At 41.1% G+C, this 1,046,172-nt stretch overlaps 1 protein-coding gene across 6 annotated transcripts; it reads left to right on the top strand.

Moving 5' to 3' along the window:
• The first annotated feature begins 136,970 nt into the window (after nucleotides 1-136,970).
• On the top strand, nucleotides 136,971-982,831 carry KCNMA1 (potassium calcium-activated channel subfamily M alpha 1). 6 transcript variants are annotated; one of them, XM_077820940.1, is made up of 30 exons: nucleotides 136,971-137,222; nucleotides 362,964-363,128; nucleotides 571,802-571,863; nucleotides 695,841-695,934; nucleotides 698,382-698,493; nucleotides 740,725-740,800; nucleotides 752,387-752,462; nucleotides 756,631-756,801; nucleotides 758,460-758,551; nucleotides 787,896-788,006; nucleotides 792,573-792,678; nucleotides 793,938-794,020; nucleotides 795,118-795,187; nucleotides 797,275-797,430; nucleotides 811,740-811,849; nucleotides 823,097-823,165; nucleotides 843,809-843,895; nucleotides 850,679-850,755; nucleotides 854,358-854,366; nucleotides 889,665-889,758; nucleotides 908,709-908,832; nucleotides 914,408-914,632; nucleotides 917,806-917,998; nucleotides 952,775-952,888; nucleotides 956,023-956,153; nucleotides 966,666-966,860; nucleotides 970,223-970,341; nucleotides 972,363-972,587; nucleotides 974,451-974,479; nucleotides 982,680-982,831. In XM_077820940.1, exons 1-30 carry the CDS (start codon nucleotides 136,971-136,973, stop codon nucleotides 982,829-982,831), a joined length of 3,579 nt encoding a protein of 1,192 aa, XP_077677066.1. The 6 variants fall into 6 exon arrangements, with proteins under 6 accessions (XP_077677066.1, XP_077677065.1, XP_077677068.1 ...); XM_077820939.1 differs by lacking the exon at nucleotides 854,358-854,366 and adding an exon at nucleotides 835,290-835,301; XM_077820943.1 differs by having other exon boundaries at nucleotides 137,025-137,222; nucleotides 982,677-982,831.
• Nucleotides 982,832-1,046,172: the final 63,341 nt, after the last annotated feature.

The raw sequence follows: 1,046,172 nt of genomic DNA, 5'->3' as shown, positions 1-1,046,172 counted from the left end.
AGAGTCCAGGCGCTCTAAGTGCCTTGCCAATGAGGACACCTCAGGAGTTAAGGCGCCTGGGGCTGATTTAATGCACTCTAACTTGCAAGTGTAGCCAAGCCCTTACTAAATCATCATCAATGAATCTAACCAAGTTTTCATGTTCTGCAGTAGGCCGTCACATGTCTACCAAATTAGTGATCCTTACCCAAGCTTGCACAGGATCTGTGTCCCTTCCTACTTGAAGAAAGGAAATTTTGGGGTGGCACATAAACATTCTTCAGCATAGTGAGTGTCCCAGTTCATACATTGGTAATTCTTCAGACATGTATGGCAAGGACAGCAAAACCATTTGGACTAATGTAAGCAAAAACAACATGCATCAGTCATCTGGGAATAAACCTAACACCATCCTCCTAGCAACACCTCATGCAAGACTTGGAATTCAGCTACTAGGTATGTTAAGAAATCCATGGAGAACAGGAATTAAGTAGTGTGGCCTGAGTGCAGAAAAAGATCTTCTTGCCTTGTGCATCCAACACATAAAACTTTGTACCTTCAAAGCCAAGTGAAAGGACACAAAGTGAACTTGATCAGCTGAATGAATGCCTTGGTTTTGTCTAGGTCTATTTTTAGCATTGTGCAGGCATCCATTGGGTGCAATGGCTTGGGACAGATTTATAGTGCAATTTTGTGAGACTTCTAGGTAATGCAGTTGACTTGAGGAATAAATTCTGGGTTTGTCCAAAGAAGCACTTTATCAGCATGAAAAATTCAGTACTGGTTCTGTATGGACAAAACTTTTAATTGCACTACAGATCAAGCTAGCATTACTGCTATCATGGCTACTTGCCAGAGGGGGAAGTGTGAAAGGATGGCGCATGAGAATGTTCAACATCAGGTTGAGCCCCATCATGCAACTCTGTACCCCAGCTTTTACATTATAGCCAGACACAATCTACTCTGTTCACTGATTTGTCTGGAAGCTAAAAGGGTAGAGATTATCGTATCTGAATATTCCTGCATCAGTAGTCACTTAATTTCTAAATGCCAGGCAGCCAACTTCAGCCTCCCACGCTCAGACTGCATGATGGGTAAGGCAATTCCTATCTGCATCCCTATACTTTGAATACCTAATTATGACCCGTAGTCAGAATACAGGAATTTACATGATATTGTACAGTTCCTGAGGGGGAAAAAAAGTCCTATTATCAAGCAGGGAATTGTGTACGTGAGAAATAAATGAACTCTCGTGGGTCAGTAGAGCACACTATTCCTGTGCTCTGACTGTCAGAAAACCAAAATGGAAATCTTTGTCAGCTTTTTGGCTTAATTTGAGAGAGTCTTAGTGCGATACACAAAACTCCAAGGCTAGATTTGCCAGTAATTCCAGAAGAAAGTATTTTGGCCCAGTGTTTACATAACACACAGGCCTGTTTTAAAAACTGCAGTAGTTAGAAAGTGAGTTCTGAAAATCTTATGCCTGAGTGCACAGCTATAGGCCTGCAGTCAATCATACTGCACAGTAGTTTACTTAGTGACCTTTTCAAAATATTACCATATTTCAGACTGTTTTCTTAGCTGTTAGTACGATGTCCTTCTCAGATGGAGTGTACAAACCATTCCTTTTTGCCTTATCTGGTCATTTTTACTACTGCTTCATCATCAAGTTCTGGAAATAACCCTCTGATGCATGAAATGAACATGAATATTTTTGTATGATTTTTTTTTAAAGTAAGATATGCAGCCTCTCTGCCCTCGAGTAGTTCGTAAGAATGGGGTTTTGAGTTATAGGCATCGTGCTCTTCATACATAACACTAAGAAAAGCAATTTTTAATTTTTAAGAGAAGTGATTATTGTACCTTCACCAGTTTATCATTTTGAACTTGACAGTCTACACTAGAATTGAGAGAGAATTGTACTAAAGTGAATATTCCGAAAGAGTGTTTAAACTTTCACCCAGATTCCAAACTGCAAGTTGGTTTGGCATTGTTCACAACCCTTTGTTACTATGCCATTTGTGAACAAGTTTTTGACTGAGCTAATGTTTTGGGTAAGAACTTTTTCTTCATACAAGTGACCCTATTCACCTGGAGTCAGGAGATTGTTGCATGTGTGAGCAAAAGCATTTAATGTTCATTCTGTGTTCTAAAAATTCCACCCTACCAGAGCACAGAAGTAATCCCAAGTGATATAGTGGATAACCAATCACATTCCATCAACACAGTGACTAGTCAAGTCAAATTGTCTAGCCCATCTGGCAAATAGTTACAAGTAACACGTTCACAGAAACTGGGATCAGTTTATCATGATTCATACATCAAAAACGGGTCTAAATACCCCACCAACACTTCAACTAGCCCTTATTATAATTCACAATATAGTCAAGCATGATCTTTCTGATGCAGCTGCATACGGGAAAGAAATTATGTGTAGTCTAATTCTCCTTAAACAACATCAAGTTTTTCCTAGAAAGGTTATGGATAATTAATTTGCACCATTACAAGTACCATATGCAAGTCTGGGTTGTGTGGACATGAAATTTCTAGGATGCAAATATGCTCTGCCTATACCAGAGTCAGACCTCTATATCTATCATTTGCCATTGGGTGCAGTTCCTGCAGATGCTAGTGTTACTAGGTAAATGTTTGCAGAACAGAGTTTTCTTGTATTAACTGTATACCCAAGTAATTTTACAGTGTATGGTATTTTCTTCTCTTGTTGATGTGATGCATATAGATCCAGCTGTCATAGGTTGTATCGTCTTCTGAGTAAAGACACTTGGACAAGACTTTACCACTAAACATCTGTTCTGCTGGAGTTCCCCCTAGAAAAGTGATGCCAAACAAGCATCAAGAGGCAGAAGGTCCTGACAGAAAGACATTAATTACCTTGCACCCTGGACAGTTTATATTTCTGTACGTGAGGCTCCCAGCTCCTTGCATGCTGGACAGCTATTGGCCATTGGTCCTGTAGAGCTCCTAGGCAAAGTTAATAGTGCTACAAACCAGATTGTTTCCACACCCATTTCTGCTGACATTTCCTCTATTTTGGAAGAGAGGGAGTCCACCTTGATCAGACCCCTTCTAGTTGCTCCCTAACCAGTTTCCCCTGGAAAGTTGCAGAGTCACATGGAGTCAGTAGCAGAGCTAGGAAAAGAACCAGAATCCGGTGCTTTAATCATCATTCTGTACACACAGATTGGTTTGGGATGTACTGTATTTCATGCTCTTCCTTTCATAATCTTTATTCTCTGGGAATGACCAGTGCATGTTTTACCCTTGATAGGTCTGGGTTTCTTTTGTGGCTTAAAATAATTTCTTTACTTTTGTACTGGGGATGGCAACAAGTGGTACATGCCATTTTTCAAAGCTACTTACAGAAAACAAGGTTGCATTTTTCTTAAAGGGAAATTTATTTTGTTTGAAACATTTTCTAACTTAAAAGCAGCACCTACAATAACTATACCAAAAGTTTAGAGATGAGAAGTATTCCGTTTTTTCCCCTGTTTGTTTTCATGGTGAAGTTGGCAGCTGTTGGAGTTGAGTCAGTTTCTCAGTTCCCCCTTTCACACACAAAACGGGTGAGAAGGAGAACTTTTAAATGTGATTGTAAAACCACAGAATTTGGTGGGAATCTGGGACAGGAGCAGCACCTGTGAAACTACGTTAAAGACATTGCCCCAAATTGACTAGATTTTAAACTGTCCCTTTCCTAATCCACTATCAATCCATTCACAAAACACTTGCTCCCTTGCACACTGTCCACATTGGCCTCAATTATGTGGCAAGTTCTCAGTGGAATCAAAATTTACTGTCAAGAGTGTCTGCCAGCCCTGCCACCTCAGACGAAGACCTCTTTTTGGTGTCTGGTGAGTGTGGCAGGTATTGTGGTACCATTAAAAGCAACTAAATATCAAGGCCCAAAAATTGAGACACCCCTCAGAATGCAACAGATATATTTCTAATTTTTTTTGTAATGATTCACAAACAAAACTGGACTTTGAATGTAAAAGGTCTTTGAAAACCAATGTTTAAATATGATAAATCTTGACACAAAAGGGTCATCCATGTTTCCATAACTCCCCCCTCAAATAGGTTAAGGAGGTATGATCTATACATACTGAATGACACTGAACTATAAAAATGGGAAATTGTTAAATGGTAAGGGTAAAAACTTTGATAGCTATGTTTTATATATATTTATATACCCACATTATAGATAGTGAATGAGTTTAAATGAGGTAAGTTGTTAGGTCCAGGCCTTGCTGGCATAAGTGCGATTTGCCAATTCTTTTACATAGAATTATGATTAGTTTAAAATGATGTTATTGCTGACAGAACAAAGGTAACATGTTGTGCTAGAAGTTAAAGTAAAAACACAACAGCAAGAAGCCCTTTACTGGGAAAAGCCAGGGCCAGAGTGGCACAAAATGACATGACATAGAAACGTCAAACAAAAAATGCAGAAGCTGGGTAAAGTGAATCTTGCACATGTGTAATATACGGCTTACATAAAAAATAAATGGGTAATGTGCTAAAAGCTGAGTGGGCAAAGTTTAAGTAATACAAAATGTGGAAATGTGTAAAAATTCAAGTGAACAGGGCCCTGGAGAAATGCTGAATAGAAACTGCAGGTTGGGGCTGAAGGACCAGACCAGACGAGGCAACAACAATCATGGAAGGTGGAAGAACTTTCTGGAATGTGGTAATTTGGGCCCCCTATCAATTCAGTCTTGTCTTGCTATTGTCTGGCATACTTATGGGTTCCGACACTATGTGACAATTCTGACTGAAGGCAAAAATTGATTAAGGCTAAATTGCATGGACTTCACTCAGTTTCTCACTTTTAACCCCCAACAGCATGCAGTTTGATGTCTATCTCCACAATCCCTCTCAGTAGATGTAACCAGCTATGCCAACAATTGCCCAAACCAGTCTTGGAGCAAACTTTGCTCATAGCAGAAGTGAAGTCCCAAACTCCTGTGTGTCTAGTCTCTCATGGTGCAAGTACAAGCTTGCAACCTTCCCATAAGAATTACATTTGAGGCTCCATGACAAGTTATAAAATCTACAAACACTATTCAAATCTCAAGGATCATCAGCTGACACCTGGCCCTAACATGTAGTGGAGATGCCCATGATTGGAAGGTGGGAGTACAGGTTATAATGTCATATAATTAAGGAGGCTGCTGTCAAAATTTAAGTACTTAGCAAGACAGACTTGTTTGTGACAGCTAGTAAAGATCCTCCATCCATAGGCAGAAGTTTAACAATGAAGGGAGAGTCCGTTGGTATCTTTCTGCAAATTTCTTCTAGTTTGTGTTAAGAGGTTTGAGGGCATTTTTTGAATAGCCCACATTTTATTTATGTTCTAAAGGGAATCCCAACCTTCATTCTACATTAAAATTATTTTGTTTAGAAAATGTTTGGGGATCCTTTAGGTGTTATATCAAGATACTGGTGTTGACAGCCAAGTTTTTAATCCTTTAAATGGAGCTGTTTTTCCTGCTGTATTCAAGGAAATTGTGATTAATTATTTCATCAGGCAACTAAATGACTGAATCTGTAGACTATACTCATGTGGATATAAAATAGTTTCTGCTAATACAAGCTAGACACAGAATTATGTGAATCCAGAAAGCGAAGTGGATGGGGGAAATTTTACCGCTTTACTTGAATGAAGTTTGGAGTAACCAAAACAGGTGACTCCCTACGTAACTGAATGAGAATCATTATCCATTGTGTAATCAGTTAATCACTGGGTCTGATCGTACAAACCCTCATAGTAAGTAGGTAGCCCTTACGCAGGTGAGGACCCCACTATTCCATCTTATTTAATTTACAAAAGAAATCACCTGCCATTGCCAATTATGCCCTGAAGCTTCTCCGCTCTAGCAGCTGCTTGTAGGAACTAATCTAGTTTGTGCGGTGCTGAAAACTGCTGGCACGAGCACCCAGCCACATGATAGATCCCAGAATCATTAACATCATCAATGGCAGGACAAAAGGTATTTATTTTACTGGGCCTGCTTTCCTGGGTACAGGTTTGTCACTAGTATTTCTATTATTAGACCATTCACTTAACGTAACTGTACATGAAAAATGTACAATGATCTGGGTGAAACATTCACACCATTTTCAGTATTGAAAACCTTTACTGTGGAAATTGGTTGCATTTCAAAAATAAGATGTGCTAGTGTCTTCCAATTTTTTGGTCTGGAAATTAGGGTGAGTGAAAACCTTGATTTTTTTTTTCCAGTGAAAAAAAATGGACCATTTAAGTTTAAACTACATTTTCCAAAATTTAAAAATGCAAAATTTCAGATAAATCAATTCACACAAAACCCATGGTATTTTACAAGTTTTTTGCCGAAATATAATGAGGGACATCTCTGGGATGTGAAATAGCATGGAGAACAGTGGCAATTCTTTAGAAATTTTGCACAGTATTATCATCAATCACTTTATATAGTATTTTGTGCCTTAATCTAATGCTGATAAAAATGTAATGAGAAGTGAAATTAACCCATAAATGTTCATGTTCAGAGGGATGCTGTCAATCTGCACCATCTTGAAAAATCTCACTCCTGAGCATTAAAAGGCGCCTACGGAGGATTTTGTAAATTGATTGAACTTGTGCTCCTTTTTGCTTAGACACAAACTAGAAATGCGTTAGAGCTGGGGGCACTTTCTCTGCTGGAAAAGAAATATCAAGTATGGCCTTCCCTGTTTCTCCACCCTACTGCCCCAAAAGAGCTTCTGGATGTTCAGAACGTGTATTGTGAGCTCTTGCACTTTATTGAAGGGACAGGAATGATGATTCTTCGAGTAAAAAGAAAAGGAGGACTTGTGGCACCTTAGAGACTAACCAATTTATTTGAGCATAAACTTTCGTGAGCTACAGCTCACTTCATCGGATGCACTTTGAGTAGTGTCCCTATGGGTGCTGCACTGTAGGTGTTCTGTTGAGCCCACGCATGTGCCCTCCCTCCCTCTTTGTCTGCCTCGAGGCTATTTAGCACTGCAGGGGCGAACCCCCCTCACTTCCTTCTCTACTGCCTTTGGCCTCAGACAGAACCAGCAGTTGTTCTTTCCTTATCTGTCATTAGCATAAGTAGTGTTTATTTTGTTACCTTTGTTCTCCTTAAAGTACTCTCTGTCCTAAAAGACTCCACTCCGAAATCCCAGCCTCCGGTGGTGGGTACTGCTTGAGAGTCACTTACGGTGGAGCACCCACAGGGACACTACTCAAAGAAGAGGAAGTTACTCACCTTGTGCAGTAAAGATGGTTCTTAGAGATGTGTCCCCCTATGGGTGCTCCACAACCCATCCTCCTCCCTTCCTTTTCAGAGTTCTCTGTAGGGCTCTGTGGTAAAGGAGGAAGTGAGGGGGGCGGGGGTTGCTGGTGCAGTGATAAATAGCCTCGAGGCAGACCACAAGGGAGGGAGGGCACATGCGCGGGCTCAACAGGACACTGCTACCAAAAATCTCTGATTAGAGGCGCAGGGGCACACATACACCTACAGTGCAGCACCCATAGGGACACACATCTCAAAGAACCATAGTTACTGCATGTCATAAATATAAAGGGAAGGGTAACCACCTTTCTGTATACAGAACTATAAAATCCCTCATGGCCGGAGGCAAAACCCTTTCACCTGTAAAGGGTTAAGAAGCTAGGATAAGCTCGCTGGCACCTGATCAAAATGACCAATGAGGAGACCAGTTACTTTCAAAGCTGGGGCGGGGGGAAACAAAGAGTCTGTCTGTGTGATGCCTTTGCCTGGACCAGGTCAGGAATGCTCTTCAGAACTTCTGTTAAGTTAGTAAGTAATCTGGCTAGAAATGCGTTAGATTTCCTTTTGTTTAAATGGCTGGTAAATAAGCTGTGCTGAATGGAATGTATATTCCAGTTTGTGTCCTTTTGTAACTTAAGGTTTTGCCTAGAGGGATTCTCTATGTTTTGAATCTGATTACCCTGTAAGGTATTTACCATCCTGATTTTACAGAGGTGATTCTTTTACTTTTTCTTTAATTAGAATTCTTTTTAAGATCCTGATTGCTTTTTCATTGTTCTTAAGATCCAAGGGTTTGGGTCTGTGTTCACCTATGCAAACTGGTGAGGATTTTTATCAAGCCTTCCCCAGGAAAGGGGGTGTACACCAAGGGGGGGATATTTTTTGGGGGGGAAGATGTCTCCAAGTGGGCTCTTTCCCTGTTCTTTGTTTAACACACTTGGTGGTGGCAGCATAGGGTTCAAGGACAAGGCAAAGTTTGTACCTTGAGGAAGTTTTTAACCTAAGCTGGTAAGAATAAGCTTAGGGGGTCTTTCATGCAGGTCCCCACATCTGTACCCTAGAGTTCAGAGTGGGGCAGGAACCTTGACACTGCACAAGGTGAGTAACTTCCTCATATTTAACAATGAATTCCCTTCTCAAAAATGTTCTTCACTGAAGTCAAATAGGCATTTAACAAAATAAATAAAATGAAATTACCTGACTAAAAATTCCTTCTCTCAGTTGCTCAACTTTCACTTTGCATGGTCCAGTTTGCTACTTAAGGCATCTGTTGTGGCCAGACAAAACTTGAATTTCTAATGTTTCAAAGAAAACCCCCACAACAGCTTCATGTCACTGACTGTGCTCTTCAGTAAAAGTGGCCACTTTTGCAGCACATCTGCTTATTGCCTTTGCTTCAGGATTTATAACTGAATTATTTTTAATTTGCAAGGGTCTCCTCTGGTCAATTAAAAATCCTTCATCAGCTTCTTATTTACCCTCTTTCTAAATAGAAATGTATGCTCCTCTTAAGTAAAACCAGTTTAGTACCAAGGTTGAATTGCTCAGTTGACATTGAAAAGACAATCAGGATTTTATGTGGATATGCCATTCTCATTTTCAGTTGGACAAAAGTAGTTTTGAAATGTTTGTTTTTTCTGATTTTACTTTCCAACACCATTTAAACCAAGACACCTTGATTTTTTCTAATGCCAGCACCACACATATGGAACACAGAATCCAACACTAAAGTAAATCAATCATGTACTGGTCTTGGGGGGGGGGGGGAAGGATACTATCAAGGAATTAAGTTTGATATGAACAACATTCACAGGAAAGCTCCACAACCTCTGTCACACACAACTAGGTACTTTAGAACATTGTTTCAAGAGATTATGCTATGGTTTTAAGATAGAAGTTGTAGGTTCATGTCCGAGTCAGTCTTTGTATTTCAGTGCTATGGTCTGAGGTAGCTGGGTCTTGGTTACCACCATATTGATCCAAGAAGGACTAAGTATACCCACTTAGGAAATTACATTTATGGGTCCTGTTTCCAGGAAGGCGATGGGAGTTGCAAGTTCTCAACACTTCTTAAGGTCAGTCCTATAGTTAAAAACATGCATCACTCAAGTTTGGTGTCTTCCACTCTGTTTGTCTTTACAGCTTCTCAAGAAGTCACTACAGAACTTTTCTTGCATCTGAATCATGCAGAGAACGCTCATATTTTATACTGACACCTACTGTGACAAAGAATTTGTCTTTAATAGCTGCAATTATGGGTGAGCTGGTAAGATCTGCTATGACTGAGATGCAGTTCAATTATTTATAATTCATTTCTCAGGAGTTGTACGTTACATTTTGTAGCACTTGCTGATAAGTGATTGTCCTGCGGCTAGAAAGTAATTGCAGTGGAGCTGGTCTAGAATCTGTTTTTCTCTCCCCCCGCCCCCTTTTGTGGTAGTGTAGTGAGGTGGAGTGGTGTCCCACCACCCTGCAGAGGGAAGAACCTCCCCAGATACCAAAGTGGGCAGAGTCAGTGGATCCTGCACCTGCCCACCAGAGGTCAAGGCACAGGACAGGAAGCATAAGAGCCCAACCCCAGACCTCACTTGGGTGGCAGCCGCCAGAGAGGCCAGACACCTGTGGCCTGGCTCCGGCTTGGGAGACCCTGGCAATCTGCAGCCAACCCGAGAACTGGCCGGACCAGCCAATGCCTAATGCTGACTGGTGCATGGAGGAGCTGCCAAGCCCACCCCTCGCCAGCTACCCGGAGGAACCCATAGTGCTGGAACCCTCTAAGAAACCATCCTGACCCAGGTATCCTAGGAGGGGGAGTCCGGAAGTAGCCCGGGGGCAGCCGACCCTAGTCTGGCTGCAACACTGCCAGAGCCAATGTCAGTGTGTTGCGGCCAGGATCCCCACTCACACAGCAGCGGGTCTTCTGCTGCTGCCAGGGCCCCAGGCTGGGACGCAGTGGAGTGGGCAGGCCTGCGTCCCCACTGCCACCCACCTCGCAGGTGGCAGTCTCCCCCTCTCCCTGGTCACTCAAAGCCAGGAGTCTGGGGTTTGCTGTTGAACTATTTGCTCAGTCCCTGCCTGAGGGCCTGAGCTTCTGTTTGCTGCCCCACCCTGACACAGGGCTCGGGCTTATATTGAACTATTAGCTCAGTCCCTGTCTGAGGGCCTGAACCCGTGACTATTTGTTTGCTGCCCGCCCTGACCCAGGGCCTGGGCTTATATTGTACTGTTTGCGGGGCGCTGTCTGAAGGTCTGGGCCATAGACTGGGTATTCCCCAACCAAGCAGAGAGGGTGTAGCGAGGCAGTGTTGTGCCCCACCACGCCACAGAGGGACGAGCCCCAGTGAGTCGTCCTACAGGTAGCATTTCTGCTCCGGGACTAGAAGATTCTACCCAATGGCTTTGACCCCTCCCCAGTGCTGACACAGCATACTGGATACCAACAACCCTTACCAGATATTGACACAACTGGGGATGACCTGGATACATCCCCTGCACTGGCACCTGGGAGCAGGGATGACATAGGAGCCACACTGGCAAATTTGTAGCTCCCACTATGCCCTAGCTGCTTAAGCTCAATTCAAGGTTGCTTTGCATCAGAGAGAGAGAAAAACTGCTCTAATGTATAGGAGGATCTGGTCAACCTAACAGCAGTTCTCCAACTGTGGGTTGGGACCGCAAAGGGGGTTAGGACCCCATGTGCCGTCACCAGGGCCAGCATTAGACTTGCTCAGATCCAGGGTTGTGGGGCTCTGGCTCTGTCCCCCCACCTCCCAAGGTCATGTAACATTTGTCAGAAGAGGGTAGGATGGCCAAATTCCTAATTGGACAAAACTGAACACCCTAGCCCCGCCTCTTTCACAAGGCCCCTTCCATGAGGGTCTCCCCTCCCCCCCCCCCCACACACACACAATACATTCCTGCTTCCTCAGTGGCTCGCTCACTCACTTTCACTGGGCTGGGGCAGGGGTGCAGAGGGGGTGAGGGCTCCAGGGTGGAGCAAGAAATGGGTTCAAGGTGTGGGAGGGGGCTCCAAGCTGGGACAGGGAGTTAGGGTGTGAGCTCCAGTTGAGGGTGCAGGCTCTGGGGTGGGGGTGAGAGGTCTGGCGTGCAGGAGGGGGTTCCAGGCTGTGGGGTGGGGCCAAGGGATTTGGAGTCCAGGAGTGGGCAGCAGGGTGAGGCAGGGGGTTGGGGTACAGGATGGGGATGAGGGCTCCTGATGGAGATAGGGCCAGGATGAGGGGTTCAGGGTGTGGGAGGGAGCTCTGGGCTGAAGCAGGAGGTTGGCGTACAGGGAGGGATGACTGCTCCAGCTGGGGGTGCAGGCTCTGGGGTGTGATGGGATGAGGAGTTTGGGTGCAGGAGGCGGCTCTGGGTTTGGGGGGCACTGGGGCATGGGGTTGAGGCTTGAGGTTGGGGCACGGGCTTACCTTGGCAGCAGGGCTAAGGCAGACTAGTCCCTGCCTGTCCTAGCTCCATGCTGCGCCCCAGAAGCAGACAGCAGCAGGTCCAGCTCCTAGGCGGAGGTGGCGTGGGGGTAGGAGGCTCCGCGCTCTGCTCTAACCCGCAGGCAACCCCCCAGCTCCCATTGGCCGCGGTTCTTTCCCTCCTCCGCCCCCCCCCCCACCTAGGGGCCGGACCTGCTGGCCACTTCCGGGGTGCAGCGCGGAGCCAGAACAGGTAGGGACAAGTCTACCTTAGCACCACCAACCAGACTTTTAATGGCCCAGTCAGCAGTGCTGACCAGAGCTGCCAGGGTCCCTTTTCGACTGAGCGTTCCAGTTGAAAACCAGACACCTGGCAGCCCTAGAAGGAAGGGGGTCGTGGTGCAATGAAGTTTGAGAACCTAGCAGATTCTTACCAGTTTTCAGTTGCTCCAGCTGGAAGCTTAAAGCAAATTAAGACTCAGTGCCATTGATTCCAAAGCAATTCTAGGATGCAAAGATTTCTGTGGGAACAATTTTTGCTGCTGTTTCCGTTACAATCACTACACTACTGGTATGTAGCTCATTGCTTTGTCAAGTGCTTTAAGAACCTTTGCTTTGCATGTGAAAACTGCTCTATTTTAATGTATAAACTGTACTATGGGTCTATTGCAGACCTTCCCTCACTCTGATCCCTCTACTCAGCTACCATAGCACTGGTTTCTTCTGTCACATCACAGACACGTCACTATTAGCTTAAGAGCCTTCTTCAAAACAGCCTCTACACTTTAGACTAGCCTTCCTGGATCACGCCAACTCATTGATCTCTGCCTAGTTGTGCGTCTGTACTGGAAGAGATTTTCTTCCTTGCTTATGCAGTCTCCTCTCCCCCTCTGCTGTTATTTAACACTAAAGTATTTTGGTCCTGTAGTAAAGACGTTATGCAAACCCAAGGAATATTGTTGATTTTGAAGCCTGAGGGAACCAATATAAATTAATGGTCCAGACATATATCATTGTGGAAGCTATTGTGTGAAATCCATTTTGTTCCATAAAATGGGCCATGTCAAACTGATTTTGATTTTCTATACTTGATATAACATTCACTCAGTCATTTTAGCGACTGATCCGTCCGAACAACCAGCAGCCTAACAGTTAACTTTGTAAAGTGGACTCGTTTAAAGTGATGCCTTACTGAGTTTGCAGCACTAGCAAAAGAACCCAGCTGATAAACACAACTTAAGAAAATACACCTACCTGCCTCTGAAGGAACATGTGACCTATGCTGACTTTATATAGGCTGCCATGTTTGCATTTAATTTTGTTTTCTACCTACACTACTCAGCTTACACAGCACCAGTATAGCCATGACTGACTCATTACTGTGACTGAAATTCAGAACTGGCATTTGCCCTGCACTGGAAATATAAGAGCTAGTTAGATTTTTAACCTGGTTTGTCCTGTTTAACCTGTGAACAATGGCTAAACCAGGAGTGTAACAAATCAGTTTGTGCAAGTACAGATGTGGACTGCTGAAGTCATCACAGCTAACCAACTCCCTCAATTCTTGTTTATTTCCCACACTGGTCTGGCATTATGTGCTTTGTATTCACTCTACCCGCTTCTGCATAGCTGGACAGTCTTGAAAACTCGAACAGTCTATGACTTACAGTACTCAAAAGGAAACAGAGTTTAAGCTGTTGATGAAACCTGTCATAAAAATAAAGGGAAGGGTAAACCCCTTTGAAATCCCTCCTGGCCAGGGGAAAGCTCCTCTCACCTGTAAAGGGTTAAGAAGCTAAAGGTAACCTCTCTGGCACCTGACCAAAATGACCAATGAGGAGACAAGATACTTTCAAAAGCTGGGAGGAGAGAGAGAAACAAAGGGTCTGTGTGTCTGTCTATATGCTGGTTTCTGCCGGGGATAGAGCAGGAATGGAGTCTTAGAACTTTTAGTAAGTAATCTAGCTAGGTATGTTTTAGATTATGATTTCTTTAAATGGCTGAGAAAAGAATTGTGCTGAATAGAATAACTATTTCTGTCTGTGTATCTTTTTTGTAACTTAAGGTTTTGCCTAGAGGGGTTCTCTGTTTTTGAATCTAATTACCCTGTAAGATATCTACCATCCTGATTTTACAGGGGAGATTTCTTTATTTCTATTTACTTCTATTTTTATTAAAAGTCTTCTTGTAAGAAAACTGAATGCTTTTTCATTGTTCTCAGATCCAAGGGTTTGGGTCTGTGGTCACCTATGCAAATTGGTGAGGCTTTTTATCCAACATTTCCCAGGAAAGGGGGGGTGCAAATGTTGGGAGGATTGTTCATTGTTCTTAAGATCCAAGGGTCTGGGTCTGTAGTCACCTAGGCAAATTGGTGAGGCTTTTTACCAAACCTTGTCCAGGAAGTGGGGTGCAAGGTTTTGGGAAGTATTTTGGGGGGAAAGACGCGTCCAAACAGCTCTTCCCCAGTAACCAGTATTACTTTGGTGGTGGTAGCGGCCAAGCCAAGGACAACGGGTGGAATATTTTGTACCTTGGGGAAGTTTTGACCTAAGCTGGTAAAGATAAGCTTAGGAGGTTTTTCATGGAGGTCCCCACATCTGTACCCTAGAGTTCAGAGTGGGGGAGGAACCTTGACAAAACCATATCTTAATTGTCAAGAGAGTAGAAACTTCCCATAGTTTATAAGTATTATTTACCCTTGCAGCTGAGTAGGGGAGATGGGAGTGCTGATTTCAGGACATAGAGCACCCCTTCAACTTTTGTTTTATAGTAAGGGGAGTGAAAACAGCAAGTGAAACATAATGTGACAAGAGTACAAAACAATTGCTTTCTCCTAATACTGGAGAAGGAAATGTATTAGAATAGTGAAGTTTCTGTTTACAAAGTATTTACTAGCCCTGCTATAGCCTAATCTTGTGTTTTAAAGATTGAGAGACTGTTTGTTATACTTTCTTTGAAGTCTTAAAGGAGTCCTTTTGTACTGGAGCCAACTTTCAAGTACACCAGAATTAAACTAAACCTGTCATGTAGAGCTCTGTGTAAGCTCGAAAACTCTCATCAACAGAAGTTGGTCCAATAAAATATATTACCTCACCTACTTATCTCTATGTATTTAATGGTTTTTTGTTCCCCTTCTCCCACTTGTCAAAAATTTAATGTTTAAACAAAAGTTTGTTCCACCATAGTTCATCTGTTCCTCCTGCTTCATGTCATGAATTTGTAGTGTCACATTTATGCTACACTATAAGATCCTTCCACTGAGTCACAGAAGATAGAGATGGACGAGACCTGTTAGATCATAGTCTATCCAATGTGGGATTTCCCCTAGACTATATATTTTTGGGCTTCACCCAGTCTTATTGTAATTGACTCTAGAGATGGGGGTTCCCTGGGAGACTCTTCTACAACATTGCAGACCCCAGTCTTGCATACATAGTACTATGCAGAATACTTACTGGAATTCTCATCTACACACATAGCAAGGGGGAGAAAAGGGACGTGATAGTCAAACTAACCTCCTGATTCTATCAGTGTTCTCTGGTTTTGCAATTACCCTGGTGTTGGAGAGCTCCTCCTCAAGGGTCCAGTTAAGCAACTTAATAAGCAAAACTGTGGTGCTTCATTGCTCAGGGATCCTGCTCTTGGAGAATTTTTAGACACCACTCTTGTGCTCACATAAAGATAAGGACCAAGAGATAACGAAGGACCAAATTTGATCCCCTCAGGTGAGCACATACAACTCCACTGGAACCATGCATGAATCCAGGGGCAGAATTTGGCTCTGAGTCTCTGGGCCTGATATTCTCCATCATTTATTTTACCTTGGTGTAACGCCACTGAGTTCAGTGGAGCTACTCCAGAGTGAAACTGGTATAACAAAGAAGAGAATCGGGGACCTAACCTTATTCTTCAGACTCTTATGTTGAGGTTTTTCTATGCCAATATTGGAAAGTTACTACTGGAAAGCCTGATCAAGCCACAACGTTCCCTACAAAACATGTCACAGGTTCCTTTAAGGGTGACTGAAGCTCAGCTGACGGTTAAGATACCAAATATCTCCTTCCCTCCCCTTTCCAGCTGAATTTTTGGGAAATAAATTCCTAGCATCTCTGTGGTGTCTTAGAACTGCTGCACTGATCAAGAGTGTGAAATCTAAGTGGCTGAAATCTAGACATTCATTTAACCACTGCTAAAAATACCACAGTGGTGGCAACCTTGACTGACTGACATCTTTAACAGATCGCAGTCTTATTTGCTTCTTATCCCCACAGCGTCTGATCATTCCTTTTGATAAAGGGAGGCAGTGGGAGAGAGACCACACAAATCAGATTGTATTTACTAGTGGCTGGATTTCTGTGTGGGACTATCCTATCTACCCTTCCCTCATTTATCTCCTTTTTTTCGTTCTAATCAGATTCTTCACCATAAATGTTAGAATGTTTCTCAAAAGGGACTAATAGAATTTGTCAAAAATTTTCATTAAAAAGACTCTGAACAAAAAAAAGTCCTTTTTCTTAATAGAATTTTTTTTCCAAATTTCAGTTTAACAGAAAGCAAAATTCACTGGAAAAAAATTGGTTTTCATTTTTTCCTCATGGCAAAACTGAAAACTTTTTTGGGGAAAAATGAAAATTTTTTCATCTTTCAATTTTGTGTGTGCGTGCCTGCATGCAGAAAGTGTTGTTTTCCACCCAGGTCTAGTGACTAACCATTTTGAGTATCTCAACCTTAAAGGGGTTGGATATTTTGAGGGCAGGTGCTCAGCACTTTCTGAAAAACCCAGGTGTTGCAAGTCAGGTACTCAAATTTTTACAACCACTCGTTTGGCTTTGGTCTCAAGTGCAGACAAAGCTACATGAAAGCAGAGCTAGGGAAAAAATCATTCTGTTGCTGGGGGAGATAAATTTTGATCTTCAGCTTAATGTTAATATAGAAATAAAGGAAGCTGTTTCTGTGCATCAAGATGATATGGGAAACAGATGGGTATCGCCCAAAGATTTATTAAGCTACCTTTTAAAATTTGACACTCTTGCCTCCATGCAAATTGATACATCAAATATTTAGTTCTGACATTGCTGTCTATTTCACACAGTTTACAAGGCTTCTCTTACCATCATTTTATGCTGTCTATGCCACTGGCTGTTTTTTCTTGTAGGATTAAGACTTAAGTTGACTTAAATTGTCATCCTCAAGGTCATAGGTCTGATAGAAAATAGTTCATTTGCTTTTGTAGTACATAAATAAATGAGAGGCGATCCAGACACAGTCAAACTCAGACCTACTAAGGGAAAAAAGGGGTTAATTTTCTGTGTCAACATCTTTAAGATATAATATACCAGCAAACAAATCTTGGGAACTCTCAACCTCAGTAAAACTTGGGAACTCACAACTCTCACGCTCACAGAACCAATCAGCAAAACTACTGAAACCTCAGATATGTTCATTGCTGTCTATAAAAGCACAGTGCATTTGGGCTGTGGTGATGGTAAATCTAAAGGCCATAAGCATGTATAGAAACTTGAAGCTATCATTTTCTAGCACAGCAAGTCAATACCATACCAGTTATGAGCTTGTTCTGTAACAATGATCCTAAATTGACTAAGAAATAGGTTAAGACAAGCTAAACCTTATATGGCAATGAGCCTTTAGTTGAGACCGACAATAACTATCCAGCCTTTAAAGTATGCAGGAAGCATGAGGGATCACTGAGCTGACTGGCCTGGTGTCAAATTATACTCATAAAAGGTATGACTTTGAAAGGAAAACCTTTGTGGCAGACTCCTCTGACTGACTCAATATGCACAGGCAACAGAGATTTATAGTCACGTCTCCATGAATACACATGCAGAAGAATTGGCACGGAGGCCCATTCAGCCACAGTAGGGAGTGGACCTGTCCTTTTGTTTAGCCAAATAAATATTTTCAGACATATTTAACTAGTTGTAATTTACGGTTCAACGTATGGTTACCGTACAAAGAACCAGATGATTGGTCTTCATGAGAGTGGTTTTCTCAGAAAATAACTTTGCCATCCTGAGTTTGCCCTCTTTGATTATTAGACCACATTTCCTCCCACGTACAGAGAAGGGACAGGCATACAAGATGTCTTTGGTTCTAAAGCCACCTCTACCACTGACTCAATGCAAGGAAGTCACATAGGCCAAAACTGTTCAACCTGCCTAAATATGGATTCTAACGTTAGGTCAAAACCAAAGTGCTCAGCATTTCCTGAAAAATCAGGCCATTTACAGAGGTGATTAAGTATGGATTTTAGACACCCACATTTGATAACTTGGGTTTCACTTCCCAATCCTGGATTCATTGAAGTCAATGGGAGTGTTGCCACTTGTGATAGGTTAAGGCTCCAATCTTGCTCCTTTCTCTGGGTACATTACTAGCTACCTGCATAAGACCTTTAGTTAGGCCTGATTTAATGGGTGCATACAAGGGCAGCAGGAATAATAGGCCAGGGGAGGCTCAGCCACTGCCCATGGGTGTATAGCATGTTGAGACGGAAGCTACTTTTATAATAACAGTACTTTGTGGTTAGAACTCTAAAATCCCACTCTAGTCTGATAACAAACAGGCTTTTGCTCTAAGTTTTTAGACTGGATCCTGCTTTAACTTACAATCTATTTTCAACCTGAGACACTCACTTATAAGCATTCCTCCCCACACCCCAAAGTCAAAGTGTACTGCAAACATTATCTTGAAGTTGTATTGAAATGGTCTTTGGGAAAAGTAAACTTCTAATAATCATGAAAGTTAAAGTACCAATATTCAGTTATATTGACTTTGTCTGAGAGCTATAAATATTAAAGGTCCAATATTCTGTGATATTGACTTGGTTTTTCTAAGAGTTATAAATAATGTGGCAGAGCTCCGACCTTGTCCCCGTGAGTCCCATGCTTCCAGGCGGTTTATGCTAGCTTCAGAGGCTCACTGCAACCCTCCACATAGCCCTTCTCTCTCTACGGCCATGGATACAGTCTACTGAGCCTTTTTCACCATAAGCTAGCAAGGAGGTTGGTGAGAGAATTCCCACAGTCTCTTGCTCCTACAGCCTTATACCAAAAGCTGTTTAGCCTCCTGTCCTGACAGGGACCTGTTTTCCACTCCCAGGAGGTATTTCTGTAGTGGCAGGTTGGGGAGGCAACCCAGGCCCGCACTCTACTCTGGGTTCCAGCCCAGGTACCCTAATGGTAGTAGCTGTTGGCAGCCAATCTTTCACTGCCAGAGTTGCTACATTTCCCTGGCCGACTTCCCCACCACTCTCCTGCTTCATCCTTACCTTAGGGCTCCCTTACTAATGACTTGAGGGTGTCTTCATTAACCAGCCATGCTTCCTCTCCTCTGACTCCCTGGCTTTCATCTCCTTGACTGGAGTGAGCCCTTTTATTCGCTTAATGACCTCACCTGACTCTTTGCAGGTTAATTGGAGTCGGTGTTCTTATTAGCCTGGAGCAGCCCCTGCTTTGGTCAGTCAGGGAACAGAAAACTGTTAATCCAGTGGCCAGTACAAGTTGCCTTCTGCTCCTCTGCTGAACCCAACTGGCTGGAGGGAGGAGAGAGACTGCTATTGGGCCTTGGGCTCTTGCTGCTGCTGCTCCCCTGGCTGGGCCAGACACCACCCACCCCCCTTCTCTGCTACCTGATTGCTGGCTAGCTGCTGGACCCCCCCACCCTTGGGTGCTGCTACTACTCCAACTGCCGCCCCTTGGGGGAGGGCCTGCTTCCCAGAGGAAGGGAGTGAGGGACCCCAGCTCCAGCCATTGCTACTGCTGTGGACATCATCTCTACCACCACCTGTGAAGGGTCTTTTCTGCCTGCCTAGCCACCAGACTGCCATCTGGAGTTGCTGGAGCTGCTGCTGCCCTTGCTGCCCGGGAGCTGCTGGACCCTAGAGGAGGAAGACGAAGAGGACTTGCTGCTATTGGGGAAGCGCGCAGAGATTCTACAGACCACAGTGGAGGGGGCCATGAAGGACTGAGTAACTTTCGAACTGTGCTCTTGTGGGGGGGTTTTGACTGTGTTTGTGGGGACACAGGGGGTGTGGTGTGGAGCTGCCCCCCTCCCCGATCCATCTGTGTTGTTCCCCCCCCACCACCACTGGCTGTTTACCACCTGCCTCAGCTCCTGCCTCTGGACTCAGCTGCTTGCTTGGCTTGCCATGCCCTGTTTCCACCATTTGGGCCAGAAGCAGCAGCCAGCCCACACTGACTTTGTGCAAGCGCACATGGGCGCATGTGCCCTCCCCCCACCCTTGGACTTCCCACCCCACAGCTTTGCCCCTTGCTACCTGCCCATTTTCCCCTTGCAGCCTTTTGCCCTCTCCTTTGCCCTAGCCCCCTTACTAGCTTCGGTTTGTTTGCCTGCCGTGACCCTTTCCCTGTGCAGCCTTGGTTTGTTTGGCCCGCCCCAGCCTCTGAAGCTAGCCCCTTGGTTTCCCTGCCCTAACTCCAGCCTGCTTATCCCCTCTCTGTGTGCCCATGGCCCCTCCCATGTGCTTGTGCCATTCCCCATTTTAGTTTGAACCCCCTTCACTGAATCCCCCCCAATGCTGTTGTATCTTCCCCCCCCTCCAGTGCAGCTAGAGGAGCCGGAATCTCACCCTGTGTTGGTGATTGACCCCTAGCCCCTGATTTGCCCCCCCTACTGTCCAGCCCACCCCTTTTGGCGCCCTCCACCCCTGCCTGCAGCCTAGCGGGGAGGAGCGGTCGACCTGCTTCCCCTTTCCCCTCCTCTCTTTGGTGTTTTTTTCCCCTTCTGTCCAGGCTCATGATGGTGGAGGACAAGGCTGGTGGAACCCTCCGGCAGTCCCTGCCGCCCCTGCTGCCCCATTGCCTCCCTGAGCCTCTACCTCTGCTGTCGCAACCGAACCACCTGCTACTGCCCCTGCTGAGGCACCGGCAGCAGTGGACACTGGGGTGACGTCCGCTGCTGCCACATCCCTTCCCCCCTCTGACTCTGGGGAAGCCCCCCCAGCTGGCAGAAAGGGCCAGGGTAAAAAGAAGGGGAAGGGCCATGCAAAAAAGATAAAGCCCTCCATGGCAGGGGCTGCCCCCACTGCGGCGTCCTTCCCTGCTGTTCCCCCCACCAGCTGCGCAGGTGCCCCTCCCCCAGCGTATGCCTAGGTGGCGGCAGCCCCCTCCCCCACCGCTACATCATCTCTCCTGCCCACCACCTCCGCAACCATCTGCAGTGGCTGGGGCCCCTTCCTGACCTCGACCAGGAAGCACAGTGTCCATTGCCTCCTGGTACCCGCCTTGCCCCACGTAGAGAGCTACGTGCGGGCATGGCAAGGGTGGTGGGGCCCATGGCCATTGTAGTGGCCTCCAAAATGTACAGAAAGGTCGTCGTCTTTTTAGCATCAGAGGCCGCTGCCCAGGAGGCGGTGGAGAAGGGCAGTGCCGGGGGGGGTGTTCGTCCCCCTAGAGCCGCTAGAGGACCTGGGCGTCCATCTGGTCTTGACCTCCATCCCTCCCTTCCTTCCCAATGCCGCCCTATTACCCACTCTCTCTACCCTGGGGAAACCCATCTCCATGGTCAGTCCTCTCCTGTTGGTCTGCAAAGACCCCTCCCTCCATCACGTCCTCTCGTTCCGCCGGGAGGTGCAGCTTCAACTGCCGCCGGTGGCATGTGACAGAGAGGCGCTCGAGGGGTCATTCCTGGTCCCATACCAGGGGGCCCATTACGGGTGCATTACTCTACGGGGGAGGCCCGGTGCTACCTCTGCCAGGCAATGGGGCACGGCCGGAGGGACTGCCCCCTCGCCCGGCAAGGAGGGCATCCGGGACCCTTGAGTCCCGGCAGGGCACCGGCCCCATCCTCACTGGCTTGCCTGGCTGCCCAGAGCCCGAAGCCACCCCTTCTCCTTCCCAGCCCACCACTGCTCCCCCTCGGGCCGAAGGGGCACCTCCCGCTCTATGCCCAGATGAGCGGGAGAGCCCCGCCTCTGCTGCATACAATCTGGCAGGGCCTGTGGAGGAGGGTGCAGCAGGGACGTTGCTGGGCATAGAAGAGGGCCTGCCCCAGGGGGAATCTTCCCTTCCTTATGTTGCCCCACCATTACCTCCCCGAGTCCCTAAGCCATCGTCCCTGCCCCCTGACCTGATCTCTGTTAACCAGCCCCCAGATGATGCCATGGAAGGCTGGGCCCTAGTACAGGGGAAGCGGGGCAAGTGGGAGGCTTGAGCCCCACTCCTTCCATCAGATGTGGAGGCCCCCCGGAAGACCAGGAAGGGAGGCACCGATGCCAAGCCTTCTGCCTTGCCCACAGGTGCGTTCCATCCACCGGTGCCGACTGGGGAAGACGTGGCAGCACCAGAGGGTCATATCGCCCTCCACAGGAGTCCCTCCTTTCTGAGGCCCCCGATGGAGCCCCTCCTTTCCCGGTACCATCTGAAGCCCCTGTGAGCCCTGAGGCGACTGTCACATCGGGTGCCAGCGGGAAGAACCCTGGGGTGGTGGAAGGTGATCTCCCCTCCATATATGAGGAGATTGAGGCCCTGGGTCTGACCCCGGTCACCCAGGGGGAGGATGACCCTTTACCAGCGGGCCTCGATGTGGGTGACCTCACTCCGGCCCCCTTTTCCCCATGCTCCCTCCCCCTAACCATTGCCTCTGCTCCCGCCTTCGAGGAGCCCCTGGACTTTTCCATCAACCTGGCTGCAGAAGGCACCCCGCTGATGGCCGCCGAGCCTGTTGAGGCAACGGCCAGTGCCACATGACCGGGACCCGAGCCACCAGGGGCCCCCCTCGTTGGTGTAGAGCAATTGACTTCCTTCCTGGGTGGGGGCCCTATAGAAAACAGTCCACCTCCTGATGCCGTGGCTGCCAAACCCACCATAGAGCCTGCGCCCAGCATCGCTGAGAGCCTCCTCCCTGCCCCCTCCCTGCCCCCCTCAACCCTTGAGCCTGACCGGAAAGTGCCACCACCCCCAGTTGCTTGACTTCTGGAGCCCAGAATCTCACCTCTGCCCCTGCCGCTGACCCCGTCCCTGCCCCTGCTGCCAACTCTGTCCCTATCCCCTCCACCTCCCGTGGTGTTATTGCTGCCCCTGGAGCTGTCTCCTTCCCCTTTCCAGCAGATGACCCCCAGGGAGCGGCCTTTGTGTTTCCCTGTCCTGACCCCCTAAGGGCTGTTATCTTCCCTCCGCCGCCCCCTATTGACCCAGGGTTTGAGGTGGGCCGCGTGGCGCCAGCCCATAGGGCGCCACGTTGGGGGTCCACTTCTTGTCTGTCCGTCTCAGTGGGCCACGGGGCTGTGTCAGGGACCCCACCAGAGGATGGTCAGGAGTCAGTAATCCCACCCCCGCCCGTGCGCTGCGAGAGGAGCTGTGGGAGTTTCTTGAAGACTTCCACGGCTCCTGCAACAAGGGACAGCTTGCTCTCCAGCAATGTGGGGGACTTTCATCAGATCCTCCGGGCTGCAAGGGCCCTTAGGGAGGAGGATAAAAGGACTGGGAAGCAGGCCGCCGCAGCCTACCAGCAGGTCCATGGCTTCCTTGACTCGTTACTCACCTATGGGGCAGGTCACGGTTTGCTGTGAGGCCCAACGGGGGCTGTGAGCGTCCCTGCTGGTGAGGATTCCCCCCCAGCCCTCCTCATGGCACCACTCATCATCGCAATGTTGAACACCCGGGGCTGTAGGATGGGTCTCTGCAGGTCCCACGTGCTCTCCTTCCTTCGGGTGGGGGTGTACTCTGGTTTTCCTGCAGGAGACCCATACGGATCCAGCTGTGGAAGACACTTGGCAGCTGAAATGGGGGGACAGGCTCTACTTTAGCTATCTCACAGTTCGTATGGCTGGAGTGGTGACCCTGTTCTCCCCCGACCTACGGCCCGAGGTGCTGGGGATCACCGAGGCTGTGCCGGGCCGTCTGCTGCACCTCCGGGTCTGTATGGAGGTGCTCGTGGTCAATCCTGTTAACATCTATGCCCCAAAATCGGGCCCAGAGTGGCTACGATTCTATCTTCAGGCGTCCGCCTTCCTCGGCACCTTGGATCCTCACGAGTGCCTGGTCCTGGGCAGGGACTTTAACACCACCCTCGAGAAGCAGGACTGCTTAGGGACTGAGCAGTGCCTGGCCACCGTGGACGTCCTCCAGGAGACAGTCGAACACAACTTTCTGGTGGACATCTGGAGCGACCACCACCCGGACAACATTTCGACGTTCACCTTTGGCCGGGTGGAGGCCCATCAGTTGCGCCACTCCCGGTTGGACCGCATTTATTTATCATGTTTCCACCTTTCACGTATTGGAGGGTCCACTCCTCCAGCATCCGGCCAGCCCTGTTCTCTGATCATCATCTAGCCACAGTGATGGCCTCTCTCTACGTGGAGAGGCTGGGGCCGGCCTACTGGCATTTCAACAACAGCTTGTTGGAGGATGTGGGCTTCATGGCGCCCATCCGGGAGTTCTGGCTGGCCTGGTGAGGGCAGCAGCATGCCTTTCGATCAGCACGGCAGTGGTGGGACCTGGGGAAGGTGCAAGCTTGGCTCTTCTGCCGTGACTATACCCGGGGCGCCAGCCGACGGAGGGATGTGGTGATAGAGCAGTTGGAATGGGAGGTCTTAGAGCTGGAGAGGCGTCTGGCCACCAGCCCCGAGGATCCGTCCCTCTGCGGAATGTGCTGGGAGAAGTGGGAGGAGCTCTGGACCCTCAAAGATCATCGGGCCCAGGTTGCCTTTGTTCGATCCCGCATCAGTCTCCTTCGGGAGATGAATCACGGCTCCCACTTCTTCTATGCCTGGAGAAAAGGAGGGGGGCCAAGAAGCATGTCACCTGCCTTCTAGCAGAGGATGGCAACCCCCTCATGGATCCAGTGGAGATGTGCCGGAGGGCCAGGGAATTCTACGCAAGTCTTTTCTTCCCGGATCCGACCAATCCTAAGGCTTGCAGAGCGCTCTGGAAGGCGCTCCCTTCGGTCAGTGCGGGCGACCAAGACCAGCTAGAGCTGCCTCTCACTCTGGCCAAGTTCTCGGAAGCCCTCCATCACATGCCCGCCAATAAATCTCCGGGCATGGACGGGCTGACCGTGGAGTTCTACCGCATTCTGGGATGTCCTCGGCCCAGACCTAGTCACCATCTGGGCCAAGTCTTAGCAGAGTGGGGTCCTCCCTCTTTCATGCAGGCGAGCCGTGCTTGCCTTATTGCTGAAGAAGGGGGACCTCCGCGATTTACGAAATTGGCGTCCCATCTCGCTCCTCAGCATGGACTACAAAGTCGTAACAAAAGTCATCTCGCTGTGGCTCGGGTCTGTGCTGGTGGACGTGGTCCACTCAGACCAGACCTACACCGTCCCAGGCCACACCATCCTTGACAACCTGTATCTGGTCTGGGACCTCTTGGAACTTGGGTGTAGGGATGGTCTGTCGTTCACCCTCCTGTCCTTGGATCAGGAGAAGGCATTCGACAGGGTGGACCACAGGTAATTCCTGAGCACTCTGCAAGCGTTTGGCTTCGGACCCCAGTTTGTGGGTTCTCTCCGGGTGCTGCATGCCTCCGCAGAGTGTCTGGTCAGGCTCAACTGGACCCTGACCGAACCAGTCAGCTTCGGGCGAGGAGTATGGCGGGGGTGTCCCCTCTTGGGCCAGCTGTATGCTCTGGCGATCGAGCCCTTCCTCTGTCTCCTCCGCAGGAGGTTGACGGGTTTGGTGCTGTGGGAGCCGGAGCTGCAGCTGGTCCTGTCGGCGTACGTTGATGACATGCTCCTCATGGTCCAAGACCCGGGCGACTTGGCATGGGTGGAGGCTTGCCGGGCCATCTATTCAGCAGCCTCCTCCGCCCAGGTCAACTGGGTCAAGAGCTCTGGCCTGGTGGTCGGGGATGGCTGGCAAGTGACCTCCCTTCCACCCATGCTTCAGGCCATCCGGTGGAGCGTGGGTCCGCTGCTCTATCTCAGCATTTACCTTTCTGCCACACATCCCTCTCCGCCGGAGAACTGGCACAGTTTAGAGGGCAGGGTGATAGAGCAGCTCCAAAAATGGACAGGACTACTCTGGTGTCTCTCCCTTCGAGGGAGAGTGCTGGAGCTTAATCAACTAGTCCTGTCCATGCTCTGGTACCGGCTCAACACCCTGGTCCCAGCCCCGGGTGTTCTGGCCAACCTCTGGACATCGATTCTGGAGTTCTTTTGGTCGAGGACTGCACTGGGTCCCTGCAGGGGTTCTCCATCTACCCCTGGAGGAGGTAGGGAAGGGCCTGAAGTGTCTGTACACTCAGGTCCATGTCTTCCGCCTCCAGGGCCCTGCAGAGGCTCCTTTATGGTGCAGGTAGTCTGGCGTGGAGCACTCTGGTGTACGCCTTCCTGCGCTGCTTCCGAGGGCTCCGATACAACCGGCAGCTCCTTTATCTCTATCCGAGAGGTCTTCCGCGAAACCTCTCCGGGCTGCTAGTCTTCTACCAGGACATCCTCCGGACCTGGAAACTGCTTTCAATGAGCAGGTCCACGGCAGCCACCGAGGGGGCAGATCTCCTCGCGGAGCCCCTGCTACACAACCCCCAGCTCTGCGTGCAGGTGGCGGAGTTCCCCTCGGTGCGCCAGAGGTTGGTCCTGGCAGAAGTCACCAGAGTCGGAGACCTCCTGGACTACGACCGGGGAGACTGGCTGGATCCCCTGACACTCGCTCAGCACATGGGGCTCTCCAGACCTCATGCTCCCTGGTGCGTACTTCAGGAGGTGACGGCCGCTTTGCCGCCCGCTGCTCGGATTTACCTCGACCGGGTCCTGCATGAGGGTGCACCCTGCCCACCCCCCACCCCAGGCCTGCCAGACCTTTTCATCGGGCCCCTGCCCCGTGGATCCAACCGACCCACCAGCCCCTTCACCATGAACCAGCTGCACGAGCTGCAGCTGGTCTGCTTCCAGACCATGCCAAGGAAATGTCTATACACAGTCGTGCTCCACACCCTTCACATCCTCACCCTCGCGTCCTGCCCCAATACGAAAGGGCGGGACCTCCTGCCACCTCTGGAGGGTGAGGAGCCCCGGTGGGCCAGCCTATACTCCACCTTGGTCCCGAGGCCCGCCAGGGATATCAGTTGGCTGCTCCTTCATGGAGCATGGGCACATACTTGGCGTGGTTCACCCCTATCCCAGACACCTGCCCCTTTTGTGGTGTAAGGGAATCCCTGGCACACATATACTTGGAGTGTGCCAGGCTGCAGCCCCTATTCCGGCTCCTCACGAATATTTTGTTGTGCTTTTGGTTACACTTTTCCCCTCAACTTTTTATTCATGCACTCCCTATCCACAGCCCCACAAAGTCATGGGACCTCCTGGTCAACCTCCTCCTGGCCCTGGCTAAAATGGCCATCTATAAAACCAGGGTGAGGAGGTTGGCCAATGGAGTCTCCTGTGACTGTGGGGCCTATTTCCAATCCTCTGTCCATTCATGCATCCGGGCAGAGTTCCTCTGGGCGGCGTCCACTGACTCCCTTGACACTTTTGAAGAGCAGTGGACGCTGTCCGGGGTTCTCTGCTCAGTGTCCCTGTCTGGTTCCCTTCGTTTGACCCTTTGACCAAACTCCTGTCCCTGTTATTTCATTAGTTGTCCCCCGTAATCATTTGGTGTCCAGGTCCTGGGGATCCCCCTCTTAAGCTGGGGGGGGATCCTTTAGCAGTGGGCACTTCCCGAATCCCAATAGGGCTACTCTGCTGTACCCAACTGGCTTGAGTCTATCACAATATACATGTACCAATAATCAGAAATACTGACTTCAATTTTAATAAGTTCCTGTCACTTGAGCAAACTACAAACTGGCATCTTCCTTTTGTTTAAGTACCATGAACTTGACCCTTTTGTTCACGATGTCTACATCTGAATGGTGTTGAATTATTCTGTCAGGTATCGCTGCTGTATACACACTGTGCATATGTACCTAAATACATATGGTTAAAAGTTGTTATCCTATTAAAGAGGTTTATTCTTTTGTGATCTATGTTCAGAGCCTCTACCTTGCAGTTATATCATTGATCAGTTGTATCACAGTAGCCCCATTATGCCAGATGCTGTGGTGTGTTTGGCCTGTCCCCAGCTCTGGCCTCTGCCTAGGAGTTGGTCAAGCACTCCAATCCCTCTCTCTCTGGGTATGTTGGTGGGAATGGAACTGCTGCCCCAGGCCTTTGCTGGCTTCTTCTGATGTGCTTAGATTGCCAGTTTCTTGGGAGGAGTGGGGCTATGGCTCTGCTTCCTCTTTATCTCTCAGTGCCCCCGGGGGGGGGAGGTGGGGAGCACGAGTAACTTGTGCGCTCAGGGCTGCTGGAGGGTGTCCTTCCTGTGCTCTTCCCCAGACTCAGGACTACTACAATGAGTAGTCCTTGTACATGGTCGTCTCCTTGATCCTTTGCCATTGCACACCAACACTCGGGCCAGGGACATAGAATCATAGAATTGTAGGACTGGAAAGGATCTCGAGAGGTTTTCTGCTCCAGTCCCCTACGTCATGGCTTCTACTGTAAAGCTTATTACTTCGATTAACAGCTCTTCGGGGCAGGGACAGTCTTTTTGTTGTGTGTTTGTATGGTGCCTGGCACAGTGGGGGTCTGGTTCATGACTGGGGCTCCTACATGTTAGTGCAATGCAAATAATAAAAGCATACAAGGGACACCTCTGAGGCCTGGGACTCTGTGCTAGCAGATCGGATCGCAAGATCAAGGCCTGACCATGCATTCTCGGCTCGTTTCATGGCAGGAGGAATGCCCCCTAAACATTTAGTATCAGACAGAAATGTTTTTAGAATGAAAAGTTATTAAAATTGACAAATGTGCCTTAAGTTTACACCTTTTCTAAGTATAATAATAATTCCTAGTGTATTCCACAGAGCACTGCATAAAAAGCCAGAGTTTCTTTGTGCTGCTGATTTCAGTGGTTCACTGGCAACAAATGGCTTTGCTCCAGAAAATGCCATCTGAGCATCTCACCCTCTTGTAATTAGCTGTTCTTTAGTTTACACCCCAAATCACTGTGTGTCTGTTGCCTCTGGACTCTTGTTAAGTGCATCCAGCTTCAAGAGCAACTTCTGCCAGTATCCATGGGCAGGGTCAGATTTACACCTTATGCGCTCTCCGTCACAGCATCTTCAGTGCTCCCCCTGCATACAGCTGACCTTTGTGTTTTCTGTAAAAAAATGAAACTAAAAGGCGGGCTGACTCGGACACTCACCTTACTTCATCCCCACATGCTGGGTGGCCACCAACCTGCGCCAAGAGCCCAGACACTCATAGGGGAGCTGTATGTATTAACTTTTTAACTTTAAACCCACTTTTAGCTTTTAGGCACCCCTAGAATGCTGGTTCCCCTACACACGTGCCTACTGTGTCTAACTGGAGATCTGTCCCTATCCCTGAGGATTCTCCTGCAGATTCAGGTCAGTGTACACTACTACCTTTGTCGTGGTTTAACAGCAAGTAGATCGTCTAGCTTAGAGGAAAGAGCAGCAAAACAAACCGAGGAAAAACCTGGCGGTACATCTCCAGTTGTTTTAATATGTGGAGCTATTTATATGATCAGCTCACAATTCCCATGCTGCTTGAAGCAAGCACGGTTTCTGAGCCAGCCTGAAGATTGCAGTGGTCTGCTGCATAACATTAGAAATTACCATGGACTCCAGTTAGATCTGGAAATTACAACCAGAGAACTCAGCCTTCCTGCGATGAGATGTAGAGATGGGCATGAAAAATCAAGATACAAAGATTGTTTCCTTCTACTCTGCTTTTTCCTGGAGGAGTGCTAACATGGCTAATTAAAGTTCCTGAAGGCCTGAGGGCTGGGCTGCATTAGTACCAGCAATACTAGTCATTTATAATGCTTTATGCTTATGTACCACCATTTCACTCAAGAAGGTTTCGAATCATCACAGGAGTGAAATTCTGGAACAGCCTTCCAAGGGAAGCAGTGGGGGCAAAAGACATATCTGGCTTCAAGATTAAACTCGATATGGATCTTTAATCTTATGGAGGAGAAAGTATGAGGGGATAACATGATTTTGGCAATTAATTGATCTTTAACTATTCATGGTAAATAGGCCCAATGGACTGTGATGGGATGTTAGATGGGGTGGGATCTGAGTTACCCAGGAAAGAATTCTCTGTAGTATCTGGCTTGTGAATCTTGCCCGCATGCTCAGGGTTCAGCTGATCGCCATATTTGGGGTCAGGAAGGAATTTTCCTCCGGGGCAGATTGGAAGAGGCCCTGGGGGGTTTTCGCCTTCCTCTGCAGCATGGGGCACGGGTCACTTTCTGGAGGATTCTCTGCACCTTGAAGTCTTTAAACCATGATTTGAGGACTTCAATAGCTCAGACATAGGTGAGAGGTTTATTGCAGGAGTGGGTGGGTGAGATTCAGTGGCCTGCATTGTGCAGGAGGTCAGACTAGATGATCATAATGGTACCTTCTGACCTTAATATCTATGAAAGTTCTACCTAAAGCCTCACGTCTATCCCTGTTTCCCAGTGGGGGAAACTGAGGCATAACAATTGATTTTTCAAAAATAGCTGAGCAGCCACAGATTCCCTGACCTTCCATTGGAACTGTAGGTGTTCAGCACCTTTGTGAAAGCAGGCAACATGGGATTTGCCTCAGGTCACAAAACAGTTGACTTGTTAGGAAGGGAGTCCTAATTCCTAGTTCCCTGCTCTAGCTAATAGACCTAAAACAGCCACAAATGAAGGTTCTGGTCCTGCAACAGTCTCTACACCTGAAGACCCCTGCAATCACAATAGGTGGCCAAAGTTTCTAATGAAGGGATGCCAGCAAAGTAGATTTTCCCCATCGCTGTTTTTGTTTCACTCCAGCTAGTCTGTTTTTCTTTAAATTTCTGGAAATTGTTTGATGTAAACCTGTTTGATTTTTTGGCAATGAAAAAAGCAGTCCAACGGGGCCACTCAACTGCCATCACAGACCCTGCCAAGCTTTTACAGCCTGTACCTACCCACAAACACAGCTGCATAGTGAACTGAACAGTGTAATACAATGCAGAAGTGCCAGCCACTGGTTCAAAAAATAGACATCAGCTCCAGGAAAACATGGTTGCAAAGCTTAATGAAAATATCATGCTGAACTGTGTGTGCACGCCAACATTCTACAATAGTCCCAGCCTCACATAATAAAACATGTAAGCGAACAACAGGGGTATCTGCAGAATGGGAAAAGGAAGACAAGACCAGAAAAGTATAGCAACCAGAAACACAAAGCGCACTCAGCACTGAGTTGGATGCCCTGCTGTGATGATCGTCTGAAGTTAACAGAAACCTTTTCCTCTGCATCACCAGACACACCTATGAGCCGTACAGACGCTGCTCTTTTTGTTTTACTGGCTTTGTTCTACTGATGAGAACTTGCAAGCCTCACTGCACGTTTAGCTGGAGAAATCATCTGTTCACTTTGTCCAAGCAAGGATGTTTTCTGACAAAGGGATGTAAAGGGATCCCTCTCCAGTGTCTTCCCTTATGCATCCCACATCTTCAAAGGCTCCTGAGCAGGTGATGGGGTTACATAGAGTGTCAGCTGTCCATCAATAAGCAAGGAAGGTGAATACTCCTCCCAGTCCTATCCCAACACCTGTACAACAACAAAGAATAAAAGATATGTGTGTGCTGGAGATGGGCCTGAGCTGCAGAGCTGGGATCCAAACCTTCAAAAGTGTTTGGAGCCAGGGTTTTTGTTCAGGCCCATCTGTAACATATTCGTGTACAATAAACAAAACTTGAAAGATTTACCAGGCAGCTACTAGCTAGTTACTGATCTGACAGAGGGAGAATCCCACTAGTTAGGACCAAATCATTGGGTAGAAACCTAGAGCCACCTGTGGATCCTGCTCAATGGCTCTGTCCTTCATATTGGCTTCTGACGAAAGGACCTGACTGATCTGTAGCCCCGCTTCTCACAATTGTTTCTTGCAGCTAGAAGAATTCTCTTTTCCCCCACTCTTCCCTCCCTTGCCCCCACTACTATAATCCTCCTCCTGGGTGATACAAAAGACCTGTCTGCTCACTAATCCACTAGAGTCCTCTTCTCCATTGGATGTTTGGAGTTTAACTAACAGAGGGAAACTGACATGAGCCTCACTGGTTTTATTCCTACCGCCAAGGTTTTCAATAATTTAAAGCGAAACCTGAGAAAACTGTCCTTTATTTCCATGTTGCGGCAGCTTTGCACATTTGAGCAGTAGCAGAGGCACTGGAACAGTCTGTCTACAGACTCGGGGACACACCACTGCATTGATTCCCAGGTGGTTCATATTCAGAAAAGATTAACTCCATGGCCATATGAGCTAAAACCTTAGCTAAAACTCTTATAAGTGAGAGCTTAGATTTTTCAGATACAAACAACCCTTTCATTTCTAAAGAGATATCTTTGCATAGCAGATTTCATCCTAACAGCCATTAAAACCCAAATAGAAATCACTTCATCTACTACTGAAATGTAGCAAAGCAACAATGTCCATTTATATGTATACTGAGAAAAAGAAGAGATATATTAGGACAAAAATTACAAAGGATATAAACCTTCATGTTTCAGAGCAAGATGGGGTGAAGGAGCCCAGAAAAACTTTTCCCTTACGGCAAGGGAACTACCCATTCTGGAATTCTTGCGCCTTCATCTGAAACTGGCGCCTGCTGAAGATGGCCTTGCTGAATCACTACTGTTATCCAACAGGGAAAGTAATTCCTGTGTTCCTTCACAAACAGCTTGGTACAGGAAGTAGTAAAAAATATTGTATCAGTTGGAAGTGGCATTTAGGTAGGCAACTTAGAAGGAGGCCAGGATGCATGTAGTATTTCTCAGTGGGCACCATGGCAGAGTCTCATGAAGGGTTGGAAGAACTAACTCCTTGCTGTATTTGATGGGTTCTCTTCATTCATAGATCTGATGCTGAAGTGATGAACTGGAAGGCATTTCCCCAACAACTAACAACAGGCCATACTGAACTTGCATTTCAACTTACAACTCGGGGTGGGGGGGAGAAGAGGGTGTTTTTTAGCAAGAAAACCACCACCAAAGGAAGTAAGATTAAGTGGAAGGGGCCTGTTTTATTTTACACACTCCAAAACCCTCTTTTTGGTTGAAGTCTCCAGCAGGCCCACTCTGACCTGCTTCCTCCCCCTACAGTTGCCTTCAGCAGCTCCATCATGGCCCAGGAGGGGAAAACTGCATCTTGATTGCATTCCCTACACTGCTGGGGGAGGCGACAAGGGAAAGGGCTGCCCAATTCTTCGTCCTCCCACCTTTCCTATGAACTACATGCGCCTTGGTGGATTAGTATGCTCCCCAAAGGGTCATCTACCTGTCCCTGTAATGGGTTCACCCACAGCTGCCTGCTCAGTGAGCACAACAGCACCTCCTAACCTCCAGCTGGAGAAACTGCAGGCTGCTGAGCCCAAATTGCTAAAGGGCAGGCAGCCTTTACAAATGGCCTAAATCTCCTTGTATATATAATATGGTGAGTGTTAGTAATCCCCTCTTTAGGTCAGGACAAAGCCACTGCCATTGTCATCTTCCGTATATGGGTGTCAGTGACACCTGGACAAAAGCTCAGTGTATTCCAAGGTCAAATGATTTAAATACGTAATCACAGCTGCTTATGCTTACCCATCAATTATTAAAGGTTTAGGTGCTGCATTCCTTGTGCAGATGCTTGCTTTTAATTAAAGGAGATGTGTGTGTGAGACGAGGACCCAGTGGAAACGGCTCCTGATTTTCATCTTTAACTCAATTTCTTAATGCCTTCCCTTTACACATGAACAGCAGCTCATTAATTTCCCACCCAAATGGGATGTGTGCATTTCCTGAATGTGTTGAACAATGCTCTTCTGCATTTGTACTTAATTAATGTCATTAGAGACTGGCCATGCCAGAGCGCAATGTTAGGCAGCCATCCCTGGCTTATCTTGTTTGCGTGTCTCTATTCAGGCTTTGGTACATATCTTTTCCCCCTTCTAACTTAGTTTTCTTAATGCCTGTCTCTCTCATATTTTAATAAATCTATGCAGCTTAACTCGCCTCATAGCAAGGAATGTGATGCTTGTAAGGCTGATTTTCTCTGCCTAAAATAGTCCCCATTTTCATCGACAACCTGCTGTTGAATTCTCGAGCTTCGAAGAACAGCATCTGCACGCTCTCTGCCTGTGTTTTGTCACTGTCCATATTATTTTTTATTTGCTGTGGCATGTGTTTACTGTAGCGGAAACATCATTTCTTGACACAACGTTTTTTATGAGGTTCGTCAACGAGGCATTTGTGAGAAGAGTCTCATTGCATCTCTCTCGGTTTGCATTAATGTGCTGTCTTTCGGCAGCCTCCTTGTAAGATGTGTAAAATGAGACTCCCAGTTGAGAGCAGCTCAGAATAGCTCCTGCTGGCTTGGTCAGAGAGAAACTCACTGGGAAAGCAGATGCCTTTTTATTTTAATTTCATAAGCTTAAAAAAAAAAGACTTGTGACGTATATGAAAAAGAACACCTGCAGCCACACTAGCTTCGGAGGAAGAGGACAACGGCTATGCATCCTTCTGCTTCGGGGCATACACTCACCACCAGCTGCACTGACACAGGAAATGTTCTTTCCCATAACTATGCAATTGGCCAGGTGCATTCAGGGAAGGGGTTTTTCACCTTCTTCTGAAGCATTCGGCGAGGCTCACTGCCACAGAGCAGGATACAAGACTGCATGGACCAATGGAGTAGAAGAGAGTTGTTCCTTATCTATGCCTATTGGATGTACGGGGAGCACCCAGTTACCATGGTGCTGGCAGCCACAGAAATGAAGAAGGATGTTCTGATCTGGTGGTTAAGGCCCTGGACTGGGACTCGGGCAATCTGAGCCTTGTTGCTCTATCTCTCTCTGACTTCCAGCGTGACATTGGCTGTTACCTGGCCCAAGATTTTTAAAGGGGGTTAGGTGCTGCTGCACTCTGTGTTACACCTAACTGATTTAGGAGCCAAAGTCTCATTGTCAAAAGGGATTTCGATAATGTGTTTAGTGAGAATTTTCAAACACTTACGCAATTACTTAACTTTCTCTCTGTGTGTCTACTCAATATTTTGCCTATAGAGAGAAATAGAATAATAGAATCATAGGACTGGAAGGGACCTCAAGAGGTCATCTAGTCCAGTCCCCTGCACTCAAGGCAGGACTAAGTATTATCTAGACAATCCCTGACAGGTGTTTGTCTAACCTGCTCTTAAAAATCCCCAATGATGGAGATGCCACAACCCCCCTAGGCAATTTATTTCAGTGCTTAACCACCCTGCCAGTTAGCAAGTTTTTCCTAATGTCCAACCTAAACCTCCCTTGCAGCAATTTAAGACCACTGCTTCTTGTCCTATCCTCAGAGGTTAAGAAAAACAACTTTTCCCCCTCCTCCTTGTAACAACCTTTTACATACTTGAAAACTATTATCATGTCCCCTCTCAGTCTTCTCTTTTCCAGACTAAACAAATCCAATTTTTTTCAATCTTCCCTCATAGGTCATGTTTTCCAGACCTTTAATCATTTTTGTCACTCTTCTCTGGACTCTCTCCAAATTGTCCAGATCCTGAAATGTGGTGCCCAGAACTGGACACAATACTCCAGATAAGGCCTAATCAGCGTGAAGTAGAGTGAAAGAATTACTTCTTGTGTCTTGCTTACAACACTTCTGCTAATACATCCCAGAATGATGTTCGCTCTTTTTTGCAACAGCATTGCACTGTTGACTCATATTTAGCTTGTGGTCTACTATGACCCCCAGAACCCTTTCTGCAGTACTCCTTCCTAGGCAGTCATTTCCCATTTTGTAATACATTGATTGTAGGGAAAGCATGTGCCATTTCAATCTCCTCCAATAAAGAAATAGAATTTTTCCAGGAGGCACAAAAAAGTTAGTCAGCTGTTAAGGAAAAGGATTACCCAAAGGCTAATATACCCCATCTTGGACATGACATGTCAATCTGACAAATTAAACAGGGTTTGACCAGAGTAGTACTTGGCAGGGGAGGTCTCCTCTAAAGAAAACTGCAGAGAGTAGAGTGGAGGGTTTCAGTAGATAGCACTTCTTCCCAATCATTACTGAAGTAATCCACAAGCATGGCATTAGGTGCAAGTGCTGGGTGCTGGAGGTTCCTCCTTTTAGAGGACTACCTGCATTAATTACAGAGTCTTAGCAGATCTGTAAGAATTATATCGTACCCTGGCTAAATTCTAACTGTGATTACTACAGTCTGCCTAAATTCCCCGTATACTGAGAGACTCTTCATTTCCTTTCCTAAACTGACCACTGTGCATTTTCAAACAATTTCCATATTTCACCCCAAATGTGGTTGTATCGCAGTGTTGAGTGAAGCAATACCTATCTTTACAGCTCATAAAGCACAGTGCAAGGCACTACATGTTGTATGTGTAGGACATTGTATAATAAATACTTAGCCTGTTCAAAACACTTGTGATTTTTAACTTGCCACGTAATAAGAGAACAGTGATTTGTAAAGACAAGCACTAGTGGATAACTTGCTGTAAAAATGCAGATCATTTTTCACAATAATTTAGGACGCTTTTTCTTGGAGTGTCAGAGAAATGCTAGTCTGAGGAGGTTATGGGCTTTTAGGATCAAAGAAAGGGTTGTGAATATGCTGAGTATTTGATGTAGGCTTCCTACATGCTGTAGAAGTTGGTCATTGGGGCAGCAGAATAATGTTATTAGCGCTATAGCAGCTATATGGATGAAGAGAGCCATAAGACTTCCTTTGGAGCAAGTTTATTTTACTTGCTAGGTAGTATACCAAGATGGACAGTTCAATATCAAGTAAACTGCTGTTTGCTGTAAATTCATTTATTCTGCTCACACCTACTACTTCCTGGGTTAGGTTATTCAAGAATCTACTGACCATCTCCAAGAAAAATTCTCTAATCTCGAGCCTATACCTGACGCTTCTTAAGTTCAAATCCTGTCCACAGATTTTCCTCCCCTCCCTTTCTAGGCACTTAGATAACATGGCAATAAACATGCTAGAAAAACCCTGATAATTTCTAGAGTCTGAATAAGATTGTCTATGCGTTCTTGTAAGGGTTTTTCAAGTATTTGTAAATGATGAGAGACCAAGACTTTGATCCAGTACCATAAAGTCCATGTGCTTATGTGACTCTTATCCAAATCGCGTTAGTCTTGAGAAGCAGAAATGGGTCCAAGACACAAAATTCCGATTTGGATTTTGAACTTCCCAGAAGCTGGGAGAGTTTGGATTCAAGATTTTGGTCTGATCTCCTCTCTAATAAGAAAAAATGATTTTGTGTACTACCTGCCTCTGGTTTACTAGAAATATTGCAACAACAGCCTTATTTGTAGTTGTTTAGCATTTCCACTCTCAGACCAGGCTAGAACCAGGCAGTGCATTGGGAAACAAACAATAACAAATTTTTTGGGCAGAGAAGCAAGAGGGAAGGTCAGGAGAAAAGTAAACAAATATTTTGAAATCATAGACTGCAAGGCCAGACTGTCATAATCTAGTCTGACTTTCTGTATAACACAGACCATAGATCTCCCCCAAAATAATTTCTTTTGAATTGATATCTTTCGGAAAAACATCCCATCTTGATTTTTAAATGGCCAGTGATGAGGTTAGCTGACTGAATGACCCTGGATTATTTAATCCAATGGTTAATTACCCTCACTATTAAAAATTTACATCTTATTTCCATCTAACTTTGTCTAGCTTCAGCTTCCAACCATTTGATCTTGTAAAACCTTTGTCTCCTAGATGGAAGAGCCCATTATTAAATATTTTTATTTCCCATGTAGGTACTTATAGACTATGATCAAGTCACCCAATAACCTTCTCTTTGTTAAGATAAATAGATTGAGCTTCTTGAGGCTATCACTATAAGGTATGTTTTCTAATCCTGTAATCATTCTCATGACTCTTTTCTGAACCCTCTCCAACTTAACATCCTTCGTGAACTGTGGACACCAGAACTGGACACAGTATTCTAGCAGCAGTCACACCAGTGCCAAATACAGAGGTAAAATAACTTCTCTACTCCTATTTGAAATTCCTCTGTTTATACATCTACAGATTACATTAGCCCCTGTGGCCACAACATCAGATTGGGAACTAGTGTTCAGCTGATTATCTACCACAGCCCTCAAATCTTCTCAGAGTCACTGCTTCCCGGGATAGAGTCCCTGACACAGGGTGCACCAGGGTCAGAGGCTCACTGCTGGAGGCCTCGTGGTCTCACCACGCCCAGCCCAAGGAAAGAAAAGTACAGATGAGTTCTTCAGGCTGCCTAAAGCAGCTGTGAGAACAGCCAATCAAAGCCCAGCAGGCTCATATAAAAGGAGCTGCTGGACAGAACAGAGCAGTTGTTAGCTGGAGCCAGGGGAGCAAGGACAGTGCTTCTGGCTGGCTGCTGTGCTGGACAGAGCAATTGCTGGCAGGAACTGGGGGAGCAAGGAAGGAGCTCCTGCCTGGTTGCTGGAACTCAAAAAAGACTTTAGCCCTGGGGCAGGAGTGAAGGTACTGGGGCCAGGGGGAAGTGGGCCAGAGAACAATAGCAGCAGAACACAGTGAAAAGGCAAGCAGCTGCTATTTATAAGGTCCCTGGGTTGGGATCCGGAGTAGTGGGCGGGCCCGGGTTCCCCCCCCATCAGCCACTAGGTAAGTGTCTTAAGCCCTGAGATTGGAGTAGTCCAGGAAAGGGGCTGAAGATGTGCAAGAGGGTCAGCCTTTGTGGGACTTTGATCTCCCCTAGAAGGGGAGAGAGTAAAAGGAACTAGTGATTCAGCTGGAAAGCTGCGGTCAGGAAGGCTCGCTACAGAGCAAGAGTCTCCAGGGAGGAGGGCCTGGGGGCACTGCTCCAAACCAGAGCAGGGACTGTTTGAGAGAGAGAGCCCAGAAAGGCCTGAGAGACTGTTAGAAAGTTAGCCCAGGAGGGGCTATAACCCAGATACTGTGATAGGCCCTGTTGGACTGATTAAGGACTGAGCCCCCGAAGAGCTACAAGAAGAGATCAGCTAAGGCTACTGTGATAGGCCTTGTTGGACTTGTATCCCGGAAGAGGTCTATTTTGTTTTGTTCACATATGAACTGTGTCTGACTTGGCTGGAGGGCGGAGTCACCAAGGATCCACCAGACGAGGGCGGTAGCTTGTGGAAAGCACCATGAGCAGCGCAAACTTGAAAAAAGAGAGCAGGCACATGCATACCCGATAAAGGGCACTCGTGGGTGCATGGATTTGGGGATACTTGGTACTGGAAGAGCTGGGGTCACCCTGCAAGGAGTAACTAGGTTGGTGGAAGCCAGGGTGAGATGTCACATTATTTTTGAGGGCTGGCTACTGGTGTCAGAGCTCTGAGCCACAGCAGCATAGCATTACCCCCCAGGTTACAGGGCAGGCAATGACAAAACCCCTAACTGGTCTGGGTGATTCTTGAAACGTCACTAGTCTCTCTGTGCCTCCATTCCTCATATGTGAAATGGGGACATTAGTAATTACCTACCTCACAGGAGAGTTGTGAGGCTCTGAATGCTGCAGACTACAACCATAATGAAGGCTATGATTTAGTCATGGGTATTTTTAGTAAAAGTCATGGACAGATCATGGGAAATAACCAAAAAGTCGCTGGCTTAGGGGTGGGGTGGGGGGCACTTCCGGGGATGCTTCTGCTCTGGGGGAGGGTTTCCGGGGGACACTGCTGATCTGAGGGGGCACTCCAGGCCGCACTGCTGCTGGGGTGGGAGGGTAGCCCCGGGCCCCCCTACCACTGCTTCTGGGGAGGGGGTGCCCCCACCAGCACTACTGCTCTGGGTGGGGGACAGCAGCCCAGGGCCTCACTGCTGCTCCCAGATTGCTGCCCCAGGGCAGCACCCGGGACCAGCTGCCTGGGGCTGCCTGAGCAGAGGCCAGTGTGACTGATCCTGGGGCCATCCCGGCTGCTTGGGTGGCCCTGGGGTCAGCTGCACCATCTGCTGCAGAAGTCTCGGAAAGTCATGGAATCCATGACTTCCGGGACCTCCATGAAAGACTTGCAGCCTTAACCATAATATGTATTTATGAGTTAGCTGAAAAGATGTGCTAACATTATTGTAGCATAATCCATCACCTTTTGCTACTCTTTCAACAACTGGAGAGCCATAATATTTCTTCAACAAACTCAGGATCTTTACTTGTGCTTTTTTTCCCTTAAAGTGTCACTCTTTGATTACAGCATTGTAGCTGTGTTGGTGCCAGGATCTGAGAGAGACAAGGTAGGTGAATACTTTTCTCAGACATGAGGACGAAGAGCTTTGTAGAGCTTGAAAGTTTGTCTGTTTGAGCCACAAAAGTTGGTCCAGTAAAAGCTCCTTTCCTCACCCACTCTTTGATTAGTCTATTGAATTATTATTCTATTGAGTGCAAATGGAAGCCTGAGCTGAAATTTATTTTGGTGTAGGCAAGAGGGCTGAATATACAAGGGAGTAAAGCCAGAGCTCAGGCAGTAAGGAAGGGGGCTTGGTGAGTCTGACATTTTCAGATGTATAGCTTTTTCCCAGCTCTTAGGCATGCCAGCATGGTCCTCTACTGCGGGGAAGGAAGCAAGACTAGAAGAGGGGACGCTGTTCCCAGCCACATCACAAGTATGTTTGTGTTTTTCCTCCTCTTTTGCACTGTGTGGATCCTTTTCAGGGTAGGTCAGCCCAGCTTGAGTATTTTATGGAGCTTTCACCATCACCATTTTATGGAGCCATCACCCCAGGAGATGGAATCTTTTGCCAGCTACCAACATTTAAAGCCATGTTTTGAAGGAAACACTCCAAATAAGCCCAGGGCAGAGGAGTTGCTAAGCCCTTCTGCAAACGCATTTTAGGTTATTGTTAGCGATCAGATTCCTGTAGTCCAACCCATATTTGAAGAGCCCCTTGCTCCATGGCTACTCCACTGACTGGAATGGGACTACCCATGGAGTATGGTCCTATTCTGTCACAATGAGGGTACCAGAATCTGTGTGTAGCACTTGACAGGGTCTCAGAACTGATGAAGCTGTCAACCTCTCTTTAAGGTCTGCTCTCCCACCAGTGGAAAACTTCATCAAAGGCCTTAAGGTTGCTAGGAGTCACACAATAGGTAGTGGTGTATTGTCATGATGATACAAGTTGGAAAAACACCTACAAAACACATCAGCATTACAGCAGATACTGAAACTAGGAATGGGAGAACCCCAAGACTTGGAGGAGCAGCCTAAACCTTAGATGTGCATCCAAAAACACAGAGGCTCCCTTCCAGTACATAGAGGGGGCAGTAGGACTTCAGATTGATACCAGACAATTATTAGTCAGAGGCCAATTCATAGTAAAGCAGGATCCAGGGGCAGCACCTAGCTAGGTATCTTCCCAATAGGTCTATAGCCAGTCAAGCTCAAGTGCAGAGGCCCTGTGACTATGTGAGGCAGATGCTACAGTTTTTGAAAATCCAGAGGCAAGTTCCTGCATTTTAGAAGATTTTTCAAACATTACAAAACAAAAGAGTGCCAGAAAAACCGAAGGGCAGAGCTGCTACTTAACTGGAAATTTGTGTTAGGATAAACTAAATATGGGAAGTGTGGTTGGGTTGGAACACCAAAAGCCACAAGTCTCGTCTCAGACATTTTCCATCAGATGCATATAGAAACTATACAGATAATCAAAAAGCAAAATCACCACCATAAAACAACAACAAAACCCAGCATAGAAACACAGCAGTGTATTCCTTTCCCTGTATTTAGAAACCCTTTTGCTCTACTTCTCATTCACAGGCAGATCTGCCACCTCTACCCCCATACCCCACACTACCACCACTTTCATCCTAATGCTCCCTGTCTTCTGCCCTCTCAGTGATAGTTACAATCCCATGAAGACTGAGTGCATTGTTTAAATGTTATGGCACCCCTTTTATGAGACAATACAATTAGCTTACTGTCTATCATCACTTTCTTTACTCAGTGTTTCTCCTCCCATCACTACCTCTCTTCCTCCCGATCAACTCTACTTTTTTATCTTTCCCTTGCATCCAACCCTGTTGCTCCTATTCTTTCCTATGTTCATTTTCTTCCTTCTACTCACCCAGTACTCTCTCTCTTTCTCTCTATCCTAGGACCCCTCTTTCCTTCTTAGGCCTCCTCTTTCCCCATCCTTTCCTTCCACAGATCTGTCTCTCTTCTCCCTGGCTTTATCCAGAAGGTGGTTCTTCCTACACGGATCTGTTGGTAGTGTAATGTCACATTTAAGCACTGTGGATGGAACTGATCCCTGTTCTGGTGCAGGGATAAAGACCTCTTGAGCCTGATTCTGGAGGTGCTCTAATCCACATCTGGCTGCAGCATTGCAGCAGCCCTGGAATGTACAAATTCAGTAAACAGTGAGCTCACTCTTGACCTTCCATTCACACCAGCTGCTTGATGAGGGACCCAGCTGCCATGCCCAGCTGCCTAATGCCTCCCTCTTCCCTCATGTGCAGCACCCCCATGGAACTTTGGACTCATTCTGTGCTGGCGTTTCAGAAGCTGTGGCAGAGCTGCCTGCACTGCATTGTGCTTTATGATTCAGACTAATTCCCTCATCTGCTTATGGAACATTAAACATCATCATGATATTGAAAACGAAGGCATTGCAAATTTGAAGGGGGAATCTGCTTAACTAAAAATAGCACTAAAACAAGTCCTGGCCCTCTGTGCTCAAGGGCTGGCTGGACAGCTTTCTACTGTCTTCAGAATCAGGCATAGAAACAGAAGGGAATGCTGTCCAGTGGTTAGGGCCAAGAGGAATCCGACTCGCCTGAGTCTGTTCCCAGCTCTGCTGCTCCTTTGCTATGTGACCTTGGTCCAGTCACTTGGCTTGTCTGAGTCCCAGGTTATCCATCTGTAACATGGGTATAACATTGCTTACACACCTCGCAAGGTGCTGTGGGAAGGAATGAATTTACCTTTGTAAAGCACTTTAAGGTCTTGGCTGACAGTGCTACCCCTGAACAAAGGATTATTAACATAGTATTCAACTCTGTATTTGGAAAAGGGAAACTGAGTTTTCTCAACGTCTTCTTAGTGAGAAATAAAGTTCAAATAATTCCCTGTGAAGAATATTTCTGTGCCACGGAATGAAAGGTTAAGGCAGAGAGCTCTAACGCAGTGAGCACCAATAACAATTCACCCTCATTCCGAGTCCCCACCTTTCACATAGCCCTGCTAATGCTCACTTTATAATACTGATACATTCTTTATGGCCCTTGCAAAAAGCGACCCATGTGAGGATGTTTCATCTACTCACCAACATGAGGAACCACCAGTGAGGGTTCTGGTCTCATGTCTACTACCAGACTGGGTGACACTGGGCCATTCGCAGCCAGGTTTCCAAAGCAGTTGTTGATTTTGGATGTCTTCATTTCTCAGTGTATATAATCAATTTGAAAATTTTGGCCTACCAATCGCACATTGCCTTGGCTTCCTTATCTGTAGAAATTAAGATATAAATGCTGCTCAGAAGTGTTTTAAGGGTTAATTAAGGTGTAATTAATAGATGCCTGGACAAAAGAGTGACAAGAGAGAAGCGCAAAGTATAGTTATTTATTATTCCATACTCTCTGGCACAATGTCTCTAAATATACAGGTGAGATGCTCTGTACCTCGGGGGAATACCCAGCACCCCCATCCTTATGATTGTGTGGTATCTAATGCAAATTTTATCATGTTGGGTGTCTGCAGAAGGCTCATGATGCACTGAGCATTGTTGTTATAGTGATGTTATAGTAAAGTTATAGGTTGTAATTTCATGTACATAGTTATGAGGCTGAGAATGTGTCCTCATGGCTTAAAGCAAGCCCAGGCAAAAACTCTCCAAGAGCAGAGAAGTTTACACCTCATCAGGACATGTATGGGACAAACCCAGCCCAGCCTCACAGGAACAAAGGACACTGGCCTAGGCAACAACAAAGGATCTGTTGGACTCTCGAGTGAGTCACCCCACTTCCGTTGGTCAGATTGGGACTGCGATGAGGTAATGCTCACCTGATTCTGAAGGGGTGGGCAAAGCCAACAGGGAAGAAAGAACATGATAAAAGGGAGAGATGTTTGCTATCCTCTTCCTCTCTCTTCCACCTCTATCTACAGACATCACCACCAAGCAACTGAATCACTGATCAAGGGGAGAGCCTGGCTGAAGGGCAACCAGCCAGCCTGTGTTGAGAAGCATCTAAGTTTGTAAGGGCATTGAAAGTGTTAAGATCAGCTTAGAATGCATTTTGCTTTTATTTAATTTGACCAAATCTGACTTGTTAATCTTTGACTTATAATCACTTAAAATCTATCTTTCATAGTTAATAAATTTGTTTGTTTAGTCTACCTGAAGCAGTGTGTTTGGTTTGAAGCATTTCAGGGACTCCCCTTGGGAGTACATATCCTGGTACATATCAATTTCTTTGTTAAATTGATGAACTCATACAAGCTTGCAGCGTCCAGCGGGCGTAACGGGACACTGCAAGACAGAAGTTCCTAGGATTGTGTCTGGGACCAGAGATATTGGCTAGTGTCATTCGGTTGCAAGTAGCTGGGAGCAACTTACATGCCATAGACTGTGCGTGAACAGCCAGGAGTGGGGGTTCTCCCATCAGAGCAGGGTAAGGCTGGCTCTCAGAGTCAAGGATTGACGTGACCTAGCAGATCACTGGTCCAGATAACACAAGGGGAACGTCACAACAGGTGTGTGGTAAGTGTGGGAACTGCATTGAGTGTTAGTGTTGCCATAGGTTCCGGCCCTGCAAGCCGTTACATGTGAGGAGACCTTGTCTACATTGGGGTTTTGCCCCAAATATAGCCATCGCAATCAGGAGCCAGTTTAGCAGTTCGTGCAAATCCTTGGCATACGTAGGCAAAGCTGCTGTTTGCACTCATAGAATTTACCCTTGCTTGAAACCAGGATTAACTGCACAGATGCAAATCATGGCTGACAGCAATTTACCTTATCCACACTAGGGGTTTGCACTGGTACAGATATATCAGACATTGTACTACAGTGGCTGAAAATAAGACAAATCCCCACTGCAAATAAATCCTTTGGTGGCTATACCTCAGCAGAATAGGTCAAAACAAGTCTCAAAACAATATTTCAGAAATAACTGAATGTGTTTCAAAGCCTCCTTTTTATAGAAACTAAGCATGTATCATGATTGGTGGAACTAGAGTCAGTGGTCCCAGGTTCCTTGGAGGGACTGTTACTGATGGGAACCAGTGAAACAGGAAACATGGGGATTTAGGCTGGAAGCAACCCAGCTACATGGACAGAGCAGTCCATAGTTCTTAATAAAATTCCACTTGTTTAACTTAACCTGCGTTCAGCTTCATGCTTTTGTGAATGAAACATGGTGGCAGCATCTGAGCGGTGAGTTCTCTGCAAGTACAGCAGCTAGCATCATGAGACATGGAACTTGGTCTTGAAGCCCTGGATTTTGCAGACACAAACCTAGCCCAGTGATGGACCCGGTGGAAGGAGGAGTTTGAGCTGTACTGTGACAAAGTTCCTCCTCTGCCTTGGTGGGTCTTATGCTTTTTTGGCGGATTTGCTTACCTCAGAGGATCACGGCAGCCCTCAGTTTGGCTGCTTCTGCTAGAGGCTCAAACCTGCCATTCAGTCAGCTAACCTCATCACTGGCCAGCATGGGGGAAATGGCAAACAATCTCCACAGTGTCTGTTGTTCCACCTAGTGGGTCGGGGACAGGCCAGATCCCTTTCCAAATTAGACCTTCCCTTCTGGTGTTGCTCTCAAACCAGGTCAACTCCTCCTGTATCCAGTCAGGAGATGAGGGGAACCCAGGCCCACCCTCTACACTGGGTTCCAGCCCAGGGCCTTGTGGATAGCAGCTGTCTATGTCTCCTGTATCAACTGCATGACAGCTACAGCTACAACTCCCTGGGCTACTTCCCCATGGCCTTCCCCCCGCAGCACCTTCTTTCCCCTCACCACAGGATCTTCCTCCTGAAGCCTGATCATGCTTGTACTCCTCAGTCCTCCAGCAGCACACCTTCTCACTCCCTGCTCCTTGCACACTCCCCACTAACTCATGGGAGGTCGTTTTTAAAGCAGGTGTCCTGATTAGTCTGCCTGCCCTAATTGATTCTAGTATGTTCTTAATTGGCTCCAGGTGTCTTAATTAGCTTGCCTGTCTTAATTGGTTCTAGCAGGTTCCTGATTGCTCTAGCGCAGCCCCTGCTCTGGTCACTCAGGGAACAGAAAACTATTCATCCAGTGGCCAGTATATTTGCCATCTACCAGACTCCTGTACCTCACTGGTCTGGGTCTGTCACAATACACAGACCTGACCATGCAGGCAGATGACAACAGCAGGAAAGTAAAACTTTTACTTTACCTTTTTGGGGAACCAGGCAGAGAGATCTGCACAATGCTGATGCTCACCACTGCCTCAAGCCTCACAGGAGCCCCACGGACCTATTGCTCCCCAACACACAACAAATCTGTGGTGTGTCACAGGTTTTCCACTAGAGATCATAGATCCTTATGTTACTGCCTTATGGATTCTGGCTGCTATTTTGGGGACTCAGACTTCCAAATTCGGGACAAGAGAGTCTATGGCACTTGGGATCACCACCTGCTCTGAGAAGACACTCTCACATTAGGCGGAGAGAAAGGAAGAAAGCCCTAAGGGGCACAACACTGCCATAAGTATATGTAGTGGGACACCAGCAAAGAAGAGCAGTTGCCCAGGGTTCCATTTCCATAGTGAGATTCATTTACTGTGGGAGGCAGCATGAATAGGTAAAGGAGAAGTGGTCCACACTAGGAAAGGCTTGCAAGGAATGTGGCAAGTTAACCCATTTTAGCAGTGTATGAAGGAGCAGTGGAAGGTCCCAGAAAGATTCGGTCAGATTTGAACAAGAGGGGGATGGCACATCAGACAGTGGTGATGACATCTTGACTCTTTTCTTGAGTCCTGGAGCATATCAGGTTCAGGCTGTCTGCACAAGAAGACAACAACGGACAATAACAACCTCTGTACATTCAAAATGAGGGTTAGTAGGGAATGCTAATAGGAAAATGCCCTGTGTGATTTCAGCTGGATAGTGGGGCTGGGTGGACAGGACTGGAACATACCCATTACAAAAAGCGAGTGCAGTCTAGTCATTTACAATGAGATCATAATGCAGCCTGTATGAAAATGTGACCTCATAGCAGCTAACCTGAAAAATAAGAGATGGCACCAACTGAAGTTTGTGCTGATGGATGGTAAGCCCCACAGACCCCTCTTGGGGAATACAGCCATACAAGCCATGGAGCTGATTAGAGTGCAGAATCACAATTTTACAGCTGCAGTGTAAGAAGAAAAAGGGGAGTCCCATGGACAATGGGACACAGTTTTAAAAAGCCTATGGGGATATTTTCAAAGGCAAGCTGCAATTGAAAGTAGGCTCCACAGTGGAACCTGTGTGCTAACCATGAAGGAAAATTCCAGTGGCACTATGTAACCCAGTAAGCAAGGAACTCACAAGTCTTCACCTGTAGGTGACAGTACAGCCTGGGTAAGCAGCGTGGTGGTGGTTAAGAAGCCATCAGGTGAATTACACATCTGCATAGACCCCAAGCCACTGAAAAGAAACCACTCTCCACTGCCCACAATTGATGACATCTTGCCAGAACTTTCCAAAGCCAGAATCATTACAGTCTGTAATGTGAGGAATGGCTTTTGGTGCACAAATCTGGGTAAACAGTCCCATATGCTGTGACAACCTTTGCAACACCATTTGGTCCCTACAGATGGCTGTGCTTGCCAATGGGCATAAGCCCAGCCCCTAAGGTGTTCCAGAGAAGACTCAACCAAATGCAGGAAGGGGTGCCTGGGGTGAAAAAAATTGGAGATGATATCCTCGTTGTTCACTTTACCTACAATGTACAGCAACTCCGTGAGACCATGACAGACAATTGCAATCTTTTCTACAGTGATGCAGAGACAAGAACACAAAACTCAATTTACAAAAAATGTGAGTGAAACAGCATGAGCTCAGCTCACAAAGCACGATGTTGAGTGGAACTGGACAGGTCCCCAACAGCAAGCATTTGATGCACTGAAACAAATGACAGCTGATGCCCTTGTCCTGAAGTGCTATGAGCCACTAGCAGCACTCCAGTGTGATGGACTGGAGGAAGAATTGAGTGTAGCTCTTTTGTAGCAGCAACTGGTCACTTATGACAGCAGAGCCCTGTCAGAGACCAAACAGTGTATGTCTAAAGAGAAAAGGAGCTTCTGGTTGCAGCATTTGGAGTGGAGCAATTCTATCAGTATGCATCTGGCCACCCAATAATAGTGTCAAGAGACATTATATACACAGCAGTGTATTTTCGTCCCTTCTCTTTTATCTGTCCACATTTAGAGCTGGAATGGCCTTGTGTAAATGATTGGTTTTCTTTTTGCAATTGTCATTTGCAATGCACTTGCCGTTGCATTTTTATTGCTATAAAATTAAAATAGCTAAGAGGCCATGCTTCATTTTTTATTCCCTTTTGCTACTTGTTCTGTTATAGGTATTTCTAAGACATCTATCAATGCTGGCAAAGCCATAAAATAGAGAGAGAAAGAAAGGGGGAGGCAGACTACAGAAGAAAAATGTTTCCAAACTCAAGGAAATTAGGTTTTTTCCTAGCAGCTGACTAATACAACTCTCTCTCTAATTCACCCCTGATAATGAATCTGGGACTACATATGTACACTATACCACAGCTGTGAGCTGAATTGCACACAGGAAGCAGTGGGGGTACAATCCATGATATTCTGCTTCAGAAAAACTGAGTTCTCTACCACTTGAGTTAAAGGAGAATCGCCATTAGCTAAACTAGTTTTAGGGGATATAACCTTTTTGCAGGCCAGCAACTAGAAAGGGAGATGGTACCATCTCTGTGTGTGTGTGCACACACACACACACACACGCACACACACACACACACACACACACACGCAGCTCTGACTCCATCTACCAGAGGTTCACATACACAACATGAACTAGAACAGCATGAAAGACATGCACCCGGCCAATCTCAAACTCATTCAGGCAGAGTCCTGGGTAAAAAAAGCCAGTCCACAGTTCAAACACACTGAAGTTATGGTAGCATGGGCTGAGTTCGCTTGCATGCTTGGGGAGCCACTTAAATTCCTTTGCCATAGCTACGCCCCCATGTCATGTGCCCCGAACAGCCGTTACCTCCCAACTTCAGCAAGACCAAGGGTGGGGGAGTTGGATGAGGCAGACTTTCTAGTTTCTGAAGAAAAGCCAGATTGGTCATTTAAAGTGAGAGTGGTGGAGGGAGAGGAGATATGGAGGTGTTCCCCTTGGATATCCAAATTCATATTACTAATCTCCAAGTGAACCAGCAGTTCGTCTGCCTTCAACCTCCTTTCCAAACTGAATCCTGCAGGTGTTTGCACATCTCTAACCACTACCCCGTCCTTTGTACACATATAAGTACTGATGAGAATTACACATGCATATCATGGGAAAATAATCCCTAACATGCTTCATTACTATACATAAAATCTATAGTCATCAATGTACTAAAATAATTGCTTGCTGCCTGATGTCAGCATCCATGTCATTTTGATGATGACGTCAACGCTTTATCCTATTACAACATCAAAATCTTTGTATACTGTATGCAGTCATTAAAAGGCTTGCATTGGTAAAGCTGTGAACATCTTACCTAATGACAATAGCTTTTCTTAAGCGCCTCAGGCTTGTTGAGATTACTTATTCTAGCTGTCTGGGCACAGTGAGCACATACCTTAGTAACGAGGTTGAATAAGAATAATGAATCTTTGTGATGTTCATGTTTTACAGCTGAGTGTTTTTCCCCTTTTGGTTAATGTTACCTCTTGACATTTAGATAATGGCATCATTACAAGGGATGGCCCGTGTGCAGCGATGCTGTACAATGAAAAAGGACCACACAGGTTTAGCCTTTCATCATTTCCCAGTTATCTCTAAAAAGGATCAGCTCACAGGCCTCTGTGTTGGCCCAGACAATAAAAGAAGCTGAGGTGCAGGCACATGTAGGGTTTTGATGTTTAACACTGGAATCTTAGAATGGGGAAAATGGATTGCTTGGTTTGACAAGAGGGGCTTGACATAACTGGTGTCTTGGCGGGACACTAAAAACTAAAGAGTTCTGGTGGTTCTTGGGTACCAGGGTTATGAAAGGACAGGTTAAATCACAGATAGTGTGTTCGTATGGAGAAGGGAAAGAGGCAGGACAGAGTTTCATAGATTCATAGATACTAAGGTCAGAAGGGACCATTATGATCATCTAGTCTGACCTCCTGCACAACGCAGGCCACAGAATCTCACCCACCCACTCCTGCGGAAAACCTCTTACCTATGTCTGAGCTATTGAAGTCCTCAAATCGTGGTTTAAAGACTTCAAGGAGCAGAGAATCCTCCAGCAAGTGACCCGTGCCCCATGCTACAGAGGAAGGCGAAAAACCCCCAGGGCCTCTTCCAATCTGCCCCGGAGGAAAATTCCTTCCTGACCCCAAATATGGCGATCAGCTAAACCCTGAGCATATGGGCAAGATTCACCAGCCAGATACTACAGAGAATTCTTTCCTGGGTAACTCAGATCCAACCCCATCTAACATCCCATCACAGGCCATTAGGCCTATTTACCATTGTAGGGAGCCAAGGTGGCTCCCCTCCGAACCAGAGGGTAAAGAGCCACCCTCTCAGCCTGAGTGGGTGGGACCAGACCAAGTTTACGCCAATGCCCGGAAGGGGAGGGGTGGGACAGGAAGTAGAAAGGGTGGGGCCCTTTGCCCAGTGAGGAGAGCACCAGGGAGGGAGACAGACACAGGCTGCTGGCTGCTCCCTCGCGATCCTGCTGCCGACCCAGGGCAGGCCCTGGGCCTGACCGGGAGGAAGGCTGGTGGCAACTGGGACTGCCAGCTGCTGAGTACCCGGAGAACCTGGAGGGGCCCGGCTGCAGCCCGGGCCAGCGTGAGTCCAACACAGAGGGAGAGCTGGAGCTGCCAGCAGTGGAATACCCGGACGAGCTGGAGGAACCAGAGAGACCCGCTTGAGAGACCGGGTAGGAAGTAGCCCAGGGGCAGAACTGCACCGGGGGGGTGGGGTGTTTGGTCAGCGGGCGCGGATGGCCCCCCGCTGACCGAGCGGCGGGACCTTCGGCTCCCGCCACTGTCAGGGCCCTGGGCTGGAAAGCAGTGGAGTTGGGTGGGCCTGCGTTCCCCTACCCTGGCGCTCCCCTGCCTGAGGGGCGCGCTGCAGACTCTGGCCAGCACACCTTTTCCCGCTAATCCCCCCATGCCCGAAAGGTGTGACTAAGGCCCGCTGGTGGGACCATAGCTCTCCAATCACCCCCTAGGGGCTCGGAGGACCGATTGAAACCTGTCACAACCATGAATATTTAAAGATCAATTAATTACCAAAATCATCTCCTCTATTAACTTATCAAGTTTAATCTTAAAGCCAGATAGATCTTTTGCCCCCACTGCTTCCCTTGGAAGGATATTCCAAAACTTCACTCCTCTGATGGTTAGAAACCTTCATCTAATTTCAAGTCTAAACTTCCCAATGACCAGTTTATATCCATTTGTTCTTGTGTCCACATTGGTACTGAGCTTAAATAATTCCTCTCCCTCTCCAGTATTCATCCCTCTGATATATTTATAGAGAGCAATCATATCTCCCCTCAACCTTCTTTTCGTTAGGCTAAACAAGCCAAGCTCCTTCAGTCTCCTTTCATAAGACAAGTTTTCCATTCCTCAGATCATTCTAGTAGCCCTTCTCTGTACCTGTTCCAGTTTGAATTCATCCTTCTTAAACATGGGAGACCAGAACTGCACACAGTATTCCAGGTGAGGTCTCACCAGTGCCTTGTATAATGGTACTAAAACCTCCTTATCTCTACTGGAAATACCTCTCCTGATGCGTCCCAAGACCGCATTAGCTTTTTTCACGGCCATATCACATTGGTGGCGCATAGTCATCCTATGATCAACCAATACACCAAGGTCTTTCTCCTCCTCTGTTACTTCTAATTTGATGCGTCCCTAGCTTATAACTAAAAAGAAAAGGAGTACTTGTGGCACCTTAGAGACTAACCAATTTATTTGAGCATAAGCTTTCATGAGCTACAGCTCACTTCATCGGAGTGAGCTGTAGCTCACGAAAGCTTATGCTCAAATAAATTGGTTAGTCTCTAAGGTGCCACAAGTACTCCTTTTCTTTTTGCGAATACAGACTAACACGGCTGTTACTCTGAAACCCAGCTTATAACTAAAATTCTTGTTGTTAATCCCTAAGTGCATCACCTTATACTTCTCACTATTAAATTTCATCCTATTACTATTACTCCATTTTACAAGGTCATCCAGATCCTCCCATATGATATCCTGGTCCTTCTCTAAATTGGCAATACCTCCCAGCTTTGTATCATCCGCATACTTTATTAGCACACTCCCACTTTTTGTGCCGAGGTCAGTAATAAAAAGATTAAATAAGATTGGTCCCAAAACTGATCCTTGAGGAACTCCACTGTTCGTGTTTATAAATAAGGAAGGAAGCCATGGATACTACTAACAATTATTCCAGGGAAAAGATAAACAAAGGATGGGTTTTATTTGGTCATGGCCCTAGGTTTTACTAGGCAATAAGTGAAGTAAGATATGCAAGGCCTCAAGCTGAAATTTATGACCTACATAGCACATATGGGGGTGGAAGAATTCCACAAGTGGTTCTGTCAGGGATATTTATATCTCTAGGGCATGCAAAGAGGCTTTAGCAATTGGGAGACAGCAATAAAGGTGTTTTTCCATTGTGGGGAGGGCAGGAGAAAAAGGGGGATCAGAAAGGATTCATCAACTAGAAGGGGGAGGGGAGACAAGGAAGGGTTTTGGCAGTTGGGAAGGGAGTTTCCACTCCCACACTAGATCTTTCAGTGTGTGTGTGTGCGTGTGTGTAGATGGTAGCAGGGTTGTGATAGGCCTTTGGGTCTGAGAACACTCAACTCCATCTGTTACACTCCCAGGCCAGAGTGTTGTGGAATCAGCTATGCTTTGCTACTCCAAGACAACACAGGTCAGAATGGAAGTGTTACGGGGGCACAAAACTCAGTGGCAAAGTCTTTTCACTCTGCCAATTAAACAAATTTACAGGACTGCTAAATAGTCTGTAGTAGTAACACAAAAAAGTAATACAAATATCACAGATAACCCATACATGTCTTTGGCACTATCCAGCTGCGGTGACTATAACTAGTTTAAAAACTACTCATTCTTAAGACATTGCATTTGTGTGCAGTAGCTTTTTGGTGAGGCAAAAAAACCTATCATTTTACAAATGCCTGGTGTGGTCTTATCATTTCTATGGTTGGTACTTAAACTATCACAACTCTAAATATAATCATCACAACAATGAAATATTAACAAAACGAGGACTGCAATACCTGCAAAGCAAAAGAAAGCCCAGCAGAGTATGGAAATGTTGCACAAAGCTCATCCCTTTGTTGTCAGACATCACCGGTGTGGTGCTCTGCTCTATCCAATGCTGATAACAGTCAACGGCGTAAGTGTGTTCTCCCGGTGTACTGTCTCAGCTCTGCACAGATAGCTGACACAGCAGATCTCGAGCGAACCGCCCAATGACCACAGACTCCAATAAGGTACGAAGGCACCCAGCCAGGTTTATTGCCAGATGAAACACAGTCTCTTGCTCCCCAGATCAGATGTCTACACTTCTGCTAGTACATATGTGCTCCCTGACAATGGACTGGCTCAGTTAGTGGCAGGATTTACCACCGTCCCCTAGGCCAGACCAAGACAACGCCTCAGGGGTAAATTCTTATACACAGGTACAAACAAGTTACACATCACTCCTGAAGTATTGAGGTGCAACCCCTCTGCCCCTCATCTTGTACATGTTGGTTCAAACAAAACAACTCAATCCATCATATTACCTTTCTGCCCGTCTTTAGGATGGGTCAGCCTGTTCCTTGTTATCTGTGTGGAATGTGCAAGCATCGGAGTGTTCTGGTACCTTTTAGGTATGTGTATTTTTGCAACATCAGCCCTCTTCTTGCCAGCTTCTGTGAGCAGGGCCTGCCTCTGGCTCACAGTTTAACTTTGCTTTATGTTAACAAAGTATTGACCACTACTTTAGTTCAGGCCTTTGGCCTCATACCGGGCCTCTGATACAAGGGTTTATGTTTCAGGGCCTCATCTTACCACATTCCCCCACTTTTTGTCTTTTTATGGGGTGGATGTTTACCCATCGCCCCGGAAAAGCATAATGAATGGACTAAAGATAACCCAGTGGGCTAAACACTGTTCTGTGGTTCCCTTATTTTACCATCCATACACTGCCCACCTGTCTTTAGTCTGCACATTCCTTCGTATGACTGATTAGATTTTATTATCCAATTATTTTTAGTTCCTTATGGTGAGACTGGGAATGTTAGGCCTGGGACCATGACTGAGGAATATAGTAGTATAATTGAGCCTTAAAGGCACTCCCAAATAATTAATTTATATGAATAATATGGATATGGCGTATATATTTGTAGCGTATATGGGCATATATGTATAGTATGTAAGCGACACTACAAATGAGGCCTTTATATATAAATGTCTTGTAATTAGTTACTACACAGTACTGCCCATTTATGTTATAGGTTACAGTCACCTCTGGTAAGCTTTGCTGGGCAGGAAACAGGACCTGCTAGTTCCATGGATTGCATTGCTCTGTGATACACCAGTAGTTGGCATAGATCCAGTTGTTTTTTATGGATGCTGTCTTTCAGATAACCCACTGAATGGACACTAACCAATTTATCAAGTATTGCTGTGTTAGGATTTAGTATTGGTATCCAGACACTGATCAAGATTGTTTTGAATAACATGTGCCTCAGTTAGGTTGCAGTGTCACTCACACAAATTATGACTGGTACTAACAGGCAATTTGTTGACCCAATTTGTAGTTACAATGTAGCTTTTTTTTTTTCTTACCACTTTGTTTTTTCCTTGCCTTCATGTTGTTTGCTGCCATTCATTTGTTAATTTTTATCTGTGTGGTGGTTAAACAGATTAGCAGTGTTATGTACATTGTAAATGATGTACAGCAATAACACAACAATACAGCACTAATAGAGGTGGTTTTACATAATAGCCAAGTTTAACTTACCAGACAGTGGTTTTTGGCTGATTGCCAACTTAATTGTCCATCTATGGTAGACTGAAGTTTATTTGACCAGTCTCTTATTTATAAAGCACTTTGTTTTTCTTTTCTTGTTGCTTGGGGGTTCCTTTACTGTATAATGGTATCTTCTAGTGTCTTTGTGGTGTGATACCTTCTGGTGTCTTTGGTCTGTGGAATGCAACCTTAAACAGCTTAAGTTAGTTAACATAATAAAGTTTTTGTTTGTTTTTACATTTCTCTTGTTTTTAGTAACCCAAATTTAATACACAGATTAATTTAGTGTGTTTACAATGTAATAGGGACCAAGTCTTTTATAACACAAGCTATACTTTTACAATTGTTGTGTAGACATTCATTTTCACTTGAGGTGCATTACTAATATTTTATACTAAATGTATAACGGCTACTATAGATGCTCACAATCTTCCATGAGAAGGTGTATTGCTTTCCCTTGCTGAACACTTTGTTTTAGAAACGAGTTAGTAACATAATTTTAACAAGCTTTTTAGAGTTAATTTGCTTGTGATACCAATTTCACTTTTGTTAACTGTTTAGAAGCACAAACATTAGCAACCACTTCTTTCCTTTAACATAACTTAAAAGAGAATAAAAATTTAAATTCATTTTGGTTTAAACACAGGACGATGCAAATAATTTTAAGATATTAAAGTTTTCTGACACTTGGTTGTGTTTGGGAGACAAAGGTGGAAGCGTGCTGAAAAGGTGGAAACCTGTTGAAATTGTTTGGTTAGCTTTATGCATAAATTGTTATGTTTAAATATTTTTGCTATGACATTTTTATCACTATATTTAAAAGTGCAAATAAGTTTATAAAAACCCAAACAAGAAATTAATATTTTGTTAATATTACCTTAACGTTAACGTTGAGGTTTTCCATTACATTTTTCTTTCTTTGAATAAAAAATAAAAATAAAAATGAAAAACAAAACTGTGATTAATACAAGGAAATTCTTTTTGTTTGCAATTGCATTATTTGTTGAGGCAGAGATATATGTACATATATTTATAACTGAGACCTTTTTGAACTTTTAAAAAAATGGTTGTAATATGATGGTTATACCCCAACCATAATCTTAAAATAGCGTGGTACCACTTATATAATTGATATAACTGAATTCAAGGGCTTAGTAGGATTTTAAAAGATATTTAGGCATATGTGGCTAATGAAAACATGTGCAGTTACATTGGATAGGATAATTTTGTTTTAATAAGGGATATAAACCTTCATGCTCCATGCCATAAACCCTGGTATGTTATGGGCAAGAAAGAAACTCTCTTCTGGGTCCATAACTGTCCACTGGTGGGACTTCGTGCACCTTCATCTAAAGCAGCTAGTACTGTACTAGCCCTTGTCAGAGATTAAATACTTGACAAGAAGGACTGCCAGTCTGATACTGAATGGAAATTCCTATACCACCTCTGGCAGACCTATATAATCTCCATAGTACATTTGAGGGTGAGAGGTTTGGCAGCTGCTTCTGTCAGGGCTGCTTTAAGCAGTAATATCTTTTTCAAATTTTCTTACTCCACGCATTTATTGCAAATATTTGCAACATGTGTTATTTTGCTTAACAGTGGTGATTGGATCAGCATGCAAGCATATCTAGTAAGGATGTGCCTTAGTGTCTGTCTACACATAATTTTGCTCATAAGTAACAAAAGATCTGGATTAAACCCAAGGTAGTTCCATGCAAGTCTATGTGTAACCACTGTTATTTTGGAATAAAGGTAGTAATGTTGAGTTAGCTTGTTATTGGCCTTAGCTAAAGATAACGTTACTACTTTTATTCCAAAGTAAGAGTAGTGTCACATCAGTTTCAGACTACACCATCATTATTTTGGTGTAAATCTGTGTATAGGTTAGCCCTTAGAAAGGAGAGAAAACACAACTGAAACCAAAGTGTGTTTATAATGCAGATGCAATCTAGTATAGCTTGCTAGCTGCGTGCATCAGAGGGGGAATCAAGCACTTTAAGAGTCTGGACACTTGCTAACAGCTGTTGTTGTAGCAATGGAAAATACTATGGGTTCCAGAGATTACAGGGCTATAATTCAGCCTGCAATGAAAGTAAGCAGAAACGCTCACTAAAAGAGGCCAGATCCTGTTGCCATTGAAGTCAATGGGGATTTTGCCATTAACTATAACAGGAATAACCTTGGGCCTCTAATGCTTTTTGTGATCATTATTGTCTCAACAGTATTTTTTTTTTAAAGTTATATGCTCATAACAGCATATATACTGGCGAGAGTGTCAATATATTTCTTCATCCTGTTAGCATATTATCTAGTGAGTGAGAAATTTCTAATAGCATGTCTTAATTATACTGAGGATATATAAAAATGTTAATTATATTAAATAATATTTTTGTTTTGCAAATCAGTAGAAGCACCTTCTATTCAAAGATGTCGGTGCTTTACAAACTCACATTAACATGTCTCACTGCTCCTTTGTGTATCGTATGTAAAACTGAGTCTTGTTAAGAGGCAAAAGTTTATTCAGAATGTGCTTAACCTTGCATCCATCAAGGTCCATGGCAAAACTCTCATTTGACTTCACTGCGCAGGATGAGACCCCATAGCTGAAGCATAACCAACAGCAGTAGTTAAGGTTTTCTGAGTTTTTCAAGGTATTTGAAGTCACCTGTAACTTTCTGAAACTGTTTGTGAAAATGATATTTCTTTAAGTTCAAACCAGTCCAGATGTTTTTGAATATAATAAAATATAATATAATATATATAGTATAGTAATATAATATACTAATATAGTATATAATACTATCATATATAATATAGTAAATATAAAATTTTGAGTTATAAAATCATTGCTGTGGCATTTTTTTTGAACATCTCTGCAGACAAAACTGCTGGAGTTGGTCAGTTTTAATTTATCAGGAAACTAGCCCACACTGCGAAGAAGTACCTTTAAGTGTTCTGGGGAAAACAGGGTTGGATTTGGCTCAGTTTGGAGACTTTGAAAGTCAATTCCACACAAGTGTGCAGCAATTTTTTAAACAAAGATAGCCCTGTGTTTAGAAGGCAGATAGGCTGGTGCATGCTGATTAACATGGTTGTGTATTATACAAGCACATCTCGTTAGATGGCTCCATCACAACCCTAATTCATTCAGTATGTTCTCTTGAGGTACACATTTCAGGAGGCCGTGCTTCGTGCATAATTACACCAGTTCAGAATGTGTTCAATGAGACTTCTCACATGCTTGAAATTAGGCACTTGCATATATACCTTGCGTAAACTGGGCCAATATGCAGGACTCACTTTCACAGCTCCTGTCAAACTGATCTTAATACCCTTTTTAATTCTAACAAGTGGAATCTGAATCACTAAAACAAATACTCAGGCATTAAGTTATTAAGTTATCTGCTGGGGATTGGGTGAAACCTAATTGAGGCTGGTGGGTGTAGCAGCCGCCCTTCATTAAGGATAAATGAAAAAAAACAATTTAATTCTAAGTTTATGGAAGAGACAGCTGAAACAATAGAAGCCACCACTCAAAACACAGAGAGAGGGGTTTTTACTGGGGTCTGAATGCAAATACAGGGGGCTAGGTATTGGGTGAGGGAGATATGTGTGAGTGACAGAAAGGAGGAGCGAGAAAGAGAGAAACTACAGAAGCACACAAAGAAGGCAGCAAGGAAGCCCCAGAGAAGCACTTATAGCATGACTGTGGGGAAAAAAGTGAACAGGGAGCATGTTTGGACAGAGTGCTGGCTGGAAAGAGGCTTGGAACTGTGAGCAAAAAAAACTGTCTCCTGCTGTTTGATTCATATTATGTTCAGAGAAACAGGACTATATGTAAATAAACAGGATTGCATCAAAGAAATACCTGGCTTCATTACTCATTATTCCTTCTCATGGAAACAACCTACAAGACTGGCTAACCATTTGGGTCAAAGGATGTAATGCTATTTGAGGCTACGTGTACACGAACAGCTAGGGGTGGAATTCCCCTGCTCATGTACACCTACTCGTGCTATCTCTCATCAAAACAGCCTGAGCATAAATAGCAGTGTAGTCGTGGTACCACTGAGAGCGGTAGAGGAGGCCTGGCTGAGCCATTCCGAGTATGTACCCACTGGTTTCAGATGGGTTTGTACTTGGTATGGCTCAGCCATGTCTCTGCTGATGCTATCCATGCTACCATGGCTACACTGCTGTTTATACCCCTGCTACCTCGGAGAGCAGCAGACTACACCCCTAGTTTGTAGTGTAGACATAAGCCATAGGCTGGGGTGACAGCACTACCTATTAGTAAAGTTGCCTGGCACTTCCTATTATAAGATTCTGTTTTCAGTTGCTTATAGCTGATCAGGCTGAAATTTCTCAGCCTCAGTGTCTGCTGCAGGACTACCTTTGTCCATGTTGAAAAATTCTAGTGCCCCATCTGAGAAGCTCAAGCATCCCCAGGATTTGGAGCAAGGTCTTGAAATTTGGCAGGGAGTTATAAGGGTTCAAGAGTTTTCATCAGCCCTCCAGTATGGATCCATGAAAAGTTTTCACCATTGAGGACTGGGATTTGGCTCCACAAAACTACCGACACGTTGGTCCTTTCCTCATCACCCAGTAAATTAACCTGGTCACATTCCACCTCCAGCTTCTCTTCCCGTGAAGTGAGTACACCCTGTGTTCCATGTCTCCCTACTGAAAAAACACACCCCCAGCTCTGCGCTGGGATGAACGCAGATCCCTTCTCCTCTAGTCATTGTGCAAGGTCAGGCAGCATACCTCGTGAATCAAATCCTCGATTCCAAGATCCTCGGAGGGAAGCTCCTATATCTTGTAGATTTGGAAGGTTATGGTTCAGAGGAGCCCTCATGGGAGCCAGCATGCAACATCTACGCCCCCGACTTGCTCTGTGAGTGTCACCAGTCCCATAACAACAAGTCCGGTCCACGGATGCCTGGGAGGCACCTTGGAGAGCTAGGGGTGGAATTCCCCTGCTCATGTACACCTAGCCGTGCTATCTCTCATCAGGACAGCCTGAGTATAAATAGCAGGTGGGTGGGGAGGTAATGTGAAGCAAATCCACAGCCAAACCAGGGCTGCTCGTTCTGCTACCCAAAACAGGAGACCTCCGCTACCTTCAGAATTGGCACCCTGTCTTGCACCTCAGCATGGACTATCCGGCCATAGCAAAGGCCATCTCACTACAGCTGGGGTCCATGCTGGCGGATGTGGTCCATCTCAACCAGACCTATACGATCCTGGGCCATACCATCTTTGGGGAAAAAAAGCAGATGCTCCCTTATGGTGCAGTAGTTCAGCATGGAGCGATTTGGCACACAACCACCTTCTGCTGCCTCCAAGAGCTCCAATACAACCAGCAACTCTTTTACCTCTATTCAAGGGGTGTTCAGTGAGACCTCTCCTAACTGCACGTCTTCTACCAGGACCTCCTCCAGACCTGGAAGCTGGTCTTGGTAACCAGTTCCATGTCTGGGGGAAGATCTCCTCACAGAGCCCCTGCTACACAACCCATAGCTCGGTGTGCAGGTGGTAGAGGCCCTCTCTGTGCACTGGAGGTTGGTCCTGGCAGGTTCCATAAAGATTGGAGACCTCCAGGACTAAGACTGGATGGACTGGATGAATCCCATGGTGCTTGGCCAGCGTATGGGACTCTCTACCCCCTTGTGTCCTCTAGCATATACTCCAGGGGATGAGGGCAGCCTTGCAGCCCATCTCTTGGGCCTTCCTTAAACAGGTCCTGTTGGAGGTGCTCCCCACCCACCCCTCACCCCGGCCCTCTGGACCTCACCATCAGGCCCCTACCCCACAAGCCCCTCTAGCCATCCGCTTCACAAAACCTGAGCTGGCTGTGCAACCTGCAGCAGTCCATTTCCGAACCAGACCTAGGAAACAACAGCTGTACATGCTTGTGCTCCATACCCTTCATTTCCTCACCCCTGTGTCCTGCCACAGCTCCAAGTGGTGGGACCTCTGACCACCTGTGGAGAGTGAGGAGCTCCGGTGGGACAGTCTATATTCCACCTTTGTCCCCGGCCCACTGGGGATATTAGTTGGAGGCTCCTTCATGGCTTCCTGTTGAAGGTTACTTCCCTCCCGAACACTTGTCCCTTCTGTGGTGTGAGGGGAACCTTGGCACAGTTTTTGTGTGTATAATTTTTTTAATAAACTGTGCCTTTAACTCTCAAACTTCACAGCATATTGTGGATAGGATCCCATCAAAAAAAGATAGAACCATTCATTCCAACATTTGAATGGGCTCGGAGGCCCAAACTTGCAAATTACTCTGTTCCAGGAAGGGTCATTGGCTCCTGTATGGAGTCCCATTAATCAGTGGGGCTCCAAAGGAGGAGAGCAATTTTCAGGACTGGGGTCTTAATTACTTACTATATGTGGGAAATTCAAGTAGAATGAATCACGAAAGCCCCACTGCCTTTTTAACCAAAAGACATTATACAAAGAAATCCATGCACTGAATTTATGCAAAGCTGTATTCAATCATGTTTGAGTACCAAACTGTACCTGTCTAAAATGAATGTCACAGTTGTGACCCAGAAGGAAAACATCTGGACTGGAGCTCACTATTGTTCATTCAATAGGTTGGTACGCCTCACTGGCAATGGTGTTTAGGTCGAGGTCTTTACTTCTGCTCTTGGAATTGCACCTTACAGCCAATTATTGCTAGCCCAGATGTCAGAAAAACCGTCAGATTTTTATACCACAATGTTAAAGTCCAAGTGGAAAGAAGTCTCCCTGCACCATATTTTATGGTTTAAAGCTTTCATCTGGAAAGGAGACCAAGAAATGACTACAGAAATTGAGCAATGCTTTAAAATGTGCATATGCTATGGAATCATATAAGTGAGATCTGTGGCGCTCAAAGACCAGAGACAAGATTCCTACAGGGCGGTGCCACAAAAGGAGGAACCAAGAAAATACCTAGAGAGCTGTTTATGCAATTGGAGCATGGCATCTTAATGTCACATGTTCATTCTAGTGGATTATAATTGATCAAACCACAGTGCATCATGTAGTTGTCCATTATTAACAACCATTATTCTACCCATGACTGTAATGATATTAACACTAATTCATATGATGAAAGGAGTACTCTCAAGGTGATTTTCAGACGATGCTGTTAAGGCCAGAAAGGACCACCGGAGCATCTAGTCTAATTTCCTGTATATCACAGGCCACCATACACCAAACCCAACCACCAATTTGTTACAGCCCACAGAAGACTAGACTATTATGTGTCATAGGGAAGAAAAGAGAAGGGACTGACGTGCACCAATCGCAGGTAATTAAGTGAGATATATCCAGATAATCCTGGCAAGTGACCCACACCTCATGCTGCAGAGAAAGGTGAAAAACCCTCAAGGTCACTGTCAAACTGACTTTGGGGAAAGTCCTTCCCGACCCCACATATGGCAATCGATTATGAATGTTTATATCTGTGTTACACTGTGCTATATGAAAGGTAATCAAAAGATAGGAAAAATTATAAACTGATCATTAGAAAGGCTCCACAGACAGCCAGAGAAGGAATGGTTTCATAACCATTTCTTTAAAACAGCTGTTTCTTCTTCTTCTATGTCCTCAGTTGATGCTTATTTTGTATCCTTCATATGAAACAAGATCTGGTGTCAGATCCCTGCAGCTGTCTTAAAGCTCTACAAGACATACACATTCTCTGTCTCTCACACCAGCTAAGCATTAAGAAAATGGTTCTGCAATAAAGAAAGTTATGGCTACCAGATTTTCTTTATAAACAGAAATTCCTCCAAGTGGAGCACTGGCTTTCATTAGCAAAGCAAAGGACACAGACACAAGTATTTCTGTCCTGTCCAAACAGCATAGGGCAAAGCAGCACTAGACAGTAGCTCTTTGTTTCCCATGTTCACCCTTCCTGTATCTGCCTGAACCAGAGGTTTAGTACTTCTCAGCCACAGCAAGGATTAAGGCTAAAAATACAGCAAAGTTTTCAGCAGCAAGGCTCAAAGGGAAAGAAAAGGGACTAAAGCAGACGAGGAAGACTTTCATTTTTAAATGTCTTCTGTGCTTATTATCCTGCTATATTTCAGATCTCAAGATAACTCAACCTTCACACAGACATGATCTATCTCTGAGGGTGACATTGCAAATGCTAGTCTTTAGGTGGGATCTTTTGAAAACACATTACTCTAGGTCATAGGTATAGTTTGACTTCTATATTGGGTAGATGGAGGGGTGGCTCCAGTGGGGCTGTGTGTTTGTGTATGTGGGGCGGGGGGCAAATTCTATGCCTGCCCACAGGGGTGCCATTTCAGATGGAGGTGGGGGAGCCCACAACTTTAACCATGATTCCAGGGGCTACTTAGGCAATTGAAAACTCTAATGTTTTTGCAAATAATAATTGAGACATAGCTGACAGGAGCATTGTATCTAATTCCTATATCAAGAAAAAAAATATATTAGACCCACTCAGCTTTAATACTAATGTGTTCTGACATCTTGTGGCAAGTCACTTAAGGGGTGCTGGTTAGGTTTAAAATTATAATGTATATTCTTAGATACTCTTATTAAAGTCGGAAGGGACCATCATGATCATCTAGTCTGACCTGCAGAGTGCAGACCACAGAATCTCACCCACTCACTCCTGTATTAGACTCCAACCTCTGGCTGAGTTACTGAAGCCCTCTAATCACCATTTAAAGACTTCAAGTTCCAGAGAATTCACCATTTACACTAGTTTAAACTTGCAAGTGACCCCATGACCCATATTGTAGGAGAAGTCAAAAAGCCCCCAGGGTCTTTGCCAATCTTACCCAGGGGACAATGCCTTCCTGACCCCAGATATGATGATCAGTTAGACTCTGAGCATGTGGGCAAGACCCACCAGTCAGATACCTGGGAAAGAATTCTCTGTAGTAACTCAGAGCCCTCCCACTCTAGTGTCCCATCTCCAGCCATTGGGGAGTTCTGCTACAGGCAGTCGCTGATGGGTGACATGCCATTGTAGGTAGTCCTGTCATACCATCCCCTCCGTAAACTTATGAAGCTCAGTCTTGAAGCCAGTTAGGTTTTTGCCCCAACGCCTCCCCTAGGAAGGCTCTTCCAGAACTTCACTCCTCTGATGGTTAGAAACCTTTGACTAATTTCAACTAAACTCGTTGATGGCCAATTTATATGTATTTGTTCTGGGGTCCACATTGATGCTTAACTTAAATACCTCTTCTCCCTCCCTGGTATTTATCCCTTGGCTGTATTTATACAGAGCAATCATATATCCCCTCAAACAAGCCAAGCTCTTTGAGTCTCTTCTCAAAAGATAGGTTTCAGAGTAGAAGCCGTGTTAGTCTGCATTCGCAAAAAGAAAAGGAGTACTTGTGGCACCTTAGAGAATAACCAATTTATTTGAGCATAAGCTTCATCGGATGCATAGAGTGGAAAATGCAGTGAGGATGTTTTATACACACAGACCATGAAAAAATGGGTGTTTATCACTTCAAAAGGTTTTCTCTCCCCCCACCCGACTCTCCTGCTGGTAATAGCTTATCTAAAGTGATCACTCTCCTTACAATGTGTATGATAATCAAGGTGGGCCATTTCCAGCACAAATCCAGGGTTTAACAAGAACGCCTGAGGAACACTGTGGGGGGGGGCAGGGAGGGGTAGGAAAAAACAAGGGGAAATAGGTTACCTTGCATAATGACTAAGCCACTCCCAGTCTCTATTCAAGTCTAAGTTAATTGTATCCGATTTGCAAATGAATTCCAATTCAGCAGTCTCTCGCTGGAGTCTGGTTTTGATGTTTTTCTGTTGTAATATCGCAACTTTCATGTCTGTAATCACGTGACCAGAGAGATTAAAGTGTTCTCCGACTGGTTTATGAATGTTATAATTCTTGACATCTGATTTGTGTCCATTTATTCTTTTACGTAGAGACTGTCCAGGTTGACCACTGTATATGGCAGAGGGGCATTGCTTGCACATGATGGCATATATCACATTGGTAGATGTGCAGGTGAACGATCTTCTGATAGTGTGGCTGATGTTATTAGGCCCTGTGATAGTGTCCCCTGAATAGATATGTTGGCAACGGGCTTTGTTGCAAGGATAGGTTCCTGGCTTAGTGGTTCTGTTGTGTGGTATGCGGTTGCTGGTGAGTATTTGCTTCAGGTTGGGGGGCTGTCTGTAGGCAAGGACTGGCCTGTCTCCCAAGATTTATGAGAGTGATGGGTCGTCCTTCAGGATAGGTTGTAGATCCTTGATAATGCGTTGGAGAGGTTTTAGTTGGGGGCTGAAGGTGACGGCTAGTGGTGTTCTGTTATTTTCTTTGTTAGGCCTGTCTTCTAGTAGGTGACTTCTGGGTACTCTTCTGGCTCCGTCAATCTGTTTCTTCACTTCAGCAGGTGGGTATTGTAGTTGTAAGAATGCTTGATAGAGATCTTGTAGGTGTTTGTCTCTGTCTGAGGGGTTGGAGCAAATGCGGTTGTACCGTAGAGCTTGGCTGTACACAATGGACTGTGTGGCATGGTCTGGGTGAAAGCTGGAGGCATGTAGGTAGGAATAGCAGTCAGTAGGTTTCCGCTATAGGGTGGTGTTTATGTGACCATTGCTTATTAGCACCGTAGTGTCCAGGAAGTGGATCTCTTGTGTAGACTGGTCCAGGCTGAGGTTGATGGTGGGATGGAAATTGTTGAAATCATGGTGGAATTCCTCAAGGGCTTCTTTTCCATGGGTCCAGATGATGAAGATGTCATCAATATAGCGCAAGTAGAGAAGGGGCATTAGTGGATGAGAGCTGAGGAAGCATTGTTCTAAGTCAGCCATAAAAATGTTGGCATACTATGGGGCCATGAGGGTACCCATAGCAATGCCGCTATTTGAAGGTATACATTGTCCCCAAATGTGAAATAGTTATGGGTGAGGACAAAGTCACAAAGTTCAGCCACCAGGTTTATTGTGACATTATCGGGGATAGTGTTCCTGACAGCTTGTAGTCCATCTTTGTGTGGAATGTTGGTGTAGAGGGCGTCTACATCCATAGTAGCCAGGATGGTATTTTCAGGAAGATCACCGATGGATTGTAGTTTCCTTAGGAAGTCAGTGGTGTCTCAAAGATAGCTGGGAGTGCTGGTAGCGTAAGGCCTTAGGAGGGAGTCTACATAGCCAGACAATCCTGCTGTCAGGGTGCCAATGCCTGAAATGATGGGGCGCCCAGGATTTCCAGGTTTATGGATCCATCCACAGCCTCAGAAACAACTCTGACATCATAATCAAAAAGGCTGACAAAGGAGGTGCTGTTGTCATCATAAATAGGTCGGAATATGAACAAGAGGCTACTCGGCAGCTCTCCAACACTACTTTCTACAAGCCATTACCCTCTGATCCCACTGAGGGTTACCAAAAGAAACTACAGAATTTGCTCAAGAAACTCCCTGAAAAAGCACAAGATCAAATCCGCACAGACGCACCCCTGGAACCCCGACCTGGGGTATTCTATCTACTACCCAAGATCCATAAACCTGGAATTCCACCATGATTTCAACAATTTCCATCCCACCATCAACCTCAGCCTGGACCAGTCCACACAAGAGATCCACTTCCTGGACACTACGGTGCTAAATAAGTGATGGTTACATAAACACCAACCCATACTGGAAACCTACTGACCGCTATTCCTACCTACATGCCTCCAGCTTTCGCCCAGACCACGCCACACAGTCCATTGTGTACAGCCAAGCTCTACAATACAACCGCATTTGCTCCAACCCCTCAGACAGAGACAAACACCTACAAGATCTCTATCAAGCATTCTTACAACTACAATACCCACCTGCTGAAGTGAAGAAACAGATTGACGGAGCCAGAAGAGTACCCAGAAGTCACCTACTACAGGACAGGCCTAAAAAGAAAATAACAGAACGCCACTAGCCGTCACCTTCAGCCCCCAACTAAAACCTCTCCAACGCATTATCAAGGATCTACAACCTATCCTGAAGGACGACCCATCACTCTCACAGATCTTGGGAGACAGGCCAGTCCTTGCCTACAGACAGCCCCCCAACCTGAAGCAAATACTCACCAGCAACCACATACCACACAACAGAACCACTAACCCAGGAACCTATCCTTGCAACAAAGCCCGTTGCCAACTGTGCCCACATATCTATTCAGGGGACACCATCACAGGGCCTAATAACATCAGCCACACTATCAGAGGCTCGTTCAACTGCACATCTACCAATGTGATATATGCCATCATGTGCAAGCAATGCCCCTCTGCCATGTACATTGGTCAACCTGGACAGTCTCTACGTACTTTAGATAAGCTATTACCAGCAGGAGAGTGGGGTGGGGGGAGAGAAAACCTTTTGAAGTGATAAACACCCATTTTTTCATGGTCTGTGTGTATAAAACATCCTCACTGCATTTTCCACTTTATGCATCTGATGAAGTGAGCTGTAGCTCACGAAAGCTTATGCTCAAATAAATTGGTTAGTCTCTAAGGTGCCACAAGTACTCCTTTTCTCAAAAGATAGTTTTTCCATTCCTCATATCATCCTATTAGCCCTTCTCTGCACCTGTTCCAGTTTGAATTCATCTTTCTGAAACACTGGCGATCAGAATTGCACACAATACTCCAGATGACATCTCACCAGTGCCTTGTATAATGGCAATAACACTTCCCCATCTCTGTTAGAAATGCCTTGCCTGATGCTTCCTAGGATCACATCAACCTTTTTCACAGGCGCTTCACATTGATGGCTCGTACTGATCCTGTGATCAACCAATATACCCAGCTCTTTCTCCTCCACTGTCACTTCCAATTGGTAAGTCACCAGCATATAGCAAAAATTCATGCTGTTAATCCCAATGCATGACCTTGCACTTTGCACTATTAAATATCATCCTACTTCTATTACTCCAGTTTACAAGGACATCCAGATCTTCTTGTATGGTATTCTGGTTTTCCTCTGCATTGGCAATACTAACTTTATGTCATCTGCAAATTTTATTAGCACATGCCCACTTTTTGTGCCAAGGTCAGCAACAAAAATGTTAAATAAGATTGGTCCCAAGACTGATCCCTGAAGATTTCCACTAGTAACCTCCCTCTAGCCTAAGAGTTCACCTTTCAGCATGACCTGTTGTAGTCTTCCCTTTAACCAGTTCCTTATCCACCTTTCAGTTCTCATATTAATCCCCATCTTCTCAAATTTAGCTAATAATTTCTCATGTGGAACTGTATCAAATGCCTTCCTGACATCCAGGTAGATTACATCTACTGCATTTCCTTTGTTTAAAAAATCAGTTATCTCAAAGAAAGATATTAGTAACTTTGTTACCATCTCTTGAATACAACAATTATAGAAAAATCTACAATTACTTTCTATCGTTTAGGCTACTTTTACTTTTTGCAGTTAACCAAGCCTGGAACAGATCATTTAACTTTAGGAAACATCCCAGCAGCCCTTGCTTATCTCAATCACCTGTTAATCACTCTGTTTATAGACAAAATTCGGACTCCCTGCTTCAGGAGTGCAAACTGGGAATAGCAGGTCTCCTGTATCCTCTTCAGAACTCATTGCACTCTCAGGCTGCTTGCCTGAGGCTTGGGGGAGGGGTGCAATGCCCTCCTCTCCACCCCCAACCCCAAATTCCATCTATATTCTAAGTTATGGCAAATATTCAGCATCATTCTACTCCCACCACAAACAAAACACAGCTCTTCTTCAAGCTCATCTCAAATGTTGTCTTTCACAGTGGAATAGACTAAGCAGGACGTAACACTCAACTGTACTCAAGAAGACCTATAAAATCCATGTAATCCTAGAATCATAGAATCCTAGGACTGGAAGAGACCTCAAGAGGGCATCTGGTCTAGTCCCCTGCACTCATGGCAGGACTAAGTATTATCTAGACTATTCCTGACAAGTGTTTGTCTAACCTGCTCTTAAAAATCTCCAGCAATGGAGATTCCACAACTTCCCTAGGCAATTTATTCCCGTGCTTAACTATCTTGACAGGAAGCTTTCCTGGTGTCCAACCTGAACATCCCTTGCTGCAATTTAAGCCCATTGCTTCTTGTCCTATCCTCAGAGGTTAATGAGAAAAATTTATTCTCCTTATTATCTCCTAGGAGTTTGCAAATTGATTGCTTAATTATTTGCTCCATTATCTTTCCAAGTGCTAAAGTTAAACTGACTGGTCTGTAGTTCTCAGCCTTGTTCTTATTCCCCTTTTTATAGATTTGCACTATATTTCCCCTTTTCAAGTCCTTTGGAATATTTCCCTCAGATTCCATGACTTTTTGAAGATAATCGTTAATGGCTCAGCCCCCTCACTCAGTTCCCTCAGTATTCTAGGATGGATGTATTTCAGCAGGCCCTATCATAGAATCATAGAAATGTAGGTCTGATAGGGACTTCAAGAGGTCACCTATTCCAGTACTTAACAATTCTTATAGTTAGAAAGTTTTTCCTAATAGCTAACCTAAAGCTCCCTTTCTGCAGCTTAAACCCATGACTTTTTGTTCTACCTTCAGTGGACATATAGAACAATTGATCATCATCCTCTTTGTAACAGCCCTTAACATATTTGAAGACTGTTACCAAGTCCCCACTCAGTCTTCTTTTCTCTAGACTAAACATACCCAGGTTTTTTAACCTTTCCTCACAGGTCAGGTTTTCTGTATCTTTTATCATTTTTGCAGCTTTTCTCTGGACTCTCTTCAGTTTGTCCACATCCTTCTTAAAGAGTGCGGCCCAAAACTAAATACAGCATTCCAGATGAGATCTCAACAGTGCCTAGGAGAGCCAAACAATTAGTTCCCATGTCTTACATAAAATACACCTGTTAATCCATCTCAGACTATTAGCCTTTTATGCAACTGTAGGTAGCCTCTACTAGATGGGCCTCTGACCTTAATTGGGAGTGTTCCATTTTGGAAGATGCTGAGTTCTGCAATGCAGCCGTGGAGATTACAACTCCCATGATGCCTTGGGGAAGAGAGAGACTTCCACTTCCAGGGATGCAGAGAGAACATGTGGTGGGATCCTTCTTCCAGGGAAGCGGAGATCCTGGTCAGGGGACAGTGGAGGCTGCTTTGTGGAGCTATGTCCAAGCCAGGAGCTGCTGCTAAACTGCTGGGGCTCTGACCAAGCACGGAGCCTCAGAGGTGGTTGGTGGCTTCATTAGAACCAGGCAGACACTGATGCTGTGCCCAGAACTGACTGAGATTGGCCTGCAGTGAAGGTAACGTGAGTAACCACTACCTATGTTGTTTGGAAAAGTGCTTGCAAGGAAAGGGGGATAGCGAAGAGACTGTAAGAGCTTGCCTGAATCTGAGAAGAGGCAAAGTGGTCTTATTGTCTAATTAGAATCCAGCGTTACTGACCTCTGGTTAAAACAACTCCAATCTTGAGAGGGGTTGTACAGCTTGGAATGATCCCCAGTTAGAATTGCTCTGCCCCTTGTTGCCTTGGCTGAACTGTTTTACAGGACCAACAGAGTGCTGTCCCCAGCTTCAAGATCGTCAATCGCGCCCACACAAGCACGTGCCTAGAACTCTGAAATTCAGTGGCGTGCACACTCAGGGGAGGAGTAACTGGTGACAGTGTAAATGCAAGTTGGCTAAGTTCCATTTACTTCTGTAGACTGCATTTATTAACTGATTTATTTAAGTGTTTGTGACATTTTAATTAATCTTAATCTGTTATATCATGTTTTTTTAAATTGTTAAGTAAAGGTGCATTAACTCTAACTGTAAACTGGTTGTATATTGTTTATAATTGGTATTTTGAGTTAGACCTATTGCATAGATTAGCTGAGGTTTATTCCTGGAGGCTCTCGAGGCACCCAGCAAGTGTGTACTGGGCCCAGCCAGGTGCAGGCACCACCAAGATTAATTTCCTTTACAAGTAAAAGGACTGCAGCAGAAGAGTGGATAGAGGATTCCCCTCTATCCAACATCACCACTGGGATACTCAGAATCTCCTTTACTGTTGACATCAGGGGCCCAGGCACACAGCTGAGTGTTTGCTCCTGAGTAATACAAGGAGGAAAGTGGGGGGTTACACAACTGCATCACGTTGTTGGTTCATGCTCAATTTGTGATCCACTATAACCTCCAAATTCTTTTCTGCAGTATTGTTGCCTAGCCAGTTATTCTCCATTTTGTAGTTGTGCCTTTGATTTTTCTTTCCATGTAGTACTTTGCACTTATCTTTATTGAATTTCATATTATTGATTTCAGACCAATTCTCCAATTTATCAAGGTCCTTTTGAATTCTAATCCTATCCTCCAAAGTGCTTGCAAGCTCTCCCAGCACAATATCATCTGCAAATTTTATAAGCATATTTTCCGCTCCGTTATCCAAGTCATTAATGAAAATATTGAACCGTACTGGACCTGGGACAGATCCCCATGGGACCCCACTAGATATGTCCTCCCAGTTTGACAGTGAGCCATAGATAACTACTCTTTGAGTACAATTTTTCAGCTATTTGTGCACCTACATTATAGTAATTTTCACCTAAACCACATTTCTGTAGTTTGCTTATGAGAATATCATGTGGGACTGCTTCAAGAGCATTACTAAAATTATTAAAAGATAAATCATGTCTACTTCTTCCCCCCCATCCACAAGGTCAGTAACCCTGTCAGAGAAGGAAATTGTGTTGATTTGGCGTGATTTTGTTCTTGGCAAATCCATGTCGGCTATTTCTTATTACCCTATTATCCTTTAGGTGCTTAATATGTATCCTTTCTGACGTCAAATAGGGTTTTCCCACATGCACAAACTTCAACAGAAGGTTGGATGAACTATTGAGACTAGGAAGAACACTTGCTTCAGTCATAGTTCTATGCAATTCAGTAAGACTTTAGTGGCCTGACAAGCAATCCAAATGTTGCCAAAGTGAAAAAATCCCACAAGTATTTGTCAGAGGTGGGTATGATCCACCCTGGATGGGGTACACACCATGTTTAAGGTTTGATTACTTATGTCCAATTGTCATTATTGTACATTCTTGATCTTGTAGCACACATTCCTATACACATAACATACAGAAATATTTAGGAAAAGATAGAAGTCTTTTAGAGAGAGGAAGGATGGTCCAGTAGTTAGGGTGCTAGCTAGGAATGTAGGAGATGAGGGATCAATTCCCTGCTCTGTCACAGACATCCTGTCTGACCTTGGGCAAGTCATTTAGTCCCAGTCAGAGATATTAGATGTCTAATGTCTATTGATTTTAATAGAAGTGAAGCACCTAAATACCTTCCGTGGCTCAGTTCCCCATCTGTAAAATGGGAATAGCACTTCCCTACCTCATGGGTGGGTTGTGAGGATAAATACATTAAAGATTGTGAGGTGCTCAAATATTTTGTTAAGGGAGACCATATAAGAACCTAAAATGAACAGATAACTCAAGAAAGATGGAAGTTAACAAGTTTAGCTGAAGCACATATTGTTAACAGAACAGCAGATAATAGTTAGACTTGCCCTTCTGGATGACCCTTCAGGACTTCAGGCTTCTGGAGAAAAACTGTTTTATTAGAAGAACTCTTCCTTGAACTACTCAAGCTTTCGAACCGTCTCTTTTCTCCATGTTCCCTTACACTTTGACTTTGGTCTGCTGAAGTGTTTATCCTAGGAAAGGTTCTTTCTTTATACTGCACTGCAGTACTGTGTGATATATAGCAGAAATGAAAACTTAATACACTTCCTCCCATTGGTGTTGTAGTCCCTACCAGATCTGATGTGAAGCCAAAAGCTAGTTTTAAGATCCCAGATGCGTATTGTATGGCTGCTTTAATGGCACAGTGTTGCTTTATCTTAGCTCTACAGGGGAAAAGCAGGGGGAGAATTAAAATAGGTTTGAGGGAGATACTGACTTTCACCTTAAGACAACAAGTCAAGCATTATAAAAGTGCAGGAGGTTTTGGTTCTTTAGCTGAGCGGTTCTGCAAGTTCAATGAAACATCTTTATAAAACAACAGCAATGGAATATAGAGTACTCTATATGCCCCATTGTTTCTGAAGTGTCAGTTAATGGGGCCAAAACAAAAGGCATGAATGTATTAATGCAAGTTTTCCAAAAAATGCTGAGACATAATCACACTTAGAGAGACATTCAGCTCCTAAGTTAAAATTCCCCTTTTGGTTATTTCCAGCTCCCCAAAAGTTCAGTTTGTTTTCTTAAATGTAAATACAGTAAAAGCCGTGTTATCTGGCACTTTATCAACCAGAAAGCTCTATTAACCAGCATTTCTGATATCTCCCAGTACAAATCTTCAATCTAGTAACCAGGATTAGTATACTGCCTGGGAGGTTATGCAATTGCACATTCTGCACTCTACTTTTATGCAAAAGAGGCAGAAGACAAGTAAGCAAGCTGATCTCAGGGATTTATTCAAAAAGGGGGCTTCCAAGGTGTGTCATAGGGTCATTACAGATTCAGCCCAATCTTCTACACTTTCTACATCTACAATGATAATTGATATTGATAATGATGACCCTGATGCACTGCAAGATCCTGAAGTGCCTTCTGAATCATCAAAGAAAGATTAAATTATGTTCAGTAAAGTTTTAGTGTTAAGTGTATTTTTAGTGATCTGGGTGTCCGCCATGCTCTGCCCATAGTGATATGTAGTATCGTAAGATAATCTACTGTACAGAAAACTTTACCTGTAAACACCTAAGTGCTTCAAGAAACCAGCCACTCTGGAGTGCAGTAGTACTACTGGATTGGTATGTACTTGTGTACTATTTTATACTTCATTCATTTTATTGTATTCTAATTCTTTGAAAATTGTTATTCCATTGGTAAGTATAATTCTTGGTTAACCAGAATTTTTGACTGACTGACGCTCGCTGTTCCCCCAACATGCCAGATAACAAAGCTTTTGCTGTATGTAAGGCTATTAACAGCTTGGAAATATGTTGCAAGGTCATGTTTGCAAACTGTTGCAAGCTGGTGGGTCTGCCTTTGTCACCTCATATCGGTACTTTCTCTTCAGGCTCTAGCTGAAATCAGGAATAATACTTTGCCACTCACATGTAAGGATTTTGAAGTACGTGTTTGAATTTCACAATATACCTGCTAGGTAGGTAAGGAGTATCAGATCCATTTTACAGGTGAGGGAATGGAGGCAAAAGAAAGTTAAGTGACTTCCACACATTTGCATGGCATGGTTCCGGCTCTTGGTTCTTACCACCAAACCGTACTTCTAGCCATGAGAAGTGGCTGGAAATAGAAAGATAAAAAGTCACCGGAACTTAGTTGAGTCTCAATACAGACTCAAATTGGGCAAATGTTCAGGTCAATTCTAAACCTGTTCTTCTACCTTTAGGGCCAGATTCTGCCATCTTTACTCGTATTATCTTATTCAGTATATAAGTTGGGGTGACAGAATCTGGTCCTTAAGTATTAGAAGAAATCCCAAATTCAGGGATACATTTTGGCTTGTCCTGTGCTGCGGCACTAGGGCCAGGTAGTGGAAGAGGGACCTTAGAGCACATAGATGCAGGACTTTAGGATAGATGCAGGACCTTAGAGCACATAGATGCAGGATACCAGCGCTAGTACACCCAAGCACAAGTAGAGTCAGCTGGTACACCTGGAGCTACTCCACAGCTCCCAAGGAGGAGTACCAGCCGCAGTGGGGGAGTGAGTCTTTTCCTATTAGCTTCTGGCAGCAGATATTGGGGAGGGAGCGTGGACGTCACACCTTTCATTAGGGGGTGTAAAAAGTGCTGTGTAGGACACTCCCCCAGTGCTTCCTGAGACTTTGCACCTGTGTCTGCCCTGTGCAAATAGAATGCACTTCTGCTTAGTTACTGGTGCCAAGACAACTCCAATACATGCTCACTCTTAGAATTTCCCATTATCAGCATATGTCATAACCATAAGGGTAGCCTAAAATTCCTCCTTACCTGTAAGGAGTTAAGAAGCTCAAATAACCTGGTTGGCACCTGACCAAAGGAACCAGTGGGGACAAAAGATACTTTCAAATCTGGGGGGGGGGGAGGAGAGGCTTTGTTTTGGGTTCTTTGTTTCCGTGTTCGTTCGCTCTTGGGACTAAGAGGGACTGGACATCAATCCATGTCCTCCAGACCATTCTGAACCAGTCTCTCATATTACAGAAATTGTACATACAGCCAGGCAAGGCATATTAGTTTATCTTTGTTTTCTCAACTTGTGACTTTTCCTTTTGCTGGAGGGAGGTTTATCCCTGTTTTGTTGTAACTTTGAAACTAAGGCTAGAGGGGGTTCCTCTGTGTTTCGTTCATCTTTTGTTACCCTGTAAAGTTATCTTCCAGCCTGATTTTACAGAGGGGATTTTTACCTTTTCTTTTTTTTTTTAAATAAAATTCTTCTTTTAAGAACTGATTGCTTTTTTTTCAGTGTCCAAACATCCAGGGATTTGGATCTGTGTTCACTTTGTAACCAATTGGTTAGGATATTATTCTCAAGCCTCCCCAGGAAAGGGGGTGTAAGGGCTTGGGGGGATATTTTTGGGGGGAACAGGAACTCCAAGTGGTCCTTTCCCTGATTCTCTGTCTAAATCACTTGGTGGTGGCAGCATACTGTTCAAGGCTAGACCATTGAGCAGCTGGGAGCACAAAAGGTGGAATTTGTGCCTTGGGAAAGTTTTTAACCTAAGTTGGTAAAAATAAGCTTAGGGGGTCTTGCATGCGGGTCCCCACATCTGTACCCCAGAGTTCAGAGTGGGGAAGGAACCCTGACAGCATAAAAGGATTTCCCAGATATAGTGTTCAAGCTGAATTGCTTGCAAAATGAAATATAAAGAGAATTCCCTTGCTGTTTTCCATACGTTATCAATGTAGTTGATATGGGGAAATTATTCCCCAATTACCACCACTGTAGTTCCGTAATAACCATCGCTGTCATGATGCTCATTGCCCTTTGGCTAATATACAAGGAAGAAAATTATGTGTATTTTCTCTGGTGTTTATTGAGTGAAAAAAGTGACAGGGTCTATTTTTGTATGCATACTTTCCATTACAAGAAATGTATATCCTCTAGGTTGCTCAGAAATCCATTCTCTCTCTAACTGATTCCTTGGGAGTGACTTCTCTTCATCCAGCACAGTAATATGTTAGCTACCATCTTTGAAAAGTCTTTTAAATGAGCCAGACAAATTAATCAGATTTTGTTATTTTTTGAAACTTTTGTGTTTATATCATTCTTTCTTGGCACTGCACTTAGGTCACCTCTATGCAGGCAACTGTTACTGACACTGGTTCAAGACAAAAGATGTTAGCAAAGTGATACTCAAACTGAGGTTTGTGATCCACAAGTGGCTCTTCAATATGTCTCCTGTGGCTCTTTGTAGTACATGATATTAAAACACTGTGTGATTTAATTATTAACCAATCAGGATGCTTTTACTATATTATTAACCAATTGTAGTTGATAAAATTATATATATTATTCTCACAGCAAAATGACTGACCCAGGGGTGTGTGTGTCTGTGTGTGTAATATATAAATAGTAAATGAAACAATTAATTCATGCTATGTGGCTCTTTCAGGTAATGTTGATCGCTAATTTGACTCCTGAACCCCTGAGGTCTGAGTATCACTGTGTTAGCAACTTTGGGAGCCCTAGTGTAGACAGGCCCCAACTGCTACTGCTACTTTAACCAATGCATCAATTAGCCCTACCCTGGGGGTCCTCTGATTCATTAACTTCTATTTGTTAATGGGTTTTTATGTTTAAAGGATTATTTTTCAATCAAGAAGCAGAAATCCTAGCAAGTGACTGAGTTGACTAATCACACACCATCAACAGTGAATAGCAAATAATCATACCATCCTAATTGTCATTTGCACTGGGGTTCCTGTGTACCACTCTGTAAAGGAGGCTGGAAAGTGGGCATAAACTAGAGGTGGTCAGGAAAAAATATCTTTGAAATTTTCCACTGAATATTGAGTTTTTGGTGAAAAATAAAAACTGAAATATTTCAGCTGAAAACTGAACTACTTCTATACTGAAATGCCAAAGTGATGCCTCTATGCTTCCATTCTCCTCTATAATCCAGGCTCCTTGCTTAGACTACGTCTTCTATGATGCACTGTTACCAGGGATTCTTTCAAGCTGAAGCTCTTGGTAACTTTACTTTGTGCGAGGTGGTGTCAGGAAATAAATCAATAGAGACACGGCTGTCCGACCGATAAGATGGCTAGCCCAAACAAGACAAAAAAAGAGTGCTCTCACTTAAAGCTATACTTTACTTAGTTTCAAACACTTACATGCATCTGCAACAGGTTAGTAACCCCAACCCCTTCCCCCAGATTCATATTTACCCAGGGTCTTGAGGCATCTCAAGTGGATAACTGCATGTGTCCAGTGACCAGCCAGCCATCTGAAGGAGAACTTGAGAGGTGTCCAAGCATTCAAGCGTCTACCGAGCTCATATTTATTCCTCTTTTTATATCCAACTTGTTGGTTTTATATCCAACTTATATTACATAGCTTGTTCATTAACAAAACTGCTGAGGAGAAGCTAAGTTAAGGGTGGAGATTTCCAGCCTATCAGGTGGGCAATTTTCCATCAGTTAGGCAGGGGAACTTTCCATCAATTAATCAGCTGTATAGCAACAGTATACTTTCCATCTTGCAAAACCTCATGCTTTGGAAAAACAACTCAACTCAAGAGGGCAGAGGGTCATGTTTACTCCCTGAGGTCACGCACTGCACCCTCCCCTCGTGGTCTGGTACTTGTGCTAAGGTTTCCGAAAAGCCTCCTTTTAGCTGTGTTCAGCAGTAAGCATGACAATGGGTATTCCAGCTGCTGGCAATGGTTTAAACATGTTACTGGGCTCTGGGCTATCAAAAATCTGCTCCTACAGCACCACAATCTTCCTCTCTTGGTGAAAGCAGGCTGTGCATCGTGGCAGTTGCATGGCCATGGTGTATCATGGGAGATGTAGTCTAGCAGGGGATCCTGGTCCATTGAAGGGAACAAGACCATGTGGCACCTTAACTAGAACTCCTGTGAGGCACTAAGGCAGCATTGAAGAATCATAATATTTCAGTTTTCGGGTGTTCGGTTTTTTTGATGAAAAATCAAAATTTCCTGCAGAAAACAGACATTTCCGCCCCACTCAAAAAATTTGTTTAAATGAAACCCAATTTTCTGTCAAAAACAGTTTTGATGGAAAACTTTCAATCCGCCCTAGTGGAAGCCTGTTTACTCAGCCAGAACAGTGTAAAAGGGCCTTCGTGTAAATAAGAATAAGGCCAAAAATGAACATAGGCTAAAATTTGTTTACAAAAACTTTTTGGTGAATGGTAAATATAATAAATGCATTTGTGGCTGTAACTGGGTGATCTGCCCCTTTAAGGCCAAGGAGGTCTGGGACTAGCCACCTCTGTTCACTTATCAGCTAGGAAGGGACCAAGTGATAATAAAAGCCAGCAAGTGGCTCAGTTGAAGAGAGCTGTAAGAAGGAAATTGGCCCGCCCTAAAGCTGACCTTGAGTGCGGGGGAGAAAGGTACAAGGGAAAAGGCTTCTGGCTCCCTGTGGCCTGTTTGGGACAGGGAAATAGCTTTGTTTTGGTCTACATTTGTGAGCCTTGTTATGTCTGAAGAATGAGACTGTACCCTGAAGGAAGTACCAGAACAAACTTTGGGTGTGATGTCCTTCCTGGCTGGGGAGTCAGGGGATCTGCCTACAGTGGAAAGCAGGATTGGTCTAAGACTGACTCGCAAACACATAAGAAGCCTATGCCTATATTGTCAATACTTTATTTGCAACAAATATTTCTCCCAGTGATTGCAGGGAGACAAGGGTGAGAAAAAGAGATAAAGAAGCAGGTGGGAGCACAATGTGTCTTTCTACCCAAACTGCTCACCCTTCTATGGCGATTGAGGTGCTGCAATGACAATTCACACCCTCTTCTTTGTGCCTCTGTAATTTTTACAAAGGCACAAATGGACACCAACATAATTGTCTAGTTTTCCAAATACATTCCCCTCTCAGTAATTTCAGAGGGATAGAAGGATGAAGGGCCATACAGTACAATGGCCAATTGAAGATTCTGCTTTCATATGAGCACAGCTTACACTGAAGTTCTCCTTCTCTCATAGAAAAACCTACAGACATATTTGTGTAAAGTAACCAGCATTTAAGAAAGTTAATAAGAGGATCTTGGCAACAGATCCTGCAAGAATATGTTGTTATCTGTGGAGTTCCATCAGCCTATTTATGTTTCCTTCCAAGAAGAAATTCTTCAAAATTAACATATAGTATTTATAACTCATGCTCAGAGGTGCTATGTCACATGCTCTATAAAGCTCTTCATTTATATCTGATGTGAAATGTTTAAACCTCCATTAGGCTACAAAATGATCCCTTAACTGTGGTGATAAAGCATCACTCACACCCACACAAACTGTATTCAATAAATATGTAAGGGGAGTGTTGTTTTTTGCCAGTGAGTGGGGTGGCTGTAATAAATCTGTGTGTGACCAAAGCTAGACTAGATAGAGTTCTGAGAAGCCACAAGATTTTGCCCCCTCTTTGAACAGCCCCAAAATCTTCCTGGCAAGAAGACATTGATAAGATTTCCTAGATAACCTGTCAAACAGCACTTCCAGTTGCTACCAGCCACCAGGAGCAGATGCTGAACATCAAACTCCAACTGTGTGTGCTAGCTCAGAGAACTATTTGTAGGCAAAAAGAATATTTTTTATTTAAAGCAATTTTTCTCCGAGCTGAGTCCTTTAATTCCTACCAAATAGCTTTCTGGAAAAAGTAAAAGCCAGAGGCTATAGAATTGGCACTGCATGCTGATCTGTATTATTGTGGCTGATGCCTAAAACTAAAGATTAATATAATTACCACTTGTGGATATTATTAACGTTTTTCTGTAGTGGTTAGTGTAAATAAAAAGAATTTGAAATCCACCTTTCCTCCTTCCCTCACACACCCTTTACTGACTTTCTCCTTCTTCTGCGTGACAAAGAGGAGCTAGTGTAGGGTGACCAGACAGCAAGTATGAAAAATCGGGACAGGGGGTAGGGGGTAATAGGAGCCTATATAAGAGAGAGACCCAAAAATCGGGACTGTCCCTATAAAATTGGGACATCTGGTCACCCTATGCTGGGAAACTGTTAAATTAGAGTTCTGGTGTTTGGGTTTCCATTATTGCATATCGCAATCAAATTTGTACATGGAGAGGTACAGGATTGCTTGTTGCACTTCTACTCATTTGTTAACTGGATGACAATTGGTTTAATGGGAAACTAAACATAAGCTTCAGAATTAACCTAAATGACAAAGCCTTTGCTGGATTTCCTGTTCCTGGTATTCTTGGATGCTGCGTGTTAAATGCATGCAAGTGATGCATGCAAGCCTTTTTCCTCCTGTGATAGAGGACTTCCCATGATATTGGCAGGCCCATCCTGCTGCATTTGAAAGGTATTGTAGTGATATATGTGGGACAAATCATGTTGTATTCAGGGAAACAGTCAATGCAGGCTGGAATCCATGGATATCAGCCAGAATCCATGGATATCAGCAGGACTCTCGTGGTATTTATAGTTCTTGCAAAAGCCTCAGCTCTGTACTTCTAGTGATCTTCATTGTAGACTCTTTGTTAGGCAAACAAAAGTGAGGTTTTGGGGAGACAATAAATACCTTGAAATGTGTGGAGGACCTGGGCTCTGGAAGATGTCCTGATGAATTGGTCTTGTCAATTAAGCTTGTCCTAATTAAGGGGGTTCATACTATGATCACTGTTATCAAAGCCTATAATATGTTGTTTTAATGTTACCTGCCAAGAAGGACACATGTTTGAACAGATCCCAACCATTCAGAAAATATCCTTTGTTTATCCTACTTGACCGTTAGTGGCTACTGAAAAGAATTCTCCCAGTTCAATGTAAAATGGTAAATGGTCTTGGTCAGCTCTCCAACCAGCAATTCTGCAATAACTCATTGGCATACACTGGCCTCAGCTGTTAAAAGTTACAAATAACAACTGTGAACTACAATAACCATCATAAAGCATTATGACAGACTTACAGATTGGCACAACTTTTGATTTACTCTGGCCTACTGGCAGACTACAATTCAGGAGTTCTGTATTTCTGTGCAGTACAAGGTAAGGTTCTCAGTTCATTTCTCAGAGAAGTTGTGGGGTTGTGAATTACAACAACAGCGACTCTTTATCTTGAAACTTCAGGCAAATGAATTAATCCTCAAAGCAGCTGTATTCCAGGGGAGTGGAAGAAAGGAGCATTATCATCGCCTGGTAGCATCACAAGTGGCTGGATGAGTTACCATAAAAATAGGTCATCTCTACTGGGAAAGCCAGAGGAAACCAATAAAAAGGAAAGGGATAAGAAAGTGAGAAATAAGAGCATGCAACTTGGAATGACACATGCCTTTAAGTATGGTAATAGCACTATGATGGGTAATGACATTGTCCTTATCAGATTTGCCCTATTACAAAGCAAGAGAGGATTTTTCTCAACAAACTCAGCCAGAGATTTGAGGACTAAGCTGTGTTCTTCCTGTCTCTTACAGAATAAAGATCGTGCCTTGTGAGCTAGCTGACAGTTTGCTGAAGATGTGAGGCAGGCCAGAATCCAGTGTGCACTTGCCCTGCTGCATTGACTTTGAGGTGCTGACAGTAGTAAAACTTCCACTGGCTTCAGAGGTAAATTGCTAGAGTAAAGACCGAGTAAGGCTCTTAGGGTTTAGCCCTATCAGAGAACTCCATTCTACATTGGGCCTGATTCTCCAGCCTATGACACCACTTTTAGAAGCCTCTGGAATTACGAAGAAGACATTTAAGTCAATGCAGTTACACTGGTGTAAACAGAACAGTGAATGAGGCTCATGATGTATAAACAGAATGGTTTCTAAATGAGATGCTTTGCTAAGTTTTCTTTGAAATGATAGCAGCTCTTTCAGATGTGCTTTGGTAGGACTTGATTGTGCAAGGTGCTGAGTGCCCAGACACCCAGTCAAATGAATGTGAGGGTGCTCACCTGCAGGATCTGCCACTGCATGAAACTTCCAGTTCTCTTCTCCCCTCCTGCAGGGGGCAGCACTGGAACTATGGAGTATTAGGTAATCTGTAGAGCTGCCCAAGTTAGCCATAGATAGTGCACTATGACACCTTTTATTGATCCTACAAATCCCAGGATTTGCTTCATATTGCACTCTGCTACATGTTCCTGAGTGCTATCTACTGGCACCTTTCTAGTAACTAACTAACTACGTATATACAGTGCACATGGAGGGCTACGTCAAACACTGAACTCACGTCAGTGGATCATCTCCGCAGCCTGAAGAGAAGGATTCCTTAACCTCCCCTTTGTCAACCTGTAGAGGTACCGAGCGGGCTACGCAGGCTGAATGCTGAATCTCTAGATACGGTGTTTAGTGTAAAGAGGCCCTGAGAGTGGTACTAAGTTAATTTTACTTCCTTTCTCTCTGATTTTTCTAACACGTTTAATTCTTTTCAATGGGGAGAACGTCTTATTTACCCAGAAACACATCCCTTCTGGTGCCAGTTGTTTCCTAAATACACAACAGAGAGCAGGTCCATGAAAGTTCCTATTTGTAACTTCACTCTGTCTCAGTCAGAACTGGCTTTGTGGAGGGTTTTCTACTAGATATGCAGTAACAAAGATCTGCGTACTCCAACAGATTAGCAAAATGTGATGAATAAACGTTCTTCAACTGACATTGAAAACTCTAACCTGCTTAACCAACACCAAAAAGACTGCCAGAGAGATAGAGTGCTATAGAGAGGGACAATATGGTCTAGTAGTGAAAGCAGGGTGGCTGAGACAGGACTCCTGGGTTCTATTTCCAGTTCTACCACTGACTTGTTGCATGACCTGATATTTCTGTGCCTTTAAGAATAATAATTGCCTATTTCATAGCTGTGCTTTATGGCTTAATTAATGTTTTTAAAGTGTTTAGAGAGATTTTAAGGGTGATATAAGTCTCTGCTTCCTAGTTTCTACCTATTGCAACATTTTTGTACAAGCAGTTTTCATTCTGCTGCATTTTCTTGCACACAATGTCAGAAAGAATTAAGTAAAATGAAAAATATCACCCAGAGCAGGGAAAAAACCCACGTATCCTATATAGATCAGTGGTTTATGGATTCATAGTACTACAGGGAGTGCTAGATTTTACATGTGGATCTTAAAGCAAAGCAAACATCACATATAGCCAGACAGCGCCGTATTGACGATACATCTGTGGAGACTCAAGAGCTCTATTTATTACAGTAAGGACATAGAATAAATTATGGTGAAGAAAGTTAGTTATGGATGGTAGAATATTTAAAGCTTGAGTGTTCAACCAAATCCTCCCCCTTTTGGCCCCACTGCACCTCAGGAGCGGGAAATCAGCAGTCAGAAATGAAACAATGACAGAAATCTACCAGTGAGGACATTCTGCACATTGCAAGGATGTAGGCTCCTCACAGGTATTTTGTTGTCTTCTAGAAAAATCTAGGTCTTCTTGGACAAAAGGTTCTAGTCTGGCAAATATGGTCCTTGCAATGTACAGCTGGAGTCAGACTGAAACAATAGCACTCAGGGTGAAATGCTTATTGAGCTAGACCAAGTCCCCAAGGCTAGAGAAATGGGAACCAAAAGTTTTCTCCATTGAGCCTCTCTCCTACTTTTCACCTGTGCAGAAGGTCCGAGTGGAGACTGAAAGCCTTGTTACAAGGGCAAGGTTACATCCACATCTGAGGGGAGTGAAGAGGCAGAACAATAGTAGCAGCTGCCCACTTTATCTCTTCTCCGCTTAGGTGGGGGAAGGTGTAGCCGAAACAATTGTTACAAAGATTATGTACTGGGCTGCCACATGCGCTTGTCACAGATAAGTTCTTCAGGCAGCTACTTACAATTAACAGAGAAGATGGAATTTAGTGAAACACACAGAGAAAAACTTTATTTAGTACAGACAACTATAAATGAAATCATAGGAAAGGATCAATATACCTAAATATAAGAATAAGATAAACACGGTAAGGTGGTTTCCTACATTGTGCATACTTACAACGTATGGAGACTATTGGAAAGAAAGATGGAAGAGAAAGTAAGAGGTCCTAATTCAGTTTACACCATTTTGGGGACCCAATGAATCTGAAGCAATGGGAACTGAGTGTGGTATTTTATACCCTATATTAGTAGTATGGATATATACTATCTTGACCCTTTATCCTGATTATAATAAGGTCAATTCCTGCTCCTATCCATATGTTGCTGTTGGGGTGTCCATAATGAAGCATTAATATTCATGATTTATATCAATTATTTCTTAATTATTCTTATACAAAAATGTGATCTAACTGCTTAGACACTTCATAGCAATCTAATTGCTAAAGCCTCCCAAAACTCCCTTCTTTTGATGTTCTGTGGTGTACTGGACCCATTTGTGGTTATTTGTTTGTATCTCAGAATGAGAGTGCAATATATCTGACCTGAGGTTATGTCCTTAGGCCTATGCTATTCAGCTAAATCCCAGCTTTAGCATAACTACTCCCACAGGGCCTCATACTGACATAACAAGCCTTTAATCAAAGTAAGCCTGATAACCCAGTTACTTGTTCTCATACTTGCTGTTACAGCTCTCATAACTTCAACATGCTCAGCAAAGGAATTATATATTCCCTAAACCTATAAACCTTCCGACATCAGATAAAGGGTCAACAAAGAAGAATGGGAATATGAACAAAAGCTGGTGAGAGACTGTAGACCTGATTTTCAGAGTGACTGAGCATTCCTGTCTCTCACTGACTCCACTTGTAGTTATAGGTGCCTGGTTCTGTTGAAAAATCAGGCCTTGTGCATCTGTGTCGGACAAAGAGGCTGAAGCTCTGAGGTGGCAGGTTAGACCCTATGGTCAGACCAGGCAAAGAGATGTTGGCCATCAACAAACTTAATGCTGCCCCATCATTTGCCTGAAGTGCAATTTACAGCAAATTCCATAGTACATGTCTCACAGAGATCCATGTGTATGGGATAGCAACACACTAGGTGAGTAAAGAGAACACAACTGGCTCTGGCTCTGCCCCTCTTCTTTCTCAGCATGTCTCCCATGTCCCTCCTTATTCTGAGATGGAAAAGAGTGCAGAGCTCTCAGTGTGGCTGCAAAGGAAGCACAGCATGCAACTGGCAGAAGTAAGCTCCGTGCAATCCTCTCTCTATAGGCTACCCACTATGAGATACAACAGAGGATACCAGCAGTACTGAGAACTATTTATGCAGCATTCCAATACTAATTAAATATATTTTCATTACACATAGCTAGAACCTAACCAGCAGTGACATCTCACTTCAGGGAGCTAATAACTTCTAATTGCCGTGTGCCACTTTTCACAGTTAAAATGACCAGTCTGTTTAATAAATCCAGCAAAAAACCAAACAAACAAGTATTATTAGCTCTTCCCCCCCCCCCCCCCCCAGATGAGCTAGATATTCTGAGAATTGCTTACTCTCCCTGTTTCATGAGCAATAAGTGATGCGACACACATGGAAGATCTTAATAGAGTATACAGGCAGGCCAATGTGATCAGCTGAGAGGTCTGTGTCTGATACCAGCCTCACATCCATTTTGCATCTCTGTGCCTCGGTGTCACACCAAACTAGGCCCTTCCTGGAAACTGTCTTGCTTTCCCCTAGTCTACTCATCTTCACTACCTACTCCTGTATGCTGGGTCAGGTTTCTATAGCCTCTTCAGCTCTCCCTGTATTTCCTTTACTCAGTACTGAAAAAATAAAATTAATACAAATGTGATGCACCTAGGTGCTGTTCTCCAGCCCCCCACCACCCCAGCCTTCTTAGAGAGTAAACCACCACAGGCATCCCCTTTTCTTAATAAGCCAGTGTTCCCTGGAGCAGGAATTCAGTCTGAAGTGGGACCTGGATTACAAGGTACAGTTTTTCTCCTCCCCCAGCTTAATATTCCCTCTTTAAATTACCACACAGAGTCTCCTTCAGCCTCATTGTATCTGAAATGCAAACTTGACTATGTTTGTCAGCTTCTCTTGAACAGCTGAGTCCCCTTTTCTCAGCCTGCGGGAAGAGTAAGGATTTGCAGGTAGTTGAGGGACTAACTTTGTGAAAAACAATAGGAAGCCATAGAGGGAAGGATGTTGGCTGGCTAGCCAGAGAAAAGTAAGAGAAAGCAAAGCTTGAACAGTGAATTGTTTAGAAGCCAGGGTGCCCCTTGCTCCCGGTTTGTCTGGCCAGGCTTTTAGGGAAGGGCTGTAAGAGACTCTCACCCAACGCATACTAGTGTAAACCCCATAAACACAAACAGGGGAAAGGAAAGAAGGAATCCCACTTACCTCTATAGGGCTGTTTAATTGAGGAAAGCCAAAGAAATCTGGGTGTGGCTTAACTCCAAGGCACCAGTGACCCAGAGAGTGAATCTCTCCCTGTTTTGGTTTGCAGTTTGGCTGGGATGGAGAAAGAAATAAGGAATCTCTTGATTTGATCCTCCTCCCAACTTCCTTGTCCCTTATAATATTGCATCTTAATGTATAGTAAGAGGAGGGACAAGGAGAATAGAAATAAAAAATCTAAAAATAAGTTAGATAGTCCCTGCAGGGTTTGGTCAAAGTTCCCCACAGATTGTTATATATTTTGTTATATTCAGAGATAACCAAACAATGTGATCACTGCTTGAATTCCAGCCTTAGGGTTAGGCATTATTAATCTCTTTTACCTTCATGTAGAATAATTATTTTTAAAAATGTAAATCTTGTAAATTATTTCTCTCAATAAGCGAATGAAATGAAATGAAACAAACCTAAGGAGGACCTTAAACTAATGACTCAGGCTTTAAGGCCAGAAGGAGACCTCAACTAGTTTGACCTTCTGCACATCACAGGCCACAGAACCTCACCACCCACTTCTGAAATAGGCCCACAACCTCTGGCAGAGTTACTGAAGTCCTCAAATCTTGATTTAAAGATTTCAAGTTATTGAGAATCTGCCCTTTACGTTAGTTCACACCAGCAAGTGACCTGGGTCCTATGCTGCAGAGGAAAGCAAAAACCCCCTAAGGATCTCTGCTAGTCTGACTGGGGCGGGGGGGAATTCCTCCCTAAATATGGTGATCAGTTAGACCCTGGACAAGACCCACCCGCCAGACATCTGGGAAAAAATTCTCTGTAGTAACTCACAGCCCTGCCCCATAGTGTCCCAGCTCCGATCATAGGAAATATTTGCTAACAGCTATCATGGATATATAGCTCTCTATTAAGAATACAAAACTATTGGGGGTTTTCAATATTTTCCCCAAATACTACACAAATTTATGAATGGCTACGGCTTGTTGTTAGTATCAAAGCAGAGCCTACATGCCTAAACATAGACTGGTGCTTCATTGTGCTGTAGTACAAACACATAGGAAGGGTCTGTCCTTGCACTGAAGGGCTTACAGTCTAAATGGACAAAACAGATAAACATGAGAGGTACAGAGAGCGATAAGGTGGAGGTCCCACACCTAGTCAGAGGCAAGGCCAGGAATAGAACCTGGCTCTCTTGAATCCTATTATGATGCCATATCCTCTAAACTGCACTGTCTCTGTGGGCAGCCGCCATATAGCATGTGTCTCTACATGTAACCCCTCTTCCTGCTACACATATTAAATTTCTCTGAGCAGGATAGCAGAGTGAAATAATTTGATCTTTCTTAAAATTTTCCTTACAAATTTTATGTGCTTTCAAATCATTCCATTGTGTCCTTGCAGCTCAGTTTCCAAATTTGTGACCCATGAATGACTAGTGATCTCTGGGTCACTGGTTGCTATTCCATGGATAGCTGGATGGTTACATGATACAGTACTTGCTCTTCTCTTTGTTTTCAAATGCAATAAAAGACGCTTGTAATGCAGAAATAACTTTCTGGTGTGCATTTTATGTAACCAATTGCCGTAGTTGTTACAGGGATGTTCCATGGTTGTGCATAGCAGGGGAGGTAGTCTGTGCAATTGTGAGTAGGGTTTGTTGGAAAATGTCTATTTTCCTTGCAGTGTGAAACTTTAGAAATTTTTTGAGGAACGTTTTGGTTTTTCAATGAAAACAAAAACTGGATTTATTTTTTGGTTTAGTGTAGTTTTTTTTTTCTTCTGCTTCTTTCCGTTTGTCTTTTACCCCAGGTTTGCTACTCAAAAAGAAGGAGAAGGACGAGAGAGAGAGAAAAATGGCCATGAGTCTCTCTTGGTGTGGTCCACCCTGTGAGAGACCTACTTTAGCTAGCTTCTTTGTAAAAAGCCATTGTGATTAGGAGTTTCTGTAAAATTAACACTTTTCTACAATGACATAAAACAGCAGACTCTCCAGTAAACTTGATTTAATTATTTTGACATCATGCTTCCAGATTCAGCACATTTTTAAATATCTATTTTGTTTCAAAGGGTGAAGTACAACCTTTCCTTTGTTTGTTTGGAGTTTTTCCTAATAGAAACGAAACCTTTCAGTTAATAATAGATCACTCAGTGATTTGAGGCTTGTGAATCCCTTTAAACAGTCTTTCCTCATTCTTATATAAATATATGTAACTTTTATATATATATATATATATATATATAACTTCATTCTTAACAGTATGGTCTAGCAGGTGTTCCGAGGCTGAGATTTTGTTTTTTAAGATTGTCTGTGAACAGCGTCTGGAGAATCTGAATGATTTCAGCTTGCTCAACTGAAAGGAAAGCTAAGGGTGGTGATGCATCTTGGCATCCTTTGAAGGCTGTGTGTGCATTATGAGAGACATCTCTTCTTTAACATTGATAGGATGTGGCAGGAGATCTATTAAGGTTATCTCTAGCAGTGCAGCTGTACTGAATGAAAGAGTCTAATGAGGCCAAGTCCTCCATGTGATGGGGACCTAGGAATCAAATATCTAGTCTCCCACCCAAACACCCCCTGACATTTCACATAAAACTTGAGTCAGATTTAGAATCGTAGTGGAGGAAATATTAAATTTTAGAAGGGTGGAGAGTGTGCTATATGCCCTTGTAAAGATTAAAGGACACTTTCCTAACAGTGAGGACTATTTAAGAGTCTCCCCTAAGAAAAATGCTGGAATCCATATGCTTTAGGTCATTTAAAACTAGATTGGACAAAGCACTCAAAAGCATACTATAGAGAACAAAAAGAAAAGGAGTACTTGTGGCACCTTAGAGACTAACAAAGTTATTTGAGCATAACCTTTCGTGAGCTACAGCTCACTTCATCGGATGCATTCAGTGGAAAATACAGTGGGGAGACATATATCTAGAGAGAGAGAGAACATGAAACAATGGGTGTTACCATACACACTGTAACAAGAGTGATCAGGTAAGATGAGCTATTACCAGCAGGAGAGCTGGAAGGAAAAAACCTTTTGTAGTGATAATCAAGGTGGGCCATTTCCAGCTGTTGACAAGACCGTGTGAGGAACAGTGGGGCGGCTAGGGGGAATAAACATGGGGAAATAGTTTTACTTTGTGTAATGACACATCCATTCCCAGTCTTTATTCAAGTCTAAGTTAATTGTATCCAGTTTGCAAATTAATTCCAGTTTAGCAGTCTCTCGTTGGAGTCTGTTTTTGAAGTTTTTTTTGTTGAAGAATTGCCACTTTTAGGTCTGTAATCGAATGACCAAAGAGATTGAAGTGTTCTCCGACTGGTTTTTGAATATTATAATTCTTGACATCTGATTTGTGTCCATTTATTCCTTTATGTAGAGACTGTTTGGCTTGGCCAATGTACGTGGCAGAGGGGCATTGCTGGCACATGATGGCATATATCACATTGGTGGATGTGCAGGTGAACAAGCCTCTGACAGTGTGGCTGATGTGATTAGGCCCTATGAGAGTGTCCCCTGAATAGATATGTGGACACAGTTGGCAACAGGCTTTGTTGCAAGGATAGGTTCCTGGGTTAGTATTTTTGTTGTGTGGTGTGTGGTTGCTGGTGAGTATTTGCTTCAGGTTGGGGGACTGTCTGTAGGCAAGGACTGGCCTGTCTCCCAAGATCTGTGAGAGTGATGAGTCGTCCTTCAGGATAGGTTGTAGATCCTTGATGATGCGTTGCAGAGGTTTTAGTTGGGGGCTGAAGGTGATGGCTAGTGGCGTTCTGTTATTATCTCTGTTGGGCCTGTCCTCTAGTAGGTAACTTCTGCGTACTCTTCTGGCTCCGTCAATCTGTTTCTTCACTTCCGCAGGTGGGTATTGTAGTTGTAAGAATGCTTGATAGAGATCTTGTAGGTGTTTGCCTCTGTCTGAGGGGTTGGAGCAAATGCGGTTGTATTGTAAAGCTTGGCTGTAGACAATGGATCCTGTGGTGTGGTCTGGATGAAAGCTGGAGGCATGTAGCTAGGCATAGCGGTCAGTAGGTTTCCGGTATAGGGTGGTGTTTATGTGACCATCGCTTATAACATCCGCTTCCTGGATGCTACGGTGCTCTTGGGTGGACTGGTCCAGGCTGAGGTTGATAGTGGGATGGAAATTGTTGAAATCATGGTGGAATTCCTCAAGAGCTTCTTTTCCATGGGTCCAGATGATGAAGATGTCATCAATGTAGCGTAAGTGGAGTAGGGGCATTAGGGGATGAGAGCTGAGGAAGCGTTGTTCTAAGTCAGCCATAAAAATGTTGGCGTACTGTGGGGCCATGCGGGTACCCATAGCAGTGCCGCTGATTTGAAGGTATACATTGTCCCCAAATGTGAAATAGTTATGGGTAAGGACAAAGTCACAAAGGTCAGCCACCAGGTTTGCCGTGACCTTATCGGGGATACTGTTCCTAATGGCTTGTAGTCCATCTTTCTGTGGAATGTTGGTGTAGAGGGCTTCTACATCCATAGTGGCCAGGATGGTGTTTTCTGGAAGATCACCGATGGATTGTAGTTTCCTCAGGAAGTCAGTGGTGTCTTGAAGATAGCTGGGAGTGCTGGTAGCGTAGGGCCTGAGGAGGGAGTCTACATAGCCAGACAATCCTGCTGTCAGGGTGCCAATGCCTGAGATGTTGGGGCGTCCAGGATTTCCAGGTTTATGGATCTTGGGTAGCAGATAGAATACTCCTGGTCGGGATTCTAGGGGTGTGTCCGTGCGGATTTGTTCTTGTGCTTTTTCAAGGAGTTTCTTGAGCAGATGGTGTAGTTTCTTTTGGTAACCCTCTAATCCCACTGAGGGTTAATGGCTAATAGAAAGTGGTGTTGGAGAGCTGCCTAGCAGCGTCTTGTTCATATTCTGACCTATTCATGATGATGACAGCACCTCCTTTGTCAGCCTTCTTGATTGTGATGTCAGAGTCGTTTCTGAGGCTGTGGATGGCATTGTGTTCTGCACGGCTGAGGTTATGGGGCAAGTGATGCTGCTTTTCCACAATTTCAGCCCATGCACATCGGCGGAAGCACTTTATGTAGAAGTCCAGTCTGTTGTTTCGACCTTCAGGAGGAGTCCACCCAGAATCCTTCTTTTTGTAATCTTGGTAGAGAACAAAACTCTGGTGGTGGTGGGTTGAACAAGGTGACCTAACAGGTCTTTTCGAACTTTAATTTTTATGACATAAGCCCTGGAAAGAGAAATTGTTTAAGCTTTAGGGAAGCTGCGCAGTCTCAGAGAGGAAAAAGGTTGTAATTTCCAATCACAGATGATCCACTGATTCTGTGTGTGACCATTAGGAAGTTTTTTGACCTTTTGGCGCTTTAGTCAACCGAAAAGGATAATAGGATAGAAAGCAGAACCATCATGGAAGAATGGATGGTTCATCAGAGCTGAATTTTCCTAGGTTAAATATACTGTTTTTAAAAAAAAAAAAGAAAAAAAGAGAGAGAGAATCCAGACCAGGTAAGTCTGCACACATTTCTGATGGAAACTTTCCAAAGCTACTTTCCTATGCTGTCACCTTGACATGCGTTGTCTGTTTCATAGCTTTCTCAGGCAAGTGTAATGCTGGAAGTCTGTGTATATTCTTCACAATGTTCTCTGTTAAGAAGAACCCATCTCTAATTCCTCTGGAAAGGGAGTGTAAATGAGCGGTCTTCATTCTTTGTTCGTACAGCAGATGGTTCATCTGATAAGCCTGGCATGGATGGCTCAGGGGCTTTGGTAATGGGGGGATGGCACCTGCCACTTCTAAGTCATTAGTTCAAATCTGCTCCAAACATTATCATATGAGGTTACTCCTTTTGATTTATTTGTTAACCTTTGAAGGCTGTTTTGTTTGTGCCTTGCGAAATGACATGGTGGTCTTAGTTCATTTCCCAGTGGACAAGTATCTACATCACAATAATTATCAGCACTAATTGGCATCTTTCTTGCCAGTCTCAGAAGCAAGGCCAAGGTTGGAATGGGCTGGTAAACTGAACCACTCTCTTATATGTACAAGTTGTTGTTCCAGAGAGTGGACATCTTGAAATAAGAAAGCTTGTCTATCTGTGCAGTATCTCTCCAGTAGTTAAAGAAGAGATCTCAGCCTTGGCATAGATCAAATAAGTCAGCATGCATGGTGTTTATAATTCACTTTTAAAAACAAACTTGGTTGGAAATTCTATTGTGGATATTATGAGCTAGTACAATTTTTAGCTTGCTAAGGAAAACCAAAATATATTTTTTTTAAAAGTTCACCCCTATAATGCTAATAGATCAGAAGTAATATTAACAATAGCTGCATCCATGGACTGTCTCTAAACTAAACTAGTGAATTTTGGTATATGTGAAATCATCTCTTTTTGTCTCCTCTGTCTCTGGGATCTTTATTAAGTAGAGTGTGACTATCATGCAAGCGGCACAGTACTCTACCAAAAATTCCAGCCCCTGACAACTAAGAGCTGATTATAAAATGGGGGTGTATGTGGTTGTACCAAAATCTTCAAACCTTTCCTGTAAAAGTTATGCAATTTGCTATGCCAAACTGAAGAAGTTCCAACATTATTGGTTCTCATCTATAGTGTGTTCCATAATTTACTGTAATATTCTGTGACCTATGGTGGGAATGCATAGTTTCTGCAAGTGAATGTGAGTGCCTCTGAATTATTAAAATTTGTAAAGTAGCAAACTAGAAATTTCTTTTAAAAAGCAAAATCACTAAAATCGAGAAATCAGAATTGAACTTGGCTCTAGTACATGAAAAGCCAGAGGTTTTAATTCACTCAGCCATCTAACTGTCAGTACCCAAGCTTTCTTATTAAACATGACAGTCATGAACACAGTCATCTCTAATAGATTACAGCTTTATGAGTTGCAGCCAGATGCTCACATAAGCACTCAAGAAAAAAGTTTTACAAAGTGCGTTTTTTGATGAGTGAAGTGACACCTTTCTGTTTCCCATCTAGTCACATATTCCATCTTTTTAGGTCTAGTCATATTTTCCTCACTTTTGCTGTCTCAAAACAACTTTTCCTGACAGTCTGTCCTGAAAGTTAAAAAACAATTTGTCTGCCTCCGAGATCATTTCCAGAATCTATTGCAGAACGAATGGAGGCAAGGGGAGGATTAATTCATACATTTTCTTAAAGAACCTAGGAAATGCTTTTATGCTTATGTTAGGGCTCTGCACTTCTAGTCACTGATTTAAAAAACCCTTTCAGTTTGTATTATAAACTGTCAGTACAAGCAGATACAACCATATTTTGTTTAACAATTTCACAGTGGCGTGCCTTGTCATTAGCTTGAGACTTGTTTTGTTTTGCAGTTCCTATAGTTGTGCAACTGAAGACTTGATTAAACTTGGTACAAATTTTTTCTGAAACTATCATGTTTTGAAGGTGATGCAATCGATATCTGGAAAGAAGTCATGTGGCTTAAATGCAGTACTTGCCTTGCTTAGTAAAGAAATTTGCTCTCTCCTCTTGGTTAGAGGGATGCAGGAAGAAGTAAGCAGATTACAAAAGGAGAAAGCTAGAGAAACTTCATCAAAGACCACGTAGCCAGAGGCTAGATCTTACACTGGGAACTTGAGGTAATTCTGGCCAGGCTAAGCCAGAATGGAGCTACTATACAGTTCTATAAAACTTAAATGCTAGAGCTAGATAATCTTCCAAGTGCAGCAGTTGAGGAAAGAATAAATGATTAGGGTATATAAGAAGGCCTGATGCTTCCACTCACAGCCTTGCAAAGGTATATGTCCAGAGAACAAGTGGGGAGCAATGTATCAAAAGTTTCTGTGCTATCCTGGGGTCCTGTTAGTGAACATCAATGCTAATGTTGTGTGTTAACAGCCAATCTATCACACATGTGACACACTAGCACTAATAGTTTAGAAGCTTGAGCCCTAAAACTAGACAGTCTGAACTTTAGTTGTAAGCCAAGTATCATTCATAAAATGTTTGTTCTGTCTTGAGTGTGGAATGAGGCTGACTGATGAATTAGCGTAACACCTTTTTCCCAAAGCTATATGGTGTTAGGCTAGCATGTCTTCAAAGCCAGCAGAGGAATAGGACAGGATTTCCATTCTTATTAAAGAATCAGCATGAGACAAATGAAACCATGAGATACTTACAAGGAGCTGAAAATCGATAGGACAGGATCAGAAAATTATCAGCTAAAGTGGGGAAAAAATGATTTCATCTCTAAATAATTCCCAATTGGTACAATGGGACTGGGTGCACAAAGCAGGAATCCTCAGGGATTCTGTTCTAGTCTGGGTGTTTTTACCCCTTATACTCTGCTCATTATTGTGCCTGATGGGTATTTCATTTGGTAGAAACTGTTTTTGCTCTGATGCATGGTTGCACAAAGACAATTAAAACTTTTAAGCATGCACAGCATTTTTTAGGGACTCTTCAACCCAAAACTAAATCAGGGTTAAAAGGTTGCAGGGAGGACAGCTTGCTACAGACATTTTTAAAGAGCTACAAATGAATGAAGTCAAATTCTGACACTGCCCCACAACAGGGGAACACTGGGAACTGGAGCCCCTGTTCAACTGGCACTCTTTCCCCCTCACTGCAGCCCATCCACAGACAATGCTACCAGGGGATCCTCAGTCCATAGTGGTGCCAAATCATAAATAGAAAGGCAGCCTGCAGTGTCCTGGTCAGGCTTTTTAGTGATTAGAGCAGACTGAAAGGGGGTGGGGGGGAGCTTCTGTCATACCAGCCATGAAGGCAGGGAAGCTGTCCTGCAGTGCTGCTTTTATAAGCAGGGAGTGTCTCTTTTACTCTCTATGGCAGATGCCTCAAAAGATAGATTTTTAGTGCAGGACTTTTGGTCTCTACCTCTACCCCTCTCTAAACCCTCAGAGATGGAAATCCAAGAGGACTCCCTGTAGAGGAGCCTCTGCAGAAATGGGTAGGTGTAAAAGAGCATTCTGCAGAGGGGTGACTCTCCTCTTTCTCACCCTGCCATCAGCCTGCCCTCTGCTGTTGAATGAGGAGATGAGAAAGGGGCCTTGCTTGTTAGAGAGAGACGGAACCCAAAGAGTGCTGCTTGGAGCAAGGCCTAGTCAACTTGGACAGGATTAGTGATGTTATCATGGGGATCTCCAATATTCATGTGAAGGGACTGAAACTACCAAAATTAAAAAAAAAAAAAAATCCTCATGGTTGTTCAGAAAAAGCCAAACATTTATAATGATTTTGGTGAGAACATTCTCATTTTTCCACTCTTCTCTACAAGAAGAGGTGACATTCTTCATTTGGCAGTTCCCAACACAAAAGACCAAAACCTTACAAATACTACATGGTAATTGGAACAAGTGTTCTTGCTGGGGTCCTGCACTGGATCCACTGCCAGATGTCTCTTGGCACCAGGGGAGGAGGAGTTAGGACTTCTCCCTAAGTGAAGAATTTACTCCGGGGCCCAAAGCCTGGTCTGCGTATTCCCTCTAATTGAAAATGTTATTACATTCAAGAGGCAAGGGCACAGATAAATGAAGACGTAGGCCAAGATATTTAAAAGTTATTAGTGATTTTGGGTGCCTCCATTTTTGAGCACCCAACCTGACACTTTTACAACCCCTAATCTTCTTCTGTCATCTCAGTTGACCTCCAAAGACAGCAGGATTTTGATGTTTTAAAGTAGAAATCCTGTAATAATTTGATACAGCCTCTCAACACAATCCTAGAACTAAATGGGGCAACAAAACTTCACCATGTAAAAAATGTTACTGACTATGTCTTGCATTTAGGGTACCAGGCCTGGCAACTACGTCTCCTTCACTTATTATGTATTATGGGCCAAATAAAGATCCACTTGGAGATCCACTGAAACTCTGTTGCCATGTAAGAGCTCTTTGGCATTTCTAAAACAGCAATTCCAAGTATCAGAGTCAAGGCTTGTCTCAGTTTGTCTTCCAGTTCAGTCATCTGGTGTTACAGCTGTCTCTTAAGTATCATAGAATAGAATCTGGAGATGAATCTTCACTATGGGAATTCTCCCCCAAAGTGTTCTGAGGCACTTAGCAGCTCATATGTTCTGAGCAATGCATACCAGGAATGTCACACTTGTAAGAAGCCAAAGAAGTCTTGACGTATGAAGTTGACTTGTTCCTGTAGCTGATGAAGAATAAATTGTCAATATTCCATATATCTAATAATCAGTAAAATATGCTAATGTAACTTATAGGGAGGCACAAAGTCTATTAGGCTAGAGTATGGAAGTGGGAATTGGGATTCCTAGGTATTTATCTTGGCTGTGATGGTGACTCACTCTGTGACTTGGGGCAAGTCACTTACCCTACATCAGTTTTTTCTCCAACCATAAGTGGGGAATAATAACATTTACCATACCTAATTATTGCCACGTTGTGAGGCATAATAAGTTAAGGCCTAATTTTTCAGAGGTGCTAAGTGTTCAGAGCTCCTATTCCATCCTCTCCCTTCTATTGAGTAGCTTCCTTTGCCCCTGCCCCGCCATCCCTACCCCCCCCAGGAGCCTCCGATATAGCAACTTTTCTCTGTCATCTTCCTGGGAAGTTTGCTCCATCTTCAGTGAGAATCTTTTGGTCTGTCAGCTGTTCTGACTTCAACCGGAGTTTTGCCTGAAGGACGTGCAAGATCAGTCCCTAAATATGTGACTATTTTGTTTGGGTGAAAAAATTAGCAAATTGTAAAAGAACAAATTGGGTGAGCGAAATGACTGCTTAGCTCTTTTTAAGATCCCCAAAGCTGACATGCCTGGGTGCTATATATTTGAAATACAGTAATAATACAATTAAACATAATAAAACCGTATAAAAATCCAATAAAGGCAAAAAAAAAGCATCAGCATAAAAATGTTTTCTGAAAAAATATGATCATCCCAATATAGTTCTGTAATCATCATGTGATACAACTTTCAAAATGCAGCAGTCCAATCAAAAGTTTTATTCAGGGAAAGCTTATTGTGAAACTAGTTAGAAAGTGAGATGGATGTTTTCACTATTATCATACAGGCTGAAAATCACCTCTGAGCAGAGGACGTCTAGGCAGCACACAAGACCAATTAAAACTCTGTTTTGGGGGCTTAAGTAGGACATAAGCCCTGTACTGGATCTGCACAGGTGTGAATTTGGGTAACCAGATAGCAAGTGTGAAAAATCGGGATGGGGGTAAGGGTGGCAATAGGGTCCTATATGAGAGACCGCCCTGAATATCTGGACCATGCAGATAGTATCAGATGTCTGGTCATCCTAGGTGAATTTCACTTGCATTGTATGAAAACCCAAACACTCTTATTTCAATGATGCCAACTGCCAGTTATTTATCTGGTGCACGTGTGGACAAATTCTGCGCCCTTCTCTGTGGGAGTGGTGAGCCCTCTCACCATTTAGCGCAAGCAGGCTTTAGGGAGCTTTAGTGGTGCTAACTGCATGGGCGGTGAGTAGCATAGGCAGGGGAAGGCTGTGCCTCCCCAAACAGCCTGGCATGGCCCCACCCATGCTCTGCCCCCAGGCCCCCTCCTTCCTGCTTCCAGTTCCCTTCCCACTCTTCTGTGGCTGAAAGCCTGGGGCCGGCAGGCTGGGGCCGCTGTGCAAAAGGCTCGGGGCTGGGTGGTGCTGGGGCCATGCTGCACCACCTAACTGCCCGGTGCTCGGACCACACTGCCGGTGGGGTCTTGGGCGGGTGGGGGCTAGTCTCCCCCAATGGGGCATTCACCCACTGCCCGTGGTGCTAAGCATGGCTCAGGAAGGGCTCTCTGAGTATTGCAAGGTGGGAGAGTCTGCAAAAGGGGAGACTCAGAGTGCATGAGCTGACATTGCCGTTATTATGAAGGTCCTGCAGTCCTCCCTTCATCCACTTGCAGAGGGTTGTTAGGACTGCAGATGCTGCTCCAATCGTTAGGAGCAAAGAATGGCTGCAGAGTAACTCCATGGAATTTGCCCAGTCTTCAACCTCCTTACTTGGCCGGGTGCTAGTGCGAGGATTTTGGCCTATCTACTCAGGCTAATTAACTTGGAACTTAATTAGGGCTAATCATCCTGTGAAGCAAGGGAGAGCAAAATAAATATGACATGTACATTTTACCATTTACAGTACAAGACATTTCTCTTGTTTTGGTGAAGTCTATGCTATGGTGACTACACCAGCTTATCTATGTCACCATAGCTATGCCAGCATAACCCCATAGCTGCAGCCGACACAGACAGAAGGGGTTTTTCTTTCAGTGCCCAAATAATGGTAGCTACATAGCTGCATCTCTAATGGGAAGTAGGTCAGCAGAGTGACCTTGGTATGGGGTGTGTTTTGTTTTTTTTTTCACTTATCTTTTAAGTGTAGACCAAGCCTTGGATTGAATTGTGCAGTTGATCTTATCCAAATGACTGCCACTAGTGCATGTGAATGTTTCTAAAGCCAATCAGTGCCTGAACAGCACAACTTTGAATGGTTGTATTGTTACCAAGGATCATTCTTGGGCTCTCTTCCATCTCAGTCAGAAATTTTTCCATCCTTATTAATTAAATGACAACCTTCTCTAGCCAGCAATTGAATTATCCTCCAATAGCTGCTTAAATGGATTAAAATTAACTATTTTTAAATTGCTTCCCTTAGGATTTTGATAATGTAAAATGGAGGATCAGATTAATCAATGATTGTTAGGAAGGGGAAGGATCTACTTTCAATGATGTAACTTTAATTTTAAATGTAACTTTAATCTTAAAATGGATCCAATGAACATTAAAAAATAAATTGTGTGCTGAGCAGCATGAAAAACGGAGTGCCTGACACATGCGCTATAGAATGTATGACCTTAACTATGGCCAAGTTGGATTTGGCTTGGTTACAGGATATGAAAAGAAATGTAACTTGCTTTCAATAACTCTATCCTTGAAAGCTAAGCATTACAACTATGTTTGAAAGATGTCTTTATTACTAACAAGTAATGGGTGACCAAGGCTCAGTAAAATAAAGATTGCCCATCCCTTCACTCCAATCTTGAGTAACACCATTTTTTGGCATCTAAAAAGGCAGGATTCACATTTTCCTCCCATATTTTTCGTGCACGTCTGCACTTGCTAGTTTTTTGGCTAGAACCAGAAGTAGAAAACCTTTTGCAATACCAAAGCAGGGGGTATTTGTGGATAGTTCTAATCTGGATGGAACACAGACTTCTCAAAAGTTTGCAGGAAAGTTTTTGCTCGTGACAATTTTCTAATGACTTCTAGACTAAGTAGGTTTAAATATATTCAGACAAGCATTGAAATGTATCCAGACCTATATGGGAGGAAGGCCTGTCAAAACTTGGGCAAGTCACTTAATTTCTGTGTAGCTCAGGCCTGATCTACAGTACAGTTAGGTCAACATAAGCTGCCTTGTATCAACCTGGTTGTGCATGTGTCTGCACTTAAATTTTGTCTCCCACTGATGTAAGTGCCCTCTCCACCCACACACTTCCTGAAACCCAATAGGATCACTCTCCTGTAGCCATCTGGCCTGACCCTGTCACAGTGGATGCTGTGGACATATAGAGACCAGTGTCAGAAAAGAGACTACTCCAACTACTGCAGCAATGCAGTAACACCACCTTCCTGAGTGGCATTGAGCTACGGTTGATGTACTAAGGTCAACGCAGCACGAGAGTAGACACTGCGTTACTTATGTCAAACCTAACAGTCCGTCAGCAGCTGTCCCACAACGCCTGACACTGACTGCTCTGGTCACAATTGTGAACTCCACCACCCAGAGGTCACAGAGACTGGAAGGACCTCTCCCTTTTAAAGCCCCTCACATTTTTGAAATGTGTTTAGCTGATTGTCCAGCTTGGCGAGCACACCTAGCGGCTCCCCATTGTTATGTGCAACTTCCCAGCTGACCATGTGGGCTACGTGCTCCAGATGTGGTCTGGCTTGGAGTAGATGGGAGATATTGGATCTCCTGGGCCTGTGGAGAGAAGAAGCTGTGCCACCATAGCTACAGACCAGACGCAGAAACATGGACATCTACAAGCAGATAGGGCATGACAGGGATCAGCAGAAGTGGTTCACGAAAGCAAAGGAACTGCATCAGGCATGTCAGAATGCCAGGGAGGCCAACAGTCAACCTGGTGCCGAGCTGCATGCCGTACTTGGCGGAGATCCATCACCATCCCACACACCACCATGCATACTTCTGAGAAGCCCAAGTCAATGGCCCCTGGCCTGAATAGCGAGGAGAAGGAGGAGATGGAGGAGGAGGATGGAGAACATGTGACCAAGGGGTCTAGCTATGCTCTGAGCCAGGATCTGTCTGAGACTCCACCACAGTCCAGTCCATCCTGGCTGTTGAGCATGGGCAAGTCCAGTGCAGGGGAAGGAATCTCAGGTATGTGTGTAAATGTCTTTCCCATTACAATGATATACTGATGGCACCCTCTAACTTAACAGGTCATAGCTGTTCACTTTTCATTAATTTACTCATGCTAAAAGAGGTAGCAGTACAACAAAGAGAAGTAGTATTATCTGCTTTCCTCTCCCCTGTAGAATTAGGCAGAGGGAGCCATGCAGAGCAGTTTGTTTATGTATACAGGGATGTCTCTTGAATCCTCCTGAGAGATTTGGATGAAACTTACATGGAGGTACTCTGAATCCTGCTCTGAAGGCTTCTAGGGATGGCTGCCTTATTTCTTCCTCAGCAGTAGGACATTTTCCCCATGCTAGTCAGCAGTACACAGGCAAACAGCATACGGGCCCAGGTAGCTTTGGGATGCCAGAAACACCTATGCTCTCTGTGCTAGTGTTACCTTCAGGAATGAGAGATCCACTACCATCACCACCACCTGTGCAAAATGGTGCCAGTATTCAGTGCCAGGCCCTATACTCAGTTTCATGCAACTGAGCAATTCCCTCCTAATTTCCCTTACCCCTGGAAGCCCATACTCACCATGGCCGGTGCTGTGAGTGGCACTGTGCACAAGCACTCCAAAGCGGAAGTGTCAGTAAGCATGTCTTGTTGAAAACTTTAGGCAAGCAAAGGAACAGAGTTCCGAATCTTAACTTTCACTTTCCATTGTGGCTGTGTTGACAAGGGTACCTCTGTGTGTTTTATCTGTAACTGCTACCATTGTGGCCTTGAGGGTCTCCCCCTCACACCTATGGAATGCCTGAGCCAGAGTTGAAGAAAGAAGAGGACTCAGAATGATATGTTCAATGAGATCCTGCAAGCTGGTGCTTCTGCATCAGACCATGAGCACAGGGCCTAGAGAGTGAATGTTTCAGACAGCCTAGAGAAGAAAGAGTGGACAGAAGAAAGGCCGAGGAGCCCCAGCAGGAAAAGAAGAGGGAGATGCATCAGGACATAATGGGTTTCTCTGACAGCAAACACAGATTCTGCAGACTCTTGTGGACCTACAGATTCAAAAATCAAGGGGCTCGCTTCCCTTTGCAGTCCCTGGAGAACTCATTACAACACCTCCCTATATGCCCCATCAACATTCCGTGTGATATCAGGGGCCACATCCCTAACCCGTGCCACTCCACCCCAGAAGACAGTAAAGATAACCACAGCTTCATGTACACTGACCTGGGAAAGTCATGTTTGCTGTAGGTGTAGGTAAAATGGACATGAATGTTCTTTAAGTTTGTAATGTATTTGCTTTTAAATTGCACAGACTTTTCTTTGCACTGTTTTTTTCTGAATAAAATTCTATTTGGAAAATAATTAATCTTTATTAATGTTTCAGAGTGCCTAGCAGATCTGAAAGTACCCACTAACTAGTTACTATACAATGCGACACAGCTAATAGGATCAGAGACAGTGTAATAATCATAAATGCACTGCAAAATTAATAGGTGCATTTACAGTGTTTATATTCAAAAATATACACCAAGCAACACACAATCGGTACCAGGGCCAAATAGAGCCCAGTACACCACAGTGCATTACTGTGGCTCACCATTAAAGTGCTTTTTCAAAGCCCACCCTGAACTGTGTAGCTCCACATTGAGGTCTTCTAATAACCCTTGTATCTGGCTGGTCAAACTCAGCAGACAGCCCCTCCATCCTGGTGGCAACTTTTGTTTCACAGATATTAGGCAGGACACAGCAGGCAGCTGTAATCATTGGGATGTTTTTTCACTGAGATCCAATCTTGTGGGTAAACAACATCAGTGTCTCTTTAGTCTACCAAAAGTACATTTAACTGTCATTCTGCTCCTGCTGAACTGGTAGTTGAATCTTTCCTAGCTGCTGTTGAAGTGGTCGCTGTACAGCTTCATGAGCCAAGGAAACAAGGGGTAGGCTGGGTACTCCGGGATCACTTTTGGCATTTCAGCGTGGCTAATGGTAATCCACTGGTCTGGGGGAAAATGTCCCTGCTTGTAGCATTATGAACAGTCGTGTGGTCTTAAAGATGGGCGCACCATGCACCTTCCCTGACCAACCCACATTGATGTTGGTGAAGCATTCCAGATGATCCCCTGATTCTTGCATAACTATAGAAAAGTAACTCTTTCTGTTGGTGTGGTCTGGTGCCAAAATAGGGATATGTATGCTGCCTGTTGCTCTACAGCTGTTTAGGAGCCCTATTGCTGCTGAGAGTCACAGTCCTGCATAACAAGAGACAATTAATAGACCTTCACACTTGCATGACAACCACCCCCTGCAGTGGATTTTTTCCAACTCTAAAATGATTTCCCACTGACTGATAGCAGACCGGCATCACAAGTTTTCACAGTGCAACACCACTCGTTTCTCCACTGTCAGTGTAGCTCTCAGTTTCCTGTCCCTGTGTTAGAGGGCTGGGGTGAGTTTGGTAAATAAATCCTCACACATCTGAAAATTCTGGGGCCACTGCTCATCATCCCAGTATTGCATTACGATGTAATCTCACCAGTCAGTGCTTGTTTGTCAGTCCCAAAAGAAGTGCTCTGTCATCTGCAGCTGCTCCTTGAACACCACCAACAACCTTGAATTAGTTTTCTCTATTTCCTGCAGTAATCTGTCCGCCAAGAAATCATTGTTCCCCACCGATTTGGTTCAATACTTGTCCTTGCAATGCTTATGACAATAGTGCAGAGCTGGGCAGGCTCCATGTTTCTGTCAGAGATGGCAGATAGAGAGGAGGACTGTGCAGGTTTGTGGGATTTTTAAAAAAAGGCGCAAAAATTATGCGATGTAGATGACCTTATGGGATGGAGACAGTTGCATGCTGGGAAGCTGACCCCTTGCTCCCTGTCACCTGTGCACAACTGGTTTATGTCCTACCATGCAATGACAACGCTTTCCAAAAGACAGTACTCTGGATGGTGGCAAGTTGCATGGGGTGGGGGTGCGGCAGAGATACCTACCCGTAGTGCACTGCACTGCATTGATGCAAGCATTTCTGGTAAGTACACATGGTACAGACGCAAGGAGTCAAATGTTCACATGAACAAGTGTGGTACTAATGGCAGTGGCTTTACGTCTGCATGACCTGCATTGGCCAAAATTTGTACAATAGACATGGCCTTATTCTCCCACCTGTGAAATGGGTATGAGGATAATACTGCCTTACTTCACCAACATATTATGAGGCTAAAGTCATTGGACCTTAGTTCTCTAATACCCTGCACTTTGTGTCTCAGCACACCCTACCAAGTAAGTGAATGTACAATACTACCAAATCAGGATGATAGTAATTTTTTTTTTTTACAAGGCAATGGAGAATCAAGCCATTAATCTTTATGGAAAAACTCAGATATTAATTTTGAGCTCCATAGAGGATACTACAGATAAATAAAATCCTAACTACCGGATTTTTTCAATTTAATCAGATTATCAGTCATTTATTTATAAAAAGAATAATTGCACTTTGAATACACAAGGACCTCCTAGCAAGAAATGGAGATACAATGTATAACTCTTTGGCATGGTGGCTGTTTCTTCTTACATGACTGTATAGCACCCAGTACAGTGAGTCCCAGATCCTGATTAAGACCTCTGGGTGCCACCATAATACAATTAGGCAGTGATGTGGCTGGAAGGAATGTAAGCCAAGGGGAAAGGAACACAAGCCAAAATAAGCAAATCTGGTTAAAGAATATTTAGATAAATTAGGTGTTCAAGTTGGCAGGGCCTGGTGAAATTCATTCTAAGGCCCCTAAGGAATTAGCTGAAGTAATCTTGGAATGGTTAGCAATTTTCTTCAAGAACTCATGGAGGACAGGTGAGGTCCAAGAGAACTGGAGAAAGAAAAACATAGTATCTATATTTAAAAAGAGGACCCAAGCAATTATAGACCAGTCCACTTTGAAGCTTGGAAAGAGGATAATAGGGTTAAGTGGAATAGCCAGAATGGATTTGTCAAGAATAAATCATGCCAAGTCAACCTAATTTGCTTCTTTGGCAAGGTAGTGCCCTTGTGGATGGGTGGGAGCATTACACTTAATGTGTCTTGATTTAGTAAGGCTTTTGACAAAGTTCCATATGACAGTCTCATTAGTAAACTAGGGAAATGCAGTCTAGATTAAATTACTATAAAATGGGTGCACAACAGGTTTAAAGACCATATTCAACCAGTAGTCATCAATGGTTCACTGTCAGCCTGGGAGGGTATATCTAGTGGGATCCCACAGAGGTCAGTCCTGGGTCCAGTACTAGTCAATAATTTCATTAATGACTTGGATAATGAGTGGAGGATTTGGATAATGGAGTGGAGGATTTGCTTACTAAATTTATAGATTACATCAAAATAGAAAGAGTTGCAAGCACTTTGAAGGACAGGATTAGAATTCAAAATGACTGACAAATTGAAGAATTTGTCTGAAATCAACAAAATGAAATTCAGTAAAGACAAGTGCAAAGTACTACACTAGGAAGGAAAAAATCAGATGCACATCTACAAAATTGGAGACCACCTGGCTAGATGGTCATACTTCTGAAGAGGATCTGGGGGCTATAGTGGATCACAAAATGAATGAGTCAACAATAGATGCAGTTGTGAAAAAGGCTAATGTCATTCTGAAGCGTATTAACAGGAGTGTTATATGTAAGACATGGGAAGTAATTGTCCCACTCTACTTGGCACTGCTGAGGTCTTAGCTGGAGTATTATGTTCAGTTTTGGGCACCACACTTTAAGATGTGGACATGCTGGAGAGAGTCCTGAGGAGAGCAACAAAGATGATAAAAGGTTTAGAAAACCTGACATACGAGGAAAAGTTAAAAACATATTGAGTGTTGAGAAAAGAAGAGTGAAGGTGGACCTGATAAATCTTCAAATATGTTAAGGGCTGCTATAAACAGGATGATTGTCAATTGTTCTCCATGCCCTTTGAAGCTAGGCCAAGAAGTAATGTGCTTAATCTGCAGCAAGGGAGATTAGGTTAGATGTTAGGAAAAGCTTTCAAACTATACGGGTCTGGAATAGGTGTCCAAAGGAGGTTGTGGACATAGGTGGTGAATGAATCTTCCATTTGGGGAGGTTTAAACGTGAGTGCTGGAAGCTCCCTAAAAATGGTGGTGGGGGGGGGCTACCAGTGCCAGAACTGTGGCCCCACTCCGATTTCACCTCTTCCCTGATGCCTCGCCCTAGCTCCACCTCTTCCTGCCCCTGCTCCCTCCTCCAAGCCCCCACCTGCTCCTCTCTGCCTCTTCCCCTGAGGTCCCTGCCCACCCACCTCTTGCTTGCTCACTCCTCTCTGTTGCTTCCCCTGAGGCCTCTGGAGAGGAGCAAGCAGTGGGTGCAGGAGGCCTCAAGGGAAGAGGTGGAGCAAGGACAGGGCCTCAGGGTGGAGTATGGGTGGGACTACAGTCTGGGCGCCGGTGGCCCCCTACTTTTAGGGAGCTTTGCTTCTGGCACTCCAAAGGCAGCATGTCTCCAAAGGGCGGTGACACACACCATATCTGTAACATTTGCCCTCCTGCTTGACCAGCCTTTTTTGGGGAGGCTTAACTTCCCCCAGCCTCTTGTACACCCTGCCTATGGTTGTGGAATCTCCGTCACTGGAGGTTTTTAAGAACTGGTTGGACAAAACCCTGTCAGGGATGCATCTGATGCAGTGAGCTGTAGCTCACAAAAGCTTATGCTCAGATGAATTTGTTAGTCTCTAAGGTGCCACAAGTACTCCTTTTCTTTTTGGGGATGAACTAGTTTATTTGGTCTTGCTTCAGCTCAGGGGGCTGGACTAGAGGACTTCTCAAGGTCCTTTTCAATCCTACATTTCTGTGATTCTATGTACTACCAATGAATTTTTTAATAAAGAAGCTAACAAAAAATCCCCATCCCCAGATGGTGATTAAACCCCATACACCAGGGGTTCATAGACTTTAAGGTCAAAAGGGACCATCATAATCATCTAATCTGACTTCCTGCACATTGCAGGCCATAGAACCTAATCTACCCACTCTTGTAATAGACCCCTAACCTCTGGCTGAGTTACTGAAGTCCCCAAATCATGGTTTAAAGACTTAAAGTTACAGAGAATTCACCAGTTACACTAGTTTAAACCTGCAAGTGACCCATGCCCCATACTGCAAAGGAAGGCAAACCTACCCCCCTCCCCTCCAGAGTCTCAGCAAGGACAATGAAAGATTAAGTAAAGCTTTTTTGGAAACTTTCCTGTTTTAAAGAAAAAAAACCACTTACCACCGTGACCAAGTAGGCAGGCAGCAACCCCATCTGACATGCAAGCTTAAATATATATTGAGTTTACTTGCTGGAAAGATTTAAAAATTTGTTCCTGAAAGCTATACTCAGAGTGTAGCACAGCATTCTTCTTAAGCAATTCTACCTGGAGGTAGATGGGATGAAGGCCAGGGATCCACGCGGGCCCTGGAAGAAAACAAAAATTAAGATCTCCTGTACTTCTTTGTGAATCTGCTCCTCTCCAAACTAAACTAAAATTCCACTTTTATAAGCCTGAGGGATGGTTTAGCAGGATCCAGAGAGAATTTGAGCTCTATTTAGAGAAAGAAATCACCCCAGCTTTTCCTTCAATTTGTTACAAGGGGCTCCCATGAGCTTACTCTGTCCTATCATCGTAAATAGGATAGAAGATATTTATCAGTCATCTCTTTCAAATAGCCCGGACCCTTCCCAGATGGTTATTCAACAGCAGGCTTTTCAATTCACACTGCTGTTGTGCTGCAAATGATTTACCACACACTTCTTAACCCAGAACTGACATGTTCATATTTCATTGTTTGTGATAAAATATCTGATGCATTTGGAAATTTCTAAATGGTTGAAGGCTGTGTAATGTATACTTGTTTACATGGCATTATAATAATGCATATTTTTATTAAACAAAAAATGCTATTTTAGTTGGAGCAAGCAGCTACAGCATGTGTTGACCTGGAACTAACTGAAAGTTACCTATGTGAACGTATCTTCCTGAGAAGTACTACATGTACGTTTAAATAAGCGTAGTATATTTAAATGATAATAGCTTGGACAACTTGCAAAATAAATAAACCAAATTATTTCTTCTGTGCAGTTTCATATGCACATAACTGGAAAAAACTAGTCCTCCATATAGTGGATTCTAACATTATTAGTTCAGAAACAAAAAGAACTGAGTTGGATAAGACAGCAGGCAAGAAATGGTAAAGGAAATAATCGGTGTGCCTAATACATTTGGAGGAATTGCTCGAGAACATGTTGTCCTTATACACAGATTGCCCCTGTAATGCTGCCAGTGTCAGCAAGACTTTGGGTGCATCTGTCATGCAAGTGACTGAAGATGAGTTAAGCTTTTTTGGAAAGTTCTTGAAACTTTTTTGCTCTTGTGAATTTATTTCCTTTGTTTAACACATCAGATCGTATGGTGATGAGCATCCCAATTCAGGCCCAAAAACAAATGTGGCAGGAAGTTAGTTTTTTGTTGCTGGTTAGTAAAAAAGTGTGGCTCTTCTATCTTCAGATCTGCTAGTATCTTATTGGAAAATAGGATTTCTATGCAAAGTCAGACTTGTCTGAAAAATATCAATATGATTTTTAATAGCATCTTGAAAGGAATAGAGGAAATAGAATGAAAGGGAGAATGAGTATCTGGAGACAGTGAAGTCTTTACTTTAAGCTGGATTAAAGGAGATAATGTAGCTATGACTTCTGCTTAGACTATTATGAAGATAACAGGAGACAAAATAGGAAAAGTAATCATTACTATAGGGAGGTTCATTGTCCAGAACTGAGAGATTAGAGGAAAAGACAGTGTTTCTGGGAGTGAGTTGCTAAATTGTTCAGGTCATAGATGAACAGCTGGAAAGCGGAATTCCATTATTTGATAACATTTTCTGAAATTGTTTCTGAATTAGTTGTGTGTGTTTCATGGCTAGTGTACTAGGGCTTATCCTACTTGACAAGGTGTTGGAAGCTTTTGGGCTTATTTCTTATGCAGTCACACAAATAGGTAAGTTACATTTCTCCCTTTTTACTCTTGCTCGCTAACCCTGCTATCCTTCTATTGTTTCCTACACCCATGGCTCCTTGTGAAACACTTGCATGTATATTTCCAGATTTTAATCTCAACTACCTTTCTCTCACAAAGCCTTAAATGTTCCTGAAATGAATCAAGAAATGGAAGGATTCTTCTCATTAACCTAACACAAGTGAAGACTACAGATCGTATTACATGTAAATTGCAAATACCCAGCAGAACAGAAATATAGTACCAAGAGAATTTTGGATTAGAAAGCTGGACAGAAAATAAAATGTGATTCATATTGGAAAAATATGAGCTAATGTATCTATAGGGAGGAGAATAATCCAAATAACAAAATTAATGGGAGAGGGAAGCAATAATTCTGAATAAGAATTCGAAGTAGTAATAAATGTCAAATGGGATATGAGCTTGCAATATGATGTAAATCAAACACCACTACAGCGCAATACACAAAGGTGTCACATCACAGAGCAAGGAGGTTATAACCCCTTCTCTGCATGGCTTTTGGTGGTGTGGCACCTGAAATAGCATGCTTAGTTGTTGGTACCTCACCACCATAAAGACAAACTGCAGGGAATTCCGAACAGCTACAAAAATGAATGGGGAACTAGAGGAAGAGGTGCTTTATAATTATGTAGAACTTATCTAAAACCACTATGGGGGGAATGTGGTAAGTCTGCAAATACTTAAAAGATGTAAACTGCAAGGGAGGGAGAGGAATTGAGATTAGTACCTGGGAATATAGCTAGGAGTAATATGAAGAAATTAAGGGTCTGATCCAAAGCCCACTGAAGTCAATGAGACTCTTTCCTTTGACCTCAGTGGGTTTTGGACCAGGTCAAGTGAGAGGAAAATTTTAAGATGAATTTCAGGAAAGTCTTGCTGGCTATGACATCCTTTGGACTGTGACAGTCTGTTAAAGGAAGAGGTGGAAGCCTATCACTTGGGACATTTACAACCATCCTTGACATAATATTATAAAATATACAGCAGGGAACAACAATTCTGCAGGCAGGGAGATGGACTTGGTGACCTAATGGGTTTTTTTCCAATCCAACCTCTGTGATTTAATTTAAAGAAGATAAATAATCTTTCAGTGCAGTCCTATTTCTCAAACAGACATGCAGCTGCAGAAAAACACCTGGCCTCTTTTTAAGAGAAACTTAGAGCTGGGAAGAGCAACGTGGAAAGTTTTTTGTGATCAATGATATGTCATGAACAGTGTGCCTGGAGTACTAAGTGCTTGTATTCCAAAAGGGAATGGAGGAAAGCAGAGTGGTAAATGGGGGGGAGGGAGGGGAAAAACCCACTGCAAACCCCCCTTTATCCCCGCAACTGTAAATATTTCCAAAAAGGAAACTCTGAAACATGTTCTTTTAGAAAGATGGGAGTGTGCAATTCTAATCAGAAGTAAGTGTTGGGTGTGGTTATCCATAAACTTGGCTCCACATGTAACATTCTCTAATTCAGAAGGACTGGAGAGGGAGACTGACTGCTTCTGACCAGCAGACTCCATAGCTTTGGAAGGGTGCAAATAACAGAATCATAAGTTACATGAACCACACAACCTCCAAGCCAAGTTGGTTCACTTCCAACCTCTGCAAACCTATTGTCCAATAGCAGCCTGGGGCGGGGGGGTGAAGGGGGTGAGAGAGGAGGAGCCCCTTTATGAACTAAACCATGAAATTTTTACATAGCCCACCTTGCCACAGATTGTGTCATTCAGTAAAACTACTGATATGCTGAATCAGCAGAGGTAGAGAAGAAACCGAATCTAAACATGGAATTAGGAGAATTTCTAACTAATAACTTGGGCTAGCCTCTGAGTCACCATCTCAAGAAGATGGCATATGCCCTTGGTTAGCCCTCTCAGTGACAAGGAACCCTCATATCTGGAACTTTCACCTCAAAAAAGGGAACTTTGTTCAAATAGATGTCAGTTATTGAGATTGCTCAGTGCTATATTATCACAGGGTGGCATGTTAGGTCTGGCATTTGGTAAATCGGGACCGCATTTGTCAGTCAATTGACCATCCAGAATAGTCAAACAGGCTATGACTTGGCATTGTTTAAGATAGAGGAGAAAGAGGTTCTCATTTTTTACAACTGAAGATCAGATCCAGTAGGTGTCGAAATGACTTTGTGGATCCAGAGATAATCTTCATGGACTTGTCCCAGCATACTGTACAAACTTTTTCCTCTTTCATTTCTTCCCTGCTTCATCTGGACACATAGCACCTGTATCTCTGTGCCTTACTGACTCTCCAACTGTTTTCATAATTTGTGTACAAAGTATATCTTTCTCCTCTGCTCATGGGCCTTAAAGCCTAAAACAGAGGGGAGGAAGGCATTAGGAATGATGCTTTAATTTATTCAGCATACAAAGCCTTTATACAAAGCCTTTCAGCCACTGCCTGTTGCATTTCTTCTCAGGCCAGTTCCCTTCCCTCTAGGGAAGTTTTTCCACTATTTTTGATGGCCCTCTATCTGGTCCCAGTAAGCAGCCAGATCTTGTTCCACCTGCTTTTGCTGGTGATGCATCTTTAGCTCCACTGATGCCCATCTACATTCTCTGCTGGTGAATATCATCCAGCTGTAGGGCCAGTACAGATCACTGTGTCAGTTTTTTAAAAAAAGATCTGAGTGTGTGTCTGGTTCTAGCTGGTCTTCCTCTGACTGACCTGTTCACGACATACTAGGCAATATGCTTCCCTCTCAAAATGTTCCCACACTAGAGAAAATCTTCCCCACAGATTAGCCATTATGTAATTCCCCCCCCCCTTCACCTTACTCTTCTATAAATCCAAATTTAAAAGATGGCTACAAATTGTTGTAACTTTGCATGCCAGAAATGGACTTTTTAATTTTTCCAAATTGCAAAATGGAGGCTGGTGAGTCAGATATGCAAAGATGATGTGAAAATATACTAAACTTAATTAAAGAAACTTCTGTGTCTGCTGTCTGAGAAACATTTTGCCATGTCATTTGTATGAAAGACACACTAAACCAAATAAATTTACTTAAAGCTGCATTGTATTTTTTTTTAAGAACTAAATTTTCCTCTTTCATCTAATCTCCATTGCATTTTCTGTGCTACGTTCTGTACACAGAGCATCCATAGCTCTCAGTGGGAATTCCACACACTGGATAAGGGTGGGAGATGACAATAAAGAGCAGTCCTAAAGATAAGAAACTCATTGCAAAGTGGGGAGGAGAAGTTTGGAGTGTGCATAAAGATTCTTTTTTGTCCATCAAACCCAGTCGCACGGTGGAACCTTATCATGACGAATTTCCTCTGCATGAGAGTTTGTGTATATTGCTTAGGCTATTTTTAGCATATTGTGCATCTGTTCAGTGAATAGCCAATACAAGTTTATCATGCTAATAATAATTTCTGAAGGATTAGCCCACTTATGTAAAACTGTCATTTGGTACAGAATATTTGTTCTTCGCTGGTGGTCTGCAACAGCAATTTAATTAGTTCTGTATTTACTTGGTCCAAGTTAAACAGCATCTCAGTTTTATCTGTGTTGTATATGTTGACTACTTATAGCCTAATAGTGTCTACCTGCTTGTCCAGGAAAAGTTAAGATTTAGAATGTGCCCATGTCTGTCTTTAAAATACCTATATATTCAGGGCCAAATTGAGATGTTTTACAAGTGGGTGCAATTCCACTGCCTTAATGTTGCCATAGCTCTTTCAGTTGGAAAGCCTACATACTACACAACATTACATGATCAGCAAAGTCATAGTTGTCTAAACTTGAGTGTGAAAATCATTTGAGATAATTTCCTCTTGTAAATCTGTTTTCAGGTGAAACCATCCAAAAAAGGCAGCAGATTAACTATCTTTCCAAGTAATTTTTCTTCTCTAAAATTCAGTTAACTCTTTTTCTCCAGACTCTTTCTTTGGAATGTACCCTTTCATGTTTGCATCCCAATTGGTATTCACATCCACAGTCTGACAGCAAAAGCTGTATATTCTCCTGGGAAAATTTTCTCCTATTTGTTTTACGTGTTCTGATCCAGCACTGAAAATTTCACTCTTTGATGCCCATTAAAGTCACCCTCTCACCCCAGTTCTGAATCTGTGCTTTATGATCCTGTAGGTATAAGGTATTAAAGTCTCAAACCTCAGCAATGTTCCATGAATTCCCAACTCAATCTTAACACATACAATTTTAAATCGTGTTCATGTCACATCAGCAAATATCTCTAGGGTGATATTTATAACAGCCCCAGCCAAATTGAAGGTATCTTGTGCTCCAACAATATGTGTGGTACTGTATGCAATTTAGGACTGACACTACAGCATCCCTGGAAAAGTCAAGGATTAGCTGATCTTTCCTACAGTGAATTGGGTTTCAGAGCGAGAACACTGCAATTCCGAAGGGCAGCTCCACTTTTGTAATATGTAGAAAAGTTACATCAACAAGTTAGCAACTTCTACATAAAAAGTCATGCAGTTATTCACTTATTGTAAGACCCTGTTTGTCAACTACATTTTATTATCAAAATGAAAATCTTCAAGAGTTATTCCCCCCCCCCCAAAGGATTGAGCCCCTTTGCTATTTGTAGCTCATTATAATGCAATTCAATCTCTCACTGAATGTCACTTTGCTCATGGTTTCAGTGTAACAGAATATAGTGGCTCCCATCATTTCTTAATCTTGTATTGGTATTCAGGCCATTCTGAGAAGGTGACCTAGTATCATTCATCCAGGCATTCAGCTAATATGGTAGCAAAGAACTTTAAAGAGTACCTGCTTTAGGCTGCTTGATGGGAGAAGAACTTTAGCTTTGTAGAAATACGCATCCAGCAAAGGAATTTGTATCTGAGACTTAAACTGGAATGATATATATATATATATATAATAATAAATACTTTGCGCTTCCATAGTGCCTTTCATCTGAGGCTCTTGAAGTGCTTTATAGACGTTAACCCACACAACATCCTTTAGGGAGAACTAAACAAGATGCACATGGTGGTCATGTGATTTGCCCAAGGTTACCAAGCAAAGTTTGTAGCAGACTCCTAGCTCTAGGACCTGCTCTAGTCAGTAGACCACAGTCCTAACCACTCAGAAAATAGAAACAAGGAAAAAACAAGTTTTCAGTCGTTTATGATGGACTGAAAATGAGGCAATAGTTAAGAAAAAAATTACTAGCTGTATGAGGTACTTGTGATTTCAAATGTGTAAAGTTGAAACTGACTTTAATTTTCTATGACTACTGTAACAAGAGTTAAATGAGATTGAACTTGAATGAATAACAAGCTCTAAATTGAGAAATGGTGTGATGATGTTTTCCAGAGTTCAATTAGCCAGCCATCTCTTACTTTTTTTATTTTTTCCTGACGGTTACATTGCCTGGCTTAGAAGCGATTCAAGCCAATAATAAACCACTGTCTAATTTTAAAAAATTCATACACATTATACAAAAGATGACAGGCAATTTGAGGACAATAATGTGTCTGTTAGGGCATCAGGGCATCTGAGTTTAGTATGAAGATAAATTTTGTATTCAAGCCATTGGAGCTGGACTAAATCTTCTGGATAAAATTTAACCTGCGACTGCACTGTTCTTCTCTCTCTTATAACTTTTGGTGTTGAGTACCCATGAATATTTCAAACACACCTATGTGGAGAAATTAATCTCTCACTGAACCTATTATCTTGTTAAGCATCTGTTTCCTGTAACTTGATACATTTTGGCTTGGTAAGGTAAAGCCTCTTTATAATTGCCCTCTCTCCCTTTTTAGAAGCACTCCAATGCAATGGCTCCTAATGAATAGTTTTATGGAGGGATTGGTTTGTTTGTTCAGATGAATTCTATACTCTATAGCTTAAGTCAATGAGCTGCACTGTTATGGTGAAGTAGGCTATAAGGTAACAAGCTAGAAGGATTTAACATGCTGAGGGATTGGGAATCCTTCATTTTGCCTAGAGTGGGATGATAAAGGAAGGATTTTCTGTGCTGCTGAAGGGTATGTCTGAGCTTGGGATCAGAGAACATAGAAGTGATCAAGTTGGAGTGAGCCCTGCAGTGCAGGACTGATGAGATTATTCACGTAACAATTTTCTCTACCTGGCCTTAAAAATTAAGAAGGAAATAAAATTTGATCTGAAACTTTTATTTCATTTCACAAGAAATTCTGGGTTTGGACTTTCTCATCTAACCTTCTTGGAATACTGAGAAAGTAAGAATTTGTGTCTCAAGATTGCAAATGGCAACTTTGAGGTTTTGGCAAAGGGGAAGAATGCTATTCCAAATTGTTAGAAGAAGGGAAGATGAGCCCCTGGGTGCAGAGTTATTTTTAGGCAATGTTCAGCAGCACTCATCCTAGCATATGGATAGAAAAGACAGCCAGAAACCCCTTTTCTTTAGTACATGCTCCCAACAGGTGCCACCTTGTGTTGGCATGGTAAACAAGTGGGCTAGCAAGACATAACCAAGAGGGAGGCTAGATAACTCAGGAGAGCGCTTATAGGGCAAACTCAATCTAGAACAGTAGTATTCAAAAGGCCCAAGGACTTACATTTGACGCTTTCCATTACAGAATGTCCCAAAGAGAGTTATAGGATACATATTGTGGCACTGAAATGCTACTACCTCTGGACAGGAAGCTTGCAACCAAATGGGGGAATTTTGGCCTAGCTAACCACTACTCTTGTGAAAAGTGCTATGGTATTTTTAATGTCAATGTAGATTACAACCCCATACACTAAATGGCATGAAACCCCTTCATCTGCAGCAGAAGAATGAAAAGCTGAGTAAACCCTATGTTTCCAGGGGGACAAAGGGCCTAATTCTCCTCACTCACCTGCAGAAGTTTTACACTAGAATGATTCCAGTGGCCTCTATGCAGTTACTCAAACTTACACCAGAAACAGAATCATGTGCAAGGTTTTTCAAATCTGAATTCTACACATCGTGGTTTCTTAGTGGTCCATATGAAATGAGGTGGTTGCACTCTATACCTACTGGTGAGGTGTCCACATCTCTCTCTCTCTCTCTCAGGCACACGCACAACCAACAGAGTTGACACTAACTGGCAACCGTTTTGGGTCATGGGTCTGAACACCCCTCTAACTCCTAGAAGTGGCCACTCCACATAGCCAAGGTAGTGTGGCAGCTTAAGGAAAAATACACAGATGCTTTCCCTGCAGTACCTGTCCTGTGGACAAAGAGTGGACTAGCCTCAAGGGCTCCTAATCAAGCCTGACTTTTTTCCCAGAACAAAAGTTCACTTAACAAAATACTCTACAAGAGACTCTAAGGGTGGGGGGACAGGTGCAATTTCCTGAGAACTGGCCACTTGGTACTGGCCCAAGCAAGAACAATTTTCCTAGTCTTTCATTTCCTAACACATTTTGGATTAATAAGAGACTGGGGAAAGTTAGCACAAGAGACGAGCAATGCAACTGAGTCTTTGCAACTACCTTCCCTAGCAAAGATCTAGATATTGCTATTTAACTTACTGTGGTACCAAGGGATACCAGAGGTAATGAAAAGCTTTGGCTCAGAATAAAATAGTATATTCTTGCTGTATGAATATATGCAGAAGTCTCCCACAGACTCTATATTGGAATCCAGCACTGAGGAATCTGAAAAACGGAGCAGGACTCTGGAGGGGGGAATAACAGAAAATGATGGTCAAAGCTGGATGAATATATGATGAGGGACAGGAGCTATCAAATAAACAGGTCTTCAGATTAATTTTAGGACCCAGCTGCATTCAAACTGAAAGCTTGAATACATTTTACACACAAAATTCCCAACTCAGAGTGATGACATGATAGTGGCTTTATATTATGGTGGCAGTCACCAGGTGGTGCTGTTCAAGTCCTTCAGGTTCTTTTTTCTTGGCATGTGAGTGCTGCTCAGTCTTTGAAGCAGTGCTTGAAGTATTAGTTTTGTTAAGATACATTTTCTTCTGGGGGAGCTGTGGCAAGAAGCAAGGGAGTTTGCTTTCTGCCTTAATCTTTCTAACTAGAGTCTGTGTTGCTCCCTGAGAACTGGGTATTGCAGTTTGGGCTAAGATTCCTAAAAGAAGGGACTGCCTGCAGGCTGTTTTTTGACTATCTGTGTTAAAGGATCAGTGAAGATAGTGTACATTTAAAAAGTTGCACTAAAAAAACCCCACATTCCATATTACTGATTTCTTTTTTCTTCCAAAGGGAGGCTGAGTTGCCAGACCCCAACATCTGTTACTGGTTGGCAGATGAGTAACAATGTTCTCACAAGGCATCCTGGCCACTGCTACCTCTACAACTCTGCCTGCTTACCATAGCCTATGTCATCACTCTGATGATAACTCTCTAACCCTAGTACTGCGTGATGTTGCAATACATAAATCAAATGTATTGAATGGATGGGCCATGTCATGCAGGGTTTAGAAGCATCTGACCTGGCTGAAACTGATTTGCATAAAGGGGCACTGGACTGTTGAAGGAATAAACAAATTCCTAAGTAGATAACATTGTGTTGATCTTAATATTACATGGTCCTTGATAGGAGTTTATTGGTCCATATTTGTGATGTAGCATGCATTTAGTAAATATTAAACATGGTAGCGAGTTATTAATGGAACCAAAAGCCAGAATCATGTACCTTGAGCCAAATTCTAATCTGTTCCCTCTGTGTGAATCTGGGTTAATTTAGTTGATTCCTAAAGCTACTCCAGAATTACTTCAGGATAGCTGAAATAGGTGTCTGGCCTGATATTTCTATATGTTAAATCTAGCCATGACTTCAGGTATATCTATGTGGGGATAAAAAAAACCCTGTGTCTGGCCCAGGTCAGCTGACTCGGGCTTTCGGGACTTGGGGTCTGGAGCTGCGTAGCAGTTCATGTTAGGGCTGAAGCCTGAGCTCTGGAACCCTGCAGGAGTCTACACAGTGATTTTTTTCCCCCCACCCTGCAGCCCAAAGCCTGTGAGCCTGAGGCAGCTGACCTGGGCCAGCAGTGACTCTGCTGCAAGGCTTTTTATTGCCATGTAGATATACCCTTAAAGACTTATTATTGTTTGAACACTGATTGCGTTTTAAATGTAGATTTATAAATCTTTCCCACAATTCTGCATTTCACTTATCCTCCCAGTCATGAACACACAAACTTGTAGAGTTTCTGCTGTGGAGAACATGTAGAGATGCAGCAACATTTCTGGTTTAAACACTTTTTACTACCAAAAGGCAGTATTCTGACCTACTGCATATATGAAAATTTGGTGGGGGGGGGGGAAATCTCATGATGTAAAGCTCAGAGATAACCTGTAACAGTAAAATAGAAGAGATATAACTTAATCATGTAAATGTAAATTAATGATGCAACAATTAAAAATATTGTAATACTAAATTTGCTCACTACCATGTGTGTTTAGAATTTCTCTACACTGAAGGAAGATAAACAGTAGTTAATGCCATCTGTATAACAACATAGTTTCTTGCTAAACCAGGAAGCACTGGGGAAATCTGGCATGTGAGATAAGGTAGCAAAAATACCAGATGTTGTTGACAGAGACTTTGAATGAGACTTGAATGATATGATAAGGTGGTAGGTTTGGGATGAGTATCTCCTGTTTTTCATGAAACTTAATATTTCCTTGCCCCAAAACCAAAGTAGAATTACTATTTTTGGAGGAAATTTGCTTACGAGATAGAGCATAGGACTGGGACTCGAGACCTGAGTTCTATTCTGGATTATGCCACTGGACTTCCGGGTGACCTTGGGGAAGTCATGGCCTCTCCTTGTGCCTCAGTTTCCCTTTGACATTGACTGATGAAAAGCTCTATATAAGAGCTAGTATTATAATTATTACTATCATTTTCATACTACCTACAGGATGTCTGTATTAACTTCATTTCATCAGAACATGCAGGAATGATGTCGAGTAATCACTGTCCCTATCATTCGTCCAAAAATCTACCTATTAAAAAAGTACGTCATGATACCAATATGCCACTGGCTAGCAAACTATGATAAAGATATTTATGAAAAATATATCTGCAATCTTTTAATTTTCTTTTTGAATAAAGAACATATAGTTCCAAATAGTAAAGGGTATCCTAAATGATACCAACTGTGGAACTGATTGTTGCCTCTCGGTACTCACTGGCACATAAAGTGTTATGTTGGATCATATTGGATCATAAAGAAGTTCTGTATTAAAATGACAAATGAGTTTGATTCCCCATAGTTTAAATTCCAGGGTATTCCTATTTAAGAGGTCTCTTGGTTTTTGGTCTCTTGTTTCTCTCCCTCTCTGTGTGAAACTTGCAAGCTGCTAATTGTGTCAGTACATCCTAAGACAGAATCTGTTCTCAAAGCAATACTTTGTAACAACTACTCACACAGAGACTCCCCACCCTTTTGTTGTGTTTATCTCGCTTTGTTAACAATTGTGATTAAAATAGAGAAAGAGGACATATGTGGATGGATGCTTGGTGTGGATAATAAATGGATGATCAGGGAGGTACCAGCCTAAGAATCCAGCGTCCATCGGCCGAAGAAGGCATCAAGTGGAAACAACCAGAGGACCCCCGCAGGGCAGACTGGAATCCACCCAACAGCCTCAAGGATGGGAGAACCGAAGAACAACACGGAGCCATCAGGAATATGCCATCTGCTGATTGATTCAGCAACAGCATGATGAAGCAATTCCCATAGACTGGCATAGGAATAAATTCCTATAAAAATGGACTCTAGAAACTGAACTTTGCGGTCTGATTCTGCAAACCAACTTCCAGGAGCGTCAGATGTGCATCAGACAAGGCCCTGCTTCCTCCTCATGTCCAGGCCACCTGGCCAGTGGCTTGGCACGAGCAACTCTAAGGTTGGTAACTATGATAACAACCTTGTGTGTGTGTGTATGAATGAATGTGTGAATACATATGAAATTGAATGGAATGTTATAGCTATAACTAACTGCTTACTATGATTCTTTCTGTATTCACAATAAATGTGGCATTTTGCCTTATTCCCTTTAATAAGATCCTGCTGGTTTTTATTTTATTGGTATAACAAAAGCACGGTGAAAATAAAAAGGTAGTTTGACTACTTGCAAGTCCCATGCTTGGTTTAAGTACAAGTAAAGTAAGCACCCAGTGAAAGCTGCAAATCCTGTGTCTATGCTGCAACTCATGAAGAACTCAGTTGTGGAAGTCCCTAAGCACTCTTCTCCCAGTCCAACAAAGCACTTAACTTTAAACATGTATAGTGCCATTGAAGTCAATGGGTTTACTCATGTGCTTAAAACTAAGCACATGCTTAAGTGCTCTGCTGGATCAGGCCACGAATGCACAGCACCTTGCAGGATTAAGAGCTAACTGGGCCTGAATCTTTTTTGGGAGCACAGTTAGATTTTCCCAGATGTCTATTCAAGCAGCGGGACAAAGGAACTTCTTGTCTCCCTTCTGACAGTGTGGAGCTGAAATGTATTTTTAAGCCACGGAGCAGTAGATAGATGCAAAAGTTAAAATAGTCCCTCCCTTTATTTAACAAATTTTTAAAAAGTGCACTTGTATCTTTTGTTCCAAGGCTCCCAATTAGTCTTTGCCTGCTCATGTGGTCCAGAGAAGTAATCCAAAATCTTGCCCTTTCCGAAGGTATGTTAAGACTAGTCTTCAAAATGAGCTCCAAGATATCTAGGTAGTAACGTATCCTGGGGAGAAAAAAATTATAGGCATCATAGTAAACTGCAAATAAATGGACTTGAAAGCAGATGGTTTCCCCTTTATATTCTGAGTATGTCTGATGTCTGATTGATTATAAAAGCTAAGCAGATTTACACCTGGTGGGTGGGAGAATAGCTGGCATTCCAGGTTTGTTACAATGGATGTTTTTAGTATATGTGTTTGTGTGTGTGTGTGTGTGTGTATGTGTGTATATGTGTGTGTGTGTATATATATATATACACACATACATATATATATTTTTCACAAGTTGTCATCTTTTTTTTTAAAAGATGTTTTTATAAAAAGCATATATGTAATGGAAGCATTCATATGGGAGACAGAGCTTTGATTCCTACTGCTGTTACTGGGGTTCTCAACTTAATCAGTTAAATTTGTAAATATTCAGTGTACACAACAGACTTTAGGACCCTATAGAATCCTTAGCCTGGCAGCTGACTTCAGAAATGCCTGTCAGTGTCCACTGCAGTGGATTCTGACAGCAGACCCTCTGTGTAATCGACATGCAGTAAAATTGACTGCTGGATTTGAAATGGGATTGACTAACAAACAGGTGTTTCTAAACATGTTGTTTTTGATGAAACTGCTTTTTCCTCCTACAATAAGTTACATTTTAGAAGAGCTGAAAGCCAAAGACGGGCATGCTGAACTGATGGTTTCCTAGAAGAAGGAGTTAGCGGTTATGACTCGACATGGTCTTAGAGTTTCTAGTGCACTGGTTTAAAAAAAAAATTAAAAATTCCTGCAACATTTGAACAGATAGGACAATGTAATAATTCTACTCAGCCGTTCATTAACTTGGAACAAGTGATTTATTTTTAGGATCAGTGAGTTAAAAGAACATCAGTATTTTTCTTTATCATCACCATAAGGGTGCGTGAGTGAAGATTTTTGTACCCATTATTATTTGCATTATACTAGTGTCCAGATGCCCCAGTCAGGATTGGGGCCCCGTTGTGCTAGACGACTATACAAAAGACATGTGAAGACAGTTCCCTCCCCAATGTTTGCAAGATGGTTGCACACAGCTGTTTCAAAAATTTTTGTTTTACTCTTTCATGTTCTTTCATGGGCATGTCCACTCAGATATGAAGGAAGGATTAAAGCAGTGGTACGTGACCCTGAAGATATCAAGGGTTCCTTCCTAAGGGTATATCTGCACTATGAAATTAGGTCGATTTTATAGAAGTTGATTTTTAGAAATCGATTTTATACAGTCATTTGTGTATGTCCCCACTAAGCGCATTAAGTCGGTGGAGTGTGTCCTCAATACCATGGCTAGCATCGACTTACAGAGCGGTGCACTGTGGGTAGCTATCCCACAGTCTCCACTGCTCATTGGAATTCTGGGTTGAGCTCCCAGTGTCTGATGGGGCAAAAATGTTGTTGAGGGTGGTTTTGGGTACATGTTGACAGTTGCCCTTCCCTCTCTCCATGAAAGCAACGGCAGACAATCATTTTGTGCCTTTTTTCCTGGGTTATCTGTGCAGTCGCCATACCACGGCAAGCATGCAGCCCGCTCAGCTCATTGCTGCTGTTGTGAGCATTGTAAACACCTTGCACGTTATCCTGGAGTATGTGCAGAACCGGGCTACGAGACGCCAGCACAAGGATGATTGTGATGAGGGCATGGACACAGACGTTCCTGAAAGCACGGGCTGCGCCAATTGGGACATCATGGCGGCAGTGGGGCTGGTTGATACAGTGGAACGCCGATACTGGGCCTGGCAAACGTGCAGTCCCACCAGTCTGTGCTTAGTGTTGCAGGTATGGGATGATTCACAGTGGCTGCGAAACTTTTGCATGCATAAGGCCGCTTTCCTTGAACTTTGTGAGTTGCTTTTCCCCACCCTGAAGCGCAGGAATACCAAGATGAGAGCTGCCCTGACAGCTGAGAAACGAGTGGCAATAGCCGCGTGGAAGCTTGCAACGCCTAACTGCTACCCGTCAGTCAGGAATCAATTTGGAGTGGGCAAGTCTACTCCTGGGACTGCTGTGATCCAAGTAGCCAATGCAATCACTGACATTCTGCTATCAAGGGTAGTGACTCTGGGAAATGTGCAGGTCACATTGGATGGCTTTGCTGCAATGGGGTTCCCTTACTGTGGGAACCCTCCTCTGTGTGGTGGGGCGATAGATGGAACACGATAGAGCTCGTTTGGGATTCTGTGCTGCTGAGCTCGCCACGCTGACCAAACAGGAAATTAAATTCAAAATTTTCCTGTGTACTTGGCTAGTGCATTGGAGTTCAAAGCGCTGTCCACAGCGGTCACATTGGAGCACTCTGGGATAACTCCCTAGGCCAATACCGTCAAATTGCGTCTGCAGTACCCCAAATTCAGCCCAGCAAGGTCGATTTTTAGTGCTACTCCCCTCGCCGGGAGGAGTACAGAAGTCAATTTTAAGAGTCCTTTAGGTCGACGAAACAGGGTTGGTTGTGTAGGCGCATTCATTTTAAAATCGACCTAACACTGCTAAATTCGACCTAACACCATAGTGTAGACCAGGGCATAGAGTAGAGTTTCAAAGTAATACAGGCTGAAGTCCTGACGCTGTTGTGTGCAGGTGATACTGTCATCCCATCTTGGTACAGCAGCACAATAAAAGTACCACAAAACAATGCTAGAACATCATACTATGATGATCCGGTGGCTCTTTACAAATGGGATGACATTCTCTCTCTCTTTCTCAATCACTCCTGGGAGAGATGGGTCTGTTTCTCCTCCCTTCCCAGCAGCTGGGTGGGAAGGGTATCCCTTCTAAGTATGAAGGGACAGAATTTCAAAGGTATTTAGATGTCTCTAAACATGAAGATAGGCACCTACTGGGATTTTCACTACCTGCTTAGGTACTCTTGAATATCCCAGCAAGCACCTAAATACCTTTGAAAATATGACCTTCAGGGCCTGCTTCAAAGCCCACTGGAGTTAGTAGAAAAACTGTCACTGCTGGGCTTTGGATCAAGCGACTATACTGTCCTCATTGCTGTAGTTTCTATATTCCTCACTCTCACTGTCTCTTACTGGCTGCAGACAGGAATAATAGCAGTTCCAATCTAATCATATGCAGGTCTTCAGAGGCATAGACAGAGCAAGAAACAAAACAGATCAATGCATGCCATGTGAGTTGCATCAAGGGTCTTGCTGAGCTTCGCACAGCTTTGCAGCCATATGCTGAGCTGCCTGAAGCAATCTATTATTTATTTATTTTATTTTATTTGTATTTCAGTAGCACCTAGAGACCAGATATCGTACAAGCATACCAAAGAAATGCTCCCTGCCCCAAAGGGGTTGCAATCCAAGTAAAAGACTATAGACAACAAACAGATGGAGGTTGGGAGCACAAGGAAACAATGAGACAATGCTGGTCACCATGATGAGCAGTGGTCACGCATGCCCATTGCCTAATTTATTGATGAGTTTGAAGGTTTTTCTTTTGTTTTTGTGTATAGTCTTTCTGGTTTGTTAAGCTGTGTTGTTTCCTTGTTTAATTGCTTGTGTATTTGGCTTTCTCCCTGTGTTTTTCAATAGTGGCTGCTTTTATTTCTATCTTTGGTGTAATTGTTTACTTGTCTGACTTAAGAAATCATGGGGGCACCCTTAAGAGAGTTTGGGGCCTGTATACCAGTACTTTAGGGCCCTAACCTTCAGTATGCGATTCTTGCTCATATGCACAAGGTTGAACAGATTACCCTTTTTGGAGACACGGGGTAATCTTCCCCCAGGGAAAACTAACAGGCCTGAGGATTTTTCACCTTCTTTTGAAGCACTTACTAGTGGTCATCTGGTTGGTTTGCCCCATATGCTCTGCTTCCTGGAATGCAAGAATGGAAAATTGATGGACCCCAGCTCTTCCTGTTTTTATTCCCGTATTCTTTCCAGACATAGTGATCTTTCTTTTCCATACCACAGAAGCAGAAAGTCACAGAACTGAGTTGCATGGTAAGAGAGATCTAGCAGAATACCTGTCGGGCCCACAGAAGCCCTTCTACTTTCTTTGTCTGACAGTGGGCTTCCCAGGTCCATGCTGGAATGAAGACTTGCATTCACACTAATGGAAGGACTCTCTTCAGACTGTGGTAGTTGCTGGACTTCCCAGAATCAGACATGCTTTTCTTAGGTGTGCAGCTTCATATTACTATTTTTTATTAAGTGCACAATATAAGACACCAGTCTGTACAAGGTGGCTAACTTAATGTTGCTGCTAAATCTTAATTTCGGCTGCTCTTGACATTTTCAGATTTTAATTGAATCCTCAATGCTACATCAATGCAGGGTTTGTAGTTAGCAAATACTATATACATTTTCCACTGGGTGAGGGCTGATAGTTGTCTCTCACAGGTGAGAATTGGGACTCCTGAGTAATTCCACTGACTTGAACACAGCTAAACTGGTATTTTGTAAGAGGAACTCCAGGGTCTACTTATATCATTGTTAAAGGACACGTACAGTGTGGGATCAATACATGTAAGAAGACCCAATTGAAAAGGAAGGATGTAAGCAGAAGGCCGAGGGAGATACTCCACAGATGCAGACACGAATTTTTATTTAGTCTATATGGGTATTTTCTGGATTGACATGTACAGAGCCAGTTTTTTGTTAGATTGAGCTTGTAGGTTACAGCATCTTTGAAGATAGTTACCATGTGTGGTAGGAAACCTACTCAAACCATTCTGCTGAGATACACTGCTGTCCGGCTAACAAGAAGATCCAGCCAGGGGGAGAACCAACACTTTCTGACAGATTCCAATACTAAAGTGTTGATGATATTCTTGCTTGTAAAGTGGGGATAATACTCACCTATTGTGTTTCACAGGGGTGTGATGAGGCTGAATTCTTGAATATTTGTCAACTCCTTTGATGGCTTTATAGGGAGGGCATTATAGAATTACAGTGTATTACCAGGCTAAATATTTATTTCATTCTCTGAACAGGGATTGGAGAAGTACACAATACAGTGGACTAACTCTTTGGCTGATGTCAACTGGTATAGTGCCTCTGCAGTCTACAGAAGGAACTAATACTGGAGATATTGTTCACTGGTTAAATACACTTTCTTCTTTCTCTCTCTCAAACTAGCTCTACATACGGAAAAATATACCCCAATCACATAACTAATATTTTACACTTTCAAAGCTCTGAAATCCTCAGCTGGTGTGAAGTAGTGCAGCTCCATCAAAGTCAGTGTTACACTGATTTACACCAGCTGAAGATCTGGCCTGTTTAAGAAAGCAAACATTTGACATGTTTAAGAGTTCTATCTGAGAATTATTGGAAGTTAGTTTTTCTGCTTCTGTAGCTGTCTACACTAAGCTTTTTCTTTCTTTCTTTGGAAAAATTTCTCACTGTTATTAACATCCGTGCAGTTCTCTTTGAATCGGGCGTAGGCTTTAAAATGTGGAATCAAGGTTCTGGCACTGGACCTTGTATTGCAATAAAAATCTCACTGAAGTTGATAGAGATTTTGCCTGCATAAAGATTAAAAGGTTGAGTGCTTTTTTGTGCATATCACAAGAACAAAACAGAAAGGTAGGAAGGCCAAAAAAAAAAATTTGAAGAACAGACAAAGACTCAAAAAGTAATAGCAACATTTTTTTTTAAGTCCATCAGAAGCAGGAAGCCTGCTAAACAACCAGTGGGGCCACTGGACAATCGAGATGCTAAAGGAGCACTCAAGGATGATAAGGCCATTGTGGAGAAACTAAATGAACTATTTGCATCGGTCTTCACAGTTGAGAATGTGAGGGAGATTCCCAAACCTGAGCCATTCTTTTTAGGTGACAAATCTGAGGAACTGTTCCAGATTGAGGTGTCATTAGAGGAGGTTTTGGAACAAATTGATAAACTAAATGGTAATAAGTCACCAGGACCAGATGGTATTCACCCAAGAGTTCTGAAGGAACTCAAATGTGAAATTGCAGAACTACTAACTGTACTCTGTAACCTATCATTTAAATCAGCTTTTGTACCAAATGACTGGAGGATAGCTAAGGTGATGCCAATTTTTAAAAAGGGCTCCAGAGGTGATCCTGGCAATTAGGGGCTGGTATATCTGACATCAGTACTGGGCAAACTTGTTGAAACTTGAGTAAAGAACAAAATTGTCAGACGAATAGATTAACATAATTTGTTGGGGAAGAGTCAACATGGTTTTTGTAAAGGGAAATCATGCCTCACCAATCTACTAGAATTATTTGAGAGGGTCAACAAGCATGTGGATAAGGGGAATCCAGTGGATGTAGTGTGCTTAGACTTTCAGAAAGCCTTTGACAAGGTCCCTCACCAAAGGCTCTTAAGCAAAGTAAGCTGTCATGGGATAAGAGGGAAGGTCCTCTCATGGATTGATAACTAGTTAAAAGATAGAAAAAAAGGGTAGGTATAAATGGTCAGTTTTCAGAATGGGGAGAGGTAAATAGTGGTGTCCCCGAGGGGTCTGTGCTGGGCTCAGTCCTATTCAACATATTCATAAATGATCTGGAAAAAGGGGTAAACAGTGAGGTGGCCAAATTTGCAGATGATACAAAACTACTCAAGATAGTTAAGTCCCAGGCAGTCTGCGAAGAGCTACAAAATGACCTCTCAAAACTGAGCAACGAAATGCCAGATGAAATTCAATGTTAATAAATGCAAAGTAATGCACATTGGAAAACATATTTCCAACTATACATCTAAAATGATGTGGTCTAAATCAACTGTTACCACTCAAGATAAATCTTGGAGTCATTGTGGATAGTTCTCTGAAAACATTCATTCAATGTGCAGCAACAGTCAAAAAAGCGAACAGAATACTGGGAATCATTAAGAAAGGGATATATAAGACTGAAAATATGATATTGCCTCTATATAAATCCACAGTATGCCCACATCTTGAATACTGCATGCAGATGTAGATGCCCCATCTCAAAAAAGATATATTGGAATTGGAAAAGGTTCAGAAAAGGGCAACAAAAATGATTAGGGGTATGGAATGGCTGTCATATGAGGAGAGATTAACAAGACTGGGACTTTTCACCTCAGAAAGGAGACGACTAAGGAGGAATATGATAGAGGTCTATAAAATCATGACTGGTGGAGAGAAAGTAAATAAGGAACTGTTATATACTCCTCCTCATAACACAAGAACCAGGTGTCACCAAATGAAATGAATTGGCAGCAGGTTTAAAACAAACAAAAGGAAGTATTTTTTTCCACACAATGCACAGTTAACCTGTGGAACTCCTTGCCAGAGGATGTTCTGAAGGCCAAGACTACAACAGGGTTCAAAAAAGAACTAGATAAATTCATGGAGGATGGGTCCATCAAGTGCTATTAGCCAAGATGGGCAGGAATGGTGTCCCTAGCCTCTATTTGCCAGAAGCTGGTAATGTGTGACAGGGGATGGATCGCTTGATGATTACCTGTTCTGTTCATTCCCTCTAGGTCACCTGGCATTGGCCACTGTTGGAAGACAGGATACTAGGCTAGATGGACCTTTGGTCTGACCCAGTATGGCTGTCCTTAAGGTAGCCATCATAGTAAAGGCAAAAAAATAACATTTAAAAATGGCCTCATTTACTAATGCAAGAAAGGGATGAAATTAATATAAAGTTAGCTTAATCACATGGGTGTGCATTTAGAACATGATCTATATCTTTTGAAGTCAAAGGCAAAGTTCACACTGACTGCAATAATAGCAGGTTAGACCTTAACCAGTGATATAGGCCTTTAACCAGTCAATATCATCAATATTCGTATAATTCCTTTCTTTAGTCTTTTGATTTTTGATCAGTTTTGTGTCACACACACAATATAAACCTTCAGCTTGTCCCACAATGACAGCAGAAATTCAAAGTGGGGAATTGGTCACAAATTACTCACTCACATGGGTGAAACCATGACTCGAGGTAAGAAAAGTGTATGCTGTAAGAAATCACACTGATGGTAACCCAACCCTTGCTGCTGCATCTGGACTCTGCATACCTAATGGTTGCATCACTGACATGTTTTATGCTGGAAAAATATTTATTTATAGAGTACCTGAGGTGCTTGGTCACTATTGCTATTGTACCCTTACTCTCATTTTAAATATAACCTTTTGGAAACTTCCATGAAGCAAACAGTTGTGGCATTTGTGGTTTCATAGGATGTCCTAAGAGCCCTTTGGCTTAAAGCACTCTCTTCATCTTCCCTGTGTGTGGTAAAATGAGACTGGTTCTACTCCCCCGCACCCCTGACTTCAAGTAGGCCAAAAGAGAGGCTGGCTGAAAAACAACAATTTCATTTTGTGAAAAATGTTACTGTTCTGACATTTGTTTTGGTCCAATGCATAACGAAAATGAGACCTTTCTAAATGTTGAGAGAGAGAGAGACTGCCCCACCCACCCTAGAACAACCTGGTGGTCAGGATACTCATGTGGGATATCAGAAATCCAGATTCAAGTCCCTGCTCTTCCTGATTTGGAGTGGGGTCTTGGCTCTCACTCTCCAACATCCCAGGTGAGTGCCTGAACCATGGGGCTTTAGAGTCAGTCTCTCTCTAGCCCAAGTGAATACATTTAAAACAAAGTGGAACCTTACCCTTCCCTTGTCCTTTTTGGCAGGAATCCCTGGGAATTAGCCAGTTTCCAAAGTGTTAAGGTGTGTAGTATTTTCTGTAATATAAACTTCTTTCTATTTACTGTGTTGTTTATTTTGTGTTAAATTATAATTACAGAACATTTTTCTACACTATTCACAATGTCCAGGTATTTTCCTATATGAAGATATAATGCTTTGCAGCTATATAGTACTTATGATATTGAGCATTTTGTGAACACTATTAATTAAGGCTCCCAGCATGTATGAGAGACAAGGAAGTATTATTCCAGTTTTACAGATTGGGAAACTGAAGCAGAGGGCCCCAGATCTATAAAAGGGACTAGACATTATGACACTGAGCAGCATGGCACCTAGACAATCACAGAAACAATGTTGCAATCCATAAAGCCTGAGTCAGGCACTTAGGCTTCCTGTACAATGAATGGGGAGAGATAGGCACCTTCGAATACGATCCACAAAGCCAACATGCTTGGTGGGGAGTTGCTTAAGCCAATGCCTAATGGAAGATGCCAACAAGAGGGCTGTGAACTAAGCCCTGCCCTTCTCCTGAAGTTTGGTGATTATCTGTGCTACTGATTTATGAAGCTGGAGAAGAAAGGTGTTTGGCCACCTAAGTCGCATGCAGGACCCAATCCAGAGGCTGCTCACTGGTTCAGGCCCTGCACAAAAGTTCACACAAAATACCTGGGGGGCGGGGAGGAAGAAGGACCTCCCTCATTACCTTTAGCCCAGTGGTGGGAGCCCCTTGATTCAAGTCCCCCTCTGTCTGATGAGGAGAAGGGATTTTGAACAGGGATGTGATGGGGTGTCTACCCTGTCCTGGAAGGAGCAATGGAGGTGAGTCCTCCAAGCAGGTTGTGCTTCAGGCAACCTCTTTGGACTATCAGGGATGAGTTCCAGGGAGCAACCAATCCAGGCCTGGCAGGCTCCGCTAAAAAGGAGCTGCAGGGTACATATAAGAACGGCCATTCTGGGTCAGACCAAAGGTCCATCTAGCCCAGTATCCTGTCTTCAATGGCAATGCCCAGTGCCCCAGAGGGAATGAACAGAATAGGTAATCATCAAGAGATCCATCCTCTGTTGCCCATTCCCAGCTTCTGGTAAATAGAGGCTAGGGACACAATCCCTGCCCATCCTGGCTAATAGCCTTTGATGGACCTATCCTCCATGAATTTATCTAGTTTTTTTGAACCCTGTTATAGCCTTGGCCTTCAGAACATCCTCTGGCAAGGAGTTCCACAGGTTAACTGTGCATTGTGTGAAAAAAATACTTCTTTTTGTTTGTTTTTAAACCTGCTGCCTATTAATTTCATTTTAATTCTCTAGTTATGAGAGGGAGACAGTATCTGGGACAGTTCCTCAGATTTGTCACCTAAAAAGAATGGCTCAGATTTGAGAATCTCCCTCACATCCTTAGCTGTGAAGACTGATGCAAGGAATTCATTTAGTTTCTTCACAATGGCCTTATCATCCTTGAGTGCTCCTTTAACATCTCGATTGTCCAGTGGCCCCAATGGTTGTTTAGCAGGCTTCCTGATTCTAATGTACTTAAAAAAACTGGGTAGAGTAGGATCAATTGCTGCTGGGAACCCAGGGAGTAAAGACTGTGCCCCTGCAGGGCTGAAAGAACTGTAAGCATCTTGGACAGAGCAGGGGCTGGCTCCAGGCACTGAGCAGCTAAGTGCCTTGAGGTGAGGATGAAGAAGGTGCTGGAGCCATGGGGAAATGGCCCAGGGATATAGAGCAGCATTGACAGAGGTTACAGAGGAGCAGCAGGAGGCTGCTATTTACAGGGTGTCTAGGTTGGGGTTCAGAATAGGGGTGGGCCTGGGTTCCCCCCACTTGCCACTGGGGAATTGGGGCTGGATTGTTGGACAGAGATTGCCCCTCCCCAGAAGGGGGAAACGCAGATGACCTAGCCAGAGTACTCAGTTGCAAATAGGATGCTGTGGTTCTGGGAGCTGAAAGAGGAGCTTTGGTGGGAGTAGAGACAGAGTGCAAGTGTGCAGACCACAGACATGGGTGTTAGCCTTGAGCTAATCCCCAGCATGATTAGGAGGAGGTGCCATTCTGGTGGTGAGGACTGCACCCTGTGACAAGGGACTTGCTACCTCTCAGTGCCCTAACCACTAGGCTCTAGAGTCAGAAATGCTTCCCCAGGCCCAATCAATATTTAACTATTCAAGTATTTATTTACAGTGGAACAACTTTAATAGGAAAGACTGAGGGATACACATGTCAGAATATGCCATTGCCTAGTGGTTAGGGCACTCGCTTGAGAGGTGGCAGATCCCTGTTAAAATCCCTTCTTACCAGGCAAAGGGGAAACTTGAAGCAGGGTCTCTCCCATCCTGAGTTCCTAACTACTGGGCTAAAGGCTGTAAAGGAGGTCCATCCCCACCCCCAGCTCTTTTGTGTGAACTCACCTGTGGAGCCTGATCTGCTAGGTGGGCTCCTGAGCACACCTACCAGATTGGGACCCACACATGACTTGAGTGCCTGAGCACCTATCTTTCCTAGTCTGTGAATAGCTCTGGAATTTAGGCAGGAGACAGCAAACAGATGCCTAGAGGGAGTCTGCAGTAGGCGTGTTCAGTGGCAGAAACATAGGCTCCTAGGGGACTTTTACTGCAAACATTTAGGCATCTAGTGAATTTAGAAGCCTACAGGATTAGGCAGCAGCCACGTGGGAGTTACGTGGACCACAGTGGCTCCTAAAACCAGGATTTAGGTGCTTAAATACCTTTGTGGATCCCACCCAGGGAGACTAAATGACTTGCCTGATGTCATAATGTGGTATAGACGGGAATAGAAACTAGGGGCAGATCCACACTGAACATTTACAATGGTGTGGCTGTGAGAGAGCTCTCCCATCGGCTTAATAATTCCACCTCCGTGAGAGGTGCGAGCTATGCACTGACATAGAGCTGTCTACATAAGGGGTGGGGCATAAGGTTGGTATAACTACATCGTTTAGTGGTGTGGATTTTTCATAACCATGACCGATGTAGTTATACCAAAGTAAGGATGCAATGTAGACCAAGCCTAGGAGTCCTAGCCCCAGCTCCCATACTTCAATCTCTGATTAGGTAAAATTTGGTTCATATTTGGGTGGATAACAAAAGTAAAGGGTCACACTTGCTTTCCCATTTACCTATTTCCTTGTTTTTTCCTAAACCTCTCTATATACAGTAAAAATTAAACTGTAGAGAGCAAAATATGACATTTAAAATTACCTTTCCTCTAGGTGTGCAGATTGTCTTCGGCAGGCTGTTGCCTCAATTTTATTATTTTATTTTATTTTAAATAACACCAGGCTTATTTAATCTCTGGCATAACTTCATGGACACCGATGGGAGTTATGCCAGGCATGAATTTGGTCTTTTTGGTATAGGGAGTTCCGCTTGTTCACTCCAGCTCAGTATTTGAGTCTGGGGGTGAGTGAGAAATCCACACTCACATTCCAAATTCTTGTATCTATCATCTCTATTGTATATTTTTCCCCTTCTTTCTTTTGTTCACATCATTGCAATGTGAAAAAGCTTCTTTCCTATAAACATAAGACAAGAATGTTGTAATATATACCTATGCATGGCTACAGTCCTTCAGCTGTTTCTGGCTCTTGCTTGTGTTGATATTTGTTTTTCTAATTAGTTTAATAATTAATGATATATGAAGAAATATTTAAAAGCAGTATTTCTACTAAAATAGGCTGGTTTGGTTTCCTCCACCCTTTCTCCTGATCCTATATATTTAAAGCCTAAGAAGAAGAATTGTCCTGTTTGCTGGGAACATCTCTAATTTGGATTTTGGCAGGTTAAAAAAAAAAAAAACTCTAGCTTTTGAGGAATACTTTAAATACTTTCCATCTGAGATACTGTACACAGAATATCCACAAGAGGGAACTGTTTTACATAAAGAAGACTTGTTTTCTGGCTGCTACATTATTGCTTTCCAAAACCAGACCATCTTGATTTATATCACCCTGTCAGGATCATGTCCCAGATCTTATTACTTGGTAGCCGCAGACAGAGTAAAAAAAATACAGTATTCATTAGAGATGTTTACGTAACTGCTAGTGTTTTTAAACAAGTTTTTCAGGTCATCTTTGTTGAAATACTAAGTAAAGGAACTTATATATGGGTTTATGTTTACTCAGAATAGATGACTCCAGAAAATGTAGCCTTAAATACCTTGTTTGCTTTGAATACAACTTCAAGTGCAGTTGTTAACACAGTCAATTAAGCTTGCAGCTTCTGTACACTTTTTTTTCTAAACGGATTATATATTTTTTAAATGTTTCAAAAGAAGTGGCTTTTCTTGATCTAAAACTGGACAGTCTGAATAATTCATTACAAATTTTATTTCTATGCATTCACAGATCCGTGAACTAACTGTAAAATTATCTGATTTATTTGTGGTTTGCAATACTCATAAGTTTCTTCATACCTAGTTCTTGTTCACAGATCACTTATGGAGAATTCAAAGCAAATATTCAAAATTAGCCATTTACTCTGTTAACTGATTACCTAAATCACAACATTTGAAGTCAGCTGATTTACACAGAGGGTGAAGTTTAGCATGTGCATAAGTCTTTGCAGTATTGTGACCATATGTAACTAAACAGCAGGAAGGATTTCAACCTGGATATCAAGTATGAAATTACAACTTACAGTTCCCTATGCACTGTTCTGTTAGTTATGTTATATGAATATTTGACTAGCAGAAGCCTAAAATTAACTTTTCACAAGTATTCACAATGAACTGCGTCCTAGCATATTCATACAAAGAAGTTCAAAGGGAGTGTGAACAGCCTAAGGAAATTAATGTTTAAAAACCAACTTTAATTAGGGTTTAGTGCCTGTTAAGATCTATCCTGATCCCACTCTTTTAAAAAGAGGATTCTTTGTAGGTGTGGGAACTGCTGTTTAGAAAGACCAGGCCAGTCTGCACAGCACATTCCAGTGTTCAGGGACCTTCATTGGTAATCCTCTGACCCGTTTCCAAAGGTGTTGCTGACCTACAGTTTCCACTTACACTTCTGAAAAATCAAGTATGGAGGAGTAGCTGTGCACTGGTACGCAACCATCTCTGCTCTACTCCATTGGTGGTTGCTTTTTCCTGATGTGTATAGGGATTCCTATGTATGTATAACCCCTGTTAAAGGGAGCTCTCTTCTTCATCTCTAACCCAGATGCCTCTGCCAATTGAGTTATTATCACGGTTCTAGTCCTAGTTCAAGGGTGGGATTATCTAATAATTACATCATTGCAGCACCAGCTGTCCCCTCTGTGGTTTTTTAAACATCTGTGAGCAGTCAATAACTGGTAAGAAAGGGGGAAAGCCACTGTCACCACCATAATCTGAGGCTGTGTGTATCAGGGGAGAGCGCGTCACAACCTGACCCACTTTCCAGCCAGAAGAACGCCCCCTCTTCGTCCTTGTCACAGTAATCCTTGCTAATCCTCTAGTTCCCAGGTGTTAAATATCTGTCCATTAGCCAGTTTCCTAAGGGGCCAGGTGAGTAGTACTTCCTAACGACCTCTGAATTTATCGTGACGACCCCTCCTACATACAGAAGAAAGTTATCAGACTACCAGTGAGAAGAAGCCACCTCTCTGGTTGAATATGGGAGATGTACAGGAGCAAACTACAATAATACACTTACCCCCCTGGACCAAATTGCACTATGTATTTTAGTGGTCAGGTAGTGTGTTTTTCAAAAGCAACCCTGTAGAAAAGCTTAATGCAGTCTTCAAATGTGGTTATTTCGATTTTTAAAAAGTCTCCATGATAGATGCAGAAACGGACACCATTGCGGTCAGAGGTTAAGTAATGATTATTTTATAATGGTGGCTCTATACACGACCAATAAACAGATCTGCTGGGGAAATGTCATGCATGCACAGACTTTGGTGTTTTAGCCTTGGAGAAATGACAGCAAAATCTGCCTAGCACGTTGTGCAGACAACAGGGTGAGCGGAGCATGTGTCGAAGGGGGATTGAAACCATTTTTTAAACCTTGAACTTCTTTGCAATGGGCAGACGAAAAGCGTCAGGGTCAGAGCAGATTTTGTTGTTTCTTTTCTATGAGTGGCGCTAGATTACATTCATGGAGGCACCTGGGCAATGCAGCCATTTACAATGTTTGTAACGCATGGGAAAGACCTCTCTCTCCCTTTCCCCAGTTTCCCCATGTTCAATTCACTGGGTTTTTTGTCCAGCGAGCTTTGGAAACAGCAACTCCTCCTCATATCTTCTGGCACCTGCTGCTGCAACTCAACCAGCCACTGGCGTTTGGAAGATCTGTTTCTCTCCCTTCTCTGCCCCTCCTCCTCACACATAACCCCTTCCTCCCCCCCCTCCCCAAACACCTCTTAGCTCCGCATTAAGATTCTGATTAGATTAAACAGGGCAGAAATCCTCGCTTCTACCCCCGCGCCCCCTAGCAGGATTAACGCCCCTACTCTCCCTCTTAGTCTTGCTGCGCCTGGTTAATTGCCCTGGCCTCGCTGCTTCCAGGGAGGGAGATGGAGGAATAAACAGGAGGAATGGCAGCCGAGCAAGCTAACAGCAGCTCCGCTGCCCAGTCCCATCTCTCTCTCGGCGTGTGTCTCTCTCTGCCCCCCATTTCGCATTCCAGTCACTACGATCTGCTGTACAGAGAGAGGATGGAAAACATCTGTATTGGAAATATATCGCATTAGCCGAATGTGGGGTGGGGCGGGGGGAGCAAGACACAGAGACATGACAGGCACCGTGCGTTAGCCGGTACGTCACGGCAGTCACCAAACCAGCCAAGAGCACATTGGCTTTTAAGCGTGGGGGGGATTTTGTTTGCACCCTCCCCATGCTCCCCCTCCCTCCTTCTCTCCATCCGTCCATCCCCATCTTGGCTCAGGCGATCCGCGCCCCGGAGCTGGGGAGCGGGCAGCAATGGTCTCGGCTCGGCGAGCAGGACTTGTTGGGCGGGCAGGGCTCGGGCTGAGCGTGGCCCCGCCTCGCTGCTACCTGTAAATTGTGTCTCTCTCGCGCCTCATCCAGCCCAGTCGGCGGCTTCACCGGAGCGGGGGCGCCCGGGCCAAGCTGGAGAGCTGAGCGCGCGGGAGAAGGAAGCTCGGAGGGTGGAAAGCGCCGAGCCGCAGCCGCACCGCGACCACGGGGAAGCGGCAGCCGCAGCTCTCCTGAGCTCAGCATCCTCTGCTCCAGCCGCCGCCGAGTCCCGGGCGGGAGAAAGCCCTCCGGGGTCTCCTTCATGCGCTCGTCACCCCGCGGAGCCCGGGCCACACGCGTCGCAGGGGCTGCCGCTGACAGGTAGAAGAGGAGCCGAGAGGGAGGCGCAGACAAACCCGGCCGGGGCAGCGGGGGGCTGGTGCGTGGCCGCGTGCCGGGCGGAGCAGCAGCCGCCGCCTCAGCCCTGGAGGAGGACCCTGAAGGATGGGAGAGGAGGAGGCGGCAGCAGCAGCACGAGCGCAGATGGGCAAGTGGAGGATGAATTAGGATCCCCAGGAGGCTGCTGCCAGGAGAGAGTGGGGAGAGGCGCGGAAGGGGCTGGACTTGGAGGAGGAGGGTGTGTGCGGGGGAGGGGGTTGATTATTAATAATAAACAAGTTCAAGACTGCTACCGATAAACCACCGCCGCGGAGAGCCGAGGCAGAAGCTGGAAGAGACCCACTGGGGGAGGGGGAGTGCGGCTCTGGGTACCTTGGAGAAGGCGCGGGTGGCTCGCAGGCATTAGCCTGGTGGACGTGGGGGTTGCGATTTGGGGGGTGGGGTGGGGGCTGTGTATCTGGGAGGAAGAGGAGGCAGGGGGCCGGGCATCTCCTCTTCACAGCAGCAGGAGGAGGGGGACATTTGACATCGGCCCGGGGGCCCAGGGACTGCGCGGCATGGCTGGTGAGGGGTGTTTGGGGGGGCGCTGGCGGCGGGGGGAGCTCTCCGGAGCTCCCGCGCGCCCTGCTCGTTGTTAGCCATGGCAAATGGCAGCGGCGTCGCCAGCAGCAGCAGCAGCAGCAGCAGCGCCTCGGGAGGCAGCGGCGGCGTTAGAATGAGTAACAGCATCAGCGCCGGCAATCTCAACACGGACTCGTCCTCGTCCCCGGTCAGCGTGCCCAAGATGGATGCGCTCATCATCCCGGTGACCATGGAGGTGCCCTGCGATAGCCGCGGCCAGCGCATGTGGTGGGCTTTCCTCGCCTCGTCCATGGTCACGTTCTTTGGCGGGCTCTTTATCATCCTGCTCTGGAGGACCCTCAAGTACCTGTGGACCGTCTGCTGTCACTGCGGGGTCAAAAACAAGGTGAGCCCCCCTCCCCCTGGCGGTGGGGGGAGGGTGCCCCGTCTGTGGGGGCGATTTCAGGGGGTCTCCAAGGCGCTGGGGAGCTGGGAGCGAAGGCGAGGGTTGCTTGGTGTTTATTGTAGGGTTGCGCCCTGAAGCGTTGATCGAATGGCGGTGTTGTTGTAGGGTCGCCTTTTAGACTCCGTGAGAGGAGCAGCGGCTGAGTATTGTAGGGTGGCTCTGTTCCGTGTCACGTTAGGAAATGTTTCCACAGAGACGGCTCCATCTTCAGCGGCTGGTGACAGGAGAATTCCCCCCTGCTGTCTGCCGGCCAGGTCAATGCTGCCTTTTGACATAGCGGGACAGTTCCGCGGAGATGGCCCCTAAGATGACTCTCCCCTCGACTAGAGAGACCTCTCAGGGGGAACGATAGTTTGGTGGTGCTGGTTGTTCTTTGCTGAATTAAGTTGTTTTCTTCCATGGCACCAAGAAGGAAAAACTTGGTAGAATTCATTTCTCTTGAGGCTAGGTCCATAGCACCAAGCGCCTCTCTTGTGCTTCTCTTTGGTGTGGTAAATGTAGATGTATTTTGTGAATTTGTAAGTAACTGCACTGGATCAGATTTTCTTCTATAATTTCGCCAGGATGTAGCACTTAAAGGTGCACTGGAGTCCTGCCACCATTTACACCTTACCAAATGGGAAGTAGTGCAGTGAACACTTCAGCTTCTCTGAGGTCGTCTTCAAAACCCAAACTAGGATCCTGGCTAAACACAGATTATCCTGATCTGCCCCCCCCCCTTTTTTTTTTTATTTGAGAGAAATGGGACAGAAAGTGTTAAGGCTTTGAATTTGCTAAAGTGGATTTTGACAGGCAATTTAAGACCCCAAAATAGACTGGCAGCTGGAGTTTCTCCCCTTCCCTTTTCACATTTTTTGGATTACACATGGAATAATATCTGCTTTAGTTATTCCTGGCACACAAATACTCACAAGAACACACACACCTTTTAATATATGGTTGCTAGGTTGCTAACTTGCTAACTTGCTTTGACTAGTGTGCTGCCTGCCCTCCCACCCCCCATATGATCTGGCACAACCTGGCTGCACAAGAGGGTTTTTTGTCTTTTACTGGAAATTGGAAAAAATTATAAAGTAAGGTAATCATGTAACATCTTGGGAAATGTGATACAGTTCATTAATATCTTTCTTGGGGTGTTCAGGTAGTTTATGGTAAAGTTGCATAAAGAAGAATCTCTTAATTTCAGTTGGAAATAATCTGGGTTTATAATAATTGTGCTATCAGTGGAAAATGTGGCAATTAAATAGATGGGGTAAAATAAAACTTTTAACTCAGGTCTCACAGAAAAAATACCAGACAGCGGAGATACTTTTATTAAACAAGAAATCTACAAGGTAACTGAAATGTGAGCTTGTGGAAGAAGAGATTTGCCAGGTGTGCTCATAAAGCTTAGTTATATTTTATGACAATAAACGTGTTTTGGAAAATACCGGTTCCTATGAAAGGAAAAACCAAATTCCCAAGAGAGGGGTATCTAGTTAGATTTGTCTGGAGTTTCCCCTCTATATTTTTAGTCTCCTTCTCTGCTTGTGGTGATGAGCCACAGAAGGCACAAAGGATACAGAAAATCCTAAGAGGTGATTGACTTCTTCACCCATGAGATTCAAAAGCTAGAGCAAGCCACCTTCTAGCAAATTGTTTATTATAGTGCATTCATAAATGTCCTTGGACCGACAATCTGTTTTTTGGAGATGGTCAGTTAAAGCAGTTCATGTATCTCTTAAGGAAAGTTAGGAAAGGCACATCTAAATTGTCTTCTAAACATCCATTTCAAACAGGCCAAATATGTTTATTGAGTTAAATAATTGTCTGTTACCACTGGTCTGAACCTTTTACGTTTGAGTTGTCTCAGGGCTTACTTACTTGTGCAGGACAAATCCTCATCCAGTAGTAAGCCAGGAGCTTACACATCTTGGAGCTAAAATAGCCAGCTCTATGACGATCTGTCTGTGGAAGAGGTTAGGAAGGACAGTAGAGGACTCTGCAGGCAGGGGGAGATGTGCACCTTTTTTAGGATGCACCTATTAAATTTGTGCAGGTTTTCTAGCATTTGGTAAAGAATAATTAGCAGGGCCTCAGTCCTGCATTACTGGCACATTCAGTAGTCCTACTGATTTCATTGAGAGTTCTGAGTGCACAAAGAGTGTGTGATTGTACCGCAAATGCTAGAAAAGGAGCCTGCAATAGATACCAACTGAAATGACAAATGAAACCCCCTTAAACTTCTGCACAAGCCATATGCCCCATGGCCACTTGGCAAAGGCTGTTGCAACAGACGTGTGCTTATGCACACATTCACATGTATATTATGTCCTCTACTTTGAACCCCTAGCAGAGGTACTGTTTGGCATGAGAAGCAACTGTGTTGAGACCCTTCCTTCCTAGTATATCCTCTTTCTTTCTCCTCTGGTGCGGCAGAGTTAAAATATCCTACTCCTTGCATCTACAGAAGGAGTGGTCACAGTGTTCTAATAAATCTTTTTCATCTCTGACTTCTATGACTTATACCAAATAATTTGTTCATGTATTAAAAGTCACAGGGAGCAGAATTACTTTGTCAGCAGCTGATCAGTACATTAAGTTCATGCAGATTCCAGGAATTCCATCACCTGTTATTCCAATAGCAGCAAATGAGTTACCGTATGCTTTTCCTTAGAACCCCAGTTTAAAGCCGTGTACTTAATATTCCTGCAGGACTCCGTCAGATTCACTTTGTGGATCTAGCTCTTTTTAGCAGATGCATTGTATGGAGCTACAGTTCTTTTTCTTGCTTTTTAATTTTTAACTGCATTGTGGTTATACTTGTTTTTGGACTTTAAAAAAATATTGAATGCATTGTATTTAACCCTTTAGGTGATACAAAATGTGTTGCGGCTACATTTTACTTTTCTTAGGGATGGGTACAACAAGAGAGAAGGGAATGATAATATCCAGTAGAATGCTTTTCAAAATTCAAAACTGTTGCATAGTAATATGAAATTAATACTCTCAATTTTTGCTAATAACTCTTGAAGTTACAATTTATTTTGGACTATAACTTATTTTGAAAAATGGCAAAATTTATTTATTTCTTACTTTTTTTTTCCAGTCTGCCAGAGAGCATGATGTAAATTCTGATCTGTGTTAATCAGTACTTCAGACAATCTTAAAGTCACTTGCAATTTCTGGCCACTATTTTTGTTTGTTTGTTCTGTATCTAACAAGTTACACATTTTAATTTTAATTTTGCAACAATGCCTTTAGTCTTGTTTTTAGAGAGTTGTAAAATGCTGTTTGTTTCTCAGTGTCTTGTGTTTAGCGCTCCATCTTAAGTAGTAAGTAGCTGTTTTCTTATTAAGAATTAGGATTGGTTCTTGAGTATGGTTTGCTTTTTCTCTGTCTTCTTTGGCAAACCTGTTCAGTTCCTAAATTAGTATTTAAAATGGGACAACATGAGATAGGAATAAGGTGGATTGGACTCTGGTCATTTCACTTGCTATTATGTATGGCAATACAATAAAAAGATTCTAATAAGAATTACATTTGTATTGTGTAGTTTACATAATTACATTTGGTGGGATTAAAAAAATAAGGGATATAATCCCTTGTGCGTCATGGCATAAAGTGATCACTACCCATCTGAGGTTAGGATGGAACCACCTCCTCCATGGACATAAGTGTCCATTACAGGTTTTCTTGGAATTTCTTTTGAAGCATCTGGTACTGGTCACTTGATAGATACTGGATTAGATGAACCTGCTACTGGCAATGCCTGTGTTCCTGAATGACACTACTCTACCTTCAGAGTGTTTGGTTATATACTAGTTAACTTACAAACAAGCTAATCAGACAGACTGGCTGGCCCTTGCACAGGTTTGCAACGGAAAGAGAGGACATGTAGAATGTCTTTCCCACAGGGATTGCATGGGTATGCAAGACAGTGAGTGGGCCCAATGGGAGTCCTTTTGTGGAGGTGGCCAGGCGCAGAGTGCCCTCTAGAAGGCTCCTTTTTCTGTGCTCCCTGGATCCCCAGAGGGCATTATTGCCTTAGTTATTATGTCTTCCAGAGCTCCTTCTGGTATGGCCCATCTTTGTGACAGCCGAGTCCTTAGCATTGATAGCTGTTTCTCTAAAAACAGATGTTTTGGGGAATTTGCTCCACCCACATATGACTACTATAAATAGCAAATCGCTGGGGCATCGATTGAAATTATTAACTAACCACTAACTATAAAACACCCCTTTGCAATTAACTTAGGCCACTTATTTCAGTAGATTTTTTAAAAATCACATAGTGTTAGTTTGAAAAAAATTCTGTCAACTGTTTTTGATGGGCAAACTGGATTTTCAGTGAAACTAACATTTTCATGATCTGTTTTCCTTAAAAATGTTAGAATGTTCATCCACAAACCAAACCTTAAACTGGAAAAAGTTTTCCAATGAAAAGTCAAAAATTTCTCGGGAAGGGGAAGCCCCATTTTTGGATCAGCTCTATATAACATATAGACAGACATTTTAGCTTTTTAGGTAGTGATGTCTGAATCTGTAGACACCCCTCTAGAAAACCCAAATATCCAGATATATCAGTTGTATACCTGTATGTCAGATATGCACATATCTGTAAGGTGGGAGCATCCTTGGTTCAAAGCTGCCTATACAAAGCTTCTCTTGCCTCTCTTTTTAATATGTACTAAACAGAAGCAAATGAACAGAAGAGGATTGGATGGCTCATCAGATTAATAGTGAACTACAGAGCATTTTGCTTTTAGGTCAGAGGTCAAACCTGGCCAAAGTTGGTAGTGACTGAGACATTACCATCTTCTGGTTGACTGTATGAAACTACCTGGTGAGTCTGAGTTCTGTTTCTAGTGGGCAAGTTTCCAGTTGTGATGTGAAGATGTCATCAAAGAGGTCAAGGAGGGAAAGGGACTTGAAGGTAGAACTACCTTCAATCCTTTAGCAGTTCATTCCAGAACAGCAATTAGGCACCTGCATTGAGATGCTTACTGTTGCCCAGGCCATACATCTGCTGTGGAGAAAAATGTGCTTTCAGTCTCCATAGCTCCTAATTCATTACCAAATTCATTTCAATTTTAAAAATGTAAATGATAAAAATAGACACAAATCCAAAATATAAAAGATATGGATAGTGCTTTAAAAGGCAAACAAAAAGCCCTTTAGCAGGCCTTGAGTTAATCACTATTCTGACCGAGCACCATCCACCGGCTTTTGCAACAAATATGTTTGACAAAGAAAAAAATAAAAAGCAAAATCTAAAGTGACGTGCTCTAATATAACACTGGATTACCCCATCACATCACATACGTGTAAGTGTTACTATGGAAACCATTAGACATCACACTTTTTCCCAGTGTAGCACAATTGAAGCAACAACTGTGATAAGGAGCTTTGTGCTGTTTAATATTGATCCACATACCCAAGGTTGATGCCTGTGGGATTCCTGCATGCAGTATACAACCCTAAATGTAGATTCCCCGTGAAAATTTAGAGATTTCACTAGTTCTAAACATAACCTCTCTCTAACAGTTGCATGTTGGTCTGCAATAGAGAAGGTGTGTGAGGCACTACTGTAAGTCCTCTTAAAGGACCTTTTAAATCAATCTAGCTTGCAACCTAAATTTTCTGAACAGGAAAGTCCTCTGTGGAATCCTACACTGAAAAACATAGACACTCTTGTAGCCTTTCAGTACAATCACAGGAAAGTGGATTATGAGTTTCTCTCATCAAAGCTCCTTATTTCAGAATATGGAGCACGGGGTGACCAACTTGCTAACTGTGGAACAACAGTCAACATTTAATGTCCTGATCCTGATCCTTGTGTCCCAAATGACTTCAGTGAGGTTCTGTGTGAGTTTAGAGTAACAGCTATGTTAGTCTGTATTCGCAAAAAGAAAAGGAGTACTTGTGGCACCTTAGAGACTAACCAATTCATTTGAGCATAAGCTTTCGTGAGCTACAGCTCACTTCATCGGATGCATACTGTGGAAAGTATAGAGGATCTTTTTGTACACACAAAGCATGAGAAAATACCTACTCCCACCCCACTCTCCTGCTGGTAATAGCTTATCTAAAGTGATCACTCTCCTTACAATGTGTATGATAATCAAGGTCGGCCATTTCCAGCACAAATCCAGGGTTTAACAAGAACATCTGAGGAGGGGGGGAAGGGGGTAGGAAAAAAACAAGGGGAAATAGGTTACCTTGCATAATGACTTAGCCACTCCCAGTCTCTATTCAAGCCTAAGTTAATTGTATCCAATTTGCAAATGAATTCCAATTCAACAGTCTCTCGCTGGAGTCTGGTTTTGAAGTTTTTTTGTTGTAATATTGCAACTTTCATGTCTGTAATCGTGTGACCAGAGAGATTGAAGTGTACTCCGACTGGTTTTTGAATGTTATAATTCTTGACATCTGATTTGTGTCCATTTATTCTTTTATGTAGAGACTGTCCAGTTTGACCAATGTACATGGCAGAGGGGCATTGCTGGCACATGATGGCATATATCACATTGGAGGATGTGCAGGTGAACGAGCCTCTGATAGTGTGGCTGATGTTATTAGGCCCTGTGATGGTGTCCCCTGAATAGATATGTGGGCACAGTTGGCAACGGGCTTTGTTGCAAGGATAGGTTCTTGGGTTAGTGGTTCTGTTGTGTGGTATGTGGTTGCTGGTGAGTATTTGCTTCAGATTGGGGGGCTGTCTGTAGGCAAGGACTGGCCTGTCTCCCAAGATTTGTGAGAGTGTTGGGTCATCCTTCAGGATAGGTTGTAGATCCTTAATAATGTGTTGGAGAGGTTTTAGTTGGGGGCTGAAGGTGACGGCTAGTGGCGTTCTGTTATTTTCTTTGTTAGGCCTGTCCTGTAGTAGGTGACTTCTGCGTACTCTTCTGGCTCTATCAATCTGTTTCTTCACTTCCGCAGGTGGGTATTGTAGTTGTAAGAATGCTTGATAGAGATCTTGTAGGTGTTTGTCTCTGTCTGAGGGGTTGGAGCAAATGCGGTTGTATCGCAGAGCTTGACTGTAGACAATGGACTGTGTGGTGTGGTCTGGGTGAAAGCTGGAGGCATGTAGGTAGGAATAGCGGTCAGTAGGTTTCCGGTATAGGGTGGTGGTTATGTGACCATCGTTTATTAGCACTGTAGTGTCCAGGAAGTGGATCTCTTGTGTGGACTGGTCCAGGCTGAAGTTGATGGTGGGATGTAAATTGTTGAAATCATGGTGGAATTCCTGAAGGGCTTATTTTCCATGGGTCCAGATGATGATGATGTCATCAATATAGCGCAAGTAGAGTAGGGGCGTTAGGGGACGAGAGCTGAGGAAGCGTTGTTCTAAGTCAGCCATAAAAATGTTGGCATACTGTGTGGCCATGCGGGTACCCATAGCAGTGCCACTGAGTTGAAGGTATGCATTGTTTTCAAATGTAAAATAGTTATGGGTAAGGACAAAGTCACAAAGTTCAGCCACCAGGTTAGCCGTGACATTATCGGGGATAGTATTCTTGATGGCTTGTAGTCCATCTTTGTGTGAAACGTTGGTGTAGAGGGCTTCCACATCCATAGTGGCCAGCATGGTGTTATCAGGAAGATCACCGATGGATTGCAGTTTCCGCAGGAAGTCAGTGGTGTCTCGAAGGTAGCTGGGAGTGCTGGTAGCTAGGGCCTAAGGAGGGAGTCTACATAGCCAGACAATCCTGCTGCCAGGGTGCCAATGCCTGAGATGATGGGGCGCCCAGGATTTCCAGGTTTATGGATCTTGGGTAGTAGACAGAATATCCCAGGTCAGGGTTCCAGGGGTGTGTCTGTGCGGATTTGATCTTGTGCTTTTTCAGGGAGTTTCTTGAGCAAATGCTGTAGTTTCTTTTGGTAACTCTCAGTGGGATCGGAGTGTAATGGCTTGTAGAAAGTGGTGTTGGAGAGCTGCCGAGCAGCCTCTTGTTCATATTCCGACCTATTCATGATGACAACAGCACCTCCTTTGTCAGCCTTTTTTATTATGATGTCAGAGTTGTTTCTGAGGCTGTGGATGGCATTGTGTTCTGCACATCTGAGGTTGTGGGGCAAGTGATGCTGCTTTTCCACAATTTCAGCCCGTGCACGTCAGCGGAAGCACTCTGTGTAGAAGTCCAGTCTGCTGTCTCGACCTTCAGGAGGAGTCCACCTAGAATCCTTCTTTTTGTAGTGTTGGTAGGGAGGTCCTGTGGATTAGTATGTTGTTCAGAGGTGTGTTGGAAATATGCCTTGAGTTGGAGATGTCGAAAATAGGATTCTTGGTCACCACAGAACTGTATCATGTTCGTGGGGGTGGAGAGGCCCCGAGATAGGACAGCTGCTTCTGCTGGGCTAAGAGTATAGTTGGATAGGTTAACAATATTGCGGGGTGGGTTGAGGGAACCATTGCTGTGGCCCCTTGTGGCATGTAGTAGTTTAGAAAGTTTACTGTCCTTTTTCTTTTGTAGAGAAGCAAAGTGTGTGTTGTAAATGGCTTGTCTAATTTTAGTAAAGTCCAGCTATTACCAACAGGAGAGTGGGTTGTGTGTGTGTGTGGGGGGGAGGGGGCGAGAAACCCTGGATTTGTGCTGGAAATGGCCCAACTTGATTATCATACACATTGTAAGGAGAGTGATCACTTTAGATAAGCTATTACCAGCAGGAGAGTGGGGTGGGGGGAGAGAAACCTTTTGTAGTGGTAAACACCCATTTTTTCATGCTTTGTGTGTATAAAAAGATCTTCTATACTTTCCACAGTATGCATCCGATGAAGTGAGCTGTAGCTCACGAAAGCTTATGCTCAATAAATTGGTTAGTCTCTCAGGTGCCACAAGTACTCCTTTTCTTTTTGTGTGAGTTTAAGGGTTTGCCTGTGCGGTCGCTTTGCCTGATCAGGCAGTAAACCAGCAATGATTACATATGCTAATGTCCGAGGTTGTAGGATGGAAGTCCTAGAACCTACCTAGATCCAGGAATATGACAATATAGAGTATTCCAGCAGGACACTAAGGGCAAGAAGGAGAGGATCCTTTGAGCGTTGATGAAAAGTTGTCTGTCTGGAATTGTATGAAGATCCTGGAATTTTATGAAGCTGAATATTCAGGTTTTCAGATTCACAATTGAAATTTGTCCAGAGAAAGCTTAAAAAGCTGCACTCTGAACATGCATTTGGTGGAGTTTCTAGTCAGAGGAAATATAGTGTGTGTGTAAATATGTGTGTGTGTGTGTGTGTGTGTGTGTGTGTATTCATTCTCCTGCACATTTGAATTCAGGAACTGAAAGGAAGGTGGGGACAAGAGATAATGTGTTGCAAGTAGAAGGGCATTTACAGAACTGATTGTTTCTCTTTTGAGTTCATACTCTGCTGAAGTATTTGAGATCAATTCTTCACTGCCTCATACCTTTTGTTCTCATTTACTCCAGTGCAATTTGGGTGCAAATCTCTACCGGATCAGAACAGTAACATTTTACACCTATTACGCCTGTCATTTGCACAGGGATAAATGATGACAAAAGGTGTAGGGCACTGGAGAATTGGGCCCTGTATGCTTGTGTGTTTGGGGGGTGGGGGAGGGGCTAAACACAGAACCAGCCCAGCTGGTTTTGAGCAAAATGAAGACTGGAGGTACAGCAGAAGAATCAGTTAGTGCTTGTGTTTCTGAAGGGGGAGATTGGATTTGGGTGAATTTAAAAAAAAAAAATTAAATTTGTCAAATTATTCATGCATATATTAGTCAAATAATTATCCCAACTCTATACCTGGGTGAATAAATTATATGCACACACATGGAATAATGTATTAATTCACCTTATTTGACCAACTCTAATGGAGTTGTATTGCTATGGAAGGGCCCATTTTGAAGTCTAGATATTAATAGTCCCAGATTATATGCCAGTTTCAGATCAATGAAAGGAACACTTTATTCCCATAGATAGCATATGTGATCCTGTTTGAATGAATGCAATGCTGTAGGGTTCAGTTTGGTTTGGCCATGTTGCTTTTTGATGATCTGTGATATGTATTTGTCAGTTTGGTCACTCCAGAAACTGAGAGCCTTAACCAAAACCTGTTGAATTTTATGGAAACAGTTCCACTGACTTCAGTGGGCTTTGGTCTGGGCCCTGGATGAGTATTATGGACTTTAAAACATTTTAAAAGATCTTATCTGTTAACATTTTTGATGATTAAAACTGAATTTTTAAAAAATCGAATCCAGTTTTTATCATTCATGCCATTAATGTACTTTTTGTATTTTACTTATCTTGGACATATGCTAGCTTAGCCCTTTACTGTTATGTTTGGGTTTCTAAAGGAAAAAAGTTAGAAACTTTTGTGTGTGTGTGTGTATGTGGGGGGGTGGGTCACATTAAGATTTTTAACTATTTCTTGGCCCCTTTGAAATGAAAATCTAGGTGCTGAAACTGTATTGATAGTACATCTACCATGGTCCATATCCTGCACAGTGATCATCATGGGTGAGCATCTGCACTTTTGCGGAGCCACACTGAATTCAACGGAGCCATGCATGACAAAGGTCTCCACTCACATGGATCAGTTTGCAGTACTAGGGCTTATGTTTGCAGCTAGGTCCCAAGTCTGCAAATCCTTGAGCATGCTCCTCACTTTACTACTGTAAGCCGTTCTGTTGATTTAACTTGGACTTCTCCCACTAAGTAAGTTAAACTTATGTAAAAGTATTTGCAGGATTGGGGCCTTAGTTTGGTGCATTTGAAATACAGCATTTCACGTATCCTTGCCAATATTTTAATAAACATGGGTACTAGTTGTACATGTCACTTCTCTGTTCCTCAGTTTCTCCATCTGTAAAAACTAGTAATAATAAAACTTTTTTTTTTTTTGTAAAATGCTTTGAGATTTATGGCTGAAAAGCATTATATAAAAGCTAGTATTGCATTTATTGTGCATAAAGTGGAATCCTTCTTTAGGCTTTTATGTCCTTTAATTGTGTGTATGTAATGGCATAAAATAAATTATACTCTGTCAAGTATACAGTATTCATGGAAAAACTGGAATTTATATGCAGAACTGAATATAAGATACATGGGCAAACAATATGACCTCACTATTAATATATAATGGGATAAACAAATACCCATTAATACCAGGTCATAATGCCACTGAGGAGCTATGGTAAAATTATAAACCAGAAGAATGGAGCTTGAATGGCTTGTCACTAAAACCATCAGATAAAATTCCACCATGTTACACATTTATTGTTTGGTTTATTAATGTACAGAGAAGTAAGTTTAGAATATATATATATATATATATATATATTTTTTTCCTGGCCAAAAAAATGATGGCTAAATATTTGTCTTACCTTTTTCTGTGCACTTTGCCTTTCTACACACTATCTACTATGCATGAAATACTTAGATAACTCTTTGATAGCCATTTTGTTAAACTCAAAGGGAGACACATTCAAAGGTTGCTATTGATAAGTTAAGAGCATCAGTGATGCTGTAGTTAATTTCCATTCTCTATATAAGGAAATACTATTGTGGTTCAGATACTCTGTAGTAACTATTTGTAAATGGTGGCCATTGTATTTCAAATAAAATGGTTCAAAGTATAGTGCTTTTCCTAAATATCTTAAGATTTTTTTTTATGAAGAGCGATGCTGATAAATTTATTTATTTTTGTGAATTTGCACAAGTATTTCATTGGGCATAAATGATTGAACTGTTTTACCAGTGGCTGGAGAGTTGTCTTATTTGGACTATGTGGGCCATGGGTTAAGATTTTGTCACAGCTATTTTTAGTAAAAGTCCCAGACAGGTTGCGGGCAATAAACAAAATTCATGGAAGCCTGTGACCTGTCTGTGACTTACTAAAAATAAGGAAGGGGGCTGGGTGGGGGTGGGGAGCGGAGAAATTAACAGCTCCAGCCCCTATCACCTGTAGGCGGCGGCTGAGAGCTGAGGTGCCCCCTGCCGCCATGGCACAGGGCTGAAGCTGAATGAGAAAATGTTACAGAAGTCTCTGAAAGTCGCAGAATCTGTGACTTCCATGACCTCTGTGACAAAATCTTATCCTTAGCCATGAGTGATACAAGTCTCTTGTCAGTTGTTCTCAATTGAGTCCATTGTCCACAAGTGGAAGTCACTTGAATTACAAAGCCTATTTGCTAATCATAAATATATGCTTCTACTGGGTTGTGGGGTTACAGTTTGTGGGTTATGATCCTGCAAACCTTTCTCATGTATATAATATCATTTAAATCATCTAGACTACTTATTCACAGTCCGTCTCCCCCATTACATAAGTGTCTGGCTCTTAGATTATATGTGATACAGACACTCACCTCCACTCCTTTTGACTAAATGATGATTTCCTGCATTTCCTTAATTTTTGTATAAGTGAGTATTTCTAACATTCTGTTAGATTATGCAATTGCACTAAACTGTTTTTATTATGTGGCACGGCCTTTAATTTTAGATTCTGGTTTCCCTGTATTCCATGTATACTTATATTTGTTAGTGTGCCAATTTGTATCAATAACAGAAACAATAGACTGCTATTAACCTTAGGTTATTTTCACATAATTTGAGGTTCCTTGCTATAATAGATATTTGTTTTTGTTTTGTTTGTTTTTTTTTCATTTATAGGACTATAGTCAACACTTATTCTTCAATATTTTTGAGAGAGGTGTGAATTATATGTCCAAGTAGTGAAGTATTCCGGTAGGAATAGTCTGTCTTAAAAAAAAAAAAAAAAAGACATGCCTAGCTTTGGTGCCTGTTATATTGACTAGATTTTGGGATCTGAAGGAGTCATTGGCTGATCCTAACTCTTGTTGATTCCAAGTGAAGTATGCCAGTGATGAAGTTAGTCCAATGTGCCTAAAATATGCAAAATACTCCAAATAAATGAAATCCTAACAGTTAAATTGTCTGAAAATTTTGTGTAGTGTGCAAGATTCTTAAACATTCCTCTGGGAAAAGTTACTTCATCTGTTAAGTTATAATAAGGCAAAATCCTCTTCCCCTTAATTGTGCAAGTAATGGCATTGGTTTTGTATAAGTAAAGGGAACAGGATTTTTACCCTATGTCTTACCCTCCTGAAAGATCACAAAGAACTTTACAAACTGTCTGCACAGAAATCACTTAGGATCAGATTTTCAAAGGTATTTAGGTTCCTAAAGAACCAGGTAGGTGTTAATTTGGATTTTCAAAAGCCCCATCTATATCTTTAGGTGCCTAAATACCTTTAAAAATCTGACCCTTAGTGCATTGCATGAAGAAGAATGGAACACTTAATTCCCCTGATATTTAAATTAGTAGTAGTTGTAACAGTATTATACTTTGCACTAATATTATAGCACTCTTACATTAATTCTGTTAAAGTATGCATGATTTCTATGGGAAATTGTGCATCATGTACCACATGTGCTATTTTTGTTGACACATGGCACTTAGGCCACGACTTTGAAAAATAGATGCTTGAAGTTAGGCTCTTCAATTCATATTTAGGCACCTAAATAAGTGGTCTGATTTTTCAAAAGTGATGAGCACTCAGCAGCTTCATTTGACTTCAGTGGGAGGTGCTGGGTACTCAGCATTCTGAAAATTTGGTTGCTTATTGAGATACCTGAATATGAATCTAAGACCTGAAGTTTAGGCACCTTCTTTGAAAATGTTGATCTTGCAGTATTCTCTGAATTTCACTGATTTATGCATAAATTCAACATCCTCCCCCTGTCGTGCACACCTCTCTCTCTCTCTCTCGGGAGAGCTATGTGCTATTAGCTTATGTACAATTTTACAAATGCTTCAAGGCAATAAGCTCTGGTACATTAGCCTGCAGTATTTATACATGTCTAGCCCTAAATTTCTTCCAGCCTAAGAGGCTGAGGTATGGCTCCCACACAAACAAGGGTTTTGTTTAAAGCCGTTTGCTTTTCAAATAAGTTTAATAGTGTGTTACGTGAGGAACAATGCATTTGTCTGGTATTTTTTGGTACTTTCCATTTTCTTGAATGTGTGGGGATTATTCCAAACAGAATATGACATGGATGGCTACACTTATTCCCTTTATGGGCTGTAGGGGATTATTCATGCACAGGTGCTTTGTGCGTGTGGGTGTATACAGTCTTTCAGTGTTTCCTTTAAAGAAAAGCAATGGCTTAAATATAGAAGACCTACATTCAACTCCTATGCCATAAATAGAGAGGTTTTGTACAAAACTAGAATACATCTCTGGAACTGAATGTATAAAATGCCTGCAGAAATAAAGACACTTCACCATTAATATACGATAGGAAAAGAGACCTGTGTAATACCAGGTTATAAAAACATTGAGAAGTTCTGGTAACATTCTAAACTTCAAAAGTGGAACTTGTGTGGCTTGTTGCTAAAACCACAAGCTCAAATTTCATGGGATTGCACGTTTATTATGTTCTTATGGATAAAGGAAAGTAAAATGTTTTATTTTAAAATGGCTAACATTCATTTTTGAAACAGGTCAAGGGTACTGCAAAAAAGTGGCAGACTCTAGTACTTTGGGTATAGGAATGCAGGACTCTTGTTCAGTCACCACAGCTTACTTGTTAAAACCCTTCATTAAGATTCAGGGTGATTATTGCTTAATCATGCTAACGGATGGATCACATTATCTCCAGCCAGGACATATAGGGGTGGGAGTGTCCTTTCTGTCTAATGGGAATTAGTGCAGAGGGGTGGCCTATATCGGGCTGATTTTGAGTTAGTAATAAATCCAAACTCCAGGAAGTGTTTGTTAGCTCACATACCCTGAATTAGAATGCTGTGTTGAGGAGGGGTTAGGGACTCAGCCTATTCACAAGCACTAATAATATTTCTGATACTAGTATAGGGTTGCCAACCCTCCAGGATTGTCCGGGAGTCTCCAGGAATTAAATGTTATTTTAAATTAAAGATTATGTCATGAGATGAAATCTCCAGGAATATGTCCAACCAAAACTGGCAACCATACAGTGTGACAGGGTGTCATGCATGGAGTGCTTCCAGGACTGGGGAGAAATTTCTGCCCATTGAGTGCCTATAGCAAGGGTGGGCAAACTATGGCCCCATGGGTCGAATCCGGCCCCTCAGGGCTTTGGATCCGGCCTGCAGGATTGTCAACCCCATGGTGCCATGGGCTCCACGCCACTCCAGGAAGCAGCCAGCACCATGTCCCTGTGGCCCTTGGGGATGGGGGGCCGAGGGCTCCACACTGCACTTGCCTGTGGGAACCTCCCATGAAGCTCCCATTGGCCAGGAACGGGGAACCGCGGCCACTGGGAGCTTTGGGGGAGGTACCCACAGGTGAGGGCAGCATGCGGAGTTCTCTGCCCCCTCTCCCCCAGGGGCTGCAGGGTCGTGGTGCCAGCCGCTTTCCGGTGTGGGGCTGGGGCAGGCAGGGAGCCTGCCCTGGTGTTCGCCACTGCCACCCCAGAGCTATTCCAGGTAAGTGGCGCCGGGCCAGAGCCTGAATCCTTCCTGCACTCTGCACCTCTCCTCCACCCCAACTCCCGGCTGCACCACACACCCTAACCCCCTGCTCTGAGCCCCCTGCTGTCCCCTATGCCGCATAACACGCAATCTATAGCCTATATTTATTAACATGTTCCTGTCCTGTCTAATAAGATATTTTGCACAGTGCTTGTCTAACCCAGAGATCTGGGATCCACTTTTCATGAGACATTCTCACTAGCAGAGAATCAACCCCATAACTGGTAACATCTTGGGCCCTTTCTCCCTCTGTTACAGGGTCCCAGACATTTTGTCTCCTTTCAAAACCAGGGCATTTCATTAACTTCAGCTCAGCCCTGGAGGTCCTTTGGTTGGAATAGTTTCTTGGGATTCTCTTGTCTTTGTGAATGATTAGACCTGTGCCTGGTCCAGACTGTGAAAACAAGGCTGGGCCGGGTTGAAAGATGTTGAATGTTCTCACTCTTGATTGCGGTAGCCGAGACTCCCTCCACTCATCTCTGACAGTTTCAGAACATAATATTCTACGTTTTACATATTACTTAAAATATTTCCTATACAAACAGCTTGTAATAACTAAGATGATCAGCTAGTTCCTAGCAGAGAACAGACATGACCCCCTTCAGGGAAGTATCGTGAGGATGGTTGGACACAGGTATAATATACCTGTCTGGATACCTCTGTGTCACGCATATCCAAGTCCACCCAGCAAAGTCGAAATTTGAATGCAGATTCTCTCGCTCAGAGGCCACTGTAATATCAGCTAGACCCCTCTCTATCTGGATGGCAGGTTATTATCTTCATTTTACAAAGAACTACAAAGTGTTAAAATTCACCAGAATGTACATCCAAGCTCCCCTCATTCTCCACCCTGGTGGACACCTTTCTTTTTACAAAAAACAAATCATCTGAGTGTTTTATATCTAAAAAAATTATATCTCTAACCCTCCTCAAAATTCTCAGGAGAGCCCTAAGCACGTGGGACAGGAGGTGGTTACAATGGAGTAAAAGATTCTGGACACCCAAAAATGCAAATCCAGGCAGAAGCCACGGGAAGTTCAGAGGGTGTAAGTAATGCAGAACTAAGCTGCTAGTGGAGTAACATCACCACCTGCTTGATACCAGCAAGTGCAATGTTGTACTGAAATTAGATACTGCTAATAAACCAAAAAGGCCTATAAAAATGACTAAACCATTAAAATTCCTATTTTTGGCATAAATTCAGGCTTTGGTTGCTGTAGGTTATGAGATTTAATCTATTTACTTACAAGGAGTCATGAGCTCCTCAATAGTTCTGAGTCATCTTTTATTTCATAAGAAGAGATTCTGTGTCACAAAGCCATGCATGTTGTACAGTATTTGCTGTCTATATATGTAAACATTCTTAGGATGTGCTTGGATGAGCACTGCTCTACTGCTGTAATAAAAAGACTATTCATACTGAAGAGAGTTCTTGAGCTGTCTTATATATACAGTGTATCTGCATAAATAGGTCATAACACCATGTAAAAGTATCTAACTTTTCCCCTCAATTGGTAAAGGTATTTTTTTTTCTTATAGAAAGTAAACTCTTTTATTTCTTTTTCTATTTGTCAGATCTCTCAAAGGAGAGAGTTGATTCCTGTGTTGTGAAAAAGGTTTGATATAACGGTGTATAATATTCATTTCTTAAAGCACATGGACGTTTCCAAAAAAATAATGCTACTTCTAGAACTTGAGGATTTCCAGTTAAACATATGCTTGTTGATTATATTATTTTTAGTTCCTTCGAACAACACATGCTGTTCCCAGATATTACTCGTGAATGTAGTATTCTGTTCTTAAGAGGAAAATATCTCAGTGTCAAGGTTCTCTCTTTGTAACCAAGAAAGGAAATATTCAGGGTGCCTGTCAATGTTCTATTTCTTTGAAAGCCTGGGAGACAAGGCTAGAGATAACAATTAATAATACATGAATGAATTGTATCTAAAATGTACCCATTTGACTTTTGAGCTGATGCTAACAATGATGGGGGAGGAGAACAGGTGAAATGATCTGAGCCAAAATAAACATGAAATACATTGTACGCCCGTAATGTCATTGTGTGATATATGGCAGATGATAAACAACCTAGCTCAAAAATCAGTCTGCTTTTCTTCAGAGCAGAATTTATAAAGGCAAATGGACTTCATGTAATATTATGGTTTAACACTTGGCATTATTATTATAGTTTATTTTAAGAAAACTTGGGGAACTGTATCTTGTTTGCAGAATGGATTAAATACATTTAGTGTATTAATGATGCATTGGAAATAACAAAGTATCTTAGATAGTTCATAGCAAGTGTCCATCTGCATAGAATTTGAAAACTTGTTATTCAAGCGCAATCCTTTTGTAGTTTTGAATTGCTGAACAACTCAATTCCCCCCCCCCATTTAGATTATTGTAAAAACATTTTCTATTGTTCTTAGTCTTTGTAAAAATAAATAAAAATCCTTTTTCATAATTTCTCTGGGCAAGATTATGGTGTTCTTAAAGAAACAGGCATCCCCAATCCCCAGTGCTTCAAAATTTGCGTTACAAACACTGCGAGGGAAAGAGATTGCTTTTGTCCCTATTGGGAGGAGTGCAAAAATTAAACAGCATACATACTGGAAAGTTGTAAAAAATGGTTATTTGTACCTACATAAAAGAATGGGGGTATTTCCAATACATTCTTTCTAATTTTGATGGTGTCCCGTAATATTTATTCTAGTTTTATTTTTTACAGATCAAAGTGTGGTTCATATATCGTTGCCTATAATATTCAGCATCTGCTAATACCAGGTTTCTTAGATACAAGCCAGCGGGTGATGTTGCTTCCTCATAGTTAGAGTGGGTGACTGGGAGTCAGAGATTTTTCAAAGATGTTGCGGTAATTGAGCCACACCAGTTCCTGGTAAAATTAATAGGATTAAATTAATAGTGATTAAATCCCCTGATTACCTTGGGAAATGCTGACCCTGGTTTTTACTTCCAACTCTGCCAGTGACCTGTTGCTAAGTCACTTACCTTTTTATTTCAGAGTAGCAGCCGTGTTAGTCTGTATCCGCAAAAAGAAAAGGAGGACTTGTGGTTAGAGACTAACAAATTGTTTTGAGCATAAACTTTCATGAGCTACAGCTCATTTCATCGGTTGCATCACAAAAAGCTTATGCTCAAATTAATTTGTTAGTCTCTAAGGTGCCACAAGTCCTCCTTTTCTTTTTACCTTTTTGTGTGTCTTTATTTCTCTCTGCCTCATTTTGCTTATCTATAAAATTAGGACAAAAAGAAAAGGAGGACTTGTGGCACCTTAGAGACTAACCAATTTATTTGAGCATAAGCTTTCATGAGCTACAGCTCACTTCATCGGTGCATCATGAAAGCTCATGCTCAAATAAATTGGTTAGTCTCTAAGGTGCCACAAGTACTCCTTTTCTTTTTGCGAATACAGACTAACACGGCTGTTACTCTGAAACCATTCTTAACTCGGGTTAGCTTGGGTTAAAATATCCATGAAGACACAGCAACTCTGCTTCTAACTCTGATTATTGGCTCGAGTTAAATTTATTAATCGATAATGTTGATTATGGTGGAGTCTAAGGAGCAGCCAATAATGGAGTCCCAGCATGCTAGGCACTGCACAAAGACAAAGTAGTAGGTGGTCCCTGCCCCAAGGAGCTTGCAATCTAAATGAACAGACAGACCCAGGGTGCGGGAAGGCGTAGAAAACAGAAGCAGAGTGAACAATGTGACTGCAGCAAATGTCACATTAGTTCCATGAAGGTTTTTTTTTCCTTTTTCTTTCTTTCTTTTTGGAGTGGGTTTAGTTCAAAGGGGATGAGCTAATGGGAAAGAAAAGTGAAGGGAGAGGGGAGAGCGGGACAGAGCAGAGGAGAAGGGGGTGAAAAGGGCAGCTGTGCAGTGAAGCCGAGGTAAAGAGACTGTGGAGGGGTGGGAGCAAACAGCCAATTAGCACAGGGCAGAGAAAGTCCACTCAAAATTGTAGAAAGTTCCCTGAATCTCCAGATAAGAGGTCTCTGCTTTGGCTGCTTCTGCTCCTACTCTCTGGAGCAGTGGTTATCAACCTGTTTACCATTGTGGGATGCATATGCAACTCTCTATGTGTTATGTGGGCTGCATTCACACAATATATATACTACTTGTATGGCTCTGAGGATGTCATATGGGCCACAGCTGTATGCTGATTGGGCTGCAAGCAGGACATGGGTTGAGAACCACTGCTCTGGAGTCTGGCTAGCTCCTCACTGCAGTTTTCTCCCATAGGTTGTGGGAAGGTAAAGCCTAGGGTTGTACTTGAGCTGCTCAACATAGTTGCTGTGTCTTCACTGCTGTTTTAACCAGAGTTAGTTAACCTGAGTTAAGAACATGCTTTTTTTTTTCCTTCTTCTTCAGTGTGAACGTACCCTAAGTGACTGCAAAAGCTGAGCTCTGTATTTAGTATGTTGCCTTGGTTTTAATTAACAATCTTTCCATTTTCATAACTTTTAATTCTTTGTCAGGAATTTTCTGTGGCTTATTTGCTGAAGTGGCTGTTCTAGCATATGCATATGTAAGAAATCAGATCATAAGGAACTTAATTTTATTTGTCCAAATAACTTTATGGTTGTCCTAGGAGCTGGACTATATTTTTATTTTTTGTATTCTGTTTGAAAGACAAAAGTAGTTTCTGTAACACTGCATATTAAATATGAAGGGCAACATGTTAATTGTTTTAGACATTTAAAATGTACCATAACTGCAGAAAAATGTATACTAGAACATTTTAGAACAGAAGCTTTGCAGTAACACCCCTTCTGACTAAGTTGGTTAAATTGGGGCTAATTGAATTGAATCTGTGGAAAAGAATGAATAAAGGCTAATGTTTGCTTTTAAAAATATGATTATTGGTGGAAATTGCTATTAGAAATTAACAGCGTAAAAGATATAGTACTTTTCAATTAAAAAAGCAGTGTAACTGAGGTTTGTTTAAAACTGTTCCTTGTGAGCTTGGTTAGAACAAGAAATACTGTATTTTACAAAATTTTACTACAGGTCCCTGATAACACGTGATGAATACAGATCATGAAATGGTAACTTGTCAGCTACCCTGGGTTCAGATGTCACTGTATGGAGGGTGCTTGGATTATGTCATTAGCCAGGAGGCTTTGCAAGCAACCAGGGGCTTTTTTTGCTTTCTAAATAAGAGGGCAATTGTTGTCTTTTATAGTCCTGAGCATGGGGTCAATTTGTGAGGGTGTTTTATTTCTATTAAATACTTTAGTCCGTATTCTGTCATCCATGTGTGGACAACCTCCATTTATGTCAGCTGGAATTATGTGTGAGGAATGTGTATGTACTCATATTTATGCAACTACGAAGAATAGGGAAGAATAGGGAAAAGATAATTTGATGCCAAGGGTCACCAAAAAAGCCCTCAAAATAATATAAAACAACTTCAGCTTCAAAGCAAATACCAATAACTGTAATTACCTTGTAGAAGCCTCCGAGGGGACCGTATTTTATTGGCACCATATGACAATGAGATTGAATGCTTCAGGTCAAAAGGGCAGATGCTCTGGGACACTGTGACAGGGAGATAAATTAATACAGTGAAAACTTCTTATAGCAAATTCGGATACAGCAAAACTGTTCAGAGTGAAGTAGAATGAAAGTTCCTGTATGCCTCTTTGTGTATGATGTCTTATTTAGATTGTAAGTTCTTTGGGGCAGGGACTGTGTTTTAACATGTCTACTCAGAGTAACATTTTCAAAAGTGCCCAGATGATTTAAGGCTTGTGGTGAACTGGAGTGTAAATATGCCCTGCCATAGCCTGCCACTCATTAAATGTCCCTGTGGATCCCATTGACGTGCATTGAAAGTTCCATAGTGTGCTCTGATCTATTCCTGTTTTGAAATGGGACTAGCTCAAAACGCACAATGGAACTTTCAGCGTGGGCCACAGGATTCACATGGACACTTAGAGTGTGCAGGCTATTGCAGGGTAGATTTATACCACATCTTGCTGTAAACTAAGTGTTCGTGTAGACATAGCCTTAGGCTCCTACATCATTTAGCTTTTGAAAATGTTAACCACAATATCTAGGGAAATCTTGACTGGGGCCTCTTAGCCCTACCAAACAAACAGGACACGCACACCTACTCACCCACCCACCCATCATCGAGATTAATTTAGATATGTTAATATTATTTCATGCCTTTTTTCCCTTGTACTTTCCTCTAAATTATGGTACTATAAAGATCTGATACAGTGTATAAAGGATGCCTTATAAAAATAAATGGTATTGTATTGCTTCTGTATACCCCTCACTAACTGTTTTATTTTTCCTGTCTTAATGGCAAAACAATTCATTCTTTTTCTTAGTCTGATTCATTTTCCAATAAGATACTGATGTCATCCTAGACCTAAAAGCTCTGCAGTTTGTGCAGCCAAGCAGCAATTAGGTTACACATCCATTTCCCCTCATTTTTTCCCTCTTTCTTTTCACTAAGAAGAGCCATTCTTTGGCTTAATGAAAAGACTTGTTCTAGTAGTCCCGTTGTTGTGTGCCTTTTCACTAGGTTATGTTGAACTACCTACACACAAGCCAGAGTCGGTGCATTACAGCAATAATCCACTACAATGTGGCACTTAGGATCAGTTCCTAGATGTCTGAAAGACTCTCTGGGATTCAGCTAACAATGTTGGATTACCTCTCTCCTATCAAAATATTAAAAGGCAAAGGAATTTGCCTCCGTAAAAATGCCTCCGTAAACAAATGCCTAATATTTGTTCCAGTTTTAGTTGGAATTCTAGTGCTTTGAGAGACTAGAACCGAACAAAGGCAAAGCAGCTCAGGGTCAAATAAACATAGCAACGTTAGGAATAGTATGACAGTCTGTGCCTAGTGTAACAAACTGTATGATATACAGAAGACTGTAACATCCTATCTCTCCCTGCTCTCAGACTGAAATTAATTCCTGTGCAGAAGTCTTCAGTGAACCTTAAGTGGTGCACGGGGTCTCAGTGCATCTAAACCTATACATGTATTGCCTGCCTTTTGATGAACTGTACCAAGGCTAAATTTGGCAGTATGGTCCAATTCTGCCAGGTTCTGAGTTGAGGTCCCTCAGCACTTCACAAGGTCTCACCCTTAGTGATTTAACTATACCCTCTGTTATGGTTGTTGGTAGAAATGGCCCAATACTCCAGACTTGGGATCCAGATTAGGAACCAAATTTCGGTTCAGCTCTAATTATTAGTGAGTGTGACTGATCACTGGCCAGAAATATGCCAGTACTCCAGCTCCAAAACCATCCATTGTCAGTGTTGTGTGATACAATGAGCTACCAGCATTTGAAAATCAGGTTTTTAGTTCATTAAATGTTATGCGTCTCTTGGTAACAGCTGTGTAAGCTGGGGGAGAGGTAAGGAGTTTAATAACAAAGGAAGGCCTGGGACATTATGATTTCCCAAGTATACTGTTTCTATAGATAAGATTATACTTACAGGAAAGTGAATCTCAATTTTGCCACTGAAATTCATACTTAAAAGAAGAAAAAATCCTAGCCTAGGCACTGAATTATGCCTTGCAGGGACTCGTATATTCTGTAGCACTAGAAATATTGTAACTCAGTGTTTTATTTTTTAGCAGCATAAGGTGCCCTGAGGGCAACAGGGGCATTATATGTTTTTGAATCTTATTTTTTGCTCAGGTTTTCAAATTGAACCCTGTTTGTTTTTATTTTTCCTTATTTGCCTCTAAAGTCATAGAAATGAGAAAATATTTCCCATATATACTAAGGCAAGGCAGCCTGAAAGGTAAGCTCATTTTGTAAAACTTTTTATTTTAGTTTGTACAGATTCCCCTCAACAGGTCTTTAAATTAAGAAGCCATAGAATTGTCACTTTCAAATTTCCCCTCTATGCTGATAATCAAAGGAAAATAATTTCCCCTGGATTTATGAATTTATTAATAATAGACTACAGTACTTTTTAAATAGTGACTTTTATCCCAGTGGATCCCAGAGCACTCTTCAAATTGAATAATATATATAAACTTATATATAATAGTGAGAATATGATGTAGCAGCCGCCAAAAAAGCCAATGGATTACACTGGAAAAGGGAGTTAATAAAAGAGCTGAGCGATAACAGAATTCAGAGAAAAGTGTGTGTGTGAAAGAGAGAGAGAGAAAGAAATTACTTGAATAACACTGAAGCACAGCCACCATTGAGGTAGAATGCAGCATCTAATTAGCAGCACATGGAAACAGGTAGACAGGTCAGGTCACCAAAGTTAAAATCCTTACTCATATAATTAAATATAAATTGCACACATACACAGGCTATCAGATCTTTGATAAACAAGAGATCAGAACCTCAGTTTTACATCTCCATGGAAGGATTTCCCTTGTAGCAGCACAGTGGTCCCTAGCATCACTGTGGGGGATTGATTTTAGTACTGAATCACCAACACCACTTCCTTCAACACTTGTATGTTTGGAGATGCATCATCCTTGCACACTCTAGAACCAACGTTGCGTAGCTTTTCAGATGCTAATCTGAGATCAGATTACTGCATTCATCTGCTAGCAAATAATACTTTAACATTTAGCTGTGTATGCCCTAAATCCTGTGTATAATTACCCAAGCTAGGCCAGCATGACTTAATAACTGTTCACAGCAAGAGCACAAGAGTTTCCCACCTGTCGTTCCCCATCATACCTATACTATCCTCTCCAGTACATACAATAAATGAACGTTCTTATATACACAGACGTGGATAAGACTTAAAGGCCAGAGACCATGTGGCTAAACCAATGAGTGAAGACAAGGAACATGTAGAAAGCTCCTGACAAAGGAAGCTGGCAGGCGAGGCAGGAACATGACTGGGTTTAGGAGCAGAAAATACTGTCATGTTTACTACTTGGTTGGTGGAGAGACTTAGCAAATGGTGGAATAATTGTTTTTTGAAGGCAAAAGCAAGATTACTTTGTCTCTTAGCTTTCTGGCTGGAGGCTTTATAGGAAAGTGGTAATGCTAGCAGACTGAGAGTGAGGCTGGAATAATAATAATAATAAAAAAATTGCATTTGTGATGGGAATGGGAAGAGCCTCCAAAATTTCACAGTGATGACTGTTTGCTATGCCACTCCTGCATATATCTGGTATCCTGCCTCTCTTCTGCACATCCCATAGGTTCTCCCCATTTAACTCACATTGTTGCTTCCTTTGTCTCCATCTCACACAAACATCTTCATCTTTTCTCATGCTATCCCTATGCCTGCAATATGTTCCCTGTGTCTGATGTAACTTCACAAGAGGAGAGGGACCATAGAAAATCTACCTATGGATAACAGCAAATGCATTGGCGTATGCTTTCAAAGTAGAGCAATGACAGGCATCCAGGCAAAGGAAGTGGATGACAGAAGATGAAGGGGTAGATGCATCAGATGTGTAGGTTGTAAGTAAGTAAGCATGGAGTAATATCCTACTTTATCCCCATAATGTAGTAACACAAAGTACTGAATGGGCATCACAGAAAACTGCACAAAAATGTTGCAAGGTTTATTTGAACCTGGGAATATTAGGAATAGTATGACAGCCAGTGACCCACAAACTGTATGATATACAGAAGACTGCAACATCCTTTCTGCTTTCTGCAACTAGAAAGGGGCAAATCAAAATTTCAAAGAACAGTGAGAAAAGAATAGCTGCTTTTGAAACCTCATGTGATGGAAATTTTTCCTTGAAGCATTTTGTCCTAAAAGACTAGGAGCAGAGAAGGGGAAAAAACAGCTGGGCCCATATCATACAGTATGATTAATTGTGGCACAGAGGGAGGGGGATACTGGTTGACTGCTGGTAGCTAGTTGCTAAAGAACAGAATGTTTATTGATTTGCTTATTCAAAGTACCCCTTTCATCCAGTGTAAATAGGAAAAGATTGGATCACTATTACTACCAGCATATGGGCCAAATTCTAATTCAGTGGGAGACTTGCATATCTATCCAGCAACAGAATTTATCTTGCTGGCATTTGAAAACTCTTTAACCCCTTAAATAAATTTACTGGCAATCTATTAAGGTATCTTGAAGACTAGTGGACTGCAGAAATAGCCTGTGAAAGTGCTTACCTTGATCTTTTTAAATAAAAGTTGAGATTCTCCCATAATCATGTAACTTTGGGACCTGAAGAAAACACCAAAGATCATCAGAGTGGATGAAATTGTGAGGAAAGGAGGGGTTTTCGGTTGATGTGCTTGTTTGTTTTAAATCACTGGCTTTCTTAACCAAAAGGCTTGAATTAAACAAATGAACTCTTTTTGTTTCTGAACTTTGGGAAGAGAAGTTTAAGAGTGTAGTGAATTGCATTAGCTGAAGCACAGGAAGAGCCTGTAGAATGCCAGAGCGTAGAGATGTTTCTGGTTGTAGGTCTTTCACTTCTTGCATAGCTTTATTCAAGGTAAGGGAAACAAATAATCTTTATAGCCCACTAGTTGGTATGGTTGTAATCCCACTTTCCTACTTAAATGAAAAAAATATGATTCTCTCAGTGTCTTTTTCTACTGTTAGCCCATAAATGTTTGTGATTAAATTCTCAAATGAAATATCTCTCTTAAGCAGGGCTATCCTAAGAACATAAGAACTCCCTCACAAAACTCCCGTTAGCCGCTCCTGGTTGCTAGCTCCTCTGGTCTCTTAGGACCGGGCTTTTTAAAGCCCTGGTCTTCCTGAGTAGTCCCATCCCTGGTTAAGGGTTGATGGGTGCTAAAAGGTTTAAGGATCAAAGCCTCGTTAAGAAGCTCTCAGCCTTGCCTAGCAGGCTGTTAGGCTCAGAACACGGTCTCCCAAACAAACAGATCACACGGTATATTTCAGTCAAGCAGCAGTTACACCACACACACTGCAGACAACAAACTTACCCCAAAGGTCACATAATCGCTCCTCCTTCACCTGGAGAATTCCCTCGCAAAACTCCCCTGAGAGCTGCTCCTGTCCCACCCAGCCCCTGCACAGAGTGCTTGCTGGCACTGACGCAGCCTGCTGAAATCCCTGCTGGACCAGCAGGGTTTGTGGTGTGCAGAGCAGTGCTGCAGCTAGGGAATGGCCGGGCTTCCTCCCTGCCTCAGAGCCACCCCGTCCCCCCATCCCCAGCCAGCTCACGGGACAAGCTGGGGATGTAGCTGGGGTTTGCTTGCACTGTGATGCTGAGGGCTAAGGATGGGGGTCTGCATTCGGCTGGTAGTTTACACCTCACCAGAGAAGGGGGGAAATGCTTGTCAGGATTACTAATCCCCAGAAGGCTGAGCAGCAGCAAAGTGACTGGGGCTATTCCCAGCGTGTGATCTTTGCCCACAGTCATGAAGCATAGCTTGTCTGTTCTGCTGGGTGATTCAAATAATTTGCCCACTCTTTAGGTAACTGCCACAGAGATTGGCTAGATGATTTAATGTCCTTTCTATCTCAAACTTCTGGGATTCTGTAGTGCAGGTGTAGCATTCAGGAATTAAAATACTAAATAAAATCCCCAATCCTGCAAACACATGCCCGCCTAAGTATTTGCAGGAGCAGGGCCTAAGAGATTAAAAATAAATGATATATTTTAAATGAAACCATGGTGCTATGGATAAATCTTTGCTAAATAAAATGACCATTATACCACCCTCCCTCCTACCCCCAATCCCACTGCAGGGGACTGGTCCATGGTAGTTCTTGGGCTAGGAGGCGGGGACAATTCAAACACTGGAGCTCTAGATGATATGAGGTGTGTGAACCAGTTTGACCCCTTAAGAAAGAAATTTCCCTTCTCTCTGAATCTACCTACTGTGTCACTGGACATAAGACCCAGTTCATTTAGAGTTTTGAACAAGAAAACTAAAACTTTATGATCTTGGAGCTGTAAGTTCTTGGTATCTTTGGACATCAGGTGGTTCAACTCATGTTATTTTACCAGCGGGTGGCTGGTAAACAGAATCCCTATGCCCACCTTCTGCAACAACACATTTCAGCACGGTAACAACCAACTGTGTGATTGAGACGAAAAGCTATACAAATGTGAGCACTCTTAGCATACATAGCTCCAAGTGACAATCTGTTACCATGTGAAGAAAGGGTAGTCATGTGAAAACGCATGGCTCCATCATGTTCTTTCACATAGTACAGCATGTGACCATACAAAGAGAAAGTTAATGGCTGTAGCTTTTAGCAGTGGTATTTGATGATATAATAACGTATTAGATGTAAGAATAAAGAGGCAACTGTAATATGTTGCCTGTATTGCACTCAATTTAAAATATACAGAAATTAGTTGCAACACCTATACAGTATACAGAAACTAATTTACACCATGTCACTTACTGAGTTATGGATTTGCCCCTTTGTTTATGCAGAGCAAGAATGTTCTTTCGTGTGATTTGCATAAATATGGGTATAACTGGATCACAGTGTTGTGACCTTGCTACATCAGAGTGGATGACTTGCAGCTTTACTACCCCGAAAGCAGCACTTTCCAGTGGAGGCTAGTGAGAAAGCAGGAAGGCAATACAACATGTACAGCTGTGTTTGTTGCCAATATACAGCCAAGAGTAAAGCTCACTCTGCAATGTAACTGCTTCTACTAAGGAGCTTTGATTGGGATCTTCCAAATTTTCACTTAAAAACTTGGTTTAAAAAGAAAATTTACAAAAAAGTCTCGCTTGGGGATTAGAGGAGAGACAAGTTGTAATGCAGGTGTAATGTAGCAGGAATGATGGTTCTTTCTAAGTTCCTATCAAAGGGAAGGCAAATACAGTATTTTGCTATCAGCAATAGTGACAAATGGTAGAAGGAAGGGGAAAAGGTTTGAGCCAAATGTTGTTTGCATGTGCAAAGCTCTAACTGACTTAAAGAAAGAGGGGGCCCCTTGTTTTCAGCTATTATTTTATTTTAAAAGCAACCTAATATGGCATTGCATGACATAGTGAATGGTTGTGATCGACACTTAAGTCTCTGTCAAGAAGAATTTGCAGTCTAAACCTGCAAAGGGCATCCCTAGTCAGAATTATGCCTTGTAGTCCTCCCCCCATATTCTGTGCAGTAGCAGCAATCTTTCTGATTTTGAGATAACTTCTTAGTATTAATTTAAATTCCATCAGTTCAACTGTTATGAGAATAGCAAGGGGCATCTTATGCTATGGGGCAAGAGGGGCAGTTTCCCCCTCCCTCAACTTTCTCATAGCTGTACATGTTCCATGATGTCTTCCACTTTTAGCCCACTTTGTGTCTCCCACCAGACTTTGCGGGTTATAATATAATCACATATATTGTTCTATACACTGACACAACTTTGCCTTCTCCCCCCCCACCCCCACACAAATTTTTCTGAAATGACATCCCTTAGAATAGAATTCAATCCCAACAGAGAGGGGAAGTTTCATCAAAGGAGTAGAATAAATAACACAGCGGGAAAAAGCCAATCCCTTTGGGCTCCAAAGGTGGTCTGTCTGTGGTTAATTCAAGGAGGGTGATTAATTAGCTTGTGGCAAACAGAAGTCCCAACTCAAGTTCCAGATGTCTCGTGTCACTGATCTCTCCAGATGTCTCGTGTCACTGATCTCAGTGTCTTTGTTTCAAGAATACAAATGGGATCAGATTCAGTTATACACCAGATTGGTCTAGTTAAATACATATGTACTTAGAATAACGTATAGAATATGTACATCTACATAATATATGTAATAGTGTTGCCCCATCCCCTGCAACTGAATTATGACCTTTATCTTCTTGGTTTGAGGGAGATTTCATATGATTAGACTCTGTTTGTAATGTTATAAACAGGGGATCTCAGCAAGGGCAGGCTGCTGTTTTATCAGGGACCAGCTCAAAGAGACCTGTAGGAGTGGAGAAAAGCTCAACCTTCTATCAGAGGGCCAGAATCTGCTCTCCTGACTCATATTGAGTAGCACTTTACTCTGTAACTAGTTTCAGTGGGGCCTCCCAAGGAATAAGGGGGTAGAATCAGGCCCATAGTGTGAACGGGGGTTGGATATCTCTCCACTTTTGAGAAGGAAGGAGGGAAGCGGAATCTGGCCAGTCCTCTCCCCCTTCTCTCTCCTGTGTTTTAACACGAGTACAGAGGGCTGGGTGCTCATGAGAAAGAAGCCGTACACAGCTGTACTCAGAGCAAAAGAGCTTTGGGTTAAGTGTCTGGATCGTGTGTGTGTGTTCAAAGCCAATATATAATTATGGTTTCCTCAGAAATGAATCTGCTGTAGGCTGGTGAGCTCACTCAGACCACAGTGTACAGTGACTAATATTCATCATTGCAGGAAATTTCCACATCTTCAGAATCAATCTCTTAGCAATAAGTAATGCTGTCAGGAGAAACTTATTGTTGGATGCTACATTTTATCTTGGCCACATTCCAGCTTGGGTAATAACATTCTGCCTGTCATACCTGCATTGAAGTTGGCATTATAAACTTGCTATCCTAAACTATTAGGGTTGCAGTGCACTGTTATGTATCTGTTGCATGCACCCCACAGGTGGCTGCACTTCAGCTTGCCAGAATGGTTCCTACAGTTATGGCTGTCCAGTCTGTTGATAAAACACTTTGGAATTCATTTGGATAAAAGTTGTTGCATAAATGGAAGCTCATTATCCACTTTAATGATTTCACCTGGCCTGGCACGAATAATAGTGAAAATAGCACAGATTAATTCCTGCTTCTTAATATGCCTGGGCCTACACTATTAAAATCTGTTAGCCAATGACCTAAACTCAGCAAAGAGATTGCTTAAGGAACTGGAGAACACTTAAGAACATCTATCACATGTTCCAATAAATCTATTCACTTCTTACACTTAATCAATAAGCCTTTCATAGGTAATTTTGGCTATCAGTGATATTTATGCTCAAACAAAGACATTCTCTTTCAGTCCTCTTGTTCGTTTGTACTTGATCCTGCAATGAAATCATAATGCTGATGCTAAGGAAGAATGGTCTTGTTTTTCAAGCACAAGGCTGGGATTCAGAGTGTCTTGTTCCTTTTTCAAACATCCTGCCTTTGGATGTCTTTCTAAAAGATGTGCTGTAGTTCAGCTACAAGTTATTGGGCATAATGCAGTAATGATTGGCCTATCTCTGGCTTGTGGTATGCAGGAGGTCAGACCACATGATCAAAATGGTCCCTCTGGCCTTAAAATCTATTAATCTAAAGTACCCATTAGTATAGCATCTATATTTGGTGATCTTGGAGCTGTCCAGGCTAGAAGAGATACTGCTCATATCTTCAACTCCTTCTGTTTTAGGAGAAAATCCAAACAAAAGTCATGCAACTACTCAAACAATTACTATGCTTCACTGCTCAATCTCTCTGTTTGGGTCCCCTCAGTTTCCCTTTCTGTGTTTTTATGCTGTTGTGTAACTAGATTAAAAACACTTTAGAGCAGATACCTGGCCTTCTTAATGGTTTTTAAAGTGCATAACTCACTGTGGATGTATGCAAATATTCTCTTTTTACCTTGGCAGGCCTGGCTGCATGGGATGCCTTCTCTCTGGCCCTCCAGGAAGGGGACAAACTTAACCTTATGCAATCAGGGCTTTAAAATATATATTTTTTATACTGAAGGACATCAATTTCTGGTATTTTATTGGTATAGTTTTATTTATGTTTATGTTTAAACAAATTTTTGATTTGTTTTATTGGTGTCTTTATGTAAAGTGCCAAGAATTCCATGGCAGATAGGGGCTTAGTAAATAAAATGTATTATTAGGGTTATTTTTGTGGCTGCTCTTTAGGATGTCATAAACACAGGCTGTCATAAACATAAAGGGAAGGGTAAACACCTTTAAATCCCTCCTGGCCAGAGGAAAAACCCTTTCACCTGTAAAGGGTTAAGAAGCTAAGATAACCTTGCTGGCACCTGACCAAAATGACCAATGAGGAGACAAGATACTTACAAAGCTGGATGGGGGGGGAACAAAGGGTTCTCTCTCTCTCTCTGTGATGCTTTTGCCGGGACTAGAGTAGGAATGCAGGTCAGAACTCCTATAAAAAGTCAGTAAGCAATCTAGTTAGATATGCGTTAGATTCTGTTTTGTTTAAATGGCTGATAAAATAAGTTGTGCTGAATGGAATGTATATTCCTGTTTTTGTATCTTTTTGTAACTTAAGGTTTTGCCTAGAGGGATTCTCTGTTTTGAATCTGATTACCCTATAAGGCATTTACCATCCTGATTTTACAGAAGTGATTTTTTTACTTTTTCTTTAATTAAAATTCTTCTTTTAAGAACCTGATTGCTTTTTATTGTTCTTAAGATCCAAGGGTTTGGGTCTGTGTTCACCTATACAAATTGGTGAGGATTTTTATCAAGCCTTCCCCAGGAAAGGGAGTGTAGTGCTTGGGGGGATTTTTTTGGGGGGACAGACGTTTCCAAGTGGGCACTTCCCCTATTATTATTGTTAGAAACTTTGGTGGTGGCAGCATTTAACCTAAGCTGGTAAGAATAAGCTTAGGGGGTCTTTCATGCAGGTCCCCACATCTGTACCCTAGAGTTCAGAGTGGGGAAGGAATCTTGACACAGGCCTATGACTTTGTCTTCATGAGAAGAGCCAGGAAGAACTTTCTGTGCTTGGATTCCAACACACATTCTGTACCTTCAGTAGCTGGCCGTGGGAGCAGAGAGGACTGTGTGGAAAGCTCATTGCCTTTTTGGTATAACAACATCTCTTGTTTTTCATGACTATTCCTAGGTGAAAAATCTCACCTGTCAACAAAATGTTTGAGACTCACAAATGTATCTCTGCTGTTAGAAACAAGATATATTTTTAGCTATTTAAGGATTAGATGAGTGTTTAACTTGTCTAATGAGTTTTGCTTTTTAAATGTGAAATGTTTGGATGGAAATGCAAACTTTCAGGCTCTGCTTCACAAGTTGTGTTGGCTGTTTACGTGAGCCATCGGTTCATAGCCTAAAAAAAACATTCTTCCTTAGCATTTGATGTTAATGATTTGTACATGTTTGGAAAGTCACTCTAGCACTGGGAGAGTGCTCATACATTGAATCTTTTCTGAGTTTACTTGAAAAATAGAAGTTATTTCAGAAAGATCAAACACCCCTGTTTTCCTTTCTATTGAGTCACTATGAAAATATTTATAAGCACTCATACTTTTCAGAATTAATGTGCTACGTAGGGGCGATTTGTCTCTAACCTTGTTGAAACTGGGGCATCCAGGCTATGCAGCCCTGTCTACAATGTATCCTACTCAAACTCCATGTAAGGGTTTGTCCTTGCAGATAAATGTTTGCTATATTGTGTGATTTACTTGAGTAAACGGCAAAGGCCCCCCAGGGAAGATCTTTAGATGCATTCAAAATATACTAGGAGAAATGTAATGGATGACCCAGTTTAAGAATTGTTGTATATTCCATCAGAGAGAAACATTTTACATTGCAGCAGATACATATGACTGCAGAGACCTAGTCTACAGGAAAGGTGCATTAAACCATTTATGTTGCCCTGTGGGGCTGAAATTGCACACCGCTTTTCAGGATTGAGCATACTTAATCAGTCCAGTGTAATAATCAATAGTGAACAATCAACTTTGGTACTCTGGATGTCTTGATGGTCACATATTTTATTAAGTAATGTCAGAGGCAAACAAAACTATAAAATACAGCAAACAAGCAAGAGCAGTTTAAACAGTTATACAAATAAAACATAACCCTAATGGCATGCAGAAAAGTGTAGAACTAAATTTACAGTAGACCTAAACTAAAATGGGATCGGACTTCAGGGAGCCTTCTAATATACTTTTAAAAAAACCTTATTCCTGCAACATACAAAAGGGTCTTCACAGTCGTAGAACTCCTGACATATGGGGGGGAGGGGGTATTAAAACGAAGCCAGCAGGAATAATTTTGACAAATAAATGGAAGTCTTCTCCCTTCCCCAAAGTGGGAACAGCTAATTCCAGGAGGTCTTGACCATCTTTTTAATAGGAAAATTGATGGGGAAAATTGCAATGAAATTTTCTAATCACTTGGTCTAAGGTACAATGTGGCTAAATCATTACTACTATATCTGTATAAACATCTGAATATGATATAGTTAAGCAGGAATCAGCCATGTTGTCAGCTAGATGTCTATCAAGAATCCAGGAATATAAGAGCCGCAGGCACAGACGCTGGGAACAGCAGGGTTTTTTGTTTGTTTTGTTTTTGACAGACTTTCTCCACTTCTGCCTACTTCCCCACTTGAAATTTTGGTTTGTGTGTACATCTGTGTAGCACTTACACTCCTTCCGAGAGCCAGAACTCTGTGGGGAGTGTGCATCAGATCATCTCTGAAGACTCCTGGGGTGAAATTCTGGGCCTGTTGAAGTCAATCTCAAAACTCCCATAGACTTCACTCTTGCTGTTCTTTTGTTCTGATTCTCCGCTGCCTTGTACCTTATATAGTTATTTACATGGGTAAAGTACTATCAAATCCAAGATTTCCACCTACTGATATATTGGTGGTACCATTTCACATCCACAGTGAGGAGGTGTAAGTGACTACACACGGTACTAGCTATTTCCTGTTGGAATTACTAGGGGAATGGTAACCTCTAGATTTTACACAACGGCCTAGTGAATCAGTGGGAATTTTAAAATGCTGCTCTGAAATTGCCTTGTTTAGCGTATGTAATTATGATGAAGTAAATTTCTCTCTGTAGTCATCTGAAAAGGCAAGATTTAAAAAAATCACTGCAGGTTGCATTTTAAAATGATTATATTAGTATAATATGTTCCCCTTTCATAACCTTTGCTTAAAAAGATTTGGGGAATCACTAGTTTATTTCTCTCTCTTCTTTTCTTTGAACTGGTCTGCAGTCCTTGTAAAATCCTTTCCATTCTCCTCGCCCATCGATGGAAATGCAGCATTTCATTCACTTCAGTGATGCACTAGACATGCTATTGGCACTCCCAGAACTCAAAATAAATGCTGTTATTACAGAGCCAGTTTGTGCATCTGGTGCTATAAGTAGCATTGCCAACTCTTGCAATTTTATTTCAAGACTCACAAATTTTGGTGTGTTCCTTAATGCTGCTGGAGGCAAGTGATTAAGTAAAAAATATCTGCTGTACACTTTTCAAAGAAGGAAATAATGTCTGGAAGGAACTGTGAAGATGACAAACTGGAGAACGATATGAATGGGACATTCAATGCCAGCAGCTTGGAAAGAGGGGTGGGAGAGAGAGGGAGAAAGGAGTATGGATTGGGGAGGAAGCATTGGGGAGCCATGCAGGGATTTTAAAAGTGGGATGAAGAAGTATGCACTTGTTGTGGAAAGTAAGAGGTAACACACAGGCGGAGGAATCTGAAGGAGGGTGTGAAGTAGTCAGAATGGTGGGAGAGCTAAATGGTTTTAGCATTTGATATAGATGACATGGGTAAGGGAGACTTGAAATGAGGAGGGTGCAGCAATTGATCCAAAAGAGCTATCATGGCCCCTGGATTTTAGGGTAAATATTGGTGAGATTTCAGAGGAAGAAGTGATGAGGTGGCTAGAGTTTGGATAAAGGGGAGGGGGAGAGACAGGAATTGAACTTATGGAAGGGATGATGACTCTGTGAACAAGGATGGGAAAGGGAGAGAGGAGAGAGTTTGGCTGCAAAGGTATAAAGGCCAGTTTTAGCCTTGCAGAGTTTACAAAGACAGTGGGACATCTGGGTGCATATACCAGAGAGGCAGCTAAGGATGTAGGGAGGAGAGGTCAGAGCTAGAGGATAGATTTGGCAGTTGTCGCAAAAGGAGAGATGGCAGTTAAAGCTGTGTCAGTAAAGGAGTGGGTGTCATAACCATACGAAAGTGTGTAAAGAAAGAAGAGGAGGGGACAGCGGGATAGGAGAGGCAGCATCCCATGCTAAAAAGACAAGGGAAAGGAGCCAGATCAAGATGGGACAGAACTACTGTCTGGGTCTCTTCCGACAAAGAACTAAAATCCTTTGGCTCTGTTGATATTTGGGCCCTTGTTTTGGTTTTTATACACCAGAGAGAGAAATATTGGTGCTTGCCTGCAGCATTATTTGCTTATTTGTATAATTTTTAAATGCCAGTTGTGGTTTACATTCTTTTTACCTGATGCTGTTAGCTGCTTTTGTGCATGGAACTCCCATAAACTTCAGTGGGAGCGCTGTATGTAGAGTTGCTATGAATTTGATTCCTGAGGTCACAAATACCGTGCAGTGTAGACTGTGCTATGTCACATGTAGGGCATGATATTGCTTCTGCTGAAGGAGAGTCTCCTGTTGAGCAGAATCAGGCCCATAACGTTAGAACTTGGTCACTCAATAGAATTGTGCAATAAAATAAACCGGTCAAAAATTGTAAGCCCTAAATTCAGGAACATTACAACGACACTATGAGCACTTGCCTATAAATCCAGGAGAGCAGAGCTGGTATGTGCAAAGATAAAATGCAGGATGTGTTGGTTTTTGCCTTTGTGCTTCACACAATAGCTATTTCATGTCTTGACCTAGTTACTATGAGCAGCAGATTAAAAAGATATTAATGACCCAATACATGAGTATCTTGACAGTAACTAAATGAAGCCCTATTTAAACTATTCACTGGGTTCACCAAAGGATACAAAATCTGTATCTTGCTTTAAAAGAATGTCTGAATAAATGAATTTTGTTCATTGAAAAAAAAATTGAAACTGGTGGTCAGAAAACAAATAGTTCTAGCCGTTGCTTTATTTCCATATCCACAGAAAACAGGCACATCAGAATAGAGCAGAGCTTTAGTTTATATACAATAGATTATTATTAGGACTACTCAGCTACTTTTGAATTTTAACAAATGAGAATACCATTAATTCAGAGATTTAATTTCATTAATGTTGTAACAATAATAATAAGGAAGCATATCTTTTAACATTTCAGCTGGGATTACATCAGGTCTAGCAGGCTAAATAAGGTTGTGGACAGTCAATACTTGGATGGGAGACCTCCAAAGGAAGAGCAGCATTGGTAAATCTGTAGGTTGCATTGTCCCCCCGGAGTCCGTACAAAGCCAGGCCAGCGCCAGAACCTATGTGCTTGTAGGGGGAAGTGTGCTTTTAGAGGTGCCATCATTAACATCCGAAATGGAATGGAGGTTCTGATCACTAGTGACCATTTAAAAATCATATGGCACGTCTTCACATGGCAAGTGGTGTGAGCTTCAGTGTTCCAAATTGGGCACTTATGATCTGCTTCAGCTTATCTAATCTGCTCCCTACCTCCCCATCTGCTTTTTTAGTTTCTGTTGGGTACAATATTTTTCTTAGCTTCCTGTTCTAAACTTTTTATAGTGTGTTGTGCCATATACTGAATCACATACTTTAAGTTCATGGTTAAGGCCCATTGAAATCAAAGGGACTTAAACATGTGTTTTAAGAATTTTACTGAATCAGGGCCTTAGACACATGTTGTGACACACCCCAGTGGCTTACGTTTCCATGGTGGAAGAAATGATTCCTGTGTACTCTGTATGTAATTTGCAAAGTGCTGTGGGACTAAAAGAGCCATATTACGTTAATTGATTATGATTAAATCTGCATCTCTATGTGTCAGTAGGAAGCTGTGGCTAGCTTTCATAATTATACTTTGATTTAAACCTTTTAACCATTCAAAATATTTTCAGGCTTTCTATTGGGAAGACCCTTTTAGACCTGCCTGCTTCCCCACACATACTGAGTGTCCCATCCTCAAAGGTCACACCACATGAGAAATCTGTGTAGGAGGGAGGGCTGTGTCAAACTTCTATTGAACCCAGAAACTCTTCTTTACATGCCAGGCAGTGTGGGTCATTTAAGAAGGATTAAAGATGCTCCATGTTCACTTTACAGTCGATCCAAGGAGCTCAAAACACAAGGCCTGAACTAAAGGCCATCCTTATGGGTCCTCTGAGTAAGACTATTTTAATAACAGAAATCCCTGTGAAAATGTTGCACACTTCATATGCTCAGCTTTTCATCCTAACTATAACAAACCCCATTCTGTCTCAACCAAATATTGTTTTTTCCTGCTCATCAGACAACCAATCCCTGACAGTAAGATTCTGTTATTTAGGCTCATATGCATTTTTTTTCTAATCAAGTTACAGGCTGGTGAAGTGGGATATTTTAGTTTAACTCATAATGGAAAAAGTTGTTATATATTCAGTTGACAACATGCTGAAGTTAAAATGAATGGGCACAGACTGGTGAATCACCAAGTACTCCACCAAAAGGCTGTGACTACATAAAAGGGTGTGTGCTGGTGAGTTACCAATTACTCCACCAAAAAACTGTTGTGCTGTTTAACTTCTGTGGAATAATGTGAACTGAATATTGATGGCCAGAGATTTAGCTGTTGTAAATTGATTGAAGTCAATAGATTTACAGGAACTTAGAATCTGGTCCAGTGTTTTTAGCTGTGGTTAAACTGCTCTGTCTAGCTACAGTGAAATATTCTTGCAACTTCAGGTTACTCTTCAGTTCCTAACACTGTTGTGTAGTGTTCCAGTGCAGTTGTTCAATAATGGCCACATTCCATTATGAAACCATTCCACCCCAGCGTTACTGCATTACAGGGGTGGGTGAAATGATAATATAGTTGAACATTTGTAAAGTAATTTGGGATCCTTTGGTGTGAAAAGTGCTATAGGAAATGTAAGATACTTTTTTGTTTTCCTTTATTTTTAGGCAGCAGCCAATTTTTTGGTTTCACCCAACCTAAGAAAAATTGCTATAGGAATACAGACTAGCATTTTAACAAAGGCTTCTCTTAAACGTGATGAATCCGAATGATGTATTTACTGGAACTATAAAGTAGTATGTTTATAGACAATGGCAATCCTAGACCCTGCAGAAACCACCTTCACAACCAGGGGTGGTGAGTTATATGGACCTGTGGTGCCAGGGACTCTCCCCCGGCCCTGCCTGCTGCGCCACGCGCCTCCCCTGGAGTGTCCCCCAGCCCCACCTGCCGCCCCCGCACACCTCCCTTGAGCATCTCTGCCTGCCTTGAGCAGTGGGCGGCTGCCCCCTGCAGCTCCGCACTGCACTCCCTTGCCGGCCACTGCCAGCTACAAGGAAGCAGCACCGAGGGCAGGCTGAGGCGGCTGCTCTGCCTGCGGAGGGAGGAGGGGAGGAGGTGCATGGCAGGCCCCCACCGCTCCAGCAAGTGACTCTGTGGGGGGAGGGGCTTATTCTGGCTGGACCTCCTGAGCAGCAGCCTGGAGGGGGGGCTTGGGTGAGTGTGGTGAGTTGGGGGGGGGTCGGGCCCTCCCCTGGAGCTCACTGCTGCTGGCGGGGAGAGGGCTGGGTGGAGTCCTCCTCTCTGGCCCCCAGCCCCGGGGCAGCCTGCCTGCTGTACCCCAAACTCCTAATTCCTGGTCCAGCCCCATGCCCTACAGCCCTCCCGCATCCCAACCCTCTGTCCCAGCCCAGAGCCCACACCCAGCACACAAACTCCCTCCCAGAGCCTGCACCCCTCCTGCACCCAAACTCTCTCCCGGAGCCAGTAGGCCAATCCCCTCCTGCACCGAGCACCTCAAGCCCCCTCTTGCTCCCCCTCCTGCATCCCAACCCTGTACCAGCCCAGAGCCTGCACCTAGCACAAAAATCCCTCCCAGAGCCCGCACCCCTCCTGCACCCAAACTCTCTCCGAGAGCCACCACCCAAACCCCCTCCTGCACCCAGCACCCCAAGCCCCCTCTCACATTCCCCCCTGCACTCCAACCCTGTCCCAGCCCAGAGCCTGCACCCAAACTCCATTCCAGAGCCTGCATCATTCCCGCACCCAAACTTCCTCCCAGAGCCTGCACCCCAATTCCCTCCCAGAACCTTAAGCAGGTGTGTGTGTGTGGGGGGGGACTTGGACCCCTTCTGGGCACCACCAAAATTATCCGAACTGTCACCCCTGTTCACAACTGGTACTAACTAGCTACATTTTTGATAGTCTCAGCAGACAGTCCAGGGCTTGAATGGGAATTAACTCTTTCTTCATCTTGAGAAGATGGTCTCTCCAGGTCCAGGGAGTGTTATGTTCTTGGCATGCAAACAGAATTTAGATAAAAACATAAAGTACTGTTGCTGAAAGTTTGCAGTATAACACTACTTTATTTCTTAAACTTCAGAATGATAACCCAAAACCAAAGATAGACAAAGCAGGCTGCTCCCTAAGGCAGAGAAAGGCAGAACTCAGCCCACCATTTTCTAGGCTGGATACTTCCAGACTGATCAAATGCTTCCCAATAGAGGTCCCTAGGCTGTAGACAGGACAAGGAAAGCCCCATAAAATTTAAAATGAGGACAATCTTAACAGCTTTCAGTACACCACAGGGTAAGGTACATTGATAGCTAAGTGGAGGGGAAGTTTATAATATCGCTGGCTTTGCCAAACCTGTTCTGTGGGTAGTGGGGAGACATCAGCAGCTTGTCAGTCTGGCACATTTTGCCACTAATTCTAATTATACCTAACAAAATAAAAATGGATTTTTTTATAAATTGCAACCATTATGATGATACATGCTATAAACTGCAATTTAAATTTAGTAGCTAAAGTAGCTGTTATAAGCAGTGTTTCAAAGCAATTCACTTAATTACCTGTCAGCACAGACTGTACAGCCAGAATTAGATAGTAAAATAAAAAAAAGCTCTGCTATACAAATAATCAAACATCCTTCCCATCATTTCAGAAAACTATGATATTTAACACTGTCTTTAAGCCTATACATTTACCCTCTGTCCTATGGTACATGTTGAAAACTTTGCAGAGCGGTTACTGAAGGCCTATGGAGGGATTAGGGGAGAGACTGACTTATTGGAGGCGAGGGGTGATGTATACAAAGAGGCCAAATTTAGTGGGGATGCGTAAGAGAGATTTGCTTAGACTCCACTAAGTGTCTAAGCTTCACCATTTTAGACTGTCTTATCAAGAAGAATAATATTAAAGTATGGGGGTGGCCTACTTTAACTTTTGCCAACTGTATCATCATAAGTTGCACAATGTTTGGTATTTTTCTTAAAGCTACCACTCCAGTGAATACATGAGAAACTGAGTTTTTTAAGTTAAGTTACTTGCTCTCATGGTTGTGGAGAAAAGCTTGAAAACATAAAATGCAAAGGCTCAAACCCTCGATAGCATACTTTTTATTATTGTGAAATCTTGTGATTTTTTTTAAGCCAATCTTTCATAATTGTTTTAGTCCTGACTAATGATTTTTGAATGTTTGGGTTTGGCAGGTTGGCCATAATGCTGTCTCCTGTTTGTCGCTTTCTTTGCTATACTGCTCTCTGCTGGCTTCAGGATGGGTGTTACACCAGTTTATACTCTGTCCGGGAATTGTCATAGAGTTAACAGAAAAGCAATTCTGGGTGTAAATCTGAGAGCCAAATGCACCAGGACTCTACTGGGATGTGCTGAAATGAAGAGTCCGTCCGTCCCCACTCCAGCTCTCGTATTGACTAATAAGAGTCTGGTTTTTGGTTGCAGTCTTACTTCATCCCCCATCCCTCTTGCCCTGGCAAGCAGCAGAAGGCGCATTCATGCAGGAGGGATGTAGGTACTTAATTTCATTCCCAAATCTGCACCCTTCTTCATGAGCCTCCCTCTCTTTGAGTCTCACTGTCCTCAAAGGAACAGAAGAAGGGATCCTGCTAACTGGTCCATGGCTAGCAGAGAAGAGCTCAATGGGAAGGGCTAAGACAGCACCTGACAGTGGGAGATTTCCCAGGCCCCAGCAGTAGGGCAGACTGAGGGAGTCAAAGAGTGGAGAATTCCACCTGCCAACCCACTAGTTGATGCATGCCCCACAGAGAACCTAATGAGAGAAGTTGTGGTGGGAAGGACATGTGGAGACTCACTGAACCTTCCTTCTGGCTCTATTGAGAGAAGCGGCCAAGAGGAAGAGAAACCGGGAAGGTGGAGAGGTAGTTAGCAACTCTCAATCTCCCCTTCCCCACCACCAGACTCAACAAACTCCTGTTTTACAACAGATGCTGAATTCTGGTACTGATTTCCCCCCACCTCCATTTCAACCACAGCTTTGATTCCTTTAGACTCAGTGGGGCAAACGAAAAGTTGATATGTAAGGTGTGATTTACACTGTAGGAAGTGTGTGTATGGAAGGCTAGAAGGAATCTAACTTGGTGTGACCTACATGGTGAAGTGGATTAGAAGAAGGTGCAAGTTACACTAAATTAGACTCCCTCTTGACTCACTTAAACAACTTTTGAATCTGGGCCAATGTGTTCATTGTCAACCTTAGATGCATCAGTATCCTATGCAAAGATGAGTTTCGTGCTCCTCACACAACTCCCACAAACCCCGTGTTTGTTTGCCCCTTCTTTCCACCCCACATAACAGCTTCCTAACTGTGTTTCCTCCTAGTCATGTACGGTGGACATCTTTAGTTCCCATATATATATTGCAGAAATCTTTGCCCTGGCTTCAAGAGTGCCATACAACACACAGGATTTCTGAGTACATCTGAGAGACATAAAGACATTTGCTGCACACAAATGAGCAGGGGATGGCAACACCTCTGCGATGGGCAGAAATTGGATGTCTGGACAGGAGTGGCCTCTTAATGAGTGGCCACAATGACAATGTACCCCTCTCCCTCAGGGGAGCATTCCTGTAGCATGTTAAATAGACAAAACGAGTTAGCTACCTTTAAAGCTGAAAGACTGTCCTCTGATACCATAATAACAAAAACAAATTGCTGGGTTTTTCTCTATGGGGGGAAATAGTCTTGGACATATGAAACTTTAAGTATGTCCATTAACCAATGTTAAATTCTAGTGGCCCTCCTCTGGGGCTCTGTCTGCCATCCATATCCATAGAGAGAAATTCATGAGGAAAAGTGATATTACAATAAATTACAAATGTATCTCATGATGAGAAAATTAAATTGTCCCCGCAAAACAAAACAAAAAACTTCCAAACATGAAATATGAAATGAAGGATGAAATATGTTTATTTTTAGCCTAAGTGCTGTACAGCAAGGCAAAATTCAGCACAATAACTTTCCTAATTTGGAAAGCTGTTCGATGAATAAGAAAAAGTGGGCTAGGTCTGGCTTGTGTGTGTTATTTCTAGAGCCAGAATGACCCTGTAACTGGACGGGTAATGAGCTCCGTGTCAGGTAGGAGGGAGCACCTTACTTTGCTCTCAAAGACTGGTGTCGTGGCGTGGTGGGAGAATTCCCACGACACAGGGTCAATAGGGACGAGTAAAGGGGAGAAGGAATGCTATAGGGTTTCCTTTGTGAGTCCACATTCTTCCTCCCCCCCCCCACCCCCCGCAATCCCATTGTTTTAGTGGAGGGCAAGAGGTGTTGATAAGTGGTTTGTGTTACATTCAAAGAATTCTGACAATCAGGCTAATCCCAGGGGACTGTGTGTGGTAGATTACCATAGCCTACCTCACAGCATGAAAGGCTTTCAGCTGCTGCTGTTTTTAAATGAGAGCTGTCATGAGTGTTTATGTACAAGGCTATGAGAGATACAGCTGTGGGAAAGGAAGAAGATATACACTGAAGGGGTGCTGTATCTTGGCAAAAAAATTGTGGCGCACATGCTACCCCTTCCTCTCTCTCTAGCATAAATGAAGCCTATATCTTGATGATATAGTTGTGTTTCTCTCACATGCACACTCACTTACCACCACCAAACAAGGCTCTGTGCAGATATATTTATCATTTAGATGAAAGCCTCCTTCAGCCTGGGAGAAACCTGTTTCTGTTCCTACAGATTAGTGTTCCCAGCTGCTACAGCACCTGTGGTCTTGTGTAAACTGATTCTAGTTTAAAAAGAATTAGCAGAGAGCTTCTGGATCTTGTCATGTCTGGCAAGTGGATTACGATTTAGGACGCATTGACCTTTCCCTTCTGTCTTGATGTCCGGGTGTATCAAAAGGAGGGGGTGGAGAAATGGCAGAATGATGAATATATTTCCTTAAGGTGATTCTTCAAGTACTGAGCTTTTGAACAAGCTGTTCTTAATGCTTGAGTAGTGACCCTTAAATAATTGCTTTTAGATAAAGACTGAGATGCTTAGTTTATTAAAATAATAATAATGCGTGTGGGTATCTCTTTTTAAAAAAACAAAAGGGTTCTCATTAGCATTTTTTCTTTCCTCTGGTTCTCTTCTGCCTCTCCCAACCCCAGTAGAGGATTTTGCTTTTCTTCTGCACTAAACATATATAGGATAGAGATGTAAGTTGTCATAAAATCTTTTTTGGCACAAAAGCCTCTCTTTTGTTTCTTGTCCCACTTTCCAGTAAACACATGTAAATATTAACCAAACCTTTTAAAAAATACTGGAAAAGCCTTTTCTAATCAGTAGCACAGTAAATCTCCAGCACTTCATTTCATAATAAAGCATAAGTTACTAATGCCATAGGAAATACTTTTGTCTTGATACAGCCTTCTCTCACAGTGGTTTCTGAGGGCCTTAATGGTGTGTATGTTTGGGGGTGGGGGTGGGAAATGTCTTCTTAATAAAATTTCTATTGGAGAGGCAAATAACGGGAATGAAAGGGGTAAGAGTCATCTGTGTAAAACTCCATTGGGGGGCTTTCTGTGGAGCCTTAATCTTGTTCTGAAAAATATCTGCACAAGTAATTTGCAGCAATTTGGGGTTGCAGCATCAAGATTATTGGGCCTGATCCTGTGCCTATTGAAATCAATAGCGACGCTTCCATTGAATTCAGTGGTGCAGTGTCTGTCCCATAATGAGCAGTTCCAGAGTTCAAAGAAAAACTGCAGTTGCAGAAATTGAAGCATATTCCTAAAATACACATCCTAGAGATCAAATGAATGCCTGTTTTAAAGATGCTAATAGAAAGAGGGTAATAATGGCATGTGCTTTCAGCAACCTTTGCCACATGGTCATCATGCTTTGATTCCACATTGAAAAGTTCTGTGCAAATTTGAGTTGCTGTGTTGAATCCGCAAAGGAATTCTGCTGTTTCCTTTCCCTTTGTGGTTCTTGACATAGGTGCCAAATTGACAGATCAGGAGACCAGAAGCCCAAAACCACTAAGACAGCCAATTATTGCCTGTTGTGCTGGTCATGTGTACACTGTCCATGTGGGGGGACCACAGCGAAACTATCAATTCATTTCACATAGCCATGAGGCAGCAGATAACGTTCATCATTCACTCGGACTAGATTTGAACTGATGATTTAGTGATTAAAAGTGCTTTATCTTATTCCCTGATATATGAATCCTTGTAACTCTGGATTTCTTTTTGTAAAATATGAATGATGGGGGAAACCAGGTGGCTTCTCTGAATTTTAAAACAAAGCAAACAAATTGGTTTAAAAGCTCAAACTTAAATATCGACAAAAAAATTCAGACCTTGCTGAAATTCAGACCATACTAAGTTGGTATGACATTGTTTTCCAGTGCCTAAGCTCCATCAGGGTTGGATTTTTTTTTTTTCTTTTCCACCCAGCTGTGTTCAGTTTTCCTGCTTTTAACCCTGGTAGTTTAATTTAGCTTCACTCGAAGTGTAGCTGTACTAATTATATCTCTGCTATCCTAGTTTAGGATTATATGAATAGGATGTTTGGCACTGGTGCAATTGCCATCTCCATTCTGTTCCACTCCACTAATTTGGCGCTTGAGGCTGCAGTGCAAGTTGGGGAGCAGAAGCTTTTTTATTAACCCTAATTACTTTTGGATTCCTATCTAGCAGTGGGAATTGGAGGTACCCAGATTTTACTGGAGGTTCTAGGGCTCATGTTGTGCATTGGAACAGGAGTTAAGACCTTTCATTGTGGTCTGTTCTCCTCTACACAGGCATTAGGGGACATTCTCCTCTCCCTAAAGGAGTTTTTGGTTGCAGGATCTCTTCTCCCCTTGGTGTTGCAGAGCACAGGGTCACTTCTCTCTCTGGTGAGAGCACAGGTGTGGGGAGGAGTCTGTTAGCCCTTAGATGCCCTTGTACGACGGTGTTTGACATGAGTTGAAGTTTGTATATGCACCAAAGGGGAGAACTGCCCTCTGTCTCTCTGTTATGCTGTTGCATTGCTCAGAGTGCTGGTTGGCCTTGTGTTTAAAGCACTGGAGTGAAACTCAGAGATCTGGGCTTTGCTACAAGACTTCTTGTGTGATTTTAGGAAAATCAATCTCTCTGTGCCTCAGTTCCTATTTCTAAAATGGGCACAGTAGTACTTTACAAGGGTGTTAAGAGACTAAATTGTTAAAGTTCATGAGGTGCTGAGATACCATGATGTCAGGGGGTGGGGTGGGCGATGCTAGTATATAGTTTGAGTTGCTCTGTGGCTTGTATTTATGAGTTTAGGAGGAAGTTAAAAGATAACACGTCTCTGGCTCATTGCACTGGTGGTGGTCACAGGGAATCCAGCCTGTTTCTCCCTCCACTGTGGCAACAAAGATTGCTTGCAGAAATACTTACTCTAAATAACCCTCCAGCATGTGATTTCTCATCAACTTAATAATAAACATTAGCATAAAATTTATATACGGACTATACAGAATGAACGATCAGTGGCTTTACTTAAAAAAAACACCTAAACTCAAATCCTGTTGTCAATTATTTCACTGCTAGACCTATATCTTTGATGTGGGATTTGCCTTCATTAAGAGGGATTTGGGGAACAGCAGAATGGATCAGGTTCACTCAAAGAATGCACATTTGCTGATCATATGTTGTGTGTTCTGAGCATTAAAAAGTTAATCTGGCTGGCTAGCTGGGTTACATGCACTTGCTCCATATCTGTTGCAGTGTAAATTATGTGCTGCAGGTCCTATCCCTACTGTCATGAAGGAAAGTGAGCAAGTTACTGGCAGCCTAATAGACTAAAGTGAAAGACAGCCAGCCAAACACAAAAGTTACACCCAGGTTGCTTGTGAGCTGTGCCCTGCATGAGGAAAAGGTAGTATGTACATCCAAAATGGAGTCATGATCAGGATGTGTGTGATCCTCTCCAAAATCAGCATATAAATTTAAGTAAGAGGCAAGCAACTTAAAGCTGCTCTAGGCAATTATAAATTGATCCTTTTCCCCTCCTCACTTGTGACTGGGACCATTCTGAGGCTGTGGTAGGAGGGCACTGCTTCTGGAATGAGGAAACACTGCATATTTGGAAAATAGATCAGTGTCAAGTTGTGAGTGGATGGGACAGGTTTAGCGCACTTATAGCGTAAGCCGACATTGCTGTAGTGCCATCGATGATGGGCAGGTATGCAGTTGGATTTGGTCCAGCTCTGTCACATTCAAATTGATCAGGAGAGGAGGATTGCTAATGGACTGTCATGCCCATCCAACACATTTCATTGTGTTATGAGAGTTAAAACCTCCATCACAATAATTGGTGTTTGCTATAAGAGCACTTCCTTGGAATAACTACCTGCCAGTCAGAGACCTCATTGGTAGCCATTCTCTTCCTTGCTTAGAATCAATTCAGAATTTTAACCGGGGTTATCAATCCACAATACAATGTGTGGGAGGAAAAAGGGATACACAGGTATTGGCCAGGTATTCCATAATGATAAAATTATGGAAATTTAGATATCAGAGAACTCACGGGGAATGGTAATATACCGGGGTGGGCTTATTTTCAACTAGCGCATTATATAACAAAATCAGAGGTATCTGAAGGAATTAGGTGAATCCGTATTGTCTAAAAATCCACCCAGCTTTCATCCAGCTGAAGCCCTGACATAGTAGCATCACCTGCGCCACCTACAGCTGGCAATGGGTGAAACTTCCCACCACAAGAATACTTTTTATTCAGTCCTATTCCCTCGTCTTCTTTTTCAAGCCCCACCCATCTCCAACCCAGCCAGCAGGGGATGGGTAGCCAGCTATAATGTCAAATAGCATGTGGAAGCCTAAGTTTCAGGAGACTTTTAATGAGTCTAGAAGCACTAATTATGGCAAAGGCCATCTCAGAGATTATGCCATTATGTATGGTATTATGCATCATTACTGGTAGAGCTAGGAGATAAGATTACCTTTATGGAAAATGGGGAAAAGGATCTAGAAACAGATATCACTTTGTCAATGGGAAATATCGGGAGGAAGGCCAAAACTATTTTATTTTTGTAATCCATTAAGGAAAATTACTATAACCTGCTTTTATCAATGGTAACTCTCTCCATTTGAGATCAGGATATTATATTAAAATGAAGTAATAAAAGCTGGAGAGGATGTGGAGGAATAAGGACTTTTCTGCATATATAGTGGGAATGCCCTAAGATGATGATTTGGAGGAAAATAACAACTAGAATTTTCAAGATAAATACAGGAAGGTTGTCTACAGAACCCATACTGGTTCTGCTAGATTGGAGTCCAAAGGAAGTTACTGCCTTTGGGAAGGAGCGATTGATAACACAATCATTACTGTTTGCCAGATGTTTGATACCTCCCTTTTAGAAAAGGACGGGTCCCCCAACGTTAGTGCCATGATGGAATACATTTTCCAATGGGGAAAAAATGGCACACAACCTTAAATCAGAATCAGTTAGACCTATAATGTATGGTTACCATTTTAGAACTTTGAACATAACAAATACACAGATAACGGTATGGTGATTGACCAAACACAAATGGGCCTTTTAAAGGTAACCAATACATCTAAACAGCTGATGCTTTTCCATACTGAGAGTGTTGAGAGAGCACTCTGTCTTTTTTAAATGATTAGAAAAATCCTATTGACTCAGAGCAAATAAAACCTAGGCTGGATAAGTGAAATGTGATTGTTTATTGGCTCTTGGCTATGGACCAGCAATGACATGGTGGCTCTGACCCAAGGCTGAGAATTGAAACCATGCAAATTGTTTGTTTCTTTGTAAATGGTTCTGAATAGCAAAAGAAATGGTGGCTCTCTCCCCTACCTGACTCCAGTGTCGAGCAGCTGCACCCCATACTGAACTCTGGGAAGTGTTTCTAGCTAATGCATATAGGTATTAAAAATACATATTATGACAACTCTATTTTCTTGTCATGCACTAAATCAAACTCTAGATCCTGGTTTTCCTTGGACAGGTCACCTGAAAATAGAATGTTACCAGGCTGGCAAAAGACCATCATTTGTACAAAGATTTGAAGGAATAAAAACGCATTATCAGATACTTAGATAAGTGCTTAAACAATAGTGACAGCACTACATATCTGCCTTAACTCTTTATGTAGCACCTGTCTGTGTGCTATCTGTGCCGTGCAAAATTAAAAATAACAGGAACAAAAAGTTGCTTATCAGCCTTAGTTCCTCGGAGGTAGAGGAACATGACACTAAGTGTATGTTGACTTCTTTTGGGTATCTTTCATTACAAATCACGATACCTGAACATATGCAAGGAGAGTCAATAGTGAATGTGCATTTGAGCCTGGTGATGGTCAACGTTCCATCCTAGTTTTTCAAGAAATAGCCTCCTTCTCCTCACCAACCCAAAAACCCAACAATCAAAAATATTTAATCACAACGGTGTGCTTCAGAGAGTGTTCTTGCCAGTTTCAGCACCCTGCTGACTCTCAGTAAAGGAGCTGGCAGGGAGAGCAGAGCAAACAGCTCAGAGTGTATGTGCACATATCAAATCAAAGGTAGAATTATTAGTCACCTGGAATGAAGAGCTGGTTTTCCAACATTGTGCCAGCCCTTGTTTTGGCCAGACTGATAGATTTTATGTTTTTGGGGATGCAATATTGTGGAGGGCTGTTCATAGTTGCTGGGTCCAAGGGGCGGCTGCATTACAATGGTAGGTGAAATGATTCCTTTGTGAGTGTGTCTCTCTCTAATCTGCCTATGGTATTAAATGTATAGGGTTATGTGTAAAGGTGGGTTAGGATCCTTTAGGATGAAAGGTACTTATAAATGTAAAGTCGTAGCCCTTTAAAACTGTTCCTATCCTGCAGGGAGGGAGTTTCTTCTTTTACTGGTTTTCAGTACTGTATAATGGCACTCACCCTGCAGACAAGAAATCCTCTGCAGAGAGGTGGAATTATTATTTATTTATTATTATTATTTTTAAAGGCCAGCACTACAGAAAATTACATTGTGGCTTTAAATAGAAGTCATAGGTAGAGACACAAGGAAAGAATCACAGAAGATTAGGGTTGGAAGAGACTTCAGGAGGTCATCTAGTCCAACCCCCAGTGTTGTAGAGAGTGTTCTTTGGGGTTGCAGGGTCCACTATTGGGTACCAAATCCACAGCTTGAAAGTAATTTTGTTTTCCTTGTGGATTTTGTCCTTTTCTATCTGCTCTTCCCCCCCACCCCCCACCCCTTTGTGTTGTGAACTGAAATGAGCAACTGTGACCACTTATTTACTCTGTAGGGTCTCATCGTGCCACAGCATTTTTTTTTTCATACAGCAACATCTTTTGCTGTCAGTCAGCATAGCTCTGGAAATTCAGTAGGGCATTTTAAGGAAATAATCAGTTGCTTGCCAGCAGGGGGGTGAAGGGAGGGGGACACTCAACTTTGTGTTTCTGCAGGTGCTATGGAAATAGTGGTTATTCAGAAATATAAGCCTGTAATAACTCAAAGACTGATTGACTTCTTATGGTCTCAGCCACTGCGTAGGTATTTTGGACAGGGTGAGGAAACAGCATTTTTGCTTGTGGAAAGCTACCTGAGAGGAGTCAGTCCCAGCTCACTTCCTGCTGCTAGGATCCTTCTCCTCTCTCCCAAGCCTGCTTTCCTACTGTGCTCTTCCTTTCTCTGCTGCTGGTGCCTCTTGTGGCTTTTCCCTCAGACCTGGGACCATCAGGGAGGAGGCAAGTCACTTTGGGTACCAGTGCAGGGAAGAACATGCCTGGAGGCAGCAGTGAAGGAGATGAAAGGCAGGGCTGGTGGTGGAGGTGAGCAATGTGAGGGTATCATCCTATTGGGTAAGGGATGTTCTGGCATTTGGAGAGGAAGGGTCTTAGTTTGGGTGAGTAGGAGGAAAAAGTAGATTTGGAAGAGACCAGGAGCAGGGAGGGAAGCAGATAACACTAGGTGGCTTATTAGCATTGGTTTAAAAAAAAGTCAGTTGAAACATTTTCCTCTCAAAATATTTTTGTGGAAATGTTCATTTTCACTGGCATTTTGCAGGTTTTCATTGAAACCAAAATGAAAACCTCAGATGTAGACGTTTGGGGGCTTGTCAAGAATACTTCAGGTTTTCTATTCAAACTTGAAAAATGTGGATGAAAACAGTTTTGTTTTAATGGAAGCTTTTTCAAGGGGCAGGGAAGGAGAGTAGTTTCCCAACCAGCTCTATTATTTAGTGCTTTAAGACATTCCTCATAGCACAACTCTTTAGGTCACGCCATGCCGCAAAACAGAAATCTCAATGTCTTTTAAAACATTTTTCATATAACTAGCTGCTATTTTTTTGGAAAGCTTTTGTTGTAATTAAGCAGTCAAAAGATACTACGGGGTCTTTGAAATGCCACCTCCCACAGCCTAGATAGAAAAGGGAAGGTTTTAATCTACTTCTAAACGTTGCCATTTCACTACAACCTCTGTAGAGACATAGAGATGTTTTCCTTTACTCTTCTAACCCAGCTGGGAAAATGCCCTCCCATTACTCATTTAATTAAATTGTTCCTATAAATTAATCAGGATTAATTGTGTTTATATGTGCCAATAATTCCTCAAGGGACCATTAAATGCTGAATGGTTAAAATATATTTATTTAGAAATCAATGGCAGAGATTACAAGTTACCCACCAAGATGGATGTTGATGGCTGCAATACAGCACTTTTGGTCAGATTAATTGCAAATAGTTACAATAAACCAGTGTTGTATTACTAATCTTGTTTACAGTGATTAAAGAATAGCATCCATGTTAGAGGGTTGACAATCTAGCTCAGCCTATTATAAATCTTAGCACTCTGATTCTGAAGATCTCACGAGGTGCGTAAGTATCACATTCCTGCTTTGTAGGGGAGGAAGCTGAAGTTGTTTTATCCAAGATCACACCAGCAAATCAATGTCAGTTGGGATTAAAACACAAATCTTCTAACTCTTGGCTGCAGGCCTTGTCCACTAGACCAAGGCTTGGTCTACGCTACCAACTTCTGTTGGTATAACTACATCGCTCAGGAGTGTGGAAAATCCACACTCCTGATCGATGTAGTTATGCTGACCTAACCCCCATTGTAGACAGCATTCTGTTGATGGGAGGGCTTCTCCTGTCAACATAGCTACCTCCTCTCAGGCAAGTGGAGTACCTAGGCTGAGGGGAGAAGCTCTCTTATTGGCATAGGTAGCATCTTCACTAAGTGCTACAGTGACATAGCTGCAGTGCTGCAGCACTGTAAGTGTAAATCAGCCCCAAGTTGGCTCTGCTGTGCAAGAGCCCTGATTTGTTTTCCTGTTTGTACTTTGGCTTGTTTTGGGTCTTAAGGTAATGTAAGGTAAAAATAAGCGTGTAAGCAGTCACTTATTTTTGCCTTTACCAGTTTTCCCTTTAATAACTTGAGGTGCATACCAAATTGATGTGTGGTGGTGGGAGGAGAGGTACAGGAAAGAATAACCCCCTGCTGAGGGGATCCTGGGGAGATTTTAATGATTCATAGATTCCAAGGCCAGAAGGGACCATTCTCATCATCTGGTCTGACCTCCTGTATAACATAGGCCATAGAATTTACCAAAAATATTTCCTAGAGCAGAGCTTTTAGAAAAACATCCAACCTTAATTTAAAAAATTGTCAGTGATAGAGAATTCACTGCAAGCCTTGGAAAATTGTTCCAATGGTTTACTCTAACCACTAAAAATGTATGCCTTATTTCCAGTCTGAATTTATCTAGCTTCAACTTCCAGCCATTGGCTTATATTATACCTTTCCTTGATAGATTGAAGAGGCCATTATTAAATGTTTGTTCCCCATGTAGGTACTTATAGATTGTAATCAAGTCACCCCTTAACCATCTCTTTGTTAAGATAAATAGATTGAGCTCTTTGAGTCTACCACTATAAGGCATAGCTTCTAACCCTTTTAATCATTCTCATGCCTCTTCTCTGAACCCTCTCCAATTTATCAACATCTTCCTTGAATTGTGGACACTAGAACTAGACACAGTATTCCAGCAGAGGTTACATGAGTGCCAAATGTAGAGACAAAATAACCTCTTTATGGCTACTCGAGATTCCCCTGTTTATGCATCCAAGGATCGCATTAGCTTTTTTGTCCAGAGTTTCACATTGGAAGTTCATGTTCAGCTGATTATCCACCATGACCCCAAATCTTTTTCAGAGTCAGTCTTTGAGCATGTAAGCCTTGGCCACTGGAAACAGAAGTGGGCAAATTTAGTAAGTACTTTGGGTATCTCGTTTAATACCCAACCTCTCCCTAATTTGCATTACTGCTCCATCGTCTGATGATGTCATGAGGTTATGAGTTCTATAGAGTTTACTAGACCCATTCATCCTTTCCCCTCTGCTGATTGGCTTCTTGCTCCAATCTCCACCCATCTCCTTCACACAGACTCTTCACTTTGTGCTCACTCCATCGTCCCTTCCATTCCTCTTTACATCCTTTCCCTCAATGTCCCTCTTCCTTCCTTTGTTCTTTCCTTTAGCTAATCCTGTAGTCCTATAATTCACTCTGCCATTCAGTAAATGAAGTAAAATAAACTAAAACCCACCCAGCATTATTTTTAAAATGATGGAACTGACATGATGTCGCCACTATTCATTCTGCTTGTATTTTATATCCCTTTCTCTAGCCCTATGCCTGTTTTATTTTTTTAGGCTCTGATCTTGTGTCTAGTGAATAAAGCGGAGATCTGGGAGTTGGAATCATGGGTTCTTTTCTTGGCATAACCCTAAACTTCCTGTGTGACCTTGGACAAGATCCTTCTGTCCTTCTGCTTAACCATTTTGAAATGTGAATGTAGTTAATATTGATCTTTTCTGCGGAAAAGGACCTAGGGGTGACAGTGGACGAGAAGCTGGATATGAGTCAGCAGTGTGCCCTTGTTGCCAAGAAGGCCAATGGCATTTTGGGATGTATAAGTAGGGGCATAGCGAGCAGATCGAGGGACGTGATCGTCCCCCTCTATTCGACATTGGTGAGGCCTCATCTGGAGTACTGTGTCCAGTTTTGGGCCCCACACTACAAGAAGGATGTGGATAAATTGGAGAGAGTCCAGCGAAGGGCAACAAAAATGATTAGGGGTCTAGAACACATGACTTATGAGGAGAGGCTGAGGGAGCTGGGATTGTTTAGCCTGCAGAAGAGAAGAATGAGGGGGGATTTGATAGCTGCTTTCAACTACCTGAAAGGGGGTTCCAAAGAGGATGGCTCTAGACTGTTCTCAATGGTAGCAGATGACAGAACGAGGAGTAATGGCCTCAAGTTGCAGTGGGGGAGGTTTAGATTGGATATTAGGAAAAACTTTTTCACTAAGAGGGTGGTGAAACACTGGAATGCGTTGCCTAGGGAGGTGGTGGAATCTCCTTCCTTAGAGGTTTTTAAGGTCAGGCTTGACAAAGCCCTGGCTGGGATGATTTAACTGGGAATTGGTCCTGCTTCGAGCAGGGGGTTGGACTAGATGACCTTCAGGGGTCCCTTCCAACCCTGATATTCTATGATTCTATGATCTTGCTCACCTGAGTATTGTGAGGTCAGAGGTGAAAGTAAGCCAGTCCGGTCCAGAACGGCTCGCCAGCTAGAGCCAGTACGCCCTGCCGGACTGGACCGGCTTCCCCAGGCTGGCGCTTTAAAGGGCCCCAGGCTTCATGCAGTGGCCGGAGCCCTGGCCCTTTAAAACGCCACCCGAGCCCCACTGCTGGAGCCCCTGGGGTAGCGGTGGCAGGGCTCCAGCTGCACTTTAAAGGGCCCTGGGCTCCAGCTGCTGCGGGGAGTCCCAGGCCCTTTAAAGTGCCCCCCCCCACCCCCCACCCCCCCTGAGCCCCACTGCCAGAGTCCCAGGGTAGCAGCAGCAGGGCTCCGGCCGCACTTTAAAGAGCCCAGGGCTCCGGCTGCTGCGGGGAGCCCCGGGCCCTTTAGAGCACCCCCGGGGCTCCCCACAGTGGCCAGAGACCCCGGGCCCTTTAAAGCTCTCCCTGAGCCCCGCTGCTGGAGCCCTGGGGTAGTGGCAGCAGGGCTTCGGAGCTGATTTAAAGGGCCAGGGGCTCTGGCCGCTGCGGGGAGCCCTGCGCCCTTTAAAGCACCCTGCCCCCGTACCCTCGGGGCTCCCCGCAGCGGCCAGAGCCCCCGGGCCCTTTAAAGAGCCACCCGAGCCCCGCTGCCGGAGCCTCGGGGTAGCAGCGGCAGGGCTCTGGTGGTGATTTAAAGGGCCCAGAGCTCCGTTGCGGTAGTGGCGGCCAGAGTCCGGGGCCCTTTAAATTTCCCCTGAGCCCTGGGATTCCCAGCTGCCTGTGCAGCTGGTAGCTCGGGGGGTGATTTAAATGCCTCAGCATTCCCAGCCGCAGCCGGAGCCCTGGGGCCTTTAAATCTTGATTTAAAGGGCCCAGGTATTTAAATGCCCCACCTCTTCTGGTTGAGGCCACGCCCCCTGCTCAGGACTCCAGAGTACCTGTAAGTCCTTTAAGTTACTTTCACCTCTGTGTGAGATTAAAATGTATAAAGTATTCCGGGAAAATCAGACACAAGCCTACTATCATTTGGCATCGGGAAGGAATTTTCCTGCTCCTTGAAGTCTCTGCTCCTTGAAGTCTTTAAACCACGATTTGAGGACTTCAGTAGCTCAGACATAGGTGAGAGGTTTTTTGCAGGAGTGGTGGGTGAAATTCTGTGGCCTGCATTGTGCAGGAGGTCAGACTAGATGATCATAATGGTCCCTTCTGACCTAAATATCTATGAATCTATTAAAATAACGTTTTTAGGTAGGTTTAAACCCAAAATTCAGGCTTCATCCACAAAAATAAACATTCAAAAATCTAGTATTAATAAAAATATTTTTGCAACATTAAAAAAAACTGACAAAAACACCTATTGGCTTGGGTCTCACCCTGCAAACGTTTTTTGTTGGGCATATTGCTTAGTGTGTCTGGAATAATTCCAAGGACAGTCAATAGGACTAAATGTTATGCTCATTAGTGTTTGTAGGATTACGATCCTACTGCATGATCCAAAGCCCACTGAAATCAAAGGGAGTCTTTCCATTGACTTAAATGGGTTTTAGATCAGATGGATAGTTTGGATTTAAAGGTCTTCTTGCATTGTTTGCAAGCAGACATTATACTGCTGTATGAGAACTAGAAAATGCAACTGCTTACAAACAGAAGAGAAATGAGTGGTCTATTTTTATTGTTCGGGCTGAATGGTACACAAACCAAGCAAATGGTGACGAGAATTTTAAAAATCTAGTTACCTTAGATTATTAGAACTAAGTAATGAGCTATGAGGGTTTTTTTAAACTACAAGATTTTTAATCTGACTGCCATTTTAAGTACAAACTGTTATTTTAATTAATGTGTTTTATATATTAAAAATTAGAAAAGTTCAGAAAGTAATTAATATAAGAAAATACTTCAAAGTCAGCGATGATGGTAGTATTTTAATTTACTACTTACCTTTGTCTATTCCCATCTCCCAAATCTTATCTGGAGGACAAAAATCCTATATTTAAGAATATAGTATTTTTTATTACTTATGACATTTCAAACATAAGCTTGATCAGAACAGAAATTGAAAATTAACATGGGGAGTCTGATTCTGATTTTGCTTACACGGGTTTGACACTGATCTAATTCCTTTGACTTCAGTGAGGATACTCCTGATTTTATACCAGTACAAGTGATCTCAGAATTAGGTCCATTTAACTGGAAATTTCTGCATATGTGTCTTTGTTTCCTTTGCTTATTTGTACTACTAACACACATAGATAAAAATAAAAAAGGATTGGCCCAAGTTAGCCAGACTTCTAAAAACAGCAGAATACATGACTATTGCCACTTCATTAGGCATTAAAACATGAATTAGAGCCAAGCTGTGCCCTCAGATGCACACACGTGGCTCACACTGAAATTGGTGGGAGGCACATGAATATATCTGAGGCCGGAATTTGGCTTTCTGCCCAAGTTTTTAGTAGATCAGTGTGCAGTAGGGTCTGGGAGCTAGTAGATCCATTCTTTATTTACAGTAGATAAATACAAGGAGAGTGTAATGTTTCATTCGTGTATTGTCACATAAAACCTTTGGATAGATGAAAATATACAGAACATACAGATTACTGAGCAGTCTTAAAAAATAGAGATATTAAAAGAAAGCTGTGCCCATTTTATAAAGGATTTGAGGATCTTTTTAAGATGTTTTAAAACAGCATGAAAGCAGGATGGCAAGTTGTTTGCACAGTTAGACACTGGACTCCCACTCTATCAGTGTCATAAATAGTCACTTTCCTCCAGCAAGATAGATGCTGCCAACACTAGGCTGCTCCAGAAATGCCAATTGTAACCAGAAACTTTCTTTTCAAGTTAGATTTCACAGCTTCCTCGTGGTGAGAAGTGCTTCTCACCATGTGAACTTTTCAGATTGCTGGGCGGAGCAGAATGGCTGGCGTTTAACTGTTAGGTGAAATTGACTTAACTGATTTTTGAACAAGAGAGACCTATTCATATCAAATGGTTTAAGAATGCTGGAGTATGTTTTCCAGTCACTGCACATCTGTAACTCCCCTTAATGCGAAGTGGAGCTAGGTTCCCACCTCTAGGGGAGAATATAAACCTCTCTGTGTGGTTCATACATCACCTGGTCAGACGCTAAAGATTTTCTTTTTCATCCCGTATATTGAAAAGAGGAGTTTCATTTTTTGTTTTTTTCCCAGTGCAGTGGATTTCATCATCCTTTCTCAAGCAACAAGGGAGTGTCACAAACAGAGAGCTGGAATTAAGTTGGGGGGTGAGGGAGGGGAAGAGGAAGGGGGGAAGAAGCACTATTTGCTGTTTTAGCATAGGATTCTCTCAATAACTATTTGTGAAGTCAGATGGTGATCAGTAAATCAAGCCACCAAATCCCTTACTGTTGTGTTGGATTGCCTCCTATTCTTTCTTGGTACAGTTTCTATTTGGATGGGGCCTGTCCTGCATCCTGCCAGGCAGACTTGCAAGGCACTAAAATTGACTTGAATGACCTCTAGGAGGTGATGGATGCAACATTGCAGCCTGCAACAGCATGACCATGTTAAGATCCAGTGTGGTGGCACTTTGGCCGGTGTGATGGCTGCATCATTACATTTCATGCTGCTGCAGCTGCTGTTGTATTACAACACAATGATGCAGTGTCAGGAAGTGATACCATGCTAAATTAGTTGTACAAGACAGACTTGTATAGGCCACCTACTCCCAGGACTGTGTCTCTGTGGTTGAGTGAAGAGGAACACTGTGCAAGGATGTTAGTCTCATTACGGGCTTCAACGAGAAACAGATTTCATCCTGAATGGCATGAGTCTTCAGAGTTCTTAACTTCAGGAATTTTCCCACACATCTTAGTGCTGGATATAGCAATGCCCTAAAAATTAAAAATAGAAATAACATCTTAAAGACTGTCTGTTCTGTTCATTCCCTCTGGGGCACCTGGCACTGGCCACTGTCGGAAGACAGGATACTGGGCTAGATGGACCTTTGGTCTGACCCAGTAGGGCCATTCTTATGTCTGTCTGTCTGGCAGCAGCATGCATGATTTGTGTGCATGTCAGGGATGGTCTAGATAATACTTAGTCCTACCTTGAGTGCATGGGATAGATCACCTCTTGAGGTCCCTTCCAGTTCTATGATTCTATGTTTGGTGACAACTATTTTACTTCCAGGAGAATAAACCAGATAATAAGAACTATGACTTGGTCTTTTCCCATTATTTAAACATGTCCCTTCCCATTTATTTTTATTATTTCATTGCTCCCAGTATGATTTAATAATTAAATTTAGGTTTGATAGAATATCTGTCTGTGGAGCTGGTGACCTACCAGTCAGCTTCTCTGTAGCAGAACATTGGCAGACTCTGCTGTTTGACCTCTGGGGAGGTGCCCTCCAACATCCCTGCTGTGACAGGATCCAGAAAATCCCTTTAAATAGTATTCCCCTTCCATATTATTCTGTCAGCAAGGTGTCTTGGGAATCAAACCACCTGCGGTCATGTTAATTCCCTCACCCCAACTATCCTTTAATTCAACCACAAATAAATAGCGAAGGGGTATTTATCTTAGGTCTCTCATTGGTGGTTTCATCAGCTCTGGCTCAGCATGCTGAACAGAAGTTGCATGCCTGCTAAATGGCGGGGGTGGATTTATTTATTTATTATTTTATTTTGCATTAGAAACTTCATCCGTTCAAGGATTTAATACAGCACACTTTCCTTGTAGGGTTATTTTTAAAAAGTATAGAGCTGAAGAATGTAATTCTGTTCTTAAGAATTTAACCTGTCATTGGATGGGTAGTAAATATGTTTGCATCCTTATAATCAGGAATGTAAAAGTCTGTTCCTTGATAGGATTTACCATTCCTATAATCGCTGATTACTGTTGGACTCCCTACCCCAGAACTCATCTTCAAATGTAGGACTGTTGACTGTAATCACATTTTACTGTTCCAGGGTCTCTGTTGCCTGGTACAGAATTCTTGACTTAGGTCATGCTCATGGAGCTGAGATGAACGTATGGATTGGAACAGTATCCAAGTTCTTACATATTTATGACTTTAAAGTTCAATCATGATCCTGCTAAAGTAAATGAGAATTTTGCCAGTGATTTCGACTGGACCAGATTTAGTCCTTAATATGATTGTGCGAAAGGGCAACACCAGAAATAAATTCTTCTTAACATTCCTTCTTGATGTGTTAGCAACCTTTGTAGAAAAGTGGGAAACAACAACCTGGAAAGTATGTGAGCCTGTACGTGTGTATGTAAACAGCATATAAAATCTTGTATTATTTATTAATAAGCTTTGAAATGCTAATGTATTTTGTTTATAGTTAGCCAAGAATCAGCATGGGCTTTGCAACCATACCACACTCCTTTTACATTCAGCTCTCACTGGGGTGAAATACAATATTATGTCAACAGTATGTATCAACACTATACTGAAGTTTTTGGTGGGGAAGTGGTGAAGAATATCATCTTCAATTGAAGCTTCAGTGGGAATGTAGCCAGGTGGAATCGAACTATCCATATTGAAATTTGGCCAGGCTAGTTGCGAGGACGTTGTCATGTTAATATTTTTTTTTAAATGTTATTTTGTGGAACTAATGACATCTTAGATTTTTAAAACTGAAATTATTTTAAAAATCTGATTTCTTTTCCCTATATGTGTTGTCTATTTTTTTATTTCTTCTATCCAATTTCACTTTCAGGGTCTTATGCAGTAGCATACCACTTCAGCATTCCTTAGCAGAGGAAGAGTTTTTTTTTTAATGCAAAAGTTTTCCTTGGAATTTTTTTTTAAAGGCATGGAAATATTTCTGTTGTTGTTAGGTTTTGTATATATTTGTTCTTATACAGAGCCTGCAATTTGGGCACAAACTGAGCAGGAAGCATTTCTTGGAGATTTCTGCTCTCATGAAAAATGTTATGGAAACTTTAATAACCAAACCGTCTGATCTACATCTTTGCTGATTGAGGTGCAGATAGCAATGCTCCCTTCATGCTTGCAAGGGGAGGAGTGCCACCTACTGAATCTGTAACAATCTCAATGTCTCTGATGCAAGTACCAATCCAACCTAAACCACTTCTCCTAAGAACAAGATGATATAACTGCAGGTCGTGTTTTGTCTTCCTCGAAAGTATCAGGTTTTGGACTGTGGCTGGCAGCAAGATCTAGAACAGGAATTCTAAAGAAAGATACATGGTGAATTGCATGTAACTAGAAGCAACCAATTACCAAAATTAAAAGTAGGATATTGAGAACTATGCTGAAATTATTGTTGAGTGTCTGGAAGATTAGATTATCAGGCAGATGATTAATAAGGACAAGGGTCAGAATTTTATACCTCCATCTGGCACTTGACAGGGTAACACATAAACGGATTTTCTCTCCCACTCACCGCCACATAGGCTACATTTTATCATATCTGTACTAACAAAATATGGTTAAATTTTTAAACCAGATGTTGCCGTTCCTAATCATTTGATTTATTCATGTTCACATCTCTATCAACTTTAAATTTAGACCCCACCTCTTACATGTTGACTTCACTTATTTCTAAAGCAAAAAACAAAACAACCAGAATTCCACAATTTCCAATGGGAATGTTTTGCATCTGAAGTTAATTTGTGAGAATTTAAACCACCAGCATAAAATGTAACTGTTCCTGATATCATGTTCATTGTATTACAGGAGTAACCAAATAGTTTACATTCAGAGATGGCATTGGATGTGTTAGTCTTACAGTGACTTCAGTTTATGAATGTACGGCATTTCTGTTCAAACAAACTGAGCCTTGTAAAATTGTAGCCTTGTAGCGGCTTTTCCACTTTCTGTCCCATTGATATTTTTACCTCCAACCAGAAAGATCCATCATCTATGATAATTAGGGAGAATTCAGTCTCCCCCTAGTCGATGCACTGTGTTATAGGCAGATCCCTAGAGTATCATTCAAAAGAGTATGTACTTTGTCATTTTCACGGTTATTTGGTCACTGTCTGTGGCTTATGACCCTTTTAATTTGTCTAAGCTCAATAAAATATGTCTATTAAAGCATCCTGTCTCCTGCTAGCTGCAGAATAGTTTCCTTTGAGTAGTCTGCATGCTGAGCAGTTGATAAATGAAGTGGTTTAATACCATGGAGCATTGTCCACAATTACATTTATGTCCTCAGGGTTGGTTTAAACCGAGGTATACTGTTTGCTTTAAATTTACTATGGATATGTTTATAAAGTACAGCTGGAGAGGAATTATGCAAAAGTTTGCACGACCATATGATTTTTCAGTCTGCTCAGAGAACATGGTTCATAGCAGAAGCCCTTACTTCTGGAGGTTATGTAATAAGATATGTTAATTAGTAGTGATTCCATTTCCATTGCAGTATGATGGGATTCACCAAGGAAGTAAAGTCCAAAGTTGGTAATGTGTCTTCAGGATCCCAGGCTGAAAATTCAGACAGTTCTGTCACTTGTCCATATACACACATACATTGGTTTGGGATTCAGGAAGTCTAAAATCTCCCTGGATCATAGACCAGCAGTCTAAAAGGAAAGCTATTTACTGGAGTAAATTTGCTGTTATTGATTAATGAATGCCCCACATTTTGTAAGCTGTGTGCACATATGTTCATGTCTTCTGTCTTCAGTTCATGTTGAAAGATGGATGGATGGTATTCGTTTACTAATTGAGGCTTTTTTCCTGCTTCTTTTTATGTTTTAAGATTCTATTAAGTGCTTAAGCAAGGCAATGTCCTGACAGCACAGGTGATTGAAGGAGACTGTCCACCAAACAAGTACATCAGTGGCAAATCTAATTTCCCCATGTGACTCTGTCAATTTGCCTCAACCTTTGTCCACGGAGATCACTTCTGTCAGCATGACAGGAGAGTGAAGTCTCCATGCTCATTCAGCCTCTTTTTCTGAGGCCATCAGTTAGTTAGTTCTAACATTAAGGTAGACACCAGCTCACTGGCAACTAGACTATCAGGTCACTTCACATAGGTTAGCGAGATGGTAACAAACTTTGTTCCCTGCCGTTGGAGGCCAAATACCTCTCAGTCGTCCCACATTTTGAGGGATGTCCCCTGTTTTATTCCCAAAGTTATTTCCATTCCACACAAATTGGGCTTGATGCTATAAGGAGTAGTTTTTGTATTTCATGCATGTGTATATTAGATGTGCACCTAGGATATATTTCAGAGTAACAGCCGTGTTAGTCTGTATTCGCAAAAAGAAAAGGAGTACTTGTGGCACCTTAGAGACTAACCAATTTATTTGAGCATAAGCTTATTAAGCATAAGCTTTCGTGAGCTACAGCTCACTTCATCCGATGCTTTTTCATCACGAAAGCTTATGCTCAAATAAATTGGTTAGTCTCAAAGGTGCCACAAGTACTCCTTCACCTAGGATATAGAGTGTTCAAAATGGGTTTTATATGCTCCTGACAAAGCTATTCCCAGTATCGTGCATCCACCCAATCTTCCCTGCTTGTAATGGAAATATTGCTTTCAGAAAATAAAAATTACTGTGGATGAAATTACAGTACTAGAAACTTCATTTCAGGTATATAATTCCTGGACATAGAAGACCACGCTTTCAGAAATATGCCTGCATTTTTGCAATCAGTGCACACTAAAGACTTATGCATACAACCCCTGAATTTTGTGTGCATAAATGTATGCACAAGCTCGTGTTAGTGCTTGTACAGTACACTCTTGTATTCATACTTTAAGACCTGGCCTACCCCATCTACAGAAGTTGTTACTTGCATCTGATGAAGTGAACTGTAGCTCAAGAAACAAAAGGAGGACTTGTGGCACCTTAGAGACTAACCAATTTATTTGAGCATGAGCTTTCATGAGCTACAGCTCACTTCATCGGATGCATACTGTGGAAACTGCAGAAGACATTATATACACAGAGACCATGAAACAATACCTCCTCCCACTCAAGAAAGCTTATGCTCAAATAAATTTGTTAGTCTCTAAGGTGCCACAAGTACTCCTGTTCTTTTTACTTCAGGTAGTGACTGTAAGAAACAAGGCAGTGTCCCTGACAGTTAATTGCAAAATTACCAGCCTGCCAATGGGTTGGTGATGATACCTCCTGTTTAAAAGACTCTGACAACATGCTAGAGCAATGAAGAAACTTTCTGAAATAGAAATTCCACAGATGGGCTAGGTCTGTAAGTATGTAATGTACAGTATGTGTAATGCACCATTTCTTTCATCTGAAGGAATCTTTTAGCCAAAGAAGGATTTCCTTAGATAGGAGTTATATACCTACTCATTCACTTCAGCATGATGCCCTCACAGGTTTAATCATAGGACATATTTTGGGCTTGTGTCCAGTTACATTTATACAAAATTCCGGGAAGAGAATAAAAATCCATAATTGTCCAAAATATCTACTCTAAAGTACAGGATTTTCATCCTTTAGGAAAAAAATTAGAAAGCTGAATTTATAAGAATTAAAGATCTTACTTACCTGACATTGTGTGTTGATAATTAGCATAGAATTTCCTGCACATTTGGATGATTTTGTTTGAGCAGGAAAAGAAGTAAAGGAAAGAAACATTTTTTTTCTCCAAAAAAAAAAAAAAAAAAGCCAAGTCGAGGATATTCCTATTTAAAGGTGGATAAACCAATAATGTCACGCTAAATCTCCAAATTTAAGTAGCTATGCAATGCACCTTCAAACCTGAAGTTCATCCAGAATTGCTGTGTGTGTTTATTTCCACTAGAAGGCCAACCAACAGCATTCTGTCTTAGCCCCAAATCTTCCAGGTCGTGTTTCGATTCTGGATCTGCCACGTGTGGTGATCCTTGTAATGCGGTGGATGAAATGCCAGTAATTACTAAAAGAACAGGAGTACTTGTGGCACCTTAGAGACTAACAAATTTATTAGAGCATAAGCTTTCATGGGCTACAGCCCACTTCATCGGATGCATAGAATGGAACATATAGTAAGTAGATAGATAGATAGATAGTGGTAAGCCCAGGACAAACAGCTACAAAGGGGGGTAGTAATTAGTTCCAGGGGTTTAAAAGACCCATCCCTATGCACTGAGGAGAGAGAACCAGGGGGCAAAAAGGTTCAGCTGGAAAAGGGGTTGTTAGGGAACCAATTAGGTTCAGCTGACTCCAACCACTTGGGACCTTTTTAAATCCTCCCCTGGGTGGTAGGAGGGGGAGAGTGAGGGAGTGAGAGGAGCAGGGAAGTTGCCAGTAGGCTGTTTGCAGCAAGACACCAGACCTTTCCAGTAGGGAGGCTGCACTCGCTCCCCAGAGGGGAAGGAAAATAAGCATAAAGGACTGACTGAGGAGAGGAGTAGCAGGACCCTGTGCCACCTATAAGGATTCGCCTTGCCCCAAACCTGATTCTCCAAGGCTAAAAAGGACTGAGCCTACTGAGGTGAACAAGGTATTGCCACACGAGATATATATACACATACAGATAAGTTGGAAGTTGCCATACAAACTGTGAGAGGCTAATTAGTTAAGATGAGCTATTATCAGCAGGAGAAAAAAACTTTTGTAGTGATAATCAAGATGGCCCATTAAGACAGTTGACAAGAAGGTGTGAGGATACTTAACATGGGGAAATAGATTCCATATGTGTAATGACCCAGCAACTCCAGTGTCTATTCTATTCTGATGAAGTGAGCTGTAGCTCACGAAAGCTCATGCTCAAATAAATTGGTTAGTCTCTAAGGTGCCACAAGTACTCCTTTTCTTTATTCAAACCCAAGTTAATGGTATCTAGTTTGCATATTAATTCAAGCTCAGCAGTTTCTCATTAGAGTCTGTTTTTGAAGCTTTTTGGTGGCAAAATTGCCACCCTTAAATCTTTTACTGAGTGGCCAGGAAGGTTGAAGTGTTCTCCTACCGGTTTTTGAATGTTATGATTCCTGATGTCAGATTTGTGTCCATTTGTTCTTTTGCGTAGAGACTGTCCGGTTTGGCCAATGTACATGGCAGAGGGGCATTGCTGGCACATGATGGCGTATATCACGTTGGTAGATGTGCAGGTGAACGAGCCCCTGATGGCGTGGCAAATGTGATTAGGTCCTATGACGGTGTAACTTGAATAAATACGTGGACAGAGTTGGCATCGGGCTTTGTTGCAAGGATTGTTGTTTGCTTCTCTACAAAGGAAAAAGGATACTAAACTATCTAAACTGCTACATGCCACAAGGAGCCACAACAGTAGTTCCCTTAACCCACCCAACAATATTGTTGATCTTTCCGGCTATACTCTTAGCCCGGCAGAAGAGTCTGTACTATATCAGGGCCTCTCCTTTTGTCCCTCCAGGCCCACGAACATGATACAGTTCTGTGGTGACCTAGAATCCTACTTTCAATGTCTCCGACTCAAAGAATATTTCCAACACACCTCTGAACAACATACTAACCCACAGAATCCTTCCTACCAACACTACAAAAAGAAGGATTCTGCGTGGACTCCTCCTGACGGTCGAAACAACAGACTGGACTTCTACATAGATTGCTTCCATCGACGAGCACGGGCTGAAATTGTGGAAAAGCAGCATCACTTGCCCCATAACCTCAGCTGTGCTGCACACAACGCCATCAACAGCCTCAGGAACAACTCTGACATCATAATCAAAAAGGCTGACAAAGGAGGTGCTGATGTCATCATGAATAAGTTGGAATATGAACAAGAGGCTACTAGGCAGCTCTCTAACTCCACATTCTACAGGCCATTATCCTCTGATCCCACGGAGGATTACCAAAAGAAACTACACCATTTGCTCAAGAAATTCCCTGAAAAAGCACAGAAACAGATCTCTTCAGCCACATGCCTAGAATACCCTGACCAGGGGTATTCTATCTGCTTCCCAAGATCCATAAACCTGGAAATCCTGGACGCCCCATCATCTCAGGCATTGGCACCCTGACAGCAGGATTGTCTGGTTATGTGGACTCCGTCCTCAGGCTCTACGCTACCAGCACTCCCAGCTTATCTTTGAGACACCACTGACTTCCTGAGGAAACTACAATCCATCGGAGATCTTCCAGAAAACACCATCCTGGCCACTATGGATGTAGAAGCCATTTATGCCAACATTCCACACAAAGATGGACTACAAGCCATCAGGAACAGTATCCCCGATAATGTCACGGCAAACCTGGTGGCTGACCTTTGTGACTTTGTCCTCACCCACAACTATTTCACATTTTGGGACAATGTATACCTTCAAATCAGCGGTACTGCTATGGGTACCCGCATGGCCCCACAGTATGCCAACATTTTTATGGCTCACTTAGAACAACGCTTCCTCAGCTCTCATCCCCTAATGCCCCTACTCTACTTGCACTACATTGATGACATCTTCATCATCTGGACCCATGGAAAATAAGCCCTTGAAGAATTCCACCATGATTTCAACAATTTCCATCCCACCATCAACCTCAGCCTGGACCAGTCCACACAAGAGATCCACTGACCACTGTACTTACCTACATGCTTCAAGCTTCCATCCAGGACACACCACAAGATCCATTGTCTACAGCCAAGCTCTAGGTTACAACCGCATTTGCTCCAATCCCTCAGACAGAGACAAACACCTACAAGATTTCTATCAAGCATTCTTAAAACTACAGTACCCACCTGCTGAAGTGAAAAAACAGATTGACAGAGCCAGAAGAATACCCAGAAGTCACCTACTACAGGACAGGCCCAACAAAGAAAATAACAGAACACAACTAGCTGTCACCTTCAGCCCCCAACTAAAACCTCTTCAGCGCATCATCAAAGATTTACAACCTATCCTGAAAAATGATCCCTCACTCTCACAGATCTTGGGATTCAGACCAGTCCTCGCTTACAGACAGCCCCCCAACCTGAAGCAAATACTCTCCAGCAACCACACACCACACGACAAAAACACTAACCCAGAAACCTATCCTTGCAACAAAGCCCCATGCCATATCTATTCAGGGGACATATCTATTCAGAGGACAGCATCATAGGACCTAATCACATTTGCCACGCCATCAGGGGCTCATTCACCTGCACATCTACCAATGTGATATACGCCATCATGTGCCAGCAATGCCCCTCTGCCATGTACATCGGCCAAACCGGACAGTCTCTTCACAATCACATTTGCCAACCAAAAAGCTTCAAAAACAGACTCCAATGAGAAACTGCTGAGCTTGAATTAATATGCAAACTAGATACCATTAACTTGGGTTTGAATAGACACTGGAGTTGCTGGGTCATTACACAAATGGAATCTATTTCCCTAAGTTAAGTTTCAGAGTAGCAGCCGTGTTAGTCTGTAGTCGCAAAAAGAAAAGGAGTATTTGTGGCACCTTAGAGACTAACAAATTTATTTGAGCATAAGCTTTCGTGAGCTACAGCTCGCTTCATCAGATGCATTCATCCACTGAATGCGTTCGATGAAGTGAGCTGTAGCTCATGAAAGCTTATGCTCAAATAAATTTGTTAGTCTCTAAGGTGGCACAAGTACGCCTTTTATTCAACTATGATAATTTTGAAGAATATAAGGTGGTTTATTTAGCTTCCAGGAGTAGTTTAAAGGAGTGGTTGTGTAATGTGACTTTGTGGTTATAGAAGTGGTTCAGAAATGTGGAAAGCGGGAAAAAAAAAGCTTGTACTGGCTTAATGCAGTTTGTCCCTCCAGGTCAGGGCTAAGGCATGTTGTTGCCTTAGCTTGTGCTGCTAGTATCTGTGCTGTACCTGTGAGGTGATCAGTCTCCAAGGCACCTTCCTCTATCTTCTGCAACACGGTGCTCTACAGACCCCAGGAAAAAGCACAGCCCCTGCTATGAAGAACTCACAGTCTAATGAGACTGAGATGCAGTTGTAGGACAACAGTTCAGAACAGGGGTGGATATGAAGAAATCAATACTGAAGATACTAGTGTCAAAGTGAATCTGAAAAAGTGGGTTTTAATGAAGGCTGTGGGGAGTGTTTAAATGCTTGTTGGCCAAGAAGTGTGATATTGTTTCAAGCACAAGGGTGAGCAGAAATGAATTTATTCCTAACTTGTGAATGAACTTTTGTTATCTCTTTTGACCTGTCTCTCATCATTCCGATATATTAATGTACCCAGGTATATAATATATAGTTTCTATGTGCATTTAATGCTGATGGTCAGCAATTTAAATGTTTTTTGAGATTTTTGTAAGGTTAAAGAATTTGAGAAGCTGTGGGTCACTGTCAATGAGACTGTAGTATTGAAGACTTCTCTCTCCAACTCTCTGCAAATTCATCCATGAAGTTTGTTTAGTTTCATTTATCTTTGGAAAAGCCCCCTCCTGTACTTCTTCCTGTTCTACAATTGCATCTCTTTCCTTTCCAAACACAATTATCTTGAGTTATTTATATTAACTTAAAAACATCCCCCTGGGGGGTGGGGAGGGGGAGAGAAACAGACTAAGTACAAGTAACTAGGATTTTAGTTTTTGCAATGGTTGTTTCCCATGTGTGTGTAAGGTCTCTGGAATATGATCTGCGGAGATAAGATATGCTTAATGTATCACTGGCTCTTTGTTACACTGTCAGCCATAACACAGGAACTGACTTTTTGGCCTTGGAAGCTTGGTTGAATAATGATTAACTTTTTTCATACTGCCATATGGTTACCTTTTTGATGCATCTCAGATGGGGGGAGAAATCACTAGTGGCTCTATGCCATTCTAATAAAGGTGGAACAGGAGGAATGGTCGTTTAAATGGATTTCAACATAGGTGAGGCATGTACAGATCATAGGAAGGATAGACTAAAAGATAAAATTGCTAATTTGTTTTTTAAAGTTACAGAAGAGCTTTTGGCCGTAGTTTCTCTTCAGAGGTTCTGGAAATGCATCAACGAGATAAAATGTCAACTAGGAATATCTCTAAATCTGCCCTATTTAGATGTCCCTACCCTTAGGAGTCAGTTATTTGTGAATAAGAGGAACTGCTTAGTGGTACGTGTTCAGAACAGGGCATGGGAGATAAATAGACTTCAGTCCTGTGAATAAATGCCAGGATTTGTTAGTGTACCTTCCCTCCCACGTGCGATAGGGAATGTTTTGTTAACTATTTCACTGATGCCTCTATAAAACAAGGTTACTTTCTGTATAAGGTACCGCTAACTTACACCCAAAGAGAACAATGATTTCAGAATGTGACAACTCAAAACTAAATGAGACTGTGTTTTAAGGGAATCCTGGCTTGTAAACCCAAGTGAGACACTGTGTGACCTCAGGCAAAGTTATTTGACCTCAATGGGCCTTAGTCGAGCCAGCTGGAAAATTAAAAGTGGGGAGGAATTGTGAACTAGGAATTGTAAAATAGGAAATAGGTCAACTATTGTTAGGGCCATTTGGGATCTGTCTTATATTAGTGTCTATTTTTCATAGACTTTCTTGTTTCAATAAGTCATTTATGGAGGAAAAATTTTGCAAGGGCTTTTTTTCCACACTGCATTTCCACCATCCAAAAAGTGGAGTAGAGCTGTGAATATGTAGCTTCAAAATCAAAAACATACATACTGTGGAAAGGCTAGGTCTTTTGCAGTTTTGGCCACATGAAGAGTCATTTTAAAGGGCCCTTGGGAAATGCAACAAATGAATAGAAATACTGCAGTAGCTTGTAGGTTATGGTATGGTCTATTGGATGGCATGGCAGATATCCAAGATGTTTCATTTTATTATCCTCTCAGTCTTCACTGATTGGTTCACATCATCTTGGGCATGTGATAATAACCAGATACGCTCTCTGCCCACAGTGTGGGCTGAACTACTATGAGCAGAAGAAATGGAAGCAGAGTTGTTTTTTCCTCTGAGTTATTGGTGGGAGTGTGTGTGAAAATCCCTTCTTGGCCTTTTTCGTTTCAGACATCTTGCAAAGTATGATAGAAACATTTGCAGAATTATGTCAGATCCATGACAATAAACTAAAAAGTTCTATTTGTTTCTTTAAAAAACCCAAAAGCTAATCACAAAATATCTGAAGCCCTGAGATCTTTTGCAAATGAGGAGACAGCAGAACTGGAGCCCAGCTCATAATTTCGTGGAGTTTGTGATCCCCATTGTGATTAGGTTGCAGTGGTTCTGCATTCTATCATGCAGTTCACATTACTTTGCAGCTGAGTTTGACCATCTAAGATGTATGCCTTATGGTGCTCTCAATAGGGTGGAAATGAGACTTGCTCATCTTCTGGTTGGTTTGTAATTATGTACTATTTGAAGTCCTCCAACAGGCTATAAGAATATAAGCACTCCTATGACTCTTGGAAAATTATCTCAGAGAGTTGATTGGAGCAGAAGGTTTTGTATGTGCTCCATTCCTCACACCCACATGTACAGTTTTATGGTTCACTGATGGTGTCAGTTATTCATCTTGCCACTACTTCAACTGGGTGCAAAGCCAGGAATTTCTCTTCCTATATGCAATAGGTATGGCTGTATAGTTTGGCTGTTTATTTAATGAATGGCTTACAGGGCAGAAAGGGGAAAACAACTATCCATTTTGCTTAGATCAACCATCTGAGAATGGAGCCTTTGATGTTCAAGTTCTCTAGCACATACTATGAAGACATTAGTGTTTGAATATTCGACATGGGTATGTGTCTATCTTGCCCAGATTAATTATTGAAGAATAAGGAAGACATTTTAATTGCTCTACTGTTTGTACTTTCTGGGTTATTCTACCCTTGGGTACATGGATGTGTACTGCCATCTAAACCAGCTTTTAGACCCGCTGCTGTGCAAAATAGTTCACTTCAGGGATTTTTTTTTTTTATACTCATCAATACAGCCTTACACATCTTTTAAAATTCAAGGATATCATAGCAGACTGCAAAGAATTAAGTCTCATGATTCCCCTGTCAGGTAGGGATTAGGGTTAGCATCTCTCAACTCCCTGCTAGGATAGGGGTTATAACTATACCCATTTACAGATTGACAAACTGAGGCACTAGAATGTAAGTGATCTGTGCAGTTCACGTAAAGATTCTATAGCAAAATTAGAAAAAAACCCAGAGAGTTGTGGCTCACAGTCTTATTCTTCTGGTCATTAGGCCATATTTCAGAGGGCAGGTTTGAATACTCACTTTTCAGATTGCCTCTGAGCTAGACATGTGTTCTCTCAAGAGCTTTATATTGAGTTTTCCTCTGAGGCTATTTTCATGGTCCCTGTGCCATAGAATATGTTTGAAGAAAATAAATTAAAAATGGCATTAGGCATTTCCTAATTTTCCTGATGTAATCATTTCCTAATGATGTAATGTTGTACATCATCATTAAGACCAGGATTGTGCCTAGAACACTGGGTTTTTGATAGTGATCTTAGTGAGAAAGCAAGAGGTAGAAATTGCACAATAGAAAGACAATGTATCCAACATCAACATGTTTTTATAACGATTTTATCTTTAGAAGCAAACTTTATTGCTTTCTGAAGATAAACTCTCAAAGCATTTTGCTAAGACCTGCATTTCATCAGACCCTGTCATAAAGTCCATAGACCCACCAACCCTATTTCTTGAATCCTATTAGCAGCCAGATGGTGGTGATTCCTACCCTGGGGCAAGAATCATACTGAAGTTGTCTCTGATGTTACCTAAGAAGTTATTCAAAGGGCTAGAAATGTGTATAACCCTATTCTACCTAGGCTTTGTTGTAGAGTGAAGGCTGTAAGCATGCATGTAGCTTCCCGTGGTGGAGTTCCTTTCTAAAAGGGCCAGATTAGCTAAACCTGTCGTAATGCACGTGTTCAGCCAATGGGCCGTCTTCTGAGTCACAGAAGCAGACAAAAACCTCGTGGAAGGGTGACTTTTGCTGGAAAGGGGACCGCAGGCCAGAGGAAGTTTAACATCAGATTGAGTTTATGATTTTTTTTTCTGGTAACTTTTGGTTTGGGGTTATTATTTTGTTTTGGTTGCTGCTGCTTCATGAGGAAAACAATTTTTTTCTCAGCCTGACTGGTCTGGAATGTCCTTGTTATAAACTAACCTAGCTGCTCCCTTCTTCATGACAGTTCCCCTCTGAAGTGTAGCTGGAGTAACTAGCTTTGTTCCATCTGTGAAGACAGTATGACTTGCTCCCAGGATCCCAAGATTGTACTGTAACTAACCAAAACGGAGCATTTGTAAGATTTTTTTTTTTTTGTGTTAATTCTCATGAGCATTTGACTGGGAGGCCTCCAAGGATCTGAGGTATTGCAAGACTTAGTGTTAGTTACTCGGTGGAAAGCATTCTTCCTTCTGTGACAGTACTAAACCTACTCTCTACTATTGTACTTGAGGGCACTATATCAACAGAGATGCAGACTTTAAGGTGAGATGCAAAACTGAAATCTTGACCACTTGCAGTCATTAAAGATCCCATGATGCTTTCCCCAAGAGTGAAGGCATTGAGGGATCCTGGATCTATTCAAGAGAGTACCCTTTCTCTCAAGACTCAGTGTATCATCTTTTGGGGAACCAAATTTGTCCTATAAACATGCTGAAAATGAAGAATAAACTTAGCAACTGAAGCCATCTGCAGGTATAATATGGAAAGGAAAAGTTATAGCTAACTGTAATCAATAACTGTTTGCATTCCTGGGGTGGAGGTGTGGGGGTAAGGAAGAGGCCAAAGACCTGAAGGTTTTTTAGAATGTTTGTGTGAGCTTTATTTTTTCATTTTCTTTTAGTGCAGTTGCTGATCAGAAATGGATGCAGAGGCCCTGTCCTTGTAGGGAGATCAAAGTCCTCCTGTCTAAACCAGATGTTTGCAAGTTAGTGTTAGACTCTACAATCCGTGTCACTGACCCAGACTCATTCTTTCATTTTTCTTGTTTACAGAAGATTTTTAATGAAACAGCTTTGTCAGAAAATGGATGGTGAATAAAAGGGGTAGGTGTGACATACAGGGATTGCAGTTCTTTTGAGCACTTTTACTAGTGGAGAGACTCTTACTTCCTTACTTTAACAGTCTCCTCTCCAGCACCAGAAAGTTTATTGCATTACTGGAAGACTTAGTTTCACTCCTGAGGACTCATTTCAGTTCAGCATCTGAGGAGGCACAAGGTTACTTACTTATGGATTGGAGTAGGTTTGAAACTGCCACCCCTATCGTATAAATAAGGATTATGAGCCAATTTCTCTCACCCTTAATCACATTGAATGGTAATTTACCCAAGTAGCCCCACTGGGATGGATGACTGCATTCAATGAGACTACTTGGGTACTATTCAGTGTGAGTAAGGAAGGCAGAATCTGGCCCTATATGTACAAGAAACATCTGTATCCAATTCATACCAGCTAGAAGATGGTAGAAATGAAGCACCTGGGTTAGTATTTTGTGGAATATGCTGAACGTGTGCTGGGAAGAAATGAAACATTGAGTGGGCTGCACGCAAAATAGAAATGCAAACAGCCGAGCTGTCGTATGTTAAATGATTATGGTTCCAGTTGTAAGGGATTTTTCCCCAGGCCTCTAAGTGTATTCTGTTTCCTAATCTAGTGTCTGTCTACTGCCAGGGGGAAGTGCTTTCTTTGTGGTAAATAGTACTTGGTTTGACTTCACATTTTTTTCAGAGAAATTCTGTACTCAGAAGAGTCTCCTTCCCAGATCTCTAAGAGAGACAACTGTGAAAATAAACCCGTTAGTGTGGGGAATTTCAGAGGTGTTGCAGGAGAAACTGCTGGTGAATAATTCAATGGTAGTACCTCAGTGGACATAAGATGCATTTTATGTACATTATTCTTCAGGAGTTCAATTAACTACACTGTGAAGGCATAGTGTGGTGGATACCAGGTGACATGGTTTTGGAAGTGTCACCAACTCCTGTCATTATTTAAAACCTGCAGGTGTGGTCCTGCATGCTGTCCAGCCTTCGTAATCTATATTTCATAGTAACTCAGTGTCAAGCATGGTGAATATTACCAAAAATCAGTACTGAAAATAACCTTTTTTACTGTAAAATCTTCCAGTTTTGTCCTAGAATCAGGACTCTCTTTTTCCTTATTAAATAATGTGAGCAAGTGGGTGCGGAGGGGGGGAAGTAGGAGACCCTGATTGAAATTAAAGGACAGCACATTTAAAATCAATAAAAAGAAATGCTTCTTTACACAACGTGTATTGGAGTTGTGGAATTCATTGTGATAGTAGGTCATCAAGGCAAACCGTAAAAGGACTACGGTTTGAATAGCTGGTAACAGCATTTATAGCTACGGTATGATATGGGTATTTATAACTCAAGCTACAGGAGGTGTGGATTTTGCCTGCAGGAGTCCAAAAAGAAGTTTTTCTTTTATGTTCAGCATTATGTAGTTGTACTGAGGTATGATGCAGTTGTACTGAGGCATGATGTGGTACTTCCTTATTATTTTTATTTCAGTAGTGCCTAGAGACCCCAATCAGGGTTCCACAATTTTAGGTGCTGTACAAACATATAGAAAGAGGTAATCCCCACCACTAAGAGCTTATAAAATAATTAAGAATGGAATGCAAAAGATGGATGTAATATGGAGGAGAGGGGAAGGCCATGGTAACAGCACTCTCACCTTTCTTTGGATCATTGAGTAATTGGCCACTAATGGGGCCAGGATGGCAACTCCAGTGTTCTCCCTTGGAGAAGGGTCCACCTGCGTTCACTGGGGCTGTGTCTTGACCTGTCATTTGTCTCCTTTTCACTTGTTTCCTCAATAAGTGGCCCAACTGCACCTGAACAGTCTTGTCACGAGAAGTGCAGATTTTTGTTTTTTGAGGCCTCCATGCATGCTGCTTCCTTAAGCCACCTGCAGGGAGTGGCTGGGTGAGGTTTGGGAACAATGACATGTGTCTCCCTCAGCTTGTTGGCAGAACTCCTTTGCAACTGTCCCTGTCTGCTGAGAAGCTGAAGTCCTATCCGAAAGCCATAACTCCTGAACTCTAAAGGGGCAAGGTGGGAGATCACCAGCAGAGCTGGAAAAACTCAGAACTTCCATTTCACAGGGAATGTTGATTTTTCACTTTTTTTTTGTTCTAAATCCGAACACAAACAAATATTTTGGAAAATTCTGAAAAAAATAGTTTCAAAAGTTTTGTTTTGGAAAAATTTCAGAACTTTATTTCAATGTGAAATGTTTCGTTGGAATTTTTTTTTATTTTATAATTGTTACATTATTTCCTGTAGTAGTAGTTCATAATGACATGCCATATGATATTACTATTGATGTGTCATATGACAATGGAAATATTCTATTAATTTTTGTTTTATTTTAAAATCATTCTGAGCAGCTGTTATTTAGTTCTGATTGAAACATTTTCTTATTTTCTAGAAAAACAATTCCCGACTTAACCCAAGGATATTGAACACAACTGATCCTCTCATTAGTACACTGAGAGCTTATCTTCCTTTCGTGTTCAAAGTGTTAGCATCAAACTGTGTCATGGCCACTAACAGGAAACACTTTAATCTAGAAAATAAGATAAGATGTTTCAATCAGTACTAAGTAGCAGCTGCCCTTGATGATTTTTAAAATAAAGTGAAATATAAGATAAATTAATAGAATATTCAGACTAGTATATTATTATGTCATAATATGTCATGTATGTCATATTATGACACATAGCAGTAGAAGTGCATAATAGGATATGACTTGACATGATGATGTCATTATGTACTGCTACTATGTCTGAAATAATGTAAAAATAAGAAAAGAAACAATGAAGGAAATAAATAAATTTTCAAAGGGTTCTCCATAGGGAGGGATATCAAGCAGCCAGAATAAAATATACTACTTGTACACATAAAGGCACTTCTGTATTTAGAATTTAATTTCCCTGCACTTATACTTTGTCTTCAGCAAAGACAATTTGGAATAAGATATGCACAGTGGGGTATAGGTCTCATCATAACACATCTTAATTATTTTGAAGATTTAAAGATCTGCAAAGCCACAGCTGGCCCAGGTAACAATTTTTTGACCACACACCTCTTGTAAGTTCAGGTTTTTAGATCCACCAGGGTAATCCCATGACCTTGGATAATGCTTCTCTGTTAGATTTCCTTAATAATAGAAGTTGCTTGCGATTACTAGAAAAGGTCCATCATGTTGGAGGACAAGTGGTTTCCTCTGTATGTCTAGGCGAATAAATAACATTATGGGTTAGATATTTTCCAAGGCCTGAATGGGACCAAGACACGCAACTCCCATTGACTTGTGCCTTTGAAAACCTACTCCTACCCTGAGTTTATCCCATTTTTAACAGAGCCATGTGAAATTCTGCAGCTTTGCTTCATTTCACTTGTGCTCACATTTTCACTTTTTCAAACCACATAATTGTTTTTAAATCAAAATGTTTCATTTTGACATTTTTGAAACTAAAAGTATTGGTTTTTTTTCAGTTTGAAATGGTTTCAAATTCTTTTAAAATTTTATTTAAAAGATTTTTCAAAAATCTTAAAAAATGCTCAAAATTGAAACAAAATGTGTTGTTTTAGGTCAAACAAATGTTCTGTTCAACTTCACTTTTTTTTTTTTGAGACGTAAGGAAATTGACAGTGAACCAAAGCTATTTTCCCAGCAGTATCTGGAATAGCCCAATGGTTGTTCAGGTAGGGATCCCATCCTGCCTTGGTGGCAGCGTCTGTGGTTGGGAAAACCTGGGGAGCACTTACATACGCAGGCTGGTGAGGCCCTTGCCTGTGCCAGGCAACGCAACTGGTGGCGATTCTGATCCCTCATGCTGGATTTAAAACCAAACCCATTGCACACACTTATTGCTACAATTAGTAACAGTGTGGTTAAACTAGAACTGGCTGAAAAATGACAATTATTTTTGTGAATTTTGAAATTTTGTTTCTGCATGTCAAAATCAACTTGTTTTTAAGTTAAAATATTTTGCAAGTTTTGTTGTCCCCTTTCTTTTCCCTTTTTCCTGTTTTCCATTTTTCCATGGGAAAAACAGGGGAGACGGGGATATGAAAAGTGAATTTTTTGTTTCATTAAATTTTCATTTTTTTTCTCAAAAAGTTTCTAAGAAAAATGTCTTTTTTCTTAAATAAAAAAGGCCACTTTTTCAACTAAAACCTTCTTGACTGAAAAATTTCAACCCGCTCTAGTTAAAGTATATTTGGAGTGTGTGCTTTAGAGGCTCAGGTATACAGACCTGTTTCATTTGTTTCCTCCTCCTTGCTGTAAGATGTGAAGCTGGGCAATTTTTTTGTTGTTGAAAAATTCATTTTTCTAGGGCCAAAACTATTCATTTGAAGGGGAAAAAAATCAAAAGAGTTGAAACATATCATTTAAACTTTTTTGTTTCAAAATGTTTTATTTTGACTTTTCAGTTCAAAATGGTGTTTCGATTTCAAATTTGGCATATTAAAAAAAAAAAAAAAAAAAACAACCCACAAAAAAGGATGAAAAACATGAAGTGGCCAGATAGGAAAAAATCTAAAATAAATTGTTTAGCATCCATTCAAAACATTTTTGTTGATTCTAAATGAAATATTTTTGAGGGTTTTTTTTAATTTGATGAACATTTTAAAAAAATCATTTATGGTTTGAACTGAACCAGATTTTTTTTGAATTTTTCAGTTTGGCCCTGACCCAAAAAATCCATGATTTGCTCATCTCCAATGGGATGCCTTCACTGCATATATGGCATGGAGGAGGAGTGGATAGGCTCATTCCTGGGCTTCCCAGTAATCCCTACTACTGCACGTTTCATAGGACCGTCTGCAACAGCTCTATTGTGAATAAAGCTGCTGGAACTCTTCCAATAAAGCAGTCCCAATCCTGTGGATTAGTCCTTAGATTTTCTTATCAAAAGAAAGCACTCCCTGCACTAAACTCTAAATGTTATTGCCCAGCACAACTCTAAGGCCTAGGTATGAAGTCAGCCCAGGGCTAACAACTCCTATGTGGCTCCATTAATTGAAAGACATTATGGCAATGAAAGGGAAAATCATCCCAGAAATTCAGGAATTGTGGAAAAACTACAAAGATCCCATACCCTCCTTGAGTCACTGCTTCAGAACAAGCCAGATACTGTATTCCACCTTGTCCTGTGTCTCCTCCACTGCGCATTCTTTGCATTGCATGATGGTGGAAGAGAGCTCATAAATAAACATTCAATGTCCCTAGCTAAAAAGAGGAGGAAATGTCAGAAAACACAAATATAAAATGAAAATCCAGTTAATGTTGTAATTGAAGAAAAGGAGAATTCTCTTATTCTGTTTCAGATAATGCCCTGGAACTCAGAATATAGATTTACCAGGATTATGAAATAGGCCATGCATCAAATGTCAGCTTTAAAATACCCTGACATTAATGGAAGGTAGAGCAATTGTCAAACATAACATTGCTTCAGTTTACACTCCTTTCTTATTGTAGCTGCCCCTGCTGTAGATTTCCTTGGCCAATCTCTAATGGCATTCCCACTGGCACAAGAGAGTTTAGACTTGGTTCAAAGCTATTGTAATTTAACCGACTGCAGACTAATGACATTACTGCATTTTCCTTAGTGTTCAGGGGCGGCATGTTTGTATAATTTTTGGTGGTGCCCAGAAAGGGTCCAAGTCCTGCCCCCCAAACCCCGCCCCCCCCCCCCTGCCTTGTAAGCTGGTATATATTTTTTAAAATAATGTAAAAATGGACTGGAAACAGTAAGTGTTTAATAGTTTCCCTATATTGCACAATGTGTGTGCATGCTCTGGCTGTGGGTGAGGGCTCTGGGGTGGGGCCAGGGATGAAGAGTCTGGGGTGCAGGCAGGCTGCCCCAGGGCTGGGGCCAGAGAGGAGGACTCCCCACCGCCCTCTGCCCGCCGGCAGCAGCGAACTGCAGGGGAGGGTCCCCCCTCTCCCCTCCAGCAGCACACTCACCCCGCACCACTGTCACTGCACGTGCTCCTAGGACCCCTCTCAGGTTCAGGAAGCCCCTTTGCCTCACCTGTGGTGGGTGCCAGGGAAGGCTGCCATCATGTGTGTGCCTCCTCCCTGTGCCGCAGCCTCAGCCTGCTGCCAGTGCCACTTTCTCTTGTAGCCAGCGGCGTCAGTGGCTGGTGAGGGAGTGCAGTGCGGAGCAGCAGGGCAGCCACCCGCTGCTAAGGGCGCAGGCAGGGATTCTCCGGGGGAGACGTGCAGGGGCAGCAGGCGGGGACGGGGAATGCTCCGGGGAGGCGTGCAGGGTGGCAGATGGGGATGGGGGAGAGACATGGCCCCAAACATTGGTGGAGCTGGGCCCCTGGGCCCTAAATATTGCTGGAGCACGGGCCCCACGGGCCCATCTAGCTCGCTGCCCCTGTTAGTGTTCACTATGCTGGAAGTCTGGAAAGTGCTAGCACTCTAGAGGTTAAATGCAGAAAACATAATGTACTCGATTCATTAAAACTTAGAGTCCCATGTTTGTTTTTGTTTTGATGCCCTATTGTGGCTTTCTAATAGCGTTTCAGCACTCTCAACAGGATGGCTCTGGCTTATGCTAATATTTTATTAGAATTTAGAGTACTCAATATGACTTCTGGACAGCTGAGACTGCCATCCCTAGAATTGGAAGATTCTATTTCTGAAGGGGAATGGAGCAACATTTAGTGATTATTTCATATTTTCTTTTCAAATGGTTGTCCTGTAGGGAAGGCTGTTTTATTTTTGATGGAAGAACTGTTTAAGATCTCAACTCAGTAACAGAATGGGTGCTGACAAAGATGTAAATGGTGGGATTTTCAAAATCACTTTGCATTTGTCTTTCTTGCATCTGATTGAAGTCCATGGTTAAAATTCCATTGATTTCAACAGAAGCGAGGCCACTTAGGTCAATACCAAGTACCTTCGAAATTCCTACTGTATACTTAAAGTGTGCAACCAAGTATTTACAAATCACTTCCCTCCTTTATTTACTTGCACAGTTCCAAGCTCAGAATCCTTAGTTATTGCTGCAAAGTTAGACTATGTCACAAACTTACTGTAGATCAGAAAACTGCAAAGTACTTTTAGGAGGCAAAATATTTAAAAAAAACTAAAATTGAAGGCATTCTAATAACCTGTTCAGGATTAGACATCTGTCTGTCTTCATGGGAGGTAAGCCCTGACAGCAGCTCTCTGGAGGCTAATAGTACAGTTCCTTATATATTATGTTTTGTGTATGTAATTAAAGACCTTACAAAATTGTTAGGGTTCCCAGTCTCTCACTTCTATATATTGTGTTTAAATATACATATTATGGAGGCATCTATATTGGCTCCATAATTAATGATGCATCAGATTCCATCTTTGAAATTATTTAAAAAATTTGAAGGAATGAATTCTAGCAGCTGTATTTGCATGATGGCAATACAAATGCTCACATATTATATCAATCTTGCAGAATGGTCCTGAAAATTTGCTAGCCCATGTACAAAATCCACATGTCTACTCTTCATGTCATCATGATGATTGATGAAAAAAATGATAATTATTCATCTGTAAAGAAAAAATACTTCCACCTAGGTAAATGGTAAGGTTGAATTCCACACACTGAACATACAACATTTGTTACCTAGGCCTTATACAGCTGATTTCTTACTTCTGCCCAATAAGGCATAATATGTGCATTGTTGGCACCATTTTGGGGTTCAATGCGGTAGCCAATTGAAGATTTTTGGAAAGGACCTTGTCATATCATGAAAGGTAGTGAGAAAGAAGAGATAAGGGAAGGGTGTAGTGTTAACAGTGACAAGAACCATTAAGAAAAGAGCCCACAGAATGGTGAGATACTTGTTCAGTCTGTATCAGGTTGGGTCCCTCAGTATATCTGAATGTTGCTGACTAGAGTTCCCATCTGGATTGATAACTTGTTATGTGTATGCCTTAAGACTCGGTGGATAAGAAGGTGCTACAAAACATGAGGACTGGCCTTGATCGATGCAAATCAGGAGAATTTTGTAGTTTAAACATGAGTAGATGGTGGAATTCTTTAATGAGGAGGTGTGGCCCACAGAAAGACGAGGTTCCAGAATAAGAAGCTCCATGCTGATTAAACCAGAGGCTGTGGTGAAGTTAAGTGAGTGGCCCTAAGTTGCATAAGATCTGTGGTAGAGCTGGGAATTAAACCTACACACGTAGAACTCTCATTATGCCTTAACCAGAAGTAAATTTTTCTTCCTGGACTTTGCATTTCCTATCATCCCAAAGAGGAGCCAAGGAAAACAGAAGTGAGAGTTTTTAAATTACCAACTTGTTTTTGCTGTCCCATTGTATTTGTGGAACACTACAGAACCACTGTTTACACTCTACCAAACCTATATGTTCATCTCAGAATTTACTGCAAGAGCCTGATTTGAATGAGGGGACTTTAAGCAGTGGACTGCTCCCTCATTGGAGTTATTTCAGTAAAATGATTACCTGCCCACTCCCCCATTCTCATCTTCACAAATGAAATTTATAAAGACAGCATCACAATGCAACCGTTATTGTCTATTTAAAAGTTTTCCCTAAGAGTTTTAAGTCTTTATTTTAGCAGTCCAAAACACAACAACAACAACAAAACAACCCCAAACATACTGATTTCTTATGTTCAAGAGTGTGTGTGCATATGCTATATATACCTACCTGCTTCTTACTGTGCTGTCTATATTCTAATCTTGATTGTTTAGAAGCCAACTTGCAAGGGGCACAGAGGGGGCATCTAGGGGTTACAGGAATCTCCTGAGTCTGGTAGGTATATTCTAGCTCACCAAAGAACGTCAGGCAATGTCTCAAATAAAAGCCGGTGTCACACTGATCAGATCAATGTAATTGTGAAATGTGTGTATGGATGTTGTGTAAGGAATTATGTATTGTGACAAACCAGGGTACAATCCAGACTAATGAGCAGCTCTGTCACCCCTGGGTTCCTTTCAATGCTTTGTGGAAGTAATTACCACCCCCAGGCCACTCACAAACAGTCTTCCAGCATGCAAGCAAAACCCTGAGTGTCTGTGTGTAACTGTAGCCTGCTAGCCACATTTGGGTTATACTCGGCTCTCACCAGCTTTGTTTATACTTCAGGGTGACCCCCAACACACCCCCAGTCATAGATTTCCCCCAGAAGTGTATGTCCTGTAGTTCCCAGGCCTCTCCTGAACAATACAAGTTATATCAAGTCCGTTATTTCTTTAAAAGAATACTATGCACACCACTTATTACCCCAAATGGAGTTTCCCAGACACTTAAATTAAAACACACTGGGTTAGATAAAACAATAAACAAGTTTATTAACTACGAAGAGAGATAGTTTAAATGAGCTCAAGTAATGAGACATAAAAGTCAGAAATGGTTACAAGAAAAATAAAGATAAGATGTTTACTAATATCTAACTTAACAAACTATATCAGATTCAAACAAAGTTTCTCATCACATATTTTCGGCAGTCTTACCGGCCAAACCCTATCGGACAGGACCCCTTCTCCTACAGTTCAAAGTAGGCTTTCTTTGTTGCTTCAGGTGCAGTGAATGCAATGGGCAGGGAGAGAAAGAGCGGTCTCCTTGGGTGTTAGTTCCTCCTTTTTATAGTGTGAGTCCCTCTGTTGAAGAACATTTCCAACTGGGCACCGGGAGACAAAAAGTCTATATGGAAGGATGTTCCCTGCCTCTTTTTTCTCTCATGTGTTTGAGCTTTCTTTGTTTTTCTCCATGCTTGATGACTGTTAACTGCTTAAATGAAAATCATGCAGAACACACATTCCTTTGTTTAGGACAGACATCTTTGCCAACTTCTGTTTGGGCAGGGCTGTGGGGTTGGGAACATGTGTTAATAACACCATATAGGGGTATCTTATAACTTCACATGCAATTTTGCCACACATATTTTACCAAAACAATAATGACCAGCAAATGATGAGTTTTCTAATGATACATCACAAGGCAAACTTTGTACAAAAATTATTACAATTGTGTGTAGGGTGTGAATACAGAGGTATATTTTTGTCACGCGCATATACAGTGAAAATATGTTCTTAAAGTCTGTGTTGAGGTAGTGGTCACCAGCAAAGATGAAAAAACAGGTTTTCTGTAAGACAAATATGTTTATCCATCTATCTGTTTATTGTAATTTGAATTCACAAATTCTTGTTCACAATGAGTCTTCTATCACTAGTCTGAATTGAATGCAAATGAAGGATAATGAGAACTTCAGAAAGAAACTAACAAAAAGAAAAGAACACTGTGTAGGGAGGAGCTGGGGGAGGGAGGAGAACCTTATCTTGAGGTGTACTTCACAGATTTGCTCCACTGTATTTGGGGGGCAAAGACAATACCCTAACATCTCTCATCTAGGACATAAATGTACAGCTTGTTTGCTTCATTAAAATGGGTTCTCAACCAGGATTGACTGAAAATGATGGAGAGAACTTTGGGTGAGATAAACTTCTTCAGACAGGAGCTTAAACTGTTAGTTTAGTTTCTAAAAAGCATGTTACGAATTTTGTTTTATATGTAACCATTTGTTTCCAGTATTCTTAGTCGCTATCACTTGAATCTCTATTCTTTTAAAATAAACTTATTCGTGTTTTCACTATAAGTAGATCTAAGTGCTGTGGTATTAAGCAAAGTGGTGATCCTGAGTCGAATGTTATAAGCTGGTGTTGCTGTTCCTTTTGGAACAGCAGGCCTGGTAATGCTGTGAGTGTTTGCTGCATAAGAGGCTAGACCAGGGGTGGGCAAACTATGCCCTGTGGGCTGGATCCAGCCCACCAGCCATTTTAATCTGGCCCTCGAGCTCCCACTGGGGAGTGGGGTCTGGGGCTTGCCCCTCTCCAGAGCTCCAGCCAGGGAACAGGGTCGGGAGCCGCTCCGCACAACTCCCGGAAGCAGCGGCATGTCCTGCTTCCAGCTCCTATGTGTAGGGGCAGCCAGGGGGCTCTGCTCCGCATGCTGTCACCGCCCCAAGCGCCATCCCCACAGCTCCCATTGGCTGGGAACCATGGCCAATGGGAGCAGCAGGGGCAGTGACTGAGGACTGGGCAGCGTACAGCAGAGCCGCCTGGCCTTGCCTCCATGTAGGAGCCAGAGAGGGGACATGCCGCTGCTTTCAGCAGCCTCTTGAGGTAAGTGCTGCCCGCAGCTTGCACCCCTGAGCCACACCCCAACCCCCTGCCCCAGCCCTGATCCCCCTCCTGCCCTCCGAACCCCTTGGTTGCAGCCCAGAGCACATTCCTACACCCCAAACCCCTCATCCCCAGCCCCACCCCAGAGCCTGCACCCCCAGGCGGAGCCCTCACCCCCCCCGCACCCCATTCCCTCTACCCCAGTCCGGAGCCTCCGCCCGCACCCTGAATTCCTCATTTCTGGCCCCACCCCAGAGCCCACACCACCAGCCAGAGGCCTCACCCCCTACCACACCCCAACACCAATTTTGTGAGCATACAATCTCTATATTTAAATGTGGCGGTTGGGCTGAAAAGTTTACCCACCCCTGGGCTAGACACTGCAGGTAATGCTCCAAGTATTCTGTGTTTGTTGCGTGCACATCACTACCTGTACAGAGAGAGTGAGGCCCTGTGGAGGCCTGGAAGGCAGTGCTTGTGCTCCCAGATATTGATTGTTTCAGGGAGCTCATCCACGGCAGGTACAGACAAGACTGGTTCATGCCAAGGACAGGTAGGGGTAAGGTGCTTCACAACCCTGGGTATCCCTGGGGTGAGTCACACCTACATATCTGTTTAGTCATAATGTGTCAATCTTAGGGTACCTATCCTGATTACTTTAAACAATTTATGTATCACTTAGAGCAGAATAGGCCTGAATTTGAATTTTGTGTTAAGTCCTACAGCAGCAGATTTAGCACTGAAATGTAGATTTGTCCTGTACTTAATGCTTAGTGCTTCACTGTTACTCATGGATTCATTATTCATACATTTTAAGGACTAAAGGGACCATTTTGATCACCTAATCTGCCCTCTGTATAATATACATTATAGAATGTCACTCAATAATTCTTCCACTAACCCCAGTAACCTGTAGTTTTGTGATTTTTGAGATGCTTATTGATTTACTTATTGAAGGGTTAGCAAATCCAGAAAAAGTTAATGAATTTTACCAGAAAATGTATGGGTTTGCTATTTGTTGTTCACTTTTCATTATCTGTTGTTCTTTTTTAAAAGTTTCAGATAGACAATAAAGAAGTACAAACAACATCATGTGACATAAATGACTAATCACACATCACAAATAAAGAACAGGAAGTAGCCAAAATGCAGTTGTGAACATCCTTCATGCTGGCTGACTTTTGTTCCCGTAAGCTGTTTGGTGAATACTTACAAATAACTAATATGTTAATAGAAATTGGGATTGGTTTGTGAACAGTTAATGAATAGGAAAGTATAGGATACCTTCCTGTTGCTAACAGAATTATATGGAGGTCAATGAGGTTGCACAGGTGTAACTAAAACCTGAACTTGGCCCAGTATGTATGTACATACATATGTATATGTAGCTCTGTATGTGTGCGTAGTGTTCCTCAGGATGACAGAACAGGATTGACTTTGACACCTACATAGGTTAATACTGTCCCTTTATGCCCTGCGTTTTCTTTATGTAGTTCGTTCATGGCACAGTGCATTACCCTCGTAGCCTTCCTTTCTTCCAGGAGTGCCCTGAAACCATAGGGGTGTTTTATAGTGAGTGCAGATAAAATAAATGCTATGCATCTTCTGATGTGTCATGAAATACACTCATGCTAGTCTGTGAAAATTGATATTTATGATTCAGAGTGGTATTGTTCCAGATTTAATGGGATACTAAACTTAACTGAATGTTCCAGATGGAGGATGGTGTAAAGTAAAATAAAGCCAGTCTTGATCGTTTGGGGCTGGTTAGTGCAGCATGTCAATCTTGAGTAAGAGGCGGAAGTTGGGAGATACTTATCAACCATTTCAGGGGTGGGGGGGGAGTTAAGGGGGAAGCAGGAGTGGAGACAGGTAGGAATTAAAATAGCCTCTCCAAAGAGTTGGGGGTTGTGGTTTAAATAATATATTGTAGTAGCACAGTAACATTTTACTATAATCCCTAATATTTAGGCCTTTATATGGTGGCTGTAAACATTTACTGGGACTTGAATCACATCTCCTTAAGTCCATTCTTAGCTCTGCCATTGATTTTCTATGTGAGCCTCTCTGATCTGTGCATGCCTCATTGTTTCCATCTGTAAAAAGGAGATAATGCTTGCCTGCCTTCAGTCTTTGGATCAAAGATGTAATAGAACAATGTGTTACACAAGCTTAATTTGCATTAAAGTAAAGGAAATTTTAAAGAAATATCCCCTGTAGAAGTATTCTTGCATAATTGTCCATTATGAGGGATTTACAGATATAACAAACACAGCTGAGTCACTCACAGTAGCCACAATATAATTAAGTTCAGCATCCTCAGGAGAAGAATCATATAATAAACTTAGCACTGTGACACTAACATTTAGAAAGGAGAATTTCAGAAAAAGGAAGACACTTGTTTAAAAAGGCCCTAACTCCAGACGTAAGGAAGGAAGTAAGAAGACGTGCATACCCTTAAACAAAGCAAACAAACAAAGGAAGCAGGAATGCAAAATAAAAACCCAGTGTGGTTACATGACCAGGTCAAGAGTTTGTTAAAGTCAACTAGTTTTTGTTCAGAAAATGGAAATCCAGCTCTCGTGAAGCCACAATAAAATATTTGTTGTTCTTCGAGTGATGATCCCTATCTGGATTCCAGACGTGGGTGCACATGCACACCATGTGCCAGAGCTGGAACTGTTCAGTCGTGTCCATGGACCTGCACGTGCATCATGCGTCGGACACGTGGTGTGTCCGAGGTTTTAAGAGACTGTGCAGGTTGACACCATTGCTGTTCCCTCTTACTGCTGCATGGCCAGAGTCGGAACCCCTGTTCCTCGAGCCTCTTAGCTTGCTAAGAGAACTCTTGTCCGTTCCTTCTGTAAATATTTTTTCTAGTTATATATGGTAGTCTGCCAGTTTTTGGTCAGTTAGGGCTCCCCTGTTGGACTTTTTTTCCCTTTGCAGGGCACTCCCCCATTCTGGGGACTACTCCCTGAAAAGCTGGCTTCAAAAGATGTGCTTTGTGCCTGTGCTTCTTCTCTGTAAGCAACAAGCACCAACGCTGTCTCTATTGTCTTGGCGAAGCCCACGTACCTGGCCCCAGACCCACCCCCAATTGTGACCCCAGCCCCTTTACCCTGTCCATGTTCCGCCCTCCCAGAGCATGGCCCCGCACCGGACCCAGGCTCCGGGGGCCAGGGGGGCATGGACAGGGAGAAGCAGGGTGCACAACCTCAAAAGTTTGGGGACCGCTGTTTTAGTAGCACAGGCAAGTAGCACTGTAACATTTTCACTACACTCCCTAATATTTAGGCCTTTATATGGTGGCTGTAAGCACTTGCTGGGACTTAGGAAAGTTTTAAGGTTTAGAGGGCTGTGAATCATGTCTTCTTGAGTCCGTTCTCAGCTCTGCCATTGATTTTCTGTGTGAACCACTCTAATCTGTTTGTGCCTCACTTTCTCCATCTGTAAAATGGAAATAATGCTTGCCTGACTTCAGTCTTTGGATCAAAGATGTAATAGAACAATGTGTTACACAGCACCAATGCTGTCTCTATAGTCTTGGTAAAGCCCATGTCGTTGCCTGCTGCTCCATCTGCTGCTCGTTCCTGCCTTGAACTTGGGAAACTAGGGAACTTCGCCTCTGCAGACCCCTGATAGAGAAGACTATGTGCCCACATGTGCAATCGGATCCAGCACGGAAGGATTTGCTGGAGTGACGCCCCATCACCAATGGTGAATGCCTTCCAAATCCTTCCTGTACAGCATCAGAGGAATTGATGCAACATGGGCATGGGCATAAGGGAGGCTCGCTGATGGGAAACCACCTCTACACACAGCATTGCCTTCCCAAGCTGCTCTAGGTCTCTCTGACAATGCGCTTATCCTGCTTTCCCTTCCCCTTCCCTCCAAGGACCATAGTCTGTACCAGGATGTACTCGAATGCATAGGTGTGGCTCTCAGTCTGCCAGTGGAAGATGTTAAGGACCCACAGAACCAGTTCCTGGACATCTTGTAGCTTCTGGGACTTCCCGCATTGCCCTCCCTATCCACCAAGCCACCTTGCAACCAGCTCAAGCAGTCTGGCACACCCAAGCTTCCTGTGCCCCTACCCTGAAGTGGGTGGAACATTGCTACTTCATGCATCTAACGGTATGGACTACCCATTTACTCCCCTCCTTCCCAACTCATTTGTGGTTCGTGCAGCGACTGAGTGCGCCTGACACCTCAATGTCACCCATCCTGATTGGGTGGCGAAGAAGTTTGATTTGCTGGGGCGCAAGGTCTGTTCCTCTGTGGGCCTCCAGCTCCACACTGCCAAGTACCAGGCCATCCTGGCCAAGTATGGCTTCCTATCTTACTCCACTTTGGCAGAGTTCCAGGCCTTTCTCCTGACAGAGAAACAGCAGGATTTTCAGGCCACACCTTTTTCACTCGCTGTGCCATTGCCCCTGCAGCACTGGTGGATGCGGCATACAGACCGTGACTTCTTGAGAGCCCTTTCACCTGTCTCCATGCTGAGCACTGCTCACTACTTTCCCATGTCTGGAATCCATATAGGGAGCATTATTTGAAGAAGAAGAGGTTACTTACTGAGATATGTGGTCCCATATTTGCATTCAAGTACCCTCTCTCCATCTCCTCTGTTGCGGGCTCCATTGCTTGCTGGTAAGAGGGACCTGGGATGGTGGTCGACCCATATAGCCTCTTAAAGCCTCGGACGCACCATGTTGCCGACGCATGACGCATTTGCGGGTCAATGGACACTACTACGAACAGTTCCAGTTCCAGTGCATGGCACGCGTGCGTACCCACATCTGAATCCAATTAGGGACCACACATCTTGAAGAACCTCCAATTACAGTAAGTAATCTCCTCTTTCAAAACTTTCTGCAAGGAAACTGAAGTTTTTAATTGGATTGAGATTTTCCTGTGAAAAATTTTATTTTCACAAAGTTGTGTTTTTCTGTGGGAAAACTTTCCATTTGAAAAATTTTGACCAGCTCTGCATATCTATTACATTACCTCGTAACAATAATGGAACAGCCCCTTACTCTCTACTACAGAGTTAATGTTGAACTGGAGCTTTATCGTAACTGTAGTATGAAAGAGAACTTACTTCTTGAAATCCAATATATAAATATGTTAATGTAAACTCTAAAGTACACAGATACACCCCCCCCCCAGTTTTCTAGGTACAGCTCCCTCACAGTGACAATTTTGAAAGGACTATCTTTGAACAAATTTCAGTTAAATAATCAACTAATTATTTTGAGAACTGCTGTCACTATTGATAATTTTAAAAATATTATGTTTATATTGAAATCTTTATCTGTCTGCATTTTCAGTATTAAAAAAAAATAATCCCTATGAACTGCACAGGCAGCTACTGAGGTGGATGGGAGTATAGCAACAGCACCAAGAGGTCTTTGGTGGATATTTCTTGACTCTTTTATCCTTCTTTTGAGCGTTAAGATCCAGAAACCTGCTACTAAATATATCTATATCTATATCTTAGGTGCTGGGAACTGAATGGAACACTGAGAAATAGTTTGGTTTAATGTATCTATTTTAGCCATTTAATTAATTGAAGCCTCACTGAGACTTAACACGCTCTTTTGGGAAATTGCAGGGTTAGCATAAGGAAGTAAACATTATGCCACTTTGTCTCCCCCCTCCAGAAATTCCTTTGTGGGAACTCAACATCCTAAAATAAGTCTTGGGAGGTATATACAAATTTTAAAAATTGGTGATGGTAGATGTGTGACAGAGAATAGAAATGGCTAGAATTTGGCCTAGAAAACTGAATTTGTAGCATCCAGCACAGTAAGGTCCACAAATAATCTTGAATTTATTTCCTGAAAGTATTTTTTTCCAGCCTCCCTAAAAAATAAGATACAGCTATGCTATCTAGCACAAACAAATCTTAAATACTGGCTGTCAAAGCGGCTTTAAATTTTCTTCTGCCTTTTTAATATTCAGTATATTTTAGTTTTTGCTTGTACTTAGGTGGCAGCAGTTGATTCTCTTTTAGAGGCTAGATGAACACTGTATCTGATTGTTCTACATTATAGGCATGTGATTGAAAGCATAATTCTCATCCATGTGTGTGTTATGTGTTATATTGTGTATGGTGTATATTTATCTGTATATACCCTAATGGAAAACATCTGTACAAAGATAACTTTTCTCTAAGTTTTTAAGCCAGCCTAGAAGATTTAAAATTTTTTAATAGCTGAGCAACAAAATTATATAGGAAGAGTCTTGGTGGGGGGGAAGAAAGAGAGGATTTCATTCATTTATATTATATAGGATTCTAGAATAATTTCTACAAAACACTATTCAATTTCCACAAGATCCTATAGGTCTCACCTGTCACCTTTTCACAAATGGGTTGTGTGTGTGTGTGTAAGTGTGTGTGTGTGTGTGTGTGTGTGTGTGTAAAATATCTATTATATATAATTTTCTTTTCATATACATGCACCCACATGGAACATATTCCAGGCTGAGTCTAAGCTGCACGTGGTACAAGAGTAGTCTGCATACCAAAAATGCTTTAAATTGAGGGGGCTCTGTAGAAAATAAAATAAAATAAAATGGAGCCCCAGGCTGCATTATCCTTTCTGTGGATTCGCTTCCAGTTACATGGGGGGAGGATAAGACATGTATGACAGCCCCCAGCTCTGATCCTTACACTACCACAAAGTCAACATGTCACAAAGGGTTTTCATGGGGTCTGGTGATGGGGGGAGGTCCTGGGGAGTGGGTGTGATAGACTTCCCGCACAGACAGGAGAAAATCCTGCCAAGTGTTAGATATGCCCTGTAGGTACTCCTCCCGAATAGCAGCTTTGCTTCTCCCTGGCAGCCTCTCCTCCACTCTTGTTTTCCCCTACAACCAGTGGAGAATTGGGGGAAGAGAAGAAGATTGGAGTATTAGCTGGTGTAGTGACTCCCAGAGAGGCAGGTCAGAGCTGGAAAACTGTTAGGGTGGGGGCAGGAAATGGAGGGGATGGAAACTGAGGAGAAGGGAATTGGTAACAAACTGTTAGGGCCCTACCAAATTCAAGGCCGTGAAAAACATGTCACGGACCATGAAATCTGGTCTCCCCCGTGAAATCTGCATAGTATAGGGTAAAAGTACACAAAAGACCAGATTTCACACGGGAGAGCAGCATTTCTCAAACTGAGGGTCCCAACCATAGGTGCTGGAGCACCCACATCCACCGACAAAAATTGGTGGGTGCTCTGTGCCCACCGGCATCTTCCCGCGCTGCCCCCCTGCCCCAGCTCACCTCCGCCTCCTCCCCTGAGCGCACCACATCCCCGTTTCTCCCCTAGCTCCCAGCACTTGGTGCCACCAAACTGCTGTTTCATGGTGGCAAGCGCTGGGAGGGAGGGGGGAAGAGGGGGAACGCAGCATGCTTCGGGAAGAGGCGGGGCCGGGGCGGGGATTTGGGGAAGGAGCCCAATGGGACAGGGAGGGGCGGAGTTGGGGCGGGGACTTTGGGGAAGGGGTTGGAATGGAGGCAGGGCAGGGGTGGAATCGCGGTGGAGCTGGGGGCAGGCACCCACCAATGCCAGGAAAAGTTGGTGCCTATGGTCCCAACCCAAAAGGTGTCTGCGGGGTGGGGGGTTGCAGTCTTGCCACCTTTACTTCTGCACTGCCTTCAGAGCTGGGCGGCTGGAGAGCGGCGGCTGCTAGCCGAGATCTCAGCTCTGAGGGCAGCAGCACAGAAGTAAGAGTGGCAATACTGTGACACCTTCCCACCATACACACATGCAATAGCCTTCTGACACTCCTGCCCCCACAACCCCCTTTTGGGTCAGGACTCCTACAGTTACAACACCATTACATTTTAGATTTAAATAGTTGAAATCAATGAAATTTACAATTTTTAAAATCCCATGACCATGAAATTGACCAAAATGGACCATAAATTTGGAAGCCCCTGCAAATTGGGGAGAAAAGCATTTTTGGATAGAGCATGACAAGGTGTGAGAGGGGAATGGTGCGGATTGGAGGGGAACCTTGAGAAAGGGAAAGAAGCAACATAACAATTCGGCCCTTCCCACCAGGAGGCATTCTGCCTTGCCCCTCAGCTCTGAATGAGTCAGAGCAGTGTCACTCCAGGAGATCCTCACAACTTGGCAGTGCACATGAAGTTAATAGAAGCAATCGGTGCACAGGTGAAGACTATTTTTGTGAAGTATAATCATTTTGACCTGATGGTGTCCCTTTAAATTGTCTCATGCTCCCTCAGCACTGCACATCAGTTTGCAGAACTTTTTGTTCTTCTGAAGATGCCTCCTACTTTGGAGAGATTGCAATAAATAGAAAGCTATTTATAGTAGAGCTGTAGCAGACTCTCTGTATGTTACTTCAGACAAACTACAGAATTAGTGGGAAAGTGGGGGGGGGAGGTTACCTTTGCAGATAATATATTGCAGTCAGTTCCCACGAGTATGAAAAAACTTTGCAAAGGTCCTTACTTTATGCCATATGGCTCATTGTAGGACTCAGTCCTTGAGGATTACTCAGATCAGTAAGGATCGCTGGATCAAGCTCATAATTTCTGGCTTCCTTTCTGTAGCTTTGTCTTGGTTATCACTACTGAATTATTAGCAATAAGTTAATTATAAGGAATAAGGGCTATTATTTTCAATAGGTCTTTTAAATTTGGTGCATTAAGTGCCATCTCTATTTGTTGTTTATCATCTTTTGTGCGTGATGACCACTTTTATTATGGACAACTACCAAAGGTCTATATTTACAGGAAACTAGAAAACTAGTCCAATTATAGTTACCAGCTCCATTTGTTATTTTTAAAGGACCACTTTTTCTTATAAATGAGAAATGCGATTTATTTTGACTCACTCCACAGTGAATTCATGGGAGAATGGGTCTCTTAGTATGCTAAGCATCTATTATTTATGAAAATTTTTAGTTGGTGGTGAGAAAATCCTAATTTGGATTTGTACCGTGTCTGAACAGCTTTAGTTTACATTGATTTTTTTCCCCCCGAAGACAAAAGGTTATCATTGCAGATGTTGTTGGTGAGACATGATTTACGTGTAAAGTATTACAATGGTGCCCTGCAAAATATAAAGGGTTTGGCAAATGCATCCAGTACTCTCTAGAAAAAAACTTGCCTCCCTTTTGCAAAACTAACTCTTGCATCTTTAACCTATCCTACTATTTGAATTCTCTGAGTCTTTTTTTTTTTCTTGTTCTATTACCATTTGTTTTGGCTTCAAAGCAACAGTAACAGAAAGGTATGCAATTTAGTAAGTAGTTAGGCAGTTAACCTTCAATATATGCTATGCAGATAACAATGTTAACAGGAAGTAATACACAGGTATTAACAGTCCATTATTTCACTGGTAGTTGGAAGTCAAGCTGGGACTTGGTGAAATAAACCAATTTCTAACCAAGCAGCATGCAGACGTGAAGGCTTAAATACAAAATATACACAATAATATTGATTTCTTAAGAATGGATTCAATAAAGAATAAGCGATAACTGAGGGCAAAAGAGTAAACATTGAAGTTCATAGGTCAGGGGAACATACACTAGGATGAAATTCAGCTGTGTGAACCGGAGGTATATGGGGGGAATGCGAGGATGGGGGAGAACAGAGGAGCTCTGCACATCTGTGTGGTGTGGAGAGGGTAGAGGTGTTAATGTAAATCCAGTGCCCCCCTTCCCCACCTCCCTATCCTCTGCTGCAACAGCAGGCTCAGAGTTGTAGGGAGCTGCTCAATAACCCCATAGGTTTAGGGTGGATTTGATTTTTTCATCCCCTCCATGCTCCTCCATTACAGAGCCTAGCTACTTGGGCTCTGTGTGGGCAGAGTGGATTTAACTACCAAAAAAGGATCAGCAACCACCAACCATAATCATTATAGCAGTAGGAAAAAAGTCTTTATCACAGACCCATTATTTGTTATGCACTACAGCTTGCTATGGAAAACTGTATACTATTGCCTGCTGTCTTTCCCAGCATGAAGATCCATCAAAATGCATGGGAGTTTTGTTGGTCGATAGATAGCAGGATACGGTCCTTTCCTAAGGTCAAATTCCACCCTCAGATCCATAAAAGTGGCCCTCATTGATTTCAGAGGGAGCACCACATGTAAAAAAAGCTGGCCTCTTGCCAGCCTCTCTGTTACAATAATTTTCCTGAATTATGCAGTTCTTTGTCAGTGCTCCCTTCTCAAAGGTTTGTTGTTAATTATTGTCACCAGTAATTATCCTGCAAAGGATTACTCACTGGAGTACTCCTTATTCACCTAAGCAATCTCATTTAATTTAATGGGACTAGAAACACAGGAACTGGAATACTGGTTCAGACTAGTTGTCCATCTAGTCCAGAATCCTGTCATCAACAGTGACTATTAGCAGCTTTGCAGAAGAATTGCAAGAAATCCTGCAGTGCAGTCATGGGGAACATGGCTCCTAGGAAAACTTCTTCTTAACCCCCAATAGCTATAAATTGGCTAAGCCCTGAAATATGAGGACTTTTAATTTTCCCCAAATCTTTTATTTTTAACATTTATTGTTCTAACTCTGGAAATTCTTGTCATCTATATAAAGGTCTAAACTCTTCATTTTATCTTGTGGCAAAGAGTTCCACAGGCTAATTGTGCATTGTGTGAAGAACAAGGACTGTTTTTGTTCATAAGGATAATTCACATTAGTGGGTTTTTAGGATCATGCCTGTAATTAGTTATTATTTCTGTTTTAGTTATATTAAATTTAGATTAAAGTACTCTTATATTTTGTTTCCTTTATGATCTAACCTAATCTTAAACCCCTCTAGGGATGGAGCCTTATCTCTTTCCCTTTAGGCAGATTATTCCATTGCTAAATTGCCTTTGCTATTAAAATTTTATATCTAATGTCTATCCCAAATATTTCCCTTAATTTTTTTAAAGTAACCAGCTATTGTACCTTCTTATACAGTTCCCAGCCATTGTAATCTTTCCCTTCTCCTGTATATTGTTACCTCTCAAATATTTGTAGGGATGTTTATCAGATCTCCCTCATCTAACTTAAATTAGAAACACAACATCAGAGAGACCCAGTTTTCTCGACTGTTTCTTGAGTAAGCTTCTTATTTCCACTTGGAATAGCTGTAAAAGCTGTAAAAAAAGATTCCTGGCAAGCTGGTTTATCATGTACTATTTCTTCCTAGGTTTCAGAGTAACAGCCATGTTAGTCTGTATTCGCAAAAAGAAAAGGAGTACTTGTGGCACCTTAGAGACTAACCAATTTATTTGAGCATAAGCTTTTGTGAGCTACAGCTCACTTCATGCTGTAGCTCACGAAAGCTTATGCTCAAATAAATTGGTTAGTCTCTAAGGTGCGACAAGTACTCCTTTTCTTATTTCTTCCTAGTTTTTTTAAGAGCAAAATTCTTTAAGATCCACACAGCAGACCTCTACGCAGGTATTTTACAGTTCTTGTGTGCGAAGTGGAACACTGGGCTACGTAGCTTCCATGTTGCTCAGAGATAAGAATTTTGTTCAGAATCTTTCTTTATTCAGGTTTATAGATGTTATTATTCCTTTCAATAGTAGCTCAAAGACCGAACCCCATACAAAGCAATGCTTATACATTTAACAATTACACTAGGTACTCATAAGTAAAGTTGACCAGAGTGGTCACACCACAGTGGTGCTTTGTGGCAACTTACATACTTTCAAAATTATGTTTTTGTTCCACACTGGAACAAAACCAAAACTGTGTGTGCCTTGCCATCTACTGGGGGTTAGGGCACTGGCTTAGAATGTGGAAGATGCAGGTTGAAGTTCCTGCCTCTGCCTGATTCAGAACAGAGTTTTTCTTCGCAGATCACTCAGAATCAAGCAAAAGCAGGGACTTGAACTTGTGGGCCTTCTACATCTCAAATCAGTACCCTAACCAGTAGTTTATAGAGTGGGAAGGAGACTAGTGCTTTCTCCCCCTCTTCCTTTCTGACAAAAGTGAATGTGCCACATCTCACAAAACATTTTGATTTCCACTGAAATTCACTTAGCAGTGGATTCTTTGGCTTCTCCCCTGCATGTTATCTTGCATGGAGAAGGGAATGCGTAGAGAAGATATGTACCTCACAGGCAACCCTTCCATGCACCTCCAGTAGCCCTCTTCTGATGGCAAGGGTGGTTTTGCTGGCCTTATAGGAGAGTTTGGATTTTGCATCAGTGCAGCGATTCCTAATGAATGCATTTCTGGATCTCTAGACTTTGGAGAGAAAAGTAATTCTCATCAGTAGTAGATACAGACATTGTCTGAAAGCTAGTTACAAGTTTATTGTTTAATAAAACACTCACATCTATGGTTAAACAGAGAAAACCACTACAAACAATGTAATTAAAATTTATTAAGTTATACAAGAGCTGTCTAAATGGAGAATATTTTTTAATAGCTGGCTTTTTTGTTGTTAATCATCTAAAAATAACTTAGCACTTTTTCTGTTATTGAGAATAGGTGTTAGTTATGAGCTCTGTGTGAGATTTACAGACAGTGGCCCTAGATAGTAGTGTAATAAATATATCTCCATCTTGTTTGTTATGCCACCACACTACAGACCTCTTGTTATCAAGTTGCTGCCTCCTTTTCCTTTTCTTGTTGTACCTCCTTTTCTCCCTTTCAGGACAAACTGCTAAATGGATATGCAGTGTGATATACTGTAAACACATCTGTTTTACCTTGTGCAATTAGATCATGGATAAAGGGATTTGAAAGGGGGAGCAAAGGGGAACCTGAGGTCATTGTTTGGCTCATTTGTAACTTTTAGGGTTCTTGACACACAAGCTGTGACATGCATGGTGGTCTGAACATGTGTTGCTTTAATTATGGTGCTTTCCTAGTGGGACCCACAACATAGAATCTTCACTTGTTGTTTCATGTCTTAAGTTAGTGTTCCAAGTTTAAGATCAAGGTCATTTTGTGTCTGGTGCTTTTGAAATGCTGTGTAACAAACTTACTGAAGAAAAACCACAAGAGAGCACCAAATAAGTAAATACCTTTTGTCCCATGTGGGTTTTACTAGCAGATTATAATTTACAGCTTGCCTTTGGGAACCCAAGAAAGGTCATGATGGAATCCAGTCGGGAGACTGAATGAAGCAGTAAGAGACTTTTGAGCTGAGGTCTACGAACGTAATGAGCAAGAGTTTCCTTTCCTGTTTGGAGTGAAAAGAACAGGAGTACTTGTGGCACCTTAGAGACTAACAAATTTATTTGAGCATAAGATTTCGTGGGCTACAACCCACTTCATCGGATGCATGCAGTGGAAAAAACAGTAGGATGATTTTGTATACACAGAGAACATGAAACAATGGGTCTTACCATACACACTATAACGAGAGTGATCGGTTAAGGTGAGCTATTACCAGCAGGAGAGGGGGAAAAAAACACCTTTTGTAGTGATAATCAAGATGGGCCATTTCCAGCAGTTGACAAGAATGTGTGAGGAACAGTAAGGGGGAAAAATAAACCTGGGGAAATAGTTTTACTTTGTGTAATGACACATCCACTCCCAGTCTTTATTCAAGCCCAATTTAATGGTGTCCAGTTCGCAAATTAATTCCAGTTCTGCAGTCTCTCGTTGTAGTCTGTTTTTGAAGTCTTTTTGTTGTAATATTGTGACTTTTAGGTCTGTAATCGAGTGACCAGAGAGATTGAAGTGTTCTCCGACTGGTTTATGAATGTTATAGTTCTTGACATCTGATTTGTGTCCATTTATTCTTTTACTTAGAGACTGTCCGGTTTGGCCAACGTACATGGCAGAGGGGCATTGCTGGCACATGATGGCATATATCACATTGGTAGATGTGCAGGTGAACGAGCCTCTGATAATGTGGCTGATGTGGTTAGGCCCTATGATGGTGTCCCCTGAATAGATATGTGGACATAGTTGCAATGGGCTTTGTTGCAAGGATAGGTTCTTGGGTTAGTATTTTTGTTGTGTGGTGTGTGGTTGCTGGTGAGTATTTGCTTCAGGTTGGGGGGCTGTCTATCAGCTTGGCCTGTCTCCCAAGATCTGTGAGAGTGATGGGTCATCCTTCAGGATAGGTTGTAGATCCTTGATGATGCGCTGGAGAGGTTTTAGTTGGGGGCTGAAGGTGACGGCTAGTGGCGTTCTGTTACTTTCTTTGTTGGGTCTGTCCTGTAGTAGGTGACTTCTGGGTACTCTTCTGGCTCCGTCAATCTGTGTCTTCACTTCAGCAGGTGGGTATTGTAGTTGTAAGAATGCTTGATAGAGATCTTGTAGGTGTTTGTCTCTGTCTGAGGGGTTGGAGCAAATGCGGTTGTAACCTAGAGCTTGGCTGTAGACAATAGAATGTGTGGTGTGGTCTGGATGAAAGCTGGAGGCATGTAGGTAAGTATAGCGGTGAGTAGGTTTCTGGTATAGGGTGGTGTTTATGTGACCATTGCTTATTAGCACTGTAGTGTCCAGGAAGTGGATCTCTTGTGTGGACTGGTCCAGGCTGAGGTTGATGGTGGGATGGAAATTGTTGAAATCATGGTGGAATTCCTCAAGGGCTTCTTTTCCATGGGCCCAGATGATGAAGATGTCATCAATGTAGTGCAAGTAGAGTAGGGGCATTAGGGGACGAGAGCTGAGGAGGCGTTGTTCTAAGTCAGCCATAAAAATGTTGGCATACTGTGGGACCATGCAGGTACCCATGCAGTGCTGCTGATTTGAAGGTGTACATTGTTCCCAAATGTGAAATGGACACAAATCAGATGTCAAGAATTATAACATTCAAAAACCAGTCGGAGAATACTTCAGTCTCTCTGGTCACTCAATTACAGACCTAAAAGTCACAATATTACAACAAAAAAACTTCAAAAACCAAGAGACTGCTGAATTGGAATTAATTTCAAACTGGACACCATTAAATTAGGCTTGAATAAAGGCTAGGAGTGGATGTGTCATTACACAAAGTAAAATTATTTCCCCATGTTTATTTTTCCCCCCCACTGTTCCTCACACATTCTTGTCAACTGCTGGAAATGGCCCATCTTGATTATCACTACAAAAGGTGTTTTTTTCCCTCTCTCCTGCTGGTAATAGCTCACCTTAACCAATCACTCTTGTTATAGTGTGTATGGTAACACCCATTGTTTCATGTTCTCTGTGTATATAAAATCATTCTACTGTATTTTCCACTGCATGCATCCGATGGAGTGGGCTTATGCTCAGATAAATTTGTTAGTCTCTAAGGTGCCACAAGTACTCCTGTTCTTTTTGCGGATACAGACTAACATGGCTGCTACTCTGAAACCTGTTTAGAGTGAGTAATTTTGAATTTTTGTGTCTGCAGTGTTGTCTAATCCATTATATTTAAGGGCAAAATACCCTAGAAACATTAAAAAAAAACTGGAATATAATATAAAAATGATTCTAGAGTCTGTTCCTGTTCTCTTTGAAATTAACAGGAGCAAGGTCAAGCCCCTACTCTACATCAAATTGCATAGAAGAAAATGTCACTTTTTGAAAAGCGTATTAAATGTAATAAAAAGGGAAAAATAATGAAAATGAAACTGTCTCGACAGTTTCCAGGCATTGGGCAGTTCTGCAACTAGCAAAATTTCCACTGAAATCAATGAGACTTTGACTCACAGCTGGAGATGTGGGGAATGCAGCTTTCAGGCAGAAAACTTTCAAAGCCTTTCTGACATAGTTTCTATTTTTAAAATGTCTAATTTATAATAAATTCAAACCATGAAAATTAACCAACATTTTTTTTTCTAAAAGAGAATAGCGCTTACTTTGTGACTTAGTCTTCTGGTCCAGATTTTCAAAGTGCCTAGTGATTTTTGGATGACTCCATTTTTAGGTGCCCAGTTTTGATATAAATTAAGGCAACTAGATTTTCAGAGGACAGGTGTTCAGTACTTTTAATTAGACATCTTTGAGGTGTCTGAAATCAGGCAGCCAAGATCATAGCCAGTTAAAAATCTTGGTTCCTGCCTTTTTCATGCATTCAGATACAGAACTGCATTTCCTGCATCTCCAACCACATCAGTAGACTGAATTTGAACTGTAAGAAATATAATAAAATGGCAGCTTTCACTACAAACCGACAACACTTACATTTATGGTGAGACTGGAAGAGTGACATATACTTTATTTAATTAAAAAAATATAAGATAAATAAGAACTGGGTTATGTCTGGACATAAACACTCCCTTGCTCACTTTGCTACCTAATAATGCAACACTGAGCTAGCTAGTGTACGAAAACCAGAAAGCAAAATTGTCTGATTCGTCTGTTTCAGTAATACAAGTTGAGTGAAATGCACAATAGCAAACCTAGCATAAATAGTGAAAAGTAAATTGCATTTTGAGATTTAAATGGAGAGCTCGAACAATGGAAGATGTTCTCAGTGATGCAGTTGTACACCACAGGTATTCAGCCCAAAGTTGCCAACTCTCACTGTGTTGTTGTGAATCTCACAATATCTGCTAGTGCTTCTTTTCCTTAAAGCCTCAGCTTCTGTAGTGATGGGATCACATGAAAATCTTTCTTTCTGTCTTTTGTAAATTTCTAGTTCTCATGGTTGTGAAGACGAGCTTGAACACATGAACCCTAAATACTAAAAAAACCGAAGTTAAATAAATGGAACTCAAACTGTTATTAATATTAAAATCTCATGACTTTGAAGCCAATCTTTTGATTTTTGTGGGGGTTGACTCATGGTTTTTGAATGCTAGGGGCTGGCACTAATGTCAGCCTGTGGTCCACTGAGAGCCAGCTAATCACAGGGTCTTTCCTCTTTATTACCAGCTGCTACATTGCATTAAAAGGCACATTAATTGAATTAAAAAGCTAAAACACATTAGATACCTTCCAAACACTACTTTTCCATGAAGGCAACTGATGCAGTTGCCATAGGGAGGTTCTGCAGTCATGATTTTGAGTGGACAATCTCTGTTAATATGTAGTATGTGCTTTGGAAAATATGAGAACCCTCAGTATACATCTCTTCTAATCCTGCATGGAGACACCAATAACAAGTCCCATAGGAACACATACAGTAACTCCTCACTTAACATTGTAGTTATGTTCCTGAAAAATGCAACTTTAAGTGAAACGATGTTAGGCAAATCCAATTTCTCCGTAAGAATGAATGTAAATGGGGGGGTTACGTTCCAGGGAAATTTTTTTTTGCCATACAGTACTATAGTTGAGAGGTGCCCCTGCCTTACCCCACACAGGCACAGCCCACTGGCACTGGAGACAATGAGGCAGGCAAGGAGGCTGAAGATGCTGTAAGCTAGGAGAAGCACATTGCACAGCAGCAGTGGCGGGGGCCTCGGCCCACCCACTCCACCCCTTTCCCCAAGCCCCCACACTTAACCTGCCTCTTCTTCCCCCCCTTTACTCTGCACGCCATGTCCTAGTTCCTCTCCCCTCTCTCCCCTCCCTCCTGCCCGCGGCAATCAGCTGGCTTGTGACGTTCAGGGGGCAGGAGGGTGGGGGGAGGAGCGAGGACTTGGTGTGCAGCCTCCCCCCTTCCTTCCCTGCCTCCTGCCTGCAGCAATCAGCTGATTTGCGGTGTTTGGGAGGAAGGGGGAGCCTGTGCGCCGAGTCTTCGCTCCTCCCCCCTCCCTCCTGAATGCCGCAAGCCAGCTGATTGCTGCGGGCAGGCTAGGGGGAGGAGGAGGAAGGCGCTGATCTGCGGGATCTGCTGGTGAGCGGGAGGTGCTCTGTGTGTGAGGGGGCGTAGGGGAGCTGATAAGGGGGCTGCCAGGTGTGCACAAAGCAGGCAGCCAAACGGTGTTATAGTGAAGCATTGCACAACTTTAAATGGAGCATGTTCTGTAATTGAGCAGGGACGTAAGATCAAGACAATGTTAAGCGAGAGAACGTTAAGTGGGGAGTTACTGTACTGTCTGAGATCTTATCTGAATTTTACTACAGAAGCCCTACTTACCATCACTTGTCCATGAGCCTTATTGTAGTCACTGGATGTGTTCATGTTATTTAATTACCTTATTGACAATCCAGATTACATTGTTCAAAATAAGCAACACATTCAAGGAATCAGTATGGTAGTAGGTTTTGAAGGCCCAGCTTGTCAAATCCCTGGCTGGGATCATTTAGTTGGGGTTGGTCTTGCTTTGAGCAGTGGGTTGGACGAGATGACCTCCTGAGATCTTTTCCAACCCTGATCTTTGTGTGATAGTTTCTTACAGGAACATTTGTGTACAAAATAATGCCAAATGAAAATATCTTGTAATTTAGTGAAGCCTAAATACCATCTATTCAAATTATAAGAGAATGCAGGGTAAAAAAAAAAAATCCAGTCTGCTCTAGACCGTATTTAAAAAAATGCTTGAGGTTCTTCACAGTAATGTAAATATAAGAAAATTGACATACATTTTTTTAACTGCTTTATAAATTATGATTTCTATCTTTACATATTCAATTTTTAGTCAGGATGTGTTGCCAGATTTTTAACCTCCTAATTCTGAACATCAATAACTATTGGAACACAGAAGAGGTGAAAATTGATAGCAGTGGTCATGGTTAGTTGCAGGTGAGTAGATGTAATAAATATTGTCAGTGTTGTGTAACTATTGTAAATCTTAAGGAATCCTTTTCCATTTGTTTCTAGTGGCAATAAGACAATAGTCAGTGTACTGACTCTCAAACTGCTGGTAGAAGAACTTCCCACTTCGTTCTCAGAAATGCAGAAAATTTCACTTAGGCCTGGTCTACACTGGGTGCGGGTGGGGAGAATTGATCTAAGTTATGCAACTTCAGCTATGTGAATAACGTAACTGAAGTTGACATACTTAGATCTACTCACTGCGGTGTCTTCACTTTGGTGAGTTGACTGCTGCCGCTCTCCCGTTGACTCTGCCTATGCCTCTCATGGTAGTGGAGTACAGGAGTCGACGGGAGAGTGCTTGGGGGTCGATTTATCGTGTCTAGACTAGACGCAATAAATCGAGCCCCGCTGGATCGATCGCTGCCCGCCGATCAGGTCGGTAGTATAGACATACCCTTACTAATGGCACGTCTACGTGACGGGTGCTAGTAGCATCCTGCAGTGCTACAAGTGTGCTGCTGTAGGCACCGACATTAAAAGAAGGGATTTTTTCCCAGCTGTGTCCATGCCAGGGGTTAGGTCGGCTTATCTATGACGCTCAGGGGTTTAAATTTTTCATACCGTTGAGTGGTGTAGCTAGATCAGTCTAAATTTTAAATGTAGACCAGGGCTTAGTGATTTTTGGGGTAGAGGTGGGGAGAGGGAGTTTGCAGTCTGCCATTTATGTGGGTTGCTGAAGTAACCTCCAGTCATGCTTTTCTCTCTCCAGACTTAACCTCAGCAGATAAGCAGAGGATGAAGGTTTGGGGTAAATGGGATTAGGAGTCAATGTACTATGCAACTATATTTTGTAAAGATGAAGTGCATACACTTTGTCATCATGCCTTCTTTCCAAGCTGTGAGGCAACCCATTCAAATAATCTTCCTTACATAATCATTTTCATAGCTCAAGGACAGCCACAGTTCAGAACAATCTAATTTCTTCCTTATGCTCTGTATTACATATGATGCTCACTAACTGAGGCCCAGATTTTGGAGTCTTGACTCAGGCAAAGATAACTTTGGCCCAATGTACATAGTTCAGTGAGCTGATGATAGTTGTTGGTGCTGAAGAACAAAGCAGTAAAACACTGCTACAGATACCAAAGTTTATCAGCAGGCTGATGCAACCCAAGTAGTAGCTGAAGATGAACTGGCCCTGTATGAAGGATGGAAAGGAGTCTTTTCAAGCAAACATATTATTAGTTTTCCTTCATGGGAAGTTATGTGCTATTTTTCTGTGCCAAATCACAAATCTAGTGACCTTGCTAAGAACGACTTTAGATCTAAACATACTTTTTCACAAGCAATCGCTTTCTTGGATTTGTATCTTCACTTTGATAATTCTGGATGAGGAACATAGTTACTGTGCTTTGGAAAAGACAGACAACTCAAGAAAATAACAGGCGGGACGACAGTGGTTTAGCTAAACCTGACTTTTTTTCAAGAGCACTGAACAGCTGGCAGCACCTACTAATTTTGTTTGTATTTTGTCAATGAAAACACCTGCATGTGATCTATATTTGCTAGTCTTATCCCCTTGTTCCAGGCCACACTTGCACTTGCCAGCACTTTGTTAGATAAAGCCCTTTGTTCTTTGCATATGTCATGTTTTGTGCCGTCTGAAATATTGTGGTAACCTAATTCCTTCTGCTGATCAATACCGTATATCAGGGTTATTCACACTGATCTGGGTTAAGAGACCTAAGATGTTTAGCTCAGTAGGGTAATAGTTTTCAACAAGATTGGAAAGAAATGGAACCTTTTTTTTTTTTCAGTTTTCTCTAAGTGCCACATTGAGAGAGAATTATTTTCAGTGGATTCCTTTGGAAACCTACTGTAGATCAAGAAAAGGGAACTTAAATGTGGGTAGTGGAATTATGCAATGTTACATTTAACAGAGTCGGCAAACAGACAAAAATGTTAGAAATGAATGGTGCTACTCCAGCATGATGTAAAATGCTTCTTAAACTTCAATACCTACAATATTTTATGAGCTATAAGCTATAATTGACACATGGATAATTAATTTGCAGTTACCTCTGGCCTGACTTCCAGCTCTGGACAGAGTTCCCCATTCATTAGCAAGAACTTTTGTCTGTCTCTGACCAGTCTCTGAACTCCCTCTCTAAGACGCAATCCCATATAATATTCATATTTCCCACATTTTCCACACCTATTGTGAGCACATTTCCCTTAGTCAGCTGACTTTCTTCTTATCTGTTAACTCCATAGTCTCCACCATCAGCTGTGCCTTCTGTTCCACACTTGACAATTCCTCATTCTCATGCTTGCACATAACTCCAGGGAAAGCCTAGGGACTGTACAGACTTCCGTGCTCCAAAAGGTACCCTTGCTGAAATAGTTACATGATGGAAAACCTGGTGTATGGACTTGGGCTACATTGTGCTCTTTATCCATGCACAAAATTCCCCTTCATATCCATGGGAATTAGCTTGTAGCTCAAGGGGATAAATGACTCTGAATCTGGAGGATTTAAGGAACTTACTGCAATGTCAGGCCATGCATCTGGGGGAGGGGAGAGAGTTTATGGGGAGAGGAGGCAAAAGACTTTTCAGAAAAAAAAGTCAGGCATATGCAGATAACCTAATGTCTGTGGCAAAATGGAGTTGAGTTGCTGAAGCAGTGGAGCTCCAGGAGGTGGGTAGTCTGCAGCTAATTGATTTTCCTGCCTGCAGAATGACTAAAGATAGGAATGGATAGAACTCCATTGGCACCATCTGTGATTCACAGCCATTTCAGAGCATGCTTGTTACAAACGTGGGAGTATACTCAAGTTGGCAATTTTGCATGTAAAAGTGGCTGTGATTTGAGGGCTAATGCAATAAATGTGAGTCAGTTCAGCTACATAACAACAAATGGCATACAGTTGCTGGTTTTATCAGAAAAGAGGCCAGAATTACTCTCTTCATTCTCTAATGACTACAGTTTACCAGATTATGCATTTTGTATGTTACTAGTCCAATTGAGACTAGAATAAATTAATTGTAAATACATCTTGTTGTCTCCATAAAGTCTTAGATATTCTAGGATGTTGTTAAGGGATTTTTATCTTAAAACATCCCTCTAGATTTAGCCTGATTCCTGTTGTCCATTTTGCTGGTCTTCAATTCCTGCATTTTTCAATCCTTAGTTTGGAGCAGTGCTCTTGGAATGGTGTAGCACTTCTGGCCCCAAAACTCTGCCAGGGCTGCTATGAGGCTGTAATAGTGCTGACGAGATCAGTTCCGTTAGAGATGCATTGTGGCACGTCCAAATTTCAGTAATTCCCAAAACATCGAATCAGAATATGCCTGGATTTTATTCTCACTAAATCCTACTCACATATGATGAATAAACTTATCTTTCTGCAGGAAAGATACTAGAGTACTGAACCTTCAAGTTGACAAGAGGGTCATGACCGTTCAAAACAAGAAGGGATGTAAAGTTCAATTAACTGGTTTGTGTTTATCGTGGATTTAGTGCAGGTGCAATATCCCAGATGGACAGCCCTAGAGAAGAGAGGACTTCTGTGCACACAGAAAAGAAGTAGCGCCAGTGCAAAATTCCCAAGATGGTTCCGTCAGTGTTCTTCAGCCATATTCTCAAGCCCTGCTCTTGGTGTGTGAGGGCAATTCATTCTCTGTGCTTAGTCAGCGCTTGGCCTTTCTGCCAAAAAAGGTACCAGTTGTGATGGCGGGTAATTCTGAGTTGTGGTCATGAGTTCACTGTCCACTGTCTTAGTCTGATTAGCCAACAATCCGCACACTTCACTTTGGCCATTGAACAGTAATCAGCTGGTCACTTTGAAATCATGTGGTGCTAGATTTAAACAATGTAATGTTTTTCTGTACAAGATCTTATTAAAATCATTTTATTCTAGCTTTCTAATAAATGGATCGTTATCTGCCGAGTAATATATTTAGAAATACTATTTCCATGTTTAGACTTTTCTCAGTTGTGTTTATGTTTTAAACTAAATGTAGAAGCACTGAGTCTATGATCCTCCACTAAAGATTTTTTTGGTCCTTCTGCATTTTGGATATTTAGGAGCAATTTTCCTGTTACCCAAGACAGAATATTCAAGTACTGACCAAAGAGTGGTGAAACTGCACAACCCATGGTTAAACCAGATTATTCTGAATAAACTAAGTGTCTGGCAGCAGCTATGGGTGTTAACTGCAGTGTAGGGGCTACTTAACCTACATAATAATCCAGAGTTATTCCTGTCACAGCTAGCCAGACAGTCATATTTTTCAATAAAACTACTGTAGTTCAGAGAAGTCCTGAAATATACAGAAGAAATGCAGGTGGAAAAATGTATCTATTTTTCACATAGAGGAAAATAAAATAAGACACAAAAAGTAATTAAGATAGTGGAGAAAAAATGTGGAAGGTGGTAGATGCTGCAGTTATTTCATATGTATTATAGTCAGGTAGAGATAAGTTAGTGACTCTATCTTCAGGTTGGGTTCAGTTTTTTATTTAAAGGAAAGACTGTGTTATATGAAGGATACAGCATATCTCCCCCAAATTTATAGCACATAATTTTGGGGTAAAGGTTGAGTTTTCTGAGAATTTTCAAATAAATAAATAACTTTTTGAGTTAAGAATGAATTTTAAAATGGTAGCGTTAAGACATTTTCAGTGTCTTATCCTTTTCTGTGACCTTGTTGCTAACACATGGCTTGTTTGCTATCACTCACACTTTCCCTATAGTTAAAACTCATGGTCCACAATCTTCAAATGTATATTTCAAGAAATGAGCTATTAACTATTATTTTGCTGTCTTTCCCATGACATTCACAATTTTCCTTTACTCAAAGTGGCTGCCAGTGGGACTGAAGCTACTCAGTGGGTTTAAAGCCAGTCATGACCTCAGTAATGCTATATTTACATTTTTTTCATATTTATAATAACTGCCATTTCCCATAATTTACAATGTGATTGAAACTACCCATGACTCCATTACCACCTTCCTTCTTTGTTCTACAGTTAAGGGAAGACACTAAACGTAACACATTTATCTCCTTAACAGTAATAAACACAAGTCCTAATTATAACCTCATGCTTCACCCCATAAACAATCCTAAATAATCACTGATGCTCCTGAGATTGTAATTAAGGTTTTGCATTATACTGTGAGGGACATTAAATTGTTAAGGGGCAGAGTCCATCACTGTAAAAATGTGCTATGTAGGCATTAGGTTCTGGTTTAGAGGTGTCCCATAGGTTGGCCTTTACATGAAACAGTCTCTCTAAAAAACATTAAAACAACCTTAACCTTTTTTTAAAAAAAAGAAAGGTGTTTTTTGTGAAATAGTGTAGGGGCTAGTTTTACCCTGGCCAGTACTTCTGCTACTCTGTGTTGCAGTGATGACTGACCTTAACATTTTTGGATAATCATCCAAAATTCAAGTTTTTATGCAAACTTCTCAGGTCTGCAAAACGGGTTTGAAAATCTTACTCCAAATCCTGATTACCATGCTTACATGAGAAGTCCAAGTGGGAACAGATTTTCTACCAATATTTTTAGTACTTCCTGCTTCCATGTAGACAACACATACCACTGGAGCAGATGTTTAATTTCAGAACTTCTCCTTCTAGGTGAAACCAGGTGATGCAGAAGTATGGAAAAATGAAGGGAAAATAATTCATATCACTTGCTATATGAGTTAAAACCAACCCCTTTATTATATAGATGAAGATTTAGCTGCAGCATTTATCTTGTTATAGGTTGGGCCTTCCCCCATGATATTGATTCTTATCCTTTTTCCCTCTTTTGTATGGTCCAAATATTGTGAGAAGATTCAGGTCAATTCTTATTTTTATCCAGTCCAATTCTGAACTGGTTTACTCATCCCTCATCAATTTATTCTGAAAGGAACAGAGTTCCTCCCCCATCTCTGCCCAAGTAGACGCGTGAGTACACAATTATATTGGTCTACTGGGTAGCAGAAATGTGCTATAAAGCATAAGGGTCTTTAATCTGGAGCAAAAATGAAAAAAAAGATTTGATAAAGTTAGAAATCCATTTAAAATGCCATTAATTTGCTTTAGTGGCTTGCTCAGTTTAATGACAGTGCCATCATTAAACCTGGGAACATTTAATGGGGAGGGGAGCAAGACCACTTCAAGGATGTTGATAATTGGGGGTGGGGGGAGGAAGAGAAAAAGATCTAGTAAGGGATACAATGTTATCTCAGTGGTTAGTTTTGTAATTCAGTATTGCAGTGACAGAGCTTTTGGGCCTGCTGCCTCTTGAGCAGGGACAATGTAAGCTTCTTGGCAAAATTTAAAGAACAAATTTGGTCCTAAAGTTAGTCTCATAAGCTCCTATTCAGACACTTAAATATGTTGCCTGATTTTCAAAAGGGGTGGTCACCCTGCATTTCCCTTTAGGTCTGTAGGAATTTTCCAGGATTGCAGGATAGGTCTTGAAGTAACTATTGCTGTAATAAAACCAAGGGTCTCAGTACAGGCTGACATACCAAAGAAGGAACAAGGGGAGGGACTGTGCTTATGGGCCTCCCGCGACCCCACTCCCAGACACTTGAAGTACCCCATTTCACTGGGGGAATGTGCAGACTTGTTCCCCAGGTGCACCCTGGCTTCTTCTGCTGCCTAGCATGGAGCTCATGGTTCTGCTTCCTTCCCGCCATTTAGCATGCTTCGGACTCCTGTTGTTTGTGGCCTTGTGTGTGGTGCGGAAGGTAGGGGAAGCTCTTTTACATAGACACAGCAAGGACCAGGGGAGCAATCTGTCTTTAAGACTGAAGGCACAAGTAACCTACCTTGAAATTAGTTTGACTACAGTAATTTCCCTCTGTTTGGATAACACTGTGGTGATTAAGGATGGTTCCCTTCTCTCACCTCTTTCCCCACCCCCATTTTTTATTATACATTGGTGATAAAACTGGCATATTCTGTAAATAGTGAATTATAAGCCAGTCTTGAATATTAAAGATTTTGAAAATGAAAGAGTTTTGACATACTAATTACTTCTTCACAACTGGTCGTGGAACAGCCACTGGGGCAAAGTACATTTAGACTACAGCTCCTTCTGGTGTCTGGCTTCTTTGAGGATGCTGTCAATTCAGGCTTTCAGGAGTGAATGGCTTCAGTGAGCAGTTTGGGCTTTTATTGATGACATTATCATTTTCTATGCATAAGTGGGAAGTTTTAAGTGGGATCATTGTTAGATTTCCTCGCTGGCTCATGACCGGTTGTTGCTAAGAGATATTCACACGTATTTGCTGTGTGAAGGAGTTCATCTTAGCTTCTATGTGGATTTTGATAGCACAATCCAGCAGAGATAAATATGTGAATGTTTGAGCAGTGCAGAGTGGGGAATGACATGGTACCAGAAAATCCTGCACAGTTCTTTTCTGTCAGTACATGATTTCTGTCTATACAATGCAATATAAATGTATACTGTACATGAGGCTGTTCTCTTGTATGTGTTTCTTTTCTCCATCCAAACAAGTCTTTTCAAACAGTGGCATCAAAAGGGTCAGGGGGATGGTACATAATATAGAAGCCTTATGTCATCCTGAACTTGTGAGGAACTGAAATCCCAGAAGTCCAGGTGAAATTCCTGGCACTGAGGGTCTTCAGCACAGGTTTGGATCAGGACCTCCATGTTTAGCGTAGTGCCAAGGACTGTAAAAATGTAAACTGTATGGGTTTTGAGAGAAAGGGTTCAGAAGTTGGGTTTGACTAAGCACCCAAAAGTCTGAAATCTGCCACAGACAGCTCCTATCTTAATTCTGATTGGGCCAGAATTTCCACAAAAACAATTTTCCTGCTGGTATTTTGACATTTCTCCTTCTGCTTCCAGCCAGAACCAGGAACTGCAAAGACATGCAAAAATAAAAAGCAAATTATCCAAACTCTTTTATTGAACCTCAAGAAATGTTTTAGTTCAAGATTTGGAAGAAGGTTCAGGTTAGTTCTTGCTTTATGTGGACCTTGTTCATCCATCCTGATCCAACTCCCATTGACTTCAGTGGGAGTTGGATCAGGCCCCTAATTAATAGGTACCATGCTGGGATCGGACTACATCCATCAGTGGAAGATAAGGAGTGTTGGAGGAAAAAAACCCATAAAATAGAGAACTGATACAAGTTCATGGTAATACTTGAATTGGGAGGTGGATCATACCCACTTCTCTCTCTTGCCAGTTGAAAACAAGTTGAGAAGAAAGTTGAAGCCACCATAATATTTTTAAGGGCATTTCTGGACCATGATTATCTTATCTCGAAGAGGGGTGATTGTATTTAGCTCTTTAGAGCTAATTATAAAATTGTTTGTTTGGACTGGAATGAGTTCCCTGCAGAACATGTCTTCGTAGCAAAAAAGCTAATTAGAGTGAACAGTTGTTTCATTTCCCTTATGACTATTGGGGCACGTAAATGCTGGTGTCAGAAGAATTTAAAGAGAGATGGTCAAGGTTTGTGGGTCCCAAATTAAACCTACCATTACCCTTCCCTCACCCACTGCTTGTGTTTGCTAAGTCTTTGTAATCCGTTTATGTGCTTCTTTTCTTCCTTCATTATAAATGCTTCAGTGCTGTTGTTTATCAGTATAAATAAATTCAATTCCATTAGCCTAATTCTCTGTAACAAACTAGTGTCTTTTTGTGTTTGTTTGAGATAGAGGAAATAACATTTCAGTGAGGAAACTGGTTTCAGTTTCAAGCTTGTAAGAACTTATGAACAGTACCAATATTTTTTTAATTATGAAAAATTACCTTGACAGTGTGTCCTTAATTATTCTCAGGATGTAAGACAAATAATGAACACTTCACTACTGGCACAAAAATAACTTTACATTTCTTTGGGTGACTTTGAAATATTCTGGAAGTACTTTGGTGCTGGAAATTGGCCAGTCGTGCTTTGACTACCGCTACAAGCAATAGGGGTCACTGATGCCATAGCCAATGAGTGACCCACAATCATTTCAGAGGTAATGGGAAAAACAAGATGAATTATGGACCAAATGATTGATGTTGTTTGGCTAGAATAGAGCTTTAGGCTCTTTTAATGGACAGTCAGTGCTTTAAAAAGGGAAGGGTAATTAGTTCTACAGGACTAAATTAAGATAAAATCTCCAAGCTGAATTAGTTAAATTGTTTTTCTCCTAGTGAGAATTTACTTGTAAAGAGAACCATCCTTTCAGGCTGCTGAAAGGATGGCAGGCTGAGGGATCTTGCTGCTCTCCTGTATATTGTTGATTAATGGAAACTTTCCAATGGAGATACTAAACTCCATGACCCTGGTTCAGGAAAGCACTTAAGCGCATGCTTTTAGCCCCATTGACCTCAATAAGACTTAACACATGCTTAAGTGATATCCTGAATAAGGCTGGTTTCCTGTATCTGGGCATTAAATTGTACAACATAGCATTGCTTCCTGTTAATCTGAAGGACTAGGTTGTTTGGCCCTTGATGTTTGTTGTCTCAGACAAACATGAATATAATAGTGTAATAATTAATATATGAATCTCCTCAGACAGTGTGGCTGAACAGAAGAGCTTGACATTGTTCCCTAAAGATCCATAGGAGAAGTCAGTTTAAGAGTAGAGTGCCCTCCGCTGAAGAAGGGGAAGAGTGGGGGAGATTTTTAAAGGCGCAAATGGCGGTTAGGGGCCCAACAACCATCTGAGCCTTTTAAAATTTCTCCTTACGTTACTACTAGAAAAATCCTGACATCTGCACCTTGGTATATGTAGTAGATGTTGAGGGGAAATTGCCCTGAATATCTCTGTCAGGGTGGGCTGAACTCCAGAAATGCCATGATGTCCAATTCAAACTCGTCTGTAGTGTCTTACGTCACTGGAAAGTTAATATCACTAATAGAGATTGTCAAACAATTCCAAATTTTTAAATTTTTCAAGTGGGGGGCGGGGGAAAGGAAAATTTTTCATGAAAATGTTCACAGTCCTCCCTCCCCCAGTTTTATTAGCTTCTCTTAGTTGGCTTTATTCAACACGCTCTGCCTGTCGTTCATAAGGAACAAAATTGAGGTTGTCACAATGTGGTTTTGTTGCTGCATGGTCAGTGCCTAGCATTGGCTCCTGTTTGAGAGATGCCTGAGGCTTTACATATTTTCGTTGTCTAGAAAATGAGTTCCACGAGACAGGTTTTTTCTTCATCTTAAGTTGCAAGTGACACATTTCTTTCTTTAGCTTCCTGCAAGAATTAGTATTGTTCAGCATTCTAGCCAAGGTTTATGAACAGAATTTGATGTCTGAGTAAAGAAAAAGCAAGGTCTGCTAATAATACATTCTAAGTTGTTCAAGAGATCAAGTCAATTGGATGGGAAAATGTTCACTCTGATGATGCATCTAATTCATAAGAATATAATGCTTGCACATTTTAGCTTTTATCTCTGTCTGTACTCAGTATGGTATCTGCATAGCCTGCAGGACTAATTTTAAAAAAAATATTTTAGTAAATGTAAGAAACATCCGATTTAAGGTTGCATGTTCAACCTTAGCTGTTGCATTTCCAAAGGTTTGAGTGCTTGACTAGGCACCCTTAACATAATTTTTGTATTTTATTGTCTATATCAGAAGGAATAAATAAAGTTCCCAGTTGTGTAATTAGAAAGTACTCACTGGTCAAAACCAGCCTGTGCCTGTCCTCATCAATAGTAATCATACATACATACTATACTTAACGGGAATCAGTTAGGCCAAAGTGTGTCTCATTGGTATTGCAGGCCTAATTTGTATCTTTATACCAGGGCTCACATATCTTATAAGTGCACAGTTTAAGAAATAGTTAAGGCAGATATGTACCTCCCAATGCCTTTCCCACCCACCACCGTCAGCCCTTCTGCCTTCCTGCTGTGCCCTCAAATTGTGTTTTTTCTTGTTTTTGTTTTGTCGTCCATCCCGTCCCCCCACCATTTAAACAAATCTAAAGCATTAAAAGCAGGTTAAGGCTTAGGATAGGTTTAAGCTGTTTTAGCGGCTTCAATGCTGTAGCTAATTTTTTGTACTCCCTGCCACTGCAAAAAACAAAGAACACAATTTTTGGGGTGGACCCCAAGGTTAGCTGGCTAGTGGATGGGAAGCTTAAAGAATGGTCAAACAAAACCAAGTTGCTGATGCTGCTTAAACATATCCTTTCTAAGAAGTGTGTGCATCTATCTTTAACTGTACATTTTCCAGTCTAATGAAAAATATACTGAGTTGCATCCTATTGACTAAAAATTGTTTTCTTTAATCAATTGTAAGTATGTGATTTAGCCATATCAAAGTGGTATTCCATCTTTTCAACTTTTTTAAAAAATATAATAATTGTAATAGTTTAAAGGAACCAGTAAATGCATACATTGAAAAAATATTCTGTGTTTGCTTAGTATATAATTTGTAAATTCTTCTCCATTTTAAAAGCCAAATAGTTCCCCTGCCCTCCTTCAAATTTCTGAGGGCTGTGTCGACTGGGAGATTGGGGGTAATAATCACAGATGTTTTTGCATGCCGTCCGGGTAATGAAGAACCAGACTTGGAACAGGTGAAGAGAGGGAAGGGGTCAAGGTTGTACTAAAATGACAATCACTTGGTACTCTGTCTTGCAGCAAAAACATAAGGCTGTTGTTTTGGCATGTCCCCTATGTGAGGGCCACGATTGTCAGAGTATTCTAGTCTTTAAATTTGAAGCTGTTCTTTACAAGGATCTCTTAAGTTTCCCATGTCAAATCATTATAATGGAATATGACTTCTCTAGAAAATGAACAGATTCTGTGTAGAGCTTCAGAGAGCCCATTGCATTAATGGTGCTAAGCTGTTGCACAGCAGTTAAGCAGAAAAGGGCAGGAGCCAGTAGTGGCTTGGTGAGCTGTAGGGATGATATTTAGATTCTGTTCTACTCAAGAGACAAATCCACTTGAATAAGGTCATAACAGCAATTAACCTTAGGTTCCTGGATCAGATGGAGGACAGAGTCTGTGTACGTGAGGGGTGGAGAAGGATGTGGGGGACAAGGAACTTGTTGCTTAATTTCCCTCCAAGAAATATCAGGATGAAAGGAAGGGACAAGGAGTAAGAAGGCAGAGCTGGCATTTATTTTCAGATCACATGACTGGTATCCTTAAGAAAATGCTGTTTCCTCATTGCACTGTTTTCACTAGTGAACAAATTAAAGAATACTTAGCACTTATCCATTTATATCTTCAGAGCCTCCCATAAATATTGAGCCTGAGTCTGCTCCCAATGAATATTTTGTCACTGGAGTTCAATGGGAGCAGATTGGACTTGTTAACTACTACTAACACTTCTGTGAGGTAGGTGTGATTAATGTAACTATTACATTCTGAGACGTTTGTATTCTGTGTTCTGCACTTTTTAATATTAAGCCTATGCAGAGACGGCAGCCATTTTCTTCAGGGCTGATGTACCCTTATACTGAGGTCATACATGTGCATGTTCACCCCTCACTTCCCCCACAGACTTTATTCTTTCATCAGAAATTAAAGTGAGTTTTTGCAAAAAACAAAACAGTAGGCAAATAAGCTGTATTAAATTTTAGTTTACAGTTGGGAAACTGAGGGGCAGAGATTTGCTCAAGGGGAGATAGCGAATTGGTGACTGAGACTGGATTAGAATTCAGGAATTTTTGACTTGTAGTCTCATGCTCATTCCTCCAGCCCACACTGCTTCTCAGATGAAGAGGTACTGCAGAGAAACAAAATATGAATGAGGGGGGGAAACCAGATGTGTCATACTTTTATATAAAGTAGCCATGCAACCTCTGACTCTGTTCTCTTAACCTAGACTGGATCAGTTTCTAAGGTGGAGATGTCATTCCAACAGACCTTTTCTACCTGTGACTAATATTCTAGTTTATAGTTGTTACAATTCTAGATTTTTTTTAAAGCCTCAGAATAAATTGCTTATGGTATTTTGGACTTAATTATCATCAGAGAGAACACAAAGAATGATCTAGGTGCTGCAGGAAATGGGACAGTTAATTCTGTAGGTGATACTATTTTTTTTGAGTGAAAATCAACCCCCCTGTATTATATTGTACTCTAGGAGGCACACTGGCCACTTATAATTAAAAATCTCTGGGCATTAAGCCCCAGTGTTATGCCTGGGAAACGACATAAGATGTTCTTCACTGTGTACAGTTATAGAGTGCTGCTGTGCTTTGGATAAAGGCTGCCACCTTCCAGCGTTGGAAATGTGTGCACTTCAGTGATGGATAAAATTATTTCTTGGTGGTACTATATACAGTACAGCTTGAAATGTTTGAATGATGTGAGATCCTTGGCTGAATGGTGCTATATAAATATTGCAGTTTTATTGTTTATTTTTGTAAACAGTCATGTTTGCTTAATCAATTATCTCCATGCATACATAACAGGAGTTCCTGCCTGTGAATCTCTGATAGTTGGAATCACCTCTTCATTGGCATGTTTCTGTTTCTATTAGGTTGTCTGAAAGTTAGAGGGATTCTGCAGAATGTCAGAAATATTCTTTGTGCAAAATCAAAAATGTGCTGATTTGCTACAGTTGAACACCTCCAGTTGGTATTTTTATCATAAACAAATGAAAGACAATGAGACAAGATAAGTGCTTCAGAATATTAATTAAGACAGCTTATAATGTAATGCCTATAAGAATCAGGGACATATAGCAACATGTGTGAATGCTGAAATGTAGTCACTGAACTCTTAGTAAATTACTTTAAATTCTAATTATTACTAGCTCTTGTAGTTTAGTAGCCAATGAGAACTAAAGGTTCAAATAAGTCAACAATATTCATGTTGGCTGCGAAGCCTCCATAAGGGTTTCCATGGCTCCAATCCCATTTAGACTCATTGTAATTTGAAATCCATATGTTTTTGGGTTCTCCCAATAACAAAGTCATACTCAAAGGTTTGGCAGCCTCTCCCTTTTGCTACAGTGGAACATGAAACTACCTCCTACCTCTCCATCCTTTGGATGATGGATGATGACTGGAGAGCTGATCTTAGACACAAGCAAAACAAATGACCACTTCAGTACCTGCTCTGTTCAGAATCCCTTCATTTTATGGTCCCATGAAATCTCTTCTTCCAGCAATGGTAACAGAGGGGAAGAAAATAACTCCCTTCCAGATTGCTTTCCTATAACAGCAGGACTGGAGGAGGAGGAGCAGCAACTCAGGCCTGATCCTTATCTCTAAAGACATAGGGCCCTCAGAGTGTAAAGCCAGCTTTCTGTGGCCTGCACTATGGCCACCAGTGATTCTGCTGAGCATGCTTAGAAGGGAGTAACATGACATCCAGGCAAGAGAGCTTCCTGAGACAGACTAATGACCCCTCTTCTTCTCCCCATAAAGAATTTAATGTGCAAGTGCAGTCAGAGAAGATCTGTGTAAAAATAAGTGACTCTGTGGTGTTTAGGGGCTCCAGTTCTGGTTGGTCAAATTCCTGGAGGTTTCATCACATTACATAATTTTTAATTAAAGATTAATCTTTAATTCCTGGAAACACCAGGACAATCTTGGAGGGTTGGCTTAGAATTCCCCATGCTGCCTCACTGACTTCCTGGTCAAATTTGAAGCCCCACACCAGCTCTGCAAACTCCATCCACATTCTAGAAGTCAGATAAGATTCTTCTTGCCTATTACACACCATTACTACTAATAAAGACACTACAGTTAGGAATCAGCTGGCAATATGCTTGGAACACGAGGCAAAATAGAATCCAGGTTGCTCTCCTATTGCAGTGTTGACACTCTAGAGCTAACAAAAATAAAACAGAAAAGATTGCTTTTTATCTATCAAATAAATAGAACTGGCTTGTAGACACACAGGGAACTGATGTTGCTAGTTTTCCTTTGGCTCAATCTTTTTTTTTTTTTTTTTCCCTGACCATAATCTCACTTTAAGGAGAATTATAGTTTATGTCTGCCTGAATGCTTCTAAACTAGTATTTACAGACTTATTTTCATGTTAATAGCAGACCATTGTATCTCTTAATATATCTCAAACCATGTAGGGTTTGGACCACTTGATCTACCCTTTGTATTCTCTGCTATAGCTATGCCTACATATCAGAATAGAGCCATAAGCAGAACTAACTGGTATGAGGTCAGTATTCTGCCTTTGTGATACTGGTGATAGCACCACCTGCCAGGCTTCTGAGCACTAAAGGTTAATCTTTACCTGGTTGCTGCCGATCATGGCAAGAACTGCGGACATGAATACAACTGGATTCCCTGTTCAGTGGTTTACCTTGTCTCCTACAGGCCTTTTCTAACTTGCTATTGTCTGCAGGCAGCATTCCCCTGTTATGTGTACTCTGGTGACCCAAGGAATACAGATGGATTTCTTAGACTGTATACTTGCAGATGCCAATCTTGGTGACATCTAAAAGAGCCAATATAATCTACCTGAAAAAATGACCAATGGACTGTGTTTTCCTCACAGTACAGCTATCCTTTCATTCCCACCCAAGAGTGATACTAATGAGTTGTGCCTTTACAGAGAAGGGACCACTCACTGAACAGATGGAATGTATACCATTGTGCAAACATTGTGCAAACTTTCCAGATTATGTTGGGCTATCCTCTCGCACTGAGGTTACCTCTCCAGGGCAGGGAACTCCAATCATTAGGAAAAGGCAGGTGTTGTTAGTAATGGGAGATTCAATCATTAGAAACATAGATAGCTGGGTTTGTGATGACTGGGAGAACCATATGGTGACTTGCCTGCCTGGTGCAAAGTTTGCGGATCTCTCGAGGCATCTAGATAGACTTATGTGTAGTGCTGGGGAGGAGCCAGTGGTTGTGGTACATGTTGGTAGCAATGACGTAGGGAAGGATAGGAGAGACGTCCTGGAGGCCAAATTTAGGCTGCCAGGAAAGAGACTGAAATCCAGGACCTCTATGGTGGCATTCTCAGAAATGCTTTCAGTTCCACATGCAGGGCCAGGTAGGCAGGCAGAGCTTCAGAGTCTCAATGCTTGGATGAAACGATGGATAGAGAGGAGGGGTTTAGATTTATTAGGAACTGGGGAAACTTTTGGGATAGGGGGAGCCTATACTGGAAGGATGGGCTCCACCTCAACCAAAGTGGATCTAGACTGCTGGCACTTAACATTAAAAAGGCTACAGAGCAGTTTTTAAACTAAGAGATGGGGAAATCCGATTGCTGCAGAGGCACACATGGATCGGACAGAGACTTCTGTTAGAGGAGAGTCTATTGATGGAGATTTGCTAGGTTTTAGTCGGGCGGAGAGGATGGAAGAGGATAAAGTATGGGCCAGATCAGACGAGAAACATTCACATAAAGAAGCTGACACATCAGAAAAGGGCAGACAAATAAACAGTGATAAGTTTTTAAAGTGCTTGTACACAAATGCTAGAAGTCTAAATAATAAGATGGGTGAACTAGAGTTGCCCCGTGTTAAAGGAGGATATTGATATAATAGGCATCAGAGAAACCTGGTGGACTGAGGAAAATCAATGGGACACAATCATTCTGGGGTACAAAATATATCGGAAGGACAGAACAGGTCATGCGGGGGTGGGGGGGGGGAGTGGTATTATATGTGAAAGAAAATGTAGAATCAAATGAAATAAAAATCTTAAATGAATCCACATGTTCCACTGAATCTCCATGGCTAGTAATTCCATGCTCTAATAGGAATATAACAGTAGGGATCTATTATCGACCACCTGACCAGGACAGTGATAGTGATGATGAAATGCTAAGGGAGATTAGAGAGGCTATCAAAATAAAGAACTCAATAATAGTGGGGGATTTCAATTATCCCCATATTAACTGGGTACATGTCACCTCAGGACGAAATGCAGAGACAAAATGTCTTGATACTTTAAATGACTGCTTCTTGGAGCAGCTGGTACAGGAACCCACAAGGGGAGAGGCAACTCTCAGTCTAGTCCTGAGTGGAGCGCAGAATCTGGTCCAAGAGGTAACTATAACAGGACCTCTTTGAAATAGTGACCATAATATAATAACATTTAACATTCCTGTGGTGGGAAGAATATCTCAACAGCCTAACACTGTGGCATTTAATTTCAGAAAGGGGAACTATGCAAAAATGAAGAGGTTAATTAAGCAGAAATTAAAAGGTACAGTGACTAGAGTGAAATCCGTGCAAACTGCATGGACACTTTTCAAAGACACCATAAAAGAGGCTCAACTTAAATGTATACCCTAAATTAAAAAACACAGTAAAAGAACTAAAAAAGAGCCACCGTGGCTTAACAACCATGTAAAAGAAGCAGTAAGAGATAAAAAGGCATCTTTTAAAAAGTGGAAGTCAAATCCTAGTGAGGTAAATAGAAAGGAGCATAAACACTGCCAAATTAAATGTAAAAATGTAATAAGAAAATCCAAAAAGGAGTTTGAAGAACAGCTAGCCAAAAACTCAAAAGGTAATAATAAAATGATTTTTAAGTACATCAGAAGCAGGAAGCCTGCTAAACAACCAGTGGGGCCCCTGGACGATCGAGATCCAAAAGGAGCACTTAAAGACGAGAAAGTCATTGCAGAGAAACTAAATGAATTCTTTGCTTCAGTCTTCACGGCTGAGGATGTTAGGGAGATTTCCAAACCTGAGCCGTCTTTTGTAGGTGACAAATCTGAGGAATTGTCACAGATTGAAGTGTCATTAGAGGAGGTTTTGGAATTAATTGAGAAACTTAACAGTAACAAGTCACCAGGACCAGATGGCATTCACCCAAGAGTTCTGAAAGAACTCAAATGTGAAATGGCGGAACTATTAACTGTGGTTTGTAACCTGTTCTTTAAATCAGCTACTGTACCCAATGACTGGAAGATAGCTAATGTAATGCCAATATTTAAGAAGGGCTCTAGAGGTGATCCTGGCAATTACAGACTGGTAAGTCTAATGTCAGTAGCGGGCAAATTAGTTGAAACAATAGTAAAGAATAAAATTGTCAGACACCGAGAAGAACATAAATTGTTGCTCAAAAGTCAACATGGTTTCTGTAAAGGGAGATCATGTCTTACTAATCTATTAGAGTTCTTTGAGAGGGTCAACAAACATGTGGACAAGGGGGATCCAGTGGACAGAGTGTACGTAGATTTCCAGAAAGCCTTTGACAAGGTCCCTCACCAAAGGCTCTTACATAAATTAAGTTGTCATGGGATAAGAAGGAAGATCCTTTCATGGATTGAGAACTGGTTAAAAGACAGGGAATAAAGGGTAGGGATAAATGGTAAATTTTTAGAATGGAGAGGGGCAACTAGTGGTGTTCCCCAAGCGTCAGTCCTAGGACCAATCCTATTCAACTTATTCATAAATGATATGGAGAAAGGGGTAAACAGTGAGGTGGCAAACTTTGCAGATGATACTAAACTGCTCAAGATAGTTAAGACCAAAGCAGACTGTGAAGAACTTCAAAAAGATCTCAAAAAACTAAGTGATTGGGCAACAAAATGACAAATGAAATTTAATGTGGATAAATATAAAGTAATGCACATTGGAAAAAATAACCCCAACTATACATACAATATGATCAGGGCTGGCTCCAGGCACCAGCATCCCAAGCAGGTGCTTGGGATGGCAATCTGCAAGGGGCGCTAGTCCGTGTGCCGTTAGAGTGTTTCCACGGCAGCGGCAATTCTGCGGCAGCCTCTCTCTTCAGCCGCCCGTGGCGGCAAATCAGTGGCAGCTTCTATCTTGAGCCGCTTGTGGTGGCGGCAATTCGGCGCGCAGCTTGGGGCGGCAAAAATGGTAGAGCTGGCCCTGAATATGATGGAGACTAATTTAGCTACACCTAATCAGGAGAAAGATCTTGGAGTCATCATGAATAGTTCTCTGAAGACATCCACGCAGTGTGCCGCGACAGTCAAAAAAGCAAACCGGATGTTAGGAATCATTAAAAAAGGGATCGAGAATAAGATGGAGAATATCTTATTGCCCTTATATAAATCTATGGTATGCCCACATCTTGAATACTGCATACAGCTGTGGTCCCCTCATATCAAAAAAGATATACTGGCATTAGAAAAGGTTCAGAAAAGGGCAACTAAAATGATTAGGGGTTTGGAACGGGTCCCATATGAGGAGAGATTAAAGAGGCTAGGACTTTTCAGCTTGGAAAAAAGGAGACGGGGGGGGGGGGGATATGATAGAGGTCTATAAAATCATGAGTGTTGTGGAGAAAATGAATAAGAAAAAGTTACTTACTTGTTCCCATAATATCAGAACTAGGGGCCACCAAATGAAATTAATGGGTAGCAGGTTTAAAACAAATAAAAGGAAGTTCTTCTTCACTCAGAACTCAGTCAACCTGTGGAACTCCTTGCCTGAGGAGGTTGTGAAGGCTAGGACTATAACAGGGTTTAAAAGAGAACTGGATAAATTCATGGAGGTTAAGTCCATTAATGGCTATTAGCCAGGATGGGTAAGGAATGGTGTCCCTAGCCTCTGTTTGTCAGAGAGTGGAGATGGATGGCAGGAGAGAGATCACTTGATCATTACCTGTTAGGTTCACTCCCTCTGGGGCACCTGGCATTGGCTACTGTCAGTAGACAGGATACTCGGCTGGATGGACCTTTGGTCTGATCCAGTATGGCTATTCTTATGTCTGTTTAACCTGATTATTCTTTAGCACCAAGGGTGAGAGTCCAAACATTGTCTGAGTGGGCACTGTGTCCTCCAAAAAGGTGAGCATGATACTAGACAATTAGTCATCAGTCCAGTCCTGGAACACACAATTACTTCTCTTTTAAACACTTTGGTATAGTAGCAGGAACTTGGCTGTTGTTGAAAGTGGTCTTGAGGTGGTGGTGGTTGTTGTTTTTTTTTTTTTCATTTTATCTGAGAGATGGGCCACGCAGCGGTAATTTGTTGCACATACCACCATTTTAGAAGTCAATTTCTCTGGCACATTTGGGAATCTGGTGAGCTGGGCACCTCATAAACACAGCTTGATACTGTATTCTGGAGGTTTTGAAAGGGAGCTCCTGGCTGAAGCACTGATTTTTTAATGCTTTCATGTGATGACAACCCATTTATCAGATTCCTAAGAGACAGTTTTGCTACGAACATTTTTTTCTCCCATTTCACTTTCTCATTTTCTGTAGCAATTGGTCTGTACCTGGCAGCTTGGTTAGGGCACTGCTCTAAATGGGGACACTCCACCTGGTGGTCCTCCTATGCATGCCAATGACACTTGCAGCAAAAGCAGTTACAGATTTCTATCTGTGAGATACACTTCTACACTGGCTTCTTTATTCCATGGCTCAGTTTCAACCAAGATCCTGCTCCTGTTGGTGCATTTTCAGCATTGTTTACCATGTTGCTTTTTGCTGTTAAGGTGCTGAGAATACTAGGTCTTCTAGCAAGGAAAGCAATAGTGGTCTTGCAAAATCACCATTCATTTGAATGAAGATTATCAACGTACCCCCTCCAGAGCCTGATTTCATTGTAACATTACATGAAAAAAATCCTGGAGAGAATTGATTGTACTTCAGCCACGTTTTTATCTCACAGACCTCTCTCATATGTAGGGCATTAAAAATAACCTGGTGGCTAACAACAGCCTCCAAATAATGGTCAGGAAAGTATTTAGAAAAGATGAAATGGTAACTAAAATTAGATTTCTGGAGTTACTTGTTTATTGCTGATTTCCTTTACCCTCTGGAATGTTTTCTGCTTTATGTTTAGTAATCCATGTACATCGAAGTGTATTAGGTCTATTTTATCCAACTGTAATATAGTATTTATCAGGCTGGGCCTATATTTTTCATAGTGTTATATCTAGCTATCTGCAAAGAGATACTGTAGCTCTGCATTATGTTTATCATGTTGTAAAGTACTTTGGCCAAATTTTTCAAGCATTCCATATATTTTGGATACAGCCTTCAGCACATATCTTGTGGTAATTTGTGAGTGAGTGTCTTATTTCATGATTGGGTTTGCATGGTAAGCATTTTAAGCTTTTGGTATGACCCAGTTTTATTCAGTGCCGATGCAAAATTGTCCCCAAATAAAATGGAAATCTGGATTGAAAATGGAGCAAACAGACTTTAAATGCTGTTTATTTAATATATTACTTTCCTATAAAGTGTATTTTTGTGTGAAAATATTAACATGAAAACCAAGATATATAAATTATTGGGAAAGTCATTTTATTTGTTGACAGGTACAATATTGACTGGAAAAAATATTTTTTTTTAAAGAAAATGTTATTTACCAAATTACTTAATGAAATTAGCTTGAAAAATTGCTCTGAAAAAAAGCTAAGCACTATAACATCAGAAAATATTCTTCTATCCAAGAGACAAGACATACCGTACAAGTACTGTGAACACAAGAGAAATAGAGGAGTCAGTGGGAGGAAACACAGTGTTGACTTAAACTCTTATTGTTTCCCATGGTAGTGAGAAATAACCAAGCTTAAAGACATCTTGCAGTAATCACAGAACATACTCAAATGCTATCCAGCCCTTGGATGGAATCAAGATACCCCGGAAGGGAAATGGAGATGCCTTATTTTCCAGTTTCTCCCTCTCACACAGTCTCAGAGGCACCGTAGCAAAGTATATTTGAGGAATTTATTCATCCTGTGTTTTCTATTTACGAAGACCATTCACAGTCGTGGACTAGTGGTGTACAAAAGGCCAATTTACGACAGCTGCCTCTGAAATGGATGTATAGGCACAGAGTTAACTTGGGTAATAACAGAAGATAAGAGATGATACTGTTGTACGTGGTTCTGCATTTCTGTTTCTATATGAGCTAAGACACATTTTCAATAGTACATTTGTTTTCAGACAGCCTCTGATTCTCTAGGTGCACCTGCTGTTCACCTTTCTGATGGCAAAGGAAGTTTCCTGAGCATGGCCATGAGGCTTCTATCTGCAAAAGGAAAGGACAAAGAGAAAATAAGTCTAGTACACCAAAACAAGTACATTGCAAAAACATGTTTGCTCTATGGTGCAAATGACTTCTTGTTTCTGCCTCAAGATCCTTGTCCAGAAAAAGACTGACCTGATCTTAGGACTGTGTAGTAACTGAGTGAAAACCATAACTGTCAATTAATCATGGGACATAAAGAATGAAACTCAGTTAGCAATTTAAATATAATAGTATTTAATAACATGTAGTACAGATGACTTGTTGGTATGTGTAAATCTCAGGATGCTTTATAAAAGTGGGTCAGCATTATTATACCCAGTACATAGAAAGGGTAACTGAAGTCTGGAGAGATTAACTCATGGCTTGTCCAAGGTTATACAGCAAATCAGCTTCATAATCAGAATTAGAAATTAAGTCACCTGCCTATTATGTCATCTCTCTCTCTCTCCCCTAGAGAGACCATTCTGTCTTCATTTTCTCCTTGTCACTATCTGAACTTTATTAATTGTCTGAAAATTAGTGAGAGCTGAACCTCATTAACAAGGTGATGTGTACATATATTTCATGTCTGGGGCATATCATTTAAATAGACATAATGTAGATGTTTCATAGCTTTTTAGGGAAGGGGGGGAGAGGGAGGAGGAAGAATGATAATGATTAGAAAGAAATTTTCAGCAACTTTCTTCCTAGACTTTTCGTGGCTTGATGTTTCAGCGGTGCTGAACACTGAAGTCAGCTGGAACAGAGGGTGCTCAGATCTCTGAAAATGAGGTCATGGTTGTATTAAAGGCAAAAACTTATTGAACTCTGATGCCTTTCAGTTCCACTTGCTACCCTCTGATTTTCCTCATGAGTCACATGGCACCGTTATGCAGACCTGGCATTTAGCTGGCATTGTTGCATTTTGTTCTCAGAGAAGCATAAACTAACATTGTAAAGGGGGTAGAGGTAGAAATGCAGCCTGAATACTTCCTCTGTCAGCAATTGAAAATTGAAATGGACTCCTGGGCCAGGTAGTGGCTGACTATTGTTAGCACCATAACCTCTGCTGACAGTTCCCTTTGACTGTCTTATCTGTTGTGAGGCATTCAGACACCGTATCTTTTGTTAGGAAGAAATCTAGAAATGGAATTGTCAACCCTTTTGAGTGATAATGTGATTAGTCTCCACCCATGTAACTCTTCTACTCTGCTTCCTGTCAGACAGCCCAACCATTTGGATTGATTAACAAGACATATGTAGGCAGCTGTTATTGATTGATGGTATCCATTACTTGATAAGTGCAAGCTGGCCCAGTCTACCAAGCTATGTCCATGTAGTACTTATGTTTAGAAAATTAAACATAATGTCATCAAATACCACTTATGCCTGTTGGGTTGCTTTCTGCTTGGTAACATGATCAAACAAATGGTTGCTGGTAGATAGCTTTCTAAAGGACATACTGCTTCCTCTCTAATTTGAGGGCACTTACAACAAGAGCTATTCCTGGTGAAAGGTACCTGACTGTTAGCACTGGAGGTTCATGTCTCCTGTTTAGCCACAAAATTTTTATAGCACAGGCAATGGCAGCCACAAGCTTCACCCATGGTACTTTGCCAATGTGTCTCAAGCTATCACTGTAGAGACCTTTTCTGGGAGTGCAAGGTTCATTCAGATTCTGCGCCCATTCAGTACTTCAGCTGAGACTTACCATAGAAACGTTGAATGTGTTTTTGTTTTTTTTTCCCCTGTGGTGAGGACATATCTGCTAGGAAGCAGACTGTGTTTATCAAATATGTTAATAAGCCACCAATGAGCTGACCAATGGTAGCGACTCTAGATGAATACTGATCTGAGCTGGATTGAAACTAGCAACTGAGAGTTGAAAATCTCCATTGCCCAATACCAATTTCCTAAATTATCCAACTTTTCAACATGTCCTTCATCATGCCCTTCATATTGTAACCGTTGTGGAAGATAGCGGGAATTCTATTCTAAAATTTAAAAACATTCGAGTATGGAAGTTACTATATCCCCCTTCATTATAACACCAACTATTCTCTAAAGTCCTAGTTTTTAAAATGATATTCAAATCACATATGGCCTCTGTGTTATTTCAGTCTCTAACTTTACAAATCACCTAGCAGATAATATTAGAAGATATATTAGTTAACCTACTTTTCTGTTAACCAGATTGGCTTTTTTTTCTCCCATTTTTAACTGGCTGAGTTTTGAAATATGAAGTGGTACAAGGCTCATAAACTATCTTTCCAACCAAATGTTTCTTTTAATCACAGTTTCCATGAGCAAACTCAACAACCTACATGTAACCATTGCTTCCTGTTTGTAATGGACTGTATTCCATCTGCTTCAAGCTCTGGGTTATAGGGAATTTAAATTTTATGAAGTTTCACCTTATGATAAAATATCCCAGGTCTGGATTTCTTTCATGTTAGCTCACGGAGTGCAACCATTCTGTTTGCTTTAGCTGCATCATCTCTGGCCCTAAACATGCTATTGATAAATACTAAATAATTAAATGGAATTATTCAATATTCCTGGATCTATTTTGACACTATCAAAGAGCCAGGGGAAAATGGGGATGCGGGTGCAGGGGGAAAGAAAGAAACCCTGTGTAAATATACTACATACCAACACTAGAATTGCCTGAGTGTCTCCTTAAAGTTGCTAAGCTAATAGTGCTCTTGATTTTAAGTTGGAGAGTGCATGTGTATCACTGTCGGCGGGCAGGATCAAACCTGGGACCTCTGGAGCTTAGTGCATGAGCCTCTACCACATGAGCTAAAAGCCAACTGGCTGTTAGCTAAGGCTGTAGATCAAACTCATTTTATCTCTCTCTCTAAGTGGTCTCGGTGCCACTAGATGCGACAGAACACCACGCTCAGAAGGTGTGTGGGTTACACATAAATGGAGATAACTCATCTCTGGCTTGAAAATCATCTTTGTAAAAGTATTAAATGATGCAGCTATAACAGTTACAATGCCTGTAAGTCATGACCTGATTTAAATAGCTTTAATCCCAAACAGGAGTTATAGCATTTTAGCTTAACAAATGAAAACTATGGATATTTTATCTGTGACTACTCCCAGCAAAATGGTCACATAGATACTTAATGTCATCACCTAAGTCTTTTTCTCCCATTGGAGTACTATAAAATACCTGGGCGTGTATGGCACAGCAGTGTCTTTACATTGGAGTGCTTCGTGGAGATTCTACAAAAAGCCAGGCATTTACGTTATATGACTTCTTACTATTGAGATTCTCAAGGTCTTAGCACCCTCACCAATTATCACTCTTCAGGGCAATAATGTGCATCTCACAGGATGGAAATATGCCATCCCCTCACTCCACATCATGTAGCTGGAGTCAGTCACAAGTCAGCCTAATTGGGTATATACATAATTGTAGTTAAATGAATCTTAAAAAATAATGGGAAATATTTTGTTAATCTAAATTAATAATTTAAAGGAACTGCTGTCAAGATAAAGATGATAAATCATTATAAAGTCCTTACCTGTGTAGCTGGAGGACGTGGTTTAAGGGCTTGATATATTTCTGGAACTACAAGATGTTGTGGTGGTTGTTTATTTCTATTACTTAAGCATCTGAAAGCCCCAAACACGGAGTGGGGCCTCCATTATGCTAAGTGCTATACAAACAGAACAAAAAGATGGTCCCTGCCCCAAAGACCTTATAATCTAAGTATAAGACAAGAGGCAACAGATGGATGTGGACAGATGGGGAGTATAAGGAAACAATGAGACAACATTGACTAAAAAGCTAGGACAGACACAGGGTGGGGGGAATCCTAGAACTATAGGGTTAGGAGGGACCACAAGGGTTATCTAGTCTAACCCCCTGCCAAGATGCTGGATTTGTTGGGTTTAAACCACCCAAGACAGTGAAGGAGCTTCCATAAAAAGGCTAATGATATGTTAGGAATTACTAGGAAAGGGATAGAAAATAAGACAGAAAATATCATAATGCTATTATATAAATCCATGGAGCTCTCCCAAACCTTGAAACTGTGTCCAGTTCTGGTTGTGATAGGCTCCCCTCCGCGGTGTCACCTGGAACTGGGGTAATACTGAGCACTCTGACCCATCAGTCCGGGCTCCCTCTCACCCTGTACTGCTATGACAAGCTGCAAAGCCCTCCAGCCTGCATTTTCACCACCAGCATACATATAGGCAGTGGTGAGCTGGAGCCGGTTCGCTAGAACTGGTTGTTAAATTTAGAAGCCCTTTTAGAACCGGTTGTTCCGCAAGGGACAACCGGTTCTAAAAGGGCTTCTAAATTGAACCGGCCCAAAGTGGCGCCTTAGGTGCCGACTCCATGGGTGCTCCAGCCCTGAAGCACCCAAGGGGAAAATTTGGTGGGTGCAGAGCACCCACTGGTAGCTCCCCACCCCACCCCCGACCCCAGCTCACCTCACCTCCACTCCGCCTCCTCCCCTGAACGCGCCGTCCCGCTCTGCTTCTCCGCCCCCACCAGGCTTCCCGCGAAACAGCTGTTCACGCGGGAAGCCAGGGCAGGCTGAGAAGCAAGCGGCAGCTTCCTGCTCAGGCCCAGGGAGGCAGAGTGGAGGTGAGCTTGGGCGGGGGGGGGAGGCACAAGGAGGGCCGCCTGCGCCGCAGCAGGTAACCCGGGGGTAGGGGGGCGCAGGGGAACCGCTCCCCACCCCAGCTCACCTCCACGACCCTTGGCCTGAGTGGGAAGCCGCAGCCTGCTTCTCAGCCCTCCCAGGCTTCCCGCTGAACAGCTGATTTGTGGGAAGCGGGGGGGCGGGGTTTGGAGAAGCAGAGCGGGGCGGTGCATTCAGGGGCAGAGGTGGAGGGGAGGTGAGCTGGGGCTGGGCGCAGCATTGGGAGCTGCTGGTGGATGCTCTGCACCCACCAAATTTTCCCCGTGGGTGCTCCAGCCTCAGAGCACCCAGGGAGTCGGCGCCTAAGGCACCACTTTTGATGTGATCAGTGAGGGGAGAGGCCGCTCCCCCTGATCCCCCCAGCTACGCTCCCCCGCCCGTAGGAGCCAGAGGGACCTGCCGGATGCTTCCTGGGAGCTGCCCTAGGTAAGCACTGCCAGGACTCCCCACCTCGCAGGTGCCTCTGGCTCTTAGGGGTAGGGTGGACACCCACTACGGTGGCCCACGAGACCCTCCTGCCCGGTTCTGGGGACAGTCAGGGGACAGGGGAGGGGGGTGGATGAGCAGAGGTCCTGGGGGGGGGGGTGTCAAGGAACGTGGGGGGGTTGGATGGGGCAGGAATCCCGGGGGGCGGGGATGGGCAACGACCCCCTCGTGGCGTGAGGAGGGAACCCGTTAAGATTTTGGCAGCTCATCACTGCATATAGGTGGGGACACACCCAGATGCAGTTACATGCAGGCCCTCTGACCAGCCCCTGCATGGGAAGGCTACTCCCAGCTTCTCAGGCACGCATACCCTCTGGAGTATAAACCCAGAATTAGACCATCCACAAAACCATACAGTTTAAGCTCATAAAATCTGCCCCCTCCCTCAATGTGGAGAGGAATATGCAACTACCTTTTGCCCCTGAGTTATGATTCCCACACACTTCACTGCAACTCACTGATTTAGATAAAGCAAAACCAAGTTTGTTAATTACAAGAGAGAGATTTTAAGTGATTATAAGTGATAGCAAACAGATCAAAGCAGATTATCTAGCAAATAAACAAAAATGCAAACGAAGCTTAATATACTAAATAGATTGGATAAGAATAGCAGATTCTCACCCTATGAGAAGACATAAGCAGACTGCAGATTCTTAAAGGGTAGGCTGCACTTCCTTTACAGGTTGGAATTCCCAGGTGTTTCATTCACAGGCTAAAAATCACTTTAGCCTGGATCCAGCACTTCCCTCAGTTCAATCTTTGTTCCTCAGGTGTTTCCAAGAGTCTAGAGACATGTGGTCACATCACATGTCCTTACAGAGCCATAGCAGCCATTACTTGGAAGCTGTCTGTAGCATTCTTAGGAAGCCTCCCCAGGTGGGAGATAAGCTTCTCCTAAGGTCTATTGTTTTTTTTCCTAATGGCCCATTGCCCTGAATAGGCCTTTCCCCACCCACTATCTAGACTGAAAGCATCTTGTCTAGTGGGTGTTACCCAGATGTAACTACATTTGAAATACAAATACATAATTAATATTCATAACTTCAGATACACAAGGCCATCCCTAGGGAGATGCGGGACCCGGGGCGGAAGTGACGGATTCGTCTTCCGGCTCTGCAGATACAAAAATGATACATGCATACAAATAGGATAATCATATTAAGCAAGTCAAAACTTTTCCAATGACACCTCACATGACTTATCTTGCATAAAATACATTATAATTATGTCATAATCATATTATTTAATATTACTGCAAAGAATATGGGGTGCAGTGTCACACCGGATATAGTGGAACTGGAGGAAGTTCAAAGAAGGGCACCCAAGATGATCAAGAGTATGGAATGGCTTCTGTATGAGGAGACACTATAAGATTATGGTTGCTCATCTTAGAAAAGAGAAGACTAAGGGGGATATGACAGAGATCTATAAATCAGGAATGGTGTGGAAAAAGTGAATAGAAGAGTGTTGCTTACCCTTTTAAGCAATACAAAAACCAGGTATAACTTAATGAAATGAATAAGCAGTAGGTTTAATACAAACAAGAGGAAGAACGTTTTCACTCAACGAATAACTAACCTGTGGAACTCATTGCCATGGGATGTTGTGATCGCCAAGGTATAATTAGGTTCAAAAAAGAACTGGATGATTTCCTGGAAGATAGGTCATTAGTCAGGGATGCTACACTGTGCTTTGGGTGCCACAAATGGAAGATGGGGAGATCACTTAATATTTGCCCTGTTCTGTACACTCCCCCTAAAACTCTGGTCTGGGTCACTGTCAGAGAAAGTATGCTGGGGAAGATGGACCATGGTCTGTGACCCAGTATGGCAGCTCCATTGTTCTTACGTTCTTTAACACTATCCCTCGTTTCTTTTCCCTTTACCTGGAGAGAGTCTAGGAAGGAACTTTAGAAGGAACTCATTAGAAGGAACTCTCCCCCTACCCTCGCTCGACAGTCTCTTAGATGAAATCATAGATGGTAAAATATATCCTTTTTGGGGAAAAGAGAAGAAGTTAGTTGATATGGTCTGGAACTGTGGTTATTGCTGTTGCTAAGGTCTAGTCCTGTTTCCTAAAAGGCAGAACAAGGCAAACATAGGGGAGAGCCAGTAATAGGAAAGATAGAAAATGTAGTTTCTGTCTCTGGTATTGACTCTCACTTATAACCTCATTGCTGGAAAAACGCAGGCACAGGTCATGGTCTTATCAGCCACTTTGAGACCTGTCAAACTTGTACCAGCATTGGGATGTTTAGGACATTGTGTTTCGTTGCCTCTCTGGTCACAGGCTCACAGCAGTGTTGCAAAATATACAGTCTTGGCCAGCTAAGCCATTCTTATTAGACAGAAGGCAAAAAGGAGGCCTGGTCTACACTGGGGGCAAGGCAGGGGGAAAATTGATCTAAGATACGCAACTTCAGCTATGAGAATAGCATAGCTGAAATCGACGTATCTTAGATCGACTTAGAATCACTTACTTCGCGTCCTCGCGGTGTGAGATCGATGGCCGCTGCTCCCCCGTCAACTCCGCTTCTGCCTCTCGCCCGGTGGAGTTCCGGAGTCAACAGCAGAGTGATCAGGGATCGATTTATCGCGTCTACACTCGACGTGATAAATCGATCCTTGATAGATCGATCACTACCTGCTGATCTGGCGGGTAGTGTAGACATGGCCGGAGAGAGATAAGAAAGAAAAGAAATAAGGTTGGGGAAGGAGAAGGACACACCGGGGGGAAGGTGTGCATGAGACAAAGTGGTATTCAGGATTTAGCCACTGCCAATAGAAGTCTGGGTTCTTGTCTCTGGCCCAGTCTGGTCAGGGTATCTCTCAGGATCAGGATAATGAAGGCCTGGAGACAGTGGGGGTCAGCCATGGTGTTGAAACTCACTCCATTAGCCAGTTTTTCTCCCAACGTCTCTTTCTTTAAGAACCCCAAAAAACAGTATTGGGTGGAATAACCCAACCCCTCGTTGTTTTGTCTAGCAGTTAGGCCTAATTTCTGGCACACCAGTTTTGGTTAATTGATTGATTTCTGGTCTGACACTGGTCTTGTTTACCAAGCATGATCTTAACACAGTCCTTGAGTTAGATCAGTTGGCCTTTTAGTTTGGACTAATACAGTCTTGTTTTGCTTTTGCACCTTTTCCCTTCAACATTTGTTGTTATAGGTTATTGTGACATTTTATGAACTCTCATAATCTCTTCTCATAATTGAGCTCACAGTTAGGGTAGATTTGTAGGCTCAGTTATTACAGCAGTCTACACTAGGTGCCAGTTAATGTTTAAAACCAGTTCCCATTGTGGAAAAAACTGATGATCTGACCTTCAGTATACACTCACTTTTGGGTAGTTTATTGCAGCCTTACCTAGTGCTGCTGAACCAGTTTTAAAACCAGCTAGTGAGTTTTCTCAGTGTAGACATGCCTCTTGAGGATCCCCTCAGCTTTGTGAGCTTGTGCTGTAAGGCCTATCTGCCTGCTTGGGCTGGAAGGGAAGGGGCAGGGAAGAGGGAGGGGAGTTTTACTAGGAGCAGATTAGATCTTAGTTTTTATTTTGTCATTTATTTGTATAACCATTGCACAACACCAACTGAGATCAGGGCCCCATTGTGCTTGGCTCTGTACAAACATATTGAGGAGCAGTCCTTGCCTCTTGTATTTTTAATGTATGTAAAAGCCTCTAAGAGCAAAGGATAGGCACCTTTTTTTGTATACATTGGTAGAAAATTCAATAAATAAATGGAGACCATGATTGCATTGTCTTCTTGAAGCATACTGATTACAGTGTCCTCCTCTTGGAGAGGTACTGGAGAAGAAACTCCCCTTTCCCCACCCACCCCAAAAGACTCTACCCTCTCATCAGCAAGAAAAGTACCAAAACAGGAAGCTGAAATGAATTCATAATTAATTGTTGCAAAACGGTGTGGGTTTTAAAGTTGGATAAGCAAAATTTGAATTGTCCCCTCGAAGGGCTTGTTTAATTAGATACCCAATTGGTAGTGTGGATGTTTGACTTATTACTGCCTGGAGAGGACTGAATGATGAATGGAAATCACTTTTAATGTAAATTAGCTTGTAATCTCACTAAATCAGGTTTTAACCAATACAGATGGTGCTTAACTGACTCTATGGATGGCACATGTTCATTTTCATTATAACAAGTCTCATGAGAGTGGTTCAGTAACCTGGGAAAGTTGCTGTAGGCAGGACATTTTTCACACCTTGCTTTCTAATGCCTCTAATCTGCAATAGCAATTATTTATCATGAGGAACCTAATGACTCTTTTGTGTGTTAAAGTCATGAGATAAAAGATTGATTATGAGATTGGTCAGTGACACATATATAGCATTGATAAATACACATACTGACATGGGGTTAGTGTACTGTCTTTTCACTCTCTTGACTTTGAAAAAATAAACAAACTTTCATCAGAATTAGGCCTTGTATTCATGAAAAAAATTGTGTTCTTACTCAAATTAACAAACACAGGGTAAAATTCTAGTGATGACCAGGTAGTTCGTAGTTTTCACCTGAGTTAGCAGGTCAAACTAAACCCCAGAATGCCCCATTGTCTTTAACTTGACCTGCTAACTCAGGTAAAAACTACAAAGTGCCTTGTCTTCACTAGGATTTCACCTCATGTTCGTTGTCTTGAGTTAGTGGTCTCCAGTTAAGAACACACCCTTTTTCCTAGTGAAGATGCATCTTTAAAGAGAGGCCCAACTCACATCTTTCAGATACAGATCTGAGCTTCCTCAAAGTTTGGAAGTGTTTTGATGTAGGGTTTTGGTGTGGCTCATTATGAGCTCTGAAGTTCATATCGGGGTCTGAATACCCCGAAAATGCGAGGAAGTTCAGATTCATGGATTGGCTTCTTGTCTGTGCCTGGTCACAAGTGAAAATAAGATGGTATCTCAGTGTAGATCAAATCACTGCAGTTTGCTTCATGACTGGGAGTTTCTGCTCAAACTGCAGATCCTACATGAAGGGCGGAGGGGAAACTTGCACATAGAGCTGGTTGGAAATTTTCCAGTGAAACAGAGTTTCATCTGACAATGAAAATGCCAGTTCATCACATCTGAATTGTTTCATGAAAAAAGTCTGGGTTTGATGAATTTTCATTCGCAGAATCTGGTTCCCTGCCAGCTTGCCTGGCAGGCTGCAGGTAACCTCAGATTTCAGGGTCTGCAGCTCTAGGACATCCCTGCTTCATGGACTGTCTGGGGGGCTAGAGACCCAGAACTTCCAGGGCTGCTGTGCAGCTAGGAGCCTGGAAGCTCTTGAAGTCCACCTGAAGCCATGGATCTAGTAGGCAAGAAAGCAGACAGCACTGATTTGTTTAACTTAATGCACACTTTCTACAAACATGCACATCACATGTCATTTGAAAGTGTATTATGGCTACTTCAGGATAACATATGCTGTGGAGTGGTCAAGTGGTGCCGTTACCACAGAAACAGGGACAAACAATAACACCATCAACATATTAAAATGACCACTTTGAAATATTTGCATTTGTTTGTTAGTTTAATGACTGGGTGTATTATTTCAACACATGAAGTTGGATTTCTTTGTGACCTCAAAACATCACAACAACAATCTAATAATAAATTTGTACAAGAATAATTTAAATGTAATAGCACTGGTGAGATTCCTAATCAACATCATCATTATCATTTTGATCTGTCGAGATTGCTTGGGTTACCGCAGTCTTTATTGCCTTGGTATGTACTCAGTTCAGTGCAGGGAAGATTGTTCTGACTAGAGGTACAGTTGATTGTGCAGTGACCCTTACTGGTACAGGCACAGATAAGGTCTTGTAGAAGGTTAAATGGTCTTGGGTCCTTGAAGAATACAGCAAATGATTTATCATCCCCATTTTTCCATTCATGTTGCAATGGTAATCTAATATCCAGTTTACCAAAGACATCCAAATCTTTGTTTGCCAAGATGCTCTTTTGACATATTCTTCAAAACTGTCCTCACATGATGGGAGTTTGGCCAATGACTTGTCCTTTATGATGGCTAGATTGAGGCACAAACAATTAAGGTCTCTGTCTCCTTTTCTTTCTCTCTCTGGTCATACAGCACTGCTACCAACTTCCTTACTGCAGAAATTGTGGCTTGTCCCAATTTGGCAAGATCTCTGAAGCAGTAAACAACTTCTTTTAAACAACATTAAACACAGATTTTTTTCTCAATATCGAATAGGGATGACAGCAAGAACTTTGTTATAGAAGTGAGCGCATCTCAAATTGCATGCATAGGTATGAAGTGATGGTTGTCAGTTATGCTGTGCCTATTTCAATCCACAAATTATCTATGTGTTCCAGTTTTTGAAAGTAGTGAACAGCAAGGACCAAAACATCTGTATCAGCAAATGTCACTGGAAATTATAGACAACTATTATAATCACTTGTGTGTGACTTTGACAATGAAGATTATGTCATGTGAAAACATTTCATGTTAGTATATTGCAAAATGTTGATAGCTTCATCATTTCTGGAAAAAAAAATTGCCCATACAAAACCAATAAAATGTTTTCATATATTGTCATTTGACCAATAAACAGCACATTAATGTGTTGAAATTAACTTAACCAGTAAAAACTGCAGTCAGTCATATTGCAGTATTTCTGGAACTGTGCAAAAAATGACACTTTCTCACTTTGGATACCATTGTTTCACCTCTCTTGTATGCTTGCAAGACCACTTGACATCTCCACATCATACCTCATGTAAATGTACATAAAATAAGCTTTCAAATTATATATGTGTATTGGTGAGTACATTAAAGTCCCAAAATATGACCCTTTTGGAGAATTGCCACGCGTATACGGGTCTAGGCTTCTGGTACTGCAGCAGGAAGCCTGGAAGACTCTTCGGCCAGCTGGCTCTCCAGGCTGCCCAACTTTTGGGGCAGCTCTCTCCTGAAATTGAAGGAGTCAGCAGCCCAGGCATCCAGCTGGCCTGGCAGTTTGGGAGCCTTGACACAGATCATGTCAGTTCACTGAGCTCCTGCCGGAGATCCTGGGGACATATTTTGTTTTGAAAACATCATGTTTCCCTGCTTCCAAAATGAAATTTTTTTTAATGCTCCCTCTAAAGTGGGAACTTTAAAAATGTCAGAATTTCACATGAACCTGAAATGCTGAGTTTTTGGTATCTGCCTGCACTTTTCTTGGCTCAAGTCAGTGCTCTGCCTTTGATCTTTTCTTAAAAAATGAATTCAAAATTTGCTCAGTTTATTTCCTTTAAAAGTGCATCAAAGCTGTTAATATATTTATACCTCACTTACTCTTGTTTAGTGTTTAACATAAATGCTAGATATAGCTACATTGGACTGTACAGATAATTTTTTTCTACAGACGGTGCTGGAGGCCTCATTCATTTGTCTCATTTTTGGGTCTACTTAATAACTTCTTTATTAGTGTTATGGAAAGATAACAGTATAGATGGAGTCCTTTATTTAGGAAAACAAAAGGAGCAGGCACTCAGGCAGCATGTGCCACAGATCAGCAATTCTTACGATCACTAAGTATCACTAGATCCAAGGAGAAAATTCAGGTTTATGGTCTAGACTTATCCCTTGGATTCCCCTGCGTTGCAGGTCCCCAGTGGCAGACAGTCTATGAAGCACAATTTCAGGTAAATGTAAGCTTTATAGAAGCTGCATTTAAAGTGAGATCAAAACTGGAAGTGGTTTGTATTCACCTGCTAAGGCCTTGGTATCCAACAGCAGAGCTGTGTGAATAACTGAGTTATCAGTTCAGTGGCCAAACCGGCAGGAGTGGGACTTGGAGGGGATAGGGTTTGTTTCAGCTCAACCAAAATAAAAAAGTTTTGAATTTTCTGGTGAGTCAAAAAAGACAAATTTTGTTTTGTTTTGAGTTTAACCTTGTAAAATAAAATTCAAGTAAAAATCAGAACAGAAGGTAATTTTTAAATGAAAAATTGACATGTTTTGAAAAATCTCAACAATTTTGAAAACCGAGAATCAAAAAAAACAAGAAAACATAAGACTTTGTTACTTTGCTCTGCAGGTTTGTGAAATAGGATTTTGTTCTTTACCCTCAGAATTTAGAGAGTTACCGCTTCTCATGAGACACACCAATAAAAGTTGCAAGGCGGCCCCACTGTTCAGGGCATGGGCTCACCTTGTTATCATGATGCACTGAAGGTATGTAGCTTAGCTATCACACTCCATGCCACATTTCTGTATTCTATAAATGAAAAAAATACTGATACCACATAGGTATTAAATTCTAGACATATCATTTAATTGGGATGCCCTTAATTAGGATTGCTGAATTATTGCACTGACTCTTAAGAAACCAGTGAATGCTTAATTATTGGGACAGTTTTAATATGAGTGGGGTTTAGCTAGTGCCAAGGGGTTAAGTGGAGCTTAACCAGATGTTAAATATTGTATGAATAGTAGATGTGTGACAGTTACAGAGCTAGCTGCACCTCAGTCTCCTTTTCATTCTCTCTGTGTGTACGCCCCAGGTGTTAGGCCTCATGCCTTAACTTACCTTGAGGTGGAATTTGCAACCCTCCTACTCCTAAACCAGCGTCTGGTCTTCAGTATGCTGTGTATCAACCATATTTGCCCTGGAGATCCAACTGAGTTCAGGCACCTGTGGTTCTGTCCTTTGGGAATCTGTGACCACTAGTATGCAGTGGTTAGACAGCCTTCTTAAAAATAAAGTATTGTTTATGTAGCAGAAGGAAGGATCAATGCTTCTGGAGAGAAAAGGGATTTTAAAACAACAAATAGCCTAAACACTTCAATCTCACCTAGAAGCTCCCTGTGCCCTGATGATAATCTATGCAGTACTAATTTAGTCAGACACCACCAGCTGTTCCCTGTGTCTCCTCTGGTTCACCTGAATAACTACTGCCTCTCTCTGAGAGAATGTCCCTTTTCATCCTGCCAGAGTTCTTTTGTCCTTCCCTGTTTATGGGGCTTTTTCTATCCTGGTCCAAGCACGTTTAAGTTTGCTGGAGAGGAGGCAAAACTAGCAAAGCTAATGGTTCTAGCATTGTCCCTTAACTGTTTGCTGAAAGGTGGCTGTTGTAAGCCATTCTTTTCCTTCTGGCTGTTTTTCCAGACTCCTGTTGTGTGAAACCAATAGTCATATAGAAAAACTCCTAGTAATCAGGCCAACCTGCAGTATTCATAAAATATGACAGTCCAAATCTCTCACAATGTGAAATTTTGAACCCTGGCTTTTCATAGAGAAGCTGGCAGATAAAGACAAAGACAAAGTTGAATGCATTTATTCTTGCATTTGATTTAGTACAGTATCTTATTTCATGTATACTTTTTTTCTTCAAATTGTTTAAAGGTACCCTGACTTAAGTAGGACGGCTGCTTAATTGGGCTAATAGGCCATCCACCACGGTGTCTCAATTAAGAAACTGTGTCAAGCTTGTAACATAATGGAACAGGTCTATAATAAACTTGGGATATGAGCAAATTCTCTTTATATTAGAGGTGGCTGTGAACCAGGAAATCTGATCCAAGCACTCCAAACTTTCGAAAAGTTTTGATCCATATCTGTGCATCATGACTGAGGCTTATTTCTTGTCTACAGTGAAGGAGTCATGCACCTCAGTTCTTCAGTTTCAAATACAGTAATTGTGGAAAAATATGTGACCATGCCATGGGCAAAATTTTCAACTTGAAATCCTCAGTTGTGCATGTAGAATTGTATGTGCCTGTACTTTGCAGATACAAACAGCTGTGCAAGTGCACAGAAGGTGTTAGAATCTGCACCTGCAAAATGGATTAGGCACCACTATGTTTTGCAGGCATGAATTCTGTCATGTGCATGTGAATTATTAAAGGCATGCCTAAGTTTGTGGGCACAAATATATGTATGTAAAAGGATGTGCTTGCACAAATGGGGGCTGGATAGGGGGCTGGCTGAAACCATATCCTTATAAAAGACTTCTGTAACTGTTACCTATATGTATTGAATTTTGCTGCTGGCACTGAAAGACACAGAGTAGCAGTATGTTGTATCAAATGGCTCCTGCAGAGGTACATTTTATTCATATAGCACACAGCATGTCATAGTTTTACTGTATTTTTTTAAAATATGAGATGTTATAGTGATGTACAAATACATCTCTAGTGTAGTCTAGTAAGCATCCTGGGTTGCATTCATCCCTGCGGTAATTATCTCCCTTGAAGTGGGAGAGTTTGGTCTATTCTCTTTTCTGTTTGTAGTCTTTAGAATCATAGGATCCATTGATCCTGGTCCTGTACCTTCACTGGGGATCAGAGCAAAAGAGGGAAACAGACACCTAGCGCAATGAGGATACTGTGAGATACCTGCAGTTTAAATAGGAATTTACCATTAACAGCCCCAAGCCTATGATGAGAGACAGGCTGTCATTTTTCTCTCTCTTAGTTGCTGAAATGGGCCCACAAGTTTATGAAGTGAAAAATTGAGTCCAGCTAAAGCCCCTCAGTAACTTAATGACTAATTGAGTCAGAATGAAAAAAGATTGAGTTAACTTGCCTACTAGCCACCCAGCAACGAATGTGTATTACAACTAAAAGAGCGATGAATAAAAAGAAAAGAATTGCGGCGGGGAGAGAGTGGTTTAAAAGACATTTTTGATGCATCATTATCAGTGCATCCAATTAAAAAGAAATTAAAGTGTAAATCTCTGCTGACTGCCTGAATTAAAAAAAGGTTCCTCTTTTGGCCTCTCTAAGCACTTGAGCAAATTAATTAGATATGTGCTGAAAGGGGTACCAGTGAAGTTCACCCATCTGAGAACATCAGACACCTACCTCTTCCTGCTGCCAGATGAATCTATTCTGGGACTGAAATGAATGCCGCTTTCAGAGACCAGAAATAAGGCTAAGTCAGGAATTGCTTTAATTTTGGTAATTACATTCATTTCATCATTAGGTTTTAATTTGCACTGATAGCATGGTGGATTGCCATATTTGTAGTGGACATAAGGGCTCTACATGTGTGGTTAGTGGAGGCATGGGTGTATGTCTGGGGGAACAGGTAAGAGAATATAACACCTGTAACTGCAGTAAGTTGAAATAGAGTAAAAACTTGAGAGGGACATATTCCCCGCTGCCCTTAGTGATTCCACATATGTTATGCAGGAGACCTGGAGTCAGGACTCCTATATACTGATCTTGGCTCTGCCACTGACCTAGGGCAAGTCGGTTAACTGCTCTGTCCATCTGTTTTTTTGGGCAGGTCTACACTATGGGGTTAAGTGAACCAAAGTTACACAACTCCAGCTACATGAATAATGTAGCTGGAGTCGATGTAGCTTAGGTCAACTTATTGCAGTGTTTACACTGCGCTGGGTTGATGGGAGAAACTCTCCAGTTGACTTACCTTATGCTTCTCATTCCGGTGGAGTACCAGAGTTGATGGGAGAGTAATCTGTGGTCGATTTAGTGGGTCTTCACTAGACCCACTAAATCGACCCCTGGTTGATCGATCGCTGCACTATCAATCCATGGTAAGTGTAGACATACCTTAAGTCCACATAATGGGAACAAAAATGCTTCATGAGGTATTATGAAGCTTAACTAATGCTTGTAAAGCAGTTTGAGATGCTTGTCAAAAAGGTGTTACTGAATTTTTGTGTAGGCAGCCATTGTAAGTCCTAGAAAAGCAGCCCTCTTTATTGGACATTTGGGAGTATGTATATATAGTTGCTTGGTTTGCAGCTTTATTCTCATGCTGCTTACTACTCTCAGGTACTCAGCATTTGGAAGTAGCTGAATTTTCCTCTTATTATTTGGGGTTGATCTTTGATTCCAGCTGATAGTGTAGAAATGGGGAAGACACAGGAAGAGCTATTGCAGTTCATTATATTATAAAAAATTAAACCCTGGGTTATCAAATATTTAATTCATTCTGATGAATGGACTGTATAAAATCTATAATGAATTCTTTGCTTTGATTAAATAAAATTGAGGGACTTAAGTATTCATTCCAACACTCTGAAATAAATTGGTTTTGGATTGTCATAATAACCTCAGTGCACACAGTGGTTTTGGCCTAAGTCCACTGGCAGTGAACGTTTTGTGAGTATGCTTTAGATCAGAATTATCTGAATTAGAGCTGAACTGCTGACCCATTCATGGAGGTCATTATTGCTACCATAGTCTTGACTTTATTATTTACTATGGAATAATGTAGTCTACAAGAAATACAGAAAGCACTAAACTCTGTTTGCAAAAAATGATATACAATTTATTCACATTATAGTGTTGGAGAATACACTGTTATTTTAATTCCTATTCCAACAAGCAGAGTGGGAAATAAAGGCCCCAATTATGTAGCCATTGGTGAGGATGTGCTTCCTCATGTGGATAGTTCCACTGAGTTAAACGGGACTACTTGCATCGCTGTGTCCTCACCAGTAGTTATATGGGATGCATAATGCAGCCCATAAGGGTGAACATTTCTATGTTTAGATAAAGCTTAATGCTGATGAATTACAAACATGCATTGAAAAGATAATAGACCAGGTAATGAAATCAAACAGTTAAACATAGACATTTCAAGGGGATTGTTGTTCTGATATGGTGCCATCAGTCCATTTCCTAGCGCACGAGTTTCCATGTCACAAAACCACCACCACACCCAGCCCTCTTGCTGGCAGTCTCAGCAGAAAGGCTAAGGACTAAACTGGAATGAAATTGAAATATCTTGTCACTGCACCATGTGTTTTCCCCCTACATTAAAACATATTGGAGAGCTGGCGACAGGAAAGCCTGCATGTATCTCCCGGATTATGGGGTAACTTCTGAGGATAACTATAATACTATGACCCGATAGTGCAACACTGAGCTCAGTGGGACTTTTGCTATTGATGTACAGGGGAGCAGGATGGAGATCTTGATGTCTCTCTGGCATATTTCACCAGCACTGAAATTCACTGGCATAGGAAAGTGAGAAAACAATCCCAAAAGAGTTCAAGACAGAGTAACATAAAAATAGCCTTCAAAGGAGACCACAAAGGGGCCCTAAGATGATGACCTTTTAAGGGCAGCTAACATAGGCCATTAAAGTGGCAAGTGTATGAACCCAAAACTACTTACAACTGTGCCCATTGCCTGATCACAGCATTTTATTATCCTCATGTGAATTTGATCCCCACCGGAGGAACTTAGCTGTTAATTGCAATTGTGCGTTCTTTTCTTTCTTGCAGACTTTTACAAAAGAAAAAGGGAAAAGAAATGTGGTGTAAGGCTTTATGAGACCATTTCCAGTCCCCCCTATTTTGTCGTGTTAATAATGGTCACTAAGGAGTTTTGCAGCCATCCATAGTGTCTGGATGAAAGAAAAAAATCAAAAATTGTTCTTGCTAGACACACACACACACACACACACCCCTGATGAGATTAAATTATTTTTTGGCTTAGTGAGTTGGCCTCCCTAGGCAGAGACTAGCTATTAAATCTCCATTTACTGAACACTGCAGTGTAAATCAATTGATGCTAACTATTTTAGTATCTTGAGTTATCCTTTTTAGCTCTATTATCCGTGCAAGTTTATTCTGTTGTCCAAAGTAGTAAATGATTTCCCCCAGGTTGCTTTAGGAAACTGACATGCTGAAGTAATCTCAGTGTTAATATGCTACTGTGCTTGGGGGACAAAAAGGACTTAATCAATAACACATACTCCCGGTTCTCATCAGCGAAGTCTTTCATTTGATGGACTGTGTGACAGAGGGGAAGGCTCCAGGCAAGGACGCTCTGACAGCAGAAGCGCTTAAGGTGGGACGTCAGGAAATTTGGAAAGCTCTCACCCAAAGGTTCAACCACTACCTGGAAATCCAGAAGATACCATCCAGTTGGAAAGAGTCCAATTCCATCTTGCTGCATAAGAAAGGCGATCGAGAAAATCTAAAGGACTATGGCCCGATCTGCCTGCTTTTGCATATCTATAAGTTGTTTACTAAAAATATAACAAATAGACTGTCACAAAACCTGGATAAACAGCAACCTAGAGAGCAGGCTGGCTTTCGAAGGAATTACAGCATGATAGACCACATCTTCACTCTAAACCAACTACTAGAGAGTGTTCAAGGAAATAAAAGTTCCCTTTGTGCATTGCCTTCGTGGACTACGATAAGGCGTTCAACAGTGTAGAGACTAACGCCATTCTTGAAGCTCTTTCAGAGCAGGGCATCAGCATGAAATATGTCATATTACTAAAGGAAGCAAACTCTGGCTGCAGCATGGACATATTGCTGTTCAATACTCCCCTCCGAATCCCCATTGAGAAAGGTGTGAAACAAGGAGATAAAGTTTTACCAAAAATGACAGTTTGTCTTGAATTGGTTTTTCGACTAGCAGACTTGAAAGGCAGGATTAATATTAACGGTGAGTGGCTAAACCATCTCAGGTTCGCAGATGTTATAGTGCCGATAGCCAAAAATACAGCCCAGCTTGAGAGAATGCTTAAAGAACTGAACGCAAAAAGTAGTCAAGTCGGATTAAAAAATGAACTCATCTCATGTATTTCATTTTTGACCAGATGTTCTTCCAAGAACCCAAATAACTCTTGGGGGAGAGCAGATCCAAGAGGTTGATAAATATGTTTATTTGGGCCAGGAAGTCAACATGCACCACGATCAGAAAGGTGAACTGTCCCACAGTAAAAAAGCTGGATGGTGTGCATTCAATGACACCAAGAACATCCTCCAAGGAAAGATCAGCAAAACAACTTGTGCAAATCTTAACTCGACTGTGCTTCCAGCGATGTTATATGGCAGCGAAACATAGTCGCTGACAAAGATTGAAGAACAGCAATTGTCTGTCACGCAGAGGGTGATGGAATGAACATTTCTGGGCATTTCGCTCCATGATCACATTCCTAATGAAATAATTAGGCAGCAGTCTGGAGTGCGAGATGTTGTTGTTAAAAGCAGGCTCAGCAAAATGCAGTGGGCGGGACATGTGGCCCGACTCAGCGACAACAGGTGGACTGCAGTTATATCCAAGTGGTATCCGCGAGAACAGAAATGGCCACGTGGTCAGCCTCCAAAGAGGTGGGATGATTTCCTAGCCAGGAGATATGGACAAGCATGGCGAAGGATGGCCAGAGCGAGAGAAGATTGGAAGAAGCGTTGTGATCGGCTCAGTCTCAACTGATGGAGGACCACCAGTCTACAGTCTACATGCAAAGAGGAAATGCCAACTCCTGGGAAGTGGCATTGCTGGGGAATGACATGGGTCATATAGATGAATCAAAGAGCCTGGTGTTATTCCGAGGCAAAGGTCTGAAGAGGATTATGGAGGAGACAGGAATGGGAAGTCTAATGAGTAAAATGTTCACTGTATGAAAAATGTTGCTGACAACAGCTGAGTTGAAAAATACCAGTTGAGTTGTTTTGGTTTTGAATTTACAATATGTATTACTTTTGTGTCTGCCCTTTTGACATGATATATATTAATAGCCCTTAAATGTATCAAGGGCTTCTAGTGTTTAGAATATAGAATAGCAGGCTCCCAGCAGTCCCTGTGAGGAGGTGTGCTTGACACAGAACAGCTTTTCTTTTGAATTACCTTCAAAACATTGGTTATAGGTGCTGTGACCTTTCTGGGGAAAGCCAAGACCATACGTCTTTTAAGACTAACATGACAAGAAGTCTCCATGGCTGTGAAATCCAAACATTTTACGTAAGAGGAAGAGTTGTATATAGAAAGAGCAAGATCAAAACACAAAGTAGCTGACACAATATTCTGCTCTTTTAGTGATTTTACAGCCTGATCTTGAGATGACCACTGCCTGACCTTGACATCACACCCCCACCCCAACCCCAGCACTTTCCTTCAGAAGGGAGATAAGGTGATTTTTCTGCTTTGGTCCAAGTCCCTCTCCACAACCTTCCCTCTCCTCCCAGTGATCATTCTTCATTTTAGCTCCTTGCCTTTTAAGGACCCCATAATGGGGTTTCTACCCTTCTTTTTCTCTCAGGTAGTTCCAGCCTGACTAGTTTGTTGAAATTGTACAGGTGTCTAGGTTTCTCAGTCAAATGTGCTCAGGAGCACCTTACTATGAAAGAGCATGCACAGGTTAACACAAGTTGGCTGGCCTGAAGGATGGAGGCCTACACAGCCTGATAATAAAGACTACTTAAAGGTGACCTGCAAAGAGAGAGAAAAATGGAGTTTGCACCCCCCCACACTTTTTTTTTTGATGCTATATTTTATAAGGTCTGGAAGTCATGTTTTTTCTTTTCTGTTTTTATTTCTAATTTTTGTGATCTTCAAATTCGTGAATATCCCTTGGTTTGGTACAGGATGTAGAGTTTTTGAGGTCTATGGCTTTTACTTGAATGCTGAGGATATTGAATCTCTAACAAGACATATTTTCTTCCAAATGTTCCTCAAACATTTGAATTAAATGGGTGGGTTGGTTTTAATTTACTTCCTGAGTATTTCTGATGTTATCCTAACAGTTGTCTGGACAGATGTTAGGTTGCTTTCATGATTAGTCTGACTCCAAGAGCAATGTAACTTGACAATAAATATAGAGTTTTGAAAAAGTTTGCATCAGTTTTTATGGTGGAGAAATATCGGCCAACTTCCCTGTTAGCATGTACATTGTAATAGTTCCTATTTGCTAAAATTGATCTGTATGTGAATGTGATATGGTTTCAGTAGCTACTAGTGGGAACTTTCCTTCCACCATTAAAAAGAAATAAGCACATCTCTATTCACCCATCTTAAAAATAGGACATGTCGGTGAAAACTCAGGGCATAAATACTAGGACTCAGTGATACAGCTAGCTAATTCAGTAGTTTCATGAAGATATGTTTTGTAACATGCACACAAGCAGAAGGAATACTGGACAGCGCAAGACAATATAATTTTGGGTTTATACTCCAGAGGGTGTGTGCAGCTGAGTGCTGGGTTATTCCCTAGCTGAAAGCCTTCCCATGCAGCACTGATTTCAGTATTGGTGTCATTCTGCAGGTGGGTGTGTCCCTACCTCTGTGTACGTGTGTGCAGACGCACAGCAGGACAGGGTGAGGGAGCCAAGACTGGTGGAATGGGCAGGATCAGTGGAACCCCAGTGCATCACATGGCACCCCAGAACGGGGGGTCCAACCCATCGCAGTATTACGTTAATTTTTTAAGAGGGTTGGTTTAGCTTGTGTCTCATCTCTGATTCTGGCCCCACTAATGTTTCCAGCAAAAGTTCTTGTGGTGCGGGAATCTTTTTCCCCCTGCTCTGCCTGATGTATTCTAATTTATTTTAAATAGAGGTAATTTACCTTGTTAAAGGATACATTCAAAAGTGAAGGTGACCCAGTTCTAGCGAAGGAAAATCTGAAAGTACCTGCAGGCTTTTAGGAGGGAAAAATCTCATCACTCTATGTAATGGCAGATAGCTAAGTACCAAAGATAGGCGGAAATTATTAATAGAATTTAACAGAGATTTGAGGTGAATTGGAAGCAGGAACTTGCCATATGTTGGTTCTTTTCGTAATCTGTGACTTGATAATGTGAAAGAAAACCTGACCAAAGCCCCTTGTGTACTGTATCACCAGACTTTCATCTGGAAATCTCTTTAGAGGAATGCTGGAGCATTTAAAGTAAGATGTTAGCCTCCCCATAGATAGACTTGGGGATATAGCTTTATCTCTCAGGGATTTTTTTCTTTTAATTTAAGCCATTGATAAGAATTATCTGTATTTCTACAAAGTGGCACTTTCCTGTCCTCCCTTCTTCTCTACCTGGCAGGCAGCTAAAGATAAGATTGGTGAGGAAGATAAAATTCTAACTGAAGGTCAATCAGTAGGATTGCTAGGACTGCCATAAATGAGATTTGAGAAAGGAGTGCCATGTTTTGAGGAGTTTGCTCTGTGTTTTCTGGAACTGGTCACAAGCTAAGCTTTTATCTTTAGAAAGCACTATGTTTCTAATGAACCTGTCACCAGTGGAAGTGTGCTAAACAATTCATTTATTTGGCTAGTTTACCCTCTCTGCAAATTTGAATGTATTTGTCTTAAAAAAGAGCCAGAAAAGATGTGTATTGGTGAAATTTCCAAGGCCAGATCCTTGCCAGCAGGTGACAACCACTGATCCAGCAGTATATTTTATCGTATTACAACTTACTCTAGAGTATTTTAGGTTAATATTCAAGAGCAAGAAAAAATGTCCTATATCAAAATGTAATGTAGTAAATTGCTTTCTTACTTTAGTACTGGCAGCTGCGTCTGTATGGTTGCTATGTATTTTTAAAAAATTCTGCCGTTCTTCATTCAAGGTGTGTTTGAGATAACTGATGAGTTTGAGTAGAGATTTGTTATTACTACTAATGCATGGTTTTAACAAAGTACTTGAGGTCCTGGCTAATCTGGTACTGAGGTGACCCAGTAACTAGATAGGTTTCAGAGTAGCAGCCGTGTTAGTCTGTATTTGCAAAAAGAAAAGGAGTACTTGTGACACCTTAGAGACTAACAAATTTATTTGAGCATAAGCTTTCGTGAGCTACAGCTCACTTCATCGCTGTAGCTCACAAAAACTTATGCTCAAATAAATTTTAGTTATAGTTAGTCTCTAAGGTGCCACAAGTACTCCTTTTCTTTCTAGTAACTAGATAGTTTCATGAAGTCCCTTTAAAGCAAACGGTGGAACTGCAAATCCAGTGCATTGTTCCAGAAAGCAATGACCAGCTGTATGGTATGTGATCATAGGCAAGAACGGCAATTTAGACAGCAGTAATGTGCATTCTCAGTAATTGGGGACCCTTCCAAAAAAAGTGTAGGGATTTCCAGTTGCTGTCAAAATATAACCACTGTCTGTAGAATATTCTGGTGGGCATATTTCTGCTTTCACCTTCAGTCCCCAACTAAAACCTCTCCAGCACATCAAGGATCTACAACCTATCTTGAAGGACGATCTCTCACTCACAGATTTTGGGAGACAGGCCAGTCCTTGCTTACAGACAGTCCCCCAACCTGAAGCAAATACTCACCAGCAACCACACAACAAAAACACTAACCCAGGAACCTATCCTTGCAACAAAGCCCGTTGCCAACTTGGTCCACATATCTATTCAGAGGACATCATAGGACCTAGTCACATCAGCCACACTATCAGAGGCTCGTTCACCTGCACACCTACCAATGTGATATATGGCATCATGTGCCAGCAATGCCCCTCTGCCATGTACATTGGCCAAACCGGACAGTCTCTACGTAAAAGAATAAATGGACACAAATCAGACGTCTAGATTTATAACATTCAAAAATTTTAACAGAACAGATGTACAGAGTACAACTCAGGCAGATGTAGTGCAAGTTGTTCAGCATTGATCTAGCTGCATACCATCCCTGAGATGGAGGAACAACCTCTCTGGGCTGTAGGGGCATTCAGCCTCTGCCAGTTCAATCATCTGTCTCTCTGCTGAGACAATAAGGAGAGTTTCAATTTGTGCTGACATAGCTGTGAAGTTACAAGCTAACTGACTGACTGCAAAGCAGTTGTCCACTGGAACTCCCTGAACATGACCCTCATGTGGGACACACGAGCTGTGGATGAACTAAGGAGCTGGAGATGAGTAGCTGGTTACTAGCATGATTCAGGGTACTAGTCTGTGTGGTGTTCTGGGGAATGAAGCAGTATCCCCTTCCCATCCACATGCAAGAAGTATAGGAGCCTTGCAAGAGAGCCTGTTCTCATGAGACTTCTGGCCCAAGTCTGAAGACCCAAGCACTTAATGTAAGATTTGGTTGTGTCTTCCCCTTGGGTGCTTATCCCAACCTCTGAGCCTCTTGATATTTACCCCAGCTTGCAATTTGATTTACCTGGTAGATTAAAACATTTAAAGTGTTGGATCTGATACTTTAAATCTCACCAATCGTGTGCAAAAATGTCACCTATGACCTTCTAATAGGATTAGACTGTTTCCAGTTTCAGTTCTTTCCTGGGTAAGGGTTACACTGGCTGCCATTTCAGAATGTCAGTTTCCAACATTTTAAATACGTTTAATTAGGAGGAAGGTTCTGAGACACCTGTAAAAGGGAAAGGGCTTTGATCATGTCTCCCTTAAAATATTTATGTGAAAGGAAAACCTTTTTTTAAGAGAGATTGTGAATCACAGAAACCAAGATCTCAGTGGGTTGCCAATTATACCTCTCTTGAACTGCTTTCCTGTTTGCCATTTGGCCTTGTTTATGACAAGATAGACACACATGCTGCTTGGTGAATAAGCAGTGTTATTTTATTTATTGTGCAGCATACATAATTTGTTTTACATTAGAGTTATTGGGAGCAAGATAACCAGCAAATGAAATAGAATACTGTTTTGTGAATACACTGCTGAACTTGGAATACACAGCCACTAATACTGACAGCAATTTAGACTTGTAGCATGTTGAGAGACTCTATAGTCCTGTGTAAATAACTGTGCTTAGAACTTCTGTAAGGCATTTCACCTGAGCATTGTACATATTTATCTACAGTGCTTTACAGGGGTGTTTGTGAGGCAGTCAGCTGTACAAATTGTCCAAAGATACACTTTTCTGTGGTGTAGTCAAGAATAAATTCAGAAACAAATTCAAAAACACTGTAGTATTTACTCTAATCACTGAGCCAATATGACACTTTCAAGAGCTGAATTAAAGTGTGTCATTTTCAATATAAAGGGTTTCCACCATCCCTTTATTCTGTATCAACACTTCGACCGACCAAAAGTGTTTAGTTAGCAGATAATTTTTTTCTGGCCAATAAAAATGCATCGCTATCAATCTTTTATATCACTGGATTTACCAGTCTGGATGTTTGCAGACTCCTGCATTTCTCTGAGAGATTTAACGTTGATATTGTATAATGAGTGTTTTTTGGGAGTGCCATTGTGTGTCTCTTAGGTAGTTCATGAACTACTTAGCTGCATATGAAGAAAGGGGGAACCTCCAAGGAAAAAATATACTGGGGATTGCAATCTAGCTTGCTGGATTTGGCTCACCCAAGCCAAATTTCTTGTCATGTTTAGAAAGTCTCTTTGCTGTCCATCATATCTGTCAATTCAGGGTAAGTGCCTTGAGAGCAATTTGGTGAAGGCATAGGGAAAAGCAAGTGAGAAATTTGCTAATACATGATTACCTATATCCAAAAAAACCCTTTTATAAATTGCTATCCAAAGAAACCCTTCAGATGCCAAATAAAATCATACATCCCTAGAGAGTTGGATGGGGTGATCTAATAGGTCTTTTCCATCTCTGTAATCCTGAAAAAAAAATGCAGAAATATCCCTTGCTCTGCATTGCTGTCTGTCTGATCAGGTTTTAAACACCCCAAGAAGTTGGGTTTCCAAATTTTCCTAAGGAGACTGATCCACCACAGCCGATCTCACTGTCAGGAAGTCTGTCTTGATAGCCTACCAATTTTTTCCCCCACTTTCTTAGATTCACCCGATTACTTCTATTTATACCCCCATATGCCACATTAATTTACATCATCTGTCTCTTAGCGTTTACACACTTCAGCGACTGGTAGATTATCCTGCCTCCTTAGTCATCAGCAAAGCTGCACGTATTTTGCTGCTTTAATCTTGCCTTAAGCAAATCCCTTCAACCCACTGATCATTTTTATTGTTCTTCTCTGAACTACCTCCATTTTTAACGTAGAGCAGGTGTTTGGCACTTCCTGAAAATCAGGACTTTAAGTGTCTCAGGGCGAGCATTCAAAAAAAAATGGAGGAACTCAGAATTTCTAGTCACTTTTGAAAATCATGGTCAAAATTCTTGTTATGAAATAAACAAAGCTTACCTCTAAATCCTGAAAACTCTGAGAGTGACCTTCACTAGAAAAAAGGTGTATTGTTACTTTGTGTTAGCGATCATGGTAACTAACACAAGGTAAAACCTTAATGAAGACTGGGCATTTTGTTGTTTTCTAATGCATTAGCAGATCGAGCCTAGGGTTTACCTTGACCTGTGAAATCATATTAAAACTACAACTGCCTTGTCTGCACTAAGCTTTTATCTCATGTTAGTTACCACATGGTAGCTGACATGAGGTAAGAACACACCTTTTTTCCTAGTGAAGTCTGGGCCTGGAGGTATCTGATTAACAACCAGGCCTGGAAAACTGTGTTTCAATATTTCAGGTATTTTTGTGCTTTTTCAGGAGGAGGAAGGTCTGCAGTTTCATCTTCCTTCTCGTGGAGGTTGCCAGATCAGAACAGCAAGTGTTCTCTGCTGACTTCCTTGCAGAGGATTAAGCTCAGTACCTGCTGTATTGATGCTTGCAAGGAGAACTACTGCCAAAAGAAAATGTGTACTAAACTCAGTGGAACTCTGATGAAGTGCACCTTGAGTGCCTTCTTGCCGAAGGAAAAGGTTGTCAGCATATTAACTCATTGTGAAGAATTTTTCAGAAACCAATTTCACTAAGTATTGCAAGACCTACTTAACATGATTAGACTGTAATAAATGAATGCGGCTTTCATTTTGTAATCCATGAATGGTTGGTAACTTACAAATGGTATGTGAAATTATTTAATGGTTTTCCATTAAATATAGCATTTGTTTTATCACCGATTAAAGAAGCAGTAAATACTTTAAACACTGCTTGTGAAATAAGAATGTATAATGCCCTATGGGTCCGGTTCTTTTCAATATCTTAATCAGTGATTTAGATAATGGCAAAGAGAGTACATTTATAAAGTTTGTGGACGATACCAAGCTGGGAGGGGTTGCAAGTGCTTTGGAGGACAGGATTAAAATTCAAAACGAATTGGAGAAATGGTCTAAAGTAAATAGGATGAAATTCAATAAGGACAAATGCAAAGTACTCCACTTAGGAAGGAAGAATCAGTTGCACACATTCAAAATGAGAAATGACTGCCTAGGAGGGAGTACTACAGAAGGGGATATGTGGGTTATAATAATGAGTTAACAGTGTAACACTGTTGACAAAAAAGCGAATATCATTCTGGGATGTATTAGCAGGAGTGTTGTAAGCAAGACACGAGAAGTAATTCTTCCACTCCACTCCGTGCTGATTAGGCCTCAACTGGAATATTGTGTCCAATTCTGGGCACCACATTTCAGGAAGGCTGTGGACAAATTGGAGAAAGTCCAGAGAAGAGCAACAAAAATTATTAAAGGTCTAGAAAACATGACCTATGAGGGAAGATTGAAAAAATTGGGTTTGTTTAGTCTGGAAAAGAGAAGCAGGGGTGGGGGTGGGGGGGAAAACGAGACATGATAACAGTTTTCAAGTATGTAAAAGGTTGCTACAAGCAGGAGGGAGAAAATTTGTTTTTCTTAACCTCTGAGGATAGGACAAGGAGCAATGGGCTTAAATTGCAGCATGAGAGGCTTAGGCTGGGCATTAGGAAAAACTTCCTAACTGTTAGGGTGGTTAAGTACTGGAATAAATTGCCTAGGGAGGCTGTGGAATCTTGATCATTGGAGATTTTTAAGAGCAGGTAAGACAAACACCTGTCAGGGACAGTCTAGAGGATACTTAGTCCTGCCATGAGTGCAGAAGACTGGACTAGATGACCTCTCAAGGTCCCTTCCAGTCTTATGATTCTGTTTTCAAATGGAATAGTATTTTTGAATCTGACTGAAGAATAAACACATACCTCTGAAGTGCTTTATAAAGTAAGTTGGACTCAGTTTCTCTGTCTATACTGGTGTTGTAATACCTTAAATTCATCCCATTAATTTCTTCAAAAACTTTCCTTTTCTAGACTTGTGCTGTTACCCGGCATTCTTTCTTATGGCCAAGAAAAGAAACTGTGATGGATGATGCCATCCAGTAATTACTTGAGCCTTTACTTTTATCAAATATAAGGCCAAATCCTGCAGTTTGTACTTGGGGACTGATTCTATAATACCTGCTTGCTTCGACTAGTACATTGTGTGCATATTGCTATTCAAATTGTGTTATACTCAATCCTTATTTCAAACTTTTGGTGAGCGTTTTGACTATCTAAAGACTTCAGAATTTGACTCCTTTGCTGCAGTATTTAATTCCACAAACATAGGAACCAAGGACCTGAATGGCTTGGCCCTGGGAGAGAGAAGGACTTTTGCAGTAACAGAGTTCCCCTGGGGATTGCAGTGAGCGGCCAAAGGGGCGGAGGAGTCTGCAGCTCGACCCTGGCAAAGAAGTGGTGACCTCGAGAAGGGCTGGCACACTAGGGGTTCTCCCTGGAAACTATGGGGAGCTGAGAGCACACAGGCCTGCGAGTCCACAGCAACTTGGGAACAGCGGAGTGATGGCCTATCACCATCTCCTTAAAAAGGACATTGTAACCGTGTGCAAAAAGAGAGGGTTGAGAATTGGAAAGTTCACCAAAGCACAGTTAATCGTGCAGCTGGAGGAGGATGACCGCTCTGAGGAACAGATTCCTGCCCAAATGGGGCTATAGCAGGATCTGGGAGCAGCTGGAGTGGTAGCCAGGCATCCCCAAGACTCCTGTCCCCGACTAGACAGGGGTCTTCACGATTGGGTTCCCCATCCGGGGATTGGAGATGGACGGGATTGGGGCCGAGTCCGAGAGAGCAAGAGGACTGAGAGAGACAGCGAGAGCCTGAGAAAGAGCTGCAGAAGCAGCAGCAGCATGAACTGGCGATGGTGGAGTGGAGAGGCATAGGGGACCTCCCAGGGGTGAGTGGGGATAGACCTGGGGTGCCAGTTCCGCAGGGAACCTCAATACTAAATTGCTGCCCCTGGTTAAGGAGCGGGGGGATGTGGATGCCCACCTCACTGCCTTTGAGCAGGCTGGTGATCTGAACCAGGGGGACCCTGCGGAAAAGCCCCGGTGTCTAGCTCCCTTGCTGGGTCCCAAGGCCATAGACTCAGTCAGCCAGATGGGTGGGGAGGTGAACAGGCTCCCACTCCTGACCCCAACCTATATGTCTGTGTGGAGTTTCCTGGGGTCAAGCCCCTCGGACCTCCAGTAAAGTTTCAGCTAAAGTCTCCCATTTAATTGTAACACACCATGATTATGTTTTTCTAGCTACTTTTATGCATTTTTTGTGAGAACTCTAACAACTAAGATTTTTATGTCCCGTCCCCCCCATTCACAAACCTATATTGATCCTGTATATGTTTTTGGTTCTGTAGGGTTTAAATTGACTCATTCTTAAACCAATCATGTAGAGTCTGAAATATCAAACTCCACAGTCCTAATTTATTTTCTGAAGTAATGTTTCCTTGGGCTGAAGCCACTAAAGAATAAAAGCTGAATGGAGAGAGAAAAATGGAATTACATGAATGGAATTACATGACCTGACCTAGTTTTTATAGACTGCAGAGAGCTGAGTGGCTGGGGTAATTGTATTAAAAAGAAATCTCATTCTGATGTGTAGCTTATATTTAATTCTTTAGTTTAAATATCTCAAAAAATCATTTAACAACCAGTCTTGTGTTTAGTTTATTTGTTTACTTATGGCCTCTTTAAATGTAGAGGTGATTCCTTTTAATATCCCAGATATACTCCCATGTGTGTTTCAATATAGACCTGGTGTTAAGAGACTATCCCCTTCCTGTGGTCTTTATTTTACTTCTGCATTATGGCCAGAACTGCAAAGCTATTACATTCCCTGAAACCATTGTTAATTTTTTAGTAACCCATCATATTTAAATGAAATAGGAGAGAATGAAATCATCATTTGATTGCTTGGTTGCATTGGAATGGAAAGAATCCCAGTGGGGGAATGAGAGAGAGAGAAAGAGAAAAAAAATCAATGTATGTGTTATGCAATTATGTCTTATTGATATTGTGAATTTTTTTTAAAAGAAAGAATGACTGGGATAAGTACAGCCGAGGCCAAAGAGGTTTGTAGGCCTGTCAGAACCAATTTTACCTGCTTGACCTCTTAAAACACGGGAAGTTGTTGCTGCTATCTTGTAGTATTTATATTTTATTTTTATACCTTCTGTAAGTATCCTCATCCTTTCCCCACTGAAACTGGTGCTTCTAGACATTTTATAAAAACCAAAGCTGGAGGAGTTGGAAATTATGGCAAGGTTTTGGTGAATAATTAGGCATTTGGGGGACAGTTCATCTTTGACTGATGGCGGTTGATGCAGAGAGAGAATTGTATTTAAGATGATAATACTTTGCAGTTATATTAATATTCAGAGTGTTGATGGTGCTGCTCATCTGAGGATTTCAAAGTAATTTATGCAAATTAACATGTAACCAGTCTGTGTCAGAGCCAGGAACAGAACCTAGAAGCCTTGACTAATTGTTAGACACATTGCTTCTTTGTGACAAAAGGTGTTTTAGCCATTACACACTTAAACATTCAGTCCAGCTGTCTAAAGGCTTGCTTAGGAAATATAGGGGATCTGCTGTCCAAAGAGAATGCAGGAGTAGTACCTTCTGTTCCACCATCCCAAAGCTCTGTTTGATAAGCAGAATAGAAAGCCAAACAGAGAAAACAGCATGGCCTAGTGAATAGGGCAAAGGATTGTGAGTCAAGAGACCTGGATTATGCTCCCAGCTCTGCCACTGATTTACTGTGTGACCTTGGGTAAGTCACTTAAGGTGTATCTACACTGCATGCTTCTTTCGGTGGTGTGTCAAGTACATACATACATAGCCCCCCTACCATAGCTTAAATAACAGTGTAGCAGGTGAGGCATGGCTTAGGTGAGTAAATGCATGCCTAGAATATGTGGGTATGTATGCATGCAGGTACATACCCTAGATACTCTCTGCTAGCCCAAGCCATGCCTCCCCATCTAAACTGCTGTTTCAGCAGTGTTGTGTTCTGCTGCTCCCCCACTGCAGGAAAAGAATGCCTCAGTGGGGAAAGGCTCTGGCAGAGTGAAGGCAGTGGGGAAACTCCCCTTTGCTGGAGCCCTTTCCCATTGCAGGGAAAGACTCTGGCAGACTGGAAAGGCTCCACCAGTTCCCTGGCTTTTCCCTGCTTTCTCTGACATGTGTAGTTACACATCACAGTGTGGATGCAGCAGGTTTTTCACTGCAGCATGTAGCTATGATCACACCACTGGCAGCGGTGTGTGGGGTATAGTGTAGATGTAGCCTTTGTGTAGTAATTGCTGTGCTCTCCCTCAGAGGTGATGGCATATCAGGATTGGGAGAAGTGGTCCCTTACTTATCTCAGGGTTGTGGTGAGGAATAAGTTATATTTGTAAGAGCTTTGAGCTCCTCTAATGAAAGCACAGTACAAGGCTACTTTTGTGACAAAAGGCACTGTATAAATGTAAGATTTGATAGATAACAATATGCCAGTACAACATTTAAGATGTATTCCCCCTTTTCTCCACCATTATTTGCTCTTTAGCAGTATTAGCAGATGCAGATCCCTGGCTGGTCTTCCTAAAGGATTGTGTTCAGACATTCTAAAAAAAAGGTTTCAGAGTAGCAGCCGTGTTAGTCTGTATCTGTAAAAGGAAAAGGAGGACTTTGTGGCACAAATAAATTTGTTAGTCTCTAAGGTGTCACAAAGTCATCCCTTTTTTTTTTTTTTTTTTTTTTTTTTTAGAAAAAAGAAAAGATTTCCCTCTATTGAGCCTAGTATCCTCCAGGGCACTTAGTATGCTAGAGGCTAAGCTTGCATATGGATTTTTTGCTGGGAGTGTAATTATCTTTTACTTTGTCAAATTAACAAATGTGGTTCCTCAAAGTAAGACACTCCATGTTAACAATGATAATCCACTGTACCATAGCACTTCCTAATATACCTAAGGGATTTCTTCCCCTCAGACACAAATTCCATTGCAGTATGTGAATTGCTCCTGGCAGTGACAGCCCACATTAAAGACACTGAAGTGAACACTAGTTCCTCCTCTGACTTGTGTTGGTTTTGTTCCAGTGTAAATCCATGGCTTTCAGTGGAGTTACTCCAGATTTGCACAAAAAGGAAATCTGCAAAAGGGTGGAAACATGGTCAAACTGATAACAGCACAACTATGTAGGGAAAAAGTCAGAAAAGCTAAGGCACAAAATGAGTTACATCTGCAAGGGGTATAAAAGGCAAGAAGAGGAGGTTCTTTAAAGACATAAAGAGGAAGAGAAAGATGAAGGAAAGTGTAGGTCCTCTACTTAACCAGGAAGGTGTGCTAATAACTGATGACATCAAGAAAGCTGAGGTGCTGAATGCCTATTTTGCTTCAGACCTCACGAAAAAGGTTAATGATGACCAGATACTCAACCACGGGGAAGGAATGCAGGCCAAAATAGGGAAAGAACAGGTTAATTAATATTTAGATAAGTGAAATGTATTCAAGTCATCAGGGCCTGATGAAATTCATCCTAGGGTACTTAAGGATCTAGCTGAAGCAATCTCAGAACCATTAGCAATTGTCGTTGAGAACTCCTGGAAGACTGGAGAGGTTGCAGAATACTGGAGAAGGGCAAACATAGTACCTATCTGTAAAAGGGGAACAAAGAGGATCCTGAGAATTATAGACCAGTCAGTCTAACTCCAATACCTGGAAAGATACTGTAAAAATTAACAACCAATCAATTTAAAAGCATCTAGAGAATAATAGGGTGATAAGGAATAGTCATCATGGATTTGTCAAGGACAAATCATGCCAAACCAACTTAATTTCCTTCTTTGATAGGATTACTGACCTAGTGGATGCGGTGGAAGCAGTAGACGCGATATATCTTGCTTTTAGTAAGGCTTCTGCTACAGTTCTGCTTGACATTCTCATAAACTAGGGAAATGTGGTATAGATGAAATTACTATAAAGTGGGTGCAGAACTGATTTGAAGACCACACTCAGAGTAGTTATCAATGGTTTTCTGTCAAATTGGGAGGGCGTATCTAGTGGGCTCCCACAGGGTCAGTCTTGGGTCTGACTATTCAATATTTCCATTAATAACTTGGATAATGGAGAAGAGAGCATGCAAGTTTTATAAGCAGATGACACCAAGCTGGGAGTGGTTACAAGCACTTTGGAGGACAGGTTTAAAATTCAAAATGACCTTGACAAATTGGAGAATTGTTCTGAGTTCAACATGATGAAATTCAAAAAAGGCAAGTGCAAAGTACTTCACTTAGCAAAGAAAAATCAAATGCACCACTACAAAATTGGGAATAACTATCTAGGTGAGAGTGCTGATGAAAAGGATCTGCAGGTTATAGTGGACCACAAACTGAATATGAATCAATGTGATGCAGATGCAAAAAAAAAAAAACCCAAACAACCCCCCCCGCCCCCGACTAATCTAATTCTGGGTTGCATTCACAGGAGTGTTGTACTTAAGACATAGGAGGTAACTGTCTTGCTGTACAAGGCACTGGTGAGGCCTCAGCTGGAGTACTGTGTCCAGTTCTGGGCACCATGATTTAGGAAAGGTGTGGTCACACTGGAGAGAGTCCAGAGAGAGCAACAATGATAAAAGGTTTAGAAAACCTGACCTATGAGGAAAAGTTAACAAAAAAAAACTAGGCATGTTTAGTCTTGAGAGAAGAGGCGCCGGGAGGGCTGATAACAGCCTTCCAATATGTTAAGGGCTGTTATAAAGAGGACAGCGATCAATTGTTCTCCATGTCCACAGAAGGTAGGTCAAGAAGTAATGGGCTTAATCTGCAGCAAGGGAGATTTAGGTTAGATATTAGAAAATACTTTCTAACTATAAGGGTAGTTAAGCTCTGGAATAGGCTTCCAAAGGAAGTTGTGGAGTCCCCATCATTGGAAGCTTTTAATATCTAGTTGGACAAAGACCTGTCAAGCATACTCTAGGTTTACTTGGTCCTGATACAGCACAAGGGGCTGAACCTGATGACTTCTCTAAGTCCCTTCCAGTCCTACATTTCTATGAGTGTAGGCAAGTGCATAAGATGAAAAGGAGGAAAAGGCAAAAAGATTTGAATTTTTTTTTAAAAAAGTACTTTTCTATGCATCCTCTGCAAATCTCAGATTCAGCCCTGACTGAAGCTTTCTTTAGGATAAAACAAAGTTTCCTTGACACTTCTAAGGAAGAAATGTGCAGCCAGAGTATGTGGGAGAGATATGAGTGCCAACTATCCCATGTTGGCTGGGCCTGGGACTGTCTCACATTTTAAATTCCATCATGTGGGCCTGCTTCTTGACTGCCTTGCATCACAAACAGTAATTTTACACCTGTGCAAAATGGATGAAAACGCTACCAAATCAGAGCACTTTGTTCACTGCCACTGGTGGTCTCATTTTACACCCAATTTGCACGCTGTACACAAAATGCAAGGTAGAAAAGAAGCAGGATTATTAACAATCCTGGGCAGCTGGCTGAGTTTAAATATAACTAAATAAATAAAGCTGGCTTATTGCCATTAGAGTGAGGAAAGGCTTTGATGAGAACCTGTTGAGGTCACTGAGATAATGACCTCAGCAATGTTGCAATCCATCCTACTATTTGGAGTTTGTTTTAACAGTTAATATGATGGCAGTGATATCTGGAAAATTGCTGACCACAAAGGTAATTTTTTTAACATCAAGAATCAGTCACAGAAGTGACAAGTAAGATGCAACAAGAAATAAACATGGTTCATTCTTCCATCTTCCTGTAGCTCCTTGTCCTCCACTATTCTCTAGTGAATACTTTTGTTTAAAGAATGCTCTGGGCTTTCCAAGAATCACCCATTAGCTATCACTGTTTTTTAAATATTAAAAGTTGCAAGTATAAAAATCTACCTTGAGTATGTAAATGGAGGTATATTTATAGTATCAGTTTAAATCCAGCTTGGATTTGGAACAGACTATGTCTCCATATGTGCCATTTTAATGGCTTTGTCAGAATTTCAAATAAAAGGGCATTCTCAAACATTCAGAGCTTCATGATTCAGGTCTGATAAACTATAACTATACCAGGACTTGTTTAGGCTGATCATTTCTTGCTTCTATGTTATTTTTGAAAGCTACAATCTAAGGGCTCTAATTTGCTTTGTTTTGCTTTATATCTTTTAAAATAATTCAAAAACTAAATGGCACTACATGGATCTCTCATTCAGATTATGCAATTCATTCTCTAGAATTCAGTTTTGCCAACTGTTACTATTTTATCACAAGTCTTGCAATATTTTCTTGTGATTGCAGGGGACTCAGCTTTAATTTTAAACAAAAGTAAGTTTCTAGCTTTCATGATTGTGGAGCTTGAAAATATGAACACTGAAAGCTCAGCAACAAGAAGGCAAATAAAACAAAACCCTCAAATGTATTGTCTTAAAAATCTCATGATTTTGAAGTCCATCATGGTTTTTTGGGCCTGACTCAATACAAGGTTTAGCTGTAGAATCTCTCTGCTCCTTAGTTTCTTTATCTATACAATGAGACTGTCATAAACATACAGCTAAGGGTAACATAAAATCCCTCAAAAAGAAAAGGAGTACTTGTGGCACCTTAGAGACTAACCAATTTATTTGAGCATGAGCTTTCGTGAGCCACAGCTCACTTCATCGGATGCATCCGATGAAGTGAGCTGTAGCTCACGAAAGCTCATGCTCAAATAAATTGGTTAGTCTCTAAGGTGCCACAAGTACTCCTTTTCTTTTTGCAAATACAGACTAACACGGCTGTTACTCTGAAACCTGTCATAAAATCCCTCGTTTGCCAGTAAAGGGTTGAGAAGCTCAGATAGCCTGATTGGTACCTGACCAAAAGGACCAATAAGGGGAGAGGATACTTTCAAATCTGTGGGGGATGGTTTTTGCTGTGTGCTTTTGTTGTTCTCTCCCGAGACAAAGACACCAAGCAAGTAATCCAGCTCCTACTGAGTAATACATCAAAAATTACAAAAATAGTAAGTAATAGCAAGGAAATGACGTTAGAGTATCTTTTGTTTTAGTTTGTGAATTTTCCCTATGCTAAGAGGAAGGTTTATTCCCGTTTTTTTGATAAAGTTTTAAAACTTTAAAGTTTTGCCTAGAGGGGAATCCTCTGTGTTTTAAATCTTATTACCCTGTAAAATTATCTTCCATCCTGATTTTACAGAGGTGTTTCTTTTACTTTCCTTTTTTCTTTATAATAAAAGTTCTGTTTTTAAGAATCTAATTGGGGTTTTTAGTATCCTCACCTTGTTTACTCTCAAGCTCACCTTATTTACTCACCTTGTTTACTCTCAAGCCTCCCCAGAAAGGGGGTGAATGGGCTTGGGGGGATATTTTGGGGAAACAGGAACTCCATGTGGTCCTTTTCTTAAATCTTTGTCTAACTCATTTGGTGGTGACAGCGATACCGTTCCAAGGACAAGGAAGAATTTGTGCTTTGGGGAAGTTTTTAACCTAAGGTGGTAAAGATAAGCTTAGGGAGCCTTTCATGTGGGTCCCCACATCTGTACCCTAAAGTTCAGAGTGGGGAGGGAACCCTGACAGAGACTAATAATACTTAAACTCCCAAAGGAGTTGTCAGGCTGAATTTGTGAACGTTTGTAAAGATGTGTGAGATCCTGAGATGGGAAATAGAAGTACAATGTACTGTAGAAGTACAATATATTGTTAGACCATCACCAAGCTGCCCCAAGCTCCTTTAATATGCATGGCCAACTCTTTCAAGAGCTCATCCCTACCTTGGCAACTTGCAGGGATTTTAGTTACATCCTTCTTGCAAAAATGTATCCAGTCTAGTCTCTTGTAGGCACAAGTAGGTTTCAACATCAGGCAAGCAGGTCTTAATATTCCCACCTGTTTTTTTTTAAATTCAACTTACATTCATTTATAGCTATTTTAAATGAAATTTCAGTGTCTGTTAATATGACTTTTCCTAGCCTCTTATAGATTCCCAGGGTAAATAATTCACATTCCTGTCTTAGTGAACTTCATGTCTGCCATGCAATACAGCAACATGTAATGCTTACTGTTCCTTGTCAACACAATCTCTTTTATGTCCTAGACTATAATACAGTTGCCCACAGAGGCCTCAACAAAGATCTGAGTCCAGTTATGGTAGGCACTATACAGACACTTAGTAAAAGACAAGTTCTTTCCCCACAGAGCTTACAATCTAAATAGACAAGAACTACAAAGTGTGGGAAGGAAAATAGGGACACAGAGATTAAGTGAATTGTCTAAGGTCACACAGCAAGTCAGTTGCAAAACAAGGAATAGAACCTACGTATCCTGAGTTCCACCCCAGGTCCCTCTCCACAAAACCACACCGCTTCTCTACCTGCTATTTCAACTTCCATGGGAATCTTTTTTGGACTTGTACTTCTCCTTGCACTTTTCAATATAATCATTTTTCAAATATCTTAAGGCAGAATAAATGCAAAAATCCTTAAAAATAACATCACATTAAATTTGAGATTGTAATTACAAACATTCAATATTAAGGTTCTTACAGTAACTTTACCCATAACTCTAACTCTCGTATATGTTCATTACAATGGGGTATTTGATGACACAATCATACAACATCCAGAAATGTGACATAGCGTTCAGTGGACAATACAATTTCTAAGTAAAAAGAAACATTAAAATGGGATTACATTTGTAAAAATATAATGGGTACGTTGGTCCTTTGGCACCCCTTAGAGCAGCCCTGGAGTCATGATGCGGCCCATGCCACTGGTAACCCTGGAAAGAGGAATAGCTATGCTGTGAAGTGGCATGGGACCTTTGGGGTTAATTCCCCTAGTCCTATCTGCACTTGTGATAATCAAGTGATCTTATCTAGTTTCAGCTGTAGAGCAGGGGTGAAAGTAACTTAAAGGACTTAACAGTAAACTGGATTCCTGGGCAGAAGGGCGGGGCCTCAACCGGAAGAGGCAGGCCCTTTAAATCGAGATTTAAAGGGCCCGGGGCGCTGGCTGCAGTAGCGGTGACTGGGAGCCCCGGGCCCTTTAAATCACTGCCAGAGCCCTGAGGCTCCCAGCCGACGCTGCTACCCCGGGGCTCTGGCAGTGGGGCTCTACCGGCAATTTAAAGGGCCTGGGGCTCTGGCTGCTTCTGGGAGCCCAAGCCCCTTTCAATCACTGCCCTGGGGAAGCTGCCCCCTGCCGGTATGGTCGGCTGTGTACCAGTTCTTGCCAGTACACTGTACCGGACTATACCGGCTTGCTTTCACCTCTGGCTCAGAGCCTTAAGAAGTGGCTATGCTCCTTCCAAGGGATAGCCAGTTTGTGTTTTAACTCAAAGCCAGAGTGGGAGAGTGGGGAGCATGAGAGAGTGCGCTGCTGCTTTTTATTTTTGTTGGGTGCTTCTTCCAGCTTTGTTTAGCTTCAATGATGGAAATGTGAATAGAGATGTTGCTGGTTTGGTTGTAGCTGAATTAAAAAAACAACCTCCAAAGTGGGGTTTCTGCCAGCCATATAGAACTCCTGTGGGACTTAACTTCAGCTGTGTTCCCCCCTGGCTTTTTTGTTATTATTTAAGGCAGCTCCTCTGAAGAGAATGTCTGTTTTGTCCAGAAATACACAAAGTTTGCTTGTTAGCTCAAAGTGAAAGCTAAACTTAAACTGCAGAAACAAGAAACCAAATATAGAAATTCACAATTAAGGCTTCCCAAACACTGCTCTGTCCCTAACCAGCCCTTCATCCTACATATCTGGCATGGCAGATGGAGACATTTTGTTGATGCCCATTTTGAAAACCTGCAGGTTTGGACATCTGAAATTGACTTGGTTTGCATAGGTTTTGCATATCATAGCCTATATATTGTGATAAAGCTCCAAACCTGTATTGGTGGGTCCCGCGCTTCCAGGCAGATTCAGTGGCCTCAGAAGCTCGCTAAGGCCCTCAACATGACCTCCCTTTCCCAGTATGGCAGCAAAGGTAACAGCTTATTAAGCTACTTTCATCACAGGCCAGTATGGGAGGTGGAATACGCACAGTCTCTGTTGCTCCTTAGAGCTCAGTGGGCACAGTTTGCTTCCCCTCTCAAGGGGATCTCTGTAGAGCATGGGGGGAAAGGGGGAACCCGGGCCCGCCCTCTACTCTGGGATCCAGCCTAGGGACCCTAATGGTAGCAGCTGTTGGCGGCTTTTCCTTCACCACTGATGCTGCTTTGATTCCCTAGGCCACTTCCCTGTGGTCCCCTTTTTTAAGCTTCACCCTTACCTCAGGATTCCTCTACACTAGCTCCTTGCACCTGGGCTGCTTTTGAGAGAACTGGAAAGGAGAGCTTTTAAGCAGTATGAATCATAGAATATCAGGGTTGGAAGGGACCTCAGCAGGTCATCTAGTCCAACCCCCTGCTCAAAGCAGGACCAATCCCCAATTTTTGCCCTCATTCCCTAAATGGCCCCCTCAAGGATTGAACTCACAATCCTGGGTTTAGCAGGCCAATACTCAAACCACTGAGCTATCCCTCCCCCAGGGAGGGATGAGTGGGGCCTTAATTAGTTCCAGCTGTCTCCATTAGCCTAACAGCCTTAACTGACCCTTTGTCAGTTAATTGAGGTCAGGTTCCAGCATTAGCCTAACCACCTTAACTGGGTAAATTGGCGTCAGGTGTCTTGATTGGCCTGGCGTTGCCTTTGTTTTGCTATCCAGGGAACAGGGACCTGCTCATTCTGAGGCTGATATACCTGCCTTCTACTGCTCTCTTATATCCTTCTGGTCTGTGTCCATCACAATATATAAGTGTGATCCATAACAAAGAGGACCCTACCAGTCTGTGAGTATTTCCCTTAAAAGGTTCACAACCTCTAATACGGGAGCTACGCACCTATAAAGTCTCAGTATCTTAACAGTGGCAGCCCTATCTGTTTTCAAAGAGGTGTCCAAATGATTGTTCTGAATATGACTCTTAGGCCAGGTCTATACTACAGAGTTAGATCAACATAAGGCAGTTTATGTCTTCGACTTACCTCTGTAAGTGTCTACACTACAGCATTGCTCCTGCCGATGTAAGTTCCCCACTGCACTGAACTAATAACTCCACCTCCATGAGAGGTGTAGTGCTTAGCTTGATGTAATTAGGTTGGTGCAGTGTCTGTGTAGACACTGCATTACATACATTGCCTGTCAGCACTGTGCTGCCTGGCGCTCAGAGCCTGGACTTTCAGCTCTGTGCGGAGCTCCCAGCTGGGAGCCCAGGTACCCCGTACTGCCCACAGAGAGCTGACAGCCCGGGCTCTCATCACTGGGCAGTTGGGCTCCCAGTTAGGAGCTCCATACAGAGCTGACAGCCCCAACTCCCAGCCCTGCAGGGCTAACAGCTCGGGCTGTCAACCCCCCAGCACTGCCCCACTTAAGTTGGTGCAAGTATAGTTTTTCAGCTACTTGTGCACCCACTTTATAGTTATTTCATCAAGACCACATTTGTTTGGTTTGTTTATGAAAATGTCATGGGAGACTGACTGTGTCAAAAGATTTATTAAAATCAAGATCTATCATGTCTGCTACTTTCTCCCTATCCACTAGGACATTAACACTGTCAAAGAAGAAAATTAGGTTGGTTTGACAGGATTTGTTCTTGGCAAATCCATATTAGCTATTACTTATCGCCCTTTATGTGTTTACAAATTGGTTGTTTAATAATTTGTTCCAGTATCTTTCCAGCTATTGAAGTTAGGCTGACTGTCCATCACTGCCCAAGTCTTCTTTGTTCCCCTTTTTAAATTTAGGACCCATGTTTGTTCTCTTCCAGGGTGAAACTCAGTTGAAAGTGTTAAACATGCCATACAGTAACTGCACCCTGAGAGTCATGAAGGGTATTGTGTGGGCTAAAATTCTTTTGTCTAGCAGTTGAAGCTCCAGTGTTCCTTGATATTGTGGAACAGCTGCATAACAGGAGGAAAGTTCGCCTTTCCAGATCTTATGGTCTCCATAAGCAACCTTGGACTACGGGTTTCCCCGGTGTAAAATTCAGGGACTGGGGACAGAAAGAAGAGACTGGAAAGAGAGTGAAGCCAAGATAGCTGATTCTGGGTCAGGTCAGAACAGGGGCAGATTTAAGGGACAGAGCATGGACAGCAAACATTCACCATGGGACCAACTGAGCATGCCACCTTAGGCATTTTTAAATATAAAAAGTTAAAAATAAAACAAAAATCACAGGCCTACACAAAAGTGAAATCTCACCCAAATTGTGATGGCTTGCATATGTCCAGTGGCTGGAAGGTTGCACCACAGGAACACTTTTCCTCAGCAAATTGTTCTGTGGTGCTGTCCAGCTTCAGCCTCGCTACTGCATCTTTCTCAGTTGCAAGCAGAGAAAGATCACTCAGCTATGTCTGTGATAGTGTTGAAAGCATGTCGTTTTTGACACGTCTTAATTTGTTCATGGTGTGATCAGCACTAGCCACTCCAATTAGAGAGAGAAAAAGTTGACACAGCATTTCTATTTTTGATAAAACATCATCAAAAGAACTTGGCGTTCTGAAACTCAAATAGCTCTAGACTCCAAGTGACTAAATGAATACCACTGTGTTCTTTGTAAAATAATACAACTCAAAAGACATAATCTTGTGAGCCAAGTCTAAAGAAAATTATTAGTATTTTCCCATGAGTTTAAGAACTTTCTTCTTTACTTCTTCTAAAGTTATATTTTGAAGTTGCCTGAGATGGAGGAAAACAAATAGAGTAGCTACCTCTTGAAATCTCTCATACTGTGATTTTAGTTCCCCAATCATATTGTCTAAAAAGACCATGAAATATTTCCTTTGATGGTTATCCTTTCCGTCTAACACAGAATCATACCTAAATTCATCATCCATGAGATGCAAATGTCCCACTGTGGCTTGGATAGTTTGCATTTTCTAAAACTTATTGCTTCCTATCTGTTCTGAGATTATTTTACAATTTCCTCATACTTTTCTTTATATCTGAATTTGCTGACCTCATTTACTGTGCTCTCAAATGTCTGGAGGACTTGGAACCGGTCAATTTTCTTTGACTGAAGGATTCCAGAGGCTGCAGCCATGATAACTAAGGTCCTATGCTACCATAACTGATTGAGTTAGAACATCCAAGCCATCCAAGACAGGTTGCTTTTTGCTAGACATACGTCCTCACTATTCCTTATTTGAGTGACAGTTTCATCTTCTAAGCATTTAATTATACTCTGAAAGTTTCCTATCATTGCCTCAATAGCTTTCATTTGACCTGCCCATTTAGTCTTACAGATTGCCTTTAGATGTAAAGGTCTCCTTCATTCTTCAAAAGCCTGATCAATTTCATCTGCTGCATCAATCCTGTCAACTTTTTCAGGGGCCTGAAATGCATCATCAAGTTTCCTTTCCCTTTACAAAACTATACTTCCTCAAGCAAGAGTTTCAAGATAAAGATCATTTTTAGATTTAATCATTAGCTTTTTCCATTGACAGAGTTTGTAAAAAATGTATATACTTCCTGCAAAGATGCAAAGAAAACCTTCATGACTGGATTGTACTTCCCTTCAACAGCATGCACCAAAGCTAGGTTAATTTGATGTGCTGTACGATGGATGTATGGTTCATACACTTTGTCTCCTTTGCCTGAAAGATATTCTCTCATTTTTACTTGCAATCTCCCACGAGCTCTAGCCATAGAATCATAGGACTGGAAGAGACCTCAAGAGATCTTCTAGTCCAGTCGCCTGCACTCATGGCAGGACTAAGTATTACCTAGATGATCCCTGATAGGTGTTTGTCTAACCTGCTCTTAAAAATCTCCAATGATGGAGATTCCACAACGTCCCAAGGCAATTTATTCCAGTGCTGAACTACCCTGACAGTTAGGAAGCTTTTCCTAATATCCAACCTAAACCGCCCCTGCTGCAACGTAAGCCCATTGCTTCTTGTCCTATCCTCAGAGGTTAATGAGAACACATTTTCTCCCTCCTGCTTGTAACAACCTTTTATGTACTTGAAAACTGTTATGTCTCCCCTCAGTCTTCTCTTCTCGATTAAACAAACCCATTTTTTTCAATCTTTCCTCAGGTCTTCTAGGCCTTTAATAATTTTTGTTGCTCTTCTCTGCATAATCACTGCAGAGTAGAGTGGAAGAATTACTTCTAGTGTCTTGGTTAGACCACTCCTGCTAATACATCACAGAATGTTGTTTTTTGTGTTTTTGTGCGCAACAGTGTGATACTGTTGACTCATATTTAGCTTGTGAGGCACTATGACCCCCAGATTCCTTTCTAGGGATCCCTTTACTCCTTTCTAGACAGTCATTTCCCATTTTGTCTGTGTGTGCAACTGATTGTTCCCTTCCTAAGTGGAGTACATTGCATTTTTCCTTATTTAATTTCATCATATTTACTTCAGACCATTTCTCCAGTTTGTCCAGATCATTTTGAATTTTAATCTTATCCTCCAAAGCACTTGCAACCCCTCCCAGGTTTGGTATCCTCTGCAAACTTTGTAAGTTCATAAGGGGTGAGCAAACTTTTTGGCTCAAGGGCTACACTGGGGTGCAAAACTATATGGAGGGCCCGGTAGGGAAGGCTGTGCCTCCCCAAACAGCTTGGCCCCCACCCCCTATCTGACTCCTCCCACTTCCCACCCCCTGACTGCCCCCCCCCAAATCCCCTCCTTGTCCCCTGACTGCCTCCTCCTGAGACCCCCGCCCCCTATCTAACCTGGACTTTAGGGTTCCATTGACTTGAGAGAAAGGGAAACAAACCATACAGGAGCTCCATGCCTCATTTTTATATAGTCCAGTAATTTAATAGCTGTATTGAGCATAGTTTGACTGTAAGCCTGTTGAGAACTTTTTGGCTAGGTTCACAACACTGTAAATATCACATTAAACTATCATTAGCATCAGTAAAGCCCTAGGCTATATTAATAGCATCTGTAATTATAACCCTTTAAGCGTGGTTTGCCGTCAGACAGTTGAGATTTATAATACAGTGATACAGGGTACCTTTTATGCTTGATGTCAATAAGGGTGTCTTAAATTTGGACTTCCCCACTCAGCACCCTCCTACCTCCAAAAAACAAAACAAAACGAACCAACCAGCCACCCCAACACCGCCAACATATTTTTAACATTTGGCAATTTTAGCTGTGCAAACTATAGACCATTGCCTGAAACAGCTACAGAAGACTCTGAAAGTAAGGAATGTAACTTGACAAGAGTTAACTCTGTCTGTTCATAGAACTTCATGGTCTGTAGCAGTGAGGTTTGTACTAAATGATATTTAACAGCTTCCTTTCTCAGCCCCTGTGTCCACTCACTCAGAACTTTCTGGAAACTTGCATCTTTCAAGATGAAATTGTCTGTGCTTGGCCTCTTCCCAAAGATGGTTTTATGTATTTAATTTATTTTTGAAAAGTTCAGCTATTGAACTTTGAGGGGAAAGAGAGAGTATGGGGCCAGGGAGAATTTTAAAAATGTTTGTAATGAAATAGCAATTTGGCAATGAAATAGCCCTCACTGCCAGGCAGTGCTCAGATTAGTTCCATAGGAAACTGGATTTGGCTTACCTACATTTATGGTATGATAAATCTGCATATTGTGTGAGCACAGGAAATATTTTATGCTATTATTAAGTATGCACCTGAAGAGTTTAAGTGTACATGAATCTTCTTAACTGTTGGCAGATTTTAACCCAGATCTTCATACTAAAAACCTGTTTATGCTGCAAACTTTAACCATTATAGCTCCTCTTCTCCCTGGCATCTTCCTGGAACACCCCAGCTTGCCTGGTTTCTTCTTGAATCCACTTGTCTACCACTCTTCATCTTTTAATGACCTTCTTAATTGCACAGAAAAAAAGCTTCCTCCTGTGAGCCTAATTTTCCATTAGGAAAAGAGGGAAAATTTGAAACCATGATATATAGCCATACCAAAAAAAAAAAACAGTACATAAAACAAAACAATAAGATTGTTCACTTAAGCCCTCTGGAGCGAGGAAATAGAGACCAAAGTTGCACGTGTAACTTTAGCTCTTTCCCTTATTGTATTTTCACATAAGTCTCAAACAATACAATTTAACATGATATTAACCCCCATTTCCAGAATTTTAAATATACTTGTGAAGCATCTTGTGCAATAGTTGCTCCATTCTGAGCATGTCAGACAGTCCTTCAAAGTCCTGTTCGTGAAAATACAGAGTAAACAGTGACAACATACTGCAGATTAAGTGTAACAAAATAGTGAAAATAAGATGGTTCCTAGCTAAGTTATCATCATAGATAATCATCTCCTCTTTTGCACTGGGGCTCAGGAACACTGTACTACTAACTGAAAATACTTAGTACGTAGCTGCTGATTGAGGGCTGGATCCAACACTCATTGAGGTACCAGGGAAAGGGCTTCCACCACCTTTGTAAAGAGACTATTTCACAATCTAGAAAACCATTTGGAAAGGTTTCCTGATATGCAAATTGGTCTTCTCAGTTTTTGGTATAGAAAGGGGTTCGCCTGAAATAGGACCATCAGAATTTGGCCTGTTAAATTTATTTTTGCTCAGATTCATCCCATTTATTCCTGCTCTTATTTTCTCATCTCCCCCCATCCCAACCCTCCAGTTTGGTTTATTCTAATCATGGGATCCAGAAATGCTTAGCTAGCCTTGATAGTCAGACAATTTATGTGCCCTCCACTTTCTGCTTTAAATTGGTGGTGTTGGGCATGCTGCTTTGGTATCAGTTTCTCCAAATTATTCAGACAGCAGCCACAGCTGTAATGTTTTCCGGGGTCCTCTCAGGAGTCCAGCACAGCCGTATCTTTATCACAGACAATCTTTAGTGCCAACTCCAAATGAATTGGAATAGCAGCACTTCCTGTTTCCAGTGGGATTCAGAATCTCAGTTTGAATTTATAATCTATGATATGCACTTGCAGTAGCTTTTTTCTGCAGGATTTGTTTATCCCACTGAAGAGAAGAGGGTTGCAATTCTCTTGAAGTTCCATTGGATGTATACTGCAACGTGTCGATCAGGGATTATTTGCAAAAAACAAAAAGACCCCCACCAAATAAACCAAGTATCCCAAAGCCAGTAACAAATATGTAGTGGAATAGTTCATGCAATGAAAAGGATTAAGCCAGTAAATAAATACATTTTATGGTATATGCAGGGAACAAATGTAAGATTGTTTTAAGCATGGTAAGAGGAAGAGCTAAAACAGGTGATGGTTTTAGACCTCTTGAAACAGAAATAAGAATTTTGGGGGGTAGAATATCTTGCAAACGAGGTGGAATACATAATTAGCCTACTTGTATAGGGTACCATAGCTTCAGCTGTTGCTATAAAGAAGCAGTATTAGAGCGTGAAATTAGCAGTTAAACACATATGCCATAGCCAAAAGCTAAACAATTAGTTACATGGATCCACAGAGTTTATCTACTGATTCTGTTGCATTTTAGCTCAAAACTTGTTTTTTTCACTTAATGAATAATAAAGGCAGTAAATAGAATTCATTTGCTGCAAAGTCAAAGTAGTATTTTTTTACCCTACAGCAGCAATAAAGCCCTGTAATTTTCAGTGGATTTTACTATGCTTTTGCATCTGTAGTGAGAGGTAAATACTAGAGAGAGAACATGCAGTGTTTTTGTTTTAGAGACATAAATACCTTAACTTCTGTTGAAATGAACAGAAATTTTACTTGCATAGAGACTGCAGGGTCAAGTCTCATTTCCAACATGAGCCTCTTAGTTTGTATATGCTTTACAGATGGACACTGATCACAAAATTTGAATCTGGAATTTGAGTCCAGAGTTCAGCATTGACACTTGTTCTATTTTAAACCCGTTGGAGAAAGAGAGAAAGATCCTAAATTGTTAAATTCTGAGCTCAGTTTAAATACTGCAGTCCTTTCTTGTGCAAAACTTCCATTGGATTCTAGAAAGTATTAAAATTTCTGTCAGTGGAAGCAACCCTTTTTCCTTTCCTAGCTTCTCTGCTGCACCCTCTCCCCCCAAACTTAAACAGTAGAATGAAAAGTAAAGAAAAAGCCGTGAAATCTGATGGAAGTGTTTATTTTTGACTGAAAAGAACTTCTGTTTGTTTTGAGTCATCACACATATTATACAGAACCACTCACCAAAAATATATAAAATAATTGACTGCCTGTGATAGACAGATTTCCTGACGAGTCACTGCACTGTTCATAGTTTTTGCAAATTTTAAATAATGGGTAGGGAAATATAGTGTGCAAAGGTGTTGCACACAAAATATTTCAGCAAATATCCATTTACATTTTTAAATGAGTCCTCCTCAGCCATGTTTGCACTTCCTTTTGTTCTTGCTTTTCATGATTATTCACACAGCTGAGTTCTACTAGCACAGTTATATAGAGAAAGAAAATACTTGTGGAATAATTTCCATGAGCATCTGCAGCAGAAATTTGGTCCTAAGACTTGCAGTTACTGTCAGGGCACAGAAACAATCTAGTGATCACAGGTTCCTCACTATATGTATTGATCTCATCACAACAACATCCATATGACGATCAAGTCTAGCAATACATTTAGTCCTCGTAAGAGCCAAGTAAAGCTGGTTGGAAATTTTTCATCAACATTTGTGCAAGGAAAAAAAGGGGGGGGGGGGTGAATTTAGATGAAAATGTTCATGAGAAATGTTTCATGTTCTCCAACCAACTGTGAGGCCAAGAGCCCTCCACTAACACTATCTACTACTTCCGTTTGTTTACAGTACTCATGGAGCAGCTTGCTCTTAGTTAAGAGAGCTGACGCTGACCATCAAGGTCACATCTATTTTATTTTCTACAGTGCACCAGAAAAGTGGACTGCCCACTACACTCTGCATCATGCCATGTTTTGTGTAATCTACACAAGATTATAGAATCATAGAAATACAGGGCTCGAAGGGACTTCAAGAGATCTAGTCCATCTCCTCCCCACCCCCTGCACCCCAACTTTCCCGTACACAGAGGCAGGATCAAGTTTACCTAGGTCATCCCTGTCAGGTGTTTGTCTAATCTGTTCTTAAACCTCCAAGGATGGGGATTCCACAGTCTCCCTTGTCAACCAATTCCAGTATTTAACCATCCTTATAGTTAGAAAGTTTTTTCCCAATATCTAACTTAAATGTAGCTAGACATAGTCACCTCCACTAAAACAGATAAACAAACCTGCTTCTTTGTCAAATGGATTGCCATGCAAGAGAGAGTATGCTATAGCCATGTTGGTCTCAGGATATTAGGGAGACAAGGTGATGTCTTTTAGTGGAACAACCTCTCTTGGTGGGAGAGACAAGCTTTTGATTTTACACAACCCTGAGTGATGTAGCTATGCTGACCTAATCTCACTGTAGACAGAGCTATGTTAATAGAAGAATTCTTCTGTCAATCTAGCTACGGACTCTCAGGGAGGTGGATTAACTACAGTAATGGGAGAACCCCTCCCATCGCTGTTGTGAGGATCTCCACTGAAGCAGTACAGCGATGCAGCTCCAACAGTGCAGCTGTACTGCTGTAGCATTTTAAGTGTAGACAGCCCCTCTCATTTTATCTTTCATTTTCCCTTCTGCTCTTTTTTACTCTACTGGTAAGTTAGCTAAGGTATGGCATGTGTTCATTGAGAGTCATTCAGCCAGATGATAATGCAAAATAACTTTGCCCTCGTCTCATTTCATGTTTAAATTAAAAGGTCCTGAAACTTATTTTACAACTAGTAACAGATGCCTTATGAGCAATGAGTCAGAGAGCTTTCTAGTTCTCCCCTCTGACATGGTGAAGCAGCAGCAATGGCTGGTATTCAGTGGCCTTTCTCAACCTTGAGATATTAGCATGATGATAAAGGCAGATGGTGAGAAGCCTGTTGATACAACTGTTTAGTGACTGAATTTCCTCTACTCCAAGAAGCTATTTCCTAAGGGCATATGAGAAGCTATATTGCTAGGTGTAAATTGTTCTTAACTTGCTCTCAACCCTCAGTTCAGATTTCAAGGCTGTGCATGTTTTTCTTCTGAACTCTATCATCAAAACTGCAGTCTGACCACTGTGTTCCATGGGATGAGGAATGTATATTTAGGAACTTTGATTTCAGAAAAGAATCCTGTAAGATTTTAAGTTCATATCAACTTGGGCGTGGGGATAGTGAGTGGGGAGGTGGTCTAAATGTTTCCGAAGTAGGAGTTATACTACCACATATTCTATTAAGAGATCTATAGTATAATTGAATTATGGTAATACCAAGAGGCCCCCTGAGATCAGAACCCTCCTGTCTTGGCAGTGTGCAAATATAGTGAAAGACAGCTCCTTCCCTGAAGAGCTTACAATCTAAATAGACAAGTCAAACAAAGGGGAGGGAGGAGAAGCAGAAGTGCAGAGTGGTGAATTGACTTTCCAAGGTCACACAGCAGGTCAGTGATTGCAATCAAATCTGAATTGCTACAGTTCCTCTGCTTAGAAATGATCCGAGTTTTAGTTCTCTCAAACAAATTGATTACTGAAAAGATGCTTGGCCTTGCCTATCTATGCACAGTGTGTTGTAGGTCAGATTCTGGGATGGTCTAAATCAGTGCAGTTCTGAGGCCTGCCCAATATTAAAGAAAGCCCTGTGTTTGTAGTTTGAATTCACTTAGTACATGTCAGAGCATTTAGTCTTGGATTTTCCTACGATGAGCCTATAAGAGAGTGGTTGCTTAAAGAAATTGTCCTAGGGAAAAAGTAAGGGTATCCTTCTGGGTACCTGGCCTGCATGACTTGCTTCACGGCTTGAATCCAGTTCACTTATCCATATTTATAAAAGAAAAAACCCTCTACCACATCTGGTTCTAATTGGCATCCTTGTTGGCAATTTCAGCAGAGAAGCTGGACAAAATTTGCCCTAAGAATAGGCAGAATTGATAAATACATGCACATAGTCTCCTGAAAGTGGTTTAAAATAGTTATAGACTGGATTCTGCCACCTTTCCTGAATAGTACTTTATTCTGAAGGCAGTCCTGATAGATCCCTATGATTTCAATGGGGTTACTTGCATAGTAAGATGCTGTGATGGGTTGGACCCCCGTTCTGGAATGCCACCTGATGTACTGGGATTTCACTGAGCCTCCCCTACTCAATCAGCCTGGGTTCCCTCTCCCTGCTTTGCTGAATTAGGCTCTCCAGCCTCTTGCAGCACACACATACACAGGTGGGGCCACACCCTGCTGCAGACACAGACTGAAGTCCGCTCCGTGTAAAAGGACTCTCCCCAGCACTCATGTGCACACCCCTTTCAGAGAGATAAACCGAAAAATATTGTCTTGAGCTGTATAGAAAAATCTGCACCGCGCAAGCTCATAAAAATCTACCCTCTTCCTCAATGTGAAGAGATGTGCACAGTTCTTGCCCCCCAGTTAGAAATTGCATAAACTGAGTATTATAAACAAGAAATAAGTTTATTTACTACCAACAGTGGATTTTAATTGAATAGAAGAGATGACAGAACAAAGCAGATTGCGAATTTGGTTTCATTTGATTAGTAAACTAAGCTAATTTCACTAAAGAAATTGGTTACAAATAGCATTTCTCACCCTAAATATTGTTGCAGGCAGATTACAGAAAGTCTTCAAAGGCAGCTACATTGGTCTCCCTCTTGAGACCTCAGGTATTACTCACAAGCTAGATGCCCTTCCAGCTTGGGTTCAACCCTTCTCCCCTTAGTTCAGTTTTTGCTTCCAATTTTGTTTTCCAGTGTCTCTTTGGGTGGGGAGGTGGAGGAGAACCATGCTGATGTCACTCCCCTGTCTTATATCGCTCTTGTGCAGTGGTGGGCAAGCGGCCTCTCAGGGTAATCCACTGGTGGGCCGTGAGACAGTGTTTACATTGACCTTCTGCAGGCATGGCCGCCCACAGCTCCCAGTGGCTGCAGTTTGCGGTTCCTGGCCTATGGGAGCTGTGGGAAGGGGCGTGGGCCTCAGGGACATGCTGGCTACCACTTCCCGCAGCTCCCATGGGCCAGAAACAGTGAACTGCGGCCACTGGGAGCTGTGGGCAACCGTTCCTGCAGACAGTCAGTGTAAATACTGTCTTGCAGCCCACCAGTGGATGGGCTGCAAGTGTTGCCCACTTGGCAACTTCACAATGGCTGCTTCAGGTTGCCCACCACTGCGCTTGTGTAAGTCAGAAACCCTGTGTCTTCTAGTGGAAAACCATTGGCCTTCCAAAAGGGGATGAGGGGTATCTAGTCCAGGGGACTCAGACCCATGTGTCTGCATGGCTGTGGCAGCCATTGCTCATAAGCGGTCTGCAGGGTCCACAGGAAAACTAAGCTCTTTCACAGTCCATTTTCTCTGCTAATGGTCCATTACCACTGTCTGGCTTTTCCATTGTTGTACCTGAAGTGCTGGTTGGGGGTGACACTTGAAGTAACAAAGTTGAAATACAGATATATAGTTAATATTCCTAACTTCAGATACAGAAATGATACAGGCATACAAATGGGATAATCACATTCAGTAAATCATAACCTTTCCAATGATATCTCACATAAGCCATCTTGCATAAAGTATATCTCAGTTATGTCAGTCATATCATAAACATCTTTTCATAAAGACAATGGAGTGAAACATCACAGGTGCTACTTAGCATAAGTAAGGGTGACAATTCATCCCTGTGTTAATAAAATAGTGATAAGAAAAGTTCTGTATAATAAGGGTCCTCTGAACACAAGACTGAGAACTAGGAAATCCTGAGCTGTAATCTCATTTCCAAGACTAACTACCTCTGTGACCTGAAGCAAGCCATTTAACTTCTCTGGGCCTCAGTTTCCCCATCTGTAAATGGAGTGTTGTGGTGATAAATTAAGGTTTGCAATTAATGCATGTTGAAGGGACAAAGTCCTGTCACGCTGTCTCGAATGGCTCACTATTGTGAGAGACTATCTCACGGGAGACTGTCAGAAAACAAGGGCAGACATCCCAACCTGGTGGTATGTTCTATAATTAGATTTCACCAAGCCAGTAACAAATGTGAACTCCTGGATCAGTATATCAGTTTTACCATGAAGTCAGAGTCAGTCCTGTTAGCCTCTCCAATCTATCTTGCCACCCAGACAAACCAAACTTTGTGATAAACAGTCACTTAAAGCTAAAATCAAACCACATCAGGTTTCTCCCAGTCCCAAAAGACCAGTCACTTACCCCAGATCAATTGATACTCCAGATCTTATACTTAAGACAACACTGGCAGCCAATTCTATAGTAAACAAACTATAGGTTTATTAGCTAAGAAAAAAGAATGAGTTATTGAGAGGTTAAAGCAGATAAAATATATGCACTGGTGAGTTACAGCCTATAATTCCAAATGGTAGCAGTGATATAATAAACTGACAGTTTCCCAAAAGTCTCTCAGGGCTACCCAGAATAACTACCCAGAGTAACTTCTCGGGTCTCCAATTTCTAGTTCAGTTATTCTGCAGTGTTAGAATCCAAACAGTCCGGGGGGGAGGGGGGGGAAAGAGGGGGATCTTCCTTTGAATCAGTACTTATAGCTTCTTCTCCAGACAACAATCCAATAAGTGTTTTTGCTCACACAATGGTCACTTGCTTTGCAATTATCATTTCCTGTTACAGTCCCTAAGTCCTGTTACAGTCCCTAAGTCCTTCATTAGCATTTCACAAGATTTCTTTAATGAGTAATTTAGTTAGAGGGTTATATACAAATGCAAATGTTTGTAATAGCAAACAAAGTATTTCACTAGTTTTCATGAATTGAACACCTGAATACATTCTCATATTCGCACACACTTTACTCTAGTGTTATTTAATTACCGAGGTACCCATAATGTAAATGTAATTACAGGGGTATATGCAATGTAATTGTAATGTAATAGCAGACAACCAGTTACAGATAAGTGAACATAACATTAGTATCTCTTTAGATCTCTATTAGCATATGAGTGAATTAGTTTGAATACATGCTAATATACTTAACAATTCTTTGATATTCACCCACAACTAAATTTGCCTATGGCTCTGGCCTGAGCTAATCTGTCAGTATCACAAACTACAAAAGGTTTTTTCCCCCCCACTCTTCTGCTGGTAATAGCTCACCTTACCTGATCACTCTTGTTACAGTGTGTATGGTAACACCCATTGTTTCATGTTCTTTATGTATATAAATCTCCCCACTGTATTTTCCACTGAATGCATCCGATGAAGTGAGCTGTAGCTCACGAAAGCTTATACTCAAATAAATTTGTTAGTCTCTAAGGTGCCACAAAAAGAAAAGGAGTACTTGTGGCACCTTAGAGACTAACCAATTTATTTGAGCATGAGCTTTCGTGAGCTACAGCTCACTTCATCGGATGCATACTGTGGAAACTGCAGAAGACATTATATACACAGAGACCATGAAACAATACCTCCTCCCACCCCGCTCTCCTGCTGGTAATAGCTTATCTAAAGTGATCATCAAGTTGGGCCATTTCCAGCACAAATCCAGGTTTTCTCACCCTCTGCCCCCCCGCCCCAAACTCACTCTCCTGCTGGTAATAGCCCATCCAAAGTGACCACTCTCTTTAAAATGTGTATGATAATCAAGGTGGGCCATTTCCAGCACAAATCCAGGTTTTCTCACCCCCCTCCAAAAACCACACACACAAACTCACTCTCCTGCTGGTAATAGCTCATCCAAAGCGACCACTCTCCCTACAATGTGCATGATAATCAAGGTGGGACATTTCCAGCACAAATCCAGGTTTTCTCACCCCTCCACCCCCATACACACACAAACTCACTCTCCTGCTGGCAATAGCTCATCCAAAGTGACCACTCTCAAGTACTCCTGTTCTTTTTACAAACATTATGATAAAGTTTAGGGCAAAGTTAATTGGTGAGATGCTTATTAATTCAAAAATCTAAAAATCAGGGAATTTAAGGTAATTTTTAAAGCTTGTATTTTATAATAACATGCAACGATGAACAAAGGCATTAATTTTTCCACACGAGAGCACAGAAATTTCAATTTGTCTTTGTATACAGCCTCTAGAGATGCAGTAGCTATTTCAGTAATACAGAAATATTTAAGGCTTTCAGATCAATATTTTTAACTACATAAACCAGTTCCACAAGGGAATATTCAGACACAATAGGAAATTGCTTCCCATCTGCCCTTTTGTACATATGTATTCAGTTATGTCAGAACTTATATTAGCTTAGCTTTTGCCCAATTTTAGTTTGCTAAACATCTTACATCAATAAAATTGGATAACTATGGGCTTGAATCTTGTGATCTTTACTCAAGCAAAATTCCCATTTTGATAGGAGTTTCCTTGAGTGAGGACTGGAGTTAAAACTGAGGAAGTGCTTGATAATTTGGCCTAATGAATTTATTTCTCTGCCTTTCAAGTTTTGCTGCCGTTTACTAATTTTACTAAATCTTTGTAACCGAAAAAAAGGAGTATTTGTTAACACACATGCTTTTTTTTTTTAATATATAAACACACACACAAAGTGACCTCTTTGTTCACAAATGTATCAGTGTGTTTACTGTCAGGTTACATGCCCACATGGTATCATATTGTTGTAGGAAGCTTTCAGACCCCAAGTGTGATAGTTATTTGAGCTTATAGTATTTGAAATGGGGGTTCTTACTATAACCTTTAACCGATGTCCTCTTTGACACAATTTCTGAGAATTCTGTATCTGGAGGAGGTTGAGATATTTCTGAAGTAAATATGCTTTGAAACATTTGCAGCTGTATTGCCATCAGTTAGACAGCAACATGTTGAAATACAATCATGCTCGGCACGTTTTGGATTTTTTTTAAATGAACAAATGATAAACTTGATTGCTATCAGAGGAATGGTTTTGGCTGTGACTAGAATTTCAACATCCTTTAAGAAAGAGGTTAGGTTGCAATTTAAATATAAAAAGGTGGGATTTTTCAGTTCAGCATTTGAGGAACTCTGGGAGAACTCTGCTCCCACTGAAATTAAGCATAAAACTCCCATTGGCTTGAATGGGAACGGTATTAGGTTCAATTATGAGCACTTTAAAAATCCCTCCCAAAGCATTTCATAGGCTGTAGCTTTTCAAAATGAAACTTGTTTACTGAAATAGTTCTTCACGTGCCAACTGCTGCATACATGGCTGTCTGCATTTGGCATACGCTCGAGAACAAATATTTGACTATACCACAAGGAAGTCTGTGATAAAACTGTGAGAACTGCAGTGATGTGTTTGCAATCCTGCCTTGTTTTTGGCTTCCTTGGAAGGTATTACGGCTGTTTCAGTAATGCGGCTTACAGGAACCCTTTTTAAAGTAGAACCACTCAGCATAACCTAGAGCTGGGATGGAATTCACCATCCCTGCTGGATACTGCAAAACCATCCCTTTTACATATAATTTACCTGTTGGTCTCAGAAAAACACAAGGAACATTTTAAAATTGTTCATTTGTTTTGGTTTTAAAATAGCAAAAAAAGAAACAATCAAGATCCCCAAATCCAGTCTTCCTGCCTGCTTATCCCCATTGTCTAATATCAATATACTCAGTATATTTTTCTGAGATTGAGTGTAAATATTTGCAGTGAATTTTTGTTTTCCAAGTGATGCTGCCTCCTTCCTTGGTTATGGTAAAGAGAAAGCAAACAAATTGACTCCAGTGCCTAAAAGGGATCAAACCTGCACCCATTGAAGTCAATGACAAAACTCCCATTGATTACAGTGGTGCAGGATGAAACCTTAAGTGCACACTCTGACTGGCAGCACATGACTGAGTTACCCATATCAATGTGACCATGACGGGCATGGCATTTAGGGGAGCAAATACAAGAAAATCCATATTATCCTAACTTTTCCTATTGAGAACTTTGTATCAATTGTCTGCATAAAAAAATCTAAAGCTACTGCCAAAAACATCTACTTTAACCTCTATATACTTAGAAGTAAAACAGATCTTTAGGAAATAGAGAAAAGATTACAGTTTGAGAGATGTTGCAAGTTTTCAAGGTCAAACCACTTTTCCAACAGGGAAATAAGGAAATATTGTGAATATATTGAGCGTTGCCTTGGTATGTCTTTGTAGGATGAAAATGGCCAGAAAACTGAGTTAGTAAAAATGATACCTTCTAATTCAGTAGATCTGCACCTTATGTTCAAGTTTATTTTACTAATAAAAATAAGTTTGTGTGCATAAAGATTTACAATCTTTAAAATAATATAACTGCACATATGTATGAAATTTCTCATCTGCACTAGCTTCATTGAGGCTTAAAGTCCTTTTCAGTGTATGTAGAGCTCTTGATTATACAGAGCAATGCATGATTATTATAAACACAAAGGGGGGCAACATTTCATAACGCAGAATCATCAAGTGGTTATGAGCCAGCAGATGTAATGATATTAACAAACCAGTTTATCATTCTCTTTCCATTTTTAGAGAGCACTGCTTTAGATTATTTATTCTTCTGAATCACGATTGCTGGCTTTTCATTTCCAGGCCACATTTCAAGAGTTGTACCTTTATAGTTGACCATGTGACCCCATATTCACTCAAGAAAAAAAGCAAGTGGACCTTGTAATAATTTCCAAGGAAAATTATTTTGATGTCATTTTAAATGTCAGAAAACAAATACGTGGTGTATTAATGATCCAACAACTATGTATGTAATACCAAAATAAATCCTTCCCCCTACTTCAAAAACTAGGTGCATCCCTCTAGGATTGGATGTGTGTGAAATACAGCTTTCAAGTTCTCCAACTAAAATAATATTTCAGAAATACATAGGTTTTTGAAAATGTGTTTGAGTTATGCCCTGTGGATGCACAAAAGATTTCTGGCTTCAATTCTCTGAGAGTGGTCATGTTAATTGAAAATGCAAGGTGTAGGTATAGGCTAGAAGGGAAGACACAGCTCTCCCATGGGAGAGTGTAAAATGTTTCACTGGGTACTGCCCACTGGCAATACCCCACAGTTCTGGGTCTCCCTCTCCCAGGGGAACCCCCCACCCACTATCTCTACCTCACCTCAGTCGTAGGCTCCTGCCAGTCACCAGCGAGCCCCTGTGCCTTGGGGCAGACTGCAGTATGAGCCACTCATCACAGGCAAGGTTGGGTTTGGACCTGCTACCTCTGTCTAACCTTGGGCTGTCCCCTGCAACCCCAGTACCGGTTAGGCCTAATGTTAGGCCACAGCCTGGGGCTTTCCTGGCTGGAGCTCCCCAGCTCTGCTCCAATCTGGGTACTCTACTTGGGTCCCTACAGCCAGGTACCTCCCTCTCAGAAGCTAGAGAGAATGTCTCTTCTGCTTCTGGCTTCCCTGGCTTTTATAAGGCCCACTGGGTCTGTTTGGGGCGTGGCCCCCAGCTGCGGCTGCTCTGCCAATCAGCCCAGCTTTTCCCCTGCCCCAGCCCTCTCCCAGGGCTATCTTAAACCCCTCTGGGCCTGAGTGGGTGTCCACTCTGTTATAGCCTCCCAGGTGAGCACCCTGCCTACCAGGCTATGGTGGGGTGGGTTGCATCTCCTGTTGAAGCTGTTCCATGCTGTATAACTACAGTAATTGTTGGACCAAGAAGAGGTAGTAAGAATGTCTCTACAGTTTGGTGATTAAGGAATTCACCTGGGGGGTAGGAGCTGTAGACTCAAATCCCTCTTCTGAATCAGGCAGAGAAAAGATGAGTTATTTTCAGTCTCTCTCTCTCTTTCTGTTTAAATATTCACTTGCCAAAAGTGGAAGAGCTTCAACAGGAGAGACTGAGAGCAACCCATGCTAGAATAGCTTATAACTTGGGGGGGGGCGTGTCTAGGAGGGGAGAGATCTTGGTTCAAGTTTCTGCTCTAGAGTGGGGATTCAAACCTGGGTCTCCCTCCCCTATGCCAGTCATGTGCCCTAACCACTGGGCTAAAGACTTGTAAAATGTCTTTCTCTCTGCTGGCCTGAAATGGAGTCTTTCAATTTACAAAAAGAAAAGGAGTACTTGTGGCACCTGAGAGACTAACCAATTTATTTGAGCATAAGCTTTTGTGAGCTACAGCTCACTTCATCGGATGCATGCTGTGGAAAGTGTAGAAGATCATTTTATACACACAAAGCATGAAAAAATACCTCCCCCTACCCGACTCTCCTGCTGGTAATAGCTTATCTAAAGTGATCACTCTCCTCACAATGTGTATGATAATCAAGGTGGGCCATTTCCAGCACAAATCCAGGGTTTAACAAGAACATCGGGGGGGGGGGGGGAGGGAGGTAGGAAAAAACAAGGGGAAATAGGTTACCTTGCATAATGACTTAACCACTCCCAGTCTCTATTCAAGCCTAAGTTAATTGTATCCAATCTGCAAATGAATTCGAATTCAACGGTCTCTCGCTGGAGTCTGGTTTTGATAACTATTTTACATTTGGGGACAATGTATACCTTCAAATCAGCGGCACTGCTATGGGTACCCGCATGGCCCCACAGTATGCCAACATTTTTATGGCTGACTTAGAACAACGCTTCCTCAGCTCTCGTCCCCTAACGTCCCTACTCTACTTGCGCTATATTGATGACATCTTCATCATCTGGACCCATGGAAAAGAAGCCCTTGAGGAATTCCACCATGATTTCAACAATTTCCATCCCACCATCAACCTCAGCCTGGTCCAGTCCACACAAGAGATCCACTTCCTGGACACTACAATGCTAATAAACGATGGTCACATAAACACCACCCTATACCGGAAACCTACTGACCGCTATTCCTACCTACATGCCTCCCGCTTTCACCCTGACCACACCACACGATCCATTGTCTATAGCCAAGCTCTGCGATACAACCGCATTTTCTCCAACCCCTCAGACAGAGACAAACACCTACAAGATCTCTATCAAGCATTCTTACAACTACAGTACCCACCTGCGGAAGTGAAGAAACAGACTGATAGAGCCAGAAGAGTTCCCAGAAGTCACCAACTACAGGACAGGCCTAACAAAGAAAATAACAGAACGCCACTAGCCGTCACCTTCAGCCCCCAACTAAAACCTCTCCAGGGCATCATCAAGGATCTACAACCTATCCTGAAGGATGACCCATCACTCTCACAGTTCTTGGGAGACAAGCCAAGCTGATACAGTCCCCCAACCTGAAGCAAATACTCACCAGCAACCACATACCACACAACAGAACCACTAACCCAAGAACCTATCCTTGCAACAAAGCCCGTTGCCAACTGTGCCCACATATCTATTCAGGGGACACCATCACAGGGCCTAATAACATCAGCCACACTATCAGAGGCTTGTTCACCTGCACCTCCACTAATGTGATATATGCCATCATGTGCCAGCAATGCCCCTCTGCCATGTACATTGGTCAACTTGGACAGGCTCTACGTAAAAGAATAAATGGACACAAATCAGATGTCAAGAATTATAACATTCATAAACCAGTCGGAGAACACTTTAATCTCTCTGGTCACGTGATTACAGACATGAAAGTTGCGATATTACAACAAAAAAACATCAAAACCAGACTCCAGTGAGAGACTGTTGAATTGGAATTCATTTGCAAATTGGATACAATTAACTTAGGCTTGAATAGAGACTGGGAGTGGCTAAGTCATTATGCAAGGTAACCTATTTCCTCTTGTTTTTTCCTACCCCGCCTGCCCCCAGACATTCTTGTTAAACCCTGGATTTGTGCTGGAAATGGCCCACCTTGATTATCATACACATTGTGAGGAGAGTGATCACTTTAGATAAGCTATTACCAGCAGGAGAGTGGGGTGGGGGGTGGTATTTTTTTCATGCTTTGTGTGTATAAAAAGATCTTCTACACTTACCACAGTATGCATCCGATGAAGTGAGCTGTAGCTCACGAAAGCTTATGCTCAAATAAATTGGTTAGTCTCTAAGGTGCCACAAGTACTCCTTTTCTTTTTGCGAATACAGACTAACACGGCTGTTACTCTGAAACCTTTCAATTTACAGACAAACTCCAAACATTTTTTTTGAACCAATCTGAATATTTCCCCAGATTATTTGGTTTGCTGTCTGAACTGCAAATTAATTGCTTGCTCAAGTCCACTCAGCAGGCTTTTTTGTGCGTGCTTGTGTTGGCTTAACCCTGGGACTACATGTGGATTCCTGTATTGTTGGAGCTGTTCACATGGATGTGTTTTCATTTTAAGTGGGTGCATAACTATGTTCAGATTTTCTCCTATTGTAGCAATTCAGATTTAGCTGGTCATTTATGGCAAATGAAACAATTACATTAAGCTGCTGTTCACGGTGTTCTCCCGGGGGGCTATACATGCAGAGGAAGCAGCTGAAGCACTTTAAGAACAGTGGCTGCTGGCAAACTCAAAATAAGTAGTGAGTCCTTAGCGGGGGAGGATTTGACATTCTGCAAACTAGCACCTTGCTTTATCGCTTAGGCAAATGCTGGGCAGAATTTGGGAAACTACATAACTGTTTTATTCTGATATTTATAGATGTGTCATTTGGTTCCAATATGTTGATATTTGACTTGCTTAATGAGTGGGAGAATGTAATCAAGATAACACAACATAAGTTTTCTGATGAGTGACAGGATGTACAAGATTTAATTTCTGGACGCTTGCATTGGTGACAGGGCATGTTCTAGGTTCTGTATGTTGCATATTGGTATTCATGGAATCCAAGAAGGATTTCTTAAATTCCCTCTGTGTAAAGAATTTTTTGTCATATGTTGAGTATTTTTATCATTAAATCCAAACATTCTCTAGAAGAACTGGATAGGTGAAGTTTCACATTCTGAAGTATTCAATGTATGAGGAAAGAAGAGAATTTGAGGAATTAGTTTGTTGGGGATTGGTGGTACATAACTTTCTGCTTTCAAAAAATCTTCTTCTATCTCCTAATCCATTTGATCTAAAAAACAAGTTACCTGAACCAGCGTTAAGCCTGGTTAGAGACAGATTTGTGCTAACTTTGTTTAAACATGGAACTATCAGGTCTAGTCTGCACTTTATGAGTTATTTTGCAGAATTTAATAGGGATGATATGAATTTATTTCTATGGAAATTATTCTAAAAACTGGATGCTTTTTAATTGAGAGTTCTATTTTTTTTAAAAAATTCTAGGGAATTTATTAATAGGTAACTATATTTCTGTTAGAGGTGTGCTTCAAAACTCTGTAGAATCAGTTATCATCATCATCCATTTAAACCAGTTTTAAACAATTTCAGGCAATGTAATTTTATCCCTATCACAAGGATCTTCATTCTATGCTTTTATGTATGATCTAAACACTCTCTCTAGGTATATCTAATTAATGTAAAGTCCAAAGCACTCCAAAACAAGCAAAGTCAGGTAACTGAGTAGTACTCTCTACCACTACATGTCTTATTTCATTAAATGTATTTTGAGAAAGCTATGGTAAATTTCAATTACAGCAGAATCCCTAATGGGTTGTGTCATTAAGATGTGGCAGGGTTCCCCAAAGCTTGGGGTCTCTTGAGCCATTTTGCACGATAATGCCTAGGAATGCACTCACCCCACCATTTAAAGATGCACTGAAAAGGTTCTGCAGGCACTTTTCAAGAATGATTATTCCATCCCTTTGCAGATCAAAGAAGTTCTAACAATGGTGTATTTACCAGCTATCCTAGCTTATAACATATTTTTAATAGAGTGCAAACATTACAAATATAAAAATATTCATCCTAATTTTCAACAGGAAATCTAAGCTTTGAACCTCTAACCTGTAGGGTTTACAAGGAACCAGACTTCAGCAAATGTAGTTTTGTTTAACAGGGCTACATTTTTTTTTTCTTGGTTTCATCTAGGCACTGGAAAAAATAGTCTGTACTTTGAATGTGAGAATAAATAAAGACTGATCTAACCCCCAACTGACATTATTTTGTATCTCTGTTCTTTACAGGGAAGTTTTGGAATATAATTTTAGTATTAAAAAATTAATTGTGATTAATCGTGAGATAAAAAAACGTGATTAAACGCGATTAATTGCACTGTTCGACAATACTAGAATATAGTTTATTTAAATAGTTTTGGATATTTTCTACATTTTCAAAAATATTGATTTCAGTTACAACACAGAATACTAAGAGTGCAGTACTCTATCTTTATTTTTTATTTAAAATATTTGCACTGTAAAAAAAAACAAAAGTAATGGTATTTTTCAATTCACCTAATCCAAGTACTGTAGTGGAATCTCTTTATCCTGAAATTTGAACTTAAAAATGTAGAATTATGTACAAAAAATAACTGCATTCAAAAATAAAACAATGTAAAACTTTAGCGCCTACAAGTTCACTCAGTCCTTCTTGTTCAGCCAGTTGCTCATTTACAGGAGATAATGCTGCAGGTGTTCGCATGGCACTTTTTTAGCCAGCATTGCAAGGTATTTTTGTGTCAGATATGCTAAAAATTTGTATGCCCCTTCATACTTCAGCCACCATTCCAGAGGACATGCTTCCATGCTGATGATGTTCGTTAAAAGAAGTTATTCATTAATTAAATTTGTGGCTGAACTCCTTGGGGGAGAATTGTATGTCTCCTACTCTGCTTTACCTGCATTCTGCCATATATGTCATGTTAAAGCAGCCTCAGATGACCTAGCACATGTTGTTCCTTTTAAGAACACTTTCACTGCAGATTTTAACAAAATGCAAAGAAGGTACCAATGTGAGATTTCTAAAGATAGCTACAGCACTCGAACCAAGGTTTAAGAATCTGAAGTGCCTTCCAAAATCTGAGAGGGACGAGGTGTAGAGCATGCTTTCAGAAGTCTTAAAAGAGCGACGTTCCAATGCAGACTGTAGAACCTGAACTACCAAAAAAGAAAATCAACCTTTCTGCTGGATGGCATCTGACTCAGATGATGAAAATGAACATGTGTTGGTCCGCACTGCTTTGGATGGTTATTGAGCAGAGCCTGTTATCCGCATGGACACATGTCCTTTGGAATGGTGGTTGAAGCATGAAGGGACATATGAGTCTTTAGTGCATCTGGCACATAAATATCTTGTGAGGCCAGCTACAACAGTGTCATGCAATACCTGTTCTTACTTTCAGGTGATCTTGTAAACAAGAAGTGGGCAGCATTATCTCCTGCAAATATAAACAAAGTTATTTTCTGAGCAATGGTCTGAACAAGAATTAGGACTGAGTGGACTTGTAGGCTCTAAAGTTTTACATTGTTTTGTTTTTGTATGCATTATGTAACCAAAAAAAAATATACATTTGTAAAGGGATTGCACTATAGTACTTATATGAGGTAAATTGAAAAATACTATTTCTTTGGTTTGCCATTTTTATAGTGCAAATATTTGTAATAAAAAATAACATTATAAAGTAAGCACTGCACATTTTGTATACTGTGTTGTAATTGAAATCAATACATTTGAAAATGTAGGGAAAATGTCCAAAAATATGTAATAAATTTCATTTGGTATTCTGTTTAACAGTATGATTAAAACTGTAAATAATCACGGTTAATTTTTTTGAGTTAATCACGTGTGTTAACTGCGATGAATTGACAGCCCTAAATTTTAGTTCTTGTGACTTTCATCCACGATATGATTTACTAATTCCTTTGAGAAAGAGGAGGGGTTGTGACTAGGGCTACCATGATGAGCAATGATGTCTACCATTGATTGTGAGGAACATGTACCTGACAAAAGGCTTATTGTTAAATATTATTTGAATAGATCTCAAAGGACTGTTTGCAAAAATCTACACAGATCTTTCGTTTGTTAAGGTAAACTTAATAGTTGTTAAACAACTGCCAAGTGTTGGTTAATTGTAAATTCTGGAGGTATGCTTTAAAGGTGGCAAAGTAGGTTTCCAGGTTTCCCACAGTTAAACATTGGCCTTAGAGTTGTTGAAATAATGATTGCTTCTATGTTGTTTAGGTGTATACACAAATTGTTCTATTTGTTACCTGATGACCACACACTATATTATGCTTAATCAGTGGGAGGAATCCCCTATTTGGTTGCTGGACTTGCTGTGTTTGATTCCTGCATATTAGTGCAGCTGAGGCAAAAAGCAGGCCCTTATGATCGGAAAGTGTACAACAGTCAGGGCTGGTTCAGATTATGTTGCCAAACATGCAGCTGTCAGGGCCCATCTGGGTTATGCTGTTGTGATGTTCACTGTTCATGCACTAGTACTTAGTGATATGAAATGTGAGCCACTTTGTATTGACACAGCTCTTGGGTGATAAGTTGAGCCCCATGGGAAATCAGGAAGTCTCCCCTTCTGACCACGGCCCCTCCAGGACCATGGTAGAACTCAGATCTCCATATTTCTTTTTTAATAGAAAACAAGCAGCTGGTATTCTCCAACACCCTTCCTGAACACACACGTACACGTGTTCTGGATGCATTATTTATACTCTCTCCATCTACTTCCCTGTGAACACATCTCCCTCTCAACCAATGGCATAGTTATTTGGGAGGAAGTAGATGGAAAGTTACACACAGTCTTGGGCTTTGCAGACCTGGGCCACTTTGCATAGGGCGGCCCCAGATTTGCTTGAACCAGCCTGGAAAGCAGTTCTTACAGGTGAACCAAAAGGGGAGCCCTTCTTCTACCTTAGCCAGTTAGGCACTCTGCTGAGTTTGTCTTTTCCATTCCTTTCACTGCTTTGTATCAGAGATTCCAAGAGGTGAAACATATTTTCCATAACTCTGGAGATTCCAGTTTGTTCTCCTGGGGGATGTTGTTCATGTGGAAGAAGGTGCACTCAGATGAGAAAGAGAAGAATTGGCAAGAACCGATTAGTTACCTGTCTCCCTGCAGGCTAATCCCACTGTTTCTGAGTTCAGTTTGTAATTCTAAATGTCTGAAGTACATATAGCCAGGATGCCAGATAAAGCTAACCTCCTGTTTGGAATAATCAACAGGGATCTACACAAATTTGCTGGCTGGACTCCTGTCCTGCCTGTCTGCCTTCATTTTTATTATATTTAAGGATCAGGCTGGTGGTGGTAGGGAGAAGGAATTAATCAAATAATCGGTGATCAGTTAAATAAGCAGAGACTTTGCTGCAGGGTTTCTTCTGATGAGACCACTTCTGACAAAAAGACTAAAAAAACTTGGATAGCAACTAACTTCATTATCATTAGAATTAACTTTTCTCTTTTAAAGGGGGTGGGGAAACATGAGAGCATGGGCTAAATTTACAGCCCTGAAAAACCTCCGCTTTATAGCACAGTGGAAACCAAATAGAAGAGTATATTGTCAGAGGATCAGGACTTCTATTAAACCAATATATTTTATACACACTCGACCAAACACACAATCCGGTGAAGTCATTTTATAAGGACACTGTCAAAGAGCTTGATCAAACTCTCACTGAAGTCAGTGGCAACACAAGATAAATACCTTGTGCAATAGAACCTGCTTATATTGTACTAAGGAGAGGAAGGGCAGTCTAGTCATTAGCGCACTCGAGACCAGGGTTCAATTCCCCGGTCTGCCACAGATTTCTTTTGTGATCTTGGAGAAGTCACCTAGACCCAGATTTAAAGGTATTGAGTCATTTCAGTGCTCAGCAGTGCAATGCCTAATTGATTTAGGTGTTTAATCTCATTTTCAAAAGGGATTTAGGCACCTAGGAGCCAAAATCTGTTTCAAAGTCAATGGGCTTTAGGCCCCTAATTCTGTTTTTTGAAAAGTTTTAGACTCCTAAATCAGTTAGGAGTTGTAATGCTGAGCATAGGAGTACCCAAATGCTTTAAAAAATCTGGACCTTAGCCTCTCTGTGCCTCAGTTTCCCATCTGTAATGGAGTAATAGCCTCATAAGGTGTTTGTTAGGAAGATAAATTCCTGTCCCTCAATTATATATCCCTCTTTTCTCCTTTATATAAAAACTCCATTTACAGTAAATTGGAGTGAAAGTCCCAAATTGTTTCAGTAAATTGCTATGTGCAAATCTCACTTCAGGTTATACTGAACTTCAGCATTGAGGAAAGTTACTATGTGACTATAAAAGATTTTGCCATTGGTTTGATCTACAGACTTACTCTCATGTGAATAGTCTTTACTCACACGATTGGTCCTAGTGACTTTGATGGGAATATTTGTGTGAGTAAAGACAACTTGTATGAGTAGAAGTTGGCAGGATCACCCCCATAAGATTAGAATGTATGTGTAAACATACATGTTACTTATTTGTGTTACTGATGGTACACTTAGGATTCTGATCCTGCAAGACATTTCACGTGAGCTGAATCCCACTGATTCAGTGGTCCCTCCTGTTCAAGCATAGAAATCTGCCTATACAGAGCCGTTTGTAGGCCTGGGGTCTACAGTAGTGAAACTGAAATCATTTTTTTAAAGCCTGTTTTCTTTTTTCCATAAGTTATGTTTTTATGATTTGCATGTTGCTCACTATGTATAAGAAAATAAGCATAGTCAGTTTCATTATCTGTTCATAATCAGTTTCCCTACGCAGTTTTTCTGCATTAGCACCATTCTGTTTGGGTTTCCAGCATGTCACGTAAATGTTTGCACTTAAGAATGAAAATGTATTTTTATCAGAATTTTGTGACTATGTATGTGTATAAAAATAAATTTAAGACCCAGACTAGTTCTTACTGTCCTTTTAAATATATGCCTTGTACAAAAACTATTCTACTAAAAACACTAGCTTTTTACAGAGAGGAGGGTGCCTTATGTGTTTTTCTCTAATTATATTTTGCATATATATGGCCACTTATGAAAATAAATTCTTGCCAACAGTTTAGTACCATCCTCCCATTCCATGTACTAAAAATAATCTAAAGTTACACGAGGAAATTATTTCTATAGCTTTATTTTGATTTTGATTTTCCTGTGCCTCTGTTTGTATAAAAACTGAATAAATTCTATGAGCAGACAGAAAATAGAACAACACAGGATAAAATGAACTGTGGCAATAGGGCAAAGAAATTTGTCCCTACTTCTGTTACATGAATATATTTTCTGTATCCCAAACGCATTGATCCCATTCTTGTTGCTCATGAAACCAGAGGATTCTACTAAAGGATGAGACCTGTTTACCTTCTCAGATTTATGCAAAATATTGTATTACATATCAAAACAGTTTTAGCTTATTGGAAATGCTTTAAAACTCTCAACTTCTTGGCAGCTGCCTTTGAATGTGGGTGTCCTGAAAACACCACTTGTGTCGGCACTCTGAAATGAGGGCTGTTATTTCTCTGTATGAAAGGAGCAAACAGATCCATGAGGACGCAGTATGTGATTCTTCCTGTCATCAGTAATGAAAGCAAAGGTGGTTCCTGAATTTTGCACACAGAGGGTCTGATCCAAAGCCTGCTAAACCCAATGGAAAGGAGCCCATTGACCATCAATAGGGTGTGCATGGAACCCAAGGAGTATGCTTAGAGTTGAAGGTGCTATATACAAAAAACAAAAGGTTTAATAGCTACATTCACCATGATGGGGACTTCTGTGCTCTGATGTAATTTTCAGCACAAGTTCCTATGCATGCTTACACATTATGTACATTGCAAATCAATCGCAGTTTTCTGATGTTGCATGTTTGTTAATGGGAGTACTGATTTCTAGGTTGATGTGTGAGCACGTGGGAGGCAAAAAGTGGGATATTCCAGGGTCTCAGAACCTTGCTATATAAATTCAGCTTTTTGCTACTTTCCCAATGTTAAATATGATACTATAGTTCTCTGTGCACATTATATGAGGAAGGATCTAAAGCGAGGTGTGTTTTCAGTTTCTTTTTTAGCCTAATTTTCTCATTCTTTCTCTGTCAGATTTACACTAACACAATCTTAAAAATTAGTCATTTTTGACACTCCACTCCCCTTTAAGGGTTCGTGGTTGAAGTAACAAACTGACAAACACCTGGGCCTGTCGATGTCTTTGGCAGTTCTTCTGCCATGTGTATCCTGCAGCCCCAGTAACTGGCTCACGGAAGGTTATGTAACCTACTCTACAACCGATCACTGTGTACTGAAAATCTCTTTAGAGTCCAAGGTCAGTACTAACATTGCTGGCTCTTCAATTCATTCTGGCTCTGACAGAAAGATATATCTGAATTTTTGTTTTTTTCTCTCCCCCCTCCCCCCCGGATTCTAAATAATTGACTGTAGTTTTCTATATTTCTTATTTCTCAATCTATCTGCATGTCTTGAGATGTACAATTTAACTGAACCCTTTTCTGGATGTCCTGATGTGATTACCAAGAACTGAGTTAATGAAAAATGATGGATCAGCTCAAACTTGCCTTTATAAGAAACAATACTGAAATGTCCTACAATAATTACCCTGAAACACCTGAAAACTATTGTAAGCAACAGTGTCTCTTGATTCATTATTTTAGTATTTTTGTAAAGTCATTTACTTTCAGCTGTGATGAGAATGAGAACTGGACATTAAGGTTTCCAATACAGACTTTTAAAGCTTTGGTTATATGGGCCTTGGATAGAATGGCATGCCCATCCCTGGATTGCAGTGTTTCCTCAGAGCTAATGCATGCAAATAGCCTAAGATACCTAATTTCTGATATGAGCAGCCACATGTGGAAGTGTGCATCCTAATTTTGGCCATTCTGATTCATATTTATACTTTGTATACTTCTTAGTTTTTAATTAGCTTTATTCAAAGAAAAACATACATATCAAAATAATGCTAAATATTGAGCATAAGGCTGATAGGTAATAAGTATGTCATAATGCCTGATTTATTTTATACACAGTACCATATACAGCTGCAATAATTGTGATGGCTACCAATAACACTTTCTAACAGATGCCACGGATATGTTCTGGTACAAAAGAAAGTGCAAGTGGGGAAAAAATGCAGTTAATCATTGTCATATATGAGTCAGCGTTCTGGTCACAGTTCAGTATCATTGGTTTTCTCTTCTTTTTGTCCTTGCATAGAGAATAAAACAGAGAGGGAGGTATGAAGATTTTTATGGTAGGTCGATATTTGGATATTTTGGTAACACAAGTGCTAATATAGTGCAGATTTATCCATTTTATAATTGTGTATCAGTAGGTCATGTTACAAGACAAGATACATTGAGAAGACAGAGATTTAAACTGTGGTTTTAGTCTGAAAAATGACTTAAAGCAAAAAAAAAAAAAAAAGCATTGTGATATTCCATGTTTGTTTCTCACTGATTCCACATCAGATTTGCTCAGTTCTAAGTAAAGGTTTCAGAGTAACAGCCGTGTTAGTCTGTATTCGCAAAAAGAAAAGGAGTACTTGTGGCACCTTAGTGACTAACCAATTTATTTGAGCATGAGCTTTCGTGAGCTACAGCTCACTTCATCAGATGCATACCGTGGAAACTGCAGCAGACTTTATATATACACAGAGAATATGAAACAATACCTCCTCCCACCCCACTGTCCTGCTGGTAATAGCTTATCTAAAGTAATCATCAGGTTAGGCCATTTCCAGCACAAATCCAGGTTTTCTCACCCTCCACCCCCCCACACAAATTCACTCTCCTGCTGGTGATAGCCCATCCAAAGTGACAACTCTTTACACAATGTGCATGATAATCAAGTTAGGCCATTTCAGGCCTAACTTGATTATCATGTTTCAGAGTAACAGCCGTGTTAGTCTGTATTCGCAAAAAGAAAAGGAGTACTTGTGGCACCTTAGAGACTAACCAATTTATTTGAGCATTGTGTAAAGAGTTGTCACTTTGGATGGGCTATCACCAGCAGGAGAGTGAATTTGTGGGGGGGGGGGGTGGAGGGTGAGAAAACCTGGATTTGTGCTGGAAATGGCCTAACCTGATGATTACTTTAGATAAGCTATTACCAGCAGGACAGTGGGGTGGGAGGAGGTATTGTTTCATATTCTCTGTGTATATATAAAGTCTGCTGCAGTTTCCACGGTATGCATCTGATGAAGTGAGCTGTAGCTCACGAAAGCTCACGCTCAAATAAATTGGTTAGTCTCTAAGGTGCCACAAGTACTCCTTTTCTTTTTAGTTCTAAGTAAAGATTCTTTCCTACCTGTCAGCCCTAGAAACATATCTTGGGAACTTAGTCATGCATCGCCCACAAAAATTCTACAATTGAAACAGTCTGTTGGCACACTACCTACGTTAGAATCCATTCTCTTTCAGAGTTGAATTGGATATGGAGTGCTAACTGAAATACAAAGGAGTAAAAACTTAATTCAGGTCCTGCTTCTGCAAATACTTGTCCTAGGAAGCACTTCTGATTCTCAGAAGGTGGGAGTGGACGACAGGTAATTGTCTATTCTGTTCATTCCCTCTGAAGTACCAGGCATCTGCCACTGTTGGCAGACAGGACACTGGGCTAGATGGACCATTGGTTTGACCCTTCTTAATCTCTTTGATTGAAATACAGTGGATATGAAACTTCTACCAAATTTTACCAAATTTAAATAGGTTAATTTTCCATGTCTTTACACTTACCATGACCAAAAAGAGAGACACATAGAGGAAGGACTGTCACAATTTTAAGCATAACACTGCTAATAACAGCCAGTAAAATTTTCAGTGAAGCAAGATAATAGCTTTAGTAATAGTTCACTAATTAGCTATTCATAGAGATGTTTTCTTATGTAAAACTGTATGCACAGATGAACTTTTCTAGATTATAATTCACTAGCAACCCTCTATTTTTATCTTCTAAAGGCAGCAATCATTCCCGTACCACCTTATCACCAGAATTGGCTTTTGCACATTGGATCTTTACTTATTGGTATTTATTTAATGATCTACAACTGTTTGAGACCCAAAGATTAATTTCTACCTGTTGTGCGAATTAACAATACACCCAGACATGCTCTAGGAATTTATTTGGGGAAGTTCTATAGCTTTCGTTATATGGGAGGTCAGACTAGATGATCATAAGTGTTCCTTCCGTCCTTAGAATCTATGAATTTGTACAGTAACATGCACAGACTGCCTGTCTTTCATTGTTGTAATCTAGTTGGAAAGTGGAAGGGGAGCACACATCAAAGCAGTCAAGTTGGATGGGGAGTCATGGGGATGGGGAGGGAAGAGGATGCTAATTCCCCAAGCTAGGGAGAAGAAGAATATTTTTCTTCTGTTTTAGCAGAGGAGAGGAGAATTGCATTCCTCCCCCATCTCTTTCTTGCTTTGACCCCTCTTGATATCTGTGTTGTACATCTTTATCTCTTAAGGAACATCCATGATGCATTAGCAGTACTGGAAAAATATACAGTAAAATAAAGCTATTCATCCTTTCCCACTCATAAACAGAAGATAATATGCAGGCAGAGAACAATGCTGTTGCTGGGAAATACAGAGCTAGTCATGAAATGTTGTTAGTGAACATGCTGTAATAATTCTAACCTACACTTAGCAGCAAAAACATCATGCAGATCAAAGCTGAAAATTCTTAACATGGTTTGTCTAATAGTCTCATTCAGAAGAAATAGTGATGGGGGACTAAGAATGGGGCGGGGGGGAAGACTGCATTAAAATTGTGGTAGAATGAGCAGGCTACTATGGATCAGAAAATAACCTTGCATGTATTATAATTCCTGCTGTCATCCCAAAATGCATTAGAAATTGACTGATATCCAAAATATATACAGGGTTCATTTAATCACCACTGAAACTGCAGCCATTTCTGGGATGAAACACAACCCCACATACCCTGACCTCTTTTTAAGGCCGCGTTCAGCAAAGTACTGAAGCACAAGCCTAACTTGAGTGCATGTGTAGGCCCACTGACTTGAGGTTTAACACAGCAAACAAAATTACATATACATTGCTTCTAAAGTTATATCTACACTACCATTTCTGTTGGTAAAACTTATGTCACTCAGAGCTGTGAACTCTCTCTCCTCCCTCCTCCCCTCCCCCCCAATGATGTAAGTTACACAGACATAAGCGTCTATGTGGACAGTGCTATGTTGGAGGGAGAGCTTCTCCCACTGACATAGTTACTGCTGCTCATTGCAGATGGTTTAATTATGTCAACAGGAGAGCTCACTCCTATCGGCATAGAGCAACTACTCAAGAAATCTCACCAATGGCTGTGCTGCTGTAAACTCTCTAGTGTAGACATGGCCTAAATCAGTGAGTGAACACTTCCCTTTTCCTATTGCAATGGCTGAGTGAATATTGGTAGGCAAAATTTCAGAGTTGGAATTGGACCAGAGCACTAGAGCTAACACCCATACACTTGCAAAATCATGGGATCTTTAATAATTACAGAGAGTCAGGATTGATTTTTGTTTCATCTGAAAGACAGAACTCTGCTCAACAGGATTTACACACCATGGTGATGATTGTCTTAGAAATCCTAAGGTAAACAGCCGGTGTCTCTGAATGCCAAATTGCGACCTTGGCTCTGAAGGAGGACTGCTGGATGACCAGTACCAGTACTTGCAGCATCTAGGTATTCATGGGTCTTTCTCATCCCATAATAATCTGACACTTGTTAGCTCAGGAGACCTGGTAGGATTGCAAAACAAGACAGTAGGACTTCAAAAACCTACCCCCAGTATAAGTAAACTATTGCATAAAGAAAAGGTATATTAAATGAACATTAAAGTTACAAAGCCAAGCACTTAGAAGCTTGGAAGTGCCAAAATTAAAGTTGCCTGTGCCCTTATTCCTGGAAATGACTGATTTTCTGTTTGTTGAAATGTTCCAAATCTAATTCAGCTCAGACAGAGACCTGCTATGGAAAACTGTGGCTCAAACGATTTAAGGGGCAAAGTTATCAGCAAGTGAAAGCACATCTTACAATGGAAAGTAGCAGGCAACCTTAACTATAGGTATCACTACTAGCACTGCTTATAATTGACTATGAACAGAACCAGCTCCACTCTTTCTCAGGGTAGATAATGGACTCCTTCATGAAGGATCTTGCAGCTGTCGCTCCTGTCCTGCAAAGGCGGGCTTCCTTGATTAAGAATAGCACAACGATCAGCCAATGCTATTTGACTGGTTGTATACAGAACCAGGGCTTCCAACCCAAGTAATAGAAACTGAAAAAATAAACATTTACCCAAGCTTCTGTGAATCAGAACCACCTAGTTTTGCACAATTCTAATTATGGACCGAAACCTGCAAGTCATCCATGCACATGGATCTGAATGGGAATTCTGTAGATGGAAGGCTTGCCAGGCAGGCCAACTATTTCCACTCAAGTCACATGCCATTCTTGGATGTCTTCATAATGCTAAATATAAAGTAATCAAAGTCCTCATGATGTGAGAGGAGGGCTCTCCACAAAGAGTAAGAAATTTCTTCATACTTATTGGGGCCTTTTAAGAGGTCAGTTGCAATCTAAATTCGCAGCATGCAAAAAAGGGATATTGGCTTTTCCAAATTAATTCTCTGTGGGCCCAAACATAGCTAATGAGTAAAAAGTAATTTTGCCTAAGTTTGAACATCTAATTAGATCATGTCCTTAAGGAATCCTTTGAGGGCCAAGGCAGGTCACTGTCTAATAAGACTGTTCTTTTTCTTTTAAATGTTTTTTTAAAAATACTTATTAAAAGTGCTAGATTAACATCCCTGGAGGATGAAGTCCTCAGTTTGTTTCCAGAAGAGGTACTACATAGACAGTGGCAGTGCTGTCTTTCCTGCTTTGCACTGCGAATTCAGTACGTTCCAAGACTAACCTAGGAAGCCAGCTTCTTGGGAAAAGAAGACTGACCAGTCTTTGTCCATTCAGCCTCTCTGCTGAAACAGCCCATGGTGACAGTGGGTATAAAGTATAGACAGATGTACAGAGCGAACTGACGTGAAGCAGCTAACTCACTAGTTTTCCATATGCCACTGAGCACCTGTGGGATAGTTAAAACTGTTAGCTACTACTATTGGCTGAGCCAGATTGGAATCAGTAAGATTATTTTGAGCAGTGACAAAAAGTCACATTTGACTGAAAGTGCTTTTTAAAAATTCATAATCAACATTTTTAAATGAATGGCAGTTTTTACTTAATCTCAGACAGAAGCCCCAATTCTGGATAACTCTAAATTTTGGGAGGGTTCAGATTTGAATCCAAACTCTGTGGTCAAGTGTTTATGATGATTTCTGAAGAGCAAACACATTTCAGTAACTAGCTTGCCAAACCCTGTTTTCACAAGGACTCTCTATTTCCAGTCTGAACACCCTAGCCATTATAAACTAGTATGTCCTAGTGCCACCAATCAGAAATATGTCCCCTTCTTATTGAGGGCAAATGGTAACATTTTTGTGTGTGTAAATACATTTAAATTCCTCTCATGTTCTGTTTCAGTAGTTCCAGACTGTACTTCTCTTGTCGCAGCTATAACAGGTCTTAGAGCTGAATACATTTGATACAAAACTTATTATTATTATTATTTTATTATTAGGGTACACCCAGGCATGTTGGTGAGCTCAAAGCCTAATTTCCAGGATTTGATGGATTATCTAGGGGGTCTTACTTGTTTCAGAACAATTCTTTCTCTGTGGCTGCATAAACTGAGTAAAACTTCTTTTTTCTGGCTGTCTTGTATTTTGCAAAGGGAATCTAATAATGTAAAAAACTTGGTAGCAAAGCAGAAAGTTTTCAGAAGATTTTTAGCAGAGAAGGAAAAACTTTTATTCAAATATTCAAGAACTACTTTTTTTTTCTTTCTTTCACTCTTGATATGCCATTGTATAACAAGATAACTAACAAATCTTACACAGCAGTCAATTAGGGGTAATTAGGTGTAAATCTTGTCTCCTCACACTTCCCCATCACAGATGTAGTGCAGAGGGCCTTGCTTGTGGTGGAACCAGTGTGGCTCTGTGGAGTGGGGTAGGATGTGTTTATCAGAATACTTGAAAGCAAACCATATATAGGTTGAATGTCCTCCATGTTCTGTGGAACCCAGCTCTGCAGAGAGTGTTTCCTCAGTGGTGAAGAGGGCTGTTTGGAGGCAAGGTAAGTGGAGCTAGTGGATTTGCAATGACCTGCCTCTATGCTGTTCATCCCGCCCTCAGACCACAGCACAGGAGCTACTGCAAACTCAAGGCTACCCAAGTGGTCATAGAGTGACTCCAGTGTCTCTCCATGACCTTGGAGAATGGTTATTGCCTTTCTTCTGCAATAACCCTCCTGAGTTCAGTCTATTTATTCAGATTCTCCATGTGGGCAGGGTTTGCCTCTTATGGAGATAATTTCTTTTCTCCAGTCTGAAGCTTCCAGTTTGGCTTGGCAGAATTTGAGTTTTACCCTTTTATAATTTTGAGGCATAGTATTGATGTTTAGTTAAAGCATTTCTTCTATTTGCATAGATTTAAATGTTCACAATTGTAGAAAATTATGGGGAGGGGGATCAGGCAATAATTATTTGATGGCAGTAGACTTTGAGATTCAAAGTGTTAAAGCTTTTATAACCATTAAAACACAACCTGACAACGTCATACGTCAAAATGTACAGAGTAAATATTCCTAAATCAAACTCTAATCAATTCCCAAGCATCATTTTTCTTACTCTGCCTAGCTGTAAATTTTGATTATTATCAATGGAAATATTCTTGTTGATTTGAGTGTGTATGGTGAAATCAACCGTTTACCAACATTTACCATAAAAATCTGATCCTTCCAAGCCTAAGTATGTGCAAGAATTAGCCCACCTCAAGAATTAAGTTTTTTGAAAGGTTTGCAGAAGCCGACCATGTACATTTTTCTACTTCCTAAACCAATAGTGAGCTACCCCCAACCCAATCTCCCCGCTTCCTTAGTTGCCCTACCCATGACCACTTCCTCACTAAAAACTTACCTTTCGTGTCCCCTCCTTAAGCCTCCTCTAGGGTCCCTGTGTGATCTGTGTGCAAAAAATGTAAAAGGGTCTCTTCCAGTTCCAGTAGTTATTCATTTTTTATTTTGGCATTGGTGGTGATTCTCCATCCTGTGGAATGGAAATTAATATTGTCAAAGGAATTCCATGGCAGCTAGTGCATTTGGAAGGACATATTTATTTTCCATGGTGTGTTTGGGGGGGATGGAGTGAGCCAGGAGGCCATGAATGCATGCTAAGGAAGGGGAAATAAATGTGTACGCAGAGAAGTAAGGAAGTTGTAGGGCTAATGACACTTGACCCATGTCTTGGGTGCCCCTGCATGGTGTCTATTTTCACCCTTGAGAAATTTGCAAATTAATTGAATGTCACAATGCAAATTGTGTAGGGGTGTGGCATAATTATTAATTCAAGATGCGATGGATGATTTAAATTTCATGTTTAGATATTACCATTAATTGTGTCAATTAAGAGTGGTTTTGGAGTATATTCAAAATACATAGTAAACTGAGAAATAACAGATGTTGATGAGACACAACATAGGCAAGCAAAATACTTAAGATAATTCATAGAGCCATATGGCAGTCTGTATCACCCTGTCCTGGAGGAAACACATCCTTATACTTATTAGGCCAGATCATTAACTGAGGCAAATCAGTATAGTTCTATTGTCTACTTCATTGACTTTGGTCCTTTTCTGTGAACAACAACCCTTTGTTGTGCTAAATGACTGGGGGTGTTACATTGTATTTCCTAGTAATCAGGAGCTGTGCTGATGTCTCTAAGGGCATGTCTACATTGCATGTTTACGCTGCAATTAGACATGCATGGCTGGCCTGTGCCAGCTGATTTGGGCTCCTGGGGCTCAGGCTGAAGCCTGAATCCAGAACGCACTGCAATGAAACAGCCCCATAGCCTGAGGCCCAAGAAAGTCCAAGTCAGTGACATGGGCCAGCCACGGGTTTTTATTTGTATTGTGGACATACCCAAAGACCACTTTCCTTAGAACTTCTGGAAGCCATCTGATCACAGTACTACTTTATCCAACCTTAAGGAAAGCAATGCTATTCCACTACGCCACCTGTTTGTTACTGACTCTTCTTCCAACATCTCCTTGTATCAATGACATCGGTGTGCTTGAGCAATGAGCAAGGTTTATGAGGAAGGGAGCCATTCAGAATTCTCCAGAGATGTGTCCAGGTTTTATAGGTGCCACGGGGTTATTTAGAGTTATTGAAGGCAATGTTGTATGCATGTCTGAGTTTATCTGGACAGTTGTTTGGGCACAAATAATAATGAAAGCATGAACAAACTCCTTTTTTGAAAATGATGGCTTTGTCACACCATGGATATTGATATAGCAATAAAGTTTTATTGGTTGCAGTTCTAATTGTCTGTGGGAAGCCTGCAGGGATCTTTATCACAACACAGTCCAGTTCTACTGCCTGGTGGATAAATAATGGGATTGATGACTCATGTTTCCAGAATAGTGGTTCTAAAACTCAAAGAAAATAGCCTGTGCCCAATACAGCTGTGTGCTGTGATCCCCTTAGCTTCCACAGACCAAGCAGGATAGGAGTTGCTATCCTGTCCTCTTGGATGAGAGTGCTTTGCAGAAGGTGCTGCAGCAGGCACTGTCAGTGATTCAGGAGGAATACTTTCTTTCTGAGACATTACAGAACTAGTATCTCATTATGGAGTTAAGGGTCACGTGTTGCCATTCAGAAGAGATGTATAGCTGAGGTCCCTTCCACTTGGGATTTTTAATGGGACTCACATGGCATTCTGTTTAGAACAGGGATGTTTTAATCCAGGTGGTTCAATGGGATGTAATGTTCTGTACGTTTCCCCGACATGTGTGTGCACATACACAGATTTTTCTTTCCTGTCCTAGGTGGCTACGTAGTGTTGCTCAGGCTAACCACAAGGTGGCTGTATTTCAGATGTTGATTAAAGTGATCTCTGAGCATAGTTCAAATATCAGACATTTTTTAAATTGTAAAGCATTTTAGAATTCTTCACAACGGAAGTGGCTGTATGAATGTATGATTAGACATTACTACCAAGGGTTAAAAATGGTTTCTTTTGAGCAACCTTGTTACATATCTGCATGGGACTTTGTTGCAAGTTGCAGCTGATTGTGTGTGTAAAAAAAAACCTTACTCTATATTCTAAAGATTCCCTTTATTTTGCAATTCTCTGCTGTTTTGCTCTAGCCACCACTACTGTTCCTTAACTACAGTCTGAGTCTGGCTTCCAAGGGAGCTGACATTCATATAATTGATCTGACTATGTGGATGAAAACATTTTTGTGCAGGAATTCTATCAGAACCTGTTGATTTCAATGAGTGCAGAGCACAGCGGAAAATCATACATTTTTTAAACTGTGTCATTTCTAGTGACTGAGCATCTTACTAAATATCATGATTGTAGGTCTGACTTATTAAGCTGTTTTCCTGAAGGTAGTTTTTGGAGTACACCAAGGTGGTGGTGTTATCATCAGGGTTTAGGTTTTCTGATGTCTCTCTAAATATTAGGAGAAACTGACTCCTGCCAGGGTCCTAGTAAGCTCTGAATGAAAAGTAGAAAGATGTATACATCCTCACTAAAACTTTCCCTTTGGATCATTATTGGTTTGTTCTGTGTACAGGCCTGGGAGCCAGAAACTTCAGACTTCTAATCATAGCTCTGACATTTACTCTCTGCATAACCTAGGGTGGGTCACGTAACCTCTCTATTTCAGCTTTTCCATCTGTGAAAAATGAGAATGATGATACTGCTCAGACATATTGTGAGGATTGATTAGTTCTGTCTATCAAGGCCCTTATATGGTCACAGTGTTTGTAGTATCTGAAATCCTAATGAATGTTCTGGTAGTTCTTTTGAAGATGAATGCTAAGTATTATTTTTAATGAAAAAACTATGGTACCTGAATTAACCATTAGGCTGTGCCACAAATTAAGAAGGAGAAACTCTTCCCAGCTAATGATCCAGGTCTGTCTTTAACTGTTGGACTACAGTTTCTAACATAGTGACATAAATTGCCCCTATGACACTGTTGGACTACAGTTTCTAACATAGTGACATAAATTGCCCCTATGACACATACAACAAGGTGAATGCTTATGGAAAGAATGCACATGATATACAAAAAGTCATTTCCTGGATCTCAGAATGAAGTCTTTATTCATGGGGACATAGTTTAGTCACGCATATCTACAACTGCTCCCTTACACCTAAAGATTGCAGAAGAAATAGGGGAGGAGAATCCAAAGAAAGCTCAAACTGACAAGTTCAAATCTGAATCCTAACACACTGCCTTCAGAAACTCATTCTCTCCCCCCCCCCCCCTTGTCCCTATAAGGTGTGCGTCAGTAAAGTGTGGTGTACCTCATCCCCTACACTCAGATTGTCACACTGAAGCTCAGGAATTTCCCAATGCCCCCACACTTCCAAATTATCAACCAAAGCAATAAAACATTCATATGTCACTAGGCATTTTCAGGTTACTATTTCAAGCAGCTTCTGTCATTCCAAAAGCCCAGTTCTAGTAGCTTTGCCAGTCCCACTGAGAGTTCAGGTCCTGCTTAAATGGGACTTCTTTTTGTTGGTTTTGTTCTGGCAATCAGTACCTGTGTGTAACTTTTTGTTACCTAGGCATGTATCCTCCAACAGAGGTCTGGTGTGACTGGCTGTTGGGCCAGGACGTTGTTCCTGCTGTCAGACTTCCTTTCAATTTCTGGGCTCCTGCCCTGTGATAGTATTGGCTCTTAAGAGAGACGAGAAATAACAGAAACATCCGTTATCACCATAGGAGAGTGGCTGGCTGGCTGCGTTTCAGCCACTAGGATGTGTTGCTGCTGTTGATAGTCGTTTTATCACTCAGTGTCTCCACAATCAATGAGAATCACTGCAGAAGCTCAGGAAGACAGTGGGAGCAGTGAAACAAAGTTGGAAACAACAAATGACCAAATACAATATTTTATTATATTAAAAAAAAAAACCCAAGCAACTGGAAGTTTATGCAGAAGAATGGAGGAGCCTTCCCATCTCTTCAGTAAATGTCTTGGAGTGGGAATCTTTCCTCCCTCTCCATTATGAATATCATTTCCCTTTTGCCTCTAGGCTTTTTCCGTTGAGCTGGTCAGAGGCTCATCCTGCACTAAGAATCTTAAAACTGTCAGAGCTGACAGAGCAGGGAAAGCTAGGCTTTCCAAAGGACTCCATTAGCGAGAAGGCTAGGAGATTAGTCCACAGGAAAAAACCATGAGCACTTTTGGTTTCCCTCTGCAAGGTAGCTGAACAGCATAGGATTTCTACAATAGTGCACTGCTAGCCGAAGTGCTATCACTCTTGTTCAGCTTAGTGGCATTAAATGGCTTTTAAATTCTGATCTGCATAACTGAATGTTTCTTCTTCCAGGCTGTGGTCTGTGGACCATTGATGGTATTCACAGTGCTGGCTCTGGCTTTTTTCCTTTGTCCTGTCTGCTGTCTCAAACTAAATAATGGCTAAGGGAACTCTACATACTTTTCTATTTAAACATTTGATGTAGCTGCTGCAGGAATGTGCATTAGGCCCATTCCTCATGGGAAATATGTCCAGAGGCACCTCTGCAGCCAGAGTGGAGGGCTGTGATGAGGTGCTGATAGGCATGAGATTGATCTCCCAGTTATACCCTCCCCTTTCTCTCCGTTCTTCAAGTAAATCTGCTTCCAAGACATTGGTGAGGGAGGGGGAGAAAACTGTTAGGCAGTGTGGCCGCAAAGGGGTCCCTTGAGTCTACAGAACAAGGAGTAGGAGAAGGGGGCACCTGGAGAGGGGAACCCATACAGGATTTTTCTTGGGTGTTGGGAGCACTGAGGCTTTATAGTCTCAGTTGCTCCAGGCAACAGACACAAGGCATCCTTTTCCTCCCCTGAGAATAGGGAGCACTTGAGAGTTGAGGTGGTCTAGAGGTGTTCCTTTACCTCATCTTTAGACTGTGTCCTATCCAGATACAGACTTCGTAGAGGAGTACTGAAGAGAGGTGACAACACCTGGTTCTGGTCAGCTTCCACTGGCAGGCTGCTGTGTGGGAGAAGTGCTGAGGTGCTCTTAACACCAGCCCTGGGATGGGTATTTGGAAGGAGCCATACACTCAGGACACCATCTCCACTTTCTTCTACCAAGAGGCTGGGAGTTTTTGTTGGTGGAGCCTTCCCTGATTCCTGAGCTTTCTTCTCCTCCCAGTTTGATAATATATTAGGTGGAGGGATCCTCCCTGTCTTGATGAGGCACTAACTGTGTGTCATTGTGAATTGGTGCATGAATGTGACATTAGCAAAAAGGTTTTAGCAGCCAGTCAGAACTTGGCTTTGGACAGTCAGAGTCCCTATCCAGAACCCTAATGGTATTTGGTATCAATTTCTAGCCTTTTTGTTTCCCAATATTGGGACTAAATTCTGTTGCTTGTGCAAGACAGAATACTGCCCATATTAGACCTTGGGACTGAGTAAAGGGAATGTTACTCAGTTGTGGGTTTTTTTTTTTTAAGAAAACAGCTCTTTGAAGAATCTCAGATGTTTGGAATGTTAGACATAGTTCTGGTTGAGATGGATTAGTGTCAGAGGACAGGTGAGGTCATCAAAGGGTGCATAAATTTGTCTCCTGACTCTGCCATTTTAGTTGACTCTCAGATTTACCATCACAAAATATGGCATGTGGCTTGTTTATATATTGTCTGGGTTGTTAACCCTGAAGACTAAATTTATCCATGGAATAAGTTCAACACAGCTAGTGTTTGTGCCTGACTGCCCACCGACCTGGAGAAGCTACTTGTAGAGGTGAAAGGCTGTTCATCATTCATATACACTGAATTTAACTACTCTGCTGAGACTGTCAATAAAAATACCAAGTGTATCTGGACACCACTAGACACTGGATTGGAAACCACCAACCTCATTTCATGCATCCAAGACAGGTACCTTTTGATAATAACTGACAGTTACTACCATCCTAGAAATTTAAATCTCAAAAAAGAATTGGTAACCAGCAACATTCAGTGTGTCTTGCAATCAAGTGAGACATCCTCAGTGCAAAAGAAGGAGTTTTAAGTGATAAATCTGTGATAAACCTGCTGTTCTGTGACTGAAGGTCCTAAAACTCCAGTCTTGTTCTTTTCATTTCACATGTAAATCGCTCTGAGAGAAGACGCTCCAACACTATAAATATCTGCAAATGTTCAAGTAAATATAAACTCTATTGCTACTGTCAGTCCGTTATGCTTTTCATTACTTCCAAGTTGTGTTTTTATGTGAGCTACATTTGCTTTAGACATTGGCTTCTTTCTCAGTTTAGATTATTGAGCATCTCCTCATATGCCTTGCTCAAACTATGAGTACACTCTTCATAATTTACTTGTGAACTAGATTCATACGTCTGTCTATGTGAAGCTAAAAAAAATACCTTTCTTACCCTCTCTGAGAAAGGGGCTTAAATTTGGACCAAAGGGAGGGAGCAGTGACTGAAAACATTAGTTATTCAGCTGTCCTACATTAATGAGCATTTATAATATATCCAGATGAGGAAGTAGTCCTTATTATTAGGGAATGCATTTTAGAAGTTAAATTTAAACTAAGGGAGAATAATAATTTTTTGAAGACTAAAGCCACTGAAATTTAAAAACGTGTGGCACATGGGAGGATTACAGAAATTGCAGGACAATGGAAATTTATTGGGCTGTCTTTTTTTAATTTTGAAGAATTAGTCCTTTTGTTGATTTTCTTGTAGGCACTACTTTTTCTCTTCATAATCTAAAACACTGGTTCTCAATCAGGGGTACATGTATCCTGGGGGTAAGCAGAGGTCTTCCAGGGGATACATCAACTCATCTACATTTGCCTAGTTTTACAACAGGTTACATAAAAAGTAGGGCTGTCAAGTGATTAAAAAAATTAATCACTATTAATCGTGCTCTTAATAATAATACCATTTATTTAAATATTTTTGGATATTTTCTACTTTTTCAAATATATTGATTTCAATTACTACACAATGCAAAGTGTATGTACAGTGCTCACTTTATATTTTTGATTACAAATATTTGCACTATAAACAAATATTTTTCAATTCACCTCATACAAGTACTGTAGTGCAATTTCTTTATCATGAAAGTTGAAATTAAAACTGTAGAATTATGTACAAAAAAACCTGCATTCAAAAATAAAACGTTAGAGCCTACAAATCCACTCAGTCCTACTTCAGCCAATTGCCCAGACAAACAAGTTTGGTTACAATTTGCAGGAGATAATTGTGACAGGTTCAGTCAGAGACCCCTTTGGGACTGTCACCTGATGTGCTGCGACTACCTCTGAGCCCATTTTCTCTGCCAGTTTGGGCCTCCAGAACCCTGCCTTGTTGATCCCTGCTGCAACACAGACCCAGGGTCTGAACCACGCTCCTAAAGCTGTAGACTTAACTTGAAAATGGCTTAGGAAGTGCTCCTGTCTCTAGCACCAGAGACCCAGCTCCCAATGGGATCCAAACCCCATGTAAATCCGTTTTACTCTGTATAATGCTTACACAGGGTAAACTCATAAGTTTTTCACCCTCTATAACATTGATAGATATCCACAGCTGTTCACTCCCTCAGGTATTAATTACTTACTCTTGGTTAATAAAATCACTTTTGTTTATTTATTAAGTATAAAAAGTAGGATTTAAGTGGTTTCAAGTAATAACAGACAGAACAAAGTAAGTTAGCAAGCAAAATAAAACAAAACACGTAAGTCTAAGCCTAACACATTAAGAAACTGATTACAGGTGAAATCTCACCCTCAGAGATGTTCCAATAAGCTTCTTTCACAGACTAGACTTCTTCCTAGTCTGGGCCCAATCCTTTTCAGACCAACATTGTAGTTTATGGCCTGGGTCCCGCAATCACTCACACCCCTGTAGTTACTGTCCTTTGTTTCTGTTTCTTTCAGGCATCTCTTTGGGGTGGAGGGGCCATCTCTTGAGCCAGCTGAAGACAAAATGGAGAGGCTTCCAGGGGCTCTTGTATTCTCTTTTGTGGGCAGAAACTCCTTTGTTCTTCTGTGCAAAATCACAGGAACAAGATGGAGTTTGTAGCCACCTGGGCAAGTCACATGTCCATGAATGATTCAGCTTTTTGCAGGCCAACACCATTGTTTGTTAGTTTGAACGTTCCCAGAAAGTTCAGATGTGGATTGGCGTCTCCCAAAGTCCATTGTTGAGTGTAGGGATATCTGAAACAGTCCAGAATGAAATAATAATTGTCCTAAACTCAATCACACATCCATTTTCAGATTCAAAAACCTTAATTACCTTTTTAAAAAAAATGCATGTTTGCACTTCCTGGTTTGAGAATCAACACAAGAATGGTTAACAATATTGGCATTTAATTGAACATTATGAATAAATCATTATAGTAATGAGACTACTCAGCTATTGTACATCACTTGTTCAGTGGGAAATGCACTGTACCTAGAGTAGGTCACCTAAGAGTCACATAGGAAATATTTGGGTTAAATTGAAAACTTTTTTCCTCTTAACTAATTCCATCTTCACAATCATCAGCACAGTACCGCAAGGTAATCATGATCTTATGATTGTGATGACATCATGTTTCCATATCAATAGGATATGAATGATTTCACAGCTGCATGATTAAATGTCTGGATCCCCTTACTATAGGCCCTTAGGGTAGATATTTAGTTTAATATAATAGAAATTAATTATTAAAAATGGAAACAACATTACAACTAATACTGGATTGAACATTTTTGACAAGTATCTCTGTGTTTCTTCTTGCCAGGTCCCTCCCCTTCCTCCCCCTCCGAAACCCCACACTTCCTTTCCTGGTAAGATAAAGATTTTCAAGCTTGGAACCAATATTAAAGTCTTTAAGTTCTGTGGTGAGAAATGAGTGCCCTTAAAAAAAATTAATTACTTATTTGCTCACTTAAACAGCTTTTCAAATATTTCTGTTTTTTCATACTGGAACTTAATTTCCCAGGTCAACATAGAATCACACATGGATTTATCTGATTTGAAGGTTTGTCTTTAATTCATGATTTCCTTTATTTTTAAATTTTAAACACATAAAAAGATTATGCATTAACCTTGGTTGGAAAATAGAGAATGTGCTTTAAATGACATCATTTTCTTGACTACTTTGGCAGGAGCTGGAGTATCTCCAAAATTGTAATAATTATTGATGACTCCATTTAAAGCTAAGATAAATTAAAGGGACACTATCAAATAGTTTAGGTCCAAAATTTAGATTTGTATGTCTCTTTAAAAAAATATTAAAAATACACTTCTAAAATAAAATTCCCACCTTGCCTTCCTCTTCTGTGTTTTCATTAATCTGTGGATATTTCAATACAGATGTCAGTGAAAATGAGAGGCATAGCAAAGAAGGGAAGTTCACTCATATATGTTGCTGCCCTGCCAGATACCCAAATACAGGAACATTGTGCTACTACTGAACGACAAACTGAAAGTGACTAGGCCCATTCTCCCCTATGCCCAAAAAGTCTATGTAAGAGAGAGGAAAAACCTACAAATTCCATCTTCTTGAGTTTCCTAGGAGTTCGTCCTTGGAGGGAGGCTCTTCATCCAGAGGGACGTTGTTTCTCTTGTGGAAGAATCAAGGGTGTTCAGTTCTCAGAATCTGCAGATCTTGGAGGAGCCAGTGGGGGCACAAAACCCTCCTACCTGTGCTTTTGCTCCAGTTCTGTGGTGCCCTTTCCCCCACTCTTCTCTGGCTACCAGGCAGTGCAGCTATTTTGGAACTTCCAGAGAACCACTGGACATAACTGCTCCTGGTTCCCCTTTCCTTTAAAGGCTCAAAGGCTCCATAATGCAAGGGAGCTAGTGAAAGCTAATACAGTTGGAGGGTATACTAAATAGTGCTCTTCTGTACTATAGGTTTTTGGGTGTGTGGCAGAACAATCTGTAGGAAACCAGCTGCCAGCTCTTCTACTCATTCTTCCTCTGTGCTCTCTTCTAACTTGACAAGCTGGAACCCGATGTAGCCCTTCTGGAGTGACTTCTGTGGGGTTGAGGAAAGGGGGGGGGAGCACATTGTGCAGGGTGGAATCTCCACTTTCAGTGGGTGTAGGCTTCCCTCTATGGATGGGAATGAGAGACAGGAACAGGAGGCTTGAAGTGAACTGACCAGTCTGAGTTTGCTGTGCAGGCAAAATGAAGTGCAGAATGTTAAAATAATTAGTGGCAGTGATAGAGATGTTGAGCGTTTTTTCGGCTTTAATAATCTAAGGATCCCATTCAGGAAAGTGTTCCTACAAGGAATATCAGCAAATGCTTATAAGTGCATGCATAAAGTCAGACACACGCTTAAGTGCTTCCCTGAATGGGGCCCTGCAATATTAGAGTTACACAGCAAAGGACATTGTTGTCTGAAACATGATTTTTTATGTTTTAGTGTCCCTAACTTACCCCTGTACATTAGCATTAAATTATTATTGTTGACCAGCATTTTAGTGGAGGATTCCTGGCAAAGAGCAGAGTCCTGCAGGCTGCATTCTTGTTCCTGCATGTAACATCTAATCCCATTACTCCAATATTTTATTATGGTAACCACAGCATATTGATCAAAGGTAAAGGGCTTTATTCCCTCAAAGTCAAGGAATATCTAAGTTGTTTTTCTGTGTCTATCTAAGTCATTTATTCACTCTTTCACAGGGGTGAAAAACACCCAAGTACTGACTGAATAAATAGTGGGGTAGGTTTTGGGAGTCAGGCATGATTCCATGTTAACAAAATGTGTTCAGCATATTATTTTAAGAAACTACCCGTAATCCTCTATGGAATTCCTAACCATTTAAAATAAACATTAGTGGATGGCTAATTCACTTTTTTTTATGAATTTGGAAATTTGACACTGTTAATACTTCTACAAATTGCAATAATAAGAATTCATTGTGCAGAGTTATTGTTTTAAGAAGAACTTCATTTTGGACTGTGGGTTATATTAATGGCTTATGCTCAAATAAATTGGTTAGTCTCTAAGGTGCCACAAGTACTCCTTTTCTTTTTATTAATGGCTTTGAACATGATAAAGATTCATAAAAGGAATAGCCATATCAAACATGTATTTGAGCTGTATCTTGGGCAACTCGCTTCACCTCTTTGTGCCTTGGTTTCCCATCCCATCCTTTGTCTGTCTGCTGAGATTGTAAGTTCTTTGGGGCAAGTCCGTGGCAGAGCTGGGAACAGAATGCATGTCCCAGTCTCAAGCCCTATTCACAGAACCACACTGTATCTCGCTCTTCCACTTCCCTTGTTTCATAGAGTCAGCTACATTTCTTTCTTGAGCACATTCAATCTTTTTTTAAAAAAAAAAGCCTCAGGAAATTTGGTGCTTATTGCAAGGTTTCTGCGTGACAGCTCTGAGAGGTTAAGTCCTCTGCTTTCTGCTTTTTTTTTTTAATTTACTGTTAGTATTTCAGTTATTTTAAAAATAAGTCTCTCCCAAACCATAGGTGGAGATGCATGTGGCAACAAATACGGCGTAGTGCAGGCAGCAGCAATGAATGTTTCATTGATGCTGCACTGCCAGCATGACTCACCCTGAGTTAGAGGGAGTACCTCTGCAGATAAGGGAATAGTCTGGCAACCTCTCTGCTGAAACTGCCAGAAAGATTAGTACTAAGTGCCAATTGTCATGCAGGTTTTTGATATTGACACCAGAGTTTTTGTTAGGAATTAAACTGAGACCACCAGGTAAGCTTGGTTATCTACCTAGTGGTGAAAGAACATTCATTTTCTCTTCATTGCCAAGGGGGGTGGGAAGTGATTTCCCTCTCCTGTGACAATTTTTAATATTTTAGACATTTCCCCCTTCTGTATCAGGACATATCTGAGATTTTTTATTTATTTATTTTTTTTTGGCCAAAAAGTAGGGAGAAAAGAGATTAATTTAGTCAAAGCAGTGACTTTAACCTGGGTCTCCAACATCACAGAGGAGGGCCCTGACCACCAGACTATGCGGTATTCTGGGGTAGTGTGATGTCTCTGGCTTTGATCTGAAATTCCATCCTGGAACTGAGACATTTTCCCAACAAAAGTTTTTTTGTCTGAAGTGGTAAGTTTCCATGAAAAATTTCAGTTAGAAATCAGTACTTTCACAAAAGTTTAATTGAAGAATTTCCAGCCAACTCTACTTCCCTGAAACTCCTCTTGTATATGTTATACACTCTCTTTATATAAAAAAATTATCCTTCAAATTCTTAGTGTGTTAAGAAGGCTTTTTATAAAGAGTCATATTATATTAGAGGTAATAAGGTGAGGTTATTAAAGACAGAGATTAGCAGTAAGGGGAACTTTCTTTGACACACTGTGTAATCTTAGGCAGGTTACTTTAGATCTGTCTCTGTTTCTCCTACTTTAAAGGGGGTTAATAGTCCCCCCCCCTCCCTTTGTAAAGCACTTTGGATAAAAGTGACTGGAATATTGTCTTGATCATTATGTCAACTCCAAGTGTTAAGCATTACTAGGGTAAGTGCAACAATAAAAATATTTCTGACAATTATTTACCTTTATCATAATTTACCTTTATTAAAAGTTCCCCCATACATTCCCCCATATTTGTGATCTAGTATGATCTAGTATCCTCGTCCTGTGTGATATCACTTTAAGGACATTTACCTCTTTGGAAGGGTTGTTTTGCAGTGCAATATTTGAATCATAGAGCAGGTTCTCAAACACTAAACCACTGTCCTATGTAATAATTGTCTTATCTATTTAATGAACCTATTGCCACAGTGCATAGAGACCAAAGAATAATGATAGCATCTCCTTTGATTTAAATTCTGTGTCCCCATTAAGCAAATGAAATGCCTGTTTTGCCCTTTTTGCTGCCACTTTATAATTGAATGGGAGCTTTGGGGAATCTCTTAATGTGCTAATGGTTCAGTCAGGAATGCTCGGACTAGTAAGGGAGAAGGATTCACAGATTTCTGTTTTTGGGCCAGAAACCAGACTCAAGATGTGTGAAATGTCTTCGTAACCTCCACCCTACCCTGCCCATGCAATCCTAGCTTATGCTGGGTTTTGCCACAAACCACAACCTAACTCTAGGTTTGTTGAATGGTTCATTAATTGTTTCTCTCTTTTTAAGCACACCTGGGCCAATTGATGATTTTATGTGGAAACCACACACAACAGAGTTAACCTGTGTGAATGGAAGGAAAATAATGTTGTTCATGCAGAAACCTGTGAACTGGCATAGCCAAGTTTTGCAGAGCTGTTTTCATAGAATGTTGACAATTAAAATGAGCACACATGTCTCAGGAAGATTCTCGTATCACTAGCCTTACATACTCAAAGTTACACTCATCACAGAAAAGAATACGGTCATTGTATGATCCCTGCTGCAGGATGACATATATGGGAATGTGTTAGTTTGAACCAGACAGCAATGAGAAACCCCTCTCTGTTTTGTTATGCACTTTTTTTTTTTTTTTTTTGGTGCCTAGTTGCCATTGCATAATTTGCGTCTGGAAGCATCATATTCACTTCCTATCCTACATTCTCATTCTTGAGGTTTTTTGTTAGTCTCAAGGAGAAGAGAGATTAGACAATCCTGCAGTGTTCTTTTCTCCTCTCCACTATTTCTCTAACTTGGTCAGGCCCTATTTATCCTCAATTTTTAATTCCCCATTAACTTTCTTAGGAAAAATATGCTTTTTCCTTTCACCATTTGCTACAATGCTTGGAAATCCTTTTTGCTCATTACTTTACTTTTCTGTTCCTATAATTGTTTTACTAGGTTTAGCTATTTTGTGTAGTCTCTCTAATCCTCCTTTTCAGCAGATCACTTACACTGTGCCACACTTTATCACTATCCTTCACTTTTATCCTCAAATCTTCAAATCTTTCCTGAAAGCTTATTTCACGTGCCTCGTTTTTTATTGCTGATCAACTGTGACTGGCATTCTCCCGTCCTAAAATTACCTAAACAGTATGCTTTAAATTACCATGAACGCTTCAACAGTTTCAAAATAATAATGTACCTTCTTTAGTTTTATCTTAATTCTAGTGCCTTCTTTCCTTATTTAAATCTTATTAAGGATAACAGGAGGTCAATGAAGGGAATCCCTCCAAATTCAGACTTCAGTTCTGCTATGAACTGGCAATATGATGCAAAGGAAATCTGAGAATAAACATGCAAATTAACATTCTACGTTGCTTCAGAATTCCCCTATTTTTACCCAGTCCAGTGGAGAAGCCAAGGAATTAACTACTGCCTGGAGCTGTCAGATGGCCAAAATCACCAACACAGCAAGCAAGACATTTTGTGAGGAGTTCATTTTGGAACTATCTATTTTCATGGTTTGTCACAGAGTACTAGAAAAGCCATAGTAAACAGTCCAGTCCAACACTTTTGGGACTCTTACTACAGTGGTAATAGACATTACACCCATGACAGTGGTAACTCTAAATCATAGTTGAGGCGGGTAGGATAGGGTAGCTCATGCTGCCCTGTCCACAATTTAACGGTTTTGTGGGTATATAAGACTTCAGTCTCCACAGCTGTCAATCCAGCCCTTTTCACCAGCATAAAATCCACTTGAAGGTGGGGTAATGGGGAAGAAAACATTTTTTCTTAATTTGTTTTCATGTAATGCTTTTTAAAAATATTTTTAGTGTATTTTTAAAGTCACTGGATTGATAACATCTATCCAAGGCAATCATCCTGACTTGATGGGAGAAAATCCCCCAATTTTTAGTGAGATATTTACCATTTTCCCAGTCCATCCCACCAAAAAGTTTCTCCATTCCTTTATATTTCACTGGCATTTAAAGAATAAGCCACATTTTTTTTCTCCTCAGATGTCCTTATTTATATTAGATTTCAAATGTTGTCTACTATGCAGCATAGGAAATTGAAGCTATCTATCCAGCGAATACGTAGAGCATAGTGGTGGTATTAATTTTACTTTCTGTCAGCTATGTCACAGTCACTTATTATTCTATTATCCATGCTCTCTGAAGGGGTACATAATAAATTGGGTGTGTCTGGTTTGGCCCTGGTAGTTTGTGGTCTGTGGGGCCATATGCATAAAATCGTAGATTCCAAGGCCAGAAGGGACCATTATGATCATCTGTATAACACAGGCCATAGCACTTCCCCAAAATAATTCCTAGAGCAGATCTTTTAGAATCTGGGTTCAATTCCAACCTTTGGGAGTTGAAGTTCCCTCAAAAAGGAGGTGATAGGCAGAAGTCTGGGGCTTCATTAATGAATCTGTGTCATACTTTCATAACCAGTTACATCTGTTTCAGGGCAACATAATGGTTTCAGACTGGAGCTGGGCCCATGTATGCTAGAAACATTATCAAACTCAAAGATTTTATATTTTGTCCCTCAAAATGGATTAAACTTGTTCAGTGTTTTTTTTTTTAAACCCAAAACTGACAGAGGAACTCAGAGCATGAACTAACATAAGCCAGAATTGTTTATATGGTGAGCACTTTGGACCACAACTATGTTTATTATATGGACATACAGCACCTAGCACAATGGAACCCCATGCCTTGATCTGGGTTTGTAGGTGCTATCTTAACATAAATAATAAAAATAACTTCATCTGTGAAAAGATTTACTTGAAATGCTGCGAGCCAAAAGCACAGAATTCCACACAGTGCTGGTCAAAACACCAGGCCCTTTGTGTTATGATACAGATGCTGTACTCCGTGATGTCCATGCTCTGCTTCTTAACCAAGGTGGGAAGGAACAAGGATCTTCTAACATTCACAAATGACCCCTCTATTAAGATTTTTTGGGCTGTGTTCTTAGGCTGTGTTCTCCTCAGACCTTTGGCTGCTATAGACCTATGCCTCTGATATTGTCAGATAATCAGTTTACCTAGAGGCCATGAATGCCCACAGACCCATTCTGCCATAGGGTGGTTATTGGGATCCTCTTTTTCTCTTAACCAATCTTCACTTGCCTCTCAGGTCAACTTCTTAAATTTGTTTGCCTGCTTCTGCCACAGTTAAATCTCATGGCATGAAAGGGTGGTTGGAGGCACATATAATATGGTGGGGATTTTAGGGACATATTAGAGAAGCAAATATCTGCGACAGTAAGTGGGTATGTGTAAGTTAAGGGAGGGAGCTAGTCGTAGGAGCAGAGAGAGTGGATTGTGCCCTGCACATCTTACTCTGTGTAAACGTAGGGACATTGTTACCTAAAGCTATCCCTTGGCTACAGGCATGGGCCTTGATGTTGAGAATGTTAAATTAAGGACTCGGAGGGATCATCAGAATTCTAGCTGGATATAGAAGGAAACAAAGTTGTTAACTCCTAGCTGTATAGCTGAATTGCTCTTGAAATATTAAGACTGAAATCTATTTGGGGCTCAGGTTTTTTTAAGTTATCAAATTTGCAACAACACATTACATAGCTTGTGAATATTTTATAGAGGAAAAGCGTTTGCCTCTCGTCAGCCATGTTTTCCATGAGTCATCCTGTTTCTTTCTTCACTGGAAGGAATGTTTTTCTGTGCATCAATAATTAATGCTTTCAAACTAACTAAACCATAGGTACAGTATGATAGCTGATGTCAATGTAACTCAATAGTGACAGGACAAATTGAAAGAAGTGTGTGGATAGCCCAGTTTGTAGGGCAGCAGGAGTACTTCTTAGAAGGCACTTAGTTACTTCAGCCTTTGCTTCCTTTTATCTTTAAGCTAAGGTTGACTCTCTTTTCAAAGTGTTTTGTAAATACTGTTGTTTTCCCCCACTGCATCTTCTGCACTGATGCTGGCCATTAACATTTCCAGCCAAATCCATGTGCCTGATAAACTCCGCAGCAGAACAGGTGGTTTGTTTGTTTTTTAACCTGGGTGTACTGGTACCTGGCACATTCAGCAGCACAACAGGTGTTTCACCTGGATTTATCTGATAGAGAACATCTGCTATGCTGATGAATATCTTGCATGTACCTGGCACGTTTGGTAGCATGGCAGGTATTCCTGGTACTTTTGGCAGGTACTTTGTGTCTTGACATAGTTGGTACATTCACTAACCGTTAAACAATTGTATCATTTGAAACTAAGAGCTCTGTTCACAGCAATAATATTTAATTGGACCTGTCAATTTGTTGATGGAGTCAACCTTGGACCTCAGAAAGGAACTGCTCAAAAACTCCCAACCCAATATGTTAGCCTTCTGCTCCATTGTAAGAAGAGACAACATAATAAATGCAAGATACTGGCTCATCATTCTGTTTGGGACAGCATCTGATCGTGTTTTCAAGATAAGTCATTGCCTTGTAAGCAATGAAAGGGGGTAAAGAGAACTGCAGATACATCATCCCAGTTTAATAGAATGCAGGGGATGAAGAGACTGCTCTTCTGAAAGATTTTTAAATGAAATAGAAACACAGATGCATAATGAAAAACCCTTCAGAACGTAGAGTTCTCCCTTGGCTGTTAATAGAGACTGGACAAGCCACTTGCTTCGGATTCCAATACAGTCCTGCCCTAACCTGACAAAAGGATTTGAATGTTTCTTTGGCAGACTTGAAATTGCAGTGTCCGCTTTGAAGAGCTGATGTTCCAGGCATCGTCCCTTGGTGTGGACGTTTCCTGGAGGCAAACTTTTGTCCTGCTGCCCAGGTTCTGAGGGTGGGTTGCCAGAGCATGTGGTACTTCTGTACTGATGTAGCTAAACAGCACCTGCATTGATACCTGCATATGTGGTGATCATAGTTTAATTGTTTTGGGTATAAAGGCTAATAGCACAACATTCATGGTCACTTACTAACACTTTGCACCTATATAGCATGGAATCTGAAACTTCTTTGAAATATTTAATTGTGGAAGCCTCACAGAGCAATTGTGAGTTAGTTCAGTAGTGTACCTAATCTACAGATAGGTAAACTGAAGCATTCAGGATTCCATTTTCAAAAGTGACTGACTAGTGATGCCTCAAATTGAAAAGCAGGCCCCTTTAAAGTGACTCTAACTGGGGACCCAAGCACGGAGGCACCCAAAATCACTACGCATTTTTGAAAATACAGGCCAAAGTGTTGAAGTCTCTTGTCCACAGTTACATAGTAAGTCTTTGGCAGAGCTGGGAGTCCTATCCAGGAGATTTGATGCCTAATCCCCTGTACTGACCTCTAGAACAGTGCTTCTCAAGCTATCTGATGTGGGGGACCGGCAATTTTTTTTTTCCAATGTGCGCGCAGACCGGTCCGCGGACCACCACTTTGAGTAGCACTGCTCTAGAACACGCATCCTGCTTTCATTTATAAATAAGTGCAGGAAAAGTGTATACAACAAAATATGCATCCTCTCACTTTAATCTATTTAAATGCTCTTGTCATCAAGTAATTAAAATAATGAGCACCTTGTGAAACAACAGGTAAACAGACTGGATAAAGGTAGTATTATCTTACTTATACCTGCTGTGCCTCTAAATAATTCACCAATTAAACAGTACATTTTTTAAAAGTGATTTCTGCCAGTTCGCTGTTGGCTGCAATGCTGTTTAGTTAATGATTTGAGGTGAAGAAATAATAACAGAGCTGGACTATACAATTGATAAAAGGCTGGGTGTGTGCACAGCGTAAGTGAAACGGGTTTTGAAGCACTCTGAGGAATTGCTGTGCAATCACAGATGCATCACAAAAGTGACTTTTGAGAAAAGAACCCTGCAATTTCTTTTTTATATTTAAATGCATATTAAACATGTTAAAAGAGAATAGCGAATGTAAGTTGAAAATAAAAATAGACTGAGTCTGTGTTGCTGTTACATAAGAGAAATGTTGAACACATCTGGATGTGTAACATAGCTGTAGTGGTAGCTGGAGTTAAATTTTGCAAAAGTTTCCTTTCTAAGCTTCTATTTTAGTCACTCATGATTTTCTGGAACTTAGACCTTTCAGACTGAATTTTTCTAGGGCTTCAGTTTGCCAGAGGCTGACTTTTTAAGGTAACTTTAAAATTAGATGTAGTTGATTTTTTGCTTCAACAAAATGAGTTGTTCACTGTTTTTGTTGACTGCAGAGTACTGTATTTTGGGGTGATTACAAATCAAGTGTCTAAAATGCAGTTTGATTTTGTTTATCATGGAGAGAAGAATAGATATAATGGTTAATAAAATTTGCAAACTTCCTTGGTTTTACCTTTTCTTGCCTGATGGACCATCAGGCATGTGTGGGTTTTTTGTTGTTTTGTTTTTTTAAAAAATTCAGAACATAAGAACTGTCATACTGGGTCAGACCAATGTCCATGTAGCCCAGTATCCTGTCTTCCAACAGTGGCCAATGCCAGGTGCTTCAGAGGGAATGAACATAACTGGTAAACATCAAGTGATCCATCCCCTATCACCCATTCCTAGATTCTGGCATTTGCAGGTGTTTAACTTCTTCTGCTGTAAGTAATTTGGCAGAACCTGTCCGGTCATTCTTGCATAGGGTGCTAGACGGGGAGTCCGGACAGAACATGGTTCCATTCTGGTTCTGACAATGACTTGTCACATGATGTTGGGCTAGCCATTTCACCTCTGTCTCAGTTTGTCATCTGGAAAGTGGAGATAAATGTACTTGCTTTCCTTTGTAAAGCATGTTGTCATTAATTTAGCACTTCTATAGTAGTAGCACCTAAAAGCTGGAACCAGGTTGGGCTCCATTGTGCTAGGTACTGTACAAACATATAATAAATGACAGTCCCTGCCCCAAAGAGCTTATAGTTTGAAAGACGAGGTAGAACAGGTGGAGAAGACAACAAGCATGCTGGGTGGGATAAGGGAAACTGGGTAACATAAATAAAATAGGCTGTGTGCAGTGCTTAACCAATCAGTAGTGGTGATCACAACTTGCCAGCTGCCTAGCCATTGATTGGGTTGTAGTTTACTGTATGCTCTACAGAAGGGGAAATTAATTTAACGGGAATCAAGTTTTTGACGTTTACCAAAGAAAAATGCCAATTGAGAACTAAATATCAGTATGCATCTATTACTATTCTTAGGTCTGATACTACTTACCCCACCTGCAGTATACCAGTACGTCCCCTACTATCCTTAGCTACTGATGACCCAGTGGTGCTGCTGCCCTTCAGCTCTGCACCTGTAGAGTTAATAGATATATCAACTGCTGTTTCAGTATGCTGCTTCACAATATTAATAACTTTATTAAATCAGAGCTGTTCTCTTTTTTTTTCAACCCAAGCAAAGGCACTAGCTCTTAATGAGCACTTGGTCCATGTCAAATTTAATCTTTCAAACACCAATCATTTATCTTTCAAATACCCTGACCAAAAATAGCATGGTTAGATTTCTTTTTAATCTTTGAATTGGAAAATGTAGATAGTTTCCACTCTCAATACTCAAAAAATCTGAATGGATTTTTTTGGACAAAACCTTTTCTCTTTTGGGCAGGAACAAAACCTGTGAATTTCAGCCCAATAGTGGGACGTATCCGAAAGTTATGCGCTGTGACGATAGGGATAGAACATGGAATTCGGAATCGGACGTCCTTGATTCCATCCTCACTGCACTTACTTGAGTAGTTAAAATGAAATGCATGGTTGCACAGAAGCAATTTTTCTACCTCACAGACAGGTTGTTCCTATTAATTAATGTTTGCAAAATGCTCTGTGTCCCTCAGATGAAAGGTGATATATGCAAGTGCAAAACTCCTATAAACAGTTCAGTTACTGTGAACAAACAGACTTGCAGGTCGTCATAGAAACTCTAGGTAAAACCTGCCTTCTGTTCCCATTTTTCCTTTCTAAGCAGACATATTGTACAGAGTTAGAGACATTTTAACATAGCATTGCTTCTTTTTAAAGGCAGCAAAGGTAAATGACATTTCCATCTCTACCTAGAGCTGAGGATTTGTTTAACGAAGTCTTAAATCTCCGGTGCAATGCCCTCTTTTTTTTTTTTTTTTTTCTCCAGGTGGCCATTACTTTCAATCAGACCTCATGTTGTACAGCATACATTAACAAGGCCATTCACATACCTCACTGTGGATATCTGCTGGGTGTTCCAAGGTGCTCCAAGGGTGAAAGTAAATTCTTCCAATTAAATAGAAGCACATGCAGTGTGTGTTAGTTTGTGGGAAAATATTATTCCTAGTTTACATAGATTATCTGTCTGCCTCTGTAGAACACACAACATTTAAGTTTATATGAGATTAATTCCTTAACATTATGCAGTTTTCCTAACTGGGTATGTATATTCATGCTGCGTGACTTTATATGTATTTTAATTATTTTAGTGAAAAATAGGCTTATAACCTTCTTGGCAAGTACTGTAACTATTTTTTCTAAATATCTGTGGGATGGATTAAATTAAATTAAATTAACTGGGAATTGGTCCTGCTTCGAGCAGGGGGTTGGACTAGATGACCTTCAGGGGTCCCTTCCAACCCTGATATTCTATGATTCTATGATTCTATGATTTGAGTCTGTGTTGCTATTACATAAGAGATGTCGAACACATCTGGATGTGTAATGCAGCTGTAGTGGTAGCTGGAGTTAAATTTTGCAAGAGTTGCCTTTCTAAGCTTCTATTTTAGTCACTCATAATTTTCTGGAACTTAGACCTTTCAGACTGAAATTTTCTAGGGCTTCAGTTTGGATTATAGGCCACTGAGCGACTTTAGACATGCGGTATTCCCCAGTACAGTAATAGCCATGGTGTCTGTAGAAGCTGGACTCTAGATTGTACCAGACCGGGGGACTGGCCTTTGGGACTCTTCACTTACCTGGCAAGGCAGTAGTGTTCCTATTTGCATGTTTCTCATTATATTCTTATTATATACCTGTTACAACCCATACCAGCACAGTATATTTTCAACCGATTATATTTTCAACCTGTACCAGCACAGTAACAAGAGCTGGTGGACAGGGGGAAATTGTATAACGTGGGTGACACAGCAAAAATCCATCATGAAGACATCACTGTGTGGAATTGTACTGTAGATTTTTCTCTCACATTTTCTTGAGGGATCTCCAGACTTTGCAAGACTAGTGATTATGCTGGCAGTTTGCCAGGAGCCTGCGGGACTGCACCTACTTTTAATATAAATGCATCACAGACTAAATGCACACAACCATAATATTTTTACTTGTATTTAGCGGAAGTGAGATTGCATATTGTTTCAGCATATTGGCAATAAAACCTTGCCTTTGCTTATCTTTCTCCTCTTAAAGGGAAGGAAGTAAATAGTGAGCTACACTTTAGGGCTCCATATGTCACACCTAGTCCTTAAACAGACCATGAGCTCAAGTAAGAGGAACTTTTTCCTAGCTAAAGCACAGGAGACCTGGGTATTTTTTTCCCAGTTTTGCTACAGGCTCATTGTATGACCTTGGGCAAGTGACTTAGGCCCACGCTTTCCAAAATATTTTTGAGTATTCAACGTGAAGCACCTGGGACCCTGATTCTGAGATTTGCTAAGAACCTCACAGTTTACATTGACTCAGCTGGAGTTGAGTGGCTTCTACCTCTGAAAATCAGATATGAGATGTATGAAGTTAAAATTAAAAATCACAGAGATCCCCACATGACAATAATGTTTTTAACCATTTTTATGGTAGGGCACTACTCTGTCTTGCAGACGAAAGGAAAAGCCTTCTGGGTTGGCTAATGCACAGCATATTATTTCTGTACCAGTGCCCTGTGTGTACCAATAGAAACTACATCACCCATTCAGAAAAACATCTACATACATTTTTCTTTCTTTTCCTGTTTTATAATACAAACGTTAACCTTGGCACAGGGCATTTCCTGAGGATTGACTGACCTATCTTGGTGATATCTTGGGTCATCTGTTCCACCTAGTCAGCCTTTAATCCTCAGGGAATGTCTTGTGCCTCAATAGTAATTTATTGCTTAAAACAATGAGCTCATTTCTGTGGGTTGTTTTATGCATATGGAATTCAGTAATTTTTTTTCAGTGCTGATTGCAATGTCTGATTCATCATATCCATATTGATGAGTGAATGAGGTCCAAGTACTCGAAGGAAAGGAAGGTGACTTTTTTTTATCTTTCCTACAGATGTTTACATAGAAAGCAATGAGTACTGTTTTAACCACAATTGATTGATTTTTAGTTAATAACACTATAATTATTTGTCCAGTTACAAGAGACATCCCTTAGCACTACTTAGGGCATGGGCAAAACTAAGGGAGCAATCTCCTTGGCTAACTGAGATCCAGAGCTGTGAGAGTCTGAGAGAACAATTGATCAGCTCCACACTACATTGTTAGTCTTTCTCTAATACTTTTTGTTCACAATTCGGTATGATTGTTGTATAAGTGCAATAATGTTCAGTCTCCAGGAAGTGCCTTTGGTTTTATACCTTACTACATGATCAAGGTCTTGCGGTTATCTTACAATTGTATATCTGTTCAGGTGTGGTTTCCTACTCATAACACCCTCATCAATGTCACATATGATCGATATGTTGGGATATTCCAAAAGGAACTGATAGCAGTTGATTTCAAGCATTGCTTGCTAGGCTAGTGTGTTCTATAGGCTTGATCTTGAAAGGTACTGAGCCCTCCTGGTAGGTGCTGAGTGCCTTCAACCCTCTTTGATATCAGTGGGAGTTGAGAGTGCTTAACAGTTTGCAGAATTGAGTTCTGCTGTCTCTCCTAAGCATAGCTTGTGCAGCACAGTTTGTTGAATTATCAGGTAGTCATTAGTATTATGTTGGTCTGTCGTCACCCAAGACACGCTCATGACCTATTATGATCTGTTGTATATCATATATATTTTTTAAAATAATGCAGTGTAATCCAGGCTGGTTTTGTCTTTCTCTTCCTTGATTCCTCTGTGGACTCCATGACTAGCATGTAGAAGCCAGTTGTAAGAATACAGCATCCTTGCTGCAGCATTTGCCCATGATGGATATGGATTCCAATGAATGTGACTCATCGGTCAGCTTACTTAGTGCTGCGGAGACTCCTTTTTAATGTCTATCTCTTGGCTCTATAATGGCCAGCAATTTACAGATAGAGGAGTTCCTCTGACGTATCAAATATCTCCACTGAAACAATGGCTCACTGACAGCACAGCGGCTCACTGAAGATTCTCAACTGCGTAATTTGTTTCCTTTTCTTGTGATAATGATTGTCTTATAACATTGGACTCCCCATTGTAGACTTACTTAGAAAACTAAATTTGAGAGATTGCAAATGAAAATTTTACATAAATTGTGCTCACATTTATTAAACATCTATATAAATTAAAAACCTCAGTTTATGCTCTGCATGTGTATGTTTATAATAAATATATGAATAAGTGGCTGCATAATTACAAAAGTCATAGTTGCCAGTTACTCTGCACACAGTACTAGGGATGGAACTCTGATTCTTTGGTGTCAAAAATGCCTTTAAGACTTGAAGTAAAGGAGAAGCTCTATGAGGTAGTAACTAGTAGTTAGGCTTTTTATAGGGCTGCCACTAGAGAGGGACAGAATCACGACCATCTAACAAGGTAGTGGACAGAGAGCATGCTGTACTAGTTCTGTTCTAGGAACAGGCTTTTGAAGCGTGACTGTTGCCATGATAAACATTCTAAATCTTCTTTTTACTTTACAGGAGGCCCAGAAGATTAATGCTGGTGGGGAAACCCAGGCTGATGGGACCTGTAAACCTACAGATGAGAAAGAGGAGACTGTCGCAGCAGAAGTGGGCTGGATGACCTCTGTGAAAGACTGGGCAGGAGTGATGATATCTGCCCAGACTCTAACTGGCAGAGTCCTTGTGAGTTTTACCCAGTTTGCTCAAATTTTCTTTAAAAAGAGTAATTGTTAATGAGCTCTTCATCTTATTGTCTCAGGAGGGCTTGGTTTTGCTAATCAGCTCTATGCCACACCACTAATTCTCTCCCTTCACAATTTCTCTTGGAAATGAAAAAGGCAGACCTGCTCCCATTGCTGAGACAGTGAGTTATGAAAGTCCTTTTTTTGTTGTAGATAGAGACTGATTTTTCTATCTACACCAATATTTTTGCAGGCATAATTTTGCACGCCTCCCCAGGCAATACATGGTTCCCATACTGTGGCAGACCTGGTGAATTTCCTAGTTCATTATTAGTGTAAAACTGTTAGCTTATTGACTAGTGGGCACAACGTTACACTTCAAAAGTGGAGGCCAGATTGAAAATCGGGCTCAATGAGAATGGGTTTTTTTAGCTGTTAGTAGGAATGGTAGAATAGGATTTGAATGAGATGTGCAATGTGGATTATCTTGGTTCCCACAAAGCTGTGATGATATATTTTTTTTTATCTAATCAGAAAATCCAGATAAACAAATGGGGCTGTACATCAGAAATTGAAAAGACATAATTTTGTGGTCAAAAAGTGTACTAGAAAACCAGAAAGTTTTCACTGAGTTAAATCCAGTCAGGTAATTTTGCAGTCCTGTTAACTACTGCTGCATTTCTACTGGCCTGATCTGAAACCCGTTGAGGTCAAGGGAAAATCTTCTCTGTGCTTCAGATTAGGCCCGATGTCAATGGTTTTGTGCTTAATACAGAGAATGGTCATATAGCGTGGGTTGAATTCTGTGTGCCAATCCCAGGGAAACTAAGTGGGCCATCTGTGGTAATATGGATTTAACTGAAAGCAGATTTTTGTCTTTGATTTTTAATTTTGGGAAAAGAGTTTTTATTGCTCATAGGGAGCTTAAGAAAAGATGTTGCTGCTCATGGGCTGATATTTTCCTTATTGTCTAAGCATCTTCTCTGTGAAATTTATTAGAATTCCTTAACACATGGGGCTTTTCAGGCTTTTAGGCTGACTCACAATGCAATGTTAAGGTGATACAGACTCTATTATTCATATTGTTCTGTATTGCTTTCCACAATAATTTATTTAGATTGTTTTTCTTAATAAAATTCTATTGCTGTCTTACTTTAAGTCCTAGCCCTAGACTATTGACAAATGTCTCTCCTCTTGTTCATGCTATCGATATCTGTGGTATGTTCTGCGCTCATTCAACAGAGATCTGATCTGCAGGTGGATCTAAAAAGAAAATTTTATTTGGACTCTCCTCCCCACTTATTTTCTGCTTTCTGGCTTATTAACCTGTGCAGCCCATTTTACCTGACTGCCTATTGGAATATTGCTTTCAGATTTAGGGCTTGTCTCCATTTAAAATGCTACAGAGGTGCAGCTGCGCTACTGTAGTGCTTCAGTGTAGACACTGCCTAATCCGATGGGAGGGGTTTTTCCATTGGCGTAGATAATCCACCTCCTCAAGAGATAGTAGCTAGGCTGGTAGAAGAGTTCTTCTGTCCGTCTAGCAGTGTCTACACAGGGACTTAGGTCATCTTAACAACGCTGCTTAGGTGGATTTTTCACACCCATGACCAATGTAGTTAAATAGACTTAATTTTCTAATGTGGACCAGGCCTTAGTTCTGACCTTCTCTGTGTGAGCCTGACATACCAGTCATCTTATGAAGAGTGGTGTACTGGTTTCCACATGATTTCTTGACATCTCCAGCATTAAAAGTGGAAAATCTTAATGATCTGACTCTTTCCTGGACTCTTTCCTGTAAATGTGCTGATTTCTCATGTGCCGATGTATTCCTTTGCATGTGCTGATTTATTTATCAAGGATGAAATTCACCCCAGGATAGGAATCTTACATAAGCACTTATTCCCCACTTAAACCTTTAAGGGAGTTGTAGGAATTTATGCCTGTTCTCTGAGCTGGGGTGAATTTCACCACAAATTCAAAGTTAAAGGTAAAATCTGAACCATAAAAAATGGAGCAGTTTATCTTATTAGAGTTGCTTCCAGGCATTAAGAGAGCTTTTAAAGTTGTTGTTGTTTTGTTTTTTTTTTCCAGTTACACTAGTTAATCATTTCATTATTTTTTGTGTTTAAAATACACCATTTCTCCTGAAAGCAATTAGTTTATTCCCAATGTTTTATCTAGAGACAATGGACCTACTTCTGACCCTTGGTAAAATTCACTGTTTCCTTGAGTATTTCAGTTAGGCAGCATATTTGCTAGAATATTTGTGGAAATTGAACACTGCTGAATCTAGATTCGTATTTTTATCTGATTGACTATTTGTTGGAAAATATTTTGAGAGATTCACCCATGAATTCCTAATGAATTAACATAGCCCACTCCGGAAAGCTATTATGTTTTTATCCAAGTACAATGTAGAAATTTCTAAAGGTAATGGCTTTACAGTGTTATTGAGGATCACAATACGACCAGATAGAGCTGTGGCTGAAGAAATTAAAGTACCTTTTCATACTGTAGGCCAGAGTTTAACTCAAAATCAATCTTTCACATTCACTATTAAATAACCTTTAGGAACTGGTCCCCTGAACGCTGACTTGAGAGAAAAGTTGTAATTGATTTTTAGTGCAGCAGGATTGCATGAAAGCTGTTATGTAACTGCTGTCTGGATTTATTTGCTAAGTGAAGGAGACAAGTTAGCAAAGTGTGGTGTAAACATCAGTTTAAAGTGGAACCTCATTAATGTTTTCTTCTCATCAAAAAAATCTCGCTTAATCATTCTTATCTGGGCAGTCATTTCCTTGGAAGTGACTTGCAGTGGGGTGACAAATTCTGTCTGTGAAACCTAAATTGAATGTTTGCAGGACCAATTTCTACTGAAGCTTTGTGTCAGGTCTAGTCAAGCTTTCAGCTCATCTTTGCAAACCTCATGAAGTGTTTTTCCTAACTTAACAAATTCTTGCACAAGTGCTTAGAGTGGGTGAGTGTGATAGCATACATTTACACTTACTGCAGCTGAGCTATATTTGCCCCTCAATCAGCTTAAACACTGTGCTGTTAGAATGTGCCATGGGTCTACTAAGATGACTACCTATATTTCAAGGAAATAAAGAGTATAGGTATGAAAAGTACAGGGCAAAGCTTATTTTTAAGGGACACCATCCCACAATGATATAAGATCCTACACTTTTGTAACAGTGTATGATCTTTTGCACAATTATTTACAGAATTGTTGCTTTAAACCAAACATTTAGCCTGATCAAGTAATTCTTAGATGCCTCTTATGGCATATTGGTCATGGGTCAATGGGCAGAAAATAAGGTTCCCTAAAAATACAGGAGAGAGGGCATTCCTCAATCTCAGTTCTAGACCTGATCAGGAATTTTTAATGAAATATTTTTTCATCAGAAAATGCTGATTCCTCAAAATATAAGCTGTTGGCTGGGTTTGATAAATTTCTCATTTTGAGAAAAATAAAGAAAAAAAGCTTTTGAAATTGTTGAAATATCCTGTTTTGAGCTTTTGAAAATTTAAAGTTCTGTTTTTCAAATTGTTTAAAAAGACAAGCTAATAATTGTAAAACAAACAAACAAAAAAAAGAGATCAAAAATGAAATTAAGTTTTGATTGACCTGAAGTGATTTTTTTCAGATTGTTGGTTTGTGAAAATTTTCAAGATTTTGACTATTTGTTCTGATTCAGGATGGGAAAACATTTTGAAATCTTGAAGACGTTTCCAACATGGGAAACCTCATTTCCTGCCCAGCTCTATGCAGCTTATCTGGAAGAAACTTATATAACCTCTTCTTCTTCTAGCTGCCTGGTTTGCTGCATTTTCCATCAGATTTATCTTCTGTGCATCTTTCTATGTTTTCTTGTGGCCTTGAATGAGAAGATGCAAGTACTCAGCACTATGTAAAATAGAATGTCACCTTTGTTCAAGAGCATAAGCTAAGATACTGCTGTACGAAGCCTGCCATGATCAACAAAAAATGGAAATGTGAATAATTTGATTACCTCAGAAGTTTATCTTGTTCACTGTCACCTTGCTACTGCTGTTTGTATTATTTATTTTTGGTGTCCTCCTTAAAGAGGAGATAGACTTAGATTGTGAAATGTACCAAAACATGTTGGAAAAAATCTTGGATGATCATTAGGGGTGTGATTTTAATTAAAGGTGAATTAATGTGGCTTTGAAAAATAAATAAATTAAACATGTAAAGCTGCTGTAAGACTTAGAGGTGGAGTCTAAGAAACACACCCTGACTAGCTGGAGTACTGGGTGTCTGGTGTCACCCTTTTACCATTTTGTCTCATAAAATGTTACAAGGATAAAACCAAGGGGTTTATAGAAATAAAACAGATATGTAAAACGAATGGTGCCAAAACATACAGGTATAAATGAGAATGATATCCAAGAAAATTATGTCCCCATTGTAGAATTCTCTTGGGTTGTTTAAAAATTATAGACAAAGAAAATCCATTCCCATTAAATTTAATAGAACTTTTCTTTAAGGCGTACTTGTGGCACCTTAGAGACTAACCAATTTATTTGAGCATAAGCTTTCGTGAGCTACAGCTCAAATAAATTGGTTAGACTCTAAGGTGCCACAAGTACTCCTTTTCTTTTTGCAAATACAGACTAACACGGCTGTTACTCTGGAACTTTTCTTTAAGGGTACTTTTCTTCCCCGCATATAGTAACTTTAGTTGTGTTTCATCTTAAAAATAGAATTAACTGTGACTTACACAAACCTGCTGTTGTCCCATGTTTGTTTATTGTCAATTAAATTATTTACATGAAAGATGCTGTTTCAGGAAACTAAGGTTATTTGTGGAAAAGCATGCAGGTTGTCACACTTCCACTTCAGCTGGTCCTTCTTATTTAAGCTCCAGTAGTATCCTTTGAACTGGTTCTCAGATTACTTCCTAGGAAATGCTGAAGGAGTGGTGTGGCAAGTGTTTTATGTGGTGCTCCTGGGAAGTAGCCAAGCAAATCTGTTTTGGCAGAAATGGGAATTAGGGTATTCCACTTGTTACTGCTTGTACCTTTTCCTGATCTAGTTTTCCTACATAATCCGTATGTCTACATTAACATTCAAGAACAGCCTTATACTTCAAAGTGAAATTCTGTTATGGGGATCCCTTGGAGCAGTTTTTATTTTGATTTGATTGTTAAAGCGGAAATTCCCATCTTGCAACTTGAGAAGCAAGAATGAGGCATGAGTCATCAAATTATTAAATCATTTGGTCACCATTATTTTTATTGCTGTCATTTTACCATCCTCACTGTAATTTCTGTGCTTAGTGGAGGATTATACAATGTTGTGGTGAAAATACCAGAGTATGTGGAAGCCTTGCTTATAGTAGCCTTCCCACCATTGCAGCTGCAACATGGTGGGACATTTTAGGGGAAAATAAACCAATAAAGATAAACATGCAGGACTAGATTTAATACGCCCAGGCTTTTAGTTTGTGAGTACAATTTTCAAAAGCAGCTAAATCTGGTTTAAAAATGTGCCTTAGGCACTTGAGAATTTAAGGGATTTTCTAATGGGGGGTTGGGGGTTAATCTGCAGTGAGTTGACACATTTAACTAACAGTACACAATCCACACTAATAGCGTGCTATAGGAGAGCTGTGCCCTCTTTCAGTTTACTTTATTGGATATGCATGGTGGGGGCTTGTTGTGCATTAAGCATATGTATTATTGGAGGGCATCCCAGGGTCCTTTGCTTTGTTGCTGAGCAGTGTGCATTCTGCCGTTATTGCAGCTTAGTCTAAAATGGAGTTCTGCAATGGGACAAGACTCCTATTAAAAAGGAATAAAATGTTAAAATAACAGAGGAAAGCACAGTGTTACTACACCATACTGATATGCGGTAGTAATGGTGCAGAGTGTTTTTAGCAGAGAAACATCTAAAAGTCAGCCCAAACCTACATCTGTTGAACCAAACTGAAGTTCTGAGTGAAGCTTGAGAACAGCTTTCCAAGGGGAGTAGTGGAGGCAAAAAACCTAATTTGTTTTAAAACTGAGTCTAATAAGTTTATGGAGGGGTTAGTATGATTGCCTACAATGGCATATGTCCTGTCAGCGACTGCTACTTTCAGATTTCTCAAATGACTGGAGATAGGACGCTAGATGGGAAGGGCTCGGAGTTACTACAGATAATTCTTTTTCAGCTTTCAGACTGGTGCGTCTTGCCCACATGCTCAGGATCTAACTGAGTGCCATATTTGGGGTCAGGAAGGAATTGTCCCCCACTTCAGATTGGCAGAGACTTGGGGGGGGGAGAAGGGTCACCTTCCTCTTCAGCAGGGGGCACAGTTTGAATTAGAGTAAATGGTGGATTCTCTGTAATTTCAAGTCTTTAAATCAAGACTTGAGGACTTCAGTAGCTCAGCTAGAGGTTATAGAACTATTGCAGGAGTGGGTGTGTGAGGTTCTGTGCAGGAGGTGAGACTAGATGATCATGATGGTCCCTGCTGGTCTTTAAGTCTATGAATTCAGTGTTTTGGTTATGAATCTGCACACTCAGGCACAACTCATTCAGGGGACACGGCCAAGGAGAAGGTATCTCAGATTCTGCTGGAACCTTCTACCCAGGCCTAATATTTTCTTGTTTTTCTCTGCCACTTTTTGTGTCACGTGACGATGTGACACCAAATGTGTTCATATAGACATCACTAACGGTGTGTCTTTTTTTCTGTCATCTATCTATATGTTGTCATACACAGCAGTATATTTCTGAGCACCTTCCAGGACTCTCATCAAGCTCTGCGAATTCACCCATCCATTTGTATCACACCTCAAACTTACAGCATTAATAGCTCAGCATTCTTTTAATCTCTTACTTGTCCTTCAGTTTTCAAAAGAACCCCTCCAGGTACCACTTTACAGCTCTTATCTATACTAATTTTCATTTGCCTGGAGATGTTGAAATTACAGTTTGGGAGATGGAAGCTAGATACTTATTGTTTGCAGCTAGAAGGGTTAGAAAGCACACAGATCTGTCTATTCACCTCCCTACCCCGCACCCCTACATAAAGAAGGAAGCAGGTGTTCTCACTTGCTTTCCCATGGCCGCTTGTCCTCCCCCCCTTAACTAGGATATCCACAGTTTTTATGGAAACCGAGAAAAGCCTCTATAGTTCTTTCAGTACTGTGTGTTTTGAGAAAGTACACCCAGTCTGCTGAACAGCTTTGTCAGCGTCAGCTGATACATGACTTCCTGGCTGGCTCCACTACAGTGGTTATTGCTCACTCAGGAGATACAATGGCACAGCAAATATTTCACTTGTTTTCTTCTGTTTTAACAAACATCCTGTAAATGTATAGCAGTGACATATGCTTTATTTTCCTTTCTGGTGTTGTCACACAGGGCTTTTATATGCTGCGTTGGCCTCAAGGAAATAACATCAATGGGAAACATGTATAAAGGTGGGAGTTACACCAGGCCCTTCCAGTTTTACTCCCTTCCTGTTTCACACCCTCCCTAAGGTCATGTGTGCTCAATGGCACTCGCAGGCCGCATTTGGGAAGGTTTATGCGCCCCGTGCCCTTTTTCCACCCCAAAACCCCTGGAGTTCAAACTGGGATCGGGTCTTCTCCCAGCGCTCCAGTCTGGAGGGCTGCAATTCGGGCTCTTGGTTAAGAGCCCCCATCTTGACCGTGGCCAGCTCTGGGCTTGGGCAGCCGCTCCCCACCTTACACCTTCCAGCTTTTACCATCAGTCCTGCCTCCTTGAGGCAGGCCAGCACCCTCTTCACCTAGGACACGTGTTCCTCCCAGGTCTGGCTAAAGACACAGATGTCCTTAATGTACGCCAGGGTCAAGTTCTCCATCCCCAACTCAGCTTGTCTAGAATCTCACCAAGCCTAGACTTGGGGTTGACATCAGACACGGTGATGGCTTTAAGCTTCCGATAGTCCCCACAGAACCAGATCGACCCATCTTTCTTGGGGACCGGCCCCATGGGTGAGGCCCATGGGCTGTTGAACGGCTGGATCACCTCTAAAGCCAGCATGTCCTTGATCTCTCTCTGTCTCTCTCTCTTTCTCTCTCCAGGTTCTGGGCTGTTTTCCCAGTGACTCTGAATGGGGGACACCTGATGGGAGGATTGGCTCCCATCTCAGGTGAGAGATCCACCAGGGGGTCTTCCCCATTCTCCCGACTGTCCCTTACCAGGTCCAGGGGGTCTCCTCACTCTCCTCCCACACAGCAACTCAAAAGGGAAGAACCCTGTGGATTCCTGGGGCACTTCCCCGTACCACAGGTGGGGCAGGTACTTGTCCCAGTCCTGCAGATGCTTATTCATAAAAGTCCTCAGCATCATCCTCAGGGTCCCATAAAATCTCTCCACCAGCCCATTGGACTGAGAGTGATATGCAGAGGCCCAGATGGGCTGGACCCCACATTTCTCCCACAAGCCCCAGAGCAGGGCTGACATGACATTGGTCACTGGGGAGAGTTTGGGCCAGGAAGGCTCACAGCAGGGTAAAATGAAGGCTATTAAATTTACCATGTTAAAAGAAGGTAAATAACAGTGGGCGGGGGGGAAACAAGTCTTGGAAGAAATCTGGCTGATGGTGGTGATCAATTCATTGATAAATTCATATAATTATAGGTTTAGTGAGGTTGTTTTGCTACATATGGCTGCTAATTGCCAGCTTGATTTAAATCCTTAAAAACAGGAAGTGGAGTATAATGGCTTCCTCTCCCTTTAAAGGGTGGTTCTGTCTCTCAACATGCATTTTAACTGATAGGGAACTATTATCTGTCAATGATTTAGTAGGATTGTGTAATGGTCTTTTTAATCTTATTGTCCTCAGCTATCAATAGTTGTGTGGCATTTTCATGCAGGCTCTAATAATAATGGCCTGTGGTTTTTTATTATGATTGTTTTTATGGTACTTTGAAATAGAAATAAAATAAAATATAGAATAGAAAAATAAAATAGAAATATAAAAATAGAAAGCACTACATCAGTGATGTAATAACCAATGTTTTTGAATTTTGGATATGTATAATAACAGCTTTTCTTTGTCTTAATACCACATGTCTGTTTAATACCAAGGAGGCTACTTTTCCACTAGCTATTTTCTCAGACTGTTGACTTTTCTTTGAAAACTTGCGTTGAGGATTTGTTCAGAATGAGTGCTACAGGACAGCTAGATTTCACACAACTGGTTCCATTTGTTTGGGAATTGAATGCAATTGAATTTGATCTGCACCTTCCCCTTTACTTGCCCTACTTAATCTCTCAGGAGTTGGAACATCAAATCTGTGAAGAAAGTAGGTTACAGTTTCTTTTTTATTGAGTTTTTGAAGAAAATCCACCAAGAGAACTGTGGTTAGAGATGGATATAGAAATCCGCTGCGCTCCTTCTCACCTCTGCATTGTTCCATGAAGATGCTCCCCTGTATCATATTTATATGTGTTTATATGTTGAAAGGAGCATGACACTGTAACAAGGACATAAGTGGCCATGATGGGTCTTAATCCCGTCACCTGTAAAACAAGGGGTTAAGAGCCCATTAGTGTACCTGTGACTGTTTGTTTGTTTTTTTTCCTCCTGGCCTGGTGGGGGGTAGAGTTAAGTAAGGATCATTAGATATCTGGGCCTTCTAAGGAAGTTGAAGCAACTCAATATAAGAACATAAAAATGGCCCTACTGGGTCGGACCAAATGTCCATCTAGCCCAGTATCCTGTCTTCGGACAATGGACAGTGCCAGGTACCCCAAAGGGAATGAACAGAACAGGTACTCATCAAGTGATCCGTCCTCTATCGCGCATTCCCAGCTTCTGGCAAACTGGCTAGGGACACCATTCCTGCCCATCCTGGCTAATAGCCATTGATGAACCTATCCTCCATGAATGTATCTAGTTCTTTTTTGAACCCTGTTATGGTCTTGGCCTTCACAACATCCTTTGGCAAGGAGTTCTACAGGTTGACTGTGCATTGTGTGAAGAAATACTTCCTTTTATTTGTTTTAAATCTGCTGCCTATTAATTTCATTTGGTGACCTCTAGTTCTTGTGTCTGTAAACAACACTTCCTTATCTACTTTCTGTACACCAGTCATGATTTTATACACCTCAATCATATCTCCCCTTAGCCATCTCTTTTCCAAGCTGAAAAGTCCCAATCTTATTAATCTCTCCTCATACGGAAGCTGTTCCATACCCCTAATCATTTTTGTTGCCCTTTTCTTAACCTTTTCAAATTCCAGTATATCTTTTTTGAGATGGGGTGGCCATATCTGCACACAGTGTTCAAGATATGGGCGTACCATGGATTTACACAGAGGCAATCTGATATTTTCTGTCCTGTTATCTATCCCTTTCTTAATTATTCCCAGCATTGTTTACTTTTTGACTGCCACTGCACATTGAGTGGCTGTTTTCAGAGAACTATCCACAATGACTCCAAGATCTTTCTTGAGTGGTAGCAGCTCATTTAGACACCATTTTATATGTATAGTTGGGATTATGCTTTCCCATGTGCATTATTTTGCATTTATCAACATTAAATTTCATCTGCCATTTTGTTGCCCAATCACCCAGTTTTGAGAGATCCTTTTGTAGTTCTTTGTAGTCTGCCTGGGTCTTAACTATCTGTTAGATGGGGTGGATCTGAGTTACTACAGAGAATTCTTTCTTGGGTATCTGGCTGGTGAATCTTACCCATATGCTCAGGGTTTAGCTGATCGCCATATTTGGGGTTGGGAAGGAATTTTCCTCCAGGGCAGATTGGAAGAGGCCCTGGAGGTTTTTCGCCTTCCTCTGTAGCATAGGGCACGGGTCACTTGCTGGAGGATTCTCTGCTCATTGAAGTCTTTAAAACACGATTTGAGGACTTCAATAGCTCAGACATAGGTGGGAGGTTTTTCGCAGGAGTGGGTGGGTGAGATTCTGTGGCCTGCATTGTGCAGGAGATCAGACTAGATCATAATGGTCCCGTCTGACCTTAATATCTGTGAATCTTTAGTAATTTTGTATCATCTGCAAATTTTGCCAGCTCACTGTTTACCCCTTTTTCCAGATCATTCATGAATATGTTGAATAGGACTGGTCCCAGAACAGACCTCTGGGAGACACCTCTATTTACCTCTCTCCATTCTGAAAACTGACCATTTATATCTACACTTGTTTCCTATCTTTTAACCAGTTACCAATCCATTAGAGCACCTTCCCTCTTATCCTGTGGCAGCTTACTTTGCATAAGAGCTTTGGTGAGAGACCTTGTCAAAAGCTTTCTGAAAATCTAAGTATGCTATATCCACTGGGTCCACATGCTTGTTGATCCCCTCAAAGAATTCTAGTGGGTTGGTGAGGCATGATTTCCCTTTATTAAAACCATGTTGACTTTTCCTCAACAAACTATGTTCATCTATACATCTGAGAATATTGTTCTTTATTTAGTTTCAACCAGTTTGCACACTACTGAAGTCAGGCTTACGGGCCTGTAATTGCTGGGATCACCTCTGGAGCCCTTTTTAAAAATTGATGTCACATTACCTATCCTCCAATCATCTGGAACAGAAGCTGATTTAAATGATAGGTTACAGACTATAGTTAGTAGTTCTGCAGTTTCTCATTCTAGTTCTTTCAGAACTCTTGGGTGAATACCATCTGGTCCTGGTGACTTATTGCTGTTTAATTTATCAATTTGTTCCAAAACCTCCTCTAATGATACCTCAATCTGGGACAGTTCCTCAGATTTGTCACCTAAAATCTGTCATCTCAGGTTTGGGAATCTCCCTCACATCCTCAACTGTGAAGGCTGATGCAGAGAATTCATTTAGTTTCTCTGCAATGGCCTTATCATCCTTGAGTGCTCCTTTAGCACCTCAATTGTCCAGTGGCCCCACTGGCTGTTTAGCAGGCTTCCTGCTTCTGATGTACTTAAAAATTTTTTTGCTATTACTTTTTGAGTCTTTGGCTAATGGTTCCTCAAATTCTTTTTTGGCCTTCCTAATTGTATTTTTACACTTCGTTTACCAGTGTTTATGCTCCTTTCTGTTTTCCTCACTGGGATTTAACTTCCACTTTTTAAAGGATGCCTTTTTGGTCTTTCACTGCTTCTTTTATTTTGTTCAGCCATGGTGGCTCTTTTTTTGGTTCTCTTACTATGCTTTTTAATTTGGGGTATACATTTAAGTTGAACCTTTATTATGGTGTCTTTAAAAAGTTTCCATGTGGCTTGCAGAGATTTCGCTTTTGGCACTGTACCCTTTATTTTCTGTTTAACTAACCTCCTCATTTTTGTGTAGTTCCCCTTGCTGAAATTAAATGCTACAGTGTTGGGCCGCTGTTTTTCCTGCCACAGGGATATTAAATTTAATTATATTATGGTCACTATTACCAAGCAGTTCAGCTATATTCACCTCTTGGACCAGATCCTGTGCTCCACTTAAGACTAAATCGAGAATTGCCTCTCCTCTGGTGGGTACCAGGACCAGCTGCTCCAAGAAGCAGTCATTTAAGGTGTCAAGAAACTTTATCTCTGCATCCCATCCTGAGGTGACCTGTACCCAGACAATATGGGGATAATTGAAATCCCCCATGATTATTATTGAGTTTTTTATTTTAATAGCCTCTCTAATCTCCCTGAGCATTTCAGTCACTATCACCATCCTGGTCAGGTGGTCGGTAATATATCCCTACTGCTATATTCTTATTATTAGAGCATGGAATTTCTATCCATAGAGATTCTGTGGTACAGTTTGATTCATTTACGATTTTTACTTCATTTGATTCTGTGCTTTCTTTCACATATAGTGAGTGCCACTCCCCCACCAGCCCGACCTGTTCTGTCCTTCCGATATATTTTGTACGCTGGTATTACTGTATCCCAGTGATTATCCTCATTCCACCAAGTTTCTGTGATGCCTATTATATCAATATCCTCATTTAATATGAGGCACTCTAGTTCACCTATTTTATTAGTTAGACTTCTAGCATTGGTATATAAGCACTTTTAAAACTTGTCTCCTTTTAGCTGTCTACCATTACATGATGTAATTGATTGGGACTCTTTTATTTGACTGTTTCTGATCAGACCCTGACTGTATTTTATCATTTTCCATCCTCTCGTCCTCACTAGGACATAGATATTCTCTATTAATAGATGCTCCCCTGAGGGATGTCTGAACCATATGCTCCCCTGCACCTGTCAGCTTCCCCCCAGCCCTTAATTTAAAAACTGTTCTATGACCTTTTTAATATGAAGTGCCAGCAACCTGGTTCCATTTTTGGTTTAGGTGGAGAGGGAGATTATATATGTTTGTTTATTAAAAAGGAGACAGGAGTTTCCTGTGGAGAGAAGCCCACAGAAAGCAGGTTAGCCTGAGAGGTGGAAGAGTAGTTAGTTCAGCAGAGAAGGTAGAAGCCAAAGACCTGAGAACCAAAGGGAGGCCATGCTAAGCACAGGGGGCTTAGCATGGCCTGGGGAAACAGCAGGATGTCAGAAGAAGCAGAGCTAGCTGCTTAATACAGGGCCCCTGGAAACCTAGAGTTGAGAGTGGGCCTGCGTTTCCCTACCAGCCTGTGAGAAAGAGGAAGCGGCATACACACACAATGGAAACAATACTGAACCGAGGGTGGGGCTGAAGACTGACCCCAAAGGACAGGTTGAGGAACAGCCCAAGGGGATGGGGGTGAAGGCTTTCTTGAAAGTTCACAAAATTTCCCAATACAAGTTGGACCTTTTTGTTCCACCAAAAAGGGGCCTGAACTTCATGTGTTTTGGCCAGAGGGCTGAGCCAAGGGAGAACTGTAGGGAGGCAAATGGCCTGCAGGAGGCAATGTAGACAGAGGCCCCTTGCAACTTTGCAGCTTGACACATGGGGATGTTGCAGGTAGTGAGTACACTGCCTTACAGTGGCATTTCAAAATGCAAAAGCTACAATTCATTCTTTGGGGAAATACTTAGTCTGCCTCTGAATGGTTGTTAAAGTACTGTCTTGGGACTGATTGTTTGTTACTCATAGTCTTGATTACTTATTTTAAATGGTCCTCTGCATTCTTTATACAGGAAACAATCACTATTTCTGCTTTTTTACTCTCTTATTTAGAGCCATTGAGTAAACTTATTGACCTGATTGGTCTTGCCCCAATCTACAGTAGGGCTAAATTTGGTCCCACATTTGTAGCTATAGATAAATCATTAAATCAACCTGTGAATCCATGTGCATGCACATTCTGTTATATGCCCCACACTCTTCGAATCTAATCTATTGATTTCAATGCTGTTGGTATTCAAACAGATAATTTAAAAGAAACAGATACGTTATCGCTGTTGAATAAAGAATCCCCACGCATCTCCAATCTCTCTCATGCTTTCTCTCTCTGTGAAAATGCAAGATGGGAAGAACTGTAGAAAGGTGCCAGTAGCTCAAAGGCTAACAGCAGGAGGCTATTACCTCTGCCATTACCTCTGTTAAGGAGCTGATCTTGCAAGATATGGAGCATCTCAACTCTCACTGAATTCCATGTGAATTGAGAGTGCAGAGGGTAGTTAATTTTCTCTAGTGTGGTGAAGATTTGTCATGACTCCCCTCTCCCCACAACAGAAAACTTAGCTCTGATAATAGTTAAAAGCCATTAATTCCTGTTAAAGAAGGGTCTGTAACCATATGTATGTGTTCAAATATGTCAGCGCTTTCTTTGATATTAAATTTGCATACCAGTGTATAAAAGTTTCAGTCCCAGCAAAGCAATCTATTGGTATGTTTTTTGCATTTCTGTATATAGTTATATTAGAATATAGCTATTTTACTTTATGTAGCTCCACAGTTGGGTGTGAAAAGATCTACCTGAGTTATTTATTCATATTTCTGTTAGAAAAAAACAAAAATCAAACAATAACAGCAACAGTTTTGAAATGTTCTTCTATTAGCATTTCTGGGTGTGCCATTTTCCAAATGGCATTCACCACTGCACTGCTAATTGGATTGGGCAGGGGGGGTTCCTTTCCAAATGAGTACTTACTTGGCTACTGGGTAATATACATTGTATTAAGGTAAGGCTCATAAAAATGGTAATAAACACAATGGGAAGACTCTGGAGCCATAGTAAAGGCAAGTGCTATTCATGATTTCCATCTCTTCCCTCACTCCATTTCTCCAGCCTGTTATCCTCACCGTGCAAGGCCTGAGGCAACCTTGGTATCCTAATCAATGGCTGCTGTACAACCTATTCCCCTCACAGGTAGAAGAACAGTAGTACCTTATTGCCTTGTACTAATCCATTGCAGCACCTATAACTGGATGAATTTAGTACTATGCTGAAAAATCCAGATATTTCAGCTGAGATTTCTAAAAGATATTTGAAAAAGTTAGGTGTGTAAGTTCCATTGACTTCAGTGGGAGTTGAGTGCCTAACTTTCCTAGGCTTTAGAAAATCTAAGCATTCAGCTTTTCTAGCTTCTGAGGCCCACTAATAGGCTATATACATGCTGTAATGAACTGTAGCTGAATTTACACTACTCTTGCTGAAGCAAGCAAGCTGCCTTCTGTGTAGATCCATGTATCTTCCTAAAATAATATGCTGTATTTGTCTGTCAACATATCATAAGCAGGAGATTTATTAAAAATAATATCAAGTAAAAGCACCCGGGAGAGAAATGAGTGTAGATGAAGCAGTGTCGTACAAAATACATTTTGTAGCTTTCTAAGTAAGCTCAGTGCCCTGAGAACTCATGGAGAGTTTGGCAAAAAAATGCAAAGTTTAAAAAAAAATCAGTGAAGTATTAAAAATATTGTGTATAATTATAGTGAATTTTCCTGTGAACATTTTAGCATGGCTGTATATAGTAGGTATTTTTGGTTTCTTCAGATTGTTTTGATTTCTTATTTTGAGTCTCTTGCTGGGCCATTGCTGAATTTTTAAGCTCATGATCTGGAGTTAATAAAAAAGTCCAGAATAAAGTATAGTTATGCAGTACCTATAGTGAAATACAGCAACCTAAAAATTACGTGGGGCCATTTCCTAGTCCCATTGAAGTCATTGGACTTTGGTCATTGACTTGAATTAAAGCAGTATGTGGCCCTACAGTACAAAAACTTCTCTTCAATTTTGCAGTGGACTTCAAGGGTTGGCACTTATGTCATTTTTTGTCCTGTTGTTGTCAAGGTTGTCCATGTTCCTGCAAGCCTGGCATGCAGGATAGGAGGAGAATTTTCAGGAACAAAGCAACATCATAAGAACCCCAAAGATGGACAAGAAAGTGTCGCAAGTATGGCACTCTAAATCAGTGGCTAATCTCTCATAAATTTTGGCCCTCCTTTCTTGCTCTCTATGGGGAAATATCCCAGCGTAGGCAGCCTGTCAGAACCTTGTATCAGCTAGTTATAAAATGAGCACACAGTCTTTCCCCAATGCACTTGTAACCCACTTGTCAGTGTGCCTTATCCATCTGTACCTGATCCACAAAGGATAGGAGTCTATCACAGCTCTCTGTTAGAGACTCTGTGAGCGGGGGTGGGGGAGGAAGAGTTAACTCAAGTTGTAGAGTCTCATGCTTTTTTAGCTCTTGGGGTTCCCAGTTCAATTGTTGATGATGTCTTTGGAGCCAAGATGGTAGCTGTTGCCCATTGTCTTGGCCAGGGGCGGCCAACCTGTGGCTCCAGAGCCACATGCGGCTCTTCAGAAGTTAATATGCAGCTCCTTGTAGAGGCACTGACTCTGGGGCTGGAGCTACAGGTGCCAACTTTCCAATGTGCCGGGGGGGGGGGGGGGGTGCTCACTGCTCAATCTGGCTCTGCTACAGGCCCTACCCCCAAATCCACCCCTTCCCACCCCCTCCCATGAGCCTGTCATGCCCTTGTTCCTCCACCTCCCTGAGCCTCCTGCATGCCAGGAAACGGCTGATCAGGAGGTGGGGGGAGGGAGCTGGAGGCGCTGATCGGCGGGACTGCTGGTGGGTGGGAGGTACTAGGGGCGGGGCGGAGGGGGGAGCTGATGAGGGCTGCTGGTGTATTACTGTGGCTCTTTGGCAATGTACACTGGTAAGTTCTGGCTCCTTCTCAGGTTCAGTTTGGCCACCCATGGTCTAGGCCTTTTGGGTTTCTGCTGAGTTTAACATAATCTGCAAAATGCTTTGCCTCTTGCGTATTTTAAGAATTTATGGAATTTATCACGTGTATTGGGGCTTTCCACATAACCTAACTCTTTTTTAAAAAAAACAAACCAAATCAGATCACTACCAGACTTACTGGATGGCACATCAGCTCTGTATAGTCAATGTACTTTTCATGTGCCAAATGAAAATATATTTAACTGAACAGCAGGGTACTTCATGAATAAACTTGTAATACAACAGTTGAGGGCCAGAACTTTGAGATTGGCCATTGGATGGCTGGTACAGCACAGAGGAGTTCCCTTATGCAAAGGGAATTTTCAGTTGACCAGGTCAGCCTGCTTTAAGTCTGCTGTGCACCATTGGAGTGACAAAGTGCAGAGCTAACTTGGCTAGGGATCTGGTACAGAATGTTGGTGCAATAGTGTTTCACAGTCTACTTCACACTCTTATCCTTTACAGTTACGGTGACCAGATGGCAAATGTGAAAAATTGGAACGGGGGTGGGGGGTATTGGTGCCTATATAAGAAAAAGCCCCAAATATCAGGAGTATCCCTATAAAATCGGGACATCTGGTCACCCTAGTTACAGTAAATATTTGCACTCTTTAGAGTATAGCAGTCAAGTGACAATTATCACACAAACTTCATGGGGGACACTATACATTCTAGAAAGCATATTTTGAAAAATCCAAATATATAATGTAGTTGCTTGGCTAGGCTGATTTGAACAGATAAAGCTCTGTGGGACAAAAATAAATAAATTCCCTCTTAATTTAAGGATCTTTTGAAATGGGCTCACAGTAATATAGTTTGCGGAAGACGTTGAATCTTAGTCACTTTGCCACGGGTTGGATATAGTTTTAGGTATTTTTACATAACTTAAAAGCCCATTTATATGAAAGATAATTTTGTGAACATTAATCAAATACTTTAAGCCACTTGAAGAGTGTTGCCTGCTCTTGTGGTCTGGAAGAAAGCTGAATTTATGATGCATTCTTCTTTGGTAATTATTTCTGCAAAAGCTGAAAAGGAACCAGCCTCTGTTTCAATAAAATAAACAACGGAAACATAAATTTTAAAATGATAAACATACCCATAATATAAAGCACAGTGCCATTACTTTTAGGGGAAAAAGTCATAAGTATTATAAAATGTAACTGTATAGGTCACACTTCCCCCCCCCCCGTCCCCCACAAGTCTTAATCTATTCTCTTTTTTGCAGGTGTACATAAGCTCCATTAATGTCAATGGAAGTTATGCATGCTGTCAGGGTTCCTTCCCCACTCTGAACTCTGGGGTACAGATGTGGGGACCCACATGAAAGACCCCCTAATCTTATTTCTACCAGTTTATGTTAAAAACTTCCCCAAGGCACAAATTCTTCCTTGTACTTGGACGGTATTGCTGCCACCACCAAGTGAGCTAGACAAAGATTCAGGAAAAGGACCACTTGGAGTTCGTGTTTCCCCAATAAGCCTCTTCATCTCCTTTCCTGGGGAGGCTTGAGAATAATATATCAACCAAATAGGTAAACAAGGTGAGCACAGACCAGACCCTTGGGTTTTTAGGACACTAAAAACCCATCACGTTTTAAAAAGCAGAACTTTATTATAAAGAAAACAAAAGTAAAAGAAGCATCTCTGTAAAATCAGGTTGGAAGGTAATTTTACAGGGTAATAAGATTTAAAACACAGAGGATTCCCCTCTAGACAAAACTTCAAAGTTACAAAAAACAGGAATAAACCTTCCTCTTAGCATAGGGAAAATTCACAAGCTAAAACAATAGATAATCTAATGCACTCCTTGCTTTACTTAAAATTTTTGTAATCTTAGATGCTTATTTGAGGAGAGGTTTTTCCTGCCTGGTTCCTCTCTTTGTCCCAAGAGAGCACACACAAACAAAACCTCTTCCCACAGATTTGAAAGGATCTTCTTTCCTTATTGGTCCTTTTGGTCAGGTGCCAACCAGGTTATTTGAGCTTCTTAACCCCTTACAGATAAAGGAGGGATTTTATGCTACCCTTAGCTGTATGGTTATGACACATGTATACAAAGACATGAAACTATATATTTGTCTTTGGCAAGTAAATACATCCAGATTGCATGGCTAACATCAGATTCCACTGCAAGGGTTCATCCTATGTAAGTCTATAGGCACTCTAAAGTGTGGCAACATACATGCTGGGAAGAGAGTGATACAGAAGAAGGTATAAAGCCAACTTAGATTTCTTTTTCGTTGACATAAGATCACCTTTGAATTTGGCCCAATAACTTGAATTTATCCTAAGTGTCAGAAGCACTTTCTAAGATTTATATAATGTACATCAAGATGAAAGTGATATCCTAGGCTTTAAAATATTGATGACAAACAATAAAAACAAAAAACAAATTGCCTGACTTTGTCAGAGAAAAGGTTTCTTTAATAATTTTTTTAATGATCCACCCCAAGAACACCAGACTGTTCATTCCAGTTTTGAAGCAGCTGGCAGAGCTGCAGCTGACATGGGCATATAATAGTGTTTTGGGGAAAGGGGGATTCCAGGACAAACTTGAAGTGAATTGTGAAGTAGAGGCTTACAGATCACCTCCCTCTGCTAAGCATGATTTGAGCCAGAGCTTTCATGTGTCCAAAAATTCAATTTAAATTTGAATTGGGGGGGAAAAAAACTGACCTTGATATGAAAATAAGGTCTTGGTTTGAAATAAAAGATATTGATTTCTATGATAATAGAACAGAATGATGTCTGGTTTAAAGTCTTTCATACTCAAGGTATCCCACAGAACTTTACAAATATTAATTTGTCATTGATTCCAATCAGTGGCACACCCTCATCTTTGGATGGTAGAATCTTTTTTACTGTCTAGGTGTTGGTCATGACACCAAGGTTTTTCTTATCTGTTTAAGAAAGTCAGTGGAATCCGTAACTTCCTTCTAGACAGGCAGAAGAACCACAAATTCTCATTTCAGTCATAGCGTTTCCAGTCCTGAAGCTCCCCTCTAGTTCTACACTGCAATATCCATGTTAATTATGAAATCAGGTACTGGTGTTGGATTTGAGTCCATGACACTGTGTCCTAGAGGCACTGGGGGCTAACAGAGCCCAGTTGAACAAAAAAAAAAACCACCCCAAAGCCCTGATGACTGCTTTTGGGAACTGTAGCATGTAGAATTAGAAGGTTTTTGTGTTTGTTTTATAAAGATGATGTGCTGGACTTTAGGCAAAAGTGCCCAGGAATTATGCTTCAGATCGAGATTGCTGACATTTTGGAAGTTATTCTACCAAAGCATAAAAGGGCATATCTCACAGTGTCTGCAACCCAAATCACTTTGATCTCTGATCTTGACAGGTTTGTCAAGGCTAAAGCAGGTTTGGGCTGGGCAGTACTTGGATGGGTGTCTTCCAGGGTAAATCCTAAGAATCCAACACAAGTTTTATTGCTATGTTCCTTGAGGAAAAAGGCACTCTTCCCTCTGAGTTGGTACCAAACCATTGTCCTAGACTAGGTGCTCTTTATGGATGAGACGTGTAACTGAGGTGTTACTGGACCATCTATTGTCATTAGAATTCCTATGACACTTTAACAGGGGTAATAATTAGAGCTGTGTGTATAATTGATTTTTCAGTTCACTAGCAATTCTGGAAAGAAAATTGTTTTAAGTCAATTTGAAAACAAATTATTGTATATGTTGTTGAATCAAAAAGTCCAAAGAAATTTCATTTCCGGTTAAATGAAACATTTCATTCAGTCCAAAAGCTTTTTGTTTTGATTTAGAGCATTTTTAAAGTTTTGTTTTTCTAATAACTTTTCACTTTGAAATGTCCTTCAATTTTATTTCGAATTGGACTTTTATTTATTTATTTCTTTGGAAAATGGCAAAACAAAACATTGACTTTTGAGGAATTTTTTTTTTAACACTAACAATTCTGTGAAACCAACACGATTTTATAGATGTAAATGTTGCTGAATCTGCATTTTGTGCAAAAGAAAAGTTTCAAACAAATTTTGTTCAGCTCTAGTAGTAGTACTAGTAATAATAATAGTAATTATTCATAGTAAGCAATTTGTCTTTCTATAGCTTCTTCCCCTCAATGATCTCAAAGCATTATGCAGACATTGATGAATTAAACTTCACAATACCCTTCTGAAGTAGGAAACTATTTGTATTTTAGGGATGAGGAAACTAAGGAGTTGAATGATATTCTCGATGCACACAAGAGCTAAGTGGTATTTTCAAGGTCACCCAGCAAGTCTGTGGCCAAGCCAGGAATAAAACCCCAAAAAGCTACCACATTCCACTAGCTACGTTTCTGTAGTTAAGATGTCAGTGTAGCTCGCTGCGTATATATAAAGAGAGTGAAATCAATCTCATTTATTCAGTACTATATCTATGTATCAGAACCTGTGTTTAATATGCTTTTTGGATAGTTTGTGAGGGAAAGTAGTGTGTGTGCATTTTAAATGTTGTTATAATACTGTCTCTTTGTAGAAAAACACCTTAAACAACAAGTAATTACACAGTAAGGACTGAGACTAATTCCTGAGTTAGGGCTTTTGTATTTGTAATGCTAACATGCAGAGCTGTTTAGAATGTGTAAAGCATTTTAGTGGGTTATGGTGTAACTGTGAATGCAGGCCTGTTCTTAGGTGTTCACATATTCTAATCTGCTTGCAAAAACTTCCCATTTTCTTATCTCTCATTCATAGACTGAGCACTTTAGTTTCCTCCCCTCTGTGCTGATCTGTGGTATTCCTAGTCTTTTTTTAAAAAAATAATAATCTGTGGAAGTCCTTGGTGGTACTAAGGATTGCACAATGCTGACTCTGAGAGGTATATCCTAGATTGGTTTAATCTCCCAGGACAATAGTCTGGGCTATTTCCTAGGTTTCCATAGGGACAGGGACAATGCCTTCTCCACTGGAGTTCATCATCTGCCTGAATGATAATGGCACAGAGTACTGAGGAACTGAGTAAGTCAAGATGGTTTCTATGGTAACTGGAGCTAGCCTAAATTCAGCCTATGCATTTTCCTTTTTCATATTTTATTTCTGACCAACCCAGGTAGCATTTGCAGGGATTCCTTTTTGGATTGAAGACTGTGCTTATGCTTAGAGTACGGAGGGAGAGGAAGTTGGTTTAGCTTAAATAAATGTGTGTTTTAGTATTTTATTATTCTACACTTTGCAATGTCACTTTAGCTGTCACAATCAAATTGCCATTAGACCTGTAGGTGGACACCTGTTCAAATGTAATGAAGCTGGGTATATCTCACACCTTCCCAAGACTATAATTTTAAAAGTTTCAGACTGAATTTAATTCCTTTAAAAAAGGAGCAATAAAAATCCCCGAATCACAATATGACAGTGTCATCATGAAACCATGTTGCGACATGATGCTGTTCAACTGCATCTAAGTGATGGTATAATGAAAGATTATCTGCCTTTTACTCTCTATGAATTCCATGCTCAAATTTCTTTCAAGATTGGGTTATGTCCTGCTGAAACTCTGAATCTCTGAGTTAAGGAGCACATAATCAGCAAAAAATGTCTTTGGATGAGCATGCAGAAGATTTACATGCCAAAATTGAACAAGAAAAAAGTGAACCATTCCAGGCCAAAGTACACCTCAATTAGCAGCATTTATAACATGTTCCATAATAAAATGGTAGTAGTAACCACCTTGAGACTTGGAGGGTAGCAGAGATGAAAGCATGAGTGTAATCCTTAAAACTGTTTCTTGCTTTTATTTTACATGTTGTGTGTGTGGGGGGGGGGGGTGGGGAAGGCAGAGGGAGACAGAAAACTCTGTGTGTGTGTGTGTGTGTGTGTGTGTGTGTGTGTGGAATTCATCCCAATGTTATAAACCTTTCCCTGTTCCTTCTCAGCCAGCAATGCAACATCTTACTACTTCTATGGCACATGGCTTTCTGGAGATCAGAGTGCAAAACAACTCTATTCCAAATAGAAAAGGAGGACTTGTGGCACCTTAGAGACTAACCAATTTATTTGAGCATAAGCTTTTGTGAGCTACAGCTCACTTCATCAGATGCATAAACTGGAAAATACAGTGAGGAGATTTATATACACACAGACCATGCAAAAATGGATATTTACCATACACATTGTAAGGAGAGTGATCACTTAAGATGAGCTATTACCAGCAGAGTGAGGTGGGGGGAGAGAAAACCTTTTGAAGTGATAATCAAGGTGTGCCATTTCCAGCACATTTCCAGGATTTCCATTATGCTCAAATAAATTGGTTAGTCTCTAAGGTGCCACAAGTACTCCTTTTCTTTTTGCGAATACAGACTAACACGGCTGCTACTCTGAAACCTGTCTATTCCAAATACTGACTTAAAGTTTTACCTTTTGGGTGAAATGGCAAACTCTCCAACCCAAACTAATTTGATTCCTGGATTGACTCTCAGAGGACACTGAGAAGCTCATGAGCAGTCTTCCCTGGAGACTAGCTCCATACCACCAACCTGGTGGAGAATGGGTGATTTAGGCAGTGGTTGGGGAGAAATCTGTTGCGGTTCCATCAGTGGGAATGGTGGTAGAAATGCTTATGCTGGATTTATACCAATATGTCACCTAATTCTGCTAGATGATACTGGTAGAAACTGGCACAACTACTAGTGGAGTTTCACCAGTGGTGATTTTCACCATAAATGCTAGTATAGATACAGTCTTAGTCTCTATCTCTCTCTCTTTCCCCAGGGGCTGGCTGTATCACTTCTCTGATACATTTTGAGCTCTCAGGCACTGGAACACAATTTTTCAAGACTTGCATAAGTATAGCAGGTCTAACCACCTATGGTATTTCTACACTGCAATTAAACACCTGTGTCTGGCCCATGTCAGCTGATTCGGGCTCGTGGGTATGTGCCTTCCCTGGCACTGCAGCTGACTCGCTGCCAAACTGGGCCGTGGTGACCTCACCCTTCCCCGAGACCCCCACCGCCTCCTCCATTCCACCCCCAAAGCTCAGCCTGGCACTGGGAGTGGGGGCATTGGGTCCCAGCGAGGCAGGCTGGGGTGGGCCGGCTGGGACTCCTCCAGTTGGGGGGGCCCCCCTTCAGGGCTTTACCTTTTATGGGGGGGAGGCTCCAGCATGGGGGACCAGAAGGGTCTGGGCCAGCAGGCTAGCCTCCCCAAAGTGTGGGTTCACCTGCTGCCCATGCTCGTAGGGCTTGAGCTAAGGGGATGTTAATTTCTGGGTGGACATTCAGGCTTAAGCTACAGCCCAAGCTCTAGGACCCCACAAGTGGTGAGCGTCCCAGATCTCAGGCTCTAGCCCAAGTCTGAATGTCTGCACTGCAATTAAACAGTCCCTTAGCCAAAGCCCCAGGAGCCCGAGTCACCTCACATAGGCCAGCAGCAGGTTTTTATTTGCAGTGTCAATATGCCCTTAAATAGTGCACTCTAAATACCTAATATGGATGGATAGATTCAGGTCTTCCATCTGATAGACAACTGAGCCAGGGATTTAGATTGAGAATCTACAAACTTAATCTGCAAATTTCAAAAGCAAAAAGAAGTGGTTCTACTCACTGACAGTGGCCTGAATTCTATATGGATAAAGATTTATGAGAAAGGGAAATAAAGAAACCGAGATTTCCCCATAGTACAGAGTATTGCCTTTTAATCTAAAACACCAGTGAGTGTAGGGATTACAGCATCTGATTATGTTGGGTCAGGTACTGTCCCAAGATAACTGTAGAATACGGACAATTCATTTTAAAGTGAAGTTTCACTGTGGCTGGGTTGATAAATGCAGTATGTGTACACTTGAATTAATCACCTGTAAGGAGATCTTTTTAAAGACAAGTGCCTCAGGAGGATGCTCCTGGTAAGCAGTGGAAAATATAAATAAGTAGGAAAGCTTTTGCTTGGTGTTTCCTAAGCATTGGGAATATGTTTTTTAATCTAACTCAGGTATGAGTTTCACAAAAGCACAATTTAATGTGTGATCAATGGCAGTCTTTGCTATTCAGTTCCCTTCTGTCTTCCTTGGAGCCAATAGTCTCTTTTGTCAGGGGATTCACTGAATGAAATGTGTGGGTTTTGACTGTGCCTCTGTGTATGAGGACGGCTGAAAGGTGTCCATTTCTTTTTAAAGTAGGAAAATCTGAGATATAACAGTGGTGATGGCTTCCACTGAATTGTTATGTGCTGCTGAACTCATGAATTCACCATGCATCACTCTCTTCCCAAGCTGAGCACTGGATCAGTAGCTATGGTGATGTGTATTTTAAATGCTACCTGGATTAGATGAGAGAGAGACTGAAGTTTTTGTTTGTAGAGTGATAGCACAGCAGTGTGACAATAGTTAAAAGGGTGTGCAGAGCTCATGGGGGGGGGGGGGGAAACATTTGTCCTTTAGTCACAGTGAAGAGGGTACGTAAACAGGATAGCAAACACTTGTGGGTGTCAAGTATCAGGGGGTAGCTGTGTTAGTCTGTATCCACAAAAACAATAAGGAGTCCAGTGGCACTTTAAAGACTAACAAATTTATTTGGGCATAAGCTTTCGCAAACCCACAGAGAAGTGGGTTTTTTACCCACGAAAGCTTATACCCAAATCTGTTAGTCTTTAAGGTGCCACTGGTCTCCTTGTTGTAGTTGTGGGTGTGGGATCTAATGATGGCAATACATTAGTCCCACAGGCGCACAGAAAGATGTAACATGGAAGTAAAAAGTCTGGGGATGTGTCCTCATCACCTTATCTTTTCCCCCTCCTTCCTCCCCCCACCCCTCAAAAAAAGTTTAGGTTTGTTCTGAGGCTTAGCCAAAAGTTTGAGTCATTTCTTACTTTATCAAAACCATTGTGACTGTCCCAAAGACACATACTCTGTGTTTAGGATGGTTAGAGGTATTTGAATAGAGTAAGGCCTGCCTCAGACTTTTCCTTAAAACAAACTGGTTCTGCTTTTATTTTCTTTCTGAGAAAGTTTGGTCAAATGTGTGGTCTTGTTTTGGGCTTTTGTTTTGTTTTGTTTTTTGAGGGAGGCTGTTTTAGGGAAGTGGAGAGGCAGGACAGTTTCCAAGTACTTCTGCAATTTCTGTTTTTGGCATGGTGCAGAAGTGGAAAAATCACCATCACAATAGCACATATTCTTATCAGGCTGGCCCTTGCATGGAAAGGAACCTCCTTCTGGGAATCCCTGAGGCAGCGGCTGGATGCAGTTGCAGTCCTGTGCTAGCCTGAGTGCAAAGTCAAGACACACGTAAGCCTGTGATATTTCCAGCCCATACAAAATCAGAAAGTACTGGAAATCCTGAAAGAATGAGAGTTTGATCTTATACCATTTGTATGCCAAGGAGGTTTGAAGAAACATCTAGATACTTTGAAGTCTAGCCAAATGGAACTTCCAAACTTTGTAAGATTAATTCATACAGGGTCTGGTCCCATTAAATGCAGACTGCTCTCAACTACTAGTGAAATCAGTGGGATTGGAGGACACTAGCATCTTGCAGGCTGTGCTCAGCACTTTGCAGGATAGGGCTCAGAATGCCTCAGTGAAATTCCATTTCTATGTAAGTTGTGTGTACTCCTGCTCCATGGTTTCATCTGAAGTACTTGTACTTCTACAAACACAATAGGAAGAATGATGATTTAATGTGTTCTGCTAAAGCAACATTGTCTCAAAATTTTTACTACTTTTAGAAACTGTACTTGTATTTTCATGTGGTTTAAATTGTTCTGTATTTCTTCTCTTCTACATCCTAGAAGCCCTGTGTTAAAGTAAAAATAGGTTGTAATGATGCCAGCTCAGTATGGTAAACATGAGAAATGATAAAAGCTGTAGAAGTACCATAGCTCCTGAAACCTGGATTTGACTTAGCTCAGAGATTGTGGCCTAGACCTACAAGGACAGATTCTTTTCTTGGCTGAGGTTTAATCTGTCCTGTCTGCACTAGTATTAAATAGTGAGGAGGTAGGAGTGATCCTTTCAAGACTCTAATTGCGTGAATAAAAATAAATTAATGATGATCTCAAAACTCGGTGTGGGTTCAATTAATGGTTCACAAATTTTTCCAGTAAAGCTGTAGTCTGTTTTGAACAAACCAGAGCCAATTTGTGCATTCATGTCAAAGCTGTGTAAATCCATGAGCTGAAACCCAAGGAAAAGCATGGTCAAAGCCCTGCAAATTGAAACAGTTCCGTTATCTGACAGCTGTAAGAAACATACTCTATAGATCCCATTAAAATCTTGACGTTTATTTCTCCATGTTATTTACTTCACCCAGTGTACTTGGGGCATTCTATAATTAGAATGATGATTACCACACATACCATGGTGAATTTAAAACTGAGTGCTGGCAACCATGGTTATGCACATATGTAAAAATTCCTCTTTATGGACAAATGAAGACCATGGGGAGTCTTTTTTCTAATTGCTATTTAGAATGTACAGTAAGATAACAAAACTGACTAAGTAAAACTCCATTGTTGTGGGTATGTGGGCGTGGGGGGAGAGGGGGATGGAGAGGAGGAATGTTTGCTGTTTTAGAAGTTGTCTCAGGTCACTGAGAATTATTATGTATAATATGTCACTAAACAAACGGCAAATACAAGTTGGAAAAATCTCCCCACTACTACATTGCTAAAATTCAGGTAATTATTATGCCCACAAACCCATAAATTTTCCTTTCTAGTGACTTTTTTGCAAAGATAATTTACATTTTACCTGCAGGCCACTGGCAATAATCTCACAGAACAAAAGGTATGGACACAACTGTTGTATCCTGTGTACGAATAAACATGTTTGCAAAGCTCACCAGTGGAGAAAGATGGCTTCCCTTCAAGGCATCTGCAGTACTCTCAAGCACAGGGCTTCTCCATGGTGCAGTTAGTAATACTATTCGTTTAATCTTTGCCTCCCTGCCTTTAGTATATTGTACATGCATTTAAAAACAAAACACTAATGCGATAATGAACACACTTAAAAGTAGTTCTGTTTGCGTCTGGGAAGCGTCTGTAATATCTGTTACTTATTGCTTTGTGTTGTGTGGTAAGTTGAATTAGCCAATCAGCTCTTCTCTTTAAGAAATCTGCAGCACTGTAAGGAGCAAAAGATTATCAGTTTGGGCCTATGCAAATAGGTGCTCTTTTGACTGTCAGTGGCTAGTGATGTGGACTGTTGGTGACCAAACCATGACAGTGGAAACCTTTCTAATGATAGTCTTACCAGCTGCTATATGTCAGCTCCAGCCATACACAGGATGCTCCATTCCACGTCTGTCTTTCTATGTTGATTTTCTCCTTCTTAAATATTCAGTAGTGATGCTTCAAAACCGGCATAATAGCCTTTGCCTACCCTATTTTGAATTACATACAGTTTTATTTATTTGTATACCTGATGCTGTAAATATAAAACATAGAATCTGAGATAAACTCTGTTCAGTTCTATGGTATAAAGGTTGGATTCTTACTCCAGCGAAAGATTTTTGGCTGTCTGAACAACTGATTTTTTTTATAATGATTTATAACCAGGCATCATATGTCTCCTTTATTAATATCTATCGTGATGGGAATTAGTGACCTAGAAATGGCACTTCTTACAAAGTACCATAAAAATCATATGATATTCCCCATTGGATTGTAGGATAAAACATCCCTTTGATTGGATGTCAATAATAATTGTTACATAAGTATTTAAATTTACTGTTTCTATTTAAATATTAATTTTAAAACCTTTTACACTGTTTAAAATGGACAATATGAATGGTAAGGTTGTAAATAAACAAATCTACTCTCTGCAGACATGGAGGCAAGTCAGACTTAGAAGAGCATTTTTAAAAGGTGGTATTAACTCTGTCTTGTTTCCATTTAGTAAAATGTTACGGGCCATTTAATTTGAAATAGCTGAATAGTACCTGATACAACTGTGCATGATAGTTTGCTTTCATACTATGAAAGAAGCAAGGCAGATGTTACATATGACCAAACAGTAGGTTCTCACAGGTCAAGCTTTTGTTCCTCTGATCTCTTCACTGTTCTTTGTTTGTTTGTTACCTCTCATCTGCAAGTAATTAGCTCAAGATGAGGGTGTAGCCAGTTTCTTCATGGTCCTGTTGATATGCCCCTCAAAAACTTACCTGTGCGCAGTATCCAGCTCTGTGTGTTGTGATTTGGACCAGTGGTGAAGGCTGGTAATCTCTTGGAGTGGGTTTTGTCTAGGTCAGTGGTTCCCAAACTTTAACAGCCTGTGAAACCCTTTCACTAAATTGTGAAATCCCTCCTAAAAATGAATATTTCCAGGGATTTAAGTTTTAAATTTCCTCCGCACTCTGTGAGACTCCTGCTGCTGGACCCCATTGACCATCCCGGTCAACTGAACTCCACTGAGCTTGGGCTGTAGGTACCACTGACCGCCAGGGCTCGGGCTGTAAGCCCCAACTGTCCGGCCCCACTCTCCCTGGGGCTCGGGCTGTCTGCCCTGCAACCAGGTCCCACCTGCTGCCTCCAATGCCCTGGGTCCTCTGGCCGCTGTGAGTGAAACTTTTCTGGCAAACCCCATGTAACGTTCTGCAAACCCCAGGGGTTTGCAAACCCCAGTTTGGGAACCACTGGTCTAGGGAGGGTTTCTTTATTACTTGTGGTGTTCCGCTTTTAGTCTCACTCTAAAGTTTTGTGCAGACCACTGAGAAATATGGCTGGCACTACGTACCTTATCTTGGGTTATCTGGTTTGGACATGTTTCCAGAGAGCCCAAGATGGGGGGTACCGGTGGTGTTGTGTTCTTTATGCCCTGAAAGGAAATCATTATCCACCAGTTTATAAACCTCGAACACAATAAAATGAAACACCACAGGATTCTGTCACTGTGGTGAAGTGCACTAAATGGAACCCTAAAGCAGACAGAAAAATTTTACTTTTGAAAAATATGCAGGAGGAAATAATTATCACATGAAATGTGACCTAGAAGCTGAAGTCTCATATGACTCTGCCAGATGTTTTTGGAGAGAATTCAATCCACTTTAAGATTATCTCCCTCTAGGGCGAGAGCTGGCGGCTACAGTATTCCCTCAGTTAAAAGGAAGGACAGAGCTCCCAGAAGCATTATGCCTGAGACAGCATCTCCAGGGGAGCATGGCTGTTTGCTACGTTCCTTGAAGAAAAAATGCACCATATTTCTCCTCATGACAGGCCAGCACCACTGTTTGATGCAGAGAAGGGATGGGTCTTTGCTCCCCCCTCCATCCCCTTTGGGGTTTCTAGTATTGTGAATAGCATTGGAGACCCAGGTCCTTGCACTTTAAGCAACATCATAATTCATGGAATCACAGCCAGCTTTTAGCAGGAGGCATTTAACCAAGAGAACTACAGACACACACAAAGGCTTCCACCCAGCCTGAGATCCAGCTTTGTTTCTTGTTTATCTGGGGCCACATTGTCAGGAACTTGATACAACATACAAAAACGCTTAAGGGCTGAATAATATATGGCCAATATACAAACAATTACATGCAGAGGCATAAGGTGGGGAGGCTTCTTTTGTCTCCATCCATTCCCCCCTTCTGCATCCATACAAAACCAGGTACAATTTTCTGTTGCACATTTTCCCTTTGCCATTGAAATTAACTTTTCTGTGTATGCATCTGTATATGGGAATGGGAGGGAGGGAAATCCTTCCTTTTGAAACAAGGGCTCCAAAGAGTTTCTCCTTGACTTAGATCTTCCAGTCAAGGAAAGGTTTGTTTCCCTTTGCTCATGATCAGCATTACCAAGGAAGAACACCTGCTCCTGTTTTTGTAGAAGTGCAACTGGTCATCTCTTGGATGATATGGGAGTGTCTGTGGTCAATGTGAGAGCAATCTGGAGAGCAAATATTCAGCCTAATGAGTAAGTGCATAGTTAGGAGGCCACATGAAACACCCTATTCTATTAGAACATCTAATACTATTTGCATGTCAGCTGTTGCACGAACCGTCTTGAATAAAACTGCTGAGAACTGGCATTTGGAAAGGTGAGGAGGTGATGTAAACTGAAACTGCAAGCCAAGGGATGGAAAACAGGCATAGCTGTCTCAAACCTTAGGGGTTTTTCATAACAAGTTATGTGCAACACCCCATTACGCTGGACCCAGGACTAACCTTGGAGCTTGCTGCTTACCAACCTCAGCAGCTCTGCTTGGCTGCAGCAGTTCTACCTGGCAGCTTAAATGAGCTTCTGTGCTGCAGCTGCTTCAGCAGAGAGGATCCAAGTCTCCATCACAGTGTGTTGATTCTGCTGCAGTGCAGACAAGTTTGCCATTTACTGCTGAAAGAAAGACGTGCCTTTAACCTGCAGGTTTATCTCCACCCTGTTGCTGGGAGAATAAGATATCTGTCATGGTGAAAGAGTCAAAATGTCAGCTGGTAGCATATAAGACTCAGGAATACACTGCCTAAGGAAAGAGCAGTTAGCTGAGAGCAGTGACTGGTATTCCCCCTACTGAATGGTGCTTCAAATTTGAGGTTTATCCTTTTTGCAGTGAGGGTTTGGAAGTATCTTTGCTCATCTTACAGTGATAACACCTAGTTGCCCTTCAAGCAAAAGAACAGACTCTACAGGCAACTGGGATAGCAAAGGGACAACATTGGTAGGCAGGGCATATAGGAGGATAGTGCCTTGAGACCTGCCTTCTCCTGGGTTTCCCCTTTAAATTGCGGGTTTTCAGATCGTTCTGCAGGTCTACAATGATAACCCACCAGTGTAGGGGGAAACTTGCCATTCCCCATCTCCTTGGCACAAGACCAGTTGCACGTTGCAAGCAGTGCTCTCCAACAGATGTTTGAGGTTGGGCATGGGAGAAGGAAAAGGGAAACGCCAATACCGCTTTCACAAAAGAGGAGTGGGAAAGAAGGAGTGGAAGTTATCCAGAAGTTCAGAGTGGCTCTGCTCCCTCCTGCCTTTTCCCCTCTCATGAATAATGTATCAACTCCTCTCTGCTCTCCCCCAGCCCATCTCCTTCTCCCTGCAACACAGGCTTCTGGGAAGGAGAGTCAAGAGGCCCATGGTAAAGTTGCCAGGAGGCCACAGGTCTGGGAAGAAAGAGAAGAGTGGGTCGTGAAGAAGACTCTCCGGAGCTGCAGGGGCACCAGCTGGGAGGGGGCCCGCCAAATTAATTGAGATTGGGCTGGCAGGATACAGAAGGAATGAATTGGTACTGGTGTGCTTGTGAGAAGCTGGAAGCCGCAGCACTGTTAGGGAACACTTTAATATAAATTTTCTAAATTTATATAAATTTAAAATCTACCATTTGTTTTATTGTCCCAGGTGTGAGCCTGGCTGCTATGCTCTCTCTCTGCATCCTCTCTCCTTCTCTGTCCCCTCAAAAGCCATTTCAGGCACAGCTTGACCCCTGGTATTTAAAAGCATGCTGCTATATGAGGAACACTAAATAAGCAGAACTGTTTTTCACAGATGGAGTATGCTTCACTGAGTGTAAACTGGAGTGAAACTAAAGACATGCACCTTTATCGGGGGGGTCCCTTCTCTCCTTCTGCATGTGTGACTCATGTTGCCATAAAAGGGAACTTATCTGTCATGTCAAAGCCTTGCAAAAATGACTTCTTCAGAGGTAAGTCAACTTGAGTAGCCAGCCATTGGATTGCCCTCATACTAAATGTGATACTGTAGTGAACCAGACCACAAGCCAGATAGGAGCACAGTGGTTTACCTAGCTATTCATGGCTTATATTTGTTTGCTATTATCTATGGAAAAAAATGATTCTCTAGGGTCTGCCAGTTCATTTAAGACCAGTCTTCTGAATTCTGGAGAGCGTGTCGTCATGCTTTCCCTCCTTCTCCATTTCAAACAGGAATTGTAAATATAAGGAAGTTGGAAGTATCTACATGTCTTTGCTAGCCACATGATACAATTTATATCTTTCATCCTTTTTGTTTTTTTAAAGGAAAAAATGCTCGTGTCATTACTGTTCTTTTGAGTCTAGCCAAGTGAAATCCTGTCAAGTAAAACCTTACTAACAGAATTCTGAACTGGATGAATCTGTTAAGCTTTCCCAGGGGAATGTATTCTGCTCTTTTAACAACAGCCTCACAGATGCTGGGCGAGTAAAGTTCTATTAATTGAAAAGATTGCTAACGTGGATGAAAGAAAGAAAGAAACAGGTTGGGGGAGATTTAAATGTGCTTGCCACTTTCCAATTACCTTTACCTTAGAGTTGGACTTCAGGAGAAAAAGAGAATTGGGGGTAGCTGGGGCCTGGGAGAGGAAGCTCCTATTTACAGCTTCAAACTACCCATTTTGATTACAGTTCAGCAACAAGCAGAGCCATCAGGTCAGTAGGGCTATATTTGTTATGGATGTCATTAGCATGGCAGAACATGTCTGAGTATTGCCATTTGTAATCTGTGCTGCAGTTTTAGCAACCACATGTAAACAGAACCTAGAATGGTTAGGTCATAAACATAAAGGGAAGGGTAAACACCTTTAAATCCCTCCTGGCCAGAGGAAAAACCCTTTCACCTGTAAAGGGTTAAGAAGCTAAGATAACCTCGCTGGCACCTGACCAAAATGACCAATGAGGAGACAAGATACTTTCAAAGCTGGGGGGGGCGGGGGTGGGGGGGTGATGGGACAAAGGGTCCTCTGTCTGTGTGATGCTTTTGCCGGGACCAGAGCAAGAATGCAGGTCAGAACTCCTGTAAAGGGTTAATAAGCAATCTAGTTAGATATGCGTTAGATTCTGTTTTGTTTAAATGGCTGATAAAATAAGTTGTGCTGAATGGAATGTATATTCCTGTTTGTGTCTTTTTGTAACTTAAGGTTTTGCCTAGAGGGATTCTCTATGCTTTGAATCTGATTACCCTGTAAGGTATTTACAATCCTGATTTTTACAGAGGTGATTCTTTTTTACTTTTTTCTTTAATTAAATTTTTTTGTTTAAGAACCTGATTGCTTTTTCATTGTTCTTACGATCCAAGGGTTTGGATCTGTGTTCACCTATGCAAATTGGTGATGATTTTTATCAAGCCTTCCCCAGGAAAGGGGGTGTAATGCTTGGAGGGATATTTGGGGAAGGGGACATTTCCAAGTGGGCACTTCCCCTGTTATTTTTGTTACACTTTGGTGGTGGCAGCTTTTAACCTAAGCTGGTAAGAATAAGCTTAGGGGGTCTTTCATAAAGGTCCCCACATCTGTACCCTAGAGTTCAGAGTGGGGAAGGAACCTTGACATGGTGGCAGAGCGGTGGGATCATTTTGAACTAGAAGCACAGTGGGATCATTTTGAACCAGAAGCAGATTTTAAAAGGATATATTGTTCCCTTTGGGCTGCTTGCAAACAGGTTTTAAGATGAAAGCAGTTAGTTTTTTGTCTCTGCCTGGGGGCCAGAGCAGAGACAAAAGGGAGCTTGCTTTTGTGAGCTGGAGTTTCTCTACCTAAAGGCAGGGTAGTTAACCTCCTGCAGGGAAATTCACAAGTTCTTCACAGACCTGAAGAGGTGGGGTTTCTTTAGTTAAGAGCAACTAGAGGGTTTTTCTGTCTATTTGCCTGGAGACAAAGGTGTTAGTTTTGTTTTGTTTTTTAAAGGATTTTTCTGTAGGCTGACAATCACTATCAGAGAACCTAGGTATCCGGTTACAGCACAACCTATTTTTTTGACAAGCTAAGTTTTTTTTGTTTTTTGTTTTTATTTCTAACTCTCGGTTGTAAAGTTAGTTAAAAACAGAGAGGCAAACGTGACAGAGCCCAAGGCAGAAAAAAAACAGAGGCTGCCCACGGGAGAGCTATGGAGGCAAGGGAAAAAGAAATGGAGGAGAAGGAAAAAGAGGAAGCATGAACTGGAGATGGAGAAGGCAAAGGCTGAGCGGAATCTACTGGATAACCCTAACCATCCTTCCCCAACAATCCACAAATGGGAGCGACTATGTCCACAGTATGATGATTCCAGTAATATTGCTGAATATTTTCTCACCTTTTGAGAGACTGTGCACTCTCCATAAAATTCCTGAAACACACAAGATGACCACACTGGTCGCAAAATTGACTGGAAGAGCTCTGGACATATTCAATAAGAAGCCTATTGATGAGGCTTCTGACTATAATAAGTTCAACGATTTGGTTTTAAAGCAATTTCAAATTAAATCTGAAACGTAGAGAGTAAAATTTCGAACCCTTAATAGAGGGCCTGGACTAAGTAATGTGGCTTATCTAAACCAGATGAAGGATCTGTTAGATAAATGGGCCAAGGAAGGGGTGTCACTAGCTTTGACGGAATGTGTGGTTTGATAGCTCAGGAGCAAGTCCTGAATATGTCCAAGGAGGAAATAAAACAGTGCTTATGGGATAAGGAAATGGACTCAGCAGAAAGTCTTGTTTCTTATGCTGATCGATACGAGCAGTTCCAGACCTCCAGAGAGGCGGGGCAAGCCAGAACAAAACGGGTGGAGGGAGGAGAGAGGAACAACCTTGGTCGCAGTTAGAGCGGATATCAGAAGGGACACCCTCAGTCCACATCCTATTACCGAGGGCAGCCCAAGGCCCCAACTACACACCAAGGAATACTCCAGACAACTTATCGTCCTGCCACACCATTCTCCAGCAACCCACCTCGCCCCAGTGACCTGTCAGCTGGACGATGTTTTAAATGTAATGAGCCGGGGCATGTAAAAGCCAACTGCCCCAAGAACCCCAACAGATTACAGTTCATTGCACCGGAATCACACCAGAGGTCTTCAGGCCCAGATACCTCCCAGATACCCTCGGAGCGGGGGGAAACTGTGAGTGTGGGCGGGAAGAAGGTCACTGCGTGGAGGGACACCGGAGTACAAGTGTCGGCTATCCTTGCTTCCTTAGTGGACCCCAGTTTAATCAACCCAGAGATCCAAGTGACAATTCAACCCTTCAAGTCCAACTCTTTTAATTTGCCTGCAGCCAAGTTGCCTGTCCAGTACAAGGGCTGGTCAGGAACGTGGACTTTTGCAGTCTATGATGATTATCCCATCCCCATGCTGTTGGGGGAAGACTTGGCCAATCATGTGAAGCTAGCCAAGAGGGTGGGAATGGTCACTCACAGCCAGGCTAAGCAAGCTGTCACACCTAGCTCTATTCCGGAAACTTCTACCAGGACCCAGTCAGAGGTGATGGAACCGGACCCCAAGCCAACATCAGCAACAGCAGTAGTGGATCCAGTCCCAGAGACCCAGACAGAGCCAGCCTCAGGACCAGCAGAACAACCAGCACCAGACCCATTGCCAGCACTGAATCCATTACTTACAACCCCAACACCAGAGAGCCCCACTGAACCTGAATCAGCAGCAGCTGATAACCCTACACAAGAGGCTCAGTCGGAGCCTGGACCCCAACATAGTGCACCAGCGGAGAGCAGTTCAAAGTCAACAGAAACAGCCCCATCCCCTACATCGCTTCCAGAAGGACCAAGCCTAGGTCCACAATCCCAATGAGGAACTGATGTCTTCAGCATCAAGGGAACAGTTCCAGACCAAACAAGAAGCAGATGAAAGCCTCCAGAGAGCTTGGATGGCAGCATGGAGCAACCCACCGCCTCTCAGCTCTTCTAATCTATCCAGGTTTGTTGTAGAAAGGACTTTTTTATACAAGGAAACTTTCTGGTGGACACCAGGAAGACTGGCATCCTCAGAGACAGTTGGTAGTTCCAACTAAGTACTGGGTAAAGCTCTTGAGCTTAGCCCACAATCATCCTAGTGGCCAAGCTGGAGTGAATAGGACCAAAGACCGTTTGGGGAGGTCATTCCACTGGGAGGGAATGGGCAAGGATGTTTATACCTATGTCCGGTCTTGTGAGGTGTGCCAAAGAGTGGGAAAACCCAAGCCCCTCTTCAGCCACTCCACGTCATTGAGGTTCCATTTCAGCTAGTAGCTTGGATATTCTGGGTCCTTTTCTGAAAGACACCCAGAGGAAAGCAGTACATGCTGACTTTCATGGATTTTGCCACCCGATGGCTGGAAGCAGTTGCCCTAAGCAACACTAGGGCTAAAAGTGTGTGCCAGGCACTAACAGGCATTTTTGCCAGGGTAGGTTGGCCGTCCGACATCCTCACAGATGCAGGAACTAATTTCCTGGCAGGAACTATGGAAAGCCTTTGGGAAGCTCATGGGGTAAATCATTTGGTTGCCACCCCTTACCACCATCAAACAAATAGCATGGTGGAGAAGTTTAATGGAACTTTGGGGGCCATGATACATAAATTCATAAATGAGCACTCCAATGATTGGGACCTAGTGTTGCAGCAGTTGCTCTTTGCCTACAGAGCTGTACCACATCCCAGTTTAGGGTTTTCACCATTTGAACTTGTATATGGCCGCGAGGTTAAGGGGCCATTACAGTTGGTGAAGCAGCAATGGGAGGGGTTTACACCTTCTCCAGGAACTAACATTCTGGACTTTGTAACCAACCTACAAAACACCCTCCGAACCTCTTTAGTCCTTGATAAAGAAAACCTAAAAGATGCTCAAAAAGAGGAAAAACCCTGGTATGATAAACATGCCAGAAAGCGGCTCTTCAAAGTAGGGGACCAGGTCATGGTCTTAAAGGCGCTCCAGGCCCATAAAATGGAAGCGTCGTGGGAAGGGCCATTCACCGTCCAGGAGTGCCTGGGAGCTGTTAATTATCTCATAGCATTCCCCACCTCCAACCAAAAGCCTAAGGTGTACCATAATAATTCTCTAAAGCCTTTTTATTCCAGAATTAAAGGTTTGTCAGTTTACAGCCCAGGGAGGAGATGACGTTGAGTGGCCTGAAGCTGTCTATGAAGGGAAAAGCGATGGTGGCGTGGAAGAAGTGGCCCTTGGGTGTATGCAGCGACAGCAGATCAAGGAGCTGCGCATTAGCTATGCACCGATGTTCTCAGCCACCCCAGGACTGAATGAATGGGCATACCACTCCATTGACACAGGTAATGCTCACCCAATCAAAACAGAGATCCAGGGTATGCTACAGATAGGTGTAATCCACCCCTCCCGCAGTGCATGGGCATCTCCAGTGGTTCTAGTTCCCAAACCAGATGGAGAGATGTTTTTGCGTGGACTACCATAAGTTAAATGCTGTAACTCGCCCAGACAACTATCCAATGCCACGCACAGGTGAACTATTGGAGAAACTGGGACGGGCCCAGTCATCTCTACCTTGGACTTAACCCCAAGTGGTATTGGGAGGTACCACTTGATGAATCCGCCAAGGAAAGGTGAGCCTTCATCACACATGTCGGGCTGTATGAATTTAATGTACTCCCTTTCGGGCTGCGGAATGCATCCGCAACCTTCCAAAGACTTGTAGATGGTCTCCTAGCGGGATTGGGAGAATATGCAGTCACCTACCTTGACAATATGGCCATATTTTTGGATTCCTGCACAGAACACCTGGAACGTCGACAAAAAGTCTTCGAGCGCATAAGGGAGGCAGGACCAACTGTTAAGGCTAAGAAGTGTCAAATAGGCCTAAACAGAGTGACTTACCTTGGACACCAGGTGGATCAAGGAACTATCAACCCCCTACAGGCCAAAGTGGATGCTATCCAAAAGTGGCCTGTCCCAAAGTCAAAGAAGCAGGTCCAATCCTTCTTAGGTTTGGCCGGATATTACAGGCGATTTGTATCGCAATACAGCCAAATCGCCGCCCCACTGACAGACCTAACTAAGAAGAAACAGCCCAATGCCGTTCAGTGGACCGAAGAGTGTCAGAAGGCCTTTAACAAGCTTAAAGAGACACTCATGTCTGACCCTGTGCTAAGGACCCCAGACTTTGACAAGCTGTTCCTAGTAACCACAGATCCGGGCATCCGGAGCATGGTGTGGGAGCAGTTTTAATGCAGGAAGGACCGGATCAAGAATTCCAATCTGTAGTGTTTCTTAGCAAGAAGCTGTCAGAGAGGAAAAGCAACTGGTCAGTCAGTGAAAAAGAATGTTACGTCATTGTTTATGCTCTGGACAAGCTCTGGAAAAGCTATGCCCATACGTTTTGGGGGCGGCGTTTCCACCTGCAAACAGACCATGCTGCGCTACAGTGGCTTCATACCGCCACGGGAAATAACAAACTTATTCGGTGGAGTTTAGCTCTCCAGGATTTTGATTTCGACATCTAACGCATCTCAGGAGCTTCTAACAAAGTGGCTGATGCACTCTCCCTTGAAAGTTTCCCAGAATCAACTGGTTACAATAGTCCTTGAGATGTGGAAAATATTGTTAGTCTTTATATACTCGGTAGTATATTTAGAGGTACATGTGTCTTATTAACTCAGTTTTCTCCTAGAGCTCCAGGAAGAAATCACAGCCAGCGTTTCACCCTGTCTGTGATTTGGGGGGCATGTCATAAATATAAAGGGAAGGCTAACCACCTTTAAATTCCTCCTGGCCAGAGGAAAAACCCTTTCACCTGTAAAAGGTTAAGAAGCTAAGATAACCTCGCTGGCACCTGACCAAAATGACCAATGAGGAGACAAGATACTTTCAAAGCTGGAGGGGGGGAGAAACAAAGGGTCCTCTCTCTGTCCGTGCGATGCTTTTGCCGGGACCAGAGCAGGAATGCAGGTCAGAACTCCTGTAAAAAATCAGTAAGCAATCTAGTTAGATATGCATTTAGATTCTGTTTTGTTTAAATGGCTGATAAAATAAGTTGTGCTGAATAGAATGTATATTCCTTTTTTTGTGTCTTTTTGTAACTTAAGGTTTTGCCTAGTGGGATTCTCTGTTTTGAATCTGATTACTCTGTAAGGTTTTTAGCATCCTGATTTTACAGAGGTGATTCTTTTACTTTTTCATTAATTAAAATTCTTTTAAGAACCTGATTGCTTTTTCATTGTTCTTAAGATCCAAAGGTTTGGGTCTGTGTTCACCTATGCAGATTGGTGATGATTTTTACCAAGCCTTCCCCAGGAAAGGGGGTGTAATGCTTGAGGGGATTATTTTGGGGGGGGGGGGGAAGACGTTTCCAAGTGGGCACTTCCCCTGTTATTTTTGTTAGACACTTTGGTGGTGGCAGCTTTCAACCTAAACTGGTAAGAATAAGCTTAGGGTGTCTTTCATGCAGGTCCCCACATCTGTACCCTAGAGTTCAGCGTGGGGAAGGAACTTTAAAAGGTTAGTTCTGCTGCTCTAACCAAACTGTCTCCTATAAGTGATGTAGACAACTGAATTTTCAGTTTTTTCTTTTTAAACCAGTTTAATTTAAAAACTTAATCTAAAACAATGATTTGGAGTGCTTGAAAACCAGGAATAGGTACAGTAGGATGAATTCAGCACTAATTTTCTTAATACAATCATTTTGCTTATTTATTTCAAAAGTGCAGATTCAAATCTTTTATGATTCCATTATAGCTGTTGGGAATTTTATCACTGCTTCTCAGAGCCTGGACCTATATTCATTAATGCCATTTAGTTGCTTTATGTCAGAAGCTTGATTTCAAGGCCGGTTCAGCTGTACTTTTGAAAAACATGAAAGCCCCTTGAAGTAACAAACAGATTGTTTAGAGACAAATTGTACTTGCCGGGCTGATTCTTTCTTAAGCTGGAGAACTGTTTGAAAGTGGGATCTAGTGAGATTTCTGGAATACGAAACGGGGTTGTTGATTAATGCACTAACTTGACACCTCATGTGGAGCGTGTTCAAATCCTGCTAAAGGCCCCATGTGACTATGTTGTGAAATCATTCATTTTCATATTATAAAATCATCATGCAAATCAGCAAAAGACATTCTCTCTTTAAGACTGGCCCAGAAGTGGAAAAGTAAAAGGTTTGCACATTTACAGAGAGATGTTTGAGAATCTTGCTGAGCCCTTGTATGTATTCTAGTTGATGCTATCAATCCATCACAACGTATTTGGAGTGGGGAGGAAGCAAGGTACATTTTATTGTGAGGCTATGCAAACTCTTTACTTCCTAAACTAACCTCTAGATAATCATTGAATTGTTGAGCAGTTCTCTATGGTTTACAGTTCATATTGACTTTTTTCTTTCGTTCACAGCACTGAACAATTGTTTTAGGTCTGTTGTAATAATGGGGTAGAAGACTGGCTCTTCCTTGAAGTATCAGATAGTGGTCACTTCTCAAGACAGGATACCAAACTGGATGGTCTAATCTTCTATGATCGTTCATGAATCCCTAGCTTTTTTTTCTCACTATGCCACAACAAAATATTGTATTATGAAATTTTAATGTTATTCCATAAGGAGGCAGTGTGATCCAGTTGTAATGCCACAGGACTGGGAGTCGGAAATGATTTCTCACCGCTGCTACTGACTGTGGTGACCCTGAGCAAGTCATTTAACTGTTGTCCCTCATTTCCCATATCTATAAAATAGGAATAAAAGAAATTTCCCTGATCTGTAAAACACTTTGAGATCTCTGAATGAAATGTGCTATGTGTAATGGGTTCCCCCGGGGTCCACCGGGACCTGGGGTACCACTGAGCCTTTGACCCACCAGCCTGGGCTCCCTCTCACACTGTACAGCTGTGATAAGTTGCAAAGCCCTCCAGACAACTCCCTATGCACTCACCCCCTCTGGATTATTAATCCAAAATTATACTATCTTCGCTGTACAGTGAGCTGTACAGTGTAAGCTCATAAAGTTCGCCCTCTCCCTCAATGTGGAGAGGTATATGTAACAACCTTTGTCCCTGAGTTATGATTCCCAGACACTTCATTTTAACTCAATGGTTTAGATAAAGCAAAAATGAGTTTAACTACAAAAGATGTATTAAGTGATAGCAAACAGGTCAAAGCAGATTACTTAGCAAATAAACAAAAAATGCAAACTAAACTTAATATATTAAATTGTCACCGTAAGAGATGATACAAGCAGGCTGCAGATTCTTAAGGGGCGAGCTTTACTTGCTTTGCAGCTTGGAATCTCCAAGTGTTTCATCCACTGGCTAAAAATCCCTTTAGCCTGGGTCCAGCACTTTCTCCAGTTCAATCTTTGGTCTTCGGGTGTTTCCAGGAGTTGTCTTATGTGGGAAGTGAAGAACCCCAGGTGATGTCACTCCCTGCCTTATATAGCTTTTGCATATGGTGGGAACCCTTTGTTCCAAAGCTTCGTTTCCCAGACCAGTCTGGAAAAATACTGACATCCCAAGATGGAATCCAGAGACATGTAGTCTGATCACATGTCGTTGTAGAGTCATAGCAGCCATTACTTAGAAGCTGTCTGTAGTGTTCTCAGCAAGGCTCCCCAGGTGGGAGATAAGCTTCTCCTGAGGCCTATTGTTCTTTCTAATGGCTCATTGCCCTGAATAGGCCCTTCCCAACCAGCTATCTAGACTGAAAGCATCTTGTCTAGTGGGCGTTACCCAGGTGTAACTACATTTGAATACAGATACATAGTCAATATTCATAACTTCAGATACAAAAATTATACATGCATACAACAATAACTGTATTCAGCAAATCATAACCTTTTCAATGACATCTCACATGACCCATCTTTCATAAAAGACATCCTATTTATATCGTAATCATATAATAATACCATTATGAAGAATATGGGGAGCAGTGTCACACTATGTAAGTACTAAACAATAATACTACTAAAAGAAATCTCTCCACTATCTCATCAGAAATAATTTTTTGGATCATAAAGGATTTGTCATACTCTCAGATTATTACTCAATTCCAATTAGAACTGTAAAATATGTCTAAAACATTAGAATTATTTAATTTCCAGAACTAAGAATTGCAGAATGCTTGTTTCTATGTTCAAAAAAATTCTACCTCTACCTCATTTCAAGCTCCTCTTCCTACTGTTTTTGTTGTGCACTTCTGCTTTTCATCTTCTGTCTGGGGCCAATACACACAGACAGATAAACAATCTGAATTTTTCCTTGCCATTCAATCCATTAGACTAATTTTGTACTCCCTTTTTGGAAAAAGCCTTGGGCATCAACACTAGTTGCTCATGGTGTCTTCATAGCTGATGACTTGATATGATAGACCTATTTTTTAATGATGCAGTTCTTTTTCATATCCAAAAACACTTCTGTTCTATTTCCACAAGTGAATAACTCTGAGTGTAAGACTTTCTTTTCTTTCACTCATTTGTCTTGGGGTTTTCTTACAAATCAACTAGCTGAGAGTTACTCACATGAATAGTCCCATTTATAGTAGAATTACTTGAATTAGAATTGTAGATCTGGACCCCGATGTGTAGAAAAAGTGTAAACTTTATAAATTTAGATACTTCATGTGATGAAGATAACAAAACTGACTTGAAATATTGACACCTCATTGGGAAATGATCCAACTTTTTAAATCTTTTGCTAACTTTATAGGCCCAGAATGGGTGACCTAGCCTGGGAAAACAAATCTCCAGTACAACAGAGTTCTTAGAAGCAGTATTTTTCTCAAATCAGAGCTGAATTAAATTTTGGAACTCTCTCTAACTTGGATTTATTATATTGGCATTTGATAGTGCAGCAGTAGATTATTCTATTACATTAGAAACCCATCTTTTGAGGGAGGTTAATATCTCATTCATGTCGGACCACATAAGGCCTAAACTTGATAAATTGAGATGTCATTTGAAAAACTTTTGTAGGTATTTTATGAAAACCTTATTTTTAAGTTCAGTAGCTGTTGATGCATCAAATGTGACAATTTGAGTGTTGGGGTTCAACATCAATAGCACAAGTTAGAAAATTCAAAGTTAAAAGCTTTGCAGCTGCCTCATGCAATTGGTGCTGAAGAGAGGCAGAAACACCCCCCCCAGAATTGCCCAACTTTCCAGGTACATAGGATGTTCCATTCTGATTTCAGTGGAATTCTGTCATTCCCAAGGAACACCACCGTTTTCCAGACTAGCACAGAAACTACAGAATAACCATCCGCAAAGCAGCTAGGTATTGCTCAAGCCCATATGCGGAGTGTTGAATCCAGATCTAGGGGATTTTGGACCCAATCCTGTAAACCAGTGGTTCTTAGCCTCTTCCATAAAATAAACCCCTGTTACAGCAGGAAAAAAAAGTGCTGCCCGGCCCAGCCATAATAAAAGGGAAGGCGGTTGAGAACCTGTGCTGTAACTGCTTCCAAGTGTGTTCTTGACTCAGTGGACTCTTCACTGTAGTAAGCACTATGCTTGAAAGTGTTTGTTTGTAGCATGAAGAACGAGATGTACTTGTGGCACCTTAGAGACTAACACATTTATTTGAGCGTAAGCTTTCATGGGCTAAAGCCCACTTCATCAGATGCATGCAGTGGAAAATACAGTAGGAAGATATATACAAAACACGAAAAAATGGGGGTTGCCATACCAACTCTAGTCTGCCACTGACTTGAAGGTATACATTGTCCCCAAATGTGAAATAGTTATGAGTGAGGACAAAGTCACAAAGGTCAGTCACCAGGTTTGCTGTGACATTATCGGAGATACTGTTCCTGATGGCTTGTAGTCCATCTTTGTGTGGAATATTGGTGTAGAGGGCTTCTACAACCATAGTGGCCAGGATGGTGTTTTCTGGAAGATCACCGATGGATTGTAGTTTTCTCAGGAAATCAGTGGTGTCTCGAAGATAGCTGGGAGTGCTGGTAGCGTAGGTCCTGAAGAGAGAGTCCACATATCCAGACAATCCTGCTGTAAGGTTGCCAATGCCTGAGATGATGGGGCGTCCAGGATTCCCAGGTTTATGGATCTTGGGTAGCAGATAGAATACCCCAGGTTGGAGTTCTAGGGGTGTATCTGTGCAGATTCGTTCTTGGCATTGTGTTCTGCACAGCTGAGGTTATGGTGCCACCTGGTGGCTGAACTTTATGACTTTGTTCCCACAGTATGCCAACATTTTTATGGCTGACTTAGCACAACGCTTCCTCAGCTCTCGTCTCCTAACGCCCCTACTCTACTTGCGCTACACTGATGACATCTTCATCTGGACCCATGGAAAAGAAGCCCTTGAGGAATTCCACCATGATTTTGACAATCTCCATCCCACCATCAACTTCAGCCTGGACCAGTCCACACAAGAGATCCACTTCCTGGACACTACAGTGCTAATAAGCGATGGTCACATGAACACCACCCTATACCAGAAACTTACTGACCGCTATGCTTACCTACATGCCTTTCATCCAGACCACGCCACACGATCCATTGTCTGCAGCCAAGCTCTACGATACAACCGTATTTGCTCCAACCCCTCAGACAGAGACAAACACCTACAAGATCTCTATCAAGCATTCTTCCAAATACAATATCCACCTGCTGAAGTGAAGAAACAGACTGACAGAGCCAGAAGGGTACCCAGAAGTCACCTACTACAGGACAGGCCCAACAAAGAAAATAACAGAACGCCACTAGCCATCACCTTCAGCTCCCAAATAAAACCTCTCCAGCGCATCATCAAGAATCTACAACCTCTCCTGAAGGACGATCCCTCACCCTCAGAGACCTTGGGAGACAGGCCAGTCCTTGCTTACAGACAGCCCCCCAACCTGAAGCAAATACTCACCAGCAACCGCACAACAAAAACACTAACCCAGGAACCTATCCTTGCAACAAAGCCCATTGCCAACTCTGCCCACATATCTATTCAAGGGACACCATCATAGGACCTAATCACACAGCCACACCATCAGAGGCTCGTTCACCTGCACATCTACCAATGTAATATATGCCATCATGTGCCAGCAATGCCCCTCTGCCATGTACATTGGCCAAACCGGACAGTCTCTACGCAAAAGAATAAATGGACACAAATCAGATGTCAAGAATTAACACATTCAAAAACCAGTCGGAGAACACTTCAACCTTCCTGGACACTCAATTATAGACCTAAAAGTGGCAATTCTTCAACAAAAAACTTCAAAAACAGACTCCAGTGAGTAACTGCAGAACTGGAATTAATTTGCAAACTGGACACCACTAAATTAGGCTTGAATAAAGACTGGGAGTGGATGAGTCATTACACAAACTAAAAACTATTTCCCCATGTTAATTTTCCTCCTACTGTTACTCACACCTTCTTGTCAACTGTTTGAAATGGGCCATCCTGATTATCACTACAAAAGGGTTTTTTTTCTTCTTCTACTAATAGCCCACCTTAATCGATTAGTCTTGTTAGTTGGTATGGCAACCCCCATTTTTTCATGTTCTCTGTGTGTGTGTGTGTGTGTGTGTGTGTATATCTTCCTACTGTATTTTCCATTGCATGTATCTGATGAAATGGGCTTGAGCCCACAAAAGCTTATGCTCAAATAAGTATTTGAGTATTAGTCTCTAAGGTGACACAAGTACTCCTCGTTCTTTTTGCCGATACAGACTAACATGGCTACCACTCTGAAACCTTTGTTGCATGAGTGACTGAGGAAGATAGGCTGAGTCAAAGACAGTGTAGCAGCCTGAATTTAATTGTAAGGGAGAGACTTCCACATCCACTAGCCATATAAAGCCCATTGAAGTCAACAGTCATGACATGCTCAAAGAATTGTACTAGATTGTAGAGAGACTACTTTCCTTTCCAGAAGCTGTTCCAGTATGTGTTTCTCATATTATGTTGATCTGGGTGTCTTATACTATAATCTTGAAGTAAGGCTTGCTGATTTGTAACACCTAGACTAACATGTAACGCCTTCAATAAAGTTAGATACACAGTCTCATACTGTCCAGTTCCCCAGTATGCTCTGTTTTTAATAAGATGTCATATTTTTTAAATTCCTGCAGTCCTCCTGACTCTTTGCTCTTGAAAGTGTTATTTTCCCCACCATCTCCTCCTCTTTTAATTGATCAGATCATAATTTTTAATGGAAAATTACAAATGGATCTATATGCACAAAAGTATCTCCCCATACAACAGAAATAAGACCATCCCCCTTCCATCCATTCCTACTCCAGTCTTGTCTTTTTGTGGGGAAGGGAGACCTCGTTTGTGACTTTTTTTGAACATCTGGAGTTAACACTGAATCCCTGACACTATTACCACAGTCATTAATGCAGAAAATGTGTATTAAAAATATGTACAGCTTAAGTTGTAAGACACCATTAGGAGTATTTTGGGATTTATTTTAGTTTTGTGCTTCATTACTTTTCCAGCACAACTAAGCTTTAGTAGTCGGTGATTAAGACAGACTTCCTCAACAGCAAAGTTAGAGAGCAGGCTTAGAGCTCACAATCCAGTCAGAGTGGTTTGTGGCAATCCTGAATTCATTCCCTTGGACAGGAGGACTAATGCTGCATGATTCACCCACCCACTTACTCCTCCTGTATTTCTGTGTTTAGACTGTCACAGGAAGGAGAATAGGAAGTGGCACAGAGATAAATCAACAGCCATTGATCCGTACTGAACGAATGACACCTCCTCCCCATAGAATGTGTCCTAGTGCGGTTTGTATTTGACTACGAGGCAACAGAGCAATCTTAACTTCTTCACTGTTGGTCCTATATGCCAGCAACTGTGGAGCCACATTCTATCCACGTTGACATCACAATGGAAAACTTGAATCAAGCATGGTACAAACAGCAGAGCTGGAGGTCCATATGCATTTTCCTCCTCATTTTGCTCGTGTGTCTCTCACATACACTAGCAAAGCTTGTAAAGTTACTTACTTCCTGCCTTCAAGACATGCGCCCAACTTCTGTTTCTCTCACTTGAGAGTTTTATATGCATAGTGGGGATGGGGCAAGACAGAGGGGGCAGTTAGACTCCTATTAGATGGTTGTGTAATTATCCAACCCTTTTTAATTGGTCTTTGCAGGTCCTTTCCCTGCAGTTCTGTAATGGACAGACTTCCTTGGGATAAAATGCAGCAATCTATTTTACTTATTCACACCTTCAGATTGTTGTGCTGCATTTGCTCTCATTTAGTTCTGATGTGATAGAATGCCCTTCATATGCCAATATAAGTAATGTCCTCCTTTTATACATTCAATGAAACGATAGCCAAGCAGCACACTAGTGGCCAACTGGCCCTCTTTATGGTCTCTCAAATTTAAATTAATTTCCACTCCACTGATTTTAAAAATGTGGATAATCTGGTTTAACATCTCCAGGCATAAATGTTTCCCTATTTTTGTGGGGGTTAGAAACTAATTTTGCCACTGGAACTTTCTTGGCAGGTATAAGATTGTCCCTATTAAAGAAAATGTTTATTTTCCTGCAATAATATGAGTGAGGGCTATAAATACAATACAAGACACACACTTCAAAAAAAAATCTCATTTGAGAAACCCAGATTATATGTTAACATATAATTAATAGTTCCACTTTTTTGAGGTATCTTGTAATAGGAGCAGAGCATTTTTTCCGTCCATCCATGTTCCTTTGCTTTTCTTTGAGCCTCCCTCACAAAGGTTTCTAAGCTGCGTTCTCAATGGAAGACAAACTTTCTTTTGCCTTCAGGTTCCACTTTGCACCCAAAGAAGATTTTGAAAATATAAAATACACGTTATGCTGACCCAAATACAAATTTAACCCCCCCCTTTGAAAAAAACCACAACTTTTGATGCTTCTTCATATAATAACTAACATGGCTTGTGCGGTTTTGTGTGAAGTATTTAACAACGTAAAGAACTCAACAACAACAAAAAGGCAATATGCCTTCTTTTTTGCTTCTTTATAGTGTATATAGAGGGCCTGGGAAGCTTTTAGTTCGTTCAGTTTCTACCTTGGAAATAGCAGCAATGTCAAATCTGGTCTTCCATGTTTTTGCTAGATTTCCCCAAGGGTCTTGATAGATTAGTGTAAAAACATCTTTTTTTTCCCTCTGTGGAAAATTTAGCTAACACATTTTAACTAATGTGTTTTAAAATCCTATGTTTTGTCTTTACTGTTTTAAAAAAAAGTGTTACATTGAGATGGCTAATGCAAGGGAGCTATCTTAATCTCTGTGTAAAAAAATTTAGTGGAGACTAGGCACATATAGTCTAACTTTGAGGAAGCTAGTTGAGGTCAACCCTTAAACCCCCCTGAGCTGGGGTTTACCTCAACTAGCTATTGACGCTGGCAAACCAGATGCCAGCTCTTGCCAAGACTGCGCACGTTAGCCAAGAACTATCAAACTCATAGCTGGAGACAAGACAATTTCACATGTATTTTAAGTGAACATACAGGTTAGGTGAACCCCGTTTATCCAATCCAACTGGGACCGGAACCAGATGGGAAAATCAAAAATATGGATAATCTGGAGAATTGGAAAGTGCCAGGCTGCAGCGCCATCTAGCAGCCACAGGAGAGATTGCCCGCTTCTGGACTTGGGTGTGCTAGTTGTTCTGGAGAGCCGGTTAATGGAGGGTCAGATAAATGGGGTTCTACTGTATTAATTTTAAAAGAATGTATTTAGTGGGCAAACTCTATGAAATGAATGTAAATTGATGCATGCATTAATCTCATATGTAAGGCAGGATTATGTGGTATAGCGAAATATTTACATTTTGCTTTTCAAACTTTGAAAATTTTTGCTCTGAACTTGTGGGCACAGGAATCAACCCCCACCCATCCAGAAGGACTATCAAAATAAGATGGGCCATTAAGGAATACCATAACACAAAGGATTGGTTAATTGCCCTGTTGCACCTTGGAAGTATTATGTGCAAGGAAGCTTGTCTGTGAACTTGGAAGCTGAATGAAGGAAATGAAAACCATCACAGGAAAAATTTTCGATCTCTCTACTGTTTTGAATTCTAACAAGGACAAAGGCTCTAAAATGAGGCAGGGATCTCCAGGGGTTACCCCTGGCTCCGTCCTGAAAGGCATTTTGAATTGACAGATCACTACAACACTGTCACTCTTTATATAACGCATTTATGTGTATATATGTTTGCTTGCTTTAAACTGTAAATAATTCTCTTATTTTTTCCTATTTAGTTTCCTAGTAAGATAGCTATTACAGGACTGGCTACAGGCATTGTGTTTGTTGTAAGATCTAGGGGTACCAACTGATCTGGGATAAGTGACTGGTCTCTTGGGACTGGAAGCAACCTGAATAGTTTGTGATTTTTGGTGTAAGTGACCATTTATCAGTAAGTTCTGTTTGTCCGTGTGGCAAGATAGACTGGAGGGTCTAAGGGGACTGTCTGACTCCATGGTAAGACTGCTATAGTGATCCAGGAGTTCACATTTCCTACCAAATTGGTGTGTTCTATAATTAGATTTTGCCACCATTTTGGGGTGTCTGCCCTGTTTTAGACAGCCTGCCCTCAAGCAGGTACTCATAGTCATGAGCCACTCCAGACAACATGACAATTTACCTCAACTAGCTATATCATAGTAAACTACAGAGCCTTGTCTTTGCTAGGGCTATGAATCACTGTGTAAAAAACCATGCTTTTTTCCCTTCAGTGAAGACATAGATGGAGTATAGTGTATTTCAACATGCCTGTAGAATTCACCCCAGGCAGCTAACGTGTTAAAATGTAATTTGCCCGATTTACCCTAGAGTTAAATATGTTCATTAAAATATACTGTTCATCCTAGTCTAGGCAGGCCCAAGTGTTTTGGAGATATATACTGTGAGTTCTGACATCTTAACTAAAGAAGGTGTTTGACTGTTTAAGAAAGGGTTCCTCTGTTGAAAATGTTAATCAAATTGAAATTAAATAGGCTGAATAACAATCCCTTCTCTCAATTGCTCAACTTTCACTCTCTTAAATCTTGCAATGTCATTATTTCATTAGTTCTCCACTTATTATAGTCTTCCAGCCCTCATAGAATCTAGATTTCCAGTGTAAAAAAAGTAACCGGAAAGTTTAAAAACAAAAAATATTCTATGATGTTTATATATTCCTATCATAAAGAAGCCAAAAAAGGTAATGAACCTTTATTTTCTGTTTTGTAGGTCACTATTAAAGATTTTAAATATCCTTCAATTTAGAAGATTTTTTTCCTTGTCGTATAAATGCAGTCTGACTTGCTCCAAGTTTGCCTTTCAAGGCTGTGTCTTAAAGTTCGTGCTATAAATTGCGATCTCTAGAGGAAAAAATGTCATCCCTATGAGATCTCTTCTGTGAGTGACAAATCTCATCAACAGGATCTGAATAGTTGAGCATCATTTTCTCTCTGTATTCATCTATTTATTTTGTCTTCATGGATTTGGTAGAGAAAACCACATGAGAAACTATCTCTTTCTTGATGACAAAAGAGGATACAAAATAGATTTTAGGAAGTGTCGAAAAGGCTATCACAAGAAGTGTGACTCTAACCATTGAAAATAAATTATGCCATAGGATTAATTTAGGCCTTGTCTAAATAAGGAAATTGACCAGTATAGCTATTGCAGAATAGCTGTTCCAGAAAAGCTCCCTATGTGGACAAACTATTTTGGAATGAGTCACTTTTTTCCTGGAACAGTGTTTACATGCAGAACTATTGCAGAATAGCTATTCTGGTCAATTTCCCCAAGTAGACAGGGTCTTAGAACAGCGGTTAGCAAAAAAGCTGCATGTCAATCTGGCAATTAAATACCCCCAAATTGTTGGGTAAGGCTACACATTTATATTAGCCTATTGGCCCTCATCAGGACATCTTAAAAACATTCAAATTGACAGACTTTTTCTGTTCTAACATTAACTGAATAGAGGACCAATGGAGTAGCTAGAATATTTCTCGCAAGAGATATATAGATTGTAAATGATAGTTATAGTTAGCAGGATTCAAAATTTACTGGAAGTTTTATGAGGTTGAGAAAGCTTGTCAAGTTCTCTGAGAGAAAAGTAATATGTAAATGATAAGGACATTTATAGTTTTTTCCCCAAGGTTAACACAGTCCAGGGAGGGAGCTGAGGAACACAAGGAAAGGAAAGCCATGTAAGGCTAAGAATAAGCAAGTGGGATCAGTTGCTTTTACTCTGACTTCTTACTCGCTTGTAAACTAATTTATTTCCACACATCTGCGACTGAAGTCACAGTGGTGTTTAGGGAATCTGATTAAAACACTCCACCAGAGTGGGAAACCAACATGACTGTTCTGTGAATAAACCTAATGCACTTCATGCCATCCTGAATTTGTTAAACTATCATCACCAAAATCCAACATCATCTTGGTGTTTTCATAAAAATTCAATTAATTATGTTCCTATTCATATTTAAGGTCATTCCTAAAGAAGGAAAATGCTTTCCCTTGTTGTTATTGATGTGCAGGATTGCTGCTCAGATATTTCCAGGTCTGTTCAGATTTTAATAATGCAATCACATATTGTGTGATATTAATGGTAGTGTAATGAATTGAGGTGGGATCTGGGGTGGATTTCTGCCCAATATGGATGTGTTCTGATGCTGCAAAGCAGCATGGTGGTGATGTGTCAAGTAAGTGTCATTTATATTGTGACATCTTGATACTACATTGTGCATTGCTGCCCTGTTTTGTGCAGCTCACTGTGTAACATTTAATGTGAATTTTATGGGCTGATTTGCATATATGCAAATTATGTGCAGATAATCATAAACTTCTGTTGAAATCCTTTTGTGGTGAAAACTGAGGTCTTGAGAGCCCTGCTGAGTTAAGCCTGTTGTTTATCTACAGGGCAGTAGCAGAGCTACTTTCCTGCATTGCTTTTTACCTTCCACAGAGCAAAATTCCACATTGCCTTCCCACATTGCCTCACACTTGATGTTGGAGGGCAAATTTCTCTAGGAGTAAAAGTAATAATTCAATCTGAGTTACTGAACTATCAGCGACTGAGAATCTGCTTGTGACTATTTGTGACTATCTTCTTTTGCACTGATAGTCTATTTCAGTTGTGTCATGCACAAACCTAGCTAGACTGACAGACAGCTCATCTCTACATCAGCTGTGAGGGATTCCCTTCCCTTTCCCTATACTGTATTATGAACTCCGAGTTGGGTTTCTCGTATGTTGTCCTCTGCTTAATAAAGGCAATGGGCATAGTTTCAGGGTAAGCACAACAAAAGATATTTTCTTTAACCTAAACAATGAGAACTTATAGGGAAAGTGTCCTGATTCTCTTCTCTTTACCCCTCATCTAAGTGCCGGCTAGGTGGGCCTACATCATGCTACATTGCAGTGTAAACATGACCTTAAGCATGTTCCTCTGAAATTTGCTAAAGCCACAGACATGTCAAATTAAATTATGTTGTACCCAGGTTAACTGCCATGGTTGTAATTCTAATGTAGGTCAGACATTACAGATAAGATGCCACCATTTAAGGAGGTGGAATTAATTAGAGCCTCCTCCATTCAGAAGAAAAAATCCCTAATTATTTACGAGTAGGGAAAAATAAAGGTGAACATTTATGTTCCCTAAGTCTATGGTGTACAATATCCATACATGAACTGCTTCTGAGCTTGAGTATTTAGTCAAAGATTGCTGTGCTAAATTTTGTGAATGCTCATGTTAGCCTTAACTTGGCTTTCTTATTTGGATGGAGTTTGCACTTCTTCCCTATTTACAGTTGCTCCCTAAATACTCTGTTTTTAGACAGATAACATTATGATGTATTTGCCTGATGATAGCTGTAGGAATATGAATGGGTCAACATGACCTGTTTAAAATGCCACTGAAAATAAAGGCAACTTCCAAGCAAATGGGAAGTCAGGGAGTCTGAAATGGAAAAAAGTAGGTTTGCAACATTCCTTACGTTTTTAGGTCCAGCTATTCTATATACTTCTAACTTAGGATGTTTCATCCATTGCTGTCATCAAAACTCCATCTGTTTACAAGATGCCAGTTTACAAGATGCCAGTTTGTTTTTACAGGCCCACACAATATATACAAAATCTTTGGGGTTTGTTTTTTATATTTTTTACCTAAAACCCATTGATCATGGTTACATGACCAAAGTTAGGCAAAATTATTGCTGTGGAAGTGGATAAAGGGAATTTGGATGCAGGCCTCTGAAATGAGCAGGAGTCAGGCTAACTCTAGCTTTAATGATGCGAGATTTGTAGAAGCGGGGACAGTGCGAAGCGCGTGGAAAAGAACTGTGAAAGAGGCTGTTGTGACCTTGTATGAGAAGAATAGAATGTAGACTATAAGAGAAATTGGTGAGGAAAATAAGATATCATGAAGGAATATGTATAAACAATATGCAGCTGTTGCTTATTATTCTCTGTAATAAAGGTATAAAAGCTTGCTCTAATTGTTTATCTTTAGAGAGACCTGCCTAGGTGCAGGAAACCCTGTGTCCTAGTGCGCACTCTCCATCTGTGCAATTGCTTGAGATAATAAAGTGTATCTGACGTGCTGCACCCAACCTGAGAGTGAGAACTGTGTTTTTCTCCGACATTGCCTTCAGGTTGGACAGTAGAAAATACAATAGAGGACCTCCAGAATTATGACTAACATCTGATGCAAACACCTGGCAGAATGCAGCACTTGCACTCATAAAAAACCCTGTCCTGGACAACTAATGGGTGTCTTCAAACACACTGGACTTAAAATATTAATAAGTGCTATGGTAATACAAATAATATGTAATAATAAATTACACACTGGTTGCTTGAAAAAAGCAACAGCAGTTTTAAAGAGATGAAAAAAAGCCTTCAGGTGAAAAAAAAAAATTCTTTAGCTGATCATATTTCCCTGAGCCTCTGTTATGGGGCAATATGCCACAACTAATTTCCCCCCTTAGGCAATATTTTATTGCTGTTGTCTTTAGATCCAAGACTTTATTGTGCCTGAAAATATACTCGTAATTGTATTTTGTACAGTAGTAATCCTCACTATGTGTTGCAGTTGCAACAATGGTATTTATTGCACCACCAGCACTGTTTCTAGTTGGAATTTCTGGACTAAGTTCTCCACCTTAGGCAAATTGACTTCAGTGTGTTTGACAGGTTGTAACCGAGAGTAGAATTTGGCTCACTGCTTTGTATAGTTAATTACTTCAAACATTATTTTGCAATTGTTGGGCCAGATCCTGCCCTCAATGTGTAGATCAGGTGATTCCATCGAAGGCAGTGCAGTTATTTAAATTTACACTGGTTTTAATGAGAAGGAATTTGGCCTGTTGTTAATTTGGAAAACTTTCTTCCTCTTGGAGAGCCAAAAAATAGACTTGTCTTCTCACCAGCAGTTAAACAGCGAATGCCTACACATTCATATTATTAAGCTAAAGATGGGCTGTTTCTAAAACAAATAAATAAGATTATTGAGCTCTGGATACATAACAAAAATGCTTGTATGCTATAGTCCTATAAGGAATTCCCTGCATTGAAGGCCAAATTCCATTGAATAACTTTGAGTGTCATGTCAAACAGGCCCTTCCTCGCTCCAAGACTGGGGTGTTTTAAGAATTCCAGACCATATGTGTGGATGACATTTTTCTCCTGTTTCACTAACAGTTCCATCTCAGTAATGGTCCCATTTTCAACAACAAATTAGGTGATGAGAGTTGCCTCTTATGTATTTTAGGACAGTATATGTCTCATAGAATCATAGCAATGTAGGGCTGGAAGGAACCTTGAGAAGTCATCAAGTCCATCCCCCTGTGCTGGGGGAGATAGGAAATTAGGCAGTAAACCAAGACCATCCCTAACAGATGTTTGTCCAGTCTGTTCTTAAAAACCTCCAATGATGGGTACTCCACAACCTCCTTTGGAAGCCTATTCCAAAACTAACTACCCTTATGGTTAGAAAGTTTTACCTCATATCTAACCTAAATCTCCCTTGCTGCAGATTAAGCCCATTCCTACTTGTCCTACATTCATTGGACATGGAGAACAATTTATTACAGTCCTCTTTATAACCTGCCCTTAACATATTTGAAGACTTTCTTCAGGTCCCCCTTCAGTTTTCTTTTCTCAAGTCTAAACATGCCCTTTTTTTTTAAACCATTCCTCACAGATCAGGTTTTCTAAACTTCTTATAATTTTTGTTGCTCTCCCCTGGTCTCTCTCCAATTTATCTACATCTTTCCTGAAGTGTGGTGCTCAGAATTGGACAAATTACTCCAGCTGAGGCCTCATTAAGGCAAAGGAGACAATTAACTCCTGTGTCTTACATACAGCTCTCCTAGAATACTAGTCTTTTAAAGCACTGTATCACATTGTTGACTCGTATTCAGTATGTGGTCCAGTATGACCCCAGATCCCTTTCAGGAGTACTACCACATAGCCAATTATTCCTCATTTTGAAATTGTGCATTTTACTATTCCTCTCGAAGTCTAGTACTTTGTACTTGTCTTCATTGAATTTCATCTTGTTGATTTCAAACTAATTCTCTAATTTGTCAAGGTCATCTTGAATTTTAATCCTGTCCTCCAAACTGCTTGCAGTCCCTCCCATCTTGGTGTCATCTATAAATTTATTATATTGCTTGTGCTATTATTTTGTACTCCTTAGTTGTTTGTCCATGTTTCCACTTTTTATAGGATTCCCCTTTTGATTTTCAGGCCATTAAAGAACTCCTCATGGGGCCATATTGGCCTCTTATTATTCTTATAATTCAAACTAATTGAATGGAACTTACTGTGTGTGCTGCAATCACAAGACAGAAAAGAGATGCTGGGACGTCACAGTAGGAAATTTAAAGCAAATCCCCCAATTCTTTTTTTAGGTACGTTACTTCAGACACATCAGAGGACAGACCTTGTACCGCTCACTCCCCAGCTTTAATTATAAACTATGTTGGAAGCCATTTTAGTTTGTATCAAAATCCCTGAGGGAGGCATAGAATTGACTCTTTTCCAGGTTTCAGTAAGAATTCAGTGTAAGCCAATAAATAACAGTCAGAGAAGATTGTTTTGCATGACCTTAAAACACAGTTTTCCTGCTGTCTTTGGCTCCACTGTTGTATTAAAATCGTGTCTACATATATACTATATAGACACCAACATTGAAACTAGTAGATCAGTGTGAAAGATATTCTTAGAGACTCCAGGGTTCATGATAACTTCAGTAACAGTTACATTATAAAAAAAAATAGAAGTGAACCCTGGTTTGGGGCCCAGTCTGTCTTCCATTGACTTCATGAGAGCAGGATTGAGTCCTAAAATTCAAAACCTGTAAAATATATCGGCAGACTTAAAAGCTTAAATGTTAAGGGACAGTGCAGTAACTACTCCTGAAAGAGTGCTTACTCACCACAACCCCCCTAACTTTTATCTATAGCAAGGCATAGCTGGCTGGTGACTAGAGCACATCACTGAGTCTGTTGACCTGGTTTCTTTCCTCCACTCAAGCTCTGACTTCATGTGAGACTTTAGCAATTTCCTTCCATGCTTCCATCCCCTCAACTGTAATATGGAGGCTATGATACCTGCTCATTTCTGTAAAACTCTCTCATGTTTGAGTTAAATATGCTATGTAAGTGTTAAGTATGAACAATAAAATATTGAACAACGTATGGCTAAACATCCATTGGTGCATAGAGATTTATTTAGTTTTCTATGTAATGGGGTGCTCACATACAAAATTTGCTGGCAAAATTGTAAGCATCATCACATTTTAAAACAAGGAGTTCCTCCTTAATTTGATCCAGGAGATCAAGGCAGTTTTGTTTTTCTGCTGGAGCTGTTGAAAACACCTAAAATCTGCCCAAGAACAGGTTTTTGGGTAGTTGTGATTATTCAAACTTACACTTAATGTATATGTCGCACAGTATATTTAAAACTGATAAGGGAAAATTTGAAGGGATAACATTCTTTTAGTTATTTTTCTGCTGTTTCACGCATTTCCTTGTATCTCCACATTGAGTACTTCCTTGTAGTGGATAAATAGTAAATAGGTATGTTTTTTACTCTTGAAATTTGAAAGACAAGAGAGATGGTTATGTTTTTAGCCCTGTGACAAACCTAGCCCTGTCTTAGAAGTGCTGGAAAACTGGGATTTTTTAAATGCAATAACTTTGTCTCACGGCTAAACTCAGGACTTTAAGATGTGCCAGTTTAAACTGATTGATATTACCTGTTTTCCCAGTAATCCTCGTTGTTTGACACAACCATATAGAGGCATTTATACTACTCTCTAATAGTACAAAGCCAACTGCAGACTCTAATGGAAATTTCAACATTGTTATTTCTTTCTTTTCTTCTTCCGAAGCATTCTTTTTAATGGTTTCAGTGGCAGGAGGTTTGAGAGTTGTTTAATGAAACATATTTTTTAGTATGATCATAACTGCAGTGAAGTCCCATAGTGCTCCACTATAAAGAGAAATCAACTAGAAATGCAAAGGCTTCTCTGAACTGAAAGCATACTTCATTAGTGGAAGCTGGCAAAACTGAACGAACTATGTTTTCACTGTTCATGGTCTTTGCTGGGTCATGTTCCACCAAATTTAACTAAGTTGGATTGCAGTCCTAGGGGGAAAAAATTATGGGAGGAAACATCTTTTATACCAATGGGGAAAAAATCCTTTACTAGCAATAGATTTGGTATTCTATTAATTAGAACAGTAAATTGGAAATGAATTTTGGAATTGTAACATAAAAGGTCTATCAATCCACTGTTAATATTATGAAACCTCTTGACAGCATAATGATTTCAATTAACTGTGGATTGGAGATTCCAAAGTTACGATACTGTAAAATACCATCCAGCAGAGAGGGAGTAGCATAACTTAACTTTCTGAAAGGCGTATATGAACAGTATCACTTCTACTTTATGTACATCAGTCACAATCTTGAAAAAATAACTTCTAGGTGGAATCAACAGCAGTTATGTCCTTTCAAGTCCACATGCATTTACAATGTTCAATGTAACTAGTTCTTTGTGGAGGCCCATACAGTATTGAGCCATCAGCTGAGACAAAGCTTCATCACTGAACATCCAAGACCCTAGTACACAAAGTGTAGTGTGTTATGTAAGGCTAGATTTGCTCACTTTAAAGCACAGAAACAAGCTTGGATGGGAAAGTGAATTGTGTTCTCAGTAAAGTGGACAATGGCTTCTCCGTTTCAGAATTCAAGGTGGCTTTGTGCTACATAGTTACAGTTATCCCTCTAAGAACATGAGACTGGCCAAACGCTGAGTCTGAACTCCACATTCTCTTTAAATCATAAGTGAGAAAGATTGGATTTAAGATCCAAATCTACCCCTGCATTTTTGCGGCCGGGGAAGATTTGAAACTGGAGAGGACTTATTACTGGGTTTTGGTGTGGATGTGGCCCAACTCTCATTAAAAACAGCAAGATTTTAGCATGGTTTAAATCTTGTCTATACTAATGCTTAAGTCGATGTAACTTACATCGCTCAGGGGTGTGAAAAAGCCACGCCTTTAGGTGACACAAGTAACATCGATCTAAGTGCTGTCCACACCAGCGCTAAATCAGCAGGAGATGCTCTCCCCCCAACCTAGCTTCTGCCTCTCATTGAAATTGAGTAATTATGCCAATGGGAGAGCACTCTCCTGCTGGCATAGTGAGTCTTCACCAGATGCGCTACAACAGTGCAGCTAGCCCTTAGACTTCATTTGCACTCACACCTGAATCCTCAATAAATCTAATCCAGATTAATATCAGAACATTGTCTCCTTGCTCCACCTTTTCTGAAAATTGGGAAAAGGGGCAGTAGCACTACCTTTGTGTGCTCCTGAGTTCATTGAGTTAGTAGCAGCATGGTTAATTAAATTACTTCTTTAGTTCCAACTTTGGGCCCAGTAGTTCCCAGAATATCTGAGAAAGTTTTGCTCCAAATTCAGTGGCAACATATAGGTTTGATTTTTCTTTGGAGAAGGGTAAACTCTTTAAAATTTAATAATAATTAATAATAAAAATTCAAAATAATTTCTGTATTTTCCCTGAAAGATGGAGATGGCTATTTAAGTATCATAGAATCATAGAGTTAGAAGGGACCACAAGGGTCATCTAGTCAACCCCCCTGCCAAGATACAGGATTTGTTGTGTGTAAACCATCCAAGACAGATGGCTATCCAGTCTCCTTTTGAAAACCTCCATGAAGGTGCTTCCATGACTTCCGGAGGCACAGGAGAGTGGCTCATATATTTGTTTGGTTTTATACAAGGCAGAAAGGTCAGGCCAAAAAAAAAAAATCTCTTTGGTTTGTTTAGCTGCCTAGTAAAACCTTTTTTACATAGCTCTAGTTTTGTATGTGCTCTGAATGGAATAGCTTATTTGGTGTAATAGCCTATTTCTGATGGGAAATGAATTCCTTTCTGGGTTTATTGATCCATGTAGCCATGTTGAAATCTGATGGTATGAAATTGTAGCAAATGGCGGATGTGGGTTCCAATTCTAATATTGAAGTAGAAAGCTTCAAATGCAGGCTGGCGGCGGGGGGGACGACAAAATGTTAATTACATTAAGTCAACAAATTTAAACAAACATTTCATTAGTTTCTGAAATAGATGTAAGAAAGTGTTGTGTATTATTTGTATTACAGTATCCCTTAGAAGTTCCAACCTTAATTGGGATCCTGGTGTGCTAGGCATTGTGTATGTACATTGTTAGAAAGTCCCTGTCCCAAAGAGTTTTTAGAATCTAAATAGAAAAGAGGTGAAAGTGTAGTTCAGAGAGGTGAAGTGACTTGCTCAAGGTCACACAGCAAGTCAGTGCCAGGGCTGGAAATAAAACTCAGGCTTCCTGGTTCCCAGTCCAGTGCCTTATTCACTAGGCCAGGTTAAAGTCTATGTATCTTTCTAGGTTCTTATGCCGTGCCCATCACATGGTATCTGAGCACCCAAAGACTCCGCCATTGACTCTAGTAGTAAGAGTCAGTTGATGCGAAAACTGCTCCAGGAAGCTGTGCTCTCAGTATGTAGGCCCTCACCATTTGGAAGCACTCTGTGCTCTCAGTGCTGGTGATTTCTGGTCTTTGAAGATAAAGTAGAGCAGTCCTGAAGGCATTCAGTTGGGTCATTGTAACGGGGTCGCACTCACCTCTTGCAAGCGCCCTCTGGCTCAGTGTGCGTGCCTGCACACTCTCTGTTTGTGGTGGGTCTTCAGTGACTCAGTCCTCTGGCCAAGTCATACTCAGTCTGTCTGTGAGATAAAAGCAAAGCAAACTCCTTTTGGGGTACAAGTCCAACAGGGGCCTCTCTCAGTGAAGTCTCTGTTTGTCCCTGCTCCGGACTAGAGCAGTGCCCCAGAGCTCCTTCCCTGGAGGCAATGTCTTCACCCTCTCAGGGCCTTTCTAGTCCCAGCTCTTTAGCTGGACCACTACAGTTCAGGGTGCCTCAAAGTCTAGGCCACTTTCCCAGTAGCTGGGGGAAGGGGGAAACCTGTGCCCACCTTCTACTCTAGGACCCAGCCCAGGGACCCTATAGATAGCAGCCATTCACAATGTCCCTTTAAATAAACTGTGTTGCTACTCTAATTCCCTGGGCCATTTTGCAGTTGCTCCGGAACATTCTTCACCCTTATCTCAGGGCCTTGTCCTGGTGGATTCCCAGCAGCTAACTCAGAGTATCATATATTCTCTTCCAGCTTGAGCAAGGAACTTGAACTCTTCTTATACTGACCTGCTGGGCCCTGATTGGCTGCTTCCCACACAGCTGCTCTAGGCAGCTTGATGGACCTCTCTACTGCCCTTATCTGGGGTGGGGTGTGGCAGGGTCACAAGACCCCCAGCAGGGTGCCTGAGGCCTAGTCCACCCTATCACAGTCACGTTTCCCAAACTTTTGAAAATTGAGCCCCCACTTCAGGAAAATGAAACCAGTGAAGCCCTCTTCAACCTTGCCATGTTAGCAGAACAGCACAGGGAAAATTTGCAATGCCACTGTTCTTGCCCCCTCTGGCTAGCCCCTTCACGCTGCACCCCACATGGCACTGATTCCTGAGCTGGTGAAAGCTTGGCAGGAGCAAGAGGCTGGCCACACTATTGTAACATTCTTTTTTCCTAGCCGAATTAAGAAGAGGTAAGGTGAGATGTATGACAGTATGTGGTTATTTTTTGTTCTTGGTGGAACAAATCAATATGCAGACTTATTGAACTGAAATTTAAGTACTTATAACAGTTTTTTCTGCTGTGAAATTAACCTTGAACTAGGACTGTGCATCTCTGAGTCCTCTTTCTAAAATAAATAAATAAATAAAATAAAAATGCTGTAGAAAATAAGAGGTGTTGAAGCAATTAGATAGGAATATACTTCACAGGTGTCCCTTCTGCATCATCTTTCACTATGCTTTAAGAATTTCATTAGTTTCCATTCTCATCCAATGCTTGTTGACACAACAGCATGAAGTGAAATTAACTCTCTATGTAAATAATGTAACTATTTGAGGATTTTACATACTTGTCATTGTGACCTTTGGGAGGAGAAATTCCAAGGTCATCTTTAAAGCTCCTCAAAGCTATCATCTCAGAATTAAATATTTTAGTGGTGCCTCCTAAAAAACCAAGTACATGACAGGCAGGAGTTTTATATGGTGAGTTTAGGTTCAGTGGTATGTTGATGCAAGTATGTGGAAGGGAGAATGAGGGATATATTATATTGTCTGTGCTTTGCAGAATGCTCTTTGCTGTCTCACTGGCTTTCATTATGCAGAAGTAGTTCTTTCTTTGACTTCTGTGGCTTTTCACTCAGCTAACTTTAATCCTAAATTAATCTGCATTGTAAAAGTGAAGAGAGAGCTGTTCCACATGCTCTATCAGGTATATATGGATATAATCAACTTGTGGAATTTGAATTCCAATTTGGAGCTGGAACTCTTCTTGCCCAGAGTACCAGAAGGGGACAGGATTTTGGATTAGATTTTCTAGTTTGATTTTACTGTAGAGAAAGGCCAAAGATACAATGTTCATATATAGAACAGGATCACAACTATCAATCCCCCAACACTGAATATCTTGTGTTATGGTGTGGACCCATCTGTAGTACAGGTTGTACAGCCTTTTGAGGTGGAGGACAGTTGCATGCATAGTGTGGCTGACTATACAAGACACAAGTGCTTTTCCTATCACTTTGGATTTTCAGTCTTCATTACTGTTTCCACCTGGAGCCATGGTTTCTGGTTACAATGGGTTATTCAGCATACATGCTTCATTACAGAGGTATCAGCATTTGTGTGTCTCCTACTCCCCGAAGGAGGTGGTTACTAGGGAACTGTTACTAAATGAGATCAGGGTGACCGGGCCAGCTGCCACCCAAGCACACCCTCATGGCCAGGGGTGCTTCTCCTGTGCCCTGCCACTGTTTTCCCCTTCACGAGAGCTCCTTCAACAAACTCCACAGTCTCTTTCAGTCACAGCCCTTCTTACAGTTTGAGATTTTTATTAAATTAACAAAGTTCTCAAACAAGCACAAAAATAGTCTTCCACCCAGGCTTAAACTGGGCACAGCCCTCCGAGGGGGTGTCCCTTCCTCAGGAACCACTGCAGAAGACCCTTTTCCCCTGCAGCTTTACTCTGTAATTCTCTCACTGCAGGAACCCCCTCCCTGCAGCTTCCTGCTGCCTTTTATCCTGGGATCACAGGATTCAACCCAGGTTTGACTTGCCCTGTAATCAGGGCTGGCTTAGCCCCAGGTGCTCCAGCGCATGAGCAAGCCATCCTGTTACTTCAGACTGAATCTAAAGCAGCAAACATCTTTGTAGTATTTCTAGATTCCAGGATAAATTAAGAATTTTATAGCCATTTGGATGCTTTCAATTATATCTTATGTAATGATTGGATTTTCTCATATATGCCTCCATCACCTCAATACTTTTCATGAACAAATTAAAACAACGACAAAAAAGGGTCCATTCTGAAATATGTGAAGTATGAATATTAACATTCTGAATATATTGATTTTTAAATTCTCCCACCCAATGTATTCCTAATATAATGATACAGAGCTCCCAGGTACCTCAAATATAACACTGGGTTATGGATACACACCTGAGCCTTTAACAATGAAGTGACATTCAGCTTGCATATCATATCCAAAGTGACGGTAGGAAGAAAAAAAATCATAATAAAGGGAAATGTATTTTGACAAAATTGTAGTTGAGATTAAAGCAGGGCATTGGGCATCAAGACCTAGAAGTTGCATTTCTTATGGTCTCACAGACATTCTACCCTCCTTACCGGGTCTCAGAGCTTGAGCTCCAGCCTGAGTGGGAACATCTACACTGCTATTTTTAGCCCTGGAGCAGAAGCATGAGTCTGTTGATCTGGGCTCTGAGACTCGCTGCTGTGGGTTTGGGTTTTTTTTGGCAGTGTAGATGTACCCTGTGCCCTTCAGCAACTCACTTAACTTTTTTGTCCCTCTGTTTACTTAACTGTGAAAGAATGATTTGAGACATAATGCATTAAATTGCTTTGAGAAAAGAACTATTTAAGTGATATTCATCACATATTAATATCCATTGTGCAAGTTATTGTGTTTCATTTCAACATTCACGCATGAGACTTGTTTTTTTTCTGCAGCTTTTGTACGTCTGTTCTCTACACTTCTATCCATGCAGTTTGTAAAGGGTTAACAGGTCCTGCCTCTCACCCGGCTGTGAGGGTTGAAACATAAAAGGAAGGGAACTTGGGACAAAGGAGAAGCTAACTTGAAGGGTGATTCCTCTCCCCTCCTCGCTGGTTAAAGCAGGAAAAAGACTATAAGAATAACCACCCAGTGTTTCAGTCGATTTGCTTATTTTTTTGTGAAAAAATAAGGGCCTTAAAAACTAATGCTCAAATCTGTTTTCGTTCCCTGGCTGGTGATGCTGCCCAACAAATTACTGTAATGTTTATGTATTATCCTTGTTCTCTAAATAACTCTGAATTTGAAAGTGGAATCCCTTCACTGCTTTTCTAACGTCTTTAGATATAGAACATTTGACATCTTAGTTTATACAGAATTGTTTTTTCATCTGTAATATTTGAGGGGACAATGGGGTGTTTCATGAAAAATATGGATGACAGTGTCTTAATTATTCCCCTGGTAGAAATCTGTGCCTTCTTGGAATCAGTTTCATGATAAATGATCTGCTTAGTAAATTTCTTCAATTAGTGTCTTTCCGCTTACCACAGAGAGAGCCTTTGTAGTGAATTCATTGTTAAAAGAAAATAAATTTGTTACTCTCTAAGGTGCCACAAGTATTCCTTTTCTTTTTACGGATACAGACTAACACGGCTGCTACTCTGAAACCGTTCATTGTTAAACTGGAGAGCTAAATGGTTTTGTTTAACAGTTTGTATTGTAGCAGAACACCGTTGTTTGGATGCATAATGCTTCATTTGTATCTTGATATGGCTTTAACCTCATGCAAGCTTCCAGCTTCTTGGTGTTTGCCACAGAGGGACTATGCTGTGCAAATTTAATTCTGCCAAGGAATTGTTAAACTTCCCTTCCGTGCATAAAAAAACCCCATTATTCTATAGGTATAGTTTTTACTTTTGAGAGCCTGTTATATCAATCTTATAGGAATACAGAGAATGTACAAAATTTAGTGGTGCACAAATTAATCAGAGAACCACAAAAGTGAGACATGGGGGGTGGGGAATTGAGGTAATTTAGTTTATTCATCTGCCAGTGCTGATATGTTCCCTACAATCTAGTGTTTTGTCTAGTCCAGTTTCAAATGACCCGTAAGATAGGACTTCCACCGCTTCCCCTGGGAAGTGATTCCATAGTTTTTAGAGAACTTTGTGGAGCACAGATCCTCTTGGCTAACTAAGAAATACTTTAATTATTTTAAGCCTCTTATTGTTATTTTTACTGTATTAATTTCATAGGAGCACACAAATGAAGCATTTGTAATATGTGATATGCTGAACAGGTAGCAACACCTTTAGTTAAAGTTGCCTGATATTTTCCATTGCAAACATTTGATTATAACTTCATCAAACTTTAACTCTTTAGGGCTGAAATTTTCTGTGCTGGATGTCTGCCTGATTCACTATATATCTTCCAACTTTGGCAAAAAATGAGGCATGGATCCTACAAACAACAACCTTCTTCACTGCACAACCCTGATTCATCCCTGGAGCACCACCCATCCTATGAGCTGAATGAGGCAGGGAAAAATAGTATGTGATCATGTCATATGCACAAGAGGGGCTCATTAAGGTTGCATAAGCAATCGTAATTCTGAAATTTCTTAACTTCTGAGTCCTTAACATTCTTTTACAATCTTAACATTCTTTTAATGTAGTTTTCTGGCTGTGATATAAATATTTATAGTACATTGTAGCTTTTTGGAAGATGTAGGAAGAGCCAGGTTGATTTGTCACCTGAAGAAATCTTTAATAAGGTGTCTATTTTAAATAAGAAACAGCAGTCAGAAACGTCAAAGAAACTTGTCATTCTTGTCTTCATCCAGCATCAGTCTGCTGAGATCTCTTGAAGAAACCTGGCAAGCTCATTTAGAACCACCTGAAGAAACAGTGGGAACTCTTGTAATTTTAGGATAGAGTGAGGTCATGAAGTTCTTCAATATCCATCCTTTCACTTGCATCGATAACTGTACCTCACAATAGTTCTTTCCTCAAATATATTGGTGATGTGAGTATGTTTAGGCTCCCACCCATTGAGTCAGACTTCCATTGGTACATGCCCCACTAGCAGAAAATCTCCAACACCTGAAAATTTTTCATTTAAAAAAAACACCACCACCTTTAGGTCATTTACAAAATGCAGTGAATTCATTCAACAAAGATAACATTCTAAAAATAATCAAATTAACTTACAGGCAAGTGTGACAGATGCCATACATCCTTCAGCACTAAGGCACAATACAGCATCCAATTAATTACTGTAGTTAGACTCTATACTGAGCCTAGGCAGAAGGGAGGGGAGATCCTTCCCTGCATACAGGCCATCAGACTGACCACACCCCTTCTCAGTGCCAGAACTGCCAATCCTGGAGACATGTACCCACAGCTGGGACCAACAAAGAAAATAAACCCAGCTATAAAATTGCAGAGAATAGAAAGGGAAAAGGAAGCAGAAATGTCTGGGATAGCCGAAGCTAAACAGCCCCATGCCAGGCTGCTTCTAAGAAATTGACAGACACACAAAAGGAGACTGCAAGCCCTGGAGTTCAATAACTTAAATTGAGTCAATCAGTCAAGTGGTTATAGACTGGTCTAATTGTAGATGAATTGAAGGAAACCAGTGAGGAGAAAGCTGGAACCCTCAGCGAGACTGCACCAAGAGCAGGTGACAGGATCTAATTCAGCATGTGCTTAATTTTAAGCATTTGAGACCATCCCTGTTCGGCAAAACACTTAAGCACATACTTAAGTCCAACCAAAGTAAAGGTAAAGTTAAGCATATGCTTAAATGCTTTATTAATGAGAGGGATGGACTTCACACTTACGCTTAAGGATGAACGTCTGCCTAAGTGCTGTGCTTTGAACTAGGGTCATAATGTGTGTCATTTTTATGGGGCTTGGAGAAGACAGATTTCTCCTTGTTTTTCATGACATTTTGTAACCCCTGTGTATCTGCAGGATTGTGCTGTTGTCGCAGTGTTCGAGTTAGCAAAATGTCCATTGAAATGAATGGAACCAAAGAGTATCTGCATAGTAAATCCTTTGCAATAGACAAGGGAATTAATGGATGTGGCTAGTTCATTTGGCAGTATTAAATGGTTACTTATTTACAATACATGCATTTAAGTGTGTTTCAGTAAACAGCAGTTACAGATAACTTAACTAGCAGCACAGTGATAAGAACTTGCATGGAAGCACCAGGTTATGTATATTAGTGCTGGAAAAGACTTTCTGAGTCATCTAGTCCTACCTCCTACATCAGCGCAACACTGTCCTCTACACTAATCTATTTAATCTTCTCTCAAGTGTCTCCAGTGACAGTGCCTCGGTGACCCCCCTTGGCAGTTTTTTCCAGTATCTAATTGACCTCACTGTTAGAAATCTAATTTAAGTCTTCCACATTTTTAGTTTCAGGCTGTTCTTACTTGTTGTTTGCCCATTAAATGATTCATCACCCCCTCTTTATGTTATAGATCATAATCATATTCAGCCCTGCATCACCTTTTCTCCAAGCTGCATGACTTAAGTTCCCAAATGCTTTTCCTGTAATAGGACATGTCTTTGAAGTCTTTCATCATTTCTGTTGCCTATTTGTTTTTATTCTTTAATGTATTTTTTTTGTTAATTACTGTTGCAGCAGGGAGCCTCTGAATTGTAATATGATGTGTTTCAGAGTAACAGCCGTGTTAGTCTGTATTCGCAAAAAGAAAAGGAGTACTTGTGGCACCTTAGAGACTAACCAATTTATTTGCTATTACCAGCAGGACAGTGGGGTGGGAGGAGGTATTGTTTCATATTCTCTGTGTATATATAAAGTCTGCTGCAGTTTCCACGGTATGCATCTGATGAAGTGAGCTGTAGCTCACGAAAGCTCATGCTCAAATAAATTGGTTAGTCTCTAAGGTGCCACAAGTACTCCTTTTCTTAATATGATGTGTGAAACTGCGTGCCTTAAAATCATATTGTGTGAACCCAAAATGCCCATTTTTATGCTAGAGAAGGACGCTCATGAAGGATTTTTCAGCCACTGGAGATAGGGCAGGCTGTAGAAATGATGTCCCTTATGTCCTGGAAGGATGGGGGCAAGAAGGAGGTGCTCACATGAACAAAACATGTCTGAAAATGGAGTCACATTGCTAGGGTTACACATTGCTACAAGAATCATAGAAATGTAGGGCTGGAAGGGACCTCTGTAGGTCATCTAGTCCAGTCTCCTGCACTCAAGGCAGGACTAAGTAATAACTAGACCATTCCTGAAAGGTGTTTGTCTAACCTTTTCTTAAAAATCTCCAGTGATGGAGATTCCACAACCTCCCTAGCCAATTTGTCCAGTTCTTAATCACCCTGACAGTTAGGAATATTTTCCTAATGTCCAGGCAAAACCTCCATTGTTGCAATTTAAACCCATTGCTGCTTGTCCTATCCCCCGAGGTTAACAAGAACAATTTCTCACCCTCCTTCTTGTAACAACCTTTTATGTACTTCAAAACTGCTATGCCCCTCCCTCAGTTTTCTCTTCTCCAGACTAAAGAAACTCAATTTTTAAAATCTTTCCTCAGAAGTGATGTTTTCTAAACCTTTAATCATTTTTATTGCTCTCCTCTGGACTTTCTCCAATTTGTCCACATCTTTCCTGAAATTTGGCACCAGAGCTGGACACAATACTCCAGTTGAGGCCTTTTCAGCATGGAGTAAAGTAGAAGAATTACTTCTCATGTCTTAGCCCACGAAAGCTTATGCCCAAATAAATTTGTTAGTCTCTAAGATGCCACAAGTACTCCTTGTTGTTTTTGCTGATACAGACTAACATGGCTACCACTCTGAAACGCTCCTGCTGGTGGATCCCAGAACAGTGTTTGCTTTTTTTGCTAGAGTGTTACACTGTTGATGCTTATTTAGCTTGTGATCCTCTATAACCCCCAGATCCATTTCCACAGTACTCCTTCCTAGGCAGTCATTTCCCATTTCGTATGCAATTAATTGTTCCTTCCTAAATGGAGAACTTTGCATTTGTCCTTATTGAATTTCATCCTGTGTATTTCAGACCACTTTCTCTAGTTCTCTGGTTGCAGAATAGGCTACATGCCCTGCTCAAAATGCCTGCAAATCTCAAAGGATCTGCTGGAGGCACTGGGCAAACTGCACAGTGGAAAATGGATTTATGAAGATTTGGGGCTTGCTAGAAGAACATAAATGGGTTCAATTCTGTTCTGCTTGCAGGCAAGATGACTCTGTCAGAGCTAGGGTGTCTTGGAATCCTTAGTTTGCAGCTGCCCCTGAAATCCTCTAAGGGGGTTTCTCCTGTAAAACTAATTCAACTTCAGATATTGTGGGGAAAGGTAATTTTCAACATGCTTCACCCTCCACTCATTTGGCCCTTCATGAGGTCTGGTCTGGGTGGGAAAGATGTTGCTAATGCTCTCCGAGGAATCCTCTGCGGGAGAATGGAAGCCTGCCTGAAGAGAACCCTTCCCATTACTCTTATTGGGACTAAATTGAGGCTGTAAACAGTCTGTGATAGTCTTTTTTTATGCATCTGGGCTACGTTTTGAATGCCACATTCACACCATTCCTATTCTGTAAGCCGTTATGAATAACATGAAAATCTTTGATGAAATCAATACAAACACTTTTTTATTGTACATTAAGAGGAATATGCTTCCTGGGCATGAGGACATTGATAACAAATTTGGCATTTAGTTAGCTAATTTAATCATAATATAGAGTCTCTTTTCAAAATGATCCACGTTTACAAGGATACTTCTTTATTTTGCTGTGAAAATGCTCTCTTCTCTGTGCATTATGTCTATATGCTCAGTTCCCTGATGCCTGTTCACTGATGGCTCTCAGAGAGAACTCCCATTAAACAATCCTGTGATCACTCAAGAGCAGAAAACAGCTGAAGTGTTTCTCTCTAGCTGAAAGAACTAACCAAAGACCATGTAATCGAGCTGCTTTGGACTATGTCTCTGAGCCAAGCAAACTTGGAAGTTCTTGGTCCGGTTTGGTTTTGATTGTGACATCCCACTCCTCAGTTAATTCTGTAAAGTGCCTCTGAGTGGAGTTCCATATTTTTACTAAAGGTATAAACCAGGGTTGTACAGGTATCCTCAGTGCTGGAAGTCACTAACCGCAGTGCCATCTGAATAGAACATTTTAAAATAAATATAGTATTTCTTCTTTCACTTTTGAAGACTGCTCAATTGATAATATAAAAAGGGGAAAACCTCGTTTTTCATCTTGTCTTATTATGCACAGTGCTGCTTTTCCTGGCTGCCTCCTCTTCATCTTCTAGAAACACAGAACTGTTGTAAGACCGTGAACATAAAAACAAGATGATGATGATAAAAATGCACTATTTGGAGTCTTTGAAGTCTTGGTGTGTCTGTTTACCTTACTACAGATTTGGTTCAGTTAATACAACAGAATTGGAAACTTAAAATAATTCAGAGTTCCCAGGGGACTTGATTATAATGTTAAAAATAAAAAGTAGGAGTTTGTTCTTCTGTAGAAAGCTGTGAGGCAAATGGCTGCAATCTCTGTTGGGAGTAAGCTTCATAGAAGAGCCTTTTAACAAGCAAAACTCTATAAGGTCACTCTTAGTGGGATGAAAGAGGGACACAGAGGGTTGGTTTTCAGATAAGAACTGAGAATATGGTTTATTTGAAGAGGTTTTTAAGTTGTTATAATTGCTGTGGTTGCTTAAATTCACATCATGGTCTAAATGGAATGTATTACTGAAGAATGCTCTAATACTAAGGTAAGCAATAAAACAAAGTAATGAGGCAATTGGTAACGCTCAGATGGTAACATTTCCTACATGTAGGTCATCTGTACTGTATTTAGAGAAAGCAGTTTTTTAATACGAAGGCATCAGTCTATGGAGAGTCGAAAACCTGCTCTTGCTCCCACTTAAATAAATATAAATCAGGATTGACCCCACTGATGTCAATGGAGCTACACTAGTATGAAACCAGGCTGATATCAGAATCTGTCTGTAAATATAAAGAATCAAAAACACATTGGTGGAGGCAGGTTGGATGTATAACACTAGAAGTATCTAATCTAACCTACGTGGCTGCATTTTTGATACAGGATTTGAACCAGGAGGTGAAGCTGTAAACAGACCTGGCAATGAGATTTGGAGGATGTGATGATTCCACTTTTGCTGATTCACATTTCCCTTTTTTTGCTTTAAGCCTTTTCCAAAGAAAGTAAATCAACAGGTTGAATTATAGTAGTCCTGACATATGAGGATGTGGTGCAGAAGCAGACTCCCTACGGTGGTATAATTTGAACACCAGGTGCTCAGTAGGTGACATGGTCAGCTCTCATCTTGGACAGATGTGCAGAATTGCTCATAGAGTACCCTTATCAGCCAGTTTTGAGAGGAAAAATTGCCAGAAATGTTGAAAGTTTCTCTTCACTTTGTAACCTGTTTGGAGAACTAGCACTAACGAGAATGAAGGTGTGAAGGATAACAATGCCATCCACAGTCTAGTGAGAAACCTACAACACAAGAATTCTTAGTTCCTGACCTCATGTGCCCATATAATCTAGGAAGAGGATACTAGATTCTAATACACCTTGCAAATCCATACAAGAGATGAGACCACCCCTCCTGGCAGGATAAAGGGAGAGAAACTGTGCAAAGGGATTGCATCCTCCACAATGGTCACCGATAGTTTTAGAGAAACACGGCACTTTTTTCTTTACATCTCCTGCAGAAAGTGGAAGTACTATTTTAAACTGGCCAAAATAAAGGAGCATCCTAATCTTAATAAGCATGTTTGAGTGTGGTGTATTAACTAAAACCTGCACAGTTTCAGATAGACAGAAAACCGTAGCTCTGTGCTGGTGTATCTGAAAAGACTGCACTCCAGATAAGGAAGTGTGTGAGTGCAGTGGCCTCAGGATGCAGCTTTCTAGCCTTTCCATGGTCCTTGGAAAACATCACACCCTGTCCCACTCTGGCAGCTGGTGAATTGGGAAATGAATCAGACAGGGCAGCACTTCTCCCTGTGCTTTCAACACAGGAAGAAGTTTTATTGCTTTTTCGCAGGTCAGTGTTTGTTGCTTTTTTGCAGCCTGACTTTTTCAGGGAGCCTCAAAAAGTGACCACTATGAGCTTTCTCAACTTTTCTAATGAAAGTTTGACTTGAGCATGATATACTTGCATGGTAAATGCTCCTGTCTGTTAAACTGATACTGGAATACAAAATTCCCCACTGCTTCTTACATTTACAGGGTTTAATCCTAACACTTCAAATAGATTTTTGTAAGGCAAGTAAAAGATACTGTATTAATTTGTGGTAAATGTTGATTCCCCATCCCCTGTTTGAGAGATAAGAATAGATACAATGTGATGAATACAAAAGGTTTTTTGGATCCATTTAAGCTCTTAAACATCTTTCAGGGGTGCAACTGATATTTGAGAGTAACTAGATATATGCACAATAAAAATACTTAAATTCTTTGCATTTATTTTCATCTCTGCACCTGTATAACGAGGGAAAGGGCATTGGCTGGGCATTATCAAAGACTGGAAGAGTGGTGATAGAAAAAGTGTATTTGTGGAATAATGGTATCTCCCAAGAAAGCAAATATTTTAACACCAACTATATTTTTGTAACCTGAAAATGAAGTACACACATTTAAACTGTATTATTGCCTAATTGCCTATTGAGTGTGATGCAATCCTTCCAGGGTTCAACATTGGAATTACACTCCACTTCAGATGGATCAGAAAATCTCTGTAGAATTTTTGTTGAACACTTTGTGTAAGTCTGCAGAGGTTTTTTTGACAGGATGCTTTATGGACACAGAATCCCTTGGTCCCATAACATTGCCCAGAAGCAGTGACTCATGAGATGAGATGTTAGGTAATTCATGTTAACAGGCAGAATGGAGAGTAAGAGAACCAAGGTAGGAACAGCTGAAAGTATTAGACTTTTCAGTTTGTTCTTCTACTTGTGCTTTCTAGACCTTTATAACTGTTCAGGATGTAATTTATAAGAGGTATGTTACTGATACACATTAAGGCCCCAAGCCTGCAAAAGCATATGCACCTGCTTAACTTTATGCTATTGGACTACTCACGTGTATAAAGTTAAGCACATGTTTAACCTTTTGGGATTGAGATCTAAATTTAAAGATAGTGATGACTGGAGAACGCCTACAGAACTAACCTTGTTAAAGAAAACTAATTTAAGTCTTTGTAAAGGAATCATTCCTTCTGCTTTAGAAGGGAATTTTTAAGCTGCTTAGTACTGTTTCCAGTAGCTCTGCTTCCCAATCTGGGAAAAGTTTATTGTCCCATAGTCGCTCCCAATCCAAGGTATATTAACATTCAGGCAATCAACACCATCCAATAGACTCATGAAAGTTTTCCCAAGTTAGCAGTTATGAGATTCTACCTGGGGTGGGTAGCTGGGTGAGTGAGGTGCTTGGGAGAGGGGGGCTTATACTGGAAAATGCTAGGGCAGCTAGATTCATGATGGGAAGGACATCTCAGGCACTGGGTAGCACCCATAGAAATTGTATCACTTCCTTATTGTATGTGTTATGTGCCTAGCTTTTGTTTCTCTTTGCCATTTTCCATAGATTAACAATAGATTTTTCTTTAAATATATAAAAATTGAGAGGTTAACTAATCCCCCCACCCCTTTTTAGGACCTTATTTTGCAAGGTGCTGAATTTAGTTTGTCAGTTATTTACTATTGTACATAGAACCATCAACTTTTTTTTGCTACCTATGCTTTTGCTCTGGGTTTTGTTTCCAGGACATTACTGGTAGCTGGGGGGACAGATCCACTAGCTAGGGAAGGTGAAATCATGCACCAAATAATTGCACAGTTCCAGTTTCTTTGCCCAGGGCTTTTCTTTATTAACATACTAACAAAGATTCAAAGCAACACCAAGGTAACCCAAAACAGTCTCGCTTGTCCTTGGGGTCTTGTCTTCAGGGCTTTCTAGTCTGCCCCACCTCAGGCATTTCTGCAACCAGCTTCTGATCCCTACAAGTGTCTTTCTCAGGCCAGAAGGCCTGACTGGAACAAAGAGCCCTCTTCCGTGTCCTTCCCTTATTCTGAGTTTCTCCTGTGTGCTCCCCTGACTAAGATGCAGCAAGCCTTATATATGATTTCCTGTTGGGCAAGTAACTAGGAGCAGCAAGTATCTTACCATTGCAGCTCTCAGTTTTAAAAGGCCCATGGCCGTAATAAGAGCATTGGAATGCACATGTGCACCCCAAGGCCCTGATACAATGACATTCACCCCTTCGTGAGCACCTGCAGAAAACAGCTGGAACTATTTTAGAGAAATGAACAATTAAAATGCTACTTACGTTGTTGTTTTTAAAAAGGGGTTTTATCTTTGTAAATTTTTCTGGATTTTTATACTATACCCATCACCATGAAATGGTATGAGAGTCCTCCTTAGGCTAACATTGATCTACCTTTGATAATGGTGTCTATTAGCATATCTTTTGGGTTCTGATCAAATTTTTCCACTGAATGTGGAAAAATACCTTTCATATGAAAGGGAGTATGACCAGACTCTTCACAAGCACCTTGTATTCCTTATTAGTTATAGCTAGTGCTGCGTCCTTGGCTGCAGATCTCTAGGATCTTTGCAAATTACCCATAAAACTCTCTTTTTTAATCAATGACCGGCTTGGAGTAGGAATTAGGAAAAGCGTTTTTAGATACATGAAAGTGTTCAAAAATAATTAAATACAATGAAAAGCAAGAATAGGCTTTGTTATAGATGGGAACTTTAATGGGCTAGAATTTGTGTGCTCTTTTTTGTGGAACTTTTTCTTCAGAAAATTTTATACCATAACCATCTAATCAAAAAGCTCTTTGTAACCAATATCAAATATTTGTAGAGGCTTTTCCCTCAGTATAAATCCATGCAGAACTATGTATTATTTTTAAAGCCACTTATTGCAAGAGAATAGATTTCAGAAACAATTTGATTCTCCATTTATTATTATTTTGCGGGAAAGGGGGAACTGAGTTTAAAGGCATGCCAACAGTGTGATGCCCTTCAGTAGAAACTAAGGCCCTTATTTTGCAAGATTCTGAGTGCTTTCATGCCTGTTGACTTCAGCCTGGGGTTGTAAGCACTCATCACCTTGCGTAATTGGGTACTAGGTTGGCAGCAAACCATACTGATGCCTTCTGGCACATTAGGGGATATGAACCTTGCTTGTGCTCTCTCAGTCTCTCTGGTCCTCACTGAAGCGTACAAAGGAGGCAGTCCTGTTTCATATATACATAGAGTTGTCTTTTGTAAGAATTGTGTATGATTAGGAGAAGTAAATCTAAGTCTTGATGTCAGTTTTCCCAGAAAATAAATACAACACTGCTTTAAGCTTTGCGTATAACTACATAGATCTGACCCTTTTAGAGATTTAGAAGCCAAAGGAACTATAGATAATTTTTAACTCTTTCTCTCTTTATGTTGAAGACAGGCTGTGAGATTAAGGGGATTGTGGCTGTTTGCAGATCCCTCCCCAGCCCATCCTCAGGAACAAGACGTTTCATGTCAAGCAATGCTTTGTGGTGAAGTGGCTGAAAAGAGCTGAAGCACTGTACTCTGGAGCTAGGCCTTAAATTCTTTTTTTCCAACAACAGAATTTAGTCCAGGTAGGGTAAAGCACCAAAGAACACATGAGAATCCTCGGGGCAGGAGGAAAGACCCTGGTTCTTATCTGATCTCAAGTTTTGCTGTTTACCATCATCAATGTTAGCATTACATTGCTGGAGAAAATAAAGGGAACTGATAGGCTGACCCTGGATTCGGAGGCACCGACTTTCTGGTTTCCTCAGGCATGCTTTACCTCCGTTCTGCCCCCACCTCACCTCTTCTTGCCACTTTCCATCCCCTCCCCCAAGCATGCCCTGCCCCTGTTCCTCTCCCTGTTCACCAGTGGGAAGGAGGCACTGGGGGGTGAGGGGGAGGAGCTGATTGGCAGAGCCCACTGGCAGGCAGGAGGTGCTGGGGGTGGAGGGGAGGAACTGATTGACATATGCTGTTTGGAGCCTGTCTGACAAGGTATGAACAGACCATGTCCAGAGACTGGCAATTAATGAGTTAAATCCTCTCCCTGAGTAGAAGGACCACTGTGTAAGAGTTTTCAGGTTAGTAGGGCTGGACCAGTGTGTGCTCATGCCCCACAAGCAATGCTCTGTGGTGAACTGGGGAGTACACACAAAGGGTTTGTGCTGTGGTGAGTTGGTTTCTGTGCTTCACACTGAGAGTCAGGGAGGAAGGAGCTCTGGGGAATGGGCTGGCGCTAAGAGGATGACAGGGGTGACTTGCTTTTTCCTCTCTGGAAGTTGGCTGACGTGAGCCACACTTTCAAACTTTAATTTGGACTTGACTAAGCTCTGTTTTTAGTCTCATAAGCATATTAATTTTTTTATAAATCCTCAGCTCCTGGAGTCATGTGATTACATGACTCGCAGCTTTCCACTTAGAAAGTAAGTTTCTCACCCTTGAGATTGTGAAGAATAGCTTGAAAGCATGAACCCAAGAGGCTCCAATACCAGAAGGCAAATAAAAAGAATCCCAAATATATTAGTTTTAAAATATTGACAGTTTTAAGCCAATGTAATCATTTTGGGGACCTTGCTAATTATTTTTGTGTTTGGTGTTGTATTAGTGATTTATGGGTGTTTGACATATAAAAGTACAGCTTGCATATTTATGCACTGCCCTGTTATACAGTAGAGCCCAGCACAAAAGGTTTTAAACTCCATTTCTGGGTATAGCATCCTTCTCTGCTTTGAGCAGCTTGTCAGAGCATGTGATTAAATAAAGATAAATGTTTTTCAATGTGGATATCTGTATTATTATGAGGGCCCACTCCTTATGATGGATTAACTCAATTGCCTACCAGTTTGCTAAGCACTGAAATAATCTGTTAAACTTTCTCAAATTAAAAGTAGTCTGTCAATAATTACTCTTCCAGCAGCTCTCATTGTATTTCCAGTGACTTTTTTTTCCTTTGCTGGCAGGACTACAATAAAAAGGAAATAGAACCACAAAAATACTCTCAATTAAAATATTAAGGGGCGTGCAAACCCTTCGGTTCATAAATGAAGTTGCAAGCCAGCACTCTGCTGTTTGGTTGCAGGGGTGGGAGCCAGGGGGTATTTGCAGGGTGGGACATTCAAGTTCAGCGATGCCCTACAGCTGCTTCTCATACCCTATTACTTTAGATGTCATCAGGGGCTCCTGGGGCTGATAGAGAGGAGTGGTTGTCAGAAGATTCCAGGTTTCCCCACTATTGGAACGCTGTCTGCATGTCTGTCTGTTTCTCTCTTGCTGACAGTCTTTTTCTCTGTCACTTTTTTTTCCTTGTTACTTTCTGGCAAATGGGAAAGATCACAATTGCGTGCTGGCCACGTGCCTGAATTATCATTAATCCATTTCTTCAGCTGACTGGTGGTAAAAGATGTTTTCCCAGTCTAGTAGTTTCATTTTCCAGGTAATCCCTGTGGATGACCCTGCATGCTGATTGCAGGGGGTACGTGCACATGAACACACAAATTAAGACAGGCCAAGGAAAACAATAAGCTACTGAGCCTTATTTTTGAAAGAGTAGAAGCCTGATTGAGAAATGCTGATTGTAATCAACTTTCAGATGTAAAGGAAATAGTTGAAATAGGACATTAAGGAAAAGTTGATCTGTGTATGCTTAGGTAATTGGAATGCTTCTGTTTCTGCGACATATAAACACAACTGGTTTTGCATTAGTGAGCTTTAAATTGCTCAGAATGGCACAAACCAAACTGTGCTTTCATTGTGAAGTCCCTTACTGCAGAAAGTGTCCATTACCACCATCATTTCAAGGCTTTGTTGGCTCATATTAAGGATTGCTGTGGTTTCATGTCATATATTTAATTCATTTTGATAAGTTAAAGCTGTAGCATTCTTTAGGTCCCTCATAGTCTTCCAATTGCTTTTTCTGTGCTAGAAAAGTATCTAACTTAATTGGCTGAAGTGGTGGTGCCTCTTAATGCTTGAGGAACTCCAGGCTCCTATTTTGAAGTATTTTGTAATGCTTCAGTGAGATCCATCACAATTTTTAGATACGGTATTAAAGTATGACACACAGGGAAGCCAGAAGCCATGCTGATCTTTCATTAACAGCGCTCCACTATTTTAAAACAGACTGAGTTTTCTATCATTGCATATTAGTAGCAGTGCCGTTTTTCAAGCATCACATTATTAGTCCTCTGGTAGTGATACTGACCCTGATGAACTAACCAAGTGCTTATGAGATTGCTACACATCCTTTAACAGGACAGTTGAAAGTAGACACATGCAAGTTTTATTCCTTGTGCAATGTGTGCATTTTCACCTGTAAGTTATGTGACTTTGCAGTACGAGTCATATGCTTTTGCTTGTATTTTTAAAAGTTACAAATCATTAACATTATTATTGTGTGTGGTTCCAACAGTATGCTAAGCACTTTACAACAAGGGGTATTCAGGTCCATTGCCACGGCACGGTATATGTTCAGGCAGGCAGTGAAAGCAGCTGAACCCAGGATGAGATTCTCCCTATTAAAAAAAAAAAAAAAAAAAGGGCTAGGTGATCTTGGTACTGCTGCTCTCCCTAGGGGATTTCGCTGATAGAAGATTTTAATTTTTATGAACACTGCTATGGAGGAGTCTTGCTAGGAGGTGATGCCCATTTTGGGCCTATGTTGGACAGCTCTAGGCACGCTGCTGGAGCAAGATTTGTGAGCACCTTGAACCACCACAGCCCACTCCCTCCATATGTTCATTCTGGTGGGCATTCTTCCACAGCTCTCTCCAGTGGTAGAAGTTAGTGTGGACCTTAGAAGACCAAGGCACTTGCACTGAAGAACTAACAATCCTAAATAGACCAGGGACAGATGGATGCAACAAAAAAGTGAAGTGAAGGTGAGACATGAAATTTAACACCCATTTTGTTAATTCGGCAGTTTTGTGCACATTTATTCACAATGAGCTGTACTCAAGTCACATACACCTGTGGAATGAACAAACCTCACATGAAAAATATGATCTCCACTGAGAGCAGTGAAGACCATGTGATCATCTGAAATGCACATGATCCCTGATGAGGATACGTAGAGTGCATCTACCCGGATACCTTGGTAAGTGAGAGCCTATGACAAAGGGGTGGGCTCCACCATAAGCAAACTGAAGCCAAGCAACTTTATGCCCTGACCTTGAATTCCATGTTCACTTATCAAAACCTCCTCTCAAAAAAGAGACATACCAGAAATAAGGGTCTGAAGATGGGAAACAAAAATGATTAGAGGCATGAGAAGACATCCTCAGTAGTATGAATTATTATCTGTTATGCTTCAGGACATTGTACACCACCTTGCACCATGGGGCCCTGGTTTGTGGGTAGGTCCTTTAGGCACTGCGATAATGCAAATAATAAATTGACTGCTAACAGCCTAAAGTCAGGAAGAAACTTCTCCTAAGGGGAAGTTATTCCACAATTGTTCATTACAGGAATTCTTAGAACTTTCTCCAAATCATCTGGTACTGGCTATTTTTGGAGACAAGATAAAAGGACTAGATGGACCCCTGATATGATCCAGTTATGGGGATACCTATTTTCCTATCTGAAAGAGCTGTGGCTCTGCTGGTCAGATAAATGAAAGAAACGTGCATTTGAATTAAATGAAGCATATGTAAAATTACTGAAGTGCTGTAAGAAAAATGGCCATGAAGACTTAACTATGATAGATTCTTATTGTAAATTTATGTGAACAAAAAATCAGCATGAGTAGGAAGACCATCATTTTGGGTAGAAGGTCATTGTCCTATTAATAGGGAATGAATTGGTTTTTCAAATGAATGGGTCTTATTTTCAAGTTGATGAGAGGTGAGGGTACCAGGGGAAGGAACTGAGGTTGAAAGGAAATTTAATCGCAGTATCAAGAATCTTTGTCACTGAAAACACAGTGAATAGATTAATTTATTTGCAAGCTGTAATGAATCCCTATTGAAAAATAATTACCTTGAAACTTAACTCTTAAACTGAAAACATATTTGAATCTAAGAATCAATCTTCCTTTTTTGTTACCATTCCAAAACAGATTCCTTTTTGGATTTTAGTACAGTAAGATGGAAGTTTGTCTTACCATTGTTCTCCAAAGTTCTCATATTTTTGACATACATAGAGTACAAGGATAATTTTCAAGATATTTAAACATCCTTGTGTGGAAACCTACCTAGGAAATTCTAGTGGGAGATTTTAGTGAAGTCAAGAGGGATGATTGACCAGAATTTTGCACTCTCTCTATATGTAAGTAAAATAGTGAATTAGGTGAGGGAGAAGCACAAAGGTTAGTTTCCCAAATGATTTGTAATGAAGTGTAAGAAACAGCACACATGTTAACCAACAACTCCATTGAATGAATTGAAGTCACAGAGTGATATGCCATAGTTTCTCATAATATATATGTGGTGTACCACATACATAACTTGAATGTTGTCTTTTTGGTCACTACTGTAAAAGGTATATAAGTATGGGTAACAAGCTCTGAGCTTTTTCTCTTGTGCCCTAGGCCTAGAAATGTTCTTGTTGGCCTTGCAAATATTATCTAAATCCAAGAAATGGCTCCGAATGAAATCCCCAAATCCAAACAGCCCTAAACTAGATCCAAAATTTGTTACTGACCCTTAGTTCTATAATAGGCTGAATCAGAACCTACTTCTGAGCACCCTTAGCTTTGGTGAAGTTTGAATCTAGATTGTGATGGGAAATGTGGTGTTCCATCTCATTTATGTATACAGGTCAATAGACCCACAATTACACCTAGCAGTGACCTGTGATGTTAAACCATCGTCATGCCTCATGATCTGAGGTTCATCTTTAAAAACAAACCAAACATTTTATTTTTAAGTGAATTTAGTGCTTGCTGTCAGGTGCTGGGTTAATAACCTTGGAGATTTAAACCCTTCATTTATGCAGAGAACAAGTACACCCTGAGTGGATAGTGGTAGTGCAAACTTCTGACATTGTTCCATTAATTTGCCTCTTCCATCAATTGGAGGGACTATCTCCAGGGGTGAGAAAGTAGCAGTTCCCCTTGCCCATATAAGTGACAGTTTCTCTGCTTGAGATTGCTAGCAAGAGTATCAGTTAGGGCCAGCATCCATATTTCTCTTGTGCAATAAGAGATCAGCCAGGATCATCAACTTATTTCACATTAGCCACCAACCAGGCATAGGTGCTAAAATTTTCCAGAAATTGCCAGTGTGTGGTGTCACGTGTTCAACCCACTTGGCTGTTAGTAGTGGTTCTGCATGGTAATATACTAATGCATTTTGTAAGTGATTTTTTTAAACCTATGAGATAAGGGGGTCCGGTGGGAATCTATCACTAAAACTCCAGTTAGGCTAAGCATTGAGGTGAGATGAATATATGGAAGGAAAAGAGCCAATGAGCGGATAACTCCAGGCTTAATGTGTTTCTCAGTAAATGGCACAGGAATGCTGAATCTGTGGAATTGTCCAACTCGGTGTAACCATTTCAACTGCTAGATGATCATCCTCCACAGAACTTACTTTACATCTCATTAAATCTGTGAATGAGATGTGAAATTAATTCCTCTGTGCTCTCAGAATGTGAGTGAGGACTGGGTAGATTAACTTCCATTTAAAGTGAGGGAGGGGAGTTATAGGTCATGGAGCAGCTCGACTCTGAGAACCTTCAATTACGGCCCTCAAAAGATCTCTCTGAAAAACATATCCCATACTGAGAGAGAGACAAGAGAAAGGGAGAGGGGGATACTAAAGTGAAGGCAGGAAAAATTATGGTGGGAGGAGAATTCATAAAAGGAGGGAAGGCAGAGACTGGTCATGAGAAAAATATGTAGAGGGATAAACTTAATTGGCAGGGAAAGGACTGTTGCATGAATAGATTTACTTTTAAAAAGAATTCTTTAAATACAAGATTTAACTTTGGTAACTGAAGAGGTACATTATGCACTTGGATAAGACAATAAAATGTGCCTCTTACCTGGAATTTCTTATTTCCTGGCTCACAGGCTTGATCTGAAAGGTTAACTCAGCCTTCCTCTTAGAATGAGTCTGGCACTCCTGTTCTAACTTTCTTGTGGAATGCAAGGAAAGAGCTGCTGTTGTCAAGGTCTCAAGGAAATAACCTACTCACTTGGAAAAACAAACACTGACCATAATTTATTCTGATAAGTTCAGTTCATTCTTGACAAGAGGTCTCACAAAGGGCCTGGTACATCACCTTACTGTGAACTTCTACAGCTGCAGCTCATTTCAGGTCTAGTGGAAAACTGAGCAAGGCCTTGTAAAGGGATTGAAATAACCCTGTGTGACCACTTTAGATGTCTTGTCAAGATATTATACTGCAGGATTTGTCACTTGACAATATTATGTAAGTTAAAATATATGACCTTACCATCCAAAATGGGAAGGGGATCAGAGAGCCAACAGTTTTCAAATGTTTTCAGGCAGAAAACCAGAAACCACACTGTAGGCAGGTTTTTCTAAATAGAATAGTCTCCAAACATTTCCATTAGATATCAGCAGGTCTTTAAGAAATGAACCTTTATCATGTTGCTGTTCTAAGGCTGATGCCACTCAAGATGCTATGTATTTCACTAGGTCCACTAACAAACCCGCGGGATATCAGACAACTCCAACCTGCATTTTTGCATCCTTGATATGTTGAATTTATGTTGGCATTTTAGTGCTAAAAATATTACCACTTTCTTGCAATGACTGGAGAGTGAGGAGAGAAGAGCCTTTCATACCCAGTGCCTAAATAAATTACAGCAGTGGTATTCTCATGGGAAGAAGGGGCTGAGGTAATTTTGCTATTTAAATGTGAACTTGCCTCTTGCAGCTACCTACTCAAAGCTAGCAGTGAATAGTTGTAACTAGACTTTCAATCTATAATACCTACATCCAATGTACTTCTCCTCTGTGTCTCATCAGGGATTGAAAAATGTGGTAGGTCTGAAAACAGTTCAGGGGGGAGAGGGGCTTGTTAAATGAAAAGAAAGACCTGTGGACCATGTAGTGCTTGAATTTGTCAAGGTAACCCTACTTCTCTCCTTTCCATCCTACTTCCTTTTGTATGTTTTGCTTTGGTTATACATGGGTAAACTCCACTCAAGGAGCTGTTAGAAAATATCTGTAGATGCTTGTGGTTAAACAAGGATGAAAATCACCTAATCAGAGAGAAATTTCCTTTAACTCTGAGCAGAAAGAAAAGTAGAGCAAGAAGCTGCTTATTTTCTTGTTTTGAAAATGTCATTTTGATCAAGAGACCACATCCACAGAGACAACTAAAATAGAATTAAATGAAAACATCCAATAACACTGGCCTTGTGACTTGATTATTCCCAAAAATTGGGAAATTGCAGGCTTGAAGCAAAGTTGAAGGCAATTAACCTGAACTTTTGGGTGTTTTCAAATGACACATCCCTCTGGAGGGTTTCTTCTGCTTGTAGAGCACTTCTAACCTGTGGGGAGGGAAGATATCACAGCAGTGTAGTTCTGGTGACAAAGTGCCACAGGACTAACTCGCTGGCACTCATTTCGGAATCAAATCAGTGTGGTTATGGATTTGTTAGGAGATGGTGAGTGACTTTTTGGAAGTTGCCCTGGTGGAAGTATCTTGTGGCATGTATGCAGCAGTGCCTGATAAGTCATATACAATATAAGGGAGGCTGAATCTCACTAGTAAGACTCATTCATATACTGCAGCTGATTTAGGTTACAGAGGTATCATATTTTCACAGATGTACTTTATTTTTTATTTGAAGAAAACTATCAGCAGGGCCGGCCCACAACATTTTGGCACCTGAGGCAGGGAGCTCAAATGATGCCCCCAGGCCTCCTCGCTTGGGCCAAAACTTTGAAAGGTCTCAGTTCTACCTTCTTCCTGTTCTACACCTCTCATGGTACTGCTCTGCTACCTACCCCAATAAAGGAGAACTAACAACTTACAATGCCTTGTGCAAAATTTTTAAGTAACACATTTGCTGTTCAGGAGTTTGAAAGTTAACTTTTCTTGTCTGCATAGTAGACACTGGCATTTTTATCTGTTTGAATAATCAAAGTGGTGCTTTCCGTGCCTTCTTGGTTGCAAAGAGCTGAACTGCTTCCTGCTGAAGGTCCACAGTCTGGGCCAGCTCATGCTCTACTGAGATCGTTGCAAGGCCGAGCAGCCTCTCCTGTGTCATTGTGGAGCATAGATGTGTTTTTATTAACTTCAGCTTGGAGAATCTGCGTTCTCCACTGGCAACTGTTACAGGAAGTGTTAGAAGTATGCGCAGAGCAACAAAAGCATTTGGAAAGAAAGTGGTCATCTTATGTGTACACATATATTCCAGAACAGCCTTTGAAGTTGATCCTGCTGAAATGTATCTTGAAAGGGCTTTCAGTTCATCACCTAAATCACTCGCATCAATATCACACATGTCATCATGTGTCAACACTGTCTCTGGTGCCCTGCATTGCTGTTGTAAGTCTTCTTCAGGAATAGTGAGGAGTTTTGGAATATCATACAACATCCCAAATATACTGCTGTGTTTCTTGAGCTGCTTGAAACATTCTTCAGCTGACTGTATTGCACAATCTAGCACCTGGTTAAAGAATTCAACTTTGAATTGTTGTTTGGGGTTTCTTATGGGATTATCCCGGGCCTCATAATCAAAATGTCGTGTTCTTTTGTGACTCTTGTATTCTTGAATGGGTGGGAAAATAGCTTCAGTGTGAAGTTCCTCTGCCAACTTCTGTGCACTCCTCAGAACATTTTTGAAATCCCTCATCTGACCGGTAAGACTGTAGGTATGACTTTGCTTTGTCCAGTTGTCCATTGCTCCAGATATATCCAGGTCAACACCTTGGAGTCTCTTGCTTACAACATTTATTTCAAACAATATGTCATGCCACAACACTAAGCCACACAGAAATTTGAAGTTATGTATGTTTCTGGTGATTCCATTTCCCTCTGCCACTGTTCTCCCACGAACAGTTCCTGTCATAGCATTCTCCTCCATAATGGCAACTATGGCATCATCTATCTTCCCAATTTGGTGTTTGATAGGCTTTATCGCCTCCACCTGACTTTCCCATCATGCGGTTTCAGTGTCAGAGAGGATGTTCCCAGATGTTGCCTCAAAATTTGCCATTGATGAGTTGATGCAGAAAAAATTACAAAGATGCTTTGAATTACATTAAAAAATTCAGCAGCCTCACTAGAAGCTGATGCTACATCACTGACCACCAAGTTCAACGAATGAGAACTGCATGGGACACAAAAAGCTTGAGGGTTTAACTCTTGGATCTGTGTCTGCACTCCTCTGTTCTTTCCTTTCATGTTGGCACCATTATCTTAGCCCTGACATCCCATGTCAGCTAGCACAATTCCCGTATCTTCCAGCTTTTTAAGAAGCACATTTGTCATACCAGCTCCTATAGTATCATCAATGTCAATAAAGTCTAGAAAATGCTTTCTGACAGTCACCATTGCAGGGACATTTTCACTGGGTTCTGTTGTTACGAAACGCACCATTAAAGTCATTTGTTTTGTGTGGTTGATGTCAAATGTGCAGTCCAGAATATGAGAGTAATATCTTGCTGACTTCAGATCTGCCACAATCTTCTTTGACTTTTGTTGCTGGTAACTGTGTGATCTCATTTTGAACGGTTTTTCCAAGGTAGTGGTTTGTGTACGTTTCTGGGTGGTGACTCTTAAATGCTCCTGGAGTACAGCATCAAACTCAGCCATCAGCTCCACAATTTTAAGGAAGCTTCCATTGTTTGGCACGTACAGCTGATCTGAAGTGCCATGCAGTGCTAGGTTTTGGGTACCAAGCATTCTCACAATGGCCATGAGCCTTTTCAGAACATTTTGCCAGTAAAGAGACTCTGGTGCAATCTTCTCTTGATGCTGATAGTCTATGGTGGCCTTTAACCCTAGTCTCATCTCACGCTCTTTTCACCTATGGAATGCTCTCTGGTGATTTGCTGCCTTCTCATGGCATGCCAGATTTCTAGCCAGATTTTTCCAGTCCTTTGTTCCTGTAGAACCCAATGTGGCTGGAACATTAGACTGGAAGAGTTTGCAACAAAAACTGTATGCCGTAATCCGGGTTTTTGAGTACATAAGCCATGGCATCTCCACTTTGTCACATTGGGGATTTCACGCGAGTAATGTGTTGGATGGAAACTTCTATTTTCATTGTTTTTGGGGAACATGAAGCTTTTCACTTACTGTGGCTCACGCAGTACAAGGAAGTCCCTCAGGCTACTGCTCAAGTGGGTCCACAATCCTGGATCATCTAGACTTAAGGAACTGAACTCAGCAGCAGCTGTTTCTTGCGCATCCACCACACTCTTCTCTGATCTACACTTTTCTTCAGGAACTTGTATGGTTACATCCATTTGAAATGGCGATATGGATGCTGCAGTAGCTGCCAGGTCACCTGCACTCTGACTAACGGGAAGATCAGGCATCTCCTCACCACTCATATCCTCACTGGGGCCAAAAGGCTCACCGTGAACATTTGTGTCTATGTATCTCAGGAGAGCTCCTTCCTGCTTAGATAGAAAAGCTTCCTTTGCTTTCTTTCTTTCTTTTTCTGAATGCTGCCCCAGTGGGGCATTTTCTTCTTTCACTCATGACTGCTGTTCTGTGCCAGCTATAGTGGCTCTCAACACTCAATTCAAGGAGACAAATAAGCAGGCTGATAGCAGGGCCTGAGTGAGGAAAGATATCGGCATCTTAAGCGCCTAACTGGCTCCTACTACTTCAGTTGACTGCCTGTTCTCCTCAAGTGCATTCAGGGAAGCAGCAGAAAACAGGAAGCTCCCTGAGAAGCTGGTGTTAATCAGTCCAGGCTCCTGGGGGTGCTAGAGAGGTACATAAGAGGCTCCTCCTCCTCCTCTCTCTCCCTGCAGCCCCTGATGCTTTCTGTTATTCCCTCTTACCTTTTCTCCTGCCTGCCTGTTATGACTCTTGTGCCCTCCTTCCACCATCACAGCACTCCACCCTCTCTGTGCATCTCAATCAGGGAGAATATATATGCACCAGTGGCTACCCCACAGACACAATTTTCTACACTCTGGGTCCTAGTGGTGCCCCCCTGCCCCCCCAGTCTGGCACCTGAAGCGGCTGCCTCAGTTCGCCTCATGGTAAGGCTAGCTCTGACCATCAGATTTGAGAGGAAACACATGACCTGCATAAAGCAGATTAAAAAAAGGTCTAAAATTACTTCAGAAATGTTTCTGCTTGTACTTGGATATCTCTGTGCTCACCTGACCTCCAAAGTCTGTTGCTGGTACACATTTGAGGTGTTTGGCCTTAGGCATAGTTGAAAACTCATGAGCCACATTACATTTTATATTTCTGAATTAAAACTGGAAAGGATAAGGGTATTCATTTGGTAGAGCTGCCAAAAATTACCTCCAAATCTGGTTCTGTATTTTTGTGAACAAATAAGTTGTAATCAAGGAAGAAGAAAATACCTGGAGAGAATCACAGGAAGGTTTTAAAATGTTTGTTTATTTTGTATAAGCAAATAAGCATAACTTATTTGCATATTTGACTGTTTATTCCATTTTTATTCTTGCTATAGTATAGCAAGTATAGCATTATATGCTATCTATGTGTATATGTACTATATATATATTCTGTGTACATATATAGCATATAATGCTATACTTGTAATAGTAGAAACTCACTACTGATTCAGATTAAAACACCCTAAAAAGATTTCTAAACGTGCATATATGCGCATGATGCCAGAAGGCTGTACAAGGGTAAATTTAATGTCCTCCCATCCACCTCTCACACACAAATTAGGATGAATAGGAAGAGGAAAATCGTATGTAAAATAAGCCTTTAGATTTTCAATCAATGGATTTCTACGCTCAAGTCCCATTGACTTTAATGGAAATATGTTCCCATGGCAGCTTTGAAAATCTCAGCGTTAAAGATTAAACTTAAACAAAACAACCCCCCACATCCTTCCCCTCCAAAAACCCCACCACCCTGCTTTTAATCTCTCCTCTAAACCTCACCTCTGCTGGAAGCTATCTGTAAATTATTTCATGATGAGCGGGCAGAGAGGGTGCTTGCTACACCAAATTAAATAATTTCACACTGCTCTTTGTCTCCACCCTGTTTCTTTCTGACTTCCTATTGTGTTAAATTTAGATTTTAATGTATATTGTATTTTCTATATGTACAGTGCCCAGCAAAAAAGGGTCCTAATTCCTGATTGAGGTATCTAGGTGCTACCGTATTACAGACAACAATAAACCTTGAACTACTATATCTGTCGCCCAGCATGTCCTGGTATCTGGTGATACATACACACAAAGAGAGCAAGGGAGAGAGACCAGTTACTTCTCAGACTTGCCAAAGAAAATGTAAACTGCAGTTTAAAACCTAACACAATTTAATTCTATTTGATTGTCAAAAGTACTAGAAACGGTTCTAAGGCCCAGTGTTTCTGTGTTTGAAATGGACAATCTTTGGGGAAATTAGTGAATGTTTTAATGTAACTCTGATATACAAGTGTGTGCGCGCACGCGCCCTCTCCAAACATTCAAAAATCATGACTTGCCCCCTGCCCCAATCACTACATTGACTTCAGAAAATTAAGGTTTTTTTGTTTTGTTATTTAATAATAAAAATAGTGCGTTTTCTGCTTTTCTTTTTGGTCTCTGAGCCTTGTGGTACACTTCCTGAACATGTTCAAGGTCTTCTCCACAACCATGAGCGCTAGAAACATAATTTAAAAACCTCAAACAGGTTCTCATGGAATCTCTTGATTCCAGCAACTGGGGCCTTAAGAAGTACCAGCTATTGTGATAGCTGTGCTAAACATTGTGAAAACTGGCAACACTGATATGATATGTCAGCTTTGTAGAATTACGCTTTTTTTCTTTTAAATACAGTACCAGAAGAGAAGCCATGGCATTTGAGAATGTGTTTTTGTAGAATTTATTGGTTCAGTAAGTGTTCAGTATACTATAGTAGTGGCTGCTGCAATTGAAGGTTTAAAGGGCATTGCATTCTAATCCCCGCTTTTCAGATGCTTAAATTGTGTGGTGGCTATTTTTTAATTTAACTCGAGAATGAAAATGTTCATGCTTTGATGTCAAATGGGTGAAAACACATTTTGCTCTAATATAGTTGTATAGATCTTTTCCGATTATGTTGTTGGGGAAATTAAACAGCCCTTTTCCACAAAGTTGAGTGACCTTATAAATGCAGTGTAAAGTTATTCAGGTAGTGGCAATCTACCTGTTAATCAGCTGGGATTATATCTTCCTGGTGTAAAGCTAGAATCTCAGGGCAGTCCTGGCATGCTATGTTGATGTCAGCTGGCATTTTATTGTTTCCTAAAACTTATAACTGGAGGGCTGATAGCAGCATTCACATTTCCATAAAAGATGATATTTTGTGGAAAGTGAAGCAGGAATGTGGATTTAACGTTATTTTCAAATATTGAAGTACATAATCTAAAATGTGAGTGTCAAATCTGTGAGTGTGTGTGTGTGTTTGTGTGGAGAGAGAGAGAGTCGGTGTGTATATTAAGGCTGTCAAGCAATTAAAAAAATTAATTGCGATTAATTGTGTGATTAATCTGGCTGTTAAACAACAATAGAATACCATTTATTATTTTTGGATGTTTATTACATTTCAAATATATTAATTTCAATTACAACACAATTCAAAGTGAACAGTGCTCTCTATTTTTTTATTACAAATATTTGCACTATAAAAAACAAATTGTATTTTTCAATTCACTTCATACAACTACTGTAGTGCAATCTCTTTATCATGAAAGTTGAACTTACAAATGTAGAATTATGTACAAAAAAACTGCACTCAAAAATAAAGTAAAGTAATCTAATACTTTAGAGCAGGGGTGAGCAACCTGAGCCTGAGAAGGAGCCAGAATTTACCAATGTACATTGCCAAAGAGCCACAGTAATACATCAGCAGCCCCCTCATCAGGTCCCACCACCCAAATTCCAGAGCCTCCCACCCACCGGCAGCTCCCCCAATCAGCCCCTCCTCCCTTCCCACACCTCCCAATCAGCTGTTTCATGGCATGCAGGAGACTCTTGGGTGAAGGGGACAGGAGCGAGGGCACTGCAGGCTCAGGGGAGGGGGCAGGAAGGGCCTGTGGCAGAGCTAGGGGTTGGGCAGTGAGCACCCCATGGCACACAGGAAAGTTGGCGCCTGTAGCTCCACCCCTGGAGTCGGTGCCTAGACAAGGAGCCACATATTTAACTTCTGAAGAACCACATGTGGCTCCGGATCCACAGGTTGGCCACCCCTGCTTTAGAACTTACAAGTCCACTCAGTCCTACTTCTTGGTCAGCCAATCAATCAGACAAACAAGGCTGGTAACAATTTGCAAGAGATAATGCTTCCTGCTTCTTATTTACAGTGTCATATGAAAGCGAGAACAGGCGTTTGCATGGCACGGTTGTTGCTAGCATTGCAAGATATTTACATGCCAGATGCGCTAAAGATTCATATGTCCCTTTGTGCTTCAACCACCATTTCAGAGGACATGCTTCCATGCTGATGATGCTTGTTAAAAAAAATAATGCATCAATTAAATTTGTGACTATACTCCTTGGGGGGAGAACTGTATGTCTCCTGCTCTGTTTTACCCACATTTTGCCATATATTTCATGTTATAGCAGTCTCGGAATATGACCCAGAACATGTTCGTTTTCAGAACACTTTCACAGCAGATTTGACAAAATGCATAGAAGGTACTGATGTGAGATTTCTAAAAAATAGCTACAGCACTCAACCAAGGTTTAAGAATCTGAGGTGCCTTCCAAAATCTGAGAGGGATGAGGTGTGGAACATGCTTTCATAAGTCTTAAAAGAGCAACACTCTGATGCAGAAACTACAGAACCCAAACCACCAAAAAAGTAAATCAACTTTCTGCTGGTGGCATCTGACTCAGATGATGAAAATGAACATGCGTCAGTCCACACTGCTTTGGATCTTTATCAAGCAGAACCCATCATCAGCATGTCCTCTTGAATGGTGGTTGAAGCATGAAAGGATGTATGAATCTTTAGTGCATCTGGCAGGTAAATATCTTGCAATGCCAGCTACAAAAGTTCCATGTGAAAGCCTGTTCTCACTTTCAGGTGACATTGTAAACAAGAAGCAGACAGCAGTATCTCCCATCAGTGTAAACAAACTTGTTTGTCTTAGCGATTGGCAGAATAAGAAGTAGGACTGAGTAGACTTGTAGGCTCTAAAATTTCACATTGTTTTGGTTTTGAGTGCAGTTATGTAACCAAAAAAATCTGCATTTGTAGTTACACTTTCACATTAAAAAGATTGCACTTCACTACTTGTATGAGGTGAATTGAAGCTCACGAAAGCTCATGCTCAAATAAATTGGTTAGTCTCTAAGGTGCCACAAGTACTCCTTTTCTTTCTACTATTGCTTTTGTTTATCATTTTTACAATGCATATATTTGTAATAAAAATAATATAAAGTGAGCACTGTGCATTTTGGATTCTTTGTTGACATGGAAATCAACATTGAAAATGTAGAAAAACATCCAAAAATATTTAATAAATTTCAACTGGTATTCTATTGTTATAAGTGTGATTAATCGCGATTAATCTTTTTAATCATGATTAATTTTTTTGAGTTAATTGCGTGAGTTAACTGCGATGAATTGACAGCCCTTGTGTGTGGGGAGAGAGAGATATTGAGATTTGCAAGAAGCACAACACTCAGTAGTGAGATTCTCTGGGTATCAACAAGTTGTGAAGAGAAACAGGCTGCCTTGAGGTGAAGACCTCAACTTCTTTTGTGATAAAGATAATAATAGAGCAAATTTTGTTCACCTTGATTGAGTGGGTATACTTGAGCTTTTGCTTAGGAATGACCAGTCTAAATATGGTCAGACTGTCTTAGCAATGTGCATTGTCCACTGCACATTTAGATTCATTAAAAGGAAAACCCAAAGCCTAAATTTTCAAAAATAATGTGAGATTTTAGGTTTCAGAGTGGTAGCTGTATTAGTTTGTATCAGCAAAAACAATGAGGAATCCTTGTGGCACCTTAGAGACTCACAAATTTATTTGGGCATAAGCTTTAGTGGGCTAAAACTATCATCAGATGCATGGAGTGAAAAATACAGTAAGGGGTAGAGGTGTGTGTGTGTGTACACACACACACACACACACACACCTCTAATATATATATATATATATATATATATAAAAACAGCACATGAAAAGATGGGAGTTGCCTTACCAAGTCGGGGGTCAGTGGTAACAAGGCCAATTCAATTAATTCACCTTAATTGATGCAGCCCCCCAAAATTAGACTATTTTCAGATTTTGTCCCAGACTCCTCCCTGATTTGAATCTCTACCCTGGAAACCTAACATGATTATTTTAAGGCTTCTATTGTCCATCTTGATCAAAGGATACCCTTGAGTGGCATCAAATGATTAAGTTATTACGAAGCAAACAGAATTTATGAAGCCTGTCCAATAAGAGAGTTTACATATATTTTTAGGAGGATCACTTCTTTTCTTGCCCACTCATTAATCTCTCCCCCACCACCCCACCCTATACATTTCTGGCAGCAGAGCTATAAAGAAGGGAAATTATAGTTGCAATTGCTCTGAAGTCTATGTAATCTGTCAAATGCCTTAAAATTGGTTGAGCTTAAAAATGACAGCTCTCTGAAATTTAGTAGAATTCCACGTTATTAAAATAGCATTCTAAATTTTAATCTTGTGCGTAGACTTCTTAATAGCTTCAACTTTCTCTGCAAATTGTGGGTAGTGCTCACAGAGATTCAATTTAAATACTGTCAAGCAAGACTGATTTCCAGTATTGCTTGCAAGCTATTTTTCCCCAATAAGTAGTGAGTTAATTTTTTCAATACTTCAAATTTTAACAGGATTTTATAGGAAGCTAGATAGGAATTTCACTCCCTGCTGCTGTTTGTCCAGTTTCTTTTCTTCCATTTGTACAGAAGGCATTTAGCTTTTAGTACAGCAATATAGCCCAGAAATTAATTTACTTTGTTTGATATCTTTCATTCCTTTAGATGTAAGCTGCCATTCAGACTCTCTTCTAAACCATGCTGAGAAAAGATAATTCAGACATCACGATCATAAAAATGAGTTGTCTAATCATATCTCTGGTAAATGCCTAAAATGCTGTGTGGCATTTTGTTGTTACTCATAGTAATCAAAGTTAACTGACTTAGTGTTGCAATAGGCTTAAGAAAAAGCAGATTTTTTTTTAATTTGAGTTAAAGCATACAGTTGTGTTTTGTGGAACTGGATGGCTCAGGCAGTTGGTAATGTGTGTTTTTCACCTCTAGGTCACCAGTTCACTGGCAGTCATTACGTATCTGATGGCTGTTTGGGTCCCTGTGAAACGAATTGGTAGCTTCAATTCAGTTTCCAAAGCACAGGTGTCCACATTAAGCAAATTACCATTACAATTTGTGTTACTTGGCAATCTTAGTCCTGAGGCTGGTGTTTGAAGGTGCATGAAGACTTGTCCCTGCATTCACCCATTGGCTCTATGCAGCTCGAGACTGAGGCATTTTACAGGATGCTTGCACATCTTGCATTTTCTGTCATGAGAGGCCTTCAGCACCTTCCTAAGCACTACATTCAGTTTTAAGGAGTCTCATGGTGAAACCCATTTTGGATCTGAGGTAAGACAGAAATCCTAGCTTCTCTGTGATTGATTGTTGAATCACTGAGCTCTCCTAAAGGGAATAGACACTGGCTGCACACTACACATGTATGTGGGCCCAACACAGCCCACTGTTGTAGGGCCCCACCCCAGAGCAAGCCCCATGTATGCAGAAATGACTTACCAACCAATGTGCCCTTGTGGCTGGGTGTGGGGTTACTGGACCTTTCCCTGGCTTGCCTCCTTTTAGTCACTTCCATCTGGATCTTTCGTGGCCTGGCCCTCTGGCCGGATCTCTTAAAAGTTCAATCCCCTTCTATGGTATCCAGGTCCAGCTATGACTCCTCCAGCCCCAAGCTGGCTTTTCCCAGGTGCCTCTTCAGATTCCTTGTGCTTGTCTCCCCATTAGGTCAGTAGCATACCCCATCACACCCCCGATAAGTGGCATGGTCTGATACAAAGGGGTCTTTTTAAACTCTGACACCACCTAGTTCGGATCCTCCAGTGCTGACAGTGGCTGGAATAAAGACCAAGACAAGTGCAAAAGATACTGCACTCTTGTGATTGAAATATCTGATGGCACAGCTAAAAAGCTATGTGACCGAGTGTTACCAGCATGATCAACAACAGTGCTGCAGCCTGGAGAAAGCTTTGCCCAACTGAGGGCAATTATACACATTCTGATGCGGGATTGTGAGCACCTGTGTAACAATCACTGGGTTAACAATGCAGTGGGGAGAAAATAGGAAGCAAAGTCAGCTCAGGAGGGCACTCAGAGTGAGCTTGGGTAGGGGAGCAAGGACTGTGGGGAAGCTTATCCTTGCTATAAGCCTGTGCTGCCTATTACTGTGATGTAAAAGGGAAACAGCCTGGTGTGTGTTTGTGACTGCAAGATCCTCTGAACTGGCCAGGTAATGAGCTTCACCAGATAGCATCAGAGATGCCCTGTGACAAGCTACAAGAGACATGGTTATTTGCATACAGGTATAATTCTGCCCTCATACGTTTCATGTGATTTAAAAGGAAAATATGATGATGTTCTAGCCAACGCTGAGATATCATGGAGATAGATACAATAATCAAAATTATAAATATTGTTGACTATGCAGTTGGGATCCTTTTTGGAAATTGTATTGTGATGCTTAAACAGAACGTTTTTCTTTTTGTTACTATTTGAGAGAACTATGCAGTACCCTAATAGAGCACATATATTATGCCACTGGAATGGTATATATTGTAAATATTTCACTATTGTGTGTGTAAGAGCAAAAAGGAAATAGGTTGAATGACTTTTCAATTGTTCCTTTGGTTTTTCATTGAAATTTTCTGAACAGCTATACACCTGGATGTGAAACTGGGGGGAGGCAGTGAGAATTACTAGCAAAACAATTTGTTGCAAAACTTTTTCCAATTTTTTTGTTTGAAATTTCAATCATTCAAAATTATCCTTTCATCTCTAATGTGTAATGTTAAGTGTGGGTAGGCTCTAGTGTAGGTAAAAAGGATGTTGGGGTTACAATGGAATTCATCTGCCTTTATCTGACCCCAAATGTACTGTGCTCTGAAATTTAGTGTGCCTCATGGGGCTGTGGGGTTCTATTAGTGATCCAAATTTGGGGGCATTTGACCTAGGGATTCTTGAGATACAGCCACCCCCTCAAAAAAGGATTTCTTAAAGCTGAGAGATGTTTGGCAACCTTTTTTGTGTTCAGCTCATAGATAGAGATAAAACCAGGGTTCAAGCTCATCACAGCAGGCCTTCAGTGCTTGAGGGTTACCCCAACAGAGGGTATGGACCGCCCAGAAGTGCATGAGCTCTGCTCCCTGCCCTTGTGTATGTTCCAGGATCTGGGAGCCTCTGCCCTTCTGTCGGGGTGTGATCCCCATCTCACATCAGGTTCTGGGGGAGCTTGCTTTTCTGGTGTAGTCAGAGCCCCACTCCCTACCTTCCTGTTGGTGGGGATATGGGGCTCTCTTGTGTGCCCCCCCACCCCCCACACACAAGTGATATCCCTGCCCTGTCATGATCTGGGACCTCATCCCATCTGCAACATGATGACTCTCTCTCCATCCTTCATATCAGCCAGGTTCTGGGGATTGTCTATTCTTCCTTGGTGGAATGGGATCTGAGCCCCTTTTGCTACCCACCTCTGTTTGCATGTGCTGGGATCTGGGAAGCCCTGCCTCTCTGGGTGGGGAGTTTAAAAGATCTAGAACAGGCATGTTGGGACCATGCACCAAGATTAAGAACACATTGCTGAGGCTTTGTCTACACTACACAGCTTTTAGTGACATGGCCGTGTCAACATAGCCGTGTTGCTAAAAGCCGGGCAGTGTAGCCGCTGTTTGTTGTCACTTTTGCCAACAAAATACTTCTACCCCCAATGAGCGGCATTCGCGTTGTCGACAGGAGAGCTGACATTTGCCATGGAAAAACTTTTTTTCTTTTGGGGCGGGGTGGTAGGGGTTAGGACCTCTGAATGACAAAACTTTTGTCACTCAATTGCCAGCGTAGACATAGCCTACGACTGGAGTGAGAAGCTGAGAATGGGTAGGCTTGACACACCTCAAAATGTCTTCAGCTTTGTCTACATTCACAAGTGAAAGACAAAACTTGTCATTCAGAAATGTTAAAAGAACACCCTCCCCCACCACCGAAAGACAAAACTTTTGTTGATGACAAGAGCTGGTGTGAACAGCACTTTATCAGCTGGAGCACTTTTTTGCCGACAATGCTAATGCCACTTGTTGGGGGTGGAAGTTTTTTGTCAGCAGGAGAGCTTGGACATGAGTATAGGACGGATTTCCTGTGCATCATAGTGGCTGCTGCACCTTTTCCTTTTTTCTTATTGGTATGTTTGTTAGGTACTTGTTGTTCCCTCAGCTTTGCTAAGATTCATATGTCTGACAGTTTAAAGGGACACTGCTGAGGATAACAAGCTGATACATGGAGATATAGGATCTTTTTTTGTTATACCTGTCTGCAAAGAATATGGGAATCTTCAAATTTTTCATAACAAACATTCTGTCTTACTAAATTTAGTGCAAAGAAGGGCACCAGAAATCCAGAATCCTGGAATGAACCTGTACTCAGAAACTATCTGCACACAACAGAGGAAGCAAATTCTGTAATGAAATAAGAGGAATAATTATATTTTGCACCTATACAGCAAATGTAAGTGACCTGCAAGGTCACACAGCCAGGCAGTGATATAACCAGGAATAGGATCCAGGAGTCCTAGTCGTTGTTCTATTCACCAGATTCTCCATACCTTTTTTAAAGTTAATGTTTCCTCTCGTTTTAAGATGACATTAAAATTTTAAACTCTCCCACAACAGAAATTAGATGTAGGCCAGAAATAGAAACCCTGGCTGCCTGATTCCTGTGCTGGTGTTCTAACCACTTGACAACATTGCCTCCCTGTGTATGCCAATGTACTTTTCTGTATGGTAAGGGAGTTCAGTTTCAAATGTTCAGGTAGGTTATAATGACAATTGTGTTTAGAAATCAACTACATTTATGAAACAGGCTCCTCCATTGCCAGTTGTCAAACTCTTCTTACAATTACCAGTTGACAAATACAGTGCACAGGACAGAACATCTCTATTAGTGTATCACTGAGATTAATTGTTAATCTGGATACAGTTACTTGCCATTCTTGAAAACTGGTCTGCTTGTGCTTTGTAAGTGACATGATGGCCAAATAGGCTTTGTTGTCTTAAACCATTTCAAGCCTAACTGCTCTGGGACCCCATCTGTTGTGAGGCCCTTTCTTTCATTGCTTCTAATCCTTAGTGCTTTGCACTACTTTTTTTTTTTTTTTTTTTGCTATAAACCACTCCATCTGAGCTCTACCAGAGTCTGGGGCCACTGTGATTTGATTTTGCATCTGCCAGAACCCAAATCAACTTTCGATTTTGGGGCAAAGAACTTGAAGTCAAAGGGATTGAGACCTTGAGCAGTAAATTTTCTCTGCCACTATGTACAGTTTAATAAGCATCTGCAGCACAGATTATTTTATTGAAGCAACATCTATTGCAAATACAGTTCTCAGAGAATGGATGATGGCCCCATTGTGCAGACAACTAAGTTCTTAAAAATAGAAGATATTTATGTTTCCCCAAGGATCAGTGTTTTATTGACTTAAGTTCTTGCAATATACAATTGCATATTGTTTGCTTGATATGAATATTATGGAGGTAAAAGGTTTGTTTTCATTCCCAACTTCAGGTGCGTTATGCTACTTTAGCTAACTGTTGTCTCCAGTGTGACTGAGTGGCTGGGGAAGACCACACTGACAATGCCACAATCAGAGCAGATTGCAAGACATAGGGACAATACTCAAAAGTGGTGACTTTATAATTAGATTAATCAAACCACTAACAAAAGAGCTTCTGCAGTACCACACAGTTAACCAGAAGCCAAACACACTCCCCTTTAGGTATTCCAGCCCTTGGGTCGCATCCAGGCAACCCAGTCGAATAGAGTGAGTGGTTATTGAGAACCCATTTCACCATATTCTTTCCTGAAGGATCAGACACATACTGCCAGATCAGTATAAATCTAGATCTTACCCAAATATCATGCTGTCAACCAATCCTTACTAAACTAATTAAAGGTTTATTAATAAAAGAAGAGTTATAAATGATTAATAGATCATATACATACCTAGTTGGCAGCCGGTGTCAAGTGGAGTGCCCCAGGGGTTGGTCCTGGGGCCTGTTTTGTTCAATATCTTCATAAATGATCTGGAGGATGGTGTGGATTGCACTCTCAGCAAATTTGCGGATGATACTAAACTGGGAGGAGTGGTAGATACGCTGGAGGGGAGGGATAGGATACAGAGGGACCTAGACAAATTGGAGGATTGGACCAAAAGAAATCTGATGAGGTTCAATAAGGATAAGTGCAGAGTTCTGCACTTACGACGGAAGAACCCAATGCACAGCTACAGACTAGGGACCGAATGGCTAGGCAGCAGTTCTGCGGAAAAGGACCTAGGGGTGACAGTGGACGAGAAGCTGGATATGAGTCAACAGTGTGCCCTTGTTGCCAAGAAGGCCAATGGCATTTTGGGATGTATAAGTAGGGGCATAGCAAGCAGATCGAGGGACGTGATCATCCCCCTCTATTTGACATTGGTGAGGCCTCATCTGGAGTACTGTGTCCAGTTTTGGGCCCCACACTACAAGAATGATGTGGATAAATTGGAGAGAGTCCAGCGAAGGGCAACAAAAATGATTAGGGGTCTGGAACACATGAGTTATGAGGAGAGGCTGAGGGAACTGGGATTGTTTAGTCTGCAGAAGAGAAGAATGAGGGGGGATTTGATAGCTGCTTTCAACTATCTGAGAGGTAGTTCCAGAGAGGATGGTTCTAGACTATTCTCAGTGGTGGAAGAGGACAGGACAAGGAGTAATGGTCTCAAGTTGCAGTGGGAGAGGTTTAGGTTGGATATTAGGAAAAACTTTTTCACTAGGAGGGTGGTGAAACACTGGAATGCGTTGCCTAGGGAGGTGGTGGAATCTCCTTCCTTAGAAGTTTTTAAGGTCAGGCTTGACAAAGCCCTGGCTGGGATGATTTAATTGGGTATGGGTCCTGCTTTTGAGCAGGGGGTTGGACTAGATGACCTCCTGAGGTCCCTTCCAACCCTGATATTCTATGATTCTATGAAATGATTGCAAAATCAGGTTTGTAGCAGTGAGGGAATAAACTGCTATTTGTAAAGTCTCTCTGGTAACTTCCATAAAATTGAAAGGTCCAGGCCATAGTGCAAGATGCTCTTTTTAGCTGTAAATCCACAGTCTGCCATATTATAGCAGGAAAGAGGCAACATGCAGCTGTTTCATGTGTCTTTTTATATCCTCTTCCATGTGCATGGAAATTGACTGTGCCAAACAGAGCCCAGAGCCCATGTATGTGGAAAGTTACTGGGCCAAGATGGAGTCCAGGATCACATGAGCATATCTTATGCCATTGCCTGTTTTGCTGAATGACAGAGGGTAGCCATTGACTCCTTGCTGTCTAAGACATCCTCAGGAAGAGTTATCTGGACAGGAGTAGTTTCTTTAATTGTGAGAGTGGAGTGTCCTTTATTCTATAGGCCATCCACACATAGCTGTCTAGCCCTAAGGTAAATTCTATCTGGGGGGTGTCACCTAGGAATATAACCAGGTTTTAAGATACAAGTACACAGCCAGTATTCATAACCTCAGATACAAAGATAATACATGCATATGAACAGGATAATTCTACTTAGAAACATCATAACTTTTCCATTGGCACCTTCCATGACATGCTTTCTACAAGATTTGCTACAATTGTATAACTGTGGTAGCAATAATGATACAACTGGTCATCTTTAATCATACAGCATCACACTCAGTTTTCCTCATAGGCTTGATTCACCCCATGTAAACATTTGTACCCCATTGCATCCATGGTGTATTGGAAACTGTGTTACAATGTGAAGTGATAGCTAAGACTACGTTTTAGTCATGGGTATTTTTAGTACAAGTCATGGACAGGTCACGGGCAGTAAACTAAAATTCATGGCTCGTGGCCTGTCCATGTCTTTTACTATATACCCCTAACTAAAACTTGGGCGGGGGACCCCAGGTGTGTGGGGTGAGGGGAGAGCAGAGGCGGCTGTCCGGGGGCTTCATAGGAGCTGGGGGAGGTGGCCTGGGACCCTGCTGGTGCTGAGGTGGGCAGCAGCACATGGCCTGGAACCCCCACTGGTGCTTGGGGGCAGGGAAGCGGGCAGCAGTGGGCAGCCCAAGATCCCCGCTGAGGGGAGGGGCAGGCAGGCCATAGCGCGTGGTCTGGGTCCGGGACCCCTACTGGTGCTCGGGGGAGAGGGTTGGGGGTCGCGGGTTGGGGGTCACAGTCTCCCTATTTGGCTCCGCGTGTCCCTGCAACTCCTAGGCAGCAGAGAGGCCAGGAGGTTCCACGCACTGCTCCCACCACAAACACAGGCTGTGAAGCTCCCATTGGCCAGGAACCACAACCAATGGGAGCTGCAGGGATAGGGCCTGTGAGTGCAGGCAGCATGCAGAGCCCTGTGGCTCCTCCACAGCCTAGGAGCCACAGAGCCGTGCCAGGGGGAGCCAGGGAGCTCCCCTACTCTGAGGTCAGAGTCCATCCCCAACCCTCTGCCCCTAGCCCTGAGCCCCCTCCCACACACCCAAACTACTGCTGCTGGCTGCTGCAGAAGTCACGGAGGTCCCAGAAAGTCACAGAATCCATGACTTCCATGACAGACACACAGCCTTAGTGATAGCTTGTCATTTTAAATGGTTTCCAGGTCCTGCTTGCGGGCTAGGTGGGTCTGACAGAAGCCACATGATCTGGGTCCTCTGTGTGCAGTCGGCAAAGAACCAGCCTTGAGCAAGTTGGGTTGAGTTGTGGCTCTCTGCCTTAGGTAGCAGCCTGCTGTGGCTCTCTGCCTTAGGTAGCAGCCTGCTCTGTCTCTCTTCTGTGTTAGGGTTCTAGAATCTAAGAAATACAGTAGTGTTATACTGGACTTCCAGAAAGGGGAAAAAACCCTATAAAATACTCGTGTGTGTGTGTGTGTGCGCTGTTAACATAACCAGCACCCAAGTAGGGATTCACCACTGGAGGGTGTGGAGGAGGGGTAGGCAGCAATTTTGCTATCACACTTAGTAGGAGATGCAGCTTTGAATTCTAACTGGGGTTCCATATGAGTCCCATGGATAGAGGCTCACTGGGGCATGCACTTCTAGCAGATTTTCTCTTGCTGGGGCAACCACACTCTAGCACCTCGTCTTAATTTTCCGCACTGAGTCTCTGTCTCACCAGCCATATTACTTTCTCAGCTCTGTCACTATGTGCTGCTATTCTTAATTCACCTTCTCTTTGGTCACCACTGTGTTTGTTTCAGTTTGCTGCTCATTCTAACATAGCTGATTTCAAGCTCTCCAGGAATACCAGTTGACCCCAATGGTAATTTCTGTCTATTGACTAATATAAACATCTCGTTTTGTCTTTCCATGTGCTGTGGCGTCCACTCTTATCTTCTCCTTGCTTAGCCAGAATGGTGTGTCATAAGTCTGCTTCTCTGAGTTTCACTCATGGAGGCAGACTTTGTGGGTGTCCTGAAAGACGTTTACTTAGCAAAAAAGTGAATATCTTCAGTGGATTGCAACAAGTTGCTGTGCAGTGAAAACTCTTGTTGCCTCCTGTTTTTTTTTGTTTTTTGTCAGTGATGTTTTGATTCAAAACTCTGTTGGTTTGTGGTTAGATAAATGCATATCTTGAAGGCAAAGCATTGGCACCTCTATATAATTTAATATTCTTATGATTCAATGAATGTATTGGTATTGCAGCTGACCCTGAAGCCCCAGTATGCTAAGCCCTGTACAAACATACAGTGAGAGACAGTACTTGCCCCCAACAAGTTTACTGTCTAAATAGAGGAGACAGAGTGGGAGAGGAGACAGAAGGCAAAAGTGCTTTGCCAGACGACGTCAGATCAATGGCAGAATTGGGAATAGAAGGCTGGTCTGACTCCTAGTCCAGTGCCTTAGCTCTCTGACCACACGGTGCTCCGTATTATTGCTTGCCTTTCTCAACGTTCCAGTGTTCAGGGAAAGGTGAAAGGAGAAGTCTTCTGCAATGTTCCAGTCTCTGTTACCACTACAGGAAAATTCATAATGAATTAGTTTTACACTTTGGTCTGTTGAGCCATCTGACTTCACTGGGCAAGTCAATGCTCTGTTTGGAGAAAATGCATATCTTTTCTCAAAGAGGAGCATAGTTAAATGTCCATTTCATCACTTTGTTTAATCTCTAATGGGTCTCTGATTTGGCTAATTTCAGAAATATATATTTTATCATGTGGTGGCTTCATGGTAACGTATGTATAAGGCTACGTTTTTTTTCACAGAGGTTGCGGAAGTCACAGAATCTGTGACTTCCAGTGACCTCTGTGAATTCAGCCCTGTCACCTGGGAGCTCCAGGGTCTGCCTGCTGCAAACCACACAGCTCCCCATGGCCACGGGTCTCAGCCCCTCTTGGCCCCCCCTCCCCCCCTCGAGAATTCGCAGCCGCCGCGCGTGGCGGGGCCTCAGCTCTGGGCCACTGCAGGCAGCAGGTGCCCCGCAGCTGTTAGCTGGGGAGACCCTGGAGCTCCAAGCCTCCACAGGTGATAGGGGGTGGGGGGGGCCACAGAGCTTGGAATGGCCCCTGGAGCTGCCCAACCAATGCAGGCAGTGTGGGAACCCAACAGCTGGGCTCCCCATTTTATCAGGGATATTTTTAGTAAAAGTCAGACAGGTCACAGGCTTCTGTGAATTTTTCTTCATTGCCTGTGACCTGTCCGTGACTTTTACTAAAAATATCCCTGTCAAAATCGTAGGCTTATTATGTAATGACCCACTCAGTCTAAACTTCCTAGTGAAGTCACAACTCTCCCAGCTAACCTTGTTACCCATGAAAAAATCCCAGGTGATTCCCAGAGAATGAAGTACTGTCTAATGCAATAGAGGTGGGCCATAAGAGGCTTTTCTTTCAATGGGAATATCACTAATGGGTGGTGATGACTCTTGCTTGTAAGGATAGGCTGGATTAACTTCCTTGTAATTGCATGTTAGCCAGGAGTGTTACAGTGAGGGATACAAATGCTCTCCTCTGTGTGTCACTCCTCTCATTACCTGGGGTTAGAACTCTTTGGCTTTAAAATGAAGGGGCATATTTGAAGAGAGGGTAGAGCCAGAAAGCAGCTGCTGTTCGCATTATACTTCCTGGGCCAACCACAGATACCCGAGACAGAATCTCTTCTTCAGGGTAGTGTTCATTGATCACTTCTTCAGCAGAGAGGAAAGGTGGTCCAGTGGTTTGGGGTGCTAGTGGGATATGGAGGACTCCAGTTCAGGTCTCTACTTTGCCACAGACTCTGTGTGACCTCAGCAAAGGACACTAGTCTCTGTACCTCCGTTCCCCATCTGTAAAATGATAATTGCACTGCCCTACCTCACAGGGGTGTTTTGTGAGGATAAATATGTTTAAGATTGTGAACAACTCAGATACCATGGTAGTAGGGGCCAGATAAGTACCTAAGGGATCTAGGTAGGTAGAGACTGCTGCTTAGACCAACTGTAGAGGGAGGCAGTCAATGGTAATATGGACTTTAGGAGCCAGACTTTCAGGGAGAAGGGGAGGTTGGGTAGCTGAACGGTGAGGAGTATGTTGCATGGATGGTGTGACCTCCAAGTCCCCTCCAATCTGCTTCTCTCAAGAGCCACAACCTATACCCCATCTGTCAAATTCCTGACCCAATTTAAACTCCAGATTTCTCTGCTGATTTTTTTTTTTAAAATCCCTCTTTACCCATTGGCCCATGTTTAGGAAGCAGTCCACAAATACATGCATATTTCTAATGCTAAGATTATTATGCTCTGTTTTTTATATCATTCTAGACTTGTTTATCTCTCCATCATTACTTCCTCCTTCTGGAGGCTGCGAAGGTTACCTGTGTTATGATTACCTTGCCATAAAAGTATCCTAACACTAAATTAACTCATTCATTTTAAGATCTACTTTGTGTCTAGTCTGTGGTGTCAGATTTTACATTCTGGTGCTTCTCTCTAGTATATTACTCTATTGAAGCATGTAGACTTGTGTGCTTTAAAAGAAGAAAAAGACCAGAACTTGGCATTCTATCATTTGTTAGTTTCATATTAATAACACCACCTCTGTAATACTGCTAATGTATCTGCTACACCAAATATGCAGGCACTTATTTATCTACAGGCTGAGGGAAAGGAAGATTGGTGCCACTTTAAAGATGTATAGAGTTGTAATTACTTGATGTATATTGGTTAGTTACTCATGTGGAGTAAGAATGCTGCAGAGGGTTAGCAGTCTTAATTGATGAGACTGCTTAAAGTTAGAATCTAATCAGCATTTTTGTGTTGAGGTTAGTTTTACATAGTACTTACGGCATTTACTGATTAATGGACATTGGGCCCAATTTTGTAATTCTTACCCATAGCCTATGTTACCACAGATTATTGAGCATGATGCAAGAAAAACTGGATGAAATTCCACGACTCCATGAAATTCCATGCAGCAGGTCAGTCTAGATGATCATAATAGTTTTTTGGCCTTAAAATCCATGAACATATGAAAAAGTAGTCTCTTTGACACTACAAGCTCCCATAAAGGTTGCAGGATAAGGTCTAATACTACTGTTTTGAACCCCCCTTTCCAAGCACCAATTTCACTCAGTGTCAGGAAAGCAATTAATTGTAAGCTAAATGAGGTGAATGAGAAGACCCTGGTTTGTCCAAAATGTTAGCCCCATGGAGCTATACAGATTAACACTGCTGAGGATCTAGCTCATTGTCCCTGTCCTATGGAGCTTATGTGTAGTGCACTGTTAGATAAGGACAGTGTTTCTCAGAGGAATGAATTATACACAGTACCTATTGTGGAATGATAGTAGACACACAATGATGGTTGGATCTCTTTGCTTTGGAACACCAGTTTTGTATACAGCCAGCAGTATTTGAATCCATGTCATCTATTGGAATTGTATTAATTGGACGAAGCTTTTTTGGCAAATATGCCTGGAATGTCCTCTACTCTTTTTCAAATAATGTTGTGCTACCATAATATACTAATGGATATCTGCAGGCGCTACTGGGTACGTGGCAACAGTTCATTAAGTCAGCACTTATGGTGCCCATAATGATCATGGAACCAAGTCCAAGACTGAAAACTGATAACCACCTCTAGGTCTAAGTGGTAAAAAAAAAAATTACCACCTTGCTGACTCACAAAATGCAGTTTTAAGTAGTTCTACTCATTTTCCTAAGCCTATCCTGTTGCAATGATAGCACCACCAAATGTCAAAGTATTTGTAAATCTTTATTATAATGCTACAGACTCTTCTGTACTGCTGAGAACTAGTTCTAAGGGTAAAGGATTAACCATCCCCCTTGCACATGAGAGAGGATTTTGGCTGCATAAGGCTAATTAATAATGTATTGCTCTGTAAGCAACATTCATAAATGTTAATACTGTCAAATGTCATGGGATATTTCCTTTACTTGGGAAGGAGGGAGGAACATGCTTACTAGATTTTTTTGCCTGTGCAATATTCAGAAATAACTCCAAGCTCACCTTGGTATGTACAGAATAGCTAAAAGGGCTTGATGTATTAAACAAATCAAAACACTAATCCTGACAATGTTACATATGCAGGCAAAAAGAGCAGGGTGTTTCTTCTTTTATTATTTTTACAATTTTGTTTCATTAGATGCTACAATGATGGGCACTACAGAAAACCCTAAGGGAAGTAGGCATGTTCCAGAATATAGATCAGGATCTGAACTGTTTCAATATCTGTCGAGCAGGTGGAGAAGAAATCTATCCAATACTACTGTATTTCACTTTCCACTCTTCTATTAGATGTGTGACTGTCATGCTGTCTGGAGTGGCTCATGACTGAGTGCCTACCTCAGGGCAAACTGTCAGAAAACACCTCGAACAGGTGGTATGTTCTATAACTAGATTTCACCAAGCCAATAAAAGTGAACTCCTGGATCGCTGTACCATTCTTATCATGGAGTCACAGACCATCCCCTTGGTCATTCCAGTCTATCTGGCCACCCAGACAAATGACTTTGTGATAAAAGGTCACTTAAACCCCAAATCATACCACATAAGGCTTTTCCCGGTCCCAAGAGACCAGTCACTTACCCCAGATCAATTGCTACTCTAGATCTTACACCAAAGACAATGCTGCCAATTCTGTAGTAAACTAACTAAAGATTTATTAGCTTTAAAAAAGAATCAGAATTATTGAGAGGTTAAAGCAGGTAAAATATATGTGCAGGTGAATCACAGTTTGTAATTCCAAATGGTGACAGGCAGTGATGTAATAAACTGCCTGTTTCCCAAAAGCCTTTTCAAGATACCCAGATTGTCTCTGGAGATCACCGCTTTATATCTGGTGCACTTCCCTGTAAAAGTCCAAACAGTTCAGAGTTAAAGTATCTTTCCATGAATTCAATTCATAGCTTCTTCTCACAGAAACCAAGCTGACAGCATCATTGCCCACATGCACTTTTCCTTTGAGGAGGAGTGAGGAATGCACTTAGTCTTTTGACCTCTGACCATCATACATCATAGCCACTTGCTTTGAAATTAGCATTTCTGTTAGTCTTTCATTAGCTAAAAGACTTTAACAGCAATGCTACATGATACTAAACTGCTCAAGATAGTTAAGACTAAAGCAGACTGTGAAGAATTTCAAAAAGATCTCACAAAACTAAGTGATTGGGCAACAAAATGGCAAATGAAATTTCATGTGGATAAATGTAAAGTAATGCACATTGGAAAAAATAACCCCAACTATACATATAATATGATGGGGGGCTAATTTAGCTACAAATAATCAGGAGAAAGATCTTGGAGTCATTGTGGATAGTTCTCTGAAGACATCCGCGCAGTGTGCAGCAGCAGTCAAAAAAGCAAACGGGATGTTAGGAATCCTTAAAAAAGGGATAGAGAATAAGACGGAGAATAGCTTGTTGCCCTTATATAACTTCATGGTATGCCCACATCTTCAATACTGCATACAGATGTGGTCCCCTCATATCAAAAGATATACTGGCATTTGAAAAGGGCAACTAAAATTATTAGGGGTTTGGAACGGTCCCATATGAGGAGAGATTAAAGAGGCTAGGACTTTTCAGCTCGGAAAAGAGGAAACTAAGGGGGATATGATAGAGGTATATAAAATCATGAGTGGTGTGGAGAAAGTGAATAAGGAACAGTTGTTTATTTGTTCCCATAATATAAGAACTAGGGGCCACTAAATGAAATTAATGGGCAGCAGGTTTAAAACAAATAAAAGGAAGTTCTTCACTCAGTGCACAGTCAACCTGTGGAACTCCTTGCCTGAGGAGGTTGTGAAGGCTAGGACTATAATAGGGTTTAAAAGAGAACTGGATAAATTCATGGAGGTTAAGTCCATTAATGGCTATTAGCCAGGATGGGCAAGGAATGGTGTCCCTAACCTCTGTTTGTCAGAGGGTGGAGATGGATGACAGGAGAGAGATCACTAGATCATTACCTGTTAGGTTCACTCCCTCTGGGGCACCTGGCGTTGGCCACTGTTGGTAGACAGGGTACTGGGCTGGATGGACCTTTGGTCTGACCCAGTATGGCCATTCTTACGTTCTCGCATTTCACAATATTTCTTTGTGTATACCACGATAACTAAGGGTAGGTCTACACTGCCCACATTACAGCACAGCCACAGCTGCGCTGTGACATAGGCAGTGTAGACATGCTTTATCGCCGGGGGAGAGCTCTCCCAGCAATAAAAAAAATAACCACCCCAAACGAGGGGTGGTAACTTTATTGCCGGCACCCATGCCTCCGTCAATAAAGTGCTGTCTATGCTGAAAAGCACCAGTACTAAAACTTTTGTCACTCAGGGGTAGGTTGTTTTTTTTCCTCACACCCTTGAACAACTAAAGTTTTAGTGCTGAAAGTGGCAGTGTAGACACAGCCTGAATAGGAAACTTTTATATTGTTGGGTTATTTCGGCTGTGTCTGTTCATGAACAGATAAGCAAAAACAATACAAGTAACCTTCCACTAGTTTTCATGAAGTTTAAACACCCGAATACACTCTTACATTTACATTCATTTTGATCTATACTAATATACAAGCGGCAAAGAGTCCTGTGGCACCTTATAGACTAACAGACATATTGGAGCATGAGCTTCTGTGGGTGCATACATGCATCCGACAAAGTGGGTATTCACCCACGAAAGCTTATGCTCCAATACGTCTGTTAGTCTATAAGGTGCTACAGGACTCTTTGCCACTTTTACAGATCCAGACTAACACGGCTACCTCTCTGATACTTGACTAATATATAAGTGAAACTAAACAGTTTAATTTAACTAAAACTGTGAAACCCTGTGCTTTCAATGCACTGTTCATTGGAATGGACTTACATATATTCACTCCCACCTTACCCCGGGCTCACTGAGTTCTGCTTTCAATTTCAAATGGCATATATTAGAATAACTGGAAGCAAGACCAGCTGAATTATTTTATTTTGTTTGATCTTTCATCTTGTCCTTCTTCAAACTCTTTGGTATCCACACAACTTTGTAAGAGTGATCCTCTGAGCCACTGCTCTGGTTCTCAAAAGATTTAATTCTTTGGAAAACCAAGAAAGCTCTCTTCAGATCACAGTTTGAGAACATCTGATCTAAATAATCTATCTAAATACCTTTAGCTATTGTAGGTGTTCATTCCTCTTTGATCTTCAAGGTATCTCAGCCCTCTTTTCGAGTTTTCAATCAAAATCATGGCTGTGGATTTCAACCATTTAAAAAATCAGTGATGAAAATCCCATAATAAATTTAAACACGTTAAATTATTTTGCCTTTGCACAAAAATACAACAGGGGGTTTGGGAGTTTGTGCAAATACGATCTGGATATTCACTTCTTCCTAAATTCAGAAAGTTGATCATATTTTTCTTTTTTTATTTTTAATGTTATGTATTTAAACTTGCTTCCAAAGTTGCATTGGCAGGCAGTCATTACAATCAAATGTCTGTTCTGCAAGCAGTGCTGAAAAAAAACCAAGATAATATAGCACAGTGCTCAACATCTTAAAACTCTGTTACAGCCCCCGTAAAACAGTTAAGTGAATTCACTAGACTGAAAGGTATTAGCCCACTTCCTACACATGTGCTGTGGTTTCACTTTAAACCAAAGTGTGGTGTAATAGCAGTCTTATTGCTTATTTGATGCTTCACTTGGTTTGGAATTGAATATGACTTAGTGGCTTCTAAATGCTAATCACCCTAACAGACTTGAGCATCACTCTCTGGAAGATGACAGAACTGGTTTTAGAGCATTTTTTTGTTGGAAACGCATCATATTCTTTTAATAAAATTATCCTTTTACATCTAGAGATACATTTTAAACTTTTTACTGTTTATCAGAAAACTCCTTACAATAAGCAGTAGATAGCAAAAGAATATATTAACATAATGTTTTCTAAAGAATTATTAGCTTGTGTTGCCATTTGACTGTATTATCATTTAATTATATATTATTTGTATACTCACTAACAGTCTAATTACTGGAAAAACCTCATGGACTTCCATCTTCCTAATCATAATAAAAAATTCCATTTATATAACATCTTTCCCCTATCCCTTAGTCCACTGCTGACATGCAGCCACCTCTGGCAGCTGTTTAACTCCACACAACAACACTACAGAGCTGTCCAGGACAGGAAGAGAAGAATGCAATTACTCAAACTGGATTTTGTTAGGACATCACTGTTAACACCCCAACTTACATGGAAAAAATTCCATTAGATCCTTTGTGACCACAAGCAATCAGGGTCATAGTTTTAATGTCCTATTCAATAGCTTCTACAACACAATAGTGCCTCCTTATGCCATGCTATGGGGTTGATTCAGTACAGGCTCACAGGTAAGAGTGCTACCTACTGAATCACTACCACAATATTAGATTTATTGCATCTTCTGATTTGCATCAGCAGCATTTATCAGGTTTTAATTGTATACGGCTGCATGCCTTGAAACATTTTATAAGCAATCAGCAATATGTTCTAGGAATATACAATTTACAAGTTACTGCTATGGCAGAACTCCAGACTTGCTCTAATGACCAATTCTTGGTACTTCAGAAGAAGGGGTGGGGAGAACTCAAAGACCAGAAATAAACACACACAACCCTATAATACATCTAATCCTGCCTTTTCTAGTGTCACAACAGAGAAAGGTAGTTTTGCTTTTTCTGTAATATATTTCAGAACAGGGAAACACGAGTTGCTCTCTTAATATAATAATGCACAAGATTGTTAACCTCAGTTTTAGGATTAGAATTTCTTTGTTCTTTGTATATCTGTTAAACAGATTGGGATGCTCGCATGAAATCCTAGTTCATGAGAGGCTGCAGTTTCCATTGATTGATAGGAACTGTGAACAATAGGATTCAAATATTTTTATGCAGAAAGGTTTCTTTTTAATAATGGGCAAATCTCAAAAGGTTCTAAAGTTCCATATGGATAAGTGTTCAAATGTGCGTATGCTTATGACAACCTCTTGGGTCTGCAAAATTGGGCTGAAAATCTTACAAAAACAGGCTTCAAGGAGATTTACTGTCACTCCTGTTTCTAATTAAACTGGAAAAATTTGTAAGAACAAACTTTTTCTGCTTCATTTCTGCATTTAGGCCCAGTCCTGCAAGTTGTTCTGTATGAGCAGACCCCTGCGCTTGCATGGAGCCCCAGTGACTTCATGTGGGCACAGAGGTTTGCCCTGCATGGATCTAGTTACAGAATCAGAGCCAGAGTCATAGCCTGAAATTGAGAGGTCTGCAAAATTTGAAAATGGGATGTGAAAGCAGCATCAATTGGTTTTTTTTTTTTTCTTCCTTTCAGTTTCAATTTCTGGATTGGATCTTATCTCACTGAATCTGTTAATCTATGCCTAATTTTTGTTTTGTTCTCCCTTTCCCGTTAAGGATATTCAGGAGTAATATTAGAAAAAAAATGGGGGTGGGGGTTAGACCTGACCTCCTTTTGTATAGGTTCAATTTGCACCTGCATTTTTGCTCTCATAAAAAGAATTGCAGGTGCCACTCAGGGTATTTGTACATCTAACAACCTGATTTGCAGCTGCAATCAACTGCAGATGAAAAAAGGAAAAGTGTAAATTTTGTAGGGACACATTACCTCCAGAAAGAAGGCTGCCCACTCAAAATCATGGCTGTTCACAACAATTGTCAGATAAATCAAATATAGGTGTGAACAGGTTGAACAGTAGGTCTGTAAAAGCTTGCATCACTGTGCATTGAAGGAATAATTGCTCTAAGTAGAAGAACTGTGGTAACACTGATATCAGTGAGCATGGTACATTTCTTCTTCAAACTCATTGATTAATTTTCACATATTAATTGTTGTCAGTAGGAGATAACCATGTGCTGGGTTAGCTGAGGTTGACTCCATGCTGCACAATCAGGACAGTTGAGGGACATTCCCGATTTTCTAACAGAGGCAACCGAAAAGATCAGCTGGGGGGAAAAAAACAAATCTCTGAGTTGTCTTGTTTTCCACAGAGATGAGGAGAGAAAGATTGGTTTATGACACAAATGGCTGCAGCGTATGACTTTTAAAACTAATTTTTGTGAGATTGTCAGTCAGATCTCTGCTGTTATCTTCGTGTTGGTACCTGCCAAAAGATGAATCTTGTAGATGAATGTCATAGTTGTTTTTCGGCTAGCAACTATTCTTACCATGGATGGGATGTTCCTGATTTGCATACTTTGTTCTGAAATTTACACTCTGACAGTTAAAAACAATAAAATGCTTATGAATGGAAATGTTTGTCTTTTAGCCGTCTAATGTCTTTGCAAAGATTTATGGTTTGTTTATTTTATTTAATAACACTTGGAAGCTCAATGGTGTGTTTCCTCAGAATATCAAGGCAAATTTACAAGCATTAATTAAGCCTCACAAACACCCCATTGAGTATGTAATCACATATTCATTTAAAAGATGGATAAACTAAGGCACAGAGAGGTTAAATGACATGCCAAAGGTCTCATAATCACTCGCATAGGCAAAGACAGAACCCAGGAGTTCTGATTTACAGTGGGGATTGCAACCATTAGTCCTTAGCACCAGGAACTACCAGACATTTTAGCCGCTTTTCAAATTTGGGGTCAGAGTCTGCTCTCAGTAAGGTACTGTAAATCAACAGTAACTCTATTGACTTCACAGTGAAGTGATTAACACTAGTGTACAACTAACAGACAATGGCTCAATATCACCTTTACTGGACATAAACTTGGCATGGCATGGACTGTCTTGTTGCACCTGAAATATGAATAAACAAATGAGATGATGAGCCCTCATGGAAGCTAAGCAACTTGCTGATTAAATTTGGATTACCAGATTTGTTAATTTAAGATTGTAGAAGTGGTGTGGTCCAGTGGATAGTACTCTGGAATATGACTTTGCCCCAAACCTGCTTAATGACCTTGGGTCACCCACTTTGACTGTCTGTGTCCCTGTCTTCCCTCCCATCGTTTGTTTATCTGAGCTGTTTTGATCGACAGCTGCTTAGGGCAGGGCAGGGAACAAGGGGCAGTATTTTGCTCCCTGTTTGTACAATAGCGCAATGGGTTCCTGATCTCAGCTGGGACCTTTAGATGCTGTTGTAATACAAACAATAAATAATAGCCTTATTGAATAATTACTATTATCTCAGTCTGGTCTCGGAACAGGACAGGTCCTATCTTAGACTTACTGAGAGGGGGGTTCATGCTATTTTGCCATTGTGTTTCGCTCCCCTATGTATCAGTGCTTTTTATTCTTCTTGTGTTTTCTGCTGTAATAAGTAACCCTTGCAAAGTAATTAATAACAAACCATGTGGGGTTTGTTCACAAAGGCAGTAATCTGTGTTTGATGTCCATGGGAAAACCAAAGAGTTGCCTTGTGTGTTCATGAGTGTATCTCCTCATGGAGGAGAATGACTCTGACTCTGAAAGCTAGCTCCTGGAAGTTCCAAGGGAGTATGACATCTTCTATACTTAGGAGCCACAGCTTAAACAGCTCTGCTCGTAAGGGGGCAGCAAGGGACCTGTAGGTACCCTGCTCCTAAAACAGAAGGGATTAAAAGCAGCTCTGGAGAGGGCTGTGGTGGGATGGCTGATTGGGGAAGCAGCCGGGCCACACCCCAATCAGGCCCCCAGCTGGCCTGTATAAAAAGGCTGTGAGCCAGAGGCCCAAGGAGTCTCTCTCCAGGCTGGGAGAGAGTAGGGCCTGGCTGCCTGCCTGAAAGAGCACTGAGGGTGGTGCAGTGCTGGGAAAGGAGCAGGCTGAGTGGGGGCGCTCCAGGCTGGCAACTCCCTAGGCTGTAAGGCCTGGTCCAAGGCCCATAGAGGTACTGGGAGGCAAAGGAAATCAACAGGTCCAAACCCCCTTGCCTATGATGAGTGACCTTTATACTGCAGTCTGCCCCAGGGAGCGGGGGCTTGGTGATGACTGGCAGTAGCCCAGACTGAGGCAAGTTGGGGATAGAGGGTTGGGGATTCCACAGAAAGGGGGGAGATCCAGAGGCAAAGTATGAGGGGTATTGCCAGGGGGCAGAACCCCAGAGAAGGGGGCACCGGTTTCTGTGAGGGACACGGGGGCCAGAGCTGTGCGGATCACCAGCCTGCAGAGGGTGCTCCAGGCTGGAAAAGAGCTAATTCCCAATGACCAGCAGGAGGCGCCTCGGGTGAGTTGCCACTCCTTTACAGGACCATAAAGTGATCAATGGTACTCATTGTGTTAGGCCTGGACAGTCCATGTGCTCACCTTGCTGCAAAGACTATGGTTATGCCTAGCTTTTGAATAGGAGCACAAGGGGAAGGAAGGGTAGGAAATGCCTCATCACTTCTCCTTTGTGCAGGACCTGGATGCAGTATAGCCCTCGTGATTTTGCCTTGCTTTGCAGTCACTGGTGTAACTCCCTCAGATTTGATAAACAGTGTAATTGCTTGTGTGTGTGTGTGTGTATGTATTTCCTTTTTATATCTGAGCCTGATTTTCTTTTCAGTTCTATGACACTTGTGTGATCTGTTGGGCTTACTTTACAAAGAGAGTTGGGTTATAGGTTTGTGTTATACTTTTGGAGAAGAGTTTTATACAAATACCCATACAAGTATCTATTCTTTATATATTGTACCTAATCTAAAAAGGTTATTCACACCCATGGTAACATGCCATGATTAACAATTATAATGTCCATCACATTTGGACTCCACCAAGTCTTCTAAACAAGATTTGTTGGGTCTGTATTGGAATTTGAATGGTACCCATCATCTGTACACAGGATTGGAAAGAATGCTAGTAAATAAGATTGGGACTAGTTTGCTTGCCAGCAGAGTTGACATGCAAAGTGTGTGAGAAAATCCATCCTGTCACTCTGTTGTTCGGCAGTTTGATTATTCAGTTTCTTTACTGCAAAGAAAAAAGTCAGTGGGAAGGTTCAGGAAGTTTATAGTGTCCTTTTGAGTAAGAGAAGCCTCTTTCAAGTGCACCAATCTGACTGTACTGGCAATATAGTGATTTACTGAGCTCCAGCTAACCAAAACTTGCAGTCAAGCAAAGGTCAGTTTTGTCCTGCAGGACTGTACTGATGAAACTTGTACTTATGTGGAATTCCACAGGACTGTACTGATGAAACTTGTACTTATGTGGAATCCCAAACACTGCAGATGCAAAGTGTCTCAGCATTGAGGAGATGGAACTTTGAAGCTCAATATGATAGGGGTGTTGATGGGAGACAGAGATGGTTTAATGAGACTTAACTGCATATCTTATGTGGGGGAAATTACTGTTGACCTGACCCCTTCCCATTCTGCGGCACAATCCATGCACTATATGCAACACATGCAAGAGCTGTAACGCAAGAGGCCTACAGGCCTGTATCCTGTAAGACTTGGCCTAAGCTAAAAGCATTTACATATGCTGGGCTGTGGCACTTGACCCAGATAAGGGACTAGGCCAATCTCTAACTAGAAAAGAACCAAAGGGCCTCCGGAAAAGTCCCTAGTCAAAACGCTGCCACAGCAAACCTCAGATCTTGATAATAACAAGGTGTGTCAGCACAGTGCTAATTATGAAACTGTCTTTCCATAATCTCCTTATAAGGCTTTATTAATAATGCTTGAGTGGTGAAAAATAACTAATAAGGAAATCTATCATTTGGCTTGGATTTGGACCTATATAAGACTGGTATTATAGGGGCAGGGCAGAGAGACCAGGGTGGCACCTGCGTTTGACCATCTCTGGCTCCCTCTCCCTGCATGCTTGTATTCAATAAAGGCCTCAGTCTGTTCGTTTGTTTGAACCAAACGGATGGCATGACGCATCTTCCACAACAATTATAACTGGTTGGGGGGGAAATGTGCAAGAAATTTGAAGTTGTTTCCATTTCACAGGGTCCGTGATGGGGCCCATTTTTCCTTTTATTCCCCCCCCCCCCAAAAAAAAATTATTCACCATTTTAATAAATGGTTTTTTATCAAAAATGTATTGAACATGTCAATACCTATTTTAGATGGAAAGTGTAGTGGGGGAAAAGTATAATTTTGGAAAAAGTGGTGGTTTTGCATGAAATATTTTGTTTTTGGAAAACCTATTTTTTACTAAAAAATTGTCATTCAAAAATATTCTGCTCTAGCCTCGATGCACTGATTTAATAGCAGAAAAAATATTTTATACACAAATCTGAGCTGAGAAGCCTTTGTTAAGCCATGTATTTTCTGGAATAAGTGAGAAGACTTAATTACCCGAACAAATGTTTGTCATTCACTATCATTTCAGTAAAATGGGAATTGCCCTGTATGTCCTGTAAGACGTTTCCATGTCATTACTTTAAAAAGTCTAACGTAAGAATTCATATGTGAGAGTGACATGACTGTGGAATTAGAGAGACAAGATGGGTGAGGTGCAATGTTTCCTCTAATTTTTGACAGGCCGTGTGCGCAAAAAAAAAATCTTCTGTGCAAATTTTTGTGCGTGCAGTGTTTAGGATCTGTGTGCGCGTGCACAGCTTAGAGGGAACAGCGCCTGAGGTGATATTTTTTTATTGGACCAACTTCTGTTGGTGAAAGAGAAGCTTTCGAGCTTGTACAGAGCTCTTCTTCAGGTCTGGGAAAGATAACCAGAAGGCCCCAGCTCAACACAAGGTGAAACAGATTGTTTAGCATAAGTAGTTAATATATACTGTAAGAGACCATTCCAAATGAAGTGGCCAGTTAACACCTCTGCCTGCCCTCCAAGGACCAAAAAAAAAAAAAAAAAAGGTAGTGGGTTATAGATTATTGTATTAAACTATAAATCCAGTCTTAATGTTAAGTCCATAATTTTTAGATTCTAGCAAAATTATGAATTTAAGCTGTGAGGCTCATCTCTTGAAGGTGTTGTGTGGGTTTCCTTTGGGGATGAGTACTGAGAGGTCAGATATAGTGTGATCATTTTGTGAAAAGTGCTTTCCCATGGGTGATACAGTGCTTTTGTTTTCTACAATTTTTCAGTGTGAGCTCATTCAAGAGTGTAATGATTGTCTCATTTCACTCACATAGTTGTTACTGGGGCATTTATTACACCACATGTTATGATATGCATGTGTAGGACCCATGGATCCTGAAAGGTGTGCTGTGGGGGTATTTATCATCGGAAAATAAAGGTGTACTTACAGGTTTTGCACATGTTGTTATGGCATGACTTGGTGCAGCTTTGAGTTGATGTGTCCTGGTCTGTTGGTAGCTTGGCTCTGATGAGGAATTTGGTGAGATGGGGGGTTGTCTGACAGCCAGAAGAGGGGTTCAGGAAAGATTTCTTTCAGAATGTGGTCCCCATCAAGTATGGGTGTATTGTTTAATGGTACCCTATATAGGTACCAGTTTGATCTCTCTGGGTATTTGACTATCTCTCTGGATAGTCTCTTCCATAAGATCTACTTCTCTTATGGAGAGTCCTTGTTTGGTGAAGGTGGTTTTAAGTGTATTAAGGTGTGTATCCCAGATTTTTCTCATCAGAGCATATTATGTGGTGTGTCTGTTCCTGGCTATAGATAACAGATTTCTTGGTGTGTTTGGGATGGTTACTGGATCTGTGAAGATAAATGTGGTGGTGTTGGTAGGTTTCTATTGCTGAAGTTGATTGTGGTGCTCAGGATGTTGATGCTGGTATTGGGCGTGTTCTAGAGAGAGTTGGAAGGATGGTTGGTGGTTGAATTTGTGGTGGAAATCTATGAGGGTGTTTAGACTGTCTGTCTAGAGCATGAAAGAGCATCTTATGTCTGTCATTGGTTTCATGGTGCATTTGTCCAGAAATTCTTCCTCAAGGTTGCTCATGAAGAGGTTGGCATATTTGGGGAGCCATTCTAGTACCCATGGCTGTTCCCAGGGTTTGGACAAAGTGTTTGTCATTGAATGTAAAATTGTTATGGGTGAGGATGAAATGGATGAATTTTGCAATGTGTTTGTGGTAGATAACAGAGTTTGCTCCATAAAGACATTGGTTTTATGGTTTATTTCAACAATCTTTAACCCACTAACCTCTTTTGTTTTTTGTTCTATGGCTGCAGAGATGTTAACTAGTCACTTTATCTCAAATGGTCTCTGATAATATGTGTTATGCTAAACAATCTGTTCCACCTTGTATTTAGCTGTGACATGGACTATCTTTCCTAGATCTGAAGAAGAGCTTTGTGTAAGCCTGAAATCTTGTCTCTCTCACCAATAAAAGTTGGTCCTATTAAAATATATTACCTCACCCACCTTGTTTTTCTAATATCCTGGAACCAACATGGCTATAACACCACTGTGAGCCGTATAGTGTAACCGGTTCTTGAGTGGGGCAGAGTGACTATCCAATTAAGGTGAGCTAGTATCCTGCTGATGATAATTCATCTTAATTGATCACTCTCTCATTATAGTGTGAATGGCAACACCCATTTTTTCATGGTGTGTGTGTGTGGGGGTGTGTGTGTGTGTATATATATATCTTCCTACTGTATTTTCCACTCCATCGGATGCATGCAGTGGGTTTCAGCCCACGAAAGCTTATGCTCAGACAAATTTGTTAATCTTTAAGGTGCCACAAGTCTCCTTGTTCTTTTTGCTGATACAGACTAATATGGCTACAACTCTGAAACCTGTATCCATAGGGGTTATTTGCAAATGTCTCCAAGATTGTTAGCACCTTGATTTTGATTTATAGCTTCATAAAGTTAGATAGAAGAGACCTACTGAGTCCATCCCCATGATTATGAAAGGAAATTATCTGCACTATATTCTGCAGTGCTTTATTCAGCATAGTTATAAACTCCAATGAGGAGGTTTCCAATATTTCCTTTGCAAGACTTCTATAGTCTACTAGAGCTCACTGGTCGGGATACATGCCTCAGAGTTAATTGACCTTATTTTCTCTTTACTCAATTTTATCCCATTATTACTGTAAGGGTTCTAATTCCCTGGACTATCTACCTAAGAAAACGAGGAATTGCTTATTCTTAAACCCTGTAGGTGTTGATTATCCTATCTCCCAGTGTAGACAGCAGTGAGATATTTTAGCATTGCACTGAGTTTGGTGGATGGCTGATAACATGACTGAATTAGTAGCCATCTTATAATTTAAACTCTCTTCTCCCAGGGTTTTAGGACAGTGGCTTTTTAATACAGGGTAAATATGTGTTAAAAATGTTTCTGCAGGGGTCATTTTCCTTGGATTTTAATGGGAGTATCTATTGCAAAGCTAGGATATTTCTTCAGAATTGTTAAAATCTTTTCCTTCCACCCAGTTGTTTATATCATCTTGGGATTTTGGAAATAGAGATCTTTTTATTGATCTTTTTACCACCAACTTTAACATTAGCCCTTGAAGTAGCTATTTTATTTCTTTCTTTTTCCATTGCCACATTTGGATTTGTAAAGATTCACTCTCACAAATGAGCCAGGTCCTTTCATCACTTTTTATTTGTGTCAAAAAAAAGAGTTAATCTGTTGGGAAATGAAAGGCTGCATAAAAAGAAAGCACATTTCAACTTTTCATTTATTGAATTTTATATGAGAAGTGCTTTAATGTTTCAAATTACGTTTGGCATCACCTTTCCCTTGGCTTTAGGCAGATGAACTTTGCCAGTGTATTTAACTTATTTTTTTTCCCCTCAAAGTTGAACTTTAATTTGGGTGGGGTTGATATAACAAGTGATGGTCATCTAACTTCCATAGTGTGCCATTAGCAAGGCATTTAGAAAGCTTAGAAAACTACCCAAGCAACATCTAGTGGGCTTGTATTTGTATCCTGTTTCTTGTTCTGCTCAGAGAATGATACCACAGCTTTTATAGTAGGAAAAAGGGAAGCTGTGTAGGATCTGCTAAATTATAAAGCATGTGGTTGTGGCCAGATACATTACTTTGTAAAACTGATACTTCCAGAGTTCAGTATTTAGACTACTCCATGCTGAAGTTTTTCCTAATAGCTTGAGTTTCAATCTGTGAAGCTCACTGTCAAATTCCAAGCTGTACTCCTCATTGACTTAACCTAGAGCATCTTTATTTTCTTCAGTACACTAAATAGATCATGTGATTTTTCTAGTAAGTGAGAAAGTATGGACATTAAGACATTATTTATACATTTTTTTTTCAACTTTCCTAGCCATGTTTTAGTAAAAAATCCTATTTAGACAGCACCATCATACTCTTCTGTTGATTTTATAGTACAGTTTTGTCTGGAAATATACTTTGGCGTAAACATACATTGTCTGGAAGTATTGATTTATTTAAATGTGAATGTCAGGCTTAAAAGAACTATTTCTTAAAACTGAAAGAGTAACCATACCATCCATTACAAGTTTTTATAGGTCTTCCAAATGAATACCTCCAGCTGAATTTAGCTGCAGGATGAAAATGTCTTTCTTTATTTGTCAGTTTGTCATCAAAATTCATTATGATGAATCTAATTATTTTCATCCTGGTGCAACTACTGCAAAGGAATGCAACATTATGATGGCACCTGTCCATCTACCAGGCAATTTACTGTTAAGTCAGATGTCGATTGAATAGAGATGTCCTGAGCTCTTTCTGTAACGAGTAGGCAAATATTTACAAAGTACGCTGGTTAAGATTTCTGTATTATTTGTGTGAGAGAGGGAGATCATTTTTATTATTGTTATGGTTGTTAATAATCACAATGTCCTAGGCTTTCATCTTCTAAATTAGAGCAGAGTGACTAATGAAAATTAGTAAATAATATATTTGAAAAAGATCATGAATTCCAAATTATTTCAGTATCAACCAGCTGTATTGAAAGTGGTTTACAAACTCGTAAGTAAGCCATACAACAGCTGTCTACAATAGTTGCCCAATCCTATGAATTGCTGAGCACCCTTAACTCTCATTAATGGGTCATTAAGTGTGCAGGATTGGGTCCTACGCAATTAGTAATATCCCCATTTCAGAGATGGATAAATTGTGAGAAGATAAGGCCTTAATTTTATAACGTCTGCAAATGCTGGGTGCATACGTTTTTTGGGCTTCCCATTCCTAATACCCAAGGCCTGATTTTCAGAGGTGCCAAGTACCCAGAACTCCCAGTTAACAAGCCTGACATTTTCTTCTGTGATAGCTAATGGAAACAGTATAAAATACTGTCTTGCTAGATGTTAGTGCAGAAAAGCACTGGCATTTGCATAGCACATTTACAAACTTTTTAAAGTGCAAAAAATGAGCTAATTAAATGTACAAGCAATGTCTAATCCATCTGCTAGCTGTTTGGTTGGGTTACATTTATAGAATATCTGGACATTTTAATTTTAATATGCTACCCCTTTTATTTATCTAAAAATAAAAAAAGACAGTAAAGGTAGGTCTACAAATATTAGAGTAGAGAAGCAGGACTGCCTATAAAGGTGGCTGTTCTCTTCCTCCATCCTGAAATTCTAACTGAGGGAAAACTCTGTTCGACTGAGTAATTTGCTATGGATCAGGCCCCTAGCTCATAGACATCTCAAAGCGCTCAACAAATGTTAATGAAGCCGCACAACACCCCTTTTTATAGATAGGGAAGCGGAGGCATGGAGAGACTAAGACTGTGTGTCTATATGGGCAGTGCTGTAGCTGTGCTGCTGTACCAACGCAGCTGCATCACGGCAGCGCATCTGGTGAAGACGCTGTATGCCAACGGGAGAGCACCCCACTGACATAGCGCTGTGCACACTAACGCTTATGTCAGTGTAACTTACGCACCTCAGAGAGGTGGAATATTCACACCCCTGAACGACATAAGTTTTGCTGACGTAGACAGTAGTGTAGATGTAGCCTTAGTGACTTGTCTAAGCTGAAATAGCTCGTAAGTGGAAGATTGTGGAATAGAACCCAAGAATCCCTACTAACTAGACTACATTTCTCCATGCTAGATGAGTGTTAAGCACAGGTCCTTGATAGGGAGTGAAGCACAGTGATTTAGAATTTGTGGGTACTTCTGAAAGCATGGTTCTAATAGCACTAATCCAAGCCATGTAGGTAATAGCCATGTCAATTCACCACAGTGTTAACATGTTCTGGCAGTATAAGTATGTGACTACATCCCAGTGGGGCTGGTCATGTAGTGCATTGAGGGGAAGGGAGCACAAGTATATGGAGAAATGTCCACTAGTGATCATTTGGTCTGAAGATGCTGATCTGACCGGGAAATGCTAAATGTTGAATTGATTCCAAGGCGTTTTAATCTCTTTGAGTTAGTGGAAGGGGTTGGACATTTCATTCAAATGAATGACCACATACCGAGAAGGAGCTGCAATCCAAACAGGCACATGGAGCCTCACAGTAGGAACAACACAGAAAAAAGTTTGCTGTTGAAGAAGTGAAGGAGGTTGACAGGGCTGCCGTTACAGGAAATTCCTGGCTTCTTGGTTTGACAGCCATATCCCTAGGCTCCCACTGAGACAGCAAAAATTCCCAATATAGTTGAGCCCTGTCAATTCAAATACAGCATCAGAATGTTTTGTGTCCTCCTGCAGCATCCAGACATAGCAGCTGACATCATGCATTTGGTTATGTAGGTCTGATGTTCAGTGCATCGTGGTACAGGGCCTTAATGAGACACTTGGTATTCAAAGCTCATGAATAAATCTGGGGCTCTTTTTTTTTTTTCTTGCTCTTTGTGTGCGCAAAGCCAAAAAGACAGAGCTTGAGCATCTGATTATAACCAATGGCAGAGGAAATCTTTACAGATATTTGTCTCTGTCAATAAGCCTATGTGTTTACAAATACCTTAAACTTTGTGTGTATAGTACATATAAAGAGCTGATGATGGGGAAACAACAGTCAGCCATTTTTACTAGGTTCCAACTTTTTTTATTTGTAAGTGAATTTAACACTGGTGAAGAGTGTGTGATTAGTAGCTAAGATGACTGAAAACCCCAACCCAGGTATAATACTGAAACTGGCAGTACGTATTTCCCCATGATGTCATGCCACTGTGCTTCCACCCAGATCTAGCTAAGTTTTCAGGGCACTCAAGGTCCTTGGCACCCAGAATGCACCTTGTGATATTGATACTTCTTCTCTCTTAGGAATTATAGGTGACCAAAAAGCCTTCAGATAACTGGTTCTCAGAGGTGAATTTGAACTTCAAATCTGGGATCCTAGTTGGAACTTTTCCAAAGTTTTGTGTGTTGGATCTGGGGTTTTCTCTAGCCACTACTAATCTGGGGTGCATTTGAATCAATGGCCTATAGGTGAAAGACTTGCATCCAGTTCCCAATTTCACTAAGTTATACCTCGCACCTAATTTTAATTGTCTCTAAAGTGCAAATCCCTGCTCCTTCCTATACCTTGAGAGTCAGGGGGAAGAGTGTTTTTAAAACAAAAAAGTAGGGATGAGCTTGAGGTGCTAGATTTGGCTCTGGCTGTAAACTTCTTCCAGGTTCAGGGTAGTTAACTCTGGAAGTTTGGTTCAGGGCCTTCTCTGAAAATAGAACAAGAGAAATAGTATAAAGGAAGTGTGCAAGAAACTGTATCTTTGTGACCAGCTCTTTTGCCATGTGATCCCTTTATTGATAAAACGTGGATATGAGTACAGTAAAACCCCTATTTCGTGAACTAATTGGGGATCTAGAAGTTCAGAAAATCAAAACATTTCTGGAATTGAATGTCTCAGTGACAGTAGATATGGGGCACAAGTTGCACTATGGTGCACTACGTCACTTGTCCTTCCAACCACTGCAAACCAATTTCCAATTCACTGAAGGCATTAAAATGTGACTTGTTCTTCATTAACCTCACTTTTGTTATGTGATTTATTTTTCCCGATTTGGGGAAAAAAATGGTTTGAAAACCTGCTTGTTCATAAGATTGGTGTCCATAAAATTGAGGTTCTACTGAACTTGTTCCTAGTGCAGCCTGTGAAAACAAGCAGGTGTTTGTTGCTGAAACTTCTGCATTGCAAATATAGACTAGGAATAGGACATCTTCCTAACTCGTTGGTGATCCTTCCAGGCTTTTCTAATTGAACCATTGAATATATCAGCATCTACAACCACACTGCAATAAACGTTTCCCAAAAAATAACAGTAACCAAGCCTGAATGTGCTAAGAAATTCAAACCTGTACAGTCTTAGTCTTCTAAATTGACTTATTTAGAAGGGCCAGTGGCTTTACTGACTCAATTTTACCTTAGTGCCAATTTCAAATTCCAGTTTTTGCTGGAGATAAAGCAGAATTTTTTCAAATGACCTAACTGCAGTAGTTCCAGGTTTTCCCCCACACTTTGACATTTTATTTGACTTTGAATCCATCTGCTGTGTTCTATCAGTATGTTGTTTACACTCAAGTTGTTGACACATGCAGATACCTCTTAATATGATGGGAAACCTAAAAGTATTCAATAAACTATAAACCTTGATGGTAGGCAGATGACTATAACAAGTCATATAATAAATTAAACTGCTTAGTATCAAGATGCAGGAACATGGAGAAAATAAACTTTAGTGATCAGATACATTCTATGCAGTAGTATCAAATTAGAATTTAAAGAGATATCTAAGGGATTAGGCACCCATTAATGCAAGTAACTTGAATTATCCATGGACAGCTTTTAAAGCCTCCACTAATTCATTATCTGCACATCAGAGTATGCAATGCACTTAATCATATGAAATGCTTGAACAATCACTGTCCCGATAATGTCCCTTTTTGTTGCAATATGCTGAATGTCGGAAATTTTCCTCCATTGTTTCACTATCACATTGTTAAACATTGAAATTAGGTGTTAGGAGTTCGTGGAACTTTGCGGAATAAAGACAAACCCAGCTTCTTGAGTACTTTTAGCATTTGCCCAGAATTCTTTAAAGTGCAAAGCACTGTCCAAGACCATGTTAATTTTATGTGGGAGACTGATTTTTGTTTTCCTCCAAAGCAAACAAGATATATTGGGACTGAAGTTTAGAAATCAGAGAATGCTCCAGAGGTAAGTCTCCGGTCAGAGGGAATTCTGCACATTCTGATCCAGGGAGATTCATGCCAGTAGAGTAGGATTGTTACTGTGAATAAATTCTTGGGTTCAGAGCTGTTTATCCTGGATTTATGCTGATTACATATGGGCAGAGCAGGTGGTTGCCTGAGGCACCAAAGTGTTTATTGGACTATTTATCATGCCAGTGATATTTGGATGGGATAGAAAGGGGTATTTCAGTTTGCCATGAGCAATAAAAATACTTGAGCTGGCAATGGTGGTGTTGTCACTAGTGGGAAGAGAGTCTGTTAATAAGTTGTAGATAAAACCAAGAGAAAATCCTATTTAAAATATTTTCACATTATAAATCTAATCAAGGAACCTTTCCTCCCCCCTCCCCCAAACAGTATAAATATAAGCGAAGTGCTTCAGTCATCTCTTATCCAAGTATAAGATTAACATCACCACATCCTCAGCCACTCTTCAGATAGTACTACTGCTATCTGCCAGAATGATTTCATCAGTTACTTTTTAAGAATTCCATGTGGCAAACTGACCCCTCTTCCTTCCTTTTTTCTCCATAGACTTTGCTCAGAGGCATAATCCTAGGTGTAGATAATCTAATTAAAACAGTTTCTCTTCATGCTGACTTCTTTGAAGCAGACTTGTAGCACAGAGGAGTAGCTCTCCTGCTGAAAATTTGAGACATTTTCAGGTATTTCCCCCTAAATATATTGCCATTAAATACTCATTTGTTCTTTTTGGAAAGACATTAAAAGGTAATACAAAAAGGCTTTTTCTGTTAAATCAAATAAATTGTTATATAATTGAATTTTATCGAAGATCTGAATAAAGTTTATACATACCTTTGAAGTAGTTCTTTAAAATCTCTGTTTGCAGAATCACAGTTTTGGGATCACACACTCCAAAGAGTGATATGGTGATCAAAGGAATGGCAAAAAGAAAAAGGAGTACTTGTGGCACCTTAGAGACTAACAAATTTATTTGAGCTCATGAAAGCTTATGCTCAAATAAATTTTAGTCTCTAAGGTGCCACAAGTACTCCTTTTCTTTTTGCGAATACAGACTAACACGGCTGCTGTCAAGGTTCCTCCCCCACTCTGAACTCTAGGGTACAGATGTGGGGACCTGCATGAAAAACCTCCTAAGCTTATCTTTACCAGCTTAGGTCAAAACTTCCCCAAGGTACAAAATATTCCACCCGTCGTCCTTGGATTGGCCGCTACCACCACCAAACTAATACTGGTTACTGGGGAAGAGCTGTTTGGACGCGTCTTTCCCCCCAAAATACTTCCCAAAACCTTGCACCCCACTTCCTGGAGAAGGTTTGGTAAAAAGCCTCACCAATTTGCCTAGGCGACTACAGACCCAGCCCCTTGGATCTTAAGAACAATGAACAATCCTCCCAACACTTGCACCCCCCCTTTCCTGTGAAATGTTGGATAAAAAGCCTCACCAATTTGCATAGGTGACCACAGACCCAAACCCTTGGATCTGAGAACAATGAAAAAGCATTCAGTTTCTTACAAGAAGACTTTTAATAAAAATAGAAGTAAATAGAAATGAAGAAATCTCCCCTGTAAAATCAGGATGGTAGATATCTTACAGGGTAATTAGATTCAAAAACATAGAGAACCCCTCTAGGCAAAACCTTAAGTTACAAAAAAGATACACAGACAGAAATAGTTATTCTATTCAGCACAATTCTTTTCTCAGCCATTTAAAGAAATCATAATCTAACACATACCTAGCTAGATTACTTACTAAAAGTTCTAAGACTCCATTCCTGGTCTATCCCCGGCAGAAACCAGCATATAGACAGACACACAGACCCTTTGTTTCTCTCCCTCCTCCCAGCTTTTGAAAGTATCTTGTCTCCTCATTGGTCATTTTGGTCAGGTGCCAGCGAGGTTACCTTTAGCTTTTTAACCCTTTACAGGTGAGAGGAGCTTTCCCCTGGCCAGGAGGGATTTCAAAGGGGTTTACCCTTCCCTTTATATTTATGACAGCTGCTACTCTGAAAGGAATGGCAGACTATGTACAAACATTACTAAAAAATATGAATTGGCCCTTATTCAAGACTAGTTTTGAATTGAAACTTTCTCTGTTCCAACTCTACAAGTCCATCCAAAAGCCTGCGTGCTGGATTAAAAAAAAGATGAGAGGATTTTTCTTTTTTAAACAGGAAGCTGAGGAATACAGCTTTTCTTAAATACTCCCCATTGTCCCTGTACTCCGATCCACACCTATCTTCCCTACCTTGCTCAGTTCTGTTCTTGCATAATGTGTTATACATAGATGCATTGGAAATAACTTTGAGAAAGTAACAGTAACTGGACTCACCTGTCAGACATTGCTGATGATTCCTGGTCTGAGGCAGAGAACATGTCTCATTCAAGTTACTCTCTCATCAGCATCGTCATGCTTAGCACATCCATTCTGGTTGCACACACAGTTGTGATTTGAAGATTTTCCACCCCCCCTCTAGTAACCATGAGGGCCTTATAATCCCTAATTGAACTTAATTGAGAGGGAGTTCAGGGGTTGGCCTTACTTTCAATTCTTTTTGCTGCATTGAATGAATACACATTTAGAAATGTGTGACTGTTATTAGAATCTGCAAAACACTGTTTAGATACCCAAACTTACAATGCACTTTAAAGATGTATGTGTACATTGGCAGAGTTACTTCGCCAGCAGTTACATCGCCACTCAGAGAGCGCTAAAGGGAAACAGCTGTTGTGTGTTCACGCTGTCAGCTGCCTGTACAATAGCATGTTCACACTTGCGGTACTTGCATTGGTATTCGGAGAGGTGCACCCTGGGCAGCTATCCCAAAGAACATAGTTTCCTCTTCTGCTGCTAAGAGTTGTGGGAAGGTGGAGGGGCTCATGGGGCATCCTGGGTTCTGTCCCAATGCGCCCTGATGCATTGACGCCATCTTTCAACGTTTCATGTAATGTGTGCTCTGCCTCTTCGGTCTGCAGGAATGGATCCCACACTGTTGACCAATATGCTGCTCAATTTCACTAACAAGTCACGAGTGGCAGGGGAGTTATTCCTTAAACTACAAAGGCAAGAGGAGTTCGACATTGATCTCACCACACATAGTAGCTATGACACGACATTGCTTGTTGCATTCATGGAGGTACTGACCACAGTGGAACGCCGCTTTTGGGTTTGGGGAAACAAGCACTGAATGGTAGGATCACATCATCCTGCAAGTCTGGGATGACAAGCAGTGGCTGCAGAACTTTTGGATGAGGAAAGCCACATTCATGGGACTGTGTGAGCTCGCCCCAGCCCTGCAGCACAAGAACATGAGAATGAGAGCTGCCCTGCCGTTGGAGAAGCACGTGGCAATTGCACTGTGCAAACTGGCTACTCCAGACTGCTACCGATCGGTCGCTAACCAGTTCAGAGTGGGAAAGGCTATCATTGGACTTGTGTTGACAGAAGTGTTCAAGGCCATTAATTGCATCTTGCTCCAAAAGACCGTGACTCTGGGCAATGTGTGTAACATTGTGGATGGCTTTGCACAAATGGGCTTCTCTAACTGTGGAGGTGCGATAGATGGTATGCGCATTCCAATTCTGGCACCAGACCACCTAGCCACCAAGCACATTAATTGGAAGGGGTATTTCTCCAGGCGCTTCTGCATCACCGTGGGCATTTTCACAGACATTAACGAAGGTTGGTCTGGAAAGGTGCATGACACTCATCTTTCAGAACACCGGCTTGTTCAGGAAGCTGCAAGCAGGGACTTTCTTCCTGGACCAGAAGATCACCATAGGGGAAGTTGAAATGCCAATTGTGATTCTGGGAGACCCTGCCTACTCCTTAATGCCATGGGTTATGAAGCCATACATGGGGAACCTTGACAGCAGCAAGAGGTGTTTGCAACACAGAGACTACTGATTCAGTGATTTTAAAACACAGCCACTGTTCACATACCTGTCACTAACTGGTTGACCTCAGGCAAGCACACATGAGCAACAAGACCCTCCAAATGGTGAGTAACAGTAGGGGCAGGAGAAATCAGTGTTCCAGGGCCGTACTGTACACTGGGGACATGGCTCTTGGGGAGAGCCAGCACTGTAGTGTGGGCCTTATAATCATTACTGTCCCCACATTTTCCACAGGCTGTGTTCATTATGGAAGATCTCACTGCTGAGGGTGAGCAGGGAATCAAGGGAGGGTCTTCTCCAAGTCTGCAGCTTCTGCCCTAGCCCTTATGCGGCTTGCCTGCGGGCAGCAATGCCCCCAACCCTGAGAGATGGCAGAGTGGCCGGGAAAATTCCCTTAATGGGGCAAGAAAGAAAGCAGCTCTGCCAAACAAACTGTGGCAGTGGATTGCCCATGAGAGTTTCCTGGATATCTCTGAGGCAGATTCCCATGAAGTGGGGGAGTCAGTCAACACTCTCCCACCGCTCAGACTAGGCATGCATTGGTATGCGCATCTGTCAGGGTTCCTTCCCCACTCCTTGGCATACCTCACAAGATCGGACATAGGCAGAAACATCCTTGCCCATTCCCTCCCAGTGAAATGACCTTCCCAAATGGTCTTTGGTCCTGTTCACCCCAGCATGGCCCCTAGGATGATCATGGGCTAAGCTCAAGAGCTTTCCCCAGTACTTAGTTGGAACTACCAACTGTCTCTGAGGATGCCAGTTTTCCTGGTGCCCACCAGAAAGTTTCCTTGTATAAAACTCCTCTTTCTACAACAAAGTGGGATTGATTAGAAGAGTTGAGAGGCCGTGGGTTGCTCTGTGCCTCCGTTCAAGCTCTCTGGAGGCTTTCATCTGCTTCCTGTTTTGGCTGGGATGGTTCTCTTGATGCTGGAGACATCAGTTCCTCACTGGTTGTGGACCTGGGCTTGGTCCCTCTGGAAGCAATGCAGGTGATAGGGCTGTTTCCATTGATGGTGAACCGCTCTCTGTGGTGCACTATAGGGTATTTCAGGCTCTGGCTGAGCCTCTTCTGTAGGGTCATCTGCTGCTGCTGCCAGTGGAGGCTCGGTGGTGCCCTCTGGTGTTGGAGCTGTAGATGGGGTTGCAAGCACTGGACTCAGTGCTGGCAGCGGTTCTGGTGCTGGTTGCTTCGCCAGTTTCCGATCAGGGACTGGCTTTGGCTGGGTCTCTGGGACTGGATCCACTACGGTAGTTGCAGTTGTTGGCAGGGGATCCGTTTCCACCACCTCCATCTGGGTCTCTGGTAACACAGACAGGGCCCTGGTGGAAGGCTCAGGAACAGGGATAGGTGTGGAAGCTTGCTTAGTCTGGCTGCAGGTGACCATCCCAAGATCAGGTCAAAGCCCCTCTTCAGCCACTCCCCATCATTGAGGTTCCATTTCAGCGAGTAGCTGTGGATATTCTGGGTCCTTTTCCGAAAAAGACACCCAGAGGAAAGCAGTACATACTGACTTTCGTGGATTTTGCCACCCGATGGCTGGAAGCAGTAGCTCTAAGCAACAGTAGGGCTAATAGTGTGTGCCAGGCACTAACTGACACTTTTGCCAGGGTAGGTTGGCCCTCTGACATCCTCACAGATGCAGGAACTAATTTCCTGGCAGGAACTATGGAAAGCCTTTGGGAAGCTCATGGGGTAAATCACTTGGTTGCCTTACCACCACCATCAAACAAATAGCATGGTGGAGAAGTTTAATGGAACTTTGGGGGCCACGATACATAAATTTGTAAATGAGCGCTCCAATGATTGGGACCTAGTGTTGCAGCAGTTGCTCTTTGCCTACAGAGCTGTACCACATCCCAGTTTAGGGTTTTCACCATTTGAACTTGTATATGGCCGCGAGGTTAAGGGGCCATTACAGTTGGTGAAGCAGTAATGGGAGGGGTTTACACCTTCTCCAGGAACTAACATTCTGGACTTTGTAACCAACCTACAAAACACCCTCCGAACCTCTTTAGTCCTTGATAAAGAAAACCTAAAAGATGCTCAAAAAGAGCAAAAAGCCTGGTATGATAAACATGCCAGAGAGCAGCCCTTCGAAGTAGGGGACCAGGTCATGGTCTTAAAGGCGCTCCAGGCACATAAAATGGAAGTGTCATGGGAAGGGTCATTCACGGTCCTAGAGCGCCTGGGAGTTGTTAATTATCTCATAGCATTCCCCACCTCCAACCGAAAGCCTAAGGTGTACCATATTAATTCTCTAAAGCCCTTTTATTCCAGAGAATTAAAGGTTTGTCAGTTTACAGCCCAGGGAGCAGATGACGCTGAGTGGCCTGAAGGTGTCTACTACAGAGGGAAAAGTGATGGTGGCGGGAAGAGGTGAACCTCTCCATGACCCTTGGGTGTATGCAGTGACAGCAGATCCAGGAGCTGTGCATTAGCTATGTGCTGATGTTCTCAGCCACCCCAGGACTGACTGAACAGGCATACCACTCCATTGACACAAGTAATGCTCACCCAATTAGAGCCCAACCTTACTGGGTGTCTCCTCAAGCTAAAACTGCTATAGAACGGGAGATCCAGGATATGCTACAGATGGGTGTAATCCGCCCCTCCTGCAGTGCATGGGCATCTCCAGTGGTTCTAGTTCCCAAACCAGATGGGGAGATATGTTTTTGCGTGGACTACCATAAGCTAAATGCTGTAACTCACCCAGACAACTATCCAATGCCACGCACAGGTGAACTACTGGAGAAACTGGGACAGGCCCAGTTCATCTCTACCTTGGACTTAACCAAGGGGTACTGGCAGGTACCGCTAGATGAATCCGCCAAGGAAAGGTGAGCCTTCATCACACATGTTGGGCTGTATGAATTTAATATGCTCCCTTTCGTGCTGCGGAATACACCCGCCACCTTCCAAAAACTTGTAGATGGTCTTCTAGCGGGATTGGGAGAATATGCAGTCACCTACCTTGACGATGTGGCCATATTTTTGGATTCCTGGGCAGAACACCTGGAACATCTCCAAAAAGTCTTCGAGTGCATAAGGGAGGCAGGACCAACTGTTAAGGCTAAGAAGTGTCAAATAGGCCTAAACAGAGTGACTTACCTTGGACACCAGGTGGATCAAGGAACTATGAACCCCTACAGGCCAAAGTGGATGCTATCCAAAAATGGCCTGTCCCAGAGTCAAAGAAACAAGTCCAATCCTTCTTAGACTTGGCCAGATATTATAGGCGATTTGTACCATAATACAGCTAAATCGCCACCCTGCTGACAGACCTAACCAAAAAGAAACAGCCAAATGTAGTTCAGTGGATGGAAGAGCATCAGAAGGCCTTTAACCAGCTTAAAACGACACTCATGTCTGACCCTGTGCTAAGGGCCCCAGACTTTGACAAGCCGTTCCTAGTAACCACAGATGCGTCCGAGCGTAGTGTTGGAGCAGTCTTAATGCAGGAAGGACCGAATCAAGAGTTCTGTCCTGTTGTTTCTCGGCAAAAAGCTGTCTGAGAGGGAAAGCTGTCTGAGAGGGAAAGCCATTGTTCAATCAGTGAAAAGGAATGTTACGCCATTGTCTATGCTCTGGAAAAGCTACACCCATATGTTTGGGGACGGCATTTCCACCTGCAAACCAACCATGCTGCGCTACAGTGGCTTCATACTTCCAAGGGAAATAACAAAAAACTTATTTGGTGGAGTTTAGCTCTCCAAGATTTTGATTTTGACATACAACACATTTCAGGAGCTTCTAACAAAGTGGCTGATGCACTCTCCCGTGAAAGTTTCCCAGAATCAACTGGTCCAAATCGTCCTTAAGATCTGGGAAATATTGTTAGTCTTTATACAGTTAGTAGTATATTTAGAAATGCATGTGTCTTATTTACTCTTTTATCCTAGAGCTCCAGGAAGAAATCACAGCCAGTGTTTCACCCTATCTGTGATTTTTTTGGGGGGCGTGTCAGAAATATAAAGGGAAGGGTAACCACCTTTCTGTATACAGTGCTATAAAATTCCTCCTGGCCAGAGGCAACATCCTGTTACCTGTAAAGGGTTAAGAAGCTCCGCTAACCTGGCTGGTACCTGACCCAAAGGACCAATAAGGGAAAAAGATACTTTCAAATCTGGGGGGGAAGGCTTTTGTTTGTGCTCTTTGTTTGTGTGTGTTCTCTCTTGGGACTGAGAGAGGCCAGACAGAAATCCATCCTCTCCAACCCATCCTAATCCAAGTCTCCAATATTGCAACCAGTATAGGTAAGCCAGGCAAGGCGGATTAGTTTATCTTTTGTTTTATGTGAATTTTCCCTGTGTTAAGAGGGAGGTTTATTCCTGTTTTCTGTAACTTTAAGGTTTTGCTCAGAGGGGGATCCCCTGTGTTTTGAAACTGAATACCCTGTAAAGTATTTTCCATCCTGATTTTACAGAGGTGATTCTTTTACGTTTTCTTTAATTAAAATTCTTCTTTTAAGAACCTGATTGAGTTTTCTTTGTTCTTAAGATCCAAGGGTTTGGGTCTGTGTTCACCTGTAGAAATTGGTGAGGATTATTATCAAGGCTTCCCCAGGAAAGGGGGTGTAGGGCTTGTGGGGGAGGGGGATATTTTGGGGAATGACATCTCCAATTGGTCTCTTTCCCTGTTCTTTGTTTAAAACGCTTGGTACTAGCAGCATACTGTTCAAGACCAAGGCAAAGTTTTGCACCTTGGGGAAGTTTTTAACCTAAGCTGGTAAGAATAAGCTTAGGGGGTCTTTCATGAGGGTCCCCACATCTGTACCCTAGAGTTCAGAGTGGGGAAGGAACCCTGACAGCATCATACAGATACAAGTCTGCTTTCTGCAACTCTCTTGCCCCCAACAATTTGCTTCCCAAAATCAGAGCCACTTACCAGGGGCCTCCTCTCCTGGTTGCACTTTGCCAAGCTCCGACCACTGTGACTGGCTAGCCTCCTTCAGCATAGAGAAGGGCTCCTGGCTGCATGCATCTCTGACCTTTGAGTCATCCTGTACCTCTGGGTCCCCCTCCCCCCTCCACATCCTTGTCAAAGATTTCCTCCTCCTGGCTCGGTCCACTCTCGACTGGCATGCAAGCCACTGAAGTGGCCTGTGGAGTTGGCGTTGCCACTGAGTATCACGTCCAGCTCTTTGTAGGACTGGCAGGTTGTGAGGGCAGCACTGGAGTAGTGGTTTGCCTCCTGCGCTTTATGGTAGGCATTCCGCAGCTGCTTCACTTTAATCCTGCACTGCAGTGTTGCCCGGTCATGGCTCCTTTCTGTCATGGATTGTGAAATCTGTCCAAAGGATCATAATTTCAGTGGCTGGAGTGCAGCAGGGACTGGACAGCCTCCTCTCCCCAAATGCTGATAAAGTCCAGCAGCACTTCATTGCTCCAAATGGGGGATCGCCTGGTGCATAGAGCAGGCATACCACCTGGAAAGAAGTGCTGAGACAACTGCATGCATCACTGAGCAAACAGGAAGGGAACTTTCAAAATTCCCAAAGAATTTAAGGGGTGGGGCTCATGGTTAGTCACCTGAGGGCAGGGCAGTAGAGTTCAAACTGATGACCAGAGAGGTGAGAACAGGCACTGTGGGACACATCTTGAAGGCCAATTGCAGCACTGTAATCAACTGGGGTGTCTACACTGGCACCGCAGCGCTGTAGCCCTGGCGCAGAAAGCTGTATGCCTCTCGTTGGGGTGGTTTTTTTACAATGCTGCAACTGTTCAGTTTCTGTGCACTAAGTGGCTTGGCAGTGTGTATACCTCGGGAGTTACACTGCAGAAAGCTGCTTTACTGTGCAAAAACTTGTCCGTGTAGACAAGGCCTTTGTTGAGTTCCCCTGCAGTGTTGGAAATGTAAATATTGCAGCACTGTGCTAATGCATGAGAACCTGGAAGATGCTATTGACTAGAAACAGAAACAGTCTAGTTTCATTGTCTTTACTGAATGAAGTGCAAGGCAGAGTCTAAATAATAAAGTAAATTTTAGAGTTTTTTACATTTTTGCTGTTGTTAATTGGTGCTCTTAGTAACATTAGTAACATAATTTTTAACCTGAATGTTGCTCTTGAGTGCTCATCTTTCCCCCCTCTTTCCTAGAATAGGATCCCTTCCAAGAACACTTAAAACACTTAGGTCTTAGGCCAGTTCAACATTTTCAGGCACATAGATGACCCCTCAGCCCTCTGAATAACAGATTGTTTAGTGGTTTAATTTACTGCTGACACATGGCAGTGTCCCCATGTGGCTTCTGCATGTCGTCCTGAACCACAGGAGATCTGCTCGGTCTTTAAAAGGACCCTCTCTCTTCCTTAATGAGTTGAATGTAGAGTATAATGACCACATGCCTACTCAAAAGAAATATCACTGCTGTGCTTTTGTTACCTCTAATTTGTATAGAGGTTGAGGACCTGTTCCGGTTCTGGGTCTGATCCTGCTTCCATTTACATGGCCAGCTTTGTGAAGTGCTGAGTGCCTCATGGACACTGAGTGCTTTCAGCTCCCTTTGCCGCAAGGGAGAGTAGAATCAAACCCTAAACGGGGATAGTAATAGGAGACTTGTTAAAGAGAAATAAGGGCTTTTGCATCTTCCTTTATAACCTTTCTCTCCTTTTTTTCCCAATGATGCCTCCCATTCTGCAGTACAGCTAACCAGAAAGAAGGGATGACAGGATAGATCACTCAATAATTACCCTGTTCTGTTCATGCCACCTGAAGCATCTGGCATTGGTCACGGTTGGAAGACAGGATACTGGGCTAGATGGACAATTAGTCTGACCCAGTATGGCTGTTCTTTTGTTTCTTAGAGTGAATTGTCTGTCTTCTAAGCCTCCTTCAATGACTATTTAATGAACCCAATCAGCTGTGGAAGGGAAAGTGAGAGTATGTTGGCAGCAGTACATTTCCAGGAGGCCAGACTTATTAGTTCTGTAATGACTGCAGCTCCTCCTGGACCTGGTGTCTCTGCATGGCTATATTTCTTTTGCTATGCTAGCTCATGCACCAGAATAACTTATTGAGATGTTTTCTTTCCTGATTGCGTTGGGAGTCTTGAAGGGAACAGTGATGAGCTTACACAGAGCCTGAAGTGGTGAGCACTCCATAGGTTTCCCCACACCCCATTTTAATTGCTTATGATTCATTGAAATCTCCAGGATCACTGAGTTGCTTTCTCATAGTTTAAACTTTAAACTGTTTTAGATGTTCCCATTACTGTGGTTTTAAAAACATCTTCTAATTCCTAGTGTGTTTTCAGTGTGGATTGCCCTTTTCTTCCGGAATTAAACATTTAGTAGCAGATAAAATATTTCTAGTAGGAATACATCTTAAGGATACATTTTTCCCCAGAGAGTCAATTACTGTACAGTTGGATTCAGTGTTTTCATATTCTCCAAAGGAGAGATGATACTTTGTTGTCAGTATAGCAACTTTTCTGGGAAGGAAGGGAGGAAACAAACTCACTCAAATAATAGGCAAAAATAACAAGGGTAAAAAAAAAAGTGCTGTGAAAGAAGGAAACTTCTTCAGTCCATCAAAGGAAAGTAAATAAATGAAGAAGCACAAGAATGGACCATGTTGCCATATTAAAATGTTTACTTAAAAATGGAAGTATACATAATTTTCTTTTAACATGAATGAAACGGATACAAAATTGTATCCAGTATTGTTGTATCTCAAAGGATAATGGTGCTGACAGACATCTGCCAGGATGGACCAGGTGTTAGTAGGACTGGACATGTTGCCCTTTTGCAAACTGGCTGATTGTAGACTTGAAGATCTTAACTGAGTTCAAAACTGTTAATTTCCAAATAACAAATTGCAAGCGAAGCATCAGTGGTGCTCTAATTAGAGCTAGTTGACTGATTGCCCTGTGCTAAATCAAGGTGTGCATCAGCTTCCCATGCACTGAAAACAAACAACAAAATGGATTTCATCTGTAATGCCAGAACACTCCCTCCTTGAGCACAGGGTTTCATTGATAGGACTATATCATAGTTAGTTCTTCTGTTCATGAAGGGCTCTCTGAGCCTCAATAACTAGGAGAGAGCCAAGTGGAGTGGGGGAAGAACAAACAAGCAGGGAGGCAACAGAGTTAAGGGCTTCTGTCACTTCAGGCTGGTTGACATTAGTGGAAAGACTTCCACTGAGTTCAGTGGGCTTTGAATCTCGCCTTTAGTTCCCAAATGTATCCAGTATGTGAGACAATCCACGTGTTTGAGTAATCAGGGGAGATACATAGAGGGAAGAAGTACTCTCTGCTGTGTTTCTGATTTTCATCTTTCACTGCATTTCAAAAACATAGACTTAGGGCTACTCTACAATAGAAGTAACAGAAGCTCTCCTACTGACACAGCACTTTTCACACTGGTGATTAGGTTGGTGTAACCCCCGTTGCTCAGGGGGGGTGGCTTATTTGTACCCCAGAGCAACGTAAGTTGTACTGAAGTAAATGGTAGTGTAGACCTGACCTAAGTCTTTACAGGTGCCCTGAGAAGCATAGAGTCTAAGGAGATAAGATAAACACAAGACAAAGCATGGGAAATGGGCTCAGGGAAGGAACAGTGAGGAGACTGGAATGAAGTATTCCTAGTATTTTAAGGGAGCTGTTCCAGCAGGAGAGAACAGGCTTGCTGGAAGCATAGAATATAGCATAAGAAGAAGACACAAAGATAAGAACAGCCATACTAGGTCAGACCAAAGGTCCATCTAGCCCAGTGTCCTGTCTTCCAACAGTGGGCAATGCCAGGTGCCCCAGAATAAATGAACAGAACAAGTAATCAAGTGATCCATCCCCTGTCACACATTACCAGCTTCTTGGAAACAAAGGCTAGGGACACCATCCCTGCCCATCCTGGCTAATAGCCACTGATGGACCTATCTTCTATGAATTTATCTAGTTCTTTTTTGAACCCGGTTATAGTCTTGGCCTTCACAACATCCTGTAGCAAGGAGTTCCACAGGTTGACTGTGCATTTTATGAAAAATACTTCCTTTTGTTTGTTTTCAAACCTGCTGCCTATTAATTTAATTTGATGCCTAGTTTTTGTGTTATGAGAAAAATAAGGAAGTGTTATTTACTCTAATTTCTCCACACCAGTCATGATTTTATAGGCCTCTATCATATCCCCCCTTAGTCGTCTCTTTTCCAAGGTGAAAATTCCCAGTCTTATAAATCTGTCCTCTTATGGAAGCCATTCCATATCCCTAATTATTCTTGTTGCCCTTCTTTGAACCTTTTCCGATTCCAGTATATCTTTTTTTTTTTTTGAGATGGGACGACCACATCCATATGTAGTATTCAAGAAGTGGGTGTAACATGGATTTGTAAGAGACATTATGATATTTTCTGTCTTCTTATCTATCCCTTTCTTAAAGATTCCCAACTTTCAGTTCGCTTTTTTGATTGCTGCTGCACATTGAGTGGATGTTTTCAGAGAATTATCCACAATGACTCCAAGATCTTTGAGTGATAACAGCTAATTTAGACCCCATCATTTTATATGGATAGTTGGAATTATGTTTTCCAATATGCATTACTTTGTATTTATCAACACTGAATTTCATCTATCATTTTGTTGCTCAGTCACCCAGTTTTGAGAGATCCTTTAGTAGCTCTTTGCAGTCTGCCTGGGACTTAACTATCTTGAGTAGTTTTGTATCATCTGCAAATCTTGCCACCTCACTGTTTATCCCTTTTCCCATATCATTTATGAATGTTGAATAGGATCTATCCCAGTACAGACCCCTGGGGGACACCACTATTTACCTCTCTCCATTCTGAAAACTGACCATTTTATTCCTACCCTTTGTTTCCTATGTTTTAACTCATTACCAATCCATTAGAGGACCTTCCCTCTTATCCTATGGTAGCTTACTTTCCTTAAGAGCCTTTGGTGAGGCTGTGATGGGTTCAGTCACAGAGACCCCCTTGGGATTGTTACCTGACATGCTGGAATTACCCCGAACACATTTTCCACTGCCAGCTTGGGACTCCAGAACCCTGCCTTGTTGAGCTAGAGACGCTAGCCTGTTGCAACACAGACCCAGGTCTGGTCCATGCGCCCAAAGCTGCAGACTTTAACCAAAAACTGCTCAGCAAGTCGCCTATCTCTAGCACCCAGACACCCGGTTCCCAATGGGATCCAAACCCCAAATAAATCCATTTTTAGTCTGTATAAAGCTTATACAGGGTAAAATCATAAATTGTCCACCCTCTGATACACTGATAGAGAGATGCACAGCTGTTTGCTTCCCCAGGTATTAATCACTTACTGTGGGTTTACTGATAAACAAAAGTGATTTTATTAAGTATAAAAAGTAGGATTTAAGTGGTTTCAAGTAATAACAGAAAAAGACAGAACAAAGTAAATTACCAAGCAAAATAAAACAAAACACGGAAGCCTAAGCCTAATACAGTAAGAAACTGAATACAGGTAACTCTCACCCTCAGAGATGTTCCAATAAGCTTCTTTTACAGACTAGACTCTTTCCTAGTCTGGGCCCATTCCTTTTCCCAGTACAGTTCTTGTTAGTTCCAGCTCAGGTGGTAACTCAGGGATTCCTCATGACTGGCAGCCCCCTTTGTTCTATTCCGCCCCCTTTTATATCTTTGGAACAAGGCAGCAATCCTTTGTCTCTCTCTGGGTTCCCACCGTTCCTTTTAAATGGAAAAGCACCAGGTTTAAGATGGATACCAGTATCATGTGACATGTTCACATGTCCTGTGAGACTTCATTATGTCACTGTCTGGCACCCAGATATACAGGAAGGCTTACAAGTAAACAGAGACATTTAGAACCAATTGTCCTAGTTAATGGGAGCCATCGAGATTTCAGGTTTCAGAGTAACAGCCGTGTTAGTCTGTATTCGCAGAAAGAAAAGGAGTACTTGTGGCACCTTAGAGACTAACGAATTTATTTGAGCATGAGCTTTCGTGAGCTACAGCTCACTTCATCAGATGCATACCGTGGAAACTGCAGCAGACTCTATATATACACAGAGAATATGAAACAATACCTCCTCCCACCCCACTGTCCTGCTGGTAATAGCTTAATAGATTTCAAGCCACCATTAATGGCCCACACTTTGCATAATTACAGTAGGACCTCAGAGTAATAATTCATATTTCTAGTTTTAGATACAAGAATGATACATTCATACAAATAGGATGAACACACTCCGATTATAAGATTTGTAATGATACCTTACAAAAGAGCTTTTGCATAAAGCATGTTTTAGTTACATTATATTCACACTCATAAGCATAATTCCATAAACATATGGAGTGCAATGTCACAGAGGGACCTTGTCAAAGGCTTTCTGAAAATCTAAGTTAGGGTGACCAGATGTCCCCATTTTTATAGGGACAGTCCCAATATTTGGGGCTTTGTTTTATATAGGTGCCTATAACCCCCCCCCCCCCCGTCCCAATTTTTCATACTTGCTGTCTGGTCACCCTAATCTAAGTACACTATATCCACTGGATCCCCCTTGTCCACAATTTTTTGACCCCTCAAAGAATTCTAGTAGATTGGTGAGCATTAAAGAAAAAAGGTTTTGATTCTGGGCCTAATGAACTCTCTGGCAAAACTCTCATTGACTTCAATAGTGCAGAATCAGGTATGGGGAGAAGCAAACCATAAATTTCCAAGGAGTTTCACCAGATCAGCTTCCCTTCTTTTGCTTTTCCTTTGCTTTTTTGGTGTATTGGAAAGAAAGAGAGATTAAAATGAGAACAATAGCTATGATGGAGAATGTAAAACCTCTACATTCATTGATGTAAATGTATATGTCACCAGTATTGATGGAAAAAGTTAGAAAAACAAGCAAAATGCAGTTAGAGGAATACATTTGCTGCACTGCCATCTCTGAAGACTGAGAGGCTCTATTAATAACAAAATGTATTTTAGATGAAGAATAAATAAACTTGTTCAATGAATAAATTAGTTCTGCATGATTCTATGTTGGTGTTTATGTACATGAAGCTGCTTGCTAATGGAGACCAGTTAAATGATTGAATTAACTATAACTGAGTGTGCTGCATTTTTAATAAATCTAGGTGTAGGCAAGTGTATCCTGTGCCTTATATATAATGCATGGATTTTCAGTTTAATGCAACAGAGAGACCTTTTGGAATAAAGTAGGTCTAGAGACATCCTAGTGTACACCGTTTTAGAGGTGGCCTGTGGAGCTTTTTAAAAAGAAACAGACATATTCTGTTTATGAATTTATTTGTGAATGGGGTCCAATGGGATTGCACAGATTTGTGTGTCAGGGCAGCGTGTGGCCAACAAATGCAAAAGTCTCTAAGATACCAAATCACCGGTTGGTATGTACAAAGACATCCAGTGATCAGTCCTCCATGAGTATGTCTGGACTAGAGTTTAACTCGAGTTAATTGGCAAGCAATTTACTAAAGTTAACTAACATTGTACATGCTGATCAAGGCACAACATAAGTATTTGTCCCAAAGCACATGTTGATGATGTACCGTAGTGGTATGTTCAGAATAGGATAAGAGGTATTTGGGGGGTTCTTAAACACAAACAAAGAAAAGAAAAAAAAAACAACAGAACACCACTAAACGTATATTGGCTACCACACTTTAACTAACAAGTTTTAAAAGTGGTTTCCAGTAATAACAGAAAAAGACAGAACAAAACAAGTTACCAAGCAAAATAAAACAAAACACGCAAGTCTAAGTGTGTATACAAGCCAAGCTGTATTTTAAATAGGATTCATCTCAACCATCTAACACATATTAAAATACAACTTGCCCTATATTCACCAGAGTTTTAAAATATGTTGGATAACAAGTTTAAAACAAATTCCTTTTATACTACCTCAGCCTAGGGTAAAGCACAAACGGTTTGTGGAATGTGTAGATGAGCATTTTCAATAATGTTTGCTAACTTGAGTCGATTACCACCCAATTAACTTGTGTTAAATAAGACCACAATTTTCTAATTTGAAGCAATGTCTACACAGGGCCACTCAGGAAAGCAAAGGCAAATCAACCAAAGTAATTATGTCAATGTGCATAAATTGAAGCGCGTTAAATACCCATGTGGATGCTCTCATTCAGGAGTATAACATGCTTTAACTTGTATATATTGATATCACACCTTTTGTTGATTTGCGTCAACTTTTTTGGGTGTCCCCATCTCAATAAGCTGCAGGTATACCCCGTGTGGCCACCTTCTGCTCCCCACATGTGAACATTTCCTGCCCACTGGGATCCCCATAATCTCAGAGGGTTGGAAGCAACTTACACAAAACCTCTCCAATCTGGGTGATTTTCTGAAAATTCCACAGGGTCTTCTACTCCCTTCTCCCACAGATGCTTTAACACTTCTGTATGTGTGGGGAAGAAATGCCCTTTTATATATGAAACAGTGGATGTGACAGCCTGCATTTAGTGTCGTGTTTGAGATGCAAGACCTGAAAGTTGAAAGCAGAGGAGGCTGCTTGCATCTGAAAGGGGGAAAGCAAAATTGACATGTAAAGACGCATTTCAAGCTCATTTACAGCAGCAGGTATAGATCATACTGTGTTGGAGTCATAATAGGGTAGCCAATGCTTGCCCTTAGTTCACTGAGTGCAGCTGTATGCAAAATATTATCTGGAGCTTCTTCTGCTGGAACACACATTGATGGGGCTGAGTGTGCTATTTTTAAAAAAATTGGTAGGCTGGTAGACCAAGATGAGCAAGGCACGGCTACCTTCTGTCCTGAAACGACAGCGTCGCCAATGTAAGGACACGTTACACGTCAAGCAACTTCCTAGGTCACTATCAATTTAATGGTGTGTTTTTTAAGAAAAGAAAATGGACCCGTATAGTAATACTGTTTTCTATAGACCATGCCCATCTGCTTTTCAGGGTTCCTGTAGGCATTACCTCTCCATCACAAGATAATATCTAGTCAATTGCTGGTCTCCTTTACACCAGCCTAAACCCAGAGTAACTCCAGGAAGGAAGGAAACAAATAAGCAGATGTGAATGCCAGATCACATAAATAAGAGTGGAATTTTTAAATTTAGTGGAAGGTGTTAAACAATGAGCATAAATGGACAGAAGAAAAAAATCTAAGTGGCTAATTATCCATAGTAATAGTTTTCCCAGATGAAATTCTTTTTTTTTTTTTTTTAATTTCATCTGTTGATTTACAATGTAGGCTATTCACACAGGTTTTTAAGCTCTCTAATACACTTGTCGACCTCTTTCCTCTTGGTCTATTCTTTGCATTCCATTAGTTCTGGACAGTAAAGTTGAGCAGCTGATTTTCACTTGGGTACTAGACATTTTTACTTACCTTTTCTCCTGCACTAACACAATGCTTTTGTGATTGGTTTCTCAACAGTGTAAGAGAATTATATAAATCCGATTTATGTTCAGATGGGCACTGTCTGCATATAATGAGATAATTGCACGGGTGTATTTCCTTGTTGTTTTGCTATATAAAAGCAAAACATAACACCACTAGGTTGATACATGTCTTTAAAGTACACTGGGAAAATAGATTTTAAAAAATATTATGAAATTTCAAAAACATTATTTAAAGGGCATTTCTTCCCAATATATATTTTTACACACACGTACATTTGTGTGTGTGTAATTTTAAGTGATATATTTTCAATTCCTGTTAGTTTTTGTAGAATTTAAGATTACATAGCCTACTTTTTGACAGTATCTGGACTGCTTGTCAATACAATACAATTACAATAACATTAAATATCCTGTCTTAAAGAAATTGGGATTTGACTGTATTGCACTGTTTTAAAGCTCAAGACGTTCTACAGCAGTTTGCAAAGTGTAGAGTGAGGTGCTGGTTGTGCAAGGGCTGCATAGACAAATAGGCCGATGTTGTTGGCCTGATTCTGTGGAGATCAGACTCTCGCCAGTCTTCCTGCAGTGGGAATGGCTCCTGTGGAGAGGGCAAGGGGGTTGGTGGCACCAGGGATAGTACATCCCCCTCCCTCCAGCCTCTCAAAGCTCAATTAAAAATAAACCTGGTACTATATTACCTACCTCTTGACCCTTCATGTTGGGGATCTCCATTTAATGGGATCTCCATGGTGGGGAGGGCACAATAGCTCAGAGCCAGAATGGAAATGTGATCTCTGCACAGATGACTCTGGTCTCGTGTAGATCCCTGGGGATCCCATGCAGTTTATTCTGCAGGTCCTGAAGAAGTGACCCCTTCTTATGGATTTTACCTTCTTTTAGGTCTGGCTCCCTACAAGGTGCTGAACCACCTACACCACCTACTGTGGTCAGTGAGGCAGTGTGTGCTGAAGAGTCATTCACCCACAGATTTGGATAGTGGCACTCTAATTACTGTTAGAAGTCATTACAGCAGGGAGATTTTCAAAGCTGTCTAAGGGATTTGATGTCCAATTCCTGTTAACTTTAATGAAAATTAAAGTGCTCCCAGGGCATCCCTTCTCATTTTGAAAAATGTCATGGGGTTTTCATTTTCGCCTGTAAAGTCACTGGCAATAGACAGTACAATCTCTGGTTTAGGCTGGAATTTTCAAAGGAACCAATTGATATTCAGTGGGAGCTGGGTGTCTAATTCCCTTAGGCTTTGTTGACATCTGTCTCATGGCTGATTGATTGTTTACTGACAATTTTTTTTTTTTCAAATGGGGGAAAAAACCTTGATACTTCAAGACTGGGTGTTTTTTCTTGAGACTGGGCATTTTTTAAAAAGATATGCTCTAGTTCAAATGGGAATTAATTAAAGAAAGTTCTATGGCCTGTGTTATGCAGGAGGCCAGATTAGATGATCACAGTGAATCTGTGTTCACTTTTGCAGCTCAAACACTATGGAGTAATATGTATTTTTAAAAGAAAGAAAAAGAGAGAGGGAAGTGGATTTCCAAGTATTTATGGTGATTTTTTTGTGAGTCTGTGAAAACTCTCTAATATCCTGTCCCCATCCATTAGAGTAGTAGTTGACTGATGGCACACACTTTATGGAGATTACCCTCCTAGTGTGAAAGCACAGGCATTATTTCCAGGTCAGTGGTGCTTTTCTGGATGAGCTGCTGGTTTTCTTTGCCACTGACTTAACAGTCTAGCTCTGAAATATTTCGCTACTATCTCCAATATGTTTACAGTTTATGTGTGGCAAAGCTGGGCCATGTTCCTCCCCTTTGATTTTTCCCACAGAAATCTGGTCTTTGGTTTAGTTTTGGGAGGATGAGCTAAATGGAAAGGAGAACAAAGGGGACAGGGCAGGGGAGAAGAGGATATGAGGGAGTGGTGTACAGTAAAGTGACACTGAGGGCATGGGAGGATTGGAGCGAACAGTCAATCAATACAGTGCAGGGAAAGATCAGTCAAGACTGTAGAAAGTTCTACAAATGTCCAAAGTTACCTGCTTTGTCTGCTTCTGCAGCTGCTCCTATTAGATGGCGTGCACTATCCACTCGTTTTCCATGGAAAATTATGTTTCCCAGGGGCTAAAATCTTAAAGCCCCGTCTCCAAAGGGAGAAGTAATGGAACGCCTACCAGAGACATTTAAAATCAGATTGAACAGTATTTTATATCCGTGATCTCTGGTGCCCATATCAGGTGGTGGGTCTGCAAGTAGTGACCAAGAGTGGAGGCAGCAAGGAACATGTTCAAAAAACCCAATACTCTGTCCCATGGCACTAAATAGGAGTAGCCCCATCAAAGTCTTTGTATTCCTTGCTCTGCATCTCCTCCTTCAGTTGCCGGCAGCCTTTCAGTTGGGCGAAGTGTAAGAGGTACTACCTCCTGCAGTACATCAACCACACAAAATAGTGGTGACACAATAGGTCATTAGCTCCTAATGATGTTTTACTATAGCGAACAATTCTGCACTGACAGATGGATGCATTGAATGAACCAATAGGCAGAGCCCTGATAAATCCATATAATTTGTTACAAAATCTGTCACTGATCGTGGAATTTTGCAGCAGAATCTAAAATTTATTTTGCTTACTGTTGACTTGCTCTGGATTTACACTGGTGTAACTGAGAGCAGAATTGCTCTTCTTTCCCCCAGAGCAAATTCTCTGCTCCCTGTATACATCAACGAATAGAACATTGTACATACTGAGTGTATATTTTTTAGTTTTAGGTCCTAAGGTGCTGTAGGATGGATATGATTACTGGATAGTGTACAGTGTTCTTTAATACCTGGCCTATTGCTAATGGTCTTTAAACTCATCAGAAATTGGAGGTTCACCAAAAGGGTTTGTTTCCTTTAGGAAACAACTCTTGGCATTTCACACAAAGATAATGTTCAGTCCAGCTGCATTTCTAATGGAATGACAATAGAAAGTGTCTTATTAGAATTTGTGTCACCATATGGTTAATATGTATGATGATGATTTATTTATTTTATCGTTAGCATCTTGAAACCCCAGCCATTGATTGGGACCCTGTTGTGGTAGGTGCTGTACCAACACAGAACAAAATGACAGTCCTTGCTCCAAGGAGCTATTGAGTGGTCACTTAAAATTTCAATAAGAAGGGACTAAGAGTTTTAGGTGTAAGGTATTTTGATATAAATAATTGAGACACACAATATCAGTTACCTAATTAAGAATCTGGGTGGATATTTTAACTAGCTTTTATGTAGACATCTACCTGATTCAAAAGGTCCCAGAGCAGCATATGAGTTATGTCAGTAATAATAATAATCTTCCAAAGATTGATTTATAAAATTATTGCTTTGACAACTCTGTTTGGCTGTGAAAAAATAACTAGAATTAGCGATATTTGTAGGACAGAATTGAAGTGTAATACTCCCCTGTGCTGAATCTGGATTTGAAATACACAAGCAAGTTTTTGTGTGTGTGTGTGTGTGTGTATGTTATAATTTCCTCAAAATTCCTCAGAAACAAGTTGTGAAAGAGTGTCAGGTGCCAGGAACCTGCACAGAAGTTAGCTATTCTGCTGGTTTACTCTCACAGCCATGGCAGGTGGGTCCTATTAACTGAAGTGTAGGAGAAAAAAGAATGTACATGTCTCTTTGAAATAGGGATCTAGGGACAGCAACAACAAGGAGAAATAGGGGCCTTAGAAAAGAAAAACAAGAGGAGGAGGATGCTTAGGCTGAGGTTTATGATTTTGTTGTTTAAGGCCAAGAGCTTCAAAAGTTAAGCTCATACATCCATATTTAGAAACCTAGGGTGGAATGTTCAAGGGAGACTGAGAGTTAGATGAAGTTAAGCACCTTCAAAAATCATAAAGTCCCAATTAAGTGGAATGAAGTTCAAAAGTGCTGAGCTCCCACTAACTTCAGTGAGAGGTTGCTGGGTGCTCAGTACTCTTGAAAATCAGCCTTCTTATTTAGGAGCCTGGATCGGAACTTAGGTGCCTAACTCAAGCCTCCAATTTTTGAAAATCTTAACCCAAATTAATAATAATGCTGAACTCTGTGAAAGATACATTTTGACCAAGGGAACTGGGGTGTTAGTATTAGGTCAAAATACGATCTGTTTATGTAGATTATTTAAATCCTTTTCAGAACACACAATCTTAGCCAGCAACTCAGTTGCTAAGAAATGCTTAAAATAATCTCTGGTAAAAGTTAAGAGATACTACAGTTTAAATAATCTGCTTTATCACCGCTGGTGACATGCTGGCCGTTCCTGAAGAAGCAGTTTGAAGATCTGGAATTGCTTATTAGTCCAATAACACTATCAATTTAAATTATTCTCACTTGAATAGCAATGGCCTTTAATGCATATTACAGCATGCTTACAAGAAATTATACATCTTTATCATTTACTCTAACTGGAATTCACTCTTCTGTGATTTTACATCCAACCTGAACATTTTCTGGAACATTTAGTGCCCAATTATGCAATCCTTTCTCGGGCAAAACCCCACACTGACTTCAGAAGGAGTTGGGACGTAAGATTAGGCCATTTGTTATTTTGCACTGTGAATTGTTGTTTTGCTGGGATGTTAACTTTACAAAGTGATCACAGTTCATTTCTGTGGGATTGACAAACTGACAGAAGGGAAACAGACTGAGCAAAATAATTTAGCCCAAGATTTTCAAGAGTGACCAGGGATTTTGGGTGCTTCAATTTTTGAATGCTCAACTTGATTGAAAAATATCAAGCACCCACAACTTCCATTGATGATAATGGGAACTGCTGCAGGCACTCAGCACCTCTGAAAATCAGATTCTAGGAGTCTAAAGACAGGTATCCAAGAGTAGAGATTTCACAAGTAACATTAATTGCCATTGGTCCATGCCATCCTAATAGTGCTGAGTGCGTGCTACTTTGTGTCCAATTTCATTCCATTGGGAGGATGAATCCAGATATTGCCAGCAAACCATGTTTTCCATATCAAAATTGGCTCTGGATTTCCAGCAGCAGTACAGTAGAACCTCTGAGTTACAAACACCTCGGGAATGTTCATAACTCTGAAATGTTTATAACTCTGAACAAAACGTTATGGTTCTTTCAAAAGTTCACAACTGAACAGTGACTTAATACAGCTTTGAAACTTTACTGTGTAGAAGAAAAATGCTGCTTTCCCTTTTATTTTTTTAGTAGTTTGTTTAGTTTGTAGTACTACACTGTATTTGCCTTTTTGCCCTTTCTTGTCTCTGCTGCTGCCTGACTGTGTACTTCTGGTTCCAATTGAGGTGAGTGGATGACCGGTTAGTTCGTAACTCTGAGGTTCTATTGTATTTTAGTGTAGCTCAAAGGACAGTCTTGGTTTTAATCTCTCTTAAACCACTTAACCTTGCCTTTGATTTTAAAACACTGTGACAGGGTCGGGCCAGATGGCTACAGGAGAGTAATAGAAGGCAGATATATTAGCCCCAGGCTAAGCAGGTCCCTTTTCCCTGGGTAAGGTAACAAGGAAGGTTCCAGAACAATCAGGAACCTTCTGGAGACAATTAAGACAGACAGGCTGATTAGAACACCTGCAGCCAATCAAGAAGCTGCTAGAATCAATTAAGGCAGGCTAATCAGGGCACCTGGGTTTTAAAAAGGAGCTCACTTCAGTTTGTGGTGTGTGAGGAGCTGGGAGCAAGAGGCACTAGGAGCTGAGAATGTGGACTGTTGGAGGACTGAGGTGTACAAGCATTATCAGACACCAGGAGGAAGGTCCTCTGGTGAGGATAAAGATGATGTTGGGAGGAGGCCATGGGGAAGTAGCCCAGGGAGTTGTAGCTGTCGCACAGCTGTTCCAGGTGGCACTCTAGACAGCTGCATTCCCCAGGGCCCTGGGCTGGAATCCAGAGTAGAGGATGGGTCCAGGTTCCCCCCAAATCCTCCCAACTCCTGGTCAGACACAGGAGGAGTTGCCCTGGACTGTGGGTTCAGAAAAATGGCCAAGCTGAGGGCTGCTGTGAAGCTCCAAGGCGAGCAAATCCGCCAATAAGTGCAAGACCCACCAAGGTAGAGGAGGAACTTTGTCACAACACTAACAGGTGAATAGTTTGATGGATTTACAGACTTTAGATGAGTGTCATCAGATTATTTCACAGGACAGATACAGTGTAGGCTGCCCTGGAAAAGTGGGTTTCTCCCCCGCCCTCCCCCATTTATTTCTTTTCCCTGACTGCTACATTAGCCACTAGACATTACCATTACACTTTATCCTCCCCATTAAGCAGGTTGGCAATTGGGGCTTCACATCTATTTCTTGTCTATTGCCGTGTCACAGAGTTGACAAATCACTTCATGAATGATGTGGCAGAAGTGCCATTTCATTAAATGGGTTGTAACAAGCCTAGATTCAGTGGGAGGATGGGGAATCTGAGGAATGGTTGTAAAAACAAAATAAAGGCAGCATTTCATAATAGACCTAGTTTTTCAGAAAAAATTCTGGGCTAAGAGTCCCACAATACAGTTGTTGCTGTCTTGCAATTAGCCCAAACACCACTCACATAATGACATCACAACACGCAATCCATTGAGATAAAAATGGTAGGATATGGGCCAAATTTTACCACTTTAACCATGTTTGCTATTTGGGAAGATAGTTGAGTGAACTAGGTGTCATCACAAGTAATTCTGCTTATAGTCTAAATATCAAGATTTTCAAAAATCGTTTTCCCTGTAAGAGCATTTGGTACATGTGAACTCTCATACAACTATCATTTTATCCACTGATTGACCTCACTGTAAACAGAATTGCACATTGCAATGCACAGAAACAATTCAGAACTTTTATCTTACACTCCACAGTACTGCATTGTAGTTTGCCTCTATGCAAATTCACTATTCTGTAATTGGGTTCACCTCTATTTTACTTAAAATGTTTTATGCAATCTCTTAAACAGAAGAATTTAGAATACCACAGGTTGGTTAATCTGAATGCAAACTGAATAATTATGTGATTTCTTCCATAAGGCAAAGTATATCCTGCCAAAACTTGATATTCATGCCATGTGGGATCGTGAGAGAAAACAGATAACACAATACAGCTGTAATGCAGAATTCAGTGTTTTGAGTTATAATGTTCTAAAATACCTGGTTGGAAGGTGAAGCATGAACCAGCATAGCTAGTTCTATGTAACTGGGCAGAGCACAGCCAGTATGTCATCAGGCAAGGAAGACATTAACAATAAGAAAATCTTTCAGAATAAGATTTTATGCACACATGAACCAAGTCTGGTTTCCAGAGGTGTTGAGCACCCAGCACTTCTGGAATTCGGGTCCAAAGCAAATACAGTTTTTCTTTGAGTGATCTCTACACATTCACCACTCATGAGCTGGGTTGATGGTGGTGCACCACCTGCACATCCAATGAAAGGGGAATGTACAGAGAACATCTAAAAAGAACTCCAGTTACAGGAGAGTAACAGTCATTTCCTTGCATGATTGTTTTGCCAAATTGGAACTGTTTCCCAACAGAGAGATTTAAAAAACTCCAGTGATTTTGTTCAGCATTCTCCTCCTGTGAATGTGGAAGAACAAATGGCCTAACAGAACATTGTTTCTGAGCAAAGTTTTGCATTGCTCTGACATCTGGAACCACAAATACTGGAGAATAGGGTGGTTACTGACTGGTAAAATCTTGATAACCAGAAGGATATAGGGAGGAAAATGACCTTCAGTCTGTAAACAGCGCCACAGAATATTATGGTAAGTGTCCTATTGAACTGGATTTTGTGTCTTCCAAAACTAGTGATGGGCCCTGTAGAGTATGACGTTTGTATTAGTTACTGTTTTCTATGTACTGCATCTTTAAATAAAGGGAAGACCCTCTCCCAGCTGCCATTTTGTATTCATAAGCTGCCTGCTCCAAGGTAAACATGTATACTATGTGCTCTTCCTTGAAGCCCATTCTGTTGCTCTTTCTTAGTTTTGGTGGCTATTCTGGCTAAAGCAAATGATTGTCCTTTTTATAGATAACATATGGGTAATCTCATCCACAAATACGAATTCAGATATCATCTCTATTGTAATGACTCTCAGATCTACCTCTACTCAAGATTTTTCTCCTTCTGTCCAAACTAAAATCTTGGCCTGTCTTTCTGATATCTCCTTATTGATGTCTATCACTCAGCTTAAAGCTCAATATGGCTAAAATATAACTCCTAGCTTTCCCCGGCAAGCTCTCTGCACTATCTTCTTTCTTGATCAATGTGGACGTCACCAATCCTGCCTGTCGCTCAGCCCCATAACCTGGGCATCATCTTTGACACAACCTAAATGTGAGGATCTAGAGAGTGGTCTATGTTTAAATCTTGTCACTTCTTTGTGCCTAATCTCTCTAAGATATCCCTTTCCTATATATCCACACAGCTAAAACTTTCATCCAGATCCTCCTCATTTCCTGTCTTGAGTATTGCAACAGCTTTTTCTCTGACCTGGACAAAAGTTATCTTTTTCCCACTCATACCCATTCAGAATGCTGCTGCAACGATGACACCCTTCTCTTTTCATTCCTCTACCGGCTCCTCTTTCTCTATGGCTATGTCTGTACTATGAGCAAGGGGTGTACACCTACTTGCTCTAGCTCTCATCGAGCTAGTGCAAGTTAGAGCCCTGCACAGGATTAGTATAGAGCACTGGAGCAGGAGTGGGATCATGTGGGTCCTACAGGACCTGCTACCATAATAGTAGGAGCAGATGGGAGTGGATATTGCAGGGTGGGATTAAAAATAGTCCCACAAAGGGCTCTAGTGCAAATGTAAATATCTATGCAGTTGCACTAGCACTGATAGCAGTAGAGGAGGTACATCTGAGCCATGCCTGGTACAAACTTGCCTGAAACTGGTTCTACCATGGCTACTTTGCTACTTATGCTCGCTCCATATTTATGCTTGATAAGAGCTAGCAAAAGTATGTGTACGCAAGCAGGGGCTCACAGCCTTAGGGTATGTTTACGCTATGCGATACCTCATCCAGCACAAGCTACTTGTTTTCACTTTCAGTGTCCTTCATGGCCTATCCCTACTTATCATCTCTCATTCACTATAGAGAGGTCGGCTCTTGGCCCATGACGACAGCCTCCATTCCCCATTTGTTGCATTTTCAAACTGGCATCTTTGTGCTTTCTCCTGGGCTTTCCCACATGGCTTGGGAGGAGCTCCCTGTAAATACCTGCAAACCTCACTGTCTACTTTCAAATCCCTCGTTAAAACTCTCCTTTGCTGTGATGCTTACAAAAAACTTGACAATGGTTAGAATGCTGGTGTACTGAGACCACTGCCTTTCATGCTGGCAGTATTGTCTCATTTGTTCCTTGTACCTCCCCATCTCTCTGTCTGCATCTGTTTCTTGTCTTTTATTAAGCTGTAAGCTCTGTGGGACAAGAGCCATCCTTTTGTTCTGTGTTTGTACAGCTTCTAGCAAAATGGTCCCTGACTAGTGCTTCCAGGTGCTACAGTAATTACAAATAATAAAATAAGGCAAAATCCCTGGATCAAACACCCTTGAACTTTGAAGAAATGTGGATCCACGTGTAAACTTTGTGACTGAGGCTCATCTCTTTTAAAAATAGTGACATTCCCCATATTAAAAATCTTCATCCTAGATCTCTTGTTTTAATGTAATCAGATTCTAAAAGTAGGCATTGCTCTGTATTCTCTTTCTTTTCCCCCAGGACAATTACCATAATTGGAGCTTTTTACTTAATGAATATGTTCCAAAGCAGCCATCATTCTGAGATTGATGATATAAGGCTTCTCTGATTCTTCCCCAGTCTGGCTGGGATAGTATGAGTTTGGGGAAAAGTACGGTGAGGAGCAGGATGAATGTGAGGCATTCAGCTTTACAGTTTTAAAACCCTTATGTTTTTGTTCTTCAGCCAGAAAGCAGAAGGGTCTGAGCGTCACTTATAGTTTAGTGGTTGAAACAACACCCGCACTGGGCTTTTTATGAAAGATTGTACAATGTACAAAGGAGATGTTTTGGTCTTCCACCTGAAATGAAGACACAATGTCACCTTTTTATTATCCATGATGCAATACTTTAAAAAAAATGTAATGACACACACAAGTTATTTTGCTAACGATATTTTAAATTCAGCCATTCCATAGGAAGTTCCCCTGTAAAGAAAAGATACATGATGATATATCCAAGACCAAATGAAAGCAAAATGACTCATCAATCAAAGTCTAGTGGGGTTGTGGCCTTTTAACAGCAGATATGTGCCCATGTATGTATTAAAATAAAGAAGAGAGTACCTCCTAACAGTGAGGTCTATTAGACAGTGGAGTAATTTCCTAAGCAACATGGTAGGTGCTTTTTGCTGTAGTCATTTAGCACTAGACTGGACAAAACACTGAAGGATATTCTCGTAGAGAATAATCACGAACAGCAGAGTGATTGACCAGATGACCCACTAGACTTGTCCACATCTGATTCCTGTGATTCTTAAATTGACTCTTCAGGCTCTCAGCTATTTGATAGAGCCTTCCATCTGGAGCTGTCTATCACAGTGGTCTCCAAAGTGTGGTGCGCGCACCCCAGGAAGTGTGCCAGAGGATCCCAGGGGGTGCGCAGCAGGAGGAGCGCCACCAGACGGCATTCCGCCATTTTTTTTTCTTCGGCAGCAGCTCTGCACGCCGTCCCTCCTTCTTTCTTCAGCGGCATGCCTGCGGCAGGTCTTCCCCTCTCCTTTCTTCGGCAGCACTGTGGGGGTGCGCAATCAAAAAACTTTGGAGACCACTGGTCTATCACCCCTACTGGCAGGGGAAGTAATGACTTGTTGATATATTTTGAGACTTTTTCTTAATTGGGTTTATATTCCTGCTGGGCCCAAGTAAATACATTAAACTATGCTGGCAAACTGCTTCTTAGCTCAATTTACAGTTGATCTAAAAAGTAACAAGTTATAATTTCTTGAAACTTTATTGGATAATGTAGCAAGGGAAAATGAATGTAAATGATTTATCATTAGCAGGAAGCAGGCAGCAGTACTGAAGGGAATGTGGGGGTATTTGAATGTGACCAGAGTTATTGTTTGTGAAAGAGATTTGATGCTTCATTAGAGGGGGAAGAAAAAACTGTACCAAAAATTCTTAATAACATACTTATTAAAAGGAGCAAACCATTTAAATGCAAGATTAGCAAATGAATTTAGAGTTTGATAGACGAATACTGGGTAGCTAGATACCTGATTCTATATTTAAGACACCACTATAATTTTTATGAAATTCAAAATCTGTTCTAGGTGGGAGGCTGGGAGTAAAGGTATTTGAATAACACTGAAAGAAAATAAGCATGGGATATATGCTGTAATTTACCAGAAGAGATGTGTTAACTTGATTGAGATCTTCAACAGGCATTTCTAGAACAGGGGATGCCTTAGGGATGGAGAAGAGGGAATGTTCAAATATTATGGCTATGGGGCCCATAGAAGTATTATATAGCCATACCTAGTCTATACTATTTCCATTCCCTACACTGATGGCAAGTGTTTGAGCAGAACCTCTGGCTTGGGGCAAGGTGTTCATGTTGTTTCCTTAAACCTACAGCTGAAAGTATGGATCTAATCACAGGAGACTTAGAAGAGCCAGAAGGAAGTGTGTGACCACCCTTTTCTAGAAGACAATTAAATATATTTCCTCTGGACCTTTGAAAAATAGTCCTTTTGCCTTCCTCCCATGCCTTTGCATCCTAGGAAGTCAAAAGACTGTGATGGGGTTGATTAGGCCCAAAGGCCCCCTGCTGGAGGCCTCAGGGTTCTGCCACATACATCCCAGGAAAGGAGCAGTGGAGAGGTCCTCCAAATGGCCTAGAGTGGCTGCGAGGAAGCAACCAATCAGAGGGGCTACTGGAATGATCAGTCAGGGGCCAGGAGGGCCCTATAAAAGGAGAACAGAGCAGTCATTAGTTGCTGCTTGGAGCTGGAGAAGAAAGGACTGCGTGCCTAGCTGATAGAGCAGCAGGACCAAAGACAGTTTGCTGGCAGGGCCGGGGGAGTGAGAGGCTCCTGGCTGGCTTCTAGGCTGAGCCAAAGACAGTTTACTGGCAGAGACCAGGGGAGCAATGAAGTAGCTCCTGGCTGGCTGCTGGGACTGAGTAGAGATTGAGCCTGGGGAGGGCCACAGGAAGATAGTGTCTCCAGGGAGGAAGCCCTGGGTATATGACCCAATACCAAGGCCAGGACTACTTACTGAAAGAACACAGACACAGCCAACCAGAGGGGGGGGCCTTGCGAGAGATGGATGCCGACCCCGTTAGAAGCACTTAATAAAATAAGCCAAATAACACTCCTGTGTTCTCATACCTGAGGTGCAGATGGTTAAGCTGAGGCAAAGAGAAGTGAAGTGACTTGTCTGAGGTCCCACCACCATGTGTGTATTGCAGAGACAGGAAGGGAACCCAGGAGATCTGACTCCCAAATCCTCAGCTGTAAACATCAGATACACACACCACAAAGATGGGAGCATAACTTGACAGTTCACTGTATGTGAAATTCTCTTGTATAGAGATGGCAGGAGGTTAGAGTCAGCACCTCAGGACATACCCAAGAACACTTATCAAGAAAGTAAACACCAACCTAGATTCATGGTACTCTCTCACATTTATATAAGCACCCTTCATCTCTGAGTGCCCTGAAGTGCTTTACAAACTATTCATATAAATTGCTTTAGCCATTGTTTATATGCAGCCATAGCTCAATATAGCAGCTGTTTGACAGTGGACCGCAGTGCTGCACAACAACAGAGGCAGACAGCACACCCCCTTGAAATAAGAGGGGGAATTTAAGTGGATAATTTTGGGGGACTTCTAGTAGTTGGACAGTTGGTTACTTTACCTCTGGGTCATCCTTTATTTGTTCAGGTATTGAAACAGTCACTTCTGATCTAGGAAATGGAATTCTATTTAGAGGTACTGTAAATTGTGAGCGCCAAATCCCTATTGATGTCAATGGGGAGTTTTGCTGTTGTCTTCACTGTTTCCAGGATTTCACAATGAGCCAGGATCTCCCATGTGTTGTAGTGCATTCACTCATGCTAGCCACACCAACTGGTTTCCTACATTTTTGTTGAAACTGAAGTGGGACTCCCACTGAGATGTTCCATGGCTGTGTATTTTACTATTTTCTCTTCATTTTCAAAGGTAGTATAGAAACAATCACATTATTTCCCTAAATGCCATACTAAAGAGAGCATTTTTGACTTTCCTAACATAACCCAGAGATTATAATACTTACTCCTGCCTTGAGTGCAGGGGACTGGACTAGATGACCTCTCAAGGTCCCTTCCAGTTCTATGATTCTATGAATATGGTCCTTCACAATTTATTTTGTAATTAACACGTTAGTAATGAAGAAACAGAAGTCATAGCAAAGGAGATTCTGTTCCTGAATAATAATATATAAACTTTGTTTTTGTCAGCTAACCTGGAAAATGTATTACTATATTGCAGCCTTCACACTTTTTGCTTTCAGTTTTAGAAAAGAAATACATCCGACTACGCTGATGTGTACTTGCAATATATTGAGAGTGTTCTTCTTGCTTGGATTATATCCAAGGGACTGTAGGGTCCCTGGAGTTTTGAGTGGAAGATGAATCTACTGTAGCAGTTTTTGCAATTTAATGGTTAGAATTGGCTGGTGATTTATCAAAATGTTATAATACTTTACTTTTCATTATAGGAAATCCCTAAAGCTTTGGAGTCCTAGGCCCAGCTAAGCACTGTGAAACCAAGCACAAAGTAACTTAAGTCAATGGAGATGCAACTGATTACACCAGCAATGAGTTTGGCACATAGATTCCCATTTACTCTGGTAATTTACTAGAAGTGTGGGACTTCAATGAAGGCTTTTACAAGCAGCAAAGGCATTTTGAATGCAACAGAGGTCTCGAAGCAGTTTGAAGTGATCTTCTTAGTGTAACGTACCTCAGGTGGCACATGACCCGGATTCATCACCAAATTTGGTCCACTGTTTGAATCATTAGTTTGCTCGGGCCGGGTACTGAAGGGGAGTGTAACGTGAACGCTGATCCATGCCCTCAGGATCATAAAGAGTTATGAATGAGCAGCAAGTATTTTTTTTAAAAAATGTACCAAATTGTTGACCTTCCTGAAAAGTCTTGTATGATCTGATTATGCTTTGTGTATGCTGGGAGGCCTAACTAGACCTCGTTCCACAGCAGCAACCCCCCACAATTCCGTAGCAACATTAATTTGTTCTGTTGCCATGTAATACCATGATTCATTCATCCATGATTATTTTAATGGATGGACTTTTCATTATACTCTCCAGGGACCCCAGCTCCACTCTTTCTGCCCAACTCCCATAATGAGGACCCAGCAACCCAGCTCAGAAGCAAATTCCCCCAAGTGTGTAAAAGAAGTGGGGGAGCTTGTAGCTAGCTTCAGCAGCTCATTCTGCCTGAGCTGCTGAACTGTTCTCCAGGAAACTAAATTGGTAGGCCTATATATCTGGCTCAATGACCCCCTGCAGCCAGGCTGCAAGGAGCAATGCAGGAAGCATGTATGGTAATACAATTAATTCTTCCTTTTTGGGAAGAATGATGGGAACTAGAGGGTGGGCATGGAGACAGAAAAAAATTTCAGGCATCTGGCTACAGCACAGTGTGGAATTCTGTGGCATCTTGGAAAAATGCCAAATACCATTGCCAGAGATTAGCAGAATCCATTCTGCCCTGATTGAGAGCTCAGAACTGTTGCATCAGGTAGCCTGCATCCTTGGGCATGTGACCCTGCATCAGTTTTCACTTGGTTCCCAAGGTTATCCACAATGATAAGAGCTAAAAACATACCTTAAAAAAAATCTAAGCTCAGGTTCTGGAACACAATTCTGCAGCAAGAGATAGTTCCAGGGAGTCAAGGAATGCAAAGTGCCTTGATTGTAGAGGATGAAATTGCAAGGGATTCCAATCTAATGGTGCCATTAGGGCAAACTTGGACTCTAAGTTAAACCCAGAAATGTTAATTTAGTCTCCTCTGGAACAGCTCTAGCAATGATCCAACAAGCTTCCTCTTCCAAAGTATTTCATTGTCTAAAATTGATCTCATTATGATAATATGGGGCCAGATCATAGAGCTACTCTGATTTACAATGGCTAAGGATCTGCACCATTGTTTGCTGATGTTTAACCTAAAACTATGTATAGACACAAATACCTGTTAGAACTGCAGCTGTGTGCTGATGGAGCCCTATGACCATCATGAAAATTCAAGGTTGATATGCAGTGTGAGGTACTGGTTTTTTTTGTTTTTTTGTTTGTAGTGCTGGGTAACCAGGGAAATTATTGCCTGGCTAAAACTTAAATAACTTCCCAACCAGAAAATATATTGTAGTATCATTTATTTACCTTGGTCTAAATCTTCAAATACTTTATGTAGTTTGTCTACATTTTTACCAGCAGAAAAAAAAAGAGTTGTGATTTGAAAAGAGAGGTTGATACTAAACCCAACACTCTATTGGGACTTATAAGTGTCTATTTCCATGGAACATTGGTGATATTTAAAATGATTCAACTGACATATGGGTGAATGGCATGCGATTTTATTTTTCCTCCTCCATTAACTGGGGTACATTTGGAAGCAAAAAAAAAAGGGCGGGGGGGTAAATGACTACCTTGCACTTAAATCCTTCCTCTCTCCTCCCTGGAGTAATCCATAGTAGCCACTCCCCTCACTGTAAATAAAAAAAGCAGCAGTTGGTAAATAAACATAAAACCCTCAAAATGTGTAGATCCGGAGGTTGTTTTCCTCTGTGTGGGCTTTATTAAGCATTCCTTACTGAAGCAAAAGTACCATTGGCATGAGTAGGTCTAAGAAAGGAGTGTTGAATAGGATCAGTGAGTGCAATTAAGTTGCACCATCAGTCGCAGGAATTACATGTGCAGTAAAAAAAAGAATATACCCCTAAATGTATCTGTCTAGCTTGCCATGTGCTGGATTAGAGCAGTGCAAATATTGAAGCTACTTAAAGTTGGCTTCCATTAAATATGGTACTTACTGAATGAGTTCAAAAATGCTGAGCAGCATGTTTTGTAGAGAACTTGTTGAGACCGTTGCTGTTTACTTTGTACAGATACCTTTCCTAAGTGTATGTGGCATTTGTATTAGATGGAGGTTGTAGCTTAGAATGAAACGTGATTACTCGTCTAATTCTCCGCAGGTAATGCTTTTAACTGTAGTTCTTTAAGTGGCTTGCCTACTCTCATGATATTTAGGTCAAGCTTTAGAGTTGCCACTAAGACATTGGGACTTCCAGTTGAAAAAGCTATTCACAACTGAAGTGAGAGATCATTAATGACAGCAGTAAATTTGATTTTAAAGGAACACCATCAAGATCAGCATTATCATACACTTCAATAATATAAGTCATCACTGTCTGTCTTTTTAAAGATGAAAGACATTATAAAATAAATAAGTTTTTACTTCTTGTAATTCATCTGTAGGACAGTGGAAGTAGGCTGTTCATTTTCCACCTTCTTTCTCTTCAATTTCAGTTGTTTCTTATGTTTTAAACATTATACTTTTGTGTTCAGGTTTCAAGCAAATGTGGTAAAGTGTAATTACATTTTTTTTTTATTGAAATGAAAAAAACCACAATTATGTCTTATCATACCAAGGTTTGAAAATGCTCCGTCTCCTGTTGCTTAATTTTTTGTTTAAAAATAACTAACTCCTTTTAAAAATTTTGCATTTAACTGATGACTAACCTGTGTGAACCAATTGAATGTATCATTTGTTTTGATTTTTCTGGCCACTTCGGGAAGGAAGCTGATAGTTTGATAGTTTTCACCTTTGTGTACCTCATAGAAGAGAGAGAGAGACCTACTGAAATCTGGAATGAGATCCTTCAGCATTAAGTTGATGCCCAATTTAGTTATGATCTCTGAACTCTTTGTAATACTTAAATCAAAATTCACCAGAAACACTCTGTTGTAACTTATACAAAATATTTGTGCTTGTGTAATTTCTCCATAGCTGTCATTCATGTAATGTTTGAGGTTTGGGGTGGGGGAACCTTTCTTCAGTAAATTTATCCTTTGAAGATTTAGGTGGTAATGGGCTTTGTAATTTTGATGCCAGAATCCGTTCATTTTTAAAATCCGCCAATAGATTCATACTTTGTGTTGAGCGCTTTAAGATGGTAGAGTGAGAGACCCTATGTTAAGTGTGTGATGATATTATAGTCTCTTCTCCCTTTGTCCAAGACCTCTCCAATGGTTGGGACTGCTTTGGAGTTTATTAAATGAGTCATACACCTTGTCTGATGGTTGCAAATTAAGACCATCCTATTTTGGCCTCTATTTTTCTAAATATTCTTCTTCAAGAATTAAAAATAAATAGAACTATCAACCTGAAAGTATTGCAATATCAATGAAATTTATTGGACTTTTTGTGAAATTCAGTACCAGTTCAGTGGGGGTTTATGTTGAGCATCCCTCTTGGCATTTTGCATTTGTCACTTAATTTTACAGCGAATAGAAAGTTAACACTTTGTAAAAAGTGGGAAATATTATTGCTGCATTTCCTCTGGTACGCAGTATGATCATACTAATCATGATATTTTTGTAGACACTTAGACTATATGGGAATTCCAACAGCACTTAATATTACTTTTCACTATAATAGGCTATATACCGAGTTAATTAGTCACATGAAAAATCTAACTCATTTTGTGATTCTTTAGCAGCAGAAGTGTTTACATGATGTTTGTTTTTGTTTTAATATGTTAGGGATAAGTTAATTTATTTTGCCTAGTTTTGAATCCACTCAAATGTTATGGGTTCAGAAGTCTGCCTCAAACATTAATATCTTAGAATTCTATTTGGGAGGTGCTGGAATGGGGATTTGAGGTAGAGAGAAAAGTTCTGTGAAAAATATAGTAGAGAGCAGGCAGAACAGAAAACAAATACAAGACTGTGACCAAAAGAACAGAGAAGGGAAGAGAGATTCCAATTAAAAATGAATACGGTGTATACACTATATATTGTCTAGACCAGGGGTGGGCAAACTTTTTAGCCCGAGGGCCACATCAGGTGGGGAAATTGCTTGCAGGGCCATGAATGCAGGGCTGGGGAAGGGGGTTGGGGTGCAGGAGGGAATGTGGGGTGTGGGATGGGGTGCCGTGTGCAGGAAGGGGCTCAGGGCAAGAGGTTGGGCCAGAGGAGGGGTGTGGTGTGTATGAGGGGGCTCAGGGCAGGGGGGTGGGGTGCAGAAGGGGTGCAGAGTGTGGCAGGGGGCTCAGGGCAGGGAGTTGAGGTGCGGGGTGCAAGAGGGGTTCGGGCTCCAGCCCGGCGCTACTTACCTGGAGCGGCTCCAGGGTGGCAGCGGCATGCACTGGAGCCATGCCATTCCGGGAAGCGTCAGGCACCACATCCCTGTGGCCCCTGGGGGAGGGGGGCAGAGAGCTCTGCACGCTGCCCTTGCCTGTGGGTACCTTTCCCGAAGCTCCCACTGGCCGCAGTTCCCAATTCCTGGCCCCAGCCAATGGGAGCTTCGGGGGAGGTACCCACAGGCAACGACAGCATGCAGAGCTCTTTGCCATCACCTTCCCCCCCAATCAGGAGCCACAGGGATGTGGTGCCCACCACTTCCTGGAATGGCACGGGGCCCGCAGCCCCACAGGGGTGGCAATCCCACGGTCCAGATCCAAAGCCCTGAAGGGCTGGATCCGGCCCGTGGGCTGTAGTTTGCCCACCCCTGGTCTAGACATTAGAGGGAACCAGTTGTACTATTTACATTACAAGGATTCTTTCCCTTCCACAAGCTTTCCATAAGATAGAAAAATATAGTTTTAATTGAATCACCCAGAACAAAACTGCAAAAAACACGGTTGTTAGTTACAAGGGGGGGAAAAGACTTGTGCACATAGAAAACAGTTTGAGATTAGATCTAGGTATTCAGCATGGATTTAAAATTTTTGCTTAAAATAAAAGTAAATTTCTGGATAAGAGAAGGGATTTTTGTTTTGTTTTTTGAGGGAGGGCTCTTTACATTTATTTTTCTAACGTGTTTGTGAATGGGGATAGATTAGAGCTCTGGGAGCTGAGCAAAGAACATAGAAAGTATAACACTGCCAGCTTCTCCACACAGCTGCTGCCAGAATATAGGAGAGACTACCTCCAATAGTGAAAGGTTACTTCAACCTCCATACTCCTACAGAACTTGGCTTCTCTGCCAAGTATGCTAGCAATGGGAGAAGGAAATTAGTGCTAGTTATGGTGTAAATTGTGATGATGGACATGAGTCCATTAGGAAATGCATTTGCACATCAACCACCAAACAGCCTTTGAATGGTAATGGCTTTTGTTCACCAGTGACCTTAGTTAGATTCAGACTTGTCACCTGCAAGTTAACGACTACAAATTTCATCACTAATTCCATTAGCTGTCCAGTCTCCCAGTAAAGAACAATGCAATCAGATTCAGAAATATACCCTTCCTTGTGCCATGCAATATATGTGCATTACAACACTTGAAACATTTTTAGTCAAAGTACTTTATAAACGTTAATAAAGTCTCACAACAACCCTGTGAGGGACAGTGGGAGGAAGGGGCTCAGGGCAAGGGGTTGGACCAGAGGAGGGGTGCGGTGTGTATGAGGGGACTGTAAGTAATAATTTTCTATTTTACAGATGGGGTTGTGGGGGGGGGGGAGAGACAGATTAAAGACCACCCGAGTAAATCAGCAATGGCATAGTCAGGTCTAGAATCCAAATCTCCAATTTTCCAGTCCACAATTCATTAGATTACAGTGAATCCAAATGTGCCCAGCTCCCCCAAAATGCAATAAAAGTATGTGAAAGCAAAGCTCTTAAATTAGAGGTTAGTCAAACTAGTCCAGGGACCTTGTGAATATTTATCCGTTATATGTGCCAGATTCTTGTAGCCATGTTTCTCATGTTACTCCTGGAAGCAGAGAGAAGGTTTCACTTCTTGGAATAAGACAGCAGTGCTGGAGGCAAGTGTTTGGCCCTGTGATTAGAACTGGGACTTTTGCAGACAAATTGCCATTAGATTGCCTGGGCGTACTTAAATATGTGAGCAGTAGCTTATATGCCAGAAGCTCCTATTTTCTAGCTGGCACATGCCCAATTTAAGTCTTTGGAACCTGGGGCATATATATTTTTCTAAAGCTTAATATTATTGTATCTCTCGCTATCATATATATTTTATTATTAAATATTTGTCCACATCTTTCTGGAAATGTCGCCCAGAACTGGACACAATACTCCAGTTGAGGCCTAATCAGTGTGGAGTAGAGCAGAAGAATTACTTCTTGTCTTGCTTACAATACTCCTGCTAGAACATCCCAGAATGATGTTTACTTTTTTTGAAACAGCGTTACACTGTTGACTCATATTTAGCTTGTGATCCACTATGACCCCCAGATCCCTTTCTGCAGTACTCCTTCCTAGACAGTCACTTCCCATTTTGTATGTGTGCAACTGATTGTTCCTTCCTAAGTGGAGTACTTAGCATTTGTCCTTATTGAATTTCATCCTGTTTACTTCAGACCATTTCTCCAGTTTGTCCAGATCATTCTGAATTTTAATCCTATCCTCGAAAGCACTTGCAATCCCTCACAGCTTGGTATCGTCCGGAAACTTTATAAGTATTCTCCCTATGCCATTATCTCAATCACTGATGACGATATTGAACAGAACTGGACCCAGAACAGATCCCTGCAGGACCCCACTTGTTATGCCCTTCCACCATGACTGTGAACCACTTATAACTACTCTCTGGAAATGATTTTCCAACCAGTTATGCACCCACCTTATAGTAGCTCCATCTAGGTTGAATTTCCCTAGTTTGTTTATGAGAAGGTCATGCGAGACTGTATCAAAAGCTTTACTAAAGTCAAGCTATACCACATCTACCCCTCCCCCCATCCCCATCCACAAAGCTTTCTTTGGCAGGGTAACAAGCCATCAGGTTGGTTTGACACGATTTGTTCTTGACAAATCGATGCTGACTGTTATTTATCACCTTATTATCTTCTAGGTGTTTGCAAATTGCTTAATTATTTGCTTCATTATCTTTCTGGGTATCCCTGGGTTGTCCTTATTTCCCTTTTTATATATGGGCACTATATTTGCCCTATTCCAGTCTTGTGGGATGTCTCCCATCTTCCATGACTTTTTAAAGATAATTGCTAATGGCTCAGATATCTTCTCAGTCAGCTCCTTGAGTATTCTAGGATGCATTTCATCAGGCCCTGGTGATTTGAAGACATCTAATTTGTCTAAGTAATTTTTGACGTGTTCTTTCGCTATTTTAGACTCTGATCCTACCTCGTTTTCACTGGCATTCACTATGTTAGAGGTCCAATTGCCACCAACCTAAAGATGCTAATTTTCTGAGAGAACATAAAACAGGTAGGCACACATGGACATATGTATCCCTGACCATCTTGGCTAATAGCCAGTGATAAATTACATAATGAGTGTGTCTTCCATGAATTTATCTAATTCTTTTTTGAAACCAGTTATATTTTTGGCCTTCACAACATCTGGCAATGAGTTCCACAGGTTGACAGTGTTTTTGTGTGAAGTAGTTCCTGATGTTTTGTTTTAAATTTGCTACATTGGGTGATCCCTGGTTCATGTGTTATGTGAAGGGATAAAGAATACTTTTTCTCCAGACCATTCATGATTCTATAAACCTCTATCCTATCTCCCCTTAGTTATCTCTTTTTTAGGATGAACAGTCCTGTCTATTCAATCTCTTCTCATAAGGAAGCTATTTCATACCCCTCGTCTTTTTGTTGCCCTTCTTTGGTCAAGGTGTGGGTGTATCATGCATTTATATAATGGCATTATGATATTTTATGTCTTACTATCTATTCCTTTCTGAATGGTTCCTAACATTTTGCTAGCATTTTGACTGCAGCCATTTGACTGCAAATCAGCCAAAAGCAGACGTTTTCAGAGAACTATCCACAGTGACTTCAAGATCTATTTCATGAGTGGTAACATTTAGATTTCTAATTTAGACCCCATCATTGTGTACGTATAGTTGGGATTATGTATTCCAATGTGCATTACTATTTATTTAGCAAGACTGAATTACATTGGTCATTTTCTTGCCCAATCACCCAGTTCTGTGAGATCCCTTTGTAACTCTTTGCAGTCTGCTTTGGACGTAACTATCCTAAGTAATTTTGTATTGTCGGCAAACTTTCCCATCTCACTGTTTACCCACTTTTCCTGATAATTTATAAATATGTTGAACAGCATTGGTCCCAATACAGATCCTTAGGGGACCCCACTATTTACGTCTCTCCATCATGTAAACTGACTATTTATTCCAGCTTTTGTTTCCTATCTTTTAACCAGTTACTGATCCACGAGAGGACCTTCCCTCTTATCCCATGACTGCTTACTTTGCTTAAGAACCTTTGGTGAGGAACTTTGTCAAAGACTTTCTGAAAGCCCAAGTAAAGTAGATACACTAGATCACCCTTGTCCACATGCTTGTTGATCCACTCGGAGAATTCTAATAGATTGAATGATGATTTTCCCTTTAAAAAAGCACTATTGACTCTTCCCCAACAAATTGTTTTCATCTATATATCTGCCAATTGTATTCTTTACTATAGTTTCTACCAATTTGCCTAGCAATGAATTTAGGTGTACTGGCCTGTGATTGCCAGGATCGTATCTGGAATCTTTTAAATTTTTTTGTCACATTAGCTATCCTTCAGTCATCTGGTACAGAGGCTGATTTAAGTGATAGGTTACATATCACAATTAGAAGTTCTGCAATTTCATATTTCAGTTCCTTCCTAACTCTTGAGTGAATACAATCTGGTCTTGGTGACTTATTATGGTTTAATGTATCAATTTGTTCCAAAACCTTCTCTGCTGGGACAGTTCCTCACATTTTGTCACCTAAAAAGAATGGCTCAGATGTGGGAATCCCTCTCACATTCTCTGCAGTGAAAATTGAGGCAAAGAATTCATTTAGCTTCTTTGCAAAGGCCTTGTCTTCCTTGAGTGGTTGTTTAGCCCCTTGATCATCTGGTTTGGCCAGCTTCCTGCTTCTGATGTACTTAAAAAATTAACAGATTTGTTTTTTCGTCTTTTGCTAGTTGGTCTTTGAATTCTTTTTTGGCCTGCCTGATTTTACTTTTGCACTTGACTTGCCAGAGTCTATGTTGCTTTCTATTTTCCTTCATAGGATTTGACTTCCAATTTTTAAAAGATCTTTCTTTCTCTCTAACTGCCTCTTTTGCTTTGTTGTTTAGACATGGTATCTTTTTTTGGTGCCCTTACTGTTTTTTGTATTTGTGGTCCACATTTACTTTGTGCCTCTATTATGGTGTTTTAATAAAGGTTTCCATGGCGCTTGCAGCCATTTCATTCTTGTGATCGTGCCTTTTAATTTCATATAATTTATAATTACATTATAGTCACTATTACCAAGCAGTTCTGCTATATTCACCTTTTGGACCAGATCCTATGTTCCACTGAGCAAGAATTGCCCCTCTCCTTGAGGGCTCCAGGACTAGCTGCTCCACAAAGCAGTCATTGATGGTGTCTAAAAATTTTATCTCTGCATCCCATTCTGTGGTGACATGTTCCCAATAAATATGGGGATAGTTGAAATCCCCCATTATTATTATTACTGGGATTCTGTTTTTGTAGCCTTTCTGATCTCCCTGAGTGTTTCACAACCACCGTTACCATCCTGATCATTTGGTCGGTAGTATATTCCTACTGCTATAGTCTTATTATTCAAGCATGGAATTTCAAAAGGACTGTGAAGTGACGAGAAGCAATTCTGATTCGTCCTGTTTGAAAGTGCAACAATATTACTGTATGAAAGAATTCCTTATTGAGTGCACATGCTTATCAATATATTAAATTTTCAGAGTTTTTAAAAGATATTTTGTTTTACAGAAAATTACATTTAAAAACTAATAAAATAAGCTCTCCTCCCTCGTTAGTAAACAGTAACATATTACTGTCTATTATTACTGCTGCATCTGGCCACACACACTTAAACAAGTCACTGGAATGTTCATCTGGTTGGTGGAACATTTGAAGGTACAGACAATACTGTTGTTTTCATCAGTCAAATATGCAAATTGAGGTACAAGGAATCTCAATGAGGTCTAGACATCCTCTGTGATAGTAGATGAAGCCAGAAGTCATTCCAGCTTTTGTTTGTCTGCAACCATTATAATGAAATTGTGTTATTTTGTGCCACAGTGAAACATAATATTCACCCAGTTAAATTATAAGGGAGCTCCAATGTATAACAGCATGAAATAGCAGCTCACTGAGTAGGGTTACCAGATAGCCACTGTGGGAAAAAATGGGATGGGGGGTGGGGTGTAATAGGCACCTATATAAGAAAAAGTCCCCAAAAATGGGACAGTCCCTTTAAAAACAGGACATCTGGTCACCCTATCACTGAGACATATTCTATTGACCCAATCCTGTCATTTTAAAGACGTTTAAAACTTTCCATTGAAGCCAATGTATTATTTCACATTATTTGTCAGTGGAGACTTTGTTTGCACGGACGGCAGGATCGGGCCTTAAGTCTGCTGCTTCTGGTGCCAGTATCTATGTATTTTTTTCTTCCAAGTCTAGTGACATTGTTGCCATGTATCAGGAGCCAGTTGAGATCAAAGCCATCCAGAGAGGGATATCTGTTTGTTTAAACTGGCAGGGAATGACTGACTGACATCTGGCTATCATTTTTTTCTGCTGTTAAACAGGTTTACTCACTGGTTTTATAGTAAATGCTTGTCAGACCTGCTATACGGGACATACCTTTGTGGGATATGCCAGAATAGTAGTTGACCATGCCAGATGCCAGACGTTATTAGGAATATGCCTCTCCATGTGTTTTCTGCAAACCTAGAGTCCTGTACAAATTAATACAGTTATCCATGAGAGGGATAGAGCATATACAATAAACTGCTTGGTTAAAAATAATAGTTTTGTCTCAGAAGTGTAAATTCAGCATGGTCTGAAATGCCTTGTGAAACCAGTATTTGTCTTCAAAGGCCTTTGGATCAGGCCTTCATTACAACTGTTAACTTTAAGAATGGGATATTTTTGACAATTTTGGGGGTGGTGGGGTGGGGTGGAATTTTGGGGGTGAGTATTAACATCTGTATTAAATCCAAGCAGAACTCCTGAAATGATAGTGTACAATGTACAATTCAGATCACCCACACGCTCCCATCCCTTTGTTCTTCATTCATGACTCCACTGTTTTTAGTTCATATGCTTGCTTGGGCTGTCGGTTCTGTAACTAGTTCAGCTGTCCCCCCTCTCTGCTGAGTAGGTATGAGCTAGATGTGTTACCTCTTGTCAGCGAATTGCAAGGAAGCACTGCCTCTGAAAGAAGAAAAGGAGTACTTGTGGCACCTTAGAGACTAACCAATTTATTTGAGCATAAGCTTTCGTGACCTACAGCTCACTTCATCGGATTGGTTAGTCTCTAAGGTGCCACAAGTAACTACTTTTCTTTTTGCGAATACAGACTAACACGGCTGCTACTCTGAAACCTGCCTCTGAAAGGTCATTTTGACATAGTTGGTGAGGGATGGACCAGTGGCTAGGAACTGGCAGCTGGAATTTGTGACTTTTAGAATCATCTAAAACTCTTAGACAGAGGGAAAGGGGTTTTTATGTGTATGAGCATGAGTTGGTGTAGAATGTAGGCCTGGAGAAAGAGAATGAAAGAAAAGACGACCAAATGGTGACAGAAAAGGGGTCAATGGAAGAGGAAATGAATGACATGCTCCCCTCCCTCTTCCTAGTTTATGAGGGCAAAATTTAAGCCCCTGAGTGTTAACCATATCTGTTGTTAAATGCTGGAGAGGGCCATTATGTGCAAAATATATCAAAGGATGGCATTTTCCAGCTTAGAGCAAAAATCTGTACTACTCCTTGCTTCTAAGGTTTAGTGAGGGACCATATGAGGAAGATCATGTGTTTGTGTGTTGCATAACTTTAGATGCCAGTTGTGAGGCACTTTATCATGTAGACAATGTATTTGAGTAACAGATGAAATTTTCTCAGATAATTCCTCTAGATAAAAAGGCGGCAGATCAGTCAGTGAATTTGTCAGACAGCTGAACAACACACACATGGCCTGGATGCAATTTCATTCACATAATGGAAAGTGATCATTTCACTGCATTATGCAATAATTGCCTTGCTATACTGTGGTACCATATCTGAGTTCAGGACAAGGAGCACAATTTGCTAATGTGCTCCCTGGTTTGTTACCTGTTAGTGAGAATGTTTGGAGGGTTTTTTATTCCCCATCCCCAACAGTATCTTCCAAGTGTTTTCTTTTGGAACAAAGAAGTAAACCTTTTAAAAAGGTGATTCTTAATAAGCCCCTTTGCGAAATGGAAACTTACAGAAGAAGTGGTCTCTTTGCTAGTTACTAAACCAGCTTGCTCCTTGAGAGGAAGATGTATTTCCAGGTGGATAATGTTTAGAGCTCAATAAGCCACTGCACACAGAAATGGACTTGAACCTGTAAAAGAGAAATTACAGAGTGATGGAAATAGATGGTCTGTTTTTCTTGTGATATCTGAGGAGGATTTACTGATGCATGACAAAAAGAAACAGTAGCATGCACTAGGCTGCAGAATTAATCTATGAATGCACACTCCAGTGAAAATAGTATTTTGTCGTGGATGACACCGTTAGGTGTGTCTGTTTGTCTGTCTTACCTTTTGTAAATGTGGAAAAAGTTTGTAGATACACGTTATTGCACTTTGCTATTGTAAGTGTAATAGTTATTTCAGTTTTGTAAATGTGTTAAATTTTTATAATAGAACAATAATAATGTTATTACCTAACACTGGGCAACAGCAACCTGCAACAGAAAGGCCACTGAAGAAGCACATTATATAAGAAATGTCTTGTGTCACTTAATGTCTATATGTTTTTCTGTAACACCTGTGCCAAAATTTTCAGACTTGGGAGACTAAAGTTTCAAAATCCATACTGAGACACCCAACTATAGGTGGCCTGATGATCAGTGGTGTTGAGTACCCACAACTCCCATTCATTTCGCCCATCCAAGTTTGAAACTTTTTGCTTTGTTGTATGTGCTGTATATTTATTGTTGTGTAATTATACCACTAACAATTTAGTAGGCCTTTGCAATTTGTAACACTAAGCCTGCTTGCCTAAAGGTATCAATAAAAACATTTTTAACACCATATAATTCAACAAGAAGAAGAATAAAAGGTCGGATTAGCAAATTCATTGTTAGCTGATTGATAATGGATAGAATGAGGTTGCTTGTGTTGTAAAAATGTGAGTACGTGCATTATATGAAACTAGGGCCCTATAAAACTGTGGTGAAAGTAGTCCTCAGGCTTATCCTTAATGTATTTTTATTGCAGCAATGTTTAGAAGGCTCACTAGCACATGCTGTCACATCACTGATCATTAAAGCCAGAGAACTTTAAGTTGACATAGCCTCGGCAAATGGGTTACTAAAATTAGAGGCACATGAGTTTCTGATTCAAACTCAGAGGCTTTTTTGCAAGAAGAGATTAGACAGGTTACCAAAACAAAACCCAATAATAATAATGGGGGATTTCAACTATTTCCATATTGACTGGGTACATGCCATCTCTGGATGGGATACAGAGATAAAATTTCTAGACACCATTAATGTCTGCTTTGCGAAGCAGCTAGTCCTGGAACCCTCAAGCGGGGCAGGTAGTTCTTGATTTAGTCTTAAATGGAGCACAGGAGCTAGTCCAAGAGATGAATATATCTGAAACTGCTTGGTAATGGTGACCAATGTAATTATACTTAACATCCTTGTAGGGAGAAAAGTACCAAAGAAATTCACCACAGTAGCATTTAACTTCAGAAAGGGGAATGACACAAAAATGAGGAAGCTAGTCATACTGAAATAAAAAGGAATAGTCAAAAGAGTGTAATGCCTACAAGCTGCTTAGAAACTATTTTAAAACATCATAATAAAGGCTGAAAGTAAATGTATGCCCCTAATAATAATAATAATATAAAGCAGTAAGAGGACCTAAAAATTCCACCATGGCTAAAAACTAGAATAAGCGGTTGCTAGAGGCAAAAAGGAAAACTATTAAAAATTGGAAGTCAAATCCTACTGAGGAGAATACAAAGGAGCATAAACTCTGGCAAGTCAAGTGTAAGGCTATATCTACACTAAAAACCTTATAGTGGTACAGCTGTACCGCTGAAGTTGCGCTGCTATAAGGTCTCTCGAGTAGCTGCTCTATGCCATTGGAAGAGAGCTCTCCTGCCAGTATAATTAAACCACCCACAATGACAGCATTGTCTACACTGGTGCTTTTGTTCGTGAAACTTAGGGTGGTTTTTTCACATCCCTGACCGACAAAAGTGCTAGTGTACACATAGCCTAAAAATATAATTTGGCAGGCCAAAAAATAATTGAAGAACAACTAGCAAAAGCATAATTCTTTTTTTCTTTCAGAAGGAAGAAACCTGTCAAATAATCAGTGGAGACACTGGATGATCAAGGTGCTAAAGGAGTATTCAAGAAAGACAAGGCCATTGCAGAGAGGCTAAATGAATTATTTGCATTGGTCCTCACTGCAGAAGATGTGAGGGAGATTCCCACACCTGAGCCATTCTTTTTAGGTGACAAATCTGAGGAATTATCCCAGATTGAGGTATCAGCAGAGGAGGTTTTGGAATAAATTGATAAACTAAACAGTAGTAAGTCACCAGGACCAGATGGTATTCACCCAAGAGTTCTGAAGGAACTGAAATATGAAATTTCAGAACTACTAACTCTGATATGCAACATATTGTTTAAATGCCTCGGTACCAGATAACTAGAGGATAGCTAATGTAACACTAACTTTTAAAGAAGGCTCCAGATGGGATCCTGGCAATTAGAGGCTGGTAAGCCTAACTTAAGTACCAGGCAAATTGGTAGAAACTATAGTAAAGAACAGACACATAGATGAACGTGATTTGTTGGGGAAGAGTCAACACAGCTTTAGTAAAAGGAAATCATATGAAATATCCTTCTTTCTTGGCTGAATTAAATGAAAACTGCAAATAACTAGAAAATAAACATAAAGCTAAAGAAATCATCACATTTAAACTCAAATATGGGTCCTGTGTAAACTTAAATGACTTTGTACCTTTAATTCATTCTGTCATTGAAGGAATATATTGCTTTGCTCAGTGTCTCATTATTCATGCTCTTGCTAGTCAAAATGCCACTCCCACACTTGTTGTTTGATGTCCATTTAATATAACATCTCCTAAATTATTTAGAATGCAAACACCTGGCTTAAATATACCAGAGACATCTCAGTCCAAAGTGAAGTGACTTGTGATGGGGCTTGCACCAGTTCCCTTCAAAAATTGTTCCACAGTCTAAGAGGTGTCAGTTACATTAACCCTCAATTTTCCTTTGCTCACTTTTTTTCTGCCATTTTCATAGAATCATAGGGTTAGAAGGAACCGCTAGGGTCATCTAGTCTAATCTCCTGCCAAGATGCAGGATGTGTTGAGTCTAAACCATCCAAGACAGATGGCTATCCAGCCTTCTTTTGAAAACATCCAGTGAAGTAGCTTCCACTATCTCCCTAAGCAGGCTGTTCCATTGTCCTTCTGTTCTTACAGTTAGGACATATTTCCTGAGATTTAATCTCAATCTGCTATGTTGTTGTTTGAACCCATTGCCTCTTGTCCTGTCCTCGGTGTTAAGAAAGAACAACTTTTCTCCATCTTTTTAATGGTAGCCTTTCAAGTATTTGAAGACCACTGTCATGTCCCCCCGTAATCTCCTTTTTTCAAACTAAACATATTCAGTTCCTTCAGCCTTTGCTCGTATGGCTTGCTTTCCATTCCTTTGATCATCTTTGTCACTTGCCTCTGGATCCATTCCAGTTTCTCTACATCGGTGACCAAAATTGGACACAGTACTCCAGCTGAGGCCTAAGCAGTGCCTAGTAGAGTGGTACTATCACCTCCTGTGACTTGCTATGCCAATGTTAATGCAATGGAAAATTGTATCCCCCCCCCTTTTTTTTCTTTTTTTTTGCAACAGCATCAGATTGTTGACTCATGTTGAGATTGTGATCCTTCACAACTCCCAGATCCTTCTTAGCAGTACTGCTGCCAAGCCAGTTATTCCCCATTCTATATGTATTTGGTTTTTCTTCCCTAAGTGTAGCACCTTACATTTGTCTTTGTTGAATTTCGTTTTGTTGTCTGTAGCTCAGTTCTCCAATTTACCAAGATCCCTTTGAATTTTAGCTCCAAAATGCTCGTATCCCCCTTCCCCAGCTTTGTGTCATCTGCAGATTTGATCAGTATGTTCTCTATTCCTACATCCAGGTCATTAATTAAGATGTTAAATATCATGAGACCCAAAACAAACCTCTGGAACCCCACTTGAAACATCTTTCCAATCTGACGTCTTTCCATTCATAGCTACTCTTTGCTGTGGTTGTTTAATCAATTGTTTGTCCACTTAGTGGTGGTTCCACCAAACCTGCATTTCTCCAGCTTACTTACAAGAATGTCATGTGGAACTGCATCAAAAGCCTTCCTAAAGTTCAGGTATATTATTTACACCACGTTCTCATATCCACCAAACCAGTTATCCTGTCCAAGAAGGAAATCAAGCTGGTTTGGCATGATTTGTTCTTAGGAAATCCATGCTGGCTACTGCCCCTTCAGTTTGTGAATACCTGGAGGATGAATATTGTATACATTGCTCTAGTAGCTTCCCAGGTATCGAGATCAGGCTGACTGGTCCTGGCTCCTCCTTTTTTTTTTTTTTTCCTTTTTAAAGATGGGCACCACATTAGCCCTTCTCTAGTCTGTCAGGACTTTTCCTATCCTCCATGTCATCCACAACTATTCTTAGTTATACTTCATTATAACTTGATTTATTTAGCACCATCGTTGTAGCCGGAATAAATTCTTTTCCCAAGGAGCCAACTGTTGTCAAGTGCTGTGCACCCTAGGTTCCCACTGAAGTCAGTGTAAGTTTAGGATTACCATATTCTTTATGTATACAGATAAAGGACAGAACATAGAGGGTGGATGCTCTTATACTGTGTTGGGTCACCCTAAAAGTTCACTCTCCACCCACAAATGAGGAAATGGAAAATGAAAAATGGAAACCATCTAAAGCCATTACAGTACAAGTTCACTAACCCAGAAACCTTAATTCTCACAGTAGAACTCCTGTGGTTTTCCTGCTTCTTGGCAAAGCTATAATGACAGGTTGGTGTTGTGAGGCCTTCTATTACTACGGTTTTTCTACATTTGCAAAATAAAGGACCCTTCCTGGCATACTGTAAATAGTTTAATAAATAATTAAAACCTCAGTTATACTTGTCAAAGGGGCAAGTGTGCCTGATTCTGTTTGTGCTTATAACTGTTGTACAACAGTGTAACTGCATTTATTTTGGGGAGCTTCTTTTAGTCTGAGCAGCAGAGTAAAGCCCAAATGAGGAGAGGGTATTTTGTAATGCATTGCCCCTATTTTGTCCAATAATATTTGTTGACTTTCTTGTTAATTGCAAAATTTAGTCACATGCATAGTAGACCTCCAGGTCCTTATGTATGAAAGAGAGTCTGCTGTATTTGAAATTCAGTTACTGGGGTCTGTGATTGAGGTCTCCAAGCAGCCCTGTGTGTGACTTTAGGGAAGTCAAATTAACTGCCATTTGTCTTTGTTCACCTGCCTAGAAAATGAGTACCTGATGTCAATCTCACAGGGATGGTCTGTGAGGGTTAATTAATCAGATGTACAAAGTACTTTGAGATGGCTAGGTGAGAGCTGAAGGGCATTTTTATCATCCTCAGCGTTTTGGCTGGCTTTACTCTCTTTGATTTGAAAGCAGACATTTCTTTTTAGATACTCTTTTATATAGTATCCATGGAGCATGTGTAATGGCCTAGAAAGAGCCAGTATTACCAATATTGCACATTTAATCCCATTTTGTAAAATGACGAATGCTCACTGAATACTGCTTTCAGTGATTGACTGGAATTCTTCCCCTCTTCAGAAATCCCACATGGTTCCTTTTCCCCCACCATATATGGTGCTACATGAAACAAACTTTATTTTAAAAAAGCCTAACCCCAATCACACAAGCCTCACAATTGGCCAAGTAATATGATTTTTACCACTTTTTAGTAAAAGAGACAACTATTTATCTAGTGCATCATGCTGAAACCGTTGCTGTCTTCTTTTTAATTTACTACGTAGCAAACGGAGTTGAGTTAAGCAGCCTGCCTTTTGATGTGTAATGCATTGCACTATTTTTTGGCAGTTTTGCTGCCATTTGCGTCAATAAAATAGAGTCCCATATAATTTGCTAGCCTCAGCACACTGCCAGTGCTTATGTTTTATTTGGCAATAAATTAATACAGTTCATTGCCAAAAAATAGATAAATGAATAGATGTGACAGCTATGAATAAGGGAGATGACTGTTTCTTATAAACATGTTTTACATGATATTCCAATAGTTACTGGCTGGTCTTTATCATCTAACTTTATGTCAAATCAAGTGCCTTTAGGCCAAGGTCATAGTTCACTTAGAGAATCACTTCCAGTGCTTCTGGCACTGAAGGTTCTCAGCACCCAAACACTACAATCCAATGTGCTTTGTTAGTACCTAGCTTCAGTCCTCTGCACTGATGAGCCCATTTTTTAACCTGAGCATGTAACATCAGAGAGCCTGAATCCCTGTACCAGTCCAGCCCCTATGCACCACTCCAGTGATGTAAAGGAACCAGAAGTGGATTTGTCTAGGTGGGAATTCCCTTGTTATAAGAGAAATCCCCAGCTGGTGCAGAACTCCAAACAATGGCTTTCACCACCCCTTCATGCGGTCTGAGTATAGGATATGGCTGCGGGAAGGGGGCAGGACCAGAACTCTTGCGGCGATGGGCAGCTCAGTGTAAGTAAGACCCATAAGACCTGTAACTTATGCCAGTGCCCAAACCTACCAACAGTTAGAGCAAGAATCTGGGGTCTGTAAAGGGTATAAGGGCCATTTTCTCTCCCACTCAGGTCTTGCTTGGTCAGACTTGAGAACCAGGTTCAATATTTCTAGGGAGTTTTTTCCCATATAGAGAAGCTTGTTATACCAATAAAATAAAAACCAGCAGGATCTTATTAAAGAGGAAAAGGCAAAATACCACATTTACTGTGAATACAGAAAGAATCATAGTAAGCAGTTAGTTATAGCAATAACATTCCATTCAATCTCATATTGGTTCACACATTCATTCATACAAACACGCACACAGGTTGCTATCATAGTTACCAGCCTTAGAGTTGCTCATGCCAAGCTGCTGGCCAGGTGACCTGGACATGAGGAGGGAGCAGGGCCTTGTCAGATGCTAATCTGATGCTCCTGGAAGTTGGTTTGCAGAATCAGACCCCAAAGTTCTCACTTTCTAGAGTCCATTTTTATAGGAATTTCTTCCTCTGCCAGTCTATGGGAATTGCTTCATTATGCTGTTGCTGAATCAATCAGCAGATGGTACATTCCTGCTGCTAGATGTTATCTTGTTCTTTGGTTCTCCCATTCTTGAGGCTGTTGGGTGGATTCCAGTCTGCCCGCCAGGGGTCCTCTGGTTATTTCCACTTGACGCCTTCTTCAGCCGATGGACACTGGATTCTTAGGCTGGAACCTCCCTGATCATTCAGTTATTATCCACACCAAGCATCCATCCACATACATCCTCTATCTCTATTTTAATCACAATTGTTAATACAACAAAAGGGCGGGGAGTCTCTGGGTGCTGTTTCTTTTGTTACAGAGTATTGCTTTGAGTCTCTCTCTCTGTGAATTGCTTTGAGAACAGACTCTGTCTTAGAATGTACTAACTCAATTAGCAGATTGCAAGTTTCACACATAGAGGGAGAGAAACAGTACCAAAAACCAAGAGACCTCTTAATTAGTAATACCCTGGAATTTAAACTATGGGGAATCAAACTCATTTGTGATTTTAATACAGAACTTCTTTAATATGGTCCAACAAGCTCACTCTGTACTCCCAATATTGTAGGGAATGCATGCTTCTCTTGACTGTTTATTCTTCTTGGAGCCTAGACTCTGTAATTGTGGAGTGTTCTTTCACGTAACTAGTATCAAACTTGACATGCACCAGCAGTGAGAAACATGTATTCGAGAAGGTAGGATTTTCTATGGTGGATCAGACTTTAACATCTGAAAAAACCAAGTTCCACATCGAAACATTGCAGATTAATTTGGCTTGATCTGAAGTTTTGTAACAGAAGAAACTGTACAGAGTTGAATTCTCCTCTCTCATTCTCAGCTGTAACTTTCTATTGACTTCAGTGGGAGCTATGCCTGTGCATCTAGAAGTAGAATAGGTCTGATTATCATTGAGTCACCGCAACGTTTTTAATCCAGTATAAAGCAACTTAATTTTGCCAGTTTAGAAAATTACCACAGGAACATAAGACAACTCATGCTTTTGTACCTGTAGTAAAAAGACAGGGGACTGCAGCATAAGGCCCAGTGTAGCTTAATTGGCACAAAATTGTTCTAATCAACTGTGTGAGGCCGGGAAGCAGGCATCCCCAATTAAGGTCAGGCAGGTGCTCCATTCTAGGCCAAACATGCAAATTATTTGAATTAAGCTGAAATCATGCACATGCTCACAATGTATAGTCCTCAGATGACTCCCTGTCTACAGCTACCTCTTAATTAAATATTCAACCAGACCAGCCCGCTGGTGCTGAGCTTACCTGGCAAAGAGGTACCTGCTTGCTCCCCATAGGCCTCAGGAAGAGATCTTATAAAAGTCAGCTTCATAGTAGCTTTCAACACATGCCAAGTGAAAAAGGCGCCTTGCTAAATGGTGATAAATGGTAAGCTGCAGATGCAGTACTGAATGAAACATAGAAATAAAAATTATGAATCTATTCTTTTCAGATTTGACATGTATTGAATCTTCCCTGCTTGTCGTCATCTATCCTGTCAAGGGTAGAACAATTTTTTTTTAATTGCCGTCTGACCGATTTATCTTGAAAATTTTATTTTTTAAATCCATACCCTTTTTTGTGTGTGTGGTAATCTACTTGTTTCATTGTTTTTCTTTAACCTTTAATGAAAGCATGGTATTATCAGTTGTACAGAATGAAGAAATGTGCATTGGGAGAACCATGTGTTTTAGATTTTGTTTCCTGAAAAGGTCAACAGTACGGTAGACTTTACAGCTTTCATAATTCGCTTGTCCCTCATTATATATAACTATCCTTGGTTGAAGATTTACAAAAACTACTTCTATTTGCCAAGAATTTACTTTATTGGAAAGACTCATTTTGGCTAGAAATACATTTATGATGACAAGTGTCACTTTAAATTTTAGTGTACTGTATACCTGGTAATAAATGTTAACTATGACTCAAGGCTTTTTGAGACTCTTCCATACAATTAAAATAAAATCATCTGAATGATATCACATTTTGAATGCTAAGATACTTTTAAATTTTCATTCTTCAGTTAAAATAATTGCATAGAGCGCAGTAGGAGCTCAAACACCGCAGTGTTAAAGTAAGTTATGGTGTCTTGGACCATCATTATAGACGACTGTAATACTTCTATATAAGCAATATTGCCAGCCCCAAATGTTCAAAAGTCATACGTCAGGCCCTAAAAAAATCATGAGATTGGCTTAAAAATAAAGAAATTTGAAATAAATAGATTTTGGGTTCTTTTTATTTGCCTTGATGCTTTTGAGCTTTAGCATTCATGCTGATCATATGTTCCAGCTTTTCTCCATAACCACAAGGACTTGAAAGTTACTTTAAAAAAATGAAAACTTAGATTCTCACATGCATCCAGAATCTGGGGGGTTATTTCTAACCTCCCCCCCAATTATTGGAAGAGTTTGCAACACTGTAACAGAGTAATACAAATTGCAAGGGAGACAGAAAACTCCAATCTGGATGCCCTTTCCACTTCTCTAAAATAAAAGTTGAGTAATCTATTTATTTAAACTGAACATTATTTATTATGCTGCTATTGGCAAAAACAAATATCCAACTCCTAGATAATTATGAAGAAAGAAGCTGATTTTGCAAACTCACCAAATGGCTTGATGAGAAATTAGCTCAGGTACCACTAATCTGCACTTAATCCTCTCTCAAGCAGAGATGTAAAAGTACTAACTCCAAGATATGTATTCATGGATAATTGACTATCTCAAAAATAATAGCATGTGACTGTTCATCTGATTTTTAAAAGAGCTAGAAATGCCTCTTCAGGAGACAGTAGACATTGACATGAAGAAGTCACTTTCCCAAGCTAAGATCATTTGACATTATATAATCTAAAATAGTCTTTGAACCTTGATTACATAGAACCTCTGTGTTTTTTTAGCAGACCTTCACAAATACAGGATTTTAATAAAATAATAAAGGAAAAAACAGATGAACATTTAATCAATCAAATCCTCTCCTTTTTAGATGGATACTGAAGTAGTTTATGCACAAATTTCATAATGAAATTTTAAAGTGGAATTGGAATTAAAATATTTACATAATATAAAATAAATTTAAAGGTGTCTCTTTATTCCCTGAATTTCTAAATGTAAGCATTCCTTGGAAACTCAAACAGCAGTGTTATCCTAATGCAAGAAAACCCAGGAGTAAACAGTGATAGAAAACATGTACCAGTACTATAAAAACAATCTAGTTTTACAATATAGTGTTAGTGAACTGCAAAAATTCAACAAACTGTATAAAAGCTGAAACATAAACTAGATATTTAATTTTTTTTTTTCAGTTTTAGCAATCAAAGATGTTTAACATTTTAGGAATATTTTTAAAAAATTGGTCTACATTTTCAAAGGTAATGAGTGAATTTGGGGCCTTCATTTTGGGGTATCCAAGTTCAAACACCCTACAGGGTGTCTTGTTAACCTCAAGGGTGTGTTTGAGAGAGCAGGAGCTCAGGACTTTTTTGAGGGGCATATTGTCCGCAAATGTGAAATAGTTGTCCTCACCCACAACTAGTCACAAAGGTCAGCCACAAGGTTTGCCGTGACTTTATCGGGGATACTGCTCCTGATAGCTTGTAGTCCATCTTTTTGTGGAATGTTGGTGTAGAGGGCTTCTACATCCATAGTGATATGTGCCAGCAATGCCCCTCAGCCATGTACATTGGCCAAACCGGACAGTCTCTACGCAAAAGAATAAGTGGACACAAATCTGACATCAGGAATCCTAACCATGAAAAACCAGTAGGAGAACACTTCAACCTCTCTGGTCACTCAGTAACTGACTTAAAGGTGGCAATTTTGCAACAGAAAAGCTTCGAAAACAGACTCCAATGAGAAACTGCTGAGCTTGAATTAATATGCAAACTAGATACCATTAACTTGGGTTTGAATAGAGATTAGGAGTGGCTAGGTCATTACACATATTGAATCTATTTTGCCATGTCAAGTATTGTCACACCTTCTTGTCAACTGTCTAAATGGGCTATCTTGATTATCACTACAAAAGGTTTTTTTCTCCTGCTGATAATAGCTCATCTTAATTAATAAGCCTCTTACAGTTGGTATGGCTACTCCCACCTTTTCATGTTCTCTCTCTGTGTGTGTTTGTGTATGTGTGTATATATATAATCTTCTTACTATATGTTCCATTTTATGCATCCGATGAAGTGAGCTGTAGCTCACAAAAGCTTATGCTCAAATAAATTTGTTAGTCTCTAAGGTGCCACAAGTACTCCTGTTCTTTTTGCAGATACAGACTAACACGGCTGCTACTCTGAAACTTATTTTACAGGGTCCTTCTCTTTCCTTTCTGAAGAACGTGTGTTGTGTTCTTCTAGAATGTATTAAAGTGTGACTGTATTCCAAACTACCCAATGCTCTTAGCAAGCTGAGTGATTTGACCTTCATTTTACCTTCATTTTTGCTTTGCTCGAATTGCATTTCCCTGGATACAGTGGAAAAGGGGGAAAAAAAAAAAAAGCTCAATACCTTTTGTTTTTTCATATATTAACCAACAATCACATTGTTCTTCCCTATATGTCAGCTTTGGGTAAGGAGTAGTTCTCGCATCTAATTTTGAGAGCAGCAGCACCTCTAAAACCGTTAAATTTTTTTGGCTTAAAATGTATTATGGCTAATGATAACACACAAATGAAGAACCTTGGACTGGATCAACCCCTCCCATGGTAATACCCACAATGGTACTCTGAGCAGGAGAGAAAATTTCTGTGAGGCTCTTTGGAGGAGTTCTTCCAGCATTCCACCAGGGCAATTGGTTTACCTCTCTGTGGAACAGGCTGCATTGTCCGATCTTAAACCTTGAAATGAAGTAGGCCAAGCCTTCCTTGTGGCCCTTATGCCTCCACAATGCTCTGGCCCCGGCACTCTGTGGAGGGGTAATAATGTGCATCCCCCTGGTCCTGTCCCTTCCTGGCTTGCCCACTCCTGACCCCAGCCTGCCTCATCCCCACAACACAGGACCCACAGAGCCCCCTCCATGTGGTCTGGGAAACAGTGACTGGCCACCTTCTGCATCAGGATGGGAGATGCCACAATGCCTGGGGATATGAGGGTCCTCTTGCCCAGCCATGCATTTCAGCCCTGTCCTGAATAATGCTTAATGTAAAGATAAAAAAGCTTCATTCAGTTTTATCTTTAAAACTAACCACGTGAAGAGTAGAGAGGTGGCTTCTTTTATTATCTTAGGGGCTAGGGCAATTAAGTCAGGAATCATTTTGGCTGCAGTGCAAATATTCTAATGATACAGTAACACCCAGTATGGCTTACAGAATCAGGTGCTCATTCACCGGGGTCCCAACTTTGCAAGCTTAGTCATGTTTGTGAGCACTTCCCAATAGTTGTCCGAAGCCGGCCTCCTTCAGAACTGTGTTTCAGATTTTTACATTTAAACTTTGATCTCATTGGAAGTAGCAAATTTATATATAATCTATCCTGCCTTCTTTTTTTTGGCATCAGTATGTGAATGTGTGTGGTTTACTTAGATGTTTACGTGAGTATATGCTCTTCTATTATTGGCCTGATTCATTCTCTGATGAATGAATCAGAGTCCACTGTTTAAGGACATCAGTTTCCACCCCTATCCCTGTAGTTGTTTATTATTATGTACCAAACACAGAATTGTGACATCAATTGTCACTAAGTGAATCAATGTAGCTGGAGTAGGCTAATTTAGAAGCAATGTGCTGACATAGTTATGATTTTAACCAGCAAAGATGAAAGAGAAACTTCTTTAGAAATAAATTAATTAAATTTTAAATCTTTAAATTTTGCTTCAATATAATAGTAGCTTTTTAACATATATCGTCTTTTGGTGGTAACTGGATGTCTAGGTTATGACCTTAAACGTCTTTGTTTTTTTAGTACATAGTCCAATGTTACTGTTCACGACCTAATCAGACAAATCAGTGTTTGAAGGTCATGTTTGTAAAGCTTATTTTCTTAGGTAAGTTCCTGGCATCGTACTGTCCTTCAATTACTTAGCAAAAAATTGATAGTTTTAACTGATGGTTGAAGGCAAACCTCTTTCATATTGGGCCACTCTTTGAAGGCTGCAATGTGGCTTTTTTGATGATTAGGAATGAATCTAAATAAACTTAACCTTACAAGCGTACCTGATGCAGCAATGCACTGAAAGTGCTTCCCTGCAGTTTATTTCTCTGACTTTCTTTCCTGTAAATGTCTCTGCCTCTCACATTCAGCACTGTTTGGTTTATTTTGTTAATAAATTATCAAAATTACCAAAACCAGCAGTAGTTTTATGCATTTTAAAATAAGAATATATATGAAAACAAAGTAATTCCTTCCCTGGAATAATTGTAAGGGTTGCGCTGAAAAAGCCAGCACTGGCCAATATATTCCACACAGTTACTATTACGTCCAGTTCTAAATTGTAGTAGTTTAGATTCAGCTGTGTGGTAGGTCTTGGCAAATGCTGATTTGTAATGGCAAACATCAGGTCTGTGTGGTTTGGTTTTTTTTGGTTTGAATCCAATAGCCTGACCATGAACCATTGCAATTACATGATTTTTCTAATGCTATTTCCTGGATAGCCTTGGAGCCAGATCTGGTTGGTTTGTTTTTTTTTTAAGTTCTTTCCAATGGTCGCTACACAGGAGTGCAGCTGAAGGAGTGGTGTGCATGGGTAAGGGCTGCTTGTGCAAGTGTTGCAGGGTGAAGTTCTTGATTACCTCCCCATCTTGATAATTTGCTCTTTCCTTAGGTAAGACAAGGTAATCTAAAGAATTCAGGATCTTACGTGAGGACATATACTGCACTACTTCCACACACGAGAGGTATGCGGTCCTGTGTGTCATAAACACACATGATGCTGTTTGCTAGAATAACTGCTGTAGGTTACAACTGAGGGGTTGATATGATACAAGGAGACTTTCAGAGGCTCAGTGCTGGCATTGTAATTGAGAACAGGCAGCTATCATCCTGAGCACAAGGCGTTTCTATTTAATTGCACATTGTACCTGGTAGGTAGATCATGCTGTGGAGCTATTGCTTTTTTGCATCTGAGTGGTTTTGCACTGTTGAGCCAGTTCGCCTTTTCAGTTTTTGGTTGCACATTTTGAAATTGCTAAAAGAGGCCTTTTGGGTATGTCTCTAAATTGAATCATACTGGACTCATTGCTAGTTGTGGGCTACAGCCATCCTGAAGGTGTGAGGGGGGGAAATAAAAGGGATAACTGTAGAAAGAATAGCTTATAGATACAGTTTTCAACATATATTTTTCTGGAGTTACAGTTTAATGGTAGAAGGGACCACCGGATCACCTAGTCTGACCCCCTGTATATCACAAGTCACCAACACCACCCATCCAGCAACCACACACCAAACTCACTATGAACCCTGGACCCAGTCCTGCTTCCAGTGGAAGTCTATGGGAGTTTCACCATTGACTTCACTGATAACAGCAATGGCATTTTTGTGATTGCTTTTAATGGGAGCACATCTAGAGCCCCGACTACTTTTTGTAATCAGAAGAAAGGACTTTTATGCACATGTCAAAGTTTATATATATATTTATATGCACACCATCCACTCAGCATTTAGCAGTAGAAAATTACACATTTTGATCTGAAAGTAGTGCTTTTTTTTAGGCTAATTAAATTAAAAACTGTTTTGGCAAAGATACATGCACTTCAATTGGTCACACTGCCAGGCATTCTCCCAACAAACCTAATTAACTTCAAACTGTGGAGCACCATTAACAGATGGGACGTTTTTCTTTGGGATTTTTCACTAATTAGTATTTTAAAAATTAGGAATCAAACAGCAGATTTTATCTTACTTGCCAATAAATCTGCATTTTTTTTCCTTAATGGTTTTTGTGTCAGTGGAAAAGTTAGGGAAAAAGAAACCATCTATGTAAAGAAAGGAAAATATAATTGAAATGCTAGTAAAGATTAGAGGCTGTGATGGGTTGGGTCACAGAGACCCCCTTGGGACTGTCACCTGAAGTGCTGAGATTACCTCTGAGCCCGTTTTCTCTGCCAGTGTGGGCCTCCAGAACCCTGTCTTGTTGAGTCAGACACGCTAATCTGCAGCAACACACAGACCCAGGGTCTGAACCATGCTGCTAAACCTGCAGACTTAACTGAAAATGGCTCAGCAAGTTTTCCTGTCTCCAGCACCCAGACACCCAACTCCCAGTGGGGTCCAAACCACAAATAAATCCATTTTATTTTGTATAAAGCTTATACAGGGTAAACTCATAAATTGTTCACCCTCTATAACACTGATAGGGAGAGCTGCACAGCTATTTGCTCCCCCAGGTATTAATTGCTTACTCTGGGTTAATTAATAAGCAAAAATGATGTTAAGTATAAAAAGTAGGATTTAAGTGGTTCCAAGTAATAGACCGAACAAAATAAGTTAGCAAGCAAAATAAAATAAAACACTGAAGTCTAAGCCTAATACAGTAGAAGACTGAATACAGGTAGATCTCACCCTCAGAGATGTTCCAATAAGCTTCTTTCATGGACTAGACTCCTTTCTAGTCTGGGCCCAATCCTTTTCAGTCCAACGTTGTGCCCTGGGTCTAGCAATCACTCACCCCTGTAGTTACTTTCCTTTGTTCCAGTTTCTCTCAGGCATCTCCTTGGGGTGGAAAGACCATCTCTTGAGCCAGCTGAAGACAAAATGGGGGGCTTCCAAGGCCTTTTATATTCTCTCTCTCTCTTGTGGACGGAAACTCCTTTGTTCTCCTATGCAAAATCACAGCAACAAGATGGAGTTTGTAGCCACCTGGGCAAGTCACATGTCAATGAATGATTCAGCTTTTTGCAGGCCGATGCCATCATTTACATGTTAGTTTGAACGTTCCCAGGAAAGCTCAGATGTGGATTGGCATCTCCCAAAGTCCATTGTCAGTTAAGTATTTCTTGATTGGTCACTTACTGAGAACAGTCCTTTCTCAAGAAGCTGACCAAATGCTTCACTGAGGCTACTTAGAATCAAATGCATTGAGATACAAGTACATAGCCAATATTCATAACTTCAAATACAAAAATGATACACACATACAGACAGCATAATCATAACCAGCAAATTACAACCTTTCTATAGACACATTACTTGACCTCCTTTGTACAAGATTTGGTGCAACTATAGGACTTTGGTTGCAACAATGATCTATCCAGTCACAGTTCATGTCAATAACATCAGAGAGGCTTTTAAGGGACAGAACTTTTCAGAGATTTTCTTCTTTTTTTTGTTTGTTTTTTTATCCTTCTCAAATAATGGTCATTGTTTTAAGCCATTTTTTGGTTTTGTTTGATACACAGCTTGGTTATAATTTTCACACAAAATCATAATTAAACAGATGGGATTTTCTAGGTTTGATACCTATTCTAACACTGCCCTAATCCTGTACCTTCAGTATGCAAACTTCTTATTGAATTCAAGACAAATTCCTCAAGCTGTGCAGGAGGTCTGCTGAAGAGCTCATGTGCAACTCTACAATAACAAACCTGGGGTGGGGTCTCATATACCTATACTGGTGGGGGAGGAAAGGGAAGGAGGGAGTGTGAGTGTGAGATTTGACTTGCCAGGTGTCTTGTGAGCTAGGTTGTATTAAGAGATCACCAGTCCTAGCCTTGGTGACTTATTATGTTAGCTAATATGTTGTAATTTCTATATAAGTGAGCACATTCACTCACAGTGATCTAGGGTCTTGTTCTGCAAAGTGCATAGCCCATCTCTGATGTTGTGAGTCCCAAACACTGTCTGTTATATATTTCTTAGTTCTACACCAGAGTGGTAGATGTCTATCTGTGGGAACTGAGAATGCTCAGTATTTTCTTTAATGTTTTTACTTTTTAAATTTCTGTCTTCCTGTTAAAAGAAAAGGAGTACTTGTGGCACCTTAGAGACTAACCAATTTATTTGAACATAAGCTTTCGTGAGCTACAGCTCACTTCATCGGATGAAGTGAGCTGTAGCTCACGAAAGCTTATGCTCAGATAAATTGGTTAGTCTCTAATGAAGTGAGCTGTAGCTCACGAAAGCTTATGCTCAAATAAATTGGTTAGTCTCTAAGGTGCCACAAGTACTCCTTTTCTTTTTGTAAATACAGACTAACACGGCTGCTACTCTGAAACCTGTCTTCTTGTTATTACTTCATATGCTGTTGAACTCTGATAGCTCACAAACTCTTTTGTTTATAAATTTCTTATTTATCTTGGGAATAAAAAGAGAAATACATAAATACAGACTCATACCACAAATAGGCATTTGTTCAACACAGTTGTACTGTGTTTGTGCAGAGCTGCTTATAGAGTACAAATCATTATAGCACCAGTAATAGCACAAATAATGTAAAATCCAATTACACTTGTTTGTTTATTTATTAACACAGTAGAGCCCAGAGATCCCAGCTGACACTGGGGCTCCATTGTGCTAGGTTCTGTACAGACACATAGTGAGAGACCGTTGCTGTGGCTGCCCCAAAGAGTTTATAGTCCAACTAGAGAAGAAAGACAAAGGATGGGATGGAAAACAGAAACCTGGAGAAATGAAGTGCCTCATCTAAACTCGCACAGCAGGTGAACAGGAGAACTGGAAATAGAACCTATGTCTCATGCCTCCATTGCCTTATCCAATTATTATTGCCTTATCCATGCTATTACTATCCTCGCTCAATTGCATGTGAGTGTTAATTTTAAAAGGGATTGTTAACTTTCAGGGCAGCTTGACTTAGTATCTCTTGTTTTATTTGATAGATACAACCCTCTCTTAATGTTCAGATACATTTTAACTCTAAAAAGAACAGGAGTACTTGTGACACCTTAGAGACTAACAGATTTATTTGAGCATAAGCTTTCGTGAGCTACAGCTGATGCTCAAATAAATTGGTTAGTCTCTAAGGTGCCACAAGTACTCCTAGTCTGTATCTGCAAAAAGAACAACACGGCTGCTACTCTGAAACCTGTCATTTTAACTGTAGTATCTCTGTCCAGATTGATACTCTGTCATCTTGGCCATTGAATCTCTCTGGAACAGCAAAAGACCAAATGTGTAGCCCATAAAATCTTAAAAAGCAAGCCAAAGCTGCCCTTGCTCTGTAACTGCAGGGAGATGAACACACTGATTAACTGTAGGTTTTTGTTGCTAATTCATGTAAACAAACAATTTCTAGTCATCAAGGAACATGAAAGACAGGAACAGATATTATGGTTGAGCACATAAGTGCTGTGTGGCATTTTCCTTCCCTCCTCCACCACCCCTCCTGGGCTACCTTGGTAGTCATCCCCCTATTTCTGTGATGAATGAATAAAGAATGCATGAATGTGAAGCAACAATGGCTTCACTGCCTCTGCAAGTGGTGATCGAAGGGAGGAGGGGAGGTTGGTTAGCTTACAGGGAAGTAGAGTCAACCAAGGGGCGGGGGGTTTCATCAAGGAGAAACAAACAGAACTTTCACACCGTAGCCTGGCCAGTCATGAAAGTGGTTTTCAAAGCTTCTCTGATGCGTACCGCACCCTCCTGTGCTCTTCTAACCACCCTTGTGTCTGGCTGCGTGTAACCAGCAGCCAGGCGATTTGCCTCAACCTCCCACCCCTCCATAAACGTCTCCCCTTACTCTCACAGATATTGTGGAGCACACAGCAAGCAGTAATAACAGTGGGACTATTGGTTTCGCTGAGGTCTAAGCGAGTCAGTAAACTGCGCCAGCATGCCTTTAAACGTCCAAATGCACATTCTACCACCATTCTGCACTTGCTCAGCCTGTAGTTGAACAGCTCCTGACAACTGTCCAGGCTGCCTGTGTATGGCTTCATGAGCCATGGCATTAAGGGGTAGGCTGGGTCCCCAAGGATACATATAGGTATTTCAACATCCCCAACAGTTATTTTCTGGTCTGGGAATAAAGTCCCTTCCTGCAGCTTTTGAAACAGACCAGAGTTCCTGAAGATGCGAGCGTCATGTACCTTTCCCGGCCATCCCACGTTGATGTTGGTGAAACGTCCCTTGTGATCCACCAGAGCTTGCAGCACTACCGAAAAGTACCCCTTGTGGTTTATGTACTCGGCGGCTTGGTGCTCCGGTACCAAGATAGGGATATGGGTTCCGTCTATGGCCCCACCACAGTTAGGGAATCCCATTGCAGAAAAGCCATCCACTATGACCTGCACATTTCCCAGGGTCACTACCCTTGATATCAGCAGATCTTTGATTGCGTGGGCTACTTGCATCACAGCAGCCCCCACAGTAGATTTGCCCACTCCAAATTGATTCCCAACTGACCAGTAGCTGTCTGGCGTTGCAAGCTTCCACAGGGCTATCGCCACTCACTTCTCAACTGTGAGGGCTGCTTTCATCTTGGTATTCTTGCACTTCAGAGCAGGGGAAAGCAAGTCACAAAGTTCCATGAAAGTGCCCTTACGCATGTGAAAGTTTCGAAGCCACTGGGAATCGTCCCAGACCCGCAACACTATGCGGTCCCACCAGTCTGTGCTTGTTTCCCGAGCCCAGAATCAGCGTTCCACAGCATGAACCTGCCCCATTAGCACCATGATGCATGCATTGGCAGGGCCCATGCTTTCAGAGAAATCTGTGTCCATGTCCTGATCACTTATGTGACCGCGCTGACGTCGCCTCCTCGCCCGGTATCGTTTCGCCAGGTTCTGGTGCTGCATATACTGCTGGATAATGTGTGTGATGTTTAATGTGCTCCTAATTGCCAAAGTGAGCTGAGCGGCCTCCATGCTTGCCTTGGTATGGCGTCCGCACAGGAAAAAGGCGCAGAACGATTGTCTGCCGTTGCTCTGACGGAGGGAGGGGCGACTGACAACACGGCTTACGGGGTTGACTTCAGGGAGCTAAAATCAACAAAGGGGGTGGCTTTACATCAAGGAGTATTTCAGGCAGGACTTCACGGAGGGTTCCAATAAGAAATGGTGCACCTAAGTTGTTATTCTTATTAGTACAAGGAGGTTAGCCTGGCCTCTGATTGATACATGGCTAGATTTACCTCGCTGCACCTTCCCTGTGAGTGACTGCAGTGTGACCTAGAGGAATGAGTCCCCTAGACAGGGGAGGAGGCAAATGAGTACAAAACAAATCTGGTCTATTTCTTGTTTTGATCCACTCCATCTATCTTTTACATCTTTGGCTGGCAGCAGACGGTACAGAAGGACTGCATGCCATCCACATCTCATGGCTGCTTGGCAGAAGATGGTGCAATAGGACTGCTAGCAATCCGTATCGCCTGCCTGCTCACCATAAGATGGTTCAATAGGACTGACTGTAGGACTAAAGAGAATGACCTGGTCAAGTCACTCCAAATTTAGTCCCTGCGCCCATGTCTGCCCAGGCGCTCGTGGCCGACGTGGCCAGGAGCACCTCGGACATGACGATGACGGCTACCAGTCATATTGCACCGTCTGCTGCCAGAAGGCAACGGGTTGCTGCTACTGTATAGCAATGCAGTACCGCGTCTACCAGCACCCCGGAGACATAGGGTGACGGTTACCTGAGCGGGCTCCATGCTTGCCGTGGTATGGCGTCTGCACAGGTAACTCAGGAAAAAAGGCGCGAAACGATTGTCTGCCCTTGCTTTCACGGAGGGAGGGAGGGAAATGGGGCCTGACGATATGTACCCAGAACCACCCGCGACAATGTTTTAGCCCCATAAGGCATTGGGATCTCAACCCAGAATTCCAATGGGCAGCGGAGACTGCGGGAACTGTGGGATAGCTACTCACAGTGCAACGCTCCGGAAGTCGACTCTAGCCTCGGTACTGTGGAAGCACTCCGCCGAGTTAATGCACTTAATGCACTTAGAGCATTTTCTGTGGGGACACACACACTCGAATATATAAAACCGATTTCTAAAAAACCGACTTCTATAAATTCGACCTTATTCCGTAGTGTAGACATACCCTATGTGTAGTACTGTGTGTCTCTCAAAGCCTACTATAAGGTATGTTTCCAGGCCTCACGGTTTCTGTGGCAGAGAAAGCATGGGATGCAGCATCTCTGCTCCCCATATTGGTCATTAAATGGAAAATGACAAGATATTCTTCAGTTTCTTAAAATCCTCAGTTATCAGCTTGCTATTTTTTTATCATTAATTTCTTGGAAGCTGGAGATAGAAACCTGTTTTATTAGCAGGTTTAGGTTTCCTGCCCCCCGCTCGCATATTCAGTTTGTTAGTGCTGGCAGCACTACTAACTTTTTTCTTTAAAGATAAGCTAACATGTAAAACAGTTGTTCTGAAAGCTATAAACACATACTGAACCCCAAATAACTGACTCTGCAAGCTGAAAGGAGACAAAAGGCTCTCTTTAGATCTTCTCAGGTGTTGATTAACCAGCAGGAGGGAAAGAAAGAGACCATTATTCACAATGTCACTTGCTTTCATCCTCTTCTCAGCTCTTTCCTTTGTCTGTCTTAGTGCACTGGCCAGGAGGGATCACAGGAGGGAAAGGGTGTATGGAGCTGTCTTTAACGCCAAAGAAAAGACTGTAGATAAACTGCACACAGGCCATGACATTTCCTACCCCTTTGTCTTGCTGATGGATTTGGGAAATGAGCTCTGACCCACTTTGTTACTGGGAATGTGGTTTAATTTTAAAAACAGTGAATCTTATCACAGGTTCCTTTTTGTTTGCCAAAAAATTGTATTTTACTTTATCAGTTTTAACACATCAGACCGACGTGTATCTTGTCGGCATGCATCATTACGCTTTGCATAATTTAACATGATACAGCTGATGCAGCTCAGTGTAGTATGTCACAGTGTGATGTGTCCTTGGGACAATTAATAAGCTTCCTTTAAACAAAACAAAACAAAAAAAAGGGGTAGGGGGGGTGAAACAAACCAGCAGTAAAATGAGTGGAAGCAACTTCAATTTTCAGTGTGTCTATATTTCTGTATAGCAAATAGCTCTTCTTCAACCATATCTTCCTGTGGACTTACCAAGTGGGTTCACACCCATGATAATGAATAAGGGTAAGATTTTGTCATGGTTATTTTTAATAAAAGTAATGGACACGTCATGGAAAATAAACAAAAGTTCACAGGAGCCATGACCTGTCCTTGATTTTTTATTAAAATTAATGGGGGCAAGGGAGATTGGAGGGGAAGGAATGACAGCTGGAGCCCCATGGGGTGGACTGAGACCGTGACCCCCTCTGCCGGGGGTCAGGGAGATTGACAGACCCAGCCTGTCCTCTACAGGGAGTGCAGGGCAGAGCCATGTCTCCAGCCCCTGCTGCAGCTATGGGACGGGGTGGGGGAGCGGGGAAGCACGGACCCGGCTCTGGCCCCAGCCCCACTGCTGACTGCTGAAGCCAAAGAGGTTCAGTAAAGTCATGGAATCCATGACCTCTGTGACTAAATTGTATCCTTAATAATGGGTACTTTCCAGCTACCTATGGCTTTGCTTATATGGAGTTCTTTCTGGAAACTTCCCCCTGTTACAATACCCCCAGCACAGCTCCAAACATGATAGCAGCAATGAGCGCACCAGTGTACACCATCAGTATTTTCACCACCATGTTGTTTAGACTTACTCAGAGTTCCCATTCTTGTTACCACTGCTGTAGCTGTACCAGATGCAAAGATAGATAATTTAAAAATCTGTAAGTTAAAGCAAGGATGTCCACCAAGTAATTCATATAGTCCTAAAATACATCCCACGACCACCCTCTCGTTCAAGTCAAATGGTATTAAATGCAGGTTTTCATTGCTAACAAATTCAGGAAACCAGCAATTTCTATTTACCTATCAAGGGAATACAACTACCATCCATTATTTTTGTTGAAGAAGTTGGAACATAAGAATGACCATATGGGTCAGACCAATGGTCCATCTAGCTCAGTGTCCTGTTTTGTGACAGTGTCCAATGCCAGTTGCTTAAAAGGGAATGAAAGTAACAGGGAAATTATCAACTAATCCATCCCTTGTTGTCTAGTCCCAGTTTCAGGCAGTCAGATCCTTAGGGACACCCAGATCATGGGACCCTCATCATCTTGGCTAATAGCCATCAATGGACCTATCTTTTATGAATTTTTCTAATTCTTTTTTGAACCCAGTTATACTTTTGGCCTTCCTAACATTCTCTGGCAATGAGTTCCATAAGTTGATTATGCATTGTATGAAGAAATATTTCATTATCCTTGTTTTTGCTGTATATTTATTGAATTGTGTGACCCTGGGTTCTTGAAGGGGTAAATAGCACTTCCTCATTCACTTTCTCCATACCATTCATAATTTTATAGACCTCTATCATATCCTCCCTTAGTCATCTCTTTTGCAAGCTCCACGGTCCCGGTCTTTTTAATCTTTCCTCATACAGAAGCTGTTCCATACCTCTTAAAAAATTTGTTGCCCTTCTTTGTACCTTTTCCAGTTCTAATATATCTTTTTTGAGATGGGTCAACCAGAACGTCACAGAGCATTTGAGGTGTGGGTGTACTATGGATTTATATAGTGGCATTAGGATATTTTCTGCCTTCTAATCTATCTGTTTCCTAATGGTTCCTAACATTCTGTTAGCTTTTCGACTGCTGCTGCACATTGAGCAGATGTTTTCAGAGAATTGTCCACGATGACGCCAAGATCTTTCTTGAATGGTAACAACTAATTTAGACACCAACGCTTTGGAAAAATATAACCCTACTATATATAGGCTATGTGCATTACTTTGCACATTGACATTTTCAATAGTGATATTTAAAATCATGGAAATTTATTTTCAAATTAGTTGGAAGCGTCAGGCTGCTGGCAAGTTCCTAATGCTGCCATTGGTGTCACTAAATTAGTGGACGCTGGACTTAATGTGAGATGTAGATTTACTATAGTAAGAAATAATTTGTGTTCTTCTTAAGTAATTCAAAATACAAAGGCTAATAAAGACAGCTTTATCTTTAAGTATTGAAAAAGAAAACTGCAGCGTTTTATTAGCAACTAAGTGTATTCATAAGGAAATTAAAGTTGTGACATTTAAAAAAATATTAATAATGGACAGTCTAATATATTCCAAGCAATGCAATAGGGCTTATGGTTTAGCACTGACAATGAAGACTGACACTGTAACCTTACAATAAGCAGAGTTTCAGACACAGATGTCTGAAATAATATTTCAAAGCAAGTCCACACCAGTTCAGGAATGTACCATACAGGGAATTTTTCCAGTCTTCCTAATTCCATAAAATAATTTTTTAGATTTCCTTTCTTTTTCTATTTTCCCCAACTTTAACAGTATTAAGAACCCATTACTCTCAGATAATTTGCTTACACCTTCCTAAACTGAATGATTAAAGGAATGAATGTCTCCCGCAATATTGCTATCCTCCTCAATAGGAATTATATACACCCATCTCAGAACAGAATAAACTGTCTCAGATGCAGTAAGAATGGAGTGTGAGATATCTAATTTAAACTAGTAACTTTAGCTGGATCTGCCACTGGGATAGAGGAAAATGGGCCACATTATGTCCAGTACCTGCAAGGATCAGGCAAATGGGTGGAAAAGGACAGAAGCAGGTTCTCCTTTCCCTTTGCGTCTGATGTGGGGGCTGAGCTTAATTGAAGTCTTGTCTTCATCCCCAATAGAGTTAACCATCCCAAAGGCTGTGTGGAGAAGGTTGGTTCATGGGCCCCAAAGATACCTTCAAAACTGGTGGTGCAGTGGGTCTGTTCCCTGGGAATTCTTAGGGTATGTCTGCACAGGGATTAAAAAAACCCACGGCTGCTCTGTCTCAGCTGACTGAGTTTTGTGGAGCTCTGGCTCTGGGGTTGAAAAATTGCTGTGTAGATAGGCTGGAGCCCAAGCTCTGGGACACTGTATGGGTGGAGGGTCCTTGAGCGTCCTAGAGCTTGGGCCCTAGCCTGAGCCTGAATGTCTACACAATAATTTTTAGCCCCATGAGCCAGCATCAGCTGACCCATGCCAGCTGTGGCTGGGCAGCACAGCTCTAATCCCTTAGAGTCAACACTTGCCTGCTGAAATTCCTTCTCGTCACAATTTTGACGCCCAAAGGGAGAACAACTTGTTCTAATTACAATCAAACATTTGGGAGACCTGTTGTTTTCTTCAAAGGTAGCAAATTCAACAAAAATAGTTTGTTTATTCATTATATCTCTCTTTAAAAGTTCATTCAAAAATGTCATGATGTAATATTATGTCATGTTGAAAAGGAAAGACTTAATCTGATTTATTGTCATGCTCCCACAAGTTTTTAGAAAACTTGACTGAGTTTCTAGGAACTACCAAGAAAGAAGAGGAAACCAGGAGAGAAACTGGGGACAAGGAGACAGAACATGACTTTTCACACATTTGACTTAGGGCATGCCTACACTACAAAATTAAATCAACCTAACTCATATTGGCATACAGCCACTGCAGTAATCACATCACATGTGTGTTTACACTTCACTCTGTGTCAGCAGTGCACGTCCTTACCAGGAATGCTTGCACCGATTGAACTGTCAGTGTGGGACATTGTGGTATGGCTTCTGAAAGCCAGCAACAGTCTATGTAAGAAATGTAGCATCTACACTGACACTGTATTGACCTAACTACATTGACACTGACTCTACACCCTTCGTGGTATAAGTCTGTGTAGCAGGTGAGTTACATTGGTGGGAGTGAAATTTCAGCTTAGACACACAGTTAGGTCAAGATAAGTTGCCTGGTGTCAGCTTAGGTCTGTAGTGTAGACCATGGCCTAGACTTTCTTAAAATGTCTTTAGCCACCACTTAGATGCATAAACCTCTGGAGTAGTTCATAACAAGTGCTTAACAGCATTACCACCAGTGAAAAACAGTGAACTCTGGGGATATGCACATAAGCATATTGTAATCAAACTAGGATCTGGCCAGGACAAGAAATGCCATGGACTGACAGGGAATCTGTAATGACTTCAGGTTTTAGACCTCATCCCAAAGCACTCATTTCTGATATTTCTATTCATGGGAAATATAATGCTTTACTCCACAAGATGTTCCATTGATTTCAAAGGGTGTCAGAATCTTGACCGAAGAGAGCACATTCAGTAGCAGAACTCTCACTTAGAGGCATATAAATTGCTATGCTGGAACAGGTTAGTGGTCTGTCTTTTCCAGTATGCTGTTTCTGACCATGACCAATATCAGCTGCTTCACAGGAATGTTCAATAAACCAATCAGAAGATTGTTATTGAACTACCTGCCCATGAGGAATTTTCTCTTACTTCCCATTAGTGAGAGGTTGACATATGCCTTGAAGCATGTTACTTCTGAAACTTTGTTCTTTTTAAAAATCTTTATTATTATAACCCTTGATATTTTTACTATCCATATAAATGTCCATTCCTTTTTTGATTCCTGCTAAGCTCTTAGTCTCTCATATTTTGTGGTGGTGAGTTTCACAAGCTAATTGTATATTGTATGAAAAAGAATTTTTTTTATCATTTTAAAATTTGCTACTTTCATTTTCATTGACTGTCCCATGATGCTTGTATTATGAGAGGGTGAATAAGAAGTTCCTGATATACTTTCTCAATGCCAGTGATTCTTTTTTTCTCTTTTAATGTCCCCACTTATTCATCTACTCACTTTTGTAACCAGTCCCAATCTTTTCAGTCTCTGTCCATATATGCATTGCCCAATGTGTGTCTAATCTTGCCAAGGCATTGCTTCAGTACTGACTTAGGATAACCAGTGCTACCTACTGGGTTATCAGAACCATTTCATGCAGGCTCCTGGTTTTCCATGGAGGTCTCTTACCCTTATGCTCACTAGGCTTGCTCCTGAGACAAGTCATGGTCATACCCTGAAGTATTATGGCTTCATTTAAACAGTGTTTTCTAAATATTCACACTTCTCCCTTTTCTGTTGCTTCATTACATCCTTTATGAAAATCTTGATTGATGCAAAGCCCTTATTACTGTCTTAACTGTGCATGTGGATACACAAACTGTCATCTCAAGAAACACAACCTAGCCAAAGCTCCTCCAAAATTGCTTAATGTTAGAAGAAAACGGATTTGTCTATAGTTCATTCACACATTAATTTTCTATTCTTTCTGCCTCAAAAAATCTTTGTGCCATTTTATTGAACTCCGGGCGGTTTTATTTTAAGGAGGAATTGGAGATTGTGCAGCAGCTATTTATTTTTTTCTCCCGTCAAGGTGGTGTTTATTTTTGATTCAGAACTAAGTGCTTAGTCAATGTAGCTGCTGCTGAATAATTCCACCTCCCCCATGCTTAAACAAACAGTAAGTTACTACAAGTAACAGATTCCTTCCAGATAAAAATAGCAACTATAATAAATATGTAGAAGTAGCAATATGGTGCCAAATGCATTGGAATAATAAACAGATCCAGAAAGTTTTTTGTTCCAGGTCTACTTAACAAGCACGGCAAAGCTTCCCTTGCACATCTGCTCTTTCCCACCCTTGCTTCTGGTGGCTGTGAATTCAAGAGGACCCACTCAAACTGTAGCCTTTCACCATCCCTACTAAGAAAGCAAAAGTATCCAAAAAGTAGACCTGAGACAGAATGAAGACCTTGCCAGGGACACAGAATCTAAACCTGGATCCAAACTCCACAACTGGCTCACCAGTTTATAATCAGCTCAACTAAAATCCTGGATTCAAACATCCATGAATTTAGGGATGCTTGAATTGTGGATCCAGATCCAAATTTTGTAACTTGGGCCCATTTTTACTGAACTGATTAATCTGATTTAGGGGATTTTTTGGCAGGGTCAGTTATAAGCTCAACTCTATTGAGCATCTGCCAGGCAGTCTTGGCAAGTTAGAGCCCAGACTCATTTCCTGTTCTGTTAAGAGGAGGAAAAGCTCTGCCAGCAGGAGCAGAGGGGAGCACAAGTCTGATTCCTCTCTCCCTTCAACCCTTTCTGGGGTCTTGAGGAGTGTGAATTCTAAGGCTAGCATTGTGTCTCAGTACAATGGGAGTGGGCAAAAAAGGCCTCATCTGAGTGTTTTGTTTTGTTTATTTTAGGATGATAACAGGAAAAAGGCTTACAGATTTGGGATTATTAACCATGTTATTATGGTGAAGTTTAAAGTTTTAGAGTTGTCAGGATTTGGTTTAATAGAAAATGTGAATTTTATTGGAAGATGGGTGTCTAAATCCCCTAGACAGCTTTGTAGATCTCAACCACCATTCTGTAGAACATAATTCAAGTACTGTAATGAGTCTTTGCAAAGACTATGCATAAACAAAATACAGCCACATCCCTGTGCTGTAATACCATTTGTTCCAAAGTATACTGTTGGTTAGTAGTCACTGCGGGATATTATGGCACAAAACATGATGTTTTTTATAGGACATACAGAACTCAAGTCCAGATCTACTTGTAGTCCTTAGAGATACCATACATACTTGGAAGATTTTAGAGGAATTAGTCATGGAGATCTGGACAGATTTCTATTTGAGCATTTATATAGATTCCAAAGCCAGAAGGGACAGTTGTGATCATCTAATCCGATGTCCTGCATAGCATAGTTCATAGAACTGCTCTCAAAATAATTCCTAGAGCAGATCTTTTAGAAAACATTCAATCTTGCTTTAAAAATGGTCCGTGATGGAGACTCCACCATGACACTATCAGCCCCAAATTCCACCACCAGTATCAGTTGCATAATTCTTCTTTAAAATTATTGGGTAATGTTGATATAAAGTGACCTCAGTTTTTTCACCCAAGATATGGCTGCCTTTTAGTACTGGGTTGAGATCTTGTGGTCTTATAACAGTGGCTGAGTGATTCCCATGGGTTCAGGCTTTAAAGTTATTATTTGTTATAACAAGAAACATGTCATTCTTTAGATACTATATTCAGTCCCCACTTTGTTTTATAGGCTGCAGGACTGAATTTTCAATGGTGGTTCACATAGGAATAACATGAATTTCCCCCAGTGGTTGAGACAAACTTTTTCTTGAAGTTTGTGTAGTTTTTGTTCACTTTGTGTGTCCTGTGTTTACTTTAAAATAATTGGTTAGTGCCTGTGCACTTAATGGTATTATTGATGACTCATAGATGAAGAGACAAAACGCTGGATCTGAATCCTTAAACCAGTGCGAGACAAAAAAATAATTGACGAGATCCAAATTTCATGGTCAAAGTGTAGTTCAGACTCCAGAGAAAATAATAAAAAATAACTGTAAATACGTAAAAAAAAAAAAAGATTTTGGGGTCAATTCAAAAGCGTCTGGTGGTCCAGATTTGGCCCATGGTCTTCCTATTGACCAGCTCTGCCCTAAATTTTGGAGAGGTTCACCTATATGGATCCAAGCTTTGCACCTATTCCCAATCCCTCCAACACAAAACACTGTACATTTTTTTAATTGACTTTGGGAAATAAGGGACTATCTCTAACCAAATGTCAAGCTGACTTCTGAGTAACAGTCAAAGACTTTATTTGGTATACAAGTTCCTTATAAAAACCCTCAGATTCCAGACTTTAACCCCTTGGCACAGACTTATTAGCTTCCTTTACTTTCACAATAGGGGCCTGCTCTTTTTTCCATCGAAATCAACAGCAAAGTTCTGAGCTCAGTAGGAGCATTGAGCCCTAGTTTTCTGCACTGCATAAGGGTTAAATAGTAATACCTCTAGTATTATTGTAGCATTAAGGGTCTGATCCTGCACCCATTGAAGTCTACGACAAAGCTCCCAAGACTTCAGTGGTGCAAGATGAGGCCCTGTGTCTGTGTGTTCCCAAAGCATGAAAGATTTTGTCAACAAAAAATATTGAGACGAGTTATCTCTGAAAAGTGAAACAAATCTCCAAAGAAGGTTGGGTTGATCAACCATTTGGATTTCTCAGATATATGTACCCAAATAACTTTTACCCAACTCTATTTGTGACATAGCATCAGGAAATTAAAAGTTATTTAGTCTCACTGGACAAATACAAAATGATACCAGTCCTAGTCACTGTTCCTGTGGATTGTGGCCCTGCAAAGCTTCAGTGTATCCTACATAATGACAATTACACTGCTTCAGAAAGTGCCATTATGTTGCTGAGTGATGGCTAAAAGAACAGGGGTTTCCAGTCCTTTCTTTTGTTATCTCCTCCTAGAACTGACACATTGCACATTGTTCTCTGTATTGCCTATAGTAAGACTGTCAGGTTCTTTTCTAATACTATAGCTTCAGAGATAACTTATAATAAATGTTAAGCTTTTTTTATTGTATAGACTGTGAAGTCTGGCTCTTTTAGCAAAAATGTATTTTGCTAAAAGGAAGGAAAAAGCCCTCTCCATTGGAATCCAAATGAAAAATAACCCCAGAACCTTCCAGAGTTGGTTGGATTTAATTTGCAAAGCTATTTAAGAAGTCATCTGAGAAAGAACAACCAAAAACAAAACAAAAGCCAGGTTGTCATGGCTACATCATGGGCAGTCGCACCTAATGGTGAGAGCCAGAGTCCACAATCACAAAACTGGAGTCATGAGTCAGCTGGGTTTGGATACTGGAGATCAGAAGCAGGAGATCAACTTGATTCTAGAATCAGAGTCAGGCCAGATCAGGAGACCAGGGAGTTAAAGGCAGAAGACAGCCTGGAGGTCAGGAACAACATGTGAGATGCCAGGAGTCAAGCTGGGCTGCGATTCCAGTAAGTTAAATTGGGAGGGGAACAGGAGCCCAGTTATTCAGACAGCTTCTTGTTCTTGCTGCTGGCTTAAGTAGGGGCAATGGGCCAATCAGCTGCTCTAGGACTCCACCAATAGGATCTCAAGGGTGGAGCCTAAACTGGGGCTGGCTTCATGGGTCCTAGGTAAGGTGGTGGTAGCGGGCTGCCAGGTCGATGGTTGGAGTGAGGCTGCACCTGTGAACTCTGCAGACCTGGGTTTGAGATCCATGAGTTGTGACCTAGTCTTTCAGCATTTTGAGATGAACAAAGGTTTTGGAGTTTGTGGAATAATAATGAACTCTGTAGCTGGAGTAAACATTGAAGAGTTACAGTGAATTGTTTCTTAAGGGGTGCAAAAAGTTAATTGTGGATTTGAGTAATAGATTGCAGAGTGATAGCCCTCCAGAGCAAATTCTGCTGTTTATGAAGCAAATACAGTGTGGTCATTAGCAGTGCAAGCTTCTCCACATCACCATATCCACCAGCCTGATCCCTGTACTAGAGGAACCATTCAGTACTTGACCTCTCAACTAAAATGGCCAACAATAGTGGAAAGTGTGGTATTTATTTGGGTGTGTACATCTAGCCACTCAGAACCGGATTGATTAAGACTATTAGTTCACTTCACATATGCCATTGTTCAGATGAAGTGTTAAGTTTTGTTCACTACTGACCTAGGTTGTATTTTAATTGGCAATCTAGAAGTCAAAGGCTGCATGTCCTATTACCAGTGCCCTGAACGGTTCAGCCCTGCGTCATCAGCTCCTTGATTTTTTTTTTTAAAATGACATTGTTTCTTAAACAGTGTCTGCCAGAAGCATTAAAGGAGACTTTGTTTAGATTCTATAGCCCAGCAACGAAGTTGGTTACAAGAGAGATGATTTGCCATCTGTTTCCAATTCTTAGTGCAGCACACAGGACTTGTCTTGTTTCTCCCAGAGAGAAGTTCTTGGATATGAAGAAAGTTGTCCATTATTACTGAGTCAGTTTATGCTTTCCATTTCCAAGTCATCCAATAGATAGAATTGTTCAGAGTGCCAATGAACAGTTAGACAGCCAGGGCAAGGGATATAATCAATCTTGCTCACAATAAAAGGGCATTGCTGTGTTTATAGAGCCATTCTACAAAAAAAGACAGTGCAAGAATTGCAGTCAAAAGGGAACTAACTCATATTTTTGTATTGCCGTGATGGTGTACTGTGTGGATGTCGCAAAACTGTACCGTGCAGTAGAGTACTGATTATCTGAATAACTTGGGAAACATCTAATGTGCGATAATTTGGGAGCTAATAGTATCCCACTGCTGCTACAACGCTTTTGGACTATAAGGTGGATAGAAAGTTGGCTAGATTGTCAGGCTGAACGGGTAGTGATCAATGGCTCCATGTCTAGTTGGCAGCCGGTATCAAGTGGAGTGCCCCAAGGGTCGGTCCTTGGGCCGGTTTTGTTCAATATCTCTTCATAAATGATCTGGAGGATGGTGTGGATTGCACTCTCAGCAAATTTGCAGATGACACTAAACTGGGAGGAGAGGTAGATACGCTACAGGGTAGGGATAGGATACAGAGGGCCCTAAACAAATTAGAGGATTGGGCCAAAAGAAATCTGATGAGGTTCAACAAGGATAAGTGCAGGGTCTTGCACTTAGGACGGAAGAATCCAATGCACCGCTACAGACTAGGGACCGAATGGCTAGGCAGCAGTTCTGCGGAAAAGGACCTAGGGGTGACAGTGGACGAGAAGCTGGATATAAGTCAACAGTGTGCCCTTGTTGCCAAGAAGGCCAGTGGCATTTTGGGATGTATATGTAGGGGCATTGCCAGCAGATCGAGGGATGTGATCGTTCCCCTCTATTTGACATTGGTGAGGCATCATCTGGACTACTGTGTCCAGTTTTGGGCCCCACAATACAAGAAGGAGGGCCAAATCGCAGCTGGAGCTGCAGCTAGCGAGAGATGTCAAGAGTAACAAGAAGGGTTTTTTCAGGTATGTTGGCAACAAGAAGAAAGCCAAGGAAAGTGTGGGCCCCTTACTGAATGAGGGAGGCAACCTAGTGACAGAGGATGTGGAAAAAGCTAATGTACTCAATGCTTTTTTTGCCTCTGTTTTCACTAACAAGGTCAGCTCCCAGACTGCTGCGCTGGGCATCACAAAATGGGGAAGAGATGGCCAGCCCTCTGTGGAGATAGAGGTGGTTAGGGACTATTTAGAAAAGCTGGACGTGCACAAGTCCATGGGGCCGGATGAGTTGCATCCGAGAGTGCTGAAGGAATTGGCGGCTGTGATTGCAGAGCCATTGGCCATTATCTTTGAAAACTCGTGGCGAACCGGGGAAGTCCCGGATGACTGGAAAAAGGCTAATGTAGTGCCAATCTTTAAAAAAGGGAAGAAGGAGGATCCTGGGAACTACAGGCCAGTCAGCCTCACCTCAGTCCCTGGAAAAATCATGGAGCAGGTCCTCAAAGAATCAATCCTGATGCACTTGCATGAGAGGAAAGTGATCAGGAACAGCCAGCATGGATTTACCAAGGGAAGGTCATGCCTGACTAATCTAATTGCCTTTTATGATGAGATTACTGGTTCTGTGGATGAAGGGAAAGCAGTGGATGTATTGTTTCTTGACTTTAGCAAAGCTTTTGACACGGTCTCCCACAGTATTCTTGTCAGCAAGTTAAGGAAGTATGGGCTGGATGAATGCACTATAAGGTGGGTAGAAAGCTGGCTAGATTGTCGGGCTCAACGGGTAGTGATCAATGGCTCCATGTCTAGTTGGCAGCCGGTATCAAGTGGAGTGCCCCAAGGGTCGGTCCTGGGGGCGGTTTTGTTCAATATCTTCATAAATGATCTGGAGGATGGTGTGGATTGCACTCTCAGCAAATTTGCGGATGATACTAAACTGGGAGGAGTGGTAGATACGCTGGAGGGGAGGGATAGGATACAGAAGGACCTAGACAAATTGGAGGATTGGGCCAAAAGAAATCTGATGAGGTTCAATAAGGATAAGTGCAGGGTCCTGCACTTAGGATGGAAGAATCCAATGCACCGCTACAGACTAGGGACCGAATGGCTAGGCAGCAGTTCTGCGGAAAAGGACCTAGGGGTGACAGTGGACGAGAAGCTGGATATGAGTCAGCAGTGTGCCCTTGTTGCCAAGAAGGCCAATGGCATTTTGGGTTGTATAAGTAGGGGCATAGCAAGCAGATCGAGGGATGTGATCGTTCCCCTCTATTCGACATTGGTGAGGCCTCATCTGGAGTACTGTGTCCAGTTTTGGGCCCCACACTACAAGAAGGATGTGGATAAATTGGAGAGAGTCCAGCGAAGGGCAACAAAAATGATTAGGGGTCTAGAACACATGACTTATGAGGAGAGGCTGAGGGAGCTGGGATTGTTTAGCCTGCAGAAGAGAAGAATGAGGGGGGATTTGATCGCTGCTTTCAGCTACCTGAAAGGGGGTTCCAAAGAGGATGGCTCTAGACTGTTCTCAATGGTAGCAGATGACAGAACGAGGAGTAATGGTCTCAAGTTGCAGTGGGGGAGGTTTAGATTGGATATTAGGAAAAACTTTTTCACTAAGAGGGTGGTGAAACACTGGAATGCGTTACCTAGGGAGGTGGTAGAATCTCCTTCCTTAGAGGTTTTTAAGGTCAGGCTTGACAAAGCCCTGGCTGGGATGATTTAACTGGGAATTGGTCCTGCTTCGAGCAGGGGGTTGGACTAGATGACCTCCTCAGGTCCCTTCCAACCCTGATATTCTATGATTCTAAGGATGTGGATAAATTGGAGAGAGTCCAGCGGAGGGCAACAAAAATGATTAGGGGACTGGAACACATGACTTATGAGGAGAGGCTGAGGGAACTGGGATTGTTTAGTCTGCAGAAGAGAAGAATGAGGGGGGATTTGATAGCTGCTTTCAACTACCTGAAAGGGGGTTCCAAAGAGGATGGCTCTAGACTGTTCTCAGTGGTAGCAGATGACAGAACGAGGAGTAATGGTCTCAAGTTGCAGTGGGGGAGGTTTAGGTTGGATATTAGGAAAAACTTTTTCGCTAGGAGGGTGGTGAAACACTGGAATGCGTTGCCTAGGGAGGTGGTGAAATCTCCTTCCTTAGAAGTTTTTAAGGTCAGGCTTGACAAAGCCCTGGCTGGGATGATTTAGTTGGGGATTGGTCCTGCTTTGAGCAGGGGGTTGGACTAGATGACCTCCTGAGGTCCCTTCCAACCCTGATATTCTATGATTCTGCAGACTAAACAAACCCAGTTCCCTCAGCCTCTCCTCGTAGGTCGTGTGCCCTAGCCCCCTGATCATTTTTGTTGCCCTCCACTGGACTCTTTCCAATTTGTTCACATCCTTTTGGGGGGGGGGGGGCAAAACTGGATGCAATACTCCAGATGTGGCCTCACCACTGTTGAATAGAGGGAATAATCACTTCACTCAATCTGCTGGCAATGCTCCTGCTAATGCAGCCCAATATGCCATTAGCCTTCTTGGCAACAAGGGCACACGGTTGACTCATATCCAGCTTCTCATCCACTGTAATCCCCAGGTCCTTTTCTGCAGAACTGCTGCTTAGGCAGTCAGTCCCCAGCCTGTGGCAGTGCATGGGATTCTTCCGTCCTAAGTGCAGGACTAGGCACTTGTCCTTGTTGAACCTCATCAGATTTCTTTTAGCCCAATCCTCCAATTTGTCTAGGTCACTCTGGACCCTATTGCTACCCTCCAGCGTATCTACCTCTCCTCCCAGTTTAGTGTCACCTGCGAATTTACTGAGGGTGCAAACTATCCCATCATCCAGATCATTAATAAAGATGTTGAACAAAACCGGCCCCATGACCGACCCCCTGGGGCCCTCCACTTGATACCGGCTGCCAACTAGACATCCAGCTGTTGATCCCTTTTAATTAAGTGCACATTAATTAAGTAGGAGGAATATGTTCTCTTATAATCCATTCATCCAATCCATACTTTTTTATCTTGCTGGCAAGAATACTGTGGGAGACCGTATCAAAAGCTTCGCTAAAGTCAAGATATAATATGTCCACTGCTTTCCCCATATCCACAGTTATCTCATCATAGAAGGCAATCAGGTTGGTCAGGCATGACTTGCCCTTGGTGAATCCATGTTTACTATTCCTGATCATCTTCCTCTCCTCCCAGTGCTTCAGAATGGTTTCCTTGAGAACTTGCTCCATGATTTTTCCAGGGACTGAGGTGAGGCTGACCGGTCTGTAGTTCCCCGGGTTCTCCTCCTTCCCCTTTTTTTGAAGATGGGCACTATATTTTCCTTTTTCCAATCATCCGGGACCTCCCCCGATCACCATGAGTTTTCAAAGATAATGGCCAATGGCTCTGCAATCACATCAGCCAATTCCCTCAGCACCCTCGGATGCATTAGATCTGGACCCATGGACTTGTACATGTCCAGCTTTTCTAAATAGTCCTTAACCTGTTCTTTCACCACTGAGGGCTGCTCACCACCTCCCCATACTGTGTTGCCCAGGACAGCAGTGTGGGAGCTGACGTTGTCTGTGAAGACCAAAGCAAAAAAAGCATTGAATACTTCATCTTTTTCCACATCATCTGTGTCTAGGTTGCTTCCCCCATTCATTAAGGATCCCACACTTTCCATGACATTTTCTTGTTGCTAACATACCTGTAGAAACCCTTCCTGTTACCGTTCACCTCCCTTGCTAGCTGCAACTCCAGTTACCACCTAAACAACATATGCACAAACCCCTTAAGACCCCAAAAATCCAATCCTGTTCTTAAAAAAGATACAAAATACATCCGGAACTTAGGCTTTTGCTAGATTTAAAAAACCCACTTACAAAATTTAAACGTCAAGAATAACCTTCTTGAGTTCCAGCTTAAAGGTTACAAGCAAAACAAAAGCATTTGGGGTTAGCATCGAGGAGTCCACAAGCTTTACAAAATAAAAGAAATAAACCTAATCACATCTTTCTAGACATTTCTGATCGATCTATTTACATATCTTGGTTTCAGATAAGTAGGTTTGAGGTATGAATTGATGCTTTTTCATGTCTGGTTTTAAAGCTGCTTACAGCATTGCTGCTCTGTGTCTCCTCTTTCCGGAGAACAACACCACACAGACAAAGGAAATCTTTTAAAAATTCTAGCCCTCTCATTGGCTCTTTTGGTCAGGTGTCCACTCCTTTCCTTTTACCTGTGGGCTTGTTAACCCTTTACAGGTAAAGCAAGTAGAGAACTGCTACTAAGAGGAATTTTATACTTAACTGGCTGTCTGGGTGTCCATAAAAGGGAGCTATTCCTCCCCCTTCCCCTCCCCACTTCATTTATCACAGAGGGACTCAAACTTCTGTGTTAGCCTGAATAACATAGCCTACCGTGTCACTAAGGACTTGATCCTGCACCCACTGAAGTTAATTGCTTCAGTAGATCTTAAGGGTGCAAGAAATTGGAGCAAGGAATCACTATTTTATTCCCCACAGGGCAAGGCAAGCTACAAATAATATTTTCTTTGCTCAGTCAATAAAGAAAATAGAAAATGTTTGAGTCAGTAGCTATGATTTGGATTTGTAATTATCTAAATCAAAATAATTTGCCAAGTAAAGTGGAAGGTTTCATTTCAAATTTACTGAGTGTATTGTTAATTCTTTAAAAACAAAATACTTTTTGCATTGGTTTATCATGTCTTGTTAAAAAGAATTTGTCAAAATAGCATGAAAATTCACGTATCCTTTTCAGTATGCATTTCTGTGGCCTGGTGCTTTCCTTAAAATTTATCCCCTGTACATCTACCTGCTCAAACATTATTGGATTTTTGTCAATGTAGCATGTGAACTTTCTAAGTTTGGCAAGCTTCCAGGCACGGTAGAGGAATTAATATTTAAACTATCCTAATTTTTAAAAATATATATTGTGTGTGTTTAACTATGGAGAATACATGACAGCACAAAGTGACGGGTAGAATAAAGGTTTTATTGGTGTATATTAGAGATAGTTGCATTAGTAGCAAAGCCATGAATGATTACCCAAATCACCCTAATAAAACATTTTATATCACATCACCCATATTCTGTATTCATTATACCATATAATTTACAGGAAAAAAGTTTTAAAAATCTTTCAGAAACCTGTTTTTATTGATCTTGTTTGTATCCCTTTGTCTATAAAGCTAGGGTCCTTGGTACAATCAGTTCAAAGGTGTAGGGCTCAAGGAGAGAATGATTTATCTTTTGAAAAATTATCTTTTGAAAAATCTGAAATAAATACAAAAGATCTGATATTTCACAACCTACTAAGCTGAAATTAAAGACCTTTAAAGTTTTAAAAAGTGGGTTCCGAGATTCTTTTCAATGGTCAAATGTACCCATTTCTAGCCTTCATAGTTTGCAAGGTATTGGATTTTAACATTGGGCTAGTGAGAGGTTTGAGTGTTGCCTGCCCGTTTCCTATAATATTAGATGAAATGGCATAGCTATGTGAAAAGAAGGAACTTATCTGCTGGAATGTTGAAAAGAGAAATCAATTATTTGAAGCTGCCTGAAGGTTTGGCATGTAAGAAACAATTCTGGTAGAGATGAGAGTATTAGTGAGTAGTGGACTGGTAAGATGATCAAAGGTGCATGGTAAAATCAAATGATCACATAGCTCTACAATTTATCACATGGATTTCACTATCACACATGTAATATTAATGTATATGCAATCTAATCTGTCATCTCTATTGGTTACCTACAAGGTATGAGACATTTTTGCTGGAAAGCTGAAGGATAGCTCTGATAAAGCTACAATATGACTTGAATACCATTCAAGTGGGGGAAGCCTGTCATTTAAAATTAATCAATCCACTTTGGCAAAAGTTAGGATACAGGAGCCATTTCCCTGGGATGGAAGTCAGCCTTTCTCTCCCTCTGCCCCCAATGAAATATATTGTTTGAAAATGTGAGCAGGGGTTAATTTTTAAAACAAATGACAGCCAAAAATAAACTGAATGATGTTTTACATATTATTTTCTTTCTCAAGTGTGAAACAATCAATGTTTCGGTCATACACTGTTGAGTGATTGTATTTTTCTTTTTGTTTTTTGCAGGTTGTCTTAGTCTTTGCTCTTAGTATTGGTGCTCTTGTAATATACTTCATAGATTCGTCAAAGTGAGTATTCTAATACATTTCCGTTCCCCTCTTTTGCTAAAGCAAGTATGTGCTTTAAATTGCTCCATTCATCTACTTAAATTCAACATTTTTTTATACTCATCTCCTGAATGCAAAGGACTTTATAATAGTGCATAGTCTTCCAGGCTAGTTTTAGGGATGAGGGAAAGATCTTTTGTAAACTATACTGGTCTTGGTTACATTTGGTGCTAGAGAAGGAAAGGATAGAAAATAACATTTCTCTTAGTTTAGAGTATGCATACTTCAGGAAAAAAAAATTCTTCCAGTTAATTGAGACTTTAATTATCCTTCAAGGACAAAAGTAGAATAGAGGATGTAGGGAAGGGAGTTGGACTTGAGAAGTCATAGGCTTACAGGACAAATAATGTGTGTATTTAATGAGAATTCCAGGAATTCCTTTGAAAACTCATCAAAAGACTCTATGTAGTACGTACCATAATTATATCTAGCATTGTTACCGATTCAGATTACCAAATTCTGAGTCTGATGGATTTGTCCCAGGCCATGCAAACTGAATTTGTAGGATGTGAGTAACATTTCAAAATTTTTTGGGGGATGAACAAAATGTGGTCAAGTAGTGATGTTTCAACTGGGAGAGGTCAAGGTTTCATCATGATCCTGCATCATCATGACATATCAATGTAAACATAACAGTCATGATGTCTTGACACAGGTTAACGTAACCTAACTTTATATCCTTCCCTTTGATACATGTCAGCAGTTCTTTGTGTAGCAAGGACAACATACGTGTGGGGCTGGTGCAAGATTACCTAGATCAATGGCCTTGCATGAGCCACAACCCTGGTAAGAAGGCAATTGCAAGGGAGTTAATAGAATGTTATTCAGTGGAACATCCATTAGGGAGCGTATTCCACTAGGGCATCAGTGGTATTTTAAGGCACTAAAACTATGTCAACAGTTTACCACCTATCTTTGGGCTTGTTTTTCCTGCAACAGTTAGCACACTTGAGTTACTCCACTTGAATTAGCTTAGCAAAAGTGAGAGCAACCACACTGCAGAATAACGCTTCAGCTACACAGAGTGATTTGATGAGCAGCACAGCGTGATTGAATTATTAGATGTTGTTGTTGTTTGTTGGATTATTAGTTGTTGTTGTAATTCAAGATGCAGCATCCTTAGTGCATTATTAACTGGAACATCAGCAACCCTTGAGCTTGATACATCATTCGCCCTCCACATCCCCGTTCCTCACAGGCCAGCTAACTCATGTTTAAAGTACCACTTGACTTGAATGAGGGATTTTTGTGTGTAGACAGGAGTTGGGTGAAGGATAACACTCAAGTTATACCTGGAGCTAACAGTGCGGTGAAGGCAAGCCCTTGAACGTTTGACAATTCAACTAGAGTTTTTATGAGCTTCTCAACCTCGCTAAATTCTCCTTATTGTGTCACCCTGTAAGCTGTGGCTGGTCTGAAAGTAAAAGTGAAGTATCCTTGTATATACAAACTTTACTGAAAAGCCCTGGCAATACTTATATGCACCATATAATGCTTCATTGAAATGGTCAAATTAAACAAGAATGACATGGGTAAATGAAACTGTTACTCCTGTTTTTTAATTTCAGCCCAATTAAATTCTGACTGCATTGGCTGTGCCCCTCCATGGAGCCCCTTGTCTGTTGTGAAGAAGTACAATACTATAGTATTTCTTGAGTCTTGTCTGCTGAGTTAATTCTAGGCAATGGGCCTCTATAAGTCTGTCTGTTTGTTTTTTTTTTCCCTCCAGCAGAGAGAAACTCTGACTTAATGGGGAGATTTGTAGGCGTGTTTATTTAGGCTACCTAATCTGTGTAGTATTAATTTTATTGCCATTTCTCACCTACTGAGGATAGCAGAGCAGTTGAGCTGCAGGTTGTCTCATCAATTAACTCAGCTAATATTAAACTCAGAATTGCAGTTTTCAGCTAACTCAAACCAACAGGCTTTCTATTACTGCATTATTTAAAGGGGGTTTCTTCTATCTCTTCCTAAGGAAAGTAACCCCTACTAGCTTAATTCAGATCTAGGAACTCCACAGTCAGCATCCTGCAGTGAAAAGGTCTGAATTAACTTGTTGCATTAAGAAGTTGATACGGTGTCCATTACAGCAATGTGGCACCACAGGGCGTGAAATATCAGTCTATTAAGACACCTAAATGCAGATCTCCAGTACTGTGTGTAGTGAAAGTAATTCAGAGTTTACATTGTGAAAACTCTACTTCTGTTCAAATAGTGAAAAGCACCAGTAACACACTAGAAATGTGCATTCGAACCAATGGTTGATATAAAAACTCTAGGGGGACTGTAAAGGCTGATATACATGTAAAAAAGGCAACCCAAATGGGGATACTCTGTTAACTTGCACAAAGCTAATCTTCATTTTGTGTTTGTTACACTTCTGCTCCTGTGAATAATGATCAGACGAGTCAATCAGCACCTAAATGAGGTTGCAAACTTTTAATAAAATATGGTGTTAAACTCATTGTGCCTTTCCATTGCCTTCAACCATTTGCCCCAGCCAAAAACTCTTATTCAGATTTGTTAGCACATTTCATCTGCTTCACACTGACTGCACTGGTAGAAATGGTACAGGGCAGCAGAAAATCAGATACATCTCCTGGTTTCCAAATGACTCAGAAACTACTGCACTTTTTTTTTTTTTAACTAACTCTAAACATCTGTAGGCCTGTTACAGAAACTCAAGGTCATATTGGAGTAAATGCTATAACCAAATGTTACAAAAGGCTGGCTAAATTTGACCATTGATATCGTAACATGAGGGAAAGTAAACCTCATGCTTCAGGGTGTCAACTGTGGGAGGGTATGATGCTTCCCAAGGGTACCCCAGGCTGTGAGGCATCTCACTATCACTTGTCCTTAGTGTGAGAAAGCCTTGTCTGTGTCTGCCATGGGTGAGCTGCCCACCTCCACCAGCCCCTGGCAACACAAGCACTCCCCTTTGAGGCCACGTAGGCCCTGCTGTCACTCTGAAGATTAGCGATTGGCATGCTCCAACCCTGGATCCTCGCTTCTTCTACAATCAGCAATGTATAAGTACGTGGACTGTCATGCCTTGAGTGAGTCACTTCACCTGTTTGTGTTGCATTTTTTCCCATCTGCAGTACAAGCATGACTGTCTCCAAAGAGTGTCCAGCCCCTAGTCTGCTGACTAGCACAGTACTCTCAGATTTTCTGCATCTGAAAAAACACTACACCCCAGCTTACCAGTTCCTCCTCCGATCACTGCTCCACACAGCACTTAGATAAGTTTATGGTGAAATTGAGCATGTTTATTGAACATAGCACAAATATTTAAATCATAGCAAGTAAATGCATTGAAAACAATGGTTATGTACAAAATTAAATCATCACATGCATTCTAGACCCTAGGCTTAATTAACAAGATACTCTCATGTTTTGTCGAGTATTGCTCATCCACATTCTTGCAGTGCTTTACAGCTAGAGTCCTGTGTGGACACAACATTTGGATCCACATCCATCCATGATCCGCAAACATGCTCCGTGGATATAAAGTGGCTATCCATAGATTTGCAGGACTCTGTTTACAGCCAGGCTGGCTGTAACCCTCTTTTCATGAGACATGCATGCTGTCATAGGTGAAACATCCAGTATGTTGCTTTGCACTCCAAGATATCCCAGAACTATCCTTTGTCTTCATTAGTAAACAAGACATCCCTTGCTGTTTGTTTATTACTGTGAATTTCTTCTCTTATAGATTTTGCAATTTCTCAGTATGCGAACAGACACACCTAGCTCTCTGTCTGGCCACTTTTGAATTGTATGCTTCGCTATGCATGCCTGTTTACCTACTCCCTGAAAGGAACGTTTCTTAGGTATGTCACCTCCTGGTGGCCTTCCTTAACTCCAAGACCTTAAGAATGTAATTTTCAATATAGATATATAATTCCTTAAATATTATCCATATATTTTGCAATGGGTATGACAACCAGTGGACTACTGGCTCTCAGAAGAGACTTCATATGTCACCTTTCTGTGAACTGTTATGCAGATATCCAACCTAGGGGATCCCTGTAAAACCCTGTGTATCCCTGTTCCCTCTTCCAGTTGGCACCAAGGGGTCCTGGCCTACACCAGGTGATACTGAATGGTTTAAAACAATACACATTGGCTGGGTGTTTTATAGGATGGTGGAAATGTCCACTATCAGACTCATTTTGATTTATTTAATTTTAAGAGCACCTGTTGCCCTAGCAGCAAAGTGCTTTTTAAAAGATTTAAATACATCTCTCATAAGACTCCAGACAGTAAGCACCATTAAAGAACCACTGCTACAAAAATATTTGTTATAAAACCAATAAAAACACAAATCAACTAAAAGAATAGTAAACCAAGCATATCTTTCCTGCATCATGTCCTGGAGCTGTGATTGACGCAGGTTCTGGTAAATTTTGAGGAGCAGGAAATTCTGGAGGAAAGAACCTTCAGCTCAGGAAGTAATTTCTGGATTTTGTCAGCAAGTGTCTCCTAACTCACCTTGAAGTGATGGATGGTCAGAAAAGGGACTTTCAAAATGCCACCTTCTCACTCAGCTGACCTGCTTCTGGGCATATTAAGAAAGCAAATATGATTCTGTTCTGACAAAAAATAAGCTTTTTTTCTATATTTTTTATATTTGTTAGAACTTCATATCCCACATTGCACTGGGAGAGTGAGCTTGATTATATTCTGACTCCAGCATTACCGATCAGTTATAGCCCCTTAAACTTCAGTCAGGGGGAGACAAAAGGATGGAGTAATTTGTAAGAGCCTCAAGGAGTTCTTGAGATCTCCTGTCCAGCCTACTAGGACTATGACTTGCTTCTGCTCTTTGGTCAGGAGAAGTACTGGATTCAACAGGCTGCAAGTCATTTTGGTGAAAAGCAGTCACACCCTAGATGCACGATCCCTATGCTTTCCTTTGCTAACAAATACCATAAGTTCTACAGGTTGAGTCAAGGGTCAGTGAGCTTTCATCCAGACCACTGTTTCTGTCAGACACAGGATGAGAAACAAGACTATGGAATCTGGCTTCTCTCAGCTGGAGGTGAAGAACTAACTATTATCAGTATGTCAATGACATGGTGGCCTAGAAAAGTTTCTTTGTCTCTATTAGTTAGTGGTTTCACAAACACTGTGAACTAATGTGTTAATGACAGAATGTTGTGATACAGGAGGGCCAGGGAGCAGTGGTAGAGTGCAAGAGGGGAAATATATAAGGCCAAGGCTAATTAAGGCGTGGTTCCCTGTAGACTAGGGAGGGTGGCTACAGATTAATTGGGGCACCTACAGGATTAAGGCCCTGTCAGGAAACTAATAAAACCCTATGCTTCAGGCAGTCAGGGGAAAGGAGGAAGGAGAGAGGATTGGAGCTTGGAGGTGTGCTATGAGAGTTGAAAGATCAGAGAACTGAAGTAAGGGAGACCCTGCCCCAGCAGGGGAGGGAGATGCCCTCCCTCAGCGTCTAAGGACTGAAGATACCCCACCCAAGGGGGAAGAGGGTAAGAACTTGCAGGGGTTGAGAGGGGCTGGGGTTCAGAGTGAGGAGCAAACCCAGATCCCTCCCCCGCTTCCCTCCTCTACCACCTTTCTGGGCCACTAGTAGTGACCTTGGCGGCCCAAGAGCAGGGGCAAAGGGTGCCATCTTAGGCCCCCTGCCAAGAAAAGCACAGGACCCACCATACTAGCATCAGTCATCTTGTCACACACTACATGTGAGGTGAGGTCTTAAGAACCAAGAGCAGTTGCCCAGTATGACCCTCTTGGACCTTTTTGAGGGGAAGAAAGGAGGGCCAGTCCAATCAGTCTTGCCAGATTTTTTGTCCTGGTCAGTTAAAAGTACTCATAGCTCTAAGAAAACTGGCATGAACACTTTAGCCATTGCCCACTCTGTCACAATCATGCTTTTTGGAAAACGTGCGATTGGGAAAGGAGATTTTCTGCAGAGTGAGTGATGCTACTGTCTAGAAGGGAGGCAACTGTAACTGCACCATGCAATTGTGATCAGTCGGGTGTTTGTGCCCAGAGCTGAGTCATTGATTCCCCTTCCTGAGCGGATAGCAGCTGCTCCATTCACTCTATATAAAAAAGGCTCTGTACAAAAAGAATCACAAGGCACTTCATTCTTGCTTGAAGTGGCTGGAACATTATTCTGTACTCTACTCAATGCTTCCTCTTCCCACCTGCTTATTGTCCCACAAAACCAGAGTGTGTGTAGGACCATATTCTTCTTTGCAATAAATGTGTGTAACTCCTATTGATGCCAGTGATGCATGCTTTTAACTAAGGGCAGAATTTGGTCCATACACTGAGAAAATAGTAAATAGGAAAATGGCTTGACTGGGATCCTTACTAATCAAATTTAGTCTCATCCAAAAGCTCTCATGTCAGATGATCATGGTTCCACACACCCCTCTTCCCCAGTTTGCTGAATTGCATAGGTAAGACTCTGTTAATCTGGACATCAGAACTTTTAAACACTCTAAACTCAATTTAAATGTGTAAATCCTTTATCTTTGAAGTAACGTGTTCCTAAAGGAGGTGCTAAAAATGTAACCAGCACAGTTATTTTAATCTTCTGGTATAATCCTAAAAATGCAAAATTTTTACTTAGAAAAATTAGCTGAGTTTCACATCCTTTTGACGTTGTATTTTTAAATTGTGTAAAACCAGAGCTTTAAATTGCAAAGGAAAAGGGGTCAAATACAATCTGCTTTAGTATAAAATAACTTAATGTGTTCTAATGCTGGTTCTTTTCCCATTCATTTCCCTTTAAAATTGTTTATGCTTAGTTCTTCAAGGTAAGATATTTAATGAAATAATTGTTTACTGTTAGGTGAACGTAGGTTCTCTTCCTATGTCCCTTAGCTGGTTCTGTAGAGTCTGCTGAACAGACTCTAATAGAATAGAGAGCACTCATGCCAAACATTTGGCAGTTTTTGTGTTTAGTCCATGCTTTTTGTATGTAGTTCCCCCTCCCTGCTAGCCTGTATTTGTCTTTCAAATAGTACTAGTATGTTGTTAGTTAAGTCGTCTTCTCAACATTTTTGTATGCAACATAGCATATTCTGTGTTTTGTTGGTCCCAAAATTAATGGTGAGTTTCTTATTTAATTTCTTATTTTCCCTTTCCACCTTCACCTACCCAACCCTTACTATTTACAGTGAGTGCACTACCAACAGTGTACAGTAGATGTTACAGTAGATGTATGAAACACTACCCAGTATAACAAACAAGCTTCCACAAAGGTGGAAATAGCATCTTAGAGCCAGAGTCAGCCAGAGTTGCAAACAACAAAAGTACTTGCTGAAGACTCTGCAGTCCTCCATGGATTTTGTAACTTGTGGGCTCCTGTCAAGGCTGAATCCCCACTCTGTCACTCTGAGTGCAGGAAGTAGGGGCCTGCAAATTAATACTTGCCACTCCAGGCTTGTATTAAACTCCCAAGGTTACAGCTTCTCTCTGACTTTGGCTTGGTAAACTCTGCCACCACCCAAATGCAAAAACAAAAAGCAAAAACCCACACCCTTTAAACCCAGAAGGAATTCCTGAAAGTTAAGTGGGAATTCCTCCCTGTGGGGTACCCTCAAGCCCTTTCACGCCCCCTCCAGGGAAGAGCTGAGAAAGAAAACAAAGGAAATTAGCTGTGGCTATCAGCTCATCAACCTACATGCACAAACGTTTTAGGTCACCAAAAATCCAGATCTGTTCTTAAAACAGGTAAATTTTATTAAAAACAAAAAGGAAAAAATACATCTGGAACGTAGGCTTTTTGCTAGATCTTAAAAGGAACCATTACAAAAATTAAGCCCCCAAAACAGCTTTCTTGGGGGTTCAGCTTAAAGGTTACAAGCAACAAAAGCATCTGGGGTTAGCACAGAGGTGATCCACAAGCCAAAATAAGAAATAAACCTGATCATGTCTAGCTAAACATTCTGATCTACTTACACATTTGAAGTTCAGATAAGTAGTTCTAGGCATGATCTGATGATATGTGATCATACCTGGCTTAAGCTTTACACAGCATTTCTGCTGCCTTCTGTTCCACTTTTCCTTGGAGAGCAATAGATAAAGGTATGCAGAGTGTCTTACTGACCTAGATCAACCCTTGTCCCAAGGAGCTTACATTCTAAAGGCCTGTTCCTGCAGCCATTTTCTCATGAGAGCAACCTCTTTAATGGAGTCCCTTTGCTACAAGATCAAGTCCCCAATTAGACTTTCAAAGTATGATCAATGACAGGACAGAAATAGGAGAGAGGATGCAACAGACGAGTCATTTAATTTGCTTTGTATGTTCTGCCACACATTGCGGTGGTTTATTTTGATGCTGTTTTTTAAATTGAAAGACAATATTGCAAGTCTTGCTAAATGGCTATATTTTCACATTATCATGCACTTCCTTAATTAGAATCATATATAAAAGTGTCATTTGGCAATGAGGGCAAAACAGCTGGATCTAAGAATAGCAGTGACATCATGAATGGTGAAATTTATATACATGTACATATAAGGAGGGCCGGCCCACAACACTTTGGCATCTGAAAAGTGTAGCTCAAATGATGCCCCCATAACCCCTCGCTTGGGCCAAAACTTTGAAAGGTCTCAATTCTGCCTTCTTCCTGTTCTACTCCTCTCATGGTACTGCTCTGCTACCTACCCCAAAAAAGGAGATCTAACAACTTAAAATGCCTTGTTCAAAAATTTTAAGTAACACTTAACTTTCAAATGCCTGAAGAAGCAAATGTAGCTTTTCTTGTCTGCATAGTAAACAATGGCATTTTATCTGTTTGAATAATCAAAGTGGTGCTTTTCGTGCTCCCTTGGTTGCAAAGATTTGAACTGCTTCCTGCTGAAGGTCCACAGTCTGGGCCAGCTCATGCTCTACTGAGATGGTTGCAAGGCCGAGCAGCCTCTCCTGTGTCATTGTGGAGTGTAGATGTGTTTTTATTAACTTCAGCTTGGAGAAGCTGCGTTCTCCACTGGCAACTGTTACAGGAAGTGTTAGAAGTATGCGCAGAGCAACAAAAGTATTTGGAAAGAAAGTGGTCATCTTATGTGTACACATATATTCCAGAACAGCCTTTGGAGTTGATCCTGCTGAAATGTATCTTGAAAGGGCTTTCAGTTCATCACCTAAATCACTCGCATCAATATCACGCATGTCGTCATGTGTCAACACTGTCTGTAGTGCCCTGCATTGCTGGTGTAGGTCTTCTTCAGGAATAGTGATGAGTTTAGGAATATCATACAACATTCCAAATATACTGCTGTGTTCCTTGAGCTGCATGAAGCGTTCTTCAACTGACTGTATTGCACAGTCTAGCACCTGGTTAAAGAATTCAACTTTGAATTGTTGTTTGGGGTTTCTTATGGGATTATCCCGGGCCTCGTAATCAAAATGTCGTGTTCTTTGGTGACTCTTGTATTCTTGAATGGGTGGGAAAATAGCTTCAGTGTGACGTTCCTCTGCCAACTTCTGTGAATTCCTCAGAACATTTTTGAAATCCCTCATCTGACCGTAAAGACTGTAGGTATGACTTTGCTTTCTCCAGTTGTTCCATTGCTCCAGATATATCCAGGTCAACACCTTGGAGTCTCTTGCTTACAACATTTATTTCAAACAGTATGTCATGCCACAACACAAAGCCACACAGAAATTTGAAGTTATGTAGGTTTCTGGTGATTCCATTTCCCCCTGCCACTGTTCTCCCATGAACAGCTCCTGTCATAGCATTATCCTCCATAATGGCAACTATGGCATCTTCTATCTTCTCAATTTGGTGTTTGATAGGCTTTATCGCCTCCACTTGACTTTCCCATCAGTTGTGGCACTCAGTGGTTTCAGTGTCAGAGAGGATGTTCCCAGATGTTGCTTCAAAATTTGCCATCGATGAGTTCATGCAGAGAAAATTACAAAGATGCTTTGAATTACATTAAAAAATTCAGAGTAGCAGCCGTGTTAGTCTGTATTTGCAAAAAGAATGCATTCATCGGATGCATTCGATGAAGTGAGCTGTAGCTCACGAAAGCTTATGCTCAAATAAATTTGTTAGTCTCTAAGGTGCCACAAGTACTCCTTTTCTTTTTATTAAAAAATTCAGCAGCCTCACTAGAAGCTGATGCTGCATCACTGACCACCAAATTCAATGAATGAGAACTGCATGGGACAAAAGAAGTTCGAGGGTTTAACTCTCAGATCCTTGTCTGCACTCCTCTGTTCTTTCCTCTCATGTTGGCACCATGATCATAGCCCTGACCTCTCATGTCAGCTATCGAATTCCCGTGTTGTCCAGCTTTTTAAGAAGCATATTTGTCATACCAGCTCCTGTAGTATCATCAAGGTCAATAAATTCTAGAAAATGTTCTGACAGTCACCATTGCAGGGATATTTCACTGGGTTCTGTTGTTACAAAATGCATCATTAAAGTCATTTGTTCCGTATGGCTGATGTCAGGTGTGCAGTCCAGAATAACAGAGTAATATCTTGCTGACTTCAGATCTGCCACAATCTTCTGTTTGATTTTTGTTGCCAGTGACTGTATGATCTCATTTTGAATTGTTTTTCCAAGGTAGTAGGTGTGTGTACATTTCTTGGGTGGTGACTCTTCTTAGATGCTCCTGGAGTATAGCATCAAACTCAGCCATCAGCTCCACAATTTTAAGGTAGCTTCCATTGTTTGGCACGTACAGCTGATCTGAAGTGCCATGCAGTGCTAGGTTTTGGGTAGCAAGCATTCTCACAATGGCCATGAGCCTTTTCAGAACATTTTGCCAGTAAAGAGACTCTGGTGCAATCTTCTCTTGATGCTGATCATCTATGGTGGCCTTTAACCCTAGTCTCATCTCAAGCTCTTTTCACCTATGGAATGCTCTCTGGTGATTTGCTGCCTCTTCATGGCATATCAGATTTCTAGCCAGATTTTTCCAGTCCTTTGTTCCTGTAGAACCCAATGTGGCTGGAACATTAGACTGGAAGAGTTTGCAACAAAAACAGTATGCAGCATTCTGGGTTTTTGAGTACATAAGCCAGGGCCTCTCCACTTTGTCACCATTGGGGATTTCACGCGAGTAATGTGTTGGATGGAAACTTCTATTTTCATTGTCTTTGGGAAACATGAAGTTTTTCACTTACTGTGGCCCATGCAGTACAAGTTTTAGCCATTGTAAATACCACCTTTGTTGGTGCTGATCACCTGCAACTGCTACTAAAGTCAATGGGAGTTGAGGTGCTGGTGCTCAGCACCTGTCAGGGTTTGATGCTGTATTGATTATGAATGCACGTTTTGAATCATATGAGAATTCAATTTAAAACACTTTTTGTAACTTGCTGGGTTCATTATTCTTGGAGTTCTGTATTTTCTGGGACATGGTTACTGCAGATAATAGTAAAGAATCACAAAAGTTGCATTCTTCTTACACAGATCAAGGAATTTGATTAGAAAAAATAAACCAGCATTAATCCTAAAGCTACTTTCTTATCCTGTGCTTCACTGCAGAGCTGCCTAGAAACTTCCCCAGCCACCTCTTGTCCGGCTTCTCTGTAACGCATTTAAGTGAAAACTGTACACACCTATCTAGCTGTTGCTGGGATAAGTTCAGTCTGAGGAACACACTAGTTCTTCATCTTTGGAATTCACTGTCTTGAGGTCCATTAGAACCTGAGTCTGGTGGCTTCATGACAGTTGTTTGGCTTTTTGTTTATTTAAAGTAAAGCAAAACTTTGTTCCTTGTTTAGTAGTAATAAGAACTGGAAACCAAGCTTCCATGGGTACTAAGAGCTTTTTTAGAATGTACTTTGTGAAAGAGCAAGTGAGAGCGAAGGACTGAAAGGGAGCTGCCATGCTAGAGACTTGAAGCCTGGAGCAGCCCTGCTAAATGAGCCAACCAGAGGCACCTGACACAAGGAGGGAACCATTAGAAGCTGATTGCTTATAAAAGGGCCGGGGGGAGAAGGGGACTAACCTTGAGAAGCTGCAAAGGAGTAAGCTTTGGGAGGGCAGCAGCAAGCTAATAAGAGAGGTTCTGTGAAGGAACCCTTTCTGCTCATCCAGTCTGAGGTAAGAGCCATATCCTCAGACAGATTTTTGGGACTCTGAGTGATTGGGGTATTTTCCTGTTTAAGAGTAGCAGCTGTGTTAGTCTGTATTCGCAAAAAGAAAAGGAGTACTTGTGGCACCTTAGAGACCAACAAATTTATTTGAGCACAAGCTTTCGTGAGCTACAGTTCGCTTCATCGGATCCGATGAAGCGAGCTGTAGCTCACGAAAGCTTATGCTCAAATAAATTTGTTTGTCTCTAAGGTGCCACAAGTACTCCTTTTCTTTTTCCTGTTTAAGTTTGTTGTGGGGACCCCCCTCCCATGAACGAGTCCAAATATCGATGAGACAAATTTATATTAAAGTTTCTTGGACTCTTATTAAAGAAAACTGCCTCACCAGATCCTCCGTGAGGGGGAGTAGTGAAACTAAAAAAAGAAACAGGTCACCCCTCCTTTGCTCTCGTACACACTGCAATGTGCAATTTTAAACACCAAAGAAGAATCTGGCTTCTTGTTGAATTCTGAGGATTCACATGGTTATTTGTTGTTAGGCACTAAATTAGAATCCAATGAGACTAGCCAAGAGATTCCACTCAAGGAATATCCTGTGTGACTGTCCCAGAAGAGAAGTATCATTAATGAGGCCAGCTCATTCTTTTGGAATAATTCATTAGCAAATGCTTTTAATCTGTGTCATTGCAGGCAATGTCCATGGACTCATTTATTCCCCTGGCTACTGTGGATGTAAAGAGATCTTTTGCATCTCATGTGACTTGCTGTAGTAACTGCTACATATTAAGACAGTTGTTATGCCAGAGAATTTACAGTCTAAATAGACAAGATACACAAAGGGCAGGAGAGAGGACTTTTATCCCCATTTTAGAGATGGAAAATGAGCCATGGATTTTAACTGAATTGCCCAGGAATTAAGTGGCAGCACCAAGAAATGAAACCAGATTTTCTGACTCTGAGTCTAGTGTTTGTAACCACAAGAACTTTCTGCCTTTATACATCACCTTTCTTCACAGCCCAAAACAAGTTGGTGAACCTTGCCCAATTTACAGCTTTGATAAACAGAAAAACAAAATAAAACACCACACTATATGAAAGTTTGATCCTAAATCAGGTGAAACTTGGCAGTTTCATCTGAATTTTGCTTTGAGTTTTGTTTTTTTTTCAAATCCAAAACTCAAACCCAATATCAGACAATGTGAATCCCCATGAAAGTATTATAAAATTATGCACTGAAACACTATAGCTTTACAGTAGTTGCAATGCAGTGTTATGAACACAGGAGCATAGAATACCCTAATTTTTTTTATTATTTTTATATTTTTATTATTAGCAAGCTACACACAATTCTACTTTGGATTCATTTTGTTATTTTTTTAGGAAGATGAATATTCTGGTGCATTTTATATAATGGTTTTGGGCTAATTCTTCCATTCTGTGCGGCAGTTTCTTTTCCACTCTGGTGCCCATCCTTGTATCTACCTGTCACCATTTTGTCTGCCCATAGCCATCTACTATGTCTGGATTCCCTTCTGTGGATGGGATGATATTTACCTGTAGGCAGATAGCCCACACAAATACTATACCAATTAAATCCTATTTTGAGGATTTAAGTGGGATTTAAGTGGTGCATAGGCATTGTGCTTCCCAGTCACCCCTATGAAGAGTACCTTTATCTGTAATAAAATTATTCTTTGCCTGATTGCACTTTTGGACCTACACCAAGTGCGCTCTGGCCCATTTTTTTTTTTTCGTTTTGAGACCTGGATGAATATTGTGCTATATTTTTTCATAGTTGCAAGATTAGATATAGCAAGGATGTATTAAAATGCTGACATCTGGCCCTCTAATGTGTTTCAACAAATTATGTTATAGTTGCTCAAAATAGCTGTGACAGTGGCTGTCATTAAAACTTTTGTAAGATTTTCCTTGCTAAGTAGATCCAAACATCTTGGTATTCCCTATGCTGAGATTGTGATTATATAGGAAATATCTCAGTAATATTAATTGCAAAGATAAGAACAGCCATAGTGGGTCAGACCAAAGGTCCATCTAGCCCAGTATCCTGTCTTCTGACAGTGGGCAATGCCAGGTGCCTCAGAGGGAATGAACAGAACAGATAATCAAGTGATCTATTCCCTGTCACCCCTTCCCAGCTTCTGACAAAGAGAGGCTAGGGACACCATCCCTATCCATCCTGGCTAATAGCCATTGATGGACCTATCCTCGATGAATATATCTAGTTCTTTTTTGATATATTATATACTGAACATGTGCATCAAAGAAATGTTTGCACCACGCTCCATGCTTGAAGGAGACTCCATCTCCTTCATATTCTTCCTTAATTCACATCCTACTCCTAGACGTACAATGCTGATAGTCTTCCCTCTGAAACTGCCCCAACTTTCACACTTGTACTTGAATCCAGTTACATTGTGTCTGTCGATATGAGACACTTCCCTCCCAGTTCCAAGGTAGTTACAATCCCTTCACATGTTTGTAGAACACTATTTATACCTCTCACACTACAAAAATTAATAATAATTTATTTATATGAAAACCATTCCATGCAAATGGTACAGGCTGAATCACTCCACACATCCTGTCCAGATTCGCCACAGTCCCCTGAATTCAGTCTCCTTGTATTATTACCTTTATCAATTCTAGTAGTTCGGTTAGTGCTGCAATGCCTTTTGTCTGTGACACTCTTGCCACAAATAATTGCACCTTTGAGCTGATGAATGTTGTCCATTGCTGAGCAAATTCAGTTGGATTGCTCACCATAAAGTTAATTCCTAGCATAAGCCTACAATCTCACTAACCGTACAGTAGTTCATTTGAGATACAGTAAGTGTAATTTGTCATATTCAGTGTATAGAAACTTTTAGGTTGTATGTAAATGAATCCTTGCTGATTCAGTACTTTCAAATTACTTAAAACTTTACATTCATTTTACGTTAATCCCCATAAACGTGACACACTGTTCCCACCCCAATCCTTGGACAATGACTAAGTGTATAACTTTAAAGGACTGAATCATCTTTTATATTGATTCTGCACCAAATAAGGATTTTGCAATCCTTTATCAGGCCAGATGAAGCCAATTTGATTTTCCCTGTATTTGTATTAGTTACTGCAGTGCACCCGCTTGCTTGTTTAGACAAGAAGTAATGTTCTGAAAAAGGTGCCTGGTCACTCCATAGCTATAACTGTTAATTTTCTGCAGTGCGGCAAGTTTTGAACACACTGTCCATAACCAAGGCTCAGTGGTAACTACTATTGTTATAATTCAGGTCCACTGTTCATGCCAGAAGAGTACATGGTGCAATATGCAGCCTTTGCAGGTAATTAAATGCCAAAGAGAAGCAGAGCCATTTGTTAAGCATAAAAGATGTTAATTGTGAGTGAACTTCAATATCATGAAATTGTTTCTACTATACAGTAAAAGGCAAGAGAGTCAACAATCCACAGCATAGAAAAAATGGAATGCAAAACTCCTTCTCTTCAATTTTTAGTGCAGTAGCAGCTAGGAGTTTGTCATAGACCAGGACCCAACTGTGCTAGGCGCTGTACAAACACAAAATAAAAAAGATATTCATGAGGTTTTGGACGTTTTTGGAAGCAGTCGCTCTTCAGAGTTTCCATTTGATATGAATTGTGTGTATGGTGAAATCAACGTTTACAGACACTTATAGACAAAAATCTAATCCTTCAAAGTCTACAAATAGCTGCACACCAGACTGATGTTGAATAGTCCACATAGAATTTAGAATTATGCATGTTGTGTGTTTGTCCCCTATATTTTCGTAATTTACAAACTGACCCTTTGCACAATTCCTGACAACGTTCATTCCCACCTTATCTGTTTTGTAGTATTGTTGGGCAATCATGATAAATATAAGGACATATGATTAACAATTATCCTGATAACTGTAATTATTATAAGAAATAATAATTGTTGACTAAGGTCTGGTCTACACTGTGGGGGTAAGTCGGCTTAAGTTATGCAACTCCAGCTATGTGAATAACGTAGCTGGAGTCGACGTAGCTTTGGTCAACTTAATGCCTTGTCTACACCACACTGGGTCAATGGGAGAAACTCTCCCATCGACTTACCTTACACTTCTCAGAGTAACAGCCGTGTTAGTCTGTATTCGCAAAAAGAAAAGGAGGACTTGTGGCACCTTAGAGACTAACCAATTTATTTGAGCATGAGCTTTCGTGAGCTACAGCTCACTTCATCGGATGCATACCATGGAAACTGCAGCAGACTTTATATACACACAGAGATCATGAAGCAATACCTCCTTCCACCCCACTGTCCTGCTGGTAATAGCTTATCTAAAGTGATCATCAAGTTGGGCCATTTCCAGCACAAATCCAGGTTTTCTCACCCTCCACCCCCCCACACACAAACTCACTCTCCTGCAGGTGGAGGGTGAGAAAACCTGGATTTGTGCTGGAAATGGCCCAACTTGATGATCACTTTAGATAAGCTATTACCAGCAGGACAGTGGGGTGGGAGGAGGTATTGCTTCATGATCTCTGTGTGTATATAAAGTCTGCTGCAGTTTCCACGGTATGCATCCGATGAGGTGAGCTGTAGCTCACGAAAGCTCATGCTCAAATAAATTGGTTAGTCTCTAAGGTGCTACAAGTCCTCCTTTTCTTTTTACACTTCTCGTTTCAGTGGAGTACTGGAGAGTACTCTAAATACGCTAAATCAACCCTGGTGTATCAATCACCACAGCGTCAATCCCTGATAAGAGTAGACATACCCTAAGACTTGCTACCACTTTTGAAGAAGAGTAACAGCAATTCAAAAGCCTCTGCCAATGAGTAAAATAAACAAATATTTTATAAGTTAGTTGGTTAAATAAGGATCTAAGTCCATATTTAGGCAGCAAATAAATGACTTGATTTTTTTTTAGAGATTTCTGAGCATTTACAACTCTCATTTGATGCAACAACTTAGCTCAGAACTTAGAGTTCAAGAAAAGATATGGATGCTTAGCACTGCTGAAATGTGGGCCACTTATTGGGGTGCCATCACATGCACTTAGATATTTTATTTAAACAGCCTAGTATGGAAATGTTGGATTTATGAAACGGCAGTTCACCTGACACAAATAATGATCTTTAAATCCCATAGTCCAAATCACTTGCATTGTATCTTTCTAGCACCAAGGTGGGCATTATTGGTGGTGCTTCACTAGAAAGAGCAGAATGACCCAGTTCTGGAAAGAAAAGTTATTTTTAAAATACAATTAATATATACCTTTAAAAAAAGAGAAGAAAATAATATACAATTGACCATTAACACAGGTAAATTGTGGCTGCCAGGTGCAAAAAGAAGAGCTAGGAGTATGGTGGCTTTATTTTCTAAAATTTTAGAATCCACCAATTACTTGCAAATAAGACTAAAGTCTGTGAAAGGTGATCTCAAGATGGATCTGTGCAAGTCCACATTTTCACCCTTTTTTACAAGATTATGATACATTTTGTATAAAGTATGCCTTGTGAGGTATCACTTAAAAACTCATAATTTGCTGGAGATGCTCCTCAAAGGGAAAAGAGAACCATAAGGAAGGGGGACAAATGCCCCCCAAATATTCCTCCCTTTCTCTCTGCCCACGGCATCCACAATGCCTGAAGGACAAGGAAAGGAGGAGGGGTCCTGGATGAAAGCCATCCAACCAGTAAGACTGCAAAATCATGTGGTGAGAGAAATCTTAGCTGTGAATTCATTTAGCTTGTTAAGTTAGATGTTAGTTGCATTTTTACTTTTTATTTCTTTGTAGCCAATTCTGACTTTTATGCCTCATTACTTGTAATCACTTAAAATCTTTCTGTAGTCAATAAACTTGTTTTATTGTTTTATCAAAACCAGTGTGTTTAGATTGAAGTGTTTGGGAACCTCCATTTGAGATAACAGGATTTGTGCATATCATTTTCTATTAATAAAATGAAGGACTTTTCATAAACTTGTATTGTCCAGAAGGAGAGAGCTGGGCAGTACGAGATACACATTTCTAGGGAAAAGTCTGGGACTGGGAATTTGCTGTTGTTGCTCTGCAATTTAATTCAGGAGTGGCTGGCTATAGCACTCATATAATTCATCTTTGACTAATTTACATGCTAGAGGCTATGTGTGAACAGACCAGGAGTGGTTGCTGTCACAGTGAAGCAGTGTAAAAGGCACCCCAGGTTGGAGAATTGAGAGGACACAGCTGCTCAACAGTCCAGATTGTACCTTGGGCAATGTCACAGGACCTTTCAAAGAAGAAATAATTTTAAACAAGAGGAAAAACACATTACGAACTTGTGGTTATACATCTTTGAGAAATGTGCATGACTGGTTTCTGTTTGCTTTGCAATGTTTCATGTATGGACTGTATTTCATCAGGTGACACCACGTCAGTTGTTGTGATGCAGCAAGATGCAAACTAAGCAATTATAGTAACTATAATTTATAATTTGAAGTTTAATTTTTGTCTCTCTCTCTCTCTCTCTCACACACACACACACACACACACACACACACACACACACACACACACACACACACACAGAGTTTGTAAATATACCATTTGAGTTACTGGAGTTTTATATTGGAAATAACAAAAGGCTAAGGGTTTCATCTTCAACTGTAATTTGAATATCATGCCTGATTTCTTTAAGGGATAGGTGGTGCATGGATATTGCTATTGGGATGTGACTCTTTTTGTCTCTAGTTCTTTCTTACATAATATTCCCAGGTTAGTAGAGAATGACCAAAAATCCAGTTGTGATATGGACAAGAGTCAACATCACAAACACAATAGCACCAACTGCCATGCTCTTAGAAGTCTCAGCAGGAAAGCCAAGAAATGAATGAGCATGGGTAATGAACTTCCCTTTCACCCAAAGAGTGGTACCTCTCAGATCAGGGTGGAGGCATGTTGGCAGGATGAGGCTTTCATTGTTGCTTGCCCACATTTTACCTTTTCTATAGATAAATGGGAGAATCCAGTTTCTAGTGTTCTCAGTTTTGACATCTTGAACTCAATTTACATACAAATATTTTCTCTTTCAAATTACTTTGGTTAGCAAGGCTTATATTAAAATGTCTCTGGTGCGTGATTTCTTTTGGGGAGGAGGACTATTAAAAGCGGAGATGCTAAGGGACAAAAGGAAATCTCCATCATGTCATGAAGGGGTCAAAAACTTCCTTGAACACTCAGTATGAGTGACAAGAATATAGTGACCTTTAACTGTTAGTTCCAGAATTTCAAGAGAAAGCATAATGCTGTACTGAGCCATAGACTGGTTCAGGATCTTCTATGTTTGCATATTTGTACAGTGTCTTTCTGGGATCCGGTGATATATGTGAGTGGGATGTATTTATTCTTTTGATTAATGTTTAAACTCAGCTACTTCTAGTGCTTCAGTGATGTGGATTATTAATGTTTAATGTTGGCTCTCCTTAAACTGAGGGTCAAGTTGAGGTGACTGTCCTTTATAAAGAATAGCCTCTCTAAAAGGGGGATGGTTAGTTCTTCCTATGTACAGGTGAAAGGATAAGAACTATAGTATTGTTAGTGATAAAGAATTTCTCTGTCCTGATCTGGCCTTCCCCTTCTGAGAATCTGCTTGGATGTGACAGATGCTCACTCGGCCTAATTTTCCTGTGGGTTCTGTCTCTGGTCGGTATTATTTAGTATGATTGTTTCTTTTAAACTGACTATTTTCAGAAAACATTAAGTGTTTGATCGGGCACCCTTTAAGTATCATAGGCAGACTTTAAAAAAAACAAAATGTTTCTCTAAAAATGTATGGATGTTTGTGCTGCACTGCTGATGTTTGTCGGCTCTTCCCTTTATGGGGGCATCCAAACCATGCCATGGGTGTTTGGATTAGGCTTCAATGCACTGTATATTGGCAGCACATAACTACAACTAAATCGAAGTGAATAGGGTTACCACCTTTTAAAATGCAAAAAAAATGGCAAGCCCCTTCCCCACATAAGACAAGTCTGCCGCAACCCTAGCCCCCAAATGCAAGCCAATGCCTCAATCTGGCTTCAACAGCCACTTATAGTATCTAGAGACAGAACACACACAGATAAGATTTACAACATTGCACATCTCCTCACTCTTGCATGACTCAAACCCTCTCACACACATGCACGGTGCTCTTGCGTGTTGGTGGGTAGACAGCGGTTGTATTTTCAACAGTTTTGATCTGTTATCACTTAAACTGCAGCATCTTCAGCTGGACACAGAAACTTTTAATATTAGATATCCCAGTGTATTGTGATGAGAATGCAAAACTTTAGACCCACATAAAAAACGCAGCAGATTAAATCATTTTTCTGGCAACTAGCAAATCCATTAAAAAAAAATGGCCAAGCTGGTCAAACTGGCAAGGTGGTAACCCTACAAGTGAATCATAGGGGCTAGATATTGTAAGGACTCTAAATCCCATGATACCGTGTGTGGCATACTCTGGGACACTTTGAACTAAGCTCTGTGATACTCTGGCAGTATGACTACGTGTAAAGTCAGGAGATCGTACAGGGGCTGCACTGAATGGCTGGGAGGCTGAAGGTGCTGGTGCTGGCTGAGGGAAAGCTGGAGGAGAGAGGAGCAGAAAGGATCAAGTGCCTGAAAGAGAATGTCAGGAGTTTCATATAAAGGGTAGTCTAGGCCTGGAGCCAGCTGTGCTACTAGGTGTCCAATGGGATAGTCACTAATAGAATTCAGAGGGGTAGCCGTGTTAGTCTGTATCAGCAAAAACAACGAGGAGTCCTCGTGGCACCTTAGAGACTAAAAATGTATTTGGGCATAAGCTTTCATGGCCTATAACCCACTTCATGAGATGCATGGAGTGGAAAATACAGTAAACAGGTATAAATACACAACACATGAAAAGATGGGACTTGCCTTACCAAGTGGGGGTGCGGTGCTAATGAGGCCAATTCAACTAGGGTGGATGTGCCCCATTTCCAACAGTTGACAAGAAGGGGTGAATATCAACAGAGGGGAAATTTATTTTTTGTAGTGACCCAGCCACTCCCAGTCTTTATTCAGGCCTAATTTGATGGTGTCAAGTTTGCAAATTAATTCCAGTTCTGCAGTTTCCCTTTGAAGTCTGTTGTTGAAGGTTATTTTTTTTTAAGAATGGCCGCTTTTAAGTCTGTTATTGAGCGTCCAGGGAGATTCAAGTGCTCTCCTACTGGTTTTTGAATGTTACAATTCTTGATGTCTGATTTGTGTCCATTTATTCTTTTGTGTAGAGACTGTCTGGTTTGTCCAATGTACATGGCAGAGGGGCATTGCTGGCAATGATGGCATATATCACATTGGTAGATGTGCAGGTGAACAAGCCCCTTATGGTGTGGCTGATGTGATTAGGTACTATGATGGTGTCCCTTGAATAGATATGTGGACAGAGTTGGCAATGCGGTTTGTTGCAGGGATTGGTTCCTGGGTTAGTGTTTCTGTTGTGCGGTGTGTAGTTGCTGGTGAGTATTTGCTTCAGGTTCAGGGGCTGTCTGTAAGCGAGGACTGGCCTGTCTCCCAAAGTCTGTGAGAGTGAGGAATCATCCTTCAGGATAAGTTGTAGTTCCTTGATGATGCGCTGGAGAGGTTTTAGTTGGGGGCTGTAGGTGATGGCTAGTGGCGTTCTGTTACTTTCTTTGTTGGGTCTGTCCTGTAGTAGGTGACTTCTGGGTACTCGTCTGGCTCCGTCAATCTGTCACTCAGTTAGGCAACTCCCATCTTTTCATATGCTGTGTATTTATACCCGCCTACCGTATTTTCCACTCAATGCATCTGATTAAGTGGGTGATATTGCAGGAAAGCTTATGCCCAAATAACATTTGTTAGTCTCTAAGGTGCCACAAGGACTCGTTGTTGTTTTAACTAATAGAAGTTGCCTGTGTTTGGATGTGGAGATTTGGGAGACCTCACTCCCCAGCTGTCTCTATTGAGACCCCTTCTTTACTCCTCCTTAGCAGCCAGCTGCTGAATGCTGTAGCGAGGAAGAGCTGGTTGTTCTAGGACAGTGTTTCTCAACCTGGGGGTCATGGGAGGAATTTAGGAGTTTTCGCGAGCAAGGCTGGTGTTATGGGGTAGGAAGCAGGGCAATTCCATGGGGCCCCACACCACAGGAGGCCCCAGAAAGCAAATTTACATATTTCAGTCCTGAGTGGGACTGAAGCTCAGAGCCTCGCGGCCTGAGCAAGGCTGAAGATAGGGAGTCACAATTTTTTCTAGTGGGAGAGGGTCATGATTTTATTTAAATTCCAGAGGGGGTCGCCGCCAGCACAAAAAGGTTGAGAAACACTGATTTAGGTGGACTGCATTGGCCAGAAGTGTTAACATAACCCAGTCACTCTCCAACATTAAACAGTGTTCAGCCAGGTTTGAGGTTTGGTATACAGAAATCTCCGCTTGCTTAGTACCATGGCGCAAACACCATTAAAAATCCTTTCAACCTTTTCTTAAAGATAAAGAAAAAAGGGAAAATAGTTAAAGATTTTAAATGTAAAGTATGAAGTAAGGCTTTCATTTTATTCCTTGTTTCCTTTCCCTTTAGCTAGAGAGAGGTGTTTTTTTTTGTTTTTTTTTGTTTTTTTTTAGAGAAGCTCCCCATCCCCACCTTCTCCTCCACACCCTGGTATGACAGTTTATTAGATGGTATTAAAGCGGGTAATAACTGTCCTTTTGGGGAAAGAGAAGAAGTAAGTTAAGATGAACTGGAGCTGCTGCTGTTGAACAGGAACAATGACAAAACAGTCCTTCATGTAGCTTGTGACAGCAGCCTGTATAAAGGCTGCTGCACCATCATCCAAAGCAGTATCATCACAGTCAAAATTACTGTAAATGAAATATTAAAATAATCAGTAGAGAATGTCTGCAGGGAAAATGTTTACTCCAGTTTCTGTATTGTAGCTAAGTTCTTTGATCTCAACCACAAATGGTATTTGTGGTAAGGAAGTTTGTAAGAATTGTTCCAGGCTTGTTCAAGAGCAGCAGATTTCAAGACCTGGACCAGAGAAGGAGGCAAAGCTTTTCAGGAGGTGTGATGATCCTGCTTCTATTCTTTTCCAGCTTTACTCAGCCACATGCATTTGAGTCCTACTCAGATACCAGAAGTTCCTCAAAACATTGTACCATTTCTCCCCGTATCTCCTTTAAAGGTAGTGGGACCTGTGTTTGAGGGGCTTCTGAGTTGCATCTAAAGACAGTTGACTGCATTTGGGAGGAGGCAGGTTTATGGTATGAATAGGCTGAAAAATCTCTTATCTGGTTTCTTCTTCTCCTCTCCAATATGGACTGTACAGTTACACGATTAAGACAGTATCTTGGTTTGAGTGATCTGTTCCTCCAGGCTTTGCCCTAGGACACTCTTGCTTTTATTTGCTTTTTCTTGTGTGAGATCACATGCCCCTGAAAACATCTGGAAAAAAGATCATGGCCCAGCACCTCACAGGACAGCCATCTAGTCCACATGTGATTTGTTATGCCTGGTCATTTTTCTTCAAGGATGGCTACAGTTGAAGGCATTGTAAGCACAGGCTGATGATTTTCCACCCTAGTCTGTTCCTGCTGTAGGCTTCCTTTCCTAATGGATCCCTTTCTATTCAAATGGTATCTCAGTACCATAGAACAGTAAGTTAAAACATAAGCATGACCATACTGAGTCAGACCAACAGTTCATTTAGCCCAGTATCCTGTCTCTGACAGTGGACAGTGCCAGATGCCTCCTGAGGGAATGAACAGAACAGAGCAATTTCAAGTGATCCATCCATCCCCTGTCATCCAGTCCCAGCTCTGGGACAGGGTGAGAAGGGGCTGCATACTGACTGCTGTTCTCAGAGACTTCCTGGCCTGGCTTCACCACGCTCCAGCTTCCTTGAGGAGGTTATCACTGCTGTCAGCCCTAGACTTCTCTGGTCTTTGTATGTCAGCATCTCAAAAGTCTGGGATTATTCCAGGCCCTTTTGCAAGGGCGTGAGGGGAGGTGGGGAATCCTTTCATCTTTGCACAATGGCACAGCACAATTTAGCCCAAACTTTTAAAGTGGGATTTAATTTCTACTGCTCTGCATCCCTGGCTGCCCCGGTAGCATTCATCCAGTTGTTTGGTTGTACCACACCAGATCTGCTCCTCTTCATTGATGGGAAGCCCAGCATGGAGCAGAAAGCAGACTGGCTAGGCATATCCACGGGTGTTGGTGAAAACTCACTGGTGGAAGCAGTATCCCTAGGAGCACCTAAAAGCCTCTATGCACTGTCTTCATTTTCATGTACTCCTAACTCCCCTGAATAATGGAAACCTTTCCTGTCTCAAACAAGGGGTTGCAGACCACTATATCATATCCATAATTTCTCCTAGCAATGATAGTCTGCCATGGGGAGTGGTGAGAACCCTGTTACTCAAAACACTTAAACTTACCCTGGAAATGTGCAGTAGGGAACAATCCTGCATTAGACCCAATGGATGAAAAATATATTGAGTCAGGTCTTTTCCATGCCACATTTCTGTGAGTCTCTGATAATGGATATTTACATGTATTTTAATATGTACAAGTAAACATGTTACAATATTACTAGATACCACTGGATCTGAATATCAAGTAAACTGTTTCTGGTACCCAGTGTTTTAAGTCAAATTTAACTTGATATGGGTACTAGTCTTGCTAAATGAATAAGAAATATACTGTCTAAATAGAAAAGGAGTACTTGTGGCACCTTAGAGACTAACAAATTTATTTGAGCATAAGCTTTCGTGAGTTACAGCTCACTTGATTGGATGCATTCAGTGGAAAATACAGTGGGAAGATTCATATACACAGAGAACATGAAACAATGGGTGTTACCATACACACTGTAAGGAGAGTGATCACTTAAGATGAGCTAATACCAGCAGGAGAGTGCCGGGGGGGGGGTGGGGGAGAAAACCTTTTGTAGTGATGATCAAGGTGGGCCATTTCCAGCAGTTGACAAGAATGTCTGAGGACCAGTTGGGGGGGGGGAAATAAACATGGGGAAATAGTTTTACTTTGTGTAATGACCCATCCACTCCCAGTCTCTATTCAAGCCTAAGTTAATTGTATCCAGTTTGCAAATTAATTGCAATTCAGCAGTCTCTCGTTGGAGTCTGTTTTCGAAGTCTTTTTGTTCTAATATTGTGACCTTTAGGTCTGAAATCGAGTGACCAGAGAGATTGAAGTGTTCTCCGACTAGTTTTTGAATGTTATAATTCTTGACGTCTGATTTGTGTCCATTTATTCTTTTATGTGGAGACTGTCCAGTTTGACCAATGTACATGGCAGAGGGGCATTGCTGGCACATGATGGCATGTATCACATTGGTGGATGTGCAGGTGAATGAGCCTCTGATAGTGTTGCTGATGTGATTAGGCCCTATGATAGTGTACCCTGAATAGATATATGGGCACAGTTGGCAACGGGCTTTGTTGCAAGGATAGGTTCCTGGGTTAGTGGTTCTGTTGTGTGGTGTGTGGTTGCTGGTGAGTATTTGCTTCAGGTTCGGGGGCTGTCTGTAAGCAAGGATTGGCCTGTCTCCCAAGATCTGTGAGAATGATGGGTCGTCCTTCAGGATAGGTTGTAGATCCTTGATGATGCATTGGAGAGGTTTTAGCTGGGGGCTGAAGGTGATGGCTAGTGGCGTTCTGTTATTTTCTTTGTTGGGCCTGTCCTGTAGTAGGTGACTTCTGGGTACTCTTTTGGCTCTGTCAATCTGTTTCTTCACTTCAGCAGGTGGGTATTGTAGTTGTATGAATGCTTGATAGAGATCTTGTAGGTGTTTGTCTCTGTCTGAAGGGTTGGAGCAAATGCGGTTGTATCGTAGAGCTTGGCTGTAGACAACGGATCATGTGGTGTGATCTGGGTGAAAGCTGGAGGCATGTATGTAGGAATAGCGGTCAGTAGGTTTCCGCTATAGGGTGGTGTTTATGTGACCATCGCTTATTAGCTCCATAGTGTCCAGGAAGTGGATCTCTTGTGTGGACTGGTCCAGACTGAGGTTAATGGTGGGATGGAAATTGTTGAAATCATGGTGGAATTCCTCAAGGGCTTCTTTGCCATAGGTCCAGATGATGAAGATGTCATCAATGTAGCGCAAGTAGAGTAGGGGCATTAGGGGATGAGAGCTGAGGAAGCATTGTTCTAAGTCAGCCATAAAAATGTTGGCATACTGTGGGGCCATGCGGGTACCCATAGCAGTGCCACTGATTTGAAGGTATACATTGTCCCCAAATGTGAAATAGTTATGGGTGAGGACAAAGTCACAAAGGTTAGCCACCAGGTTTGCCGTGACATTATCGGGGATACTGTTCCTGATGGCTTGTAGTCCATCTTTGTGTGGAATGTTGGTGTAGAGGGCTTCTACATCCATAGTGGCCAGGATGGTGTTTTCAGGAAGATCACCGATGGAGTGTAGTTTCCTCAGGAAGTCAGTGGTATCTCAAAGATCGCTGGGAGTGCTGGTAGCGTAGGGCATGAGGAGGGAGTCTACAATCCTGCTGTCAGGGTGCCAATGCCTGAGATGATGGGGCGTCCAGGATTTCCAGGTTTATGGATCTTGGGCAGCAGATAGAATACCCCTGGTCGGGGTTCCAGGGGTGTGTCTGTGCGGATTTGTTCTTGTGCTTTTTCAGGGAGTTTCTTGAGCAAATGCTGTAGTTTCTTTTGGTAACCCTCAGTGGGATCAGAGGGTAATGGCTTGTAGAAAGTGGTGTTGGAGAGCTGCCTAGCAGCCTCTTGTTCATATTCCGACCTATTCATGATGACGACAGCACCTCCTTTGTCAGCCTTTTTTATTATGATGTCAGAGTTGTTTCTGAGGCTGTGAATGGCATTGTGTTCTGTACGGCTGAGGTTATGGGGCAAGTGATGCTGCTTTTCCACAATTTCAGCCCGTTGTCGTCAGCGAAAACACTCTATGTGGAAGTCCAGTCTGTTGTTTCGACCTTCAGGAGTCCACCTAGAATCCTTCTTTTTGTAGTGTTGGTAGGAAGGTCTCTCTGGATTAGTATGTTGTTCAGAGGTGTGTTGGAAATATTCCTTGAGTCGAAGACGTCGAAAACAGGATTTTAGGAACTGTATCATGTTCGTGGAGGTGGAGGGGCAGAAGAAGAGGCCCCGAGATAGGACAGATTCTTCTCCTGGGCTAAGAGTATAGTTGGATAGATTTACAATATTGCTGGGTGGGTTAAGGGAACCACTGTTGTGGCCCCTTGTGGCATGTAGTAGTTTAGATAGTTTAGTGTCCTTTTTCTTTTGTAGAGAAACAAAGTGTGTGTTGTAAATGGCTTGTCTAGTTTTTGTAAAGTCCAGCCATGAGGAAGTTTGTGTGGAAGATTGGTTTTTTATGAGAGTATCCAGTTTTGAGAGCTCATTCTTAATCTTTCCCTGTTTGCTCTGGAGGATGTTGATCAGGTGGTTCCGCAGTTTCTTTGAGAGCGTGTGGCACAAGCTGTCAGCATAGTCTGTGTGGTATGTAGATTGTAATGGATTTTTTACCTTCAGTCCTTTTGGTATGATGTCCATCTGTTTGCATTTGGAGAGGAAGATGATGTCTGTCTGTATCTGTATGAGTTTTTTCATGAAGTTGATAGATTTCCACTCCATACGGCTAAATTCAGTGCCTTGCATAATGACAGGTTTCAGAGTAGCAGCTGTGTTAGTCTGTATTTGCAAAAAGAAAAGGAGTACTTGTGGCACCTTAGAGACTAACAAATTTATTTGAGCATAAGCTTTCATGAGCTACAGCTCACTTCATCGGAGAAGATTATAAATCTGTCTAATGTAAACAGTGAGACAATTCAGATCAGTTTTTAAAAGATTGGGTTTTAAAAGATTGGGTTCTTTGGATTGCAAAGAAACATTATACAACAAAGCAGTTATCAACACATGAGGACTAGTAGGGATCACCACCCTTCTGTGTGGTCTAGCACAGGCAATCACAGACTCATTATCGGCTTTTGAAACATGAATAGAGATGTGACCTCTCTTTCTCCCTTGCCCCCTTCTTCTTTCCCTTCCTCCTGTCAGCTTGACAAATTGCAGCTTTTGGGAGACCCCAGTAGTTGATGAGTCATTTGTGGTTAAAAATAGAATTCCTTGCAGCAAGGACACCCATTCCACTTTTGACGCATATGTCACTGCTGACAGAGTCATGGGCCAAGTGTGCCATGTTAATTAAGTAAGTGGAAAAAACTCTTTCTCTAGAGAATGCCAGAATTGGTATTGGGGCAACTCTGAAAGAAATAGCTTGGCATCTAACCATCTATGTAAACATCAGTGACTGCATTTAAGGCAATACATAAAAATATGGATTGGCTTTTAAATAAAGTATTAGCCTGACTGGTCATTTTATATGAAAATGAATGTATACATCTAGGTGTATATAGACTTATAAATTTAGTTGTAATATTCATTTTTAAATTCACACATTTATAAATCTCTGTGTGTACCTTTATAAAGCTGACTTACTTTCAAAACTCACTGTGTGGTGAAAAGGCTCAGTGAATGGGTCCTTTGTGGCTTTGGTCTGTGTGTGGAACAATTATTTGTGATTGCACAAATGTGACACAAGAACTGTGTCCGGAATAAAACAACATCTCTAGCTGCTGGCCTATCATAGTTACTTGGTTGGGCATTCTGGGTTTGCAGTGACAGAGAATGAAGGTGGTGGCTGTGTAAAGATGGTATACTATGGCCTCCCAAGAGTGGTGTCAACAGTTGGTTTATATCACATTTGAAAGTTATTGCATATATTTATTTAAATGGTCATTTTTTTTTGTTATGGAAGAAGTATTGCACCTACTGGTTAGAGAAGAGAACTCAGCGGTTGGACTTAATGTTTCTGTTTCTGAGCCACTCAGTGACTTTGGGCTAGTCAGTGAGCCTCACTGCACCTCAACTTACCTATCTGTAAACTGGACATAGCAATACCTGCTTCACAAAGAGCACCATGAAGCCTCATTAATTAAAGTCTGCAAAGTGCACAGATAAAAGGCTACAAAGTATTATTATTTGATTTTTTTTTAAAGTTGTAAGGCACTTGAAATGTGTGGAGGAATGGAATAAAAACGAAGAACAAGAATAATACAGAGCAGTGTTCAAACATTCAGCTGCATTCAGAACAAGATTCAAGCATCAGAGGAGATCCTTACTAAGAAATAGAATAGATATGTGACTACTAGAAATGTGACCACTAAATGTGGGTTAAAAAAATAAAAGGCACCACCTTGCTTAATGCTTCTGTTCTTTTGATGTCTTCATGTTAGACCTGTTTACTGTAATAACCCAAAACAATTTTTACCCCAGTTAGCTCTGCAGACCCAGTCCAGCTCTAGGAGAAAGAGAGAGCCAGATTCTATTCTGGGCTTTCCATCATCAATAACATTTGCTATAGAATTGTTATATTACTGTTGACAGGAATTGGGTTCAGAACATGAGGGTCAAGCATTTGTGTTGTACTGTTTGAGACATAAGAATGGAGTGAAAGCATAGCATTTTTACAGAATTACTCCTGGTGCCTGTACTTTTAGAAGCATTCACAAATAAACATTTGGTACTGTGCAGTGTGGTTTATTTGTGACACCCATTAAAAGATTAATTTGTAAAACCCAGAAGCTTGCCAAAACTGCAAGAAACAGTGTGATACTCTTAGGGTTTATCAGACAATGAGAGTCTGATCTGCTGATGATAATGATCCTCAGTGGTATTTCACTAGTTGATTATCTTGTTGTTTGTTACCCTTCTGGTCCTGTAAAAAAGACAGAATTCTCTTTCTACCTCATGTAATTCATTTCAGTCCTTACTAATCTTTCCTTAGGCTTTGTCTACACTGGCAAGTGAAAGACAACTTTTGTCATTCAGAAGTGTTAACACACTCCCCCCAAGACACAAGTTTTATCAACGACAAGCACTGGTGTGAACAGTGCTTTGTTAGCAGCAGTGCTCTCCCGCTGACAATGCTAACGCCACTGGTTGGGGGTGGATGTTTTTTGTGGGCACGAGTGCCGACAAACAGCACAGCCGTGTCACTAAAAGCTGCGTAGTGTAGACATAGCCTTAATCTCCATTAAAATGACCATTTGTCAAGAGATCACACAGTTTGAGTGAGTGAGTGTGTGGGTGTGGGGGAGGGGGTGATAGTGATGTGTGTATATATAGAAGTGCCTGGTATTTTCCCTTAAAATAAAATGAGACAATTTAAAGGAATAAAGATCCCATTATTATAATCAAACTCAAAGAATTAGTCATAAATAGTGACATTAGTCAAAACACTTTTGGTTGATATATATTAAAAAAAATCTTTGAAAAGATAGAATTGAAGTCAACAATTATTAGAATTATCTAAGGCAAATACAGAAAATTAACTCTGTGGCATAAAGGCAGTATGTCAAGGTTCCTCCCCCACTCTGAACTCTAGGGTACAGATGTGGGGACCTGCATGAAAAACCTCCTAAGCTTATCTTTACCAGCTTAGGTCAAAACTTCCCCAAGGTACAAAATATTCCACCCGTCGTCCTTGGATTGGCCGCTACCACCACCAAAGTAATACTGGTTACTGGGGAAGAGCTGTTTGGACGCGTCTTTCCCCCCAAAATACTTCCCAAAACCTTGCACCCCACTTCCTGGACAAGGTTTGGTTAAAAAGCCTCACCAATTTGCCTAGGCGACTACAGACCCAGCCCCTTGGATCTTAAGAACAATGAACAATCCTCCCAACACTTGCACCCCACCCCTTTCCTGGGAAATGTTGGATTAAAAAGCCTCACCAATTTGCATAGGTGACCACAGACCCAAACCCTTGGATCTGAGAACAATGAAAAAGCATTCAGTTTTCTTACAAGAAGACTTTTAATAAAAATAGAAGTAAATAGAAATAAAGAAATCCCCCCTGTAAAATCAGGATGGTAGATACCTTACAGGGTAATTAGATTCAAAACATAGAGAACCCCTCTAGGCAAAACCTTAAGTTACAAAAAGATACACAGACAGAAATAGTTATTCTATTCAGCACAATTCTTTTCTCAGCCCTTTAAAGAAATCGTAATTTAACACATACCTAGCTAGATTACTTACTAAAAGTTCTAAGACTCCATTCCTGGTCTATCCCCGGCAGAAACCAGCATAAGTCAGACACACAGACCCTTTGTTTCTCTCCCTCCTCCCAGCTTTTGAAAGTATCTTGTCTCCTCATTGGTCATTTTGGTCAGGTGCCAGCGAGGTTACCTTTAGCTTCTTAACCCTTTACAGGTGAGAGGAGCTTTCTCCTGGCCAGGAGGGATTTCTAAGGGGTTTACCCTTCCCTTTATATTTATGACACGCCCCCCCAAATCTCAGCTAGGGTGAAACACTGGCTGGGATTTCTTCCTGGAGCTCTAGGAAAAACAGAGTTAATAAGACACATGCATCTCTAAATATACTACCAAGTACATAAAGACTAACAATATTTTCCACATCTCAAGGACGATTTTAACCAGTTGATTCTGGGAAACTTTCACGGGAGAGTGCATCAGCCACTTTGTTAGAAGCTCCTGAGATGTGTTGGATGTCGAAATCAAAATCTTGGAGAGCTAAACTCCACCGAAGAAGTTTTTTGTTAGTTTCCTTGATGGTGTGAAGCCACTTCAGTGCAGCATGGTCGGTTTGCAGGTGGAAACACTGTCCCCAAACATAGCGTAGCTTTTCCAGAGCGTAGACAATGGCGTAACATTCTTTTTCAGTGACTGACCAGTTGCTTTCCCTCTCAGACAGTTTTTTGCTGAGAAACACTGTGTCAATGGAGTGGTATGCCCGTTCAGTCAGTCCTGGGGTGGCTGAGAACGTTGGTGCATAGCTAGTGCACAGCTCCTGGATCTGCTGTCGCTGCATACGCCCAAGGGTCATGGAGAGGTTCACCTCTTCCACACCACCACCACATTTCCCTTCGTAGTAGACACCTTCGGGCCACTCAACATCGTCTCCTCCCTGGGCTGTAAACTGACAAACCTTTAATTCTCTGGAATAAAAGGGCTTTAGAGAATTAATATGGTACACCTTAGGCTTTCAGTTGGAGGTGGGGAATGCTATGAGATAATTAACAGCTCCCAGGCGCTCCTGGACCGTGAATGGCCCTTCCCACGATGCTTCCATTTTATGGGCCTGGAGCACCTTTAAGACCATAACCTGGTCCCCTACTTTGAAGGAATGCTCTCTGGCACGTTTATCATACCAGGCTTTTTGCTCTTTTTGAGCATCCTGTAAGTTTTCTTTAGCAAGGGCTAAAGAGGTTCGGAGGGTGTTTTGTAGGTTGGTTACAAAGTCCAGAATGTTAGTTCCTGGAGAAGGTGTAAATCCCTCCCGTTGCTGCTTCACCAACTGCAATGGCCCCTTAACCTCACGGCCATATACAAGTTCAAATGGGGAAAACCCTAAACTGGGATGTGGTACAGCTCCGTAGGCAAAGAGCAACTGCTGCAACACTAGGTCCCAATCACTGGAGTGCTCATTTACGAATTTACGTATCATGGCCCCCAAAGTTCCATTAAACTTCTCCACCATGCCATTTGTTTGATGGTGGTAAGGAGTGGCAACCAAGTGATTTACCCCATGAGCTTCCCAAAGGTTTTCCATAGTTCCTGCCAGGAAATTAGTCCCTGCATCTGTGAGGATGTCAGAGGGCCAACCTACCCTGGCAAAAATGTCTGCTAGTGCCTGGCACACACTTTTAGCCCTGGTGTTGCTTAGAGCTACTGCTTCCAGCCATCGGGTGGCAAAATCCGTGAAAGTCAGTATGTACTGCTTTCCTCTGGGTGTCTTTTTCGGAAAAGGACCCAGAATATCCACAGCTACTCGCTGAAATGGAACTTCAATGATGGGGAGTGGCTGGAGAGGGGCTTTGACCTGGTCTTGGGGTTTTCCCAGTCTTTGGCACACCTCACAAGACTGGACATAGGTAGAAACATCCTTGCCCATTCCCTCCCAGTGGCATGACTCCCCCAAACGGTCTTTGGTCCTGTTCACCCCAGCATGGCCACTTGGGTGAACATGGGTAAGCTCAAGAGCTTGGCCCGGTATTTAGTTGGAACTACCAACTGTCTCTGAGGATGCCAGTCTTCCTGGTGTCCACCAGAAAGAGTTTCCTTGTATAAAAGTCCTCTTTCTACAACAAACCTGGATCGATTAGAAGAGCTGAGAGGCAGTGGGTTGCTCCGTGCCGCCGTCCAAGCTCTCTGGAGGCTTTCATCTGCTTCCTGTTCGGTCTGGAACTGTTCCCTTGATGTTGGAGACATCAGTTCCTCATGGGATTGTGGACCTAGGCTTGGTCCCTCTGGAAGCGATATAGGGGATGGAGCTGTTTCTGTTGACTGTGAACCGCTCTCCGCTGGTGCACTATGTTGGGATTCAGGCTCCGGCTGAGCCTCTTGTGTAGGGTTATCGACTGCTGCCAGTTCAGGTTCGGTGGGGCCCTCTGGTGTTGAGGTTGCAAGTACTGGATTCAGTGCTGACACGGGGTCTGGTGTTGGTTGTTCGGCTGGTTCCGGTTCTGGGACTGGTTCCGTCTGGGTCTCTGGGACTGGATCCACTACTGCTGTTGCAGACATTGGCCTGGGGTCCGGGTCCATCACCTCTGACCGGGTCCTGATAGAAGTTTCCGGAACAGAGCTAGGCCTCACGGCTTGTTTAGCCTGGCTGTGGGTGACCGTTCCCACCCTCTTGGCCTGCTTCACATGATTGGCCAAGTCTTCCCCCAACAGCATGGGGATGGGATAATCATCATAGACTGCAAAAGTCCACATTCCTGACCAGCTCTTGTACTGGACAGGCAACTTGGCTGTAGGCAAATTGAAAGAGTTGGACTTGAAGGGTTGAATCGTCACTTGGATCTCTGGGTTGATTAAATTGGGGTCCACTAAGGAAGCATGGATAGCTGACACTTGTGCTCCGGTGTCCCTCCACGCGGTGACCTTCTTCCTGCCCACACTCACAGTTTCCCTCCGCTCCAAGGGTATCTGGGAGGTATCTGGGCCTGTGGACCTCTGGTGTGATTCCGGTGCAATGAACTGTAATCTGTTGGGGTTCTTGGGGCAGTTGGCCTTTACATGCCCCAGCTCGTTACATTTAAAACATCGTCCAGCTGACGGGTCACTGGGAGGAGGGTTGCTGGAGAACGGGGTGGTGGGACGATAAGGGGTCTGGAGGGTTCTTTGGGAGGTAGGTGGGGCTTTGGGCGGCCCCCGGTAATAGGGTGGGGTCTGGGGTTGTCCCTTCTGGTCTCCGCTCCAACTGCGACCAGTTTTCTTCTTCTCTGCCACCTCCACCCATCTGGCTCCAATCTCTCCTGCCTCGATTACAGTTTTGGGTTTCCCATCTAGGATGTATCTTTCTATTTCCTCAGGAACACCCTCTAAGAATTGTTCCATTTGCATTAGGAAGGGCACATCTACTGGAGATTCAACACTTGCTCCTGATATCCAGGCATCCCAATGTTTCACAATGTGGTAGGCATGTCGGGTAAATGACACGTCTGGTTTCCACCTTAGGGCTCTGAACCTCCGACGAGAATGCTCGGGTGTTATCCCCATTCTGACTCTCGCCTTGGATTTAAACAGTTCATACTCGTTCATGTGTTCTCTAGGCTTTTCAGCTGCCCTCAGCTAAGGGTCCACTGAGCTGTGGCCTCAGCTCTACCATGTATTGGTCGGTAGAGATGCTGTACCCAAGGCAGGCCCTTTCGAAGTTTTCTAAGAAGGCCTCAGTATCATCACCTGCCTTGTAGGTGGGGAACTTTCTGGGATGGGAAGTGGTACCTGGAGAAGGATTGCTAGGGTTTGTTGGTGTATTCTGCTGAGCCTTTATCTTCTCCACCTCCTCCATATGCTTCCTCTCTTTTTCCTTCTCCTCCTCCACATGCTTCCTTGCCTCCATTTCCCTCTTGTGGGCAGCCTCCTGTACCTCCTTCTCCAGCCGCATGAGTTCTATCTGTCTTTCATGTTCCCTTTGTTTTTCCTTAGCCTGAAATTTGGCTAATTCCAGCTGTAGTCGAGCCACGGATTTTGTCATTCTAACCTCTCTGTTTTTAACTAACTTTACACCCGAGGTTTAGAAATAAACAAACAAAACTTGGCTGTAAAATTTTGCTGTGCTGGAATAGAATACCTATTCTCTGATAGTGATTGTCAGCCTACAGAAAAAGACAATTCCCTTGTCTCTGCTCTGGGCCCAAATCAAAGCAAAAAACCTCCAACTACTTGGAAACCTGCTTACCCAGCCCAAAGAAAAGCAAATGGGTAGAACACCCCCCCCCCATTTACTTTTAGGAAAAAAAAAAACTCTGGGTTGGAAGACTGTGAATTTCCCTGCAGAAGTTAAGTACCCTGCCTCCAGGCAAAGAAAACCTGCAATTCACAAAGATAATCCCCTTTTGTCTCTGCTTGGCCACAAAGCAGAGAAAAAACAAGCTGCTTTCAGTTTCAGCTGCTTTCTGGACTTCCTTTCCAAAGGAAAAAAAAATTTCCTTTTTAAAATCTGTATTTCTAGTTCAAAAAATCTCAACTGGATCTCAAAATGATTTCAGGTTAATCCCACCACTATGCCACCATGTCAAGGTTCCTCCCCCACTCTGAACTCTAGGGTACAGATGTGGGGACCTGCATGAAAAACCTCCTAAGCTTATCTTTATCAGCTTAGGTCAAAACTTCCCCAAGGTACAAAATATTCCACCCGTCGTCCTTGGATTGGCTGCTACCACCACCAAAGTAATACTGGTTACTGGGGAAGAGCTGTTTGGACGCGTCTTTCTCCCCAAAATACTTCCCAAAACCTTGCACCCCACTTCCTGGACAAGGTTTGGTAAAAAGCCTCACCAATTTGCCTAGGCGACTACAGACCCAGCCCCTTGGATCTTAAGAACAATGAACAATCCTCCCAACACTTGCACCCCCCCTTTCCTGTGAAATGTTGGATAAAAAGCCTCACCAATTTGCATAGGTGACCACAGACCCAAACCCTTAGATTTGAGAACAATGAAAAAGTATTCAGTTTTCTTACAAGAAGACTTTTAATAAAAATAGAAGTAAATAGAAATAAAGAAATCCCCCCTGTAAAATCAGGATGGTAGATACCTTACAGGGTAATTAGATTCAAAACATAGAGAACCCCTCTAGGCAAAACCTTAAGTTACAAAAAGATACACAGACAGAAATAGTTATTCTATTCAGCACAATTCTTTTCTCAGCCATTTAAAGAAATCATAATCTGACACATACCTAGCTAGATTACTTACTAAAAGTTCTAAGACTCCATTCCTGGTCTATCCCCGGCAGAAACCAGCATAAGTCAGACACACAGACCCTTTGTTTCTCTCCCTCCTCCCAGCTTTTGAAAGTATCTTGTCTCCTCATTGGTCATTTTGGTCAGGTGCCAGCGAGGTTACCTTTAGCTTCTTAACCCTTTACAGGTGAGAGGAGCTTTCCCCTGGCCAGGAGGGATTTCAAAGGGGTTTACCCTTCCCTTTATATTTATGACACAGTATAAGGCATACAATTTCTTTTCAGCAAGCAAAGTAACTAAATGCATATAGTAACCATAAGGGATTGGTTCTCAAAGTGTGGCCCATGGAGCACTTGCTGGTGATTCTTCTTATTTCTATTGGTTAACTCACATTAAACATATAAATAATTGCCACAGTCGCCACAGGGACATTATGGATTCATGAACAGGAGAGGAAGCTGGTGGTTTTAATCGCGAATAAGAGGGGAGGTGCTCCATTAGAATCTCTCTACTAAGATGTGGCCCCTACTTTGAGAATACCTCCTCTAAAGCAAACATTTTCTAATGAAGCTATTAACACACCAAACAATATCAATTGTGTGAAATGTTCAAAGGCAATTTTGTTTCTACACTAGGCCCATTTTCTCTAAAGAATATAAAAATATTTCATTCAGCAACCCTTTGCTTGTAAAAGTCCTGTGATACTTTTCAGGTTAGCTTGGCTTTTCTCCTTTGGGTTCAGTTTTGGAGTTAGATAATCTGTGATATGCATCATTGGTACAAAATCTCACCATTTTAGAATTTAGATTTAGAAATAACTTCCATACAAAAACTCTCAATAAACTCCTACCAAGAATTCATATAACTTTCTCGCTTTGATAACTTATCAAAGTACATGATGAATATAGAATCCCAGAGTTTACTGATAATAAAATTGTGCCATATTACACTTTTATATTGCATTTCTTACTGATACCACAGTATCACTTGGTGTGTATCTTGGATAAAGGTTGTGTGGTAATTGTTGTCAACCGTTAACTTTTTTTTAATATATACCATTTTAGCTTGGGTGTTTAGGTGCCCAAACTACATTGATTGTAATAGCTTTTAAGGACAAAAGGGCCCATTATGATCATTTAGTCTGACTTCTGCATGATAATTACTTGGTGAGGTCCTATGTTAGCTACTATATCAAGTCCATAACTTCTATTTTAGAAAAACATCCAGTCTTGATTTAAAGACTTCAACTGATGGAGAATCTGCCATGTCCCTAGGTAAATCCCCTAAATTGTTCCAGTGGATAATTGCCCTCACTTAAAATTTACACCTTATTTCTAGTCTGAATATGTCTAGCTTCAACTTCTGGCCATTGGATCTTACTCTTCCCTTTTTCTGCTATGTAAAAGAACCTTCTAGCATGAGAAATTGCTTCCCCCGTAGGTACTTATAGATTGTGATCAGGTGACCTCTTAACTTTTTCTCAGATAAATTAAATTTGACCAAGCTTTTTAAGCCTTTTTAGGATATATGGTATGTTTTTCAGACCTCAGATCATTCTTTTAGCTTTTTTCTGAACCCTTTCCAATTTTTCAACAACCATTTTGAAGTATGAATACAAGAACTGGACACAATGGTCTCTCTCATATTGTGTATTTCACTGAGACATATGCATCTAACTCACTTTAGACTCCTTTGAAAATCCCAGCTTTAGTCATTTTTCTAACTACTCTCTGAAAGTAGCACATCAGTGCGAAAGATAATGTAATGTGATAGGCAGAATTCAAGGATAGGCGTTCACAGACTTTAATAAGACAATCAATGAATGAAACTGTATAGATTTCAGATATTTATGTTTCTCATTCGCCTTTATGGTTTTGCTGCTGTGCCTTTAATTTATATCTGTCTGTGAAGGACTCCCAGGAGAACTATAGTGAGGAAGAAATAAGCGAACAAAATGGTAGCACGAAATGATCTTTAGATGTTCAATTAGAAAGTAAGGGATCATTCTTTTCAAGTATAGATTTTCTTCTGTTTAGTATGTTAATTAGAATGTTTCTAAAACAGTGTATTTGACTTGACTCAGTTGGTCATAGACTTGCAATAGAAGCAGCAAGTTACTAATACCATACTGATTAAAAAATTACTCTAGGCTTTGATGTTATTTAAAAGCAGATTTTGTTGTTGAAGTAAACTAGTCCCACGGTACAAAGGACAATACCTGAGTCCTTTGGGTTAATAGTCTACCAGCTAGTATCCCTTGGAATATATTTTAGCGTTCATACTAGTGATGGTCATACCTCTGAACCATTTAATAGTTACCTGATGCTTGTTGTTAATTAACCAGAATAATTTGGTTAATAAATTGTGGTTTTCTGTAGTGTCTATTACAATAGTGTCTAAAACCTAACTGCATATGTGCACATTAAATATATAATGTTTTGAATACTGGCTGGATGTATGTATAATCATATATATGCATATAATCATAGCTAGTCAATACAACCAGTTTGTCGTTTCAAACTAATGGTCTAATGCTACTTAATACAAAAGCTATATTACTGTATATTCTGTAAATAAATAATTTTTTACTTAACTCCCATAAGGTGCATATCTTTTCCTACTAGTCATCACTGAAGGGAACGTGGTATGGAGTCTAATGAATATAAACAGTATTGTTTAGAATATAAAAGCCTGTTTAAACACTGTGTTGCTAAGTTGCAGGATGTATTTTCCAGGACATAAATGGAAGCAAGACTATATCCCACTTAAACTGCTAAATTCCTTATTAAGAAAAAAAGATTTTGTCTGGCTACTGCCAACCTGATATTTTGGACTCAAGCAGAGACATACAGGACAAACTTTTAAGATGAGGTTTTAGGTTCATTTTATACAGTACTGCTATTTTAAAGTAGGTATTGTTGTATGGGGATGGATCATGAATTTCTTGGTTTATTTTTATTGTCTGTAAGTCAGGGGGAGTTTTGCCAGAACAAGACCTAAATGAATGAAAACTGAGCAATGTCTTCAAAAGTTACCCCCAAATTATTCTCACTTAGAAAGGAATTTTATGTTACAGTTGGTGATAGGTGAACCTCAAAAGATTTGGAGGTTGAATGTGCCGATAAGATGTTTATCTGAATTTCTTAAGTCCCTGCAAAAAGGAGGAAGCATGGGTCCTGCTGGCTAAGGCAGATTTGGAGAAGCTGAGGTCTATTTCCTCTTCCTCTGATGACTTGCTGTGTGCCCCTTGGCAGTTAACTTTGCCTCAGTTTCCCAATCTACTAATGCAGGGATTCTCAAACTTCATTGCACCATGACCACCTCCTGAGAACAAAAATTAATATACAACCCCAGGAAGGGGGACTGAAGCCTGAGCCCACCAGAGCCCTGCTGCCCCAGGCAGAAGGTGGGGCGCAAAGCCCAAGCCCAAGGGCTTCAGCCCCAGGTTGGAGGCCTGTAAAGTGAGTCCTCTTGCCCAGGGCTGAAGCCGAAACTCGAGCCCCACTCCCCATGGCTGAAGTCTTTGGGCTTCAGCCCTGGGGGTGTGTGGCTCAGGCTTCGACTTCAGCCTCAGGAAGCAGAGATTGGGGGGGTCACAACCCACTTGGAGGTCCCAACCCACAGTTTGAGAACTGCTGTACTAATGTATAATAATAGTTGGCTTTGTCACATAGTGCTTTGAAACTTAATTCATTTAGGTTTGTAAACTGAGATCTTTGGGTGGCGGTCACTAGAAAAGTGCAACGTTTCAGTGACTGTGATTTGAGTGGTTCTGTCCACCCAGTAGTCAGAGTAGGAGTTGATAGGAATCAGAGCCAGAGTCAAAGGCCAAGCACCAGAGCCAAATGGTTAGAGCAGAAGTCAGGAACTGGAGATCAAAAGTTACTTGGAGTGAGGCAAGGCTGGTACAGCGCAGGGTCCAAGGCAAGAGCAGGACTGGAAACAAGCATGCATAGGATCCATTACATCCACAGACAAATGCTTTGAGCAGCGGCTGAATAGCTGCTGGTGTTAGGCTTAAGGGCCAGTCTGTTTACTCTTCCAACCCATCAGGCAGCATACTACAGGCCAACTGAGCTTGTTAGGTTGCTTAGAGACTGGCTCCGCTGAAGGCCCTGCCACCAGGTACAGGAGCCTTCCCTGAACTCACCCAGAGTAGAGGGTTAAGTGGATCAAGTACTCATTTTGTCTGTGGGCAGTTATAGGTGGTGAGTTGGAGCAGTTTGGGTAAAAGTAAGATGTGAAAGATGGGGTGGGTCCTCAAGGACTCTGTTAGTTGTAATCTGAAAGCCACTAGGTTCACCTGTTCTATAATCCTGAAGGGACTGAGGAACTGATAGTCTAGTTTGGAAGACAGGCAGCTCAATTTATGGTTCTGGGCAGAGAACCACACCTTATTCCCTACAGCCAGAGTGGGAACAGCTTGATAGTCTTCCTCCACATGATGTTCATAGGCTTCTTTGACAGACTGCAAGTGTTCCTTGAGCTCTCAGTGCACCTGTGAAGGTGGGAGGCTAAGTCTGTGGTGGTAAGTACTGGGGAACTCACGGGTAAGTCTGGGTGGAAGTAGGGGTGAACACCATAGTTTGCAAAGAATGCGCTATGTTGGGTCAAGGTGTGGGTTGCATTATTGTAAGCAAATTTGGCGTAGCACAGTAGGGGAAACCAGTCATCCTGGTGGTAACTCAAAAATGAAAGTGAAAATGCTGCTCCAAGATTTGATTGACAGTCGGTTAGGCCATTAATCAGCAGGGAATAGGCAGTGAGGTGAGGCGCTCAATGCTAGGGAGGCTGAGAAATTCCTTCCAGAATCAGAAGATGAACTGGGGTCTCAGGTCTGATACAATGCCTGTTGGCAACCTGTGGTAGCGGGAGACTTTTTCAGGAAGAGCTGAGCTTTCTTCCATGCTATAGCAACAGTATGGCATGGGATGAAGTGTGCCATCTTTGTTAGGAGGTTGACAAAAACCAAGATTACTGAGTGTCCCTGGAAGTGTGGTAGTTTTACAATGAAGTCCATCAACGCAGTAGACCAAGACTGTGGAGGTGTGGGCTGAGACTGGAGGAGACTTAAGGGTTTTGATCATGGGTTCTTGTTATGGGCGCAGAGGCCATGGGATCTTATATAATCCTTCAGGTAAGCTTGTAGGCCTGTCCACTAGAAGCGCCTTGAGACCAGATTCCAGGTGTTGAATTGACCAAAATGGCTCATAAGCGGCAAATTGTGGCAAAGTTTCAATATCTGAAACCTAGGCTTCCTCATTACAGCATTGCAATAAAGGAGGCTTTTCTGTAGCTGGAATTTGGGCTCGGGTACCTGCATCGTTCAGGGTCTGGAAGATCCGTGTTGTGAACTGGTCATCAGAGAGCAGATGGAGGATGTCAGATTGCTGTCAATAATCCTTTTGACAAAGTTGGATGCCTTGAGCATGGTGGAAAAGGGCTTATCACCAGGTTAGAGAGATTAATCTTTTTGGGATAGGGCATCAGGCTTCGTGTTTCTCGTTCCTGAGTGATACGTCATAACAAAGTCAAAGTGAGTGAATAAGAGGGACCAGCGGATCTGGTATTGGCTAAGGTGTCTAACAGTCCATAGATACTCCAGATTCTTGTGGTCCATCAGGAATTGGACTGCAAATCAGGCTTCTTCTAGGACGTGGAGCCACTCCTCAAAAGCGGCCTTGATAAACAAATATTTTTTTCCCCATCAGTTAGTTTCAGAGATTAAAGAGCATAGGGGCAGAATAAATTGCATGGTCTCGCATGTTGAGATAATACTGCACATATGCAACCGCCCTCCTCCCCAAGTTCCATAGCCTCCACACCCAGACGCCCAAGAACGCGGTGGAGGGGCCTCCGGCCAACCAGCCACCCCACCACAGAGGATTGCCCAAAAAAAGAAGGCTGTCATTCAATAAATTTTAAAGTTGTAAACTTTTAAAGTGCTGTGCTTAAAGTGCTGTGTGGCATTTTCCTTCCCTCCTCCACCACCCCTCCTGGGCTACCTTGGTAGTCATCCCCCTATTTGTGTGATGAATGAATAAAGAATGCATGAATGTGAAGCAACAATGACTTTATTGCCTCTGCAAGCGGTGATTGACGGGAGGAGGGACGGGTGGTTAGCTTACAGAGAAATAGAGTCAACCAAGGGGCGGGGGGTTTCATCAAGGAGAAACAAACAGAACTTTCACACCGTAGCCTGGCCACTCATGAAACTGGTTTTCAAAGCTTCTCTGATGCGTACTGCGCCCTCCTGTGCTCTTCTAACTGCCCTGGTGTCTGGCTGCGCGAAACCAGCAGCCAGGCGATTTGCTTCAACCTCCCACCCCGTCATAAACGTCTTCCCCTTACTCTCACAGATATTGTGGAGCACACAGCAAGCAGTAATAACAGTGGGAATATTGGTTTCGCTGAGGTCTAAGCGAGTCAGTAAACTGCGCCAGCATGCCTTTAAACGTCCAAATGCACATTCTACCACCATTCTGCACTTGCTCAGCCTGTAGTTGAACAGCTCCTGACAACTGTCCAGGCTGCCTGTGTACGGCTTCATGAGCCATGACATTAAGGGGTAGGCTGGGTCCCCAAGGATACATATAGGCATTTCAACATCCCCAACAGTTATTTTCTGGTCTGGGAATAAAGTCCCTTCCTGCAGCTTTTGAAACAGACCAAAGTTCCTGAAGATGCGAGCGTCATGTATCTTTCCTGGCCATCCCACGTTGATGCTGGTGAAACGTCCCTTGTGATCCACCAGAGCTTGCAGCACTACCGAAAAGTACCCCTTGTGGTTTATGTACTCGGCGGCTTGGTGCTCCGGTACCAAGATAGGGATATGGGTTCCGTCTATGGCCCCACCACAGTTAGGGAATCCCATTGCAGAAAAGCCATCCACTATGACCTGCACATTTCCCAGGGTCACTACCCTTGATATCAGCAGATCTTTGATTGCGTGGGCTACTTGCATCACAGCAGCCCCCACAGTAGATTTGCCCACTCCAAATTGATTCCCAACTGACCGGTAGCTGTCTGGCGTTGCAAGCTTCCACAGGGCTATCGCCACTCGCTTCTCAACTGTGAGGGCTGCTCTCATCTTGGTATTCATGCGCCTCAGGGCAGGGGAAAGCAAGTCACAAAGTTCCATGAAAGTGCCCTTATGCATGTGAAAGTTTCGCAGCCACTGGGAATCGTCCCAGACCTGCAACACTATGCGGTCCCACCAGTCTGTGCTTGTTTCCCGAGCCCAGAATCGGCGTTCCACAGCATGAACCTGCCCCATTAGCACCATGATGCATGCATTGGCAGAGCCCATGCTTTCAGAGAAATCTGTGTCCATGTCCTGATCACTCACGTGACCGCGCTGACATTGCCTCCTCGCCCGGTATCGCTTTGCCAGGTTCCGGTGCTGTATATATTGCTGGATAATGTGTGTGGTGTTTAATGTGCTCCTAATTGCCAAAGTGAGATGAGCGGCCTCCATGCTTGCCTTGGTATGGTGTCCGCACAGAAAAAAGGCGCGGAACGATTGTCTGCCGTTGCTCTGACGGAGGGAGGGGCGACTGACGACACGGCTTACAGTGTTGGCTTCAGGGTGCTAAAATCAACAAAGGGATTTACATCAAGGAGTATTTCAGGCAGGACTTCACGGAGAGCTCCAATAAGAAATGGTGCACCGAAGTTATTGTTCTTATTGGAACAAGGAGGTTAGCCTGGCCTCTGATTGATACATGGCTAGATTTACCTCGCTGCACCTTCCCTGTGAGTGACTGCAGTGTGACCTAGAGGAATGAGTCCCCTAGACAGGGGAGGAGGCAAATGAGTACAAAACAAATCTGGTCTATTTCTTGTTTTGATCCACTTCATCTATCTTTTACAACTTTGGCTGGCAGCAGACGGTACAGAAGGACTGCATGCCATCCACATCTCATGGCTGCTCGGCAGAAGATGGTACAATACGACTGCTAGCAATCCTTATCTCTTGCCTGCCCGGCAAAAGATGGTACTATACGACTGCTAGCAATCCTCATCTCTTGCCTGCCTGACAGAAGATGGTACAGTACGACTGCTAGCAATCCGTATCGCCTGCCTGCTCACCATAAGACGGTTCAATAGGACTGACTGCAGGACTAAAGAGAATGAACTGGTCAAGTCACTCCAAATTTAGTCCCTGCGCCCATGTCTGCCCAGGCGCTCGTGGCCGACGTGGCCATGAGCACCTCGGACATGACGATGATGGCTACCAGTCGTACTGTACCGTCTGCTGCCACAAGGCAATGGGTTGCTGCTACTGTGTAGCAATGCAGTACCGCGTCTACCAGCACCCAGGAGACATAGGGTGACGGTTACCTGAGCGGGCTCCATGCTTGCTGTGGTATGGCATCTGCACAGGTAACTCAGGGAAAAAAGGCGCAAAACGATTGTCTGCCCTTGCTTTCACGGAGGGAGGGAGGGAACGGGGACCTGACGATATGTACCCAGAACCACCCGCGACAATGTTTTAGCCCCATAAGGCATTGGGATCTCAACCCAGAATTCCAATGGGCAGCGGAGACTGCGGGAACTGTGGGATAGCTATCCACAGTGCAACGCTCTGGAAGTCGACTCTAGCCTCAGTACTGTGGAAGCACTCCGCCGATTTAATGCACTTAATGCACTTAGAGCATTTTCTGTGGGGACACACACACTCGAATATATAAAACCGATTTCTAAAAAACCGACTTCTATAAATTCGACCTTATTCCGTAGTGTAGACATACCCTTAGATATACAGCACTAAAAGGGCCTGAATAACAGCAGTGGAGGAGAGCACTGAGAAAATGGGAGGTAAGGGAAAAAGAGAAAATTGACTTGCCCAAGGTTGTATAACAAATCAGTGACAGTGCTGGAAAGTAGAACCCAGGAGTCATTGACTGCTCTACCCAAAAGACAAAGTAGAATAATAAGAAAAGGTAAAATAATACCCTCCAAAATGGAGCTAGAGAGAGAGCATTTTATAGTTTATTTCCTCCCCCTTGGAATTTCCTTGAAACTACAGAGATGTACCAGTAGGAGTAAGTAGTTCTCTATGCAACTCTCATTAAAGTGCAGTTATAATCTGAAAACTTGAGGTAAAGTTGACGCTGTGGGGTTCCGTATTAGAACTGCTCAGTTTAGCAGTCAGAAGATGTGCTGAGGTGTTGTAGTCAGTGATGAGCTGCCAAACTCTTAACAACGGGTTCCCACCTCACCCCACGAGGGGGTCATTGCCCACCCCTGTCCCCCGGGACTCCTGCCCCATCCATCCCCCTCCCCTGTCCCCTGACTGCCCCCAGAACCGGGCAGGAGGGTCTCCTGGGCCACCGTAATGGGTGCCCACCCCACCCCTAAGAGCCAGAGGCTCCTGCCAGGGGGCGAGGTGGGGAGTCCTGGTGGTGCTTACCTGGGGCAGCTCCCAGGAAGCATCCGGCAGGTCCCTCTGGCTCCTAGGGGCGGGGGAGCGAAGCTAGGGGGGGAGCAGGGGGAGCTCCCCCACTGATCACATCAAAAGTGGTGCCTTAGGTGCCGACTCGCTGGGTGCTTCGGGGCTGGAGCACCCATGGGGAAAATTTGGTGGGTGCGTAGCTCCCCGTGCCCGGCCTCAGCTCACCTCCGCTCCGCCTCCTCCCCTGAACGCACCAGCCGCTCTGCTTCTCCGCGTCTCCCCCACCCCTCCACCCCCAGCTTCTTGTGAATCAGCTGTTCGGCGGGAAGCCGGCGAGGGCAGAGAAGCAGGCCACGCCTTCCCATTCAGGCCAAGGGTGGTGGAGGTAAGCTGGGATGGGGAGCGGTTCCCCTGCGCGCCCCCCTGGGTTACCTGCTGCGGCACAGGCGGCCCTCCTCGCCCACCCCCTCCCCCCCGGCCCCAGCTCACCTCTGCCTCCCTGGGCCTGAGCGGGAAGCTGCCGTTTGCTTCTCAGCCTGCCTCGGCTTCCCGCGTGAACAGCTGATTTATGGGAAGCCGGGGGAGGGGTGGGGGGGAGGCGGAGAAGCAGAGCAGGGCGGCGAGTTCAGGAGAGGAGGTGGAGGCGGAGCGGAGGTGAGCTGGGGCTGGGGGTGGGGCGGGGAGCTGCCAGTGGGTGCTCTGCACCCACTAAATTTTCCCCTTGGGTACTCCAGGGCTGGAGCACCCATGGAGTCGGCGCCTAAGGCGCCACTTTTGGCCAGTTAAATTGAGAAGCCCTTTTAGAACCGGTTGTAAATTGAGAAGCCCTTTTAGAACCGGTTGTCCCTCGCGGAACAACCGGTTCTAAAAGGGCTTCTAAATTTAACAACCAGTTCTAGTGAACCAGTGCGAACCGGCTCCAGCTCACCACTGGTTGTAGTCCGTAAATTAAAGGAGACTCAGGAAGGAAGCACATGGAGCAGGCATCTTAAGAGCCGCCGTTTTTATGTAGATACCTTTCTGACAGTAACTGCTAATTAATATGATCTTTATTTTCCAGTATTGCATTTGTCATCAGCCAAGTTATTAGTATCTCTGGGTAGATTCAATCATGGTGTAACTCCATTAAAATCAATGGATGAATATAAACCAGGGATGAATTTGGCTTTGATTTTTTTTTTCTTTTCAGTTTACGGTAGTTCAGAAAAGGAGTTGTGCTCAGCTTTTTAATGACTTTGAAGAAAATAAAATGTCCCTTTTTTACTTTCTGGCTTGTTATAGTCCCTCAATTTCTTGAATCAGTGAGTTGGGGAACATCTGCACAGGGAAAGGCAGAGAATGCAGGTCCTCGTCGTCCTCCTCCATGGGCTCTTCTTTTCATCATCTGTCTTGGAGCCAGAAGAGTGTGACCTCTTAATTGGCACAGGAAAGCAAGGGCAATGGCTAAGCATGCTAAGGGTTAGTGGTATTTCAGAACAAGCAGGGATCTTAAGAGACAGTGGGCTTGATTCTCCTCTCACACCAGTGTAAATCCAGAGTAAGTTCACTGAAGTCCAGGGAATTGCTCAGTGTAAAACCAGAATAAGTGAGTGGTGAACTGGACACTAAGGGTTGCCATTTTTAGCGCTGCTGGTCAGATTGAGAAATCACTTGTGTGGTCAATGAGTTAAATAAGAACAGGGACAATACTAAGTGAGGATGAAGAGCTTTCATACCCCTTGTGCTGCATGGAGCAATGCTGGCAAGGTGGCTCCAGAGAGGCTATTTATACTTACACCTTCACTATGGTTATCCCTGGTTGTTAGTGTGATGAAAAACAAGTGCAGTGTAATTAAACTTTTATGAGTTAAATGGAACCATAGGATTAAAGGGTACATATGAAGAGAAACAACTTCACAAAAAGCAGCACTGAAACCATGTGGCATCTGGACTCATGCATGGTCTCAACATGAAATAAAAAAAATCCTTCACTTGAAATTAGAAGCAGCTTTACTGGAAAGGTTCATACCCTTTGGGAAATTTTTCTGCAAAAACCTGGGCTAAGTTATGAGTTTGAAGCAAAAGTTTAAAGCCTACCCGGATTTTCCATGATTAGTGAGGTTCTCTCAGCTGTGTCTTTTGTGGCCCTGTTTCTGTACTGCTGTTGAACAGTGTTTCAGAGCAGCTAAATACAATAAAACTGGTTACTGTGATTTTTATATATGCACAAGATGGGGCATCTGGGTAATATTTGTGGCTCTGTCACAAACTTTTTATGTAGTATTGGGCAAGTCACTTACAGCCTGATTTTGACAGGAACTGAGTACCTGGAGCTCCCATTTACTTTTTATTTGGAGATGCAGGTGCTCAACAGTTCTGGAACACTTGCTCTTTTGTCTCTCTAATTTTTCCCTCCGGTAAAATGAAGATAAGATCATCCAAGTCCTGTAAAGTGGAATTGGGAGGTAGCATCAAAGGATGAGACTTGGAACAGGGTTTCAGGATGCTTACGTTATATTCCCAATCCCGCTGCCACCTTGCTGAGTGACCTTACAGTTGAACAAATCACTTAACTTCTGTGCCTCAGTTTCCTTTACCTTAGAACTGTTGTGAGGGTCAGTGCATTATTGTACTTTGATACCCTTTGAGGAAAGGTGCAGTATGGTAGATGCGCACAAAATGTCATTGTAATTATGAACATCTATCAGTGTAGGTATAGAAATAATTTTTTAAATTATCAAATTTAGAAATGGGAACACAAGCAAAGCAAGCAATATTGCATGGTATACCTAGATCCAAATCAGTGAGACAAGAGTACATATCCTTCCCGTGACTCATGGAGCAAGGAACAGAGGTCGGGGCTTCCCAAAGAGTCTAAGGGAGTTGGGTGCCAATTGTGATTAAAAATATATAAGGAAATTTAAGATCTATGCAAACACTCTGCCTGGCTGATATTCTTGACTCTACATGGTCAGTTACAGTAAGTCTGCTATTGCCCTCCAGAGGAATGACAGGCATGCAGGGGGGATTATTTTGAGATTCCTTAGGGTCCTGCCAAAAGACTGTCTGCCTCCTGCCAAGCAATAACTACAATTTAGATAACACCACTGTAATGCAGGAGCCTGCACAGCTCTTGGGAAGTGTGGAAGACTTGTTGTGCTTTGCAAGACCCTGCATTGTCTACGTGATGCTTGCACCCCACATACACAAGTAATATGGCTGCATTTTGGATCCCCTCCATAAAAGGAAGAATCAAGGCATAACTTCTAGAATTTCCCCCCTCCCGCCCCCAACTGGTTTTTTAAAATTATTCTCATTACACTTTAATCTTGATTATCCAAAACATCTTGGCCTCTGTTCTAGAAAACATGGAAAAGTCCCTTTATTATTCCTACTATTCTTATGCTGTAGGTTAACTGTAGTCTTAAACTTCCGGTGCTTGTCAATTTCTGGCAAGTTTCACCTAGGACTGAATTCACTCAATCAAAACCAAAACTCAGTAACAGGCGAACTACGGCAGAGTGACTTTCTGTACAGATTTACAATTTGTATGGCTGAGGTACATCACTGATTAGAGTGAGACACAGAATCTCTTCAGGAATTTATGTATCTCAAACATGTCCATCAACTATAATTAACTCCCAACTGTATTTACATGTAGCATCGCTATAGAAGCTTTTCTTGCCTTATTTACAGATATACTGGTTAATATAAACAATAATATTATTGAAAACTGTTCTTCTAACAGACTGCTGAAGAATGCTAATGTCAGAACAGACTAGCTTGTCAATCTACGCATATGAAAATTAGAGTTATTTACAGCTATTCTCTTGGGGCACTGTATCTGTGATAATAAAAGAATTCTTAGTGGGAAATTAAGGAAGTAATCAGTTTGCTAATTGAAGTTACCCAGGTCACATTAAACAGAGGCAAATTAAACTGTCTTCTTGCAAAGCAAGAAGCAACATCTGTTAAACAAAGTCAAGGGCAACTCTACCGCATTGGATCTTCTTTTGCAGAGATGTGGAACTTTATTTCCCTGTGGTTTCAACCTGGAAGACAATGCAGCTATTAAACATTTGCTGTGTTTTAGAAAGTCAGAAGTAGTAAATAGGTGAAAACAAACAAACCCAAATATGCTTTTTACAGTGCTCTCTCTGTGTGTGTGTGTGTGTGTGTGTGTGTGTGTGTATAAATCTATTGCAAAATACTATCTGTGTACATGTATGTCTAAGAGACTGCATAGATTTTAAATAATGGGGAGATATAACAGAGATGTATAGGTATGGTAAGATAAGATTGTTTGTTCTTCTTGGAACTCTCAGCAAGTAAACCAAGCAATAAACTGTCACTGAGACTGAATAGGATAATCGCCCCAAATAGACAGAAAATTGGCTTGATTCACTCTCCCTGTCTCAGGTGCAAATTTCGGTCCTCTGGCCCTGGCAGGGGCAAGTGCAACTCCGCGGGGGGATGGATGATGTTTACAGATCTGCCTTTCCTCAGAGGGTCTGCTGGGACAGTGCGAGGATCTGCTGGGAGAGTGCATTTTAACTTGTAGCAGAAGAACCCCACTGGCATTGGCTGACAATGCTGAGCACCCCTGGTTAGCCTCCCTGTCTGGCCAGTACTGTATCCATTGTGGCTGCACACTGGCTAGAGCCAGGTTTCCTGGCAGAGCAGACGTGTGCACCTCGTGTCACTACAAGCTCTGCTGGATGTAACCCAGGGTTGAACAGAGCCAAATGACGGCACTTTGTCACAGTGCCAAGATGGGAGGGGTTGCAAGTGCTTTGGAATACAAGATTATAATTCAAAATGATCTGGACAAACTGCAGAAATGGTCTGAAGTAAATAGGATGAAGTACTCCACTTAGGAAGGAACAATCAGTTGCACACATACAAAATGGGAAATGACTGCCTAAGAAGGAGTACCACGCAAAGGGATCTGGGGGTCATAGTGGACCATAAGCTAAATGAGTCAACAGGGTAACACTGTTGCAAAAAAAGCGAACATCATTCTGGGATGTATTAGCAGGAGTGTTGTGAACAAGACACGAGAAGTAATTCTTCCGCTCTACTCTGCGCTGATTAGGCCTCAACTGGAGTATTGTGTCCTGTTCTGGGCACCACATTTCAGGAGAAATTGGAGAAAGTCCAGAGAAGAGGAACAAAAATGATTAAAGGTCTAGAAAACGTGACCTATGAGGGAAGAATGAAAAAAATTGGGTTTGTTTAGTCTGCAAAAGAGAAGACTGAGAGGGAACATAACAATTTTCAAGTACATAAAAAGTTGTTACAAGGAGGAGGGAGAATAATTGTTGTTCTTAACCTCTGAGGATAGGACAAGAAGCAATGGGCTTAACTTGCAGCAAGGGAAGTTTAGGTTGGACATTAGGAAAAACTTCTAACTGTTAGGGTGGTTAAGCACTGGAATAAATTGCGTAAGGAGGTTGTGGAATCTCCATCACTGGAGATTTTTTAAGAGAAGGTCAGACAAACACCTGTCAGGGATGGTCTAGATAGTACTTAGTCGTGCCATGAGTGCAGGGGACTGGACTAGATGACCTCTCGAGGTTCCTTCCAGTTCTATGATTCTATGATCTAAAGTCAGACATCTCAGATTCTGTTGGAGATAGAAGCAGATGCAGGATCCCATAGGGAAACTGGGAATCTTTGTTTTTGCCAGTGTGTTAAATCTCTCATTTCTAGCCCTGCAGGTTGGGAAATATTGGACTTTAAAGTCATGGGGAATGGCAGGAAAATTTTATTTTGTGTGACTGCCCCTGGATGCTGTGCCGAGTAGCAGGGGCTCTGATGGGGATTCTGGACTGCTGAGAGCTGCATCCTGTGGGTCAGTCTGACTACTCCCATTTTATGGAAACTGAGCCGTTAAGTGACTTGCACAACCAAATGTTATGTTTGGTCTCTACTGATTCCCAGAGCAGCTCAAAATCATGGGGGCACAAGATGAATGAAAGCCATTTTAACTCTGCTTCCCTCTGAATTGTACTTTCTGTGCTGCATTTCCTGGGGGCACAGCACAGAATTCCACCCATGGTATTTCTAGGTCACTGAATCATGCCATTGTGGGCCTTGAGAAGGTGCAGTGTATTCCAGGAAACTCCATATTGAAAGAAGGAAAGAATCTTTCCCTGGCAGGTTGATGGAAAAAAATAAAATTAAGGCAGCTGCATAAGGCTGCTCAAGGCATTTGAAGTGTGAGAATGCATCGCAGGGAGGTGCATTAATCACAAAAGGTGAATGATAAAGTAAATGGGTCAAATCCTCAGTTGGCATAAATGAAGCGGTGCTGATTGACACCAGCTGAACACCTAGCCCATGTATCGATACCCTCGTTCAGCAGTTTGTCATATGGATACCACCCTTCACTCCTGCCATACTGTACTGGGCTGTACAACTGTTAGTCCAATTACCTTCTTATTCATAAGTGATTGTACAAAAAAGTGAGTCACACAGGTCTTCCCAAAACAATGACAAGTACAAGCTCTGTAACAGACCACGTCATCACACAGCGGACCAGGTTTATCACTGATCTAATTACACAGAGCTCAGTGGTGTCATCCCATGGAAGAGTTTGGAACATTTTGTTCATGCTGCTTATTTGTCTTATTTTGTTTGCTTTGTGTGACTTTTCCTTTTTTTAGTGTCCTGCTTTTTTTCTTTCAGTTACTATGGAAACAGTGTACTGGGTGACTCTGTCATAGCAATAGACACAGAGTAGTTAATTATACAATGATTTGTGAGATGATTATGGCAGCGTACATAAGGGGGTGGGAGATGTGTGCATGAAAGCAGGGTGGGCATTGACAGTTGGCATCTGAAGCTGAAGGTTTCCCAAGTGTGTTGTTATGACTCCTGTTTCATTCGCTTGTAACTTTACAAAACGTTCACTTTTTGTGCTGAAACATTTGCCACCACCCTTGATTGAGACCACTAGATCCCAGGTGCCCAAAGGATGTGGGAGGAAGATGCTCCTTAGAAGATCCTAGGCATCCTATAATGTTTGAAAAATGTGATTAGACCAGTTCAAAGCACTTCAGTTGTCTAGTGCTCACCTAACAAGATACTTGTCTGCATTTAATTAGATATACAGTGGAATTCTGTATAGCATGAAGTAAAATTTTTCATGTAACAATTTCACTCTAATATACAGATAAGTCTGTATCCAAACTTCCCCCAGACTTGTGGCTTGGCCCATTTTTTTTTCTTTTTTAAGCACAGTTTGCTTAAATAGGAATTGCAATTTGGAACAATCTGGGACTTTTATTATACTTTGGGTTTAAAAAAAACGAATAAGCTTTTTATATCACACTTCCCCCAGGTGTGTTCCACTTCTTATGGTATGTACCGTCAGAAGTATCATCATATAGTGAGATTGTTTAATTTGTACTGGTTCTTGGTTCAGATGGTATTCAGATATTTCAAGCTGTCAAAAATGTCAAAAATGTACATTCCCAGAGTATGAAGCAGTTTAGGCTGAGATTTTCAAAAGGGCCTTAGGAAATTGGGTGCCTAAGTCTCTTAGGCCCTGGCTACATGACAAAGTTTTCCTAATGTATGTTGCCCTGGCATACATCTTCCACAGTTAGTATATCGCTTATATGCATCTTGGTGCTGGGCATAGTCATCAGGAGTGCTTATGTCAATGCACAGTGCAGTGCACCCTGGGTAGGTATCCTAGTGTGCAACCCGCCACCATTCAGTGCATTGTCTTTTGGGATGTTTCAGCAATGCATGGTGGGGCAGAAACAAGTCCTGCAAGACAGGAATCAAAGGGTCAACTTCCATCATGCAAATTTATCCATCCCATGATATTAGATCCCATAATTTTTACACTTATTTTCAGTATCCCACGAACCCATGTGGGACTAGTCACTGTCTGCCATCTCTAACAGAAGCATAGAGCCTGCACAGCTCTGCACTATTGTCATGAGCATATGTCAAGGCTGACTCCCCACTCTGGCACTTTGAGTGCAGAAGGTGGGGGCCCGCAAGGACTCTAAAAATTAATACTGGCCACTCCAGGCTGGTATTAAACTCCTAAGATTACAGCTTTTCTCTGACCTTGGAAGGGTAGATGCTGCCACCACCCAAGTGAAACCTTTCCCCCTTTTGAGAACCCAGGAAGGAGCACTTGGGAATTCCTTCCTGTGGGGTACCCTCAAGCCCTCTCACCCCCACTCCAGGGAAGAGCTGAGAAAGAAAACAAAGGAAATGGAGGAGCTGCAAATGGTAGAGAGTCTCTTCTGGACCTGAGAAATGAGCAGGTTTGGGATGACAAGCAGAACTTTCAGATGCGCACGACCACGTTCCTGGATCTGTGTGCTGAGCTTGCTCCAGCCCTCCAGTGCAGAGATGGCAAACTGAGAGCTGCACAGTCAGTGGAGAAGTGAGTGGCAATTGCACTGTAGAAACTAGCAATACCAGATTGCTGCCGATCAGGGGAAGTCATTTTATAGTGAGGAAAATCCACTGTGGGGGCTGTTGTCATATAAGTGCAGGGCCATTAATTGCCTCCTGCTATGCAGGACTGTGACTCTCGGAAATGTGCAGGATAAAATGGATGCCTTGCAGCTATGGGGTTCCGGAACTGAGGTGGAGCAATATATGCCATGTATAGCCCTATTTTGTCCCTAGAGCACCTTGTCACAGAGTACATCAACAGAAAGGGCTACTTTTCCATGGTTATGCAAGCACTGGTGGATCACTGGGGATGCTTCACTGACATCAAAGTTGGCTGGTCAGGGAAGGTGCATGATGCTCACATCCCTAAGAACACAGAACTGTTCACAAAGCTACAAGCAGAGACCTCCTTATCCAAACAGTGGCTTACCATTGGTAATGTTGAAATGCCAGTAGTGATCCTGGGAGACCCAGCCTCCCCCTTACTCCCCTGGCTCATGAAGCCATACACCAGCCACCACAACAGCACCAAGGAAAGATTGAACTACAGACTTAGCAGATGCAGAATGACCGTTGAATGCGCTTTTGGTAGATTAAAAGAGTGGTGGTAGATTTATTCACCAGATTGAATCTCAATGCGAAAAATATCCCAATGGTTATAGCTGCCTGCTGTGTCCTGCATAATATTTGAGAAGCAAAGGGGAAACAGTTGCTGCATGAATGGACGGTGGAAGTGGAGCGGCTTTCTGAGTTTCAGCAGCCAGACACAAGGGTTAACAGACTAGCTCAACAAGGAGCTTTAGGGAGGCTTTGAAAGAGCACTTTAATAGCAAGCCAGACTAATGTGCTGTTGTGGAATGTGCTATGCCTGGTGCTGCAGTTTGTGGACCTCTTAGGAATTGTGTGGTGCTTGCTGCACAACTGCATTTATCCCTGAAAGTGAAGCTAATAATATTGGGGTGCTTGCTGTGCATTTATGGTGACTACACTATTTAGCACTGATCCTATGGGCTGTGAGTCTACAAGACCACCATTTTCACTGCCAGCAGGCGTTATACACCATGAGCTGTAAACTAATCAAGATGAATGACTTGCAGAACAAAAGTTTTCAATTACAAAAACAGCTCCAAACAAAATATCCAACCTTAAAAGTAAATACATTTTAACTTAAAAAAAATTGGGAACCTTAATACATAAACAAGAGGAAGGAACACTGATGTCCATTGTGACTACACAAACATGCACTGACCTATGAGAGCCACAGCTGATGTGAAGCTGTGGCAGTCCATGCTTTCCCCTAGTGTGGAGTGGTGGGGTATGCATGTGAGCCCTGAGGTGATGTGGGATGCTGGGGTGGGGGCATGTTGAGGGAGGTGGTATGAGGCACTTCTCCACCAACTGCAATGGCAGTTGAGCTGGGAGTCCACAAGAGTCTGCAGCACCTGTGTTTGCTGGCGGAGGAGCTCCATTATGTCTTGGTGCGTCTCCCTCTCCTTTTTATGTCCCTTTCTCCTGTTCGCCCTTTCCTTCTCCGTACAGTCTGCAGTATTCACCCTCCAGCCCTCTGTTCAAGGTCTGATGCAGCACTGGCTTGCAGAATCCTGCAGAACATGTCCTCCTACATCCCCTTTTTTCTTCACCTTTTCTGGGTTAGTCATTCCACTGGTGTACTTCTCAAGGACACAATGGCTGCAGCTACAGAAAGAACACACAAGTACCATTGTCAGTATAGTAGGAATGGAAAGTGAAACTTTAGATTCAGAACTCCCCTTTTCTCATGCTCTCCTGAAGTGCTAAACAAGACATGCTCACTGGCACTTTTTTTCTTTTGAATTTTTGTTCTCAGCACCACTCAGCATCGGCCATGGTGAGTATGAGCCGCCAGGGATGTGGGAAACCAGGAGGAAATTGCTCGGTTGCATGAAACTATGGGTATAGGACACTGGCACTGACTACCAGTACCATTTTCCACAGGTGATATCGGACTCCTGAGGGTAACGAAGAGAGAGAGAGCACAGTTGTTGCTGGCATCCCAAAGCTGCCTGGGCCCATATGTCACTAGCCTGTTAATTTTGGCACGCACCATTGCCGTAATCGCCACATGGCATTGGAAAGTGTGGGACTGCAGTGTAACTCCATGAAAGTTTCATTGGGATCTTTCCGCAGGATTCAGGGACATCCTTGTTTACATAAACAAACTGTTCCACGTTTTCCCCTCTGATTAACTCGAGAGGGGAATGAAAAGCAGATAGCAACTCTACCTTTCTTTGTTGGACCTGCTACCTCTTGTACTACAAGTAAATGAAGGAAAATTCAATATCTGTGTCCTTAAAAATTGGGGCACCATCACTGTAATGGAAAATTTATTTACACACTTACCCGACTTTCCTTCCTCTGCTTCAAGCTCACCTATGCTTGACTGCAGGGACTGGCTGGATTGTGGTGGAATCAAAAACAGGTCTTGGCTTGTGGCACAACTCAACCTCCACAGTTACTTGTCCCCCATCCTCTTCTTCCTCATCCACCTCCTCCTCCTCTTCGCTGTTCACCACAGTGGCCTGTGACTAGGACTCCTTGGAGGTATCTGTGGTGGTGTGCAGAGTGGTGGGGTCTCCACCAAGTATGGTGTGTAGCTTTTTGTAAAAGTGGCCGGTCTGAGGCTTGGCATCGGTCAATTGTTGGTCTTCCTGGACTTCTGGTACACCTGCTACAGCTCTTTGGCTTTCACGCAGCACTGCTACTGATTCCTGTTGTACCTCTTCTCCTGCATCCCCCAAGCAACCTGCTTGTAGATGTTGATGTTGCTCTGTCTGGTTCGGAGCTGTGCCTGCATAGCCTTTTCTCCCCATAGGCCCAAGGGATCCAACATCACCTGTCTACTCTAGGCAGAAGTGCATCTGGAGCATGTAGCTAGCATGGGTGGCTGGGCAGTCATGCTGCATCAACCTCCATACATCAACCGTGACTCAGTGCTGCTTGGGAAGCTGGTGTTACTGTGGCCATGTCTACACTTACCGGGGATCAATGCTGTTGTGATCGATGCAGAGGGGGTCGATTTAGCGGGTCTGACCTGCTAAATTGACCACAGAGCGCTCTCTGGTCGACCCTGGTACTCCACCGGAACAAGAGGAGTAAGGTAAGTCAATGGGAGAGCGTCTCCCATTGACCCAGCAAGGTGTAGACAACACAGTAAGTCGACCTAAGCTACGTCAACTCCAGCTACATTATTCACATAGCTGGAGAAGCGTAACTTAGGTCAACTTAAGTTGGGGTTCAGGTTGTGGGAGGGGGATCTGGGCTGAGGCAAAGGTTGGGGTACAGGGGAGGTGAGGGCTATGGGCTGAGGGTGCGAGTTCTGGGGTGGGGCCGGGGATGAAGGGTTTGGGGTACAGGAGGGGGCTCCATGCTGGAGGGGGTCGGGGCTTGGGTTTGGGGTGTAAGCTTACCTCGGGCGGCTCCCAGTCCACGGCACAGTGTGGGGGCTAAGGCAGGCTGCCTGTCCTGGCTGGCACCATGCTACGCATGGTCCAAAAGCAGCCAGCAGGTCCGAGTCCTAGGCGGGGGGGCCAGGAAGCTCCATGCGCTGCTCTCGCCCACAGTCACGGCCACCTCAGCTGGCCAATGGGATTGTGGAGCTGGTGCTCGGGACTGGGGCAGCACGCGGAGCTCTGTGGCCTGCCCCACCTAGGACCCGGACCTGCTGGCTTCTTCCAGGGTGTGCGCAGCATGGTGCCAGCCAGGACAAGTAGGGACTAGCCTGCCTTAGCGCTGCAGCACTGCCGACTGGACCTTTAGTGGCCCGGAGGAGGTTCCAGGGTACCTTTTCGTCTGGGTGTTCTGGTCAAAAAACCAATTTCAGGCCTCAGACTTTAAAAATCCCAGCCTTACTATCTCTTGCATCTCTGAAATATCAAGAGGGTTGCTTCCCAGTTAAAAAAAAAAAGATGCTCAAATGTTTTCCAGGGTCAAATACATACAATTAGTGAAAGGTTATAGCACTGACTGTATCTGCAGTCCTTCTCTGTTTTAGACACAAGTGGCATAGGTGTTAATTAGTCATGCAATTTAATTTTATGGGTGTGCTACTGTATTTACATTAAGTATGGTTAGATATCATTACTTAAAGAATAAGTGTTGTGGAGGCATTCACTGCTAGCAGTAGGAAAGGAGTCTAGATAGCTGGGATAATTTTTTCTGCTACTGCTCCTGTCACAAACAGAAGACACTTGGGTGATTTTTTTCTTCTTCTTCTTCTGCAGAGCTTGAGTTCTTTCCAAAAGCAAGTAACCTGTTTTGGCTGCTAAACTGAGTAAATCGACTTAATTGACTACATTGGGTATTTCTTTTAAAAAAATGAAGGAGACCGGGAGGTGTGACAGAGAGAGAGAGAGAAAGAGAGAGAGAGAGATCCTTCCCAGTAAACAGTATTCATATTGGTATCTGGGTGAACTGCTGTACCAGCTTCCTCCTCTTTTGGCAAAGGGAAAAAAATATACCTTGCCAAGCTTGGTGAGTAGTCAAAGCTCCCATATGCCAACCAAACCCAACTCTGCTGCAAACGTCATTTTAGGGGTGGGGGTGGGGAGGCTGAGTCATAAAGCTGTGATTCAGTTGTAGCTTTTAAAATTGCTGTATGGGGTAGATATAGTTTTTAGTAGGTTGTTTATTAGATATGTACTGTAGTTCATAAGGTTGAAACAATAATCAGCTTGCTAGGATAACCTGCAAGCGCTATGATATTGATATAGAACTTTTTTGTATCTATCTATTCTCTTCACACACAGCTCTCCATTAATACTCATTGCAGTTTTGTACCTACAGTGAAGGGAGAATGTACTCCTAAAAGAGCATGAGTGGGAACTAATTTGTCTGGGAGCAAGGAGACAAAATATAAAGAGCATAGAATGGAAATTTGATCTTCTTTAAATATGTGCCACTCTTTGTCATTTTCTAGGATTCAGAAATTTACAGTAACTAAAAAATCAGATTCCAGTCATGGGGCTGTGAGCTGTGTTAAATCTTGTTTGTGTTGAGTTCATTGAAACTGATCAGTGTGAATGCACCACCCTTCATTTAAGATAGTTGTAAGAACAGTTAAGGAGTCCCACCTAAAGCAAAGTAGATTGCCCAGAAATTAGCCCCTTGTATGGAAGGGTTCCCCTGGGTATTGTTTTGTTGTGTGTGCCTGTGGGCATGGAAAAGACTAGCTTGGGGGGATGGATAGAGGGAGACAAGAAATAGAGAAAGAGAGCAAGAGATCCAAGGATCAGCCAGTTGTAAGCATGGTGTGGCCCTGGGACAAGCCTAGAGGGAGGTTTGGTGTTGGAGTGGGCCAGGCTGAGAGAAACTTGGACCTATAAGCGAAGAATACACCTTTGGATTTTGGTTCCCCTTGCATTCACAGAAGCAGTTCATTGTACATTTCTTGTAAACAAACAAAATTGCATCAAAGAAAATAGTAGACTTATCAATTTCTACCCCCAACTGGAACAACCAACAAGGCCCTGAACTTTACTAGCCATTTGTGTCGAAAACAGGGAAAAGGTGCACAATGCACAGGTGCGAGGTTTTTTCAAAGGGGTACATGCATCAGCTACATGTCTAATAGCCTGCTTGTATGCACAAATATGGTAACTGTTGATGCAAATAGGTACAGGTCAAAATTAGTAGTTCCTTATTTAAACATATGGCCTTGTGATCAGATATTTCACCTGCTTAATGAGTACAAATCCTTAGTATGTATAATGAGTACAAAATACTGACTTTAGATGAAACAGGGCTTCCCTTTGACGTTTGCTTGTAATAAAATGCTTGCCATCTATATCTTCCCTTGCTTTCTGCCAAGCCCCCATCCTGTTCATACAATGAAAGCCTCCTTTCCCACAGTACTATGACCTCTAGAAGGTACTTTCTCAATGATATGCAATTTTCACATGCAAAAAAAATCATAATTTCCCTAGGGTCAGATGTTGATAACTTTGCTCCAGTTTAGTGCTTTATTCCAGGATTAGTCCTATTGAAATCTGTTGGTCTATCTATGGAATAAGGTGCTCACATTGAGTAGTCAGGGTAAGTATGTAATTACTTGTTGATTCTGCTATCTGAATAAGACTATGGACAATTGACTTATATTTATTAAATTGTCATTTTAAAAAAGAGTTCTGAGCGTTAAAGCTTTTGCTTGTCAGGACCTCAGTTCAGAATTGTATATTTCTAATCCCTGCCACAGAAAAGATCCCCTTTTCCTTTCACGCTTAGTGCCATTGTCAGCAGCTGTAGGAAAGCACACACAGCTGTGAGCTTTTTAAAGACTTAGCAGTCCTGTGAAGGATGAAATAATTTCTGATTACAGTATTGTCAAATGTGTTTGTCATTTTTAATACTAAAGCACATATGAAGGTAGAAGAAACATGGAGTAAAATGTCTAGCCCTGCTGAAGTTAATGTGAGTTTTGCTATTGTTATCAGTGGAGCCCGGATTTTAACCATGACTAGTGGTTAGACCAAGAGCCTGGGAGTTGGAATTCCTGGTTTCTATTCTTGGCTCTGCCACTGACTCATTCTGTGACCTTGAGTGAGTCACTAAAGCTATCTGTGCCTCAATTTGCCCATTTATAATTGGATTGGTAATGCAATAGGTATTGTCTCTCATAAGGATGTTATGACAATGAATTCATAAAGACAGATAAAAGAGGGTATATAAGTGCAGAGAAATATTGCGTCTGTTTTTATTTTACCATATTCTGTGAATGTTTTGGGATCATGAACTTTTTTGCAGTTTTTTAAATTTTAAAGCTATAGTTAAATTCTTAAATCAATAGTTACAGTAGAGTACCTAATTTTTTAAAAAAATATGCTTTCTCTTTATAAGGTAAATTTGGGTTTAAATTTTTGGTCCATTTTCTTTTCTTGGTTGTTCACCCTCCCCCCCCCAAAAAAAAAAAACCACAAAAAACTATTATTCTGTACAGTGCCAGGGTAGTTTTGATTTATTTACCTTCACAGTCTGAAGAGTGATACAGCAAGTTGCCTAACACAGGATGAAAAGAGATGTAGAGTGACCATTTGAAATAAACCTTGTCTGTTTCTTGCTTTTCATAATCCAAGTAAGCACACTACAAATTTCTAGTTTATCACATTAAAAGCATAGGGAAGCACTAGCAAAACAAGTCTTTGTATAGCATCTAGCACAATGGGATCCTGATCCATGACTAGGACTCCTTGGTACTATGGTAATATAAATAAAAATGAGAACTTTGCACTTTCCTTAATACTGCTTTAATTATTCCTTCAGATGATGGGACATAATGGTTAGTGACAACTGTATCAACCAATGATCTTTTGTCCATATGTCAGCCTAAATGAGAGAAAACACCGGTTAATAGTTCCACCTTGTTAAAAATAAATGAAGTTCATTAAAATATGCTTTATTATTCTTTTCCACATAACGCACCAAATCCTGCACTGCCCTGGCATGTTTGTGAAAGATGAATGACCCCCAGTGGTCATGTTGTAGATTACCTGCTGTCAGTTGTCGCTTTTTCTTTTCCCCTGTTAAAGAGTCAGAAATGGAATTATTTCAGACAGACTAACTTTGATAAATGATTTTGACTGAAAAAAATTGCTTTCAGTCTGAAATCTCAGCAAATCTGTCCTGACAAGTATTTTTCACTTGCTAAGGTTTTCTGATCACTGTCACATATTGAAGGCAGTGAAAAATCTGAAAATATCACATAACCAGAATTGTTCACATTAGGATTCACCTGGATGAAGACAAGAGATGCAATCAGTTTTGTTCTAGTATTTCATAGACGTGCTTCTTTTTGCAAAATGTGAAGGGAGACTAACCGACTAACAAGAGACCCTAAGTGCAAAGTGGAATGGCATCAGAAGAATCTTTATAATAATAAGTAAATGACCTTGACATCTGCCCCTCACAATGGAATGTATATATATATTTTTATTACAAAATATTATTCCCTTAGCTAGATAGAGAGATTCACACACACATAAAAAAGCAAACAGCCCAAAAGCTCCAGGGAAATACTGTCTCAGATAATTTTCAGGAAAGACTTTATAGGTCTGATCTCATTCAAGTCAATGAGAATTCAGGACATTCAGCACTTTGCAGGAGCAGGCTCTCTATATTGTATAGATCTTTGCTTTAGTAGCCACCTTGTTTTGTATGCAATAAGTTCATGTAACGTTTCTGTAATATACATATCAGCACTGTTTTATATACAATTATAATATACCCCATATATTATCAATGTCTGAAGTACATAATGCAATGCACAAATATGTTGCTTCTACTAAACAAATGCATTGCTTTAAAACAAGTGGCAAGAAAATAAAGATCTACAGTATACATCTATAGTACAGTCCAGGCTGTATCTCTCTGTCACTATGTGTATGTTTTGCCTGGGATCTTCGAAAGATCCTGAGTAAGTTAGACATCCAACTCCCATTGACTTGCAATAGGATTAGGGTGCCCAACTCCGATATATTCCTTTGAAAATCCCAGCCATAAACATATGAATGTGATGTCACTTCGAATCCACCTGTCTTGCAAGGGCAACACACAGTTAGAAATCTAAATGGCATCAGATGCAGCCAGACACAAAAAAGAGAATTCATGTTGTGGGCCAGTTAAATTTTAGGTGCAACTCTCTCTGTTTATGTATATATAGATGGGAATAGAGCTATGTAAATGCATGTAGATGTATATTGTTTTATGTTTGTATCTTTAAAAACTCTAGTCTTAATTTTCAGAAAGTGGAAACTCATATCCGAAACTGTTGTCAATGAAAGAAAAAAAGAAAAGTTAAAATTCTTTATGCTGGTGCCTTGCCTTGCTTTTTCAGATAATAATGAGCCATGTGCATTGAATTTCAATTCACTTTGATACCGGAAGCAACAATAAGGAAGACTTGCAGGTAGAAATATAATTTTAAGCAGCAGATCAGGTTCTTTAACAATCCCAGGCTCAGCTTCAGATAAAAAATGGAAGTGTCATTCATTGCTGCATTTTGCACACTGGCCTTAGGCTGCTCACTCCCGCTCATGCCAGCTGCCAAGGTCTTTTCCAGCCCACACCTAGGTTTGATGTCAGTTTCCCCATTAAAAGCTGATAGAATGGAAAGTACTGTAATGCAGACCCATACCTGACACAGTGAGGCTCTGCGGCCTATTCCCACAATACACAGGGAGACTCTGCTTCGCTCCCATGTTGGCTGCAGGGGATGCTCTGCAATAGATCCAGTCAGACACATGGGAGACTGAGAGATCCCCATCAAATATAGGGAACTCCCTGATGCAGTCTTTGTCATCTGCAGGGGAAACTAATGTAGAGCCTCACTGGAGACAGAGGGAAGTTCCCCTGTAAATCCCTTGGAGTATGGAGGAAGGCACCAGGGGGAAGGGATGAAGATTGAGCTGCTCCAGATTACACATTAGATGCAACAGACTTAAAATGAGCTCTACTACACTCCATCAGAGCTATAAAAGCAGACATAGATATCCATCAGACACAGGGAAAGCTAATGTAGGACCCAAAAAGAGACTTCAACCTATTGTCAATTCAGTATCAGATTTAGAAGAATAAAGTTGGGGATTATAGAATACAGACTCCTAACAGAGAAAAGGCTCCAGTAGACAAGGTGTGTGTCAGTGTAAGGTGTGCTTATGATGTCAGTTCCACAGTTAATGGAAACTAAGATGGGCTGTAATGTAGAGTTGCAGAATCAGTTAATTGCCAGTACTTTAATAAGGGGTTCCCCCACACACAAAAAACCCACCACCACCACCTAGCCTGCGAACCACTCCTGGGCACCAGGAATGGACGTACTCAAAGAGGGGAGAGTTGTCATTTTGTTTTCGTTATTACAACTGTGGAGGGAAGGCAGCATTCTTTAGGGCAGCGTTTCCCAAACTTTTTTGGCCATGGAACGCTTTTTAGCCTATTACAGAACACTTATAATATTATTTTGTAGTCACTTGGTTTTCAGATAAAAAATTGCGTTATTTATGCTCAAATATATTTTATAAAACAAAGCAAAAAACAAATGTAAAATAACTTGAACTAACAATTTCTAACGGAAAGCACGTACAAAGTAGTACAAAAATAAAGTGCAAGAGTCAAAATTAAAAACAGTGTTCCACTTTAAAAAAAACCCTGTTTTTATATATACACAAACAGCAAACGAATTAGATTTTTAATAGGAAAATCTGTTTTTATAAACAGAAATACAAATGTGGGTTTAATGGGATTGGTGTTTATGCGTTTTTCTATTACAAATTCGCTTAATATTAGGAATAATGCCAGAAAAAGAGTTTTATGTTAGATTATACTCATTCAAAAAGAGTTGTAAACTATGCTTCAAATATGCCAAATTTAAAATTAAAAAAATTTAAAGACCTTTTTTTTCATTATGATTCTTTCACGGAACACCTATTCACATTGTGCGGAACACCAGTGTTCCGCGAAACACAGTTTGGGAAACACTGATTTAGGGACTAAACCTGTAAAGTGAAATTCACTGGAAATTTTGTTTCTGAAAAATATTGCCACTCTTTGTCACCCTTCTTGGCAGTTTCAGCAGAGATCCCTCCAGTTCAGATCTCATGCACATTGGTGGGGAGCAGTGTGAGAAAGCTTATGCTGACTTTGCTTGTGCTGTACTTATTCTGTGGGTTAATCCAGTAGAGGATTTAATTTCTCAGCCTAAGAACACAATACCCCTCACAAACACTAAATTCATTAAAAAATGTGTAATGCTTCCCAGAGGTACCCAGGGCTTTGAGGCACCTCCCTACAGCCTGCTCTTAGAGTGAGAAAGTCTTGTCCATGCTGCTCTGGATCAGCTCCCTAACTCCACCAGCATCTGGCAACACAAGCACTGCCCGCCTGGCCTCACTCTCTGTGTGCAGGTTAGCGATAGGCACACACCAACCCCTGACTTCTCTGAGGGTCCCTCTGGAGTACCCAGCTCTTGTGCCACTGAATACCCATGGCACTCTCAGATTTGCTACTTCCAAAGCAATCATACACACCAGTTTAAGAGGCAACTCAGCCCCTATACTTAACAAACAGCACTTGGATATAGTGAAAACCAAAGTAAGTTTATTATCACAGAACAGAGATTCAAGTGATTTGAAAGTAAGTGTATTGGAAACAAATGGTTACATATAAAACAAAATCAGAACACAGTCTAGATCTTAACCTTAACTCAAAAGACATTCCTCTTCCTTATACAAGATCGCTTACCCCAAACCTTTTTCCAAGATTGGGGAATGCCAGAGTGGGGCTCTGCACCCTCAGCTACACCAGACCAGACCTTTGATGTTCACCTGAAAACATAGTCCCTCTCCACTCCCTGCTGTTTACCTCTTCCTGTTGGTTTTTTTTGTTTTGTTTTTTGAAGTCTCTGCAAGCTCTTCATTAGCATTTGACTCACTATGCTAATAACTTCTCCTGTAAGACAAAATGGTCCACCAGGGAGATAAGGGACTCCCATTTTCCTTCTGGAGAAATTTGTCTCAAAGGCACGCTACCTTGAGTGATCTGCCGTTAACTACAAGGCCTAGAGAACCTAATTTTCAGCATATATACTTAAGTCCACACATTTTCTATAACATCTTGCAGTGGCTGTGATGATCAGTGTGACACACACTTTCTTTAGAGACCTTATATGACATGCTTTTGGTGAACCTAGGGGACACCTGTGTCCCTTGCACCCATGATGTCTGCCACTTGGCATCCAGAGGTCCCTGGGTCACACAATGCAAGTAAGAAAGAGAGAAAACACACTAACCCAAGCACACTAATACTAACAGGAGCCTCAGCTTCCAGAGAGATTAGTATATGAGAGTTACCTCCATGGAAAATCAGGTGCCCTACCTTTAACAGAGGATACTCCCAGAGTGGTAGTGAATGAGGACATAAAATGGCGTTATTGACTCTCCCAGTTCTGCTACCCACTTAAGCACGTACATTTGTGAATCAGGGCCTACATTAGCATTGTTTCAGAGTAACAGCCGTGTTAGTCTGTATTTGCAAAAAGAAAAGGAGTACTTGTGGCACCTTAGAGACTAACCAATTTATTTGAGCATGAGCTTTCGTGAGCTACAGCTCACTTCATCGGATGCATACCGTGGAAACTGCAGCAGACTTTATATACACACAGAGATCATGAAACAATACCTCCTCCCACCCCACTGTCCTGCTGGTAATAGCTTATCTAAAGTGATCATCAAGTTGGGCCGTTTCCAGCACAAATCCAGGTTTTCTCACCCTCCACCCCCCCACACACAAACTCACTCTCCTGCTGGTAATAGCCCATCCAAAGTGACAACTCTCTACACAATGTGCATGATAATCAAGGTGGGCCATTTCCAGCACAAATCCAGGTTTTCTCACCCCCCCACCCCATACACACACAAACTCACTCTCCTGCTGGTAATAGCTCATCCAAAGTGACCACTCTCCCTACAATGTGCATGGTAATCAAGGTGGGCCATGTCCAGCACAAATCCAGGCTTTCTCACCACCCCCCCTTTTTCCCGGGGACACACACACAAACTCACTCTTCTGCTGGCAATAGCTCATCCAAACTGACCACTCTCCAAGTTTAAATCCAAGTTTAACCAGAACGTGGGGGGGGGGGGGGGGAGGAAAAAACAAGGGGAAATAGGCTACCTTGCATAATAACTTAACCACTCCCAGTCTCTATTTAAGCCTAAATTAATAGTATCCAATTTGCAAATGAATTCCAATTCAGCAGTTTCTCGCTGGAGTCTGGATTTGAAGTTTTTTTGTTTTAAGATAGCGACCTTCATGTCTGTGACCATGAGAGATTGAAGTGTTCTCCGACTGGTTTATGAATGTTATAATTCTTGACATCTGATTTGTGTCCATTTATTCTTTTACGTAGAGATTGTCCAGTTTGACCAATGTAAATGGCAGAGGGGCATTGCTGGCACATGATGGCATATATCACATTGGTGGATGTGCAGGTGAACGAGCCTCTGATAGTGTGGCTGATGTTATTAGGCCCTGTGATGGTGTCCCCTGAATAGATATGTGGGCACAGTTGGCAACGGGCTTTGTTGCAAGGATAAGTTCCTGGGTTAGTGGTTCTGTTGTGTGGTATGTGGTTGTTGATGAGTATTTGCTTCAGGTTGCGGGGCTGTCTGTAGGCAAGGACTGGCCTGTCTCCCAAGATTTGTGAGAGTGTTGGGTCATCCTTTAGGATAGGTTGTAGATCCTTAATAATGCGTTGGAGGGGTTTTAGTTGGGGGCTGAAGGTGACGGCTAGTGGCGTTCTGTTATTTTCTTTGTTAGGTCTATCCTGTAGTAGGTAACTTCTGGGAACTCTTCTGGCTCTATCAATTTGTTTCTTCACTTCCGCAGGTGGGTATTGTAGTTGTAAGAAAGCTTGACAGAGATCTTGTAGGTGTTTGTCTCTGTCTGAGGAGTTGGAGCAAATGCGGTTGTATCGCAGAGCTTGGCTGTAGACGATGGATCATGTGGTGTGGTCAGGGTGAAAGCTGGAGGCATGTAGGTAGGAATAGCGGTCAGTAGGTTTCTGGTTTAGGGTGGTGTTTATGTGACCATTGTTTATTAGCACTGTAGTGTCCAGGAAGTGGATCTCTTGTGTGGACTGGACCAGGCTGAGGTTGATGGTGGGATGGAAGTTGTTGAAATCATGGTGGAATTCCTCAAGGGCTTCTTTTCCATGGGTCCAGATGATGAAGATGTCATCACTATAGCGCAAGTAGAGTAGGGGCTTTAGGGGATGAGAGCTGAGGAAGCGTTGTTCTAAATCAGCCATGAAAATGTTGGCATACTGTGGGGCCATGCGGGTACCCATAGCAGTGCCGCTGATCTGAAGGTATACATTGTCCCCAAATGTAAAATAGTTATGGGTAAGGACAAAGTCCCAAAGTTCAGCCACCAGGTTAGCCGTGACATTATCAGGGATAGTGTTCTTGACGGCTTGTAGTACATCTTTGTGTGGAATGTTGGTGTAGAGAGCTTCTACATCCTTACCTGTCCCTTTCCTAGTGTGTGCATTTGAAAGAATGTGCTGTTGGAATGCTGACCAGAGCCCAAATCTATCTCACATCATTCTTGCATTTTCATTAGACACTGGGGAAGATGTGGATCGATTTGAAGATTGTCTAGCTTTGTGCAGTTTTTCCTTGACCACATTGAGAAGCCCTTTATAACCGGTAATCCCCTGGAGTCACCTTTTGCTCCATCTTTCATAGCTTTCAGGAGAGTAGTTATGTCGTACACTATTTAGGAGTTTGGTGTCTTGTTTAATTTGCAGTGTCGTCCATTACCTACATAGCTAACTGCTGATCCTCACAGATGACTTGTGTGCAAATAAAATCTAAAAATAATCAAGTCACTTTGTATTATTATCTTTGATGTTAACTTCCTATTTAACTTTATAATGAATTTACAGTACTGTAAAATTGTGCAGAAGTGGGTTATGTTAGAGCACCAGAAGACAAACCGTTCACTCTCTCAGGATTAGTGCATGTATTTAAGCTTTCATGGGCACTTTTTTTGGCACTTTCCTTCCACTACGTAGAGCTGCCACCTTTAAGAGGTGCCACCTTTAAGACTCCTTTGGTACCAATTTGTGCATCACAATCTGGTGTTGTGATGCAAGCCCTAACAATTATTTGCACAGATGGAGTCAAGCTGCACATTTCATCTCTGGATTTCTATCCAAGCTCTCCCAGAATTTGGTGGATATTCAAATCCAGAGTTTTGGTGTGGACCCACCTCTAGTTATTTTAGCAATCTAGCCAGACTTACAGAGCATAAAACCAGAGAAACTGAGATGGGTGTTAGGGGGAAGGGATCATGTTATGAGGTTACTGAAAGAAAAGGAGACTGATTTGCGCTTATTATAAGTCAAAGGTATTCAAACCCCAAGGGATCTCATGCATTTCTCAGGGACATTGTATTCCATGTTTAAATAGGATTGTAGTTTTGTCTTTCAAGTGGTACATGAGATGACTCAGAGACTTACAAAATTCAGAGATTTCTTCCTTCAATATATATCCTGCAAAGGCGGAATATTAGCCACAGTCTCTGAAGAATAGCTGTTATAATCTGTGTTGCTGAATGTTTCAGTTAATTGGTCTTATTGTTTTTGAAAGGCTCTGGGACGTTTACACAAAGATGGTCGAGAAAGCAGAAGAATTTGATTGTTAGCTCAGTAGTTTGTAGTCTGCATAATAATGAGGTCAGACCTTTTTAGAAACAGGCTGTAGGAATGAATTAACTAAGAAGTTGTACAGACAGTGGGGAGAGTCATTAAAAAGGAGGATTTTGGTCCATTCTTACATGAGATTGATAGTGCTTAGCCTTCAATTTTCTTTGAGGCTGTACATCAAAAAAATAAAAATAAAAATTGAAGTTTTCTTTTCAATTGTCAGGCTGATATAAGAATTTGAGTATTTTTTGCTATTGCCTGTCCTGAAACCTTCAAATTACTCTACTGCATGCACATTTCAATAAACCTGACCTGTTTCTGATGTAAAGCAGCTCCTCTCTCTTTTTTTGCAATAGGCCTTGTCGTGTTCAACAAAGCATGCCAAGAAATGTATGCTGCTGCTTTTCTTTTTTTAAATAGTAAAAGAATAACTATTAATAGGTGAAGAAAAAAGTATTCTAGAAGGTCATTATTTTACTATTTGGTTTACAGCCTTCTAGCTATATAGGTAGCTGCTGGTTAGAAGCAGGAAAGACTGCAAGACTGCACAAAGACAGCACTGTAAATGTAAATGTCAAATAATTGTGCTGAAAGTTTCTGAGGTTGAATACAATAAATGCATGAGGCACTTCCAGATATTAGTCATATGTCTATTAACTGGTTCACACATATATTTACGCTCAGTGGGCCAAATTCCCATCTCTATTATACCAGCATAACTCTGGATTTTAATTTTTGTAAACAAATATATTAAGTAGTTGACTGATCAGAACTTTGTAACATGCACGTTTGAGTCTGTTAAGAATCAAGTTCTGCAGCACTCACTAGTTTTAATAAACTTGGTGATGGCCAAACTGCAAAAGTTTTGCTTTGCATCAAATAAGCACACACCAGTTCAGACATTTAAACAAATGGCTTGCAATGTAGGTAGGGATTTTGTGGGATCAGGCATCTCTGTGAGACTTCCAATGGTTCCTGCTCTCAAATAGCCCAGAAATAATGTCTCAATCTGTTTAGGCACTTCTTGCAAAGCTGTACAGCAAATAACAGAAGCAAAAATTAACCAAACTCTTTGAACTCCAAAAGGGGTTGAAGCTAAAATGAGTAGAACAAACAAAACAATCGTAATAATGATATTTGTCCATTACTAAATGGATATGGTAGAATTATCAATGATAAGGCAGAAGTATTCAATAAATATTTCTATTATGTACTTCGGGGGTAAAACACTATTTCCATTTAAAAAGTATCTCAGGAGGATGTTAAATAGCAGCTACTAAACTTAGATACTTTTAAATAAACATGGATAACTTGCATCCAAGAGTTTTAAATGAGTTGGCTGGTTTAATGAGGATGTTGTTTGGCCATTAATGCTGATTTTCAATAAGTCTTAGAACACCAGGAAAATTTCAAGAGACTGGAAAAAAGCTAACATTGTGCCAATCTTTAAAAATGGTAAATGGATGTTGGGTAACTATAGGCCTGTCAGTCATAGAATCATAGAATATCAGGGTTGGAAGGGACCTGAGGAGGTCATCTAGTCCAATCCCCTGCTCAAAGCAGGATCAATCCCCAAATAATCATCCCAGCCAGGGCTTTGTCAAGCCTGACCTTAAAAACTTCTAAGGAAGGAGATTCCACCACCTCCCTAGGTAACACATTCCAGTGTTTCACCACCCTCCTAGTGAAAAAGTTTTTCCTAATATCCAACCTAAACCTCCCCCACTGCCACTTGAGACCATTACGCCTTGTTCTGTCATCTGCTCCCACTGAGAACAGTCTAGATCCATCCTTTTTGGAACCCCCTTTCAGGTAGTTGAAAGCAGCTATCAAATCCCCCCTCATTTTTCTCTTCCGCAGACTAAACAATCCCAGTTCCCTCAGCCTCTCCTCATAAGTCATGTGTTCCAGTCCCCTAATCATTTGTGTTGCCCTCTGTTGGACATTTTCCGGAAAATTTTTCCACATCCTTGTAGTGTGGGGCCCAAAACTGGACACAGTACTCCAGATGAGGTCTCACCAATGTCGAATAGAGGGGAACGATCACGTCCCTCAATCTGCTGGCAATGCCCCTACTTATACATCCCAAAATGCCATTTGGCCTTCTTGGCAACAAGGGCACACTGTTGACTCATATCCAGCTTCTCGTCCACTGTAATCCCTAGGTCCTTTTCTGCAGAACTGCTGCCGAGCCATTCTGTCCCTAGTCTGTAGCTGTGCATGGGATTCTTCTATCCTAAGTGCAGGACTCTACACTTGTCCTTGTTGAACCTCATCAGATTTCTTTTGGCCCAATCCTCTAATTTGTCTAGGGCCCTCTGTATCCTATCCCTACCCTTCAGCATATCTACCTCTCCTCCCAGTTTAGTGTCATCTGCAAACTTGCTGAGAGTGCAATCCACACCATCCTCCAGATCATTTATGAAGATATTGAACAAAACCGGCCCAAGGACCGACCCTTGGGGCACTCCACTTGATACTTGCCCAAGGGGTGGTGTAATTGTGAAACTTGTGGGTACACAAGACAAATCAGACTCCTGAAAAGGGTACAATGGTCTGAAAAGATTGAGAACCACTGGGCTAGATGATCACAGTGGTCCCATCTATCCTTGAAATTTATGAATCTATTGGTGAGGGTTAGGATCTGTTTTTTATCCGTCCCTTCCTAATCTGAGCAAAATAAAGGAATATCTGAGAACCAGCATATGTTCTATTTAGGTGCATTTTACAGAGCGTTTTATAAGAGACTTCAAAGTGAGGAGGTGAACTATAGTTGGTTTATAATGGACAGATTCATAAAGAGGGAGCATGGTATTATGAATCTGATCACCATGTAAAGCCATTACACAAGATAAGACTCCTTTTTTTTTTTTCTCCCCCCAAGTGTTCTGTTGTTTGAATCAGTTCTTTCTGGTTCTTTTCCATGTTAAACGTAGAGATGAGCCAGATCCAAGTCTCCTTCTTAGAGCCTAAAAATGCCCTGGAACTTTCAGGATGTTCAAAATTGGAATTGGCATCCAAATTTTCCAAAAGGTCTCAATTTTTTACAGTACTCCAAGCCAAAACACTGGGGGTGGGACACGGGTGGCCTTGAAATACAGATTCAGATGCTTTATTTTGAGCTCATATCTACTAGCAGGTATCTTTATCTCATAGGTGATAGAGATGACACCAAGATCATTGGCATTCTTGTTGTTTTCATTGAGGGCCTTATTGCAATTATGTTCACTTTCTAATCCCAGATAGTGCTTTTGGGGATAATGCAGGGTACAGGAAATTGCAATGAGTTTTAACCCAACACAAATACTCAGTGTCTTATATGAGTATTATACCTGTGAATTTAATGAATGAATTAATATAATATGTAGGCACTTTCTATTTTACATACATCCCATTTAGGTTCCCTACAGAGGAACTTCTGTTTGTAAGTGTAACCCTTGGATTTATGTCCAAGTGTTCCCAGTAATGCAGAATCTAGCTTCATCATTGCCCTGTTCTTTTTAAGATACGATTTATATTTAAGCTGCAGTGACAGTTCTGCAGAATTTCATCACTCCAAAAAGTGGTTTTGAAATATTTTCCCTTTTGTATGGTAATACAGGTTTGTAGCACTACAAAGATGTAAAACAATCATTTTACATGTGAAGTACCTAAGAATGCTCAAGCAGATTATTGTGCTTTAAAAATCACCCAAAATAGAACACCCCCCCCAAAAAAACCCCCAACACTTTTAATGCATTGGTAAAGCTACAGCATAAATAACCTAAGACCTGCCGCTGCTTCTCAGCTTGTCTCAGTCCTTATTCACTTAGTTGTTTGGCACAAAGCCAAAGCTTTTGGAGTAGAGGATCTCTCATCCACCATAATTCTCATATGTTAGCTTGTGCTGGCTCATAGTTTTGAGCTGCCCATTCTTCTAAACTTCTTTCATTTCTCTTTCACTGTCATGATTTCCTTCAGTAAAACAATATAGGTGGAGCTACCATAACATGCACCACAGTGCTGCTCTGTGGCTGATCTTATGCCTGTAGCCTTGTCACCTTGTGCTCTAATCATATCAGATTTTATAAACTAAGTCATGATGGGCCTGGCCAGCATTTAGATGGGAGACTGCTAAGGAAAATCCAAGATGCTGCAGGAAATGGTGGTGATGATTCAGTAGGTTCTATTATTGACTCCAAGTCCGTACACTATTGATAGTGTTGTCCTTTGGATATGCTCACACTTTGAATTCCTCCTGCAGTTTTAGTGCTTGTCTACCTGGCACGGTAAAGGGATGTGATTTGTAGAGCATTCTAATGTGCTGCGCTCTAAACTGCCCTGTGCAGACTTGCTGATGTGAACAAACAGTTCCCCTTAGCGTCTACAAGCCACACCCCTCTAATGTGCTTTACAGCACCGTGTAGCCAAGCTCTTAACCAAATAACTTATTTTTCATCTCTTGTCCTTCACTGTCATACAGTGTTACTATGTGTTGTTAAAGAACGTTTCTACCCAGCAAGCTGTATGCTTTAGTGATAGGCAAACTGATCTGAACATGGAGTTTGTAAAGCAACTTGGGATGCTTAAGATAATTCTGGTCATTGCAAAAGTAACCTACCTCCAGGGATGGCCGGCACTTGAAAATAAGAATTCTTAAATTTACCTCTTATTGTAAGCGTTCTTTATGATCTGCATACCATTGTTTATTGCCTACTAAGCTATTGTTCCAGCTCATTCTTCTCTATCTTGCTCTGAAAGCAAGTGACAGCATTAGTTATAGATTGTGAGTGCAATGAGATTGGCAGATGAGCACTTGCATTTATTGATCTTACAGAAGAGGCTCAAAGGAGGCATCATTGGAATAGTAAGCTTCCTTTGAGTAAACTGAAATATCACATTAGACATATAAATGTATACTGATTGCAAAATGCATTTCAACTTTATTTTGACAGCAATCAGGGGAAACCAGTACGCTTCTGAATAGCCTAAGCATTTCCTTTGCATTGTATAGAAATAAACTCATGTATAGAATTTATCAAGCCTACTGTCTGAAGTACATCTTCCATAAAATGGATGACAGCAATAATTAGCCTGAATTTGAAAAATTGTAGAGCCTGATTCACAGGCCCACTCTTGCACTTGGTTACCACTTCAGTGGTGCATATAAATCAGTCATATTGGGTCATAACAACCCAGTTTAAGAGAATTTTCCAAGTTGTGCAGAGCTTCCAGAATGGCTCTACTCTGCTCCTGGGCTACAACTGAGGGAGAATGGCCAGAGTGGTACTGTGCTATTCCACAGCTAATATCCAGCTATTCTCAGCTGCCAGATAGTTCACTGAGGCCATTGCAGCTGACCATAGTTTAAAGCATCCCTGAAAGCATGATCTTGAGGCCAATGGGAACTGTTGAGTGGCAGCACTTCTGAAAATCCTGGTCACTTACACAGATGCCTGGCTTTGGGTACTCAATTTGAAAGTTTTGGAATCAGTTCTGAGAGTAGGTGTATATGTATGTTTGTGTATAATATAATATGAAGTGTGCGTGCACACGTGCATATTTTTAGCAAGGCATGGTGGGGCATGGTGACAATTGAGGATGGGTAGAAAGAAAACACCAATATTTCGTGTTATAAAAGCTGAGTGAATATTTTTTCTCTGAAGTCAGACCCTAACTTTGTTAGGATGCATGCTAAAATTATCATCCCTATGGAAATTACATATATGCTGCTACGCCTTGAATATTAGGCAGGTTTTATACAGACTTTGACAGAGTATGCTTCTCAGAATGGTATTATGCTGCTCACAATTTGAGAGCCATTGCATTATGGGGATTGTCTTCTATCATGTGCGCTCGCTCTCTCTCTGAGATATCTGCAGTCATATTTTAAATTTTAATCATACAAAATATTTAAATAACTTTTAGTCACCTGTGAAAAATGCCATGATGAATTTAATACCTGCACATCTACCAATGTGATATATGTCATCATGTGCCAGCAATGCCCCTCTGCCATGTACATTGGCTAAACTGGACAGTCTCTCCGTAAAAGAATAAATGGACACAAATCAGACATCAAGAATGATAACATTCAAATTTCAGTCGGAGAACACTTCAATCTCTTTGGTCACTCGATTACAGACCTAAAAGTGGCAATTCTTCAACAAAAAAAGTTCAAGAACAGACTCCAACTAGAGACTGCTGAATTGGAATTAATTTGCAAACTGGATACAATTAACTTAGGCTTGAATAGAGACTGGGAGTGGAAGGATCATTACACAAAGTAAAACTATTTCCCCATGTTTATTCCCCCCCCCCCAACCCGTTCCTCAGACGTTCTTGTCAACTGCTGGAAATGGCCCACCTTGATTATCGCTACAAAATGTCCCCCCCCGCTCTCCTGCTGGTAATAGCTCACCTTGCCTGATCACTCTCATTACAGTGTGTATGGTAACACCCATTGTTTCATGTTCTCTGTGTATATAAATCTCTCCACTGTATTTTTCACTGAATGCATCCGATGAAGTGAGCTGTAGCCCACGAAAGCTTATGCTCAAATAAATTTGTTAATCTCTAAGGTGCCACAATTACTCCTTTTCTTTTTACGGATACAGACTAACACAGCTGCTATGCTGAAACCTGTTAATACCTTCAGTTCATTACACATCCTAGGACACCCAGGCAGCACTACCCGTGTGTAATGCTGACTTGAAGCACTATCTCTAGGGCTGAGATGATCGCTCTGTCTCCATGAACCCTTCAGTCTGACTTCTTTGCTGAGGCTGCCAACAAGAGGTATTTTTCTGATGTTTTGGGGGTCCTTTTAAAATGTGAGCAACACCAGCTAAGAACTAAACGGAGATTCCACAATTAATTTCACATAGATCACCAAGCCCCCTTTATATAGTAACAATGTTTGGTTAAATACAGATCTGCACTATATTTTGATCAATGCATATTCTTCCATTGTTTCTCTGTAGCTGCAGCTCTCCTCCACATCTGAGATATGGTGATATACTGGGATGCTATCATTCTCTTACCCTAGGGCCTTACACTTTGTACCATTAGAAGTTAATCACTACCTGGGAATCAGTGGAGCTATGCTGATTGACACATCTAAGGATCTGACCCAACATTTCCAATAAACTCTATTTTCTTGGTGCAATGCTTTTAGCAATGTTGGTGGTAAAATGAATCCTCTGAACCATATATTAATACCAGGAATCATTGTTTAAGGTGGAAATCATTCCCATCTGTCCTATTATTTGTATGTAATGCTGTCCCATTATTTATATTTAATATGCCATACACGTGTATGGCATGATATAAGCAATATTAATAGTATTATCAGCAATAATAAAAAATAGCATGGGTTAATCATGCCACAATTAGAATTTAGTTCTATGAGTATTTGGCAAAAAGCTTCTTTGTAGACTGAGTGATCCATGTGAACTTACTCATTTTACATTATTTCTGATGAATCAAAGCTAAACTATTTGGTAAACAGTTAATGAAAATGTCTTTCAGCCTTTTGGTTGTTCATGTTGGTTATTTCCTATATTTTGTCATGATATGTGATTAGTGAGATGGTATTGTCTGCTCTGTAATTGGATGACTGAAACATTTTAAAGAGAATAACAAGTATACTTGTTCCTGCATCTTGAAGATGGGTATTGGTACAAAGAACAGCTATTCTCAGACTTATTTTGACCAGGTTTAGAAGAGATACCCAGCTGAGCTGCCAAGGACTGTGGGACACTAAGGATAGATGGCGAGGGAGCGGGGAGATTTCATTTAGTTTAAAGAACAAACAAATAAAATAAGCCAAAGTTGCAGTACCTTATATTTGAAAAATGAGAGTTGAACTTGTGTGAATTGCGAAAGCTGAATGCCCAAAGTACTAATCTGGGAAAGAAGGGTTTTCCCTATTTAAAATATGTCAATTAAGGTTCCGGGTGGAAGTCAGTTTTGACAGCATTTATTGGGGAAGACAGATTAAGAAAGCAATCTCAGATAGCACTTTTCAGTTTTTACTTACAAGTAAATGCAGTGATTTGTATTCCAGCAAATCCCAGAAGTACTGCTATAGCTGAGATTTTGTTAATACTTCCATTATAAAAATTCCTATGTGTGTAGGTTTGTATCTCAGCCATTAAACTTTGGCCCTGGGCTACATCTTAGTATAAAAGGTCATAGCCTGGAGGCAAATTTCTTTCTTTCTTTCCTTCCCAGAAATAATTTTAAAAGTAAATTTTTCCAATATCTTACAGTGGCAAAAAAGTACTTCTGAATTTTTGGGCAATGTATATGCTCCAATAGTTGACCAAAACTTTGTTCCTAAAACCCAATTTTGTAAGTATTCAGGGCCCAGTTCTTCTGTCAGTTAAAGCCCATTGAGTTTGTTGGATTTACACCAGGGTTAATGAGTGGAGAATTTAACTCTTAGGCTATAATAATTTAGGCTTTTGGTATTCAAAAATGTATTTGAAATTGCCAGTGTTTTTAACTTACAGGGAGCCTGTCAAGATGAAAATCATATATTTAAAGAAGTGTACTTACTTTGGCTACTGTTACTATGGGTCTACATTTTCAAAAGTGATTAGTGATTTAGGTGCCTCAGTCTTTCATGCCCTGTCTGATGGGGCTTGATTTTCAGAAAGCTTCCAGTACACTTTGAAAATCAGGCCCTTTCAAGGTGTCTCAAGTTGGGCACCCAATAAACTAAATGAGGCCAGCAGCTTAAATCAGTGGGAAATGGTGGGAGCTAAGCAAAACATTAGAAATTATATAGTATGGAACAGTCCTGAACTGGCAACAGAGAGTGAACTGAATTGTCCACCTGTCTTTTATTATTAATAATAATATGGTAATAATGCCTAGCTCTGATATAGCACATTTCATCCATAGATCTCAAAGCACTTTACAATGGAGGGCGGTTTCCTTATCCCCATTTTACTGATGGAGAAACTGAAGCACAAAGTGGGCTATCCAGTAGGCCTCACTTCCCTCTCCATTTTCCATCTGTAATTTTTTTATTCGATCATAACTTTGTTTAAGTTGTGTGTTTCACATACATAGTGAACTAGACTGATCAGTTTAATTTTGTATATAGTGAATTTCTGGTCCATGTAGTGTTAGCAGAGAGACCCAAGACTCACAAATGCTATTGCAAAGAGCTAGAGAATGACCTCTTACTCAATAGACCTGACATTTATGAAGTTCCTCCTACAACATATCCTAGAGCTCTCTGGTAATTGGAGGACCAAGAACTCTACAACTTCAACTCAGCTACACAGTCCATTTCACTTTCAGGGATTCATGGAATAGCATAGTGCTCTTGTATTTGCCTATAACAAGTCTCAGGGAATATTTAAATGAAAATAATTACAAAGCTGTTTTCACTAGAACAACAAGCAGTTTTCTGTTAAGTTTTGCATATTTGACCCCCCATCTTTGCCTTCCCAACCCCTCTTTTAAACAAGAATTTAAGGGTACATTTACACAGCAAAGAAAAACCCATAGCCAGCCTGTGCCAGCTGACTCAGGCTCGTGGGCTCCAGTGATCCTCGTGGGACCCTCCCACCGTGCAGGGTTCTAGAGCCTGAGCTCCAGCCCACACCTGAAAGTCTACACAACATGGAACAGCCCCGCAGCCTGAGTCAGCTGTCATGGGTCAGCCTCAGGAATCTAGTTGCTGTGTAGACATACCCTAAGTTTTAGGACAAGTGCAAAGCTACTTGACAGTGTCCTTGTAAAATATTGGCTACTGGCCAGACACCCTAGATTTTTTTTTTTTGTCTCTCAAATATTCATAATTATTTTTACACATTACACATCAAAATGGTATCATTATATGTCATAATGTAATTTTAGGCAATTATTATCATGCTTTCTAACTGTTTAATAACTCAGACTTTTACCAATTATATAATTAGATTTAATGCAGTTACATTAATTGCACAAATAAATGGTAGTCTGCTACAAATGGCTTGAAAAACCAAGACTTTACTTATACTATAAAAGCTGGAGTTTGCAAAGCAAACTCAGGAAATTACAGACCTATCCTGCTGGCCTCCATGTTGTTACCACAACTTTTCCTATAGCGTCTGGAAGGTATTAAACAGTTTTGTTTGTGCGTGTATTACAGTAGCAACTCGAGGCCCATTATCCTAAGTGCTGTACAAACACACAGTAAAAAAACAGGCTCTGCCCTGAACAGGACGAGACAGACAAAGGGTAAGAGCAAGGAAGTTGTCATTTTGTATTTGGAGAACTGAGGCACAAAGAGATTGATTTACCCAGGGTTATAAAGGAAGACTTTCCCAACCTCAGTATTCTTTTAATATAGTTTAGTGCTGATAGTGAAATGTGTTGTATTCTGCTTGTTTAACTTGGTTTATAATATAGTTACATTCTTGTTAAATATGTTAGTTGGTCAGATTGCTGCTTCATGATTAAAAATGTTATTACAAATGGGAGTGTGCATGTCAGAGAGAGATTATTTAGTGTTGTGAAAGATCCTTGATTGTTAGCCCTGAAAACAGTCTTTTTTATAAGGAGATGGTACTGCACAGCTACGAAAGTGCCAGGTCATTTGCCTCTCATCTGATCTGGGGGACCAGTGTCTATTGTAGATGAAAGCTCACTCTTGATGTCCATCCAACCCTTGTTGCTGTGCGAGGGCTACCAACAACAACAAAGATGGGGGTGTCAGTTGTGATGGCAGATTCTGTGCTGTAATTATTGTTTGTATTATGTAGCATCTATAAACGTCAATTAAAGATCAGGACCGTACCATGTTAAGTGCTGTTCAGAAAAATAAAAACGAGGGCTGTCCCTGCCCCCACAGACCCCAGATGTCAAATAGAATGTGACAGGTGGGCAAAACAGACAAACGAGGATGCGTGAGGGTCTGAAGTAACAAGATGAAAAGAAAACAAAGCAGAGAAATGAGTCTCTGCTCTCCCTTTACCTAAGTGAGGTGGGCACTTTGTCCCCTGAGAAATCGACTGCGACCTCCAAGACTATTTCATGTAGGAGAATGTGCCATGTCTTCTGAAAATGTGGGCTCTGACTTAGTGTGTAATGATTTGTTGTGTTACTTCTGGGGTTGCCAGCTCTCAGAAAAATATTTGGGACTGTCACAACTTTCTGTCATTTTTGGCAGCTGTCTCTTGAACAGCTGCTGTCAGCTCAGGAGTTTCTGGCTGATTTCCTTGTGGGGCTGCTGTTGCTGCTACAGCTGGTGACTGGGCTGCAGTCCCACCTACTGCCAAGACTAGCTGTTTGGTTGTTTTACAGCCTCACATTCAGCTTCCTTCACTGGGTTCAGAATGGGGAAGCAGAGGCGATTTGGCCACAGGGAGCCCTAGGAAGGGGCATCAGCAGAAGCAAGAGCCACCCTTGAGGAGCCCCAGGCAGCCCAACCTATCTCCTCTGGCACTGAAGTTAAGTTTGGTGTTTTACAGAGTAAGTGGGCAATGGGAGAAGGGGTGGCTCCCTGCTTACCTAGTTATCCTCTTCTCCTACAGCTGCTAGGCAGAGGGGGAGAATGACAGGGGAACAGGCCAGCAAGGTTGTGCGATGGCAGGGCAGGTAGACAGCAAAGAAACAGGTAAAGGAGCTGGAGATCATGGTAGTAGGAGAGTTCTGGAGTGTCCCCATGAGCCAAGAGTACATGTAAATAGGTTTACAAACAAGGATGGGTGCGCTGGTTGAGAAATCCGAAGGAAGACTAAAAAGATCAGTTGTCCTAGATACATAGATCCCAAGGCCAGAAGGGACCCGTTGTAATCATCTAGTCTGACCTGTAAAGACAGGCCATGAAACTTCCCCAAAATAATTCTGAGAGCAGATCTTTTGAAAAACGTCCAATCTTGATTTAAAAATGGTCAGTGATGGAGAATACACCATGATCCTTAGTAGATTGTTCCAATGGCTAATTACCCTTGCTGTTAAAAATTTATGCCTCATCATCTGATGAGGTAGGGGATGGGTTATCTCCTAACCCATCAGGGTATCAGAACAACAGTGCATCAAAACCATCCTGCCCAGAACAACTTTTTAGCTGTCTGATTCTTGTCTCTTTAGCTTCTTGTTAATCTCCTTGATAGCTTACAAGTAGAAGTCGCAGGCAATTTCAATCTAAAGATATTGTGACAATTAAGTACAGCTATTGCCATGCAACAGATGCATTCCAGGAGATCCCATTTTGGCAACAGGCTTAGAATCCCGTAGATGCAAGTGTGATTGAGGGTGGGGAGGTCAGGGTACACACTTGCAGAGACAACACAGTTATACTATCAGTTAGCTGTGGTGTGCCTTTGTCTAACTAATTATTAGTACAGCACCAGCCTTCACTGTAAGTTTTAAGAGATGTCAATAGTGGCTATTGATGAATGAGAGGGAGAAAATACGATGTGGGTTTAACAAATGGAGAGCAGAAGTGTGAAAATTAGGTGTGATTAGAGTCAGCAGTACACACTCTGCTCTCATGGATTTTGATAGGGTTGTTCAAGTGTAACAAAGGGCAGAATTGAGCTCTATATATTTAAATTATTCACTAAATAGGACTGCTGTTGTAGAGGCATCAGGTAGGAATTGCAAGAGCCTGTTGTTGGAGAGATTTATTATCTGGTTTTGGAAAGCAAAGTCTGTTTACCTCAGTATTAAACCCATAATACATGGAGATCCAGCTCATAAATACACATATGCAATGAGAAACCCAGGAATTTCTTCCCAAGTTGCTCATATATCATATGAGCAGGACAATTTACAGAGCTATGACTAATAAGCATGCCATTCTGGAACTTGGCACCGTAGGCTGGACTTTCTCTGACAAGAGCAAGCATTGTCACGGCTGCTTTAGTGCCTAATTAAAACAATCGTCTGGAAATATTTTGGGAGAGGAGTAGGGTAGTGGGGATGGAAACATGAACACATTTGGCAGCAGACTGGTCAGAAGTCTTCCCCTGCAAAATATATAATTATATTGTAAATGTGCTTAAATGGCATCTATGGTACCATTTAAAGAAAATTACAAACTGTACTTGGCTTGACACCCCCAAACTGCTAAACTATAGACCTTCCCTGTAGCCATTGTGGAACCATTGAGGTTCCAAATGAAGATTGCTTAAAGTGTAAATATATTGGTTATGGTGTTTGACACATTTGAGACCTGGGAAGAGTAAGGAATTCAGACGACACTGAAGCGTGCCAGACATACATGGACTTTTGGGACAAGAAGTGTTAAGTGGGTTTCCTGGGGAATCCCTGGGGAGTGGTTAATGCAAGTTATACAATCCCAGTTATGCAAAAACCTAGCCTTTTGGCTCCTCTTTTGCCATGAAGAGAGGATCGCTGACTGGTGATTTACCTGTTAGCAGAGAGTGTAGATCAAAGGCCTCAGCTGTGTAAAGAAACAGCTGAACTGTCCACTGAGAGTCTGGTTCCTGCTCTAAAAACAGGCATGATCTTGTAACCAAGAAGCTAATCCAGTTGAGGGGTGTGAAGGATTGAAACGTACCAGAGTCCTATGTTGGAGGTGGGGGTGATCTCTGGAAAGCTTTTAGCATGCATTTAGGTTCTTTCATTGCTTTTGTGTATGTTATATCTGTAATGTGTTTACCCTAAGAATAAATGCAGTTTGCTTTGAGAAAGCAATTCAATAACTCTTATACGTTATTGGAGCCCCTGGAAGAAGAGTTAACCATAGATGCTGGTCCCCTGTCAGACCTGCTGGAAAATCGCGGTGATCTGAAGAGGGTCTGCACCTAAACCTCAGTCTGAAGGGAGGGAGATGCAGGCCTCTGCCCCAGGAGAAGTAATGGTTTGGGAATGAAAACCTTAAGTGGATGTCCGGAAGATCGTATGGGGGAGAGAGGTCAAAGGTACAATTAACCCTGAAACTGTGGCAGTGTTTGGTTACAGTGTGTGTCAAAGGAAGATATTCTGGTTACATACACCAGAGGATTTTTTCAGTTTATTTGGCTGAGCTTTAAAGGTGCTTTAAGATCTCAGTGAACCTCCAGATCTGTAATAGTACAGCAAGCCAAATAGATGTCTTTTCTTTAACAAGAGTGTTCTGAATTGATCTTCCTTTATTATTTATTTGTCTAGAAAAATTCTCCCAGAACCAGCCAAAATAGGCTGAGGTCTAAATTATTAAAGCAATCATTTCCATTTGTGTCTTGGTATCTTTCAGAGGTGGTTGTTCTTGACTGATGCACAGGAGGTTTATGCACATGATTCCTATTGATATTCACAAGAGTTACTTGCATAAATCTCTTACTAAGTGGAAGACTAATAGAACCCTAGGGCCTCCTCCTACCTCATTGAAGTCAATGGGAATTTTGCCATTGACCTCAGTGGGAACAGGATCAAGCCTTCAGTGAGGTTGAATGCTGACAGTTAGCATAGAAGGACAAATAGAATTCCTTATGAAAAACGTTGTATTGCTTAACATCACCTCATCAAATTGGCAGAAAGTCAATTTTCTTTAGCTTTGTGTCAAATGCACTTCTCTGATGTGCATGAGAAAATAGAGGAGATTTTCAGAGGCATGTAGGCAGTCCCCTTTGTGCCTTTGGAAATCTCCCAAAGTCACTAAAGCCAACCATTGAAATGTGCAGGGTCCCACTGACATGCTCTGGTAGAATGCCTAGACACAAGTTGGGTTTAAGAGTAATTTAGCTGCTCGGGTTAATCCTGTCTCCTCAGTATTTGTTTTTACTAATCATTGTTGATTACTACGTTTTCTAATGAAACACACTGTCTCATTTTAGATAAACAGACTGGGTCCATTAACTCCCAAATCTATCCCCAAAAGCTGATGACAACAGAACATTTGCATGGCATACTGCTACCTTGTGGTGCAGCAATGAATAAGATCCTGAAAATGTTTCTGCAAATTACAGTTTTTCACCACAGATAAGGGATGGCTAGTGTGTGAGGGAGTTGAATTTGAACTCCAGCAGAGGTTTGTCATGTCCCAGGTTGGGTACAAAGGTGGCATTGTGACGGGATCCCCAGGATTCAGCCTGGGACCGCTGTGCCCTCTGAACTCTTTCCAGCCTGGGCTGTTTGAAGTTGGAATGGAAATCTAGGAACTAGCTTCCTTTTAGCACTTCCTTTATTTCCCGCTCCAGGTCAGAGTGGTGGTATTTGAACATTCTTTGCTTTTAGTCTTGGTTGGAACCCAGAAGTGTATGAAAATGAAAATCAATAGCAGGGAAAAGATAAGCAAACTTTTTTGAGCCCCACAAAAGATTTGGTTTGTCTGAAGATTTAGATTTTTTTTTTCATATAACCCGAGAGGCTTCACCTATGTCTGACAAGAACTGGGAAGATTATATTTTTGTTTTGTATAGGAAAACCACTAAGGCATGCTCATCTGTTTATTATAATGTTGTCCTCTTCAAAGCAACGTAGAGACTCCAAACTAATCCTTACAGCGTCACAGTAAGGCAGGTAAGCCTGATGTTATTTTCCCCCCATTTTACAGATGGGGAAACTAAAGTTAATAACTTGATCAAAGTCACATATAGAGGCAAGGTGGGTGAGGTAATATCTTTTATTGGACCAACGTCTGTTGATGAGAGAGATAAGCGTTTGAACTACCCAAAATTCATCCTGGAACCAACATGCCTACAACAACACTTTGTACATCAAGATCGCATAGTGAGACAGAGATTAAAATTCAGTTTTGTTTCTCATCCTCATGCTTGTTTCCCTAGACTAGGCCAAACGTCTATTCCACCATATCTTTTCCAGTATTTTTATACTTCTAATTAAATAACATATATTTTGTCGGGACTCCAAAAATATTGGGGAAACATAGAAGAAATAGATCTTTTTGATTGACTAGATTATTGCTGCAATAATTCAGCATAATTTATCATTTAACTGGTATTTTACCTAAATAGCAAGAGAACAGATGTCAAATGTTCAAGGACAATTTTTATGTCCTTAATATGAATTTGAATAGATTCTTTCCCATCCATTAAGAACTGCTTTGTCAGCCTTCAGCAATTTGTCAAGCTAAAAGGTGAAGCAAGCTGAAAACCAGAAGTGGTTGTACAAGCAGTCAAGACAGGCTCTGATAATTCTGTAGCCATGCCATTTTGGGTTTTGATTTTCTTAGTTCTCACAAGCCAAGAAAACTTAGACCTGTTCAGAAATAAGAAATAAACCAACAGGTGCTACAAGTAGTGGTGTGGAAGATCGAATAGATGGCACTCTTTACATATGAGACAGAATAGAAGAAGTGCATGTTGTCAGGCCCTCTGATGACAGTGTTCTATCTTTTAGATGAGATGTAAAATGAAGGTCCTGATTTCTTGGCTATTTAGAGATTCCATGACACTTTTTGGCAAGAACGTATATAGTGTTAACATGTGACGCCAGCCAAATTCCAGGTTGAGGAAAAAATAGTTCATTCACCTAAATTATCCTCTTGCTTTTCTTGTACAAGGTGTCCTTTACTACTTTAACATAAAATTGTTGTGCATTGTTTCTGGTTGGTTATGAATTTTAGGTTATTTCCTTCTTAAATGAGAGAAAAAAGTAGATAAAAATCTTCCGCCACTCTGCAGAATGCACATGAAGTCCTCCAGTGGCCACCGGACCATTGGCTGACTTGAAAAGTAATGTCTTGAAAATGTTTCCCTCTCTCCCTACCTCATGGTTTCCCTCTTGTTGCATAGTGTCCCTCCCCCATCTCCATCTTGCTCTGGTGAACTCAGTGCTCCATGCACTGTACTGCCTCCTAGTAGGATACCAAGGAAGTTCAAGGTCTCACTATTAATCTTCAAGGACCTCAGTAGAACTGACCAAAATCTCTCCGAATATGCCTCTTTTTTAGTGTCAACAACCTTCCCTGGCAGTTCTATTCCTCAAGGAATGACGTAGCTCTAAATTTCACGGATGTAAGATTGTCAGAGCTGGACTCTTTCAGCAACAGGGCCAAGCCGTTGGAACATCTTACTGGAGAAAATGAGTATTACTACAGATCTGCAATGTGCAAAGCTCACTTCTTAAGTTTAGTGTTCACTCAGAACAGCTAAGCAAAGGGAAGGAAGACACAGAAGTGGGGGCAAGAAGGAATAAAGGGGAAAGAAATAAATTAAAAACAGAAACAAACTCCCTTAAGTAAAGAGGAAATTTAGACAATGAGACCATTGACCAATTGTAACTTGGGTTACTGTCTCTTTGGAGCCACTTACAGGCCATAGCAATGGGCTCCACTGTAAGAACTTACTTAGCCAGTTACATGAATCTGCCTTTCAGCTCTGCATTCTGCTTACATGGGCACAGATCTATAGGCAGTGATGTAACTCTGGTAAAGCTGGGAGCAGCTGAGAAACAGCAGGCAGAAAGCTCTAAGATACTGCCTGCCACACAATCCTTGTATGTTGGCTAGGCCAGCAGTTTCACAAGATAACTTTTCAATACCCAGGACTGTTCTGGCTCAACCAGGGCTACTGGCAGTTATGCTGTTGGCTTCCCTTCCCTGCCATTACCCACCACTAACCAGAGTTACCCATGCAGGGGGAAAGGGAGACAGGATCACATGGTGCTTCTGTGCTATCTTGGGACCAGGATACAGAGTGGGTGGAAGGTTGTTTGAGAGAACATGGAGAGAAGACAGGCTGCCTAAAAGGAGCCACCAGGGAAACAGCCTTGACTCCAGATGACTCTAGGATCAGGGGTATTTATGCTATGGAATCAGTTGCCCAAAGTGAAGCCCTGTTGCCCACGAATTATTCCTTTGTCAACAGAAAACCAACATAGGCCACAACATTAAAGATATAAATTATAATGGGGAGAAGGGGGAATTATTAGTCTTCCATGCTTTGCTATTATTGCTTCTAACACACACAGAAAACACAACATCAGGCTTTCAAATGTTTCTTGTTGCAGCACAGAGATGATTAACAACAACCTGCATATATATTTGAGAGTTCATATCATATGGGTATTATTTGCCTGTAAGCTTAGATTCAACTCCAAACTGAAAACACTGCAGCTAAGCCCATGGAATTGAGGACTAAAATAGAATGTGCTCTATTCTGCCATTAAAGTGCTAGTCAGACTCCCACAGAGAACTTTCTTACACTTCCAAAAGGAAAAGAAAATGCCAGCTGCATGTAGCAGCTGAAGTACTGTATGCAATTTTTCATTTATACTTTGGTGTAGAAAAGAATAGTTGATGAGAAATCTAGATAATGAGGAATGGAAAAAGATAAGGACCTTTGCTTGGGTCAAACAATATACTTACAGTTATATCATTTCTAACATGAAAGGAAGAACTGAAAGGAACAGTTTGAATCTAATTTGTGCCCCAGGGATTGGAGTGGGTCTGCCAGGCAAGCTGCTTGTCTGTACAAGGGTTTTATTGTATGCAGTTTTCTGTCAAATGTGAAGCTGTCGTGACATAGGGCACAATTATATTTGATAATTGAATGTCTGACTTTTCACTCTTTGTACCTTTTAAAAAAACAAAACAAAAACTGCAGTCCTACTCTTGCTTATATAGGTGTCTGGAAGTTTTTTGACTTGAAATGTAAGTTTGAGAATCTTCAGCAACATTTTGTAAAATTTTCAGCCTCTAGAGTTGTATCAATAATCTGTACTCCATATCAAGAACATGCCATGATGCATGCACTCATATAACACCTTTTATATTAGAGTCTTAAAGTGATCTGTAGACCGAAATGGCCTGAGCTTCACAGCACTTTCTGGGTATTATCCCCATTTTGTGGAAGGGTAAACTGGTGAACAGAGAGGGTAAAATCATGCAGGGTAGCCAAAGGATACATTGGCTCATTTAGTCCTGCCTGTTTTCTTTTAGTTTGGCTCAAAGATTGTCTTCAGTTTGTAGTTCAGATTAATTCAGTATAAAATTTTTAAATGTATACATCAATTTTATCGTTTATTATTTCTTTAAATTTATGTATAGACTCTGTTTGTAACAGGCTGTAGGTGCTTTCAAAAGTATTTTTAAATATACATAAATCATTTGTTAAAATATACAAACTGCCTATACAAACCAACACAGACCAAGAAATATACTCATCAATAAAAACTGCAATCACCCATCGCATGTCCCTAATCCACCCCCAGTGTAAAACAAATTAGCTCTGCCTTGTAGCATGTCCTCAAGGCTGACATATCCAGGATCCCTCAAGTTGAGGGGAGGAATAAATTTCAGATCCCCCACAGAAGAACATAGGCCAGCAGCCCCCTTTCAGCTTGCACAGTAATATATAGCAAGAGAGAGAGTCCCTGAGGTAACCAGCTCCCAAACCCATTTATGGCTTGTAGCTCCTCTGAAATGTCTTCAACTGCTCCTGAAAACCAATTGGAATCCAGTGCAGCTTACAGAGCACCTATGTTATGTTCCCTTTGGGTATATCTACACTACCCACCGGATCGGCGGGCAGCAGTCGATCCAGTGGGGGTCGATTTATCGCGTCTAGTCTAGACATGATAACTTGACCCCCGAACGCTCTCCTGTCGACTCCTGTACTCCACCATCGTGAGAGGCGCAGGAGTCGTCGACAGGGGAGCGGCAGCAGTCGACTCACCGCAGTGAAGACACCACGATAAGTCGAGCTAAGTATGTCGACTTCAGCTACGTTAGTCACATAGCTGAAGATGCGTAACTTAGATCGATTCAAACCCCCCCCCCCCGCCCAGTGTAGACCAGGCCTTTGTGTGTAACACCATTTAAAGAATATTGTCAACTTGAAACCTAGTCAATTTTAAAGACTTGACTAGAAAAATGAGTTAAAGGTAATTTTAAGGACTACCAACTTTTTAGTGGTTTTCAGATTTCATACTTGTATTTTTCAAATTGGTTTTCTCTCATTTGTTGCTGCATGAAAAGCCCATATCAGCTGTGGACTGACTACATGGAAACCATGTAACTGAAAATGCACAAAAGGACACATTTCTACAGGTATTTAGGTGCAATAAGATTCAGTTAAGCACCTAGTGGGATTTCCATAAGCAGCTAGGCATTTGTGTCTTCACAAATCTGGCCCAAAGTGCAAAAACTAACTAGACTGAAGAAATAGAGAGGCATATTGCTGCTCACCCTATAATTTCTTTCAGTTAGTCATTTTCAGTGTCATTTGCAACAACAGTTGGTAAAATATTTTCAGGCAGAAGGGTGGTTTTTACATTGTCATTGGCCATCTAAGTAAATGTGCAGCTGTGTTCTGTGCCAACTTTGTGGTATATATAGCTATGAAGTTATTTTCTGTGTACTGTGCCTTTAATGTAAGAAGTCTGCCTCTGTCACCTAGGGGGCAGTGATGAAAGGTTTAAATATGAAAGTCATTATATATTGAGAGACACTCTAGTTTTTTTTTTCCCATGGAAATACTATATTTGTTTGTTTTTTTTTTTACTTAATCTAGGATAAAAGTAATGGAGACTGAGAAATACATATCTATGGAAAACATAGTTTTGATTCTGAATTGTTATAAGATGTACCCACACCCCTTTTATAGCATAATCCACTTGTCTAATCTTTAGGGGACAAAGGCATAGTTAATTATAGCAAAGTCTTTATCCAAAAGGTCCATCCTATCGCAGATGAAAAGAGTGCTGATACTTTACAGACGCAGTTATTGAAGAGATTGTATGAATTGTGCTCATATTTGAATATCTGTTATCCTATAACTATTCATTTCCATGGTAGTAAATACTTAGGATATTTTAGCTGTAACATTCCTTGGTATGCATATGTAGCCATAGATCTGTTATGAAAATCATCAAAATGCTTTTCAGCAATTGGAGGATGGTGATGGACATTTTCACTATGCTTTTCTTTCTTGAGTAGCTCGATGTTAAAGATTTTTGTGTGTCAATATGAAAGACAAAGGTGTGCCTACGTTAGAACCAGAACACCTTACATTTAGGAAATGTAGATGACCTCTAACTTTGATATGCTAATATGAAAATAGGAGTTGTTCAGTGTTGTATTTTATTGTCTGGTTGAAGTTCAGCAATGTCACAATTAATAGAGAGGATGTGTCTCAAGTCTTGTTTCTCAAGGCCACAATTCACTCCCACAATGAGTGTGTGCACAAAACCAATGCTGTGGGTGACGTTGCAAGAATTTATAATCTTCAGTATGTTACTACCATTGTGTGTGATAAATATAGCTAATCTTAAGGCCTCAGGGAGTATGCAGGCTTCCAGAAGAGGCTGAATGAATCACAGAATGTTGTTTCTAGTAGTATGCATTATATTTAAACAAGCAGCTAGCTGTAAGGAAGGTAAGCTCTGTATTGACCTATGGGGGCAGGGGGGCAGCTTTATTATTCGTACTGGGACAGGACAAAGAACTACTATACTGATGGATTGATGAGTCAGTGGTTAATGAGGCTTGAGGTTGATTTGCTGTAGTGTTTGGATTTTTAATTCTTCCATTAGCTCTTTGAAATCACTCTCGTTTTGTGGGATGTGATGGGGAGATATCTGAGAAGCTACATAAGTAGTAATAGAATAACAATACCACAGATACTTAGCACTGCATGAACCAGATGTGTGGAGTTAGCGGATAGACATATAAGAATGCACCTTCCTTCCTTTTGGTGTCATTTGCCGCAAGATTAATTAAATGAACATGCAAAAAGTTTCCTACTGCTGTCCTGGTTCTTCATTTGCGGTGATACCCAAAGATGTTTTGCCTACTCTGAGGACCCTGATAAAATGAAGCAGAACATTGGATATAAACCCCAGAAGCCTTTACAGGAAGGTTTAAAGAAAAAATGCTAGGATAAGTTATAATGCATTAGACAGCTAAATGGATATTTCCTAGCAAGAAATTTCAAACTTGGGTGTCTAAAGTTAGTCACCTAAATTCATATTTAGTAGTAAGTGGTCTGATTTTCAGAGGTGCTGAACACTCACAACTCCCATTGAATTCACTGGGAATTGTGAGTACTGAGCACTTCTGAAAACCAAGCCACTATCGATTTAGGTGCCTAATGTTTGATGCCCAAGATTGAAAATTTTAGCCTTAGTTGAACTAGTCAAAAGGTATCCTATTTAAATTGTGCTTTTCTTGTTTGGCTTTTTTTTTCTTTGGTTTGGTTTCTTTTTATGAAAACATGGGAAAAAATTCATAAAGCTTTTCTTGATTTCCCCCATCCCTTCAGCTTTTCATCCAGCTCTAGATTCCAGGCCAGCCATGTGGCACCTTTGAGAATCATCATGTGGCAGAGTTATCATGAAAATAGATCCACTCCCTCAATTTTTCGCAAAGCAGTTGTACACGTAGATCAGTGCAGATGCAGGATTTTGCTGTGGGGAGGGGAAGGTGGGTGGGCTAGTATAAAATAAAACTGTACAAATGAATGCTATGCACATCAGCTGTGTCTTAGTTAAAGACAGTGACTTGCATAATATCTAATGCTTTACACAAGAAGTAATCTTCAAGATCCCTGGTTGTTTTGTAAAGCAATCAGTTGTATTTACTATCCGTTTTAGATTCTTAGATGGACTCTTGATGAACATACATCGTAGATACTCCATTCTAATAGTCCTCAGTTGTTGTAATACACTGACAGTTTCTCTGGTAAGTAAGAGAAGAAAAGGAGTGTTTTCCCAATAGCTATAGTCACAGGAAAAATTGCAAATAGTTTGATCAATATATGAATATTGGGTCCCCAGCTGGAGCCTGTTTTCTGCTACTGCAGCCTGCTCCTCCTGGGATCCCTAAAGTCTGCTCCTTCCTCGTTCTATAACCAACCCTGCCTTACTCACCACTACTTTTTGTGTTTAGACAACCCCCTGGAGGTTCAAGGTGTTCTCAACATTCAAGGAATGCACTGTATGAAATTCCAAGACAAGTCTAAAAATCACAGGAAGTTTAGTAAATCAAGGGTTTAATATAAATTTTGTGTCATTGCAGGGGATAAGCTGTAGCTTACATTTCTCATCTGCTTGGTTTTTTGTTCTTCTTTCACCCTTTGGCAGGGCAATGTGTCAGAGATCGAGCCTCTGGGGTCAGATGTCTCTCTTGTCCTCCTTTCCTCTCTGGTGTGTCCCTCGGTTATGCCTTTCATGCTGTTTTGATCTCTTTTCTGCCATCTCCCCGGCCAGGGTGTTTGAACAGATGTGCTCTCTGAGGAGGATATGAAATATATGTTACATGTTTCTCAAATCCATTCCAGGCTGTATTTGTTGCTTTGGCTAAACAGTGGTGTGGTTCTGTCATGAAATAAATTGGTCCCAGTTCTAAAATGAAATATCTGTTGTTGTCTATCTCCAGAAATCTCTTGTGTGGAACCATTCTGTATTTTGTATCTCATAGAATAAAATATTGTTAGCTTTTGGCACAGTAAAAGCAGTTACTGTTACAGGCATGGCTTGTTTTTACTTTCCTAGTAAATTTCTCAGTGGTAACCAGTTAAAGGATATGAAAGAGAAAAGATCAGAAATAGTATCCTAGGGTAGAAGTTCTGTTGGTTTTAGTAATGCAGATGCCTAGATTGTGTGATGATGGAGACCATATAAATACCTTTCTGTTTAGGTAGACTTGAATCCACTATTCATTGTGTTTTAAATGTAAAAGAAAAAGAAATTAGTAAGGAAGCTTTGAGGCAAAACAAAAAAAGAAACGGCGTTCTGAAGGATTGTATTATTAAGGTGGAAGTTGTTTCTCCATTAAACTTGTCTGATCTAATGCACATTAATTTAAACTGCTGAACAGTATTTTCTGAATAATTCATGAAAGAGACAGAGAGAGGAAAAGGCCCATATTTTGAACTGAATCTAAAGTTTTCTTATCTGATAAATTTGCAGTCAAGGCTTTCCCTGACTAGCCACTTATAGGAGAAACCAGTTTTAAAAAGTCCATGATTTCCAGGGCAAATAGTGCAGTGGCTGCTATAGAAAATCTATTTTGAGTTAATAGCAGGAAACCTTACCAGCATCTTGAGGTCCTTCTCTGAAGCTGACAAGGAGAAAAGCTAAGTATCTTAGCATGAATCTGGTCGGTTCATTACGGCACAAAGCCTCAGTATTCTGTGCATTGCTGAGGTCTGTGAGGGTCAAAGAGAGAAGGAATTTTCATTCACCCCAGGGATGCAGAGTGGCAGCAGAACTATCTCACAACCATGACTGCAGTCTCAGCTCTGCAGTAGCCTCTTCAACTCTGGGGTAAGGGGAAAAAGGCAGTGAATCCATGGAATGAAGGATCCACCAGCTCTGCCCATTCCCGGTCTCCCTTTGTACTGACACATTCTCTTTATGATGGCATAATAGGAGACCCTGCAGAGCTGTGCTCCACTGTGTGCAGTGTGGAGGCCCCTTCCATTGATTCCTTCAACACCACCTCAGCCCAAGTTGTGCAATTGCAAAATTTTAGCGGCACCTTGCCTGTCCTCCTTGCCTGTAGAGGGCAGGGTAGGGTAGGGTTTGCCTCTAAATTTAGGTATGTAATCTTTTTAAGGTTAAATCTTGCCAACTTTATTCTCAGACGTATTTTATCATTGTTTTTGCACTAAATTTACGGTTGCTAGTCTTCCAGGATTGTCCAGGAGCCTCCATGAATTAAACATTAATCTTTAATTAAAGATTGTCATGTGATGAAACCTCCAGGAATATGTCCAACGAAAATTGGCAACCCTAATTAAACTCCAATGCTCACAGATCTCAAAGCAAATTCCATGCATGGAAAGGAGCGAGGATGTGATTTCAAGGGGAGTGTTGTCCGAGTGAACATTGAGTAAAGACTGCAGGGTTAAGGTAATAGTTTAGAAGAACTGGATTTTTTTGTGTGTGGCTAAGAATGAATTGTCAATCAAACCTCACGTATAGTCCCAGTGTCATACCTACTTGACATAAATTCTTTCACAATTTTTGGCCCTAGATTTTCACCATATCCTTCCTTTGTCGTCATTTAGATGGGTAAGCCTAAGTAGCTATTTTAACATTCCTCATAAATTGAATTTCCTCCTGCTTGTCAACATTGCTCTGTTACTGAGGTGCTCAGAATTGAATTGTGCTCAGTATTCTCACCCATGATTGATCTGTGACTTGATGTCCTTGCATATGCAGCCAGATGTGACATTGGCTTACTTTCTTTCCTTTATTTTTTTCTTCTGCTGCTGAACTGCACTGCAAGTTCATATCCAATTTTTTTTAATAAATTGTCAGTTCTTTTAAGTTTTTTGGCCAGCTATATGAGCTAGGGGCAAATTCTGTCCTGAATTACATTCTTTGCAACCCACTAGCTTCCATAGGGTTAAATAGGGTATGAGTCAAGTAAAACTTAGATCTTAATGATTTGGAGTCACAACTCCTTTTTGTTTTAAACTGCATTCAGTATTGTTTTGTAAAAGCTTTTCAGTTTACTATTAAACAATTAAAATCATATGATGTATTTTAATGTGGTACATTCTAATTAAAAGGCAACATCAGTAGAATATAATACTCATAAGATAATGGTCTTCTCCTGCTTACATAAATATCAAACTGAAGCCAAGATATTTACTTTTCAAAGCAAGAAATCCTGTGACAGCAATTTATTACAAAGACTTTATTTCTATTATACCAAATGGTATAATGGACATTTGATAATTTTGGCTGATGAATGTTTTTACGTTAGAGTAAAGGTTGCTCAATATACCATTAGTACAAATCTCCATTTTAATTGTCAGGCTTCTGTGCTTCAGCCAATCAGCAAAGAGATTATTCATAACCTACAATTTTCTGCAAGTATCATTTTTGAGTAAGCAGGTTTCTGCTTTCATGAGAATTATTGAACAATTGCAGTCTGTAAGAAAGGTTTCAGAGTAGCAGCCGTGTTAGTCTGTATCCGTCTCTTGTCAACTGCTGGAAATGGCCCACCTTGATTATCACTACAAAAGATTTCACACAACCCCCCCCCCCACCTCCTGCTGGTAATAGCTCACCTTACCTGATCACTCTCCTTACAGTGTGTATGGTATCACCCATTGTTTCATGTTCTCTGTGTATATCTCCCCACTGTATTTTCCACTGAATGCATCCGATGAAGTGAGCTGTAGCTCACAAAAGCTTATGCTCAAATAAATTTGTTAGTCTCTAAGGTGCCACAAGTCCTTCTTTTCTTTTTAGTCTGTAAGAAAGTTTCTCCATCTATTTTATCTAATGATCTATGCATTTTATTATTGGAGATGTGAATTTTATCAGATTACTTATTGAAATTCTGTTGCTATGTGCAATACTTTAGGTAAAAAGTATTTATCAAGCTTACAGCTGTAAATTCTTAATTCTGTTAAGCAAAATGAGCTGTGATAATCAGTCTCTGTTCCTTTTAAGATTAACAAAATGATTTACCTTGTTGTGTCCATAGCAGGACTGTGAACTTTAATGAATTCTTTTAGTCGATGATTTTGTTGTGGAGGGGCAGTCTGTCTTAAACAGCATTTCTGACTAGGAACAAGGAGCTGCATTTGTTGAATGTCAGTATATTGTGTATAGAAAAATGTATTGAATGGAAACATTAATACACATTTCCTAGCTGTGAGCCCTATTAAATTGTGAAATAGTCTTTAAAGGCTGTGGTGGGAGTCTTAACGCTTGAGATATTTAATTATAAGTGATAGGGTAAAAAAATTTTTAAAGCACTCAAGTCACATTTCAAAAGAGACTTAGGCTCCTATGTGCCTACATCACTTTTGAATATGGGACTTCGGCTCCTATATCAATTAGATACTTTCAAAAAATTTACCCTAATTTTAGCAATTTTACCTGCAGCATGAAAGAGACAGAGTCATGTTGGGTGCAATTTTTTTTTAGATTATAGAAGCAGAGACTGTTTGAAAGTTGTTTACATGCCAGAAAGTTAAGAGGACGTTTGTTTTTCTGCTTTGCCAATAAGCCAGATAGCAACCTGCAATTGGTCACATATTACAGGGGATAGTTTCTTAGGCTCTGTTCCCAAAAATACCTGGCACATTCTTAACTACACATGAGTAATACCATTGAAATCAATGAGGCTGTGCATGTGCATAAGTGTTTGCATGATTGGGGCCAAAATTTGGACTATCTGTATGTTGGATGGTGTAATGGGGCAGGACTCACCACCGTGGCACATCCTGCTGGCCATCCTGGAATTAACTCTGGTTTCGCCAGAGCACCCTCGTCCAGTGCTGTCTCGCCCATCATCACTCTCGCCTCCACCTCTAGAACCCACATTGCTCCCCAGACTGTGATGTCCTCTTCTGGACACAGCCCCCCAGCTGTGCCCCACTCAGTTCTCTTACCCCCCTTCCAGGGGACCCAACAGTCCTCAGTCCAGCCAGTTGCCTCAGTGGGAAACTGCAGCCTCTGGTCTAGCCACTCAACTCAGTGGCAAACTGCAGTCCATGCACTGGCCATGCCCCTTGGTAGCAAATGGGGGGACACAGGAGGGAGGGGGAAACTGGGCCTGCCCACTACTGCGGGACCTGGCCCTGGGACCCTATATCCAGCAGCCACTTACTGCCCCTCCTCCTACTCCGTCATCTGTTTCCCTGGGCCACTTCCCTTGAGCCCTAACACCTTCTCCGCCCTTGTATCAGGGCCTCAGTCTCGCAGCCATCAGGATGGAGCTCCCCCTTGCTTCCCTGACCCTGCCCAACACTGCTCTTTCCGTGGTACTGTCTCTCTCAACCCTCCTACAGGGCAGCCAGTCCACCTCCTCCCATGGCCTCCAGGGAGAGACTGCCTCTGTTCTGCTCAGCAGCCCTTCTTATATGGGCCAGGCTGGCCCTGATTGGCTGCTCCCCTAAGCCTTCTCCCTATTGGCTGGCTCAATAAACCATCTTCTAATTGGCTGGGTTCTGCACAACCTCCCCAAGGCCACTTTAACCATTCCTCTGCCTGTGTGGGGCAGCCACCCCACCACAGATGGGTTACACAGAGCTGTATGGCATTTAGAGAAAACTTAGATACTTGCATACACTTGAAGCTGATGTTATAGTTCTGTCAGTGTCATTCACTTTGGAGCTAGTAGTAGTTCTTGGAGTGATTGCACACCTCCATTCCACTGGAGATGAGCGTGCACCACGCACACGGTTGTTGGAGATTTTTTCCCTCATTGTGGCTTTATTGTCCTTGGTGACTGCATGCAGGTTTAAAGGATGGAGCCTCCCCCGTCCTCTCCTCAGTTCCTTCTTACCACCCATGGTGGTGGTTGGCACAATTGCAGCCTTGCTACTGTAAGTTCTTCCCACATGGCTTATAAAATATACTCATTTTTACTTAGCGTAGACTCATAGTTAGAGTTTTAGATCGTCTGTATTTAAGGTAGTGGCTAGTTAATTATCTGTTTCAATTTTAAGGTCTTAGATCGACTGGTCCAGGTTTTGGTACTTGTACTAGTGTTGGAACTATGCCTCGATCTCTGGGGTTTAAATAATGTCGCTCTTCCACCAAACCAATGCCGGTGACTGACCCTCACCCGAGCTGCCTTACGTGCTTGGGGGCATCCTATGTGAGTGATAAATAGCACACTTGTAAAGGATTTAAGCCTTGTTCAGAAAAGAACAGGCTTAACTTTACTCTTATGACAGGTTTCAGAGTATTTCCCCTTGTGTTTTCCTCCCCCCCACCACCCTTCCTCAGACGTTCTTGTTAAACCCTGGATTTGTGCTGGAAATGGCCCACCTTGATTATCATACACATTGTAAGGAGAGTGATCACTTTAGATAAGCTATTACCAGCAGGAGAGTGGGGTGGGGGGAGAGAAAACCTTTTGAAGTGATAAATACCCATTTTTTCATGGTCTGTGTGTATAAAACATCCTCACTGCATTTTCCACTTTATGCATCCGATGAAGTGAGCTGTAGCTCACAAAAGCTTATGCTCAAGTAAATTGGTTAGTCTCTAAGGTGCCACAAGTACTCCTTTTCTTTTTACTCTTATGGAGGCAGTGCTCTGTCCTTCCTCTGAGCTGTCCAGTTCGGAGCAGGCACTGGGTATGTCAGCTCCCTCATTATTGGAAGACTCAGATTCATAGTCCTCTTCAGAGTTGGAGGTTGTGTCCTATGTGTCTCAGCCTAGGCAGGATGTGAATACTCTGTCAGGGACTTAAACCACATGGTTACTACGTCAGCAGTGACCAGAAGACAAGGGGCAGTGGTTTGGTCAAGGGTGAGTCCCAGGACCCTGTCAATGGTCTTTCTGAACCTTATGGGGTTTTCCCCCAGCTTCCAGGTTATCCCCTCATCTACCCCAATCTGTCTTCTTGGGTGCATGTTGGGAGCATCGGCGCCGAAGACAACATCTTCCTGTGATCAGTGCCTAGCAGGTGGAAGCCATCCCAGCTGTTCCTCCAGCAGAGGAGATAGAGCAAACTCCACTTCAGCTTCCCTGTACTGTTGCTTCCTCATCACCAGATGAGGTGGGTAGAGGCAATGAGCTACTCTTCTCCACCAGATGTTTATATAGCTCACCAGGGATTTGTGTAGCCACAGTCTTGGATATCCAAGCGGAGGAGGCCTGAGAGAAATCCCACAAGCTGGTGGATATGTTGGCTTCTGGGAGACCCACCCGTGTGGCTCCCCTGATCAGTGAGGCTGTTGTGGAGCTGTTCAAGGCATTGTGGCAGACCTAGTCTTCCCTACCCCCACAGCAGAAAGGGCAGAGAGCAGATACCATGTTCCCTCTAAGGAATTTGAACACCTATCCACACATCCTCCACTAGGCTTCTTAATAGTTGCTGCAGCTAATGAGCGGGAGAGGCAGGGACATCATTTTGACACCAAAAGGAAAGATTTCAAAGAATCCGGACCTTTTTGGCTGTAAACTTTATTCTACAGGAGGCTGCAGTTTAGGATTGCAAATCAACAGGCTCTCCTCAATCGATATAACTTCACCTTGTGTGATAACATTTTGAAGTTCAGGGACAGGTTACCTAAAAACTGTGGAAAGGAATTCATTTTGATGGTGGAAGAGGGTAATCTGGTGGCCAGAACAGCTCTTTAGGCCTGCTTGTATGCAGCTGACAAGCAGCTCGGATCATGGTGTCTGCCATAACCATGAGAAGGTGTTCATGGCTGCAGTTATCCCATCTCTCTCCAGAGGTACAGCAGACCATCTAAGACCTACCATTTGAAGGTCCTTCACTTTTTTAGACAAGACAGAAGATAGGCTTCATAGCTTAAAGGGATTCTAGAGCGATGCTGACGTCGCTTGGAATTTATATGCTGGTGACAAAAAGGAAGCAGTTCCCGCTGGAGCTGACCTACAGATATCTGGGATTTATGCCTTAGTTCCAACACCTGTTGAGAAAAAAGGGACAGAAATTATAGGACGTGACCACCACCACCACAGAGTGCTATCTGCTCTTACCCCTCTTTTTGCCAATCATTTATCTCACTTCCTATGTATTTGGAACTGCCTGACCTTAGATCTGTGGGTCTTAAGCATGGTGGATTTGGGATACACCTTCCAGTTTCTTTCTGTTCCCCTTTCTGCCCCCCTTCCCCGTCCCTTTTCAAGGACACACTCACAAGACTGTCCTTCTGCAGGAGGTCCAGTTGCTCTTCAAGCAGTGGCCATAGAGGAAGTTCTTCTGTTTCTCAGTGGGAAGGGGTTTTATTCCTGCTGCTACTTTATTCCGAAAGTGAAATGTGGTCTCAGGCATATCCTAGATCTAAAAGAGTTAAACAAATTCCAGAAGAAAATAAAATTCTGCTTTGAAAATAAATTAAAATAAAATAAACTTGAAAATAAAATTCTTCCATTATTCTTTCCTTGGAGCAAGAGGACTAGTATACTGCCCTTTACTTAAAAGGTGCTTATTTCCATGTGGCAATCCACCAGAACCACAGGAAGTTTCTCAGGTTCATGGTAAATGGGATTCACAATCAATTTACAGTGCTTCCATTTGGACTTAGTCGCTCCTCACATTTTCATGAAGTAGCAGTGTTCCTTCAAAAGTCAGAGGTCCAAATGTTCCTTTAGCTGGATGACTGGCTGGTGAAAGGCAGGTCTCAGGTACTGTCCAGTGTAGCCATTATCCAGTCTACTTTTGCCATGCTGGAGCTCCTGATCAATGTGGATAATCAATCCTGAAACCAGTACAGGAGAATAGAATTTATTGGAATGGTCCTGGGCTCTACCAAAAACAAAGCTTTTCTACCACAATCAAGTTTCGAAACATTGCGGGGCTTAGTTCTGGAACTAAAAGCACATCTGGTCACCACAGTATGCAGCTGCCTCAGACTCCTAGAAAACATGGTGGTGTGTACCTATGTAGTGCAGCACACCAGACTGCACCTCAGAGAGCTTCAAGGATATTCTTAGCTTACACTAAGCTTCTTGTGTATTCCCTGAGCCATCATTGTCTAGATACGGCAGTTTGACTACCAATGCTAATCCTGTCCTCTCTGGACTGGTTGACAGACCCTCTGAAAGTTTGTAGGGGGGGGGCCTCTTTTCCCCACAACTCACTTTAGTCACATATATGTTGGCCTTTGGTTAGGGAAAGAAATTAGGGGAACTGCAGACTCGGGGTCTTTGGTCTTCTCAAGATTTGAAAGCTCATATAAACATAAGGGAATTGTGAGCTGTTTGTCCAATTTGTTCACCCTTCCTTCCATGTATCAAGGGGGGGAAGAACTGCTAGTGTTAACAGACAACACAGCAACTATGTTTTGTATGAATAGACAGGGAAGAACTTGAGTCACTTGATTGTGCTGGGGAGTGATTCTCCTTTGGGAGTTCAACATAGCCAGCTCTGTTCACCTCAGATCTGTTTACCTTCCAGGGGTGCAGAATATATTGGCAGATCAGTTGAGCAGCTCCTTTACTGATCACTACCAGTGGCTGTGACCTGGGTGCCTAGGGCAGCCCTCACTGGAAATGCCAAGGTCAGGGTAGGCTGCAAAAGGGAGGGCAGACACTCCCAAAACTGGTGGTTAACACTAAAGTTAAACTCTTCAACTAGTCACAAACTGTGCTCCTGATCCCACACATTGGTTATCAAGAGCAAAAAAGGAAATCACACAGCCCCCTTTATTGCATCCCAGTTCTCTGGCTCCCAATCAGCACCTAGGTGCAGGTAGGTGAGGAGTTATTTTAAAACTCTGCTCACTAGACAAAATGTTCTTCTGACCCCAAAAGGCCAGCCACATTGCCAGGTCAGTATTAGGTTGGATCTTACCCAAAATACCACACTGCTAGCCAATTCTTTAGCATCTAAAACTAAAGATTTATTACAAAGAAAAAAGAAAACAGGAGAGACTTGTTAAATGGTAAAGCAATCACATACATACAAAGACTTCAAAGTCCATATATTAGGTTCTTAGTAGTATTAGTGAGTTTGCTGGCTCAAAAGTCTCCCTGGAACACATCCACAGCTTGGATGGGTCATTCCGTCCTTTGTTCAGATCTTCAGTTTGTAGCAAAGTTCCTCCAGACTGGTAAGAAGCAGGATTGAAGACAAAATGGAGAAGATGCACATTCCCTTTATAGTCCTTTTGCCATGTGTCTGGTACTTCCTTTGTTCCAAACACAAGATTCACAGCATGGCAATGCTTTAGAGTTCTGTGTCCATAGGCATACCACATGCCTTGCTGATTTGACTCATCAGGTGTAGTTCCTGGTCTTTCAATGGGGTTCATTGTACAGCTGATGTCCCTTGATGGGCCATCCAGTAGGCTTAATGCTGATGCCGCTCTGTCTGTGGGTGTCACCCAGAAATACAGCACAAGTTTGAAAATATAGATATACCCTACATATCTATAACTCATAACACAAAGGTGATACAAACATATAAATAAGATTATCATACTTTGCAGATCATAACATTTTCACTGGTACCTTTCATGGCATATCTGGTCAGATTCCTTGCAATTTTACAATATTGGTATCACTAATATTATAATGGGCTCCCATATTCCATACAGGATCACCATATACCCTTTATACTTGTACACAGTGGCATGCAGCAGCAGAGGTCACTCCAGCCTCCCTGACGGGCACCACTGAGGGGAAAACATCTCTGACAATCATGCATTGGGCGTGCACTGAGCTACAGCAGAATGGGCATGTGCAACATATCTCAGAGAGCAACAGTTATGTTCTTATATTGTGCATTAAGGAGATTACCTTCTCAACAGTTTGAAGAAGCTGCACCCCAGATATAGGGCAGCACCCCCCCCAATGTATTAAGGAAAACTGTATAGTGTTAATTTAATTTAAATGTACAATATCCAAAATTATGATAATTTTCATTTAGTGGGGTCTTGTTTGGACTATATTAAATCTAAATGGCTTCTGGCTGCACCAGAACCAAAAAGCTTTTGATCCCAATGCTTTTTCTGTCATTTGAGTTTGGGAGGGGATTAATGAGTCTTTCATTTTCCTCCCAAGGAATGTAGTACAGCTCACCTAGAGTGAGGCTGGCAAACAGCAACCAGCTGAAAGCTGCACAGCCATCTGTTACTAGGAATAAGATTTACTGCTCCCTTTCATTGTGGGACCTGGGTTCAAGACATCCAGTGATCCTACCTTAAATCTGTGCTTGTCTTGTTTAGACCAATTAAATATGCCATATATATTTGTATAGAGTATGGGAAAAATCATACTGAACTGTTTTTAAGGTACTTTGTAGGTATCAGACGATACTTAGGGTCCTATTTTTGTCAAGTAAAAGAAGCATAGAAAAGAAGAGAGCATTTTGGCTAGATTAAGACAGAAAAACTTCAAGTGAGAATAGCTTAGTTAAGGGCAAAATCCACAAGATGCAGAAAAAGATGCCCCAATCCCTCCCCCAACTCTCTGCAGGAAACCCACAATAATTACTCCTTTAGGGAGAGGGTTTAGTAGTTACATGGAGGTGTAGGGGCATGAGTTCTCAGCTACAGGAAACCCTGATGATCTGTGGATATTGACATCAAACCCTGTGGATTCAGTGGCATGCATGCTGTGTATCTTCCCGTCCAGATTTCTCCCAGCAGCCAACCCATTTTATCAATTTGAGGTGTATTGTACAACCCCTGGCCCCACTGGTGTGCTCCTACTCTGAGGGAAGAAGGAGGTATGGAGAGGCATTCAAACTAGAGTGTTCTCCCAAATATGTGAGTTCCTTCATGGAGCATATTATGGAGAGCTGCACCCATGCTTCCACTTGAAAATGTTCCCCAGTATCCAACAAATCTTCAGTCATTCTTTGATCATGTGGAAGGCTTCCACAAGTTTGGGGAAATATAGTACCCTAGATACTACTCCCCTCTATTTATATTCTTGCTCCTTTGCTCTCTCCTGCCCTTCAGAAGAGATGGGAGCATGCGGCCCAAAAAGTTACACAAGCCATAGTACTTCAGGGTATAGCTGACATTAAGATGTAGAATCCATGTTGTCCTCTTGGACCCTGTTTGATTTCCTGGTAGTAGTCATTAATAGCCAATGATGTTATTGTGCTCGTGCTGATAGACTATTATTGGGGACCGTGCTGAAGTTATAAACTGTAATATCAGAGCATTCAGAGGTGCTGGCACTTGAAGCTCCTGTTGACATCAGATGGCTTTTGTAACTACTCAGCACCTCTGGAAATCTGGCCCTGACATTTTCTTACTCAGACTGACAGGATAGGAAATCCAGGCAAGTTGCCTGGATTACAAAACTCTTGCGACATTTCTATAATGTCTAGATGAAAACAGTAATTGTTAACTGTGCCTGATTTTTACCATGGATATAATTTTTGTGAATAAAATCCATTTTCTTAGCTGGATCAACATTTGTCAAGTAGAAAAGGAAAGAGATATGAGAGATCTATTTTCAGACCTGTAAGACAGTATCACCTGGAATGCAAAATGTTACATATATAATATGTATATATAGTTTACATCATTTGTATAGTGGTATATTATGTATGTTGTAATTTATATTATGGATATATAGAATGAACCTCAACTATATGGCTGACATTCCTTATAAGTTCACAAGTTTTATCGCCCCTCAGCTGTTTGCCTTGCACAACTTAAAAGGGCTGCTAGTTTTGGTAGCAGAGCTTATAAATTTATTTAATCAACAGGTGCCCACCTAATTAGCTGTGTGTGCATGTGCAGTGCCTATATGTGTAAGTGTGCATCTGTATGCCTAAGAAAATGTTCTTCTCGCTCCCAGTCCATAATTTTGAACAGCTATATCTTTGTTAAATTAAAACCAATATTTTCCAAACCAAAAAAAAGATACTAGTGATAGTTACAGACTCTGTGTCAAGTTTCAGGTTTGAACTTTTAAGATGGAAACTTCATTCACATTTTCCTTGTCTAAATGTAATATGGTTAGAGTTTTTAATCACCCTTGCCAACCTCAGAAGTTGCTGACCGGGAGTTTGTTCAAACCTTTTGAAAGAATTCAGCAGTTTGTAGAAGTCAGAGGTTCAATTCTGCTCTCAGTTAAACTAGTTTTAGTTGTCTTTAGAATTTGGCCACAAGTATGGAAAAGAGAAGTCCAAACCAAATACTTTAGAAAGTTCTGAGGACGTGAAATTAGAGACTTTAAAGACAATTGTTTTGCAACATGAACTAGAATGAGTTCTACCAGGTACTGTAAATGTATGAGATGTTAGGTTTGTGTATCAGTGAAACTGTTTTTGATGTTCTCTCAAATGCTTATTTATGCTATTAGGTAATATGCTTGGGAATTACAGTGATCACACCTACTGTGGTCACCTAAATTTTAAGGAAGTAAAGGACAGTTGCTTGAAAACTAATTGACAACTAATAAAAATTATGGGACAAAGCTTATTTGTAATAAAGCAGCATCACACAATATTTCATTCTTGGTACAAAATCGTACATTTTTGTAACACAGTATGATCCTTTGCATGAGTATTACTTGAAACAAACTGTATCTGATCAAATGAATTGTAATGGCAGCTAGTTGCATTTGGGCTGTGAGAAATTGGGTGCCAAATATTGGCTGTCCCTTAAAACATAGGATAGGTGCCACCCTATTTTCCAGGATATAGTTTTATATTCATAACAGCCATGAAGGTGAATAAAACTAAAGGCTATTCAGAGTTAGTGCTGTTTATGCAATGTAGTATCTTGTTCAGAGAAAATGATGTGGCTTACCATTTAAGGAGCAGAATGATTGCTGAGTAAACCCTTCACACCTAATAGTTTCGTTACATTATCAATATTCATGCAATGCAATACATTATGCATTTAGATCAGTGGAAGTTGTGTGATTTAAATCCTGTGTGCCTCTTTGAAAATTCACTGCTGCTATATGTTTGTGTATTTACTAGCTCCAATTATTCCCCAATTACTGAATCTTGTAGGCATTTTGAAATTACAGTGTATATCATTATTAATCTGTGCCTTGTTTTTTCTGAATTTTCAAAACATCTTGAAATTAAGTTTTGGTTTGAAAGCTCTAATAATGTTACTTTTTTAAACAACATACCAAAATGCATAGAAAAACATAGATTGGATTTCAAGCTCATTAATCTTTCTCCTTCAGAGAGCTTCCTTTTCTAGTGTGTAAAGCTGGTGCTATGTACAGTATTTTTGTTTATAGTAGTATAAACATTTTCAGCCTGTGTCTTCATTGCTGAAATAACCCACCTCTTTCATATCAACTCTTACCTAGGAGCCGCACTGCAGACTCATTGATGTAGGTTTTTTCTGCATGGCAGCCAAGGCTAAATTGTGATTTCATTGCATGATGCAACTTCACCTTTTTGGTTGTCTATGGGATTAATTATATTTTATTCTTGTACTGCCTGTGCATGTCAACGTGCTTATCCTAATGGCCTATACACTGAATGCAGTCTAAGCATTAAATGCATGAACCAGAATTTTAAAAAAAGGAACTTTGAACAAATATAAAGTATGGTGATCAGTATCTGGAGTTACTCTTTTTTACAGAACTAAATTAGTCACAATATATATCAGGTCTGTCAATTTAAAATGTCTGGCATCATATGGTAGCTAACTGATAAGTGCTAACAGAGGGGTTGGGACGGCAGGAGAGAGTGAGAAAAACATACTACCTACTTGCTATTATTCTTAGATGAGGGCTGAGTGAATGCTAAAAGCATTCAAAAGTCAGGTAAGCCTCCCATTGATCACAAAGCCTCTTCACAGTAGGCTATGCTGGCAATAGTTAGGATTAAAACACCAATTCTTATCAAATATAAAGCTTTGGGAAGAAACTGAAAGTACTATCATCTACTGTGTTTAACCTGCAAAATAATTTAAAATTAATTCTGGTAACAAATACCACCAAAAGTATTAACTGAGATTTGACATGAAGAATCACAGTCCTGTTCTGAACTCCTTTTGCAAACTGTTTGGACCGTCTAAAATAGCACTTCATTAATATTTGTTCTTAGATGTGTTGACAGAAAGCTTTAATATAAAGTGGCAAGAGATGTGTGATTAGTACTAATTCTAAAGGTTGGGTGTCGATGGAATAATGACATATCACCACTGGGAAACTTACTACCAAAATATACGGTATTTTGAGCATCTTCTCTAAACTCAGTTTGGTGGTATTATTGATTAGCAGATGTAATCACGCGAATCTTGTGATCAGTATGTGTCCAAATGTTATGCACTATATGTTTTCCTTTCAGGATTGATTAAATATTCTCTAGCAATCTGTGATGAATGGAGCCTATGCATTGCCCACTCCCCCACCTATACACCCACACTTTGCATTAGTATTCATTTTAATGGTATTTTAAGCATGAAAAATTGTAGACAAATGGAATTGTAAACGTGAAAAAATACTTTAAAAATTGCTTTTAAAGAATTCAGTGAATACAGACAAATATATTCAGAATGGAACAGAAATAATGGACATTGCTTAAAGAACATCATTTTACAACAGCTGTAGTATGACGTCCAGTAGTGTCTTGCAGCTCCGAGGATTCTCTACTATTTTTCGCCTTTATTTTTTTACATACTCAGGATCCTATATAATACCGGTTACCCTTCTGCTGAAGAGAGACAGAGGATCTTGCCAGTGCTGTTTCTGAATTGACCAGAAGTGTCTTTGTAGAGTAAAGGAGGTACTTCCTTCCAGTGTGGAAGCGGTGTGAGCAGGGTTCCGTTTCTGACTCTGACACTGTGTGTGTGGTATTGAGCAAGGCACTTAACCTTGCTATTCATCAGTTTTCCCCATCAACTTGGATAAAAATACTTCCCTCCCTCAGTTATAAGGCTTAACAAATGTTTGTAAAGCATTTTGATATATTGTCAGATAAAAGCTGTAAATATTTTATTCTATCAATATAATTCCTCATATTGTCTCCCACCTTCGGCATGAAGTGGTTCTGCATCCTCCCAATTCTGCAAATGATGGAGCTCAAGTCTCACCCTTGGAGCCCTTTTGTGATAGCTTGTTACATTACTGCAAGCTGCCAGCCCTTAACCCCATTTTGAAAAGGGAGATAAAGTGACTGGTTAAAAGCAAATGTGGTAGGGTTAATCTACTTCAGGGTTCTCAAACTGGGGATTTTGACCCCTCAGGGGGTCACGAGATTATTATTATATGGGGGGTCGTGAGCTGTCAGCCTCCACCCCCAAACCCAGTGTTGCCTCCAGCATTTATAATAGTGTTAAATACAAAAAAACGTGTTTTTAATTTATAAGGGGGGGTTGCACTCATAGGTTTGCTGTGTGAAAGGGGTCATCAATACAAAAGTTTGAGAAACATTGATCTACTTTTGCAAACCAAGCTTTGGCTTTAACAGATCACCAGGCATTAGTATTTGTCATTCGGATTTAAAACAACTTTCTTGTCAGAAAAGTTGAAGTAGGACTATTAAGTTATATGCTTCTAAAATTACTTCTCTATTTTATTTCTGTTTGCCATGTTGTATTTTCAGGAGCTCATAGTATTCAATAGCTATAGACAACAAAAATGTAACTTCCCTTACATTGTTATTCATTACATTTAAACAAATAGGACAGTCTCTCAGGCAAGGTAAATGTGACTTCTGTGAATGTTTGACAGGACTGGCATTTTGTTACTGTATCTTGTCGTAACAGACGAGTGTCACATTCTAATAGGATGTAATCTGGTCCCCCAATTGGAGCAGTTCTGATGTCAAGACTTCCAGGAAGAAAGGTTTACTACTGTGCTTGAAATATGCATAGGGAAAGAGGGTCACATAAGATGAGTACAGGGATTTAGTGTGGGGGAAATGGGGGATGCTAAAAGTGACAAAGACTAACTGGACTCAAAGGGAAGAGCCAGGGAAACAGGAGTCAGTAAAGATGAGACAATCACAAATGTTTATATGATCTGGGGGTAAATGCTGCCTGGATTTCCTAGCCCAGATTCAGTGTAGAAAGTTTATGCTATGCTGCGATGCCCAGGAGATTGCCAGAGTGCCCGATGATGACCCTTGAGAGTAGGGAGGATGTTGCATCAGGATAAGTAGTCAGGGAACTTATCTCTGCACGTGTGTCAGTGAAGCAGATGAAGATAAACCAGCAGGGCTCCCCAGGACGATTTATAAAAAACACTAGCCTGGTACTAGCTAGGGCTTGTAGTAGCTGAATCACATAGACAGCGTTCCCAAAAATTTCTAGGAAGAGCTAGGACACTAGTTTAAAGAAGGGACCACCAGATCATCTAGTCTGACCTCCAGCATAGCACAGGCCACCAACACCACCCAGCACACACACAAAGTCCAATCACAAAAATTAAACCAAAGTTTTACAGCCCATTGGAGCCTAAACAATTATGTGTCACAGGAAGAAAATAGGAGGAACTGGGCTGTACCAACGCCCAAAGCTCCTGCAGTGGCAGGGAATTAATTAAATGGGATATATCCCATAAACGATCTGGAGGATGGTGTGGATTGCACTCTCAGCAAATTTGCGGATGATACTAAACTGGGAGGAGTGGTAGATATGCTGGAGGGTAGGGATAGGATACAGAAGGACCTAGACAAATTGGAGGATTGGGCCAAAAGAAATCTGATGAGGTTCAATAAGGATAAGTGCAGGGTCCTGCACTTAGGACGGAAGAACCCAATGCACAGCTACAGACTAGGGACCAAATGGCTAGGCAGCAGTTCTGCAGAAAAGGACCTAGGGGTGACAGTGGACGAGAAGCTGGATATGAGCCAGTAGTGTGCCCTTGTTGCCAAGAAGGCCAATGGCATTTTGGGATGTATAAGTAGGGGCATAGCGAGCAGATCGAGGGATGTGATCATCCCCCTCTATTCGACATTGGTGAGGCCTCATCTGGAGTACTGTGTCCAGTTTTGGGCCCCACATTACAGAATGATGTGGATAAATTGGAGAGAGTCCAGCGAAGGGCAACAAAAATGATTAGGGGTCTGGAACACATGAGTTATGAGGAGAGGCTGAGGAAACTGGGATTGTTTAGTCTGCAGAAGAGAAGAATGAGGGGGGATTTGATAGCTGCTTTCAACTACCTGAGAGGTAGTTCCAGAGAGGATGGTTTTAGACTATTCTCAGTGGTGGAAGAGGACAGGACAAGGAGTAATGGTCTCAAGTTGCAGTGGGGGAGGTTTAGGTTGGATATTAGGAAAAACTTTTTCACTAGGAGGGTGGTGAAACACTGGAATGCGTTGCCTAGGGAGGTGGTGGAATCTCCTTCCTTAGAAGTTTTTAAGGTCAGGCTTGACAAAGCCCTGGCTGGGATGATTTAATTGGGTATGGGTCCTGCTTTTGAGCAGGGGGTTGGACTAGATGACCTCCTGAGGTCCCTTCCAACCCTGATATTCTATGATTCTATGATACCTGGATAATACCAACAAGTGACGCACATGCTGCAGAGGTGAAAACCCCCAAGGTCATTGCCAATCTTACCAGCAGGAATTCCTTCCCAACCCCGCATATGCTGCTCAGTTAGATACTGGGCATGCTGACCAAGAACCAGCCACCCAAGCACCTGAGAGAGAGAATGTTTGATGCCCCCTGAGAACACTGGCCTACCCTGTCCAATGTCCCATCTCTGAAGCTTTAGAGGAAGAAGACAAAAAATCCCAGAATACATTGTTGGGGGGAGAGGAAGCCATTCTTTATCCCTGCAGGTGACCAGCTGAAGCCCTGAAGCATGAGCTTTGGAATCGTAAGATCAGTAGGGGCCTCCAGGGCTGCTGAGCCCTCCTGCCCACCATCAAAGCAACCCCATCATACAATCTCACTCCTAAATTTGTCCAGCTCTCTCATAAGATTAAGTTGTTTGTCCCCACAACTCGTATTTGGAAACTGTTCCAGAATCTCACTCCTCAGATGATTAAGAATTAAACACTGGGTGCTGGAAGACCCGTGACATTGGTGAGCACAGAGCAACATGGTTTCCTACAAGGAATGAGAGTGATAGGACCATGATTGTTGAAGATTGTTTGTGTGTAGTGTGCTTTATAGTTTCATACAGAGTCATTTCCTAGTTTAAAGTATGAGACTGCATCATCTCAGGAGTGGCTACTTATTCACTATTGGAGTTGTTTTCAGAAGGTATAATTAATGCAATATGAATAGTTTGGGTTTCTGTAGATAGTAAAAAGCCTGGAGCTATGACACCAGGACACCACAGCTGGGGTTAATGCAAGGCTGTCTTTATTTTCTGCTTACACAGATTCTTACCACCTTACAATATTTCCCCAGTTGACATCCTGAGTAGTGGCTGTAAATGTTAACCATATAGCAAAAGAAAATGGCAGGATGTCTGGTCTGGTGGTGTAACTACCCATTCCTACCACTCAGTTAGTCATTTAGCTTTCATAGCTCACTTGCATTTTCTTCTGCACTCGACAGAATTACTTTACGTTAGGCTCTGATTTATTACTACTTTGTACAAATTAGTTACATTAAGCAGATGTCTCCCTTATGACCTGTGACACAATATTATCTAATAGGATAATTCAGAAAAGACATACAACAGAATGAGGTGGAAATCTTTAACTTTCCCACTCTGTCATTTTCCTGTGTGATAGATCTAAGTTAGGTTGTAAGCACCACAGGGCAGAAACCTGGATTTTTATTTGTTATATAAACAATTATATGTTGATGGGCAACAATTTGATCATTGGCAAACTTCTTTCAAAGAAAACCATATGGTAAGAGACAGCAAGATGGACAGCTTGTAGATGTTATGGAAGTGTTCCCATTCCAGAAATGTAAGGTATTTTGAGGAAAATTGACAGTACAGTGGATTGTCTACTTAGGGTGAGGCAGGGCAGTTACTTATCCATATGTCAACAGGCAAGGCAAAGAGGGAAAGAGGTCTTGAAGCAGCTTAGGGAAGTGGAAACAGAATCCATGGTGGAGAAAAGTCAAAGACGGAGCATTGGATGACCAAAAGGAAAAGGCAATATTCAATAATAAGGGTATAAAAGAGAATATTCTTTTGGTAAATCTATGAATAATTGTCAGTTCATTAGATGGTACATGAACATTCACCACTGCCTGTTAACTATGGTTTGTTTTTACATGTGCAAATTAATGATTCTCACAATGAAAAACGAAAGTTAGATTTCTGCAGATCAGCTAAAATTTCCACATTTTGGATGTTCTGACTTTTCTAAGCTGTGGTAAAAAGTCCAGTGCTAGGCTAGGGTGGGAGGGATAGCTCAGTGGTTTGAGTATTGGCCTGCTAAACCCAGGGTTGTGAGTTCAATCCTTGAGGGGGCCATTTAGGGATGTGGGGCAAAAATTGGGGATTGGTCCTGCTTTGAGCAGGGGGTTGGACTAGATGACCTCCTGAGGTTCCTTCCAACCATGATATTCTATGATACAGAACATTTATAGGATGAAAGCCAAATCATTGTAAGACAGAGAGAGGATGTACTTATCCTTGCAGTGCAAGCCATTGAGATCTATATCCTTTCTAAGGTAATTCTATTTGAAGGGCTTTGTTGAGAATCTGACTGCCTCATTTCTGAGCGTGAGAAATATACTGTTTAACCTTGCCAAGGATTTTCTGCTTGCTGTCATAATGCAGTTTCATGCCTTTTCGTAGTGGCCTGTAGGCTGCGGACAAGTGGCATTAAATTATTATTTTAAAATAATCTGAGTGATGGCAATACAATTTTAGAAGAATGGTGCTACGATAACCCTCAGAGATATGGCATTTTTACGGCATAATTCTCTCCTGTAAAATCATTGCCATGTGAAATTACTCTTTAATTTCATATTACTGCAATTAGCACTATATAGTCTCTTCTTTCTGTGTGACAAACACTGAATATTAATCCACACTAGTTATAATTATTTTGGCACCTTACATTAAATTTGCTATTCTTCAAAGTGATGTCCCTATTTATTAATTTAAGCAATTGTTATTTTGCATTTTTTTAAATTGCCAGGTATTTGCAAATGTAGTACTGAGTCCAGAAGAGATGTTGCATGTTTATCAGAATTGTATACGTTGAATAATTCTGTGTGCTTGGAGGGAGACACATAATTTCGTGGTTTGGGATTTTGTTTGCAGCAGCATTGTAGCTTTTGTTTGGCTTTTCAGAAGGATGGTGTTACGGGAAGTTTATCCCCTCCTAAGAATACTTACAACTCAAGGAAAACTTGTATTAGGGGAGGACGAGGGCTTGACTCCCTCATATTGGGGAAAAGTTTCCAATAAAAAAAGATGTATCAAGTGGGGTCACAGAGTATCATGGACATAGTAAGCCAAATGCATGCATGAGTTTTACACTGGTGTAACTCATCCGACTTCAGTTGTTGTTCCTGACTTACACCATTTTTAGTGACAGAACAATCAGTGTGTAGCTGTGTAAATTACACCATCACATCACTGCTGAGTTTAGCCAAATTGCACTGGTTTAGCTTGGCAAAGTTAGCAGCTAGCACCTGACTGTTAGCTCACTAAAAATGGTATAAATCAGGAATAACCCAGTTAAAGTCCTAGTAGTTACACCCAGTGAGGCTGGAACAGTTTTTGGTATGGGGGTGCTGAAAGCCATTGAACTGAACTGTAAACCCTGTATATGATGGAAACCACTTCAAGCCAGGGGGTGCTGCTCTTCTTATCCTTGTCTGCACCCCTCACCGCCCCCTAGAGGCTAGAGCTGGGGCCAGGAGCAGGACCATGGCTCCGGGAGGTGGGGACATGTGCAGGGGTAAGTTGGCAGAGGCCTGGGCCACAGGTAGAGGCAGGTATGGAGCCCCCAGCGTGGGGACAGCTGCTAGGACGCCGGGACAGCTGCTGGGACGCCGGGACAGCAGCCTGGACCCTGCATGTGGGACCGGCGGCCAGGAGCCTGGGATTGGCGTCTGGGACCCTGGGCTGGCAGCGGAGCCCCCGGGTGTGGGGCCAGCAGTTGGGCAGGCCCTCGGGCAGCAGTGAGGCCAGCGACTGGGACCCGGGACCAGAGGCCGGAACGCCAGGCGCAAAACCTGCGGGTGCTGTAGCACCCACTGCACCCCTACTTCCCATGTCTATGGTTACACCAATGTAAAACTTGTGCATGTGAGAGGAGAATCAGGCACCTAGTATAAGATATTTAGAAAATAGGTGTAAGTGACTATGTACTGTATTGTATGTTACACGGAAAACACACCAACTTAATTTGGCTGTGTGGATTTTGGTGCAACTTAAAGTTTGGGAGCCTGTTTTTTCACACTGGAGCCACTTCATCCCCCTTGATGTGTAATCTGCATTAATGTCACCCACTTCCAGAATGATGAATCGGTCTGAGTTACACCACTTTGCCACTTGTATCTGTTTTCTGACACCCAACATGCAGCTTGCATGACATTGTCACCACGGAATTTGGCCAAGAGAATCCCATGGCTTGGAACTAGTGGAGTGCAATGGGGTTCTTCTTGTTTTACATGTGGGAGAGGGCTAAAGTAACAGGAATAACCTTTCAAAGACCATAAGCACAGGAATGACTATTAACATACCCACCCTGCAGGATAAGAGCAACTCTTATCAAAATACTAACCATGGTGAATATATATATATGGTAGAGGACCTGAATAATGCCCCCACACTCACAAGCCCTGTAATAGATCTGCTTTGTGGGAGAGAGAGAATTGTGGGGAGAGCAACTGGACAGGTGCAGGGAGTCTCTACATCCCTTGCCCCACCATGCCCTTTGCCAGCCTCATAAATGTCAGCTTTGGTTTGGGAGGGGTGGGCTTCTGAATCTATGCTTGTGTAGATTTAGTAGCTCAAAACAGGATGTGCAGCGCAGCTGTCTTTTGAATAGGTTCCCAATTTCCATCCTCCCAGTACAATTGAATTCTCTGCTCAGTTCCCCGGGCTGTGTGCATTTCACCGTTGTGTGTGAAAACTTGGGAATCGTTCATCTAAAATGTGTCCCATCACCATTAATGTATTTGGAGATTGTGGTAGGATATTAGTCACAGGGTGCTGCTAGTATGCATTCATGTTTATCCACAGTGTTACCTAAAGGATCCCATCATTATTTCGCTACAGCATTTGATATTCATTAGTATTCCTGGGTGTTCCACGTTGCACACACACAGAACAAGATGTGGCCCCTGCCTCAGCAAGATGACAATTGAATAGATAGTGGCCCCTGGTAGGGAACGTTGGCTGCTGCATTGTATCTGCCCTCTCCAAAAAAGGGAGAAAGGAAAAGAGTCTGTCTGCAGCCTCTTCTCCTCTACTGCACCCACATTGGAGTCATAATTTTCCCATTCATGTTTTGATTTATTTTCCAATTCTACTCTCATTTACTCAGGTCAGCTGAAGTAAATTTATAATGGGCAGAATTTAACCACTAAAACCTAAAAACTGATGGTTTTGTTAGTCTGTTTGCTGATAAAAATGCAGCTTTGTTATAGATACTCAAGTCCAAAGATAAACGAATTCTATACATACTGGTTTAGCATAAAAGTGGCCTCTTTGAGTGATATGGGTGAAAGAACATGAAACAAAGATGTGTGGTTTTGGCCTTGATTTCATGAAGACCAGTTCATTTATGCCATAGGAGATACACTCAGTAATATGGAATTATTTATTAACAATCATATTTTGTTTTTTTCCTAATAGCATTATTGTTTTCTGTACCTTTATTTGTTATAGTAAGGTGAAAACACAATGTTTGTTTTACCTAGAAGAAATTGCCACAAGTCAATCAAGCTTTCCCAGTTCCCTGAGAACTTGGTAACATATTGTAATAGTTCTTCATAGGGAATAGCATCTGCAGAGATGAGTCGAGATGCATTTTTTAATCAGGTTAGACCTAGAAGGTTATTTTTCTAGTGCCAGTTTGTACTGTGCCAGACCATAAATGGTAGAAGGGGATGTTATGTTAGGAAAGGGAAATAAAGACAAGATCTTGCTTTGTTTTCTTGGGGAGCTGGGGAGAGAGGAGCTGTCTCAAGAAGCTTGCAATTTACATGAAGTCAATTGTACATGTATCAAAGACACACTGGAGACCCAGAAGATATTTGTTGTTGGTTTTGTTTTGTTTTTTAATTGGGTGAGTAAAGGCATCACATGATGGTGTAATGCTGAAGTGTGGATTAGTGTCCTGGCATTAATGGATTTTCAAGAGGAATTTGAATCACGCGAGGGAGGAATGAGATAAGGTAGGCTATTCCAGCTGTGGGGAAGTAGGCTGGGGAAGATGTTGGTACGGGGCAGTACTGTGGGAGAGAGACATTGAGGGCATGGCCAGTGTCTTAGCTGTGGCGACAAAAATATGTTGTGTAAAAAAAGAAACAACAGGGTTTGGCAATAGCAAGAAACAGAATGGGGAGGATTCAAACATGTAGTCTAGGGATTCGAGCCTGGGGGAAATGAGAATGTTAGTGTCAGCATCCGTAGCAAGGGATGAAGGAAGGATAAGGAGCGTGGGTGTCAAAGCACCCATAGAATTCAGTGGGACCATAATTGGGGCCTCTTCTACTAACTGGTTTAAACTATAGCTCCCTGCATTGAATCATATTTTAGAAAATACTGTAACCATAGAAATAAACACATCCCTTTACCAGAGTCCTAAATGTGCTTCTGTTCAACCCAGGGCCAGATTCTGCTGTCTTCTAGAACAGCGTGGAGAATGGAGTTCTTCCATTATCTTTAGTGGACTTACTCCAGATTTACACCGGAATGAATGAGATCAGAATCTGACCCTGATTTTGTAAATTAAAAACAGCAATAATTGGGTCTTAGGATAAAAGATTGTGTCACAGCAAGAGTGTGTGTCATTTATGCTTAATCTCAGAGGATGAACAAGAGGAAGATAATACTTGTAAATGTAGAGCCCTGAGCTTTTTATCATGTGAACATTTTGTTCAATGGATCCCAGTCCTAGGGGCTGCTACGTTGCTCTTAGATACGAGTATGTATCATTTGTGCTATGGTGGGTCCTCTCTTTCCTCTGTTTAAAATATTGTTCTGATCCAAATGGCAAGTGTTCCTTTTGACAGAAAACAGCCCCTTCCTACATATCCTTTGTAGTGGTACCTAAAAGCACCATCAATGAGGAGACTTCCCAGTTATTTGGCCATATAATGTTGGTCCATCAGAAAAATAATTAAAAGCCTTGGGGCGCTGGAGAAATTATTGAGTCAGGCTTTAAAGTGAGGCCTTCCAAACTTAGCCACTTAACTAACTGGCTTGCATTTAGAACAGATCAATTAATATATGTGTTGCAGGAAAGCAATGTTTGCTTTTCAATTAAGGAAATTTGCTTGGTCCAGAAAACATGGTTAATAAATGAAAGGCACTTGAATTAAAGAAAAAAGAAAAGAAAAAGAAAATCTGTCATGTCCCTTATGGCTGTCCAACACTTCAGATTCTTACTGAGAGTCTCACTCTGATTTATTTTAATTATGATATTTACTTCACCAGGATGTAAAATTTGCTTGCTAAGAGTCCATTTTTATAACTGCACAGCGGGTTCTTGTCTTTCATTATTTGCTTGTCTTTGCTAAGTAGTTATTCTTGGTATACCTGACCAGGGTATGTGATGCTATCCAGGGTAAGAGTAAGCAAAGACACACTTCTTCAGATGAACTTCTGCCCTCATAAATGATAATTCTCGTCTTTGGCATAGTTTCATGTTAATATTGTGTCACTGAAACATAGTAAAAACAAACAAACAAACAAACAAACAAAAAACGAACCCAAACCTTTAAACCAATCACCTTAACCTTAACTCTGTCTCCCTCAAAATGTATAAATGGATTTAAGGGGACATTGCCAGGTCAGACTTCCTCCAAATGTATGTGGTGCTTAAAGTCTTGCAGAATCATGCCTATGTTTTGTAATGGGAATTGGGGGAGTTCAGCACCTCTGTGAAATGGTCCTCATAATACCAATATAATCTTTTTTAATGTAAATTTCATAAGCAAATAAATATTTCTTGCAGCCCAAACTTTGCAGCCCTGTGCTAGTGTTTTCCTTCCAAGCCAAACCTGTCATGTGGATTCTAGGTAGGTTTTAGTTACAATATGCAATGCCTTTCCTCCATCTTTCCCCCTATTGCGGCAAGCTCCAGTAGCTATATTTAACATCCAAAGACACAGAATTTGAAATACTGTACTACATTACAATAATGATCAATGGTCACATTACAATAACTGGGATCAGTTTGTATCCTATACTTAGAATAGTAAATAACTATATCAGTGGGCAGAGGTAATAGAATCATAGAACTGGAAGGGACCTCGAGAGGCCATCTAGTCCAGTCCCCTGCACTCATGCCAGGACTAAGCATTATCTAGACCAACCCTGACCAGTGTTTGTGGAGTCACCATCACTGGAGATTTTTAAGATTTATTCCAGTGCTTAACCACCCTGACAGTTAGAAGTTTTTCCAAGTATCCAACCTAAATCGCCCTGCAATTTAAGCCCATTGCTTGTTGCTCTATCTTCAGAGGTTAAGGAGAACAATTTTTCTCTTTCCTCCTTCTAGCAACCTTTTATGTACTTGAAAATTGTTATGTCCCCTCTCAGTTTTCTCCAGAGTAAATAACCCTATTTTTTTCAATCTTCCCTCATAGATCATGTTTTCTAGACCTTTAATCATTTTTGTTGCTCTTCTCTAGATTTTCTCCAATTTCTTCACATCTTTCCTGGAATGTGGCACCCAGAACTAGACACAATACTCCCGTTGAGGCCTAATCAGCATGGAGTAGAGCGGAAGAATTACTTCTTGTTTCTAGCTTACAACACTCCTGCTGATACATCCCAGAATGATGTTTCCTTTTTTTGCAACAGTGTTACACTGTTCACTCAGTTATATTTATTAGTTAAGTATGCCTTGAAAGCTAAAAAACTTTAGTACTTTTATTTTATTTGTATTTTTTCTAAAGTTCACTATTTCTTTCTGTATTCTTTGAACTTATACAAAAATAAAAACGGGCACCTATCTAGGTGCCTATGCCACAAATTACAACAATAAAAAATAAAATGTAACTAGCAGTTTCACCTGACAGCTGGCAGAATTAATCCCTCTAAAAAGACCCAAAAAACTCCCCTGGCCCCAGACACAGATATAACAGAGATTTAGTAATGAGATATAGAACACCAGTTTCAATTTGGCCTGGGTTGAGGTGATCAACTGCTACTGTCATTCGTTAGGTATCTACCTCACAATAACTCCCCCAAAAAAGTCAGCATGATTGGCTGGCTCCGCAAAGAGATAAGGATTGAATGGGCCAATTGAGACTGAATTTTCCTCTTCCCACTATATATGGTCTTCCTAGGTCATGGCTAAGCAACAGTGCTGTAGCATCATGATGGAGCATGCTCTGATCATGCCCATATTTTACCCATCCTGTGGATAAACACATGGGCTCCACGGCTTTCAATCAAGCACTGAAATACTGTGAAAACGGATATTCTTGTGGTATTTTCAACCTGGCTTGAACCAGACAATACTATACATTTCACATGAAAACCTGTTCTCATGAGGCTTCTTCTTTATACACAGCTTGCAGGCCCCCTTCCTACCCAAAAAGCCTTTAACATTAGAATGTTTTACCCCTTCCCCTCCATCCCAAAAGGGAAATGAGTGATCTAAGAACAGGCACAGAGTAATAGTCTCTTGTCAGGGCTCCCCAAATCAGAGGAAAGTGAATATGAGAAGTAAAATTAAGGAAATCCCTGATTCTTGTTGTGGAAGTAAGTAAAAGAAAACCCAGATTTAGTCTTTTATTCTTCCATTTAACCAAGGTATGCCACATTCCACCCCGAACTTTGTGATAAGCATTGCATTGCAAGGGATTTGGGGGGCTCCTGGGAACCCCTTGTTAAAATTCTGCCATCAGTTGAAGTTAGGTTCAGGGTAGTGGTTTGGTCTCTGGTGTAGATGCCTTATTTGTGGGACTTGTAAACATATATCTGCAGGCATAACATCAATACCTCGGTAGAACAAAAAATTTTGGTCAGATTGAACCAAATAGGAAGGGGTTGGGTGTGTGTGTGTGTGTGTGAGAGAGAGAGAGAGAGAGACTCCAAGCCTGTCAAACCAGATATTTACCACTTCAAGTTATTCAAGGTGGACACTGCTACTTCTCCACATACTCAGCCTAGCACTTATTTCTGGTAACACAGTTCAAACAATTCCAGCAATGTGCAATTTAATATGAACATTCACTTTTTTGGATAGATCCACCAGTCTTACAACTCTCTTGTCTGTAGCATGTGCATTTTTTGTACACTAATTTTTACAGGCAAATGGGATGGGAAGCAATTGGGGCCTATCAGAGGCTGCCTGGCCCTTTCAGAGGAGTTGTGCCCTGCCTTGCTATGTAGCAATCATCTCCCAGCTGATGCAGATCAGGGGATTTACTTACAACCAGTGGTCCCAGTTGTGAATGGGTCAGGGAGGACTACATAGTATGGGAAAAGAGCTCAGTGAAGGTGGAGACCCAGGGAAGAAGAACAAGGTAAGTGTCGTCTTGAGAAGGGCCTGCTGAAGGCAGGATATGGAGAACCACAGGGAACAGGTCAGGCTCCTGTGGGAGGCTGTGGGATAGGGTCTGTTAGGAATAGGGAGGTTCCTGAGAGAAGCTGCCAGAGCCCCTGGGGAGGAGAGGGGAAGCAATGGGAAAACCTGCTAGGAGGAAAGGCCTTCAGGGAGTAAGCCCTGGGAGGCAGTGCTTTGCCAAAGGAGCAAAATACAACTCTCCAATGCCTGGGAGTCAGGAACTGCAAAGCAGGGATTTTCAGTGTAGCACAAGAGGAGCAGAAGAATATTCTGTTTGGATGTTGGTGTGGATTCTTCTGTTACTGCAGAAGGGGACGGAGCTGGAATGAGGTGGCCTGGCCACAGGGCTGGCCTATGGAAGATGTAGTCACAGACAGGCCATTATAGGGCCAAAGGAGTTGTTAATGGGAGTCACTAGAGAAGAAGACCCTGCAATGCCATGCTCTGACACCAGTGGGTGCTACGGCAGTGAGTGCAACTGCTTACAGAGCCCCTTGGTAAATTGTCAGGAGCATGTCCGTGTGTAATATGAAACAGGTGCTGTGTGTGTCTGTTCTGAAGAGGCAATGAGCCATAGCTGCTTCTGCTGTTGCTGGCTTCTTGGAACCATCTTCGGATCAGCATAATAGAGCCAGGCTTTTGGGGAGCAGATAAATGTTGCAATTAGAATGACAAAATTAGTTCAGATTTGATGGGGTTAGACGTTCTGCCATTGAGCCTGAATCTCAAGTCTGAATCTCAGTATTAGAGTTATATAACTCCATCCACTGCGGTGGAGTTTCTCTTGATTTACACCTGTGTCAGTGAATAGAAAATTAAGTATGCCATCGTTCAATTCCACTAAATTAAAATATTCTGTATGTTTTTTATATTCCTAAAAATAACTCCAGTGTAAAAGAAATAATTCTAACATGATCTCATGCCTCCTGGAAATATGAATCCTGCCCAGGTACAGAGGGGACAATGGAGCCTTTAGTATGAGCTGACCAAATTGTTTTGTTTCTAAACAAAATGCAGCAGTAACTCTGGGACTACATTTTCCACTTGGAGTACAGGGAGATAAGCACAGCTCCCATATTGTTACTGGGAGTTTCAAGTCTGATACTTTCTTCATATTATACTGAAAAGATGCCCCTTAATGTTTTATTGGCTGAAGAGAAACGGAGAGAGTGCTTATCCCTGGTTCCTTTAAGATCTCCATGCATAGCTGTTGGACATGTTCTCCTAGGCTGACCCTTTGCAGGATGTCATGGTGAATTCTTTTGTACAGTTTTTTTCTTTTTTCTATATACTGTTTGTAGACTTGAGGGAGAAAAAAGGAACCTGTGGTAACGTATTTTCTATAGCACGGGGGAGGAAAATGGTTACAGTTAGGAGTGGTATCATCAGCAACATAGCAAAGTGTCATGGCCCAAAGGTAAGGCACCATGGATGACAAAGACCGAACCCTACATCATTCATTCGGGAAAGTCAAATTACTGTGGAATTCATATTTTTGGAGTAAATAGCTTTCCTTCCTTTCCATGATCCTGCATTTCTGATACAAATGATTTTCAACAATAAAAGTGAAAGGACACCACATTTGTGTACAATGGAAGTAATTTTGGGACTAAAAATGAAGGACTTGAAATAAGGGACACTTGAGAGGTATGAGTAATAGTGGTGGTATTTATATTTTGATAACACCCAGAGTTCTGAATTTTGCTAAGTGCTGCAGAAACACGAGAAGCCATGGTTAGCATTAGCTAACCTGTACAAATCTTATGGATTTCTGGAAAGGACAGTGGTACAGAGATGCAGGCATTAACTGCAACCCTGGCTGACTTCTTCCAACAGCAAGCACTCTGAACACTACGTGGCAGGGGAGGGGAAGACAATAGGCCTGATTATTTTTGTCTGGTGTTACACCTGTGTAATTCCATTGACTTCAGTGGAGTTACTGCTGATTTTGCAATGGTGTAACTGAGAGCTAGAGGTCCTCAGACCCTGTGTTGGTGCAGCATAATTTGTCCTGTTTCTATTGTACTTCCTTCGGGTTTTGTTGCTATGGTACATAGTGACTCAAATGTATATCCTGCCTTGTTATAACAAGATCCTTTACTCTCAAAAATGCCCTCACACAAGGTGCACTTACTGGTTCTTTGCTTACATCCTCCCCTTCTTTGTAACTAAATCTGTATGAGTAGAGTGTCAGATGCAAATTTCAATACCATAAATTAATTTTTGGCTGTTTTTTTCTTTCTCCCTGCTTTTGTAAATCAGTTTTTTCAGTTATAATATAGGTAGTATGTTTCATAATGTTCACATCTTAGCAAAACAGTCTTTCTTTATAAACATTTTGAATACAGTTTCCTACAGCACTGAGGTTTCTTAAAACACTAGGCTACTGTATGTCAGGGAGACTTTTGCCATATTTTTATGCATCTAAAGTCAAGAGAGGGCATGCCATACTTAACTTGTTTGACCTGTAGTGTATACAAGAAATGGAGAGAACTTGACTGCATGCTAAAATGACCTGGTAGCCTAGCTAATTTCTTTTATGCCTTAAATTAGGTTACTGACATTCATAATGCCTAGAACCTTGCTTGTTGAGCAATTCAGCATCATATTTGCAGAGGTACAACTATACTAACTGGTATTACACTCAGTGATTTATTTGCACTGGGGAAGCCAAGAAAATTCTGCATCTCTATCTTAAAAGTGTGTTTTCCAAGGTTCTAAATGATCAAGAACTTTCCAGCTAGGAAGTATATTTTCCCCTTCCTCTTTATATAACTATGATGATTAAATGATCTTTTGCTATATATATTGGGACATGCTGTTTACCTTGGTCTGCAACTTGAAGACCTTTCTGTGGCTTCCCTAATCTGATCTAGGAATTTCAAAAATAAATCACTAATTATATACATAGAAAAGATCTCCTTCCTTACCTCTCTGAGCCTGTAGATCTAAGTATGTCATAAAGTACCAGTTTGTATAGAGTATGCTTTGGAGTTGGACCTACCTTACTCTTAATATAATATGCTAGAATGTGCAATGTCTGCTTGCACACACAAAGGTAATTAATTAACCTGCATGCAAAAATTAACCCTTAGAGTACTGCTTCAAATTCCACAATTTTATTGTTGTTTAATTTTACTAGTGGGCTATACTGCTTTCCTACTCAGGTCATAGTACTGTACATAAAGTATGTAACTAGCCATGTTAAAAAAAATCTTTATGAAAACAAGGAATCCTATCAACACAAACTCCCCCAGGTTGCTAATGGGTGATGTATTCATAAGCAACTAGAGTTTTTAAGGTTTTGACATTAATTTGAAATGTTTAATGTTTCAGTGTAATTGTGTGCCTGTTAGATTTAGTTCCTAAACTACTGTAGTTGTTAAATAAAAAGAAGTCAGTTCTTTAAGGGTTAATGTGGAGTTAGGGGATCCCAAGGTATTCTCCTGCTTGTCTTTCCTTAAGATGTCTGCATGTTTCTTTTCAGGTAGTTACCTGAACATGTGAGCACTGGGAATGAATGAGTGACTAACTGAATGAATTAAATGTTCTTTTTGGAAATGCCTGCTTGTACTTTACAGGGGGATGGGAAAACAAAATGGTAGCTCCTACATTCAGGCCTTTCTCAAAACAAAGCAGGGGGGAAAAGAAAAAAAATAGTTTTTGACATTTTCCACGCACTCTGATGCCACTAGTTTATTCAATTTCTTTTTCTTTCAAATAGCCCAATAGAATCCTGCCAGAATTTCTACAAAGATTTCACGTTACAGATAGACATGGCTTTCAACGTATTCTTCCTACTCTACTTCGGCTTGCGTGTAAGTACCTTGAATTATGTTGAGTGGTTCAGGGTAGGGAATGCAATGATTGTACTTGGAGATTATTTGACAGCTGCCTAACTCTTCATGGACAATTGATGCAAGAAATTAACGTGGTTTCTGAGACCTGTAAGTAAAGATTTTGGCTGAGGGCTGAGAGCCTCTAAGTAACAGTGGTGAGGAGACTGGGTAAGGGGATTGCAATTGACAATGTAGACTACTGCCAATCCACTATCATCTGATACTGCACAGTGGCCAGTGTGGAATTTGATCTCAGTCCAGTTCCCAATGCACTGATGTCTACATCACCAAAACTGCCCAACAACTGGCATTAAACACCCATCCTTCTTGGCAATCTCAGGCTGAGTGATTGAACTACCCTTGTGGTCCTCAGTGTGTTTGCTCCAGTTTAAGTTTCAGGTTGGTGAGGTAGCATGGGGAAGTTCACTGCTGCATCCTGTTTCTGCAAGGCTATCAATCTAGCACCTGTCCGAAGTGCTAGGTTCTTAGAGAACATTTGATTTTGAAAATGTATCATTGGTCGCTTTCTTAAAACCCGGTCTCTTTAATGGGAATCAAGTTGGGCATCCAAAAATCAAAGTACCTAAAATCACTAGTCATTTACAAAAAATATTTGGGCCAATTGTACCCATAATGCATGCTGGGGTGTTTGGCTAAATTCAGGGGAATGGGCTTTGCACTAGAAATTAACATTACTTGTTGCTAGCTGTGAGAGCAGAAGCAGTGGAAGTTTTCCAGGACTGCATGGCTACTAATGCTGATGGGAGAACCTGAAAAGATTTGAAGGTCTGCAAAATTAGGCTGGAAATCTTTTAAACATGCTGTGATGAGCTTTCCTCTGTATCCTGTTTGTGGTTCACACAGTGTTTTTTTATTTTGTCATGTCTGCTTTTGTTTCTTCTCAGAACCTGGAAGTGCAGCAGTGTTTGAGAATAAAAAGTTAAGAAAAAGTTTACCAACGTTTTAGGAACCAGTAAAAAATTTGGTTTGTGATTTGAACAAAAGGTCTGGGTTGGTTGTTATTTTATCTGTTCAGTTTGACCTGGGCTAGATACAGTCATTAGCCCTTTGATAAATAGATTAGAAAATATTGCAAATACTGAAATGATCTATACTTCCCATATTCTGCATCACAAATACATAATGGAATGTATGCCAAATACTAAGATATGATTATTTAAGGTTTTTAAAGGTGACCACTATACCATCAAGATATTCTGACTCCTTGTCAGAATAGATTCAATACACAGTACCTGTAAATTGCCAGCAACTACAAATTCAGAGGCGTCCTAATCTCTTCTTAGGTCTGTGACACATTTTGCACACAGAGAATCATTTATGCATGTATTACCCATGTTGATTTACGCTGAGTATGGAATAAGTTTTTACTCAACTTGAGTAAGGTGGCAGAACTGGCTTACTAGTGAATTTGCTAGATATATAACAATTATTTCCTACCTGAAGTTCTTTCAGTATAGTCTGACAGACTAAAGTGCTTTTGTGAAGACTTACTGGCAAGTTAAGTTATTTGAAGAAACATTATTTAATGGTACCCTTCTCCATCTCTTCCCTCTGAAATAATGAAATGCAACTCACAATCGTATAAATATTCCTATATCTACAGCTCTAGAAGATGTGTCCAAACACATGCATGCATCCTATGTAAATTCTTAGTCAGCCGGCATCCAAGTTTGCTGCAACGGAGAAATAATGAAGACAAAACACAAATTTAAATGAATTACCAGATAGTCAGGCAATAAGGCATGATAGAGCTATGGTTTTCAAGAGCTAATCATGGCTTTGGGAGGCACAAAATATTGCCAAGTACCTCACTGACGGCATGCAAACACTTGAAGCATGATAAGGATTATCCCAGGAGTTTATCCTGCTGCATTTATGGAATTTGTTTGAGAGTTATTAATTATTTAAATGAATTACCTTCACCATACTTTCACAGCATTTCTATTCAATACCATTATAGTAAAACCAGGGTATTTTGCAAACAGCAAACTCCATTTGAATGAAGTCTCATTTACAGTTTGACTTAACCCCCCCGCCCCACTGCCCCTGTGACTTTTTATAAAAAAAAGATTACCTGAAATAGTCTTGCTAAATGCTAAAAGAATGATTTGTTGAATCTGTCTCCTCGCAACAAGTCTGAGAACTCAATGCATAAATGTTCTTCATTTCTCTACTTGATATATGGCCTCCCTTTGTTAATTTGGTTTTGCCAGGTAATGTTGTCAGGTAATAGTTTTATCCTCCAGATAAAACCACTGTCTAGTTGTGATTGATCTGAGGACACTAAATGTTGCTCCACTAACTCCTAAAGTAAAACTGGAACTTAATCTTTAGAAAGGAGAATATTGCACACAGATCTATCAACATGCTTATAAATTGATTCTTTCTCCCTTTTCTTTTTCTAGTTCATTGCAGCCAATGACAAGCTGTGGTTTTGGCTGGAAGTTAACTCGGTAGTAGATTTCTTCACAGTCCCTCCAGTGTTTGTGTCAGTGTATTTAAACAGAAGTTGGCTTGGTAAGTAAATTGCTTTTTCATTTTAATCGCTGATATCAAAACACACACACCAGGCCCAGTTTGACAGAGCAGTTCTTCGTCCTGCACACCAAGTAAGTGAAGGAATGTAACAGATGTTGTCTTTGCAAGCTGTCCATTTCAGCAGACAGGTGGGTTATATTGCATGGGACATTTACCAGGCCCATTTTGCTCTTTATACATAAGTTCAATTCCCTAAGAGAGGTTGTGAGAGATACCTTGTGACATTTGCATGGCAGTGAACACCAGCTTGAAAGGAGAAGCGTCTGAGATTAGGCTGCTTTTTTAAAAGGTAAGTTTGATTTAATTGTCACTGCTCACAACCTGGGCAGACAATCCAAAGCATTCATTTATAAACCGTCATTGCCATAAATAATCATTGACCTATACAATAATGAAATCAAAAACAGTTAAAACTTGAACTAATCTGGCCCAACTCACTTGAACAATGGGAAAGATTCTGATGTTGTTGGTCTCATCTTTTGCTTAGGAAAGACGGTTAAGGGTGTGGAGAGAACAATAAGGTGTTGAGTAAAAATAGAGGGCACAAAATGAAGCTGAGCAGTCAGGGTTAAAAAGAAATATAGAGAAAGAATGGGGGAAAAAGCAGAGATGGCAAGAGAAATATTAATGGAATTAATGTGTGCCAGCCTACTATTTGGAAGCTCTTCCATCCTTAATACAAAACACAGGCTTCCCCTTTAGTTCAAATCCTGAAGTACTTTTTCAGGCAAAGCTCCCAGTGAAATTAATGCAGTGATGGTTACCATTATTTTTAACAAAGGGACCCCCCCACACAAATAATTCCCACTTTGCTCTGTGATAAACCACATGCATCAGGAGTGCATGTGTTTATAGAGAAGCTGAGTGACATGTACCCCACTGTTTTGGGTCATGGACGAGAACAAGATGGTTGTTTGATGGTTGTTGTCCACCAGTTGTTCGCCATCTGCATCTGGCTCTGAGTAACCCCAGTGAGTGTGGTGGCTGTTGAATTCATCCACATACACAGCTGGGTGAGTGAGAGTGGGTAAGACTGGCTCTTCCCAGTTCGCACTTGGTGGTTATTTGCAACCTGGAAGTCAGCAACCTGAATGGCGTCACAGTAGTTGGTCAATGACAGTGGGGCAGCATCAGAGATGTCTGAGAGAATATATGTTGCTCGAATGTATTTAGCATGTGCAGTGTGACAGAGCCGATCAAATTAATTGATGGCCTCTTTTTATATATATATTTGGGGTCTCTTGTAAATAGACAATGTCAATGCTGTGACGATGAGTGATTTAGCTGATTATATTGTGCTTGGATGCCAATGTTTAGTTGGAGAACTCTTAAAGCTGGATCAATGACTAGAAAGCCTGGGGATGGCAGCACATTCAGGGTGATGGCTGGAAAATGATCAGAATTCAGTGAATCCATAGAATTTGGTCTGCTAGGTTGTATCATTAGCTTCCCAAGGGTTAGCCAGGTACTGACGGGGAATGCAACATGAATGATGAGCCAATGCCCCCCACTACAAAGGGATGATTGTTTTCACTATATGTTCTTGGGGGCAAGGAGAGCTTGATTTACTTGGGGTGGTACCACAATCTAAATAATAAATAGTAATATTAGAGAACTCATGCACTTTCTACAGTTTTTAGAAACTAGTTTTGCTAAAGCAGACATCATTTTATAGGAAAAGTAAGTTAAATACTGTATGAGACTCCTTCCCATTAGGTAGGGAGAATCGTCCCTGATCCAGGCAAAAGCATTTGCCCCCTGATTGTTTTTTGCAGTCTCACTTTTGCCTGTTGCCTGGCTACATCTTTTTGAAGGCTCTCCTTCCCTGTTGAGTGACCGAACTTGTCTGTGAAGTCAGCCTAAGGTTTGTGTATAATGTTCAATACTCTAATCCTTCACTAGGTCTTCTTGTGTCTTTTTTTTTATTTTAGAGCAGAAGGGTCCTTAATGAAAGAATTCACTCTGATTCATCAAAGTTTCCTGCCAGATCTATCATTTACAGCCATAACCTCAGCTCCTTAAATGTTGTTCCTAGATGCTGTGATAAACAAATAATGTGCAAATCCAGCAATATGTGTTAATGATGAATTTTTGTTACCTTCCATCCTTTAGATCGGGGTGGGCAAACTTTTTGGCCAGAGGGCCACACTGGGGTTGCAAAACTCTATGGAGGGCCAGGTAGGGAAGGCTGTGCCTCCCCAAACAGCCTGGCCCCCGCCCCCTATCCGCCCCCTCACACTTTCTGCCCCCTGACTGCCCCCCTCAGAACCTTGACCCATCCAACCCCCCCTGCTCCTTGTCCCCTAACCGACCTCTCCCGCCCCCCCCAACCAACCCCTGGGATCCCACCCCCTATCCAACCCCCCTGCTCCCAGTCCCCTGACTGCCCTGACCCCATTCACCCGTCCGCCCCCGACAGGCCCCCCAGGACCCTACACCTATCCAACCACCCTTGCCACCCATCCCCTGACCGCCCCCTCCCCCCCGCAAACCTTTACCCCATCCAACCGCTCCCTGTCCCCTGAGACCCCATGCCCCTTATCCAACCCCCCCGGCACCGGTCTCCTTACCATTCCACTCATAGCAGCATGTCTGGTAGCTGTGCTGCCCGGCTGGAGCTAGACACGCTGCCACTCCACTTGGCAGGAGCACGCAACCCTGCCGCCCGTGTGGGGGCATGGCTGCAGGGGAGGGGCCGGGGGCTAGCCTCCCCAGCCGGGAGCTCAAGGGCCAGGCAGAACAGTCCCGCTGGCCGAATGTGGCCCACGGGCCGTAGTTTGCCCACTTTTGCTTTAGATAGTTTGTTCTGCCTAAGGAACCCAATTATGGTACAAACATTTTTTTTTCCTTTTGCCACAACAAAGCACTATTCCAATAGCCCTTTGCAACTCCCTGGCAGTGTAAAGGGACTATGATGCTGACATAAGCAGGCAGTGGAAGGATTCCCCCAGCACAGGAGAATTCCCAAGCCCTAGGTATAAAGGGTAGGATGTGGTAGAAGGGGAAGTATCCAGAATGCACTGTACACCAGTGTTTCCTGAACTGATCCCTGGCTTCCTTCAGGTTTGAATGCATAAAGGAAGGCTTCAAGCCACCTTTGCCCTTCTTCATTTTACTCCAGCTGTACTGGGTGGACCTCTGGCACAGCAAAGGATATTAGTTACCAGGTTAACAGATAAACTCAATGACCCACTAGGGAATATCTCTATTATTTAAAAGTTAATCCAGGTTATACAAATGGAATGATGTTCAGCATTTTATCACACCCTGATGTTCATCCCAACAATCCAAACGTGTTTTTTCCTCAGAGTGATGTTTCCATGGGCTATAGGATTTTCAGATACAGATTAACAGGATTCCCTTATGTATGGGAGGTATATGGAAGGGCACATTAATGTGGTCTGTTTCATTATTAATACATCAGGTATTTCCAGTTGATTGCACTGCACTTTCGTGTCATTCAGCTGAGGTGAGTTCACCTAAGGTAAAGATACTGCTGGGATCAGATATGACTTCCTGCAAATTTATGGTGCCATCTCCTTAATATCACTAGAACTGGCCCAGCTGGTTAAATAGGTTAATTGATGTCTCAGCCTTGGTCTACACTGGGGGGGGGGGGAATCGATCTAAGTTACACAACTTCAGCTACGTGAATAACGTAGCTGAAGTTGATGTACTTAGATCAATTTACCGTGGTGTCTTTACCGCGGTGAGTCGATTGCTGCCGCTCCCCCATCGACTCTGCCTGCGCCTCTCGCAGCACTCGGGTATAGGAGTCAACAGGAGAGCACTTGGAGGTCGATTTATCGCATCTAGACTAGATGCAATAAATCGATCCCCGCTGGATCAGTCACTGCCCGCCAGTATGGTGGGTAGTGAAGGTATACCCTAAGTCTCTGTGAATGAGGCAAAGGGAAATAGACAGATGGACAGTATAATCCAATTAAAACAAAACAATAGAAACCAAACCCCTCTTAACTCAGGATTAAACTCTGTCTCCAGAGAAGTAAACGTTCATAGCAAGAACTGAAATATAGCCCCTTACATCATGCATTGCCACAGTCATCAAGATAAAAAAAGGACTCACATGATCTTAACGATCCGTAGCTTATTGTTCAGTTATAGTGGGAAGCCAGTTAGTTTCTTTCCTCCCCTCCAGTGGTCTAGAAATGCCACATTAATGGAGAAGCAGCATCAATAAAGGCTTTACTTTTTTAAAAACAATCTCTGGAAAACATTTCTAAAATAGTTTTACTATGGATGTGGCATCGTCTATGGAAAATACTTGCTGGTGTGGGTTAGTGCACAAAATATTTATCAACCCTCATTTGGAATGAACTGCATGACTCATGCATTTGTCATTTGTGAGCACTGGTATCCCAAACGTATATCGATAAAACCTTTATCCTCACCACATCATCATGGATTCCTTCTCACTCTCTTCACCTCTAGTTCTCTTTCTGTCTGTCTTTCGTGCTAGTTTATTTGCATTTCATTCCTGATTGTTATTTTTGAAAGGAAAGTTGGAGTAAGGTGAAACACAGTGAAGAAAAAAGTTTTATCATATCTGGAGCCAATCAGTTTGAACAGTGTATAGGTTGGGTTTACTTTGTCAGTCAGTGGAGTTGTACCAGTTTTTTCTAGGGGTTGATTTAACGATAATAAGATCACAAATATTCCTGTGTTTTCTTTAGGGAGGTTCACTTCTAGTTTTCATCTTAGAAAAGGAGACTCCCTTGCCATTTCTTCCATCCACAGTTTTAGAAGCAGTCATACCCGTGCTAGCACCTTCATGTGAACTGAGGTCATGCTTCATAAAATCCTCAATATTTCTAGCATAACACTATACCAAAAAAATGATGATGGTAATAAAAGGGAAATTCTCCAGTCTAAGCAAACACTTCTGTGGAGAGGAGAGTCTTCCCAAGGAAACAATGCCAACAAAAAGAACAGTTTGGGGTTTAAAAAAATCATTTTACAGATTATTTCAACCAAATGACTACAGTGCATTGTAATGTGTGTAGACTGTATTTCCAGTTGTAGTGAAGCTAGGTTGAAAATGAAATTGTTCTGTGAAAACAGTGACATCAGTCTTAGAGGGCTGATTCTTCTTTAATAATTTACTCTCATTTTGTAACACACAAGAGTTGTGCTTTATCCAACACAGCTAAATTTTCAACCCTGAAATCCTCATTGCTTTGGGTGGGCTTACAATATGCTGAATTAAATAGCACTGTAAAAAAATGAATACATTCCAGTAATATGTTGAGCAGTGGTTTACAAAAATACCACACAGTATTTAATACTTCTACTTCATCCTCTGTGATAGGAAAACCACGTTAAATGTCTGAAATTGCCTTTCAATCATAAAGCTATAGATGTTAGGAAAAAAGGAAGGTATTGATTCTAGTTGGAGCTTTGTGTCAGAGTTAATTGCCCAGACAGGATAGTATTGATGGAGGTGGAGTAAGCAGATAAAAAGGAATCTAGCACCAGCTGTGGCAGTATCCGTGTTTGAAGAACAGCCACAGTGAGACACCATTAGGACTGCCATCATTTTAAATAAAGCCTAAGCATTTTATTGCTTTGATTTCTTCTCTGGTATTCTAGAATCATAGAAGTTAGAGATGGGAAGAGCCATTAAATCATCCACTCCTTTTGCCTCCCAGTGTGGGAGTGTTTTCTACAATGTCCCTTCTGGTAGTAAAAGTTCCAAGTGGTGAAGACTATTTCTTATATATATTCTATTGTAATTCTAATATATTCTACTATTTTTCTTCATAGTCAACCTAAATTTCCCTTTCCTTAACTTTTAATTAAATTATTCCAAGCTATGTACAGTACCCCTTTGGCCCAGCCATTGAATTGTCTTTCCTCCTTTGGTGTTTAGACACCCTTCAGACATTCACAGATTGTTGTTATTGTCCCCCTTAGCAGTAGTTTGTCTTAGTTTTTTAAATCTTTTTTAATAAATCTAATCAATCACTTGCTGCTGTTGACTGAATTCACCCAGAATTCAATACAGCCAATTTTTCTGCTGTTGTAAATTAAAACTCCACTGAAGAAAATGTCTCAAGTGGAGCATTGTCAGTTGTTTGCAGGTATACCAGAGCTGTATGGAGGGACTGTAACTTCCTTACTTCAAGAAGGGATACATTTGCCTGTGTAGCCCAAAATTGCATTTTTGCTGCCATATTGAATGGGAAAATCTGTATCTGGAACTTGGCGAACAATTTTCAATGAACAATTTAAGTAGCAGATTTACCCCTTTTCTGTTCATAAACTATCCACGAACAGACTTCAGTTGTTACTAATTTGTCCATTAGTTGCAGTTATGGAATATGTTTCATGCAAACAAATTTCAGCCTGTGGCTCGCTCACAGATTATTGGCCGTGAACTATTCCTTTGAGTATTTGCAATTTGTGCCACTTAAGTGGTCACAAAAGTCATGTGGTTTTGCCTTTGATCCTTGACTGCATCACTGAACCAAATATAAACAGTAGGAGGCTTTGGATAAATCACTTCTGACTGTTTGTGTGATCACAAAAGTGAAATGATTTGTAAAACTTCTTTCTGTCAAAAAAAAATCGCTTCTGTGACTATGGCAGAAAGAGATCAAGAGTGCATGCAAAGCAAGCATTAACAGGAAGATGTAAAATAAAGGGCAAAACTGTGAGCAGACTTTGCACAGGGATTCAGTGGAGGCATGCAAGAAGCCTCTTTTTCACCTGTGCCAGGCCTGACCACAATAATAGTTCCTGCAAGCAGTTCCTCCAGTGAACAAGTTGCCATATCCCTGGACCAGCTCACAGAGCATCCGGGATAGTAGCTTGCATTAGAAAACTCCAGGGGAGATTATGCTGACGGGAGGGGACTACATACTTCCTACATAAGACTGTATGTAATTTGCACCATTTATCCTAAAATGACTATGTATCAGGTGATCTGCAACAGGTGTGAGCAGACTATGGTAAAGATAGTGACTTGGTGACTTGTAAATAAAATAACTTCTTGAAGAATGGCTTTTCAGACCATTGATGCAGTAGGTTTGAAGGAGAGGTTACATTGTATGTACACAGCCACCTTTGAAAAATGAAGTAACTGTTGTTTTGTTTTCCCTGAATACCAAAAGTTATTTTACATTAGGGACTTGTTTGCCTGCAACATTTCAATTAAAATAAATAAAACAAACATGAACTTGTTTTTGAGTTAGCAACGGGGAGAAAAAAAGCAGTAAGAATAATTGTTCTGGGTGGGTTATTGTGTGTGTGCGTTTTTTTTTTTTTTTTTTTTGGAGAGGGGAGTGGTTTAGTTTTTGTGTATACCATAGTACTATCATCTGTGGTGTTGTTTTTTTTTTAATTAACTAAATTTCTAAATGAAATACTGTTTTGAAACAATAGTTTTGAAAATATCAAAACAAAATTTTTAGACTTTTTCTAAAATAATAATAATAATAATTTTTTTCCACAAAACATTCACTGAATTCAACCCAAATTCACAAATTGTTTCAGTTGTCATGAAACTGCATTTTTGACAAACTGTTAGTCAAAAAAATTTCACTCAGCTCGATGCATGTTTGTTTCTGTGTAAATTTTGCAAAGCAACAAGAGCCCATCCATGTTTTATATTTCCTTCCTGAGCACATTTTTATAAATCTCAGAAAATATTGTTTTAGATGGGATTGTGACAGCACCTAAAATATTAGTGGCCAAATAAAATCGCAAGGATAATACGTGAAGAACTGTGAGCTCCAAAATGTTTATTTTTGATCTGATGGCCTAACAATCAGTTTCCTCCAGGTCCTGTTTCTGTAGCCTTATAAAAACTCACTTTCTTTTCATCATAAATTTGCTCTCATTTTTTAGTGCTTTTTGTTGGTTAAGTATTGTGCATTTCTGCCATCTAGTGACCAAGAGGAGGATTGAAAACACTTCTGAAAACCACTGGTTTATGTTTTCTAAATAGATTCTACAACATTTGTAACAAGTAACTCTAGAGAGCAGTTGTAATGTATCCAGTTTATTTGTTTATATTTTTAAAAGCATACTGCCAAGATATTTGGAGTCTCAAATTTAATTTCCTTAAGGGAAGTCCCATGTATTAGCCTTGGAGGACCATACATCATATCTATGTACTGTACCTTTCTCTCTTATATAGGCACAGCTGTTTGTGTACCTCATACAGTTTCAAATAGCTACTGAAACTTTTATTGAAAGTCTTTCTGAATGCCCTCCATATGCTGCAACTTGGAAATAATATGGCATTGAAAGGAGTCTAATATCTCCATATTATATTGCAGACCATATTTTTCAGCTTTCCTCATATTTTTTTAATAGAAAAAGATAATTATGTTCCTTTAGGAAATATTTGAATGTGACTAGACAAACATAGCTCCAAACTAGAAATACAGATGCTTTCAGTTCTCTACCACTTTAGCTTGTCTTAAAAGAACAAATGCTCTACTTAAAAATATGCTAGTGCCCAAATTCTTACATGTGCAATAAGAAAAAAAATCTAACAAGGCTCTAACTGAATTTCTAAAATTGAAATTGCAATTATAGATCTAAATATGCAAATCATATTAAAATACTATATTGTGATTGTCAGAAAGTGATTGGAAAGAGGAGACTTGAGGAAATGAAGCGGGCAGTATGTATTGCAAAGTAGTTCAACAGCATCTTTCATGTTTGTTTCTTTTTATGTCTTGTATATCTTTACATACTGTGTGGTTTTAAGATGGAAGATATTTTGACATAATTAAAGTTTGAACTGATTTTTGGCATCTAACATAAAATTAAGTGAAATAGGTGTTTGAATACAATAATTGTCCAGATTTGAGCTGGAAGTGAAGCATCAATAATTAACTCTACTTTTGTGCCAAAATCTGTTATGCAATAAAGGAGCAGGCATATGAAATGCAACCGAAGGATTTAAATCATGAAGTTGCTCTTTATTAGCCTTGTAAGTATTGTTGTTTTCCCCATGTCTCCAGGGAAATAAGTTAGCATATTATTATGAATCTGTAAGCCCAAAAGACAAGTGTTACTATATGTCATAATGCTTTTAAGGAACACTTTAAAATTCTTCACAAAAGCAGAATAATAAGACCAAAACATTTTCTGCCTGTAAATACTGGTGCATATTATCGTTGTCTTGTAATGTCTTTCTCCTCCTCATTCTCAAGTCTCTGTCTCTTGGGTGCATATTCTAATGGTTACAGAAGGAGACTGGAAGAAGGGACTCCTAGGTTCTGTTTTCCTAGAACTAAAATTGAATCCCTTTGGGAATTTTTGCAAGTAATTTAATTGCTTACTCCTCGGTTTCTGCATTTGTAGAATAATGCTATACGATTGGCAGGACCAGATTCTGTTCCTTCACTCACATTGAATAGTACCTTACTCAGGAGTATTTCCAATGAAATCAAAAGGACTTCTCTAGTACCGCTTGAAATAAGTAACAGTAAAAGCAGATATTAAAGGCCAGATTCTTAATCAACTGGTTCCTGATCCTCAGATGAAAAGTGTTTTGTGCCTTCTGTCTCTTCTCAAGTGTCTCTCTGTCTCTCTCATTGCAGTCTCACATCTACAAAGCACTTACACAGTACAATGCAGCTGGCTAATACAGATACACAGGTTGATAAGGACCTTGGGTCAAACCCTGGAAAATAGAGCACAGCCAAAGTAAATTGGCTTTGACCAAGAAAAATGCACTGGAATATCACAGGACTAGGAAGGTTTCAGAGTAACAGCCGTGTTAGTCTGTATTCGCAAAAAGAAAAGGAGGACTTGTGGCACCTTAGAGACTAACCAATTTATTTGAGCATGAGCTTTCGTGAGCTACAGCTCACTTCATCGGATGCATACCGTGGAATAGGAAGCTGAATCTACAAGTAGTATGTCCACTTATCGGGAGTCTGCTAGTGTCTCTATACAGGATTTTGTTTCTTATTAGCCCTTCTGTGTGCAAAAACACAGGTGTCACACTACTGCTACACAACCTGACCAATATTTAGTCATACACAGACTTGTATGAAGAGCTGCCACATATTGCTGAACTGTAGATACAAGGGAATGTGGAGTCTATTTATGCAATTGCTCTGCTACTTTGTCTGCCAGTGCAGTAGCAATGTAAGTCTCTTGCAGCATTTTGCCTTTATGTACTTACTCAAGTGTGTTCCAGGTAGAGCTGTATTTGCAGGCTTTAAAACTCATTGCAGAGAAGTTTTTAATTATTATTACAATATTAATGGCAAAACATTAATATTACCATGAAAGCTAGTTTGCTTTAGCTCTTAAGAGCATCAAACTTTTTGTACACACAAAACATACTTGCTTAGATTTTTCCATCTGGCTTGGGAGTGTTTTGGATGCAAAATTTTGCCACAATAATCTTTACTCAAACTTGTAAAATGAGTGTATTTAGCTACAAGAATGATGGCTTTATCCTGGCTCTTGCCATAACGTCTGAGCATGGGAATGATTTATTTCAGAATAGTTACAAGGAAAGAAGTCTAGAGAATTCAGAATTCATTAAAATACCTGCAAATATTTATGACTCACATCATATTTAATCCCAATTTGCCAAAACATGGAATTCCTCCCAAACCTTCAGGATACAGCGTAATTGTTTGCCAAAAAGGAAAAAAAATGGAAGCATTGATTTTTGCCAGTAACAGCAAATTCAAAAAGCCTAGCTTGCTATATATTTATATTGCTTCACTTCTGCACCATGGACATCTGGGCTTTTTTCAGTTTAGAGTGAGGGAAACAACAAATATGTGTGCTGCAGACACTATTATGAGTGGTTTGGGGGGCTAGAATCCTGGTTCTAGAACTCCTACAGCTACTGGGATAGCAGGTATAGTAGCTTAAGTGACCCACTACTGATATTAGCAGGTCCATTCTCCACTCTGTGGATCAGCTACACAAGTGCATAATCATTCATTCATACACCCAAAGCCAGTACACTACATGGGACAAAGACACTAAGGAAGCATTTATAAAAGGGGAACTATGGATGGAACGATCTAAGGGAGGGAAGGGGTGAAGACAATAATTACGTGGTTCTGCTGCCTGAGTTTGTAGCATCCAGCTCCTTGTGAGTGTGAGAAGGACTAGGAACAGTGCCAAGTTGACGTTGAGACTGAGGAAGTTGTCATTGTTTTAATTATAAGCTGATGTTTACAATGATGCAGCACTGTCTGTTTTTTAACCTTGAAGGCACAACAATAATGACCAGTTTTAACCAAAAAACATATGTCTTTAGGCCTTAAAAAGCTGACAGCTTATGCTTCAATAATTTTTACACGTGGAAATGACTTTCAGCTGCCATTTGAACTCATCAGCCTTAGCTCTTTCCATACTTTGCAGTGTGTAACTTCACAGCATAGAGATCCTCCTCCTCACTTCTAAGCCCTGGAACAAATGCTTGCTGACGTAAGTGGATCTCTCATTAATTCAGCAGCAGTTACCTATGGAATTCTCAAGAGTGCTTTGTGTTGTAGGGTTTGGTTTATGTGGCATTAGAAGGGATGCAGAATGCAGCTGAGTCATTTAAAAATATTTTTTGTAATTTTCTGAGAACGAATTAATCATAAAGCAATCCCTGGTGAGACTTAAAAGGCTATAAAAACATGCACAGAGAGCTTGGCATTGCCTAGAGAGGAGCTTTAGTAGATCCCGGTATTCCTGAGAGGAGGCTTAGTAAGATTGCACCTAGAGGAGATTGCTGAGTAAACCTCAGAGGGATCTGAGCTTGTATTTAACTAAGCTCTGATGCTTATAGCAACCCAGTTACTCCTTTCTCTCAGTGTGACCTTTTGGCACTTCCTCATTTCAGCCCTTTCTAGACACAAGCTTCCAAATGCAACAGGCTCTTGCTGCCCTATGCCCAGAACAAATTCCTGTACTCCTTCTCTCCCTTCTCACGTGCGCACACCTGGCAATCTACCAGCACTCATATGACACTCTCTTCCTAGTGAGTAGGTTCCACAATCACTCCTTTTCTTCATCCTGGCTCTGTGACCCCACCTGACAGGCTCCTTCCAGCTCTCCCTATCTCTGCAATAAAGAGATTATTTCCTAGCATCCCAGAGCCCTCCTTCCCATACCCCTAAACAGGATCCCTACAATCCTCTCTGCCTTACTTCGGTCACCACTCCCCCTTGAAACCCAACATCAGGCTTTCAGGTTTACATGAAACTCTTGCTCACTGCCCTATACATACACACCCATAAGCATTGATTCTTCCTCTTAAATGGTTAATAAAGTTTCTTTGGCCATGAGTTGTGGTAGCCTTTCTACTGGAGATTGAGAAGTACATTTAAATTTTGCATACTCTAGAGTTTCCTCAGTAAGCATTAGAGTCTCAAAGGGCATGTTGTGGTAATTGGACCTTCAAATTTACCCAAATTCTGAGCTCAACTGTAAAAAGTACATGAAGGTTCATAACCTATAATAACAAATGTTGATGGCAAAAGGCAGTGATGCGCTGCCAAAATCTTAACAACAGGTTCCCTCCTCACCCCACGAGGGAGTCATTGCCCACCCCCGCCCCATCCGCCCCCCCTCCCCTGTCCCCTGACTGCCCCCAGAACAGAGCAGGAGGGTCTCGTGGGCCACCGTAGTGGGTGCCCACCCCACCCCTAAGAGCCAGAGGCACCTACTGGGGGGCGAGGTGGGGAGTCCCAGCGGTGCTTACCTGGGGCAGCTCCCAGGAAGCATCCAGCAGGTCCCTCTGGCTCCTAGGGGCGGGGGAGCGTAGCTGGGGGGGGGGGGGAAACAGGAGGAGCGGTCGCTCCCCCACTGATCACATCAAAAGTGGCGCCTTAGGCACTGACTCCCTTGGTGCTCCGGGGCTGGAGCACCAATGGGAAAATTCGGTGGGTGCAGAACACCCACCAGCAGCTCCGCGCCCAGCCCCAGCTCACCTACGTTCCGCCTCCGCCTCCTCCCCTGAATGCACCGCCCAGCTCTGCTTCTCCGCACCCCCCCTCCCTTGCTTCCTGCAAATCAGCTGTTTGGCGGGAAGCCAGGGACGACTGAGAAGCAGGCCATGGCTTCCCGCTCAGGCCGAGGGTGGCGGAGCTGAGCTGGGGCAGGAAGCAGTTCCCCTGTGCGCGCTCTTCCCCCCCCCTCCCCGGGGTTACCAGCTGCAGCACAGGCGGCCCAGCTCGCACCCCCCCCCGCCCAAGCTCATCTCCGCCCTGCCTCCCTGGGCCTGCGCGGGAAGCCGCTGCTCGCTTCTCAGCTTGCCCCGGCTTCCCACCGAACAGCTGATTCACAGGAAGCCTGGGGTGGGGGGCGGAGAAGCAGAGTGGGGCAGTGCGTTCAGGGGAGAAGTTGGAGCGGAGGTGAGGTGAGCTGGGGCCATGGGTGGGGCAGAGAGCTGCCGGTGGGTGCTCTGCACCCACCACATTTTCCCCTTGGGTGCTCCATGGTTGGAGCACCCGTGGAGTCGGCACCTAAGGCTCCACTTTTGGCCGGTTAAATTTAGAAGCCCTTTTAGAACCGGTTGTCCCTCGTGGAACAACCGGTTCTAAAAGGGCTTCTAAATTTAACAACCGGTTCTAGCGAACCGGCTCCAGCTCACCACTAGCAAAAGGTATAAAAGGGAGACACTGAATTAGTCCAAACTAAAAGGTCTACTGATGTGACTCAAGGACTATGTTAAAATCATTCTCAGTCAGCAAGAAAAGTGTGGAACCAGAAAGTAGGAGGAAAGATAGGAAGTATGCCAAGAGACCACCCTGGCTTGATAAGGAGATCTTCAATCTGAATCTTCAATCTTCAATCTTCTGATCTGAAACTCAGAAAAGAGTCCTAGAAAAAGTGGAAACTAGATCAAATTAGAGAGGATGAATATAAACAAATAACACAAGTATGTAGGGACATAAGACCAAGGACAGGGTAGGCCCCTTACTCCATGAGGGGGGAAAAACTAACAGAAAATGTGGAAATGGCAGAGGTGCTTAATGACGTCTTTGTTTCAGTTTTCACCAAGAAGGTTGGTAGTGATTGGACATCTAACATAGTGAATGCCAGTGCAAATGGGTAGGATAAGAGACTAAAATAAGGAAAGAACAAATTAAAAATGACTTAGACAAGTTACAGAGGGGTACCCATGTTAGTCTGTATCAGTAAAAACAATGAGGAATCCTTGTGGCACCCTAGAGACTAACAAATGTATTTGGGCATAAGCTTTTGTGGGATATACCCACTTCATCAGATGCATGGAGTGGAAAATACAGTAAGCAGGTATAAATATACAGCACATGAAAAAAAGAAACAGATTGACAGAGCCAGAAGGGTACCCAGAAGTCATCTATTACAGGACAGGCCCAACAAAAAAAGTAACAGAATGCCACTAGGCATCACCTACAGCCTCCAACTAAAACCTTTCTAGCACATCATCAAGGGTATACAACCTATCCTGAAAGACAATCCCTCACTCTCTCAGACCTTGGGAGACAGGCCAGTCCTTGCTTAAAGACAGCCCCCCAATCTGAAGCAAATACTCACCAGCAACCACACACCACACAACAGAAACACTAACCCAGGAACCAACCCCTGCAACAAACCCTGTTGCCAACTCTGTCCACATATCTACTCAAGGGACACCATCACAGGACTCAACCACATCAGCCACGCCATCAAGGGCTCGTTCACCTGCACATCTACCAATCTGATATATTCTATTGTGTGCCAGCAGTACCCGTTTGCCATGTACATTGGACAAACCAGACAGTCTCTACGCAAAAGAATAAATGGACACAAATCAGACATCAAGAATTGTAACTTTCAAAAACCAGTAGGAGAGCACTTGAATCTCCCTGGACGTTCAATAGCAGACTTAAAAGTGGCCATTCTTCAGCAAAAAAAACCTTCAACAACAGACTTCAACAAGAAACTGCAGAACTGGAATTAATTTGCAAACTTGACACCATCAAATTAGGCCTGAATTAAGATCGGGAGTGGCTGGGTCACTACAAAAAATAATTTTTCCTTTGTTGATATTCACCCCTTCTTATCAACTGTTGGGAATGGGCCACTTCCACCCTAATTGAATTGGCCTCATTAGCACTGCCCCCCCCCCACTTGGTAAGGCTACTCCCATCTTTTCATGTGCTGTTTATTTACACAGGGACTCCTCGTTGTTTAGACAAGTTAGATGTCTTCAAGTCACCAGGGCCTGATGGCCTGCATCCTAGAATACTCGAGGAGCTGACTGAGTAGATATCTGAGCCATTAGCGATTTATCTCTGAAAAGTCATGGAAGACGGGAGAGATTCTAGAAGACTGGAAAAGGGAAAATATAGTGCCAATCTATAAAAAGGGAAATAAGGACAACCCAGGGAATTATAGATCAGTCAGCTTAACTTCTGTACTCAGAAAGATAATGGAGCAAATAATTAAGCAATCAGTTTGCAAACATCTAGAAGATAATAACGTGATAAGTAACAGTCAGCATAGATTTGTCAAGAGCAAATCATGTCAAACCAACCTCTTCTACTGGAAAATTGTTTTAACGGGCATGTGTCTAAATCTGGAATGGTTTAGCAGTTCGACTACATCCATGTGCCTTTTTATTTGCTATCCATGACCAGCTGTGAAGTTTGTAGTGTTTAGTTTTTGGTTTTTCATGTGACTATGGAGAGTGGATGTACTTCATGACAACCCCCATTTTCACATGGGCACATATGTGTGAACAAGAATATTTGCTATTCTTTCTTCTTCTTTGTGCATCATTCATCACTTTCTTGCTTAAACATTTTCTGTCAGTCATTGAGCATAAACAAAGCAATGTGACTTTGGTGACTAAACATGCACCACAAATAGCTCACAACAACCCAGAGGTTGAAAATTGTTTGCCTAATGTATTCAGTGCATACTTAGGAATTACATTCATAGAAATCATATTTGATTCACGAAAAGGGGCTACCTTTACATAATACATTCAAAATGAATAATTCAGCCAGCTCTCCTCCTGATGAAGGCATTACTAGACTTTCAGTCCTTATATGAGGGTGTTCGTTGCACACTGTTCTAAGTGTACTATTCTTGAGGGGTTTGGGAAGTGGTATATGGGAATGGCACAACTCTCTGTGTCTGCTGGAACCATTGGAGTTAGTGGTTTCAGTTGAGTTAAGTCTTTAAACTGTCTTAGAGAAGGGCCCAGTATACAGTTCTGTTCTACCCTCATTGGATCTTGAAGATTTCACCAAATTGTTTGGTGCTCTGTGTACAGAGAGGGTTTTTTCACATAGAAGAGGGGATTCATTATTATTTCTGTGAACCATTTATATCACTGGCCTTGGGAGATTATTAATAGAAATAAATATGAGACAAGATTAGAGAGTATTAAGTGAATTTTATTTTTTTAAATGTTATGTAATGATATAAGCCATTAAAGTGAAGGCAATAGATACATATTGTTATGAAACAGATGAACATATGAATCCTTTTGGTGAGTCTTTAATAAAAAGCTTCTTTTTCAATTTTTTCTTAAAATATAGCTCAAACATATGGCTTTGGCAGAAGTCCAAAAGCAAAACACAACTATGGGTCCACAGCTTCGGTGCCTCAGGATATTTTGGGGTGCCATCAAGAGCATGAATTGCCTGGTAATAGGAGTGGGGCAGAATATATATTTCTGTAGAAGTTCTGACCATATTTTATTTGAAAATAAATAAGAAATAAAATAGACAAGTCAGCATTTAACAGCAAGTGTAAAATGTTACATAGGGGCTTCTGGCAACATCAGAATTCACTGGCGCTTTGCTCAAATAGTTTATGATGGCACCAGAAATCTTTTGATGGAATTATAGCCCTGTAATTCAGTTGTGTTACATTTATTCTGCAGAACCGTATAATTTTATGTATCAAGCCAATCAGTTTAAAAAAGCAATTTTTTTAAAGCAGAAGGGCTGTAAAAGTGTATGGCTTTTTGAAAATCTCATCCCTGGTAATATATTCAGAAAGAGGCCCAGCTGGGTGAAGGCCTGGCCAAAAGAAGATGAATGTGGGGAGAGATTCTAGTTTGGATTACTCGATAGAGTTGTTGCCTGTGACTCCAGGGGAATATCGGTTTGAGATTCTCACTCACATGACCAGTCCGAACTGAAAACAGGATAATTTACTAATACATTTAGTTAGCTCCAGTGTTTAGCTATCCACTTGCTGGCCAACAATCCCATCAGGGTTGGGTGAGCAAGGACGATTTCTCTTATTTCTGTCAACTCAGATGTCGGTCTGAGCAAAAACTTGACCCTTCCTATGCAGCTGTGGAGCATGCCAGAAGCAGCAAGAATGGTACAATGCTTGAGTGGGGATGAGATACAGGATTTCTGGAGCCTATCAGGCTGTAACCCCTTGCCTGTAGGTTTGGAGGTGGTGCAGAGGTGGAATTGGAAAGGAATTGTGGTGCTGGTTAGTACTATGTAGATCTGCTGGTCATTGCCTTCTATAAAACAAGGGCACAGCTGTTGTGAGGCTTATTGCAATAGTGATTATACAGCAACTCTGATGCTGCTCCATTTCTGGGGAATGCCTTCCTGCTCTTTCCTGTGAATCAAGCCTGGCTTGGGGTAGGACTTGGGCCTTCTGCACTAATGAATTCTTTAAAATGTCTGGGCCCAATAAAATACCCTTTGTTTCTAGCTTGTGTTTTCCAGCACTTCCCCCACCATTTTTGTTCATGATCTATGATAATTGTTTGAAATAATGGTGTCTCCTTCATCCTCTCAATCTTGCAGCGAGGACATATCGCTGAGTTTGTAACATCTCAGGTCTTGCTGTCAAGAACAGCCTGTGACGCCACAGACTTAGAATGATGATCTGCCCTCTAGAGAAGCAAAGTGCCTAGTGGAGAGGTCTCATTCCAACTAAAGTCTCTCAAAACTGAACAGGGAATCCAGGCAGTTACCAACAAAGTCACTCTTGAATAAACATGATTTATTCACTTTTGCCCCAATATGGCAATTGCTTCTAAAAAGTGATGATCACATAACAGCAAATACCAATGTATCACCTTCTGGGATGCAATCCAGACTAGTGAGGGGCTGAGTCACCACCAGCCCTGCAACCTTGGGTGTCTCACGATGCCTAGCTGATATAGGTTCCAACCTCACAAACAGTCAAAGAGGATGCAGATCACTCCCTGAGTGTCTGTGTATAGCTGCAGCCTGTCAGCAATACACCAGTCAACACTCTGGCTTCCACCAGCTTTGGTGACCACTTGCAGGGTGACCCCAACATACTCCCAGACCTGGACTTTCCCCACCAAGTTTGGTCTGCACTGTCCAGCCCTCTCCTGGACAGTTCAGATATTATAGGTCCATTGCCCCTGTACTGGGTCAATATGCAACAGTTCGCTACATTAATGAGAGTTACCAAACAATTCAGTTTAACCACAGCACTGGATTAGTTTTGATTAAAGTTTATTTAACTACAAAGAGATTTTAAGTGAGTACAAGTGCAAAATATTAAAGTCAGAAATGGTTACAAGAGAAATAAAGATAAAAACCTTTCTAGTAGCTAAAATTAACAAACTAGACTTGGTTCAAGGTAAAATCCTTACCTCGTGTTCCCATCAGTATTGCTGACCAAATTCTCAAGTCAGGATCTGCCCCAAAAGCCAAAGCATGGTTTCCTTTGTTTTTTTAGGTGAAAGAGATAAAGATTGACTGAGATTTTTGCCCCTCACTTTTAGAGTCCAGTCCACCTTTGAAGTGGATTCTTCTGAGGATTCACTCCTCAAAGCAAAGTTTATTCAATCAGTAAAGATGGCAATATGGAGTCTAGGGGTGAAGGTGTTGCCATATGCTTTCTTCTACGCTGTGTATGCTGAAATGCAGATTTGCCTTGTCTCCCTCTGGCTGTCTCAAGGACCTTGTTTACTACTTATATGCAAATTGAGATAAATGCACATTCCTTTGTTTAAGATACACCTGCTTAACCTCTCCTGCCTGATAAGGGCTACATTTCATCATGATGATATTGACCAGTGAGTTACTAGTTTTCAAATGATAAGTCACAAGACATATTTTGTACAAAAATTATTACAATAATGTATAGGGAGTGAATACAGGAGTGCATTCAGTCACACAACTTTACTGTGACTTACAGATGCAAAGCCCCTCTCAGGATCAGACCCTGAGACTGTGTATTCTCCTTCTGGGAAACCCTCTTTCTCCACCAAATAATGATTTATTCATAGCTCTTTCAGCTGACTCAAGAAATAGTTTTTGTTTTCTCCTTATATGATCTGCCACTTGTTTCACCTTGAGTTCTCTGAGTTGCCTAGGACTTAAAGTACTCCTCTTTTAAAATATCTAGATTCAGTCTCATTATGCAGGGTTGGTACTCCTGACTGAAAGCTGGCCTCTGGGCATGCAGCATTCATTAATCCTGGCATCACCTTCAGTTCAGCGTCTGGTTTAATACTGTCTGAAGTTTCAAATAATAAAACAAAAACACATTGGAGAAACTATGTATGTCAAATCCACAAATGAGAGGACAGTTCTCTGCTTCACCAAGGCTTCCTTGAAGTTATTGGCTTTTTGGAAACAGTTTGTACTGCACCTGACCGGTTGCCAGGAAGCCACTACCATTAAAGCTAATAATGCTTAGAGGGCAGTGTTTGCTTTCTCTTTACATCTCCATGCTCTTGGATCTTCCCACTGCCTTCCTGTCTTTGCAAGCCTCTTCTGTGAAGGGAGCTTTTTAATATGGAGCTCTGTTAAATCAGCTGCAATGAAGTTTCAGAATTCATTCTTTTCAGTCATGTGTTTGATGCTTTCTTTTGATCAAGTCAGTGCAGTTTCTTAGCAGATTCTAAGTAAAAATACATTAATTAAGTGAATGCTTTCCATTCTGTAAGTCTCTTTGACCTGCTGGTTATGCAGGGGTGAAAATAAAAAGTTTTCAGAGTAACAGCCGTGTTAGTCTGTATTCGCAAAAAGAAAAGGAGTACTTGTGGCACCTTAGAGACTAACCAATTTATTTGAGCATGAGCTTTTGTGAGCTACAGCTCACTTCATCGGATGCATCCGATGAAGTGAACTACATCCGATGAAGTGAGCTGTAGCTCACGAAAGCTCATGCTCAAATAAATTGGTTAGTCGCTAAGGTGCCACAAGTACTCCTTTTCTTTTTATAAAAAGTTTTGGCATTCATGGTGAGTTCAGATTCAAACTCTCCAAACCTGTCTTGTCTGCACAATTGGACAGGAAATTGCTCACAAATAGGCTTCCTAATGAAATCTCTCTAGCTTCCACTACAGGTCAGGCTAGAAATATTGCAAGGGCAGCCTCCTTAACTATCTCAGCTGCTCCATCTATTGCCAGCCAGAATGTAGAAGTCACTAGGGGCTGGTCAAAATGGATTGACACTGCTAATAATAAGTTAACTAAACATTTCAAGAATGCTTGTTTCTAAATGAGCAAAAATTTCAGCGGGCTTGGTTTTTATTTTTCTAATCCACTTTGCCTTCTCTGGCAGCTGGTCTTTCATATTGTGTTGCTCTCAGCTGTCTTAGAGTGTCTTTGTAAACCAATTAAGAGAAGCAAATCGCAAATGGAAATATTTGCGTACAGGTTTGACATTCCAAACAGTAGAGGGCAGTTTGTGCAACGTTTGCCTCCAAAAGGCAACGGTACTGTTGGTAGTAATATTTCAGCACTACTCTATCAGTCTGTCTTACGCCATGTCCTGGGTTTCTGTATTCATGAAGGTGGTACTTCCAAAAATTATGATCTGCATACTCAAGAATATAGGGATGCCCCTCACAAACAAATAGTGTGGGGAGCAATTCATTTGCTGTGCTATAGTTTGAATCCAGGAGATACTGAAATCTTCCAGCAGTTACATCTGACATCTGGATTGACCTCCCAATTATGTTGTTGCTTGGCATACTTAGCATCATGGAGGCAGATTATCTCATTGTCTTCCTAATCGCTGGTGGTGTTTCTCTGATCTGCTCCTGGAGACTGCCTAGAACGTTTCCCATCAAAGCCTTGTGTGCATACGTACACATGTGTGTATGTGTGCTCCAATTCAGATATGTTCCAGTTCCTCTTCTTTTGATGTGCTGCTGATAGCCCCTGTCATGTCTCCCACCTATCATCACTGCAGGCCAACACAAAATCATGGTGGTGTGACATTGTGTCAGGTGCTTGAAGATGCAACGGCATCTTGTGCTGCTGAGCTACACATACGCTTTTGCCACAACGCAGTGGGAAAGGCCCTTTTATCGCTACAAGTTAGTCATAATTCCAGGTGACTGAACCAGGCATTTACACTGAGTACTGCGGTCAGAGTGAATATTATTTTCATTTTAGATCAGTTTTACCTAATTCTGAGGCTGGGATGCTTTTATATAATATCTTCTCTGGGATAAGTCAGGTTTTTCAGTGACATTCAGGGATTTAATGTTTCTGCTGCATTATTATGAGAAATAATCACAATATATTTGAATGGATTTTCATGCTTCCTCCTTATGCAACCTTCATGTTAATTCTTCCTCTTTCTGAATCTAGTCTTTGTAACCCTTTCATGGTGAGGTTCCAGCTCCCATAGCAGCTGTTTCAATTCTGAATTCTCTTGGTATGTTTGGAAATGAAATGGAGTTGCTGTAGGTAAATAATGTTAGCAAGAAGTTTTATGCTAATGATGACCCTTAAAAAGCTTTGGATTGGAAAGGTTACATTGGCTTGGAATGGTATATTGACAGTCACATTTCAGTGATGAAGAGTAACAAATGAGGATCATTTAGTTGAATCACCATGCGTAAGAAAATAAAAAGTCAAAAGTGGATAATTTGTGAATGGAATGACACTGTTCCAGTTCTTATTTCTTCTTTGCTGTTATCACTGAATTCAAACTCTGCTGCATGGTCTCTCCTTCCTTCCTACCCTATGAAAGCCCCACTCCAAGTATGCTGCAGGGCATGGGCTCCTCAAAAGTGAAGAGAGTTAAGAGGATGAAAGGGAGTCAGCCAGGCTCTTCTGGATTCTCTCCCACTTATCTCGGCTTTTGGAAACCCCTTTACTTGGAATGGTAGTGGAGAGGACATGGAAAATGGCAGAGTTGTGCTGCCAGGGGCTGGCAGGCAAGACAATAGGAAAGGGCATCTTCCCTTTTGCAGATACACACAAATTAGGGGTGGAGCATCTGTGGATAGACATATACTGTCTTAAGGACCTAGCTAGTGATCCATCTGGGTGGCAGTTGATATGCAAAGAGGCTATGTCCCTTGGGATTTGTGATGATAATGATGATGATGATGTGAGTTAAAAGCAACTAATAATGGGAAACACCTTTTCTCTTAAGACACTGGTTCAAATCCGGCCAAGTAATGAGTGGAGGTCATTGCCATCAATTAAGTGTTTGGTGGTGTAACTGAAATAAACTGATAGTCTAGTCTAGTGTCTAATAGCTATATATGTCCACATCACAAAACCCACAACATCTTTGTGGAAGTCTCAGCAAGAGGTGGATGGTTCCTCCAAAACAGGGCAGAGACATGGAACCTTGCACTGATGCTCCCTATGCTGGAATTATTCTAAATTGGGGGGGGGGCAGTGTTAAGTGCTGGATTGGCTCCCTCCAAACCATAAATCCTTTAATGATAAATTTAAGTATGTAACAAAATCCAGGCAAAGGGGGAGATTTGTATGTGTTTGCTGGCTTGTAGAAGACTAGGAAGAGCTTATGATTACATGGTGCCCAGGTTCACTTTTTACAAACATTTGTGTCACAGTATGCAGTGAAAACAGTATGTTTTATTGCCTTTGGAGAGTATGGCCTGGATCTGTCCTTGATCTGACACTTGGCATGAGATATTCTGTCTCATGTGACACTAAGATTTTATACCATGAAACATGGATCGTTCCGTGTGGTGAATGAATGTGCATCCCTTCTTGGTGACAAATCATTTCTAAAGTGTTTGGCACATGTTTGTTCAGAATACTATAAATTCTTATTGCTCTTGCTAGATATCTCATGTGCCATCTTACAGCAGATCAGTTTTTATCACCCACGCTATACAAATCTATATCAACCATCTTGAATATCTCTTTGAAACAGCTACTTATAGGCATTTCAGAACTGAACTGAAGTTCTTGGCCAGCATATATAACCTTTTACAAATTGAAAACAATGGAATTATTTTGAGTCCTTTTCGCTTCTTATTTTATAGCATATCCATCTCTCTCTTGGCACTTGTGACCCATGCCCTGTGAGTCACAAGAGCAAAGAAAACGCCACTGTGGATCTTCTTTAAAACAGCACCCTGCAGCATGAGTCAGGCTTTGAGTCTGGTCTTTGTCCTTCTTTTGCCTTTGTCATTCTGTCCTGCCCCATGGTTACAACCTTTCTGAATAGTATAGTCCTGTATTAGGGTAATTTGTTCCTGGTGAATGCCAAGGAAAATTACAAAACATGCTGACTTGTGACTTCTCTGTGAAGTTAAATTACATCATAATGCGTTGTAATGAGTACATTTAAAAAAAAAAAAAACCTCCTCACCCCCACCTCTCTACAAGGTTAGCTTACTGAAATGTAACATCTACTTTCAAGTGCCAGCTTGATCATAGTAGGATCATTAAGAAACTGTGCATCTTAAGTTTATTGCTCTGGAAGAAAAGCATTTAATGGGATTTTGTTTAGTCAGGACTACAGCATCAAAAAAGGACCACAAAACTGTAAAATAAACCAAATTACAAGGAATCACCCACTCAATCAATACATCCCCTTTTCCTCCACTATGTTCCTCTTTCAATGGGGTGCATATCTCAACTTTTTTTCTTTGTCAAGCTTTCTCTCTCCTCATCTGAAAGATGGCACTTGCTTTTACCTAATGGGGTTAGAGTGCTTTAATTCTGACTCCAGGGAAGTGTGCTACTTACAAAACTTCCATCCAAAAAGTGCCCTGCTCTAAGTCTGCCTCTAAGATAGGGTACAATCATAGCTTGTAGCACAGCTGTAACCAGCTGTATGTTTAGGGATACTTCACAAAGTAGCAGAAAGCTCTGTTTACATGTTAAGTACCTAATTTGCATGGTGAAGTTTCCTGGGTGCGATCTAACATAAGACTTTTTGCCTGAGGTTCTGAGATAATAAATAAATACACAACTCTGTTCATTTCTTAAGGAACTCAGTTTGTATTGTCCATGTTAGCTTCGCCTTTTTCACTGTGTAATGGGATGGCTGTCTTTTTGTAAGGACTTGACAAGATTCTCACTATAGAGAGAGGTTTGCAACATAAGCCTCACAAAGAAAGGGCCCAAGAAAAAATACACATGGGGCTGGAGAATATGTTTTTTGAATATTCAGTACTTTTTTTTCTGTGCGTAATATTTTATGGTGTTTGGATGAGGACCAATAACAATAAGAGGGATAAATACGAGTTATACTGCATATTCAGTAACACCGCCCTGAGATGGTATAAGTAATATTGCAATCTGTTAAAAATGTTAAAGGGGAAAGAGCACCATAGATAGTACTTCGTGCTGCCTTAGTACAAAATCAGTCAATAAAATCTATTCTGTCAAACAGTAAAGAAATCGTGCCAATGTGATTCTCCCTGCATAGCAATGTTCTTGCTGGATTTAGTTGTTTTCCAAGTGTGGGCTAAATCATGCATTTAAGCACTGCCCTGAGCCAGAAATCAGGCCATAAGCTGCCTGCCCCAGGGGGAGCGGAATCAGTCACTTCAGCAAGGCACAATTCCCTCCCTGCTTCCCCCTTGCTCTAGGAGGGATAATTTTATTGTTGGTTTATACGAGATTCTGGCCAGCGTGTTGGATGGCAGTGCCAAATTTCCACCCAGGCCTTGCCCCTCCTCCTGTCTTTTCCCCAAGAGGGGATAGGAAGTGCACCACAGTCACTTATTGCTGCAGACCCAGAGCCAAGTTTAGGCCTTTCTGCTGAGAAAGCTCTCTTTTTCTCTTCCACAAACTTGACCGTTTATGGCTCCACACTTCCAGAGGAACATAGCTTTGAAGGGAAGTCATCCTTGCAAAAAGAGAGGCGCTCTCTGAGGCATCTTGACCTATTTCCATGTAGGGCCTTGAAGGTTAGGGTTTGACCTTGATTTTGACAAGATATCCTATTTGAAGCTATTGCAGTGAGTGGGACACTTGGGTGATATGCTGTCAGTAGATGCTGTTGTTGAGGAGAGAGGCTGATGCATTCTGGGCTAACTGAAGAGTTTTTAATGTTGGTATGTTCATGCTTAGACACAGTGAGTTGCAATAATTCAACCTGGAGATCACAAAAGCCTGGATTGATGTCGTCAGGTGTATGTTAGGTAGGACGGGAGGCAGTCTTCTGAATAGTCATAGGTTGGAGGAAAGCATTCTTTGTGGTCATCTCTATCTGTGTATCCAGCAGCATCAAGAATGGCAGGAGCCCAAGGCTCTGCACCAGTTCAGCAGTCTGTGAGTGCTTTCTTCTTTAGTGGTGCTTGGGATAACAGTGACTTCTAGAGTTTCAATGTCTTTCTTTTCATCTTCCTGAGAGCATTGCTGCTATGTGCTGAGTTTAGCTTCAGACAGCTGCCTTTTGGTCAAGTGCTGATCTCAGCCAAATAATGAGAGAGCTTAAAAATGATGCTGTTTGTATTAGAGGTAAAGAAGCTGTTTAGATTCTGGAGCACAAACAGTCAGGACCTCTATTTTACATCTAATTTGAAAGGCAGGGCACCCATCAACATAGTGGCCGCTAAAACCATGCTGGAGAGTTGGTCAGTACTCAGTAGAGGCTCAGAGGGAAGAGCGACACCAACAGAATCACTGGCACCACTTCCAGCAGCACTTTGGGTAGCCTTTGGTGGTCTCCCATCCAAGGACTGACTAGGTGTTATGCTGCTTAATTCTGAGAATTTGGGAAGATCGGCATCTAGGTCTATGTGCATGTCCAGATACTGATCGATATACCATGTTTCACCACCAGGCCATCCCTTCGCTCTTTTGGGCTCTGGCTTGTGACATATTTGATTTTTTTCTTTCCAAACATGACGATATACTGTTACGTATAGGTCAAACTATCTGAACAGGGGACAATGATAACCAGCAGCTACAGGTGTTAAAACAAACAGTGTCTGAACTTTACTGCAGTACAAGTAGAAATAATGCAAGCCCTTTAAAACTTGTTAGATGGTGTGCTCCCACTTCTGAGAGCGGAGTCAGCTGCAGCAAGGCCAGGCATGTAGATACCATGGTGATGAGCAAAATAATGGACTCTGAATGCCCTAGAGTAGAATAGAAGGAAAGTCCAATTAGACTTAACTCTGCCCCTTCCAGCAGCCGAGATAAACCACATTATAAAATATGCTTCTATGACAGAGGGATACCTACATAGTGACAGATAGAAATTGTTAGAAATAAACATTATCGAAGCTGATGACCTTCTTGTTGAAGTTTTTTGTTGTTGTTTTTACTCTAACATATTGTTCATGCTGCTCACAAATTCATATCCCTGAGATCAAGGATTATTGTTTAAGTGTTATCTACCTTCCTCTGATGAGATAATATACTGTAAGGCTTTTCAAGACTGTATACAGTGCAGAATGTATAAATAAAAACTAGTAATTTGATTTACCATCTATAGTGCTGGGTGTTGCAATGTGTTGGTTCATTGCTTTGTTGTTTGAAAGTTATTTTGTTTTATATATTTAAATACATTTTTCTCCGATGTCTTTCATGTTTCAGAATAGTGGCAGTCTGTAGGATTTAGGAAGATTTGGCATGATTAGTGAGACTTTCACTTTTATGCTTTTTCTCTGCCTGGAGGATATTTTATAAATATCTTTGTAGTACTAAGACAAAAATTGTATGATCATGTCTTAACTTGCATATTCTTTCCTCTATGCCTGTAACAGTATTTAGCACTTAGATGGTACTTTACATCTTCAAAGTATTGTACAAACATTAAATAATCCTCATGACAAAGCTGTCACTTGGAGAAATAAGTATTAGCTCCATCTTACGGATGGGAAACTAAGAGAGAGAATATGGTCTTGTCTTCACTTCATAACTGTCTCACAATAGAACTGTAATAGGTCACTGTAAAGAAGGACAAGTCAATGTTCAATGATGTGTCAGCTACTCGTGATTAAACCGTGCTAGTGTTCAGGTTCACTATGACTATCTGACAGGATGCTGAACACATCTTGTCCTTGTTCTAACACTGTAAAATTCTGTTATGAAGACAAGGCCTAAGTGATTTGCTCATGATTACACAGCAAGTCGGTTTAAGAGTGGAGATTGGAATTCAGGAACCTCTTGACTCTGAGCCTAGTATGCCATCTCCTAGACCAACCTACCTCTCTGCATTGACAAAATTCATACTGACAGTCAATTCAATGCTAAGGCATTTTTCTTCCCAGTAACCTGTAACATCATATTGTGGGATTGGCCCATTGCTGAATCAGAGGGAACGGGGTCCTCTGCTGAATCCCCAGCATACACACAATGCTTTTAAAGTGCTGATCCCAAAGGGAAGTAATAAGATTTGTTCCATGACATCTTCTTAAGCCAACCCTCATTTACTTCACTGGTTTCAAATAGATGATCATCCTGTGAGGTAAACAATATTGTTCCTCAGTGCACTTTTTAGTATTGCTTTAACTAAAGCAGTTTTAAATGAGTTGTTCAATTTAACCTGGGGGATATCAGCTTCAGTGCCCAGTATTCGGAAGAGTCTTTGAAGGCAGTGAAGAAGATAACAGCAATTTTCTACCTTCACACTAAACAATAACCTGCCTTACATAAGACTGAAAAGCAAAGCACTACTAATTGTCCCTATGGAAAATAGGGATCCCATCGCAAAGAGACTGAAAGTAGTACAGATAACTTCTCCTGACACGTTCAACTGGCACTGAATGTTGGAATCCAACACCATATGTCACCATCCTGCCAACACAGTAGTTCAAATTCAAGATATTACCATGTGGAGCAGGCCTTTTGGGGGGAGTGGGGGGGGGATTATTTCCTATTTTCATGACTTAATTCATGTTTTCGGCTTTTGCTCTACAAGTAAGATTTAGCAGACGGGGGAGGGAGGGGGGAAGAGATGAGTACAGATCTGAGTATAATCATTCCCTCCAGCTTGTACCATAAAGCTGAGGAAATTAAAGAGACACTGTCAAATTATGAAGGGCCAAATGGTAGATTCTGTAATTTAAATAAGAGACTTGTTTGTTGCTATTACTTAAGTACAGACTGTGCTCAGAGCTTTGTATGGCTCGGAAGACACATGGGCTCTACCTCCAAAATGTTATGATCTAAACGCAATATAACGTCCAATAATAATAGGTTTATGTTTCATACCAGACTAATTTTGTTCTCCAAGCTGATTGAAATGCAAACAGTAAATAAAAAATGGTATAAATGGTATAAAGTTCTTGCATTTTGACTTATGCTAGGTGCAATCAGTAACACTGTTAAAGATTGCCTTTTGTAAAATCCTTCCAGTTCTGAATGGGATTGTTCCAATTTCCCACATATCTGAATATATTTAAAGGGCCCAGTCTGTTCCCATTGATGTCAATGGAGCTTTGCCATTGTCTCCAGTGGGAACATGACTTAGCCATATACAGTAGCATTGTGTAGAGGTTAGACCGTCTGGGAATCAGAACTATTGGTTTTCCCACTGGCTCACTGTGTAACCTTGTGCAGGTCTCTTAATATCTCGGTGCTCCATTTTCCCTGTTTATAAAATTGGGACAGTGGTTCTTTACCAACATGTTTCTGATGTGCTTCAAGATCTTCAGATTGGAAATGCTATATACTGCATTGTAAATGCATAGTATTGGGTATTATTATGCATATATCAGTCCTTATGGCATACAAGCATATAGTTCTTTATAGCACATAGTATTTATGGCATCTTTTGCATGCAAAGAATTTGAAATACAACTATGCACATTCTTCTGGACAAAGACGAAGTATTTCTGTATGTCACATTCACCATGAAAAGGGAGTTTAAGAAAGCGCACTTTCTGATATCAGTGGTTTGTGAAAGTCACATCAGCTTGAAGGAATTTATGGAAAATTGTTGGATTCCACAAGGAAGTAAGATCACAAATTAGTAATATTTTAAAGAGCATTTTTTTAAGCTAAGCCATTAGGTGGTAACCAAGTTGAACAAAAACCCCTTTTGTGACTATCCACAACAAGTCTGCCTGAGAGAGCTAATGCTGCCAGTTTCCAGTACTCTTGCTTTACAGCTAAAGACAATTTTTTTATTCAGTACTATAGTTGTCATTAACTCAGGATTAGTTGAAGGTCGGGGTTTTTTTCCATTTCATTGGAGCAAAATCCTATAAGAGTTGGCTGATTTATGTGACCCTTGGCTTCAGTATACAAGCTTTAACCAGAAGACGAGACATGTACTTCAGTCAAAGGAACAATTGGAATAACAATCGATGCATCTCAGGCATGTGGTACAAATGTCTCCGTTCTTCTACCAGGGTAAACTGTTCTTTCCCACTGGGAAGCAGCAGCCTTGTGGATTTCAGTGTGAGGGGTTTCTCCATTTATTCTTCCTTGGTGTGTCTGAAAGAAGCTTATGTGGTAATATCCAGATAGAAGATGGCTTTTAAGCTCTGATACATCACAAATCGGATGAGCTTCTGCACTGCCTGCCTGCCTGCCTGCCTGCACTCTGATTTGGCTTTGCACTTGATGATGTTTCCTGTTTATTTTTAGGGGGGGGTGTGAATTTGAGTGGGGTAGGGATTCATTCTGTTTGTTTCATGTGAGCAAAGATGCATCTCAGTGACATGTTGAGTTGCTTTTTGATGACAACGTGCAAAGGAGAATCTTGCATTGTCTTCTGACCAACAAAACTGATCTGCTTCTAGAGAGAAGTGGTATTAAAGAAAGAACTTTTCTCATCAGTCTCTCCCATTTGGTACTGAATTAGAAAAAGGAAGGGTAAAGATATACTTATCTTTGCTATTAGGGCATGCAGTGAATGGAGAGTGGAATACAGTTTTGACTACGCTCAGCCTTTACTGACTCTGAAGCTCCTTAGTCATGATACCCAGCAAGATATTAGTCTACCACAACCCCACGGGGGGCACTCAGACTGAGACTTTCAGAACAACCAGGCGGCGTAAAAAATCTCTAGGAGAACTGTTCCAAAATGGATACCGGGTCAAAGGTGGACATAGTGTCCCTGAAAAGGATGAACACCACACTTTTCGGCACTCCTTGGTGTCTTGCTATAGGGTCGGCACCTACTGGGGTAAGGTCTAGCTTTCTGCTTGAAAACTCTAGTCTGGATGATTTTTCTGTGATCCTGCACATGGTGCTAATATAATCCTTCCCTAAGGAGAAGCTTTTTATAATAATTTTTTCAACTTCAAGTAGTGAATTTGCAAGGCTACAGATTTTAGTTAGCTTCCAGCAGAAATACCCTTCTTAAAGGCCCATTATGCAATATGCATTTCTGCATGAGATGTAAAATGCTGCCTGTAAAGGGGTTAAGTGTTCATCTGAAAATGACTTTTAATGCACTCCAAACTGTTTAGAGACAGGATGTAATATTCTGCAATAAGGGAGTTATTTGGCAATTATTCTGGTTATTATTAAAATTGCCCTTATTGTTTTAATGGGCGTGAGTGTAGGGAAAGAAGACTTCAGATGTGTGCATCAGAGAGCTTTAATAAAGAATTTTGTGTCGCACTGTCTGAAAAACACTGATGTACAACCTTTGCAGATTTAGGACTATCTAATGCTCTTGATTCAATTTTTCCGCTGTGGGTCGTAAGCAGTAGATTTTCCATGTATAGGCAAAATATTTTGGGTCTGTCTTTTTATTGCTTTTGTTGTTGTTAGTTCCATCTTTGCTCCCATGCAAGAGCAGACCCTGGGTGTACCTACCCCCACTTTATTGATCCTTTTTCTCCATATCACAGTTCTTTGTTCTCTTTTTGACCCCCATCCTCCAGGGAGGATCCTGTGTGATTCTGCAGAGCCAGGTGGGAGATTCAGGATTTGGGGAACCTATCTAGAGGCTTTGCATCCTGGAAAAGCTCAATACCCAGAGGGAGGCTAGTCTCTAAGGTTCACGGTCATTGTGTTATATAATATTCAGACCAGATCATATCTGGTTCTCCAGAGAGGAGTTCTTGAGTTTTGAGTGTTGAATAAAATATCTACTATATCTAGTATTGGTCATATACTGGATAGAATTAGTTATTGGTTAATATATTTGATGATTAATTAATTTTATTGAAAATATTATTCAGCTTATTCTAGAGCTGGTCAAATATTGGAAAAAATATGTAATTCTTTTGATGAATAAGAGCATACCTGGATATTTAGTATTTGACCAGTGTCAGAAATAAAATGGCAAACCTTGTGAGAACACTAATAACCATATAGTTAAAAAACCACAAACATGAAAACTTCTGGAGGAAGCTTAGATTATACTGAAGGCACAACTATGTTGTGAAACTCCTCAAAGTGTGGAAAGCAGGAAATGGAAGTGTTATGTCACGGTCTTGATGCTGTGGACTGAAGTAAATAGTGTGTCCCAATATATTTGGAAAACGATAATGCAAACTACAAAAAAAAATACATGCATGAGAAAGGGAAAATGCAATACCTTGATAGAAAAATTATTTCATGACTGAGCTTGCAGTCTACATACAAACAAAATCTCATTGAAATAAATGGGTACCTGCAGAACATGGGAACATCAGGGGGAGTTCGGCACCCCGCTCCCAATTGTGGCTTTTTCAAATCCCCTGACTAGTTTTTTATGCCAATGAATAGTTTATCTGTGGGGATTTCCCTGTGTTCTCCTTCGCAAATTACATTGATGCTGAAGAGGAGTTCCCTTTGTTGGGATTTGTAACCTTTGAGTAATCCTGATTGATATTGCTTACTAATCCTCTTGAAATCATTAATTTTGTAGACCAGATTGCATCAGTGCTTGAATGACATGCAGAGAACGTTATATATACTGCATCTTTTAGAAATGTAATGGAGACTAAGACTTAAATTTATGCTGTTTGTTTTGCAAGAAAACTTTCTGGGGCAAATGTCTTTTTCTTTGCTAGTGAAACCACTTTGTATAACAGCCATGCATTTTCTATTTTAAAGTATCTGCCTTCCAGCTCTCAAGCCTAGATGCAGAGATCAAGGGGGTGTTGAGTACTCACATCTCACAGGAAGGGGCCCTTATGAGGTCTGGTATATCATCCACTGAAATCAATTGACAGACTCCCATTGGCTTCAATGGACTTTGAAGCAGTCCCTTTGTGATGCAGCAATTCGGTTTCCAAGCACACTGGACATATCACTGACGAAAACTTGAGTGCCTGGGACTTCACTGAAATGAATGGCTTATTTGGGACCAAAGCTCAGCCTCTAAGCAAATAGGTGAAGTGTGTATCTCCTATCAGAAAAAAGAGAATTCTCCCATGTCAGTTCTGGAGATTGAAAACTTTACTTACGGCCAGTTTTTTTTATTAAAGGCCTGTAATTTTGTGCAAATCTAACAATTGGATGTCTGCCTTCCATCCCTTACACCTGCTATTGGTGGCTTCTGTACAGTTAGAGACTATTTCAGGTTCCTTTGGAAATTTGGCCTCCATTGATTACTTTCCAAATGTGTATTTTAGTAATCAGTTTGAGAGATTAGTGGCCTGAATATTAAGGTGACTAGTGATTTTGTTGCTTCAGTTTTTGGGTTCCCAACTTCAGATAATTGGAAGGGCCCTGATTTTCAGAGAGGGGGAGAAAAGCACCTGCCCTCTAAAAATCAGGCTCCTTTTAAGGTTTCCTGAATTAGGGAATCAAAATCAATGGGCACTTTTGAAAATGTAGGCCAGGATAGCTGCATCTCTTATTACTTAGAATATTTAATTTATAATTGATTTTTATTCACTTCATTGTATTAAAAGCAGTCTAACTCCTGAACAACCTTTATAAAAACATGTAACATGCAAATATCTAATTTATCCAAACTAAAATATAGTCTTTCCCTCAATCCCATTAACCCACAAAACACACTGTGTAAATACATACCCATCCAGTAAAAATAATAGAATGTAGCACTCACATAGTGCTTTAATCCTTCAAAGCTCTCTGCAAACAGCTGGTTAATCCTCACAACCACTCGGTTAGGTAGGCAAGTATCACTGCAGTCTACAGTAAGAAGGTATTCATGTGATTACTAGGTGCCCCAAGTGAGGAATTAGTACAGCTGAATCCAGATATTATTGGACTTGATGCAGGAACTACTGAAAGTCTGGCTTGATTATCATAATGGTTCCTTCTTCCCTAAAAACATATGAATCTGTGAACTTTGTCCTGGACATACCTCCAACTGGGAGAAGCCTGCAAAAACACCACAGTAGTCCACTTTACAGTTGGTGTCCCTGGTAGCCTAATCCTGCAGCCATTGCCTGTTTTAGAACTTTCAGTGAAGTATACAGTAGCTGCAGGACTGAAAAGCTCTTGGGTAAAACACTACCCAGGGGGTACAAATCTCTCATCCAAGAGAAGGATTTTTATTATTATATGTCTTTTGTGTCTTGAAGTGTGGTTCTCTTTGTAAAGTGGCATTGTGGAGTTCCATGTTTATTGCAGATCAGTGATTTCTGTGCTCAATTTACAACTCAAACAATGTTTATTTCTGGCCTTAGCCCTGCACGTTCATCCTGAGATCTGCAAGTCAGCTGGGTTCTTTCCATCTAGCACATCATCACCGTCATTCTATTGTAAAAGTTCTGACGGCCAAAATATGCCCCGAGTTGACGTATGTACAACCCCTCTTGTGATCAGTAATTTGGTGCACGTGGAATTGCTTGGAGTATAGGGCTTGTCTGTATTAGAAATTGCACTGATTGATCATTATCCATTGATCGAGTTAAACCTATGCAAATGTAAACATACTTAAACTGGTTTAACCCTTTTTTAAATCAAGTTAGCTTATGTCAGTAAATTATCAATTTAAACAAAGCAGTTGAAGTGAGGATTATACCAGTTTAAATGTGTCAGTATTAGGAGCTTGCACAGTTTTAACTAGATGGATTTAAATTCAGTTTAGTTAAGCAGTGCAGTTTTTCTAATGTAAAGAATCCTCTTAATGGTACACTAGAAGGAATAGAATCCAGTTCATACAATCTCTTGTGTTGGATCTGCAGGGTTGGGTGTTGTGAAAATCCTAAAGACTTAGTTTAATCACTAAAGTAAGCAGAGATCACTATGATTACACATAGAGAACAGATTTGTTGAGTAAGAAAATGCTAGTTTAACAGAGTCACTTTCTGGAGTAGATCTAGACCATCAGACCATAGGCTTTATGCATTGTGTCCTCTAGATAAGAGAGGTATTTTCAGATTTTTTTTTTTAAAAAAGGGTAGGGAAAGATTAATCACAAATTATATTGCAGTAGATACCCTGTGTTTCTGCTCAAGTCAGCTCACATGTAGAAGACTCCAGCATAAAATTCAGCACTTGAATGAGGGAGAATGAATTGAAAGAAAAGCATTTGGAGTACTCTTCTGGGTGATTTGAATCATTAGCTTCACCAGGCAGGATCAGGATCCAAATTAAATATCTGACACACAGAATCAATCTGAAATCAGAATGGCATTTACTAAAATAAATAGTGATTTGACCTAAACAGAATATATAGAGATTATTCATCATTCAAACAAGGCAATTTAGCAGTTATTCCATATTATGAAGTAATAAGATAACGCATCACTACACAGACAGAATAATTTCCCAGATAGTTTTTGTTAGGTAGGGCTACAAAAATTCCTGTTGTTATATGCAGAGCTGATACGGTTGTGGGAGAGCAAGCTAGATTCCTTTCTGCTTGTTACATCTTCAGAAGTATTGTTAACAATAAGTCCCTATTACAGAATCTTCATTACTGTTGATGTACAAGTCATAAAGAACACGGCTTGAATTTCAGATCCTTGGTGCATTTGTAGGGCTGACAGAGAAATCCTCTTTTTAACTATCGACTGAGAGAATTTGACATGGGATCAGCAAGACACAATAAATAGGGAGCATCATGTTACTGGTTTAATGCAGTTACTTTTCAGAGCTGAGTGGCACTTCATGGAGTTCTTGTATGCACCTGTTGCTGTGACTTAAATTAGACTTGTCATCAAATTAAAGCAAATGTAAGCAGAACAGGTCGTGCTGGGCCTGGACTGATTTTTTTTATCAAGGCACTGAGTAATTCAGCTCATTTTGTTTCTGACAACAGTCTCGGTACTATGTGTGAGTAAAGGATTACCGTGTCCTCTCTCAAAGGAGCATCTTTGATTGTGAGCACGCTTTTGGCATGTCATTAATACAGCACCAGTATGAAGTGGTCTATGGTCTCTCCCTTGAGGGCATACTCAGTTCATCATCTCCTTGCTAAACACAAGATGATGGTGACAATCATCTACTCAGGGCAAACTCATTTAATCTGAGTCTGCCTCTTAAAGTTCATTTCCAGCAGCTGCTGTTTGAAGTCTATTTGAAGAAAGGATTGAAACCTCTGAATTACTTCAGTCTTTCCAGATGCATGTAATTTAATGCACAGGCTAGAGCAGTTAATGCTCAAATGCTTTACATCCCCAAACACATTTACACACATACACCCCTTTCAACAGTAGTCATTTAAGAATGGGATTTCCCCTTTTTCGTTAGTCTCAGTTCAACTAGTTAATTCTACTATCAAGGGGTGCAATTCACCCTAATGCAGAGGAGCCAGGGATGGTCCTCCAGTCCATTTCAGCCCCATGATGAGTTATTTGCACACCCTCTGCATGTTGGCATTGGGCACTGGGATCCAGTGTAACCACCCCCACTGCAGGGAGTCGTTTTGAGTGCTGGGGTATGCAAGATCTGTCTGTGTTTGGTTCTGCACGCTCTGAGGCAAGTGCTGTCGGTGTTCTCAGCACTAGGTCCTTCAGACTGTACGCTTTGGTACATCCCCATAAACACTCAGAGTCTGATGAATGACAAATGGTTGTTTTATTAAAAGCTACCAGAAATAAATGTTGCTGTTACCGTAGACTTCAAGGTACAAACACAAGATGCACCAACAGTTCCTAACTCAGCATCTCATGGGAGTGGGCAGGTGGGGCTCCCCAAGTCTACTGTCAGGATTGCTGACTCCAGGCCACCCCTCTCCCAGAGGCAATCATTCATGGGCCTGAAGATGTCCCTGCCAGAGTTCAGTCCTTTTGTCCATCTTCTTCAGACTGGTCTGCACAGCCCTTCTTGTTTACAGGCCATTCCTGAGTACTCATCTGTTGTGACTGCTGCTGGCCCTTTTACCAGAAAAAGCCTGCTTCCCAGCCCAGCTGTCAGCCCTTCAGTCCCAGCTCCCAAACTGTCCAGTCTTCTCACCATAGTCAGCTGCCAGGATGCTGCCTCCAGCCTTCTGCTCCTGCTCCCTCCTGAACCAGGGCCTACTGACTCTGGCAGTCCTTCCTTTTCCTATTCTGGAAGGATTATAGAGCATTCAACTGGTTGGATGTTCACTGAAGAATTAACGAAGTGTCCAGAGGTGAGCCAGCAGGTTCATTAGAAATGATTCCATGGATCCAGCAGCCCTAACACTCAATGCAAGTGAAGCAGATGAACACAGCAAGTGAAGCAGATTTCAGTCACTCTTCTAGCACATAGGCTATAGTTGTGACCATTGGTGTGGGGGCTGTGATACATTTGGGGTCAAAATCCACAAGTCACTAATAAGAGGTTCTTTTACTCAGGTGTCTACTTGAATGTTTGGTGCAGGATATAAGATTGGTGAATCATAAAATTCTGGGATTGGAAGGGACCTAGAGAGGTCATCTACTCCAGTCCCCTGTACTCATGTGTAGTGTTTAGATGCTGCTTGTAATTATTAGAACTGGGAGTATTGGCTATTGAGAGTCTGAAAGGACAGGAAACAGGAAGGAAGGGGGAGGAGTTGAGGAGGTTGAGTGAAAGCTACCAAGGGTGCAGCAGCAGCTTGGTAAAGAGGTTTCCACTTTAAAAATAAAGTCCTGTTGAAGTTTGTTAATACCTTGGCTGGTTGCTACAACATTCTGGCGATGAGGATGGATCTTCTGCCTCTGAACCCACCTGTACCCTTTCTGCAAAGCCCAGGTGAACCTCCAATTGTTTTTACTGCCTGGATCCATATGTTTGAGATTTATCGGCTTGCAATCAGTGCTACAGAGATTTCTGAAGTAAGAAAGCATGCTCTGCTAATCCACTGCCTTGGAGCAGAAGGACAGCATATATTTTACAGTTTTCCCCTTGCAGATGATAAATATGAGACTGCACTCACTGCACCAAAGAACTTTTTTGTGCCAAAAGTGAATGTAGTAGCTAATCGCTACAGATTTTGCCAGTGTGAGCAGAAACCAGGGGAGACTATAATGCAGTGTATTGCTTCCCTGAGGAGTTTGATTGTAACTTGTGACTTTGGGAATATGGCAGATGAGATGATTAGAGACCAGCTGTCAAGGTTCCTCCCCCACTCTGAACTCTAGGGTACAGATGTGGGGACCTGCATGAAAACCTCCTAAGCTTACTTTTACCAGCTTAGGTTAAAACTTCCCCAAGGTACAAATTAATTTTATCCTTTGTCCTTGGAATATCCACTGCCACCACCAAACTCTAACTGGGTTTACTGGGAAACGTAGTTTGGACACGTCTTTCCCCCCAAAATCCTCCCAACCCTTGCACCCCACTTACTTGGAAAGGTTTGGTAAAAATCCTCACCAATTTGCATAGGTGACCACAGACCCAAACCCTTGGATCTGAGAACAATGAAAAAGCATTCAGTTTTCTTACAAGAAGACTTTTAATAGAAATAGAAGTAAATAGAAGTAAAGGAATCACCCCTGTAAAATCAGGATGGTAGATACCTTACAGGTAGAATAGAGAATCTCTCTAGGCAAAACCTTAAGTTACAAAAAAGACACACAGACAGAAATAGTCATTCTATTCAGCACAATTCTTTTCTCAGCCATTTAAAGAAATCATAATCTAACACATACCTAGCTAGATTACTTACTAAAAGTTCTAAGACTCCATTCCTGGGCTATCCCCAGCAAAAGCAGTGTACCGACAGACACAAACCCTTTGTTTCTCTCCCTCCTCCCAGCTTTTGAAAGTATCTTGTCTCCTCATTGGTCATTTTGGTCAGGTGCCAGCGAGGTTACCTTTAACTTCTTAACCCTTTACAGGTGAGAAGATTTTTCCCCTGGCCAGGAGGGATTTTAAAGGGGTTTACCCTTCCCTTTATATTTATGACACTAGCTCATTGAGAAAACAACCATGCTTCGTGTAAGAGAACGCTTACTTCTAGAACCACAACTTACACTAGAAAAAGCAATAACCATTGCTACTCAGATTGAGTCAGCTACAGCTGAAGCCAAAATAATGAACATGGATACAGGAGGCACAGTCCAGGCTGTGACTCCTTTGCAGAAAAGTTCACTTTTTGCTGCAGACAAACAATTACAAGAGGAAAACTAATAAAAAAACCCACCAAATCAGCAAATTCAAAATACAGTAAAAGCATGCTTTTGCTGTAGATCTCCACAACACCTTGCAAGCTATACAGGATGTCTGGCAAAAGTAGCTCAGTGCAATCATTACAAAAAGATTGGGCATTTTGTTAAAGTATGTTGCAGCAGCCAGTTCACTCAGCAGGTGCATGCAGTTACAATACCAGATGTTACTGTGCTGAGCATGGACAAAACCACTACTGCACATATTCCAGAACAAATAAAGTGCACTGTAAACATTTCCGCCATACCCTTGGGCAAATTGCACTCTATTCAGCTAATCCTAGAATATCAGGGTTGGAAGGGACCTCAGGAGGTCATCTAGTCCAACCTCCTGCTCAAAGCAGGACCAATCCCCAATTTTTGCCCCAGGTCCCTAAATGGCCCACTCAAGGATTGAACTCATAACCCTGGGTTTAGCAGGCCAATGCTCAAACCACTGAGCTATCCCTCCCTCTTTGATTAGTAACTGGAGAAGTGCTGTAAGTGGGAGCGACAATAAGGTTTCCACTGTCCTGTCATCCTGATGTCCCAACTAAGGACTGGCCATACAAATCTTCTATACACCTTTCCCTTATACCCACACATGTTTGAGACCATATCTAATTAAGTCTTAGTCTCCTTTCCATGTTTGGTATTCCGGGAGACCAATGTTGGGATTCCAGCTTGTATGGCCAGTTTATGTCAATGCATTTCACAATGTTTTTGACATGTAAACGTGGGTTTGTTCCATGGATATATATTCCAAAAGCCCATACAACTCTGTCATTTTAAATTTAGTCTGTTATGTAGCCTTTGATTGATTGATTAAATTAATTTAGATTAATTAATTTAGAGTGCAGGAGGTTTGTTTACTTAAGTGGTTATGCAAATGTATTCTAGAAGATGAGATTGGTGAATCACACACAGACATAAGGACTTTATTTAGTACTTAAATACATGCAAGTAAAACAGAAATGCAATATAAGTTTAGGGAAACGATCATTATGCATGCTCACAACCTTCTTAAGACCATCAGAAGCATCAGAGAAGGGAAAGATGTTAGGAAAAGTAAGTGGGAATGATGTTCCAGGTTTCCACCATCCTGTCATCCTAGTGTCCCAACCAGAGGCTGGTCTGACTGTATTTTTGTATCCCTTTTCCTTACTTCCCCCACACATTCAAGACCATATTTGTTTTAGGTCTCAGCCTCCTGCCCATGTTTGTCATTCCAGGGAACCATAATTAAAGTTCTGTTTTCTAGCATAAGATTCTTGCATCACAGATTTCCCAATATTTCCAACACATTAATACATTTAACAAAAATCCATTATTTCGAGCGTAAAATCCCCTTCTGTGGTTTTCTTGTTTATCACAAAATCTTATAACCTTTGAACAAGCACTGTAGGCTAAGAACAACAGTATCTAGGTCTCATACTTTCGTAAAGCCTATAACCGTAATTTTACATTTTTTTCCCTACTTGCATTACAGCCTTAATTATTTTTATTATCAGCATCTGGAAGCATTTCCACTTTCCCTAATATTTGGATTATAGTTTGATTTTAAGCTTAAGCCTTCCAAGATATGTCTGGGGTCACAGGTCAATAGTTCCTTTGTTGTTGATTTGTTTATCACAAGATACATATTGTTAAATCTTATAATTCTAGGTCAAGCACTTATGTGAAAAATTTAGGCCTTCTGCTAACTTGCTAGCCTCTATTAGGCCTCAGATTTATTGCAAAGTCTATTTCCACTATCTATACATTTTGTTTTTTACTTCTTATGTTAGAGCTTTAATATTAGCAATTTTAAGCATGTTAGGTTTTCCTAACTTATACATTTTAGTTTAAACATCAGCGTAAACCTTCCAAGATCAGGAATCAAGGATCAACAGGGGTGTTTCACTATAGGCCCATGGTCTGGCTCCATTTTGGAGGATGTATTTATCCTCCCTAAATTGTTCTGATTAAGTGTGCTTCATGTAGGGGAATTTTATCTAAGGAAAATGATGATGTCCCAACTCAGTTTGAATGGTGAATCCCAAACTTTCAGCAGATGTGCAGGGTTTCAGAAGACGGCAATTTTTTATATAATTCAAAAACATTTTTGAATATTTATAACGTGTTTTTTCTCCTAAAATATCAGCAATTAATTTTTGTAAAAATCAAAATAAATAAACAGTTTAATTGGGAGCACTACTAGTAATACAGGTAGAAAGCTTTGGGTTCCATTCAGAAGGGCACTGAAAAGACTGAGTTTTCCCGTGCTTGTCCTTAATACCTGTACCTATTAATTCCAGAAATAATTAGCTGGAAATGTCGTCAGAGCAGGTTGCTTTAAAATTCCCTCCGTGCTTCCAGTCAGGGTAGTAATATATGTAGGATAGTCTGCCTTTTTATTATGATGGCACTTCCTGTCCTGGCTTCTGTTTGGAAGTGTAGCGATGCATGAAAAATAAACGTTGGCTGAGGAACCTAAACAGGTATTTCAGGACCTTTCTGAAAAGTTTGTTTTAGGGTTTTAGATTCAGGTCCACAGATGAGGAAATATCAGATGCCATGATGATAGTGTTATTTTTACCACATTATTAGCTGATACTAAATTTAAAATGTCAGTAAGGAAGATGCATAAGTTGACATTGCCCTAGGCCCAACCCTAGTGGTCAAACTTCCATATTAAGCAATTTTTATGTAACTCTTGCCCTACTGTGCAATTAAAAAAAAAAAAAAATCCTCAAAAGCCTTCCATTTAACTTTATAAGCTGTATATATAAAATACACAATGTACCTTTACTCATATGCCAAAGATCTTCAGCAAAATTGTTTACTACCAGCATAAGACTCTGTAATTTAAGCCCTTAATCTTTTATGGTATTTTCTCTTGCGCTCTCTCGCTCTCTGTCTCTCTGTCTGGTTCTGCAGCTGTCTGAGAACTAAATTGCTATTCAAGCAACCTGATTTCAACAACTCAATGCTATCTCTTTATAAATATTGTTACTTTTCTAAGAACCAAAGTTCAGTTATTTACTGTAATTGTAACCTGCTTGAAGGCAAATGCAGTAGTTTTACCTTTTTTTAAGCCACAGTAACTACATAACCCTGGCTGAAGTTTTAGAGTTTGGGGTGGGGATATGGAGCATTATAACCTAATAAAAGATTTTACGTCATTAAGAATTACCAATTTAATCAGGCCTACTAATGTCTAGGTTTTTGTTTTGTTTTTTTCCCCCCAAAATCAGGTTATCAGATCTCTTGCCCATAATCTCTTAGTTTTTTGCAAAGCACTGGGGGAGTTGTGAGCTTTCAGCAGTTGTATATCTATATGTGCAATAGTAAGTCATTGTAGAAGAGAGGAATATGGGCACTAAGACTACCAACTAACCACTAAGAAAGGTTTTTTCTCCTTAGCTCTACTTAGCTCTGAGGTAATCATAGCTGTTTAAATTTCCCACACTGTAACTTAGTACTTGAAGTATGCATTTCTGGTAGGGTATAGAAACAGATCTAAATTCAACTGAAAAAAGCTGGTCAAGATCTTGGGACTATTAAATATGGAAGAACACTTCAAAGGTATTTGACATTCAGTATGCTACATACCATTGATTTCATTGATTGTTACCATCATAAGTCTGATGTTATAACAGTATGGGTCACTGTGCACTGGAGTTATGTCTGATTCTCTTTTTATGCAGGTTTAAGATTTTTAAGAGCCCTTAGACTGATACAGTTTTCAGAAATTTTGCAGTTTCTGAATATCCTAAAAACAAGGTAAGACTTTAATGCATACTTAACTTGTCTGTAGTCTGTCTTCTCCAGTTTATAGTCATAGTCACAGGTAATTTCTCCTTTCATAATGCCATTGGAATGAATGGAAGTTATGGTTTGAATAGCACAGACTGAAACTCAATTTTTTTATGTATGTGTACACACACACATCTTTATATATAAATAAAATACCTTTTTGATTTTCTTTCTGTGATGTAATTTTCATTAAAGATACTAGACTCTAAGGCATGTTCATGAGTCAAGTCATGTTTGAGCCTCATCCATGCAGCTATCCATCTTTTAGTAAATGTGATTATTAGTTTAACTGGTGACTAGTTTCATTGGTGAACCTGCTGCATTGGTGAACTAAGTGCCTCCTAATATATGGTCTTCTTTCTCATACAAACATAGGCATCTCTTGTTTTCTAAATTTCCATTGCATCCTGTATTTCTAATGAATGGTTTATCAATTTCAATGTCTCTTTTATATCATCTGTTGATATTTCACTTGATACATTTTTATACCTGTAATATACAAGGGACTGAGCAATTATAAATGTAAAGGCAGATCTACACATTGATTAAATAATCCACCCTTTCACATTCTGAATCCCTACTTTATTGCCTCATTAAATTAGAAATAACTTGCCCATCAAAACACCCAACAGGGAGATGGCAGTTTAGAGATGATCATTATGGTTCTTCATCGTTATGAAAATCTTTGATTTCAAAAACATTTTTTACATTGATTTTTCCACTCTGGATATCTCATTCAGTTCATTGTCATAAATGTTCCTTTAGAAGGATGTTTAAAATACTTCAATTAACTAAAACATTGTTCTTATTTTAACTGCTTTTGTGTGGCTGAACATACTTGGTAAGGTAGGCAGAATGCACATTAGCTGCTACTATGCCCATTAGTTAATCACCTTGAAGCACCATGTGCCATGTTTCACAGCAGCAAAGGGATTAACTTTTTAACATGCATTAAAATACACCAGCTAAAGTATTGGTCTAATGTTCTAGTAATTATTTTTAAATGCTAGAAGTTCAGTTCCACATTAAAATCCCCCTTCTCTTTCCCTATTCATTCATCATCCCATATTTGAGGGTGTGTCACGCAGTTGAAGTTTATTACCCTTAATGAGCAATGAACCCATGTAAATCACCATACTGTTGGTGAGTAAATAGAACCTTCATGTGTACACACGTTCATGACAACCAGCATGCTCTGCAGCCCTTTAAACCTTAAAACTGTTCTCATTAGTCAGCCTTTCATATTGAAAGAGATCCTAAATGACCTAAAGAGATCTGCCTGGAACTGTGTGAGAGTATAGCAAATGTAGTTTTTCTTAAAATAATTAAACTAGTTTAATAAACATACAGAGAAACTACAGTCCTGTAGCCTTAAAATGCCACTGGTCCCGCAGGGAGAAAGTGTAATTGTTACAGAAACTCAGTGTTTCAAAATCTCCTTGCAAAACACAAAGGGTCTTATCCAAAGCCCACTGAAGTCAGTAGAAAGACTCGCACTGACTTCAGTAGGCTTTGGATAAAGGTTCAAATCCCCTTCAGGAGTGGTGGAATTTTAAGGCTCCAGAACAGTAAGTGAAGGGGAGATGCATTAATTAAATAAAAAGAAAAGGAGTCCTTGTGGCACCTTAGAGACTAACCAATTTATTTGAGCATGAGCTTTCGTGAGCTACAGCTCACTTCATCAGATACATACGGTATGTATCTGATGAAGTGAGCTGTAGCTCACGAAAGCTCATGCTCAAATAAATTGGTTAGTCTCTAAGGTGCCACAAGGACTCCTTTTCTTTTTGCGAATACAGACTAACACGGCTGTTACTCTGAAACCTGTCATTAATTAAATGTGTTCCATTTAAAGCTGGCTTAGGACTTGACCCCTTTGTTCATAATAACATTTGTCTGGTGCCAAACTTTACTCCCAAATTAGGTGCTCATCATCTTTGTAATTATTTACATGAATATGCAGACATTCGTAAATCTCCTGATTACTATAAAGCCCTTCAAATCCAGCTTACTTATGTGGCTGCCTTTGTTTTACTCAGTTGATTAACCCAAACTGGTTTATCACTAAACAATTCATTTAATTTAAAAATCATCAAAGGCCTCAAAATAAATTGTTTCATGTGTCCCGCCCTATTCTTGAGCATACAGTAATCAGGCACATCTGATATCTCATAAATATCTGATAAACCCAAAGACAATTTAATAGTATAAAATACTACTGGTGTCCAAAAAGTATCATTTTATAAAATTTGTGGGCCAAACTGGAATAAATGGGTATTATTTTATTGACTTCAATGCAGTTGCCTTCAGTTATACTAGACCTGAAATTAGACCTGGAAGCTTTAGTGGTGGTGGTGATGGTGGATAGAATGTGCAAAATTAACCCCAAAACCTAAAAACAAAAGAAGAAAGAGGGAGGAAAATGTATTTGATAAGCATTATGAATAATAATGGAACAAAATTTACTCACCATGCACTTAAGTATAACTTGTAACCAGACACATCTAGCATAAAAGCCCATTGTGATAGGCCACACATCTGTTGTCATAATAGCAGAAAAAAAATTGTGTGGAATTCTAGCCAGCACCAACAAATGCTGTTTCCATCAGCGATGCTCATAGGTGCTATATATCAAAATTATTCTGTAAATAAAATCAAATGTGGAAAAAGAAAGATTTTCATAATATTTTTGTATTAGTCTTTCAGATGAGATGTAAAACCAAGGTGCTGACCACTTGTGGTTACTAATCATCCTTTAGCACTTTTTCAAGAGTTAGAACAGTTAACTCACTGAATTCCTGTTTTGATTAAATACATTCTGCCTACATAAGTTTTAATAGAAGTTTGTTATATACAGAGGTGTTCCTCACTTTCTGCCCTAAGCTGTGATTTAGAACTGTATGCTGTAAAACAGCTGCTGCATTCTGTCATGCAGATGACTTCACTTCAACCACAGGTGAAGTGTTTCCTGGATAGAGAGCTGTAAAATATTGTAGGATCCTGTATTATGCTTCTGTAGACATTTTAAAGTATTGTTGTTCATCTCTGAATATGAAGGCCAAATATTGTTGAAGCCAATGAGAAATGCATGCACACATAGCAGCTGATTTGCAAAATAAGCCAAATATCAAAAGTCTCAGGATAGAGCCTGAAATGTTCAGCTGCAATAATAAATACAATTTATCATTATCAACACTGAAATAATTGTATTTTAAACATTAACTTTTTGGATTATTTAAACAATTCTGAATGTATTATTTCATATTCCTCTCTTAAAAGTGATCCATGCTTGTGTGAAGAATGCTGTAAACAAATAACATAAGGGGCCATTTTAGTATGTTGTGTGTTGAGTAGCAACATCTATTGACAAATATGGTGTAATACTGATGGGTTATGCAGCACATCCCTTCTTCTCTATCTCATGTGCAAAGACAGTGCCTGTAATATTTGGTCTTGCTGGGGAGGAAGAGAATTCTCCTCCTTTGGACAATATGATTGACTTTAACCCCTAAATTAAAATTACTGCCTGCAAGGTTTTATTTTCTAAATACAAAGTCAGAGAGAGACGCTGAGTGAATGTAGCAATTGAAGGACTAGGATTAAAGGAACAAATCTCATTCATACCGTCAGCAGAAGGGCCATTCATAATACTGTGATCCACAGAGAGCAGCTAGAACACTTTACAAATGGAAAGGGAGTATATTAAACAGGTAGTTGTTGGGTGTTGTGTAAGTATCCGAACATTTAAAAAATGCCTAACTGTTCTTTAGCAGACCCTCTATGGATGCAGAAAGAGTTTACAGCCGACTAGTGTAAACTGAACCTCTAGGAGGCTAACCATGTCCCATATTAATTTAAAGTTTATGTATTTACCTATGAAATGTAATATATCTTTTTCAGAATTGTTAATTTTTTTCTCCCATGTTTTAGAAGATTGAATATAGTTAGGTTTTTCCCCTCACCTTTTTATACAAGGTTGCAATAGAACTACAGGGCTTTAGGCAAGCCTCACAATAAGGGATTTTGCACAGATGTTGGAAAGAGCTTAAAGAGCAGGAAAATGTTTGTGACTAATCTTTCATCTATATTTAGTCTCTGGCAGAAAGACAAGGGTATTTCATAAAGGACAGACAAGGTACAATTATGAATAAACATGCAAAAAAATAAAATAGACCTAAAGAAGAATCAAAGCAATTCTTTAATACCAGTTGTTGTTGTTTGTTGTTTTATTTATTTATTTTATTCATTTGTATAAAGATAGCACCTGGAGGCAGGTTGACATATTATTGCATTATTGAGAAGCTTTCCCTCTCCCTAAAATTCATGGATAAGCAATATTCAGACTTTGATAATGAAGCACTGCATCCTTATGAAAGATGCCTTTTGGTTAAATTTAAGGACACAGAGATTTGAATCCTATGTTATGATCAAACATAACCACCGATAGGATAGGATGTGATCTGATATAATGTGATATGATATAATATAATATATTAACCATCTACCTACTCCAGTTGGACAACTCATGTACTTAAAGTTATCCGCATGCTGGATAGGGGTGTCAATCTATTTCAGAGTATGTATTGCTCAAAGACATTCAGACAGCTGAATATGAAGGTACTTGGCAAACTGAATGACAAGCATTTGATCGATCAGTAAATCACATTTTTGAATATATTATCTTCTACCAGTGTGGAAGTTACTCTTAAAATAAAAAACACTAACAGTACTTTCACCCTCTTTTCTTTAAAAAGAGTTTTGAATTTAATTATAAAACAAAAAACAGATGTATAAAATATATTTACAAATAAGTATAAAAACCAAACCTTACACCAGAGGTTCTCAACCTGTTTACCATTGTGAGCTGCATATGTTCTATGTGTTATGCAGGCCACATCCACACAATATATATACTACTAGGGTGACCAGATGTCCCGATTTTATAGGGACAGTCCCGATATTTGGGGCTTTGTCTTATATAGGTGCCTATTACCCCCCACTCCCTGTCCTGATTTTTCACACTTGCTGTCTGGTCACCCTGTATACTAACTGTAGGGCCCTGAGGATGGCACATGGGCCAAAGCCAGTGGTGAGCTGGAGCCGGTTCGCTGGAACCGGTTGTTAAATTTAGAAGCCCTGTTAGAACCGGTTGTCCCACAAAGGTCTCATGGGCCTCATCCCACAAGGGACAACCAGTTCTAAAAGGGCTTCTAAAATTAACAACCGGCCAAAAGTGGCACCTTAGGCACCACCTCTATGGGTGCTCTGGGGCTGGAGCGCCCACCGGCAGCTCCTCACCCAGCCCCAGCTCACCTCACCTCCGCTCCGCCTCTGCCTCCTCCCCTGAACTCATGACTCCTTTCCTCCACCCCTGCCCCCCCACCCCGGCTTCCCACGAATCAGGAAGGGGGGCACTCGGGGAGCGCGAGGAGGGCCGCCTGTGCCGCAGCAGGTAACCTGGGGGGTGCACTCAGGGGAACCGCTCCTCGCCCCAGCTCACCTCTGCCTCCCTGGGCCTGAGCGTGAAGCCGCTGCTTGCTTCTCAGCCCTCCCCGGCTTCCCACGTGAACAGCTGATTCGCGGGAAACCAGAGGGGAGCCGGGCGGCACGTTCAGGAGAGGAGGTTACGCAGGTGGTGTCGGAGAGAAGGCTTTGGATTCTTTGACCATGGGATGGTGTTCCATGAAGGAGGAGTGCTGGGCAGAGATGGGCTCCACCTAACAAAGAGAGGGAAGAGCATGTTTGCGAGCAGGCTGGCTAACCTAGAGAGGAGGGCTTTAAACTAGGTTCACCAGGGGAAGGAGACCAAAGCCCTGAGGTAAGTGGGCAAGCAGGATACCGGGAGGAATCACAGGCAGGAATGTCTGTGAGGGGAGGGCTCCTACCTCATACTGAGAATGAGGGGCGATCAGCAGGTTATCTCAAGTGCCTATATACAAATGCACAAAGCTTTGGAAACAAGCAGGGAGAACTGGAGGTCCTGGTGAAGGCAAGGAATTATGACATGATTGGAATAATAGAGACTTGGTGGGATAACTCACATGACTGGAGTACTGTCATGGATGGTTATAAACTGTTCAGGAAGGACAGGCAGGGCAGAAAAGGTGGGGGAGTAGCACTGTATGTAAGGGAGCAGTATGACTGCTCAGAGCTCCGGTATGAAACTGCAGAAAAATCTGAGTGTCTCTGGATTAAGTTTAGAAGTGTGAGCAACAAGAGTGATGTCGTGGTGGGAGTCTGCTATAGACCACCGGACCAGAGGGATGAGGTGGATGAGGCTTTCTTCCGATAGCTTGCAGAAGCTACTAGATCGCACGACCTGATTCTCATGGGCGACTTTAATCATCCTGATATCCGCTGGGAGAGCACTACAGCGGTGCACAGACAATCCAGGAAGTTTTTGGAAAATGTAGGGGACAATTTCTTGGTGCAAGTGCTAGAGGAGCCAACTAGGGGGAGAGCTTTTCTTGACCTGCTGCTCACAAACCAGGAAGAATTAGTAGGGGAAGCAAAAGGGGATGGGAATCTGAGAGGCAGTGACAATGAGTTGGTCGAGTTCAGGATCCTAACACAGGGAAGAAAGGTAAGCAGCAGAATATGGACCCTGGACTTCAGGAAAGCAGACTTCGACTCCCTCAGGGAACTGATGGGTGGGATTCCCTGGGGGAATAACATGAGGGGGAAAGGAGTCCAGGAGAGCTGGCTGTATTTCAAAGAATCCCTATTGAGGTTACAGGGACAAACCATCCCGATGTGTCGAAAGAATAGTAAATATGGCAGGCGACCAGCTTGGCTTAACAGTGAAATCCTTGAGGATCTTAAACATAAAAAAGAAGCTTACAAGAAGTGGAAAATTGGACAAATGACCAGGGAAGAGTATAAAAATGTTGCTCGGGCATGTAGGAATGAAATCAGGAGGGCCAAATCGCACCTGGAGCTGCAGGTAGCAAGAGATGTTAAGAGTAACAAGAAGGGTTTCTTCAGGTATGTTGTGCAACAAGAAGAAAGCCAAGGAAAGTGTGGGCCCCTTACTGAATGAGGGAGGCAACCTAGTGACAGAGGATGTGGAAAAAGCTAATGTACTCAGTGCTTTTTTTGCCTCTGTCTTCACGAACAAGGTCAGCTCCCAGACTGCTGCGCTGGGCAACACAGCATGGGGAGTAGGTGGCTAGCCCCTGTGGAGAAAGAAGTGGTTAGGGACTATTTAGAAAAGCTGGACATGCACAAGTCCATGGGGCCAGATGCGTTGCATCCGAGAGTGCTAAAGAAGCTGGCGGCTGTGATTGCAGAGCATTGGCCATTATCTTTGAAAACTCATGGCAATCGGGGGAAGTCCCGGACGACTGGAAAAAGGTTAATGTAGTGCCCATCTTTAAAAAAGGGAAGGAGGAGGATCCTGGGAACTACAGGTCAGTCAGCCTCACCTCAGTCCCCAGAAAAATCATGGAGCAGGTCCTCAAGGAATCAATCCTGAAGCACTTACACGAGAGGAAAGTGATCAGAAACAGCATGGATTCACCAAGGGAAGGTCATGCCTGACTAATCTAATTGCCTTCTATGATGAGATTACTGGTTCTGTGGATGAAGGGAAAGCAGTGGATGTATTGTTTCTTGACTTTAGCAAAGCTTTTGACACCGTCTCCCACAGTATTCTTGTCAGCAAGTTAAAGAATTATGGGCTGGATGAATGCACTATAAGGTGGGTAGAAAGTTGGCTAGATTGTCGGGCTCAACGGGTAGTGATCAATGGCTCCATATCTAGATGGCAGCCGGTATCAAGTGGAGTGCCCCAAGGGTCGGTCCTGGGGGCGGTTTTGTTCAATATCTTCATAAATGATCTGGAGGATGGTGTGGATTGCACTCTCAGCAAATCTGCGGATGATACTAAACTAGGAGGAGTGGTAGATACGGTGGCAGGTAGGGATAGGATGCAGACAGACCTAGACAAATTGGAGGATTGGGCCAAAAGAAATCTGATGAGGTTCATCAAGGATAAGTGCAGGGTCCTGCACTTAGGACGGAAGAATCCAATGCACCGCTACAGACTAGGGACCAAATGGCTAGGCAGCAGTTCTGCAGAAAAGGATCTAGGGGTGACAGTGGACGAGAAGCTGGATATGAGTCAACAGTGTGCCCTTGTTGCCAAGAAGGCCAATGGCATTTTGGGATGTATAAGTAGGGGCATAGCGAGCAGATCGAGGGACGTGATCGTTCCCCTCTATTCGACATTGGTGAGGCCTCATCTGGAGTACTGTGTCCAGTTTTGGGCCCCACACTACAAGAAGGATGTGGAAAAATTGGAGAGAGTCCAGCGAAGGGCAACAAAAATGATTAGGGGTCTAGAACACATGACTTATGAGGAGAGGCTGAGGGAGCTGGGATTGTTTAGTCTGCAGAAGAGAAGAATGAGGGGGGATTTGATAGCTGCTTTCAACTACCTGAGAGGTGGTTCCAAAGAGGATGGTTCTAGACTATTCTCAGTGGTATCAGATGACAGGACAAGGAGTAATGGTCTCAAGTTGCAGTGGGGGAGGTTTAGGTTGGATATTAGGAAAAACATTTTCACTAGGAGGGTGGTGAAACACTGGAATGCGTTACCTAGGGAGGTGGTAGAATCTCCTTCCTTAGACGTTTTTAAGGTCAGGCTTCACAAAGCCCTGGCTGGGATGATTTAATTGGGGATTGGTCCTGCTTTGAGCAGGGGGTTGGACTAGATGAGCTCCTGAGGTCCCTTCCAACCCTGATATTCTATGATTCTATGATAGGTGGAGTGGAGGTGAGGTGGGGCTGGGCGAGGAGCTGCTGCTGGGTGCTCTGCACCCACCAAATTTTCCCCGTGGGGGCTCCAGCCCCAGAGCACCTGGGGAGTCGGTGCCTAAGGCGCCACTTTCGATGTGATTGGTGGCCTAGCTATGCTACCTTGCCCCTAGGAGTCAGAGGACCTGCCGGATGCTTCCTGGGAGCCACCCCAGGTAAGCATCGCCGGGACTCCCCACCTCGCCCCCCGGCAGGTCCCTCTGGCTCTTAGGGGTGGGGCACGGTGAGCACCCAGTACAGTGGCCCATGAGACCCTCCTGCACAGTTCTGGGGACAGTCAGGGGACAGGGGAGGGGTGTTGCTGGGGCAGGGGTCCCGGGGGGGGCATCAAGGAATGTGGGAGGTTGGATAGGGCAGGAGTCCCGGGGGACAGGGGCGGGCCACGACCCCCTCGTGGGGTGAGGAGGGAACCAGTTGTCAAGATTTTGGCAGCTCATCACTGGCCAAAGCTGAATTCCCATTTGAACTAAAGAATATCTTTTAGAAGAAAACATCCAATCTTGATGGGGCAAAGTAGCTTGACTCCAGTGGGGCTGCAGAGGTTCATCTGTACAGAGTAATTTTGAAAATGGGGCCTTATGTATGAACTGTAAATGTAAATGTAAACATTATTTAATTTGGAAGCCGAATCTTTACCACATCTGGCCACTTTCGTACACTGCCGCATCCACAATTCCTTTTTCCCCTAATGCAGCTGTACCTTCAATAGCTACAGTTTAGCCACAAATTATATATGATTGGACAATTAAAAAACACCATGTTATTCTCCTTGTCTACCTCCTATCCCTCAAGACCCAGTATAGCTACAGACTTGGGTTCTGATCCTATAAACACTCAGAGACTTGCAAATACACATCCGGAGGGGACTGAAGGGTCAGGCCATGATGTATCAGTCTGTAAAAGCTTTAGGAAAAAATAGTTCCTACACAAGAACATCTTCCAACTTAGATTACTGCAGCCACTAATAAAGTTTTCCAAAACACTCCAAGAGTATGTAAAATTAAAGCATTAAAATTAGGCTTCCTTATTAGCTGGGGGATTGTTATTAGCTGAAAATGAGATTGAATTACAGCACCATGGACTCCTAAATCTCTAGTTTATCTATGGATTCATAACATTTTTGTGTGTTTATAAAAAGGAAAAGTATCTTATCTGATACTTTGTGTAAAGTTTTAGCTTGATTTTCGCGGAACTATTAATATCAAGAATAGAGGTGGTCAAATCATTTATAATATAATAAATAATATTCATTGCTATTTAACCGTTTCTCCTATTTGCATATTGTTCTCTAACTGATCCTATCTAGTCATGTATTTGATACTTGCAAACCTTAGTCAGATAATTGTAAGAAAGTTTATGCCATGCGTTCACATCAGCTAGTCCTTATTCAGAACGTGCAATCCATCACCCGAGTCACGTGGGTATTGTTATACTCTCTGTCTGGATTATTTAAACTTTTTAAATAGGAAAATAATCAACAATGCATTTTCTGGTACGAATTTTGGGACAAACCATGCACAAAAATAGGTGGAACTTCCAGGATTAACAAATATGTTCGCACATACCTACTGACCATTTGAATGCTCAAGAATAATGAATAAAATAATCTCACAAAAGATAGCAAATTGACCTTCTTGCTTTTATTCCTTCATACAAGGAAGTGTTTTCACCATCAATGTTTTGCAAAATCATAGCTTATATGGGGAAAACTGACAGAAGCACCAGAACACTGCAAATTTCATCATACTCTTGCAGAAGGAGAATTCCTCCCCTCTTCCCACAAAGGGGGTGGGACGGTCACATGGAGACCTAACATCCTTACATTATCCTAATTCCCATGACAGCATAGCTCCAAATTTACGAGTGAGAATATGGCAACTGCAGACTAATGCAATAATCTGTTCATTGATTATTTTCCATACGTGCAGAATAAAACCTCAATCCTGCAACAATTTACATAGGTGTTTAACTTTATACGCAATGAGCTATTCCACTGAACTCAGTAAATGCATTTTTCATGAATGGGGCTGCTCACAGTATATAAGGTCTCAGCAGGGATGGAGCTAAAAGCAAAAAGCATACTAAAGAAACACACCAGGCAGAAAAAATGAAACCAATTGGAAAAAAAGCAGAGATGTACAAATAAATGTTACAAGTTTAAAAGGTCTGTTTCCAAGCTGATGTAAATTGATGTAGCTCCCCTGACTTCGTTAGATCTACACTAATTTGCACCAGCTGAAAATACGGCCCAAAGTATTTACACTGAACTAATTGCTATTCAGAATCCAGGTAGAAATAAGCAGAGGAAAAAAGGGGGAAAGAGGAATAAAGAAAAGAAAATGGGAATGTGGAAATAGGGAAAGAATGGATGTTTTAGGCCTGTGGTGTCTCCTATTTGATCATGATCAAATCTCCTAGAACTTTTCTACAATATCATTCATTCCATTTAATAGCTTCACAAAAGCTGCATGTAAAGCTGTATAAAATCTGTGAAAGCAGATATTGCAAGCTATGTAATAATATTTTTTGCATATATTTTTTTCAGTATTTGTTAAATTCCCAGACAGTGCCTGCTCCTGTTCCCACTAAAATCAATATGAGGAACTTCAGGTCTAACGTATATACACAGCAAACTCTTTCTGTGTACAGATACTCATTAAAAAGTGTGTTTATATAACTTGTGTTCCTGTTACAACTTACCTGTAAAATATAATATATATTTGTTTGTTTGTGCAGTAATTCCATCAAGCTGGTGAATCTGTGCTCTATATTTATCAGCACATGGCTGACAGCAGCTGGGTTCATACATTTGGTAAGTTAACTTGAAAATACTTCATCAGGTTTATTTCACGGATTACCTCCTCTGAGCTACTTTATTACCTGAAATTACCTTGCTTGGGATAATCCCTTGACACTGTTACAGAGTACGGTAAAGAAAGGCATCACAGCTGGCTGACTTTCCAGCCTTGTACCCAAAACTAATTCTGAACAGTAAGTAATATTCACTTCACTAACCTCCGTGTTTAGGTTCAGAAATAGTTACATAAGTCTGGGACTTGGATTTTAATAGAACTCTTTTAATAATCACATCCTACCACTAGGTGGCAATATTGCCTTAATAATTACCAAGAGTACTTGTCAGAAAAGGCTGGTACAGCATAAATGGTAATGCATCCGATGAAGTGAGCTGCAGCTTACGAAAGCTTATGCTCTAATAAATTTGTTAGTCTCCAAGGTGCCACAAGTCCTCCTTTTCTTTTTTACGGATACAGACTAACACGGCTGCTACTCTGAAACCTGTCATAAATGGTAATGACATCCTGGAAAACACATGGCTTCGCCAAAAAAGCAGTTTTGTATTTTCAGAAGAATTAATCTGATTTACTAACATTTTAGAGTAGGGTTCTTAGAGATTAGTTCTCTGCCTTATTCAGTTTTTTTAAAAAAATCATATCACTTTCAGCCCCTGACAAAAATATTATCTACGTTTGATGGTTTACGCTCTTATTCAGTATTGATTAGCTGTATGTTTTAAACACTTCTATAACTAAAAAGATCTCAGTTATAAAATAATGGCATTAATATGCATTTTAAAAGTTAAAAAAGCAATAACAGTTTTGAAATGAATTGTTTACTGTCAATTATATTTTGTAAATACAATTTAATATGACTTTAGATGTACATTGTGTAGCAGATAATTTTGCCCAGCTTAGGGTCAGTAAGATATCGGGTTGTTAGCAGCAGCAATCTATGCAACAACAGATTTCGGGCCAGATTCTGATTTCAGTTACATCGGTGTAAGTCTGGAGTAACTTCATTGACTTCAATTGAATTATTCTGAATTTACATTAGTGTACATGTGGTTAAAATTAGACCCATGATCTTTTAATTATGGAAGGTAGTCGTTTGACCAAATGTCTGTTTTCCACTCTAAGAAAATATTCATATCTTACCTACCATTTCAAAATTTGAATGCCCTATAATGTCCTTATTTCTGTGGATGACTACGTTTCTGACACCTATATCACACAGGAAAATGATAAAAGACAAAAACATCCTGGCACTTGCGGGTGAACCACCTTTCAAAAAGTGATTGCTCTGTATCTGACCTATCAGACCTCATCCTCAAAGGAAATCTGCACAACGCTTTCAAAAGATGAGCTGGGAGCTTAAATTCATTACTCTGCTAGACACCAAAAATCATGGACTGAACAGAGACACTGGATTTATAGCTTATTATAACAATCTGTAAGCCACTAGCCCCTTCTTTTGTCTTGTGACTGCAGAGGCGTTAACAGGCTATTCTACCTTGAATGGTCCCTTACAATATGTGATAAGTACTTATGCTAAAGAATCTGTTCCACCTTCCATTTAGCTGTGATGTGGGAGTTCCTTTCCGAGACTTTAAAAAGAGCTCTAGGTGGCTTGAATGCTTGTTTCTCTCGCCATAGGCGCTGACTCCATGGATGCTTCGGGGCTGGAGCATCCATGGAACAAAAAATTGTGGGTGCTCAGCTCCCACCAGCTACAGCTGTTCAGCAATGCCCTCAATCAGCTAATCTGGGGCATCCCTGATCAGCTGATCGGCAGTGCCACCAAGCAGATGATCGGCAGCTGAGGGAGGGCCTTGGGTTAGGATGGAGATTAGCGAGCAGTGGGAGGGTGGGGACCTCCGGGAAGGGGTGGAGTGGGAAGAGGCGGGGCGAGGGCTGGGACTCAGGGCTAGTGTGGGAAGAAATGAAGGGAGGGCGGAACCTTGGGGGAAGGGGCAAAGTGGGGGTGGGTCCTTAGGGTGAAGTAGTGGTAGAGCACCTCCGGGGAAAAATAAAAGTCAACACCTATGTGTCTCACCAACAGAAGTTGGTCCAATGAAATATATTATCTCACCCACCTTGTCTCTCTCATATCACAAATCCTCCTCTGTGACTTTTGTGATACAAGCGTCATCATCAGCCTGCATTTAGTGGCTCAAAAGACCAGACTCAGGGTAGGTCTACACTACCGCCTAAGTCAATCTAATTTATGTTGCTCAGGGGTATGAAAAAAACACACCCTGAGGGACGCAAGTTACAGCGACCCAAGCACTGTCCACACCGGTGCTATGCCGGCGGGAGATGTTATGTTGGCCGGAGATGGACAAAACATGTTATAATTGTGCCATGCATTGTTGTTAATTATTTATTAATAGTTCAGGTATTATTTTTCTAGGTTTGAGGAGAAGCAGGTTTTTAAAAGTTTAATAAGTTGTTGATAAGTATTAATTTTAAAACTTTAATAAGTTGTTAAAAAAGTTTAATTTTAAAAGTTTAATAAGTTTTACAAGTTTAATAAGTTGTTGATTTTCTGTTTCAGTGTTTCTCACACTTTCTTTTCATGCTTTTCAGTACAGGTGGTCTAATTCTACTGCAGGGTTTCTCAAATGTGTAATATCATAATGTGGACCACATCTTATGAGCTGTAGCTCACGAAAGCTCATGCTCAAATAAATTGGTTAGTCTCTAAGGTGCCACAAGTACTCCTTTTCTTTTTGCGAATACAGACTAACACGGCTGTTACTCTGAAACCTGATCTTATGGAAAGATTATCATATGGATAGTTTCCTTCCCATTCATAATCGCGTATCATCCCTGTGGTAACTGCAATAGCTGGCTACATGGGAAAATAAAATTTGGAAATTACTTACTGTATTTTAGCTGCTTTTTAATAAAATTTCTGAACTGGAAAATAAGAGGGGGAGCCAGACCCTTGGAACCAGCCAGTTCTCCTAGGACTACCAGCAAGTGATCCACAGATCACAGTTTGGGAACCTCTGCTCTATAGTAATTTTAAACACAGATCTCTGTTACCTTGTTTGGAATTTGAAACCATTTTATTTACTGTTAGGAAACAAGATAAAGTCACTCTGGTTTGCTTCCCATTCTCGTAGCCTGAGGTGCTCAGGAAGCTTGGGAGGAATGGTTAAAAATGGCAAGCTTTTTTTTTTTTAAATTGGTTTGTTTATTTCCATATTCAGAAGTTTAAGAGACAACTTTTCAATTCGGTGCCTTTTAAATTGTGCCCAAATATTTTCAAGTGCTTCTATTTGTTGGCATGTACTTATGCATGAATTGAATAACGGAGACTATCACTTGAGCACGCACAGAATTCTCCCAGAGTTTTGATTGCATACATCAATGCACTTACTAGCATTGCAGGTTCACTTCAAGGATCCTTTAGAAAATTTGCTCCTTGATGAATTTCAGACTGGAACCAGTCTTTGTAGTCAACCTAAGTTGTTATTGGTCACTGTCAGAGAAAGAATGCCAAACTAGATAGACCTCGTGTCTGATCTAGCATGGCAATTCTAGTCTTCTTATAGATGCATGAAAACAGGGGGTTATAAAAGAACTCTAGCTTACAAGATCTCAACCAATTCATTGGTCAGGCCATAACTCTTGATATGTGTAGCAGTTCTTTCTGCTGGGTGTAGTGAGATCTGCTCAACTGTTTAGTCATCTATAATTATCTTTCCGTCTGATGGTTGGGCATAAATCATGCTACTGCCGATAGCTAGTAAAAACTTGAGTTTTGATTGTAGAAGCTTGTGATTGTGGAACTAAAAGCTATGAGTTTTTGTAACCAGAGATCTGTTTCTCATGATGTATACATGTGGTTAACTAACAACCATTACTATGTACATGACATCATTGGCCATGCGTTATTTTAGAAGGAAAAGGAAGGTGAGATTATCTGTATTCCATTATAAACTAGATACTTTAGTAACAACTGGTGACAGCGTTTTCCACAAGTAACATAAGCAAGAGGACCCTGTATGGTAGCAATGGAATTGTACAACTCTAATTAAGGCAGAATTTGGCCCTTGATTAGTAAAATGTTTCCAGCATTATATGCATGCCAATTAGACAAAAGTAAATAATTACAACTAGTATTAATCTGTTACTGCCCTATTAAATCATTCTATTTGTCCTTTTATGTTTTAGGTGGAGAACTCAGGGGATCCATGGGAAAATTTCCAAAATAACCAACCACTTACATATTGGGAATGTGTTTATTTACTAATGGTTACAATGTCCACTGTTGGCTATGGAGATGTTTATGCAAAAACAACCCTTGGTCGCCTTTTCATGGTCTTCTTCATCCTCGGGGGATTGGTAAAATGTCTTTATTGCTACTACTACTTTAATACCAGCTCTTTTATATCCCCTAAAGTTTATTAAGCAGCAACCTGAACTGTAGTGTCTGATTTAGTAAGTTAAAGACATAAGAATTTTAAACAATTCAGCTACATACCTTTTTCATTTTATAAGACAAGTATTTTGTTAAGCGAGATCATCATATTTTTGAAGATTGTCATTAATCTACAGTAAGAATAACTTTAATATATTTACGATAGTAATGCATGTAAATACATGAAATGCCTTAACAATTCTATTTACAGTCCATTACTTTTCAGTGACACTAACTGTTGTGCATTGTTTGATGATGGTCATTGATATTTTGAAGGAAGTTTGCGGTTTCAAGAGCCCTCCCCCACCCTCTGTGTTCCTTCCCAGAATTCCAACAAACACTGTGGCTTAGTACTGCCTTAAAGAGCAGCATGCCTGATACAGACATTAGCAAACCCTGTTCTCTTTAATTTCAAACATGCAACCATGTCATGATGTTCACTCACAGTAGACTACATTTAGTATAAACACAACAAATTTCCTTTAACTCCTTTTAACAAATTGTATCGCTCCTTTTCCTGTTCAAATAAATATGTACACAGCACTAAAATTACTAATTGTTCTATGTCAAATTACCCTTTTTTATCATTGCTAGTACCACTACAGCAACTGCTGCATTTTGTCTTTTAAAAGAGCAGTTTATGTTAAGATTTATGCTCTGTAAGGTAAGTGTGAATTAAAATTCAGTCACAATATATGTATTGTACGTTTACGTGCACATGTGTATTGTTGTTATACACATATATTTATTGTACATACGCATACGTCTCTCTGTAGGAGGTTTTTGTATAACAGATACATTATCAATGCAAAATGTATAATATATATGCACTTACATACAAAAGACACACATATTTGCATATGGATAAAGAGACCAAGTTGACTGGCAGCAGCTCTTAGAAGTATCCAGCCACAAGCAAGATGTTTGTTGGACAAAACATGGCAGATCAGTTTTTTTCTCCTTACTACCTTTTTCTGTCACATGTTCTTTCAAACCTTTTGAAAACAAAACTTTTGAAAAAGGTTGGTTTTGTTTTGTTTTTTTGAGGGGGAGTTGACACCATTTTGATTCTTGAGAGCAGGCAAACGCCTGGCACCATATTGTTTTTGTCTTCTTTTGAATCTTCATTGAAAAAGTCCACCTATCTCTCCGCCCGCGCCCCCCCCCCAAAAAAAGTAACAATCGTAATATCCACTTTTGTTTTTTGCAGCATGAATAGTCTTCCCTCCTCCCCCCCCCGCCCCCCCCCCTTCAGGAAGAATTAGACACAGCCAGTATTTTACAATTAGATGCCAATTTGACTTTATTTTGTTCTTCTTTTGTTTTGTGTGCTTTTTTCCCTCTTTTGACCATTACTTTAGTTTATCAAGTATACATCTTCAAGACCAACTTTTACATTGAACCCTCTTATTTTGTTTTATAATTTGCTTTTTTTTTTTTTCATTTTAAAAATACTTTTATAGGTCTAATTCTTTTGCATTTTCAGATTTTAAAAGATATATATCTTCTGAAAATATTCATCATCCCCCTTTCTTTGGCCTCTCTTTTTAGTCTTTTCTTCTGTCTCCTATCTTCTTCTTAGGCCATGTTTGCCAGCTACGTCCCTGAAATCATAGAGTTAATAGGAAACCGCAAGAAATATGGTGGTTCCTATAGTGCGGTTAGTGGAAGAAAGTAAGTATTCCAAGAGGCTCTGCTGCCTCTGCTGCAGTAGAACACTCTCTGCATGCCATTTTCTTTTTTTGTTTTTTTGTTTCATGCATGTAGGCAATGTTTGCTCGCTACGTGCCAGAAATTGCTGCTCTCATCCTTAATCGGAAGAAATACGGCGGGACTTTTAACTCAACCCGAGGCAGAAAGTAAGTCAAAGAAGACCAGGTGTGGTGGTGACACGCTAAAGAACCCCTGGGTGTGGTGACATCTGACTCATGGACATACACTAATATGCTTGTGCTCTGTGACATCAAATGTCACCACCAGAGAGTTGTCACACTATGTTATTAGAGACCTGGGCCATGCTAAGGTACAAGTCGCAATATTTTGCCCCTTTTTCTAGAGAATATCTGGATACCACTAGAACTAAATTGATACATTCTGGAAGGAACCCTGCTATTGCTTCTGCAGTTAGCTTGTGGAACAAGGTCACATCACACTTTTCTAAGCACCAACCAGCTAGACATCACTTGATTGTCTCTTGAGCAAGTAATTATACTGGTCATCATTTGAAATTACTCCGTCCATGAGAAAATTGGGTATGGCAGAACATGACATGGGCGCTTTATGTTGTCCGGGTTATTTCATTATGATGGCCACACTGGAGGATGATATTGCTACTTTTCATTGATCAAATCCTAAGAGATGCTAACTACATGCAACTTCAGTTGACTTAATTTGGCGTTTGCAGGTGCTTGGCACTTCTCAAGATTTGGAACAGTCTTTTTAAAACCATTATATGCCCTAGCCTGAAAAGCATGCATCCGATGAAGTGAGCTGTAGCTCACGAAAGCTTATGCTCAAATAAATTTGTTAGTCTCTAAGGTGCCACAAGTACTCCTTTTCTTTTTGCACATAAGAATAATTCTTTTTGGCTGGTAGCAACACTTATGCTTAAATAGGCCACATAAACCTTCAAAAATTAACTGCTTTACATTTCCATTGAATGCCTGTTTTTCATCTTGACCATGTTACAGCCAAGTCTATCTGAAAGCCATGATAGATCTGTTGGGAAATAGCCTCAAATAAGGTCTATATACTCAGAGAATAATATTCTCTTTTCTGTTCCACTCTACAAGTATTTCCATCTTCTCTTGAGTTCAGCTCATCCTTCTGTCATTCCAGTGCAGAAATGGAGAAAACTGGCCTCAAGACTTTTCACATACACTTTTCCACAAAACATAGTAGAGGACACTCTGAATAATCCTTTTTAGTGGAATCTAATTGTTTGTCCCTCCCCTCATCTTTGAGAATTAAGCATTTCAGTTTAGTCCCTTTGAAACCATCACTTTACACACGATGTTCATGTGACATGAATATGGTAAAATCAAGTTATTTCTCTTCCTTGTTGAGTTGAGAGACTCTAAAGACCTGTAACCATTTACCAGCTAATTCCTGAGCACTGGTTTACACCATGTGATCCACAAGTAAAAGCTTTTCCTTCACTGATTTGTTACATCATTGAGCATTACAATGTGTCCCAGTTAAGCAGAGGATCCTTAATCACTCTTTTTTCCTTGGTTTTTTTTTTTTTTAAAAAGATACTCTCAAATGCCTAAAATACATAACTACTACCAGTACCAGAATCTGCTAGTACAGTTCACCCAGACCGGTTGGGTCTATAATCCTCAAGATTAACAAAAGCATCTTCATTGGCATTTGCCTTCTCTGACCATCAAAGAGAGAGGGAGATCACTAGTTTCTCCAAAATGTTTAGTTTTAATATCTGTCTACTCAGTTTCCTACATGTAGTCTTAAGTCTAGAAGCTTTTCAAACATAAAGCCACAGAATTAGCTGGTATAACTCTTATTGGAGTTTCATCAGCAGAGAATATGACCCAGTAAATACAGTTATAAAAATACAGTTTCAATCCCCCTAGTCTAGTCTTTTTTGTCACTGGTACCCAGCATTGCTCTGTTGTCTCTAAACTTGGACCTGATCTTCAGTCAAACTCCAACATCGTGAAGGCCTCAACTCCCAGATCACAGGCTTCCCGCTAGCTTTGGGCCTTGCTTCATCTTATTTTATCACAGCTTTTTCTTTTTGCTTTATTTATATGTGCTCTGTTTGTTTTTAGCTCTTTCTCTGTTGGTCTCTGCTGTCCATATTGCTTGTCAATTGTACTCACTCTGTCATCGGCACACAGACTATTCAATTTACTTTACGCATTGTTTCCTGGTTCAAAAGCTAATTACTAAGTACTTTAAAGAAGTCCTTTGCTCACGTGGATCTATCATCAGAGAATATAAGCTTGGGAACTGCTCAGTAAAAAGCCATTAGCACCCCTTGTTTGATGTTGCTTTTGCCGTCAGTAGAACAAGATTGATGAAATGTTATGCTTGGCCAAAATTTGAGTTTTCATTTGGAATTCAGTGTTGAGAGAATGGGCTGTCAGAACCAATATGTTTTCCTTCACTTGGGATATGGGCATGTGGAAGTAATTAGCAATGTAAGGTCTTCAGTTGAGCAAGCAAGCATAGATTCTGGCAGAAAACATAATGAGAAACTACAGTTGTTCTATTTCTAATGTCAAAAAGTTTCCAGATAAAATTAAAAGTGTCTACAAAATGAAAGCAGCTAAACTTTGTTGAAAGATGTTGTTCAGACTCTTAAAATAGCATGTGTGTTTGATTTTCTCTCTGAGAGAAACACATAAAATGTGTGTGGTGTGTGTGTGTGTGTGTGCACAGATGTACACAAATCACAAATATTGTATATATAAAATAAGATGTCTATCCAAATTACAGTATTACACATAGTAGGATGTTAAAAAAAAGATTTCTCAGTTTTTGTGTCAAAAACAATAGAAAATTGCATTATCCAATTTCAAGGATGTATTTTGGGAGAAGTATGCTGTAAACTTATACCTATTGAAGTAGCTGGAACCTATGCATATAAAATATTCCCAATACCTTCAGTCATTCAAGAAAAAAACATTAATTTTGACCATGTTTACACAGTGCCTTTCAACCAAAAAGATCCCAAAACATTTTACAAACTATAGGAATCATTTTGCTTATTACAGAAACACATTCACCCTGGGGTGAGATGCGTAGATAGCTTGGGAATAGAAGGAACTCTGTGTCGCAAAATGTCCTGTGAGTTTTTTTAATTACATCAAATGTGTAGGACCTCAACTTTGCAACCTGTTCCAATAATGAGATCTCTAAGAGTACAGTCGATAGAATACCATGCAAGAGAATTTGTTCAACACTGACTTTGAGCAAAGTGTCATTTACGGATAACCAACACTATTTATTTAATATTTCATTTGTCACAATATAGCACACTGAGGTATCCCATATAAATATTGACCTTGTTCACCTCATGATATCTGATACAGTTGCAACCCACTGTACTATGGCTGCAGCACACAAACGAGTAAAAAAAATCCTCAATCCATAATTATCTTTGAGTTTACAATTCTTCTCTATGGAGAATGAGAGCCATGTTTAATAACTGGAATGGAATGACCATAGATCATTTAATGAGAATGCTGTAATCTGCATATTGTAGGAAGAGGACAATTTAAGCTAAAAATAAAAAATAAAGTTCATTCAGTGGGACAATCATAAAGGGAAACATATCTACTTTTCTAATGTTACTAATGGGAGTAATGATAAAAAATATTATTATTCACTATATTTTTCTACTTTCATTGTGAGTATATAAGGAACCTGTTTGTTCTGTCCCATAAACTATAGCAAGCACCTATTCTCCTTCCTTTCCATTAATTTCTAGTGACTAGATTTTGTATGCTAAACTGTTTTGCCCTTTTTTGCAAATATTTTTTAAAAGATCATTTAAGGTGGATAGATGCAAAGAAAGTACTATATATGACATTGTCTGTGACTTGTGGCATTCCCATTGATGTCTGTGGGAGTTTGGTTCTCAAATTGAGAACTTTGGTTCTAATTTCTGTATTGCACTATCAGTCTGTAAAGTAAAGAATGGTCTAGTGGTTAGGAATCTGAATGCCTTGGTCCTGTTTTTAGCTCTGCCACAGATTCCTTATTTGACTTTAGGTAATAATGTAATTTCTCTGTGACTCAGATGACCTATTATTATAATTAATAGACTAATACTTTCCTCAGAGGGATGTTGTGAGGATTAATTGATTCATGTTTATGCTTTCTGCAGATGAAACGTGCTTTCTAAGTGTGAAGCAGAGAGAAGTTTAAAGTCATATTATAGTCTGCTATGTGCAGTATTATACACAGTTTATTTCACTATAGACAACACAAGTACTGTACAAGAGCTGTGTTTTATGTATTTAAGCAATTTCATAGGTGGATTTTAAATATAAAGTATATTTAGCAGACAATGTGGTATTGTACTGCTGAATACTGTATTATGTTACCAATGGCAGTGGTAACATATGATCCATTATAATATCTGGACATCAGGCACTTAGTGATATATTGCATGCTGCAAAGGATGAGGGTGTGGAAGTAATTGTTAACTAAATTAGTAGCATGCTAGGATCATGAAGAACAGGCATAGTAGTTTGCAATGATTAATACTGGACAAAAACAGATGGAGAGAAAAAAGTTAGATATAACATGAAGTGAGGAGGGAGAAAAAGCAGTGTGATTTGGGAAGTGCAATATAATAGAGGATCTGTAGATCAGGGAACAAAACAAGAAAGATTATAAACACAAGAAAGCAGGCAGTCATTTTTTACCATGGGTATCACCAGTTACCAGGTGATAATTTATATCTTGAATATTGTGATGTCATTATTTCCCCTCGGTGATTGCGCTCTTCTGAGGAGTTCTGAAATTACCCTATACCCTATGTATAGTCCTTCTCATTTTAAAACTTTCAGCTCAACAGAAACTACAAGGGGCTTCTTTTGGAGCCTGTCAGCAAGCACTCCTGGATTAGCCTACAGGGGACATTTTAGAGCACAGCATAGCTGACCATATATGGATGAACAGGACACCACCAAGTCCAATGTCTGCTGGCTGATAGGGAAATAGACCAGGGACTCTAGATCAGTGCTTCTCAACCTTTCCAGACTACTGTACCCCTTTCAGGAGTCCGATTTGTCTTGCATACCCCAAGATTCAACTCACTTAAAAGCTACTTGCTTACAAAACCAGACATAAAAATACAAAAGTGTCACAGCACACTGTTACTGAAAAATTGCTTACTTTTACATTTTTACTGTATAATTATAAAATAAATTGGACTATAAATATTGTATTTACACTTCAATGTATAGTATATAGAACAGTATAAACAAGTCACTTTATGAAATTTTAGTTTGTACTGAGTTCGCTATTGCTTTTTATGTAGCCTGTTGTAAAATGAGCCAAATATCTAGATGAGTTGATGGTACCCTCTTGGAGGACCTCTGTGTACCCCCAGGAGTATGCATGCCCCTGGTTGAGAACCACTAGAGTGCAGCCACTAGACTTCAAGTCAGTCCATTCGTGCCAACCTCTGAAAGGCTGGGAGAGTCTCTTTGACAACTTAGTGTTTGGATGCTCTTCTGAACTTTTCCAACCAACCTTTTTATTATGAAATTCGGGCTGGTGTTCTCATGAGATCAGTTTTTCTCATTAGATTTTCAGTGATTCTTGGTTTTGTCTACACAAAATTCTGCAAATGTATTCTTCCTTGTGTTATTTTGGTACTTCCCTTTCTAGTCCAAGCCAAAGTACAAATTATAGAGGTATCTGAATCTTAAAAAAAAAGCCCAAAAGCCAGATTAATGTTTCTGAAATTGTTAGTGCCAAGTTCAGTTTGAGTTTTGGATGAAGATCGAAATCAGTTCTTAATTGCTCCTTACTAAATTAACATGTTATTTTACATTTATGGTGTTCTCATAGAACGGCCCTTTCTTAATTGTTTTCTGTATGCATGCACATGCTTTGCAGCTCACATGATCAGGATTGATTCAAACACTGAAGAATAGTCTCCCAAAGAACGTTAGTGGGCAATTTAAAATGGGACTGGACAAAATACTAGAAAAAATACTGTAAGGAATAATCCTGCAGTGGAGAGAGAGAGATTTTTTTTCATCTCTGATTTCTATTTTATTATTAGTCTATAGTTCTTAGGGCCAAATGCTGCTTGCCTTACTCATACTAACTCCTATCGACTGCTATGGTTGTTTATGAAAAAAGTGAGCTAAATGTGACTCTATATAAATACATATTATACATAAATCCCTTGATAGTAAAGATTAATGAAAGATACTATTTTAAATTTTCAAATCAGAAACATTTTAATCATCTTGAGATATTGTTCTAGTTAAGACGTGCTTAAGATGTTTATTTTAATCAAACCGCAGTGCTGTATAAGCTATTAAAATCTCTTGTTTCTCCTCTCTTATGATCTGCTATGCTTCTCAGAGATTTCTTCAGATTTCTTACATTTATAAGCTATATATTAGCAAATCATCAACATATCATCAAGAGGGATCATCTGTTAGTGATTCCTTCCAGAAGGAAACGTGGGACTCAATAACTGAACTTCACAGAGATTTAAAAAAGAACTGTGGACAGACAGATACAGTAAACAGACAGACAAACAGATAATTTAAGTTGACAGGCCATCTTGGACTCATTAGACATACTGGTTTGATTAGGAATTAGAATGACTTTTTTTTTAACTTAGCTGAATACCTTGGCAAACATACCTTTGATTTTTTTTTAGCTTTAATAATAAGTGGCATAGCTCCAAAGAAAGTGACATTAGATTATTATATTAAATAATTTGATACAATATGTACGATTATTTTCCACTAGGATGTAAATGGTAATAAGAGAATGTGACATGGGTTGTTCTATGGACTTAGGGGTGTGTATCATTTTCTGCTAAGTATTCTTCTAAGCCCCCAATTTCAAATGAAGACCCACCTAGAATTACAGAAAATGTGATGAGTGTGAAATAGTTCTTGTGTCCTCATACTGCTTCCTGCCACATCTATTCACATGTGATTGCCCAACCATTGTACTCTGCCAGACCACTGGAAGAGCATTCCCATTCAAGCAGCTGGTATGGAAAGAGATGTTTCATATTTTGAGGCTCTGTGTTGAGTCACAGGTATTGGGGACAGTGATGTAACCCCACTTGTTAAATAGATTAACAGATAGAACAAATAGGTCAGAGGACAGAGTCTTTCTTCAACTTTTCTTGTCTCCATTTTTTTCTGCATGCTCGTTTAAAATCTATTCATTGTTATGAAAGCAAAAATGGAAATGTAGGCAGAGATATGTAACAATGTTTATGAGCCTCCCTAAAATCTTGTAGTCTGGGTCTCATAACTCATGCCCACTTCTTAGCACAATAAATTTACATTTCTAGGTACAAATCTAAAAATGCCATCTTTTCCCTTCCCATCCCTATTTTTTAAAAGTCTTTACTGTTCTGTTTTAGCACAAAAGTGGAAACTGTTACTGTCCAAATTCTTGCCCAAGAAAATGAGTCTGATCAGTGAGGTATTCAAATTGCAGTGACTTCCCATGTTCCACAGAATATACAGGCTGTGATTTACTAAGCAAACATTCCACATGGAGTAACGTGAGATGGCAGAAGTGCTGAAAAAAATCAGTGAGCTTTGGTAAATTATGACCTTTTATTTCCACATAAGCTCTTTTGTGGAAAATTAGTCATGAAATTTTGGGGGTGATTTCACTTGCGAGAAATGCATTGTTTTCAATCATACATAAAATGCTTTAAGTCTTAAAGCCTTGATAACTTAATGCCATGCAAACTGCACAAAAGTTGTCTTTTGACAGATGGAGCATTTTAAAAAAAAGTTTAAAACAATTAAGTGAAAGAGCACCTTAAATGGTGGAAGTGGGCTGGGAGCCTTTTATGTTCCATACTGAACAATATATATACTGAATATACAAGAGCAAATAATTTCAGTTGATTGCAAAAGTAATAGCAGGGTATATTCTGCATGGTAGCTCAAAAAAATGTTGGGATTTGGAAGGATTAGAGCAGTAGACGGAAGTCTGGTTGATTCTGAAATGCTGATGCTAGAGTTGTGGTTTACTCGTTTGATGTCTTGTAAACCTTCTAGCATGCTCTCCTTTTGCATGTCACAGCACTCCACAGTTTTTACTAGTTTTGCTAATCCTTGAATTTATTCGTTGTTATTATGCACGTGTGTTGTGTGTTTCAGTATATGATGTGAAAGCAAGAATATTCTAGTAGTAGACAATATTAGTGTGGTACCTAAGTAAGAAAGCAAGTATTCATCCCCTGCTTTGAGATGAGGTAGAATCTGCTTAACTAACTCAGACCCTGGTGGAAACAGAGGCATGTCAGTTATACACATTTTTCATTATCAGAGTTTCAGAGGTATACATCATGCTGGGGGATATTAATTTATGCTTCATGACTTGTTTTAAATATAAGCCATGTACAAATCTTCAAGTTATTAAAAAAAGGTAGAATTAACTCATGGGAGCCAAAATTGAACAAGGAAGCTGTCTGAAGTGAATAAGAGGACTCACAGTGGATCATTCATGCTAGCATACTATTGTGAGTAGGCTTGCAAACAGCATCAGATATGCTGTTTAAACAGACTAAATGTATCATTTATCCAAGGTTACAGTCACTGAAATGTATTCCTCTGCATCTGTTCCCTGGCAATAATCCCAGTTAGGTGGGCATAATAACAGCGATTTCTCCTGCATTGTAGAAATGTTCCAGGTGGTGCTAGAGTGCATTGTCACATTTTTAGAAAGTTCTCTGAGGGGGAAAAAATACCATGTCCCACTTCTGTCAGTCTTTATTCAGAGTACTCTGTGAAAGAAAGATGATTTCCTGTTTACACATAGGACATGTTTGATGTGTTCCAGTAAAATCCCTCAATCAGACAGATCACTGTACTTCTGGTAGGATACAGCTGATCCAGTGTACATGGACTCTCACAGCTAGAAATTAAGCCTAATTAAAGCCCTATACTGACTATTCACCATATACTATCTATTAATCAAATTTAAGATACCCTTTAAAAGAGCTAGAAGCAGCTGAAGACGCACTTATACTACATCTTTTACTAGCACAGCTATGTGTCAGGGATGGGTTGTGGGCAGCCTGTGGGCATAAAGTGAACTGCTCAATACTGGGGCCAGAGGTCAGAGATCAGTCCAGTGGGCAGGCTAGGTCAAAACTGTAAAGTCAGAGTCCATTACCAAATAGAGAGCATGAGGCAAGAATCAGGGTTGGGTAAGGCCATGGTCTTTCATTGGGGTCAGCAGTGGTCTGAAGCCAAAGACAGTAAACCAGGATCAGTGGTGGGGTCCAAGCCTAGATCGAGAGCCAGAACTCTAGAATCAAGGCAAGTTGCAGCGAGGACTGGTGAGAGCAGGTCTAAGGCAGAAGCACACTGGAGGACTGTGTTGCTCAGACAACTCCAGAAATGGCTTTCTGGGTTATACAGGAAGTGCCAGCCAATCAGAAAATCTCAAAGAGCTGTTGCAAGGCAGGACTTCCTGCAGGGTTTAGCTTCTCAGTACCTAATGGTGGCAGCTTTGCGGGCCCCTGGTGGTAACAAAGAAGCAGCACCTGCCTCGAACCCCACCGATCCCACTGCTAGGTCTGTCGTTCTTACACTATGTCAGTAAAATACCGCTAACCGATATTATTATTAGACAACCATGCCTAGTAGGCTGGTTGGACCTTAAAACGACAGTGATAAACAATTAGGGCCAGCACATTTTAACAAGTCTTTTAAGCATATTTATAAGAAATAAGTACATAAAATTAATCCCTGATGAATGTCAACATTTCTGTCTGGGATGTGTGGTATGATGTAGCTGAATATACTTCTGGTAAGGGCAACAGGAGATGAAATAATCAGTACTGTCCAGGAGGTGCTGAGCTCCTAGCAAGATTGGTCCCTTGCAGCCTGATCCTGCTGTCACTGAAATCAGTGACAAAACATGTTGACTTCAATGTGAGCAGGATTGAGGCCTTGATAGGTACATTAATATGCAATAATGGTCGAGCTCAGGAGATATTCACAAGTCTCAAGTAGCATATCGAGTATCATATATATGACCATATATTTCTCTTATGCATCAACATTTTGCAGTTCACTTTTCAAATATATTTTTGTGCCAGAAGAATAAAGGAGTGTCTAGCATATTGGCAAAATAGATATCAGTGGAAGTTCCCAGTTTCTAAATGTATTCAGGAGTGGAAAATGGTAAATGCACAGAAATAACGCATAAAATAATGCTTATCACAGTCTAAAAAAGAATGGAAGTCCTCCATTTCTGCATAGATAGTATAGCAATATGGACTAAGAAAACCCACCTACCTATTCAAGTCCTGCTTTTATAATGAGGAAAAGGAAGAGTTTGAGATTACTCTTTCTTGGTTCTTAATTCTGCATTGATTTATTGGCCACAGAAATAAGTAAAATCCTGTATCAGAGGTAATATTTAATGTTGGTACCTGATATTTATGATCTTGCTTTTTATTTTATTTTAATCTGGCACATGACCCATTGCTTGATAATAATACACTGAATGTACTGTCTTATAGCACTTTTCACTTTCAGAGTGCTTCACAAATATTAATTAATTCCCAAATCATGCCAGTTGCTTTTCTAAGAACAAGAGATGATCTTAAAAATCTGTACCAGTTTGAAAGATCATATAGTTTCAGCAGGATTCATGATTACAGAGACAACAAACAGCACTGGAAAGAGGAAAAGCTTCCAAGATGTTTGCCCACATATAATTAGTATATATGTATGACTGATGGAAGAACTCTGACACCAAAAGTTAAGATTTACATTTCCAAAACTAGACTCTTCATTTCGGCACCTAAGTAAAAGTGGGCAGATGTTCAAAGATGCTGCTCACTTGCAGCTCCCAGTGCACTATAAGGTGGGTAGAAAGCTGGCTAGATTGTCGGGCTCAACGGGTAGTGATCAATGGCTCCATGTCTAGTTGGCAGCCGGTGTCAAGTGGAGTGCCCCAGGGTCCTGGGGCCGGTTTTGTTCAATATCTTCATAAATGATCTGGAGGATGGTGTGGATTGCACTCTCAGCAAATTTGCGGACGATACTAAACTGGGAGGAGTGGTAGATATGCTGGAGGGGAGGGATAGGATACAGAAGGACCTAGACAAATTGGAGGATTGGGCCAAAAGAAATCTGATGAGGTTCAATAAGGATAAGTGCAAGGTCCTGCACTTAGGACGGAAGAATCCAATGCACCGCTACAGACTAGGGACCGAATGGCTAGGCAGCAGTTCTGCGGAAAAGGACCTAGGGGTGACAGTGGACGAGAAGCTGGATATGAGTCAGCAGTGTGCCCTTGTTGCCAAGAAGGCCAGTGGCATTTTGGGATGTATAAGTAGGGGCATAGCGAGCAGATCGAGGGACGTGATCGTCCCCCTCTATTCGACATTGGTGAGGCCTCATCTGAAGTACTGTGTCCAGTTTTGGGCCCCACACTACAAGAAGGATGTGGATAAATTGGAGAGAGTCCAGCGAAGGGCAACAAAAATGATTAGGGGTCTAGAACACATGACTTATGAGGAGAGGCTGAGGGAGCTGGGATTGTTTAGCCTGCAGAAGAGAAGAATGAGGGGGGATTTGATAGCTGCTTTCAACTACCTGAAAGGGGGTTCCAAAGAGGATGGCTCTAGACTGTTCTCAATGGTAGCAGATGACAGAACGAGGAGTAATGGTCTCAAGTTGCAGTGGGGGAGGTTTAGATTGGATATTAGGAAAAACTTTTTCACTAAGAGGGTGGTGAAACACTGGAATGCGTTGCCTAGGGAGGTGGTGGAATCTCCTTCCTTGGAAGTTTTTAAGGTCAGGCTTGACAAAGCCCTGGCTGCGATGATTTAACTGGGAATGATGATTTAACTGGGAATTGATGATTTAACTGGGAATTGGTCCTGCTTCGAGCAGGGGGTTGGACTAGATGACCTTCAGGGGTCCCTTCCAACCCTGATATTCTATGATTCTATGATTTCAGTGGAGTCTATGGGTGCTTAGTACCTCTGAAAATCAGGTCACTTATATTTAGGTGCCTAAATATGAATTTAGGACCTGAACTTTAAGCACCAGAGTTCAATTTTTTTGCCCAAGTAACTAGTCCGGGCAAATGGTGAGTTATTGAAAATCCCACTAGATACCTCTCTGCCTCTGTAGATGCCTAAATACCTTTAAAAATGTAACTGAGTCACTTTTGAAAATAAGCTCCGAAGAAACTTCACTTTTGTACATTTTACTCTTTATTCATTAGAGCATATTGTCTTTCTATGCACAGTGTTAGTGAAAAGGTTAGAGGGGCTCTGATGATGTTCACAAGTGTATGAATCCTTAGTGTTAATTCATGTTTTGAGTTGAAGCATTATACATAGTACAGCTTACCTGGAGTTAGTTTCAGAAACATTGAATTTCCTCAATTTTCTCCCTAATTAATTAGGGCCTTCAAAAAAATTTGGTTTTACTGGAAAAACGTCAATAGCTCAATTCCTAAATACTCCATAGACGCACTGCACACATGCTTCCCCTCCTCCCACATTACTTCAGTGAGAAAAGAAGGGAGGAAATCTGTAGTCTCACATCCATGTTTAACAGATAAAGGGGCAGAATATCACTTGAAATACTCATTTGAAAGCCTTTGTGGCACATGAGCAATTGCCCAATAGTACAATCTGGAATATCTCTGACAAAATAATCCACTCAAACACAGTTCTACATATCCCTTCCAGTTTCTTGTGGAGATATCAACTTGTCCACAGGAACATCATTGTCAATGATATTAAATACTGTTGACTGACATAGAAGAATCAGCATGAACACCTGCCCTTTGTGAAACCACAGGTGGAAATTAATGACCATCTTATTCTCCAAGCCATAACCAGATTTAAAATAAGACCAAACAACACAGGTGTGCTTCCAACGGGGGTCCACAGGGATCCGTTCTTGGCAGTATTTAACACATTTTTTTTAATGACCTGGATAAAATATAAAATCATCACTGATAAAGTTTACAGATGACAGAAATTCAGGGAGTGCTAAATAATGAAGACAACAGGTCAATGATAAAGAGCTATCTCTGTTGCTTGGTAAACTGGGAGTAAGCAAACTATATGTATTGTTATATGGCTAACTGTATACATCCAGTAACAAAGAATACACGTCACAATGGGAGACACTTTCCTGGGAGGCAGTGACTCTGAAAAAGATTTAGGGATCGTGGTGGAGAATCACTGAACATGATCTCCCAGTTCAATGCTGCGGCCAACTGGTCTAACGCAATTCTAGCATGATGGACCTCTATCTATTTTGTTTAACAAAGAGAATGTGAAGGGGTGACTTGATGACAATCTATGATTTCTCTGTGGGGAACAAGTATTATAATGGGCTCTTCAATCTAGCAGAGAAAGGTATAACACAAACCAATGGCTGGAAATTGAAGCTAGACAAATTTTTAATAAGTGAGAGTAATTAAGCATTTGAAAAACTTAGCAAGCGTCATGGTAAATTCTTTGTCACTGACTATTTTAAATCAAGATTGGATGTTTTTCTAAAAGATCTGCTCTAGGAATTATTTTGGGAAGTTCTATAGCCTGTGTTGTACAGGAGGTCAGACTACATGATCATAATGGCCCCTTCCGGCCTTGGAATCTGTGAACCATGAAAGGGCTCAGAAAAATCTAAGAACTCCAGACAGTGCCACAGCAGCTCCAATACAACCTTCTCAGCAGCTGTTTCTAAATGGAAGATTAGAGGGTGATGAGACTGTTAGCGTCATTGGACAGTTAACTGGGCACTGGCCTATAAATTACTCATTTGAGGGAAGCTGATCTATTGCGTTCCTGAAAGGGGACATTGGACAGTCTCTCCAATAAGGGACCCAATATCCCTTCATTACAATGACTGTTGTTGTAAGTCACAAGCTGAAGCTTACACAGTCTAGAACCACAGAGAGCAAGACATGCTGAAATTCAAGTGCAGATGATGTTACCTTAGTACCTCCCCCCACCAAATAAATATCTGCTGCCAAGGATATAGCCAATCCAGTCAGCATCCAATCAATTTTGTGTACTACTAAGTAGACTGAAGACTACTTGTTGTGGGAAATACTCACCTCTGCTTCCAAGTAAAGACAGCCCAAGTTCACCAAACTCTCTGCCATTTCAAAAAATAAAAAAAATAAGGTTGGCTAGATTTTATTATGATACACTATTTACCATTACATAAGATTTTATGACTGGTCTGGCATGAAATGCTGTAGATTCTGTCAGTGATCAAGCATAGGGGAGATGTGATGCTAGGACTTCAATGCTTCTAAAGAGGGAACATTCCTGCTGAAGGAATAACACTTGCAGAGTTCTTCAGGCTGACCATGTAAAGCCTACTATTACGTGGTAGGCTGAAGGCCATTTTAACAATGGGCATGAATGCAGGCATCCAAGTGACTATATCTGAAGCATAGGTGATAAAAGCTAAGCACACATGAAAAAGCTGTCCCCCTTGATCCTCTGTACATTTATGGTAAAACTTTAGATTTAGGCAGATATACGTAGTGAGCGTTCTTCAGTCTTGAGAGACATATATCATTACTAAAGACCATCTGAACAGGATTAATTTTAAAATGAGACGCACTTTCCATAACCAAATGAATAGAGATATTTCAACCTGCCTAATAAGGGTATACTTACAGGTCAGGAGACTGGGCAGTGCTACAGAGAGGTTTTATAATGAATATCTATTTCATAACAAATAGCTGAAGGAGAACAGAGGCAGGTAAAAATAGTAGCTGTAATTCCACATGCTTGCAATAAAAATCAGTTAAGCAGGAACTTAAAAGCATCAGTGCATAATATTTTTAAGAAATACTATTCAAGCTTTGACTGTCACAAGATATGATACAGTATACCAGCAGCATCTCTGCCAAAAATGAATTAGTGAGTGGTTCAGCAATAGCTAAGTTGTTATAATGTCTGATAAAGGTATATTTCCTGGTTAGCTCTTATTGCTTTGCCATGTAATGTGGAACCCTGATCTGAAAGTCCTGATGCAGACAAAAATAGGGATTTTTGCCTGTGTCAGGACTATAGTTTTAGGTTCAAAGTAGTGTCACACAAATTGCATTTTGTGGTATATTCTTGTGTTTTTCCATTATCCCTTTCTGAGGATAGGAGTTCTTGGGCCTGATCTTGGCATCAGACATTTAGCAGCATATTACACATTACAAAGGTTTAGGAGATGCAAGTCATTTTTGAAATTAAAATACCATGCTCTGATTTGGTAGCATTTTACATCCTTATTTCACAGGTGTCAATGGCTACATCAGATGCAAGACAGTGGAGAGTCATGTCATTTGTTTCTTGTATCCTCTGCAGTATTAAAAATAAATAAAAGGACAAGCTCTGCTCTCTTAATCTATGTAGGTGGGTCTCCTTTGTCCAATAATAATCAAAATTATCAGGCTGAGAGAGAATGCAATGGTGGCTTTTCACAACCTATTGCCCTGCTCTCCTACCTCAGAGAGGGGGGTATAATCAAATTAAGGACATGCTTAAGTGAATAGGGATGGACTTAAGGACATGCATAAAGGCTTTGCTGAATCAGAACCTGTAAAGTCTTGAGTGATATTACATAAGTCATAAAAAGCAAAAGTACATCACATTGTAGTTTACTCTAGTTTATTTAGGGAGCATGTTCAGCTAATCTGGTATATAAAAAAAACCTAGTATATCCAGTCTCTGATGAGAATCATAGATAGTTTTTACTAGAACAGAGTGATCCTGATATGTTTGAATAGGGAAAGTATAAACATTTGGTACTATGAAACTCCCTTCACCTTACAATGATAGAATACAGGTAGGCTCATCAAGTACCCCACTGTGTTTCATTTCCAACTATATCGTCCTGCTACTATTGTGCAGAGAGAGGATGGTCAGTAGACAAAGGCATGACTAGAAGACTAAGCAGGAAGTTAGAAAAGAGATTAAAACATATGTATTTGATATAAATATTATAGTTTTAAAGAGACATCTAGATCAATATCTGCCATATTTCATTAACTTGACAAAGTGAACACAATATATTCAGAGAATATTGAATGGAATTTTCAGTTCATTCTCTCTGATTTATTATGACAGAATAGGTAGGGTGATTTTTCCCCCCGTCCAAGTGCTTTATATTTCTGCCAATAAAAATGGATATAACTTCTCCACAAATAAACAGCTGAGACATTTGTATTTCATATTGGCTTCTCCGGAGGAGGCACAAGTAAAGAGAAAGGAGATCTGTTTTGCAGAATCTTGTTCTGGATGGAGCTGTTTTCATTTACAGTGCAGTTTACATGGATTAACTGTGTGTTCTTAATTATCTTACTTCAGGAATCTGGATGTTTTAGTTATTCTTTTTCTTTGCTTTAACCCACTGTACATTTGGTGGTAATGGTATTGGTTTAAGGACCTTTTATCAGAATTTTAACTTATGTTGTAAGGAACTAGTGCCTCTCTAAAAGATAATATAAGCAAGTGAACAAATATACACAAGTGAACAAATTCCATCCCTGATCACGCAAAGGGATTCACCCATGAAGAGCCCTATAGTTCTGTAATGTATACTATCTTTATAATGCTAATAGTAATTTTGAGATTAGAAATTCTGAGGAAATGAGAGGTGGTGAATTGGGCTATGTCCTTGTGAAAACAATGGACTCCCAGAGGCACAGAGAATCTGTGTAAAGAGTCTATAGCTCTAGCTGCTTGGCTCCTTCAGCCTCCAAGTAAGCCTTTGCTCTTTCTGCTGCTTCCGCCCCCAGAAGACTACCAAAACTGCTTCATCCAAGTTTGAACTCCCACAGGCAGAACCTGTAAGAAGTGCTCTAAAATAATTAGGTCCATGGCTTTCCCCAGAGAGTTTGTCTCCAGAGTCCGCCACCGATCAGCCAGGTCCTGCAACCTCTGGGCTACCACACAGGGTTGTGGTCCCCATAGAAATGGCTCATTGTGGAACTTACACCAGTATGCTTCTGGTGAAAGTCCTAATCTAACATGGCTGCTTTCAATTTGGGGTACAAGTTTGACTGTGGGCCACTCAGAGCTCTATAACCAGCTTGAGCCTCCTCAGTGAGAAATGGTGTTATGCCGGCTGTGCGAGTGGAATCTTCCCAGCCTGCCACACAGGCGGCCCACTCAAAGATTCAGAGAAAGGCCTCAGCATTGTTCTCAGGCCCAACTTTCCCAACACCAGGACGGGCCTGCCCTGTCCTAGTACTGGAAATTTCTCGAGTTGCTGTAAAAACTGCTCTGGTTGTTGATGTTGAGACTCCTGATACTGCTGCTGGGTGGCAAACTATACCTCAGACTGCTTTTGTTGACTTTTCTAAAGTTGCAGGAGGAGCGTCTGAGACTTGCTGCCTTCTGCGAATAAGCGGACAATGTCCTCCTTCTCTATTTACTGTTACTCTTTCAGTTTCCATTTCCCTCCTAGGTGGGCAGAGATCACAAATCCTGCCAAGTACACCAGTTGCAGAGGAGCTGCCTCCTGCTGAGTGCCCTTTTGTGGCCAGGAGTCGGTTTGCAGGCACCCTTCCCCAGTTATTGGCCTCTTGTGGGGCCCATAAGAACTCCATGCAGTCTCTCTTGTGGCTAACAGTGCCTCCACCTGGGGCTGGTTTAATAACAGGAGTGGTTCAAACAATCCTCAGAGTCCCAAAATAAAGCCCATGACCATAGCACAAATTTTCATCCTTAGCCCTGGTTCTTCTGTCACACACAGACTTCTTCTGTCCCAATCTGCTCCACCCAAAGCCACCAGTCCCAGCCCTCTAGGCCTGACTTCCTTCTCCTGTCAGCTCCATCCTGCAGCTTCCTGCTGCCTCCATATAAGGAGGCCCCTCATGCAACCCAGGATTGGCTAGCCTCAGCCTTCCAGTCCTTAGGGGGTGAGCCACCTTGTTACAGATACTTTTGCAGGACAAGTACCTCACATGCTATGAAATTGCATTGATTTATTAGAACGGTTTCATCATTGGTGTAATTCCACTGAAGACACTGATATTACAGAAATAGGATGACTTTAGTCTTCATGAACAATTAATAATACAGATATCTGAAATACTCAACCCACCCTTGTTTCTTTTTCAAAAATGTAAAGAATCAAATTAATTCGTTAAATTAATATTATGAGAAATGATATCAAAGCTTTAATTCAACTTTTAATTCAGGTTAAAAATCATGGCCCAAATTCTGGGATGCATCCAAGTCATTGCAAGGAAAGTTGTAATCTGACTGTAATATTTCTTTACTTGTGTTACTAATTGTTTTGTTTTTAAAATCTAAATTACTTTTGACCCATTTATGGTGGTGTTTTACATTTCCGTGTTACTCAAAGAAATGTCATTGCTCCATTTATATAGCCAGGTTCAGTGTCTTGTTCTAATGCACTAGTCACTGCTCTCCTTTTATAATCGGATTCACTCAGACACACATGGTATCCCTGGGAAGTCAATTAAACTCTGCATGAGTGCTAGCATCTACCTGTGTAGATGAAATTGCAGGATCAGGACCTATAACCTAGTGCTGTAGTGCTTGAGTTTTCCGCACTGCAAGGTGAATTTTTAAATTGGAAAAAGAACCTGTCAATTGAAACTTGAAAGTATAATACAACAAAGTAATTTTGATTAATACTGTGTTAGATTTTGGCACTTTTTAAAAACCAAAACCTATATTTCAGACTAAATTTCTTGGTAATGCCTCTTAAAGTATACTCCCATCAAAGCAAGTCTGTTAGCCCAGATTCTGAATTACTACAACGTTATTTTACTATCAATCAATTCTAACTGAATTCAAAACACTTTCAATATGTTGGCTTTTTTTAAATGTTTACTGTATGGAAAAAAAATGGGTGTTGCAGGGAAAGGGAATGATTATAGGCACAGAAAGGGGAAGCTATAAATCTTCAAATCAGATACAGGACAGATTGGAACAATATGGGTTTTTCCAATGTTTCTAAGATAATGTACCTAATAACTCTCCTTGGGCAAGAAGGCAATCTGTTTTCAATCCATCTCTCTCCTATGCAAAAATATCACTTATGTTAAAGGGAGAATTTTATTTATTTATTTATTCTGAACCCAGAAGATTCCCTATCCCAATTACTCTGATTTGTATCTGACAACTAGTACAATATAAGAAAAAGCAAAGATGCAGAGGACAGATAATGAACTTGTGTGTATAAGGAATACATAGTTCCAATGCATTCTGCCACTTTCATATGATCCCAGTCCTTCTGCTAACGTACAAGAAATCTATGTTCCTGTTTCTCCACTGTCTTGAGCCTTATGTAGTACTATCCACTAAGGTAAAGTAGGTGTAAAATGCTACTGAATCAGAATTATGACACTTTATGCATGACTAAATGACTGACCAAACTGCAAAGCAATTGAGAATCTAACCTGAGTTTCTGCTGTAGTAGTCCACCTCCATATTGCAACCAAGTTAGCTGATGGCTTTACAGTCAGTATTTGGTCTTCACTTTGCTCTTATAAAATGTGGAAGCTATTTAAAAACATAAAAAAGTTACTGTTGTCTGAGTTAAAGTATGTCTTCAGTCCCACCTTGCATCCAGGAAGGAAATTTCTTTTTTGTGCAAGAAATCAATATTGTTCTATGGACTTGCCCCCGGAAGTCTTTGCAGAGCAAGTGGAATCTGAAGTCTTAAGAACTGTAAAAAGCAATAATAAAATGCCGTTACCTAAACAAAGAAATGTTCCTGTTGCCATAAATATTATACCAATTAAACAAGATAAAAAATGCAACTCCTAAATAGGGATGGCAAATAAGTCCCACTTACTATGATTCTTAGGATCAAAATTGCTTATTTTTTGCTATTATTTTTCATTTTCTTGTGCCTTTGCAATTCCGGGTGCTTTTGGGGAACAGATGCAGGAAGAGTGCCTGAATACCCCAAGAAAACTACTACTTCCAAAGCTGTTACTTCAATTTGGCAGACTCAGGAGGTTCAGAATTTACATTTAATGTTCTCTTAAGCATAAAGAATGAATGTATTCGAACACAACCTCTGAAACTTTTGAGGTTTGCTCATCACTAATTTGTAAGTTTTTAACTAATGAACTAGGTTCATCCAGATATTACGTGGTGATTTGTGAGGCATAATTCATCTATGACTCTTGCAAAGCTAATTTATGCAACCTCAAAAGTGGCTAGGAAATGGGTCTGGCTAAGGCAACCATGGATTGCTATTTAAACCTGTCCTTCACTGGCAGAACCCCCCAAGGAAGATCAGCAGTACAAACACCACATGGCAAATTTTGGAACAAAACCTTTGTGACAAGCTGTAGTGGGATTTACAAAACTGAGCATAGACAGAATGGAGAGGTGCATCTTCCCCATTTACAGGCATCCAGGCTGACCACATCCCCAGCATTGCTGCCAGAACTGCCAATCATGGGATCTTGCAAACATAGGTGGGACCAATAAGAAAATCAAGCCCAACTATTAAGGAAGGAGAACAGAGAGAGATAGGGAGGCAGAAAGGCCTGGGAGAGGGGAGGGGCTACAGTCCCATTCCATGCTGCCTCTAAATAATCTGACAGGGAGACAGAGATTGCAAACCCTGAATTTAGGGGCTTATAGACTCATTTTAGGTTAAGCTGATAGAAACCAGTTAGATAAACTGGGAGGGAGATATGATTGTTCTCTATGTATGCATTAGAGCAGCAGTTCTCAGCTCAGGGTCCCTGTTCCCCTGGTTGTCTGCGAGTCCTTTCATGGGGCCCATGGAGCCCTGCAGCTGAAACCCAGTGCCCCGAGTCCCAGCACTGAAGACAGGAGCAGCACAGGGCTGAACCCTCTCCCTCCCCACCCCTGAAGCCAGGAGCGGCACCGGGCTGAAGCCGGCTGACCCCTCACAACGCCCCGAAGCCGGGAGCAGCTTGGGGCTGAAGCTGGCCTACCCACCCCTCCCCCCGAAGCCGGGAGTGGCTGGCGGTTGAAGCCGGCCGACCCCCGCCCAAAGCCAGGAATAGCAGGGGGCTGAAGTTGGGAGCCCCAGCACCCCACCCCTGCTGAAGCTGGGAGCCCCCCTCCGCCTGTACACAGCCTCCAGCTACCCCCTGCCTGCACCCTGAGCTACTCCCCTGCCCGTACACAGCCCCTAGCTACCCCCTCCCTGCACCCTGAGCAATTTTCAAACTTTTTAAACTAAGTCCCCCCTTTGAGTTATATTTTTGTTTGCATCCCTCCACAGTCTAGACAGGTTGGGTAACCTCCTGAGTGAGTCGGAGTGGAGGTGCACTGTGCCCCGCCAGCCCTTGCCCACCCAAAATGGAAGTAAAACTATGCCTACGCCCAAGGGTCGTCCTCCCCCTCAGCCCTGAGTTCCCCCCACCTCTGCTGGGCTCTGGCATTTTTATGGCGTGTTGAGGGGGGCCTCAGCAAGAAAAAGGTTGAGAACCCCTGCATTAGAGGGCTAAATATGAGGGAGGGAGAGGAGTTATTTAAGTTAAGTGCCCATGTGGACACAAGAACAAATGGATATAAACTAGACATCAACAAGTTTAGGCTTGAAATTAGACAAGGGTATCTAACCATCAGAGGAGTGACATTCTGGAACAGCCTCCAAAGAGGAGCAATGGGGGCAAAAAACCCAGACTGAGCTTGATACGTTTGTGTGATGAGACTGCCTATAATGGCATGGAGCCAGTCTGCGACTGCTAGCAGCAAATATCTCCAATGATTGGTGAGGAATACTAGATGGGGAGGGCTCTGAGTTACTACAGAGAATTCTTTCCCAAGTATCTGGCTGGTGGGTCTTGCCCACATGCTCAGGGTCTAACTGATTCCCATATTTGGGGCCAGGAAGGAATTTTCCCCTGGGTCAGATTGGCAGAGACCCTCGGAGGTTTTCACCTTCCTCTGCAGCATGGGGCACAGGTCTCTTGCAGGTTTAAACTAGTGTAAATAGTGAATTCGCTGTAACTTTAAGTCTTTAAACCATGATTTTAGGACTTCAGTGAGAGATTAGGGGTCTATGACAGAAGTAGATGGGTGAGGTTCTGTGGCCTGCAATGTTCACGAGGTCAGACTAAGTGATCATGATGGTCCCTTCTGGCCTTAAAGTCTATGAGTCTGACTGCCCCAAGAGAATTGACAACATGGTACCAGAAGTGGAGTTGACTTTAATTGTAAAAAAGAGAAGCCCTCCTCCGCAACAAACTACACATTTTTTTTTTCTGGTATATATGTAAGAGAATTATGGAGGCGAATCAACTTCTACAATGACTGGTTGATTTAGAAGCACAGGAACAACATAGGCAGCAACAACTGTTTAAACAGATGGCATTGAACCAACAACTGTTGTTACAGCAAATGGTGTACCTGATGCTGGCTACTACTCCTGATGGTGTTGTTACTACAGGGAATGCATGTTCTGTACTTCAGGGGACCATGACATTTCCCCAGATGATGACCTGGAATCATTCTTGGTAATTTTTAAAAGGTTTTCACAGTCTCTCATGGCCCTCAGCCCAGTGGGCAATCCGGCTTGCTCCACTCCTCATTGTGGAAGCCCAGGCAACATACTGGGGACTTGACACCGCGGCCTAGGACTATGAACAGGTGAAGTCCATACTGGACTGTGAAGAAACCTACTGTCAGCAGTTCCATCATGAGCAGTATCACACCCCACCTCCTCAAAAACATGGCCACGAATGATCGCCCAAAGGCTAAAGGACTTCTGCTGGTGTTGGTTAAAGCCAGAGTCTCAAATGGAATCCTAGATAGCAGAACTCTTAGTTATGGAGCAGTTTGTACAGATTCCTCCACTGGCGGAGGAAGATTGTGTTTGCAGTCAGCGACCAGTAACCCTAGCAGATGCCTCCCATAGGCCCTCTTGTAGAGGACTACATGGCTGCTCGCACCATCCAGTGGCCCTCTGCTGCAGAAGTACCCACACTGAAGAAAGAAACTGAGTTACCAAAGGTGGGGGTGGCCCATATTGGGTAAACCCAAGGAAATCCAAAAAGCTGGCTGGTTGTTGGGCAGCCTTGGTAACCGGCACTCCTCTCGGGGTCCATGGGTAAGTTTCCCCTGAGACAGCAGGGTCTATGACTTTAAATGCCCTTCCCAGCCCCCTGCCCCACACCAATACAGGAACAAGGGCCAAGAGAAATTCAGAAAGAGGACAAAGTCACTAGAAAGACAAGGGACAGACTTGGTAGTTTTTTACTCCTGTGGAGAACAGGCACATAGGTTTTGTAACTGCCACTAGATGAAGTGTAATTTTGGGCATGTCTGGACAGGAGACAATAGGGCCCAGAAAAAAGCCCCATGGAAACTCACAATATCAGAGGTGAATGGCCAAGAAACATTGGCCCTTGTAGACTTGGGGTGTGACCATACATTTGTATGGGAGTGGAAACTGGGAACAGTAGGGAAGCTGGCAAAGGGGGAAATCCCCATTAAATGCACCCATGGAGATATTCTTGGGTATCCTAGCATGACAGTAAAATTGACTGTTGATGGGAACAAAGGTGAGATGAAGGTATGTGTGTCTCTGGATCTCCTACCCAGTGATATTAGACCAAGACTGGACATATTTCCCTGAACTATTACAGAAGCTTCCCTTAGCATAGGAGCCTGAGGATGACATTCCAAAAGAAATGTTAGGGGTCCTGTTCCATTTAAGGACTCTGACCTACTTTCCTCCCAGCCTAGAAGGAAAAAGTTCTGAAGAGAGAAGTGGATAGAAAGGAAAGAGCACAGAGAGGTGGCCCTCCTCCACAGACATAATGGAGACCACAAACTATAGTGGATCCAGGCAATGCAGAAGATTCCAAGGCAGGGCCTTCCATGGCCCTAAATGAGACACCCCCTCAGCAACTGGACTCAGAGAAGCTAACAGACTTCTCAGATTTCCATGTGGAGCAAAAACACCACCAAGACTTTGAAATGGGCCTTCAAACAAGTAGCAGTGATAGATGATGAGGAGGTGGACCCCCCTGAAGGCTGAATAGTACCCTTATTTTGCTATTAAGATAAACTTGTTCTATTGCATAGACTAGGACAGGCAGACACAAGAGATACAGATGCAGTTACTAGTGCCCCAGTATATCATTGCAAGATCCTGCATTTTGCACACCCAATCCCATGTTCAGGACATCTTGGGAAAAATAAGACACTGTCTAGGATCCTAGCCTGATGCTTTTGGCCAGAGGTCCTTAAACAAGCCAAGAATTTCTGTGCATCATGTCCCAAATGCCAATTAATGGCCCCCAAGAGAGTTCCATGGGCTTCATTAATATCCTTTCTCTGGGCAGAGACCCACTTTGAATTAATAGGAACTTTATAGGCCCCCTAGAAAAGAGTGCCTCCAGACATGACATGATAACAAGTACATTCTGTACATGACCTGATACTCGAAATCATATCACTGTCTTTGTGTGGGTAGGGAGTCCCAAAGACATCCTGACAGACCAGGGAACAAATTTCATGATGAGATATGTCTGTGGCCTGCTGAAAATCAAAGTATTATGCACATCAGTATGCCATCCACAGATGAATGGTCTAGTGGAAAGATTTAATGATATGCTAAAGAGAATGCTCAAGAAATTCATTACCCCAGACCCTCAACGCTGAAACCAAGTACTTCCAGCCCTACTCTTCACCAAAATATGTTGGGGAAGAATCAACATGGCTTTTGTAAAGGGAAATCACGCCTCACCAATCTATTAGAATTCATTGAGGGTGTCAACAAATGTGAGGACAATGGTGATCTAATGGATGTAGTGTACTTGCACTTTCAGAAAACCTTTGGCAAGGTCTGTCACCAAAGGCTGTTAAACTAAATAAGGAATCCAGGGGTAAGAGGGAAGGTCCTCTCATGGATCAGTAATGGGTTAAAAGCTAGGAAACAAAGGATCTGAATAAATAGTCAGTTTTTATAGTGGAGAGAGGTAAATAGTGAGATTCCCCCAAGGTTCTGTGCTGGAGCCAATGTTGTTCAATGTATTCATAAATGATCTGAAAAAAAAGGGGTAAACAGTGAAGAGACTGGGCAGCAAAATGACAGATGAAATTCAGTGTTGATAAGGGCAAAGTATTGTACATTGAAAAACATAATCCCAACTATACACACAAAATGATGGGGTCTAAATTAAACTCTTACCACTCAATAAAGAGATATTGGAGTCACCATGGATAGTTCTCTGAAAACATCTGCTCAATGTGCAGTGGCAGTCAGAAAAGCTAACCAATGTTAGGAAACATTAGGAAAGGGATAGTTAATATGACAGAAAATATCATAATATCTCTATATAAATCTATGGTATGCCCATGCCTTGAATATTCTGTGCAGTCTTGGTCACCCCATCTCAAAAAAGATATATTAGAATTGGAAAAAGTACAGAGAAGGGTAACAAAAATGATTAGGCATATGGAACTGCTACCATAAGAGGAGAGATTAAAAAGTCTGGGACTGTTCAGTTTACAAAAGAAATGACCAAGGGGGGATATGATAGAGGTCTGTAAAATCATGAATAGGAAGTGAATAAGGAAGTGCTATTTACACCTTCACATAAGACATGAACCACAGTCACCAATGAAACTAATAGTCAGCAGGTTTTAAACAAACAAAAGGAAGTACTTCTTCACAGAACACAACTTGTGGAACTCATTGCCAGGGAATGCTGGTAAGGTCAAAAGTATAACAGCGTTCAAAAAAAGAATCAGATAAGTTCATGGAGGATAGATTCACCAATGACTATTAGCCAAAATGGTCAGGAATGCAACCCCTTACTCGGGTGTCCCTAAACCTCTGACTGCCAGAAGTTAGAGCTGGATTACATGGGCTGGATAACTCAATATTTTCCCTCTTCTGTTCATTCCCTCTGAAGCATTAGGCACCAGCCATGGTCAGAAGACAGGATATTGGGCAAGATGGACCATTGGTCTGACCCAATATGGCCATTCTTATTTTCTTAAGAAGCTCACAGAGAGAAAAAGGAAGACTGCAAGCCTTGGAATTTAAGGGCAGGTTGACTCATTTTGGGTTAAGTTGATGGACTGGGCTAATTTGAGATGAATAGAAGGGGAGCAGTTAGGAGAAAGCTGGGGTCTCTAGAGAGAACTGTTCCAAGAGCAGTTGACACAAGCCTTTCTGCTTTCAGAGCAGCCTTTTACTGAGACCCTTCTTTGCTGCTCTGTATAAAAGCCAGAGATGGTGAGAAGAGTTAGCAAAAAGTCTGTGCAATCGCTAAAAGTTTTGCTTACAAGTAACTTATTGACTTCATGCTACTGTGACCATGTTTTGCGTCCCTCAAAGGAAATATTGACCACTGTGAATGCTAGCACTTAACTCTGTGTTCAGTCATTCTTGTTGTTTGCCTCAACCAAGATCATTGATTACCTAAGTCTGACTACTCCCCCAAGAAATAACATAGAGATATCTGTTCTGCTGTGCTTACGTTCACAAAGAGAGAGCCTACAGGATGAAACAGCCATGGGGACCTAGCCCTTAAAGTCATATTTGTACTCTCCATTCATTTACATTGAGTAATGAGTTTGCTACACTTTCTGAGCTGATGCAATATCTGATTTTAGTGTTCTGTTGCACAGACTCTTCTCTGAGCTGATTAGGTCTTAACTGGAGTATTGTGCCCAGTTCTGGGTGCCACATTTCAGGAAAGATGTGGACAAACTGGAGAAAGTCTTGAGAACAGCAACACAAATGATTAAAGGTCTAGAACACATGACCTACGAGGGAAGATTGGAAAAAAAAAACGAGTTTGATTAGTCTGGAAAAGAGAAGACTGAGAGGGGACATAACAGTTTCCAAGTACATAAAAGGTTTTTAGAAGGAGGAGGGAGAAAAAATGTTCTTAACCGCTGAGAATAGGACAAGAAGCAATGAGCTTAAATTGGACATTAGGAAACATTTCCTAATTGTCAGGGTGGTTAAGCACTGGAATAAATTGCCTAGGGAAGTTGTGGAATCTCCATCACTGGAGATTTTTAAGAGCAGGTTAGACAAACACCTGTCAGGGATGGTCTAGATGGTACTTAGTCCTGCCATGAGTGTAGGGGACTGGACTAGATGACCTCTCAAGGTCCCTTCCAGTCCTATGATTCTATGATCATTGCAGTCAGCTGAACCCTCAGCTGCACCCAGCGAACACTGGGCACAGCTGAAGGATGCTGCAGCCAAGAAGTAGTTTGCAGCTCCCCAAACTAGTGACAATTTCTACACCAGCCCTGGCTCCAGCACGGAGGCTGCTATGAACTGCCAGATTGTGAAGGCCCTACAGGGCAGCTCTCAAGTCTCTTTTTGCCTGAAAAATGGGTCAGATATGTGGTTTATTGTATTTGTTACTTATTGCATGCTGATGCAGTGCTTGGTAACCTATGGAACAGGGGAGGAAGTTTTTGTTTCCTGCTTTGAGGAGTTCACCATCTGTGGGTCCAGGTCTTCATGCAATTCTACCAAACATATAGCTTATGATGTCGTTGAAGCTATAGCAGTCACTCATGGTAGCAAGCACTGCACTTGGCAAATACGTATTTGTAGGACCAGGTCCTAATTAGACATAGTATAGCCTAAATATAATTTTATATAGACCATTACAAATTGAAGGAAAAAAACAGTCTGTGATTTTTGTTGTTTGTTTTTACAAATACATTAGCACAAGACTTTAGATCTGAATTTAGGAAGACAATTATCTCAAACACTTCTTATATGGCCTTTCAGTGACAACCCACCAAGCCATGAGCACATGGAGTATTAGAAAATAAAGCGGTAATAGTAAAGCAGTCCCCTATAGTGTGCTGGATTAGTATAATACTTCATTGTGCTTTGCTTTCCTAGTCACTACCAGCACCACTGCGAACGTAGTAGTACATGATGGTGATATTATTAACTGCATCATGCATATTACTGATTTATTTTTTGTTCTGCATCATTATCCTTTCACCAGTGAGTTCATTGCATTATTTTCATATACTTAGTCAAGCACCAAATTATGAAGCAAGTACAGGCTCCCATAATAGTCCCTTATGGTACATTACATAAGCGATTATTGCTGCTACCTATTATTTGTTGCTTCCAGCCAATGAGGTTTCTACATTAATGGAATGCGCACAGAACAATTACGAAATAGGTAAGACTTGGGCAGTTTAAATTTTGCCCTTGAAATTATTTTGCTTCATTTTGGCCACCTGCTGGCAGCTCAGATGTCAGCCAACAAATAAATTGTGCCTTTGTTGCAATCAGCATATAGGCTCCATCAGCTGTAATGAGGTCAGATTACTGAATGACTCTCTGCTACCTTAATAATTAAATTGAATCCACACTTCTACTACCCTCTCTTTCCCTGACAGCTGTGAGAAATGTGGCAAGCAACAGCAGTAGCAATGGAAGTACTGTAAATACCAGCACCTCTCATGAACTCATCTGACTAATGAAAGCCATGCTTTTGTCTGTGTTGTGGTAGAAACACTGAGCCACTGTAGAGCATGCTGGAGCACAAGTACTTGGACAACACTTTATAATAAGTGGCTTAACAATCCATTAAGCAAGGAAGCAAAGAAAGGACAGAACTGTAGACATTTCACTCAGCATGTAAGAAATCAATCTATAGAAGTGGACACTGTTTCTGTGTTGTATATTTGGGTTCTCCCCTTTGACACTGCTGGAAATTGCATGGAGCATAAGTGTGATAGCACTCTGTACAGATTCTGGTTCTGTGAGGGTGTTCCATTGCATTGCAGAATTAAAAAATGTCCACTTATTGTAAAGTGCTCCCACTGTAGGACTTACAGTAGAAAATGCAAGATTTCTCTTTTTATTGCTTATGGCCCATAATATGTCAAGCTTCTCACTGGCTTCACTGATATAACTGGGAAAATAAGTAGAATCGTTTCAGGGAGATTTGTTGTCTCATTACATGATAAACTCTATGTTTCTGAACAAAAAATTTAATAGTAAATCTTAGAAGAGGAGGTGGAAGGAGAAATATGACTCTGAGAGGGACTGGATAATACAGCATATAAGTGTATACATAAATAATAATATTTATTGTTAAATGTTTAAAACCACTTGGCCAAATGGTTTTGCTTGTAATAGTCTTTTGCAGCATCAGGTGAGAGCCCATATATAGTTTCAATGTCAAAGTACCTTCTAATATTGATGGTTTCCTTTGATGACTTCAGGGAGTGGGATCAGGAAGAATGCTTCCTTTTTCAGCCAACAGTTTATTTTACCCTTTTTGTTTGCATGCTTGTTTGTTAGTTTTCCCTGCAAAAGTAACTGTACGTTTTCTGTCACAGGCACATAGTTGTCTGTGGTCACATAACACTTGAAAGTGTGTCCAACTTCCTGAAGGACTTCCTGCACAAGGACAGGGATGATGTGAACGTGGAAATCGTCTTTCTGCATAAGTGAGTAATCTTTCCAACCAAAACCTTTCTTGCTAATCAAAAAGGTCTGAAAATGTCCTAAAGTCTCCTTGGAGTCAGTGTTGGTTTGAGGGTAGAGCAGGGGACAATGAGACTGTTAGGGTCAAACTTATTCAGTGAAGTTAGACCAGAGATGTCTTTAACCTGTGCGGTGAAATCCTGATCCCTTTGAAATCAATGGCCAAATTCCTGTTGACTTTAATAGGACTAGGATTTGACCCAGGATGTCAATTTGTGACTCTTCCACTAGCTTTTTATAAGTCTAAGGTTGGGATTTAAGGAGTCTTACTCCTATTGAATTTCAGTGGGATTTAGGTGCCTGACTCCCATAAACTCTTTTTGCTATTACCAGCCAAAATCTCTTTGAGCCTTGCTTTTCACATGTGTGAAATGTTAAAATACTTACCTAACATACAGCACAAACCAAACATGTATATAGGTGCGAACTACTATCTCTCCCGTTTATCATGATGACACAAAGGCCAAGATTGCATTATGAAGTCATACATTGCTGTTACAGTTTAAAAAGCCTTATTTCATTTTCCAATGAAGCTTTTTTAAGTGTGTAGTGTCAATCCATGAATACTTCCCAGTCTTGCTGTCCGTTGCTATTCTTCATTGGTTGCACGTTATCTGGTAGTTCCCTGCAAAATACTTTGTTAAATTACTGAGGCCTAAAAATCAGTTTCTAAATATTTGTATCCATTATTAATCTTAATCAGTGTCTTTCCTAGGGGAAGCTCAATATCTTTCTATAAGAAATTCTCAAGAACATCCAGGCAGTTGCACAGAAATTTTTCATTTCTTTTCTGGGCCCAAATTCTGCCATCAGGTGCATGGAAGATCTCACATTGACTTCATTTAGAGCCGTACGCATCAAAGGGGGATATCTGGCCCTAACTGATTTTAGCTAAGCCACAACAAAGACTGAATTGGTCTGGTATACAGCTGGTACATTGTTCAATAGGTGTTTGTGTTGTTCTGCATCCAACAGCAAGTGGAAACAAATCATCACGGAAGAAAAAAGGAACAGATTGACCCAGCCTAGTTAGTTAAAACTTGACACTTAAAAAAAAAAATGCTTCCTACCATTCTCAAAATAATGCCTCTGCAAAAGAGGAGGCCTGACCAAGGATATTTTATACATGTCGTTAATAAATTAAGGAAGCAAATGCTGTACAAAGAATGAGAAGCCTTGATCTAATAGGCTGTACAAGAGAGAAATACCACTACATGCATCCGACGAAGTGGGTATTCACCCATGAAAGCTTATGCTCCAATACAGCTGATAGTCTATAAGGTGCCACAGGACTCTTTGCTGCTTTTAAGAGAGAAATAGTTTAAATAAATTTCAAATTAATTAAATAATTAGTGAATGATAATTAATGAAGAATAATGAATTAAATACATATATCTGAATTTTTGAAGAAATAAATACCATGATAGATCAGATCATCTGTGGTTATCCTGATTGGAACAGCATATTTGCCAACATTGCGAAACTAATGGAATGTTGAGAATGAAATCTTGTTTTCCTATTTCAGAGTAACAGCCGTGTTAGTCTGTATTCGCAAAAAGAAAAGGAGTACTTGTGGCACCTTAGAGACTAACCAATTTATTTGAGCATAAGCTATTTCCTATCGGTTACCACAATTGTTCCCACCTACTAGTGTACTTAATAGTACCGGTACTTGAAGCCACTGGACTTCAGACTCATGCTTCTTATAGTAAAGAAACACTCAACTGTATGTCACTAGTTTTATAGATAAGTATATTTTAAAGAGTGCATGACACTCAGAAATAAGAAATAATATTCACCACATATTAATAACTACTGCAGAAGTTTTCTTTGGCCCTGGATAGTTCTAAATTTAGTTTATGGAGATTATATCATGCAATCTATGATGCAGATTGAGAACTCATGTTAGGAATGCCCATTCATAGGTATCTATTTCCATCTCCAACTTTTATGCCTCATCTGTCTAACAGTTGCAAGCTAAATTGCAGAAAAGCTGTGTTTTCTGATTCTAACCATATATTTTAAATATATGCTGAAACTTACTTAAAGATGTGCATAACTGGCTGCTTTTCCAAACACAAACATCACAAAAGAGATTCTGCTGCATTTAATCTTCTCTTCGGGAGATTACGAACCTGCAGAAGATGAGTACATCTTATGTAAATTAACAGAAATATCCCATTCCGATGACTTTGTTAAAAGATTGTTGGATTCTAAAATTTGGAAAAATGACTGGCATCATCCTGTAACAAGAAGTGCTCCATGGTACACTGCTGCTGCTTTTAGCTGCTCATAGAGTCTGAACAGTTTGGAGAAGTCCAGGATGCACTCTGAATTGTAAAAATGAATGAGATGATGAGCACTGAATGATACAATCCACGTAGATCTATGAAATTGGTTCAGTCACCCCCAGGTATTGGGGCTCTCTGGTTTTACTCTATTAAACTGTGACTGCTAGCAAAACATCAGTACTACAAAAACAAAATGCTGTTGCACAGGCATAGTGATGCTGCAGACAGATAGAAATAGCAATTGCTTTAAATTATTTAAAATTATATGTTATCTGGTAATATTAGTGATCATGTTTAGGTCAGGTATTTCCTGTCAGTTAACGACTGACTGGGCCACAACTTCTCCAGCCAGTCATTAGTTGCTTGGAATGCCCTTCCCATCAGCAATTTTGCTTAAAGGTGGTTGCTGTTTGTCACTAGCATCCCGTTACACACAATTCAACATCAAATTGGCATGTCTTAGGGAGAGTCTGTTAGAAATAGCTATTTGCTTGAGAGAAATATGGTGTTAACTGTCTTTTCCTATCAAGAGCAGCATGCATTTCTAAGTGCCATGAGCTGTTTTTGAATGAGTGATATTAATACACTTAACAGCAAGCAATCCACTTTCCTTCTTGTCAAACAAAATGATTAAAAGGTTAAGAATTATTTGTGATGATTGGATAACGGAAGTTGAAAATGCATAGAGTTGCTACCTGGCTGATTTTATAAGATTGCCATTAAATTGGAATAATGGATACAGTTGATATCCCCTGGTAACTGCTCGTATTTTATTAGGATAGGAGGGAAGTTTCCCTCTACATGACCACATGGAACTTAATTTCCAAAGGTTCCGGCACAAAAAAAGGTGTGACAAACTTGCACCCACAATTGCATATGCACTTTCAACAATAGTTTATAGAACTCTGATAACTGCCCGTACGCAGGATGGGTGACTAAGCAGTTACTACTCATTTGCATGTGCATTTGCAGTAAAGGCACACACAACTGCAAGTAAACATTTTTTTTATTTAATTGACGCTGTTTACCTGGCAAGTAAATGCTTTCTTTGTTACTAAGAGAGCTAGATAGGTATGTGCCATATTTTTATAATGAATTACTTTTCATTTGACTACTTGCTTATGTGAAAATGACCACTGGTCAAAAATGACATGACAAAATTATAACGAATGCACTTAGTAACAGTTAATACAATCTAGAGGTATTATCAGGTCCTCTTGGTGGCTGTTAACCTACTGTATGAATTATACAGTCTGACTGTATGACTGGAATTGCATCAAAGTGCAGGTAGATAACTGTGTGGTTGGTCTGAGTGAGCAGCCCATACACTAGGCAGATTTTCCTTTCACTCAACAAAGCCGAGGAGTTTCTAGGGCTCAGTGTTGTTCTTGTATGTATGAATTGATATTGCTAAGAGCACATCTTTGATGGATAAATTTGTTCCTATTTTCTAGGTTTGTTTGTGTTTCTTAATTAACCTGGGAGCTGTAGAGTTGATAAATAATGCTAGCTGCCAATGTGAACCTTTTCTGTGCTGTTGTGTATGATTCCTAGATCTCAGCTGTGCCAAGCAGTATGGATACTGCATCTGTCTCAATAAGACAGAATAGTTACACATCAAATATAATAGTTACACGCACCTCACTGTGTTTGAATTGATGAGAGCTACTGTCACGGTTCCATGACTAGCTGCACCTCTGTCCCCTTTTCTGGTCTCTCTCAGTGCACTCCCTTCAGATGTTAGGCCACATGTCTTCCTCTGTTCTGGGTGGAGTTCTCTGATTCTTCCTCTCTTAGACGGTCCCTGATCTACATTACCCTACATGCCAACTGTGATTACTCAATAGGCTCGACCGGGTTAGGCATCTGCAAGTCTTTCCTTTGGGAGCTTCTGACGAGTGGCTAATGCAGGCCACTGGACAGCTTTCTCAGACCAAAGTATTGTTTACTCTTAAAAGCAGGAGCAAAGCACAAGATAAGAGAAAACAGCTAACCCTGTAACCATCACAGCTGCTACATTCAGGGAAGCTGGTCTTACCTCCATTTGGTAGGCCACATTCACATGTAAGTGGGGACATATGTAGTGAAAGGAATGGAGCTGTGCTAACAGTAGGTGAGGCCCACTGTTTTCACCCCACAAGAAGAGTATCAATGGAATTTCAAACAGTTTAAAAATTAATACAAGAACAGGACAGATACGTTGTGCAAACTTCTTGTTTGTTTTTTCTCCCAATGCAGTATCTCCCCTAACCTTGAGCTGGAAGCTCTTTTTAAACGACACTTCACTCAGGTGGAATTTTATCAGGGTTCAGTTCTCAATCCGCATGACCTGGCGAGAGTAAAGGTAATGATTCTGTTGATTCTTTATTTCTACTAGTTGTCGTCTCTTAAATAAGCAGATTCTACCTCCAATCCAACATCCACTGAAATTAATGGGAGTCTTTTAGTTGACTTTAATAGGAGAGGTCCTATGGTTGTTAATATTAATGTTTAACATTTTAAAACTTGATGTTATAAACACTATTGGCACGTTTGCATAGGGGCAATTAGAAAACATTTTTTCACCCTTTTTCTATTGTCTGGTGTCCTGAAAAAGTAAATACAATTTGAGATATTTGCTAACTATAATAAAATGGCTGTATTGGTTCAAGTATTCTGTGCTAAATTATTTTATCCTCTTAAAGCAAACCCTGAAGTTCAGAAGAGTAAAAGATACCAAACTTATATACAGCATTACCCCATTTCATGTCTTTCTAATGGGACGTGAACAAGCTTCTTAAATCGTAAAGATCTTTGCCTAATGTTAAGCTGTTCTAGTGAGCAGAAATTAGGATTTTTGCCTGTGCTGGCTACAAAAGCTGTTTGGTCCATTTTTATACAACATATGCTGAGCTGAGCTCCAATCAGCAGCATAAAATGATGTCCTTGTAATGGCTATACAATTCAGTCTGGTTATCTTCTCTCTTCCGTTCCCTGCTTTACTGTGTGGTATTTGCCCAAATGTACTGAAAAAAAAGTAATTTTGTTATATTTTAAATCTGCTACTTTATGCTAACCAGACCAGAGGTTGATGATTGTAAGTTTTGCCACTAGATTAACTTTGCCCCTAAAATCAGTGATCTTCTGTTATTTTTATGATGTTATTGCCCAAGGACCCAAACAGCTCTGACCCCGTTGTAATAGTCACTGTACAAACAACAGAAAGACAGTCTCTGTCCCTATGGGTTTAGGAGCCTGACCTGCAACATGGAATTTTAAAACTTTGGCATTTAACCTGTTGGTACTTCGTTTTCGGTATCTCTGAAAGAACATTAGTAACTGGTAGTAGTAATAACTAAAGTCCTTACCTACCATGAGCACTATAATGTTTGGAAAGTGTTTTGAAAAGTTACAGTGATCAGTTCCATGTAAGTATTGGCACTGATATCATAAGGAGTCAAATCTACAGCTTACCCTAAGCTTTATACTCAGCAAAAACTATAAACTGTTGTTCTTGCTCCTGGAGGAAGAAGCTGATTTCTTAGAAGCTGGTGGCTGTGAGAAGAAGTTGGAAACAAAGATTTATATTTATGTTTGCTTTTTTTTTTTTCCCCGGTGTCTCAGATAGAGTCAGCAGATGCATGCCTAATCCTTGCCAATAAATACTGCGCTGACCCAGATGCTGAAGATGCCTCCAATATTATGAGGTAACCCGAAGAGGTTTTAAATATGGTTGTCATTCTCATTTCTGACCAGCAAATTGCTGGTGTCTAGGTGGACCATACCCACATCGGTTACAGTTGAAAACTTCTCACTAATTGTTTCCAGAGAGAGGGAGTTAAATTGGGGGAGTGCACGGGATTGCCTCGATAGTGTGGAGAAGTCCAGTGTGCCTAGAGTGTGGGATGCCTGTGGAAGGAGCAGGGTTTAATTATGCTCATTTCATTTTCCATAACCACATTTGGGATGTGATGGGAAAAACCCTGGTTTGATTTTAATTGCAATACATAGATTAAAGAGTATTCCAGATGCAGATTAGTGTGTTCTTAAACGGATTCAGTATATTTTAATATAATAAAACGCAGAAGTGTTATTGGGAATAGAATTATCTTCTGTGTTCTCACAATAAATGAGTTTGATTCAATAAAACTGGATTAATTAAACACTTCAGTGGGAAATGGGAAATTAATAGTGGGAGGGGAGCATCACACTCTTCTCTTTGCTCTTCAAATCTCCTCCCTACAAAAAGAGATTCAAACAACTTTATTGGACAACTTTATTCTCTGATCTTGGGAATAAGTCAGCAATGTAAGTTTTCCCCATATGCCTGCAATGCAACTTCTGGCAGCACGCTACTGTAATAAGCTGTTGCTCTCAGAAGGTATGTGTACTCTGAACACTAAACCTGAGCTCTGTCTCAGGTTGGAGCCCAACTCCCTCTTTCATCCACACACAAATCAGTCTGACTTGGGTCAGCAAACATTGAGGACTCAGGTTCTTAGAACCCTGATGGGAGGGTTGGATTAGAGCCCAAGTCCAGCTGTGGTATGGGTCCAAGCCCTGTCATTTTGCAATGTGGACGCTGGTCAATTCGTAGGCCTGTGTCAGAAGGTCTATCTAGTGCCGTGTGTAGTGTAGTGTTAGCATGGCTGTGAGACCCAGGTCCAGAAATTGTAAACCCAGGTTTACAGTGCAGTGTGGATGTTCAAGCAGAGGCTCAGAAACACCAGGTCCACAAGCTAGGACTATAGGAAGAATGGTAGAATGTCCAAGATGTTAATTTTTTCTTTCTTTTCTTTTTAAGAGTAATTTCTATAAAGAATTACCATCCGAAGATAAGAATTATCACTCAGATGCTGCAGTATCATAACAAGGTAACGAGAAGACCAAGGGATCTCGCTCTTCAGAGCTACCACAGTATCCCACATCCACTTATTTTAGCTGCCTAAATGGAAAGCATTTTCCTTTCTCAGTAGGAACATGTGAATACAAGTTGTCATGGAATCCACTAAAGAGTTAATTCTGTTGTATTTACATATGCCAGGGACCTTATCAAAACCCTAGGATGTTTGTTACCCTGGGGTGCTGAGCTTCCACAGCTCCCATTGATTTCAGTTGGGCTTGTAAGCACACATCTCCTGTGAAATAAGGCCCAGCTTGATTCACTAAACCATGTATGATGCTGGTATTACCTATACAGATAGGAGAGTGTTTGGGATTACTGTAGAACAGTGGTTTTCAACCTGCAGTCTGTGGAACCTTGGAGTCTGCAGACTATTCCTAAGATTTCCAAAGGGGTCCACACCTTCATTTCACTTTGAATGGTCTCGTGAAACATACGTTAACTTCTATGCTAAAGAATCTGTTCTGTTGTACTTAGCTGTTACACTCTGATTAAGTTTCCCAGACCTGAAGAAGAGCTCTGTGTGGCTCAAAATCTTGTCTCTCTCACCAACAGAAGTTAGTACAGTAAAAGATATTACATCACCTACCTTGCCTTTTTATAACTGTAGCTAAAGAAGTTTAGGCCTGCTCAGGATCCACCTGGTTTTACACAGTGTGATTTCTACTGCCTGAGTTAACTGCACATACATGAGTGGAGGGCAGCTAACATACAGAATTTGGTCCTCCTTCTTTTGTGGAACAGAATCATGCTACTTCTGTATTTTAAACGCCCTCAACAGGAAGCATGTTGTATTAAAAACATGTTTTCTCTTTATATTTCTAATGAAAATTAATGAGGAAATGAAGAAAAAATGATGTATGGTGATAATCCGATTATCAGGAGGAGGAAAGCATGAAGGACTCAGTGTTTGTGTTCATGTGCATGCATATGTGTGTCTGTGATAGAAGGATGAAAGTGACCACTAGAGTTTTGCATTTCACAAAAACCTCTAGAATGTTCTGTAAAATTTTTAATTTGGCAAAACATATTTTTCTAACGCTTTTTCCCAAGGAAAAATTGATATGAAAACAATTATATATGGAAGTACCCATTATAACATACTATACTGAATAGTATTAAAAACAATATACATAACTTGTTGAGCAGAGTCAACACTGGATGATTGTTTTTATCCACTATTTCACTGTGCACTAGTCCCATAATCAAAAGCCGGAGAAAAGAGACTCCTTACACCAGGCTCTGTGCTTATTTGATTCTGGTGGTGGGAGAAACCAAAAAAGTACAGGTTATATCATATTGTTTGAGGGCTGGGCTCGTGGACATGTGATTGGGGTACTGTATTTCCACATTAGATTAGATTAAAAACCTGTGTTTGATTTCTGGGGTCTATATGTGTTTCTTATTTGTCAGGGAGTAACTGAGGTTGCTGTAAGAGGGAGTATACACGGACCTAGGTGCAATGAAAACTTCATAGCACTATGTAACAACTTCAGCTCTGTTGATGGGCCTTACAAAGCCTCCCATCCAGTTTTCCATGGTTGACAGAAGGTCACCATAATATGAGATCTTGAGGGATGCTGGGAGATTTGAACTGAAAGGTGTAAAAGTGGAGAAGTTCCTGATACAAAAACTCTACCGGAAATATTTTGGTTTGAAGGAATATTGATTTAAACCCCCTAGTCCAGTGATGCTCAGACTGAGGCTTGGAAGCTGCAAGTGGCTCTTTAATGTGTCTCTCGTGGCTTTTTGCAGCACATTGATATTAAAACACTTTGTGCTTTTACTATGTTATTGACCAATTGTAGAATACTTGGTCAGTCATTTTCCTGTGAGAATAATGTTTATAAACAATTAATTCACATTACTGTAACTCTTTTTGGTAATGTTGATCGCTGAGGTATGAGTATCACTGCCCTAATCGTATTTTTACCTTCTACAGGAAAAGGAAGTCCAGCATTAAAGGAAAAGATTAGTTGTCACTTGCTTGGATATTTCCTGTGTTAGCAGAATGCAGGGAAAGTATTTGGAGTCCTTTACCTTTGTTTCTTCCTTCAGGCCCATCTGCTAAATATCCCAAGCTGGAATTGGAAAGAAGGGGATGACGCAATCTGTCTTGCTGAACTCAAGCTGGGTTTCATAGCCCAGAGCTGCCTGGCACCGGGCCTCTCGACAATGCTAGCCAACCTCTTCTCTATGAGGTCATTCATAAAGGTAACGTCTTGTCTCATTAGAGTGTGTTAGCCTGGGATTCAATTTGGCATGGGGTTGAGTAGAGAGCACAGCTTAAATTCAAAACAGATAGGGACACATTAACCAGTTTGGTAAAACACACACATACATATACACACACAAATTCTGTTATAAATTGGGCAGTGGGCCAGGTTCTTAAAAAATTGTGTTTTTATTTTTATTTGGCACATCTATGGCCATTAAATGATTGTTCAAAGCACAATCCATTTCAATTCTTTTTTTTAGATAAACCACATGTTTATCAAGAAAGCCTCTGCTGTTAAAATAAAAATATGATTTATATACATCTCATATGGCAACAAAGCGCCTAGAGAAAAAGAATGATCATTTTGCTCTTTTACATCAAGTGGCTAGTGGACCTCTCACTGTGAGAATAAATGTGGACCATGTGTTTGTACTTAAGCCCAAACCTCCTACAACATAATTCCTTTATTTATTTCTCCTCAGTCAAAGAGACCCTTAGGGCTTTATTTGCAAAAACTTGTAGTGCTGTTGTTCCCACCCTTTTGGGGCAACAGTACCATCTCACTAGACTAAGACCTCACCTGAGTTAGGCCACGTCTACATTACCACTTTTGTCGGTAAAACTTTTGTCGGTCAGCGATGTGCAAAAACACACTCCTTCATGACATAAATTCACTGACAAAAGCACCGGTGTGGACAGCACTATGTCGGTGGGAGACACTCTCCTGCTGACGTAGCTACTGCTGCTCATTGGGGGTGATTTAATTATGCCGGCGGGAGAGCTCTCTCCCATCGGCATAGAGTGGCTAACTTGGAGACCTTACAGCGGCATGGCTGCAGTGGTACAGCTGTGCCACTGTAAGGTCTGTAGTGTAGACATAGCCTTAGTCAGTGTTCCTTTCCTCTTATTCTGTTTTCGGGCATTCTTGCTAGATGTAGAGGTTGGCCAGTTTCCAGTCCTGTGCTTGTGATCGGGGCCAGGACAAGATGGAATGTGAGGTGGGCCATGACTCCTGAAGTTCATCATGAAAGTGGGCAGGGGTTTCCTAGAGTACTAGGTGGGGAAGCTAGGAGGACTGCCAGTTTGGGTGCACATTCCAGTGGTTGGGAGCCTTTGGTGCAGTGCCGTCTGATATTTATTCTCTTGGCATGAGGTAGAAGCAGGGATTTCTGAGGCTGCTGTGAGAAACTTCTAGGTGAGAAACCTAGAAAGTCATCACAGATCCTCAGGGGCTGCAGACTCTAGTGCAAGAAGCCATCTTAGGTAAGTATATGTGGTCAGAAGAATTCAGCTTTTCAATATGGCTGTCAAATTATATGAAAGCAAACGTGGGCTCCTCACTTTAACATGTGCAATTAGACCCTTTGCTTCTTTTATCAAACCATTAACTTTAACTCCTCTGTCTTCACAAGCTCAGCTTTGCTGAACTCTCTCTAGTTCATTGGCATGCTGCATCTCTGAAGTTAACCACTCTCCTCCTTTTATCCCAAAAAGAAAGTGTAGCAAACATGAAGCAGGTGCTTGTCTCTTCCTTTAATTACATTCTTTAGGGCTGCTGTTCACTTGAGGGTCACTGTGTTGTCCCTTGCTCTGCTGCTAATATTTGTAACCAGAATCTGGCACACTCAAGGGTGTTGAGCTTCTCTGCACCCACATTGGCGTATACCAGCTTTCTTGTGGCACCTTTTTAGGGACAGGCCCTTCTGTGCCTTTGCTTTTGACCCCTTGTATAGGCCATCACCTCTGTTCAGTTTCTGCATTCCTCAGGGCCAGAAGTGAGTCAGCCTCTCTCAGGAAGGACATGTGTGTATCCTCAGTAACCACTACCCCAATGCAGGTTACTTTAAATTTAAACAGATTTCACTAAGAAAATTGGGGACAGCATCAACAAGTAAAAATCATGGCTTGGGAGGAAACTGTACCACCTAGATCTTGTAGATCTTTCGATTAAGCAAGATTAAAAATTGTGCATCTTGATTTTAATTTGTCCCTCTTGCCATCGGCGTGTGTCTCTTTCAAGGCTCAGTGGGACACCAGCAACCTGTTCTGCCAGTCTCTTGTTCCTCTTTAAGCCACCCATTCTGTATTTCCTCCATTTCATAATGTATTTCCTCCATTCATACACTCCTTTTCAGCAGTGTAATGAGATGGGACTGACTGATCAACACTGGGTTATCCTTTATGATTTCTACTACAACCTACAGGCCCATTCTGCAAGGCTCTGAGGACTTTCACTGAGGGTTTACAGCATTCTGAACTTCCATTGAAGTCAGACGGAGTCTTGCTGATTCTGAAGAAGGTGTTTCTAGTTGTATAGTATAATCATGGGAAGATTGCCTAATTTGGTTTATACCAAGGCAACAATGTTGCTAGTTCTTGTTGTATCTGGCACTTAGATACTATTGTGCTGTGCATAGTGCAATGCGTGGATAGATCATAATTTCTGTTGTTCAGTTTCTGGGAGGCCAACAGGCAAAGAGAACATGTCTGTGCTCTTATGAGCAGGCTATTCAGATACTGCATCAGCAGTGTTTTAGGATTAAAACAAAAATATATAGTTTTATCAATGTTTTGAGAGAAAACAGTTAATATTGGTTAACATCAATTTCTGCTATCACTACTCAGGAACGATGGATTATTTATGTGTGTAACTGGGTGTAGATATTATCAGGGAGTTCAGATTTCTGAGTTTGTTAATATCTGGAACAAAACAAACACATGAGAATTGATGCATATTAACTAAAACCAAAATCCTCACTCTATCAATGCCAAGACGACGTTGACTGTTTTTAATTGAAATAACATTCTCCCCCAACACACACAAAAATTTGTTTGATCTCAGTAACCATTAATTGATGGAAATTGTGAACCAATACAACACTCAGAGCCTTTGCAACTGCAAGTGGACTGTGTTGATATGGATTGTCAGGAAGGGCTGTATAGGAAAGGGAGAAATACATTCATAAACTGCTAACTGGGAGTCCCTTTCCTTCCATTGCAAAGTAGCACTCTTTCTAGAACATTTAAGAACTGTCAGACCTTTACAAATTCTTTAGGCAAACATCAGTCGTGGTGTTTTGTACACATCTTAGAACATTGCCAAAAAATCTTACTGAAACTTCTGTATTAAAAAAAAAGTTGGAGGTGTGTTCCCCCTTCTTCCTAACCTGATTAGAAAGTTATTTAATGTGTTGTATATGTTTGGTCAGTCAAAGACAAATGAACTTCATCGGTGGTGATCCCACACACATTTCACTTGTTATACCTTAATCTTCAGCCAAATGATTTGTGTAAACTGTCTGCCCAACATTAAAGGCAAAATAAATTTATAAACCTCAAAATGTTATATTTAAATCTAATATTTTCCTTTTGGTTTTATAGCTGTAGTCTCATATGGAATCTTTTAGTTTGCTCTTGGCACTAAATTAAACCAAGGGAAAATCAGTTCAAAAATGTTGCATAACATGCAGTTGTAACAGAAATAGTTCTGTAAATACTTAAAAGGAAGAAGGAAAAATTGCGCAATAAAAAGATTTAAGAGAAAACAAATCAAAACCATACAGAAAGGTATATTTTAATAGGTCCATTATTTTTATTATGTTGAATATTCTCTGAGTTATATAAAAAAATGAAATGATATGCCTGTTCATTGCATACATGATCTCAGCACCAAATTGAAATATTGCTCTATACAGCAATTAGAGCAATTACTGTTTATGGTTTGGATTAACAAACATTTGTTTACCATTGTAAAAATATTTTTAAAAGTAAGTAAATAAAGCATGGGATTATGGAGGGCCAAATTTTGCCCTTGGATACAAGCGTGCAACCCCACTGAAGTCACATGATTCATTTTTTTTTTACAGAGTAGAGTTTGGCTGCAGATTTCAATAGGAGTCTGTAAATTATGAACCATCTTTGTAGCTCCCTGATGCTTGAGTCACTGGGCATCATTTTGGTCATGAGGAACAATTTAGAACAGCCTCATGGCTCTGCTAAGTTATATTGACAGCAAGAGCTTACTAGAGGCTCCTTTGACAGCTAGCATTGGTGATGCCCAGCCATGCCTCCCAGCCTAGTCAGGTTTATGCCACCCAGGCACTCACCTGCTTCAGAGGAAACCCCAAGCTGGCTTTCAGGTTACTGTTTGACCCCAGAGCAGCACAAAGCAGTCTTGGTGTGGAGGTGGGGGTCTGGCCCTAAAATTTCATTTATCACCAGGAGATCATCAATCAACACCACCAGTGCAGTCTCAATTACTATACCGAGGCATAAACCCAAACTGAGTGGGACTAGGGAGATGATGCTGGAGTATTTTCACCAGAAATTTCTTGGGAAAATTTGAGACAGGTCAACAGACGCTTGTCATCTTTAGGGTGTGTTGCAAAATTACTTTGTTTTGGAGAGTCTTCTGTTGAGTTGAGGAATGTCTCAGGCCATGTACTATGTGAAATAAACCATTTAGATCTGATTCATCTAAAGGATATGGCTTCAGTTTGTGTGCATTGGGACATCTGTTCCTCTTTCTTGAACTGAAGCACATCAAAATATATATAATGCATCCAGATACTGTAGGGAGGGGACTTAGAAATATGTACAAAATTTTAGCAAAAGCCAGCTTGAGTTGCAACATTTTATTTGCTGTAAGATGCTCAGGATGAGGGAGTGATGACCAAAATGCATGGTAGGTAACTTATATATGCTATGCCTAATATGTCCAGTACAGTACTTAGGGGAAAAATAACTTAAGGTATTTCCCTAAGTGCCATATCTGTGTTTTCTGATGTGCCTAAATCAGTTCAGGGTCTATTCATGGAGACAGGACTTTGAAAATTGGTGGGAGAGTCAACTATTAATGTAGTACATTGAAACTGCCCTCGGATGGGAGTAAGAGCCACACATGCTCTTCAGTCTTGTTGTTCTCTCCTGAAGTATATAAGCCATTTAATGTTCTCTCCTAAAGTATATAAGCCATCTCTCCTAAGCCATTTAATCATTTGAATACATTAACACCAATTTGCATTAACAAGTGTATTTTTGTTCGATGTGTTACCTCCTCTCCTCCCCACCCCCCAACCTGGCTAATGCCCTCCCTGCATTGTAAATTTTGTGGTTAAAGACTAAAATAAATTCTGTGGGCCTATTCTCCTCTTAGTTGCATGGGTGCAAGTCCCATCACTGCCCGTAACTGAGGGGAGATCTGGTTGTCAAAGTATTTCAGTAGTTGTTTGTTGTAGTGTAAAACTCCACATAAGCATGTACAGATCATTTCCGTATACCATGAAAAATGCACATACATCTAATCCTGTCCAATGTTAGAGCTAATCTTGATTTACACATTTGATATTAGATACAACATACCCAGGTTTCATTTTTGTATCTGGTTCTGGAAAAAAGATCCAGTTGGTAGGAGTATTTGGCACTCACTATGGAATTTATATTGCTGTAGAAGTTTGTTAGCTCTGATTGACACAGACAAGAGTAATTGAGTAGGAAGGTAATGGTTATTGTATAATACTTAGTACTGGGCAGTTTACTTCCAGGATTCTAAATATAATAAATTTGTTAGTCGCTAAGGTGCCACAAGTACTTCTTTTCTTTTAGCTACAAATGTGTGAACTATTTTCGCCAAACAACTTATTACTCAGTTTTTGCCCTTTTTCCTGATGATGAACAAATGTATTATATCCATGCTTAATGTATAATAAATGTATAATCACACGGCTCTGTTAGATTGAGGGAAATTTTGTGGGATGTTCAAGCATGTTGCCCTGCCTTTTTAGTACTTACCAATATGGGGTAAAGATAGAGGAGAATTGATTAACTGGTGCTCTTGAGGAGGAAAGTGACTTACAGTAAAGAACAAATTGATTGGAGCTTGAGAAGCTTGACTGGAGCTTCCAGGCAGTTCTAGAATATAATCTCACTAGGAGGTAAAGGCCTGATTCTGAGAGACATTGGGCACCTCTTAGACCCAGGCCGTGCATTTATTTTAGAAAAAATTGCACATAGTAAAAACATTCCCTGTTGTTTTTACTAGACATCTAGTTTGTAAACAGAGGTTCCACCTTTTGGGTACTTATTCGGCTCATAGGAGGTTCATGCACCTCAGCAGTATCCCACACATTTGGTCATTTATATTGAACAACTACATTATGCCAAAGAGACCAAACTTGCTAATTCTAATGGCTCAAAAATATAAATATTTACAAGTTATTTTGAAGCTACAATAATCTGAATCAATCGTATTTATTTTCCATGTTTAATATAGTTAAAATGTTTAGCATCTTGGTATAACATTTTTTCCCCTTGTGAAATAGGGTTGTCTGTTAATATGTGTTCATGGCAAATGTATGACAAAGCATGAAAGACAATTTTTCCTCTTCAAAATGGTTGAATTGATTCTCAACAGTGTTAGTGAGGTGTGTTCTTTTCTGCATCATGGTGGCCTGGACATTACAGCTTGCCCTATAGCTATAAAAGAATTTCAGATTGTTGCTTCCTTAATCTTTATGAGAGGCTTATTTTTTGATTAAATACAAAATATAACACAATATCCCAAATCAAACCAACTCCATCCTCAGTCTCTTCCCTGCTGTTGGTTCCTATTCCTTGACAGCACTGAAGATATTAGATAGGATCATTAAGTTCAGGTATAGTTGATCTCTTTGATGTAACTATTTATTTCATTATGTCGAGAAGTAAGTGCTATGAACAAGATAGATCGGTTGAAACTGCAGAGCTGCTGATAATTACACTCCACAATGTGGGGCTAGGTGGCTTTTTTAACAATATTAATGGTCATACTTGTGATACTTGCATCCTTTTTTCATCCCACTGTCACTATTTATCACTGGTAAGTGACAGCACTATGTAAATATGTTTGATGATATCAAGATTGTATCTATATATGGATAGAGAAGAAGGTAGCAACATTGCCATTTATTTTAAAAAATGATTCAGAGGAAAATTAAATTTCTTCTCTTGGGGCATACTATGTCACTTTCCAGCTATTCTTCAGATGGGCAATTGAATCGATGGATAAGGTGTATTACTATTATCCAGGAGACCAGTGCAGTAAAGTAATAGAGAAGAGGAAAGATGGGTTTGTAGTTAAGGCACTTAATTAGAACTCAAGAGATCTGGGTTCAAATCTCGGTTATGCAACCGTCTTCCTCTGTGACTGTAGGAAAGTCACATAATCTCTTCTCTTCTCAGTTCCCCATCTGTAAAATGATGGTATTTCCTTTTTATCGCCTTTTACTTATTTTTTTCTATTTAGATTGTAATCTCTTTGAGGCAGAGACTGCTTCTTACTGTATGTAGGTACAAAGCACAGCACAGTGGGGCACCAATCTCAGTTGGGGCATGTAGGCACTACCATAATGCAAATAATAAAGAAGAAAACGTGTATCACTGAATCTGAAGTTTGGTCACTATTTGGGGAGAGTTATAGATGATTCCTTGTTGGTTCAAATTAGTTAATGACTTTTATCAGAAATGGTTAATTGTGTGCATCCTCTTTTTGTGTCTCTAGGATTTTATATTACATACATCTTTGTAGTATCTGTCTGAAATGTCTTATACTTGCTTAGCTGCAGTGATAAAAATGACAGGGTGACCTCTGAATGCCTTTTCTTGGGCTCATTTGGGGCAGGCTCTTTCAAGCCGTGATACTCATTCTCCATAGGAACAGGGCAATGCAGTGCATTCTGTCATCATCCCTAGATATGACAGTGCATAAATGAGTAAAGGAGGAAGTACACATTCAAAAAGGGAAAAGGTATGATGAAACCCCTCCTTGACACCCTTATGTAACTATTAATGTTGCTTGTAATACCATCGTTAGCCCTGGTTAGAAATGGAAAGATTGAGCATTTGTAGCTTCAGCACAACAAAAACACATCAGTTGGGAAGGATACTTTTTCTTTTGGATGTAAATTACTCTTTTACATAAATTGCTTTGTCACAAGTACCAGTAAAATATCTTTAAAAGGTAATAAGCCAGGCTTCTCCTAATTTATCCATCTCATGAGGTCTCCTTCAGGTTGCATCTGTGGCTAAGCTAATGAATCATCCTTGTTGGTTGCACCATGTTGGCCTTACTTACATGACTAGGTGCCCAATAAACACTGGACATGCTATGGAAGGGTATAACATGTCATCACTGTGGGGTAAAAGAGATTCTCTGTTGCTAGACATTGTGGAAGTGTACAACTCTCATTGACTTCCGGGGAGCATTTGCACCCGCAGATCTGTGAGGTTGGGCCTTTAACTGTGCCTAGAGGACTCAAGTCAGGATAACCTTTATCATGTGACTAGCCAAATCAATCTGCAGCATTCAAAGGAATAAACAGTTTTTTGTGTTTGTGACTGGAAAGGAAGAAATTAGACTATTCAAGCTTTTGTCCATTGAATGTGCCGAGTTTTTTCTCGTTTTGTATCTCAGAGCAGCTAGCAACTTGTTGGGGGAAAAGGTCCTGTTTAATTCTTAGGCTATCAGATTCTTCAGTAATGAGTAAATATGCTGGTGTGGTCTCTTGAGTCTCTCTAACAAAAAAGTAAAACATAAAATTAAAAAACAGCTTTATTTCCAGTGCAGATTCCCCACCCAGCTTCCTAACTAATCTTTCTTTCTGAACACTTAAGAAAGGCCAAATTAGCTCATCTGAAAATGCATGCAAGAACAAACTACATCTGTTTGGCTCAATCTAAAACCAGGCAGTTAATGACAATTGGAACTAATTCTATCAATTAGCAAATGTCCCCTAAATCAAATACCTGCTTTTTTTCCCCTTGGGCAACACAGTTAAGAGGGGGTGACATGAATGGGGTTCTATTTAGAAATGACTCTAAAAATACGTAGAGCTTGATTACACAATCAGCATAAAGCCTCACTCCTGGAGAAACAGCAGGATAGATTTTGCCTTAGGATACAATCTCTTCTGAGCTGCTCAAGTGTGCACTGGGGATGTACATTCAGCACTGGCTTTTAGGGCAGTGAAGATAAATAGTCTTACCTGAGGGCTGGTCAAAGAGGGGATTGGGGCCATAATAAATATTCCCCTCCATTCTTTCCTAGCTCAATGTTGGGTCATTTGTTTCCTGAGGGTAGCAAAAAGCAAACAGGTCCTACTCACAAGGACTGCTATTGTTACAGGACCCCATTGTGCAATGTGCTGTACAAACACAGCAGAAAGCCAGTCCCTGCCCCAAAGGGCTTGCAATCTAAGTAGAAGACAATACACAACACATTGAGACAGATGGGAGAATACATGGAAACACTGAGATACTGTTGGTCCATGCAGTGGGCAGTGGTACCAGTGGCCTAACCATTGTGAAGATTTTTATAAGCATCATGACAAAGGAGAAATTTAAGGAGTTTTTGCAGGATCTTGACTGACTTTGCTGATGTGGACATTCTTTTATTATCATTCATATGAATTAGTGGATGTATAAAGTTATTAATATGTCTACATACAGATGCACAATTCTGAAATGACAGATACCCAATCCTGGGGAGTGTTCAAAATCAAAGCCCAGATCTAGAATTTGCAAATGATCCCAGTATTTTAACAGGCTAAACTAAAACCCTGGATTGAAATATTCCTACACTTTGGATTATTTGAAATCCTGTTCTAAATTCTGGATAGTTTGAAATTAATTTCTGAATTTTTTGTCTATAGCCTGCCTCTAACTATATATTTTCTTCACTTTCTCTTGGTACAGAATGGGTCAGATCCTCAACTGGGCAAATGTGCAGAGCTTCACTGAAGTCAATGGTGCTATACCAGTTTAAACCAACTGAGGATCTGGCACAATATGTTACTCTGATTTCAGAACTTCTTTCATTCTTATATGCAGACAGATTGAAAACAAAGAGTCAGCAGTGTTCATTCTGTAACAAGAAAAGTACAGGTGTGGAGGAGGTGTTTTTGTGTTTATGGTGATTATTAAATAGGCAAGGTAAAAACAACTAGATATTAAATGAGAATCAACCAGAGATAAAGTGTGTCCAGTATCCATCTTGGGTTTATAAACATGCCCGTGGGATCTCCTTATAATGATTGTCACTTCTATTTGAGTATGACTGTGCCTGGAAATCAGTTTCCACATGTAGGGTTCAGGAAATGTGCTGAGGCAAGTTGGTGTCTACGTTCCTTCCTGCTGTCGGCCAAACTGGGACAATGGTACTCTACTGCACATTCTGCTTCCTTCATAGCAGAGTGCCAGGCTCACCTGTCATGGGCTGTATCCTCTCAGATAATTAAGTCGAGCCTGGCAGACTGTATGTGCCGCTTGATGCAATCCTTGTAGTGGAGTTTGAGATGGCCAACCTTCTTATTGCTTTTTTCAAAGAACTTTCTTAGGCAGTCTACTGTTATTCATATGCGTGACATGGCTGACCCAAGTAATTTGCCTCCACGCTTAGCTTAGCATGGCTGCCAGCCGTAGTAGCTCACAATGAAGTACTATGGAAGGGATCTATATGTGTAACATATAAGTCCTAATTGTACCTCATTTGGCCATTGAACTATCTAGCCTTTCCAGAATTGTTTTTTAATGTACCTACCACCTTTTTGTATGGCTGAAAGGTTATTTTTGTGTATTTCAGTGTTTGGTACTGGAATAAGACTAAGGACCACAGGGCTATAACTATTTTCTAAATGTTTTGGCCACTGAAACCAGGTACAAGAGAAATTTGAATGTTCTGAAGCTTTACACATTGATTTGGATCAATTAGCCAATGTGTCAATGGACAGTATTTTAACTTTTGTTGTGTAAATATAATACATTTTAAAACTTTTGTTGAATTCATTTCAGTTGCTAACAAATTTGGACCTTTGAAAATATATTTATGTAATCTTAAATATACGTGTACATAAAGCCATTAGGTAGGTAGGTTTGAAAATTTGGATCAATAATTAGCAGACACTTTACTGATTATACTTTTGTTTTAGAAGCAGTGTTTAGCATAGAATAATGTGGCATATAGTTAATGTAAGATCAATATAATGGTATTCATGAAAGTAACATTTAGGATTAATATCCAGGAAAAATACTGAATTGCAAGTGTTAAACTGAGAAAAGTTGTGGAAAGCCCATTTCTTGGAACATTACAAACTTGACTGGAAAAAAATGTTTGCAGTATATGGGGATGGACTCGATGACCGTAAGCTTTTCTACCTCCAACTTGTTTGACTTTTTGACTCTACAATGAGAGACTTAATTAAAGCCCTGCATTTTGTTCAAGAAGCTCTTGCTTTAATGCTCTTCTAAAACAGCTGTAGTTTGACATGACAGGCCGAGATATATTGTTGCCTTGGGATGCTTTTCTTCTTTTGATTGATCACTGAATGGCTGAAAAATTAATTTTGGCATCTTTCCCTGAATCACTTGATGTGCATTAATTTAGTTGCTTGAATTCATATTATGATAAGGAATATATATGCAAGACAGAAATGTATGCCACAGCTTAAAAATACCAAAACTCTTAAATATACTGTAGTGCTTTTTACATTAAAGATATACAATCCTCTACCACCTCCTGGTGTAAAGCTTTACGCATGGTCTCAAAACAGTTGGCTTGATTCTAGTGAAGCCATTTGATATGGTGGACCAGTATTTCAATCACATCTTTTACAGCAGTGATAAGTTGTTTATCTTGTTGGGTATCTTATTGAAACTAGCTCAAATATAGCTGGTTGAAGTGGTATAAATGCCTTTTATGTCCACCAGCCATCCCACCTCCAGCAGAAGTGGGAGAAAAGAGAAGGCATGGCAGAGCCAAGTTCCACAAACCTGAATCCTCTGTTGGCTAAGGGAGCTTATTCTAGCAGTGCCAGCAACGAAGATTAGAGCAGAACCCCTCCTATTATAATTTACACTGGGGCTGGTCATCCCTGAATCTGGAAGCCACAACCAGCTCTCTGCAACTGCCCTCTCAGTTGTGCATGAGCAGCTTAGTGTAGCGAAGAATCAGGGTTATTGTTCTTTGCAGACATGCGTAAGGAACCCCCCCCCCCCCCAAAATAACATTTTATGAACCAGTACTAAGATTTTGAAAGCTATCTAAGGGATTTAGATATCCCAGTCCTACTAAAATCAATCAGAACTTGCCATCCAAATTCCCTAGGTGACATTGAAAATCTCAGCCAAAGAGCTTCACAAAAATGCCTTCTGCTTCATCTTATATCAAAGCTTTTCTGTACCCATTGGCCGTTAATCTGAAAATCTCTCTGTTCTCATAGTCTCTGCTGTGTGATGCATATCAGAATAGGGATGCTTGTAAGAATGGAGTTAGGTGTTCATATTTGCTTATTAATGTTTCATTGCAACATGACCAGAATTTTCTTGCAGCACAGGCTCAGTTTAAAAGAAGAATTATAAATATAATTATATATAAATATATTATATATAATTATATTTATATATATAAAAATATATATATAAATATAATTATATATAAATTATAATTATAAATATGTATGTTGGATCAGCAGTTTTAAATCCACCCTTTCTCAAAAGGCATGATACTGCTACTTTCTGTTTCATTGTGTATTGAACAATTGCATATCCTCTGGTTAGTGACCGTAACTTGCGGTGATGTCAAAAAAAAAATGTTTCGTATATCATTTCCCCTACTCTGGTGTAGCTGGCAAGTTCTTTTGGTTACTCTTGTGTCACAGTTTATTAATCTCACCCCCAAGGAGCATATGTTCTCTCTGTTCATCATTATTACTGTTTTGATGCTGTCATATGTATTTGCAATTATGAAAGGCTCTGTTTCTGATAACACAATTCACTAATATTCAAAGGACTAATTATATGAAGGGATGTCCTATTGTAACTGAAACTTTTAAATATTTTAATGAAAAGTGATAAACGAACTATGCAAATAGACATTTTGGTAGTGCCTATGATCTACATACACAGATATGAGGAGGTGGCATACCAGGTGCAAAGAAAAGACCGAAGTTATCTGATTCACTTCTCTGGTCTATATGGACTTGAATTTTAGAGGCGCTGAGTGCCTGCAACTCCCACTGAAGGCATGCAATTTTGGCCAAAGGCTGCAGGACCATTTTTGGGTAACCATATCTATAGCCCCTTTTCTCAGTTTCTGTGGGCAAATCTCAGTTTGAAGGACAGGCCATTTCCAACAAACTTTATATATGGGATCAGACTGTGGGTTCTGCTACTGATATTTCATCAGGGATAGAGAGTTTGAAGGGAAGCTCTACCACCACCAGAGAATACCTTTGTATTTGGACCCCAAAATCCTAAAAATATTCCTGAAGGCATACCCTTCTAAGAGCTCCTTATGAGACTCTGCTGTTGGGCACAGCCCATAGCACCTCTCCTTATCTTTATTATTGAACTGTCCAAGTGTAAAAGTGTTTGTAATGTTGTTGTGTGATCCCAGAATATTAAAGAGACAAGGTGGGTGATATCTTTTATTGGAACAACTTTCATTGGTTAAAGAGAGACGTTTTCAAGCTACACAGGGTTCTTCTTCAGGTCTGGGACAGGGAACCAGAATGTCACAGCTAAATACAAGGTGGAATAGATTGTTTATGCTAAATCTGTTCCACCTTGTATTTAGCTGAGACACTGAGTACCTTTCCCAGACTGAAAGAAGAGCTCTGTGTAGCTCAAATGCTTGTCTCTCTCACCAACAGAAATTGGTCCAATAAAAGACATTACCTCATCCACTCTTGTCTCTCAAGAGTAAAAGATCTTTTGTGCAGTATCAAAGTTTCTCTCACACTGCAGTACCAAAACAATGGAGACACTTTTAAAAATTCTGTTGATCTAGTTGTTCAGACAGTTCATGATGCAGCAGCAAGATGGGGTTTGGGGAAAGAAAAACATTAGAAATTATGGTGATGATTGATAAATATTGGCCAAGTGCTAAAAAGTTGTGAAAACAAGTGACTCTTTACACAAGCATGGTCAAATGACAAAATTATTCCACATATTCACAGAATTTTCACAAAACAAAATCAGGAACTTTTTTGACTAGCTCTTTCCACAACTTTAATTCAGCCACTATTATAATATACCTGCACAAAATCCCAAAGAAATCCAAGTAGAGCAGTACTTAATTTTACTTTGCATTGTTTATTGGTGTTCAGTGGAACTCTGCTAACCAAGTATTATTAATTGTCAAAAAAACAAACAAAAACAAACTGGGCTACCAAATTCAACTAACTAAAAATTGATTCATGTTAAATCCACTGGTTATATTTTTGCAGAAAGCATTTTTTATTCACGATGCTACATCTGTGTTTCTTTTTCTTAGATTGAGGAGGATACGTGGCAGAAATACTATCTAGAAGGAGTCTCAAATGAAATGTATACAGAATATCTATCTAGTGCCTTTGTCGGTCTGTCTTTCCCTGCAGTTTGTGAGTAAGTAGATATATATTAATTGTCATAAATTCCTTGCCTGCTCTCAAGTGAAATCAAAGGTTTCCACAGGAGACATTTCCACTCTGTTACAATCCCAATATCATTGCCTCATCAGAAGGGATCCAGAAAAATAAACATTAAAGCAATCACTGTATGGAAGTACTCCAAACATTTTAATGTCTTTTTCCAGAAGAGACTTAGAACTAAGTGAACATAAATGAAAGACTAAATGCCAAGTGTGTTCAAAAAAATGAATCCGCAATCTGTTTAAACGGAATTATTTATTCATAACTGGTGTCTGATTGTTTCTTCTAATAGTTCCCATTCTTTGGATGGTTCTTGTCAGCGTCACCCTCTTGATTCTTGCCCAATCTCAAGAAAAGTATTCATTAATCTGAGCAGCTGTAAAGGAGTTGTATATACCATAGGGAGATAGTCATTTAACACATCATAGAACTGCCTGAAAAGTGCTTTGAACAAACATAACTTCTGCCAGCAAAAATAGATCCTTCTGACAAGGAGAGGGGAACGTGTGGGGCATGGACTGAATATCCATGCATAGTCCATAGGACACTGTTATGCCTTACTCCTACTGGGGACTGAGTAAGCTTTTATCTATCCAGGAAGTGCTCTTTCAGAAAGAAGTGAAAGTGCACTAGGCCAAAATGATAGAAATATCCACTCCAAACACTTTCAGAATAGTGTAGGCCCATCAGGTTTCTATTATTGATTATTATTATTATTTATTATTATTTTCTATTCGAGTCACACCAAGAGGTCCCACTGTGTTAGGCACTGTACAAACACGCAGTTCTTGCCCTGAAGAGTTTACAGTCTAACTAGACAAGACAGACAGGGTGGGAGGGGAGATAGAGTCACAGAGAAGTGAAGTGACTTGGCCCAAGGTTACATAACAGATCAGCATCAACAGATCCTTAGGGTATCTGAGTCCCAGTCCAGTCTGGCCTTATCCAGTAGACTATGATGACTCTCAGACCTAAATCTCATGATGACTCCATTCTTGAGTTGAGACCAGGAGAGAGTGGGAATGGGAGGGGCCAGGTTTCCGAGGAGTTGCTTGCTCTTCTCCTCTGTAAGTTAGAGTGACATTCTTTTTACATCCTTGCTTCTTTTCACATGGTGTAATATCACCATAGTTTACAATATAACCTCTGAGTGAGAGAAGAACATGATAAACAAGTGATGGAGTTTTGGTCATAAATAATTTCTGAGTTATGTAGATTTAAACTGATCCAGACCATAAGTCAATTGGGATTTGTGTAAGGAAGGGGTTCACAATCCAGCCCTTCACTTCCAGGGCTTGTGACTGGCTTATTAATAGGTAGTGTTTGTTTACCCTGAAAATTGTATCAGAAAATGTCTTCCCCTATGTCAAATGCATTAAACAAAAAATCACAAAAGATACCATTCTACATGGTATTGAGCGAAGCCTAATGTGCACTGTCCACATGAATCAAGTTACAGGAACAAAATCCCCAAGCAAAATCCTTTGTCAAACCCAGTCGAGTTTCCATATGGTTCCTAGAAAAAGGTAACAGATAATGTATTCAGCATAGAGCTATCATTCATTCAACACACTGATATAGCTGAGGTAGAATAATCAATAAAGAAAGGCTATTTAATGAGATTTAGGAACATCCCAAAACATTGGCACTCTCCTCAGGCATTTGATTATCTAGAGGCTTAATTATCTGTGTTTTCTAGTTTAAATTAAAGAAAAAGATATAACTCAAATGTACCAGCAGTATAATGATAACACTATTCAATTCAGGTTAATTAAAGCATAGTGGTAATTAGAGTGCAGTGTTGTATATCACTGTGCTTGGCACATAAGTATTTTCATTACAGTAAAAAGTGTCTACTCAATTTCAGATGACACCTAGGACACTAAAATGTGCTTAAAACTGGTTTGTGAAAAGGAAAAAGAATTGGTGGACAATTCTATCTGCAAAATATAGAGACATTTAGAGCAATTTTTCTCATCATGCAGGGATCTTAAAGAGCATGCAGCCAATGACATTTTAAAACACTGAAACTGGATGTAATGTGCTGTCCTTGTGGGCTCTTGGTATTCATTATTAGCCTGGTGGATTTTCAGCAAACTAGAAACATGAGTGCTTGGTCGGTGGTGTGACAGGGGGCTATCAGCAGCACCCTGATCACTGACATTGCTACAGCCTGGAGAAGCCTGCAGGCCCAGTTGAGGGCAATTCCACACTTTCTGGTGGGGATTGTGAGCACCTGGGTAACAATCACAGGGCTAATAACATAATGGGGGAGACTATAAGGAGAGGAAACAGAAAGCAAGGGGCAGCTCCAGAGGAGCTCAGAGAGTGAGCCTGGGCTGGGGAGTGAGGGCTGTAGGGAAGCCTGTCTTTGCTCTAAACCTGTTGCATGGTATTGTTATGTCAGAGAGAAATAAATGCACACCCTGGTGAAAGACAAACAGCCAAGTGTGCCTTTGCGACTGAAAAACCATCCAACCTGGTTAGGCGGTGAGGTTCACCAGGCAGCAACAGAGGTGCCCAGTGACAAAAGGGCTGCCTCTCAGTTCAGACAACTGGACGCAAAAGGGTGCAGAATTAGTAGTAGTTTCAAAGGAGATAGGACATTAAACATTTTAGAAGCATTGCCAGTTTTTTTCACTACTGTAGATGGACCCTCCAAGTCAGAAGGGGAGGGTATTCATAACTCATTGTAGTGGCTTTACCTGTTAAAAGATGGTGGCCAGATGCTACTGCATAAGTTTTGTTCAATCTAGAGACAACGCAAGACTTGAACAAACAGAGATTCTTAGCTGTAGGATTCTCCAACAGTTTGCTCTTCAGTAGATTTCTTAATGCATCTTCTCTTCTTGTTTGCCATGAGGGTCCTATGAGTTCTCACTTCTCTCACAAGATTGGAGGCTATACATAGACATTTCCATTAAAAAGTCAGCATTTTCCAGTACTTCCTGCACCAGAGTATGTGACATTTGGTCGTATGTCCGTATATTTAGGGTCTTAATTATCTTAACTGTAGTGTCTCAGATACTGTGGAGTAAGAAACACTGGCCAAATGCTGTGCTGTTAATGGCAGCCCTGCACATACCATACAAACAGCTCCCATGTCCCTGACCTGTTGCTTATTCAACCTTAGTTTGATAGTGCCTGTTCCTGTATCACCAGCACAGTCACTATGGGTATGTCTTCACTGAAGCTGGGACTGTGCCTCCCATCTGGAATAGACAGACTCTTGCTAGCTCAGTTCAAGCTCAGACCCACCCAAATCCTTTGATCTGAGCTTGGAAGACTATCCTGAGCCCCGGTCTGTGCTACAACATCCACATGGCTATTTTTAATGTGCTGTCTCAAGCCAAGGTAGCGTGAGTCTGTCTACCCGGGCTGAGAGGCATGCTCTCAGCTTGCAGTGTAGACATACCCTAAGTGCCTAACTCTTCCCAGTAGGTGGAGTCATAGAGCTGTGCCTTCTCCCAGCAGCTGTACCCTGAGCCAATATACTCCACTCCTACTTGCTTTAATTGGCGCTAGAAAGAATTGTGCAACAACAGCCCCATAAATCAATTTGAGAATATGTAGAGGTCTTGGAAGACAGATATTCAATACATGGAACTCCCCCTTTTTGAATATATTACATCTGTTTGTGAAGCCTATTCCTTTACCTAAATATGAATGAGAGGGGGACTAGGTTCCCCCACATTTCCCTTCATTTTTAGCCCCAAACATACCAACCACATTTGCAGGGAAATGGTTAGCTAAGATTGTAAATTCTTTGGGACAGGGACTGTCATTTATTATTTGTTGCTCCTTTTTAACCACAGTGCCTATTCAAAATTTTGGTTCCCAGGTGTGTTCCAGTAGGAAGTAGAAATTGGTGATAGCCAAGTATTTTTTTAATATGATTTTGTTTATTTACAAGGAATCTGAAGTCCTGTGTCTCTGAACACAGAAGGAATCAAAAAGCCAGAAACTGCTTTTTCTTACAGCACCAGGAGAACAGTTTTCAGCTTGCACACTGTGATGGGGTGCGACTCACTACTGTGACACCCCCTGCTGGATGTCCTGCGGATCCGCTCTGCTAGCTGGTGCACCCTCTTCTGGTGGTGTCTTACCACTGACACTTTTGCTCCAGGGACCCATGTCACTCCCAGGACCGCGGCATCCTCTTCATGACACAGCCCTCTGGCTGTGCTGCACTCTGTGCTCCCCACTTCTGGGGGACAGTATCACAGTCCGTTGGTCCAGCCACTTCCTCAGTGGTGAGTGGAGGCCGGGGGGCATTCCAGACCTGCCTACTACTCCGGGTCCTGGCCCAGGGACCCGTAGATGGCCACTGCTTGTAGTGCCTCCTCCAAATCCTAAGTAGATTTCACTGGTTACTTCCCCATGGCCCCAGCATCCTCTTTGCCCTTGCCTCAGGGCTTCAGCCTGCCAGGAGTTGCCTTTGGCTCCCCAGATATCTGTCTGCAGCACTGCTCTGTCCAGGGTGCTCACTGTCTTCAGCCTGCAAGGCAGCCAGTTTATCTCCCTCCTCAAGCTCCAGGGAGTGACTGAAGCTGCTCTGCTCTGCAGCCCTTCTTATGTGGGCCAGCCCATCCCTGATTGGCTGCTTCTCCCAGCCCCTCTCTGATTGGTCACAGCTTTGCAAGGGCTCTATTAACTCCTTAGAGCCCAGTGTGGGGCAGGCGCCCCATCACACACCCCAACCCAAAACCTTTCTCCAGGGTCAGCCACTGTCCATTCAGCTACTCCTTAAGGCTGTCTCTCTCCCTCAGTCTGTTTGTGTCTGACCTCAGGCCAGTTCTATACTACACGCTTACTTCGGTATTACTGCATTGCTCAGGAATTTGAAAAATCCACACCCCAAGTGATGTAGTTATACCAACCTTAATCCCCCCCCCACCAGTGTAGTGAGCGCTATGTCATGGGAGAGCTTCTCCTGCCAACCTAGCTACCACCTCTGGCAGAGGTGGAGTTATTAAGCTGGCAGCAGAGTTCTCTCCCGTCGGCTTAAGGCGTCTTCACCAGAAGCGTTTCAGTAGCACAGCTGCATCAGCACAGCCAATGCAAGTTTGTAGTATAGACCTGTCCTCACTTTCTGTGTCATCTTCTCCCTGCCCATCCATACCAACCCAAAACAATACACAGCAAAAGCTCCTGCATGGGTTCACACACACCTTTTGTTTTAGGTGTGGGTTTATGTTTACAGTTATGCTAATTGGAGGGTGAGTTCACACCTACCAATCTCAATGGGGTTTTAACTCAACCCATAGCAAGGTTTCACCCAGTCATAACCATATGTTTCTATAATGCTTAGCACAATGGAGCTCAGCCTGGTTGTGGCCTACAGGAATTACTGCAATATATAAACATTATTAATAAAATTAATACAATAAATTTTATAGATAATAATATACTACACTGTCATTGCCTGCCAGTGGTTAAAGCTGTGTGAAACTCAGTGATTTCACATCACAAAGGTGCATGCAAATATTTTTCTGAAATTTCAATTTTCATGGATTTGCACCCTGCCTCCCCTTTTAATTTCCTTATGAGCTTGAAAGAACTCAACCATCCCCACCCCTCCACCCCACATAAAAAGAGAAACTCATTCAAAGCTACCAAATTTTAACTGATTTTGTGGGTGTGAAACCACATAAAATTGCACAAAATTGATGGAAGGGTGTGTTGGGTTTTTTTCTGTCTCATGCACCAGCAAATCTGTCAGCTAAATTTGGACTGCAGAACCATCATTGTTGCAGATGGTGCAAAAAGGCCAAATGAATACAGTTTGATTTTCATTGCAGAGCTGGTGGATAGAAAAAATAATCTTTTGACTTGTAAACTGAAATAATATTTGATCTGGAAATTATGGAGAGAAAATGAATATGAAACCCTACGATGCCATTTTTTTAGATTCCCTTTTCTGACTAATAGCACTGACAGATAAGACACCAAATATGCTTACTGTTAAGGCATCATTCTTATCACCCACCAAATGACAGCCTTTTCTCAGATTCATGACTGCTGGCAGCAAATGTCTCAACTCACCTACTCGTGCCCTTGCCAACCACCACTGATTTAATTGAAACTGTTAAAATATATATTTATGATGACTTGTGGAACCCCCTTGAATATGGCCATAGATTTGGGTTGTTTGAAAATGTGATTCTCCACCCTTATTTGTGTAGCGTTAATGAAAGTGGACTCAGATTTACATCTGGGTGTGCAAGGTCACTTCCACAGCCACCCACCTTTCTCATCACCGTGGAACAATCCCACATTTACCTTTAATATCTTTAAATGGTGACCCTTTCTGGCCATGAACCCTTTCCACTCTCCATGATTTAAAGAGGCTAGTTCTTTGGCTCATTGGGGCCACATTCTGTGGATCACTTACCACCACTATTGTAAAATGGTTTTATATGGGGATGGAATTTGATCCAAACCTCCCTGATGCCAACGAAAAGACTTTCATTGATTTTTATTGGGTTCTGGATCAGGCCCACAGAATGTGGGCCTCCTGCTCTATCATTGAAACTAACAGCAGTATGACTGTTTCCCCTGCCAGATGCTAACTATGTGAAGAACAGGACCTGATAGGTGCTCTGTGATCCCCAGAGTGCAAGCTGATCCCTGGTTACAAATCAGTCCCACGGGAACCCATCAGTGCTTCCCTTGTAAACATGCCTTCTCAGTCACTGCACACCATCCTGCTGATAGCTGTTTCCTGCTCCCACTGCATGATTAGAACTAGGTTATGTTGTATATGTCCCTGAGCCAGAAGACCCTTTTAAGAGTCGGGGACAGTGGCCTCTTCCAGGTGGTCCCTACAGTGAGCCTGCAGGGATGAAGCTACTTAGCATTATCATGAGTTTTAGCAATAATGCCCTGAAAGGAATGAGAATTTATGTATTATCTCCCAAGACATCAGGGAAAGTATTAACTGAAGGGCTAAATTAAGTTAAAAATGTTGCTGTGCGAAGCCATTCGACTTTGTTTGTAGTAAAATATTTTGACCAATTTCAGATAATTTATCTCCAAATCATCTATTGGATTCAGGCTGTGGAAATGAAAAGTTGCATACTTCTATGCTTTGGCTGTGAACACGAACAATATTTTCCATGCACTGACTATATCAATGGGTATTTTTTTTCAATCAGCCGTTCATCACTTGCAAAATATAAAAGCTAATTGTGTTTCATTTTATTGGTCAGAAGGGATTAGGACAGAAGACGTGCCTTGAAAATATGACATCTCTGTGTCTCTCACAGCTGAGACTGTAGTTAAAATTCTAATTTGACATGGAACTGTTAATGCCCCATTAACTAAGGTCTGTATAATAGATTATATTGAACTCCCCAGTAGACTGATTCACCTCTCATTTACCTTGGTGTAACTCCAGTGGCACTGCTACTGATTTACACTGGTGTAAAATGCATGGGAATCAGGTCTTAGGACTTCTGTATGACTACCGGTCAATACGGATAGGCTTACATATTTCTTGATCCACCTCATGGTATGTCCCTTGTTTGGATTTTTTTGTTTTCCCCTCACCTCTTGTCAGGATACATGGAAATTTCTGTTTTGCCTCTTATAATTCTCAGTTTAACCACTTTTCCCATTTAGACTTCAGTAATGTATGTTTGTGAACAAATTTGTGACAATGTGATGAATGATGATTAAAAATTATTGAGGTAATGGAATCCCTCTCTTGTCCCCCTCCACCCCACCCAAAAAAAGGTTAGCTGAAAAACAACAGTGGAGCTGCTCCATGGCCATTATTGTAACCTCAATGATGCAGTAGTGTTTGTGTCCCTGCACTGCCTTGGCATTGTGGATTTTGACAAGTGGCTCCACATAGTCATTCATTGGCCATGCCCCTGCCTCACTCCACCTGCAAAATTTCCCTTCTCGTTGCCATAGATGAGAAACTGAGTTCCCCTGTTGCAGGGCCTCTTCATTTCCTGCTCTCTTGCAGCAGAACTTAGGGAGGTTCTGCTGTTTATGACCCTTCCCACTCACAAGTGGAAGGGAGGGCATATAATTTGGCTTGATATTAATAAAAATGATATAGTTAATTATATACTGCACAGTATCTCTTACATATTGAAGCATAGAAATCTAGAAATCTACCACCCTCTGCATTTACTGGAAATATATGGGATGTGCTCACATAGATCTGTTTTCACAGTGCTGAGAACTCTGGTGTGAGCCAATAAATTACCTAAGCAAGTACTTACCTTTAAGCATATGATTAGTTCCATGAAGTCAATGGATCTACTTACATGCTTGAAGTACCTGCTTAAGTACCTTGCTGGATCTAGCTAGAATGCGCTACACCGTACAGGTTTGAGCCCCTAATCGGAATGTCTGATCTCAGTCCATTGCTTCAGAGGAAGGCAGAAAAGTCCCATATTCCCTGTCAGTATAAAGTAGTGGGCTGCTGACCCTGCATTTAATAAGCTGTCCGTGGTATTTTTTTCATGGATTGTATGCAATGTGGTAATTTCCACACCACTATACGAGCCTTGCTGAACTCACAATATTTTCAGACAATGTCTTTATCCAGCAGGAAAGAAGCATTTGAAATTTCTGTTTATCAGACTCTTAAAGGACACAAAGTATTTGGAAATGCCTGTGTTAAGTGATAAAAGGGAAAGCAGCAGTGATTAGACCTACTTTAACATCCAGAATTATCCACACGGAGTACAATCAATTTCAAACAACAAAAAATAATATATATACAAAATAATTCCAGCATTTCTAAATGCTTTATTTAATTTAAGAGACTACAGTCAATCTGTTTATCAATTGGAATTTTATTCATGTGTTATTAATATTAGACAAGAAAATAAAATCTCAATGCACATATTTTTGATAACTGCAACAGGATTTTTGGAAAAAAAGTAAATGGGAGATGCTCTCATTTTTTCTGAGGGTAGGATCTGGTTCTTAGTCAAAAGTAGTTTGTAGAAAATGTAAATGGCCAGAGCTGGCTTTGAGAAAAAAGATATACCAAAAGAAAAACCCTTTCCCACCCAATAGCTTGTTATACAAAATACCTTTTATATGTTAATGCTCTGTGTATATTAATAGCTCACAAAGATTACATCTTTGTGTTCCACTGCTCAGATACCGTGGTGATAGGTGCCTTAGAAATAGGAGATATCTGTACATACACTCATACCCGTATATATCCCAATACTTTAATATACAAAGAGTACAGCAGGTTTCCATGTCTAATTTATGCCAATTACTAGCCTTACCAGTCAAAAGGGCTGATTTAGTGGCAAGAACAATTTATTTCCCTCTGGGTAGGTAGAAACAGTTGGACTCAGCTTCTTAAGAGCCTTTGTTCATGAACATCTGTGTTCAAACTCCTGTAGTTAACAGATGATGCTCACAGTAAAAAAAGGAGATTAAGGCTTCCTGTAATGTCATTGTCAAATTTTGTGGACCTCTATGTAATCGTTATTGGGAGGGAAAATGATCTAACTTCTTGTTACAGCACTTTATGCTACTCTAAGATCTTTGTGTGACAAATGGCATTTTTCTGTTTCTGACATGATTTTGCAGCCAGCAACATACTTTATGTTAGTCTTATCAGTTTCCAGAAGTGGTCAGGCAGTAAGATTTGCCTGGGCAGTTGTTGAATTGCACAAGCAAGTACATGTAACAAAATATTTATTGTTACAGCTTAAAAACACTTTTAGCCATGCAAGTTAATTTGAATATTAAGTACTGTAAATGTGAATTGTATACTGATGCTACTACACTATGCCACTTTCCAGCTGACAGGGAGCTATTTGTAGCTCTCTCAGACTCAACTATCTAGCCCCTGTATAAGTTAAAGCTTGTGGGCTGGGGTGAGGTCCGATCACAGTTTTAATTTACACCAGTGGAGAATTGGGCACAGCTTTGCTCTTGAATGGCTTCTCCGGCATGCTCTCCGACCTCAACACACACGTTCCCTTCACTTACAATGGGAGAAGTGGGATGTTCCAGCATAGGAAGCTGCAGAGCCACCTCTACCAGCTTTGTGCTGGTCAGAAATTCTCTCTATATAAGGGGAACTCACTACTGCAATTTTCTCTCTGCTTGTGGTTCACTTTATGCAGCTTAAGCAGTACGGACAGGAAACTCTGGCTCTGTAATGTAGTGTCTAGTAGCCTCCCCTCATGTTGCATCTTTCTGCTTGGAGGTTTGATTTGTGGGAGTCTAAAGAACTCTGTTCTTTTACGATTATGTACTTAGCACCTTGTCCACTTAGTTTACTTCGTATACTGTCCATGTTTTCGACATTTACTGTACAAGAATAGTGTACTAGGTACATTCCTTGTACACAGTCCTAAGTACGTAATTGTAAAAGGGTAAAGTTCTTTAAACTGTATAAACCCATAAAAGAAACACTCCAAGAAAAATATGTGAATCTCATTCCACAAGTTAATAGCATAAGGACGCATGTAACTTAGTATTCATTTAAATTTGAGTGATGAAAATGGGATGCAAATACTTCCTAGCTAAGAATTTTAGTTGGTTTTCCGTATGTTTTATTTTATAATTCTGATACTGCATTTAGGAAGATAGTTGATTGGGTGTTGGACTAGGTGGGGACACACTGGTGTAAAGGTGGTGCTTCCTGGAATGTATTAATAAATAACGGCTTTTCACAATTATAGTGGTGTTTGTTAAAAAGTCAGTATTTGCCTTTCCACACATTTCCCCCTACATTTAAAATAGGAGATACTTTTGCTAACTGAGGTAATAATTGGCAAATATTGACTTTAGTATATCTGTCTGTGTTTAGGGTTTTAATACTGGAAAGTACATTATCTAATGAATGTGCAGTACTGGCAACAGGAGTCCTATAGCTAAATTCCAACACAGATTTTAAAACTTGGCCCTAGATATCCACAATACAAAACAAGCACATGTTTGGTTTTGAGTATTGTGCCCTTTACTAGTTAATTAAAAGTGATGCTGGTGCTGTCAACTTGCTAGAGTGATATATGAATGAGGGTGACTATTGTTAACCTTCACAATGGAAAGGTCTTGATAAGTGCTATATCTATAGCCAGTTGAGAAATTTTGTACGTTTTTAGCAAAAAGTCTCATGAAAGTCTTTTCGTCACAAAGTGTAGAATTTTGAAATGTTGGACCAATACTAGATATAGGATGATAATCACGAAGAAGTACTGAATCTTGACTTCTTTTCTTCCTGCAGACTGGTGTTTGCAAAGCTAAAGCTCTTAATGATAGCCATAGAATACAAGTCAGAAAAACGGGAAAGCAGGTACGTTAATGACTACAAAATTTAACAGCTTTTCAGTATGCACCATGGACAATTTGGTCTTTTCATTTTTTTTTTCTGAATGAACATAGCTCTTTTTATGCACATGAAAGCATTTCAAAGCATAATTAACGTGGCATCACTTTACACCAGTTCACATAATACTGGCAGGCTCTGCCTCTCTCCCTCTCTTCACCTGAATTAACGTTATGTCAAATACTTTGTTGGAAGAAAGGCTGGTAGTTTTATTTACAACTTACTTCAATAAGTGTCACTTGGTATCAGTGAAACAAATGGCTTCCACCTTTTTTTTGCCCTGGCTGACCGCACAAGGGAGCCAATCTGCTCTAATCAGAAAAGCAGCTTATTTTACTGGACCGTCAGGAATAAAAGATTGCAACAATCTCATGATAATATGCGCTGTATTATGTACTGCATGCATTTCTCTGCATCACAGTTTTAAATGAATGAGATGAGAAAGCTACTCTTAGAATAAACATGGAAGGTTTGGACAGTATACATACAATCGACAGCTATAGATATGTATCATATTTGTGTGTGAGAGTGTATAAATAATATGATTGAGCTGGGAAGGATTTGTTTTAGTTAGAAAATCCAAATATGCTAATTTTACCCTCCATCCAAAAATTGAAGGAAAAAATCTGTATAGCCAATAACAAAAATTTACAGACAGAAAAAGAGTTGTTTTGTTTTGTGTATGAGAGCTAAAAAGAGTCCCAGCTTAATGTGCATTGGTGTCAAAATTCTTTCTAATTTATCAATACCTCCATCTGTGCATTCACACCACATTCATTGTTACTTGAGATGGTGGTAAAACCTCCTGGTCTGTTACCAGTGTGCTCTAAAAGGGCATGATTCAAAGTAATTGTGGACTTACAAACTGTATTAATTATTTCTGAAATATGTTATCAACATACTGTAGACAAATCCATTACAACATTCTGTAGTAAAACTGTTAACATACGTAGAAGTCTGTCATCATGTCTTTTTGGTAACTGATCACCTAAACCTAAGACGGAGGTGATGTTGAGTTTATACAGCTTTAGACCATGCCTACGCTACCACTTCTGTCGGCAAAACGTATGTTGCTCAAGGTTGTGAAAAAACACACCCTTGTGCCACATACGTTTCGCCAGCATAGGTGGTAGTGTGCACAGCATTATGATGGCAGGAGAGCTTCTCCCACCAACATAGTTACCACCGTTTGTTGCGGGTGGTTTAATTATGTCAACGGGCAAGCTCTCTCCTATCGGCGTAGAGCGACTACACAAAAGATCTTACAGTGGCACAGCTGCATCGGTACAGTGTAGATATAGCCTTAATCTTCACCTGAACAACCAGTTCACTTCTTAAACCATGTATCACAACTTTGGACATGTTTTTATATTTTTTAATTATTTGTTTAAAGAATGTTTAATCATCCCTAAATATCCATTTTTCTTATTAAAAAGAATCTATTAAAAAAGTCATGGGGCATCCAAGTCAGTCTGAACGTTTCCACTTGTTATGTGGATAGTTGAAATATAGCTCCCATTGAATGTTTGATTTTACATCCCTCTTTTTTTTACAGTCCTCTGACAAGTAATATGTGAAATGGTGTATGTGATGCTGGATTTTCTTTTTGTCTAATACCACTGCAGATTAAGGGGACCCTTCTTTTAAGTCAGAATTTTGAAATGTTTTCAACTCCTATTGGCTTATCTTAAAATAGATACCTTCCAATGAATAGCCTCATTCTGCATTAGCAGGTGTAAAGCGAACAGTTTATTGTTTTTATGTTTGATCAGTTTCATCCATTTCTAGAAAGGACAATACAATAGAAACATTATTGGTAACTATTTACATGAAGTTCTTGGTTTATACTGCTTCTCAATAAGAATTCATACCCAAATCTTTGCTGTCATTGCTTCCATTCTCATTCTGTGACATAAGTGTTGATATTGTAGTTTTTCTTCAATAATTTTGGAGAGCATCCATCTCCCATGTAGGTCAATGGGAGCCTTTCCACCAACTTCAATGGGAGTTGGAATGGTCCTTATTCACAAGATGGTATAGAAAAGTCAAATAAAGTAACACAGCATGATAGAGCATCCACTTATATATATATATATATATATATATATATATATATATTCATTACCTAATGTCACAAAAGTTAAAAGTTCATAGTAAAGAAATATGGTAGAAAGTGAGGACAATAGAATTTGTAGGAAAAAATAAAATACTAATGAAGATGAGTGAACAGTTTTGAGACTGTGAGAGCACAGTATTTGTTGTAAACGTCCAACAGTAGAGAAATCCACTAGTTGGAGGGCCAGCTTTTGCTCTGCTAAAGTAGTGCCAAAATAGTACTGTTGGTTTGATGAACTGTTTTAAGAATAATTACCTTGTGAACCACCATAACTAGAATATTTTCATTTCATTAGAAAGCTTGGAATAACCACTTCCCAATGACATGTAACCTTAATTTATAGTTCTGCTTGTTCATGTGATCCTGGCCCTCAGTGTCACATACTTCTGATGCCGTCCTGCATTTCTACCATATACTTTGGCCCCAGTTAACCAGAGTATTTAAGAATGTGCTTAAAAATACCAGTAAATAATGAATGTAATAAATTAAATGGAAGCTATGCTTTAAAACCAGGTGAAGTCCTATTGACTTTAATGGGATCTCAAAGTTAGCATGTGTTTAAGAGCATTGCTGAAGTGGAACATGTTAGACTAACCAGAAATGTAATCGTAGAAACCATTCATTTCTTACTTTTTAGAGTTTCTTGAGAATATTGGCTCCTAGAGTCATGCCCAAACTGAAGCAGAGAGATGAGAAAGCAAGACAGTGATCAGAATAACCGGATTTTAAGCATGGGGAGTCAGTTTATTGCATTCATTATTCACCAGTATTTTTGTTGCTATTGATTGTGGTGAAAATATCAGACCTTTTCCTCCAATTCTAATGTCTTCAGCATTTAACTGGTCCTTAATTGGTAGTTCCTCTTCAGTGTGAATAGGGAAGCTGCCTATACCATGGAACCTGAAGCCAGCTTCTCACAGTTCTTGGGTGAGGGGTCCACAGTGGAGGTGTACAAATTAACTTTCCTCCTTGTTTTGTGAAACTTTTAAGAAGTTCTCCATAGTTCACATTCAATGGCAACAAAAATGTTCAGAGAAAAAAATCTTTAACTAGATGCCCTTGCTTCGACAACCAGTATAGCATGATGTTCCTGAGTCTGGAAACATTTTGAAGCTCCAGTACCAATTTTTTCAGGGCCAGTGAAAGGTTACTTCTTTGAGTAGTGTCCCTGTGGGTGCTCCACTTCAGGTGTGCATGTACCCCTGAAATTTTATCAGAAATTTTTGGTAGCAGTGCCTGTTCAGCCCATGCATACATCCTACACACACTTGTGCCCCATACCGAGGCTATATAGGGCTTCGCAGGCAAACCACACTCTGTTTCTTTTGAAGCTCCTTCAGCCAGAGGCAGAATTTAGTGTGCACCTGTTTCTTGTTTTATTAGTATTCTTAGCATTAATAGTTCTTAATAGTAGTAGGTTTAGTATCTTATAGATGTTGGAACGCTTGTTCCCATTTGTTTTTCTCTTTTCTTTAAAAAAAATATATATACATATTTTTGTTTGTTTGTTTTTCCCCTCGATTGAGGGGCCCTAAAATTTTTTCTTGTGTCTGGGATGCTGATCTCCCTAAGGTTTAAAAGGTGCCTCTCTTGTCAAGAAGTAATCCCCATCAGTGACGAGTACTCCCAGTGCATTTGTTGTTTGAGAGATGCTCATATTCCCAGCAAGTACAAGATCTACACTTCTTTTAAGGAAAGGTCCCAAAAAACAGGGAAATAAAGTATAGGCTCTTAATAATGGAGCTAACTTTAAGACTGGCTTCTGACCAGATACAGAAAACCCACCTGTACAAGCTGTTAGTGCCCTGTCGACATTGAGATTACAGTCACTGAGAGCTTCCAAGGTGAAGATGGCATCAAAACCCTGGTCTCTAACAAGCTCTATGAGCGAGGTACCAACAACTGCGCTGGTGGTACCAAGAGTTTCCCACTCTAACGTGAAGGAGGGGATAAGAGGAGAACAACAGCAAGTTCCTCCTTGAAGAAGATTCAGTCACTGGAGGCCCTGAGATGGCTGCTTGTGAGGCTCTGAGCACTTCAGGTACCATGAAGCACTTCAACTAAGTCCCATACTACAGCGGTAAAGGCCACAGCACCAAAGACTACTATTACCAAGAAAGTGGCGTCAGTGGAATGCACCTTCCCCTTGGTACTCACATCAATGCTTTGGACAATGGCATCTAGAATGTCATCAGTGCCTGTATCAAGTTCTGTTGTGCTCCTGGTATCACAGACATTCTGGTACCTGAATGAGCCTGAGTCTCCACTCCTTGTGACTTCTGGACACCTCTCCGTACTGAGGTCTGCTGAGTCACTGACTGCTCATGTTTCTGTGAGACCTACATCTTTCCTAACTTCTACTATCCATGAAGAGGGGTTGCCACCTCTCATACAATATGTGGAGGAGCATTCTGACTCAGACTCTGAACTTTCAGTTCAGGGCTCTCCACTTTATTTCAGAAGACATTATTCCCTGATGCAGATGCAACAAAGCAGGATATCAGACCCCTGCCTACAAATATTTGGGATGACCATTGTTGGATACCTTCCCCCACCATGGCTTTGGGTTCCCCTCACTGGCCTTCCTGAGTAGCAGACTGTCTAAAGTGGTTCACGACCATAAGTGCCAACCCATGGAGAGACTGTCTGAAACAGGGCAGATACCCCAAACTGTTTGTATGTTCTATAATTCAATATCCCCAACCCGGTAACAAATGTGAACTGAAGCGCTATAATAGTCCTATCATGGAATCACAAACAGACTGAAATGCGCAGGAGGACTATCTTGCAACTGAGGCAAGCTAGACTTCGTAATAGTTGGTTGCTATATACCAAAGATCACTAAAGATTCAGGTGGCTTCCATTCCCGAGAGAGCAGTCACTTACCTCAAGTCAATTTGTACCTCAGATCTGACATCAGACAATGCTTGTAGCCAATCCTATAGTAAACTAACTAACGATTTATTAATTAGGAAAAATAAATACAGGTTAAAGCAGACAAACAAATATACACGAATGAGTTACAGTCTGTGGTTCGAAAAGCATACAGAATTGTAGCAATCTGTCAGCACTGAATGTCTTTTAGGGGTAACCCAGGTTCACTCTGGGGGTCTCTGCTTCTGTTTCATAGCTCCAGCCCTGTCAAAGTTTAAAAAGCAAAAGAGATGAAAAATTTTCTTGTTCACTATCTTTATGTCCTCCAAAGCTGATGGGATGAGCCTTTTTCCATGTAGACCTCTACATGGGTGTGAAGGGGCAATTAACAAAGTCTTTGTATCATGATGTCCCACAATGGCCCATTTAGTTTTGATGGCCTTTTTAATCAGCAGGAGACAATCTCATCTGACAGATCGATGGTTTTAGGGCAACCATTTTTTACAGTTATAAAGCAAAAACTTAAATCATGTGTTAAAGATATTATAAATGAGATTGATGCATGCAGCAATTTACAAGCATTTCATAAAATCTAAACACTAAACATATTGTTATAAGTTCAGTATCTATACTGACACACAGGCGAAAAGAGTGGTTTACAGCAATGAATTTCAGTCCTTGACAAGAGCTGGCACCTGGTTTGCCAGTGTCACACTGGGATCCTCGGGCAATGTACCACCAGCGATTTCAAGGGACCATGATTCCCAGGAACACAGAATCCCTTGTTCCTGGATACTACCCATCCATCCTCTCCACTCTGAGCCAAAGGAGACCTTGAAGGAGCAAGAGGCAAGAGCAGAGAAGGAGTTCCCCCCGGCCCCTTAAAATATTTCTTTGTCATCACCTGATGAGGCAGTAATGCCACAACTGCCTTCATTAGCCAAAAGACTTCAGGCAATTCCAGGACCTGATTAAAACAGGTTGCTGACACCCTGCAAATTCCCCTGGAAGAAGTCCAGGGTTCCCAGCACAGGCTTTTGGACATATAGCACAGTTCTACCACAGCACAGGCATCACTGCCAATTAATGAAGCCCTTTTTGAGCCAGCCAAAACTCCAGCAATGCCCCCCACCCATGCAAGTGGGCTGATAAAAAAAAATACTACTTTCTGACCAGGGATTCTGAGTTTTTATTTTCTTGCCCAGTACCAAATTCTCTGGTAGTGGACACAGTCAATGAAAGGGGAAGACAACATACCCCAAAAGCCACTTGTTATGATAGGGCCAGAAATGTCTAGACCTTTTTGGTTGTAAAAGCTACTTATCAGCAACCTCACAGTTCAGGCTACTGAACCACCAGGTGCTGAGGTCAAAATATGACCTACCTGGCCATTTGCCACAGGAACACTGAGAACAGTTTGAGCAGCATGATAAAGGGGATGTGTCCGCTCTTTGCAAAAATATCACTGCAGGCTTCACTCGATACAATGGACCCTACAGCTGGATCTATTTTCACAGCAGTAGTGATAAGACAAGCTTCGTGGTTTCAGTTGTCTAGATTCCTGTGGGAAGTACAATCTATAGTGGAAGGTTTACCTTTCAATGGCCACAAGCTCTTTGCAGACTCCACAGATGACTCGCTTCATACCTAAAGGACTTTAGGGCCACACTTTAGGTCTTTGGGGATATACACACCTGAAAATAAGAGAAAATTTAGCAGATCTCAGTCAGCACAGAGACCTCACACTGTTCGATTTTTTCCACCTTCCATAGGCCACCATAACCACTAGCTAAGAGATTGATATTTTCAAAGACGCCGCCTACAACTACATTGACTGTTTAATCCCAACCATCAACATCATCCATATGCCAATTTTGGTGGTTTGGTCAAGAGTCTAAGCCACCCACTGACCAGAATTTCTCAGGTGCTCTGCCTCTCTCTACTCTATTGACTATGGGAGGCTATAACGATGGACAAATGGGTATTGGAGGCCATTACATTGGGTTATACTATCCAATTTACCTTAATCCTGCCTCCCACCCCCCTTCCCTGTCCCTCTTCATGGACCCCTCTTACGATCAATTACTGACACGGGAGATCTCATTGCTCCTAAGTCTAGGAGACATAGAACCAGTTCCACTTCAACACAGGATAAAAGGTTTCATTCAATGTATTTTCTGATACCTAAGAAAAACAGGGATTGGAGACTGATACTAGATCTCAGACCATTGAACAAGCATGTCAGACATCTGAAATTCAGAACGGTGTCCCTAGTAGCTATAATTCCCTCCCTGGAATTTGGGGACTGATTTGTGACCCTCAACTTCAAAGACGCTTATTTCCACATAACGATTAATCCCACTCAAAAAAGATTTCTTCATTTCACAGTCACAATTATTACAAGTATTGGGCCCTACCCTTTGGCCTGTCTTCCACCCCAAAGGGTGTTCTCAAAGATCACGGTGGTCATAGCTGCCTACCTCCATCATCTAGGAATAAGTCTTTCCCTACCTCAACAACTGGCTCCTCAAGGGACAATGATATCAGGAGGCTTGGTTGACAGTTCAAACAACTTTACTATTCCAAAGTCTAGGCCTGCAGATAAATCTTGAGACATCGATTTTGACCTTACACAGCAAATTCTCTTTATAGGATAATTTTTAGATTTGATAATGGGCAGAATTTATCTCCCTCTCGACAGGTTCCTTGCTCTAAAGAACCTTATCTAAAGAGTGCAGCTGAGCCCTCAAGTTTCAGCAAGGACATATCTGCAACTGCTGGGACACATTGCAGCTTGCATTTTTATGACACAGGTTGCATCCTTGATGTCTCCTGGAGAGGCATAGAACACTTTATGTACCCAACAAACACAGTCTGAACAAACAAATATCTGTATCCAGCTGGCTCCTTCAGTCAGACACCTGGTGGCAGAATCCTTCCAAGGTTTGTGCAGGAATCCTGTTCAACCAGAATCCCCCTATCATTGTGTTAACATCAGATGCTTCCTTCTTGGGATGGGGAGCACATTTAGGTCCTTACATAGACCAATGGAAATGGTCATGACAGGAACAATGCTTACTCATCAATATATTGGAGTTAAAAGTGGTCAGAGCTGCTTGCCTTCACTTTCTTCCCCTACTCAAAAACAAGTCCATGAAGATCATGACAGACAATGTAGCTTTCATGTATTATATCAGTCATCAGCGGGGTGTGCGCTCCCCCGACACTGAACTGAAGCGATAAAGCTGGAACTGGTGCATAGCCAATCAGATAATCATCTCGGCTTCGTACCTTCCGGAAACACAAAACAACATGGCAGAGGACCTTAGCAGACATTTCTCCCTAAATTGCAAATGGGAGTTGGATTCTTGAGTCTTCAAAAAAAATTCCTAGCTTGAGAATGTCCACAGGTTGACCTTTTTGTCATGGCAGCCAACACACAGTACAGGAAATTCTGTTGCAGAGGGGGACTTGATCCCCAATCTCTAGGAGACATTCTCCTTATTACATGGACAAAAAGCCATTTTTATGAATATCCTCCAACTCCATTGCCATTAAAGGTCCTCTTCAAGATCAAGTAGGACCAAGCCAAGATCATTTTGATTGTGCAAACTTGGCAAAGACAAGTTTGGTTTCTTACCTCATTAAACTCACTCTTGCCCTGCATGGTGGCTCCCAATCAAACCTCGACTATTGTCTCAGGATGCAGGTCAGACGCTTCATCCCAATCTGAACATTCTGCAACTACAAACATGGTTCCTCAGTGGTTTTCCACTAGAGGCCACCTGTTCATCGGAAGTACAAAATGTACTTTTAAATAGCAGAAAGGGGTTTACCAGACTCACTTATCTTCAGAAATGGAGAAGATATAATCTTTGGTGCATCTGGTGCCATCTTTCACCTATCTAGTCATCTTGTTCCACAATCTTGAATTACCTGTTGGAATTGAAAATTTGAGGCCTTTCTGTGGTTCCATCGAAATTCATTTAGTGGCAATAACAGCTTTCCATGTGCCAGTAGTCGGTTTCTTAATATTTGGTCAGCTGAGCAGAGCAAGATTCCTGAAAGTCTTTGAGTCTTTTTCTGCAGATTACAGCCCCGACACTGCTTTGGGATCTCAACCTGGTTCTTAACCATCTCATGAAACAGCTCTTTGAGCCACTGGCTATGTGCTCACTATTACATCTGTCTATGGAGATGGCCTTTTTGGTGGCCATCACTTCTGCTTGAAGGTTTGCAGAGATGGGGGCTTTAATTGCAGGCCCTCCGTTTACTGTGTTCTCCAGGGAGAAGCTATCATTAGGACTTCATCCAAAGTTTTACCTAAGGTTTCTGCTGAGTTTCACATTAACCAAACTAGTCACCTTTTGTTTTGTTTTGTTTTTTCTCGAGGCCACATTGGCCTACCCAGGAGTCTATCTTCCATACATTAGATGTTAAGAGGGCATTAGCCTATTACTTCAACAGAACTACACCATTCAAGAAGACCCATAGACTCTTTGTTTCTATTGCAGATGGGTCAAGGGGGAGCCTCTGTTTCCACTCATTGACTTTCTATATGGATTTCTATATGCATTATTGCCTCTTATTGTTTTGCTGAGGTTCTGCCTCCCCTACAAGAGACTGTGTGCTCTACTAGATCATAGTCTATGTTGGCAGCCCACTCAAAGACATTCCAGTTGCTGAAATCTGCAAGGCTGCAATGTGGTCATTGATGCATATGTTTTCTGTCCATTGTGTCTTGGTTCACACTGCAAGATCAGATGCTGCAGTAGGTCACGCAATTCCTTCTTCACCGATGGACTCTGTTCCAAAACTCCCACCTCCTTAAGGGGTTACTCCTAGGGCAGGGGTGAGAAGGAGTCAGAATTTACCAATGTACATTGTCAAAGTGCCACAGTAATACGTCAGCAGCCCCCCATCAGCTCCCACCCCCTTCCCCGCTTCCAGCACTTCTCACCCACTGGCAGCCCCGCTGATTTTAGTGCCTCCCCCTCCCTCCCCGCACCTCCCAATCAGTTGTTTCATTGCGTGCAGGAGGCTCTGGGAGGGAGGGGAAAGGAGCGAGGGCACGGCAGGCTCAGGGGAAGGGTGGAGTGGGGAGAGGGCCTGTAGCAGAGCCAGGGTTGAGCAGTGAGCACCTCCTGGCACATTGGAAAGTTGGCGCCTATAGCTCCAGCCCTGGAGTCGATGCCTATACAAGGAGACGCATATTAACTTCTGAAGAGCCGGATGTGGCTCCGGAGCCATAGGTTGGCCACCCCTGTGCTAGGGAGTCACCTGAAGTGGAGCACTCACAGGCATGCTACTTGAAGGAGAAGAAGAATTTACACAGCTTGTGTAGTAACACGAGTTCTTTGCGATTTGTGTCCCTGTGGCTGCTCCACTACCCACCCTCCTTCCCCTCTGCTTCGGAGCTACCTCTGTGGGACTTTGCGGTAGAGAAGGAAATGAGGGCAGTTCACTCATGCGGCCTTATATAGCCTTGTTACGGGGTACAAGGATGTGCGGGGCTCATATGCAGGCCAAACGGGTACTGCTACCAAAAATCTCTGTTTAAAGGTGCCCGGGTGCATGCACACCTGAAGTGGAGCACACACAGGGACCCATGTCAAAGAATTACTCACTCTGTGCAGTGACTGGAAGCTCTCTTTGTGTACTAGTCCGGCACAACAAACCAGATGACAACATTTTTTGTCCCTGATTTCCATTATTATTTTTAATAATACATGTTATTTATCTGCTTTTATAAGCAAATTATATACCTGTTCCTATGGTTGCACAGAAAAACTCCCTTTGAAGTCAGTGATAGTTTTCCTGTGCAAGAACCATAGGATGAGACATACTACTGTACGCAGTTTTAAGAGACACATAGTGAAATCCTGGCCCCACTGTAATCAACAGCAAAGCTCCCATTGACTTCAGTACAGCCACAATTTCAGCCATAGTGTAAACATCCATTTCCCTAAGCAATCATTTGCTGTGTACATATTTCATGATCCTTTTTTACCTTTGTTTCTTATTTTTTCACACTGAAATTTAAAGATGTATTTTATTTCATGAAGAATATGATTAAATTCTCTTTTTTAAATGAAGATCTTTAAAAAGGCTTTTCTTAAAAAAAAAAAAAAAAGAAACCCAATAGTTTATGCAAATCCAACTATAAATAATACAGCCATATACACATGGTGAATATAAAATATAATTTATGAAACAAAATGGTGAAACTATATAGACCATATTTTATGCTTCTTACAAATTCTTCATAATAAATCTAATGCATAATTATATTTTACCTTATGGAATTTGAAAAGTCACATAAAAACTGAACCTAACTGTAATATATTAAGAGATTGCTCAATTTAAAAATTTGATCCTGATTTGAAATCCACTACCATAGATCCGTGCACCTGTGCAGAATCTTACTTAAGTAAATGGAATTCCCTAGAGGTGCACTCTAGCTGATTCCACTGTCAGATCAAAATCTGAGTTAGCTGCTAGTGTATTTGAAATAACGTATTCTACTCTTGGGCTAATAATCCTGGATACGTTTGGTGTTAACATGCTTGAGAAACACTTCTTTAGATTTACTGTTGTTTCTATGATGTAGCCCCAAAGTTTATTTCTGAAATAGTATTTCTTAAACCAGTTGCAGAAAGGCATCATCTCATGTGTTAAAAAAAATTAGTCCAAAGGGGCATGTAGAGAATCTGTCTGAGATCACGACAGAAAAAAAGTTATTGAATATTCACAAACCACATCAGTGCAAATTGCAAAGACACACACAGAATCCCCATCCTTATCTCTCAATGCCATTTGGAGTTTTCCATTGCCCCCCCCCCTTTTTTTTTCTTCCTGCAAGAGTAAGCAAGAATGAAGGCCTAACCAACATTCTTCCCTCATGCACCCTATGTTTTACTCCTCTGTTAAATATTCTCTTTGTCTCTCCATTTATTTGTCCTCATTCTCAGCAGAAAAACCTTTTTTTAATGTTATGGTCATTGAAGAATTTTCAATAAAGGGTTTTTTTGCTTTTGTTTTCTTGTCAGTTGATTTCTTATCGAAGTGTTTGATTTGCAATTTTTTTCTTGTCGTTTGCAGAAGCCGAAAGCGGTATGCCCTCTTCGTTACCTTTCCTTCCAACCTCAACCCTACCTTCACTCCTTCTAACTTCAGGACTAATTCCTTGCCAAGAACTCAGGAAGATAACACCTTTGTCTATCTTTCTCTCTCTATATGTATATATATATATATATATATATGTGTATATATATATATATATATATATAGTCATGTGTCTATGTGTGTGTGTATATATATATATATATATATATATATATATATGCATATTTATATATGAGCCCCCAATTTCAAAGAGGAGAGAAATAGAATCATTTTGTTTCTTTATTGGTTCTTGTGACTCATGCACTAACTTCTTTGCAGGAATTATAAAATTAAATATAAGCATTAGACTTTTATTTTGTCGTGGAACCATTGATGTATCCAATTATTACATTTGGAAATCAAACTCAGTCTGCTGTTCACCGTCCTTTTTTTCTCTTTTTGTTAATTTATTTTGTATTGTGACATGTCCTCTGTGTCTACCAGTCTGTGTGCTGCCATTTTATCTCCATATTTACAACCTTATTAATAGCCTCTCTTCCCACAGAGTCTTTCTGTAAAATACAAGTTTTTACAATACAATACTTTGTGCTCTTGTAGTTTTGCCTCCCGTTAACAATGACCAAATGCCTGATTTTTTTGCATTGCTGATCCAGAATAATTCTAATACAGTACTCATTAAAGTTACCGTACTGTTCCAGTGAAGTACCTAGAGGTAGTTTATGCTGTATGTTCCTATTCATTTTATTACACGAGCTTTTATTGAAACAACTCAAATGAAAGAGTTTGCTTTGTTTGTTTTTTCTTTGTGTTGGCATGTTTTGCATATTCCTTTAATAACCACGTTACAGGCCTCATCTCTAGCCTACATTCCATTTTGTTGTTTTTGGTTTGAATGAAATAAACAGGGCGGGTCCTACCACATCCCTATTTTTTAACAACTTATCATAGTCTGACTCTTTGTGGTGTTCTTTGGAGACTTCTCATTGTCAAGACATATTTCAGTTTCCTACTTAATCACATACTCCAACCTTAATTTCCACATTTGTTCTGTTGTGTGTATTCTGTGTGTTGTGCTTATTTTCTTTATAGTCTTACACTACTGGGCTTTTTGAGTCGATGTGTGAAAAGAGAGGTGGCTTCCTGTCAGTTTGGCATATTGATATGATCCAACTGCAGAGAAGTTATTGCAACACAGCATCTTCAAGGATCTGCAGTTGTTGCACCTCTACTTGGTTTCTTGCTTTTGAGTGTATTTACCTTGTGGTGAAGGCATGCTGATTCTGGCATGTTGAGCAGTGTGAAAAAGTGTGGTACGAAGTGCAGCTGCTTGCTCCCAGAATAAAATGCATTATGCTGCTGAATTCATTTATTTCCATTGTATTCCTAGTTGATTCACATCTTAAACCAAAAACACTAATTGAACTATTTTACAGTGTATTAATTTCAGTGCAATTATTGAACTAGTTAGTGCTAGCACATCCCTGGTAAAGTACCTTATACACGCATGGCACACTTAGTAGTCATTAAGAACTTAATTCCTGGGAGCAACATTTTGTGATTCTGTTTGCTTGTAGTAGCTAAGCTTTCATATACTGTAGCATGTAATGTTGCAATGTGTCTTTTGCCTTGTATCCTTTTTAGTGTCATAATAGAATTTTCTATGTATAGCTATATGGAATTTGTACTCATGTCAGTCATAGAGCCCAGAAGAAAGAAGCAATGCCTATGAGTTACAAGCGGTGTGCAGCTGGTATTCACACAGATCCCACACGCTGGTTTGTGCACCTACCCTCACACGTGCTTTCAAAATATATTCTGAAAAGCCATAATGGTTCAAATTAAATCTATAATTTATAGTTGTTTTCATGACATGGCACAATTAAGGAGGCCATTGCACTAATATTGTGCATTTCATCTGGGCACAGCATGAACCAGTATAAAATGGTAGCTGTGTTTATATGTGTGATAGCTATAGTCAATAACATCCCATTATCTCGTTTCAGTTAATATGAGTATTATAATATGACTATTATAATATGTGACTGATGAATATATTAGAGTTACTATTTTAGTTGCATGGGGAATGGTACAGTACATCTACCACAAGGTTTAAACCAGAGTTGTCATGGCCTTTTGTCATTGATTTAGTTCAAAGTTTGCCATTTTTTGCTTCATTGAGTTAAAAAATGGACCCTATTTTTAGACTGGGATCAATGGCAGTTAGGAGTGTATCTGAAAAATATGAAGAGGAATATCGCTGGGTCAGAACAGGTCCCTTGGCATGGATCTCCACAAGTGTTGTGTTATTTATTTATCTGTACATATTACATGTTACACTGTGAGGTTAGATATTAGCAATTAGGGATTAAATTTTCAGAAGTGCATAAGTCACTTAGAAGAATAAATCCCATTTTCCAAAGCTTCTAAGTTACTTAGTGCTTTTGCAAATTTATCCTAATGAAAGTAAAACATAAAGTGCTAATAACACTGTAGAATGAGACATAGTTTGGCTCATGCTGTGGGAGTTTCCCAACAAAGCTCTACCAATACACCTCCATCCTGACCTACATCATCCCTTTGTCTTCCAGTCTTGGGGCTCCACACAAGGTTCCTGTAAAGGTGCCTTGCCTTGATCTGCTGTCCTCTCTGCTATTTCCATCCTGGTTTCCATCTTCCAATGCATCTTAAACTAATTCCTGTCCTGTGTCATCCCTGGTAATGGAGTTTGAGGTCTTTCCTGAACAAATCTGACAGTCACACCAGACTTGGAGGTAGCTTTGTGATATGGAACCATTGCCCAGTGTAGGGACCCAAACTTGTGTTCATTTGTGATCTGAGCAGAGGCTTCACTTGGGCAAAAGGCCAACAAATGAATGCACTATGACACGTTCTTTTTCATAAATTCATTTTCAATAACTGTATGCAAACTAATATATAGAACTCAATAGAAATGCAGACAACAAATCTTATGGTTCACTTTTTCTATGAGTGAGACTGAAGATAGCTGGACAGTATGGGAAGATAGAAAAAGTTTTCTCTTCCTTCTCAAATGTGTGAAAGAGGGTTTTTCAATATATATTCTAATAGCATAACAAAAAATTATCTCATAGTAAGCTTTCTACCAAGTCAAGTAATTGAAAGAAACTATTCTCACCAAAAAGTGGCTGGTCACTTTTTCACAATGATAATTTGTAAACTGAAATTCAGGCCATCCCATGCCTGGCGTAGACATCAGACAATGTGACAGTAGTAAAGATGAGCACCCGAAGAAAGTCTCACAGGTATTTATAAAAGCAGTACTAGATTTTGATACCTGTAGAGAAGGCATTTATACAAGAAACAATATCATGCACACATACTGTATTTAATATTTTATGCAAATCACTGTATTGATACACTGTGTAACCAGTCCTATCCACATAAAGTGAGAGGTAATATATGCATGGCTTATGGTCTGTTACTGTGACAGTGAGCTATTAGGATATTTTCTGGTGAGTTTCTACTTAGATACTGGCAGTGGATGGTTTGTACATTTAAAACACCAAAACAGAAACTATGTGGTTCTCAATATAACACCCCAGAAGCTACTCTCGGATATCTCCTTCTCATGTAGGTACTTGTAGACCACAACCAAGTCATGTCTTAACCTTCTCTTGGAAAAACTAAATAGACTGAACAGTACACAGTATTCCAGTAATATTCTCATTACCCTATCCATTTCCCCCCTTGATAGTCTCCTGCTTGTACATCCAAGGATTGTTCTAGCCCTCTTAACTACTGCATCACACTGGGAGTTCCTGTCCACTTGTTACCGGCCATGACTCTAAATCCTTTAGAGAGTCACTGCATTCAAGGATATGCTTCCTCATCTTGTAAATGTGACCTACATTCTCTGTTGCTAGATTTATGACCTTGCATTTGGCTGTATTAAAATGCAGGTTATTCAAATTAACCCACTTTACCAAGTGACCCAGATTATACTAGAGTAAAAATTTTCAAACTATGGTCTGTGGGCCACAGAGAAATTGCTTGTGGTCCATGGAGAATTGACTGGTCACATGGTACTGCCTCCTTCTCCCTATTTTCGACTGCTAAATTGCATTAAACCGCAGCTAAAAATATATTAAATATTTTTCTAATATTTGTTTTCTATGTAAAGATCCAACAATAGCTGCCACATGACCCACACATTTATGAATGGTAGGGCAGGTTGTCCATGAGAGAATCTTTGTATTGAGATGTGGTCCATGTTGTGAAAAAAATTGAGATTCCCTATGCCAGAGGAATATACTCCTGAAAGTGAGGTCTGCCAAAGAAGCTGCATATCAGAAGTGTTCTAGCTAGTTGCTTCTTCATTAGAGCCGAAGCTAACCTAACCTGGAAATATAATAAAATAGGGAAATTCGATTCTCTCTTTAAAAGTTCAAAATTATATAACGTTCCTTGTCTGATTTAATAGGTTGGTATTAGATTAAAAAATGATCAAATGACTTTGCGATATCAGTGTATATTTGGAAAAATCAGGAGATGTTCATTTTTCATAGCATTGTTCCAGTTCATGGCATATAATGCATTTCATAGTTTGTTCCATTCACTGCTATTCACTCTGTGTAAAAGACTAGGGATACCTAAGGGAGATGTTGAGACTAGATGAAGTTCTGGTAGAAGTCTTCCTCTTCTACAGCCCCAAGATTACTATACCACACCATCTTCTCCTCTGTTGAGACACAAAGTAATTCAAAAAGTTGGTATTATCATGGGCTTGTTATTCAGATACATGTCACTGTGATGATGATGAAGTTATTGTGAAGTTCCCAGTTCTTTTTTTCCCAAGTCTCTCAAAAATCTTTTACTCCTTACCTACTTGAATCAATCCTTAGCATCACTAGCCTGAGCTATGTTTTGATAGCTTTTTGAAGATAGCAGTCCCATCAGAAATACCTTCTTTTAGTTGCTTTTATAAGTCATGCAAACTGGGTAGAACTTGCTTGTGAGTAGCTGATGCTTGTATTGCCTGTACGTCAGAGTGTGAGAATAAAATCAAATCTGCATGAGCCTCTGCTGTTATTTATTGTTAATAACACTGATAAGACAGATTTCTTCTTATTCCCATCACATACACAGTCACAAATCCTTATTTTGTGGTTATGACCCAGTGCAGTACAAGATCTTCTGTCAGATATGAAATCAATTTGTGTGAGTTAGTATTACACATATATATTAAAGGTGAAACTGGCCACCTAAAGTAAGTTTGCCTGGAACTTCCCGTTAGAAGACCCTGTTTTCAGGTGCTTGTCACCTTGATAAATTTTTACTGTTTGGGAGAAAATTTTCTATACTGGGTGTCTGCCTCAGGCTGATCAATTTCCAAGAATGAGATTAAGGAAAAAATATGTTCTTTTGCTCATTAAAAACATTTTTACAGCCATTTCATCTAGCATCGCCATGCTTTGGAACAAGGGCTTGATATTTGTTATAGGGTTTACTGATGTGTCAGGGGTATACCTTTCACTCTTTCTTTGAAAAAACACACAGATTTATTAACATTTGAAAAATCCATTTGCACATGGTCAGTAGAAATTTGTTACCATTTGGCAGCTGAATTCTGAGATTATTCCATCTGAGCATGCTCCATCCCAGGACTGTCAGGGCTATGTAGGACTTTCCCTGAATTGCTTCTTTTAGCTTCTGTGGCTTCTTTGACACTGGATACCAGTATTGAGAGCAGACAAAATGTCACTCTTGTGTTCTTATTGTCCCCACTTCCCCTCTCCCACTGCTGGCATCCTGGCAGTATGGAGGAGTAAGCAACCTGACTCAAATGCAGAGGGCCCAAGAACTTGATGTTGCAGGGAGGAGAGTCGTTTAGGATAAGGAACCTCGGGTGGGAAGGCTGGGAGTGGGGAAGAACGAGTGGGGCTGGCTGGGCAAGCAGACTGTGACTGAGATGAAGAATGTGGGAGTTGGAGACTGGGACCGGCTAGGATGAGGAATTAAGGGCAAAACTAAGACAAGCTGTGAGGAAGAGATAGGACAGGCTTGAGAGGGTGGGCAGAATGGGTCAGGTTTGGGTGGGACAGGAGAAGAAAGGTCTGTGATCACAAGGGAACACTCCCCTCCAGAATCTGGAATAGAACCCATGATTCCTGAGTCTCCACATTTTTTGTGTTAGCAAATATCTGTGAAACCCAGCCACTGGCAAAGCGTGTGTCTCATCCACCTCTAGTGGATGACAACTTACATTTCCTGTCAGTTTCTCTGTTAGCTTGAGTAGCAGAGGTCTGTGCAGTAGTTCTAAAGGTTCCAGCCTTGCAGGTGTCAATATGATTCCATGTGATGGAATTTCTGATTTTTTCAGTTTGCCTTTTTAAAACCTAGAAAATTGTATTAACCCCTCGGACCTCCCAAGTTAAAAAAAACATTGAAGTTGCTAAGTCAAGCTCTCAGCAATGAGGAAATGTCAGATTTAAGGTTGCTTGTGCATCTTTAATTCAGTCCCCTTGTGCATAAGTATTATGATACAGTCTTTAATTACCTACTTTTTTCAGGACCTCTTGCCTCTTTCATTGCAGAGGATGGACTGTATTTTAGCAACAAATTGGGGTTGTGTAGTGATGGAGGCTACTGTCTGTAGGATCCGAGCCTCGTTTGTTGCAGAAGTAGGAGCTGTGTCGTTAATGAGGCAAAGGCGACTTTGTACATATAAAGTGCTATAAAATGCTAAGTATTCTGAAAAATCAGGCTGTTTAGGAAGTACTCAGATACTGTAGTGCTGAAAAACCCATGAGCCAATGAATAACTCTGTATATAGAGCAGGGTTTCCTGCACAGGGCCACAGGTCGAGCAATAAGGATAAAACAAACTATTGAATAGCTTTTTGTTCACTGAGCATCATCCATCCTATGCAGCGAATGAGGGAGGGGTCCTGAGCTACAAATAATATATGATCGTGACAATGAGGACAATGTATCATAAAACATATTCCCAAGGGGCTGAATTAAGGTTGCACAGGCAGCCTTAAATCTGACATTACCTAACTTCTAAATGCTGATTTTGCAAGCTTAATATTCTTGTCACATAGGACTTTTAACGTGTAGAGATATGTGTGTGTGTGTGTGTGTGTGTGTGTGTGTGTATAAGTATACGTACAGATGCACCCGCACAAATACATACACATTCAGTATATAAAATACAGTGTATGAAAATGTTCTGCATTTGACGAAAACATTCTATACTTATCAGCATTATCCAACTCAACAATTTATCAGTAACTAAGAGTATCTAAACATTTGATCCTATATTTTTCCCCAAATAATAAGGCTACAAATCTTTAGCATTGCATGTACTTGCAATGTTAGCACCTGATGTCCATTCATATATACATCTTATCTCTTGCTACTTTGGCATCTTTCCTAAAAGTCAGTGTCTGATAAGCCTGAAAACATCATAGTTTCTTTTAGTCCTTGTGTACTGTAAGGCATATGTACTCTTATTACTCTTTAACTTACAAAGATTAAACTTGACCGAAAAACAAAAAAAAAGTGAAACATTTGACAAGCTTTAGTAAGTGTTTTGTCAAGTTAAGAGCTTAGTTATATTACACTTCAAAGTAAAACAAGATGAAGAATAATTATATCTACCTGGTACCTTATAATATTGCCTGAACCAAAAATACTCTGGTGCTAAATCTTTGACAATACAGCAGATATGTTACACATAAGCAGAGATCAACACACACCATGTTAACTTACAATTTCCTCCATCAAACTGACTTGCAGTCACTCTGTTAGGGTGGCTGGATTATTTTATTACCAGGGGCTGCATAGCAATGTTTTTTTAAAAATGTTATATTAATTTTATGTTTTCCTCAGTAATAATGACTGGTTGTCTTGTACCATTCCCCTTGAGTGTATGTGTGTATTTATTATATTATATATAATAATATAATATATACAGAGAGGGGTCCCATTATTTCTCATTTCAAAAGAAATTGGCACAAAGATGTTTAAAATGGTTTAATTTGACAAATGACTCTTTGTACTGGTATCAAGTGGTGGTTTCCTTGGAGGATCTCTTCCCTTTTCACCATATCATGAACTTTTCCATCAGCCTGAATAATAGCGTAAGAAAGCTAAACTGCTCCGCTTCACATATGGTTTTTCTGAGATGCTTTTTTTGCTTTGTTTTGGTAAAAGATGCTAATTATTTGATGGCTAGAACAGTAGTGACTTAAGAGCTGAAATGGTGATATGATTTTAAGGGAAGATACATGGTAGTTACAAATTTAAGTTCTGTAATGATACCCATTGTTGATGTTTAAGCGGTGATCTGATTGGAAATGTCAAAGAAGAAAATGACTTCAAATTTCCTTATAGCCTTTCCTGACTAGTGGGTCCCCTAGAATAAAACAAAAATAGAGCATTTTGGAGCACTCAATTAAAAGTGATATAAACTCATAGCTTTGTCTTTTTGTTTGTTTGTGTTTTATTGAGCAGTATATTAATCAATCCTGGAAACCATGTCAAGATTCAAGAAGGTACTTTAGGATTCTTCATTGCAAGTGATGCCAAAGAAGTGAAAAGGTAATTTGTTTATTGTATCTCTTTAATTAAAAAATGCAGCCTCTTCCTTGTTTTATTCTTTACATTTAGAGCTTCGCCCCAACTCCCATAGAAGTGAGCAAAAGGATTCACATTTCTTCAGTGGGGGTTGAATTGGACCAAATTCTGCCTTCAGTATGTACATGCCTCTCTTTTTGGACTCTTTCCCATGGCGAAAAAACTCTAACTGAAATAAAATGACATAATAATTTTGCAGAACCTATGAAAAAGAACCAAAGAGAGAAAAGTTAAGTCAGCAGGGTTTTTAACCTCAAAAAGCCCACTTTGGCTATGGGCCAGTTTATCTACTGTTGTAACGTAATTGACCCTAATGGAGTTATTTGAGCAGATAATGGGGTCCCTAGTTTTGGCCTAAGATTTAGGTGTTCAGAGAAATTCTTTTATATAGGGTCAGTTTCATCAACCGCAACAAATATTTGTTGTGGGCAAACTCAGCAGTGTTCATTCAGCATTACATTGATGGTATGACATCCCCTTGTTACTATTCTTGATGAGAACTATATACTATGTAGGCACATAATAATGAATCCAACTAAAACAGACCAGTACTTCCCATCCAATGTGGGCTACTCTACCTGTTTAGCAGACTAAGAACTTGGCTGTATCAGTGAGATTAGGGTTTGGATTAATTCAAGCTACAGTTATACAAGAAAACTTTGGTCTCATGCCTAGCAGCCCACCAAGGGGTGTCATTATTAGACCCCAGTGCACACCCAGTGTCTCGTGATTATGAAGTCTTTAGAAAGATAAAGCGATGTCAGAAAATAATTTCTAAGATAAAGAAATAACTTTTAAAAACCTTTGGAAGATAAATACATTTTTAAAAAGCTAAAAAAGTAATTTGTTGCCTGGTCATCCCTCCCAAACGTGTGTTACTCCAAAATGAAAAAGAAGACACTCCAATGTGCAAGAAATAGAGTTGGCTGCAATTATTATTTTTTAAATCATGTTGAACTTGAGATCAAGAATCAGATTGTTATCTCAGAACTAGCCACCTTCTCCCTCCATAACCATTCCATCTTTTAGGCCATAAAGACTTTCTTCCAAGGTGCAGCTGTGCCCATCCAAACAGTAGGAAGCTGTCTCCCAGAACCATCATCCCCTCTTCAGCCATATTGTGTTAGTCAATCCACAAGGGCAGGTCCCATATCTGTAAACAGTACAGAGGTCTAACCACCTCCTCCTCCTCCTGCTTTTACCACAGATTCCTGGGTTCTTGCAGATATACCTGCTCTGATTCTGACTCATAGATATCAGGCCAGTGAACACCTGTTAAACTCCAGGGCCCCTTCCATCCAGCTGCAACATGTCAGAATTATTATAAACATTCCAACCTCCAGCTGCCTGCAAACAAAAACCCAGTTCTGCCAAATGATACCTGTGGGTTCCATCAATGTCAAATGGCACAGAAGTGATGCACTGAGAGAGGTGAAAATCATCCCTTAACTAAGCCTACTCTGCCGAAGAAGGAACATTCTTTTCCAACTCCAAAGCTAGCAGTCTCTGCGAGCCAGGGAATATCACCTACCCCCAGCAAATTTGCTCCTTCCCAAATTAACATTCCCCAACAGCCAAGCCAACCACAGAGGGAGAAGGGGCAGCTCCTCTGGTCTCCCTCCCCTTGTAGCTGGCCTCTAATGGAATGTCTCCTAATTTGCACAGGTGCCAGTGAGAGTAGAATTAGGCCCTTTGTGTCTCCTTCCTGATCTGTAAAATGGACAGAATAATACTGAGGTATCTCAAAGGGATGACATGCAGATTGTTCAGTGCTATACTAGTGCTGCATATCCCAAGAGCTAAATTATTGATTTAAGCCCCAGCCCTGCAAGAGGCATGACTCCAACAGATGCTCACAGTTTCCTCATCTCCCTTACACCAATTTTAGACTGAGGTAAGCATGTCGACGTCAGTCTTGTTACTCCTCAAAAGGGCACTACGTGCATTCTTGCCGGTGTAACGTGGTGGCCTGCCCTTGGGCTGGAGAGCCTGGGGCTAAGCCATGCCTGATCACACCTGAGGGGAATCAAGCAGTCCCAGGATAAAAGATAGCAGGAAGCTGCAGTAGGAGGGGGCTGAGAGAATAACTGAGCCTGACATTAAGCAGAAGAAAGCTGTCCAGATAGTGGTCCTGGGAAACACCATGCCCAAGAAGCAGGGCGGAGTCTGACAGACAGACCCTTTGGGAGCAAGGGGCTGTGCCAAGCTGAAACTGGGATAAAGACAAGTATGAGTTGTTCTGTTTTTCAAAGACTTAGCATTATTTTGGCCTGCTGGGTGAGCGATGGACTGGGGCTGCGGCCTGTGTGCACTTAGAAGTCTAAATAAGTGAGACCCCTTTTGGGGATTGTTTGAACTTTTTGAACTGGAAGAGTTCTTAAAGGGTCCTGAAGAGGTGGAAACACAGGCAGGGTGCTGCTGAGCAATCTCTGGCCCAAAGAGAGAGACAGGAGGTAGCTGCCCTTGCTACAGCTGGGCCCTGCTGTTTCTCATCTCCAGCACCACCTTTGTGAAAGCTATTACTGTGGGCAGGAGCTCCAGCAGCCTGTGAGCCCAGCAGGAAGTTCTTGTTCTCTCTCTTGTCTCTTTCCCTTTCCATGTGCACAAGGCTATTCACATGGTAGCACCAAGACACTAACCTGTGTATTTACAAAGTGTTGTAGCCATGCAGTTCCCCAGGGAAATTAATGGAGACCGCACCAAGAGAAACCTGGCATGGTATTTTTGAAATGACAGAAGTTGAATAGTGAAGATGTATTTAGAGTAAATTTACTCAGCGCTTTTAAATCAATTTCCATCCATGACAACAGCAAGTTGAAGCAGAAGCTCTGACTTGCCTTTGCCAGAAGTGTTAGGCTAGAAGTATGCATGGTTGCTGCCTCTCTTCACATATTCCCTAGCCATTCTGTACAAAGCAGATCTTGATCAGATGTGCTTCAGCTAATGCAGCCATTTATGAATATTGTCAATTTCATCTTTGTAACTTGATGAATCAGAGTCAGAAAAAATGTTCCAAAATTGAGAGAAACTTAATCCCCCTCCGTGAATTATATGCCTTTGTTTTCAAACAAGTGGTGGATGGTTTAATGGGATCTGAATGGCAATAAAAAAGATTCTAGGAGAGTAAAAAACAGGATTTTTACCTAAGTACAATAAAACAAAAGTAAACATATGTGTTATACTTGTAGCTCAAATTAAATGTTTTTGTTTATGTTTTATGTGCTTTTAGAGATGCTGGCAAGTCTTTTAGGTTAGATCTATACCATATTGCAATGCATATTTAACACTGTTTATGCACCATAATTTGTAGTAGAGTAATTTTGTATATTGCTAAAACTATGATTTTTTATGTTTTTTTAAATAATTAATGTACATAAATGTACATATTACACACCTTTATGTTAAGGATTTATTGAAGAGAATAGCTGTATATAAAATGTTGAGTGCTAATAATGTGTCATAGATACAATATGAGTGATGTCTTTATCATTCTTTATCCACTTACATTTTATTATGCAGTATGGAAATCCATTTGTTTTTTAATTCTTTAATCAATATGGTAATTTCATTTTTAAAAGCGTCTGCGTCACCTATTCTTGGTCTTGCACCTAGGGTATGCTTGCACTGCAATCTGCAGTGTGACTGGAGCATGTGTAGACATACCTAAGATAGCTTTCCTCATGCTAGCACAGCTAAAAATAGCAGTATAGGGGCGACGGGCTTCAGGGTCCCTGGCATGCTTATACAGCCCCGCCTAAGGCTCATACCTCTGTATCTACATGGCTGTTTTTAGCCATCCAGTGTGGGTATGTCTATGGAAACATCAATCACACCTCGTATTGCAGTGTAGACAGACCCAGAGAGTATCATGCGTAGCAAATACTAAGGCCCTAATTCTGCATTGGGATCTGGCAGTGTGGCTCCCACACCTGTGCAGTGTTCGTCTAAACTTGTAGGGATTTGGGGAAGGGTCTGTGATAAAAGATCCTGCTTCAGAAGTTGGATCTAGAGCTGCACTAAGTGTCTGAAGGGGGAACTGCAAAAACTGGAGAGGAAATTTTGGCCAACAGAAAGAGGAGGAAAATCCAACAGTTAGGAGAGGGGTGACTCCCTGGAGTCCACATAGTCCATAGAAGAGTAGAGACTGCCACTCCTGAGTCCCAGTCCTATCTCTGACAGTGACTGGCTTGAATAGATTATTTAGCTAGTCCACATAGTGGGTTTACAACTCAAGTCTCCTGACGGTTAGTGCCATACTGACCTGCTTCCTGGCAGGTTACTTAAACTCCCTGGACCAAATTCAGATATTTGAATTAAATTAGTTTCAATTGTTTTGTGTAGATTAAATTCACAATTGTTTGAATTAGACCCTCTTATACTAGCTTGAATCCATTAAACCTTCCCATTAAACTAATTACACCAGCTGTATAGATAGGAAAAGGAGTCTACAGACATGTCTGCACTACAAGTTAAGTGGGGAGCCAGGAGCCCAGACTGCAGCCTGGCTTGGAGCGGGGAGCCTGGGCAGTAGCCTGTCTCAGAGCCGGAAGTGGGAACACTAACTCTGTAGTGTAGACCAGGCCTACATGGATATCAAGCAGCAAGAAGAATGTATAAGTTTAAGTAGAGAGGGGACTACTTGTAGCTCTGATATAACTGCAAAATATTTTTGTGATTAAAATTTAAAAGCCCACTGAACTTTTACTCATTACTCAAAATGAACAAAACAGTTTCATTTCTCTTTCACTGTATTTTTATCTCAGCTTCGTCTGTGCTTGGGGTTCCAATCTAAAGCATTTAAATGTTCTCAGCAGACTGTTAGCAGGAAGTAGCAGATGTGGCTTTCTGACAAGGCTTCCTGCCTAGTTTTGTAGACACAAGAGGTTTGGATGGTCTACAGAGAAGTATCGAGATATTGAGGCTGATATCTGAACCACATCTTTAGATACTGTCAGGTTCCCCATTCCTAATTAAAAACACCAGACATAGGTCAAACTTGGAAAATATCCATTGACTCCACGTAACCTGGCAGTTAAATCACAAGCCTGAGAGCTTGGACACATGTGACAAACTGGCTCTTTGACCTTGGACAAGTCTCTTGATTTCTCTAGGCTCCAGTTCCCCCTTTTGTACAGAGGGGATCGTAACACCCTCCTTAGGTAATGTTCTGTGACGGAGTACAGGAAAACACCCAGAAATAACTCTGCAGGCCTTGTCACCCCTGCACATAGTACTAGTCACTTCCTCTTTACTTGTGCTTCTGGGATCTGGAAGATGGATTATGTTTTTTCCTTACACCAGGAAAGTACCATGCTCCCTGTGCCCTCTCCCTTTCTGTAACATTCCTGCACAGTGTGAAACATTCATAAACCCTTGATATTTTTGTCTAAATGAATTAATAGCCCTTTCATTTACAGTGGAACCAAGAATATATTCGTCCATGTCCCTGTGTATTTGTTGCTTATTTTTCTTTCCAGTACCCAAGGACTGTAGGTTCTTCTGTTCCCATGGCCTCTTCTATTTCTGGAACCTACAAGCCACCTCAAGTGCAGGAGCAGTATTACCTGCAAGACCTATGGTGTGGCCTCAAGTCACCCCTCATTTCCATCAGCCTGAATTTGTAGAGAGGAGTCTGGGTCAGAGGAGGCAGGCGATGCAGGAAATTTGGCAGATGCTGAAGTGCAGGATGGCCCAGTTGTCATGCCAGCAAAAATAGGTGTATATTATAGCAGCCCAGACTGGCTCAGTTAGAGGCTAGCTGTGTGATCTTCATGAAATAGACATGTGTCACAGCAATCGTGTGTGACATACTGACTTGACAGGCTTGTGAAATCTCCTGTGGGCAGTTTGATGTACGTTTGTTAAAACATAATTTTATGTTAATGATATGTAAAGTTTTATTGCACACTTACCCTTCGTCACTTACCCTACATTCTGCACACTTCACCTATCAGTCAGCTCTTTGCTACGCAGTAACAGGCCATGTATAAAAGCCTAAATAGACAGAGAGTTAGGTAGGTCATCTTGTGAATTACGTATTTTTGTTTGCTTAGGGATTTTTGCTGAGGGTTTATAATGCAGTCAAAACTAGTGTGATTCTTCTCTGATTGAACCCTGATGGCAAATGAAAAGAAGTCTGAATCAAGAGGACAGTAGTCCCCATGTTTATTCACTGCTTTTTAAGAACCTGATTTTCAGACACTGGCTTCCATTTTTACAGGTGCAAATAATAGCATGTATGATATTATTGACCACAATTTAGGTCACAATGACATTGACATTGCTGATTGCACTCACCAGTATGGAGGTCCGGTGGAGGGTAGACTGCAAACTTGGCCTTAAAAACTTAGCTGTCCTTCTCAGAAATCATGTGGCTCTGAATTTGTGACTTTCATGTCAAGAACAGTGAACTCATTTCATATGTGCCTTGACGATGAGACTTATTCTTCCAAAGATGAAAGGCAGATGATCTGATCCACTGTGTCATATTTATCAACCCGTCTCCTAATTATTTTTCAAATGAAAGTTTATTAAAAGAAGCACTAACTTGAATCATAGTCCTGTGTTTGAAATTAATGGTCTTGCAGCAAACATTTCCTCCTTTAAATGTCTAAACCTTTCCAAAGATTAAAGGAAATTAGTGCTGGCATGTTTCATTAATTTGGCAATGTAGCAGGAGGAAATGTGGGACTAATTTCATTTGTGTGGATTAAGAAATGTGTCAGTTTTTCCGTTCTGTCTCTCCAGGGCATTTTTTTACTGCAAGGCCTGTCATGATGACATCACGGATCCCAAAAGGATAAAAAAATGTGGCTGCAAACGGCGTAAGTAATATTTCTTCTCCCTCCCTTTTCCTCTCCCCTCCCCCTCAGGACCTGCTCAGCCTTAAGGAATCTCTTTAAATGTATTTATGTGTTTTACACAGTGGTGCAGAAAGGGTAGGAAATAAATACATGGCAATGCAGTTAAATGTCATTTGTAATTCTGATGTGAATATTTTTAAAATTAAATTTCACACCACTCACTCACACCTGCAGCTTCATTAAAATGCCTGTTTGTGTCCAAAGTTAACAAAGTTCAGATAATTAAATCAAGATGAATCTGTGCCCACGGCATTTATTTGTGGGCAGTGGGAGGTTCTGAATCTGAGTAGATGAACAAACTTATTCACATGGGGCCAAATTCTGCCCTGACTTACGCCCTGTAAAAACCCATTACTTGCAATGGGCTTCCGTGAGGCGTAAGGGCAGAATTTGGGCCTTGTATAATATAATGTAACAAGTAAAGTAAGCTAAGAAACAATACTGAGTGATGTAATAATGCTGAAATAAAATATTATGATGAGACCCATAGGCTCCATCCTGCTGTCATTCTGCAGAGGAAGTCCCAAAGTTGATGACAGTTCTGTGATCAGAAGAAATGCAGGACTGGTTCCTTTAAATAGGACAAAATTCTGCTTTCAGAGGTGTTCAGCGGACTTCAGTGTTTATCACCTGCTTTACCCAGATTAATAGAACTGTGGTTGATGTCAGCAGGAGATATGTGAGTGCAGGGAGAGCAGAACATTGGAGTGGAGACCTGGTTTTGTTTTTGTTTTTTCTTTATATTTATGCAGGAATATATCTGGCTCCTTAATTTTGGTGGACTTTATACAGTCAGGTTACCCAAACCAAATGCCCACACAGTGGATTTGACCAATTAAATATTTGCAGTATAGATTTCAAATGTAGGCATAGGGATTCCTTCTCTTAATGGATATTTGAATATCATGTGTACACTTTACATGGTTTAGATATTCTGCTATTAAAAAGCACATGACCCTGTTTAGAGTCACAAGAAAGGTGGGTTGGACTGTCTCAGCAGAGTCTGCCCGTGCTTCTGCTCCTGCTACTTTTATGATTCCCAAAACACTGTGGCCTACTGATTGCTGTTGTCTCACTACAGTCTTGGCATTTGGAAGAAAGGGCTAGACTTGGACCTTCACGCTCACCAGAAAAAGGGTACTCTACTTGAACCATACCAGAAAATGAAATTCTTTGTAGAGAAAAACAGTACTATTAGAATCCTTAAGGACAGCCTTCCTCTTCTCTCCCAAAAAAAGACACGATCAAGGAGAACAAGGTTTCAACATTGTTTCCTTAAGGTAGCGTAATAGAGACAGAGGAGCTGAGACTTTAGTGGAGAATGATAGCCACAATAGCCACAGTGAATGCAAAATTCATGGAAATCAAAGATACCTGATGTGGAAGGAACACATGCATTTGCCTAACATATTGAAAAAAATTGTTCAAGAACAGCTTATCCATGTGAGAGTGTGACCCTGGAACTGCTGCCAAGGTCAGTGATTCTGCTGAGTAAGTTCTGGTCAGGCAAGTGAAAACTACCTGTGGCTTCCTGTAACTCACAAAGCTAATTTTTTTCCAAGATTTCCCAAAATACTAGGGAAGGGGAAATATGTAACCAACACAGTGGGGGCTGTTGTTGCCTCCCTGCCCTTTATGTATTTTTATTTTCCCCCACCCCACTTTTTGTACCTGTAATACCATGCTGTGCTAATGTATGCAGACTTCTATCAAATTCTCTAAGAGAGTTGGTATCATTTGGATTCGAGACCTACATAGTTGTGCTACATTTAACTCAAATATATTGTAACATATGAACAAGCAACTACAATATAAAGGGCAGAAGCATGAAACGGAATAAAATGTTCAATTTTGGGAAGCCGGGGAAAAGAAAAATTCTTGGAAAGAGACCAACCAACACAGTATAAAACAGCAGTAAGGCCGTGTCAGGGCTAGGATGACAGCCTCTGCATGTAGCACTAGGAAATGCTCCAAACGACATGGTCACACACATCAGTCTAATGCATTAAAGGGTGTTGGACAGATGTGGAATGAAATGATGGAGTTAGTGAGGTTGAAGAAGGAGCCTGTCAGAGCCACCATACTGAGCACTGAACACCAAGGGGATAATCTTCCGAGTCAGGTGGAGGGAAAAAAGGCAATGATGGCAAAGTCTAATATGTACTCAGAATATTTTCTTGGTTTGGTTTCTCTCTCTCTCTTTCTGTCTCTCTCTCTCTCACACACATACACACACACACTTTTCAGAACAGCTGATAACAGCCGCATGTTCATAACTATTAACAATAATTCAATAGCTTTGTTTTTAAAGTCCTGTCAATCAGTGAATGATATAAATCAAGATTTTTAAAGGTAACGTGATTTTTGGTCAGTCGATTTTTGGATGCTCATCTCTGAGACACCTTAAAAGGGTCTGATTTTTAGAGTGCAGATGCTCAATAGTGTCTGCAAATCAGGTCCCTTTAAGGTGTCACAACTTTGGCCCTCAAAATCACTAGTCACTTTTGAATATCTTAGCCATCATCTCCACATATATGGTGCCTGAATTGTTTGTCTTAAAAACACAATCTAGCTAAAACAAAGCAGAAATTACAACAAAACATTTCCTTCTAAATTGTGGAGCTTGGCTGTCAACTTAATTTACAATGATATTGTGAACAGTTCAGATATTTTTTTTTAATTAATGAGCAACATAATCAAAATTAGAGACAGTGGAGTGCAGATGACATCTAAGATGAAATGAAGGGATGAAGATAAAACTATCCGCATGTACAGGTGAATGAAATGTGAAAGAATATCATCTTTACATGGAAATCTTAATTATTATGGCATTAATTACATGCAGCTTCCTGGGACAGTTGAAAGCCATGTTCTTTAATAATGCATCTGAGGTTTCATGTCCCTTTAGATATTGTCTGAATATTAACTGTGGTATTGTCAGGGTCTATAAGTGAGCCTGACCTACATAGCCATTTGTCCAAACCTCTTAGGCCTAGTATTAATAATTCAAGTAAGAACTATGCATCTCCACGAGGCTAGGGATAATTAAAGTAACTATGCTTTCTTTTCACAGTTTTCAGCCATCCGTCCTTCTCCCTCCTCTCCTTACTGCCTGAATAATCTGTAAATATTCATATTACATTGTCCAGAGAGAAATATAGAAATTCTATTCACAAACCATTGATAATTTTGTGGTATATTTAGCTTATGTTTTCAATTTCTTTCTTATTTAATTTCATTATATCTTTTCAGCAAAGGGCCAAATGTATATACATATATATTAAATGCAGCCACGCTGGGATGAAATCTCTGAGCTGGATGATTCACGCTTTCTGTTTCTTTCATTCTGTATAACAACACTTGTCTAATTCTCTGTACATTTTTTCCAGCCACTTTCTTGCTGCAAAGGGTGGGGGTTGAACCCCGGAGGGACAGATCGTGTGTACGTTGATGTTTTTAAAGGAATGTGTTGTAACCTGTGAAAATTGACAAATTTTTGATTTATTTTTCCTCTTGCTGCCTTGGAACACGCTCCCTACTATATTTTAACTGCACACTGATAGTGATCTATTGTGAGTAAAAACGGGTTCCCTGTAGCCCAGAGTACAGTCCAGCCTGTCTTTCTCTAGCAGAGAGTTTTTTTGTTTTGTTTTGTTTAGTAGTTTGGTTCTTTTCTTTAATATTTATGTTGCATGTAGCAGTGACGTCATACTCCCACCTTTCTCATCCTTTACACCCACACGGATCAGGGCGACGTTGAAGAAAATACAGCAGTTTCCTCCACCTCCCTCTTTCCTCTCCATTTTCTCCCCAATCTTATTTTTTATCTCCAATGGAAAATGAAGCCTTTACAATGGCATTTCCTTTAAATGACTTTGGACTTCTCATTACTTTTTAGGGACGCCAGTTAGGCTGGAGTAATTACCACTATAGCACTGTTTGCCTGGTTAAGTGGAATTCATTGTCGGGCTTGTATTCAAGGTCTTGGGCTTGTATCCTCTGCAGCTCAGCTTCATTTCATGACAGAAAAGGCATATAGCAATTCCCCACTGTCCCTTCCCTCCATCCCCAGCACCAAAAAAAAAAAAAATAAGCCAGGCAATGAATTAATTGTGTGATCAACTTCTGATGCATAAACCTAAACCTATTCTTAACTGGAGACAAGTGACTCCACAGTGGTAATTATTTTCCCCAGTCTATGAAATTTCCGTTGCTGTAAAATTAATGATACATGTGTATGGCCCAATTATGCATAACTCTGAGGCTTATTACAGACCCAGTATGAACTTTATAGACCACTCTGTCTGAATCTGAGCCACAGCATTGTTAATTCTACAGTATCTATGGAGGCCCTCAGTCGTCAACCATTTCTTAGTGCACACATGGTCCTGGTAGTTAAAATAAATACAGCATTGGGGAAGTGGAGAATAGTTTACATTTGCACTGATTTGTTGTACAGGCACTCCAAAGAAAATACATTGGGGAGGGTGGGGTGCTGCTACCATACTTACAGGACTATTCAGAGCGTCTCAGTGTGACTAAACTGTTCCCCAACAGCTTCAGGGACCAGGATTAGATAGATCAAGGGTATAATGAGCCAAAGTGGTACCACTGGGAGCCCACTAACCACTCACTTTAGCCATGGCTACTCCAAACCTGTGAGGTTACCATGTTTGGGTTTTTTTACCATTTCCCCATATGTTACTGTTGTTAATTTGTTTTATGGTAACAAAAGCTTCTGGCCTTCTTGTGCTAGGTGCTGTACAGTCACATAGGAACACAAGGACCTAAAGCATCCAGGAAAGGCAGTACTTCTGGGAATAACATCACAGTGTTAGCCAATCAGCATATCCAAATGCTGCATTGCCATTTATTGTTGGGAGGTACATTGAGGGAATGGGAATCTACCACTCCACATAAGGTGCTGAACACCACAGTTGAAAGCATTAACTAGCTCAGGAGCCAAGTTCACCAACCTGCCTATTTGAGACCATTAGTGATGGCAGAATTGACCACTTGCATATTAACTATTTACAGTTCAGCCAGATAAAAGCCGTGTTCTTGGACATAGATTTATAAGTGATTTTTACATGCACACCGCTTCAGTAATTAAGACCCAGAAATTTAGTACTCTGAATGAGGATTTTATTGTTGACATGAGTAACTCTAGGACCTAACCCAGCATCCTCAGGGTCTTGCCCTGATGTCAGCTAAAGGCAGTGATCCAATAGGCCTGCATGGTTCCCCAGTCTCTGTTTTGGTTTTAATTTCAGTTCCTATCCTCAGTAAATCAGCATTTGAAAACAAATGTCCAGTTCCTACTGCAATAATCTTTGGTCCCGTAGAGATCAATTAGCAGTATCAGGACTATTAAGACAAAAATAAATAGGTTTAAAAGTGAGATTATAATCAGAAGAGTGAGACTGTAAAAATGACAAAATGGGGGATTTGTTTATTATTTCTCAATTATTTTCATTTCAAATTTGTCCTTATTTTACAAGATGAGACTATTTTTCTTTCTTTTCACCTTGCAAATGCCATATAGGATCTAGGATGCAATCTGTGGTCTTTCTGTAGTGTACATCATCACCACTAATAAAGATTCTGCAGTCAGAACTTAGGTGACTGTTTAGCTAATGATGCAAAAGACACAATACGATTCTTCATTTTTGCAATTGCAAATTATTTTGATTGCCATCAAACTACTAATATTACTGCCCACAATTCATACTGGGCATAATTATTCGCAGACACAAAATTGTTCTGAGAAAAAGAGGGCTAGGTTGAGTCCGGGTTGGAAGACCAAAGCCACAGAGAACAGAGATATTGAAGAATCCATTTTTACATAGCCAGTTTTCTGAGTATAATTCATCTCAAGCTGAAAGAGAAGATTTAAACAAGAATATATTTTTTTAAAATAAATACGCAGCTTTGTCTTAGTTCTTCTAGTAGTTTCAGCCCCCTTAGAAATGAATGGAGGAAGAACACATTGGCTGAGTGTCCCCCAAAATATAATGTAGGAAGGGTCGTGAAGATGTATGAAAATAAAAATGAATTGGTCTATAAAAAGTCATTAATTAAAAACATGCAAGTCTTTTCTAAAGTTACTGATATACAGTAGAATGTGCAGATTGTCCACTCACTTCACCTGCTGCTCCTGCGGTTTTGGCTGAAGAACAAGAACACCCTGTGAATTTCAGGAAACAGCTAACAAATTGCCTATGACTGACATCACTTAAAGTTAGAAATTTGCAAAACTTGCAAAATAGCTTGCAGGCTGCATTTGGTGATCTTGAAATTACCCTGGAACACAGTGAAATGATGGAGAGCTAGCCTTGCCTGTTGTGTTAAGAGAAAATCAATTGTCACCAGTTTGACATGCTGCTGTATTTTTAAGAAAACTGAAATTGTGCTGTGGGAAGCCCTTTCAATTTTTTAGACTGATGATGTTAACCAACGTCGCCAAAAGGCAATCAAATCAATATGGTCTTCCTTTAATGCTGCTAGTTGCTTTATAACATAATTTCTTTGTAAAGTTCCCCTTTGTTGTCATTTTACTTGCTGTGGATCATGAGAACTTGATGACTTGAAATGACATCATATCCATTTCAATTCTTAATGGTAGTTGGGCGCTTTTTTACTCACTGCCAATCAAGTGACCTCCAGTCCAGATTCTATTCTATTTCAGTAGCTGTTGTTTGATAGAGATCCACTAGATGTCCTCATAGATCTATTTTTTGTTACCATTTTGGTCCATGAGTAAAGCTACTGTTAGTGACGGGTGGAGCAATGAGATCAGGAAGACTGTATGGTAACATAAAACATACAAACAAAAAAAAGCAATCAGCAGAGAAGAAGGGGTGCTTTGTCCTGCTTGCTCTAGACAAGGAACTGTTATTTGACAACTTATTTAAAGAACAATCGGCAATTTCCCTTGCTTTCTTTTGTGCCTGAAAATATTCCCCATTACTCTTTGTGAATTTTAAATGACACCTCACTCAGACAATCTTAGGTACTTTCTTCTAGACATTTTGACAGAGCTTGGGGGACTTTGTGATCAGAAAATGAGGTGTTGCCAGAGTGCTAGACACTCAGCTTTCTCCTCCAAAGTAAAAATGAAGAATGTCGGTCTGTTTTAAAAACTGCAACAAAAACATTTGTGCCAATTTTAAAATTATAAAACAAATGAAAACTGAGATTTGAAGTCTAAAATGTTAATAGTTTTGGAAACATTTTTTCAAATAGCTTAAAAATCTTGCCTCAGTGTGCTGCTCTTATCAAATAGTTTGTGCCAGTGGAACAGCAACATTTTGATTAATTAAAACCAAATTTCACTGGCTCAATTTCAGATACATAGGAAAGTCCTTTGTTTGTTTTTTGTTTTATTTTGGGGGCGGGGGGTGGTTCTACCAAGAAGAGAGAGCTGCCATTCCCTTCTATCCATTTGTTTTTCAAGAACCTAAAATAGAAAATTAAGTTGTTTTATGTTCTGTTTTTATTTTCACCAGAACTGCAAATAACAGTTCCATTCTGCATCCTGATAATTTCTACAAGGGTATGGTAGAGAATGATTGGATTTTTATGCAGCTGCTACAGGTATCATATGAATTTAGCATCCATCCAAAAGGCTGTACAAAAAGAGCCCCTTATCCCCTGCTGATTACCATTTTTTATTAATATTTATGGAGGTTTAACAGGAAACAGTATGTGTGTGGCTGAACCATCTTTAATCATTTCTGTCTTGTCTTTGATCTTCTCACTAATCATCCTTACTAATATTCCATGTTTTAATTTAAATTTATTTCAATATTGTATTTGGTATGAATGTAAAATGACTGTGTAACAGGAATGAAGAATTACAGCATGTTTTCTTTACAAAATGTATTGCTTTAATATGTGATTGCTTATATACTGGTTTAAACCCTTATAGCAAGTCTTTTTTGTTACATTTATTGCCAGGTTAAAGCCTGTTTCTTGCATGTTAACAATGTGAAATATCAAAAAATTATGCATGGTCTCCAGAACAACCAATAATAATAGTTAAAAACAGTCCCTGAAAGGTGTGGGTTTTAAGATGTACCTGACAAACTTTCCCTTATTGAATAGAAGGATTTAAATTGTCCATATCGTTGGTTTAAGTCTGATTAAAATGGTTCCAAAAGTTTTCCTTCCCATCTTTCCCTGCCCTTAACAATGATTTTTTTTTATTTTAATAAATGTCATAGTTTATTATTTTCTGTTGACAAAATATGGCTATAAGTAATTGAAAACCAGGGACTGTTACTAACCAACAACATAGTATTACAGAATTGTCAGATACTGTGTTTTGCTACAGCATTTGATTAGAAAAAATCCTTCAAAACAGCTGTATTTTAAACCCAAAACGAGTCTTCCTTTCTTCCTCACCTAGTATTAGTGTGTTTCTGACAAGTACCCTTTATCTTTTTTCTATGGAACTCCACATGTTGTTAGAGTGAAAAACAAAATAATAAAATAAAAAGTGGTGTAACAGAAACATCTAATCAGATTATGAACAAATGTCTCCCCTCCTTTGTCCCCAACTTTTAGTTTTAAAGGTACATGCTGGGGAGAATTAGGAGAGGGAAATATGGATGAACCAAATGCTGTTTTGAATTTTCTGTATTGTCTAAATTTGTATGGATCAAAAGCTGCAGTGGAACCCTTTATACTAAAAGCCAAGCTCTGAGGAATGATGTACCATGCACTGAACGGGCCTGATGCTGCATGATGACTTTCTGAACAGCTGCAAGATAACTTGACTAAGATGCTAAAAGAACATGTAACTAGAAATACAATTAACGTTTTAGAGGAATGGAGTCACTGCTGAAGAGATCACTCATTCATCTCCCTCAATGCCTGTTTTCCACAATCATAACGTTACCCTTGCTTGACAAATGTACTGTATGGCAAGTCACAAAGGTCTTAGAACAGGACTTGACCCATTTGAGAGAGATAAATCCCTCTTTCCTGGTGACTGTAGCATTCAAAAATGACAAAACTGAGGGGAAATAATTTAAATAACACCACCATTGTCACATAAAAAAGACTTCCTAATGGGAGGTACAGGCCAAAGAAACTATACCTTTTTGACAACTTTTATATTTGAAGGTTTTGCTTTTGGCTGTCAATGTTCTGTTTAAGTGGCAGTATTACTAAGCTAGTTCATGCTAAGGCATTACCAACAATGACTGTTCAGTGCAACATCTGAAACTATTTTCAAATGGCATTTATTTTCATCTTCAGATCCAAAGTGTGAATAAGGTAAAATTGGGCATTGATACTTTTGAGTAATTTTTAAATTAAACATGTTACGTTTATAGCAAATACATCACAAAGATAGTATCACTCTTTTGGGTCCGTTGCCCTGCTTAAAAGATGCAAATGGATTTTGCTGCTGCTAGCACATCTTTTTGAGTTGGTTTCTAAGTAAGCATTTATTTATTTGCTTTCTGGCTTGATATCTGAAGACAGTTGTGATGTTCAATCACAGTTCTACTTGGAGCAGAAAATATGCCAATGATTGGTTCAGCATGTTCCAATGGACCAATGTTCTGTGTGCTTTTGGTGATGCCTTATTTGTGAATTGACTTTAATGTCAAGCACATTTGCCAGTATTAGCTGAATCTTTCATGTGGACAAATTTTGATATTCTGTCGAGAGTCAATTTCAGTTCCTGAAAGCATAATGTAAAGTCACTAAATCTTTCAGGAAGTTTTGTGAAGACATCTTGTAACTCTCCAACAACATGTAATTTAACGCAATGAAGAAACTTCTCAGGCACTGTTTAATACTGAGAAATTATTAGCACTTTTGAGAGCCTCTCTGTCTGTTTTTTAAAAATAACTTTGATGTTTGCCACAAGCAATGTAGGTCCAAATTATATGATTGATTAACATCTTTAAATTTTTCTCTCTCTTTTTGGCCCAGCAGTGTTAATTGTGCCAGAGGAAAAAAATGTTCTTAGGATTTTCTGTTTTTACTTTTGTTCTTTTTTTTAATCCAAAAATCTGATTGTAATTAGCAATTCTTCCTTATGTCTACGGTCACCCTATAAGACATAGGGAGAATATAAAGAGTAATTGATCTTTTCCCTACTTTTGATGTGCAGCCAAACTGTTATCAATAATCACGTTGCATTTTTTTCCTGGGTCAAGACTGTTAAACATAAACTAAGGCCTGTACTAAATCCCTTAAGTTACCTTCCAGCTGCCTTGTTATATATATATAACCTTGCCATTAACCTGCTGCTCTTCCTCTCCTCCCATCCAACATATGGTTATAGCCAAGATGTCCATCTACAAGAGAATGAAACTGGCATGTTGTTTTGATTGCGGACGCTCTGAGCGTGACTGCTCTTGCATGTCAGGCAGTGTACATAGTAACATGGACACCCTTGAGAGAGCCTTCCCACTTTCTTCTGTCTCTGTTAATGATTGCTCCACCAGTTTACGTGCCTGTAAGTTTTAACACCAACACATGCTGTTCCATGTCTGTGGTGTCTGTGGTACCATCCCTGTCTTGTGTCGTACATTGTAGTTCTGTGAGTTTTACGGGGCTGATGCTTTTTTTCAGAATTAGTTTTAATATAGCTCTATATTTATGTATGATGTGGTTTGGGGTTTTTTAATAGCAACATTTAATTTATTCATTAATTTGCTTAATGTGCTTCTTAAATAGTGCGTCTTTGCGGCAGCATGTGGGACCTTAATTGTGCAGCTTGGTGATGTTTTTGTTTTTATTTCATGCATACAGTATAAATTGTCATTAATTAAACAGTAAAGTAAATGGCTTATTAATGGTTCGGGGGTGGGGGGGAGAGTCTGTCTAAATCTGTGACTACAAACTGGTAAAAAAAAACAAACTATTAATTCAGTGGGCAGTTATGATAGCAGTGTGGTTGAATGGCATACAGTAGGCAGTGGAAGCCTCCTATAGAGGATACAATTTGTAGCTGAAGTTGGGGTGGTTGTTGTTTTTCTTTTTTCCATTAGCCTTGCTCTTTGTAGCCCTTCATTTGCTGTAAGGAAGGAAGTCCTCATTCAAGACGGACACCCCAGAAGGCTTAGTAGAGTTGAATGTACCCACTGTAGAGCTATTTCATCATCAGCTGCTCTTTAATGAGTCTACCCTGATGCAAGCTCCTGCGATGTAGTCCATCGCAAAGTACCCCTGAAAAGAGGAGGAGCGTGTCACTGTTTAAAAATGTACCTCTAGCAGGTGACAGTGATTAGCACCTATCATGAACAAACCAAAAATGCTCGTCTGAAGACACAGAGCAGAGAAGGAGGAGCAATGCAAGTGACTGTTAACTACATTATTGGGAGCCTAAGCATACCTGTTCCTTCAGTGATTGTCAGCGGTTGAGGAAGATTATTAATGACAATAACTGCCACCCTGTTCAAGTATCCATAATAGGCAAAACTATGTCTCAGGCAGGGATTGTTTTCCTTCTCCCTGTCAAAATGGATGGGCAAAATCAGAGTGATCTGGTAGGAAAGATATAGTTTTGATCAGGAAGAGCAATCACCTGATATGTATGGCATGGCACACAGGAACTCCACCAAGTGCTGAGTACAATGGGATTAGTGGATGTTGCATCCAGTAGCTTTTTGATACAACATAAATACAGTGTTTAGTCACACCTGTGGAATGCCTGGGATCCAGCTATTTTGGTCTGTGATCCATTGATCCAGAGACACAGATTCCTGGCACAGAAACATAAAAGCCTTGTCATTTGAAGCTTTATCTAGTGGGGTTTCTTGGTGATGCAAACCCTCTCTGTGTACCAGTGAGGTACACTCTGAGGCTATGTCTATACTGCACACCGCTGGCAGCCATATGTCGGCTACATGCCACAGTGAAACAGAGGCTGTGTCCACACTGCAGTGTGTAGCTAGACATGTCAGTGAAAGGCTCTGGCAGGGGAGAGGCAGCAGAGAAAGGCTCTCTCCACTGCTAGAGTCTTTCCCTGCAATGGGGAAAGACTTGGGCAATAGGGAGGCAGCGGGACACTACACTGCTCAAATAGCAGTATAGACTGGGGAGGTGCTGCTTGGGCATGTAGAAAGCTGTGTAGACTGTATACCCTAAGGCTTTAGGCGTGTCTTTACCCAACTCGCCCAAGCAGTGTCTCACCATCTATATTGCTATTTATACGCATGCTGGGGGATGTGACCTGTATGTACTATACATACTGCCATAAGGCGTATGCAGCATAGCTGTTGTCTTTCTTTTTCCAGTTAGTCATCTCTAATGCATCATGTCCAACGGGTGACAATTTCCACTAGTAACTCCTTTGCTCTATATTAAGAGGTTGCACCCTTTATTGAGCCCTGTGTCACTATGGTGTACAGTAAAACTAACTTCCCTGTGCTTAGAACAGTGAATGAGAATCTTCCAGTACTGAGAGTTACTGCAGACACATTTACTTATATAATCTCCTAGTCTCTGCAACACAGCCCACAATATTTTTTACATTAATGCAGTCTCGTGAAAAGAGATTATGTGGTTGAGTCCTGGTACTGCTGTTAACAGCAAACAGACAGCACTAAATGAATATGTCCCCTACAAATGGGTGACATTTCTACCATTAGTATCATCTGGCAAGCAAAGAGAAACCCTAATTTGAAGAGTTAGTGTAGCTTTTCACTTCACTTAAGGCTGTAGAGGGGAAAAACCCTGGTTTTGATTTCATTGCCTATTCAACCAAAAACATCCTGTGTATGAAATCATTGCCCTCAATAACACTTTTGGAAACATGTTAGACCCATGTTGCATTCTGAATCTAAGGGATATTGACAGCTCTAGGGATTTTTAGCATCCTCTGTTTCATCGGCCTTTCCCCCCGCCCCGTCGTCACTCCGTCAAATCAAGAGATCTCATTCTTCCCCATGTGAGACCACTCACCTTTGACCATTAATAATAAGTAAGAAAAATCAATATCAGTTCAGGCCCTTAACAAACCAGCATAGGCCTATATATATATATACACACACACTCTCTCACACACACTAAATTCCACTGGCAGGGCTTCAATAGAAATCACCATGTTTTCTTTGCTTTGCAGAGGGGTCGGATGATGCCCATCTTGACAGAGCTAGTTAACTCAAAGAATGGTGGTGAGAGTCGGCTTTTCATTAAATATGAGCAGATGTGAAATTTAGAGTGTTTGACAATTAGAAATGGCAGCAGCAGGGCCCTGGAATCAAAGTGAGGTCAGATTGGTAGATCAGATTACCTCTCTTACATTCTTTAGTTGTTCAGAAAATCATTTTGAATTAGTGTCAGTGGAGCCATGATGAGTTTTGCCCTTTGTCTTTTATGCTAGAACTGTATTGTTTCCCAAGACACTCATTAAAGGTCATTATACTATTACAGGGCTTGCTTTGGTCATGGTTTCCCCAGTTGAGCTGGTGTGCTTCTAAGATTGCTTTATGTGTTTTTCATTTTTATTTTTATTTTATTTTATTTGTACTTTATTATAAAAGCAGGCTTTCCATTTTCAAGGTAAATAAAATCAGAGACCATTGTCTGTCGCGTCTTCAAACAGTGAATAACGATTATAAGAATTAACGGTATTTATAGGGATCTGGTGCTAAGTAGAAGCTTATGGCTGTATCAAGTTACATATTCATTGATGTACATGGGATTTTTGTGTGCTAATTGTATGCCCTTGTAGAGGAAGTGGAGTTTACAGTATATGTTGCACTGTAAGTGTAAGAGATTATTTCTCTGTTTATTTACTAGATTGAATTTTACTGAACTTTCAGTTTATGAAAATCACATTTTGATTAGCTATAAATACACCAACATCTCTTTTGGCATTGGTGGCAACCGTCCAAAAGAAAAGAGGTGTTTTTTGCAAATGTAGGGCGATATAAGGTGAGCAGCAGTTTTTTGTTTTTGTGTTTTAACTGCATTTTGTAGGTAGACACAATACACAGCAATTCAGTGTTGCTTCCAAGTCTTGCTTTGGAGATGCACCAACACTGAGGTGAAGAGTGGTACCTGGAAACCTGGGCTAATTCAAAAGGAAGAAACCACTTCTTTGATGGAACAAGACCACATGAGACCTGTGCTTAACAGACTGTGGCAACTGCATGGTGATGTTCACAGAATTAGTTAATATGTACAAAGTCCTAAATGGAAGAGGCACAGGTTAACTTAAGAACCACCTCACTGCCTCCAAATCACAGTATGACTGATATTCCTCAGAAATTGATGGTCCAAGAGTAAAGGTTTACTGCTCTGCTCTAATCTATGTAGGTTATTTTACCATGCCCATCTTCGTGGTATCTAGGCTTGCAGGTGCTCAAGGAAGGGCATTCATGGAAGTGGGTCGATATCTGTGTAATTCCCTTCCTCAGGAAATACACTTCAGCATGCACCTGGCTATGTTTAGAAATATTTGTGTGATGGCGGCAATCTTGGCCACCATCATGGATTGGGGACCTACAGAGAAAAGCGTGGGTCTCGGCATCTTGAACTAAAGAGCATTGCTCTGTAACTGGGGTTGTAACAGATTAACATCTTCTGTGGATCAGGCACAGAGAGGAACACGTATTGACCAGTGGGTTATAGTTAGAAGATGCATGTCTTTGTCTAGGTTTACCAAACTGATTAAACTTTGAAATCCTGGGTTCCTAACTGACCGGTTAGATTAAAAGCTGCAGGCAGTAAGAAGGAGGCATAGTTTTTTTGTTTCTCTTATTTGGAATGTTAATGATTCAGTGACTTCTAAATGAGTGCACATATCATTGCATGGGAGCAGCTGCTGTCTGCTTTCCATGTTAAAAGGTGGGACTTGATGCCTAAAATCCACAGTTCCTTGTCTGCTGCCATTTCACCCATAAAACAGCTTAAGGACAGAAATACCTGCTCTCGTGGAGGGCTAGGAGCCATGCTGGCCTGTGCTTGCTGTGACATGGAGCGTGCTACAGAGGTAGCATGGTTATTTCATTCTATATTGGCAATGGATTCCCTTGCTAGATACTAATGTATACCCCCTCTGTAGCATGGAAAAACTATGGTTTGAGGAGTTAGTGCTGCTCAAGGTAGCCGTAACTTGTGATCCAGATTTCATGTAACTTACACTGTTCTGAAGGGGAATATGCCGGATACTATGCTGTTCTCCAAACTCCTTCTCCAGCTGTGTGCACTTCACTACAGCCACAGAAGGGACAGAGGTGCATGTGCTGTTGGGGATACTAGTACTATTATTATTGTTACCCCATAGACACCTTTCCCCTCCACATGGCCCAGTGACCCCCTCTTTGCTCATGCTGTCTCCTCTCTGTGTTGCACAAAAAGCAGACTGTATGCCATCAGTGTATTGGGAAAGGAGAGGTTGAGGGGGAAAATCGATGGGATCTGTTGAGGGAGGAAAGATGGATTTGGTTTAGATCCCCCAGGATATGCTTGTTAGGTGTTAAGTAAGTGATTATGATAAGATGGGTATGTTTTTCTAACTCAGTTTTATGAAATGACCCAACCTCTCTGTAGTGTTGGAGAATGTTAGTGTTAGCCTGTTCTATCCTGACATTCCTTTAATGAGACTAATATAAAAGGACAATTAAAATGAGGGCATAGTGACACAATAAAAAGCTTATTAATTCAAACCCAGAGAGAAGACAAATCATGCAGTGTTTGTCATGAACATCCAACATTTGTGAAGTAACCCAGTGAACCACTCTGTGGGGAGGAAATTGACTTACATAAAGCTATTTCCAAAAAAAATTATTCCTTCCTCCAGTGGGACAAATTTTTCCTTCAGTTACTATTGAAATTGACAGAATTATTTTGGATCTATTCTTGTGTAACTGAGGGCCAAAATGTGTGTGATGTTTCTCCTAGATAAATCTACAGGATTGTATACATCTTCTTCAAAAATCCTAGAAATAATTTTAAAACATACTTATGTATGTTATAATAAGCATTCAATTTTACCAAGGAAATAATCAATATTAAATAACATAGATATGCTAGAAAGTCCAGCACAATAAAAATCAAGGCACCATACAGAACAGCATCTTAAATGTAATCTTTAGTGCTACTGGATAATAAAACCAATTTATTTTCATTAGCTCTATGCACAGACTAAGCTACTGTCAACAAAGCTGATGTCACCTAAATGCCCTTTTAAGTATTACAAAACAAGACAATGGAAAGAAATGACACACAGGGAAAATACTTACGTAGGTCCCAGGGCTGTTCTGTTCTATGTAGGTTCTTATACTATGCTCCTCACTGTGGCATCTGAGTTGGTAGGTGCTGGAGGCAGGGCATTCTTGATAGTAGTCCCAGGCCCCTGGAGTTCTCTCAAACCACAGAACCAGTTTCCATGAGATGTATTTTTCAGACAAAGAAGACCCCCATAATTACTCCTTGGTTTTATGCTTAAGCTTATTTGTTGTTGTTGTTGTTTTGGGGGTTGGGGGAGAGTGATTTGTATATTTTTGTAAGCTGTCATGCAGTACTGCCTGCAGCTTCCCTGATTGATAGAGTTTTAACCATCATTCCAGAGCTGAATGTTGGAACAATGATTTCTCTGAACCAGTTCTCAGCCGAGTTGTCTGCACCTCTGTCAGATGCTAGACATTTGCACTTACTGCTGATGAGTAATCCTCTCACCACTGCCTCAGTATATTTCCTCCCTCACTAACTTCCTAATATATAGCTAGAGGTACATACAGACATTGAAATATTTTCTTTCTGGTCACTGGTCCAGTGCTTGGAATGGTATACTGTTCCTGAAAGTGTATCTAACTCTGCAATGATGACGAGGCTTTGAACTTTAGAATCATATCAATCAGTCTGCCATCTTCTGTACCTCTTCATTCACAAGATTTTAGTGGCACTGAAAACAAAAGCTGAAGCTAAAATCTTGAAACTACATAGTCTGAAATGTTTTGGAGATATGAGATGTTCAATACAAAAGTCATACCAGAATTAAAGTAGGAAGTAAAAGCAGGATGGTGCTCAGAATGAAGTGATTATGTAGGGCCTGCTTTCTCAAGGTTAGGAATGTTTAGGCAGAGCAGTGTGAATGCTTTCAGACAAAACCAGTGGTTGTAAAGAATTATTTAGTATCAGTGATCAGAAGGGAAAATAATTCCAGCCCTGTATACTCTATATTGTGTGGATTTGTTTATAAGAGAGAGTGAGTGCAAAAGGGAGAAGACACTGCTGCTCTGAAGTTTTTGTTCCTCTTTTAAGAGCAAATAGTTTCTGTCCATATGTGTGCATGTTTGAAAGAGGGATGTGAAAGAGTGCATGTGAGCGAGTCTGTTGATGCACATGTACAAGAAGTTCAGCATTTGTGTGGCCTAGAGTGTTCATTTCTAGCTCATGGGCTAGCTGACCTTAAAATTATCATTGATCCCTCAGTCTAGCAGTGTTTTTTCATCCCTGGACCAATCTTGGATATATACTGTATGAACTAAACCTTGGACCAGTGTGATCTTTGTTCCTTGCACACTATGTGCAGTGTGTGTGTGTGTGTGTGCGAGCACGCAGTGCATATGTTCAGATAAATAAGAATTAGAAGTTTAAAATCATATGGCGTGCTGTCTCTCAAGTTTAGCAACAGAGTTTAGCTCTCTCACCACACTTTGCTCTCATCCATCTCTGTGTAAAGGATATTATCCAACAGTTTAAATATTACTTGTTACTTTAGACTAATTACAATAGAAAAAAGTAAGATGAAACAATATTTTTCAAATATCTGACTTCCAGTACACAGTCAGTGTTGGATTCTCATAAAGATGGAAAATGAATCCTTTTTATAGGTGCATATTTAAATTTAAACCTGTGCAATGCTAAATGATTTGGCTTTCCGTTCATTTGGGGATAATATGAGGATATAGATTAATAGTGATTTATAGAAATGCAGGAGCAGAAAAAAACAACAACCCAGCTGTTCCTTGTCAACCAGTAGAATAGTAAAAGCAAGACAACCTGACTAGTTGTTCTACATGACCAGAATATATGAATAATGAAGCAGATGCCTTTTCAAATGAGTTTTGTGGTGCAGTGTTTACCAGTGGGCTGGTGTGAGGGTGCTCTGCCTGACTCGTGATGTCTGTGCAGCAAAAAAATACATACAGTAGCTTCAACACAAGACTCAGGCACTGCTAAGTTTAGCAGCAAATCTTTTTTTGAAGACTTGAGAGGGGGAAAAAGAGACCAAGAAGTCTTTTTAAATTCCTTTAGGCCTTTCCATTGGGTAGTGTTTCTTACCAGGGTCACAGAGAAGTGACTAGTGAGGGGCTTGCCTTGATGGGGACAAGCTAGGAAAGATGCTGTCTGCATCCTGTGGAGTGAGTTTAGCAGAGGACCTTATGCAAGGTGACATGGAAATTATGTTTGCATTTTTATTTCCTGAGTGTGGCTGGTTGTCATGAAACTCACCCTGACAGTTTCTTACCACCAGGCAGCAGATTCTTCCTGTTACCTCCTTGGTGTAGGACAGATGCTAGCCAGTTAGCTCTCCGTCTCTCCTGCTTCTGAGCTATCTCAAGCGACAGATGCCAGGGCCAGCTTGGTTTCCACTTGAGCATTTCTGTCATAGCCCTGCCTTGAGCCCAAAATCTGACCTTTACTATATGAAATAAAGTACTTATGAACAAGCAGAGGCTTGATCCAGAGCAGGCTTAGAGCAAATGTCAAGTCAGTCTTCTGCCTCCTTGTTCCACCTGCATTAGGAACCTAGCTTAGACCCTAGACTAGAGCGTTGAATGCCTTAGGCTTTATGGGTCTAAAGAGACATAACTTATTAACAAAGAGTTATTAAATTTTTATCAGTTTTACAACACAATGTAAATGTCTCATCTGAATCCACACTGTATTCATTATCATTTAAAACGTTAATTAAGTCAAAGTTGCATTTAATTTAGTTCTAAATGTGCCTTTGGGAGGAAGCTTTTAGAAACAGCTGCAGGATTGAGAAGCACATCAATGCTGGGAAGTTCTTAGTTCCACTTTCAGGATAGGCGCCCAACTTGATTACCATTTTGTGTCTGAAACTAATTTGTTGTGATGTGATTGGGCATGGTCTTACGTTAATATTGGACCAAAATCAGTGGAAAACTATTCCATAAAACCTTGCGCTGGTCACAGAGACACTTTATAGTCTGTTCTTGCCCTCCTTTCAAATTGTCTTCAAATCCAATTGAACATTTAATCTATAATGACTGCATTCCTAATATATTATAATACTTTGCCACATGATGCAGCTGTCATTGGTTGAGTATTTTCCTACTCTTAGGAAAGATTTAAATAATGTATTTGCATAGATTCAGAATGTTTTCAATCAAATATATAGGAAAACACATCTCTTGGCCCTGAGTCTTCCAAATTGTGCTTGAAGTACAATGCATTGTGGTCAAAATCCAGTACAGAATGGAATATGGTGCAGTATAACAAACTATAAGGAAAGCCATCTAAATCAGAATAATAAACAAACATGCATGTATTTGCTAATGTATTTAGTATTGATAATGCAAAATGCCTCTTTGTATCATACTGACTGTGTCAAACGCATATCAACACTGGAATTAAAAGTATAGATCTCTGAAGAAAATAGTTAAAAAATCATCTGTAGTTTTTAGTCCCTTTTGAACTCTAATTGAAATACAGAACATCTTTCCTGTGAAAGAACTGCCACCAGAAATCTTAGAAAACCTTATAGCTTTTCTGAGCTTTGTCATGCAATTTCCTTTGTTTGTTCTTGTCCAGAAGATTTTGTTTGCATTAAATGTATCACCATTTGCATTGCAATGTGCGTGGCATTATCTTTATTCTCTAAACTCCAGTGGTGATGTGTGTTGTCTAACATAGTTGGTACAATATGGAGAGGCATTTTGCATTACGGTAGCTATGCTACTAGAGAAAACAATGGCAACTAGAAGCGAAAGTTATCTCCTGTTAATGTACCACGAGATCATTGGTCTTGCACTGTTTTTAGCAAACCATTTACAGAACAGACTAGCATTTGTCATTTATTTCTGCTCTCAGTTCTTTTTATAATTAGCCTCTTCCTTAAATAGTATGTATTTGAGGAGACATCTTCCTCAGACTTTTGATAATGATAGTAGGTGTGACGTGAATCACAACTTAGAAATCAAGTAAAATATTAGCTTAGCTGGTAAATCCTCATGGGCTACTAAAACTAAGATTCTTCTATCAAAGAATAAATGCACTGTTACATTAAAAGGGATGGTTCCCTCCTATCTGTAAGTAACATTCAGAGTCACTCCCACAAACCTATACCTTACTGGTAAATTTATTTCTCCCCTAATTGTTTTTATTGACACTGGTGTAATACCATGGGAACGATTCCTGATGTTCTCATGTGTGAGAGAGAGAGAGTTCATGCTCCTTCGATGTGCATTGGTGAGGATATTGGTGGAAGGGGTAAAAAGTGTCAATTGCTCTCGTTTGGCATACAAAGAATAAACTGACATGCTCAGAGGGCAGAACGGTGGGGTGAGATGCACATCAGTGCAGAGCAGGCTATACTTTGTTGGCTTCCACATCCAGTTAGTATTTTGAAATGTGTGAAATAATTCCCAGAATCTTCAAAGGGCCTTGTAATAACTGTGGAGTTTACACAAGCTAGTGGAATTGGTGTTGTATCCATTCTTCCATCAATTTTTCTTAGAAAAAACTATCCAACCAAAATCTCTGAACAAAAGAAGGTATATCCCTGCCCTGAAAAGCTTACAATTAAGGAACTGACTACTAACAATGTTTTACAGGAACTTATGTACTGTGTACACATTTACTTTAATATCTGCTAGCAAAATACCTTCTGTATTATAAAATCCAAAGATTGCCTCTTTGGTATCAAATGCTATCTTTGTCTGGCCCTGCTCTCAATGTCTTCTCACTTTGACTGTGAACAAAGAGCGAATCAACAAGTTTTCCACTATTTGGGAAAGAGCAGACTTGTGCTAAATCCACATTTTATTTGATTTTATATTTTTGGGTGCAGGATGTTTTTGAGTATTCCACACAGAATTGTTCATCCTATTATGTGATTTCAAATGATTTGTTATTTAAACTGACTAGTTACTTTTGCACTGAAACATGAATTTTTGCTTGATTTTTTTTATGCAAAAGCCAGCTCTGCGCAAATGTGAACCTATTTTTGCTTTTTAAAAGGCCTGATTTTGCTCAAAAACTGGCCCTTGAAAATGGGCCCATTTGGCTCCAAATATTTGCATGCCAAAGAAAAAGTTTCTTTGAAAATATGTAATCTTTAAATTTTAGGCATTTAATTACAAATACTTTGCACAACTCTAGTCAGTAGTACTTCTAGCTCTGGTAACAGGGTATGCCTTATTGTTTCCTTCATTCAGTTGTAAGTAGTAACTGTCTCTGGAGACAGGATGAGGAACAAACCACATGTGACTTATTAGTCACTTTGCTAAATGCCCCCACTGAAAGGTTGCTCAGATACAAAGGTGATAAGTGCAATATAAGAACGTACATAGAATAGAATAGTCTAATCACATCTACTCTGCAATATCCTTCCTGGCAATTCACCATTGCCCTGCACTTTGTGTGGCAAACCACTTACACTGCTTTGAACTGGTGTAAATGACGACAAAACTTGGAGAGCAAAGGTGAATCAAGCCCAAGGTCTAAAAGGGATTTGCTTGGTCGTCTTATATGATTCCATATTTCTTTACCTGCTATCACTGTGACATTCTATATGATGAAATACTGTTATTCTTATGACTAACTGGCACTGGCCCCTTCAGCATGTTTTTCATGTGTTTATCAGTCCGGTGCATCCATGATTTACTGTTCCTGATCCAAAATACACCTGCAATCCTTAGTACTCCCTTAGCTGGGCTAAACATAAATGTGTTGCTTTCCTTAAAAAGGAAATATCATTTTAATTCTTGCATAAGAGCTCCCTCCCCGACCCCATGGTCTTTACTGCAGTTTCTTCTTTGGTACTCAATTCTTTTTACTCCTTGAGTGCTTCCAGTTATCACCAGCCCATACTGCCCTCTTCTTCTCCCCCTGTATTTTGGCTTTCCTGTCCAGCAGAACCATCACTGAAGAGATGAAGCATACCTATTTCTATCCTGGATAGCATGGTGACAAATTGTCACCTTTCCTATGGTTGCGGATCCCTGCCTGTGGTGTAGATAATCAGCATATCGAGTCATTCTCTCATTATAGTGGTATTATACCTTCAGATTTGTCTTGCTAGGTGGTACTATCATGACTTTTCCGGTTGTAATCCCAAACACATTCTCTTCCAATGGCGTGAAGATTAAATGTTCAGTCTTTGGATTCTGGATTTCTAGTGTTTCCATCTCTAGGACCAGATCAAGATCCGAAGCTTATTTTGATTGATGGCTTGATTCCTTTTGATACTGCAGTTCACTCATCCACGGTTGTAGTGAGCACTCTCCTCCTCCCAAATAGGTCAGCAGCTGGTTTTGAGTCAATACATCTCTAGTCATAGGCATTTCTTGAGGAAATGCATAAGCAGAAGCTTTAGGCTTACGCAGCCTGCTCCAAGGTCCCACATATCCCTTACAGAATATTGATATCCTTAAGGTTCTGCCCACAAGGAATTATAAAGTCTATACGTCTACAAAGTAGTTTTTATCCATCTTCGGCACATGATTCTTTGGTCTTCCCTCTTCCACCTCATCTCACAGGAGCAAATAAATACCTCAGAGCTAGAACGCCAAGCAACTTGCTCTTGGAAGATGTCTTCCTTGACAGCTGTCAGTGTCCCTTGAGAGTTGGATTTCTGGATGCTTTTGGAATCTCACTCTCAAAAAATCAGGCAGCAACACTCTAAACCTATTGGCATCCTGTGGTGTTTGCATTTGCTATAGTTTACTTTTAGGGAGAAAACCTACCCACAAATCTCATTAAAGCTAGCATAGTCCCTGTCTTTGTGTTGGAAACAGCTACTGCTTCTCCCTCTTGACTCTGTTGGCCTCCTGATCCCACTGAAACCAGTAGGAAAATTCCCATTCACTTCAGTGGGAGCAAGATCAGGACCTATGTAATGGCCAAAGATCTTATCGGGTTTCCTCATAGACTTCTGTTGTGTTGGTTTGGTCAGTCGTCTTTTCCCCATCTTGTGCTGCCTGCTCTGAAAATGAGTGTTTCTAATTTTGAATACTCAGATACCTGACTCTCAGTGCTTACAGACCATATGGGCCTTTTCTAGCAGCTGTAATACTGAGAACTGAAGTGTTCTCTTAGGCTCTGTCTAGACAGCCTGAGCTGCTAATTCAGTTCCATGGCAATCCTGAGCCCTGCCACAGTTCCACCCCCCACCCCCACCCCAAGCCCTTTTCCTCTTCCGTTCTTTCAGTGCCTTGTTTTCAGCTTGGCCATACTACCACCTTGTCTCCTTCACTTCCTGATGCTCTTGGCCAAACTCTCACCCCAACCTGATTAATGAAAACAAACTCTGTTCCATGTAACACACATCTTTAATGAACTTTCCTTCCTGAATCTGCTCCTTTTGAAGAGATGTGACTTGGCCAGATAGTCCCACTCATGCCCGTGGCCAGTGTCAAATAAGCAGGTTTGAGTTCCTTGCATAACTGCAATAACAAAAGAAAAATAATAATCCATTCTAATATTGTACTTTGGCAGTGGTTTCAGTATTATATTGTTTTTTGCTGTTTGCCATATAGAGATATGATCTCCATATTATAAAATTATAGTTAGCTTCCCATTAGATATATGTGAAATGACGTCTATTTCCTTCATGTACCAACACTAAGTAGTCTGGTCTACCCTCTGAAGGTACTAGAGTGTTACCAGTGTAATATTTTTGTTAGAGATCTAATCAGTGGGACTGTATAACAGTAATTTGTTATTTCACAGAGGCATCTTGATTCTATTTTGTTTTTGTACGAAAAATATGATCCCTGCTACATACATCCATCCTTTAGAGTACTTTTTCTGTTAGAGATCAAATCACCGTTGTAAGTAATGTTGTCATTAGTTATCACCACTAGATTTCTTAGCTTACACTTTATTTTCCACTCTTAAGAAATTGTGAGCCTTTGCTCCCCCGCAACAATCAATTGTAGCCGAACTACTGTATGTTTTGGCAGATGTTTTAGCATTAATTCTTTGTGCAGTTGCTTTTGCAGCTATAATCGGAGTTAGCTAGCACATATCCATTTCTTATTATTATTGTGTTACTTTGCCTCCTCTCTTTTGCCATCGTTTACCTAAAAATGACATACAGAACTTCTCTAATACTCCATATCAGTGAATTATGTTCCAGCTCTACTTTGTTGATTGCCATTTTTTACTATGATTTTATAGATTTAATCTTAGTTATGTGTTTCTTGGGTGTTCATTATATTAGTAAATTTACTAAATGACGCTTCTATTTTAAGTGTGTTTGTTTAGAAGACAACATAATTTCATAATGCTGAGATCTGTAAAATATATCACTGGAATCACTAATAAAGAGAGTGCTCTTTCTTAGGGGTATATTTTACTGATTTCTTCATGTCGTCAACTGTATTTAACTTTATTTCTATAAGCAATCAAGTCAACATATATAATAGGCTATTGATGCAACATGATCATTCCTTTTGATTTATTTGGATGTTTACTCTATGACTTATGGTGTTTTACATATTAGAATTGGTCTGTCAACAATTAACATTCACTGCTTATGAAAGCCATACTTCAGGTAATGGAGTATTATTAAACTGCAACCAATGTGCTAGAAATCTGTCTTCTGACAATAAAATTTCTATGTATAACAGCAGCTGAGAAGTACCGCTATATATTTATGCATAGATCCCAGGATAGCTGGGGAGTAAAACCACAGAGGGGCTTGAAACTCAGTACAACCAGCAGATGGGGCTGCTAGCTTACAAATAAAACAGCAACTGAGAAGGACCCAAGATCCTGTAAGTTTTTTTTAAAAAAATTGTTTGAGAAAAACAATTTCTAATATTTAAGATGCTACTTGGCAATTGTATAAAAGTATGCACCAGTTAAATATATATTCAATATATGTATATGTACATAAAACAACAAGCCTATACGTATTATATAAACATGTGTACAGAAGCTTACACTTGGCTAATATATGTTTATGAAAAACACATATTATCCACACATGATTAAGAAAAAAATTATTAAGTCCTACATCCCAAAAGAGTGTTGCAGCTCAGCCTGAGAGAGCTCTGGGGTCATTGAGTTTGATCTTGCCCTATTCCACTCAAAGGGAGTTTTTCCATTGGCTTGAATAAGAACAGGATCCTAATGAGAAAGTCAGAGTGAAGTGTCAGGAAGCGTTCCTTAGCTCTTGTTGCTGATATGAACCATAGCGTGGGAGTCTCTGTAAGATGTATACATTTATCTGCCCTTCAGTATGGCAACAAGGAGCTGCAGAAGGGGAAGGAAAAATTTGGGGTGGGAAACAAGCTAAAGGCAAAATCAGAGAATCAGAAAGGGGCACTGGGAAACATTGAGGCAAGAACCTAGGCAGGGTTCTCTAAATAGAGATATTTGAAAACAGACTGGACAAAGCCCGAGAAATAGAGAAATTTTCATAAGTGCCTAAGGGACGTAGGAGCACAAACCCATAATTCCCTTAAGTTCTCTTGAAACTTCCCATATTGAATGGTCTTGTACTGGCAAGAAGATGGTAAGATGGTTTAATAGGACTTATCCATTAAATTTGTTAAGGAAAACCCCCTCAGCACAAACATGTTAAAGCATGCTTTAAATGAGGACTGAAATAATTGGAGTAAAGAAAAGGTTATTTCCTCAGTTTATAAATTCCAGAAGATATTGATTGGAATTTTACTGGAAATGTATATTTTAAAAAATAGATAAAAATTGGCACTTGGCACCGGAAAACAAAGTAATGACTCTAATTAGGTTTCTCTAGGGTGAAATCTATACTTCCCATTGCTCTTAGAAAGGAAACAATTTCATCCAGCGTCTAGATTAGATTTATAGGACTCTGCTATGAAGAAGTAAGATGTGAATATTGCAGAATCCCTTGCCTATGCACTACATAACCTTCTTTCCTGTCAAATGTGCTATACACAATAAACACAAGATTTCTCAATCCAGAGGAGGAAAGCAACCACCAAGGGCCCTGTTCTCATTTTTAGTATAGTACTCAGCATACAAGTACATTATATTTTTCCCACTGAACTTTAATGCAGCTGGAAGCATGCACACAGTTAACTACACCACAGGCTCTGTTGTGGGTGTGGCTTAGGAGACTCATTTTAAATATAGGCTACTCTTTGTTTGGTTTTTGACCATGTACGAACTGCACTGTTCTTAACAGTGATTGATCACTCTGCAGTGTATTCAGCCACACAGGGGCAACCTCCATTAGTGTGTAATTCACAAAAACAACAGGACAGATTCCTAGTACAGTTTGACAAAATGACATAATTGTAGTCTATTCTTTCTACTGCTGCTACTTCTTCCTCCATGTTCTCTGTAACTGGTGTCAAAACCCTCTCTCAGGCAGCAGGCCAAAGACTGCTATGCTTTGGCTTACAACATATTAAGACAAGGACAATCTATACCAATTCATCGAGCCCAGAACTATGGGTGTGGAAAAGCTTAACGCTACAATTTGCACTGTGATACTACTCTTAAGAAGGGACCCAAAAAAGACATGGCTTTTGGCTTAATATGTTTCACCTTAAAGGAACTGTCGGAGGACCACTCAAAAAGGAATGGCAATTTCCTTTCTAGATACTGTATGTTTATTCAAGAAGAAAAGCACAGAAGTAAAAAATCATATTTATATCATTTTATATTAAGAAGAAACCTCTGTTTATCCAGTACATCAAAGAAATTGACCAGTATCAACTTATCCTTATCACACATTCTTTTCAAGTGCATTTCATCTCAAGGTACTTCACAAAGAAGGGTATTAATATGACTATATATAGGGAAATTGAGGTACAGAGAAATTACTTACTTCCGTGGGAGATGTGAGTGCTCAGCACAACTGAACATCAGGGCATATGGGACCTGATCAAGTTCTCATAATAAATCAGTGTTATAGTTGCCACTAAAACCCCAGATCTCTCAACTTCCGATCACCAACTTGTAACCATTAGACCATCAAACATCCCATATCGAAAGGGTAACCCATGATGCTGTCCAGGTCAGGCTGTGAGCGATCCACTTGCAGATTTCTCTCTCTCACTTTTGCTCCTTCCTATCATTTAAGGTACCAGGATAATAAGACCCTATACAACACCAGTGTGTAAAATCTACTTGAGCGGATACTTACTCCCAACGTATCTGATTGGAGAATTTGTGTTTCTGCATTATCTAGCTGCAGTGCCTTCTGTGCTTCTCTTCATTGTACTAGTCCTCTCAAAGGAGGTAGCCCTGGAACAGAATAACTGTGGGCGTTGAGGGAGTTCTATTCTAAATCCTGGAACTTTGGCCCTTGTCTAATCCTTCTTTCCCCATCCCTATCTTAAAAGTCTTGGAATAAAAGCTCCTTTTTCAGACCCCAGTGATACTTCATATAGCCGGGATGTGTGGAGAGGTCAAGTGGACTGTTAAATCGAAAGAGGAAAATATCGTCTGGTGGGGTTTTTTTTAACTTTTCATTCAGCAGTTTGCCAGTAACTGTTTAATGGCTTGAATAAAAAGAGTGAATAGTAAATTGAGACAGCAATGTGGAATGGGGATCTGAAAAACGGAGCTAAATGAATGGGAGAGGACTAAAATCTGAACCACAAATATGTACAAGGTTCAGGAGAACCAAAAATAAACCTGACTATAAATTAAAATTTGATTATGGATTTCACAAATTAGCTCTTACTTTTCACTGTGTGGGAGCACAGTGATGTACAACATGGCGCTCCTGTATGCAGTAACCATGTCAGAACATACCATTTGCCATACCAGGCCCAGCAAATCTGGTGTCCTTCCTCTGGCGTTGTCCTATATCCAAAGTCTATATAGGCACCTAAGTAGTTGTGCAATGCTGTGCATGTAGGTAAAGCTTTCTTCCTGTCCCGTTTCATCAGCTCGCTCCTTGAAGCATGAAATATGAACAGCTTAATGCTCCAGATCTAAAGCCCACTAAGGTCAATAAAAAAATTTTCTGTGATTTCCATGGGCTTTAATATGAACAGCCTTAACCTAGTTCCTCACTTTGCTTTGCTGACATTATGGTCGTAGAGAGTAGGAGTGATAACAACAGGTATCTGTGGGAAAGCACTGATAACATGCTGCCCTTGGATTAAACTGGAAAAGCAAGGAAAAATCAAAGCTCTACAGTTCCCTCAGAGGGTTACTGTACCCCTAAAGAAATATCTTAAAGGCTGTATGCAGTGTAAAATCTCAGCCTGGCCTTCTTTTTATCAAAAGACTAAGGTTAAACCAAGTGTCTTTGCAGCATATCCTTCATTGTGCCAAAGTATGTACCTGCCTTACCCTAAAAGCCCATATATTTTAACTTTATCTTGGTTTAATAGAAGATCAGAGCAGCCATCTATAATACATAACAGGATTCCACCGACCAGCATTTCGCACCTTGTGTTAACTGCTTATATAGAGCATTCAAGAAAAAAAAAAAAAAAGAAAAACAAAAGAAGAAAGAAATCTAGCTCTCGTAAAATCACTTTAATGCTGTGAGAATTAGAAGAGGCAAGACCACTGTAGTGTTAATACAAAATTTAAACAACAGATGCCTGCTTAAAAAAAAAAAAATTGGAGTGATTCATTCGGAGGTCAATCAATTTTATATACTTTTAGTCAAAAGATACAAGCCTCCAAAAAACCCCCGAATGACTGGCTCCTTGGGTCTTGTTGTTTCATAGAGAATACCTTATACAAAGGTTCAAAGTGCATTCAGTATTTCCAGCCATTTGTAAAACATAGAGAACCCTTACGTGCCTGACATTCTTGGATCTTTATGTTTTCTTATCTTCTTGCACATGGCACAAACTGAAACTGACTGCCACTGAGCCTCACCTGCTTTTATATTGGCAGAATATGCGTGATATCAGTTTCCTTTTACACAAACAAACAAAAAATTAAATGCATCTCCTTGAATTTTGAAGGCACGTAGGCAACAAGTCTGCAATCCTTTCCTTTCATTCAGAATTACCATTTCAGACACCAAACAAATACTGCTCTGCAGTTTTCTGAAATTAATATTCTTGTATCTAGTCAGGCACCATTGCCTTGTAGTCTAGTCAATGATTTCATTGCATATGCTACTGAAAAAAATCAAGCCATAATTATAAATTCATAAAATAAATAATTCATTGGTATAAAATGATTTTTAAAGGGATTTAATAAGATTTATTTTCCAGACAAATAACACAAATGTTCTGATTAAACCATGTTTCAGTGTATGTTAAACTCCAACCCAAACGGATTGGGTACATTTTCTTTTTTGAAACTACCTTTGATAAGAAATACATTACAAACTCATCAGTTTAGCTTACTGTTAACAAAGAGACAGCAGCCGTCTGGATTATTCTAGATCCGCCGTGAAACTGCCACACTACGTACGCTCAAACTAAAGCTGTGCAAGTTTGACAAGGGGCAGATGAATCCAGGAGTTATTGTGCAGGGGTTTAAGTCTATGCGGCAGCTGACGGTTGAAATAATCATCTATACATTGCTCTGAGCTAGCTGGGGAAAGGTTGAAGCTGTATATTTTCAACATATCTAGTCTAATGGTTAATCTGTTGTCTTGTACAGGGGGTGCTGGGTGGAATCACAGCAATAGCTGACAGTTTGGAGGAATTGCAGTGGGTACCGTCGGTTGCCTGATTCACAAAGTGGTAGGTAGAAATATAAACAGGCTTGCAATTGAAAGAGGGAAGTCTTGTTCACTGTCACTCAGACCAAAAGAATTTTGGTACGCAGAAGCTCAATCAAAATATTGATTATTTGCATTCAGCAATAGGGAGTTCCATGTCATTGTATTCTACCACCCCAGGAGTTTGAGGTACATAAAGCAGGTACATCAAGCATGCCAGATTACAGAAGAACAGCGATTGCTGTGATTGGTGATAAACGGAGAAGTTGCTTAACAGAAAGAGAAAAGGAAAGTTGAAGGGGGGAAAAATCAACTAGTTATTCAAACCAAGGATTGGTAGACTGCTAAAAACTCCTTGTACTTCAAGTGCTGATGTGGTTTCTCTGTTGAGTGATATAGTATCACCCTTTTCAGAGATTAAGAGGATGTAGTATGCGTTAGAATGAAACCAAAAATGAGGTATCTGCAAGGTATCTGATAGCTGTGAGAGAAAATGCTATGTTAGATTCTGATGAAGCAATGGTATTGAAAGCCTAAGAATTCCAATTGATCGTTTTATTTTATTTTTTTGGTATTGTTCTGGTTTGTCGTCGTCCTCTTCTTTTAAACGCATCTTTATCTCCCCTTCCAGGCAAATCACACTGAAGCCAGATCCAGCCATTTCTCTGAAAGAACTGTACTGGTATTCTGCCTTGTTACATTTAAATTAAAGCTAAGAATAAAACAGAAAGTGCCGTGGGCATGGAATTAAGCACATGGGTTGTTTTTTTTAAAATGTTCAGTATTTGCTGGTTATTGTTCAAATTAATTTGGTTATAACAAATATAATGTATAGAAATAGAACAAGTAAATCTGCAGATATGATTTGATAATATAGTCTTTAGGCAAAACCTTGTATTTTCTTCCCAGGGTGCAGCTTGGCTGAGACCTTTTGTGGGGCTGCATGTTACTATCTTGAAAATAAACCTCTGTATAAATCAGTTTTGATCCCTTGACATTTGATAGGCATTATTACCATTTAAGATAATGCTAATAGGATTTCTGGCCAAGAGACATACAGTGGTTTTCATTAAATAGACATTTGCCTACAGTTACCACACAGAGGTATTAGAGATGCTAGTTTCTTATGCTTAGATTAGGAAATATCACACTATCTAATCCTGAGTGTGGTAAAGGTTGACTGACTTGTGGTGACCACTCTGTATATCCCAGTTTTATCTTCCCATTTTCTCTCATCCACTGCCCCTTTGACTGCAACCCTCAATAATCCATTGATCTTCTCTACAAAAGACTGATTTATGGATCCATGGCAAAGGCCCTGTGCTCTAATAATTAACAATACAGATGCGGTGGTCATTATCAGAGATGGAGATTTGACTTTTAGCACTAAAATCACAGGGCTCTACAATTTGAGCTAATTTGGCTGTGAGTGCAAGGGAGTTGTTCTTTAATTCAAATGGTAGAGTCGTTGGGGCTAACCACAAAATAAAGACTGGATCGCATATACACTACACTGGATGATGTTAGCTTGAAAATTATGCAATGTTTCAGAGAAGAAAATGCCCCAACACAAATAGGTTGGGTGCCAAGCCTGCTGAAGTGCAGAAGGTCTGTAATGACATATTTAGCTCTATATCATTAACAGTGATATTTTCCCCATATGTGTGTCACATCAAAATCAGTATCACATCCATGCAATAGGTCAAACACCCTAGCCAGATAAAAAATGAAGCATGTAAATAAGCTTTTATTGTACAGTAGGGCACATTTTAAAACATATGTGCTTAATTCATGCACATAGAAGTATTTTATGCGCATACGGAGGTACTTACATGTGCAAACTATGGAATTGCACATGTAAAACTTAATTATGTGTGCAGCTGTAATTAGCCATGAGGCTCAAATATATACTTTGTGCACAAAATTGCTTCTTTATGCTTGTACATGTATTTCAATATGTAAATTAGGTACCCCATTTTTTGAAAATTTGGCCCCATTTTGCCATGCTATCTAGACTAAAATACCAAATCTGAATATCTCCCAGATGGACTTCTGGTCTGGTAATTTATGTGTTTCTAGAAGAATTAAATTAAAAATGGGAACTCTTTCACATCACCCTAATTACTAAGTTTGTAATATTTATTTTGATGGTATAGTGGGTAATCACGGTATATGAGGTAGAGCTAGAAGTCATAAAGTGAATTTGAGCCAAGGAAAATCTAGGCTGAATATCAGGAGATAAATCCCTAATGATAAGATCTATGTGGGCATTTATACTACCCAGTAACATGGTATCTGAGCACCCAAGGCCTACTATGCCCTGGAATTGTCTCCCAAAAAAACCTGGGCTGGTCCTCACATGAGTTGATTGGAAGGGTTTGAGAAGCTTATTGGTAGATTTTTCCCTCTCTCCTTTTTACTTCAAGTATTTTGATCCAAAATGGTAGCTTTTTATGGATTATTTTCACCATTATTGACTGTGGACAAACATTGAAATGAGATTGTTGTGTTTCAGAAATTGTTCAAATAAGCGCATGGCTCACTGGACCTGTGTAGAGAAGTAGGCTATGCGGATAGTTTTTATTATATGAAAATTTGTCACTGGAGAAATTCCAGAATTAGAAGCATAAGGTTTGACAAACAGCACAATCTGTCCAATGCAAGGCTGATGATTCCCTGAGAATTTATTCATTCAGTGTGGTACACAACGTTTCGTGATTTTAGTTAATCGAGGTCATGCATTGTCTTCCAGTAATTTAGGATCACTTTGAAATCTTATCTATTAGTACTTTACCATATTTTATTAGTAGTAGCAAACAGTAGAAAAACACTGCAAGTTAGATTCTGATCCAGCTTTCATTGATATAAATATTTTCATCCATATCAAAGGGAGTTGGATCAAGCCGTTAATGTAGAGACCCTTCTCTGACTAATAGGTACTTCATTCAATTCACTGTGGTTGAACCTTGATAATCAGTGCATACTCAATCTGTCATAGGTCATATATAATAAGCTTTTTTGAATCAAGACAGAGTCCTTATTTCTTGGAAACAATTGGCAGGTATCTGAGTGCCTCATATGTATCCCATTTCCAGTTGATGGTAAACTGAGCAAAGAGGTCAAAAACATGTTGGCCTCTGAAATCGCCTTTGAGCTACTGCCTATTCACTTTTACTGGAGAATGTTGTAAACCGGTAGAAATAGGTGGAAATAGTGCTGCAAGATGAGCCCATATATTCCTCCCTCCAGACCTCCTTCACCTATGACAATGTAACAATGCAACATAGACCTTTACCAGCTCAAGGGTATACTCACCTACTTTTCTATGATGTATGCAGTGTTCTTGTAGCAGTGTTGATCCCAGGATATTAGAGAGACAAGGTGAGTGAGGTCATATCTTTTATTGGACCAACTTCTGTTGGGGAGAGAGAGACGTTTTCGAGCTTACACAGAACTCTTCTTCAGGAAGCTCTGTGCAAGCTTGAAAGCTTGTCTCTCTCCAACAGAAGCTGGTCCAATATAAGATATTACCTCACCCCCATCTTGTGTCTCTACTTTTGTATCAGACTGAAACCAGCAATACGAGATCATAGCTGCATAATTTTATTGCAAGACTGAAGCATGTTTTACCCTGTCCTTCACAGAAGGTTACATTCATTAAAGATTTTATTTAATGTGTTGGTTTTTGTTAAGTTACCTTCTGCTCCTTAGAAGAGGAAAGATTAAGCCTGACAATTTCAAACTGAAACCACATTCGGGCACTTAAATTGGTTGGTCTTGTTTTTAGAGATGCTGTACATTGACCTTTGTGAAATTTGCTACTGCTGAGCTCCTTTGAAAATCAGGCCGCTTTTATTTAGGTGCCTAAATATGGATTTAAGTCCATAACTATAGGCACACAAGTTTGAAAATGTTGAGCTTGCCTCTTTTCTGATTCCTTCTATACTTTAATAGCAACAGAGTACTGTACCTTCCCTGACACTTTCAGCAGGTTCAAGGGAATAAACATCATCTACAAGCTAATAAATCTTGAGATCTTTATCAACTTTTGGGAAATAGGTTTGGCTTCAAACACACTTACTCTAGGGTAGGATTACTGCTTAAAGATGATAATATTATGGAATAATCCTTTTATAAGGGTTGATTTTTTTAAACATATATAGAGAGAGAGAGAGACATTTTTTAAAAATGTTAATAAGGCTGCAGATATAAACCTATACTTCAGCTACAGAAACTGATAGTTTAAGCTTTAAAGCTATAATTCCACATAATATTAAAATAGATTTATCCTGTGGTTTGAATCCTTTTTTAGTACACAAAACATTAATTTACATTTTTTCTTATCATTTAGAAGTAAAGAATGAAGCTAGATCAAGTTATCCAAAATGTTCATTTCAGTTCAAGAATGCAACTACTAATGCACTCGTTGGTGCCAAGCCCACTGAAGGAATCCCGGAACCTGTTCCACTTGTTAATAACCGTAAAGGGAGCCTCTTTCTACCCAACAATCCCTCGCTGCTGCACCTTAACTTGTTGAGATCTGTTGAGCATGGAAAATCTACCTACTGTAGATTGCAAAGGACACTCAGTTTGCCTGTAAAATACTGCTATCACCCTCAAAATCCTGGGTTGAACCAAGATCTCCGTAGGTAGCCCCTTAGCTGGATGCATAAGGCAGTACAGATTGGTTTGTGCATGGTTTTACAGTTTGAGTGTTTTCAATGTGAAAATGACATTACTAATGCTCTGTTAAGTGCTTACAGATGTGGGTTTCGTGAGATGTGGTGATTAATAACTTAAACAAGATAGTTAGTAACGAATGATTCTGGGTGGTTGATGTTTTATCTTTCTTAAGTTTTCTTTGCTTTGAAACACTTACATTCTAGGCAATGAGTTTACCAGGTGTTCCATTTCATGTAGTATTTGGTAGCTGAAAGGTTGTTAGATAATCCAGCTCATTTTGGGGGTCCACAGAAGGGAAGCACCCATAAACTATATTGTTAGTAACCTTGCAGAGGCAATGAAAGAGACAGAGGTATTTAAAAAAATAGTAACAAAATAATAAAAGAAATGTTATGAACTTGTCCAATGTTTCTGGAAGACATTTTCTTTATTTGGCTTAAAAACTAAATGAGGATAAAAGTCAAGTAATATGTTGTTACAGATGTTCGCCTCTGCATTAAGGCTGTTAAAATTACCAGCACATCTTAAATCAATTCATGGAACATTGTCTGGGGGTTATGTCATTGAAATAATGAATCCTTTTTACTCAAGAATAAGCAAACATGTTAAAACATCAGCGTAACTCCAAATTAAACTCCAGCATAAACCAGAGTATCTGAAGCCTCATTAGACTTGCCTGACATTTTTCTAGCTCTGAGTCTTCCTGAACTGTAAAACTGTTAGATTCTGTGCCTATTAGACAAGCAAGCACTGGGTTGTTACAACAGTACATTAAGTGTTATACTTAGGGATGTGCAAAAACAAGTTTTTGAATTTTATGAGAACTCAAAGGCTGGATTGAGTTCACATTCTATAAAATTCCATGTTGAATTCCTGAACTTGTCTGTACTTTCATGAAAGCTGGTAAAGAAGGTCTGCATAACATAGTATGACTGTATTGTAATACAACTCCCATAGCATTAAATGAATTGAAAATATTAAAAAAGGGGCATATTCTCATTAACGGAAGCAGTAGGTCAAATGTACAACGTTAGTGTTCAGTTGTCGTATATCACAGCCAGTTACTCAAATACAGTTGTCTTTCATGAAAGTGAGTAAATTTAAGATTCCCTTTCATTTAAATTTTTAATCCTCTCATGCAGAAAAAGGAACCTTGAAATGAAAATATTTTATAGCTTAACTACAAGTTTTGCTAGATCTACTTTCTTTAAATATACAGGAAATTAATAGAATATATTAAAGATAATAATTAAATATGGTTTATATCCTACTTATGACTAAGAACCCACCTGTGAGTTAGCATTATAACACTTTTGGGAACCAAGCCATAGGTAATGATCTCCATTACATACCATTTGTATATTTCAGCTTCAGACAATTCTCCCCTCTTCCCCCTCCTCCCCCCGCAATCCCTACCCACACACATACACATTTAGGGAATAAAACTGCATTTCCAAACTGCAGATACACTATAAACTCTTTGCATACAAATTTCATTTAAAAACAAAATCCTGATTCATCCTGTGACATATTTAAAATAGGTGATCTTTCATTGCCACAGTGAAAATAAATGGCTCCTTTGCTTGAGCAAGGCACGGCTTTAGTACAGAAATGAGGTGTCTCTGAGGGCTTTGCTAATAGGTATTAACTTATGAGCCATGTTACCCTAGAACATTGCAGGTAAACACAGACAGTAATACGGCATAAAGATGATGGGCACTTAATGAAGAAAAGAGCTTGTTTATTGTAACACTAAAAGACACTGTATGCTTTGTCAGGAAATCCCGCTGTGGAGACCATCATTCTGGAAAGTGGTACTAATAAGGCCTAGTTTCACAATTGGCCAGTATGATAGTAACGTCTGGTAAGATTGGAAAAAGCAAATGCTAGACCATGTAAGATGAAAGATCTTCATTGGACTTACCTTTTACATTTGAATCAGCAAGCATAACTCATTTTAACCAACTGAAGGGTTGGAAAAAAACTTTTTTATAGCATTTTGCACTAATAGAAATATTTCTGTATATGATATCATTATAGCTGGTCTGTATCAAAATAAGACTTTACAAATGCTCCTACTGGGTACAGAGCTTCCTTATTACTAGTGAAAGAGGTACAAAAATGCATTCCACTTGTACTATGTTACTGAATTTCTTATAAACGTTTTCTAGCCCCGTGGGGGCAGATTAATTTAGATGAACTTTGAGCTTTTATTTATTGTCAAAGAAAAACATATCATTTGTAGGTGATTTCTGCAAGCAACATTGTGCATGGTTATTTCCTTTAATCTCTTAAGTGGTGTGTCCATATGATTTGGACTGACTATTTATATCCAATAAAGAACAAGAGAGTCCTGTGTATGCATTAAAAGCAAATTATTGCCTGTGTAGAATAGCTTGTGAATAACTGTTTTTGACAGACAAGTTTAAAACAAGATTACACCATTTTCCAGAGAATGACTTGCCAGAGATTGTTATGGAACGAATAAAGAACCACACTTTATTATAAGTAGAGCTGGGCAGATACCGCTAAAAAAAATTTCGGAGAGTTTACAAACAGCCAAATATTGAAGTGATTAAGGTTTATTGAAACCAGCTCTCCCAGAAAGCGGGTTTTAAATGTGCACATTTGAGTATTCGTTGAGGAAATATTTATACTCTCAGCCAATCAAAGAACAGTAATGGCGCTATGTGATTTAGCTAACGAATCACAAGTAGGCAGCACAGCCAGAAATTTGCATGTCAAATATATAACAAATTTCACGATTATGCTATGGATTTCTAAAACAAAAAATGAAATAGTTAAATATTGAGGAAATTTCATATTCTTTATGGATGTTCTCTAAGCAGAAAAGAAGACTGCATTAGTCCAATAAATTATTTGTTGTAAGTTGATCATTGCTCAGTTCTAATTACATCTCCTTTACATCACTGTTTTGAGGCTTTAAAAAAAAAATCCAGGATTTGTTAGGCAAAGCCAGGTCCTTTAAGAAGACAGCAATGTTGCCTTTCCAGTGTCCAGTTCTGTAATCTTGATGAAGGCAAAATGAAGTTCCATAACATACTCTGGAAAACAGACAGACATGACAAGCTAGAATGTGGACTGTAAGAAAATAGTATCAGAAGAGGATTGTAGCAGGAGGATATTGCTTAATTCATTCTCAGATAAATCTAGAGCAGGTGACATATGTCCAGGTCTGCTTTTTCTTCCTATATAGTTCATTGCAAATAGATTTTTTTTCCAGCTGATGCTTGTGCACTGCTAATGTGTATTAAGCTCCTTTAATGTAGCTGCTACTACTAATCTCTTTCTTTTTATCTTTAAGGTAACAGCTACGTAGGCCTCAGTTACATTGTCTTCTAGCGTGTTTTTCAATTAACTATAGGATGGAAATGAGACTATTTTTCATTCTTAATATTACAGCATTAATCTGAACTTGAGAAACCACCATTCACAGATGATTCCCTTTGATAGCAAACATAATACTTGTGTGCTAATTATCAAGTACAGTAGTTGTCCTTTAAACAGTAATGATGAAGGTTAATATTAAAACATAACTTATTAGAAAACTGTGCTTCTTTAAAGCAAATAGTATTATGTTATAGGTAATCCGGTGATGTACACTTTATAGTAATCTTAAGTTATTTTACATTTGGAAAATGATCTTTCATTTAAAATGAACTCTACCCTCATTAAAAGATCCTGTGCTGTAACACATCCTCTGTTATACAGGTACTATCCCCCACTTCCATTCAACCATACTCTGCTCATTCCTGTTATAACAGCTCCCCTTTGTGAGAAAGGTGGAGTGATGAGGTCTGAGTTGTGCTGGAGATCTGTGCACAATTGCAGGCAATGTTCACAATCCTGACTAACTGAAACATTAAACATCAAGGCATTGAATATTTTACCTCTCTTCATGAAGATTCTGTTGTCTGGCATGTGAGAAGCAAGAACCAATTTGTATCTGGTTCATTAGCAAAAGCAGGCTGGCAGCTATTATGTTGGTATTTCAAATAGCACTTTATCTTTCTGTGTATTTAGCAGAACACTAATTCTACTCTTCAGTAGCACAGATTAATTGAAAATAACTCAGAGAATAACATAAATGCTGTTCCCCGAACCAGTATGAAACCAATTTGAACTTCTGTGTTCAAAACCCTGGTTTTCTTCCCTTCTCCAGCTCCTCCTCCTCCAAACCAATCTCCTTGACTAACCCATTTGATTTTTTTTTTTTTTTTTACTGTTGGGCCTAAAAAGTTAGTAATGAAGTATCAGTGCGTGAATGGACATTGAGTGTGTGTTCTTTGCTATGTCATTTGTATTTCATATAGCGCTCAGAGTGGTCCTTAATCTCATGAGTTGCCTCTATTTCCAGTTGAAGATGAACATCCGTCAACACTGTCACCCAAAAAAAAGCAGCGAAATGGAGGCATGAGAAATTCACCCAACTCCTCGCCCAAACTGATGAGGTAAGACTGTAAGAAACTCATATCTTTATCTTCTTTCGTTCCTCTACACCTCCCCCTCCTCAAAAAAGGGGGAGGGGGGTTGAAGAAAAAGATTGTTAGATGGTTTCTGAAAGGCTGAAGTATTTATTCTGTCAGCTTGTCAGCAGTTAATGATAGAGCTGAAAAAAATTCTGTCATGAAAAACAGTTTGAAAAGCTGTTTGAAAAATACATAGGCTTTAAAGTCTTAGCTGTCACCCTGTCCTGTCCATGTGTAGTTCTTAAACAGCAGTGGCACTAATGATAGCACTAACCAATCAGAGGAACTCATGTGGTTAGTTTGCCTCAGGCAATTCTCTTTTTGTTGGAATCCCTCTGAGTACTGTTTTCTGTACTTAAGGCCATATGTGAGATGTATCATCACAATCAAAAATGAACCTGAATATTACCTTCCTTTTATCCTGTCGATTGAAATCAAATTTCTGTTAATTGATTTTGACTGATTAAAAAAAGTCTAATAATCTATGTACTTACCAAAGCAAAGTTCAAAACTAATGCAATTTTACTCAGGCTAAAAGCAATATCAATTATGAAATACAAGGATTTTTTTTAAGAATAGTACCTACTCTGAAAGTGGATGATAAAAATAGCTTCTGGTTGTTAATGAAATTTTCCCGCTGTTGTTGGATATATAGTATTTTACAATAAGGAAACCCTCAGATATTTGAGTCATTTCTTTCCATAGGACAATTTCCCTTTAAGCAGAGGTTCTCTGTAATTGGAATTGCAATTGGGACATTGTACTACATTGAAGCAATATAGCACTTTCATTCTACTTCTTTCTCTGCCTTACCCTTCTCCTGTTGTAGTCAGTGGGCGCAGGATCAGGCATGCTAAATGCAGTTGTCTTACATCTGAGTTCTCTACAAGCAGCTTGTTCTATTCTGTTTTTGTGTATATATAATAAGAAAGGGGCCAGGCTGGAACTCCTGCTCATGTTTGGATCCAGATCTGAACATCACAGCTCAGACCCATCTCTCGTGTATGTGGCTGTATACATGTAGAGAGACAGGCATGCATGCATGCTTTTGTGTATATATGTAACATACATACATCACTTAGCACCTTTCTCTGCTTCCTGGCAGCAGCCATGTTCCTCTAACAGTTATGGATATAGCCAGATAATTTCCCCCTCTCTACTTCAATCAGTGCAGTGGGAATTTCCTTAGCCAATTCAATAAGCATCTTTTTCTGTTTATCGTTCCTACAATCTAGGGCATATTCAAGGGCATAACTTCTTTAAGTCGTTTTCATTTGTGTTTAGACTGCAGGACCAAAAGTGAGATTGATTCACTGAAGAAAATGCACCCAGCTGTGTCTTTTTTTTCCCCCCATTGACCATCTATTTCTGTTAAATGTATCGTTAAAAGTTCTCTGCCTTCCTGGTAGCTCAGCCTTGCCTGTGTGACACTGATTTACATGCTTGTTTACAGTTTCTGAGGAAGAATAAAATGAGCATACTGCCAAGCTTCTCATTTTTATGACGCCAGTTGTCATGCTAGCATCATTTTCAATTTACTCACCTTTGGGTAATCTTCTTATCAGGCACTAATAGTTTTATCTGTTTAAAGTTTGAAAAATGTGGGAGCTTCCCCCTTCAACCCCTAAATTTGGGGAAGTAAAACATTTTTTTTTAAAAAAAAGAGAGCTGAAACATTTGTAGCTGAGTGCACTGTCCCTGTTTGCTATGTAAAGTATGCCTCATTTCTTTGATCTTGAGTAATAATAATTCTGGGGAGCTATACTGTTTTCATATGCTTCAAAGCTGTGTCAAAGTTTTGCTGCTTAAGGGTACTTCTTTATTCTACTGGCTCTTGGGTACTGAGATGACAGGTCCTCTGTACTAGGTGCAGGCTTTTTCAAGTCATAGCCTTCAGCAAAACATCAAATTACCAAATACAGGGTAACATACTTCTACACAAATGCCTTTCCTGTAGATATATTATACCATATATATTAAATACTTTAGTGTTACACGGTGCATTTTATGTGCAATAGAAAGTGATGGTTTGAGGTAGCCTTAGGGGTACTTTTTTTCCACAAGCAGAAAAAGCTAGTGTATACCGTATCAAGTATGGTTTTTACAGGACTTTCTGCCCGAAGGCCTTTGTAAATAAGTAATGATCAACAGATTGGCTGTGGGTTTTTGAAAAGCATGCCTGTGTCAGTTTGCATGATGGGGGGAAATTTTCAAAGTGGAGCCTGCTTTCATTGCCTGCCGAAGAGGGACTGAGGGAGAGTAGTCATCCCAAGCTCGAGCTGTCTGCTCAGTAGCACATCAGAATTGCTAAACGTGGGTCGAGCAATGAGTGGAGAACTTACCAAGCCTCTGAATCTAGACTTTGTTTTCTTTCTACTCTGCCTTTCTGCTGAATTTACTTACCCACCCTATGCCCCCACTCTCACCCCTTTCCCATACCCCATATCCTCTCTGCCTTATATGTCAGGAACATAGTGGCAGACTGAATTGTAGCTCAGAGCTCTTAAACCCGAGAAAATGGAATAAATATCTATTTTCCGTGCAAGCTGTACAGTGGTCAGATCCTCCTCTATGCACAGCAAGTTAGGCTCCATTGCCTATTTTTTTACTACTTTAGTGACTGAAATTGAAATTTCTTGACCACCCCCCACAGAAGCCCTTGGTTAATATCAGTTAGAAGTATACAGTGTTTCCTCCTAGGTAAAAGCACTGAGATGTCCAAAGCTGATACTTTTAAAATATTTTTCTCCTACGTTTGAATGAAAAGTACTGTGACAGGGCAGATAGGACCCACACTAGCAACAAGGGGGTTGAAGAGAGCCTGTGGGCCCCTGCCTGGCTAACCCTGCAGCCAGTGTCACACATGGAGAAGTGAGTTAAAGGAAGGAGACCCAGCCCAGGACTGACCAGGAGGGAGAGCAGAGTTGTGCTACTTCCTCCGTGAGGGAAGCCTGGTTCCAGCCAAGAGCTTAAGATGGCTTGCTACCTAGATGAGCCATTTTGTGAATAGGACAAGTAGGCCCAGGAAGATGGACAAGAAGGGACTAGCCACATGTAGACAACCCTGGAGCAGAAGAGCATGCTCCGACCACTGAATCCCCAGCCAACCCAGATTTTTAATTCTCTCTTTCCTTTTGGTTTTGGACCCTTAACACCCTGGACAGTGTAGGACTCCAGTGTACCTTGACCAGACTGTGGCTGTGGTCCTATGAGTGGTTACATCCAGCTGTCAGGGACCCACAGCAGGAAAGTCATGTCCTTAAGTCCACAAGCGGGAGGGTGGAGGCACTTAGATCACCCAGTTACATTGCATAAGCCAGGTCTTTTTCAGTTAACAGACTAGACCGTAAGATTCAGTCCTGCTGTACTGGGGATGAATGGTTGGAAGGAGTGAGCATATGGAGTGGGAAGAGCATGCACAAAATTCCATCAGAGAATTTAATCATAGCTCTATAGAGAGTCACTTCCTGCTCAGCCTTACAGGTAACATAGAATTCTACAGCAATACTGCATTTCTACTGTACAGAGGGCAAACCAGTGGAAGCTCATGCAAGGAAGAGGTCGCTGTGCTTCCCTGTGTGCCATGGGCAAAACACCCATGACAACTCTTTCCACTGAAACGCAAAGGATAAGAAGGGATGTGTTGTGAGCATGGCCAGCAGGTGCATGAGCAGAGAGCTTTGGACAGGTCAACTAATTCTTAATTTGAAGTGAACCTAAGCTCAAATATTTTTGAGATTCACCCAGCACTATACAAATCCATATTACCTAATATGATGCAGAACACAAAGACTCTAAAACTCTATTTTTACAATGCAAGAGGCAAACTAAATTACTAGCTGAAGTAAATAGTTGTGAAATTTGCAAATGACCTGTAGACGTTAGAAATGATTTATATACCGAGATTTACATACCGAGATTCAAGAAACTGAATATTAGGCCAGTATTATGCTAGTGCACATCCAGTGAAAGTCAATGGAGTCACACTGATATAAAACTGGAGGTATGCGGTGGTGAATCAGGGACAGAATAGCTGTATTATAACACTGGGCATATACACTAGGTAAACATTTAGAGAATACAATGAAAAATACATATTGAGCCAGATTCTAAGCTGCTGTAAATTGGCATAGCCCTCTTGATCTCAGTGGAGCTACACCAGTTTAAAACAAAACAAAAACACCACAAGAACAAACTCTAAAAGGGAAGAGAGCAGGCTTCTTATAGAGACTTACCCTAGACATGGTAAAACCTCCTGTGAGGCTGCCTCACAAAATGAAAAGGAAGAATGAGGGGGAGGAAAAGGAAAGGAAGGAAACAATACATAGCAGAATAACAGTCACATAAGGCATATCAGGTTTTCCTTTTCATGAGACATTTGCAGAAAGGAAATGTGGAAACATTTGGTTCCCCCAGATCATTAAGAGACATAAATTCACTTGCTCATCATCTCAGGGTCTCTTTTTTTTGTTGCATGTCACTGATGAATGACATGTTAAATGTGACTAACCCAGTGTATGTGGTAGCCAAGCTGGTCGAAAAGTAGCCCCCCTGGATTCAAGGGTGATCAGTAAACATTTTGAAAAGTCCTGGACCCAAACCAACAAGCCACTTAAACTGTTGACAGGGTCCAAGTCCTCACTTAATGATTTGGTAACTGCTGCTGCATGAGTGGAATGCACTGAGTAGCAAAAAATGTCAACCCAGCTGAGTCAAGCTATTAATGTAAGAACAAATGGCATGTGACAGGGCCCAAGGGGCCTGAAAAGCAAACAAATAGTTTGTCCCTGTCCACTCTGAACTGACATAGGCCTCTAGACAAGTAGCATACTCAGCAAAGGGTCATTATCCTTAATGTCCCTGATCACATAAGAATCAGAGGCAATAGGAAGCTGAGTTTTCAGTTGGTTGCCAAGGAGAATTTCATAAGCCTTGAGGATTTTTCTTGATCCAAGATCCAGAAAAATACCCAGCCAAACAGCAAACTTGTTCAGAGACTGTCAAGGTCCAGCAAAGTGACATGGAAAAAGTCAACTTTTCTGCTGGACTTCCAGAAACCCAGTGGGCTTGTTTATCTAATACAAATAAATAGGAAAACATCCACAGTCTCTTTTAATGATAAAACATATGTTAATCTAGGCATAGTATGGGCAGCGGCTGTACAACATCCCCATCGCCGCTCCCCGCCCTCTGCCCCCCGGCCCACCCGGCTATGGGGACACAGCAAGCCAGGGATGTGATTCCCCTGCTTACATGCACAGACCTGTATGTGTGCCAGCTCTCATCGGGCTGGTGCATGGACACATAGCAGTGTAGCCACAGTAACACGGGTCGTGGCGGCGGCAACACGGCTTAGCTGGGTGAGTACGGTCTCCAGAGGGCGAAGCTGAGCCTCCAGTGCTACGTATACGTGAGCTCACTCGATGAGAGCCAGAACGAGTATGTGTGCGCGAGCAGGGGCATTGCACCCACCGCTCGCTGTGTAGACGTAACCTCTCACGCGCACACACTCTGTTCTACCAGGGCTAGTCAGGGTTGACCCGCATTATCCCTGCCATTCCAGCTGAGATGCTTAGTTATTCATGTCTGTACCAAATAAAGCGGTAGTGGGGTTTTCTGGAGAAACCTGTCAATTAAGAACTAGGAAAATGAGGTTACTCGTCTTTACCTCGTGACTTAAGTCAGATATGAATACCAGGTCTGCAGAGGTGAAAGCTCACTGTGTTAATCAGAGTAATGGCTTACATTTGTATAGTACCTTTCATCTTTAAGAATCCCAAAGCACTTTGTAAACTTTGCAAGTACTCTAGTGTATGTACAAGAATCACTTGACACTGCACTAATATGCAAGCCATCTCTGAGGTGCTACTCAGCAGTTGTTTAATAGCATCAACTCCATGCAACCATTTAGGAATCCATTATATTAAGAGGTAGCAACAGTAGTAGTGTAGGTTTTAGGCTGGCCACTGACATTAAAACCTCCATGTTGTCTAGACCTGCTCTTAGCAAAGTTAAATGACAGTGGTTTAAATGGTTGGGAACAGTCTATTCTAGACCTCCAACTTTTGCTACAATTGGGGAACCTGCATTCGTGATGTTTACAAACCATGGGAATAATAAAGTGTCAGATTTTACCCAGAGTTTTCTGAAACCTTGCACAAATTTATCTGAGTTTAGAGAAGGGCTTTCAGGAAGAATTAGGAGAGTCTGCCCGCAGAGAAAACAAGCAACTTCTTCTATAATGACAGGTTTCAGAGTAGCAGCCGTGTTAGTCTGTATTCGCAAAAAGAAAAGGAGTACTAGTGGCACCTTAGAGACTAACCAATTTATTTGAGCATAAGCTTTCGTGAGCTACAGCTCACTTCATCAGATGCATTCAGTGGAAAATACAGTGAGGAGATTTATATACACACAGAACATGAAAAAATGGGTGTTATCATACACACTGTAAGAAGAGTGATCACTTAAGATGAGCTATTACCAGCAGGAGAGCAGGGGGGAGAAAACCTTTTGTAGTGATAATCAAGGTGGGCCATTTCCAGCAGTTAACAGGAACGTCCGAGGAGCAGTGGGGGGTGGGGGAAATAGTTTTACTTTGTGTAATGACACATCCACTCCCAGTCTCTATTCAAGCCTAAGTTAATTGTATCCAGTTTGCAAATGAATTCCAATTCAGCAGTCTCTCATTGGAGTCTGTTTTTGAAGTCTTTTTGTTGTAATATTGCGACCTTTAGGTCTGAAATCGAGTGACCAGAGAGACTGAAGTGTTCTCCGACTGATTTATGAATGTTATAATTCTTGACATCTGATTCCTGTCCATTTATTCTTTTACGTAGAGACTGTCCAGTTTGACCAATGTACATGGCGGAGGGGCATTGTTGGCACATGATGGCATATATCACATTGGTAGATGTGCAGGTGAACAAGCCTCTGATAGTGAGGCTGATGTGATTAGGCCCTATGATGGTGTCCCCTGAATAGTTATGTGGACACAGTTGGCAACGGGCTTTGTTGCAAGGATAGGTTCCTGGGTTAGTGGTTCTGTTGTGTGGTGTGTGGTTGCTGGTGAGTATTTGCTTCAGGTTGGGGGCTGTCTGTAGGCAAGGACTGGCCTGTCTCCCAAGATTTGTGAGAGCGATGGGTCGTCCTTCAGGATAGGTTGTAGATCCTTGATGATGCGTTGGAGAGGATTTAGTTGGGGGCTGAAGGTGATGGCTAGTGGCGTTCTGTTGTTATCTTTGTTGGGCCTGTCTCGTAGTAGGTGACATCTGGGTACTCTTCTGGCTCTATCAATTTGTTTCTTCATGTCAGCAGGTGGGTACTGTAGTTGTAAGAATGCTTGATAGAGATCTTGTAGGTGTTTGTCTCTGTCTGAGGGGCTGGAGCAAATGCGGTTGTATTGTAGAGCTTGGCTGTAGACGATGGATCGTGTGGTGTGGTCTGAGTGAAAGCTGGAGGCATGTAGGTAGGAATAGTGGTCAGTAGGTTTCCGGTATAGGGTGGTGTTTATGTGACCATCGTTTATTAGCACCGTAGTGTCCAGGAAGTGGATCTCTTGTGTGGACTGGTCCAGGCTGAGGTTGATGTTGGGATGGAAATTGTTGAAATCATGGTGGAAGTCCTCAAGGGCTTCTTTTCCAAGGGTCCAGATGATGAAGATATCATCAATGTAGTGCAAGTAGAGTAGGGGCATTAGGGGACAAGAGCTGAGGAAGCGTTGTTCTAAGTCAGCCATAAAAATGTTGGCATACTGTGGGGCCATGCGGGTACCCATAGCAGTGCCGCTTATTTGAAGGTATACATTGTCCCCAAATGTGAAATAAGAAAAGGAGTACTTGTGGCACCTTAGAGACTAACCAATTTATTTGAGCATGAGCTTTCGTGAGCTACAGCTCACTTCATCAGATGCATACCGTGGAAACTGCAGCAGACTTTATATGTACACAGAGAATATGAAACAATACCTCCTCGCACCCCACTGGAAACTTCAATCCATCGGTGATCTTCCTGATAACACCATCCTGGCCACTATGGATGTAGAAGCCCTCTACACCAACATTCCACACAAAGATGGACTACAAGCCGTCAGGAACACTATCCCCGATAATGTCACGGCTAACCTGGTGGCTGAACTTTGTGACTTTGTCCTTACCCATAACTATTTCACATTTGGGGACAATGTATACCTTCAGATCAGCGGCACTGCTATGGGTACCCGCATGGCCCCACAGTATGCCAACATTTTTATGGCTGATTTAGAACAACGCTTCCTCAGCTCTCGTCCCCTAAAGCCCCTACTCTACTTGCGCTATATTGATGACATCTTCATCATCTGGACCCATGGAAAAGAAGCCCTTGAGGAATTCCACCATGATTTCAACAATTTCCATCCCACCACCAACCTCAGCCTGGTCCAGTCCACACAAGAGATCCACTTCCTGGACACTACAGTGCTAATAAACAATGGTCACATAAACACCACCCTATACCGGAAACCTACTGACCGCTATTCCTACCTGCATGCCTCCAGCTTTCACCCTGACCACACCACACGATCCATCGTCTACAGCCAAGCTCTGCGATACAACCGCATTTGCTCCAACCCCTCAGACAGAGACAAACAGCTACAAGATCTCTGTCAAGCTTTCTTACAACTACAATACCCACCTGCGGAAGTAAAGAAACAGATTGATAGAGCCAGAAGAGTTCCCAGAAGTTACCTACTACAGGACAGGCCTAACAAAGAAAATAACAGAACGCCACTAGCCGTCACCTTCAGCCCCCAACTAAAACCCCTCCAACGCATTATTAAGGATCTACAACCTATCCTAAAGGATGACCCAACACTCTCACAAATCTTGGGAGACAGGCCAGTCCTTGCCTACAGACAGCCCCGCAACCTGAAGCAAATACTCACCAACAACCACATACCACACAACAGAACCACTAACCCAGGAACTTATCCTTGCAACAAAGCCCGTTGCCAATTGTGCCCACATATCTATTCAGGGGACACCATCACAGGGCCTAATAACATCAGCCACACTATCAGAGGCTCGTTCACCTGCACATCCACCGATGTGATTTATGCCATCATGTGCCAGCAATGCCCCTCTGCCATGTACATTGGTCAAACTGGACAGTCTCTACGTAAAAGAATAAATGGACACAAATCAGATGTCAAGAATTATAACATTCATAAACCAGTCGGAGAACACTTCAGTCTCTCTGGTCACGCAATCACAGACATGAAGGTCGCTATCTTAAAACAAAAAAACTTCAAATCCAGACTCCAGCGAGAAACTGCTGAATTGGAATTCATTTGCAAATTGGATACTATTAATTTAGGCTTAAATAGAGACTGGGAGTGGCTAAGTCATTATGCAAGGTAGCCTATTTCCTCTTGTTTTTTCCTACCCCCCCCCCGATGTTCTGGTTTAACTTGGATTTAAACTTGGAGAGTGGTCAGTTTGGATGAGCTATTACCAGCAGGAGAGTGAGTTTGTGTGTGTATGGGGGTGGGTTTTTGGAGGGGGGTGAGGGAGTGAGAGAACCTGGATTTGTGCAGAAAATGGCCTAACTTCATTATCATGCACATTGTGTAAAGAGTTGTCACTTTGGATGGGCTATCACCAGCAGGAGAGTGAATTTGTGTGGGGGGGTGGAGGGTGAGAAAACCTGGATTTGTGCTGGAAATGGCTTTTAGATAAGCTATTACCAGCAGGACAGTGGGGTGGGAGGAGGTATTGTTTCATATTCTCTGTGTATATATAAAGTCTGCTGCAGTTTCCACGGTATGCATCTGATGAAGTGAGCTGTAGCTCACGAAAGCTCATGCTCAAATAAATTGGTTAGTCTCTAAGGTGCCACAAGTACTCCTTTTCTTTTTGCGAATACAGACTAACACGGCTGTTACTCTGAAATGTGAAATAGTTATGGGTGAGGACAAAGTCACAAAGTTCAGCCACCAGGTTTGCCATGACATTATCAGGGATACTGTTCCTGATGGCTTGTAGTCCATCTTTGTGTGGAATGTTGGTGTAGAGGGCTTCTACATCCATAGTGGCCAATTTCCCCCCTCCTCACCCTCCACTGCTCCTCGGACGTTCCTGTTAACTGCTGGAAATGGCCCACCTTGATTATTCCCGCCCCCACCCCGCCTGCTCTCCTGCTGGTAATAGCTCCTCTTAAGTGATCACTCTCCTTACAGTGTGTATGATAACACGCATTGTTTCTTGTTCTCTGTGTATATAAATCTCCTCACTGTATTTTCCACTGAATGCATCCGATGAAGTGAGCTGTAGCTCACGAAAGCTTATGCTCAAATAAATTGTTAGTCTCTAAGGTGCCACTAGTATTCCTTTTCTTTCTTCTATAATCTAACCCTGAATACATTAAGGTCAAGGCAAAAGATGTTGGAAGGAAAAGGGTAAAATCTTTAAACCAGGTGAGCAGAAGAGAATATTTCCTCTCACTAATGACTTAGAGAAAAATAAGTCTCTAAAAGTTGTGACTTTTACCTTAAGGTGTGAAACGTATAATTTATTTAGGTGGAAAAGACTACCTCATCGTCGTCTTTTTCTTAGCTGCTGGTTTATTTCCCATAGGTTGCTTTTGTCAGGTAATTTCCCCCATCCCCAATTCCCCCCCCCCCCCCCACGCTCCCAAATTCTTAAATCCTAGGCATGCAGCTTGATAGAATCTAAATGAGAAATGCTAAAAACTAACTACACACTTTCTGGCCCCCACACTCTCTTCTTTGATTTGCTTATATGCAAGAATGAGAACAAGTGACCATTTCAGAACTCTTCTGTGTGGGAATTTGAGGAGTATACTTTGAGCAGCTCTTGACATACCCAAGGTGTTCCAATTGGAAAATATGTTTACTCAGCAGATTCCTAAAAGAAGATAATCTACATTTACACCAGGTTCCTTAGTAGTCATGATAAATTAACCTTTTGGAAAGGCTTCTTAAAGTAGAATATTGTGACATTAGGCAACAGAGATGCTATCAATATTTTAAATGGAGGTGGAGGAAATTCTTACTAGCTCCCAGAAGTAAACCTCAGCCAGAACATATATTACATGATCAACTACTTGTCCAAAGGCGATAACAAGACATTGGCTACCACTGGCTGTATTAGTTAAGTTCTGGCCATAGTAGTTTCAGGAGGCTAGTGCAAGAAGAGTGGGACTTTAGACTCCATTAGCAATGATTTTGAGTATGACAAGAAAGAGATTCATTGAAAGTATAGGTTTTCTTTCTAAAAAAGAAAAGGAGTACTTGTGGCACCTTAGAGACTAACCAATTTATTTGAGCATGAGCTTTCGTGAGCTACAGCTCACTTCATCGGATGCATACCGTGGAAATGGTATGCATCTGATGAAGTGAGCTGTAGCTCACGAAAGCTCATGCTCAAATAAATTGGTTAGTCTCTAAGGTGCCACAAGTACTCCTTTTCTTTTTGCGAATACAGACTAACACGGCTGTTACTCTGAAACCGGTTTTCTTTCTGTTACTGTGCCATTTTTTCCCTATAAAGCTTTTTTCATCTGTGCAGTAAATCTGTAGAAATTTCATTGCTGATTAGCTGACCTTTACTTTCACAAGTTAAAGAGTGTCATTAGTGTAACACACACATTGGCAACAAATTCTCATTACAACTTAATGCCATCCACACAGACTGCAGAGGGTCATAGGGAATGGCTAATGGTAGCCGACAAATGTTGGGTGTATTAGTCACAAAACATTTGCTGAATTCCACCAGAGCGGCGTGACAACCTTCACAGCTAGTCCCAGCGAGCTGCAGAAGTCAGTGGAGTTTGCCTGTGACAAGCCGTCACTCTATCTTGGTAGAGCTTTATAGCACCAGTCAAAGCAGTCAGGGAAGATTGAAGTGACAGAGGCCCACTGAGTAAATAGTGAAACATGCAGCACATCATGAAATATTCAACCTGGGTGTAAAAGCTCTAAATGCTTTTTCAATTATTAGCACCTGCACTGGCTGCATACATCTAACACTAACAGCATGTTAATTGCCACCATTTGTAAGGGTGGTTGTAAAAGATATTTGAAAGGCAAGAGACATTTTGCAGTGCATCTTTAGTTGGCATCTTATCCTTCGCAAACCCTTCCCTTCCCCCTTTAAAAGAAAAAAAGGACATTCATGTATGAAGACTGAAAACCACTGGCAAAGGGCACAAAGTGATTTCCAAACCTTTCAGTCTCTAGGGGGGACTGCCATTCATGTCATCTTACCAAAATACAGGGTACCCAGGGAAAGGTGTATTTCCAGACTTAAGCATGCCTACTGAGGCTAAAAGGTCTACTGCTGTTTGGGGAGTTTTGCCATTGATTCAGTATGGGTAGGATTGTTCTCTAGGTGAGAACAAAAAGGAGGCAAAGATTTACACAGCACAGCTTCACTCTCAAGCGCTGTGATGGCCACCATAGGGTGTATATTGCCCTTATTACCTCTGCTTGGCTGCTGTGGGAGATCCAGCATGGATCCATGGGAGTATATAGCCCTGATATAAAGAAGCATATAACAGATAGCAAGAGGTTTGACATGAAGGTGAGGAAATCCAAGGAAATACTAATGTTAATTAAAGAGACAGCAATTTTCAGCCTTCTTTTTCTTTTTTAAAATTATTTTTATTCCATTTCCACATTTGTTCCAAAGTTGAAAACACCAACTGAATATGTTTGGAGTGGTTATAAATGTCTACAACGATAACAGTGCTCTTTAAAATATAATGCTGGCTCCCTCGCAGCAGGTTTGCTGGAAAAGGGATTTGTGGTTTTGCTTTAGGCTGTTGTCTTCAAGGCAGGCTTTTTTGATTTGCTGCTGTAGCATGGCATTTAGTGTCATTCCCAAGTTTAATTGATGATAAGTTGCATTATATGCTCCGCAAAACCTTGAAAAGACTGTGTTTATCCTTCATTTTAAGTCATGCACACATAATTTTTGCCATAAGAACTAGAGAAGCTATTTATAAACTGGAGAATATAGATGTGAGAAACTTGACTTGGTTGCTTTTCTAACACGTGTACTGTAGGTGCCTGTATTCTCATTGCAGGACTGATCAAATCTCTTTGGTCATTGCTGCCATTAAAAGGCCAAATTCTTTGGACATCCAGTTTAAAACAGACCCTTTTAAATTGATAGATGATTTTCTCCCCCAGGTAATGGGAATTTGTTAGTGCCTTTGTAAGCTGCTGACTTCACAGACTTGGACAGCGCAATGGCCACAGCACTAATGCAAGGTTCTCCACACTAATCCTATTTTGTGACTCCAAGCTTACCTTGACACAGTCATGTTTAAGGGTGACAGGATGGAAGTCTCCAAGAACACTCAATGTTTGACTTAGTAGCTAAGAACAACGATTGCACTGTTTTTGTAATGTGGATTGTAATGGGAATTGGGTATTCAAACGCCGCAAGTAGTATTGAAAATCTCAGCTTCTGTGAGTCTGTCTGTAAAATGTCTTAATTCATTAATATTTGTAAAGCAGGATGAGATACAAGGAGCTGTATACATCCAAAGTAATAGTAGTAGTATTTTATTAATACACTATTTCATAAACTTGTCATGGTCCAAAGAAAAATCAGTCCATATATCTAAATAGTTGGAACCCTATTCTGTACTTAAATGCATGTGATCATGTACAAGGGCAGAGTTCGACCTGAGTTCTAAACAATTCTTGAACTACTATATAAATCTTCAGAGAATGCTTTATTTAGGACAAAGAGACAAATTATAAGAGACAAGAAAATGGCAGTACACACAGTTCGATACAGATTTCCAAATAGTAGGTATATCGGAAGCCATTGTTGTTAGAGTTTACCAAGGTAACTTTTACTTTCTGCCAATTTCTGTTCTCTGATGATCACATACAAGTCCCATGAGAGTTGTACAATGGTATTGGCTGGCATATGTTAGCCATTTGTTAATAAATGGTAATATTAGACTTTAAGACAATTACTCTCCATTTATTATATCCTGTCATTATTTTTCCTGTTGGGCCTCTCATTATCACAGCTTGAAAAGGTTAAATTAGAGAAACAAAGTACTGAGCACGGTGTAAATAAGTGCATTTGTAGTTACAGAATTATAAACTGACCAAAAGCTTCATTAACACAGAGTTGAGGTTGACCAGAATTGCCTTATACCTCTCAGAATATTGAATGTACTTGTACTTAAACCAGTGAAAACCAGAAAACAGCAAGTTAAGATGCACACCAGCCCCACCCCACAACCCTAACTCTGCCCCATGGAGCTGGCAAGATCTACAGGAGATATACTGTAAGTATGTTTCAGCCAGGACAGCCCTAAAATAAAGCAGACATGAGGAATGGCTGAGTAAATGGGCCATTTTATATGACAGGTTGTGGGCCACAGAATCATATTCATTCATTTGTCTGCATGAGTTCCAATTGCCCTTCACTGTGTTAGGGGTAGCAGTATTGACCTGGTGAAAGGATTACTAGGAGCTGGTCACCACAGTTCACATCACCAGATGAGGAGAGGTACAGGTGCACCCAGAAGTCATGGACCCCTTGTGGCTGGGCTGAATTATGAGAGTTGTGCACATGAAGGAGCATGACGGTCTGTTCTTGACGTGGGGATTTGTAGCAGTCTGATAGCAATCATGATAGTGCACTGGAGATCAGAGGAAGTGCAGCTGATGTTCCTGAGAGAATCCTTAGGACAAAGGCCATAAAGTGGTAATATCTAGCAGCTCTGGATTGATTTGTACATAGTAGGTGAAGTGGTTGAATACAGGCCAGGTATAGCCAGGTGAAGTATGCCCTAAATGCAATTTTTGCCATAGAACACAGTGTGACAGGTTCTCCTATTGTATTCACATGCTGTGTCCCTGCACTATCCCATATCATCTGGAAGGATAGAATGCTACAGTGTTTGTCACGGGTGGGCTGGGATATCATTCAAAGAGAGGAGAGTTAAGGTTGCGGGATGACGCTGGTATATACTTTAACTCTATATATCCTGGTTTTAAGAGGTCTGAGAATAGGTGCATTTGATGTTCTGGAAGCAGGAACTGGTGGTCAACCTCAGCTCTGCAGTAACCAAGTTTTTGGGTTACGAATTTCCCTTGTTTTTTGAAGAGGTGGTTGTAGTCAAGGGGCACTTATGGAGGGGCACGTGGAGGCTTCCTGGGAACACCTCACTGACACTCAACTACTAGCTTTTCCTTTCTCCTAACTCCTCCAGGCCCTCAGTATGGGAGGGAGGCTCCTTACTCCATTTCAGGGGCTAGGGTAGGGGAAGGAGCTCTGCACAACCTTCCACATCATGAGAGATTTGCAAAGGAATTAAGTGGTTCATTTGTCTCCATGGGTTGTTCTCAAATGAATCAGAACACCCCGTGAAGATTAATTCAACCTGACACAATCAGTCTGCGAGTTGTGAACTGACCCATTCATCTCAATGGGTGTTCTTCCCCCTGTTGTGGATTACTAGTTTTCAAGACAATTTCACTATGCACATGGCTTTTAGAGCAATTTGAATATTAGAAGCAGCTCCTTGTTTGGGGAGAGGGCTGTATCTGATTACAAGGAAGGGGTCCTTCACCATGGCTAGGGCCCCCTAAGTGCTACAGTAATACGAACAATAAATAATGGTGTAATACCCAATCAGAGAGCAAAAACAAAACCACATGCCTTAATTGCCCAGTTAGACACCACAAATAGCAAAAGACCTACTCTAAGTCAACAGCCTATTTGCTGAATTATATATTTACATAAGGTTTTAATCAAACAATTATCAATAACAGATAAATCCATTAAAATCCAAGTCTGTTCGCACATAATTCACAAACAGAAAAAGGGGCTACATTCCTCAATTAAATTGTTTACCATGAGTAATTCATTAAGCTCTAGTTGTAAGTTTCTATCACCAACTCACATGGATGCTCTTGTATGAGGCAAGGCCCTAGCTCAGCAAAGCACTTAAGTAAGCACTGAACTGAAAGCACCTGCTTAAGTGGTTTACTGAATCAAGGCTGAAAACAGTTAAACCACAGAACAAACTTTTATCATGCAGTCACCTGATTTTATTAAAGGATTCCTCCTGACTTCGGGCATTGCTGCGAATGAGGCAGGGACAGACCTACAAATGTTGAATAAAAGCTGAAGAGGGCTATCTAGCCCCAGACCTGAAAGCAAACAAGAAAAATTAATTGGAAAATAAAATGGAGTAATTTTTAGCAACCATTTTACTCTTGTTTCTTAGTGAGTATGAAGGGAAATTTATACATCACATCATTAATGTACCTAATTATTTGAAAGAAACCATATTAAGTGGGGGCTAGAAGGAGATTGGATTAGTGACTTCTGCTTTCAGGTCAGTGATGTGCTAGAAAGGGCTCATGGGGAATCACTTGTTAAAATTCCACAATGAATGTGATGAAAGGCTTTGGAGATTTCCTAACCGATGATAACGTCTTTCCCACTATGGACACTGTTAAATCCTCTGCAGTAGAGATGACTTATCATTGGAATTCATAAAAATACCTCTGAAGACCCAATCCTTTGCCTTTGCAAAGGACCCAGTGGAACCAAATGTCAGGTATTAAAAAATTCTTTGCCAAGCAGGGTGCTCCCTGGGTTGGTATTCACCCCACTCACCCTCTTACCAATTGCACAAGTACTGGGGCTTTCAATATATTTAGTATTTCCATCTACAAAATCTCAGGATTGTTGTGCTCCTCTTGGACAAAATGCAGATTACAAAGCCTGGAATGAGGTGCAAGATGGCTGGGGACAAAGCACCATCAATTGAAGGGCTCTAGCTGTGGTACAAACTTCCAGAAGAGATTAGATGAATCCACAGTCTGACCACCTTTAGGAAATTCTGCACAACATTCCTACTTGATACAGCTTTTACGCCATAATAAGAATGGCACTCTCAGCATCAACCACCCTTTTCTAATCCCACATTCCTCCTCTCTCCCCTATCCCAAGAGTGAGACCCTACCCGAAGCAGAGCTTTCTATAACCTGAAAGGGAGCAGAGCCAGTATCCATAAAGATCAGTAGGGACATCCCTGCTGCCAATTTGATTAACATGGAAAGCACTCCTCAGATATTACGGTGCTGAGTACAAAACCATACACGTGATTAATGATTTTTCAGGAGAGGTTCACTAACTACACGTGTATTTGTCACATGTTAAACTACTTCCCTCCTTAGGAGAGAGCATGGAAGTACTTTGTTTTAAATGGGGTAACCAAATGAGTAGATTCTTCAGTCCCGCTCACACACTCTGTGGGTTTGTGCCTGTGAAGTGAGTAGGAATATTGCAATGGACTTCAGTGGGAGCATGATCAGGCACTGTAAGCATTATGTGTTATCCCTGTTATGTTGGACTGATAGCTGCCAAAGTGGGCAAGTTTTATAGAAGCCATCTTCAGGCACCTATTTGTGAGCATGTTTAGCATAGTATTACATTATGCTGATTGTGCAATTCAGGGAGAGTTAACCTGTGCATATGCAGAGGCAGAATTTTGCCAGTATAGACTATTCCAGAGGCAGAGCCTTACTGTATTCTGTTGGTTCAAAGAAATTAAAAACTGGGTTAAATTTTCAAATATGGTCTCCTATGTAGAAGCTGCCAAATAATAATAATGTGTGTGTATCCGTGTCCTGCACAAAACACGCAGTCATGTGCATGGAACAATATTTCTGAGCACATTTAGCTCATTTCCTTGGCATGTCAGTGCAGGCTTTGTGTGTACAACAAATATGCAGGCCCCCCCTTTTTTTTTCCCGAAGGGCACAGCTTGGACAACTACATTTGAATATCATGCCTTTGAGTAGGTGTCTTTTTTCACATTACAAATTTATTCCTCTGTGAAATGAAAACTCATTCCTGGAGCTTCATGACAGAAAGTTCTGTGCAAAATTGTGTGGAACGTGGGGGCTTTGTCAGACAAAACTCTGTCCCCTGTTTGGTTTTATGTTCAGTTCCCCCTGCATCTTGTAGTGGCTATACTGATTCTAATGATGCCATATCATGCTATGACTAAGACTTCTTTTATTTAGCATCTTGTTGTGTCTTTGCTAGCTCACTTACCCTCGTCCCTCAATAATTGTTTTTCAGCAAATAAATTAATGAAGTGTGTGTTTGTGTATATTTGAGTATGCAAGTGCATACACAATTATATTTGTCGGAGGGCAGTTAATTAAAATGTCTCTTATTTGTGTCTCCTTTGAGAAGCCCTGGGTTTTAAAATCCTGCTGCAGAAACACTTAGAAGGTTACCACAGATACAGCTGTCACAGAAAATGGACACTGTTGTTTAGTATTAAAATCATGTATTCCAGATGTGGGCATTTGTTAGTCAGTCTACTCTAAAATGACATACTGCTGAATCTTTAAAGGGCTTCAGTTTGGGAAAGCAAAATATGATTGGGCAAATTGCTAAAATATTTAAAGTGCAGCCTGTTAAAGCTTTTACTGTGAAGAGCATCACGTCAGAAGTTGTATGTGGTAAAAGCAAGTAATTGGCTTTCCATACTTCTGCCAGTCAGTCAGCATGGGGCTCTATTCCGATCCCTTCTATTTCATTGCAGATGCTAATAGCAACTCTTTTGATATTATTTTTTGGAGGGATGGGAATGGGAAGAAAGAATATTTATGGACATGAATGTGACAGACCTTTTTAAAATCAACTGAAAAGCTTACTGAAAATCTTCCAGGTCCCAACCCAACATTTAAAAACTTTTTTTCTTATATTATTAGCTTTTTTTCCCTAAGGCAGGTGTGTTGAAAACAGCTGTTTAAATGTAAATAAATTTCATTTTTGACTTTTATCCCTGTTTGGATATAGCTCTTGGGATATTTTCCCATCCATAATTCATAACGTTTTCCATTTACATTATCTGTGACTTGTTTTTTTTTCCCCCAGGCATGACCCCTTGTTAATTCCCGGCAATGAGCAGATTGACAACATGGATGCCAGTGTGAAAAAATATGACTCCACGGGGATGTTTCATTGGTGTCCAGGAAAGGACATTGAAAAGGTCATTTTGGTGGGTGCTTTAAAAGAATGTCCAACAAAGTTCTATCCAAAGAGAGCCCATTTAGACAATAGGAATGTCAGATGTTTAATGGGTTACCATAGTTATCTATATCATTTTAAAAACCATTGTACTGAAATCAGAAATGCAATATGGATGGATTTTGAGCCATCATTCTGGCAAACCCTGGTGGGTATACAAGCCTATAACACTTCACTGAAAATTGGCCCCAAATCCTGAGACTACATTTTCATATGGGTTAATGGGACTACTCAGAAGCTTAAAATTATACATATACTTCAGATCTTTGTAGGATCAGAGCTATGGTGAACATTCACCATGTACCATTCATCTCTTTGAAACAAGGTGCTAATGCGTTATTCCTTATTAGTCAATGAGAATTTTGCCCTATTTAAATTTATTGCTTGGTTCTCAACATGTTAAAGCACTCAAACAAGCTTGAGTAAATGGTACTGCTATTCTATGCATCTACCGTAGTGATTTGGGTCTAGTGTGTATTCATTTCATTTGTTAAAGTGGGAGGGCCATCAAACTGACTCAAGTAATTAAAAATAATTAGAAGGCCTATCACAATCTGTTACATTCAGTGAAAGTTTGTGCTGTTTGTGTTCATGTACTCATACCTAAGAGTAACAAGTAACTCACTCCAGATCTCAAACACAAAACTGATGATCTATGAAATGAGCTCCCTGGTGGATCTTCACTTTGTCGCAGTTTATAAAGCTTTTCTTGAGATCTCTGTCTTCGTTTTCCCTATGCTATTGCATGGTGTAACCAATAATGGTGACAGCCCTGGTTTATTCTAACGATCGGGGCGTAAAAGGTTGTTTCCCGTGCTCCTCCGGGGCTATAATAACCGTGACATTGTTTGGAACTGCAATCTTGGCATTTAAACAATCAATAAACTAGTCAATTCCAGTGACTAAATTGTTAGCCAGAGTTTGGTCTGAACATTTAAAATTAATATTCATTCCAGGGTGTTCAGTAGGCCATGAGGAGGCAACCTTACTGTCCATTACTTCATAACAGAGAGGGATCACTATACATTGCTTTATAACAGAGGGAGACAGAGATCAGCTGTAATATTTTAAATATTTTTTAACAGGTCAGTCAGGAATGACCTTAACATGTTCTTCTACTGTGAAAAGTGTTTCTATAAAATGGCATTGTGGGGTTTCCTCATTTATTATCTCTTCTCGACGCCATATCAATTTTTCTCCGCTTGCAAGTAAATAGATGTGGGGTTTTTTCTTCTTAACTGTCTGCTTGGTAAACTCAACCTAGGATCTACAAGTTTGGCTGAGTTATTTCTTGTTCCGTGCATCATCACCAGTGGTAAAGATCCTGCGAGCAAAAGGCTGCCCTCACTTACACCTGCCACAAATTATGTCTATACGCACATCAGTGCAACCTTACTGCATGAGTGCAAGTGAGGGCATAATCTGAAGAAGATGGGGTTGTTTTGAGTGTCCTATAATTGGAAGTTGTTTAAACAATTGCGCTGATGATGCCTGAACCAGAAAAGAACTCACTTCTCTGCCCCAGAGCTGTGTTGGCTATGCAGGGCTGACAGCAGTATAAGGCAGTGTGTCCCTCAAGAAAGCAGACAGGACCTTGAATCTACATAGGGATTAGGTTTGTCAAGTGGAAAGGTGCCATTTTTACATACTTACCTTTCAGACAAGAACCATGGTTTGGGTTCAGTCTTGTAAGGGCCTGATTCAGCAAAGCACTTAAGCACATGCATGGAACTACTCATGTTCTTCAAGTTAAGTGCATGCTTAAATGTTTTGCAGTATCAAAGCCAAGGTGCTCAGCATCTTGCAGGATCGAATCCTTCAATATTTTTAATGTGAAAGCTCCATTCTGCTCTCAGTTACATGAAAATTAATGGAGTTGCAGCAGTGTAACTGAAAGCAGAATATGGGTTTTTTTTAAACTGACGAGAAACCTTTTGGCCAAAACTGCTCCATAGGGAGTTCCTCTGCAGCATATTCGACATTTGCATTCCATGTAGTCTGTGAAAAGAATAAACAGCAGAGAGCCACAGCTTAGTGAAAACCTTTACTCTGTAGGTTAACAAAAATAAAAAATTACTATGTGCTGGCTTCAATAAATGTGCTACTTTGAACATAAGAACAACCATACTGAGTCAGATTCATGGTCTATCTAGTCCATCCTATCTTCCGACAGTGGACAGTATCGGAGGCTTCAGAGGGAAAAAACAGAACACACCAGAACAGTTTATTGAGTGATCCATCCCCTGTTGTCCAGTCCCAGCTTCTGACAGTCAGAGGTTTAAGGACACCCACAGCATGGGGTTGCATCCCTGACCATCTTGGCTAATAACCATTGACTGGCCAATACTCCATTAAATGTTTTTATTCATCGATTCTTCACCCTGTTCTCTGTTTTATTCATCGATTCTTCACAACCCATAGCTAAGTTTTGTTGAATATCCACCTCACTGGCATCATAATTTTGATGCACATAGGATGATTTCCATTAGTGGAATGCAACAGCACCAAGACTGGATCCAGATGTAAAAGTCATCATCAACTAATGACTTTACTTAATGTTCATCTCAGTGTGTGAGCTGCCTTCAAAACTGACTGGGATTACAGCACAAATTTAACCACTGTCATTGAGATAAGCAGATAATTCTGAACACCATTTAGATGTACTACTTTGGATTCTTCCTTTCATCCCCTCAGCTGCTCTTGTCAATGAAAAGTCACCATTAGTCATGTTCTTGCATCATGACTATTTTTCACTTCCAGAAGAACCCTCTGGGGCTTTTGGTATCCAGTAATTTAGGTAAATCCAGTATCCGGTTTTGGTAAACTAAAACAGCACAGAGGTTTCTCCAATTTACACTAAGGATGGTGCTGGTGGCAGCTTGTCCAAGGACATAGGCGAGGTCTTTGAGTCCTCCCCTGAGCTGCACCAAGCATGGCTCAGTCACAGTCTCAGATCCTGGACTACAGTCTTAAAACATTTACACACACACAAAAAATCTATAAATCTACAAGAACAGCTCAAAACATTTGTGGCCTGAGTCTCATTTACACGAAGGCTCCTTACATTGCTGGGTAAAAGGATGTGTAAAAGGCTGAAAATTCCATTAGCTCAGACCCACCAACACTGCTATGAAATGGCAGTGAGCTGGAAAAGAATTCTGGGTTTTGACATTCTCATTTTGCTACAGAAGCTTTAGAACCAGTCCTGGCAGTCCAAGAAAAACACTCCGGACCAGAGAATATTTTACTTATGCCAGCTATAAGCTTTGGAAGCAAACCGAAAACTCTGGGTGTGGACATATAGAATCCTTTTCTATATGCTTTTGTAGCCAGAGTTGTTGGAAGTGTTTCCCCACATCTAGGGGCATCTGATCCTGCTCTCACACCGGTGTCCGTCAGGAGTTACTGCATTAAAGTCAGTGGAGTCAGAGTGATGTCAGTATAACCAATGAGAGAGAAGACTCAGATCTTTAGCCTCCAGGCCTTATTGTGTTTGAGTTCCAGAGTAATAGCCGTGTTAGTCTGTATTCTCAAAAAGAAAAGGAGTACTTGTGGCACCTTAGAGACTAACCAATTTATTTGAGCATAAGCTTTCGTGAGCTACAGCTCACTTCATCGGATGCATATTGTGGAAACTGCAGAAGACATTATATACACAGAGACCATGAAACAATACCTCCTCCCACCCCACTCTCCTGCTGGTAATAGCTTATCTAAAGTGATCACTCTCCTTACAATGTATATGATAATCAAGTTGGGCCATTTCCACATTTCCAGCACAAATCCAGGTTTTCTCTCCCCCCCCCACCCAACTCACTCTCCTGCTGGTAATAGCCCATCCAAAGTGACCACTCTCTTTACAATGTATATGATAATCAAGGTGGGCCATTTCCAGCACAAATCCAGGTTTTCTCACCCCCCCACCTTTTTTCCAAAAAACACACACACAAACTCACTCTCCTGCTGGTAATAGCTTATCCAAAGTGACCACTCTCCTTACAATGTGTATGAAAATCATGCACATTGTAGGGAGAGTGGTCACTTTGGATGAACTATTACCAGCAGGAGAGTGAGTTGGTGTGTGTGGTTTTCGGGAAAAAAGGGGGGGGGTGAGAAAACCTGGATTTGTGCTGGAAATGGTCCACCTTGATTATCATGCACATTGTAAGGAGAGTGGTCACTTTGGATGGGCTATTACCAGCAGGAGAGTGAGTTTGTGTGTGGGGGGGCGGAGGGTGAGAAAACCTGGATTTGTGCTGGAAATGGCCCACCTTGATTATCATGCACATTGTAAGGAGAGTGGTCACTTTGGATGGGCTATTACCAGCAGGAGAGTGAGTTTATGGGGGGGGGGGGTGCGCAGGGTGAGAAAACCTGTCTTCTGCAGTTTCCACAGTATGCATCCGATGAAGTGAGCTGTAGCTCACGAAATTGGTTAGTCTCTAAGGTGCCACAAGTTCTCCTTTTCTTTTTGTGTTTGAGTTGTGGTTTGTTTCCCACACTCCCTCCATTTATACCCTCATTCTACAGTTGGGGACACATTATCCCGGACATCGTCACTTTATTCTTTTTCAGGTAGACCACTTTTTGCTTCTTAACTAGTTGTATTTTACAATTCACAACTATTCTTTTTACTCCTCGTACTGGAACATAAAGCTTTGCTGTGCTAAAGCAGTGCAGATTTGAATACCAAAGTTAAGCCATCCGTATCCCGAACAGCTCCCTTCGCACCAAAATGAGAGTGGCAGAAAGATACATTCTTCCATGCTTCTCATTAGGTTAGAACCTCCCTCATCTCCCCCTCCCCCTGTCTGCCTTTTCTCTTAGTTTTTAATCACTAGTTCACCATACAGTGTAGTGCCCTGAACTCTTTGAAATAAATCCATCATCAAATGCATGATGGGGGAAATTCAGCCCTCAGTTAAATCCAGAGTAAATCGTGAGTGACTCCAAGTAGTAGAGTGCTACAGGTTTATACCAACGTATTTGCCCAGAATTTGGTCATATATGTCTGCATTATACTGTCTGGGCTTGTCTACCCTTAAAATGCTACAGCAGCATAGCTGTAGTGTAAGCACTGTCTATGCCAATTGGAGAGGTTCTCTCGTTGGCGTAGGTAATCCACTTCTGTGAGCGGCAGTAGCTAGGTTGATGGAAGAATTCTTCCATTGACCTAGTGCTTTTTACATGGGGACTTAGGTAAGCTTAACTATGCTGCTCAGGGGTGTGGCATAGTTTACACTGGCATAGTACATCTTTGACCGATGTAGTTAAACCAACCTAATTTTCAAGTGTAGACCAGGCCTCTGCCTCTGAACTGCAAGCTTCTGGTGGCAAGGACCATGTCTCCCTCTGTCTATACAGCACTGACCACACTCCATGCAAAATAAATAATAAATATAATAATGAATTACTAATGTCATCCTGCTTCACTGTACATGAATGATATTTACAGGAAAGTACATTTTTTTTTGCTTTCGAATTCAGTTTATGATTTATGCTTCTTTTTGCTTTATCTCCCCCTTCCCTTATTGTTTTTCTTCCAGACCCGGAGTGAAGCAGCGATGACAGTTTTAAGTGGTCATGTGGTCGTTTGCATATTTGGGGATGCTAAGTCTGCATTGATTGGAGTAAGAAATCTAGTGATGCCATTACGAGCCAGCAACTTTCACTACCATGAACTCAAGCACATTGTGTTTGTGGGTTCACTTGAATATCTGAAAAGGGAATGGGAGACGCTGCATAACTTCCCCAAGGTTTCAATCTTGCCTGTAAGTCCAAAGCCAAAATATTCATACTTTTTTTTTTTTTTTTTACTGAAAGTCACCAACTGGACAGATTCATATTGACTTTAATCATAGGCTTTTACTTTTGTCTGTTTATAGGCCTCAGGACTTAGCCCTTCCCCTTTACTATATCTATGAAAACTGAGCCCTGAGAGACCTTATTAGAAGAAATTTGCAGCAGTGTTCAGTCCCTTGTCAAGGATGAATTTCAGCTGCTATCAAATGTATTAGCTGCGTTATCTATTGAACATTCACTCTAGTGCCCTGCGTGTAGCCTGTTCTGATGTTGTGATTTTTCTGACAGAATGACAGTACTTACTTATGACATTATTTATGCCTGAAAAACCTTTGAAAACAATTTTTATTATTTGTATGTCTATCTATAACTGTAAAAGCTTGATACATGCTGGCCTGCTAGCTCTCTTGTATATAAGAGAATGATCATAGCATTTTCATTAAGAGCCCTTCCTTTTAAAAGGGTTCACAGTTTGGTTGTAAGCATTTACTAAACACAGTGGGTGAAATCCTGGTCCCTTTAATAATAATAGTAGCAAAACAGCCATTGACTTCAGTGGTGTCAAGATTTCATCCTCTGAGTCCAAAATTCAAAGGGCCTGATTCTCCACTCTCTCATATCATCATTCACACTTGTGCAATGAGTGCAGAATGCTACCTCCAGTGTAAGTGAACGATTGATTCCAGTTTGGTATGGCTTTATACCCATGGGTGTAATTTACTTCACAAAGTACAAGCAGTGGAGGCTCAGGCCCTTGGTCAGATAGCAGAAGTGATGCTCTGTGCTTTACAAAAGTTCAGTAAAGCAAGCTTGGCTGTTCTATTGTTTCAGCTTTTGGAATTCTTTAATCCTTACTTACCAGAATAGAAAAGTAGAATAGAAGTTTAGCATTTCTTAGCATTTTTTTTAACTCACAAAAACGCAAAGCCCAGGAGCTCAGAGAGACCAGTGATAAATTTAGCCTAATGTGTGTAGGGATGACAGCATTTATTGAATGGAAGGGCAGCTTTGTCCAATATATGCTGCAGTTCGTGGTTACTCCAAAGTTAAGATTTGTTGTTAATCTTTGTTTCTGTTCTGCAATTGCTGTACAGTGACATGGCATAGTTCTGTATTTAGTGCCTCACAAATGGCTTCAAGATCAAATTTTTCCTGTGAAAGATTTTTTTGCCAGCCCTGCAAATTCAGCCTGACATCTGAAAGTCAAGCCTCTTACCAGTAATAAAGATTCAGCAATCAGAACTTAGATGATAATATTCTTGATGATGTGTGAGAGAGCAGAATCCAGCTGTTGCTACAGACCTATCCAATGTGAAATGTTATTTTTGTTAATAAAATAAGGAGATATTGTAAGGTTTTGATCCTTAGATCAAAAGGCTCAAATTTGACTCCCTTGCACATATGCTTTATGATTCAGTTTTCAATTACGTGATTACACACTACTTTTTTTCTATGGGTCCACTGCCTCATTTAGTATGAAGGATGGACACACCTTGGGCAGAATTAACGTTGCAGGAAAACTTTAAATCTGGCATTTCCTAACTTTTGAGTGCCTGACTTTGCAACCTAAATAATGTTCTTTCAATGTATGTGCGGGAGGAGAAGTATGTGGTATGAATAAAGGGCTGCAGCATTAGGCCCATGTTCTTGTGTGAAAGCTCAAATAGTTGGCTTTGTGCCTGAAACTAGTATAGACACAAATATTGAATTGGTTTTACTTTACAAGCTACCTGGAGTTGTGCACTGGGCTGTGCCTTGGGCTCTGCAAACTAGGGCACCATGCTTTCCACCAGGCTTAAAATTCAGTCATCTTGGTTCTCTTAGAAGACGCTGTGGCTATAATCTGCAGCAGGTTGCTGCTGATCAGCCTGCCTTGGAGAACCACCTCCCTTTGGGGGATGTTGGTGAGGGATTTGGGAGGAGATTTTCAAGAGCACAAACAGGAGTTGGGTTCCTAAGTCCTATTGATTTTGAATGGAGTTGGGGCTCCTAACTGCCCTTTGTTCCATTCAAAATCTTCTTTTTGAAAATGCTTCATTTTCAGCAGCTATCATTCTTCCTGATTGTTCGCCGTGAATGAACATGAGGTGAGGGGTTGGGGTCTTGTCACTCAGTGTTTAAGGAAGTTGGGGCTGGGCTCTGGATACCCAGGGACACAACTCAGACAAAGGGAATATTTAGTGTCTCCATCAGCATTAGGGTCTGTGAGTATGGGTCTGTGGAAGCTGACTGACTGAGCTGTCTCCGGCACACATATAAACCCACTATTTATTGTACAGGGTTCTGAGTACTGCCCCTGATACCTAAACATAATATATTTTGCCTTAAATAGTCCATATCTTAAGTTTCAGAGTAAATATTGTCTTGTGTATAATATGTAGCAGGTTAAGTGTTGTATCTTGGTTGCCTTAGTTATGAAAAAAAAAAAAACCCACTAACTACCACAACATTTCATTTTAAATACTGCATTCTCTGAAGGTAATTGTAGCTCCAGGAAATATTATATGAATTGTGCCCATTTACTTAACATCCTGTTTCTGTTTCAAAGGGTTTAATCACATAAGTTTAAATATCAGTGTGTTTTGTTGGTAGAGGCACCAAAAACATATACTGGAAAGGATTAACCTTTCTTGTGTATTGCTCCAGGTAGTAAGCATTTTAGAAAAATAGCTTCATCTTGATTGCAGTTAGAATGTGTAGGACACACAAGGCTTTCCTGTTTAAATTGTTATTTTTTTGCCCAAGACCTGTATGACCTGGTATTAGATAAACAGACATTTAGAACACACCCCTTGTTATGTTCAGAAAGCCAGAGGTTGCCACATGACAGTGACTTAAATCAAGACAATTTCAAGTCACAGATGAGATGCAGAATGCTGGCATTATTCCTATTTCTTGTTTGTTAGTAATAGCTTGACTGAGTATTGAGACTGAACCTAAAATGCTGCCATCAGCACCAACTACCCTTTAGATTAGCACACATCTCCTATTCCCTGGCACATAGTTAGACCAGCTTAATGTCAGAGCATAAAAAAGATACTTGTTAAATAATTTCCCAAAGCTCCTTCTCAATCTTTAATTTGTTTTTCTTTTCCCCCCCTCTCTCTCCTCCACCCTCTTTTTTTTTTTCACGATGCCGAAGGGTACACCATTAAGTCGGGCTGATTTAAGGGCTGTCAACATCAACCTCTGCGACATGTGCGTTATCCTGTCAGCCAATCAGAATAATATTGATGATGCTTCGCTGCAGGACAAGGAATGCATCTTGGCGTCACTCAACATCAAATCTATGCAGTTTGATGACAGCATTGGGGTCTTGCAGGCTAATTCCCAAGGTAAGGACTGCCCTATAATACTTCTCTGCCATGCCTACAGGGGACAGGACCTGGCAGGAAGAATATCCCTCACTCAGTAATTCAAAGAACCTTACATCAGCTTGCTTGACAGTTAAACCTGCTGATTGGTATGATGGCTTTTAAAGGGACAGTCACATAGTTTCCCTGCTGTATCACAAAGGAAATCTGGAGCAGTGGGGAATGAATGAACCAAGATTTTAATTTTTAAATGTGTTGCTCTTTCCTTTTTTTCCCCTTTAATCGTTGATTGCTAAATCCACATGATTCTGTGTGTTCTAGTTACACCAAATAAAGTTGCATTTTTACACATGACATAGCCAGAGATGGCTTATCTTCACTCTGGATGCAAAGTGGCATGACGGTAAATGCTGGCCCACAGGTTTTTCGCTGTGTACGCCAGACGGCAGCCAAAAAATAGCCAAATGCCACGCAACAAAAAAGAAAAGGAAAAGAAAGATCATTTAAACAGAGGTTTCTTTACATTTTCTGTGCTTTCTTGCTCAAAAAGCCCCCCAGAATTAACTCAGAACTGATTTCTGCCCTTGGATTGGCAAGCACAGCTCCTATAAAGGCATGGAACAAATCCTACAGTCTTCACTGAAGTCTACAGGCCTGATTCATAAGTACTCCCAGGTCATTTTACACCAACTATGCTTGTAAGCAGCCCTAAGACACCCTATCTAATACCATCAGTGTAGATCCAGCCATCTTTAGTCCCTGCAGAAGTGCAGGCAAGAGTGGCCTCCGTTAAGCCTTTTAAAACGATGCAGTGTGTTATCCCTCCAGAACCAGCCCGACTGTACTGGCTGGGGCAGAAGGGTGATGCTACGGCCCATGCTCTCCTTCCCTCCTGTAAGCATCAATCTTGTGCAGTACTTACCCTTGAGGTACACAAGAACTGAGATTAAGACTCGTTCGTGCATAGAGAGCGTGGCTGGGAGGAAGGCCTCTTGTGACCTCTCCTTGCTGCTCTGTACAGTTTAGCACAAAATCCGTACTTGGGTTGAACTGTCACTGAAGTTAATGCAGTTAAGCCTGAGCAAGGAATGCAGGATTAGGCCCTGTAGGAGTTCCCCTCAAGGGCCAAATGACAGAATGAAAACCTAAAGCGCATTGGTAAATGGATAGATTTAGAATCATAATCTCAAATGGTGGGATTGTGAATGCTGGCACAAGAACCACTTGCTCACCTCAAATATGATCAGCAGCAGTGGAGGGAGGAGTTCTGAATCAGATCCAAACCTTTGTAACTCCTTGTACATGGGCTAGCAAATATACCTTGTGTGAAAATGTAATTAGACTGTAGATCTCATTGCCACAGGATATCACAGAGGCCAAGAATTTAGCAAGATTCAGAGGGATTAGATATTTATATGGGTGACAAGCAGGGAGATAAAATTTCATGCTCCAGAGTTTATGCCAATCTCTAATTATTAGTCATTAGGATAAGACCTCCCTAGTGGGGCTGCCTGCTGTGGGGTTTTTTACACCTTCATCTGAAACATCTGCTGCTGGCAGGGATATTGGACTAGCAAAACCACGGGTGTGATCTGGTATGGCAGTTCCTTCCAGAAGGTGTGCAAATGGTAATGCAGGGGACCAGTGTTTGTTTTGATTTATTTGTTTGTTTGTTAATGGTCATAGAGCAGATAGTTTTCGCCCCAGTGATCTGGTCTCCTTCCGTAGGCTGGTGCAGAAGGGAACATTTTGGTTATAACAGATGGCCCTCCCCAACAATGTGCTGACCAGGAGCAAGCAGGGGAAATTTCTTCCCAGCCTTGTGCATGAGACTGGGGGTTCACAATCTGGGACTGAAAGGTGTGTGCCAGTTTAGAGCTATGATAAGCTTTCATTGAGTCTACCCTTTATTTGCTATGTGTATAAATCAGTCAGCATTCCCATAAAATGTTCCCTGGATCACATAGCTCCTGAGTGGCAGGATCCAAAGGAACACAAAGTATCTGATCAGTCTGGTGCAGTCACAGACTCATAATGTCACATGACACCAAGATGGGAAAAGGATATCCAGAGGGAGAATCTGGGCAAGAGGGGCCAGATAAACTAGGAAAAACAATGTTCACCAAAGGCAAATCAACTGAGGATAGCTGCAGAGGAGAAATCAAACAGCCACAGCTTTCTCAAATTTCCATCACTGCAAGCACAACCAACTTCCAATCAGTTAATAACATCACAGTAACTCACTGCCACTCACAGTGCCAGCTGTCCAGAAATAATCCATGCCACCCAGTGAAAACAGTAGAAAAGTGGCATACCAGTAACATGGAATAAAGGACTATGGCCTGCCAAGAATTCCTTGCAGGCAGTAGAAGACTACAAAGGTCCAAGGACCCCAAACATCACTGTTACCCAGCCTTTATCATTCTACAGCCCTTTAAACTTGTCCATGAATCCGTCATTACCAACATCTGAGCATGACGCTGCCATTGTAGCATTACTTTTCAGGATCTGGGGCTGTCGGGGAAGGCTTGCTTTCCTATCCCACTAAATGTTTGGGTTTTTTTTAATTTGTGGCTCATAGAGATTATTTGGACATGTGGAAGCTCCATTTTTAAAATCAGGCCTCCTCTCTGTTTGCACCCTCCATCTAAATACTTGTGTTTCATGCATGTCAACTTAGCTCTATGTTGGTGTGCTTATTGTGCTTATGTGTATATTATTACATAAGCTAAGCAATCTCACATCCTTATCCTTCTCTAATCATGCTTGGGTTTGTTTTATTTTTATTTTAAATTCTATCTCCCTCCCTGCTGTAAGAGACCCCCTCCGTTTTGGCTAGCCCTATTTAGGATGGCTAAAGAGCAGAAGCCTCCCCCTTGTGCCCCAGCACTGAGGTTAGCAACAATCCCAGTCCTTGTATTCTTTGCATAGAAAAACTCTGCCAATGCAGAGAGGAATTTTCCCTCCCAGCAGCATACAGGGACTGCAAAAGCCCCAAATAAGGGGATACAAAGTTGGCTTTTGCAGAAGAGAATTTCAGCCGCAGTGCCATGACCACGAGTCAAAAATGGTTGAGTGGGGTCACAGTCTAACCCTCATTGGCACCATTTGGTGGAGGAGGAGTGGATTGTGCTACCTTTTATAAAAGGCTTGGGGGAGTCCCCAGTGCCCCTGGACACATTCTTCAGGCAAAGATCAATGTGCATTTTAAACATGTGGAGGGTTATACAACCTTTTCATGGAAGCAGACATTTCCATGTCTGCTGACTGCAGAATTTGGCCAATGGCTTATTCCACTGGCAACAATATTTTAGGAAGGGTGGAAGGGGGTATTTTAAAAGCAAACTACTGGGTTGGAAAACAGTTACCGTCTCAGTGGGTTGCACCATTTACGTATCTACAACTTCTGAATTGGTTACATTGCTTTCAACACAGGAGGTTTTCTTGAAAGATCTTGAATACTATGGCTAGGTTGTCAGACACAATTAGATCAATAGGTGGCATAAACTTTGCAGGCAATTGTATCCAATGTGACATTTTGTCTATGAGATGCAGTTTTAATGTAGAGTAGGCACAACTATGGTGACAATTATATGAAGCAGGTGATCTAGCTTCTGCTGGTCAGCAAATAGCATAACAGAACCACTTTGCGGCTCCTTGTTGGCAACAAAGTGCCTTTATTTACAGTGAGTTGTCACTAGCTTTGCTTAAACATTTGTGTATTATTTATCACACTCATTTATCCAGGAAAACATTTCAATTCACATCAGCCTGTATAATCTCTCACCATTGCCAAACTGGGCTTTTCTAGTTCTGAATATATGGTGTTTGAATTCCTACCCAAATAAAGATGGCCTTTGATACGGTATTGAAGAGGGAAGAGAAAGCTGCATATGGATTAGGCTTCCCAATTTTTGACCAGGGAATTTACTTCTTAGTTTTTTCAATGCTCTTTAAATAGCATCTGGGGGGTTGCCATGTAATCAGTACAATTCTGTGGTTAATGGTAAGTGCAATCTCACATGCAAAGATGATGTATAATTTATGCTTGTCCCATCTAAAAAGAAAACAATGTAGCAATAATTTCATTGATAGGTTTTTCTATGAGCAAGGAATGCCACCCGTTTGTTCATGTGAGGTTTTCCCACCACCTCTGACCCCTATCTCTCCCCCTTCACACACGACCTTTTCTTTTTAAGTATTTGGCCTCCCGGAGATTTATTGGAGCAAATATGTTCTGTCTAGGGTGAAGGAGCTTTTGTGACCTAGAAAGAGAACTGAATGTGGTATGCATGTATCTATCATGTCTTCAGTACATTATTTAAGACATATTTGTATGCAAATACTGCTCAAGTTTAGTGTGGTGTGAATGCTGAGGTACCCACTACCATTTTTCTGACAGCAGGTGTCACTAGAATAAATGTTCATGAGTGGACTTCTGATTTTTTCTTTAATTGACAAAGCTTACAGTTAAATGTTCCCAGGCTTTGAATGTAACCAGGAAGTCTTTAAACAGCGGGACTAAAAAAATCAGCTTAAAAAGGGGGCAGAGGATGTTTAATAATTGTTTGTGCATGTAACATGTATAAATAAATGTAAACACACACTCTGTAATCTAAATATTATATATGTGATGGTCCTTGGTCCTAAAATTCAGTTCTGGACTCAGGCACAAACTTCCCAAAGTTTCTGGGTATTTTGGATCCAGAGTTTATATTTGGGCTTAACTTTTGTAGCACCATCGATAAGTAAGGTTGCCCAACTCTTCTCATTACAAAGACCCTGTTCTGAGCTGCTTATAAATTTGACAAACTTTAATCATTTGGGCAGAAATTACCAGTGCCAGGTGTCTGCCTGAGGCTGAACTGCTTTGGAAAATTTCAGCGAAAACTATTTAACTGCTTCTGAGAACAAGGTGAGGGAAAACATATGCTGATGACATTTTCTCTGAGCTCTAGCACCTTCATGCTTTGAAGCAAGAATATAAAAATTGGTAGGGCATGGATGTCTGCTGATCTTGTGAAAATCTGCCCAAATTTGGCCAAGTTATAAGCCTTTTAGAACTGGCAGTTTACACATGCTCAATAGAGACTTCTTAGAGTTTAGCAGCTAAAATATCCAAAGATTCCATCCTGACTGAGCATGCTGCAACCCCTCACAATTCCTACGTGTGCTACGCTCACTGAAGATTCCATCCTCACAGCCAGACTGCACATGTGCTATCCCCACAGAGTGACTGAGCATGCTCAATTCCCTTCACCTCTCCTATGTGTGACAGCACTGCATATGCACCATACCCACACAACGACTGAGTACCCTTCAAATCAAGTACCCTCTTGGCCAAGCCAGGCTTCTCCTATAATCACTGCTTCTGGTTGCTTGGGACAGGGGTGCAGGGAGCCTGTTTCCCCTGTGGTCTCAATTTCTGGGTGCACCCCCACAAAGAGGCCTATGAAACAGGTGTTGCAGAGCCAGCTACGATAACCCTGTGCCAGCCAGGGATTCCCCCACAGTGAGACAGCTCCTGAACTAGCTACTATTTAAGCCAACATTACAGTCACCCTTCAATGCTCTTTAAAATGCTGAGGTGCATTCAACTAAACCAAAGGCAGACCACATAAGACCTGTCTTTTTATAAATGGGGCTTCAGCTACAAAGGGATTATATGTTTGATATACATCCAGAAGTGAAAGTAAGCCGGTATGCTCCAGTACGGTGTACCGGTAAGAGCCGGTGCGCCGTACCCGGACCGGCTTTCCCAGAGGGCAATTTAAAGCCCTGGGGTAGCGGCGGCGAGGATTTAAAGGGCCCCGGAGTTCCAGCCACTGCTACCCCCCGGGGCCCTTTAAATCCCGGCCTGAGCCCTGCTACCCGAGGCCTGGGGTAGCGGCGGCGGGGCTCTGACAGGGATTTAAAGGGACCCGGAGCTCCAGCCGCTGCTACCACCCCGGCCCTTTAAATCGCCGCCGGAGCCCTGCTGCCGAAGCCCTGGGCCCTTTAAATCCCCGATGGAGCCCGACCACCGTCACCCCAGGGCTCGGGCAGCAGGGCTCAGGTGGGGATTTAAAGGGCTCAGGGCTCCAGTAGCTGCTACCTCAGTGGAGCCCCGGGCCCTTTAAAGCTCTGCCAGAGCCCAGAGCCCCGGGGTAGCGGTGGCAGCCGGGAGCCCCCAGGGCTCCTCAGTGTTTTAAAGGGCCTGTGGCTCCGCTGTGGCAGCGGCAGCTGGAGCCCTGGGCCCTTTAAATTGCTCCCGAGCCTTGGGGCTCCCAGTCACCTCTGCAGCTGGTAGCTCGGGGGTGATTTAAAAGGCCCCGGGCTCCCAGCTGCCACTACCGCAGCTGGAGCCCTGGCTCTTTAAATCAAGATTTAAAGGGCCCGGGAATTTAAGGCCTCTTCCGATTGAGGCCATGCCCCCTGCTCAGGACTCCGGCATACCGGTAAGTCCTCTAACTTACTTTCACCCCTGTATACATCTTATCTGAAGCCTCATGTATCCAATAAAGCTCTATGTGACCTGTTTGGTTTAGCTAAATGGCATTCTAATGTATGCTACAATTTGCATTGCAAAGGTTCAAGTGATTCCTATGGATACTTGCACACGTATTTAGTGTCATTTTTCCATAGCAGCTTATCTAAGAATGTGGTGGTTCTCCATCACTTAAAGTCTTCCAGCTAGATCTTTGTTTTTTGGGGGGAGAAAGAGGGGTTATAAATAGATGGTTTCAGTAGAGGCCATGAAGGCCTGCTCAGGTAATTGAAGATTCCATTCTTCCCCTGATTCAGTGCTTAATTTGTGTCAGGGCTTGACAGACCGGAGCCCCAGCACCTCTAGGCTTGGTAATTCATAGCCCTGGCACCTCTAGGCTTGCTGCATCAGTTATGAATGTAAAAAAATTGTTTGAACCATGGCACCTAATTGATTGAGCTCCGGCACCTCTTTCATTAGAAATGAAGCACTGCTCTGATTTGCCTGACTGGTCCTCGTCTGCCTCCTTAAAGAGTCTGACCACATGCCATTGGGCTTCCCCTGTGGTTTGAGTTCCTAGTGTGCTTATTTCAGTGTTCTTTTGCCCAGTTCTCACTGCTATAGATGCTGGGGCAATGTAGCCCACTTGTGTATATTGGTTTTTATTGCAGGACTACCCTCAAAAACCAAAGATGTTTGTGAGCTTCCTAGGACTTCCTCTTAAACAGAGGCAGACTGAAATTCATCATTCCCACGAAGGGTTTGGTCCATCTCAGAGATGGTCTTTTGAACTCTGAGAGGGGGGGAAGAAGAGGGTAAGATAATGGAGGAGGTTCCGGGGGCATCATCTCCCCGCTCGCTTCTTCCTCCTCTCCTCTGTGTAACAGCTGTGAAAGTGCAATTGACTGCTGCTGTATATTGGCCCATCACTTTGATATTTAGGGCTCTAGCCAATTTTGGGCTGCTGCATACTTATCCTCCTACTTATCTTCCTGTGACATTGAGTGCTCTAAATCTGGCTTTACCAGATTGCATGCTCCTTCTGAGCAACTGAAAGATTGTCCTTTGCTTTTCCTTGTACCCAGTGCAGCATTTTAAATTGCCATTTCCTCAGTGAGGCGAGTAAGTGATCTCCAAGCCCTGTTTGTAGATTTGTCTCCTAGGTTATTTCACAAAGCTAATATTGTGCTACACCCAGATCCTAAATCCCGAATGTGCTATTGGATTTACAGCTAATCCAGTCTACATCATTGCCAGTTTTCCTCTAAGCCTCACATTATGCCAGAGGAGGCTACACTGCATTGTATGACTGTCAAAGATGCCCTCCCCTACTATTTGAATATCCTTTTAAGAAATCACCATGGCTGTTTCTGGCTCTTTAGGAAAAGCCCAAGGGAAAAGTGATCTCTGGTTATCCACATGCTAATCCAAATGGCCCAGAAATGTTCCAGATGGCCCAAAATCTAAATGCAAACCTGTTATAAATGAGCCCAAATGCCAAGGCCAGGAGGGCTTAAAGTATATCCCACTAGAGGAGCAGCTGCCTCTATGGCTTCCTTTCAAAATGTCTCAATTGCTAAAATGAATAAAACTATGAGTTCAATCCACACGTTTAGAAAGCATTATTCTCTCAGCACACAAACTCATCCTATGCCTGATTTGGGGCAGCAGTGGCCATCATTATCTGACTAACTCCTCCTGTTGGCTGCTTGCTAGTCTCCATAAATGGAGCTATGCAGAGGTACTTCCATGATGGAGAAAGAAGTTCCTCATATATATTGCTTTCGAAGATCCCTGCTGACTCTCTCTCCATCCTCCTTTATTCACAGTGTCTTTATTTTATAGATAAATATTTTGTAGAAAAGACCATGAAAAATTTGATGCATGATGAATGTACATGCACCCCAAATAATCATACTGCTTCCAAACCTCCAGGGTGCAAGTGTGGATCTGCATTGGCAATGTATTGCAATAACTTCAGTAACTCTTGTTTCTCCTCCCTCTGTTCCCCACTCTTCCCTCCTCCCCCCAGGAATATTTATCAAGTGCTCCCACACAGCATTTCACTTTCACAATATTTTCCTTTTGAAATTTCACATGTTGGGAATTTCACTTGTTGTTTTACCCACCAGACAAACTAAGCTCAACACAAAATATTTGTCTTCGGTTGTAACTAAAACTGTTATTTTGCTTCCTTCCCAAAAACCAGGAAGACAATTATACTTAACTGTTTAGAGATTTATAAATGCCTCTGGGTAGTAATTTTAGATACTCTGCCCAATGATTTTCTTTTATTGGTTAATGATTTAGGTCTTATTTTGACTCCTATATAATAGGAGCAGCACATTTCATTAAAACCGCTTTCTAAACAATAAAGAAAAGCCATCTTATGGCTCCAAGCAGGTCTAAAGTACTGAAGGGAAGGCTGTACAATAGCATTTCTTCCATGGATATTACAAGACAGATAACTGTAGCAGTGCAGATGTATTTCAGCATAGCAATCATTGCAGCTGTTTTCTGAATGACTTCAACTTATGAGAATTTTCCCTAGTAACAGTATTTCACCACATGAGAGATCTTTGTAAGGCCATTTATAATCCTGGTAATGGATCTTCAAACAAAAAAAAATCAAGGGAAAAAAAATAAAGTAAAGAGGAGGGAACTCCTGAGTAATATGTTTCTCATTCATCATGGAAAGGGTCTTGGGGGGAAAATCATATGAAATCAAGTAAATATATTCAAAAAGTTTGCACACGCTTTACAATGTAGCAGATTACACAGGTTAAAATAACTTTGAATAGGAAAAGCTTACGATTTTGATCTAGTTCTTTTTGAAGTTAGTGCTGTTTTCACCATCAATTTCCATGGAAGCAGGAACAGGATCTGATCGAGAGGACAGAAATACACCTTGGAGTTGTTTGTTAGTCACTGAGTTAGATTTCATTAGATTTGTTTCACAATGAGAAGATACAGTAGTTGTAAAATGACTGCACCCTTCTGGAGCCCAATCTTGCACCCTGTATGCAGGAAAACTCCCATTAAAACGAACATCAGGTTTAAGTTATATCCCATTGGTAATTAGTGTTTTCTTTTTTCTACTACACATCAATGATTGTTGATCTTTTTTTATCCCAGAAATTGTTAAATGAAAATCATCTACGCTATTACCAGGATAAGTATTAGAAGTGAGAAAATATCTTTACTTATCCCTTCAATGTTGTCTAAAAATACTTGGTCAGTAAAGGTTCTCTCTCAGTTCCAAGCATTGCAATGGTGAATATGTAACACCTGCATGCAATGTTGAATTGCAATATGTTGGATATGTTTCTAACAAGTTCAAAAAAAGAAGTGGTTGGGAATTAATTTTATCATCAATATTTATAGAAGATGCTTTTTGCTGCATGTTGAATATTACTACTTTCTTGTATTGTGTCTTAGTTTAACGTTGTGAAGTACAGAATAGTCAATCACATAAGACAAACACAAGACATTCTTCAGAACCCATAACATTGATAATCAGCATATCAGGTTTGCCATGAGAACTTTGTATATAACAACCAAATTCCATTCCCCACACAAAGCAAGGGGGACCTGCGCAACTAATCGAGGAATGGAATTTCCCTCTTAACCAATAGCCAGTGTATACAGCAGCAGAATTTTATCTATAATAGAAGCTGCAGCCCTCTATGGACCTTGCTTGTTCACGTATCCACCAGCCATGTCCGCTCACCAGCATGCCCCAAAGACAGACATACCCACCTTATGGTGCTCTGCAGAGAGCAACTATGAAGCAGAGCAAGTGCTTCAGGGCATGCAGGAATGTGGATTAACTCTAGATAGCCTCTCTGTGGCTTCCACATACAATCAAAGGTGAAAGGTTAAAAAAAAAACCCTGAGAACATGACATCTGATCAGCCCTGAGAATCTATTTTTAAATACCTGGGTTTCAGTGTTAATAAAGCAATTTATTACTCAATTGCAAAAATGAGAAAAAGGCATCTCTGGCCAGTTTTCAAAATAATTCTGTAATTTTTGCCAGGGATTGCTGGATACAGCTGGTTCTTATAATGTCTGTTGAGTAGAATCTGCAGTAATAAACATGATGAAGTTAGTGTGAAAGTTCATGATATAAAAAGATCAATGATGTTTATTTTGCAGAAGTACCGTAAACCACTGGCTACAAATCTGATCCATCCTAAACCTAGAATTGACCTTTACTTTGGGGTGAGGGAAATGGTTACTCGTAGAAGGGCTTGTGATTTCCTACTGGGCAAAGTTATTTTAATTTCTAAGACTTTAGATATCTATCATCCTTTCCTATGTCTAATAACAATAGAAATGTGGATAAGGGGTGTGTATAAATGAATGTCTCTTTTGGATGGCACATATACTAATACATCTAAAATGTAACAGTGGAATATTCAAAAGTGCTCATCTCTAGCCCAACTATGTTCCCATTCAAGCCAACGGGAGTTGTACCATTGACTTCAGTGTCAGAAGAGGTAGGCCAAAGCTGAACACTTCTGAATCTCACATTAAAATGTCAACTATTTATTATGTATTCAGATTTATACCACATTATAGAAAAGTGCACTTATCCCAGGTAGATGGAATATTAAAAACAAATGAATAAAGTAGCCAAACACAAATTCTTGGGATCAATTTTCAAAAGGGCCTAAGTGAGTTAGGAACCTCAGTCCCATTTTCAAAAGTGACTTAAGCACTTAAGAGCTTGGTCTCATTGAAAGTCATAATGCTCAAGTCTCTTGAAAAATGGGAATTAGGCTCCTAAATCACTCAGATCATTTGGAAAATTATATCCATAACCAAAACCAGAATGCCCCTATAGCCTTACTAGCAAAAATGCTAGGATCACACATGAACGATGCTAGGAGCTTTAATTCAAGGATCACGCCTAGTTAAGAACACTCTTGGATTGCAGCTTTCATGGGTGATCCTGGAACTTTTACTGTCATGGATGTCTTCCCTTTTCCTTAAGGTATCCCAAAACCCTCCGATAGGGATCTCCTGCTGAGTTTACTGATTAATCCCGCACTGGCCAGCTGAACTTGGGCAGAGGTTGGGTTTTTTTCAATAGTCAATTTGCAGTTCTTTTTTGCAATAAACATATCAAAAGTCGTGAGCTGGGCATCCTCAGTGAAATAAAATGTTAGGGATGCTCAAAATTTCTCAGCACCTGCCCCACTTCAGCACTTTGCTCACATATAATACTATTCAGGTTACAGGTCTTTTAAATAGCAATAAAATAACAGAGCATTAACTGCCTACAAGACAAATGTAAAAATAAGCCCAGACAGTTTTGGCATCATCCTTATTCTAGATGTTGGGTTGGTTGGCTATTATAATTTTATTTATTTATAGTAAAGACTACAGCGGGGATCAGGGCCTCATTGTGCTAGGCACTGTACACACACACACACACACACACAGTACAGCCCTGAAGCATTTACAGTCTAAGGCTCCAGTCCTACCAAGACTTAAGTGCGTAAGTACATTGACTTCAGTGGAACTAGTCAAATGTGTGCAAGTCTTTGCAAGATTTGGGGCCTAAACAGATAAGACAGACAAAGGGTGGAAGGAGGCAATACATTCAGCCGGGCTAACTTCTTGCTTTATACCCATTATAGCCATTTTCTTTTTTCAAACAGAATGTCCTGGTCCTCCAGCCTTTACAAGAAACCCCAGGGAGGAGGGAAGTTTCCACCCAGGACCCTTATCCCTTCTTTGTACTTTCCCTGCAGCTTGCACTCTAGTATACTGGGTAGATTCTCTGGTGCCTGAACTCAGGTACCCTGAGCACTTTCATGCCTTCTGTAAATATCTCCTTGGAGAGCGAGGGGAAAAAAAAACATAGGTCAGGAAGTTTTCGGTCCTGCTGCTGTGTTGGGAGAAGGAGGCAGGGATATGTTATATTGACCCCCTTTCATTGCCTGTATTTGAGAGATGCAGCTAAATCCTGGCCCAAATGCCTTCTAAGTTTCACAGCCACTACATCTCTCCCCCTAGCTTCAGACTCCTCCTCCTAGGTCCATAGGAAGATAAAACTGGACAAAGGAAGGAAACAATATGGTACATCAGATGCGATTTCACCCTTAAACTATAAATGCGACTAGTAGTCCCAGGACCATTATAAATTCACTGTGCCTCATTTACAGTTATTATTTTTTGTTCAAAGTCTCCAAAGCAAGCCCCATATTATGCAGCGATGGGTGTGTCTGCGTGCTTGCACAGGCGCATTACTGCTGCTGAGAAATAAAAAAGTGAAAATAAAAACCTCTCTTTTTATGAGCATTAATTATACACCAGGCAAGGAAGCAATTGCCTCTATGTTATGAAATATTAAATCAAAATGCTTCCTGCTCCCAGATGTCCTAGAGATAAATACAGCAGTATTTTGAAGCCCCACTTGGAGCTGTTTTGCCTGCAAATTTATAGTTTTGTGTCCATTTTCAGAAAACCCTGTTTTATGTGAAGTATAGCACTCTTGGTAGTTTTTAAGGAGCGAACTCCTCTGGAGTTGCCTATGTAGGCAACAACTCTTATGCAGATTGCACACAAGGGATCTGAAGTTGTAAGTCTCCTTTAAGATGACAAATGGGTTGAAAGTGTTATTGTCTTTGATTGCATGCTTTACATCATCTGTATGTAGGAATAAGAGGGCTATACTTTATCTTTAGCCATTTTATAAATATTTAAGTCCTTATAGTTGCCTAAAGATATTAAAGCATATTTTAGAGTAGCTGGAATATAAATATTATATATAGCACAAGATACCAAAGTAGTTTAATGAATTCATAATTTTCTGTTCACTTTTATTGGAATGTGTTTTATGTCCTAAAAGTTCCATTTAAAGAATAAGATACCATTCTGCTCCTGGACAACATATGAACTAACAGTAATTGTCATCGTGGCTGCTTTAAATGAAGATTATGGGGCTTCAATTAGCAGGAAGAAAGGGAGTATTGGCATTAGGGTGTATTTGCTTTCCCCATATTTCAACAAAAAATAAATATATTTTTTGAATAAACAATTTTGTAGTTTAAATTTTAAATAGTTTCAAAACTGGAAGTTTTGTATTAGGTAGTTTTTTGCACTGTCCCTATATTTGTAAAAGCTGCTTATGTCAGGGGAAGAGACATATTTAGATCCAATTATGTAGGAGCATTTCTGTTTAAACTGGCAATTAACTTTCCAAAATAGTCCTGTATCACCAATCCCTTTGAAGGTAGTATTGTTCAGCTCTATAAATACAAAGGTATGCTCTGGGCATACCTGTGAATATTTTCAATTTCCAGTGAAATATAAAGAGTTTCCTTTAATATTTCACAAAGTTTCTCTAGTTCCCAGTGGGAGTCCTTGCTGGGTAATGCTTGCTAATTGCCAACAACAAAACTAGACATACAAAGCTGGTAAATTACCTGACCCCTTACATTTTAATGAGACAACAAGGATTTCATGAAGTGATGTTGTTTCAGTGGTTAATGGTGTCAGCAATGTTGTAATTGTAGGTTGAGACACATTAGCTGAACAACCACATGTAGGAAGGGTTTCTCTCGACAGGCCCTTTGGAGAATAGAATGTTATTATCATTAAGCCTATGTCATTTGCATGCTGCTAATCACTTACTTTATTATCCTGTGTATCCATTGTCTTTCTTTAATTGCTCTTTAAATTTAAATTAAAAATAGTTCCAATGCCCACGATAGTAGTGATAACATCTTGATTATGAAGATAACTTCAAGAAAATGAAACATATAGATAATATATTACAAGATGACGAGATAGTTATGTGCAGTACCTCATGAGCCTCATAAGCATAATTTTGGTATCTTCCCTTACTTTGGCACATATTGTTTGTTTAATAAATGGTTATTTATATCCATTGGAGCAATTGTTTTAGGAAAGTACAGTGTCACTGTTATACTTGTCTTTAGTTTGGAAGGCTTAAGAGAGACTAACTTGGTTAGTGCAACATCAAGAACAGTCCATCCAATCCATTAAATATCCATAGGCGATCAAAATACTTTAATCCAGTCATCTGTCCTTTTAATTCTTTGGTCTGTTATCCAGTGCTGGGAGTGAATCATAATACCTGCTATTTGGCTGTAGAACTGCCATTGAGCCTTAATAAGTTCAGTGCAAACCCTTTGAAAGAGGTGAAATTTTTGTCCAAAGGCCTTATTTGAATTAACCAAGTTTCCAATGATCCAATGTCACTTGGAACCAGAGACAAGGTTTGGCTTGCAAGAACCAGAATTTGAACTAATGGCAATATTGGAAAAAGCCATGTGATTTGACCATACTGATTTGTACAGCAAAATATGGTTTGAATCTAAATTTCATTGGGGAGCAGCTACCTCAAAATGTACAGCTAATGTTCATTTTAAAAAACCCCAATCTTTGAGGAACAAATCACAGATGCAAAAAAAACAAAAACAAAACAAAAAAACAAAAACAAACAAAGAAAGAAAGAGCCACTGCAGATTTGTGTATGCAGACTGAACTCACACCAAAGATCAACCTGCATTTGCAAATCAACTTCTTTTGTGCTTTGAATCAAGCATTTTCCAGAGCTCAGTATTCTTACAAACCAAAACTGAAATAAATTCCTACACCTTTATAAAACAGCTTCTTTAAAGCAGTAGGAGGAATGGAGTGTGCTGTTGAGTCGTATTTCTGGGTATCTGATTATTCTTATTTGACTTGATCTGGTATTATTGCCATTAATGGAAATTTTGCTTTTGAATTCAGTGGGTCCAGAATTTGTCTAATTGTTTTTATATGTAATTTATACAGTGCCGTAGGTATACCTGAACCTTTACAGGCATACTACCTGGCTCTGAAAAGCTTACACTTTGATTTAGACCTTACACAAGTACAGAGTAGAGATGGATTGTTTCATTTAGGCATTCTGCTTGTTGATTCTAGGTTTGGCTGTTTTGATTTGTTGTTTTTAACTTTTTATGTAACATTAAATAATTCAGTGTTTTCTGGTATCAGCAGGGGAGCATGACTGGAGGTTAGTGATGAAAGGCAAGACAGTAGACATGTGTTTGACAGACAAAACTTACCAGCATGTATTTTCTTTACATTTTATTTTTGGTGAGCCCCTACCCACACACAGTAGCAGAAAGCATCAACTACAGCATGCCCTTCTTACATGGGTTGATGCGCCCATAGGGGTTGACTGACTCCATTATGTTTGAGCAGCAGTGTGTGCTAATAGGGCTTGGAAGAATTACAGGGCTCACAGAGAAAATGTGTTGAAGTAAAAATACCACTAGATGATCAACACACCTAAAAGAAAATAAGCAACTTCAACAGAGACAATCAGATACACAGAAATGAAAGGTTTCAGAGTAACAGCCGTGTTAGTCTGTATTCGCAAAAAGAAAAGGAGTACTTGTGGCACCTTAGAGACTAACCAATTTATTTGAGCATAAGCTTTCGTGAGCTACAGCTCACTTCATCGGATGCATACTGTGGAAAGTGTAGAAGATCTTTTATACACACAAAGCATGAAAAAATATACCTCCCCCCACCCCACTCTCCTGCTGGCCATAGCTTATCTAAAGTGATCACTCTCCTTACAATGTGTATGATAATCAAGGTGGGCCATTTCCAGCACAAATCCAGGTTTTCTCACACACACCCCCCACACACACAAACCCACTCTCCTGCTGGTAATAGCTTATCTAAAGTGACCACTCTCCTTACAATGTGTATGTGTATGTGTGGGGAGGGGGTGAGAAAACCTGGATTTGTGCTGGAAATGGCCCACCTTGATTATCATACACATTGTAAGGAGAGTGGTCACTTTAGATAAGCTATTGCCAGCAGGAGAGTGGGGTGGGGGGAGGTATATTTTTTCATGCTTCATGTGTATAAAAGATCTTCTACACTTTCCACAGTATACATCCGATGAAGTGAGCTGTAGCTCACGAAAGCTTATGCTCAAATAAATTGGTTAGTCTCTAAGGTGCCACAAGTACTCCTTTTCTTTTTACAGAAATGAAAGAAAGACAAAACCCACTGGTATTTTGGCTAGGAAGTCTTTCTCAAGCATTTGAGATGGGAATGGAGGTTTTCTTTAATTAATTTTTTTGCATCCAACAGCTTAGGCAGATAAGCCATCAAGGAATAAACTTTCAAAAGAGAGGTGCAGTCTGAGTACAATATTGGGAGTCAGGAACTCCTTAGTTGTATTACCAACTCTTACCATGACTTTCTCTGTGGCCTAGAGCAAATCACAAACTGCAGGCAAAGGTAGCCAGGAAACTTTAAAAAGAAAAAGTCATGGGGGAAAAAATTGATCGAAATCTGTCAATTTGATCAATGTAATTAGGGTTTTATCAGATATTATTTGTAACAAATATTGTATGCATTCAGAAAATGATTGTAAAATGACCCTATACTAGAACCATCTGATATTTTGAATCATAAGCTAAGTATTAAAAAAAACTATCCACATTGGAAGAGGCCAGAGATTTTTGAAGTGCTCCTGTTCCTGTTTCCTACTAAAAAGAGGTCCTTCTGTAAAGAGTAACTTTGGCCTGGTCAGAAGTAACTCTGGCTACGTCAAAATCGTTGTTGAATTGATGTATCTAATTTTTCCTCATTTTGAAATCAATTCTTAACAGGGCCTTTAAACTAAAGCTGCTTTAAACTTTAAACTGCTCTGCTTCTTAGAGGAAGAATTCAATCGGACATTTCTGTGATATGTGACTATAATTTACCAAATTGCCTATTTTGAAATGTGTGTAGGGAAGTAGATAAACCTCAGATACTCCATTAAAACGCTATTTTGTTTCCCTGTTTACACCCTCATTGCACAGACATGCGTACACACACACACTCTCTTTAAATTCCACAAAACTCTCATCAGCTTCAACACTTGTTCAGATTTTGTGGTAAAATTGTACCTAAAGATTCCAGAATTATGACATTATTTGTAATTATACCATGGCTAAAAATTGAGCTTTAACAGTCCTAAAGACAGTTCTGAAGTTTTCATTTTTCAGTATTTTTGTAGCAGAAAATGAGAAAGACTGGGAGAGAGAGAGAGCGCCTTAGTGGATCCCCCTTACTTATTTCTTCTGACCAGAACTGAAACTTGTTTGATTAAAGACTAATTTTAAAAGTTATGCATTTTTAAATTTGTAACAGCACTATCGAATGTAGGCATAGTAGGCTCTAGTGAGCTTCGTATAGGACCAAGGTCTGCTGGAAACCTAAAATTTAATTAAAGAAAAACATGTCTCTAGCCATTTTCTTTGTGCAAAAAGATCTCACAATGTAACTTGATTGTAAGGTGACACGCGAATAAGGAAGAAGAGCATTGCCACCCAAAGGATCACGTGGGGGATGTGTAGAATAAACCTCCTGAGGCTCACTGGGGGTTCTCTCCCACAGACCTGAGAGTGGCGGCAGGAGGGGAAGGGAAGGGGTGCCTTTCTCAACTTCTCCTCCAAGCCCAGTTCTCACCTAGTCCCTTGTCCGTGCAGAGCTCCTGAAACCTCAAGTTTTTGTGTGAAATGGAATTCTTATCTTCTGGCCAGCCCTACTCCTGACGTCCTGTTATGAGCCACAAGAGGATAACTTCCCTCTGACGAACCACAGGAAGTTTGTCTGGTGGAAAAGGCAAAGAAGCACCAGTGCTTCTCTTGTGATTGTTTCACACTCTAACTGTTCCTGAGTGCTCCCCCTCTCTACCTGGATGCCGCTGAATACAACAGCTTGCCTGCCCCCAACCAAGACACTTGCTCTCTCCCCATTACTCAATAGGCCTGCTGCCCTCCCTGTCCCATTGCCTGTCCCACCAACGACCTGGGTAAACCACAGGTGGTTCTTTTGGGGAAAAGAAGGAAAAATGCTAGTGCATACCCCTCAGCCTTTTGCTCCTGCAACCCAAACTGGCTCCTGGGTGCGTCCCTCTGCTCTTGACGGCCCCCTATGAAATCTTTGGGTCTCTGGTGGGGGAAGTAATAATGGGAGCAAGTTTCTGGAGAAGGGATGTGGAGATATGAGGACTTCCAGGGGAACAGGCCTCTGTCTGAGAGTTGTGAGAGGATAGGCACTCCGAAGCTACCAGTGGTGCAGCAGGAGAAGGAAAAGGGGAAGGTCTAACATTTGCCAAACTTCTCCACCCAAGACACCACTTGTGCTTCATCACAAGGGACTTTCACTGGAGTCTACCACAGAAAGTTCATCTGCTTTGGAAGTCAAGGAAGCACTGCTTCCCTCCACCTTCTGTGCAGCACTGAGCTGATTCTCAACCCCCCATTCCCCTCCCCCATACATTTACCCTATCAGCTCCTACATACCCCCTCCCAATATCCTGGGGCTAGCATGGGAACCCAAGCTTAAAGATCTATAAGGACAAGGGGGTTGGAGGTCTCCTACAAACCAAATGAATGGAGAGATTGTAGAATACCTGACAAGTCTCTCAGCATTAAGCAGGGGGTTGATAAAGATGTGCATTTGCAAGCCTTTCCTCCCACACATGTCAGAAGGGAGGAGAAGGCTCCATGTCCATCCCTTGCCAAGCTTCCTTCACTCCCTAGTCCCAAGGGAATGCCAACACCAAAGAATTCCATTAAGGAGCAGTTAAAGTTGCACGCAGAGATAATTAATTTGAGTGCTTAACATTAGAGTTTAAAACAGCAGCCTCGCCAGGGAAAGCAAGTTAAAATTGCACTTTTCAAACAAGGCTCCCAAAATACCCTTTTCTCTACCCCCAGAGTGAAGCAGTTCAAAAATCAGAAATTCTCACTCCCTTATCTGGCCATGACCAAATTTGATGTGCTCAGTGAACGCAAAACCCAGAATGCCTTAATTCTTATCATAGAGTGTTTGTGCCATTTTATGGCCTTCTTCACACCCAGGGATTGGGTTAGAATAGCTATGGCGCTGAGGGGATATGAATTTTTCACACCTCTGAGCGCTGTAGCTATGTCAGCCTAATTTTTAAGCATAGACCAGGCCTACGTTTCACAAGACACAGAGTTCGTACGCCTCCAAACCGCATGTGCCCAGATCACAGAATTGCTGCACTTAAGGAAAGGAACAAATGTTAGTGTGGTGACAAAGCAACACGTTTGGTATTGGAGCTATGAACACCATGTATGAAACAAATGTTTTAATCTATCTTGTGGTGCACATTTCCCAATACTCTATGGAGGAACCATAAAGGTTTAGGTATCTCTGAAGGTAGAGTTGTTTAAAGTGGTTTGGCTGGCGTCTTTGAGCAGTACAGCCTTAACTCTGAATTCCCCAGCTTTCTAATATGTAAGGACTCTTTTCTTGTTTTGTTTTGTTTTTTTTAAACTCCCCAATTCTTGAAAGGTAATATGCCCTCAAAGCATTGATATGTGCCTGCAGCCTTTGCATGTAGGATGGACGATTAGCTAGCTACGGGTTAAGTAGCTTAAATTTGGGATTTACTTTTTTCTTCAGCTATGTTTGAGTTATGCCACTAACATGCTGTACAAGTGTTGGATTTTGTTTTATATTTTCACCCTCCAAAAATTCAAAAATGGCCGGAGGAATTTTCTCAACCTTAAAGATCGAGAGAGAGAGAGAGAGAGAAATTTGTGAGCTGTGATTGAAGGATGGTTGGTTTTGCTTGTTTGTTTAAGTGAAAAATGTAAAAAAATAGTTACAATGAAATCTTAGTGTAATCTTAATTATAACTTTCTATATAGATACATACACACAACTATGTATAATTATCTAATTTGACACTCTGGGCACATGTACTCATCTTACATAATTAAAATAGCTAATTACAGCTGTGTATCTTATACACACCAACACACTTATATGTGTGTATAATTATTTGTATAGAGGCAACAATAAGCATGGTGTGAAGACAAAGAGTGAAATCCTAACCCCCTAACTGCCCTGGTCCAGTCAACTCTGAAACTCCAGGGTGGAAATGCAAATGGTTAGAGCTATAATCAAGATGCTGGAGCAATCTTATTCCTTCAGGCATCAGATAATAATTCTACAGTTGCCCTAGCAAAAATCCAATTCCATTCAGCCAGACTAACTTCATGATGCCTTTTACATTCCTGGGCTACTAGTTACAGTTACCTTTACAAGTAATTAGGCTTTGAAATGAAAGAATAAATTATAGAAAAACAGAAAAATCTGCAGGAAAACAATGTCTACATTTATTTTTATGGCCTCCGTCATCCATCCAACCTAGAATTCCAGAACTAATGTGGGTTTTATGGCAGCCATCCTTGACATTTGATTTTTGGTAGTAACTTACATATTAGTACAGTATGACCTAGACTAAGCATGAGCCAAAATCCCAGTGCAGAGCTTTGGTTTCTAATTTTACATTGCGCCGTCTTTCTCAAACAGGCCACTCCAAATCCAAGCAGTCCTGAAATTTCTTCTAACATGTAAAAATCCACATTTGGATCTGAATTTTGCAGATCCAGCCCATCTCTAAATTTTATCCTTATAGTTGTATCAAATAATGGGAATATGGACAATGAAATTCAGAAACATTAGAAATCCCTACTTTAAAAGACAGATGTCTCACCTGCATTTGTCATTACTGTAAGTAAAACAAGCAAGCTAACACACATTTAGCTATCCATTTTCCTCTCCAGTTAACACATTAGGTGCTATAAATAATAATAGATGAATATGTGTAGTTTAAAGCTTTACAGAGATTATGCTGGTGTACATTTTTAAACTCTATTTAGATGCATAAGTGATAGCCTATACTTTTACAATAAATTCAAAAATTGCTTGTTGGGAAAGTGTTTTCAATATGATGTTATTGTGCTTGATACCTTGGCAAATATTTTATTCCTGTCAGTTAATTTTCACTACATTAAGACTATACTATGGCTTTTTTTGTTATTGTCATTTACCAGTTTGGTTTCTACTACATTGGTTATTGACCACCCTACACTTTTAAGTGGGGGGGGGAGGAGGGGGAGGAGGGGACAAATTCTGGTGATGGGGTTCCCCGTAAAGCTTTGGAGCCCATTTGTTTTGGCCAATATAAAAGGGGGACAGTAAAAGATGTCTGGGAACCTGACTGGGTTTAGGGAGGAGGCAGCCAAGCTAATTGCTGACGCCTCCTTGTGGTGGATGTCCAATGCAGGTATTTCATAGGAAAGGTATATAGTGACTGAATAAATGGCTTGGAAAAGGACTTTAAAAGGCTTTAAAAAGGACTTAAAGGAACAAACAGGGTGTGGTTGGGGACTCCTATGATTGGTACAGCAGGGAGCCAACCCCCCATTCTTATAGCCCACGTTAACCCTTCTACAAGGGGGTGGATGGTAAGGTGCCAGCAATAAATTTGCTGGAGAGACCTGGATGGAAAAAGAGGGGGAGCTGGTAAAAGCCCCCTGGATAATTAAGGAATAAACATGGGGTTACCTGCACTGTACACTTTTATCTGCTGGGTAGTCCCAGATATCTGATAATAAAGATGTGGCCTAATTAAACCCATAGCAAATGTCTCCTGTCCTTCTTTTGGTATAGCCAGACAATGGATCCCAAATAAGCGAAACAACTGGGGATCTGATGCAGAGATGTTTTTGCATGTACTTTTTAAATGTAAAAAGTCATTTGAACTGCATGACAGATGCTAAGAAACCCAACCCATAAGGATATTAGGAAATTCTTTATAATATAAAGGTAGGTATCATTTCAGTCACTCTATTGTTTTAAGGAACTACATGAATTTCTGTGATTAATATTCAATGAAGTTGGGAAACATTAGCATAATGGGAACCAAAATAGTGTGAATTTTGCAATATGAGGTCTCCTGTTACTTTATTAGTAGACATTATATTACAGGCTTAAGTGTCATGTTTTTCTCTTTGTCTTGGTATAACTGAGCAAATTTTGCATTCATTTACACTGGTGCAACTCCATTGATATGTGTAATGGAAACCAGAATTTGGCCCAGTATATAGCACCTGTCATTTACTCCATGTGTGATCAAGCATAAAGTTGAAAGTTTTAACTGCTGAATTAGATTTAATTATAAAGTTATGGTTATACTCAGAAAAGTTACTTTGCAAAAGTGATATGTTCTTAGCAGACATATTGGTTCCCAATGTATCTTCAAGCCATGTCATCTCAATATATTGACAGAAATGAGTTTTGACAACTGTTAGCACTTGCAGAGATAATACATATATGGATGAGTGAGCTTGAACAATTTCACTAGAGCAGTTCATTGTCGTCACTGCACCAAATAATTGATGATGAACCATCATCTACAAAGTACAATACAAGAAATTACACTTGCTCAATAATAGCTATTATTCTTCATCACAGTAGATCCATCACAAGACCACATATATCCGTATTCCAAATAATATGTCTACGTAAAAGGCATGCCTTTGATGGGAAGCAAATGTCACAAATGTCCTACGAGAGAATTTATGTAGTGCATTTTTTTTCAATCCACTTATAAAACAGAGCTGAAAATTTGTTGTCATGGCCACGGTTATGCTCTGTACCTTGAAATTTCCAATTTAACATTGAGATGTCAGGAATTTATCATAAAACAAACAAGTTCTAACAGTAGTCTAGGTAAACTAGTGTGTTATCATAGGGCAAACATCACTGAGATATGGGTATAGCCTGGGTATGAAATGATAGACTCTCCTGGCTTTCACCCTGACATCAGTCCCACAACTGCAGCATCTCAATAGTGGGAGGAGTAAATCTCAGCTAAATCTGTCTGCTATCAGAAGCATAGGGCCAGAATTCCAGTTGGGGCCTTTGGGGGCTATCATAATATAAATAATTACGAACATAGTAATAATTCTTCCTGCCTTTAATACTGAATTCACTTCTGATTTTACATCATCAGCAAAATTGTAGCTATGCTGTGGTTGTAGGACACAGAAAGAACAGTGCTTAATTTTCAGATTTAGTGTGGAGTTTGCAACACGAGCTGTTAGAAACATTGGGCCCGATTCTTGGATGCTTTGAGCCTCTGAATGAGGGAAACAAATGTTAAAGCCAGCAAATAATGCCATCTGTGAATACTATTCTATGGTCTGGCTGCTCCTTGGAGAGAGCACCCTTCTTACTCCCTGATTCTAGGGCCAGTGTAGATTAGATCACCCTTAAGGCTACTCTAGTGTATGCCCGTCTTCCCACAGAGGGCATAATTGTATAATCTTCATAGTCACGTTTTAGACTATAAGCTTTAAAAATAAAAACGGCATTGTGTGCTACTTGTATGTTGCAGTCAGTAATAATCAACAGTTACTGTAGCTAACATCAATTTTAATATTTGGTATTGAGACTGGAGTTTTCCAGAACCGTGGAATATGATCCAATGTACAGAGATAATATATTGGGCTGAACAATACAGGACAAGGTTAGAGCAAATATGAGGTTTAGCCAGAAGTGTGCACTTCTGCAGTAGAGGATGGGCATAATTTCTTTTCATGGAGATCACTTCTTGTCTGTATACTGTTATATTATCTTTGACAGAGAAAGCTTTTATACATGGAGGTTATAAAAATAATTCGGAAGTGCAAATATCTTTGCCTTTGGAATGCACCTTGTGTCAGATATTGCGAAAATATTTCCTGACTCTCCAACAAGGTCTCATTACATTCATTCCAAATTGTGTAAGTTGGGTGCTCTTCCATGACCAAATTAAAGTTTTCACAAGAGCACTCATTTTCCATGTGCTGGTGCCTCCTGCAATGGTTCCTCAGGGAGTTCAAGGCTATGAGTCAACTTGTTACCCCCTGCCTTAGCGAGACAGAGAGACGTGCTGGAGCTAATCTCTGATCCCCAGTGCCCCTGTCTGTTAGTTCCTGAAAACCTCTACTAGCCTTTACTCTGCTTTGCAGGTTAACTTCAGATGCTGTCCAATCCCCAAACCTTCTTGAAAAGGGTTCCCCTGCAGTACACAGCCCCTGTCTGGACACGCACAGAAATTGCCAAATCCGCTGCCTCCACAGAGACAGAATACACTGTCATTCAACCTATTAGATCAGCTGAGGATTCACACTTTAATAAACTTATTCTTGGTTTTACCATAAGTTCTTCCAAGTGCAATACATTAAACAGAACAGAGATTTAAGTGATAATAAGCAAAGATAGTAGAAACAGAAAGTGGTTACAAATAAAACAAAACTATAACATGCTTTCTAGTGACCATAACTTACCAGACTATAATCCCTATCTAATGCAGTTTCTCAACTAAAGTCACCAACCCACAAGGCTGGGTATCCTCCATTCATGTTTACAAAAGGCGCTGCTGATCTCTTTGTTCTATCAGTGATGGATAACCACTATGTCTTCCCCACACCCCCTTCTTATAGTCCAGTAAACTCTTCAAAAAGTGTTCTTGTTGTTTGTTCCCCAGAGTGCTGGAGCCAAGTCCCCTTTTCTCATCCTCTTATGAATTTTATTTTATTGTTGATTTCAGATGCAAATGTAATTTCCATTGTCTTTGGCCTATCCTGCTCCATTTACATTTGAGACCTAAGCAGACAGGCAAATCAGCATTCCTTTGGCTGGGGCAAACTTGTTTACCAGCCCTACCTGGTTTCATGGTTTGGGCATATTTTTAGTATGTGCTTGCAACTTTTTAATTGTTACCCGTATAGACATCTCATGGTGATTAGGATGACTGTATAAGGTATCATATGAAAATTCACAGCCATGTTCTTTACCGCTGATAAAAACCATGACAGCATTGTTAAGTGTAGTGAGTTTCTTAGGCCTAGTAGGAGTTGCTGTTCTGATTCCAGTGGGCAATGCGGGGCTCTTAGAGTCAAACCTCCATTCTTGAGCAAGAAGTTTTAAGTTTAAAGAGGATGACAAATAAATTCCCCTGTCCTTCCTCGTTCCTGTCTGCAGTACATCCACCTGATTTATCATAGGCTATGTGAAAATATTCCGTGATAGCATTATGTTAAAGTATTGGGATTGTATCATTGACATAGCTCAGAAAGCCTTAGCATTAGTTTTTAAGTGAATAATATAATGCTAAATGCCCTAGTCAGCACAGATGTTCTGAAGCCTTTGTGTTATGTAAGCCAGTATCTGAGTGGAAAAGGCCATGGGATGTATTTCTCTAAACTATGACAGCAGGTCTGTAGGAATTCTGGCTTTGTGCAAAATCTTGGTGTTAGTCCAACCGAAAAGCTAAAGTGATGGGGATAAATACTGCATCATTGTGCCGTTCTTCACAACTACTCCCACAAAAAAGCTAATGCTTTTTGTATAATCATTTAGCTTTAGGGAACAATATTTGGGTGTTTCAAGCTGGGCCTTTTATCTCATTGTCCAAAAATTCTTGACTGGCACTTGACTATGCACTTCCATGATAACTGGACTACCAAAACTGGTCACAGTGTTTGGCTGAGACATAGGTACAAAGCAAAGAACAATTTAAACGATGGGCCTAATCTCTAACAGAACGGAAATATTGGTGCTATCCACTGTTTGGTCGGCAACGTTTGCTGGCAGTTGAGTTTTATAATACTACTGCAGGTTGGAGAAAAGTTTTGGACCCCTGTATACAGATTATAGTAAGTGTGCCTGGAAGCCTATGGAGAATAGCTGGTGTACGTATTAGAAGTTATCTTGCTCTGAATCCAAACTGTCCCAAACTCTGAGCAGGCTTGGATGTGGGATTTTGGTTCCGACCCATCAAATATGGCACATAATAGGGTTTTACTCTAGGATTCCAGCTCAGGTCTGCCTCTAGTAATTTACAAGTCTGCTATTTCACCCATGCAGACCAGGAAGTCAACCATAAAGTCAACCATAAATAAGCCCAAATTGATGGAAAAACAATATTGCTAGCATAAAGTGACAGATGTTGATGTTCACAAAATGTCTGTTTAAGCACTTTGCAAGAATCCATTTCCCAATTACATACACCTGAACTTTTTGCAGAAGTTACGAAGTAATTGTACTCAGAGACGTGGGGTTTTCTTAGTTTCATCTGCTAAGGAAATTGTCAGAATACATGTTGCAAAAAATGACTGCTGTGGTTATTACTGTTGCTGCTCAGGGGAGCTATTCAGATTCCTCATTTATCAGAGCTTAATAGATTAAAAGTCCAAATTTGAGTCTCATGGTATAAACCCAATCAAATGCTAATCTGCATAATTTTCCCATAAGCAGCTATGGGAAATTTGTATAATTTATGTTTCAGCAGTTGCCAATCATGAGTGAAACAGCATTGTTACATATATTTATCAAAATATTTTTATTGATCTTTGCTTGCTATCACATCTGGCTTTGCTCCTCTTTTTCACTAAGGAGACACTTACTTTCTCTGGTACATAATGTAATGTACGATGTTTCCCGAACATATATTTATAGGTCATTTTAAACTGGAAGCTTTCTATTTTACAACTTCTTATTGAATACCTGTCTCTGCAAACCTGCTGATATGGCTTAATTTATTTACTAGTTTAACATAGCACACTGGTTTCCAACACCAAGGCTAACTGTGACAGGATTACTCATGTGAGTAAAGCAGGGTGGATTTGGTCCAAATCTCTGCACTTAAAGAAATGCTTCTAACTTTAAACCCAGTAAAAAGTTAAATAACAGTGTTACAGCCCACATGCAATGGACCCCAATCTCTAGAAACCCAATATATGTTAAAAGGGGAGTAAGAGGAAAAACTACAGATCGAACATTAAGGTTGAGAATTTAAATAGGAAAAAAGTTAGGGATTCCGATTTCCCACAGAAATGTTAAATCAACAGCCACATGGCATATATAGCATTCTGAATTACTGCATTTGCTACTGGTCCAAGGAAAGCTTGAATGGCCGGGGTACTGGCTCTCCTCCTTGTTTCCAGCTACTTCTCCAGCTCTTGGGGTTCTTCATGGCAAAAAAGAACCTGGATATGTGTAAAAACAGCTGGTTCCAATCCAGCTGTTGCTGGCACATGGGTGGTGAGGAAATAGGAGCTGTCCACTCAGAATGCATCCACCAGAGAGAAGACCCCAACAAGAGAGAGAAAAGGCCAGGAGGAGAAAGGGGGCACAGTGTTAAAGAAGTAGGTACGGGGAGTAGAAAGGGGAACAGAACAGACTGGAAAGGAATTACATGAAAAGACAGCAGTGCAATTAACTTTCTTAAAAAGTGTAAAATCCATAGTGCATTTAAGACTGTGCAACTACGTAAATACTATGCTTTTTCCATGAAGGCAACAGCTGTAGTTTGCAGAGGGATATTACCTCATTGTGAATTGGAAGCGGATCATGGGATTGCAAATGGGAGAGGGAAAATAGCCAGAAGCCAGTCTTACTATTAAGATGTGATCCAGACTGTGCTATAATTTGGAAATGCCCTGGTCTTTCATCTTTCTTGTGGCCTACTTGCACCAGCAATCTTACAATCTTCCAACTCTGCATTATGAAAATACTTTGCATTTCTGTGGTGCCTTACGTTAGAGGTACTCTAACGTACAAATAACTTCGCCTCACAAAATGAGTCTCCTATTCTGTCTGCAGATCTCCATAAGAGGTTTGCTGTACTTGTAAAAGACATGGTAGGGAGGCAGCTATGTGACGGAGGTTTACTAACAATCTAATCATCATGCCTCTCCTTATGACTTCATGGGTTCCTGCCGTTTTGCTCTTCATGCAATGCAGGGAATGTTTAAAACAACTGTATTTCCAGGTTTTATTATGCAAAAGTAATAAAACCGGGAAATACAGTTGTTTTGCTTATTACCTTAAACATTAGACACTGAATAAGATGATTCCCGAAGTACATTTTGTATGCCAATCCACATCAAGTAAGAATGCTGTATTGTGTACTTGGAGTTATCAAGTACAAAAAAAAAAACATTCTAGGGCAAAGAAATTCAGTGACCTAGACAAAACTGTGATCAGATCCTTTCAAAAATTGGAAACTGTAGCACTGAAAAATCTGGATGAGAAAGTCAACAAGTGAACTTTCACTTGGTTTCCTTTTTACCAAAAGGAATTGTAATTTCAGTAAAATTGTGCTTGCCGCCACAGAGTGTGGAAAGTTCATCTGGGGGAACATTGGTCGTGTTTGCCATTTCCAGGAATAATAATCCCATCCTAGCAGACATCAGAGGACTGCATCTCATCTTAGTTAAATTAGTGTGTGGGGAAGGGAGCAGTAGAGAGCAGACAGAGAGCTCCAAAACGGAGCTCTGCAAATCTAAACCCTTCCTGTGGTTTTACATTTTGTGTAAACTTGTGGTAAACGTGTCCTGCTCTATGGCTCCAAGTGGATATTATGGGTGGTTTTGCATGGTTTTGAGCCAAAAATCAGACAAAACTTGGACAGTTTCAGATGGGTTTTGCTCTGCATTTTTGTGTTTGAACCTGAAACTCAAAGTGAAACTCATGAAGGACAATGTTATGTAAATGTAAACTGAGAAAAGACTTCCTAGGAGCCTATGAACTTAACAGCCAGATGTGACGCTGTTCTGTCCCATAGTAAAAACCTAAAGTAAAACTTCTGTGTTTGTAGTTTCTACCACTTCAAGTAGAGATGGTCTGACCCATAACCCTGGACTGAGTGACTTCCAGACTTCAGAGGTGTTGAAATCCCAGCCCAGATCCTGATCTTTGTTTTATAGCTGAACCCTGACTAAATACGAAGCTACACCAAAACTGTTTAGATTAGAACTCGAGATTTCCCAGCGCTGTGCTCAAACCAAAACTCTGTCTCCGGCCCCAGGGGACTCTGCAGCTAGAATTGTTTCTAAATTGAATGGTTGTAACATATTCCCATGAATGTCAGCAGCTCTTTAGCTGCATGACTGCTGCTGAACTTTTCAGCTATGCCCAAATGGCTATAGTTTGGAGAATAAGAGGTAAAGTCTATCATTCCATTGAATTCAATGGAATATTACTGTGCAATGTCAGCAAACAGTGGCAAAAGGTGAGGTCCCTTTGTAAGACAATTCTGTCTGTTTGTCTCTGGTTAATGGCTCTCGCTCTATTTTCTCACATAACCTGCATGGTATCTTGTCCATCCGCTGCTTAGAAGCTCACCACTTGCATGCTGATTATCAATATTCAAAATATGATTGTTGTTTCTTGCTTCTCAAATAGTTCTCAGTAGTTATAACTTTTTTTTAATTACGTTTCTGCAGTCTTTAATCTGACTATTACCTCATAAATCCCAAGCACCTTTCCTAGAGTATTATTTTTTATAGAGCACCATAGGTATGCCTGGCATTTTAATGACAAGCAAGAGTATAGCCTTTAGCCCTAGCAATCTGGTTAAATTTCAGTTTGGAAAACTGAATCCTGCTTACCTGCAGTTGCAGGTAAATAAATATTCATCTTTTCATCTTCTCTTAAAAACCATGTTCCGTTACTGTGTGCTGTTAAACACTTGCTGCATTCCACCCTAGAGTACCTCAGTTCTGGATTAAATGATTACTTGCCTAGAGAGTTAGTAAAATCAATTTGTAAGGCACTAGGTGATCCTTCTGAATGGAAAGCATGTTATAAATTAAAAGGGGCAAACTGTGCCTCTGGACATGCGCTCACCCCAATGAAGTCAGTGGAAGCCTTGCAGTGTACATCCGAGGGCCAAATTTGTTACTGAATTCAAATTCTGGCAAACCTTCTGCAAGCAGTTCTATAAATCCAACATGTTTATTGCCCCACGGGGAAGGACCCTCCTCTAAGTCGCTCACTGGCCAATCTGTCTCCAGCAATATGTAGTAATGGATTGTGGGAAGACTGAGGAGTAGCTAGAATACAGCCACTGGATCATCTATTGTTGATTCAGTGGCCCCAAGCCCTGCATAAACTAGGCAGGCTATGATGATTGCTACTGCTGGTTCATAGTTAGGTGTAGAAGCTGCCATGAACTAGTTGCAAAATAGCACCCTACCTCCTAGTTGTGGGGAGAGATTTTATCTTTCTCCATCTGCCATTACGTTATCTCACACAGATTTCATGTACTCATGGGCAATGTGAATTTCACCCTATCCTGCAATTGTAGCTCAGGTCCCGGATGTTGTTTGTAGAACAAGTATGGCACTGCAGTTAGGAAAATCACTATAACCACCTGCCCTGGTTTACTGGGTTTATGAATGTTAATGGAACACGATTTGGAGAACTGAAGGAGAAAATGCAATATGAAAAGGAAAGTGAAAAAGGGCTCTGAGGAAAGCATGAAGGCTCTGTGCAAAGAAATTGAATCTTTTCACAGCCAAACATGGATCTTGTTTCTGGTTCTGTAATGAAATAGTTTTCCTAATACTGTGTGACCTGAATTTCTCCCTGCTTTCTGGGTGCTATTCCTTGATGTACAACCTGTATTTTCTCAAGTCAGCATTTGATGATGGATGTCAAAATACAGGCCATGTATTATGCATATAGCATTACCGATTTAAGGTGTTTACTTGTCAAATTGGAGAAATTCAAAAATGTCACATTCACTGAATCTGCACAGCTGTCACTTGTAGTTTTCCATGCCTTTAAATGAAAGTTCTGATAAAACAGTTTAGTTTTCCTTCGCCTTTTTTTGGTGGAAGACAATAAACAGCATCTAAAATTTATGCTGTGGGTGGGGAGGCAGGCTGCAAACAGGACATGTCCTGAAGGTTGGAATAAGGACTTTGTGGGTGGTGGATAGACAGATACAGACCCCAGATCCCTACATTTTCTGATTTTTCTTTTGCTAAAAATATTCCAGATTTTTTAGTTGTTTAAATAGCCAATTCAAATTAAGCACTGTCAGGGAAATGAAGTTGTGGACATGTCTCACATCTTCCAAAACCATAGAGGAAAAAATATTACAGCTCAGGATTATTTTTCATTTGTGAAGAAAACAAAATCCCTTTAACATGTGTCCCGCATTTCATACAGAATGCACTGTGTGTGCAATGTGCAATCACAGAGCTCCTGACAGTCTGTGCCTAACAGAAATGCCACCTTTACGTCAATCTCCTAACACCATCCTAAGACGACAAATATTTGAGGGGTTAGAGAGAGGTGGCTACAAATAGCCTTCTAGGGAAGAGTGGAGGGAGTCATGCATTTAGAGGCATGTTACACTGAGTCTTTACATTTTCCTCTGAGCTGGCAGGACGCTACCGACTAGTTCTACAATCTGAAGGGCCTGACTCATTGAAAAATGTGTAGTGGACACCGTGTCGGACTGGGAAGAAAAGCCTCTAGGGAAAGGAGAAAAGAGAGGCCTCTGATGATGGTCTGGACAGTGGTGTCTCATGCTAACACTGTCCACCACCAATGCCTCAAGGGCTTGTGGGGAGAAGGTTAGCCTTTTCTACCCTCAAATCAGTGTGAAGTTGGAAGGCTTGGTGCCAGTCATGCTGAGCTGTGATTCTCCAGTGGCCCCAGCTGCATTGGTGCACATACAGAGCTCTCTCAGTGTCTGTTGCCACTTGTGTTTTGAAGAGCTGGTGTGTTGCATCATGCCCCCCACTGCATAACATGGAAGTATACAAAACACTAACAGAGGAGTCAACAACAGAAGGCAGCTCAATTCTAGCGACCACGTCTCCAGAAGTACCACTCCTGCCCCTTGCAAAGTGCAGAGCCAGGACTCTCAATCCATAATTAATCTGCCTGATCTTTTGAGTCTTGGGAGGGCTCCTGGGAAAATTCTGGGTAGCCCAGTGTGAGTCAGAGCATGGCATAGATCTGTGATGCAACAGGGAGTGGGTGAGGTAGCATGTTAATAAAAGTTCTTGAATGGCTGTCACTCATTCGTGGGATTTGGCCATGATAGAGACTATCATACAGAAATCAACTGGGCATGCAATCTGCTTTTTTCCATGCTGGCACAGTAGAACTGATTTCAATACACTGAGTAAGGAATACATTGAGTAAACACTCTGACATACCCAGCACTTCCACCTGCCTTGAAGAAATCTGTTTGTTATCTGAATCACCATTGTTGACTGGAATTGTATTGCTGTGCTTAAATTCCCCTGTGGGAATTTGTGCCTTTCAAATCTGTGGAAGGCATTGAGACAACTTGTCCTCCCCCCCCCATCACCATTCAGAGCCCCTCTCCACAGTTTTCCTTCCCTTTTACATAGCCCATCCTCACAGGCCTTGTGCTGCTGGGAGCTTTCTTCCAGATGGCAGGGTACAGTTCATGCTGGAGTATCCTAGAGGATCGCAAGAGTTCGAGGTGGAGAAGGCCCACCATAACAAATTCATCTCCCTGCAGGGGTAGGATGATCTCTCAGCAATATTTGTTGCATCAGAGTGTGTGTCAAATTGACACCACACTTGATCTTAGACATAAGGCCAGAGTAGCTTCAGAACAAAACAGAGTTCTATCCCTCTTCCCAGAAAGGCGAACCCAGTAATTCCTACAGCTCTCCCAAGCCCTGCTAACTCAGAAGCACAGAGCTGAACTGGAGACCCATTCCATGTGCTCCCATGTGCCAAACCGGTGTTAGACAATTGAGGGGCCAAAATTAGTGCACTTTAAAAATATTTTAAAATATTTAAAGCTAGTTTGATAGTGGTGATTATTACTATCAAGAAAGGGGCAAAAATCCAGGTAAGGGACTGACATCGCATTTTGAAGTGATATACATTTATGTAAGGATTCTCTGATGTCTTATTAATTCTGCCAAAATTGAGGACAGGGGCAGAGGGAAATACAGTATCAACTCATTTTGGAGTCAGTAGCAGATGAATGTATGAATGACTTCAACTTTTTGTTAGAGTTTTTTGGTTTACTTAAATCATTGACAGATTCAGCCCTTACATCGTAACTCCAGCTTAGCAAAATAACGTGCCTGGGTATTACCTTTTTATGTTTATGAATTGTTCAGTGGCAGGTGTTCCTGCAGAGCTTGCAGGGACTCAGGTGGAACATGCAAGTTGCATAAGGAGGCCCTTGCTCCACCCCAGACCATCCCTTCACCTCCCATGTAGCTCTTCCCCACTGTCTCTCTATGCCATCCTCTCTCCCAGTGTGTGCACCTCTCTCCTGTTTATCTCCAGATGTCCTTCCCCTCTCCCCCACCCACCTGCCATATGTCAGTCTCTCTCCCCGGTTCCTCATTCCTTTCAGATTAGTGCTTCCTGCTCTTTCTGACTCATGGAAGCCATGAGGATTCTGCAAGATCAGAATGGAAATTAAGAATTCTGTGGGCTTCATAATGCTTTTGGAAACATCTTAAAGTATTAATACTTTAATATACTATTAATTTAGGCTTAAATAGAGACTGGGAGTGGCTAAGTCATTATGCAAGGTAGCCTATTTCCTCTTGTTTTTTCCTCCCCCCCCCCCCCAGATGTTCTGGTTTAACTTGGATTTAAACTTGGAGAGTGGTCAGTTTGGACGAGCTATTACCAGCAGGAGAGTGAGTCTGTGTGTGTATGGGGGTGGGTTTTTGGAGGGGGGTGAGGGAGTGAGAGAACCTGGATTTGTGCAGGAAATGGCCTAACTTCATTATCATGCACATTGTGTAAAGAGTTGTCACTTTGGATGGGCTATCACCAGCAGGAGAGTGAATTTGTGTGGGGGGGTGGAGGGTGAGAAAACCTGGATTTGTGCTGGAAATGGCCTAACCTGACGATTACTTTAGATAAGCTATTACCAGCAGGACAGTGGGGTGGGAGGAGGTATTGTTTCATATTCTCTGTGTATATATAAAGTCTGCTGCAGTTTCCACGGTATGTATCTGATGAAGTGAGCTGTAGCTCACGAAAGCTCATGCTCAAATAAATTGGTTAGTCTCTAAGGTGCCACAAGTACTCCTTTTCTTCTTAAAGTAATTAAATCCTTCAGCGGTCTTTGCAGCTCCACCCTAAATCTTCTGAATCAGACCCATCAGCTCCTGAAAGCTGCAAACATGGTGGTTTAACAAGCCTTAGAATGCGGTGAGAGGCTTAAGTAAGGATGCCTATTACTAGTGTTCTTTGAAATACTGATCACAAGAAAAAAACCCTCAAATATTAATGGCTTTGGATTTTGTTTCCAGTTTTTTTTAACAATGATCACATTTTGCACTGAAAGTTTTAGCATGTTTTGATGTAAAAACTGCTGTTTCACAAGTTTAGCAGAAGTGCGTTGTCTTTAATTGTTGCCAGCTGTCTTATACCATAAACTGCCTGTAATATTGATAGGCTTGAGGGGCTGTATTTCAGCAATACTGAATGTTAAGTAAAACAGCTTATTGTTCAGAGAGCTACAGGTAGAAATCTGCTATAAACTATCACAGGAGATACGTGCAATGTTAACATCTCGCGGCATCATTTGCATCAGTCTGAAATGACTTGTTACATTCTTTTCTGTTTGCCTTGCAACCTGTAACTGTCTGACATTCCTTCCTTAGGGTTTACACCACCAGGAATGGATAGGTCATCTCCAGACAACAGTCCAGTCCATGGTCTGTTACGTCAACCCTCAATCACAACAGGAGCCAACATACCTATTATAACAGAGCTAGGTAAGGAAAACAAAAACACGCCTTTCATGTCCATTCCCATATATTTTTCCATCTCCTTTTACAGGCGTCAGGAGAGTTACCTATTTCATAGCCAATGACACCATGTTCACTCTTCAGTTAACTGTTTTGATTTACTCTTGCTGAGGAAACATTAGGGGAAACTATTTCTACTTGGATTAAACAACTAAATTAGTTCTTCCCTATGTGTTTTCACCTTGTGTGTTCGTAAACACACACTACATTAGGCAAGAGGTTGTTCTTAGTGTATTGTACCAAGTAGGCAGGGTTCTTTGGGACAATCTCTTTTTAAAAAAAAAATGTTATGTAAGATGCCAGCAGACTTCCCTTCTGCATTTGAAAGGCTACTTGGTTAACCCTTCATGCTCCAAAACGTGTTTAATATTGCATAGTCACTGCATAGTGACATGACACTTGTCACCCTTGAGAATGGAGCAACTGGTTACCTGGGTATGATTTCCACTCTAGCTATAGATATTCGTCTTGTCAAGTTGTTGTGATGTGAAGTGCAGAAGCTTTCATGGCAAATACAAACTTGATTTGTGGTCCTTTGTCCTTTTTATTTTTCAGTTTTTTTTTTTAGAGCCTTACCTGTCTTAAACTCCCTTATTTTATTCTCTTTCTGTACTTTCTTTCCCCCCTAAATACTTTACTTATTAGCTAAGCCTGGCAAACTTCTGCCTTTGGTTTCAATCAGTCAGGAAAAAAACAGTGGAACCCACATACTAATGATAACTGAACTGGGTAAGAAGTGCCTTTTTCCTTCACATCACTGTCTTCTTTTTTGTTGTTGGTGGTGTTGTTTCTACCATCATCAGCTTTTTCTTTATTTATCTGGCTGTATCAGAGGGGCTACCCTCATGGCACTGCTTTGAATGTGTTTTATTTGTGGTTCTAGTAGAAATTGACTGTCTTGTTCTGGCCTTTCTTAATGATTTCTTTTTCACGCAGCATCAGTACACCTTTGATCACACTCGTCTGACCTGCCGGCTGTTTCCATAGCATCTTCTCACCAATTCATTTTCTTTGGCCTGGGTGCCTCTCTCTCTCTCTCTTTATTTCAGTCTATTGTCAATTTGACTGACATGTCTTAGCTCTCACAGGAAGTAAAAAAAGAAATAAAACATTTTGAAGAAGAAACCCGGGTATCATACCTTCCCTTAAGCAGTTTGTTTGTTTTGTTTTTTGTGGGTAGACCTTTTCTCGGGCTCTGAAGCTAAAGCAGCTTAGCTTCTATGCTGCACTCTCTCAATAAAATGAGATTTCACAAGGGGCTCCGAGCAGTGTTTGATTAGCATTTCCTGTGGTGCAGTGCTGTGCTCTTAAACCTACCCCCATCTAGCCAGGAGATCTTTCATAAAAATCATAGTAGGCTAATTTGCATCAGGAAGATAAAGATATAGTCAGGCTTAAACTGCACTTGTAGAATTCACAGAAGATTTGGTGTAAGTTGGAAACTGACACTCCGTACTGTTAGAAAGTCTGTGTCAAAGTCAGGTATTAGTCTTACAAGTCTGCCAGATAGAAATGGAAAAAGAGTACTGCTGTTCATAGTTCCTCTCCTCAGCTAGCAAATTAAACAAAGGCACAGTCTTTTCAAAAAGTATATTTTGAAACGGTACAACAGGCTGTCAGTGGTATTTTGCTTAGGAGCCCAAGAATAAATTGACAGACACTGGGCAAGATATAGTGTAGATGGAGCTATTTACCAGATGACATTCATCTGCATCATATAATGTAACCAGTGACTGTATATAGCTCTGAGAGATGTTACTTTTTAGTGGCTATGGCAAGGGATGTATGTTCTCTTGCCAACTCTGCTACTGATTCCGTTTGACCTTGGTTATGTCACAGCTAATTGGTGTCTTAATTTACCCATCTGTAAAATGGGGATAACAATGCTTATCTTCTTCACAGGGCTGTTATATTTTAGGCATTGTTCATATTTGCAGAGCTCTTTGAGGCCCTTGCATGACAGTGCAATACTATACTAGTGGAAGATAGCTGTTGAATAATGGGTAGTTTGATCAAATAAAAGTAACTGTCTCAAGACGATAGTTCAGAATGGCAGGCCTATTTCTAGATAGAGAGTGATCCAGTTGAAGTCAATGGCACTAGGATTTGGCTTTTTAGGAACATTCTTGTCTACTAAAAAAAAATACAGGGAATTTCCAATAACGATGAGACAAGAAAAGTATTCAAGATCCACACTATCAGATGCTGCAAAACTGATAATTTCTCAGACCTGGATGGGAATTGAAATTAATTTGTCATTTATTTTTTAATAATTTCAAAAGCATCTTTGGTGACACAAGTGATCAGTCTGCACTTTTATGACTGAGGAGTCCTACTGTGGAAAAGAAATGACTTCATCAAATATCATCTGCTTGATAAGATTTCTATCAAGCTGTGTGTAGCGGCATGGGTCAGGAGTGGGGAGATGAACTCTGGCAACTCGATGAGAATCTAAATGTCAAATGTTTCTTTTCTGAAAAGCTACCTGATGTGGATACTTCCTCACACTGAATGGAATAGAATTCATGGCTCGGGTGGTGAGGCTGTGGCTGAAACCATTTGAAACCACACTGTAGTATAGTATAGAATTGCATTGTATTGCTTTTTTATGTATTGAGGCAAGCTGAATGGGGAGCTTCTCTCTTTGGAGCTGCAGTTGCATTACCACAGTTCCATCAGAAAAGAAGCACAGTAGCAGATGTCTTTGGGTTGAACCAATGTTTTCGTGGACAAGGTTTATGTCACAAAGTGGATCTGACATTAAGAGTTCACTGCATATCCGCACAACCCTACTCATTGTATCTTGCCTGTACGGAGGGAAAATGTATGTCAGCACCATGGCAAGTGAGCAGGTGGTGCCAAGAAAGTCATTTTTATGGCACAGGGATATTCACCTTTCATACAAGCAAAATAAGGATTAACAGATTTTCTTAAGTGCATATTTTCACATCCACTTTGATTTCATTTTAAGTGATGTCAAAGACACGAGTCTGTGTTTCCAGACACATGCCATTGCTTTTTCTTTCTGATTGTGTCATATGTAAGGTCACATGCTGCACGCTAAGAAGCATATTATGATATTTTTATATTATTATTTTCAGTAAACGATTCAAACGTTCAGTTTTTGGACCAAGATGATGACGACGACCCAGACACAGAATTGTATCTTACACAGCCATTTGCATGTGGAACCGCATTTGCCGTCAGTGTATTGGACTCCCTCATGAGCGCTGTAAGCAAATCAAAACTTTCTCCCCCTTCCCCATCAGACAGACCATAGGAGGCTGATGCTGTGTAGCAGCTCCACTGCCACCATGCAGCCTGACGGACAAGATATCTTCCCCTACCTAGACCTTCATACGCCATGATTACTTTGGATGTGGACTGAGCCCCAGTTCCCCTCAAAGGTATTTAAGAACATAACTCCTGTTGTCCGTCGCAGTTATGCACTGAAAGACCTTTGAGGAGCTGGATCTGAGACTCTGTAACAACTAATCTCTCAGATCTTAGGGTATGTATATTGGCCTGAGACTTCAAAAGCAACTGGTGATTTTGGATGCACACTATTTTCAGAAAGAGTTGAAAGTCTGATGGCTTGCAGCAGGGTCTCTCAAATTGGCCTTCCAAAAATGGAAGCACTCAAAATCACTAGTCACCATTGGAAATTTAGGGTATTATCTCTAAAATATGAAAATTGTCTTCTTGCAGAACATAACTACCTTGACAGTTCAGTATTTTACACGTTTTACAGCTTCTAATTATTTTTTGTACTCCATCAATAAAGTGATAGTTCATAGTGACGGGTAACAAACAAAAGCTTTAGATTAGATCAGGTCAGCGGACAAAAGCTTGAATCTTCTGCAAAGCTTAATTCAACCAGTTGACCCTCGTGGGTCTGCAAAAGTGGGCTAGAAATCAATGGAAATGGGATTTCTTGAAAGAGTGGCTACGTCACAGTTCTGGGTCTGAATTTGCATGAGCGTGCTGTCAGGTTATTCTGATATTCCTGCTTGTATCTGGGACCAAGAATGCAAAAATATAAAAAAATTGACGTGGGTGTTTCAAAGTTTGAAATTGGTTAAAAACCAAACAGGTTTGTATAAGGTTTATTTTGAGTTTCAGTGGAGTTCAAAGTAAGCAGCTATTTTGCCTAAACCAGTTTTTGGCCATCCGTAGCAAATAAATAGTCTTCCTCTTTTATTTTAAAATCAGACAGAGAATACTCTCTCAATACAGACAGGGTATCAGTCTCTACTTTAACCTAGAGCGGGTCCATTTTTAACTGGTTTAGGCACTCGCTTAAAGGACTTCCATTTAAAAAACTTTGTACACTTTATGTGCCAGCAGATTAATGTTGGAGCAGCTTTTTGCAAATGGACCAAATGGAAAGCAAGCAGTCTAAGGGTTTTTATAGAAACACTGGGAAACTAACACTAGCAATTACCAGATTGATACTTTTCAATGGAACTAGACCTCTCGGGGTAGATGACTAAGATGCAAGAGGGATGTAATTAATGGAGGAGAATATGAAATGTTGTTTATGATAAGCTCCATTAAGCAGGCCTGTTATACTATATCTCTGATTTTAAAGTGTTCAAATGAGTATCCCTTTGGAGACCATGTTTACTCCTGATTATCCTAACTACAGCTGTTTCAGAAGACTCTTTTGTTGCAGTATCAGCTGTTATAATATGATTACTTCGTAAATTATGTTTTTTAATAATGTCTTTCGTGATCCTGATCAGGGTCTGTTGAAAAAAGTTAGTTTCCAGCTTTGATTTAAAAATAGAATTTAAATAAATCAAACTCACTAAAGGCCTCCTGGTTTACATGTGCTAAAGACAGTTTGTCCATGTGAAAGGCAGTTGTGCATATAAACTGATATTTGCCTGCGCGACCAATATGCTGTTTGTGCACATAAAATCTGTTTTGTGGGTAAAATGACTGTGCATGCCTAAAGCTGTAGATGCAAACTTAGGGGCTGGTTGAGAGTCCTTTGTAAAGTTGAACCTAAACTTTCAGAATATCCTATTGAATTTAGTTTCATGATCAGTTGGCTTAAGCCCCAAATAATACGGGAGGTGGGCAAAGCAATATTTTTTTTTATAAGAGCCAACTCTAACCTTCACCTAAAAGTGAAACCAAACTTTTGATGGTTCAAAAAAGTTCAGTTAACCTTTTTTTTTTTAACTTAAGTGGGCTGTAGCCCACAAAAGCTTATGCTCTAATAAATTTGTTAGTCTCTAAGGTGCCACAAGTACTCCTGTTCTTCTTACTACACTTCTGTCCATTCCAGCTGCAGCTTGAGATAGATGTAATGAGGTAATCTATTTTCATGGTATTTCATTCCAATAAGGAGCATGAAATAACAGTAATCTTATGAGATACCTTGTTCTTGTGAGTCAGTCATCAGCCAAATTTTGAAGACTTGACACATTGAGAAAGTCCACATAAGTATCCAACCAAACTCTAACTCTAAATTTTCACGAATAAAAGTTGTATGGGTAAAAGGTTTAGCATTTCCATGTAATACCTTGGAGCTCTTAAATATGAAGGTCCCAAACGGGAATTTTGAAAGCTGTTCACCTTACCAGACTAAGAAGATTCCTGAATGAAACTGAGTTTTAGTATTAGGAGGACACTGAGGAACTCTATCATATTTTAATGATAAATTGATTTATCAAAAGCAGCTAATGAAAATATGATTGAGAGCTTTCTAGACAATGGAAGCCAAAATATCAACCTTCCAAGTCAACATTTAAACATCAGGTCCATTTAGATTTCACTGATTTCTTTTCTTCTGTAGCTCCCTTCCCAAAATTTCCATTTAATCAGGTGTCTAAGCATCCCCATCCAAAGACTGTCTCATAATTCAACCCCTGCTGTTTGTTGCTTCACTTATTGAAAGGCTAATCCTTTTATTTATTACAGGCATTCCCAGAGTAACAGATAGCAATGTTGCAGACACCACACCATCGCTTTATTGTGCAACCACTAGAAAGATAAATTAGAAGAGAGAATAATTGTGTTTATGCTTAGATAACTCACAATGGAGAATTACAATTTAGAAACATTTCCTTTGAGCACAGTCAGTTTATTCTTCACAAAGTAAATGTGATTATTTTCCCCTCTAAATATCTAGCTACCGATGACATATCTGTTCATGAACTCTTTCTTCTGCAAAAATTCTTTGTCAAACTTCATTCATTCTTAAGTGGTTAAGATGGGGCACCACCATCTGAAGTCAGGGAAATGACTGTGATGCCAGAAATAGAGAATTCTGACTTAAGGGAAAGAAACAGAAGAAATACTAATCAGAGTGAATCCCTATCAAAATGATTTGCCAGTCTTCATTTGCTATACCAATGCTGTCTCCTCTTCCTACTGCTTTGCTGATGTGGGCAGGGTCACTCTCTCCTCCACTCCTGGAAGCGTTTCTGCTGTCTAAGCTATAGGGTGCAAAAGGAACTCTCCCTGCTCGTCTAGCTCTCAGATGGGTGAGATGTCCATCCTTCCTTTTCTTCTGTGCCTCTATTGGGAAGAGGAGGTGCTCCACATTTTTTTCTCTACCCAAAAACAGGCATCCTGTCATTTCCCACACCACCTGATCCACTGGCTTTGTAGTATCCACTTTGCCTGACAGTTTGCTTTTTGTGACCCAACCTCTACTTCTACTGCCTGAATTCAAGCATTGATCCCAAAATATTTTACAGGACTGTGGGACCAGCCTGAGTCATACTTTCACTACACTAGCTCCACAGCAATTCTCTAAGTCATTTGTCACGTGCCAGCGCACTTTGAGGCTTGAGTAGGGTCTTCAAGATTACATCAACTATATTGATTTAATTACTAAATTGACTGCAACTAAGTCGATGGGGAAAACCCATCAAGCTAGTAGGACTGTAATTGGTGTTTGTTGTATTGCATGGTTGGGCAAAAGCTATATTAGCAGGGGAAAGGCTGGGATTAGCAGAGGAATAGTAAAGGGGGGTTGCAGGAGGTACATATTGTTTTCTCCCACTGTGCCCTCTGCTGTGAAGTTTTTCATTGTGAAAGGGGGAAGTAGTGCACCTTCTTTTTAGTTGCTTTTTAGAATTAAATTTTACCCCTTGATCTCTACAGAATGTAATTAAATTCTTAGTAATGCAAACCCACTGCACTGGACGCAACACACGTATGTGAACTGCTCACATTCTCCTCTCACTTACTCAGTGGAAGTCCGGCATATGATGTTAATGCCAGTGTAAAACAGGGATAAAGTAAGAGAATAATAAGGCCCATCCATCTGTGTTTCTTTCTTATCTTTAGCAATAATGGAACTATGCACAAGACAACTTCATTTACAGATTAAACCTTCCTCTGCAGGTTTCTTAGCATCTTCAGGAAACACTGGGCATGCAGACAAGAATGGTTTAGTTATTGATAATGAGGAAGTACTTTTTACTTTACTGAACATTTCACCTGGTACAGATTTTAAGTATGACAAAAGCTATTCTTAAACAGGGCTGCCTAACCTTTGTTATGTCTCTGGAATAGACATCAGCCTCTGCTAGAGTTTTTCATTATATTTTGTTCTAAGTATTTGATTTGCCTTACACATCTACAACCAAATGCAAATGCATGGAAAGCTATATACATATACTGCTCTTCTTGTAGTGGGGCTGCCCCTGTTAACCAAATCATGTTCTCACAATACACTTGTTTACAGCAAAATGTAAGTTGGTTAGAAAGCCCAGGTTACAAATAACCTTCTCTCAGACACAGTGCATTTGTGGATGAGGTATACGTGCTAAGATTTTCAAAAATCATGAGACTTAAGATATCTTGAAGGCGTCTGAAAATCAGGCTCCATTTAGTGCCACCCTCTCAAAATCAGGCCACCTCTAAGCTGTGCTAAGTTGAGCACCCAAAATCACTAGTGACTTTTGAAAGTCTTGGCCATTGTCTGTAGCTATAGAAGGCAAAATAAAGTGCAGGATGCAAAAATGCCACTTGTCCCAATAAGCATCTTTTATCGCTGTGAAGTGGTTCCCAGACACCTTGATTCTGTCTGGCATTCATTTTGGTAATGATGCTACAGAAAATACTCCCATACAGAGCTTCAGCATTATTTCTACACATACCACTGGTAGCAGGATTGGTGTAGCTTCAGGGAATGTCATCAGTACAAAAGCATCTATTCAGAGCCAGATCATGAGACTTAACTTTGAATTTCCTGGCATCTATTGGTCTCTGTTAGAACCTTACTTTTTTAAAAACTGTATTCTATTATCGTCCCATTTTCCCTTATACAAACAGAAATTTCACATGGGGACGGGGAGGGGTGAAGAGTTAAAGGCAACTTTGCAATAGAACCCCCAAGGTCCTTTACAATCTCATTTATTCAGAAAAGGAAATGTTTTAACTTATGAGATGGACATTTTGAAACATAAGACTTTTCTATTTTTGTATCCTGCTGTTCAGAAGGATTAGCAGGTAATAAAACATCCCCTTACCCAGAGGATTCACAATATCCCTTAATAGTCTGGGAGGTATTTTTAAAATGTAATACAATATAAAAGATTGTTCTTTCACCTTTGCTTTGGACCTCTCCCCAGGGCCTGTTCAGGATTTGGTTAATGAGTTTAGCTCTGTAATTCCCCATATCTGGATATGTATTCACTTGAAACAAATGCATCCTGTAAGGAAAAACAAGCAAGGTAAAATATCTGCCTGAAATGGAGGCGAAATAACTATTGTATTTTTTCCTTTAAAGTAGCAAACATAAAAAAATGGCAGCTATGACATGGAAAATGACAATTTTAGAGTAGCTATAAACGAAAGGCAAAATGTCATTAAAATTAAAGCAATGTTATTAAAAGATGTGTTAATTTTCAGTTAAATTTTCTGTAAAAGACCAATTAGTTTAAAAGGCTTGACAGCATTAACTGCGAAACATAAGCTTTGGTAATTATGCTTTCCAGTTTGTTCAACCATTTTTAAAGCAGTCTCAAAACACTTACACTCAAAACCAGCTGCAACAGAATTCAGTCACATGGGCTAGGTGGCACTGCTAGCTCAGATATCCAGTTGCTTGTCAATTACCCTACGGTGTAGCGTCTATAATGCAGTCCCATTACTCAGCACTGTAGCCAATGCATGTATAATACTGGTATAATAATGTTATCATGACATCCAATGCGGGGTACAGTTAGTAACAGCAGCAGAGAAGTGTTTTTCAGTGATGATTATACAATTAACAAAAGGAATTTGCATTTGTTACTGAAAAGTAGCTTGTTAGTTTTAATGCTACAGCACTCATTCAACACATTGTTCCCGCACAAGTACTGGCATATCCAAGCCTTGTATCCACCCGCAGAGTGAGCACATCACTCTCACGTTATGTGTATTATTATTTCAAAGGAAATGGAAATCAGCCGGGTCAGATTTTTTTTTTAACCTTTTAGAGCCTGATCCTATGAGGTGCAGTAGGCGCCCCATCTCCATAGTGGAAAGATTTGAAGGAGGGCCTGAGTCTCATGGGAGTTGAGAGCATTCAGGCTTAGGCAGTGTTAACAATCTCTAACCATCCAGAAGGCATGCTAGACTCCTGTTCACCTAGGATGTTTTCTGCTTGCAGGACAGGCATCCATTCTCAAAATTAGAATATTTTTATTCAGCGACGACAGCACGAACAAAAACTGCACTCATCTATCAAATTAAATGATAACATCCACATCAGTCATGGTGTGAAACCCAAAGTAAACTATTGTTCCAAGATAAATGTTGTCTGCTTTCCAAATAAATGTCTTTAGCTTTGCCTTGACATTTGTCTAGCAGTGGGAGACCATTCTCCTGTGACAGCGGGCCTAATTCCCCTCTGAACTGGATCAATTTTACATCACTGTAAATCCATTGAGTCCCATTGGCTTGCTCCTGGGATCAGAATAAGGCCTATTATCTCTTACTTGGAAACATTTGTGACAGGTGCAAGACTTAATGTATTCTTTTGCCATTGCTTCACAGTTTAACATGAGTTCTTTAGTGAAGTGAGTGTTGTATTCTCAGCCTAATGTTATCAGTTCCTCCTCCCCCACAGTCTTCCTGTCTCAAAATTAAATATGCCCAGTTAATCCTTTCCTCAAAAGTCCAGCTTTCTAGCCCTTGTATCGTTCCTGTAGCTATCCTCTGGACGCTCTCCAATTTGCCTCCCCCCTTTCTTAAAGTGTGGTGCCTAGAACTGGACACAATACTGGACACCAGTTCCAAGTAGAGTGGAACTAATACCTCCCGTGTCTTACATGTGACTCTCCTAGAACTATATTACTCTTTTTGGGAGTTGCATCACATTGTTGGATCATAGTCGATTTGTGATCCACTATAACCCCCCAGATCCTTTTCAGCAGTACTACCACAGGCAATTATTCCCCATTTTGTAGTTGTGCATTTGATTTTTCCTTCCTAAGTTTAGGACTCGTCTGACCGTCATCTTGTTGATTTCAGACAAAGTCTCCAATTTGTCAAGGTCATTTTTGACTTCTAATCCTGTCCTCCAAATTGCTTGCAACTCCTTCCAGCTTGGTGTCATCTGCAGATTTTATCAGTATAATGACCACTTTATTATCCAAGTAATTCATGAAAATATTGACTAGTACCACATCCAGGACAGAGCCCCCCAACACGCTCAATACAACTTCCCCACCTCCCAATTTGACAGCAAACCCTTGATAACTACTCTTGGTCTTTGAACCAGTTCTGCACCCACCTTACAGAAATTTAATCTAGACCGCATTTGCGAGTGTTATGTTGGATCGTGGCAAAGGCCTTAATAAAATCAAGAGCTATCATGTCAACTGCTTCCCTGCATTCACTAGCCCAGTAACCCTGTCAAAGATGGAAAATTGGTTGGTTTGGCATGTTTTGTTCTTAACAAAGTCATGCTGGCTATGCCTTATAACCCTATTATCCTCTAGGTGCTTACAAACTGATTGTGCTCCAATATCTTTCCAGGTATCAGAGTTAGGCTGACTGGTCTATAATTCCACCAGTCCCTTTTTTAAAAGATAGATTGCTAATGGTTCCGAGATTACCTCAGCTAGTTTTATAAGTACCCTAGGGTGAATTTAATCAGGGTCTGCCAATTTAAATGTTCTTTAACCTGTTCTTTCCCTATTTTGGATTGTGAGTCTTCCTCCTTGCTGTTAAGGTCACCATTACACTTTATAGTAATGATTGAAGCAAAATAAGCATTAAACATCTCAGTCTTTAGTTGTTAGTGCTCCTTAAGTAGTGGACCTACACTTTTCTTGGTCTTTGTATTGCTTTTTATGTCCCTTGGTAGATGTAATTCATTTTAGCCTTTCTGATTCTGTCCCTACATGCTTGTGCTATTCTTTTGTAACCAGCCTTAGCAAATTGTCCATAGTTACACTTTTTGTAGGATTCCTTTTTAGATCATGATAGAGATCCTGATGGAGATATGTTGGTCTCTTCCTTCGCACCTGGAGCATTTGCCATTAATAAAAACTGCCCGCTCTCCTCAATTCCTTTTTCTCTTACATTTTCTTCCCTTGGGACCTTAGCTAGCAGTTAGTCCGAAGGCCGTTGTCCTTATGCTGTTGCTCTAATGCCATCATTTTCTGGTCACTTTCACCCAAACTGTCTTCAACTTTGCAACCAGCTTCTTCCTAGTCAGAATCAAGTCTAAAGTGGCTGCCCACTTGGTTACTTCTGAAGCAAGAAGTTGTCCCCAGCCCATTCCAAGAACTTACTGGCATCTTACTTTTCCAACAGATGTCTGGGTAGTTAAAGTCCTCCATTACTACCCGGTCTCATGTGTTGGAAATTTCTGTTGTTTGTTCTCCAAATGCCTCATCCACCTCCTGTGCTATCGTAGGCCCTTGTCGTGCTTGTTTTCCCCCACACACTTTGGTCTGCCTCTCACCTCCTTCTGGACATCAGAACAAGTGAATGCATCCTTGATGTATAATGCAGCACCTCTTCCCTTACTTTCCTTCCTGAACAAGCTGTACCCTCTAATTATCCCACCAATTCTGTCATAATGTATCAAATACTATCACTGTAATCCTATCATTCAGGATTTCCCACCCAATATTCTCCTTTGCTTCTGATTACTCGTAATCATACCCCCTTGAAAGTGATCATAAAATGTACTTTTCCTCCTTCATTGCTTCCAATTTTTAAACATTTAATTACATGCCCCACTTCCCCTTAGGTTATCATATTTAGGGGCAATTCTGATCAATCAGGTAAATACATGCATACAGTAGGCATAACACAGTAATAATTGTCTAGGAGTATATAAAAGGACAATTCTGGTTATTTTGTTCCACTAAATACACTGTATTTATCTAGACTGGATTTTTTTTTTTTTTTGTAATTTAGACATGTCTGTGTATAAAACAGCAGAGGCCTGAAGTCATGAAAATAAAGCTTTCATAGCAATCACAACTCACTATTGAGATGAAAAAAATTTCATGGTGGTCACATCTGAACAATAAAACTGAGATTATGAGAGTCCAATGCTGAAGGTAATGAGGATAAAGCATTGGTCTAGAAGCTAGCTCTACTCTCTGACCTGCTGTGTGATCTAAGACAAGTCACTTCACCTCTATGTGTTTCTGTTTCCCCGTCAGTGAAATGTAAATAGTGATGCTTCCCTGTCTTTGTAGTGAGCACTGAGATCTGTGGATGAAAAGTACAATTTGAGGACTAAGTATTAATAGTCATCTGGTCTAACTTCCGCAGTAGGCAATAAGGCAAGTCCTTTGCCCCCAAGAGATTTATATGAATCTTTTTCTCCTAATCTGCTTCATGATGCGCAAGTCTTCTAAAAACACTACATATCAGTAGGATTGGAAGTAATAGGGGCTGATTTTTGGTGGTGGTTGTTTTTTAAGTATTATGTTTTTAAACAGTGCATATACATTGTATAGTGTAGATATTTAACTGAGTATCTTTGAACTAGACCAGTATACTTTTAAATGAACTTGAAAGTCATTCATCTGGCATTAAATTAATATTTAAAATGTCCATTGTTTGCCTGACAGACAATGCTACAGATGCTGGCAAAATGTCAGTGTGGAGTAAATCTTCCCTAATAAACCACACTTACCCTATACCCTAGAGTTTTTTAAAAGGACCACCAGGATCCCAAACTCATCATACATTTATCTGGAATGAACTCAAAATGTTTAATTGATACATGCTTATGTCTGAACACTGTCAAGTCTCGTAATAAGATGTTTAGTGCAATATATCGGTTAGACTGCGAGAGTCCAGCCACAGTAATAAGTAATGACATTTGCAGCACAAAGGCAGCTCCCCAACGAATTGGTGACAAGTATAAAAAGGCAGTCTAGCCCGTGTAAGCTTTAAATGTGGTCTGAATTTTACAATTACATGTCCTAAAGCCTGTTATTAGACATGAAGGCAATGAGAAAGAAAGGAGTCATTGCATCACTACTAACACCAATTATAGGAAACATAAATCATTCAAATTTTTGTTCTTTAATAAAAATCAGCCTGAATTGGTGTTTAAAAGGCAGGATCTAGTGGAGGAGCCTAATGGGATAGAAGAAAATAGAGTAATTGGAGGCTGCTGTCTTTTCATTTTCTATGTAAAATTATTTGAAGAGACAGCCAAGAACTTTAAACAGCAGAAACCCAGAAAAGTTGTAATTTGGATGTCTTCAGTTGTGACTTTAATGGTGTTTGCTTAAAGAGCTTTCTTTTATCTCTGCAGACATACTTCAATGACAATATCCTCACACTGATACGGACGTTGGTAACAGGAGGAGCCACACCAGAGCTGGAAGCGCTGATTGCTGAGGAGAATGCACTGAGAGGAGGCTACAGCACGCCCCAGACACTTGCAAACAGAGACAGGTGTCGAGTTGCTCAGTTGGCTTTGTATGATGGGCCATTTGCAGACCTAGGGGTAAGATCATGAAAGAAAAGTAATATCAAGACAGCCGTTCCGTAACTGTTTCATCATCTGCTGAATTTTTAAAAAAACGTTTCCATAACAATGAACATGGTGTTCCTCTTTTTTAATTTCTCCCCTGAAAGCCATGGAGTCCACTTGAAATTTTGGGCAGATCTGGTGATACGTTGCTGCTCTCAGTACCAAACTGCCCCTACCCTGATTAAGAAGCGGCTCTATAGGCTATGCAGGCTGAAACCAGAAACGACAATATACAAGAAATAATTTCTGTAAGGAGTTCCTCAGGTCCCTTCAGTTGCTGGATCCTCCATATCCACTCTGCTAATTTTTTTCAGAAAGACACTAACATTGCTTCATAGAGCCAGTCCCATTAAAAAAAACAAACCTGTAGTTCTTCACAGTGTCCAAAGGGATGGGTGAGACCGTTTGGTAAAATCAGGGCTGACCCCAAACCCTATTTCTAAAGATGAGCTCAACCTGAAACTTTGTGGTGATTTGATAGGCTTTTTTTAATTTGTGTGCCCCTGATCTTCCCGGTTTTGCTAAGACCATAAACATCAGCTTGAATATTCAGCAAGGAAGATTGTATTTTGTTGTTTCCAACCTATCTGAAATCCATACGTGCTAAAAATCATGTGAGAAACTCTTTTTCTGATTTTCCCATCCCAGTACCCAAAATGTAAAAAGCATCTAGACATATAGAGACATTTATTTGAACCAAACCAAATTGCCATACCTTGTAAATCTTGTTCATGCTTTTCCAAAGCATCCATTTCACCATTCATGGTGTTATAGGGTTGACCTTCATTGTAAATTAATCAAATTTTCTGTGATTTTCATGGAACACAGAACTCTCTTCTCCATGAACAGAACTGGTAAATGCAATCTTAAATCAATGGACAGGCTACAAAATTACACACACACAGCCAATCACCCATCATTTACTGTAGAAGTCAGAGGAGGATGAAAAAAAGATTTTTAAACTCAAATCATCTCGATAGGATTAACAGATCCTTAATTTGAATGCTCAGATTAACAGTTAGGCAAGTAAAACAGCATTTGCCTGCCAAAGTGTTGATACTTGGGTAGTTAATTTCAGCCTACCTTGAATACCCATAAAATAACAATTAAAGTTATGTCTGCAATTTCCCTTATACAAATTCTGGAGTTGCTGCCATAAAAATGGCTGTTGTGTTCCACCTCTGAGCTGACTACATTTCACTGTTGAGTGAATAAGCCCCACTAGTATGTGGGTCATAGTCATACCGTTGCATTGGCCAACTGTCTGAAACTTTCATTCAGTTGGTCAAAGTAATAATTCTTCTTGAACATTTAATAAAATAACTAGAGCTACTAGGCAAAGGAAAGATGTGATCAAAGTCCAGAGAAGAGCAACAAAAAAGACTTAAGGTCTAGAAAACATGACCTATAAAGGAAGATTGAAAACATTAGGTTCTTTTAGTCTGGAGAAAAGAAGACTGGGGGGACGGGACATGATAACAGTTTTTAAGTACATAAAAGGGTGTTACAATCAGGAGGCAGAAAATTTGTTCTCTTTAACCTGTGAGGCTATGACATGAAGTAAATGCAGCAAGGGCAGTTTATGTTGGACATTAGGAAAAACTTTCTGTCAGGGTAGTTAAGCACGGGGAAAAATTGCCTAGGGAGGTTGTGGAATCTCTTTCATTGGAGATTTTTTTAAGAGCAGGTTAGACAAACACCTGTCAGGGATGGTCTAGATAATACTTATTCCTGCTTTAAATGCAGGGAACTGGACTAGAAGACCTCTTGAGGTCTCTTCCACTCCTATGATTTAATGATCAAAAGTTTGAAAGTGGGGATCAAGCCTTCAACCAAATGCTGCAACATTCAGCTAAGTTGGCCATTAAATTAAGTAACCTAAACATATTTTATTTTCAAATACTAGAGAACATCTTTCAATCAGTAACTACAAATATTGTTGCAGCTCTAGCTCTACATTAAGCTAACATCCCCAGGAAGGTTACATTAGATAATATTAAGATTACTTTTTAGAAAGGATATAAACACTTACATTTCAGGGCATAAAACAGACACTAATTGATGGATTAGGAACTTTTGCTATTGTCAAGTTATTCTATCACTATCCACCATGCACCTCCCTTGGAAGTGCTCAAGATCGGCTATTGGACAAGACAGACCACTGGTCTGACGCAGTATGTCAATTGATACGTTGTTGTTCTATTCTGAGAGTTCCAAGACACTGGGATCCATGGCTATTTGACAAAACTGAATGAATTTGACATCATAACTGTACTGTAATTTTACTAAATACACATCCCATGCAAGAGTTATAATATGAATATTTTAGCGGTAGTCAATAGTGTGTCATGTGATGCAACAGAATTCTGGATTGTCTAAGTCACTGTACACTATTATAAACAGAGTCTTTATTCACAGGAGTTCTGTTCCAAGCTCTGCCACTGTCTTCAACAACCTATCTGCAGAATGGGTATACTAATTACTTAAACTCACCCTACCTGTATTAGAAGTGCAATTAGAATTCTAATGCAAGATACCAGGACAACACCGAGTTAGGTCTTTGGAGGCTCTGTTGTTTATCCTGCCTCCATATAACTGCCCTTAACTAGCACCCTTCACTCATAGCTCTCAAAGTGTAGACAAGCAAACTGCAAAGAATTAATACCAATTCTCAATATGGTACTGAGCTTGAACTTCAGCTGGAGTGCATCAGTGGAGCTAAGCCAATTTACAGTATCTGAAATCTGCCCCATCCATGTCTAAGAGCCAATGAATTATACCAACCCAAATGAAGCTTAATTGTTAACTCATGATAATCCAATGGATTACTTAAAGGGCAACTATTTTATTAGAGTCAATTAATTCAGTATTTCAAAGCAGAACTTGTGGGAAAATTTCCCCCTTCATCTCCATCATCTACAAATTATGCTTTTTGCAAGGTTCTAAAGCAGCACCACTTTGCTCTCCATACTGATTTTCTTTCACAACATGCATACTCCCAAAATCGGAGCAAAAAACACCACACGTTCTTAATAATTATTTTGTTGAGACCATGTTTCTCTCAAATGATAGAACATCTATTCTCTGTCCCCAAACCTTATTCTTCTAGTTAAAATCAGAGTCACTCACTGATCGCAAGTTCCCATCAAATAAAATCACTGGGCAATAATATCCTATACATACACAGTTTTGCAATTCAACATTTAGATTAGGGATTTTCTTGACTAATTGTTTCTCATCTGTGACAGGTAAACAACAGATTGTGATTCTGTGCCAAAGTGTGAAACAGACTGAAAATACTCCCCCCCCCACACACGCTTTGTTTTGTCTCCTAGGATGGTGGTTGTTATGGAGATCTGTTTTGTAAAGCACTGAAAACATACAATATGCTTTGTTTTGGAATTTACCGATTGAGAGATGCACATCTAAGCACACCTAGCCAATGCACTAAACGGTATGTCTAGACTTTTACTTCTCTTGCTGATTATGCTTCATTCTTCCTGCTGTGGACAATCCAGATGCCTTGTACAGGGCACAAATAATGTTTAAACAATTTTCTCCATTCCCCAACCACTTTCTATATCACTGTGACATGAATACCTCTTCCAATTCTTTGGTGAGCCTTAGTGGAACTCTAACCAATTCAAGCCATACCACAGAATATTGTTTTATTTGTCTTTTTTAAGTTGACAAAAATGAAGTGGCAGTGTAGCCATGGTGGTTACACAGACAAGGTGGGTGAGGAATATCTTTTATTGGCCCAACTTCTGTTGGTGAAAGATACATGCTTTTGAGCTCTTCTAATGACGTGGCAATTTAAATGCTCAGACAGCACCATATCTTTAATTGCATCCTTACTTAGTCTCATTTATGATAACCCAACATATTCTACTCACAATTGCGGGAGGTGGGGGAGGACTTTACTGTTTGCTACATTTAATCAGCTGTAAATTAGTGTCATTAATATAGTCCTGACGATGTTCTAACCTGCTTTATTACATAAATTTAACCTCTTCTGTACTTAGATAGTGGCCACAGTTTTCTCTGTGATGGGGCTCAGACTGTGAGAAGCACTGTTCTCGGAGCAATATCATATTGCATAACTGACATCCTCAGTAAAACTTTCCCATCGGTTTCCTATTTCGGATAGTTGCATTTTCTCATCATTTCCTTCAGTTAATGGATCAAGACTTGGGGATCTATATGGTTTTCGTTGCACAGAAGCCATCTTAATGCAATATTCTGATTGCACAAAGACAACATTTCCATGGGTTTCAGTGGGAGCAGGATCTGGGCCAATGTATGCATCAAAGAGGACCATATTCACTTTGGCCATCAGTTTGCTAAGCTTCTATGAGTAGAGGGTTTTACTTTACTAAACAATAACCACATCACACAAATCCCACTGTAACTGGCCCTAATCTGCACATTCACAAATGCTGCAGAAAGACTCACCAATGAATGGGTAAGGCAAACAAGCAACCCTATCACCTTCTGAGGTGGTTCCTCCTACTTTAGACTTGGGACATCTTGGATAGAGCAGGGCAGTGAAACTTTGATTGTCACTTTACTGATTGCTAGCTCTTCTGTGGATAAGCAAAATACTTCAGTCTCCAAGACTGCCAAGCCAGATCTTTCAAAAGCACTAAATTCACTTGGAGAAAAAAAAATTGGTAGGGCCAAATTGTGGCATTCTTGATCAGTTTTTAATGATTTAAGCAAAAAATTCCCATTTACTTACATAAAATGCTTACTGAATAGTTGAGGACTGAGTAAGGCGTCAGTCTACAATTATCAGTCACATAAAAGAAAAAAAACATAATTCTGCTCTTGGATACAGCTTGGGGCCTGCCTTGTGAAGTCAGTGAGCACCACATGCATGCAGAATTTCACTGAGAGAGTTTGTAAGCTACCCTTGCCTTGCACAGAGTTGTTTGACGTTGTGAAGCTTCAGGTTAATTGGCAGTTTTTGTTTGCATCTGCAAATGTAGGTGTTGATTTTCTTGCATTTATAAATACACCTAAAGATCATGGAGACAATGTTTAGCCTTACTGCAGTGTTTATTAATTTATTTTTCTATACACATTCATTGCAAAAGAACATTTTTTTTCCTCTAGTGCTCCTTGACAGTACTTAAATAGACCACCATGGACCACACATGTAATGCCCTCCCTTCAGCAATTATTTAAATGTTTTTGCTAGTGCATTATTGCTGGTTCTTGAGGACGTTAACTCCCCCACCAATGTATCAGCAAGGTGGTAGAATGAGTTCCAAAGGTGAGAATATTTGGTTCAGAAGCCGCCACTGATTGTGGCAGCCTGACACAGGTGGTCTGTGAGTAGATTGCCAGGTTGTTATACAAGCTAAATATGTATTACAACTAAGGAGGTAGAAGTGCAAAATTTCAGATAAATGTTTCTAGAGGAGATTTTAATGCAAATCTAAAGCCACTTTCTTTTTTTTGCTTTTCTAGCTATGTTATCACAAACCCACCCTATGAGTTTGAGCTTGTGCCCACAGACTTGATCTTCTGTTTGATGCAATTTGACCACAATGCTGGCCAGTCTCGGGCCAGTCTCTCTCATTCCTCCCATTCTTCGTACTCCTCCAGCAAAAAGAGCTCATCGGTTCACTCTATCCCATCGACAGCAAACCGACAGAACCGCACCAAGACTCGGGACTCCCGGGAAAAACAGAAGTATGTGCAAGAAGATAGACTTTGATATGTGTACCCACCCCTACCGTGTGTGAAACTTGCATCTGCCACCCTTTCCCCCTAGTTGGCGTTTCCCTGTTTTCCTATGGAGTTCTTCTCCCTCCTTTTTTGTACTCATATTTTACATATCTATGACAGTGTGCATGTGATTATCATTTTTATTTCACCACCATAAAACCCTTAAGCACAACAGCAACAAAGCAGACGGACCAAACGTTATTTATGATGCTAAGGGGGGAAAAAACCTAAACCCATAGGCATGCCAAAAACATAAATAACTCACCGTAGCACCTACTCTACATATCAGAAGATAGAATGTGTTTAGCATGAACACTTGATGTCAGAGTTACACAAAGAAAGTTATTTAATGCAGAAGTGTTGCTGTATTGGGGTTTTTGTTAAAACATACACAAGAAGTTAGTACCTTTATTTGAAGCTTGGAAGGCTTACCCACTGAAAAAACCAAACTACTGATTGTTTCGCTGAAATAGCATAAGGCTTTCACCCTTTGTAGAGATTATTAAGCACCTGCTCCATAACAGCATCAGAGACTTGTATAAGGACGTTATACTGTCCTTTTAGAGAGAACATCTCCTCCCTTTAACGCTGAAATTTTCTGGGCAAGGAGTTGTAAAACTCTAAGTTTAAAAAAAAAAGTGTCTAATAGCATGTTAAATTATTATTCTTTCTATTTATACTGCCATATGAGTAGCTACATTTTCGTTCACTTTTGACATTTGGGATGAAAAGCCATATGTTTCTTGGATGTAAGTCATTAAAAACTGCTTTCCCAGTACTTTTACATCTTTGAAAAGGTAACTAATTCACCTTATGTACAGAGAAGAGAAAGTATTTTTCAGTATCATCCCCTAAGCATCAGGCTTCAGGGGACTTTACCTCCTGATGGTAGTTTAACTTTGTCAAGTTTGGTATAGACCCTTCATTAAATGTCCTAATTAATAGGAAGAAATCCTGGACTGTGTTCTGGTTTGTGAAGGGTGCATGCCAGCAATGCCCCACACATTAACCTATATGTATTCCCAAACCCAGTAGTGGCTACTCATGGACTAGAGTGGAGCAGAAGGAAAGATGCTATGTGCTAGGTTGCTCCTAACCACAATATTGGAGGAGTACTATAATATTTGCAGTGCAGCCGCCGTACTTGCCAGAATTTGGATTGCTTACCAGTTATTCTTTTAGCTAAGCTAAAGTTGTGGCAGAAAATTAAGATAGAAAGCCACAAAAATGTATTTTTCAAACCTGTTTTAAATGCTCTGGGGAAAAGGATGCCATGAAATCATATCACCTACTTCATTTGTGCCTGGCTGCCCAGCACAGAAGGTGTATCTCTAGGAAACATATGCAAGAGGAGGAGTCGCATGGTAGCTGCCAAACAGCAAGAGGTGTTTTTATGGTTAGTGCTGTTTTTTCCCCTCTCTTCTCCCCAAGCATGGTAATTTTGGAGCTTTGCTTGCTGTGTGAATCAACAATGAAGTCAAGCACTTTTACTGACAAAACCTGGTATGGTACAACTGGGGCTACCCACAGTGCAGCATTAAGAATAATGATTGGAATGAGAAATGTGTGTGTGTGTGTGTGTGTGTGTGTGTGTAATCAAATGCAGCTGCAAGTCTGATCAGGGGAAAGTATTTCAAATTATGTTTGTCCCTCATCCCAAAAATCCTTGTATATGAAGACAAATTCAGGTATTCTTTGAAAACAGTTATGAAGGTTTGCCCTAAGAACACTCATAACTACAAGGCTGTGCCAGTTAAAGTGCTCAACAGGAAATTTGACAGTTTAAAAGCATTGTAAAACTTACATAGCTTACTTCTCTTTCTAAAGTGCAACAAGGATGAATAGAATGGGCCAAGGTATGACAATTAATGGTTCTGCATGACCTAGCAACTGCTGTGGGTTTCCTTCTATAACCTTGTCCTTGTGAAAACTTGTGGAATTAAAAAAAAAAAATGAGAAACTTTATTCAGTTATTGGTTTATTTTTTTAATTCTTTTGCTTTTTTTTCCCTAAATCAAAAGTAAAACTGGCTGCTGCTGCTGTTGCTCAACCCTATTTTATTTTTATCCTCTCACCTGCTTGCCTTTTAATTGCACGTGTCCACTACTAAACATCTAACCACCTGCACAGTAAAAATGTTTACCTATTGCAGACATCATTTTAACTTGCCAAATCCTCATTTCCATTCCACTTCTCTCCCACACCCTTTAACCAAGTTCATGAACATTTTATTTGTTAGCAGCTTTCACATGCTTTTCTGTTACCATTTCATCTCATTGACTAGGGAGTTAATATGGAATCGGTTGTCACAGACTTCTATGCATGCACAATTATGCAAGTACTGTTTTTCAAATATGATCATTTCTGTCTTAGACAGAAAGCGATAAACAATTAGAGAACCAATTTGTCCACTTTGGGAACAGAGCAGAAAATGAAACACTAAATATGAGATCCTCCATGGCCTTACTAAGGACTAATTCTCCATGGGAATTTTGCCTCAGCGGAAGGAGTGAAAAAGGACTTGAGGACTGGGCCAAATACATTTTTATTGCTGTCAATATACAGCATGTTGAATCATATATAGGAAACTATGAGGATTTTTTTTACAGTGGTCTACAGAGACTGTTGTCCTTTGTACATGACAAATACTGGAGTGTTTAAACCAGATTGGGGCTCTCTAGCCTCAAAAATATTTTATAACATTTTCAATGACACTATGGAAATTTTCTATCACCCCAGAGATCTAGAGCTACCCAAAGTCAAGAATTGCTGTCACCCTCGATTTCTAACTGCTACTCCTGGTAAACGCATTGTTTTCTTTTAAAAATATAAGGACCACATTAACTATTGGTGTAAGACGGCATAACTCCATTGATTTAAGCTGAGTTATGGCAACATTAAACGAATTTGTCCCAGAATATATACATAAAAATGTTTGGTTTAAAGCACTCTGCTCCACCCCAAAGGTGAAAAATTGTATAAAAGGTAGAAGATTGCAATGTTGTGTGTCTTGTATTTGAAACTCTGGTTAAAGAATACTCCTGTAAAGGAAAAGCCAGAGGGAGTTGTATTCCTACAGGAACAATTACGTGAAACTCTCAGGTTTCTATGGTAACAGGCCTTTCCATGGTTCAGATATTGAGCTTGTTTAGGTGCTTTCTGTAAATTTCGTAGTATGTGCTGTACTCTCTCTTTCCCCCATAGCAAGTTAGGCACATAAGCCCACCAAATATGAAAGTGCCCCATCCATTATACCCAGGGGTGAAAGTAAGGCAGTACGGGCCAGTACGGCGTGCCGGTAAAAAGTGGCCGCCTGTACCAGCCCGTACCACTGACTTTAAAGCACTGCCGGGGTTGCTACCGGCAGGGCCGCCGCCAGGGGATGGGGTGGGGTGGGGGGCGCAAAAGGGGCAGTGACGTTAAAGTGCTGCTGCGGCAAAAAGACCCTACTTAAAGTGCTGCCTGCCCCTTTTGCCACGCCCCCCCCACCCTCCCCCGGCTGCGAACAGTGGGGCGGGGGGGCAAAAGGAGCAGCTATCCTGGGCCCTTTACGTCACCGCTGGTGGCACGGGTGGGCTGGCTGGGGGACACTGCCCCCCCAGCCCAGCCCCTTCCGGGGGGGGGGGGGTTAAAGCTGCCCCTTCCCCAGTACCGGTAAGAGAGAAATTTTACTTTCACCCCTGATTATACCACTACCTTGCAAAAACTGAGATTTCCTTCCTATTCTGCATTGCCAACTGGAGTCCGAATAACTTGTATCATGCTATAAAAAAGTAATTATTAGGTACCAATGTGCATCCATTAGGCTGACAGACAAAGGGCCAAGATCCTGACACTGGCTGAGCAGGCCTCCACTGCCCCTGAAGTCAGCAGGCCCAACCTTCCCTGCCCTGTAAAGGCAAAGCTGCCATTAACACCAGAGGGAATTAAACACATCTGCTCCCAAACACATCATTTTTTTTACAAATGTGTGTGTGTGCAAGTTTGTATCATATATTCAACCATTAGCGGAGTCCTTCAAACCTTGTAGTATATTTGCAAGGAGAGCTGTATTAGAACCAGTCAAAAAAATTCACAACTAATGAGAGCAGTTTCACCAAGCTGCAAATTGATTATCATAAAATACTCCCCTGCCAAACTAACAATCCTGGGTGGGTGGGGAAACTTCTAGTATTTCCTAGTTAGGAAGCAACTGCATGCAAGATTGTCTAACACCACAATTTAATTTTAAGTAGGCTGCCTATATTGTTACCTTTTTGTTATGCTCTTAGCTGTTTTTTTTCTGTATCAGCCGCGAAAATATTTTGCTTTAACACATTAGCTCCAAACCACAGCTTGCAACAAGAGTATGCTCTGAATTACCCCCTATGGCTGTACAGTATCTTCCTTGCCTCACCTCTGGGGATGGAGTCTTCTGAAGGCATGCTCATGGATTTAGGGATTAGCACTTTCACAACTAAAAGTGAACATGCCAACATAACCACAATCATCATTGCCAGTCCCTGACACCATATGCTAACTAAATATGGGTGAACCCTGAATGGGTCCATTCATGTAACACACTTGAATCACATTTTTCAGGGTCAATTTGAAGCAGATGGCATCAACCCCAGGCTCATTTGGGGGAATCCACTGATCTCAAGCCTCCTAAGAAACCTAATGCCCAGACACCCCTCCCCCCCCACTTCCCTTCCACCTACCTTTGTAGTCTTCCAGAGGGTCTGCTTCCCCTGGCCCGGGGGTGGTGGTGGTCTCCAGGAAGTATCACTTTTCCATGGCAGGTGATGTTTTTTAAAGGGCCTGTAGCAAAGGAAGCAGGAAGTGCCCCCAAGTCAGAACATTGGACATGCCCTTGCAGCGCCACAATAATAAGAATTCTGAGGTATTCCATGTTTGCCAGCTACTGTGCTGGGGATTCTGGGACATCTACCTCCCTGGCCCAGCTGCCAGAGCAGTAGCGTGTTCCCCACTATACTACAAGGGGGGGAGGAGTGAGACACACCTATCTGAAGCGTATTTGGATTTGGCTTGGCCGGGGGGGGTAGCTGCTTAAGCAGCCACCAAGCTGTAGAACCTGCTGTGAGCTAAGGGGCTATTCTGCACTCCCTGGAGACTGAAAAGTGGGTCAGCAGGCATTGTTAAGGAACATAAAGGGGTAAGACCACTCTACCCTTGACAGCGTCAACACTCAAATATCAGCGTCTGCAGTGTATTTTATTGGAGATGGCATCAGGGGCTGTTTCTAACTAGCTCCCCAGTTGACGTCCCCCCTCCCCCCCGCCTTCAAGCTACTGATGTAGTGAGATTGCACACGCTCCTCTCCCCACACACAACATATTTTGTAAGACTGGCTATGGGCCAGGATATTCAGCTGCTGTGTGCTACAGCATTTTCTTTTATATGACTCCCAGAAACATTAGGGAAAACTTTTATCGCTGAAAATTCCTTTTACACAGGTACATACATCTTGCAGGTGAGTGTGGTGTTCAGTGTCTTTAATAAAACCCATGTCCCACCCAAAGGACACTCAGGAACAACAATAAAAGTTAGTCTCTGGGTGAATGGTGTGAGGCAACGGATCTAATCTGAACACCAATCCGTAACCAAAATCAAAAAGTGGTTTTGGTTTGCGAAAGTAATTGTATTATTTTTCTTCAAAATTAAAAAGGCCATAGTTGCTCATGTTTCTATAGCAAGCTGATCACTAGGTAGGGGCAAGAAGAAATCCACCCCAAACTATTATGTGTATTAGGGAACTTTAGGCCTCCCTGCGAAACGCTCACTACTATAGGCCATTGGACTTGGTTTTGTATGGCAACTGTTATTAACTCTGAGGTGCTTAGATAAAGGGCCATATACGCAGATGTCTAGCTAGATTTAAGACTCAGCACACACCTGAAGAACATCCCCCTGTGGAACTGTGAGACAGGGAAGAATAATTGACTTGCCCAAGGTTACACAAGAAGTCTATGGTGAGAACTCAACTCAGATCCCCCAGGTCCTGTACTTTAACCACTAACCTAGCCTTCCTCCCCACTTTTGTTAGCCTTACACTATTATAAATGTTCTTCAGGCCAATGCCAGAGGCACAAATGGAAAAATACCATGAGAAAGCCTGGTCTTATGAAATTGCCAGCCCACCTGAGCAGAGCCAAAGGGTTCTGATAGCTTTGGATGAGACCTGTAGGTGCTTTATCTGAACCAAATGTGAGGGCTGTCACCAGTTCTATGCTACAGCTAAAAGTAAAGCTACCTTCAGTCTTTTGTCACAATAAAATGGTCTCCCTTAAAGAGGCAGCATTTGCTCTGAGTAGCCATGCAGTGGGTATTAGTCTCAGACCCCACTGTGCAGCAACTGTGGGAAATGTTTCATGGAAGCCAATGTGTTTTATGTAGCTAGATTTCATTATTAATAAAAGAAATTTGTATTTTAAGCACTAGACTCCAGAAATAGCTGTTTCGATAGAGCAAGGTCCTTGGGAACATGAAAATAGCCCTTTTGCCTTCACTGGGATTACTCACAGACTTAGAGCTATAACCTTGCTGAACTGAGGGTTTGCAACACATTTCTGACTCCTAATTTTCTTATTGCCCTTTTCTGCATATTACATAGACCCTTTCTAAGTGGCTGTTTCCTTTACGGGTGCTGGTAGCCCTTTAAAAAAAACCCTAGCATTTCATAGCAGAGGTAAATCCTTTCTGTGCCATGCCACAAGACAGTGCTGTTTTGGCCTGAGTTCATAGAGCATACAGGGTTCTTTAAACAGGACCTACAAAATCATTCCCTTGCCGCCCCACGGCTCTCACTTAGACAAATGTGACACATGGACAAATGTTCAAGTGCCAAGAAGTGCCACATCATTGGTGGAGAACTCAATATATGAAGACTTCTGAAAGGAGAGGATATTATGGATGGATTTAAGGAAAGGCAAGGTGTGTCATTTACGGAGAGCAGGAGGCTGTTCCAAGCACAAAGTGATTATGAAGCCAAAACTGAGAGAAATCAAAGAAAAAATATAACGACTGAGAGAGGGTGTAGAATGAGATGAGAGCAGAATAGTACAGAGGCCTGAAGATAAGGCTGAGCAGAGCTTGAACCAGTTCTGAAGGAGAGAGAAGGTGGCTTTCAAGGCAGTCCGGCCATAATTTGGTCAGAGAAGGAAGATGATCTGAGCAGCAAAGACATAAAAGGTAAGGAGCTGATGAGTCCCAGGACCTGAAACGAGAGGACCATGCAAGGGTCAGAGTTTCAGCATTAAGGAGTGATGGAATTAAAAAGCAAAAAAAAGGAACGTACAAGTAGTTTTCTATATTTTATATACAGAATGAATGCAAAAGGGAATTGACAGTGTCTGTACTTTTAAAGGTCAGCATGAATTGTACCGTGAAGACTAATATATTAGCAATTACCTAGTGTAGCTGTTGCAAATTTCAGGGAAAGCTGGGTAGATGGAAAAACTTTTCATCTGCTGCTGGAAGGAGAGGGGACACAGTTCATCCTCGTCCTTCGCACCACCACCATTTCCTCCTTCTGACACCAGGCGATTGAAATAACTTTCACCAAGTTCTCTTTGTAAACAAAGTGTGTGAGCGGTATGCAAAAAAGTCAGATAAAAGTACACAGTGCTTAACTTGCCTCAAAATCATTTAAAACACAAACCATTTGAAAACTGTTAGTTTGAAATTGTTTGTGAGATCTTGCAAGGCTTTTAAAACATGATAACCATCACACTTTACACCTCGCTGAAAGGTTAGTTTAATCGTAGATCACACAAAATTGGTTTCCACAAATGCATAATGGTTCATGTGTCACACTTGAACTAAATGGTTTTTTAAATGGAGCTGAAATTATTTTGATGTGTACACATTCCCAGATTTTTTCCCCTACACCCTTTCGTAAACCAGCCCACATCAGGCTTTCCCTTAAAGTCTCATTAATAATTCAAATGTTCTGATGACTTTAAAAGATCTATGGAATTGAAGCTTTTTTTAAAAAAAAATACTGCTTGACAAAAAGATAAATGAATGTAGAAAGAAGCAGTAGGAGTCTGGCAAGCTGTAGATCATTTCAGAACAGATTGTAACTTTATCATTCTGTCAGGAAGAATAATTTAAAGCACTTAATCAGTTAGCTTCACTGTGCAGGATGTAACATTAGGAATTCCTATCGTTCAATCTGTTCAAATCAAAGGGAACTTAATTATAATAGGTAAGGGGGGGGGGGCTGAACATTGTTCAGACTCAGACAACTTTACTGGGGAAGGGAATAAGCACCCTGACCTACAATGAGTATGACTTTTTAAAAGGATCTAAGATGACAGGAGAAAACAATGTATTAGCCTTGACTTGCCTTCAATGGCAGGGCATTAATAACTGCTTTTATAATCGTTTAAGGTTTTAATTAAAAGCTCTAAAAGAATACACAAGCATCAAATCCACTAGAAAAAAATTTCAGACATGGATGGATGTCTACTGATAGGTACCCAAAAGCTGTAACCATTTCGTGCTCGGCACTTCTGGAAGTCTGCCCACCTATTTAGGCACCTAAAGTTAGGCATCCATGTTTGAAAATGTTGTCCTTATTTCCTGCTGTTCCATCTGAATAGCATCATCTCTGCTTCCTCTCCTGAACTCTTTAGTGTTCCTGTGCTTTTTTTTTTTTTTTTTTTAAAACAGCCACCACATTCCAGTCCAGGCTGCATTTCCATGATGAGCAAAGTGTTAGTTTGTATAATACACTCTGGCAGTGAAGTCTGGGGGAATCCCCTTTGGGAGGAAAGGGCCACATAAATGTAAGCCCACCATCAACATAAGAAACAAGAATACATAAACACCACCCACATACGCTGTAACTAAATTCCATCCCTAGGGCCAATCCCCTCATTTATTTCAGGGGAAAACAAAAGAGTGGGGAAAGGAGAGGTATCACACAAAAATGCTTCCCTGTAATTAAGAAGTGACTTTAGCAGCTCTGCTCTATAAACAATTTAAGGAAAAAGTCTAGTTATATTTAGGATTTTCTCATACAGGACTTTTAACAAGTTTTATTCACAGCTGAACAGTGCAAGGGGTGGATCTACCACAGCGGAGACATCAAAGTCTTATGCAAGTAAACAGCAAACTGCACTTTTTTGGTCTCTCAATATTCCCCCACTCCCTCAAATTTCAACTCTAAAATTGTTACTATATTCATGCAAATGGATACTGAACACAGAGAAAGGAAAAGCCTCCCCATTTCTCTTCCCATTCTTTGCCTGTTGGTCCCCCCGCTTCATCTGCCATGCTTCCATTCACCATTCATTCATTCCATTCAGACTAATGTAATATTGGGGCTGGCACCTGGCCCAGTCATCTGAACCATCTGTATCTGTATACAATGGGATAGTTCAGCAGCACTCAAGCAGCCAGGTTGACAATATCAAAACATTGGCCATGACATCCAGGAACATACCCAGTCCCCACTTTGAACCTCTTTGTATTCTAGTGCCAAACCCCGAGGACGGATCTGAAATATTTCCCACATCACTAACATGGTTTTTCAGATTCATCCAGAAATTACTGAATTTCTAGTAAGGGCTGGAAGCAGAAGTGCGAGAAATCATGGGCTTGTATGTGCCAGTTGTGCAGACCCATGAGGTTCAAATGGTTCAGAGAAATCTGAATTTTCAGGTACGTCCATGAACCAAACAAACCTCCCAAACCTTAGGAGAGTATCCCAGCACTAACCACATTATGCTCCCAGCTTCTAATTTCATCCTTTTTATTTCTGATAATAGCTTAGCATACTTTAAAAATCTCGTACATTCAAACAACCCAGCAAGCTGCCAGTTTTCTTTAACCCTTTACTACCAACCCTGTAAACATCATCTCCTCCTTTTATAATATGTGTTCTCAGGTGTATTAATCTACCACACTCTGCTGCTAGCAATTATTCAATGTTACCCTCTATTGATTGCCTTTCGTCTATGAACTTTACTGACTGCTTTTTGCACTGCACTAATTAAACTTCTCATTTTCCCTCCTTGTTCTGTCTCTATCCATTTTGCTCTTTAGCAGAAAAGAAATGGTTTACAGATGAGCCGGATAATGCATATCCCAGAAACATTCAAATCAAGCCCATGAGCACTCACATGGCCAATCAGATCAATCAGTATAAATCTACAAGCAGCTTGATACCACCAATCAGAGAAGTTGAAGATGAATGTTGACTCACAGGAGGCCAGAACTATTTTTTTAAAAGCCTGACAAACTTCATGAATGGTGATGTGACATTTATTCCTCTTACATGCCGACCCACTCGTGGAAAAGTTATGAAGGGCGAGTGTTATGGAAAACTAAAGTAGACAGATCTTTGTTTGTCTGCCTTTAATATTGCTTCCATGTATTTTGGAAACTATTTCATTTATAAATGAACATAATCAAAAATAGTCATGTATAGCCTCTAGCATTTTAAATTATTTTTATTTATTAGAAAGAAAATATATTTTTCTTTTTTTCATCGTCAGGTTTTTTTCCCCCCCTTAAAACAGCTGCATATGTGGCCAGACTCCTAAAAAAATTTTTTTTTAAAATCTGCTCTTGCTATCTCTCATCTTTGAGGAGAATGATGGTCACAATTATGAGGAAATGTAACCAAGGGAGATAAATAATATATTAAAAATACAAGATCCAACTTGTATTTTAATAAATCAAAAAAAGAAAAAAAGAACAGTTCACCAACATGTTTCTTTACTGGAGACTATGTATTTTGTTCAGCATTGACACCAGCTCTTAATAAACTGAAACATATTTATTTTCAAAGCTGAAAGTCATATTTTTGTAGAATTAACATTCTTTCTGAACTATTCATCATTTTATTACCATATACAGCGAAGACCTTCCTAACGATCATCTTAAGCACCGGTAAATTTAAGGTCAAAAACAACCAAAACCATGCATTGGTAACTTTCTATGACAATAGGGTAGTGAACATTAGTGTAAAACAAAGGGCATGCAGATAAGAATCTCATAGTGGCACTTTCTTATAGGTTGCAAAATGTGCAATTCTGCTTTGCTTCATGTTGCATATTATCAATCAGCATTTGCCGACTCATGGAGTTCAACCTTGGAAAATCCTCTTCTTTTGCCAGGTTTCTGAGTATTTTAATGCAGGGTGTCTAAACAGTACATCAGATCATGATATTCTAAACTGTCTCATCTACTATATTTAACTGAGTTCTTGTTTAAAACTACTGGAGTTGGGCCTGAACCAAACTTTATCTGAGCCAAACACTCCTTGAAATGTGGCAAAGTTTGGGTCCATAGCACACTTTTGCTGATGGCCCATGTTTCAGCAACAGATAGAATCAAATGCCCAGCTCTGAGCACACCTGCATGATAGGTGAGTTCAGATCAGGGTACAAACTCTGCAGCTCAGGCTCATGTCTACAGTGTCTCAACTTGTTGTTGCCAGTTCATTTCTATAAAAATCTTTTCAATGTTATTGTTTGCTTATTTCTTTAAGTTGCTGGGACTCCACTCATAAAGGTACAGTGATAACCAAAACAAAACAATAGCAATGAATGTATTTAATATGATAACTTACAAAAAGCCGTTGAAAAGCTGCCTACAGTGAAATCAATTGTATCAGCAGTTTCACAAAGTGGCCAACAAGCTTTATAGCCATCAGACAAAATTGTGATGTTTCATATCTGTGCTGCAGTATGTATTCACCCAGGCATTTGATGTTCTAAGCGATTTAGCAACTCTCTCAATTTCAAATTAACATTTGATACAACTGGATGAAAGAATGAGCTACTGAGGATAAAAAAGGCCCCACAGGAAAAGAAAGGTAGGGTCCCATTGCGCAAGTTAATTTTAGGCTTTGTACTTTTGCAGAGTTGTAAAAAACCAAGATAAAACATACTGTGGCACTATTATCATTAGAGAAATATCAGTGAGTCAGACACATACAGAGCAGATGAATTTACTGTGGAAAAAACCGTCCACTATATAATCCAACATTTAAGCTAAACTATCTCAGCTTCAATGTTTGTTCACTGGCTGCAGTACAAATGTAACCATAATGCCACCTAAACAGGCTTTATTCTGGAGTGACTTTTTCGACTGTGACTACTTTGTTGTTACATTTTGTAGATTAGTAATTTAAAAAAAAAATTAACAAGAATTGTGAATATAATGTATGTAAAATTGGATTGTTTAAAAATATTTATAATCACTATCCTATGAAGAAACAAAATAACTTGAGCAGTTTTTATTAATATTTAACCCATTTTGCAATACCCAAAATAAAGGAAGAATCTGGTGGTTTTGATTTGTTACCACTTTAGCTAATGGCAGGCTATAATTTGCATTCTGGTTTTGCATTGGGTCACTTTAAACCTTTCCTTTAAAGTCAGTACTCCTTTTTCATTCATGAACTGCAATAATTTTATTACCAGAGTAAAAAGTTGGCCTCAATCCCAATAAAATTGTTGAAATTTGTGTCAATCTTAGCCAAATACATTTGATTTTTATAGGTCACTTGTTTTATGGCAGGCATAGGAAATTATTTCTGTAACATTCAACTTAAGAGTACTTAAAATTATTGTGCACAGTGCCATTTCTTAGCATCCTTCCTTTCAATAAAAACTTTATCATATACATGAGAATAAAAAAAACCCCACCAACATTGCCAAAGCCTGTATGTCTGTGTCTGCTGTTGAACTAATACCCAGTGTGACTGCCACTATAATGAAGTCTTGGCCAACACAAGACTCAGATCTATTAATACAGCTAATGGCCATAGCATCCATGTATACAAACAGATGTGGGGGGCTGTAAATAATTAACAACAAACATTTCCTACTCTTTCCTTTGATTACTAAAGAGTTTTTGAGGCAAAGGTCTGAATTTGGTAAGTTTTTGACAGACGTAGAACACCTGGGGCACAGGTGAACTATCATACATATATAGTATACTGTATTCAGTAGAACCATGTATAGTTAATTATATGGAGGACAGGAAAGTTCCAGTTTTTAGATCTTTTGCAATTAAAAACAATGGTCAAATGGAGGCAATGTGTGTGCATCTGAAAGCTCTGTCCTCTATACCCATCCTGGGTCTGTCCTGTCATTTATTCAGTGCAGTAATTAGAGTTGGGACAGGTCTATTAAATCTATCCCTCTGCCATGACAAGATGTAGTCCCCCTGATATAGGACGTATCAAATACTAAACTGATAATTCATTGGTCAAAAGGCCATGAAGCTGCGATACAATCTGTGTATGTGTGCATGCGTACATGTGTGTGTCTGTCACCAGGGCCTCTCAAGCAAAGTGACTACTGGAATGTCACAGGGCCTAATTCTCATTTGAGATAGACACGCCCAACTCGTGCTTTCTTGAATGGGAGCCCAGTGCACCTGGCTAAGGGCAGAGAGATAGATCGGAATCACTGAAGGTGTTGTTCACCCAGCTGCAGAGGGCTAGCAAAAAAGCTCTCAGAACTACTTAAGCCCTGCACCAGGGGAGCAGCTGCATCTCTACATTAGCAGGGACATAAGGAGAAGGCCACATGATCTGCAGTAATGAGGACCCAGAGCAAACCTACCAAGCCACACAAGTTGCATGGAGGAGCTGATGTCTCTATCCCAGCACTGAGGCTGGAGAAGCAGCTGCAGGTGGGTAGGCGGACTGCACCAACCCACGTTGAAGGTGAGGGTGAATTTTGCCTTATCCCAACTGACAGTATAGTCAGCCAAATAAAGCCCTATGACTCAGGCTTTATGCATGTGACACCAGGTGACAAGAATTTTTCACCCTTAAGGAAACAGATGACTGGATAAATGAGGCATGCTGGTTTATAAGGGAGACACCTTTTCCTCTCCACACACATCTTGGTAATGTGCAATGATGCAGAAGGAAGTACAGAGAAATATATTTTAAATGAAGTTTTGATAAAATATTACATTTCTAAAAATTTGCCAGATGACAACTTGGGTCCTTTAAGCATCTGAAGTACATAGAGAAAAAACAAATGAAACAAGCAAACTCTATTTGTGAAATAGCCCTTAGGAATTTTGCAATAATCGGATGCATAAATTACTGCACAACAAGAGCAATAACTTACAAATAGTAATTATGCATGTTTTAGTCACTGCCTGTTTGCATACTATACAATCCATAGCTATGTTAGCTATGGCCCCATTATAGATATCCCAGTCTCAAAGTTACTGTACAAAGCCATACCTCCTTAACTGGAATCACATTGAGAACGGCTTCAAGAAGCCAACGAGTTTTGAAATAAACTTGTATTCAATGTTCTAGCAAGTATTACTGCACATTCCCCTACCCTGATATAAGTTAATGTCCCTGCTTTGTTTTTATTTTTTTAAATTATGTTCTGAAAGCAAAACAAATAAAGGAAAGGGAAGGGAGGGAGGGTGAGTGCAAAGGCTTTTAGAGTGTCTTTGCATGGCTCACATAGCTTTCAGTGGTTTGGGCAGGAAACTCTTATCAATGTCACTGAGAGCTGTATGGGAAAATCTAGGGAAGAGTGTGTTTCTTATGGTTCACAGTTTGCTAGCTCTCTTCCACAGCACCAGTCTGTAAAATTTTGATGCTGCTTTTAAATCAAGTACTAAGATAGGAGCCCAACTGGTACATAAAAATCCTGATAACTAAGGCCCTGATACAGCAAAGCATTTAAATGAGTAGATAGTTCCACTGTATTAGCCACGTTCAAGTAAATGAGACTATGCACTTGCTTAAAGTTAAGCACATGCTTCGAGTCCTTTGCTGGATCTGGGCGAAACTGAAGACATCTTCAACCAGGTTTTTTATAGGGCCTGTTATAATTTATTTTGTGTGTTTTCAGATCTTCAACAGAAAAAATGTTTTTACTTTAAATATGACCCACTGCAAGTCATGGGTACGAACACAATGTTCACAAAGGTATAACATAAATAAAATACTAGCATAATTCAGGTGTGTTCAGTATGAGTGAAATTCTCCACTGTGCAGAGTTGTCAACACAAGGCCCATGGTACAGCTTACGTTTTGAGATGTTAAGTGCCTTGTGTTTCTCCAGGGGGGAGAAGTTCATCCTAAATGAGACAGGATATTATACTAAAATCCAGAAATTAGCAAGTTTGTACCTTTGCAGATATGTCATATAGTTATATGCTTTAAAAACCTTTGGCCACAGAGATTTGAGACCAATCTCAATCTTTGCTTTCACAAGAAGTAAAATTTACACCTACTTTTATTTTGTACAGTGGGATAGTTTTTTTCATCTCTTATTTTCCTTCAGTGTGTGTTTACTATCCCAGTTTTTAGGTCTTTTTCTGTTCAACATATGTGAGCTTCTTTTCCAGGTTCTCTGATATTTAGCAGGCATATTCATTTGCAGTTTTTTCTAATTAACAGCATTATGCATACTCACACATCTTGCACAGAAATCTAGCGATATGGCACATAAAACCAAGTAAAAACTAGCTATTGAATAATCTATAAACTGCAGTAGTCTGTATATCCAAATAAACTCTAGTGGATTATATACCAAAAGGATAAGGACCTATCCACCTAACCTATTTTTGAACTACTAAAAATTATGTTTAGAGTCAGCCTTAGCAAAAAATTAGAATAAACCTCTTTTATTACTTTGTTCCTCATTACAGGAGTATGATAAATATCCATACAATACTGCCCCATTCATACGTCTAATCCAGAACCCGTTGAAGTTGACAGAAGACTCCCATTGATTCAATGAACTTCAGAGGAGGCCTGCATGAACAAAAGAATGTAGGCACTCAGGGGCACAAGAATAAATGGAGAAATTTCTGCAATTTTTATTGAATTTATTTATTTATTATTTGAGATTGAAAAGTGGGTATGGGAAGTTTTCTGGTAACCAGAAGATGAGTTTAGGGAATCTCACCAACATGCCAGCTGAAAAGAATCCTGTCCTACATTTTTTTTAAGCAGCACTTAAAAATCGCCCCCTCCCCCCGATATTGTTTGAGATACATATGTCCAGCAACTGCAACATCTAAAATATCTGCCTCAAAAATAGTGGAATTAAAATTCTAAATTCTTGTGAAATTCAAAGTTGGCCTCTCTCCTACCCGTACCCCACAGAAAACACATACAGTACATATATATAATGTATGAAAGCATTTGTCATTATAACCATTCCTTGAAAACAATTCCTTTAAACTACCTATGGTGTTAAAGCTTACAGTTCAGAAAGAAAAAGGAGCATGACTTCATCATTTTTCTTTTTACCAAGGATCGGTGAGAGAGAAAAAATGCTGGTGCTCAGAAATGATCTACCTGACTTTGTCATATGTAATATCCAGCGATAAATATATTGTCTTGTAAAAAGGGTTTGTACATAACTTGTACATGGTTTCATTTTGTATTTTTCTCAGATTAAAATTTATGTATTTGTGTTCTAAAACAAGGAGTGAGCGCTGCGTTTTTGTCATAGGAATGGATATCTTACAAAGTATTATGCAACATTATATATCAAATCTACCAATAACAGTGCAACCTGACAGGTAATAATACTATTTTGTATTTACATAGCAGCTTTAACCTGGGAATCACAAAAGGCACTACCAAACTAGGAACTAACCGAACTACCTGCTCATACCAGTAGTCCAACTAGCATGGCACCCTGTGTCCACTAGTGGTCAGTAGCAGATACTTTGGAGGAAGATGTGAAAACCCTATGGACAAATTCACAAAACCATGCCTATGAGATAAATTTCCTTCCAATCCCAGTATATATGAGAGATTTATATCCTGGAGTAATTTAGCTAAACTAACCATAGAAGACACTCTCTCCTCTCATTTTTAATAGTTCTGATAGTTAAGTGAATGCTAGGTTTGCACACATGGTGATGAATTTGAAGGATGTCAAATCTCTCCTTGCACCAGTGGTTAAAATTCACAGATACACTGTAGAGTGTGCTTATCTCTTTATATAGCTATCAGAAGAGGAATCAACATTTGGCCCCAATCCTGAAAGCACCTACATAGGTGCTTAACTTAAAAAAGGTAAATAGCCCCTTTGAAGTCAACAGAACTACTCATAGGCTTCAAGATAAGCACAGTTTCCAGGATGGGGCTCTGGAATTTTAAAAATAGCTTAATGACTATATAAGAAGTTACACCTTGGATGGACATCATATCAGTCCCAGATGCATAATTAAGAACAATCCAGTATTATCTTGTTTGATATTGAAATGCAGTCAATTCACTAAAGAAAAAGACTCACACAGCTCAGCATGAAAGAAATTCACCTCAGTGACAAAGGCCTGCAAAAGCTCATCTGCACTGAACATTTACCGCAGGGTTTAAATGGTTTGAAGGACCTGGTATGGGACCTCAGCATTGTGTTGAATTTCACCCTATATTGATAAGTGATTACAGTAAAGAATAGATGGTCTGGAGGGACTGAGCAACAAAATGGTTCAGTGCACTAGCTTCTAGAGCCACATTCAAATCAAGATGGCCTCTCATTTTAGCTCCTAATGGATGTTGGTCCATGTCACAAAAGCTCAACATTATTTGGCAAGATTGGCAGCCTGTATCCAGAACTGGAATAGCATGAATGCGGAAGGGAAGAACTGAAGTCTATTAGCAAAGCTGTGCGGAGAAATTTACAGAATTTATCTACCTGCCTATTGCCAAAGACTCCAGCCAATGACAACGAATCCATCACTTTCAAGGTATCAGATTCCACCCACCAAGCTTTTCCTTTTAGTAAGCATTTGTCTTGCACAGGAATAGTAGTACATGGATCATAGGAAGGATGTTGAGAGAACCAGCTTAAAATAGGATGTTCAGCTAATAACAATAGTTAAAAAGTCTATAGAAATGATGGGAGGAAGAAAGAAAAGAATTTACTTTTGAAGGTCAAAATCCAAACTGATGGGGCACAAATCTACTCTCAGTTACACATGTAAATGGCAAATCTGGAGTAATTCCACACACAACCTGGATGCTGTAACTAACCAACTGAGAGTGAGGAGTCTGAGTGGAAGCAACTAAGAACAAATTCCCCAAAGATTTTTTTTTTTAAATGTCAAATGAAATTTCTGGCATTTTAGATGATTTCAGGTATTCTGAAACAAAAATGAAGTGTAAAGAAAGAAACAAATTCATTATATTTATTTTGAATTCTGGATTAGAATAATCTACCAGTGACAAATTGTGTTCAGTTAAAATATTGAACTAACATCACACACCAAAGCCTGTGCCAAAAGCTGGTACACATTTCCTATCAGATACATACAAAATCGGAAATGACTGCCTAGGAAGGAGTTCTGCGGAAAGGGATTTGGGGGTCATAGTGGATCACAAATTAAATATGAGTCAACAGTATAACACTGTTGCAAAAAAAGCAAACATCATTCTGGAATGTATTAGCAGGAGTATTGTAAACACGAGAAGTAATTCTTTCACTCTACTCCATGCTGATTAGGCCTCAACTGGAGTATTGTCTCCAGTTCTGGGCTCCACATTTCAGAAAAGATATGGACAAATGGAAGAAAGTCCAGAGAAGAGCAACAAAAATTATTAAAGTTCTAGAAAACATGACCTGAGCAGGAAGATTGAAAAAATTGGGTTTGTTTAGTCTGGAGAAGAGAAGACTGAGAGGGGACATGATAACAGTTTTTAAGTACATAAAAGGTTGGTACCAGGAGGAGGGAGAAAAATTGTTCTTCTTAACCTCTGAGGATAGGACAAGAAGCAATGGGCTTAAATTGCAGCAAGGGAAGTTTTGGTTGAACATTAGGAAAAACTTCCTAACTATCAGAGTGGTTAAGCACTGGAATAAATTGCTGAGGGAGGTTGTGGAATCTCCATCATTGTGGATTTTTGTGGACAGGTTGGACAAACACCTGTCAGGGATGGTCTAGATAATACTTAGTCCTTCGTTGAGTGCAGAGGACTGGACAAGATGACCTCTCGAGGTCCCTTCCAGTTCTATGATTCTATGAACACATTTACATATAATATTCAAATATTTAAATAAGAAACACACAAACATCAAAAGGCAAGCTATGTCTTCTTACACATGAAGAATATAAGGTTCACCAGCCCACCTCCTGTCTACAACCATCTCTCCAAAGCCCCATTGCTTCTATACAGTTACGTTTCCTAGGACAGGTTCTAGGATTTGAGGAGCTCATCTTCAAGGAGCGAGTTTGAGGCCCTGACAAAGCATTAACATTATAATGATATAACACACAAAAAGCCTGCAAATATATATAATAAAATTACAGCAAGTTGGCATAATCAGCAATGCAAAAATACGTAGCCCTCCTGACACACACACACACAGTTTTTCTAATCAATTAAATTTCCTAACTAAAGCCTGATCCTGCAAACACTTAAATACATGGGTATCTTTAGTCACATAGTTAAGCATATGCAAGATCAAGGCTTTTGGACAAGTTATTCCCTGTTAAGCACTGTCAACCCCACCTTTCAAAAACCATGACGCAGGCCTCAAAAATCAGGAGCTTTAAAAAAAACACTATATTTGGGGGGGGGGGGGGGGCTCTGCTTGCTAAGCTTTTAGGGTACATTTGGATTAAATGTTCAGGCTTTTCTCCACAACTGGGGGAGCTAGAAACTTGCTATATTTTTAATGAAAACTGAGATTCTCATAATTCACTTGTCTCCAGGGGCTAGAGTTTTAAGAAAAACCTCACATATCATGAGAACTGGCAACACGGCCTAGTCTCCATCCTTAAACAGGTGGCCTCATCACAAAGCTCTAAGGACATGAAACAGAAATGTGATACTTACTCCACTCTGTTATACAAGTGCCACTCATTCTCCACTCCTATATAAGGCTCAAGCCAACAAAAAATTGTGCATCCAAGTAAGTTAAATTCAATGGGACTACTCACATGCACATGTCTTGGCAGGTTTGAGAGCTAAAATTGCTAGGACTCACATTTTGTAGAATGCTTCAAATAGCTGTACTAACTAATCAATGGTGCTTAAGGCATTATTGGATCTAACACACCTATTCACACAAAAGGAAAGGAAAGAAGGAAAGCATCCAACTTGAAATAAAAATAAAGATAGATACATACCAGTGGGCTAGTTTGTTTTTAGCTCCTTGCACCATAGCCCCAAGGTTAGCCCAGCTTTAAATCACTGCAGATAGGAAAAGACCCTGGCTCATGAACTACTATGAAAAGCCACCTGGTGTCTTGTGTTTGAGAACTCCCTCCCCCCCCCTCTCCTGCCTAATCTCTGCCCTGCAACAAAGCTTCCGTGTACCTCGGAACATGAAGACTCTCCAGCAGATGGCCCTTTCAGGAATGTGTTTCCAGACTGCAAGATCAGGTGTCAGGTCTTGTGGATAGGAACAGGACATATAGCAGATGCTAAACATTTGTTCCCTTTGGTTGAATTTCTTCTTGTCCTTATGCTCCAGGCCAATGCATTTAATCTTGATTTATACCAGTGTAAATGACAACAGAATTTGGTCCTTTGTTTCTAGGGTAATAAAAGAACTGGTAAGCCAAGGACCTGGATCACTATTCCTCCACCACAAAGATGCTGGATTAGGACTATTATTCTGTGTTGATGTTTTCAGAAACCTGAAACAGTAGTCATACTAGCCATCACTAACAGATGGCTTTGCATGAGCTAGGGCAGAATGTGTGGACAAGCTACAAAGCCCACAGAGGGGATACTGAGTCAGACTCTGGGCCTCCCCAACCCACCCCCACAGCTACTTTGTGCAGGAACAGAAAGCAGCTAGAAAGCAATTGGACTGGGCCACTCAAGGATCCCCTGGCAAACGGGAATCTTCAAGTGGCATAGGACTGTGGAATAACTCTCATCCCACCTTCCCTTCCAGGGTACTAGAGTAGGGCGAATGTGTGGGACAAAGTCGATGTGGCTAGGGCATTTTTAAGGGTGATCGCCAGCTAACAGAATGGCACTTAGAGGCCATTGGCAGCCCGAACCAACATAGAAATCCTAAGGCTGGTCTAGTTTCTATCAGATGTCAAATGGCCCCAGAGTGGGCGCACATAAAGGTGGCTTAATGGCACCTGCTCCTCCCTCTCCCCTGTACTGCGCTGAGCCCAGGGGCTGTGACGTCTACGTTTGGTGGCATACATGCAGAGTCTAGTAAAATACAAAGAGGCTATTGCACCTCTTTCTTTAAATAAGCAACTTCTGTCAGTACAGTCAGTTTCCTATGCAGAAAAATGAACAACAGAAAGAGCGGAGACTGGTACTATACAGAGGATGCTCAAACACTCCAGTCCAAAACAAAGCCTCCATTTAACTTTCAGTTTTGCCAGTCTCATACTAAGCAAAGAGAGAAGTCTATAAGTGTCACTGAAAGCACAGCTACGGGAAATATGGCTTCGGGTTCCACGCCTGTACCTGTGATTGATTATGTTAATCACAGGTACAAAACTCCCATCAGTTGCAAAATAAGCAGAACCTGGCCTGAAACTGTTTACGCCTAATCAGCAAGTGGCTTAACAGAACTGACAGACAGCTTACACCCTTATGGCCTGTGTGTCACACTGTAATTACTCAATGACTTGCCATTTCCAATATTTGCTGACCAAATACAAATTTTGCTATTGAATTTAATTGTAGACCATATAGTCTATGGCAGGTAGACAGATTAGATGGCAAAACTTGCTCCATGGACAGGCAAGACATAAAGAAGTAAGTATTTTAAGAGGGCTGATACTGACAGGTAGAATAAGTAAATTAAGACCCTAATCTGCAACACACATGAGAAGTTCCACTTATGTTAATTGACTACTCATGAGTGTAACATTAAGCACAGGCCTAAATCTTTGAAGGATGAGGGCGTTAGGTTGTTGGTTATAACATCATAAGCACAAAGTACCATAAATGTGCTAAGTATTTTTCCTTTTAGTGATTTTTTTTAAATGGATTTGTATTGAATTTCCTTATGCCAAAAGTGAAAGTAAAGCATTTAAAAAGTCAACGTTCAATGTATAGTATGGTGTATTTTGCCCAACAAAGTTGATTAGAAGCAACAAAACAGATTGTGCCCTCTATATGGAGATGGGCATGAAACAGGACTGTGATGCAGTTATGGATTCTGAAGACAAAAACAGACCTGTCCAAAGTTCAGATCCAGGGGTTTGATTCAAGCCGTTATAGAGAAAAGGGTCTAGCTGCAAAATTCGGATCCACACCTGCATTTTGAATCTCACATCCCTTCCCATCCCAAACTTCAGGGATGCTCAAGCCTATTTCTAATTTGACAATAAGAAATAAGTGAAATCAAACAGCATGTTAACAGATTCCATAAGCTATTCATGAATATGGTGCATTGCAATAGTCTCATCTTTAATTGTCACAAATCCATGAGGCTTAACAGTAATGGTAAAAGAGCCTTTCAGTTAGTTAATGGCTGCAGTTTAAATATAAACTACTGTACACCAATGTATTGCATGCAATAATTACAACATTATATTTCCAGTGTGTGTAAGAATTGTGATTCATAACTATCCCCTATATTCCACTCTCGTGGGGAATGGATCAGTATTCACATCACACTCCCCATCAGCGTCCGGGCCAGGGAAGCTAATGATCCAACCATTGGACCAAATTCAGTGATGAACCCTGGGCACATGCCACCTGAGGCATGTTGTGCATACACTAAGAAGAACTCTACTCTCAAGGGCTAGAGATCATACTTTCCACAGGATCCATACAATGCTTGTCCTAATGTAAGGGGACTGTTGCCCCCTTACTAACATTCAGTGGGGGTGTTTTGGTTGGCTAGCTCCCAGTACTAAAAAGGGGGATGGGTCGATGGGGAATCAGGACCCTGAGACGGACAGTCCCCAGGAACAATGGGGAGAGGCCAATGCTCCAGGTCAGCCTGAATGACAGGGCGGGCAGACTAATCAGGGAGTCAGGCAGCCAGGGAGGTCTCGACCTCCGTGTGAGCTGGATTTGCCTGGGTCAGACAGAGTGGGGCCGAGCTAAGGGGAAAGCAGGGGCCCAAGCTAAGCTGGGGAGCAGAGCTGTGCCAGATCCAGAGGGACCAGAAAAGCAGCCCAGAGAGAGCAGACCCTGTCCTGGGAGCAGAGCTGCAGCTCCAAAACCAGAGGCACAGCCCAGAGAGAGCAGACTTGCCCTGGGAGCAGAGCTGCAGCAACCAGAGGGGCCAGAGAAGCAGCCCAGGGAGCTGGAGGCAGAGCAGCAGTGCAGAGACAGAGTGGTGGGGCTGGAGCAGTCTGGAGCTGGGGAGACTGAGGGGGACCCTGGGCAGCAGGCCCAGTTCAGGGAGACGCCTCAGCCAAGAGGCTCTGCAGGCCAGACTTGGGTCGGGGGCGACACTGGGAAGACGGGTCCTACCACTGAGAGCGTGTGCCCACCACCAGAGCAAGTGTCCAACCCACAGCATCCCTGCAGCACAGCCAGGGCCTGAGAAGGCGGCCTGGGACTTACAAGGAACAGACTGTGAACTGCCCTGACATTCCAGATACACTGTTTTTATGATGTTCCCAGCCACAGAGCGGGTTGATGTGTTTCCTTTAACCTTTCCCATTTTTCCTTATTCTTTTTAAAATTAATTGTTGATTAAATAACTTGCATTTGCTTTAACTTGTATGTAATGGTCAGTGGGTCAGAGAAGTGCCCAGTGCAGAGAGAGCACCCCGGAGGGTGGGGCACCCTAGCCCCTGTCCTAGGTGACCACAGCAGGGTTGGGGGTCGAGCCCCCCCAGGAATCCTGGGTCCAGCCTTGTCGGGATTACGAGGACTCTGCCAGACAGGAGAGTGGAAGGGGAGTCCTCAAGGGCAGGGATGTTGGGGACACTGGGGCATGGCCACTAGGTAACTCGAGGGGATGGAAGACCACGAGTGTCGATGAAGCCCCCTCGCACTAGGCCCAGGTGTCCTTCCCCCCGACACACACCTGGAGGCACTCGCAGCAGCTCTGTGTACTAAACCCAAGTGTCCTTGGCCCCCCACCGGCCTGGAGGCACACACAGCCATTATGCTGAGGATCTGCAACAATATGTTGCAGAGTCAGACTGCCTGAAACTAAACAGGGCAGATATGGAAGAAAAATGCTGAATAAAGTAGCTTTATGTATAGTTTAACAAATGATTAAAAAAAACAAGGGAACTAGCTGGTAACTGGATTGGCTGGCTATATGGATACTTAGGGCAGCTTGCTATTGGATAAGTATGCTGAAGAAAGGATGTATAAAAGCCTGTGTAACTTCCTGCTTTGTGTGCAGGATCTGAAATTCTATTCTCCCTGTACCTTTTTGAAGCTTCAAATAAACCTTTCTGCTTCTCCACCCCGTTGTGATTATTGGGTGAAACACAACGGGTAGCGAACCAACCCCTGCTGTTGTTTTGCCTCTCGGCACTGAGTGCCGGCAACAGGGAGGCCACTGGGTAAAGGAAGTGGGAGCGAGGACTCAGAGCCTTTTGCTAGCCCACTTCACCGGGGTAGTGCAGAAGCCAGGAAAGTTCCCCACAATAGCAGGACTATTCTCCTGCTTACACTAAAAATACCATCTGCCCCATTCCTTCCAGGAAGTGATAAACTCGTGTCAAACAATTGTTCATATGTAGCTTATTGCTAGTATGACAATTCAGGGGGTGTACTCAGTGGACTCATGTATTTACCATGCTGCAGTCTTGAAGACAGAAACCTACATCGCCCTTGCATGGCCTTGCAGCAGTGGTGAACAACCTGTGGCCCATGAGCCGCAGACAGCCTGTGCAAATGTAAACAAACTGTCTGGCCACCCGCCAGCGGATTATCCTGACAGGCCGCGTGCAGCCTGCCAGCCGTAGGTTGCCCACCACTGCCTTGCAGGCTCTGGCTTTATCAATATCTAAACTGTGTCAGTTACATACTGTAGTTGTCCCATATGTTGATCACTTCGCACAAGCAGCCTACATCAGATCACAGGTCTAACAGACTTTTTTTTTTTCTATTTTAATATTCATAGTCAAGGGGCTGAAATGGTGCAAATTTAGGCTTGGCAAAATTGGATTTTTTAATCATTTCAACAAATATTTGTTTATTTTAAGCTTGTTTCTATTTGTAATTGCTTTAAATTTTCACAGATGTGCAAAATTATGTATTTTAAGCAAGTCTTTTGGCTTATCAATTTAAATTTTTACAGTTGTGGGACCTTCTGGGGGAGGGTGGCTCAAATGCTAAATATTTAGTGACACTAGATGTTGAGCTTCAAAGAGTTAAAGCATTATAATTATTAAAACATAGATTGTCATCATCACATGTCAAAATATACCAAGTAAATATCCTTAAATCAAACACTTGTTCTTACTTTGCCTAGCTGTAAACTTTGATTATCAATGGAAATTTTCTTTGTGTGGGTATGCTGAACTTGATGTCTACCAACATTTATTGATAAAAAATCCTTCCAAATCTAGGTATATTACTGAGGGGGCCTGTAGAGTACATGAACTTTCAATACCAATTTTTCACCTTGGTGTGAATTTTGGATGTGCAGAGAACAGCACTGTTGGGATACATATTTGTGTGTGTGTGTGTGTGTCTCTCTCTCTCTATATATATATATATATGCTAGATGGTGTGAATGATAATGGGCTACTGAATCTTTCACTTCTAGGTAATTAAGTTGGAATCCAGCCCAAGCCAGCAATGACCAAGAGTCATTACAATCAGATAGCTGTTTTGTGACCTGTCTGAAATGAGCTTTAATCTATAAATCAACACATAATCAGCAGAAAGGTCAACGGCTAAATGGACAGGACGTCTGCATTATCCCCACCCCAATTAGTATTTATTATGTATTACAACAGTGCCTAGATGCCCCAACCACAATGGGGACCCCACTGTGCTAGTCATTGTACAAACAAACAGTATGAGCCTGTCTCTGCTTGAAAGCGCTGGATGTAAACAGACAAAGTGTGGGAGGGGAAAGAGAGAGGTGAAGTGCCTTGCTGAGTGAGAAGGGCGTTACTGAGGGTCTGACTCTTCTTTGGGGAGAATGAAAGTGCTGAGCGATAGGGATGGTGATCCTCTCTCTCCCAGACACACAAAGTGGAGATGCGAGTGTGTGTTTATAGAATATCTTTGTGAATAAGTCTATAGTAAAGCAGGCAGACAGTCCTCAACCATCCTGAAGTATCCGCACCACTTTGCCTGAAAAGCCATACACAGAATAGCACCACAAATAGAGCACGAATGTGACACGCTCCCTGCTACTCATTAGGAAAGGGGTAGTGACAGTCTTGCAGGGACTAAATATGCTGCCTCTACTGCTTTTATGTCAGTAAACTGGTCAGAGAACAGCCAAGTGGGACAAAAAACAAACACAACCCCTACTGAAATGAAAAGGATGGTTTCATTGTGACATTCTGCAGCTGCTGTATAATGAAACTTCAGTCTGAGATTTCATCTCTCATGTTAGGATCTATCCAAGTCTTCATGAGATGCTCTTTTAATGTTACCTGTATTTCTTATTAATTGGGGTGTGCTAGATGAGGTGCGTGCAATTACCGTATCCTCTAGAAGGATCCCTGGAATGCTTTGGAGTCTATTTGCTTTTCAGAGAAGCAGTCTGTCTCCGATATACCAGGTGATGTGAACCCAAAATGATGACATGTTTCAAGTACCTGGCCTGAAGGAATTTTAAAGGCTGCACCTTTGTGTGTGTGTGTGTGTATACTGTATCTAATTTCCATGCATGTTATTTCATGATCAATAGGCAGGGAGAGGAGTGACAATTCCTTTTCATTCGCAATCGTTTTTAAGGACTGGTGATATATGTGCCTCATGAGGCAGACAGTTTTCAAGATGTTTGTTTGAAAAGCAGGTCCTACAGCTTTATTGTGCTCACAGCAGAGAATTAAATCTTTTACCACAGGTGCAAGTGGATGCCAACACACTGGGACTTCAGCATGCTGTTAAAAGCAGCATGGTTCTTCCAAGTATATGAGAGAAACACAAATATTTATATAAATTTTTCCTCAGTGTTTCAGGAGCAATCTTCTGAGAATTTAGGAACCCCGGGCTGCTCTTTACAACCTCGCACGTGGCTCTAATGAGGGCAACAGGTCTGGATGGAGGCTCCTAACATACTTGTTTTCTCCCAAGCAAATCCATCAGGGTGCTGATCTCAGAAATTGTTACCCATGCTGCTGGCCACGTGTAAGTCTGTGCTGGGGAGTACTGAAGAAATGAACAGCAGTCAGTAGGTTCCTTCCCTATTCTTTACAGTAATTAGGAAAGAGATGAGGGAAGGGAAGGGAGACAGATTATACAAAACAATCATAGCACAAGGCATCCTAACATTGTGTTGCTAGGTGGTTGTTTTGTTTCTCTATCATGTTGCATCAATATGTGATTTGAAATAATGACATGACACAATATCACTTTTTTTATTTTGTGGCTCTGGATTATATTCAGAGATAAATTGGCTTCCCCAGGTTAACCAAAGGGAAAAAAGGAGGTAAACATTTTTTCATCCTGTTTTTCAACCACCATGCACCAATGCATCAGAAGGCAAGGGGAGGTGGTTGTCTATATATCTAAGTATATTATTTGCCCTTAATTTATTAAGGCTTGCAACACATCTTAGAAGTACTCCATTACCTCCATGTTACTGATAACTGAGGCACCAGTTATAATGTCTTGTGGAAGGGTAAGCCGAGGCATACCCACTGGTACAAGTTTAATATGATTTTATTGGGAGAATGAAGGCAGTGAGCAGCCTGTGCACTTCTAAACCTCTGCACTCCACTCCCAGAAGGTTGTAATTCAAGTTACAATATCTAGAGGTCCTTAACAAGGCACACTATTACACACAGGAAGCTTAAGTGACTTGACCAAGGGTAAATAGGATGTCAATAACAGAGCCAGGAATAGAACCAAGAAGTGTGATCTCTCAATCTTGTACTCTAACCATTAGCAACATTGGTTCAATGAAGAGAAAATCCATAAGAGAAGCAATCAGTAATAATACAGCAATAAACAATCAGAGTCTGCAAATAAAGAAATAAATAATAATTTGTTACACCCTAGTAAGAACGAATGTACACCAGTCTGATACAAATGACTAACCTCATAATAGTGTTTGTAGTGGTTGGATATGATGCTCTGAGTTCAGCTCACAGAAACATTTCACTTAAGACTGAGTGAGACACGCCAATAAGTAAGGATTCATTTCCTTTAAGTGCACTTCATTATCCATTCTCAGGGCCCATCATGGATGGAGAACCATCCATTTTGTCTGATGCTATCTTTTTTTTTAAAGCCAAAACAAAGATCACAAAAATACTCTGTGCCTAGTGTGTCGTCAGTTCAGGTTTGCCTCAGTTGGGGTAACACATAGAGCGCTCTGCACGAGGCCACTGAATCGCTGACAAAGATGCACACTGGGGCAATATCAGTCATGTCAGCTGATTCATCAACAGCCAGTGTATGGCAGCTCACGTTTCACTTCACTGACAAGCTTGTCTGCCACTACTGATGCCAATAACTCAGTCCTTCAAACAGTCGACATGCATGACAAAGGAATCCTTTTAAATTCACTGAGTACTTCAGCATTCATCTCTCCCTCTAACATTGGATCAATTGCTGCAAGGATACATTCCTTCATCATTTCAGAGTCTACAGATGCTTTCTTGTGCTTGGCGTCTATCCAAGGGATGCATGGGGAGGCTCCTATGGCACTCTGTCAAGCAATGAAACTCCTCACAACCCTCTGATTCAATCTGCTGTAGTTGGACTCCCTTGAAACGATTTTATCCATGTGCAGTGGAAGGCCTGGAGGGTGTTTGGCAGTGAAAATCAGCAGGGTTGGCTTCATAACACTGCTTTACATTTCCAGTTTCAATGAAAAGCAACTACTGTACCCGCAAAGAAATCCACCATGACTGGGTTGCAGCAGACCTCTGAATGAAAGAGCATTGTCTCTCCTTTCTTGCTTGTAGTCCCTATTCAAGTCATTATCATCTTCCACTCATTGATTTGCTCTCCCAAGCTGCTAGTAAAAAATATTCTTACCAGAAACAAAAAAATCTACATTCATTATAAATTACTTTTGTTCATCTGATTTCATTACAAGTTTCCAAGATCTGTACAAAGTTTTCTCAGACAGTCTTTCAAAAAGAATTCCATAGAAAGGAGCACTTGTATGAAGCATCTTGCTCTCTAGTCACTACTCTAACACAAAACAATACTAACAAACAGCAAAAGATTTTTGATGTTGTGGATAGCAACCATCACATAAAAGCACTTGCTTGTAAATAGGATGGATTCAACTGGCTAGTTTATATGTGCACCATAGGCCTCCACTGGATTAGATCACAATGGAGAGTCTCCCAGATCTCAAGTAATACGATGCTGGATTTTTGGAACAGAAGATTCCAAATTCTCTCCCCATTGCTGCTATGAAGTTGCGAGTGATCTTGGCGTGCTGTACAGTGACAGCTGAGAATTACTGCACGATGTGTGTTACAAGAAGAAACACATAATCATACAAGACAGACATATCTGAAGAACCATAATGGTGACATTTAGCCAAAATGTTTGGTTACAGTTTGTTTTTCCTATGAATTCAATGCTGCTGGAAGATGCTAAGTTGACAAAGTTCTCAGGACAAGAAATGATACTCAACAAGCGTCTTTACAGTGACCCACCATCATGCCTAAACAGTGACCTAAATCTTTGGCCTTTTTGCCATGTCTGCCAATAAGGTGAGGATTATAGTGTTTTGGATGCATGCCCCATAAGGAACTGGATTGAAACCACCAATTTCATTTCATTTCAATAAAGAATTGGGCTTGCTTTCAGATTTGAGTGAAGATTCACTTCTCTCATACAAATCAGATTGTGCTTACTAAATTCATTGATTAAAGAGGGAAAACTTTACAGGCAACAATAAGAACTCAAATACCTATGAGACAAAGTCATTGAATATTACGGTGAAGTTACTGTCACATTAAAGTTCCAGCCACAATACTCAGCCACTTGGGATGAGAGTAATAGTGTTTTGGAGAGCACAGAAAGAGAAGGCAGGGTGCCTTGGTGTGCTCCTTCGGAGGGTCGCTGCTGCCCTCTCTGGGACCCCCTTGGTTTGCTCCTGGAAATGGCAGTTCTTTGACTATGATCTTTGAGTCTGCAAGCATGCCTCAATCTCTCAGCTGTGCTCAGGGAGGCAGCCTGGGCACGGGGTGTTACCTCTCTGCTGTTCCAAGCCTTTCTGCCTCCCACTCCTTCTCTGCACTCCTTCCTTTATAGCATGCCTTGTCTCCTCTATTGGGTGCAACTGTGAGTGCCTGCCTTCATGATTGGCAGACAGAAGAGTCTCCCCTCCCCCTCCTGCCTAAGCTCAGTATGGGGTTTGTAGACCCCATTACACAGGGTTACCAGTCAGAAGAGACCCGTTTCCCTTTGTAGGCATATCTGTGCACTGTCCCAAAATGCTAAGAATGTGAGAGTCACATTCGTTGTGTACTGAACGCCACTTGGATTTCCTTTACACAATGCTTAGCTTTTAGCAAACAAAGATTGTCATTCAGATAAAAACAGCAGCCTTACCAGCTTCCAAAACGTTCTCCCTACTATGGCTTCCGCAGATAAAAACCAGATTCTGATATATAAAGCACAGTTCAGGCTGAAATTGATTTCAAACATTCTTCTTTCAATGACTCCAGACACTTCTGTGCTTGTATAGGGCCTGGTCTTGTGCCAGGGACTTTAATAGATTCCCAGGTCTGGATTTGTGCTGGAAATGGCCTAACCTGATGATCACTTTAGATAAGCTATTACCAGCAGGACAGTGGGGTGGGAGGAGGTATTGTTTCATATTCTCTGCGTATATATAAAGTCTGCTGCAGTTTCCACGGTATGCATCCGATGAAGTGAGCTGTAGCTCACGAAAGCTCATGCTCAAATAAATTGGTTAGTCTCTAAGGTGCCACAAGTACTCCTTTTCTTTTTGCGAATACAGACTAACACGGCTGTTACTCTGAAACAGGTCTGAAGGGACCATTATGATCATCTACTTTGACCTCCTGTATAACATAGGCCATAGAACTTTCCCAAAATAGTTCCTAGAGCAGATCTTTTAGAAAAACATCCATCTGTATTTTAAAATGGTCAGGGATGAAGAATCCACCATGGCCCTTGGTAAATTGTTCCAGTGGTAAATTGTCCTCACTGTTAAAAATGTATATAATATATCCATTCTTAATTTTTCTAGCCTCAACTTCCAGCCACTGGACTGTGTTATGCCTTTCTCTGCTAGTTTGAAGAGCCCATTATTAAATATGTGTTCCCTATGTAGACACTTACAGACTAAACAAGTCACCCTTAACCTTTTCTTTGTTAGGACAAACATATTGAGCTTGTTGAGTCTATTATAATAAGTCATGTTTTCTTGTCCTTTAATCATTCTCATGGCTCTTCTCTGAACCCTCTCCAATTTATCAACATTATTCTTGAATTGTAAGCTGTGAAACAGACATAGTATTCCAGCAGCAGTCACATCAGTGCCAAATATAGAGGTAAAATAACCTCTCTGCTCCTACTTGAGATTCCCGTTTATGCATCCAAGGATCACATTAGCTCTTCTGGCCAAATTGTCACACTGGGAGCTCAAGCTCAGCTGGTTATCCATCATGACCATTGCTTCCTAGGATAGAGTCTCCCCCCCCCCACACACACACCAATACTGTAATTATGGCCTACATTATTTGTTCCTAGATGTATACATTTACATGTAGCCATATCAAGTCATATATTGTTTGCCCATGCCCATTTTTCCAAGCTATCCACATGGCTCTGAATCAGTGATCTGTCCTCTTCATTATTTACCACATCCCTTATTTTTGTGTCATCTGCAAAATTATCGAGAATACTTTTGTTTTCTTCCAGGTCATTGATAAAAATGTTAGATAGTATAGGGCCAATAACTGATCCCTGTGGGACCCTGACTGGAAACAAACCCGCTCAATGACAATTCTCCATTTACATTTTGAGACCTGCCAATTAGCCAGTTTTTAATCCATTTAATGTATGCCAGTTAATTTTATATTATTCTAGGGTTTTTTAAGATCAAAATGTCATGCGGTACCAAGTCAAACACCTTATCAAAGTCTAAGTATATTATGTCAACACTATTACCTTTATCAACAAAACTTGTAATCTCATCCAAAAAAAAGTATCAAGTTCGTTTGACGGATCTACTTTCCATAAAACCATGTTGATCTGCACTAATTATATTACCCTCCTTTAATCCTTTATAAATTGAGCCCAGCATCAGCTGCTACGTTGTCTTGCCAGGGATCAATGTCTCGCTGACAAGTCTATAATTACCTGGGTCATCCAGTTTACCCTTTTTAAAAATTGGCACATTAGCATTCTTCCAGTCTTCCAGAACTTCCCTAGTGCTCTAAGAGTTATTGAAAATTTACATTAACTGTCCAGTGAGCTCCTCAGCATGCTCTTTTAAAACTCTTGTGTGCAATTTATCTGGACCTGCTGATTTTAAAATGTCTAATGTTAGCAGTCACTGGTTAATATCCTTAAACTTGTGCAATAGAAAGTTATTATCATCACAATATAATGAGACTATATCATCTGTTTTCCCCCACATATAAGTATTCATTGAATTCTTCTGCCTTTTCTCCGTTATTACTGATAATCTTACCATTTCCATGTGGTAATGGACCATACCACTGTAAGAATTCTTTTTGTTCCCAATATATTTTAAAAACTCCTTCTTAGTTTCCTTAACTCCGCTGGCAATAGATTGCTCTTTGTGTCCCTTTGCTTCCCCTATCAATTTTCTACAATTCCTAGCTTCTGATTTATATTCAGTAATATCAACTTCTCAGTTCTTCCATTTGTTTTATTTATTTATTATAGCTGCCTTCATTTCCCCTCTACACCAGGTCAGTTTTTTAACCAGAATGCCTTTATCCCTCAGTTGTGGGACTGTGGCTTTTGGGGGCATCTAATAAGGTGTACTTAAATGATTCCCAGTGATCATTCATATTTTTCTGATTAAATTCTTCCTCACAGCTTATTTGTCTCATAATTGTTTTCAGCCTTGTGAAATTGGCCCTATTAAAGCATCAAGTAAAATATATATATATTTTACTGGTCTGGATTTCATTCTGATTGCACAGTATAAATATGATCAAGTCATAATCACTTGTCACTAAAGTTACCACTAATTTTTAGTTCTGTGATCAATCCCTCTCATTCTGTTAGGACAAGGTTTAATAAAGTATTTCTCCAGGTTGGCTGAAACACTTTTTGAGTTAGGAAATTGTCATCTGTAATGTTTAGTAATTCCAAGGATGTTTTAGTACTGGCAGCATGAAACCTCCAGCATATGCCACTTGAATGAAAGTCCCCAATGATCATGCAAGTTTTTCTCATACACATTATATATAGGTGTGTAAGGAGGTGGTCATCCTGTTCTCTAGTGTAATTTGGTGGTCTGTAGAAGACACCAACTAAAACCCCATCCCGTGCTTTATTTGTTAGAACAGTGACCCATAAGGATTCAAGGTCATTTTCTTCTGAGTTATCAGTGACTTGGAAAAAGTCATTTTCAACATAGAGTGCTACTCCCCCTCCCCTTTTGCCTACTCAAACTTGCTAAATAGGTTATAACCATTGATTTTAACATTGTAATTGTGTGAATCATCCCACTTGGTTTCAGTTATATCAACCAGATGGAATTTATGCTCATAAATGACAAATTCTAACCCCTTTTGTATGTTACCCAGGCTCCTAGCATTGGTGTACAGGCAAGTCAATAATTTCTTCTCTTTGTGGCCTTTAGTTCCTTTATTAAATTTTGTTCTCAACAAAATTTGATTTTGTGCTGAGTGCTCAAATCTTCCCTCTTTTTACCATGCCCTTTTGCTATTAGTTTAACCTCCTCCTGACTACTCTAGCCAGCCCATCCCTGAAGAGAGCGGCCCTACTTCTGCTGAGGTGGAGGCCATCCAAACTAAACAGCCCCTTCTCCCCACAGAAGGTGGAATGTTCCAAAAAATCCTGTAACCTCCACCACTTAGCCAGCCAGCAGTTCACTTCCAGAATGTTCTGCATTCTGTCTTCTGTCACTTGTGGGACAGAGAAGATCACTTGGACATTCTTCTTCAGCATGCTTCCAAATTCCTTGAAATCATCTACTCCTTGTGAGATATCCCATGATGCAGTATCATTTGTGCTGATATAAACAATCACAAATGGATCCTTGCCCATTGACTTCAGATGCCTAACCACGTTAGTAGTGTAGGATTTTGTCCTTGGGCTCTAGTTAAGCCCATGTGCACGCATCCCAGAATTCATTAATCCTGTAGTTAGTGGATTAATTTTGTAAAACACATCCCTAACAATGTTAGTGGTCAAATTGAAGTGTGTACAGCATTACTATATGCATACACATCGTAAACCACAAAGCACACATTCAACTTTTCCCTACTCAGGATCTTTCAATTAAAGTATTTTAAAGAACCAGAATTTAAATGGGGGGAGGGGAGGCGATAGGAGTGCTGAATGCAAGTAACACCAATCAAAACAAACAAGGTCAACACAAAGGAGAGGATAATCACAAAACTGCAAACTGTTTGGGGGTATTTTATCTGCCACACCCTGAGTTTAGGGTTCTGTGTTTCTTCTGCATGAACTGATAACACCACTCTTAAAACTTGGTAGGGGGATGCCTTCCTTATACTGTACCTTGTTAAGTAATTAGGGAAAGGACAAGTAAGTAAAGAAGGAATGAGAGATGGGTCCAAATCACACCAATATGGGGATTTAGGCTCTGATCCCACAAGCTGCTTTACATGGGATGGCTCCTACACTTATATGCAGCCCCACTGAAGTCAATGAGGTTCCATTCATGCACAGGGATAGTCAGGGGCCTTAGTCTGTGCTTACTTCTAAGAGGAATATAGTCAAAACCATTGTGTTTTAAAATGCATTTTCTTACCAGTTTTAAGTGTATCATATTCATGATTTGGGCTAGTCAGCAATTGATACCTGAAAAGATAGGTTTCCATTCTCCTTTAGGGAAAACCCACCTCCTAAGACCAACAAAGAAATAAACATTGTTAAAAGCAGTCCAAGAATGGCAGGGGCGGAGCAGCATAACATAAAAGGTACTACTAAAAAAAGACGAGAGATGTGCAATGGCCAAACACCAAAAATCAAAAGAGCCATTTCAGTTCTACACATATAGAGGTTCAACTCAATGATCCCAGTGGTCCCTTCTCACCTTGAAATCTATGAAAGAGAAACCAACCTAAATAATGCCTAGAAAGACCAACACAAAACAGCCCAAGACTGGTACAGAACACTGTGGCCAAAACTAATGAGCTTTTTTGAGACTCTAAAATCGACAGATCTACCACGTGCTACAGTGAACAGAGGTTTCTTTTCATAGCAAGGTGGATGACTTTTTATCAGATGTGTCACTTGGTGAAATAATTGCCAGCAATAATGGTGTGATAGCAGCATACTCAGAGCACAATTTATCCATGTCTGTTCTATCTTTCAACTTCAAAGCTTCTACTGCCTCATTGATCACATCAAAATGACAACCCTGTTGTTAATGACAGTGGTCTAATGCAATACAGAGAAGTCAAATCACTCCTCCAGATAGGCAAAAAGCTCTTATACAGAAACTAACATGTGCACGGGTCCTGACATTCATATTCAGATGTTATCTGAGGGGAGGAGGGTGAATTTGACATTTAGATTTATTCATATTCGTAAAAAGTCTGAGTTTAGAAAGCACAAAATCCATGAGAATTACATGGAAAGGAGATAATTGAGCAGTATGTGAAGCTTTAATTAACGTAAGGCTAACCCCTGGATGTATGAAACATCAATTTCCTTTGGCTACATCAAGGTTTAGCCTATGTTACAAGGCCACACATGTGAGTCATCTAATAAAAACACAAGCCATTGTGATTATAAAAAGCAGAATAAAAATAAAATGGGTCTCCCCCCACCAACTGTCCACCCATTTTGGGTGTGTCTGGCAATAGTAACTGCTATGCTGGTTTGGGTTAGTCACCTCAGGAGGACAGCCCGTTATAAAATACAATCCTAAAAAACAGAATTGTCTGTTTGTACTCAAATCTTGACTTTGAACTACTCTCATGTGAGAAAATAGCTAGTGAGATAGAATGTAGTTCCATAAATTGGGTTCAATTGAGAAATGCTGTTAAAACAGGATTAAAATACTTGTATTTCTCACCTTCATGACTGAATTTAGTGTCCAAGGGTTATCACAACAACCCTTCAGAGGATAATTAAGGTATAGTAACATTTACTAACTTTTGCAAAGGGTTTTACCATTTTTACAAATCTGACCCTGACTCACAAGCCTTTTTATTTGATTCCTTCCAGCTGAAAACAGAGTTGGTTAAAAAAATGCCAACTATTTTTCATAGGAAATTTGTTTTTATTGTCTAGTTTGAAACATTCACATATGTATTTTGGTATGTAGACAAAATAAAAAGTGAAAAAAAAATCCATTTTTGAAAGAAAAAGGAATTGTTGCAGAGATTGCGATTGTGTTGGGTGTCACAATGTGTGAATGGAAAGACATGTGAAGGGCTGATGGTGTGGAAGAGAATTTTGGCCTATCTGCTCGTTTCCTTGATTTTTAGTGACTGTAGTGACAGGAAATGGATTTACTTTAACTTCAAAGTTAATAAAAGTTTTCTGTGTGTACATGTATAATAAGACCCTGCTCCTGTTCCTATTAAACTTAATATATTGTAGGTATTTATATGGTCCCCACTCCAATAGTATCTGAGCACATCCTGAAATGCAATGTCTTTATCTACACAAAAAGAAAAGGAGTACTTGTGGCACCTTAGAGACTAAGCAATTTATTTGAGCATAAGCTTTCGTGAGCTACAGCTCAAGTGAGCTGTAGCTCACGAAAGCTTATGCTCAAATAAATTGCTTAGTCTCTAAGGTGCCACAAGTACTCCTTTTCTTTTTGCAAATACAGACTAACACGGCTGCTACTCTGAAACCTGTCTTTATCTACACAACATCCCTGTGAGTAGGGAACTGCCATGATCTCGATTTCACAGGTGGGGCACTGAAGCAGAGAGAAATTGAAGGATTTGCCTATGGTCACATAGGGAGTCCATGGCAGAGCAAGAACTGAATCCAGGTCTTCCAAGTTCCTTGTTAACACTCTAACCACTGGATCATTCTCCTTCTCTAATTTGAACTATGTTAATAAGAATGTTTGCACTCATGTCAGTTGGACAAGGAGTGGGACCAATATGTACATGAAAAATAAAATTTTAGTCCCTCATGCTCTGACAAATGCTGCCTTTCACAGGACAGCTTTTCAGCCACAAGCTTGGTATATGAAAATCAGCAGGGGCAAGTTCATTTTACAGATTTAAGATGCTTCATTTTCCCTCGACTGTGCACAGTCCTGTCTATGCAGGATTTTATTTTAAATTGGGACATGCCCTTTGAAATTACAGTATCGCTTCTGGAGAAATTCTAGAGAAAAAGGAGACTGTACCTGCTCAATGTGCTGTTCACACTGGTGCTTCTGTTGGTGTAACTTATGTCGCCCACAGGGTGTTTGTTTCACACCCGTGAGCAACATAAAGTTATGCCGACAAAAGTGCTAGTGTAGACAGGGCCATAGAGAGATTTGGAATAAGGGCAGAACCCTTTACAGTCCTTATCACCAAGCTATTTACCTAACCTAGCAAGCTGTTTCTAGCAAGTCTGGCTTGTTGTGCCGCCTTCTAATGAAGGCTGGAGTCTTTAGACACATTAAATCTTTTTAAACAGAATTAGAGGTGAAGTTTTGTCTTGAATACTGTTTACTCCCATTAATGACTCTTGACAAACCCAGGACATTACAAGGGCTCACTATGTCGTTCACTGTAGCTTGATCTCTTTTTTATTTCTGCCTTCTCTCTCCTCATTCCTCAGCCACCTTTATCTCCTGCTTTTAGTTATCCATATGTCCAGCACAGAGGAGAGAAGGGCAAGCTTCCTCACACATTAACTCAAAAATGTTCCTCGGTTCAGAATAGATAGAATCAACTTTAAAGGTTCTGTTTCCTGAGCCATTCAATCCTTGTCCTGTGACTGTCAGTGCCAATCAGAGTGCTTTGGTTCTGACACATGTCCACTAGGCACTGGATTGAAACTACCATATATAATAAGGTCACAGGCCATTAAACAGCCACAAATTTCAGTGACTACTGATATGGGCTAAATGAAAACCAACGAACTATACACAAAATTCCGTAGCTCTTAGGACCAGTCTCCTCAGGAACCGAGCCTTCTGTCGCTTTCCTATCAGCCTGCCAAAGCTTAAGTGTTACAACACAGGCCAAAGATCCAAACGAAAGTTCACAAGGAAAACAAAAGCGCAGGAAACTTAAAATGATGAGGAAGCAATACACTTCTGATTGCTACTCCTTGTCCATAAATTCACAAAGCTATTTCAATGCACGCATCCACAGACACACTTCTCTCCTCCCCATATGCATACCAACCTAATAGCCAAAATGGCAGCAAGCAGTAAATTCAGTCCTCTTGGGCCTGTAAGATATTGCTTACATTTGAGGGTTGAGGGAAAATGAGTATTTGAAATGCATAAAACAGGAAAAGCAGTCGCGGTCTATATGAGTCTGGAGGCGTAAGAATGAATGGGTTGGATACCTTTTGTTTGTTTTTTTCAGGGCCAACACTCTTCTCCCTTCCATGTCCCTCTTGTTTTGGGTGTGCCTTTGAGTTTTACATGGTGGCAAGGAAAATAGCAGGTAAAGGGGATATTTAAAGGGTTCTTGCACCTTTGAGCTTAAAAGAAATGTAATTTTTACTGGGGATGAGTAAATAAAGAAGTTGTCTATACAATTAACAAGAGGAATAGTATATAATCTACTGTTTATTACTAATCAGGTACCTTGTATTGGTGCTTCTGATTTACGAAAGTTGGCTGCATTTATGAAGCACCTCAAACCCTGAGCACAGGGAAGCTGCTATTGACCCCGGTGCCCTTCCAGCTGTCTTTTTTCCTACACGGAAATGTGGCTAGAAGCTGAGAGGTTTATAGCTCTGCTGGGGTGGGGCTGGTTAGAAGTGTAGGCCTGTAGCCTTTTGGAAATGTAGTTTGAGGACCGAGCAGCTATTTTGTTGGAATCATTTTTGTCTGATTAAATTAAAGAACGTTGTAAGCAAGCAACAAAAACGTAGACTGAGCAATGACATTTATCACACACCTTAGTTCCATGATTATTATTTTTAAATCAGTTATGATTTATAGTCATCTAGTTTGCTAACACTTGCCTTGGGACATGATGAAGGAGGAAAGGCCCTTTGGAAGAAATGAGGATTGGGCAGATTTAAAGTAGGAGAGGGGCATGGAAGGGTGGGTCAGAGTGGGCGTTCCTTAGGCTGCCTAAAAGGAGGCGTGGAGGTGAGAGAGAATGTTAGTGGCACAATCATACAATATTAATGCGGGGCTTGTGCTCTATCTTTCCAGAGATCTTCACATTTGGTAGCTTGTTTCTGTAACGGACTTTTTCATTCCTTTATCTTTTCAACTAGATGTTTTTACATCACCCTCATTCGGTCCTACAGCAACACAGTCCAATCCCTTTCTGTACCCACTACTCCCACCTCCTCTTTCTCAGCAAGTAGATGCTACCCATATTGTTGGGGTGTGGCATGGGGTTTTTTTTGTCCTTAATTATTCTTAATTTTTAATTAATAATTCTGGTTGATAAATTTTTCCCATGTGACTTTTCGTCTGGGCTCATTTTGCACCATTTATCTTCCCCACAAGAGAAATCTCACTTTCGTTATCCTACATTCCAGCTGGGACCACCTCTTTCTACCCACAGATTCTTCTCTGATGGTGATGGTTATCAACTGTGCTAGGAGTAAAGCAGCAATCTCTGAAGTCACATCACGAGTTCTGCATAGTCAGTAACCGTATCAGTAAGAAATATTCTGGATAACAATTTTCCTAAAATGCCCGGCAGTCTAAATGCACAAAGATTGCCTTCGGTTTTTACCTGCATTATCCTGCCTGCCATTCTCTTCCACACAATACCTGAAACTCCACAGTTTCATGCCTATTTCATTAGTGATAAGTAATGTAGCAGGCAGGTAGACCTGTAGGGAAGAGATCTATAATGAGCGTGCACTGAAGCCAGAGTTACAAGCCTGTGCTAGTTTGGAAGCAGTACAACCCAGCTTGCACTGGTGTCACACCAAACTAGATCCCTCTTGAAACCTCTTTCACCAGTCCCACTCATCATATTGCTGTGCCCATTTCATGTCTAAGGACTAAATAAACCCCTCTGACTTCATCTTGCTACTCAATGGAGGTGTAGCTAACCAACCTTGAACACTCCACCTCAGAGAAGGTGAACACTCTCCCTGTTCTCCCAACATACTATTTTTATCACCACTGTGCTACAGCTGATCATCATTGGCCTAGGGAGCAAAGGGACATCCTGGTCATTCCTGAAACCAAGGGCTGCACTCAAAGAAACAACAAGTGGAGACTTCTAATTTTTTTCACGTGGAATTTTTTTTAAGTAAAGTGCACTTAACTTTGAGAGGGGATTGGAGCCTACAAGGCTATCAGGTATATATTTTTCCAGACGACAGATACAGCACACACAAAAATCAATGGAAGCTTCCCCAAAATGCCCTACCAATGTGAGTCACCTCTTGTAAGGTTGAAAGGATATGTCATTCTCTGTTCCTATTTAGGTCTCAGAATATCTAATGAAACTGCTAACTAGAGCATCAGTGGTGACTGGGAGCCTCTTGTATTCTCATGATATATGTCCACTACAAACTGGACTGTGATGACCAGCTTATTTCATATCAGCCATCATGAAATTATCAGGCACTAATAATTTTCTGCCACTTCTACCCCAGGCTACATTGTAAGCAGTGAGCTACAGAGAAAAGTCTTTGCATCCTAATACCAACCCTTTGAACTATCTAGCTGCCCCTACCATAAATTGGAATTCCTGTTTGCCAGGTATATATTTTCTGCATTTTTAAGAGATAGCTTTTGCAGTTTTAATATAGAAAAGCAGCACAGAGGCATACAATGGCAAAATGCAATACTAATGAATTGCAGGTTTTGTATAAACTCAGTACTTATCAGACACTAGAACAGGCTCTCAAAATTTAAAGAAGAGAAATAATCAACAGGACTGCCATTTTTTCATTAACATTCGAAATGCTGTAGCTGAACTTGTATAATAATTGTGAAATCTCTCTTCTTAGCACTGCAAAGAGACATCATAACAAATCAGAACAAAAAATGCAAAACTAGTGCAGTTGAGAAGGACTTGATCTAAAACCTAATGACATCAATGAAAGTTGTTCTATTGATTTCAGTGGGCTTTCAATCAGGCCCCAACTGCACAATTTAAACAGACTGTCCAGAGTTTCTCTCTGTAATCATCCGATTGAAAGCTAGCTGCTCATATTTCCTCTTATGTTTTGCATAGAGCCCATATTTTAAAGACAAACGAAAACAACTGACCCATTATCCCCTTGAGTCTAACTCCAGATCCTCTGCAGGTCAATGAAACTCATATATATGCCAGGCCACAAAGCAGGTATGTTTTACACCAGGTTGTATCCCTGCAGTGCACACACACACACGTTTTAAAATCTGACAGTCTTACCTGTGTCTGGGCAAGCATTAGATGCTGACTTTCATACACAATGATTGGCTATCAGTGCCTGCTGGAAAGGAGTTCTCTGTTATCTTCTCCAGACCCTGTAACAAAGTTATTTTTGCATTAAAATGTTACTTAAAAACATTAAAATGAAGACACAAGAGACCATTAATTTCATTTTCTAGTAATCTGAATAGAAATGTTTTTCTCCTTCTGACGTCTTTTCCTTACAACTCTGCCCAAAGTCTTCTAAAGGCCTTAACTAAAGAGCAGTCTAGACATTCCAAAGACATTACAATACCATGATGAATCTGCCCTGCAGTTCTTCAGAACCTTTTTGCCATACAAACCTTTGGGAGCTTATCATTGAAGCCACATTAGTCTTGATTTAAGGTCTTTTGACACATTATTACAGCACTCTGCCATCACTTCACACCTGCCATCCTGTCAATCGGGGGGGGGGGGGGGGGGGGGAACGGGACACCAATTTTGATGTCAATCAACAAATCCTCAGGGAGGTGTAACCTGTTAGAATGGATTACCCTTTGCCCATTGCGATTTGCAGGCTTTGAATTTAAAGGACATATGCCAGAAATAATTAAAGACTAATCTTTATTGTACTCACATATAAATGAAGGCATTTAGCACCAGCACATTTATATTGTCTGGAAAAATAATACGGATGAGTAGCTGATTCTTGTAGTACTACTGTTCCCATTTCTATTAATCAATTGTGTTGGCTGGAGGTTAAGATCCGTTGCCCTCAAAGTGCAAATATTTAGAGTACTAGGTATGATGACTATAACACCTGTATTAAATGTCCTGCCAAAAGTACAAATGATACCAGCATGGTATACTGCCTAATCTGCAAAATCCTTAGCATTCATTGCTTCTGGGGAGAGAGACAATGTTTTTAATAGAAACAATGAAATGAACCTACTATTGAAAAAAAAAGCAACAACCACCAAACAATATACAGAACTTGGGTTCTACCCTTATGCATTTTACTGGTTGGGGGGGTGGGGAGTCTGTAACTTTGATCTTACCCAAGCACTGCACTGAATCACCTTATCTTACTCAGTAACTACTCGGTTTTGCCTTATTCATGGCATTCATCTGAATAACATCAACCTCAAACTCTGAATTCGGGACCTAAATCCTGAGCTGTGTGAGATTTTTTCTTTCCATACTAGGTTTTCAGAAAAATGCAGAAGGAAAGAAGCACTAACACAGCTTACTTGTACTTGTTCACAACTCATCTCTGGGAAGCAACATCTTGTCCTTAGACTGACCTTAGAGTTTACACGCTAAAGGGAATAGCTACAAAATTAGACTAGCTCTGAAGTAAATAACATAGCAGGCGGGGGCTATATAGCCCAGACAGAACTAGAATAAAACAAATTAATTATACTGTAAATTTTTTAAGCTATTGCACTTTACTACTTTACATCTACAGCTTGTTTGGACTAGAAATGGGATAATATTGGACTACCTTTTACTTGCAGATGCAAGCACATTAGGTACCACTGTTGTGGTATCTAATCTGAAAAAGTGAGGGTGCATTGTTCAATGCCTGGATTTATTTACTCCATATATGACTCGCATTAGCATTCAGCATCACTCCCACAGAATGAGACACACTCCTCCCTCCAAAGAAAGCATGACCCCTTGCTGCCTCTCTCCCCCAACCACCCAGGATATGTGAAACCTACAGAGATGTGTTAGGAAGAAGGAAGCAATTGCTCTTAAACTGTGACGTAAATCTTTAGAGAGTAATACATCATACTCCTGGAGAAGCAAATACAATGTGGCAGGAGAAAGTGAGTGTTTCAAGATCACTCTGGTGATTAGGAGCCGCACACTGTCACCCAGAGGAGATAAGTCCACCCATGGATTGAAGGCATTATAAAGGTCCTAGCTAGCCAGGATAAATCTGGGGATGGGTTTAGGAATTACCTTAACTGGTTACACTGAAAGAGTGATTCACTATTAACTGCCCTTATTTCTTTTTAGGCAAGTTAGTTCATAACAAATGACCAACATCTGCACCTGGAAAACTGTTCCCATGTCCTGAGGGCTTACTGGGGACCAGGGGTGGGATTCTTTGTTAGGTTCAGATTCACATTTTACACAAAGATAAGAGTGAAACTACATTAAGCCATGTGTTTTTCCTCCCTTCTCTGGTGCCATCTATCTCTCTAGATACTCTGATTCCTCCCTTCCATTATCCACAGCATCTCAGCACATCCAGCGGATACTTGTTTTACCCTCATTTCTGCTTCTTTCTATCTCTGTCTCTCTCTCTGGAAGTGACTGAGATGTGATTCTTCCATGCACACCTGTCGGACCTTTCGCCTCTCAGATCCAGCCAGCTGCACCTGGTGTAAGCATATTGAACATGGGCAAGTGGGCAGACCCAGATTTTAAACCATGGTTAAAATGAAAAACAGTGCCCCAATTTCCATCCAAAATACAAAAACTTTTCTGAGAAGCATTCCCCAGCTCTCCCTAGAGGGGCATGTCACATTTGCATAAGCACTTTCAGTTATCACCAGCGTTCCCTGCTTGGGGAAAAGCCCCAATCTAAATGGTTGTAGCTAACAACTGGAATTTACCAGCTGATTCTGCTTTCACTTACACAGAGGTAAGTCAGGAGTAGCCCCATTACAGTAACACTGGTGTAAATGAGATCTGAATCAGGCTTTTGGTTTGAAGCTGAACAGAGCAAAATCTTGTCATCCTAGAAGATTGTCCAATATGGTGTGACATTTAATCAACTGTTTGACTATGGGTTCACCTCCAGTGTCTGTAGCAAAGTGAACATGATTCCCCTCACCTTGCTTCAAATCACACATCATTTTTCAGTGCAGTCTTATAGAGCTCGGTTATAGCCTTTTTTCTGAGAAGAACACAGTAACAGAGGTCAGCTCCAGTCATGAATTTTATGAAAGGTTTGCTGGGAAACCACATTAAATGGCAACATCAGTCCATACATCAGCTGTGCAGTGGTCTTATTCCAAGACTGTGCAGCTGAGTGATTTGCAAGGTCCTTGCATTTCACGGCCATCATTTTCAAACAATGTCACTTGCCTTTGTATCAGACACTTGAACTGCTTCAGAGGACACCCGGCTTTCCCTGTGATAAAATATCAGCCCAAAATGTTTTCTCTGGAGATGGGCCAGAAACCACCCCCCTCAAAAAGATCCAAACAATCTATATCGTTGGAAAAGATTGGATCTGAACTTGACAGCTCCAGCCTGTCTCTAGTTTCTGTTCATGGAGTTACTCCAAAGCACAGGGAGGTTTGGAGGGTAAGACAGAAAAGAAACTTCAGTCGCTATTCCAGGATTCAGAAATATAACAAATTTGTGCCAATTCCTTATACTTATCACTGGAATCAGTCTCTTCTATGACCAGGCCAATCTAGCAAATATCTAATTGCTCCCTTGCACCAGACAAGTACGTATTTTGCACAAATGATTAAAAGTACCTTGCTATTTGTATTATTATTTATTATACCTTGCATTTTGCTATTCATATTTATTATTCCTATTCTGATAGCACCCAGATTGGGGATCATTGTGTGAGCCTCCACATACATAACAGAAAGATAATCCCTGCCTGAAAGAATTTACAATCTCTATATATGACAAGATAACAGGAAGTGATTAAGACAAACAAATGGGGAAGGCAGTAGGTAAACAGTGAAACAATCCTGATTGGCTTACTAAGCAGAAGTGTCAGCAAACTCTGCATCCAGCCATTACTGTAATCACTGTGGTCACAATCCTGCAACCAAGAGCCAGGGCCATCCCTAGGGGTGTGTGGGGCCCGGGACATAGGTGCTGAGTTTCTAATCTGCTGGGAGGTGCTCCCCACCAGCTCTGCCCAGGCCCCACCCTCACTTCACCCCTTCCCCCAAAACCCCACCCCATCCCTACTCCACCCCTACCCCCTCCCCTGAGTGCGGTGCACCCTCGCTGCTCTCTCCCTTCCTTCCCCCCCGCCCCCAGCACCTCCTGATGCTGCAAAACATCTGATCCATGGCAGGCAGTAGGCGCTGAGAGGGATGGGGAGGCGCTGATCAGCGGGGCCCACCGGTAGGCAGGAGGTGGGGGGGGAGGGAAAGGGTCGGGGTGTGGGGGATCCTCCTCACCGTCCCCTGCCCGCTTGCCTCTTGCCTCTCTGTCCTCCACCTCACAATTTTACCGAAGCGCAGGGGCCCCAAAGGAGGAGAGCGCCCTAATTCGCCATACCCAAGGTACGGCTCTGCTGAGAGCACATGGCCAGACTCGTGTGCTTGTGCAATGCCTTGCTGGCTTCAACAGGCCACCACTCCAACTCAGCAGTCCTCCCGTGAGCAGTTAATGGCAGACTGAAGTCCTTTAGTTATCTTAGTTGGGGCAGGCAAGTACACTGTGCTGAGAAATGTTCCTGTTGCATTTTTAAGGCAGAATCAGCAGGAGGTGGTGCTTCTTGTCTCTGAATACTTATTTTAGGGATAAACTTTGGTCTGTGCTCATCATGATGTCATTGGTTGCTATGGGCATGGAATGGCAATGGACCCTATCCTGGCAATATTATATAACATTTCCATGGAATAAGCATCAAGGTGCAAAGCAGGTCAGGGTTCTCCTGTGCTAATTCTGTACAAATGTAGGATTTGTCTGGATTGTGGGAAAAATATAGATCAGCGGTTCTCAAACTGTGGGTCGCCAGGGCTGGGGTTAGACTCCAGCCCTGGGGAGCAGGTTACAGGCCCCCCGCGCCTGGGAATGAAGCCCTTGGGCTTCAGTTTCAGCTCCCCTGTCTGGGGTGGTGACTCAGGCTTTGTTCCCCGCCCCCGCTGGGCGGTGGGGCTTGAGTGGGCATAGGCTTCATTCCCCCCTCCTGGAGTTGTGTAGTAATTTTTTTTGTCAGAGTGGAGTCACAGTGCAATTAAATTTGAGAACCCTTGGTATAGATGATCCCATGAAAATCCTACATCTTGCACTAGTGTGCTGGCATGGTCATCTGAGGGAAATTACACTGTTACACAAATAAAAAATAAACACAACACTTCATGTGAGGGCGACCAGATGAAATGGACAAAATGTTGGGACACATGTGGGAAGCAAAAAAAAAAAGGTGGGGGGGGGGGCTGCAGCGGAGTTGCCGAACCAAAAAAAAAAAAAAAAAGCCACAATATCAGGACAAATGGCATCCTGACCGTACATTGGTCGGGACGTAGGACAAAGAATTTTATCGGGACATCTGGTCACCGTGCCTCATGCTTCCGGGTTCAATTTGGTCTCTAACTAGTAGGGATTAGGGTGAGAAATTCAAGGGGGCATGGATCAGCCTACATCATCCTACTGTGGAGTTTCTTGCATCTTCCTCTGAAGCATCTGGCACTTGTCACTGCCAGAGACAGGATACTGGACTAGATGGACCACCAGTATGATCCAGTATGGCAATTCATGTGTTCCTAAATCTGAGTTTTTGGGGGATTATCACCCAGGTTGGATATATGTTTTCCCATTGCTATTTTTAATCCCTAATGATCATTCCCAGTACATATTTTGCGGCTTCAATAGACTAATAGAATTAGTATATTTGAAGGGATCTTGCACCTTTCTAAAACCTGTCATTGTGGCTAGTAGCACCTGCTGAGATCCTGTCATTTAGTTTCATCAAGTGGTTGTCTATTGGCCCCATCATTTAGCATACCTAATCTCCCCAGGATCATTTTCAAGTACAAATTAGGACTAGGGACCTAGAATTTGCTGATGAGATGCACACAACAGAACACTGCTGATCAAATGACCCTCAGTGGGACTTAATGTGGCAATGTAAAACATTTCTCAGCAAAGTTACACAGATTCCCTTGCTAACGTTGCCAACTGTTGCAATTTGATCATAAACCTAGTGATATTCTCTGTTTTTCATAAAGCTCCAGCTCCCAGAGTCAGGGTGATTACATAAGGATTAAAAAGAATAAGTAAGTTTCTAGTCCATGGAGTTGTGCAGAGGAACACTGGAAGATGGGCAGTCCAAAGGCTTACAAACCAGAAGCAAATAAAAATAACCCCAAAATTATTGTTTTTAAATGTAATGATTTTTAAGCCAATCAAGATTTTGACTGATGATCTGTGAATACCTTGGGTTAGAAATCCTGCCTTCCCCATACCATACTCTGTATTATTAACTACAGCTATTGAAATGATAACATGAGAATGGATCTGCCTATAAGGCTGAGTGATACATTGTATGTTTTTTATAAGAAGTTACTCTGGAAGTTGTAGAGGTTAATTGATTGTCCGGTCCCCCTCTCACCGCCCTCCCAAGTGATCACCAAGAGTGGCAGAGTGTCCTGTGGCACCTTGTAGACTAACAGACATATTGGAGCATAAGCTTTCGTGGGTGAATACCCACTTCATCGGATGGATGTAGTGGAAATTTCCAGAGGCAGGTATAAATATGCAAGCAAGAATCAGGCTAGGGATAACAAGGTCAGTTCAATCAGGGAGGACGAGGCCCTCTTCTAGCAGTTGAGGTGTGAACACCAAGGGAGGAGAAACTGCTTTTGTAGCTGGCGAGCCATTCACAGTCTTTGTTTAATCCTGAGCTGATGGTGTCAAATTTGCAAATAAACTGAAGCTCAGCAGCTTCTCTTTGAAGTCTGGTTCTGAAGTTTTTTTGCTGCAGGATGGCTACCTTTAAATCTGCTAGTGTGTGTCCAGGGAGGTCGAAGTGTTCTCCTACAGGTTTTTGTATATTGCCATTCCTAATATCTGATTTGTGTCCATTTATCCTTTTATGTAGGGACTGTCCAATTTGGCTGATGTACATAGCAGAGGGGCATTGCTGGCACATGATGGTGTATATTACATTGGTGGACGTGCAGGTGAATGAACCGGTGATGGTGTGGCTGATCTGGTTAGGTCCTGTGATGGTGTCACTGGTGTAGATATGTGGGCAGAGTTGGCATCGAGGTTTGTTGCATGGATTGGTTCCTGAGTTAGAGTTACTATGGTGCGGTGTGTAGTTGCTGGTGAGAACATGCTTCAGGTTGGTGGGTTGTCTGTGGGTGAGGACTGGCCTGCCTCCCAAGGCCTGTGAAAGTGAGGGATCATTGTCCAGGATGGGTTGTAGATCACTGGTGATGCACTGAGGAGGTTTTAGCTGAGAACTGTATGTGATGGCCAGTGGAGTTCTGTTGGTTTCTTTCTTGGGCTTGTCTTTCAGCAGAAGGCTTCTGGGTACATGTCTGGCTCTGTTGATCTGTTTTCTTATTTCCTCGTGTGGGTATCGTAGTTTTGAGAATGCTTGGTGAAGATCTTGTAGGTGTTGGTCTCTGTCTGAGGGGTTGGAGCAATGCGTTTGTACCTCAGCGCTTGGCTCTAGACAATGGATCGTGTGGTGTGTGCGGGATGGAAGCTGGAGGCATAAAGGTAGACACAGTGGTCGGTGGGTTTTCCGTATAGTATGGTGTTAACGTGACCGTCACTTATTGGCACCGTGGTGTCTAGGAAGTGGACCTCCCATGCAGATTGGTCCAGGCTGAGGTTGATGGAGGGGTGGAACCTATTGAAATCGTGGTGGAATTCTTCCAGGGTTTCCTTCCCATGGGTCCAGATGATGAAGATGTCATCAATGTAGCATATGTAGAGAAGAGGCGTGAGTAGACGAGAGCTGAGGAAACATTGTTCCAGATCAGCCATAAAAAATGTTGGCATATTGTGGGGCCATGCAGGTGCCCATAGCGGTGGTACTGGTCTGGAGGTATATATATTGTCACCAAACTTGAAATAATTGTGCGTGAGGATAAAGTCACAGAGCATAGCAACCAGTTGTGCTGTGGCATCATCAGGGATACTGTTCCTGACAGCTTGTAGTCCATCTGTGTGTGGGATGTTTGCGTAGAGAGACTCTACACCCATGGTGGCTGGGATGGTGTTTTCTGGAAGACCTCCAATGCATTGTAGTTTTCTCAGGAAATCAGTGGTGTCACGGAGATAGCTGTGAGTGCTGGTGGTGTAAGATCTGAGTAGAGAGTCCACATATCCGGACAGTCCTTCAGTGAGAGTGCCAATGCCCAAGATGATGGGGCGTCGAGGATTTCCAGGTTTGTGGATCTTGGGTAGTAGATAGAATAACCCTGGTTGGGGCTCTAAAGGTATGTTGATTTGTTCCTGTGTTAGTGTAGGGAGTGTCCTGAGTAGATGGTGCAGTTTCTTAGTGTATTCCTCAGTGGGATCTGCAGAAAGTGGCCTGTAGAATTTGGTATTGGAGAGCTGTCTGGCAGCCTCCTTTTGGTAGTCAGACCTGTTCATGATGACAACAGCACCTCCTTTATCAGCCTCTTTTATTATAATGTCAGGGTTGTTTTTGAGGCGGTGGATGACATTGCGTTCTGCATGACTTAGGTTACGAGGCAAGCGATGTTGTTTTTCCACAATTTCTGCCTGTGCACGTCGGCGGAAGCATCCTATGTATAGGTCCAGACTGTCATTTCAACCCTCAGGAGGAGTCCATGTGGAGTTGTTCTTCTTGTGCTGTTGGTGGGAGGGTATGTGTGTATAACGAATAGAGGTTAGTCCCAGGGTTGAGGATAGGTAGGTAAAACAACACTTAACGGACAATTTATAGTGTTAGGGCCCAATCCTGACTTCAGTATGAGATGCACATGCACAGGGCTTGCAGTGCTTGACTCTAAGAGTTTCCTAGGAAGGGATCAGTGAAGTTTTCTGAAGTCGTTCTGAGTTAACAATAAGAAAGATCTCAGTGAAAGGCTGAAATCAGAGAGAATTAAAGCTGTGATGCTCTAAGAATGATCAAACTTTAGGTCTGTTTTTATGAAATCAAAACTATCTGCCAATCTTGCAAGCCTAGAAAAGCTTTATTTGTAGTTAATGGAGAAATTAACAGGGAGAAAATATCAAGGCATCACACAGGGCAGCACCCTATGCCCCTTTAGTTCCTTGTCAACTGCCTGAGATTTTTATGTATTGTCTTAACATATAGCAATTTTAATGAATAACTGGTCATGCTAAAAATAGTAGTGTGGCCATGGCAGCATGGACAGTGGCTTGGGCTAGCTGCCTGAGTATGACCCAGGAGATTGGGCAGAATTGTATATGGGTGACTAGACTGGCCACACTACTGTTTTTAGGTGCTAGCTTGAGTAGAACTAGCTTGCTTATCTCAACCCAAGCTGGGATTTACACCTCCCAGCTGCTGTATGGAAAAAGGCTATGCCTACACTGCCCTGCCATTTGGACCTCAGAGGTGGGAATAGCAGAGCGCACAAAAGGGTTACGCTGTGACTCCCCTGTATGGATGCTGCGGGTATGAGCTAAAAGGTTCTTCTTTGCACTAACCTAGGCCTGTTTGGAGAGGACTACGCTAACCCAAAGTATGAACCTTTTAGCCCACCTCCACATGGGGAAGTTACAGCACAGCACTTTGGCATGCACTGCCATTCACACCACCGTAGTCTGAACTCTGGGGCATTGTAGATAAGCCCACAGACTTAGACTGCATCAATTTTCCCTGGTTTCCTGCAGCATTGATAGAGGAACACTGAACATCTCTCCCAGCCTTTACAGATCCCATTCACAGATCCCCAGGCCCACAGGGCTCTATCAAGTGTCCAAGGGGTAGGGAGCACAATGCTGCAAGTATAATACCAGTGTACCATCTGCCTCCAGGGTTTGGAATGAGTTTTAGTTTTCCTATTCGAAGGAATGGGAAGAGGAAGTTTCCCTGTGCACTCTCACTGGTAACCAAGGCAGCTGTGCATTACCTTTCCAGCTTCCTTCATTTTTGTATATTTGCATTTGCAGATTTTCCAGTAATTACTTCAGGTGCCTCTAAAAATAATCTACTACTCCCCATGGCACCATTTTAAGAGTCATGGGGTTTGTTGTTGTTAAGCTTTGGTCTACCTCACCAACTTAGCAGACAAACTTCAGGCATTTTAGGCTTTTCACCAGGAGCAATGAGTTTGCGAACTGCTGCATGCCAGATTTGCCATCTCTGGAGAGTGGAGTGCATATTTAGAATGCAAAATCCTATTTCCTATGAACACAGAATGGGAAGACTGGTGGACCTCAATCCTTCTTATGCCCATCTTGTGACAGGATAGAAACTACTTGTGTAGAATATGAGTCTCTTATCCTAATCAAAGAGACTCCTACTCATTACAGCAGAGGAAGATAAAAAATACCCAAGGTCCAACAGACATGATGTGGGATAATATTCCAGTTGAGTAAACTGTGTACTTAGTTTAATCATGAGCAAGAATCACAAAAGACATCTAACCCCATGTATACTTTAAGAAATCTTGTGTATCCAGGAATTCTTATTGTCACTGAATCCTACTTGGATTGAACTTTCAATACCTCCTGGGATCAAAAAATATCAAGACAAGATGGGATTTGCTATTTCATAAGACCTTTAGGACTTCTGATGTCCCTAATGGTCTACAAAAGTTGATGATCAAGCCTGAATGAAGTATTTGAAATAAAAATAGGTATTTGAGTGGGATAACTTGAGTAAATTTCAGTGCAATAAAGGGTCTCTCACAGTTGTAACTTGGTATCTAGCCCAGAAAAGTACTAAAGCTCAAAAGCTGTTATTTTCTGATGATGCCTATTGGGTGTCCTAGTTGTAATGAGTTGTTGGTCTCAATCTAGCTCTTCGTGCACAAGTGTCCACATTACATAATCATCACCAGAGTTAGGGCAGTCTACACTACGGGGCTCAGTCTACCTAAGTTACACAACTCCAGCTATGTGAATAATGTAGCAGGAGTCAACATACCTTAGGTCAACCTTTCGCAGTGTGTACACCATGCTGGGTCGACGGGAGAAACTTTCCCGTTGACTTACCTTATGCTTCTCATTCTGGTGGAGTACCAGAGTCAACGGGGAGAGCGATCAGCAGTCAATTTAGCAGGTTTTCACTAGACCCACTAAATCGAGTCCCGGTGGATCGATCGCCACGTGTCAATCCCCTGGTAAGTGGAGACAAGCCCTTAGCATTAGTTGGTGTGCTTGCTGTTAGTCAGCACAGAGCAGGAAAAGGCTGAATAAATATGGAGATTTCATTACCTTCTTGCATCTATAGGTGAGGCCTCCAAGTCATGGACAGGGCACCTTGATAGGGGAGTTTGAGGAAAATTGCTCCACTGGTACCTGTGCTGTAGCTTTGCTGTGGATACAGAGAAAATTTGTATCCAGGACTGGTGCCCTTTGCAAGCGTCTGAAAAAGAAAATGTGTCTTGTGTAAATGTAAGTAGTGGAAAAAAATTAAGACTCTATTATCTCTTTCATGATATGTATGGCTTGAAACATAAGGAAGAGAGAGAGTGAGTGTTCCTTGTAACACCATTGGGCATTCTGTGCTCAGCCCTCCCTCCTGAAATAAAATACAACACTGAGTTGTTCACATTGGTTGTTTGATGTATGCTTCTGCTCTCCCTCATCATTCTAGTATGATTCAACAAACATTAGAGAGAAATTTTTCTGTTTAAATTCTTTACTGCAACAGAAGTAAATATCTTATTTTTATAAAATACATTTCTTAAAGATAAAATACAATTCTACAACACTCTTTCAGATAGATTTTCTATAAGTCAGATAGCCTTGTTCAAATAATGGACTCTGAACATAATCCATCTTGAGCCTTCACAAAGTACAGAACTTGCTCTTATTAAGGTACTCTGTTATGAAGCTCAGTGACTGATACAATGAACAGTTTTTCAGCTGTGCAGTGGTTGCTACTATATGTCTTCTGGTTGAATGAAAAGGCAATTAAGAAGGGAACTACTGAACAAGAGACCAAAATGAAATTATACTACTTTAAAGAGAGAGCATCATTGCAATGGCACTTACACTGTCACTTGATTACAATAAAATAACAAAGTAAAATTAAATGGGACACTGCCTAGGCTGGTGGAATCAACCTTTACACTAAGAAGTCCCCTATTTTTATAGCATTTCCTTTGATCTTGCAACATTTATTCACCAAGAAAAAACAAAACCAAACCAACCCCAACAAAAAAAAAACAACTCCTCCATATCCCAAATGCATTACAGTTGCATAAGGGATTAAAAACAAGCTTCTCATCTGGATGACCTGCTCTGGTCTAGAGCTGGGGAAAGTTTTCCAAATTTACATTTCAAATGTTGAAGAAAAAAATGGACAAAAATGTTTTCCATTTTGCTAGCTCTACTCATAATAAACCCCGAAAACCATCTGTGTTCATGTGCACTTCAGAGTCATGCCATGCTGTCCTTTCTGAACAACCAGCCCCCAGGTACAAGTTAGTGGAGAATCAGAGACACATATGGGAAGGTAAAATGAAGACAAAAATAGAGAAAATAAAAACCAAAATGTGACATACCATTCATAATATCTGGGTTTTGTCGCTATGTGTTCATTTGAACTATGTATTGTAACCAGCAGGTCTCCTGAGTCATAGAAAGCTGAGTTTTTCTATAGTTTTTCACAAAGGTGTAGTGAAATAATGCCTAAATGTTGCTCTTGGAGGCCTTGATTCAGCAAGGTACTTAAGCATGGGAGTTGAGTTCAATGGAACTACTCACATGCTTAAGTGTTGATGTCTGAATCAAAATCCCAGATCCAAGCACCTGTGAATTTTAAGCTTATCTTCGGCTTGGTTTCTGCCACTTTTAGTCACATTGATTCATTTCTTGGGAAGTCCTATTGGAAGTCCAACTCAAAAGGGGTGGCAGAACTGGAGCCTCTTATTTTAGTCTTTAATTATAGTGAAGTACTGCTCTGAAATTAGGGTGGATTGTCCAATTTCTTTTTTGCCACTTGTCTTAGCATTGTTATTGTGGTGAACCCCCAGTTAGCTTTTCCTTTTCAAAATGGGGGACAGAAAATGATAATTAAGCACAGCCAGGCACAGTGCTTACTACCATGCACAATGCCACTGGGCATTTAATGCTTTATGGCCCAAGTTCTGCCTCCCTTACTCAGGCTGAATAATACTTTAATCCACAAAAATTCCCACTCATCTAAAAAGAATTCTTTGTCAAGTAAATTATTCAATGACAGTAAAAGTGGCAGAACTGCATCCTTTAAAGGCTTATCAACTCCCCCCACCCCTTTTGCTTTAAAAAGCATACCCTTCAATAGAGTCTTCAGTTCTTCATCAGATATCTGTTGATGAAAGTTTCACCTTACAGATCCTTAACATGAATTCTTATGGAGCATATTAAAGGCTAATTCATTTATGTCCTTACATAAGCATTTGGGGCCAAATCCTCAGTTGACCTTAGGGCCGGTTTTGTTCAATATCTTCATAAATGATCTGGAGGATGGTGTGGATTGCACTCTCAGCAAATTTGCGGATGATACTAAACTGGGAGGAGTGGTAGATACGCTGGAGGGCAGGGATAGGATACAGAGGGACCTAGACAAATTGGAGGATTGGGCCGAAATCTGATGAGGTTCAATAAGGATAAGTGCAGGGTCCTGCACTTAGGACGGAAGAACCCAATGCACAGCTACAGACTAGGGACCGAATGGCTAGGCAGCAGTTCTGCGGAAAAGGACCGAGGGGTGACAGTGGACGAAAAGCTGGATATGAGCCAGCAGTGTGCCTTGTTGCCAAGGCCAATGGCATTTTGGGATGTATAAGTAGGGGCATAGCGAGCAGATCGAGGAACGTGATCGTCCCCCTCTATTCGACATTGGTGAGGCCTCATCTGGAGTACTGTGTCCAGTTTTGGGCCCCACACTACAAGAAGGATGTGGATAAATTGGAGAAAGTCCAGCGAAGGGCAACAAAAATGATTAGGGGTCTGGAACACATGAGTTATGAGGAGAGGCTGAGGGAACTGGGATTGTTTAGTCTGCAGAAGAGAAGAATGAGGGGGGATTTGATAGCTGCTTTCAACTACCCGAGAGGTAGTTCCAGAGAGGATGGTTCTAGACTATTCTCAGTGGTGGAAGAGGACAGGACAAGGAGTAATGGTCTCAAGTTGCAGTGGGGGAGGTTTAGGTTGGATATTAGGAAAAACTTTTTCACTAGGAGGGTGGTGAAACACTGGAATGCGTTGCCTAGGGAGGTGGTGGAATCTCCTTCCTTAGAAGTTTTTAAGGTCAGGCTTGACAAAGCCCTGGCTGGGATGATTTAATTGGAGATGGGTCCTGCTTTTGAGCAGGGGGTTGGACTAGATGACCTCCTGAGGTCCCTTCCAACCCTGATATTCTATGATTCTATGACCTGACTCAACATAGCTACATTGAAACCAATGGAGATATGGCCATTAACATCAGCAGAGGCTGTTCTACATTTCAGAGCTTATCATACCAGATCACACCTTATTTTTCTATATTGTTTAAAAGTTATTTTTACTACACAAATAAAAGAAATCTTTAAGCAGTAAATGTACCTTTTTATTTCTGAAAGTGGTAGTGAGGGAAAGGGGAGCTGGCATTTTATTTACTTTTATTAACAAAAGGATACATTTAAAATTAGTTTTCTAATTATGTAAGGACATAACACACTGATGTAATGGTTGTTAAAGCTCAGAAATTAAATGGCAAAAGCCAAAACACAACCCAGAGTTTTTAGAGCAATCCTAAAGCTTGGAGAATTCATAAACCAAGTAAACCTTCTGACATAACTATAAAATGTGGTATAAACCCTAGGAAAAAATAGCCATCTTGAAAGGGTAACAGCACTTTTATGAGAATTTCAACTGCACCATGGCAACATCAACCCGTCAAAGCAAATGAAGGGCAGTAAAAGTAAAATTAAAAATGATGAAGGGGACACCAGCTTGCTAACAGCTTTCCAAGCTGTAAAGCTTTCAAATGTTATCTCTTCATTGGTTTGTTCAATCACACATGCCGGCAACCAAGCTTTATCATATTATGTATCTTTCCCATCACTGCAGGCTGCCAGGTTTTGATGGACCTGTGCTTAAAAGAAAATATCCTTTCCCCCTTCCTGCTCCCCCTCCCTCTCTTTAATCCCTTCCCTATTCTTATTGGCTCTTCTATAATGGTGCCAATAGTGTCACCTACCGGCAACAACAAATACAGCAACAAGGACTGAAATTTGCTCAAGAGGCTATTCGCCAGCCTGCCTCTTCCTCCCCAATATGTTCACAAATACTCAAGGGTCTATCCTTTTTTGTTTTTCCCCACAACCCGGAAACAGCGGTGGCTGCTATGACATTCTCATAGCCAAGACTAGAGGAGCCAAGGAATTCTTTGTTAGTCCCTCCCTGTCTGTACCCTATTAATTGCAGAATGAAATGGCAACCTGTTTTGTAACTATGCTATGCAATTCTATGAAGCATTTTGGGATACAGTTAGTATGAAAGAATTTGCAAATTAAAAGCCGAATCACACAGCTGTTCTATATATGAAACCCCTACTGACTTCAATGGAAATTTCATGCAGGATCAGCCCCTAAATTTTTATTTGATTGTATTATATATGACGGCCTGTATGTTAAGGAGCAGCAAAACTCAGGCTGTTCTTCTGGACCTTTGCTATTGTCATTTCTTTCTTCTTCTCCCCTGCCCTCCCCCCCAATTAGCTACACCATGATTCTTTCACCTCATTTTTGAGTATCTTTATAACCCAAATGGCATTAAATCAGATCCTAACATTAAGCATGTTTTGTTGTTGTGTTGAAGAGATCAAATGCACCAAAACAGAGGCATTGGAGGAAAGAGTTAGTAAATACAAAGCTATTAATGGAAACCTTATTTAATTAAAGCCATATTTTGAAGGACCTTTAATGGAAGGTTTTAGCTTTCAAACAACCAGACTTATTGAAATGTAGATTCTTCTAAAATGTACCTGTGAAAGCGCCCTCTCTTGGGGAAGAAAATCTTTGGTGTCTTTTACACTTCTCGTCTCATTGTAGAAGCTGTACATTACGCATTTGTGGGCCGGGGGGGGGGGGGGGGGGGCTTCTGAGAATTTTGTTACAAAAAATGCACTATATGTGATTTGATCTGTTCATTACAACAGCTCTTTTTTGTTTTTACCATTCTTCCAAGCAAACAATATGACTGATCTGCATTACTATACCGCCTCCAGGCTAACCCATAAACCATAATATAAATGGAATTAAATAGCACTGTATATCTAGCACAGTTGCATCAAACCCAAAGTTGTGGGAGAGGGGTTTTTCAGGTGGCACAGAAAGACACATTGGGAAGCTGGAGGAATGTATACTCTGATTGAGCAGAGCCCTGTAGAGAGGATAACACCTTGAAGAGTTATGGCTGTAGTTCTGCCTCTCGGGGATGCCTCTAAACCTGAGTTTTGCTATAACAGGTTTTGCTTAGCTAAGGCAAGGAAGATGCTTTTCAAGGCAAACCAACAAAAGACGTGTGATTTAGACTTGAAATAGCCTTAATGAGACTCCCCACTTGCAGTAGGAGAGTGTGCCTCCCGCACTGTTCCACTCACTACCTTAAACATTCTCTTTTGCTTACCCTCAGTTGTAGTGACACACAGTTGGGGCCTGCCCCAAAGACCACCGAAGTCATTGCTTTCTAAGACCCATTGAAGTTGATTGCTTTCAATGGGTTTTTCAATCAGGCACGTAAGGAAGTCTGGTCACTGAAGAGGAGAAAGTAAGAGACGCATTCAAAATATCAACTTGCCAGGTTGAGGCTACCCTTCTTAGTTGTAAAGGATGTTTTAAATAAGGGTATCTAAGGACCTGGACCTTTTTAGTTGTTGCAACTGGTATTAAAGCAAAAGGAAACACACCTGGTAGAATCTACTCCAAGTCTGTTTTGCTATTGACTTCAAATAAGAGTCAAGCTGGCCCATTCTATATAAAATGTCCAAGGGGTCACTGACATTCATATTTTGACATCATGTTCAATACGTCCTGAGGAAGCAATCAGCATATAATTAATTTGGGAGGTGCACTTTATATTCTCATGGTAGGGAGAAATATACTATGTTTATTTGATATCCGCAGCAAATCTCAGCTCAGCCATTGTCCTTTCTCTGTTATCTATCCAAAATGAAACCATCATGCTTCTAAAATTATGTTATGCATCCTATTTTAATGTGATATCCAATAATATTTTGTGCATTTATCATCAGTCTGTCAACAAGGAGAGGTATTTTACTTATTCTTCCACAATATATTTTGATGATGCAGTGAGACGAATAATCAAGGTGAGCTAAATAAAAATGCATTAATATCAATTTACTCTTTCATTAAAGTGCATTTGGAAGGGGACAGAGCTAGGACCCCCGGTTCCATTTCTGACTCTATGACTGAATCATTGTGTTACTTTGGGCATGCCACATAACTTCTTTGTGCCTGTCTCTCCATCTGTAAAATAGCCTTTGTAAAGTACTTTGAAATTCTCAGATAAAAGGTGCTGTGTCTATGCAAAGTATTTTGTATTATTATTAACACACATACCCTTGATGTATTATCTAGTGTTCAATTTACGATTTTAAAGTGAGATCCTGGAAAATATCCTTTGACCCAGCATTGAGCTCAATGTACTATAATACATACCCTATGATAAATGCGAGTCAGTTTTTCAGCCAAGCCACAGTTTCAGGGACTGCCTTCATCAGGATTTACAATTATCGCCATTTCCCACTTCATGTATTGGTTTTCCCATCTGTAAAATGGGACTAATGAGACTTTAAAGCACTTTGATGTCTGTGGAGCAAAAACTCAGAATAAATAGGACATATGCTGTGGCAGTACAAACTTCCCCATTCTGCCCTCCTAATATGCCTCAACCTTGACTTAGAGAGGGATCACTATGAGGGGAAGAGAAGAGGACAGTTCATTTTCCATGCCTGTTATGTTCTTGGACTAGTAAATGTGAGACTGCTAGTGCCAGTTGTGGTGATAGCTTCTGCTATCTGTGGACACTTCTCCACCAGATAAGAGCTGTTGGTCAGTACCAACATGGGCTGGATTCAGGGTTGCAACCTATAAGCAAAAGGTTCCAAGTCCCATTACCAACAACTTCATCCTTATGCCCATGGCAATGAGCTATTACTTATCCCTAACAGGGTTTCATAGACTGATTATGACTGATACTTTAGCAGCCTTTAATACCACACTGCAGACCACACACATTTACTATAATGTCTAAAGACTTGAATGTTACTGTCAGCATCTTCGCTTTCTCAGCGATCTCAGTTTACTACTTTACGAAACTACACAGCTGTTCCTACCACCAATCTATGAGGTGGTCCTCAGGGCTTCATTTTTGTACCAGTTCCTTTCAGCTTCTCTGTTTTACTGCTCTGAGCCATCATTATAGAATATGGTCGGGGCTCTCACTGTGTCACAGATAATAACTGGGTCTATTTGTCCTTTATGTCAGTTTCTGGCAAGGCAGCCTCCATGCTGTCTAGATGCATAAGTGAAACTCAGACTTGGATGTCCAGAAACTGGCTTTGTTTTAATCTAGCTAAAGACTGAATTGCTGTTGCTAGATATTAGGTGAAATATTAAGTTATGTTTAAGGAAGTATTAGCTGATGGTTATGTTAGACATTTTAGGATTATTTTGAACCCTTTATATTTCCTAACCAAGCATATTACTGGCCTCAACAGCTCAAAATTTCTCATATCAGAAATGGGACCAAGTGACATTCACTTTCCATGGCTGATGAGGAAATCCTTATTTATGCATTAATTTTTAGCAACAGAACTACTGTAAATTACCTGTATGCTGTTCCCCCTAACTCCACAGCTGTATACATTTGCTTTCCAGCAAGAACAGAAAACAGCAGATCAAATTCTTTCAATAATCAAATGTTTCTCACATTACAATGGGTGCAGCATTGGCACCTGTTAAATTATGTACATTTAAATTTTAGTATCATAACAAAACCAGTCTTACTTAATGATTAAGGTCAGCTGCCAGACTACTGCACTGGGCAGCACAGCATGGGGAGGAGGTGACCAGCCCTCTGTGGAGAAAGAAGTGGTTCGGGACTATTTAGAAAAGCTGGACGAGCACAAGTCCATGGGGCCGGATGCGCTGCATCCGAGAGTGCTAAAGGAGTTGGCGGATGTGATTGCAGAGCCATTGGCCATTATCTTTGAAAACTCATGGCAATCCGGGGAAGTCCCGGACGACTGGAAAAAGGCTAATGTAGTGCCCATCTTTAAAAAAGGAAAGAAGGAGGATCCTGGGAACTACAGGCCAGTCAGCCTCACCTCAGTCCCTGGAAAATCATGGAGCAAGTCCTCAAGGAATCAATTCTGAAGCACTTAGAAGAGAGGAAAGTGATCAGGAATAGTCAGCATGGATTCACCAATGGCAAGTCGTGCCTGACTAATCTAATTGCCGTTTATGAAGAGATAACTGGCTCTGTGGATGAGGGGAAGGTGGTGGACATGTTGTTCCTTGACTTTAGCAAAGCTTTTGACACAATCTCCCACAGTATTCTTGCCAGCAAGTTAAAGAAGTATGGGCGGATGAATGGACTATAAGGTGGATAGAAAATTGGCAAGATTGTCGGGCTCAATGGGTAGTGATCAGTGGCTCCATGTCTAGTTGGCAGCCGGTATCAAGTGGAGTGCCCCAAGGGTCGGTCCTCGGGCTGGTTTTGTTCAATATCTTCATAAATGATCTGGAGGATGGTATGGATTGCACCCTCAGCAAGGTTGCAGAGGACACTAAACTGGGAGGAGAGGTAGATACACTGGAGGGTAGGGATAGGATACAGGGGGCCCTAGACAAATTAGAGGATTGGGCCAAAAGAAATCTGATGAGGTTCAACAAGGACAAGTGCAGAGTCCTGCACTTAGGACGGAAGAATCCCATGCACCGCTACAGACTAGGGACCAAATGGCTCAGCAGCAGTTCTGCAGAAAAGGACCGAGGGGTTACAGTGGATGAGAAGCTGGATATGAGTCAACAGTGTGCCCTTGTTGCCAAGAAGGCCAATGGCATTTTGGGATGTATATGTAGGGCATTGCCAGCAGATCGAGGGATGTGATAGTTCCCCTCTATTCGACATTGGTGAGGCCTCATCTGGAGTACTGTGTTCAGTTTTGGGCCCCACACTACAAGAAGGATGTGGAAAAATTGGAAAGAGTCCAGTGGAGGGCAACAAAAATGATTAGGGGTCTGAAACACATGACTTATGAGGAGAGGCTGAGGGAACTGGGATTGTTTAGTCTGCAGAAGAGAAGAATGAGAGGGGATTTGATAGCTGCTTTCAACTACCTGAAAGAGGGTTCCAAAGAGGATGGACCTAGACTGTTCACAGTGGTAGCTGATGACAGAACAAGGAGTAATGATCTCAAGTTGCAGTGGTGGAGGTTTAGGTTGGATATTAGGAAAAACTTTTTCACTAGGAGGGTGGTGAAACACTGGAATGCGTTACCTAGGGAGATGGTAGAATCTCCTTTCTTAGATATTTTTAAGGTCAGGCTTGACAAAGCCCTGGGCTGGGATGATTTAGTTGGGGATTGGTCCTGCTTTGAGCAGGGGGTTGGACTAGATGACCTCCTCAGGTCCCTTCCAACCCTGATATTCTATGATTCTATGATTAAGGAGTTGGTCAAAAACTCTGATTACTATCCTTATTAATATGTTGCTTGAACCCTCCCATGGGATTTCAGAAGAGCTTTTTTTCTAAATGTAAACACAAATGCTTGGTGGAAAAGCTCAATAATCATGTTTTACGTATTCAGGAGTGGTGGCAAGAAAGTAAAATCGAAGTGTCATATTATACACATAAGAGATTTGTTTTTTTTAAGAAAAACTTGAGGTTTGCTATTAACAATCCTCCCTGCTTTATTTCTCACTCTCCAAAACACAGATATACCCAACTTCCTGTTAAGTATTCTAGGTAATGCAGTCAGGGCCAGCTCCAGGCACCAGCTTTCCAAGCAGGTGCTTGGGGCAGCATTCAGAATGGGGTGGCAGTCCGTGTCCCACGGCAGCAACTCCGCCACTGTTCTGGGGATGGCGGCAATTCAGCGGCGACTGCTTGGGGTGGCAAAATTGGTAGACCCGCCCCTGAATGCAGTTCAATATTTTCTTGTATTAAGAATCATTAAAATTACAATTACCATCGGTGGGTATTTATAACACAGTCTGGGACATTGCAATAAGTAATAAAATAGTTTTTAAAGACAGGCATCTCTTTATTTGGAGGTGTGAGATGCATAGATATTAAAATTTGCCTTAAAATATGTTTTAACAGCTTCTGTCTATCTCTGCCCATTAACTGTCTGGAGCAATCACCCTTATCATATTCCAAACCTTAGCTTCCTCTAGGATTTAAAGGTAATGCAAGTCAATAGGCCCAACCCAAGGTGAGACATCTTGTTTGGAAAGCATTAATTTAAACGAAAGCAAAAATACACAATTCCAAGGAATTTTCCAACTGTTAGTTTCTCAAACCAAAGACTCGGATGATTTACTCATGGAAGAGATTTCCATCTTTTTAAGTCTAGCTAAGAACCTCCCCTGCCAGGGTATCAGACAAGAATAACTGCCCCCTTTCCTTTGCAGAGTGCCCTGTTGTCATCTATATGTCAATTAAGAATTAGAGGAGAGGACAAACAAAATGTAGATTTAAACCAGTCTGGAATAACTTGATGGTGACCCAAGAACCTAAAAGATCCACAGGTCAAACTTCATGATATCTGAAGAAGCCTATATCTGTGTGTGTGTGACATACCAGGGTACAATCCAGACTAATGAGTAGCTGTGCCACCCCTGCCATGTAACCTGGGGTGCCTTTTACACAGGCTTACTACTGTTGTCTCCAACGAGGACTGGTCACAAACAACCTCCAGCATGTAAGTCACTCCCACCTCTCTGTGTGTGTGTGTGTGTGTGTGTGTGCGCGCGCACGCTACAGCCAGCCATCCAGTCACACCTTGGCTCTTATCAACTTTAAAAATTACCACAGGGTGACCCCAGCACACTTCCAGTCCCAGATTTTCCCCCAGAAATGTATGTACTGTACTGGCCTGCCCTCTCCTGGATAGTTAACATATCCTGAGTCTGTTATTCCTTTAAGGGAATAATATGCACACAGCTTGTTACCTCAAATGGAGTTACCCAGACACTTCACTGGATTAGATAAAACATTAAAATAAATATAACAACTACAAAGAAATAGATTTAAGTGAGTACAAATAATGAGGCATCAAAATCAGAAGTGGTTACAAGAAAATTAAAGATAACATGCTTACTGGTGCCTAACTTAAACAGTATTAGATTCAAAGCAAATTTCTCTCACCACATGCTTTCAGCAATATTACTGACCAAACTCTTTAGCTCAGGTCCCCTCCCTCAGAGTCCAATGGCTGCTTCCTTTGTCACTTCAGATGCAATGAATGCAATGGGCAGGGGGAGTGCGGGAGAGAGAGGTGTTTCTTGGGTCATCTGCCCCTTTTTTAAATAGTCCTGTCCCCGCTTTGAGAAGCATTCCGAGCTGGGAGCAAGGTGACAGCAGTCTGAGTGGAAGGAAACTCCACAGTTTCTTTGCTAAGATACAGATTTTGGCCCTGCCCCCTTTCCTGCCAAAGAACAGGCACTTTGCAGGTAAGGCTCCATCAGCCTTGTTTACACCTGGCTGAGGCATCAGCTTGCCCTTTGTCTCCAAGGAACTCGCCAGACTTATTTGGAAAGCATATTTTTAGTCATGATTTCAGTTTATGTTTATAACTTCACACATAATGCTCCTAGTGCATTTTGCCATGATATTATAGATCAGCAAATTATGAGTTTTCAAAATGATACCTCACAAGACATGCCTTGACAAATACTATTACAACACTGTGTAGGGTGTGAACACAGGGTATATTCTGTCAGAATATATAAAATCTTACACCTTAACTGAGATTAACTGAAATTGTACATTTGTTTGCCTGGTGAATCAGATATAAATTTCTTTATGTGAATGATCTGTCTTCTTCCTCTAATGTTATGTCTCATCACCTTGATCAATCAGTCCATCAGCCCTCACAGAGAGAGCGTCAATCACAACACATCATTCATATTGTCCTAACCAGTCCTTCAGCTACACACTGGCCAGGCTGTCAATAGCACCGGACACCCAATCAGCATAGCACACCACAGCCCAGAACCCATAAACCATAAAAGATGTGAAGTGAACAGTATTCAATATGAGCAAAGAATGTATGGATATATATCTACTGGATATAGATGACTATAAGGGAATTTGTTTGTTTACTTTGTAAATTATTCTTGCATTCTAGAAGTGATAAAGAATTTATAGGGCACTAGAAGGAAATAAGGAATGTTAAAAAATATTATCACCTAACCAAGGTATAGCTTTGGAATATTAAGAGAAATTGCTTAAGAAGGGGAATCCAACAGATAATCAGGGCTAATAATGAAATACAGTCCATGAAATGAATCAAATCCTCTGACAAAAAGAAACATTGAAGAAATTTATTCTATACTAACACCATCTGCTGAATATTTACAAAAGCAGCAGAGAAACAGAGAAGGCATAAAGCTGAGACACATTTGGCCAATAGGAATTAGTGGGTTTCTGCCTCCAGTGAGCTCAGAAATCAGGGTACATAACACTGAGATTACTATGTGGGAACCCAGAGTTTTCTAAGCCCCCTCTGGATAGCGTCTTCCCTTGTTCAGGGTCACAGGAATAAGAGTTTTCTTGGAATTGACAGGACACCCAGCCCAGCCATGTGACAAAGACACTCTCCACATTCTGGGGTTAACAGGAAAAGAAGTGGTGACATTTCAGTTCAAAGATTGTGTTTCTTCTTCTATTCTTTAATATAAAGAACTGATGGTTACCTTGCTAAGTCGACACTCTCCAGTGAGACCTCAGGTAACCATATTTTAGATTTTAACTAATGCTATATGCATGCCTTTCTTTAGAAGTCCAAACAAATTGGCCTAAGAGAGATTGGAATCATAACTTGAAGCAACTGCTTTTGATATGCTAAACTCGTCCCTTCTGGACCAATCCATTTCAATAGCAGGGACCACACTCTTAACAGTGCCTTTAAGCCAAGTACATCCTTACTCCTTGGAGAAATACTAAACGGTTGATAAATGTGTTAGGTCCCAAAGAACTGATTATCATAAGTAAATGTAACATGAAATCTTAATACTCTGAAATGCTTCTTGGTGTAACTGCTGAGCTTCAACCATAGTATTTGACAACTGCTCGAAAGACTGTATTGGTGTGTCAAGTACATACCTAGAACATTGATTTTTTCTGCACTTGAGTGGTAAACTGCTGACTGTATAGTGATGTGGTTCTGGGTGAATTAATAAATTGTTGATTGGATAAGAATAACCACATGTGCTGATCTAAGAAATACTATTAAAGTTAAAAGTTGACCTGAAAAAAAAAACCCACTAGCATTAATTTAGAAAGCTAATACAGTACTCCCTGGACTCAATTTGATGAGCGTTATAGCCAGGAATGGAATCTAGTAGAATAACCCCTTTTTATTGTTAAATCTAGTTCATTAGATTTCAGCTTTAAAATCTAACTGGTGACTTGGCAAATTCACAAATTTGACCCCCTTTCATACTTACAGAGGACAAGAATTGGGATTTAGAATTGTAAAGTTGTCTCAAATTTTAAGTATGCTAACTCCATCCCGCTTGAAGAATATATGATTAGCATTCATATATATTCTTATTTCCATTCCTGTTTATGGTATGACTCTATATACAAGTTACATATATTTATGCTTTGTATTTTCTAATGGTAAAATTTGATTAGAATAGAATATCAGGGTTGGAAGGGACCTCAGGAGCTCATCTAGTCCAACCCCCTGCTCAAAAGCAGGACCCATCCCCAATTAAATCATCCCAGCCAGGGCTTTGTCAAGCCTGACCTTAAAAACTTCTAAGGAAGGAGATTCCACCACCTCCCTAGGCAACGCATTCCAGTGTTTCACCACCCTCCTAGTGAAAAAGTTTTTCCTAATATCCAACCTAAACCTCCCCAACTGCAACTTGAGACCATTACTCCTTGTCCTGTCCTTTTCCACCACTGAGAATAGTCTAGAACCATCCTCTCTGGAACTACCTCTCAGGTAGTTGAAAGCAGCTATCAAATCCCCCCTCATTCTTCTCTTCTGCAGACTAAACAATCCCAGTTCCCTCAACCTCTCCTCATAACTCATCTGTTCCAGACGCCTAATCATTTTTGTTGCCCTTCGCTGGACTCTCTCCAATTTATCCACATCCTTCTTGTAGTGTGGGGCCCAAAACTGGACACAGTACTCCAGATGAGGCCTCACCAATGTCGAATAGAGGGGGACGATCACGTCCCTCGATCGGCTCGCTATGCCCCTACTTATACATCCCAAAATGCCATTGGCCTTCTTGGCAACAAGGGCACACTGCTGGCTCATATCCAGCTTCTCGTCCACTGTCACCCCTAGGTCCTTTTCCGCATAACTGCTGCCTAGCCATTCGGTCCCTAGTCTGTAGCTGTGCATTGGGTTCTTCCGTCCTAAGTGCAGGACCCTGCACTTATCCTTATTGAACCTCATCAGATTTCTTTTGGCCCAATCCTCCAATTTGTCTAGGTCCCTCTGTATCCTATCCCTGCCCTCCAGCGTATCTGCACTCCTCCCAGTTTAGTATCATCCGCAAATTTGCTGAGAGTGCAATCCACACCATCCTCCAGATCATTTATGAAGATATTGAACAAAACCGGCCCCAGGACCGACCCCTGGGGCACTGCACTTGACACCGGCTGCCAACTAAACATGGAGCCATTGATCACTACCCGTTGAGCCCGACAATCTAGCCAACTTTCTACCCACCTTATAGTGCATTCATCCAGCCCATACTTCCCTAACTTGCTGACAAGTTAATATTTTAAATATTAAACCAAAAAATCTGGCTCCTACATACTAATTTTCATTGCCTAAAGGGGTCATTTTTAAACTGGTATTTGGGACTCACTTGTGAATCTCAGGGAACCAATAGCAGACCTGTTTTTTCTCCTGTGCACATATGTTAGCGACAAATGCTGGAAAGTGGAGTTAGTAATGACATTTTCTATACTTCAGATGTCTGCCATGAGTGAAACTAACTAACACAATCCTAGAGATGGACATATGCACTCATATAGCATCTCATTTAAATTAATGTGTTTCCACACAGGAGCAAGGGTCCACACCACAGGATCCTGATAGAGGGTAGGAGATTAGTTAGCTTCATTCCCAACACTGACATGGGGTATTCCTCACTGTAAGTACAGGCAATATTGCTGGAACCAATAATATTTCTAAAACCACAATTAATATTTTAAGTGTGGCCACTCTACTCCTTAAATCAGATTTCACTCCACTGTTCTAGTGATCAATGGCCCAATTCCATGCCATACCAGAGTAAATCTGCAGTAACAGAAGACAGAAATCTGTTCCAGATCATTTGTGTCAGACCCCCAAAGCTTAGGAAATGAGATCTCAGGGATGAAGTTTCCTCTCATAGTGCTTTTAGGAATAAGGTTCAAAGATTTCCTTTCAATCAATCCCACTGAGCTTGATTTCATTTTCTTATGTTTTTATTGTATAGCACCTTGAGATGTTCATCTGATAAAGTGCCCTATAAATGGGAATTTTTATTGCTATTGTCATTGCACTTCTTGGGTCCCAAACTATATGTTATTGTCACATCAGTGTTTTAGACTGGCTGGTTTCTTGTTGTTGAGGTAAGATTGATCAGTTCTGTTATTCTTCCCAGTGAGAACAATATATTTTGTAATTATTATAGAAATCTTTTGCAGAGCTCTACATTTGGACTGTGTGCCTAAGCACAGAGTTATGCCTCTTCACACACAAGTCTGTGTTTCAGACTGGGGAAAATTATATCCTAGAGATAAATAATAACAGAATGCAACTTCACTCAAGGCCAACTTTTTTTTTAATTCAATAAGCAGCCCACAATGAAAATTCCACCTGGTCTACAAAATTACTAAATGTATTTTTCTTAGACAAGCAGATCAAAAGTGTTTGATGAGATGCGCAATCAACACAAACTATCACCAGGCACAATCAAAATGGATTTCGACTTAAATGATAAATAAGGAGCTCAACAGAAGTGTTTTAAAAATCTTTATACACTAAGTGGGATGGGTTTTAGAATTTTTTTTAACGCCCTTTATCCCCACATTTCCTGTACTTTATTCATCATGGTATCACTTGGTTAACTCTTTAAGCTGTTTCTTGAAAAAACAAGGGACGAAACTGATTATTGGTATCTCTCAATGAGTCCAAATTTGACTTTGTTACACCAGCACAACTCCATGATAGCTGTGGAAAACATGGACAAATTTGGCCCACTGTGAGCCACATTCAGTTAAATTCAACCTGAAAGAGGTGGGTAAATGTCATGGCAGTTTATGGGTCAAATTTAATAGGGATGTAAATAGTGTGGTAAAATACACGTCAAGTGCATACTGCTCAGAGAAACAGTGTGAGGGACAAAGTAGTTTAACTTATCCAGCCATTTATGCCAGTGCTGAGTCTCACCTCATGGCAAAGAGTTGTATTTTAGTTATACTAGGATAAATCCACAGTATTTCCATCTAAATCAAACCAGTAACTCAAGATTTATACCAAGATAGCAGAGTAGAATCCCAGATAGAATTGCCTGGGGATTTTCTGACAAAAACAGATTTTCATCAGAAAATGTCCATTAGTCAAAACCAAAATGTTTTGTGGACACATATCGGTTTTGATGAAATTCCAACAAAAACCAAGCAGATTTCAGCCAAAAACCTGCCTGTTTTCCTATCAGCTTATCTAGTGGGCTCCCGGTGACCTCAGAGCTCCCAGGGTCTGCAGCTCTATGGCAGCTCCCCAAACATGTGGGCTGAGACTGAGGATGGCAGGGCTTCCAGGGTTTGGGAGTCTAGAGCAGGCCCGCCATGCAGAGTATCCCCATGGTCACAGACCTCATGGTTTCCAGGTTCAGTGGAGGATGGGAGCCTCAGAGCTTGGGTTCAGGCTCAATTTCATTTTGAAATTTTCTGCAGGGGAAAAAGTGTGTCAAATATTTCAAAATGTACTTTTTTTCAGTGGGAAAGTGTACTTTTTTCAGTGGGAAATTAAAAAAAAATAAAAATTGATTTTTCATTCAGAAATGAAACAGGATTTTTTTCAGCATTTCCAATGGAAATTCTAATGTTTGATGAGATCAAATTCCAAATGATCTCTGCACAGTTGACAGACAGATACACTTTCATTACTTTTTTATTCTTGTACCTCTACTGGCTGTGAAATGCCATGGTGGATGGAGCAGATTCCTTTCTGGTTCACGCACAGTGGATAGTATTTCGAAATCAGTTCTAAATTCAGACTGGGCTTGATTCTCAGTTGTTAGCCTCTCTTGATATTGACATCAGTGGAGCTGATTCTGAGGTCCCAGGTTCCAGGCTGAGCTTGTGGTGCTGGTCAATTGAAAAAAAATAAATCTTTTTTTTACTTGCAAACTGAGCACATTTGATATGAAAGTCATCTGGAGACAAAAACAAAGCCCTCCTTTCAGAGCTGCTTTCCAGAGCATTGCCATATGCTCCTCCTAGAGTGAGTAGGTGAGTTATAGCAGAAGAAATTCCAAGAACTGACCTACAGAACAAATACAGGTTAAAAAAAGCATTTGACTTTTCATCACAGTTCTAGCATTTATTTCCTGCTGGAAGATGGAGCAGCACCAAGAGGAACACACATTTCATAAGAATGGCCATAGTGGGTCAGACCAAAGGTCCGTCTAGCTCAGTATCCTGCCTTCCAACGGTGACCAATGCCAGATTCTTCAGAGGGAATGAACAGAACAGGCAATCATCAAGTGATCCATCCCATCTTCCGGCATTCCCAGCTTCCGGCAAACAGAGGCTAGAGACACCATCCCTGTCTACTAAATTTCCAACTAAATTTAATAGGAAACTTGGGATTTCCAGACCCTGCTTCAGGTCCCAGATATGTACAAAGAGCAAATAGTACGATTTCACTTTTCAGCCATCAATGCCGCATAATGGAAGTATAACCAATCTTAATTCCTTTCTCTGCACCTGTGATGGGATTCTTTGTCCTTCAGAGGCACTTATTTTGTTTAGTGGGGACTCTTGTTCTGCTCATTGCATATACTCCTGCATGTCTCAGAATGGCAATTACGTCCAACTGGAAAACAAGCAGGTTTGTTTTCTTCATCAGAGCATTTTTTGTCAGGGATCTCGAGCATGGGATAAGCACCTGATCTTAGAAACCGCTCCCAAGATGACACTTACACCACACAAGGTGTCCACAAAATTATGTATAACTCCAGTGAAGCCCAGTACTAATTATTTACAATGGGTCTTCAGTATGCAAATATTTCAATGACTGCAGAACTTTTTACATTGTATCAGACCATTCAGCCATCATGCACATTATCCTGCTCATGCTAGTGACTTGATTCTTCAAAGAAAGGAATGAAAACCTGTAAAACTTCAACAATGCAATGCTTTACATGCTAGGGAAAGGAAAGGTGGATGGCTCTGCACTGAATTGTCTTATTTCCCACTGAAGTACATTGAACCACCACCACCAATAAGGCAACCATGAGGGTCGGAATACAATTTCCAAGAGATATGGCAAATTAATTTTCAAAAGTAGCTAATATGACCTGGATGCCTTCAGATTTCAGCACTCTCCTTTAAGAAGCTAAATATCTATTTAAAAAATCCAACATGCAAGAGTTGTAACTTCCAATATATTCCACGCAATTCAATATAAGTATCAATTTATAATAGGCATTACATTTGTTGTTTGACATCTCAGCATACGGTAATACTGAAACTCAGTAATCTGAACCTAACCATGTTTCTACTTTTCCCTCATCTTCATCCTCCAACCTAGATATTATAGAAATTGTTGGCATTAACAAAACCCATATTAATATACTGCTGTTGTGCCCGATGGACACTAGATCCAATATATAAAAGTGTAACATACTTGCCAACTAGCAAGAAGAAACTAGTAAAAATTACAGAAACATAACTGGAGGGTAGAAAGTGTTCAACAGCAGAGAATAAATAGCACCAGGGAAGAAAGTCCTTATTAACAGAGAATGCTAACTTGAGAAAGATACAAATGCCTTCTCCATTTAAGTACATGTTTTACTCACACTTTAGTTTGTAGATTACAAATAATATTATAAATAACCATGCAACAGTCATTGACTGCCCTATAGAGCATGTGGTAGCCAGTCTTGTATGCACACTATAATCCCATTAACATTTCCTTCTCTTCTAAGATTATCATTAGTATAGCAGTGCTGGACAACCCTTTTCTGGTCCATTAATTTAGCAGCATTTTCAATTGCTTGCACTGTCCCTTTCTATGGCATTACTAATGGATAGGCTTGGCACAATTTGTTTTATTTTTTTATAATTTCAACTGGTAATATCAATGGTTATTGTAAAGCTTTATTTCCCCAATGTTTATTTATTTAAATTTTCACAGTTGTGGAAAATTTTGGAGGGGTTAGACAACCATTATTTAATGATAGCAAAGTCAAAAGTTAGTTTTCTAACCATTAAAACACAAATTGTCAATATCACATGTCAAAAGATACAAAGTAAATATCCTTAAATCAAATTCAAGTAAGTCCTCAAGCAGCATTTTTCTTACTTTACTTATTTGTAAATTTCTATCATCAGTGGAAATATGTTTTCATCGGTTTGTGTGGAGTCAGAGAAATCGATGTTTACTGACATTTACCAATAAAAATCGAATCCTGCCATGACTACCTATGGCTAGACCACCTTAGCTGTTCTCAAACTGTGGTAAATAAATTGGTTTAAAGTATAGTCTCAGAATCAATTAGGGTTACACTGATTAAAATTAGGAAGGTGTGAACCAAGTCATTTTGAATTTTAGATGTGGTACTCTAAAGTTTTAAACAACCACTGGCTTAGCTTTTTTCTTAACCCCCTCTCATTTTTGCATTGACTTCCTAATTCTCTATCTGGTGTTGACCTCTTGGGGACAAGGCCCACTCTATAGTCTGCTAACAACTCTGGCATCTGATCCAGTATCTGTGGAGATCTGCTCTAATTGTGCCATGGTCTTTGGAGAGGGAGCTGGGTCTTTTGATGAGTGACAGCAAGGAGCAGCACAGATACATCCTGCTGGTGGGCTCATGGGGATCAGGACAGAAAGCACAGGGATCAGTCCCTTGGAAAAATAGCTGGAAGCTAGTTTTCTTTCCAAGGGGCTAAGAGGGAGCAGGAGACAACACAAAGCATAGTCGTGTTAGTCACCCTCTGGAGTGATATGCCACAGGTTCAGCCAATAACCAATACCGCTCAATTTCTACCATGTAATCATTCCCAGCTCCAAACTGGCCATTAAAAATACATCTTGAAAAGCTGACTCCATGGTTTTGCTGGCTGACACTCTGATAGTGCAAAATGAATAAAATAAAAAAAACTGAAACCAACGCTGACAAAAATCAACTGGTGTGGAAAGTTTCATACACGCTCTGCACATACATGGATATGCTATAGACTCAAAAAGAGGCAAATGCCAGTGCTTCAAATTTTGCACTGACTACTTCACACAGTGCTAAATATAGCGGGCCTTATCCAAAACCCATCATAATCAACCAGCGCCTTTAAACTGATATCAATGGGAGTTGGAGCAGGTCCAGTCTCACCTAGATATAAAATTGGTTTCCATACTATTTGATGGGGTTTTACTGAACTTTTATTTTGACAATATTTCCATTAGCAGAACTATTATGTTATTTATGAATTTGAGATTAATGACTAAGCAATTACTCTGAAAAAACACACAGTGCTGAGAGTG

This window comes from Eretmochelys imbricata, chromosome 7 (genome assembly GCF_965152235.1).
Source record: "Eretmochelys imbricata isolate rEreImb1 chromosome 7, rEreImb1.hap1, whole genome shotgun sequence".
In the NCBI taxonomy this organism is placed as follows: Eukaryota; Metazoa; Chordata; order Testudines; family Cheloniidae; genus Eretmochelys; species Eretmochelys imbricata.
Note: the sequence above shows the minus strand (reverse complement) of the source record. Positions and strands in the feature narration are given on the sequence as shown.

Coding starts and splice junctions, on each gene's coding strand:
- KCNMA1 (XM_077820938.1), top strand. CDS start 136,971: ATGAGTAACAGCATCAGCGCCGGCAATCTCAACACGGACTCGTCCTCG. Junction 695,935..698,381: donor TACTCTACTTCGGCTTGCGT/GTAAGTACCTTG, acceptor TTCTTTTTCTAG/TTCATTGCAGCCAATGACAA. Junction 698,494..740,724: donor TTTAAACAGAAGTTGGCTTG/GTAAGTAAATTG, acceptor CTTTTTATGCAG/GTTTAAGATTTTTAAGAGCC.